The sequence below is a fragment of the Aethina tumida genome, chromosome 3, assembly GCF_024364675.1.
Source record: "Aethina tumida isolate Nest 87 chromosome 3, icAetTumi1.1, whole genome shotgun sequence".
Lineage (NCBI taxonomy): Eukaryota > Metazoa > Arthropoda > Insecta > Coleoptera > Nitidulidae > Aethina > Aethina tumida.
Genome location: NC_065437.1, coordinates 18,107,582 through 19,099,996, shown reverse-complemented (window position 1 = coordinate 19,099,996; position 992,415 = coordinate 18,107,582). Strand labels below are relative to the sequence as shown.

General features: G+C 30.3%; 105 protein-coding genes, 12 long non-coding RNA genes and 4 other non-coding genes across 181 annotated transcripts; 61 read left to right on the top strand and 60 right to left on the bottom strand.

The window, feature by feature from the left end:
- Nucleotides 1–2,800: 2,800 nt before the first annotated feature.
- LOC109609683 (aminopeptidase A) lies at nt 2,801–12,751 on the bottom strand. Of its 4 annotated transcripts, XM_049965544.1 has the most exons (18): nt 12,700–12,751; nt 12,611–12,646; nt 12,454–12,543; nt 10,041–10,464; nt 5,913–6,060; nt 5,597–5,855; nt 5,373–5,543; nt 5,219–5,316; nt 5,028–5,162; nt 4,678–4,973; nt 4,491–4,576; nt 4,097–4,413; nt 3,934–4,013; nt 3,694–3,842; nt 3,508–3,637; nt 3,335–3,448; nt 3,155–3,263; nt 2,801–3,095 (listed from the first exon to the last, which is right to left on the bottom strand). In XM_049965544.1, the coding sequence occupies exons 1-18, from the start codon at nt 12,704–12,706 to the stop codon at nt 2,952–2,954; spliced, it is 2,793 nt and encodes a 930-aa protein (XP_049821501.1). In that variant the 5' UTR covers nt 12,707–12,751; the 3' UTR covers nt 2,801–2,951. The 4 variants fall into 4 exon arrangements, with proteins under 4 accessions (XP_049821501.1, XP_019881958.1, XP_049821502.1 ...); XM_020026399.2 differs by lacking the exon at nt 12,700–12,751 and having other exon boundaries at nt 10,041–10,458; nt 12,611–12,644; XM_049965545.1 differs by lacking the exons at nt 12,454–12,543; nt 12,611–12,646; nt 12,700–12,751 and having other exon boundaries at nt 10,041–10,658.
- Nucleotides 12,752–13,886: 1,135 nt separating this feature from the next.
- On the bottom strand, nt 13,887–14,990 carry LOC109609702 (cilia- and flagella-associated protein 20). The gene is made up of 2 exons (XM_020026423.2): nt 14,604–14,990; nt 13,887–14,547 (listed from the first exon to the last, which is right to left on the bottom strand). The coding sequence occupies exons 1-2, from the start codon at nt 14,877–14,879 to the stop codon at nt 14,227–14,229; spliced, it is 597 nt and encodes a 198-aa protein (XP_019881982.1). The 5' UTR covers nt 14,880–14,990; the 3' UTR covers nt 13,887–14,226.
- A 1,322-nt stretch (nt 14,991–16,312) lies between these two features.
- LOC109593867 (choline O-acetyltransferase) lies at nt 16,313–60,789 on the bottom strand. Its single transcript, XM_020008996.2, has 4 exons — nt 60,661–60,789; nt 38,397–38,485; nt 24,079–24,273; nt 16,313–20,464 (listed from the first exon to the last, which is right to left on the bottom strand). The coding sequence occupies exons 3-4, from the start codon at nt 24,208–24,210 to the stop codon at nt 18,764–18,766; spliced, it is 1,833 nt and encodes a 610-aa protein (XP_019864555.1). The 5' UTR covers nt 24,211–24,273; nt 38,397–38,485; nt 60,661–60,789; the 3' UTR covers nt 16,313–18,763.
- LOC109593868 (vesicular acetylcholine transporter) lies at nt 55,417–60,794 on the bottom strand. The gene is made up of 2 exons (XM_020008998.2): nt 60,661–60,794; nt 55,417–59,742 (listed from the first exon to the last, which is right to left on the bottom strand). The coding sequence occupies exon 2, from the start codon at nt 59,620–59,622 to the stop codon at nt 57,922–57,924; it is 1,701 nt and encodes a 566-aa protein (XP_019864557.1). The 5' UTR covers nt 59,623–59,742; nt 60,661–60,794; the 3' UTR covers nt 55,417–57,921.
- Nucleotides 60,795–74,912: 14,118 nt separating this feature from the next.
- Nucleotides 74,913–75,841, top strand: LOC126264934 (uncharacterized). The gene is made up of 2 exons (XM_049964707.1): nt 74,913–75,046; nt 75,185–75,841. Exons 1-2 carry the CDS (start codon nt 74,999–75,001, stop codon nt 75,800–75,802), a joined length of 666 nt encoding a protein of 221 aa, XP_049820664.1. The 5' UTR covers nt 74,913–74,998; the 3' UTR covers nt 75,803–75,841.
- Nucleotides 75,842–76,625: 784 nt separating this feature from the next.
- On the bottom strand, nt 76,626–79,813 carry LOC109609684 (alpha-amylase). Its single transcript, XM_020026401.2, has 6 exons — nt 79,588–79,813; nt 78,303–78,448; nt 78,035–78,239; nt 77,776–77,980; nt 77,393–77,707; nt 76,626–77,140 (listed from the first exon to the last, which is right to left on the bottom strand). Exons 1-6 carry the CDS (start codon nt 79,759–79,761, stop codon nt 76,725–76,727), a joined length of 1,461 nt encoding a protein of 486 aa, XP_019881960.2. The 5' UTR covers nt 79,762–79,813; the 3' UTR covers nt 76,626–76,724.
- Nucleotides 79,814–80,486: 673 nt separating this feature from the next.
- Nucleotides 80,487–82,170, bottom strand: LOC109609688 (alpha-amylase-like). Its single transcript, XM_020026404.2, has 3 exons — nt 81,991–82,170; nt 81,782–81,933; nt 80,487–81,684 (listed from the first exon to the last, which is right to left on the bottom strand). The coding sequence occupies exons 1-3, from the start codon at nt 82,168–82,170 to the stop codon at nt 80,559–80,561; spliced, it is 1,458 nt and encodes a 485-aa protein (XP_019881963.2). The 3' UTR covers nt 80,487–80,558.
- Nucleotides 82,171–82,870: 700 nt separating this feature from the next.
- On the top strand, nt 82,871–84,494 carry LOC109609687 (alpha-amylase-like). The gene is made up of 3 exons (XM_020026403.2): nt 82,871–83,047; nt 83,102–83,253; nt 83,304–84,494. Exons 1-3 carry the CDS (start codon nt 82,871–82,873, stop codon nt 84,427–84,429), a joined length of 1,455 nt encoding a protein of 484 aa, XP_019881962.2. The 3' UTR covers nt 84,430–84,494.
- Nucleotides 84,495–92,336: 7,842 nt separating this feature from the next.
- LOC109609692 (pro-resilin) lies at nt 92,337–95,831 on the top strand. The gene is made up of 3 exons (XM_020026411.2): nt 92,337–92,427; nt 94,058–94,124; nt 94,384–95,831. Exons 1-3 carry the CDS (start codon nt 92,410–92,412, stop codon nt 95,715–95,717), a joined length of 1,419 nt encoding a protein of 472 aa, XP_019881970.2. The 5' UTR covers nt 92,337–92,409; the 3' UTR covers nt 95,718–95,831.
- Nucleotides 95,832–96,073: 242 nt separating this feature from the next.
- On the bottom strand, nt 96,074–102,836 carry LOC109609685 (high-affinity choline transporter 1). The gene is made up of 5 exons (XM_020026402.2): nt 102,577–102,836; nt 100,035–100,209; nt 99,112–99,804; nt 98,729–99,050; nt 96,074–98,475 (listed from the first exon to the last, which is right to left on the bottom strand). The coding sequence occupies exons 2-5, from the start codon at nt 100,198–100,200 to the stop codon at nt 97,878–97,880; spliced, it is 1,779 nt and encodes a 592-aa protein (XP_019881961.1). The 5' UTR covers nt 100,201–100,209; nt 102,577–102,836; the 3' UTR covers nt 96,074–97,877.
- A 4,209-nt stretch (nt 102,837–107,045) lies between these two features.
- Nucleotides 107,046–119,334, bottom strand: LOC109593856 (ras-related and estrogen-regulated growth inhibitor-like). 2 transcript variants are annotated; one of them, XM_049964927.1, is made up of 7 exons: nt 119,150–119,334; nt 117,837–117,923; nt 112,482–112,598; nt 111,190–111,326; nt 109,301–109,612; nt 108,268–108,481; nt 107,046–108,215 (listed from the first exon to the last, which is right to left on the bottom strand). In XM_049964927.1, exons 2-7 carry the CDS (start codon nt 117,895–117,897, stop codon nt 108,097–108,099), a joined length of 960 nt encoding a protein of 319 aa, XP_049820884.1. In that variant the 5' UTR covers nt 117,898–117,923; nt 119,150–119,334; the 3' UTR covers nt 107,046–108,096. The 2 variants fall into 2 exon arrangements, with proteins under 2 accessions (XP_049820884.1, XP_049820883.1); XM_049964926.1 differs by having other exon boundaries at nt 107,046–108,481.
- A 4,251-nt stretch (nt 119,335–123,585) lies between these two features.
- On the top strand, nt 123,586–127,697 carry LOC126264943 (uncharacterized). Of its 3 annotated transcripts, XM_049964735.1 has the most exons (6): nt 123,586–123,716; nt 126,380–126,598; nt 126,784–126,880; nt 126,935–127,043; nt 127,110–127,232; nt 127,414–127,697. In XM_049964735.1, the coding sequence occupies exons 2-6, from the start codon at nt 126,385–126,387 to the stop codon at nt 127,519–127,521; spliced, it is 651 nt and encodes a 216-aa protein (XP_049820692.1). In that variant the 5' UTR covers nt 123,586–123,716; nt 126,380–126,384; the 3' UTR covers nt 127,522–127,697. The 3 variants fall into 3 exon arrangements, with proteins under 3 accessions (XP_049820692.1, XP_049820693.1, XP_049820691.1); XM_049964736.1 differs by lacking the exon at nt 127,110–127,232; XM_049964734.1 differs by having other exon boundaries at nt 126,935–127,232.
- Nucleotides 127,698–129,208: 1,511 nt separating this feature from the next.
- LOC109593879 (dentin sialophosphoprotein-like) lies at nt 129,209–132,601 on the bottom strand. Its single transcript, XM_020009009.2, has 4 exons — nt 130,910–132,601; nt 130,816–130,851; nt 130,681–130,763; nt 129,209–130,625 (listed from the first exon to the last, which is right to left on the bottom strand). Exons 1-4 carry the CDS (start codon nt 132,396–132,398, stop codon nt 129,282–129,284), a joined length of 2,952 nt encoding a protein of 983 aa, XP_019864568.2. The 5' UTR covers nt 132,399–132,601; the 3' UTR covers nt 129,209–129,281.
- A 143-nt stretch (nt 132,602–132,744) lies between these two features.
- Nucleotides 132,745–136,381, top strand: LOC109593874 (coatomer subunit beta). Its single transcript, XM_020009004.2, has 8 exons — nt 132,745–132,842; nt 132,914–133,018; nt 133,071–134,299; nt 134,457–134,734; nt 134,793–134,989; nt 135,048–135,542; nt 135,606–136,114; nt 136,202–136,381. The coding sequence occupies exons 2-8, from the start codon at nt 132,928–132,930 to the stop codon at nt 136,277–136,279; spliced, it is 2,877 nt and encodes a 958-aa protein (XP_019864563.2). The 5' UTR covers nt 132,745–132,842; nt 132,914–132,927; the 3' UTR covers nt 136,280–136,381.
- Nucleotides 136,382–136,441: 60 nt separating this feature from the next.
- LOC109593864 (troponin T) lies at nt 136,442–304,909 on the bottom strand. Of its 5 annotated transcripts, none has more exons than XM_049965535.1 (9): nt 304,900–304,909; nt 140,629–140,674; nt 140,478–140,513; nt 139,559–139,588; nt 138,148–138,742; nt 138,000–138,092; nt 137,863–137,943; nt 137,048–137,126; nt 136,442–136,807 (listed from the first exon to the last, which is right to left on the bottom strand). In XM_049965535.1, the coding sequence occupies exons 2-9, from the start codon at nt 140,652–140,654 to the stop codon at nt 136,596–136,598; spliced, it is 1,152 nt and encodes a 383-aa protein (XP_049821492.1). In that variant the 5' UTR covers nt 140,655–140,674; nt 304,900–304,909; the 3' UTR covers nt 136,442–136,595. The 5 variants fall into 5 exon arrangements, with proteins under 5 accessions (XP_049821492.1, XP_049821491.1, XP_019864545.2 ...); XM_049965534.1 differs by lacking the exon at nt 304,900–304,909 and adding an exon at nt 279,426–279,435; XM_020008986.2 differs by lacking the exons at nt 137,048–137,126; nt 304,900–304,909 and adding exons at nt 137,248–137,326; nt 142,688–142,767 and having other exon boundaries at nt 140,629–140,678.
- Nucleotides 145,359–147,110, bottom strand: LOC109593862 (thiamin pyrophosphokinase 1). 2 transcript variants are annotated; one of them, XM_049965537.1, is made up of 5 exons: nt 146,881–147,110; nt 146,559–146,700; nt 146,256–146,506; nt 145,881–146,145; nt 145,359–145,827 (listed from the first exon to the last, which is right to left on the bottom strand). In XM_049965537.1, the coding sequence occupies exons 2-5, from the start codon at nt 146,695–146,697 to the stop codon at nt 145,700–145,702; spliced, it is 783 nt and encodes a 260-aa protein (XP_049821494.1). In that variant the 5' UTR covers nt 146,698–146,700; nt 146,881–147,110; the 3' UTR covers nt 145,359–145,699. The 2 variants fall into 2 exon arrangements, with proteins under 2 accessions (XP_049821494.1, XP_019864541.2); XM_020008982.2 differs by lacking the exon at nt 146,881–147,110 and adding an exon at nt 146,771–146,853.
- LOC109609694 (uncharacterized) lies at nt 148,793–150,224 on the top strand. The gene has a single exon (XM_020026413.2). The coding sequence runs from the start codon at nt 148,878–148,880 to the stop codon at nt 150,117–150,119; it is 1,242 nt and encodes a 413-aa protein (XP_019881972.2). The 5' UTR covers nt 148,793–148,877; the 3' UTR covers nt 150,120–150,224.
- Nucleotides 152,530–154,391, top strand: LOC109609693 (uncharacterized). Its single transcript, XM_020026412.2, has 2 exons — nt 152,530–152,683; nt 152,754–154,391. Exon 2 carries the CDS (start codon nt 152,796–152,798, stop codon nt 154,215–154,217), a length of 1,422 nt encoding a protein of 473 aa, XP_019881971.2. The 5' UTR covers nt 152,530–152,683; nt 152,754–152,795; the 3' UTR covers nt 154,218–154,391.
- Nucleotides 154,429–167,050, bottom strand: LOC109593872 (aminopeptidase N). Its single transcript, XM_020009002.2, has 14 exons — nt 166,916–167,050; nt 161,804–161,855; nt 161,483–161,748; nt 160,834–161,208; nt 160,635–160,777; nt 160,388–160,583; nt 160,026–160,176; nt 158,975–159,183; nt 158,549–158,732; nt 158,290–158,491; nt 157,939–158,216; nt 157,551–157,750; nt 155,942–156,256; nt 154,429–154,880 (listed from the first exon to the last, which is right to left on the bottom strand). The coding sequence occupies exons 2-14, from the start codon at nt 161,843–161,845 to the stop codon at nt 154,622–154,624; spliced, it is 2,820 nt and encodes a 939-aa protein (XP_019864561.1). The 5' UTR covers nt 161,846–161,855; nt 166,916–167,050; the 3' UTR covers nt 154,429–154,621.
- On the top strand, nt 162,901–166,137 carry LOC126264809 (adhesion G-protein coupled receptor G4-like; the record flags this gene model as incomplete). Its single annotated transcript, XM_049964188.1, has 1 exon — nt 162,901–166,137. A coding segment is annotated over exon 1 (3,237 nt), but the record flags the coding sequence as incomplete, so codon positions are not given.
- On the top strand, nt 170,026–176,814 carry LOC109593865 (aminopeptidase N-like). 2 transcript variants are annotated; one of them, XM_020008991.2, is made up of 12 exons: nt 170,026–170,329; nt 171,269–171,484; nt 173,142–173,860; nt 173,913–174,068; nt 174,124–174,438; nt 174,491–174,674; nt 174,735–174,973; nt 175,028–175,392; nt 175,457–175,934; nt 175,987–176,157; nt 176,215–176,431; nt 176,487–176,814. In XM_020008991.2, exons 2-12 carry the CDS (start codon nt 171,278–171,280, stop codon nt 176,634–176,636), a joined length of 3,201 nt encoding a protein of 1,066 aa, XP_019864550.1. In that variant the 5' UTR covers nt 170,026–170,329; nt 171,269–171,277; the 3' UTR covers nt 176,637–176,814. The 2 variants fall into 2 exon arrangements, with proteins under 2 accessions (XP_019864550.1, XP_049821479.1); XM_049965522.1 differs by lacking the exon at nt 170,026–170,329 and adding an exon at nt 170,355–170,486.
- LOC109609679 (odorant receptor 94a-like) lies at nt 177,970–178,876 on the top strand. The gene is made up of 5 exons (XM_049965538.1): nt 177,970–178,178; nt 178,236–178,335; nt 178,396–178,500; nt 178,558–178,713; nt 178,769–178,876. The coding sequence occupies exons 1-5, from the start codon at nt 177,973–177,975 to the stop codon at nt 178,823–178,825; spliced, it is 624 nt and encodes a 207-aa protein (XP_049821495.1). The 5' UTR covers nt 177,970–177,972; the 3' UTR covers nt 178,826–178,876.
- Nucleotides 179,866–188,139, top strand: LOC109609678 (odorant receptor 94a). The gene is given in 11 exon segments (XM_049964186.1): nt 179,866–179,877; nt 179,931–180,643; nt 180,727–180,826; nt 180,891–180,995; nt 181,048–181,203; nt 181,256–181,311; nt 185,434–185,533; nt 187,557–187,661; nt 187,712–187,816; nt 187,868–188,023; nt 188,080–188,139. Coding segments are annotated over 11 exon segments (1,668 nt in total).
- LOC126265072 (odorant receptor Or1-like) lies at nt 182,797–184,430 on the top strand. Its single transcript, XM_049965533.1, has 5 exons — nt 182,797–183,626; nt 183,677–183,776; nt 183,832–183,936; nt 183,993–184,148; nt 184,203–184,430. Exons 1-5 carry the CDS (start codon nt 182,851–182,853, stop codon nt 184,257–184,259), a joined length of 1,194 nt encoding a protein of 397 aa, XP_049821490.1. The 5' UTR covers nt 182,797–182,850; the 3' UTR covers nt 184,260–184,430.
- On the top strand, nt 185,406–186,080 carry LOC126265073 (odorant receptor 30a-like). Its single transcript, XM_049965539.1, has 4 exons — nt 185,406–185,533; nt 185,590–185,697; nt 185,759–185,914; nt 185,985–186,080. Exons 1-4 carry the CDS (start codon nt 185,498–185,500, stop codon nt 186,039–186,041), a joined length of 357 nt encoding a protein of 118 aa, XP_049821496.1. The 5' UTR covers nt 185,406–185,497; the 3' UTR covers nt 186,042–186,080.
- LOC109593878 (tetratricopeptide repeat protein 21B-like) lies at nt 188,507–194,895 on the top strand. The gene is made up of 8 exons (XM_020009007.2): nt 188,507–188,599; nt 188,658–188,896; nt 190,174–192,529; nt 192,676–193,089; nt 193,139–193,302; nt 193,355–193,459; nt 193,521–193,917; nt 193,973–194,895. Exons 3-8 carry the CDS (start codon nt 190,342–190,344, stop codon nt 194,626–194,628), a joined length of 3,924 nt encoding a protein of 1,307 aa, XP_019864566.2. The 5' UTR covers nt 188,507–188,599; nt 188,658–188,896; nt 190,174–190,341; the 3' UTR covers nt 194,629–194,895.
- Nucleotides 195,777–195,930, top strand: LOC126265172 (U12 minor spliceosomal RNA). Its single transcript, XR_007547714.1, has one exon. It is a non-coding gene; the product is annotated as a U12 minor spliceosomal RNA (small nuclear RNA).
- LOC109593877 (synaptic vesicle glycoprotein 2B-like) lies at nt 198,790–217,401 on the top strand. Of its 6 annotated transcripts, none has more exons than XM_049965523.1 (11): nt 198,790–198,944; nt 210,687–210,743; nt 212,565–212,726; nt 213,807–213,969; nt 214,024–214,145; nt 214,214–214,452; nt 214,517–214,722; nt 214,778–215,043; nt 215,376–215,535; nt 215,595–215,722; nt 215,799–217,401. In XM_049965523.1, the coding sequence occupies exons 1-11, from the start codon at nt 198,836–198,838 to the stop codon at nt 215,852–215,854; spliced, it is 1,668 nt and encodes a 555-aa protein (XP_049821480.1). In that variant the 5' UTR covers nt 198,790–198,835; the 3' UTR covers nt 215,855–217,401. The 6 variants fall into 6 exon arrangements, with proteins under 6 accessions (XP_049821480.1, XP_049821485.1, XP_049821482.1 ...); XM_049965528.1 differs by having other exon boundaries at nt 198,830–198,962; XM_049965525.1 differs by lacking the exon at nt 198,790–198,944 and adding an exon at nt 201,505–201,843.
- On the bottom strand, nt 200,259–204,530 carry LOC109593876 (proton-associated sugar transporter A). Of its 2 annotated transcripts, XR_007547622.1 has the most exons (10): nt 204,127–204,530; nt 202,804–203,066; nt 202,485–202,757; nt 202,336–202,437; nt 202,038–202,282; nt 201,207–201,434; nt 200,996–201,126; nt 200,770–200,944; nt 200,425–200,715; nt 200,259–200,346 (listed from the first exon to the last, which is right to left on the bottom strand). XR_007547622.1 is itself a non-coding variant. In XM_020009005.2 (9 exons), the coding sequence occupies exons 1-9, from the start codon at nt 204,318–204,320 to the stop codon at nt 200,485–200,487; spliced, it is 1,842 nt and encodes a 613-aa protein (XP_019864564.1). In that variant the 5' UTR covers nt 204,321–204,530; the 3' UTR covers nt 200,414–200,484. The 2 variants fall into 2 exon arrangements, 1 of the variants encoding a protein (XP_019864564.1); XM_020009005.2 differs by lacking the exon at nt 200,259–200,346 and having other exon boundaries at nt 200,414–200,715.
- Nucleotides 216,503–218,231, bottom strand: LOC109609677 (pyruvate kinase-like). The gene is made up of 2 exons (XM_020026391.1): nt 217,394–218,231; nt 216,503–217,305 (listed from the first exon to the last, which is right to left on the bottom strand). Exons 1-2 carry the CDS (start codon nt 218,229–218,231, stop codon nt 216,503–216,505), a joined length of 1,641 nt encoding a protein of 546 aa, XP_019881950.1.
- LOC109609675 (pyruvate kinase-like) lies at nt 218,470–220,274 on the bottom strand. The gene is made up of 2 exons (XM_049965530.1): nt 219,492–220,274; nt 218,470–219,436 (listed from the first exon to the last, which is right to left on the bottom strand). Exons 1-2 carry the CDS (start codon nt 220,183–220,185, stop codon nt 218,622–218,624), a joined length of 1,509 nt encoding a protein of 502 aa, XP_049821487.1. The 5' UTR covers nt 220,186–220,274; the 3' UTR covers nt 218,470–218,621.
- On the bottom strand, nt 221,136–222,885 carry LOC126265071 (pyruvate kinase-like). Its single transcript, XM_049965531.1, has 2 exons — nt 222,108–222,885; nt 221,136–221,995 (listed from the first exon to the last, which is right to left on the bottom strand). The coding sequence occupies exons 1-2, from the start codon at nt 222,775–222,777 to the stop codon at nt 221,190–221,192; spliced, it is 1,476 nt and encodes a 491-aa protein (XP_049821488.1). The 5' UTR covers nt 222,778–222,885; the 3' UTR covers nt 221,136–221,189.
- LOC109609674 (homeobox protein engrailed-1a) lies at nt 223,593–228,914 on the bottom strand. Its single transcript, XM_020026389.2, has 3 exons — nt 228,597–228,914; nt 227,766–228,017; nt 223,593–224,109 (listed from the first exon to the last, which is right to left on the bottom strand). The coding sequence occupies exons 1-3, from the start codon at nt 228,889–228,891 to the stop codon at nt 223,688–223,690; spliced, it is 969 nt and encodes a 322-aa protein (XP_019881948.1). The 5' UTR covers nt 228,892–228,914; the 3' UTR covers nt 223,593–223,687.
- On the top strand, nt 248,796–326,001 carry LOC109593859 (acetylcholine receptor subunit alpha-like). The gene is made up of 11 exons (XM_020008975.2): nt 248,796–249,013; nt 288,917–288,961; nt 289,633–289,742; nt 306,263–306,443; nt 315,971–316,086; nt 318,798–318,966; nt 321,286–321,422; nt 321,846–321,992; nt 322,816–322,962; nt 323,156–323,393; nt 324,316–326,001. The coding sequence occupies exons 1-11, from the start codon at nt 248,810–248,812 to the stop codon at nt 324,505–324,507; spliced, it is 1,686 nt and encodes a 561-aa protein (XP_019864534.1). The 5' UTR covers nt 248,796–248,809; the 3' UTR covers nt 324,508–326,001.
- A 282-nt stretch (nt 326,002–326,283) lies between these two features.
- LOC109593858 (venom acid phosphatase Acph-1) lies at nt 326,284–328,974 on the bottom strand. The gene is made up of 6 exons (XM_020008973.2): nt 328,775–328,974; nt 327,914–328,018; nt 327,620–327,859; nt 327,101–327,410; nt 326,824–327,041; nt 326,284–326,713 (listed from the first exon to the last, which is right to left on the bottom strand). The coding sequence occupies exons 1-6, from the start codon at nt 328,859–328,861 to the stop codon at nt 326,555–326,557; spliced, it is 1,119 nt and encodes a 372-aa protein (XP_019864532.1). The 5' UTR covers nt 328,862–328,974; the 3' UTR covers nt 326,284–326,554.
- Nucleotides 328,975–331,740: 2,766 nt separating this feature from the next.
- Nucleotides 331,741–333,415, bottom strand: LOC109609673 (venom acid phosphatase Acph-1). Its single transcript, XM_020026388.2, has 6 exons — nt 333,305–333,415; nt 333,144–333,242; nt 332,853–333,092; nt 332,603–332,791; nt 332,211–332,546; nt 331,741–331,987 (listed from the first exon to the last, which is right to left on the bottom strand). Exons 1-6 carry the CDS (start codon nt 333,404–333,406, stop codon nt 331,811–331,813), a joined length of 1,143 nt encoding a protein of 380 aa, XP_019881947.1. The 5' UTR covers nt 333,407–333,415; the 3' UTR covers nt 331,741–331,810.
- A 409-nt stretch (nt 333,416–333,824) lies between these two features.
- On the bottom strand, nt 333,825–335,427 carry LOC109609671 (venom acid phosphatase Acph-1). Its single transcript, XM_049964720.1, has 6 exons — nt 335,329–335,427; nt 335,168–335,266; nt 334,711–334,950; nt 334,462–334,650; nt 334,068–334,403; nt 333,825–334,011 (listed from the first exon to the last, which is right to left on the bottom strand). The coding sequence occupies exons 1-6, from the start codon at nt 335,425–335,427 to the stop codon at nt 333,850–333,852; spliced, it is 1,125 nt and encodes a 374-aa protein (XP_049820677.1). The 3' UTR covers nt 333,825–333,849.
- A 782-nt stretch (nt 335,428–336,209) lies between these two features.
- LOC109609704 (venom acid phosphatase Acph-1-like) lies at nt 336,210–338,215 on the bottom strand. Its single transcript, XM_020026425.2, has 6 exons — nt 338,096–338,215; nt 337,454–337,552; nt 337,163–337,402; nt 336,917–337,105; nt 336,519–336,854; nt 336,210–336,447 (listed from the first exon to the last, which is right to left on the bottom strand). The coding sequence occupies exons 1-6, from the start codon at nt 338,192–338,194 to the stop codon at nt 336,295–336,297; spliced, it is 1,116 nt and encodes a 371-aa protein (XP_019881984.2). The 5' UTR covers nt 338,195–338,215; the 3' UTR covers nt 336,210–336,294.
- Nucleotides 338,216–340,274: 2,059 nt separating this feature from the next.
- On the bottom strand, nt 340,275–342,266 carry LOC109609670 (venom acid phosphatase Acph-1-like). Its single transcript, XM_049964485.1, has 6 exons — nt 342,151–342,266; nt 341,495–341,593; nt 341,204–341,443; nt 340,958–341,146; nt 340,558–340,893; nt 340,275–340,498 (listed from the first exon to the last, which is right to left on the bottom strand). The coding sequence occupies exons 1-6, from the start codon at nt 342,247–342,249 to the stop codon at nt 340,346–340,348; spliced, it is 1,116 nt and encodes a 371-aa protein (XP_049820442.1). The 5' UTR covers nt 342,250–342,266; the 3' UTR covers nt 340,275–340,345.
- Nucleotides 342,267–346,026: 3,760 nt separating this feature from the next.
- On the bottom strand, nt 346,027–346,830 carry LOC109609669 (acaloleptin A-like). The gene is made up of 3 exons (XM_049964176.1): nt 346,816–346,830; nt 346,195–346,741; nt 346,027–346,118 (listed from the first exon to the last, which is right to left on the bottom strand). The coding sequence occupies exons 1-3, from the start codon at nt 346,828–346,830 to the stop codon at nt 346,027–346,029; spliced, it is 654 nt and encodes a 217-aa protein (XP_049820133.1).
- Nucleotides 346,831–347,625: 795 nt separating this feature from the next.
- LOC126265004 (acaloleptin A-like) lies at nt 347,626–348,660 on the bottom strand. Its single transcript, XM_049965030.1, has 2 exons — nt 348,539–348,660; nt 347,626–348,448 (listed from the first exon to the last, which is right to left on the bottom strand). Exon 2 carries the CDS (start codon nt 348,446–348,448, stop codon nt 347,711–347,713), a length of 738 nt encoding a protein of 245 aa, XP_049820987.1. The 5' UTR covers nt 348,539–348,660; the 3' UTR covers nt 347,626–347,710.
- Nucleotides 348,661–348,911: 251 nt separating this feature from the next.
- Nucleotides 348,912–350,115, top strand: LOC109609668 (acaloleptin A-like). Its single transcript, XM_020026384.2, has 2 exons — nt 348,912–348,973; nt 349,073–350,115. Exon 2 carries the CDS (start codon nt 349,073–349,075, stop codon nt 350,021–350,023), a length of 951 nt encoding a protein of 316 aa, XP_019881943.1. The 5' UTR covers nt 348,912–348,973; the 3' UTR covers nt 350,024–350,115.
- An 875-nt stretch (nt 350,116–350,990) lies between these two features.
- On the bottom strand, nt 350,991–352,248 carry LOC109609667 (acaloleptin A-like). Of its 2 annotated transcripts, none has more exons than XM_049965028.1 (3): nt 352,150–352,248; nt 351,629–352,043; nt 350,991–351,421 (listed from the first exon to the last, which is right to left on the bottom strand). In XM_049965028.1, exons 2-3 carry the CDS (start codon nt 352,041–352,043, stop codon nt 351,093–351,095), a joined length of 744 nt encoding a protein of 247 aa, XP_049820985.1. In that variant the 5' UTR covers nt 352,150–352,248; the 3' UTR covers nt 350,991–351,092. The 2 variants fall into 2 exon arrangements, with proteins under 2 accessions (XP_049820985.1, XP_049820986.1); XM_049965029.1 differs by having other exon boundaries at nt 350,991–351,469; nt 351,677–352,043.
- A 1,130-nt stretch (nt 352,249–353,378) lies between these two features.
- On the top strand, nt 353,379–361,800 carry LOC109609666 (neuroendocrine convertase 1-like). Its single transcript, XM_049964175.1, has 12 exons — nt 353,379–353,534; nt 356,677–356,784; nt 356,844–357,038; nt 359,502–359,648; nt 359,824–359,989; nt 360,046–360,218; nt 360,272–360,484; nt 360,537–360,637; nt 360,756–360,974; nt 361,024–361,187; nt 361,242–361,375; nt 361,434–361,800. The coding sequence occupies exons 1-12, from the start codon at nt 353,379–353,381 to the stop codon at nt 361,650–361,652; spliced, it is 1,995 nt and encodes a 664-aa protein (XP_049820132.1). The 3' UTR covers nt 361,653–361,800.
- Nucleotides 358,270–358,703, top strand: LOC126264838 (uncharacterized). Its single transcript, XR_007547455.1, has 2 exons — nt 358,270–358,300; nt 358,409–358,703. It is a non-coding gene; the product is annotated as an uncharacterized LOC126264838 (long non-coding RNA).
- A 1,037-nt stretch (nt 361,801–362,837) lies between the features above and the next one.
- LOC109609697 (ankyrin repeat and death domain-containing protein 1A-like) lies at nt 362,838–384,352 on the bottom strand. 3 transcript variants are annotated; one of them, XM_020026415.2, is made up of 12 exons: nt 384,163–384,352; nt 380,123–380,331; nt 375,171–375,269; nt 371,292–371,390; nt 370,669–370,872; nt 369,261–369,458; nt 368,486–368,584; nt 366,726–366,824; nt 365,658–365,852; nt 364,614–364,848; nt 364,431–364,559; nt 362,838–364,239 (listed from the first exon to the last, which is right to left on the bottom strand). In XM_020026415.2, the coding sequence occupies exons 2-12, from the start codon at nt 380,321–380,323 to the stop codon at nt 364,154–364,156; spliced, it is 1,644 nt and encodes a 547-aa protein (XP_019881974.2). In that variant the 5' UTR covers nt 380,324–380,331; nt 384,163–384,352; the 3' UTR covers nt 362,838–364,153. The 3 variants fall into 3 exon arrangements, with proteins under 3 accessions (XP_019881974.2, XP_049820265.1, XP_049820266.1); XM_049964308.1 differs by lacking the exon at nt 371,292–371,390 and having other exon boundaries at nt 384,163–384,350; XM_049964309.1 differs by lacking the exons at nt 370,669–370,872; nt 371,292–371,390 and having other exon boundaries at nt 384,163–384,341.
- Nucleotides 384,353–393,472: 9,120 nt separating this feature from the next.
- On the top strand, nt 393,473–402,034 carry LOC109609690 (regucalcin). The gene is made up of 6 exons (XM_020026408.2): nt 393,473–393,645; nt 399,909–400,072; nt 400,198–400,407; nt 400,586–400,795; nt 400,865–400,980; nt 401,783–402,034. Exons 1-6 carry the CDS (start codon nt 393,635–393,637, stop codon nt 402,032–402,034), a joined length of 963 nt encoding a protein of 320 aa, XP_019881967.2. The 5' UTR covers nt 393,473–393,634.
- A 183-nt stretch (nt 402,035–402,217) lies between these two features.
- Nucleotides 402,218–404,368, top strand: LOC109609689 (regucalcin). The gene is made up of 6 exons (XM_020026405.2): nt 402,218–402,329; nt 402,382–402,542; nt 402,593–402,802; nt 403,134–403,352; nt 403,406–403,536; nt 403,968–404,368. Exons 1-6 carry the CDS (start codon nt 402,286–402,288, stop codon nt 404,217–404,219), a joined length of 1,017 nt encoding a protein of 338 aa, XP_019881964.2. The 5' UTR covers nt 402,218–402,285; the 3' UTR covers nt 404,220–404,368.
- Nucleotides 404,369–407,816: 3,448 nt separating this feature from the next.
- On the bottom strand, nt 407,817–413,063 carry LOC109593851 (putative helicase mov-10-B.1). The gene is made up of 15 exons (XM_049965069.1): nt 412,894–413,063; nt 412,737–412,843; nt 412,168–412,276; nt 411,925–412,105; nt 411,741–411,871; nt 411,575–411,687; nt 411,410–411,517; nt 411,239–411,356; nt 410,999–411,180; nt 410,757–410,942; nt 409,515–410,101; nt 409,304–409,449; nt 409,082–409,239; nt 408,716–409,010; nt 407,817–408,661 (listed from the first exon to the last, which is right to left on the bottom strand). Exons 1-15 carry the CDS (start codon nt 412,894–412,896, stop codon nt 408,428–408,430), a joined length of 2,658 nt encoding a protein of 885 aa, XP_049821026.1. The 5' UTR covers nt 412,897–413,063; the 3' UTR covers nt 407,817–408,427.
- Nucleotides 413,064–413,920: 857 nt separating this feature from the next.
- On the bottom strand, nt 413,921–434,640 carry LOC109593854 (E3 ubiquitin-protein ligase UBR4). Its single transcript, XM_049964762.1, has 30 exons — nt 434,451–434,640; nt 434,223–434,320; nt 433,830–434,072; nt 433,185–433,369; nt 432,945–433,126; nt 431,820–432,168; nt 431,178–431,763; nt 430,871–431,066; nt 430,075–430,589; nt 429,348–429,960; nt 428,777–429,295; nt 428,509–428,722; nt 427,644–428,357; nt 425,346–427,205; nt 425,008–425,292; nt 424,870–424,954; nt 423,868–424,817; nt 423,237–423,803; nt 422,228–422,929; nt 421,042–422,154; nt 420,334–420,981; nt 418,854–420,173; nt 418,483–418,794; nt 417,886–418,428; nt 417,636–417,833; nt 416,009–417,554; nt 415,488–415,948; nt 414,797–415,425; nt 414,240–414,730; nt 413,921–414,185 (listed from the first exon to the last, which is right to left on the bottom strand). The coding sequence occupies exons 1-30, from the start codon at nt 434,579–434,581 to the stop codon at nt 414,121–414,123; spliced, it is 16,320 nt and encodes a 5,439-aa protein (XP_049820719.1). The 5' UTR covers nt 434,582–434,640; the 3' UTR covers nt 413,921–414,120.
- A 639-nt stretch (nt 434,641–435,279) lies between these two features.
- Nucleotides 435,280–440,464, top strand: LOC109593850 (protein vav). 3 transcript variants are annotated; one of them, XM_020008964.2, is made up of 12 exons: nt 435,291–435,376; nt 435,425–435,553; nt 435,635–435,879; nt 435,935–436,110; nt 436,166–436,231; nt 436,726–436,900; nt 437,576–437,737; nt 437,796–438,014; nt 438,081–438,200; nt 438,263–439,185; nt 439,243–439,401; nt 439,461–440,464. In XM_020008964.2, the coding sequence occupies exons 3-12, from the start codon at nt 435,646–435,648 to the stop codon at nt 439,693–439,695; spliced, it is 2,469 nt and encodes an 822-aa protein (XP_019864523.1). In that variant the 5' UTR covers nt 435,291–435,376; nt 435,425–435,553; nt 435,635–435,645; the 3' UTR covers nt 439,696–440,464. The 3 variants fall into 3 exon arrangements, with proteins under 3 accessions (XP_049820720.1, XP_019864523.1, XP_049820721.1); XM_049964763.1 differs by lacking the exon at nt 435,425–435,553 and having other exon boundaries at nt 435,280–435,376; XM_049964764.1 differs by lacking the exons at nt 435,291–435,376; nt 436,726–436,900 and adding an exon at nt 437,373–437,469 and having other exon boundaries at nt 435,406–435,553.
- Nucleotides 440,465–441,517: 1,053 nt separating this feature from the next.
- Nucleotides 441,518–510,713, top strand: LOC109606221 (arrestin homolog). The gene is made up of 11 exons (XM_049964765.1): nt 441,518–441,618; nt 451,613–451,777; nt 454,559–454,618; nt 463,198–463,362; nt 469,877–470,006; nt 485,197–485,344; nt 504,752–504,879; nt 505,566–506,168; nt 507,129–507,373; nt 508,826–509,090; nt 509,148–510,713. The coding sequence occupies exons 2-10, from the start codon at nt 451,740–451,742 to the stop codon at nt 509,076–509,078; spliced, it is 1,770 nt and encodes a 589-aa protein (XP_049820722.1). The 5' UTR covers nt 441,518–441,618; nt 451,613–451,739; the 3' UTR covers nt 509,079–509,090; nt 509,148–510,713.
- LOC126264947 (TOG array regulator of axonemal microtubules protein 2-like) lies at nt 466,520–467,860 on the bottom strand. 2 transcript variants are annotated; one of them, XM_049964767.1, is made up of 4 exons: nt 467,755–467,860; nt 467,545–467,699; nt 467,173–467,486; nt 466,520–466,686 (listed from the first exon to the last, which is right to left on the bottom strand). In XM_049964767.1, the coding sequence occupies exons 2-4, from the start codon at nt 467,662–467,664 to the stop codon at nt 466,566–466,568; spliced, it is 555 nt and encodes a 184-aa protein (XP_049820724.1). In that variant the 5' UTR covers nt 467,665–467,699; nt 467,755–467,860; the 3' UTR covers nt 466,520–466,565. The 2 variants fall into 2 exon arrangements, with proteins under 2 accessions (XP_049820724.1, XP_049820723.1); XM_049964766.1 differs by having other exon boundaries at nt 467,545–467,794.
- On the bottom strand, nt 475,412–512,113 carry LOC109593853 (14 kDa phosphohistidine phosphatase). The gene is made up of 4 exons (XM_020008970.2): nt 511,978–512,113; nt 511,199–511,394; nt 477,821–477,966; nt 475,412–475,649 (listed from the first exon to the last, which is right to left on the bottom strand). Exons 2-4 carry the CDS (start codon nt 511,386–511,388, stop codon nt 475,557–475,559), a joined length of 429 nt encoding a protein of 142 aa, XP_019864529.1. The 5' UTR covers nt 511,389–511,394; nt 511,978–512,113; the 3' UTR covers nt 475,412–475,556.
- On the top strand, nt 511,686–513,397 carry LOC109593852 (pseudouridylate synthase TRUB2, mitochondrial). The gene is made up of 5 exons (XM_020008969.2): nt 511,686–511,917; nt 512,191–512,382; nt 512,594–512,810; nt 512,871–513,007; nt 513,064–513,397. The coding sequence occupies exons 1-5, from the start codon at nt 511,767–511,769 to the stop codon at nt 513,318–513,320; spliced, it is 954 nt and encodes a 317-aa protein (XP_019864528.2). The 5' UTR covers nt 511,686–511,766; the 3' UTR covers nt 513,321–513,397.
- A 941-nt stretch (nt 513,398–514,338) lies between these two features.
- LOC109609698 (galactoside 2-alpha-L-fucosyltransferase Sec1) lies at nt 514,339–518,075 on the top strand. The gene is made up of 4 exons (XM_020026416.2): nt 514,339–514,775; nt 515,137–515,339; nt 515,405–515,631; nt 515,786–518,075. Exons 1-4 carry the CDS (start codon nt 514,508–514,510, stop codon nt 516,156–516,158), a joined length of 1,071 nt encoding a protein of 356 aa, XP_019881975.1. The 5' UTR covers nt 514,339–514,507; the 3' UTR covers nt 516,159–518,075.
- A 729-nt stretch (nt 518,076–518,804) lies between these two features.
- On the top strand, nt 518,805–519,440 carry LOC126264887 (uncharacterized). The gene is made up of 2 exons (XR_007547483.1): nt 518,805–519,000; nt 519,225–519,440. It is a non-coding gene; the product is annotated as an uncharacterized LOC126264887 (long non-coding RNA).
- A 262-nt stretch (nt 519,441–519,702) lies between these two features.
- LOC126264886 (uncharacterized) lies at nt 519,703–520,756 on the bottom strand. Its single transcript, XR_007547482.1, has 2 exons — nt 520,362–520,756; nt 519,703–519,925 (listed from the first exon to the last, which is right to left on the bottom strand). It is a non-coding gene; the product is annotated as an uncharacterized LOC126264886 (long non-coding RNA).
- Nucleotides 520,757–521,204: 448 nt separating this feature from the next.
- Nucleotides 521,205–521,988, bottom strand: LOC126264983 (gustatory and pheromone receptor 32a-like). The gene is made up of 2 exons (XM_049964884.1): nt 521,575–521,988; nt 521,205–521,516 (listed from the first exon to the last, which is right to left on the bottom strand). The coding sequence occupies exons 1-2, from the start codon at nt 521,845–521,847 to the stop codon at nt 521,238–521,240; spliced, it is 552 nt and encodes a 183-aa protein (XP_049820841.1). The 5' UTR covers nt 521,848–521,988; the 3' UTR covers nt 521,205–521,237.
- Nucleotides 521,989–524,718: 2,730 nt separating this feature from the next.
- LOC109609701 (uncharacterized) lies at nt 524,719–529,193 on the top strand. 3 transcript variants are annotated; one of them, XM_020026422.2, is made up of 4 exons: nt 524,719–524,868; nt 527,995–528,277; nt 528,352–528,668; nt 528,725–529,193. In XM_020026422.2, exons 1-4 carry the CDS (start codon nt 524,830–524,832, stop codon nt 529,130–529,132), a joined length of 1,047 nt encoding a protein of 348 aa, XP_019881981.2. In that variant the 5' UTR covers nt 524,719–524,829; the 3' UTR covers nt 529,133–529,193. The 3 variants fall into 3 exon arrangements, with proteins under 3 accessions (XP_019881981.2, XP_049820271.1, XP_019881980.2); XM_049964314.1 differs by having other exon boundaries at nt 528,343–528,668; nt 528,734–529,193; XM_020026421.2 differs by having other exon boundaries at nt 528,343–528,668.
- Nucleotides 529,194–529,349: 156 nt separating this feature from the next.
- Nucleotides 529,350–536,458, bottom strand: LOC109593873 (exportin-7). 2 transcript variants are annotated; one of them, XM_049964313.1, is made up of 11 exons: nt 536,132–536,458; nt 535,491–535,898; nt 533,365–533,694; nt 532,925–533,287; nt 532,493–532,862; nt 532,121–532,436; nt 531,203–532,058; nt 530,809–530,971; nt 530,281–530,358; nt 529,880–530,198; nt 529,350–529,820 (listed from the first exon to the last, which is right to left on the bottom strand). In XM_049964313.1, exons 1-11 carry the CDS (start codon nt 536,144–536,146, stop codon nt 529,721–529,723), a joined length of 3,318 nt encoding a protein of 1,105 aa, XP_049820270.1. In that variant the 5' UTR covers nt 536,147–536,458; the 3' UTR covers nt 529,350–529,720. The 2 variants fall into 2 exon arrangements, with proteins under 2 accessions (XP_049820270.1, XP_019864562.2); XM_020009003.2 differs by having other exon boundaries at nt 530,833–530,971; nt 536,132–536,457.
- Nucleotides 536,459–539,089: 2,631 nt separating this feature from the next.
- On the top strand, nt 539,090–543,541 carry LOC109598263 (uncharacterized). The gene is made up of 8 exons (XM_020014135.2): nt 539,090–539,552; nt 539,609–539,816; nt 540,893–541,069; nt 541,172–541,328; nt 541,413–541,593; nt 542,491–542,763; nt 542,816–543,040; nt 543,096–543,541. The coding sequence occupies exons 1-8, from the start codon at nt 539,445–539,447 to the stop codon at nt 543,390–543,392; spliced, it is 1,626 nt and encodes a 541-aa protein (XP_019869694.1). The 5' UTR covers nt 539,090–539,444; the 3' UTR covers nt 543,393–543,541.
- A 207-nt stretch (nt 543,542–543,748) lies between these two features.
- On the bottom strand, nt 543,749–546,428 carry LOC109598268 (MOB kinase activator-like 1). The gene is made up of 5 exons (XM_020014142.2): nt 546,277–546,428; nt 546,009–546,175; nt 545,728–545,955; nt 544,795–544,958; nt 543,749–544,734 (listed from the first exon to the last, which is right to left on the bottom strand). Exons 1-5 carry the CDS (start codon nt 546,288–546,290, stop codon nt 544,654–544,656), a joined length of 654 nt encoding a protein of 217 aa, XP_019869701.1. The 5' UTR covers nt 546,291–546,428; the 3' UTR covers nt 543,749–544,653.
- A 69-nt stretch (nt 546,429–546,497) lies between these two features.
- LOC109598266 (iron-sulfur cluster assembly 1 homolog, mitochondrial) lies at nt 546,498–547,261 on the top strand. Its single transcript, XM_020014140.2, has 5 exons — nt 546,498–546,654; nt 546,727–546,780; nt 546,834–546,909; nt 546,960–547,034; nt 547,090–547,261. The coding sequence occupies exons 1-5, from the start codon at nt 546,574–546,576 to the stop codon at nt 547,191–547,193; spliced, it is 390 nt and encodes a 129-aa protein (XP_019869699.1). The 5' UTR covers nt 546,498–546,573; the 3' UTR covers nt 547,194–547,261.
- Nucleotides 547,212–550,307, bottom strand: LOC109598265 (uncharacterized). Of its 2 annotated transcripts, none has more exons than XM_020014139.2 (6): nt 550,142–550,307; nt 548,410–550,088; nt 548,305–548,359; nt 547,915–548,096; nt 547,632–547,846; nt 547,212–547,430 (listed from the first exon to the last, which is right to left on the bottom strand). In XM_020014139.2, the coding sequence occupies exons 1-6, from the start codon at nt 550,196–550,198 to the stop codon at nt 547,324–547,326; spliced, it is 2,295 nt and encodes a 764-aa protein (XP_019869698.2). In that variant the 5' UTR covers nt 550,199–550,307; the 3' UTR covers nt 547,212–547,323. The 2 variants fall into 2 exon arrangements, with proteins under 2 accessions (XP_019869698.2, XP_019869697.2); XM_020014138.2 differs by having other exon boundaries at nt 547,632–547,858; nt 550,142–550,303.
- Nucleotides 550,308–550,455: 148 nt separating this feature from the next.
- On the bottom strand, nt 550,456–552,665 carry LOC109598282 (uncharacterized). 2 transcript variants are annotated; one of them, XM_049965026.1, is made up of 5 exons: nt 552,443–552,665; nt 551,305–551,404; nt 551,157–551,254; nt 550,705–550,828; nt 550,456–550,650 (listed from the first exon to the last, which is right to left on the bottom strand). In XM_049965026.1, exons 1-5 carry the CDS (start codon nt 552,501–552,503, stop codon nt 550,584–550,586), a joined length of 450 nt encoding a protein of 149 aa, XP_049820983.1. In that variant the 5' UTR covers nt 552,504–552,665; the 3' UTR covers nt 550,456–550,583. The 2 variants fall into 2 exon arrangements, with proteins under 2 accessions (XP_049820983.1, XP_019869715.1); XM_020014156.2 differs by having other exon boundaries at nt 550,456–550,635; nt 552,443–552,648.
- Nucleotides 552,666–552,685: 20 nt separating this feature from the next.
- LOC109598271 (prestin-like) lies at nt 552,686–558,909 on the top strand. Of its 3 annotated transcripts, none has more exons than XM_049965025.1 (13): nt 552,686–552,784; nt 553,833–553,933; nt 554,397–554,552; nt 555,265–555,375; nt 556,241–556,434; nt 556,510–556,674; nt 556,730–556,834; nt 556,896–557,029; nt 557,089–557,251; nt 557,664–557,840; nt 557,927–558,199; nt 558,260–558,614; nt 558,666–558,909. In XM_049965025.1, exons 2-13 carry the CDS (start codon nt 553,834–553,836, stop codon nt 558,818–558,820), a joined length of 2,088 nt encoding a protein of 695 aa, XP_049820982.1. In that variant the 5' UTR covers nt 552,686–552,784; nt 553,833; the 3' UTR covers nt 558,821–558,909. The 3 variants fall into 3 exon arrangements, with proteins under 3 accessions (XP_049820982.1, XP_049820981.1, XP_019869705.1); XM_049965024.1 differs by lacking the exon at nt 552,686–552,784 and adding an exon at nt 553,352–553,652; XM_020014146.2 differs by lacking the exon at nt 552,686–552,784 and adding an exon at nt 553,659–553,773.
- Trnal-aag (transfer RNA leucine (anticodon AAG)) lies at nt 557,494–557,575 on the bottom strand. The gene has a single exon. It is a non-coding gene; the product is annotated as a tRNA-Leu (tRNA).
- Nucleotides 558,910–559,320: 411 nt separating the features above from the next.
- LOC109598260 (uncharacterized) lies at nt 559,321–563,210 on the top strand. The gene is made up of 6 exons (XM_049964525.1): nt 559,321–559,399; nt 559,454–559,517; nt 559,558–559,622; nt 561,207–561,464; nt 561,514–561,676; nt 561,738–563,210. Exons 1-6 carry the CDS (start codon nt 559,359–559,361, stop codon nt 563,034–563,036), a joined length of 1,890 nt encoding a protein of 629 aa, XP_049820482.1. The 5' UTR covers nt 559,321–559,358; the 3' UTR covers nt 563,037–563,210.
- A 1,380-nt stretch (nt 563,211–564,590) lies between these two features.
- On the top strand, nt 564,591–567,701 carry LOC109598259 (cytochrome P450 4C1-like). Its single transcript, XM_020014133.2, has 11 exons — nt 564,591–564,753; nt 565,498–565,607; nt 565,663–565,753; nt 565,841–566,026; nt 566,130–566,196; nt 566,272–566,398; nt 566,454–566,639; nt 566,730–566,798; nt 566,849–567,014; nt 567,302–567,481; nt 567,544–567,701. Exons 1-11 carry the CDS (start codon nt 564,591–564,593, stop codon nt 567,699–567,701), a joined length of 1,503 nt encoding a protein of 500 aa, XP_019869692.2.
- Nucleotides 567,702–568,397: 696 nt separating this feature from the next.
- LOC109598258 (cytochrome P450 4C1-like) lies at nt 568,398–570,598 on the top strand. The gene is made up of 8 exons (XM_020014132.2): nt 568,398–568,443; nt 568,499–568,653; nt 568,707–568,813; nt 568,869–568,959; nt 569,167–569,352; nt 569,407–569,476; nt 569,529–569,811; nt 569,862–570,598. Coding segments are annotated over exons 1-8 (1,482 nt in total). The 5' UTR covers nt 568,398–568,441; the 3' UTR covers nt 570,450–570,598.
- A 430-nt stretch (nt 570,599–571,028) lies between these two features.
- Nucleotides 571,029–573,516, bottom strand: LOC109598293 (cytochrome P450 4C1). 3 transcript variants are annotated; one of them, XM_049965175.1, is made up of 9 exons: nt 573,461–573,516; nt 572,795–573,404; nt 572,639–572,748; nt 572,248–572,524; nt 572,122–572,191; nt 571,787–572,069; nt 571,494–571,731; nt 571,267–571,446; nt 571,029–571,214 (listed from the first exon to the last, which is right to left on the bottom strand). In XM_049965175.1, exons 2-9 carry the CDS (start codon nt 572,961–572,963, stop codon nt 571,051–571,053), a joined length of 1,491 nt encoding a protein of 496 aa, XP_049821132.1. In that variant the 5' UTR covers nt 572,964–573,404; nt 573,461–573,516; the 3' UTR covers nt 571,029–571,050. The 3 variants fall into 3 exon arrangements, with proteins under 3 accessions (XP_049821132.1, XP_049821131.1, XP_049821133.1); XM_049965174.1 differs by having other exon boundaries at nt 572,795–573,494; XM_049965176.1 differs by having other exon boundaries at nt 571,267–571,428; nt 572,795–573,494.
- Nucleotides 573,517–574,851: 1,335 nt separating this feature from the next.
- LOC109598257 (cytochrome P450 4C1-like) lies at nt 574,852–577,368 on the top strand. The gene is made up of 9 exons (XM_020014131.2): nt 574,852–575,063; nt 575,121–575,227; nt 575,575–575,854; nt 575,912–575,981; nt 576,034–576,160; nt 576,241–576,393; nt 576,446–576,677; nt 576,789–576,968; nt 577,026–577,368. Exons 1-9 carry the CDS (start codon nt 574,907–574,909, stop codon nt 577,217–577,219), a joined length of 1,500 nt encoding a protein of 499 aa, XP_019869690.2. The 5' UTR covers nt 574,852–574,906; the 3' UTR covers nt 577,220–577,368.
- A 442-nt stretch (nt 577,369–577,810) lies between these two features.
- On the top strand, nt 577,811–581,088 carry LOC109598277 (acyloxyacyl hydrolase). Its single transcript, XM_020014152.2, has 11 exons — nt 577,811–577,977; nt 578,902–579,052; nt 579,103–579,229; nt 579,306–579,451; nt 579,502–579,593; nt 579,652–579,815; nt 579,868–580,163; nt 580,230–580,402; nt 580,459–580,577; nt 580,628–580,792; nt 580,848–581,088. Exons 1-11 carry the CDS (start codon nt 577,890–577,892, stop codon nt 580,977–580,979), a joined length of 1,653 nt encoding a protein of 550 aa, XP_019869711.2. The 5' UTR covers nt 577,811–577,889; the 3' UTR covers nt 580,980–581,088.
- A 541-nt stretch (nt 581,089–581,629) lies between these two features.
- LOC109598256 (cytochrome P450 6j1) lies at nt 581,630–583,669 on the bottom strand. The gene is made up of 5 exons (XM_020014130.2): nt 583,223–583,669; nt 582,901–583,138; nt 582,563–582,843; nt 581,888–582,504; nt 581,630–581,829 (listed from the first exon to the last, which is right to left on the bottom strand). The coding sequence occupies exons 1-5, from the start codon at nt 583,399–583,401 to the stop codon at nt 581,666–581,668; spliced, it is 1,479 nt and encodes a 492-aa protein (XP_019869689.1). The 5' UTR covers nt 583,402–583,669; the 3' UTR covers nt 581,630–581,665.
- Nucleotides 583,670–584,885: 1,216 nt separating this feature from the next.
- LOC109598255 (probable cytochrome P450 6a20) lies at nt 584,886–587,504 on the top strand. Its single transcript, NM_001365403.1, is given in 6 exon segments — nt 584,886–585,120; nt 585,716–585,953; nt 586,061–586,350; nt 586,405–586,757; nt 586,812–587,084; nt 587,173–587,504. Coding segments are annotated over 6 exon segments (1,500 nt in total). The 5' UTR covers nt 584,886–584,938; the 3' UTR covers nt 587,337–587,504.
- Nucleotides 587,505–588,269: 765 nt separating this feature from the next.
- Nucleotides 588,270–590,914, top strand: LOC113002607 (cytochrome P450 6a13-like). Its single transcript, NM_001365404.1, is given in 7 exon segments — nt 588,270–588,448; nt 589,114–589,351; nt 589,405–589,688; nt 589,740–590,092; nt 590,286–590,561; nt 590,628–590,748; nt 590,750–590,914. Coding segments are annotated over 7 exon segments (1,476 nt in total). The 3' UTR covers nt 590,775–590,914.
- A 1,261-nt stretch (nt 590,915–592,175) lies between these two features.
- LOC109598275 (uncharacterized) lies at nt 592,176–594,776 on the top strand. Its single transcript, XM_020014150.2, has 6 exons — nt 592,176–592,607; nt 593,644–593,848; nt 593,909–594,109; nt 594,164–594,272; nt 594,407–594,541; nt 594,608–594,776. The coding sequence occupies exons 1-6, from the start codon at nt 592,484–592,486 to the stop codon at nt 594,674–594,676; spliced, it is 843 nt and encodes a 280-aa protein (XP_019869709.1). The 5' UTR covers nt 592,176–592,483; the 3' UTR covers nt 594,677–594,776.
- Nucleotides 594,777–595,024: 248 nt separating this feature from the next.
- LOC126264937 (uncharacterized) lies at nt 595,025–596,902 on the top strand. The gene is made up of 7 exons (XM_049964715.1): nt 595,025–595,061; nt 595,115–595,206; nt 595,676–595,787; nt 595,847–596,032; nt 596,158–596,260; nt 596,517–596,651; nt 596,712–596,902. Coding segments are annotated over exons 1-7 (675 nt in total). The 5' UTR covers nt 595,025–595,059; the 3' UTR covers nt 596,757–596,902.
- A 415-nt stretch (nt 596,903–597,317) lies between these two features.
- LOC109598296 (dnaJ homolog subfamily C member 10) lies at nt 597,318–602,412 on the top strand. Its single transcript, XM_049964712.1, has 12 exons — nt 597,318–597,475; nt 597,585–597,753; nt 597,862–598,069; nt 598,159–598,373; nt 598,433–598,636; nt 598,696–598,908; nt 598,964–599,090; nt 599,145–599,422; nt 600,779–600,876; nt 600,947–601,193; nt 601,252–601,388; nt 601,444–602,412. Coding segments are annotated over exons 1-12 (2,322 nt in total). The 5' UTR covers nt 597,318–597,473; the 3' UTR covers nt 601,868–602,412.
- On the bottom strand, nt 599,799–600,764 carry LOC109598295 (proteasome subunit alpha type-4-like). Its single transcript, XM_049964714.1, has one exon. It carries the CDS (start codon nt 600,622–600,624, stop codon nt 599,848–599,850), a length of 777 nt encoding a protein of 258 aa, XP_049820671.1. The 5' UTR covers nt 600,625–600,764; the 3' UTR covers nt 599,799–599,847.
- A 1,226-nt stretch (nt 602,413–603,638) lies between the features above and the next one.
- On the top strand, nt 603,639–606,696 carry LOC109598264 (RNA-binding protein 1). Of its 3 annotated transcripts, XR_002191474.2 has the most exons (5): nt 603,639–603,836; nt 603,967–604,193; nt 604,371–604,463; nt 605,574–606,009; nt 606,443–606,696. XR_002191474.2 is itself a non-coding variant. In XM_020014136.2 (4 exons), exons 2-4 carry the CDS (start codon nt 603,985–603,987, stop codon nt 606,528–606,530), a joined length of 390 nt encoding a protein of 129 aa, XP_019869695.1. In that variant the 5' UTR covers nt 603,650–603,836; nt 603,967–603,984; the 3' UTR covers nt 606,531–606,696. The 3 variants fall into 3 exon arrangements, 2 of the variants coding, with proteins under 2 accessions (XP_019869695.1, XP_049820673.1); XM_020014136.2 differs by lacking the exon at nt 605,574–606,009 and having other exon boundaries at nt 603,650–603,836; XM_049964716.1 differs by lacking the exons at nt 603,639–603,836; nt 603,967–604,193; nt 604,371–604,463 and having other exon boundaries at nt 605,614–606,009.
- Nucleotides 606,697–608,625: 1,929 nt separating this feature from the next.
- On the top strand, nt 608,626–613,019 carry LOC109598297 (splicing factor 1). Its single transcript, XM_020014180.2, has 9 exons — nt 608,626–609,075; nt 609,324–609,458; nt 610,108–610,183; nt 611,302–611,454; nt 611,537–611,643; nt 611,698–611,864; nt 611,921–612,079; nt 612,161–612,572; nt 612,630–613,019. Exons 1-9 carry the CDS (start codon nt 608,730–608,732, stop codon nt 612,866–612,868), a joined length of 1,794 nt encoding a protein of 597 aa, XP_019869739.2. The 5' UTR covers nt 608,626–608,729; the 3' UTR covers nt 612,869–613,019.
- Nucleotides 613,020–613,692: 673 nt separating this feature from the next.
- On the top strand, nt 613,693–614,988 carry LOC109598274 (signal peptidase complex catalytic subunit SEC11A). Its single transcript, XM_020014149.2, has 4 exons — nt 613,693–613,851; nt 613,932–614,191; nt 614,244–614,421; nt 614,730–614,988. The coding sequence occupies exons 1-4, from the start codon at nt 613,801–613,803 to the stop codon at nt 614,778–614,780; spliced, it is 540 nt and encodes a 179-aa protein (XP_019869708.1). The 5' UTR covers nt 613,693–613,800; the 3' UTR covers nt 614,781–614,988.
- A 905-nt stretch (nt 614,989–615,893) lies between these two features.
- LOC109598267 (heterogeneous nuclear ribonucleoprotein H-like) lies at nt 615,894–620,215 on the top strand. The gene is made up of 6 exons (XM_020014141.2): nt 615,894–616,329; nt 616,570–616,710; nt 617,479–617,617; nt 618,670–618,893; nt 619,255–619,430; nt 619,501–620,215. The coding sequence occupies exons 1-6, from the start codon at nt 616,083–616,085 to the stop codon at nt 619,750–619,752; spliced, it is 1,179 nt and encodes a 392-aa protein (XP_019869700.2). The 5' UTR covers nt 615,894–616,082; the 3' UTR covers nt 619,753–620,215.
- A 613-nt stretch (nt 620,216–620,828) lies between these two features.
- LOC109598276 (dnaJ homolog subfamily C member 9) lies at nt 620,829–621,978 on the top strand. Its single transcript, XM_020014151.2, has 3 exons — nt 620,829–621,004; nt 621,057–621,566; nt 621,677–621,978. Exons 1-3 carry the CDS (start codon nt 620,911–620,913, stop codon nt 621,838–621,840), a joined length of 768 nt encoding a protein of 255 aa, XP_019869710.1. The 5' UTR covers nt 620,829–620,910; the 3' UTR covers nt 621,841–621,978.
- A 476-nt stretch (nt 621,979–622,454) lies between these two features.
- Nucleotides 622,455–640,111, bottom strand: LOC109598269 (indian hedgehog B protein). The gene is made up of 3 exons (XM_020014143.2): nt 639,747–640,111; nt 625,498–625,759; nt 622,455–623,738 (listed from the first exon to the last, which is right to left on the bottom strand). The coding sequence occupies exons 1-3, from the start codon at nt 640,035–640,037 to the stop codon at nt 623,065–623,067; spliced, it is 1,227 nt and encodes a 408-aa protein (XP_019869702.1). The 5' UTR covers nt 640,038–640,111; the 3' UTR covers nt 622,455–623,064.
- A 46,144-nt stretch (nt 640,112–686,255) lies between these two features.
- Nucleotides 686,256–763,563, bottom strand: LOC109598270 (lachesin). Its single transcript, XM_020014144.2, has 9 exons — nt 763,072–763,563; nt 757,963–758,088; nt 709,591–709,791; nt 687,588–687,709; nt 687,284–687,434; nt 687,131–687,228; nt 686,919–687,076; nt 686,722–686,863; nt 686,256–686,618 (listed from the first exon to the last, which is right to left on the bottom strand). Exons 1-9 carry the CDS (start codon nt 763,163–763,165, stop codon nt 686,313–686,315), a joined length of 1,398 nt encoding a protein of 465 aa, XP_019869703.1. The 5' UTR covers nt 763,166–763,563; the 3' UTR covers nt 686,256–686,312.
- LOC126264938 (uncharacterized) lies at nt 702,589–704,263 on the bottom strand. Of its 2 annotated transcripts, XR_007547516.1 has the most exons (3): nt 704,199–704,260; nt 704,108–704,151; nt 702,589–703,084 (listed from the first exon to the last, which is right to left on the bottom strand). It is a non-coding gene; the product is annotated as an uncharacterized LOC126264938 (long non-coding RNA). The 2 variants fall into 2 exon arrangements; XR_007547517.1 differs by lacking the exon at nt 704,108–704,151 and having other exon boundaries at nt 704,199–704,263.
- A 4,966-nt stretch (nt 763,564–768,529) lies between the features above and the next one.
- LOC109598283 (probable E3 ubiquitin-protein ligase HERC4) lies at nt 768,530–777,203 on the top strand. 5 transcript variants are annotated; one of them, XM_049964986.1, is made up of 13 exons: nt 768,530–768,772; nt 768,889–769,173; nt 770,007–770,246; nt 770,385–770,564; nt 770,621–770,838; nt 771,073–771,415; nt 771,478–771,719; nt 771,775–772,071; nt 772,127–772,300; nt 775,501–775,945; nt 775,998–776,368; nt 776,423–776,674; nt 776,810–777,203. In XM_049964986.1, the coding sequence occupies exons 2-13, from the start codon at nt 768,948–768,950 to the stop codon at nt 776,960–776,962; spliced, it is 3,141 nt and encodes a 1,046-aa protein (XP_049820943.1). In that variant the 5' UTR covers nt 768,530–768,772; nt 768,889–768,947; the 3' UTR covers nt 776,963–777,203. The 5 variants fall into 5 exon arrangements, with proteins under 5 accessions (XP_049820943.1, XP_049820941.1, XP_049820942.1 ...); XM_049964984.1 differs by having other exon boundaries at nt 769,989–770,246; XM_049964985.1 differs by having other exon boundaries at nt 768,889–769,188.
- LOC109598286 (transcription initiation factor TFIID subunit 7) lies at nt 772,587–775,183 on the bottom strand. Its single transcript, XM_020014166.2, has 2 exons — nt 774,977–775,183; nt 772,587–774,467 (listed from the first exon to the last, which is right to left on the bottom strand). Exon 2 carries the CDS (start codon nt 774,251–774,253, stop codon nt 773,156–773,158), a length of 1,098 nt encoding a protein of 365 aa, XP_019869725.1. The 5' UTR covers nt 774,254–774,467; nt 774,977–775,183; the 3' UTR covers nt 772,587–773,155.
- A 159-nt stretch (nt 777,204–777,362) lies between the features above and the next one.
- LOC109598284 (uncharacterized) lies at nt 777,363–790,880 on the bottom strand. 5 transcript variants are annotated; one of them, XM_049964989.1, is made up of 9 exons: nt 790,739–790,878; nt 787,399–787,553; nt 785,105–785,214; nt 784,740–784,847; nt 783,392–783,465; nt 781,983–782,816; nt 781,097–781,286; nt 780,458–780,571; nt 778,790–779,538 (listed from the first exon to the last, which is right to left on the bottom strand). In XM_049964989.1, the coding sequence occupies exons 2-9, from the start codon at nt 787,518–787,520 to the stop codon at nt 779,318–779,320; spliced, it is 1,773 nt and encodes a 590-aa protein (XP_049820946.1). In that variant the 5' UTR covers nt 787,521–787,553; nt 790,739–790,878; the 3' UTR covers nt 778,790–779,317. The 5 variants fall into 5 exon arrangements, with proteins under 5 accessions (XP_049820949.1, XP_049820946.1, XP_049820947.1 ...); XM_049964992.1 differs by lacking the exons at nt 778,790–779,538; nt 780,458–780,571 and adding an exon at nt 777,363–777,866 and having other exon boundaries at nt 790,739–790,880; XM_049964990.1 differs by lacking the exon at nt 784,740–784,847.
- A 2,461-nt stretch (nt 790,881–793,341) lies between these two features.
- On the top strand, nt 793,342–795,885 carry LOC109598273 (zinc finger and SCAN domain-containing protein 2). Its single transcript, XM_020014148.2, has 4 exons — nt 793,342–793,587; nt 793,652–794,144; nt 794,631–794,889; nt 795,033–795,885. Exons 1-4 carry the CDS (start codon nt 793,420–793,422, stop codon nt 795,493–795,495), a joined length of 1,383 nt encoding a protein of 460 aa, XP_019869707.1. The 5' UTR covers nt 793,342–793,419; the 3' UTR covers nt 795,496–795,885.
- Nucleotides 795,886–796,061: 176 nt separating this feature from the next.
- LOC109598280 (MICOS complex subunit MIC13 homolog QIL1) lies at nt 796,062–796,833 on the bottom strand. Of its 2 annotated transcripts, none has more exons than XM_020014154.2 (3): nt 796,743–796,833; nt 796,379–796,535; nt 796,062–796,327 (listed from the first exon to the last, which is right to left on the bottom strand). In XM_020014154.2, the coding sequence occupies exons 1-3, from the start codon at nt 796,754–796,756 to the stop codon at nt 796,121–796,123; spliced, it is 378 nt and encodes a 125-aa protein (XP_019869713.1). In that variant the 5' UTR covers nt 796,757–796,833; the 3' UTR covers nt 796,062–796,120. The 2 variants fall into 2 exon arrangements, with proteins under 2 accessions (XP_019869713.1, XP_019869712.1); XM_020014153.2 differs by lacking the exon at nt 796,743–796,833 and adding an exon at nt 796,614–796,734.
- A 2,043-nt stretch (nt 796,834–798,876) lies between these two features.
- On the top strand, nt 798,877–823,568 carry LOC109598287 (moesin/ezrin/radixin homolog 1). Of its 3 annotated transcripts, XM_020014169.2 has the most exons (7): nt 798,877–799,035; nt 799,513–799,556; nt 810,115–810,294; nt 818,969–819,243; nt 820,277–820,628; nt 820,693–821,412; nt 822,040–823,568. In XM_020014169.2, the coding sequence occupies exons 2-7, from the start codon at nt 799,545–799,547 to the stop codon at nt 822,202–822,204; spliced, it is 1,704 nt and encodes a 567-aa protein (XP_019869728.1). In that variant the 5' UTR covers nt 798,877–799,035; nt 799,513–799,544; the 3' UTR covers nt 822,205–823,568. The 3 variants fall into 3 exon arrangements, with proteins under 3 accessions (XP_019869728.1, XP_049820932.1, XP_019869726.1); XM_049964975.1 differs by lacking the exons at nt 798,877–799,035; nt 799,513–799,556 and adding an exon at nt 802,487–802,696; XM_020014167.2 differs by lacking the exons at nt 798,877–799,035; nt 799,513–799,556 and adding an exon at nt 806,880–807,035.
- A 655-nt stretch (nt 823,569–824,223) lies between these two features.
- LOC109598272 (poly(ADP-ribose) glycohydrolase) lies at nt 824,224–827,095 on the top strand. Of its 2 annotated transcripts, XM_020014147.2 has the most exons (8): nt 824,224–824,567; nt 824,623–824,772; nt 824,819–825,054; nt 825,111–825,190; nt 825,246–825,411; nt 825,472–825,602; nt 825,924–826,346; nt 826,401–827,095. In XM_020014147.2, exons 1-8 carry the CDS (start codon nt 824,319–824,321, stop codon nt 827,036–827,038), a joined length of 2,073 nt encoding a protein of 690 aa, XP_019869706.1. In that variant the 5' UTR covers nt 824,224–824,318; the 3' UTR covers nt 827,039–827,095. The 2 variants fall into 2 exon arrangements, with proteins under 2 accessions (XP_019869706.1, XP_049820931.1); XM_049964974.1 differs by lacking the exon at nt 824,224–824,567 and having other exon boundaries at nt 824,637–824,772; nt 824,826–825,054.
- Nucleotides 827,096–838,367: 11,272 nt separating this feature from the next.
- LOC109598289 (uncharacterized) lies at nt 838,368–851,409 on the bottom strand. Of its 6 annotated transcripts, none has more exons than XM_049964977.1 (10): nt 851,329–851,409; nt 850,932–851,072; nt 850,750–850,875; nt 850,345–850,690; nt 850,075–850,272; nt 849,733–849,916; nt 849,524–849,672; nt 849,365–849,470; nt 849,190–849,313; nt 838,368–840,067 (listed from the first exon to the last, which is right to left on the bottom strand). In XM_049964977.1, the coding sequence occupies exon 10, from the start codon at nt 840,056–840,058 to the stop codon at nt 838,541–838,543; it is 1,518 nt and encodes a 505-aa protein (XP_049820934.1). In that variant the 5' UTR covers nt 840,059–840,067; nt 849,190–849,313; nt 849,365–849,470; nt 849,524–849,672; nt 849,733–849,916; nt 850,075–850,272; nt 850,345–850,690; nt 850,750–850,875; nt 850,932–851,072; nt 851,329–851,409; the 3' UTR covers nt 838,368–838,540. The 6 variants fall into 6 exon arrangements, with proteins under 6 accessions (XP_049820934.1, XP_049820935.1, XP_049820937.1 ...); XM_020014172.2 differs by lacking the exon at nt 838,368–840,067 and adding an exon at nt 848,882–849,107; XM_049964978.1 differs by lacking the exons at nt 850,932–851,072; nt 851,329–851,409 and having other exon boundaries at nt 850,750–850,893.
- A 1,119-nt stretch (nt 851,410–852,528) lies between these two features.
- LOC109598254 (eukaryotic translation initiation factor 3 subunit G-like) lies at nt 852,529–853,515 on the bottom strand. The gene has a single exon (XM_020014128.2). It carries the CDS (start codon nt 853,432–853,434, stop codon nt 852,619–852,621), a length of 816 nt encoding a protein of 271 aa, XP_019869687.1. The 5' UTR covers nt 853,435–853,515; the 3' UTR covers nt 852,529–852,618.
- A 139-nt stretch (nt 853,516–853,654) lies between these two features.
- Nucleotides 853,655–855,560, top strand: LOC109598290 (eukaryotic translation initiation factor 3 subunit G). Of its 2 annotated transcripts, none has more exons than XM_020014175.2 (2): nt 853,655–853,791; nt 854,583–855,560. In XM_020014175.2, exon 2 carries the CDS (start codon nt 854,620–854,622, stop codon nt 855,439–855,441), a length of 822 nt encoding a protein of 273 aa, XP_019869734.1. In that variant the 5' UTR covers nt 853,655–853,791; nt 854,583–854,619; the 3' UTR covers nt 855,442–855,560. The 2 variants fall into 2 exon arrangements, with proteins under 2 accessions (XP_019869734.1, XP_019869733.1); XM_020014174.2 differs by lacking the exon at nt 853,655–853,791 and adding an exon at nt 854,093–854,261.
- Nucleotides 855,561–860,145: 4,585 nt separating this feature from the next.
- LOC126264992 (uncharacterized) lies at nt 860,146–860,496 on the bottom strand. Its single transcript, XR_007547546.1, has 2 exons — nt 860,385–860,496; nt 860,146–860,326 (listed from the first exon to the last, which is right to left on the bottom strand). It is a non-coding gene; the product is annotated as an uncharacterized LOC126264992 (long non-coding RNA).
- A 700-nt stretch (nt 860,497–861,196) lies between these two features.
- LOC126264993 (uncharacterized) lies at nt 861,197–861,540 on the bottom strand. Its single transcript, XR_007547547.1, has 2 exons — nt 861,434–861,540; nt 861,197–861,371 (listed from the first exon to the last, which is right to left on the bottom strand). It is a non-coding gene; the product is annotated as an uncharacterized LOC126264993 (long non-coding RNA).
- Nucleotides 861,541–862,687: 1,147 nt separating this feature from the next.
- LOC126264991 (uncharacterized) lies at nt 862,688–863,298 on the bottom strand. Its single transcript, XR_007547545.1, has 2 exons — nt 862,988–863,298; nt 862,688–862,927 (listed from the first exon to the last, which is right to left on the bottom strand). It is a non-coding gene; the product is annotated as an uncharacterized LOC126264991 (long non-coding RNA).
- Nucleotides 863,299–863,392: 94 nt separating this feature from the next.
- Nucleotides 863,393–863,900, top strand: LOC126264994 (uncharacterized). Its single transcript, XR_007547548.1, has 2 exons — nt 863,393–863,625; nt 863,677–863,900. It is a non-coding gene; the product is annotated as an uncharacterized LOC126264994 (long non-coding RNA).
- Nucleotides 863,901–864,355: 455 nt separating this feature from the next.
- On the bottom strand, nt 864,356–865,163 carry LOC109598279 (uncharacterized). Its single transcript, XM_049964981.1, has 2 exons — nt 865,007–865,163; nt 864,356–864,893 (listed from the first exon to the last, which is right to left on the bottom strand). The coding sequence occupies exons 1-2, from the start codon at nt 865,100–865,102 to the stop codon at nt 864,459–864,461; spliced, it is 531 nt and encodes a 176-aa protein (XP_049820938.1). The 5' UTR covers nt 865,103–865,163; the 3' UTR covers nt 864,356–864,458.
- Nucleotides 865,164–866,379: 1,216 nt separating this feature from the next.
- On the top strand, nt 866,380–870,063 carry LOC126264990 (cecropin-A-like). 3 transcript variants are annotated; one of them, XM_049964982.1, is made up of 3 exons: nt 866,380–866,505; nt 869,671–869,790; nt 869,890–870,063. In XM_049964982.1, exons 1-3 carry the CDS (start codon nt 866,404–866,406, stop codon nt 869,980–869,982), a joined length of 315 nt encoding a protein of 104 aa, XP_049820939.1. In that variant the 5' UTR covers nt 866,380–866,403; the 3' UTR covers nt 869,983–870,063. The 3 variants fall into 3 exon arrangements, 2 of the variants coding, with proteins under 2 accessions (XP_049820939.1, XP_049820940.1); XM_049964983.1 differs by lacking the exon at nt 866,380–866,505 and adding an exon at nt 869,362–869,535; XR_007547544.1 differs by lacking the exons at nt 869,671–869,790; nt 869,890–870,063 and adding an exon at nt 866,723–866,911.
- LOC109598281 (uncharacterized) lies at nt 867,180–875,756 on the bottom strand. Of its 2 annotated transcripts, XR_002191476.2 has the most exons (5): nt 875,587–875,756; nt 875,302–875,525; nt 874,718–874,833; nt 867,440–867,516; nt 867,180–867,389 (listed from the first exon to the last, which is right to left on the bottom strand). It is a non-coding gene; the product is annotated as an uncharacterized LOC109598281 (long non-coding RNA). The 2 variants fall into 2 exon arrangements; XR_002191477.2 differs by lacking the exon at nt 874,718–874,833 and having other exon boundaries at nt 867,186–867,389.
- LOC126264995 (uncharacterized) lies at nt 871,001–871,386 on the top strand. The gene is made up of 2 exons (XR_007547550.1): nt 871,001–871,125; nt 871,217–871,386. It is a non-coding gene; the product is annotated as an uncharacterized LOC126264995 (long non-coding RNA).
- Nucleotides 875,757–895,363: 19,607 nt separating the features above from the next.
- LOC126264800 (dentin sialophosphoprotein-like) lies at nt 895,364–896,474 on the top strand. The gene is made up of 5 exons (XM_049964154.1): nt 895,364–895,513; nt 895,809–895,878; nt 895,957–896,061; nt 896,115–896,189; nt 896,251–896,474. The coding sequence occupies exons 1-5, from the start codon at nt 895,364–895,366 to the stop codon at nt 896,472–896,474; spliced, it is 624 nt and encodes a 207-aa protein (XP_049820111.1).
- Nucleotides 896,475–896,505: 31 nt separating this feature from the next.
- LOC109602879 (uncharacterized) lies at nt 896,506–897,459 on the top strand. Its single transcript, XR_007547549.1, has 3 exons — nt 896,506–896,662; nt 897,137–897,223; nt 897,343–897,459. It is a non-coding gene; the product is annotated as an uncharacterized LOC109602879 (long non-coding RNA).
- Nucleotides 897,460–897,513: 54 nt separating this feature from the next.
- Nucleotides 897,514–901,380, top strand: LOC109602875 (uncharacterized). The gene is made up of 15 exons (XM_020019325.2): nt 897,514–897,595; nt 898,035–898,142; nt 898,199–898,288; nt 898,339–898,449; nt 898,732–898,851; nt 898,911–899,180; nt 899,231–899,361; nt 899,418–899,639; nt 899,693–899,746; nt 899,799–899,995; nt 900,054–900,503; nt 900,559–900,623; nt 900,681–900,901; nt 900,953–901,106; nt 901,165–901,380. Exons 1-15 carry the CDS (start codon nt 897,568–897,570, stop codon nt 901,350–901,352), a joined length of 2,409 nt encoding a protein of 802 aa, XP_019874884.2. The 5' UTR covers nt 897,514–897,567; the 3' UTR covers nt 901,353–901,380.
- Nucleotides 901,381–902,278: 898 nt separating this feature from the next.
- On the top strand, nt 902,279–906,018 carry LOC126264989 (uncharacterized). 2 transcript variants are annotated; one of them, XM_049964972.1, is made up of 11 exons: nt 902,279–902,436; nt 902,568–902,949; nt 902,998–903,131; nt 903,195–903,419; nt 903,515–903,571; nt 903,624–903,817; nt 903,873–904,328; nt 905,206–905,270; nt 905,326–905,543; nt 905,600–905,750; nt 905,816–906,018. In XM_049964972.1, exons 1-11 carry the CDS (start codon nt 902,290–902,292, stop codon nt 905,992–905,994), a joined length of 2,208 nt encoding a protein of 735 aa, XP_049820929.1. In that variant the 5' UTR covers nt 902,279–902,289; the 3' UTR covers nt 905,995–906,018. The 2 variants fall into 2 exon arrangements, with proteins under 2 accessions (XP_049820929.1, XP_049820930.1); XM_049964973.1 differs by having other exon boundaries at nt 902,281–902,436; nt 903,515–903,575.
- A 204-nt stretch (nt 906,019–906,222) lies between these two features.
- LOC109602873 (phenoloxidase-activating factor 3-like) lies at nt 906,223–909,364 on the top strand. The gene is made up of 5 exons (XM_020019324.2): nt 906,223–906,469; nt 907,262–907,497; nt 908,223–908,413; nt 908,558–908,745; nt 908,859–909,364. The coding sequence occupies exons 1-5, from the start codon at nt 906,412–906,414 to the stop codon at nt 909,254–909,256; spliced, it is 1,071 nt and encodes a 356-aa protein (XP_019874883.2). The 5' UTR covers nt 906,223–906,411; the 3' UTR covers nt 909,257–909,364.
- Trnaf-gaa (transfer RNA phenylalanine (anticodon GAA)) lies at nt 906,982–907,054 on the bottom strand. The gene has a single exon. It is a non-coding gene; the product is annotated as a tRNA-Phe (tRNA).
- Nucleotides 909,365–910,724: 1,360 nt separating the features above from the next.
- LOC109602883 (phenoloxidase-activating factor 1) lies at nt 910,725–918,593 on the bottom strand. Its single transcript, XM_020019331.2, has 9 exons — nt 918,331–918,593; nt 917,352–917,578; nt 917,110–917,300; nt 916,110–916,306; nt 915,653–916,054; nt 911,766–912,013; nt 911,514–911,704; nt 911,265–911,458; nt 910,725–911,208 (listed from the first exon to the last, which is right to left on the bottom strand). Exons 1-9 carry the CDS (start codon nt 918,386–918,388, stop codon nt 910,808–910,810), a joined length of 2,109 nt encoding a protein of 702 aa, XP_019874890.2. The 5' UTR covers nt 918,389–918,593; the 3' UTR covers nt 910,725–910,807.
- Nucleotides 918,594–928,260: 9,667 nt separating this feature from the next.
- On the bottom strand, nt 928,261–930,201 carry LOC109602870 (uncharacterized MFS-type transporter C09D4.1). Its single transcript, XM_020019321.2, has 7 exons — nt 929,920–930,201; nt 929,553–929,738; nt 929,317–929,497; nt 929,042–929,256; nt 928,888–928,991; nt 928,693–928,803; nt 928,261–928,633 (listed from the first exon to the last, which is right to left on the bottom strand). Exons 1-7 carry the CDS (start codon nt 930,199–930,201, stop codon nt 928,324–928,326), a joined length of 1,389 nt encoding a protein of 462 aa, XP_019874880.1. The 3' UTR covers nt 928,261–928,323.
- Nucleotides 930,202–951,021: 20,820 nt separating this feature from the next.
- LOC109602880 (tubulin polyglutamylase TTLL6-like) lies at nt 951,022–952,547 on the bottom strand. The gene has a single exon (XM_020019328.2). It carries the CDS (start codon nt 952,477–952,479, stop codon nt 951,139–951,141), a length of 1,341 nt encoding a protein of 446 aa, XP_019874887.1. The 5' UTR covers nt 952,480–952,547; the 3' UTR covers nt 951,022–951,138.
- Nucleotides 952,548–953,143: 596 nt separating this feature from the next.
- Nucleotides 953,144–955,453, top strand: LOC109602871 (tubulin polyglutamylase ttll6-like). The gene has a single exon (XM_020019322.2). The coding sequence runs from the start codon at nt 953,496–953,498 to the stop codon at nt 955,377–955,379; it is 1,884 nt and encodes a 627-aa protein (XP_019874881.1). The 5' UTR covers nt 953,144–953,495; the 3' UTR covers nt 955,380–955,453.
- Nucleotides 955,454–957,604: 2,151 nt separating this feature from the next.
- On the bottom strand, nt 957,605–957,676 carry Trnaq-uug (transfer RNA glutamine (anticodon UUG)). The gene has a single exon. It is a non-coding gene; the product is annotated as a tRNA-Gln (tRNA).
- Nucleotides 957,677–957,932: 256 nt separating this feature from the next.
- Nucleotides 957,933–961,961, bottom strand: LOC109602882 (phenoloxidase-activating enzyme 1). Of its 2 annotated transcripts, none has more exons than XM_020019330.2 (6): nt 961,788–961,961; nt 959,540–959,731; nt 958,933–959,464; nt 958,694–958,875; nt 958,433–958,525; nt 957,933–958,347 (listed from the first exon to the last, which is right to left on the bottom strand). In XM_020019330.2, the coding sequence occupies exons 1-6, from the start codon at nt 961,849–961,851 to the stop codon at nt 958,046–958,048; spliced, it is 1,365 nt and encodes a 454-aa protein (XP_019874889.2). In that variant the 5' UTR covers nt 961,852–961,961; the 3' UTR covers nt 957,933–958,045. The 2 variants fall into 2 exon arrangements, with proteins under 2 accessions (XP_019874889.2, XP_049820926.1); XM_049964969.1 differs by lacking the exon at nt 961,788–961,961 and adding an exon at nt 960,185–960,297.
- A 3,100-nt stretch (nt 961,962–965,061) lies between these two features.
- On the bottom strand, nt 965,062–968,073 carry LOC109602881 (CLIP domain-containing serine protease B9). Its single transcript, XM_020019329.2, has 8 exons — nt 967,782–968,073; nt 966,559–966,756; nt 966,380–966,499; nt 966,097–966,328; nt 965,845–966,041; nt 965,696–965,782; nt 965,519–965,635; nt 965,062–965,466 (listed from the first exon to the last, which is right to left on the bottom strand). Exons 1-8 carry the CDS (start codon nt 967,930–967,932, stop codon nt 965,246–965,248), a joined length of 1,323 nt encoding a protein of 440 aa, XP_019874888.1. The 5' UTR covers nt 967,933–968,073; the 3' UTR covers nt 965,062–965,245.
- A 9,012-nt stretch (nt 968,074–977,085) lies between these two features.
- LOC109602876 (uncharacterized) lies at nt 977,086–977,719 on the top strand. Of its 2 annotated transcripts, XR_002191774.2 has the most exons (3): nt 977,086–977,224; nt 977,329–977,652; nt 977,704–977,719. It is a non-coding gene; the product is annotated as an uncharacterized LOC109602876 (long non-coding RNA). The 2 variants fall into 2 exon arrangements; XR_007547543.1 differs by lacking the exon at nt 977,704–977,719 and having other exon boundaries at nt 977,329–977,702.
- The last annotated feature ends 14,696 nt before the right edge of the window (nt 977,720–992,415 follow it).

Below are 992,415 nucleotides of genomic sequence, written 5' to 3'. Positions count from 1 at the left end.
GAGCTTCCTCAATACAAGGTAAAATTATGCATTACAAATTCAAAGCAAGCTTCAAGATGTTAATGGACCTCGTCCACCACGTAGCCCAAACATTTCTTCTTGTAACTATTATTTATTTTTGTCATTATATGATTTTTTACGTAATAAACAGTTTAATACTGATGGCTATGTTGGAGATCTTCTCCAGCCCTAAATTAGTAGATAGTTCCTAATAAATACTATTCAAGAGATTTTATGTAATATATTACAATTACGATGATTTTTTATAAACAATTTTTAATTTATTAACATGTAGTATTTAGCATTTACTTCTCCAAGAAATATTATATACTAATAGCATATTATAAAATTTCTTTACACAAATTTTATGTTGCATAAATATTAGATCACAATCAAGATTCGCTCATCCGGGGTGAGGAAGTTCATTTATAAAAAATGATAATTAGTATAACAAAACAAGTTCATACAACAAAATAAAACTGACTAGTTTTATTAAAATTTATTTGTCTTTGTTTTATTAAAATGAGTAAGAATAAAATATTATCAACTTCCGTAATGCCATGAAAGTTTGATACATTGATTTTTACAATTTTGTTCAGATATCAATCCGAGCTAGAATATCTAGAGCATTTTTATGGATTGTCAGCAGTTCGTATTGACATTACACAATTTATTTAATGTATAATAAATATATGTATAGTATTAATATGTAAAGTATTGGGGTTAATATTGTCGACCTGATAATCTTTGAATGGATTTAAATTTTCCTTATGTTGTCCCTAATACCTTTGTGTGTGTAGTTTAAATTTCTTACCTTATTATATTTTTCGTTATTTTATCAGCATTCAATTATATGTTGTAATGATGATATTAATTAAAAATTGTGTTCTAAGCATGATTATTCTTTGTGGATACTTATATTTAGCAATTTTGAACCTTTATAATTATTTTAGTTCAACATAATTTACATAATTCTGATAAAAGCAGCTAGATTTCATATTAGTGACAATCATAATCGCTTATTTGAAAATGTCGCTTAATTAATGATCATAGATTTTTAATGTTATAAGTGACCGTATCGATTTAATAACAACAGGTATGTAGATTCAATAATGCTATTGACTGCTTAATAAAGTTAATCCCGAAGCGTATACACTATACTAATAAATCAACATGCATTAAATGGACATTGAATTTTACATACCAGTATTAACCTTCTTAGGATAGATAATGAGTACATAAACAAAACAAGAAAACTCACCTTCCTAATTATCCTGATCAATATTACGACCGTAATCCAGTTTCATGTCGAAGCACTAAAACGAATACGCACCACACTTTAAACTAGTCTTGCACTTGGTGTATATGTATATACTTTTTTTTTCAAATATTTTGGACCGGATTTAGATCGGGGCGGGTGGGGTTGTGTTTTATCAAACAATTGACGTACACATGCGGAAGTAGTAAGGGGTGTACGCCACCTCGTGGCTCACTCTGGGATTTCTCGGGCGCATATTGATTTTACATCCCTTTACTACGAATCGCGTGATTGCGTGCGTCTATTTATTTTTGTCTTTTTTGCATGATACACAACCGGGCAGGTTTGGAGTCGGGTTCTGGCACACGTGGGATACTTGACGAATCGCGGATACAATTGCATGGAAGAAGTTGGTGGGGTGGGTTAGATACTATTTATTTTCTTATATTAACCGATGATAGTTTGATGTCACTGTTAACATTTGCATTCATGGTACGATGCAGGTCGCATTTGCAGTCTTATGGCAGTTACGTGTTTTGTTTAATAATTATTTAGACTATCTAAATTTCTATACTTTGATAAATGTATTTAAAAACTATTATCCTATTTTGTGCCACTGAACTAAAAAATAAACATTCAACAATTTGTTGTGTAATTTAAAATATTGTATGGGTGCAGAGATTCTCTTATACTCAAGAATTAACATCGTGGAACAGTTACAATTTATCACTTATTTTTGGGATAAAATTATTTATTATTGTGATTTTAAAATTATATTTTTTAAACAATAAATAAACAGGGGACCCATTGAACAAAGAAATAGCAAAATTTATCGATCGAATGATCCCCGTGTTAAAACTGCAGCAACAAATTTGAAAAATAAAGTTTCGAGAAAAACGCGTTTAGAGATAAAATAGTAGATTTCATTGTGAATTAATAAATATCATATTTAGAGCTAATCTGTAATTACAGGTCCATATAATTCACCTTTATCTTCTTCAAAAAGCGCCTGTTGGGTTGTTAAAGCTCTTCGAGATGATTGACCCTCTTTCGAGGCAGCTCGTTGACTTAACTCCATTTATTCCAACACACAAGAGACGCAGCACAGCCACTAAACGTATATTTATTTCAAATACAGCTTCAATCATTGGCCCGGAATTGATGTATGAAACGCTTATACATCACAACAATTTTGGATCTCAAAACTCGCGAACTTGTTTAATTAAATGTCAGATTTTTTATACACCACTAAATTGAAAAATCCAGGAGTTGGATCAATCACACTATTTTCATCATTACAGACCTAAGAATAACACCCGTAGTAAATGTAACTTTCACTTTGTTGAGCAGCTACTCTTTAAAAGGCCGTAACTCAAAAATATTTGAGATATTAATCTAAAATTTTAGTATATTATCTTTGAAAGTATAGACTATCAAAATACGTATTTTTAATTTTTCAAAATTTCTTTCTAGGTGGACCCCGTAACTTAATATTTTTAATAGCATATCTTGTGAAGAACCCAATAATAATAAAAAGCCTAAGATTTTTCATAATTTTATTATTTTTGTAAAATAGTCTAATGGTAGTATTTACAATAATCGTAAACAATTTGGTAAACAATATCAAAATTAAGATGTTATGCACTGGTCTTTGGTCAACCTAATAGGATAGTTTCTAAAATCTTTAATGAAATCACGAAACATTTGATATCCAGTCTTCAACTACCGCCTTGTATCGGTTCACCCATTTAATATTATTACTGACAGTCTCGAGAGCTTGAACTCGGGCAGTAGCGCCAGCACCTGCATCAGGATACTTGGCGAAGAATTCTTTCATCTAAAAAGACAGGGTTAGCATAAGATTATATAAAACTAATAAAATAAAATAGAACTTACTTCATTTAATCGGTCTTCTGTTTTAAACCTCTGAGTTACTGTTGGTATTGCCCTTCCCAAGTTTCTTTCACTTAATCCAAACCTGTCCACCAGTTTCTCCCAGTTGTTTCTAAAATGTTTTGTGAATAATTTGTTTAACACGAAACGAAGCTTTTCTGTGGTTCATACAGATCATATTACCTGACATAATCCCAAACAATTGATGTTCCTAGCTTGTTAGCCGACACGTAACTCAGGAACGTGAAGTAATCCTGATTCCTAATATACGTTTCATCTGCAGCAAGATTTAACAATCTAAAAAACGAGATGAAATGTTATTATATTGCCTATTATATAAAACTCTGAATTCTTACTTTTGAAGTATAGCTGTATCATTAATAGAGGCTAAACCATATAGGAGTTTTAATTTTTCATTAGAATCAGTCTCTGCTTTAAATACTTCAAACAATTTTTCCCATGTAGCTTCATCAGCCGTTTTCATTCCTTAAAATAAGAAAAAAACTTTAAATTAACATAAAATTTACAGAAAAAGAGCGTACCATATCTATAAATTAGACCTCTTAGATCCTGAGACAAAACAACGGTAGCGGGACTGGCAATCCATTCATCAAATTTCGATTTGACTTCCTTTAAACAGTCTTCGTGATCAACCGCACAGGCAAGTCCCAAAATAACAACTCTCGCCAACCTTCAAAGTGAAATTTGTTTAAAATAGGCAATAAACACATAGGCACAGTTATAAATATCAGTAGTAAATATAACAAAAAATTTTAATTTACCTTTTTAAATGACTGTCATCATCGGATTCAGTCCAAGTTAACTGTCCGTAAGCTTTATCCGTAACATTCCTGATGTAATTCTAAAACGAAAAATCTTATTAGAATCACTTAAATTGGCATTATTTACTATTAAACATGTTTGAATTTTGCATAAAGAACTTACATCGAATTTCTCTTCGACTGAGTCTGACAAAAATCCTTTAATTTTTTGCAACATAGTAGAACCAACGCTCCAGGGAATATAATTGATTTCATCAACCAGCATTTTTGTGAGATCAAGTGGGATGGAATATTTCAATAAACCAGCCTCGGCAATGCTGAATGATTCTTCTAAGAGATGAGTTCTGTCAGCGGTACTGAGGGATTTGTAATTTTCGATAAGTTTGGACCATTCTGCTTCTGGATAATTTACACGGTAGTAGCCTACTTGATCGTAGTTAAATTTAATCCATTTGGCATTAGAGGGCTTCTCTATAGTCACTGTGAGAAAAATATTATGATTATTAATATTATCATAAATTAATGTCAATAATTATTATAAAAACTATTTTATTTACCACTGTCTTTGTTATATTCAAACAATGTATAAGTGTCTGATTTTCCCAAGTCCGTAACATATGTTATTGGGACAGTCCATTTATAACTGAAAATAATTCTGACTTAAGTAACTGATAATATTGAACACAAACGAACTATTAGCGAGTAAATATTAAGAACTCATTATATTAGTACATAATTTCTTACTTGTAAGGTTCGACACCATCATATTTCGCATCTGGATCTTTAAGGAAACGTTTTTGCGTAAAAGTGTATTTATCTCCATCTACAGTGACAGTAAGAATGGGATAGCCCATTTGAACGGTATATGTGTCTATGAATGAGGTAATATTAAGTTCTGAACCAACGATCGGTTGGAGTTGATTAAGTAAGTTCTGAGTAACAGCATTTCCGTACGTATGCCGCTCCAAATATTTAGTTACTCCGTTCCGGAAGTTTTCACTACCGACCGTGTTCTCCAACATTCTTAAAATTGAAGCACCCTAAAAATCAAATTTTTATAATCATATTGTCAATAAAATGGATTTTGTTTATACTTTGTTATAAGAAATTGTATCGAACACTTCTGTAATTTGATTAGGAGTTTCGACGGTCACAATAATTGGATGAGATCCCAAAGTGGCGTCCAGAGATAATACTGGATGTAAATCATCAATCAAAAATTGATCCATCTAAAAAGTTGTATTTACTTATATTACAAAAAACACACAGGAATTTTAAATAATACCATTTCCCATGTGTCTTCTACTGCTGCTACTCCTTTGTATTCAATGTATGAAGCAAATCCTTCATTTAGCCACAAATCATTCCACCAGTTCATTGTTACTAAAATATGTACACTTTTAGTTCATATACAATAATCCATAATGTTTTATATTTACCCAAGTTTCCAAACCAACTGTGTGCTAATTCGTGGGCAATTACGGTAGCGACACGTTGTTTATTAGCAGATGAATGAGTGGTATTTGTGTAAAGCAATGCAGTTTCCCTATAAGTTACTAAACCCCAATGTTCCATAGCCCCTGACACAAAGTCGGGAATTGCAACCATATCTGCAAAAATTATGAATTTAAGAAGTTACATTAAAATTAAAGAGAGGTGTTACCTAATTTTGGAAGAGGATATTCCAGTTTGAAATAATCAACGTAATATTCGATGACTTTCTTTCCGACTTCTGCAGCATATTTAGTTTTGGACAGTTGTTCAGGTGATGAGAAAACTTTAAATGGAATTTCTACACCACTATTATTGAAAGTCGTTTCTGTGTGTTTAAAATCTGATACAATAAAGCAAGCCAAGTAGGTTGACATGGGTACCGTTTCTTTGAAACTGACAATTTGTCCATCTTGTGTATCAGTCACACTCTAAATATAAATTTTCAGTTATTTGTATTATGTTAAACAAAACAAATTTGCACTTACTGCACTTGGATAGTTTGATAAGGCAATGTAGTTGTCATCTTTCGGTTTCAACAGGCGAACCTTGAATCTTGCTTTTAAATTAGGTTCATCAAAGCAGGGGAAAGCTTGTCTGGCAAAAGTTGGCTCAAATTTCGATGTAGCAATTGATCTGAAATCAATTATTTGTTTATAAATATGTATATTATTTATAATTTATTTTCTTAAATCAATAAAAACATGAATTTTATGTTGATGAACGAAATTGTAGTTAATAATATATAATAATAATATAATATATACAATATTTTTTTTACATTGTCTAATTTTTATACTTTGGTAGGTGTTACAAATATTTAAGCAAAAAATTACTCAAATTTATACTCATTTTGGCTAAAAATATTCTAATTGAAAATATAGTATTTTAAGTGGAGTTTTAGAGTCACATATTTTAACTGCACATTCTTAAGTATGGAATAACAAGTGAAAAATTATAATAAAATTTAAACTTTATGTGAAAATGCTGCAGATATGTGATATAAAAATAATTTCTTTTTACAATTTTTCATTCCTAAACCGGTCATGCACTAACGGCACTTTCGAAGCAAGATTTTTTATGATTTTGGCCAAGTTGTATTTTTTATTAAGCCGTAAAATGTCGAGTATATTAAGGAGTCGCATTTAATTATTATACGATAGCCTTAATTTTCATTTCGCAACCTGGGGTCACTTTCTAATAACAAGAAATGGCTATTTATTTCTTATGGTATGTTGTATAATGCAATTCTCGTACAACACACGAATATTTAAACCGTAAACGAACAAAGGATACAAATAAGTAAAAGTGTTTACATCCACATAAATAGATAGTTAAACCACATTTTTGGGTAAATCATGATCTTCGGAGTAGAGAAAGTAGTTGTGAAAATATTATCCTTTTAAAAGTTCCTCTCGATAACGCAGTATAATCAAGTTGATTAATCTAAAGCTTATTGTTAGTGTCACAATTAATATTTATATAAAAAGCATGCATGAATATGCAATAGTGTTGTACTTAATAAAGCAGTTGTTACAGCATTAAAGAAATAAACAATTTCGTCAAGCTTGATTTGTTCGACGGTAATTAAGTAAAACTAGTACTGGCAAAAGTTATGCAAGTACGCACACTTTGAATAAATGAAGCACATTTATCCTTTCTTGTTTTCCCGTTCCGAGAGTGCACACGATATTCAACAGTAAATTAAAAGCGTGAAACAAGGTTTAACTTAACATGAAAGAATCAGATAAAGATGATGTAACTTACATAGGGTAACTGGGAGTGTTTAAAACAATTAATTATTAGATAAAAATGTTAATCGTATTTCTTTACATCTTTTAAAAAGGCAATACAAAAACATAGCAATATTCATTAAACATAATTTCTTCACATACTATTATTATAGTATTTAAATTTTGTTTGCTTAAAAATTCATATCTAAATTAAAATTAACTCTGTGTTTTATTTAATTTCACGTGATTATTAGGGAGTACAGTACTTTTCCTGCGATAAATAATTTAAAAGTGCTCAAGAATTTCGAAATATCTACTTTATTGATTTTAAATCTTTATAAGCTTACGTATTAAATTTTAGTACAAAAATAATTAAACCGATTATTTTTATTAGCTATCGTATAACTAAAAATAAATTGTTATTTGATTTTTCCATATCATTTAGTCAATTTGTTCAAATCTATTTTGAAACATTTTTTATATAAAATAAATTACCTGACAGTTCCATTTTTCATTTTATATGTACTCTTATAAAATCCTCTAATTCTATTTAGTAACGACCCTTGAAATTCGACGATTAAATTATAATTTCCTGGTGCCAGAATAGTTTTGGTTTTAACCGTAAGAGTTTCAAAGACTTCATTTTCTTTATATTCTTCGACTTCTATCATTCTTTGATCGGAAATATTTAGGTGAACCGATTTAATTGCCAAATCCTGACTATGCAATATTACCTTGTCACTCGATTGTGTAATATTTAATGTAATATTTACTGCACCAGTGAATATACCAGTTTCTAAGTTGGGCGCCAAGTAAATGTCATACAAAATAGGCAGCACATTCCTTGGTAACCTGTACAATTTTATTGGCATAGGTTCTGATAAAATTAAAGATCCATTCCTTGCAGCATCTATTATAACATTCGAACTGAACGCCGAAGAAATATTGAACGATTTCGCATCTTGATGATTATAAAGTGTGTGTCTTCCAATGAGTATCAAAGCTGTCAACAAACACGCACAAAACACCAGAAGAAAAACGCAACAACTCACTAAAATCACCACCAATTTTCTCGGTCTTCGACGCTGTCCCGAACTATCGGCGCAACACGACATCTCTTTTAAATCAATCGAAATCAATCAGTTACAGTTAGAATCGATTGATCAAACGAAGCGCATTTCTGTGGGACTCACGTGAAACAGTGAATGTTTAACATTGTTGTTGTTGTGTATGGGTGCCTGGTGGGAGATTTCTTGACGGTACATTACACCTATTTCGTATTGCTGACCAAGTGCTAGTTGAACGCACGGTCGTTTAAATTTTGAGTTTTTCCAATAGGATCTTACGTTAGATATATTTAAGAGAGGTTTATTTTGTTTTATTTATGTTTCAATGCAAAAGAAAAATTAGAGACGCAGGTACATGATTCATATAGATACCATCTATTATTTTCCTTCATTAAAAAAGTTATTAGACATTGACCAGAATGATATTTATTTTACTTAAGTACAGCTGTTAAATATTTCAAGATGAGAAATGAAATTTCCATTGTTCAAGTCATTGAGAGATTTAAGATAATAGCAGGAACATTTTATTTTGATTTTTTAAATATAAACATGTTAATTTTAGTTTTTTTAGGTAATCACTTCAAATATAATTTGATAATTAAATATCTTAAAGACAAACGAAGAAATTTTTACACAAAATTCAAAAATAAAATAATATTTATAGGGTTAAATTAGAAAATTAAGTTTATTTTAACTAGAAACGAAACAGGCTAGAATGTATATTACATATTTGAAAATAAACATTATATTGGTATAAGAAAGCAAATTTAGTTATATTTAGTTTTTATTTAAAAGGAATACTGTTATCTGTTCACTTTTTACCACAGTGCAGGAAGATGAATGACTAAGAGCCGGTTTAAATACACGGTACCACGTTAATTCCAATTAAATGTATATCCGAGGGACTCGTCAACAAAATCGGAAATGCAGCGTAGAAAAGCATGTGAACTAATAACGACGTTGTTTCTTAACAATAATTTTGCCACATTATATCAAAAAATAGCTGAAATATTGGGATGGAACGTTGATATAATAACATAATATTTAATCATGAAGTTATCATAAAAACAAAATTTGGTACAACATAATTTTGTATCTCATGTTGGCTTAAATTTCGTTTAGATTAAACTAATTTCCAGATATCTTGTTAATTTGTTTTAGGGGAATATTATCTTTGTACATTTCTAATTTCCTGCCTTTTACCTAATACCTAATTATTTGGATACATATGTAAAATTACTATAACGAATTGTATTCAGTAAATAACATTAATTTTATCAAACTGACTATTAAGGCTGTTTCAAATATAAAAATGTTCCATTATATGAAAACACCGCAGCTTTTCCGTTGATAATGAACATTTAAACCAATTCACGTAGAAAATATAAGATAATAAGCTATAGGAAGCCAATTTTTATGAATATAAACAGACACGTCGACAATTACGTTTTGTACATCTCCGTGTTCGCAATTATTAAGTTAAGTGGGGTCATTTCTTCAATTACTCGAATAGGTTTATGTTTGTTTCATATAATCAATTTAACATATTGTTTCGTGATTCATCTGAAATACTGCATGTCTTCCTTGAGTATAATCACAATATTATTCCCACCACAAAAAAATCACATTATCTTTTAACAACCTTATACGGGTCAGTAATTGTTTCGCTAAATTTAGCACTTAAATCATTTTAAATGTTAATTTTAGTATTTTGCTACTTGAAATTATGGAATATGTGAAAGAGGATAAATTATATTGAATTATATAAACTAATTGTGTACAGTAGACAAAATAATCTGTTTTATTGGACACTCACCTAGACTCTCCAGACGCAGATGTATAGTTACTGGTATACAATCCCACAATCCTCTTTTTCATGTCACCAGAGAACTCAATGTACACCACGTTTTCTCCGTTCGTAAATTCCCTGTCATTAGGATCAGTAATGGTCAAAGTCTCGTACGTAGCGTCCAGTACGTGTTTGGCCGCATAACCATTGACTTCCACCTTATTGATGGTTAATAGGCTGCTGTGCAATACGATTTCTTTGGGTGAGCCACTCAAAGTAACCGTGATCGAAACTTCTCCTGAGAATAGACCGGAAGTCAGATCGGGTTTCAAATACAGATCGTAGAGACTGGGTTTAGCGGTGCTGGCTAATCTGTACTTGCTCATGGTGCTGGAATCGCCCTTTGCTTCGTCCAGATCCGATCGCAGGTTGCTGTTGTCCACTCCTAAAACTATTGTGGATATTCCGAAAGCTACAGTACCGGCGATGAAAAATATAAGAAGCTTATGAGTCAAAATCCACCCTAAGAAACTCATCGTGGACGCGTGTTGGAACGTTTGAACCGTGAATGCTGCGTTGTGAATGTCTCGAGCTTAAGCTATTTATTATCTTACTTATCTTTAGTTTATTGGAGATTTCTAGTAGGGATGTTTATTTGGTATATATATATATATATATATATATATATATATATATATTCAAGTTTAAAGTGGATCTTCGTTTGTTTAACACTACATGTGTTAAACCATTTATTTTAATTTACCTTTACAATGATCTCGTACAAGTTCAAGAAAATTATATTTAAATATAATAACACTGTGTAAAATATTGGTATATACAAATGTAATATTTTTAATCACATAATAATGCATTTTCTACGTGCATATGTACTTTTATTGACAAATTTTACTTAACAGATATAATATACTTCATAAAAATCAAAACAGAAAAAAGAACAAGCAGTAATTAATGTATATCCATAATCTTAAATCTGTAAAACTGTCTACAGGATTATAGATAATTCTTAGTAAATACCTGTACTATCTCTAAGGTCAAATGACGACATTTATTTTGCAAAAATATTTTAAAAAAAATAAACTAACATTACTTAAATTTAATGTACAGTGTGCCCCTTTGAAAATTAGACACCCCCATAAAATTTGTATTTTTGACTGATATCTGTTTTAATTCTAAAGTATGAACAAACGTAAACTTTTGTCTATAAGTACTTATAGACAAAAGTTCACATTTTTTATTCAAAAACCAGAACCGACAGGAAAATTTTTTAGGCATGAAAGACTACTTAATTAAAAAGATAAATATATAAAAAGAATATGATTTTTCAGAGATGCTTAATCCATTAACATTCAAGTTAATTAGATTTTCTATAAAAATTTTACTATTACTTATTCAATTTTCATCTCACTTTCAAATAAACTACGATGTATGTTTATACAATCCAGAATTTGTTGCGTATCTGGAGTAAGCTTCCTTAGTATCATCTATTTTATATGCACTTTAGAAACATTATATAAATGCCAAGTTAAATTTATTGCATATTTTTAATTTGAGTCGAGAACAAGTAATGTTCTCAAATTATTGTATTACAGTGACAACAACGACATACGCTACTTAAAAGACTATCAATTTTGATTTATATGGATTAGCATTACGTATGTCACATAATGCAAGAACGCCCAGATATAAAGACCCAATATAAAAGATTCTACTGTTAAAATTAAAATAATAAAAGTGTCAAACAAAAATGATAAATTATAAAGTTATTTTCTAACCAATTAAATCTAATAGTAATAGATTGTTTAATACCCTTTATCTAAAATATGATTTATTAATTGTTTTAGGAGTTATACAGACCATTAGTGTTAATCCGAATATCGCGAATATTGAACAATATGAAATTAAATATTGGGTAAAATTGATAAAATTATAAATTTCTAATTAACCTGGTATCTATCCAAATAAATGATGGATGGTGATTTCTGTTATTACATTATTAAAAGTCAATTATAGTATTAGGAATATACATTGTTGTGATTGACATTTAATTATTATAATTTGAAGATGATTTCATTTTCTAAATTCTATTTAAATGGTAAAAGATCGAATGCTTATAAAAAAATAATGCTTTCCATCACATTTTTTCTCAAATATAAAGTTTTGTGAGGGCGCTTTATCACAACTACATTAAATTATAGAACTTTCAGTTTCAAAATTATGATCTCTAATCAATATAGGCAACCCGAAATGTAGTAATTCTTTGTCAAACACTTTTTGACATTTATCTTCAATATTTCTATTTAATAAAATGATGAATTAACATTTATTAGAAACAACGTAACTCGATATCAATGTAAAATTTCTTTTTCTTTTATAGTTGGGTTATCTTATATGATAAAAATATTAATTAAAGGATACTTACAGCGAAAATTAGTTTGATATTGGTTAGACGGCTTCCTTCGATGTAAAAATATGGATTGATTTTTAATTAAAAAACTGCTTTTTAGACAGGCTACAAATATGCACTAAATGTAACATTATATTTATCTTTCAAGAGGCTTTATCTGTGTACTACTTACAGTATATTTGTCGTCTGGCTATATTCATTGGCAACACTACAAAAAATAGGTATATTCACTTTATATTACATGTATTGTAATATATTTACAAATCATTGTAAAAAAATAAATAGCTAATATTTATTATTCACATAACCTAAAATGTATTTGAAATTAAAGTTTTCTATATCTGCTTCTTTATTTGGATAGATGGCACACTAAATTGATTTAGATCAGTTTCATAGAAAACCTCAGTTTTTGAGATATGTATTCTTAGGTTTCTTTATTTTCCGATTTTAAAAAACAGATTATTTTCACTTGGAAGTGTCTAGTTCTAATGTTTCTGCAAATTAAAGGTTAGTTAGTTACTATTTCAAAAGTTTTTGATTAGAGTATTGGCTTACGCAATATATGTAATGCACATTAATAATTTTAATATCTTTGGCAAAATCTCACAAGTAAATTTATGCTAATTAAATATATAACTTATATTATTAGTATATTAAGAAAAAACTATTTTTTCATTTTGCTATTGTTTAGAGAGCTCTTTTTCAGAAAATTCACATTTATTAATTTAATGTTATATATTGTGTGTGGAATAAGTACAAGCATATATTGTAGGTAATTGTGTGTCTAAATAGTAAAGAATAGTGTATATTGAATATTCTTAATTTTGTTGATTTTTTTTGCGTATTTCTATTCATACAACTTATAAGTAAAACTAAAACTATGAAAAATTTTATGAATACTATGGGCACACAAAATAGATAATTTTTTAATCACACTTATGAATATCACATTTTTTATAATTAATTAAAACTAATTTAATAGTTATAAAACAGAAACACATAAGTATACTAATTTTCTTCTTGTTGTCTTCTAGGAAATAAGACAATTTTAAGTTGGAAAAACATGAAATTAACTTGTCTTTTAATTAGTAGTACATTTTCCAAATAATGTATAATAAGCCGAATTGAAATTAACCAACATAGAAATTGTGAAAAAAATTAGTAATCGTAATTTGTGAATAAATTAAACAAATAAAATAAAAAAAGATTTTATGGCCTTCTATTTATTTACAATTTGAATTGTTATATGTAAAAGCTACATAACTTTTCTGTCTGTTATTAACTTGATATGAATCTCTGCATATTTTAATTGATATCACTGTTACCAAAATTAATTTTTCAATAGATATTTCTTTTCCCTGAAAATTTACTTTTGTAAAAAACTAGAAGTATAGAACTTCAATTAATTATAATCATTTAATTATTAATAAAATTGTAAATGAAAAATATATTTCTTCAATCAGTTTTATTTATCAAATTTATCTATGCAGATAAATATGCCAGATCAACATTTATTTTCCCAAAAGAAATGATCAGTTAAAAGAGTGCAGAATATTTCACACTTGTGCATAAACTTGAAATCTTAGAAATAAGAGAGAGCTGTTATTAGCTGTACATAATTACAGATTTCAATGGAATTCAGTACAAAAAATTACTAGCATACATTTTCATGTACACAATTACTCCCACAAAAGAAGTATCACAATAAGTTCATTGGTATCAATCAATATATTGAAAGGAAAACAATAAAAAAACATGGATGATAATTTTGTAAAATCACATAAATTTTTAATTGGTTGTCACAGGCGTTTTTGTCTTATTTTGTATGGGAAGGAATAATTTGAATTCTGCTGGTAATTCATCTTCCGAATATAATCTATCTGAAAAGTAAACCCTGCGTATTCGACAATTTGCATGCACTTGCACTCTTAGTGTTTCAACATAATTAGTTCCATAGGCACGTCTGGTGAAGTCGGCAACATTGAATTGAATTTGGTTCCATCCTTCATCTAACCTCATTGGCATTGTGCAGATAAATGGTTTGACTCTTGTTGTAGATTGGTAATTGCTTGCTCTAAATCTTCTTCTAACATTCTTGTCATCTAGAATCTGGAAGGGTAAATTGGAATAAATTTGAAGGTATTGATCAAATAATTATTACTAACCTGTACTTCAAATGTAAAATATTTCTTTAAATTTTTCACAATCATTACCAGAAACGGTAATTTTATGCTTAAAGTCTTTTTGGGATCAGCCGGGCACGTAATATAAGTTGTACTAACATTACATCCCACTAATTCTAGCACTAAGGACTGAATGTCTTCGTCGGTAATTCGTTTAATATGGCCATTTTTAACTTTTTTGTCCCAAATTTGAAGCGGTTTACTTCCTATACTGTAAAGTATTGACAAAAAGCCACTTTGAAATGTATTTTTGAACATTTTTGTTAAATACACTACATTTAATTTTCTTATTTACGTTTAAAACGTAGGTTAGATGTTTGGAAATGACAATTTGAATTTTGTGCCCCCTATATGCGTGCACCACAATTACTGTAGTGGCATCTATTAAATTTTACCTAGAAATCACGTACATATTTACAATTGCAATTAGGCATGTGCACAATTCATTCAATATTAAAAATAAGTGGTTGTTTTTTGAAAAATTATACAGGTTTCCGAAGCAATTGTAATTATGATAAAATACTTCAGATGGCTCTCTAAAATACATGCAGTTTTCTTTTTGAAAGTTTAACACATTAACTATTAAGCGGTATAGATGGCGCAACGATTAAAATATACCGTGAGATCCAAAATGTTTTGTGAAAAAAATTATAATTACAGTAGCTTAATTGACAGGAGATTCTTTTTGTTTTTTTAATTTTACTAAAAAATAACGTTTTTGTGTTATACTGAGCATGTAAACCATCAACTAATTTAAAAATGTTGTTATAAATAACTTTACTTCCCATTTTTTTCTTTTAAAATTAGGGTGAACTGCTATAAGGATATTAATATTATTAAAGTTTTAATATTTACCAAATAGAGAAAAATTAAAAGAAAATAATAGTAAAATACAATTTAAACAATACCGAATTAATATGTATAAGTAAACCCCATATATGTTCAATTGGGTTTATGTCCGGAGAATGTGGTGCCCATCCCATTAAAAACATTCCGTACCAATTGGGTTTGATGTGGATGATTATCGCGTGTATAAATACGAAATTGGATTAAATTATAATAGTAATTTTATACAAATGCATATGGAACCATTTCCCTGACAAAATTTAGTTGTTGTGCATGTCATTCTCTTCAGACCCGACAAATCCTATACCTTTTCGTCTGAAAGAAGAACCTTTCAACAGACAAAGGCTAATTTTGATGGAACGGAATATGTGTTTAAATAGTAGGTTAGGTACTTGATCATGATCGAATAACAACAGTCCGTCTTTTAGTGGTTACATTCTATATGGTGGTATGTAGCTTGATAGTCACTCCGAACTTTACTAACAGTTATCCAGATATTTCTCATATGGACTATGTACCTATCTTGTCTGGCAGTTGATGTGTATGTTTCATTGTGCTGTTGAATGAATGATCTTCGTAATTATATTATGATAAATGTTGCTTCTGCTACAATCCTTTCTCGTGAAGAAACATTGTTCGTAAATAAATTTCATTAGTTAATTACATTTGCATTTTTTCGAATTTTGAACTTTATAAATGTTAAGTGACACTAAAATTTGATTAAATTTGTGATAGGAATGAAATCGTTTGCTTTTTATTCTGCGTTTCAATTTCAGAATAGTGTAAAACATTTAAAACTGACCTTAATATTCAGGTTATAAGGATTTATATAATTAAGACAAAAATCAAGTATATCTATATCTTTATATTTTAGCCTTTGACAGAAATATATCACATTAGACATCTAATTACTATAATACATTTAATACTAATGATATGTTCTTGATATTAAAAACAAATTTAAAATTGAAGTTTTATACTCATAAGTATTTTAAATTAACGATACATAAATATTTATACACATGAAAACATGACAATTGTTTTTAATGTTTATTAAAGTGTATAATTAAATTAGATTAAAAAATCTCAATTCCTGGTAAATAAAAATATTTCATAATACATATACGTATCACAGAACAACTAGAAATTAATACTACTAGAGGGGAGTATGTAATCTGGTAAAAATGTGAGAAATCTTATAAAAGACTACAAATATTTGGCGATTTCTTCCCATAAAAAAATCTTTTAAGTGTATTTGCAGTTTGAAATATATATATATAGAGTATATGAGAACAAAATTTTACAATCACCATTTTTACCAGTCGTTTACCCAGATAACATACAACATAGTGTGTTATATTACATTGCTTACTGACTACTGTTATGGACAAGATATACTGTGCGGGCATCACTGCATAGTGACAACGAATGTTTTTAACAATTTAACAGCGAATTCAACAGCAAGCATGTACTATATGAAGCATAATCACTTAGGAACTATTTACAAAATTAATTTAAATTTACGAGAAAGCATTTTTAAGCAATCGTTGTACGTTACTCGATGACATTATAGGTACATATTGTGGTCATTAATAAATATGTACAACTGCGTAATCTCTGAAATAATTAAGTTAAAGTTTTACTAACGATATTTAAATCAATTTTGTAGACTTGTCCCATATTTTAATATTTAGTTATACATATGTGGATAAAAACTGAATAAAACTATTTGAAGTTAAAGCTGGTTCAGCAGAGTTTAAAAGAAACAGAGAAGATGCTCGAAAAATTTGTCTACTAATAAATATTACATAATACGGAAATGATTATTACCGAATTGAATATATTTTTCTGAAAGATTTTGGGACATTTAGTAGATAAATCTCTCTAGCCTATTCAGAGGAATGAAATTAATAGAATATTTCATATCTGTACAGTAAATACGATTTTGGGAAAAATATACGCTTTCTTTTAATATTGCTAATACACGACTTGTCTATTAATTATTTACACAAAAATATGTAGGAATCTACATGGTACATTTGGACTACGTTCAACCATTTAATGCATTTTACAATCATACTTAATAAAAATTGCACACGATTATGGTGAAAGTAAATAAAATATGAGTGAATATCTAAGTTGATTTGAGAATTATTTGCAAACGTTTTTGAGAAAATTTATTTTGGTAGGTACCAAAAATGAAATTTTAAATACTTTCACCAACTTCACATATACTTTACATCTACTTAATATATTTCTTTATATGTAACAAGTATATAATACAAATTATATCATGGCAGTCCATTTCCAAAATTTTATAAATACATCAGTCATTTTAGAAATGGATATGTTCATTTACTTAGATTGACAGATGTAGTGATATGCCATTTGAAGGCCATTTGTTAAATTTAAATTATTGTGTATACAGCTATGTCTTTGTATAAGCATAGTAAACGAATTTAATATAATTTATTTACAAATAAATATTTCAAGTATATGTATATTATTTATCTGCTAATAATTTGTTTTATAATATCTTTATATTTTAAGAAAGTAGATCAAAGAATTATATGAAACATTGAGACGATTTGAAAGGAGAATTGTGCATTGAGTGTAAACTAATAAATATCATGGATAATTTTAATGGTTGTATCCATGACTTCATGGATTGTACATATGTAATATTTAATTTTTGTGAAATATAATAAATAATTTGTTATATATAATATAGAGAATAAAAAATTTTGAAACTTAACATAACTATTTTATAATAATTAACAATTAAGCAATATGTATGTGAAAAGTAATTTTAATTTGGATTATAATATATTTGAAAGTTGATAAACAAATAAGCGTTTAAATATTATCACAATAATGTCTGTATATATACTTTTTTTAAATATTTTTTAGGAAATTAAATATTAAGAATGCTATAATAATTTCAGTTTTAAAACGACATATAATACTTTCCATTAATTTAATTGAAAAATTAATATATAATTGCCTTTCAGCTCTGACTTTTAATACCATAAATTTCAAAATTTTGATTTTAAGTAATTATTTTATACGTAAAAGTGGTGATATGTATTTAAAGTAACGAGTAAAGAAAAATATGTTCCCTATTGCAGGTAATTAGGCCCAACTGATGGTTCAACAATATTTAAAATATCTAATAAAAACTCAACAAATTAACCACGGTACATATGATTGTGGTTAATAACAAATTGAATATTATTTTCAACATTTAAAAACATAACAATAAATTGTATAAATAACTTTTTTAATATAAAAAATATCTAATTCGGTCTTTTGAGTAGGGTCTGCATAGCGTTAAGACTTTCCTCTAAGGACTGTGCGAATCTAGAAGTGCTTGTAATCTCAGAGGACCAGAAAGCAGATAAACAGAAGATTATACTATCAGATTTCGGGTTATAAGAAGCTCCGTAGCCGTCGGGTTCCACAGGTCCGTAACCCATAAAGCTATTGGTGCTTGTAGCGACTTGACTTGTACTTAATTGAAATTTGTTTGCTATCCTGTATGTAGGATCCGTGAAGATTTCTGGCAGTGGACTTGCAGCAGTAGGAGATGTTTCTCTTGCAGCTTCACGCAGACCTAATAAGTGTATGTCAATGCCTTGTCCTAGAATGTTGTCAATCATTTCTGTGGTTTGTTGTTTAACAGCTTCATTCCAGAGTTCCAATTTCCTTTCATCGCTGACAAGATGGAATGTAACTTTCTTATCGTTTTGATCATCCTTCGGCTGTGACATGGCCATAGCCCACTCCAAAGCTTCGGGGCTAGCGGATCTAATGCAGTCGACTCTTCCAAGTTTAAATCTTCTAGTTGACGCGCTCTCGTATGTTGCTGTAAGTTTACCATACAACCTGTAGTAAGCTAATTGCAGAGCAAGTTGAATGTATACATCAGGACTAACTCTGCATGATTTAATAAAATCCTTTCCGTAACCAACATATCTGTATACCTGAAAATCTAGATCTTTAATCAAATTATCCAGATATATAGCAGCATTTTCTATTCGCTTAAAGTCGGTTTGCTCCAGACTCCATTCTAGACGTTCTGGAGGTGGTAAGTGACTGCCACATGCTGTTGGCACCTCTGAACATGCTGGTAATGAATCTGCGTGTTGCCACAATTTTTCGACAAGCTGAATCACAGCAACTCCTTCAGCACTTGAATGCTCATAGCATAAACCACAAGCGCCATCACCAGATATGACTATTTGTATAGTCTTGTCGAACCATCTGTTCGCTGAATTGTGAGTACTTCCCCCTCCATGAATCATTTGATGAGCCAAATTTGTTTCATCTCTTCCTGATGTGGTGTGTCCTTGACCACCTCTCTGGAGTCTACAGTTAAAAGTGTTGGGAAGTCCTTCATCCAAACAAACCACCAACAACGATTTCATTATAAGTTCGATATTTCTTGAGTTTCTTTCCTCTTTCAGCAAGTCACTGCGAGCTTCGGCCCAAAGACTTCTTTTCCAACCGGTAAGGAGACCTATGGGTGGAGGATTCGACAGGCACGGAGCGTCATCTAATACATAGAGTAGTTGGGCACATATTTCATCCTCGGTCAACCTTCCGCGGTCGGAAGCGAGAACCGGGACACAATATAGTTGGCTTCGACATATAACTATAATATGTTCAGGATTTTGATCCCCAGTCTTTGGCTTAGGTGATATGTATTGCGAGTCTCTTGGTTTGCCGGGTATCCTGCAGGAACCCAAGATTCTGTAGTACTGTGCCATGCAAAGTGGTTGTCCTGGTTCCCTTGAAGTAGCCTTCTCCAAAGGAAGGCGATTTTCGTTAAGTATTTCCTTATGGTCAAGAGCTGCGTCTATGAGTCTGGCTGTGAATCGAGCAACGTCCAAGATGGTGGTGAATTTCCTAGGTGGAAATACCATACCTGGATTGGAATTTATTGGAAGTGGTTCTCTATAGTTCAAATACATGTCGTTTAACCAATACTCATAAGCCTGAAACATATTAAAATATTGATATTGAAAGTTTATACGTTTTCTCGAAGACTTAAGTAAAATTGTAATGTTTATCCAATGAATATCACATGTTAAACATTTTTCTATATCTCCGCTTTAGTCGTATCATAATTCGAAATAAAACATATGTGATTTTTACAAAAACATACTGACATTATAAAATATGAATGCTCCAGTTGAATATTTTATTTAAAATTGGACATTAAATATTAAACAAAGGATAAAACGTTCGAAATATCTTATCATTTGATAAAATGGAGATATAACAATAAATCAGGATTTAAGGTTGCCTATTTTAGTCTTTCTCGTAAATTTTCTTGAAATTGTTCCTGATGCATGCCGTATGCCCTCGGGGCGGCAACCAATCGGGGGTAACGGCACGCACGCACGCGTCCTATCTGCCGGCAATCACCCAATCCGGCCAACATTGCGGCTTTGTAAGACAATGGGGTAGATAATCCAATTTTTCCGCGTCAATAGGCCGCACTCCTCTTTCAAGATTCTATTCTACGTTTGCCTGCTGGCGGTGGCGGGATTTCCAATGACTTTTTTCTTCTGCCGTAAAACGATAAGAAATTATGCAAGGACGTGTTTCCTACAAATGGGAATCACAGTGAAGTTTTCTAAATGATCCAAGTTTTGTATGATGACTATTATATCTTCCTCTTCGAGTTGCTTGTATAAATTTTTTTTCTGTAAGATCAGGAAGTAACTAAACCCCTTATATATATATAAACAAGTTTTATTGTGTATTTTATTTAATTAATTTTATGAGCTATAAATTTAATTTAACCAATTTTAGACATTAAAATTCAATTTGGTGTAATGTGTATGAATGTTAATATTAATATTCAGATAATAATAATAAAATAATCTAAATAATATTAGTATTTAGAATTAAGCTTTAAATGCATATTTATAATAAGAATGTTATATTTGAGCTCCGAAAAGGATAGAAAAACATATAATTTATTATGTTATAATTTAATGTAGATTTATTTTACATAGTTTTTAATTTTCTTTTTTTTCTAAAAAGTAAAATTTCTGTCATCTAATTGGATGAAGACCTCTTGGTTCTACGTGAAACTTTCTCTCTAAAGTCATACTTTAAATTTTTAAATAAAAGAAGTGTTAAATCCAGTAAATACGGTGGATGTAAATAAATCAACGTTTTTCCCTTCTTTCTTTGCCTAACCGGTTAGTTAATTACTTTTTTGAAGTAAGCGATATAGATAATTTTGAGTACATCCTAAAATAAGTCAACTTATCAATCGATTTCACCATAAAAACACTCTGTTTTGAGTGTTCTCTTCGATTTTGGAGTGCAGTAGTGGATCCATGTCTTCATCTATAGTTATGTATACACCAAAACAGTCTCAGGGTCGACTACATGATTGCATTTATTCTCCATCGAGAGCAAATAGGCACTCTCTTATATAAAATTGAAAACACTCTAACTTGGAATATGTCTGGGAGCTCAACTATTTATTCACTTTCGTTCATCGATTACTCACAGCAACATGGTTGATTTTGTCAATAATTTCGGGAGTAGAAACCCAATTATAAACAATTGCAAAACAAGAGAAGATGCGCCAAGAACTTCATTCAGCTGATTTATTTCGGAGCATAATTGTGATGGTATCACTGAAACTTTGTCAGCTGTGTAGTGATTAACATTACTTAATAAAATCAATCAATCATTGAGCGACCTAAGTAATTTATTGCCAAATATAGTTTTTATAAACCGAAAATAAACTGAGAAGTTTAATTTCTTTGGTTATGATCAAAGACGTTGTAAGTTTGATTTTGATAATTGTCATTTCACCTAATAATATCTTATATTATTATTGTAATAACAAAAAGAGAATATAATATTGTGAAAGAATTCTAAAATTGAATTATGTTTGTTTACTTCGATGAAAAATCTATACTATACGATAATAATAAAATTGCAGTGTAAGATAATTCAAATTCTTTCAAGACTTCTTTGATTTTTAAAATTACTATTATTACTTTGACACAGTCATTAGGTTTTGTAGACTTTTGACAATATAAGTGGTTTCAAATAGCCGTAATAATACATTCATGAACTGATTGATTTTCATACTTCCACTTCACATCAAGAATGTCTGAAATATGTACAATAGATTTCAATATACTATGTAAATTTATATACAATCTAGAAGCGTTTGTATGTCTATGAATTCGTTTTAATCCCCCAGGACTTAAAGAGCAAACAGCGCATTTCGATGTCCCTCGGGGGATTAAAAATTATAATTGGATTGCACGGGGCTGAGGTTACAAAACCCAAACCGAACGTGTTCTGCACTCCATCTCCCAGTTCACGGGATTACCTAGCGATTGTTTCAAAGGCAATAAAACAATAATTATTTCTCTCTACATTTGGATAATTAATTTTGTTGAATGAAAAGCGATTATATGATTAAATTCTACAGTTACTAATTTATATTGTGCTCATTTGCAGGGCTTATCTGTAGCTTATTCTGTTTGTATGAAAGAAATGATATTTCAATTTACTTCGTTTGTCAAGAATAACCGTTGTTTAATTAAACCAACAATAATGAATTTGCATGTGTGCAACAGCCAACAGCATAATTTAATGTAACGATTCGAAAATAAATCAATCAAAGCACGCCAAAATTCAGTAATTAACAGTGCAGTCAATTAACACTAATCACAGTTAATATCGTCGTGATAAACAAGGCGAGGTGATTGAGCTAGGTGTATAACGCCTGCCTAGGTCGATTCTGGAAGTGTGAGCATCCGACCGAGAATATCTGGGCTCCCCCAAGCCGAATTGATCTTGTTAGCAATGAAAATTGTTTGATCACCGATTCGGAAAGTAAACGCAGTATTTTCCACCCCCGGTTTTTTGGCTAGTTAGCATTGCTTACCTACTTCGTGGTCTATTGATGTAAAAAACGTAGACAGAAATGACTGTTGTTGACTTTATGTTCGAAGGCAGCCACAAAGTAAATAAGTTATATTCAAAAATTTATTTGTGTCTTTTTTATACAACCTGGCATGAAAGGCTTTTCTTGGTTTAATTTTTCATACAAATTATATATGTGGTATAATTTTAACTGTAAAAAGGTAGTTTATTACAATATAACATGTAAATTTCTTTAGCTATATATATATTATTTGCTATTTTAGCTAAACAATGCAATTCTTCCTACACTATATTTAAAAGATATTTATATTTTGAGTGAAAAATGGTACACCATTCAATTCCTAAAAAGGGACTCAAAAGTTTATATTGAATTTTCTTGTTGAACATTAGTAACACATTATTGATTCTGATGATTAAAGTTGAACGTAAAATACACCTTACTTTTTCCGGTATCTAATATAATATACTTTATATTTATAATATTCAAATTGTTTCATAAAATGTTTGTGAATGAGATATACTGCCTAAATGGGGTTTTAATGGGACAAATATCTATTTTCCATTTTTAAATAAATTATGAGATCAGTCATAAATCATTGTTTTTAAACAATTAATTGAAAAAGTAATATATTTATATTCATTTAAAACATTTTAATAAACTAATTATATAATGACGTACCCAGTTGTCCATCTTTTCTTTTCTGTCCTCAAGGTATAGCTGAAGTTTTGTTCCATGACCACCAGGTCCACCAAATGTTTCTATAATTTTTTTTAGTCTGGCTTGTTCGTTTTGGTCCAGGAGCGGTCTCATTGTTTTTTCATACTTTTGTAGTGTTACATCTAATGGTGGAACTGGGAGTTTTGGGAGTTGAACCTGTAAAAATATAATAACATAAAGACATTGTTTTATAGTACTAATTCAAACATATGGATATAAAACAAATCTCTATTCAAACTTGAAACTCAGTCAATTTATAGAAATTTGCAATTTCCCAGCGTCACACTGAAATCACCTAACAACGCCGCATTTCGCACGTGCATTATGAAGGAGTTTCCAGAATAAAATTTACATAAAACCGCCTGAAACTGAATCGCATGGGCGCGAATAATGTCCATGTGAATGGCATAACGTCTCTACCCTTGCCGATTTCTGTAATTCAGTTTCGGAATCATCCATATATTCATGGGCTGGGGGTTCCCCAAGCAGGGGTGGTGCAACGAACGCCAACAAAAGAGGGGTGACACTCCAATTAACATCTCGTGAATCACTCCTGCACCGCCACCGCGCCCAATTAGCCTGTTTGCTTAACATGTTACTTATCGATGGAAATTGTTGTATTTATTCATCATTTGCCTGTAAAATCAATATTTGTTTAGTCCGCCTTTAACGCAGCTACCTAATCCGAGATAAATATTTGAAACACACAATCTGTGTAGTTTTGTGTTAAGTAAACACACTAAATAAATTTTGTCATTTTTTGTGCTAAACGTCCTATTAAATCACCAAATGTTCGAATTTATTGTTATAGTTAAATTAAGCTTGTTTTATATTTCCATGTTTCATGTCATATGGAAATGCTTATTTACTATTACTATTGACCAAAAATTAAATTATACTTCATGTCTGTTATTCCCATAACATGTAATTTTACGTTGAAATAATTCGCTTTGTTGAAAATTTTTGACGTTTTACAATTATAAACTAAATTAGTCCCTGTTTAATTCGATTCGTATTAGCGACGTGTAGCGTGACATTGAAACATGATTCATATAGGGGGTAGGTTTATATTAAATTACGTAGTAAGTGAACATGTTCATGTGCAACAAAAATATTTAATTTTGAACAATTTTAAACGGACGACTAAAACACAAACTCGTAAATTGGTAACAATTGGTCACTCAATAAATGTATAATAATTCAGTTCTACTTTGTTGTTTGAAATTAAAATATCAGAAAATGTATTTTAAAAAATCATATATTAAATTAAAAAGCTTAAATTTTTGACAATCTCGAACAGAGAACATTGGCAGTGAAATTAAATATAAAAAAGGAGAGAAGTAAAGGAAGATTTTTATATCTTCTTCAAAAATCTTCTATAGTCTTAATTCCTTGCTGATATAATTTAATTCTTGATCTTATACTTTTGGTTTAGTAGGTGCATATTTCATATTTTAAGTTATAAACTTTTATATTGTAGGTGCGCTCTAGAATAAAAACTTTTTCAAGAGAGATGTGAAAAGCGACTTATAGTATGATATTTATTATGCAAATAACACCTTTAGAATTCCGTTCAGAATAAAATACGAATGTCCTATAAATTTATTCTCTTTTTGCATGAACTTAGGTGATTCTATGCTGGGGAAATCTACTTAACTAACTTCCTGACGCAAAAATATTACGTTTTCTGAATGAATTTTATTTATCAAACGTTATATTTTCGAATAAATTTGATTTCGTGCTCTATATAGCCAGGTGATAAATTTCAAATGCGCCATAATGTTTTGCCTTTCAATATTTGACGATTTCAAAGTAACCAAACTCCGAAAGCAATAAATATTCCATTTTCTAAACAATGTAACACAATTACAAAGAGTACACTCACTCCTTCCTTTATTCATGTTTCCAGGATAATCAATAATGTACTCCAAATGATATTATCGCTGCGCTCCCATTGAAAATGCTACTTTCAAATGCACGTAAGGGCGACCACGTGCAGGTTGTATGAAAAAGTTTTGGGGACCTTAGGGGTTAAATGATATTGTCGCGTGTTCCCACTCACCAGTCTGCCCACCTAAGTAACAAGTGCACGAACGAATATCATTTTAATCGACGGAACATAATGCTTTCCTGGTTCGAATCGTTAGTGCATAAGGATCGTTAAAGTGAGTACCTAAAAGATATTTTTTTTACTTATCGTCAATAGTCAATAACAATATTTACGGAATTTTTTTTTGTAATTATGGAATATTCCTCTAAACTTTAAATAATTAGTTATGGTATAATCTTATATTGATAAACAAAATATATAAGATTTTTATTTATTTAATAATTTATGACAATCATAATCTCATTTTCGGTATTATTCCTAATAAAATTCCTTCGTGACTAATTTCAATGTTGATAGATAAGATTTATTGTTAAAACAGAAACATTATTATTGTCATATGTGCAAGATGATTAATAAAAATTGATTAATATTTGTGTATTTAATTTAATTTTCTTTAAGAAACACAATTGTGGCCATATTTATAGCAACAATATATTAAAAATATGGGTTGTACTATTTGATGTTAATATCTATCTGTTATGCAACTGATCAATTTTATTGAACAAAATTAGAGAAATTGGACTAATTTTTATTTAGGGATATATTAAACAATAGTTTGCTTGCCTATTAAATAATTTATGCTCTTAATAAATACGTTTTAACAAGAAAATGTTCCCAAACACACATTCAAAATTGTGAAAAGGTCAAACCATCGATGTTTTGTCTTGACCATCTTTTGATGGCATGATTTATGACGTGCGACGTTTCGTTCCTCTGTTTCGTCCATCATCAGGACTATGTTGGTGGAAATATAAAACAATATTTTCATAAATTTTATGATAGAAGAGAGAAACATTTACATTTTATTAAATTAAAAAAGAGAATTAAAGGGAACACAACCATAATTATTTCAATTGATATTTCCATAAATACCATAGAAAAAAATTGTACAAAATTTATCACATTTTGCACAATTGTGTAAATTATTTCGATTTGAAAGTGGCAAAATCCAATTTTTTTCTTAGTTCCTGACGTTGATCAACTTATAGTCTACGGTATTATTTATTAAGTTAATTTTGTAATATTTTTACATCAGAAATAAAAATTATAAAATGATTGATTATTTTTATAATTTGATCGCCCATTTTCTTTTTACTGACATAATTAATGAATTTAATCAAATAAAAAGTAAGAAATGCTCGGGATTAATTTTGGTAATCAGCGCTTTTAGGGATATATTAAACAATAGTTTGCTTGCCTATTAAATAATTTATGCTCTTAATAAATACGTTTCAACAAGAAAATGTTCCCAAACACACATTCAAAATTGTGAAAAGGTCAAACCATCGATGTTTTGTCTTGACCATCCCAATCTGCAGACACCAACCCTAAAGAAAATATGAGGATCATGTTTATAACCAAAATCGACATAAAAATTTGACAAACTTCAATATACTGAGTTTATGCCACGGGGTAAAACTAAAAGAATATTTTACAAAGTATTAATGTTAAATTATATAACACAGATTTAATCATTAAAAATCCCTTTCAAAATTAAATTTGCTATATTTACATTTTTCCAGTTTAATTCAGAAAAATATATGTAACATTTTATAGAATAAGAATGTAGTAGTTTATAGTATAATACTGTATAAAACAACAACAGTAAATTAATATTATTTTAACAGTTCACATTAAATAAAAGAGTTATGGTTAAAATATTTAATACTTTTAGTTGCTTAATAATGACTACTATTATACATACATTTCATAAATAAAAACTGATGATAGACATTAACAAGTTAAATGTTATATAAAAATTTTTAAATCCTTTAATTATAATTATTAATTGTTATATCCTTTATCATAATTTATATCAATCAAAAATGATATTAGTCATTTTTTATGGAAAAATAAGTTTTTCATAGAATTTGACATAATTCAAAATGAGTATATATTGAACTTTGTAAAAAATATTGTATAGTTTATGGTAGATTATCAATTACTGAATTTATTTTTTCTGATATCAGGAATATCAGAGAATTATGACATACCTTATTGTATGGTTTAGTTTAGCAGAATTAATCAATTTATTAGAATAATGTTTTTTTTTCGATACTTCAATGGAGAATATTTTATTTTCATGAAAGTAATAAATTTTTATGAAAACAATTTTAATGGCATTCATAGAGTTACTTTTTGAGGTATTATTCGTTGAAATTTAGTTATAAATTAATAAAATGCATTTTAAATTCACTGTATAAATAATTCAATTGAATTAATTAATTTAAAATTAATGTAACTCTTTTTAATAAGATATAATTAAGTTCAAATATTGATTAAAGATCTGAACCAACTTTTAATTTATTATTTAGGCGAATTTTTATATGATTGAAAATGTGTGTGTGACTCAAATATTTTTATAATTTTGATTGCAATGTGACACACATTACTAAAATAAAGGATAACTTATTTAAACATTAGAAGATCACATGTAAAACTAAGATTGTTTTGACATAGATGAGATCGCACAACGAATGGTAAACAAACCCGGAATTCATTTCCTGCCGCGTCCGGACGGACCGAACTAAAAATCGACGTGCCCGACAGGTAAATGTAGCATTCTCCCGTAATATAAGAGCCACCGTATCGATCGTCGCTGAAAATATGGGGCGTACCGTTGTGAACCTTCGCCGTTGAGCCAGAGCTTTCGCGTACGTGGGTTCTACTAGTCCCGTGAGATGAATAGCTTGGAGGGTCAGTGCGACTCTCGGTTTCAACCTCATTTGCACACCGTGGAAAACACACCGGATTCCGTGTCTGTCGTCACGACGCCCGCCGCCTGTTACGGACCGCACTGTATCGACGTCGACGCCAGTCCGACACTGTCTACTGTCGCTCCGGGACAGCCTGGACAGCACAACTGCTCCCGGAAATGTGCAGTTAATACACACTTTTAATGGCATGATTTATGACGTGCGACGTTTCGTTCCCCTGTTTCGTCCATCATCAGGACTATATTGGTGGAAATATAAAACAATATATTCATAAATTTTATGTAATGAAAGAAGAGAGAAACATTTATATTTTATTAAATTAAAAAGGAGAATTAAAGGGAACACAAACATAATTATTTCAATTGGTATTTCCATAAATACCGTAGAAAAAATTGTACAAAATTTACCACATTTTGCACAATTGTATAAATTATTTTGATTTGAAAGTGGCAAAATTCAATTTTTTTCTTATTTTCTGAAGTTGATCAACTTATAGTCTACGGTATTATTTATTAACTTCCTTAATTTTGTAATATTTTTACAGAAATGAAAATTATTAAAATGATTGATTATTTTTATAATTTGATCGCCCATTTTCTTTTTACTGACATAATTAATGAATTTAATCAAATTAAAACTAACAAATGCCCGGGATTAATTTTGGTAATCAGCGCTTTCGTAGAGACAGAAAACTGGATAGATTGTTAAATAATTAATTGAAGTAGGGGGACCTCGGGCATTAATAATAAATTATATTCCATTTACTTTACTTCCTGCAGGTATACAAGGGCTACACCGTAAAGGGAGAGCGGACGGCACTCAACCGAAAATATAACGGGGCGGTGTGTCATTAAACAAACAAGCAGGATGGTTAAATAATCAGGGTGATTTTTTCTATGGAGAGAAAAACCGTGTTGTCGGATGGAAATTTAGTCATTATGGAAAGTATTATTGAATCGTTTTTAAAGTATCTGACATCAATTATTTTCGTTGCTTCATGAATTATGGACATAAATGTGATATTTTTTAAAATATTATAAAACGTTCAAAGATTGAATAAAACTGTTTGAACTTATGTACTGTTTGTTGAAATTACTTACTGAGTTCTATTACAATATTAGTTCTATTATAATATATTATTAATACACGTAAATATCATAGTTTTTTTGACTTAGAAGTTTCAAGCCAAATAATCTTTTACAGTTTGTTGGTTCTTTCATGAATATTTTGAGCCCATAGTCATATACCAAGAATGAGACCTTTTTTATATTTCAGTTTCTGGTAAACTGTCCAGAAATAATCACATAGCATGTCCTCTTTTCAATCACTACCATATCATATTATTGTAAAAATGCTTACTACAATATGTTTTTCATTTTTAGCTCCTAAATTAGCAGAAAATAATTTGAATTATATTATGAAAGAAATGTTATTACCTACAGCAATGTATTCTAATAAATTCTAAACAATTTTTACGTAATTAATAATTCTTTTCTAAAGAAAGAAACATAAATTATAACATTAAATGACATGCAAAATTGTGCGCCATTTTCATTTAATTATAGATTTTGAATACAAATATTCTTTCATATTTTAGAAAGTCAATTTTGATGATGTTTTGGAAATTCAGGTTTAATATTTCTAAAGGTATTAATTTTTTATTAAGCCGAAATCCATGTGATAAAATAATCTCAATGACAAAGAAAGAAGAAGAATTTTGGTAGTTACCAACAAATTAGCAATTATAGAATGAATATGTCAAAAATCAGGCTGAAATTGATACATATAAAAAAGTTGATTTTGTTTCAATAACTGTACAAAATAAGTTCTATTTCTTAATTATTAATGATGAAAGTTAAAAAATATGAAAATAAACACAATTATTGAATTACTACAATTGTAGTATCATTAAGTGATTTAAAATGTTTGTCTGTAATAAAAAATTCAGACCAACATACCATAAAAATTGCCATTTTATGGCACAAAGTACTGCAATTTAAAAAAATAATAAAAAAATATTACTTTCAGCGATATTTCAAAAAGGAAGTTAACTTAAAAAAACTTTGACATTTGCGAATTTTACATAAAATTTTACTATAAAAATAACCATTTCCATGTGAGTCGTTTTTTTTTGTATTAGTGGTATTGTATAATTTATTTAAAAATTCTCTCATTTCATTACTTCTACGTTTTCTTAAATAATAATATTATTTTAATATGCATGCATATATTTGAATTAGTTTTATAATCGAAAAGTAAAAAATGATCGCAAAACGGGAATATTATGTAAATAAAGATCTTAATTTACATAATAATGTCCCATTTACTTTCAATGGTTATTTAAAAACTTAATAATCGTAAAGTTTATGGTTGTCATTAGTATTCCTAGTCTGTAATGCGTTTTCTGTCATGTTTCATTTAAGGTGTTAAAATAGATGTTAAACACCAAATATATAGATTTCCTATTGTTCATATTCATTTTAATTAGTTTTCAATTTTCATTTTGTCATTTAAAAATGAAATTTAATTGATTAATTATTAATGCTTTTACCTCAAATAAAATTATGTAACTTTTAGAAAATATATATACGAAATTATTTCTTTAAAATCCAATAGTGATTTTCATTATTTATTAACAGTTTTATAAGTGAAATTAAATTTATTTACAATTAATAATTTCATTATTTTATTTTGGTTATCTGACATTCACAAATATTATAAACTTGATGGCATATGGGAATTATCGTAGCCAGTACAAATATGATTTCCTCCCTCGGAAAATGAAGAAACTCAAAACAAAACAGCGGTCGTAATAACACTTGAAAATAAAATCCTCTCAAAGCGTGCTCTTACAAACCTATGCATAATTTAAGAAGTTTACTTTACGTAATGTACGGCACAGTGAGCTGTTTATCCTGAGAAAGAAAGATGACACGTTTCCCGTGTAACGATTAAAGGGAAAAACAGAGGGGGAAAAATTCGGTTCTGGGTCCCAAGGGACATATGGCATGTAAATGGCATTTTGGTGTCTAGCTACGAATAACCGTATAACCAATTTTCCAGTCTGGTTTGAATTATAGAAGATTTTTTGAAATATTGCACGAAGACGTATTTATAAATCAAAAAATATGAAATTTAAGTGTGACTTATTTATCTATAAATCAAATTTATGTCATTCCTTTTTTACCTTTGTTTTAGTTACATTCTTTAAGATATCTTAAGCAAATTGAAATTAATTAGCGTTTGCAAAGTAACTCGAGTATATGCACATGCTGGGGAAACTAAAAAGTTCATTTACACAGTGTATAATATAAATTTCATAATTATTATAGTTATAATAATTAACAATATGTATTAAAATGTGGCAAGTACTTTTATTTATAATTGATAACTTATCAATTTAAAATGTTTTATAAGTAACTCTATACAAGTAAGTAGGACTCTTAAAAATTCTGATAAAAATTTAGAAAATAATGTAAAGAGAGGAATATTACAAAAACCTTTAAAATATTTGTTTTTAATTTATCAATAATTTAATATAGGTAGATGTTAACACCTAAATTGTTTTTTGCATTAGGTTACATAACTGAGATCTATATGGAACTTAATATTATTGACACGTAAACTCGAAATTGTATTAAAACTTAGACATTTGTCTGTTGCATCCTGAATAAATTTAGTATACAATGTTATATGAAACGTCGATAATATTACACGGACCTATATCCTCTACAGTATAAAATTTTATTGGATATGTATCGATCGACCCCTCATGCATCTATCAAACTCACTTTCGATGTTATCAGACATTACGAAAATTAGATTTAAAATCCATCAAAGGTAGAATGAGACAGCGGTAATCAAATGATCGAGTGGTGGATTCGAGGGTTTGGGGCTGTAAATATCCAACTGTCTAGAACTGACTCATCCAAGTCTCCACGTATAATTTCATAATAATTTTCTGTTTTCGTTAAATATTACTTCATAAGAAATTCGACTTTCGAATATGATGAAAATAAATTGAATTTTTCTCAAAGACACACATAATCGTTGATACGCTCGTCTTCTACAGTTATTAAGAATTTGATTAAACCGTCTAAAAAAAGAAAACGCAAGATCAAAACACAAAATAAAAACAGACAACCAATACCATCAAGTTAATTGGCATAAGGAAAAGGCAAATGAAAACAGTATTCCTCTTGCAGTTTCCGTTCCAATTTACTTAATGGGAGAAAAATTGGGGAGCAAATAGGGTGCATGGTTCGTTAGGGTTGAAGCCCGTAGCCTCGGGTAAGATAAGCCAACACCTTGACTAATGTTGCCGAGTGCCTTATCGAATCGATTATTTCTTCGTTTCTTGGCACTTTAAATTTCTGAAATATGTTAAGGCGAGTATTGAACGTTTTTACTGAATTAAGTGAATTAAATTTTTATATACGTTTTATTATACGTTTTTTAACAGCGAAACTGAACAAATATTGAGCCACATTAATCATAACATTCGTCCACCCCAAATTTCTGGTCGTATGTATGTACGACATATCTGTGTACACATAGATTCTGATCAGATAGAAAACGGGAGGAACGTGCTGTGTATGGTGAATTGTGGGTGCGAGACACGTGTCCTCGTTAAGACCCTTCGTATGGGGATTAGAGCACAATATCAAACGCACCATTATTAATTAACCTTAACACGGATAGGCATCGGATTGCTCAACGACCGATTCAAAAATTTCGCCCGCCGTATCATTTGTCAATATTATCTATCAGCACGCCCTTCCAGAAGTAATATTAATGGTTCGGAAGATAATGAACTTGACAAAGACAATTACTCGTGACAATAAACATATTTAATATGAAGGAAATTATTGAAATTAATGTTTTTTTTTTCAAATTTATGCGAAATTACCTTCCAACATCGATATTTATTTAAAAGATTTCAATCATTACAAAATGTTTTGTATGATGTACTATTAATTTATATAAATTGACAAGGCAGGATTACAAGCAGATGTCAATCTTTCATGAACATGAGAAGGGGTGATAAGGGTACCGTAACATAAGTAATCTGACTTTAATTAGCGTTAGAGCAGTAACTTGATAATATGCAATGGTTGCAAGATCAAAACACTTAATCTAAATTAGTTCTTAGAAACTTTAGCGGGGAGACTAATAAGTTTACATTAACTCTCTTAATAATAAAATATTTTATAATTAAAGCTAAGTGACAAGCATTATTTAGTCATTTTAAGCAGGGTTTTGTTATTTATCAAATACATTATGCAATAATATAATTTTTGTTCTAGTTTGCTCCCATGGAAACTTAGATAGTACCACTAATTAATTATTAAGTTAAAGTATACTTATATTGAGTGGAATTAGAATTAGAAAGATCACAATTTAAATGATTTAAAAAGAAAAATATACAATTGTAGTATATGGTGCCTCTTCTTTACAAATGTTCAAGAAATATAATAGTAAAAATATGAAAATGATGTCTTCTATTTTAAATTTAATTTGAAACCTAGAACTAAAAATGGTTCTTCAACATTTTGTATATTAATTGATAATATCTTAAATGTCCACAACAGCTCAATTTTTAAGCTTTTGTTCACTGCCATATTTTCAATATTCTGCCAAACTGTTAACTCACATAACACCAAAAATTTTGAACTGAATTTTAGTCTTGAATATCACGATGAAAAGGAACAAATTCGACATGCGAAACCCGATACGAGCTGCGTTAAGTCATGCGGATATTGTTACGACCCACAAACATAAAGTGTTGAATCTTCCCAAGTTTGTCATCAACACCACGGACACCTGCTACATAAGATTATTTCTCAGGCGCCCCCTTTTTACTCTACTTACCCTCTGGAAAGTGAGGGACAGACATTTGTGCAATTCATACCGCAGTATTATCACTGCGAAAACTTTTCTGGTGTTAAATTGGGGTGTAGGTATGGTTTTAATGCGAAAACTTTTGGCATTTTCATGATTATTTTAAAATCTGAAATTTATACAGATAATATTTATTTATATTGTAATTACGTTTAGATAAACCTGTAAATGAAATTTATTTCCTTTAAAAGTCAATAAATTTTACAAATTGATTATGTTCATTAATTTTTTTATTATTAATAAAATAGTATTCTCTAAATGGAAAGTGCATATTGGAGAGTGCACACATTAAAACTACATAATTAATAATTTACAGTCTCTACAGCTTATATTTCAACATTTTAAAGCGATATTCATCTCAAAGAAATTATGTTAACCAAAAATTCTCATTTAATTTTTAAATTCATTTTTTTATAATATTTACAATTTTCACAAAATTAATTAATTATTAGACTACAATATGCAATATTGGTGAATGCGCATATTAATACTGAAAAAATTATCATGAGGGTAATTCACCTATCTGATTTATAAGGAGTACCAATTTAACAACCGGAAATAATTATTTTCAAATAGAATACAGTTATTTTTTTCAAATAGAAGAATTAAGAATTTAATTTTCAATCATGGAGTTACTATTATCATCAATTGTAATGTTATAAAATTAGTCCTTGCTATACACGTTAACAGAAGCTCATCTTATGAAGAACTATTAAAAGCATTTTAAAATAAGTATTTTAAAATTCAAAATTTTAATATTTTTTCATATGTAAATCATTCAACTTTGATGTCACAATTTTCAAATTAATCATTATTTATATTTATGAAGCTTATATTAAACTATTTAAAGTACGCCACATTTTGTGATAATTATTCATTTTAGGAATAGAATATACTAAAAGAGAATATAATTATACATAATGATATGCTAATTTTATGGTGGCTCCATTTGAAATAAAACAGATATTAACATTTAAAGTGGTTAAGAAGTAAACGAAAATGCCAAGCATCTTTTTATTTTTGTAAATATTCATTTCAGCGATAAATTATAGTATAAAATTAAGTGACGAATGGTGTGCGAAATTTTATGGTGGTATAATTTGAAATAAGAAAGTTATAGGCGTTTAAAATAGGAAGAAAGTAAACGAAAATATTGTAATAACCACTTCTGACAGGACATTTCAGTATTAGAATTGCTGATAATACATTTTTTAATTACTTTCCATGTTTTCTTTAAAATATAGATAACGGCACAACCGAAAGTTGGAAAAATATCAAATTGATTTTTTAAATTCGTTTCCTTTAAAACCTTTAAATGTTTAATTTCTTTTAAGTATAAACGACGTTTCTCGGTTAAAGAAGTGCGTGTCAGAAATGCATGGATTTTCGACACGCGTGTGGAGCGCGGGAATGGTCTGAGTATTGATCGTCGCTTTGCCCCTGGTCTACCTGGCGCACCGTGACCTCTCTCCATCCGGGCAATTTGCCGGTTATTTCTGGAGCGATAGAGTTTCCAATTATAGGAAACTCGCCTTAGCCACAAAACCTCAATAACCGTACTTATTTTACAAATTGAACCGTTTGTTTTTTAATTATCACACTCTTCATTTTACGTCCATTCTATTAATTAAAAGGCCGCCGAGAGGGATTTTAAATAAGGGGTGTTTACTTTTTTACTTATATATTCTACAATTTCACTTCCAATCATTATTACGTTATATATTTTAATTTCTATTTAAATTTTTAGTGTGTAAATAATGATGATGTAACAATTCCCCTCTAAAAATGTCGTTCTAATCAGGATTATTTATATTTTACATCAATTTTTCTTTGTTAATAAAAAATATTTAATTTAATTATTACATTATTTATTTAAATTATTATTATAATATTTATTTAAATCTGTTTTATCATAAAGATACGGAAAACAATGAACAGTGAAAATTTCATGCCAATATTATTTCAATTATTCAAAATAAATATTATAATTTTAAGTAATACTAATGCTAATCGAAGGTTTATAATAACTAATAAAAATTTTAATAGGATTTTTTTTAGGTTTATTATTAAATTAGAATAATTTTTTTTTAACTTTAACGTTTAATTCTTGAATGAAATATTATTTTCGGTTTCACCAAAAGTTACATCAACTTTGTTATTTTCAATGAAACACTGTATATTTTGGTATTCTTAAATTCAACATTAAAATGTAAATAAATCTTGGAAAAACAAATAAAAACTATTGAATTTTAGTATCGAACATGTTACACAATTTAAAAATCCGAAAATCTACAGAGTGTTCCTTGAAAATTGTGTCATTTCCGAAGAAACCGAATATGGATACCGGATAATTGCTATAAATTCATAATCTTCTAATACAAAAGTTATGTCTCCCTGATTACTTGTACTGTGTTTGGTTATATTAAAGTATTAAACCAACTACTCTTCAAAATGAATTGAGAATATTCGGTTATAGTACACTAAAGTAAACGAAACGTATATTTTGCATTTAAAAATAAGTTTCACGTTATTCGGAAATTCACATAAATATGTTTATACGTTGCAGTGCAGAAATAAAACGACAAAACAGTTCACACAATCAGCAGCTTCCCACAGTATTTTAGATAGAACTCCCCAATAAATTCTTTGCAAAGTATCCACGAACTTCAAAGAAAACACATAAATATGAAACACTCTCATTTGCATGTGCATGTTTATTAATTAATTCACAATGCAAATTCAGACGGATGCTATTATAAAGCTACACTGCGGGGTTCAAAGTACAGGGGAGACTCTCAACCCTATGTGAACTCACTGGTGGTCTAATACATCCGACAACAATGGGATGTAGCCACGCCGTGTCACGGGGGTTTATATCACTCGGATGATATTAAATCGTACTTTATTGCTGTAGATAAATGGGTAATTTGACTAAAAATTATGCGACGCAGAGATAGAATCAAAGTTGGGTGCAGTCACCAGCCATTTATTAGCTTTATCACCGTAATTGCTCTAATTGTAGCAGTAACGTTATTTTTACCCGGTACTGTGTTTGCTTTATATTCTGTTCTGTAAAATTGAATCAACTGCAGCCATTTTTTGTTAATTGGCAGTTATTTAAAAAACTATAGTTGAAAATTAAAAATTCTTTCTGTATTTTAAAGTTTTATCATTATTATTTATTTAAAATATTATTTCTAGACCATGCTGTAAAGTTGATGGTAATTTTAACAAAAAATAATATATATTATATAATATATAAATTCGGGTTTCGTTTAAATAAACGGTAATTCCTTTTAGAGCTAGTACTGTAAAATCGGTTTCGAAAAGGAGACCAAAGCAAACAGTTTTCTTTTGCTTTTGAGCGCTTTCCTTTAATAGGGAATAAAATACAATCACTTCATTATTTGGCATTGGGCGGATGGGAGAGGGTGACCTGCTGTGCGTTAAAATTACATTCAAACAATAACGGGGGACATTTCAAAGGGGGTTCCCCAATGTGGGAAATTGAGTGTCAGATGCAGGTGGTGTACGAAGGTGGTGTTTTTTACCTCATTATCAGCCGAAGTTGAATTTGTGTGCACCAGGGACGTCCCCGATAGGAGCTTCTTGGGCAGTGACAGGATCGATTCGCGCCATCCTGAAATAGAACAGATAAATAAAATAATTAATCTGTTTGAATTGGTTTACAGTCTATTTGTCTGTTTCAGTAAGACATAATAGGTTACAAACAATAATCATTTGTTCATTTAGATTTGTCTATTGTTTATTATTCCATTTCAAATTATATCATGCTTTGGATAAAATTTCAATTTACCTTTTCAGAATAATTTAATAACTTGTTACTTACATTACTCTTTTAAAGATAATAAGATGATAAAAAATATAGAAATAGATTATGTTGAATTCACATATTATATTCTTATTTATAATTCCTTTAATGTAATTCAAACATTTACTTAAGTTTCAGGATCCTTTTTATCCTCTTCTTGGAGATTCCAATATCAAATTTGTTTCGTTATGAAACTTCAACGGAAATTACATTTAGTTGACCTTTAATCCTGCAACGGCTTTAAGGTCCGTAAATAACTCGCCCAAAACGGGGGACTTTACACGCCGACAGTAACGAGCGAGGGCTACACTTCTGTCGTCGTGCTCATGAAGCGCCTCAAAAAAGACATTCATTCATAACTGGATTACAAGGTTGGGTAAATATTTGAGAGGCCAGAATCATCCCAATAAATGTCAGAGCTGAAAGAAGACATAAATCAGGAGCAGCGATGTCACTTAACAGCAATTAAACCTCCCCCCACAGGATTAACATGATTACGAGGTCGCGTTAAAACATACCGATCTGTTGTGGGACCAGCCATCTAAAATTACCGAACACTTCATTAATTATCGGGCTTAATTGGCTTAAAGGCGCTTATATAAAAATGTGTTGTCAAAATGCGAATTCCTTGAGGAATAATGATGAATTTGCTAGAGTTTTATTAATGGTTTATTAATATTAATAATAAGTCCTTATTTTTTTAGTTTTTTAATTATCTTTATATCAATCTTTATTAAACCAACAATCTCTTTGAGACTGTGTCGTCTTCTATCGTTAAAATAATGGAGTATAATTAAAAAATAATAAAATATATTTTTACAGCTGTAACTTCTTGCTTGAACTTACCATGAATATAAAACCTTTCTTATTGTAAAAACACATTGTTAAACTATAAAATTAATTCAAGACCTTTACATATTTCTAACAAGAAAGTAGAATAATGTTTCCAAATTTATATAAATTATCATTCCTAATAATATCTGACAATGTAAAAAATGGAGTAACTAAAAAGTAAATAATATAGTTTAACGTATGTCTTAAATCTAATATTTAGTATGTAAGTGTGTCACAAGCCTTGAAAACGAAAATACAGTCCTTACACGCAACTAACAATTTAGCCTATCTTTATTTTTATCACGTTGTTATTACAAAATCAATACAGATTTATTGCTTAAAACTTAATTTTATAAAAACTATATAAACATAGTTATGTAACTAAAATGATTGTTAGATAAATGACAATAAGTGTAAGTTTAAAGTCTATAAAACTTTAAAGAAATTGATGTTTTGTTGATTTAATCTTGTACAAAGAAAAACCTCTGCATTGCAGATAAAAGAGAACTCATGTCTATTTATTCAGCTCAAATAATGCTTTATTGATTCACTACAACCACAATAATGAAATAATATAAATTCCATGGAAATCCGGTTTCCCGATGGAATTAAATCGGTGACCAGAGTGGAAAATTCTTTAATTATCCCGGAGAATGTCCGACTCAGCATCTTATGGGGAACAAATCATGGGCTGGTCCCACATAGGCCGTGACGTATCTAGCTAATCTACTGCCCCCGTCAAGGACCGGATCCCGCACCCCCTACACCAGACCCGCTTGATTGCTTTGTCAGGTTGTTTTATTGTCACGAGTTCATCACCGCACTTCGCACCATTTATTCCTTTTTTCGCATCCCCCGTCTTGTTCACCCGCACGTACAACTGAACACATAAAGCGGCAACAAATTTATTAAGAACGACATAAAACGTCTGGATTGTTTGCCACATCGTCATTTCAGCGGAAATAATATTTTTAGATGCGAGAATATGCTTCCGGGCTTCTAAGGTCAACTGCATCATTTGATGTAAGTATTCGAGGTTTACTAATCAATCTATCTCAATCTAAAGTATTACATTTAAATATTACCACATACCAAACATTATTACTTATTATTAAGGTCATAGAATATTATTGAAAATTCTGACGATCGAATGATAACAATATGCTTCCGCCTCTCTGTCAGAAATTTCATCTTCAAAACCGATTTAGGATTATTCCAAGAATTCCTTTCTTTAGAAGTAAGCATCTAATTTATTTGTAGAGACCATTTTTCATGTCAATCACTTTTCCAATTATATTTGTAGAATCGAATAGTCCTCGTTTGACAAGTTTCATGTATATATTTTTTAAATATACCATATTCTTTTGTTGTGTATTCATAGACTGGACTTTTATTTCCAATTATAATTCATAACAGTAATTTATTACGAACTATACGTGACACAAAAAACGGAAAAAAATTCCTTTTAACAAACATTTTTTTATATAATGCGGTTATTTTTGAGATATATTTTACTACACCAGACTGATACATCAAATTCGTAAAACAAAAACACGACCATATCAATATTCACATAAATAAAACAGCCAAAGGTGAACACAGTCCGAAAAGGCAGGGACCAATTTCCCAACAATAAAACAATAACGGTTTGATGTTTTCATTCTACTCCGGCATTTCCACTTGTTTTCTTTTTTATGGAGGACTCGCGCCTCCAGGCCATCAAGGGGATGGAAGGAAAACTCGTCTCCATGACTTTGTCCCCGGGGAATTCTCCCTGCCACTCGATCAGCTCAGATAACAACACTCATGTTCAGCCTTTGTTTAGAACAACTTACTGAGCATTACTACGCGTACCCCAAGTTTTACTAATTGCTTTCAGGTCTTGGGCATAAGTAATTGGATACTGGTTTGCACTTTACGGAGGTATTTCAAGAAGCCGTCGAAGAAGTTTTAAGGGTCAAATAAAAGTTAAACTCTTTGAAATTTACGGTCTTTTGCAGTATCATATTAATCAGAATTATTTCGTTTAATTATTTATTCCTTCAATTCACAGAATTTTATGTTTTCAGTCACAGAAACGTCTTTCAAGGCTTCAAGGCATTTCAATAATTACTTAATTTAGTTAAATAAATTGACGTTTTTATTTTGCGAGTGTGATATAAAGTAATTTATTTACAAAGAATCAATCTTTCCGGAGCTTAAATCATAAAACGGCTTCACAAAGAATCTTTTTCAATGCGGCATAAAGAAAACCCGACAGCAAGAAGTTCATTAACTCTCCGCAATGTTGGAATTCGATATTTTTTGTAGGGAATGCTACGGCAAGAAATTGCAGCCGGTAAAGCGGGATTTGTAAGGGATAAAGCTCGCCTTAAATTGGCTCGAATCTAAGGGTAAATGTTAGGTGCGCCGCTGGATCGATAACGTGGCAAATCCTCTAAAGGCAACCAGCCAAAAGAACAAGTCCAGTTGGTGTACATGACTTTCAATAATAACTACATTATTCACATTATTCAATTTCTAACCAATTTTTTAATTATTTTATTTATAGAAGAAAATGACTTTTTATAAATATGTTTAGAGATAATTATATGAATATTATTAACTGAATGGCCATTAATGATTAAATTTAAAAAAAAATAATCAATCAAATAAATTATCATTTTAGTGTAAGTAGGTCACTAGACATTTTTAGAACTATAATCGCTATAATAATAGTGTAATCGATTTTGAAATATTAAAGCATATTGTAATAATTTATGATAAAAGAGAGTACATTTCACACTTACATTCAGCTACCAAATTCAGCAAATGTAATACAATTTTTTAAAGGAATAGTTAAATAATTTTAAAAACTAGTGCGATAATATTATTATTTTTATTTTTATATATTTCCGGATAACAAAAATATACAAGCGTAAAATAGAATTATTAGGAAATTTTATTTTTGTCATATAATTTTATTTTAAATAACCAATTTAAATAAAACTCTATTTTATTGGTATAAACTTTTATGAGTATAGTTTAAATATATACATTTAAAATTTGTATTTGATTTTTATGGAACTTTATTTTGAAAACAAGAATTAAATATAACAATTAAATTATTAAAGATATTATGAAAGACATTAAACAAAATATGGTTATATTTATATTAACAAGTACATAAATGTGTGTGAGTATATTTAACTTTTAATTAATGAAAAAAAAAATTAAATTTAATATTGTAACACCTTCTATCGCTTGCAGTCTTTTCCTGAATGCTGGCTGCAAGAAAATTATAACTAATTCCGTAGGAAAAACTCGAGTCCCTGTCCCCGTACACGTTGAAGAACAAGCAACTTTCAATTTAGACATACCGAAGAATTTCTTATACCGATTTAATTCTCGTGTGAAGTACCCTCGGCGGCGCGCCCGTAAAATTGAAGTAGCGAGTTAAGAGAATCATTCCGACGATTTAAATTGGAAAAAAGGGGCCACAAACAGTGAAAAGCCACGGTATAAAGCCCCGTCTAACTGCAGTCTACGCATTTCTTTTATTTGCTCGCGCCTCACGTACACCGACTAAGGTAAATCCCCCGAGATCCTTGCTAAAAAGTTCCGAACGCTAACTTTGTCTCCTTCACAAAGGAAACAAAACGGGATGGTGGGGAGGGGTCCGGATGTCTTCAGGGATCAAAACAGTGCCGTATTTTAAGCAGGTCTGGAACAAGAACTTTAGGCCGGGGATTAAGACTTTATATGAGAATCGATTGAGTCCATAACTGCTCTCAGACTACGTGTAATTTAATTTTGATAAACTTTGGTCTTATAAGTTTTATGTACTTTTCCAATTTTAGATGAAAACAAATCGAAAATAAGAATATTTTAATCCGTAAACAATTTTTGGTATGGATTTCAATTTTATTTAAAATTTACATTGAAAATATATTTGCAGCCAATTTTAATAATTGACTCTACTTGATTCTGGTAGTTTTTAAATTAAAATTTTAATTGCAATACCCATGATCCCATGACATAAATATGCATGTAGGAATGATCAATTTCGTAGTAGACATTTCATAACTAACACTAAACATGATAATTCTATTTACAAATGGTTCATTAATTTTTATTGATCTCCATTTCAGTACAGGTAAGATAATTTAATTTTACAATTATGAATCTATGTTTAAATATGGTTCCCAGCATAAAAGTTTATGGCACACATAAATCATTCATAAAAATCACATTCACTTTTTTATATTGCAAAAAGTACATTGTTATGGCATTGTGGTCATATTAATAATTGTAAATAAATTATAATTCGAGGACTCGTTTTGCATAACTGTACAAAAGAAGTGTCTGGTCGTAATCATGTGAAGCCTTTTAGAAAAAGACAGTATCAGTGTATGGGATTTGGAGTCGTTGGGGCATAGATGGCTATTGTGCGGAATCCGGTGTAAAATCTGATCTAAAGGCAGCTGAATGTCACTAAAGTAATCCCGTCTTGTAGGCAATTCGGAAATATGTCTTTAGACAGCCCACCATTCATCAATGTCTGTCTGGATATCGTCAATTTGGCGAAACCCTTAGACTTTTTTGTACCATACTAACGAAATTACAAGCCAATTGATTCCGGCGAGACATTATAACGAGTAGTTTCACATTATGGGTATAGCCTCCTCTGAGGACACCTTTAAATTTGTTTTGAGGGATATATTTAATGTTAACTTAATTTATTAAAATATATTAAAAATATGTCTTGTACTATTTTAATAGAATGACAATATTTATGTTTTAAAAAATTCCTTACTTTTTTAATTTTTAATGGACAAAATTATAGCAACTTTTGACTTGAATGGTATTCTTTTGGTTTCTGTGAATTTCGATTGATTATTTGCTTACTATAATTATGTAATCATTGCTAGAAGTGAAACTGTAAAAAACAGCGCAGCGGGAGAAACAAGACAAGGTGACTAAGAGGTTACCATTAATTACGTCAACTATGCTATGGGGATGCTTCTGGCGCAGGTCCTTAGACTAATTTATGTACAGGGGCACAAATCCAAAATTGTGACGTTTGTTTAAAAGACCAAACCATCAATGTTTTGTTTTGCCCGTTCCAGTCTCCAAATACTAATCTATAGAAAAAATGGCAGATTACGTTGATAACCAAATTCGATATAAAAATATTAATTTAATTGAACTCATCATTGCGATTCAAGAAGCTTGAAGTAGTATATAGAGTTGTCGTATATTCGGAAAATGGCCGAGACTATGCCACGGAGGCCAAACTGTTAATAAAAATTTAAAAAACATATTTAATTATTAAAAATTTCTTTCAAAATTAAAGTTGCTCTATTTATGTCTAACTCAATTCAGCAAAATATATAACGTGTAACATTTTATAGAATAAGAATATGGAAATTTTCATAAAACTTTTAAAAGTTTAAAAAGACTTATCCAAAATTTTTTAACCAGATATGCAATTCTAAATAATAAGACGATTTCATAAAGAAATCCTTCAATGGAAAACGAGATAAAAAATGTTAAAGTTTTGTTTTGCTTTTTCCGGAGTCGCAGATTTAGGCAGCCATTATGAATCACTTACACAATTCACCGATATTTTGTACTTCCTTACGGTATACTTCGGTTGAAACAACAAAAAACCAGATAAAATTGTTGGGTTACAATAATTGAAAATATTAAAAAGTAAATACTGCATAAGAAATTGTAGAGTAAGGTTTGTTTCAAACTAACATTTTTTATCTAATGCACTTTTATTAGATTTTTTTTAAGAAATCGACTTATTTAGAATTGCATATCTGGTTAAAAAATTTTCGAAAGGTTTTGAAATCCCAACAACAAAATTTCCAACTAAACAACAGCAATGATGTAAATGCTCGATACCATTCCTGGCTTGTTGGGAACGTAATAGACTAACATCCCTGTTAATTTGAAGCAAATCGAAGTTCCGAGGAAAAAGTTACAGCCATCTAAAAATAGCGATTTTTGAAAAATCGTTCGACTTTGGATGACCGTATAATAACGAAATCCAGATAATTAAGAAAAAAGTGGGCAGATATCAGAAAACACCTCCACAAAAATATTAGCAGTTATTTAACTCAATATTTTGGAATCTGTAGACTTGAGAACATTTTGAATGCTTTTAGCTAAGCCGGTGTTTAACGCTAGTATGTATTTTTGTCTTGAAAGTAGGGGTTCACAAAGAAGATACATTTTAAAAATGACTAAAAAATTGCCCAATATCAAAAAATTCTCCGTCGAAATCGGTTATGTCGTATTTGATGATTACGACATAGAATATTGTTTATTATAATACAAATACCATTTGTTTCTTAAATATTAATAGCATCGTTATAGCCGATAAACCTATATTTGTTAATAAAGTTTCAAAATAACAATGATTTTTTTAACAAATTGCCAATGACAGAAAACCTACTTAACCGACGCAGCCGTAAATGAAACCGAAAACGTAAATCGCAATAACCATAATCTGACACGTTTATCGTACTGGGTTCCTAACAGGAAATTGTATCTGCCTCATCCTGTTCCACATCGGGATGTAATAAAGCCGAAACAATGGTAGGAAAACTTGCGGGGAGAAAGGTTATCGGAGCGCTAATTCCTTGTCGCGATACTGAGGATTACACGCTCAACTGGAGTAATCCCTTTCGGCGGGGTCCGTAACCGTACGACAATCTCCTGCGGACAACCGTGCGTCTGCACATTATTTATGGCAGTAGGTTATTGCGAAGGGCGGCCCCGTATACGATCCAGCTATTAAAATGGTGTCATTGTAGTCGACGGCAAAAGTTTAATTACTGCCCGAGCATGCGTCTAAATTACCTATCGAAAATGATCTCATAAGTCAATATAGATTTAGATGCGCCTATAAATGTTGTAGGTTGAATTTCGACATTTTATGACATTATTAATATCGTCGTAAATGTTATAAGAAGTGTTGTTCTAAGTTGTTTTTACATAGAAAAATTATTTTATATACTTCTATAATCAGTAAAACAACCTACAGTTTAATTATCATTTATTTAATAAAATATATTTTATAAATCAGTATTGTCCCATGTTAAAAAAATAAAATGCATGGCAAATTAAAAGTTTGAATTCATTAAATTTAATTATATGTTACACTGGACAGAAAAAAACTGAGTGTGTCTAAAAATAAATATTTCATAAAAAATCAATATCTCGAAATTTGATATAAAATATTGGCATATCTTAATTCAAGGTAATTTAATATGTCTCAAATTATATATTTTTTAAAAAAATTTGATATTTTTCTGAAATTTTAAAAATACATTTAATTTGAAATATAAAATTGCACATATTATCTTGTATTGTTATGTTAAAAAGTGCATGATTATTAAATTTCAAACGAATTATCAATACATTACATTAATACATTAATACATTAATACTATTACATTAATATTAATACTATTTTCGTCAAATATCATATTTGATTGCATTAAGATGTTCATACTACACTAAAAATACTATTTTCTATATGTTCATAAATATATCGAAATTTATTTATATAAAGCTTATTTTATAAAGCTTTTTATCATGTATATATGAACAAACAATTAAAAATTTCGTATTCATATTTATGATTTGAAATAAAATTAAATAAAAATATAAAAACAGAATTGTATTACTGCCTACGTCAATATTTTTAATTAAAAACTAATTTACAAATCACGATATGTGACTCGTATGATGCGGTTGAATAAATTAACTCAATTAAAAGTTAATTAATAATTAAAAATTCTAACATATATGACAGAACTTTTAATTAAATAAAAAATAAATGCCAGTTAATTTTTTACTACTATTTCTTTTTAATAATTTTAATAACCTACGTATAAAATGTTTTAATTACTATTCTTTTAAATTTGAACTTAGTTCCTTGATACATAATTAAAATATGTAATTTAATAATGTACCTCAATTTCTATGTTTAAGTACACGTAACCTTGGAAGACCTCAGTCCATTTTAAATTTAATTTGTAATTATTGAACTATAATATTATTTTAATTATTTATTTAATGTTTTGCTATATAATATGAAACAAATGAAGCGTACAAATTTGAAATGTAATTTATTTCTTATAATTGACAATAATAATATCGTTACTATAATACATCTATGTTATAAAAGTAAAAGCACTAATTAAACAGTTTTATTGGGTTTAAAACATAGCTAATAACATAATGCATAAACCAAGGCGTAAAATCTTCTTAATAATAAACGAGGACCAATTTTCTTAAGGAATTAACGTAATTATGGTTGGGACTAACTTCTTAATGACATTAATTCGCCAACAAAATGGAAATGCCACAACATAACCCGAACAAACTTGGCGCGTTTCTATACCGTCTGATATGTTTCACGGTTTACTACAGCAACTAAGAAGAATGACTCCCATAGGAGATGTGACCATCATTTCCTGGCACGTTTTCTGACTAAGTCCGGGAGGGGCCATTCCAGAGGCGTAATGTGTTCCGACTATTACAGTAAAGTTGGAAATGTTTCTGCCACTCTCTCCTTTTACCCTCCCCTGGATATACGATATCGGTTTCAGAAAATACATGTGTGCACATCAGTCGGTCTGAGAAGTAGCATGTGTACCAAATTCAGACACGAATACGCTTTGCCAGCGCGGCCACGGAAAATTGATGAGGCTGAATGGGGAACAACAAATCATGTCGAGAAACGTAATATGTTTTACATTCCTTAAAATTAAACAAACAATAAAACAAATATTCATGTTGTTTTTTTAGTTCAGGTTAGGTTTTTTCAATCTTATCCTATGGGTCTGCAAAAAAGGTTAATTGAGACTCAAATATGTGAAAATAAAACAATTTGCAGACCTATACAGGGTGTTTCATAACTTAACATAACGAACATTTTTAACGCCAATCAAGCCCAAGTTTGCTTTCAGATCAATGGAGAAAACTTTGAACAGTTCGTTTTCTGTTGTAATTTAATTAGATTTTTTTTTATTATTTAGAAGTGCATATCTGGTTAAAAAAATTCAGATAAGTTATGAAAACCCTGCATGGTTTATACTATGTGTAAAAAAAACGCAACACTCAGAACGCATTCAGATATTTTCATAAAATTTGGTATACAAGTGGGTACCTTATTAAAATAAGAAATAATCACCACCAGTTTTCATTAGTGGCAATGTGACGTCACAGCGATATGTGGATGATGTTTTGGAGCCTTATTTTCATTCCTATATAAAAGGAGATCCCGGACTGCAACAGGACATATTGCTAGGAATACATTGAACTTCCTAGAAGCTTCCCAATTGAATTTTCTGTCTTAGCCACCCACATTTTCAGACCTTTCCCTAATGGAACATGTGTGGGATACGATGGGCCGACGATTAAAGAATTTACGGACTAAGACATCAGATTCAGTTCGAGTGAGATGAGATACCGTAAGAAAATATCGATAATCTCATTAGATCGATAACACGACGCGTCAATGAGTGTCTTGTCTTAATCAAAGAGAGGGTCCGACACATTATTAGCTTCTGACAATTTATACTTTAATATATTTGTTTAATTTTTAATCAATTATTATTCTGTAGTAGGTTAATTTTTCTAAAAAGAAAACAAATTGGAATGAATTATTATTAACACCTAGGTGTTATGTTTTTATTTCGCACGTAGTATATTTTCCCAATTAGTGTAATGCCCATTAGGTTTTTACTTAATTGATTACAATTTATTTTCATGACAACGATTTATTAAAGGCATGTGCAATCACAACTGTTTGTTTTAAAATACAAATAAATTGCGAATTTATAAGTATGTTTACAAAACACGAGGTTCCAATTAATTACTCAAATAAATGAATGAATTGATTCTAGTTTGCTTTGAGAATATTATTAAATTTATTACAAAATTTTCATTTACCGTATACGTCTTTTAAAATTCTAAATATAATATATAGGGTGGTAATAGAAAATAGAAAATTACATACAACATTGAACAAAATTAATTATTTTAGCAGCTTTTTTCGAAAAAGGAAATATTGTTTATAAGAATATTATTTTTATATCGTTTCTTTGTTAGTATATATAGTGGATTAGTGGATAATTTAAATTTCCTACATTAAATAGATTTAAAATTATTTTTCAATAGTTTTATTTTGGTTATTTTGAATATTTGCAGCAAATATATTTTATTTTTTGTATATTTATCACTCCAATTTGGAACATGGCAATCTGAGTCAACAAAAAAGAGCGCAAATGTGTGATATCTCACAATATAATAAGTTACGTCTGGAATCCTTATCGACAAACTGGTAATGCCAAAATACAATGTAGTGGTGGCCGAGTACGAGCTACAACCTCAAGACAGGATCGTTTTCTGATTAATTCTAGTAGACAAAATCATATATTCTCTATAACAGGTTTCGTGGTGATGATGGAGTTACTGTAAATCTGTCTACTATCAGAAGAAAGTTGCATGAGGCAGAAAATGTTTTTGACTCCCCTTGTTAAACTAGGAGCATCGGGTTGACCGCAAAGCATGTGTCCGAGATCAGATGAATCTACATTATTACACTTTGACAACCGTATTTTGTCATGCCGTGAACTTGATGAAGTATATCATGGACAAAACGTAGAAAATTTTCACTAGAAATCATCAGCCTCAAAATTTGGAGCAGCTTTCTAGTGCTCTTGGAAAAAAATGGATCCACAATTTCAGTAGATTTGAATATGTCAAAAGGGTGGAGGTGGTTCGTAGAACAAGAGGGGACCGACCAAGTACTGATTAGAAAAATGTAATGGTTAACATTTTGATTTTTTAATTTCTATTAATTTCTTATGCAATTTAATAATATTAATTTTATTGCCGATTTGAAAGTCATTTTGTTTATGCTATTTTGTTTACTTTATGGAGAAGATTGTTTATTTAAATTTTTTCTGATAATATAATGATAATGTCAAATTATCCATATCAAATGAATGTATAGTGTATATTGTTTTTTCAGTTTTGCAATGCTATAGTTAAGTAATATAAAAGAGTTAATATGTATAATTTATGTAAAATTTTATTAGAAATGTACTTTAATGACAAAACTAATAGACGTAGTTTAATTACTATTTAAATAATTTTTTCAACGGTATGTACTTAACATTTATTCATTATTTCAATTAAGAAACGCTCTGTATATTCATGTACACATGTATAAACTAGTTTGTGTGAGATTCCAATTAGTAAAACAAATAAAGCTGGTCGCGTTTGTCTTTCTAATTGGGACATTTAGCCCAGACTTCGCAATATTTGATAGTACTCTATCAAAAGATTTGCATTCCAATTAACTTCCCCACAACAACTAATTGAAACACGAAAAAAGCCGAGACGAAATTTGCAAGTCATTAAATTACGCACGGTCGGTCGAATTACATACCCCGGCAAGAAAACGAGAACGGCATCGCTCAACCCCGACTCGGAAAAAAACTAAAGCCTCTCGTGGTTCTTTCAGCGTCTACACGGGGTCGGACTGGATCGGGCTAACAAAGCCAATCTCGCTGATCCGCGGTCGTAAAAGGACCAAAACCCTTCGCACGCCCAATTGACTCGACACACGTCCGTCCAACAAAGCGACGCACTTCTCTATTCAGCCGGCCGGAAGTTATGAGGAACTCATTGAAATAACGGAACGGAACCTGGAACACACTTCATCATCTAGTTTTTCCGGTGTAGTAAATGTCGTTCGCTCTATTGGACTTCGTTTGTTTTATGGTTAATTGGACGTGCGGCATCTTTCTAAATACCTAAATAAATAAATGTAATTAGGCAATTTATTATTCAAAATTTAATCTGAATGTGTCATTATCAAAGAAACCACACAAAGAGTTTAATTAAATTAGATTTTTTTTAAGACGTCGTCAGAAGATTAAAAACAGACACTTTCAATTATTCTAATTTGTATTTCTGTCATAAAACAGATCTGCGACCCCACCATGCTAATCTTTATCCGTAATGGAAAACGTGAGAAATGCCCCACACTGGCGAGAAAAAAAATCCAATTTACTTCCCTCCGTCTTGAAGTTTTTCATACCTGAATGAAATGAATTCGTCTGCACATCAAGGGAAAAAGTCAGTTTGTATACCAATTTATCTTTTCTTACAACGGGACTTATCGACACATTCGATTTACTCAAGTGTGTATTGGACTACCGGATCATCACAGGACTTTTCATATTGACCAGCAGAATTTACTCAACTTATTAAAACGTTTGCAAGGAAAATATTAAGTAAAGTTTTTTTTACATAAAAAGTAACTAGAAGTTGTTGTTTATAATGTTAAATTGAATCTAATATGTCTTTTAATCATGTCATTTTGTTATGCTGATTTCGTGCTTCGAATTTATGTTTCTGTCAAATTCTTAACTTTAACTTGAATCTTCTACCTTAATACCCCATTTATATTACTGTCAGAATTCATCCTCATGACATTTTTTCGCTTGGCAATTTCGACATAAATTTGATTATTCAGTTTAATATATTTTTTCAAGATTGTACTTCTTATATAATATTCAAATGAAAAATATTGCCTTATACAGCGATCTTTTACTTTAGTACAAACAAAAAAATAGGGCCATAAACTAGGTCGATAAATAATATTTGCAGATCGTAGTGCTTGGGGAAAATTTACATTAACCAGTTAATTAAGCTAGGAAATTGGTTTTTATGGCAGTTTAATGTTGTTGTGTGCCAACCCCGCTTATAACCATCATAAATGTTTTATATTTCGATGCACCCTCGCCGACACTGCTGGTTTGCCATTCTCCATGGCACCCTCACATAAAGACTTGCAGAAATACGGCGGTGTTATGAATATTAATGTTCCATCTTCCGTCATCATACCGGGTGTGGAACAATAGATGAGTTTCGTAAAGCTATATTTATTTTTTGGGACCCGCTGGGGAGCTTATATTAGGCCAGATATTTCAGATGGGCTCGCTGAAAGCGCAAAAGGAGTGGCGCAGAAAAAGAAAGTTGTTAGTTTTTATTGCATTATCCACTTCTACTTCTTACTTGGAGAACAAAATGAGAAAATGGTCTTTTAAAAATTGTATTTGATAAGCTTTCACAGAAAATCCCCAGACACATTCTTGTATTGTTTTATTTTGGCGGACAACTCTTAACACCTTTTACAACTATTTGAAAGTTCCAAAAATGGAATTAAAGTTATAAAAACTTTTCAATTTCTTTAAAACAACGGTGTCTAAGTAACTATAAACATAATTAATTTATAATATAGAATTTGTGGTCATCGTCCTTTGAAAAAGACGAATAAGTGAAACAATACATAATACAACTGTACAAATTGAAGTGGTGTACTTGATTTGCTTCAAATATCCTTTTGGATGCACCTGCTCAGGAATGTACCATTGATTTTTTTTGAAACGCTGAGGGGGCAGTATTCCGTAATTTAATTATATCACGGAGATCAATTCATCAGTTGGGTCAACATTTCAAGTAAGTCGAGATGAAAGGGTGGCCGTTTTCTAGTACGATCGAGCACCCTACACGCTGTGTGTTCTTTTTGGAGAACACCACGGCACACGAGCTGGTGCCGCTTTATAAACAGAAACACGACTCCCTAGAGACGGAGGGTTGTGACCCACTCGCAGGATAATCGATAGATTACGCCACGACTTTACCTTTACGTCTAAATTGTATGATTCAGTTGGAAAAGCTGGGATTATATTTAAAGGGTAGGTTTGCAGGTGTCAAATATATTACATTACAGACAGCTGAAGAGTTTATTTAACATCTACGAGATCATAAATACTTCATTATTATGGCTTTATAAGGATTTTTCGAAAAATTTTGAACAATTTTGAAATTTATTTATTATCATCTATTAACTTTAATAGCTAGATCATAAAGTAGTGTACACATTTAAACATCCAAGCATAAATTAGTTCATTTTCTTTGACGTGAACACCTCTGAAAAATTTATACCCTCTTATAAGGATAGTCTTTCACGACTTTATAAATCTTGCTAGACAACCTTTTATGGAGCAGGATAGTGAATGAAAGTGTTTCCTGCCATTATAAGACCGTAATATAGAGGAGGAGCGAAATTTCTGCCTCATGAACCACCCCTGTAATAAGGAATCATTTAGATGTTATATATATTAAGAAGAATGTGGTTAATACACAGCTGTTGTTATTATGAGGGTAAACAAAAACTAATAATTTATTAACATTAATATGACGTGGATTTACCCACAAATAAATTTCCAAAATATTCCAAAAATGTAATAATTATGGAATCACTAGAGTTTAGTGTTATTGTTATAAAGTTAAATTTGAAATAAAGTAATGGAAACGAAAAATAATTTTCTAATAGACTAAATGCAAATTTTTTATTAATACTTTGAAAGGTTCCAGACAGTTACAACATTTTAATTGGCAATTTAATTATATACGTCTTTGTTTGGAAGTTTATTGTTTACAAAACCTCACACACCATACGAATTGCGGTATAAAACATGGTTAATTATGATAAAGTAAAATTTCAGACGAAAATTAATTAGCACATGCATAACAAAAGACAAAGGGCTAATTCGCATAATTGTATTTTAATAACATTAAAACAGTTTCGTTCTAAAGCCGACGATAAAATTTTGTTACAAACGGATGCTATTATCAGATTGTAATTAAAACATAGAGCACGCAGGGCAGAGTAATTGGCTAATTCTGTCGGTTCCATTGTATAACAGAGGGCAACCGCATAGCAAATCACCCTCAGTTCGTTATCTCTCAATACTAGGGTGAAGCTTGCCAAGGGAACGTTTCAACACAGGTTCGTCAGCTGATGTGTAACATTCTATGCGCAATGTTCAATATTTAAAAAAAAAAAATTAAATAAATAAAAGCTAATTTTAAAATAACACTAAAATTTATATCATGGATGATTAAATTAGTCTCAGATAAATCTGCAACGGCTTAGAAATATCTATCATTCGACCTCAATCAAGTTACTCTTGACTTAACACTATCTATGTCGTCAGATACAAAGTACTCCGAAGTAAATTTAACTAATTACACCAGAACATGTCAGACTGCACAGTTTTCGCTTCGTTAAATTTCAAAACATTTTACTTGTAAATTGGATTTTTATGTCTATAGTTTGAACAAGTCCGCACTAAGACCACTTCGTTTAATGAGAGAGTTGGAACGTATTCATTGTCATTTAAATTTGAGTGCTTTCATTCCTAGTTATTGCAACTTACCATTTTCTTATTTGATAGGATTTTGAATTATTGTAATAATTCTTTGAGCAGCGTAAATTAATTGGAGTTGTGATGACAAGAAGTATAGAAATAAAAAATCTCAACTAAGGAAAAGTAAAAAGTAGAAGCAACTTAGTTTCAACTTTACATGTATTAATTAATAAAGAAGTTCAGTTTTATGGCTTAACATATTTTCATATGTTTTAAATTATTACTTTTATTCTATTTCTTCGTACTTCTTACAATAATGTTTGATAATTATGAAACGGCATTTTAGAGTTTAATTAAAACATCTGTCTAGAAAAGTTTATAATCAAGAATTACATTATACCATTTATACGACCAAAAATATTGAAGAGAAGAGAAGTTTAGCTATTCATACCGTCAGTGAATTAACAACTAACTCTAAACTAATTTCTGTCCGTCATTAAAGGGTCATACTACTAACTTTAGTTAGTGATTAAAACGCTCAAAGCTACAGTGTATGTACAGTGTAGTAATAAAATCACTTAACCTTAGAGTCATATATAGTAAATGATGTTTTGAAGTTGTCAATAAATAAATGTTCTCCTTCAAAGTTGGGAAATAATTAAAACAAACTCATTGAATAACAATAAATTTTAATATACCCATTCAGAATTTCGACAGTTTTCAGTACAATGTTATTGATCACAAGGCTTCAACTCTTTCTAACCAACAACAAATAAAATTCTAATAGGAAAAATAACTCTGTTCAAGAAATTCAGAAAGAGTTCAAGCCTTAGAAAGAGGTGCTTACAACGGTAATAATATAATTCTATATAACAGCACCCATTACAACAATTGTATATTTAAATTATAGTACACTGAATTAAAGACGAATATAATACACTTATTTCAAATTCATTCCTACAACTAACAGTACTAGACCTACTTGATATAATACATTCTAATATATTTCATTCATACAGTATGATAACATTTTAAACTGTCAGTACTTTACAAACAAATGTAAAACGAAAAATTAAACGCTATACAACTAGAATTTAGTAATATTTAACATTTATTACAAATTATAAGCTACTCTCATTTGAGTAAAGTTAATGGTCTGTCAGCACACGAACTTATTCTGCAATCGTTGTTCCTTTTCTTCATAGGTTTTTTAAAACTTGAAATGAGAGTAGCTCTTTTATACGCAGGGAATATTAGTGCGTAGAAAATACTTTTTCTTATTTTCAGAAGGTTTTTGTGTTTACTTTTATACTGACTTAACATACATAAAGATGAGTAACTAGCTATGATGGATTAGAGACTGTGTTTTATCTTGTCGATAATGATAGAAAAGAGTATTGGATTATGTGAATGTCCATTTAACTACGAGAATATACAAATTCTACGAACGAAATGTCATAGAAACACTATACACATATCTAATTGCCATTTGTTTGGAAGAAGTTAATTACGACCTGAAATCTGTATCAATATAAAAAGCTTTCTGAAAGTAGTGAAAGTCTTTCAGTAACTACAGGCACCTTATAATAAAAGGACACATATTTTCCATCTACCATTCGATGTAGTGGTAAACGTCTTATTGGTCAAAAAAAGAGGCTTATAAGTTAAGTTATTGCTCCTTGCTAGTTGTTATTATTAACTATAAGCTTTTCGTAATATTGTGACATACAGGTGTCAAGATAAACTAAATTATTCTTCATGCAATGCTTTTAGAAAGTTTGGCTAAATAGTCGGATTTTATTAGTTCTCATTTTAAGTGGATTTAGATAGTGTTGATTATAAAGGGGGTTAACATCTATTTAGGCAGATGCAAATAAAAAGAGCCAGATTTCAGTTTCTTAAAAATATATGGAGCTGGCTAGATTTATTTGCATCTTGTATATTATTTTCATAATATTGTGATATGTTTATGATATATTGATATGTATACGATATACTTGATATGTTTACTTTAATTCGTAATTTGGAAATTATTTGTGCAATTTGGAAATTACCAAAGATATTGTTCATTTATTACAATTGTTCGGTAAGTTGCAATTGTAGATCTGCCGATATTTGACTGTTTCCAAATTGCAGTTGAATTAGTTTTAAAAGTTAGTCTATAAATGTAAATATATGTATAAATTTTACATATAAACATTAAGTATATGACGTCTTGATAAATACTTTGAAAATTACACTTACAAGATATCTACACAATGAGCAATTTTTCTGGTTACCGAACGTATATATACTAATAGCAAAATAAGATATTTTGCACACATATTGTATACACATGGAAATTGACCTATTGAGAGCTGATCCAATAAAATCCAAAAATGTACAAAAATCTGAAGGAATAGACGGGGCATGTGATGCGGGCTACTTTGTGACTTACACTAAGCTTAAGATTTAACCCTACGACTAGAACTTACGCATTAGACTTAACTTTAAGGTTGGTCAACTTAAGTTGACCTATCACGATAAGATAAGCGAATCATTCGATTCTGATATGTATGTGATGTGTTTAGTTGATTAACGTATAAAATAAATATAATTTTAACTGAAACCTTAATCCTAGGTCCTTAAAAATTAATCCCGCGTTGTGCTTGAGATAAGCCTTTTAATTAAGATCTACAATACTTACTTCTAATAAGTTATGTCGTTCTCAACCATTTTACAAGCGATGAAAATAAACTAGAAAATAATATAAGGCGATTTTGAAAACATGTAATTATGTATTTTTTATTGGGAGTAAATTATTGTAGAAAATATCTCAAGCACACACTTAAATTTTATTTATATTGTATTAGTACTATAATCAGCCGATATATACAACGTAAAAGGAACAACTGGTGTGTTATTTACACGAAATTAAAAATAAATATTTGAAAATATACTTAGATATAGCAGACATTTTACTTACCATCCGTTAGCATGTAATGTATAATAATAAAAAAAATTAAATGTAATAAATTCTAATACGATTAGTCCTAAACCAACATAAAAATTGATCCGTTGTGTTAAAATTTTTTAAAATTAAAATAAACTTCTATTTTAGGTTAAGAAATTTAGAAATGTTTGCTACACCTAAACTCTTGCCTACGCTAACATAAATGTACAATATACACATGGAGCCTAAAAACCTTGTCTAAACGGATTTCCTCCTGTGGCTTGTGTCCTAAATGGGTTTGCCTGTGGTGCTTCTGGTTGTTGTGGCAACACTCGACCTGCGGGCCTTTGAGCCGGCTGCTGGTATGGGGTTTCTTGATAAGGCTGCTGTTGCTGATAATTTTGAGAATAATTTTGTTGTTGATAATCCTGTTGTTGATACCCTTGGTCATAATTTTGTTGATAATTGTTATCAAGACTGGTTTCTTGCTGTTTGTATTCCAGATGATTCTGAATGTCCGTTGAAATCGGTTTTTGTTCTTGCATCGAATAAGTCTGATATTCCTTGTTCGGAGGGTCCGACATGAGAATATTTGCTTCGTTTTCGAATGGTTTAAAGTCATAGATGTCTTTGAGATACATCAAAACTGGTGCGTAAAGTAGATTAGAAAAGGCTATGCCTACGTTTAACGCTGTGAAACCTATAGCTTCCACTACTCCGCCTGCTATGATAGGCCCTACTGCATATGCTACTGAATAAGATATATCGGCTATGGCGTAAATGCTTCCATAAACAGAAACGTATCGCACGTCCACCAGGTACCCAAGGGTTGGTAGGAGAGCTGTATCTATTAGAGCTATTCCAAAGCAAATTCCGCATATTGGTATCATCAGGCCTTTGTAGGAACCGGCAAATGGAATGATGAAGCAGCAGAGACCTTCTAAGGCTAATCCCCCTGCCGCCATTATCCATTGGTAGTGCGGATATTTCTTTGCCATTTTTACTGTAAGAATAACACCAAAAACGTGGGGGAAGAACGCTGGCAACCATATCATTCCGATTTTCCAGTTGTCCGTGGTAAGGTTGTCCTCCATCCATAACGAGATAGTCGGCTCGAGGAAAGCCAAAGCTACGTTTGACATCATTAGGGCACCTGAACATACCGCGATGTAAGGATCCATGAACAGTCTCCATATTGGTACAGAAGGTGGTTTTACCATTTGGGACTCTTTGATTTGTTCTTTTATTGGTTTCATGACCAGCAGAAGCATGAATCCGTCGGCTAGTGAAACGAAAGCGAGGATCAGAAAGGGCATTTCCTTGCCTGCGAATTGGTACAGGGCTCCACCGAAGGGGGGCGCCACCAGGCAGCCGAAACTGATGAAGGCTAACGCTATTCCCAACGCTTTCGAACGCTCGTTCTCTTCGGTAAAGCGATCCGCGATCATGGCGAGTCCTGAGGTGTCCGCGAAAGCCGAACCCACTCCCTGAAGGCTTCTGGCGAAGAAGAGGAGGCCATAGCTTCGGCCGCACGCGAACACCGCTGTCGACAGGAACATGATTGTCAGCCCAATCATCATCGGTATGTCGTAGCCAATACGGTCGATCAGCGCCCCGGAAAACGGGTTCACCATCAGCTGGACGATGGCTTTGGAGGCGAATAGGATGCCTGTAGCCGAGTCCTGGCCGTGGTGGTCGTGCTTGACCGGCGTACCTGGTGGAACTGTTACGTTTCCCGGAAGGGGATCGTCGGGGTAGGCACCTATGTATCGCAGATAATCGGGGATTATTGGCACTATTACCATGTACAGCATATTATCCAGCAAAAGCGCTATCGACACGATGATCAACACCAACTTTCTTTGCGTACGCGGTTCCTGCAACTTCGTCCACACCACTTCCTTTAACTCGCTATACTCCATGTTGATTATTGGTATCGTCGTCATCTTGCCGGCCCGCTATTCACACCACCTTCGTCCAAAAGTCGCACAGTTTTTTTCTTGTATATTCAGCGGTGATTAGAGCGGCTCAACGGGGGCGGGGGAGCGCAGTGCCATCGGATTAACCTGGACATACAACAATCTATTAGAATTTTTGCTAGCGCCGGGTGGGGAGGCACTGCGCTTATCCCCCCGCACCCCGTCGAACGTTTTAAGGATCGCGGAGGTTTCGGCGCGAACCAACTCGACAAAATTCGATCAATTGCTTTCCACCATTTTTATTAGCTCAACTGCTATCACAAACATTTTAAATTTTAATCTAGGCAAGAGAAGAAATGTGCATTTGGATGGATTTGGTACTTTGAAATACTAAAAATATATAAAATTAAAAAAAATAGAGATCCTTATTATTGATATTATAACAAGTGTACAAAAAAGAATATTGCTTAACACAGATTCAAGTAACTAAAGTATCATATTATAATACAATTTAACATGTACATATAAAACGGATGTAAAACGAAATTAACTCAATAATTTAACAAGTGTTATGACACATGTATGAATTTATTTTGGGTAGTGATCACTTCTACGCTCACTGGAATGTTCACATCTTTTAAAATGCTTTAAACTGTGTTAAACTAATTCTAAGTAAATGAATTTGTCGTAGCAAAAGATTTGATGTAGTTTGCGTTAATTTTTTTCTAAGTTTTTGATAAATTTAAAAACATATTAGTTTATACTCCGATAGCAGTTGAGAATAAAAGCATCAAGTTTTTAATGGATTTTGTGTAATTGAATAAGTACATGGAAAATAAGCGAAGTCAAATAATTACATAACAATATATTGATTGCAGCCATTTTGAATATTAAAGCCGAAAGCCAGCCATCTTGTTTACATAGTCAGGAACGATATACATGCTCGATGAATGGGCTAATCAATATCTGCTGAAAATACCGAAAGCAGGTAAAGAAAATCGGCAGCAGATACCAATTAACCCGCAGACAATATAAAGTTCAACATAGAAGAAGTTATTGACTTACCTGTGTCCGGAAGCGCGTTTCCGATCCTGCTGGAGAAAAATCCGCGTATGTTGTTGGCGACACGCGACTCTCCGAGTAGGCCGAGGGTGGCACCCGGGCCGGTTTGCCCGCGAGTATCCACGGTGATGATGTCCAGGTGCACTGCGGTGGCGGTTCACACTCCCGGCGAACGTGCGACCGCTCCTGTATGGCAGCACGCGTCTGGTCTGAGGCGGCGAGGCCGAGGTACGCGGGGGCGGGCCGCCGCCAAAGGGCAAGCGCGCCTTTTGCCGGGGGTTGATTGGTGCAGGAACGCGACGTCACACCCTTGAGACCAATAGCGGGTTGCTGCTATCTTCTTCTATGCCAATTTAACTGCCGCTTCGGTCTATTTGCATATTTCTAAATATGGAAACTGTAAATGGAACTCGAACACGAAACTCCACTGTGTTCGTTGAATGCTCGCAATAATACGATACATAAAAAATGTCGTCAAAAATGCATGATTGATAGTTAATCATTACGTTCATAAAGTCAAGCCTCGCGATTAAACTTTTAATATTTATTTTGGAATTTCCATCATTACTTCTGGTGGTCGAAATTTAAATTTAAATTAATTTATGTTTTTTGTGCCCTCGATAGTATTAATAATGGTAGTATTTAATATATACGATATATATTAATAATTATTATGAAGATTATGAACTCTAGTATAATTTAATGTAAAGAAATTCTAATATATAGGTAATCTATCAACAAGAACAGAAAAAAGCAAAACCATCGATAAGAGTAATTAATGTTCTTATTATTACAACCAATTTTTTCAACGTAATTACTATACTTATTTCACAGCTTTTTGGTAATTAACCATATTTTTATTTTGTAATCTCTTCTCTCTTTAGCCTTTCTAAAAAAAGTTGGATTATTTCAATATACCCATAATTAGATAATAATAATAGAAAATTCATTAGAAAAAGTGAGAAAAGATATGATTACCACACAGTTTTTTGGTAGCCTTTCTAAAAAAAGTTGGGTTATTTTAAAATACCAATAATTAGATAATAATAACAGAAAATTCATTAGAACAAGTGAAGAAAGGTACGATTACCACCACAATCGTATCTTTCTTCATTTTTTCTAATAAATTTTCTAATTTTCTAAAGAATTAAAAAATATTGATAAAATAGTCATTTTAAAGAACCAACCAATAATTTATAATAAGTGGTGGTTACATCCTTTACATAAAGATTTGGTAATAAATTTCCAAAATCGGCACATCCTTTTTATGAGCAAAGTTTTAAACGACAGATTTAGTCTGTATCAACGATTGTTTTACGTGATCAGATTAAAGCTGGAGCCCGTCACATATTAACCGAGATCTTTACACGACTTGAATACCTTTAAATCAACAGAGACATTTCTAGTCCTTGAATATATTTCACATAAGATTGAAATTTTATTAATAGAATTTAAATAAAATAAAATATATGACCTCTTTTGACACTTGATTTCGTGTGGTTACAATTTTATAAAACTTATTTATGTTATGGTTTTCTAGTGAAAATGTAATTACTAAAATTGACATTTGAAAGAAATAATCATGCTCAAAACCAATTTTGAGCATCACATAATTGGTTAATGGTAAAGTCTTCCTGGCATTTAATTGACATAATTTAGTCCGTCGTCCCTTTCCTAAATATTGTACTAGGTGTGTGTATGTGTATACTCACTTCTGTTGACATTTTAGAGCAGAGGTCAGATTGTAGAGTGACAGAAGGTTAGCGAGGGGGTATGAAATATTCATGGCAAAGCGGCGGCAGCTCTATCGACCGTTCTGCCGCTCCCTCGGACGCCCCTCCATTCACCTGAGCCGAGCCGTTAGCTGTTTCTGAAACACTGTTGCCGGATGGGAACGGTAATATATGGAATAAAGGAAATATAGGAAAAGATTGCCCGAATCGTGAAGTTAGGTCAATGATGAAACCTGAATCGTGGGAATGTTGAGGGAGGTGATAGGATGATAGGAACATTGTAGTAGTGTGGTAGTGCATCTATTTATTCTTATGTTGTTCAATTGCAAATGTATAAATTTAATTAACATTAGTAACAATTAAAATAAAATTAATTGTTAAAAATGATGTGGGTGACCTACTTTACCTTAATTTATTTACTTTAAAAAAATCAATAAATCGAAACCGCTACGACCAAGCGATGTAGTTAACTAACTCATATAGATTTCCTGACAACAACGTGTTGGGAATTAATATTTATCATGGTTATAATAACCTAGGCTAACGTTTATATTTGGTGTCTAGTAAGTGTGGTTAAATTTCCGTCAGTAATAATCCAACGAACAATTGGTTTCAAAGTGAATTTGCAGAATCATCTCTATTAACATAGTCTTGAACACACACACAACAGTTGGTAACGTTATAACTGAACAATTGGGTTAATTCGGGAATTATGAGGTGAATGTTATCTAACACATTCACACTAATTCTACCATAGATAGATATTCCATATTCCACTCCAATTTAAATTATGGTTCTTAATAAGGACTATGAGAAAATAAATCTTGAAATAATAACGATTCTACAATTTACTGGATTTATCTTTTATTAATTTAAATTTCATTCTTATGAAATAAAAATTTATTTAAAGAAAAAATAATTGATCTCTTTTAAATCTAATATGTGTTTTAAAAGACATTCTTCCCTTTCTTAAAATTATTGACAATGAGTCATTGTTACAAAAACTTTAATAAATATAATAAATATTTATATATTATCATTAATTTAAACTTATATTTTTAGTCACTTTTTTCTGCAATTTTATAAATAAATAAATCTTAATAATAACTTGAAAAAATAACCAACATTATTAAAAATGTACAATTATCAAATTAAATTTACCCATCTAAATAGAAAGGATGAATTACAATGTTGATTAATTCTCTTATGAATTCTAAATAATAATAAATAAAATTTAATTACATACTTGAGACATTAAAAGACTGAAACACAAACTTAAAACAAATCGCAGCATTTAAAATAGATGTTATATATTACAACGAATATATAGAAGAAGAAAGAACATTACCTTAATCACTTAATTACTTATAAAGAAATTTATTTAAATAAATATAAAAACATAATCTATATATGGTATTTTTGCATATATTTTAGCCTACAATAAAACGCTGAACAATTAATTTCAAGGGTCAGATTTAGTACGTGCTATTGTTTCACATTTATGTAAATAACACGATATACATAGTTGCATTGTTTGCATGCAACAAATGTCATCAAAAGCGGAATTGTTTAATGCCCACTGCTATGTTATTTCTGTTAATTGCTTATTTGTTCATCGGTCTGTTTCTGAATTAGAAACGGAATCCCATTAATATTATGACTTCATACGTAAGTCACTTAAGGTAATTGTTGTGGAAAATTCTCTTGCATGATCGTGTTTGGTACAATTGTATATTTATTGCACGGGGACATAATAGGATTTTTATAAAAAAATATTAGGTATAACCTTTCTGTAGAAGTGATGCAGGAACTGTACATTATATTTTAATACTCCATAAACATTTTTCTCAGGCACATGTACTTAATTGTTATTTAATGGATCTTGATCAATTTAAGTTATACGTATCCTACTAAAACTGTTATTCATAACTTTAATCAACTCTTAAACAAGTAATTTGAATACTATTATTAATATCAGAAGATATAATTATTATTATTAGTAGTCTCCAAATTAAATAAAAAGCTATTAATTAAATTCTGATTAAACAAGGAAACAAAAATATATAGATCAAAATATAAATTGTTATAATAAACTGCAATACAAATTCCAATTGCAAAATTGTCATCATTTTTATAAACCGAAATACATGTGAAAACAAATTAATAATCATAGCCTACATTCTACTGCCAAAAATCCATTTCTAAAAATGGTTAAATTCTGGAATTGATCAAAATTGCTCAATCAACTTGGTTGTTACACAACTACTACACTGTTCAATTGGAATTAAATTTTCTTTAGAGAAAATTCAGATATCAACGGTGGTACAAGGTCTGCAGACAGACTTCATGAGGACAAACTCAACGATTAGCAAACACTCCGTGTCTTTTTACAGTTTTAACTAATATGTAGCCTTTTTCTATTGTTGAGCTACCTATGTCTCAAAATAGACGGGACAAAGCCATATAATCACGACGATTATAGCAATATTAACAAGAAATTATAAATGCAGAAGAAAAGCAGAAGGAAAAGGATGAAAGAAAGCTGAAAAATAAAAGAGTTGGAAATGGTGAAGGTAAATCAGAGGGAAACAAAAATCCTGGACCTAAACAATTTACCTGTAGAATTAGAATTTCTCAAATTATTCCAATGATTAATGAAATACTGATTAGATACTATAATTATTATGATGATCATGTTATTATTGTAAAAACTCCAATTTAATTTCAAGTACTGATTATTGTCATCTTAATATAGTCTCTGGGACGTAATTAGCTTCCTAGAAATATATTTTTAGATTTTCCACTTTATTATGAAACCTTTTACCGTAAAAATAGTAATAAAGTCAACGAGTTATTAATTATTTTTAATAATAAACAAGTATTCTTCTTAAGTGTTAACGTTTTATTTACTAAAAATACAAGTAAAAACTTGTAATTTTTTTATTGAAAAGGAATTGTAACTTATTCATGGATAACAGCTAATGATTGTTTATTCTCATCGTCAATAACAATATTACAATCTCCACAACCTCCCTATTCTTTATATCTTGTACTTCCTAAATTCAAACTCTGAAAATCATTTTTTATTCCAGGGATGTGACTTTTTTTAGCCCCAACACAATATAACAATTACTCGAAAAAAAAAACTAATAAATAACCAGCTGTGTTGCTCGTTAGTTTCGTTAAATCTTCATTAATATGGATGGATTGGATTAATTTACGTAAATAATGAATTTTATATTGTGATCAGAAAAATACTGTCCTTATTGGTTTATTAAAATGTTTAATTTAAAAACCAACAAATGCAGCTGTTCGTTGTGTTTGCTCGTTAAAGATAAAACACTATTGGAAATACGAGACATTCTCCTTTTAATTGCGGAGCATGGTACAGAATATTCAAATTGACCAAACTAGTAAGCCCGGAATAATTTAAATCTTTTATTCATTAAATTCTACGGTGCCCTGGCAATTAAAAAAAAATTCTAGTAATACCAACTATTAAATTTTGCCTTTGAGGCAATGCAGAACTGTATGTGTCACTTCGGAAGTAGTTAACGTCCCCCCAGAAAGTTGATTTGCTGTGGGCAAGTTGTCAGACGTTCGCCGGAAAATTCGGGTATGTTCTCTCGATGTGCCTCAGGGCTCCGGGGTGTCCGGAACAGTCGCGTTTCTCTTTTGTGCGGTCGGTACGTTGGATTGAACGCTGTATCGCGGTGGGGATCCGGTGCACGGTTCAAGCGGGGAGCAAGCGGTCCCCTTCGGCTACGGCCGATGCATATAAACGATACCAGAACGCCCGTTATAGATTATAAACATAATTAAGTAGATTACATGGGAGATTGAGCGTTTAAGTTATCTGGAAAAATTGAGTTAAAGTATTAAGTAATTTTTTCCTCCCGGCTCTCTGTTAGAATTATGTCTTGTCGCAGTGCGGTGAATTTTATGTTAATTTAAATGACTTGTTGTTTTAAATATTTTGATTATAAAACCGTTTACTGTTAATACAATTTGAACATCAAATAAAATATGAATTATTTTTGGAATTATTGTATTAAATTCTATTAAACTTTAGTTAAAATTGTATGGGGACTAACGGTTTCTTGTGTATATTAATATTGGTATTAACCAATTTTGGATTCATATATTCATTCAATTTGTTTGATACAGACAAAGAGATCATCTACTAATAATTTGAGTTTCGTCAATCAACCACATTTGAACAGGTACGAATTATCTGGCATAGTGTCACTGGTCTGCAGGAGCCTCTGGACGACCAAGAGGTACCACAGAAAGACCAGATAGATACTGGCGACTCTTTGCTTTCAGAAACCAGCAGTTATCTATAAATCGTACGGTAGCTGATTGGAATAATATGAAATAGATATACAAATTCCTGCATTGTATAAACTTTTGGCCTCTGGAATTGTGACCCTCATTTGGAATTTGCACTGACCTTCGAATATAGAAGAAGGTTTGGAATGGTGGAAGATCGAATAAATTAGGTTGATGAGTGGGGTATAATAAATAACGTCAAACGAAATAATTTTGTATATTCTATAAAACAGTACGTACCCCAAATACTGACTGTAATAATTTAGGGGGTTAGCATTATGAAATTTGTAATATGAGCATATGCACCGGTACGTACAGGAAGTATTAAGGTCCCTAGCTATTCCTTTTGCTTCAACTATCTCGTAATTTCGACCTAAAGGCGAAAACTGACTAATATTCTAAGGAGATTAATGTTTTATTTGATTATGTTGCAATAAAAATTAATTTCTTGTTAATTAATGATTTGGAGAAATATTATTTGCAAAAAATTCAAATAATGTAATTAATAAATCAATTATATAAATCTAAAATAAAATTAAACATTTTAATTAATTAAAAAAGAATAAGTTTACTTTAATTCTCAGTAACAGTTATTATCAATTTCCAGTTAATAAATTTTACTCCTCTTTAAATAAAATTGTTTCCAATGTTAATCAGATAATAAAAATTGAACTTTTACCCAAACAGGCTAACCAACAGTTTAAATAATCCATCGCAAAATCCGCAATTTCACCAGCAATCAGAATTTAATTTTCCTTACACATCCGGATAATATTGGATTATCATCAATAACCGTCAGCAGACAAGCAATTTTCTCTGTAGATAAAACGGAGAATTATAAAGATCAATGCTTTTTATGCAATAGCAATTTAAAATCCAATTTGGTCTGAATTTATGATCATTAGAAAAAATCTAGAAGTGGGGACCTCATTACCACAAATTAATTAATAGTACATATTGTACTTTAACGCAAAATTAATTATGGGATCTCTCTAAATGTCATGGTTAAGGAATCAGACCAAATTGTAATGGTTATAACTGATGCAGTCATTAGGTTAAATAATTAATATTAGATCAACTAATAATTTATTGCAAATATCCTTGAATTTTTATAATATTAATCTGTTAATTTATATAATATAAGTAGAAACTGTTTATATTGAACTTGCTAAATTAATATATTTATTTGCAAATTCGATAAACAAAATTCAAAAGAAAATTTGACCTTACTTGGTGAACTAAATATATTCCATAATTAGTATAAAATCCTAATTAATTTAATGATTTAATAAAATATTTATTTTAGTAGAAAAATATGTTTACTTAGTTCAATCAGTATTTAATTTATTTTGAGGTTCATTCCAAGTGTACATATTAATAAAATTTTTTTTAATTATCGCAAAATTAATATATATTTTACGAGTTTTTACAGAAATATTTAGCATAAATAAAAAGTATAATTAATTTTACTGCTTACGTCGTTTTATTTAATCTGCCTACTTTCTGAAGAATATCTATCATACAATGGCCAAGATATATATAAAATGTAATTTTTTTCCCCCGTGAAAATATTTTATATGTAAAATACGTTTTCCAAGAAGTTCATTAATTTCACTAATTGAAATAAATTTTGTACTTGTTTTGTGTACCTTACCTTATATAGGTTATACTTCAGAATTTACAGTTCAATTTCAGATAAAATTAATTTAAAAAAAGAATTCAACCGTTTCGGATATTTTTAAGAAAAACTGTATATCCCTATGGAATCAAATGGGGACCAGGCGATAAAAAACCGTACGCCAGTTTTTCAGTCAGATTCTTATCAAAACATGTACGTTTCGAATTAGGGTTGATCATGTCTACGAATACGCCCGCCGTTATTTTGTACGAGGGTGTAACACCCATGAGAGCCCTTTGTTATCCCAAGAACAATCAACCGCGACGTCAAAGAGATGGTCAAGAGGCAATTGAGTTAAAAAAGCGACGATATTGTCGTTCATTGTACTAGACAAATCCAGTTTATACCTTTGTAATTCTTCTGACATATTAAAATTTTGTGTGAGGGCGGATTAATCTAGATGTAGTAATATATTTGGGGGGATGTTATTGTCAAATTCCTTTTTTATATCTTCTTAAGTACATTTTCGATTTCGTAGACTCGTAGGTAACTCTCTAAATATTGACACCACAATTAGTCTTTACTGTTAGGACTACAAAAATTTAGAAAATAATTAAAATATACTTCTGTGACGAATGAATAAATATGTACGAGGGCTATATGATAAGTACCTGATGTTAATGATATTTCTTGTTTAAAATTTATTTTATTTTTCAACAATTTCTTCCTAATTTCCTTCAAAATATGATTGCATCAACCCTTTTAAGTTAGTATTCCTTTCAGTAGTGACCTCATCAGATCAAGCCCATTTTTTTACTTCTATATTTGGATATAGAAAATAATCTTTTGAAGTTGACACAGGTGTGTGTTAATTGACAAATGTGAACAATAGCGGTACTCGTCTTACGAAAAGCAGTTTCATATTCAAATGAGATATTAAAATGTTTTGTATCCGTTCTATTAAGATTCTTACAACCTCAGAAATCACGATATCATTAATGTTTTCACTTCTGAATATAATAACCACGTTTGAATTTGATTGCCCAAAATTTTTTGATTGGTAATGAAGGTGTCTTCAAAAACTTAGATGAGTTCCATTTTTATTTGATCACTTATTTTCTTTTTGTAACAAAATTATTAAAATGTTTATTTTAATGGCTTCCTTTCACTAATTAAACTATTACTTTTAAATAATGTTTCTGGCCTACATTATGTACTTATCATACAGCCCTCGTATATGAAAACTCATGATAAGTAAATGTGAACTTTATATTGATTTCAACAAGACTTAGTGAAATTTTGTTAAGAACTTCTCTGAATACTAAATAATTTACTGTTTAAGAAGCTTTTAGAGGTATTTTGAATTATTCATGCCATTGTATGATTTCTTTTAAGAAAACGCTAAATATTTATTCCAGAAACATGAAAAGTTAAATCGTTTTATAGTTATCATAAAAAATGTATAAAAAATACGACGGTAAAACATATTTTTATATTAATACTACACCTGAATTAATAATAAATTACAACTAATGAAATATAAATCATTAAAAAATTTTATTATTTATATAAAAATTATTATGATTAATCATGTGTTTAATGGCACTGGGAATGATGTTTTGAATAAGAAAATGTTATTATTTATAAAAAAATTATTGTAATTAATTATATTTTTATTGATTGCTCAGTAAACTTTAAGAGCCAAATTAACAAATATTTTAAATAAATATAAGCATAGAACTGCTATACTTAATAAAAAATGAGCAGAATTAAACTGAGTATTAAGCCCAGTTTAATTATGTTTGTATTGTCTCATTGTTTCTTAAAGTTGAACCTTCATAATGTAATAAGTTACATGACTCTGAATAGGGTGACGTAGGTAAGTGTGATCGATGGAGTCACAATTCAGGACACATTGACTGTCGAAATGCAAATTTCAGCTTAGCACATTGGGAGTGTTACAAACAGGTATGGAATTAGGTTTAATATCGGTCGACTTGATATTGATCCCGAATATGGACACACCCCCACAGCCGCCTACAACGGGGAGACCGCCTCCGAAACTCCGCCTCCATAAAAGCTTCGATCGTTCCCAAAGTTCATAAAAAGGTCACATGCGTTATTTGACTAATGTCCAACTTTTCTATCGGCTTTGTTTTGGATCGTTTTCTGCTACGAAGAAGTGATGTTTTTTATTTATTTTCTTATCGGTGCGGTTTTGGTTTGTTCTTTTCTGGCAGCACTTAAATTACTCGGTTGACAAATCCAGACACGTTAGTTTAAAATTAAACATTTTTATACTTATTTGGAGAAGCAGCGTTGTCATATGGATATGGCGTATTCCTTCGGAGTTTGTGGTTTAATTGACTAAACACAAAATTAAGTTGTTTTTCAATTTAAATTCTTTTTTTTACTCAAAAAGGAGTTGTTACATTTTGTTGAACTGAATTTCCTATAAGAAATTACTAATAAAAATTTGTTGTTGTGACTTGTTTTCATTAAATTATCACAAATAAGGAAATGGAAAATATACGTTTACATTCTGGTCATAATAATCATTAGAAACTGAACAAACTACGTCGTTGTGTGTAAACGAAACTGAACTAAAAATAAGGAAGATGTAGGTGCGTGCAATGTACACACTTGGATTATAATTAACTTTTAAATTGTGTTTTCGTGATTCTTTGTGAGAAAATAATGGGAAGTATTAATTTCCCAAATGCGTATATAATCATCTTAAACAAACTTAATTTAATTTGACGGTTAAAATGCATTAATAATCATTAGTCATATTATGTATTTTTCAAATATTTTCATATTAATGATGGATAATTTTTTAACACATAAACTGAAAAAAAAACAATAAATAATTCCCACTTTGGTAAATTGGCATTGAGCTCAGTTTTGGTACAATTCACTAACACACGCAGATTCGCAAGGATAACGAAATAATAAAACCATTTGCCGCTGAAACGCTAATTTATCAAAAACGGCATTGAAAATTTTTGAGTTGTGCAAACACATTAGTACTGATGAGTATGATTTCATTGATTAACACTATTAACAATGAATATCGTGAATTAAAACGGGTTAAATTGCTAGCCAAAGCAAATTTGCTATTAATTAATATATATATTGTGTATTTACAAACTTTAGATCCTGTTTGGGTACTGTTACGATATATTCTGGTACCTTGAACCAATATAACATGTTACTAATTATTTAATTGTGTTCCTTTACCTTGTAATAATAGTTAACAACAAAACATGTTCGATATAATTGATCTCTTCTTGACATTAATATTTCTGCAGTCTGCTTTATTATTTTGAAAATTTATTTATAGATCCTCTGTTAATTGTGTCCATCACGTTCGACCAATTTATTTAATAAATAGGTAATGTAACCAGCAACGTCTATAAACTATATTTAGTAAAAGAATACGCAATATTAAACACGATTTTAATTTTTTTAATTCGGAGTCTTGGGTATATCAAAAATGTAATCAATAGTTACACAACCTATTGTGAACTAATAAAAAATCATTGATTGTTTGTCTATTTTTTTATCAAAATTATTTAAATGTTTTAGCAAAGCAAATTTGAAGCAGAAAATCTTTAAAAATGGAACGACGAATGATGATATTGAAATAAACATTAAAAATATTTAACTGTTGTCAGGATTAAAGTGCCCAATTTTTCATTTCCTGTGGTAGTTTACTTTATTGCTTTAAACGAGGTACATTTTATGTATGGTCGTTATAATGGACGAAGTGTGACGTCTTTATGGTAAAGCTTATCCATATCGCCAGCTTCCTCCACATCATTTCTTTGGAAGAATTCATCCAAAATTGTGTGAGTCTGTATATTCTCCTAGAACAGATGAAAAGATTCTAGAACGAGTAGAGCATAATCCGGGAACGAGGAAGGCATTACTACACCTTTAATTGTTTGGGAAACTCTTCACCAGCATATGCTTTATCCACATCATACACGGCGAGTATAGGGCTTAAATCTATTTGAACATCTAGCACGATTAGTTTTTTGCAGACGGTTTTCTCACATAGATGTTGAAGAGCCTCGTTTTCGTAATTTATATTATGGCATGATTTTTTATGGCATTTAAAAATATTAGTAATAAGTAAGCAGTTATTAAAATATAAACTAAAAGTATAATCTCCTACATCTATATTGTTTGTGTTCACATTAAAGTAAATTAATAAGTAAACCAAGTTCCAACAATGTTGACAAAAGACTTCTTGGGGAAATTAATAGTAACTATACTAATTCCCAATGTACTTTGTGTACACAATTATTTCGTAGACAGGTGTTTATATTTGTTTTGCCATTACATAATGGGCTCTGTAATATTTTATTAACTATTCTCTTTTACACGCTTTCAGTAGTTATTTGCATCCTTCCGGATACGCTTTCACTATTCATTCTTATTTCAAGGTTCCGTTATTTCTACGTACCATTTTGAGTAATAAAACGAACACAGCATTTTAAAATAATGAACTACAGTACCCATAATCAGTGTTTACCAATCGTTCATTATCCAAAATAATTCAAATGTGTTATACCACTTTCCTAACCTTCGATATATAATTAATCTCACTTACATTAGAACAAATATTGCAACTCGCAATAAAACTGAAGTTAATTGTGTTGAAGAAGTGCCAGTTAAATTTAGTATCAATGGTTGTCGTAACGTAAGGTCATGTTGGGTTACTTTTGCAACGGTAAAGCACGAAACAAAATTGAGTAATGAAGCAGAAAAGTACGTGTATCAGATAAGCTCACTGCTGATATGGAATTGCACAAAAACCTGGAATTCCACACACAACTAACAGTTTCTTGGTTTGTTTAAATGAAAACAAATTGGCGAGTGCTCCTGTCTTCTTCTGTTGCTCATTATTTATTTAAATTATGGTCATGATTAGGTAACATGTATATCCTTGAACTTAATGTGAACTGCAAAACTTTACATTAAAAATAAGTTACGGCATTACGCCAATTGTTGAAGAGTATGAATGAACCCTTTTTAGCAATTTGGCTTATGTATACTCAGCTAATTGTTACATTTGTAATAATGTTAATTATTTTTCTCACACTAACGAAATTAAAAAAGATTTTCTTGCAACTGATTATGACACAATTTAAAATTTATAAATGTAATTCTTTATTGTATTTAATCGCTTGTTGCTCCTTTATGGGAACACATAGAAACAGAGTACATTATATCAAGTGTTTTTTTCCATTACAATGTATTTACGAAATTTTCTTTGTGAGAATGCACTAATTAATCAGGTTTAATTAATTTGCTTTGTAATTTGTTTAAATGAGAACTGTAATCAAGTGATACTCAATAAATCTAATTATACTAGAGATAAAAACTTATCAGATATAAACTACAATTGTTTTAAGTAAATTAATTAAAGTGTTGCTTTATTAAAATTTGTTTGGGATTCACCTCGGAAATGAATAAATGATATAACAGCAAGGAAACCGCAAATTTTACGGTTTGTGGTTTATAGTGGATCAACAATAAAATTGAAACACTTATAGTCATTTATCAAACTTAAAAAGACAATTCGTCAGAAGAAAGTAAATTACCATCTTTAATAATCCTAAAAATCGTGAACAATGTCTTTATGTTGGATTAATTGGTAATTCATTTCATAACCTGAAACAATGTGTTCGTGTTATTAAGTTGTATAAACGCAGTTTCCACGATATAATTAAAATGTTGCTTAAAAAGCAAATTATTGAATTTCGAAATTATTCACGCACTTAACATGTTCACAAATTATTATTTACAATCAATTTATAATAACTAAGATATAATATTATTGGGGGTATGTTTCTAAATAATAATTAGTTTTTAAGTAATACGAATATTCATATTATCAAGCAAATAACTAATTCATGGCTGGATAACCAATTTCTTTTAATTAATTAAAATCTCTTGTATTTTCATCAGTCAACAGAGAAATTATTAATATTTCTTCACTATAAACATTATCTTTGTAATAAAATAGATTTAAAACTGAGAGAGGGAGATATTAACCACACTTTTTTGTAATATATTGTTACATTACAGAATTTCCAAATGATATTTTTTATTAGAGAAAAAAATAATTCTATTACATATCTTCTCTGTCGTCATTGCTGTGTTTCGAGTCAACTAATGATGTATTTATTTAGCACTAGAAAGTCAGTTACTTAAAAGTAAAACGACCAAATGAAGTATTATAAGAAACCAAAACGTGAGATTACGAAATATAACCCTAATTAGATAATATTTATTTAAAATTTTTACTAACGTTATATAACCTAAGGCTATGGAGATATAAAACTAAAATTATTACTTACATTACTACTAAATTAGAATATACATCATAAACGAAGGTCAAATAAGTATGTGATAAATCTAAAGTTTTTATTAAGGTCCACTGGACACGATATCATCATTACAAGTAAATAAGGAAACTAAGAATATAAATAATAAATCGATAATTTAGGCATTAAAACTGGGGAAAATAAATTAATTAAATACAATTACTTATACATATATTCTGATACAATAGAAAACTGGTTCTCAAACCCGACGGTTAAAACAATATTTTATTTATTCACTCAACAGTTGGAGCTACAACAAGATGTATTTATTATCAATTGTGTTTGCTTATATTGTTCTCATTTCTCAGGTATGTAAATACAGTCTGTTTTATAAAAGTGATTCAGTGAAAATAAGGCAATCATCCTAAAATAAAATTTTAAAATGAAATACCTTCATGTTTACAGTTTCGTTCAGTTGAGGTTATTTATTACGTCAATATTTTAAGGTTTTAGCTCAAGGCGACTCTCTGGAAAAAGCTAACGATTTAGTAAACTCAATAGAACAGACGACACGGAAGCTTATTAAAACTTTGAGCGACACCGTTTATGCCTTGGATAAAGATTTTAAGAAAGTGGTTGACAATTTTAGAAATAATACAGAGAAACGTTTAAACAAAGACTACAATCAAATAGTGGAAACAATCGAACAATTGCGACTGGAAAATCCTACCCTGGTCAAACAATGCATTGAACCTTTCACAAAAAATATCACAGAGCTCAGACAAACTGCAAATTCGTTTCAGTCCTGCGCCACATTCACATCAAATGGAGTTTCAAGGTACTTGGGAGAAATTCTCAAACAAATTGGCTGGATCAAAGACAAGCATCTTGCTTACAAGGATAAAGTTGACGAATGCGATGGAAATGTTGATTGCGTGGAAAATCTTTTACCAGAACTAAGAGAAGCGTTAAAGAATTTGCCTGAAAATATTGAGGAAAAGAATAAATTATTAAATCAATATTTCGATACAGGAAAACTGCAAATCTGTGACACCGTTGATGAAATGAATAAGGAAGGACATAAAATAATAGAGGAAATTCGAAAATGTATGAAATTAAATTAAATGTATGACAATAATATTTCGTAATTAAAACAATTTCTCAATTAATTTGTTCTTTCTTTTCTTCTTTATATTGTCAATTTTAAGCTATTCTCCGTGTGTTTTGTGTATTTTCGAAATGAAACATAAAAGAAAAAGTGAAAGTATACACTGAGGTCAAGGAGACTGCAAGTAAGAAAGTAAGGGCATCTAATTAATAGTCACTTCCTATGTACCACAAGAAACTGTTAACTATAGTAAATTCATATATGAATGACATTATTCTCCATGGTAATAATCATACACCACCAATTTTATGTTTAAAACATACTATAATATTAAATGAACTGTTAATAAAATTTAACTTTATGAACCAAACATTGTATTTAGTAATAAAATAATTTTAATTAATATATGAAGGTGATAAATCTTTGATATTTTTCAATGAAGGTTTAATCAAGAAATCATTTTCTTTTGAACTATTAATCTTCTGTAATTAAGACTCTGTCACAGTTTGTTTGTATAATCGTGCACCATCTGACATTGAATACTCTCTTACTGGTTCATCTTAATGCAGCAATAATCTCTCTTGCAACAAAATCTTGCGAATCGCGTTTCAAAAATCTCTGAACCTTGACGTTGCTTAATCGATTTGAAGTACCCACGCACACGACCACTTGAGGAATGAATACATTAGTTTGTTACTTCTTCACTAAATTGCACATTTTACAATCAGCGTTTTGTGCAATATGTAGATCCATCAATGTTCGCCATCAATCATGCATTTTATTGTGGGTTTTATAAAAGGATTTAAATTTATTACCATCACCGATTTAAAGTCTTTCCATTAATATTTAATATCTTTATTTATTAATACAGATAATACATATACTATATCACAAATCCATATATAAAAGCAATATATTATCATAAAGTAGTACATATTTTATAATTTAACTTCAATGTGTGTGGCAATAACCCCATCAAAGTCATTCGCTGCCAAAAATATATTGGAAAATCCCTGTGAATCCACATTTATAACCTTTCCAGTACATTTTCCGTTGATTAAATTGCCAGATATAACGTCGCAATATTGGCCTGTAGGTAAACACGTCTGCAATTTTTGGTTCAAGTCGCCATAATTAGTGAAAGCTATGAATCCTTTATTCCCTCGACAAAAAGCAATTTGCTGGTCTCCATTTGACCACCAGTTATTAATGTTTGTGCCTCTTACAGTAGCTCTGAATACCACCATATTATAAATCTGCCTCCATCTGTGCTCACAAACATAACCGTTGCCACATGTGTCGTCAGGATTTATTTTGGGTGACATTAGATTATCATTGTTATAATGTGGGGGACCTGAAATTATAATTATGGTGGTATAATTAATGTAATTGAAGGAGACTTTATAACAATTTTATGTATAAATTAATAACCCATTAACCACTCAATAACACATCTACATATATTGGTCTATAAATTGAAACAACTCTTATATCGTAAAATGTGCAGTAAACATGGTAATGTCTTCTTAAGTTAGTAGCAATACAGATGTGAGAGAGTAGTAAGCAATGGATACATTTTCGCACGCTGAAAAAAGTATGTGTGTACCTTGATCCCTGGTGTCGAAAAAGAAACTAGACATAACCTTGGGGGTCCCATAAGGATGTGCCAACATGAAGGCATTGGCCATTTTATATTGTTTAGCATTCTTGTAAGTCAATGCACCAGAGTCACGTTGAGTGTCGTGATTGTCCACGAAAACGACCGCATATCGACTTTCCATGAAACTCCAGCCAGTTCCCCAGTTAACTAAATAAGTAAGCTTATCGTTTCCTTTGAACACGTTCGATATTGAATTGCAATACTTGAATTCAGTGACGTGACCTAGACTTGTGTATTCATTGGAGTGCACAGCTTCTCCTCCTGAAAACGCAATTGATATTGATTTTGTGGCAATTGAAATATTTTAATATTATTTTAATTGTTAACACCTCTGTCGATAACTTCTTGGTAAATGTAAGGTTTTGTGTTTGGAGGAAATCCATATTCGGTATTGAGATTATTTAATTTGGAATAAATGTATTTGAGGTCGGAAGGCCAAATATGTTTGGCCGCATCAATTCGAAATCCAGCCACACCCAAGTGTGTTAAATGGTTCATGTATTCTATAATTTTTTCTCGCACATAACTGGTGCTCTAAAACATAATTTATAACATTTTTGGGTCTGTGTACTTCGATGAACATTCAACCTGATTCAAGTCCCTCAAATTGTTAAGTCGACAATCTCTAACATTTTCAGCGTTATTGTAATTATTAATTTCGCAGGCACTGTGAAAATCGTTCGGCCCATACGGGACCCCGGGGAATTTTAGTTGCATGGCATCGGCAACGTTTCCTGCTGTCCCGATACCGTTCCCACCGGCCATGTGATTGATAACTGCGTCGGCGAATATCCTAAAATATATTTTAGAAGTTAAAATGTACGAAACCATAGAATGATAAGGGAATTAATCGTACCACACACCGACATTAGCGCATCGTTTTGTCATGTCCCTAAATTCATCTTCAGTTCCTGACCTGGTACTTAACGTGTAACTAACTGGTTGGTACCGTTCCCACCATGCACGTCCCTTAATTATTAAATTTTCATTTGGAGGAGAGATCTAAAAATAATCTACATGAGGAAGTAAATATTTTTTGACTAAAAATTTAGGTATTTATACTTTTTTGGTTCAAAACCTAAAAAATGGTAGTTCTGATTGGATATTGCATACATTAGTGGTTATTATTATAACAACTTATGTAATATAGCCATAACTATTTTATTTAATATAAACGATAAAAATAATATTAATATACTATTGTTGTTTTGTACAGTATTATAAAAACTATTATATTCTTATTTTATAAAATTCACAAATGTTTTTTTTTAACTGAGCTGGATATCATTATAGCAACATTAATTTTGATGAAATTTTTAATGAATATATCTGCACTATTTAATTTAACATAACAATACAACATAACATTGACGCAAAAGAAGCTTCTTGAATGGGTGTGATGTTTTTTATAGGGTTGATGTCTGGAGATTGGGAAGGGCAAGAAACTTTTATCCAATTCGTCACAATTTTGGAATTGTGTTTAGGATCGTTTTCATACTTACTCATAAAATATATAAGTTTAATATAACCTTGTACATTAATCAGTCTCAGGAGTTTCAAGTAGTGCAGCTCATATTTTTAATATACTGTAATAAGTAGTCATGATTATGGCTACTACTGTATGTATGTACATTGTAGAACAAAGAAAAATATTATCGTTTTAAAATTTCCTTCTTAGAATGCAATAAACATATTTTTGTGTGTGTGAAAAAAAGTTGAAGAATATTCTCACATTAAATGTATATATAAAAAATAAAGTATATAAATATAAACATTTTTTATACCATAAACGTTAAAAACGTTTTTATTCTGTCACAACATGTTCTTCATAATGTAGTTAATTAAAATAATATTTATGTTGTCTACATTATCTTTCTTTTGCCGAAAATGTATTAGCCAAAAAGATTATTCAACTCATTTAATAGATAATTAATTCAAGGTTAAAAGGTCATCAAACACTTAATTAATCACGTAGGAAGAATTTCCTTATTAGGCTCTAAATGTATTATTATGAGTTAACTTAGAATAAATTTTAAAAAAGGTGACAGAAATTATATGTATACGGTATTTATTGTATTTAAATAAATAAATAATAAAAATGTTTTACAATAAATCACTTGTGGATACTGTAAATATTCTACCTGTATAGCGTTATATCCTTTATGCTGTAAAAATCTTTCGCATTCTAAGGCAACATCATTCCATTTCCATTCAAATAAGTGTACTAACGTCACATTTTCGGGTAAAAAGTTTGCAGAACTGTACAAAATCACATTGAAATATAGAAAAGCGAGAACATATCCGACGTAAAACATTTTGATTGCCGAACTGAACTGAGTATTCGGCCGAGCGTGTCCAGTAAAAATAATCGAGATACATATTTTCGGCCCACGTTTTATTTGTCTTCTTGTATTGGTGTGGAATAAAAAATACGTAATTGTACAGATTGCAGAGTTATTTACTTAAATCAACTTATTTTGATGTTACTAGAAACATGTAGATTAAGAAAAGCTAATGTGGCAACTATTTATAATTATGATTAGAATTTTAATAGCGGGTATCCGTCATTTTCTGAAATTATTTTCCCCTGATGCTTAATCTATCCATATTATAAGCCACACCCTAAAAAAAATTATTGTAGTCTGTTCAATGTGTATTAAAATTGCTATTTCAATTCACTTGAGATTTCCGGAAATTATTTTTTTCTGTTTATTTATCAGCTACGTAATAATTTATTGTCAATGTCTGTTATCAAATGATAATTTTTCTGTGTTATTATCAGCTACTTAACAAATTATTGTTAAGCTTGTAATCAAACGATGTTCTCGGGGGGAAATTTTGATAGGACAAAATAAATATAATTCAATATTAGATAAACTTTTTTAAAATTATTTTTTTAATCACTAATCTTAAATTGCTATATTTATATAATTTATAAAACATAGAAACGAAGAAGAGATGTTAATTTAACTGGAGTAAATTAAATGTATATTTATATCATGTTATAAAAAAAATCAAATTAAATTATTTTTTAATTTTATTTCAGTCAATATAAACATATAAAAAGTAAAATATAAATATACAAAAAAGTATAAAAATACAATTATTTAGTTCATAATTTAGCACCAAGATGTATAGCCATAACTCCATCTTCCTCATCTTGTCTCAATGAGACCGATACTTGTCCTCCACTAACAGTCACCATTTTACCAGTACAGGAACCATTTTCTAAATTTCCAGTTATAATATCACAATAAGAACCATCAGGTAGAAGAGTTGAAAGATTCTCATTGATGTCTCCTCCATTGGTAAAGGCGATGAAACCTTTCTCACCACGACCGAAGGCAATTTGATTGTCACCATTAGACCACCAGTGATTAATTTCAGTTCCAAGTACAGTGTTTCTAAATACTACCATATTAGCAATTTGTCTCCATCTGTGTTCACACACCCATCCATTGGAGCATGTTTCATCATCATTGATACCTGGGCTAATGATGTTTTGATTTTCGTCTTGTGGCGGTGGTTGATCTTTATCATCAAAAGCGTAGCTAGACATGATTCTAGTGGTACCATACGGATGAGCCAACATAAAGGCAAGTGCCATTTTGTATGGTTTTGGATTTTTATAAGTCAAAATTGAACTAGAACCAGTTCTCTGATTATCGTGGTTGTCAATAAATACAGTTGCAGAAAGACCATCAAGAAGACCCCATTCTGGTCCCCAATTTTCCAAGTAAGTAAGCTTGTTGTTTCCTTGAAATGCGTCTCCTAATTTTGTACCAAAGAGAAACTCAAGAACTGTTCCAAATCCAGTGTATTCTTCCTTCTTAATCGCCTCACCACCTAAGTCAATAACTTCCTGATAGATAAATGGTTTTCCACCAAATTGAGTATCTTCCAATTGTCCATAAATGGCTTCCAAATCTGCTGGCCACATATGTTTTGCAGCATCCACTCTAAATCCGGCTACTCCCAAATCAATCAGATGGTTCATATATTCTACAATCTTCTGACGAACGTAAGCATGGCTTTGATCTAAGTCTTTAAGACCTTCCAATTCGCAATTTCTTACATTTTCGGCGTCTTGATAATTATCTATTCTGCAGGATGCGTGAAAATCATCAGATCCATAAGAAACGCCAGGGAATTTTTTATTATCAGCATCACTGCTACTTCCGGCTGTTCCAGTACCGCTACCTGCGGCCATGTGGTTTATAACTGCATCAACGTATATCCTAAGAAATTAATATAAATTGAAAGTGAAAAGCACGAAACTAGTAAATAATATTTATCAAATTTTGAATGATAATTTGGAATAAGTTTAATATTTACCTAACATCTACAGCATTACAACGACTGATCATGTCAGCTAGGGCAGCTTCATCCCCAGACCTTGTGTTAAGGATATAGCTAACTGGTTGATATCTCTCCCACCATGGACGGTTGCTGCTAGATATTACCAAATTTTCATTTGGGGGAGAAATCTGTTTACAAATATATTTTAATATAAAAATAGCATAAGAGGTGTATAAATAAATTACCTGCACACCTCCAAATCCTTTAGGACCTAAATATCTTTCACATTCATCTGCAATGTCTGACCACTTCCATTCAAACAAATGTACTATGACGCTTCTGTCGTCAGCAAAATGAGGATCTTTCTGTGACGTCACAAAAGCGAACAAAGTACATAGAATTACAATCTTTACGGAATTCATCATGAAGTCTGTCAAGAATAAATTTTGCGTATGTATTTATATGATTTTAAAGTACCACTTTAAAAGATAAAATACTCAAAAAGTACTAGAATTATTATAATTTATTTTTAAAAGTATGATGATAAATATCTAATAGATACACTATTTGAATCTTAAAAGAAATGGATCTAATGTAATAAATATTGTTGTAATCGTAATCAAAATTATTGAAGTGAATAAAATCTCCAAAGCAGCGCACTTATTCTTTTAATTATTTACTTTCTTAACAATATTTTTATTTTAATATCAGTTTCAAACAGTTAATTAATATTACAATCCTAATTAATGTTGAAGCTTGATCTATTACAAGATTTCATTGATGAAAATTTGTTTATTTGTTAGTAGATTTTTCTGGAAGATGTCACCCTTCTCGAGTTCTGTTCTGAATACTTAGAAAAATATCATCATATTTAAAAATGATGTCAATATTTTTAATAATAATAATTTTTTAAAATCTTTATTATTATGAAGGACAGCAAAATTTTGTGACAAATTTGAAGCGGATTTATACATTGAAGATAAATTATTAAAAAAAATTATTTTAAATAAACATTTCAAAAATAAAATCATGTTTAAGATAATTGCAGTTTACAGTTCGAGTACCATTCCCTGCTATATAAATACGAGCATTAGGAGAGAATTTTAGTTATAACAAAACACCAAAATGAGAGCGTTGTGGTGTGTGGTCCTTTGTACATTAGTTGCTTTTGCAACAGCGCAAAAGAATCCGCTATTTGCAGATGGTAGAAGCGTGATCGTTCATTTGTTCGAATGGAAATGGGAAGATATAGCCCTTGAATGTGAGCGATACTTGGGTCCTAAAGGATTTGGAGGTGTACAGGTATATAATAAAATATAAATAGTATGTATATTTCTTAACAATAAATGTTTCAAGATTTCTCCTCCAAATGAAAACTTGGTAATATCTGCAAACAACCGTCCGTGGTGGGAAAGATACCAACCCGTCAGCTACAATTTAATAACTAGATCTGGTGATGAAGCTGCTTTGGCCGATATGATAAAACGTTGCAATGCTGTTGATGTTAGGTATGTAAATGTTTAACATAACATAAGAGTACATTTAACACACATTTCAGAATTTATGTTGATGCCGTTATTAACCACATGGCTGCTGGAAGTGGTACGGGCACGGGTGGAAGCAGTAGTGACGCTGGCAACAAACAATTTCCAGGAATTCCCTATGGCCCAGGAGATTTTCATGATTCTTGTGCAATCAATAACTATCAAGATGCTTCTAATGTAAGAAACTGTGAACTGGAAGGTCTTAAAGATTTAGATCAGAGTCACGATTATGTACGTCAAAAGATTGTTGAGTACATGAACCATTTGGTTGATCTTGGAGTAGCAGGATTTAGAGTTGATGCTGCCAAACACATGTGGCCGGCAGACTTGGAAGCCATTTATGGACAGTTAAAGGATACTCAGTTTGGTGGAAAACCATTTATCTATCAGGAAGTTATTGATTTAGGTGGTGAACCTATTAAAAAGACTGAATATACCGGATTTGGAACGGTCTTAGAGTTCTTGTTTGGAACTAAGTTAGGAAATTGTTTCCAAGGTTATGATAAATTAACCTATTTGGAAAATTGGGGACCTGCATGGGGTCTTCTTGATGGCTTGGATGCAACTGTTTTTATCGACAACCATGATAATCAAAGAACTGGCTCTAGTTCAATTTTGACCTACAAAAATCCAAAACCATACAAAATGGCAATTGCTTTTATGTTGGCTCACCCTTATGGTACTACTAGAATCATGTCTAGCTACGCCTTTGACAATAAAGATCAACCACCACCACAAGACCAAAATCAAAATATCATCAGCCCTGGTATCAATGAGGATGGAACATGCTCCAACGGATGGGTATGCGAACACAGATGGAGACAAATTGCTAATATGGCAGTATTTAGAAACGTCGTACTTGGAACTGAAATTAATCACTGGTGGTCTAACGGGGACAACCAAATTGCCTTCGGTCGTGGTGAGAAAGGTTTCATTGCATTTACCAATGGTGGAGACATCAACCAAAGTCTTTCGACTGCTCTTCCAGACGGCTTATACTGTGATGTTATTACTGGAAATCTAGAGAACGGTTCCTGCACCGGAAAAACGGTGACAGTTAGTGGAGGACAAGTTTATATTTCATTGGGTCAAAATGAGGAGGATGGAGTTTTAGCCATTCATGTTGGAGCAAAATTGTGAACTAAATAATTATATATTTTGTATTTTTTGTATGTTTGTACTGGGCTAATTAAAATTATTTAATAAATTAATTTGTATTTCTTTTTAACAAAAATATTATGATATCATCATCTGAGTTTTCACTTTCCTGTTGAAGCCAATTAGTAAATTAAATTTTTTGCATTTTATGCTTATTAATATATTTATTTTGAGTTAAGTAATATTATAAAAGAAAAAGTTTGCTAATATTTGATACATTATCAAAGATTTATTTTATTTTAATCAAATTTTAAAGTTTTTTGAAAAAAGAAATCTGATTCATTAAATTCATTTTAATATAAGGTCATTTAATTTCTTTTAATATATATTAAGATAAATTTTGCATCATTGATTCGCGTTTTGTGTGCTTTTAAAAATATTTTTTGTCACTTATATTTTATACAAAAAATAACTACTTCCAAATATTTGCATGTGTATTTATAAAAAATACACTATTTTGTAAACTGAATTGTAGTTATTTTTTAACTTAATCAAAAAAAAACTTCCTTAATAGGACAAATTTTTATCAGTGTTACAAATTATAAAATTCCCTGTTACTAATCAGATATGCCACATGATTTATCCACGTGCTGCACTACATTCAAATGCAATTTTTATCTCTAGTATGTAACACGTGCTTGACAATAAAATATATTTTAATGAAATTACCAGTTAAATAATAAGTACATAAATATATATACATATAATAAAATCGACAGAATAAAGATAGTGAAAGGTAATGTATTAATTAACAATAATAATATCAAAATAAAAAATAACATCAAAATAAAAATCAACTCTCCAACTCCTAACACATATTTACTTAATAAAAATTCATTAACCTGGATATATTCTTATGAAATCGGGTAACGAAATATATTTTATCAATTACTAAATAATATTAATTAGAGATTAAAATTTTTGAAGAATAATATTTTTCTTTACTTCTACCATTGAAACTATGTAGATTTGGGACACTGTAGCTTGAAAAATATTTTCCTTTTTTTGTTTCACATAATTTGTAAATTTAGTTTTCATATAAATCTTTTTTATAATATTATAACTTATATATTAAAACTAAAAATGAAAATATAATTTGTGTTCAAACTTTAAAAGTAATATTATCTAAATAATAATAATAATAATCAATAAAAAAATTGTTGATTAAAGTTACTTTACTCAGAATCACATTTTATTACAAACAATTTTTAAAAATTTAAAGTTTTCAAGGTATTATTAAATAGAGATATGTATTTGCCAACCCTCAAGATTATAATCGTAATTTGTTATTTAAAAACATAAAGTAATTATCGTATAAATCGTGATTCATAAAAAAATAATATAATTAACTTAGTTTATATATTTAGTATTCAGTTTATATTTATTAATCAAGAGTAAATAGTGACTGAGTCAATTTTGTATTGTATAATATATTTTAATCTGCCCTTTTAATCTATATTTGGTATCACGAGAGCCAGTATTTTGCATATGCATTCATATTAAGCTCATTGAGTGATAATAATGAGTGTACATTTAAAATAACAATTATAGAATAAATATTACTGGAAAAGTAAGAAGCAAACTTTTGGTTTTGACGAACAAAGTGCAATAAAATCTATTTTAATTTTGTAATTTTAGCTGTGAATCACTTTTTTAACTTTTGACATAGCCTTTGATGTTCACTAATATGTCGAAACATGTAAAAATACAACAGGATGAGTTTCTTTTTCGTTATCTTTAAAAATCCTTTAAAATAATTTTTCATATTAATATAAGCTATACTAAATTATCACATAAATGAAGAGCCTTAACGGAATGTAAAAACGAAATGGAGAAATTTGACTGAAATTTAGTACCCAATATTTTGTTTGAATTATCAAGACATTAGTGTTATCAATGTTCTACTATATTATACAAAATATTTACTTTCTTTACTAAAGTATTTAATTACAAACTAGATTGTTGAAATATTACTATTATGAAATATAAAATGTTTGATTCCTGCTTTTACAAGATACACCAGATCTGACAGTTGTTTACTCAGAAGTTTTAAGATGCATTTCGATGCCATGCGCTTACATGTTGTTACATCTTTTAACATGGTATTATAACAAATACCTGATCCTTTAACAACGAGCACATCCATCCGTGAAACTTTTACTTACTGCAGTTTTTTATCTTTGTCACGTGTACACTTTTATGTGATATGGTATTGATAAAAAAATATTAAATGCTGTCCTTCAATTCAATTCAAAGTACATAAATATTAATTTGTTGATTAATGTAAAATTAGATATGATTTGTCAATACTTGAGCACGTGCTATAAACTAGGAAAAAAGTCAAAATTTACTTCAGTTCGTTACTGACCTTTCAGATTAATATTTGCTTTGTCAAATATAGTTCATTTCATTTACTTTACTTCAATATATTATTTAACATTTTGAAATTATATCGTGTAGTAATGTTTCAGTTGTTTATTTTATTATATATTTATCCTTCTATACAAACTCATATTAATTGCTAAAGAATATTTTAAAGGCAACTTGATGTTTTTCTTTAACGTCGTAAGTACTGATATTTATTTTCTATTTTTTTTTTATTCATTTCTGTAAATGTCGATGATAAAATAAAATTATTTTAAACTTAAATATTTATCAAATTTAATAAACAAAAAATTAGTGACCATTTCAAAGCAAAATTAAATATTAATTAAAATAAATTTGCTATTACTCAAAAGTAAATCCGAAGTACAACAAACCAATTCAAAATTTTGAACAAAAAGTCAATAATTAAAAGTTAGTTAATATAATTTTGTTTTTCACATTTTTTAAATTACATATTGTAAAAATATATTTTTCTAAATTCCATCTCATACTACAATGTGAAGATAACTAAAGATGTGTGTTATCTAATTTAAATCAACACATTTTAACTAAAATAGAAAACAAAATAATTAACTTATTCTTTCTTAAAAAATAGATTTTGATAAGATTAAGAATACTTAAACTTTGTAAGCTGTACAAAACAAAAATCATCATATACTTAAAACTGGTGACTCATTAACTTTATATACAATATTATATACTTACTATATTATGTTATAAAATATTGAAAATATAATAATTGTGAAATTTATTCTCTGCGAATATATCTGATTTCAAAAATATAGAGTTTATAAATTTATTAAATTAAATTAGAGTATTTTCCTAAATATGTTTTTATTGTATATATCAAAGCGAGACAAATCTGTTTTGTACACTGTCACTTTTATTATACCTTGAACTCGACCGAGAGATTCTGTAATAAATATTACATTGTGTCCGCTGTAGTGAATTATGTCACTACATTAACATACTCATATGTACGTATGTATACATATGATTTTAACATGTGTATTACTATTAAAACATAATTTACATACAATCTTATGTTATTTGAGCAATAATTTTCTTTTTAATTAAAACGAATATTTTATAATAAATATTGGGAAACTAAAAATATGAATCAAATGCAATATGTATTATTTCAGATTAGGTAAATATGTAACTAACTGTCTTTGGGACGGACAATTAAATAATTGTATTATTAAAATAGTAATAACTAAATAATATTTAAAAGTAAAATATAAAATAAAATTTAAATATAATAAATAACATTAAATAACTTTATATTTACATGTATATTGTAACTCACACTCGCCACTTGTGAGTGCGTAAAAAATTAATTAATTGAATTAGACTTTTATTCCATTTTCCCAAAACTGGGTCACCACAATACGTGTCTGCTTTACAAACAAAATCCTCGGAAGACAAATATACTCATATATTTGCATTAAATTCCCTTATGTTTATTCCACTTTTCCTCAAGGATTTGTGATTATAATAACATATCATTAGTTTTAAATTGAAATTTATATTTATATAAATTTTTAATAATGGAATATTACAAACCCTGTATATATTTAAAGATATATTTATTCAACATTTTTAAGAAAGATAAGTAGTGTGTGTGTGTTACAGTTTCTGTAAATTATTTCTCATGTGAATTATTAAAATGTAATAAGAGTTTAGAAAGTCTAAATTGACTAAAAATTGTTGTTAATTATTAAAACTAACACTCTTGTAACCAAATAAATCAAATATTGTTACACAAACGAAATTAGTAATGGTACATTAAACAAAAATTTTAGTTTCCCACTATTTTTTACATTTAATTCTAATGGAAAATATAATTCATTAAATTCTCGTCATGGAAGTACAATTTAAATGCGTTAAATGTGTTTTCTAATTTGGTTGTACTCATAAAAGTCGGGCGTATATCTAATTACTGCATTTATTATTGCATTATATCAGGATGACAACACAATTTCAACACAACTGAAGAAACGGTGAGGTTAATTTATTTTTCTCTTTAACGAATGTTTACATTACTAAATTGATATTGAATTTTAATTATCAAGTTATAAAATAAGAAAACAATAGATGTTACATTATGTTAAATGATTATACCTTTTTGTAACTTTAATTGTTGGGGCTTTCGTTAATCATTTTTTTATTATTAAAATTGAACCACAAATTGATTAGATAGATTGAAATCATGAAGCGTGTACACTTTTAATTATCTGATTACTTACTATACATGATATCATTTATATAATTTAAAAGGTTTAAAATTATTTTGTGAAAATCAGATTATATTTTTATTCAACAATTTATTATATTATGTTTAGTTTATTGAAATGAATAATTTTTGTTTACTTTAGGTTAGAATTTAGATATATTTCTTGAGGTGGACTTAAATACATATATGTGGGTGTAACAATTAGATTGGATTGATTATTTTTGATATATAATAGACGTGTTTGAACCTACTTACAAAGTAATTCAAATTTCAATATTATGTTAGTATTCTATATCGTAAATTTATCACACGTCAATCTTCCTTTCTCCAATTTATTATTCTAACCATCAGCAGTCTAATTGATGTATTGTTAGATACAATTTAGAAATAAGTGAATATTATAATAGTTTTTCATTAATAACAATCGATTTTAAAGACTAGTCAATTTTCCTTACGAAAAGTGCACAAATTTACCATTCAATTTACCAAAATTATCATTGCACGAGTAACAACGGAATTTAAAAAGTTTTAAAATCATGCAATAACCGCCAATTAAATTAATCTCAAAAGTATTCAAATGTTAGCCAATTTATAGCCCGTCATTTTTAATTCTCATTGCATTCGATATGCAAAATGATTACACAAAGAAAATAATAATTCGTGACTAAAGAATATTCAGTGTATGATCTTATGTACGAAATATACATGTGTCATAATGTAATGCAGAAATTTTCAAAGGTGCTCAATGATATGTCTATAAATGTTGCAAAGTAATGAGGACCAATTGTCATTTTATATTTTATTCATGTATTGTGAAATATATTTTTTATATCTAGAAACAATATTATATTGTTAAATATATGTGTTCTATAAGACAATAATGTAGCAATTTTTGATTTGAAATTTATTTAAAATATTAATTCAAAGGCAATAATTATAATAACAGTAAAAAATTTTAAATATTTTTATTATTATTCTTAAATACTTATAATAATATGGTTTAAAAAATTATTTGTTGAATAATTATGTAGTTCTATTTGCATTTTTTAAGACTGCAACTGTATATAACACTATATATATTAAATAGTTATGCTAATTCTTAAATCAGTTTAGTTTGAAAATAAAAAGTTAACTACGACGATTTTGCAATGCTTGCTCAGCAGACAATGAAACTAATGGAATTGTGTGCGATTTCAATCTGTATCTTGATAAAAGGTTACGTAATTTTTACACAGATAACATTTTTATGTGCCATCATGAAATGCAATTGAACTTCAACTGTTTTATGTTATTAAGGTTTTATTTTTATAAGGATCAATGAATCAAAAGAAGTTATTAAATTTTATTATAAAAATTTATTTTTAGGAAAATAAGTATACATCACCGATAAATATTATTTCGGTGAAGTAAGTGTGTATGAAGGAACAAATTAATTTTAATTTTATGTATCTGCTTTCATCAAATATTCAGAACATGGTAATGCACAAATTGTTTCCTAAGAGCATTTTATAAGGATTACGGAGTCGAGATGATTTTACGTAAAGATTTCTAATAAATTAGAAATATTAATATAAATGATACAGTTTCACCGAAAACTTTTCTAATTACAATTTTATATCATTATAAATTTTAAATGCATTCCACCGTTTACATTAATTTGAACTAATTTAGCCAATGTGCTGTATAAACATTGTTTGTAACTGCATTCATAATTACATATGAAAAACTATCGGTACAGATGATTTAAAAATTCAACATAAAACAAATTTACGTATAGGTTTTTAAGTTGATGGCTTCATGCATATTTTAGCTATCGACACCAAATGAAGCACAATTTATTGCATCCGAAAGTGTCTATAAAAGGAGATATTTTAACAAATTAAGCGATACGTGATACTACACTTTGCTTACGAAAGAAAGCAGTACTATTTTAAAGTCGGCCCAATTTATTTTTAAGTGACTTTCAAAATTACATCTAGTTGGTATAATAGTTGGTTAATTAAAACCTTTAAGATATTTTCATGCACAACCTACTTCCATTAATGGGATAATAAAATTAAGAATTTGGCGGAGAAAAGTGTTGATCATGTCCTCTACTTTTAATATTTTAATATGGAAAATGTTTGTTGTAAACAATAAATCAATTTCACCTACATAAGTGTCAAGATCTTAAGACACATAGCTAATGTAAATTTTCTTAATTATTTTTATAAGGACATCACTAATATCGGTAATTTTACGGTTGTTTGTTTCATAAAAAGAAATTGATTATTGTCCATCATTTGTATCATATTTATAATTAATCTTTTATGTAATACCACAAATATAAAGGATCACAAAAATTATTATTAGTTGTGCATATTTTTGGAATTCTATGTATTTTTAAAATGAAACAGTTCATATATTATTTCAATATTCTAAATAAATATTCCAATTATTCGAATATTCAATTATAAAAGTGTCAAATTCTGGTTATATTAAATACTATTCAAATAATATTTAGCATATTCGGATTCGTGTCCTAACTTTTAAAACCTAAATGATTGATGATTTTTAATTTTTAATAATTTCTTAACAGTATCTATAAGCACACTATAGTTAGACAAAGTAAATATTGTGATGTGAAAATTTTCTGATTAGTTTACCACTAATTTTTAATTAAAAATTTTAATTCACACTTACTTTTGGATTTTTTATTAACTGCCAAACACTGTTTATTGTAACAAGAGTCAAAAATTTATATATCTATAATTTATACATTCAATTATTTTTGAATGTAACGAATTTTAAAAAGGGACCAAAAAGTTTGTTTCCTTGTTAAAGACATGAAAAAATGCACTTGCTATTGGCAGCTCTGGGGATCTAATTGTGGTTTGTACTCCCTAATAACTGTTGCAAACAAGTATATGGTAATTGCAAATCAATTCTGTCGTAGATATAATGATCGGTCAACCTAGAAATGTGTTGAACCTCGCAACTCTTCGCGCTCTATTGACGCAAGTAATGGATCCGTGCAAGATGATCTACTCTTGGCAATCTGACCGGCAAAATACTCACTCGTGACTAACCAATAATTTTCATTGTCGCGTAACAGATATGTGATGTGTATGTTTCACACCAAGGTTACACCAATCATCCCTCCAATATTTTTTTACTGAAGACGGTGCAAGGCCTTCTTTTAGTCCATCTCCCACACCAAACATCCAAGATGTGAATAGACTTTCACCCGGTGATTTCGTGAGCCATATAAATATCTGCAGGCCCCATCCTTAAACATTGACTTCCACGAAGACCTAGTAAACACATTTCAGTACTAGTGCGTGCAAGTGTAATCCGAAAACATGCGCTTTTTGACAGTGGTAAGAATAGTGAATACTCTAGCGGTCGGTGCAACTCAAAAAATTACTAAAAGTTTTGAGGAAAATTTTACGAGTGAAAAATTTTATACAAAGACTGTATCAGTGAAAATATTTTGTTTATCAATAATTTGGGCAAAAGTGATGGATTTTTGACGTACAAATTGGTGTTTAAAATTTAGTGGATTATTTTTAAACATCATCTAAACATTTTTTATCTTGTATCGGCATTTTCGTTATTTCAATTTTACGTTAGATACGCCCAAGGAATTATTTTTTTTTATTTTTATTAAAAATTACTATTAAATTTAAATAATATTTAAAAAAGAATATTTTTATTAACTCAATTTTTCAATTTTAAAATTTTAAATATACAATTTATTGTCGGAATTAAATGATTAAAATTTTGTAAATCAATGTTTTAAATATAAGTTCAATTCAAAGAGAATGTTCGGTATATCATAGTGTAAATAAGTGAAGTATTACACATCTTTTATTTTAAAACGAATTGTATAATTTAAATCTTATAAGTATATAGTTATATAATGTAGTTATTTTTACAGTTGACAACGTGCAAAAAATATAATTATAATTAATTTTCCTTTATAAATCAATGAATAATTTATAATTAAGAATCCATTACACAGTTAATAAAATTAACTTTCATGTCTTTGGAATACACATTTCTCTATTAAATTATTTATTAATTTAAAAATATGTTAAAAAATAAAAATTCACATAAAATTAAACAAAATAATTTACAGATTTAAAAATTTTCATTAAAAAAAAACATTTTTTGAATTATGAATTTGATTTTTAATTACTTCTTTATAGAAAATTTTGTATATTTGTTTAATTTTGATAATAAATTTGTTACATTTTTTGTAAGTACATTACTAAATTAAAACTTTTTGTATTCACTGAACCCACATCATCCAGTATCACTATTTTGTAACATACACAATCATCATTATTTATTATACAATACTAGATATTTATGTACTACGAAAATAAAAATAACCATTATTATAATGCGCGGTATGTATCTGTAACAGTCAATTAAATAATTAGATTCGCTGGATGTAAATGAGAGGTTCCCCGTTCGTAATTTGTTACAAGATGCACCGAATCTACTATAAAGAATTGTAATTATTGTGTAAATATATAAGGAAAAGGAAATTCGTCACGAGAGATATTATTAGAGAAATTTAAGTCAGTTATGACAGATTGCATGAACAGTTTCATTTATTAGAAAATTTGATTTTAATTAAAATAAGTATATTTGGGTAATTAATAGATCGTGAACTCAGTAATCGAAAAAAAATAGTCAATTTAAAATTTAAAGTTATAGAAATCTAGTTCGCATTTAATAAGTAATAATGAATGAAAATATGGGTTACATCAATTAAACATTTATTTTATGATTTCTATAAGAAAATTTGTTTCATTCAGGTATGAATATTCAGTTTTACTTTTTTTAATATATAAAATTCTTTCACACTTTCCTTAAATTCTAATAAACAGTAATATTTGAATTAATATCACTTACTTTCCGACAGTCAATTCGGTAATCTACTATTTCCTATTTAAAAATTTGGATTTCATAATAATTAAATGTAATTGTTTATTTTAGAGCTCTACACTTGCACTATGCTGCCTCTTGAGTGCGGCCAACGCAAGACAACTGGCAAAGCGTGACGGTAAGTGTTTAGTTAATAATGTCGAACAATAACAATGTGGTTCCACTATAATTCATGATGAATAAAGGAGAAATGACGATTGCTGTTTACTTTCATAAATTCATTACAATATATTAGATAAATTTCTTTAATATTTTCTCATTTTGAATATTATTTTTTAATTTATTAAGACTAATTATTATACCACATGATAGTGAAAATTAAGTTTCATATGTATATTTAAAATCAATCTTACCTTCTGAATTATATTATTTCGTAGCTCCTCTTGTCGGTGGTGGTCCATCCAATAACTACTTACCACCATCCTCTAGCTACGGTGCGCCATCAGCTGGAAACGGAGGTGGTTTTGGAGGTGGAGCAGGTGGCGGTGGTGGATTCGGAGGATCAGCTCCATCCGGTTCCTATGGTGCCCCCTCGCCAAGCTACAGTGCTCCATCTCAATCTTACGGTGCCCCATCCAACGGTGGTGGATTCGGTGGCGGACACGGAGGTAACGGAGGCGGATTCGGAGGTGGTTTCGGAGGAAACGGCGGACACGGTGGAAACGGTGGTGGTTTTGGAGGTTCACCATCCCAGTCGTATGGTGCTCCTTCAGCTCCATCCAGTTCATACGGTGCCCCATCTGCCCCATCCAGCAGTTATGGCGCTCCATCATCTGGTTCCTTTGGTGGGGGTTCATCTTTCGGTGGCAGTTCTTTCGGTGGTGGTGCACCATCTAGCTCTTATGGTGCTCCATCTCCCTCTTACAATGCTCCTGCTCCATCTTCCTCGTATGGTGCCCCAGCTCCACAACCGCCATCCTCCTCTTACGGCGCTCCCGCACCTGCTCCACCATCCTCCTCTTACGGTGCTCCCGCACCGGCTCCGCCATCCTCTTCCTATGGCGCTCCTTCCAGAGGACCAAGCTCCAACTACTTACCCCCATCCACTAGTTACGGAACCCCCGCTGCTCCAGCTCCAGCCCCACGCCCATCATCATCTTACGGTGCTCCATCAAGACCTAGCTCTAGCTACGGCGCCCCATCAAATGGAGGTGGAAACGGTCACGGCGGTAACGGCGGTAACGGAGGATCTTCCTACAGTAGTCGTCCATCATCTAGCTACAGTGCCCCATCTAGACCAAGCCAATCTTATGGAGCACCATCAAGACCCAGCTCTTCATATGGCGCCCCATCGAACGGAAACGGTCACGGAGGCAACGGCGGTGGACACGGAGGCAATGGAGGTTCTTCCTACAGCAGCCGCCCATCTTCCTCCTACGGAGCACCATCTAACGGAGGTGGTTCATCCTACAGCAGCCGCCCATCCTCTTCTTATGGAGCCCCTTCGAACGGAGGTGGTTCTTCCATCTATGCCTCTAACGGAGGATACAGCAGCGGTGGACCATCTGGCGGTTTCGGTGGATCCAGCTCCTTCGGATCTTCAGGATCATTCGGCGGTTCCAGTAGCTACAGCGGATCTTTCGATGGTGGCAGACCTTCCTCGAGCTACGGGGCTCCAGCTCCAGCCCCAGCACCAGCTCCATCTCAAAGCTATGGTGCGCCATCCAACGGTGGACAGGGATACGCTAGTAACGGAGGATACACCTATTAAGAAGATGGAAGCAAACAACTTGTATATATTAGATTATTTATTTATTAGTACTTCCGCAGTATTATATACTTTTTCTAATTTTTATAAATAAAACCAGCTATTTTAATATACAAATATTTTTATTTACCTTCTAAACAAAATTTGCCAAATTTGTTACTAACAATTATTTGGATATTTGGATTTGATAATACTACTCAAATAAAAGTATTATTTTAGATCATATTATTATATTATATATACTTACCTTAAATAATGACTCACTTGGTATACAAAATATACTATATTATGTGATGGACTAATAGGTAGTAAATAGGATCATTACTTCAATTTATATTGAAAATAAATAAAATAACAAATCACTTGATACGATTTATTTTTCAACAATATTCTAGATTTCCTAATATATTACATTTAGTTTACCATAAATTTACATCAAAGACTATTTTATAGTTCAAGATAACAGTCTATTATTTTAAATTTAGTATACACATCATACCAAATATATTTTTTCTTTATATTTTATATTACAGCAACAACAGTGGTCATAACGTTTTTCTACATCGTAATATACACTACATGTGATATTTCAAACTTACAATCAATTTAACATATAGGTATAGTTTTCTAGTTACGTAGGTTGTTCACAGATAAGGTAGTTAATGCCTCTGGCGAAACCATCGATGATTATTGCTTTTCATAGTCTCACGCAATGCAAAGTGCTCTTTAGATTTAAAAAAATTGAAACGTATTCTGATTCTCTGATTTTGGGGAAGCGCAATATTAAAATCAAACTGTGTTATAAATTGTAATTATCTAGAATATAAATATATAAATAACTAGACAAATATAAATTAGGTAAATGATGGAAAGTTGAAACTATACATATTTATTAGATAACCGCTAAATGCTGTAAATCTTCCTTATTTATCTATTTATAACCGGTAATGACCTTACGCGTGTTTTACCGAAGGTATAGCTACGTTTACTGCATTCAATAAGTACATCAAAGATACACGCGAAATGCTTTCTATTGGCATTGTTCAGTTCGTCTTCACTTTCTGAAATTGATAGATACTAAATCGTTTAGCGTTGGCTTTGTGAAAGTAACAGTATTTCTTCTGTGAACATCCTGGGAAATGAAAAGTTTACATAAATAATGAATAATTTAATTTATACTTATTAATTTTTCGAATATGAAAATGCATTTATTGATATACTTGAGATATATGATATGTTTTTCTGATATGTATAGATTATTTAGTCTTTTATCCTCTGTGAATTGCCATAAAACGTAAAATTAAATTGAAATATTCTAATTATTGTTTTACCACATCGAGACATTCAGAGAAATTTTGAGAAATATACATCGAACATTTAAAATTTGATAAAAAATTAATATTAATACTGCTAAATAGACCCACTAAACAAGAGCATTTCTGCTACATTCCGTATTTATGCCTAAATTATCACATCGTGTAATGAATCACCAACGATAGCGCTAGATTCTACCACAATCAATGTTTCAAGCCATCTTTTCTGTATTTAATCCAATATTTAAAAAAGTTCAGCAGGTCTAAAATTATAAATATTTATAGCTTTGGTACACCTAGAATAAAATATAATCCAATAACAATTATAGGTATTATTAGGATACAATTCCGTACTTAAACCTCTTTAGAAAGTTAACAAGATTTCTGGGAAGAATTCGATGTAATTTGGTTCAAAATAATTACTGAAACTAAAAAGTACGATAATATTAAGACCTTAACAATCACAAAAAAGGTACAGTCCTAAAAAACGCTAGAATCGCACCTTAATTATTTATACTAACCTGTAAGCCCTTTAGGAAATGATCATATTGAAATTATTTTTTTTTACAAGACATAATGTTTAATATATTTTCATAATATTTAAAATGTTAAATTAAAAAACCTATATACATATTAAAGTCTTTTTCGTAATTGTTAAGTGTATCACATAAATATGCTTCACAAAAACTGAACATTAAAAAAACTGTTTTCGACCCAGAAAACAACTGACTTAATAACCGTCCAGCAGTTATAATATAACTATTAACCACTTATAGTTTCTACATAGCACCTATCTATCCTTGGAAATTAACATACATTTACTGCAAACGAAGACTTCTGTTTAATTAATTTATAGTGTTGTTTGGGAGGTGTCTACTGGATTAGTAATATTACGGTTACCTCCGCCACTGCTCACTGAACTTCTTAGTCTTTCAACTTCCGAAGATGGAATATCATCATCAGCCTCTAATGCTGGATTGATCCTCCCATTCCGCTCGTCCTTTCCGACTAAAGTAGCGGCTCCATATAATTTTCCCATAGCCCCGGAAGCCATCACCGACATTTGTTCACCTTCTTCAGCTGGTTCTCCTACTCTTTCTATATCTTCAGGAATATTAACCACGCAATTAAAGAAATCATATCCAGGAGCAAGTCTGCCAGTCTCGAACAACCACTTGGAGTACCACGACACGCCAATTAACGTAACCAACGATATTAACATTGCCATTGTTCGGAAGGGGAAGAGTTGCCTCTGTCCAACTTCATCGTAACCTGGATATTTGATGAGAGGATCCAAGAACATCAAAGGTTCTCCACCAGATACTCGTACTAAGAATGCTATTATGTAAGCGGAAAGGCTTCCGTAAGTGTTACAATAGTCCTTGAAGTGGACAACCATCAGAAGCTGCGGGAACAGTATTACGTAGACTAAATCGGAACACATCGACCTGGAAAAAATAAATCATATTAGAGTAGGTAAATTAACTTTATTTTGTTCTCAGACAGTGTGTTAATTACTTTTTGTCATTCTAACGTGGCAAAGCAATGAACTTTTATTGCACATTAACATATTAGTGTTATTAGAAATAAAAATTAATTAGTTATTTTGAAACTATACATTTCATTACATTACTATTTGTTTAGCAAACATAATTTAATTCAATTATTATTTATTATATGTATATAGTTATTAATACTCACCATAATCCATAAATAGAAGGTATAGTTAGAGCCATGATTGTAGCCAGAACACCGACAATTAATATTGACACCCTCATTACCCAAATGATTTCCATTTCCGAAGCCTTTTGCCTGAATATCAGTTTGTAGACATTTCTTGCAAACATTGAACTAGCTGACAGTACGCTGGAATCGGCTGATGACATTACGGCAGCAGACACAGCTCCCAAACCAAAGAAAGATACGAAATCTGGGGTTAAATATTGTAGCACCATTGGCAAAATCATGCTGGTTTCATCGGCGGTCAATGGGTACGGACCTTTATATCCGGTTTCGTTCCAAGCTGAAACAATAAAAATTTTGTTTAAAATGAGAAGCGTGATTTAACATAAGTTCAAACTAACCTGTTCCTTTAGCGATAGCACCAATAAGCACTGGCGGAATGGCCATTAAAACACATCCAATAGCGGCTACGTAAGACAAAACTTGAGCTCTTCCTGCCGACTTGCTCGACAATACCCTCTGGAAATATACTTGCCAAGGAATTCCGCCGAATACCAGTAATAATCCGTAGTCGATGTAAAACCACAACTCCTCAGATTTGACTTCTCCAATCCAATCCACATCCATCGACGACAAAGATGTTACATGTTCACTGGTCCAAGCGAACGGAATGCACATCCACAATCCAATAAATATACAAAACAATTGTATGACATCTGTGTACGCTACTGAATATAATCCTCCAAACAGTGTATAAAATACAGCTATACAAGCGCTGAAGATGACACTTGTGCGATGATCCATGTCTATAATGACACTGAGCGTGGCCCCAAGGGCAGCCAGAATACCAGCGGCCCAAAAAACTTCACCACAGAGTGCTGGCAAGAAGAGAAGCCCTCCCATACGTTCCCCAAATGTGTCCTGTAGTGGATCCAGCATGGTGATGTAACCCTGTTGACGCATTTTATTGGCAAAAAATATGCCGCCAAATGCTAAGCTCAGCGAATACCCAAAAGGCGCTTGGCACCAAACCAAACCTGATGTGTAAATAGCCTCAGCCGTTCCGTTTATGTAGCCTCCACCGACCCACGTGGCTGTAATGTAAATTTCACTGTAATTTTTACTTAGATCCAGATTGAAATTAATAATTTCAATTTTCAATACAATATAAAGGAACTTATAATATTTAATAAGAAAATAATGAAAGTCTTGGAATGGATATTTAGATACAAAATATAAAATATTTATTACCAATAAAAGTATCCTGTTTTATTGTCAACAATTAATGTAGATGTTATAAAGTGTATTTCCTGGCTTGACTTACCTGTCATGGTAAATATCCCCACAAAGAGACCAATGTTTCTTCCGGCTAACATGACCTCTTCTTCTGAGTCGTTTCCCGCTTCTTTTTTTCTCGCCGCCCATATTCCCACACCCAAAATTAATATATAAAATAGAATAATTGATATTACTCCTGCTACGTTTATCATTGTGATATTCTGCAATAAAGACAAATTTTCATTTATTTTTAAATTAATTACAATGCAATTTATTTATTTTACATAAAATTTTATTATTTTTTAAATAACATTATAATATATTCCTTGTGTAGTAACTATTAGTGAGTATTTTGCTATTTATTAATTAATTGATTGTCGAAATTTAGGGATTTTTGATTAAAAAGGTTTTACAATGATTAGGAATTTTTATAGAAACTATTAACATGAGTTTGCCACCCATAATTACAATAGAAAAGATTCTTGAGAATTTGAAACCTTTCCCTTTCATCTGATTTAAAATTGCTTAAACAATTTCACTTTCATAAAACTTTAGCTAATCAAGTTAACTGTTTTGTCTAACTTGATAATAAGCTTAATTTCGAAATATGTGTTCATCAAAGAGAGTGTAGTAATATGAGAATTAATTGTTTAATATATCCTATCCTAATTAATAATTAGTACGTATGCGAATTGTGTTTATACAAATATTGCATTGTTAAACCTTGACAATATTTTTATTATTTTAAATAGCAACCAAAAATGGCATTATCATCATTATTAACATGATACGTCATTTGAATGTAATTTCATTCACTGAGGTTTTGGGTCAAGATTAGTGTTCAAACGAACTACAGTAAGACAATCCAAATTGTTCCTAATTATGTAAAAATTGTATTGCTCACAAAATCAGCATTTAAGGCATATAAATGGCTTTTATTTTCTAAACATGGAATGAAATAGTGAAGGTTAGTTCTCTAATAAACATCATTCATTCATTCCGTTGGAAATAGCATTATAAAAATTTTAGTTTCTGCAATAATGCAGAGTTTTTATGGTTTTCGATGGAATAATTGTGGTTGGCATTCTGATATTTTAAATTTATTCTGAAGAAACAACATAAATCCGCATAACAAATTTAGCAAGTCTCTTTGGCGCAAATTTTAATAATAGACACTCGGTTCGTAAGGAAATTTAAATACTATGTTCTGCGCAATAATGATACCATTTTTGAAATAACAGAGTAACTTTTCTGATACAATTTTAAATAGTCTTTAATAATAATGATAAATATACATATTACAGATGTGTATATTTAAATTTACGTAATCGTAGAAACTTTCACATTTTATGGATTTTATCTTATTAATTCGTACTCTTTTTTTTGAATTATGTGAAAATTAAATCTGTACAAAAAACACGTTCACATACATATCACACATAAGATAAAAAATATATAATATAAAATAATTGAAAACTATAAGTGATTGTGTGATCCATAGGAAATTGAAACAATCTTTTATTTGATGCTTAGGTGTTAATTATAATTAATTATAATCCTTTCTGTAATCGACCAACAATGTGACACGCCAAGTTCAACCTTGACATGTAGGGAAGCACTCAAAATAACCATGAATGGACTATAAAAGTTATAAATATATGTTTGTAAAGTTTTATGGTATAGTAAAAAATAATATTAGGATATTCGCCTTTTAACCATTTTTTGGTTGCTCCAGTAAATTATTTCTTTTTTCTAATGAGAAGCAATTTCTCATTAAATTTACCAAGTCAAGTTAGACTGACATTTTAACGTTTAGAGGTGAGTTTAAACATAAGGAAGAGTTAATTTTATGGTTCAGTTTTAGTAAGAGTTATTTTTTATTAATGTAAATGTCAGTAATGACATATCATTTAATTCAATTCCATTAATTTTAAATATTTATACATTTAATCCATAGCATATTATAACTTAATAAATGGATTCAGAAATGTAATAATACAGATTAAAAATAATAAAATTTTAGTTACCAATATAATTAATACATTTTCTAATCTATTAAATATTGATTTGTTTAAGGGTTTTAATGAATATTATGCGTGTTCTATGAATCAACTTGAAATTAATTTTAATGTTGTTTACAGTCGTATATGAAGGAAAAAATCAATATTGTCACCACTGTCAATAAAATTCGAGACTACTACACCAATATTGGTACCATCTTTAATTATATATTTATTAAATACTACTTTAGAGTTTTATATTTGGTACATTACATCTTATTCATTTTATTAGAATATAATAATATAAACATCATATTGGCCATTTTAACTTCAAAATACACTCACGTTTATTAATTCAATGAAGATTCTTTGGAGGCATAAAAATATTGACCGTTTTATTAAAAGTTTGGAATGCTTTCATGGTATTGATCTAAACTCTTTTAGGTAACAATGTCCAATGATACAAAAGCATTTGAAGAGGTATGCGCAAAAAAGGTATAATTTGTATTACAAATTAAATAGTACATGGCTACGATAAATTGTTTATGAAAAAATAAAAAGATGACTTGTGTTAAGCATATAAATTACCTGTGAACGTTTTCTAGATGGGAGTTACTTGAAGCACTTATATATTAAAGGCGAATATACAAAAATCTTAACAAAATATATTGTATTTGACCACTTTAACAGTACCTAATTTAATTAATATTATTATTAACTATTGATGCGTGTTTGCAATGAATTAAACAGCAATCGCCCCAACGCAGGGAGGTTTTTTGAGAGGGGCTGTTTCTCGTTCTAAACGCTAGCCCGCACATGGGCGCTCTTTAACTTCATCAAATCAACACTACAGACACCCAAAGACATACAAATTTGACGCTCGCACGGCGAGAACTGTCCTGGTCCTGCGAGGTATTGATCCTGATTGTGACGTAAGCGAGGATGTGGTGTTCATTGGGCGCCTGCTTGAACGGTTCCCTTTACCTCTCCCGAAGAGATGGAGGCGGCGCATATGGGCCCATTGGAGATGGTTTTGGTTACTCCCGCCCGACACCCACGCGCACCGCCGCCGACCAGTAAGGTCGTCCTGAAGGACGAATGCCTCAATAGATGGTTTAGGTCGTTTCGATGAATTTTTATGCATGATGTTTACATTACATCTGCTCTCGTACATTTACGTACATTTATATTGATTGTCTGCCATTCACACTCGATTCGGCCAATTGTAAATTTAACTTTAACCACTTTTGGTTCGGTTTGCATTTTTTTAATAATTAATTTAATTATTCAAAATTTACATTCATTACAATATTTAATAGACTATGTTAAACTGTAAAACAAGGAAAAAAGTCAAGATTTTGTTTAATATACTAATATAATAAAATAGAGTTCAAAGAATTTTGATTATAAAAACTAGTCTAATCTTTTTAAAAATAATTTTGAGATTTATTTTTTTTTAATGATTCCAAACAAAGTATTTATACTAAGTATCTAGATCAGATGTAGATTATCTTTATTTTTAATGTTTAATTATATTCTTTCTATATATAAGTTATTTATGTATTTAATATTTTTAAAAAATAAAAATAAATATACGTTTATACTACCACAAGAAAATATCGCTCCTATCTAATATGTTTTTCCAGTGTGTGTTTTTTCAAACTAAGAAAAACAACGTATAAAAGATTTATCAACATCCAAACTTCGATGTATTCCGTTGAAAGGTTCCATAAATCTTGTTTTATAAGTTTCCGTATGCTTTTAAGCATTTGTAAACTTTTATCCCGAACATTTTTATCACCTACCTAACAAATGATGTTAATTTATTTTCTTAAGTAATGCCTCACAATGTGAAAATTTTAATGATGGTACATTAAATTATATAAATGTTAATATAATCTTTAAAATACAGTAATTTATAATTTATAATTAGTAACTAATGTTATATTTTTAAATATTTTGTGAAGTCTTCTTGTAGATATACTTGAGAAATTCTCTTGCTTAGGCAGTAACAAGTATTATTTCTGGTCTTCTCATGTAATAAGATCGTTTAAAATATCATTTATTATTTCTACTATTCTACTACTACTAATTTATTATTTTTACTAATTAGATTTATGTAATTTAATCACGAAATATTATTATGAACTAATGTTTAACCCTTTCGCAGACACTGGGAGTATTATTCTGATATTCACAGGTAATAAGTTATCTTCCACATTTTAGTGCGCCATCCAATGTTAAACAAAATAAATCTCAATAAAGTATGGGAATTGTAAAGTTTAAAAAAAGTGATTTAAATCATAGAATATCGAACAGGTGCTTTTGGGGCGAAAAAATGGTGTTTAAAGTGAAAATATTGTAATAATTCAGCTAAATCTATTTTCTGCATTTATAGTTAGTTTATGGTTTCCTTCGTATGTCTAATCATGTATAGTGTTATGGAATATTTTTGTTGGGAGTGTTTCACATTTATTATAAGTTATTTATAATGCATTCAATTGCTCTAATTACAAAAATATTTGACATAAATATTTTTTCACAGAGACAAACATTTATGATGGCTCAAAGGTAGGACCTTGATGATCCTAAACAACATGAAGTTGAATTGACAAATTTTTTGGGTCCTTCCAGATAATGAATCTAAATCTAACCAACAGAAGATGAGGATGCAATAGAGGAATTGCAAAAAGATTGTTAAAAGAAGAGATAAACTCATTTCAAAATAACTCCCAAATTTCTTCCTCTACAAGTAAAAATTTATTTTTCGCATATTTCCATATTTATGCAAATTATTTAAATTTTGGTTTAAAAGTTTCATCTAACTCTCACTTCTAAGCTCGAAAGATAAAAATAATGAATTTTGATTTTTATACTAAGGATGATTGACGTGGTGCCAGAAGTGTACTCTCCAACATCAAAATATTGTATTTTGTAGATTTTGCACATATTAACTCAAACATTATTGAATTTAATTTCAGGCCATGGTATAGCCATTTTATTTGCAATTGCACGAAGAATTTAAAAAAATCAGTGTATTTCATTTAAATTAACGAAGATGATGTCATTTTCGTTGAAATCGGAAATTACATTTTATTCAAAATAAATTAGAAAGTTAATTTTTAATTGCTGTAGAAATTTCAAAGCAATACGTTTTATGATTGTATATATTTTATTTATATATAAATTTTTATATTAAATTTATTATCAATATTTGGTGATTATTTAAATAAATATAACACTTCAAATTTTATTGGAGCTATTCTTTGATACATAAAACTGAATTTTCCTTCAACTTCATTAATTATAAAAGATGTTCAACACGCCACCTACTCAATTTCAGATCTCTTTGTTCTTTAATTCATCCAAAAGCATAAAGATGGTAATTTATATAAGAACTCTAAAAGTAATTAAAACCAGAGAAAGCAATTTTATGAAGAACTTTATTTATTTTACATTCAGTGAAAAAGTTTACTTAATTAATTTTCAGTAATACTTAAAACCTTTAGTAAAAAATAATTCAAATTCAGAACATTCAGAACAGAATTACATTTTAAATATTTGTTGAATTGTGTGATATGTATATTTTAAAAGTATGTTATCAGGCGATATATTATAACTGCATGTGATATCAAAGAGGATATATTTTGTTCCGAACATGTTTGTACATCCTTTGTCCAAGGCGCACGAAATGTTTACACGAATAATAAAAATTTGATCATTAACCTTGTAGTCCCTAGTCTGTTAACTTGTCAAATTAAATATTTCATTTGGCTACTTACAGGTATAGAAAATCGATACCATTTCAAGGTTTCCACAGTTTTTCATTTCGTTATTCTGACAATTATGGTCATCAATTTGAAATTAAGAAAAGTCCTTGGGAAGTATGGTTTTAATTTAAATTGCTAAAATTCAAAGTTTTTCCAAATATCCGCAAAAATAAACATTTTTTTTTACTTATTGAATTTTTATTCATGTAGTGGTGTACTTTAATTTAAATAATGTTAAATGTGATGATAGATTGAAGAAAAGAGGTACACATGCTTTATTTGGTGCAAAGAAAATTTGCTCTAGAAATTATCCCGAATATTGAATAAACTTTTAATACAGTTAATAAAAATTCTTCTTTTTTAATTGTGATATTTTCGATTAACCTTTCTTCAAACTTACAAAGAATTAAATATTAAAAATATTTCTAAATTAGACTATTATTTTTTTAATTTATCAAAATTATTTTATTTTTTTTAATAGCACATGTAGATCCTTATAAGAAATTCTCATAACCTTCTAACAAGTAAAAGACACTAAATAATTCTCTTTTGAGTATCCATCCGCCATCTGAAGGTTTTCGAACGAACTGACATTTTTATTGATTTTATTTTATTCGGCCATCTGTGCATTATGAGCCAAACTAAAATAAAGCGTTTCAAGTTAACTCTAAATACAAATCCTGCCCTGATTAGCAGGACTAAAGAATTTATGTCGTGCGAGGTATTTGTTATCGATATCATAGTGTAATAAAGTCTTTTGTTACATATTCTTTGAGAATAAATGATATTAATCAATTAATTACCATTTAAATACCAATTTTTTTATTTTAAAAAATAACTGAACAATATTGTATTAAAATAAGTCACAAATTGAATGATACTAATTATTGAACCATACGAATACCAGATAATAAATAATTATCATGATACTTTTGTTAAATAAAAAGAAATAATTTTTATGCTCAACTTTTATTTAAGCTGTAACATTAATTATACATTTGAATGGAATGTTTCCAAGTAGGCCTCTAAACACAACATTATTTTCACATTTAAACAGCATTATCTTAAGATTCTTGTTTCCGTGATCACTTAATTTGGGGTTAAGGATAATATTTTTATTTACTATAGTATAATATTGATAAATAAAAAAATATAAACTAATCAACAATCAATGTTAAATTACTTTCAATTATTATTATTACGATTGGATAAACATTAAACATTATTTAGGTAATTTACACAATACACAAACTTTTATATAATATTCAAAAATTAGCAATTTTTACCTTTTTTAAGATATAGACGTCTCATCTACAGTAAATTTTTATAAAACGCTTTGTAATTATGTACTTTATTTGGTCACATTGATTATCAGCTTACACATTTAATATAAAAACGCATTTTTCCCCATTTGCAATAAATTTTGTGTTAAAATATTACATTTGTATCTATCCATAATATTCTGTTTCTTCAACTCCGAAGTAAATATGTATATATTTTTTTTCATATTATCCAATCCATTATCCTTACAAAATTGGAATCTTGATTAAAATTTTAACTGAATAGGATTTAATAAAAGTTAATCATCTTTTTTCTCGATAATTCACTCGCGAGTTAGAAAAAGAATATAGGGACGTATAACATCTTTTGCTACACTCTAAAGCTAACATCTAGTGGATAAATAACCCTGTATATCACAAATAATAAATTAATCACATATAGTAAATTTATGAATTTACATTTTTAATAATTATATTAATAAATTAACAAAATTTTTTATAGTATATTTAGTTAGTGAAAATGTAATTAAATATGAACAAACACTCTTTATTTCCATTTCATTCGCAGATCTTTTAATTCTTGGGCGAAATATTCCTTTACTAAACAAGTTCCAGACAGATTAAATTGTAATTAAAAAATAAATTTCTTGAACGGCGTGAAAATGAATTTTCTTTTCTTTAATTGTCATCAAAACATGTGCGCTTGTATTTAAACACCGTCATTGTTGAAGACAGCAAAACCATAATAAGTACGGAGTAAATCTCCAGTGACACAAACTTATTAAAGAGATCGCGGCGTTACTACGAGAACAATTATATAACTCAATCAAAAACGGGAATTAAACTAAAGTTAAGAGAAAACTTAATTTGCCGACGATTTTGTTACTCGGTTTGATTTTGAAATGTAGTTTAAGTTATTTAATTAGAATATTGGAGCCCTTCTAATAAATTGAGTTTGAAGCTGTTTACGACAATACATCATATATTTCACAGAAATTCGTAGAACGTAATAATATTCAATAATTAATAGCTAGCCTTGTTTCCGCGCATAGATATGCTCATTCTGCGTTCGATCCTCGAAGACGGGAAAACTTGTTCTGTGGACGTCGACGAGGGAGGAGGATACCTCCACCTCCAAGGCCGTTGCTGAAGATGGCCGTCAGTTGAAGCCCTACCTCTAAAGGGAACTGGTTCATTAGGACTGGAGGCGCACCCTTCTTTACCTTCACCGTCGTCTTCTGCTTCGACTTCCGTGCATCGTTTGCCCGTGCTGTTTGACGGGCGAATTGAATGTGGAATCAAATTACTGGGCGATATGGCGGAAAATAGACGAGATGTTTCCGGCGATATCTGCTCCCTTTCACTTCCAGAGCGGCGCAATTTTATCGGGTTCTTGCTGTGGACTCTCCAGAATCTGCATACGTCACGGAAAACGGCTAAGACCTATATTAAAATCAATAAATGTAGAATAGAGCATTAATAAAAAAAAGATTGTCGAAATAACTTTTAAATAATTATTTATTTAAGATACATATACAATATGTGGTAAATAAATAAAATAATTAAATATACTGCATTAAATTTTACTTATATTATTAATAATAATAATTCAATTTACAAAAAAATGTTTTATATAATATTAAATTTGATTGCAATTAATTAAGTATAGAAAAATATTGATTTCGCATTAATATAAATTAAGATTAAGATGCAACTTCTTATTCAATTAAAACTAAGCTCATATGAGAAAATAATTAAAGCTAATATTTTCTTGATCATTAATTTTGTGGCTTGTGTGTGCAACCCGATATTGGAACACAGTTCTTTCAAGAAACATGGATTTCGTCTCTAATCATGATTAAACTTAATACATCATCCATCAAAAAGGAGAAACTGTTGTATCAGCAACTTACTGAAATAAATTGTAGTGTTATGTTATTGATTACTGACTACTTCAGTTTTTAATATTATTAAAAAAAATAATGATTAACAGACCAACAAAATAATCAGATTCAATGTTAATTTAAATTCTCTATATGCATGAGAAAATAACTCAAAAATATTTCATCGAATTACACAGTACAATTCAATATACTCAGCGATATGTAAAATCATTATAAAATATATTTATAACGAACTCTCGAGTAGCGCATTAAAACCAGTCGAATATGTCGTTAAGCTTTTATAGATTTATATTGGATAAATTAGTATATTTGCATAATAGAAAATTCTGTTGACATAACTAATAAGAATATTGATTACCTGTTCAATGCTTTCCCTAACTGAAATTTCGTGAAAACACACACAGCCAATTTCTTTGCTTCTCCGCTGACCTTCCTCCAACGAAACCATTCTGTCTTCCACTTGGTCAATTTTATTTCCGACCAGAACGACAGGTACATCACAAACGTTATCCTTGCTACTACCGCCAAGTTTTCTCCGCCTTTTGTTGTAGTTTATCAGAAATTTCAGTCGATAGCATTCGTCAAAGGAGCATTTATCCGTTACCGAATACATAAGTATAAAAGCCTCCGCCCAACGTATGTTGGCTTCTAATCCGAGATATTCGTTTTCCTGTAAACAGTTTTTATATGAATTGGAAGTACACAAAGTACTTTATTGATACGTCATTATTAACATTACCGGATATCAGGTTTTCTTAAGAATGTTATTGCTGACTAATAAGAAAAATCTTAAATATTTATAAATTATAGAAAATTAGAGTTATCTGATTTCAAAATAAACATTACATTATTTATATATGTATCATAATGTACAACGTTTGTTTATCATAGCATAGGATGTATATGAAAAAAAGATACTACGATAATAGTATATTCTATGAACATTGCAAATAAATATGTTAAGAAAATATATATTCTATTCTTTATGTAAAAACAGTTACAATTGTTAAGAACTGAAAACCAGTAATTAACTAATTAAAAAATAAACAAATAAAAAGTAATTAAATTAAAATTAAAATAAAAATAAATGTAATATTTTGGTGGATGCGCCAGGATAGTAACATATCACCTTAGATGATAACGGTAATTTTCAATAAACATATTCCTAAATTATAATTTATATTAGACAATTTATACAACCTCAATTTCGATGTGGTCGTGGTAACTTTTATTGGAAATTATACTAATTTCCTGATAACTAACTAGATAAGATGACTATAAAAATAAAAATAAATTAATCAACTAATTAAAATTGTACAGGGACTGTAGTCACATACAGATCCAGTGGTCAGTTAGTCACTGATTTTTGGTATACACTTTGTGTATAGAACTGTGAATGAATAAAAATTTAAACAAAAATATTGAATACATTGATGTGTTTTATTTCTTTAAACTGATAATACTCCATTGTAACCTACATGATAATCCAAACACTAAAATTTGGTATTAATCTGACTTGGTATATTTCGCCCCGAGCTGTCCCTCCATTTGACGCTGAAGGTCCCCAGCGTTTGTTAAGGAGAAATTGTATTTCGAAACCTAGAAATCCGAAGATCTTGTTGGCCGAAACAACAAATTTACATCAGAATGTTAAAAGCACTCTAAAATAATTCCCGTAATGTGAAATTGATCATTATCCTGTTTTAATACTGGATTTTGAAGGCTCCAAAGTTAAGGTAACAAATGAAGTTACACAAACCACACACCATATGCCGTTCACGACCATGTTCAGACAACAATCTTCAACAATTCCAGACAATGTCCCGGTTCATCCGATTAGCAATTCCCACAAAAAGAAGTACTGAATCTTTTAAGCACCGTCTTCATAGTAACGGAATTCGAAATGAACGAAAGAATAATCCTTTAAAAACATCAAAAATGAGATGAATACTAAATTATGTCTACGTGTTCTAATTTCTCCGTCACTGCGTGGGCAAATAGCATGATGACAACTGTTAGTGTTATACAAAACATTTTTATTATAAGTTTCACTTTAGAGGCCTGAGTCGTAAAAATAATTACCACTCTTGTGTACATGTTTACATATGATTATTATCTCATATACATTTAGCTGTTTGTGTCCGTTATTTTTAGAGGTAAAGTACAAATTAATATGTATACATGCTATAAATTAATAAGTATGAATTAATATGTACCTCAAAAGTATAAAAAAACTAATTTACTTACTCCGGTTTGTCCGGCGGTATCCAATATTTCAAAGGAAACTAATTCTTTATCAATAACCGTTGCGTAAGTGTAAATTCTTTCCAGAGTTGGATCGTATTCTCCGATGTATCTTCTCGTTGTGAATCGCACTACCATTGCTAAAACCCATTCAATATAAATATCCCTGACATGAATTTCACGAATTTTCTGACAGTGCCAGTCGTGCTATTGCAGAACCGCTATTTAATAAACAGCATCGTCTTTGTTCGTTAGATTGGAGGTGCCTTTACAAAGAGAAATATAGGACAATCAATTTAACGCAGACATGGACGAAGCACTTAATAATTCATTCTATATTGCACTAAGAAACTGTTTAATAAACAAGGATCTGATTATGCATAATTTGACAATGAAGAGGCTTGTGACATTAATGGAAGTAATCTTAACTAAACTGGCGCATTTACATATGGCGTCACTGATCGTAATAATTTGAAATTAATTTGTTTAGAAAATCATCACGTTCAAGTTTGTTTTTATACGAGGACACTAGAACGTTTAACTTTCCTTTTTTAATCAAAAGCTCCGGTATTTACATTAGTTTCGGAACTTCGTATCAGATGAATTTACGATGCAAATAAGTAAACAAAATGAGGGTGAAAATACGAAAGTTAAAAGTAAACAGCAAGTTTCCCAATAAATGCTCTCCACGCGTGACATGTGTCCAGTTCTTTTAATAGCGACAGGATAACCGTAAACACATGTTAACCTTCAAAGGGTCAAGTTGGACTGCTTTCCGCAACGTCCGGTACTCCAGTTCAATTTTAATCAAAAACTTTTGACATTAAATATTGATTTATAAAGCGACCGATCTGTGCAATTTCTAATAAAATAAACACATTTTGGCGAGTGAACGAATTGCTGTGGGCGTTTATAATTTTCATTTTGTGTGAATCATGTTGAATAAATTACTTAAATCACGAAATTCACTTATTTTATGCTTGCACTACGTGCTTGCAAATAATTATGTTTGTGATTTTTTTTGCTGTTAAATATTTTAAAAAGAATTGTATGCTAGGCTATAAATTTAGATTTATGATTATTTATACATTAACCATTCTAAAATTATATTTTGATGGATGAATGTGATCACTAATGAAATTGTACGAATAGCATGTAATATAATCAAAAGTGTTATTTCGGAACAATGATTGATGAGATGGTAACTTCGACGAAAATACATAAAAAATTATCAAGGTATAATAATCATTTATTAACACTAACAAAATTCAAATAAATTTAAATCACACTCTTACCAGTCTTTCCAATTCCACTTTGGCCAAGAACCATAACTTTTAACGATTTTTGGCGGGGATACAGTCCCAGTTTCGCCAATGAGGATTTTGGAGAGGTTGCGTTCATTGTTTCCTCATCTGTAATATAAAAATGTTTATAAAATTGTATACATAATTAATTAATTTTATTTTATCCACACAAGAATATGGCTTTTTTGGATAGACGAATATATCAAGTTAATATTTCTTATGGCAACATCACTCAATTAATAAATTGATATTCCAAATTATTTTCGTTTATTTTCATTAATAATAATTAATTCATGTAATGATGTTTAATGTAATGTGATTTGTTTATTTATATATTTACCTTGCTTATATTTAACGGCACCTAGTTAGGATTATACCTTTTCCTTATTTGAGGATTTGAAAATTATACAACTCACCTCTTATTAAAAAAGTACCTATATAGAATATGGAATTTTCTAATTTTTAACGAAGCTATTTCTAACATCTTCCACAGACAATCATAAAAAACGAAGGACCAGTAGCAAATATTGAGGGATTGCTATATTATCATCCTATACAATTATGGCCTTACTGATGTCATTCTAGTCTTCTTAATACCCTTAATTATTTATTGTTGACCTTTTCTTGTTGTGTTATTTGTTTGTTTCTTGTTCTCGTTTCTTTCGCTTTCTTAATTGTTCTATCATTTCTATGTCTTTCTTGAAAAATTTTAGGAACACTGACATCCTTTTTTGTTTTCCATAATCAGTTAATTTTGTCATTGCCATTTACCATTTAAACCCCCCAATGATACTAAAATTGTTTTAAATCAGAGTTCATATTTGTTTATATACTTTTATTCCTCTAAAAGCAACAACAAACATCAAAAGCTCAGTATGAATTAATATACGTCACTTTTTAACAATAGGTAAAATTTAATTTAGGGATGACTAGCTTTATACGTTAAAATAATAATGAAAATGTAATTAACTGAACTACGTATATGAGAAACACGAAATATAAAACAGGTGTCGGATACATCCTTCCGACGAATGTTTATGAACACTTTTAAAAGCCATGTTGACATTTCAAACAAAAAAGAGACGAAATTAATTTGCACACTACACCATGAAAATGTAACATATCATTTAACAAGTCAAGATATATTTGATATTTTGATAACACAAATGTGGTGTTTCTCATTAGATGCCTCACGTACATGTTCTGTGCATGTAGTCTTCATAAAACATGTAGAAATATATATCTATACACCGTTCTTTTCTAAAAACTTTTAAATATAGTTTAGCTTACTGAACTCGTTACTTTGTCACAAGTTTGTAATGTGTATATAAAGTTTATACCTATGCAGTGTGTGTGAAAACTCACAGAAAAACTTTTTGAGTATCAATTTCTTACAGGATAATTTACTAAAGAATTCTCTTCATGTAAATAAAGTCAAATATACGAAAGTTAAAATTTACTAAATTGAATTGTATCATTTTAGTATTCCATGTGAATTGTCTTTAATTTTATTAAGTGGCTCTCCTTTACTCTTCCTTTAAAAACAAATTTAATTTTAGTATTTTACTTGGAGAATGTACATCATCATTTTATGTACGTTTCATATTAAGGAAGAAAATTAAATTATCACAAAATAGGGGGTTATTGTGAATAAAAGATCATTAAAAATTTAGAATTTAAATTATTTTTACTATGACTAATTTTATTAGTTTATAAAAGAAATTAATGTTTCACTATAAATACTATAGATTTAATTTTTAATAAAAATGCATTATAATTTAATTTAGAGTTAATTTATAATAATTATATAAACAGTAATGTCATAAATGTAATAAATATTGATAAAGTAAAAATATAATATGTATAAGTAATTCAAATATAATATTTTAATATTGTATAAATTGTAATTTATTTTCTTATAATGCTTTTTTGTTTATTCTTATATAACAAATCTAATTGTATTATATTACTTGATTGTTTTGATACAAAATATTTCGTTCTGAGAATAAAAATATAAAAAGCAGCAACCGATTGAATTTTCAACAACTGACTCGCTGAAATAAACGGCAATAACAATAAGAAAAATACCCACTTGGCAATATTGAATTTCAAAAGTTTTAAATACATAATTAAATTTCTCACATTTCAAAGAATATCAATAAGTTACCGGGTATTCAACTACTGTATTAATTAGTAACTAATAAATTTATAGTGCTTCTTACTAATACATTCGGTCCTGATTTAAATATAAACGATGGCGTAAATTAATTTTCATTTTAAGAACTATTCACATTACTCGTAATTCAAAACACCAAATTTATTACAAGTAGATCTTTAAACATAATCTTCATAATGTTTTATCATATTAAAATATTTATATATGTAATCAACGTTGTAATGCAACAGCCAGGAGTGAGCTGAACATAAATCAATATTTTTGATGGAAATTTCATTGCCAGGAATCACTGGGAAGTTGTGTGTTTTAGTGGGAAATTACCACTGGTTATGTTAGACTAAATCAAATACTAATTATAATATTAGTAAATAATTAATACCAAAGATAATGTAAGTGTAGAGTTCAATTATTTCAACAAATTAATTATACTATTTAACAGAAACACTATTACTTTTTGGGAATAATTATATTCTAATGTTAAAAAATTATTTTTAACAAGAATTTAATGTCTTTTTTATCCATATTAAATTTAAAATTTTTCATTGTGGAACATAGACATTGTGTAGATTTTATTTATTTTATTTTTATTTCACTTATTTTATAATTAAAACAATATTAACAATTTGACAAATAGTCTCACCAAGTAATTCCTTAAATGTTTATTTCTTATTAGATGGGACAACATTTAATCGATAGAATTTATAATAAATTATGTAACAAATTTGCAAATTATGTTAAAATAAATATCAACTAAATCAAATATTAATTATTATTATTCTTTAAATATAATGCATTTATTTCAGTGTTACCTCCACATTTTGATATATTCTAAATAAGTTCGCCATCGAATATACAATTCAATTAAATACATAAATTCGAATATGTTTAAAACAAATTATTTATTTTATTGATTATGAAAGAATCATATCATGTTCACTGCAATTACTAAAGTTTAAGTATTATGTCAATATTTTTACATTAATTAAATACCATTTTTATTTATTAAAAATTAATTTTGGGCACAACAGTGGTTCTTTACAGGTTTTTACATCACCTCAAAATACAAAAGATTCTTTTGTACTCTGAAGTGATATGCCACTTATCTAACAGGTACGTATGACATTCATGAAAAGAGAATTTTAGGAATAAAAGATCGTAATAAATTTAGTGGAGAACTCAACGTTTAATGAAATTGAACGGGTTTGCTTATGTAAATTACTATAGACAGCAGCATTAATTAAGAGAAAAAACAAGATAAGCAATCTAAGTTAATTGACGTAAATTAAAACACAATTTCAAAATGAATAAAACTATAGAAATTGGAGGACGTATTTAGTCCTTCTTGTGAAAATCCACATATACGTACATATTTAACGATTTTTCATAGTAAGTGTGCAATTAGTTTGACAACTTGTCAATAAAAACGCAGTAAAAGTTAAACGGTCGCGGTGATGGGAATCTGTTTTGGATATTTCTAGGTCGAATAAAACGACAACACATTATGGGGGTTATAATGGACCTAAAACGATTTGAACCAATGACACGTGCCTAAATAAAAGAGCAAAATATACTATGTACCGATTTATGAGAGTTAGATTTTCACTCAAAAGAAAGCAATTTTATTTATTTTATTTATCGAAACATTTTCTCAGTGACGATGATTTTTTTTCTTTAAGCATGTATTTTGAACCCACTAAATATCATTTATCACTTTGATGTTGACATACCTAGGGAAATCAAAATCTCTTTTTATCTAATGATGTACTTTGATTTATGTTCGTATGTTAAATCAATATGCATAAACTGTGATTACATCGGTAGTATTTTTTAAATGGTATTCTTACTGTTTTTAAAGTTAGTGATTTTTTACTACTAACCATTAGGTACATAATTACGTGTCATAATATTTCATAAATTGATAAGAAAGTCATTTGTAAAAATACATAATAATAAGGAAAATGGTATTTCACTGCTAATTAGCTTAATTTTTATTACAAATTATATTATATAGAATTTTGAATCGAATAATAATTATATATCATTAAATATGATAAATCGTCATTCTTCTCAAACGGAGTACATATACAGTGACTATAATTACAGTAACTTACAGTAAGGTATATTAAAAATGTGCTATGAATTGTTTTAGTTTTTTATTTTTGTTATTTTTATGCCTACTATGCAACAGTTCAATCTAATTTTATTCTTTAAAAAGTTGCACACGTTTTACTTTTCCGTGGTCAAAATTATTATAACTTTTTATTTCGTGGTTCTCAATTGTGCTCTGTAAATTTAAATCGGTCTCGTACTTGAAAAAATTTGAGTTAAAAAAACTTCACAGGAAATCGATAACTGGAAAATTCGAATGTCAAAAAACAATTAAATTTTACCGTCTACTGAAATTAAAGCCAATCTGCAGGGAATGGAACTGAAATTGAAATTAGTTGAAGGATTGTAAGAAGTTGATTATTATGTATTATGCTATGTATTAAAGAACAATTTGCTTCCTTATTTTGAAGAAATGGTGTCAATAAATGTGTTTCAACATGAAAACGATTGCAAACACAAATCCAAAATTGTGACGGATTACTTAAAATTACAAAGCATGTTTTATATAGTCCGTCCCAAGCTTCCGACATCAATCCTCTAGAAAACATAAGAGATCACGTTAATAACCAGATGCGGCATAAAAATTTTACAAATTTAAATGAACCCGTCACTGCATTTCAAAAAGCTTGAAGGAATATGGACTTGTCACATATGCATAAAATTGTCTGTGCCACGGAGATAGACCAAAATTATAAAACAAAACGGATTATATACAAATAAGTTAATGTTAAATTAAATAACAGGTTTAATAATTAAAAATCATTTGCAAAATTAAAACTATTATATTTATGTTCAGCTCAATTGAAAAAAAATATACTTAACATTTTATATAACAGGAATATATTATTTTCAATAGTAAATAAATATTATTTTAGCAGTTCACATTAAACAAAAGAGTTATGGCTAAAATATAGTGACCATCACTGTAAATATTTCTGTTCTCCTAATTAGAGGAATTATAATTGTGTAATATATGCAGTATTGATAAGACAAAACACTTTTCCTTTTTCTAATAACAGCATAAAAATATTTATTTGCAAAAACATTAAAATTTGTTTTACCTGTTTTTCCTTTTTTATGACTTGATGCACAAGAATTTCCGAAAATTCTATGAGCCACCATTCCTTTTTGAAATGTTACCAAAATATCTAAAACAAAATGACAATTAAATCCAATTCACCGAGTACATTTTAATTGAATGCAAACACGAAGTTATAATAAAAACATACGAAGTATTACAATGAAACAAGAACAATAAAGGGAATAAAATTTTACGAAACATAAAATTGAAATTTTGTCCACATTTATAGGGCTATATTTTTTACGATTACCATGAAATTTCAATCAATCCGCAAAAGACAATTACTACATCAATATATGTGTTTTAACTTACTTTAAATGAAATGTTAAATTAACATTACAATATAATAATTGGTATACTAAAACAACAAGCTGGAAAATAATATATTGTTTTAAAAAATAAATTAAAATTCCTTTTTTCATGAGGTGCAATAAAATTTTTAAATTATATTAAGACTATTTGTTACTTTTATATTATGTTAAATATTTGAAATTGCAATTTTAAGTGTTTTTGTTGTTTTCTGTTTATATGCAATTATACTATTTTCACCTATTAAAATATGTACTATAAATAAGCTTCCTCCTAATATTTACAGCAGGTGAGGCGTTAATAAAAGTCACTTAGGGACTACGTGGCAGGAATGCTTAAATCCTTCATCCTGCCAAATCTAGGACAGAATTAGGATTTACTTACTAAATCCTTGATGGCGTATTAAAGTTAAGACGCAATGCTTTCAGTTTATGTCTTTGTCTTGCTGAATGTAATAAAGTGTATGTTTGTGAATAATCGTGACTTAATCAAAACAAATGTACATTTTTTTCCGTTAATATAATTTACATATCAAGTAGGTTAAAAGCTTGGTGCTGTATTATACACAGCTAAACAATAGATAGATGAGTTTTTGATTGTTCTCATGCGTTGTAATGTTGGTAACCTCGAACACTTTACATTGAATTAATCCTCAATTCTGATATAGTTAGCACGTTTATTTGTATTGACATCACATGCACAATATTCATTTTTTTATAATAAATTTTTATTTTATACAAATTTGATTAGCTTCATATTTTTATGCTACCCTTAAATTTAAATATCATCATTATTATCATTTTTGATAATCAATCATTCACATAAAAATATTGAAGACTCAACGCCAATCTTTGAATAAATCATGCAAAGCCAACAACTCATAACGATAGCCTAAAAAACAATTAATGCGTAAAGGAGAATACATCAATCAAAGTCGTTAAATAAAAATTATAACTGTTGTGAAATAAACGGGAACAAACGCACCTGTTCAAATCCTTTATCGCGTGCCTGTTATAATAAAAACTAATTTCGTACCCGGATTAAAGTATTCACTTATTCAAGTGTTTATACAAAAGGTCTAACAAACTGCAAGTTCATATATGTAATTCAAGTTTAATTAACGCACATAACATGCCATTAAATTTCTGTCGTAATGTTCGACCCAACTTCCGTCAATAAACCGACTAACTTTCCCGGTAGCATTCAACTAAATGTTTTACCCTTCGTACGGGAAATAGGTTAGTGCGATATGAATTAAAGCGCGCGCTTGCGTTTGTGCGGGCTATTTTTGTACAAAAAGTTTGGCTGTTCTTAAATTCTCTAGTTGTTATTGCAATAAACTATATTGTGATTCATCATTGTCTACGAACACTTTTAATATTAGAGGGGAAACTCCATTATAATGATCAGTAGTTGAAAATCACTAAATAAATAAATTGTAATTATAAATAAACAGCTTCAGCAAAATTACTTCGAGTTGGGTGTGTGAAATGGTGATCAATTATTATATTTTATATCGAAAATATATTCTGAAGAGGACAGAGGAATTTTTTTTAATGATTAAATTTGTGTTATTAACATTGACATAATATCCTTTTTGTTTTATATTTTAGCCCATCTCCGAGGCATGGACTGCACCATATTCCGACCATCTATATTCCTTCAAGCTTCTTGACTTGCTGTGATGAGTTCGTTATTTTTCATGTCGAATTTGGTTATAAACGTAATTTTGTTTACATGTTTTCTATACGATTGATGTCTGGAAATTGGGACGTGCAAAACAAAGAAAAATCAATGATGCTTTAGTTTTTTAACTAATCCGTTACAATTTTAGATTTGTGTTTCGGATCATGTCGAAACACATTTAGTATTTATTAAGAGCACCATTTCTTCAAAAATGTTGTTTAATATATCCCTGCATATAAATTAGTCTCAAGGGGCTTATGCTAAAAGAATTGAAGCTTCCCATAGCATAATTGAATGCCCACTATGTTTTACTGTAGATATAATTAATTTTTTGTGTAGTTTTGTGTTTTACATAAGCAAAACGATCATTAAATTTGAATTCGTTGTTATAAACTTTTTGACCCAACTGTTCTGTGGTCCAGTTTTTTGCAGGTCTGAAGTAAAACGAACCTCCATCCAGTAACCATCTGAACTAATTTCAGCACATCCTATTTCCTTCACTTTGGCTTTAATATTAGATGACCATAAAATTGGATTGTTTTTTGACATTTGAATTGTAATCACGGCCACTAGTGTAAGTAGTGTGCTAGTTTGTATTTATTGTAAAAGCATACCTTTTTCCTAAATTGTTGTTAAATTCCATAAACAAATATTATGAATTTTGGAAAAACTCATTTCATTTTTTAACAAATATGATGTTCAATGATTCAATTTCCATTTGATTTTCAAGTCCTAAATCCCCCTAACTTTGCCTTCGTCACCACCCTCATTCGTTATTTCCCGTGACTTACTTAATATATTTTGAAATTCCATTAAAACTCACAACACAAAGGACCTTTAAAGTCAACCGATAAAGAAAAGTTTTTGCATTTAAACATTCACGGCATAAATATGAATTAATACAAGGTTCTTTAATTCTTAATCATTCTTTCTTTACAATTTTTAGTTGAACCGTTGTAAACTGGATGTGGTAATGATGAAATATATCGATATAAATTTTATTTTCAATTTAATTAAAGGAGGAATAATTAATTAGGAAAATATTTCCTGAACATCTTTCTTTATTAGATGTAAAACTTGATATACTATATTTATTTCCCCATACTGAGACACATGAATAATAAAAATTTATTAGTATTCAGAGAAAGAAAGATTCCGAATTCGTAATATATCGTCATATGTTAAAGTAAGTCACAAATATAAAGAAGTAATTTATGGAAATATTGATTATTTTTAAGGTTTAGAACTTACTAACTATGATAGTTTTTGAAAAAAAAGGACAAGGTCCCCGTGAAATCAAAAACATTTTAAAATATAAAATGTATGGTCTTTATTTGTATGTTACCATATAAAATTGTGAGAGTTACAAAATATTAGAAGAGATTGAATGTGGAGATGAAATTTATTCGTTGTAGGATGCCGTTTAATACTCTGTTTTCTAGACTTTTTAAAATATGCTTAATAATTAAAATAATGAATTTACGCCACTTGGCTGTTCCAGATTGTAGAGACGAGCTTGTGTATTTATCAGTCATGAAAAATGAGTCTCTTTATTTTTGTTCAGTTTTAATATTTACTATATAAATTAACATATTGTATATTTTCAATTATTTTCGTAAATTTATTTCTAAAAGGTAAATATTTTTATGAAATATTGATTATAATTAAGATGATTATGTATCTAGGTTATTTAAAATTAAATTTAATTTAATCTAAACTGCTAAAAATAAAATACTAATATTATACAAAGCAACAAATAATATTTTATTTATAAGTAATATGAAAAATTTTCAGGTTTGTAATATATTTCTTACAGGACTTCTATGAGAGAATTTAAATTTCAATTATATTATTCAAATTTATCAATCACTGATTGCACGGTTTGTGTCCATATGGATATGCAAGTATGTTACATGAATATTAAACAAAATTTAGTTTTTGTTCTCATGATACATAAATATGTTTATATTTTAATCCGTCAATTTTCTAGTCGATTACTTCATAGGTTTGACATTCTCGTTAAATTTTCATGAATATTGAGTTACTGAGTTGTCTGAATTACTAACATTATCATAATTAAATTAAATTTCTAAATTTATATTACGAAAATGCCACATTTTAAACAATGTGTATTAGTAAAAACTATTTGTCTAAATGATTTAATTTGAACTAACATGGATTCAAATATATATATTACTGATTGGCACTGATCTATTGATTAGATAGTCTAAAGAGAAGTCCAGAATCAAATTAATAAAAACCCAAATAATACAGTACAAAACTTATCTGTATCAATAATAATAATATGTCTATTAGTAGATTTGTGTCTCCACGAAAGGAATAGTCAAAACAAAAATGTTCGATAAATAAAATACAGCTTTCTCAGCTTTTACGTTAATATTAACATAACGAAACCGATAATATTAAAAAGTTTGAAATCAACCTTTTTACATGACAACAATCGGCGTGTGGGATATAAAATTTCTAGATCAGCGATATAGTCAATTGAATATTGTCCTTTTTAATGAGTATGTTATCGTATCGTAGCACGTGACAGCTAAGCGTTATAGCGGTACAAAGAACCCATTTATTAAAAATGTTGAATGAATTAACTTCAGCTTAAGGCTAAAACATGTGTTGCAAAAATTACATTGATCAAAGTTGTACTAGTAGTTATTATTAATAGCTAACAAGTCATCATAATAGAAACAGCAGAATTTTTCTGCCTACATAAATCCATTTTTTTTTTCTTTCTAGTATTTGCTCCAGCTTTTTGTTTTTATTAATTTTCCTTAAAAAAATCATATAAACTTCATCTGATTTAAAGTTTACCATGCCTAAGCTTTAAACAGTTCCTGGACTACTTATAGTTCAGAATTGTCAGACAGCACAACAAATGTTATTTAATAGTCGTTAATTAGTAGATAAGGTTAGTAACAAGAGGTAAACAATGTGATTTTATTTGTTTACTATTGTACAATGAGTATTTGAACGCAACTTTGACCTTATTATTGAAATATATTTAAATCAAATTAAATTACTTAAACGTTGTTTCTGGTTACACTATTAATAGATTCATATTTTTGTTTATGCAAACAGAGTCGTTAATTTATTTACTTGATTTGTATTACTTTCTAGCTTTCAAAGTAAATAACTTTTTTCATTTAAAGAAATACATACCCACATATTACTTTTGGGAACAGGCTTTTATTACATTATTATTAAACTTTTTATTATTAAATATTTCTAATAAAGTTCACGTAACACTGAAGATAAGTTACAATTCTTATGTTTATATTATTACTATGACTATTACTCCAAATTAATTGTTTGATGATAGTCCTCCTTAATCCTCATCCTCAATTATATCTAATCAAGTTTGATCATGCATACATGTTGTAAAATACAATGCCATGTATATATATATATATATATATATATATATATATATATATATTTCATAGAATTAAATTAAATTTTAAAATATTACATTTACTTACTCTTTTAAATTTAAAAGAACGTTATAAAAAATTAAATTAATTGTCGAATTAAACTAACTATCGTTAAATAATTATGACCCTTAATACAATAAGAAAATTGTAAATATAAAAACATGTTTGTGAAATTTTGTGTTCCTGAAAGCGATCATAATTGAGCAAATATAGACTAGCGTCTCGGCAAAGAAAATATACAACTCTGCAAAATCATGAAGACTCATATTGTTACTGTCACAAGCGATCTGCATGTGCCGGAGGCTGGCTGTGTGTAGTTTTAGGGCTGTGTTATTTTTAAGTAGACATTAATTCTAAGTGGTAGTTTTTATGGATTTTATTGTGATAATAGTTAGCCATAATTATTAAAAAAGGTAAAATATTTTATTGTTTCTCAATTTTAATATTATAAATCTGTTCGTTCTTTCATACAACATGTGTACTATGACATCTTTCATTTTGGTTATTTTTAAATTCGTTCCATCTTATCATAAAAATATGTTTATTATATTCTGCCAAAATTGAGTCTTCCAAAAACGTAAACACGAGTCATCCAACAACTCAAAATGTTAATTTGCGTTAATTGAATTTATTGTGAAATTAATTGCTGTACAAAAATTATTTTATCAATGTCACAACATGAAAATACCAGAAAAAAATACTATAAATTTTAATACAGTCCATAATATTTTTACAATTTAATTAACCACCTTAAATAATTAATCTTAAATTATTACAAAAATTAAGTTATATTTTTGTCTCTATTTATTGGAATATAAAGAGTATTCTAATTCATTTTTGAAACCCATTTTATGTAGAAATATTATTTCCTTAAATATATAGCTGAGTTATATATTTAGTAGAACATAAGGATTACACTAAAATATTTCGAATTCAATTTGAGGTGACTTGGTTGGAAAGTGATTTATTAAGAAAATAAGTAACTTATTAAACAATAATTCTAGTATTGTCTTACTATGTAAATGGAAATATGTAAAAAAAAATAATAAATTTAAAATGTTCCCGATAAAATCACACTTTGTAAAAGCATCACAATTTATTGTTAAAATTCTAAAATTAAAATGTAATTAATTTTCATTTTTTTCTTGTTACTTTTAAAAAACATTTATGACATAACTATGACCGTCAAAACTCCATCTGTAAAAATACACATGTGTCTTGATAAGGTATACATTTAACGGAATTATCTAATTCTTTTATTTATAGACCCGGACTGAAGGCATTAGGAGTTATGTCCTTTTTATCATACAGTTGCTATGCAATATAATTATAATACATAATCTGTAAATAAAATTGCAAATTCAGCCTCATTAAATCATTTTATTAGTTTAGTATTTATCTTTGAGTATTTACACGATTGGAATTACTATATTTTTTGTTTAACTTTGTTTACGAATTATTTATAGTATCCAGAGGCAATAAACTTTATTGTGATGGTACGTAAATCTTCGTTGGCCATCAACTTTTATTTATTTACCTTCATACATATTTACTGTGATACCGCAACAAAGTACCTTCTGCTCATATAAAGAAACAAATAAATTATTTAAAAAATTCTTACTTTATGCTTTGTCGTTTATTAAATATCATGTTTTTTATTTTTTAAAAAAGTAACAATTACTTAGTTACCTTTCAATTAAACAATTTACTTCGTACAATGCTGTCTATTTAGATCACGAGAGTCCCAATTTAAACTCAATAAATACTCTCATTTGACAACTATGCATCATTCAGTTACTCCTACATAGGTAATTTTAGTGATTTAATCAGTTTAGATTGTTTATGCCCACATTAATAAAACATAAAATGTTTTGCATGGGAAAGTGGATACTAATAATATATTTTATGATATGATAAAGGTTAAATATTTTTTCACGAGTTAGCGAGTTAAATAATTTAATTGGTTTCTTATCAACATTATTATTCAATTAACAGTCATCAGCCGGCACGAGTTATAAGATTGTTAATTGTAATCAAACGCTGTAAATAAATGTGGCATAAAATATATCTTTTTGCAAATAAATTCACCAGAATTATGTAGAGCTCAAATTTATATTTATTCTTTGTTATCATACTTGTTATTTATATATTTATGAGCATCATCAAGGAACTCGGTACTTTAACAACGAGTGGTTTCTGAACTTTTTTAAATTTAATATTCAACACACTTAGTTTATAATCAAGTCTCTACCATCTTAATAAAATATGCGGGGTGGTGTGGGTTTTGATGTCCATCTACATCTAGCAAAATTTAAGTATTTAAGTTAAAATTTTTAAAAACTCAAAAAATATGTCGTATTCAATAAAGTCGTCTGTCTGTCGCTAAACGCGAACATTTATTTTGTTTGTTGGGATTGGTAATTCTCTAATTTCTTTTTAATGTGAATCATGATTTCAGATATTTAAATTCCACGTAAGAACCGACGTTGCAATAAATCTTTATATTTACTTAATAACATTTTAAATTCTCATATTTTCCTTTTGTTATAAATCGAGTCTCAAAAAAGACAGATCTTCAAGGTCCAAGTTAAGAATATAATTATTTCTGAGAAGTATCACATGTAATTGAGTTCCTGAAACTATACTTTATTATACAGTCACTTAAAACTCGTTTTTTTTGTTGGTTGTTAAGGAGCTTGAAGGATATGATAGACATTTTGAATATGTTATTTCTTAATAACACTTTTAACTTTATCAAAATGCCTTTTTGTCTAACAAATGTTTTAAAAATGCGCAATAATTAATCAGAATATATTTAATTTATATTCCACTAATATTTATAAATAGGGGATATAAAAGATGTTAATGTACCATACCATGTTTTTCAATTATGACTTTCATTATAAGTCGAAAATGGTCTTTTAAAAGTGTGAAAATACTATTAATCTCTGGCTGACACTGCTGCACATGTAATATGATACCATTAGCAACGATAACTTCAAAGGGATATAAACGTTGTACTGAAATTTGAGTGCGATTCCAATTTCAACCGGCTAATGCTGAACGTATATTTCAGGTAAAATGATAGTGGTCTTAAAATGCCTCCAAATTTATGTAATTGTGTTAAACTTATCTGTGATCAGTGCCAACCCCATTAACACAAACAGTGATAATTCTGCAATTGGAGTGAATATGGATCCTGATTCACGTGAACTATTTATTAGAAACCAAATATTATGTGGGGATCGTTTAACGAAAACTGTGCACAATATATGTTCAGTACACAATTCTGCTCGTAAGTATAACACCATGCGGAATTACTACCTTCATTTTTAAAAATAATTAATACATATTATGTGAATTGTGTACATTTTCTTGTTTTAACAAGTATTGTAGTTTTTAATTTGAATTTTCAAGTTAACAATTAACATAATAAAATTACTAACATATTTTTATTTTAATATATTTTTTTTGTTATAGCCTCAAGAAGAAAAAGACAAATTGCAAACGATTGTTGCAAAAAAAGAGAAGGATGTTCTTTCGAATATTTAACAAGATATTGTGCATCAATTGATAAGTAAGTTTTAAATAATCTAGATACAAATCATAAAATTATTATCTGATATTTCAGCGAAGGTATCAAAAGGATGTTGGATGATATAAAATTAAAAAATAAAAATAAACAAAAAAATATAATACCACAACAAATTGATAAATCTGAACCTAATGATTACGTACAGGTTAGCCATTCAAACAATACATCAATTAGTAGTCGTCAAATACCTCATTTGAATCATTCATCACAGGAAAAACATACTCATCGTACATCGGGTGACATCAAAGAACCTCATCGAACATCAAATGCTAACAAATACCATCAAAAACCCAGGGGAAAACGCAACTGTACATGTAAACGGCGAAAGCAAAAGGTGTGAGCATCAATTTAATATTTTTGAAACTAAATTAAAAAACTTCTTAACATCTACGTTTATTTGAAAACTTTAAACAAGCATTCTAAGTGCACTTAAAATAAATTCATTTGTTACTAACGTACAAATAAATTAATTAAAAACGTATATATAGTTTTTTATATAATTTTATATATTTCAGAGAATTCGCAAATATGATCAAGCGAAGACAACAAATAAAATATCTGGTGGCGAAGTGGGGATGATCACAAATATGGGAAATCCGTTTTATGTTGGAAACTATTATTAAGTTTTCTGAAAATATGTTGGGTTTCGTTCGACACTCATATTAACAATGAGCGTTAGTATTCTTTCGGGACCAAAGCCAAAGAACCATGCGTATTGCTTTGGTTTGATTTAGATCTCTAAACCTTTGTGTATTTATTTATTTTAGTTTATTAGTAATACAAATATTTTTATACCGAACTGTTTATTTTTCTTTTTATAGATTTAATTTTTAGGAATATAATGTTAATATGAAAATGTAGGACTTTATGGTTTTGTTGTTGTTTGGAATATTTTAGATATTTTAGAATGTATCTAATAATATTCATGATTTTAATAGAAAATAAATAATATTAAATTATAATAATTACATTAGTATATAGGAATATACTGAAATATTTTCAAAGAAATATTAATTATGCAAATTGTAGAATAGTTTAACAAGTACGAGTATTTGTATACGAACATAAAATATGTATTAAAACTCACATAAAATTAACCGAAAAATATTTTTCACCCTGTAAACCAGTTTATACATCCGTAATGTTTCTGATACATTTTTAAAATTTTGAAACATTTCACCAATGTACTTTTGTGTCTGAGAAATCATAAAAACGTGATGTCCGCCCTTAAATATGGCTTTAATCTCAGATGTCTCAAAAACTATATTTTTATCAAAAAATGTTCTATTTTGTGTGGTGTATGAAATGTTCTTATTATAAGATATAATATCGAAATTTATTTACTTAAATAATTCGCATAATACATATATGACAAATATTTATTGTATTAAACAGAAATACAAAAATATTTTTCAAAAATAAACAAACAATAATAAGTATTAAATAAAATTATACATAAAATAAAAAAATAAGTATTTGTAAATATAATATTAGATAAATTTATATATATGTGAATAATAAAATTTATATTACTGATTTTCAAAATAAAGTAATTAAATATCTAAGTTCTTGAGTATTTTCATGGAACTTCCAAGTGTTCTGCGATTTCTACTTGCGAAAACAAATATTAAGAAGCAATCTAAAGTTGATCAGTCATACTATAACACAAATATTTAGCAATTATCATCTTACCCCAAAGAAAACCGTGTGTGGAATGAAAAGTTTGGTCTTTTTCGGCAATAATAGTACAATTAATATTTATTTGTTATGATAATGTAAACAATCACTACCTGTTGCGGTTTTCGAGGAAATCGAATTCGTATGTAACATTACAGTTCGTTGTTTCTTACAACTACTATATTATATAATAAAATAAATACAAAATGTTAAAATCTTTGAAATATCTCATGGATTCCTACAGTGAGTTTCAAAAACTTCTTTTAGGTAATTTTTGGAACATTTCCTTTGAGTTTAAATAACATTTGTGTTAAAATATGCAATAAAAACATGTCATAGGTGTTATATATTTTTAAAGAAGCCTTGCTAAAAAATTTTAAAAAACTATTAATGTTACAAATTACTGGTACTATTATTACTACCTCACTTCAATCATGAGAGGAGTTTATGTATTCAGGAAATAAAAATATTATGGAAGTGTAAAAATATGTTTATTTCAACTTGTTTCTATAATATAAAATACAAAAGTTTAATTTGTAAACGTCCAAACGAAATTAATTACGAAGAAAACATATTTTTAAATAGAACATAAATGAAAAATGTAGTTGATTTAAATTACAACACAATAACATATGCAAACAACAATAAAATTTTATAATTAAATTAATTAATTAATGTTCTATCAACTTTTCATATAATTTAATAATTATTTTTCCTTGTTTTTCTTTTTTTTGTTGGAACTGTTTTCAAGTTCCTCTTTAACATCATATTTTCTTTTTTTCTTATTTGCCTCATTGACAGACATTTCACTTTTCACACTATTTAGAATGTCTAATACCATCGATTTTGACATGTCTTGTACAGAATTTTTATCATTCTGGTCCTCAGACTCCTTACTTTTGTTTTTATCCTTCTTCTTCTTATCCTTGTCTCCTTCTTTTTTCACTTTACTAATGTCAAATTCAATATTACTGTCAGATGTATTTTTTTTATCCTTTTTCTTCTTTTTCTTTTCTTTTTCTTCATGTTTTTCAATTTTTATTTTACTAAGGTCAATAGGCAACACAGAATCTTGTTCATCTTTCTGATGTTTCTTTTTCTTTTGTTTTTTCTCTACTTGTGGCGTTTCATTGGCGATTCTACTGAACTCCGCGTTAAATTTTGGAGAAAGTAGTTCATCTTGAATGAGTGTACTATTTATAATTGATTGTCTGCCCTTCCCATTTTCAGTTTTTACAGTTCCATCCATAGTTAATTTATCTGTACTCTTTCTCTTCTTTTTTTTGGAAAAATCAACATCTGGAGCTTTCATTTCAGTTTTTTTACTTCTCTTTTTATCCTGATCTACAGCTGCATTTTCACTGTCCACCCTCAATTTCTTTTTCTTTTTTTCAATAGATTCATTGCCAATTGTTTGACTTAGTTTTTCTAGCATACTGTCCAAATGCGTATTACTGACATCTGTAGATTTATTCTTCTGGCTAGATGAGTTATGAGCATTAAGCAAGTTAAATATCAAAGGTTCCTCCTCCTTTTCAGGTAGTTTTCGTTTTTTTGAATGTTTCTTTTGCTTCTTCTCTTTTTTAGACATACTATTAATTGCCTCTTGCAGCTTTTGTTCAATAATCTCATCTAGGTTGATTTTCTGGAGATATTCTGAACCAAATAGTGGATGTCGTGTTTTCAAATTGCTTGGGACAGGAATGTTGTCTCTTTCAGGTACAACAACTTCAGGATCTTTCGTTGATTTAACGTAATTTTCAATTTTGAAGTGCCCCACAAAGTTTACTTTTTTGGGTTTGTTAGTGATCATCAAGTTGTATTCACATTTATCCATGAGTTTGCCAACAAATTTTTGATCCCCAATTTTAAATTTCAAGTCTTTCCCTCTGAAGTCGAGTTTTTGATTCTTGGTCAAAACTGCGTTCACAGGCGCATGTAACAGGAATATCTCTTCAGATTCTGACAGATCAGTTAGTTCATCTTCTACTTCTATTCTTTCGGCATCTGGATACTCATATAAAATTTTATTGTCGAGCGATTGCTTATCCTAAAATTAAAAATAATGACAATAGTGATAAATGACAAGAATAACATTATATTACTTTCTTCTTTTTATAAACGACATGTTGCAAAACATTTATTGAAGATTCATCATCTGCATCCACTGTCGTGCTTTGTGACACACCTAAAAATAAATTATAAGTAATTTAAGTAAACTAAAAAAATTAAAAACTTACGTTTTTTGGTAACTTCTTCTTTACTTCTATTTTGTACTAAAATAATAAAAACATGTATAAATAGATGTAATAATTTTTTTAAGATTAAATTTACCTTTCAACATATTTTTTTCATTCTTACTTGCTTTACTTGAATTTGAATGATTTTTACTACTGTTACTGTAATCTCTTTCATCCATTGAGGAGTCCGATTTTTCTATTTTTGAGTGTTCTTTTTTTAAAACGTTTACTTTACTATTTGATTTATTTACTTCATCTTCTGAGTCAGATTCTGAGTCGGAACTTGATTGTTCTTCCTTTTTCAACAATTTTCCTTTTTCTGATGTAGCATCTGATAAATCAGAATCTGAAGATTCTGAACTTGACTCTTCTTTATTTGCAATCTTTTTATTAGAAATCTGAGTTTGTTCTTCTTTCTTTACTTCTGTCATTTTATTTGAGGAGCTGCTTGAAGAATCAGAATCAGAGGATTCTGCACTAGATTCCTCCATTTTCTGGGGTTGTGGCTTTGCTTTTGTGTTTTGTACAAGTATCTTTTTAGATTTTTGATCTTCCTTTTTCACTACATTAACTTTATTTGAAGCAGAATCTGAGGATTCTGATTCTTCTCCACTGGATGAATCAGATGATGAACTTGTCACACCTTCAGTTTTAATTTGTTTTGATACAGATTTTTTCTCATTTTTAATGCTTGTCTCTTTAGAATACTCTAGTTTCTTGTGCTTTGATGAAATATTTTCTCTCTTAATAGATGGATTTAGAGTATTTTCTTCATCCGATGAATCAGATGATTCTGAACTAGAACTATGAGTTTGTTCCATTAGCTGAATATTTTTTTTCAATGATTCAATATTTTTTTGTGCACTATCTTCAGAATCCGATTCTGAACTTGAAGTTTGTGTTTTTATCAATTGCTGAACTTCTTGCTTTACCCTTTTAATATCTTTAGAAGTCGTATTTTCATCAGATTCATCAGCTGAATCTGAACTAGATTCATCAGATGACTCAGAACTGGATTTCTTATGTATTTCCTGTTTCACCACTACTTGTTTAATAGAGTTTCCACTTACACCATTATTTTCCTTCTTAATTTTATTTAATGCTGTCTTCACATTTGATTCATTTTCTGATTCACTTTCAGAAGATGTCTCTTGATCTTTCTGTGTTGAAGCAGCAAGTGGTTTAAACTTATGGTTAGCTACACCTTCATCTTCAGATGATTCTTCATTGCTGGAATCCTTCTTTCCCATTTTAAATGATACATGTTTTTCTATTGTATCTTCTAGCCTTCCTTTCTTTGAACTGGAAGATTTTTGTACTTTTGAACCAGCTCCACGTTTACTCTTCACACTAGTCTGTTTACTTTTTCTGTCTTCATCAGGCATTGGTTCTTTTTTTATTACCTTAACTTTATTTTTTAATATACCTAATACTTTATTATTACTATCTGATAAAGTTTTTTGTAAAATTTGCTTTTTATTATTTAGTGTTGCAGATTGCAGAAGCATTTGGTTAATGGATAAAGGTTTTTTAGGAGAGTCACTATCACTGTCCGAACTTGAATCCATTTTCGCCTTCACCATACTTTTTATTTCCTAAACTAAAGTCTTTGAATAAAAAAACGTGACTGCCCACAACCAAAACAAAAATTTTTGGTTATGTTTCAAATATCACAGTCCATGAGGTAAATTAGAATTCCTCTATAAATGTAGGTATTTACAAAATAACTATCACATTTAGCCACAAATAAGTAAAACTGTATTAACAAATGTCTAAAAAAGATATAAGTTATTTTTTAATGTAATATTTTTATTCTTCTTCCTCTCCATGGTGTTTTGTTAGTATATGGTTAACTGGGTTGCCTACATTTTAGTGACATTGATAGTTAATAGTGAATTTTATTTTCTGTATATGGTTATCCTTAACCGGCTGATATTGACATTTGACGTGTCGACACGTATTTATGTTTTACAATTCAACATCTCAAACAAAGTTTATGATCATTTAGAGAATCTGAAGAAATATATGTAAGTGTAGTAGCAATTTTGATGTAATTAAAATGCTTAACTATTATTTTATAATAAATAATTTGTTTTAGAAAAGTGTGAAAAAATGACTGCTGTGGAACAGCCCTGCTATACCCTTATCAATTTACCTACAGACACAGAGCCTTATAATGAAATGCAATTGAAGCAAGATTTAGGTAAGTATATAAACCATGTAAATAAACAATTATTAATTATTTTTTATTTTAGAAAAGGGCGAAGTAAAGCAGAAAGTGGAAGCATTAAAAAGAATTATTCATATGATTTTAGCTGGAGAAAGACTACCCCCAGGTTTCTTAATGCTAATAATAAGATATGTTTTACCACTACAAGATCATCTAGCCAAGAAATTACTTCTCATATTTTGGGAAATTGTGCCAAAAACATCACCTGATGGTAAATTACTTCAGGAAATGATTCTGGTTTGTGATGCTTATCGTAAGGATTTACAACATCCAAATGAATTTTTGCGCGGCTCGACCTTAAGATTTTTGTGTAAACTGAAGGAACCTGAATTGCTGGAACCTTTAATGCCATCCATTCGAACATGTTTGGAACATAGACACTCCTATGTGAGAAGAAATGCAGTCTTGGCCATATTCACAATATACAGAAACTTTGAATTCCTAATTCCTGATGCACCTGAGTTAATTTCTACATATTTAGATGGAGAACAGGATATGTCATGCAAAAGAAATGCATTTTTAATGTTGTTACATGCAGATCAAGACAGAGCACTGTCATACTTGGCTAATTGTTTGGATCAGGTGAATACATTTGGAGACATTTTGCAACTGGTTATTGTTGAGCTCATCTACAAAGTTTGTCACACAAATCCTGCTGAAAGATCCAGGTTCATAAGGTGCATCTACAATCTGTTGAACTCTAGTAGTCCTGCTGTCAGATATGAAGCTGCAGGAACATTAGTCACACTCTCCAATGCTCCAACTGCTATTAAAGCAGCAGCCAGCTGTTACATTGAACTTATAATTAAAGAAAGTGACAACAATGTTAAACTTATTGTATTGGACAGACTTATTGGTCTGAAAGAGCATCCAAGTCATGAACGAGTGCTCCAGGATTTGGTAATGGATATCTTAAGAGTTTTATCAAGCCCTGACTTGGAAGTCAGAAAGAAAACATTAAGTTTGGCCATGGATCTAGTTTCTTCCAGAAATATTGAGGAAATGGTTTTGGTACTGAAAAAAGAGGTATCCAAAACGCACGACGTGGAACATGAGGACACTGGAAAATATAGACAACTATTGGTTCGTACCTTGCATTCTTGTTCAATTAAATTCCCAGATGTTGCTGCTACTGTCATACCTGTGCTTGTTGAATTTTTATCAGACACAAATGAATTAGCTGCCACAGATGTTTTGGTGTTTGTCAGAGAAGCAATTCAGAAATATGATAATCTACAACCACTTATTATTGAGGTAAGAAATTTATTTTATTTAATTTCAATTTTTCCCAAATTATTATATTATTCAATTTTTCAATATGCATTTAAAACAAGAAACTTTAATATTAATATAATGAAGTATAGAGAGTTGTATGTTTATAAACTAAATTGTTAATTTTAAACTTTCGCAGAAATTACTCGAATGTTTCCGTGACATAAAATCCGTAAAGGTACACAGAGCTGCGCTCTGGATTCTTGGTGAATACGCAACGGAAGTCAATGATGTGGAAGCTGTTCTGAAGGAAATTAATAATGCTTTGGGAGAAGGTCCTCTTTTAGAATCAGAACAAAGATTAACTGCTGGAGACACAGAGGAAGCTCCAAAATCAGCGCCAGTTCAAAATGTTCCCTCCAATCTTGTAACTTCTGATGGCACATATGCCACTCAGTCTGCTTTTAACACTGCACAGTAAGTGTCTTTATAAAGTACAATAAGTTATTATTATTAAATATAATAATACTTTTAGACGAGACAAAGAGGTTAAACGACCTCCATTGAGACAATATTTAATGGACGGTGACTTCTTTATTGGTGCCGCATTGGGCTCTACCTTAACAAAATTGGCTTTGAGATACAGTAAACTGGTTAGCCCCCTCCAGGCAAACCGTTTCGATGCTGAAATTATGTTAATAATGGCCGGAATTATCCATTTGGGGCAGTCTGGTAAAAATCCATTGCAACAAGTTTAATGTAATTATTTTATATATAATAAATTTTATAGGATTGCCAACTAAGCCGATTACAAACGATGATAAAGACCACATTTTGTTTTGCCTCAGAGTAATCTCTGACAGAAGTCCAGCCATTATTGAAGTCTTTATGGAGCTTTGCAGGCGCGCACTTAATGATATGCTAGTGGCCAAGGAAGTAGAGGAAGCATCCACACAAAAGGCCAAAGAAAAAGCGGGTCACGTTATCCAAACCGACGATCCTATAAATTTCTTGCAATTGGAGGCCGATAAATCTGGCGAATTGGGAGAAAACGTTTTCGAGATTTCTTTGTCACAGGCACTTGTCGGCGGCAGAGGTCAAGGGGCCGATACAAACACCGGAGTTAACAAACTCAATAAAGTCACTCAGCTCACAGGATTTTCAGATCCAGTTTACGCAGAGGCTTATGTGCATGTTAATCAGTATGATATTGTTCTGGATGTTTTGATTGTAAACCAAACAAATGATACTTTGCAAAATTGCACCCTTGAGCTGGCTACTCTTGGTAAGTTATTTTACATGTTTTATGTAGTTTTAAAATATTTTATTAACTTACATTTGTTTAAAGGTGACTTGAAGCTGGTGGAGAAGCCACAACCAGTGGTTTTAGCTCCAAGAGATTTTTGCAATATAAAAGCAAATGTAAAAGTTGCCTCAACAGAAAACGGTATAATCTTTGGAAATATTGTATATGACGTAACTGGCGCTGCCTCAGACAGAAACGTGGTGGTACTCAACGACATCCACATCGACATTATGGACTACATCGTTCCGGCTTCTTGCACTGATACAGAATTTATGCGTATGTGGGCCGAGTTTGAATGGGAGAACAAAGTAACTGTTAACACACCTATAACGGATTTGTCGGATTACTTGAAGCACTTAGTGAAAAGTACTAACATGAAATGTTTAACGCCAGAAAAGGCGCTATCTGGTCAATGTGGATTCATGGCTGCAAACATGTATGCCAAATCTATATTTGGAGAAGATGCATTAGCTAATTTAAGTATTGAAAAACCATTTAATAAACCAGATGCTCCAGTTGCCGGACATATTCGTATTAGAGCTAAAAGCCAGGTAAGTCATGAACATTTTTCTAGCGTTAGTTTATTTTTGTTAGAAAAAAATATTATTAAGATATACTATTTATAACTTATATTTTAGGGAATGGCTCTAAGCTTGGGAGACAAGATAAATATGACTCAAAAGGGACACCAAGCTAACAAGGTTACAGCAGGTTGAACAAGTATTCTGAAATTTTATGAGTGTATTTAATTATTAGATTTCCTAACAGGATTATGTACCTATTTTGTAAGTTGAAATAAATTTAACAATATTATCTAATTTTTGTTTTATTTATATTTTTCCTTAAAACTAATTTAACATAAAAATAAAACTCCAATATAACATTTTTATGATTACAAATAAAACTTTATTATATATAATTACAAATAAATTAACATTTTCTGTAGAATGGAAAACAAAAAATGGATTAATTTTTAAGCCCCAAACAGTGGGTACACTGATGTTATTTTTATGTTGGATGTGCTATTGATATTTATTCTTCTTCCTCCTCTTCTTCATCTTCCTCTTCCTCATCTACCTCAACTTCCTCTTCTTCCTCCTCTTCTTCTGGTTCAGGTTCATACACGGGTTCCTTAAGATCTTCATCTTCATCAGCAGCTTGTTTGCCTTCTTCTTCACCTTCAGGAGTGTCTGGGTCACCAGCCTTTTTGCCTGGTCTTTCACCGAACCATTTTGGAAGTTTGGCTACAAAAATATTAAATAACATTTAATATAATTATATGGAATTCAAAATTTTGAAAAGAATTGTTAAGTAAAAACCTTTGAGGTGAAAAATTATAGTCAAAGTTGAAATTTTTTTAATGCAACAAATTGCAGTAAACTTAGATTATAATTTATAAATCTTAGTTTGGGACTACAAAAAAACTAATGTTATAACGATAACATTAGAAAAAAATGTTTAGTACTAGTAGTATTACATCTTACCCTTTTGTCTGGAATCGAATTGTCCAAATTTCTCTTTCCAGTTCTTTTCGTTGGTTTCCTTAATGATTTCATCAATTCCCTGTTAAACATAAAACACACACTAAGACAATACACAGGACAGGCACAATTACTCTTATTAGATGTTAAACAACATTAGAACAACACAGGGGACACTATTTGACAATAGTTTTCTAACTTACTTCTTGATCTATTCATGAATTCCTCTAATCTAGATTTCCACATTTTTTCGCTTGTTTCCAAAGTTAAATGATCAAAACCCTAAAGGTGCAAACATTAAATATTTTGTTTTATTTTTAAATTGTCCGAAAAGCGAAAAAATATATAGGTACAGATGATGATATTAAGGGGAATCAGTCATTTTTTCATATTCAGATATAAGATTTTTATTTTTAACAATATTTTTCAATAAATTTAACATAGGCTCAATTATTTTTATTTAATTATTCATATGTATATATTTTTTATTGGATTTATTTTTATTTCGCTGTCGGGACATTTTTAAAGCTTAGAATATTGATTGTAGTTGGTGTTCTGAAGGTGATCTGTTTGTTTAAATTAGGATTTGATATGGTTGCCAAATATGTAAGTAAATATTTAAAATGTGTTTTCTAATGTTGCCAATCTTAAAATACTATTTATATCACTGTACAACAAAATCTAATTAAAAGCTATTAACCATGTTGGCTGGACTCCAGTATAACTTGCTGTTTTTAATTGATTTTGATAAAGACTCAAAAAATAATTTGGATTCATGTAACTGCATATTTGTATTGTAGTTCTCTGTATATACTTACACCCTCGAAAAGTTTCTTCTTGTCGTCGTATGATCTGGTGTCAACACGACGTTCATATTTGGAGGCTACTTGGATCTTGGGCTGTTGAATTTGAAATATATTAATTGTAGTTAAATATCAATATATTGTTTACTTACTGGGTATTTGCCAGTAAGAGCTTCTGGGTCCAAACCTTTCTTCAAGGCTTTGTGTCTCAGTTGCTGCTTCTGTCTTTCCTTCAACTCTTTAAGCTAAAACATATGTCAGTAAGTAAGAATTCTATTATTTGATACTATCGTAAATTACATCGTAGTCCTGGCGTTTTTGCCTTTCTTCCAAATCGTACTTTTCAGTTTCCAATTTGACGATACAGTCCCACAATTCTTGGGCCTTTTCGCGGAGTTTGTCTACGCTCAAACCATCGATGGACAATGGTTTGATACGAATGGAAAGGGAAATCTTCTTTTCTTCTTCCAACTGTTCCTTAGTCTTGTTTCTTTCAATTTGAGCAGCGGAAAGGTTGGCTCCAGCTTCTCTCTTTTGGATGGTGAAGTTGGGTCCTTTGTTCTTGTTTTGGTCCTTCAGAGCTTGCATCATGGCTTGGCGTTTCTTCTCAGCTTCTTCGAGACGTTGTCTCTTTTCTTCAATGTCGCGTTGTTTCTTCTCTTCAATTTCACGGACGCGACGTTCTTCTTCTTGCTTCTTACGTTCAGCCATTTTCCTTTCCTCATCGGCACGGGCAACTTTACGTTTAGCCTGTTTTTCCTTCAACTGTTTGAGGTCCTGTTCTTCCTTGGCACGTTGTTTGCGCCATTCTGTGATGTACTCACGTAGTTGTTCATCCAAATCGGACCTTTTTTGATCTTGACGTTTGATGAATTCTGGATCACCCGCTCCTTCTCTATAATATTCAAATAAGTAGTTAGAGTCAATCATAAAGTTATTGGCAAACAAAGAGAGAGAGCTGCTGACAGGCTTTTATGAAACTGAATAGTGTAGAAAGTTGCAGTGTACAATAATGAAAAAATAAAGTACTTTTATGTAATATAAAAAAGTAATAATTACTGCATAAAATTGTATATGTAATATGTCGAATGTCTAATAGGATAAACGTAAAAATATATAATAATGTTGATGTTTATATATTAAATACAGACACTATTACTAAATTTTGAATAGTGTAAGTTGTAAGAAAGCTAAACAATGAAAATTTAAAATGTTTGAGATCAATCAAATACTTACAAACATAATATTGTATCTGGAGCATCGCTCACTTAATTATTTGGCGATTTGTCAAACATTCCAAAGTTTATAACTCGTTTCAGAATTTATTGTGCTAGATAAGCAATATACTTCGCACAAATGTGTAGCACACAAAAATTGTATTATGAATGTGATAGTATCCTTTTCAAAATCGTTATTATTTGTTATCACATTAAATTTGAACAAATTAATAACAAAAAACAAAAACGAAAACGTTAGGATTACATAGTAGAAAGCATTATCCGTGACGGTTAGGTGCTGTCTCTCTGCTTCCATATCAACTGCTGATTGCTGAAGAAAGCTCATTAAGGCACGGAATTTTAATTGATCGTTGATTTACTCTTTGTACATAGATTGTATTAAAAATAAATGGGAAAAACAAAAATCAGTATGTACAAAAAGCAACCCCGTTGCAAAAAAGCGGTCGCTGTTGTTGCCATTAATGATGACTTACTCGACTCTGGTAGTGGTGGTGGTTGTAGTCCTATGGGGGTACATCACAAAGGGTCACAGGGGGTCACGATTGGTGAAAAGGAAAAAAATACAAAATAAAAAATTAAAAAACTACAAAAAATAAATGGCAACTTCTGAAGTAAATAAAAAAATATGAAATTATATAGTTCTATATGAGTATATTTCTGGTAATTTCCATAAACTTACTTAAAAATTTCATAATTACTACGATAAAATTCTGCTGATTTCATTGTATTCTTTACAAAAATTACCAGTTAAGGTTATTCTTATTTATATGGTATGATAAGTACTTATTTTATAATTTAAAATAGTTAAATAGTAGTTAATAAATATTTCTTATCTTCCATTAAGAAAGTTAATAAGGCACATAAGAAAAATTATCCATTTTAAGAGAGAAAAGTAGGAAAAAACACACTAATCTAAAGGTGAAAAAATGGCTATTACGTATTGCGCCATCAAACATATCTACTGGGGTACTCTATCTACCACTGTACAGACAAATAGACAGAGGTGGCTACCAGGGATAAAGGGGTGAACTTACGTTTTTCTGTAAAGAGACAAAACAGGCTATTAAATTACTGTACACATTTAATCACTACCAACTGATCTACAAAAGGGGGCCAAATGGATAAATTTGTTTAGTTTAAACTACATAGAAGTGTGCCAATCTCAATTTTGAATTTTGGTTGTTAAAATCTGGGTTTTCTACATGGAAACAACAATTTCAAAAGTTGTTAATTGGGTGCTAAAACCATGTAGATAATTTATTAAACCAGAATTTTACAATATTTACAAGAATTTCACAATGGAATAGATAATTTACTATAATTTATATCGAATTTTATAATCTTATCTATTGTGAAATTGTAGATCTTTGGATTTAAATAAAACGAACTTACGTTTCAACGACTTCCTCTTCCTCCTCCTCTTCTTCGCTGTAATATTTAACAAACACATGTTTAAACAAGGACAACGAATAATTATGATCTATTAGCGACAAAGCTCAAGGGACTCGTGTTGCATCAAGCTCCTATAATTGATTGTACTTACGAGTAAACCTCTTCCTCGTCGGACATGGTTAAAGGGCTTTAAAAAATAACCTGAAAAAGATTTTTTAATTAGTCCTTTTCGGGCAAAGAATTCACTAGGACTGAACGGTGTAAGACCATTGATGTATAAATATATCAGTAGAAACTTGGATTCGGAACAAACAATGCGTTATTTTTAGCGAAAGCCGGCTTCGTAAAGGTTTGGACTTAATTGCACTTATAAATAAATATGTCAACTCTACCTCCAAAAAGAGAATTAATTACTTAAAGACAAAAACATATTTTTTTAATTTTAATTATTTAATTTACTTATTGGCATCGTTTCAAGCATTTTATTGTATAATAAATACAAAAAAAAAAGATAAAGTACGTATTATATTCACAATTAAAAATTATTTAATTATTATATTTATTTATAATTAAGTATAATAATATACACAATTAATATGTTTTAATATACATTTGTTTGTTTTTTATAATTTATATAAATTATGATAAAAATGTATGTATTATTATTAATTTTGAAAATAAAAAATCAGTTTAATTTTCTGGAAATTGTAAATAAACAAAAAACTTGTATTTGTAAGTGTATTATATTCAACATATTATTGCTAATTAATAATTGTTAATAAAATAATTAGGAGTACATTTTTCATTATGTATTTATGTTTGATATGATTTATAATATATTTATTATATATTATTATTATTAAAATTGGACATTTTTTCACATCATGAAATTATTTTTCCAAATTTGTTAATAAAATTAAAATAAAATTACCGAGATTAATTATTTCCAAATTATGTTTTGGCGTTATTAAAATAAATTCGTTATTTGCAAAATCTTTTCTGAAAACGATTTATAATATAATTCACTTTCAAAATTTTTAATAATTCGTTGCTGTGTGTACGGTTAATTTCATCTGACCCGATCCATTCTGAAACCTAAGTCAAAAATCCAAAAATAATTGACCAGTGGGTGTGCTCCGCTATTACGTGAAGTTGTAATAAAGTTGCACCCAACTGAAAACTGAAAATTTATACGGTCGCCACGTCGGACTGTATTTGGCATCGCCGCTCTCTAGGTTTATTTTTGGCACTAGCGTCTGTACTTTCAAGTGACCAAAAATAACCACTCGAAACGTAAACGGACCAATTGAAACACTACTAGCCTAGAAAATATTCGTGAAGATAAACAAATTACACGAATCTGCAAAATTTAATTTTAGTTTTATATAATATTTATGTAAAGCAATTTACACACTTGGTCAATTACTTACTATTGAGACTTCATAATATATGAGATAATGATGAAAAGCTTTTTAAATATATTTTATTATTGTTAACCATTATCAAAATGCTGAATAATAAAATTAAATATAAAAAATATTTACAGAGAAAATATATATATATATATATATATTATAATTTATATATATATATATATATATATATATATATATATATATATATATATATATATATATATATATTATAATTTAAAGAAATGAGTTCAAACAAGAATTACAATTGCCATTAAAATGTTTGAGATTCTACTTCATTCATTTATAGATGCTCCAGCAGAGTTTATATTCAACCGGTATGTGAAGAATTAGTTCAAAAAATTGCTAAGAAAATGAGTTCTAATAATAAACTGGCTGCGCCACCTTCTTTTACAATAATAGAACTAGTAAATAATCCAGAGATTTTAAAAATAGTACCATTGAATATAGTATAAACAACATTTGGCAAGAGTTCAAGTCTTCGTTAATTATGTAACGGTATGAAATTACATTCCCAGGTGTTCTCGCAGGAATGTTTCATGAAGTTATTCAGTGGTCAATGTGTGTAATGGTGAAAAGTTTGTCCTTCGGAGGATAACACCCTCGGTAAAGGAGCACTCGAAGAAACAACACTCAGCACCAATACACACATCCATCCACTTTGGAACAGCACATTTTTCTTCACTCTTCACTAGGATTGAGGCAATATAATCTGGCTGGTGGTTTTGATCATTCCACGGTGTTAGTAACAAAAGCAGATATGGATGGTACACTTACAACGGATGACAAAGAGCGGTCCAGGAGCACCACACAACTCAGGGAGCCCGCAGTGACTGCTTCCTAAATCGCTGAGCTCGACGGGGAAGATTCTACATGCGCGCGCACCACACCCACAATCCGTCTTAAGCTGCATTTTTATTTAGAAATAGAGAGAATAGGAGATATTTTACGAAAAGCAGCATGCGAAAATATGTGAACATGATACCAGTTTTTGACCCAGAGACGGGAAATTTATTTTGTTCCAATTACTTTACGACGAATTGAGGAGCTCTCTCTCTCTCTTCCAACAGTAGTGCACGAAGAGGAGCTTAGAATTTACCAATTGTTAGTAAATAATTTGACGTGCAATTATTTATTACCCTGTATGATCTGGATATATTCAACTATTAAGTTCTGAATCTACCTTTACAAATGGAAGAAAATAAGTATTTATTAATAAATAAATTGCGTTTAGTAATTTATGTTATCTAAGTATCTGCCTTTATATTCCAACATTTTATTCTATAAAATAGAACCTACATATTGTAAATTTACTATACTTATACATTATTATACCTGGCGCATGCACCATTTTACAAATCAGCAACTAATTATTGAAATATGAGGTAGAAATTTGATTCCAAATAAATTATATTGAACTAATAATTACACATACCAAAATTGAAAGAATTTTTTATACATATATTTAGATTTTTTTTACAAAATTATCTAATTGCCTAGAAGAATTCAGGTGTTTATTGAAAGAGAATTTTCAGTAGAGATAAACAGATTATACTAATCGGTATATTTTAATTTATTTCTATATAATATACTGATTGGAAAGCCTTCGATCCTACTGAATTGTGAAAGAGACATCATGAATGACAGAGACAGTAAAATATTCCCACCACGAAGAAACTTGTACTGTCTCTGCGGCGCATTATGTCGGATGAAATGGTTTTCCATTGGAATGTAAAATTCCTTAAAAAATTAAATGAAAATATGAACAAATTATATATTACTAGACACCGGGATCAGATATTGATTAAGACAAGTAAAAGGAAAAAATTGTAAGAGTTCTAAACATTATTTCCTAATTAACGAATTATTATATCATAAAAATTAAATTAAGAGAGAATAAATTCAATCAACCATAACTATATTATTAGGCTACCAGCCAAATCTCAGTTCATTTAATGTAATTTTAAATTCAAAAATAAAATTTGTGATAGGTTCAAGGATAATATATTTCTGTAATGAAATTCATATACATCACGCAGAATGTTACGTATGGTTAGGTACGCAATATAAAGGGTGTAACCGTTTACTTTCAAATAATAATAGTTTACATCATCACTATTTCAAGGTTGATTACTTTAAAAAAATGTTTAAAGAAACATAATCCAAACCAAAGGTACATATCATTGGGACAATAAATTCTGTGCACTGGTTGCTGAACATTTATAAATACCTCTTTATTTATACCATCAGATGTAGTGTAGAGCCCACGCTAATAGGAGAATAAACAACATGACTCTGACCTAATCAATCAGTAAACTATCAATCACAGACGCACAATACTTAAATACTGTCATAAAGGATGTAAATATAAATATTGCAAAAAAATATAATAATAAATTCACCAAATTGTAGTTTTTATTGCATTGCTATTAATAATTTATTGTATTCAAATTATATAGTTAAATTTTAGTCAAAAAGCAAGTTAAAATTTAATATTTTTTAACTTTAATGAAGTTAATTAATTAATAATATTTGATTTTAAAAATGTAAATGTAAATAATATTTTAATAAATTAATTTTAAATAAAGTCATGGTACCTTCCTTAGCTCCAGCAATCAAAATCCGCATTTAGAGGGTATCACGTGGCCTTATAAGGTTCCAGTGGCCGAGTTGGGACGACCCGCTACGGTCAGGAGCAATCAACATTTCGGCTATTCTTATTTCGGTCCCCACCACATGGAATCCCGGTATAAATTATGAAAAGGTTGAACGTGGTATTTCTGAAAATAATGTAAAACGTTCGGATCGGCTCGTCGCTTGTGCTCAGCCACATGTGTCGTTCGCTAATCGTATTATTAGACACATGTTTTTTGATTCTACTCAGATAGATCGGATAATTTTTATAAGTAATAAGTTCTTATAAAATACGTTTAAATAACTAACCCCTTCATATTATTTTTAAATAAGTTTCTCTTTTAGTTGCAATATAAATTTCATTGGTATATTCAGCTGAATAAAATTATTACACCTAATAACTAAAATAATTATAAAAAATAGTATTAATAGTTCTTCAGATGTGACTAAGGTTAATAATTTATAAAAAGGACCTCACGTTTAAATAAGTAATACCAGATATTTCAATTTGTCATAGGATCTTTATTATAAAAAATAATTTCCTGACATTATCTGTTTCCGTTGAATAAGTGAAAGTAAAAAAAACTAAATATGCTGAAACATTTTTTAATGTAAAACCATAGACATGGATGAAACTAACGATAACGTCTTTTTGGTTTATTATATTTGATTACTGTCTATCAGATAAGGTACTTTATGAATGTATACCGCCTTAGTTTAAGGATAGACAAGATATAAAAGAATCTGCATTTGAAAGTAACGGGAAGTTTATCACACTTTTTAATCACAGATAAAAGAAAAAAATTCTATAACATAATGCCAATAAAATATATTTTATATAGAAAAAATATAAAAATATATAACAAGATCATTTTTCCCAACAAATAATTAAAACGTCACTAGGTCCTGTTTAGAACACCAAATTTTATAGTATGTGTATACATATATAAATATATGGATTCTATTTACCAATGTTTAATTTATACACAAACTAAAACACAAACCAATAAATTTATCATGGTTTATATAACAAATTTGAATGCAATAACTTTTAATGTAAATGATATACATATATGTATATTACAAATTTAGTAGACTACCTAATAATTGAAAATCATAGTATAAAATGATATTATTCTTATAGGTCATAAAATACTATAACAGTGTATCTATACCCATTGACCACACTAAAGGTTCATTTGTAACAATTCTAACTACATCTGAAGTACTATCATAAGTATTGGAAGAACTTACAATTCCATTAAATTCGAGTGTTTGTCCTTCTGTAAATAATATATTATATAATTGAAAATTGATTTCTATTTTAATAACAAACCCAAATTCCATTTAAGACCTTTGGTTGAAACTTCACAAGGTGATCCTATAGGCAAAAGGGCGCACCATTCCTGATTTTTCCTCAAATTAATTGGAATATGTATAATGTGTTCACCTTTCCTAAGTATCCATGTCAATGAATTGCTAGCAATTTGAAATATTGAAGTGTCCTTAATTATATTGTCAGATTTAAACAGAGTGTTGATATTTCCCAATATGTGATCAAGCCTACCACATGTGTCAGCCAATACAAATACTGTATCTATCTAAAAATTAAAGTGGAAAACAACTGTCGCATAAAATATTCTTTTGTTAATATTTTACATTTTGTAATTTGTAACAAGAATTGTATTTGATTTTTTTCAAATCTACTTACATGTATATTTTCCCTAATGCATTGATCATTCAATTCAATTAGTGACTTAGTAAAATCAGTGTTATCTTGGTCAGGAGTGCATATGATTTGTGTGTTGGTATTCTCAAATAGCTCCAAAACATCCTTTGGAAGAGAATCCATATCACCAGTGATCATGTCAGGATATAATATATCTTTAAGCTCATATTTATTTAAACTTAACCAGTTCAACCATCTTTTTGTTCCCCCATCTACAGTAACTCGGATTTTGGCTGAAAATAATGGTTTTACTAAAGAAATATACAATGACAGTCACAAAAGTACCTTGATTCCACATTTTTACAATGAAATGCGTGTTGAAGCCGAAGTTTATGGGCGTATTCAGAATGATTATGGCATAATTAACTTCTGGATTCCTTGAGAGCAGGTATTCACAGGGATTCCACTCATAGGAGTTGCACATGGCCTAAAACCGAATAACATTTAAATACGTGTATTTTTATGGACAAAATAATGAAATGGCTAAATAAACATACTGTTTTTAATCGAACTAAGGGCTTGAAAATAGTTTTTTTTGGAATGTAAATATAACCTCTCCTGAATAAAAACGACATTTTCGACAAACAACGTTGCCATGTATAATTACCTTTAGTTAATTTCGTATATTACAGAGTTCACAACGAGATGTACTCAAATGCGAACCAATAATAATTGCTTTCGTGATTATCGCTTAATTAACATGTTTTCAATTGATTATGAACACTGATAATTTATTGACCTTATGTAAACATATTTTATTAGGTTTTTAATCTTAATAGTACATTTTTCATTTATTTCAGTAATAAGGCAATAAACTAAAAATCCTGTAAAATATGAAATAAATAAAGCTGATTTATAGGTTATTTGTGCAACAAATTACGTGATCACATTGAGGTAGGCAGCCCACATTACATGATAGAAAAAATAATATAATGCTTTATATAGAACAGCGATCAATATCATTTTGAATTTCGGATTTTAAACAATATTAAAATTTATGATATCATTAATTCTTAAGAATTTTGATAAGTTTACTACATTTATGTAATTATTAACATATATTAATATAAAATAATTAAAAATAAAATAATATTATTAGAGAAATAATAAATAATAAAGTTATATAATGAAAATTAGTGTGTCTGTGGATGAAAATAAATTAATTGAATAAAACTATATTTACTTCTTTGGTATCTTTTTTACGAAAATAATTATATTGATATTTTTCCTTTCACTGTCATTAAAACTAATTGGTAACGGAGCTGTACTAACAATTTTGTATTTAACTCATAAAATAAAATTTTTCTATGAATTCTAGTAAATTTTATTTTTTTTTAATTAAGATTGCCGTGGTAAATTATTTATTCCGAAAATAATACTTAAAATGTTTTCCAAAAATAATTGTTCTTATAAATACTTTATCGACCAGTTTTTGATATTCTTATTATATAAATTAATCAACTAACCACATATGTATTTGTTAATATGTTATCAATTTTATAAAAGTTTATATGGTAAAACAGTGTAAAATAGTAAAAATTCAATTAAAGCCGGTGAAATTATTTACACTAACACAAATGTTATTGGATAAAAGGGGAAAGTGCATTAGAATTAATCACAAACTTATATGGGCCATGTTTATCCGGGTGTCATTGTAAATAATTTGAAACTGTTGTTGATTGAACACAAAAAATATGAATTTTATCAAGCTTATTAGCTTTGCTAAAAAGGACATATGTCATATAAATTACAATTTATCTAATGATTTATTAGTAATAAAGATAAAGTTTATGTATCAATATATATACGAAAAAACTTTGCAAATATATTAGAAAAGTTAGACACAGTATAGTAAAACATTGTTATTGCATCATATATTGAAGGGATATGAAGTGTATTTTAACTTTAAAATATGTACGGAGATTATTATGGTGTTAAACGCTTTTAAATAAGTCTGATTGTGCATAAACAGTATGCTTTATTGGAGAATGCAAATATTTAAAAATAATTTAGTCTCTTCATAAATTTCCATTATTTAGTGATAGTGAAATGACGCATCGCCAAATTGCCTTGCCAACCTTGTCAATATTTAAGTACTGCATACCTAATATTTATTATTTTAATTTTTAATTTAATACCTAAACCTAAAAATACAATTGTTAATATAAAATAATTTGATAAACAATTCGATAAGCTGTTGGCGCATTAACAAAAATGTCTCTATCCTTAACCTACATTTATTTTAAGATAATATTCTATTGGCAACAAATAGGTATCAACTTATCAACGTTACGAATAATTGACGAACTTTTGATAATTTATAATTTAACAACGCAATGTGGAAAAGTCTAATAACCGCAAAACCGTTGTTGGCAATTGCAAAAACACGAGTAATTTAAAATAATTGGCCGCATTGAAGGAACTAACAGGCCGGCTGAAATTTATTTATGTAGTCTAAATATCGGTATCTATCTTCCCCTTTCCACTTCAAAATTGCGGCTCGTAAGTCACGTGTTATTTGTCCACACCGTAAACCAAACTGAATTGAATGATTGACGTTACGGATTGCACTCGTACCGCGTCTGGTGCTTCAGTTCAATTTTCATGATGGTTAAATCGAAAGTGAACAACGTTGGCGAGCTGCTTACAAAGACGCTGGGCGATGACATCGAAGTCGTCGATCAGAAGACTACTATTCTTACCGCTCCCGGTGAACACTATGGGAGCATTATGTTGGCCCTGGACGTGACAGTGAGAAAAGCCGGTGGTAAGGAACAAGTGTTAAATTTAGTAGCAAAACTTATTCCCGCCAATGAAGTGTTGAGAATTGCCTTCGATATCGGAGTTACATTCAGAAAGGAAGTGATCGCTTACACCGAAACTATTCCTGCTCTAATTGAGCTTCAGAAAGAATACAACGTTCCTGAACACCAAATTTTGGATATATTTCCCAAATGTTATGGAGCTAGGGTGAGTCTGGACGAAAATAAAAATCAGGTGGATGAAGATGGTGTGCTAATATTCGAAAACTTAAAACTTCAAGGATACAAAACTGAAGATCGTCTGGTAGGCTTCGATTTAGAAGCTACAAATATTATTATTCAAGATTTAGCAAAGTTTCATGCTGTTCCTCTTGCTTTAAAATTACTTAAGCCTCATGTGTTTGACGAAAAGGTACGACCATGTCTGGTCAAAAACAATGGTTTGGAACAGCTTCCCGAAGAAGTAGGCCTAGCATTCCATAACAGTATAATGGATGGAGCCAAAGACATTCCAGAACTCCAAAAATACTTGACTCGTCTTCAAGAAATTGTTGATGATGCGGCAGCAAATCCGTATGTAAACAGACCGCCACCTAATGAACCATGGGGTACCATGGCCCATTCTGATTTCTGGGTCAGTAATACCATGCTTCTGAGGGACAACAATGGAAAAGCAATTAAAAATAAGATCGTCGACCTCCAGATAATGCGGTACGCTTCTGCAGTGCGCGACCTTGTGTTCTTCCTCTTTACGAGTGTCACAAATTCTGTCTTAGAAAAACATATCGATGATTTTATTAAATTGTATTACAACAGTTTCATTGCTGTTCTCAATGACTTTCACATCGATCTTGCACAATTTTCATGGGATGCTTACATTAAAGAATTAAATGAAGTGGCGCCCACCGAGGTTTATCACGTTTTAGTGATGCTGAAACCTATTTGCACTGAGAGGGGAAAAGTACAAAATAGTTTAGAAGATTTTCAGGATTCTGATTGGAGCAGGAAAGATTTACTGGGACCTAATCACAAAAGGAAATTGAAAGATACCGTGTTGGCATTAGCTAAAAAGAATTGGCTGTAAAGTTAACATTATTTTAATACAAATTATATTTTATAGAAAGAGTTCTTTTGAAATTGTAAGTACATTAATTTAGTTACTGTTTGTTAATAATAAAAATATATATATTAAGGCTGTTTTTTACTAATTTAAAGATATTTTTTATTCCATTACATCGTTTCAGGTATGTATAATAACATTACTTATTTACAAATGTTGCAAATCAAACATGTATATTTAAAGAATAAATATGTGGTTAAGTTTGTAACATTCTAAATGTGTTTTCAGACAGAAAAGATAAGATTAAATTTCGATTAGACTGATTTTATTTAACATGACATCAATTAATCAGAAAATTAATAATAATACTTGATATAGGGCTCCTTTTCTGATTAATTTTATGAGGTATTTGTAACACAATTAATTTATCGCAAGAATGTAGGCGTGGAAAATAAAAATTATAATTTCTAGTGAAGAAAATATGTTTACGCATTCTTCACTAAGTATTATGGTTGATGGAATTACATTTTCTTGCGAGCATTGAAAGATATATGATGTTTGATATTTGACTAATTAGCAATAAATAAATGTGCGAAATTTGACAGAAATGAAAATTTTATTATTCGACAAAATTCTGTTGGTTTGTAATAGCTGTATATTCTTACAGTAATCTTTTATTATGTACTAATAACATAGATTGTTTATTTTGTCAATGTGTACCGAGGAACAATTTTGGACGACCTATGAATTAACAATTAAGTTTTTAGATCAGAATTGATTAAAAATATTTTTTATACATTAATTCATTCAACTTCAATTTTACACAACATGTGTAACCGAAAATGGAATAAATTTGCTATCAGGGAGCTGAATAATTTTTCTAAAAATTCCTGAGACACGCCAACGTGTGAATATGTTTACTTATCTCTTCCACGCAAAATTTAAAATTTTGGACTAATTCTAATATCCTTAAGATAAATATATATTTTTTGATTCTGAAATTATAAAAAAATATATTTTTTATCAATATATCATAATAGTAATAAAACATATACTGAACACTGTACACACAAAATATTTAAAAGCATTCCAAATAATTAAAATTGTCTAAATTTATTTTTAAATGGAGAAAAACAACTCTTCATTAAAAAAATAATAATTAGAATTTATACTAACATAAATATCATGAACTTAGACACACTAATTTAAAGTACCAATTTTTTTCATAAAATAAATATCACCAAAAGGTTATCACTAAATTAATTATACTTTTCTTGGAATTTTAATTTTTATTATTGATACTATATTTATTTATTTCATACATGATTATAAACAAGTTAATAATCGTAAAAATTGAAATCAAAGTTTAATGAATATTCTCGTTTCGAAAAATTTCCTACGTTATAAATATATATTTTTAAATTTAATTTTATCATCATTTAGTCATTTAGATATAATGTTCTGAGATTGAACAACCATACTTTTATAAACAAAACCTTTATTTTTAAACGAATAAATATAAGTTTTATGTTTTCTGTGTGAAATTTAAATGACACTCTGTATATAGATAGTTAGTTATTAATGATAAGTAAATTTTTATTGACAAAAGTATAGTCTTGGGTACATATATCGAGAGCCACAAATAATCTTTCAATAAGCCGCATGCGGCTCGCGAGCCGCAGGTTGGCCACCTCTGGACTATAGTATAATTGCAGTAATGTTGCAAGATATTATTGTTAAAGGGAAATATAATCTACTGATTTAAAAGACATGCCCAATTATGTCATTAACCTGTGTAAAGGACATACAATTTAAACATTAACAGATTCTAGTTAGAAAATAAAGTAGGCGGTTTATATGTTGTACTAAAATTAATTAAATCGTAATTAAATTGTATGTACAAATAGATGTCAAAAAACAAAAAAGTAATTGAATATTTAAGAAAACTAATGAAGGTTATATAGTAGATTGATGTAGCTCACGTGCATCACTCACATCAAGTAATTAAACAAGTTTCACATTATTAACTACTGTCACAATGAGAATTAATAGATAAATAATAAAATATTTGGACTAGTGAACTTTGATACTATAAAAGAATAATGCAGAAACAGAGTTAACATTTAATCATCATGTGAACAAACTTTAATCATCAAAGATGCGCTGTTGAATACAAAGAAATAAATAATGACTAATTATGACGTTATGTTTTGAATTTTATATATAGTTTTAATCTCCAGTATTTATAAAAATATTTACTCATGTATTGAAAAATATTCGTCCTGTTCTATTTTTCAAACATTATCATCTTCGAGTGATTTACGCTTTTCAAATAATGATAAATAATAAATTAATAAAAAATAAAATAAATATAAAGTACGAAGATGAAATATATCTTATATAATAAATTTCAACGCTAAACTATTGATTATTAGCATTTCTACACAAGTAGATATACATATAAAACTATAATTTTATCTATTAATAAATTATAAAGGGTTATCAAAAGTTTCAATTGGAATGAGATACGATGCTGCAGTTCGTGCATCTCCGGACTTTTATCCTCAGTCACAACGATCAAACCACCTGTAAGTCACATTCGGATATAATTTTCAAGATAAGTCCGCATTATTAATAGATATTTAATCCTACATTTAGTTTAGAAGTTTGGGTCGTCGGTGCAGCGTGTCATTACTCACGATGTATCGGTCAGCAATTGTGGTTGTTTTTGTGTTAGTGTATTTCGAACAAGGAAACACGCAGAATATATCCAATGAAGATGTGGCGATGGTGTTGGAACATTTAAGCCCAATAGTCAAGAATTTAAATATTAGTAAAATTCCAATAGGCGAAGCTGACTTTATGATGACAATGAAAGAGAAATGTGACAAGAATAATGCGGATCCAGCTATAATGGAAGGTTTGCAGGAGCGGCAGGAATTCATAAAAGGGTGTTTGTTAGGTGTGATGGAAATTGGTGCCTTACAAACAAGTCTTCAAAAAGCCAGGGAAAATGGAACGCAGGAGGTTGAACGTGAACTTGGAAAATATTGTGGAAAAGTCGAAACCACGTCATTTTGTTTCCCCACAGTCATCGAGGATCTGAAAAAGTGTTTGAATTTCCGGGAAGTTCGAGTTTTCGAAACGTCCTTGAACGTGATCAGAGCATTGAAAAACAATTTGTGTTATAGAAATGGGCCCCTTGTGGCCGAATTTGTGCAACAGGGTGGAATTGATTGTACAAAGCAGCGGGAAGAACAGATAAAAACATGTTTTAATGAAACATTAACTGACTTTAAACACAATCACCCTACAAATGTTTCACTTATTCAATTCGCCACCACAATTTTAGAAAAATACGACTGTTCAGAAGTTGAAAATCTAAAAAAGTGTATTAAATTTGAACTCGAACAGTGTGAACCGAGTTCTCCGGCCGGAATTCTTGAAAAAATTGTAGACGATATCGTTGGAGAAATTCCTTGTACAGTAAAAAATTTCACTCAGGCTTGTGTCGATACTTTTATCAACACCACAAAACTTGAATTGGAACTGAATGAAGCTAAGAAAACTGGATCAATGGACGAAGTCTTTGGACGATACTGTAACAAATATGAAAACATTAGCTTATGTTATATTTCACCTCTGGAGAAGTCCAGGAAATGGATAAGCGAACAGGAATCAAAGAATTTAAACGAATCACTAAAAACCATTGAAAAATTAAAAGATTTCCTTTGCTACAGAGATGGCGATCGTATGGCAATGTTTGTGGCAGAGAAAGGTGTGGAGTGTATGAAAGAACAAAAGGAAATGCTCCAGCAATGTGTGAACACAACTTTTGGCAGCAGAGTACCGACTGAGTTAAATGCATTAACCTTTTTAGAAATTCCAACATTCTTGATTACGGAAAAAGACTGTGACGATTTTGATGAAGTACGAGTTTGTGTCAATACCGAACTTGAAAAATGTGATACTCCAACACCTGCTAATCTTGTAAACGCTTTCTTCAAATATCTTAAAAGTCATACTCCTTGTAAGCAGCAACCAAAAAATTCAGCGCATACATACGTCGCATCTTTGTTAATTGTAATCGGAACACTCTTTACTCATGTGTTTTATGTATAGTTATTTAAATAATTATGAGTAGTTTTCTCAGACTGACTATGAATGTGACTCACTGCGATTAATGTAAATACTTATGCATGAAATGTCATAATCGCACATTTGTTTAATTTATTGTAAATAGTGATATTTGTACTTATTTAATTAGTCTAATAAAAATATATATTTTTAAAGAAACTGTTTTATTCGTTAGGATGTATATTAATACATATAGTCTACACAATACTTTATTTAAGAAAATTAAAACAGATACAAAATAAATATATTTTAAAACGGTAAAATATATATTTTATAATATGTAGAGACCTATTCTTCTATTCAAATTACATTGAAGAATGACCAGAAATCGAATCATTGAATAAATACTTGTTGCTATCTAACTAATTAAAATGTAAATATATAAAACATTATTTTGGAACTTCGGCAATGTCATTAACTGCTAAATAATGATCTAACCATTTCTCTATGATTGGAAGATTGTCGTTACTCCATTTGGTTTCTTCCTTAATATTCTTCAGGGCTTTTTCTATAACGAAATCAGCAGTACCAAATTCGCTTTGTCTTTGAACATACAGTTCTGATACCATGTCGAGACCTTCTTGTGTTTTAAACACGGTGGTAGCTGAGGTAATTAGACTATTCCATAGATAAGGTTTGTCTTCTAACCTGAAAGAGCACTTTATTAGTACAGTGAAATAGTTCATAATAAATTTAAATAATTAATAAATATACTGTTGTATTTATAATTATTATAGTAATGTTTTAATGTATATTACTTAATATCTATCTAGTCTTAATGATTGTTATGTGTGGAAAGTAAAGATTTGTCGTAATATAATAGTAAATTATATTACAGTTTGCACATTGAATTTCTTGAAATTTTGGTTCATTAAACATTTATCACAAGGACAAAAACATTAATGTAAGAAATGTCAAATGTGAAACGCATCTAATTTATGACATAATTATTGGTTATAAAGAATTTTATTAGGATTAATTGATGTTAAGCAATTAATTGTACAAATTTTTTAATTATTGTAATCTCGCAAAATTGAAAAAAAAAATTAGTTTAATTAACATTTACCTATATAAGAAAAAAATGTCACACGTAATTTTATTATATATATTATGTTTTGTTAAGTTTTTACTATAAATTATTGTTTAATGTTCAATGTTATTGTGCAATAAAAATTTAATCTATACTTCAAAGTTATTTTATTAACAAATTGTGTAAAGCGACCTATATGTTTTTTGCAATACCATCTATAAAATGTAATAGCATGTGTGGTATATCTACTCATATGTCAAGATTATTTATTGTAAGATAAGTTATTCATATATTGCAATTATACAGCATCTGGTGTCTGTATTAAATTCTAATAAATATTTACTATTAGTATATGTGTAAATTCTCTATTTAATAAAAGAAACGAATGCTCAGATAAAATAAAAATACATTAATATGTAAGTTCCTTTATCAAAATAATTCTAATGAGTAACTTTGACCTTTGTCAACGAAACAAAACGAAGGTTATTTGACATATTTCCGATAAGATCATATCGGAACAATAGTCCATACATGTCTTATCTTTAGAATACAAAGGTAGCACAAACATTAAGCATAATTATTATTGCTTATAACCAATTTCTATAAATAATAGAATGCACTTTAGCCATAATTAAAATATCACACATGAGTTTAAAGGTGTTTAAACGAATGGACTTACCTTTTTTTGATTTCATCCCAGTTCTTTTTCAAGAAATTAAACAATGTGGTGTAACCATTTGCCCCACCTGTCAACATGCTGAAAATCAGATACACATCTGTATCGCTGAAGTTTCCATTTTTCTCTAGGACAGTGATTGTAAGAAGTTTTTCGATTTTAGACGCGTCATTCGGACAGCCGGCCAACGTTTTCAATAAATAAGTCCTTTCGCTTTGTTTTCTTCCAGGTGGAAATTGAATAACTCTTTGCAATCCGAATTCCCATTCCTCTTCGGTGCCCCATTTAAATACGGGACATATGTACTGGTTCGCAACGCTGAAAAAAAAAAATGATCACAACCAGTAATTTTAGGAAATATTCGTTAGTGATAACCCAAAATAAATTCAAAGTCATAATGACACAGTTTTTGTGCTACTATGGCAATATTTTTGTTTATTGTGGAAATTTATCCAAGTGTTAAACTTTGAACCGCAATTATAAGCGTTGTTAGTAAATATCTTCGCTCGACAATATTGAAAAAAAAGAAATGATTAAAGCGTGTAGATTAAAACATTTCTGCGAGGGTACAAAGTTTTTTTAGATTGGACTTTGTTTATTTCCTAGTTGTTTTCGATCTGACACCATAAGACAATGAAATAACTATCAATTGAGTTCATTAATAATTAATATGCATACATCGTTATCTGTTTACGTTATGTTAATTTTAATTTGTGAAACCAAATTCGAGTCTTTTGATAGCTTCCAATTCAAATCTTTGTACTATTACATTAGTACTATTTGAAGGGATTTATGATCATATAAAGTGGTTTAAAAGATTGCTGATCCAAATAATTTAAATTATTCACTATAGTTGTCAGTATATAAATGATATCTTATTTATTAAATATAATTTTCACATTATTATCTTTTGATATTGATTCATATTTTAGTGAATATAATAATATTTAAAATATGCATGATATGCAAATATGATTATACACGTAGTTATAAATATTAAATAATTGTTATTAAAGTAATGCTACCGTATTAATTAAATCGGGTACTATTTTGGCCATCTGTTCTAACAGCCTTCATTACAATTATTGATAAATTGCGTCATGGCTTAATGTGTAACCAAATTATTTGTAAATATTTACTACATAACAATCGTTAAATTTAAAACGAATAGGCATACATAAACATTATTGTAAATATCATTTAGAATCTGGTGGTGTCGAATTTTGATGGCGAATATTTACAAATGAGGCGTTGCTGAGGCTTCTCCAGGAAAACACTAAACAAACATCACATTTACATTTGGACGAAATTTACTTTTCTATTAACGAAGCCTTGAAACATTTTTAAAAATAACAGACCACTTCCTTGTTGTTGCATGCGCAAATTTTTCCATTCTTCCAATTGCGAATAAAATGATGATAAACGTATAATTTTGCCAGTCCATTTTGCAATGAAATTGTACAATGCATGCTATTTTTGTGGTCAAAACCTACAATTACGGGTATTGTGAGAATATCGAATGGTACCAATAACTGACAGCCATTGTTTACAAACTAGTATCATTAAATCATGATATTTACTAAAACAATTTCGTGGAAATGAAATTACTTACGGGTTTCCTTCATCTGGATTTTTGCTCTCCATCCATTTCTTGTAGGCTTCTTGCGCTTCCTCTATGCATGGTTTGTAGCCGGCTTGACAAAGGAATACTTTCGTGGAACTTCTAAGATGCGCCCTTCCTTCAGATTCACCTTCTTGTGGTTCGTTGCCCAGTTCTTCATATAATGGAGTCAAAAGTATTCTCACATAGGACTATAATTAGAATTTAATTACTTGTATTTGTGATTGCATTAACTTGATATTGAAGAATTTCCAATTAGTTTTCTAGACTCACGATAAATGTTGTTTAATTTAAAATTCTATTAGAGAAATTACACATAATAGCCATAACCAGCGTTTCAGAATATTTTTACTGACTTAACTTATGTTGTGATTTTTACCTGGAACTTTTTATGGACGGCGGAACTATCTATGTGTCTGCCTATGTGATCGATTAAAGTGAAAACGGGATCCCAAGCCAAATAGTCTCTCTCGTATTTTAAGAACAGAGTCATGTTCAGAGCAGTGCCGAAGTTTAGGTTACCGGCATATGCCAGATTCCACGCGTCATGTAACAATTTGGCTCTAGTGACCACAGGTATTTTCTGTCTGTTTTCCGTGCAGAGGAACTTCGCCAACATGTTCCAATTTTCCGTATCATAATTAACTGGGAATGGACCTGTGTGAAATGGAAACTTATTTATAAATCGTTGTACTAGCCAATTTTATGCGGGTAATTGCTGAATACGTGCCTATTTCTTCAGGATTGACGATTATAAATTCATCTTTTCCGGGAAGTCCGGTCATGGTGATTTCCTTTTCTCTTTTCATCCAAACGGATGGTTTAAATGTCGTAAAGTCTAAATTATTTTGTCTTATCATCACAACGGGAATCCACCATACAAATTTCTCTTGATCGGGGACATCATGGGGTCTTTCCCTTAAATACACCCTCTGTAAAATTTACATGTTTTAGCACAATGTTTGAATTTTCATAATAATTTATTTTACTTGAGATAAAACTGCACTGTTGTTTTCATAATTCCTTTGTACTGTGACAACTGGTAATCTATCTTTAGTAACCCATGACCCTGCTATTTCATTTACAGTAATTTTTTCATCCAAAGTTTTATCGTCTCTAGCCTGTTCAGTGATGCTGTTCCAAATGTCATCTCCAAAGAATGTTTTGAATCCCCTGAAAATATTATTTATAGATTCTAGCATGATTTAAATTACTTAACCCTGAACCTAATGTTTCCTTAGAAAATTAAGTCCCATAGTTAAGGTTGCAAATTGAATAAATGCAAATTAATGGTAACTCGCAATTAAGGAAGTGTATTTAAAATAAGCTCGTAAAATGTATAAGATAATTAGATTTTCATGAAATGTATGTCAAGACCAGCATCAGCATAGATCCAAGTACTTAAAGAATATTACCTGTCGGCTATAAATCGCTGTAATCCTTTCTTTACAGTTTCTTCTCCCAATGTGTAGTTTAACATTCTAAATACTAATTCTGTTTTAGATGATGTAGTGTCTTGCTTTATAGCGGTACTTTTTCCATGTGGATATCTCTTGCTGAATTCGTAGTAAATTGAATATAACATTGTCATGGGCCAGTTGTTAAAGGTTTCTTTGTCATTCATCTGAAATTTTAATTCATATTTCATACTTTATTTAAATTATTGAAACATTCTCTTTATTTTAAAGTTCAACTGTTTATTTATTGAATAGCAATTTAAAAATATTTCATGTTAGTCAATCATTCAATTTTTTAATATGACAGTTTGGCACTAAATTGCCATGCATAATTAAACAAATCCTTTTTGCAACATTTAATTGCTCGATTATGAAATTTGCTCAATTCATTGCAATTCAACAATCTTAATTTTGTAATCGCCGGAGAACGTAATTTCGGATAGTCTTATAGACATAATAGTTGGCAACAATGGAAACCACAATAATACATTTCCACATAGAATTATATAATATTTTTTCTCATTTTTTCAATTGAAATATATAAAATGTATTTATAACAAATTATTGTTAATTATAATTTTTGCGCATATTATTTAATCAGCAAGTGCAAATTTCAAAGATTGAAAAAATTAAGATAGTCATCAAAAATTTTATCTATCTACTCATAACAAGAATTTATTTACAAAATTAATATCGATTAAATAATAATTTATGTATCAATTTTTGTTGTATATGTTGTTATATTGTGTTAATATTGTAATGTTTGAATACTAAATAGTAATTATATTAATATTTTATAATACTTTTACTAAATTTATTTTATATAGAATAGATTTTAAAATGTTTTTTTTTTCTGAAATATATAACAATAAAATCAATGATGGTATAATTATAATGCATTAATTAGCTTTTTTATCAGTGTAATTATGTGAATTTTGTCATATTTTTATTGTATTTATAATGAATTAATATTACTTTAAGAAATAAAAAAATGTTGTATTTATTTTACCTTTAATGTTGTATATGCTGTAACATATCGTACAAGAGCGTTGTTAATTTGTGCATCAGTCCACCAGAAGGGAGTAGCCAAAGCCCCAATCCATTGGTATACCAATTCATGAGTTATATGCCATGATCCTTTTCCACTAAGATCACTTTCTCTATGAAAATATTAATATTAATATTCTATTGTATAACAATTTGGACAAAAAGAAAAGGGAACTTTTTAATTACACCTCGTATATAGATTGTTAGTATGTTATCTTTTAACATAGACAACTCAGTCAACACTGGTGTTAATTTTGTGACTATGCTTTATCTCTAAAATTTTCACAAATTTTCTCTAATATTTTTGTTTCATTCTAAACTTACTTAAATAATAATAATCCCCAACTATCTGCTGGTCGAGTAGCTTGGTAGTTGGGCAGAGCAAAGAGATCCAACTTTGGCAAAGGATATTGTCTTGCCCAAAAGTCTTCCAATATGTGAATTGACCTATTTACTTTGTCGGAAACATTTACTAAAGCGTTAATAAAATTAGGTCTGGCCCATATTCCCATTTCCACGTCTGAAAAGAAAATTTACAGTTTCAAAAACAACGTCAATTTTAAATTCTTACTATATCCGGTTAATGTGTGATTATCTTTCAATACTTTAGTACATTTTATCGTACTAAATTCAGATACGACGAATCCAACAGAATAAGTTGCCATTGGAGGAGACTTCTTAAACGTATCCCATACCCATCCGTCCCAATTCTCCCTACAAATATTCTAAATATATAATAGAGCAAAAACAATATCATCCAACGTTCATACATGGGTTCAGTTGACTCCAAAGGCATGTTTGATGTGGCAGTCATATTTCTATGTCTGCCAATTTTTATAGTTATCGGTGTTTTGTAACCGGGTTCGTCAAAGGAAGGGAATACGTTTCTGGCCATATTTGGTCTCAAGTGTGTCGCCACAAACCATTTATTTTGAGACGTTTGAGGATCAATGTAACTACTTCTGAATAATCCTTCGCTAGTGTCATTAAATATTTTTCCTGTGTAACCCATCGATATTTCAAAGAGAGCTCCTTCTTGGATGGGGTCTTTGAGAATTATCTGAAGGATGGGATTTTTCTTTTCTCTTTCTGTACCCGAAATTATCAAACTTCTTGGATACTGATCAGGAGAAACTTTGTTTTTCCTATAAACAATAGTTATTGAGTTAGTGAAAAGAAAACATCTACATTATTGATCGAATAAAATCAACTGCAACAATCAAGAGGAATATTTAACTGTAAAATTGACGTTAATATAAAGAGTGTTTTTTTTATTTTCAACTCTCAGTAACTTGTTTACCGGCTGAAGTGTTAACACGAGTCAACCTCTGACGCAAAATTCCAATTAGCCAATTTAACCTTCATACTATATAACCAATTTAATCTCCCAAAATTAACAAAATAAAATATACAACATACACTTCCTCCTCGGAACGTGTGAATTGTCGAACTATAGTTTCAACCAGTTCCAAATCCGGATGGCAATGTAATGCAATTGTTTTTGTTGGTGATTGAACTGTAAAGTTAATCGAAACTTTGCCGCTAAAAATGCCTTTGTCTGGCAAAGGATGTATTTGGATAATATAATCCTGAGGAACCACGTCTTCAGGTAGTTTTGGGTCTGTTATTAAGCCATGTGCTGCTATTAAGTCTATACTCCTCTTCTGGATATGTCTTCCGTATATCTGAAACATATTCATTTTTTATTTTAAATTCGTTGCCAACAGCTTGCGAACTTACGGATAGAACCAGGAAATAAAAGGAAATGGCTCTAAGCCACATCTTGATATTCCTGTAACAAAATTGGTTTTTTAAATACTTTTTAAAATATGTTGATTCATAAAAATTAAAATCTACCATTTCAAAATTTTCTTTTAAAAAATTTTAACTTTTTTATTTTATTTTTAGATATTTTTTGTTGTTTATATTTTTTTATCTTAAACGCAAATTAACTAGATAATTTTAAATATTTTTCATTTAACGGTAATATAATAGTTAAGCGTAAAACAATAATTCATAAAAAAAATTCAAATGCACGTATAGTTTAACTAATTATTCATTTATGTGTGTTAATAAACACGATCGCACTCGATTACATCCCACTAATTGTAATAATAATTGTTTCGCGGCGTTTCATAGATGTGTTTGTTAATATTTGTCTTTTACCGAATAAGCATGGCGAATTCTTATCGGTTGTGTATTTAGTTACTAAAATTTTTAGCAGTACGTACATTATGAAGTTATGTTTTTGTAATTATGTGCGAAATAATTAAACGAAGTGCAACAAACTACGAGAAAAATGTTAATTGGATTAAATTGCAAAAGTGCAGCATATTCATTTTTTTACTGCTTGAACTGTTTAACAATTCGCATCAGGTAATTATGTAAAACAGTTAAGGTAACCTAATTAAAATCAATTTAATTAATTTAAATACATAACAAAAGTATCAAGAAATATATCTAAATTTGTTACTAATTTACATTCAATAAGGAGATCTACATTTCCTTAAAGGAAATGTTTAGTAATCTTTAATAAAATCTAATATTATATAATATTATAATTATATAATATTCATTTGTCTATACAACTTTTTTCCATTTACGGATTTGACCAAGAAAAATATAATTTAAATAAAAAGGAATATTTGTTAAAATTAATTTTGCCTCTATTAATTTTTTCCCAATTTTATGAAAGCTTAAATATTTAATATGTATTAATAAAAAATGTATTCACTTTCTAGGTGTGCCTCCCTGAAAAGTCAAATTCGATGAATACTAATTTAAAAGTAAACTGGCTACCTCAAAATTCCAAAAAAATCATTGACAGTTACATAGTAATGTCAAGTCCTCCATGTCTAGATCAAGAAAATAAACTAATCACCAGACAATGTATAAACGGATCATGGATTCCCAGTTCACCACCACTTTGCCACGTTTTGATTAACGACAATAAAGAGTGTCCAAATTTTTTTATCGAAACCGAAGTGTGCGCTGTTGTAACAGCACCAGTACACTGGAACGAACGATGTACGGCTTTAATGGACAAGATATCCACAAATTTTCAACCAAAATCAATCAATTATAAAAGCAACTTAATATGGATACCTGCCAAAAGACGTGTGAAATATGGACCCTATGAATATATGACAATGGATTCGAATCACGGGCGTACTATTAACCCAAAGTTTAATATATCAATCAAAGATGATATTTTTAACAGGGACTGCCTTCTGTATCATCCCCGCCTTAACAATTTAATACCTGAATACTGCGACAAATTATATCCACATGTGTGCATATTTCAAAAGGATTCCGGTACGAATAAATGTTCCAAAGGATGTATTCCAGCAGGACTAGGTTCTAAAAAATGCTACTGTAAGATTTATGATAATGTTTGCGAGAACTTGGCCAAAATTGAAACGCCGTTTGAGAAAAATCTTTTAAGTAAATATGCAGGAAACGAATTGTGTAACATAGATAATAACCAAGTTATCACAAAGGATTTGTGGAAGACTTCGAACGTATCAGTCTCATGTTCAATTTGTATTTTTGATAGACCGTTTGGATTAAGAGCCTTGAATGCCACATCTATTCCGGTACTGGAGATGTCATTTAATAAATCAAAGAAAAAGTTGTACCTAATAATTTACTCACCAGAAGGTGTATTTCGGATGAAAGACACTGAAGCTGTGTATTGCTTTACGAATGCTTCGGACGATTTGAAGAAACTGGTGAAAATTAATAAAATTGTGCAGTCTGACGATAGAAAAACGTTTGGGTTAAAAGAAAGATCCGTGTCAGTGTATGAAGTCAAATTGGAAGATTACATGGGAGCTTATTGGTGTGAAGCACATAAGTCAAACAATTTTTCTGATATAGTGTATTCTGAATCAATTATTGCATTTAAGAAGGTAAAAGTCAACGAATACGCTCTGAGATTTCAAATGTACAATGCTTGTTTGGCATTCGATTGTGGTAATTTGTTAAACATACCTTTTCCTAAATTCATACATTCAGAAATAAAAACCGCCTTTAAAGGGTCGGACGCAACATTTAGAGTTATGGATGTAATTAATTTTGATATAAATGCAAATTTTTTGGATTTACTTATTCACGTCAGTACTACCAAAGGTAGGAACCGTATAGGAGAATTTTACAGAATGAAGAATCTTTTGGACACTATCGACAGCTCCATAAAAGTGATATATTTCAGAAATGCTGAATATTGCATTCCATTCAACGAAGAAGTAGGAGGCCGAAGGACCAGTTGGCCTTTGACAGAGAGGGGAAAATCAACTCTCCCAAAGGAAATTTGCGTCAGTTCAAATATGCCAGCAAGACGAGTATGCGAAGGGACCTTCCTAACCGGGGCATATTGGTCTGATGTCACTGGTGAATGTAACTTTGATGAAAAGGCTTCACCATTAACTGAATATTTATTTAATGTTTACGATACAAATATTACATTTGAAAAAATTAATAATATATCAGACATGATATCAAAAAATGATGTAACAACCATCGATGTTTATTATATTTCTAAGGTATTAAAAACTATTTATAACTCTCTAAATGTGAGTATGGAAATTTTAAATAAGACTTTAGAAATTGTGGACAATGTGTCTTCCTTAAATTTAGAAAAATTACGATACGCTCAGGAGTGGTTTAACGTTACTGATGACATAGTAGATATTCTTGAAGATGCAGTGGCTACAACAGATTTTAACAAGTCAGAGGTTCATACAATCAACAGTAAAAACTTATTTATGTACTTCACTAATCCTTTTCTAAGTAATAATTCCGGTATAGTAGTATACTCTAATTCTACTGTCAATTCTGTAAATAGAGCAAACGAATTTGAAAGTGATATAGATAAATTAGATCTTAAGTTGCTAGTTTACGTACCAGAAAATGTGTTAAACACTATTTACAACAGAACAAAGGGTAAAGTGTCTGATGTGAATCTAATAATTATTGTGTACAACCATGATACGTTCTTCCTAAGTGAATCAAAACATTCTGTTGGTCCGGTAGTTAGTGTCAATATTCCTGGACATGGACATTTCTTAAGTAACTCCATTCCAATTTTGTTCAAATCAAGTGAAAATCGTAACATAGAATGTGGCTTCTGGGATTACGGTAAACATACTAAAAGGCATAGAGGCATATGGTCGACTGTTGGTGGAAATTATTTGGGACGATTCAAAAACAATACCGACTTGCACATTTGTTCGTTTTCACATTTAACTCATTTTGCGCTGTTAATTTTGCAAGACCATTCGGTGATTATAGAATTAACTTCAAGTAATTATTTTATTTTACATGTTATAACAATGTGTGGTTTTATGCTTTCAATAATTGGTTTAATAGGCATCGTTCTCACCGCGGTATTATTTGAAAGTTGGCGAGAGAAACCTGGAACGAAAATTTTGTTGCATTTATCAGTTTCGATAATTTTACAATGTTTGAGCGTACAACTTATGGACAGTGATGACATTCATTCGTATACTGGGTGTTTAATTACAGGCATGATGTTACATTACATGGTGATTAGCAAATTTTCTTGGATGTTGGTTTATGCCTTTTTACAATATTTAAGATTCGTTAGAGTATTAGGGCCACTTCCGAATAATCTTGTTTTAAAATCTGTATTTTTTGGATGGGGCGTGGGACTTGTACCGGTGCTAATTACTGGCCTGATAGATCCACACAGTTATAATCAAGAAGACAATTATATTTGTTATCCTAAAGGTTTAACTTTGTATTTGGGGGTATTGTTGCCAATATGTGTAGTCATTACTATAAATAGTATTATTTTTGGTATTGTAATGTACGAAGTAAGAAACAAAAAAGTTGAATCAAATGGAAATGTAGGTAGTAATAAGTTGCAGATAAAGCTTGGAGTACTGTTATTTTTTATCTTCGGATTACCTTGGATTTTTGGAATATTAGCCGAAATTATTAGGAACTCCTTTATTCGTATATTTTTTATATACATTTTTTCTATATCTGTAACTCTTGAACAATTTGTATTATTTTTGTTTTATATAGTGTTTAACAAAGAAACAAGAAATAAATGGATAACTTTGTTAAAATTAAATAAATGAGAATTGTAAATATTAATAAATATTCTTCCATTAAAATCAAAGCTTTTTTTTTTCATTCCATATAATACAAGAATTTATTCTTATGTGAAATTTCGAATTAAAATATACAATATTTTATATAGAATGTCACTTTTTTCTAACGACGCGCTTTAATGTTTTATGATGTTTGACAACTCTAACTTTTAAAATTGTAATTTATACATAGAGGTCAAAGTAAAGCTTTACAAATTACAGGTGTTTTAGGCTAATAACAGGGTATAGTATGGCTGGTGTTATATGCACAGACAGTATTTATATCTTGTTAGGTGGTAAATTTTTAAACATCAAAATTGCTTTACGACGGAATAAAAGTGTGTAATTATAAAATGAATTATTTAAACTGTGTGTAGACTATCTACAATGTATATTATGTATATGAAAAAAGTTAAAATGGGCAAATTTTAAAACTAAACATTTTTTTTTCATTCGATGGATATAGATTTAATAATTCGATTTAAATCAACCATATTACAGAAAGTTTAGTGCCTACTCAAGATGATAACGTATGTAGTCATACAATGTGCCAGTCGTATCAGTGAACAGTTTGAAAACACATGTAAATTCGGTGAGCAATACATTTATTTATATTGTTAAATCTAATATATTTCAATAATCTATATATTTATTTTTTAATTTAATTTAAATACATGTTTGTAATTTCGTTAATTAAACGTCAGAATAATAAATCATAAAAATTGAAACTTACCTGTATTGTGTGTGTTTATGTCTCCTTTACCATAAAAATCTCACCATCAAAAACACTATAAATTTACAAACGGCTATAATAAATAAAATGTTCACTTTTAACTTGCCTCCTATGCTTTATTGTCGAATGTACGAATAGGTATATTAAGAATTCAGAATAGAAAGGGTTATAAATTATTCTGCATATTATAGTCCATTTATCCATTTAAGGCACAATAAGCAAATAAGAACTAAATTAGGTGCTACCGGTGACGAACTCAACAATAGGTCTATTATTCTCAAATCTCTGCATTTCCCTTATGAAGAGTGACATCCATTACTGGGCAATGCAACACCGTACCACTCGCTAAAAATAATTCAGTTGTCAAAATCTAATGTTCTGTAGTAAATCTAACTGCCTTAATTTTGTTATTTTAACTTATTATTTGAAATAAAAATGAAAATGTATTTTATCACTTTGTAGTTCTGACTAGATATGTAATTTTGTAACTCAAGTTTAGACGAATTTTTAAAACAATTTTTACTATTGCTCAATTTAGTTTAATATACTATGTGGCCCAAGCAGGACATCCCCATAAAATTTGTATTTTTCGTCCCATTTTGACAAACTTTTTTTAATTGTAAAACATGGAAATATAAAAATATATTTATAATGAGCAATTTGTTAGGCCCCACTGGATTAAGTACCCCCTAGAATTCTGGAAATTAAAAATTTATTTTTTAATCAAGTAGTATCAACTGACAAGAAAAGCACAAATTATCTTATTTTTCAAAAATATTAGAATATTTTACTAATAATGCAATACTCACAACTAATACACTTGATACCCATATTTTATTTACTTCCATCAATTCACCGTTCAATTCAATGCGTTCATCATAAATTCGTAGTAAAATTAAGAGAAGAAGAAAAATTGAGAAAAGTAACAACGAACCAAAAATAAAGGCGAAGAAATGTTAAATGTATTCAAATACTAACGTCTATTGGTGAAGCAAATAAAATTTATTACGAGTATTATGCATTTTAGTATTAGTATAGAAATTATTAGAATAGTATTCAAACAAAGTTGAAAAATAAGATAATTTGTGCTATTTTTGATAATTTATTCCATAGTTACCAAAAAAGTTCCTACAAAAAATATGCTTTTTAATTTTTCCACAGCATCATGAATATGAATAAATTTTATGTAAAATTTGGTGTACACTCATTTCATGTGGTACTTAATTCAGCGGTGTAGTTATATTTGCTATAAAAAATTTGCTAGTATGATTACTTCAATTTTCATGTCTAAAAAATCATATATTATGGTTTGGTTTTGTCAAAAACGTGACATTAAGTACATATTATCTTGCGTTATAATTAAAATTTCAAAATTGGATAAAACACATATTATGAGGGTGTCTCACTTTCAAATGGGCCACACTGTATATTATATTAGAATGGAATTAGAATATTCTTTCACGTCATAAGACTTAATTAAATTAAATTAGTCATACTATGCATAGCAGCTGAAATAAAAATTCCATTAGAATAATCTTAATTATATAAATATGTCCCTTAGCATTTTCATAATGTTAGGGTGTGATTCAAGTATGCAACTCTGCGTACGCGATAGAGTACAAGCATTTGTTCATGACTTTTTTAATACTGCCACACATATATAAAGATGTTATGTTTATTAATTTTTAATTATGAATATTTTCTTCCAGCCATATTACAGAATATATTATCAAGTTATATTTTTGATTTTTAATTTACTTTAGATACAATATTTTTTATGTAACATAGATTATGTATTAAATTGAAAACATTTTAAAACTACTTGTAAAATATTTATTTATTTATTTATTTGTGTTTTCATGAATGAATTATAGGAAATGCAACTGATTACTCATGATAAGATATATTTTTTTTATTATTTTTGTTTCTTATTTAAAACAAATGGTGCTAAAACAATCACAGTCACAAATATTTATAGTATTATTTTGTTGATACCGAAAAATAGAAATTATTAAACAGCATATCAACAATTTTATATTTTTGTCATAGTTTTAAAATGATACTTGGAAACACGTCTTGATAAGAATAATGTTTATTTATAACAATTGTTTGAAATTCTAAGAATTACTTACAATTAATATTAACACAATCTTTCTTTTACAAAATTGTTAATCTATATTTGCGAATATTTTGATGTATAGATTTTTTTAATTGGCTTCAATTTCTATTGTTTGGTATTTTTAAATATGATTAATGGATTATATAAACAAACCATGTATTATTTAACTTTTTGTCAAATCTTTAGAAACCTATTCGGTATTTAGTAGTTTTGTTCATGGGCGCAGTTAGGGGAGGTGTGCGAGTCAAAAGGGTGCATGATTGTAGAGGGTGCATTAACGAAAAGTTCTTTAATATGGAACAGTAGCACAACAATAGTAACTATTCAAAATCTTATGTTCTTTCACTATTTTCAATCTCTGGGTATCTTCAGATCATAAAGCAAGTCTTCATTTAATGTTATTATATTTCAAATATCAAATGGAAAGTAAAGATTCGGTCTTATTAATTCAACTTTTACTTTAACCCATTTTCTCTTCGTCTGTCCGAGTATTTATATTTTTCTGGTTTCTTCAGGCCGATATTTTATTTTATTATAATTTAATCTTGACTAGAATTCAAATAGTGTAGAATGATGGCAATTTAAGTAAATTAGATGTGACCTGGTTTGTTTATCGTTGTTACCAATAACTTTTAGTGCGTTCTAATGACTGCGACAGTCCAATAATGAATAGTTAATGTATCATTATTAAAAATTTTAAACTGGTTTCGAATACTATGTTGAACAAATACAGAGTCCGTCGTGCAATATTGTTCTAACGGTCACGCTAGGCTGCCCTGCAGCAATCCAATAATTTTGTTGTTTATTTTGTCATAGGCATTTAAGTTGTAACGCATATCAAAAATTTTTCATCGAATGAGTACCTTCGGTAATGGTCAGTGTTTTCAAGGGTAAACTTCTTAATTAGATCCCACGGCAGAGTCATTATTTTTCAATGCAACGCAACTTATGTAACATTAATATTCAAATCTTCACCGTGTTAGCGATAATAGCCGGTTATTCCTTAAACATTCGCGAATAAGCGGCAATAAAAATTTAATAAATTTCACCTTATCGAGTTTAGTATCCGATCGTGTAAAGTGAACACAGCACGCGTAGAGTTTTTCGCTGCCGCTTAAATTTTATCGAATTTGTTTTATTTTATTTTATTTTTTTTTTTGTATAATGCCAAATGACGTGCATGATCGGTGAGTGTGTGTGTCGCAGTGAATAGATTCGTATGCTAATTGAACGAATACCTACCTGTCTCTGCTTCATTTTAATTCAGTAATGAAAAGTGGAGGTCAAATTTAAAGGTAATTTGGTTTTTTTTCTACTTTGTTAGTTGATAAACATTATTCCAATCCGATGAATGCTGATCATGTGATGTGCAACAATCGGAAACGCGTTTAGAGTTTTGTGATAAAATAAGTGGCCTTTGTGATTTGTTGTCTGAGGAATGTTATAGTTGAGGTAATATATTTTTGTTTTATGGTTATTCGTTGTAAATTCAAATTTTAATTACGAGAAACAACTATTTAAAATGTTACTGGATTAGAATATAAACAAAAACAGGTATGATGAAATGGAATGTGATATTTATAAAAAACAGCTAGTAAACAAAATGTATTATTATTATTCATTTGATGAACTATTAATAAAAAATTTGCAAATACATTTTCATATATTATTGAGTAACATACTCTTAGAATATTTTAGAGCATAGTTGCTGTCAATGAATGTAGCCTAGAAAAATCACAAACTTGTTTATTTAATGGCAACGGGATTCTTGTTTGTAAGTTCATTACATCTAATACATCATAATTTTTCAACCAAGTTTAAAGTTCTATAGTAAAAATAATACTGCAACGTCATTGCTAATAAATGTAAAATACAACAAACAATCAAAGGTATTCTTGAAGGTTACAAAACATACTTTCTTGTTGGCGAGTTGCTTCTTATGAATAACAGATTTTCGTATCTTCAGTGATTTTAAAATAGCGGCACGTTTTAAATATAGTAATATGTTTTAATGCTAGTACACAAAATATTTTTTAATGTTTTATTTTTTGTGTAAATATAACAAGAAATCTGAAATTGATTTCGTCTAATTGTTTAATAATTTATGAAAAATCGGTCATCTCCAATATTCATATAAATGCGTTTAAACAATTCTGTTGTAAATAAAAAATAATATTTACAGTAATCAATAGTAATAATTACGCACATAAAAACAATTTCTTTCATCTACTCAGGTGTAAATAATGGGCCGAGGAGGGGTAGGCTTCCATTCTAGCAGAGCCGAATTTTTGACTGATGACGCTCTAAACAATGATCTTAAGTACAGCAGAAACGGTGGATGCTTTGTTACCACCAAAAAAGCCATAGCATTCGTCGTCCTGGCCATCACATCTCTAGTTCTAGTCGTAATGCTCATGTATTACTATGGACCAAACAGAAAATTGGAAGTGGTAAGTTGTACAAAAAATGTATTTGGGAAGGTATAATTAATAAAGCCTCTATGAAACAACATTTACTTAAATAAATCAATAATTAATAATTAATTACAAAAAATCATTAATAAAATAAAGTACAAATAAAAGGATATACAGAATTGTAAACCTAAATAAATTATTATATTTGTTAATTTAATATTTAAGGAATTCATATATATGTATTTAATATAGATACAATTGCCGCTGCATAATTGGATTTTTCTCTGGAAATTCTAGACCGCACATGAAAATTGGTTGTAATTAGTTAACTACAATTTTTTAGTTTATATTTGCATATAAGTAACATATTTTAAATTTATAATATGGAACAACGGTTCTCAATAAACTTTTATTGGAGGCACACCCAAATATTTAAATAAAAATACCAATAAATTTTCTCTTATGAAATGTTATCTCGAAGATGTTGAATAAAAAGACACACGTTCGAAATCTTCGACCTTCATAAAAATGAAACGTGTAAATTCTTAACAACCGATTTTGTTGACAAAAATATTTCACAATTTATACGTAAATCTTTTTCGGTCGGAATATTTCTACAAGTAACTGACCTAATGTACTATGGAATGTCCAATTATTATTATCCATATTACAGACGAATAATTTACTTAAATATACTAATTAATTTACTTCCGTCCTTGCTATAAATATCTTGAAAAAAGATATAAAGGAAGTCATTATTTTGTACATATATATTATAATTACACTTGAAAATGCGAATTCAATTACCCTGCTATTTATACGTATAACTTATTAATACATTTTTTAAATAGTGGAAATGTACTATTTCGTAGCACATACACAAATGTCTCCGTCTTATTTTGGAATTGGCAAAATGTCACTCCTTTATGGCACATTTAATTTTATAATTTTAATTGTTGTCATATCAATTAACATTCCAGTGTTTCGAAGCATGAATGTAAACAATAGGTGAAACATTAAGTATCTACTTCCACATAATTTGTGTGGCTTCATTATACTTTATGAATAATAGACGTTTATTACGTGTGAGAATTTTAATACTTTAAACAATGTTTCTTTAATGATGATAATTATGATCTAATGGGTATAGACACATACATACGTGTTTATAACGTATAACTTTTTTAAAATTGGTGTACCTCTATCAAAAAAGCTGATGAATTAAGTATAATAGAATCTCATTGTGTCATTTATCATATATCCATTTTTTCTCCCATTACTTAGTATCACAAAATCAATATAATAATTTACAAAACACATACAGTTACGTAGTCCCCATAAGTTATGTGTCATCCCATCAATATTTAAATAACCAGTACAAATGTAATTGTAGAGCTAATACATGTTAATTATAAATTCAAATAGTAAGGTAGTTATTTTCAATTAATAATCCAAAACCACGTAATCCGAAAGAAATTTACGCTAGAACAATCTTATTCAAGGAATAACCTCCAATTATAAATAATATCAGCGATAAAGGTGAACTATGCACCAACACAAGGCTGTAATTAAAACTATTGTACTAATTTTACTATTAATTCTAATTAAAATAATAGACTTGATGGAATATATTAAATGATTCCAACGATTCTCATTATATCATTTTTTAGCTTTGCAATTATTATTTTTGCAGCTGCAAAGTGAATCAAATGACATAGAAAAGCTTATCAATAAGACGATTCAAGAAAAACTTCCGGAGGAAGGTATTCGATTACCGAAATCAATATATCCCTTAAATTATCGGCTGTGGATCCATCCAATTTTGGACGAGGATTCAGAGAGGAATTTCACATTTACTGGGCACGTACAGATTCTTGTAAATTGCACCAGAAAAACTAATAAAATAATATTAAACATTGACGACTTAAATATCACAGAGTCGGATATTTCTGTTTACACAACCAGAATAGTCACGTATGACTCCGAAAAGTATAAAGTTATTAACGATGATGTACATAAATTAAAAAGGGATACCAGTAATATTGAAGAATCACCACCTGTTTTGGAAAACAATGAGGATAATAGTGTAGAGTCTACTGAAAAATTAGAGAACATCGAAACGACTACAGAAATTCCCGAAGTTACTACCCAAGAAATCCAAATGGAAAATACAACGGAAGTTAATATAACCGAAGAAACAACTACAGAAGTTGTAATAAAGAAGGAAAAAATAAACCTAACCATTCAAGATATTCTAATGGACGACGAAAACTTTAAATTAACTATAATTATGATGTATCTGCTCGAGCCAGGTCACACATACACAGTTGATATTAAATTTTCCGGAGACATTTTAAATAATCTGAAAGGTTTGTATAAAACTAGTTATGTGGATCTCGAAGGAAATACAAGGTAAGACATCAACCTCAATTGGTATATATGTATTCAAATCTTTTTATCATAGATGGTTGGCGACTACGCATTTCCAATCCGTGTATGCCCGTAGAGTATTTCCGTGTTTTGATGAGCCGTACTTCAAATCAACGTTTGAAATCAGTATTGCTCACAGAACGAATATGACTGCTTTATCGAACATGCCTTTACGCGAAATGGAACCAAAGTAAGTACATTACATATTTAATTAAATGACGCACCGTTCCACATGGATATTTTAGGAATGATACAGAACTTGGCTGGGTCTGGTCGCATTTTATGAAGACACCGCCAATGTCAACATATATTGTTGCTTTTACTATATGTGATTTTGAAAGTAACGGTAATGTCACAAAAGATGTTGGACCTGTCATTAAAGTTTGGGCACCTAAAGATGATATAATTAAAACAAAGTATGCTCTGGAAGTTACAGAGGAAATACTTCCGTTCCTAGAACAATATTTCGGGATTAAGTATCCTCTGCCAAAGCTAGATTTGTTGGCAATTCCGAACTTTGGAAAAGGTGCTATGGAAAACTGGGGTTTAATATCATTTAGGTATTATACATTTAAATGACATAAAAATGGAATTTAAAATATTTCTTTATAGAAAGGCAGCTCTATTGTTTGATCCTGATTCAAGGAGTATTAAGACCAAAAGTTTTATATTTAATAAAATAGCCCACGAACTAGCTCATCAGTGGTTTGGCAATTTGGTGACATTAGAATGGTGGTCTGATTTGTGGTTGAACGAAGGTTTCGGAACATTTATATCCGAAGTAGTTTTAACAAACGTAATTTTATACAATTTAATGGCACACACTTTTTTTGACTTTTATAAATTATAATTTTAGCTGAGACCAAGATGGCAAATTTACAGTAGTTTGCAACTGCGAGATACTTATAAAACATTATACTATGATAGTTTAAAATCAGCTCATAGTATTCAAACTGAAATAAAAAGCACAGCTGAGATTGAGCAAATATTCGATACTATTATTTATCAAAAAGGTTGTTCAATTTTGAGAATGTTAAATTACACATTAACCAAAGATGTTTTTAATAAGGGATTACAAAATTTTCTACGCAGATAGTATATTATGTTAAAAATATGTATAACAATATAATATTTTCAATGATATTTTAGTGCATACACGTCAGTTGATCAGAACGATTTGTGGGAAATATTTACAATCACAGCTAGAAATGAAAGTATAATTCCAGAAAATGTTACAATTAAAGCTCTTATGGATTCATGGACAACTCAGAGTGGATATCCTTTAGTAACAGTTACTAGAAATTACACATCGGAAATAGGTACAGTTAATCAAACTAAAATGTCTGAAGATAACATACCTTCGGAGACCTTGTGGTATATACCCATTAATTACATAACCAGTGATGAAGATTATGCTCCAAAAAGTATATGGATGGAAAATGTTCGCAAGATTGACTTAAATTTAACAAGTTCTGATAACGACTCCTGGGTTTTACTTAACATTGATGAAACTGGTAAATATTATATGATTTATAGTTTCATGTTTCAAATGGTCAACTTCAACTTTGAAAATTTTAGGATTTTATCGCGTTAATTATGACATATATAATTGGAAACTCCTTAAAAATCAACTTCTAAAAAATCCACAAAGAATCCCAGTTTATAATAGAGGTCAACTAATGGATGATGCTTTCCATTTATCCAACATGGGTGCTTTAAATTATACGGTCGCATTTGAACTTACAAGATATCTTAATATAAAAGAACAAAATTACATTCCGTGGTACAGTGCACTTAGAAATATGGAGGAGTTACGCGTCATTATCAGTAATTATGAATACACTGGTCTATATGACGAATATTTGTTGAAATTGGCTGGTCCAATGTTCGACGAGCTTGGTCCAAAAGACCGACCTTATGACACTCAAAATGAGAAACTTTTAAGGTTGCACTTAGTAACTTCAGTTTGTAAATTGCGATATCAACCATGCATTCGTTGGGCTATAGAACAATATGACAATTGGATGAGCTTGAAGACACCTGATCAACTTAATCCGTAAACGTCTTATAATTATTGTTTTATAAAAATATTTTTTGATTTTTTTTAGAATACCAGTGGACTATCGATTTATAGCACAGTGTGTGGCCATCAAACATGGTGGCATAACTGAATGGGACTTCCTGTGGAATCGTACATTATCACCGTCTATAGAACCTGTAGACCTTCAAAAAGCATATTTAAGTTTGGGTTGTACTAATGATCCATGGCTTATTAATAGGTAGTACCCATATTTATTTATTATTTATTATATGGTGATAAATATTTTAAAATTTAGATATTTGGAGTACTGTCTTCAGGGAAACATTACGTTGGAAAACATACCATATGTTTGGCAATCCATTAATCATCCAGTAGGTGTAAGAACAGGATTTCAATTTTTACGATTAAACTGGGAAAGGATTTATACAACATTTGAAGATGTTTATACAGTATTTAGTTCCATTTTCCATGATTTTGTTTCTCAATTGTCAACTGAAATAGATTTAGAAGATGTAAGAACTCACTATAAAAATATTGTTTTACATTTAATATTCTTCTCAATTTCAGCTCACAACATTCTACAAATTGCATCAAAATGATTTGTTAACGGTATCAACAATTCTTCAAGGCACAGTAGATCAAATTAAAGTTAGGATCAATTGGAAAACTAAGCATTTAAACTCCGTCATTGAATGGCTTAAAAATAATAAAATATAGTCGGCATGAATAATATAAAATTGTTGTGATATATTTTTAGATTTGTATAGTATTATCTAGGTATCAATAACAAGAAATACAGTCATAATTGTACTAATTCTGAATATTTATGATCAACAGATTTATATGTATGTACTTAGTCTTGTACAGATAACTATAATAAATGTTTTTGTTATAATTTATCTTTTTTATTTTTAAATGGTATACCAAAATGTAATCAATATGTCAGAGTAATAATATCTTATTAAAATTATTTGAAATGTTACACGGATTGTCTAAAATTACTAAGGATAAAATTACCAGTTACAATACGTAATAAGGGACACTCATTCTTTAATTTATTTAATTTGTGAATATTACAAGTACTTTGTTCAAAGGGGTTAGAATTAAAGACAACAAGATCGGACGAACATAGTTCTAGAAATGTCCTTACTATCTCTATAAAAAATCGCAGATCTAGTTTCTGACCACTAGCTTAATAATTAAGTTATCTGTTGAGGAGTTCAGTATATATTTTTAGTGATATATTTAATAAAGCATCTACTATGCAACGAAAGGTATTATTAATTTTCTGATAAGTTGATTGGATAATAATTGCATCCTCGATCGATGCTATTTTTTTAAATTCATCAGTATTCATTTTATCGAACCTACATTAATTACTTTGAAATATAGATAGACATCAAAAATCAACATTTCAAAAAATAATATTTAGTTGAAATTGAACATAAAATTAATTTTAGGATACCATGAATCAACATTTATTTAAGGTATGTATAATCAAATTCAGTATTTGATAACATCATCAATAAATTTTCAGACGTATAATGTTGATCAGCTCTATTCCGCTGAAAAAACCTTATTAACAATAACGAATATCTATCCTAGGAGAAGAAGAAACATTTTCACGCAAATAGCGGGGATATTCGTTTTTCTTTTAGAATATGCCCAATTATTTCTAATGACAATGTTTGTTTTTACTCATCTGGACAACGTAACTAAAGCAACTGAGGCTTTACTTTATCTATTTACACAGATTGCCTTTTTATCAAAATTGACTAATTTTGTCTTTCAACATAAGCATATAAGGAACATGGACAAAATAGTCAATGATTCCTTAATTACAGATACGAATGAAGAAGAATTAAAAATGATTACTTCATTTGAAATAAATGCTAGATTTTTGGCTAACTCTTTTAGAATTACGTGCCTTATAGCTGTTATATTTTACGGCGTTTTTCCATTTTATGATGCTACTTCAGAAGAACAATATCCGTTGAACATGTGGCTCCCCTTCAATACAAGACCTTATTATACTGTAATATTTATAAGTCAAATGACCAGCATTGGTCTTGGTGCTTGGTTAAACTCAACTTTCGACATTCTGTGTGTCAAACATATTTCAATAATAACAGCTCAGTTTGAAATACTGAAATTAAAATTGGTACAAATTACAGAAGCTAGAATAAATAACATTCCCATTGAAACAGAGGTTGTTAAAAGGTTGGACAGATGCTTACATTTATACGATTTACTTTTGAGGTATAAGCTTTTAGATAATTTGATATAATTAATATAAATTTATTTTGTCTTATGTAGGTATGTAATTGAAATCGAAAAGTCATTCTCTCCAGGAATTTTCGTTCAGTTTGCTTCCAGTATGTGTGTTATATGTGTAACTGGATTTCAGTTAGTAGCAGTAAGTATAATTTGTAATACTAGTGCTAATATTTGTATGACAAAATTGCTACTTTTCTAGATTCCTCTATCAACTTCAAAATTTGTAATGTATGTAAATTACCTTATGTGTATGTTGTGTCAAGTAATTATGTATTGTTGGTATGGTCATTTTTTAATTGGAAGTGTAAGTCACTAACTTAAATGTAATTATAAAAAACTTTAATAAATTAATTGTTTTTAGAGTACAAATATTATTGAAGCTTGTTACATGAGTGATTGGCTAAATTGTAGTCATGATATTCGTAAATCTTTGATATTAATGATGGAGAGAGCAAAGAAACCAGTTTCGATGAGAGCCCTAAACTTTTTCACATTATCCTTGCCTACACTCATAACGGTATTTTTCTTTTATTATATGCAAGTGCGATATGTTATAAGAAAAATATTTTCAGGTGTTAAAATCATCATACTCATATTTAGCTGTTCTGCAGCACATTTATTCTAAGTAACTTGAATTATAAAATTCTATATAATTGATTAATAGGTGCACTTAATGTATGTATGTACAAACAAAATTATTGTCAATTTTAAATTTATGTTATTTATTAAATAATATTAGAAACGCAATTAGAAAAATGCAATTAGGTAATAAAGATTATTATGACATAAATGTGACAAATTTACTTACCAACCATTTTGGAACACCATAACAAGCGAGAATTTATCCTATCGAAGCTAAAATAAAAATAAGAAGAGCAGCTGTAAAAGTTATTTAATTTCAAAGTATTCGTTACAAAGTGATATTTTTATGTGAATTGTTTGTTTCGTAACTACACTAATATTACAAAAATTATTTTACTATTTCATTCTATTTTGTGAGTAACATGGTATCATATTTGCAAACAAACTGTCAAGTTAAAACGAAAAACGTTTAAGAAGCTGCGTTTTGTTAATAAAATTTAATTTTTTATTTTGTAATGTGAAGGAAATTTACGCCACAACAAACTTTTTCAAGGAATAACATTCAATTAAAATTAATATCGACCAAGGTAAACAATACAGCCAATACAAGGCTGTAATTAATACATTTTCTGCATATTAACAGAACACTAGAGGGAATATAAGTGTAACTTACTTTAATTTGTATTTTTACTTTATTCTCGTTAAAAATATATTTCATATTTTCTAAAATTTTATAATTTTCTAACAAATGTAACCTATAATTAACTAATATTCTGTCTGTTGGTCAAACGTCGAGTTATAAAATTCTCTCATGTCAACAATATTTTAATTTTGAAGAATTACAAAGGACAACAACATGTGTGTTATTTTATTATTTATATCGTTTGACTTGTTTTCAAAGTACTTCACTTCTCTGTAGATAATTGGATTAATTAAGACAAATTTAAGGATATTTATAAAATCTATATACCAATCATCAGACATATAATTAATTTTCAAATATGCTCTTTGATAATGAGTTTATAAATAGGATGGTACATGGAAAAAAAGCTTTAGTATTTTGAAGGAAACACTCACTCATAAAAAAATGTCTTACAAGGTAAGTAACAAAATAAATATTCAAATATTAGAAATAATACTCTAGTATTTTAGGCTTTACATTTTGACTTGCGAAATAGCTTTGAATTTGAAAAAAGGTTGCTAACAATTTCCGGATTCTATCCCGACAGAAAATTTAATATTCTGAGGCACATTAGAGTGTTTGTCATTTTACTTATGGATTTCATTCAACTGATTTCTATGATTATATTGATAGCACTAAATTACGATGATTTATCAAAAATATCGAATGCTCTTGTTTTTTTAATTACCCACATTACAATGATGACCAAATTAACGATTTTTTTATATAAAGGAAAGAGCATGCTTAAAATGGAAGATATGCTAAAGATTAAAATATTTACTAGATTTTCTGAGAAGCAAATCGAAATATTGCATGAATATATTGCTAGTGCCGAACGAATATTCTTTTTTTACAGACTTCTTTGTATAATGACCCTAATTTTCTATGGCATATGTCCTTTCATTGATGACTTAGACAATGCTTTACCTTTGCCTGGTTGGATTCCATATGATGTTAGCAAAAATATATTTTTATATATTGCAACTTTCGTGTTTCAAATTATCACTATTACAATGAGTGCTTATAATAATTCCACTTTCGACACAATTGATTGTATGTTGATTACGGTGGCATCAGCTTTATTTGATGTTCTAATGGATAATATGAGAACAATAAACTATCGTTCGAATAATTCGAATCAGTTATTAAAAAATAATATTGAATTTCATGTTGAATTACTGCGGTAAGTAATAAGAAATGTATAATTACAATAAATATTGGTAAATTTATGATAATATAGGCGAATAAGTCAATCATTCTTTTTAGGTATATTAAAGCTATAGAAAAAATGTTTAGTTATGGTATATTAGTACAATTCTTAGCTAGTTGTTTGGTAATTTGTTTCACTGGATTTCAATTAGTTGTGGTAAAATATTTTGAAATAAATGGAAATGTATGAAATTTTCAATTTAATATAAATAATTTTTTAGACGAAGCCTCAGAGCTTACAATTCGTTATTTTATTACTCTACTTGATGGCCATGCTAACTCAAGTTGCAATATATTGTTGATACGGAAATGCTATAAGCATAAAGGTAATAGCTAATTTTTCATTACAAAAATATTATAAACTTAGAACTTTTGCAGCAAAAAGAACTCTTAGAAGCTATACATATGACCAACTGGTACGAATCTGATATGTCCGTAAGAAAGCCATTGATCATCTTATTAGAGAGATGTAAAATGCCAGTCACACTTACAGCAGGAAAATTCTTTACTTTGTCTTTGACAACTTTATTAGCAGTAATTTAATACAAATACTGAAGAATATTATTTACTACTAACATCGTTTCAGATTTTGAAATCATCTTATTCATACTTGGCAGTACTTCAAAGAGCATATAGTGACCAGTAAAATAAGATTTCATCTATAATTTACATTAAATTAATAATGTAGGCTATGTAACAGCCTATAATAATAAAGAATACACTAATTTGTTAACAACATTCAATTTATTTACTTTTTATGACATGTAGATGTACACATTCAATGATGACATACATATTTATGTAATTTTTGTAAATTTTTTGATATAAATAAAAGATTTGGTGAAAGTGGAAGAGTAATTCCTATATGATGTAATCAATTTGTTATTAATATTTGTAATATCTTATTGGATTTGTTAAGAAATAATAAAAATAAATAATTCCAAAAATTGTTTTTAAGGATCAATATATTAGATTTTATTTTGAATATTTAATTTTTATAATGAAATAAAAGGAAAATTATTGTGAAATGAGATTCCAGAGAGAAAGTTCTCTCAAAATTGTTCTGTAATAATTTAATTCTAATTTTATTAAGTAATTTTTTAAATATTTTTTTGTCAGATATTGTTATACTTATATGATCCTATTTTAATTTTGAGATTTACATTTTTTGTAATAAAATAAGGTACCACCTAATATATAAATACTTTTAAAACACACATTAATACAAGGAACTGCGAAATAGATATCTCATACACAAAATGGGAGTTATATATTTATTTTCATAATATTTTAGTATTTAAACAAAAACGGAAAAATATTTAGTGATTGCCAACCACTTAATTTTGTATCAAACAATTTTGTTACTAGTCTGATAATTAATATTAATACAAATTTACTAATGTGCTAATATGATTAAAGCTGGTTGCATGATTCACAATCCTTCTACAAGGACTAAGTTATTCATTTGGGTGTGTCTTATATATTTTGAGTGGTATTTAATAAATCACTTATTATGCAAGGAAAGGTATTATTAGTTTTCTAACATGTTAATTGGAGAATAATTGTATATACGATCAATGCTACTTCTTGAAATGCATCAGTATTCATTTTATACAACCTAACGTAATTACATTTCGATATTAAGGTAGGTATTTAAAAATAATGCATGTAATATTTTAAAATTTCAATGCAATATTTAACTTAAAACTATATTTTTAGGATACCATTTCACATCTCTCGCGTATGTATGACTTATTTACTAACCAATAAATATTATTACAATGCCTTTCAGATATATCAAGTAGACGACATTTAGTTCACAGACAAAGAATTTAATAATTTTGATAAACATTAGTCTATAACAAAAACAAAAATTTCTTCATTTTACTTCATTTGAATATTTTATCAAATAAAAGATGCACATGGAAAATTAACCATTTCCAACAATGAAAATTTTAAAAAATTATTCTAGAATTTAATTTTTTTACCTAAAATAACAATATTTTACTATACTTCATATTTATTTAATTAAGAGAATCATTACTGTTTTTATAAACTATCTATAACTACATATATAATTCAGACATCGTGCAAGTCATATTCCGAGTGGAATTTTTTACTGAAATTTTGCTAAAAAATCTATGAAAGTTTGCCTTTATTAATAATTACTGTTGTTTTTGTATGTTCTATTACCATAAAATCGTTGTTCAACATTATCCAACTTTATTCATGATGTTTGATTTCAATAAAGTATATGCTCTAGAACGAGCATTTTTAAAATCTATTGGTATATATCCTTTGAATGAAATGAAGTACACGTGCATTTTAATAACGTCTGCAATCATGGCATTTGTTTTGGTTTATCTACATTTTGTCTTGATGTTGATTCAGCTGTTTTGTCAAGTTTCCAATATAACAAAAGCTTCAAATATTTTATTATACCTTATGACTCACATTGCTTTTGTAAGCAAAATGACAAACTTCGCTCTTAACAAACACCAAATGTGTTTGGTTGATGATATTCTGAACAACCCCATTTTTAAAACTGTTTCATTGGGAGAAACCGAAATAATTGTAAACTCAATGGTTTCGAGCAAATATTTATCGGTAGTGTTTAGATTTTTGTGTGTTGGAGTGGTATTATTTTATGGTATTTACCCAGTGATTGATATTTCATCCGAGAACATGTACCCTTTAGACCTGTGGTATCCATTTGATCCTAATAGTTATCATTCCACCATCATTCTCTTTGAAGTATCATTAATCGCACTTGGTGCATGGACCAACTCTAATATTGACATTTTAACAATTAAATTGATATCCTTGGGGACTGCACAAATAGAAATTTTGAAAAAAAAGCTGAAAAGTCTTGTCAATAATATGGAGGATGTTGTAACAGATGAAATTGTTAATACACGTTTGAAACATTGCATTGAACATTATTCTCTGATTTTGAGGTGAGTGAAGTTTTTACAAAATAAATTTACGTTATTTTATAATATTTTAGATACGTGAAGACTGTTCAAGACCTCTTTTCAAAAGGAATTTTTGTTCAGTTTGCTTCAAGTGTTGTGGTAATTTGCATGACTGGATTTCAATTTATAGTCGTAAGAAAGAGATTTCTCAACAATTGAGTTTGGAAAGGAATTTCTTACGTTTCAGGTTCCTCTTCAAAGTATGCAGTTTATATTGGTGCTTTTGTATTTTCAAACAATGATGTGTCAAGTAATAATGTATTGTTGGTATGGTCATACAATAATGGAAAGTGTATGTTTATTTTCACAGATATTTAATCAAAGAATAAGATGTAATTTATATTTCAGAGTTCTGGTATAAGTATGGCTTGTTATATGTCTGAATGGAATAGATGCAGTCCTAAGACATGTAAAATGTTAATGATATTTATGGAAAGAGCCAAAAGACCAATTCGTTTTTATGCAGGAAATTATTTTGTTCTAAATTTAGCAACATTGATGGCAGTAAGGAGTTTATGATTTTTTATGTTATAAAAAAATCATATTTTTCATTTGTAGATTTTGCGATCTTCATATTCATATTTTGCGGTTTTACAGCGCTTGTACAAGAAATAATGTGTAATTTGTTAACTTGTATTTACTTTTATTCAAATGTAGTTTCTTATTATTATATATTATATAATGATATATGAATATGTCAAACTATATTTGAAATTTTAAAACCGTACATTTTTATTAATTTAATACAACATAATGCCTAGTATAATTATTGTTCTATTTCTGAAATATTTTTATGAATATGTAGTTTAATTAGTACTCAATAATACAATAGTATTTCATGATGCCTGATTTCATGTTATAATAACACATCAACATTTATTGTCAAACAAACCTATAATTACAACAAAAAAGTTTTAAAAATATATAACTTACACCTAGTTTTCTGAAAGTTTCCTTATTAATAAAATATTCACAGCTGTGAATCATATATAGAAAAATCTCGACTTTAGTCCACAGAAAAAATGATCGACTTAAACAAGTTATATGTTATTGAAAAGAAAACGTTGTTTTTTACAGGGATATATCCCAATTTAGACAAAGAGACTAAAGTCCTTACTGTGCTGTCTGCATACTTCTTTATGATTTACTCTTATATAGTGGTATTTGGTTTATTCATAAAAATTTGTTTAGAAATAAATAATGTGGAAGTAGTAGCTAACGTTCTAGTGTTTTTAATGACACAGCTGGCTTTTGTGTTAAAAATGACAAATTTAATTAGAAATGGAAAACTCATTTTGGAAATAGAAGAAATGTTAAAAAAACCTATATTTCAACCAAATCATCGTGGTGTAGAAATAATTAATAACCATATGAAAGTTTGTAAAATATTGGCTATAATTTTCAGAATATTATGCGTATCAGTTGTGGCATTTTATATGATCTTTCCATTTTTTGAAGAATCTACAGAAAAAGTTTATCCACTTAACATGTGGTTGCCATTTAACCAAGACAATTTTTATGGATTTGTCTTTGGGTTTGAAGTAATTGGAGTCGGAATAAGTGCTTTAATAAACTCAAACCAGGATTTATTGTGCGTTATTTTTATATCAATAGCAACATCACAAATAGATATCTTAAAGGAAAATCTACAATCTGTTGGGACAAATGGAGATTCCTGTAGTGAAGATAATATTTATTCAAATCTTAAAGGTTGTATAAAACATTATTCTTTAATACACAGGTAAGTCGGCCCTAATTTTTTTTACTTCATTTAATTATTGTATTGCAGATTTGTAAACACGGTGGAATTAGCATTTGCGGATGGTGTTTTAGTACAATTCGCAGCAACAGTTATGGTAATATGTACCACTTTGTTCCAAATGATTGTGGTAAGATAACAAAATGAAAATATTTCAAATACAAATTAAAACTGCACTTTATTTAGATTTCAACTCACATGGGTGCACAATTTATACTTCTTTGTTGCTACTTCATGACTATGATGTGCCAAATAGCTATGTATTGTTATTTTGGACATAATATAATGACCAGTGTAAGCATACTTGTGTTTTGTTTAATATAATTTCCACATTTATTAAAAAGTAACATTTTAGAGTTCTGAAATAACAACTGCTTGTTATATGAGCAATTGGTTAAATTTTAGTGTCAAAGTTCGCAAAATGTTGATATTGATAATGGAAAGAGCAAAAAGACCTTTGATTATAACAGCTGGAAGATATTTTATTTTAAATTTAGCAACATTAATGGCAGTTAGTATTTTCATTAATTTATTTGCACAAGCATTGTACTAATAATTTAATTTTTAATATTTCATTCTAGATATTGAAAGCGTCCTATTCTTGTTTAGCTCTGTTACAAAGGACGTACAAAAACTGATATGTGGTCTAATTTAAGAATTCCATGCATAGATTTGAGAACGGATAATTAATGAAAAAAATATATATATAATAATTATATCAAATACATAAATAACTGTGGTTTAATATAGTATTATAATATGAAATTCTAGAAAATATTAAGATTTTATATAGTTTTAAGTCATTACAAATAATCAGTTGTCCACGTATTTTACAAAGCACTGCATATGTATCAAAAATATATTAATCTAAATAAAGATATTGCAAAAGTAAGAACGTATGAGTTGTTTTATTATTCACATCGTTTGTCATTTACAGAAATTTAAGAGTATTTATAAAATCGATAAATCAGACATCAAAGCCGTATAATTTGTAATTTTATTTTAAGTATGCTCTTTGAAATGGAACTTATATATAAGATGATTGAAGGAATAATAGCTTTAAAAAGTGTTGTCTTGAAAAATTACCTCACTCACAAAAAATATGTTCCGCAAAGTAAGTAACAAAATATATTCATAAATATTTCAAATATGAGTGAAATATTTTAGGAATTTGATTTGCGAAATAGCTTTGAATTCGAAAAAAAATTGCTAACAATCTCCGGATTTTATCCTGGGAGAAAGTTTAATGTTCTGAAGTATCTTAAAGTGTTTATTACTTTACTCATGGATTTTATACAAATGATTTCTATGGTCATATTGGTAGTCATAAATTACAATGATTTATCGAAAATATCGAATGCCCTGGTTTTTTTGATCACTCACGTTACAATGATAATCAAATTATCAATTTTTTTAATTAAAGGAAAGAGCATGCTTAATGTGGAAGGTATATTAAGAATAAAAATGTTCTCCAGTTTTTCTGAGAGACAAATCGTAATATTAAATGAATATATTACTAATACTCAACGAATATTTTTTATTTACCGAGTTCTTTGTTGTATTGTTTTATTATTCTATGCCATATGTCCCTTTATTGAAGATTTGGACAACGGTTTACCATTGCCTGGTTGGATTCCATATGAAGTTAAAAAAAATATTTATTTGTATATTACAACTTACATATTTCAAATGGTTACAATCACAATGAGTGCTTATAATAATTCAACTTTCGACACGGTTGATTGTATGTTGATTACGGTGGCATCGGCTTTATTTAATGTTCTAGAGGACAATATGAAAACATTAAACTACCATTCCAAAAATTCGAACCAAATATTAAGAAATAATATTGTATTTCATATTGAATTGTTGAGGTATGTGCAATACATGGAATTATCATATCAAGCCGGCTTCAGTTTTAAATTGCAAATGTTTTCATATAAATATCATTTGTGGAGTCATCTTTATTAATATTAACTTTTTGTTTGTAATTTTGTTTTATGTTACTATTGAATTGACACCATTTTCGTGGTTTTGCGTTGTATACCATTAATTAATTAATTAAATCTTATTAAATGTGGATTTAGTTTTAAAAAATAATAACAAACAAAAAGCTTACTTATTAACTGGAGTAGTGTCCAAGTTCATAAATTTCTAGGTACATTCAAGCTATAGAAGAAGTATTTAGTTATGGCGTTCTAGTACAATTTTTAGCTAGTTGTTTGGTAATTTGCTTCACAGGATTTCAGTTAGTTGTGGTAAAATATTTTATAGCAATTTGTAAAATATGTTCAGTGTATATTTTTAGACTAAACCACAAAGTCTACAATTTTTTATTTTATTACTTTACTTGATGATTCTGCTAACTCAAGTTGCGATATATTGCTGGTATGGAAATAATGTTTCTATAAAGGTAATTGTAAATTTTTCATAGAAAAATTTTTATTAAAATATCTTTTTATAGCAACAAGAACTATTAGTAGCTACACTTTTGTCTACTTGGTATGAATCAGAAATGTCCGTAAGAAAATCTTTGATCATCTTATTGGAAAGATGTAAAATGCCTGTCTCCCTTACAGCAGGAAAATTCTTTACTTTGTCTTTAACAACCCTTTTAGGAGTAATATAATATAAGTGTGATAATGATAATTAATTTTTTTAATAATTTCGTTGTAGATTTTGAAATCATCCTATTCGTACTTGGCAGTACTTCAACAGGCTTATAGTGACAAGTGAAATAGAATTTAATTTATAGAAAATTAATGTAATATTTTTTGTGATTTTTCAAAAAAGTTATAGTTAAATATGTATGTAAAAGTACCTTTATAGAATAATAAAACACAAACGTTAAAGAATAATTTCAATTATTAGATTGACCAATTTTTATATATTAACTATCTACTGTTTGAGAAATAATAATAATAATGTTACTTAATTCAGTTTTATCCCAAATATTTCTATGGTAATGAAAGGATTCTTTAACTGCGCAACATGTGTGCCGTATGGATACTTTGAGGTGTTGTCCCGATTTAAGAGTTACTGTGATGTTGGTTGCAGATATAATAGAGGAGTGTTGTGTAAAAGAGTAAATATAGATGCCGCTGCGTGTTTGTTTTGATTGTGCAAAGGTTACTCGAAGTTATACGCATTATTTTCATAAGTATTTTGTGTTATTAGTGTGGATTGTAAAAAGAAGGTACATAATACATTAAATATTTATTTTTCAATTATTTCAGATGCACTTTTTTTTACAGTAATGCACAGTAGCACAAGATTTGTAAGGCATTTGACACGTAATTCAGCACAAGTTCTCCGGCAAGAAATATCGTCAAATCCATTAGTAAATAATGGCAATAATAAACAATTAGAAATAACAGTAAATGGCCATACAGCTTTTGTGGAGTATAAACCGCATGGAAAAGTTTACCACTTGATTCATACACAGATACCTGATGCTCTCCAAGGTTATGGTCTAGGGGGTATTTTAGCAGAGGTATATAAAAGAGTAGTTATTGGTGGTGGTTTTTGTTTATATGACTATAATTACTATATAAATATGTTTGGAGTATTTAATGCCATCACTCCTGAAATAATTACAATTAAATACCTCATAAATAATTATTTCAATTTTTGTTATTAGATTAATTTACAGTAAGGTCTCTTCTATTTTGATTATTTTTTAACTCGTTCCATCTTATGTAAAAAAAAATTATTGGAAAATAAGTTTTTTTTCTGATAACGTTAACACGCGCCTACAATAAATTACAAATACAATATGCCTAGTTGTTTTACATATATGATCTTATGTTATTATTTTTATAACATAAAGTTGGTTAAATATATAGTGGTGCCTTTATATTAGTATCTTCAATTATGTGTAAAAGTGTAACAAAAATATCGCCTTGGAAACAGGCAAAACACATCAAAAATGTTAATGAAAATCTTTTATTAGTGGTCACTATAATAGCAACTTTTCAAAATATGTAGCAATAACTTATTTATTTAATTATTTTATTATTGTTGCTTTATATAGTATTACAAAAACTGCTATATTCTGATTCTATAAATGTTACATATATTTTTCTGAATTGTGCTAGACAATTTTAATTTTGATAAGGATTTTTAATTATTAAAGATGTGTTATTTAATTTAACGTTAACATATCCCCGTAGCGGAGACCGAATATACGGCAAGTCTATATTCCTTCAAGCTTCTGTGATGAGGTCATTTAAATTTGTAAAATTTTTGTCTATTTTGGTTTGGCCAGATGTATAGTAGGCACAACAATAACAGGAAACAATAAACATAGGTACTGGTATTGTCAATACCAGCACTAGTACTTTTAATGAGCACTTTCTTAACAATTGCTTTATTTTAAATGTCATATTGACTTGTAAATTAAATGTAACTCATAAATTATCTTGTAAAATTGATTTTGAAAATGAATAGCGCAAAATCTTTTGTGAGATTATTCTCGATTAAGTCTCCAGAACTTGCGCGTCAACAACTAGCTAACAATTCGTTAAGAAATAACTTTTCTGAACGAAAATTAGAGGTGCGTTTTAACGGTCACTCAGCTTATGTTGAATATGAACCACAAGGAAAAGTTATGATTTTAAATAATACTTATGTACCAGAAGAATTTCAAAATTATGGATTGGGTCATATTTTAGCTGAGGTATAGTGGTATTATTTATTTCCGAGATTGTGTTAGTGGTCTTCTTTTAATAGTCTAAATTACGTAATTTTAATAATATATTTTATTTTCAGAGAGTTTTCAATTACGTGATAGCCAACAACTTAAAAATGAAGATTCATTGTGAATTTCTTGCCTCTATGATTAATAAAAACGAAGGAAAATACAGCAAATATGTAGTGGAATGAAAAATAAATTGAATTTCAATTATCTTATTTTATTTATAACCATTAATAGATACAATGGATGAAACTGACCAGAAGGCTAAAATATTTTACTTCTTTAGAGAAAAATATTACAATCAAATGATTAACGCATGCAATGATGCTATTGCTAAATACAAAACAGACGTTTCCCTTCATTTATATCATGCGCTTGCTTTAATTTTAATAAACCGTTTAGAGGAGGGTATTCATGAACTTGAAAGTATCGCTTTGGAATCTGAAGTTAAATTAGCGACGACCATTGCGTTAATTTACGGAAACAAACTCCTCGGTGGGTCCAAAGAACTTTTTATAAGACTTGATAATCAGATGCGCGAAGTTCGCAAAAGTACTGATGCTCTTGGATTTTATCATTCTGCATTTGTATTGGTTGCTTATAATAAACTAGAAAAAGCTATAGATTATCTAGATAAAGCAATAAATCTTGATAATACTTTATATGAAGCGTACGATTTAAAAGGGTGGATCCTTATTTTACTTCGCCAAAATGGCCAACGTACCACGGTTAACGCCAAAAATGTATTTCAAACCTCATTGGATGGAAATCCTAAGAATTTAAATGCCATAATGGGCCTTACTGAATGTTATATATATCAGAATGATTTTAAAGAAGCTTTAAATATTATTAATAGAGCTGTCGTTAAATATTCTACAATAAATTTACCTATAATTCAAAAAATGAAAATTCAATTTGCACAAAAAGATTGGGATCAAGCAATTGAGACAATGGTTAGAGTGAAAAATGTATCTCCAGATAATTTGGATTCTTTAAAACAGAACATCGTAATATTACTTTGTCGCGATGCAAACTATGAGGAAGCAGCCGCATGCATTAGAAACTACATCAAGGAATTGAATACAATAGAACCAAACAACAGTATTATTTGTCTAGAGACTGCACGTCTATTCTCTAGAATATGTGGAAAAAATCTTGAAATATTGAGCGAAATTAAAAATCTGCTAGATATGTTGGTCCAAAGTAATTCAGAAAATTCTGATGTGGTTGTAGAGTTGGGTTATCAAAGCTTATTACGTGGCCAAGTTAAGGAAGCCCTGAGATATTTTAAAATGGCAACAAAAATAGATGAAAGTTCTCTGCCAGCCCTAATAGGATTATCCATTTGCGAATTCACAGAAAATGGGAAAACCGATCAGTTAAAACAACAAGTTGAATTCTTACAAGAATTTAAAGATGCTCAAAACTCTGCCTTATTGTACTTTATTCAAGCGAAGATAGCCAATTTTTCTGAAGAAGCATTAACTCTACTTAAAAGAGTTTGTGAAATACATTTCACACCATTAAAGAACTATCCATATTCCGATCACTATTTACTCATGTTAAATCCGAATTTTACACTTGACATTGTTAAGGAATATCTACAACATATCTCTGGTACCCAAGAATCAAAACAGCTCTCGAGTACTGACAAAACACTCACTTCAGCTGTAGAAATATTGCATATGCTTGTTTCGGCTTGTCCAGGCTTAATAGAGCCATTGTACTTATTATCAAAACTACAATATTTGAGCGGAGATTACACCCTAGCGTTAGAAACTTTGGAAAAAATACTTTCGAAAGCAAGTTCACATGTGGATGCCCACTTATTGATGGCCCAGATCCAATTGCAGCAAGGTTTATACGACAGAGCCGCCCAAAGTTTAGAAATTTGTGTCAACAATGACTTCAGGGTTCGGGAATATCCATTATATCATTATATATCTGCTGTGGTGGATAAGAAAAACGGCATTTACCCAGAAGCAGTTAAATCTTTAACAACTGCAATTACTTTAGCTAATACACAATCTACTAAGGAGGGACATATGCGATTGACTTTGGCCGAGAAAGCGTCTATTTATGTGGAGTTAATAGATTGTCTGAATGTTATGGAACAAACCGAAGAGGCATCAAAAATTTTGGAAGAAGCTACTAGGGAACTGAAAGGAACATCCGAAGAATCACGCATATTTTTACTAAGCGTTGACAATTTTCTTTCCCGGAAAAACATCCAGGGAGCATTACAGATACTGGAGAATATTAAATCTAATGAATCGTGTTATTTGGAGGCTCAAAAGAAGCGAGCAGATATATTACTTAAATACAGAAATGACAAATTTGCATATCTTGAATGTTACAAAAAATTGATTGGCGACAATCCTGGATCTGAAGAGTATATTGCTCTGGGAGATGCATATTTGGTAATCTTGGGTAAGTAAGTTTCATTAAAAATCAATTATCAAAAAATTATCTATTTCGATTAGTTTAGTTATCATGTTGCATAGTTCAATGATATTCAAAAGTCTCAATAATTGAATGAAGATTTTAATTATTTTTAAACTAGTAATTATTTTTAGAACCGGACGACGCTTTAGATAGTTATGGAAAAGCTCTTCAGATAAATCCATCCGATTCGTATTTAATTTTAAAGATGGGTCGAGCTCTTGTTCAAACTCATTATTTTGGAAGAGCCGTCAAATATTATGAAAATGCTATTAAAACGAGTTCGGATCCACAATTAAAGTTAGATCTAGCGGAACTATTTATGAATTTAAAGGAATACTCAAAAGCCGAAAATTTATTAGCTGGCGAATGTGACAAAGACAATGCAACAGACGATATTACAAATTTGGAATATAAGATTAAAGTATATAACCTATTGGGGCAAATAAAGGAAAAATCTGGCAATATCAAAGATGCTATAAAGACTTTTCGAGATGCTATGGAAACCCAGAATAGGTTGAGGAAACGACTTGCGATTGATTATAATGGTAATCATAATAGTATGCAAACATCACATTGTAAAAAAATATATTTTAGGTAATTCACAACAGGAAGAAATTGTGGAAACTGCTTTAAAATTGGCCGAATTATCAATTTCAATCAAGAATACGGACGACGCAGTTAATTTTTACAAAGAATGTTTGAATGTGTCGCCAAACAATGTGAATATTATGGTCTCTCTAGCAAAATTATATATGCAAGTAAGTATAAGCTTTGGTAAATTAATTATAAAATGTAACATGGTTATTGTAGATGAATTTTTTGGAATTATGTCAACAAACTTGTACCAATATCTTACGAATTGACAATGAAAACGAAGCTGCTTCTGTTATGATGGCTGACATTGCATTTCATAAGGTAAAAATAATCAGCATAACATAGATGTAGCTTTGTCATCACGGTGTATTATGCATTTTAGATAGACTTTGATATGGCCTTATTCCATTTTACTCAACTTATCTCGAAACAGCCAACCAATTGGGCGGCTCTGGTAAGATTAATTGAAATACTAAGACGAACTGGTAATTTGGAAGATTTGCCTGAATATTTGACCACCGCAGAAGTCCGATGTGAAAATCCAACGAAAGAGTCAGGCTTTCTGTTTTGCACGGCACTGTATCAGTGGTATATTGGAAATCTTAATGGTGCATTGAAAAATTTTAATAGCTCTAGACAGGATCCAGAATATGGTCTAAAAGCTATCTATAATATGATTGAAATTTGTTTGAATCCCGATGATGAGATGCTTGCAGAACAATTTATGGATAGTGAGGATATTGAATACAGAGATTCAAGGTCTATGGCATTAAAAACAGGTATTCAGATATAAAAAATTAATTAAATAAACGTTACATTTTTAAAATATTTTAGCTGACCGTTTACTGAAGGAATTAAAGCAACGTTTAGAAGCTTCTGGCGAGGACATGTTAAAATATCGTCTTTTAACAAATTTTAGACTTTTGGCTACGAAGGACAAATATAACATTGAGAGAGCTCTAGAGGGATTTGTTGCCATTGTTTCAGAGAATTCATATAAGGATAATATAGGAGGAACACTCGGCATATCGACAGCATACACATTGCTCAAACAAACACAAAGGGCCAAAAATCAGTTAAAGAGAATTGTAAAGTCGACTTGGACTTTTGATGACGCCGAGTACTTAGAACGATGTTGGTTGTTGTTGGCGGATTATTATATTCAGTCGGCAAAATTCGACGTGGCCTCAGATTTAATTCAAAAAGTCATTACACACAACAAAAGTTGTACCAAAGCTCACGAATATTTGGGTTTTATTTCGGAAAAAGAACAAAGATACAAAGATGCAATAACCAATTATGAATATGCCTGGAGGTTTGGTGGAAAGTGCAATCCGACAATTGGATTCAAACTAGCTTATGTATTAATGAAATGTAAGAAATATCCTGCTGCAATTGATATTGCACAGGAAGTTTTAAAATTAAATCCTGAGTATCCTAGAGTAAAAAAAGACATATTAGATAAATGTATGACTAATTTGAGATCTTAAATAAGTAGTGATAAATTTTATTTAAATTTTTAACAGTATATTTATATTTATTTATGTACTTATGTTATCTACATAATAGTGCCTTAAGCTTATAATGCATTAAATGTCGTTTTTTGTTGAAAATGTCTTGAAACTATTATAAAGTAGCTCGTAAAACTCTTTTTAGAATTAGAATAAAAAACTGTTTGCACTGAGTATTATAGTATATTTTTCGCTACACTCAGATATGTTTACAATATATATATTCAATAAATCATATAAATTATCTGTAACGATTTTATTTTTCTACCATTACAATTTAAAAAAATGTACATATACTTTAACCTAATTTAATTAAATCTGGCAAAAATGAAATCTTATAAAAATGGGTCCGATTTATTTGTTTATTCGCTTGATGTTTTAATTATTAAAAGATATCGAAGATAAATTCTTTCTGGAGCATTGGTAAACACAAACTGGGAACATCTAAATTATGAAAAAAATTCTTAACCAATAAAGATTTTAAAATGACTTGTTTCCAGGGTTATTATTTTCTGATGCATCAAAATATTTTGTCGATCTTTGTTTTTGGTATATTCTAAACAACCACTAGAAATGTCACTGTCTGATGATGATTGCATTAAAATCTAATAATAGATAACAAAACATTGATTTCTCTTTCATTTTGTGGACGACATGGTTGTCTAGGATATGATGTTGCTAAGGTCCTTAAAATTCCGGATAAATTTAGCAAACAAAGACAAATCAGGTACTTTATTTCTATTAATTTTTGTAATATAAGAAAAATAATTCAAAAAAATTTTCGAATTCGAATTATTCGAAGGTAGAATCACCTGATCACAAAAAATTAAAAATGTGTAACCTTAGTTGCATATGCAACAGGATTACATTGGGCTTTGCATTAAGTATCCGGTTTAATAATTATGCTTTCATAGTTACATGAAAATGTAAATACGAAAGTATTTTAATTCACTCGGATTTTATGAACTCTACAGAAATAAAGTAAAATTACTTAACAAATGTTAGGGATGATTTAGATAATTCTTCTTCTTCTTTTATTTATATATAAACTGATGTAACATCTAATATCTCACCGGCGTTGTATAGCATTTCATGAATAAGTACCTGAAAACGTCGTTAAAGATTTCGTGCCTTAAACTAATGAGTAAGGAAAATATACGAGCCTTGGTAACGCTTGGCTTACATGCTAGCTACCTAGCCGTTTAATTTTTGTAGGGGTACAGGTCGTCCTGTGAATGCCTGCCTACTTTTCGCAAGTGTTCCGGTGAAGCGATTTGCCCCGTTTAAATTTCAATAGAATCTTTAATTTTCATGAAAATATTAATGCTTTAATTTAAAGTAGAGTCGAGCAGCTCGACTCGAGCTTACTTTCACGTCCTCGTCCACCCATCAAATATTTATTTAATGTTGCTTTTTCTTTATGGATTTACAATTACAGAAAAATATATAATTATGAGAAAATTATCCAAATTCTATTTACTATATATTATTTTTTAGCTTTATATGTGTCAACAATATCTAATAAAAATTTTCATGAAGTATATAATACTGTCAACCGGGTTGTCTACATATGGTAGTCTATCTCTATCACAACAGACGCATTTATATAGTTAAAGATTTTCATTAAAAGAAACACAAATCGAAAATAATGGATTTATTTTAATTTAATAACTCTATTTCTGAAATATCTGTCAAAATACAATATTTATGCAATCTGTGAAGTCACAATTTGGTCTGTAAAAGCTAAATTTATTATAGCATTTGCTATGACAAATTTGGTTTTTTTTTTCAGTTCTGGGGCTCACTACCGCTCCACAAGCCAGTGGTGGTGGGAAACCAACGGATCTAACTGCAAGTCCAATCCATACCCAGGAAGATCTCGGATCTTCCTCAGATTGGACTTGTTCTTTCGAACCCAGTTGATAGGGGGCTGGCATCTTTGTCAGTCCCACGTCTTCTGGTTCAGTAAACCCGTATATGCAAATATACACCCTGTTTTCCCCATATGTGAGTAATCGCATTTTGGTTCGAATCCGGTCCGGATCGGTACCCGGAGGGAAGTTTTTACATTTTCCCCTCTCTGTCCCAACAAAAAAAAAAGGTTTTTTTTTCAACGAACTTAGTTCTTTCCCAACTTGATAAGCATGGCCAATTTTGAGGAAACAAACATATATTTAGTACCAGGTTGCTCGTATTACCTTATTTTATTCGTAATTAAATTTTATAGAACATTTTCATCATTCATCTTTGTATCATTTCAGCATTTTTTAAATTGGTAATAAAGTAATTTAGATGTGAATGCCTCTAAACAGCTAAACAGAAATATAGTTTCGAAAAAACTTTTTTTTTGTTTGGGGGACAAAGAAGGGAAAGTTTAAAAACCCCTCTCCGGACACCGATCCGAAGATCATGGCCATAGTGTTTACCATGTATAATAAATCATACATGGGGGGAAAGGAACGTATATTTGTATATACGGGGTATGCTGAACCATTTTTCTGATTTTCCAATTCTTCACTTTTACAAATTTCTAATTCTCCACTTTCTCAAATTTCCAAATTTACATTTTTCCATTTTTAATTTGTCCATTTTTTTCATTTTTCCTTTTTTATATTTGTCAATTATCCTTTTTTTATTTTTCAATTTTCCATTTTCCTATTTTTCCAATTTTTCAATTTTCTAATTCTTCACTTTTCCAAATTTTCAATTTTAAATAAGTTGATTTCTTAAAAAAATCTAATAATAGTCCAACAGAAAACGAGATAAAAAATGTTAAAGGTTGTAACAAACCGTACTTTTTTCCCAAATTTCCAATTTTACAATTTTACATTTTTCCTGTTTTCCATTATTTATCTTTTCATTTTTAATTTTTTCAATTTCCTTTTTTATATTTTTCCATTTTTCATTTTTTTTTTCAATTTTCTATTGTTCCAATATTCCATTTTCGACTTTTAATTCTTCCGTTTTCCTTTTTTATATTTTTCCAATTTTAAATTTTATCATTTTTGCAATTTTTCAATTTACCTTTACCCAAATTTCCTAATATTGAGTCGATTTCTTAAAAAAATTCTAATAAAAGTGTATATTTTGAAAACGAAGTCGTTCTAAAAATTCTACACATTTCTGTGCAAAAGCTAATTGATAGCAAATAGTCATTGATACTTTTCAAGTTGCGGCGCAATTAATGACCATTGTTTGGTCAACTGGATCTTAATCTTCAAGTTAACAACATACATTAGATTTCCTTCCTAATGAATAAATCATTTGAAGAGACACTCAAGTTAATTTTATTCATAAAATAATATCAACAAGAAAGTATCATTAAATGTTGTTGAGCGTTACCAACGACATTTCATTGTCTGTAAATTATTATTGTAATTAAGATTATTTCGTCATACATTTTGTGGATTTAAACATTTCAGAGAATATTTGATTAGTTGTAAACTTTATATTTTCCATTGTTTAACTGATAAGCTCTGCATATTATTCATAACTTAGATATTGATTTATTTCCTAATCATAAAATACATCATTGGCGTAACCCAAAAAATTAATAAGACAATAAAAATATACACAATTTGTACAGAAAACAAATTATAATGTATACCGTAAAAACTTGGAAAAAGGTTGAAACTAAACAAAACCTAGTTTAGTTTAGATTGCATACAACTAAAATTTATTGTTACTTTATCACATTCGGACTATTATCTTGTATTAAAGAAACTACATTCACAATCAAAAATAAGGCGCTGCGCAACAGTATTTATTAATTAGTTTATGATTACTTTCGAGTGAAGATTAAATGTTAGACTTTGGAAAATGTTGTTTATTTAATTACATATGTAACTGCACATTATCCATACCGCAGATACGCCATTGCAAATTTGAGTGGGCTTTATTATACCTGCGGAAATTTTCCATAGACATCCAACAAATCGCGTACGTATGGCTCAGATCCTCAATTACAAATAATAATAGCCGGACGCCAATTAAATATATTTTATCTCTGTCAAGCCAATACATCCTTCAATAAAGATACGTTTAATTGTTGAAAAAAGATAGCACACCACGTGTATGAGAAATTCAGAAAGAATTCAATGAGGAAATTATTTTTGAATCGACTTAGTTGGCATAGTACAATTGTTTCACGCAGTGTATAACGTATGTTATATGTCGTCGCGGCGTTATGTTAAAAAAGAGTAGAAGTGTCAAAGACGCAGTTGCTTGGGCTGGAAGTGACATTATCATACAGTTTTTTCAACACAACAATGACGCTATAGAGGATGATAGTGAGGGTCAGTGAGTTAGAGCATGTAAGCAATTTAGGCGTTTATCTTTTGTTTTTGTTGACGTTTTTCTCTTGTTTCCATGACTCAATACTGTGTTTATAAATTTAACTTCCAACTATTTCTTTGTTTTCCTGACTAGTATGACTATTTACGATATGTGTGATACATTTTTACATACATAATCTAGTTTGATTCTCGTGACGGTAGCGTGCCACATTCATTTTCAGATTTGGCAAGTTTTACTATAATCCAGACACAACATACGATAAATTTCTATAATTTTAAAAATTTCGTTTTTTTATGAATAACTACAATTCATTTTACTCTTATTGAATGTTTACTAGAGAACTTTATTTTTTTCGTCTAGTTTATATTAATAAAACAAAAGTTACAAATTAATATTATAAAGGTGTCATTAATATATTTTAAATTATTTGTTGGATATTTATCTATGAAGAAAAAATACATTTCGAATATATTACTTGTGTGTTATCTAAATTAAATTTTAACATATCAAGAACTGTTTATAAGAAACATACAAATTTATACGCATTTAAAATTTAGTTCTCGTAATTTTTATTTAAAGTTTTTAATTTCCCGACAAAAATTAATTATTATTTTTGAAATACATTGATAAGAAACATATAGGATAAAGAGTAATTTATTATGGTGATACAGCATATGTAATAAAAATCATTATCTTAAAAAAGTTTAATATTCATGTTTATCTTCACAAATTATATGACACAAATTAAATTTTTATTAGTACTGACTAAAAAATAAAATTTACCTCCTTAAATTGTGAAAAAATGTTATTACAAAATTTAGTGTAATAAAATAACGAAAGATAATAAGTTTGTAGTTTTTATTGCATTATATTCATATCATTTATTATATTATTATTATTATTATTATTACAATATTTCACATATTTTTACTTTAATCATATATTAGTTACACCGTAAAAATCTTTCATTACATACGAAAATACGTCGGTCAATTGTTTTTGTGGTATTTTTGTCATTTAGGTAGATATATAAACAGTGTTATTGGCACAAAAGCCAGTCTCCTTGCCAAGTTGTAAAATTTTCACGAACTCGTTGAAAAATACCGATTTTAATGTCGTCCGCTGTTTATATTATAACTTTTAGTGTCGGCTGCCTGACATTATATTGGAACTTCTAATAAAAGTGTGTCGAGTATTTAAAAATAGAATAATTATTTTTATATACATATACAATTTGTGAATGAGGATTTTATATAAATAATTTAAAATAAGTTTATAAAAAAATAAAATACTATATTATAATTGTTTATTTAATATTACTAACAATTTCGACATAATAATTTTCATGCATACATTAATTACACGTACACCTTTGTATTGTCCGCCAATTATTTTTAATTACTGAAACAATAGATTACAAATTAACATAGTTTAGGATACATTAAAGAAATAAATTAATTTGTGCAAATATAAATTTACCATATTTATTAGTAAATAAAATATGCGATTTCAATTTAATATGGAATAATTCATTCGGTTCTATAGATCAAGATACATAACACGTGTAGCAGATATAGCTCCAAAGAAAGCCAACGAACTGGCCACACTGACAACAGCCGTGGTGGTACCAGAAACGCTTACTATAGTTCCCATACACAGAGAAAGAATGAATTGAGCGAGGAATACCATACTAGAAACTATTGCCACGTCAGTACCAAGTCCCCGTATTTGGCTGCTTATTTTCTCTTCACCCTCGGAATTTATTTCGAACTGAGGAACAAAGAGGTTATTGTTAAAATGTGGAAAAAAAATCAAATTGCTCACCGTTCCCTTTGCATGATAATGTGCAATAATCAAATACGGCATAGTAAACAATGTGGAATACATAACACCCGCTGTCCAGCTAAACAATATCACTCCAACTTTATGTTTCGTTATAGCCATCAACAACATCCCGCTAGAATAAACTAAAAGACCACCCACATACACTTTTTTTGCTCTGAAACAACAAGTTACAAATCAACAAAATCTGTTTTACGTCGTATCTCACCCAAATCGAGCGATGAGTTTTTCAATAATCATAGAATAACATGAACATGATAGAGAGTACATCGACATCCCCCAACAACCAAATCGTACACCACTTTCATATAATTCTCGAGTTGGGTCAGTAATTGGAGCCTAAAACATAATAGATCATTATACAAATGCCAGGTTTAGTTCTTTAATAATCCAAAATTTACTGTTTGACTAAGACCTACCACAGGGTTTCCTAAGAAAACCGCTTCCCCAACAAAATCAGTAAAATACAATGAGTAACATACATGTGCCATCCAACAGAATAAATTTGTCAGACATAACATTCTTATAGAATGTGGCATAAATATAATACTCTTCAAATATATTATAAAAGAAGCATTAGGATCTGGAGCTATACTTTTCCTCGGTTTAAGTTCCTCAGGTTCTGCTGCAGAGTATTTCTCGGAATTCTGTGACAGTAAAAATAGTTATTAGACTTAGAATTCCAATAAATCAAAATACAATTAAACAATTAAAATATATAAAAACACATAATGAATAATTGATTATTATTGGCATCTTGATAATTTACATGCGATTTAAATTAATTCTGCTTGAAACTCGATATAATCTTTATCGAGTTGCTGTGACGAAACACTTTCAGTATTTCAATTGACCTATTGACAATTTTAAGTAAACTCAATAACAAACCGATTAAACGAATGATATTGTGCTCATTTGAAGTAGTTAATGTGTGTGCAATATTAATTTCATTAGGACTGTTGACCATTTATGGAAATTTTTTAATAGTTCTCTTAGACTATGGATGAACTGAAGAAATTTCTAAAAATTTTGGCAATATGTTGCGCGTTTTAACGGGTGAGACAAAGTCATACGTTTTGTTTTAATGTATGTGTTTTGTTTTCGGATCAATATTTGTTATTAATTATGTTCATTCATTAATCATTTCATTTCTGGTCATTTTATTCAAAACAGTTTAATATCTAAAACATCTAACAAATTTGTATAAATAATTACTACGGAGTCTGATTAATTTAGGGTTGATTGCTTACTCCAAAGTCACTTTTTGTATCTAGTGCTCCGTAGTTTTGCCCATCAATAGGAATTTGTTCATTTTCTGCCTCCTCTCGATATCGTTCATAATTAGAAGTGATTTCATCGTGATCCATATCACCTCTAAGTTCGAAAAGATATAAGGGCATTTCCTTAAAACTAGTAATTGTGTATGATACACATATTACAAATATAATTGTAATTAAAGTAAATACTGCTTTAACGTGTCCACCTAGTAACACTCCTGAAATTTATTAGATAAATTATATACAGCTAAACTAATTAAACAATTGTTACCAATAGATGTATTATCCCAATCGATTCCTCCTAGTGCATATCCAAAAAATCCTCCTAAACCAGCCATTATTGTAAACGTACTCAATCCTCTAGCGTGATCGTCTAAAATTATTATTTTAATATTAAATGATATAAATAAATTAATATACCTGGTATTGTCACATCTAATAAATAAGCACGTGCAGGACTTTGGCAAGCGTCCGCATCAAAATCCAATAAAACTGTCCCCAATATAGTAAAGAAAACACCCCATGGATGATAATTGTTATATTCTGGTAAATACTCGGAATATCTTTCTGGCAATTCATCTTTTACCGAAGCACTAGTACGATGTGACACCACACTAGAAAGTGTGACATTAGGAGGCCTTTCATCGCCCATGGAATATCCCATTTCCTCGCCATTTGGAACAAGTATTAACCCTGAAAGATGTATATGCTGCACAGAATAATCAGTCGATTTGTTTACCTAATAAAACGCCAAGCGACATAATAAAAATGAACGGTCTCCTCCTTCCCAATTTCAATGGACATCTATCACTCAGTGATCCTAATATTGGAGTCAAAAAAAAACCAATAAGGGGAGACAAAGCCCAGACCAAAGTCATATGTTTGTGCTCGACGCCGATTTTCAGAAGAGTCGGCGATACAAAAGCAGTTTCAGCAGCATATGAGAATTCAATGCCCATTACGGCAGCTGATATGCGGATCAGTTCCTTTCTGCTTTTACGTCTGTAACAAATGAATTTAGTTTTCACTGATATTTTTATCCAATTCAAGATATTGGTTTAATGAAATTTGTAATACATAATATTATAAGCTAGCTTTAAAAATATGTAAGATGTGGTTTATTTTAAAAACATCTAAGTGGAAAGTCACATGTATTTTAGACACTCAACTAATTTACTAATGTAGTTTGCCACATACCTAGTTTGTGTAGTGATTATATTCGTTATATATTATTCATATTTGGATTTGTGCTTTTGTGATATGTAGACATGATAATTTTAGGTAAGGTTTAATTAAAAATATAATTATCCTTAAAAGAGTTTCAATAAAGCAATGTATTCAAATAAATGTAACAGGTTTAATAGTACTTTATACTTAGATCTCATTAAAATATTTATTGAGAAATATTAGATTAATATTAACTATATTTAAAATTAGTTTGTTTTAATGATTCAGTTATTTTTTTTTGCAAAATTTCAGAATGATAAAAAATATACATATATATTAATAGGTCTTTGTATATATATATATATATATATAATTTGTATTTATAATTGCTATTAATTTTATTCATCTTTAGATTCTTGTTTTGTGGGGTGAAAAAAGAAGCTGATTTTTACTGTATAACCATGTTATAATAATAAAAATATTTTAAATATGTGATTAAAAGGTTTAGTAAAATTACCATTTTATTTTTCCTTATTTAATGTGTAATTTTAAACGAATTATCATATAATGTTTTATTATATAATTCCAGTTTCCAGTATTATTTTTATTATTCTCATAGTTATCAAGATTTAACAATGTGACAATCAAAAAGTATTGATCTTTGACGTTTGTATGTTTTCTGCATGTGAAAATAATAAAATTATACTAATTAAATAAAATAAAGTACTTTGTCGATGTGTTGCACAACGCATTATTCTTTGTTGAATTTATTCTTGATAGAAACATTGAATTTCTAAATAGCATTATGCATTACAATAAATGTAGAAAAAAAATTATTCTTACTTCTAATTGAGGATGGATAATTAAAAATTACAATAATCTGTCAGGGACTTACCTGTAAATGTGAGAATAATCCTCGTAAACAACATTTCCAGTGCCACAATTTTCACTGGCAAAACATCTCTTAATATTATCTACAATACCTCCTGGATTTCTTTCTTTCCACAATGCGTATCGTTCCCGTACATCATCTCTAATTGTGTGCAATCTTCCAGACAGTCCTTGATATTCGTACAATTTTTCAGCCATTTCAATTAGAATAGAACACAATAGAATTTAAACATTGTCGACTATCAAAGCACAACCACTTGTTTGATGAAAGAACACCCTCAACGGCACAATATTTTACACTTCCTTGTTTTGTCCTGCGCGTCGGGTAAATAAGTCTGCTGAAAAGGCATGTAGCTATTCGCGAAGGGGTTGACGGTGATATGAAATTATGAGCCACTAAAAATATTTAAATTAAACAATAATGTCTTGAAATTCTTAAATAGTATTATTATATTTATAAATAAAATAAAATTTCATTAAACATTTCAAAATTTCTCTTTATATATTTTTCTAATTTGTTCATGGATTTTTTTTTTTCGACTATTAATTATAATTGTGTATACATATGTATTAGTACATATTTTATTGTTATATCATTAAATTATATATGTAATATTCTCTATTTATCACTTAAGATTGTTATATAAATACTAACTGTTTAAATATTTATACTGAATGAATAACAAAGAAAAAATATTACAAAACTTGTTGAATTAATATCACAATTGTAAAATCAAATAATATATGATACTTTATAGTTGGTATAAAGTATTTGTATATGCTGTTTAAATGTGCATTAACTAACTGTCAAAATATAATAAAGAGCAAATAATGATTCTAAAGAATATTTAATTTAATTTACTGGGGGTGTTAAATTGTATTGCCACCACCATTAAATTACTTGTTTTGCAAAATATCACGAATTTATATAAATCAATATTATACAACTTCGTCAACATTCTCTTGATTAATTTTCATGGAATAGCTTTACAATTTATCTCTAATTAAATTTGCGTTAATTTATATGCAAATTGTTCCTTATAGTATTTTCTTAACCACAACAATGTATGCTCAAATTGAATCTGGGTATTTTCCACCTTGTGTAGCAAAAATTGTTTGTTCGATTTTTGTCAACGAATACTTGGAACGTTGTGTTATATTTGTTGACTGGTTTATTTTTATCATACGTCGTTAAATCTGGTTTTAACCAGTCGTTTGGTATTTTTAATATTGTTCATTTAGTAATGAAATTATTATAAATTTAGAATATTAATTATTTCATACTTTTTATGGTCATTTGACCTAATAAATATTGTAAATTTGACAACAACAATATTAGGTAATTATGTCTCTCGGCTTAAGTACTTAAACTAAAAAGCTTTTACCCGTTGTTACGTTTTTGTTCGGCCATCAATTATTTTAATCAAGAATATTAATCATATCTCCGAATTTGTCTCTAAACACGAAGCAAGTAATTAATTCAACACGATTTTACAATAGATATGATATGGTGTAAGCATATTAATTAATTTAGGAACATGGCCTTAATTGTATTAAGTCGATTTTGTCAACATATAAAAAGATACAATAAATCAATTATTTTAGGCTTAGCATTATCTGGAAGTGGAAACCCATGAGGGTTATGAGAAAGAAGCCTCTGAAATTCTAAGCCAATTAGACAACTCCAGATGTAGTTACAGAAAAGCTCATTCTACTGAAATCATTCCTCAGTTCCACGAAAACAAATTAAAACAAATATTTTAGCTTGACATTTTAAGTCAAAATCACAAATAACTAAAAATTCAAATGAAATTTGAACAACGATATTTAAAAATGGGAAACATATTTCTCCTTATTCTTCACACATTTTAATTGTAAAAGTAATATTCTTGAAGCATAAGACCAACCAATCATCACCTTGACTTTCTTTTTATCCGAATAAAATACAGTTACACATTTGTTTACATAATTTATTTATACCGACCACGTATGCAATGTGTTTAAAGCCCACAATTAATTGTATTCGAGACGCGTCAACTTGTAATATTCGATCATTCATAATGAATGAACAATTGAAGGCGATATTGAAAACAATCATGAGGACAAAATTAAGACGTTGTGTAAAAAATCGATGTGTTACCCTTCAGACGGGTTTTTTAAAAGTTTCCACTTATTGCATAATTCAACTAAAATTGATCCTTCGTAATTGTTTGCGTTATTGCGAACAAGAAGTTTATTTACTTTATGCAATGTTGGTTTAAACGATAAAAAATTGAAGTGGGTCAAATTAATTTTATTATAAATATTATTATTATTATTTATTAAAAAATATTGCCAAGAAAAATTCATGGCTCATAAAACAGTATACATATATTTAATAGGCACGTGGACGCATGTCTATGAAATTGAAAGTTTGAGCGTCTCAGCAACCGTGTTTTCGAGCGCACAAATTTTAATTACTAAAATTAGACGATCAGACGATGTGTCACCTAAAAATATCTTGTATGATGTTCAGTATGAGTGCAATTTCAAAGCAGTTTTTCAAAACAATTGGATATCGAATGAATAAAAAGATCAAAAATTGTTTAACCATTACATTACATTTTTAAATATCCGAATGAATTTATATTCTGCTCATCATTGAACACATAATATTAATGTTATTTGCAATAACGGTTTGTCTGTAGCAAGGTAACAGTTTCCATGGAATTCTTCCTAAGATATGCATTACATAAATATAGAAATCAAGAAGGTTAATAATGTAATGTTGAACTAAAACAAATGTTTATAATTAATTGAATGTATAAATCCATAAATTATTATTAGATTGTTTTGGTAGTACCCTTGATTTTAGCAGTGTGTGAGAAGTAGTACCCAAAATTTACATATTGATTAATTAAGAAATTAGTTTATCTAGTTTTAGAAACTGATGAAAATGTGTGCCCTATATACAAAATGCCAACGAATTAACCTTATTTAAATGATTAATGATTTTAATTTTCTACTAGGTTAAAAATCCATATATTATTATTATTAATGCGTTTGATTCATTAGTTGATTATTATATTCATTTATATATTTGAATAAGTTTAATAATTATTGTGAGGTAATCACAGAAATTTAAATATTTCAGTTTGTTTGGAATGTTTTAGGTTTATCATCCTATTTGAAAAAAAAAAATGTATTATTTGAAAGCGTTTTATAAATTTTCTAACTAAACTATTTATTTTTTTCTTATACTGTATTTAAAACAATTTTTTGAATGGTCTGCTTAAATAGACAAAACCGACACGTCTCATTACAATGCGTTTGGAAAAAATGCTGTAAGTGATAATGTCGTATTATTTTAGTTTCGTCGGTTTAAAAGTGACAATGAATGTGCTGAAGATAAACAACTTCAAGGTGATCCTAAAATCTGTACCAACGAAGAAATTAAGCAATATATCGTGCAAAATGTTTGTAATATGTTTGGAAATAGCCCGCTCATTAAACTGCAATGAATCAACCATTAGAAAGAGGTCTCACGCAATAAATTTCATCCAAAAAATTAGACAAACGGATTCGACATAACTTAAGTGAGGATTACAAAATTAGGAGTTTGACAATTTCAATTATCTCGTTTGTACGTAACTCAAATGTGTCTTGGTTGATACTGATTATAATGTAACTTGACGATAAATGAGTTGATTACGATAATTGTCTCTTCTTCTCGGTCTGAACAAGGAGTTGAAACTGGCCAACGTGATGGAACGTACGTAATTTTATTTAAATTTTCTCGTTACTAAATTATTTTCATACAAAATATTGAACCTTAAAAAAACAGATCAAAAGATTTTTAATATAATCGGTCCGTGTAAGTGGTATAATCAAGAAAGTGTGATATAAAGACACCGCTGTGAAATAAATAAACACTGTTTGATAGAAATATGCACATGAAAGCCATTGTGGATAACAGACTTATCATAAAACTATCGTATTACATAATAATATTATTAATAGTGAAAATATAAATAAAGGAATATTCAAATCATCAATGGTACTATTGGTCTGTGGGACAAGTACATGACCTCGCTTCTGATCCGCAAACCTTCTCAAGTCAAGTGCACATACCGGATGATCTTGACCAATCGCGCGAACTGAGCACAAATGACTTGAATCTAAATGCATTTCCTGCAAGTGTTGCTCTGATTTTTCCGCGCATTGTTATTGTCGCTGGAGAATTTACGCGAATTATCTCGTCACTGTAAGATTCCATGTGCAAATTAAAAAACTCACGTCAATTTTTGAAATATATATATATATATATATATATATATATATATATATATATATATATATATATATATATATATAAAACTCACGTCAATTTTTGAATATATATATATATATATATATATATATATATATATATATATATATATATATATATATATATATATATATATATATATATATATATATATATATATATAATACAACACATTGTTAATTACATTTATAAAATCGTAAAAATTTTCAAATGTTATTCTTACCTTTAGTTAAATTAACAACCAATTATAACTCCAAAGTACACTATTCTTTAACCATTATTTTTACTAGAAAAAGGATTGGAAGTAAGAGGAAATTTGACAAATTCATACATTTGATTAACGTCTATGACGTAGTTGTGCTTTAGTATATTGTATATATGTAGAAGAAATATCTGGCCACGATTAATTAATTTTTCATTTCAGATACCATGGCATAAGAAAATATTCTTTTTTTATGAAAATATATAAAATAATTTTATCTTAATCAAGTTAATATTGAATTTGAATAAATATTAATTTTCGAGGTGTGTTTCTAAATATTTATTGGAAAAATTAACTGATAAAATTTGTCTAAGTATGAAAGTTTAGAAGCAGAAATAATCACTGTCCATTAACTTATCTTGTTGGGACCTCGTTACACTTAACAACATCCTTAGTTGCTCTGTTATAAATTTTTACATGTAGTGGTTTTGTAATTGTATCAATAATGTTCAGGATATCCAAGCAATTATATCAAATCTATTACTGACCTCTGTTTGAACAAATTTATTATATAGGTGTACAGTTGTAATCAACCATTTAATTGATTGGTTTCATAATTTACAATTAGGAAGTAGGTTGTTGTACTACACGATGTGTCCCAAAATCAATCAATTTAAATATTTTTGAAAACTGCGACATTTGAGTTTTTGATAGATCTATCACTAGGGTCATTTTGGTACCTTTACGTCGTAAATAATGTTAAATTCATAAATAAATTTATGACACAAAAATATTCACTAATTAATCGCCTTTTAATTAACAGTTTAGAATAATTATTAGGATCTAGATAAATATATCCGAAACTTTTGGATTCAGCACATATTTGTACATGTTTGTTCCGTCAACGAAAAACAACGCAAATATTATATTTTAATGAGCTACTTACTTTAACTTATAATCAACAAGTAACATAAAAAATTATTGTTCTATTTCCAGTGTTTTATTGTGGAGTATTTTTGGAAATCGTAAATATTTTATTAAGCAATTGTTAACAATGGTTTTTTTAGACCAATATTAATAGTGGTTTAAATATGTATTTTGAATTCTACTTTGCGTAAAGTGGTAATGAGATCTTGTTTGATTGGCATTAAAAATGCTTAGTCAAAAATTGGATAAATGGTATTATTATATTCAGTGCAGTGGGGAAAACTCTTGGTGCGAATCGTTTAGCAATTAGTATCGAATAGACCGGCGGATGTAATAACGAAATTACAATTTTTTACGGGAATCAATATCGATATATGGTCTCAAATAAAACCGCGTACGCATCGTATTTTCTGGTTCCATACAATCCATTATTTCCCCCAAGATAAAAACAAGCAATCGATAAAGTAAACGAAAAGTGTTAGACAGTCTAAAGATCAGTTTAAACCGCGTCCATAATTTATGTGGTGTTAATCTTGTAATGTTATGTGTACAATTTTGACGCTTTATAAACTACATGTGTAAACCTAATTAAAGTAATTAATTCATCTATCGATTGCTTCTATTTTTAGTTAAAGTTGTCATTATATGGTCATTTTTGTGGAGAAACTCGCACAACGCGGTTATTAGTCTCCGTCATGATATACGGTGCCAACACTGATCATGTATCGGTTAAAAAACTAACGTAAAATGTCGATGAAGTGATTCAAACTTTCCAGACAATTTGTATGCCGCTAATCGTCGGACAAGAGAAAAATGATGTGTTAAAAATAATAGTCGGGGAGTAGATGAACTTGAGATATTAGTTGATAATGGATATTTGACCAATGAAATCTGATGGCCTTTGAAGGTAACTCATGCAGTTGGGTATAGTATGCTCAATCGCAAATAAATAACATTATTGTACCTGTGGCTTCTTAGTGACAACTGCCGGTTTATTTGGATATTACATTTGCGTGCGTGATTTTACCAAAGAGTACCAATCATGGGTCAGTGTTTATTACATTTATTTTCGGCTTTAGTTTGCTTCTTATAGCGGAGAGTAAAGTTGAGTTTCTTTTTCTTTCAGGATTGGATTTTATTGAGGAGCAAGGGGAGGATTTTGAGAGGGCTTTAGAAAGCACTGGTAAGTACTTTTTTATATTATTTAATTTTTATTTTTTTGTATATATATTCATTCAGTCAATTTTAAGTACTTATTTCAAAATTATAAACACTCATTTTTTTATGATTTAATTTTTTTTATATTATGAAATTAATGTCCAATTTTTGGATTATTAAAATTATATCCAATATTTAGTGTTATTTAACGAATTTGCTCGTTAAAATATATTATATAAATTAAAATTGTTGATATATTTAATTAACGACATTAACATTATTTCATTAATAATAATTATCATAATAATAATTCATTGTCTACAAGAATATAATTGTTATGAAAAAATATTTCAATTTTCCTTTATCTTGATAACTCGTTCAGTCAATTTCAAGCAAATATTTTAAAATATTATGCACACAATTTTTTATAACTTGAAGGCAATAGTTTGTTAAACATCACAAACATATTCTATATATTGAAATTAATATACAAGTTTTGGAATATTAAAGTTATATTTAATATTTATTGTTATTTAACGAATTTGTTCATTAATATTTAAATTAAAGTTATTGAACTTAAGCAATAATAATTATTATGAAAACTTCAAAAAATTGATATAAACTGATGTCATAATATATTGTGTAAGAACAAGTTTTTAATAATTACGATTACTTAAATAAATAATAATCCAATGACAATAATAATTATTTTGGAAATTTTCAAATATCTGTATGAATAACTAGAAGAAAGTTCCTCAAACAATTAAACAAATTGTAACATATAATTAACAAAATGTTCGGCACGTATGTTATGTTGTAGGAACAAATTATTTTATTGAAATATTTACGAAGCAATTACTATTGACACAAAAATAAACGGAATAATGTAGCGTTCATTATCATTCAATACATTCATATAACAACAATTTAAAATTATTTATGTATTATTTCCGTTGATTATCGATTACGTGGAATTATAAAAAAGTAATTGATTGCCTATAAGGCAAGGTCGAACTAAATATTTTATTCTCCCTTTAAAAGAGCTTTTTTTACTGTTGACATTTGTTGTTGTTGATGTAGTAAATTTGTAATGCCATTGAACTTGATCCTGTTTAAAACTGGGCCAAAATAATATTTCTACTACTCTATATTTGTTATGTTTTTAATTTATTGTTTATGCGGTATTTTTTCGAATTGTCAATATTTTGCATTTCTGTGTACTCATATTTGTTATAAGCTAGTACTTTGTCTCCTTTCAATTTGCTTTGAAAGCGTTAATTTAATTTATTAGTTTAAATTTTTTAATGTTGACGTTTTCGTTTACTCATTTTCAATATAGGTATTAAGTATGCAAATATTTTTTATTTGTTTAAGATATATTCTTATTAGACCAATTTACAAATCGTATAAGTCAAAAATTACAAAAAATACATTTAAATTAACATAAATAACAACTGATACAATAAATATTAGTGTTAGGCAAGGAATACATAACAATTATTAAATCAAAGGAAAAATCACTTCTGGGATTCTTGTTGCATGTTTCTTTGAACAAGGACTACATTACCATTTATTTTTGGTATGGTTTCAGGTGCAAAGTCATTCACATGTGGGTCAAGTTGACTTCCACAAAGAACCGTATTGATTTTAACTGTCGATTTTCAATAAAATATACATATTTTATTAAAATTAACTTATATCGTAAATATTTTAAATTATTGCATTTATTACTTTATTATGCCTGATTTCCAACTATGTTTACAAAATATTGTTTTTATTATACTATTATCTACATTATCTTATTCTAAAATGTTTTATTAAAATTTTATATACTTTTTTATTTCAGGATTTGGGAAATTTCACTTTACACTTTTAACAATATGCGGACTTATATACCTCAATACAGCTGTCGGAATCACAATAATCTCATTTGTCCTACCTTCAGCAACTTGCGATTTTCAAATGTCTTCATCGGACAAAGGGTGGTTAACAGCAGCTCCTATGCTTGGTAAGAAAAAATCAAATTGTTGAAATTTTGTATTTATCAATTTTTAACTCTAAGTTAGTAACTATTCCTTTTTTTAATGTTATGATATATCATGAAAGATAAAAAGGAAAAATATTAAACGAAAAAAAAAAAACGTTGAATTGCAAGCCCTCTTCAAAAACATAGTTATTACGTACTATTGAATAATTCTATTATTAGTGATATGTTATTAGATTTTTATTTACGAATTTATTAAATATTAATCTGTTCAGACACCTTGTTGTACCTTCTTGAACAGAATCAAAAGATAATTATAAATATCTGTGTGTTTTCTTCAATTATGACAAATATTAATTAAAATTATAAGTTAAGATTATTGATAGTATTTTTTATTTTAATTTTAGATTATAGTTTCGAAATTTATTTTTATACCTTATTTAAATGTCTTTAAATTATTTTTTATTCTATATTTTTTATTATTATTATTTTATTTTTGAATAACATATGAATGGTTTAATTAAGCAAGATTATCAGAACCCTATATAGGGAAATTTTCAACAATAATTGAAATACTTTCACGGCCCGTAACTGATGATTTAGATTATCTAAAATTAGAATAGCAAATTAGTAAATATTACCAGTCTTGTCACATGAAAATCATATTTGTACTGTTTTTATATAAGGGTCAATGTCTCCCTATTTAGTCGATTTTCATCCAATATTGTTGACCTTTACATTTTAATATAGACTTACCCATGAAACATTGAACTTTAACTCCACGGTTATTCCCATTATTATTCTTCAGTTGATCTGGAAAAATGTCTTTTCAAAACCTTGCACGAATTTTATACGCTCTTATCGTTTTTATCGTTTGTTTCTTTGCGAGACAAGGTGTCCAGACTTCGAGGTTATTCTCTCTGGTTCATATATTATCCGTTTCTTAGTCGACATTGAATAATGATTAGTAATTATCCATAATAGAAATTAATAATATAAAACTAATATCGCTAATGCATTCTTTAAGGAATCAAATGAAATAAATTTTCGTAACTTTTTCCGTAAATAAACAAAATGTGCATAAATAATGTATGACTTTTTAAGGGATGGTCATTGGCTCATATTTCTGGGGATGCCTGGCTGATACTAAAGGAAGAAAAACAGTATTAATTGGTGCTCTGCTGATGGACGGTACATGCGGCCTTTTGTCCAGCATATCTCAGGCATATTGGTTGTTTATGCTCTTTAGGTTTTTGAACGGATTCGCGTAAGATATGGAACTTACGTATTAGTTACATAAATATATATTATTATATTTTAGAATAACTGGTGCCATGGGTATATGTTTTCCATATTTGGGCGAGTTCCAACCTGGAAAATATAGAGAAACGATTTTATGTTGGATGGAACTATTTTGGACTGTAGGTGTAATAGTATTACCGGGTAAGTTAAAATATTGGTGCATAACATTATGTTTTAAATTACAAAAATATTTTATTTCCCTGTTATAGGTATTGCCTGGATAATAATTCCAATGGAATTTGAATACGTGACGCCTAATTTCAAATTTGCAAGTTGGAACTTATTTGTGGCAGCATGTTCTATTCCTAGTATTTTTATAGGATTCTGGCTTTTCTTTTTTCCCGAGAGTCCTAAGTTTTTATTGGAATGTGGCGAAGCAGACGCTGCCTTGGAAGTGCTTAGAGAAATGTATGCCAGTAACACAGGGGAGAACGCCATTGATTTTCCCGTAAGTTTACACAAAAAAATAATAAATGTTGCAATGTAATATTCACTCAATACAATACTTTCAGATAACAAGCTTAAGAGAAAAAGTTAGAGCCATGAGTGTAGTGTCGCAACAATCAACCAGAAGTATTCGCAGTCTGAGAATAAGAAAGCCAAAAGAGTTAAAAATGCTTTTAAGGGAAATTTGGCAACAAACGAAAGCTCTCTGTAAACCGCCACACTTACGGTATACTGTAATTACTTGTTTAATCCAATTTGGACTGACGACTAGGTACATTTGTTAAATTAAGGCACATTCTCCTTAAACATTATAATTATTTTTTTAGTTATTACACATTAATGATATGGTTCCCCGAATTATTTTATCGATTTGAGGAATTCGAAACCCTTCATCCCAATAAAAAAGCATCAGTTTGTGAGGTATCATCTGTAGTTGTGTCGGGCAATGCTACCATTGTTGAAAATGAATTTTGTGGGGAGCCAATAGCAGATTCTGTATTTTTACACACATTAATCATCGGATTAGCATGCATACCTACAAGCTTCTGGTTACCGTTGTGCGTCAGACGATTAGGCACCAAATTTTTCTTAGGTAATATTACTGTAACGTGTCAACGAAATTTGTGCACCCCATTATTTCGGACTGTTAGAATATTTTAGTATTTAGCGTTTATATGGCAACCAGTATCCCCTCAATCTTCGATAACTTTTTTATTGCTAAAATGATAAGCTAGGGAAACTAATTCATATTGAGGCAACTGATAATTTTATGTTTTTGATATTAAATTTTAATTAACATTAAAGTGCGAATATAATTCTGTCATCATTTTAGAAAATAGAATAAAACGGTGGAACAATGGAGGGCACGAATTTCGTAAATTACTGTGTATGTTTAATGAAATTTATTAACCAATTTTGTTTTAGTCTTCAGTTTGTTAGTGGCTAGTGCAGTGACTTTCGGACTCTATTTCGTAGATTCTACAATTTCTAATTTGGTTTTGTCATGTATATTTGAAGCTCTAACAAGTCTAGGCATCAGTACTGTGTACTGTGTTATGGTGGATTTGTTTCCTACACATTTAAGGTAATTTTTTTAGCCAATATATCGAATAAAAATCTAATAACATGGATGTGCATTTTTAGGGTAATGGCAGCAGCATTATCATTAACATTCGGAAGGGGAGGTGCCCTAATAGGAAATCTTTTATTTGGTTTTCTCATTGATCTTAATTGTGTGGTACCAATAGTTTTATTTGCATCTATGCTCTTGGGTAAGTTTGGTATTTTCATTGAACATAATTGACATGACCATCAATTAATCAATTACTAAATCAATGTATATTTTAGGTAGTGGATTGTTATGTCTAATGCTGCCCAGCACTGGTCATGGAGCTCTCGAATAACAAAAGTATTGAAGAAAGCAAATTAGTATAGGGTTAATTTCTCCGTGTGATTATGGATTTTATATTTTTTTCAAAACGACATAAGTCATATTTTTGATATGAGAACTGGCTCAAAGTCTATATTTACACGGTATACTCTTGTGATAATTGTATAGTATGCATATTTAGGAGTAGATTTAAGTTGTATCATAAACTTGTACAAAAGTTATGTTAGCAATTCTTTATCCTGTTTTAACATAAAAATTAACAAACATGTAGACCTTGGGAAAATTTAGGTATTGACTTTTGATTAGCGTACTTAATATATTTTTCAGCATTTTTCACCACTCTGAAATAAAAAAATCTACAAAGTATGAAATACGCTGTTAAATTAAAGGGTGCTAGCACATTATGCTACATTATAGCTCATTTATTTATTGATATTTATTTTATGTTATAGTAAAATGGACATTATTTTGTTAAATGCAACAGCAAACAGACAACGCACAACAAATGTGTCTTATTATGAAAATATTTTATTATGTTAATAACACAATATACATATATCGGAAAAATTGTTTTTTCTCTTCTTATAAACTCTTACTGTACTGTTATAAAAAAGCAATAATTATTATGTAACACAGCGAGTCAATAATTAAAATTTACATGTTATTCAATTTCTGGAACAATAGATGTTTGAATAGTAGGGGAAATTACTATTCTTACAGTACTTGTGATTGTAGAACCTGGTTTACCAGGATGCAGTAATATAATAGGATCACCATCTTTAGTAATTCCAGTTTCTGCGGCAAACTGAATACCGTATTCAAGTCTTTTTTCCATATCACAGCACCAGTTGTCAAGTCGTGGTTTTCTATAATATAATGGCACAACAGCTCTGCACAACTGTAACTGATTTACTGTATCAAGTTTTCTAGTAACAGCCAGTATAGAACATCTGGGAAAATATTTGGAGAGCAACTGAGCCGTTTTCCCCGATTGAGTTATACAAATTATTGTAGATGCTAGACATACATACGAAGCTAAAACTGCCGAAATAGCTATGGCATCAGTTATATAAGTTGGAACCTTAACGGTTTTAAGTACATCTCTAAAGTGTCTTTTATAAAAAAATCCTAATTCACCAATTTTTAAGCAGCGATCTAAAACTTTGCAAACTTCTGTAGGGTATTTTCCCGTTGTTGTCTCACTGTGAGTCATGAGTGATGACCCTCCGTCCATTGCTAAATTTGCAACATCCCCAACTTCTGCATAAGTGGGTGTAACTTGTGTGGCCATTTCTGTCACGAACTGCCCCAACACACAGATTGGTGTCCCTGAAATATTTGCTTTGGATATTAATGATTTCTGTACAATTGGCACTTTGCGCCATCCGATTGTATATCCTAGATAACCTCTTCCTACAAATACGCCATCAACCACTGGCAAAATTGAGTCTATATTGCAGACGCCTAAAACATGTTTTATTTAGGATAATAATATGATTATTATAAGCGTGAGATTGTCATGATGTTATATATTGGAATAAAATTTATTTACCTTCCCAATTATCAATTTTTGGAACTATAGCAATATTTCCACCCAGAGTCTTTATTTTTTTGCGTATATGTAAGACGTCCTCAGCATTTTCAATGGACGAAGGACAGAAAATATCTAGATTATTCTTAACGGCGAAAGACAATGCTTTGAAGTCTTCCGCACTGAATTTTGATGAAGACACATGTGTCCCAAATATAATAACTTTAACCCTGCTGGTTAAATATCCACCTAATTCGACCGTACATACAATATTAGTTCCAACAACTCCGTCTACTGCTAAGACGACTGCATCAAAATCTATATTTATTTTATTTCCAGGAGACAGAACTACGTGCATATTCTTTAATCCAATATAAAGGTAATCGCGGTTACTTTTATGAAAAAATGCAATGTCTTCAGTACAGATTACTTGATGGCCTTTTGGGAAATATTCTTTTTCCTTTAGAAAATGTCCTACTTGAATTACAGATCCTACATCATCTGTTGAAATTGCTAGCGGAACGTATCGGCCAATTTGTTGACTGTATTCTTCTCTGGCCTGTCGTATATTTTTTAATAATTCCAGTAAAAAACTGACTGGTCCTAAAGAATATGATAATCTAACGATATTCATACCACTGGCTAAGAATTTAATCAGTTGTTTAACAGTTGCTGTTTCTTTAGATATCATAATCCATTGGGCTGTGAGACGAACTCTATTTGGATTTAATAGAGGTAATAATTCTTTGTGATGGGCATTGTTGAACTTTTCATTTTCACTCGGCAATTGTACAGGTAAACAAAGTTTCGTGTTATTTGTATAATTTTCGTTTTTATAATCATTCCTAGGCCACACCATTTTTGGAGTGGATTATTTCTGACAATTGGCAGTTATCTTCTTCGATAATATAATGTCACAAATTGTCAACATACATTATTTGGTGCCAAGTTATTGATAAAGTGTCACGCTAAAATACTGACCACTATTGTACATTCATTAACAATTAAAATACAGCCATTTCAGGTCTTTTTTAATTTTGGTAGTAATTTTGGATCAGAAATCTGTTTAATTTCAAATACAAAATTAAAACAAAACATAGTCCTCAAAAAATTTTATTGACTTGTATAATGAACATATTGTATAATATTATACATTAAACATTATAAAAAATTAAATCTGCCTGAATACCATATTTTGATGGCCCGTCCTAGTTAAAATATCATAGTTAAGATTTTAATTAAATCAAAACTATATATCATCATAACCAATTTCAGGAATAACAAAAGGTCGTAATGAAGGAGACATTATTATTCTTATTGTACTTGTGATTGTTGACCCTGATTTACCGGGATACAATAATATAATAGGATCGCCGCATCTGGTAATTCCGGTTTCTGCTGCAAAGTGGATACCATATTGAAGTCTATTTTCCATATCGCAGTACCAATTATTATGACGAGGCTTTTGGTAATATAAAGGAACAACCGCCCTAAACAATTGTAATATATTTATAGTATCTAATCTCCTGGATACAGCCAATATAGGACATCTAGGAAAATATTTCGAGAGCAATTGTGCAGTTTTCCCTGACTGAGTTAAACAAATTATGACAGAGGCTACAGAGACATACGAGGCTAGAACTGCGGAAAGTGCTACTGCATCTGTTATGTAAGTGGGAGGCTCGACGGTTCTAAGTAGGTCTCTAAAACGTCTTTTATAAAAAAATGCTTGTTCCCCTAGTTTTAAACATGTTTCTATAATATTACAAACTTTTGTAGGGTATTTCCCTACTGTTGTCTCACTATGAGTCATAACTGATGATCCTCCATCCATTCCCAAATTAGAAACATCTATAAGTTCTGCACAACTAGGTTTATCTTGTGTCACCATTTCTGTTAGAAACTGTCCCAATACACAAATTGGTTTACCCATCTTATTTGCTTTCGATATTATTGATTTTTGTATTAATGGTACTTTGCGTATTCCGACTGTATATCCTAGATAGCCTCTCCCTACAAATATTCCATCAACTACTGACATAATTTCATCTATATTTCGCACGCCTAAAATATTTATTAATTTAATTAAACATATATATTTGAGATTTTTTTAAAATACCTTCTAAATTGTCTATTTTTGCAACTATAGCAAGTTTTCCACCAAGATTCTTTATTATTTTGCGTATGTGTAAAACATCTTCAGCTGTTTCAACAGAGGAAGGACAGAAAATGTCCAAATTGTTTTTTATAGCGAAAGATAAGGCTTTGGAGTCTCCCACAGTGAATTTTATTAAAGGCACGTGTGTCCCAAGTATAATAACTTTAACTCTGCTAGTTAAATATCCAGATACTTGAACGGTACATAAAACATTGGTTCCAATAATTCTTTCCACTAACAACAAAACTTCATCAAAGTCTATATTAATTTTATTACCAGGAGACAAAATCATGTGAAGATTTTCTAGTCCAATGTAGAGAATATCGCGGTTGCTTTTACGAAAAAAACCAGAGTCATTAGTGCATATAACCTGATGACCTTTTGGGAAATATTCTTTATCAATTAAAAAATGTCCTACTTGAATTATAGATCCCACATCATCTGTTGATATAGCCAATGGAACGTATCGTCCTACTTGTCTGCTGTATTCTTCTCTTGCCTGTCGTATATTATTTACAACGTCAAGTAAAAAATTCATAGGTCCTAAGGAATATGATATTCTAACGATGTTCATGCCATTTGCTAAAAATTTCACCAGTTGTTTAACATTTGCGGTCTCTTTCGATATCATGATCCATTGGGCAGTAAATCTCATTCTATTAGGATTTAATGCAAATGATAACTTTGCTTGATGAGAATTCGTCGATTTTTCTTTTTCACTCGGAAATTGCTGAGGTAAACGGGGTTTCGTTTTATTTGAATAATATCTATCTATAGAATCACTTAGAGGCCACACCATTTTGATTGATTTCTTTTATGACAGATGTCAGTGGTTGAAATATATAGGATGTTTAAAAAAAAGTGTCATAAACGTTACACTAATACAGCAAAGAAAATAATTCTTGATTTCTCCGAAATCGTTTATCGTTTATATAGTTACCAATATATGCTTACTCCAATTGTATGCAAATTCGGCCATATGAAGACAAAATACTATTAGATTGTTATTGTACTACACTTGTAATACTACATATGTTGCGTAGATACTTTCATTTAATTCAAATGCCATTTGTGTGAAATTGTTGAGGAGCACAGAAGAATATCGAGCGAAAGACGAACATGAAGACCTTTTTAAAACTGTGATACTGTAAGATCGTTTTGTATCCACTCATGCAATTGCCAAGAAGTGGTTTACGAAAAAAAAAGAAGTATTTACCATAGAATTCGTTCTTTTAAACTTTTTTAACGTCCTTAGTTTAAGCTTTCTCTCCTATTGCAGCATTTGCTTTATGATGTGAAAAAGAATGAGGTCGACTTCAATGATGAGTCTCGATTTTGTTTGATCTTTCAAGATGATCGAACATGTGTGAGAGGTCATCGTGGAGGAAGATGAAATCAACAGTGGGGTACAATTTTGAAACCAGTGACATTAATTTTTGTCTTAACTTTGAATCATTTTTCCTATTATCCTAATTTATACAGCAAAATTTAATTAAATATGACTACTAGATAATATGTTGGATAATTATGTATAAAATGAATTGTTTTTGTATTACTATCAATACAAGTAAATCCCTTAATAAAAGTATTTGTATTTTAGGAATACCCACAATTTATTAAACAATACAAGTCTGACATCTTAACAAAACCGTAACATTATTAATAATTCACTTCTGGAATGACAAATGGTCGCATATTCGGAGACATTATTATTCTTAAAGTACTTGTGATTGTAGAACCTGGTTTACCGGGATGTAGCAGAATAATAGGATCGCCATTTCTTGTAATTCCAGTTTCTGCTGCAAACTGAATACCGAATTCAAGCCTTTGTTCCATATCGCAACACCAATTCTCATGACGAGGTTTATTATAATATAGTGGAATAACTGCTCTATATAATTGTAGCATGTTTACTGTATCTATTTTTCTGGATACAGCCAAAATAGGACACCTAGGAAAATATTTTGAGAGTAGTTGTGCAGTTTTTCCAGACTGGGTTAAACAAATTATGGCAGAGGCTATGGACACATACGAAGCTAGAACTGCTGAAATTGCTATTGCATCAGTTGCATAAGTTGGTGACTCGACAGTTCTAAGCAAGTCTCTAAACTGTCTTTTATAAAAAAATCCATGTTCTCCAATTTGTAAACATTTGTCTAATACGTTACATGCTTCATTAGGATAATTCCCAATTGTTGTCTCACTATGAGTCATGACCGAGGAACCTCCATCCATTGCCAAGTTAGAAATATCTACAGTTTCAGCACAAGTTGGTTTTATTTCTGTTACCATTTCTGTTAGAAACAATCCCAATACACAGATTGGTTTTCCTATAATATTTGATTTGGCTATCATTAGTTTTTGTATTAATGGTACTTTGTGTATTCCAACTGAATATCCTACATAACCTCTTCCCAAAAATACACCTTCAACTGCTGGCAAAATGGAGTCTATATTTCGTGTTCCTATAATATTTTCTTAATAAGTATACTTTATATATATCATAGATAATCGGCGTAATTCAGATATATTATGTAGATTGCCTACGACATCCTCATTTACAGAGAGTTTACTTACCTTCTAAATTATCTATTTTGGGAACTAGAGCAATTTTTCCGCCCAAGGATTTAATCTTTTTGCGGATGTATAAAACGTCTTCAAGAGTTTCTACAGATGAAGGGCAGAATATATCCAGATTATTCTTTATAGCGAAAGATAGTGCCTTGAAGTCTCCCAAAGTAAATTTTGTTAATGAGATGTGTGTTCCAAATATAAAAACTTTAACCCTACTGGTTAAAAATCCAGGTATTTCGACGGTACATGAAATATTAGTACCAATAATTTTGTCAACCGTTAGCACAACTCTGTCAAAATCTATATTAATTTTATTTCCTGGTGATAAAACTAGATGAATATTTTCAAGTCCAATATAAAGAATGTCGCGGGTGCTTTTACGAAAAAATGCAATGTCATCGGTGCACATTACTTGATAACCCTTTGGGAAATATTCCTTTTCGTTTAAAAAATGCCCTACTTGAATTATAGATCCCACATCATCTGTTGAAATAGCCAACGGGACGTATCTTCCAACTTGTTTACTGTATTCTTCTCTTGCCTGACGTATATTATTTAATGTTTCAAGTAAAAAACTGACTGGTCCTAAAGAATATGATAATCTAACTATATTCATACCATTGGCTAAAAACTTCATCAGTTGTCTGACACTTGCAGTTTCTTTAGAGATCATGATCCATTGGGCAGTAAATCGTACATGATTGGGATGTAATAGAGGTAATAATTCTTTGTTATGAGCATTAAAGTACCTTTCATTTTCACTCGGCAATTGCAGAGCTAAACTAGGCAATGTATTAACTGTGTATGTCTTTCCCACATAATCATTACGGGGCCACACCATTTTTTTGATTGAATTATTTTGTGATAATGACAATACTTTTTGTCAACTGTCAACTGTCATGCAAGAAAATTTCTTCTTCAATAAATGATTTTTTTGTAAATGTACATTTATCGAAATGAAAGCTTAGTAATTTTTCATCTGTGAAATTCACTGTACAATATGTGGCAACATCAAAAAACTTAAAACTCTATTATTCACCCACCATCCTATTATATTACTGTATTTTAATTACATTTAATTAATATAAGGTACTTATAAAGTTTACCTCATATATAAAATTACGTGTTACGATTTAATGAAAAATTAAGTGTTCAGTTATGGGTATTTCAGAGTTTAATGAAGGCATCCGTAAAAATGACAATTGAAAAATTATGAGGTTTAGATAAAATTTCTCAAATAACAGACCTTATTTATTTATATTTACAATATGATTTCTAAAAAATAATTAATTATATAAACTACAATGAATTTGATGAAGTCAATGTACTGTCAATTAAAAAAATAACCATATTGCATGATAAGTAAATTAGATCCATTCATTCCAATAACTGGAAAAAATAGATAATTTTAATAACGAATATAAATAAAACAATGAGCAAATAATAATTTTAACGCAATAATATATAAGATACCTTATGAATATATTATAATCCTGCTACTTCAGCAACAAATATGTATATAATATAATAAACATATTTAGAATGGGTATATCAAATCATGATCAAAAGTACAATACATTTTTCTATGTGTTTGGCATGACGGGTCTATGATTATCTGATTGTGAGCTAGACGGCATGTTGGCGTCATCTAGGGTTGGTATTCCAAATACACAACTAATTGGGGAGTAATAAGGCGTCAACAAAGCAGAATACTGTGATGAAGTTGGTGTGAAATAATGAGGAGGAAATAATCCCTGTCGCTGAGCCATTTTTAACCTTGTAGTTAACTGTTTCTTCCATTTAGTGCGCCGATTCTGAAACCAGGTCTTTATCTGCACTTCAGTAAGATTCAAGGCTTTAGAGAGTTCCATTCGTTTGCTGACACTCAGATATTTGTCGATTTTAAATTCGCTCTCCAAACGTTCCAACTGTTTGGCGCTGTACGCTTGACGAGGTTTTCTGTCCAAACCCGGCTTCCTTGATCGACGACTAGATGGCTTTGGAGCTAAAATTCATCAACAAATAACATTAAATCACAATTCTTGATTTTTTCGTATTTGTATTTTACAATGATTGAATACGAAACTGAGTAAAAAGATTTCTCTTTCAATAGTTTTTAATACCACTAAAAAATTAAATATTTTAAAGAAATTCAAGTATTATCAGATAATTTTTTTAGTGTAAAATCAAAGATTAAATATAAGAAAAATTATATATTTAATCTTTTAATGGTAAAACACAAACGATATAGTTATATTAGTTTTGCCTGGAAATTTCACTAAATTGACTTGATTTAGACTTACAGTACCATCTCGCTTTATAAATTAAAAATAAAATACACATTTTGGCAAACACTTTGAAGCGTCGAGATAACAATGTAGATCTCTAAATAAATAGTTTTTGAGGTATCGAAGAAAAATTACGTTTTTCATTTAATCCATGTCTAGTAAAGAGAAAAATTTAAAAAGAAAAGAAAAAGTATCATTTCATCATTTTACCGTTAATTTTTAATTTTTTTACAAACAAAACTTTTCTTCATTCTTCGTTTAAAGCAATAAATCTCATCATGGACCGAGTTTTCCTACTTACTTTTGTAATCTTTTATTAATTTTTTCTCACTTTACTCTTGTTTTTATAAAACTACATTATAGAGAAACTTTAAAAAAATCTTATACATTTTAATAAATTAGATGCGTTGAACATGAAAAACGTACTAATATTATTATTAGTTTCAACTCAGAGTTAGAATTTAGTTACACAAAATACGTTATTGGTAACGATTCTATAATGAAGGTGAGTGATTCAACATACTTACCACATCATAATTTTAATATTTTTTTATTTGCCAATTGTTTTTGATGTCTTGTTAATTAATGTTAATTTTATTATCCTTTTATGTATTTTTGCAACTTACACTATATGTGTAAATATTCTAAGATACCAGAACAGAATATATTTCATCAATTTTGGACTAATTACTATCGAAATAAAATACTTCTGAGCTTTATTTTTTAACGATCTTGCCCAGCACTACTTTTACTAGTTTAATTTTGTCAGTTAATATTCGATCTTATCCAATTTATTTTTAATTTGTAAAAAAGTTTTCACTTAATAAATCTATTTTAATGGCATTTTCAACATCCATTATAAATTTTAAATACTATTTGGTGTGTATTGCAAACCGTGATCCGCACATGTTAGTGTTACTTTGTAAGAGTTAGGTGTAATAAATTCTGATTTAAATTGAGTTGCTAATATTAAAAATACATACAGCATTTATTACATCGTTTATTGGTGCTAATTACATATTTATAAAATTTAAAAGATATTATGCTTAAGTGACATCAACTGAAATATGTGTTAACTTTGTCAATAGATCATTAGAATTGCAAATTTCACTTATGACGCTTCATAACGTTTAGAACAGTTTTGTTATTATGGTGGAGCATATTTTTTCATATAAATATTACTCTTTTAAATGTACTTTATTTTTTATATATTGCATAAAAACAAATAATCATATTCTTAGAGTATATATTTTTAAAAGCTAAAGTTATCGGGATATTAGATTTATCTAAATTTACCGCAAATTCATTAACATATGAAACTAAGAAGTTGTGTAAGATGAAGGTTGTAGAATTAGGACTGAAGTTTACGAAATTCCGCATTTAATTTTAATGTACGTACAAATATCTTAATTAGATTAATTTTACAACAATATTTTTAAAATACAACATAGTATAATCAATAAATAAATGTATAATTTATACCAATGGGACTTTTAGTAAATTATCGTGTGTCAATATTTTATAATTTTAGTCGATAATTTTTTACAAATCAATCACATATTTAATAGGTAATTGTTAAAATAGACTGGCATTAACATTAATTAGCATTAATAGTCCGTTTATTTATATTGGCTGAGTCTCAGTTGTAAGTGTTAATTAAAAACAAAGGGCATGTTTTAAATTTGTTTAATTTAGAAATTACTGGGTGTCAGCGGCTGCAAAATGACCAGAAAAAGTAACTGCCTCAGACATTGTTTGAATAGGAGTTGACACCATCTTGTCACATAACTGGTGGGTTAACCGTTTGTATTTTAAACACCTGTGTGATATTTAAATTAAATATTTGTACTTGCATAGCGCAAGTTTCAAATTTAACATACATACATATGTATTTTATTTTGAGCAATTATTAGTACTGCCATGGGGGGTCCGAATTAACTAACTAATATTGTGGTTAGTGGTTACTATAAATTGTCTTTCATTAAATACCTGCATCCTTTTTTACAACAACACTTTAATTATTTCATTTATTTTGGTAAAATACAAATTTATTTTACTCTGTTATTTTTAACAAAATATTTTTATTTTATAAACTAAGTCCAATTTAAATAAAAACCAAGCAGGTGATTAATATATGTTATGTCATATACCTTATTTAAACAGTTTAAGAATTTCATCTGTTAAAGTAGTTAATAGCTTGTTTAAAATTTTTAAGACACATCTCTATTTCACACCAAGACTTTCCAGGAACTAATATATGCGTACACTGAACAAGGTGTTGATTTATATGCTTGCTTTGGTTGTAAAAATTACAAAATTCTAATAGGTGGTCTACTAGGAGTCGACAATATTTGATGTACTCGACGATTTAACACTTTGTACACAATGGTTTCTACCACAATAAAATTAAATCATCGAGTTTAAATATTACATATATGCTACATAGTTTCATATGATTTATTTAACATACTTGAAATACAGTTTTATCACAAAATATCACAATTTTTATTTGGTAGAAGAACAGTGAATATTTTTGATTGTTACTAATAGTCATTGTCTTTATGGTAAAAGAGTAAGTAAATACTTAAATTTTTTTAAGAACTATAAACCTTTGTTGTAAAATTCATCTAGTTGTGGTACTAGAGTAGTCCCAAAAGTACCCGATCTGGAAAGTACCACCTTCAAAATGTTTTCAAAACGCTACTACATTAATTCATAATTTTAATAATTTAATATTAAATGTCAGTGTTTAAATGGCAGGAAATAATCTATAAAATGATTTTAGATGATTGTTGTGATTTAACATATACCATATATTTACAGAAGAGTGTACGAGGAATCAACCGTTTGGCCATGTTTAGCCTCAGTAAAGCTGATTCATAGCAATTCCATCTGAGATGGAAGAACAGTCAAAACAATGGACTAAAAAAGGAAAATCGACTGCTCGAAAAAGGGTGGAAACAGTTCTATCTGCTGGAAAGCCATGGATTCACACGAGACAATTTTCATTTATTATCTTTAAAGAGATAAAAGAAGTAGCCACATGTGGCGAAAAAGTGTTGGTCCATCACGACAAATCTCCCATTCACACTTCGAATTACTTTCTCACGTACCCCATTCGCCAGATTTAACTCCGTCGGACAATGTTCTATTCCCAGACTTTCAAAAATGATTTGAAGGTAAAAGATTTGCCCACAATAAGAAATTGAAATTTGCAGTTGATATCAATTTTGAAGAGTTCGACGATTAGAAGTTATTGAACATGTTAGCTTCAGTATTTTTAAGACTGCTCCCGTATATCAAATTTTAATAAACAAAAATCCATATCGCTACATATAAATTAAGCGAAATAAAAACATATATGCTTATTTACCTTGCAATCCAAACATATGACTAGAACTTTTGTTTTCTGAATTGCTTATCCAATTGGCGTAGAGGAAGGATGACGTAGAGGTTCCTTGATGCAATTGGTATGCTGGGTAAGAGGATTCGTTTGAATTGGCCTGATTTGGTGAAATAGGTGATATTTTAGATGCCGAAATGAAGTCCAACAGTCCTGGATCCGGAGGCATTGAGTCCACTTGTCCATACTGCTGTAGCTCGATTAACGATTGATACAGAGAAACTAGAAAAATCAGTAAATCAGAAATATTTGAATTAAGTTAAAAAGATATTTATTGGCTTATACTCTACTATTAACTGGGTAAGGTGTGTTGCAACTAGAGTTGTAATATTTTCATGTTTTTAAACATACTTTTGCTTTCTTTTTAAAATGTTTGTAACAAAAATCATTTATTTTAAATTATGAAAATTGCCACAACGATTTTACTATACTTTTATATATTTGGTAGATAAAAGATATCAATCACTATGTCAAGCTTTAAAACAGTTAAAAGTTGAAATACATTCAAACAACAACTAAACAATAAAGTGGCTAAAGTTATGAACATATATAAAATTAATAATTTCTTGGTAACATTTGTGTAATAATATTAAAAAGTGTCACTGTGTCATTTTAAATTTCGGGACAGGAAATAATTAATAAGTGATTTTAAAATTAAACTATCTTTCAGTAAAATACTTTTTGTTGTATTGTCTAAAAAATGAATGTCTATCGTATATCTATTTATATTTAAGAATGATTAATATATCTGAAATAAACTTATAGCTCAGTTGCAACGCATATAAATTGACTTATCCTTACCTCCACGTGATGTAGCAGGAACCGGCGTAGGTTTGATAAAATTAAACTGTCTATTGCACTTTTCACTTTCCTTGGTTTCCTTAGATGTCAATCCCAAAATACTGTCAATAGAAAACTTATTATTACTAGCACTAGCTTCAGATATATTGTCACTTTTATCAACACAAACATCCGCATCGTCGTCTTCATGCGACAACACATCCACACATTCATCTTCCGATGAAAAATCAGAATCGCAATATTTCTGTTCGTCCTCGGACATCAGGTCTTTTTCACTCTCCGTTGATTGTTCCATGGCTTATTATGATATTAGGTAGAGATGAGCGTGTTTTGTTTTGGCTACTGTGGCGTGCTAGGATGGTCCATTTGCTGAATCAACTAACACCTTAACGGACCAGCTCCTCCCAAATGCCCCCCTTTCCGCTCCCCCAGCTAGTCATGTTCTCATCTCGCGGGACGCCTCTACAGATTGGTGTTTTGCGTGTTTTCTGTTCACCCTAAAATCCATCTTCACACCTTTATACTTCCTTTACATGAGGTTCTCAACCGTTTTACTCCCTTATTACAAATCATAGTAATGCTTTCAGTCCGGCGTATCATATATCATCGCTCTCCGAACGAAATTGTACATTAATTATATTTGTATTACGGTGTGTTAAGCGGTTATTAGCGGCACGTGTGTAATTTTTCATACTTAGCTCAAGAAAATTAATCTGTTATCATTATTTTTGTGGGGTTTGCATTTACATGTTTAGTTGATACAAACAATGGAAGAAGGTTTAAATTTGCTTTAATTGTAACTTAAATAGTATTTTAATAATTAAAAAAAAAAAATTCAAGGATTTTTATTTTAATGATAAGAACAAATTCTTGTTTCGATTTAAAAGATTTTGGTCTGAATTATCTATATGCTTTATTACAAACCTAAAAATTACTATATATTTTGAGATATAATATAACATATATAATAAGATAAATTGTAAATAAATCAAATCACCAACAAATTTTACGATTACATTTATAAATAAATTATTCTGTGGAAATGTAATTTGATTTGATATCTATGAATTAGTTTCAAAATAGTTGCTAATAAACAATTATTATTTTCTAAATAAGGTTTTTTATCTCGCACAATTACATAATATCATTAATTTTTGTAAATCTGAGATACAATTCAGAAAACATTCTTGAATGTCTGGATGGACAAAAAGGAAAATAATTGGTAAATGAATAAAGAGCCACCGAAAAATCTATTAACGTAATATTAGATTTATTGGTATCATTAAAGATGATCGCCCTTTTAAATCGAATTCATAACCACTTTGTGCACAACACGCATCCCTATTAGTATTTTCTCACACTATTCAAACGGAGTTTTTCATAGCGCGACGAAATAGTCGCATTAAGGGCTTTTGTGTTAGTTATTTAATATTTGCTGGTTAACAGGATTTTAGTGAATGGGGGTGGATAAATGTAGTTAAGTGCCTGATATCATTTTACTGCGAGAATCTGCATCTTGTGTTCATTGTTTGCCCTAATTGATGCCCGACATTTGGTCTGTTCCTGATGGGGCTAATGAATCGTTCCTCGTCATTTTAATAAAGAGAAAATTAAATGTTTTTCGAGGATGAAAAATTATATCTAGGTGAGTGATTCAAGCCATTGATATATATATGTACTTAATAATGGTGATATCTTATAATTTTTTTATTAATACGGAGGTTTTTAACAATTACTTTATCAATGAAATAAATATTATGTACCTAAGGTATAAAAGAAAAAAATATTTATTTAAAAAATTTGTACATTATAAAAATATATATTTGTGCTATATTTAATATCGTTTGCAATTTCGCGGTTAAAGATTGTAGATTAAAGAGAATGTAAGAGTCCTGAAGAGCTTTTAGGTGTGATTTATCTCCTCGAGATTGGCTGTCATGGGCTAGTTGAAAACCTACATGGGTGGTTATACAGTTTTAAACAGGTGTTTTAGACGCTTCCATTCACACTCTTGTTATATCGTTACCGAGTTTAAAAGCAAACGTGTTAGAGACTAAATGGGGAAATATTCCGGGTATATACGAGGTGAATCAAAATATTATGGATATATAAAATAAATATAATATTATTTGATTTATTATTACTTTTTTATAGCGGCCTAAATTTGATGTTTGTGGAGTTTTACCACAGTAATAATATATCAGCACTTTTTTAAAATATGGGTTTTTAAATAATTTATTTTGATTCTTATTCGGTCTTTAGAATTAGTAATAATACAAATAATAATACAAATTTTTAGAATGTTAACAATCTGAAATGGTTGGACCAATCTTTAACATTTTATTAACAATTACATATTTATTGCACAATTATTTAATCTGCGCTTTTATCTACTCTTAAGGTTATATCATTCGCTTTCTGTCATGTAAGTGTTATCTTTTTAGGTAACAGTCATTATTATAAGCTTATGAAATTATGTTAACATAAAAACATTTAATTATATTAGAAAATTTGCCAAATTAAATATATGTAAATTAAAAGTATGTAAATACTTTGTAAATATCAAATGTTGACTACATCGTTCTTTTCTTTTTATATAAAATAATAATAATTTTCCTCTCGAATATCGAGAAATATCGTAATTAAATATTTAATTAACTATTATTAAGACTATTCACGTGATAATTCCGAAAAAGCTTTGAACCTGTCTTATTATTTTAAAACTTTTGATTTTGAAACTATTCTTAAAATCTATACATGATCATTTATAACTGGAACAAAATTCTTATGCAAGCACACCGTTAAAAATACCACAAAAAATTGAAAATAGTTTCAAATAAAATTTGAACACAAAAATTGTCCTTGATTCGTTCAAGGAAGGCTCAAACAAGAACAATTTATTACATATTTAAGCTGAAACAATGATTGCCAAATATCAATAAACATATGTTTACAAAAAGCATTAAATCCAATGTATGTGTTATGTTCAAGCGTTTCTTAAGCGTCAAGATTACTATTACACTGTCGTTTCTGAAAGAAAAATAAACTACAAATAGTTTACATTTAATTGAAAATTATAATATTAACGATAAAAATTAATATAAAATTTACAATTATCAAATTTCTAAATTTTTAATATTTTCTGATATTTTTGTAACCTTGGGTCCAATTGAGTATAAATTTGGTATGTATTATCTTAAAATACATATCTATAATTCAATGTAATAAACTATTTCCATAATGATACAGGAGCGTGGATTTTGGGGGGTTTACTTCTTCCCCTCTATTCTCTATACCACAGATTATTTTACTATGAACTATTAAACTTTTATCTTCATTACATAATTTTAAAAAAGTACTTTTGATTAATTCACAGCCGTTTCTAAAATATTTCAGTTTTAACGTACATTAATAACCAATTTATTCTACAAAAATTACTATTTTAGTAACAATTTATGTTTTACATCTTCCAAATTTTTCACACGTTTATTTTTAGTTTAGGATATTTTAATATAAATAACCTACATATGTATCAAAACAAACTTTGTTGATAAGTTATTAAAAAGTTACTGGAAAGCTTGTGAATAAAAAAATTATCTTCCAGCAATTTATTGACTAAAAAATTGAAATTCGCAAAATTAAATATTAAATAAATTCGTTAAACTTTGTTAACAGACATGGTATTTTAGAACTTTTCGTACAAATTACTTGTCAATGTCATAAAACATGAAACAATATGGAGTGGAATTATTTTTATTCCAAACTGCATATTATCGCAAATTTCATTTATAAAACTAACGAATCAACCTAAGTTGCCAGAAGGTTTTGATCTACATGATAATCACTAAAAGTATAAAAATATTTTCAGGAATAAGCTGTTAAACCATTTAATTAGTTATTTAAAAATTCTATTAGATATGAGAAAGTATCCTCCCTAAGTAAGATTACAAGTGACAACACGAAATGTGTGTGTCCTGTAATAGCATGGTAAAAACAACAATAACAAAACAGCAATAAATATTATCAAATTCAAGTAGGACAGCTAATATTTTTATTACATTTTAAGTTGCTATAATTATGGCCATTACTATTTATCTAATTACATTTTTTGTATTTATCTACAAATATATTGTATAAATAAAATGATTAAAAAAATTATAATTTCAAAGTAGTATGTACAAAATAAATTTAAATCACTAGCTTGTGGAATTGTTTTGACCTAATCCTGTTTTATGGTTTATATTTAAAAATTAATATTATAGAATATTCTAACAAAAGAAAATACATTATTGCATTATTGTGTATACAATTATGATCTTGTAGACAACACAATACAAATCCCGTTCGTCCCCTTCGGTCGACAGGCATCCAGGTTGCGTGCAGCGTGAAGTAGCTGTTATAAATTCCATTTGCAGAAAATCTAATAAAACCACTTTTGAACGCTTTCAAAGGAAAATATATCCCATTTAGGAGAGTTATTTCACGTTACCTGTAAATACAGAAATCATTTATTATTACAACAATAGAGTAAAACAGCGAATAGGTATAAAAGCCGCTACTTAGAGGGGGGCAGCTTCAAGTGAAAAGATTTCTCCGGCGCGCAAGCTTCCCGATCGTCCAATAGGAGCACGGTATTTAGGATGTTCAATGGTATGGGACGACACTTCGAGGAGTGCTATTATTAAGCTCATTAGCGTTAATAATGGCGCATGTTTTAAATGCGTACATGTTTAAAACATTACATTTGCATGTTTAATAAGTCCAATATTTATTTACACATGATCATTATCACACATCTAATTGAAAAATTAGATTTTTTTAACGTTTCTTCAATATATATTAGTAAAAATCACTATGTTACATATTTAGCACTAATATGATTATACTGTAAATAAATGTGTTACCACATTTTATGTTCATAAATAGATTTTATTAACATTTTTGCTATTTTATTTCATATTGATTAGTTATTTTTTTAGTTATGTCTTATGCATTATTAGAATATTATTTTCATATACAATGGCTATTATTATAAAAATTTTGTGTCTTATGGCATTGAAGCATCCTGATAATTCAACCATATAACAAACTTCTTGTGTAGTTTTAACCATGTAGGATATCTAACATACGCAGCAACAACAATTTTTATAAATTAAATCTCACATAAATTAAATCTACTCATTTATAATGTTTTGTAGTTCAATGAATATGATCCTAAGCAACTCTAAATTGGACTTTTAAGTAGAAGCCTGGGTTTTTCTTGAAGGTCTGGTGCCCAAAGAACGCCACATCCTCTAACCTTCTTCTTTGAGTTATTTTCATCAAGTGGATAGTTTTTTGACATTCTAATTATCCAGTTATCGATTTTCGAACTATGATTTATTCGTGGTTATCACGTTTCTATAATTTTTATAATATGGGAAATAGTTGACTTATTTAGCCACAAAGTGTGACCAATGATTAAATAATTATAATGAGGAAAAAAGGATAAATAATCAATTTAAATTTACAGAAGACAGAAGATCAAAAGCCTATAAAGTAAAAATTTTATATAATTTTGTTCATTGAAAAATAAAAAGTACTCAATGTTTTAGAGAATAAAATTGAGTACTTAATATTGACTGGTTGCATAGTATGTACAATAATAACCGAAAAGCAATAAATAATATCTAATTCAAATAGTAGAGCTAATATTTTTATTACACTTTAATAAGTTGATATAATTATGGCAATTACTACCATGGTAATTATCTAATTACATTTTTTGTATTTATCTACAAATATATTGCTAATTAAAATGGTTAATTAGTTAAAGTCTTTCAATTCTATTTCTTTCTATTTATTTCTGGTTTTTGAAATATAACGATGGAAATATTCTGAATTTTTAATGTTTAGACACCTTTAAATACTCGTATACACTCTACACCACTAATTCTGAAAATTAATTTGACTTGTCTAATTAAGATTGGAAGTTTACAAAATGTGTCAAATGATAAATAGGTAAGGTACATTTTCACTTATTAAATACTGTTACAGCAATCATTTTACATGTTTTATTTAAAGTAATGTTCCACTAGATGATTTCGTAAATTGCTCGCAAAAAGCCGTTAAACGTCGTTTGATGTTTTATACTTTAGTTGATTTCAGTCTGATTTTGTAGCACAAACATGACAAGTTGTATTCAAAAAATGTATTTATATGTAATTGCGTGTTTAACAATGATTTCAACCCTTAACGCTAACAATGTTATTGATGTGGACGATATTTTATCTGAAGACTTTATGCCAGGAAATTTACTGATGTTGGAGCATCCTGAGACATCTTCCAATAATTTGAATAAAAGTGTCGATGACTTTTTACATATGAAAAAGCCACTAGATGGATCATTTGATAGAGCTATGCAAACCATGGGTTTTCACAGGTATTTATTTATTTTTTTTTTCATATATTATAAATATATATTATTGACTAATAATTTATATAAATATAAAATATTATATAATAAAAATAAAATAAATATACAATTTGTTGACATTTAAAAATAATTTTATTAATTAATTAATTGTGAGCTAAACAACAAGGACGAAACTAAAGAATAATAGTTTCCGAGATAACTATTAATTAAGATGACTATATAATTAAATTTTGTCCTTTTAATATTTTATTTCTAATAAATTTTTAATTTAATTGTACAATTTAAAAATTAATATTATTAATTATGTATTCTTCATTAATTTAATAATTTTTTTATTACTTTCTTAGATGTTGATACAAATTTCATTAGACTTATTGTATTTATTTTAGAATTATCATTTTATTTATTGCTATTTTAAAAATGAAATTTTCAGGAATATGATGAACGAATATCTATGTAGGAGTTATGTAGCTGAACAGATAATAAACGATATGACAATTTCTCGAATTAAAAGAAGATTGGGGGCAGGCTCTGTTATATCTAATAGTTCAAAAGTTCAATTAAATGTAAAAAACGATCTTTTGGAAGACGAAGGTTCATCTACGTATAAAAATTGGTTGTCTAAGTATGTTTGTTCGTTAATAAAATAAAAACAAAACTCCTCTGATTTCAGTCAATGTTAATACAATATGAGTGTACATTACAAAAGTAATGACAATGTCAAGCTTTCTGTTTTATACTACGTTCATTTCTCAATTATCAATATTTTATCTATTGAAATTAAAATTAAAATTTGCAGTTGTGTTTATTGAAATCAGGGTTTCCATTTTTGACATAATTTGTCTTATATCAATGCTAACATTTAATATTCAAGGAGCACCACGTTAGAAGATATATATCGTCATTACGATAAAGGAACTAAAAAACGCGATGACTATATTGAAGTCGACGATGACAAAGAGGATGATCCGAATGAAGAATATGATACTCAAGTGACTGGATATGGCGTTCAAAGTAGTATTCCACCTAAATTGGGTCACAGAGGGCATAACGGAGGAATATTCTTAACTGGGAATACGTATCAGGGTGGTGGAGTTGGATACCATAGTAGCCCAGGCATTATATCATACGGAAATGCCGAATATGGAGATGTCTATCACACTAGTCCTGGTGCACATGGAGGTGAGAAAATTATTTTATTATTGTTTACATTAATTTCAAAAATATATACTTTTTCAAAGCCCATTCTGCGGGTAGTGGAGCAACTGGTTTCGGCGGTACTCACACTATTCATGAACACCACGAACATATTATTCATCATCCACCTAAATATGTAGCAGAAAACCACAGCGATAAAGAGCACGATCTCTCTGATTTGTTTGAAATTGCTTTAACGGCACTTGCCTACTTGTCGTTCGGAATGTTCGTCATCCATGTAATCATGTGCATATCCATGACGGTAAGTAACAATTTTGTAGAGTACTTTGACCCGCTTGATTACAGTATTTAGTCTGAATTTGTATAAAAGTTTAATTAATATGAATAAGATAAAAGGAGACATTTATTATTCCGATTGTTCATTATAAAATTTAAAAGTTATGTTATATTTAATAGCAATTTAAAGTGTACCAGTTTTGAACGTCAAATAAAAGCAAAAACATATTTCAGAATACTGGAACTACAACTACTACTGCCACTGCCATGATGATGCCCATGAGCATGAGCCCAACCGCAGGAACGGGTGGCGGTACAACTGGAACTGGAACAGGTGGTGGCACAACTGGTACAGGGGGCGGAACCACTGGCACTGGCGGTGGTGCAACGGGCACAGGCACAGGTGGTGGTACAACTGGAACTGGAACAGGTGGTGGTACAACAGGGACTGGCGGTGGTACTACTGGCACCGGTGGAGGTACTACAGGAACAGGCGGTGGTACTACTGGCACCGGTGGAGGTACTACAGGAACAGGCGGTGGTACTACTGGCACCGGTGGGGGTGCTACAGGAACAGGCGGTGGTACAACGGGAACAGGTGGAGGCACTACAGGAACTGGCGGTGGCACCACAGGTACGGGTACTGGCGGTGGTGCAACAGGCACAGGTACTGGCGGTGGTACAACAGGCACTGGTACTGGCGGTGGTACAACAGGCACTGGCGGCGGTCCAACTGGTCTGTATGGGCATTTGCTTAAAATAATAATATGTATATAAAGTATATTACATAGATAAATTAAATTACATCCTTCTTTAAATATTATTATTTATTATTCAATATTACATGCATTATAATTATCTATAAGTTTAAAATTTGCGTTGTGTAATACAAATAATTCTTATATGATAATTAAAATATTTTAGGAACTGGTGGTACTAGTACCGGGGCCGGTGGTACTGGAACTGGAGGCACTGGGACAGGGGGTACTGGTGGAGGGGATGCCGGAACAGGCACAGGGACTGGAAAAGACTCTTTCAATTTTCGATTAAAAAGGGATATTCCAACTATAACTAATCCGAATAATCAAGCATTAAATGAATTAGCTCGGCGAATATTGACTTCAATTGAAGCGGCTCTAATTGCAAATAGCGATAACGGTGAATGTCTTAGAAAAGTTTTGTGCGATAACAATAAATATTCAAGAACTCTTGAAAACAATAACAAATTGTGGATTCCAGTTTGGAGGTATCAATGGTGATTTCATTAAAAATTTATAGTTTAATTTTAATATTTTAGCTTGGCGATGAGTTGGATGTCTGGAAGAGTAACTAAAAATGTAAATTCAGCCACATCCATGCTTGATGGTTTAAAAGCATCTATCCTTGGTCTTGGACGAGCAAATTGTGAGATACATTACCAAAAATGTGATTTGAAACGAGGAAGAATGGACCGTAGGCGTAAACGAAAAAGGCGACATACATAAAAAATTGAAAATAATTTATTTACTGTATAATAATTTAATTTAATCTTTTGTACGAATATGTTCCTTAAATTTATTTATTTATCTGATGACAAATGATTGGAGATGTCTACTTTAGAAGATGACACTAGTGATTTACTACTATTATACTATTTACATATCGAACAAGACTACATTATTATATCCTTTGACTAAGAAGTTTATTAATTTATGAAAGTAAAGAATTTATATATTATGTTATGTATAGTCACTTTTAAACATTTCGAAAATAATTAGCAGAGACTCAGAAGATTTTAAAACGTGGTGTAAGGATTTTTTCCAATTTTAATTTAAATTTCAATAAATGAATGTCTAATTATTATATTTTAAATACCTGTAAAGAAATCTGATGTATCGCCAAACTCTTTTCTTCAGGGAAATTATTCTGTGATTTATATTGCCATCTACTTTCCAATTACATCAAGTATGGTAATAGTACTAAAGGAAATTTTGTCCAGGATGATATTTCAATAACAGCTCAAAGATGGCAGAAGTATGCGCTCACAAAATCCAATGCAGAATTTGATTTAAAGGAAACTGTAATGCATTTTCGTAAGATTTCTGCTGTATTGATTTGTTTTAACGCATTGTGTTATGTAATTATAAAAGTTTCTCAAAATAAAAAATTGCAATAGCACAATAAGTAATAATAATAAAAAATGTTATATTTAAACGATTGAGCATTAAAAATATTTAATACTCTATTATTCAAATTAGCAAATTAAATAATTATGCATATATTTATTTTTATTAATTTCAAATTTTCTATTATATTTTATTTAAAAATAAATTAAATACATAAAAATAATTTATTTACTCCGAATTTTATATAAATGTAACGTTTCATAAACTAAAACTAGTGAGGTTTTCTAACAGGAAAAGTTTGAATTGAAAGATATACCATAAGTTTTTTGGTTTTAAAAGACGCAATAAATCTGGGCCAAGTTTCAGAGAAATCAATTTAACAGTCCTTTTCAATGATTAATGTTGCTTGATACCATATGCGAATGATAAATGATATTCTTTATGTTTATTTTTTTAACCCTTACGTCCATTAAATTGTGGGGTGATTTTGGAAAGAAGCGGATGTGAAACCAATTATTGGTTGTTTCGATGTTGCTGTCCTGCTACTACTTCTTTCTCCCTGTATCTGAACTTTTATCAGCCATTAGTTTTTCACTCGCCATTTAATTTTGGAAACTTTAAAGGTCTAGTCGAAGGAGGGGTCTTAATAAATTGATTGTTTTTGTGATCGTTCACTGAACTTCAGTGTTTTTAAATTTAATAATTCTCTGTTGTGGTTACGGGGAACCGCCTTTGGACCAAGTTTTGATGTAGAATTAACTTAATTTACTTATTATGTTTCTTGCTTTCCTTTTGAAGTTAAAGCTAATGAATTCACCACTGCACTGTTAAATTCAAATTTCAGAATACAATAAAGGAAATTTAATTCAAGGTATACCTTAACTTTATGCATTATGCATTAAAAATAAATTAGGCCCATTTATGGTATAATAAATAATTAAAGAAATTTATCGTCATTTAAAACATCGATTACCGGAAGATTTTTATAATTATTTATAAGATTTATCTCCGAAGATTTCTGAATAAGACGATAAATGTTCAGTGTCAGTGTCGATCATCCACTAAACTTTTGCGAAGTGTTAATGATTGATTACCGTGTTTCTCATTAGTTCGGTATCGATTTTTGTTGACAGGGAATGAAATATAACTAGTTAACATTTATTTTCTAAAGGTTAATAAAATACAATCATATTACTTTATACAAAGTGTCATTTTTGCTTTATTTAATATTGTAACAATAAATTTCATAATTAACAAATTAAACTCTGATTTTAATTTGATGGAAATTTTATGATAAAAAAAATGTATACCGCATATTATTATATACAGAGTTTAAAAAAAGTTATTTATGTCATTATTAATGCAGATTTTCTTCTACGACAGTAACCAACTCTAACTTAATCAATCCGAAACTTATTAATTACATAATCCTATTCCTTTGTTTCTCGTCTCTCCGCATTGAGTCCCTTAAATAATGGGAGTATTATTTAAATTTTCGGCTTATGTGACGAGCTTCATAAATATTGGTCTACATCCTTGTTTTCCTTATCTCCAGCTTGCCTTAATTTTAAATTCCAAATTGATTATTTACTTGAAAACAATGGTTTTGAGGACAATGGGAATTAACATCAATTCGTATATCAATGGCATTTCGCTCTGTTATGTGTGTGGATGTACGTACACATCCATATTTCGTTCCATCAAATATTACAGGTGTACACATAAATTAAGTGTATTAACTGTTCAAAGCGGCTTTGCGATGTTATTGCTATTGTAATTTAACAGTTAGAAACTGAAAGTAAACATAATATAACATGGAATTCTGCAATTTCAAAATATGAAATTAGTCCAATATGTTAGCTGATCCAAATCATGCTGTACCTAAAACTTTGATAATGAAAACTAAAATTACGACATTAACCAATGGAAATTATTCAGTCTATTCAATTATAATTAACATTTACTCTTAATACTTCGCTAAAATTTAATTTGAGAACCCAAACATAATAGAGATATTAAAATGTATTAATCCACCGAACAGAATTTTATTAAGAATATTAGGGATTCCACTTAAAGGGACCGAGATTAGACAGAAATTGGGGCAAATTTTGCTTCATGTTTCTTATCGGTTCGAGAAATGGGTTTAATTAAATTTTGGACAGAGAATATTTAAATTTACTTAGTTCGTGATTATTATATTTTTATAATTTTAGAAATAAATTCAAAACTATTGGATAAGTAATAAAATGTGCATATCTTTCTTTACTTTAAAGTAAAAATGTAAATCATTTACAATAATTTGTTGATTTTTCATTCAACTGGAAGATTTATTATTACCAATTGCCGATTGGTTAACTTGTACACAATTCTAGGTACGACTGGAGTCCAATTGTGTTTCAGTTCACGTTAAGATCAACAAGAATTAAGCTTCCCGAAAATTTAATTAAACGTGCCACAATATCTTGGTTAAAGTTGTTTTTAGATTGAAACTGTGAAAGGACTGCAAATCTGCTTATAACTCGAGAGATGGTGTTTCGTTAATAGTGCTGATGACCCGATTTTCCGCCTTTCCGTACTAAATAAAATAACAATTAAATGTGTTGTTCGAGTTAACCTGAATACGAGTCTTAAAAAATTAAACTTGCTTTTACAATTTACGATGGTTACTAGAAAACTGCATCTTCATTTAATGGACCCGTCAATTGTAGTTCACTCCTAATAAACATCGTCAACTTTGTTTCCTTTTCGGTGTTGTGTTATAAGTTTAGCGAAACTTAACTTTTTGGGGTTGATTGTAAGATACTTTAATTATACTAGTATAATAGATAGGTAAAGTTAATGTATTATTTGTTAACGTATTTGTATTGTTCAAATAATTATTTAAATAATAAATTATTATAGATTTTTCTAATATAATAGTTGAATAGATACATCAATTATTGGAAATTGATAACGAATTGGCACATTTTTATGAGGGAAACTGTCTTAAATTGAAAACTTAAATACAAGTATTGAACTAAAAGAACATCCATGTGAAAATGAGATAAACGACTATATTTATTGAAATCTAATGTTGACTGATTCCACTAAAGGAAAACAAACAGCAAATGATAAATTCGAAGCAAATATTGTCATATATATCAAAAGAAAAATTGGTTTATAATAAATATTTACACTATGTAATCAAAAAATATTATAAATTGTAAATTATTGTCAACATACAAGCTGTTTATTACACTTCTATTACCAAAAAATTTTTAGTTATATAAATTTCATATGAAAATTATTGTGAAATAAATTTATTGTGAAAGCAAAATTAGAAGAAATTTCGGTCCTCTCGAACAATTTAGTTTCGAAGAAAATTTCCCGTATGAGTAGTAAATACTAATAAGCCATACTTTCGAAATTTCTTGGGTGCATTAATTGCTGCAATTACGAGTGGTAGCCTTAATGAAATATACATACATATATATATATATATATATATATATATATATATATATATATACATATATATATATATATATATATATATATATATATATACATACTGTATATATAAAAACGTAAAAAAACTACTAAAATCTCAAAAATTCATTAAAAACGTGAGAAATTACTAAAAACGTTAAGTCACCTAATTCCATACGATCAATTCTATACGATCATTTTCCATATGATTAAAATCCATACGATCAAAATCCATACGATCATTTTCCATACGATTAAAATCCATACGATCATTTTCCATACGATCAATTTCCAAACTATTAAAATCTATAGGATAAAATCCATCCGATTAAATTCATACTGATTAAATACATAGTTTCACTTTAATAACTTTATGGATTTTTATTTTTTTACTACTATTAATTTCCTGAAAAATCATTAAAAAAGTAAAAATAAATAATTCTAATTCTTCCTGGATTCCCAAAAAATTACTAAAAACATAAGAAATAACTAAAAGACATAATCATTTTATAAAAAGAACAATTCTTTTTAATTTGAATTAATTTTATGATTAACCAGCTGTACTCGCGACTTCGTCCGGGAGGCGCCTGACGTGACGGCCCAGTGGTGGCATGCGCGTGGTACTGGACAGTACTTGGACATTGCAACATTACTTTATTTTTCTAAAATAAAAGAATTTTTCTAAAATAAAAGTAGCCTAAGTTACTCCTTAGTTACCTGCAATAAAAGTTTCGTCAAAATCGGTCCAGCCATTTCAGAGATTAGCCGGAACAAACAGAGAGACAAAAATTGTAAAAAATGTTATTTTGGTGTATGTACCCTATATAAATATATTCATATGCATGTAGTAAAAAACGGTTATTTCAATATTACAAACAGGCACTCCAATTTTATTTATATGTATAGATTTATACATTGCATATTTATAATTATTGGTTAACCCATTAATTAATATTTTTATCAGTTATTTTATTATATATAATTATTATAAAGGATATTGTTTAGCACAGAATATTGTTTTTCCCAATCTTAAATATTTTGTTGTACGAAATTTTACCATCGTAGTATCAGAGAGAGGGAGTCAATTTTCGATTTTAATTTTTGAGAAATATTTTAAGAAGGTTTGCAGTGACAATAATTATTTTTCTTTTTTTTGATTTCACTGAATATCCAAGTATTTATTTCTTATATTTCTTTTATTTATACCAATAACAAATATTAATTAATTTAGACAAATTAATGTGCTTAAATTAATTTCATATTTTAATAATATATTTAATATTAACTTTCAAATTAAATAGATCAAACGTTTACGTATCGGTATATAAATTTTAATTGTGGTGATTTATTAGCGTAAATGTGTAAATATTTTATTCCATTATTGTTTCATAATAGGCAGTATATAATTAAAATAAAAAATTATTAATTATACAGATTTACGATATATGTATTTATATGAAATTATAATAATAATCTGTCTGTATTGTGTGATTTTAACACAGAATTCAATGAAAATTTGATGGAGTATTTGGTATTTTTAATTATTAAGATTTTTATTAGGTTTATTTAATCATTTATTCATTTTGAAACACACCAATATTATTTTTATATATTACAGTACAACACTTGTGGGTATGTTTTATTGAGACTTTTTAGGTTAGTATAGGAATTAATTTCGTTTTGGGATACATAGATAAATTACAGTTGTTCTAAATATCACTCCAATAAATAAAATATAAATGGAAATTTTGTTTTTATACAACTTATGGTTCTTATGTTTATGATTATATATATTTTATTATGTATAAGGACAGAATTTTGTAAACTCTATTACAATAAAAATTCGAATTTTGCATTTATCCTGGCAAGAGTGAAGGGGATAGATGTTTATGAGAGTTGAAGAAGGACGAATGCAGCGAGTAGCGGTAAGTAAGCTGTGCATTTTATCATTGGACGAGACAATCAATTGTTTGAGAGAGGAGAAGGGGAAATTATTGTATTTCTGTTTGAGTCACATTTCAATAAGGTTCGCAGTGACAATTATTCCTTTAGCTTCATTTAATATTCATTTTAATAATAATCATTTATTAATAAAATTTTTTTACTTTTATTAACATAGTTCAAACACTACGTAAATAAAGTGAGTGAATTATGTGTCGTGCGATGATATGTATATCCTTTGACCGAATATGTGATTTTAACTTGGTTATGAAAATTTTAATAAATTCTAAAAATGTTATGTTGGACTGTTTATTAGATTTGTTTAAAATTTAATTTCGTTTTGATATACATCAATACTATTATTATTTTACAAAACAACACTGAAATTACGTGAAACATGCTGTTTTAACTAATGAATGTACTTAAACGTAATTTCCTACTTTACAATAATTTTTTTATATAGTTCCAATATATGTAAATAAATTAAGTGTTATTAAATTCCGTGTGGAGTAGAGATTATCCTTTAAACAGATTATTTAGAAGTATTAGATAAAATAAAAATAACCATTTATAATTACATGCTTTAAAATTTGAATGTGAATTTGTTTTGCCGATAACTGAGAAAATCAAACCTGATATTTTATTTAATAATATAATATTCAAACAAAAATTTTAAATTATATTTGCCGAAAGAATGTACACATTTGAAAAACCTTGAGAAATTTTTGATATATTTTATTGAGACTATTTAGGCTAGCATAAGAACGTAAATTTATCAGTAAAATCAGGAAATATAACAATATTTTGTTAATACAATATTGTGTTTATTTTTTACTACTTATTATATTTACTATATAAATATTTTTATGTTTTTGTTTTATTTCTATTTTTATAAATTTGAAATCAAAATTAATTAAATTTCAAAATATTAAATTTGGAGAAATATTTTATGTTATATTTGATTATATATCACATCGTTGTTATGTATCCTCATCATTATGTGTACATAAATATTTGACTGATCATTTACGCACAAACTGAAACGCTGAAGAGAAATGTGTACATATAGAGCCAACAGCATATAAAAATATAAGGAACACACTATAAATCACTTTCATATGACAAAACGGAATTGTTATGTGACTTTCACGGATTCGGTGATATGCCTTGGTTGAACTACAGGTCTGAAAAACAACCCTGTGACCTCCAACCACGCAGTCCTGGCATCGTGACAATTTATTTCGTTGGTGCTAACATTTTAATTATACTCTCCCTGTTTCTCGACCAAATGAGGTGGAAAAAATAGGTTAGATAAATTGTTTAATTCCTCTCATGGGGAAAAGGAGTAACTAATAATTAAATTCTTCCAATTCGTTATCGAATATATTTTGTCTCTGTACTTAATGAACAGTGATAGTGAATTTATTTTTTCTTTACTAATTACATTTATTATTTTAATATGAGTATAAATTACATTAAAAACATGTGAAAGTGGAACGCCGTTATAAAATTTTTGCCCGATTTTAATATTTTTTTAAATTATAAAGCATAAAAGTTTGTAGTAATAGAAAAAACCTCACGATTTTTGGCAAAAAAACCAAAGCCTACAGTATAATTTTTTAGCCATAAAATTGCAGAAATCATACTAACATTTTTTTTTATAGAAAATGTAAAAGAATTAGTTATATTCATAATTTTGTGGAAAAATTAAAAATTATATATTAAACAATATATTATTATAATATTTTTCGTCAGTAAAATGAAAATTAATTAAATTTCTAAATTTTATTAAGTTTGAACATATATATACTAATATTTACGTTTTAATATAATGTATCCACTCTAGATTCAATTAAATTTTCATTCATTAATGCTTTGTTGACACAAAATCAATTGGCTTTTGAATTTTAGTTAAAGGGATTGTGTTTACTATTTTTAAATAAAATTCGGTTCGGATTACGGAATTAATTTTTAAACCACTATTGTTCATATTGATTTATTAATAGTCATTTAGCTGAGTTGCCAAAAAGTAATATATGTGGCATAATAATTTTTATAAAAAAATTGTTACTGTTTGTCACATTTTGACAATATATTATTTAAATGTAATAAATGTGCTCATCCTTCGTTGAATTTAATTTTTTATATTAAACCAAGTAACAAAAAGTTGTTTTATTTTTAATTAAAATTTCAATTCGTTCTGCTATCCGCCGGATATTATGTTGCAAACTTCCATTTCAAGTAGTGACATCTTCAAGGTTTGTTTTATTTGGTGGAGGTTTATCTTGTGCACCTAACTGACAAACTTCATGACTTCAAGCGTCTTGATTATTTTTCTACTGCAACATATTCCCTTGCAACTGCACTAACAATGGCAAATCGATTCTTAACATTACAATAACAACCGCGACTGACAGCTGCACTTTAATTAAACGTACCCCAATTCCGAACAGATTTTATCGATTTAAATTAACTGGGCGAATCAACTTCAGTTTGTTTAAAATGCATGTATAATTTCGACTTTCTTTAATTAGTATCGACCCAATTTTCTTGTTATATTGTTTTTCTGCAGAAGATTGTAGTTTCTAAATGGTTAGTAGAATAATAAAATATTCAAGTCATATTTGCATTAAGTCAATAGTCATTATTAAATATTTGTATATAATCTTAAATAGTAAATATTATATAGGGGTATTAGAAATAATACAGAAAATATTTAATAATAAAAAGAATATTCTATAAATATATTTACTGTTCTAATTACTTTTCACACACAAAAACACTTATTAATTTTAAGTATATATTTTTTAAATATACTCAATATATTTTAAATTTTATTAATTTAAAATAATTAGTAATTTATATTATAATATAACATTATTAATATTTAAATATTCTATTATGGCTATATGTGGCGCATATGCCACAATTCTAAAAATGTATTTATGTAATATCCATAAATTCTGTAAAGACTTTATGGAAAGCAAAATGGGACAAATATTATAAAAAATGAGCTAGACTAATTTAAATGTATATTTTATTTCAGAAAAATAAAAAAATTATATTTCCAGATGTGCCCTGGCGCATACGCCATAATTTTAAAACAATATTCATCAATCAACTTTTTGAATTCATCAATTGCATTTTGATTCTTTAATTGTTTATAATAATATTGATAAATCTAAATTCTGTAAAGTCTATAAGGAAAATAAAACCAAAATTTGTATTTATTATCTTTTAAATAAAAGGAAATTCTAAAAGTGTATTGATTACTCCAATGTTTATTCGCTGAACAGAAAGAACCAGATTTAAGAATCGATTTTTTAAATGTACAGTAGTGGTCTTTATTATAGCAACTTTTTAAAATATTAAATATTTTAGCTATAACACTTTTATTTAATGTGAATTGTTAATGTATTCTTTGTATATAGTAATATCCTTTTTGTTTAATAATTTTGGTCTATATCTGTGGCATTAGAATATAGGATGAGTTTAAATTCTTTAAGCTTCTTGAATTGCTTTGATGCTTCGTTTAAATTTGTAAATTTTTTATGTTGATTTTGATAATAAACATGATCTCCCATATTGTTTTATAAAGTGATATCTGAAAATTGAGGCGGGCATTTATGTTTTGGTGCTTTTGCCAATCCATCACTATTTTAGATTTGTGTTTGGGATCGATTTCACTCATCGTTCATTAACGAAACGTTTATTAAGCATCATTACTTGAATATATGGATGCTAATTCTTGTTTAATATATCCCTGCATATAAATAAGTCTAAAGAAGCCTATGCCAGATAAATTGAAGTATGCCCATAGCATAATGGACACTGTGAATGTAGATCAATAAAAACTACCCCTCCCCATTATTTGTCCTGTGGTCTAGTGAATGTGTTTTTAAGCAAATCAAAATGGGAATTTTCAGTAGAAGTCAGCGTTTTTGTCATATATTTGGTGTACAACGGACCCTCATCCACTAATCTTCTCACAGTTCCTGAACCTATTTCAGTCACATTTCCTCCAGGTTTACTTTAATTTCAGTTAACAACAGAGTTTTTCTCTCAGGCAATTTTTTTCACTTTTTCTAAATTTTTTAATAATATGGGAAACCATTTACTTCTTTAGCCTTAAACACTTGGTCATCTTTTCTTGTTTTTCTCGGTCTGGCTAACTTCGAATTACAATTTTTCTTACAGTTTCACTGCTACCAATGTTTAAATAATTATAATAAATAAAAAATCGCTAGTACGATGGATTGTTCGAATCATAAAGAGTAATGAAGTATCATAAAGTAAAAAGTCCATTGAAAAATAAAGAAGTCCTCAATTTTTTAAAGAATTAAATGCCAGTTGCATAGTAGACACAACAAATTATGGTTAATACAATAATATATATTTTAAATTTTTATTTAAAATGATTAATAATTTCTATTATTCATCATTTATTATGATTATTATTTTTACCATTATAAACCATTAATATATTAAGAACCATTTTTATATTCACTATTTCTGCATGCCATAAAATAAACAGTGAAAACAAAATTTGGGTAATAAATTAAATCATGCCATTTAAATTTTCCCAGTTTTTTATTTATCAACATAAATTTTGTAAACTTTTGTCGTGCTGTCTAAAAATGTGTCATCCGGCATCTTAATCCAGTTTCCCGTTTAGGTGGAGACAAAAGCGAAATTTCTCTTGGGCATGTATTGAAGGCGGGAGGTGCCGAGGTGCCGATGTGGCACGGCACGGCCGCCGACCGCCTCCGCGAGAGTCTGAGTTCGAAAATCGGGCTGTGCGGCTGCAGTGTGGCTCCAGAGTGCCGGGGACACGCGTCTCTATCGACGGCATGCCTCCCTCAGCCTCCGAAACGTTGCGAGCATGGCTACTGTCGGCCCTGGTGGTGCATGGTGCCGTGGCCGGTAATCCCGACGCGAAACGTCTCTACGACGATCTACTGTCCAACTACAATAAACTCGTACGGCCGGTGGTTAATACTTCCGACGTCCTTAGAGTTTGTATCAAACTGAAACTTTCCCAGCTAATAGATGTGGTGAGATGCCTTTTATCTTTCCCATGTGTCCGCTTGCATTCTAGAAATTGCTCTATGTGAATGAATTATTTAGCAAGGAAGCGCACAAATATAAACTTATTGTTGCACATTTATTTTTGTTTAATGTATTTTTTTGCTAGTATCATCATTTATAAAATAAAAGCGACAAATCAAAATCTTTATACATGGTCGACTCAATTTGTAATTGAGAAAAAAACTTTAAAATTTTTAAATTTTTTACCATTTTAGGTATAATATGATTACGTAATATAACTTTTATTTCGGTGTGGGCCAATCTGACATTTTCTGAAAAATAATTATATATTCCGAATAATAAATGATAAATAAGTGAAACTCATTAGTAATAATAATTTTATATAGATTTAAATGTAATTAATACCTAAATAATATTTTTTATAAACAAAATTAGTTTTTTCAATATTTTATTTCGTTAATTTGTTTATGAACTGTAACTAAGTTAAGAGCACTTTATTTAAAATACAATTTTCTATATATTTGTATATTTAAGACATTTCAAGTCCAATGATTAGTCATATATTTTGAAAAAAAAATAATTATTATTTATAAATATATTATTTTTTTTCTTTATTCTAAATTAATTATTTTTTAATTTATAGCATTTTTGGTCTCCTAATGAAACTCATCATACAAACATACTCATAATATTATTCATAAAAAGTATCTGTTTATTTCTTTATGAAACGAGTTTTACATTACTTTTGTGTACTTTGTTTTAAGTTTGTATAAAAGGGTATATTTGAAATAAATTACGTGCTGTATATATCGATTTAAATTTAATATTATATTTCGTGATCTGAATTAACCTGTTAAATTAATGATTTCCAAAATAATTGAGTTATAGCATGCTATTTAAAAGATCAGAATAATAAGATTAATATCAAATTATCGAATAATTAGTAAATTATTAATTATTAAAAAAGTCTGTTTTAATTGTAGATTAACGGGCACAATACGTCAATCAAATTTTAGTAAGAATTCATTTAATATTTTAATTATATTAATATTATTATAAATTGTTATATTTCTTTTAAATATAGAATAATTTAATTTCTAGTTTTTATAATTAATATAATATATATATTTTTATATTCAAATAATATTTTTAGGGTTAACTGTGTTACTTTGTGATAATTAATAGTAGGTAATTGAAAAAGCAATTTACATTCTTATCATGAAACTTTAAAATAACATAACCTTTTTTTAACAAAATAGTCACCACAGTAATCCACAATTGCAAAGTGCCTTCTTAGAAGTAAATATCAAACTCTGTTTTGATCACATCTTCAAAATTAAGCCGTTTATTACTTAAAAAATGGAACAATAACAAAAATAATGAGAAATATCTGGACTCTTTGGAGTCTTTATTGTGACACGTGATCTTACATTGTCATAAAGAAACTGAACATTTTTCCTATTGGCTAAAGAGTCTTTGAGTGAGTATTTCATGAACTTTGGCCCACTAAGTCAATATACTACACGTAGTCCACTACACAGTCATTAAGCCTTCTTTGAATTAAATACAGCAATCATGTTTAGTTTCTTTTGCATCATGCAGAATTTTTAAGTCGTTAACCAAATTTGAACGACACGCATTATTTTTAACAAAAATATTCAAATATAAATTATGAAAAATAAATAAATATCATAAAAAGAGCACAAAAAGACTTTCAAATAATACATACAGTCTAAAATGTAAATGTAATATAAATGTTTATTGAAATAAAATGTTAACCAAAAATATAACTTACATTTTCGAGTAATTAATGATTAATTAACTTAAGTACAAAATATTAATAAAAAAGAGTTTATATGGAGGTCATCTTAAAAAATAAGTATAGATTTGTTAACTTTGTGACTTCGTCCCTCTGAAACCCAAACGCCTTTACGACTTCTTGTTTTACTGAAACAAACTCGCACGGCTTGCGGTTACTACTTCCGAGGTTTCTAGAGTTTCCTCCATAGTGGACTTGATGAGATCATTTAGCAATGTTAATTATGACTTGACAAACCGATAAACGAGAGATCGGTTCAAATAATTTTAGTATATACCTTGTAAAGATAAGAAAATAACTCCTAGTTCTTAATATTAAAATTGTATGTGAAATATTGATTTTGGTATTAGATCCTTTTTGAGCTCTCTGAGCTGCTCAGGGAAAATCCTATTTAAAAGATTATCCACTGTTGACACATTGATCGACTGTATACTACAAAAATAATGACGACGTTTCAGATATTTTTAAAATAAATAGATCCAAAAACATTTTAAGGTGTGTATTAATATAACATATACTATTGAAAAATGTTATGGTTTTGATATAATTTGATTACTTTCATGTTCATGTGAAAAAAACTTTATGTGTGAGTATATAAGATATAGATGACCTATACCCAACGATTAGAAAAATGAAATAGATTTATATAATTTCTACAGTTTTATACTACTAAACCATTACAGAATCATACTATTTTTAAAAATCTCGTAAACTTAATAGAAATCAGGCGAAAATATGTAAAATTAACTTAATAATAAAAAGCAGTATACCATAATATAGTAAAATATTTTGGAGATATGGAGAATTAATATTTAAGTTTTAATAAACCAAAATAATCCCATAAATGAAGGTGCAGTGATAAACACGATTAGTTCCCTGAAACTTGCCAGTAATATTGTTATTGTAAATTATTATACCGACTTATGCAACCCAAACATGGAGATTATAAAATAGAATCGTAAAATTTATGAGCGTATAGTTTAAAATTCGACATTTCACTTTGACCTATTTCAATATTCCATCTCTGAAACCATTCGGTCTAATCTGGACTGAATGGACATGTTCGAATTCGATTTTTAGTATTATCTCATTTTAAAGTTGAATGGGTACACATTAAAATGTCACAATATGTCACATATTGATTTTTCAAATATTTATTTTATTGAATTTAATTTACATCGAATGGTTGTGAAGTGTGACAAAAAACTGTTTTAGTTTGTTCGTAATTGGTATGGTTGAAAGATAATGTAACATATATTAGCATTTATTTGCTTTTCAACCACACACTACACCTGAAATTTCCCTGACTTCAATTAAACCAACCGCTCAATTACTTAACTACCGAAAACAGCCTCATTCGCATATTTCATACGTTCAGTCTAAGCTTTTGCAGCTTACTGGGAGATTATGGTTTAAATAGTATAATGGCCCCCTTATTGAAGTTCTGAGCAAACTTATTGTATTATTAATTGCTAATTTTAAAATATCAATCAATTTGTTCGAAGTATGGGTTGAATAATCTGTAAATAAGTGTAGTTTCCACATATAAGAGATATACTTAACGAAATTTGTATGAATATAGGTTTTAGTAATATCTAGATATTCTTAAAAATGTAAAAGAAACAAAAGGACGCAATTATATTTACATTATATTTACAATTATTCATTTATTGAGATTATTTGAATACTGTATTCTTGTCGATAGAAAATAAAAATTCCTCATAATTGAACAAGAGTATTAAATCACAATTAAACTTTCAACCACGCTGCTAAATAGAATTATAATGCGTAATATACATTTTTCTCTGTAAATTACATTAACTCATGCCCATTTTCGTTGTTTCCCTTGCAAAGCATCCAAATTAAAAGTTATGGCTCCCAAGAGAAACGTTGATTTTAGCAGAACCATTCCTGTCTTGTTCCTCCTAATATTTCCGGTATAATAGCGCATAGTGTTAGTCAGAACTATGCTTAAAACTTTAAGTTTTTGCTTTTAGTACTGTGCACTCTTGAAATTGTTTTAAATGGAACAATTTGGATGCAAGGTATAATATTTTAAGGTTTTACCAAGATATATGGTAATTAAATTTGCATTATTACTTCATAAATTAAAGTGGTTTGCTTTAATACATTAAGTGATCATTTGAGGAGGAAAATTTCGATAATAACAATTCGAATGACACTTATAAAGACTGAATACCGATCTCTTCATTATTTCTGAATATTATTATATGAGTTCCATTTCAATGGCCAGGAAATCCGAAAACGTAGGAATAAAACGAAATAAAGAGGGGCCTTTAGTAATATTGGCAAAGCGCTTTCAATTTATTGAAGTAGATAGTGGAAAAAATATGACGAACCGATTTTCTATAATAAGGTTATTGTCCGCTAGAAATTTTCCATTGTGTTTTAGAAGAAAGCCATTAAGTTTTTGCTTTGTTATAATGTTTGCTCAGTAAATACACCTACTGCATTTAATTGTGTATACAATTAGTTTTTTATAAATTATAAATTAAGAAAAAATATAGTAAAAAATTATATAAACAATGATAATTATCTAGCAGTTATTTATAATTTAGGATGTTCTTTTAGTTATAGTATTTATGCATTTAATGATGGTGCTATATAAAATTATCCAAAATTATGGTATAAAACTTTATTAATATTAATAATTACAATATTAAAAGTCATATTTTATTCAAAAAATTTTACAATTATTTCCAAGAAAATGGATTTGATGCACATCGTAAATTGTTCGTTGGGAATATCTGTAATTTATACAACACAGAAGTACCAATGGATATAAAAAACAAGACAGCTTTATCGGACATATAAGATAAGTTATCAGCACAGCGACTTCAACTAAAGACTAGGAAACTTCGGCTTTGCTTTTTTTCTGTTTCCAACTTCCAGGGGTGAAATTTGATGGTTGGAATAATTGTTGAGAAAGAATGGGGTATCGATTGGAATGTGTCGGATTTCTAGGGGAGAGAAACGCGTAAAATGTGTGTATTAGTGTGAGTGTGTGTGGAATTTTATTTCAGTTAGGTAAACACACACGCATTTCATTGCTTTTTCAAGCGATAAATTATTCTTTTAGCTTGATTAACACACATGTAATATTGAAGTAATTGAATAATAGATTGGGCGTGTTTTTTTCCCTCATGGTTAAATAAATTATACTTAAACGTTGTTTTTAATTACATAATTTCAGTTCCATGTAAGTCTTTCTTTTTATATGGAACAACCAAAAATGGAAATATTTAGTAAACAGGAGCGCTAAATTTTCTAAAATTGTAAATATTATACATATATAGTACCATTTTATTTATTATTTGATCATAAAAGTCAAAAAGTAATTTTAACTGAATATGCTGACTCCAACATATAAATGTATTCTTGTCTGCGTGGATAATATTCCCATTCCAACAATTTAAGGTCTGATTTATTATTTACGCCTTTGGGGCAATTACTTTAAACAGTGTAGTAACCCGAATCGTACTACAAAGCTCTAACGGTAATAAATAATTTCTAATTTTCAGTCATTCACAATCTAATCTATAAAAGGTGCAACTTTAATCGTTGTTTCGGTATATTCTTCTAGGCATTAAGAACATCAGAGGGCGAAGGCTGAATTACATTACTCAGCCATGTAAATGGCGATTATACAAACTTCCGTTTTTAAATGTGTCGGTAGTTTTGCGAGAACGTTTCTATAACATTACGGCACATTACACACAACCGTTAAATTTTACTCTTCATATAAATTTTACGTTGTTTACTACATATGCTAGTGTATACTGGCAATAAACACTGATTTGTAAATTAATATCTAATATATGCCGGATGCGCCAGTTTTTGAATTGTAATAAATATTGACATAAACACTTAAAATGTATGTACATAAATTATAATATTTGACTTAATGAACATAACTCAATATTACAGGAACACTAATGATTATCCTGAACAGATGCAAACTAATGCATTACAATTGAAATAGTAGAAAATGTAAATATTTAAAATATTTTATAAATTGTTAAATCATTTTGTATTATTAAATTAAGCAAAACTTAAAACTTAAGTTACTACTAGTAATGGTTGATGGACAATTATGTTTTCAATTTAAAATTTTGAAGTAATCTGTTCTAAAATTGAATTCCTGTCATTAGCCAATAAATAAAACGCCGTTGTTCTTTAAGAAATAAATTCTTTTTCTTAACACTTCGGCCGGAGCTCCGAAACTTTTTTAAAAAGTTTTTTCATTTGTCTTGCCGGTATAAAAAATTATTGGCCTATATTAAAGCAGAAATTTAAAAGAGAATCCAATATCTCTAGTAGTCCTAATTACTTGCTAACTTTATTATAATACAATGGTGGTTTTTCGCATAAAAAAGTTATTTTATACATGATAGGCTTATTTAATTAACAAACTTTTAGAGGTTGACGTTATATTAAAAGTTGTTTTAACCTCTATACCATTTAACCCAATAAGTTAAAATGAATTTAATCAAGTTTGTGTTACAAAATATTGTTGTCAAAACTGAAATTTAAGGTATAATAAAAACACATAATTTTAGAAATTTTGTTTTCGTTATACTTTCTACCAAGAATAAATTATCACTTTATAACTCATAATTTAACTTGACTATCAAATTTAAATTTTAATATTACTAATTTTAGTACTATTAAATTAGTATTTGAACAAAATTTTATTTTACTTATTAAACATAAGTATTGTAATAAATTTGGTCACGCTGTAATTTTTATAAAATTATAAATATGAGAATAAAAAAATACTATGAAATCTATTTATTGTTATAGATGAGATGTGAGACTGGAACAATACCTGTTTATATTTGATTGACCTTTTAACTAATATAGAAACAGTTTAAGAACATAGTTGTAATAATTAATAAATTAAAAAAAAAAACAAAAACATTTTGTTTATATATATCTGAAATATTCCTTACAAGTGAGAGATTCTTTAATTGTGAGTCACAACGAAAATTTTTAAACATATATTACATATTACACGAGTACAATCGCCCAACTATTTCTTGTATTTTGTAAAGGGTAGGTCAGAAGCAAACATCAAAAGAGAAGAAACTACTTGAAAAAATTCGAAATAATAAAATTTTATTAACAATTTTAGCGATAATATCGACATTAAATATTTATAGAGTTATTTTCAGTATACGTACCTTTTATATCTACATATACCCTTGAGAAACAGTGCTCTTTCAATATGGACCATGTACTATGCGAGATAAAAGGGGCCGATAGAGCTTTCAAAAATAATCCTCATTGTAGCGAACGGCGAAGTCACAGTGGAAGTGGCTGTCGTTCGATATAGGATGGGCATTATTCGATGACTCTTGCAGATTTTACGTTAACAAAGCGGGCTAGTTTCAAGTGGCATACCCTCGTCAGGATTATGACACGAGATAAGATATTTGAAATTAATTTCAATGTTACTAATTTTATTCTCTTATCATTTTATTACTCTATTTTCATAAAATTTATCGTTTATGGTTATTATTGCCTTGATAAATTTATCTTATTGTTAGTGAGTCAGAAACTTAAATTGTATGGAGCACACATTACACATTATAGATATATTTTAAGGAAAAATCGCAGTGAACAGGATGTAATTTTATCAAAAATAATTGCAATTTTTGCAGTAAAATTTGAATTATTACTATATAAGAATCGAAACATCATTAACATGAATTTTCCCGCTTAATAACTTCACTTAAAATGTTATTCACGTTTTAGAAGATAATTTATTATCCTCTCTTTCATGTTGTAATTATGGTAGATTGAGTCCGTTGACAGTGAAGTGGTTCATTCTGAATAGGTATTAAATTAAAAATACAAAAGATGAAAATTCAAGTGTATTTAAATTAAAATTTGAAATTAATGGTTTCATTTACTCTCAAAGTTCTTTTACAGAACTGTTTATTGTATTATTACCAATAATATTTTTAATAATAATTTAATACGAACATAAAGCAATATACCCATCAAATGTGTGGTATTATCAATTAAATAGCATAAACAAATTTTGTTTTTTATTTTATATAAAAATAGATTGAAACAACCAACCAACTTTAAATTTAAATCACCGTTGAAAAAACAAATTTTCATATTTCAAACATCGTACTTATTTATCCAAAATGCCGGAAACTATCAAATATTTCACATTCGTATATCATTTAAATTCCTGCGGGATATTCGATACCTCGCATCACATGACAATGAGGCCATGTGCAACAGCCTATATCAACTAGGTATTTTTAAAATACCATTTAAGGTTGAATGTGACGAGAAATATGCAAAAAACTAAAAATAATTTCACATATTTTTCAATTTTCTTGTAATTCTATCAGTGGCAGATACTTCTATATATTTTCAGATTTTCATTTAACAATTTAAAATTTTAAAATGCGATTTAGGAAAGATTTATTTTGGTATTAAGTTTTCGTTAATCCGATGATAATTTTCCTGGTTGGAACCAATGCGACAGTAAAACCAAAATAAATTAGAAGTTTGAAAGAATCCAACGAACAGTTATTAATTCCCGATATTGCTGTGAATTGGCGTGCGAGTTTCTCCGATAGCAAATAAATACGCTTAAATTGAAATCCACCTTAGGAATACTAAGCCTTTCCCAACGGGAGCGTAGAGTTCCATCAAACGATTTAACAACAATGCCCTTTGATCCTTAATATATCCCAATAAAATTTCCCCAAACTAGAATGTAATTTCGTGTCCGAGCAGCAATCGAGTGGCCTATTTAATCTGGCTATCGTGTCCCTATCACATCACACGCTGCCAAAACAAAGTAACTGTAATTTAAAGTTTCAACCGGCAGAAATAGATGCTTACTTCACCTGGGTCATCACAGTAAAATGTTGGCTTACTGCGAACTTCTACATTGCTACTCATTTAATCTAGAACGTGTAACTGTAGATACACTCCCAATTTATTTCATTTCGCAACCGGGAGTTTAAATAAAGTTGAGTAGTTATATTTATTCGACTTTCAACAAGTATCTACTTTGTTGCTTTGTTCGTTATAGTCATGTCCATTGAAACTTTCTAGCAGGATAATTTACAATTTTCAACTTTTAATTAGACATAATTTTGAAATTTACAAAATTACTAACGCCTCCTGAGTTACAAGTAGTTAAAAATTATATATATTAATGTTTTTAAAAATTCATTCTAAGAAAAGCTCATTTATTTCATATTTAATTTATCCAGTTCCGGTTTTAAATTTATTTATTGCACAGTTTTGCACAAAGTTACTACATATTTGTGTACAATTTTCGAACTATTGTGAACATCTGCTCACTTATGGGAACGTGCAAGGTAAGCAATAAGATATCTGACGTATTCAAGTTTTATTTGACGGAAATTCGATATTTTGCTTTTAAAATTTCCTTGCCAATACTGAGGGATGCCCTATTTAAAATGCAAAACTTGTTGACGGCCCGTCTAAAGATTGTAAAGTTTTATAACGTTATCAAAGGAAGGGAGTGTCGAATTTTTTGACTGATGTACTGTCAAAAAAAATTCATTACAACATATGCTCCAGAAAAGTTATATATATATATATATATATATATATATATATATATATATATATATATATATATATATATATATATATATAAAATTTACATGAAAATGACATTTTATGTTATTATACAGTCCATAAACACAACTTGAAAAGCTATTTATTTAAATTAAACGGAGTTAGTTTCTATATAAACTGGCTTAGAGAGGATACGTCGAATAACTTAACTTTAGAAATCTATTAATCATTCCAAAGTCTGCTTCTGCAGCTAGTTTATAGTTTAATTATCCCTTTAATAAACCATGGGTTTATTGTATCACATAAACAATTTCATGTGATTTAAGTCATTATGACAATATTTACAATACTACATATTAAATTAATATTATTATACATATTAAATTAAATAAAAATTGGAGATGCAGATTGATAACACACTCATATATTATATTTCTTCTAATATACTACAAATGTATAATTTTTAGCAAATATCAATAGAACGTTGAAAATATATTTAAATTTTAATTTTGTACCTTGTATCTGCAAAAAAGTATACTTAATCATTAGTATTTTAAAATTTTAAATGAATTTACGAATTCCTGTGTTTACATAAATCTCAACCCAGCTACAGTATACAAACTTCACCCACGTCTAAAGAGGTTGCCCTTTAATTATGGACTAAGTGTATATCTGTGTTATCCTTCTCAGATACATTTAATGAGATTTACTAACAGGAAATTGCTATTCATGCTTATTTAGACTATTAAAGCATTGATTTAAAGTTCTGCACGCCTAGTTGAGTTGTCATAAAAGTTTTCGCTGCCTCGGAACGCTATGACAGTTGACATATTCTGTAGAAAGGTGCATCAAATAATGTTAAAAAATTTTGTAGGGCAACACCATATTTCAACTTGTAATCGTGGTCGATAATAAGCGCAACAAAAGTAAAGGACTAAAAAGTAATAATATTTATTTTAATTAAAAGTTTTTCAATTAACATTTACAATGTGGTTCACTAATTAGAAACACTTTAGTACGGGTGACTATGTTGACTTTTATTGTAGGAAACATAAATTTTGTTAGTTTTTTAACTAAACAACTTTGAATTTGACTAAATAATTCTTGCAAACCATTTTTATTAAAAAGTGAGACAACAACTAACAATAACAATATCTTATAATAAAATATATATGTTACAACATTTAACATTTTGAGTTTCGTATCCAATAATTTTTAAATGAAAAATATCTAATAAATATCTTATTGTTTCAACAAGTTGAGAATACAGGTTATGGAAACAAATTTCATTTGAATATTTTAATTTTTTTATAAAAACGAAATAAAAGAACACCCTATTTGATTAACCAGTTCTAATTTATTCCTATTGTATATTGATTAGGATTGTCTATTTGATATGGAAGTATTTTGTTCACAATTTCTTCCAAATAATGTCATTTTTTAACTTTAGTTTTGCTCTGTGATAAACACAACTAAATGTAAGGGGTTTATAAATAATTACAAATATTATTGCTTAAAGTTTCTTAATATTTACAATTCGATGTAATCAGATTATAGTGATTTTTTCGTTAAGTTAGAATCATCAATCATATTTAATTGCTACAATCAAGATACATCTTTCGATTATAAACTTTTAATAAAGCAATAAAGAATGCATTTAAGGGAAAAAATGAATATATCAATTAATATAAAATTATCATACATTTGTGAGTGATGTATTTTCTTTAAATCTTAATTTATTTAAATGGTGCAATAAAATGAACTAAATTTAATACGTGATACATATTCTGTAAATATTTAAATTTCTGATTTACATTGAAATTGAACGGGAATAATTTACTATTTTAACTATTACGGAACAGGGGTCTCGATAGCAAATCTGTCAATTTGAATTATTTATAGGAACGAAATAAAGGAGATACTCAATATTCTACTATTCTTCAATTTAAATGTAAACTTCATTACCATTTTCTAAAAATTTATCTTTTTACTTGGGCTTTTATTTAAGTAAATAAAAGATTATTTGTTTCTTTTTTGTGATTTTGAATTTGTTTAAACATTTTCATGTGTGCCGATATCTATTTCGAAATTATTGAAAAATCAGCTAACCCGCTAAACAATCATTTACTATGATATATATGCGTTTATATTCACTAAAGTTTCAAAATGAACCGAGTAAAATTCGCAGAACTCTGTCGACCCTAGAAATGTGGGGGTTTCTACCCTAAGAATTTAAATAACCAAATACAGTTACGGACGAGGACGAGAGTGTTTGATTTATTTTGTAAAGAGAAATGATTCGTTTCAATTTCATTAGAGTAATAATTTTTTTCTGGCGTTGCAATAAAAGGTTGTTAGTGAATCATAAAAACTGCGTTAATCCATGTTAAAGAATAATTGTCTGTATATGTCCGGCAGTAGGTGGTTGTAATGGCAATATTTCGAATATGCAATCGTATGTCTGGCAGTTTAACACCGTGGAATATTACAGACATTATTCGTCAGGTATCGGATTTATGAGAATGTGGTATTGTACATTGCAGTGGCAATTTCGTTTAAATCCTTTAAACATTGTCATAACGCATTTGATTCAGATGCCACGTAAAAATAATTTTGAATTGTTTAGTGCAATTTTAAACTGTTATTGAATATTTGATTTGTTTTATTGGAATTATCGTAGGTTAATTGGAACATTTGAAATCGTGCAGATTAAAATTTGGAAACATCATTATAACATTATTAACATATATTAAGGGTAGTAATATTTTGTAAACATACTAACTAAACAGCTGCATGGTGCGTAGTTAATTACCTCTAGTCACGATTATTAATTTTATTGTTTTATTTTAGTTAAAAGATGAATATTTGCAATTATCCTGACAAGTTGGTATATTAAATTTATGTTTTGCAGTAATATTTACGAATATGTCCTATAATTCAGAACTAAATCAATTAATTTTAATTGGAGTGAGTCCGCAACAGTATCGGTGTAGTCCTAATTATATACTTATAAAATTCCCAATCTTAAAACTTCGTTTTGTTTGTAATTTAATTTAAAATTATTTGTAAAACACATCAGTAGAATTGTTATTGATATACGATGAATTTCAGTTGACTTATTTTAAATAAAACCAGTACAACACTTTATTTTCATAGTTGAATTTGAATAAAAGTATATTAATGTTTGCGTTAATTAATATCGTCCCGCACATATAAAACCAATTAGGATCAATGACAATCCATCTCCCTAGCACTGTAGAAAATTAAACTGTGCACCAGAATGTGATCGCATCTGCGGCCATTTCTACACAGATTGCAATTATTGCATGTATGCTCATTCCATTCATGCACGTCCCGAATATCTGAACTGTTCAATATGAGTTTTGCCGCACGCGTTAAAATTCAAGTTAATCTAATTCAAGTGCTAATAAATGCAACACAGATACGGAGTACAAATTTATTATGACATATTACATATTGTCATTGTTGTCAGGGACAATCTGCAGAGCAAAATATGTGTGGAAACATTGGACATTAAAATTAAACTTGTACTTATGTTTTAATTAGCACATCCACAACGCAATCAGTCTTTGTGAATATCAACTTGTTGTCCTTTATTTGCTGCAAATATTCTACTATGAAAAGTATCCAGAATATTTGACACATTTTTATTTTCTTTAAAGAAACAACATTTGCTAAATAATATTGAGTGCGGGCGCGTGAAGATCTGTCCTTTTCAGAGGATACGGACAAACCTTCCTTTTATGAGGTTCGTTACACCTTTTACGAACCGTATCTCGTTTGGCGGAAAGTTAACCCAACCCGGTCCCGTCATTTTTAGATGTTACTGACTGAATAAAACGGTTGCATCGCTGTTTGCAGACTTGAGTCTCGGGCAGATATCGCGGTAATTCGGGTTAAAGTACTCTATGGTGAGAGTTATGTGCCAATTCATGTCTGCAACATGCCAGGGAATTAAACTAGATGACAAAATATAACTGGAAAGCCCAATTATTAGCTTTGTAACTACCAGCAGATGCACACATGCGAAAACTTACTTGTCCCGAATAATGGAAAATGTATTTTAACTTTCTCGATTTATTATTTTATACACAAAAGGAGAATAGAATATTTAACACATTCGTTAAATTAAAGTTTCTCTAAAGTATCTTGAGCAGTAATATATAGTATTATATAGTAAAAAAGTGATCAGGGCTATAGCTGAACTTTGTTACTGAAATACGGCTTTGGAGGGGCGCAATAAACCACGTAAACAAGAACCTAGTTAGTTTACCCTTAGGTCGTCCTCAGAAGGCACGTAATATTGTAGAAGTGGCAATACTAACTTCGCTAAGCCAATAAGAAATTTCGATTTATATAGTTAGATAAATCGAATATTGGTTCTTAATCAAGATACTGTTTTATGTAACGTATAATTTTTTAGATGTGTTTTAATAATGACTCTTGTTTATTTGTAATTACGAAAATGTACATTTCAATATTGATCACAATTGAAAGTTGACGGGAGTGTAAGGTTGAACTTGTGACAGAGTAAACACCTTTATCGTGTTACTACGTTTATCCTAGTTGAAGGTGCAGCAAATGTCATACACTATTTGGCCTGAGAAGTTAGACATGCAGTTAACCAGTTTGTCTGAATTGGTACATCACGGAACAAATCGGATATTCAAGCAATCCGTGTTTGCAATTTCAGTTAAATATATTTGTTAGCTTACGACAAACTAAAACGTGTCATTTGAACCATTCAACATTTTAATACATCCAGCCTATTGAGAATAAAGGAGTGGAATTAAAGGTAAACAATTCCGAATCTACTGTTTAATACTCTAATATTCAGACTAGAATAATATTTATACATAAGTCGTATGACACAGTGAAAATATTTTTGAAGATAATTACAACTCTTGACAGCAAAAACAGAAGTAAACGATGGCTCCTGCCTCATCGAATTTAAAATAAACACACGTTCTGCTGAGCTGTCTCTGACATACACTATTATGAGGTTATATAACATTTGCCGCTGACAGGGTGAAATGAATAATTTTGTCATTGTAGCCCTTTTACATCACCCGCCATTTCGAGTCAGCCTGTGCTTCCTGCAATTCCACACCAGCGCACAGTCCAACGACTTCTATTTCAACTGGTAGAAAAGTCTAATGCGTAAATGGTAAGGTGAATATTCAGGGCGAAGGAAGTTGAACATCCCTTAATTTATTACGTTACGAGTAATTCGCAAAGCAATTTACATAGCGTAGGCCTTTATAATAATATTACCTTTGGTTACAATAAGTATTAATTTATTTTAACACCACAGTCTCTGTATAGAATATTATTTCTTATGAATGATTATTGTATGTTTATATTTGTATGTTAAATTAAATGTAAATACATATATCTGAAAGAAGAGCTGAAAAAGTAATTTCGTATTTCTCATAAAATTAATAAACAGAGGGGGATTCTAGTTTTACGCGTTTCGGCATGAATTACGTTCTAAAGGCAAGAAAAATACGAATATAATTCAAAGAAAAAAAAAGAAATATGGTATTAAAATCACCTTTTACGTAATTCACTTTGACTGTATCTGTCAGTAATTGTGGTCCTTACTGGTAAAAAACTGAAAGCTTTTGAATGCTTCACCTATTGATTAGGTAAATACTATTAAGATTTGTCAGCAAAATTAAATTTCTGTAATTTTCGTTGAATTCACCCACCCATAAAATCATTTTTTAATTAATAATATTAGTATTAACGTTAACTTATTTTCAGTTCTCTTGGTTATATTATTATATTGTCTATTATGTCGTTTTCTCCCAACATGCATCTCAATTTTCAAGTCAGGAAATCCTAGGGTCGAAGACAATAACAATGATAATTCCTTAATCAACTGACCAAAGTCAACACAAGAAGGTATCCACTTGTATAATGGATTTAACCCTTACATATCTAAGACGGTCCCAAGATAAACTTTATCCAATCAAGTTATTGTTATTAATAATTGTACTCTATAATTGTTTTTAGAACAAATATTACTAATTTTTTTTTTATAATTTGATTACGTCCTTGAATTTATATTAAATGTCAAAAAAGACCTGGTAATGAGATAATGTAATCAGAATCATTCATATCTTTTCTGAATAATTGCGACTTTTATGTGAAAATAGAAGAGAACAGCAAGGTGTCGTCATTAATTCACCGTAAAATGGATTTTATAATCACCTCGAATATTTATCCTAGTTGACACTGTCTTTCTTATCTCGTTACCAGAAATTTAAACTTTAATATAATTTTCGTAATTTCCACGTGAAAAGTCTACAAACTTAGTAAACGTTTTCCATAATCGCTTCATTACCTTGCATTGTTTACAAGGCTTTTGGATCATTGTAAGACAAACACAAAGTAGAAGGTAATATACGAATGCCGGGATACCCTTATGGTTACTACTCAGTATAAATTTTTGAATATCTTGTGTATAATGTGTTCCACAGGAAATCGGATGTTGAGAATTTTAATATATATTTTTAATGTTTCCCTGGAGAGAAATTACACAACATTTCGTAATAAAAGTGTACAAAGTACACAAGATATTAAAAAGATGTGGAAATTAAAAAATAAAATTTTATTAAATCGTTTAATTTGGAATAACTGCCGTTCATTTTATCAAGGTATATTGTTTGTCGAATAAATATTTTAAAATGTTTACGATGGAATAGATAGAAAGTTAATTGCGTTCACTTGAAATCCTAATTTCGGCAAATAAATTTCTCAAACAAGAAATAATTTGGCACGCATTGGAGTGTTTAAAAGACTATTTGTGTTTCGAACAAAACATCCGGGAATTATTTTCGCTTGGAAATACGGGTCACATACGAAACAAACAGGAGCTTTTCAATTGTTCAATTTACACAGTGATTGGAGTGAATTCGAATTTTAATGAATTTCAGCTGCTCTTTTTTCAGTTGATCGTTAGGAAAATATTGGTCTAAAATCGTATTGTTTATGATAGCCACAGTCCTTGTTTAATAATGAAAGGATTTAGGAAATTACCAAAAAAAAAAAAAAATATATTTGATTCATTAAAAATATACATTAGGAATAGTCTTGGTAACATTGCTTAATTGATTTGCCAACAATGGTTTGGGATAATCTTTATAAATGTGTACGAAAAATATTTTTTCTTCTTTTGAAAGTTTTATTGGACGCCTTACAAAATGTAACTGCGTCCACATTACAAAAAATATAGGTGCAACAAATTAAAAAACCAATATCAACAAGAACTAACTGGTAATTTAGTTTGGCGATGCATCAATAAACCGGAAGATTGGGTTACCGGTTATCCGATGATAAAATTTAGTGGCCCATTAAATAGTCAAAATAACTATACTATATGCTGTCCACAGACATAATAAAAGTTTTCTCATCTTTATGATGATGTTTCCTTGACGTTTATACTTGCCTTTCAAATTTGCTATAGGAAGGAAGTTTCACTTTATGTAACAAGTTAGGTTTTTATTAAAGAGAGAAGAAAGCTTTTACTTTAATTTAAAAGGAACTGAGGTGCTATTACATTAAATCATCACAGTTATAAAAGATATTGTGACACTATAATAATATATTTCATCAATAATTATTATCTAATATATCAGTTTGATATTTGGTGGATATAATTAAAGGTAAAAAATATCTTTGAAATTTCTCATCAGGTTCCCAATAGTAATAATTTATACACAATATTTACCTAAAGGGTATCGTAAGTTTAGCTTTCGCAAACTAGGAGCGTTCTTTGTGGATACAATTTCTTAGACTTTGAAATGGAATAGAAACGTTACTAATTAATTCAAAGTGAAAATCTGCGGGGTTGGAATATTTTTAGCTTTCCATTTTACTTAACGAGGCCGTGTCAGGAGCCTAAATATTTTATCTTATCTTATCCTGTTTATTATGTATTCCGTAAGGGTGCTGCGAACAGCATGGGCCCTAAATTGTGCTGCTACCTGTCACCCGGACTGACTATCAAACTTAGTTGTGGAAAGATAGTGAAGATGAATCGCATGGAACTAAAATGTTTTAGATTAAAGGTTTTAAAGTTATTTAAATTTGTCATTTAAACTTCCTGTAACCAAAATTTACAATTATGTCACTGATTTTATATTGACCATTTAAATGATATCTCAAATATATGTAGAATCTGTCGTACTATTGTTTACTAACGTGACATTAAAAATTTGTCTTACCGGATTGTATTTCAATTCTTTCAATTTATAAGCTTTATAATATGAGAAACACTCTCGTTTTATAGGAACACATCCAGAATTTTACTAGTGCTGCAGAAATAATTTTCTAAAACTTCGATCCGGATCAAAATAAAACCGTGCAGTAAACCTGCCACATGGAAAGGAATCCGGGCAAAATACAGTGCCCCGTAATAAATATTCGCATTTCACACTGCCATTTACAATTTCCTTATCTTGATACAAACAATTGATTCTGGCCAATACTTTTAGAGGCATTTTTCACACGTGCATTTACGCCTTTGAGAGCGTTCGATAAACCGAACTGCATGGGACCAACGAATAAACGTTTTATCGTTCGCAATTTGTACAATTTATGCCGGATATGATATTGATTTACAATTCAAGGGGAGATAGAAAAAAATGTGAAATCTTTCTAATCTTAACACATGCTCGACCAAACAAGGGAAACAAATTTTGGAAAAAATTGCTTTATTTATCAACATGTCCGGATAAAAATGCTTTTTTTCCGGATTCCAGTAGTGAAACCCCTCAGAACTGCCATAAACCACAAGTTCGACCTTTTCATTGTTGGTAAATTTTTCATCATTTAAACAACATTTTTATAAGCTTTTAAAGAAAAAATAATCCCGGCGAGCTGAATCTGATGAATGGAAGGCGTTAAAAAGCGATTCAAACTTAAACTCATTGATTTTGGCAATCGTTATAGCGGATGTGTGAAATGGTGCATTCTTTTGATGAAATTCAGACTTTTTCGCAAAAAATTAAATGTTTCTCATTTCTTGAATACATTCAAGAGTAACCTATTCTTTCATTTACTTCTGGGATAATTTCTGAAAAATATAGTTATAGATTTCGATAAAATATTTTAATTAATAAGAATTGTGTAAATCAGAAATGTTGCAGATGATTTTAATTTTATATATGAAATATGGAGAATACTTAGACTCAAAGTAAGAAAAATTTATATTAGAAAAATTTGTATAATGCGGTAATCATTCGTTTCATAATACGGTAGCTAGACAAAATAAATTGCCTTTAAATTCCAACTTCTCTCCGGGATGAAAGAAAATCGATGAATGCTCTATATTAAAGTTTTAATTTCAAGAAATATTAAAGAAGTAAACAAAATTATTCATGGTTAAAATACGGTTAGTTAAATTTATAGTGTTTTTTTGACCTATATAGTTTTTCTTACGCCACCTTTTTCGTGATTTATTTTTAATAAATTAATAATCTTTTTTTCATTAAAATAAGCTATAATTTTATATTTAACAGATAATATAAGTGCCCATAAAAATGTTAGACTACTTAAATTACGAGCTTTTTAAATAATTTTTTGATTGATTTATAACTTTTCAACGACTACATATATTGTTTGTTCAATCCAAAATTTATGGATGCATAAAGCTCCAAATGGCGCAAGCCATCATTTAATTTAAGTTCGTAAATCTTTTATCTCGAAACTTCGTGCAGCGTAATGCTTCGGCAACTTCCTCTGTATGTATTTATATCCGGCCAAGTTTTAAGGTGCAAAACCATATATCCAACAGTGAAGGCCCTATTGATTTTTGTTTGCCCTAATTATTTAAAATCAGAATTTTGTAAACATACACCAAAGCGAATGCATTTAGTAAATGTCTGTTAAACCATTTACTATTCAGATTTCCTATCTCAGTATGCACAAGTTGCCTAAGTATGCGAATTTTCATCAATGCAATTAAAATAATTCGTTCAAATAATCAAGCACTCTACGTACAGTTGTAATTAGGTTTATAATGGTCGTCTCCGAAATTTAATTGAACATATCGTGCTAATAATATAACCCGTTTATATTTATTCATTGCAAAACTGTATATAAAGGCACGTTTCTAATATGTGTTTAATATTAAGTATAGTCCAACTTAAATTTAAATATGATCTGAAGAAGTTTATGTCGAGATTTCTTTATTAAACTGGTTGCACAGTTGTACCAGAGGCAAAAATAAATAAATATGTAATAAAAATTTGTGGAGTGAGTGAAGAAAATATTTATTTAAGTAACATTAAATATTGACTTAGCATTTAATAGACCTCCCATCTGTTTGCATATATTTCGAAAGAAAATTTTTTTCTCAACATAAATTTCCGTAATTTTTAAAATTAAAATTCGACTATTAGGTACTTGATACTAGTTAAAAATATTACACTCAGTGACATAGAAAATTGAACTCGTATTCCCGGGGGTTCCATATTATTCATTTTAAGTATACGGTTTGGGGTAATAGAAAATAAAAAATTTTCAAGATTCAAAAAGAAAATTGAATATATGATAGAGAAGACTACCCATGTTGTCCTATACTTGTTCTATAGATGAGAATACTGACCGTAACGACGAATTTACATTGGTATGTTAGAAATACTCCAATCTAACCCCGGCAATATGAAGTCGGACATTATCCTGTTGAAAATCTGGATTTTGGAGGGTTCAGGTGAGACTGTAAATTGAGTTTCATAACACCACAACTAGTTATCTCTAATGAAAATTAAAGGTGATCGACTATCATAGACAATGGCATCCCAACTCTCTGTGCGTGACCTCCAGATATGTATCCGTCCTTCAAGCATGGCCAAGCAAAATCTCACTCACACGACTCACACTGAAGACGTCCCCACTCCATTCTGCATCACAAGACTAAATTCAGTGTAGTCATTGAGTCACTAATTATATTTTAAAAATAATGCAAATTTATAATATTATTAATCTATTTAATTATTATATATGGTATTTCACCCTTATTAATTTAATAGAAATGAAATTAAACACGTATACAAATTAAGAATATATTAATTTCCATTTTATGACGTTCATCATTTAATAAAATTCATAATTTTGATTTGCCTGGAGAACTCTGGACAAAATGGGAAAAACTGTTAACCATTGTTAATATTATTCTAGTTAATACTAATGGTATTTATGTTAAACGAACACAAAGAAATTTCAATTAATCATCAATATGTTGGTCTTGGAAGAATGTAATTTGCAAATTTGATAATTCACAGTGTCATGCAAAGTGAATATTAAACGAACGAGATGTCTCTTTGAGTACACAGTAAATATGATGAAAGTAACCATGTGCAAAAAATGTTCCTTGAACAATTTGAAAACATGCCTTTGAATGTTTGATATTTGTAAAATAGTTCTTGTTTTATTTCTACATATTCCAATTGGAAGTAACTTTTTACACTGCCAGTTATTATATTTTCAATCATTTAGTTAGAGGGAAAGGAAAATTAGTAGAAAATTGTCTAAATTTATGCAATACTAATTTCCCCATAGACAAATTTTATCGATCGAAAAGATAAACGGTGTTAGCAAAATATAATACCTTTAAGTGTATATTGGCTCTTGGTAACGTTTCAACCAGTGTTGAGTGCTGTATTCGGTTTCTGAAAGGAAACAAGTTTATTCTGTCGGGATATTGTATTTCAATTAAAAGAAGTAGCACGGAAGTTTTCAGCGTTTTGCCGGGAATAGAAATTATCTCCACCATCATCTGATTTAACTATTCAAACTCCCAGTGGAAATGAGAGTTTTATCGAGAGACTGTGAAATAATCTTAATTGCAATATAATTTAATTTCGCTGCGGTTTTTAAAACACATTTCTTTTTGATGAGTTAATTTTTTTAATTTTGTAAAGTTGGCCGTTATTAAGGGCATTAATTAAGTTTTTAATTGTTATTGCCATGTTTCTTCCATGTCATTTAATTTAAAGTATTTAAAAGTTTCAAGCTTAAGAGTTTTTCGGTCTCATATTGATTAACTCTTAACCACTCGTCATGGTGTGAAGACATTTCAATTCATAAACATAACATCTCGTCAGAGCAAGTTAAAATTAAACTAGATTTCAATTAATGTAATTTAATATAATTTAATTTAATATTATATAATAATTGATAAAATTTATTTTATTATCATTATATACTATTCAATTCATTTGACATTGACTTAAATAACAAATTTTATCTTGTCAACGTCTTTTTGAATTTGATAATGAATAAATACACCGCAGCAACTGACTAAAATTTATCAGTTTAAAATTTCGACAAATTGGAACGCAGTAATGTATAGTTAGTTAATTTTAGGTTCACTGTTAATAACATTATAAACAAGTTTCACCTGTTTTTCATAATTGAGGTAATTTCAGTGCATATGAGTGAATACTGTTGATGTGTTGTCCAGTAAAATCGATAAAGTTTGTAACAAACTTTATTATGTTATCAGTCTATTCATGCATCAGTGAGTTTATTTTCCGTGTAATACTGATAAATATGTATATAGTGCTTTATTACTTTCATGAAAATGGAGAATAAATATTTAAGTATCCATTGTTTTTATTTTATTATAATCATGATTTAGTAAAACAAACAAGAAACAAGTGCAATATTATTTTTAAAACTCCTTTTAAAATGTAATATGAATAAACCATTTTGAACATACAAATTCAATGAATGTTAACATAATGCAGTTACTTTTTTAAACTTAACAACGTTTCCTTGTTTATTTGACTTCACGAGTGAATGTAATCAAGTACAGTGAGGTGACGAAGAATGTACTTTAACAACTGTCAAGAAGCATAAACTGTTTTGTTTTGTTCCGTGATTTCGACCCCTGCCGACAACAATACACAATGCAACAATTTTAATTAATCAAGTCAGGTTGTCATATTTAATTAAAAATAGAATGATGAGTTTAATGCTATCAAACAGGGGATAGATTTTATATGAAAAGCAGTAAACTGTGCATAAACATATCCGATTTATTCAATCGGAACACAGTTTAATTTAATTTTACCTGGTGTGGCTTTGTGCGTTCACAAAGACAATTTAGTGCTTATTGTTGTAACGGGCTCGATCGCAATAGTTAATAAATTGATAATTCTCTTACAAACTCTATGATGCATAAACAGGGAGATAATGATGATACGGTTCTGAGTTCTGTTTAATCATGAATATTCGATCCAATACCAAGTTTATTATTTACCAAAGAATATACCATATGTGATACGTTATTAAATTTTCAATGCTCTGTTTCATGTTTAATAAACATTGTTTACATTGTTCAATCTCATCTCATTTCAATTTAATAAAACATTTGTGACGTTTGTCGCATTTTGATTCTTATTTCATCTTTTTGGTAAAGTTTATGTTTGAGGAAAAACGTCTAATGGAGAATTGTGAACCAATGGTTGGCGTTTTATCTGAGGCGAACTGTTATTGCCATAAGAAGAAAACGAAATTCAAAGGATCTTAATTACAGTGAAAGCGAATAATGACAGCAATACAAAGAAAAGCAGTCGAAACCTATAAAACGGCACAGGCTTCACTTTATTTATTACCATTACATTATTTAATGATTAAGATTGAAATTATTTTATGAATTAAGCGATTGAAGAACTTTGTACATTTGTACGTTCCCTGTTCTAACGTAGAAAACGCTTTGTGATACACGACACTGACAATTTATTTGGATGATGAAAGCTTATCCGCAGGATAGAAATGCCCAAAGGTATGAACTGCTTTCGGTAAATAATACTGTACAACCCTTTCCCGTGACTACATGATGCGAAAAAAGTAAAAACGTGCAGAATAATAAAACAATTTTAATGGGACATTTATATTAAGGTGTATATAAAAATAAAAGCGGCCTGAAACAAACGAGGTGTGATAAAGCAGAAAAGCTTTGGGACTATAATAAATAGGAATACTTAACCCAGAAGGGATTCCAACGATTATGTTAATTTTGACGTATGCATTTATCACGCCAGCATAAATTGTGCTTAAGAATAATTATGCCTTGAAACGAAAATGGGACGACTTTTACAGCACTTTTACATTGTCTGTTCAGGTGTAAAGTGAAAAGTAAGGGAGCCGTTTTTTGCAATGAAGAACACGATATTTTTTGCTTGAAGTAAATTGTACGTATCTACGACCCATTCATTAAGAAAAGAAGACAATGCTACAAGTTCTCTTAATTAATCCAAAAAAAAAATTGTATATGTAACCTTCGTTATAGGCGTGTACCAAAGAAACGATAGTAGCATTCTCCGTAACAAGTAAATTTCATAATTTCGTAACATAAGATTTCAAACACGTGCATAAACCTAACGTATACGTATTATTCCATAAATCGAATATATCTTTACATAAAACGGCAGTGAAACTGTAACGCGTGTTGAAACGCGTTTATTGAATAAATAAACAAAACTCGTATTAAACAAGCATGCAATAAAGCCGTGAATACACAATATATGGGAACTGGTGTGATAAAACATCGTCTTCCTTTCTCATCGTATCGATCAGTTGCAACGGATATTCAAGTCTCATGACAGATATGCACTTTGCATTAAAAATGATTGAATGGATAAACTTGTTACTAGACAATTTACTCCGGCGCCTAGATTGCAATATCGATTGGAAATAAAAATTCGTACTGCTCTATTTTAGGATGCATTCAATTGGAATCACTGATTGGATATACTTTTTGTTCTGGCTAACGTGACATTCTATTATAAGTAGGTGAAATCCTTTAATGTACTATGGAAACCTAAGAAATTTAGGATTATATTTTGAGGTGTACAAAACTTCGTAATTGTTATTCATTATCATCAAAAAAAAAGTGTAATAAATATTACTATTATTAGGCTAATAACATGAAATATTGAGAAATTGTATGACCGTAAAGGAGCAAAACCCAAGACACAACCGAGGCATCGCAATATTCAAAGTTTTATAGCATTGCAGTTATTTGGAAATTTATTTCATAAAACTTGAAGATAGTTAGACTTTTATTCGAGTCACGAATGGAATTTTATCGCAAATATTGTAAAAAGCAATTTCCCTCATTATTGGAAATGTTGAAGTTAATTAAATGTACTAATCGCAATTTAAATATTTATTTTATTTATCCCCCTAATAAAAAGTTACGTTTATGAAGATTTATTAAAATTAATGTAATTTAATTATATTTGATATTCAAAATTAAATTAATATAATACTTATCTATAAAACATAAACATTTTTTCAACCAAATTAGAAGTAGGCAAAAGTATTGTTTACTTCTTCATAAATTTTATCTAGATATTTTATTATTATTTTATATACGTAAAGTGTATAGATCGATTTTAACATCCATGTTTTACAAAATATTAAAACTATGAAAATACAACAATTTACATTTTAAAATGAATATTAACATATTTTCTTTTTAATCTACATTTATTACTTAAAAAACATTAATATAGTATATTTTCTGTGCTTATTTGAAAAATGTTGAGCAAAAAATAACATTTTTCCACATTTAATTGTGAAATTTATGAAACTACTATAATTCAAAATATAATAATTAAACATGTTCGTCTTTTCTCTACGATTTAAATAAAAATGAAAAAAAAAAAAAAATACTATAATAATATTTTAGGATTCTATGTAAAATTTTACAACAGTAATTTCAATTTTCATGTGTGTATAATAAATTGCACCGAAATGTGCGATACAATTAACCCATATATGTTCATAAAATAATTTTAAAAATTTCGTAACAAATTTACAGCTATATATTAAACAATGACAAAAATACACTTTATATTGTAACATTTTCAATTCAATTAAAAACATGTAGGCATAAAAAGCACGAGAATTATAATGCTCGGCGAAATATTTGTATGTAACATTTTAATTGTTATTAAGATTAGATGTTAAACTAAATTCGAATAAAATAACTTTGTTACGAAGTTATCCTGTTATATGAGTAGAATATTTACGATAAGATCTACGTGCTATATCGAAATTGAGGCGTCGAAATCAATTGTAATGGGAATTTTTCTACATAAACTACTTTAACTACCCCACATTCCCATTTAATCGGCCACAAGTTAAACATTTATCGTGCACCGAAATCACCAAACATTTTAAATCTTTCAATTTATGATTCTCATTGCACTTTGTTCTATACACCATTGACATAACTATAGTGCATTCAAGCGATAAACTAGCAATTACATCCTTTAATATTTCAAAAGGCTATGTGGACTATCGTATTTTAATGGACCAAAGAATAAGCCGAAACATAAAGCAGAATTTCTTCATTCAGAAATCCAAGCCATTGTTATGTCTCTTCTGCTTTATTTTATTGCTGTTTGTGAAAATAAAGCGATTCAATGGTTATTTTTATGGCTGTTGCTTAAAGAAACATACGGAGTGTAGGCATTTCTATCACTGAGCAGCTGTTATACAAACATTTAAAGTGCGAAGCTAAAACCGTTTTTATCGTCCTCTTATTTGTTTCCCTTAATTCGTAATTTGAGAATGGGTTTTTGTTCACTTAGTTAATAAGTCTCACTATTAATCAGTCGTTCGCTGTCTAATTAATTGAAAATATTGTTTATCCTAGGACAGAGTGGTTATACATTTTTGATACGTATCATTTGTGCTGGGAGTATTATGATAGAGGAAAAGAGGAAAACGAAATTTTCCCTCACCGAGTTACTAACATTAAATCAACTCGGAAAAAAGATAATAAATTATACATTTGCTTAGGTCGCTATTTATATGAAAGGTCCGTATACACACACACACATATGTCCAAGGTATAAAAAATGAAATTTTATATTCCAGAACGTAGAAGTATTATTTATATTCTGTACCATTAACCATTTTTATGTGTGTGTAACGTTTCTACCGCTACTATCTTTTGTAGTAGGGCGTGTATTAGGGCATTAGAGTCCTAATATTATTTTAATTACAATAGTAGACTGAATTCTAAATTACAACGAAAATTATTTAAGAAATTAAACTTAAATTACAATTTATGATCTCAGATAAAGGAAACCGGTAAACAAATAGTAATTTTTATTTAATATTATTCGAAGTACGATCCTTTGTTATTTATACAACGTTAGAATCGTCTGTAAAACGATTGAATACAAAGGTGGAAGTCATTCTTTGGGATCTTTTCTAGGGCCCGTGTGATCGTAGTTTGGATCTCTTCTATGGACTCATAACGCTTCCATTTCATGGCAAATTTTAGTTTAGGGTATAAGCAGAAGTCTGCTGGAGCTAAATTTGGCGAATATGGCGCCCCTTTTGCCAAGAACTCCTTCATTATTCTGATCTTGTTACAAAAGGCGTCATAATCCTTGCTCCCAATATTCTGGTCAAACACATGTAATTCTATTCAGCAATCGGTCCAGAACCTTCAAATATACTAACCCATGATCGTTTGATCTTAGCGGGAATTTCGATTTTAGAATTCATAATGTTCGATTTGAAAAAAGTATAAAGAATATAGAGTATCTTTCTAAAGATAAAAATTTCGTGAATGACTAAATGTTTACCAATTTAGTTTAGTTTTTATATTCTGGGTGGCGCAAACCTGAGATAATTTATTGCACCACTCACCTAAGTTTTGAGACAGACCGAGTACATGGGTGTGATTATACATGGAACAATTATGTATGTTAAAAATTATTGAATTATACTTGTTGTTATTATCATTAATAATAATTAAAGTTGTTTATTTTTATTTTACAGCACAGGTACTATTATTTGGGGACATTTTGTTTATTCCACCTCCATTGTTAAAGCGTTTAAAAAGTATTCTAAATTAAAAGTCTCCTGGTTCACATTCATTTTTAAATTCTCTTAAACTGTATAATTAATCTTTAGAGTCCAAACCATACCTTCGTTAAATATTCAACTTTAATCTTAATGACCCTCTGGTAAAGTTCTTTGGAGACTTTTTTTGCTTTATATGAATTAATTGCTATATAGTTAATTGCTTTTATATTTCATAAAATAATAGTCATCTTAAATCGAGGAATGATTATCTTGTTAAATATTTTAAGCGTTAAGTTAATATAACAAATTTAATATGAACGGTATCTTTGTCAGATTTGCTTTAGATTCGTAATGTAATAACCTCCGTCTTAATCAAAATTTAATACCTTGATGGAGTTTTAGATTGTTAAACGTAAATAAATATATGTATGTCTAAATTAGACAACCATGATGGCTCGCTGTTGGAACTAATTACAAAATTAATCATCCATTTTATGTTTAATTGGCGTTCGATATAATTACCTAGAAATTAGTGGAGTTAGAGATTCGACGCGTCGCGCAGAACGCCTTCTGTTAACCGAGGGTATTCATTGAGGTATATTGTATAGTGGTTAGATCAGATTAGTAGTTACTAGCGGTATTATTGAAAAGCTTAGTTACAACTTCTGATTGGATTAAGCCGAATGAGCCCATTGTTAACGTGCTGGTGAGCGGATGTAAATGCATATGTCTGACACTGGGGTGTTGTTGACAAACAACGCCGGCATAACACGGGAAAATGTTTACACCCAAATTGTGTTCAAATTTGATAAAGATGATTGTTGTTTTGTGTTTGGTTTTGGTATTATTAGATTATGGTTCAATCAGAGAACGAAATTGGATCATACACTTTTCGGTAATTAATTTAGGTTTCGTTTGGAGTTTCAAGTAAAGGCAAAGTTAGTTATTAAATTTACTGGTGTCGGTAAAGAACTTATTTATTAATATTTATTCTCAAATTAATTTAAATTTAAGAGAATTGAAGCTAAATTTGATAATTAAATTGTTGCAGAAAATTATTCTAAAAAAAGATTTCTATAGTATAGTAGTATAGAAAATGAAATGTCAAGAAGTATAATTTTAAATAATAAGTTTGTTAATCATAAGAGAAAAGTAAAATATCAGACAAAATAAATCAATATCTTGTTCTAACCAAAAGTGGGCAAAGGAGTAATTTATGACCCTACTGTATATGTTTATTAAAAATTTAATACAAAAGGTTCATTAATTTATTTATTTTATTTATTATTTAAAAATTTTTTTATTATTTTTTTAGAAATGGTATATGGGCCTCTTGTCTAGAAAAAGTATTATCTAGTCTATCTTAGTATTTATCCTTAAAATTTCTACATAAATTATGGACTATATAACACATCGTTCAATAAGTCCCGAGACTAACCTAGAAATGGTCCTAGTAGTACCAAACTGGCCACGTTTCTCTAAAGTACGAATCTTTACATAAAACATGTAAAAATTTTACGTCGATCGAACCACAAACAGCAGAGTTATCGAGGTTAGAGTAAAGTCACTTTGTAATTTGTTTGAAAAATGGAGAAAAGTGAGTTTCGCGTGTTAATAAAACATTGTTTTTTAATTGGTAAGAACACCGTAGAAGCCCAGCAATGGTTTGAAAAACATTACCCGGACTCCTCTTCATCCAAACCAACGAATTGTCGGTGGTATGCTGAGTTTAAACGTGGTCTTACGGACACATTCGGGTAGGCCATTGGAAGCCCTTGAGATTGCAGAAATGACACAGATATCTTCTGGAAGCGTATTTACAATCCTTCATGAAAAATTGAGCATGAAAAAAGTTTTTCCAAGTGGGTGCCGCGATTGCTTGCAAAGGCAAAATTGAACGAGTTGGGCTTTGATTTGCATCCCCACCCCCCGTATTCGACAGATTTAGCCACCAGCGACTACTGGCTCTTTGCTGATTACAAAAAAATGCTCCAGGGAAAAAAATTTGGCTCGAATGAGGAAGTCATTGCCGAAACTGAATCCTATTTCGAAGCTAGGATAAATCCTTTTATAAACATGGTATAGAAACGTTGGAACGATTGTATCATTCTAAAAGGAGATTATAATAATGAATAAAAATGATTTTTGAAAAAAAAATCTTGTTTTCGTTGTTAGTCTCGGGACTTATTGAACGATGTGTTACTATATAAATATAACTATTATATTCTATATAAATATACTAACTATTCTATATGTGGTATATAAATTAAAATAAAAAATATCAAAGGTCCGTTCTACCTCTAAATACCACCCCTTACTATTTGGACCCATCTTGGTATGCCAAAACTTTTTACATATAACGTGGATTTATTCTTTGATTTGGAGGTATCCGGATTCGTATTGATCTTCTATCACTAAAGATAGTCCAAATCTGCTTGTATCTGTAAACGTCATAGTATTCCTTCCACTCTTCATGCCTCAATTCTCTCTCCTGACATCAAACTAATCTCGCTGCAGGCTGAGGGGTAACTCTGAGAAGTGTGCAGTTTCGTATTGGGTCCGCTCATGCTTCTCTGATTAATAATCAACCTTCCCGGTGAGATGTCATACATCTTTGGTCAAGATTAAATGCTGCGGCCACGTCAACTTGTCTTGAGCCAGCCGGAAGCATTCTTACAGCATGATGTCGGTCAGCTTCTGATAAATGACGTCTCTGCATGATTTTCAGAAGAGGCAGAAGAAATTTGTTGTTAATTCTTGAACAGAGTTAAAATCAAACAGTATATTTAAATATCAACTGAATCTTAAGATGCGTTTTTTGTATAAGATTTTATTGTTTTCATTTTTTCATTTTTACTCACAAATAATCAACGCACACAGGGAGTAAAAAGAAATGTATGGTTAAATTTATATTTTGGTCGTGCTTAACTTTTTTCGTTTGAGTGTAATTAATTATTACTTATTTTTACCAGCGCATTCGCCATTTCTACAATCCTTCTTGTATGACATTCATTTAATGATTACAAAATTAAAAAGAGTCATTATTTATACAAACAAATACTCCAAACAAAAACAAAAAAGAATTCCCTACCTTAACAAACAAACAAAAAAAAACGATAATAAGTAAAATAACAACGGGGATTTTAGTCGTTCACCATTAACATGCTATACACATTGACATTTTTTTGTGTTACTTTTTACGTCGAATATTTGTCCTTTACAAGTTGGCAACGATCAAAATAATGACCCATTATCCTGTGTAGACAACAATGGCAAAATCTCGCATACACACAATCGTGTCGGGCCTTTTATTTTTTAATTGACTTTCGGTATCTGACTGTGTGACCGTGGCACACGAACCGAGAGAAAACATTCGCATTCCGAGTACGTGCCGCCATGAATTTTAAATCCGATTTAAACTTAAACGCTGATAGGATCCATTTTCCGTCGGATTCGATAATACGAATTGTCAAACGGTGTTTGAATCCGCACTCTTCTGGGAATCCAGGTGACGTTTTAGGCGGAAAAAGTATCGTGGGAATGGGACACCGTTATTCCCGCTATAATACATCACGTGTGCCACGCAATCCCGGACATTGTTCGGTGTTTGCCATGTTTACATGTTCTTCTATTGGCGAAGTGGACGGAGGTGACTGTTAAATGGGGCTCTAAGCGCATTACTTAGGACTGGCCCTCGTCAAAATTGCTGAAGTGTGCAAATATGTAGTGTAATATAATAAACTGCGGCAAAGGTGAAAGTTGGCAAATATTGTTTCATTCAACTAAAAACTAAATTATTTTATAACGTGCAGTTTATTAATATAAACGGATAATATAATATAAATAATCAAATGAATTATCATATCTCTAAATTTCATATAATTTTATTAAAACGTAAATATTTAAAATAACTAGAAATTCGTATGAATTGTTAAATTACAGATTTATAATTATCAAATTGGATACACACTCAATTTTGTGGATAATTCGTGAGTGATTTATGTCGATTTGCAATAGTGTATTTTAATTATATCACTCAGTTACAAAATTACTTTTGTCATAAATAAAATGACCAATATTGTAAAATGTAAATTGTTTAAATTGTAACAATTAACATAATAGATTTAGAACATTCAATTAATACTTAACATAAAACAACAGATGTATCTGAAAAGTGTAAGTAAACAATTGCTAATGCAAATACAAGCCATATTTTAAAAGGTTTATTATTTTTAAATTATATTAAATTGTACAAGTAATTACTCAAAGCTTTGGCAACATTAAAACTTTTATAATAATAATAATTATAACATAATAATTAATTTATCCTTAATCAAAAACTATCTAACGAATATAATTTATTAATTAGTAAAAATTCTCTTTGCTCTTTTCTTAATATACCCTTTATGTGTACCGTAATAAATTATCAACTACAAATTCCTAATTTTTATTTACAATGGAAGATCGAACGACAAGAGTTTGTATCTACTTTTATTATAAAATAATATAGCAAATATATTTTAACAATAAGTCGAAAACTTCACTAATTTGTTAAAAATATTAGTAATGTTATGAAAGGGGGGATATACTAGAATTATGTAATTACAAATGAACAAATTCCAGATAAAAAATTACATCTCAATTTACAAATGTTTAATATCAACAAGTTGCTGTCACCGTGGAACATTGACCGTATAATACCCTCATAAAATTTCCCACGGAATCTAATTATGAAATTGCTTTCAGTAATAGCCTTTTGCATGCTTGATGTATTGCGTGACTGAAAATGTAAGTTTATGGCTTTGGAAATTTCGATATCAGAAAATATTTCCAAGCAATGAGCATCACTATCCATTTCAAATAAATATCAAATCATAATTTGGTAAAATAAATAATTCACTTCTCTATGTCTAGTCTCATGGTGATCATCAAAATGATCCTGCTAGAAACAAATCATGACATTGCTAGAAACAAATTTTTAGTTTTGTTTTCTTTACTATTTGATTTTTACATTTTTACTTTTATTCATTTAAATTAACAAACGAAAATTTGTATTGTGAAACCTACTTAATACCACAGACCAAGATTAACTTAATTAAAATCATAGTGTACTAAATATGCTCAGATAATGACACAGAAAACTTATAGTACAATAATAATAAGTTTGAATAGGTTTGTAAAGGACTTCTATTGTCTTACATTTGGATTAGTATAGTGTCACTGGCTGTTATTAACTATAATTGGTTTGTTGTATCGTAGAGTGGCCAGAAGAGGCCAACCACGAAAGGAGTATGTTTTGAGTTTAGAGCTAATGGACGCTATATATAAATGAATTGCTATATAAAAGACCAAACATGGTGCTTATCGATTCGGAACAGCAAATTTGTAAAAATCACACCGACAAAATAAATCAATTAGAATGCGATGCTTGAATAAAAAACATGTGAAGTTTACTTTTACAAATTATGGCTGGATTCGTTTGACCGTTAGCGTCATAAATCTACTTTCACATCAAAATCCAGTGACCGTTAACAATGGGCATGTAGGTTCGGGAGCATCAATCAATCATAACAAATTTATAACGTGCCAAGATGACCACCAACAGTAACACAGAAGAGGTGGGGACGCCAATTATTGTCTCATCGATTATTTAAGTGGCGATGCACATAGTTTGAATTAAAACGTCCTCAAACACACGTCAAATATATCAACATATATTCAACTCCATTGTAAATCGTTATTTTGATAAAATCTTTAAAATTGCTTACGAAAATTATATAAAAATCCTTTGAAACTTATCAACAAATTGTATTACAATCAATTTCTTTTTATTTTTCTGTTATAACTTTAAATGCCTTATATTAATTTACTTATTAAAATAAAATACTGATAGTGAAAAAACATTTAAATTTATATAATACAAATACTCATCCATTAACATCCATAAATCGCAAATGTGGCATTTTGATAAATGTTTCATCAAACGTTATTAATATAAAAGCCATTATATAAATTTAAAAGGAAAACTTAATAAGACTCATATTTCAAGTGTAACTGTTTCGGAAAGTTCAATTTCATTTCATCTGTATATAAAGTTTTTTCTGACGCTTTTGCATAAAATAAACCTTCAATATGTAAAACAAGGGGGACGAGTAAAACTTTTCCACGCTTCATATTTTTCATTCTCCTGGTTCTCTAAGGTTTTTGTCTCCTTTATGCAGTTCAAATTCAGCTCCCTTTTATCGCCATCCATTAAGGTTTAGATAAGAATGGACCACTGCTTTGAAACACGAGCATCCAGAGAATTTAGCGACCATTTCGGATAATTACTGGTTCTCAGGAAATTGCGTATAAAAGTGAAATATTTTTCGGAAAACTTAGCTATATTGAAATATTCATCATACTCTCACCGTGTAATTGCGAATGAAATTATTCTCTAATAACTTTTGAATTAGATTTAACTACATAAAATTAAAATTAATATTCAATATAAACGTCATACAGTTCATGAAATGTTTATATATAAATCCTAATATTAATGAGTTTGCACAATCTATAAAATTATTGCAAATCAAATCATTTTGCCTAATAGGATTAATTAATTTTCCCTGTCTATTCAGCTTGCGTAAATCCTTCGAGATACATGCACAGATTAGGCTGAACCATTCCTTTAGACATGTAGATTGTTAGAAACAATAGTGTACCTTTAGCACGTCCATGTAAATTTGATTTAAATTTATAGTTTATCCTTCTCGAGGGATAATAAATGGCAGTGGGGTTAGGATCGACAAATAAGTTTATCGTTGAACGTGAAACGCCAGATGTCCATGGTTAGTAAGATCCGACACCGAAACCGAGAATTCCAACATACATATTGTCGGTTTCAAGAGACAGAAATATATTTGATAAATTAATTAATCAGTGAAAATATAATATAAGAAGACTTAATTTGGAATGACAAAAGCTTATTCATATTATGTTAATTGCTTAATGACCAAAACGGAATAGGTGGCTTCTAACAGATTAAATTTTAATTTAACAAATGATAACAAACAACTTTAATTATTTAACATCTAAACAAATTAAACGAACTCTGTAACTAATTCGATTAATTAATTTACTTTACATTTCTATTCCATTATAGTTAATTTAACGTTGTGACACTATTAAATATTTTACAGATTTGTAGATATAGTAATTTTATCATTATTCTATAGTTTTTATACATATAGACAATTGTATTTTTATCTCTATACCTCTTTATTTAAATTCAATCTTATCTAAACGCATTTGTTAACGATCAACAGTGGTTTATTAGCTTCATTAGTAAATCACTTTGATTAATGTGACAAACAAGATTAACACACACAGAAATTCATCCGATTGCACTCTATAATCAGTGTATCAACTAACATTTCTGATAAACCTAAACGATAAATTAACAACGTGTTAAATTTAAAATACGACAATTTGCATTTAGCTTTGATGTTGCAAAACATGGCAAATTAAACTAAAATGATATGGTGATAGGAGCGAAAATGTACGGACACTGGGTTAAGCGAAATGCCAAGTTGGAAGGTGTAAACTATCGATTTTGGGAGCGTGAACGTGATTATAAATACGACAACCTAATCTAGATGATATATTATAGTTTAAATTAATTAAACAAAATTTTCATCTAACATGCTAATATCTAATAATCCTAATACGTGTACATAGACTTCATTTTATATAAAGAGATAACCATTATGAATCTTTTATGGCCCTTAGCCGGGTTCGAGGATTTAGTGGATTGATTTTCACTGGAATAATTACCTATTTAAACTAATCTCCTATAAATTATATCATGATATAAAGACCAGATTATGGTGAATTTCAGCACGTTCAAGCGTATCCACTCAGTATTAATGGCAAATGAGTTTTGGGCTACCGAGACAATGCGTTCATTGCCTAAGCGATTCATTTTAGAGTTAATAGAGATCTTGTTGTTACCCTATAACTATTTATTTAACTTTTATATGGAATTATTTACGAATATATCTGACAAAATCTAGTCGGGACCAAGAAAATGATTATTTAATATTGTATCATTAATAGTCATATTGTATTTTTTTGTCATGGGTAATTATGATTGTGAAATGTTAGAGTATAGTATTTATTTTATTTGTGTTTAAATGAAGCAAATGCAGCTAAGTTTACACTGGACATGGTTTTAGGATGTAAAGTTTCGTATTATTATAGTAACAAAACAACATCAGCGAAACTATCCAGACTACGGTCGTTATATCTTCTTGTCGTGAGTTATAATCCCACTTTAGATTTACAGTTATTTTAAAGCACATAAATCTTTCTACAGACTATAAAGTATTCACCAAATGGTACCATTTGTACACATCCGTACAGACAACAAATATTAGCACTTGATTAGGCATTGTAATAATGATGCACAATTTATTATGAATCACTAAAACCTTTGTTATTAATATTTATTTTAATGTTTTGGTCAATGATAATAATATTATATTTATAATCAAATTTACTCTTATTTCAAAACTTATAATAATGGAAAATTGGTATATGTAACATAATTGTGCTGGTTAATGTTTGAAAACATATCATTGAAAATGTATTTAGTTTTTTATTTCCAAAAGTGAACATAATATCCTAATTAAATATAAATTGTAGCTTAGGAAGGATGAAAAGAGGATTACACAGATGTAATAAAACATTCAACGAGCTTTCGAATAAACCGTATTTTGTAATAAATGAGTAAAGTGTATCATCAAAGTTTCAAGTCAGTTTAAAATTATTTAGTTTATTTTGATTCCAGCATATACCAGAACATCTTAAACAAAGGCACTAATTGTAAGATTACAAAAAGTAAGAAAATTAATAAGAACAAAACTGCATTATATAGTTCTCTCTAAAATTAAAATTTTAATTCAATAGTCTAGAATAATTAACATTATCTTTGTAATATTTTTCAAGGTACTTCTTTTGTTTCAAATTATACCACCTATTTCAATTGTAAAAAATGTATATAAATAACAATTAATAACAATGATATATTTTTATGAATCGAACAACATTACATGATTTTGTCTCAATCACTATGTTTAAATTTAAATAACAAGGAGACACAAATCATGTTACCATGTTTCTATGCCATTCAAATTTTGGTGAATGCGCTCTCCCTATTCAGTCGACGAAATTTTCAAATTATTCGAAATTTTGTACTTATATATTAGAACTTAGCAATTACCAATTCTCCTGCTTCCGACAAAGCCATGAACAACAGCCTTAAATGACAATAAAGAACCTGCGTTATTTTCATTTAATTTGTGCACAAATTCCTCATCTTTCTACATAAGCTGGATTTGAGGATCTGAGAATATTTAAACAAACGTTCTTTAATGTTTTAGAAAGACGCTTTACGAAAAACGTTTATAAGATATTGAAATGTATTGAAATGCAGGGCTGAGATCCAAAGTCTTCAGATATTTATTACGTCGAGATTTATATGGAGATTTAACATAAATCTACTTGATGATAAAAGCAGGATTAGCAACATTCATGAACTTACTTCGAACTCTTTTTATCTGATTAAATTGAACGTATATAATATTCTGATATTATAATAATGACAAATAACAGACTTTGATACTTTACAAACCAGTAAATATATGAAAATGTAAAGAAATAATAATGAGAAAATAGAATATAAAAAAAATAATTGATTGAGTTTCAGTTACGACACAAAATTTGGTGTACGAAAACTCATATAAAACATTCTTTCAGTAAAATGGCCGTATTTATTCTATGTGGACCACTAGATAGATAATGATTATAAGAGAGCTCCTTGTATAAATAAGTGTACAGTGGTTTTGATTTGTGATTCTGAAAGTTTACATATTATAAAATATAAAATTGTATTTGCTGTCATAGAAAAATATTAACAATGAAAATTGTCTAATATATTTTAATTTTTTGTAAATAGCCTGAGAGACCACCATTAAAAAATACAAAGAAATTTGAATTTAAATGAAATCACATAAACAGCACAAATCCATAAAACTGTCCAGATATATATGCAATTTATTTCGATCAATTTAAAAGGGTAGACGCGCCTTTAAAAATGCACACACCGACGGCATAAAAATTGCCCAGAAATCGTGTATATTTAAATTTAAATACCTCTAGTGACACACTAAATATTAAATGAGGTCTTTTCGTCGTTTAATTTTAAAATAAAAAAGTTAATTTTCATGGCACGGCCAACGTAAAGCTTGGTCGGGTCGCAGTCGATAGTAGACACAGAGGTCGTAATCCGCACTAAATAATTCAGGCCGAGATGTACGCCGAGTCCCCGTGCTCCACTGGCGGTAAAGGGTCTCTGCAGGGCGCGCCACTATCCCGTTGAAATGGAAAGTAGATCATTCGGTCGTCCGGTTTTTAGTCTAAATTATTGAACACACGCTCCCTTATCACACCCGGAGGACCTCATAACTACAATTATGTTTACACATGTGATAATCTACATATCCACCTATAAGTAAAGTTTTGGGAACTTCTCTTTAAAGTTACCTTTGGAAAAAATTATTTTTCTTATGGGGATGCAAAAGATTACATTTACTGAACATAAAATATTACTTTTCAACTCGGAAACAAAAGCTTCAAATAATAAGTCCAAACCCTCAGAATGATCCATAAAAAGTGTGTGTTCAACAAAAAAGTATTTCATTTTATTAAAACTTGACTAGCTTGTTCTTACCTTATTTTATTCCAAGGCATTAACAACTGAACTACATCATTTGCTACGAAAACGTACTTACATATATCTTCTACGTTTCTGGAGTGTAAATGGAGAAATACTAAAATTAAACTCTCCCCAAAAGTTAATAAAAACGTTACATTTATTGTGTTTCGTCACAGAAAAGTGTAATATTTCGAACTCACATCTCATAGGTATATAGTAACGCAGAACATATTTATTTACCGAAATGAAATCTTTATAAAGAAAATTCAGACTGGTACTTATGAAAGATTGAAGTTTTATTACGATTTCAACAAAAGTTCAGAAATGCTTTTCATTTTGATGTCATTTTTATATTGTCATGTCAGGAGATGATTTTCCTTTGTCTTTAAATTATTCCTAAAAGAGATTTTATATTACTATATAGTATTAAGCAATGTTACTACTTAAAATACACTATTATTTCAAATAGAATAAATGTTGAAAAATAATATACAAATTATGAGTAAAATCCATACAAATGTTTCCAATGATATATTTATGTGTATCAAAAACAATACAGTTAATAATTGACTTGTTACAAATGATGACAAACTCATGTTATATTTTCGTATTTTAACATTTTTACATAAGCATGTAAAAAGGTATTCTTTTAAAAAAGATAGTGTTTTTATGCAATCTATGTAGCCTTTATTTTTGTTTTATTTAATGATAAATGTACATAGTCATCAGAGTATACTACAGCTGTTTCCCATACCCATAATCTGAAGAAAGAGAATGCAATACAATAAGATTATAACATATAAATTTACTAGTAATATAAAGAAATAATAATATAATTATACAAGATCAAGAACAAATAAAGTTAGTAAAGTGTTTTGGTATATTAATGTTTTAATTTTCATAATTTTGATAATTCATAGATGAATGATATTAGATCTTCATGTAATATGTAATTGGACATTAAACTAGAATAACATACAATATTAAAAATTCCAGAAACTGTATTTATCTAATTTCAATTTTTTTTTAAGAATAGAGCCTTTTTATTTAGACAAAAAACCGATATTTCAGACTGTTATTAATGCATAGGTTCGGAGAGTATGTTAACAAAATGAGGCAAAACCCTTGTGCAGTATATATCTACCACCGAAAGACACAAAGAAAGTTACAGAACGCCGAATTCCTTTGTATTTCTAGTATCGATAAAGCACAAAAATAGCGGAAAGAATGAGAGAATGGGGAAGTATTGGTTTATTCAATAAGTAACAGTTGATGTACATTTGCCTTGTTCAGAGAACAATGAGTTATTTAAAGGATTCTGCCGAAGCCTAATAAATATGTAAATGCTAGTTCCTGGTTGTTTGTCAGTTTGGTTCAGATCAAGATTTAAATAAGAAATATTATTTAGTAGGAGTGAACTTCAATTTTATAATTCAATGTACTATTCAAAATGAGAGGACGTGTTTCAAAATGTTGGATTTTATTGGAAATATGTGGACATTTTATTTGTATTCCGTAAATGCCGAACCTACATTTTTTACAATTATTGACAATCTACGATTAAATCAGATTGTACAATAAACCATTTCGCAAATAACAAAAAATCAACAATACGTATATTTTAACATTGATATTGAACTGCTTTATTGAAGTTTTAATCAAACTAAATTAGTTATCAGGATAAAAATATATCGGCAAATATCACTAAACAAGTTCTGTTCGCCAGAAAAATATACATATACATTTGAAATTGTTTTATTTTAAGAGACCCTAATTTTTATTGAATGTTATTGTGATTAATGTAAAATTTTCGTAAAACTACAGCATCTATTCGCAGTTCTAAATGGATTTTCTTTGTTTCAGAATTTAAAAAATCAAATAATGACAACGAATTTATGGGTTGAACAGGTAAGTACACATTTTTTAATTTTTAAATTCTTTACATTTCAGTATATTCAATCAAATTATTCAAAAATCAATAAATAATTAATTTAAAATTGTGAAAAACGGACCATTTATTACACGGATTTTGTAAAACCAACAATTTTGTATTCGTTAATAAAATATATTTGTTTGATTAAAACTTATATCCAAATATTAAAGATCACAAAAAGCATTGTTTGAATGTTATTTGTAACTAAACCCTTACACAAAGTATATTTTATAATTTATGAAACAGTTATAAATTGATTAATAAACATATGTTAAAAAAACATTATATTAACGATCCATTTGTCACAAATGTTTAAAATTGTATTGTATAATTTAAATTGATTGCTTTAAAAACTGTATCTACATATAGCTTTACATACGAGTTCAATTAAGTTAGGTGTATGAAATCAGTCCCCTAAGTAAATGGACCGACGTATAAATGATTTATAATCTGCCAACAATGGTCTGGGGTGGTCAATTAAATTATTACGTCTAAATGGAGTGTCAATGTATATGCAATTTTATTTTGAACTTAATTGCTTTTACAGATACATTTCGAAATGTACAATAATCACAAATTCCCCCAATTAATTTTACACAAAATAAACGAACAATTTATAATTAGTTTTTTTTTTGATATTTTACAGTCATGGTACGATTATAAACTACGATGGGAGCCTAAGGAGTATGGTGGAGTTCATATGCTTCACGTGCCGTCCGATCATATCTGGAGACCAGATATAGTGTTATACAATAAGTAAGTTGGTAAATAATTTCCTTTATGTGTGAGTGTTAACTTTCTATGTAGCTTGTTCGTAGAGAACTAAAATACTCTTTCAGATTGCTGTCCTACGGTTTAATTTATTTCAGCTTCTTTATTAAAAGTGTCCCGTCTCTTTCGGTTTGTAAATCAAGTCACGTCGAATAATTATTATTTTAAAAGTGTCACGAGCATTTCTAGAACAGGCGAATAAATTTTAAGGAAATTCGCGGAAATCACTTTTCGCTGTACTCCAAGACCATTTCCGTCAAGATTTGAATTTCAAATATACATATATTTTTACTTAGTTCGGAAAATATCCCCAAGAAATTGTTTTTGCCAAATCTTTGAGGCTAGCGGTGGAAGCGGTAATTTTAAAGCCAAAGGCGTTTCATAACTTCAAAGTGCTGTATGTAAAATAAAATTACTCATAAAATCAAAAGCGCAGCAACATTTTACACACTCTCACTGGAAAATGGAACACATTATTTTACAATTATATAAAACATTGGTTGCTTTTATATTAATAATATTTTAATTATTCTATATAAAAAATTTTATTGCAAAATTCTTTTGTGTTTGTTAATTTTTTACTTTACTGTTGGGTTTTATTCACAATGACAATAACAACTGCATCGCATACAAATAGTGTGTGATGCAATTTTAAATAGATGATATGATATGGAAGCTGAAGTGATGTATGAATCACGTTTTGTCGTAATATGTAACATCATTTGGTGTTTCCGAGTTCCGCAATAATGTCAAGCTGCACTTTACCACGGGCTAAAAAAGAAGTGGAAGAGAAAATTTTGTCATTTCATTGTTAAAATAGTTACTGAATGTGTAATGAGATATTAATAAATTAATTAATGTGCATTCTAATTGTTAAAAAATATTATAACGAATTACAAAATTTATTAGAATGTTTATAATACTAATTAGAGTAACATTAGAACAAAATTTCAAATAAATATTTTGCAACCATCACATTTAAATTCCTTCAAACTCTTTAAAATCCTATTTTCCAAGCCACTCTTGAAAAAGTGATATTTATTGACGCTGAAACTATGTTTCTCGTACTTTTTCACAGGGCTGTGGCAACTCAGTCTCGATTAACCAAACAGGAATATTTATGCACTGTACATTTAGCGTCTCGACTGAAAATGGAAAAACCAAATGAAATATGCAGTCGTAAAGTATCGTTCAGAATGTCAATGATTTAACGACTTTTTTTATAAAACAGAAATAAATACTAAATGGCATTTAATGTTGTTCTGCGATGTGAGTTACAATGGCAATTGTCGCCACGGCAAAAATGGCAATAATTCGTGACCAACATGTTTATGAGGCCAGGTCTTTTAGAGAAATATTTCGCTTCCGCTCGTATTTCATTGGATCTGGATAGTTATTTCGAGGCAGCTTGACGTCCTCTTCTGAGTAATTTACATTGTAATTTAGAATATTACATCGCTATTTCACCACCTCTTATGTGTCATAAAATTAATTTCAGTCTTTAACGACTAGTCGTAATTTATTACACAACAATAAACGTTTAGAGTAATTATTTCAACATCTTCCACTGAAAATGAGTAAATTTCCAGCTTGTTTGTATAATATTGTATACCACCACATTTTTATACATTTCATCGATAGATATCTACAAAGCGAGGATAATATCTTCTGGTTGGGGAAGGAAAAATATGAGGCAATATTGAGAAGCTGTGCTATAAACAACACAATATGGAAAGTGCACACTCCAATATTGATACGTTGAGAAAACGAATTTAGAACTTTATCCTTTGATCTCTATATCGGAAGTGTCGCCTATCCAAAGGTTCTGTGGAAAAGTTTCACGGAAAATAGTCCACACTCTTTGCGTACCCTAGAAAATGTTTTTTCAACAATCCGTTTTCAATAGAATACTTTATTTAGGTCACTATTAGAAAATCCTCTTAATTAGATGAAGTTTAATTCAACCTAATAAACGTGATAAAGCATTTGTGCAATGTGTAAAAAAAAATATAACTAATTTCTTTTACCTGATTTCTACTGCTGTGTTATTCTAACACATTATTATAGTATGACTTAAATATGAAAATGTGAATTGTTAGTTAAAATCTTTTTAGTATACATCATAACATAAATTTCCCATTTTCATTATTTTCTTGCCGAACAGAGGAAAAAATATGTAAACATTAATATTAAAATACTCTGAGATATTTCTAAATATCACCTAACTTAATTCTTATTGGGAAATATCTTTTTATGTAATAATAATTACTCATTTTAGTGAACTTAAGATTCACATTTATCACCGAATACATCGATAATATAATCCGCTTTTTACTTATAATAGTCCTTATTTGCTTTTACTGGTATATTTTTGTGGAAAATCTCAAGGGCATTAGCCCACTGTCTTAGAGAGAATCGTTAAATCTCCATTAATCTTGTTCGCGTTTGACAAAAACTGAGATGTGCGGTAATCGATTTTAGTTTAAACCATGATACGGTTTTTAGACGACATGTTAACAACACACTGTTATATGAGACTAAAAATGTACTTTTATTATTAAAATAACGTAACTTTTAATTGTCCAAATACAAAGTTTTAATCAATCTTATAAGACAAAGAACATTCTCGAAACAATTCGTCGGTGGTGAATTTCATATTTTACCCAATCAATGTTTTCAATTCAGAAAATTAATTATGCGTGCTTCCTCCCTTCCTTAATCATTCCCTGGCGCCAACCGAATTTTTACTTCAGTGTAATAAATTGGGTAATTAGTTCTGTCCAAATTCGATAAATTGAAATAAAGGGGTCCGTAGGGAATATTCGTGAGTGTTCGCACTTAGCTATGCACTACTGAGATCTCTGAGCCAGTCACTTAATGGATTATGGGAGAGCAAAAGGGTTCTGTTTATGTATTACTTCCTCTATAGAATCCTCGGAGTAAATTCATACGGAATTAATTCCTTTTGTGAATACATTTTTCTGTGCCGCTTTATTTAAATTGTATTAGGATTTGTTCAAGCATGATTAATTATATAATTTCAATAACTAATTGATTTGAATTATCGGATGTTGTTGCGCCACTGCATTGTACCTGCGTATGAATTCAGCTGCATGACTACAAGTTTTACGGAACTTTCTTATAAATTACCTTACGTGCCTTATGTGCTGCATACATTGATTTCACATTTAGATGTCTGGAAATCCTAATACAATGTACGTCCTGTTCCTTAGTTTTAAAAACTTTTATACCTATCCGAAACTAATAAACATTTGTCCTAATTTTTGATGTCTTAGACTCAAGTAAAATGTGCTCCCTTGTTTTCAACTCTCATAAAGTTTTGTTGCTGGAGCGGACTAAGTGATTTATACGCTGCGTAGTGAAAAATAATACTTTACAGTTAACAAATGTACGTAATGTTCGTTAAAGCCAGAAGAGAAACCTTTAGCAACAACAACAACAACATATTACTTGCAATTTGCTTTAATTTGTAAATATTTAAGTGATTTATATCTTTGGTTTGCTTTCTAAAATAAAAACGTTAGGACATAATAATGATTAGAAACTGTTCTGAACTGTGGTTCAATCTATATGCATTGTAAGCCAAAATAATATTTATCTTAAGAAATCATACAAAATCACAATTAAAAACTGCAGAGTCCAGTAAAATTCTATCGCATTACTGAAATTAATCGATACAAAACATTTCCTGTTTATTAAATACGTTTCTTAATATCATTGCTTTTAGTACATTTCATCTCAAAAGTCTAAAAATATATCACACAAAAATATCCAATATCTTTTTAAAAATAGTAATAATAAAGTGAAGTACATTTGAAATCTTTTAACAATTCCTCGAATATAATCTTTCTATATTTATTTCTTCATAATGAAATTTAAAAGATCTAAAACCAATATGAATGAAATTAATTTTATTATTTCCAGATGTATTTTAAATACGAGATTATATTACATATTTGCATTGTGTCATATTTTTCTGCTTTTTAAAACTAGTAAAATTTTTATTTACTCTACGATATTTGGCGATTGATCCGAAATGTTACAAAGTTAACTAGGGGATGCAGATGTTCCTTATATCTGAGTAAAAATAAAATGTAACCAAATATTACGTTTCGCTCAGTTTGCGACACTTTTGTTATATCTTGTAATATTTTAACATGTCAAATATACAACCACATCAGCTTTTCGTTCATGCGAATGTTTTATATATTTGTATACATTGTTACGACAGTTTTATTTTAGAATTCGTGAATTATTTGTTGTAATATCAGAAGCATATTCTATTGACAAGAAATATATTTCTGATGCTTTATTTGGTAAATAAGAGAGTTTGGTAAACTTAGCTGTTTAACTAGTTCTGTGACAGTAACATCACTGAGTACAGAATACTTCATTAAAGTAACATAAAAAAGTTTTGTTAAAATATTTGCATAAACTGCTTCGTTTAATGAAATGTGCTTATTAATATTAAGAACAGGAAAAGGAACAAATAAGCCGTAAACAAAATTAAAAAATATATAAAACGAAATATAAACTAATCATAAAAAAGTATCCTTCATATAATTCAATTAATAAATTATATTTAAATTTCCCTAAATTTATCACTACACAAAAATAAAAAATTAGTTATGCAAATGAGATTATTTCAATAATTCAGACTTATGCAAATTTTATCAGGTTTAGTTATATTAATGACACCACGAGATTAACCCCGTCGCAATATTAGTACGTTTGTCGTGTGACACTAACACGATTAGTGACAATAACGCAATTTCTCGTACGAAATTTCTCGAAGTGCACGTATCTCGTTAGTTTACAGTGTATACGTTATAATCTCTAAGGAACTGATTAAACTTAAATTGTGCTTGTATGCAAAACTTTTTAATTTTTAAAATAGAAAAATTCATTAACTTAAGATCTTATTAACTTTGGAATTTAATTTAAGTATTGTTTTGTTGACGGTTTTAAAGGAAATTTTTAGTTCCATCATTTATATTCAAGTCATAGAATTGGAGAAGTTAATGAATGGATTCATTGTGAAACTTTTAATGTTACATAAAAAGAACTTGGGAAACTTGCACTCTTTAATAGATCATAATTTTGTAATAATTAAACTTAACCGATATTTTCTTGAATATAAATTATTGACTTTAAATACTTTTTCAAAATTACAATTCTTTAATTTATTTATATTTGATTATTGAGACAAATTAATATTGTTTATACACAAAAGTATACGTTAGAAAATAGTTGTTAATTGTTGTTTAATAAGCTAATATCAAAAAAATTCGTTGGATAATAGTTTGATTAAGTTGAATATATTATGTATACATTGTTTACTTTTTTATTCCAAAATAAAATCAGGTATAATATAGTTGTTAAGAATTAAGGAATTACACTTTAATAATAAAGAGACAATAACTGCATGAAAGTCTGTATCACATTTTAAATGTATTTTACAAAAAATCTATACTATACCGTACGTAAAAAAAAACAAAATTAAATATAATACTCTGTCTTTGAAATAATAATAATATGATGAATAAAAATATTGTAGAGTTAATAGTTTCAAAAAGGTATTTCACCAATTTATATTTTATAATTGCCAAAATTAATAAAATCCAAATTAAGTAAAATATTCTAATCCATAGGTAAAATAACTGTCACTTTAATTACAGTCAGAAAATTGAAATGGAACGATTTATAACGCCTGTCATGGCGCAGGTCGCTACCAGCCAGAAACATGTGTAAAACGTTACAGGTCACCTCCACTTCCGAACTTAACGAACCCTTGTTCGAATTACCTTAGCAAATTGTATAAACGAGTGGGGCTAGTAATTAGTTTTAAAGTCCCGTTTTATATGCTATTCAAGAACTTTCAGGGTTACAAGTTACAAAATTATTATAAATGAGGTGTCATTGTCTCAGTTAGTTCCTGTTTGCACTGACTAATTGGTATCTAGTTACTATAATATAAGACAAATCAGTGCAAATTTACTTGGCACTAAGTTGCTGTATACAACAAATTTTATGATTAATTTAGCCACATATTTGTAACTTTATAATTAATAAATCAGTGTTAGTGTGTAGGTTTTTCGGACTGTTGAATTTGATTGATATTATCTGACGGATCGTTTAATTATTAATCCATACGAATTTAAATGGAGATATAGGGCTTAAGTTATTTATCAGTTAGCTCGCAGTTCTTGCTCAAAAAATCGTTCCTGATGTATTGTATCATAATAACACGCCGATATTTTCCTTCAAATTGAATTTTCATTCTGCATTGTGGTCGGTTGCCCGTTTCGCTTTCCATCGAAGTCATGAATATAAATTAATACAAAATACGAACTTCGGCTTTGTATTTTATCGATTGCATACTCTTGGAAATTACCACAATTCTAACTGAAACTGGGCCATTTGATTGGAACTGTTTACCATCATCATTTTTATATTCTGGAAATATAACTTCCTATTTGATACGACTCAATAATTTTCAAAAGACACGCGTCAGATAAGTGTACGTAGACATTTATTTAAAATAAAATAAGTTTTTTATCATACGGTCCTTACAAAAACAATAATTTTCGTAGTCCCCAAATAGATATTTGGTATGTAAATGCATAATTGGATTACCAGTTCATGTGAGCAATGGATTTTTATAACTTTACTAAATTTCTCGTATTGTGCACGTGTTTATATAGTCCTGATGAATATTTATGATGTGTTAGCTCAAAATTACCACTACGACAATATTACCTTTAGAATTTTAAGTGATTCAGTTTAATGTTTAAAAGCATTAGCATACTGAAAATGTTTATTTAATAGCATCCACAAAATGTTTAGAAAACATTTCGTAGTATAAGTTGAATCCCATTCCGGAAAGGAAAAGCGGAAAAAATTTCTTGACAAATGTAATTTTAAAAAATTCAATTTATTCATTCTATAGTGAATATTTAAACTTTAAGTAACAAAAACAAATATATTTTTCCTTTTAACTCTTCATAGATTAACTGTATAAGCTTGGACACTTTAAATAGTTTTGTAACATAAATCTTAGGAACTATCTATCACGAAACAATGTTTACTGCAGCAAGTGCACGCCAATATTTCATGGATAATACCAAATGACTGAGATTAAATTTAAGTGTTTGCCCATAAGCTTGACTTTACAATGTTCGAGTTGAAACTGCTTATATATTTTGTTTAATGTAGTGCCTATATCTTATTTTAACATGTATCGATAATGCAATTATTATGACAGAAGTACTTGAAAGACAAAACATTTTTATATTTTTTAAATGCATACATTAAAAATGTTTATAATTTATATGTATACACTAAAATGGCTTTGCTATATATTATAATATGTTATAACAAATAAACAGGATCGTATTTCAGATGTCATGCCATTGTGTAACAATTAAACTGTCAGAACTAAATAATTAAAATAGCTGTCTGTTCATGTCTGGCATTACGCAGGATTCGTGCCAATGTACAATAAACAACCACTTAAAATCGAGCTCGTAGACCACAGTGTAAAGACGTTCTGCCTTATCAGAGGCATGTGAGTACAGTAGACAAGGGTGGTTCGTGCATATGTATTATCAGATAATGTTAGGGTGCTGAGACAAGTGTGATAACCCTGATAAATGCTTTCTACCAGGGTTGTGTGAGATTCCCATCTTTTTGGTGAGGTAAACCCTCTGATGTTGTCAGATCTTGGATGGGTTTTGTTTCTAGCAATTTTAATTTGAATTCGGGGAAATTGAGAGCTTTTCAGGGTTTCTGAGCTTATTGTTAATCTGTTCTATGTCGAGTGCCGTAGTTCTGATTGCGAAACTTTTTCAATAATACTTATTAATGTCTTCTTAGGTATTTTTTCAAACTACTAACAAAAGTGAAACAACGAAATGTTACAATCATATTGTATGCATATTTCAAAGTTAAAAAAAACTTATTATCATTTTAAAATAAACTAACGGAAATATTAATTTAATTATAATATAAATTAAATAAAAAAAATCAGAAAAATAAAGTAAATTGAAAGTTAATTAATCAAAAATTATTTATTTTAAATAATATAATTTAAGATTTACTATAAAATTCTATCAAAATGTATGTTATATTAAGCTTAATATATATTATAAAGTTTATAGACATAAATGAGTTATCTATTAAATTGTCTAACCCTGTTGGAAATTTATGTGGAAACGAATAATGTATATTATATCGTTTCCTAACATCGTTCAGCTTTTAGAAATATTATAAATTTTATGGTCACTCCCAAACGGCCGCTAACTGGATATTGTAAATTCGGCGTTACTGGAGGTTAAAGCTCGAGATTCAGAGTGCTTTGATCAGACAAGTGAACACTCCCAAAACACTTCGAATCGATACCCCGCTTCCTAGGAACAATCGCACTCCACTTTCAATGAAAAACTCCGGTCCCTTCGCATCCACAATTCTCCGACTTGGCCTTATCTTAATCGACATTCAATTCGCGACAACTGTCACAGAAAGATACGATTTATGTTAAATACGGCAATTTATTAAGTGTTCCTTAATAAGTGGATTCTTTTGTGACTCGATTTTACAAAGTCCAGATGTTTACAATACAATTTTATCATTTTCCCGTCGAGCGGAGAATCATAAATCGTTTTCTGTCCCTCGTTTTGAACCGAATTCCTCAACTGAAAACTTTTGATGTTCGTTGACTTTAATTGCTTAAAAGCATGTACCTATAAATATAATTTTCATTGTGCAAATTGATAATATATATTATTACAAATATTTGTTTGGCTTTTAAAGGAAATAATTAAAAAAGTGAGTGGCTCCCTGAATATAAAATTGAACATATTTATTAACAGTAATGCAATCGATTGATTATTGGCCGTTAACGTTAGAGTTGGTACTTTGAGAAATGCCTTATACGTAAATAGTATTTATCAAATACCATCATTTTAGTTCCGTGTTTAATTGACCTGATTATGGTTATTAATTGGGAATATATGTGCGTTGAATTGCCGAAACCTGATGACACTTGTAGAACTTACATTTAGTATATGTATATTGATTGTGGTTGATCATTGCAACTGACTCTCGTGAACATATTCAGATCAAATCACTTACAAATGTAGCTTTCATATGACTGTTAAACTACTTGAATAACACTGACGTGTACTTGAAAAGGTAATAGAGAACTTAAAAGCATATTTAGAATAGGATGCACAGTGTGCAATTCCTACTATTAATTAAATACACACATTAAATTTATGTAATACAATTCTAAAATTTGCCTTTTTATTATCTGTGACGGAAAGCCAAAGTTACTGACAAATCAGCTTACTCATTGGTCTATACTTTTTAAATTTTGGAAAAGAAAATTTAAATTATTTATTAAAATATTAATTTAATGATTACGTAAATAATATCTAAGTGTGGGAATATTTTAATATCACGAATTTATATATAAGTCAGATCCTCCACGTATGAAAGAATACTTAAAACCAGTAAAAATAAAGATAACATTAATATTTAAAAGCCTCTTGGAAGGTGGAAGTTAAGTTAATAAGAGAAATGCACAAAAACAATATATAAAAGCGACATTCATTTCTTTCGTTGATGCTTTTCTCTCACAAACTTTTCAACGACGCATTAACCTAATTATATTTATTTTTTTATTCAATTTTACTTAGATTAATAATTACTTGAAATCGTTATTTTAAGTCCTTTTTTAACTTGTCATTGATTTTTTGTAATATCATGTATTATGCATAAATTGCAAATATGTAAATTTTTATAAAAACACTATCCACATTTGACTAATTATATCACTCATCTGGTCTTCATGTATAAATTCTTTCTTACTAGTGGTCCTTAATGTGATCCTTAATTGGCATCTTTTCTGTGCTAGACTGTCCCAGTTTATTATCTTCAGTTCCACTTCTGGAACTTTCTTAGGGTCAACCTAACGACCATTAAAGTTAGGACAAATACAACGCACATGAAATAGCCGTCACGCATCGGCTGAGGATGTTTTCAATTGTTGAATATGAAGGTTTTTTTTTAACAGAAATACTAAGATACTTAAGCTACACGAAATTGTATTTTTTGTACATGTCTGAGAAATAGTTGTAGTCATTACAAACAGAACAAGAAAAAAAAACAATTTTAGCTAGAACCAATTTATGAGAAAAATGTCTTCTGAAATCATTTAATTTCGCTCCACTTAATCCACCATAAGCCTTAATATTAACCTTAAAGAGAATTGGGATATGTAATTTTTCATAGTGACTTTCTCTAAATATTTTCGGCTTTGTGACCTGTGTGTAACTTCAAGATGAAGTAGAACATTTTATATACAAAATTGTACGACATATGCAACTTTTTTTTAAATAAACTGGACAATATTTATATTAAAAATTGTTTAAAAGTAAATGTGCAGAAATCCTAATTTCTAGCACACAATCTAGTAAATTATCTTTAAAATCCAGGACTTTTTTCAACTTTTTTTTAGAGCATCATCCATTTGTGAATTTATAAGATTCAGAATTTCACTATACTTTCTTTTCTAATTCGATGAAATGGCAAATCCTAATTTGAAGTAAATCACCATTTAAGTTAACGAGTGATTTATTTAGCATCTCATCCAATTTCTTTCCCCCTACGTTTAAATAAACGTATTCAATTTCAGCTCAGTAATCGAGCATGTTAATTTTCACTACCCTATTAAAAAACATTTTGTTAAATTGTTTCTCACTTAAGGAAGAACATATTGAACTTAATTTATTCCAATTTATTTTAAACTACATCAATCGATTGAAAGGAAAACTTGAAATAAGAATATCTGCATATATTTAATAAATAAAACATAAAGTTAATAAATTAATTATTTTATTTATATAAAGTACATAAATTACACGTCAACTACTTCCTAAACCTACATTATAAATAAATTAATTAGTTTCGTATACTATATATATTCGTATATTTATTAATAGTAATGCAATCGATTGATCGATTGCATATTGAACTTAATTTATTCCAATTTATTTTAAACTACATCAATCGATTGAAAGGAAAACTTGAAATAAGAATATCTGCATATATTTAATAAATAAAACATAAAGTTAATAAATTAATTATTTTATTTATATAAAGTACATAAATTACACGTCAACTACTTCCTAAACCTACATTATAAATAAATTAATTAGTTTCGTATACTTTGGAGAACTCTATTTTAATTATTCAAACTAATATTTATTGGGGTAAAGTTTATACAACTTTAGTTTCGAAGAAGTCACGAGTGAATATGTATATTGGATCCTACTAACTCACTAACAACTCTAATATCATTTAAACCTGTACGCAAATAAGTAAACTTGTCACAAATAAGTATAATTACAAAATAATTACACTCTCAATTTTCTTCATAACAAAGTATAGTTTGCTCTAAAGTAAACTTTTTTGAACAAATTTAATTGAATCATAATGACCATAGTTCAGCCTCATGTAATATGCAGGTACTAGAAATACTATTAGTTAATACATTTTAAACATGCACTCTCAGACTTAATGCATTTAATATTTGTTTATTTTAATTTTTAATTCTAAGGATACCTGTTTATTTTAACATATAACATGATAATTGTTTTTTTAGACTTGTAGTTATATTAGTTAGTCGCAATGCTAACTTAAACATAAAATAAATCATATAATAAAAATGTTTGAAAAAGTGTAACTGATAATCCAATTATCTCTAAAAAATACACAAGATTTTATATTTCTTTGAGTCAACACGAAACCTATAATTCTTATCACGCGATGAGCAACTCCGAGATTTCTAAACTAGCTGCTGCAGTCACGTAGGTCTACATAAATAAAGTGCAAAGAATTCACAATAATTAGAAAAATATTATAGATAAATTTTTGAAAGGTATGAAATCTATTTTGATTTCAAATTATCTGACAACATTGTTGACGCAACGATCATGAAAAGATGTTACTCGCGAGTAAAGCATAAAGTTCTACATCATTTACAATCGTACAGTTTATGTTGCACGCCTTCTGGGAGAATAAAAGTGGTTATGTATCTTCCGTAGTGACAGTAAAAAGGTTTTTGTACTATGACGAGTTCTTTGATACCGAGCAATTTTCCTAATTAAACTACTCTACGCGATAATTTAATATTGGGAACCAATTTAAACGTGATGTAAAGGATGTTGCTTTAATAAATATTAATACATATGTAATCAACATAAAATTTTCTCTACTTTAACGGAAGAAACAATAATATTTCCAACCTTAATATTGATATTTATGCTTAAATAAAAAGTTTTCACAAAAATGTTTTAACGATATTTGTAAAGGAAAATATTTAATTTGAATTTCAAATAACTTCACATAAAAACTGAATTGACGTATTTCTGTTTAGTATAAAAACATAATATGATATGGAACGAGTCTAAAAAATAAATCACCGGTATTCTATAGAGAATAATAAACATACATAAAACATTTATTTGAAAGCGTTTCATCTCTCGGGCAGTCCCGCTCCACAAGCCAGTGGTGGCGGGAGGCCGACGGATCAACTGCAAGCCCAATCCTCACCCAGGGAGGTTCTAGGACCTTCCTCAGATTGGGCTTGTTCTTCCGGGAACCAGTTGACAGGGGGCTGGCATCTTTGTCAGTCCCGTCTTCTGGTTCAACTTCACCCGTGTATGTATATACACGCCCTTTCCTCCATATGTGCTAGCACATATGGTTTCCAATTGGTTATGATCTCCGGATCGGTGCCCGGAGGGGGGTTTACACTTTCCCCTCTCTGTCCCCAGAAAAAAAAAAAAAAAAAAAAAAAAAAAAAAAAAAAAAAATGAAAGCGTTCTTTAATAGGATTTTGAATATCAATACCTCGTAAAAATATTTTTAACGGTCTAATTGAGATTTATAGATTTAAATAAAAAATGTTTGGAGGATGAATACAATTAAATTCTTTTCAATTTATCTCATAACATGCATTTTGGTAATTTTTATTACTTTTATTGTGTTCGGATATAGCTTATAGAATATTTGATCTATCTAAAAGCATTTGGTTCGACTACATTTTGAGAGAGACCTCAAGCATGACAGAGATGTGAAAATGAAAGTGATATTCGTCTCAAAATTCAGTCGGATCAAACACTTTTCTATAGGTATAATACACTGTTCGTAAAAGAATTGTATCTTCAACAGCAGAAACATCATTGCCATTGACGATAAGGAAAGACAATGCCAAATCATGAATGATAAACTAAACTTTGTTTTCAAATTTGAAATTTCTATTGGTAAGTATGTAATTGTCAACACACTTGTCATGTATGACGATTAATTCATTTAGAGATATTAAATTAATTCAATTTGAAGGTTGATTTAATTTATTTTTTATACAAAAATAAAACAGTAATATATTACTTTTAAAAAATCATTGTTAACAATATATACACTATAAATCTCACATTTAAAAAACCTACTTCATCAATGCCTGTTGAACAATTTAACGACCTCTCTGTTATGCCCCTTTAAAGTGGTGTGTGTATATACGAAAACTCTGTATAATCATATATTTTTATTGGATTATTTAATTTTTTTAAATTTTTGAACAGTTATTGCCAAAGAAATACTATTCATTTTTAGTCATAAATACAGGAGAAAGTTCATTTATTTGAATATATTGTTATATTTTGTTATTAAATTGTGTTTATTATTTGAAAGCTCTAAAACTTTTTTATGGGTTAAAAATGTGATAAAGTGCCATAAATCGTAAAAATTTTTTTTATGACAAAAATTAACTTAAAGCAACAGAAGTCGCACGATTTTACTTTCGTCGATTTATAAGCGGCATTAAAGTGCGATGAATCCAGCATTACAAAGAGTCTTCAAGCAATGCATTTCATCAAGAGGTTTTAACGAATTGATTTCACATTCATTATGTGAAGACAACAAAATAAATAAATTTTCAGCGGACGAAAAGTAGGTAAACCTAATAAAACTTCTTCTTCTAATTTTTAACCCAAGAAAGATTTTGAAGACTATGTACAATTGTGCATTACTCCTCACCAATAAACCTAATCTGATCAGTATCAGTATTTTTATTTCCCGACGCGAATTTACTTCTAGAAAGTTTACAAAGAATTGTTGATCTATATTTAGTTAAATAAAAGTTATTTTAGAGAATGTTGTTATTTTAAAGTTAAACATCAAAAATGTAGGTTACATTTTCCGATCCCTAATATTTAGTGAAGTAAAATTAATATTACCCAGCTATAATATCTATAAAATTCCAAGCGCTTTTAAATTAAATTATATTGCACTGAATAATTTTGTAAAGCAACATTTTCGTAGTTGAGCTTATCCAATTAATTTAGACTGATATTTTACCGATAAAACAAAGAGCTTGTATGATGATAAATTTTTCAATAGTATGTGTACCAAAAACTTTAATTTACATTAAATTTATCATTTAATTAATTCCTATGTAAAACCGCTGTATAATTTATCTCGCACAGGTTTAATTTACACTTGAAATGTTATTTTAATTGAAACACACATCAAAGATCTGTATTCAAAATACATACGTGTATCAACCAGAAATGCATCACCGGAAAATTTAATGTGAAATGTGCGGATTAAACACATGTTTCCAGTTTTAATATATTCTTGCTGGTGTTGGAGTTTTAATTTAATTTTCGCTGGTTTGCGGATGCTACGAATTTTAACTGAAATTTTTGCCGCAGTTTATTATTATCGAAAAAGTATTTGAAACTTTCCTAATGGTGTGACACTGCAAACACACTGAAGTATACTTAACGTGATGGTTATAACAATGTGTCAGGGTTATTCGAAAAATATCCTCATTATAGGCGTAATTTGCAAACGTTAGAACTTCACAAAGTCGTTACAACAATTTATATACGAACGAAAATTACTCTTCCATTTTATTCTTTCCCGTAACCACTCAGGCTTTGTATTATTTCTAGTTGAGGGAATAAATTGTGTTTTACACAGTAGGCTTTCAGGGACATTGTCAGAGTTTATTTATGAGCGTGGTTCTGTACGCAGATTATACACTCAACTTGCCATAACAACGTCTTTTTTCTTAATATCATATTGTAAAGTGGAAAATTTATTGTGAGAAAAAAATAACGTGTGTTCCATATACCTATGTTGACTTGAATAGAAAATTATTCATGAACGACAAGGCTTACTGAGTTTATTTTTAAACACAATTGTGGAGCTAAAAAATCTACTTTCGTTTAACTACTAGAAAATATAATCATCCATATATATCCATTTATGCATAATACCATTGTGTTTTTCATTAATAACTTACGTGTATATTAATTTGCAATAATATAATTTTTCAGATACTTTTTGAAAACATATAAAATCGATAATAAACTTGACAAGGGGAAGTTTTTCTACTTTATAAATAACGCATTCGCCAATATTGAAAGTTGTATTAAGATGACAAAATTTTTTGTTACCACATATTTTCAGCTTATATATAACTGGAATAAAAAACTTTATGATTTATTTACCCAAGGAAAGGAAAATCAGTCACATACTTAGAGTTGTCAAGATATATGTAGGTATTTGAGGAAGTATCGTCACATTTTTTTTATATATTTTTAAATTATTTATCAGGGCTACACCCGTTATAAATTTAACGCTGATACAATTTATAATAAATATGATTTCTGTAGATAAAATATTAAATTAAATTAACTAATTAAAACTGCTTATAGTTTCTAACAATAGAAAAGGCAAAATGACTGAATATTTATGCTTTATTCCTGGTCTAGAAATGTTGTGAACAATAATTATCTTAAACTTGCTTTTATTTTCATTTTAGCTAGTTCTATGAGAATTTATTTTGTAGAAATTTAAGCTTCCGTTGCTTAAATGTTTATTAAAGTGCTTTAAATTTAAGTGGCTATTCCCTTCTGGCACCTTATTTACGTCGAACAGAAATATCAGGTCTCAAGCTTGGTTTTAATAAACGTATTATTAATACATGGTTGGCAGAAGTTAGAAAACACAGGATTTTATTTTAATTATTATTTCAGTTATATAAATTTGGAATCTGATATTTTATTATCTTGAGAGATAATATTACTTATTTTTTGTACAAAAGTATAATTAATTTGGTTCCTAGAAAAACTAGAACAAAAAAAAAAACAATTTATCAGTGTATAAAATGTAATTGTTACCCATATAGATAATTTCAGATTTTACCACTTCAATAATATAATTAATAATTTAAATCCAAGCAACCTTTTGATGGATAAGAATTAATGAAGGTTTCATTTGATTTATGTTTTTGCTTTTGAGTACTTTTCCGAATTTAGTTTGAATGTGTATGCTAAGAGAAAGAGGCGGCAGCTTCACAAGCTGAAGCTGCCAAATGTAGCGGTTGCTGGTCGTTGCCGATTGACTTACAGTGCGGATGGCAATTTCGAAGTGACCTTGGCTACCAAAGCCACGATCTACCACCAGGGCTTGGTCGAGTGGAAGCCTCCGGCCATTTACAAGTCCTCGTGCGAGATCGACGTTGAGTATTTTCCGTTTGACGAGCAGACGTGCGTCCTCAAATTTGGTAGCTGGACATACGATGGATTCAAGGTAAGTCTACGGACGTAAGCTGTTCTGAGGTGTTTCTGTTATCTTTGCATTTGAGGAATTCATTTTAAGTGCAAAAACTAATATTCCCGTTTACTCGGATGATAAACGGAGCAAACAAAAATAAATATTAAAGGACAAAAAAGTTTATACCCCTGTAATTGGGTAAATAAGTGTGAAGGAGAACAGAACAACCTTCTGGAAAACAGGAATCGTCATATTTTCATATAAACTCCCCCAGGCATAAAAATCTTAACCCAAATAGCGTAAATAATGTCCTCGAATGCAACGATCGTTTTCTAGAATTGTGAGCACAATTGTGTAAGGCTTGAAATAACTTTACAGGATGGCGGAGATCTATATATATATATTTTATCTTCTTGTATAATATAAGTATTCCAAATTGCTGACCATCGGAGATTGCCACCTAGATAGCCGAACTCCTTTCGATAAATCAACGAGTCTCGGGACCAAAATTGATTTAAGTTTGTATAAAGGAGAAAGTTTTGGAAGAATGTTCGATGATACATAGATTCTTGGAAAAGGCGTGCTTTAAGAAGATATGTAGATTTCAGTCTTATAGATGTCTGCTTACATCACACGTCAAACTACAGGATAACAATATAATTTTGTTATAGAAATCATTTTAATCATAACAATATGAATATGTGAAAAATTGATATATTTTTATATATCCTTCAAATCTTTTTCAAAAAGTCTAATCTCCACAATTTCAGTTTAAATAATGAAAAAATCAAAACTGATGGTTGACAACATCTCATATTTCTAAACGAAGAGAGTATAAAAAAGGACACATATTTGGTTATATTGTAAAGAAGCATCACTTGTTTTCATTTATTTGATTGAAATTGAAGGAAATTTACTTGATTACCTATTTTTAAACTGTAATACATTTTATAATATTCCTGAAATATGTTATACTTTAATTTTTTATACAAAATTCAGTCCATATGGTATTTATAAATATTTGGATTTGCTTGAATAAAACTATAGTATATTTTTGTAATACATTGTTAAAACTCGATTTTCATTATTACTACTGTCTATATTCACCACACATTTTTCTATCAATAAAAAATATTCAATTAGCAAAAATAAATAAAAACGCGTCCGTTTTTTTGAAAACAATTCAAGCTTTCTGCACATATAACATAAAATTTCATCACAACAGGTGCGAAAGTTAATTTATATTTGGTTCGAATCCCGTGTGGATTAAAACAGAAAAACGCCGATCCACGTAAAAACGTCGGCAAAAAGCACGTCTAATCCCGCAATCAGAACACCTCGAACAGATCCGGGGAAACGAAAAACATCGTCGCCAATTTTAATTACGTCGAGTGTCCAGTTGGAGTTCGGTGACGAAGGTGCCGGTGTCCGGGGATGTCAGCGGGTTCCGGTCCCCGTGGACGGTCAGAATGGGACGCGTTCCAGAACTGTCAATGTGTTTTCTTGCAGCGCGGACGGCAACTATGAGGTCACGCTAATGACCAAGGCGACCGTCTACTTCAATGGTTTGGTGGTCTGGCAACCGCCTGCTGTTTATAAGTCCTCGTGCGCAATTGACGTTGAATTCTTTCCGTATGATGTCCAAACATGCGTGTTGAAGTTGGGAAGTTGGACTTACGATGGGTTTAAGGTTCGCGTGGTGTTATGTTGACTGATGTTTGTTTTAGAGACTTACGCTCCCTGTACATATCGACTGTTTACACTTGGGAAAGGTATAAAATTATACGAAGCTTTACGTTTGCTCACTTTTTCGACCATTCGCATAGCATGCGCTCCTAAAAAGTGTTCCTACAAATCGATATATATTCTATCTAACAAACACACAAATCACACATTCAATAATCATTTTATATTTTATAACAGTGGCAGAAGAAAATACCTTAATTTGAAATTTTCTATTAGAATTAAAATTAAACTTTAATTTTTTAAACGTATTTTTGTATTAACATGATCATATTATAAACCGATTTATTATTAATAAAATTATCCATATATTAATTTAATCTGCTACTGACAGTTACTAGTCATAAACATAATTCTGTGTGAAGCATTTTTGTTAATAGTCATCAATAAATAAAGCCACTAGTTAGACCTTTATTGCCCCTAATTGTTTATGCTTATTCAGGCTGTAAAATCTGCAATTTATGACTCACCATCCACTAATATTGAATGTATAAATAAAACTCTATTTTACGTTCCCGTATTATTCTATCGATAAAATTCCAGTTCAGTTTCCATTCTTTTACAAAATAATACATTTTTATTATTATGATTATTTCAAATTTTATTTGTGGACGCTTTTTAGGACTGCACACGAATAAAGCTTCAACTTATAAGGTTTCATTAAATGAAACAAGAAAACATGAAACAATGTGAGTTGAATGCAAATATTTTTTTCAGGAAAAAATATTTCAAGATGGTTCAGAAATAGTTGAGCAAAATTTATGCCGGATTTTCGTTAGTAATCGGATAAGTTTTCTATGGGAATCAATTTAAGAATTTAAATGGCGCAGCATAATTCATGAAAATCGCGCACAAATCATTCACCAATATTATTTTATATATGTGTTAGCATATTTTCTTACAGTGTTTATTGATGTTGTTAATTTAAGGCCCAATGACAGAAGTTTTAGTGGAAATAATATCTTTATTTATGAGAACTGACAACAAAGACCAAAAAATAAATTAATAATTAAAACTCTTGTTCGCGTTTATGTTCAAGTTATCGACGCCAAATGTTTTCCATTAATTAGTGGCTTGAAATTAATTTTTGGAAACGATTTACAAAACGTTGAAAGAGAGCCTACTGCTCCCCATTAAAATTTTCCTTCAATAGCGTGACACCTAAGCCATAAACTAATTTCGTGCTCGAGATGTTTCGTTTAAAGAAAAGGTCTTTACTCTTTGTAATCTGCTTTGCATGTAGAACGTAAATTATGAAGAATATAAAATATATTTAATCCGGACTTAGTAACAAGGTAAGAGCTTTACGAGAGCGATTGGTCAGGTTATACCATGCACATGCTATACAAGATGCATATTATATTATTGTATATTTATGCATTAATAATTAATTTCACCGATAGATAAATTTGCATTCTAACAATATATTGTATATGTGCTTTATGCAAATAATAATGTGGCAAATTTTTAAATATAAAAATTACATGTAAATATAAACAAAAAATAAATTAAAGAAAATGTTTAATTAGTACTGTTAGCTTAACATGCTATAATTAAACGCTCAATTAAGAGGCTTAAATGATATACTTGCACCTTTCAGTCCCATCATCTCGATCATTTAAAAAAGTAGATTACCTCAACATTTAGTTCACACATTTTAAAATTTAATTTTAGATTTTTACACAATATTACCACTTATGTCATGTACTAAAACTTTTGTCGAATGGGTGAACGTATCACTATTTGCATGTCAGTGTTTAAATGTCGCATGAAATGTCCGTTTTTATCCTCTTCACGAGCATTTTAATATTACAACTAATTGTTTTTCACTAGTCTATTACCAACTTCGTATCCATCACAAAAATAAACTGTTAATTAAAGGTTTTTGTCCAGTGAGCGGGCAAAGCAATTTCAGAAAAAAAGTAACTAACTGTCTCACGATCTTGTAGATACTCAATCCGCCATAAAAGAAATACAAGAAAAGCTTCGCAAGGTCTAAATGTAGGTTTATTAAGTTGTACAGCAACATACAATAAAAAAAAATTAATTAATCTCCAACATTATCGATAAAATTTCTTGTCATACGTTACCGTTCGTATCTGCTCGTTGATTTTATCGACAGTAAACTTTTATTAAACGTTGCATGTTTAGGTAGGGAAGCGGTAGAGGTAAAGGAAACGCAGACATTATATACATGCGTACAACGACATCCCTCTTATCTGGATGTTTTTATGGTGCGTGTAAATTTCGTGAGAAAACTACATGACTGACATTTTCCTCGTTTCCAGGGAACCCATCTTTTACAATCCGGAAAGTCACAACACGAACGGGGCTACTACAATTTGGGTCACCTACAAATTTTTTTTAAAAAACTGATAAATTATGTAATTTTAATAATGTTTTTTCCTGAATATATATTAGAAATAATGATAAAAACGTACAATAATACAAAAACATTCCCTGACGACGACGAGAAGACGACCTGTAAATGTTGTCACGTCTCTAAATCTCAAGACCTATGAGAAACCGGCATCTACCATGTGCCAAATAAAATTGAATTCTCTCGCTACGATCTGAAATCAGCTGATATTTCAACAAAAGCACTTTCCAAATTTCTAAAACGACTTTGATCCTTTCAATTTGATTATTTTAAATCTTACAATTCATACTCAGTTGCCCAGTTGTGATTATTAATTATTCCATCAGTTGTACAGGCGTGAATAATTTTGCACAAAATAATATTTGAATGCTGAAAATTCCCATAGTGAAATAAATTACTACGGTGCAATGTTATTTATTAAAAACTGTCCGTAAATAGCTGGCACCTTTTTGTTCTGCGAGATGTAAATGACAGTGATAAATTTTGCCTATTAAATGTCCCCCAAAATCTCTGGTGTTTCGAGCTCATTTTTCCAATACTTGAATGTCATATGTGAACGCGTGGGTCTATTGTGTTGCAGGGAAATTTGTTTTGATAAATTACAATATTTATTGGACGTTCCGCAAATTATAATAAATCAAGATATTTATATCCGGTTTTAATCGCGTGCATTGACTAAAATTTCGTACCGATTGGGCTATTGACTTCGGGATAAAGTTGAGGAATGATTAAATCTCAAAAACTAAAACCCGTTTAAGAGGAAACTATGATAAAACTACTTGTGCACGATTTATGCATTGTTTAAATACCAATTCATCAACTTCGATGCTTTAGCCAAGTTATGGTTAAAAGCAATCTTATAACTAACTTTACTACGGACTTGATATGTTTGAACATTTATGTATTACAAGAAATTTCCTAATGTATTATTAAAATTAGTTGGTTCATTGCAGTACAATAATAAAAGAAATACTTAACTCTAATATTTTCAAATTATTTTCATAAGATACATAAAACTATTTGGAGAAAAAAAAAATAATCAACTGTGAATAAATTAAAGCTTGTGAAGAGGGTGAATGCTTTAGTTTATGGCTTGAATTTCCGCTTCCTAGTTGTGGTCTTTAACTGAATACTGATTTCTACAAGGAATACGCAGTAAAATCACACAATAAACTCACTAAATAAAACTGTAAAAAAGTTTGCAGAATAAACACCATGTATTATTCATAGGAAAACTTCACAGTATCCAATGAAAAGATTTTGGTAAAATTTGTTTTGTTTATTTTTCTTAATATAATCATTTGTAGATAGACTTATTAATAGAAAATATAGCATATTCTGCAAAATTACATAAATTAGATACTAAAAATCGAATAATACATATTACTCACTAAATGGTGACCTTTATTTTGCTTTATAGTAGCTAGTTAATTAATATATTAAATCAAAATATACATTACTGGATAAAATTCCATATTTAATCAGTTACATGATGCATGTCATTTATTAGCTTTGTATAAAGCGTTCTATATTTTAATTTTAATTTTTATTAATACTAAACTTTTGGAGCATATTTTGTAATTGCATTGTAGTTAAAACAACTTTAATTCATGATGCCATACTTAAATATATTTTGTTTTTCCTAGATATATGTATACAGCATAACAAACAAAAAAAAAACTAATATTCAGTTATAAAAATTATGAAATACATATATAAATTTACTATATATTGGGTTTTAAAATTATCATGGGATTTAAATCTAGAATCTTAATGCAATGCTGTATTTCTTCCAGATTTCGAATAATTATAAGTTATTCTCTTTCTTTATGTTTTAACTTTTATAAAAGTTACAAACGATTTCTAATCGTAACGTATATATTTAATGATGCTAATATTTAAGTTATGCTCGACTTTTTTAAATATAATAAACTCTTTTTTTTATTGGGTCAAAGAGGGGAAAATCTACAAAAAAAGCAAATTCTTGTTGACCGTCCATATTTACTTCTGAATTAATTTTAATAATTTTTAAAATTGTCAAATATGATTTTTTATAAATTTAAAAATTTCTAAAATTCCCACCCACATTTTTTAGCCCCCCTTATCTAGATACGTAACTCACATATATTTATGCGACGTCAAATATGAAAATTGGGTGTTTTATGCCACCCTAATATAAACAAAATAAAATAGCGTATGGCATGCATTGCTTGAGATACAAATTTTCGTTTGTAAAGTTTATTTCTTTTGTAATTGCATATCCAGTAATGTCTCATAGCTTAAATTATTTATTAGTATTCTGAAAATCTTTTTTCTATGATTATTTTTTACCAATAAACAAAATTTTGTAGTAGTACCTATCGGTAAAATATTTTTCCTGTGATGTAATAATTTTTGACGCATCACAAATTTTATACCTTTTCCATTATGGGAGGTTAGTGTTAGACTATAAGTTTCGGTTACTTTCTAGGTGGATGTCGCTTAAATGGCTTCGCGGCATGATATAATAGGTTATTATAAAGCTTGCGGTCAAAAAAGGCAGGAAAAGAGGAATTCGTATTAATGTAAATAAAATTTTAAGTACACAAGAAGTGATTCAATTCTAATTGTAATAACACTTTACATGAAACTATAAAAATAAATGTGTCTAGACTATGTATTTTGATACACATATACTATACACCATTATTCAAATGTTGCGGCCATTTATAATTTAAACCGTTTAATTTATTCTGTAGAAAAAATTCCAATTGGATTTCCATTTTTGATCATAAGCTACTTGTACATATTAATAAATGTTAAATACTTGTAATTCACATATTGGTATAATGTATGGTAATTAAATCTAATATTATTATTTTGGATTGCTTACTGTGAAATGTAAATTGAACAATAGTAAACACAGTTCACACATATGTTTTCCAAATATACTAATTTTTGGTAAGTACGTATTATAAAATACATTGAAATTCAACATCCAAAATTAAAATGACAACACTCCGATATAAAATGGCTTGTCTTGCGCTTAATGCTTTACTCTTAGTGTAATGTTTCAGTTATATCCAGGGTTGCCACCTTAATACCACGCAATTTGTTATACTTTGCTTCATTACGCAGATAGAAATACCAAATTCTCAATCCCTAGAATGTCTGGCAAGATAAAACTCCCCAACGTATCCCCCTAAATCGAAATTATTTATATGCATGTCATCGTTCGCACTTTTCATTTTATTAAAAAATATATATTTTCCAGGGATTTGTTGTCAGGGACGATTCGTATATCCGAAATACAAGATATATTGTGTCGGGATTATCAACACTCACAATCGATACCATCCCATTGTTGGTCGGGATTTTATGACTCAACTATACGAAAATGTCTCCTCATGTAATAAGTCTATCTAAAGTCTATTTCAACATTGTAGTTTTGTTCAGTGATATAATTATGAATTTGTCACTATCGACAAAAGCATTAAATAACTAGAATTCATAATTGTATTTAATTATTAAGCATTAATTGTTGAAAAACTGTTAATCAAAAGACTTACTAATAACCTATATAGATAATTTGTTTTGGAGACAATTAGTCCTGTGCGAAGCTCACTTTTCTTAAAAATATCATGAAATAATTCAATATCTACTGACCAAATTAGCAACATTTAAGAATAATTTCCAGACTAAGAGTGTATTAAAAAGGCTCTCCTACTGAATTATTCAAAATGTTAAGTTCCCAGAAGAACTCAAACAGATACCAACAAGCATTAAGCACTTTAAATTAAAATTATGTTGCTTGAGTATGTATATTAAACCAGTCAGTTCTTTTATCTCTACCAATAATATCCTAAACTTACTTAAACATAATCAAGTGTTACTTAAATAAATTATTCATAAATGAATTCTGTTAAGATAGTTTGAAAAGAGTAATACATTTTTAACATCCTTTTTCCTCCAATTTTCAATACTTCTGTGTAACATGCTTTAATATATTTTATTTAACTTTTAAATTAGTTAACTAGTCTTATCTATTTCTGATGCAAATTTTAAAATTATGCTTCTTTTTTTCCTGTTTCTCTTCTATGTTTACAAAAACATTTTGTAATATATAACTCCTTTCTAAATCTGTATTGAAACAAAAAGTTCTGGAAAAAATTGCATATTACTTCCTTGTAGGTATAGTAACAATTACCTTTCCCAAAGGCAATTCTTAACATCAGCAACCCTGTATGTTTCCTGATTAATGTATGTTGCTTGTCGCATGCTCCTAAGCTGTATTGCAAAATTTACTATTTATTTTTGGTTATCATAAAACCATTTCCTGTAGTTTTGTGGTTTTCTGACTGAACCCCAGATCCATGCTTTTGTTTCATAGAACCAGCGCAAACAGGACACCACAAAATACAAGAACCGCATCCTGTACATATGTGTTACACTAATTTTGTGACTAGCTGTAAAGCTTTAACTAGTACTAATAATTAATAAAAACATAAATAAATAAATAACATAAAAACTAATCCAAACACAATACATGCCATACGGTACATTTGCACTTGAATGGGTACAATCGTTGCACTACTCTTTCTTTCTAGAACAATATGTGATTGTAATTTGAAACAGTCATTGTCTTCATTGTTTGACCAGTTGCCAAAATCATCAATATGTCCTTCGTTTCGAGCATCGTAGCCTTCTTTATTGGGTATTGATTTCTTTGGGAAACGAATTTATAATATTTTGAGTGAAAGTCCTTTGTTTATTTTAGGTTTAAATAGGCATCAAAGCTACCTTTGCGGTTAATTTTAATATGTTCCTTATTAAGTTTATTTTTAGCCTTCGTTCTCATTTATATTTTGATTGCTTCTATAATATATTCATAAGGTAACATATAGCAAGACTTATTTTCCTGAGATGGAATTACTTTATTGCTGAAAACTGGCGTGTCAAATGAAAATTATGGAAGCTATCAGAAGTATGTTTATTTTTAGGTTATAAAGTCATATGTTCTTTTTAAATTATTTTAGCTTAATGTTAATTAAAAATTTAATTATATGCTTTCTAATACTAGTATAGAATGGCAACCTATAATTTCATATTTGTATTCAATGTATAGAGGGCCTTACAGTGCTAAAAACTGTAATAACTGGGTTTGGCAAAATATTGTACATAATACCGATTTAAAAACCCAACTAAAACAACCCAACTTAACCCAACCGCTAAACCAAAAATCTAAATAATATAAAATCGTTAGGGTTACTTTTGTAGGATTATTCGTAGGTTTAATCTATTGTTGTTGTATGCTGATACTCAGGTGTTGTAACGATGTTTGTTCTAATGATGTACAAATGTTTATATGATTGTACAATATGTAAATAGGCAATCGTTTTGTATTCTGTGTGTAAACTCCAATCTGTTATTTTATAGATTTTACGAGCAATTTTATCTGTAGGTCGACCTGAGGCATATGGATGAAAAAGCTGGTAGCAACGTGGTGGAAGTCGGAGTCGACCTATCTGAATTTTACATGTCAGTGGAATGGGACATTTTAGAAGTACCTGCCGTAAGGTGTGTATTTATTCGCCATAGTTTTCGTACATAATGGATCTTTTATTTTTGTAATGAAGCAGCCTCCCGGGTTTTGAATCTTATATGACATGTTAATCGACATTTTACGAATATTTTAATAATCTGCTTTCGTTTATTTTAAAATGCTACGAACATTTTTTTCAATTATATTATTTATCGTCCTAACGTAATACTAGTATAAAGTTATTAATTACTATAATTTTGTCACTTTATATTATCTTGATATTTTTTAATATTCTCTCACATTAAATTTACTTTTTTTAATTTATCCAGAAGATTGTCGTATTTAAGACAATATAATTCGACAAGAAAACTAATAATACCAGAAAATCGTCATTAATTAATCAAAGACGATACTTAGCAAAGCATGCACGTCGTGTTAAAACAATGTTGATAGATAACATTTGCTGTCTACCTGTGTAAATCTTTTAAGGGAGTAAAATTCCATTATCTTTATTGAATTTGTCCTGAGTTAGTTTCATTTACTTCAGTCCTGAGAAGTTAACAAATAGTTTTGACGTTTTTAACTCAAACAATGTTTCGAGTAATAAGAAAAACTTTAATCTGGAATTATTTATTCTTATAGCTAATTTATTTTAGACAATATTTTCTTCTAATTTTTGTAAATTTTGACAGCATGTGCTGTGAACATGATATTGCTATTATCTCAAAACCATTTCTATTGTCAGCTCGACCCACTTTATAACTAAATGTGTTAATATGACGCCAGCAATTTCCTACATTTCATAATTTGAATAATACTAAATTCATTAATTTGATTAGAGACATAACTTTGTTAAGGTTATAAGTTTTCAATAATATAACAATATTGCTAAAGCCTGCTATTAAATATACTTTTTTAGGCTATATTAATAATTCTACTCCTAAAAATGATATTTCATAGCTAAAAATTGTAACTGTAATTGAAGTAACTATTTCTATGAAACAAACTTAACATATATTTAATTCATACATTACATATTTATATTTTAGTCTATTTAGGTTTTATTATTTTTCAATCCTTGCAATTAATTTCTTCGACACGTTTGCGCATTATCCCACCCAGTAATTTTGTTCCCTCAATTTAAACTTAATCAATCCGTATATAACAATACAAGCTCACGCTAACTGTTCCTACGTAGACGATTACGATCATTGAATAATATAATTTTCGAGAATTCCACAATCAAGTATGTAATGATCAAGAGCTTTTAGCATATGATGCATAGAGTTAATCCAATATTCAGGATTCCGAGAGATTGAACAATAGACAGCTGATTAAAATTAGAATGCCTTATAAACAAATAGTTTAAATTATTTCTTAATTAAATATTTAAACCACATACTATACATGTATATGCTATTTAAAAAAAAAAGTTACTTTAGATGTATATATAGTGTTACAAATTTAAGAAATGATCAATGATAATTAACTCGAAATTCACTGCCTGACCCGCAGTTGAAGTAAAAGTAATGCTGATATGAACCTATAAAATTTACACTCGACATAAAAAAGTCCCATTCAGGGAATTATTCGTAACAGGAATTTTAAAATCGGCAGTAAAAGCTCTATTTTATGATTGGCGGACATGAAGTGGTGCTAAATCTTGCCCACAATGTTGTCTCGCAGGATTTTAATTAATTCGGCAACGTAAACACTTAATGAATTAAGAATTTACCGACCAAATCCAAACATCCAGTACATACAATGAACACGCAATCAATTCACGGCCGTATCGCACATCACGTGTGTGGTAATTTAATTTGGTACTTACATAGTATCACAAATCAATTAAGATTTATTTATGTACAGAAATAGATATTCTCCAGTATTAACATTATATATATTAGGGGAGTCTACAGGCACAATGAGAATTTAAACTCGGTTATTGATAGAAATCTAAGGTCTTTAGAGGGAATCCTATAATAGAATTGATGAATATGAGAGATCAAAATCACCTGTCTTTTAATATTAAGTACCGAAAAGAGTAACTTTTTACATTATTAACATCGTTTTTGATTTCTTCAGAATTAAATCGTTTACTATAATAAGTATTAAATTGGAAATAACAATCTTAAATAAATAATAGTCACATGGAGAAACATCTGGACTATATAGTGGAAAAGATTAAATAGTATTTTGAGAAACACTTTGAAATAATATTTCATAGTTTTCATAGTTTGTAATACTGAAATATTTGCATGCACGCTTTATTAAAACAGAATTTTATGCACTCGAAAATATTTCATAAGCAAATTCCTTCATTTGTTACCAAATAACCGTAAATTTGCATAAATTTAGCATAACAGTGATTTCGATAATGACTACCGCAAAATGTAGTCTTTGATAAGAATTTTAAGTCAGCAAATTTTTCGTACACTCACAACCTATTACTAAAAAATACAATTTTTTTAACTTGATATAAGTTAATTTTTTAAGAAATGCTCAAATTTGAAATGAAAGCTGTATTTTTATTTTAATATTAAGCATCTTTGAGAGGTTTAGCCCTCTCGAACCGATTCATTTAAGCATCCATAGATTTTTTGTTAGATCGAAATAATTTCTTACTCGTTTATATTTATATAAATTTAACCGTGTTTATAAAGTATTATATATTTTTTGTAATGAAAAATTTATATGACATGTTATCTAGCTGTTTATACTAATATGTTTTTCGTTTATGTTTCAGAAATGAAAAATTTTATACATGCTGTGATGAACCATATCTCGACATTACTTTTAATATTACGATGCGACGAAAAACTCTATTTTATACAGTGAACATCATCATCCCTTGTATGGGCATATCTTTCTTGACGGTCCTGACATTCTACCTGCCATCAGATAGTGGAGAAAAGGTAATGTGATAACATTAGTGTGAGCATTATGTTTCAGTTTCAGTTCACTTTCATAAGCCCTAACGCAGTGACCACCAATTTATTTCGTCAATCTTGCTCTTACAACAAGAACATTGGATAAAATATTTCATTCATCATCTTCATTGAGTAGCTGAAAATGAATATACGGGATTAATCAATAAATTTATATTAACGAGTTTTATACTGTTTCATTATGATCGTGATGGTTAAATTATCAGACTCACTTTTTATGAGATCGACATATTGATTGTTAACTTGACAAATTTAAAGTACTCTTTGAATTTAAGTAATGGTAAAAAATTAAATACATCAAACGGAAGTAATTTAGGAACTGTTGAGTAGAACACATTTAAATGTCATTTAAAAATTTAATTTGATTTAAGTCTTTTTGTAGAATTCATTAGCTTCAACGGCTCTGCGATAATATATAATGAAGGCCGGCATCTTGACATAAGTTGGAAAATGAGAATTCAGCAAAAAAGAAAAAAAACTGTCACTGCAAGGATTCCATTAACGAACATTACGTTCTGAACGTCATTTCATTTCAGTGAATATTCCTGAAATGTTTATTATTTTGTCCTGGAGTAATTTGACGTGTTGTAGTTATTTATACCTAATTAGAAAAATATTATGTTAGTTCCTCAACAATTTTTTATATATCACACTATTGTACTTTTCTTGGAAAATATGTTGAGAAAAATTTAATATTTCTAAGACACTAGAGGAAGTGCACATACTATATAAATATAGATATGTGACAGAAGTTTTCCAGTAAAAGCGCTTTCAGAAGTATTTTCGTATTTGGAATTTAATAAAACTTTTAACACATAACAGCTAAAAGAAACTTTTTTAGGGTGGGAATTTCAAGATCGTACGAATTTACAATATATTGATGTTTTAACTATTTAATGATTAAAAAATGTAATTTACAATACACACACTATTTTAAAAATTAAATATTCTAAAAATATATTAGTTTGTAAATATTAAGAAGAATTTCTTGGTGCAATTCTCTTTGGTTAAAAAATTCGGGAAAGGCAAACAAATAGATATAGAACAAAACAAATAAATCCTTTTACGCAATATTAAACAACCTCAGGAGAAAGCTGCATTAAAAAAGGAAACCCACTGAAAGATAAGAATTACCTGTGTCTAAAGGCTTTACATCTTTGATTTAGATTTGCTTGAATGGATGTGACTAATTTCCTTAAACGTTTAGATAAAGGAAAGGAGCACTTTTCTATTTTCCTCAATTAAATTATTTGTTTTATGTTACTAATTGATTATACATTTTATTAAAATATATTTTGAATTAAAGCGATTCGAAAATTTTTTATTTTCTAAATAATCAATAAAATAAATATGTAGTAAACCTATTTTAGGCCTCGTATTAAGTATAGATTATCAAACGTTTAGACAGTAGACATGAGAAATTTGCTTGTATTAATATTATGAAGATATAAGTTTTCCAGATCATTCACCTTAATTTGACTAGCACCAAATATTTGCATGCTCAACTTATTGGTTTAAGCAACTTAAAATAACATAAAAAAGTGCTCTTAGAATGTTTAATTTATTGTTTAATTCTATCAATGTATGTATATAGGAGTAATTGTCCAATGAACAATGTTTAGCATGTCTATGGAGATTCTGTATTGATACGGTAATTAGAAACTTTATGTGCTCCGTGTGATGTATTTACATTTACAACATAATTTACGGAGAGAATTAGGTGTAATGCAATGTAATATATCCTGTTTACGAGACACTTTATAGCATCTTACTGTCTGAGTAATATTTGGAAAATATATGACTTTTCATAAAAATGTTGATATTTGTATTATAATAAAAATGCGTTAAAAACCTACCACGAATTGAATTTTCATAATGTTGACTTAATGTTAGCAATTCCAAAATTTTCCAACGTCTTTGTATTATGTTATATAAACACAAATACGCCGGCTTTCAGTAAGTGGAAGAAATTGTTATTGTTACAGTTTAGACTGGGGAAACAAAATTTAGATAAAATGCCAACTCAGGTTTCCGGTTGAAGATTCTTTAGATAATAACATAAACATAAAAGTAATGTGATTAAATGTTTTCTTTAGTTAATAATTTAACCTTAGAAATTAGGGCTTAATTTATGGTTAAACAACCAAATTTATATGAATATATATCATCTTTAAAACGGATATCTTACACGAATGTTTTTAAATCGAAATTATCGCAGACTATATTTATACATTCACCAAAATAGGTACAGTATAGAGTTACATATATTTATTGAACTTGTTTCAGGTCACGTTGTCAATTTCGATTCTCATTAGTCTCCATGTGTTCTTTTTACTGGTAGTTGAAATAATTCCACCAACATCTCTGGTCGTACCGTTATTAGGCAAATACTTAATTTTTGCCATGATTTTGGTTTCTATTAGGTAAGTATTATAAATTACTATCAAAGTAAAATTTGTTCAAATTTTATTTTAACACTGTTAGTAAAATTTAATCTGTTCGGAAATCCAATAAGTTTTAAATTTCAATTTACTTTGATATATTTTTAATACGTAAAATTTTGTTGGCCTGTCTAACAGGACTTGTTCTTTATTAAAAACTGACAAAATTATGAGTTTGAAACTTTTAGTTAAAATAGGTACTTTCTTTAAGCAAAGTTTAATTAAAAAGTTGAATCAATACTTAAATAGTATCGATAAATAAAAATATGTCAAAATTGATAAATTTCTTTCAATAAAAAGACTTTTTTTAAATATCCGTTTTATTAAAAACTAGTGACAAGTATTGCACACTAAGTTAGTTCAATTTCATATACAACTGATAATGTGCCTTATTGTTTGTTTCAGTATTTGTGTGACAGTTGTGGTACTAAACGTACATTTTAGATCACCACAAACTCATAAAATGTCACCTTGGGTGAAGCGGGTCTTTATACATATTTTACCAAGACTTTTGGTCATGAAAAGACCGCAATATGTCTTTGAGACAAATAGGTAAGTATTATAAAAAATGTAATAGCTAAATATATTCACCAGTTTGAAACCTCCATATAAAAGTAATTTTAAAAACAATCGTTACTTTTATTGAAAGTAAATTTAAATCAAGGTACGAACACAGTATTTTATTCTACTAACTGCTGCTACAATACATAAAATATGTTTGTCCAGTTTTAACAGAAGTTACGTTTTTAGTTATTAAAAATGTTTAGCGATTTTAAGATACGTTTTTGAAATATAAAAAATAAAAACTTGTTTATTTATTTTATTGATATATTCATCCATTGCAGATGAATCCCATAAGGTTAAATATAAATATTAAATCAAAATATCCACATGAATGCATACCGGATAACTAATTTTGCATGCAATATTTTGCTGCGATTAACAATGTTATTAAAAAAATACTAGATAATTTAATATTCAATTTTATATAACAGTTACAATTAATGATTTATTTATTACTAATTTATGGAATAAATTCTGCTTTATATAGCATGACTGGCAGTTTAAAAAGTACTGCACTCTCTAGAGTATCAAAAGCTTATATGTAAGCACTATAATATTTAAAAATATTTTACATTTATCCAGAGGTAGAAAAAAATAGTTTTAATTTTTTATTCTTCTTCTTTATGGCACTTTTAACCTTACGTCAATATATTTCTTTTTTCGATAGCAGCTTAAAAGCAACACTTTATCTAATAAAATCCTCACCTTTCTCTTGTAACAAAGCATCTTACAAAACAAAGAGATACCTTGAATATAGTAAGTTAGTACTCAGCACTTTGTTTTAACGTGGAGTATTTTATTTATATTTTAGTAGATTCATGTCAAGCAACCGCTTCGTTATGCGCCAAAGAGAGCTTTCCGCATGTTTATATCCTTATCACACGACCGTGCATAGGGATGACAGCCCGAAGCGGAGGTATCCTAGTAGGACGCCGTCAAAGGAAGATATATCCCGGAGGTAAGCGTCGATGACATGGTCCCATATAATTTTTATTCAAATAATATTTATGAATGCTTTGGGATACTAAGTGCCTGGCCCAATAATCGTAGGTACACCGCAACTCCCACGTAAACCAATATAAATTTGAAAGAGAAGCTGTCGAAAATATAAATTTCGCTTTTTGTACTTATTCACAATTGTATTTTTCCAGTTTAGCGGACGGTGGACCGTTCGGTGGAAGTTGTCAGATACATGGTCCTTTGGCGATGCCGCATTCAGAATCGGAGGATCTGACTGTATCTGCGGCTGAATGCGAGAACGGCATAAAGAGTCCGGTACTAAGGAATCCGGCATTCTCGCACTCGAAATGCCCCCCAGAAATACACAAGTCCTGCTTTTGCGTTCGTTTCATCGCCGAACATACCAAAATGCTGGAGGATTCCACAAAGGTAGAATAACAATTTAACAATTAAATCGAAATTGTCTAAATATATTGGCCTTTATTGTTTGTTTTAACTTCACAAAGAACGTATTGTTCTTGTTTCATTTTGATTTAGAACCAATATATACGTAAATATATGTTGTTAATTCTATTTGTTCAGCATCAAATATCTGATTTATATAATATTTGATTTAAATAATTCATCATACATGCAGTCTTCACTGTATCCAGGTTGACGTTAAAAATTTCATCTAGTATTTGACATATAACTTAATAAGAGGATTAGGATTATGATGAATTAGACAAAAAGTTCTCCAACATAAAATCCTAGTTTGATTAAATTGATTCATTAGGTTATAAGCAATTAATTCCCTCATATCCTGTTATATCGACGATATTCAATTCTCACAATTAACAGAAACTTTTCTGTTAAAACACTTCTATATAAATCCAATGGGATTTGTTTGATTGTAATTTATCATTCGTCTAAAGCAAACTTCTGATTGCTTGCCTTGTTCCCTCTGGCAAAGTTTTACATTTTTTTCCATTCTATGACTTTTAAATCATGAATACCTGACTAATCTGTTTTTTATAGTTTTAAATCCAATGAATTGGACTGTTTTTGTCATAAATCAAGACCCTCCCGTAACTTCTAAACCAATTTAAGTAATTTAAATTTTGTACTGTAACTGGAAAAAGTTATAACGAAATTTATTACACCGGGATTGCTATATTTTAAATAGATTAAACACAATTAGAACGAGTAAAAAAGTGGAGAATGCAAAAAAGCCTGTAATTCGGTTCCGAAAAATTAATTACGAGAACGCATAATGGCCGTATCGTGGCCGGTAATATTGATCAAAAGTGTAAATTGCTAAATTCCCCACACCTATAAAAACCAACAGCGATAAATCTTGTTTTTGTTTCAGGTCAAAGAAGACTGGAAATACGTAGCCATGGTTCTGGATCGGCTATTTTTATGGATATTTACGTTAGCCGTGCTGGTAGGAACGGCCGGCATCATCCTGCAGGCTCCCACTCTTTACGACGATCGTATCCCCATCGACAAAAAGTTCTCCGAATTCGCCACCACTGCTGTTGTCCGATGTCCCCCGCAGTAGGCAGTATCATATAAAACTCGTTCACTTATTAGGCGATGGTTGGATTCATGAAATCGATAACGCATAAGACAAAACCCCGAATTTCCATCATGTTAGGAACTTTAGTAGGTTTAAATGTCTTCCTTAATTAGCTACATTAGTTGTCATTATAACAAAACCTTAACTATCATCAACGTAACTACATATGTTTTATCTTTCTAAACTTCATAAGCTTTTTAAGATATATAATTATGATTATTGTTTTTTATTACGTTTGCACGAACAATTTTATATATTTTGTGATATTTTGATGGTTAAAACGATGTGTGGAAAACTTTCTACGTCAAATAAAAATAATTATACATTTTAGTAGTCTCTTGATACAAAATCAATTTAGCAAATACAAGGGTGTTAATATAATGGAGCAATAAGTTATTGGCAATATTATCACGATAAATTATCAAGTAACTCGGGGTTTTGGACATAATGGTCACAATTTTGGCATAATTCCAAACATTCAACCATCTCCAATATCAATATCATCAACGTTTCATACAAATCGAAATCGTTAAAAATAAGACGCATAATTTTAGAAACATTAACATTGCAAAACTCATATTTAAAATCTACTTTTTTATATACATCGTTATGTATAATATGAAATGTGGCGCCTATTTATTGGTCTAAATAATATAAAAACTTACTTTAATATTTATAGAAATCTGTACATGTACATTTTAGCATAAGAATTAGATTTATAATTTAATAAAATATCTGTGTTAGTTTATATTTCAAGACTGATCTCATCAGTTATTTAAAGTTTTAAGATTGAAGTATTACTGCCAAAATTAACCTTCTCGTTCTTCCATTTTTTTATATAATTTTTAAATATAACTTAAGTCTTCTAATATGCCAAATTTTTAAATAGAATTTTGAATATGAATTTTGCACAAATTTGTCGTCCTTAAACGTCGAAACCGGTATAAGAAGCTTATGAATTTTGTATTCAATTAGAGCTACCTGAAATGTAAATATGGTATTAAATATTTATATATTTTACAAAAAGCTCAGTAATATTTTATATCCATAATATTATATACAAATTGTTAAAATTTATTTCTCATTATACGATTAATTTGTGATATTTTAAGGATAAACACGTAGTGCCATTATAGATTAATTAATTATGAAATGAATAAACGAAATGTTAAATAGCACAAAATCTAAAAAATGATGTAATTAAGCAAATAAAAAAATATATAGAAATTAAACTATAATTACTTTAGTTAATAAACTGGTAAACAATATAAATGTAGCAAATAATGAAAATTATATATTATAGTTAGTTCAATAGACTGCCTATTGACAAAATGGGAACACTGTATATAGGTTAAATCTAAGTGTTAGAATAATGTAGATAAGTATCGTTATAAATGGTAATGTAATACAGTTTAAGAATTGTTATACGTTGTTGCTTGATTTTATAATCATGCTTAATAAAATAATCCGACTGAATTTTGACTTATTTATTTCTAGAGCACTTGTAACTTTCGTTACAAAGCACTTTATAATCTATACTGACATATCATTTTAGCTGACAGACTTGAGTACATTTATTTTTATTCTTGAGATAAAACACTTGAGCGTAACATCCCCGGAGTTCGCTCAAAGTATGAAGGTTACAATATAAAAGAAAAAAATAATTTCATTGTCTAATGCGATGGTTTCATTTCCGCAAATCTATTTATCTGTATTATTACAATGTGATTCACCAGTCATCATAAATAAAATCACGCATTGTTCGTGCAAAAACAAGTATACTTTAATTAAATTGTTTTTTTCAATATCTACAAACATCAATTAAAAATGCTCAAGAACTAAAAACATGCAATTCTCATAAATATAAAAATTATTAACAAAAATAACTTAATAATACATTGGCAGTAATTTTATAACAATGTGCTACATAGTAGTAATAAATCAAATACTATTTTTAAAACAAATACAGTACTTCAGATAATTATAATTAATACTACTAAATAAATATTTTTAAATACCTTCACTTAATCTAAATATCTAGATTTATATTTGAGTGACATTCTTCAGTAAAATTAGTAGGAACATGTGGCTTTGTGATCTGAATAAAATCAGACAACGGACACATCACATCACAGCCAGGAAGTTGCTGCTCTTCAGGTTCTGCATTCACATCTCTGGAATAGTAAACCTAAAACACATTCACTCATTAGTCATATGCATTTATATATTAGCTTAGATAGATAAGTATAAGAACAAAATAAAAGAAGAAATATATTATAGTTAAATGTCAATAATTACCTTAACTCCGTATCTTTTGCTGTCCTCTAAATAGTGCAATTCAATGATGACTGCAGCACTGTATTTGGGGACATGTGGTTTAAACAGATCCAGAGCAGCCAAAATGTTTATGACATTATTTTCATGTCCGGAATATAAATAAATTTTCGTTTGTTCCGGTACCAATTTTTCTTCCGATTTCGCAATCATTTGTTCGATAACTTTACCCAACATCCGACCTGAGAATTTTTACCAAATCAAGTAATTGAAAAATTATGATATTTTATCTTTGCATTACCTCCGTTGAGTTTCTTCAGGACGTCATTGCTATTTTCCAGCTCGCATAACTTTCCCGAAAGTGTTTCGATGTCATCGTAAACTTTAACTGCCCAATCCGGTATGGTTAAATTCAAACTTTTCTCAGCACATAATGTCTGATAAATTCCGAATACGTCATCTAAAGTATTTATAGGCTTTCCTGCATTCCTTGCAATGTAAGTTAACAATTTTTTATTTTCTTTGAGCAAAGTTTGAACTTTTGCGGATGCACGTGCTTCTTCCAGCTCCTTTAAATACGTTGGGCAGTATGCGTTAGGTCTACGAAGTTGCTGAAACATTCATTATAATGTAAGTATTATTTAATGTCGTCATTACGGAAAATTATGACATTTGCTATCTTTAGAAGATTCTGTAGTATCATAGCAAACACAAACATTGGAATATTTTAATATATCTATTTTATCTGTGTTTATTTATCTCATTAAAAAACATGATATAAATATTTTTTAATTAAAGCGTACCACAATAAAGTACTTACATAGTCGAAGCTGTCTTTTAAATAACTGTAGGGAATTGGCAACCATGTGACTTCCTCATCCCAAATTTGGGACGGAGCTGGCTTAAATAAACCGGCCAGTGCCAAAAGGGCTGACATTTTAGTTCTGTCGTAGTCGGTACTTTGAGCCATTACTATGTCCGGTACATATAATTTACCCAAAAATGAATCGTATCGTTTCCGAAGCAATTTTCCCAACTTAAATGCTCTCTGTTTTCCAACCTAAAAATAATTAAAAATTAAATACAAGTCCTAAATATTATAAGACGCTATTACATTTGTTAATTGTCCCCATCCCATTGGTTGGAAATCTTCCAACTTGTAAGGATCTGTCGGATATATGTCCTTTTCTTCAGGTGTACGACTACCATGTCGGAAAAACTAAAATGCAAATTGCTTAATTAATATTACATAGGTCGTTTCATCAAGGAAAGTGATTTGTTAATTACACGAGTAGGAATGTTCCATTTTTATTATAATATTGGTTTTTAATATATTCAAGGAGTAACCAGTAAAAGTATTATACTTGAACCTCTGACATGCATATCAATTAAGATTTTATTATAGTTTATTAACGCTTTTATTATTTATTCTACATTAATTAAACATTAATACAGGGTCACTTTTCATCAAGGTACTACAATTTTAATTGGCGGAATTATATAACACCAGGAAATATCACTGCATTAATAACATTGTTTATAATTCAAATAATATTAAGTTAGTATAAAAAATTGGTTTGATTAATTTTAGTGGAGAAAGAAATCTTTTTTACGCTAATCTACATTTTTCTATTTTCTCATATAGATTTAAATATAATTTAAAAAATATTAATAAAAGATTTTAACAAAATCTTCTTATTTTAAATATCAATTCTATGCCAAAATATTATTTTAACATATTTTTTTAAAATTTTCTCATTTATGATTTATCAGACTATGAAATAAATTTAATATTAGCTTAATAAATTTGGAACAAAATATTACATGTACGTACATAATTTAAAAATTTAATTTTAATTTAATCACATTTAAATAAATAATTAACTAAATTTTATATAAAAAATAAAATTTAGTAATTATTTAATAAGTATAATATTAAATATTAAAATATATATTTATTTCTCTAATAACTTACCACATGCACCAATTTTAAATCACTCGCAATAGAGTGACCAGTTGATACGGACACAAGAGCGAACAACAAAAAACCGTAAATATGCATCGCTTAAGATAATGAATAAACCCGTAGTAAATAAAATGAATTAAATTCCGTATGTTGTAAGAGCAACAATAGATCTTATCGATTTAAAAGCAATTAACGAACGTTAATCCTAAAAGTTAATATTTATATCATTGTCAGTACCGTACTGAGAACTGCTCGGGTACCACACTCAAATTTATTTGTGCCGTACAGATCCGTAATGCACCGGATTTCTTAATCACTGACCTTCAGATTTTTAATTATTTAATTGCCTCTAAGATATCAGTGGCTATAAATATGGAAACAAATGCGCTTTCTACTACATTATTTACTACCAAAGCAGGAAGCAACGTCTAGTGACTGTTTTGTTTAGTTTGATCGATAATTGTTAAATTTCTGAATTGTCATAGTTACCTGCACCTACCCTAACCTAACCTTCTGATAATTATTATTATAATTAAGTAGTCTAAATAATAGTGCTGTAGACGTCTTATAGAAAAAAAATATTTATAAATTCGTTTGCGGTTCTTTACAATTTTTCCACAAGTCAAAATAATAAATGTATTAGAAATTGTGTATTTAAAATTTATTTAGAAATATACCAATTTTTTACTCAATTAATTTTTTGTAATATATTGTATATTGTAATATATATATATATATATATATATATATATATATATATATATATATATATATATATATATATATATATTTCTTTGAAATTTCTTTTTTGGAAACTGAAGAAATAATGCTAATTATTCACAATGTGAATGGATTAAAAAAAGTAACAAACAACTAGCTAGGTAAGAGATAAACATGAATTAAATAAATTTTAGATAAATAAATGGAGGTTAATACTTTTTAACAAGATAATAACTATACACTGATTCATAATGGTATTTATATCCTATTGAAGATATAAATAGCTCTGCATAAATAGTAAACTGTCAATTATGTGTTATAATGTTTTGGAGCCACTGCCACAAGAGCAAGTACTCTTTGCACCATTCCATAACTGGTGATTTCCGGACAGACCTAATCCATTCTCAGTTCGTTACTTTTCTTTTATATGAGATTATTTTAAGCCGAAGCAGTGGACATGCGGACATCACGTTACCCCATATCATGCGGACATTTAATTGGTCATTTTATCTTTGGGTCCATTAACCGGTCCACATTCGCATGCTTAAGTGCACCGCTGCTGAATTTCTTTGCATAAATTCGGCTTTGATGTATCGTGAATGAATATGTAAATTAATTCATTATTTTGGGAATTAATAGCATGAACGTTTTTAGAGCGTGTAAATTTATCTCATCTGAAGTGACCATCCAGTTGAAGAAATATCTGTTTCTTTATTTTTTAGTTTTATACATGAGTAAATCGTAAATTTACGAACCGATGGGTAAAGTAAAAATTATCATTTTTGTTAGCACTGATAAAATTAATAAATAGAAATGAAATATGATATTTTACATTATGAATTTATTTTTGTTGTGTCTTAATTTTAATTGTATATTTAAACTGATAATTGATTTTAATGTGTTTAATTTTCTATTTTGTTAAACTTGTCTAAATCAAATTCACAATACTATGTAAAATATGTTTATAATTAATGCAATTAACAATTAATGTCTCCAAATATTTAAAAAATAAGAGCAAGCATGTTTAAACATCAATATGTCAGATATACATATATGCATGTGTGTGACTTTTATTTTGTTTAAGTACGAAATTTGCTGAATGTTTTAATTCATTTTATTTTGTACTATAATAATCACAATTATACTATAATATTTTTTGAGTTCTGTAAATTTTATATTGGGCAACATTTAATTTGCTTACGTATTGCCCCGGTATTTTTTAGAAAACCATTAATCAATCGCAATATGTGTTGTATAAATGAACAAACAATATTTTTGCATGAACTTTAACTTCAAGAACTATATTTTCTTTATCGATTGACATAAATTGTGCAACTTGTACTAACAAATATAAAATTACCCATTTTGGTTCACGAACACGTGGTAGATAAAGATATTTTTAAATCAAAATTTAAAAAATTATGTATCTAATTGGTAGAAGATATATTCTCTGCTGTGGTCACGTTATTTATTTCTTTGAGTATGGATTCTCCTCGTGACGTTAAAAAAGGGTTAAAGGTCAAAAACGTGCAATACAAATACAAAATTGTCTAAATGTCCAAAGTCGAATAAAATGGATGTGACGCTCGCAGATTAAAGCTCACAAAGTGTGATATATATAATATATCCAATTAATTATTTAGAATTGAAAAGTATCAATAGTAATATAATTTTGTTAATAAATAAATTATTTATTATTATTATATCGTATTTTGAATCATATGTGTTCATATCGTATGAGAGATCTTTAAAATTTATTAAACCAGTGTAATACTCAAGAATCAAGTGACAGGATATATCAATCAAATGCTAAGTCATTGTTATAGTTCCATTGTTTTTTTTTTTTCATATTGCTGTATCATTTTAAAAGGTTTATTTGTAATAAAAAACAGTTTGTTTTTGAAATAAATATAACTGATTTTATAAATTTTGTAATTTTTTGACAATTTTTTAATACAGTCTTCTTAATAATAAATTAAAAAAAAATAAATTAATTAAATTATGCTAATTTATGCTAGAAATTCAAAGTTTTGATTAATGATAGGTTCAACAGCTTTCTAAAAGAGTTGTTCATAATTGTTACATATAACCAGTCAATAAAATAACGGTTTTTAACAGTTTGCAATAATATAATAGTGATATTCTCACTTCGTTGGACATTATTTTAAATAATTTCTTTTTTTCAATAATGTTTAGTTGAAATTTAAGAATTTATATATTTTTAATTATAATAATAACAAATTAAAAAGTACATATATTAAATTAGTTTTTATTTTTTTTTAATTAATACTGTTATGAATAAATAAATACAAATCTTCATAATACTTAAAATAAAAGTTTATCATTATCAACAGAACTTGGTCGACAAGCTTCTTCTATGGTAATTATTGGCAGTATATGTTTTTGGAGACGTTTAAACTCATGAAATGGACACATGACATCACAACTAGGAATCTTCAAATCTGTTGGTTGTTGTTCTCCAGAATTCTTATGGTATCTTATCTGAAAACAATAATATATATGTAAGTAAGCATAAAACAGCAGTTTATTATGTATATTCTCGTTAAATGACATCATTTAAGAAGTATTATATTATTATCAATACGTTACTGTATTGTTATTGTAAATGGACACCTAATCAGTGTTTCCCAAAAATAATAAACAAACTTCGAATGCATTTTTATCATGGAACATACATGAATAACTGAAACCAAAAACCACTTACTTTGATGAAATATTTATTATTCAATTTCCTCAATTCAAATAATATGGCACTCCCATAGTTTGGTATTTCTGGCTGTCCCACCTTCAACGCATTCAACATCAAACCAACAGTTGATTCATGGCCTGAATATAGCATGAGCTTTCTATCTCTTGGAAATATTGTGTTAATTGCTTTTTGTTCACAATCCTCAAGAATTTTCTTAATATGATAACCTGAATTTATTTTTGTTATGTCATTAACATGGTTGAAGTATCCATATACTTGTCCAGCTGCCACCTGCAATTTTTCAGGGAAAATTGATTCGGTCCAAGCTGGTAGTTTATAGCCCATGTCCGCCTGTAACACCAGTATTAGTAAATGCAAAGAATTTATTATTTCATTTAAAAAATTACCTCGCACTTAAGATTAAAAAACAGTTCTGCTGCATCCGTTGGTGTCGACATTTGCTTGCCTGAATGTTTTTCGATATATTCATACAACTCTGCATATGGCTTTAGGAACTTCTCATATGCTGTTGGAGTATTTGGTAAATCATTCAGAATACTATCTTTGTACGGACAATTATATCTCCTATGAAATATCTAAAGTAAAATAAATATTACATTTTAGGGAAATTAACAAAAGAAAATTCAATATTCTTACATCTTCTATATGACCTGGTTTATACAAAATAGGAATTGGTTGCCATTGTAGTTCGGGATGCCACATAAGTTTTTCGGTTGGAGGAAATAATCCAGCAACAACCAGTTGTGCACTTGTTTGTGTTCTTGTTACATCGGTACTTCTCACGTACACTTTATCTTCAGTATAATCTTCTCCTAGGAAATCACCGTAAAGATTTTTAAGAAATTGCCCAAGTTTATATTCCCCTAATTTGCCCTCCTAAATTAAAAAGTTAAACTTTTTTAAAAGAATAAATTTATATTAACTTACGTTCGTTAAAGCACCCAACCCGTATGGATAAAATGTTTCATTTTTATACGGATCGTTAGGATAAAACGAATAAGTTGTTCTGGCTCCATGTCTAAAAATCTGAAAATACACACATTATTTAATAAAAGCAATTGAAACACTGTATGTATGTTTAAACATACCACATTCAGAAAAATTAACGTCCCTTCGTCTGACTTATTGATACTTGCACACTGAACTAAATTCAGAATGGGAAATAATATTATCAAATTAAATATAAACATTATGAATATTATGACATTACAAGAATGCTTTAGAATAATTTTGATTCTTATTTTATAAGTCTTATAAAATGAACGTAAATCACGTAATGTTCGATAATCTATATTATTAATGACGTCTTAACTGAATAATTCACGTCAATTTGAATTTTAATAATTTTGTTTAAATGTTTGGTAATTAAAAACAATATTTCAAGTTCAAAACGTACAAATAAAAACAAAAATGTGTTATCAATTGATGTAATCTCATTTCAATGTAAATGATTATAAATATTTACCAATTTAAAAATTAATTTAGGATCGAATGATAAGGGTTAGATTCTATAAAAAGTATTTATAAGTAAAATATATTTGTTAACTATTAATAATCATTGCATTTTATAAGAAATGAGGAATCTTAATGGTTATAAAAATACAACAGTTCAATATAATTATTTATTTAAAACTTAAACTTTATTGTAGTTTTGGTTGCACGCATCGGTAATTGATCCCGAAGGCAATAAATCTTTATATAGCTCTTTAAAATCTTCAATTTTACAAAGGGTTTCACACCCTGGCGGGGTAAGATCAATGAACTCCGACGCGTCAGGATCGTTTCTGAATCGTAACTAAAACAAATGAAATAAATAAATAATGTATGCGCTGATCTACTAAACAATCTTACTTTAATGTAATATGTATCACCCTTCTTCCTAAGTTCAAACGATATAGCGCTGCCATAAGAAGGAACACCTCCTTGAGTTAAGTTTAGTGCACTCAACATGTACCCAACGGTAGATTCATGTCCAGAATACAACATAAGTTTTCTATCAGAAGGACTAATAGTTCCCTTAATTTTACTTTCAGCATCTTCTATAATTCTTTTCAACATAAAACCCGAATTAATTTTGCGAACTTCAGTGTTGTAGTTATGGTAATCGTAAGCAGCTCCGGCTGCTTCCTCAATTAGATCCGGATATACACTGTTGGTCCATTCGGGAAGCGTATAATTCATATCTGCCTAATGCATGTTATGCATATTTAATCCATGTACAATTATTTGTTATTGAATTACTTACTTCACATTTTAGATTGAAGAATAAATCTGCTGCGTCAAGTGGTGTTTTAAGCGATTTGCCAGAATGTTCGTGGAGATACTCAAACAACTCTTTAAAGGGTGTAATATATTTATCTTTAACTTCATCAATGTTAGGAAGATCATTAAGAACACTGGATTTAAAAGGACAATTGGAACTACGATGAAAAATCTAAAATTGAAAATGTAATTAATGATTAATTAATGATGAAGAATATATATATATATATACATCTTCGTCATTGGCTGATTTATAATTTATTGGAACTGGCAACCAAAGTAAATCGGGATTCCATACTAAGCTGCTGCTAGGAGGAAATAGTCCCGCCATGACTAGTTCAGCACTCATTTTAGTCCTAGTAACATCTGTAGCTCTTACTGTAACTTTATCCAATGTATAATCAGGTCCCAAAAAATCTCCATAATGGCTTTTTAGGAATCTTCCTAATTTGTACTCTCCCAATTTGCCTTGCTGAAAATGTATTAAAATAGATTTAACTGCTACATTCAATTAAATTCGTCTTAGAAAATATATTATTATAAATATATTATATTAAATATAAATATTTTCATTAGATTGTCGCATGGTTAGTTGCCTAACTATGTTCCCTGAATGCATATGTATAAGATTTAAAAATATTTAATTTTGAAATAAATTGCCACAATTATTAAATAAATATGATATTTACATTCGTTAGTTCTCCCTTTCCGAATGGATAAAATTGTTCATTCTTCCAAGGATCGTTGGGATAAAAAGAGTACGTAGTCCTAGCACCATGTCTAAATATCTAATAAATAAAAAAAAAATATGATTTGATAAATTATTAAAAAATACTAACAATTAACTTACAACACTTAATAATATTAAATCTCCATCGTCACTCTTTATTGCTGCTCCGTTTACTACCGAGTACAGGCAAGTAACACCTACTAACAAAGCACGCAACATGTTTCTAGTCAAAGGGTTACTCGCCAAATAAATCGTAAATTATATTGAATCACTACTATCTTAATAACAATTGCACGTTAATTTTAATAGATAAAAATCCTTAATTACAAAATAAAGATTTTTTAAGATTTAATTGTTATATTTATAAGTTAATCAATTGTGTAATTTAAACACAATGTTATATATAATTTTGATTAAACCTAATACATATTTATAAAATTAAAATTGTTTTTAATTTTTTTAAATTCCACAGATGGTAATCTGTGTTATTAATATAAAATTATAGATAATGAATTAGATTGTTGTTTCCATGGAGGTTTAAGTATTTACATACACTAAATATAAAAAATAGCAATATTATTAAATTACTCAGATTTTTTATTATACAATGACTTCTTTAAAATTCGCATTCTCTCTTGTTACTAAAATGAAAAATTTTAATATATTACACATTTAATTATAAGAATCATTTGAATGTAATAAAATATTATTTAACTTAATATTTAAATATTATTTTAATAATTGTTAATAAACAAAAAATTTAAAATAACTCAAATGGACTTAAATGTAAAATTATTTATTCAAAATTAATATTGTCGTCAATTAATACTGCTTTAATACTTTATAGATGTTTAAATTGTATTTAATAAATACATATCACAATTTACGTGTAAAATAGAAAACGTAAGTTACTACTTACTGCTATATTCATCTCAAATTAATTAATAAAATTTTTATATTTTTTATATTATATATTTTATTTTTTAATTAAATTAATTAATATAATTAATTATTAATTAAAATTTTTCTGTTGTCAAATAATTATAAAATAATTCACGATTTTGTATAATCTTTTGTTATTCAATTTTATTCATCATTTATTTTGCAAGCTGTTTTCATGTCTACAGTTGGTATCACATTTTTAGTCAGTTCTTTAAATTTTTCAATAGGACAAAGCAGTTCACAACCAGGTATCACCAGATTAATTGGTTTACATGCTGATCCTTTTCGGAATCTTAGCTAAAAAATATAAGAATAGTTAATATTAAAATAAATTAAATATTTGTTGATCGAATATTTAGCAAATTTACCTGTACAAAAAATTCGCCTTTACTCTTTCTTAATTCAATTGACAGAGCACTACCGTAAGGTGGAACAAAATTTACTTCTAAGCCAAGACTGTTTAACATATAACCAAGAGTGGTCTCATGTCCGGAATAAAATGAGGCTTTTCTTTCTTTAGGGGTAATATCATTTTTTATTTTACGATCAAAATCCTCAATTATTTTTTTCAAAATATATCCAGAATTAAATTTCTTCGCCTCTGGGTTGAAATTGTCGTATTTGTAAACAACGTCAACTGCTTCTGCCATTTTATCTGGAAATACTTTCTTGGTCCATTCTGGCAATTTTAATCCCAACTCTGACTACGAAAAATTATGTATTAATTCTTAATACATTTTCATACATTATTTTAAACTTCTCTTACTTCACATTTTAAAGTAGAATAAATGCTACTCATGTCCCGTGGTACTTTTAGTTTCATTCCTGAATGTTTTTCAACATACTTATATGTATCTGCAAATGGTCCTACAAATTTTTTTAACAGCTCTCTATTATTTGCTTGTTCTTTTACGAGTTTCATGTAATATGGACAGCTCTTATACGGATTAAAAAGCTAAAAAGTCCATATTTTAAATAATAAATTCTATTTACAAGATAATAATACTCATACATCCTCATCGGCATCACTTTTATAGTCTACGAGGGCCGGTTGCCATTTGAGATCTGGATTCCAAATTTGTACGTTTACAGGAGGAAACAGTCCAGCCATTACCAACTGTGCACTCATTCTGGTTCTTGGACTATTTGCACTTCTAACATAAAAATCATCTACCAAATACATGTCACCCAAAAATTTACCGTAATACTTTTTGATGTACTTTCCAAGGAGATATTCTCCTTTTTTTCCTTCCTATTAAAAATTACATTAATTTTGTCACTGATAAATGGTAAATACACTTACATTTGTTAGAGCACCCAGTCCAAAGGGAAAAAAGGTTTCATTTTTATACGGGTCTGTTGGATAAAATTCGTATGGGGTTCTGGCTCCATGTCTAAACATCTAACACAAAAATTTGTTAATTCATTTTTAAAAATGTATACATTTATTTATTTAAATATATCTATTTCGCTGAATGTTAATTAGTACATTAACTTTGTGTATGAGGTTATGGAATTACCTTTTGGTAAATCACATATTGCATATTCATAAATATCTAAGAAATAAATATTTGTTGTGGTTTTTCAATGTAAATTTTTAATTACTATTGTGTAACTAATATGTAGTATTTATACACCTTTGCTCACACACACATGGGTGTGTGTAATTTTATTTGAAACATTTACTTTCATGTAATATAAACTGGAAACATATGTTACATTTAATTTCTAATTTTATAACATTATCAATTTTTCATATAAATAACTAGATGCTAGACAAATTTTAATTAAATAAAAATAATGATTGATTTTCTCTCAGAGATTCAATAATTTTCCACATACGAGCATAAATGTTTGAGTAATATCTGGTACTTTTTCTTTTCATAATATCCCCATATTACACACCATATTTGTAAATAAAATAAAATAAATAAAAAATACTTACAACATTTAAGAATACAATTTCACTTTCAGGTTCATTTGGTAAAATAGCACATCTTAGCCCCTTTAAAAAATAACACAAAATAAACAATTTGAATAGCATTGTTCTGGTCAAAACGTCTAAGCGTATGTGCTCGACTTAATAAAAACAAAGTTTTCAATTTAACAATTTATTGGACCAAAAACTGGCTGCAAAATATTTTCACCTGTCATATACTTTAAATTAACAGTAAGAATTCATATTGGAATATGCATATTTCTTGAGTTAAATATAAGTAGTTAAGTTGTATATAACATAAATTAATTAATAAATTACATTAAAATGAAATAAAGCATCGGTTAAAAATATAAATTAATGTAAATTTTTTAACAGATACAAGCCATGCCGAGAACAGGGTACTATATTTTTGGTAGCCCACTATCTTTAAAATTTACCTTTATCTATGTATGCTAACATACTTAAAAATGAATAAAATGAATGAATAATAACTGCTTCATTATTTCTAATTTAAAATGAAATAAATATTTGAAATTCATTGACCAAAATCAAAATTTATTGATTATTTGATTATTATCCACATCATTTCAATAAAAAACAAATTTGTTATGTAAACAGTTTTCAGGAATAAACATGAATAAGATGAATAAATTGTGAATCACATGTGTAGTTATATTGAAATTTAATAATCAATTTTAATTATTCATTTTCAAATACTAAAAAACAAATATTAGAATTATAAAGCTTCGTGATTAGACCGTGGGCACGTTTTTTTAATCTATTTTCAAAAATACATGTACAACACGTACTAATGAAATATGTTACAAGTGTAAACTTTAAATTGTGTTAAAATTCTGTATTTAATTGTCACCTTTTTAACATTACTCTAAAAATTATTTTTATTTTTTTAATTAAAGACATAAAAACGAATGAACTATTTACACGTACGAACATTATATTATATGTGTTAGATCTGAATAATTTATTCATATAACCTGAGGACTGTGAAACAAAGTTTGTTTCGCGCTGTGATCGCAGAATACATGTATTATTCCTAAGTCAGCATATTTTTATTATTTAACATAGATAAAATAAAATATGAAAAAGGAATAATAAATACAATTCAATGGAAACACTTTTTGTACCACGTATGTCAGTAGGCTTCACAAACAAATGTTTCAATTATTTGTATATGTGCCAAAGATTCTTGAATTAATACTTAAATATATTATCTTAAATCAAACAACTCACAATACACAATACAACGTACAACAACGAACTTTAACGGAAATTATTATATTATTATTATTATTCATTAATATATTTAAAAATTGATTAATATTGCTAGCATATAAATGTATAAAATTTTGTGTTGAAAATGACATACCTTGAATTAAAATATCATTTACAGTTTACTAATAAATGTTTTAAAAATAGTTTCTTTTTAAGCGAAAAGTTGCTGAGCAATTTATTTGAAAATTTATAATCATAATTTTAGTTCAAATTAAATATTTATTATTATTATAATGATAACACATTAATACAAAGAAAGTTTTCAAATTAACCAAATGTACAATTTATACACTTAAGAAGAAATAATATGTAAATTTTATTAAATCTAATACATATTAATTAAATTAAAATTATATGTTTTTATTTTTTTAAAATTCCACTGATGGTAATATGTGTTAATAATATAAAATTATAGATAATGACTGATTGTTGTTTCTATGGGGGTTTGAGTATTTACCTATATTAAATATAAAAAATAACATTATTAAACTACTCAGATTTTTTATTATTTAATCACTTACATTAAAATATGCGTTCTTATGCTCTCTTGTTACTCAAACGAAAAATTTTAATATTTTACACATTTGAGTATTAGAATCATTTGAATGTAATAAAATAATATTTATATATAACTTTATTAACAAGAAATTTAAACTAGCTCAAAACGACCTAAAATTAAAATTCTTTTAATCAAAATATTTACCTCTAATATTTTATTTAAAAATATATTGATTTATAGTTATTTAAATTGTATTTAATAAATACACATCACAGTTTATGTGTAAAATAAAAAACATGTATTTTTACTCAAGTTACAACTTACTGCTTTATTCATCTTAAATTAATTAATAAAATTTTAAATTTCTTATTCTATTATTAATATAAATCTTGAGTAAAAATTTTTCTGTTGCCAGATAAATATGAAACAATTTACGATTTTCTATAATTTTTTATTATTAAATTTTATGCATTATTTACTTTGCAAGCTGTTTTCATATCTACAGTTGGCATTATATTTTTAGTTAGTTGTTTAAATTTTTCAATAGGACAAAGAGTCTCACAGCCAGGTATCACGAGATCAATGGGATTACATGCTGAACCTTTTCGGAATCTTAGCTAAAAAATATAAGAATAGTTCATTTCAAATTAAATTAAATATTTGTTGTCATAATTACCTTTACAAAAAATTCGCAGTTTCTCTTTCTTAATTCAATTGACAGTGCACTACCGTAAGGTGGAACATAATTTTCTTCTAAGCCAAGACTGTTTAACATAGAACCAAGAGTGGTGTCATGTCCGGAATAAAATGAGGCTTTTCTTTCTTTGGGGATAATATCATTTTTTATTTTACCATCAAAATCGTCAATTATCTTTTTCAACATATATCCAGAATTAATTTTCTTCGCCTCTGGGTTGTAATAGTCGTATTTATAAAGAACGCCAACTGCTTCTTCCATTTTATCTGGAAATACTTTCTTGGTCCATTCTGGCAATTTTAACCCCAACTCTGACTACAAAAAATTAATGTATTAATTGTCAATAAATTTTCATGTATTATCTTAAACTTCTACTTACTTCACATTTTAAAGTAAAATAGATGTTCCCCATGTCTTGTGGTGTTTTTAGTTTCATTCCAGAGTGTTTTTCAACATACTCATATACATCTGCAAATGGCCCTACAAATTTTTTTAACAACTCTCTATTATTTGCTTGTTCTTTTACAAGTTCCTCGTAATATGGACAATTGTTATACGGATAAAAAAGCTAAAAGTGAAATATTTTAAATAATATTTTCTATTTACAAGATAATAATACTCAAACATCTTCATCGGCATCACTTTTGTAGTCTACGAGGGCCGGTTGCCATTTGAGATTTGGATTCCAAATTTGTACGTTTACAGGAGGAAACAGTCCAGCCAATACTAACTGTGCACTCATTCTGGTTCTTGGACTATCTGTACTTCTAACATAAAAATCATTTACCAAATAGAGGTCACCCAAAAATTCACCGTAATGCTCTTTGATGTACTTTCCAAGGAGGTATTCTCCTTTTTTTCCTTCCTATTAAAAATTATATTAATTTTATCATTGGTAAATAATAAATACACTTACATTTGTTAGAGCACCCAGTCCAAAGGGAAAAAAGGTTTCATTTTTATACGGGTCTGTTGGATAAAATTCGTATGGGGTTCTGGCCCCATGTCTAAAAATCTAACAAAAAAATATTAATTTATGTTTAAAAATATATACATTTATTTATTTAAATATATCTATTTCGCTGAATGTTAATAGTACATTAATTTTGTGTAAATATATTATATGAGATTATGGACTTATCTTTTGGTAAATCACATATTGTATATTCATAAATATCTAATTTGTTGTATTTTTTCAATGTAAATTTTTAATTACTATTGTGTAACTAATATGTAATATTTATATACTTTTATTATAAACACATGGGTGTGTATAAGTAATTTTATTTAAAACCTTTTGTTACATGTAATGTAAATTGAAAAAAATGTGTTACATTTAATTTCTAATTATATCACTTTATCAATTTTTCATATGAATAAAATTTAGGTACAAGATCCAGTTACTACATCCTAATCACTTTTTAATTAAATAAAAATAATGGTAGTTTTCTCTTAAGTTTCAACAATTTTCCACTTACGAGCATAAATGTTTGAGTAATATTTGGTACTTTTTCTGTTCATAATGAGATCACCATATTTGTAAATATACTGAAATGTATAAAAAATACTTACAACATTTAAGAAAACAATTTCACTTTCAGGTTCATTTGGTAAAATAGCACATCTTAGTCCCGTTAAAAAATAACACAGGAAAAACAATTTGAATATCATTGTTCTGGTCAAAACGTTAAAACGTGTGTGATTGACTTAATAGAAACATAGTTTTCAATTTAACAATTTATTGGACCAAAAACTGGCTGTAAAATATTTCGACCTGTCATATATTTTAAATTAACAGTACGAATTCATAGTGAAATGTACTTAATCCTTGAATTAATTATAAGTTGTTAGGTTGGATAAGACATAAATTAATTAATAAATTATATTAAAATGAAATAAACCATCCATTAAAATTGTAAATTAACGTATATTTTTTAACAGATACAAGCCATATCGAGAACAGTATACCATATTTTTGGTAGCCCACTATCTTTAAATTTTACCTTTATCTATTGTGCTACTTAAAAATGAATAAATAATATCTGCTTCATTATTCCTAATTTAAAATTGAATAATAATAATTCATTAACCAAAAATCAAAATTTATTGATTATTTAAATATTATCCACGTCATTTCAGTAAGAAATTGTCATGTAAACAATTTTCAGGAATATACATGGAATAAGATGAATAAATTATGAATCATATGTGTAGTTATATTGAAATTTAATATTCAATTTTAATTATTCATTTTTAAATACTAAAAAACAAATATTATGATTATAAAGCTTCGCAACCTGCCGATTTGACGTTTTTTTTTAATCTATTTTCAAAAATATATTTATAACACGTACTAATGAAATATGTGACGTGTAAACTTTAACACGTGTTAAAATTTTGCAATTAATAACAACATTACATTACACAATTAACATTTCAACTTTACCTCTTGAAAATAATTTGTGACTGTGTTACGCTAAACATTATTTTTATATTTTTATTAAACATATGAAAATGAGTGATCTGTTCATACGTACAAACATATAACAAAATTATATTATATCTGTTAGATCTGAATAAATTATTCATGTGTAAATTTTAACAGATGATAAAATTTTCTAATTCATTGTCACTTTTTAATATTACCTCCTGAAAATAATCTGTAGCAGTGTTACTTAAAAAAATTATTTTTATTTTTTTATTAAAGGTACGAAAATGTATGAACTATTTACACCTACAAACATATAACAAAATTATAGTACATGTGTTAGATCTGAATAATTTATTCATATATCTTGAATCCTGTAAGACAAATTTTGATTTGCGCTATGATCGCAGTATACCTCGGCAAAAATTTATAGACACATTTCGATCTATATAGAAACCTACCGCTTAGAAGAGCAGAAATTATAGAAATCTTCAATGCATTATTTTATATCTTTATTTTATTTTGTTATTATTTTTTGTTTTGATATTGAACTTAACAAAAACTGTATTATTTGTAGGTTAGCAGATTTCTATTATTTAACATAGATGAAAACTTGTAAAATATGGAAAAGATATAATAAATACAAGTCAATGGAAAATTATTTTGTATCACGTATGTCAAGTAGACTTGACAAACAAATATTTCAATTATTTGTATATAGCCCTGTGCCATATATTCTTGAATATATTAATACTTAAATGTTTTATTGTCAAGCCCCTTAAAGCAGACAACCCAGAATACACAAATAACAACAAACTAACGTAAATCACTTTATTTTTAAATTAATTTATTTAAAAATTTATTAATGTTATTGACATATAAACTTATAAAATATTTTCTGTAAAATGACATACCTTGAATTAAAATATTTATTACTAATAATTTTTCTAAAAATATTTTCGAAACGAAAATTTGCTGAGTTTATTTGAAAATTTATAATTGTTATTTTAATTCAAATTAATTAGTGGTTAGTATTATATATAAACAATGACAAATGTTTTTAGAGCTTACGATAAAAAAATAGTATTAAAAAAGTTTATTTTATAAAGTGTGGCGAGTTATGAATCAGTAATTACTACAAATGATAAATTTTATTTATTAAAGAATATGAAAATTCTGTTATGTTAGCTGAACAATATGGATTATACGGAAAAATATCTAATAGGAGAAATATTGATCACAATTTTCTTCATAATTATTATTCTAATTATAATACTATATTGTATACCAGGATTAAATTAAAATCTTCGTATGAAAATTAGTTTTAGTCACTCATTTTATAAATATAGTCGTTGATTAAATTTTTATGAATATTGAATAATAAAACTCCATTACACATAAAATGTTTTTATAAAATAAATAAATAAATAAATAAATATATGCACTACACATCCCAATTCACCATCTAAAAGTACCTCCCACATGCCACGTGGGTTTTGCTCTTCCCGGGCCGTGAAACACTTTTCCCCAACCAGCATTAAAGTCGTGTTTCTCCCCCACATATTTAGTCTCTACACCACCTTGTACATTTTTTCCATCTCCTCCAACATCAGGTGAAACATGCCAACCTTGTTCTCGCTTTCTTTTCTCCTCTTCAGTTTCTCTCTTGAAACGGAATGTTCCTCCTACGTGCCACGTAGGTTTTGCTCTTCCCGGACCGTGAAAGACTTTTCCCCAACCAGCATTAAAATCGTGTTTCTCTCCCACATACTTAGTTTCTACACCGCCTTGAACATTTTTTCCATCTCCTCCAACATCAGGTGAAACATGCCAACCTCGTTCTCGCTTTCTTTTCTCCTCTTCAGTTTCTCTCTTGAAACGGAATGTTCCTCCTACGTGCCACGTAGGTTTTGCTCTTCCCGGACCGTGAAATACTTTTCCCCAACCAGCATTAAAGTCGTTTTTCTCTCCCACATACTTAGTTTCTACACCGCCTTGAACATTTTTTCCATCTCCACCAACATCAGGTGAAATATGCCAACCTCGTTCTCGTTTCCTTTTCTCCTCTTCGGTTTCTCTTTTAAAACGGAATGTCCCTCCTACATGCCAGGTGGGTTTTGCTCTTCCCGGACCGTGAAACACTTTTCCCCAACCAGCATTAAAGTCGTGTTTCTCCCCCACATATTTAGTCTCTACAACACCTTGTACATTTTTTCCATCTCCTCCAACATCAGGTGAAACATGCCAACCTCGTTCTCGTTTCCTTTTCTCCTCTTCGGTTTCTCTTTTAAAACGGAATGTCCTTCCTACATGCCAGGTGGGTTTTGCTCTTCCCGGACCGTGAAACACTTTTCCCCAACCAGCATTAAAGTCGTGTTTCTCCCCCACATATTTAGTCTCTACAACACCTTGTACATTTTTTCCATCTCCTCCAACATCAGGTGAAACATGCCAACCTCGTTCTCGTTTCCTTTTCTCCTCTTCGGTTTCTCTTTTAAAACGGAATGTCCCTCCTACATGCCAGGTGGGTTTTGCTCTTCCCGGACCGTGAAACACTTTTCCCCAACCAGCATAAAAGTCGTGTTTCTCCCCCACATATTTAGTCTCTACAACACCTTGTACATTTTTTCCATCTCCTCCAACATCAGGTGAAACATGCCAACCTCGTTCTCGTTTCCTTTTCTCCTCTTCGGTTTCTCTTTTAAAACGGAATGTCCCTCCTACATGCCAGGTGGGTTTTGCTCTTCCCGGACCGTGAAACACTTTTCCCCAACCAGCATTAAAGTCGTGTTTCTCCCCCACATATTTAGTCTCTACAACACCTTGTACATTTTTTCCATCTCCTCCAACATCAGGTGAAACATGCCAACCTCGTTCTCGTTTCCTTTTCTCCTCTTCGGTTTCTCTTTTAAAACGGAATGTTCCTCCTACATGCCAGGTGGGTTTTGCTCTTCCCGGACCGTGAAACACTTTTCCCCAACCAGCATTAAAGTCGTGTTTCTCCCCCACATATTTAGTCTCTACAACACCTTGTACATTTTTTCCATCTCCTCCAACATCAGGTGAAACATGCCAACCTCGTTCTCGTTTCCTTTTCTCCTCTTCGGTTTCTCTTTTAAAACGGAATGTCCCTCCTACATGCCAGGTGGGTTTTGCTCTTCCCGGACCGTGAAACACTTTTCCCCAACCAGCATTAAAGTCGTGTTTCTCCCCCACATATTTAGTCTCTACAACACCTTGTACATTTTTTCCATCTCCTCCAACATCAGGTGAAACATGCCAACCTCGTTCTCGTTTCCTTTTCTCCTCTTCGGTTTCTCTTTTAAAACGGAATGTCCCTCCTACATGCCAGGTGGGTTTTGCTCTTCCCGGACCGTGAAACACTTTTCCCCAACCAGCATTAAAGTCGTGTTTCTCCCCCACATATTTAGTCTCTACAACACCTTGTACATTTTTTCCATCTCCTCCAACATCAGGTGAAACATGCCAACCTCGTTCTCGTTTCCTTTTCTCCTCTTCGGTTTCTCTTTTAAAACGGAATGTCTCTCCTACATGCCAGGTGGGTTTTGCTCTTCCCGGACCGTGAAACACTTTTCCCCAACCAGCATTAAAGTCGTGTTTCTCCCCCACATATTTAGTCTCTACAACACCTTGTACATTTTTTCCATCTCCTCCAACATCAGGTGAAACATGCCAACCTCGTTCTCGCTTTCTTTTCTCCTCTTCAGTTTCTCTCTTGAAACGAAATGTTCCTCCTACATGCCACGTAGGTTTTGCTTTTTCCGGACCGTGGAACACTTTTCCCCAACCAGCATTAAACTCATGGTTCTCCCCCACATATTTAGTCTCTACACCGCCTTGAACATTTTTTCCATCTCCTCCAACATCAGGTGAAATATGCCAGCCTTTTTCTCTTTTCCTCTTTTCTTCTTCAGTTTCAGGTGACCTTTTTAAACGATTTGATTTAGTTTCAAAACCTTCTTCAGATTTTACTGTTTCAGCTGTTATCGACGCAATAGCAATTGCGATAATAACCGCAAATAAAACGGTTTCCTTCAACATCTAAAATAATGGTAAGCTTTAAGTTTTAAATAAACAGAAAAATAATCGTAAATTGTTAATAATACTGACCTCTCCACAACAATATCAGTTTTTACTCTAATTATCAGCTAGATCATGTATGTTTATTCGACGACTGCAATTTCTTAGTCCGTGCCCGTCCTTATATCTAAAATTGAGATGGGTAAAATACTCGATCGGGGAATAACAATAATCTACAAGAAGTGTATTCATCCAACCTTGAACTCTCTCATATTACATTGACCTCCCCGTACTTTTTTAAACTATTATAATACTATCAGATTTCAATAAAAAAGTTTGCGTGCAGTTAGTTTTTTATATATTATTTTAAAATAATACAGATTATCATATATAATTGTAAACCTATATACATAGATACTCAAAGAAAAAAAAAATGCAATGAAAGTCAAATAGAAAATTGAATATAAATAGTAATAAAAGTACAATATATATACTTTCAAATTTAAATTTTATAGGGCGGAAAAAGTCCGCCAAAAATTTAAAATATAATATTTATAAAAAATTAAAAGAAAACAGACTGAAATTAAAATATTTTATTAAAAAATATAAATACATATGTAAATAAATAAATATATAAATAACTCATATGAACCGTATTAATATTTACCACCTGAAGGTTCCCCCTACGTGCCACGTAGGTCTTGCTCTATTAGGGCCGTGAACTATTTGACTAACTCCAGCATTAAAATCATGTCTTTCACCTTTATATACAGTATCTACAGCAGCTTGAGTATTCCTTCCATCGCCGCTTAAATCAGGTTTAACTTGCCAACCTTGTTCACGTTTCCTTTTCTCCTCTTCGGTTTCTCTTTTGAAACGAAATGTTCCACCTACGTGCCAAGTGGGTCTTGCTCTATTAGGGCCGTGAACTATTTGACTAACTCCTGCATTAAAATCATGCTTTTCACCTTTATATACAGTATCCACAGCGGCTTGAGTATTTCTTCCATCGCCGCTTAAATCAGGTTTAACTTGCCAACCTTGTTCTCGTTTCCTCTTCTCCTCTTCGGTTTCCCTTTTAAAACGAAATGTTCCTCCTACATGCCACGCAGGCTTCGCCCTTCCTGGTCCATGAAATACTTTTCCCCAACCAGCGTTGAAATCATGTTTCTCTCCTACGTATTTAGTTTCAATTACACCTTGTACGTTTTTTCCATCTCCTCCAACGTCGGGTGAAACGTGCCATCCCCTTTCTCTCTTCCTCTTTTCTTCTTCAGTTTCGGGAGATCGTTTTAAACGATTAATTTCATCGTACTCATTTTCATCAATCAAGCTTTCTTCATAAATAGCATTTACGGTAATTACTGCGAGAGCAGCGAAGAAAATGAATTCTTTTAACATCTGAAAAATAATAATAATATTGAATGTAATTAAATAAAACACTAAATAGATCACTGAATATATAACTAATAATGATTGTATGATACTAACCTCTATGTATACTCACAATCACTGTTTTACTTGAATGTGATTTCTTTGGTACTCGCTAATGCTTTTATTTAAAAATTTACTTGGTGAAATACTGGATCGGGGATTTACTAACTACTTCTGAGTAGATAAATGATCTATATTTATTACAATGTTATGTTACTTCAGTAATAACGAAATGTTTTGTTTTGTTTAATTTAAATTAGTCAACTGATTTTAATAATCTAATTAGCATATGAAAAGAGAACGTTTCGAAAATACAAAAATATTACAACATTTTAATAGTATCTTTTATCTACTCGGCAGTAGTTATTCCCCAACTCAGTTTTTTACTAAGTTAATTTTAAGATAAAAGCCCTGTTGAGAAGCGAAGAAAGTCACTTTCGAATAATACTCTGAGTAGAATTGATATACATATTTAAAATACATATTGAGGAGGTCAGTATTATTAATTAATATTATTAATATGTTTATTTATCGTATTATTTAATTTATTTAACCTTTTTATTTATTTGTTATCTACGTTAATTGTTCTAGATGTTAAAAGAGGCCGTTTTTCTTGCCGTTATCGCAGTTTTTGCCTTAACTTCTATTAACGCTGACAACTTCATTGATGAAAACTCCAATGAAACTGAAGAAATTTATCGTCTAAAACGTTCTCCAGAAACTGAAGAAGAGAAGAGAAAGAGAGAACGGGGATGGCATGTTTCACCCGACGTTGGGGGCGATGGAAAAAACGTTCAAGGTGTAATTGAAACTAAGTACGTAGGTGAGAAACATGATTTCAATGCTGGTTGGGGAAAAGTATTTCATGGTCCGGGAAGAGCGAAACCCTCGTGGCACGTCGGAGGTACGTTCCGTTTTAAAAGAGAAACCGAAGAGGAAAAAAGGAAACGAGAAAGAGGTTGGCATGTTTCCCCTGACGTTGGCGGAGATGGAAAGAATGTACAAGGTGTTCTAGAAACTAAATATGTAGGTGAAAAACATGACTTTAACGCTGGTTGGGGAAAAGTATTTCATGGACCAGGAAGAGCGAAACCCACGTGGCATGTAGGAGGAACATTCCGTTTTAAAAGAGAAACCGAAGAGGAAAAAAGGAAACGAGAAAAAGGTTGGCATGTTTCCCCTGACGTTGGCGGAGATGGAAAGAATGTACAAGGTGTTCTAGAAACCAAATATGTGGGTGAAAAACATGACTTTAACGCCGGTTGGGGAAAAGTATTTCATGGACCGGGAAGAGCGAAGCCAACTTGGCATGTAGGAGGAACATTCCGTTTTAAAAGGGAAACCGAAGAAGAAAAGAGAAAACGTGAACAAGGTTGGCAAGTTAAACCTGACTTAAGCGGCGATGGAAAAAATACTCAAGCTGCTGTAGACACTGTATATAAGGGTGAAAAACACGATTTTAATGCTGGTGTTAGTCAAATAGTTCATGGCCCAAATAGAGCGAGACCTACGTGGCACGTTGGAGGAACATTTAGATGGTAAAAGTTAATAATACGTGTACCAATTATTGTATTTATAGTATTTATTTTTATATATGTATTTAAATTTTGTAATAAAATAATTTAATTAATTTATATTTTAATTTTAATTAATTTCCTATAAACATTTTATTTTTTATTTGATAACAAAATTTTTTTATTACATCTAAATTTAAAAACGCACATTATTTTATGTATCACATTATCCTAATGTGTCTATACAAAATATAATCAATATAAAATAATTTTAAAGATTGTCTTACACAATTTTTTTTAAATTTTTTATTTATGTCTATTGATGTAAATTATTATTTTTAACTCAATATAATTAAACTGAGTTATATAATGTATTCAAATTAACTGCATTAGTTGGAAAACTTTTTACCAAAAATTTTTACCACATAAATTCTATCCTACGAGAAAATTATAAACAATTATTGATATTAATTTTTAATCTATCAGAAGAATTAATTTATTACATAGTATATAGAGAAAATGAATTCTTTGAAAGAGGCAAAATAATAATGATAAAAGGGTTTAGTAAACAGTTTTTGATTTAAATCATATTTGAACTGCAAATAAATAAATTAAAATAAATTATAAAATATATTAAATAATGGGCGTTGCTTAAAATATAATTTTCAAATAAATTGTATTTTTTAATTTTGGTTAATTTTAATTTCAGAAATATAATTTTTTTAATATAAAATAAAATTATATAATTTTTATTACAAGTGGAAAAAAATATTTTATTTTATTTAAATTTAAAAATTTTAAATATAATAAATTATATTTAAAATTTTACTACACAAAGATTAAGACAAAATTGAATAATATGTAAGGAAAAATTTAATTAAAAGTTGAAAAACATATTATAAACATTCATAGATATACAGAGAAATATAAACAAAGTAATTTTAATAATATTAATATTTACGATTAACCAACAAAATAGGGATTAAAAAGTAATATTTCAGATAGAAAATAATATTTTTATTGGAAAATATATATACATACATAAATAAAGAAATAAATAAAATAAATACAAAAATTGGTACATGTGATATTAACTTTTACCACCTAAATGTTCCTCCGACGTGCCATGTGGGTCTTGCTCTATTAGGGCCGTGAATTATTTGACTTACCCCAGCATTAAAATCATGCTTTTCACCTTTATACACAGTATCTACAGCAGCTTGAGTATTTTTTCCATCACCGCTTAAGTCAGGTTTAACTTGCCATCCTTGTTCACGTTTTCTCTTTTCTTCTTCGGTTTCCCTTTTAAAACGGAATGTTCCTCCTACATGCCAAGTTGGCTTCGCTCTTCCCGGTCCATGAAATACTTTTCCCCAACCAGCGTTAAAGTCATGTTTTTCACCTACATATTTGGTTTCTAGAACACCTTGTACATTCTTTCCATCTCCGCCAACGTCAGGGGAAACATGCCAACCTCTTTCTCGTTTCCTTTTTTCCTCTTCGGTTTCCCTTTTAAAACGGAATGTTCCTCCTACATGCCAAGTTGGCTTCGCTCTTCCCGGACCATGGAATACTTTTCCCCAACCAGCGTTAAAGTCATGTTTTTCACCTACATATTTGGTTTCTAGAACACCTTGAACATTTTTTCCATCTCCGCCAACGTCAGGGGAAACATGCCAACCTCTTTCTCGTTTCCTTTTTTCCTCTTCGGTTTCTCTTTTAAAACGGAAGGTTCCTCCTACATGCCAAGTTGGCTTCGCTCTTCCCGGACCATGGAATACTTTTCCCCAACCAGCGTTAAAGTCGTGTTTTTCACCTACATATTTGGTTTCTAGAACACCTTGTACATTTTTTCCATCTCCTCCAACGTCAGGTGAAACGTGCCATCCCCGTTCTCTCTTCCTTTTCTCTTCTTCAGTTTCGGGAGATCTTTTTAGACGATTGAGTCCATCGAACTCATTTTCATTTTCGTCTACCAAGCTTTCTGCATTAATTGCGCTTACGACAATTACTGCGAGAGCAGCGAAGAAAAAGGCTTCTTTTAACATCTGAAAAATTAATAAGGGTCTATAGTTAAATAAAAAACAAGTCAAAAAATAAATTCAGTAAATTCCTGAATAAGTATATGAGTACAAATAATTATGTGATACTAACCACCACAATATATGTTTTAAATAGGTCCACTCACAATCAGAGGTTTACTTGAATGTGACATTCTCTGATTCTTACCATTGCTTTTATCTTAAAATTTACTTGGTGAAATACTCTATCGGGGAATAACTACTGCCGAGTATATAAATAATGTTGTATTTATCAATGTTTTGATATTTCCGTATTTCTATATTTTGTTTGTGTTAATAAGATAATTATAAATATAACAAATTTACTAATTTAAATTAACATGTTAATTAAGAGTTTGAATGTACTGTGATGAAAAATAAAGATAAAATACTTTTATGAAATATAACATACTTAAGTAAGTGCACAAATATTTAAAAAATATTACGACAATTAACATTTTATTACTCAAAACACACTTTAAATATTTGTTGGGAATCGCATTATCGAATAAATATATCTAGAAAACTAGTAGAAAAGATTAACAAAAATTTATGTTTTCGAACATTAAATTCATTAGCGTATGCAGCCTTGTCTAATAAAAAAGTCATTTGAAAGATATAAATGATTCTTGTCAAGTCTGGACACTGAATCAATTGTTAATCCCCAATAAGCTTGTTTTCTAATTCTCTGGATATTCTAAAAACAGGATTTCTATACAGTTAAATCAACTACATATTCTTAATCTAGGTCAAAATCACGTTTTTAAAATGTTGAAGTATGAATTACTTATACAATTGTATTATTAAATTTTTGCTATAATAATTTTAGAATACTAATTACAATGTTTAACAAAATAACAAATATTTTAACGCCATTTAATTATCACTCTCTAATATATAATTTAAATATCGCTGAAAGATTATTTGTTGGTGTTAATTAATTTAATACATTGATACACCGATGATCAATTATTAGTTGATTTTTAATAAAGATAAAATAAATTATTACATATCACTTTAAATAAAGCATTATAGGTTACAGTATCAGAATTTTATCAGCACAACCTGCCTCATTAACATGGACGATTGATTGAATGTAAAACAAAGAGTACCGTTATCACTGATAATGGATCAAATAAAATTCGAATGCATAAAAGTCCTTTGTCAAATCAAGTCCCAAAGCCCGAGCTTGGCTGTTTTTATTTAAACTCCATGTAGAAGGGGAAATTTTCACTTCCAACTTTAAACTCCGGGAGTTCCAAGTTAATTATCATTCAATTGTTTTGTCGTGTTTCTAAAACCAATCGCACTATTTATACTATCATGTTGTTTAAATGGATTTTCGTGTGGTTTATTGTTATGTTTCTAACAAAAAGTGCACTTTCCTCTGAATTAAAAGAACTGGTGGTTAGGGTAGTGGGAGGACCTTTTGTTGCACAATTATTGGCACAAGAAACAGGATATTATTACAAAGGACCTGTAAGTACATTTACAATGATAATAAAATTTTAAAAGTTTCTCAATAACAAATAAGATTTCGCATCTTACTCATCTGCAAATAAACACAAATAAAAATTATTTTAAAATAGTTGGATACTAAATATTTTTAGTAACAAATTTCCTTTTGTATTCTGGATTTACTAAAATTATCTAAATAAAAAATTAATTTTAAACATTTAGAATTCTAGTTTATTTTGTTACAGACAAATTATTTTAAAATATATTTTTATTTTGTGTTTTAATAATATTTATAATTATTATGATAAATCAATCATTATTTTTACCATTTTTATATTTCATCCATCTTTAATGGTTTAAAAAATGGATAATTAAGTATAAAAATGTTTTGCCCTTGAGGAATCAAATAACGATTTTAATATCTAGCTTATAAATTCGGATAATACTTTTATTATTGATAATAAACTATCAAAAAAGCCATATGGTGTACTATATTAATATGATTGGTGACATCAGGTTTAGTTTATTTATGATCTCGTGAAAACATGCACATGTATTATAGTTTCAGTTGACTAATTTTTTCCAAAATGTATTTAAAGTTATATTAAAAAGAGATTAATTCTGTCGTGTTACTTTTTAGAATTTTTATTAGGCTGTCTTAAAATTAGAAAACATTCAAAAATAAAATACAAAAATATATAATGTAGAATATTTCTACTTCAATTGATGTTACCATCAATATAGATATATTAAAACATATTTTCTTGGTCATATAATAATTTATTTAATGTATTTTTGTATAAGTCAGAAAAAATCAAAAATTACTACATGCATTTAATACACCGTTCCATATGCACACACAAATCCATTCCACAACAAAATGATCGCGATCAGTTGTAAAATATTGGCAATGCACGTCAGTTTCGATGGAATATCCCGACCTATATATTTTTAGAAAAAAACATAGATTCTTTAAGGTAGAACCAACCCTTGGAATTAACTTCCATGTAACAGGATAGCAAAATTATAAAAAGTATTGCAACCGACCGGAGGGGATGGCGATTTCGCCCGCGTCGATTCCACCCCCGAAAACAATGGTGAGACACCCGTCCGTATCCCTGTTCTCCTGTTAGCGGCGTCCAAATGGGAACTTCGCGCGTATCCCTTGACGGTTTTCCTATCCTATTTATAGCGCGTCCCTGGCCAACGTCGGACGTCCCGATCGCGGGTCGGACCGTCCTGACGCAGGGCGCCGCGGCGTCCGCATCGATCTAGCTGCACAGTGGGAACTGAGTGAAAATTAAAACGATTCATTTAACTTTGTTTTTTCAATTGTTAATTTTATATTGTGTTTTGTAAAAACATTCATAGTCATTCAAGTACAATTTATTAATATATAATTCATATTAATTGGCAAATATGAAAATTGAAACCATTCATACAAGCACATTTTGTTTAAATAATAAATAAATAAAAATTAAATAGAATAATATGAAAATAGAACATTTTATGGGGCAATTTTTATTACAAAAATACCAAAAATTTTTTTATCTTTATAAATAAATATTCATTTTAGATTTACTGTAAAAATAAAATTGTAAATTTGTTAAAAAATAAGTAGAAATAATCATCCTATTCAATATTTTGAAATAATATTAAATGTTCTTGGATGTATGTATATTATTTATATTAACCTTTCAACATTATAATTGTTAACAATACAATCATTTCATTCATGTTTTTTTTTGTATCTCTAAAATTAAATGAAGACAGGAAAACAATTCAATAGAATTCTTGAATTCTAAAATTTTACGTATACATATGACAAAAATATAAGAATATTCATGAAAAAGCAAATTTAATGTCACATTCCTTCGAACTACCATAATATATTTTATGATAGTACCACATAAATAATAAAATCAAATAATAAACAAATAGGTGCAACTGCCGCATCATGCTTGGGTACATTTATTTTCATTAATCGTCCCATTGTGCACGCTAGATTTTCCTGAGCCGCAGCCCACCATTACTGACGGCGTCCTGCGACGCTAAAACCGGCGGCGCCGAATTCCCGGCGCTTTTGTCGCGCGAAAAGCGACGCATCGTACGCGGCCAACATGAAATCGAGGAGGTGTATTATTCGGGCACGCGCCCAACCCCTAAAAATAGATCGCGATCCGATATTGCACCACCCCCCGCATCGAAAAGTCCACGTCATATAACGGTACGTTCGCGGGAACAGGGACAAAACGATTGTACGGGTGGTTGGGTGCGAGCGAGATGGGAGACGCGACGTGTGCCAGAAATAGCCGGCTGGGCTAGCACCTGGTCGCCGTACCCCAGTGTTTGTATCATGCCCCAGTTCAGTAGTCGGTTCAGAAGGGGTCCGACCCATGTGTACCTCGTACAATGTCACTGAACTGTATTGTAAACAATGCGGGTTTAGCAATTGATTCGTGACGTTCTACCGACATCAAACTTTAGTTAAAAATAATATAATTATCAGCGCACAGAAAAATTACACAGATTCTCACACAAACACACACACACACACACACACATATATATATATATATATATATATATATAATAATTTCTTATATATTTCGAGTAATAGAAACATAATCTGTAAAATATTTATAGATACCTCCTCTCCACTACGACATGAGAAAATAATTATTATAGTATTATTTTGACAGTCTAATATTATTATAAAGATTTACTAAAAATCTACTCCTACTGGTTTTACATTTATTCCCTATATTAAATATACAATTTTTAATAATAATATATTTAATCTTTGTTTATTCAATAATTCCGGAAGTTGTTTTTCCTAAAGTTACCGGTAAACAAGAATTTATAAACCTTCATGTTGATATTAAAGAGCTTAAGTACTGAATTTACATGAATCACGAGCGAAACATTATAAATTAAAACCGTATTTATATTTATCTCACAAATATATACTCTTTTATAGGATGAATGAATTTAAAATTAAGAATTTTTACAATTATTTTAATATTTAAATAGTACGAATGGAGATTTTAATAACGGATATACTTAAATTTGTTGATGGTATAATTTTTTAAATTCCCTCTGGATATTTAATTTTAATAAAACAAATTACATTTTTTTCCACGTTATTAAAAATTATTTTTAGGTACGAGGATTTGTAGACACCTACATATTCATACCACTTCCAAACGTATACCCAACACACAGTAAAAGAGGAGAAAAAGTAGAAAAACGTTTAGTTGAAGATGACAGGGTGACGCAGTTCTTAATATATATTTAATACACAACATTATTTTACAATTTTCCATATAGGTTATCTGGGCCGAGGAGCAACATATACAAGAAAGGCATAAAAGAGATTTTCTCGATATAGATCCAGCCGACGTGCCCCATGAGAGGGTTAAACGTTTGGACAACGATCGAAGAACAATTTATAAAAGACCTCCTCCGATCAACAAAAACGATAAAATATTCAACGATGAACTTTGGACTCAGGAATGGTATTTGGTAAGATTTATAAATCTATCATAACGGGATTGTGCACGTCGTTGTAGAATTCTTATTAACAACTTTCATTAATTTTATTTTAAAAGAAACTCAGGTATTTACAAACATCTTAAAACGTACAAATTGCCGTTTAAAAAAAATTCATCGAACTCTTAACGTTTAATGTAATTTTTTACCAAGAATTTCACTCAACCGCTTTATACCGCTGGCTATAATTAACTATACTGTTTCAAATAAGTAGTTATTGAAAACAAACCATAAAATCTCGTAATTGGTCTCGAGATAATTGACTAAATTACTGTAACTTATAAATGATTTTAAGCCGTCTGTTAGTCTGTAAGAGCAAATATACAAATGATAGTAATTAATATATGAGAATGTTGACATATTTTTTTTTAATGTAAATCATTTAATTTTTATTAACAAGGGGATTACCATATCTGGGAATCACCGATTTCTCCCGAAGCGAGATTCGGGATTTTACACATCGCGTCTCAACATAAGTTAATATTAACTGAATTTATCAGATCCATAAAAATATCTAAGATAGATTACGGTAGTTTCAGCACGGTCCGTTCCATATCTGTTTAATACCACGAATTTATATTGTTAATATTTTGTATTACACAACACATATAGAATTGGGGATTATAAATGTTCTAACTGACCAGAATATTTAACAGAATTTTATTCCTTTAATATTCTATTATTAATTAAAAAAAAAAAAATATTTGTAAAAATTTATCTCCATCTTGAATTGACCTATTTGTTTGTTGGTCAATTTTTCTTTAAATTTAATAAATCAAATTTAATTTTTAATACAAATTCCTCAAAATGTGACAATATATACTTGAAAAAAATATATTATTGAAATACCAATTTATTCATGGACTGATTCTTTGTGTTTCAGAAATCAAATTTAAACATCCCAAAAAAGTACTCGTTGCATTACAAAAATTATTAATGTTGTGTTAATGTTATTGTAAATATGTGTTTGGTATTCCCCTTGAAAGAAAAACTACTTAAATAATGACGACAATTTCATTCAATTAATTGATTATCTCTACTATGGATAAAGAATTTCTAGCGCTCTTTAGCCTGTTCCAATTTTATAAATAACAATATGATAAAAACCGTGTTTATTTAATGTAAATTACATTTTTTATTTGTTTTGTATTCAATAAAGATAACATTAACATTATAAAGTATGCAGTGTTCTGTAATTGAGTATCAGTTCGTTTCTGTTTCACAAGATCATAAGTGTAAGTATATATACCATCTTGTACATTTATAATTACCCTCCATGATGTACTCGAATATACGTACGTATAAAAATAATGCTAATATGTACTTTTTTAACCTATTCTCAGATGTGGAAGCAACTTATTTTCATTACAATGATTTTGATTGTGGCATCTGAAGGTGCTCCATCATCCTCCACTACGGTTAAACCACCTTCTACCAAAAGTATAAACGATCAACTTTTGGATGTTCTGAAGACTAATACGGATCCGACAGTGGCCAAAACTATTTTAGGATTACAACAACAGATTTACCAAACCAATTTAAACATACTTCATAATTTTAATTAAAAAATATATTTATGTAATAATTATAATTTGAGTAAAAATGTTAAACAAATAATAATAACAATATTTTTTCTTATATTTTGTTTAATATGTCATTCCTCATATCCAAGGACCAATATAATGAGATTTGCTACAGACTGACTCACTTTCTCTGAATACGTTCAAGTTCAAAGTATTTAGACAATACACTCGTTGGGGATTCACTGTAGTAAATAGTAAGGGACTTTTTATTTTATTGTGTCTTGAGAATAATAAAAAATACATTTTCTGTGTCATTTGTGTAAATTCAGTGAGTCATTGTTTGTTATATTACTAAATTTCACTCAATATCGGATATTGATGGAAGTAATTATTTATTTATATAGCAATACTGTATACATTTATTATGTGCACATTTTTTCATTACAATTTATACAAGATAATATTTATTAAAATACAAATATGATATTATTTTATTTACTCTTTAAAATTTGTTATTCAAAAGCCACAGTATCAATTATTTAATTATTAAAAATTCTAACACTGGTGATTTCAATTGAATATATATGAATTAAAACAAAAAAGTTCAAATTAAAATATAAGTTGTACTGTAACCATAAAATCTAAAATTGAAATTAAAGAAAACAAAATCTAAATAAAATACAAATTATAGTATTACGTACCTTATAAAGCAGCGTATGACTGTTCTCCAGCAGCACAACCGAATTTCAATTCAAATAAAAATATACATTATGATATAGAAAGCATATGATAATTATATCAATATATTAATATTTATTTATAATAAAATATTATTAATCAAAATATTTTTCATATAGTTGATTTTTATCTTATTATAAAAGAGTCTTGTTTTTATATGTTTGTTGTATTTTAGCAAGACACCCGAACAAGGCCAGATTTACCCAAATTAGATTTAAATGTATTACCAGTGTATAAAGCAGGAATAACAGGAAAAGGTGTCAGAGTAAGCATTCTGGATGATGGCATAGAATATACACATCAGGATCTGATAGAAAATTATGTAAGTGTTATGTATAGAAGGCACCAGTAGAAATTAATTAAGCCTCTTAGTCTCTTACTATATATATATATATATATATATACTAACGTTATAATTGTAATTCATTATTTATAGAGGAATCATTATTAAAAATTAATAAAATTAATTAATTTTATAAATCTTTTATTTGTTCCAGGATCCAGATATTAGTTGGGATTGCAATGATGATGACAATGATCCGACACCCAGATATGACAACCATAAATCAAATAGCCATGGAACAAGATGTGCAGGTGAAGTATCCATGATGGCAAACAATAAGAAATGCGGAGTTGGTATAGCATTTAATTCTAGAATTGGAGGTACAAAAATATTAAAATATTATATATACATACATTCAACAAATTATTGTATTTAGGAATTCGTATGTTAGATGGTTTAGTAACAGACCGAATTGAAGGTTCAGGGCTTAGCTACGGACGAGATTTAATAGATATTTACAGCGCCTCTTGGGGGCCTAAAGACGATGGAAAAACTGTAGATGGACCCGGACGTTTAGCTAGAGAAGCATTAGAAAGAGGTGTTAAAGAGGTAAATTATATAATGAATATTAAATTTCATCATTAATCGTAATTAAAACTTAGGGTCGAGGAGGAAAAGGATCAATTTATGTTTGGGCATCTGGTAATGGAGGAAGTAAAGGAGACAATTGTAATTGTGATGGTTATCTGGCTAGTATTTATACAATTTCAATTGGAAGTGCTTCTCAAAGAGGGGAATTTCCTTGGTATGGGGAAGCGTGTGCTTCTACTCTTGCTGTTACTTATTCTTCTGGGGCTTATAAAGATCAAATGATAGTAAGTGGTGTATAATATTTTGTATTTTTTAAAATTATATGTCTAATTTTAGGCAACAACAGATTTAAATAATGAATGCACAATCAAACATACTGGAACATCAGCTTCTGCACCTTTAGCAGCTGGAATAATTGCTTTGGCATTGGAAATTAAGTAGGTATTTCAAAGCGTAAATAATAATACTATTTCTATTACTACTGTTGTTCAGTTGCAATTTTTCTAATCACTTGCTCTTAGAAATAAATTAAAAATATTTATAAATTTGTTTAAGTCCAAATTTAACATGGAGAGACGTTCAACATATCATCGTTTGGACTTCCGAACCAGCTCCAGTTTTAGATAACGAAGGTTGGCAACAAAATGCGGCCGGTTTTTGGGTTAATACGAAATTCGGATATGGCCTAATGAACGCATATGGATTTGTCAAAACAGCATCTAACTGGACCCGAGTACCGGAAAAATCTATATGTTCTATACGCTATGAATCTCAGTAAGTACTAAAAGAATTTAAAAATGTATAGTTATATTTTTATTTCTAGTAACGCAACAATATCATATGGAAATCCTGCTACAATGCATATACACACAACAGGATGTAGAAACACTGATCAAGAGGTAGTTTATTTAGAACATCTTCAACTTAGAACCACAATCGAATATAGTGTAAGGGGAGCTCTTGAAATCAAAATAACTTCTCCCTCTGGTATGTTCCTCTTAACCTATCACTGTATTATTATCTATTAATTAATTTTAATAGGTACAGAAGTGCAACTCTTAACGCCAAGGAAACTAGATAAAAGTACACTGGGATTCATCGATTGGACATTCATGTCTGTTATGACATGGGGAGAAGAAGTTGAAGGTACTTGGGTTGTGAAAATATTAGACAATGTTAGTATAAAATGTCTGTTTTATAAAATCAATTTTATAATAATGGTGTTTTATTTAGGTGGGTCCGGAAGGTAATAAAGGTTATATTGGAAATACTGTTTTAATTTTACATGGAACCAAAACCAAACCTGAACATATGAAAAGGGGACAAAGAAACTATAATCATAACTACAACAGTGTAAACAACAAGTTTTATAAAAACTCGTTAAAAATGCACACATATTATGATAATTCATTAGAGGACAATTCTGAATTTTATGATTATGCAGATTTTTAAAAATATGTTTTTAACTTATTTAATTATGTTTATTAGTGTATCAAGTTTTGAAAGTGTTAAAATATATTGTTGACGTGTAAATTTTAAAATAAATTTATTTATGAAACAGCTTTGTAAATTAAAAATTATTAATAAACAATAGAATTAAGTGCATATAAACTTATTTAATGTCTCCTCAAGGACAAGGAGTTTGTTAATTTTAATAGTATCCTTATCAGGACAAAAATGTTGAATAATTCTTAAATTTGTTGCTGCACCTTAGTCTATTCCAAAATTAAAAATCGAATTGACCCAAAAAGACTTGGGTTTCCCATGAGATAATTGAGTCTCTTTCTCTGAGGTACATTCACAATAAATAATAGTAAAGGACAGTTTATGTCTTACTATTCTCACACCATTTATGTAAGTTGTTTATTTATTATTAAACTATAAAACTTATTTCAATGTTAATACTTGTTTGTTTTAATTGCTAATTAATACCACAATATAAATTTCAATTGTTTAAAAATGTAGGGATTTGGATGTATGACTAGAAAAATATTAGAAACCAGTATCAAAGCAGTAAATTATATTGACAATTAACAATTATTTTGTATTTATAATTATGATTAAAACTTAAGCTTGAAGAGAAAAACCTTCGTTATGTCGAATTTAAACAATTTCAATTGCAAGTAATTCGTTTCTTAATATGTACGTATATTATTACGATGTACAATATTTGTGTTAAAATAAGCAAGCAATAGCTGATTTAAATAAAGAATGTAGTATAAAATACATATAAACTTCATCCGCTGTCCAAATGTAATAATTGTTTTGGCATCGGAAATTAAGTACCATTTTAAACACTTATTTATAATAATGAAAAAATATATAACTGGAATTCTAAATCAATTTCTGTTTTAAATAATCTAGATTGGTCATAAAATGACCAGTTTTTAGGTTGGATTTCAAAGACCAACGTCTAGCTGTTGAAGAAGCTGTAAGCTGTAAGTAAATAATAGACGTTAATATAAAAAAACTTTTTATCAATGTGTAACTAAAATGTATTAGAGGTAATATTGAAAATACTGTTCTAGTTTTACATGGAACCAAAATCTATTATCTATTTTATTTATTTATCAAATAATTAGTATATTAACTATCAATTAGTATATACGGGATGTACGAAATAAATAATACTTTCAAAATAAATACATTTATTTATAAACAGCTTTACAAATTGTAAATCATTATTAAACAATAAAATTAAGTGCATTTAAACTTATTTAATATCATCTTTTCAGTGATATGTACAGCATAACATGAAATAATATTCAATTTTAAAAACAAGTTTGACAAAAGTTTACGTCTTAAGTAATGTTATTTGAATCTTTTATGTTAGACAATAATAAAATAGGAAGTTACATTCACAATTTACGATATTATTTTTTTGCTGAAAATTAGCTAATGTGGTCACTTGAATAAAAAATATGGTTGTATTTGGGCAAGATGACTTAATGAAGTTTTTTATCAATAAAAAATTTATAAATTAATTTTCCTTATTTTATACCATTTAGTCCAAGTTGACAATTAACATTTATATTTCACTTATAATTTTATTGGATATTTGTTGTATATATAGTAATGGTCTGAAACATTAAAAAGGTAACATTTAATTGACATTATACAAGGTGACTGAAGCAAAGACAGTTAGAAATGAACAGATTGTTTATATTTTGGTAATTATATTTGTTTTTATTGAATTGTCAATGCATTTGTTGTCATAAAAAAGTTATATTTGGTACAAATAACGATTGACAATTGCTAACATAAAAACAAATTTAAATAGAATTTCATAAAATACATTTGAAATTTGACAATTGAAGTAAGTTCATTTTAAATAAAATACTTTGCAAAATTGTGTTGAATATTTACTTAATTACAACTTATTAAATTAATATGTTTATTCTCAAACAACTTCATTTGTTAATTGTATATAGAGCAAAACAGAACATGTTAATCAAAAATCGATTTATTCAAAAAGATATTTGTATATTTAAAGCATTTATAATGAACTTACGGCTGTACTTGATTCTACCTTTTATTTTACAAAAAAGGTCTGCAACTTGAAAAAGATAACATTAATTGACATTGTATAATGCGACCGGAGGAAAGTCTATTGAGAAAGGTTTTATTCTTCTTTATTCGATACACTAGTTATATTTGTTTTTAATCAATGATCAATTCCATTGCTAGTTTCATAAAGGTATATGTATATAAGAACTACATTTCTATATAATTGTACATCTCATATTATTGACAATTGAAATATAAAAACAAATATAATAACATTCACTTTTTCATAAAATACATTTGATATATAACTGGTACTTTATCACTCTAATATGGACCGGACAAGGCAATTTCAAGGGTAGAGGACACATATATAATTTAGATATGTATATATGTATATATAGATTATATCATAAGAAATATTCGTTCATTTAGTTTTTTAATAAAATTTAACTTAAGATACAATTACTGCAGGTCTTCTTGTTTCCCTTCCTTATCGCTTCATTTTCTTGGTCAATCTTTCTTCTTAAGTTATCTAGAAAACAAATACATTCTCTGTAATGGACATAATTTAATACATCTACCGAATTTAACAATTTACTTTTCGAATAAAATCCCCGAACGCACGGGCTAGAACTTAAAAGTTTGAACACGTACTTCGGAGAAATACATTAAGAGGAATAATGGGAAAAATCAATTCAAAAACTAACGTGGCTGAAAACGTACCTGCCAAAGGCCTTTTCCCTATAGCCACGAGACTTTCGTAAAGTTCTTTGACAGGATTGACATCAGCTCCAAGCCCGTGGGCCCATATTAACATCATGCGGAAACCGTGCTCTTTATAACTGGATGGGCCTAAAATTAAGGTTTAAATTAGTTTTGTATTTCAAATCAGTTTGAAATACTTGCCGTTGTATTGATGTTCAATGGCTTTAATTTGGTCCTCTGTAAAAGCCCAATGATTGGCCAATTTCTTCCATTCGCCATGGCCCAAATGTTTGTATGCTAATTTGTATAGTACTTCTTTCATACGCTCACTGTCCTTCCCCCGACCTTCATCTTTACTGCCAGAACGCCATTTCCGACTCAATTTTGGCTTCAAACCACCGGAACTTTCTTTACGGCCATTTGATTTTTTGTCTTCCTAAATAATAACCAAATTACAAACATTAATATCTGTTAAATTTAATAACAATTAAATTTGCGAAGTCAACAGAAAATTTTATGTGTCAACTTTTTTTATCACATTCACAGTGAAAGTTATTAAAGTGTACTACAAAATAGAACAATATAAATTTTAAGAAAACCTATATGTTTCATCTGTACGGTTATCATAAAACCCAATATACTCATGTCTTACGACCACGGATATAAAATGATTGACGTATCTTTGTATCACGTTATTTTTATAACGGTCGTACATGTAGCCCAAACATATCAGCCATGTTGTTAAAAAAAATGATATGAATATTCAATTAAGCAAATTCAAATTAAATTTAAATACGTATGTGTATCCCAATTTTTGTTTCAGTTCACAGAAAAATTATATTAAAAATTTTCTCTCTATATTATATTATTTATGCAAATTGTTACAATCAAGCTTTAAAATACAAAAATTGTAAATTTAGACCATTAATATTGCTATTTTAAAGCCAGATAATAATAGGTTCCGGTAAAATACAGCTGTGAAGCTCAACTTCGTCCATTAAAGTAGTAAAACGCGCCACAAAACGACCAATAAAATAAGCAATACGCCACTTAAATGTTCTGTATATCTAATCTAACGACCTTAATGACCATGCCGGCAAAATACAGGTTTCGTATACAAATTTTACTTTCAATATAATAGTTAATATTTTCAAATTAATGCCTATTATACATGCAAAAGAAAACTATTTTAAGAGTCGAATAATACATATAAAAAATATATGAGCATCAATTAGAAGTACTTACGTGTGCAGGATAATCTAATCTAGCAGTCTTAATAATCATATCCACAATGGCGGTAAAACTTCCACGGGCAGCAATATATAGAGGCGTCCTGCCTCCCTGTTCCCTTTGTTCGATGTCTGCACCAGAGGCCAGTAACAGCTTGCAGATTTCCGTATGTCCCATTTCAGCTGCGATGTGGATCGGAGATTGCAACCGCTAAAACACACAAAGAACGCTGTGTATGCAATTTGGAATTCCCTATTCCTAATATCAATGGTACTTATTGAAGGTAAAATGAAATCTGGGATCATTTTTCCAATTTTGGTGATAATTAGAGATATCTCAAATTAATACTATATCATCTACGTTTTAAAAATTGATGTCATGATAATTCTATAATCACCTAGGTATTATGTTACTTAATGCATAATGAAAAAATGACAAATTTTATATAAAAGTTCAATCTATAAATAATTTATACTGTCGTTTCAAAACAAAAGTTTCTTAGGTTATTCCCTGGAGTGCAAAAGACGACAAACTTGGCGTTGTTGTAATTGACTACCGTTTTCCCCTGACAACACAATAATAATCTTCGTTGGATATCCTGTGGGATATTGCATCAAATCAAATGAATCAATAGGCCATTTTAACTGCAAATGGGTCCTATTATGGCAATTGAAACATAAATCAATTCACCAACAACTCGACCTCCGCTTCGGTTCATTTATTTTATTTTAATTTATATCATCCTTACCTACAATTTCTGAATGTTACCACTAAAATCAATAATGATCACTTTAAATATATTAATATTAAGCAGAACCTAGCATTTACTAAACGCTATTTAAAGAAAATGAAAACCTTTTAATTAAATTCAATCATCTAGAATAATATTGAATGATTTATGAATACATTTTGAATATATTCCCTTGACAGTTCCATGTCGCCTTTGTTCTACATTTCTTTTGTAAAGAAATACAGTCACATATACTAAAGGGTAACCACATCTGATGTCTCGAGCCTCGAGTATTATTAAAACAATATTTATGTAACTTGAAGAAATATTGTTGTTAGTACAGTCTCACTTACCGAATTCAGACAATTCAGATCTGCTCCTTTTGCTATGAGAGTTTCCACTATAGTTACTTCATTTGCTTGACTAGCCAAATGCAGTGGAGTGTTTCCACACTAAAAAATACAATTGATATTGTTAATAATGACACGTTACGTTCGTTTCCTTATAAGTATTTTTAATCAAGGAAGCTTATAATATCCAGAATTTTTACTTTTTTATGAAAAAATACATATTCTACTTATTATTCATATTTTATACCTAAATGAAAAAAGTAATAGAAACATTTGTGATTATCTTCTAATTAATTTGATAAATAAAGTTTATATTTCTATATTAAAATTATGAAGCATAGAAATTAAAGCTCATAAACATTTTCCATTTCATTCTCCTCAGCTCAAAATCAGGCACAGCTCGTCAAACACCTAAAGCCTTCTTTATTGTGCAGCGTTAATAGATTGAGAAATTGAATGACTAAATTTAGAAATATTTATGAAAAAACCCGCGCCAATAAATGCGACTCACAATTTAACATGCATTATTATCATAAATTATTCCATGTCATTCACAATAACTTCTTTCTAACTTGAAACTGTGTCATATTTTTTAAGTTTAACATGAAAAAATAATTTCTGCTAATAAGTAGAGTTTAACTTTTGGCTCCTTCTCAAATTTATATTTCAAAGTGTAATTTAGCTAGAAATTAATTCGAACGTTAATCCAAGTATAAAATATAGAATTTATTGTCTATTAAATAAACACATCAGACATTCACACATTACATATTTACTATTTGATGTTTCCAAATAAAAATTCCTAAAAATATTTTATACTAAATAAATAAACTCTTTTAATGATTTGAATATACATCAATTATCTCCATGTGAACAAATATGTTAAATATTTGTTATTGTATATTATTTCAAAACTAAATTAAAGTGATTTTGTTTGAAATTTGACATTTATAAAAGCTATTATATTTTGATTTACATATTCGCATTTCGCATTTTGTGTTTACAATAAATCACAGTATATGATTTTATCAGCTTAAAACAAACAAATGTGCATTATCGCAAAATTCTAAAATACCGCCATTTTCATATTTTAATTAACAACCATCGATATTTTCAGAATCAGAATAAAAACAATGTTCGTATAACAAATTTCTATTTAATCTCCTGTTTCAAGAACACTTCATCTTTCGCGTTCGTTATTATTATAGTTAAGTGTCTGATTCTTCACAACACTATGAAAAGCTCTTGTCAAAACTTGAGATTATCGATTATTTTAACACAGCGTATCTTTTACATTCGAGAACCACTTCAGGTTTTAACCGGAACAAAAGAAAGAAGATTAGACACGTAACGCGGAATTTTCTCACATACACAAGTGAAATAAAAAGCGAGATAATGGAGGTAATTTGATTTTAATTGTGCTTAAATCCATCCGAGCAAATAATTAAAAATGGATGATTAAACCGCAATGTGGAAATTTAATTAGATAAATGTAGCAACATTTTTTTAAATGTTAACATTAATTAATAAACAGTTAAATGTAATTTTAGGTTAATTATTCAATTTAATTCGCATATAAAATATACATTTATTTCACAAACTTTATTAAAATTATGAAATACCTCATTTACGTAATTTTACAGAATAACGTTAATTATTTAATTAGTACGATTTAATTCGTACATGAAATATACAAAACTGAACAAACTACAAACTTTGAAATACTTCATTTACCCTTATAATTTTACGGCTTATTAACCTACCTTGTTTTGGTTGTTTATGTGTGCTCCATGTTGAAGCAGTGACTCTAAAATTCCCCTACTTCCTAAACTACAAGCTATATGTAAAGCTGTTGAACCTTTCTGCAAAAAATAAGAGCATTCATTATTGGGAAATTTTTATTTAACAAAAATACTAAACGTACCGGCTGCTGTTAATTACAAATTTGTTTTATACCTTTGAGGTTTTAATATTAATTATCTTTGCCAGCATTGTAGGGCTTGCTAGCTAGTCTAACAGATGGACAAAAAGAACAAAAATTTTAATTAAAATTTCTATACTGCGTAGCTTCAAGCACAGCTAAATAATTATTAAAATTTAATTTGGTAGATATGTATGTTTTTGAAAGTTTATACGATCTAATTAAAATTTAAAGTGATCTTTTAGCAAAAGGAAAAAGCTTTAAATTAGATGATAATGAAGAGTATAAAAGAACTACTTTCATTTCATATTTCAAATAGTCTAAAATAATGTTTATATTTATGCCCCAACAAACAGCTCCTGGTCTTCGCAATTCTGACATTAGCAATCAATTTGTTCGAGTAGCACTTCAGGACGAGGACGAGGATCAGTAACGAAATTTAACAAATTGACTCCAAAGAGGATATATCAATAGTAAATGGAAATATTCAAGTGCAAGCCAATCTCCAATTCTGACTGACAAGGTTCTGTTATACAATGTAGAACAATCAATTTTAATTAACATTAACAATATTAAATATTTGAGGACATCCATAAAAATTAAAATAATGCACTCACCAGATTTTCACTGTCAGGATCAGCGTTGGCATCCAGCAAAATTTGCACTATTTTAGTCTGTTGATGTTGAGCTGCTACATGTAGTGGTGTGTTGCCGTTGATGTCTTTTGCTTCCATATCAGCTTCGTGAGATAAAAGAAGTTCTGTCACATCACAATGTCCTCGTTCACAAGCCACATGTAGTGCTGTTCGTGATTCCTAGATAACGAAAATTATTAAACTAAACTAAACACTTATTATGTCAGTAATTATACGAAGTAACAAAGAGAAAATTGTTTCGATTAAACTTTATAACATCTTTAATACTTATTTCAAAAATACTGCAGTACGAACGACTTGATATAACATATATTTTCCATTATGTAACATAAAACTCTTACGACTTCAATTATATTTATAGCTTTCCATTTTGTCCCGAGAACGCTTTTATAATTTCATATTCTTAAGGCAAGGAAAGGTACATTGTGTATAAGCCTAAGATTTACGGTATCAAATAAAAGCTTAATTAGAATCTGTGCCTTCCATTATTTTATTATAAAATTACAAAAGATTTCAAAATGCGAAAGATTAAAGAACCAATAATGACACGTGTACTTATGAAATAATGAATTGTATAGGTATATCTCATTTTGTTGTTTGATTTAATATTACGGTTTAATTGATTTAATTTAGTCAAAGTGGTCAAATATTAATGATGTCCAGAGATTTCATTAATTAACCCCATTTGAACGGGGATGTATTATCGGGCTTAGACGAGGTGGCCGCTAGAAGAGTTAATCAGTTTGTGATTACTGGGGTCAAATGTTGATATGCAAGAGGTACTACTGATAAGTCGTGTCATAGTTGCTTGCTGGATCAATTGCTGTGTCGTCAATATACCTTAGTGCAAGATCTTTTAGAGTTTTAGAGTTATTGTTAAGATAGTCGTACGTATTCAAGGCATTCGAAATGACTGAACATTCGACTTTTGTTTCAAAGAAATATTTAGAACTAACTCATGTTACTGTTTTGTGTTGGTCATTCCGTTCTCGCGACTCACCAATTGAATAAGTGAACTAATTTTGCCCGGAGATCAGAGAGCCTGAAATAATTGGTGCACGAAATTCGAGTAATATGCGGGGTGACCTACTACTATTGATTAAAATACATGTTATATATTTCCTACAAATCTCAATTTTAAATAAAATATTAATTAAATTAGTATTAGCATGTATACTAAGTTTCACTATTCAGTATTATTATTCAATAAATATATTCATGGTAATCAACTTTTAACTATGATTTAGTTTTTTAATGGACATTTCAATTAAGTAGCAAATAAAACTAGGTAAAATAAAACTGCTTACCCTTCTCAGCCAGCCTCGAGCATCCGTTCTGGATAATGAAAGTGACCAAACAAATTTATTACCTTATTTCTTTTATCAGGCGACGCCCCAACTTCAATAAGCCTTTTGACAACGGATTTGTGGCCTCCGATAGCCGCATGAAAGAGCGCCGTCTGTCCATCTATGTCCACAGCATCTACTCTGACGTCTTCTAACATGTCCAACAAGAAGTTAACGACATCCACGCGGTTATTTCTAGCGGCGCACATTAATAGTGTGTAGTGTTTCTAAAAAAATTGAAAAATGATTTTTGATCATTTGAAATTTTTATATTTGTAAACACTACACATTATTGTTGCTATTAATTTCTATAGCGAAGCTGAAAAAGCTGTAAATACGAATGAAAATTGAATATTTGCGTTTTTGTGATTGTTATCTGTACTTCTCATAATACTTACCAAAAGGGAAATAGTATGAGATATGGTTTGGAATAGTTTAGACCTCCATTATAATTAATCATTTTAATTATGGGTCTTTTAATCATGAATCTTTAATTTAAATGAAAGAACGATTGGAGATAAATGAACTAATGGAAACGCGTAATTAAATAGGCTTAAACAATAGAAGTTTTAGTTAAAACTTCATAATCAATAAAATTTTCAATTAGCATTGTTGAATATAAAACGAGATTGAGCGTAATCAATACCTTGTTGGTGGCATTTGAGCAGGCACCAGTGTTAATCAGAAGCTGGACGGCGGGTCTGTGTCCGTGCCAACAGGCCATCAGCAGTGGCCTCATTCCATACTGCAAAAAGCAAAAAGCTTATGTTATTCGTTAGCAAAATAGCAAAACAAAAGTCATTAATTAATTAGTATGGCTAGAAACACACAAAAAAAATATTTTGATATGTAGCGGATTTGGTTTTTAATTAAAATTCCCTTCTTTACATTTTGTTTCAATTATTTTCAATTTTGCTTTATTTATTTGTAATAAAGAAACTTTGTGTCCGTATTTTTCAAAATATATAATTCCTTTTTTTATTTTTAAATCCAGCCCATCAACAATATATCTTCTTATTATTTAACGGTAAAAAGATTTATGTATTTTGTGTTAATTAAAAATCTTTTCATTTTTTTGAAACAAGAAACTAACAAAAAATAGTTACAACTTTAATAATAATTGATAATCAAATGGAATATTTATATTTGATTTATAATTTGACCATTAATATGAATTAATCATGGAATAGTCAATTATTTGAAAATTATCAACAAAGTAAGACTGGCAAAAGTACAAACACAGGGTATCGATTTTAATATAAATGCAATTTACAATGTAAACAGTAACAATGTAGATGTTTGAATACATTCAATGGTTCAAAGTAAAACCGTTTACTCGATTTTGTAACATTGTGCTCGATAATTTAAAATTTAATAAGATTTTTCTGATTACGTTTACCACTTGGGTTCTATATTTAACTTTCAACCGGGTAGATTGAAATCATGCTTTTTCAAGTTGGAAAAGGCCAATTATAAAAACACTAAAACGAATTGAAGTTGTCACTGTAAATTGGAATTATATTATACAAACTCAAATTACTCAAAGAATTTGTTAAATTATTAGTCAAAATAAATTGAAATTTTAAATTCAAACGAATCGATTTTATGTCACTGTTTGACCTACGTATGTATAAAAATGGTATTAATAACTATTAATAAATATGCGCACATACTATTTTAATAATATACAAATGTAAATTTTATCTCAATGATTAATCACAGTTTTATTAAAAAAACACATGTTTCCACTTTGAAAAATTGCAAGAATCTGCAAGAGACAATTTTTTATTAAAACTCCAAGTTACATATTTCACGACTCCTTGAAATGAAGTTTAGGCCTTTTAGCACGTAAGAAAAGGCGGCTTCATTAAATAAATGTCCCCCTTTGAAATGGATTCGTGGCCCAGCGCATGAATGCGTGAAACTTTTGTAGATGTTTTTTTAAATATTTCACTCTTCTCTATAAATAAAGGCACACACATGCTCCTGTGAACATCCCGAAAACGGGCAAAATAGAAATACCGGCACAATGGGAATATTGATTTGTTTAAGCTGTGGTGGAGGGCCGTTTATCATATCTTGTGTTTCGCGAATAGTCGCCCGAATACTTAAAATTAATTAACGCATTAAATATAATCACACCGTAACTAATTTAAAAAAATGTAATTTTTTAAATAACATTTAACCTCATTATTATAATAAAGTTTTTTAATAAATTAACTAAATTTAACTAAAATAACGAAAGCCTAAACTGTTAACGTAATTAGAAAACTTCGTTCGTGTATAAAATATATATGAACATGTTCATCATGTAGATGCTCAAATGGTGACCCCGGATTTGTTAGAAGAAAATTACATGAACATGGCAAACCTAATAAACTTTCCTAAATAAACAAGGGTTATGTACCAGACATCATTCAATTAAAAATTCATCACATTTGTAGCGGTATGTAGAAATACCATCCACAAATATTGGCTTATAATATTTAATCGCCTGATGGTAAATAATCCTTTGAAGAAAGCATAAAAATGTACACCTAATGTGAACAATTTCAATTAATTTGACAAAAAGAACATAAAAACAATGGCAATTAATTGCATGCAAGTTACAGTTTGTTGAACTTGCCTTACCATAATTAATATCTACTGAGCAGCAGAAAATATTCTATAAATATACACAGCATTTTAATTTATTATACCACTAGGTCATATGTAAATGCATTCAATTTATACTTAATTATTTTGTTTCTCTGGGGGTTTCTTTATTGACCGTGGAGTTGATATTATTTTAGATGCTTTGAAGTTTTTCAAAGTAGATTGATTAAAAATAATAAACTACTGACTCTTGATGTCAATTTCTACTTTGTTGCTTTGTCATTTATTAATTTCTGTAACGAACGAATGAACCAGTATTTTATTGATTGACTTATTTAAAGTGTGCGTGTTGACATCACCACAATTTCTATGTAAAAATAATGTTTTTCATATAAAAAAACATAATGACGTTAAAAAAAGGTACGTAAATTAACTGCTCCCAGAGTTTCATTTAGTTATTATATTATAGACTACCCAATAAACATTGTAACGTAAGTAATATAAGAAAATTTTAAAGGTAACTTGGAAAGAATATTTTGCTCATTGTAAAGAAAACGCATGATCATCTTCATTCAGTGGACCGCAAATTTTTTACATGTAATTTATGCTTTTTAGACTCTTATTTCAATATGGGGGTCCCATAATTAATGACTCAAAATTAAGCAGTAACTTCATGGATAAAACAAAATATAAATTTAACCAAACATTTTTTTTAAAATATTGTATTTGGTGTGTTAGACGAGTGCTAATTTGTTTGCTGGCAGTTTTTTTTAACCACTAAAAAGGCACAACTAACATTCCTTTAAAAATTTAAATGTTGAACTGTTTTTTTTATTTTTTTTATATAAAATCAATGTTAGCGCATTTAAAATTTTCTTCCAATGACCATTTTCCAAACACTTATGTTTAAAATACTATTTGCATTTTAAAATAGCAATTATTTTTATTTTTTGAAGCTTTTTTTAAATATTTCCTCGTTTTAGAGTTATATGCATTTAAAATTTTAAAATGCCACTGCCGGAATATTTTTTTATACTTGATTTCTACCAACATATATTTTAGGTAATTATTAATTTCTTTGAATAATTTATTTATGATAAATTATATGTAAAATACACATGTGTAATGGACTGAGTATATCGAAATGTGCGTGGCATTTAATCGATATTCCCCTGAATTCAATAAATCCCTAATGAGACTGGCGTAATGGATATTAACATTAAATTAGATTATCTTCTCTACGGATGTTAATTTTTCCATATAATTAATTATTTTATTTTCTGATTGCATTCATTTTTTAAAATTGAACATTTTATATTATTTAAACTAATTGATTGATCAATAATCTAAATGATCTCTAATGACTTTTCGTTCATATCCCACAAATTAAAAAAATTCAATTGAGATAAGTGAGATACAGAGGTATTGATTATTCAGTCTCGTGCATTTATTTATTATTCATCCGGGGTTCGTTGGTGGCCAATTCATTCTTTTATTTAGAAGAAACCGACATTATCAGCAGCAAAATCATAAATTTTATTCTCTTAGAATACATATTCATTCTTTATATATATTTCTAATATATTTAATACTTTATCTTATTTTTTTTAATTTTACTAAATTTGTTATTGTGTATGAAAATTGAATGTGAAATAACATTGTTTACCTAATAATACAAATAAATCATTTTCATACTTGCAACTCGTTTAATTTAATACTTTTGAAATATATCAAATAACGTGTCTGGTTAAAATAAATACAAACCAACGGCTAATTATGAATTTTGATTTATAGTGTTTCATAACTCTCTCGCATGCCCATAAATGTTAATAAACTTAGTTGCACAAAACATTTTAAATTTTAATGAAACATGGAACTCAAACTTTGTTAAGTGCGTCAGTGTGTTTCCTATGATGTTTAGCAAAATTACCTTATCTCGCGCTTCTATATCACAATTCGCCGCTATTAACATTTCCATGATGTCGATGTTTCCCCGGGACGAAGCCCAATGGATCGGCGCTCTTCCATACTAGAACAAAACAGGACAAAATTAACAATTTTATTACGGAATCACTATTTACATTGACCTCAATTATCCAAACAACCGTCAAAAAATATTACTTAAAAATTTACTTGAATTTTTTATCAATAGATAAAGTAACATATAAAATATAAAAATTAAAATTACTCTATTTATTATTCATTTTTACTAGAGCTTATTATTTTTATAATTGGATGTATTTAATATCAGTATTTCCCGTAATCTGGTTTAACTGCCATCAGGCATGTCATTATCACTGTTTAATCTCAATAATACAACTCAATAAAGTTGACTTGGCTGGTAATTAATTCCTATTGTGATGTAGGTAACTAAATGGGTATTGTTAGAGGTCTAATGTATCAAACATGCAAACATTATCCTTAGAAACGATGCTGTTTGCATTTGACTTTCCGGAATAGATCCAAACATAATATAGTTGCTAGCTGCAACAACATAAACAAATCAAATGTTAATTAAAGCAGAAAATAACTGAACTACAAACAAGGTGAAATAGAAATAAGTAAATTAATCGAATATAGATTCAGTGAAAACAATAGAGATAATTAATTGTTCGAATGTTGTAAAGAAAAAGTTTTCTTGATAACTTATTGTGGTATTTTTAGGTTGTTTCTTTGTATGCTACACTTTTTATTATATAATTTTGTGCGACAAATTTGTAAAATGCAGTTCTGTTATTGTGTTTAAATGATTCTTTGGTTCATTTTAAACAACGTCAGTTCGAAGGCATATAATCCAAGTGAGAGAATGAATAGTTGGCTTAAAAAAAGCAGAATATTTGTATAAGGAAGTTGCCAATCGGATAAAGGGAAGATGAAACAGTGTCTGCAATTGTTGGAAAACGTGGTCTGAAGAAATCAGCCTAGAGTTAAAGGTAAAAGTTTTGAAAGATCGCTTTATGACCGCCAGTGGTTTATAAAAGTCTTTATCGCAGAATCCCGTTTTGAATTTTCATTTACAGTTCCCAGTATATGCTTAATCTTATGTTACAACATTATCATAAAAATTGTCATCAAAAGGAATGGTATAGGGAACGACAGCTTTGGGACATGAACTGGAATGTGGTCTTCGGAGATGAGCCTATGGAGGATGATTGAGTACATGTAAGAGGTCACCGCGGAAAAAGAAAAAGTTCGCAGTTTTTTGTAGGCGGTCACCTTTAATTTTCATTAGGGATAATTTGTCTTTCCACCAGTACATCTAGCAAATTGTGAAAACCATTTGCTGCCTTACATTCCGTCATTTCAAAACCCAGTTTTCTAACAGGATAAATCATAACACCATATCGCGAGGGTTACTTTAGAGTGTTTCCAACATTTCGATGAGTTGCGTAGTTTCCGGATTCATTAATTCATAAGTGGATGATTTTGAAATTCAATCCTCTCTCCATATATTATGGTAAATCTTCAGAATCAAGTAAAGTTGATATAGAATGAGGTACCTTAAGATGAATTTATGAAAATGACCGTCTCATTTAATCAATACCAAGAGTCAATGAATTTCTGAGCCATCGTGGAGTTATTAGTTTAATAAATGACACAATCAATATATTGAATATCATATTTTTGTCTGTATTTTTAATAATTTACTATTCGTTATTTATCCAAACTATACACCAAAACTCAATGAAATTTATATATAGTGTGCAAAAAATAAACCCTATTTTAAAAAGTTATGAAATTTATACATTTTGAGCAGGAATTAAGGAATATTTATATTATATTATTGATTTTATAAAATATTTAATTATTCAATTTTCTTTAAAATAAAAAAGAATTTTTTTTAGAATTATTAAATTTGGAATTTTTTTTGTCAAAAATAGTGTATGTACTTTTTATTTCCGTTTCACCACAGAACAATTTAAATATGTGTGTGTAAAAAGTTATAAAACTCACGCAAAATTAATTTTAATTATTACTCAAAATATTTAATAAACATCAATTCACAATTCATAAATTTTAATAGCTTTTTAAACATAATTAAGTTTAAATTAACGTAAACTTATTAATATCTACTATATGTTTTAAACTGCCGTTATTGAATCGGAATTTCTAGTTAATAATCACAATTTCTGGGAAACTCTGTTTAATTTTAATTGTTATGCTAATAGCTCGTATAAAATTATAACGTTTAAAAAGGAATAATCTCACCATTACTCACATAATGACAGTGTACCAATCATTTATGATAAATTATACGAATTGTATAAAAAGTATAATTTCTATGTAAACATCCAAATTATATTTTTACATATATTTGAAACATTAATAACTGTGACTTAGAGTCACTATTTATTGTAATAATTCTGAGGCAACTGTGAAAAAATTACATATAATTAATTATTTCGTTGATGAAAAAAGTTTTATCTAGTATCATTTTAAACGTATCGTCAATATCCAAGGTTAGTAGTCCAGTCAATTAAATGTGCATGAAGTCAGAATTGCGTGTCTACTTAAAAATTTATAGGGTTACATTTTATCTAAGGCACATAATTTACGTTATTTACTCGAATTTACGCATAATACTACACGTATGTATGTCTATGAAATATTCAAGTAGAGCAAAGTCACATCATCGGAAACCGAATATTTTTGATAAATTATTTGAGGGGTACTAAACTTTATATACATCGTTTGAAGAACACTTATTGAGCAGGTCAATAAAATAGCAGTCATGTACTTTTTCGAACAGAGATAAAATAATTGTGTATAAGTGATAAATTATTGGAAAGGTGGGAATAAATAAACCACAAATGCAAACAATATACCAAATATTTGTTTTCGTAAAAATATAACTTTACGTTTAGAATATAATTTATAAATTATGATATTAATACGTAGTTAACTGAACTAGAGATAAATACCAGTATCTTATAACTAAATTGCAATATAAAACCTGCAATGTCTCGCAGAAAACTAAAATTAATGTGTAAGGAACCTTGACATGCCAGCTTATGCATTTATTTTCATTTTCCGGCTACTTTATAGAGCCCTCTGTTCAATTTAGTTAATTTGTGTTTATGTCATTTATATCAATTCCACTACATTGAAATACATATTATTTCATATACTACCTTAAAATTTCAAATCCACACTGTACAACATAAAAGTGACAATAAAATATGAAATGTACAAAGGTGCGTATTCCCAGTACACTAACCAGCAAAGAAAACCGAATATATATATATATATATATATATATATATATATATTTCAATAAATAATAATTATAGATTCATTTGAAAATATGGCGAATGCGTTTCAGAAAATATATCGTTCCCGGGCACTCCAGCGACTTACATCAAAAGTAAGTTTAAAGGTGCTTTACTTTTATGAAATTTCACTTTGATAAATTCGAAGACAGCTTTGTTACTCGTACAAAAGCTTTAGAGGAGAATGTTCCAATATCTTAGAAGATAAATTAATTTTCCGACCGTTGACATAATGAAAATATATTTTTATATATATAGCTTTACAAAGAAAATGCAGGATCATAAATATAAATTTTAACAAAGTATATTGTTAAACACAAACAATAAATTCTGCAAAAGTATTTTGCTAATTAGGCTCCTTTTATTTTTAGTTTCAGACTCTTTCTGTATAAAATGAACATTTTCAAACACTTAAACGATAAAATAATCTTGAAGATGATTGGTGGTTAAAATTTCAATAATATTTTTTATTTATTTAATTTTCTTTATTATAAACTCCCTTTTTTATCACAACTAAAATATATCGTGAAGTTTTATTTGAACCAGGATTAAATATAATTATTTTACAAATATATTGTGAAATAACATTTTATTATTTCAAAAGATTATTGCATAGTTTTGTTTAAACCAGGATTTTATATTAATTTATAAAAATATTTTTCATATTTGTTTTAACAATTTTGTACATGAATTAATTATTATTATGTAAATATTAGATTATTATTTTAATATAAAATGAATGAAATGTTATACAATTAAATTTACAATTTTTGTAAATTACATGTATAATAAAATAAATGCTATTTATTAATTTAGAGATAAAATATGTGAAATATAAAATGTTTGCTTACAAACAGTGCATCAATGTTTTCTAATAACTGGATCATTATTTCTCAATTTTCCCTCAATGATGCATGATAATTGAAATTGATGAGTACAATTATCTCACCGGTGGAAATTGTTTGTTTTAAAAGTGAACGAGAAAAGCAATTTCGCTAAGTTAATTCAGTGTCATTCCTTTTTCTAGTCATCTGACTAAATTGTATTGATTCAAAGTCAACGAACATTTAAATTTAAAAAATCCTGAAGCATATTACGCTATTTGCAGCATATTTGGAAACATGTAATGACTGGAATAAAATAAGCATCGATATGATAATATTCTCCCATTATTAAATTAAACCGGCATATGGAAATTTTTAATTAAAACATTTAATTGAACTTTGTATATATTATTACAGAAATAAATTCGAAATGTGTATTGTAAATCAGGACTAAAAATATACAACTGGATTCAACAAAGATATGTGACTCATATATTTTTACCAGTATTTGTGTATACAATTAAACACTAAGTAAATATATCCTAATGTCGGTCAACAAAATAATTATATTTACAATAAAATGTCTATATTTATTTTGTCTAAGCTTATGTACCTTGAATCAAAAACCTTTAATATCAAATATATACATACAACTATTTACAATATAAATCGTATTTGATGTTGGTGACTTCAATATTCGTTAATCACATAATTTTGGATGGAAGACACAATTTTATTTTTATCTTATATTTGATAATTTTTTCAAATAAAAGGAAAAATATACTCACGTTATTCCGCGAGTTAATATCGACAGGCTCTTTAAGTATTCTTCTCACAGCTTCTGTGTCGTTCTTTATGACGGCTTCGTGTAGTAGCAGATCATTTCGCTGAATTAATGCTCTCCTTTCTAGTTCCTCCGGAGTTGACGTCGGTGAAGGGCAACCAGGTCGCATACTGCATCCCTGTTCCACACCGTTTGCAAGGGCCATTGTTATTTCTAAAAATAATTGCACACTATTATATTAATTATTTTTATGAATTGTTGATTATAAAACTCCAGTTACTAGTATATAGTACTGAAAGTTCCAAAATAATGTCGGTTAATTATTAATATTATTAAATCAATATGTTTGCACATAATTAAGTGTGCCCCAAATAATGGAAATTAACATTTAAAAGTGAACAATAATAACATAAAAGTTCAATCCACTTATCGGTCACTCCATACAATATAAAAGAGCAATAATAAATATATACCGTAAATATTGTAAATACAATCCAGAAAATGAAGTCCGGCGAACTAAAAAAAATGTAAATCATTTTAGTTGTCGTATCCGTATAATTTTTTCTATTGTACTAATATTGATTAAAAGCAACATAAACGTTCTCTAAAAATGTTATGTCTCCGAAAAGTTAAATTTAGGTATACAATATCAGCATTAGAACTCCGCTATATCAAACTTTTCATCATAATTAATTAATGACCCTCTACGTGGAATTAAATTGTAAAATTACGACAAGCCACTCTGTTATTATAATCAATTTAGTTTGTGAAATTTGTTCCAGCTATATTATGATAGTTTGTTGTAAATATGAATTTGAATGCCCGTTTAACTTTTCCTAAATTTTATTTTTAATATAATTTTAAATAGTTAATTCAGATTGCATCACAGTTGAAGTTACTTACATATTCATCCCGTTTAAACAAATTAGTTGAATTGTTTCTCAATTCGACGTAGGCTGATGCTGTTGGGTGCCAATTAAAATATTGCTCAAGATGCTAAACATTTTGTTTTCCGTTTTAAATTGCAAACAAATTTCAAAATTATTGAATGAACGAATTTTATACTGCTTTCAAAATTACGTCTTTACAAAAATTTTATTAATATCTGTTAATTAATGGGGCGAATAAAAAAATAGAAAGTTGACGACTTTTTTAATGTAATATAAAAATTATAACTAATTTTACAAATACGCAAGTATTATTATAATTAAAGAATATTAACGCTTAATGAAATACTCGAATGGTTTGTCATTCGCAGTCCCTGAAAAAAGCTTTTCCTGTTCCACAAAATATAATATATACATTATGCTCTTAAAGTATTTGCAAGGGAGAAAAGAAAATGTCATATTTAATGGTATTTTATTAATATATTCATTCTTTCTGTAAAGAGCATCCGTAGTGCTTTAAAAAATCAATTTCTTTAAAAATGTACACAGCATTTCTTTTTGTTTCAGGAACATATACTTTTTCTGAACTGAACAACGTATAATAAGAGAAATACAGAATTACCAAGTTGGTCTAAAATAGAAATCGATATTTCAATTACTTTTTAATTTTTTAGATTTATTATAAATGAATATGGTACCGTTCAATATGTAGGAAATCTAGTTTTTATAATTATATTAGGATATTATATTAGTTAGAAATTATATGGCACATATATATAAAATTCACGTTTATGTTGTCTGTTATTTAAGTCAAATTTAGAAGATAGACAGACCGATATTGATCTCACTTGGTATAATAAATAAATAATTATAATTTATCATAAACAACAGTAAGTAGTAGTAGTAGTAGTAGTAGTAAAAGTTGACCTTAATAAAACATTCTTCCTAATCAAAAATGATAAATGACATTTTACTTTATTTCTGTAATTAACTTACAAAATATTGATTTCTCGAAACTATATTAAACAATACAAATCATATCAATTTACAAATATTGAGTCAAAAAATAGTTACTATATACTAAGAAATGTTATAAATATTAATTTACAAAATATGCTTTGTATTGTAGTTCAAAGATACAATATAAAAATATATAAAATCAATGCGGATGTAAATTTCAGCCATCCATATTCTAAGGGCTCATGAAATGTTGAATATTTTCATTTGTTGTTTTCATTTAATAAATTTGAAATTACAATTTTCTTTATTTTTAATAAATAATTTGTATCAGCACTAATAATACTATAAAAAGTAACGTAAAAATAAAATTTTTTAAATAGCAAAATTTTACGTGGAATTCGAAATCGTTAATGTTCTTTTAAGTCGGGAATCGTTTTGAAATATCGCCCAAAAATCAAATTTTTGAAAATAGGAGTGCCTAGTGATACATACTGATCTGTAAAAATGTTATCTGTCTAAAATACAATATAACGGTATTTTAGTCCAATTCATATTTATTCTTGGGAAAAGATAGGCGAAAAATGAATAATAAAATACGCAAAAAAAATAATTTTTTCATGTCCTTTCCCGAACTTTCTAACTTTCATGCATTAAGAATCACAGAAATCAGATGAAAACCAATGCTTTTTTACTTGATCGTAAGGGCCATTTTGCAACCATTTTGAATCCACAGACATGCATCTAGTATCTCGCGTTATATAAACTGTACTGAAACATTTTTACTGCTTTTCGTACATTTTCTTAATTTTCTAATATAACTGAAACTAAACTAATTTTTATATGTAAATTTTTTATTATTTTTTACATTTTCTTGCTGGTTTGTCCTTACTTTGTCATTGAGCTCACTATTTTCAGTGAGAAGATCAGAATATTGTATACGTGGAATTTGACCAATAAGAAAAAGTTTGCTGTTCAGGGTGCTGATAATCCAGCTTTTATCGAAGCAAGCAGAATTAAATCCTCTCCATATAAATCTCGATATTAACAAACTAACTTCGGATGTTAGTAACTTTCCAACATTTTTCCAAAACTGCATTTCTAAAGCATTAAAGAAAATGTATTTAAAGCCGGAAACTTAATGAATTTAATTATAAATTAAATGAAAATAACGCACAATTATGGTTGTCATTTAATGCTGTTGTTGGTAGTTTTTTCAGTTATGATAAGATGATAATTATTATTAAAGTTTTAAAGAATTTGCACTATCATCTATATAATCTTCTACATAATTAAGAGTAAAATATGATGAATGAGGTGTACATTTTCATTAAAATTTAATTATTATAAAAATAAAATTTCAGCGTTATTATATGTACGAGAAAATGACTATAAGAAATACAAGAAAATAGTTCAGACATTTCTCAGAATGGATATTACTGACAACCTTAGCACTATACTATTTTAAATTGTAAAATAAAAACACTAAAATATATAAAAAAAAATATTTTGACTCACTTCAATTATAGCACAAAATGTACAAAAAGTATACTTTTTCAGTCATATTTATGAAATGAGACAAATGTCTAGGACAGGACACAAAATGTTTGTGAAGAGGTCCTCAATACTATCAAGTGTTGAAACATTTTCTTGTTCGTTCAAGCTTGAACGTGTAAAAATAAATAACAGTATTTTTAAATTCATTTTCAAAATATTTACCTATTCTGCTTCACCAGCAATGAAAAAAGAAAATTGTTAACTTTAAAAAATCATTAACGTTGTCGAAATTTCCCTAGAAAATTTATGTTTTAGAAAATACGCATAAATTTTTTTTTTAACAAGGTAAAATGAAAATTTTAACCTAATAGATAAAAAGATTCACATATTTTTTGTATTGTTTGAAAATATTTATGGTATTTTTAATTAAAGTGTTAATTGTTTTTGTTTTTATAACATTTTTCTAAATTAACTAGAGTAAATGATTGATATTAATGGTGAAACAATAAGTAAATACATAAATTGATTATTTCTTAAGATTTAATTAATAAAAATGTTTAATATGTACTGTAAATTTCGTATTTATCTGAATATAATAACATTATATATAATATGTATATTGTATTATTATAATATGTATATTTAAATATTTATTTTATTATATATGTAATTAATAAAACATATAGTAAATAGTGTAACTTACCAATTCAAGAAAACCCTATAGTAAATCACTTAATCACAAAAGTTAAATGTATGCACCTCACATATCACAACACCTGTAACCTTTCGGTACACTTGACTTACATCGTCGGCGGCACGGTGATGGAACACGCGTGCCGGTATCTTCTGCAGGATGTATCGATGTTGTCTGTTCGATGTCGCGCGCGTAACAAAGCCACCCAAACCGCCGCCGTTCAACGTTGAAGCGGCGGCACGTCTATTATTGTTGTGCGTCTGCCCCCAGAAGATCGTGCGTCGGTGCGAAAAGAAGCGCTCTCGCAACAACGGCAATGTATTTTTGAATTGTTTGTAGGTGGAAGCGTGTCCGTCACGGATTAACGGCACATACTGGGGATGTGCTAAAAATGATTTCTGATACGGACAGGTAACAATTCACGTGTTATTAAGATGCTTCCTTGTGGAAGTCGATAATTTTACGTACGGCGTTATCGATTTTAGTTCGTAAGCACCCATTTACGTAAATTAATTTATATGTTTATTGTAATGCAACCATGATTCAACTTTTGTTGCAACATTTTATTTATACATATGTATTTTAGTTTTTTAGTTAGGAAAAAGTCAATACTCAGAGACTTTGTTATCGATCACCATTTGAAAACGACTAAAAGCAGTCGCCTATAAAAGGAAAATTGTGTCCCTATTGCCACATTGAAATTGATATATTGTTCATGGTTTTGTTGCTTTTGTATTAACAAATGTTGCAAATAAAAACATTTAATATCGTATGGTGTTGATACAATTTTTAATGGAGTGTAACTTCATATAAATTATCGAAGTAATAAACGGAATATGAGAGTAATAAATGCTAATTAGTGATTCGAATACTGCACGCAATCCTTACTAGATTTATACGCTCCACTCGAATTCCTCTTTATTAATTTATATTTGCATTTTTCTCAAGTGTAATTTAATTGACGTATATTGCAACCATTTGAATCATAAATATTATAATATTAAACATTTTTATTGATTGAAACTTTCTATTTTCATACTTTTAAGAAAAATACATTAAATATAAATATGGGGATGGTGCATCATCTTTCTTTAACCCCCTCTTTACTGTATTAAAATGAGCGTATACAAAATGAAGACAAAAAAATATTTTATCATAGAGCAGTTTGCTCAGCATAATTTTAATATACAGGATATCTTTCTCGAATATCAAGGATAAATTCATGTTGCACATAGTGGTGTCTGAACACATAATTGAATTTACTATCGACTCGGAGGTGAATATCAATTAGTTTCTAGTCAAGGGAGCTCTCAGAAGGCGTTCGAAACATTAAGGAAAATTTGTATCAGGTCTAAAAGCAAAGGCCCATTAGTACCTTGGAACGATATAGATTACTTAAGAAATTTCAAATTTACGTCAGTGCTGTCCATTCAGGATGTCTGATGGTTATTTTTGGAGATTTAAACTGAAACTAGACAATTTTCATATCAACCACAACAAGGACTTTAAATTTATCTAATTTTATAAATTTGAAGGATAGGACAAACTGAAAAAATTAAATATCAAAATATTTTATATTAATTATTTAATTAATAAATAATAGAAATTATATTAATCAGAACGTTAATAGCAATTTATTCAAATAAAATAATGATCACTCAGCCACTAAACATAATCAATATATAAATAGAAGCTACTTTATTTTTATTCCTAGAAATCAAATTAAGTGGAACTGAGATTTCGGAGGTAAAAAAATATATTCACCTACACACAACAACATTTTGTAATTTATAAATAGAAATCTAATAGAATACATACGTACCATTTATGTGAAAAAATAACATATAACAATTTGTTTTACTCTACATTTCTTTCAATAAATATTATAATTATAATATTTATTGAAAATTGGACATCTGTAGGAAATAAAGATATCCAATTTCTGAAATCCATCTATTTCATGGTGGATCACACAATCAGACTGACAAAAGTAGATGTAGTAATTAAAATAACAACCCAATGTTTTTTCAGGGAAACGTAAGTAGTAAATCAAATGCACAGTTTTAAAACGTAATAACGCCCACAGTCATTCGAAAATACGTTTTACGCTTTTGAAGATTATAAGTTTAAAATTATGATCTCTTAGATGGTGATTAATTGAATTTATTTCCCGTAATTCTATGATGAAACTTGTATTTTATCTATATACTTATTTTTTTGCATTTTCATTATTTGAAAGTTACTCGAAAAATAAAAATATTGGCTCGCTCATGCATGTTTTGCCGCAGAGTTTTGTAATAACAGTTGCCCAAATTGATGTATGCCTCCTTAACAATAATTTTGGTAAAGGAAATTTCCTCAGTAAACTTGCTTTGAAACTTCCCATTTGTGGTGATGATTCGTAAAATATATGAAACTAACAAATTTTGATATGAAATTGATAAAAAGTTAGTTGCACCATTGTAATAATATTCAAAAAATTTACACCAAAAGTGATTTATTCAAATATTAAAAAAACACTCATCCATGAAACATAATCAAATAAAAATAGAAGTTACTTTATTTTTATTTCGAGAAATCCATTTAAATGGAACTGAGATTTCGGAGGTAAAAAAAATAGTCAAGGACTTTAGTATTTTATAAATACACTTAGGTGTAATATACTTCTAATGCACTTTTTATGTAGAAAATAGCATAAAACCTCTTACTGTTTTTCTTACTATTCGTATAATAAATATTGAACGTGTTTAAAAAGCAAATACACCTAGTTCCTTTATTATATATTTGATCAGAGACTCAGATGTGAAATGTTCTAATTTCCATTGCTTTTACAAAAAGTAAGTGAAATAATTAAAATAACAATACGATCTTCTTCCATGAAAACGTAGTAACTAAAACACATACAGTTTTAAAACGTAATTACATCCACGGTCATTCGAAATCACGTTTTACGCGTTTGAAGATCATAAAGGTAAAATTATGATCTCTTGAACGGTGATCAATCGAATTAAATTTCCGTACTCACGAAACACAGTTCTACCACATAACATTTGTTTTATATTAATTGAATTATTAACAGGCAGTTCCGTTTTTGGAAGTTTCATAGAAAATGTGAATGTTGACTTTCAGATACATATTTCGCCCGAGAATTTCGTAATTACAGTTGTCCAAATTGATGTATGCCTGAGGCACAATGGCTCCCCAAACAATAAATTTTGTAAAGGAAATTTGCTTAGTAAATTTGTAAGCTTTGGAACTTGCCGAAAGTGTTCGTCCATAAAGCGTAAAAGCTCCAACTTCGGTTTCAATTACCCACTTTAAACGTTTTGTGGGTTGATTTCTTCCAGCTTTGAACATCAGACTCAAGTTTCTTGTGAGCTTTTAGAAACATCGCTTTAATTAATTAACAGGAAGTTGCATCAGTTTTTGTACAATTAATTAATAATAGATAATTATTAAAACTATTTTAATTATTTTGTATGTGGATTTTCCTTTTGTTAAGTATTGCATCTGTATCTTGTAGTAATAAACTTATTTCTATATTATATCTAATATTAGTAACATATTATTTTATTGTTTAGACATTTTTATGAAATCTCTGGAAATATTCATTTTATATATAGATAATTCTTACACTAAACGAAAGACTTTTCAGTATTCAATTTAATTATACAAACATACATGAGATGCCATTGAAAATAATAAAGTTATTAATGTTTTAAAATTTACAAAATCAAACGTAAATAACGAACACCCTATATAAAATTTGGTAATATTAATAATGGCTTCTCATAGGATGTTCCTTTGTTAACGTGTATGACGAAAATGAACCACCATAAAAATTGGTGGCTTTACAGACATTTTAGTTTGACATCAACCTGTTAAAATTGAAAGAAAAAAATAAAAAAACTTAAAAATGATTGGTTTTGGGTATAGGATGTGGAAGAGCAATTTTATTTGTAATTATAGATAAATTTTAATATTCCATTAAAAATAATAAAGTTGATGTCACTTCGGATTTTGTTGATGAAATAATGGAAAATTCAAGAATCAATAAAATAAAAATTACACAAAAATTGGTTTGTTTGTATCATTTTTAATAACAAGGCAAAATTTCACCAACTCTTTTAGTACATTCGATTAAAATGCAGGTCCAAAGAAGGAAACGAAATTGAATTCAGGAGATAAAGGAAACAGAAAATTTAATTTAAAATGAGAGAAAGGTATTAGATCTGGTGGATCCCACTTTATTCTGGACTTGGTTGTACCTCAACCATTGATCAATATTATTGAGTCCTGAAAGATATACCCCAATTTTACACAATATTGCTTCCATAATATTGACAATGTGACAATGTTAGTTCATTTTACCATAAATAAGCAATACAGCATGCCATACCTAAGCTAATGATTTCTATTTGTTGTAACATAAATAATTAATATAAAGGAACCATTGGATTATAACGTCAAAATTCAGAAACAAGAAAATTATGCTGGAACAAGATGTAAGGTGAACTTAAAATATTCAGCAAGTTTTCAATTTTGCTTCTAGAGATCCGCATGTGTGAATTTTTAAGCATTTCGACGCTCCGAATTAATTACAATTCATCGTCGGTAATATTACAGGATTATGCCCTCGTTGGCCTCGACGGTCCACGCAATTTCGTCGTTCCGTTTCCTCCGCATTTTCGCAAGTCCACGCAGGCACATCCACTTATGCAGACTAAACGTCTTCTCCGCTGACGCATACAAATTACTAGAATCATTAACGAAATGAAAAATTGAAAATTACCAACGTTATAAAAACACAAGTTCAAGATCTTTAATAAAAATAGGTTTTTTAATGTTTATAAATTCAAGTTCGTTCTTAATCATTCTTATGGCTCTCCCATTTCACGCCCAATCTAACGTTTATATGTATTTTCCGCGATTTGTTATACGGAATAATTAAACACAGGGAAGAAGCCCATTAAAATTAATTTCTTGGCTTGCTAATATTTGACGCGTGGGATACTCATATATTCACACATCAACTCTGTATAATTGATGGTATAATTTTAGTTAAGTAATACGCCGACGATCTGAGACGAGCCTTCTTAACTTAAAAATAGGGATTGGGATGCAAACAAAAGGAGACCGATGCGTGGGTTGGCGCCTAGAATTGCAGTGGAAATTATTTTATTTGCGTAATAGTACGACTACAGAAATATGTAGGTAACAATGTTCCTAAGAATAATTACTTCTTTTAATTTCAACCCACATTTTAATCGAATGACGTTAAATCATTGTCTAAATTAAATATGTTCATGATAAATAATTTTGAAACCAACAATTACGCCCAACCAACTTCTATATATAAAATAAGCTTTAATAAACATTAGAATCTCGTGCAAAAATAAAATTACTTCACCAACAGAAATTTAAATTAAAATTAAAATGAAAACATATTATTAAGTATTATATTTTTCCAATCAGTACTTTCCAACATTGCTCTTCGATTACCTTCCGCCCTCCTTCACATGCTCATCATTCTTCTCGGAAGATACTTATATTGATTCCTTTGCTCTAGGACAGGATGATTATGTCTCCAGCATAAATGACCAGGAAACGGTCCTGTGTTCTGGTCGTAGCTCGTTGTCTAACACGACTATTTACACTTTGTGAAACATATACTTGAGCATCTTATTGATGACTGGAAATATCTTGATAGACGTATTTTGCGGTGCTAAACAACAGATAAATTAAGAATTAACCGAATAATGTGTTCAAATCCACAAAATGCTTTTTATGAAAATAAAAATTGTACAATAAATGGAAAGGTACCTATTTTTATGTCTACCATATTAAATATTAGGATGGGAAAAGAAATACATTATTTTTTCGGTAAATGTCAGTAGTGATCGATATCTCGTAAAGTATCGATTAAACAATTTCAGACTTAGGCTTGTTGTCATTTCGCACAAAAAAAAAATCTTTCAGCTTCTATTTGACTCAAATCGGACAATCCGAAACATATTAAATAAAGTCTTGAAGTTCACTTAAAAAAGAAATCCTCTTCTTCCCCAACGTAATATATAAAAAGTAAGATAAATTTAAGGTACTGACTGTCTCCAGTTGCAAATATTCTACAATATTAATTGTTAAAATATTTTCAATTCTATAAATTATAAAGTTAAAACATACGAAGAGGCAAGTTAATTCCAAAATATAGAATCATTAACACACGTATTTATATTGTTACATTATTTAAACACTCGATCACAACTTCACAAAAACAGGTTGATTATAACAAACTGTCATATAAGAGTGAAACAAACAAGATAAATTTAATGAATTTGAGCGCAAAATTCTGTAGTTTTGATAAAATATTTGATCAAAGAGAAAAACAAATGCAATATAGCTAATGCGTTTACCGTCGATAGATAAAGATAGAAGATAAATTAGGTACGGTCAAAGCATAATTGCTACCTCTATAATTTTTCATACTGTATCACTTATTAAATTTGCATTAATTTGGGTATAAATTTCGAATATGTAAATAAATTGTATATATTAAATAAAAATATATTTGAATAATTAAAAAATACTCTCAAATGATGATACGATAAATATACCGAACCGGCCCCAGAAAGAGATCGAGCTCATAATTTCAGGGAATCTTAGTACTAATAAGATATTTCAATAGTGCGAGTTTCAGGTATTTATCTATAACCACTTCTGAGTAAATCGAAAAAACTGAAAATTCGGAAAAATTAATTTTCTCAGCGCTGTGTGAATCGATTGATCTAGATGCCGGATATGTTAGGGGGACGATGGAGGCTTTTCGAAAAAAAAATGAAAGCTATATCGGTTCACAAGGACCTTAAAAAAAAATGAGTTTATTTTTTTAATTTCAATTTTTAACCATCTTACGATTACGACACAATTATGAAACTATTTTTTTTTTTGAATTCCTCGTCCAATTTCCGATAAATATATGAGCTTTTGGAATTTTTAAAAACGGTACGCCATATTGAAAAAAAATAAAATCTATTTTTTTGCTCAAAAATCAGGTTTTTTAATAATTTTTGTCTTGAACTAATATGATACGGAACTTATTTGTTTACTGAGCTGTGAACACAACAGAAAAAATTAGATACACTCATATCAAATTTGTTTTTTTTTATTTAATCTACTTAATTACTATTATAAACTTTATTAATCACTTTTTTTTTGGAACAGAGAGGGGAAAATGTAAAAACCCCTCTCCGGGCATCGATCCGGAGATCATAACCAAAATGCTTCTCATATACGATTACACACATATGGGGAAAATAGGGCGTATATTTGCATATACGGGTTTACTGAACCAGAAGACGTGGGACTGACAAAGATGCCAGCCCTCTGTCAACTGGGTTCGGAAGAACAAGTCCAATCTGAGGAAGATTCAAGATCTTCCTGGGTATGGATTGGACTTGCAATTAGATCCGTTGGTTTCCCACCTCCACTGGCTTGTGGAGCGGTACTGAGCACCAGGACCACGACAAGGTGGATCCATCCTGGTGTATTAATCACTGAAATTATAAAATCAGTATACATTACTATTGTATCGATATTTAATTAATTTAATGACCATAAGATGGAACTGTAATTCAAAACAGGTAACACTGTTTTTTTTATCTGTAGATAACCTTAAAATTATTGACTGTTGACATTCCAAAGAAGCATTGGCTGTATTTTTATATATATTTAATACTTATTTTTATTTGACTATATTATTATTTAAGTGAAAATATGTCAACATCTAAAACTAATAATTCCAAGTGTTGCATTTGTTCAAAATTCTTAAAAAAATCACCAGGTATTCCAAAATGTATAAAATCTGATGAAGATGCTGAAGAGTTCTCAGCTGCTTTTGAGTGTCCAATTGCAGTCGGTGACGTTCTGTGTTCTAATTATCGTGTTAAAAAATATAAGAAAACGAAACTTGAAGATGAGGATCAGGAAACATCGGTGGAAGTTGAGTCAAGCACTGATGATTCATCATTCAATTTAGATGTTGTATGTGATGATGATACAGAAGAATGTTCAAATTAAGAGAACTGTTGCAACTCAGATATTGTTGTGTGTGTTCTGTTTCTAATCTAAATCTAGTAGTTGTTCCTCAAGATGCCCGTATGCATTGCTTTATTAAAAAAAGAATTTTCATTCCGAATGGGACTAGTCGCATTAAATATCGATGTTAAAAATATTAAATAAAAAAAATATTTTAATATGAGTGTATCTAATTTTTTCTGCTGTTTTCACTAGCTCAGTAATCAAGCAAGTTCCGTATTATATCAGTTCAAAAGTAAAATTATTAAAAAACCTGATTTTTGCGCAAAAAAATGGATTTTATTTTTTTCAATATGGCGTACCCTTTTTAAAAATTCCAAAAGCTCATATATTTATCGGAAATTGGACGAGGAATTCAAAAAAATAGTTTCATAATTGTGTCGTAATCGTAAGATGGTTAAAAATTGAAATTAAGAAAATAAACTCATTTTTTTAAGGTCCTTGTGAACCGATATGGCTCTCATTTTTTTTCCGAAATGCTACCATCGTCCCCCAAAACATATCCGGCATCTAGTTCAATCAATTCACACAGCGCTGAGAAAATTAATTTTTCTGAATTTTCAGTATTTTCGATTTACTCAGAAGCGGTTATAGATAAAGACCTGAAACTCGCACTGTCGAAGTATCTTATTAGTACTAAGATTCCCTGAAATTATGAGCCCGATCTCTTTCTGGGGCCGATTCGGTATGTTTATCGTCTCATGGCCTTTAACTCCAATTTAAGTTCTTCAAATTTATTTGATGTCTAATTTGTAACGTAATTTTCTAGTTTCAGATGCAGAAATGCAACTTATCCATTTTTACCAATCAACGTCGATGGAATTTCCATAACTCTTTTTCAGATAAACATAAATCAAGGTGAGACACGTGTCCAATTGGAATTGGTAATTAAACTTGTAAAAACACCACCAATTTCAGTTGTATATTAGCATTTGCATCTAAAGTTGAAGTTATAAAATCTTTAAGATGACATCAATTTAAAACTCAGATAGAAAAAGAAATTACATTAGCCGGGAAGTAGATAGACACATAATTTTCGCACCGTCTGAAACGTAATAACTAATTTTTTGGACCCGTACACAATTTATTCATTTATTTTATGGAGTGTGTATCAAACTAAAGATTATCAATATTTGCCAAACCACTTTAGCAATTCCTAGTACGCAATTAATAATTTGACAACCTTGATACACCGCATCGATTTTATTGTAGTTACAGTCTCGTATCGTCAACAAATAAAATCGGTGTGGTGAACTCTTACACAAGAGTCTAAAATCGTCTTGCATTGAGATGTCAAAATAAATTATATTGTTTTCTTCGGTGTTTGCTGCGTCTATTTCGGAACGATACGCCGCTGGAAATTTAGTTCACGTGGATTTTATACGCGATGACGGCAATGTAGGTATATGTTCTGATTTATTCAATAAATCTGATGGCGAATTTTTTGTCGACCTGTCTTTTTAACTAGGACACGCAGTTTATCATTAAGTCTCTGGATATTTTGTAATTTTATTGGTATTTGTTTCTGTAAACAAGTTGTCAATTTTGACAAGAGCGATCAATTATATTTATGAGTTCGTCTCTTTGGAAAAAAAATCTCATATTCTAATAGTATTTTAATGGCAGAGAAGAGGTTTTTGTATTTTCACTTCTAGTTTTTTTATGGCAAAATTATAGCAACTTTATACTAAATGGTATTTTACTGCTCCCTGTGAAGTTAAATCGCATATTTACCAGCGGCCTTTTGCTTATAATATTTATTTAATCATTGGTCGATGTCAAACAGTAAAAAAATATTATTTATTATAATTCAGTATTATCAAATTTAGAGAAACTGACCAAGTGATAGTTACGAACAACGTAACGAAAAAAATCGATAAGTAGATAATTCGAATGTCAATTTTTTCGTCAACTGATTTAAAGTCAACCTGGAGGAGTATCAATCTTTTCATCAACTGAATTAAAATCAACCTGGAGAAAATGGCACTGAAATTAGTTCAAGAACTATGAGAAGATGATTAGTAGATGGGGTTTGTTTGACCTTAAACATACAAGAAAAACTCTGGTTTCGACTAAAAGTATGTAAGTCCAATTTTAATCATTAAAAATTTCTTTCAATATTAAAATTGAGATATTCATGTCCAACTCAATTAAGAAAAATATATATAACATTTTATAGAATGAGAATATTGTAATTTTATGTTTTGGTATTTATTTTATTTATTTATTTTATATTATTAATTATTATATATTATAGCAAATTAATATTATTTTAACATTTTGTTAAATTAAGGACCACTACTGTACATATACATATTTTACAATACTTTAAACTAAATCGAGTAGTGTCAATATAATGGTTATTAGGTACTTGTGAAGGATAAGTGTTTTCAACTTATCAAGATGTATTTAAATTAATAAAGATAATATTTATAGAAATAAAAAAGATTTTGCGTAGAAAAAGAAAACAAGCCAGCTTTAATTGGAATCTAAATGTGATAAAATAAATAACACCTTGTTAGTTTACCACAACAGACATGTGTTACAAAATTTACTAGGATTCGTTATATTTAAATCGTTTAGCTCCGAAAGAAGTTTTTGTGCCAATCATTTAAAAAAAAAAACTTCCACTATGACCACAATAACATTACTAACAATTTTTAAAGAAACATAAATTAAGTCAAACAATAACATTCTTTAAGAAATATTAAAGTTTGTGAATATCAATGTGATTGATTTTAAGTTTACATTCATAATTAGCGTTTAAACTAGCAGACGCAGAAAATAGAATACGCAAATTTATGTTTCCTGTGTAATTACTAGTTGGCCAAATATTATGTACTTGGCTATTATTTCAAAGAATTTTTGTTTGTGATTTCAACGTCAAATGGTATTTACAGTTGTTCCTTAAGTTTAATCAAATTTGATATTTTCTTTCTTTAGATCTAATATTTATTACATTTTTATTTATCAATTTCGTCAATCGATGGATTGGTATCAATTAACTATTGTTTAATAGACAACAAAGAATTGTAAACATTTAGATATTGAAATGAAAAGAAAATATTATAAAAAATGTGATATGATAAACAAAAATTATCTTCAATTTTAAATATGAAATGTCATAATACAAAATTACAAATTATGAAATACATCAAATATACTAAACCCTCAGATTTCGTTTTTACCTGTCCAGATCAAATGCGATAAAACAAAATAATTACGATATTCACCCACACTCTGTCTATTAATATTAATTTTGACATTATTTTGGCTACCAAACCGTCTGAGAATATCGGACCATCACGTAGCGTTTAAAATTAGAGAATCCCATTTTTAAAATTTACCAATAAATAAATGCGCTTTGAAGTGTCATCAGATCAACAACCTTAAAACTCGTTAAACTGAATTTTATAGTTTATTGAAATATTAATTTTTAACAGATATTTTCTGTCTATATTGAATGTCACTGACATTTATTTTTTGTTTTCCTTTCAATATACTATATAAAAATAGTATAACATAAATAACGTTTTATTACTGTAATCATTGGAAATTTTCATAATTAAAGACTATTCCAGGATTTAACCATTCTAGGTCAATGAAGATTTTTAATTTTATGAGGATTTCAAATTACTTATAATTATTGTATTACAATTTACTTAATTATAGTATGTTTGTTAATTATAATTTACTTAAATAATATAAATTTAATTGTAAACATTAATAACAATATGTTTTAAATAGCACACACCGTTTACAATAACCGTATGTTTAATATGCATATTATGTTTAAAATTAACATATTAATAATAATAATACTCATTTACCGCAAAAAATATAAACTTCTACATACATTTGAGGTAATTCGGGTGTTTTGAACACGAACAAACATTTTACAGCCCTGGTCAACCAAAATCGGAGGCATAATGAAAATGTTATGACATGTAGATGAATTATTTGTGTGTCAAGAGCTTCGACTTGAATTTTTAGTGTTTCCATTCGTCGGATCTTTTAGTATAAAAAACAAACAATACTTCGCTGCTTGTTCATCACTAAACCTTTGATAGCTTTTTTATTTTAGACAAGCGTTCAAGTTTTCCCTTTATTCATTGCCAGCTAGACTTTTCGTGAAGAAAAGTAAATATCTGAACAGAATATGAATATTAATAGTTTTATTTGAACGTGAAAATCGAAATTGTATATGTCGTATGAAGATATATTAAAATGAGGACACGTGCCACTTGTGTCGTATTTTTGTAACATATCTTTTACACGTAGTTGCGACATTTGTATTGGAAAGCATCGAGTATATCAACAAACTTATACACTGACATCTTTTTTCTATCACATTGCCATTTTTTATCCAATTTTAGTCTCGTAGGACTTGAAATATTTTTAATTGAAAAATATTACTCAATTGAAAAGGGACTGAAAATCATAAAAAATTCTATGCATTTTCATCAGCTGCGAGTCAGCCATTTTCCTTCTGATAGAAACAGTTGGATGAGTCACCTTTCTAATGAAGTATTATCAATGTCAATTAATTTTGGATATTACATTAAATAAAATGATAAACTGGAAAACCCAAATTGGACATTATCTAGGTTAATGACCCAAATATAAAAAAAAATAAATTATTTTTGTGTTAAGCGATTCCGAATTTTGCATTTCAAAAGTTTAAATACACTTATGTTTAAGTTCAGATTAAACTTTTTTGTATAAATATATATTTTTTATATTAAAACAATTATTAAATGAAAATCAAATTTAATAATAACAATATTAAATAAATTATTAAACAAACAATTTGGTAAAATTTATTATGATATCAGATTAGTAACGTTATGATTTAGATTTAAAATTGATGGAAAATATTATCTACCACCAATAAAAAACTCACATTTTAAATATAGAAAACGTACTCTATTTTGAGTACGTTCGTATACATTTCAGCGTATTTTTATAATCAGAGATAAAATAATATTTTCAAATGCCAAGATTATTTTGTCAAAACAAATTCGCAATAATTCCAGATTTCATTTAAAGTGTTTTGACATTGTGTATGTACATTTCGAATTTTTATTTTGATAGTAAACACTAAGTTGTACACGATGTGATTCGATTGGTTCGAATTGTGCGTCACTGAGGTCACATGACACACACATGAATAACTTTGAACAAACGTTCTAAATATTTATGAAATTAAGACACGTGTAAAACTCAAAAAACATACTCCATGTAATTGTAAAATATAATTTTTAATCTCGGTATCAATTAATGAACCAGTTTTATTGTACGCTCGAAAACCATATTTTATTTGTTAACGATGCGGCTTTTCAATCGCCTATTAAGCTAAAAAAAAGCATATATGCATCGTGGCTAAATCGTGTTCCTATTGATTAATTAAAAGGCCCATTAGTAACATCAGTCGACCACTAATTAATGCCTAATGTAGCTTTTAGGTCCTGACAGGCGTTTGCTACTGATTTCTAAAAGGATGCATCAGTTTCATCCAAAATTCTGTTTGCGGGAAAATGCATATAAGTGCTATTTAATACATTGTTTCAATGAGACGTGGAAGGAGAAATTGATATATTGTATGTAGAATTTTAATATACATATAAAAATTATATAAATTAGTGGACAGACATTATTACAGCAACTTATTTAAATGTTAACTATTTTAATCATAACTCTTTTACCTAATGTGTAATTCACTATTACTGTTTTATATAGTAATATGTTACATATATTTTTCTGAATTGAGTTAGACATGAAGCTTTACTTTAATTTTGAAAGGGATTTTTAATGATTAAACCTGTGTTATTTAATTTAACATCAACACTTTGCATATTATACTTATTGTTTTATAATTCTAGACAATTTCCATGACACAGACTCGACCATAGCAAGACTTAAACATCCCGAATTGTGAAGAGTTCATTAAAATTTGTGTAATTTTGATGTCGAATTTGGTTATACACATGCTTCTGTGCAACTTTTTTAGTAGAACTTCTCACAGTCCTTGAACTAATTTCAGCAAGTCCTATTTCATCCAGGTTGGTTTTAAATTCAATTGACGAAAGAATTAGATTGTTTTTTAATATTCGAATAATCCAATCATCGATTTTGTTTCAAGTTTTTCGAACTCAGACAATTTTTTTCCAGGTACCACTTGTTCAGTTTCTCATAAATGAAGGGTAATGAACCGTAAAGTAAAAAGTTTCTATTATTTTATCCATTGAAAAATAAAAAGGTTCAATTCAAACTCATATTTTTAATATATTAATTTTATAAAATGCGATAGTTAATGCCTATATTTATAAGAACAATACGTTTTAGATATTATAATTATATTCTTATAGTTATTTCATTTCAATGTATTAAATAGAGGACGGTAAGATGCTTCAATATTTTAGTAGCTATAAATTTAAAACAGCTAATTTGATTAATATTTATCGAGTCCTAACTGGTTGCTTGCATAAAGACATCTAGAATCTATTGTGCCTTTGGGACAAGTAGCTTATTGCCTACCGAAGTACTTCCAAGTGGATTGCTTTCCTTAACAACTTCAACATTTGCATATGTAACGAGTTTCCAAATAAAGCATGCAGCGTGTTTAACTTAACCAGGGAAAATAAATTAATTTGCATTTAAATATTTGTTTAAATTATCCTAATTTTCAAAATTATATGTAACGTAATGCAAACTCATGAACTTGATCAACCAAATTGTAAATGCAAAATGTGGAAAATGTAATGCACAACCACAAAATTATTATCAAGTTGTATATTTTCATCACATTTTAGGGAATAAATTTACAAATTTTGTGCGGTCAATATTCATACATAAGTTATTCAACAATGCATTCAAGTTCTCTGAATCAGATTTTATAATTTCGATTTTTCTTTGAGAACCATAAATCCGTGCATTAAATAGCGTATATTTTAATATAGCTTAAATATTAACATTAACATTAACTAGCTTATATATATATATATATATATATATATATATATATATATTTAAGCTAGTTAATGTGTCCTAACTATGGTTAATATCTAACGGAATTTTGCAAGATAAAAATATATAAATTTACAATTTTAAATCAACATTTTTCTAATGTCACTGTCAGTATAATTAAACATTAGAATAATTTATGTACAACTTAACATTGAAACAGATAATACAAATGAGGTTGGTGAAATTTTACAGTCTATAGATAAAATTTAGTAATAGGTATATATTTTACAATTGATAAGAAACATTAAATTTTAAATATTTTTTTAAGCAAACTGTAAAAATTCAAATATAATATTTATCGATTTACATGATTTTATCTTACGTGCAGTTTACATGTCCATGTATATTACTTATATTTTAGTCATCATTTCTAATTTCTTCGAATATAATTAAACGAATGTGACTTACAGAACATATATATCCTATATATATATATATATATATATATATATATATATATATATATATATAATGATATGACAAACATATTAAAAGATCATTAGAGAATTATGTTAATTGTTTACGGCATGTGGCGCATATTGTTTTGTGTGTTTTTTTCCGCGTTGTAAGTTCGTTATTTCCATATTAAATATGCTTAACATTTAAATTATCCAACTTATTCTTGAATTTTTCAGTTGCTCAACAGATATTTTGATAAAAAGTGTCATCAAACCAATTCAGCATGGTGAAGGACCACACTGGGATCACAATTTGCAAGTGTTGTACTACGTCGACACATTTCAGGCCACAGCTTTAAGATGGGATCCCAAAACAAATATAACTACTTCATTTAAAGTCGGTGAGCAATATTAACGTAATATTGTGTAGGATCTTCTATTTTTAAAGATTAATTGAAATTATATGTACCTTTAATCTTGTTTATCTATTACGCTAAAAGTAATAAATCTTCTGGATGTTCTATAGAGGAACGAGATTCGATAGCAATAATAGTTCCTGTAAAGGGAACGAAGAACGAGTTCGTAGTTGGAGCTGATAGATTTATTTACAAAGTTAACTGGAATGGTTTGGAAAACAATACGGCAAAGTTTCAAGAAATTTTAATGGTAGATGAATCAAAGCCAACCAATCAATTTAATGATGGAAAAACTGACTCTGCAGGTCGTCTGTGGATTGGTAAGTTACAAATTAAATTAATAATGAACATTTTTGCTAGAATTTGTTTTAGGAACAAGTAATCATTTTTTAGTTTATTAGATACTCATTGATATCAAAAAAAGTTAGTGTTTGTTGAAATTATAACGAAAGTCTCAACCGATAGTAAAATTTTATTGACATAAATGTTTTATAACAGGAACGCTCACAAGAAACACAGATCAATCGGTGACGAATTATGGGGGCACCTTGTATATCCTGGATGGTAAGCGAAAGGAAGAGAGAATAAGTAAAGTCAGTATCAGTAATGGCTTGGCGTGGTCAGAAAACAACAAAAAATTTTATTATATCGACAGTGAAGAAAGAAACGTAAAAGTTTACAACTTCGACTTGGCTAGCGGCACAATTTGTGAGCATTTTTATTTACGACCTATCGTCCTCGATATAATGAGATTATTTTATGATCATGTATTTACAGGTAATGGGGAAGTTCTGTTTACTTTGTCCGATTATCCTGACATCGAGGGCATTCCGGACGGCATGACAATTGATTCCCAAAATAATCTATGGATTGCGGTTTACGGGGGCGGTTGCGTGAGTGAATTTATAATAATAACGTAGTTAACGTATTATATAAAAAACAACTACAGGAATTTTCTTTGTTCACATAGTCCATAAATTCGAACTTAATTTTCCTGACACAGATTTGAGTAAGGAAACAATTCTATAACGAATATCATAATTATTGATCATAATTTCAAAATACTTCAAAAACAAGTGTTTCTATATTAGAATATTTTCAATAAGAGAATAATTTAATTCCAATCAATTTAATAGACTCCACCGAATAGTTTCAACCCCTTGACCTATATATTTTTTTATGAAATATTAGCTTAATAAAATTAATAAAGTGATGTGATTGTAGATTACGTCAATTAATGCGTTTTTACCGAGTGATTAGTACAATATATTGTAAGTATAACAAACATGTAATCAATTAAAAAAGAAAACCAACAAACGATAATAAAACTATCGTAAACAAATTAATGTGATATTCTATAATAGTACTCATATTACATCACCATCTCTTGACATCATTCACAACCAATACGAGATTCTTTTCGCAGCACTAATTAAATCGATAAGTCATTATATCGTCATCCAAGTTTAACTTTAATTTCCCAGGTGATTCAGAACTAATTTCTTTTTAAGCATCTTATCGGAAACCAATTCATCTCAGCGAATATAATAATTAGTTTTCAATTTTCATTCTGTAGATTCAATAAAATTTAGTTTATCATCAATTTTTGATTGGATTAATTGTTATGATACAAAACAACGAAGGAAAGAACGATTTCCTGTCTAATGAACTCGTACCTTTCTGTTGTTACTGCAGATCCTCAAAGTGGATACTAAAACCGGAAGCTTGCTCCAGAGAGTTAAAATGCCGGTCAGCTACGTGACTTCAGTGGCATTTGGCGGAGCCAATTTAGACAAGTTATACGCGACCACGTCGAGATTTAAATTGGACGAGGTCGGAGTGCAGCAGCAGCCTTTAGCTGGGTCAGTGTTTGAATTAACTAATCTTGGTGTCAGAGGGAAACCTGCCAATGAATTTGTGTATCAGGAAAAAGAGTGTGGTAAATAGATGATATGAAATATATTAAAGGAAATTGCGTTTTATTTGGTATCAGGGATTTCCTTCCCACTGAGTATTTTTATCCATTAATCCAGTTGAAATTTTAATATAACACGTGTAACTAATTTTGAAAATACTAAAGATAATTTAAATTTATATGCTAATTAGACTACCTTGACTTATCAATTCAAGTTATCTACTTATTTTCCGTTTGTTAACAAACATTACAGCACCTAAAAAGCAATCGTTGTTGAAATACAATGTTGAAAATTTTAATAAAATTCAGTTTATTATTAACGGTATTGTAAGTATTTACTTAAACATATTATATACATGTGTAATTTCTCACATTTTAGATGTGCAGATGTAATTATTAAACCTGCAACTTCGCCGTTACAACATTCCGAAGGTCCATATTGGGATGCTAAACGTCAATTACTATTTTTCGTAGATTATTATGAGGCAACCATTTTGCAATTGAATCCTAAATCGAATTTGGTGACCAAAGTTCAAATACGTAAGATGCATGTATTAATATATAATACATAAATAATGCGGCATTTTTAGCAAATCACAATTCATCTACTATTGTCATACCTGTTAAAGATAGTAACCATGAATTTATAGTAACTGCAGATAACTTTATTTATAAAGTAAAATGGAATGGTCAGAAAAATGATACAGCAATTATTAAACAACTTTTTGGTATTCAAAAAAATGAATCACACATACAATACACTGATGGAAAAGCAGATTCTGATGGTAGACTATGGATAGGTAAATGAATTTTATTAATGAAATATTTTTTTTTATTTTTAAGAACTTAATTTAATTTTTTGACAAAATTTTCGTTTCTTTATTGAATTCCTACGATAACAAAATCGGTTAACTTTATATGAACTCCTGCAAAGATTTCAGTGAAGCATTAACTAAGCTTATAAATTATATACAGAAATACTTGAAAATGTCTCCTCAATTCTGTGGTAATGTTTTCTTGAATTATTTCAACATTCTAAATTTAATTTGAAATGTTAAAAAATAAATTTACTTGCGTCCCTTGGTATTTATCGTTTTCTATTACTTATTTGTCTTTTTCTATTCAATTTAGCAACATACAAAAGAACCGTCGATAACTTATGGGAAAAATATAAAGGCATATTTTATAGAATGCAAGGAAAATTATTAAAGGAAAGAGAAATTATAAAAACTGGTTTAACTTTAGGTAACGGACTTACTTGGTCCAAAGATCGGAGGAGGTTTTATTATATTGACAGTTATAATTATAATATTCAAGTTTACGATTTTGACTTAGAAAATGGAGAAATTAGTAAGTATATATATAAAGTAATTTAAATGTTAAATGAATCGTATACTTTAAAGGCAATCCAAAAGTCCTGTTTAATTTGAAGGACTATCCATCACTGGTGAACACAAGTATGAATGATGGTTTGGATGGAATGACTATTGATTTAAATGATAATTTATGGGCAGCAGTTTATGGTGGAGGAAAGGTATGTTTAAGTGACAAAAGTAAAATGAGAAATTCCTCGATATTATCATTTATGAAACATATATAGTAATTTTAAACACAATTTATCGATAACATTTATACATAATGTTTAGAAATAAATTATAAAATATTAACTTGCATGATTGAAATTTATGTTTAACTCGTTGTCATATTTTAAAGTTGAAAGTGCCTTGAGACTACTTTAGCTGATAGCATGCCAAGAAGTCGTGTACTTTGAAAAATTTCCACACGACGTATTCCAATACAAATTTAATTCCATATCTCGTAAGACTTAAGAAAAGTTAAAAACTAAAAAACTAAATTATCAAAAAAAAAAAAATAATCATTAGATATATTAATAATTTAATATTGTACATTTTTAATAAAACTGACAAATATAGTAAGTAAGTAATACTTTTTACACTTTTTTAGATAATTCATGTAAATGGGACAACGGGTAATCTGATACGAGTAGTACATTTACCAGTTAGTCACCCAACTTCTGTAACTTTCGGGGGACAAAATTTCGATATATTGTATGTGACATCATCTAGATTCAACTTTAATGCCACACAGCTTGAAATGGAACCACTGGCCGGATCAGTATTGGAGTTAATCAACTTAGGAGTAAAGGGATTACCGGCGAACGAAGTGGATCTTAAGGAAAATCCAAATTATAAATAACTTTGGAAAACATTTGTACTAATTATATTTCATTTAAATTGCTATATTTTATCCCAAGTGTTATTAACTAATTTGTAGTTAAAGTATTTTATTATTATTATTGTAAGTTTCACAATCCACTATAAAAATAAAAACAATTAAAAATTTTATCCTTACATTAAAATAACCAAGCATTATTAAAGTGTGAGTAATTTGATTTTAAATTGGCTACAACTAAACAATACAAATGGTTTTGATTAAATTCATGGCAAACACATTCGCCGAATATCTCTACGTATAAATGTGTTGTTTATTTTTGAACCTTCTACATATATTTATAAATAAGTTTATACCGAGAATTTTTTAAACGTATTTTATTTCCTGTGATATTTTGAATGTTTATTGCTTACTCCGTTTGTCTTTCATATTATAATTTATATATTTTCATCGAATTTAATAGATTTATTTTCGTTAAAATACAATAGAATTAAAGACAAGAAATTAATCAGAAAACTTATTATTTATTTAAAATTTTTAGTAACAACGAAGTGATGTTTGTAACACGCTTTATATTACTTTGAAATCTCATAAACCAGTTACTTAATTAAATTACTTGAATAATATATATTAAAACATATTTTCTTTAGATAAAATTACTATTTCATATTTACTTTTGTTTTTTTCCCGAATTACCGTCGGGCAACAACTGGAAATTATTCAATATTACGATTCTATTTGTGATATTTATCATTCTCGTTGAAAGACCACAAAATTAATTACTGCTCATTTGTAATATTAATTAATAAAACTTAATTATGTACTTTTTACTGGTAAATACTTATATGTGTAGGCGTTTTAAATTCTTTACTCTTAATACTACGCGTCTTAAATTGCATGAAAAACTTATTATTTTACATTCATTATTTATTTAAACAAAACTGCATTTGATTTTCTAATTAAATTATTATCATTATTTGACACAAATAATGTTTTACAGATCGCTTATACTCCGTTAATATTTAACCAAATATAACGATAACTAACAGTTTGTTAAAAAAAAATTAAAAAAAAAAGAAGTTGTGCAGGAAAAGGAATTAAAAGGTTTTAAAATCGTCATAATGTATTTTATATAAAACAAACTTATTTATTGTTTGTTAACATTTATAATATTGCACAAACATACATTACATTACGACATCTTTTCCATGTGAATAATTTATCTCAGATATTATATATTATCCCTACATGATCAGATGGATTTACCGTAAATCCAATTCTAAATAACATCTATTGACAGATACATGTTATGAAAATCATTGTGTAGACATATTAACCCAGTCTGCTAATGATTAGGTCTGGCACATTTCAGTTACAGAAAAATATGTAACTAACATGTTTCAAAATTCCAAACAGAATTATATAAGTTTATATTTCGCAATAATAATATATTTGAAAAATAAATATTTTTATATACTACATTCAAATCTTATATGTACTTATTTTACAATAAATAATTTACTTATTATTATTATTACAAAATTGTGTTAAATTTAGAATAAGTAACATTTAGCATTTTTCTTTATGGACCATTGTACAGATCTTTCTGCATACCTAATATTGCGATAATGTAGTGTGTTTTAGTTAAATTTTCTGTATATGAGTAATTTACGCTGCCTAATGAATATTAATACCAACAGATGAACCGTAAATTTAATTTGACATTTAATATGTAAAAAAAAGGTGTATCCATTTAATACAAACTGTTAATCCTACGCCAAGTTATCCTCGATAGGGGTCTTCGATAAGGGCGACACGTTTGCGCACAAAACTCTGACGTCGGAAAGTACACGCGACTCATATCTGAGTGTCATCCAAACGTACAATTGTTTTAAGACAAAGTAGTAATACTTATAAGGGTTTCGAAATAATAACAAACGTTTTAAGGTGAATTTTTTGAAGCATTTAAATATGTTTAAGTATACATACAGAATACCCATAAGTGGTATCAATACATTACTAAATTTACCAGGAAGTACACTAATGTTACAGAAAAACATAATTCTCGACATATTCAACATCGTGTTTTTAACCACTTTTATCAAAACATTTCGTCAACATTCGTGATTTAAAGACTAAATCGCTACAATGTTTTCAATTTAGTTTTTAACTCCGGTACATTGTGTGAGGCTGCGTCACGACGCCGTTCAGCACGAGATTTCAGCTACATCGACCCCTTCCACCGGTCAAAGCACGTTGCTCTTTTTTCCATGCGCCTTGCTCTACGTTCAACAGGTTTGTTGCTTTACCTGTTCATGTTGACCTTTTCCTGGGATGTGTCCCGTCTGTACGTCATTAGGGCGTGTTTACGCGAAAATGCAAAAGGAATTATCTCAATTCAACTAGAAGATAATTTTCTCTCAGTTACATTTCTATAACTTCATATTTTTATATTATATATTTATTATATTCATTCACAGTCTTTTTTAATTTTAATAAATCATAATAAAAATATAAATTTGTTTAAGTAATGATTTAACTATTAGACTAGTTTCATTTATTGTTATTATTAACGTGACTTTAAAACGCAGAAATGAAATTTAATTATTGTAAGTTGTCGAAAAGTCATGTATATTTGCATTGAATATGAAATAAAATATAAATAAAAAATTCCTTATAAATGTGCCGTTTCATTTAGCATATAACCGGCTAACCTGGCGCATCCACCAAATATGCCTTAAGTTAAAGTGTTATGTTAAAAGTGCTATAAAATGGAAACAAAACAAACTCTTACAATTAAATATAATTTCATTCGATTGATTAACAAAAAAAGACATCTGAAAAATCATTCAAAAACGCAAATTCTGTTGAGCACATATATTAGTTCAAAAACTTAACCATTTTGAAAAATCTTGGCGCACAACTTTCGACCCACAACTGTTATTCAGTTAAAGTATTAAATTCTTCCAAAAACTTACTTTAAGAAACTTTATGTTATTGTCAAACATTTTAGGAACAATAAGAATCTGTTATTATTTTATATTTCAAATTACTTCTTGAAAATCTTAATCATCTTCGTCATATTTGAAGCAACAGAGAATAAACAATACACAAATAATATTTAGTAAATGTTATAACCAAAGAAGAAATATGAGTTGAATAAAAAATTAGAAATTAATTTCTGCATGTTTAAATAAAAATCTCAATGAGGTTATTAAAAATTTGGAAATATTTAAAGCGTTAAACCCTTACTGGGCCATATGATCACCTTAGAGAAAATTAATATGCACATATCGAGTCTCCGTTTATTTAACCAATAATTTACTCTGAGAAATATTTATTCAGTTATATTATTGTTAAAAATTGATCTTTCAATTATTATTTTGAAATTATTGAATAATTTTGCCAGTGAAAATTGTATTGTTTAAACTTATTAAATATTATATACTATTTAAATAAGACCAAAATAATTAAAGAAAACGGGCGCTCATTATCAACCAACTGATCAATACGTCCGTAAATAATGGACGGAATCTCAATCAATCTTTTTACGCAACAGATTTTTTCGTGTTGCAGTAATAAATAGATTAAATTTTGGTTAGTAAAATGAATGAATAAAAATTATATAAAATAAATTTTATTAAACAACTAATAAGATACAATCACATATATAGATCACAAATTGCATTATAGTACTTGAGAATGGAAACAATTTACGTCATTTAGGTCTTAAACATAAACAAAATATTATTTAAATTGCAGTTACAACCTTCTATTCAGAAATAATAAATAATAAGGATCACTTAAGAACATTTTAGAATATAATCTGTCTAGACTTTCACGCTGCGAACTTCAACCAGCATATTGTAACCAAAATTCAGAGAAATATAACGGATAAAATAATCTATCACATTCTGAACACTTCAAATAAAATCAAATTAGTTTTAAAAAATCAATAATAGCACATACAGTTTCTTAAATAAAAATTTCGACAATGAAAATAGTTCTTAAGTGACTAATAATAATCATATATATTTGTACAATTCAATATTTGCACATTAACGTCAATATTTTTAAAATACTTGTAACAATTTAAAAATAGTTCTTATTACATTCACTTCAGACAATTAAAAATTGAAAATCTTTAGAAAAATAGTGCAGAATATATATTATATATATATATAAAAATAGATAAAAAATATTTGTGAATATATGAAATCACAGTATGATAATTATAAATCGTGATAATTTTGTTGGTATTGTGAAAAGTTTGTAACGGTATTAAGGTTGGCGGATATTTGATTAATGACTTCATTGGTACGTCGGACGAAGGGTGCTCCGAAATATGCACCGTGAGCCTCACACAACTCAATATATTTACGCCATCTGTCGTCGTACACGAGCACATGGGGACATCCTATCACAACCAGCTTGGTCATCGCCCTAGTCATTGCAACATTGAAACGCTAGAACCACAAGATTGTATTTAACTGAAAGATCATTATAAATGTAATATATACCTTTTCATGGCGAACGAATCCCAAATTATATTTTCGATCAACTCTAAGAAGTGAATGTTGCGCCCGAACTGTACTGATAATAATGATGCGCTTTTCTCGGCCTTGGAACGTTTCAGTAGTACCGACTTCCACGTTGTCAAACCCGTTCTTTCTTAGACGGTCCCTGATTTTATATACCTGTCTGACATACGGTGTTATAACACCAATATCTACTTGCTCAACATTATAACGGGTATCACCAAGTAATTTCGATACGTATTTTATAACCATCTGGATTTCAGCCAGATTGAAATAACTAAAATATATTTTATATTATGTAAAGTAGTAGTATTATATTATAATAAAAGGTTCTAGACAGTCGCTTACCTAGGGGAACGACCCTCTCTTTTCTCTTTTGAAATTACACTGTAAAACTCTATCGGTTTGCCACCGGACGTCAACCCGTTCGTTATATTCGTATCGTATTCTCTTTCAAACACAAAATGTTGTCCAACGGGATCAGATAAGGCGTTATTTGATATGGCCTAGCGGCAAAACAATTTTTTTATTTAAAAGCGTATGAACACTCATAGTTAGACTTGTACTTACAGCCAACTGATTGTTGTAAAACTCAGTGTTTGGTATACAAAGAATTAACGGATGGCATCTGTAATTTTGACGTAACATTGTTATGTAATTGGGATTTGACTTTCTATACCCTTCAAATTCCATCAATCGCTCCAGTAGAGACATTTCTGAGAATAAAAATATACCATGAAAATGTTTATTTCAAGTTTTTGCAATTTAACTAAAAGCTCACCGTATTGATGACTTTCGCAGACCTTAGAGCAGCACATAGGACCCAATTGCTTCGGATCACCGGCCAGGATCAGCTGCATCCGGTCCTGGCGTAAAAATCCTATGGCAATGTCGACTTCAGGTTCAGGGGCCTGCGCCGCTTCATCCACGAACACCACGTCGGGTTTGTAGCTGGCGGCATAGCGACCAACAAGCACTAGCGTCGTGACGACAATACGATACGTGTTGAGCTCTTGAGGTGATGTCTTGATGAATTGACCGGCATTGATATTACTGTATTCGAGAAGGTACTCGTTTATTGAAGACATTTCTACCGATTCAGAATGTACACGAATGAGTTCATTGCGGGTACAATGTGCCAACAGTTTGGTGGCAATCATATCGCAAGCGGCATTGGCTGGAGCACATACCAAAATTCGATGATTTGTATGCCGTTTTATTTGTAAGACGGCTTCAACAAGGGTAACAGTCTTGCCTGTACCGGGTGGGCCCCAAACAATATATGGAATGTTTCGCGCTGTGTTGAACAGAATATTCGAAACAGCGGTGCGCTGTTCTCTGTTAGTAAGGATAGATTTGTTCACGAACCTACATAAAGACAAGAAAATGCTTTAATGTGTTAGTATATATAAATAATACATTCTTAAAAATATCTATTTTTATTTGTGAAATCCACCCATTTAAATGTGAAGGTAAATATGATATTATAAATGGAATGAATTGATAGTTTAATTAAACAAAGTATCCTACAAACTTTTTCATTAGAAATTATAGACAATTAAAATATTATTTATGTTCTACTAATATAATAAAAGCAATACTGAAATTAATCCCCAACACAAAATTAACGAATATAAAATTTCTTTTGTATTGTAATATTTATTATTCTGATATGGGTATTAAGATTTTCTTACATCTTCGTTCATCTTTCAACTTAGTTAGTTATGGTGGTAAGTTAAAAAGAGTTATATATTCATTTTGATTACAACTTTTCATCTGTTTCCCGAACGAAAATCACTATTATACATAATTAAGTCCTATAATGTAATTTATTATAATTGCAAATTATAATTTCAATCAGAAATTTAAAATATATTGTTGACATACTCAATATCAACCAACTTTTTGATCTCAATGTGTTGGTTGGTGATCATTATTATACATAATTAAGTTTTATAATGTAATTTATTATAATTGCAAATTATAATATTAAACAAAAATTTAAAATATATTGTCAACATACTCAATATCAGCCAATTGTTTGTTCTCAATGACCGCAATGTTTGAAAAATTAGGGAACAAATTTTTTGATAGACCCCCGAGAACTGTGCGATCGACACCCTCATGCATCCTCTCCAACGGTAACCGTCCCATCACAAAGCGCACATCCAATTCTATGTTCGGATGTTTCTCTAAATAATTAATGAACCTACAAACAAAAAATATATGTTATCGTGTTAATCGAAATATTTTACGTATATTTACTGATCATTAAGATCCGTTATTTCTATAGTTTTGTCGTTAATCCGGGTAATTATTCCACGGTAACAAGTATGGTCCTCGTGGATACGTAAATCAATCATATCGCCTTGAATCAACGATGGTCTCTTTTCAGCCAATCCAGGCACTTCTAATTCGACATAGTTGTAATGGAGTTCCACTGTCACCTAAAGTAAAAAAAAATACAATATTTGATTCGAAAATTAATTTTTATTTTACACCTACATTGGACATATTATAGCGCCTAAGCATCAACTTTTGAGACATTTCTTCCAACCATAGCATAATATGGAAAAACATCTTGTAATTAGTAGCAGTTACTCTACCTGGATAAATCATTTGCCTGAAACCAAATCAATAGTTAATACAAAGTAAAATATTTTCATTTTTACTTACTGCAAAAGGGAAAGAATGTTGTGATCACTCATAGATTGGTGGTGTTTTAATCCAAACTTCAAGCAAAGAGCATATTCTGGGGGAATCGGATATTTTTCTGTATATTTCCTAAGAACATCAATCAATTTAATATCAAGGTGAATAAAATTCAAATGAAATACTAACATTTTTTTCTTGGGTGGGACAAGAGTAACTTTTTGCACTTTATCCCAATCACTATCCACAAATGGGCTGCTCTCATTTAATGTTTCTTCTCCATATTCAGTTATATGTACACACTAAAACACAAGTCAAATTTATTTTATTTATAAAATAAATATTGTGACATTACAAATGTTCGTGCTATAGTAAACCGTTCTTCTGGGTCTTCCAGGAGTTGAAAATTAATAATCAATGTATTCTTTATGCTACCAATAACAGCCTCTTTATTTTTAAATTTAACATATATTGGATAAGTTGAATCTAAAATAAAAATAAATTAGTTGCATGAAGAAAAAATACACTTACAAATTTACTGGGCTCCAACTGTATATATCCACCATTTCTAATAACATTATCATCCTCATACCAAGTAAATAACTCGGTAGTATGTATCAGTCGAACGCTGGTTATTAAAATGCTATTTTTGCTTGTATTGTTAACATTACAATTAAAAATAATACAACTACCATGATCATAATACTGATTTGGTGTAACCTTGAAAAACAGTATGTTATTAATATATACTAAAATCACTTATTGAATATTTTATATCTTGCCTGTACAAAATGTTCACCCTTTGCCTCAAAAAATTTACACTGTCCATTTGCTGACTCACAGTGGTTAACAACAATGGTAATTCCCTTTTGATTTCGTAACAAAGGTTTCCTAATAATCACAACATATTAAATTTGAGACATAATTGCAGGGGAAATTCTGTTTAAATATGTATGAATTAAAACTGATCATTAATTATTTTTTTCATTTATCTTGAAAAACATTTAGTGATAATTATTATTAAAGGAAATAATTTATTAATTATGTCAGTAAATTTCTATATCATTTGATATGAATGTTATATGAATTATATGAAAATCATTAGCATTTTCAATATGTTGTGAAAGCATTCAATTTTGTACAAATCTTGTTGATAACATTAATATAGTGTTGGTCAATACAAACAAAAATTAAATAAGTTATCTCAATCAATAATGTAAAAATAAATGATAGATTAGAATAGAAATAGAATAAAATAGAAACAATACAATGTGACATACAGATTAAATCAAAGATTAGATGCAAAATTTGTGGTTTAAACACACATGCATATATGTTAAATATTACTTACTTATAATCTCTCCAAGCAAACAATAAGAAATTAAATCGATGTAAAGGAGAGTCTGTATGATTAAAATCATTGTCACCAGTATTACACAGGTTACATCTTCTGTCGCCCTTAAAAATTATCAGATATAAAATTTAAAATAACACCTTCAGCAAGTTACCATTTTGACGAAAAAATTCACTTCAATATTATTAAAGGTACAATGGACATTAACTATAAGCAAGTTATAAATTAGTCAATTGCCATTCAGAAAAAAAAACGGACTATGTTATTCCCCGAATTACAATGACATTTGGTACACAAATTGATGTCAAAAGTAGACAGTATACACTACCACAACGAATGATAACAACTATATAGTATTAAAAACATCAAGTGGGGAAACAACAAGATAAAACAAAGTAACCAATCACAATGTTTGAATTTAAACCATTCATTGTAACCAACATAAGAAATGAAAATAATCACGATACAATGGGAAAAATTAAATAACCAGAATGTACGAATTTTACATAGTTTCTTTGATTTTCGAATTTATAAATTGACAGTTTCCCCAAAATATGTTATATTAAAAAAAAAACACACATTTTCAATAATTTTTAAAATTGTTTAATATCTACGTAATTGTCATAATTTTAGGTGAAATTTTGTTTAAATAAGCATGAATTAAAACTGATCATTAATTATTTGTTTTCATTTATCTTGAAAACCATTTAGTAATAATTATTATTAAAGTAAATAACTCACTAATTATGTCAATCAATTTTCATATCATTTGATATGATTGTTATATGATGATATGAAATAATAGCAGATACCAAGATAAATCATTATCATTTTCAATATGTTGTAGGACAGATTAATTTGTATAATATTATATTATAAATTTTCTATGGATTGTACTGAATTATTAAAAAAATGTCCTGCTCACATTAGAAGTTTCCCTTCTTTATTAATATGAACAATTTTATTTATTAACCTAGTATATAAAACGCTCAAACAGCATTGTTTTTATAATTTTTTTTAGATTAATGAAACGCCACCTGGTTGAGATGCAAATTCAGATGTAACCATTGTTTCGAATAAAATTTCAATCACTTCAAGAGTTTTAATATCCTTTTATTAGCAATATTACACAACAGGAGAAAATTAACAAGGGAAAAATAAAACGGAAAAAGGAAAATATGTTAATGTTCGAATATGTATTTATTAAATTTTACATTAAAATTACAATAATTTAATAATTTGAAGTTCCAATTGAAGCTAATTAAATCTACGTTAAAGAGGGCTTCATCTAAGAGAGTTATGGAGCCAAACAGCAAATTATAAAACGACTAATAGCTTCTTTCAGTAATCATCCCGGTTTTATAAACGACGGTTTGTCCTTTCAGGGCATTCCATTTAGAATATCACTTATGAAGCTATCAGGATTGGAAACAACATCTAACAGACCTGCAACATAACAAAATAAGACTTCCATTCATTATTGCTTTAGTAAAAACTTACCAGCTACATCACAGAACTCGGAGAAGGAAGTGCAAGGTAAAAATTCGTCAGTGTATGCGGAAAGCAACTTCTCAGAAGCCTTCATTAACGCTTCGTCGTTATGACGAATATAGTCAGCTAAATTGTTCGGCCACTGTTCGTCGCTGCCGTTAACATTTTTGAAAAAGTAATTGTAAATACCATCTATTAGAGCGAAGAATACCAAATAAGGCTTATAGGCGGCGTAGGGTTTAACCTGTTTGTCGGCAAGAATGGGAGACACAGCTGCATTAGTCTCCCTTTGCAGGTGTCTTGCCTGGGCCAACACCACAAACCGTCGTAAATGGGTTAGCCGATGTCGGTTCCACTGACGTAGAGAATGCAACAACAACGACATCGTTGCCCAGTACAGTGGCCCTTCTGCTTCATAAGCTGATTCTACCCACTTTTCCGTGTTGCTCGTCTCCAGGTAATTCATCAGACTGCTTTCTTCACGTTTGTTGACACGGGTCCTAAAAATTACAATGATCAACGTCAACATTGTACACAACTCAACAACTAATTAAATAAATACTAACGTGTTAATAACGTAGAGCGCCACATGCACCAGGTATGGTACGACGTGCATGTTGGATTGCGGACCTCCTCCGCCCGTGTCTTCATGGAAGGTTCGTTCAAAGGCGAATCGCATTAACAGAAGTTTTAGGTCGTGGACGGCACTCTGATGGCCGATGTCTCTGTGATTGGTGCATTCTTGAAGATAGGTGTTGTGGCGGGCGAGGCAGCTGGCGAATGCGGACTCGGCGACTTGCGGTCCCCATAACGGCAACAAACCGTTGCATTTAGTATTAGCATTTTGCAGTGCGGCCGACTCCCATTCGTCACGCGCCCTCGCTAGACGTACTGCACTCATGTGGCAATCAATATGCACGACGTTAAAATGACTGACTGTGGTGTAACCGACTGTTTTGCGGCCACCTCCCTGAGCTTGTGAACCGATGGAGCTTTTAGTGCTACTGCTGCCACTGCCACTACTTCCACTACAAGGAGACTCGTAATCTTCCACATTGCAACGTTTTGTAAACGTGTACACACCCAACACCTTGGTGGGTTGGTATTTATAACCCTCACGACATATGCAACACACCAGTCCAGATTCTTCGCCCAATTCTTCAATCTGTTGCAGGATGGTAGACTTTGCCGTTACCTGTTATAAATAAAGATACCGTACAGATTATTTGAGACCAAAAAAAATTAAAATCAACCGACCTGTCCTTTGTCATTAGTTCGCATACCCAGTTGTCCCAACTGCTTCTCACGCATTGCCATCGCCAGTCTCTTCTTTTCAGAGCGAGTAAATTCACGCACCTCTTCGATCTGTTTGGCGACAGTCGCATTGGTGCATAGCGCTTCGAGTAAATTTTCAGCTAATGAACCGACATGTTCGTCCGACGAAACCTGTTCTAGTCTGTGGATTATTGGGATGGTATCCGCCGATGCTATAGCTAATTGCGTTTTTTCGTGACTGTGAGCCAGCCCGGTAAGAAACCGAAGTATATACTTAAGTGATGGTTTTGAAATAAAGTCTTTAAGCTCATCACTGTCGGTCCTAAGCAGTGTAGGTTTAACGCACGGCGCATGCACCGTGATATATTCCAAGGCATCCTTCACTATGTTTAGCGATACAATATAGTCCTTCAACGTGTTGCCAATCGCATTCTTTTCTATACCTGTTATACGAAAGAAGTATAAAATTAACAAGTAATCATTATTACATTAAGTATACTAACCATTAGTTAAAACGCAAAACATCTCAAGCCGATACTGATCATCGGAAGTATGGTCAATGTCGAGTGCATTAAAATCGGAGAGTACGGGTAGGAAGTGGTCGAGTAATATTTCCATTTTAGCCGGGTTGCCGTAACAAAGAGCGGCAAGCACTCGTGTCAAATGTACTAAAACTGGTCGGTTTTGACGCACAAAGTTGGACGAATGAGTGTTCGAGGTGCAGCATTTCAGTAACGAGCGCACGTACTCGGGTCCGCCGAACGTACAATGGGACAGTCGTTCAAATTTATCAAGTGGTTCGGCGGTGGCTCTAGACAGTACAGTTTCCATAATGTCGAGCAGTTGTTCGGTAATAACAGCTGCTTGCTGCTGATTCTCCGCACCTCCACCTTCAAGGCACATTTGTAAAGTACGCAAGAACACCTCCATTGCACCTAATTCGGGACGAATCAGTACTTCTCGGCAACGGTTTACTTTGACGCTAAGTCTGAAGAGTTTGAGCAAGACCTGGAGCAGAGGTCGTGCCCGCCATACGTTCTGAATGGCTGCTAAACGTTGCACCATCGCGTCGAGACCGTCGCAATCATCTGCCAACACATTCGCCATTCTATACACCTCTTCATCGTCGACCGCGCTCTGCTTATTACTGCTAAGTGTCTCGACGAATTCTTCAGTAGCATCGCCAAGCAAGCCACGCATTCGGTAAACAATTCGCATAGCATCATGATCACCGCCCTCTGCGAGCCAAACTTTCTTGTATACGTCCCGGACAGGTAGATCCAGAGACATAATCTTGTTGTTGACCAATAACTCCATACCGTTATCATCTTCTAACAAGGCAACCAACTCACAGTCTTGGCATATCTTATTCTTGACGTCGCGCATCAACGGTCCGAGCCCGGCCTCAAAGCTGGAATACGGATTGCCGAGCATACGACCTTGTAAGAAGTCCTCTTGTTGAGGATCCTTTTCTAACGTCATATAGAATTCCCCTACATCGTTCTCCTCCGGGTAGATGATAGAACAGAGCCGTTCGAAGATAAAGACAGGCGTCAGCATATCCTGAGGCCCGCAGCCATTTACAGTTTCAATGCATACAGCCATGAACGCCCTGGTTTCTTCTTCGGTACCAGTCGTCATTTCTTCCAGCAATTCAAGTAACTTCTCTTGCGTATCGTCGATGAGGCGAGTGCGCTGAACCACAAGCCGTCGTAATGCCAAATATCCATTAAGGACGGCGCCCACCAACCGTCCCTTATATTGTCTGCGGATCGCAGTGTCGTCCAGGAACGATGCTAGCAACTCCGTCAATTGATAGAGCGCGTAACCTTGAGCTAGATCTGAAGTAAGGGTACTCTCCTCGAGTCGGTGCAATTCCTGAATTTCTTTAGTGACTAAACGGGCCAAGATGTTAAGTACGCCTTGCAGCGCCAGATACTGCTTCCACGGTGAGTCCTGGATCAGATTTTGATAGAGGCCTAGGAACTCTGCAGAACTTTCTCCTGCAGCGCCCAATTCTTCCAGGAAGTATGTCAGTAAAACAAGGATCTAAAAATTACAATATAATTTATATTAGTATTATTATTACTAATTGTTCCAATAATGAAACTAAAATCAAATGATAATTACCTCCTTTTTCCGTTCTGGCGTATTACATAAGCATTCGACGATGTTACATGCAACTTGCCTAGCAAGTCTGGAACTAGGATTGAACAGTACGGACTTTATCCACGCACAATTGTCCAATTCCAGTCGTTGACAAATATATCTTTTTATGTTTTTCCTCCATCGTCTACTATACTTTTCCATCAGGTAATACTTTCTTATCTGAAAAATGATAAACATAGTATATGCAATTAAAGATTAAAGGATTACACACCTCATCTTTTGCGTTGGGCAGTGACATACCACCTTCAATCTTATTCAAGATCCTAGCCTTCCATCCAGCAAAGGTGTGATCTGGTTCTTTCGCCAACCATTTGTTAACATCGACTGTGACTCCGGATACAATATTGAGTCTTGATGTGGCAGCAGCCGAAGATGTTGATGCCGCCGATGAAGCCCCGTTCGTCTTTTCCTTGACTGATTTCTTAATGTTATTTGCTTCAGGAGGGCGCATAAGAGTTTGCAAAATCTTCAAGCAAGGTAAAATAATGGATTCCATTATTAGCGGATTACGTGACTCATCGCATGCTTTTAAGAACAATCCCATCATACAACGTAACTTCAGTTCCCAGCAGTCGTCTTCTTTTTGCACCATTGCGGCCAAAAGTGCTATTTCATGACGCACTCCTGTGCCTAAGTCCACAACACTCGGTGCATGACCTGAAAGACTTGGACGAATCCGTTCCATCAGTAAACTACACAATTCTTCTGTGGACATAGGATTATCTCGAGTCAACACGCACAATAACTGACGAACCTAAGGAAATGATTACTTGATTTTGAGCTCGAATATTAAAAAATCGAAACAAACCTCTTCTTGTATTTGAACGCTACCCTTACGTAGATTATTCCACACCAATTCTTGGACAAGACCTCGCTGACATAATATTTGTCTAGTTTTGGCATTGGTGGCTAATGCTCGCAGCAGTGTAAGACAGTGTTCTGTTGCCGCTGACGAACATCCGTAACATCGATTGTTGACGCATACAACATCTGTATTCGACTCGTCCTTTGCCTCGGATTGTTGTTGTTGATGCAATTTGAGTAGTGGCGCGCTCACTGGCATGTCAATGTCGCGGTGTTTACGATCGTAAGCAACTAATTCTTTTCGAGATACCAGTACCTATTAAAATTGTACAATTTTTAGTTTTCCAATAATAAATAAACCTGGGTACAACTCACCTTCTGAATAATTTTACTCAATTCTTCAAAGGACGTCTTGCAATCGTTGCAGTATTGTTGAGCCAGCATTTGGATAGTCTTGTTAACCTTCAATTGATTGCTAACCGAGGCAGCAGCTGTTACCGCACTCGCCGGTTGGGAGGAAGCATTGGAGCCGGTGCCACTTCCCGCAGTTCCAGAGGTTGAAACTTCATCCAACCTTCGACTGCCATCGGAGCGGTGTTCTGATATTTTAAGTAATAAAGATTCCAGGGTCGGCTTGTTTGCTATGAGCTGCTTATAAACGCGATCCGCCTTCTCTAACAATGTATTAATACTAGACACCGTTTTCTTGCGATCTTCGTCTGATTCAATGGGCTCAACAGCACAACATGGTCTAGCCAACAGGACAAAGTCGAATTTGGCATACTTGCAGAAACCACAAGCATGACATAAGAATGGGTCCTTCTCGTCGTAGTTGATGGCGCGACATTTGTGACATTGGAACACGTTTTCACCGCAATTAGCGCACACGCCTGGATTGGCGGGCACGGAGGCGCTACATCTGGGACATTGAAGAGTCTCACTGGAAGCTTGGAAGTTTTCATAGAAATCTGCGTATTCTATCATAAGATTGCAGGCGACTATTGGCAAGGGAAACTCGATCTTGACTTCGGCTTGGCCCGACTGTAGAGTCACTTTCTTAGCTTTGTGCCAAAGCGCCGGTTTGTTTTTAAGTTCAACCACCGCTTGCACCGTGCGATTGTTATAGTAGATGTTGATTGTTCGTACCATCTTAGTGCGCTTTAGATCTCCAATGCGCACGGTTATGCGGCTGATTGTGTGGCTACTAAGCAGTTTAACGATGGTGGTCGTGGTGGTGAACTTTGAATCTACCTTGATTGAACCCAATTTGATGGTGGAGAAAGGCACTTCTGGATTGTTGCACACTAGACATGGCTCAGATTCCAAGTAGTAACCGTCCAGATCAACGAATTGGCCCATGTGGGCGTACAAGTTGGCATTAGGATGATGGGCCAACAGTTCATTTTGAATGCGTAGCACATTAACTGCCTTGTCTACGTAATCGGACACTTGTTCTGAACCCTCATTGATCTGTGAATACTTCAGCGAAAAGTATCCCAATAAGTCAACGAATTGAGCAGCTTTGCGGCCGTAAGCAGGCAGCAGGGGCCATAATTGCCAGAGAAGCTGCAATAACGAATCTTGTTCGGCTGGTTTCGAATTCTTGTACACGGCTAGTACGAGGGCATGGGCTTGCCATCGAACACTGGTCGTATTTGTTTCTAACATGTAAGTTTTGACAAATCGTGCAAAAATCTGAAAATTAAATATTACAGAATTATTTTAAGAAAATTTTATTATTTTAAAAAAATTATCCTAAAATTAAACATCAAGTTGAATTTAATATAAATTAAATTAAATTGACCATTTTACTGCAAATTGTATAAACTTACGAAGATAAATAAAACTAACTTACTTCTCTAGACACCTGTTTGTTAATCTGTTCTACCAAAGCGACGCAACTAGATTCTTCAAACAGTGCTTCGGCAGCAGAGTCATCCGATTTTTCTCTTTCTTTGCGGGAGACTGTGGACTGTTTGTTATCGGACGTTGTTGGTCTCTTGGGCACCGATGATAGGCCAGCACCAGACGGGGTACCATGCACGATGGCACACTGCAATAAACCCAAAATGGTTGGCGCCACTCCTTCGTCTAACAAACAGCTAACACGCAGCAGGAACGGAATAACGTGGTCATGATGGACACAGAAACGCTGCCAATTACCCGTACGCATGGTCGCTATCTCCAGACACGCCTTAAGGTGTTCGACAAGTTCGACCAGCGAGTCGTAAGGTAACGAGAGTGCATGCTGAGCCTCCACGTCCTTGCGGTAGCCACCACGTGCACAACACTGATCCGCACCCTTTACGTGCGCATCGAGAGCGTGCAAGTCTCGAAGTTGTCGATATTTCTCCTTGTTGCCGCAAATGAAAAGCAGTAACTTGCGCACTTGGCGTCGTAGAAATGGTGTTTGAGTGGTCATCATGTATTCGCACAGGTAACGATACCAAGAGGAATCGAAAGCCACATTTACTGGTTCAGATATTTCGGAATTTTTGTGAGCCTACAATAAAAAATATTTATTTAAATAAAAAAAAAAACGAAAATGCACATAACAATTTACCTGATAGGGCAATCGCAGTGCCATTTCGGTAAGAAGTTGCGGATAGGTGGCAAAAACATCAATAGCATGTTCTTTAACAAACTGGCGTAAAAAGAAAGGAGTCATATCGGGTGGTGGATGCGGTAGGTGCTCTTTAAGGAGATTACCACCGACAGTAGAGCCGCCAATATCATCATTGGAACTAGCATCATTTTTCCAGTATTCTAATAAGGCCTGTAGCAGCCTATTACAATAGCCTATGATATCAACGCGTTGTAAGAACGTTGCAGTAGTGCGACACACGAATGTGCAATTGTCAGTATTAGAAGATGACGTTGGTATAGCTGTAGAAGTACTAGGTTTGCTTGAGGCTCCACCCACAGACGAAGCCGTTGACGAAGATGTCTTACATCTCGACATGAATACACTGAGCAACCGCATCAAAATTAACTGAACTTCGCGATGCTGAGTACGTGTACAAACATCCTCCAAGTTGGGTTTAGAAATTTGCAATTCGAAAACGATTGCTCCCAAAAGAGTGTTTAAAGACATGCAATCACGCTCAGAATGACCGTCCAAATCTGCAGTGAGCTGAAGCACCACCTGCAAAAACGGTATAGCCCTGACGCCGTTGACTTTGCGAAGTTTCGGAAGATATCGAATCAATCGATCCAACAACTGAAGTCTAAGCATGTGCAATCTGCCGCTGTTTTCAGATTCAGCGGTGACATCCGAATCGTCCTGTTGGTGAATCTGGTCTACTTCAGTGGCACCGCAATTAGCGTTGGTTAGGGAGCTAGTGTCAGAGCGGGACACCATCGTAATCGTCTCTTGAATGTTGTCGCCGTAGGTGGAACTGCGACCTGATACGTTGTGTTCGCCAGCAATGCTTTCAACCCCACTTCCGCCGCTTTCTGAGCCGGCAGCACTGCCCCCTTGTTCAGCTGGGGACGTTCTCAATGTAGACCCGTCCGTTGCTGCAGTAGATCCCTCATCGTCCGAACCAGCTGCGGAAGCTGTGGTGTCACTGAGATGGCCGGCTTCTTGAGCATGTTGAATCTGGTGTGCACCACCTAATCCTTCGTTGCCCATCACTTGAACTTGAAGACCTTGCTCACCGCCGATTTCGTGCTCCTGTAATTCAATGTAATATAAATGTGCCTCTACAATTATGTTCTTTGTCGTTAACTTATAATGCTTAACGTACCTGGAGACTTAAGGCGATGGCTAATTCTACCATGGTTTCGTCGTCAGCGTCTGGTGGGATATCAAGGAGAGGCGGAAATCCTACGCCACCGCCTAAGAGTGCCTCCAGTGGGTTAATATGTTGTTGCTGATGCGGATGATGTTGCTGAAGGAGAGCGATTGGCTCTACTGCTTCAACGTCCACAGCATACTGATTTGTTCCACGACTGCCTTGCGCCTGTTGTTGGTGGTTGTGATGATTATTATCATCCTCTTGGCTCGAGTGTGAAACGGCTGATGTCGTTTTGCCATCGTCGGTGGTCGCTTCACCTTTGGAAGTAGATGGCGAAAAGCAGTGTGGTGGAGGCGGGGTCGGTATGAAAACACGCTTCCGGCGTGCCCTCGGTTTCAGCACTTTACACAATGCCTGCTTCGCACTGAATGCGATGACAGGATCGCTGCACAACAATAGTTGTAAATACACGCCTATTGTTACATTGCTGTATGTATCGCAGCTGTTAAAGGCATGCACGATTTCCACGAGAGCATGAACGACTTGCTCAGCATGTTTGAGGCCTGGCACAACTACTGGAGCCAAAGCCGGGTTCTCAGGATTTTGAGAATGCAACGTCCATAGTACATCCATCAATAACAACAGCAGGTGGTTGTTAGTGCGTGGTTCTTTTGTTGTAGGTGGTTCCAGTGGATCATCAATCACCACATCCTGTAATGATTTGGCTATTAATAATCCATATATCAAGTGACATCTTAGAAAAATTAAATGGAAATGACAAAATATTTTTAATTTTTGAATGTTAATTAGTTTTTGTAATCCAAAATTCTTCTGATCATTAAAATTTGTTTTATTTGTTTTATACACACACAAGTGTTCAAGTTAAATTATATTTAGATTTTTTGTCTGTTGATGATCTATGAAAAATAAAACAAATATAAACAAGATTAAAGGATAGAAGAATTTATGAAGTTAAGTGAATGATAATTTAAAAATAATCCAGAATCCAGAAGCTTACTTGTATTGATGTATGGGCGTCAGCAAATTTTACTAAGTTTTGTGGTCTAGCCACGGCAATGCCACGCACAATAAGCACCAGTCGATAATAGCTTTCAGCATCAATGTCATGCCTGGGTTGAGGATCGTCGTTGGACAAGTTCGTTTGAGACCCTGTTACCATTGCTGTCAAACTGCTCAGAACGTGTTGTAATAATGCCTGATCCTTATACACATGATAGGCTTGTTTGGATGTGTGAAGTGACGATAATAACGCCTTTGCATGAATTTGAACGGTGGGAGGGGTTGGCAACGTCAAGAGGCGTGTGGCTATGTTGAGAGTACGTGGTCGGTACACGTTAAGCTTCTCTTCGGGTACTGACGGTAGAGAAAACGATCCTTCGAGGGATTCCAAGATACCGACGGTGAGACGTTCGAGTTTAGAAAGAGGGGCAACACCCGCATTTTGTTGTTCAGTATCATTAGTGCTGGGTGCATTTACCACCTGAGCACATGTCGAATTTGCAGAAGTCACAGCTTCTTCATTTTCCTCTGGCCATCCAAATGCATCTTTGGTTTTACCATACACCTGTATAAAAATATTTGTAATAAAAATTTGTAATAAAAATTGGTAACTTATTTAATTTATTTACCTTTATACTGTCAACCATAGTGATAGTTTCAGGATCTTGGGAGGGCCCAAACAGTATGGTGAGTTTTTTATCAGCTTGAAGACTTTCCTCACGCGAAAACGGGATATCATACCAGCGACTGCGAGTCACCGACATTGACACAATGCGTCCGAACACCTCGACGAATGAGGGAACACGTTGGACATCCTGCGAACCAACTAACACACGCACGCCTGTCATAACCATGGTCGATTCGTTATTTGTGATCTCTACGGTGAAACCTAACGGACGGTTACAAGCCACGTACAAACCCGTGGTGTTGAGTCGGTGCTTCAGTTGTGCCATATTGTACACTTGAAGCAAGTCATTACCACCTATTTCTACATCATTCATCGCGGTACAATGTTCGAAAAAGTCTACGGGAAAGGTTACCGCGTTCGATGTCTTTCCTCCGCCACCACCCGCCTTAAGAGTCTTTTTCTTTTTGGGTCGTTGCCCAGCGGCGCTTGTAGCGGCAGCCAACGACGGTTGAATGTTAGCCGACATCCAGAAGCCGGTGTGTTCCATGCTGGCCATGAACATCTTAAGACTGCCGTCTTCGCATAATAGGATGAGCGTGGTTCGTAACTCGCTTCCCGAGTTGTGTCTTATGGCTACCATGTCCATGATTTTGGCTTTGGAAGGTACCACCCGTATCTCTTGGATGTATAAGGCATCCGGCTTCAGCATGAGCACAACGGGATTGTTCGTCGATTGCATGGCGCAGCACACCAATCCGGGATGGTTGGGAATCTCAGTCCACTGACAAAGAGGTTGTGGTGACGGTGGATTACGCGATCCGTTGTTTTTAGAAGACGTGCTACCACTGCTTCCAGTGGTGCTATTCGTATTACTTGATGCAGGGAGCGTGATGGGATATACCACAGTAAGTGAAGTACTGTTGGGATTAATTGGCGAAATAAAGCTTTTACCTGCAAGTACCAATGTTTGAACATATTTCTTAAGAATTTTAGTAACAAGTACCTTGAGAATAGCTGTAAAACAACAACCCTAGAGTGTGCGAATAGTATATGCTGACGCCGCCTCCAGCAACCTGTCCATTCACGTCCTATAAAAAACCAATCAGAAATTGTATGTTCAAATAGCTAATAAATATCTCACCACAAGATCTAAGTTGAACACATCAAGCGTGTTAGTAACATAGAAGGAACCATGTTTGGCCGAGCTGTCCTCATTGAGTAATTCCGTGTAGATATGCCCAGGGGAAGACATTAATAAAATATGGTATGTCCCGCTATTGTACATGAAGGTACAGTCTCGAATTTTACCACTTGGTACCAAGAAATAATACTGTGGGCTAAGAGCATCCTGAGATAAGTCGTAAATCTTGACGAAATCCGCTGTCACTAAAGCCAATTTTGTCTGAGATCCGGGGAGCCATATGGCCTATAAACGTTTTAATATTAATAAAAGCAGTGTAAACTAGACAAATTTACTACCTTAATAATAAAGTTACCAGTCTCTAACTGTGGATGCAAGACTAGATGGTCCGAAACGGCACCAGTAGATGTAAAGGTGAGTACATGGCAATCTTTGAGTCCACACACAGCCAAAAAGTCTTCATTGCAGAGGTTTGCGGAAAGCGATACGACGGTGAATGGTATCGGGGCGGAAGCCAGCCGAGTCAATGTTAGCTTACGGGTGGACGAGTCGGCTTGCTTGAGAAGTGCGGACAACTGTAGCACCGTGATCTTGCCCTTTTCGTGCGAGACGGCCAAGTGCTGTCGTCGACCGCCCTGAGTCGACGTCATACAGCACATGGCGACGCGACGCACTATATGCGCGGAGAGGAGCTGTCGAATTGTCTGGCCTTGTTCGCCGGCGTAGCTCATACGTACATTCTCAAAAGCACCTTCTTGTGAACCTAGTGTGGGCACCATAAGTTGATCGGTGTGTATGCGCTTTTTATCGTGGTCTGCAGCATGTAGACGTTGCAGAGCGCGCACTGCCCTCTGATGGCAACCGACCGCGGAGTTTTGACCGCATGTCGCTTCCACGGTGCCCATTAAAGTGTCGGCCAACCTCACCAACGCACCCGTCACACCGCTCTTATTCAAATAATGCTGGAGAAATTCTCGAGCACCATCTAATTGCTTTGCGTGACGGTGATGGCGTTGGTGATGAGCTGACGCTGCGGCTGCTGTTCCATAATACGCCACTCTATCGATGAATGTTGGTGAAGACGTACGTCTGCGTAACGAGGACGTCAGCATGTGTTGTTGATGATCGGTACTTCCAGGGAATGCGGAGGTTACTGAAGATGATGCCAAACCGGCGACAATGTTCGAGCCAGATGCGTTATCGTTTCCGACGTTCTGTTGGGGACTACGTTTAACTAGTGCCTGACATGACCCGTCCTCCTTAGCACCACAATCGCAGAAGAAGTTTCCAAATTTAGCATAACTAAGATCGTGACCTTTGTGACAGACGCGTGCACAAATGGAGCACACACCAACGCCGTCCAACATTTTACATGTGTGGCAATGATACCAGTGCTGATTCATGAATTCCTTCTGAGTGACTGTAAACGTGCATAACTTGTTACACAACGAATCCTCATCCGAGTCGTCTCCACTGTCCTCTTCCTCATTATTCGCATCCTCGGTCCATTCGGTTTCAGCGTCGAGAGGCATTTCGCTTTCCCACGGTGGGCTAAGTGCTCTAAAACTGCCAGACGAAGTTTGGTGCGCACTAGCAGTTGGTGTCTGTAAGGATGTAACAGAAGCCACCACATCACTCACATAGTCTAGAATACAGCAAGATGCTTCCAACAAAGCATTCTTGTTAAGAAAGGCACAGTCGCCGCTTTCAGCAGCTGCAGCAGTTGCCTTCTCGAGTGCTTCTCTTGTAGACGGATGATCGTTGCAGATCTCAATCCATTCTGCAGTCGCTGGAAAAAGCAAGGTATGGCCTTTTCCTGTACCTGCATCGGCCAGCATCGTCATAACCACCATGAGATCAGTGAATCCAGCCCCTTCTAATTCCGGTGATAAAATGTACAAACCCAAAGGAATCAATGCCTTTAAAATGGTCACGGCAACTTCTTCCGACACGTTGCTGTTCTGTTTTACGATGAACGAAGTGAGGGCCTGGAGCAACTGGCTGTTCTCTTGAACAAGTGACTTCTGGTCTTCGTTAGTGGTGCTGGTGGGTCGGGCCGGCGTCACTGTTATTATGGCCGTTGACTGATTGGCTTCATCATTTTCATCGTTGCCCTGTTGTGTAACGGTCCATTTGCCGCTGGTGGAGGAAATACCAGATGCACTTGTGTTCATTAACTTGTTGTCAGAGCATTCACCCTACATACAACAAATATACATATTATTCAGTCAGTTAGAAAAGTGATAAAATTTATTCAATCTTTATTATAGGTAAAAATATAGATTTTTTTTGTTTTAAGTATTTATGTTTCAGACATAATAATTATATCTGTAACTGTCTTAAATTATAGTTGCAATTAGGCTTCATTATATAAATTATAATTTATTTTTTAACATTTTAATATTTTTTTATTCTATGATAAAATTTCTTTTTGTGTTTCAGGATGAAATAAACACCAGTTATTTAAATGAAGTTGAAATAAGAAGAGGTAAAACTGATTTGTATTTTATTAAATAATATCTTCTAATTTAATAAATAATACACGTCAATTTTAAAAATTTAAAAACCGTATAATTTTAATATTATATTGATATTAATGTCATTAAATAAAACATATAATTATGAAAAATTCTTACCTGGGATGAACCAATAATAATATGTTGTAGCCACGTTTGTAACTTTTCAGGTTCAACGTTAGCTAGCTTACTAATACTGGAACACAAATAATTGAGACTCGGATCGGTAGAGCTCTTATCTGCTGCCTGAAAGAGTTTATTAAACAGATGGAGCACCCGAGTGCTATACTGTTGCGAAACCTGCGGACTTGATACTGACATCAATACTTTAACCAGGTCCCGATCAGCACCCGTGAAAAATGCTTCCAAAGCCTGACGTCCCGAGGATTTTTCAATTATTTTCTCGTAGAACTGCAGACAATTGTAAAGGACCTTTTCATCTACATTAACGCTGTAGTTTGCGTTGTTCGGTGATGTACAGTTGATAATTAGTCTGTAGGTGTGATCAAGAACTGTAAGATACACACGCTTTTGATGTTCATCCGTCTCTATGTCTCCAATCATTTTGTCAAGCGTCTTGGACGCCGTCTCATACAGGTACTCCGTTCTCAGGTCGAGTGTAATCGAGACTAGCATTTCGATAGCTTTGTTTTTCGTATCAGTGTTTTCGATTTTTGGTGCATGATCACAAATAAATTTTACCAAACATTGCAGTAATCGTTTCAGGGACAAATTTATGTTGAATGGGCAACTCATTGATAAACTTGACACGTGAGTGTCGACTATTTTCAAAATAAAACCCTCCGACGGGATGACATCGTTTCGATATGCACTCTACAAGAAAAAAAATTATTATTTATATTATCTGTAAATACTTTTACTTTTTTATTAATTTACAAAATTAAGTCAAGTTCACTATTGTTTAAGTTTATTAACTGTAAAATATTTTTATATTTAAATGTAAACAAATAATCGGTAATCTCACCAATGAGATATCGTCCAAAACTGAGTTATTCCACTGCTGTTGTACAGATGCAACTCCAGATGGTAAGAGTCCTGTTAGTTCAGAAGCAAGACTGTTGGTAAGCATGTTTTTGTTTGATGCAATCGACAACATATCTTGCAAACCCTCAAACTCGTGAAGATTTAGCTTAGTCGCTGCCTCACTTTGTTCCACCACTGTATGAACCAAGGACCACCTGAAGAATATATTTTTCACATTTTTGTCATTTAAAAGTTCTTTCAGAACTCACCTAGTACATTGTAGTATGGCCTGGGTGAGCCGCAAGATATACGGTAACAGATCCTGAACAAGAGCAGCAGCTTCAGTCGAATATGAAATCGTCGGTGTGGTAGATTCGGTCGCTGAGTTGACACCGCCACTTTCAGATTGCTGCAGCTCATCTAGTGACACTTGCACCTTAGCTAACAAGCTGTCCAGCAATATAAGATTCCAAAGAGGTGGTAAATCTTCCTTAGACACAATTCCTTTTTTCAAATCGGGTGTAAGGGCGACAATACACTTCTTAGCGTTGGCGATGTCGTACTTCGCATTGTTTACAACATCAGACACCGATTTCAGAAGTTTTTCAGTGAGTTGTGTGTACATTCCTTGTTTTCCCAAACAATCTTTGAGCCAACGACTGAAATGCTTGTTTGATGCACGTGGACCCCATATAAGTGAATGAAGTAGAAGAGGACATGGTGAAAGGCTTTCATTGGCTGCCAACCGTTCAAGATAGGACACAGATGGAGGTAACAACTGCAAAAGTCTAATAATTTATTTATTAGTAAAGTATGATTGTTTTAAGTCTTAACCCTTACCTCCAGCAAATAGTGAAGCAATACTGTGTAGCACACAAACCTAAAAATGTCATTTTGGACATTTGTGAGCCCGTTGCACGAATATAAGTTACGTTAAGTATCTTTACAAGCGCATCCAGTAGAAGTGGATAACGAAGCTTATCGGGAGTGCCAAGTACAAAGTTGCATGCTAAACCATCTAATTTAGGTACCTCCTGATTACTCATCTCGACGTTGGTGAGAACGTAAAATCTCGGTTTCATGGCGGTATCGTCTGTGGCAGCGATTTTACGGTAGTTATCTTCGATGTCCTGCCACGCGGTGAACATTCTAGTCATATTGTTCTCCTTGTCTTTGTCGGCGGCTGGTGCATGCAAATTAGTAGCATAGAATAAGTTCCAATGGATTTGTTCGAGAAGTGAGGTCGGCGCGTCGTATAGATGTTTCATTATGTAGTCGAAAAGCAACAAAAGTCGAGACAAATGGAGTAGTTGTGAGTCACGCATGGGACACCAAACCACTTCGGAACAACGCAAGACGCCTCCCGCCATTAATAATACCACAGACTTTTTCTGCATGAGGTTCAGTGAATGGAAGAGATACAACAACACCTGGGCATGCTCCACGTTCAAATCTATCAAACAAAATAAAAAAGGAATTCCAATTATTCTCATAATGATGGTTGATTTTTATTCAAACATTAACAAGCTACTTCCTTTAAAGTGACGTAAAAGAAAATGATATTTACCTTCAGCCTCGGCATCAGGCACATTTGGTGGGCAATTAAGAACATTCTCTATAAGAGTATTAACGAATTTATGCCAAATGCTGATGACAGACGCTTCTTTCTCGTTCTGTGGACGCAACAATAGCACTTGAGCCAAAACTGCCAAAGTCCTGGGATAGACTTGAAGTGGCCAACCGTGTTGTACATCCGACGTCCACGGTGATACACCTAGATGGTTAAGCAAACACGCCTGTAGCCCATTCAAGTTGCTGTTTGTAATCAAGTTATGAGTGAAGCGGGAAAGTGCACCGGAGAATTCGCAGTACAATTGGCCGAGGACAGCTCCAAAATACACGGATATGGTGCCTACTTCTGTACGGGAGGTCTCTTTGTCTAAATCTCGAATTATAGCAGCCAAAATAATCATTTGCTGCTCGGTTAAACCGTTCTTTACGTAGCGAGCCACATACGCACTGCGAGAACATAGCAGATGTCGGTCCAGGAATTGGAATATATTCGTAGCTAAGGCGATATATCTGCAACCAAATTTATTTGTTAGACCTAACTAAATACAAGGTGTTACAAATTGGTTCTTTCTGATATTTAAATATATGTAAATATTTCAGCAACAAACGGAGATATTATAAAGTGATTTATGTTAATAAATGTTTGAAAAAAGTTGAGTTCTGAACATTTTTTCTTCATCTTATCTGAAAATGCTTGTAACAGTAAGAGACAACCAATTTGGAACATTATACATGGCTTTAAAGTATTTAAATGTTTCAAGTGAAAATGAATGCATTGCATTCACACATACCCATGAGCTTCACCCTTTTGAGGAACAATAGAATTTCCAGATGAATTATGTTCACCACCTGACATTGCAGCACAACCTTCTGTAACTCGCTTTGAGTCAACATTATCTGACGTTGAGGGACTCTTTGAATCCCCAGGATCAGGCGGAGCTATCGTCTCTTCAAACCACTGACCCAGGATTGGTTCACTGTCATCATCTAAAAATATAATATTCAAAATAACTCCATAAACTTTGAAATTAATTTTGCACTACAATACTATAATAATGAAGTGTGAAATTATTTAGACATTGTAATGTCATCACTCACCGTCTGTGGAGCTATCATCTGAACAAATAATCATGTCTTCATAATATGTGGTCGAGTCAGATTGACTAAAGTTATCACCTTCAGGAGGATGTAATCTTTTAAGTGTACATGCTTTTCTATATCCCACAATTGCCAAATAAAACAGGAGTTGGTTGAGAGGTGCGGCACCTAAAATACGCGCCACTCGCTGTAGCGCTGTGAACTGTCCCATAACAGACAGAGGTGCCGGCTCAACCTGCACCTGTGCTGATGAGGCGGTGGTACCACAGCAGGCCTCCAGATGTAAATCATCGAAAAGATCACTAAGTAGTGAAAGGGCACGAGTGGCCAACGCCACCGACAGTACACCGAAAGATTGTTGAAACTTTTGGAGACCCGAAGAGCGTGGTGTTTGCGAGATTGTTACTGAAGAGGAACCACTAGTCGCGCCTTTGCATGGACTACGTCCTTTATCCTCACGACTTTTATCTAGAGACGATGAAGACGACGAAGATGTAGTCGAAGAGGATGAAGTGCTGGCCGTCAGATGGGCTTGGAGACCACTTACCAAAACCCATGCGCCGGCCAATATATAGTTTTGATATATCTGTAAAATATATTAAATTTTATTTTGCCAATATACAATAAATATTATAAACATACGTGACCACCAGCTCGTGTTGAGGATTTGATTGCATTGCCGACGTACGCATACATATTAAGTGCCTCCTCTACTAGCGCCACTGCGTTTATGTCAAGATCGTCTTCTTTCAGGCCAACAGTGGCTTGGGCTTGTTGGGACTGCTGCTGCTGTTGCTGAACCGCACTTTTAGGCGATACTTGAGCGACAGCTGCCAAAACAGCACTGGCAGTCGCCTGAGCCACAGCACACTGAAGGACCGCCATCGTTAGATTACATAACTTATCCAATTTGCTGGTGGTGAGCGGCTCAAGAACTGGCAAGGTGAGCGCGGACATCGCCAGCTTTATCTCGGTCAAATTTGACGACAACCTCAATATTAACAAACAAATAATGTTATTTTAAAAGTACAATAACTTAATATTATTCTACTAGAAAAATCAATGGACAGTCCAATACTGAATATCACTATCAATTTTTTTTTCTACAATTTTATTTGATTCTGCACACAAACTTTTAAAGGCAAAAAAATTGCGAATGTATAAGCAAACAAATTATTCACCAACATTTATAACAAATTAATTTAAAATACTTTCGCTTAGATAAACGTATATATAACAATTTTAGGACCACATATTTTTTACTCATAATCTGAACTTCAAGAAAGACAAAACATATTTGTAAACATTTCAATGAATGATGTAAAATGATGCAATGATATCAGTAAACATTAACGGATATGAAAATAGTTAAATGATGATTACAATGATTGGTTATTTTATGTTGAATAATAATACAAGACACTATTTCCTTTGTATAATTTTAATGTTTCACAAAATATATTTAATATATTTATAATATATATTACTAAATTTTGACAATACTAAAATATTGCACATATAAAACGTTACAAGTCAGAGATCAGTTAATACTTTTATTCATATTCAAAGAATCAAGAAGAATTCGCCAAATATTGACAAGAAATTTTTTTAAATAATTATAAAGTTAAATTGAACAACAGTACTTTCATTATTATTTTTTTTTTTTTGCAGAAATATTAAGCATCCTTCCTGATTCCCCCTGCATATATTATTACATCCATTTACAAAATATTTAAACAAGTTGAAATAGATTTCATATAAACTTACCCATTTCTCAGAGCTGTGGCCTCTGAGTGGTTTGTTGGAATACTGAAGGGTTTTCCTGCCAATGCCTCTTCTACTTTGGTTTTAGCTCTTTTAATTGATGGTAAGCTCAAGCACAGATCAACAAGTGTATCACCTGCCCTCAGTGCTTGCAAGCTCTCTGAATTAGTCTTCAAAAATAATTTCTAAAACAGAAAAAAATTGTCACCAACAAGTTTATTTGAATTTTAGCAGATAACTAACATTGATTTCTGATGTAGGATCATTACTTGGTCCAGCCTCTGATGTAACAGGAGCGCTGATACCACCCTGATCACTACTGACATGTCCATCACGTAGGGGTAATGTCAGATGTTCAAATATGCTGACAGATAAATCTGATCTGGTTTTGGAACTTTCCTGCTTATTGCTAGCATCTTTTTCATTTCCTAGAATTATGAGGTAAAACATATAGAAATTTCTATAAATACAAAAATATTTTACTGATTTAGTGACAAAAATAAACATATATTATTATAGTTATGTTTTAATAACGCATTGTAAAGGGTATATCAATAATAAAAGCATATAAATAAAGAAATATATTTCAAAACACTGTATTTAAAAAATGTATGCACAAGAAAATAGAAAATATAGATTTCCAATAAGAAATTAAATTATTTTCAATTAAGAAACAATTATCTACATATATTTAATAAATAGTGGGAATATATTTAAGGGAACAAGAGAAAAATATCTTGACAAGTTATTTCTTATTTGTCTTTTAAAATTTCATTATATTTTATAGGGAGAAATTAAATTTTATATGGTTTTGAAAATGTAAAGTAAATATTATAGTGAAATTATACAACTTGCATTATATGTTATAAATTTTAGAATGTTACACACCTGTGGGTGTCAAATTGGGGTGTTGCGGTGGATTCTCCCCTTTCATGATGTCTAGCAGGAGAATAACTTCTGATCTAGACAGTGGGCCAGTCCCTACACAAAGCACTTGCACTGCATTTATAATTCGTTCAATTTGGGCACAGTTCTGTTGAGTGTCACTAGCACACAGTTGCAATGTATTCAAAAGATACCTTAGAAGTACTTGACTTCCAGCACTGACTGTTTCCAATTGGCTGGCTGTTACTAAAAACAATCCAAAATAGTTTGTTAGATAATCAGCTTCTGGGAGTACATTAGAAAAAGACTTAGTAATTATTGGAGTGTTTGATGAAAAAATGAATAAAAAAATCTAGAATCCAGTGAGATAACCTAACCAAAAAAGCGGATGCTTACGGTTTTTACTGTTGCTGCCAATATAGTTCGAAGCGAGACACGCAAATGAATTATAAAAATTCCTATTTGTCTCTTTGTTGCGAAAAATTTCCGATTCGCTGAAACAAAAAGCCACAATAAACAAAATGTCGAGCGACTTATCTGGTCACTGTCAGTGTTTATTTATTGCGTACTATTAGGCCGCATCGGCGACGAGCCCCGATTATAATAAAAATGGCATTTTCTCACCTTTTCACTAACGCCGAACATAATTCGATCAAATCTGTCCTGTTGAAAGTGTCGCGGTTCGGCGACAAGAGTGGTTTCAGTATCGCGGACCAATCGACTCCGCCACTGCTAGCGGCCATTGCATCTGCCATTTGCAAATTGACGGCGATGACAAGTAGATTCTAGGGACTTTTCGCTGTATGAATTGGGGTACGTTGGCAACGAAACACAAAAAGGTTTTCTATGACACAAAAATACACTCCCGTCACTTCGAATTTTCACTAAATAAATTGCTATGTTAATACTGTTGTGGTCGTAATTATTTCATCTCCAGCATAAAACACGATTTAACACGTTTTGACGTTTTGTATAACGTGAATATGCCAAAATTTTGATCAAGTCACTTTAATGTGATGTTGACATTTTATGCAGTACAGGGTGAATCCTTTTTTGAAATGAACTTGAAGAATTCATGCCTCAGGTTTATTCAGAAATAAACTTAATTAAATTTACCTTAACATCCTGCAAAGTCATTCAGCTGTATAAATTGTAAAGTTTTAAAAGTTATCACTGAATTTCTAGAAAAATACATTTTAAGCACATTTGTAAACTTTTGTAATTACACAACTTTATCCATCTTTTTTGCTCGGTAAATAGAATCTATCTATATCCTATATTTTGTAATATTTTAATAAAACTCGATTTCAACAATTGTTGTATTAATTAATAAAAATGCATATACATCAATCGCATCGTTCGATCCTTTGAACATTTAAACAATCAAAATAGAAATTACATTTCTTAATTTGAATATTTGTAAAGAGTATCGAGTCCGGACCTGCCTATTTGCCAATATGTTATCAATCTTTCTGCACAACCGAGTCTTAAATAAATAACTAATATTAAATATAATTGAAATTATTTAAAGTAACATCTTAGTTACAAACGTAAGCTTTTAAGTTTTTCTATCCGATAATAAAACCACTCTGATACAGTTACAGAATTGTTTCCTCCTCCACTCCACGCCCTCTATAATTTTTCCTGGTATAAGTGTTTTCCTGCTTGTTTTGATAACATGAAACATAATGTATTTTTTACACATATCACAATAAATTAACAAGGTGGTGAGTGGAATTCAGTATTAACACCCAAATCGTTTCTAACCACAAGCAAATTATAATTGTTTATGAGTTTTTATGTTTCAGCCACTTTAAAAATGGCTTTCGCCTATAATTTAGAGGCAAATGACGAGCTGTGGCGAGAATGTGCCCAGTGGTTGACACAATGGGAGCTAATAAGACCAGACCACAGAGTAAATCTTCCAGACTCCAGGATTAACCACTTCGCTAACATCCTTCGTGATGGAGTGTTGCTGTGTAAATTGCTTAACAAAATTGACCCAGGATGTATTGATATGAAAAGTATTAATCTGAAACCAACAATGGCTAGAGTAAGAACTAGATCATTTATAATTTAACATATTTAATAAATTATGTATATTTTAGTTTTTGTGTATACGCAACATAAGAACATTTCTACAAACTTGCCAAAGTAGTTTTAATTTAAAACAGAATGATTTGTTTGATGAGGCAATGCTATTTGACTTGACCAACTTCCATAAGGTGCTTTGCACACTATCAAAAGTCTCCTTGCATCCCAAGGCCCTTAGGACAAATATCAGGTTCGTTTTCCCCTTTATTTTAATATACCTTTATTTAATCACTTATCTGTTTTAGGGGATTTAATGTGCAAAAGGAGAACACAAGAGAAGAAGATGAAATCTATCAGAGTCTACAAACTGAGTAAGTTTAATTTTAATAAGTCTCATACTGATAAAATATTAAAAGTGGAGGTAAAGTAATTTTATTTTACATTGTGTTTTTCTGTGAACCATAGCGCGTCTAATAATTAAATCGTTAAAATTATATAACAAGTGTTAACGTTTTCATTGTTTAGCCGATCAAATAAGTGAAGACAAAATCGTTATTTTTAGGATAATTGCAAAATCCAGTATTAATAGAAACATCTGTTCATGTTTAGCTATTCTAACAATAGCTATGTTATCTGTTTATGAATTTGTGTGACCACAAATTTATTTGCAATATTTTGATTAAATTAAATTTCCAAATACCTAGTTTTATGTTAAATAGATAGATTTTGAAACGAAATAAATTAATCTGTTTTATGAATCAATGTTCAGTATCAGAATCAAAAGTTATTTGATTTTACTCTTAATAAAAACTACTCAGAAATATGCTGTAAGTGGTTTGGTCGGTTACTGATTTGTTGGGTACAGAGTGCTACCACTAGGAATGTCGCGGGCTGCGTCAGGTGGTATAGGCGGATGTGGTACGTCCGAACGTAACGGCTGGCTACAGTTTACAATCCCTTGCAACTTATCGGAGGAGCGGGAGGAGCAGGCCTACGAAGACCTGTGCTATGTAACGATCTCGGCTGAGCTCTACGATGAGGTGCCCGCCAATTTCACTCTACTAGCTAGTCGTTGTTCGTTGTCGTTTTTATTTCGTTATCTGTTTCTTTGTTCCAGTTAGAATAGAAGTACACGTATTTAGGTTGCAGCACGTGGTTAAACAAAATTCGATTACCATTCTATTTGTGACGATGAATGAACGACTTTTTTACATTTTTTAAATGCGTGTTTGCCAAACTTACTTAGCCCTCACGAAATATTTAAAAATATAATGATTTTGGGCCAACACATCCGATTCACATCGTAACTCTTTAAGTTGTTTCTGATAAGTTACAAACAGGTTTTTCATTCAAGTCATTATTATATATTTTGTTAGCATCTTATTTATAGTTGACAAGAGAGCGAGTTCAAATCGATGGATTTGTTAAGCTTCTGTTTAAATAATTTTTTGGTTTAATTTAGTTACGTATTTGAGATTGTTGCATGGCTATTTCTATGTTGTTATTGTCCAGAGAAATGACTCCCAGGCCAAGAAGTGTAACAGAGGAGTACGAGGACATCTATCATGAAATACTTATCGATCGTTTGGGTGCATCAAGGAAGGATGAGGTACAGTCGCATGTTTCTTCATTTAATTGACTTCGACTCCTCATTTCTATATAGCATGATTTGTTGTCTAATAATTATAAGTGGTAATAATATTATTTCGAAATAGCAAACCCACACATATGAGAAACGAGATTTTGTTATCAACGAACTACTTGACACCGAGAAGAATTATGTGGAAGTACTGACGAATCTCAAGAAGAATTTCATGATCCCTCTTTATCAATATTTGAACGACGATGACATGCGCACTATTTTTTGCAACATTGAAGTAAGTTCTAAATTGTCGATTTAAACTTGAAACATGATATTCTATTGCATGGTTTTAGGAACTGCACGAGATACATTCTGCCTTCTACTCAGAACTGGTCCAGATTAGAAATCCAACACCAGGCACACAACCGCCAAAATTATCCAGCATATTTATGAAATACCGCGATAAATTTCTCGCCTACGGACAATACTGCGCTAATCTACAACATGCAACATCTAGACTTCAAGAACTGTGCGATAATAGCGAGCATTCGGATTTTAATAACGAAGTAGCGGTGAGTACCGTACCATCTCCCTTATTGTACTTGAAATCTAAATTGTACTGATAATTATTGTTACAGAAATGCGAAAAGATGGACAACAATGGTAGATTCAAGTTACGAGATGTGCTTTCAGTACCGATGCAACGCATACTGAAGTACCATTTATTACTGGAGAAACTCATAGAAAATACGTCGAATGTGAGTAAAACATGTAGATAAATAAAAACAAACGTTATTCACCCCAACCAATTAAATTACAGAATCATGAAGAGTATATAGCTTTAACACGTACTCGTGAAATTATGTTGGATGTAGCGGGCTACATCAATGAAGCGGCTCGTGACAGCGACAACGCCACAGTTATTAAAAACGTACAACAGTCAATCGGCGATTGGGTTACCACAGCCGGTGATCTTCCTTGCGAGGAGTACGGACGTCTACTCAAAGATTGTGACCTGCGAATGAAGTACCACGAAAACAGTCGTCCCATCAAAAGTCGCTACGTATTTATCTTCGAAACATGCATTATCGTATGTAAGCAGCAATCGAAGGGTTTCTCCTTCCGTGAAATCATACGGTTGCGCGACTTTCACGTGGAAGACGGTCATCAGCGCCAGACTCTTCAGCGGGATTTGAAAATGATGAATCAATTCCATCTGGTTCGAAACGATCAGTCGAGCGTTATTACCGTGTTCGTGCGAACCGAAGATCTGAAACGCTCGCTAATGAAAATATTGAGAGACGCACTCGATAACTTGAAACCGGCAGTGGCGCAACGTACCAACCATCAGTTGGAATATACTACTTTTAAGAAACCCACCACTTGTCACTTCTGTTCGAAATACTTGCGAGGACTGATCTACCAGGGTTACCGTTGCACTAGCTGTGGCGATGCTTTCCACAAACAGTGCATCGCTAACTTAAGACGATGCATGGGTCACGCTAGACACTCCCGCATGCATGAACATGTGCCAGCCCCTGGACTAGCACCTTCGCCACCACCTGTACCACCACCCTTGAACGAGGCACACGGTGACGATCCTCTTCGCCATCAATTATGGTTTGTCGGAGAAATGGACCGCCAATTGGCGGAGACAAAGCTGCGTGGTCGCAAGCGTGGCACCTACCTTGTGCGTATTCGCCCGAAAAGTAGGGAGCAGGACCGTTACGCGCTTTCGCTTAAGTATTTTATTAATTTATATCCATGTAACGTTAATTTTACTATTTTTTATTATTGCAGGACTGATGGTACAATGGTAAAGCACATGAAAATTATGTGTACTGAACCTTCGAATAGCGACTCGGTTAAATATTACTTGTCTCCCTCCAAGTACTTTAATAGCATAGAGGAATTAATAATCAACTATCAACATTATAGTCTCAGGGAAAACTTTGAGAGGTATTTAAACAAAAATAATTTTTATAATTGAACTAAATATATAATTAAATAATTTCTAGACTGGCGGAAGATACGATTCTACATTGGCCATATCGTCAACTTGTCGCTATAGTGATTGAAAGCTTTAATTCCGATGATGATCACGAGTTATCATTGACTGAAGGCGAAGAGGTCTTTGTCATCGGACGTGAGGGTTACAGGGATGGATGGCTTAAAGGCTATAACAAAGATGATAAGGTCGGATATTTTCCTGAACAAAACGTCTCTATTGATAGAGAAGCGATATATGATTGACTGTGAATGCACAACTAGACTAGTCCTAGAAACGAATATTTGATAGACTTATCAATAATTTAAACACTTCTATTTACATCTTTCACGACGAGTATTTATAGATATGTACTGAAGACATGAAATTCACTCTTCTATATGTGTAGACAAACAAACATGAAGATGACATGCAAATTCGGGATAGGACGAAACTATAATATATCCGTGCCATTTTAAAATTAAATAGTCACGTTTTCATTAACATTAAATCGTACAACTACTTACTCGCTAGGACAAAATTAATAGTATTACTTTAATATATGAATATTATATAGGTATAATAAATTGAGGGAAAGAAATTGAAGCAATGATGATAGTGCCAAATATTAAGCTAATGTAAATAAAAAGTTCCTTTAGTAAATTGATCCCGCTCCGTCTTTGTTTAGTCGGTCGTCCATTTTTATCTGACAGGGTTACAGTCAAGCAACGAATCGAAAATTCTTATCGACACAAAAATAATTTATCACTCACAAAAAAGAATTATTTAAAAAACTAATATATGTTATTTATGTATCTAGAAATTTATATCCAAAATTTATCTTATTTCTATGAAGTTTATAAATTTGAATTTCGTTATATATAGCTACTTTTGGAGAATGTTATTGAATAAAGTGGAATCAATTTTGCTAATGTATGTTATCTGTTAAGTATTTATTGGCATAAACACTATTTGTTCATAAATATATATATGAGTGTTCATTTATACAGATATTTAAATAAAATATTTAATTAATTTAGTAGTTTTATTTTTGAAATATTATACACACTGTATACATGAAACTACCCTTGTGCAACATGTAGTAGTTTCACATATTTGACAAAATTTTCCAAAGTTTTGAAAATCTACTTAGGGGCTACTGATTGATTCAAAACGATTTTTTTCTGGGTTTATTATTTATGAAAATTATTACTAACTTTTTTATTTGTAAATTTTTAAAAATTGACATGAAGAAAAGGTTAATAACAGAAGGGTTATGGATGTGATAAATAGTCTAATTTGAATTGTTAAAATATTATGAAATTATATCTTTTGTTGTTCATCAGAAACATCTTATGGACCACGAACGTGAAACAGCCTGTGCATATTAATGACACAACAATTTAAAAATTTCTTTTATGTTCTGAAGTACCCTTGGGATATCATGTATGTTATTCAATTCACTGTGCGTGTTCCCGGTTGTTATAACTTCGCTTGTATAATACCCAATGGATTTCACGTAACGTTACATAAGATAATCAATGCAAAATTCATTGATTTACAATTTGATGTGATTCATATTTAAGTTATAACTATTTAATGGGACCAATATTTTAAGCGACTAATACTTTTAAGGTTATACATTTATGATTATTATTGATTCAATAATGCGAAAACATTTTATTTATTTCAAATAATTGTGTTTCTGTCTAGAGAAGAAATACATGTCAAGTATGTCTATTTCTAATCAAAAAGTGATTCAACCATCTTCAAACAAAAACCAAAAGTTTTATTGTTGTTACAGTTTACCAGAAGTAACGTGTAATATTTCACTTTCTTAAAGTAATGATAATCTTCAGAGTGCCGTTAAAATGACCATCTAGTTCTTCAAATTTACTAATATTAAGTAAAAATAAATAATAACAAGTAAAAGCGACAGACAATATTATATTGGAAAAAAATGCAGAGTGACATCGGGGCGTGCGGTGTCCAGAACGCGGGGCGGAAGCGCACAGGTTGCCGTCGTCGACGTCGCCACCGCCACCGCACTCTGTCCCGTCAGTTTCGATCCGCGCCGCTTTCGATTCGGCCGTATCCCCAACTGATCCGCAAACTGCTGGAGCGCGTCCCGCGAATAAAATCGACTGACGCGCGCGAATTTCGCTGAGTGCTTTTGCTTGTGTGATCCGGTGAGATTTTCATTCAATTTTATTTTTTCATACATTACACACATATTTTCTTTTAGTAATTGTGAATTTGATATTTTTGATGATCATTTTTATTATTTTTCTTGATACTTGTCTGGTGAGACAACTTATTTATTTTACGGTTGCCTTTAACCAATGTAAAAGTTTTCAGACAAATAGTTCGAAAGTAATTAAAAAATAAGTATAACATAGAGAACACATAAAAAAAGCATTTTCAGACAAATACTTCGAAAGTAATTAAAAAAATAAGTACAACATAGAGAATACATAAAAAAGCATTTTTCTTTTTGCCTTAGTTCTTAGTCCTTATGTGTTAAGAAAAATTATAAAAAGAAAGCATTAATTAATTACTTGTTAAAAAAATTAAATTCTTTTACGCGAATATGTATTTAGTATCTCTGGTTTTAGAAAAGTAGATAATTATTATTTTGCTTTTGTTGTAATTTATGAATTATGTATTTAATATTATCAGTCAGAATATAAAATAATGTCTGAATAATCAGCAATATATGGAAATATTATTATATTTATTGTTATCTTAATCCACTTTATCCATGAAAATATAATAAATGAGGTTTCGGTATTTAATTGTATTCTGATAGTGTTTGGATATATTATATTTATTACTGAATTTATTTATTTTTATTTAGAGTCACATACAAAATTAATTTAAAAACACTAACGTATATCAAAAATCACATAAGATAGTCATTATTAGTTAAAATATGCATGTAAGTAATAAACATTTCTTAATTCACTCAAGTAGTAGTTTCCAATATCTGGGATGTCATACAGTTATGTGATAATAATATCTTGATATATGTCTCCTAGTTTCATATAGATTCAATTGTTTAATATTCTTTAAAATTTTGGTTTATAAAAAAAAAATAATTATATTTAAAAATATTAAAAAAAAATATTTCATTTTAACATAAACATTTAAAAATTATATTTGAAAAGTAGTTATTGTATTTAATTTTGGCCGTCAGTTTCAGAGAGAAACTATTTTGTTATTCCTCTGTAATTGTTGTGCGAATTGTTGAATTTAGTTTTGTCACAAAAACACAATTTAATATTATAATGTTGCGATTGTATTTCAAATGAATGAGAACAGAATAGACGTTGCAAAATTTATTATACTGTTTAGTTTAAAAGCTGATTTTATACGTTAATTTCTGTCTTCTAACTTATACTTAGTTTTTTTTTCGTAGTCCCTTAAGGATATTTAGTTCGACAATATCTAATGATACACAATAAGTTCATGTAATAAATAAAAAATACCGTTTGATGTTTAAAACAAAAGGACCGAAATCCTACCTATATAGAATCATTAATTCCACCGTCGTTACGCAAGATGGCAAAGGAAAATTTGTTTTCATGTTCCTCAGACATATTTAAACTCTCGCACAGTTTAACGAGCATTTAAATTTTAACGAATTCCCATCGAGTAACGGCGGGGTGAGTTTTATTCTTCGAAACTCGATTCGACTCCAATCATAAATTCATTATTTCCTCGACCGCTGAAAATTGAATGTACACGCGAACAATAAGTGAGTTCAAGATTATTGTGAAATCGCTTTCACTGTCCTGTCTTACAATTTTAGAAATATTTAATATTGTATTTAGTAAGTATAATTTAATCTCTTTTATTGAAATCAGTGTAACAATTGTACATAATAACACGTGAATATTTAAACAAAATATATAAAACCATTTATAAAAAAATACTTTTTATAACATTAAAGTTTTAGAAAATTTCAAATGGACTAATTTCAATAAGAAACAAAAATATTTAAAATTTATTATATTTTTCAATATACTCACTCCTCTTATTTAATCCAAAGTTTTTCTGTCTTTCGTATCCCCTCTAAAAATACGATTACTCCAAACCTTCAAAATAAGTATTCGTTTCAGCAATGAATTCATCATTGGAGCCTATTATTTTTTCTGTTGAGACAATTTTTCATGTAAATAATCATTGGGTGATCAGGCAAATAGAGTGGATGTGTCTAATCACTTCTTTTAAAGTTGACATACGTGTATATTTATTGTCAGTTGTGACAAATGAGTTGTTAGAATGTTCTGTATATGTTCAATTAAGATGTCTTCAGCCTCAGCGGTGTCATATTTTTGATCATCTCAAAAGTGATATCCTCATTTGGATGACCTAGACATTATTCATAAAAAATGCTTCAGAGTTTCACTGAGTTGAAACACACTGAATAAATATTTCTATCACTGTTGGAAATACAATTTTTTTCCATTGTTACAAAATTATAAAAGTTGTCATTTCTAATAACAACAGGGCCACGTCTGGATATATATCCTAACTGTTCAAATTATTTTGCCTTAATTTGGAAATGACAATTAGTTTTTACATATTTATTTGTAATACTGAAAATGAAGTTCTTTTTTAAAGATCATTTAGAACTGAGTAATATTTTAGTAACAATAAAACACTGAAAATAATGATTATAGATGAATTAATTAGCGTAAAGTATATAATTAGAAGACCTGAGAGAAATGAGCTGTTGGCGACTTGAGATAAATTAGCCCTTTCACTCCTTTTAGAGGGATTAAATTTCTTTACCCTCTTCAGTCTCTTCACTCTCTCAGAACTTTCGTTTAAACTTTAATTACACTTACAATTAGTATTCCAAAGACGGTTGTTACTTCATTTCATTTTTAACTCATTTTTTTAAGTGTGTGTAAATTTGTTCTTTCGACCACCTACGTTTAGAAAAACAAAATGATAGTCTATGGTATATGCAAAGATATTTTATTATATTTCTATTTATATGAAATTAAGCATTTTTATTGACGAAATCAATTATATTAATATAATTATAAGATATCTTATAACGAATGTCACTTTCAGAAACGAGTTGAAAATGAGATGTTTTTTCTTTCAATTTTCTATTTTTCTTTTCGTAAACTGAATGGATAAATTACCGCTATTGTTTGACAACTTTTAGGTTTATTCGGTGAATTATTTCTTTAATAGAAAATAAAGATAAGTAATGATAGTGAGTACTCAAACCAATCCGATTCATAAAACAGTGTATTTAATTCAAACTACGAGAGCAATTAATGTTCTGTCTCATTCAGACCAGTTTCATTCCAGTGAATTATTCTGTTACTCTAACCACTGTCGAAACTATTACTTTTCAATTCAATTTAATTGTTCAGAATAGGAAATTAAAATTTCAGAGGGGATATTCAATTAGTAAAGTTTGTATTAAATTCAATTTTCTGCAGGCTTGAATGGATTCAGTCGTGATGTTTGCTGTTTAAAACAATAACGAGGTATTTTCGTTCCAATTCAATTAACACCCAAAATAAATTTATTGCCTGTTTAACAAAAATAATGTGAACAATTTAATTCTATTGGAAGGTTCTGATAAATATTTATATATTATAAAAGTGTATAATTTGTAAAAAATATTACTAATAAATTTTTTCAAATATGATTTTAAAAGTCCCTTAAAGATTTATATTTTGATTGAAACTTGTTATCTTTGTATAGAACAGCAATAATAAAAAGAATCAAACTGAATTTGCCACTGTTTAGAACCAGCATGGGCAATTAGTCGTTTCATACTAGAGATTTTAATTGGCCACTCAATTAGTGTGGTTCGTCATTTGTGCACCGTTGAACGAAGTAATGTAACATCAAAAACCGCTTTTGTTTTCATTTACGGAAATAAAATCGATAATAGCCGTGATATTTTAATGCTAGAATTGATTTGGTTACTGCGAAATGTGCACATTTGTATAGCAAATGTGTGACCACAAACTGATCAATATTTGAGCAAATGATCAAATGTATTAACATATTAGCAACATCTAAAATATGATTATTTTTTAAGATTTTGAGGTCTTAACAATGACAACATTTTTATATTAACAATTTGTAAATATACGTATTGCATTATTTCAGAATATCACATCATACCGTCATTATCATCATATTGATAATTCCAATTTATATGCACGAAAAATACTTCCCAACATTTTCGTATCTGTTATGTTTGTGTGCTAAATCTAAAAATAAAAGTACGTGGTTCTTTATGACTGCAGATGAACGTCGAACACGTCGTAAATGTGTAAGGTATTTGTAAACTTCAGCATGAATGAAAACTTGTCTTGAGAAATGCGACGGTTCAGTGTGTGCTACGCATTGTTTAGGTAAAGCAAAAGGGGTGAATAAGTTGCGACACAGGTGGTCGTCAACATTCCCGCCTCAAACTCATCCAGATTTATTGTGTTTGGTGACACGGCGTCAGTTTTTTAACCGTAACAAATGTGCGAGTTGTGAAACCACCGCACGGACAATGGAAATGGAAAGTTGAAAACTCCGTCGTTTTCCATGAGTTATGACGGCGAAAATCTCCTGGGAGTGATTTATGATCAATGTGTCGAAAAAATTTGATAGTAATTCGTCTAAATTGTCATTTCGAATAATAAAACTGTCTATATACATTTTTCAACTTGTCATTTTTAAAAACAATAAATAATTATCAGAAAAAAAACTATAAAAGACATATTCTTATGTTGATTAATTTTGAACAGAAAAATAAAAGAATATATTTTTATTTTTTTTCGTAAGGTAAAAAATAAATATGTAAATTTGTTAATATGTATAATAATATTTTTAAATATCTACATATATGTTTACTTCAATATTATACTGCAAACATTAATTTTATAAAATCAAAAATATCAAATATAGGAAATCGCATAGAAAATTATATCTGTTACAGAAAAAGTCATTAAAGCGTCTCTTAAGCTTATCTTATGCATAAAATGCATGTCTGTAGAAAGTTGTTGATATTTTTAGTGTAAAGTATTTACACTTTTTGGAAATCTGCAAAAAATCTGTTTTTTATAAATATTTCTAAAACGGTCTAAAATACCACCGTTCAAAAGAATTGAGATATGAAGTCAGTTTTTCTCTTTGTAGTCTATATATTTGAAACATCCAAAGACAAACATTTTATTGTTTATTCCAGCCAGAAATTTAAGCAAGTATAAGAAATAAAATATATAATGAATGCTAAAGAAGGTTAAAATTCAGTGACAAAGAATATGTGATAACTACGTCCTTAAAATTCTTTCTAGTAAAGATGGTGACAGTAATATCATCAGTACCATACATTGACAGATTAAGAAATTATCCATAAAATTTATTGATATTATAAGAAGACTTACATTTGAATGTATATTTTTCCTCTTCTGGGTAATGGTTAATTTGTGTTTTTTAGTTTATCATTTTACTTAATGCAGTATCCAGCATGAAAGTCTGATCGAGGTAAATAATAATTTATGAGAAAGATAAGTAAATTGTGCATTCAACGGTAACTAATTGGTATTGATCGGAAGTTACAGCTATAGAAGGTTCAAATTTCATACAATTTCAGACGTTTTCCAGTCATTTTCGCCTTTTGAGTAATTCCTTTCATCAGCAAATAATTCCAATATCCTAAGTTTTCCATTTTGTATAAATACTTTATTCTATTACAAACATTTCAAGCCCTGATGGAATAAAATTTGATACATACACAATGAAAATGTTACGAACGAAAGAAAAAAAAACGAATATTTAAATTTACTGTCAAATTTCACCCATTTTGTTGACAAAGTTATTTACTCTGCCTATAAAGCTTTGATATCTTCTTTCTATTTTAGTCATTTTCATATCTTTGACCACTTAGATTTTAGTAAATGCACCTTAATTATTTTATTGGAATTTGGAAACTGAAATTAAATATTACAATAAAATAAACGTTATTTGGATTTTTTTATTCATACTTACGTTTTACATTTGCAATATATTTATCTATATTTAATTATAAATTATGAAATATTGTTGTCTTAGTAATTACTCAAAAAAATTTCAGCGTTAACAGTTCAATCTGTCAAGATATTTATTCACTTTTTAAAACAAAATTGTACAATATGAGCATTCGCCATTATTGCGACTTCACTGAAAATTACACAGCTCAGATTTAAAGGGCGCATTCGCCATAATATCAAAAATCCACATTAAATATAATTTGGTGTTAAATTAATTGTAATTCGCGACTATAAATTTATCGGGGTAATTATTTTGATTATCTTGAATATAAATGAGACAATTAGGAAAAACAAGGAAACCAATTAATCAACGTCTTATTTCGAAATAAAGTTGAAGAGCTTAATCGTTTAATTATACCACTAATTAACCGCATTTATGCCTAAATATCTTATCGTTTTATTAATAACGTCATCATTTTCTCATTTGCGTAGATCCGACTTTAATCATTTCATCTACCGGAAAAGGGAATTCATAAAGATAAAAACCGAAATATTCGCGTGAACTTGAATAATTAAAATAAAAATTGGAAACATTCAATCCACGACGACACATCCACGAATGGATCGTTGAAAGCTAACGTAGGTAATGCGTTGGGGGGTTATAAAAATGCTGTTTGTATGGAGTTTTAACGGGCGAAAGCTCTTCGACGATAGGACAAAAAAAGTGGGTATTAACCGACGGACTGCGAGAACATTATCGTAAACAATACTTTGTCGTCGGTTGCTTCTCCCTTTAAAATTTCTAGGTCACAACAACGAGTTTTAAATATTCGATTATTCGTATATTCGTATATCAAATTTTAAAATAATTTTTAACGAGTTGTCTCCGGCTTCAAATTTCGGGGAAATCTAATTTAATACAAAGGAATTTTTAAAAGGACATTTTTTCATTTACATTTTCTTTTATGTGGGTAATTTGAATTATCAGGATACCAATCGCATTATATTGTAATAAATATATTAGCAAAATAAGTTTTAATAGATAATGTAATCCCCTCCATAAGTTAATTAAAATTGCATCAACGACAGAACTTTTAAATCAGTAAAAAAAGTAACACACTCAATACCTTGAGAAAATAATATATTAATATTAAATATAATTAAAAAAGCAGAATATTAAGTGCTACATTTTTCCAATTAGTACTTGGTAACCCATAACTCGTCATTTCTGTAATTTTGTCTTTGAAGATACGTGTTCAATTGAATTGCAGTCAGGTAAACGTGGGGGCCACGTGACTATTAAATATATGAAAAGTAAAATAAATTTAATTTACTAACCGTCCAGGGCTTGAAATATTCAAACAATATTACTGGTTAAAATAAGATATTAAAATCTATTTAATTTAAGAAATTATCCACTTCAAAGGATGCACGATGTATGTATAATCTGAGACTCTATAACATATAAAAATTCCAAAAGTGGCCGATTTGTCAAAGAATGCCTCATATATTTCACGTTTTATTCGAAAATTATAGTTGTTTTAGCACCATTTGTTAAATATAGTTTATGTACATGTTGAAAACATCTAAATTATCCATAAAATTCTTAGTGTATACTAGTTTAACATGTTGCATAGTTATTTAGAGCGGACTAATCGACACATCAAGCTCATATTTTCCTCATACATTATGCGTACATGCACGGAATACGCCCGACTCGGACAATAGAGACGGCGGAATAATCCGATTGTCCAAGAAATATACTCGTCCACCGTAAATTTACCACTGCTTTATGCCTAATTTACCTTTCACCGACGCAACACTAACAAATTTAACACCCCCAACTTTGATGAGGTCCAGCGTTTTTATTTGTGTCCAAAACAGACAAAACTTTATTACGTTCATCTTTTAAAAGAATTTGTAATTATGGGGAACTTTCGAACAACAATCTTCGTTGAACTTCTAAAGGATACTTTGTTCGTAATCTGGCTATAAACCCGTGTGGTATTCCTGTTTTATTGTTTTACGTTATAAATTAAATTATTTGTAGTTGTGGTTGAATTATTATGATTTTATAGGTTTAGTTGTGATTCAAATGCCTCGACTGCAATCTAAATTGACACGTTTTAAATTGCCATTTGAAAGACTCAATTTAGGCAAATTCAATCTCTTGTATTCATTGTTACATAAAGCCCATTTCAATGCAAGAAATTCTTTGTAGTAGAAAAGGTGTCAGACGTTTAAATGCAAAACCCAACAACTCGAAACGAATTTTACGGAAATAGCGAAAAAGAGATTGAAGTGGTATTATTAGAAAGACTCAAACAAAACCTAAAACATTTTCTTAAACGAAACTTGTACACATCAGTAAACTTCAATAACATTAAGTAATCATTAGATAATTTAATGACAAATATAATGTTGTAAATCACAAACGAGAAGACATGGGCTGAATAAGCGACTAATAGGTATAGTTGATGGAGTAATAACTAAACCCGGGACGCTCAACCGAGCTAAACTACGTACGTCGTCCCACTGGTAAAACTACACTGAACTACTTCAACTGGCTGCGACGTAACGCCCTGACTTGTTTACTCACTGGTTCGAGACATATCTATCCCTGGGGAGGTTTCCTAAGATCAAAACTGTGCATCTACCACTACGTACAAACCACTACACTCAACGTTTTTACAGCATTTTCAACTTTGCCGTAAGCTCTTGAAATACTGACGTGATGGAAGGTTTGTTCAACTGTTTTTTCAACGTTTTTACGTCTGAGAATAAAATTCCTGAAAATATCAGTCGGATTAAATGGACGTAAGGGATTATAAGTTTTTTTTAAATTAACTTGAAAACACCGTAATATTGAACAGAAATTAAAGCTCAATATTATATTCGTTATTAATAATAAATTTTTTATTTTTAATGGATAAAATTATAGCAATTTTTTACCTTATGATCTTTCATTGCTCTCAGTGAATTTAAGTCGATTATTTACTAGCGATCTTATGTATATAATTATTTAATCCTTGAACAAAGGGGAAGTGTAAAAAAAATATTTCAGTGTTGCCAAGACCAAGACAAACAAAAATAAATGGATAACATTATACGGCTAAATAAGTCAAACGTTTCCTATATTAACAAATTTAGAGAAACTGTCCAAGTTATAATTACGAAAAAATTTGTCTGATATCGAAAAAACAATCCAATTTTATTGTCATGTGAAATTAAAGCCAACCTGCAGAAAATGGGACTTGCTGAAATTAGTTCAAGGACTGTGAGGATACGATAGAGGTTCATTTGACCCCAAACCTACAAGAAAAACCATGTTTTATAGAAAAAAATCCAATTGTGACCACAGAGCAGTGGGGACGAGTAAGTTTTAGTGAATAGTCTAAATTTAATTTATAAAAACATGATGGTTCTTCTTAGGTTAAAGATCCCACAGGGACAAAACTACGCAAAAAGTTTGTTATATAAACAGTGAAACATGGAGACGTCCAATTATGCTTTGGGGATGCTTCAGGCCCATTTTAACTGATTTATATACAGGTATATATTAAACAACAATTTGCTTTCATATATTGAATAAATGATGCTACTAAAAAATGAGTTTCAACATAGAAAAGATCCCAAACATATATTCAAAATTGTGACGGATTGGTTAAAAGACCAAAGAAAGCATCGATGTTTTGTCTTACCCATCCCGGTCTTTAGACACCAACTCGTTTATAATCAAATTCGACATTCGAAAATGTTATAAACTTAAATGAACTTATTACAGCAATTCAAAAAGCTGTACAAACACTTTTTTTCATAACATTTCTTCAAATATTATATAGTTTCTCCTGAAGGAAGGAAGTATTCATTAATTTATTTAACGTTTCATCATTTTATGATTAGTAATAAATATTCCTCGTAGAAAGATTATTTATATGTATTAAACTGTGAGTGAAAAAATAAATACACCGACACACTTTTTTCCAATTTAATTATTATTTTCGTGTATCGAAATGAAATAACACATAGGTTAAAGCAACTGATCAATAAATAAAGCCAACTTTTCTCTCATCGAACCGATTCGTTCCATTTTTCACCCCTTTTTGTGTTATTAAAACCGTCGGCGGTTTGTTAAATCCCATACGTTCGTTTTTTAATGGTCCAATGTTGTTTGTTACAGATTTCATGTGAAGTTAAACGCGAGGAAAATTCAACTCAACCGGATGTGAGTGTGTGAACCGAGTGCGAAAAAGTTTTGGTGTTTTGTTTGTTTTTTCTAGTGCGCGAAAGTGAGCGGAAATTGGAAAATGACTACTGACGAGGATCCAGGCACTAGTGCAACGAGGTATCTGTAGAATTTGAACTGCATGCCATAAATAGAACATTCCCGGCGGTATATTATTTTAATAATAGCCCGAGAAATAAATCAGGAATGCTTTAAACGGACGCAGAAATTCCCTTTAAATGATAAATGGGCGCTTACTCTATTATTTGCAAACAAACAAGAGTTATTGCGGTTGTTTTTTAATTAAGATACACTAACAGCCCTTGTTACATTTGAAATTAAATTATGATAGATATAACTACTATTTAACAAATATACAAAGAGGTCAAAGTGGTATTCATAATTTTACATACAATTTATAAAATTATTAAAGACCGTGTAATTTAATCCATTAATATTGATTCACTCTTAGTATTTAAATATTTGTACCACATAAATTGTCACAAGGACGTGGAGTAAGTAAATAATAATTGTTGGAACGAGGATTTCCAGTGTCCAGGCACATGAAACATAGGGATTAAGAGATACAGCACCGGGATCAGGTCGAAACAATAACGTTAATTGAACCTTCGAAATGAAACTCGGTATTTCGATTTGTATCCAAGACCTAAATCCGTAACCTAAGCAAACTTGTTAATCGAGGACGTGAATATTACACTGCGTGTTAACTGAGCAAACAGTTTAGCGGTCATTTTCCTCAGGAAGTCAATTTTGTTGTATATTAAGTAAACCACAAAAATTTCGAATTTCAACAGAATTAGGCGTAGAGTTTGTTTAATTTACTTTATTTAATTAGCTGTGGATATTATATTATATTTACCTTAAGCAGAATCCGTTGCTGGATAGCCTAATTTATATTTGTTTTCTGCGTAATACATGATTTTTGGGTAAAATCGATTTCCATTTTGTACATCTTTCTCCAACTCCCTTGGAATAACATTCACCCTTTGAAAATAATTTTATTAGAATGTGACACATCCCTTTTAGGTTATATAAAAAATATATATAGTCGAACTTCGATAACTTTAATAGTGAAATGAAAAAAATTCCACTTATCAAGTCTTCGAGTTATTAACTAAACTTCATTAAAAAAAGAGATATTATTTTTATGATAAAAAACAAGTTACTTAAATCATTATCTATATTTTAAATAGGAATCCAAAACCTTTAATTTCTTTGAAAGTTGTTACAATTCTTCCTCCAAAATATACTCCGTCATGTCATTGTTGGTGTCATCGATATTGTTAACTATGCAGATATGCAAACTTCCCCAATATCATCGTCTGTAGGAAATAGTGAAGTAGGCAAAATCATTAGAAAATCAAAAGTTAATTAGAAAAAAAACTTTGTTTAAAGTGAAATATTTTCAATTTTTTCTTCGAACTTTTACTTATGGACATATCATTCTCTTAATACCATTCAGAATATTTATCAAAACCGACAATTGAAAATAATCTAGTCTATATTCCATGTTTATCTGTTTATTTCATGAATGATTTTCAAAGATTTTTCAAAGTACTGTTATTGTAATGGCTTTTCACCTATTATGACACTTTGTTCAAGTGGTATTTACTCGGATATAATATTTGAAAGAAAAATAAGTTAGAGATTCTACTGAAAAATTATAATTTTCTAAGATGTCAAATATTTTCTTTGAATTATCAATATTCTAGTTATCGAAGTTATATTGAAATCGTTTTACTTAGTTTAAATGAAAATTCTAAACTATATTATATATATATATATATATATATATATATATATATATATATTTGTTATAAAAAATAAAAAATTAAAAAAGACACTTTTGAATGATTTTAATAAGATAATAAATTAGTGAAATAAGGCCAAAAATTAATGCAAAATATTTTAAGTGAATTTAAAAGAGAATTGTCAAAAATCAAAAATATTCTTATTTACTCTAATTATAATTATTTCCATTTTAAAAAAATCACTCTTTTGTGTATTTAAGTCAATATTTTCACATTGTTTGTTTGTTCCTCTTATCTAATTACTATTATTGATATTTACTTTATTTATATTTACACTTTTTTGTATTTAAATAAATAAATATAATAAATAAAAAAGTAAAAATGTTAATAACATGTTTTGAAATAGGTTAAAGTGGGTCAGTTGTCGAATAATGGGTAAAATAAATTTAAGTTAGACGTAAGTAAATGATTGAGATTTATTATCTGGCAGATGTATTTCCGATCTCCGTGATTTATTCTCGATTTGTGCGTGCACGTAAATGATGAATGGATTCGCCATAACAATTCATCGCGATTTAGCTGTTTTGATGATTACGTGCTTTTGTATGCAAGGGACTTTAAATGTTAAAATTATATTAACAAAACTTTTTAGCCAGGTATGCGAGGATTATCAAAATGTTTTTGACAAAATTCAACAAATTTATTGCAAAATATATCGTTTTTTTGATTTGCATAAAAAAATTAAAGGGAACGTGTTTGTGGTCCTCAAAGAGGCAAATATATAAACACAAAAACATTGCTTAAAATAAAATAAACCAATTTTTATCTAAATTTCGATCCCCAAACACGAATCCAATAATTCTCTCGCGTTTGATATTCACGTAAGATTGTGGTATGAGTAAGAGATTGATGAAATGAGCAAAGACATTGCGAAAGGGCAAATTGAATTTGACTTCGCAGAAACGACAAAAAAAAAGACACGACACGATCTCGCAAAATTGCTCACCCGCGGCGGACCATTTTAAATTTCTGACAACAAGCAATAATATTCTCCGCAACAAACGTATGTTACGTGTATGTGAGTGTGTTTAAAGGTAACTGGTTTTTTCTATTTCGTTTACTTTTTCAGTGTACCCAAAATGGAAAACCCTCCGACGCCGAGCGCCTCCGATTCCCTCAGCTCCCAAAGGTGAGTCAACTCAAAAAAAATTAAATGTTGATATATAAATATATATATATATATATATATATATATATATATATATATATATATATATATAGTTAGTAAAAGTAATAGTATGTTAAATTCATCGATAAAAAAATGACCAAAATTTGTTCAACAATCAACATTCGATGGTGACTTTATTATAATAACATATTTCAGAAGATAACCACAAAAATGCTGAGTGGAAAGTGATTTTTATTTGATTTTACGATTTTAAGGGTATTGCCACAACGTTGTAAAGAAAGTTTTACACTTTTTGGCGGATTAAACAAACATATTGTCGTAATGTACCATTTCAATACAATCGTCACATATGTACACCAGAAAATGCACCATTCAATAAGTTTTATATACATTTTTATTACTATTTTATCCTTCAGTTATTTTTTTCATGTATGGAAAGTAAACTAATTCAAATTAAGTAATATTTATGAGTTAATGAGAAAATTATGAAAATAATAAATTTCGGTTAAGCAGAGCTTTTACAAAAAGAAGGATTTAATCAGATATTTTACAAAAAAAAAATTATAGTCATCCTCTATCACATGGATTGAATGTATAATTAATTTTGCATTGTCTGGAAATACGACGAGACTGATCTGAAATAAATGATAATCGGGTTAGTGAAAAGGAAATTATAGGAGCGAACACCGGTACATAACTGCTTTATTATTTTTTCTCTCTTTCTTCAGGTTAATAAGTGGAAAATTCAATTAAGTTTTCTATATGAAAATGTAAATGGTTCCAAAAATAGATTTGCAAAGCCAATGACATTAAGAAAAAAGTTAACACTGATGGACTCCAACCGTTAAAGTGCTGAGTGGAACCCACAATGTTGATTTAATTTTACTATATCAAAGGTATATGTTGTAAATGAAGTTTTTTCTTATTTATCATCTTTACTAATGTTTTTCGAAGAATGAACAATTTATAGTCAAATATATTGCCACTACAAGTGTAAAAACTCCACTTCTACTGAACCTAGTCCTATTTACTTTGCAATCCACCTTGTAGTAGATAATTGTTTGTTATTTTAGCATTAGATTATTATTTCTTGATAACGTAAATCAAACCAGGTCAAATTAGGAGCGAATGAAAGACTAAAGTAAGAAAATAACTAATATAAGTTCGGCCAGATCTCTGCTTTAAAAGAGTCATTAAGTAATCAGACACTTCACAAGAAATGTGTTATACCCATCCATTATGACACAGATTAAATGTACTAATTTACTAAAAGTATTAATTTTGCATTGTCTGGAAATACGAAGAGACTGATCTAAAATAAATGATAATTGGGTTAGTGAAAAAGAAATTATCGAAGCGAACACCCGTACATAACTTCTTTATTATATCCCTCTTTTTCTTCAGGATGAAAAGTGGAAAACTCAATTAAGTTTCTGTACGAGAATGTAAATGGTTCCGAAAATAGATCCGTAAAGTTAATTAAGCGATGGAAAAAATTAACGAAATGGGTGACCAAAATTGGATTTTTAATGTTAGATTGTGATGCCTATTTTTTGGGAAACTAATCCCAAACGTTGACTATTAATGCTTAATCCAATTCAGAATCACATCTTTCAAAGTTTACTCACATTTATGTCAGTAATAATGGTGTTGAAGTTATAAATGTGATGTCAGATGCAGTTTAAACTGTTGCGAACATCAATAAACATCAAGGCATAACAAATAGGATAATAAAACGTTCAAAACCCATAAAATCGTGTATAATTATTTTAACAAAGCGATTTAAGTAAACAATATTAAAGTAATTTTTAGAGCTTACGTTCGGCTACACGAACAGTGGAAAATGTAATTATGTTTTCCATCCAACGTACACGGTTCCAAGAATAGAATGCAAAATTCAGGCCGCAGTTAAACGTAAAAAGCTGCAACTTAAACAAAAAGGAACTAATTGAAAAACGAATTGATCTGATTCCGCAAATAAATTATTTTATTTGTTTAACTAGTATTACGTAGTTGCATGTTCAATAAACACAATTTCGTAATTAAACGCCTTCAAGAATAAATTTAGTCGATTTACAGTTGTATTCGTGTGTTTGTTTTAATGATTTTAATCTCCTTGATCGAAACGTTTGTTTAGTTTATGTGTGCAAATAATTATTCAGTACATAATTATAATATAGTCATGTATATTATAATTATATTTTAATTATATATACTCCCAACAAATTAATAAAATTGGACTACAGAAACTTCATTTAAAATTCACTTACAAATTAGTTTTCAGATTAAGCTTTGTGCACAATTTCCACAGACGCTCCAAAAATAAATCGTTAACTAACTTAAAATGAGGAAAAAAACTTAAACTTCAATCCCTTGTAAATGTTCCACAAAACGTGTCCTTTCAACGTTTTAAGGTTCATTCGGAACGGTTGGGAAGATTCGTACGTAAGTTTTACTTTCATCCCTAATTTTCGAAAGCCGTCGAAACGAAAGAAGGTATTAGCGTCGCCTTTCGATGACGGGGTGGCAACAGATGGGGGAAATGAGCCGAGCGGCTTGGCCTCGTGCGTCCACCCGATCCGTTCGCTTTCCGAAACCCCCGTACACCACACTCCTTTTACTTTCAACGTTCCGCTTCTCGTCTACCCCTTTTTTTTTCCTCACTCTCCATTCTTTGAGTTTACGCTCTCGAATATTCGATTTCGTACGGTCAGCGGAACGGTTCGAAAGTGGGACAATGCGAATTAATTAATTTTGGTCGATTGGCGGCTAACGCTTCAATTTACTAATTCATTCCGTCCCAGCCTGCCACGATATTGCTTCGAAATTGATTTATTCTCAAGGAAAATATGGTAATTTATTGAAATAATATGCACAGTTTCAATCACATTTAGTTTACGTTCTATTACTATATGTGAACAGATAAAGCACAGATATTACTATATATTTTACATTTAGCCCTAACATAGGAAAAATTAATTAAAAAAACAATATTAAAAGAATTTGATAATACACATAAGCATTGTATATGTTATAAAACTTAAATTGAAATGTAATAGATTTCAAACACGATTTCTAGTTGAAACACTAATTTTTCAAGTCGATATTAACTTATATTAATTATTCAGACTTTAATTAATTTTAAGGCAACAAATAAAATTATATTTTAATTTAAATTTTCTTTTAAAAGTTTTGCAATTTAGTATAAGAATATTATAAAGTGTACGTGTTTATGCTATTACAAGTCATAATATCATGAATAGTATGTATGTATAAAGTTTTCATATCCCTCAAAATGTTATCTTTAAATTTCCTCATAAAACATTCGAGTTTAAAGTACATACCTATTACAAACTTTTTTATTTGTTGTCAAAATGGCAATTTTATAAAAAAACACTTGTAATAATTACCATAGTTCATCACTCACATTCAATTATACTGAACTGGATTTGAATTATTTCAGAAGTTAAAATACCAATGGCGTTGTATTTTAATAAACAATGAAATATGTCCTAAATAAATTAAACAAAACTGCATGAACAACAGAATTTTTAAACCAGTAAATAAGCTAACATCACCAAATTAAGAAAACAAAATTAATTAAAATAAAAAAAGATTAAATATTTTTAAATTCGTATTATGTTGTCATCTATGAGAGATACCAATTGTTTTTATAATTCACAACATATAATTTGATAGAAGTACATACAAATTGGAATAAATGGAGTTTAATTGAATCCTCTCGAATTAAACTTTAGGTAAAAGATCTTTCGAATTGAATGGCATCAAAGGTGCTTAAATGTGAAGTTCAAGCTAAGAGAATTTTTAAAAGTTACCAGTAAACCTTGAAGGAACTTTATTGATCAAAAAATAACTTTCTTTCTGTTCCATGCCTTATTCTTGTCTCTTAACATTGAGTAGGTTTTTATTGAACGACACGGAGTTTATCGGAAGCAAACCATATTGCGGACCGACAAAGAAGTCTTGATGGTGTTAGGTATTGTGTTAGGATCGATTACCATTTACGTTTAATGCGGACACACACCCAAACACTGACACACTCCTAGTCGATAATAATATACGTTAATATCATCTGCCCAAGCCTTTGATCTGGCTTAATCAACGATAAACCAATTTATAACCTAATTAGTTGCTATGACAATCCAACTTGATGTCCCACACTTTTATGTTAATTTGTAATAGCGGGAGAGATGGAAGTTGGCAACATTTGTGAGATTTTATTGTAGGAGGGTTTATACGAAAATGTTCGCCGAGGACTCTTATAATTGTCCGTGTCAGCGCCTTTCTTCTGCACTCGACCGCCTTCTTATCCGAGAGGGAATGGTCGTAATAATTCGCAGACTTTATTTCGAGTGGTGGCTGTTTAGCTAGGGATTGCTTCAAAATAATATTTATTTTAGTTTATACAGAGAGTCATTTCTATAGTACGAAGAATATTAATATTCTGAACTGACAAAGAAATATTGAACATTATTCCAGAAGCTTTATTGTGCAATTTTGAACAAAAAAAGTTAAATATGAGTTCGTAAACGTAACAAGTAGGTGTCAAGAAACGACTAAACTATAACTTAAACTTATCTCCACCGAAACATGCCATCTTGACTGTTTTATAATGTAATTTATAACGGTTGATTGATTGACGAACCTTCGTAGTAGTTATGTTTGGGTGCCGTGACATTTGCGATTTTCGCGTGTCTTATCTTGATTAATTCGACCGCGTAACCGGAGTAAGAGTAGATTCGTTTGTCTTTCGGGCCGCCATATTAATTCAAAAGGGGGAGAGAAGTACGCGTTGTGAATTACCACTTACCTAAATTAACAACAATTTCCTTTCATATTCGTACATGTACTATAATGCGGGTGTTTTCATTTTAAAGGGTCACTTATGAATTTTGTGTGTTCTGTTATCTTTTAAAACAAATGGGGTAACGAATTTGTTTTATTCATTATTCATGAATGTCATTTTTCATTGTCTTGCCTCTGAAGTTATGTTAATTGAACTGAATATTCTAAGGAAGTCTGGATAAAAACCTACATTTAAGACAGTAAAAAGAATAAAATACATACAAAAAAGACATAAAAGAAAATAGAAGATGAATCGACAATTCAATTCTCCTTGACATTTTGAAATACATATTTTAGGATAAAAATATTACAAAACAAAAAGCACGCTTTGAAATCTATACGACATAACAAGCCAATATGTCCGCCTTTCCGTTTGTAATATACACTCTATATGTGGTTTCCGTTGAAGCTGAAAAGTTCGTAAGGACGGCCTTCCAGTGACAAAAACGGAAACGGCACGTTCTTAAGTTGGGGCGTGAATTGGTTGACGATGGGTACGGTGGTAAAAGGGCCACGTACAAAATGCGACGTATCCGAACGCAAATCCAATAAGTCGCAGACGTAGTAATACTTTTAAAGAGTACAAAGTGGTACAAACATATTTCCTTTGCCTATATGATCTCAAAGGATCAATGAAAGCCATTTTATTATGATGTTTTCAATTTCATTGGAAAGCGTGAATATGTCAAATTGAAATTTTAAGAGATGGCTCAACGAGAGAAAATGTGATTGGAACATTGTCATTTATTTAAAATATTAGTTGCTGCGGCTCATTTGTGAACATTTCGTTACCGTAAAATAAACATTTATGATGAGCACTTCTAATTTAAAAAAGAGGAAAAGAAATTCTATAGATATAACACATTCACAATTAAACATACAAAAATATACAGTAATACAGATCATTGATGTTGGTATTTACTGGATGTAGCGAAAACAATGGACTTAAATATTATTACGCTCAATTTCAAACCCCTCGAATTTCATCCAACATTAGCAGACCTCGTATATCACTTTTAGCCTGTATATCTTGTCCTTCACTCCTTGTCTACTCTTTCCCAAATTGATAATTAACCTTGTTCCAACAACCATTATGACTCTCCTTCCTTCCTTTCCATCTTCCATTCGTGATATGTCTGAAGTTTTGTTTGTATATACTTCTACATATATGTCAACAAAATTGTTCTATAGTAAATATTTAATAGAATATGAAATATAAAAAATACAGTAAATTTTATATTTAATAGTAAATTTTGTTTTTCACAGATTTTATTTAGACACAGACACATAAGATAAATTATTTCAAAAAAAGTCTAAAAGTTTTCTTTAAATGAATATACTGCTTAATAATAGATTCTAAAATGCCCGAAAATTGATTAACTGTAATATAGTATTCCTTTAAAATATAACAATAGGGTGTAGGTCAATCTTGTAAATTTACGTCTCTCAATTCTGCAGATCAGGTTAAAAATTTCCTGGAGCATATTACATGAATTTCGTATCTCATCTATTCCATTGTGTTTGGTCGATGTTATTTAGTATTCATCCTATAATATCCTAAACCTGCTCAATTGTAACATGAACTTATTATAAACATCCCATTAAAACACGAGCAACATGAGTATCTTGCTTATACTGGACGTTTAGGGGAAGCTTTAGACTTAAGGTATAGTTATGGACCTTAACGCTTTCTGAACATACCATTGCTTCTGGCACGACTTTTCTTGAAACCATATATTTTAGAAGTATTATTTAATAATTTATGACATAATAATACTGAAAATACTACAAAATAAATTATATCTAATTTCACATGAGTTATAGTTATTAAATAAAAACTAATTAATAAGATATTATGAATTTATTATTTATTAATATTGTTGTTTATATTTCCATACTCTTTTCTTACCCTTACTTTAATCTAATGATTAAATGATATAAAATTTAAACCAAAGTAAGTACAAAGTTAGCCATGTATGATACTTTTACTAGACAAATTGCTCTAGTTAGTTAATTTTACGAACCTTATTAAGAGAAATTTTGATACATGACAACCAAATCTGAGACAGGGAAGAGTCTAGGTGCTTTAAACTTTTAATTATATGCTTTTGTATATTAATTTTATAATATACTGGATGTGTGTCACATCTTTAAGAGACATAAAGATATCGGGGTATCAATAATTATAATTGTTCAGATGATCGAACAACATCCGGATTTCATGCAAATTATATATTGATTAACTGGACTAACAATCATTATATTAATAGCAGTATTATATAGCTAAAATTAATGGCAATAACACAACATTACAGTGCAGTAATTACCTCTATTTACATCTCAAAACCAACATTGAATGCGATCGTCAATGATATAGGCGATGACCAAATGGAGCGTCAAGCATCGATTGATTGGAGACGACAGCAAATGACAAAGGGGAAAACTCGATGTTGAATATGTTTCGGTGGTCATTTGACGGATATACTAAAATCGACCAAGATTACATATCATACAAATATAATTTCTTCCTGTTATGCTGAATGCTTGCGCATTTCAATTTAACTGCACATTTCAAACATTCCTAAATCCTTCGCTTTGCTGAAAACTGTTATAGTTATGTGGTTTAATTTAAAGCATTTGGTCCATAATTAAATTCCGTTTTTCGCTACGAACGTTACGAGGTTTGCGAACCAGTGATTAAATATTCTAGTTAATTTTAATTTGGTTTAATTTATACACTGGGTAAAGTTATTTTAGGTAAAAATAATAATTATGTATTTTAGCATGTGTGTAATTTTAAATTTTTATTAGCCAAAAAGCCATGATGATTTTAATTGAATTTGGAGTAATTATATATATATATATATATATATATATATATATATATATATTTGTATTTTAAAACCGATATATTGATTAAATCAAAAATTTTATAATTTTATTTAAATATATTTTATTTGTTTTATATGTCTTTTTTATATTTTTCGATAAGTGTGAAGTAAATAAAAACTCTTTCCATGACCAAGAAAATGACAAAGTAATTAAGATACTTCATTCACTTACCTTATTAAAACAAGAGAAAAGAAAAATCAGAATACCAATTACATTATATTGCAATAAATATATTATGAAAATAAGAGTAATAAACAATGTCCCGCATAAACTAAACAAAATTGAATCAATAATAGAGCAATTAAACCAGTAATAAAACAAATATTACATTTTTTCAATCAGTACTTTGGTGGTCTCCTCCTCTCCTGGAAGTTTTATACGTAATCAATTGGATTGCAGTCTCGAGAACGAGGAAGCCACTGTATCTGAGAAATGTTATGGTTTTGCTACTCCAAATTTAAGTCTCACACGGTGCAACCGGCCATTGTCGTTTTCTAATACGAAATCTGATCCAAATTCTTGAGCAAATGATATATTGTTCCTCCGATTTAAGACATTAGAGAACCACTTCCCAAAGTAACAGTTGCTGCATGTTTTGCTCATGATCACCATGTTGACCATGGTCCCTAAATCCTTAAAACTTTGACTTTAATTGTCTAAATTCATTATTTTAAAAAAAAATTATCTGCTATATTAACTAGCATTATTAAATTAGTAATCATTATTATCAGTGGAATAAGCTACATTATCTATTGTGGTACTGTATTAAATATTAAGATTAAATATTAAAATCCTTTCACAAGCTAATTTACTTGTTCCAGGGTATTTAAAAAGTCGTCGCCAAACAACAAGTTAACGTTGTATTTGAGCTCCCGCGACCTAGTTGTATCGCAGGGCCGGATTGACCGATTGCAGGGTGTCCTTCTGGTCGATCCCGAATTCATTGAGAACCGAAAAGTCTACGGTCAGGTCACACTAACCTTCAGGTAAGAATTCGTTGCATCCCAAGTCATTTTTTTAGTTTTAGTTTACATTTCCCCGTGTAAATTTGGACACAGGTAATAAATCAGCCGGTGTCAAGTGGAGTAAATTATAACGAGATTTTGGGGGATTAATTGCATTGTCCCTTGGAATGGCATGTGGGACGGATTTGCCCCATAACTCTCGCATTCTACTATGCAAAAAGGTTTTCAATTAAAATGTAAATGCGCTCGTGTCGTGCAAAAATCACGGCGCGGCACACTTGACGAGAGATGAAAAGCCGCCAATTAAAATTCGCGCCGGTGTCACTATTGACATGAGAAAATGGCAATTATCACCCCCGACACGTTCAAACAAATTAAACTCTCACTTCTTATGTACGTGTGTGTGTTTGTTTCTCACTTAATGCAAATTGAGACGTTGAAAGTGAAATGATTGTCAATCTTCTTGTTACACATAACTTTTGTAATTTGCATATATTGATTTCTGTTACTTCAACTAATGTTATTTAATCCCATAAATTATTTTATTCTTAAGTACATAACAATTTAGATCCTGGTAAATTAAATAGATTCAAAGTGGGGTATCGCAAATTTTGCCAGCTCCCGTTTAAGTGTTTAGTGCATGCAAACATGAAATCGGAATCGGGTTCGGTGTTAGGGAAGATGGGGAAATTCGATATCGTCCAAATCACGTAACAGATCCAGTTTACCTGTGGGTAATTGTAATGGATTACTCTTTCGGTGTTAAATAAATAGAAGAGACGAAAAGTAAATCAAACATTGATACTATTCGATTATATAATTTATTAAAATTTATCATATTTCATATAAAAAGATTAAATTAAATTAAATAATTCCAATTTATAATGTATTATATAAAATTATGATTATATTAAATATTTACTAATTTAAAATTTTCTTTTCCTGATCGATAATTAATTACTACTTCATTAGTGAAGCTTCTTATTTTTTGTTCCCTTTTATTTATGTTTCTGAAAAGGTTTAGTTGTATATTAATAAATGAGTATTTATTTCTTAATGAAAAGTATACAGAAACTTAAAAAAAAAATCAGATTCGATGTCAAAATAAAATTATACCAAAAACATGGAGTGTTTCATATAAAATAGCCCAAATTTCATTAAATTAATTTAGTCCTAGAGTCCTTTAAAGTTGACATTTTTGTACAATATTCACAGTAAAACAAATTGATGATGAAATTCTCTAAAAAGGTGTTTTTTAGGATACAAATTGAATTACTGGAACAGAAAAAAGTTAGATTGTTATTATAAGATTTTGGGCCATTTTGGATGCAAACATTCATGAAAAAATACCAGTTTCAACATCTAGCCTAGCGATCAGACATTGATCCTGCTGACATTTGGCTCTTCACACACCCCAAAAAATCTCTTCATAGGAAACGGTTTTCATCAAATAAAGAGATTATAACCACTGTAGAAATGTATTTTGCAAACGAAAAACTACTTCAGGAAGTTGAGTAAAATATACAGAAAAATGCGATTTTTATAACTATAAATTAATTGCTTGATTTCCGTTCCACAAAATTATTGAACAATCTTGTATACTTATTAGAATTTAATATAATAGATTAAAAATGTAATTATTGTTGTTTAAAGAAATTTAAGTTTTTATTTAGTTTAATCCATTTTTAAGTAATAAATCATAAATATGTTGTGAATTTATAGATCTTTAAATAATTATTACTTATTGAAAAAAAAAATATTAACAGGTTATATATAATTTTTATTAAATGTATTATTATTTAACGCTAAGGACTGTTAGTCAATAGATATTCGCACAAAATGATGTTCTGAATATACACGGTTCCAATAAATTAATGCACCAGATAAATAATAATTGATTATTATTAATATTTTCAGAAAATATAAAAAATAAACATATGCACTCTTTGTAAATTTATTTGAAAATGGAATTTTATTTATAATTGTTACAAATAAACAAAATTGTTTTTCAACAAAAATTAAAAATGATCAAAATTTGATGTTTATAAAAAATATAAATTTGAACTTAATATAGGGTATTCCACCTCTACTATGAATGACAGCCTCAGCCATTTTCTGTTCATATTCAAAATCTGGGTTCGAATTTCATTTTGGTCCAAATTCTCCCAAATTTCGAATAGAAATCCTCTAAGATATTCTGGACTGCGAGCTGGCCAAGCTATAGCTTTAATCCCAACGTCAGCAAGATAATTAGGGAGAAGCTGTCCTGCATTAGTAAAAAATGTTGACCTATAACGAGGGCATATGGCAGGACATGTTCTTTTAGAATGTCCAAAATATTACGCTCAGCATTAAGGTTCCCATTATTTACCACAACCAAGTCGGTGTTAAAGAAATGACTTCCTACACCTTAATTGAGTCCCCATCATTTACAAAGTTATATTGAGAATACCTTTCATTCAGCCGCCAAAACACATGAACGCGTCTATCACGATCCCAATCCGTTTCTATTCATTGCTCTGCTCTCTACGATCGAAGTCGGGCCCCTTGCAGGAACACGGGGTTGCAAATTATCTTCCCTAAGTTGTTGTCAAATAATTTCAATAGTTATTCGTACCCCATCAACGTTTTCTGAGTCTGTAAACTTCTTGTAGTCACAAACCGTTGTCTTAAAGTTAAAATTCGCCAAAAATGATCTTGAGCAGGAGCTGGAGCACGATCTCGACTTGGTCTCCTAGTTTGGTCATCAGTCTCCACGTATCGTGGTAACATACGGAATACTTCAAGCCTGTCGGCTATTTTGCGCCAACTCTCAATTTCTTTCACTAAAACATCTTGGGTACACTCGTCGAGTGTTAAAATTTCTAGATTACTGTTGCATATTGACAATTATCGAAAATTAAAAATAAATGGGGATGATAAATGAGTTCTAACATAAACGTAATAAAATCAATGTACTAAATAGAAAATTTTATTTACAAAAACGGTGGTTCATTAATTTCTTAGAACAGTGTACTTATAAAACACTAATTGACAAATTGTTTGACAAATTAACGTTCAAAAATCTATACGTATACAAATAAATGGAAGATTACTATTTTACATTAAAATTAACAATTCATATTAAATATATAATGCAGTAATAAATGTATGTAAATATTATTTAATAAATATATAATTTGAATGAATGATTATTTTATTGAAGAAAGTTTTACATTTATCAACTACAGTTTCTTTATTATACTTGTAATTGATATTCTTGTTTCCTTATCTAAGTACTTATTCGAATACCTTTTATAATTTTGGTCCTTACTCAATTGTGAATATAATTGGTGACCCATTTTCCTGAAATATTTAAAAAGCAGTTATATAAATATAACATTTAGTTGCACATTTAGGAAACAGTTTTTGGTAAATTACCGATTCTTTTAATAAACAAAAAACAAAGAAGTTCGTTTATGTGAATTTTAATTAAAGTATTAGGCATATGCCTACATATAATCGATGACCTATTTTCATTGAACGTTCTCATGAAAATATCTATGTAAATATCATAAAATGAATGTGAATCAATCGGTTATTTTGTAAAGGAATGGAATTTATTGTTGCAAATGCCTTTTGAAATCACCGATTTGTCTGATAACATAATCCATAAAAATATTTTTCATGTTATTGTGTCGACCATACATAAAATCTATAAATCCATATTGACTAAAATATTTTCCATGTTATCGTATTAGCTGTATGAAAAATCGGTAAAGGTAAAATAACACGACAAAGGTGTTAGCTCATTAATTGGTACAAATACAAAATAAATAATATTGTTCACACCTAAGGATCATATTATTATCTAATATAACCATTGCCATAGTGTTGATAATCCTCTTCCTGGTACCATCAAGCATTTTCTCGGACATAATTTTATCCACACCAATTAACTCTACAACAGACAACAGCAGTCTTGCTACTGCGATTCGAACCAATGGATTTTTATGCGAAGGTCCCCTCATGCACAAAGCACGAACCGAATGTGTCGGAGCGATGTGAGTCACCATGCAATCTAGAGCCGCATTGGCTTCGATTCGAATGGATTTGTTTGAATCTGCCGTTTTACAAAGCAGGATATCCACAATATCATCAAACTCCTATAAATACACCAAGGGATATCGGTTTGCGTGTGTGAGTCAGGAATTGTACACTTACAGGTCTTCCAGTATCTGCCACATGCTCGAAAAGATGACCGGCTGTTTGACATGCGGAAAGACAGACCTGAGATCGGGAGCTCTTCAACAGTACAATCAATTTTTGATTCACCGATGTCATGTATGTAATGTAATTCGGGTACTACAACAAATATCCTAAAATAATACGCAATTTTGAACAAGAAAAATTTCAAAACGACCATAGGTTAACCTATGAAATTGACAGACATTCAATTTGTTTCTTGTCATATTTGTTAAACATATCATGAGTGACATTGTAAAATTGCCTCATTTTGCACGATAATATCCATTCAATTATTGTCACAAGTAGACCAGGATTGTTAGAAAAACAGCGTCACAAATTGATTGACGGCAAATTTGAACCTGGCTGGCTATTTTTATGCATAAATAATTCAATTTAAATCGAAACATTGAATTTGTAGTGATTGATTGACGTTGTCGAGTCGAAAGGATTTTATTTATATACTGTAGAATTCAAATCAACCTCATTAGTAATTATTTGATTAATCAAGGACAATATAATGATAATATAGGTTAACCTATGAAATTTACAGACATTCAATTTGTTTCTTGTCATATTTGTTAAACATATCATGAGTGACATTGTAAAATTGCCTCATTTTGCACGAATAATATCCATTCAATTATTGTCACAAGTAGACCAGGATTGTTAGAAAAACAGCGTCACAAATTGATTGACGGCAAATTTGAACCTGGCTGGCTATTTTTATGCATAAATAATTCAATTTAAATCGAAACATTGAATTTGTAGTGATTGATTGACGTTGTCGAGTCGAGAGGATTTTATTTATATACTGTAGAATTCAAATCAACCTCATTAGTAATGATTTGATTAATCAAGTACAATATAATGACCAGTCGTACTTAAATTATTTTTATATAAATTAAATAAAAAAATAAGATGGATTTATTGAGCAAAAGATAAGCATTAAAACAGTTTTTATAAAAATTCAATACACAAGGATGAAAATTTTCAATTTAAGAAAGGGTGGAGTAAATGGGAAATTAAAGAGTGGGTAAACCAACGTTTCCGAAAGTTTTCCATCATTTTTCTCTTTTATAGGCAATTACGGGCGAATAATTAACGATGTACTCTGATAATAAAACCTTCGAGCAAAGTAAATGAGAAGCATAAAGGATATAAGCCGGCCCAAAAGGGATTTAATTACACCGTCGAAGAAGCTAACCATTTATTTATGCGAAGTTGACGTATATCTCGAATTTTGAATACTTAATATTAAGATATATTTTTTATTTTGAATTTGTAAACAACAATTAAATGAACCATTTTTGAAAGGAACAAGATAGGGGAAATCTCAATTTAACTAAATTGGTTTAAAAAGTTCACATGTGCTAAATTGTCCCCAGTACATTTGAAAAATATTCAAAATTATTTTACTAGCTAAAATCGAGTAAGTAATTTCATAGTAATCCATTCATTTAATATGATGGATTCAAAAAAAATATTTATTTTTAAATTATTTAAATATTATTATTTATTTTTAAAATATGTTTAATGTAATATTATAATAATATAATAAAATTTAAGAAGAAAGAAATTGGTCATCTAACTCTTGTTTTAAATTATTTTAATATTTTCATTACTGTTTCATACACTGTAAAATATTTACACAATCGTACATAATTATTTGAATAATGGCTCATTTTGCACACAAAATTTGGTTTGTTATAAATACCAACCGTCAGCGTCAAGATGGAGGGATCTAACCCGGTGTCGCGTTAATTATCACGTGTCACGAATTAATTATCGCCCTTGCGTTTCCTCAAGACCTTCGCGACAAACAGAGAATAAGATATTCTTTTAGAAAAACTGTATATCTCGTCCACAATCAAAATTAATCACCGGATTTTTTCATTTTAACGTTTTAATTTTGTGTCTGCTCAGTTCTCCTTTTACGGCAGCGACGAACGTGGATTATTAATGTTGTTAGAGCAGGAAAAAAAATTAATGAACTCCTTGGAGTCTTTAAGTTATGTTTCGGGTCGTTAGAACTTATCCTGATTTAACACACACTTTTCGCGATATTAAGAAAATAAATACGTGTAACTGAAGGAGTTGCTCTACCGGCCAACATTAATCAAAAAAACTATTTGATGTTTTAATTTTTTAAGCGGGACTCATTGTAAATAAATCACATTTTTTTCTTACGTGCTTATTAATTATTAAACAATTCGTCCTTGGGCTAGTGACGTTCGTCGTCCCGAAGGAAATAAAATGAGGTAGCGGAGGAAAACGTAGACTGTTATGTAGTAAAGTTTGTTTGTTATAGATACGGTCGCGAGGACGAAGAAGTGATGGGGCTGAAGTTCTGCAACGAGGCCATAATGTGTCTGGCCCAGCTCTACCCACCCCACCAACCTTCAGATGATTTCCCGCCGGAGCCCAACACACCCTTACAGGTAAATGACATTTACTCGATTTTGTTTTCCTTCTCTCCTTTTTTGACAGAACCAATTATAATTTTTAATATACATTTTAAAAATAATTAATGTTTGATGCTGCAGGAAGGAGACTGCTTTGATTGTGATGCAACTTCAATAACTTGAATCCGTATTTTTAGAAAACAACTAGTAGACTCTTCCAAGTTAATCCTTAAAAGACAATTCGGGATCTTACATTCATTATTTGTAACACTAGTTTATCGAAAAATTATCACTGAGCTAATGCCAAATTTGTTTTTCTGTCATTTTGCTGAAGGCAGCGTCTAGGATGAACAACAAACCCGAGATAACCATTATTGAGGATATTAAATTACTCTCCGTAATAATTAAATTACTATCGGAGAAAAATGGCTCAGTTACAGCTGATGAAAATTCAAATTTTATACAATTTAATAATCTAACCTAACCACTTCAATCAACTGCGTAATTTTTTAATATTTCAGTCTTTGGTTGACCTTTTCATCATATTCACATTTTATAGGAAGAAAACCAAATAAGTGATGAGATAATGAAAATGAATTCTCCTATTTGAATCAACAGATCGAAATTGAATATTTTGATATTAGAATGAAACGAAACATTTTGAGTTGTCCAACTTTGTTATCAACTTCGCTAAAATTCACTGACATTATGCAATCCAATGTTTTGAATGCCACCAAAAATTTTCTTTAATAATTATTATTTTTGGTTAATCTAGCCATCTTTAATCGGTTTACATGGTTTATATACATGAAAAATATAGATATTTATGTAGCTTATATGCTGTTTTTTTTCTTTTTTTTTACATTGAAAAATATTCATTGTTTATTCGATCTTGGTACCATGGTATTATGGTTTGATTATTAATAATTAAGTAAACTATGGATAAAAATATGTAATTATGTGTATTTGAATTATTTATTAAATTGGAATTATTTATTTATTGGCTGAAAATACACAAATATTTTATGAAATTTATATTGCATATGGTGTAGTCAGCTATTTTTCTTCCGATCGAAAAAACCCTTCCTAACGTAATATTATTCCCCTCGGCAGTGTAATAAAGTTCAGTAAACTCATAAGGGACCAAAACATTATAATATAAAAAAATATAAGGCATATAGTATCATTAAAATAATCGACAATAATGTTATAATCGATAAATAATAAATATTTGGACTAAAATTAGACCTTAATGGAAAAGTTTACAATCGAGTCGATTAATTCGTGCGAAGTCATTAACGGTAAATAAAAGTGGTAAGTTTAATTGAATCGCTTCGGATCTACACAATTTCCACTCGACCCAATTACAATACATCGACTGTCAGTTTCTCCAGTTGTAATTAAATACGTTCTCGAAAAACTACGCGAGCTGTTCGGAAAACCGTTCGACCGTTTTATAGGAATAAAGAAGGAAAACAACGAAATTGGCCTACGTATTTGTTAGTGTTTATCAAATGTATGAATAAAATTTATTTCTGTTTATTTAGTGGTCGTCCTCAGGGAGACAAATCAAAGTAAACGTTTTATGTAGAAGAAGTCTGTACTTAACGTATAATTTTTGCAATAACGTGTCTTGAAATTTTTAATAGGTAGTCTAGATTACCACCTACAGTCTCCTTATGACATCTTGCAGAAATGATGGTTTTATATCTCGAAAAACACTGCCTCCATGCTTTGCCTATAAGATCATGTTTATAAAGAAGCAAAAAATTTAAATTAAAATTAAATAAATGGTAAACTTCAGTGGTTTTTATGTACTATCGGATGCATAAGTGGTATACCACTTTTCGAAGCGCTTGACCTCGACCGTCACATTCTGTTACCGTGCATCGTTTAAGTTCAAAAACTGAATCAATATACGTTTTGACACTGCCTAAAGTGTAACGAAATTACAGAATAACATTTTATACTATAAACAGGACTGCAAGGATTGAAATACGGCAAATTATTAACTAATTTTGTAAGCTTCAGTCATTCAGAGAATATTATTTGTGTTTTGTTGAAATTGTTATAATAAATACATTATTTAAAGCGATTATTTAAATAACAAATATGAAAATAATCTTAATTAATATTATTTTGAATTATTTTAAAAATGATTTAAATTAGTATTTGAACTAATGTGAAATATTTTAAAAATATTTAAAATATTACATACAAGAAACAAAAACTAACTATTTTCGTAACAAAATCAAGTATCTACGAAACGTAAAATAGTGCATATTAAAACATTTTGAATGTTATAATAATATATGTTATTAACAAATATAATAAAAAAGATCGAGTGATTAGAAATAGTTCGAGTCTATGAGTAAATTTCACGATACAAGACATCTTTTTAAATGTTATCAGTATGTAATATTCTATTTAATAATAATGACAAATTGTTAATTGTATTTACTTTTATGCTGTTAAATAAATAGTTAACAGTCATGATTCACAACACCCAGTTACATTTTTAAAACTTTATTTTATGGATCATGATTTATAAAATGCTGTACAATCTCTGTTTAATTTTGCCAGTTATTTAACCATATTTTATTACTAAAGATAAAATAAATTGTGTTTAAAATGTAAACATACAAGTAAATAATTTGAAGTGGTAAAATTATGTCTTCTGTCTATTGGAATGTTTATATACACGAAATCTACATTCTAAGTTTATTATTGCTGGATATTTAAATTTTGGTATAATTTCTCAACACTCCAAATAGTACGATATTCTTCATTCTTTCAAAGTGACTGAACCAATCTCTTTTACTATTTGACAAATAGTTCCCGGACCTTTATTAGTCTCAGTCTGTCTATCATTACTTATTTAACATTTAACAAAAGCCAAATTTCTAAAACTTTCTCACATTTTTTAATTCATTTTCAATAGTGGCCATAATTATAGCAATATAAGATGTACTACTTAAATTGGGTACCTAGATTTATAATATTTTTTTCTGCTTTTTACTTTATAATATTTCAATGAACTCATTTAAATTAAATAAATAACTTAATATTAATTAATTTTGTTTAATTATTGTTAACAGTATGTACTACAATTGCTCATTAATTTAATTTGGACGTTTTGATTTTTTTGATTTAAAGGATTTATTATTTGGTTAATTCAATTAATGAATACCTAAAAAAACAGGTAGATTTACTTAAATAAATTGTCGGGTAAATAGATGCAACATGCAAGAACCGAAGCAAAAGCTTGTACGAAGATCAAGAACTAACAATTTTCAAATTTAAATTGATATACACCACTAATCAGATGGATACGTATAATGGACTTGATCGTTCACAAATGGACAATAGGTCCATGGTTATAAACCATAACGTTATTGATCATACTGTGAATCCGTATGAATGTATAAACAAGCGAAAACGCCATACGTTTACTAGAGGGCAGCTCGATATATTGGAAATGCTTTTTTCCACAAACAAAAAACCATCCCAGGAAATCTTGGATGACTTGGCAATCCTTTTTGGTTTGACCCCATACCAAATCAAAATTTGGTTTAAAAACCGTATGGCGAAGTTGAAAAAGTCAGGAAATATTGATAATGCATATTGGCAAGAGGGCTCTAATAGTGCACATTGGCAAGAGGGTCCTAATAGTGAATATTGGCAAGAGAACTCCAGTAGTAATGTGTATTCGCAAGAGGGTCCCAACACTGCATATTCTCAAGAGGGTTCCAATAGTACATATTCGCAAGAGGGTTCCAATAGTACATATTCGTAAATGGTTTCCAATAGTGCATATTTGCAAATGGGTTCCAATAGTGCATATTCGCAAAGAGAGTACACTAATCTGTCACATCAAGAAGGATATACGGATGTAAGTCCTGAAGATTTTTTTCGTCGACTTTCACCTCATTATATGGAATATTTAGGTAGAATTGTGGACGAGCACTATGTGAATGGAACATTCATTGTATAAACAAAATAAATAAATAAACTAGAAAGTATGAGCAGATTAGAGATATGTAATTGAAATCAATAAATTCTTCTACAACGTACAAATATGTGTGTTTATGTATCATTCAATTTGTCATGAAGATTAAACACTTATTACTTATTGTAAACAATAAGCAGCATATAAAAGTAGTAAATATAATAATATAACAAAATATTCACACAATTTTTAATTCATAACTGTAATAATAATACCACCTTCAATCAATAAAATCAGACTATGGTGCCCATAATACTGATAAACCAATGTGGATTTTTTATGATATGAATTTACCAGTTTACATCCACAATAAAAGTAGAAGACAATGTAAGTTTTGATTTATTACATTTATTCCCAATTTCATATAAACAAACACGGCTCAGAACAGGGTAATGTCAATAGTGACCATAATTATACCAATATAAGATTGGTTTAATTTCAATGAACTCATTTGAATTAAATAAATAACTTAATGTTAATTAATTTTGTTTAATTATTGTTAACAGTATGGTTTTTTCCACAAACAAAAAACCATCCCAGGAAATCTTGGATGACTTGGCAATCCTTTTTGGTTTGACCCCGGTTCAAAAACCGTATGGCGAAGTTGAAGAAGTCAGGATAATGCATATTGAGAAGAGGGCTCTGATAGTGCATATTGGCAAGGGGGCCCTAATAGTGAATATTGGCAAGAGGGCTATAATAGTGCACATTGGCAAGAGGGTCCTAATAGTGAGTATTGGCGAGAGGGTTCCAACAGTGCATATTCGCAAAGAGAGTACACTAATCTGTCACATCAAGAAGGGTACCCCATTCAACAGGGATATACGGATGTAAGTCCTGAAGAATTTTTTCGTCGACTTTCACCTAAATATATGGAATATTTAGGTAGAATTGTGGATGGAACATTCATTGTATAAAATAAATAAACTAGAAAGTATGAGCAGATTAGAGATATGTAATAGGAATCTCAATAAATTCTTCTACAATGTACAGGGTAATTTCAAAAGTGGCCATAATTATAGCAATATAAGATTGGGTACCTATATCTATGTTTTTTACATAGTACAGGGTTATATTTGTATATTTTCATAACTGTTAATTAATATTGAGAGAAACACTAGGCACGATGGAGACGTAAATTGCGATTGATTAAGCTTACCTGTTTTCCAGATTAAATATAGATTTCAGTAAAATTCTACATATTTTACGTATCGATATTATGTAAAAATGATCATTTTTATCTTCATAATAAAGAAAGTTTGTTTGTAATTGCTATTAAAATTTAAATAATGTTCAATCTATATTGAAATTGTCCAATGTGATTTAAAAATAAATTTACATATCGATAAGGCATTTATATTTTAATTAAATTTAGTTATTGAAACATACATACAGGGAGTGAAAAATTACAAAATAAATGAAAAACAAGAGCTGGATTTTATTTTTTTTTATTATGATTTTTTCATTTTCAGTCCGATGTTTGTATTAGTGAAGAAGCACACGGATCGATATGAGGAGATATTACAAACCATAAGCAAATAGAGATAGAGATTAAACGAAGAGATGTGTGCGTTGTTCTAGTATCCCTCGTCGGACCACGTGATCTCGTAATCCGTGAAAGTCGTCTTGAGAACGTCAACGGCAGCCTGGTGATCCGCTTTGCCGTAGCCCTGAAAACAAAAGCGATAGATTTACGTGAACTTACTGAAAACACGGCGGACGAACAACGGAGCCGCGCACGCACAAAATTCTGTAACGAAACCTGCGTATTCATCGATCCATTTTAAAATTTAGGGTATAAGTATATTAAATTTTAATTCAATGATTTTTAATTTATTAGCTAATAAAGTAAAATGTCTTATTTTCCTATATCTACATGATATAATCATTAGACATGGTATAATAATAATAATATACGTATTTAACTAAAGAACATTAATGAAATTTTATACTAGTAATAATTTTCATATTAATTTATATTCACAATTTTAATTTAATTGTGTTTAATTTTAATACATAATTAATATGTTTAAACACAATTGAAACTGAATGTGTAATTGTTTTTGCGCGAACAACTGCAACCGAATATAAAATTTAATAATTGCATACGCGTTGTCAATAGACGAAATAATGGGATGAACATTTTGTTGTCACTTAAAATTTAATTTTAATAATTTAATTTTAATTGTCGATTATACATTTGTGTCCCTTCATTTTTATTATGAAAACATGCTTATGAATTTAATTAACATTAAAAGCAAAATAAATTAAATAAATTCATCAGGTTAATAATTTTGTAATTAATGCTAATTAGTCACACCAAGTTTGCATTAATTTGATACAGTTACTATGTAATTTGAGAAAACGCTATAACATTTTATACTTATAAAGTTATACATAGCTAATTACTAATTAGCTGGTTACTTGAAAATAAAAAGAGTTAACTAGCGTCAAGATAATTTGCAATTACAAAAATGGCGAATGCGTCCTTTCAATCTACCTAAACCATCTCATTAAAACGCTCGCCATAATTAATGCCGACGTTTGCCAAATGATTAATGGTAGCGATTAGCGTATGCTTAAAAAGGGGAAAAGCCGCTTCCGTCGCGAAAGCGACAATACAAACAGTCGTTAAACTTAATACATTCGCTTATTAATCGTGTACCCATCATACTTTTTCAATTGCATTATCCTAATGCGGAATGACTTTTCGCCCCTCTCAATAATTAATTCCATCGATTTCCATCAATGCCACTGATAGACAGCATATCGAGTTACGGTCGATTCAATCGCACAAAAAAAAACAAATAATTCTCAAGTGAAAAAATATAATGGGACGGTTGGCTGTTCCATAACAAACATATTGACACAGTTCAGTTAATAATGAATTGGGTTCATCGGATAATTACATTTTTATTATGGTTTCGGTTGAATCACAATAAAATTTAAATAATCGATCGACCAACATTGGTCTGTTATCTCTCTGCGTTATACAGTGTGAAACATCTATGTTTTAGGCGTTCGTTACTTATTTCTAATATCCAAATTAATTATGCCAAAATATACATGGTGTTTCTTTAAAAATAACACAGTTATTGATGTATTATGATACGCACATTAAACTACAATTTGTATCGATACATATTGAAGAGATATAATGTGTTTCAACACACAAACAATCCCAAACACAAATCCAAAATTGTGAGGGATTGGTTAAAAGACCAAAGTATCGATGTTTTGTCTTGCCTCTTTTAGTATCCAGACATCAATTCTACAGAAAACACGGGATGATTGTATTTATAACCAAATTCGACATACAAATTTTACCAATTTAAATACAAAATAATAAATATTACACAAAGTGTTGAAGTTAAATTAAATAACAGATTTTATCATTAAAAATCCCATTCAATTTCATTAAATACAATTCAGAACAATAACATTTTATAGAATAATAATAATATTATAGTTATTATAATATTGTATAAAACAACAATAGTAAATTTGGCAGTTCACATTAAATAAAAGATTAAACATTAAATAAAATATTTAACATTTTAAACAGTTGCTAATTAATTTATTGATTTATTACATAATATGTGCCCCAAAAATAAACTCAGTCTCTTTTTCGACCCATAAATGGCGAATGTTATTTGAAAACATTATGGTCTGAACTGCCAACCTTCGATGGTTCTACTAGTAATGAACAAGATAAGAAGGCATAAAATAAAGATATAAAATAGCACCCACAATTATTGTACAATCGATCATCAATTCAAATAGGCATTGATCTATGTAAAATGACATTTTAGAGGATAAAAAAATTAAATTTGATTCTAACCTGAGAGTATCCGTAGACTTTGATTTTTTTGCCGTCGGCATCAACTTGTATGCGTCCGCCTCCGAGAACAGAAGAACGCCAATCTCTGATAGTCTTCGACTCTTTCAACGCCTGCAACTCCCTAGTCACTTTGTCATTTATGTCGGCTGAAACAAATGCATCAATCAATATTTTTATACGATGAGCTTAGGTGGTAGTTAAAAAATACAACCATCGTATCATTTGGACAATTAGAATAGAGTGTTTGGCTAAATGTGTATGGACACATAGAACTTTAAATGAGTAGAAAAAATTCGCTTAATCTGTCAAGGGATCACCGTGAATTGTTGAGGATTAAGTGACTTCATAGAGAAAAAGTAAAATCCAAATCAGTCTACTTTTATCCCGCCATTGTTAAACGTAACTTCGAGTATGCTGTGTACAAAAGGACGTGTCCCACGACCGAAAATGATTAGGTCAAATACCTCAAAGACGAAGAACGAGAAACCGAGAGGGTGGAGAAATGTTTATATTTAACGTCAAGCAACCAAATCGTAATACACTATTTTAGCCATCAGCGAACCTCTCAACAGTAATTCATCGGACTCGCTACCCATTACCCCGTTTTAATCGAATTAAAACGTTGCCGCTTCGACAATCATTAAAGCAACGTTATTTTATTTTCTCCCTTCCATGTCGCAATTTTATTTCGATGTTGTCCAAACACAGAACAGGAATAGCCAAAATACTATTTACATTTACTTTACGAGCATGTTGATATAACGTTATCGACCTTAACTACTGATTAATAAAAAAATTGTAAGTGAGAATCAACACTAGTACTTGCAATTTACTATTTAAATATTTTATTAATCCAAATAATTGTCACTGTCCAATAATTACTACCTCAAATAATTAAATTTCAGCCAAATCATTTCACAATAAAACAAAACTGAAATTAGTAATGTCGAGCCAATAAATCCGAAACATACAAACTGGATGGGATTGAAACCAATGTCACTTAATTGGCATTTTAAAAATTAAATTCAGTTTAGTTGAATTTTAACGATGACTCGACGGAAAAGACCAAAACCATCAAATTGGTTATTTAATTTTTAAAACGATTACATTTCCACAGGAGAAAACACAAAATAAATCGAATGTTTCGCCTCGCAGGTTACGATACGCAGAACGCGGTCTTGAATGCGAAATTCGGAAATGTTTTCGATATTTCAGCGGAGGAATTGTGGAGGAAAATCTCGTTAAGGAAAGTCTTTGAGCTTTTTATGCGATAGAAAGGATGGTGATTTTTATAAAAGTATCATCGGACCAAATCACAATGAATTTTATTTTATATATTACTCTTCTTCATCATTCCAACACGGCCGTAGTCAAAAACATCGTCATCTCAACTTTATCACGTTTATCAACTTTATCACAATTATCAACTTTATTATATTTATATTGAAAACTTTACTGCTGGCTTACTAAACACTAAGTACTTGATTAACATTTCAGCCTTTTTATTTTAAGTCCAATAATACTAGGCTCAAGTAGTCAAGTGATGCAATATTTGCAAAAATTGCTATAATCGTTTGTCATTACATGGATATTAGTTGACGAACTGACAGAGATAAATCGTGGAATAACATTTTTTGTCAGACCTCTAAGCCGTTATCGGCTTGAAGTGTAAACATTGAATTATTGACTGTCTGTGTTTGTGTGTGCGTGTGTGTTTTATTGGGATCGTGCTTCTGTTCTTCATCTGTCTGTTCCCATAATTCTAAAACCGACCGAAATAATTTCTCTGATTCAACGAACACGCCAAATCGCATCACCCATTTAGTTTTCGCACTGTGAGGGCTGGGATATTCTTATTCATCCATAAATCAAGCATAAATCCTCTTTATTACTTATTTTGAACGCGTTCGTTCGCAGTGAATACCTTTGCGTGTCGTATCGATTACGGTATGAATATGGATGTTCATTTGACTGTGTAAACGACAGATTCCATTTAGAGTTACTTTTCAACCACAAAATCATCGTTTTTATAGATTGATTATTCATCAATAAAAATATGAATGTTACAAAAACCAATGAAAAAATTACATTATTTTAAACTTTAATTAAATAGATTCAAATAAATATTAAATAATATTTATGTGAATGTTTATTTTAGTTAATATACATTTTTATTGTTCTATGAGTTGATAGTATAGAACCGTGGCACGTAATTTAAACAGTTGACAAAAATTATAAATTTAAAACATCTAACAACGAACAGCGTCAAATTTATCCCTGTAAAAAAATGAATAAATAATTCAACACCCAGAGAGAAACTGAAGCAAAAGCGACACCGGAGAACGTTGATGTGCGCTCTATTAAAATTTTACTAAAAATTGGATTATCAACCGTGACCGAGGGTTATACAGACATCCAACGCAAAAGGTGACAGCTGCACGTCGAATTAGCTTCGTTACACCATCATAACGTTGACCGAAACTTTTTAATTGTTTTTGGATAAGCATTTTCATTTCTTCCCTCCTTCAAGTTTTCAATGTTATTCACCGCTGAAAACTTTTAATGACCGTTTGCTGCTTAACATGAAAAATGATGAGCCTAATTTTTCGTTGTAATTCGAGATAGATTACAATTTTTTTTTAATTTTTTATGAAAATACTTAAAAATTTGAAGTTGAAAAACTTGTTGTTTGTTTTAATATTGCGTTTAAGTTTCACAATGTCTAAGTGAACATCCATTAATGTCTCGACTAAGAAAATTCGCCAATTAATTATATTTAAATGGAAACGAATTATTGGGCATTAGGATGGTATTTCCAAGAGAGAAATTGCTGGAAGAGACAATCGGCGTGTATGGAATGTAGAAACGTGAAGTCATGTCAGTGTTTCAGGACAATCAAGAGTTAATACAGAACCGAATCGATCTTGCCGATATTTGTGATCGATATCAGCTTATAAAGTCCTATGTAGATCTCAACATCGGCGTCAAGGATAAATTAATAAATATTAATGTTTATATTTTTTATCAGTTCTAAAATTTTCAGCTATATTTCACTATTTGAATTTTAAGTAAACTTATCTATTATTTGTTTTTAGATGTTTTCACATATTTTTTGTTAATTATGTGTGTAAGTGGAAAAATTTCTAAAAATAACTTAAAATAACTTCCTTTCTTTCACAATAAAATTAATTTACTGAATTGCGACTAATTTGCTTTCTCTAATGTCCATAATTTAAATATGTTTTATATTTTAATAAAAATAATAAACTGTAAAATGAGGAAATTAAAATGAATAAATGTTTAAAACAACATAATAAAATATGTAAATATCCATATTTTCAGTCGCTGATAATAATGAATAACTCAATGTAAATTCGATTAAATATTAAATTATAAATTATGAATTATAAGTTTTAAAGCAAGCATTTGTTCCTCAATACTTTTTTTTTACTATTTTTTGAACATTACGTTCAAATAAAAACTTTATTTCTTACGTTAAAATGTCTTGTCAAAATTTATTCAGATAAACGTAAGCGTCTTCTGCCTGGAAAACAGGATAATACAAATTTCATTCGACGTGCACCATGTTATTGTACATTTTCAGACGTTATCCAATCCGCCGCGCTGCGACACTCCCAAAATAGAAACCACACACGGATGGCAGCATCAAAAAACTTTTTGCAATTTCCACTACATCTTTTCCATCAACCGAAGCCATTTCCTCCTAATTAAAAACGCCACGAACTAATCAGCCGCTGAAAATAGTCGGATTAGAATGAACCGTCGGATTTATTTATTTATTAAAACGTCGGAGGAAACAACAGGAAGCCGCCCACCCTCCGTCTTCGATTGAGTCGAAAAACGTGTTCGTTCTAAATAACAAAAACACACCCCAATCACTGAATGTTTTGTTTTTAGTCTATATATTTTTTTTTTGTTGTTGTTCTCGTTGTTTATTAATGGAGGTCGGTCGCCGCGGGACGACTAAAATAAAAAGATGTTATTTATAAATCTGGTCTCGTAAGGGCGTGGCAAAATGCGTTTGTGCGTTATAAAAAAAGGATTTTAACCGTTGGGTGTTTTTTTTTTTGTTTCTTAGTATATGTGAGTATTAAAGTAATAATTTTGAGAGGGAATGCCCTGAGGGAGTTCAGGCGAATTGTTTTTGTTTCAATGTTTCCAACTCCCTTAGGAAATTATGCGTTATTATTGATTAGGAATTCAATTATTTAAATTTCCTCCTGCATCCAGAACCTCGAATTGTGATTGATTACTAAACTGGGTATATTTATTATATTTTGATTGTTTGGTGCTGATATATCACTAAAATGTATTTAAATATAGATGTATTAAAAATTATGAATTCAAAAAATGTAATGTAATGTAATTGACTTTGTTAGTCATTTGTAAAGTCACTTGTCCAATTATTATTACAATACATATTTGAAAAAAATAAAAATACAAGCGCTAGAATTCCTTTTTATCTATTGTTTTTAAAATTAAATAAAATAGAAAAATTAATTAGTAAGTAGCCAACATTAATTGATACATTTTATTAAAATATTTTAAGTATATAATTTGTAAAATTAGTTACAAAATAACTATTTCAATAAATAATTAAATAAATACTTATCAAATCTGGTAAAATGTATCAAGCACATATTAAGTTTTGTCCATTACTTTTATAATTGGATAAAATGAAAAATTAATTAGTAATTAAAATAAAAAATCCACAATTTTATATTTCATAAGTCAACAAAATATAATAATTTATGTTCATATTATTATGTAAGAAATTTTATTAAGAGTATGTTAAATGAATGTCAACAACAAGTTTAAAATTTGCCACAGAAAAAATATGTTCATATTGTTGAAGTGAAATCTATAATTATAACATTATTAACTGCAAACTGAGTAACTTGAAACGTCAGTAAAATGTTTATATCGATTTACATTTTACTTGATACAGCAATATTTCAAAGTTTACATGAAAAATTATATTTAATAGTGGTCATAAATTTATTTAACTCTGCATAAACTTATTTGTATATTTCATAAAAAAATAAATCTAAGTTAATTACATTTTGGTATTATTTGAATAAAAAAATTTTGTTACTAAAATATCAATACAAATAATAATATAAAATACGTTTGGTACATGAAATAAAAGAAATGAATAGAAAATAAAAATATGATACAGAATAACTGCCAGTTAACTCTAAATATGATAATTGTTTGATTTGAATTTGTTCTAATATAATAAAAACACACATAAAAATTGTGTTATGATCAAACACTTTGAAACCAATTTGTGAAACCTACGATCTCATATATTCGCCCACTTTTCCAACAACGTAAGAAACTCGCTCACTTCTCCTTTAACGAGAATTTTCTCCGAACTTCTTTTTTATACTAAAAAGAAAAATAAACGAAACATCGACAATTTCGGATTCAAGAGTGGGTGCGCCGCGACTCAAACAAATGAACCTTGTTCGATTTATCTTCCAACTAGTTTCGTCCCGTCGAAAAGTAATCGGTTGAAACTCTAAACAAACTGATGGTTTCGATTTGTTTTGTAGGTAGTGAAATTCAATAACAATCAAGTTTAAATTAATTTATAATGGGCAAAGTACGTGGGTGTACTGTGATCTTCCAATTATAAGTCTAGGTTCGAATGAAATTTTAATTACTGGTACATGAAAAAATATTTAACAATTTAAAAAATATTAATTCAATGTTTTTTTAGAGTTCCATTTATAATTCATTTTATTCAAAAAATAACATTCAATATGATTTTCCATTGAATATTTTACATATTGAATAAAAAATATTACCTGTAGCAGTTTTTCTGTGATTGTAAAAAATATTCTGATTTAACGTTATTTAATTAACTAAACCGGCAACAAAAGGTTTTACGATTGTACGAAACATGAACAATTTAATTTAATGAGCTTATCTACTAGCAGATATTTATTCATATAATAGCTATCAAATGTAAAATACTACTTGGTTTTGCTACAAATCGTTACAGTTAACCAAATACGCTTTACATAATTAAATTTTAATCCTGTTAAATGTCAATGCGTATGTTTAGTCAACGATATGTATTTTTAGTTTTGTATACAATTAAAATTATTATGTTTTAACTAATTTGATTGTTTATGTTCAAGAATAGAAATAATGGTTCTTTAAAAATAATGCGCAAATTCTTTGTTTTCAAATATATGTTGTTTATTAATTTTAAGTAAAGGGGCAGCTATACATAAATTATATGAAATAACAAAGTGTGGTGATTTGGGCGGATTTATAAATGTTTGATTACGGCAAACCACAGATTTCCGATGAATTGGGTTTCGTCCCTATTCAAGTAACTATTAATCTGTTCTCTATAGTTTACAAACACAATATGTATTTTGCTTTTATCACTTTATTTTGTTGAGTAATAAAATGAAAAATGTCTTGCTTAATTTTTATTTTAAAAACAGAATAGTTTTAGTTGGTGAGATCAAGATCTACTATAATACTATTAATAACATTAATGAAACAACTCTAAAACTACCTTTTCAAAAAAGTCTAGTTTTTATATCAAATTAATATAGGTAGCAGTAGAGTAATCCTAAATATTTAATACTACCCTCTGTCTAATATATATCACGCTTCGAGATTTTAAATTAATTCGTAATATAATATTTGCTTCAAATTATTAGGGCATAAGTTGTAAAAGACTACATTTCTATATATTTATTATATTTCATTAAATATTGTTTATTTGTGATATGAACATCTGGATTGATTTATCCAATAAACGAATATATTTATAATTAATAAATAAATTAAAGTATGTAAAGTAATGATATTTAATACTTTGAACTTCAGATAACAATTTTCAACTAAGTTGAACCAACTAGAGCCCGGGAAAATTATCGAATTATCATTTTACTTAAGACACTGGAAGAATATTTTGTATACTTATAAGAACTTTTATAAAAATAGAAACCGTAATAAATTATTTTCGCCACGACATGATCCCTTTAAACGACGACAAGCCACTAAATCATGGAAAATTTTTATTTGCCGAGCGACATATACAGTTAGCTGTGGATGCTCCTTTTATTACACAATTATCAGCCAGTCGTAAACCTACTACGTGTTAGATCCACTTTCCTGCGTGATTTTCCCATAAAAATATTATGTAGAATACTATAAGGATATTTATGACAGAATTTACGTACGTATTTTACACACCTATTTTCACAATTAGACTTTTTATAATATCAGACACGTCTAAATTTTATTATACATGACTATTATAAAATGTAAACGCTTCTGTCTAGTTTATTAAGAAAACAATTTAAAGCAGGAATATGTTGTTTCAGGACGCCCTAATAAGACGTTTGGGCAGCAATGCTTACCCCTTTAGCATGGAAATTACCCCATTGGCACCGCCCAGCGTCCAGTTGGTGCCTGCCAAGGAATATAATGGGGCACCAATCGGCACCAGCTACGACATTAGGGCCTATGTTGGTAAGTTCACCACATAAAAAGCAATTTTATCATAAAATTTATTACACAAATTGATAAATTTTAATTAAATATTAACATATAATTAAAATTAAATAATCCCCGCATGGAATAAATGTCCACGTCTATAGTAATCATAGCAGCAAATGTTTATCACATAATTTTAACAATAAATCAAATCTAGTTGTGATCAAAGGGCCTTAATCAACGGGTGGTTAATTAGCAGATCCCCTTTGTCATCGGTAACAAAAGTTTTCTATCTGAATGTGATCATTTCCATAACAGAGTCTTGTTGTGGCTTACCAGAATATATGTGCCAGAAACAATGCTCATTGTATTGATTGAATCTCTCAGATAAGTTTAGAATTTAGTTTATATTGAGGCCAGAAAAACGCTTACATCTCGGGAAACATTTAATATAATGTGAAATGGTATCTCAAGTAAGATTAAAATATATATATATATATATATATATATATATATATATATATATATATATATATATATATATATATATAATATAATACTAAATATAATGATAATTATAATGATAATTATAATAATAATTATATTCTTGAACAATTTCATAATTCATAATTTCTATTGAGATCTATTGAAAATTATTAATTTTAAATGAGGTATTTTATGTAATTCACAAACTATTTGAAGCTTAATCTAATCTGTACATAACATGTGAAATAGAAGTAAGTTTCAAATGGCACGTACAGTATGTAGATCAGCAAAGTCCTGCAATTCTGATAATTTTTTCTTTCTAAAAACGACTGCAGTTCAACTCATGATATGGCCTCCCCCAAATATAGGAATTGTTTAATATGCCCTTCGACTTCTTAATATCCTTCGTTTTGTCTATATTCAAATTCGACGTCTATTTAAAAGTAAGAAAAATTTAGAGTCACTTGTGAATGCACCATTCATCTTTTCAATTAAACAGTTAACCCACAATGACTGATTGGGGCATCTTAGAGCCCTACAAGCATTATATTGAGTCAATTCCACTCAGATTATTGGGAATAAATTGGTATATGAAATATACAACTCGTTTGCATTTTATTGAGTTTTCGTACTTCTAGAAAATAGTACGTGGCACGCTTTAATAATTAGATTACAGTTTCATTTTATCAATATTTATTCTACTCTCAGCCATACTGAGCAGTTTATATTAAACGAGATTATTAAAAATATTATTTAAAAATAGACTGATTAAAGATTTCCAATGTTGCTCTTGTTGTTTTTGTTTACTAACTACTGTTTAATAATTTTGCTCGGCAACAAAATACATAATGCAACCTGTTTACTTATGCATTAGCGCCGTTGTTTGCGTTTTGGAGTTTCCAACAGTTTGAGTAACATTAATTTTTTCAATTTAAACTTCGCAACTAGCGCAACATCATAATTTAATACTGTCGTCCCGGTAAGTAGGTGTACGTGCCCCGAAATTCGAGTGAGATATTGTGACGAGCCGCGACAATTCGAAAACCACGACCGCAAAAACACGCCGACGAAAATCCTCCGGAGCATCATCGTGTCGCGTCGCCGTCGTACCGGGATAACGCAAACACTTCGCCTACAATATTTGATGTACAATCCGGAATTTCATGTCCGCAAATGCGAGTGGGCAGAGGACGACGCTATCTGGTACAATGACGCACTTAATTTCGAGACATTGGCAAGGGTGAAGGCCGGCGGCGGCACTACATTTCCAATAATACGTAGCTGGCCATTGTTCCGCTTTATCTGTCAAAGTCCCGTGACTTTGACTTTGCTCGCCGTATCTCGACGGTTTTCTTTGAACTTTCAAGTCCCTGTTACATACCGGGATTGTTAATGAAATAAAAAATCCGTAATGATTTTTATCGCTGAACTTTATCGACGTGTCGATCTGCCGAGGAGATAATTATTTGATGCAAATGAAATATGTTGCCTCATGAATATTTTTATTGGATACTTTTTTCAAATGTGCATAATTTCGTCTACAAAATGAATGAAACCATTTCTCAAATAAGGTGATAGTACGGTACTGACATAACAACAATCGATACTGAGTATTGTATTTAAAATAAAAAAAGTTGCTAGTTTATAATTCTAATTTGTAATCGTATCTAAATGAAGACAAAACGACCATTTTTAGAACTGACTTTAATTGAAAAATAATAAGGCGAGGCATTTCATGTAAATTTAGCACCCGAGTGGGTGAGACTTTTCTAGATATTGTCAATATGCAAAATGAATCAACTTACATCATAAGGAAAATAATGTACAACTCAAAAAAATAAAAAATATTTTGTGCAAATAATACCAATAAACAAATTTCTAGATTTTTTTTTTTTCAAATTTATTTTCTCTAAATTTAATTTACAAAAATAGTTTGTATGCGAAAATATAGTCGTTGTTTTCGGTACCAAAATAGTTTTGAAGGAAGAAAAAATAGCTGAGCTACAGCTGACAAAGTTACAAATCGATTTCCAGATTCAAATATGACAACTGAATAGATTTTGAATCACTACTCTCAATGTGATTGCTATTCACACCAGGCGCTAGTTTAATTACAAACATAATTTGATAGACAAATACTCAGGTGAAATGTGGTTTCAATACTAGTAAACTTGAAATAATAAAATTGTCATCACTTCCCACTTGACCAAGGTAACTTGTTTTATTAAATGAGCTTTTGTTTAATTATATTAGTTTATTTTTCATAACATGAAGTAGTGTAAGTCAATCATCATTGATCACATTCAATGCAATGCCTAGGGATAATTTAGTTTTTGGTATAAAAATTTAGAGAATGAGTTCAAGGGTCAATTATTTGCTATGGATATACGATTATTATCATTATTTTTGGCGATTTGCAATCGACTGCAAATTTTATACTTGTGTTTATTCCATTACAATAAAACAAAACATTCCTTTGTAGATTATTTTATTAATCATCCCTACAAAAGTCACTGTTTACCTTTAATTTTATTCGTGCAAGTCAGTATAGTGATAGTTAATTATGGAGCGAAGACATTCAACTAGAGAAGAAACGATAAGGGCGGTGTGTCCTTTGGAGAGTGGTATGTATCAAACTCAGGTTGCGGTGAAAGTCACTCTACTATAACGGCACCTAAACTGCAAATCATACTTCAAGTACATAAATACATAATGTTGCAGTTTCGGCTGAAACTGTGCGTCCTCACTTGTATGAAAACAATCTGCATAGTTGTCGACCTTTGTGAGTTCAACCGCTTTCGTTGAGTTGTTGAAAATTGAAAATTGGACAACAGTGCTTTTAAGTGATGAATCCCGGTTTGTCTAACAATACAATACCTTCGCAATGTCCAGGAAGTGCACTTTTTTAGTTATGATTTGGGGAGGAATCTGTATCGGAGGAAGAACCGCTCTCAATTTGTTGGAGAACTTTTTGACAGGGATTAGATATTGGTACCAATTGTCGTTCCATATGCAACAGCGATTATGCCCAATTTTGTTTACATGCATGATAATGTCAGATCTCACACTTCAAAGATTGCAATGAAATTTTTGGAAAACAATAATATTACTGTGTTACCATGGCTAGCTCAATCCCCAAAATGGAACTTCATCGAGCACTTATGGGACCTGCTTCATAGAAAGAAGAACTCTTTTTTAGCACTTCACGATGCTTCGAATGAGATTCCCCAACAGGACATCGATCATTTAATTCTGAGCATGCCCAGACAATGCAAAGAAGTTGTCACGAATCGAGGTCATATAAATTATTAAATCATGGTTTTGTTAAGTTTTACAATCTAGAAATGGTTTTTAGTTTTCACACATTTTTAAATTATTCGTTTTTTTAAATAAACTTTTATTAGCAGCTTTTGTGTATCCATATTCAAACTAAATTAAAACCGAAGTTTAAAATAAAATGGCCGTATATATTTAAGACATTGCGACGGTTTGTATTTTCAAATCAAAAATGATTTCAATGATTTGCTTTAATGATTAATATCAACCAAATCTTTATTTACTACATTATTCAATTTTATCATTTACATGTTTGCCTCTCCTTTGCAAATTTTTGAGTGTTGTATTTACATGATATATCAAGTAATAAACAACATAATGTAATTAACAGTAAATAAAAGGTATATTTCTGTTTGTTTATTAGGTTTCTCTTATTTATTTTCATTGTACATTTAATAATATTAATGTTAAATTTTGAAATTTGGAGAAATGTTTGTTTCCTTTATTAATTTATCTTTCAAATCACTGTATTGATATTTTCTATAAATTTTATATTTGTTACGGCCAATAATAAGTTCCGGATTTTATAATTCATCAAATTCTCCATTCAGTGAATTCATATATGACTGCGTTTACAAAGCGCCACTCTGTCACAAAAAAGCTATGCAAATGAAAGACGTCGCAAAAAAGTAGGGTGCCTTTGAAACGCCAACTGAAAAAGGCTGAAAATCCTGTTTCGGCCTATTCGAACCGGCTTCAGGTCGCGTCTCAAACGTTTGCCTATAGAATTACGTGGAAAATTGTGCAAATATTTAAGCGAATCCGGTTGGCGTTGTTTCGCCTCCTACGTAACCGAGCTCGCTTCGTTGGCCAAATCAGTTTTCGGATTTGAAAGATGGTTGATTACTTTGAAACTTTCGTACGGCAGCAATTGGGCTGTTGAACTGATTAAAATATAGGAAATGAGACCTCGGAGCAAATTTAAATGGCACCGCGTTAAGTGAACTTAATTTCAGTATCGAGATAATTTACTCATTAACTGATACGGAAGTTTAACACGAAGCCAGGAAATTGTCGTCTAATGTTTTTAAAGCTTGTTTCGTATGCAAATAGAAAATTAAAAACTTAGATCGTGTAAGATCCAAGTGGTCCCTTTGGGCATTCCCTCAGGACCAATTATTAATATTAATTGGACGTCCAATATATACATCAATGCGGAATATTAATTGGAAGAAAGTTCTCCAACTTGGTAGAGTGTTATAGAAGCGATATGATGTATGGAGAGGACGCAATGGGGACAGGTAATAAGGATCCAATAATTGTGACGCATTGAATTGCACGGTAATTCAATAAAAGTTGAAACGATCCATCTTTTCCGATTTCATTTCATTTTCGATTCCAGTATCTAATTAACTTTGCTATTTTTGTACTCTTCGATTGCCATTGTGATTAATGTTCGCTCGTGTATTGACACGAGAAAACATTAATCACATCAAATTTAAATAACATTTCGCAACTAAATTAAAACTTTTATCAAACAGAGAAATATGATTTAAAATTTTATATAATGTAAAAAATGATTTTAAGTGCATCAATGGCTTTTCATATTCGGTTACATGATTTTGTTAATTGGTTTTTGAATTCACCGAGTTTTAACTAAAATGTCAAAATATTATATTAATAAAATTAGTATGTTAATAAACATAAAAAGATGTGAATTCATGCTATTCATTTATACAGAATGATTCACGTAACTTATTCATTCATTGACCTTTTTTTTAAGTTATTTTGAATAATTTTCGTTTTCGTTATGGTTATGGCGGAAGTGACATCAACTTTTCATTTTCAATGAAACACCTCATATATTTTTGGAATTTTTAAATTGTACTTGTACCATATCCCATATCTAAACGCAAAAGTTTTTAAGATACTATTTTTTTCTCAAAGATTGATGGTCTAACTAAAATTTCTATAAAGTTACCAATTTTGAATGAGGAATGTTCATTTTCGACATTCTGCCAAATTTTATTCGTTATTTACGTTTCATTTTGTGGATTTTAGATGCTAAAAAGTTCATTTTCTCACATAAACAATATAAAAAGTCATTATTAGAATTTCCAAATTTTATACGGAGATTCGTTATTTTCGTTTTGTGCCTTAATAAATCAATAACTGTTAATTTCAATGGAACTCCATGTATTGTGTGATCAAATATGTTCCATCATCATCAAAAAATAATGACAATAAAACTGTTCCACAACGTTTTCTGAAGTTTTTATCATATCATTGGTAGAGAAAACAAGTTTTAAGATAGAAAAAAGGAGAAACAACTATCAGTTATAAATGACAAGGATGGTAATTTTTTATATACACACCTCTGAGTGCCACAGACTGATTTTTATTACTTTCAAATATCTCGAGTAATAAACTGTGTACGAAAAGATATCTTAGATTATTGATTTGGATTTTGTGGCTAAAAACATTTTTTTCAATTCATAATAGATACTCTGTACTCGAGGAATTCGAATCTGCAATAAAAACGAGATTATTGTTCTCCTTAAGCAGGAGAGGAGATTTTATTTCGAGAAATTATTAAATTTTTTATTATATTATTACTTTGATAAAGTTCTGGTTTTAAATGTTAAAAACAAATCAACTACAAAAAATAGTTTAATTAAGATTACTGAATTTGTTTTTAAAATGCTTTTTATTTATAATTTCAGCATATTTTGCTCTTTTATGTAAAAAAATAAAGTTATTATAATTTATAATATATACACAGTATTTTGTTGAAGATATTTAATATTTAAATTTAATTTTAATGTGCAGTTTGTACAGATTTTGATATTAAATTTGCCATTTTCATGTTTCAATAGTTTACGTAATATAAAAATACAAAATTGAATATACCAGATATTGTTTTAAAATATAGAATAAAATATGTATTGCTTATGCATTCTGCAATTTCAATTTTATCACAACAATTGTTATTGCATGTATAGATATTTATATTGTCTCTTTTTTGACCTATTCGGAGTTTACGTATTCCATCAATATTTAAATTGACAATCAACTCCGCCAAATATAAAAAAATAATTAGACTTTCCATCGTATAATAAAAGCATTCGAAGAAACGAAAGCGAAACCGCAAACAAAAAGCGAATTTAAATCTAAATTTCGGCGTGCCGCAGTTTATTGATTTTGAAAGACCCACGGAGGCATCGCGGGGCCCGAGAGTGGGAATTTTGACCGCCAAACCTCCGACTTTGTTTATTCTTTTAATTGATCCCGCACTCGCATGTGTTCTATACTCCGACAACGGGTCCGTGCCACATCGATCGGGGGCGGCGGCGGCGACGGAGACGGTGGCGGCACCGTAACCGGCCGATGCAAATTTCGCGGACCATTTGTCCGGGAAAGTGACCCCGGGGCCAGGACGATTTTGGACGGCGCAAACGAAGAAGGAGCGTGCCCGGGGGACCTGAAAGCGGATGGAACTTTTATTACGTTTCCGAACGGAGAGAACTATTTCAAGTGCGTTATGCGGACGAAACGTTTCAACTTTACTCTATTACTTTTACTCTTTGCTAAATTCGGCTCCGACTTTATTTTACAATCTGACAAATGCAGTTCGACTTGAATGAAATTATTGGAATTACTTCGCACTTTGTTTCGGCTTTTGAATATATTATAGTTACTGTCGAATTTAATAGCATTTAAATCACATTTTTAATCTCGAAAAGGCCATTTCTAAAATATTTATGAAAATTAACACTAATTTTTTCATTTATGTATTTATTACTAATATTGACAATTGATAAAAATTTTTTTAACTACTTCACTAAAAAGTGTACCTACTTAAATTTCGAGATAACATGGGTATGTGGGAATACCCACGCAGCAAATGTTTTCTACATCTGAAGTTCACCAGATCTCACCAGATGTTGAAGGATTTTATTTGGAATGTCCGTGGAATAAATGTTATATATTTAGGTACCGAATACCGAGAAAAGGCCCACCAAATGTGGGAATACCATCTGTGGAGGTAAACGTTTACGATGCTAGGTAGACCATCTTCTGAGAAGGCTCACGAGAGGTAAATGTGCCAAGGCGCTCTTAAATAGACGGAGCACCCTGACTCGAGATGTGTTAGAGTTTGATATTTCCTGATGAATAGTCCACGTGCAACCTGATAACACGTTCACACAACTCCCCAACACTTTCCTTTCGCCCAGTGTTAGAGTGATCAATAAACATCGTCGCAATAAACAACGCATTATTATTCCACACCAAGAACATTCCTGAGAATCACGCCACAAACTCACATTTTCAAAAAAAAAAACCTGTCGATATTTTTTATATATTTTTTTTAATGTCATGAAAAATTTGTCTTGGTGAATTGAAGAAAGTCAAAATTTCTTGAAAAAATTAATTTTAAATTTGACTTTTGAGCTTTTTCCTTGAAACTTCATGAACAAAATTTGTTTATGCCTATTTCTTTTCACAAAGTTCAAAAATAGAATATTTTCAAAAAATAAATAAAAATGTAACCTCAAAAAATTGAAAAACAATGTTATTGACAAACTTCTTTTTTTTTTTGAAAATATTGTATTTTTGATTGATTAACTTTATGCAAAAATAGGTATACAGTATAAAAAATTCATTTTGATTTTTCTCAATTGAGAAGACAAGTTCCTAAATATAAAAGATTTAATAAAACATTTTCATATTCATTTTTTTGTTATATATATATATATATATATATATATATATATATATATATATATATATATATATATATATATCAAAACGTGAAATCTCATTTTTAATAAAAATTGTTAAATATTCATAAAAAATTTATTGAGATTATCAAAAAAATGTATGCTATTTTTGATGATCTTTATGAAAAAAATAGGCATATACAATAAAAAACAATCAGAAAAATTTCAAACAAAAATTAATTTTTCCCTGAGAAATGTTATTTTTTTACTCGATCATCGTGAAATTTTGTAGAAATTTGTTTTAAAACGGAAAAAAATTAAAATCGGACAAAAAACACAAATTTTATAATGGTCTTCAAATGGGTAAACCCCTATATTAAACATATTTTTTCATTTTCTTCCTCGAATTAACCAATGAATGGAAAAAAGTAGTGAAGAAAATAATTTAAAATTAAATTCCAAATAACATTTTAGGATGGTGATGATATGATAATTACTTGTTTATAGTCCATTGATACATTTAAAGCACAATATCATGTTTCAAATACTGAATATTAAATTAATTTAAAACATAACATAATTTTCACAACTTCATTTACATAATTTATTCATAATAAAGGTAAGAGCAATGTAATTAGAACCATTACAACAGGAATTTAACTACCTAAAATTTAATCTGATATAAAATATTATATTACACTTTAATTTTAAATAAATGAATGTTCTTATGATTAAATTAGATCAGTTAATATTTTCTAGTGAGGGGCAAAACATGAATTAATTAACGTCATGTTAAGCGCATCTACATATTTGTTTCGGTTGAGTTCATTCCAAAATATGCAATCATAACGCGTTAACCCGATGAATATGCATGGCTTCATTACATCCGGAGATAATCTCCGGCGTTATGCTAAAGATAAGAGAAGAAAAGCATAACGTGTACTAAGCCAAGTGGGAAAACTGCCCCGTACAAGTAAATCGTTACAGCATCCATGGCAGGTAGTAGGTGTTCCAACCTCTATCCCGATACTGATCCCGATCCCGGCTGCGTTGCCAGCACCTTATTTACCGATTTACCTTGTCGGATTATTTCTGCTTGAGGAGAGTTTCTATTTACAACTAACTCATCCGCCCAAAGGGCGTACAAGAGGAAAATTTAGAGTTATTTCTTCGAAGCAATGTTTAATTTTCTGCACAACCAAATTGACTATTTCAAATGTTAGATTGGCACGTTTTACAAAGGATTAAGTACCATCATCATTATTATATGCGAGTTTAACTAAAATTAAACAAGTTTATATAGAGCATAAATTCTGAATGGACATTGATAAATTGCCCGTAATAAATACATTTTATTAACATCAAAGGGCACATATTAATATTCACTTCATAGTAGTTATGGAAATCAGCAGAAATTGTACGTTTGGAGTACAACTAAATGTTATACAGGCATAAAAAACTAGCATAACTCGATTAATACGCCACACTACGAATTCTCTTGGTTAATCTAAACTACCAAATACATTCCCTCAATTCGAATTATGTGGAGAATCAAATAACTGTGGTTTCCTACTTCACTCTGTCTAAATAAAAAATGTCTAATAATATTTATTTTCTAAAATTGGATATTCATTTCTGAATATGAAATTTAAATATAAAACTCACAAGGTTTCTTTCCAATTTAATGAAAACTAAATATGTACCTTGTCTCGTCAAGATATATATTTTTGTTATGTAAAATTTATTTTATTTTTCAATAAATCATTTTTCAGTAATACAATAATAAATGTTTTTTGTCTTCTATATTAAAAGGTCTCACCTAGATTTCTAAATAATTATATTTTCAAATATTAATTTTAGTGAGTCAACTTTTATTACTATTTAATTTTCATATACAAAATTATTAAATTAAAGTAACAATAACGTTTTACGTATGACCGCATTCACCATTTTTGGAACTAGAAATCAGAAATATTGTGAAATTGGCAGATTAAGTTAAAATATCAATTTAATTATTTTAATTAAAAAATGTTAAATTAAAATTAAATTCAATATAGATTATATTGATAGAGACAATAAATATGTTCAATTTTTATTTGAAATTTGAATCAAAAATAAAATTAAAAAAAAAATAATCACAATATTAAAGCAACCAATTATTGTCATATTAGCTAAACAATGACTAATTTTATGACTTAAGGAAGTTACTTTACTTCAAAATCAAGTTGACCTTCTTGTGTAACAAATAAAATTTGATATAAATACGTTGCGCATTCACCATTTTTACATTACGGATTGCTTTTCAGGAACCTTAAAAGATGAAATATTTATTGGAAAAAATAAAATTAAAAATAATCAAAAAATTAATATTTTAGTTTTAAAAATTATTCAAAGCAGCGTATAATAAGTAATTACAATATTTTAATTTTAAACTAAAAAAGTTAAATTTAAAAAACCATTTTCCTACAAAGAAAAATTTAATTATGCAGCCACGTATTAAATTCATCATTTACAAAAGATAAAATTAAAGTACAAACGGAATTTACCTGTTTTAGCACCATCAAGCCGACGCATTTATAATTGTGTTAGTATAAAATTAAAATTAATATCGTGCCAGACCTTAACATTTTTAAACCAGTTAGGGCCAACGTTGTATATTCCTCTTGAGAAACATTTCCTAGCCGATTGTTGTAATGCGCGTTGGCTATGTGATTATTTAGCGCCCTCGTGACCCACTTAAACGAGCTTCAGGATCCGCTTTAATACTTTTAATACCGGATAGTGTGTTACTGTTACCATTTAGAGCAAAACGGTCGCTTCCATGCTCTTTAATATGAAGCTAAATCGATGAAGCCATCTAATAATCTTCTTTCAACACTTTATATCAACTTGGGGATGTTTTATTAAATAACTGTATTAAAGTAATTTCTTTTGTAAAATAAATTTTGCGAGAGACAAGTTTTTTCGCGGCTCAGACCAACTCTTATTAAAATTTTATTCAATTACTCCACGGAACAGCTGCTTTAGTTTTCCCTTGTGCTTTGTTTTATCAAAGCTAAAATAATCTAGCTCCTATTTTTAGTAAACGGTGTGTAAAGAACATTTGTATAACTAAAAAAATAGAAAATATTTTTATAGAAAGAAATAAAAAAGTGTATGTAAATTTACTGTAAAATCTGTATGTTTTACCCCTTTGAACTCTATAAACAGCTTCCACTTGAACTTTTACTTTTTTGGTCGGTCGAACTTCTCGCATCAGAACGCTTTGTTCGACCTCGAAACATCAATATCTTCTTTCTGATTCAGTCAAGTCTTGGTGGAACTTTGTTACCAGATAATTGAAAAGGAAAAACATTCTAAATGTCCTATTTAAAACTGAATATCGACATTGGATATTTGGAATGAATGAGAATTAATTGAAACATGCAACACATGCATACCAATTGTGTTTGTGGCTATGCATTAATCTTTTAAGGACATTTGTATTTTCCTAGAAACATGTTAACAACTACCTGTCATGCTTCTAAGTGAACTGCGCTTAAATATTCATTAAATTCATTGTCTTTATACATGTAATGATGACTATAAATATCAATTTCAATTTATCTATTTGAATTGATTTTTTGTTACTATTAGAAATTTAATTTTCTGGAAGCACATACTAGCACTTGAATGAAAATTATAGATTTATAATACCAGCCCCTACTACTAGGTATAAAAATATTTGTTATTGAATCAGGTAAAGCTATATTTCTTCCAATCTAAACATATTAAGTACCCGTTGGATGGACAATTAAATCATCTTTCTAAACTTCTCCCTCAATGTATAACCACACCTTTATCATCGACTTAATTTTAGGACTTCTTAATTCAGTTCCCTTCAATAATATTTTGAATCCCCTCATAAACGTCGCTTCCGGCCTCACGTGCCGGTTACCGTTTTGTAACGTAATAAAGTTAGGCACCCTGAATGCGAGTTGCGGAATGTGAAAATATTTGGACTGGCAACTAGGCCTATTCGCTACGAACTGCAGATCGAAAACGAGAGCCGTTTGGGTCTCCCTTCGCAATGATAATGTAATGTAGGACCGCACACACACATACACCGACGTCTCGAGGGAAAATTGAATGCGATCAGGACCTTCGATCTCCGCTTTAGCTCAATCCCATTCCGTTACAGCTCTAACTTTGACGTCATAATCTGGATATTATGTGTAATATATAATTTAACAATGCGTGATAAAATGTGCCGGATTGGTTCGTCTAGTAATATAATTGTTTGTACACAAAACGTTGTGTCAAATAAATATTTACGGGTAATTCTAATTAGAAAACCAAACACAGTTCCAAATGTTGATGAATGTTTGCAGCCACAACCATTTGAAATCCACAACTTAATTGTGCCTTGTTGGAAACTAATTCCGAAGACAATCTCATTGATGCCGCAGAAATTCGAAAGTTCGGAAAGCCGATTTTCACATCGACATTGACCCGGCACAGTTGGATACGCGTCAGTGCCAAGTTCCAGATACGAAAACGGGGGAATGCCACTGTGGAAAGTTTTCCGGATCGCCCGGTCGGAAAACTCGGCACTTAATTAGAGATACCGCGAGATGTGCGAGCTTAATTGACACTGAACATCCCCCTCCGATTTTGGAAACTTCACCGGTAATTAAACGATACGAATGGAGAATAAACTAGACAGAGCCTATTAATAGACGACCTCCGTCTCTGTTTCGAGAACGAAACAGTAACGACACCTGGAAAATGATGCAAAAGTGACGGGTATTTTGTTAGAATAAAAAAATTCTGAATAATCAGTTTTATTACTAATTAAATTAAACTTATCAACTATTAGTTGAGCGATAAAAGACTGTTAATTTTCATTAATATTTTTATAAAGGCAAACAATGGCCCAAGTGCTAATTACGTAAATTTTAAACTTGAACTTTAAAACTCTTAAATCCTGAAATATAAAATTAAATTTAGCACTTAGGTGCTAAATATGTAATTTGGGATTCTAAATTCATTATAGGAAAACATATTTTTTACTTATTACTAAAATTAAGTTGTTTTATATGTGATCTCTTCTTTTAATTAATTAGTTAAAACGACGCTAAAATAATATATAATAAATATTTTATATATATTTTTTTATTTTCTTCTGTTTTAAACTCCCAAAAAGTTAAATATGAAAATTTAAGACTAAATGTAAAATGGATAAATTTATAATTTAAAAAATGAATTTGAACAATTTTAATTTTAATTCAATATTACAATTAAAAAATAAAAAGAATAAAATAATTGGAAATGGTGAATGTCCTTTGTAGTTTAGTAACTGCGATCCCTCGTATAATTACACTTGATACCTAAATAAAACAGCTTACAATTAAAATTAATTTAATTCTGCCGATGAAGTAAAAGAGACGCGTACAAATCGGGTTTTAAAATAACGACTTTGTAAAAGGCTTAAAGTGGAGTAGGGATGAAAGCCGAGGCGACGATTAAAGGTGAAATCTGTTTTTTCAAGGGTGTCGGGTGTCGTTCAGCGGCGCAATAAAACACCTCGTTTACGTGCACTTCTCACATGAAATTGTCGGGCTATTTAGCTTTTTGAAACCTATTAAGCTCGAGAACTTTGAGAACCTCAACTAATATTCTTTGGCGGCTTCCATTCTCCTACAAAGGTGGCGAGTGCGCTGATTTAAAACATCAAACGATTCAGAAAATTAAATCGTAACAACGGGAGGTTACTTTGTCCGGAAAGTACTAATTAAAAAATGGAACGGTATTCATTAACTGCGACACAGATCACAACAAGTGAACAACAACGCAAAATTGCGACAAATGACGAACTAATTACTTCCGTTAATTATTGTTGACAATACGAACGCGCCGGTTTTACAGCGATTGCCGACGGCTGATAATTGCGTTTGTTGCAATCGATTATGGCTAATTATAGCGCGTCCGCGTGGCAAGCCCTTAATTATCCATATTCCGTTCTATTAATTCTCTCTTTGGTTTCCAATTTAAATATACTCATTGGTTAATGGTATGAAGTTGAATAATTTGATTAGCCTTTATGTTCATAACAAATGATAAATGTCAACTAAAAGATAGTCGGATAATTCGTTACCTGTTACATTAATTATCTAATCACTATAATCAACATATACAGGGTATCATTGACTCCAAAGTGCTTAACTGCTTATTAATAGTGCAAAGACAAGTTTTAAAAAATATGTTTATATATTCGTTATCCAATTTTTTTAATTTTACCAAATTTGCATCTCACAGAATGTTGTTTAAAGAACAAATAAAAATGTAGATAATTAATTAATATGGATCAAGTATAGATTTAATTGTTAAACCAAATTATTATTTTTTAGGTAGATGTATATAAATTAAAAATAAACAAAAATTTTTTATCATTAATGGTAAACATATATGTATCGATTATGGATAAAAAACTCTATTTGTAAAAAAAGCTCGTGCTTTTTAAAATATAATAGCAAAAAGGAAAATTAATGTACAGTAACATATACAAGTATACGAGGGTGGTCCGATAAGTACTTAGCCTACAAAAGAAAAACAAAAATTTTGAAAAAGTGGCGATTTATTTTTTTCCTTTAAGTATATTTCTTCAAACATGTTGAATTTCTGTGATTCAATTTGTAAAATATTTATGATGAATTTGATTGTAAACGTGCCCCCCATGTTTTATATAGGACTGATGTCCGGAGAATAGAACAAATAGGACGAGCAAGACAAAACATTGCCTCTTAGCCAATCTGTCACAATTTTGAATTTGTGTTTGCTTTTGAAATTGTTTTCATGTTGAAACACATTTACTAAGAACATCATTTCGTCCCTGCAGCATGTTTAAAATAAACAGAATTTATTATATATATATATATATATATATATATATATATATATATAATCTTGAGTTTTTCTTATAGATCTGGGGTCAAATGGACCCCCATCCACTAAGCATTTCTCACAGTCCTTGAACTAATTTCAGCAAGTCCTATTTCCTATTATTCAGTTAACGATTAGATTGGATTGTTGTCTATCCAATTATACATTTTTTCGTATCTACCATTTTCTCTAAACTTCTAAACTTTTAAATAATGCGGGAAACAATCGACTTACTTAGCTATAAACTAAAGAAGTACCCTTTTATAGAAAATAAAATGCAATCAGTTGCATAGGTATTCAAATTTACAGTATATGTACAGTATATTCCAAAAAATAATTCATTTCTTTTATTTTGTTTAGTATTAACTACTTTAATGTATTAAATTTCTAAAGCTAAAAAAAGTTAGAAACATTGTGTTGTGTCAGATATTTTTAAACATCTTTGTCATTTTACACACAATACGACATGCAATACAATAAGACGGAATAAGAAAATGACGAAAAGCAGAAAAACGTGGAGTGCTCTAGAAGCGAAATAAGATACAGTCGAAAGAGCGACACACTGGCCAAATTACCGATAATAAACAAACAAACACACATACTGTCGTTCGTCTGTGTTTGTGGGTCAGTGCAACAACGTTCCGCTTTACTTTACACAATCACCACCGACCCAATCTCTTGCCTCTGTGATGGACTAATTAAAACGTATACACTGAATAAATTTTATTCAGAAAATATGGGGTTCACTTTGTTCAACCTTCAAGTAGAATTCATAAGATTTATGATGTTTTGTATTGCTTAGTCTTTGTTTCATTAATTCAAAATATTACGATAATTTTTTATTTTATGTCTAAATCGACTTATCTAATTCTTTATAGTTCATTGGCTTTTATTTTATTTATATTTATCTATTTTTATTTAAAAGCTGAAAAATATTAATAGCTTTTAAAAATGTATCCAAAATTTTATGATTATTTTTATAATTAAATTTTAGAAAAAGTTTTGTTAATTAATTCCTAATTATTTGAATTAGTCCCATTATAATATAATAAGATTAAAATTACACTATTCATTAATTAAGAAAATCCACCACATAAGTGAATGAATACAAATTCCTTAAGTAGCATCAGTCACAAGGACGCATTCGTACCTTTAGTCTGCGCTCATGCAGGAAAGCCACATCTAGGCAAATTAATTAAGTAATTACATTCCATTTTAAGCCCGGCCCTCCGGACTTTCCATTCACAATCCATTATTGTTTAATCCGTGTGTAAACCGCCTAAACCCCACCGCCCTTTATGGTATCCGCAATAAGCTCACGGTGTATCCTATTTCCAAATTAACTTGGTCCCAACTTCAGCAACCACTTCCTCCTCCGACTCCACTCAAGCCAACTTTAGCGGGACTAAACGTAAGAAAAGGTAAATGGGCGGTTTTTTTCTGGCATTTAGCCACTTTCTAATGTAAACATTCTTGTTGTTGCCCACTGGGGAATCGATGTCTCCCATTTGTCTCCTATGTCTCGATTTAATTGAGTCTCCCGCCCATGGATTGTAATTAATTGCCTTCTCCAGTCAATAAAGACCGACACAAAGATAAACATGAATGTTTATTTAGTTCTTAACAGGTATTAATTACCCTTAGTTACGCACCTACTTAAATAGGAAAAAAATACGTAAATATGTAAGTCACTGATTCCAATTAAAAATGTCTATGCTTTTTTCCATGTACACTGATTCATGTTCTTATATTTCTACAAATTTATGTCTTATTTTTAAATTAATCCAAATTTTTCGGAAATATTGAAATTAACAAGCACTGTTAAGTTTGAAACTATTCTCTAAGAACGTTGCCCCTAAATATGAATTTGCATGTTTTGACTCGAAACCGTTTTTAGACAAATCGATTTGATTTCTACAACGCAAGTGTTTTACATTCCGGACACGTTTCACTATCAAGAGTGCGACGCACCCGGCTTCATTTTACTTCCGCCTTCGTCGTTGACCGTATTGATCATTTTCATTTTGTTAGAAAATTCCCCCACCAACGGCATGAATTAAAATTAAAATCGAAAAACCAAACAATTCGGGAAGGTTGAAGTTCAAAAACTTCCCAAGGTCCCGTATATAAAACAATTTTCATCGGTTTCTGGTATTATAAAGATGAAAAAAGTTCGTGGTGTAAAACGAAAATTCTGGACGGCACCGCAACCAACCGCAACTTTTCAACCACCGGTGAACTTTTGCTTTTATCAGGGTTTTCTTTGTGATTTCTACCTCACACCCTTACATCGCTTGTAACGACAAAAAGTCTGTTTTTATGAACCACATCAAAGAAAATACAATAAAAACCAGAAAAGCTGTTGCCCAACCTACTTGTTTATTTAGGCTAGGACGTGATTTTATTGAGTTCAAAATGAAGCGCCGTACTTAAATTTTTTTGTCATTTCACGTCAATTTTTAATCCTTTTCTGTTTAGTGAAGGACTTACAAACTTTCTGGGCAATATTAAAGAGACTTCAATGGGAACTGCAACGTAGAAACTATGAAAATTGCAAAAGTTTTTCATAGTCGATAGTTTTAATAGCAGTTGAATTTTTATACTTTTGTTTATTTAAGTTGAAGTTCCGGTAAGCATTGTGAATTACGTAGCTTGTTTGAACTAATTTAAAAGTTAAATTAATATAATATAATTAATTTAGCTTTAGGCAAAGTTGTTATGACATAAAAATGCACCAGTTCATTGTTTTCAGTCTCAACAATTCAGGTTTACAAAATTATAATTACAAAGTTCACCTGTTCACTTCGCTCTAGGAACAAACATTTCAAAACGATTAAATTACGCTGACGTAAAAAGCAATTTTATATTTTCAAACATGTGGATTCTGCAAAGAATAGAAATTACGATTTTCAGGTCAATAGGAACAAATATAAAACGTAGTGACGCATTTTTCCAAATTTCCGCTACTTATGGAATGTAATTTTGCCCGAGTGCCTTTTTCAATTTGGGTCCTTGCTTTGGAGTCACCTGAAAAAATGCCGAGACAAGAGGATTTTAATTTGATTTCAACGCCATTACTAAAAGCATTACCCACGTATAATTAAAAGCGACACGATGATCCGTACAGTAGAACTTCATTTCATTATCTTGTATAAATTGTATATATGATATTTAAGTAAAAGGATACTAGATAATTATACACAATGAATACAAATCATTACAGTTGTTTATTTCGTTCCCGTTCTAAATAAATTATTTTTATATTAATTCTGTCAAGTTAAAATAATTGCTTAAAAATGTTTAAAAAAGTTGACACTAACAAATGTGAAGTTTAGTCTTATTCATAAAAGAGACGGAATGTTTTTTCATCGCATCATTTTTCAAGGAAGGAAAACTGGCAAGCAAAAATTCGGCTGTCCACATTATTTGAATAGGAACAAAAAACTGACAAAAGAGAGCAAAATAAAAAATCTGATAAAATAATTTTGTAGTATTAATCATGACCAGGCACTATTCATTTTAAATATAATTAATTACTTATATTCACCGTGTTTTTTAAAGACTGGCTTCACATTTTTCCATTTCAACAAATTCAATGTGACGAGTAGATGATTCCGTGCTAAAAGACAAATTTGAATTGAATTTAGCAGCCGGATTATTCACCGGCACACCGTAAAGACCGGCGAGCCGTTGAAATCCGTCCGGATCGGGAGTGCGAGTCACGAATTGATGCAGATTCGTCTTGCAGATTCGATATTAAAATGCGGGGCGTCGCGACGGCGACGCGAAAAAGATTTCGCGATGAATATCTGATCCGGGGCGTCGAGTCTTTGACCCTCTCGCACGCACACACCCCATCTATAACGTTGTTAACTGGCATCATTGGTGGCACGAATACTAATTAATTTCGTACGAAATCTATGTATTTATTTATTTTATCGGACCAAATTTCTAGCAAAATTCAAAATTTAAAACAATGAACTGCGTAATGTTTATATCAGTATCAATATATGTACCAATAAAAACGTTTGTTTTTCAGCGGAAAGGGCGGACGAGAAACTCCACAGACGTACAACGGTTCGCATGGGCATTCGAGTGGTCCAGAGGGCGTATGCACCCCCATCCCCACATATGTATGTACCCGGGGGTGGCGCCCGTACCAATAAGGTAAACAATGAAAAGCACTATAATTTAATAATAACAAACTACATGGTTTGTCATAAATCTCCGATTTAATCGACACGTTGTGGTTGTAAATGCCAATATCTCGCTTCAGTTACTAAAATTAATATTAATTGCACACGTAAATATTACGTAATAAATTATTACGAGACACGGCTATCCAACTTGTTACGAAAAGCAGCTGAATTTAATAATCCCCTTTTCCTATCTACCTTAATCAATCATTTGTATCAGTCACATTACGATGTATTTCATGTTTTTCTTCACATTCAATTATGTATTACACAAAATGATATAAAATAAATCGTACAAAAATTAATATTTATTATTTTATTTTTAAAATTGTTTAATTATACAGGGTTTTTGGATGTTCGCGTACGTTTAAAACTTGAAGATTCATATGCCTACCTTTATATAACGAAGCTGGAACGCATTTATCCGAGTACCCTGTATATAAATAACAAAAAATTATGAAAAAAATCAATTTCATAATATTTTAAAAGTTGCCATATTTTTTTATATTTAGAAGTTGACCTTTACCTCTACAGGAAATATTAACTCAACTTAATTAATGGTGCCAGTTACCATTTGGCTCTCTAATTAAACGACCACAATTATATTATTAATAAAACACTCACTCGAAACAATTACAATTGCCATAAATTTTGCAGGAGAGGGCAAAACAGAACCGAAAAGCTTTACTATTCGGATGTAAAAGCTCCCCCTTAGAAGCGAAGTTCCCAAAGGAGCCGGAACAAAACAAGTCGCGGTCGGTGGAGGCGGTGGGCAACAGCATCGCGGAGGACACACCCTACACCGGAAGCACCAGATCCACCGGCACCGTCGTAGAACGAATATCTCGGGAAAAATCGCAAAAAGAAAGGACAACAGACGACGAAAACGAGACGAGCGCACCGACCATCACTGTCGAATCGACGACGGAGAACAAGAGCGTGTCGTTTCGAGAGCAAGAACAACATTTGACGAACGGTGTGGACGACAAGCCGGAACCGGTCGCGTCAGACCATGAGGAGGACGACAAGAAGATCGCGGAGAACTTCCGTTCGTTGTGTGGCGGGAAACGACCCAGCTTGGCGGCCTATTTGGCTGGCGTGCCCGCGCCCAAGGCGACAGTGGAGAAACCGTTCCTGCTGAGCGACGGCAGGGTGGTGCTTTCCGCCTCCCTCGATAAGGCCATCTACTCGCACGGTGAGGAGATACATGTCAACGTCAAAATCAGGAACAACAGCACCAAAACTGTTAAAAGAATCAAGGTAAAGAAATTCTTTAACATCTACATTATTAAAATTTGAAATGTGGTAAGCACTAAGGCAAGCAGAACATTCATTCTGGGACATAATGGATATAGTTGGTAAATGTTCCCTATATTGTCAGATTCAATAAATTACATTCAAATAAGCTATTAATTGATTATTGAATTAATTATTTTCATAATAAGCACCGTGAAAATATATTCCAAATATATGTAATTAGAAGTACAGTAAAATACAATTTTATTGAGAAAAATAATAGATAAAAACAACTATCTAAGGAGGAAGCTAGTTACGTTGTTAGAATGCACCTTAAACTCTCAGTAGGGTTAAAAACAACTAGTCACGCAAACATAAAAAGTAACGTATTGATTCGTTATTGAGAAAGTATACCAATAAACATAAAACGTAACTTATTACTTGATTACGCCTCAATAGGTAGCGTATTGAATTTGAAGACACTCGTCAGGGTTGCATTATGTCGAGTAAGTACAATTGAAAAATGAGAACACGAGACAAAAACCTCTCATTTCTCATTTTCCAACAGAAAACGCAAGGACATCCCGATAATTCAGCGATTTATTTGTCACGATCGGCTTGCCGAGCGCCGTTTTCACGATGCTCTTACTCTTTACGACTTGTTACATCGAAACTTGGGGTGGATTCCGGTTGGTCTCGTAAAACGTGACTGATGTTAAGCGTGCCATTGTAGAGACACTTTACAAATGGTTTTTGCGCGGGAGAAATACATTTTATCAAGACGACACTGTATCAACTCCAACTTCTTACTTAGACTCTATAAAAAATGCAATGGATAATAAACGACCTGCAGTGATCAGGGTTTTTGTTGTTAATATTTTATAGTTTCACCGTTAAAGGTACACATGTATAATAATTTATTTTTTATAATTACCGATTTACATTTTAAAGGAATGACAGTATTACAGTGGTGATGTATTTTAGGTTTTTGTAGTTCAACATGTGGATGTGTGCATGTTCTCTAATGGCAAATTCAAAAATGTGGTGGCGATGCTTAATACGAAGGATGACTGTCCGTTGCATTCAGGCGCAACAATGGATAAAACGTTTACACTTTTGCCAATCAAGAGTTCCACCAAAAATTGGATAGCCTTAGAAGACTCTTACACGAAATCTGGCACTAGTCTCGCCTCGACTGTTACCACCAGCGAAAACAATCCAGATGACAGGTAAATATTTACATTGCTATTTTATAAAACAATAGGGAAAGAGATTTTAGATATATACTTGGAAATAAAAAATTCAAAAAAATTGAATAAGTAATATATTTTGTAAATATTTTCGTATAATTTAACTTTAATATCAATATGTATTATACAAAGTCATAATATAAATATATGAGTTTCATTAATTAACTTTGCTTTGAGTTTTATGCTTTGATGTGGAGCGAGCCACACAGAAAACACAATATTACACAGACGAAGTTTTAATTTACATGCAACAAAACAAAATTTGATTTTAATTTGCATTTGTGTGCGAGGACAGAAGCAGAGTGAATTTGTTTTAATTATTTTAAAGTTGTCAAACTGAGAGATGCGCCAAAATAATTAAGTACCATTAATTTACTAGATTTTATTTTCGACATTGAAACTAAATTGTGTGCTGTGTGCTTTATTTTTTTTTACATTTTTACATGCGTTAAATATGAACTACTACTACGAATTTAGAGAATTAAATGACAATATTTTTACTCTGCTTTTGTAAATTTGCTATGTATTTGATTTTTAATTTTAACTGTATTAATTTTGCACCATTATAGAGTACATCGACACAAAATTAATCATCTCAGTCCGTTGTTGAGAAACTGTAATGTGTACGTAAAACCGTGGACCGCATTTAATGTGTGACTCTTTGTCTATGTAGCTTTATGTCCCACCCCAAATTTTATAGTCTTAGTAAAACAGTTGTGACTAATAAATCCCTTCTATACAACTCCACTACCATCTTCTATTTTAACACAAATTTGTCCGGGAAATATGGAATTACAATAAAAGAAGTGACCTTCCGTGTTAAACTGTGCAAGGATAGTATTTTTTCCATTTTTCGAACAAATTTTGTGAAATATATGTCCAATCCTGCACCACTTTTTGCACTGATAATTAGTAATTTCACTTTTGATTGTTTGTAATTATTTTCTTATAAATAACATTAGTTATAAAAACACATAAAACTTAACGTTCTCCAGATATTTATGTTTATTATTAGTTTAATACTCAAATTAAAATAAGTATAAGAAAATTGTTAATATTTACAATTCCAAATTTATAATAAGAATATTATTAAAATATAATATCTGGAAAACTAGTAACCATTAAGAACACTATAATACCAAATCTTGAATGTTTCAAAAGATTAATATTGAAAGGTCAATTTTCTTAAAAGTTACTTATGTAACAAATATTTGAAAAACATTTTTGTAGCAAGAAACTTAGTACCTTGGTACTTTTTTGATTTATTTTCTAAAAACAAGCAAAATAAACTAAAATAAACCATACATTTTAAAACAAATCATTTAATTATCTTACATATTTAATTCAATCTTGCATGAAACATTGATTAACCTTTCCCATCACGTAAGGACTATTAAAAGAATCGCCAAACTAATGTGTTTTATTTATTAGAAATGTATTTGCCATCTACGTATCGTACTACGTGAAGGTGAAGCTGGTGGTGAGCGTGATGGGTGGCGAGATCGCCCTCAAACTGCCCTTCACCCTAATGCACACGTGTCACTCACACGCAGAATTAGAACACACCGAATCGCTCACCAGACTAGGTCGGCGGCCGTCCGCACGCGACGTCCATCTCGATCTGAAGAACAACGCACCGACAACGGCGCCCGATCGACTACCGCCCGAGAAGGACGGCACGTGAGACAACGAAAAGGTTCAGTGTTTATTTTCAAATTTTACAATACATAATGCAACTAAGCGTTTCTTTCAGACCGTGGTGGAAATCAACAAGACGGTCGAGGAAGACAGATCTGCTACAACATCAGCGACACAACCTGAACGTCGGCGATCGTCGGCCGGAAGTTCACGTCGTCCCAGTCACCGGGAGAACCTGGACGAGATCGTGACTCTGACCAGGGGCGAACCCGAACCTCCAGCTTTCCAACCTTCGCCGACTCCAGCTTCACAAACGCCCGCCCCGAAAGGCGAAGACCGGACCAAGGATGATGGAGGTCGCGACGGAGGCGGTTTCAGCATACACCGGGCTTGGTGTTGTCTGATGACGAGACGCACTTCATAACGCCACGTGTCGACGTAGGGACCACGATTTTATCAAATATTTAGTGACTGGAATCCTCATCGTTGCTGATGTTGAAGTGTCGGGGACGGATAGTTCAATTGTGGGTACATATCTCAAAGTGACTGATTTAAATCATAAATGAATTGTTGTTAAGCTGTGTACTGACAGACTTGGGCTGGTACATAAATTTTATTATTGTAAACGAATTTATACCCTATGATATACTACACAAATTTTATCCAAAATGTGTGTTTTGAATTACGTGGTTTGGCGATAACTTGGTATATTAATGTTTTATGTATATTAGGCTTCATGTATAAGAACTAATGTAAATAATAAATATAATTAAAGTAAATTAAAACAAATAATTACAAGAAAGACAGTAAAATATCTATTTTGTTTCGTTTATATCTCTTTGTATTTTGTTGGGGCAACTGGTATTCATTTGAAAGTAATTATTTATAAAGATGGATATTCGCTTTTTTACATTAGTTCTTCAATACATGGTAAAATTATTCAAGATTAATTGCAACACAATTTTGCACATTGTTAAATAAACTATTTCAAATACACAAATGCATTTTAAGAATTGTTTTCCAGTTTGTCTTCTCATTAAAATTATAAATATACATATTGTGTCAAAAGTTGATTAATACCAGCTATATTATTCTAGTAAATATGTATGTATAGGACTGACAAATTGTATGTTTGTACGTATGCATGTATGTATGTGTAAATAGAAAATGTGAACGTTACAACAAATTTAGTTGAAAGCGTTATTGCATGTGCACACAGGAATTCCCCAAACAATTAATATATTAATGTTAACGAAAACCTATTGAATACTCCATGTATGATTCTTGTGCACATATATGCGACCAGTAGTAAAATTTTGCACGGATTTAGTTTTGAATTGGAATCCAATTGGGACCAAAGGCAGCCATCCTCTAAATAAATGGGATGTCTGGATTTGCGGTCGCACTGAATGTAGCCTAGTTGAGAACAGATCAGATATTTTGTACCTAGTGATTTTGTAAACCAACTAGCGTGGAGCTGATCCGGCCAAACGAATGAATTCTTTAACAGTTCCGTGTGCCAGTCTATTTCAAAATCCAAAAAACTTTTTTTTGTTTAGTTAATATTTCTCACACAGTGTCCACTAACCTTCCGCGTTGCAACAGGCCTTTGTAAATAATTTTGTAAGGGTATTGTATACTATACTTTAATCTGATGTAAATAAAAAGGGTCTCGAAACTTATTTCCACCTTCTTTTATTCAACCTCAATTTAACAAATTTTAATCAACAAAATTACTGGAAATTATAATTAAAAATATTACAAACAATAAATAATATAAATAAATTTTGAACCAATAGAAAATACACATAAAATAAAGATGTTTTAAGATACACAAAGATGTATTATTTTTGTATTCTCATATTAGAAGAAATATAATTCTAATTCAAGTTTTATTAACATTCTAAAATACAGTTAATGCTAAAACTTAATATTATTATATACTTTATTTGTATAGAGATACAAATAAAGTGTCTCTATGATTCTCTTTTCAGAGGTAAATAGAATCATATAGAATATACGGTAGGCAAGTCTTTAATAAACTAATTTCAGAAGAAAAAATTAATTTTAATACAGAGCGTCACGCATGTAAATCCACTGAGTACAGTTAGCCTCCTTATGTTACTAATCCATACATCAATAATAAAGTAAAAAAATGATACTCACAGTGATATGGACACTCGGCATATCCTCTGACGATTAATTTGTTGTACAACTTTCCACATTCATCTGGACTAGTAACTTTTATAAGGATATATTTGAAAACTCCATTGGGGTCGATATCTACATCTTTAATTTGGGGGATAACTGACGACGACGCCATCCTTCTCACTGATTGGAACAATCTCGTAAACATAAAATGCTGCAACAATATTTTTAATAGAATACACTTATGCGATTAGAATTTGAAGTACAGGTAATTTTACTATTAACATGTATCAAAAAGAATACAATTTTAAAGCATAATTATTTGTATAACATAATAACAGCTTATTATTATTTATTTTTGAAAATCACAAAACGGAACTATTTGCTCTGTCATTCTCTTTTTTAGAGCAGTGTAACTTATTTTTTTATTGAGCAGTTTATACTCCCCCCAATTGCATCAGTTAAAAAATACAGAATTTCGATCCCATGAGAACAAGCAATTATAAACAATGCCAGTGACGGTTGAACCTAACCTCAAAATTATTCCCTATTAAAACGTGATTATTTTTAATATTTTAGTTGTTTCATGATCAAATGTAGTAAACTTGAAACTAAAATGTTGGTGAAAGAGGCTCCAGTCGTTTGGAACTTGTTAAGAGGAATTTTGTGCGTCTACAAGCCGGCAGAAATTTCTTGTGAAAATTTACGCAAGGCATTAATTACTCGAATTTGTGATGGTATGTTCGTAATGGTTACCTTAAAAAAGGATATTACGTAGTAAATTCAGGAATAATTACCTTTTCGATGATGCGAAGCGGGTCTTATGCACTTCGTACTTGTGCGCATGCGCTAAATCGCTTTAAAAATTTTAAACCGCAAGTGCCAAGTGTAGGGGAACAATTATTTCTATCAAATCACATAAATATGACATTTGTTTGAACAATATAGTGTCAAAGCAACCTTAAATTTTTTAATAATATCGACCTTTACAAAAATTTATCCTTTTACAGAATTAAATGAACTGGAATGTAGACCACCCTCAGAATATGTGTCAATTGAAGGGAACGCATTGCAAAAATTAGAAGTAAAAGTTGTGCCTAACTGGGCTGACCATCCTTTGGTTGTTGGGCCTAGATATCAGCCTCAAGATCTGCCTGTTAGTTGGTCAAACTACCTTGGATGGAACACCTGTGGTGTACTGTGTTAGTAAACTTATCAGAAATTATTCTAAACCAAGTTTTTATCCTTAAAAAATAGAATTATAATTACTAAAATAAAAATATCTATTGAATACAAATGATTTAATTTATCTATATATATTTAGACAATTCTAATTTCTTTTATTTCAATTCCATACATACTAAAAATCAGGGTTTCATGTATTTAAATAACACTTTTTTAATTAAATTTCAGTAATGGGTTTGAGAAATGGAACAAAGACTGCCAAATATTTACGAGAAAACCGCCCCACAAGGGCATACAAAATTAAAAGTGAATTGGGAATAGCCACAGATAACGGATGGGCATCCGGAAAAGTCGTTGAAAAAACAACATGGAGACATGTTAAAAAATTTAACATGGAACGCCTTTTAAGTTCCATGCAAGCTTCTCATCAGAAAAAAATGTTTGAGTAAGTGAAATTTTTAATATTTCACTTTATTAAATGTATTTCACTTATATTTGCGTGCAGGTTGTGTGGCGTGGATTTACAGTCGCAGTTGGCCTATGACTTGGCAGCTCAGGGACCAATCAGACCAGCAAACTCAAAAGTTCCAGTAATTTATGGAATTAAGTGTACTGAATTTGAGGCGCCTAACTTTACATTGGGTAAATTATCATGACATTTTCCCACATTTTTAAATAAAACGAAATTAAATTTACAGAAATTCAATGCATGAATGAAAACGAAGCGTACCTGACCAATCTCGTGAACGACATTGGCTTGAAGTTACATAGTAGTGCTCATTGTACTGCTATACAATGTATCAGGCATTCTTGCTTTACAGTTGAAGATGCACTATTAAAGAAACATTTTACTCTTCAAGAAATTTTAGATAATATGGAAAGATGTAATCAATTACTAGAGAAAAACAGGCATTTACTACATCAGCACAGCGCAAGACTTACTAGTATAGTGTGATACAGATAAGGTTGTTTTATGGAATATCTAAAATGTAAATATAGTTTTAAGTAAATAAATAATTGAATATAAATATTGTTTTTATTTTATAACGATATCCTATTAGCACACACGCATATAAATTAATAAATTACCCGTCAATACCAATAATATATGTAAACAATATAATTAATTATTTTTTATCAAATTTATGAAAAATATATGCATGTAATACTTTATATCAATTTTCTAAATAAATGAATTAAATAATTTACAATTGAAAGTTTGTTTATCAGCCGTACAGATAACGAATGGTGGGAAAGAAAATGTAGAATAGTGGAATGTCCCTGTGGCGTCTTCCCGCCGCCACGAGATCAACCTAAAATCAATAGGTGGCTGTGACGCTGGATACATCGCACGCTGTGCTCAAATATAATATATTTTAAAAGAGTAAAATATATAAAGTAAAATTTGAGGTACATACAATTCTGTTCAAAGGGTAAAGGGTAAAAATGGTGAAGGTAAAATGCCTTTATTATTTAAATAATTATCTTTAAAGAAGTTTTTTAGAATTCAATAAATTTTGATATTAGATATTAAATATAGGCAAGTGAAAATCTGAATAATATTAAATAATAACAGAAGAAAGAACATTATTAACTAAAAATTGTTAAATTACTTAAAGTGGTACCAGAATTATAATTTTAACAAATTAAGAGAAAATATTAATAATGCCAACAATACCTTTTTTAGAATATTTTAGGAACTTACTAATATTACTATTATTATGCCTAATATAACCAAATGAGTCAAATGATTGAAAAATAACACGAATTCCATAAAAATTTAAAATATTAATTTAAATATAACAATATATTATTGTTATTATTTTTAATGCAATTTTACACTATTAAAGAATATTAAATATTTGTACATATAAAAATACAATATTCAAAAGCACCGTGCGATGAGGTCGGAGGGAGTCGACGGCGGCGTCGCCTCCGTCGCCGTCGCGGGATGCTGACAGTGACCGGCGGACCGCCATCCGACAACAACCACTCCCCGTAGTAAGATGCTTCGTATCCGTAGTTGTAGATCACCGAGAGCCGCAGCAGCAGCAGCAGCAGCCGCCTCCGCAGCTTCAACGCAACAGTACCGCCACAGTACGACGGGGACCAGCCAGTAGAGGAACCCGAAAATATTGTAGAATGGCGAGTGGTAGCGGCAATCACAATCTCCTCTTCAAAGCAATCGTGTTGGCGCTGTGCGTGATCTCGTTCGTGCACGTGTTCTTGTTCCCGCTGTACGGTCTGGGCACCGGGGGCGGCGGAGGCAGCGCCCGCACGGCGCTTCGTACATTTCAGGACTTCGAGCAGTCGCTCTGCACAGCAAACTTGAGGAGGAGAAGGCCGGCGAAGAGGTCAGCGGCCTGTCCCCAGTACGGCATCGTGACCATAGTGCAGGGCGGTCGACTCGGTACAGTACCAACAATACAATCCTTATGTAAATTTTCTATCTATTTTATGTTAGAATTTATAAATTAACTAATAAGGTAAAAAGTGCGCAGCTACCCCTAGGGAACATTATGAAATAACACTCCTATTGTGACACAAATCAATATAAACCATATTTTTTATTAATTTTGTCTTAATTATCAAAGGAAGCCATATAACTGTCAGTAAAGAAAATAGTTCTATTGGTATGGGAGGTCTATCACCAATTATTAGATTTCTTAAAACGTTCTACCACGCCTAAAATTTATAATTTTTAATTGGGATATATTCAAAATAATATAAACATATTGCATTTTGTTGATTTATACCAAATGATTTAATAGGCAACCAGATGTGGGAATACGCCTCCGTATGGGCACTAGCACGTCGTACCGGTCTTGAGCCCTATGTGCCACGTTGTATCCGTTTGAAACTTGACCAGTTGTTTGAGTCTCTCTCAGTGCCAAGCTTCGATGAGATCTCTCACTGTCACGTGCATCTGCAACGCTTCGTCAAGTCTCCAGACGCCTGGAACTCGACCAATCAGGTAGCTGCACATCTTTCTGTTTGTCAAACGCAACGTAATATACGAAAACATTTGTTAAATTATAGAGCATAATTCTGCCGCGCTATTCCATTCAGCCGGAACTAGTGCTAAATTGGGTCCAAGACATCATCGCGGAGTTCTCGATCCGCAAACGGTTGCTGGAACGCAGCCAACAGATACTCACCGCGATCAAAAAGAGTGTCGCGGCCTCCAAAGCTTCTTCAGCCACAACGTCTCCAGACAACGCGCTTTTATTTGTTGGAGTCCATGTCCGCCGCACCGACTACATTGGGTAATTTAATTTATTACGCTTATTATTATTTTTACATTACATTACCTTTATATCATTTATATAAATATAGGATTTATATATATATATATATTTAATATATTTTAAAATGAAATTCGGTGTACAGTGTATTTTTTCGAATTTTCGCATTTTGCAGTTACTTAAAGCGAAAACACGGGGCAGACCCAGCAGATCTATCGTTCTACCTACGAGCAATGCTACATTTCGAACAAAAATACAGCACTGTGGTCTTCGTGGTGGTGAGCGACGATCCTCTGTGGTGTCGCCGCCATCTAGGTTCCCGCCCCAATGTTCACGTAACTGGTGGCAACCGAAAGAAAGGTGCACCGGCAAACTCGGCCGCCCTGGATCTGGCCCTCCTTGCCTCCTGCAACCACTCCATCTTTGACTACGGTACATTCGGTGAATGGGGGGCACTGCTGGCGGGCGGTGAGACAGTCTACTACAATTTGAGTCGACACTCGTCCGGCAGGTTGGGGCGGCTTCTTCACAACTGGCATACAATATAAGTCGGTGTCGGCGAGAAATTTAAATCAATAGTGATGTGGTGATTAAGTGGTTTTCGTGGTTGTGGAATCTGTATACGTTAAATTTTAATTGTCAACACAAAATATTTACCTATTCAATTCGAGTGTAGAACAAATCAGGGAAACAAGGGGGCCAATCGAACCTTTAAATTGTAATAATATGTCAAATTGAACAGTTAGATATATTTAATCCTGATTGAGGGAATTTAAAAATGTTTTCAAAAAATTACAGGCCTCTTAATGATTTTTAGTAATATTAATAATGTATTGGCAATTCGAACAGTAATTTTTATTTTATTTTATCCTATATTAATGTCATTTCTTTCGCATGTACAATAATTAAACAGATTCAACATCCACGTAAAAATCCTGCTATCGAATGGATTTCGAATAATGGTTTATTCCCAATAAATAAGTAAATGATAAATTCATCTGTTCGAAAATCACCACAGACAAATGTACATAATAAGTAGAGCTTTAGGTAAAACTCAGTGAATGACCAACTAAAACTTTTCCCCTCTTGTTCACATTATTTTATGTTAAAGTACTGAAAATATTTTCGTTTATTTATAAAATTATTTACAAAAAGCGACAACGAAATTACCCACTGTATATTATAACATTTGGTATAAAAGTTAGATGATCTATCACTCATGCCATTTTTCTTAATTTAATTAATTAAATATTTAGTTAATCCACATTGCTTGTGGTAAATGAAAAAAGACTATATTTTTTAAAAAACTATTCGTCTCTGACACAAATAGGCTGTACATAATTTCGTTGCCACTATTAAAAACCAAAATTTAAAAGACAAATACAACTGAAACGTTTTCGAGGTGCTATTTTCTAATTTCCATATTCGCTTCTCTGTATTCATCGAATATTGATCGTTATTTTTTGATGTGGAAAACAATTAAACTTAAGTACCTATCTTAAAATGTGCCAAACTATAGTGGGTAGAAGAAACTCGAACACTATAATGGGGATGGACAAATTTAAAATAGTGCCCTTCCCCTATGTATATTTATTATCACAGAACTGACAAATAATTTTTATAAATTGATATAGTTGAACCAAAGTTACACCAAACACCAGAAAATAACCTCAAGTTAATTGCGATAATTTTTATTGTCTGTTTTATTTGTCTGTTCTGTGGATTTGAACATAACTGTGATTTGTATATTCAATGGATGTGGATGTGTCTATTTATAATGTAGATATCGAGTATGTTTCAATAAGGGTTTCAATTTTTGTATCAAATTTCAAAAATTGAAACTAACTCGATGACCTGGATTACGCAGAAATTTGGGACGCGTTTCTCATTGTTTTTTATACATTTTACTATTATATTTAGGCGTTATTTTCAATAGTAAAGGTTTTAAACTATATTTGGATTTCTTAATACTTTGGAAACGATTTATGAATTTAATTAAACAACGCTACCAAATTTCTGTGTAATAATTAAGGGAATAATCAATTTTATTTTTCAATGTCAGCTTTGAATCTGAAGCATAGTTTTCTAGCACTCCTACAAAAACGACGAATTGATGTTTTAATTTCGCCGTGCCAAAAAAATGAATATTTGTGACCTGATTAACGAAGGTTTAGTCGGTAGACCGTGCACGAGATGAAATCTAAAGATTTTAATTTATCATGTCACAAAAAAAATTAATGTAAAATAAAATGCTTTGGGTTTTGGATCGTGATTGTAACGCGGGAAAACTCTTGTACATAAAACATACCCACATAAATGTTTCTGTGATACTGTAAGTTGAAAACCATATACAATCAAGTCGTTGAAAAAAAAGTGACACGTTTATTTACAACTACTTATTTCTCTACTGTAGTGAAATGAATCTATATATACCTCCTATACCCTTTAAACAAATATATACATATAAAATCTGTTTGTTATTTATTTATCCTAATTAACTTCCTTGTTTTCAAACACTGTTCCATAATATAGATATTATAAGTTATTATAATCAAATGTTATTTGCTCAACAGAACAGAATATATTCCAATGACCAGACAAAATACAAAATGAGAATAACAGTAAATTATATAAAAATAGTATATAAACAATATATAAACATAATTCAAGTAAATTAGGAGGCTGCAATTACCTTAAAAGAAAACAAAGGGAACAACTATTTATATCATAGAAAGTGTTACTAAACTAATCTGTTATAATAATCTGAGAGTCAATATTATATAAAAGTTTATATAGAAAAATTTAATCCATTGTAATTCCCCAATGTTTCAATACAGGATGATTGCGACAATTTTCGTCTACTTAGACAATGTTTACGGCGGTTAATTTAGAACAGGACTTAAAAAAGGTCTTAACATAAGAAAGGCTTTTATGAATATATGAAGGAATTTTGCATACAGATTAAAAGAAGAGGTCAAAATTAGTGTTAAAATTTTCTTTTCAAATTTTTTTCCACGTTAATTGTAATAGTGATTATTTTATTGAATAAAGTTATTTTGAACATTTACCTAATATTAAGGGGAATTACTACACATTTATCTGCCTTATTTTGAATTCCGGTTATAATTCCAAGTAACAATTTCTTAATTTTATCACACTTGTTTGTTTATGATCGTTTCCATTTGAAACCAGTACATAACCAGTAATAAAATCTTCCCAGAATATTTTGTGATATCCCCGTCTAGAAAAATCCCCTCAAATATCGCTTGTGCATAAATACGTGTCCATACGTTTAAAGATTTTAGAAAGAAAACAAAATAAAAACAGAAATGAAAGTCGCTTTGATTATTTTACTCTTAACTATCAGCATGGTGGCTGTCACCCATTCATGTAAGTTTTTTTAAAATATTATTATTTATTTCAGTCTTAAAATAATATAAATATTTTATTCTATTGTATACAATGACACAACATAAATTAAAAAATAATTGATTTAATTTTAAAACTGAATAATAAATCAATTGTAATTATACGGCATATTTGAATATTTTTGTTTTTTCTTGACTTACCTACGTACTTTACTATTTATGTATTATACATGCTATCGGTTTTAGGTCATTTGGAGGACTACGCTTTATGTGATGTTTTATATAAAAGAATGTGTAAAATAAAAGACTGTAGGAGACAATGTGCAAGAAATGTGGCCAGTCATAAAGCTCGCTGTGAAAGTGGTATTTGCAAATGTTATCGATAAAGCATCGAAAAATTTTAAATTTAATTATTGATTATATTACTACGTTTATTATTATTAAAAACTATTTATTAATGAGTCTCCTAACGGGGTTCAATCGATAGAGTTAATTTTATTTTCAAGAAATAATGTGTAATAATAATTTATTCCAATATTAATGAAATTATGATATATTAATTTTGGTTTATTATTAACCCGTGTTAACCCTAAAAATTTTTATGTAAATGTAAACATACAATTTAGAAGGTGGCAATTTATTATTATTGAATTACATTTTATTATTTAATATTATTAAATTCAAACAATCTGAAGTAAATTGAAAACTGTAAACAAACATTGCGTCTAATTTTAAAATATATATTAAAATTTATTAAAATGTTAAGTGTTTATTCAATATCAGCAAACGGACAGGTCAACAAATGTTAAAAGGTCAGTGCATCGTGCAACAGACACAAATGTTCTTGCGCTCGTACTCCTCACATCTGCCCGACCAATCGCTGTTGATTTCAGAACAGGACTGCTGACAGGACGCTGTGTCCTTGCACGAGTTCAAATACCGTACCACTAAAACAACAAAGGAAATAAATAAAATATCCGTACATCTTCAAACTGAATATAAAGCATGGTTGACTGTATTAATTTACTCATTAATAAAAATAATGAAAATATTAATATGTCACGGGTTTACGTTATCGGAAATCATGAGTACGCTGCGTACCGTACGTCTATTATAAGTTAAAAATAGAAAAACAGTAGCCTTACTTGAACAAGGTGCTAACATATTTTAAAATAACATAGAAAAATTAAGTAAAATGGTTAAATGAATAAAAAATTTTTGTATATTTGCATTGCGGCTTCTAATAAATTCTCAAGACGTCATTCAAATTTTGTTAATCTGCATTTGGAAATTTAGATTATCAAATAAAATAAACAATAGAAAAATTACTTGGATCTTAATTATGCGTAATATACAATATAAAGTAGTATCCACTATACTCACCATACTCTCTTTTATCTCCAACTATTCTAGATCTCATGGCATTGCAGGAAACCATCAAAGCAAACAAAAACAACAACACCTTAATAAACTTCATTTTCACAAAAAATAAATAAAATGTGTTTATCGTGCTTTTTATATATAAAGTTTTATGTGACAGTCAAAACTGTCGGAAACAATGAACCGTATACCCGAGGTTATCGTTAAAACTGCGATTCCTTAGTCTCCAACGTACTTGAATCTTTCAAAAACCACGCGAGTCGAATGACAATTGATTGGTGATCTTGCCGGGTGTGATGTTTTTCTTTTTCTGGAACACTGATTTGTAGTATGACGATTAACACGTCCCACGATAAATTATCATATTGTTTAACGAACATATCGATTGGAGCTAATCGTCGCCAGTTCGGTACAGTGATAGTTCAAAACAAAAGAGTATAAATTGAATTTAGAGAAATGAAATTATTAACGTATCATAATTTTAATTATTCACAACATTTTAATTATTTTATTTTTATTAACTTACTAAAATTTATATTATTCTTCACAAATTTCATAAATATTAATTACATGTACTCCATTCACGATGGAAATTTATACATTCGTCATTGTTTTATTTGAATAGAAACAAAGAAAATAATTAACAAACAAGTATTGCCTAAAACTAAAATAATAAATAAATAATGTAATGGTCACAACTACATATTAGGAAAATAAATGGGTTTTCTTTAAATAATATCGTTAAAAAATATAGTTATTAACATTTTTATATAATTAATTACAATTTTTAAAACATCTGTTTTGATTTAAAATGGACAATATTAAAAAGAAAAACCAATTATTACCTAATATTTCTGAGTGAACGAACATTTCGGCACATTATGACTGGAGATGGATATTGTTGAATTGTACAACAACGATAAAGTAAGTGGTGATGGTGCTTAGTATTGAAAGAATCGTAGATTTATCCAGAACGAAAAAGTCGGCGGCTGTGAAAGTGGGCTCGAACATCGCAGCCTTCTCGCACAATCTGAACAGTTCTTCCCTAGTTGGCGAGTACTGAGGTAGATGATGTTGCAATCGCAGACTGGTTTGGACGATTTTCTTTGCAGAACTTTTCGCTTTGTGTGACTGAATTATTAAAACTGACACACCTGTCTGAAAAGTTAAAGGAATAATAATCGTTTATAGGAATAAAAATTTAAATTGTACTTACTAACAGATAAATCATACCAAAGAGGTAAACCAGCAACTCCGGTATGGTTTTAGTGCTCCCGAACAAGATCCAATTAAAAAAACTCAATGCACTGACGATAAACAAGAAAACCAAATACTGAATGTGCCATCCAAAGAGTGAATTGAATTGCTCCACTACGCTGTACATCAATCGAAACCGCTTCCCTACATCTCTTATATTCAAGTTTGCTGTATCTCCGGAAATGATTTGTAACTCCTTATTCAGATTTACGTACTTACAGTTGATGTACATAATAAAGACCCCGATCAGGACGTTAGTATTGAGTATGTAGAAATAGGTGTTATATTCCAAATACTTTCTTAAGGTTAACTTGGTTTTAATTGACAGTAACACCGAAAATAAATATAAGTTACAGGAAATGACATAGATCAAAACTTTTCTTCCTACGGTATACGGTTTGTATCGTATGTAATCCAACTTTTTGTCCACTGCATCCGACATTTGTAAGAAATTACTCCAAGAACTCCACCTCAACATCAACAAGATCATAGAAAATACTGGAAAAAATGAAAATAAGTAGATATACAAACACTTGAATATTTTCTCGGTTGGAATAATGATGGGCGAATTTGAATAATAACAGCAGTACTGATGTGATTGCCAGACGTAAATTGAATAAAATCCTATCCAACAGATTATCCACATTTTTTCAAATAGTAAAACTAATATGCTGACTTTTCCGGATGCATTGTAACCCGGGGATATGGCAAATATTTTAGTTATTGTCAGTATTATCGACACTACTTTCCTATCGGTTAACCACATCGTTTCAATAAAATACAGTAACGTAGGGAAATTGATTAAATTCCATATAATTATCTACATGTTAAATGAATTCAATAGTGATTTTAAATAAACAACCCATTCGACATGGTAAATATTATAGAATGTCGAAATGTTTGTTCAGTCCCATTACTAAAGTAAAGAAAAATAATTTATGTCTAAATCAATATTTTTCTTTACTATTAGTGAATGTTCTTGTGTTTTATAGTTTTATCAAATTACAACATGCATGCAGGTGTATTTTAGCTGTATCATTTTCAAGTACCAATTCGAAAAATTTTTACACGAAGGAAATTCTTCTACTTGTCTCACTTTTCATTTATTCTCTTCCAGATCACTATAGAATTAATGTCAAAGCCGTTCTTAACAAAATCGTATTCTAGGATACGTCAGGTTGATCAAATTTAAGTGTTTTATTATTTATTTATCATTGTGACATACATTAAGTAGATCAGTGATATAATGAGCGAAGATTGTGACCAACCCAATAGATAATATTTCTTGCATCAGCGATTAATTAGGCACGAGCACATATACATACTTCGATGTGATTACGTAATCGGGCGGATCGCAGATCGCAAAACGAACCTGTCGTTTATGCTCTACAAAGCGGAGAAATTCCAAAACTGTATCGACTTTCCCATCAATGTCAAATGGCGGCGCGCAACCTCGACTCCACTCTAGTTGACTTATTCGTGTTTAAGGCATATCTTCAAAGAATTTCTGCAAATTTGCATAATTTTGTCGTTCCTCAAATGTTTTAACTAAATCCGAGTGATATTTTGACTGTGGGAACCTCACATAAAAATGTAAATTATTTATTATATTATGTTGTGTAAGAACTACATTTAGGAAAAATTAATTAAAAAAAAAAAAATATGTAAATAAAAAAACTATGTGTATTTGGATAATTCTAAACAAAAACTTTCGCTCCAACATAGTAGTAGTAGTAGGATATCTCAACAATTAAACCTAATCAATTGTTCTTGTTATTAATTCCTCCATGTTTGAATAGATATTTTGTTAGTTAAAAATATATGTATTTACAAAACTATGTATGTATTTACAAAACTATAAACTATAGTTTATTTAGTTTATTTAATAATGTCTTGCATATGTAAATAAATATTTTAATAAAAAAGGCATTACTGAATATTAGAAACTGGAAACATTTATCCACGTTTCGTTTCCTTGATTAAAATTCTGAACAAATGTCACAACAAGTGCTGATAAATCCTTTTCTCTTTGGATCCATTCACAAAATCCGAAAGTGACAGTGAGACTCACTACCATACATACATATGGATGCACTAAAAGCGTTGGAACATTGCCGACACAACTTGAATTCCTAATAACTACATCGTCTAGCTATTAGACTCGAGTTTAAAAGAAAAAATTATTTATATTAAGATATGAAAATGAAATTACAGAAATGGTAAAATCTAACCCTCAAATATGTTAAGGGAAGAAGAGAAATAACTAATAATAGTTCTTAACAAAAAACTATTTAAAATGAGGTAGACTACCTTAAATTATAGAAATATTTTTAAATAAGTAAAATAATGTTATCTCATTTATGTTACTTCATTGATAATTATGAAACCAAAACAAAATTATTTGTGGTTTGACATTATGATCTGATTAAAAAAGTAGGTATGTAGTTACTAAATTAAATATTGAATTAACTTTTTTGATCCAAAGAAATAAAATTAAGTATTTAGCTACTAATGAATTATAAATCAAAAGAAATTTGATTCTAAAGATACTGGACCAATAAAATAATAATCATTCGTTATTTGTTAAATAAAACGTTACACACATTAATAGTAAAAATATTAATATAACAAATTGAAATATATAATGCAATACACAACCCCACAAAACGCTTGGTTCTTGACTACCAGTTCAAGAATAATTATTTGTAATATTATTATTTTAATTCCAAGCATTATTAAAAACCAACATATATTTATATAGTCGAAACATATTATCTTTAATATCATTTCTTACACGTCTTTAATAATATTTTATAAACTTTAAATTTATGTCTTAACATAATTTTGTTTTAATTAAACATATTTGTGTGTACCTGCGTCTTATTAATTATTATTACTGAATATTGAAGATATTGGGGATGTTTACAGATTAGGTGTTATAAAACGGTGTCTTCGAATAGTTCGGCCTTCTGAAATGCGAGTTCGGAGCCCGAGCCGCAGCGTGAAAGTACTTCGGTGGCATGGAGGCTGTCCAGAGGGGCGCGGCACTTATAAAACGCCCGCTCCCTGTCCCCCTACACCCATTTCCGCGACATTTCTGTGATATGCCGTTGTAGAACTTTGTCTCCGGTGATTTTTTCGTTGCGGGTATTTTTTTAGTTGGTTTTTGGAAAGTTTTTGTTCCGCATACTGAGGTTTTCTTCGGGGAAACAAGATGAGGACGTGGGGCGCGTTGACTTATTTATTTTTTGTGGTAAGTGAGTTTTGTTCAAATATATTATTGGCGTCTAGCAAAATTGTTTTTCCAAATTTTTAGGAAAAAATATTTTATCATATAACATCATAAATGTAACCATAGTTACTAAATTATTTTTTGGTGGATGCGCCACCCTGCCAAATTATAACATCTTTATTTTAAAATATTTAATTTTATCATTTTTTTTACTAGATTTTATTATTTTTTTTTTGATATTTTCGTTGATTTTAAGGTGCGTTTCAATTTATTTATCTGTAATTATTTTAAACCTAAAACCTAACTTTCATTTACATTATATTAAAAATATATATATGGGCTAAAACTGCCACACAATACAGGCATTATAGAAATGCCATAAAGCCCCTACACTTTCTTCGCCCATTTCTTTTTTTTTTGACATTCTTAATACATACTATTAATAGATATTTTAATAAACTAGTTAATTATCAATTAAATCCTGCTCTCTAGTACTTCCTTCTTCTACAAGTAGGAACGGTCGCCGCCATTGAAATCTAGATCATTTGATATATTATGTGACATATAAAATAAACAGAATCGAAATTAATCGAATTCGGCCGGTGGTTTTTACTCCTTTTAGTTCACCGTTGTTGCACAAATCTTGTTTATCGGCTATTGCATAATATTGTTATTATTATAATTTTGTGTCCGCTGCTCCACTTTCTTTATTTATGGGCGTTGGTACTTTTGTCTTTTATAATAAAGGTCGGCGGTTGGATTCGGGTTTCAGTTTCGGTCACACGCACGAACGTTTAAAATAAATTAATTTATGTTAATAGGAATGCCGGAACTCTCGAATCTAGGAAATTAATTATATAATTATCCTATGATATAATAGTACACCACGTCTAGTGAAATCAAACATAAACATGACTGCAAACTAAAACAAATGTATTGACCAGTTTGTAAAAGCACATTATAAAATATATATCTTATTATTTAAATTTTACAAAGAAAACGTATTTAAAACTAAGTGTTCTCGGTTCTTTAATTTTATCTAGGAAAAATCTATTAATTAAAAATTAACGTTGATTTAAAAACCAAAACATTTTAACCACACATATACTTTCAATAATTCAGAAATTAATTAAATACAATGTTTACAATTATGTCCCTTATTGGGTGAACTAATATTTTTAATTTATTAAAATAGTACTGTTTCTACATATATGGATTTTTTTATAAAAATTTAAAATATTTAAATGGTATTTCATAAAAGGAAAACATAACATCTGTTTGTCAGAGATGTCATGTCACGAAGCAAAATGGGCATGGAATACCGGATCGAAAGTGTCGATTACACACCATTGGTAATTTCTCATGGCAAGACTATAATTTTACTTTCGACCAGGCGCATTTCATTGCAATGCGAAGACAAAGGCTAATTGTAAGGCACGCATACCGGGCAATGCAGATATTTTAATAAGCGATCAGAATTAAGTAACTCGTATGGAATTCGCTCGAAGAGATCGAAAAAGTAGTGGCAAGGTCGACATGATCGCCAGCCTCAGCCCCAACCTCGATATTCGCTCGCATATGTGCACATAATCACTTAGCTTCACTTGTTTTATTTACAAATTTGAGTTACATGAATGATCATAAAGTCCACTCATATTTAAACGTTCATCTGTCATAAACAAGCGTTAAATTTTATTGATCCAGCTCTTGGGAACAATTTTCTTGTTACCACAAAAATAATATAAATTCTTGCAGGTACAAACACTTTCTACGACATTCTTTATCTCTACAGGAAAGAACTATTCCTATTTTCATTCCGACAAAATTAATGTTAGAATAAATATGCAAATTTAATTTATTATTATATATTATTGTTAATTTATGTAATTAAAAATTTTAAAACTTTATTTATTCAACTAATATGACAAGTACTATTTCAGCAATATTTCATTAAACTATAATATAATAGAAAAAATAAATTTATGTAAATATTTAGATATATGTGGATAATAATGCAGATTAGATGTTCACAAATTAGAAACAATTGGTTAGTTTGTTTAATTAACAACCATAAATGTCCAATAGGTTTTGTAATTATTGGTAATTATAGCTTATCCGTTGGTGAGAATTGTGGTTATCGATAATTAACCTTTATAGCAAAGAATTTCGGTCGTGCACTCAATCAACAAATGCGACAAAGAAATGGCTGTTTCGAAACGAACACTGAATTTGATTAAATTACACTCACTGTCCTTGCATTGCTGTTTCTTTATTTAATTTTTTACCTATTTTGTGCTACCATTATAATATTCCAGTCCAAATCAATTTGAACTATTGATTCTATGTACACTAATAATTTTTAACATTGAGTAATCAGTCGTATTTAGATATACAGATAAAAGGACAACTAAATGCAATGGTCTATGGGTTGTTTTTTAAGGAATTTCTACATAGAATTGGAGATTTCTCGCAAGGTTACTAGTTATTACTTAAACAAAAAATTGTCCAAGGCTCTTCCCAATAGTATGCATGTGTGTTATTTTTTATTCAAGTTCATTAAAACATTTGTATGTCACTTTTCGAAAAGCATAACAATGGAACAGGTGGGAATCGAAATCGATTTCAAATTGTTTGTAGAATTTACTTTCGTATTGTTTCATGCTGCATTAAAAACAACATTGATAAAACAATTTGACCTGTTTCTACTGTTATTCGAATAATTATCGAGACAAAAAATAGATTGGCATATTATTTCGTGACTGCTAATTAAAATATAAAATGTTATAGATTTATTTAGTAAAAGTTTCAGTCTTGCAATTAGTGTGAATGTTTTTAATTAATTTTCTTATTACATTTTTAGCAATTCTTTTAGAAATTGTATAAAACATGTTGTCTGTATATTTGATACGTTATTTATTATTATTTTTTATTAGCTTATATTTATCTTAACTCATATACAATGGTATTGTTTGATTCATGATATTATTTTATTTTTTTTTAATGAATGAGGTTCAAAAACATTTTGCAGTCACGTAAAATAAATATTTTTTTTTATTTTTATTATATTCAAATAAAAATGTATTCAATATAAATTAAAAATAAAAATATTTTTTCTTGAATATATTTCATATTTTAATTAATTTTTAGGTGTTGTCTATTTCTGAAGCGCAACTGCCGCCACGGTTGCAAATTCCAGGCGCACTTCTAGTGTCTAGTGGTCCATCACCTCAGAGACCACCTTCGGCATTCAGACAAGCCCGCCTTCTAGATCTGCCAACGAGTGGTCCCTCTCCACCCAGGTTGAGGCGCCCACCGCCTAACGCCGTACCTTTGCCCGTTGCTAAGGAAATCCGTCCCGTAGTGGAGGAGCCTGAGGAACCGGTGCATCATGCTCAAATATCCAGTTTTGACGATGAAGTCAATAAACTTGGTAATTTATTTTAAATAAATAATAGTCTACTTACAACGTTTTTGAATTGTTAATTTATTCCTTAGGCATTTCAGTATTACAATCAGCCGTCCGTGAAGCCGTTTCAGCTGAAGAAGAACCAGAACCAAACCCCGTACAATTCAGACCTCAACGTCCCGTGCCCATTCTTAGAGAGAACATCAGGGACTCTGCTCCCGCACCACCACGTCCTGTCGCCCGACCGGCACCCGTTTTAAGAGCAGAGCAAGTCGCCAGGCCTGCCCCCGTATTAAGAGCAGAACCGCAGCAAGTGTCCCGTGGACCTATCTTCAGAGGTGAAGTTCCTCAGAGACAAGTTAAGCAACAACCTCTGCCAGAATACAGAGAACCACCGCAACCAGTAAGACAACCAGTGAGTTAAATTGTCTCCGAATCGATACACAAGGATTGAAGTATATAAATTTTCAGGTCCGTCAGCCGCAACGTACCGTAGAACAATTCAGAGGCAATCCCAGACCACGTCCATCAGGTGACGAAGATGAGGAATACAACCGTCGTCGCAAACCGGTCGTCCAAATTCTGCGCAAGTACCGCACCGACAACCCCGACGGCAGCATCACTTGGGGTTTCGAGAATGAAGACGGCACCTTCAAAGAGGAAACTCTGGGTGTCGACTGTGTCACGAGGGGCAAATACGGTTACGTTGATCCGGACGGAGTGAAGCGCGAGTACACGTACGAAACGGGTATCAAGTGCGACGAACAGCCTCTGGAGGAAGAGGAGGAGGAACTGAGACCACAGCTGCAGCAAGCCAAGTTCGCGCCACAACCGAGGAAGCCTCAGCCACAATTCAGGCCGCAGATAGGACTGCAATAACTCGTCTAGGTTAAGTTATCTCGCTTGTAAATTTATTGTTAATAAATATTATTTAAGTTAACTTTTTGAGTTTTTGTCGATGTTGAATTAGCGGATCAAAATATTTATGTAGAGATATTATATTTAAGATATGTTATCTTTAATTATCATCTGAATATAATGTTGATGATGTTTAAATATTCACTTTGTCTTTTTGGTGAAAAAAATAAAAGACCCATTATTTATTAAACATTTTATTTGTCATACGACTTCGGCTCTCCATTTTTAAAATAGTCAGTTGAACTGAAAATAATTGACCAGCTCGTCCATGATCATGTTTCTTTTAAAAATTATTATACACATTCATAGATAATCAATGCATTTATTTGTTCTGCGTAACTTGCAAAAAATCCAATCATTATCAGCGGTCTTATGATCATTTTTACACACAAACAGCAACAACAAATAATATAAAGTAACACATTTTCACTAAGTTTTACGAAATAAATGCAAAGTGTACCTAAATAACAATCAATCAATCCGATTTACTTTTACATATACACTTTCATTCGTTTATCAGCGTTCGTCCGTCTCTTAAACCGATTATCACTATGACGTCATCATATCACTAACCGACGATGTATTTACATTGGGTCCTTTCAACGAGTCGTTTATGTCCCGCCGGAACATAGACAAATTTTGCGTGAACCTGAAACAAAAATAAAATCACAAATTGCTGAATAATGAACTATAAAAAATATAGTTTACCTATCGCGGTTTTTGGTGAGGAGGTTACGTTCTATCCCATCCATGAGATTCTCGAACCACGTTGCCATTGCAGCCTGTTTGTCAGGAGGCTGGCCCCTAATAATGGACTCGCGCATCTGACCGAAATAATCGGCGTTGAGCAGGATGAGCCCAAGTAGTGGTCGCGACATCGACCACTGATTACGACAGTCCTCGAACATAATCACATTCAGTACGGTGCTCAGAATCTGTTGAAGAATTTCGGGGTGCATTTCGAGGACTTTCAAGAACATGTCACTACTAGGTGGCACGCCGACTCTCTGTTCCTTTCCAGGGTACACTGAAAATGAAATTGAATGAATTACTTTCTGAATAAAATAATATTGTAACATAAAATTACATTGCTTTTTTGCAACGCATACCTTTTTGTGTCAACTGTTTAAATATAAACGTAACTATATGGTCCAACGTGGCACAACACCCTGTACAAATCATGGTATCTGAAAAATTCAACATAAATGTTAAAGAGTTCCTCATAATATAGCTAAACCAAAACCGATACGATTTTTTATTCATAATTCATTTTAATTACCCATGTTTTATTAATCACACAATTTATAAATAAATAAGCAATAAACAGTTCCCGTTAGTAAAGCCACATTGTAATAATTCATGCACCATTAACAAAAGAAATAAAACAAACACAAATTACTTGTACAGTCAGAGACAACACTACTGCAGACCTGTTACTCATTACAAGGTTTATTTCTGTCAAAACCAAAATCAGTTCAACATTATCACAACAGTCTAACCGCCAGGCGGCGAAAAAATCGTTTCTCTTGAGCAGTTTTTTCGCCGACACGTACAGACAACAAATAATATGGAAATAAAGAGGAATATATATATGGCGGTAGTGGTCTGAGCTAATGGCGGCCCCCGACTGCACAGACCTGTGTAGTGATTGAGTTGCCCACCTAGCGCCGTCAAGCCTTCAGAGATGGAGGCCAAGATGTATAGGAAGACGCGCGGCTCCAAAGTCGACAGATACGCCATGTGGTCTTGAGCCAAGCACTCAAGCAACGCATAATAAGACACAGACAGCTTGGGGTAGTCCTGAAATAACACATTAAATCATTTCATACTCATAAAAATACTTAATAACTAGAATTTCATTTTTTTTATTTATTTAGATTATTGTCCTACAATGATTTTATGTTTATCAATTAATGATCACTTATGAAATGAGATGAATTATTTAAATTACCCCAAAAAATGTAAGAGGAACATTTCATATTTTTACTGCAACTCAGAATGAGAATATTAAAAGAATTAAGGGAATCTCACCAGAAGATCAGGCTGCGGTATGGAAAGCAGTAGTTTGACGAAAATGTTAAGCGCGTTGTCGAGCGCTTCATCTCCGTACAGTCTAAACACTCCAAAGTTCACGTAGCTGCCACACAAGGCCGCCTTCAACATCGAAAAGCAAATGGAGATGCCTTTTAGTTTCAGAGGATACGTTTGGTCCTTGGCCACTTCCACGTTAAGAATGCGACTACCATAACTGCAGAGGATCTTGCTGGCTTCCCTGAACAGCAAAATGCCGTTAGGAGAGGAGACGTCGAATTGTAGACGCTGCGACCGATTCTGAACGAGCTCGGCAAATAGACGCAGCACTGGCGTGGTCACGTGTGGGTCGTGGTACCACAATTCAATAGCTCGCAACAGTATCGGCGTGTAATTCGGGTATATCCAGTCAAAGAGCATCATATACGACGTTTTCATGTTGAACGAAAACGCAAGACCACGCAAATCGCGTGCCAATCCAATCAAGGCTTTCTTTGTGTCATCCGTTGCAAACATGGGACTGTCGGCCGACGCCAGCGCCGTTCCTATGCTTTCGAATGCGGCCGTTAGCGGCATCATGAAGGTGTGAAACCGGTCTTCATCTTCGCCAAGATCGACCATGAGTAGCCGACCCAGCGACGTGTAAAACATAGAACGTAAACGCATTTCTGTCACCGGCACAGAGTTACCGAGGAATGGAAAGTGCTCGCTGGTGTGATTGTTGAGCATAAACTGGACCTCTTCTAACTTCACTAATTTACGGACGCAGCTATAGCCCACCGACAAGTCGTTAAGCAATTGCAGCGTCTTGCTGATGACAGGTTCACTTCGACCCCAATATTTCAAATTTGTTATACTAAACAGATAAATAAATAAATTTAATTTGATAAAATTTAGTACGCCCAATCTAAAACTCACATTTTCCTAATAAAAACGCTCAGTACAGTGGGTTCATCGTTCAAACCAAGCACTTCAGACAATCGCCTATAAACTTTTGAATTTTTCTGGACCTGGTCGCCGACATAAATCTTGCGGAACTGCTCGAAAAAGCTTAGTGTCGCAAGCTCTAATTTCTCGCAGCCAGTTTGAGCCAATCGCGAATCCGTCAGATTCATTAGCTGGAGAACACGACAGAGCAGTTCGCCATCCATGGTGTCGTGTTCTTCGTTGCTGTTGAATGACACTCGACCACCGATCGCACTGCCTATGATGTAAACCAGCCACGTCAATTGTCCTAAACATAATCATCATCGATTAGAATTTATACCTAGTAAAATAACACACACTTACCCTCTTGTATTGAGATCTCCATCTGACCTGAAGCCGGATTGGCCAGCAGCTCGGTGTACGTCCTGGCAGCTTGGTCGAAAAGTTGCACCAGTAACGTGCAAGTCTTTTGATACTCGCAACGTCCGATCACCGACATTTGTTCAAGTTGTTGCTGCACCATGCCTAAATCATCTAGTGGGTCTTCCATGCCGTCACGAACCACCATAGTCACAGATTCCAATCGCGAAGTAATGTATGCATTGGTCACTTCAGGGGTATACGTCTCCAGAAGATGCGGCTCCGTGGCCTTTACGTAAGGTACGCTCGCCACCATCCGTTGCCACAAACTCAGCAGATAATGAACACTGTTAGGCGCGAATTGCCACATTTGCTGTCAACATAGTTTTAAGTAATTAATATCTTTAAATTTTTATAGGATAATTACGGATTTACCTGTAAACTTTGCACTGTAAATTTGGCCAGAACCTGTATCGCTTCCGGATAATTGTCAACCATCACCAACTCTCCAAGCTGATAGTTAGACTTTAACCTTGCCAGCAACCTACAAAATTCGTGATAATTCGCGGGATCGCTCAATCCCTGAGGATTTTGCAAGATGTGTTTGACTCCATTGACAAGATGGGTAAGGAACTTGGCGCGTTCTGCGTTGCTGAAGAGCGAACGGCGCACCGACGCAATCTGCACGAGACAGGAAAGCGCCAGAGATGAGAGAGTGTTGGGCAATGAGTGATACAAATCAAAGAATAACTCCAGAGTGGTGAAATCGAGGAATGCCGGCCGCCAGCTAGTGGGTATCTAATGAATAGAGAACACATTGTGTTAACAAAATTAATATCCTGAATGAATTTATGGTATGTCATTTAAAATATTACCTGGACGGTGCAGAGATCGTCAGAAGATTCATCGGTAGACGTACCAATGAAATCGAAGGTGAGACAATTCTGGGCAAGACGGAGTAGCTGAGTCATCAAACCGTGCTGATTTTCATCGTTAAAATTAAGATTTTTGCAATTTTCACGTGCATTGCCGAGTAACGTGCACGACAACCTGAAAATCTCGAACAGCTGCGTGTCTCGGAAGGATGACGCGATCTTTCGGTGTTTGGTCAGTGATCGGTTCGCCTCCACCTCCGAGATTTGGTTCATTTCGCAAGTGAGCTGCGACAGCAACTGCACACCTATCATGCAATGCTCTACGGAACCCTGTAAACGATTATCTAGTTGTTTAATAAAATATTAGGATTAGGAAATATTTAAGAAATAATGTGTGATTTTATCCTGGGTCGATCGGTACAAATTACTTCCGAGTGTATTAGTATTTTTAAAGTTTTTCTTCTTTGAACTAAAATACAACGGGACTAAAAATCATTTGTACTTGAGATCTATAATTATTTTCATCTACATGCGAAATAATGTAAATAATTTTTATTTCAATATTTCATTATTAATTAAATAAAGTTATTGAAAAAACTGTTCTGCAATTAATTAATAGTATAAATTATATAATTTAAAAAAAAAATTAACAATAATGAATATACCAAATGAGCCATTTATAGGTCGATTTTTATCATATTTTTTAATGATTTTAATCACCTAAAAATTTTTAAATAATAATTTAAACTTATTTTTATTTTAATACATTATCAGTAATAATTGATTGATGGAACGAGAAATGATTAACAGATACAGAAAACTACAGCTAGTCCAAGTAAAACATTGCTTTATCTTAGGATCGTATGATAGATATTTCGTTTTTAAATTATGATATTGATCAAATTGTGAATTTGTTGGTATAAAATAATGATGGTGGTTTCATGAGCAACAATTAATTACCCAAAGATTTAAACGGTGAGAATATTAAATTCTATCAGTGAGTAAATTGAAATATTAATCTAAGTGAAACTAAAGAAAGTGAAGTGAATTATTACGTTAAGATGTGATAAGTTTAAAACTGTTATTTGTAATTTCCTCCAAACTGAAACTGAGTGGGCAATAAAATAAAATAAAATCTTCAATGCTTCCTTTTCTAATGTGATTAAAAACAAATCCTAAATTTTACTTAAAATAATCTGACAGTTAGTATAATTTAAAACACATGTGAAACAAACAAATAAACATTGTAATAATTATACAGGTATATATTTACGTGTCTTATTAGATTTTTATCAATTAAAAGTAAACGCAGTCCAATTGGACAATTGTGTTTATTAATTTGATTGTTTCATATTAAAGTTTATGCAAAGAATGGAGTTACTCAAAGATAAAGTCTTTATATCAAAGAATACCATTTCAATATTACTGTATTATAAAAATTTCAAATATTATATATTTTAAATATTTAATTTAAATGAACATAAAAAAATGAATATGTACGTTTTTGATAGAACCTTCGTATAAAAATTATTAATTAACGCCCTACCAACATTTACTTATTAGTAAATTAATTAACTAGTATTAAATGCAAATAAATTTTATCTAATAAGATTTTTATCATTTTAAAATTAATAGTGCCCAATTGGACAATTAATATTTACATACATCTCACAATTAGGGAACACCATAAAACGCGGTTAGTGAATAAATATCACAGGATTATAATAAATTAATTAATATATAATATTATTATTATTAATATTATCCGATTATAAATCCAATTTTAAGAGATCTAAATTTCCATAAAATGTCTAATAAAAATTTTAATTGACCTACCACTCATTTAATAAAATAAACTGCGAATTAAATAGAATAAGATTTATCAAAATAGTAACAAATAAATCAAGGAAATTCACTATATTGCTACTCCTTATCAGTATGTGACAAACATGCACTCTCTAATATCAAGTACATCATTAACTATAATATTTCAATCCCTATTTCATTACATTTTAAAAAATATTTATCTTGAAAATGATAAAGCAGAAAATTATTAAGGTCAAATAATCATAGTTTGGTAAGAACAATAAGATATTTGCGCACTCGCAATAAGTTTGAATCTTTACCTGTAGGAACTTTCCAATATCAGCCACCACATTTCTGAAGACAAAGTCTTCCTTATGTGTGTCACACCATCCCAGCTTAGTGATCCTTGCAAACAAGGTGACTAGTGCTTGTACAACAAAGTTTGGCAACTTGGGTCTGGTGGCCAAATAATTAAGCACATAATTCCTAATGTCCACTCTCTGTTGGAGGCTAAGACCCTGGGCGCTTCGCGAGACTAGCTTGGTTAACGTGGTGGCGGCCAGCAGCTGGGCATAACAGGAATCACCCCTGTCAAGCAGCACTTGACACTTGGTGAGGGCATCGGGGCCATCCTGGAAAACCACCAGCGCCTTCTCGGCGTCGCCCCGGATCGCAGTGTCCTGCGATTCGTACAATTGTTTACACAGAAGTTCGAGTTGTCGGATCTCCTGTAAACGAGAATAAAAGTTAAAGCATTAGAGATTGAATGGGGTCCACCAAAACATAACCGCAATTACGAGAGGACAACAAAACGCCGACCGTACAATCCGACGTCGAACATGAACGGAACGCGAATCAGATCTGTGGCGGTGTGACGAACCCGCGAAGGGCACCAATTAGGGAGACAGTTATTAGCGGTAGAGCCGCGATTTTTTTTATTTGTTCAATTCGGAAAACGCACCTGTTCATCAGCCATTTTCGGTTCCTTTCATTTGGTGCCCGGTGCGGTCCGTTACGGCTCTCCAATCCCCCGATATGTGCACAGAGAAGCCGGATACTTTTTCCGATTTAAGTTCACTAACTCACTCGCACACTCAAAAACATAACGCAAAATCGGCTTCTGTGGCGTCCTCTGGCCGAACACGGCACTAGTCTACGGCACGGAACGTGCGAGCGCCAAATTCGACTTTCCGATTCTGTTCCGTGGTCCCTCCGTTTTTCATCGAAGAATATTTGTGTCAGCTTCGTTGTGTTACTATTATTATTATGGTCAAAACACTGTATTACTGAACTAATTGTTTATGCGTTTAATGTCGTGTAATCCGAAATATCAAAATCAACATAAAACATCAACTGTCAAATTTTCATAACCTCTCATTAAATTATAAATGTCATTTAAATATACGGGGTGGAGTTAATATGTCGAGTCTAGTTTCTTACTGTTCTATCTGTATCTGTATAATTAAATCGATACAATACTACAATTGAAATACTGCGTTAAGTTATAAGTTAATACAATAAAACATAAATAAAAAGTATTATGTAATATTATTTTAAACAGTATGAAAAGATGGTTTTATGTAATCAAACAATCTTTTCATTTTCTCCGATATCTATTTTTAAAAAAATTTTGAGCTGTTACTCATATACAGAGTTAGATTTTAAAATTAAGGGGCACATCTAGTTGTAATGGCGTAAATAAAGGTGATTTTTAGAATTTTTTAAAGAAAACTACTGCTACTATCAATTTGTAGAAAAAAATTAAGCGATTGAATGATTTGTCTTATAGTTACAACTGCAGCAAACTTGAAAAATGTAATTTCGATAAAATTATTGATTTCATTGTTATGCTATTCCACGTCTATATAATTCACTTTCCTCTTCTTCAAACAATGCTTGTTGAACTATTGGAGCTCTTCATCGAGATGATCGCCTATTTTCGAGGCAGCTCGTTGACTTAACTCCATTTATTCTGATACTCGAAGGGCGCATCACAGCCATTAAACGTCTATTTATTTCAAATACATTTTCAATCGCAGGTCCGGAACTGATATATGAAAATCCTCATTCATACATAAACCATTTATGAATCTTAGGCCTCGCGAACTTGCTTTATTAAATATCATATTTTATATAACACTAAATTGCTAATTGTTAGAAAAACCGAAAGAAACTGAAAAATGCAATATCCATGAGTTGTATCAATCAAAATATTTTCATCATCAAAGTCCGAACAATAGTACTGGTAAAGCCAGTAACGTAACATCCTAACTGTTGAGAGATTACTCTTTAGGAGGTTGTAACTCAAAAACTATTTGAGATACAGCCGAAATATGCAAAATGTTTTATAAAGATATGTCTCTTAACTTTAACAGAAATAATATTCCAATCTCAAATTATATTATAATTTCAATATCAAAAATATCTTATAATATCAAAAAATTTAAATACTGTAATAGTTTCACCAATGATATATTTGTTAGTTATAACTTCAACATTAATATATTAATAATTAAGTAATTATTAAAAATGTTTAATATAAAATTACAAAAGTTCATATATTTACCTGTACTTGCAAATCATAAATACTTGTTGGTTGCCTGTTTAACAGTATTTTTAGATCAATATTATTTGACCAACTATACATGTTAATGTATATTAGCCGTCAATGTCATAAATTTAAAAATTTAAATTTGTTGATAAATTCTTAATAATAATCATTAATTGAATTTTAACAATAACATGTATGCAAATATTGTTAATACATACCATAAAAATGTTGTCTTATATTGTTGTTTGTTCACTCCTATGGGAGCAATACATTATTTCTTATTAAAATGTGACTTATAGAACCGCTCGTCCCTAACATACCTAGGCATTTGTTAAATAAAAAACTGCTATACAGAGGTTAAATCTATTTATTATGTTTGTTAAAACAGACAACAGAAGTTACAATCATCTTCAGCAACAATCTTGGCAGTCCTTGAACGTTACGACATGGAAATCCTTTAGATCTTCGTGAGATCTTTGTGTTTGGAAGGGTTCACGCATCATTATGTTCCTTTTGTACCACTGCACCAACGGACTGAGAGAGTATCTTGCCAATAAAAATAGCTTATCAACGAATTTATCGAATTTTTCAGTCCAATACTGAACCAAGGATTCGTATTCTCTGATGTTTTCACAAAGGAAAACACTGTTTACTGGCATTTTTACAATTTATGTCTTTTAAACTGAAAATTTTGTTAATGTCAAGAGGAAGTTCAAATTGTCATTTATAACGTTGCAGTTAATTCATTGTTTAATTTTAACAATTAAAATATTTAAATATTTTAATGTAATCGAATTGGAAAATATTAATTTTTTGATTTGTTTACTTGCTTAGAGATTAATTATAATAAATATTTTACAGGTAACATTGTATATTATAAGCTTATACATATCAAAATATCAAGCAAAAAATATTACATTCAAAAACGTAGCAAAGAGTAGGAAAAGTTGCCAACAGCATATTGGTTTTATATGAAAATGCGAAAACAGTGTTTTCTGTTCCTCAAACGGAAACATATTTAAATATTTGGAAGAGAAAGTGTGTTGTTTTTATTTATGTTATTTATTTTTCCCTCTTCGTCGTTTTATTAAATTATTTAAATATTATAAATAATATTACAATAAACTAGAAATTCAGAATCAATGATATGAGCCTTCTAAAGAATACATTTTTATGCTGAGAGGTATTGATAGGTGAAGTTCAGATTTATTCATACATGTCTCAGATTGTACCTCTACAACAAGATATATAACCTTAAAATTTTGTTTATTTATTTGTGTATAAAAAAGCAGAATAGAATAAGCATTTTAGCATTTTTGTAACATTCAATAGCACGTTACTTAAAATTAAATTCAAAGGTATTTCGGGATTCCCATGTGTAGGACTCACACTATGGTATTCTGGTGTAAACACGGCTTAAGCCATGCGATAGCCGGTAAGATCACGCGATGTGATGTCAATATTGATCTCAAAGATTACAAATTCGAAAACGGCGTTTTAATGCCAGGCTAATAAATTAACAACAAATACGTAACGAAATCTAGTCAGATAACTAGAGTTCATCAACAAATACCACCGATAGTACGCATGCAGGTTAGAAGCTGAGGTGGGGCGTTCAAAAACAAAGTTTACGGAGATATATCGCGTTATTACTAGTCAGTGTACCGCTCTGATTAGTCGGTTTGCACGGAAGTGACACGCCAATTATACTGTTACTGCAAAAATGGACCCAAACATTATTGTTGGACCCGAATTGGAACGAGTTGTGGAGGGAAACCTAGGAGAACTCCTCCTACTTCTCTTAAAAACTTCGGAAGAAAATGTTATTCAGGTAAGTTTCTCTTAATAACCCTCAAAAATAAACTAGTTTAAGCTTAATAATTTCAGATTGATGCAACTACAGGTGAAAAACTCCTTGCCAATGAATTGCTAGTCAGGGCAATCAAACTGGCTGAATGGTTTAAAATGAATGGAATTGGTGTGGGGGACAGTGTGACTGTGAGCAGTGAGAACCGACTGGAATTTTGCATAGTGCCAGTTGCTGCCTTTTTTGTCGGTGCAACATTTGCACCCATCAATCCTGATTACACACCACGTAAGTGCATGTTCACCTGATCATTAGAAGGTCCAAGGTTACTGATATGCAAGGATATATTTTTGAATTTGGGGTCAAAAGTCAATAGTGTTTTGATGGGCAATAGTTATCACAGTGTCCAATTAATAATCAAAACAATCAAAATTAATTTATCTGCTATTGAGAAATTTTATAAATAAATTTAAATTAAATGCTATAAATAAAAGTAACCTTCATTTTATTAAAAATCTGTCTGCTACAAAAATACACAAAATTATTTTTTTTTCTTGTAATAATACAGTAATATAAAAAACTATATTTATTATTTTAAAACCTATTATGAATTGGTATTTTTTTAGAGAATTGCATTAAAAAAAAGCTTTAAATAAACTGTGAAGGTAGTAATATTAAAATAATATGAATTAATTTATTGTATATTGAAAGACTTTTTTAAATTAACACACTATAGGCAGGTAGCAAAATAGTCCAAGCAAGTTGTTGAATGATAACTAAAAATAACAGATAATTCTTTCAATTCCGTATGTAAACCAATAGAGTTAAATTATCTCCCCGCTTTAAAAGTAAGTACATTCAAAAAGGTAATATATATATATATATATATATATATATATATATATATATATATATATATTCCACACATATGTAACTGTTACATTATATATAATCAGTGATTATTAATAACATAAAAATAAGCAAGTAATTAAAAGATTATTTTTATGGACAGTCATTTATGACCTCATGATTATTTATCATATACAATTTGAAAATATGACTTTCATAATAATTTTTATTGTTTGAATAGACTGTAATTTATTTTTAACATTTTCAAGTGGATTAATTGTGGTTCATTGATGTTTCCTATTATAAAAAAACAGTAGTAATTTTAGTAATATAGAATATTAAATGTAAATTATTTAGTTTTTAATTCATGGTAAACCACATTAGTTATGTCTCATATTATTTTTAATTGTTTTGTTTTCACAGACATTACCAATTATATATTTTTAATTACATATTTTTTGGAACAACTAAAATAGTGCACCTACATTTATACATTTTTTATGAATTATTCACAGGCGAGCTCCTGCATGTTTTGAGTTTATCAAAACCCAAAGTGATGTTTTGTTCAGCCAGAACAATATCCAAAATGTTGCAAGTGCAGAATGATCATCCCTATCTTCAAAAACTAATCCTTTTCGGCAATGAGACCAAACCAAACGGTCGTGTCGAATTGTTTAATGACATTATTAGAGGTGAGAAACCTGGTGTTAAATATAATTGAATTGAACATTTTAAAGTACATATAATTTTTTCTTTGTACACTATATACAATTGAAATGTTATTTACTATCCAGATGCCGATCCTGAAAATATCGACGAGGCATTTGAGGCAGCCGACTACGATCCTAATGAAGTCGTGGCAACTATCCTTTGTTCGTCCGGTACCACCGGCATGCCCAAGGGCGTCATGTGCACGCATGCTAGCATGACCGCCTATGTTGACATCGCCAGGTAGACATAATATGTTTTTATATACATATAAATATTTCTTTAATAAAATTATGTAGTAAAATTACATTATTATTGACATTTTAGGGCAGTAATGAAAGACATGGTGGAATCTGAAGATCCATCAGATGCCATGATGGGTCTAGTTCCTTTTTTCCACTCGTTTGGTTTTATGTTGATGTTCCTGAACGTATTGCGCGGTAAAACTATGATCGTTTTAAGTAAATTCCACACCAAAGTGTTCCTCGAAGCAATCGTTAAATACAAGGTAAAAGCAAAATTAAAAATCTTCTCTTCATGGATTTCTAAATTTCAAGGAATGTAGATAACTACTAAATTCATGTGTGGTCATTAAACATTTTAGCAAATTAATTAATTTAAACGTGGTTTAACGGATTTTCAGATGATTTATTCCAGTCTTTCCAAATTTGTTCTTTTATTTGGGACAATCTTAGACCCACCTTTTCGCTTTTCAACTCGTTTAAGCGTCTTGCTTCATACTTTTCGAATGCAGCTTTTAGTCTCTTTTCTGGGTGTCTATCAACATTTCTGTGGGTGTTGTTTAAAACAGCAATAGCTTCGTTAATAGTTCTGGCCACCTCACCTTCCACCTCTAGTCGATTAATATTTTGAACCAGGGGTGTTCCCCGACTTACAACATTTTTACCTTTATCTTCTTCATGTTGAATTGCTTTTTTATCAATTTCGGCACGAGTTACTTTTACTGGCGCTAATTTCTTCGCCTTAACTGTATTTGCTTCTTCCTTTTGTAGTAATGCTTTGATTTCCGCTTTTTTCTTTAATTGTTCCTGTTTTTTTCTATCCAGCTCTTCTTTCTTTTGTTGTTTCTTTAGTACTTTTTTGTCAGAGTCTTTACGCACTGTATTTTCTTGCTTTTCATGTTTTTTAGCTATTTCTGTGTCCTTAGCGATTTGCTTCTTTTCTTTTCTTACCACTGCTTTAGTATTGGGAGCTTTTTTCGACATTACTATTAAAATATCGTTTAAACACAATAATAAATTTATAGTTACGAATAATTTGTCAAATTTTAATACGTCAGTTTCTGAAATGCTTCATAGTTACTGTCAAGTCTCTCAACATTAACATACTTATTACGTTTGTAATAATAAGTATATGTTTGTATGTGACAATATTATGATTTTAGATTACTCGTTTGATCGTTCCTCCTCCGGTGTTACTTATCCTACTGAAGAATCCTTTGACCAAAAACTATGATCTGTCCCACATTAAAGAAATCAGAAGTGGAGCGGCGCCTCTCGGCAAAGACATGGAACAGGAACTCAAGGATCGTTTTAAGGTGAAGAACGTGTCGCAAAGTTATGGCATGACCGAAACCACTCTCGGTATTTTGATGACGCCACCGGGTGCTGGTAAACTCGGATCCTCTGGCAAAATTGTGCCTGGATGTGCCGCGAAGGTAAATTCTATGTTTGTTTATTAAACTATTTGAAATAATTTATGTATTTTAGATTATTGACGAGAAAGGGAACACTTTGGGTGCTAATAAAGAGGGTGAGCTGTGTTTCCGCGGCCCGCTTATTATGAAAGGCTACGTTGGTGATCCAGAGGCAACGGCCAACACAATCGATGCAGATGGTTGGCTGCACACTGGTGATGTAGCGTATTACGACGATGAAGGATATTTTTTCATCGTAGACAGGTTGAAAGAGCTCATTAAATACAAAGGTTTTCAAGTAAGAAAACTAAACAGATTGTGTTTGTACAAATATTTAATTCTAAAATATTTAGGTGGCTCCTGCAGAACTGGAAGCTTTGCTCATCACTCATCCGTCGGTACAAGACGCTGCCGTTATTGGTTTGCCGAACGATGAGGCGGGTGAACTTCCACTCGCTTATGTCGTGAAGAAATCGGGTAAAACGGTAACCCAACAAGAAATAGAAAAATTTGTTGAAGATGCGGTGTCACCGCAGAAGAGATTACGCGGCGGTGTAATTTTTGTAGAAGAAATTCCCAGGAATGCGACCGGCAAGATTTTGAGACGGGTGCTCAAGGAACGAGCTGTAAAACAAAAGTCCAAACTGTAATTGGAATCAATCCAATTTTAGGCCAATTGAACATTCTTAGTATTATTTATACTAGATCATTTTGTTTTTAATTTTATTTTTTCTTGTTTTATGCTATTTGTACGATTGTTTTTATTATAATTTAATAAAAAATAATTGTTTTAATTCCACACCTTACAAAGAAAACCCTGTGAATATTTATGTTACATGATTGCTTGAAAGTTTTTAAAATATTGTGAACTAACGATGGTTTTTAAATTTACAGTTTAATATTCACTGAAAATTCTGATAACTGATATTGGTACCATTTTAATAAAATTTCTTAAATTTATTTTAAAATACACTTTTATTTTGATATAATATTAATAAAAATCAAGTTATACTACAAAAATTTATTGTTCGTATATACAGAATCTTGCGTGTTAAGTCCACCGTCGGATAATCATTTCATTCATTTAAATACATTAAATAACAAAAAATGTAATAAAATAATCTTACAAAACAAATAAAACAAAACTGCTCTACATCTAGGTTCTATCGACAATATAATTGTGTATATCTCATGTGTCGAAAAATATGCTTTCTAAACACATCCGTGTAAGTATATTTTAAATATATAATTCTTAAACTATTTTTTAATGGTGTACAAAAAAAGCATGCCTAAACTTAATTTGTTCATGAACTACAAAAATCAATGTTAACAATCACTTCAATTTGTGATAGTGTTTCATTTAATATTTTGGAAGAGGATATTGCACTAACTAGAAGTAAACAGTCCGATTTATCAATATATACAACATTAAAGATATGTGCATACCATTAGTATACAATTGAAAATGTTATAAAAGGAACCCTGTAATCGCTATCAATGTAGACAAAGCAATTTATAAAAAAACAATAAATAATACTCATAACACAAACAAACCTTACAACTTCCATTTATAATAATCACTACTGTTATACCTATTATCTGTCTGTTTGTCTGAGTTGGTTCCACACATTAGTCTTCTCGTTACTGAAGGGGTTTATCAAAACAATCGCTAAAGAATGGAAGGAGGACTGGTTTGTCTTTTGATCGGCATCACCGATCGACATATCACTTGCCACAGTTTTCAACAACACAATGTTAAAATCAAAATTAAAATTGCCGCAGTGCAAAAATAAACGAAAAAGTAGCAGCCAATGTACCCAATAGATAAGAGATACTAGAAGCGCACGGATAGAGGCTGGGGATTAAATGCAAGTACACGGGCGTTCTAATTGTTGTCCTGGAAGAGGTACCTTATCGCGCATCCTTCGCCGTTAATTTATCGATCAGCTCTTGAAGTGGAGCCAGTTCTCGTCTCTCAATCAGGCTAAATTCCTGCAAATTGGAAACAATTTATTGTTGAACTAAAACAATAACGGAAAGTTAAAAGCTCACTTGTACAAAGAAGATAAAATGTTTGAAGGATGTGTTAAGATGGGCTTCCTCCCCAAGTTGCACAACCTCGCTGAAATGTTGATGATAGATGTGGGCATAAACACGAAACAATCGTTTGAGGATGGTCTTTGCGATCGTCAGGAAGTTTTTGGGAAAAGGCACGCCTGCAAATTCACAAAGTAAAATAAATCAAAAGAAAAAACTGTGAACAAGTAGTAAGCAAATCTGACAAGGCAGTTTTATTACTGATCCTGATTAAAATCAGTGTGCGACCTCGAAAATTTTAAAATATTTTTTACTTCTATAATATTAAATCAATATAATCAGTAACTGAATACATGTCATTTTGTAAAATTCCCAAATGTAATTCAATAATAATTTATGGTTCATAACATTACAATTCAAATTGCATAAGAATGCATAATGAATGAATAATGCTTTATTGTTATTGATAAGAGCAATGATGATATTAAATGTAATATCCTTGATATCTTTGACAAATATTTTCGGATAAAAATTTTTTTAGCATTTTAATACAATTTCAGAGACCAGAAATTAAATGTATATTTTTCAATTTTTAAAATTCAATATATTCTGAATATACTCACTCAATATTAATTAAATATTTCCCAATTGAATCGTATTTCTATAATTAAATGTAAGATTATAAACAATTATTGCTTTATAAAAGTAACAGACTTTCCTACAAAGAAAAATAATGACGCTGGGAATGTAATTGATTTAAAATGTTCTACAGAAAAAAGTAACAGTTTGTTAATTACTAAACAAACCACATTACTTCATATATCATTTTTAGAGGGGGTAGATAAGTAAATAAATTATGTGCATCAGACCATGCCTGAATCACCTAACCACATCCAGTGAAACTAAGAAAGTGGAGAATTATTGTTACACAACCATAATCCAACTCACCTATTTTTGATGGAAACAGCATTTCATCATCCAGTTGATCTTGCACCCAAGTCATTAAGTAATCTATATATTTGGGGGCTGAACATTTAATTGGTTTTTTCACTGTATGTCCATCAGCCCAATGGTATTCATATTTAGGTCCAGCTGACATTATAGAGCAACTGTCTTCTGTACAGAACTCTGTTATGGTGCCATAAAGCATATTTATTTGGTTAAAAAAATCTACAGCTGCAAATAAGCAAATTTAATAATTGAAATAATATAACCTGAGTATCTTTTACTGTTTACGGCCACCCATTCGTTGAGATCCTCGCCTTCTGGTAGCATAACAGCCAATCGTAGGTTTCCAGATCCCAGAGTTGCAGCAGCATGTTTCATTAGCTCATATTGATGAGTGCCTTCAGGGATATTCTTCTTTGGTTTGAAGGTTTTGGAGGAACGACTTCCACTAAAACACACAAACATTTAGATTGCGTTCCGTCTGCCCATGTATTTTCAGAAACGAGTTAAAAATAGATTGGCAATGAAACCGGGAAGGAAAATACTCACAACAGGAAGCTCATGTTGTACGATGCACTAGATGGTTAGAAACGCGAAGCGATCACAATGAAATCGCAAAGAAAAGTTCCAAGTTACAATAAACAACACACAACAATGGATTAATTGTCAATGACCTTAACAAATACAGATGTTTTAGTCATCCGCGTGAAAAATCAACTGGCCAGGCAGCCAACGTAACCTATATGATAAACTTTAGGAACTCTGCCATATCATAATGGTTTGTGTTGGCACAGATGTAACACTGACATTTAGCTGACATTTCAAAATTAACCAAAATAAATACAAATGGCAACAAAATCCGTAGCTACTGCGACAGTCCGCGCTGTGAAACGTAAACTTCTACCATCCAGGGCAGCTCTGGTTCTTGTAAGTTAAACAAAAAATTAAAATCAAGGTAGTTACATAAGTTTTTGTTTCATAACCTATATTTCGTTACAGACACCAAGGGCTGTTTCAAGAATTAAGGAAATTTTACAAGATAAAAATGAATATGTAAGTGATAAGGCTACACAAAATATAAAGTTAAATTAATTGTGTTTCATTAGATAGGTTTAAAAATTGGTGTTAGACAACGAGGTTGTAATGGCCTGTCATACACGCTGGACTATGCAACAAATAAAGGTATTTATTTGTAAGTATTAGTTTGTCACAGCTACAGTTCTCATTTTCAGAAAAATTGGATGAAGAAGTGATACAAGATGGGATTAGGGTGTTTATAGACAAGAAAGCACAACTTACTCTATTAGGTAAATTTATAATTTTTTAATTTAATTTCAATATGTTTATTTATATAAATTTTAGGAACTGAAATGGATTTTGTAGAGAATAAAATTAGTTCAGAGTTTGTATTCAATAATCCCAATATAAAAGGTACCTGTGGATGTGGAGAATCATTTAGTGTATAGTAAAACAAAGTGAACTAGTCATTTGTATATAGATATTTATTGAATAATAAAATTAGAAGTTATCTTAATATCACAATTATTATGAATGAATAAAACTGTACAATGATTATAAAATAGTTTTTAAAATGAATTATAGAAGTTTAGGTTGTTTTTTCAAAGCTGATATATCCAATATTTTTCCATTCCCACCAGACTGCAATTTTGTTAATCTGGATTTGGGCTCTAGTGTCTGTTTATCTAAAATTTAAAAAATATCTATTATGTTTAGATATATGTTACTAACAAAAATGTTATTTGTTAATAAAAATGCAAATTACCAAATCTAATATTTAAGTTTTGGTATATTTTAATAAAAGTAATTTAAATTTTGTTAAAAATGTTATCACACAATATTATTTCTTGTATTTATTGTAAAATTAATTATATAAGAATACTTACCTTTGTTACCAATAAGATTATATTTTTGCAAATACTGAACAGTAGCTATTGAGAATTCTGGTCTGTTTGACAACAATGCTGGACCTGTGGCACCGCCATTCACTGGTCCTGATCCTGTCTGTTTATATGTGACCTTAGCCAAATGTTCATCAGGCAGATATTTCATCAACAGTTGCTTCACAGCAAAACTGATCTCGGTGTCATTACATTCCTCACTATCATCAGTACTGCAAAAAGTTATATATATTGTGAAATAATCATTTCTAAAACATTAGGAATTTACCTTTGAGATGATGAAGATTCTTCAGCACCAGGAGGTAATGTTACTCCAATATTTTTAAGATGTTTAAGCGTAGCTTCCCGAACTTTTTGCATTTTCTTGCCTTTCAACGCCTCGCTTCTGACATCCGCCAGATTTTCTTTTGTCTGAATTTGGGCCCGTTTTAACACATTGTTTACTTGACTCTGAGAACAAAAATTAAAGCTATAATTAATGACAACTTTAATAAATAGTCTAGCAAAACATGTATAAATTTTAAGTGTTACCTAATAAATTTATTAGTAACTTTAACTATAATTTTTAATAAAGAATTATATGATTCAAATGAATGTTTTTTTTAAGAAATAATATATTTCTATTTTCCCAGCATTAGTTCTCAACATTTTCTCTTACCATTAAATTTTGATAAAATGTGGCTCCAATCTCAGATGTGGCTGATTCCTCATCACTAAAAATGAAACCTTTACTCACAAATATTCCAATTAATATTTTACTTACTCAGAGTCATCATACTCTTCAAAATCATTAATGCGTACACTTGGCTCAGGACTTGGACATGTCTCCCTAACTTCTAATGGCTCTTTGAAATGTAGTGAAGTGTCTTCACACTTTTTTTCATTCTCGTCTGTGCTCTCAGTCTCAGTTACTTCAGTCAATTTTGGCCCATGATTCACATACTGATGCTTATTGGGCCTTCTAAATGACACTTCAAAACTAGTCATCATAGAAAATTTGGGAATGCCTCTTTTATTCATGCCTTGTGGTATATTCTCATGCTGTGTACTTGTTACATAGTTTTGTGCCTGTGGTGGTACAGGTTCAAGTTGCTTTAAGGCATGCTCTCGTTCCATAAATGAAGAAACCTGTTTTTGTAAAAGTATCAGTTGCTCATTTTGCTGTGAGATAATTTTCAGCAAATCTTTAATTGTTGGTTCACCATCCTTTTTTACTGTTTCCTGTTGTTTATTGACAATTATACTTGTTTGTGTCGAGTTATCACATTTTTGAGGTGGTTTATAGTTTTGTTGCATTGATGGCATATAATCATTTGGTTCATCATATTCACTATTCATATTTGTGCTATTTCTTTTTACAATTGGCACAAATTTTTCAGTGTTGTGATAATTCATTTGAATTTGTGATGCAGCATCACATTTTTTAGGTGTTGTATAGTTTGGCTGTACTATAGAAGGAACACTTTTTTTAATTGGATAAGCTTCTGAATTAATAAAATTAGGAGAATCTTTTTGCCTCTCAATAGTATTACAATGTTCATTAAAATTCCTATTCGTGTTTGGGACATAATTTTCAGTACATTTAGGACTTCTTGAGAAACATTGCAAATTGTCATCACTTTTATTAAACATACGTCTTACATCATTCTTAATAATTGGTGAAGTTAAATCATTCTTATTAAAAAGAGGTCTTGTGTCATTTTTAATATTTGGTGGAGTTTGCTGATCACTCACTGTTGGTGATAAAATATTCTTACTTTTTGGTGTTTTCCGTTCATTTACATTTTTTATCTTATCACTATGAGGTGAATTTTTAGCCTCAAAATAGCTATAAATGTTGAAATCACCAGTTGTTTCCTCCTTATTTTTTTGAGATTCCAAGAATTCTTTGTATGTTTTGGGGGGATCATTTTTTTCTTTGACATTTAATGCAATCTGCTCATCATTTTTACATTTTGGCATGTTACTGATAGGTCTATGTGGTGGATCAATGATACTCAAATCCAAATGACGATTGGGAACATTTGCCATATAAATTTGATCAAAAGTCTTACCATTTGTTCCGCCCATGTTTGATGATTTGTTTTCACTCATCAGACCCATATCAGATGATGTGGTTTCCCCCATATTTCCCACTTTTGTTGCTTTGAAGTTTTCCCTCAAATCTAAGTTATTCGGAAACTTTGGAGAAACACTTTTGACTTGTATAGGTTCATAAGTTAAAGAAGGTCTTTGTTGAATTGTAGGGCTCTCAAACCTAACTTGTTTCTTTAAAATTTGAGAAGTATTTTGAGGGGCACTCATCCTGTTATAACCCATGTTTTCTTTATTCATTAATTGATTTGATGTCCATCCAGAATACGGTAAATTACCACCATACTTTTGATTAGTTTGTTCATTGCAAAGCAATGACACTTCTGGTACTAAAGTAGAGGGTAAAATCTAAAATATTGTAATTTAATGATAATTCAATTAACAAATGTCTAAAATTTTACCCTTCCCGACGCCACAGGGGCGGGAGCCTTTCTAGGTGCGTCATAAAATGAATCCATTGGAGTAAAATTTATGTATATACCACTAAAGTCAAACAAGTAACAAAAACATAATTAATAATTTCAAATTCAGTGGTCTCTTCAAAATAATTCGCCGACAAAGACACATAGATTTGACAATAAGTACGCTAAAAAGAGATAGCAATAAAAACCGTTACACGTGTTTGCAAGTGATCAAAAAATCAAATTTGAAACTTCGGTACAAATGAACTACTTTTATAAAGTCGTTTAAATTTGAGGTAAATAAGACAAACGAGCTTCATTAAATTTTTATTTATGAGAGGTATAATGGGAGTCTTCTATTGAACTGGTTTGTACATGTTTTTGTTAATCTAGGACGGGTAGGCAATTTGTTTATCACACGCACAGCATCCTGTTTGGTACATTACGGTTTTTTGTCAATCTTATTTCGAACTGCTTTTGCTAATGCCTTATCCCTAAATAATAATTTACTTTATTAATATTTATATACATTTCATATCAAAAAAGATTCAAAAATAACTTACGATTGATGAACATAAATACAATAAAATATCACAGTAATTGTTGCGAACGCAACAACACCAAGGATAAACAATCCCGCAATTGCTTGAGAGTAGAATATAAAGTTTTCCTTTTTTTCTAGATTACCTAAGACATATTTCATAAATATATGGAACATATAATGTAATGATTTATTCTAATTCGAAAATAGTCAATTTATAGAAAAAAGATAAAGATTCAATTCTTTGGTTTCCAGCTAAATGATTTAACATGTAGTATTCAGACACGGTGGAATAAAATATAATATCTCATACTTCAGCGTTCTAGCCATACAAGCTAATACAAAAGCTAGTTTAATTGTTAATTGATTGTTATTGATTTTTTTATGAAAAATGGCTTTTCTATTTTAAAATACTGCTTTTTTCTATAAATGAGTATTGTTAAACATCTCATGGTTAGAATTAAAAGTTTCTACCTAAATTGTCTACCTCTTCGGTTACAGTATTGTTGATGATATATGAAGAATTAAATACTTGCACACATCCCGTTGTCTCATTATACCATACGTGAAACCTAAAATGACAGATTTATTGTTTGCTAGGAAAAATTGTCGTATCACTTGCTTATCACAGGCACATCTCCAAATGTCGTACTTATCCTGCAAACATACATATCTGTGATCCGAACAATCTTCGGTACTATTGCAAACATCTCCCCAGTTTGCTAAAAAAATATAGATCAAAATTTTTACTTATTGCATTTGATATGTTTTTTTTCAAAATTATTATATTTTTAATTCTATCCAAATTATTTGAGCTTTTATTAACTTTTTTTTCAATGTAAAGCATGAAAATATCCACTTAAGAAATGTTTCGTTTATTAGCCCAAAACTAAATCCTACAGGGTAATTTATTAGGCATGAAAATTGAATAAATGAAATAGGTATGTACCAAAATTCATAAAAAAATTATGCATATGCATAATTCTAAGTAAAAATAGAAACCATATATTCTTCTCATGATTTTATTTTTTTGATTAAGTAATCTCTAAAATAAACTGTTAAAATAAGCACAAATTATATTATTTTTCAACAAGATTTGAAGATTTTTGTTCAATATATTTATATTATTATTATACTAATAGTTCTAAAATTCAAATGTTCATAAATTTGTGTTAGAAACAATTATGTGCGAAAATTATCCCAGAACAATTGAGTCAGGTACTCACGAACTTACGAGATATAATAAATGTATTGAATTAAACGGTGGATTGATGGAAACGGATATAAAGAGTATTAGTGTAAGTATAGCATTATTAGTACAATATTCTAATATGTTTGAAAAATAAGATATATTTTCACAGAATTATCTCAAGGGGTACCATTTGCTAGTACGATATCTTCAATTTTTTTGCCTAAAAGATTACCCAGTAGGTTTTGGTTTTGGGCCAAAAAACGTTTTTATCTATTAAATAGATATTTTCATGCTTCCCAATTGGAAACAGTTTTCCAAAATTGGGCAAAAAATATCACATTATATATTGCTAATTGCTTCTGGTCACAGACATTTAAACTGATAAGAGAAAAGTTTAAAAAATACATGGTTTTGTGTAATTTTAATAAACAAAAAATATATAAATATTTTTAAAACGTTGCTTGCTTATTTTTTAACCCGGACCTTAATCTCTGAGAAAAAAATAGTGCAATTTATCCGCAAGATTTAACTACTATTAACAAATATCTATATAATAAATGTTAATTACCTGGAAAACAGACGACAGACATGAAAAATTGCAAAACATATAGTAGCGCAATGTTGAACATTATTTTCTATTTAAAATATTTAATATATGCCAAGATATTTCTTAAGTTGTATTTAAAAAATGAATGGCTGATTTATGTTGTATGTCAGACCGTAAATAAACACTCCAACTCTAAAATTAAAATAACTTGAATCTGCGGCACGAAAACTCACAAGTCACTGTTGGGGAAGCTCAGGTCAGAAATTATGTTGGCAAATTTTTGAATTGTTTTCCCTTTTTATTTTTATCCCTGGACTCACGAAGTGTAGTTAAATCAGGTGCATCAAAGTGGGTTAATGAATTGTGAGTTTATATTTAGCCTCATTTCAACAATGGGATCTTTCAAACGCGGATAGATAATGAAAATCTAAGTCGTAGTATTTAATTAAGTGTCTATAATCAAATTGAGTAAAATGTAAATCACTTTAGAATAGCTGATTTGTTGAAGGTTATAGCTGTGTGTGTTCAAATTGTGACCCACCAAGTTGTTTTTTACCCTAACCAAATGATATTACATACATTATTCGTTTTTGTGTGAACCATATTCCATCTTCATTACACAAAAATGTGCAATATTACATTAATATACGTTTGTAAAAACTAAAATTGTAACATTCACTCAATTTATTTATTTAATTTAGTAAGAAGTAGTAAAAACAATGGTAGTTTAAGATAATGTAGCATGATAAAATAATTTTAATACAAAGTAAATGTATGTATATATTAAATTAAAAAATTGTAAATATTTATAATTCAATTTAAAAATATAATATTTTGTAAGATGGAAATATGCCAAAATAAATACAGCAAAATTTTATTAAAAACCAGATTGACAATAAAAAGCACTCAGCTACTCGTCTACTTCATATTTGGTAATATCAAATAAAGACAAATAGCGTCACAAACTTGTGTACACAATGAGCAAATTCGTCAAGGGACTGAGCAAACAGAGCGAATAAATCACATTTATCCTTTATCTTGACATGTTTAACAAAAACAGCATCATTCTGAGCACGTTCCGGTCCACTACTTCTCTTTGCCTCTTGCGTAAATCTCTTTCGGGTGAAGGATAACACAAGAGAAAAAAATTAAAGTTGCGAAAATCTTAATAGTGAAAAATAAAACACAAACGTAGCGATCCCACCTCGTTACCTCCACACCGAACTGGGAGGTAATTAAAATGGTTTATCAATACTTGTTAGTCATTTTCTTTCATTAATGGTCGTGGTATTTGGTACGGTACGGTAATATCGTACACACCAGTTACACACTGACATAATGATGAACGCCAAGTGGGTATAGCTTCGGATGGTTTTGTTTTAATGTTTATTGTTTGTTTTGTGATTGAAAGGATGGAAGAGTATCTGGCCTCCAATATCAGGATCGAGAGACCAATCTACGAACAGGACCAAGTCAGGAAGGATTTTCAATATGAAGCTGACGGGGAAAAATGTAAGTCCACACAAATCGTTAAAGAAATACTAAATTAAATTAAAAAATAATAATAATTTGTAACGTGCAACTTTCCCCATTAAGTTTTAATTATAAAGTAATTTGTGTTAATGTATCTTTTCGGATTACCGAAAAAGTGTAAATGACCTCTTATTTATACTAACTATAGTAATAAATAACTTTAAATAAAAAAAAAATAGATGAAACTTATAAATGATTTGTTCAGTTTTATTTGGCACGGCTTGACGGAACACCCGTGTTAAAATCTACTAATAAATAAATTTTATATATAAATTTATTTTATATTTTAAATTACATTAAATATATTTCTTAATAAAACATGTCAACAACATTATGTAGTGTTAATATATAACATAATATAAACGTCTTATTGTGTGTTATTTGAAGATTAGCAAAAGAATAATTAATTAAAAATTAATTATCATTAACTATTTTTTCTCAGGTTCTGCTTTCGATTGTGACGAAAACTTGACACTGAAGAAAGGCCTTTTGAGATTTATCCCTTCAATCAGCTGGTTGTCCCATTACAGGTGGAAAACTGATATTTTGTCCGATCTGACTTCAGGATTCACAGTAGCAGTAATGCATATACCCCAAGGTGAATGGTATACAAATATAATTTACATATTTGACTTAAGCACCCATTTTCGTTCTTATCTCTGCCTAATTTTTTTTACGTTCGTGGTCAATTTACTTTGATAGATAAGAACAATGGAATTTTACATTGTTTGATTGTTTTTATATCTCACACAAAGCAAAGATATATAATAAACCTTGTTTATAGATTTAGGATTAAATTCATAAGATGTAAAATAAGTGATCTAATTCAAAATTCATGCGTCCCTGTTCTCAAAAATATGAACTTATTTTGTAATTATTATGTAAAAATAAAGATAAATGAGAGCAAAATATTAATGAAATAAAAACAGATTCGTTCGTTCATTTTATATTTTTTTTACAAACATTATATCATCAAGATAAACAAAATAAATATATTAATGAAATCGTTTGAAATTAAATTAAATTATTTAATTTTTATTTTGCTGGCGTAATTAGTTTTATTATCACTTCAGTAGTGACGCATTGAAATTAATGTCAATAAAATTATTAAATTTTCAAAATTTTTATTTTAAAATCTATTTTTATTAATTTTCATATGAAAATCAATATTATTTTGCTCCTATGTGTACATGTATTATTCACAAACCTATTTTAAACTAGTTAAATATTGTAATTAATATTAAGAACTAAATGTTACAATTATTTTTAAAAGTTAAAATTATAAAAAATGTTTTTAAAAATATTAACAGGTATGGCATATGCACTTTTGGGCAATGTTCCACCAGTTATGGGAATCTACATGGCATTCTTTCCTGTTTTGGTGTATTTTTTTCTGGGCACTTCCAGGCATAACTCAATGGGTAAGTCATGTTATTAATTTCAAACACTATTAACAATTAAACAGTTTATAGTTTTTGTGTGCGTAATTGTAGCTGGTTCAATGAATTGATTGCGATATATTCATTGCTTCTTTTGAAATTCACAACGTCGCCTTGATGTCGTACCAAGGTTTTTTGTATATGAATTTAATAATTAATTAACGTTCATTAATGCAAATCTGCAGTGGCCGATATCGTTCTTCCGCAAAAATAAAATAAATCACCATTACTTACTTATATAGAAACATATTTTCAATAAAATTTAACAAAAATTTCTCAGAAAACCTCTTTTTTGTAAAGAAAAAAATAAAAATTATTATTTTATGATTTTTTAACAATTGCAATTTTTTTAGGTTTTATTTTGTTTTTTAATATTCCATTCAATTTTTTTCTTTTTTTACAAATTTTTAATTGATTTTATTATTTTAATACGATTTTAATATGAAAATTTAATTATTATTATTACGATTTTAATATGAAAAAACTAATTTTGTAACTGATTTTCACAAGATGAATACCATTAAAGTCAAGTCAAGTCAAGGCATATAGAGATTTCACTTATAATGTGGTGTTCAGTTGTTGATAAAACTGCTTAAATGTACGTTTTGAAAACATAATTAACGTATTTCTCAACGCCAACCACGAGTACATTATATTACAAGTTACTATGATTAAGGATCTAATAATTACTGATTGGAATTTGCAATTTTTTAGAAATGGTAAATTACATGTTAGAATTATGCAAAGTTGGATTTTATTATGATAAAATATTGATTTCGTAACAGATTATTTTACTTTATTTATTAAATGTTGGGATTTTGAAAAATTATTTACGTTTATTGCTTAGGTACATTCGCTGTAGTATGTTTGATGACTGGAAAGGCAGTGCTGGAACATAGTGATCCCAGTTATTTTGCCAGAAGTATGGATATAAATGCGACTGACAGTAATTTTGATGCACCTGCAATAAAACTTGTACAGCCAGGATATAGTCCTGTTCAAGTGGCAACTGCTGTCACATTTGTAGTCGCCATTGTTCAGGTATAAAAACTTTCACCAACAAGTGAATTATTATTATATCAAATATCTTTTTATTTGAAAATGTTGATTTTTCAGCTAGCTATGTTTTCCCTGCGATTGGGCGCCGTTAGTGCCTTGTTGTCAGAAACACTAGTCAATGGATTCACCACTGGGGCAGCAGTTCATGTGTTAGTTTCGCAGATTAAGGATCTCCTCGGATTGCGAATTCCAAAACACAAAGGATATTTCACCGTTATTAATGTGAGATTGATTTAAAGTCAGTAAATCCTGAAAATTGATTGATTTTGTTTTTTAGAACCTGATAAGTATATTCAATGAAATCGGCAATTATAATGTAGCTGCTCTGTTAATTTCCGTTATTACAATCACGGTTGCTTCTATAAACAACGAGGTTTTAAAGGTAAATGATTACTTTAACGAAAGAAAGATGGGACAGATGTTTAAAGTTGTATATATTTTAGCCAATAGTAGCAAAGAAATCGTCTTTTCCTGTTCCCATTGAATTGATTGCAGTTGTCGTAGGTACTCTGGTTTCTAAATACGGAAATCTTCCTGAAAGTTACAATGTCACCACAGTAGGACATATTCCTAGCGGGTAAAACCTCTTCCAATTTTTTAATTTGTGTTTAATGCTGAAATATTTATTTTTTATAGGTTACCTGAACCTGCAATACCTCAGTTTTCACTGATGCCTAGTATAATAATGGATGGGTTCACAATTGCTGTCGTCTCCTACACTATTACACTTTCAATGGCGCTGATCTTTGCTCAAAAATTGGATTATGAAGTTGATCCTAACCAAGAACTTCTTGCAATGGTAGTAATCACAGACGATTTTTTACATCTTACATTAACATGTAAAAATAATCATATTATTAAAGAAAGAATAAGTAACAACATATTTTCCCTGTTGAAGGTACACTGCTCTATTATATCTAGAGAAGATTGTGTACTTTCCTGCGGGTTTACTGATGTTAATTTTATTAGCCAGATATTCATATTACACAGAATCCATATGTTTCCTTTTTATACACATATATTTATTTTATTACAAAAAGTTGGCAGCGGTGGGATTCGAACCCACGCCTCCGAAGAGACTGGTGCCTTAAACCAGCGCCTTAGACCGCTCGGCCACGCTACCTTGAGATTTTATTAATTAAATTAATACCTCAATTTTTCTGCTCTATTTCTCATAATTTGTTAGTTCCTTATATTTTCTATAATTTTAGGGATCTGGAAATCTAGTGGGATCGTTTTTCTCGTGTATGCCAGTAACAGCCTCTCTATCCAGGTCGTTAATCCAACAAACCGTTGGTGGAAAGACACAAATAGCTTCGATCGTATCCTGTAGTATTTTGTTGTGCATTTTGTTGTGGATTGGACCATTTTTTGAGCCTCTACCAAAGGTGCAACTTACTTGTTTTATATTAGTTTATTTATATCTATATAACTTCTTTTTTTAATTATTCATAACAAAAGTAAATTCTTTCAGAGTGTCTTAGCTAGCGTGATCGTAGTAGCATTGAAAGGAATGTTAATACAAGCAACAGCTCTGTTAAATTTTTGGCGGCTAAGTAAAATGGACGCTATCGTGTGGCTGATCACCTTCCTGACAGTCATTGGCATTGGCATTGATGTTGGCCTTCTTGCTGGTGTCATAGCCTCTCTCATCTCCATACTTCTACTCACATTTAAACCATACACGTGTCTACTTGGACATATTTCACGTACAGATCTTTATCTGGATACCAGTAAATATAAGGCGGTGTGTGCTAATAACAAAATAATTAAAATATGAATACTACTTATAAATGTTGATTTTTAGGCTGAGCAAATTCCAGGAATAAAAATCTTTCAGTACAGCGGAGGAATTAACTTTGCCACCAGAGGAATATTTAAGAATGAATTGATTAGGAGAGTGGAAATTAATCCACAAAAAGAAATTATATACAGGACAAAGTTAGCAAAGTATGCAAAATGTTTGGAAGCTGATGATCGATCCAAACCAAATTTAGACAAAATTGAGAGGGTGCAGAAGAAAGTCAACACCGATATTCGTTGTATCATTCTGGATTTTTCTTCGTTGAGTTACATCGATCCTTCGGGTGTAACGATGTTGAAGAACGTTGTTGAAAGTTATAAAAAATTGGATATTCCGATATACGTAGCTGCAACTTCGGGTAATTAAATTTTAAATGTTTGTATTTGACATTACATATTTTGTCTTTTAGATCCTGTTTACGAAATGATGGAAAAATGCAACCTGATCAACACGAAAACTGCCTTAATACGGTCGTTTCCAACGGTACATGATGCTGTTCAAAGCGCCACCGATATTTTCAATATTAATCTAAATTCCAACATTTCCATAGTCAGTAGGATCTGAACGATGTAATTTAAATATTGAACGAATAATTATTCGTATTGTAAAACCAAAAAGTACAAAATGTATCAAATAAAAACTGTGATATTCTTTATTATCTTTCATTTATTATTTATTATTTCGATAATACCTAATATTCCTAAAATTTACAAACAACAAAATGTTATACTATAAGAAATTTTTATTATGTGTAATTAATATTATTAATATTTATTACACCTAATACCACTTTCGTGTTGTGACTCCATCGTTCCACCAAATAACGAACTTTTTTATGCAAATCAATTTTCGAGAAATATTATTTTAATTAACAAAATAAAGTTACTTTATCATTAATATACAAACCTGTAAAGTTCTTTGTGTAGGGCACTTCGCCTAACATATTTGTCACATACAAATAACTACATATACATATACAGTTTCCTATTTATAAAAAAAGTGAGGTGAACACATTGTTTAATAGGTGGCATTTGAACTTTTTTTATACTCCGACATTTCAAATTTGAGTCGTTTGTGTCAAAGTATTTTTTCTATAATTGAAATGGATTCAAGCTCAGTTTATTTGAGAGTTTTATGCGTAAAGTATGTTTAAACGATTCTTTTAATCTATCATTATTACTATATAATAATTTGAAGGTTCGAGTTCGGAGTGCCTTTAGAAGACATTTGTTGTGAAGGCAAAATCCACTACAAACTAAACGTGAGTGATATTACAACTTCTTTTTTAATGTTGATTTTAGTCACTACTTGCAGATGCTATTACAGCTAAAAAACGTTCACGTGAGCGGCCAGAAAAATTTTTGAGGTAAGTAAATAAGAATTATCATCACGTAATAAGGTTATGATATGTTTCATAAACATTACAAGAACTCTTTTATTGTTTTAATTAAATTACATAGTTTTAAATTGGACGATCTCAGACACGTGACTTTGTTTATTATGACGAAATAAGTTGTTTTACTAGGTACATTTAAATATTAGATAGTTTAATATTATAATGAATAAAACCTATATAATAATGATTATTTTAAAATTTGAATGATAAATATTATATTATATTATATTGATGTTACGATTATTTTAAAATGTATATTTTTTCCTTTTATCGAGTAGTCATTTAATTTTCTATTGACTTGCTAACATAACTTGCTGTTTTGTTAATTTTGGAATGTTAACAAACAGTTCTTTTATACACAATTAACATAATTCGAAGATTAGAATTTAAAAAATCAAGAACTTCATGTTGTCAGTAGTTTAAGGAGACAAGAGCCTAAAATTGATAACAATTGAGAAAGTGCAGTATGATGAAACTGAATAAAACATTCATTGCCTAATTTAATATTAATATGTATCTGTATTAAATTGTGATTTTATGTTTTCATGTTAAGAAAACAAATTAAATGTTGAAGTTAATCAGTTTTATGTTCATACTATTAGTAATTATGTTAATTTGAGATTGTATTGTTACAATGCAAGTGGCAAATAGAGTGAAAGCAAGCCATTAGAATGGGCCGGCATTTAAACCTTGCTCTCAATGTCTTAAAAATCGCCGGTGCTCAACCTGCTTGTTGAAACGACTTTCCTGAAACAAAAGACGTGGTTCTTTTCTGTCGTTATTTACGCCAAAAATTCATTTTATTTGCATTATATAAAAAAAGATAATAATAAGATGCACATTAATTGTCTCTTGACATAAATCTGTTTTGATATTAGTAACAAATTTAATTAAATTTTTAAACTAGTTTCACATAATTTTACCAATTTATGCACTTTTTTATATATTATATAGATGAAAACAAAATTAATATTTCCAAAGATTTTAAGACAATGTTAATGTTCACCATTATCAACTCATTTTAAGAATAAATAATAGGTGGTGAGCTTTTTTCAGTAGTTAACTGTGAATGGTTTACTTTTGGGCGGTCTATATTTTATTATTACACCAAATAATCTTCAGTATAATTTAATTGATTCTATTAAATTTGTAGTCATATCATATATTAAACAAATAAAGGTCATTTTTGTATAATTCGTACAATTTACAAATGATGTATGATAATCAGTTTATGCTCTTGGTCAAAGTTGCATTACGTTCTATTAGAAGGTTTTGTGAATTTAATTAGCAATTTTATAATGCATTGGCAATTTGGTTGTAATGGCTTACCTGAGGAAAATAGAACATAGACGTGGGTAACAAAATAATGATATTGTTTGATAGTGAATAAGGATGTTTTCGTTTCGTTTGACAATCAATTAATAATAGAAGCGATGTGGTAAATACTCTGTACTCATTTTATTAATCCGAAAAAAATCGAATAATGCAAGAACATGTATATATACTTGTAAATAAATGGATTACAGTAAAATTTAATTTTTATTATATTTTCAGGTCAAATGATCATAACGTAGAAGAATGCCGTGACCTGAAAGAGGCGTTGTTATCTTCTTTCGACCTAATCAAATTGTACGATCCGAAAACTTACTGCCACGTTATTCGCGAATTTTTGAATCAGTTGCCGATCTCGTTATTCCCAATTTGCCATTCAGAATACCAATTTAGATGGATGGAACTGACTCAGTCATGTCGCAACATGATTACGAGAAGAAGCCATAACAAATACGACAAATTCGATCGACTAATTGCAGAGTATGTATAAATTTATATGTTATAATTTGTACGTTTATATTAATTTTAGGAGAGTGAGTTTGTTACCTTTGGCTCACTTTGCCTTTTTACACGTTTTTATGGAATTTATTTTAAGCTACTGTAAAGATTCAGAAAACTTTATAACTAGCATGTCAGTGCGAAGTGTTGTTAGTTATTTTACTCCTTCCATTTTTCACATCCAGGAACCTTCGGTAAGATTTGTGGGACGTTAAAATACTATAGAGTTATATTGTCTTAGTTTTTAATTTTCAGGACATTAAAATGTATTTTAAATTGATAAAGTACTTGATCGTTCGCTGGAATCACATGAAAAAATATTTATGTCATGATCGAGTGACCGAAGATAATCAAGATCAATGCGGACAAATAAGACAACAGCGACAATGTCTAACCACTAAAATTATTCCAATTTATCAAACTGTTTTGCATTATACAGACAATAACAATTATCTTAAAGATGTTGCTTGTCAAACTGAATCAGAAACTTGCTCAAGACAAGACAATTATTGTCAGTACGATTGGAAATATTTAGATACTATTACAGAAGTATCTTCCTGTTCAAAATTCCTTACTGAAATATCTTCTAAAAATTCTAATAACAACATAGATGACAAAACAACAACTAGTGAGTTAGAACTTGTTTTCGAGGGTCAAGACCAAGAAGATATATCAATTTTCGAGGAAATACCAGGAATCAAAGAATTATCAGATGCCACTGATCAAAATGATTCAAAATACAATTGGGATGTTGATTTAAAAGCTGAAGAAACAAGAAGTTATAAGTCAATTTCAAAAGAAATTACAAACATCATCATTCCCAAAATGGAAGTATTACCAGAGGTTAAAGATATGTATGAATCCACTGAAAACGAATGTGTTTGTTCAAAGACGGAAGAAAATTCCGGGAAAAAAGAATTAAGACAAGACATATTAAAAAAAACTTTTAAAGGAGATCGTCGCAAAATCGAATTGTTTGAAACTAGTATAAAGAATATTTCAAAATCGAGGAAACAAAAAGTCCCAGAATATAATTGGAATGCCAGTCCAGAGCAGGATGAAGCACTAGAGAAGAAAGGAGATTCGAGTTACCAGGAACCAGCAACTGCTGAATGTGGCTGGGTAGCCAGTCCCAAACTATCTGATGGTTATATGTATGATGATTATGACACCTTCAAAAACGAGTCTTTCAATCAAATATCTGAAGACAAAACTGAGGTAGAAAATGATGATTCAACAAAGGAACTTATTTCTAAAATGCAAAAAATTGGTTGGACTTATACACCACCCAATTTCGATACAACAAAGCATAACGATTCGAACACAAGTGCTACGAGTAAAGAGTTTAATGGAGATAATTATTCGAAAGAGTGTATTGTACACAAGGATGAAGAAGACAAATCCTCCACAAAAAGTCTGAAAAGTTTTATGAGCGCAAAGAAGGTTACTATGACGAATATGTTTAAAAGAATTAAAGATAGTTCAAATCTTTCAAACTATACTACCAAGATTAAATACAAGAGGCTATCTGTTTGTGGCTCAACTTTACTATGATTTTGTTTATAGATAAAAAAACATATTATATTATTTTTGTGTCCAAATATTTAAACCTTGACTACAATAAACTTTACACGAATGCCAAACAACGAGAGACTTCAGTATGTAAAGAAGTAAGAAGTTGTCAGATATTTATTTTTGTATAATCAATTATTATATTTTTATTTAACATTTACTCTTTAATTATTATACGAGCAGAATTGGTAAGTATAAACAACAAAAATTCCTTTTTATTAAGTTTTACAACGTTAGATTGAATATAATTATCATATATAAAATATTGATTTTTATGTAAAGTATTTACATTACGTTTCCGGGTGTTTAGATTAATGGATTAATCTCGGAACATTGAACTTCAAACATATTCCTTTAAAATCAAATAAAAAATGTAAATTTAATCATTAGCTAATAATTTATAAATTATTTAACCATAAAACACTTGAATTTTCAGAAAAATCCGGTTCCCACATTTAATTTTAATCTAATACAGCACAGAAATGAAAGTGACGCCTTAATTAACCGAATTTATTATAATGAAAATAAAACAGAATAGGTTTAATTTAAGCACGTATCATTAGCTGTATGAAAATGACTTTCCCCTGTTTATTGCAGTTTTTATTGCGTGGTACATATATCCACTGAAAATTTTGAATGATTTTATTAAATTGATAGACCCAGTTTTTAGAACGTTAATTTTATGCAAAGTTCATCACGTGTCACGTCAATTTACCTAATTATCATAAAATGTTTTTGGAATAATTTATCAACTTTAGAATCCATTGACATGAGATCATTTCAAAAATACGCATTTTTTAAAATTTATCTTAAAAATTAATCATGTTTTTCTATTTTATTATTCACCATGCTTAATTAATTATTCAGTTATTCAATTGGGTTTATTAATTTATTTCTTTTATTAAAAAATCCATAAGTAGTAGTTAACTACTCATGTCAATTAGTGTTTTATTTGTAATTTTATGATATACTGAATGTTATAGGCGTTTGAGATAGAAGTACTATCAAAATAACATCCAGTTGTATTTATAAAAAATGAAAATGTTGTTGAGACCTAATGATTTTATATTGATTAATCTCTTCAATGTGATGTTTAGGAAGTTGAAACAATTCAGAGAAGTCGGAAAAGTGTAAGGAAAAAGGCTATAAAAAATAATAAATAGTTCATAATTGCACTTTCCTGAACCATATTCATTACTGACTTAAGCTTTAAGTTTAAATCTATACCAAAGCCAATAAATCGTTTGTTTGTTTTTGGAGGGTGAATTTTATGAAAAATGTATTTTGGAAATATTTTTTCAATTAAGAAAACCATATTGAGGCACGTCAATGGTAAACTATTAGAAATAAGAGAACGAAAGAAGGCCGTCGAGTTGTGAAAACTCGAACTTGATTAGACAAACGAGGAAGGGATACCAATTCGCGTACGCGCATTGTTAGCGATCACAATAAATAATTGTAGTAGTCGGCGGGCCTAAACTTTTTTCACCTTTCGGAAAGCGGAAGAAGCGAGAGTAGTTTGACAAACTTAAAACGATGTACGGCGGTGTTGGGGATATTCTTGTGGGTTTTCTAGTATCGTTAGTTGTATATGTATTGTGGTCCAGGAGAAAATTGTATCTGATTTCTGCTCGTCTTCCCGGGCCCTTTGCCTTGCCTATCATCGGAAATGGATTATATTTTTTATGCGACCAACAAGGTAATTATTCTTTTAGTGTATTGAAAACATTATATGTAATATAATAATTTTTCAAAAAAGAAAACGTTTTTAGCTGAATATTACTAGACTATTGGTAGTGTAACATTTTTAATTAATTCTAACTGTTTAGTAACGAAAGTACTTAAACTCAGTAAATCTAATTGGTACTTTACATAATTTTGTTGAAATCTTGGTAACTATATTATATTCAATACAAAATTAAACCGCATATAATAAATTAATAATTAGTTTATAATATATCTCATAAAATATCACAAGGTTTTAATAATTAACTTATGACTAACTGATTTAATTATTAAAAATTTCTTCAACATATAGTCATTGTTAATTGATTATTAAAAGCTCTTAATGTAAAATAAAATCTATAATTTTAATTATTCATAATTACATAGATATGCCGCAAAAATATATAAATATTTTTATTACAGAAGAAAATTTATAGTAAAATAATTTCTACAAAATTTATAAATTACTAATCTAATTAAACATTTAAATAAATAATACATTCCTTGTATTGTCATTTTCACTTATTTATTTCTTAAAATATATTATTTGTGTATAAAGTACTTTCATAACTTCTGTCAAATGTAGAAGAAAAGAATAAAACAGCTATTTTGTTCTAAAAATGTTAATAAATTTTAATCATAGTAGAATATAGATAAATAGAAAATTTGGTGATTTATCAACGAGCTAAATATTATAATAAAAGAAACAAAATTCTAGAATTGTTGCAAAGATTGGTGAGACTGACCAATAAGTATGCCTCCTCACCCATGCGAATATGGTTAGGACCACGACTAGCAATTTTTGTAAAAGATCCGGACCAATTACAGGTAATTTTATATCCAACAATTTACATTCACAATAGTAATGTTACATTTTATGTAGATTATTCTACAGTCGTCGAAGATGAAACAGAAGTCGTACATTTACAGTTTTTTGGAACCATTCATGGGTCAAGGATTATTCACATCAGGAGGTACACACACAATGCCCAATTAATATATCCATATAAAATTGATTGACTTACATCAATTTAATTGTTCCTATTTATTAATGTTTTTAGGTAACCATCATAAAAACCATAGAAGGATACTGCAACCGTTATTTGGACCAACTTACGTTGAAGGATACAGCTATTTATTTCAGAAACATGCTGATAAACTAGCAAAAGCCTTGGAGGCGAAAGCTGATAATACCTCATTCGACGTTTTGCATTACCTTCATGAGGCTGCATTCGAAGCAACGATGGGTAAGCATCAATAGCGATCTGAGTTGTCTAACAGATAAATAAGTGTCTCTAAGTTATTACTTTTAAAATTTTGTACTAACTAACAAGAGTAATTATTATATAGATATTATGCTGGAGGATAAGAATGAACATTCGTTAGATTACAAGGACATGCCCGCCTACGTAAGACGGTAAATTTTTATTAATATCTAATCAAATTATCAAAAACTTTTTGCATTATTTTTTATATATTTTTTTTCTTGTAGCTTTTATTATATCTTTGTGCAGAGAATTTTGAATTTTTGGTATCATCTGCAAGTAATATTTGAGAGAACCAGTTATTATAAAGAACAGAAACATATGACAAATATAGCATTAACCATGACCAAAGAGGTATTATGTTTTACTACAATGAAATATAAATAAACAATTTACTTTATAATTTTAGATCACTGATAGCTTAGTGCCGGAAATCCAGAAAAGGTTGGATTGTAAAGACGATGTGACGAAACAAGCCAATAATGAAATTAGAACTCCGTCTATGTTGGAGACGTTGATGGAGATGTGTAACAACAAACCTGACCTGCTCACTGAGCAAGAATTCACTGATCACATGATGACGTTTGTTGCAACGGTAAAACTCGTTTATCTTGCATAATATTTTTTATATATTTATTATACAATTGTATGTCAATGATCCGAAATATTTTAATTTATATTTCAGAGTCAAGATACTCAGAGTTCAGCCATAGCATTCACCTTAATGATGTTGGGTATGCATCCGGAAATTCAAGTAAGATATTAGTCAGAGTTCAAAGTGCATTTTAAATGAGTGAATTTTAGGATGCTGTAGTTGAAGAATTAAACGAAGCTTTGGACGGCAAAGACCGAATACAGTTCGGCGATTTGGGAAAACTTAAATACATGGAGATGTGCCTTAAGGAATCGATGAGGCTGTTTCCTTTGGGACCGTTCCTTATCAGGGACACCGTGGAAGATTTTCCATTAGGTAAAAGTATTAATAAAGTTGTTAATTTTTGCATCTTATCAAAATGAATAATGTGATAAATTTAATGGACTAAATTGTTGCATTATTAATATCATAACAAATATAACTGACTAGATTGACGTTTCGTTTATGATCATTATGGAATTCACGTAACCGACATGAATGACCAAATGGGTCATTTGGCGACCCGCTGGACATAGGTTGATGACGAGTCATGAAGCATGTTTCTTTATGGAATTTCCATTTTTTATTCTTACGTGATTGTTAAAAATAAACTATAATTTTAGGTGACTTAGTTTTGCCCCAAGGATGTACAGTTGTTTTAGGAATTTATAATGTGCATAAAAGTCCTAAATTATGGGAAAAACCAAATGAATATTACCCTGATCACTTTCTACCCGAAGCTGCTTCCAAACGCCATCCATACGCGTACCTTCCTTTCAGTGCGGGCCCCAGGAGATGTATTGGTAAAGTCACATAATATTAAAACATGCATGCTATTTTAATATATGTTACTATTAATTTATAGCTCAAAACTATTCATACGTGAATATGAAAATCATCGTATCAACAATTTTACAAAAATTTAGGGTGTATTGCGAAGGAGACCTGAAAAATTTAGAGCTGATAACAGATGTATCTATTAGACCCAAAAACGGATATTTAATAAAGCTTTTACCTAAATAAATAACATAATTTTATAGTAGAATACTTTGAACATTAGTATATAGAAAAATGATATTTCATTTTATACAATGATTTTTAATTAAATTATGATTTATAAATAAATTTTTGAAAATTAAAAATGTGCCTAGAAAAATGTAAATTTTATATAAATATAAAATATGTTTCAAACTATTTGGTATAGTTGTCTTAATTGAGTTGGTTATTATGAATTTAATTTTCATGAAAAAAACTTAAAAATTTACTAACTGAAGTTACTGCTAAAGTTTAATTTAAATGTATTATACAGTTTTTGTTAAGAAAATTAATATTGTTTTTATTTAATGTACACTAGACTGGTTGTTAAAAATTAAATTTCTTATGACGCCCCCTAAAAAGCTTTCTTTTCTATGAATTAGTTATTTAGAATTCAGAACTTAAGAAAAGAAGTTCACTCTTACTGAAATATTTGACTGTATACATTTCTTATTAACATTTTTATTTAAATGAATATAAATAATTTGCGTCCTTCACCATTGTTAGAATTATGAATTCTAACTATTCTAGATTAGTTTCACCCCTTCATTTATCAGAATTGATTCATATTATTAATTAGACAAAATGGAGCAATTTAACTAATTGTACTTGTCCGAAATCTTAGTGTAGTACTAAGGTCGTAAAGTAAAAACCTGTATAAAATCTTACACCATCGAACGAGTTCGCCAGTCTTGACATAGTTTCCCGACGCATAGCATACTAAAAAAATGTGAGTACATCATTATTCACATTTACGCAAAATAAAAATTAATTTTTTTGTTTAGGATTTTATTGGTCGTAATTGGTTTACTGGTGATGTTTGTTGTAAAGTTTTGTTGGAGCAGAAGAGAATTGTATATGGCTGCTTCAAAGATGCACGGACCCACTGCTTTAGTACCGATATTAGGGAATTCCCTGCATTTTCTTTGCAAGGACGAGGGTAATTAATTTGCGTATTTTTAATATAAAGGTTTTTTGTTTTGTAATTTTTAGACATATTATATGTAATATATAACATAAGTAGTAAATATCCCTCTCCGGCCAGACTTTGGTTAGGTCCTGTACTTATGGTGTGCACTGCAGATCCAAATCATGTGGAGGTATCTTTTTTTTATAAAAAATACATTATCTTCTGATAAATATTTTGTATTTTAGAAAATTATGACTTCAACAAAATTTTCTTACAAACACGATTTGTATGATTTTGTGAAAAATTATTTAGGAAATGGATTGGTCAGTGGATCAGGTATGTTGTTGTGTCATTAATTAAAAGGTTAGTCAACAGTTTTTTAGAAAATTTAGAATTATTTATAAATTAATCACAAAATTTGTTTGACTTAAATGGCACATGGTTTGGTTTTACTTATAACAGTTCTACTAATAATTGATTAATAATTAAATAGTTTAGACACATTTAGATATAAAAAATATCTAAATATAAAAATTAATATAGGTCCAGTATACAAGAAACACAAGAAAATAATTCAACCAATGTTTGGCTTAAAGTTTGTAACCGCCCAGACTGACCTTATACAAAGGCATTCAGAAATATGTATGTCAAATTTGGAAAAATTGGTAGATACTGGTACTTTTGACGTCCATCACACTATACACAAATGTTTTGTGGATATTATTGGAGGTTAGCACATCATTTTAAAACGTATATATTGTTTACACACTTCTTTTTTTCTAGAGTGCATCTTAGGTACTGATATGGAATGTCAAAAAAATGGCTACTCTGAATTTTGCAAAGCAGCCATTGAGTAAGCCAAAATTATTACTTTTAGACCAATGGAATTAATTGGGAATTTTTAGTATGTATGGAGTAGGATTTACCAGATTAACCAGACCTTGGTTGCATCCAGATATACTTTACAACCTTACCAGCATAAAAAAACGAGAAGATCGCATCATAAAGATTATACGAAACTTTATCTCATCAATAGTCACTGATTCGTGGAAGAAAAGAATGTTAACTGATTACACGGTAACCGAAAGCAGCCCAATCGTTGATCAAATAGGCGAATACATCGGTCAAAATCCAGACTCAATCAATTGTAAAGACTTCGTCAGTCACCTTCTAACACTGTATGCTGCCGTAAGTACTCAATTCAAGCTGTTGCTAAAAGTTAATATAAATATTTTTAGTCCGAGGATACTATGACAATAATATCCAGTTTTTTGGCTGTCTGTTTCGGAATGTATCCGGAATATCAAAATAAAGCAGCGGAAGAAATCAGGACAGTATTTGGAGATAAGCCTAGAGCAGTAACATATGACGACATCGCCAATTTACCATATTTGGACAGCTGCATTAAAGAAGCGCAAAGATTATTCCCCATTGCACCTTACATTCTACGTCAACCATTGGAAACTGTTCACATTGACAAAAATGTTACGATTCCAAAAGGGACTTGCTTAGTTGTACCGATTTTCAATTTACATCGAGATCCAGAGAAGTGGGAGAATCCAGATCACTTTCATCCGGATCATTTTCTACCGGAACAAGTTAAAAGCAGGCACCAATACAGCTTCATACCGTTCAGTGCTGGACCTAGAGGTTGCATAGGCAAAATTCTTGCTAATGCAATTTTAAAAATATTTATGTGCAATTTTCTTCAAAGGTTCGAAGTGGAAGCTGATGGGAAATTACCTGATTTGAAATTAAAGATGGATATTTCGGTCAGACCCATTAATGGATATAACATAAGGTTAAAAAAGAGGGTCTGGAAGTGATACATTGCAGTCAATCCCAGCATATTTAGTTGTAACAATGGAATAATTTACTGACAAATTATTGTATAAACAAAAATTTGTCAGTAACTTATTTGACTCTATAATCTGTATTAATGATATATTCAAGTGTTTAATAAATTGTTAGACACTTAAATATAGTATTTATACAAATTACATACCCAAAAAAGACTTCGAAAGATTATTAAAACTATTAACAATTTTTAAATAAAATAAGTGTTTTTATTTCTTTAACAATAAAAAATTTCATTATGTAATTTGATTTTAGTTTAGTTTAGTTTTGATTTAGTAATTTTTGAACATTTAAATTTGTTCCTAGGACAATAAACAAAAATGATAAATTCTGAAAGACTGACATCAAATTTGTGTGCATCCTTTTTTAATATTTGTTTAAATTTGCAAATGTACTTCTAAGTACACATATAATTTATGTAATAACGATTTGTTAATGTTAATGTTTTGAAATATTAAAAAAAAAACGATTTATTTTTAGTAATATATGTATATTTATTAAATTTAAATTAAAACTAAACAAAACAATTTGAGAAATACATTTTTTATAATTTTCATATGCCAAACATCTTTAATATCTTCGTTTAATTCGAACGGGATACAAATCATCCTTAAATCGAACACTTATATCAGTTTTGAGTTTCTTATCCGCCAATTTACCGTCAGACTCGATAATAAAATTTCTTAATACAGTGGCCAACGTCGTTTTCATACTCAGAAAAGCGTATTGCCTTCCTAAAACAAAAATATCTTCAATTAATCAACAAATAAGGTAAATATTTATTACCTAAACATGATCGAAGTCCACCGCTAAAAGGAAGAAAAGCGAAATTGTGTCGCTTTTTTACTTCTTGAGGAAGGAAATGTTCTGGATAAAAATCATTAGGATATTTCCATAAATTTGTGTCTCTGTGGATCGCGTATATGTTAATGACACATGAACAACACTCTGGAATGATTACAGAATCTACTAAAAATATTATATTTTCTATGTAAAATATTATGTTTATATACCAATTCTCATAGCTTTTGAGGACATTCTCATAATAAATGGAGCAATTGGAAACAGTCTTAACACATCCTTAATACACATTTCTAGATAATTAAGTTTTTCAATGTCTTCTAGCTGGATATCTCGATTTGAATTTCCTAATATTTCTTCCAGTTCTTCTACCACTTTGTTTTGTATGTTAGGATACATTCCAAATAAAACAAGGGCGAAAGAACAAATAACTGTTATCGTATCTTCGCTCTGCAAATTGCAAAATTTTAATATAGAATGTTTTTTTATGTTAAATTATGTATACAGCTGAAAAAATCGTTGAAAGATGATGAACAACTTCCTTGTCTGTCGCGTAGTTTTTATGATTTTCTTGTAGATATAAAATAAAACTAGTGAAACTAATGTTGTTTTTTTTGGTTTCCTCTTGGCGTCCTTTTCTGTTTCTAGTCTGATTTATGGCTGTTTTTATTACATCGAAATATATATCTTTTGCTTCTTCTTGTTCTTTGTGGAATTTTGTGAGGCGAAATATCCATTCAATTTGTAACCAAACTTTGATGATTCTTGCATGTATTATTGTGTAAGTTCTGAATTGCAACAAAATAAATCACTAATTAATCGTTGATGATGATGACTTACCGAGCTATTGCTTTTAAAAATACATCCATTTCTCCTTCTAGAGTATTCAAAGGTATGCCAAGAATTGTTTCTGGTATAAAATGTTAAATATATGAATTTAAAACATACTTAAACACACATTTTTACCTGACACATAATCCGCAACACACCTATGAAGATACAGTCTAATGTCAAAAGTGGGTTTATCTATTTCCTCTACAAGTTTCTCCACCAGTCTGTTAGATTTATCTAAAATAATGGGAAAATATTGTGAAACGAACTCAAATTTGAAAATTGGACTCATTAATTTTCTGTCGCGTTTCCATTTGTCACCAGAACCAGTTATTAATCCTTCTCCGTTGAAAGTCTTCATAAACTTGTAGATTGGATCCTTCGTTAGGAAATTTGTGGAAGTCATTATTCTCTAAAATTACTGACTCCACAAATCTTGTATTTATATTAAAAACAAAATAACTTGTTTATTGAAGGAATTGAATGTAAATTCCAACTAGTAACAAGTAGAAATTTAATTACTGACCTCTGCATGTGCAACATGTTGAAAAAGAACTATCAATTTTGGCCCCAGCCAAAATCTTATTGGACTTTGGGGATAATTCCTAGTGACATTTATGGCTTGCTCAAAAATATCTATAAATCAATTAAATTTAATTGAATCATTACGATTAGTACATACCTTCTTCTTTGCACATAAACACTAGAGCATTTCCGATGAGAGGAAAAGCCACGGGACCGGGTAATTGCCACGATAAAATATACAATTTTCTTCTTCGCCAAATATTAATTAATATTAAAGTGAACAGAATAAAGATGATAAAATAAATAACCGGCTGCACTAAAGCCATCTTACAACACTACTGATCTATGTCAAACCAATAATGTTACAAAACACCAATAAGAACTACTTGTCTATATGTGGGTATAAAATGGAAAGAACTTTTAAATGAATGTTGCAGGGTAATTTATTTTGCTATAAACAGTCTTGTTTACATTTATTTCATCTGCAATGAGTGTAAATAATGATAAACTCATTTACAGGGTGCCACGTTGTCGAATATTTGACAAAAATGTTCCCTTTTTCATTTTCACAAAAATATTTCTTTCCAATGCGTTTAATAATAATTTTTTATTAAGTATATGATACATACAATTGATAATTTATAAATATATAATATTTAAATACTATAACATTATTTTGAAGCAACGTACAATGTGTACTTACAATATTTATTTATGATATATCAAAAATAATGTGTATATATAATGTATTTTTTATTAAGGTCCTTCTAAAAATACAATAACTAAAATAATTATAAACTCAAATAAATAAGACAAAACTTACCCTTTTTATATGAAGAACTATTTCCATCTTTTTTATAGTTACGCTTCATCTTTATTTGTTCGGAAATATTCAACTGAACAAATAAAATAATTGTTTCATATATATACACAAACAAACAATTATAGAAATGCGTAAGCAATATTAGTACAAGCAAATTCAATTAATTAAATAATATTAAACGTAGGAGAAATGTGTATTTTAAAAATTACACATTTAATAGTAATGTTTAAAGTTTCATGTATAAATTTATAATAATTATTTTTTATCGAGTTTAAATATTTTTTTCTGTATTATTATTGTTAATATTCTTAATATCTTAATAAGATCTTCTACTGTATTTTTATATACCTTTTATTTATATATTAATTAAATTAAAAATAGGTATTAATATGATAACTATAATTATTAATCTTAAATAAATTATTATTTTAAAATAATTTTATTATCCTTAATTGTCGTTTAATTTTATTATTTTATAAATAATCATAACCATCGTATTTTTCTGTAAGTAATACACATAATAATTTGGTGCTTATTTAGACAATGAGTAACATACATTGACTTTGACACAAAAGTAGAAAAACACGTTCGCAATTATTGTAGAATATTACGTGAGTTGAAAACTTGTTTTGTTTTCTTAAAAATTTATGTCAATTTAGTTACAAACATTCTAAACCGCCGCAACTTTTACACAATTACGACTAAAAATGGTAAAAACAACCATTATTAAGCAATTGATGAAAAGTATATAAACTAATTGGAGGAATTCATTTTATAGTTTTTACGAATTCTAGAATGGAAACAGTTAAATTTTAGTATTAATTTAATTATGTTAAATAACAAATAAATATAAATACATTTATTTGATCAATCGATTCAGAATTTTGATAATATAATTAATATTTATTTTAAATTATTATGTGATAGATAAACGATATTTTAAAATGTATACAATAATTTCAAAATAAAATGGAACTACATTATTACAATTTTTTTTAATAATTTAATTAAATAATTCATGCAACTATAAATGTTTGTAATAAAAGAAATCACAATTGTATTATTGATTATATAAATAGAGACATAAAAAAATATGATTTTAATTACATATTTTTGTTGAAAATAAATAAAATTTTCAATTAATTATTGTTTCATTGAACAATGAGAGAGGCCAAATGTAAGTGGAGGTCGCACAAGGAAAATTTTTTAATATTCGTTAATAAATCAACCCAATGTTAAAGAAAAAAGAATAAAACGTATTTTAGGGCAACGAGTTTGCGTTCAATTCATCGACAATATATAAAGTGGTAGTGAAACTGGCCGGCTCTTTCGATGACCTCACATTAAAACAAGTCCGTTTTCAGACCATTTAAAACACTCAAAAAGCAACCGCGTCATAAATACTGTCAATTGTTTTTAAAACTTTCACGGTACGATTTGTTTTAAATGATTCAAATATACATTTTGATTGTGTTGGTGATTGTTCTTGTGGTGATTTATTGTGTGACGCAGAGAAAATTTATCAAATTATCATGGCAATTACCTGGTCCGCCTTTGGTACCCTTTTTCGGCAACGCTCTGCATTTTATTTGTAAAGATGAAGGTACGTTTAAATTATTATAAGTAAGTTGCAGGTGTTAATTCGGTAATATGGTCGTAGATATATTCGAAAAATGCGTAGAACTCATCTCCCAATATCCCAGTCCTATGAGAGGATGGTTTGGACCAAAAATGGTTGTGATTTTTTCCAAAATAGAACATATTAATGTACGTATTCTGTTTAATTAAAAATTTGATTTACCAATATAATATTTAATATGAGTATCTAATAATTTAATAATTAAAATCCAGATAATTAGTCATCAATGTTTAAATAAACTAAATGAGGTAACTTTTACCTATGTTTATATGTAAAATAAAAATAATTAACTTAATACAATATATGAATTAAAACATTCATAAATTTATATAAAATTTCTATAAATATGAGTTTATAACTGATAGAGGTATCTATATCATATATCAAAAAAAAATTATGATAAATGGTAAAATAATCTGATTAAAATATTAAAAGTTAGTGACATTAAACCATTGTTTTAAATTTTATTATGCAGAAAATTATGTCCTCCATGAAATTCACCCAAAAAGACAACGTATACAGATTCATACAACAATTTGATGGGGAATCTCTAATTAGTGGATCTGGAATAAAATGGAAGAACGATCGACGACTAATGACTCATATGTTTCTCAAACGGAACATAGAACAGTATTTTCCTCAAATTCTAAACCATGTAAAAATCATGTTGGAAAAACTCGAACCGGAATCTTTAAATGGATCAACTTTCAACATTGAACACTACGTTCATCGATGTGCTACTGATTTTGTAGATGGTAAACTTTATAAACAATTTATTTAAAATATAAATTTTAATATAATTATTTGGTCAGAAACTATTATTGGAATCAAAACCGATGCACAAAATGGCGAGATGGATGAATTTATAAAACAAGAAAGCAGGTAGGTAATGTCAAACACTTCAAAACCTATCTCCGTAATACTTTTGTTTCAGAATGTATGTGATAGTTCATGCTCGGATTCTGAAAGTGTGGTTGCAGTACGATTGGATGTTCAGACTGTCGCATTATTGGAAAGAACATGAAGAAGGGAAAAAGATAATTCACGGATTCATGAGAAAAGTGAGTACAATGATATTAAGAGAAACGTATTTCTTAAGTTAATTTCTGTATACCATACATAGGTAATACAATATTTTTAGGCTTTATATTCTGCTCGAGAACGTCGCAAAACTGGTCAAAATGTAGAAGGTCCTCCTAGTTTTTTGGACTTGATGTTGGATATACTTAAGGAACACCCGAATTGGGCAACTGACGAAGAGATTGACCATCATCTCACAACCATGTATTCCGCTGTGAGTTATCTATGAAATTGCTTAGAAAACTTCTTTACTGGTTAAATTTTAGAGTGAAGACACAGTAACGACGATTTGTTGTTTCACATTCGTTTTGTTGGGCATGTATCCAAACATACAGAATAGACTTGTGGAAGAAATTAAAAACGTGGTGGGAAAAAAGTACGTGGAACTAGACGATTTGCCCAAACTGAATTACTTGGACATGTGTGTTAAGGATGTTCTCAGATTGTTTCCGATTGCTCCGTTCATAATGAGAATACCCAGTGAAGATGTCAAAATTGGTAAAACAAAATACATCTTATCAGCTTTTTTACTGACATAATACACAGTTATTACTTACCATTAAACAACATCTTTAATACACTTTACTGATATTTCAAAGTAAATTTTAGGAAATTACTTAATTCCCAAGGGTTGTTCGACAGTGGTTTCGATACAATCATTACATCGTGACCCCGATCTTTGGGAGAAACCAAACGATTTTTACCCGGAACACTTCTTACCCGACGCCGTTTCTAAACGGCCCGTTTATAGTTACATGCCTTTCAGCGCCGGACCAAGAGGATGTTTAGGTAATTAACATTACTAGTTTATGTGCACCAGAAGTAATTTAAAAATGTATGTTTCAGGTCGACCATATGCGGACATGGCTATGAAAATTATTATCGTATCTACTTTACAAAGATACGAGTTTGAATCGGATGGTTGTCTGCAGGAGAAAAGATTAAGAACCGACATCAGTGTTCGATTTTGGGATGATCAGTATCCAGTTCGAATAAAAAAGAGGGTTCAAAATGTCCATACAATGTCAGAAAATAATTAAAGAACATTTCACAATGTTACTTAAGTGCGTATCTTACTTAAGTATCGAAGACATCAAATTGCTTAAAACTAAATTTTGTTCATTTATATTTTAACTTTTCATCAGTGCCTATTAATATTGCTACTTTTATTTAGATATTTTATAGATATAACAAAATAACAAACATAAATAAATACGAAATAGGTAATATATATATATATATATATATATATAGAAAAAAATTATATTAAGTCTACAAAATTAAATTTTTAATGTATACACTTTGGCAAACCTAATTCATATATTCAAATTAAATCGTGTCCAAATAGTTAAGCCAAACTATTAACCTTGAAATGTACTATTATTATCTCTGTATACAAAATAAACTATGATAATTCAACTATTATCATCTGTGTATTCTTTATATTCTACAAACATCACGCTTTGTTTCATAGTTAAAACAACAAATAATCAATGTAATATAGAATTACTTAAATATATCTTTTATCATCCAAAACAGAAACCAACAAATTCCAAAACTCAAATGACGTTACCCATGAAACAGATTAGATATATTATTAGTGATGCAGTAACTGAATAGCGAATCGATCGTGGAAAACAACGCTTGCGCGTGATTTTTCGCTTTTACAATCGTTTTTCTCGTGTAACCTACAGAACACCTATTAGTGCAATGAAATTTAATTTGTTGCTGTTTACGTTGGCGGTATGTTGTTCGACAGTTTGTTCTCGTGGAGTCAACGGAGGGTTGAGTTGTGCAGGTAAGTTATTTCGAAGATCCATGAACAATTCGAAACGTATGATAAAGTTGGCAGCAATTGTGTTTACTTTTGTATGACACTGTGTTGAATATTTCGAATGTTTCAATATACAGAGAGAGAACAATATTTAAAAAATATATAATATGTGTATTAGTAAATAAATAAATTAACTATCTAATCTGCTTATCTACATAACTACATATCTACAATATTATAATTTAAAAATATAACAATTTATTGAAATCATCTGGGAATGATTTATACACATTTACTGTTTCAAATAATAAAACAATACATGTAATTACATTGTTTTAATAATTCCTTGTTGTGTTAATATTAAAAATTGTAATAATAAAATTAGAAGAATTAGTATTAATATAAATTTTAACTTATTTTGTTTTTATCTTTTTTTATTTATTTTTAAATATATCACATGTACAGAATATGTTATTTCTTAGAATTACATTACAATTGTAAACTCGATCTCAAATTAAAAATATATTCAATGTTTAACCACGTGGATTACATGTTTTCTTTAAACTTATGAGTCATAATTTATAACAAAGAAACTTCAAGAATCATTACCCCCATTAGTCTGCAAATGACATTCTGGGACTCGTCAATCTTAGACAATAAAATTGCTAGTCCAAAGTTTAAAAATATAATCTCAAAGCAATGTATTTCTTTCGTTTTAACAAATTATTATGAGAGCATAAGAAGCTAAAGCTAAAAGTGGGACTTGCTCCAATTATGTTTGTTTATAAATAAAATATATATTCTTCAGGTTTCGAATTATACATTCGAAATATTTTTTATCTTGTACATATAATAATTTTTAATATTTGTTTTATATATAAATATAAATTTTGAATAGTCTAGTATAGTGATATTTTATATAAAATAACATTCAAACATATTTTCTAGTGTGTACAGTTGTTATGGGTGTTGCCCTCCAAGTGGCAGAAATAAAAGAAGAAAGCATCTTCAACGCAACACGAAGACTTTGCCGCTATCTGCCAGACAAGGTTGAAGGGGAATGTTTAACGCTACTTGAAGAAGTCGAACCTATATTTAAGTAAAATTGCATTTTTCAATTAATATAAATATTATACGTCTTCAATTTAGTGACGTTTCAGAAAAGATCACGCCAGATCTGTTTTGTTTGATATATGGCACGTGTAAAGTAGATCCGGGTCAAGAAATATGTCATCTCTTTCCTCTTCCAGTCAAGACCCTTGACACAGTTCATAAGGTAAAATAATTTTCCATAAATTTATAGTTATTTGTATATTATAATAAAATATTAACCTTTAACCATTTTTATTTAGATGAAAAAAAGTGTGGTGCGCAGTATAGATGTATGTACATTTCCAATTTTGAGGGACATCTGTCAGATCTTGAATAATTCATATATTACATTAAAAGCTGCCCAAGATTTTGACAACGACGGATTTAGCATAATCAACACTGCAAGGTAAGAAACTAGCCAACTAAAACTAAAAAATCACATGAATAATTTTATAGAGGTTCCGATTGGAAAGGCAAAGATTGTCGTGACAGTGATGAAAACTTCTATCCCGGAAGACTTCCTCTAGATGTAGACGTAGAAGCTGACTGTAAGCATTGTTGAAATCTTAGAAGATATTTTTAAAAACTCTCCAAAGTGACTTTCAGCCAATTGTAATGGAATTTACGGCATGAATCAATTGAACAATCGCCCTTGGGAAGAAATTCTTTGCCGAAAATCTGATCCAAAGGGAGTAATTTACATAGGTGACTCCATCGGTGCCCACTTTCACATGCCACAAATATGGATTAATCCCATTGAATTCAACTGGGTATATTCGACGCAAATTTAGGTTAGCATGTTTTATTCAAATTTATTTTTAGCCTAGTTCAAATGCAACAGATGTTATTTTGGACGAAATAGACTGGCCACAATATGGCTTCCCTACTGGATACAAAGATATATATCCAAATATTCTTATTAAAGGACCAGTAGATTCCATTTACTTGAGGTTGAGGAAGAGAAATCGGTGTAATCATAGGGATTATCAGAATTTATCACAAAATGGGGCTTCCAGTTACGATGGCATTTCACATGCTGAATCGATAACACGTAACCAGACAAGAGACAATCCAGCCATAGTTATCTATGCTATGCAGGGAAATGATGTTTGTAACAAGTAATATTTATAATTTTAGCATTAAATAAATATTGTATTTGATTGATTAAATTTCAATATTTTCAGTTTTGAAGATACAATTGCAAATATGACTAGTGCAGAGCAGTTTCGTTCCAACGTGATGCAAACTCTGAATGTGTTAAATCGGAAACTGCCCAAGAAGAGCCACGTTATTCTAATGGGTCTGGTCAATGCTGACTTCATCTATCCCAAAATGGCAAATCGACTGCATCCCATTGGTATTTAATCTTAAATATTTTTAGGTATTTGATGTAATTAATGGAAGATGTTTTAGGCACTAAACATAGGAATGTGTATTACAAGGATTTATATAAATGGTTTAATTGCATGCAAATTGGTCCTTGTACAGGATGGTTGAACAGTAATGAAACTCTAAGACAAATAACCACACAAGTAATTTTTGTTTTAATATTGATATAAAATCTATAAATGGTTATTTTTAGCACGCCAAAATTTTAACAAACGTTTTGAGAGATATTGTGGAAAATGAACATTTCAAATATTTTAAATTACATTTTGTGGAAAATCCCATTAACCTAATTGTTAATGAAGAAAAAGTCAGTGTTCCTGATCTGCTTGAATCTGTTGATAGCTTACATCCGAATCAAGTACGTCAAATTGAAACATCCATGACTGTTTAAACATAATACTATTCTTTTATAGAGAGCTCAGCCTTTAATGACTGAAAAACTGTGGTCGCAAATTCTAACAAATTTACCTGAAGAAGTTCTTGGACCAGTGAATAAATATAATATGAAAATCAAGAAACTGTTTGGTAATCAAGGAGGACATTGAATAATAATAATTATAATATTAATAACAATTTTTTTGTAATATATCTAAATCTTGCAGACAGAAGCAACGTAATTTTTATTCCATTTAATTAGTATAGTAAAATAAATAATTTAAAGGAGATAAGAATTCAAAACTTCTCTTCTTTTAAAATACTTTAACTATATATTACCCACATTAAAAAAAATAATAATAAAATATAAATTAATTTTGATACCACTTAGTTATAATAAATATAAATAATAAGTTTTATAACCAATTTAAAGTGTGGTGGAAATTGTATAATAATAATAATAATAATACAATGAAAAACGTACAGGAAAAAAAATTACCATAGTTCTATGGTAAGTGAGTGTGTCGGTTCGGATAGACATCTAAGTTTCCTATATTATTTTTAGATATATGACACTTGACATTCTAAGTTAATGTAAATCATAAATGATGACGGGCAGTACTCAACTTTTGATACGACCAAAATATTTACAAATCGTTACTTACTATTAATTATTACACTAAATAATTTTTTCCTAATTTACATATATTGAAACAATACAAACAGTATGTAAAATAGTAACGGATTATATTGTTTTCTCCAAATGTTATTTATTAAAATTATATATTTTTTCCTTTTAAACTTGTTTGTAACCCTTACAATCTATAAAATATTTACAGTAATCAAAAATATTTTTTTAAATTGGTTCTACATTTACCCACAGTCCACCTACTACTGAAGCTGAAAAATGCCATGGATGAAACTTAATTGGTAACTGCGTCTTTTCATTTAACGAAAACTTAAAATTTTTTATTAGATGATATATCCCTGCCTTAATTTGCAGTTGCGCATATCGTTTTCCTAAAAAATATGTATTTATTAAAGTGACTAAAAATACACCGCATATGATATAACAAACCTAAACAAGCTCTAGGCCCCTCCCCGAAAGATTTGAAAACGTAGGGGGAATTCTCATCACTCTTTTGAAGGAATCTCTCCGGAATAAATTTGTCGGCGTCCTCGAAATACTTTGGATCCGTATATAGGCCACCAATTGGGAAAATGATTCTTGTACCTTTTTCTATGAGTAGTGGTGGATAATGAAAACCTGATTTTTCTGATGGTGTGTAGGTATAGTTTTCCGTGCAAACTTTCCTCAAGACGAAAACCGTCGGGTTCTTCCTGAGACTTTCCGTCAAACATGCATCCAGGTAAGTGAATTCACTCAGCATTTCAAACGTAAGGTCCTCGCTTAGGCTCAAAATTTCCTCCCGCAGTTTATCTTGCTTATCCTGATTGCAGGCAAGTTCAAACAAGAGGAAGCTCATCACAGTTGAACTGGTTTCGTAACCGTCTAGGAAGAAGGCGGCGATTTGGGCGGTAACGTCTTCGTAAGTAAACTTTCCTGAAGTTTGGTAACGAAGTTGGTTAATAAAGTGCAGAAAATCTTGGCGTACGACATTATTTTCCTCTCGATATTTTATGGTTTTAGTAACGATGTCTATTAATTTATCTTCCACATCTTTATTTACCAATCTGAAAATTTTAGTAAGCACTATAAAATTACATAACGTCTATAAACACTCATACATACTTCATGGATAACATTTTGGTAAAGAAAGGCATAAGAAATCCTAATGAAATTTTAATTGCCGAAATCGTTCCTGGTGTCAAGTAACCAATTGCCAGTTTTCGAAATTCCGAATAAGGTTCTTCGAAGCACTTTCCTTCCAGACCGAATCCAGCACTAGCTACGTTATCAATGGTATATTTTGTACATAATTCCTTCAGTTCTATCGGTTCATTCATGTTCCTATTAACGAATGCCACCATTTTTTTTCCAACGTGGTCAATGAGGGGAAAGATAATTTTCATCTAGAATAAATATTCCCTTTTCTATTTAAATTTTTAATTGAAGGACTGTTAATATACCTTTCCAGAGGTGAAACATGGTGTTAGAATATTTCGTGTGGTCTTCCATTCTTCACCTTTCAACACAACGGGACTTCGTCCGAGTAAGGGGTCAACCTTCTTGTCCACATAAAAATCGTTCTCACTGAAGTGCTTGAAACTAGCCACATTTATCTCCTTCATAAGTATTGGATCTCGTACCAGGAGACAGGGAAACGCTCCATTAAATACGCCCACTACTGGCTTGTCTTGATAATTGCTAAAATAATGAATAGAAAATACTTATTATTATATGTATTAACTGTATTAGATTAACTATTAATATTACTAAAAATAAACTTACAAATAAATATCACGGAAGATTTCTCCCATATGTTTCTTTCCCATGAATTGTTCTAAAATATTACCGAAAAGAAGAGTTGGTTCAGGCCCTTCAACATTTCGACGTTTCCAATATTGAAAATGGAAATACGTATAGAAAAACGTTAACATAAACACACTTATCACTAGAATTAGAAACATATTTTTCGATGTTTAGAATGTGTTCTGATATTTTATATTAGATTAGCTATTAAAAATCAGTACTTATATATAGTTGCCGAATAAAATTCCTGTCATCGTGAAACGACCTCTGTAAGTAGCATTTGGAGACATCAAAATATATCATTAGATAAGTTGTATAATTTTCATGATTTCTTCAATTATTCCAAAATGTACAATAAATAAGTTCATATTTTATACGTTACCATTGACAAAAAATGTTTTTTTATATTATAAATTTATATTATAAGAATAAAATCTGAGAAGTAAATATATATTTAGGCTATTTCTTTTAAATAGCAATAGTAGTTTGTTACAATAAATATTCTGTATATAAATGTAATTCTCTAAAAGTACATTTGCAACATTCTCTTTAAAATTGAAATTAATGTTAATAATGATATATTAAAATGATGACTATCAAAGTTGTTGTTTGTGTCGGGTTGGTAGATTACACGAATCATGAATGATGAACAGCAGTCTATGTTGTTTGTGTCGGGTTGGTAGATTACACGAATCATGAATGATGAACAGCAGTCTATGTTGGGCATAAACAACAATAATTATCATTCTTAAATTAATAAATAATGATAAATTTTATTGTCAAATTTCAAAACAAATTAGCACTTAAATTATACATATTTGTATAGCTACATTTATAAATGAATTCAATCTATATTTTTAGACATACAGTTTTAGTTTTTTTTAAAAAACATTAATAATATGTAATCTATTAAATTTAATTTGCAAAAATAAAATTTACTAATTGTAAACTATTTTCATCAATCAATTTTATTATATTTCCAACCTGAACATCTCTCGTAACAGACAAAACAAAACAATATATTTAGAATCATTACGAATAATGACTATCAAAGTAGTTGTTTGTCTGGCGTTTTTAGATAATGCGAATCATGAATGATGATGAGCGCTACTCCTACGTCTGATACGAACACAATATTCACAAATCACGTACTATATTAGAATAAATAATATTCTATATTTTATAGATAAGAACAAATTTCACCGTATATATGAATGTGTACATGTGTGAATTTGGATTAAATCAAGTACACTTAATATTCAACTTGGTAGCATTACTACCCAAGTTAATTCCATTATGAGGGCAGATATTTGTAAATCATTAGAAAAAATAATTGATTAACTAAACGTTCTTGGGGTGACAATTCGAAAAGTAGTAAAAACAGAAAAAATCATATGTATTTTAAATTATATGCGTAAATAAATATCATGTTAATCGTGTTAATTTTAATTTCATTCTGAATATACACGTCGTAAAATAATAACTACATAATTAAATATGACATTCATGAAATAATCCCGATAACTACAAAAAAATATGTATAGTCAGTACTATCTAATGGTAAACAAACTAGCATGTTAATCCTTTAACTTCCCCACCATGAATTGAAACAGCCGCATTTGTCGCCAATAAAATCCAATTAATTTATGTCTGGTGCATTATTGTTGTGTTAAAATTGAACGAATAAACATCGCAATGATTTGGTTGTTATTGGTGCTTTTATTGCTGTCGCTAGTCTACCTGTTCCAAATATACAATCAAAGTTATTGGAAACGCAGAAATGTTTCAGGACCGAAACCTCGTCTTTTTGTCGGTAACCTCGGGGAGCTTCTGATATTGAAGAAATCACTTTTGGATATCTACTACGAGATTTATAAGTAAGTGTATAATATTTATTTAAATATTTATATTTATATGTTTACTAGAACAATTTTCGTATTCTCTAATAAATATAAAAAAAATGAAAATTTTGCCAAGTATTTTATGATTTATTATGGTTGATTAAATTTACAAAATAATTTAAAAAATTTAGAGCCTCGTTTACCCAATAATTGAATATTTTATAAATTCATTATTAACAATAAATACTTGAGTTATTATCTTACATTTATTTCAATATTACTTAATGTAATGATGTGGTGCATGCAAATATATTGTTTTTATGTACAATCGAATATATACCAGATATTTTTAGAAATGTTGTTGTGTTTTCATTAAGTTTCAATTACTTTATTATTTCCTGAGTAGTTTAAATTTTCTTATATAAGTGTATTATTTGAAATTGTTATGAATTATATTTAATTAGATATATTGTTACGAGCAGTAATTGTACAAAATTTTTGTATACGACAATATATATTTTTTAATTAATAATTTAACATTTTATAATCCTTCTTTGAATCTCATTTATATTATTTCTTGTTTATCAGATGTGTACAATTCGATAATAATATTCTTTTACATGATCTTCAGTGATTTCAAAAATCTACCCTTTGTGGGCATCTACAGGATGGGAACTCCTTGTTTACTCATACGAGATCCGGAATTATATAAATGCATAGCTGTGAAAAATTTCAAAAACTTCTACAACAACGATGTAGAAATTGATAAAAAGGTCGACCCTATTTTTGGTAAAAACGCTTTCGCTCTTCGAGGCGCAGAATGGAAGGCAACCAGATCAACACTAACACCATGCTTCACTAGTCAAAAAGTATGTTATAATTAGTGAATAACTAAAACAAACAACCAATATTTCAGTTTATATGTACAACAACCTGAATGTAAACAACTTGAATTTATATTAATTTCTTCATTTAGATGAGAGTGATATTTCCATTACTGGACACAATTGGAAAACGTCTCGTTAAATACATCAACGATCAAATCGACGCAGGAGAATCCTGTTTGGAAACCAAAGAACTTTCTACAAAAACAACTTTGGAAAATGTAGCCAGTTGCGCGTTTGGCTTGGAGGGTCAATGCTTCGATAATCCAAATGCAGAATTTCGTCAGATCGCACAGGACTTTCTGTCTCCTGGAGGATTACAATCCATAAAGTTCATGCTTATTATGATGTTCCCAGCCTTATCCCGATTGGTTTCTTTCAAGTAATATAAAAAATCCAAAACATAAAAATTTAAAAATTAAAATTCGTTTTCCAGGTTCGTAACTAAAGACGTCGAAGAACGTTTAACGAAAATTGTAACAGACACGGTAGAATACCGCGAAAAGAATAAGATAGAACGTCAAGACTTTCTGCATGCCATGAACCAGCTGCGTAAGACTCATCCTGAATTCACAATGGCCGATTTGGTAGCTCAAGCATCCGGTTTCTTTGCCGATGGCTACGAAACCAGCTCCATCGTTATGAGTTTCTTGCTTTACGAGTTAGCCTGCCATCCGGATATACAGGAAAAGTTGAGGAGCGAGATTCAATCAAAAGTAAAGGAAAATGGTGGTAAAGTGACATACGAAATGATTCAAGAAATGGAATACTTGGATGCTTGTTTCAATGGTAATAGTTTATATAATTTTAATTTCAATAACAGACATAATGTAAAATTTTCAGAAAACATGAGAAAAACACCTATAGCTGCGATATTATTTAAGGCCTGCACAGCACCGTTTTCGCACACATATTCTGGTGAATACGGCGAACATTCGGTGTCGGTCGAGACTGGGACTCCTGTTATAATATCACTGAAAGGTATGTTCCTAGATCCAAAATACTTCCCTCAGCCAGAGAAGTATATGCCAGAGCGATTCCTCAAGGATAGTCAGGATCCAGGTGTAGTTCGGGGTATCTTCAAACCTTTTGGTGATGGGCCCAGAAGTTGTTTAGGTAATAAATCAGTTTCATTATATTACCACTACATTTTTTTTTAAATGAACTTTTTATACCAAAAATTATCAAATATTCAATATTTTAGGTCAGAAATTTGGAATTCTCCAGATTAAGGTGGATGTTATTCATATCCTGTTAAACTTCAAACTTAGTTTTAACTCAAAAACGAAATTACCTCTGAAGATGGACCCCTTTTACGTAATGCCAGCTCCTATAGGGGGACTTTGGGTTAATTTTGAAAAGATTTAATGAATGTTTTTCAAATTAATAAAAAATCATTATATATTGTATTTACAAGATATATATTGTTAAGTGTTTCCACAGTATGTGTTCAGTGTGTGTAAAAATGTAAAAACACGGCAAATTTTATTTCTAATAACAATTATATATTTATATATTATATATATTATATTTCTTCTAATGTTATATTTCTTATAATCGCACAAATCAAAAAAATTATGTAAATAAAATTAAATAAAAATAAATAATGTTTATTATTAATAAAAAAGAAGAATAGCTGAAAAATACCTTTTAAAACACCTTATCCTTATTCTACACCTTTATAAATATTAAAAAGAGTCACCACACAAAATTGAATTAAGATTAACAATAATAAGTCTTCAGGTGTTCTTAATTTCTTAATATGTACACAAAAAATAATGAAAGGTGATAATCATTTTAAAATTTTCCTAGACAGACTGTTATCTAGTATTGTTTTTAGATATTTTAAAATGGCTTTGAGTTGTAAGATAAAAACTAAAACATACCACCATTTTTTTACATAAGTCACTTCTCACAGGACTCCTTAGCTACTAAACACTAAACTTAAAATATGACAATGTACAGTGTAGGATAGTAATCACCACAATTGTGACAAATCATTTATAAATTCAATAACTTTTAACGATTAATAAATATGAAATTTATTTATCTATTCAAAAATTTTATATATTTAAATTGGGTAAATATACTATATTCTAACTATAATGTTCGTTTTATAAAAAATATTCTTAAGCAATATTTATCTTTAGCCAATACTATATTTCTATAAAAATAGTTCATAAAGATTATTTTAAAAATTAGTATGTCCTTGAGGACCTTGACAGTAGTACTGATATAGATTATTTAATAACAGATCAAATATAAACAAAGTGCAGTTGGACTCGATGTTTTAGAGTGATTATGTTTGTTCTTTTGGTTTTTATTGCGGCGGGCTTGTCCTATTTATATTTGAAACATGTGAACGGATATTGGAAGAGGAGAAATGTTCCGGGGCCGGAACCAACATTACTTTTCGGAAACATTAGCGATGTATTTTGGAAGAAAAAGTCTATGGGCGAAATTTTCTATGATGTATATAGGTGAGTTTACATACATAATATGTATGCGGCTCCATTTTTTGGCATTAAATGGTCTAATTTAAGGTAAAATATATTAACATATTTGGGATTATATAATTTACACGTACTATATGAAGGTGGATCAGATTTTTTTAAAAAAAATGACCAAAATAGACCATATTTGGTATTATATAATTTACAGATTAATCCCAGGGAATAGTTATCAACCTACACGACACACTAAATTAATATACTTAATTAAAGATACCACTTAATTTTATATTTTTTAAATGTTATTTTAGAAATACTTAAAATGTTCCTTTCAAAATACTGATAATTAAATAAACAAGTCACAAGTTCAAATTGAACGACCCCAAAGGCTGATTATGAAGAAAATTACAAAATATATATGTGTATCAAATGAAAGAAAAACATTAAGTTACGTTGTTTTTAAAAAAAAAACTCAAACCTGTGTACAAAATACTTCTTCTGTCAACAGAAAAATACATAAGAACATTCCTGTAAACGTGATTCAGAACAAAATAAATACGCCCCTAAATTAACCGACCTAGAAAAGCATTAGAAAACTAAGCTAATTTTATGGTTTAATAAATAAATTATTAAAAATTTACAGTTCATAAAATATATATATATAGATGAACTAATAATTTTATTTTTATTTTAAGAAAATATGAAGATTATCCATACGTCGGTGTCTTTAGAACAGTTACACCATGTTTGATTGCCCGCGATCCGGACTTGATACGTGACGTCACAGTGAAACACTTTAAATGTTTCGAAGATAACGATGTGGTCGTATCCAGTCATGCTAATCCTGTAATCGGAAGGAATCCGTTCGTGCTAAAGGGAAGCGAATGGAAAACTGCAAGGACCAGACTCACATCATCTTTCACCAGCGGAAAAGTAAACACTTTTTTGTTTTTGTTCCACAAGTTTATAAATGTTTTTCGTTTTAGATGAAGACATTGTTTCCTTTGGTGAACGAGAACGGTAAAAAGATGGTAAAATACTTCGAAAAACAGTTAGAGGGGCACAAGGAATTCGTGTGCAGGACTGAATTTGAGAAGTTCACTCTGGAAAATGTGGCTTCGTGTAGCGTGGGCTTGGAAGCAAAGGCATTTGAAGACGAATACACTGGATTCAAATATATTGCTAATAATTTCATGATTGGTTCTCTGGCTATGTTAAAATCGGCTTTTATTTTTATCTTACCTGGATTGTTTCAGCGTTTTCGAATTAGGTGAATTTCGATTAATTTTTTTATATACACCAAGTTAAACGATATTTTTAGAGTGTTTAACTACGACGTTGAAGAAAGAACTAAAGGCATCGTGCAAGAAGTCGCCAAATATCGTGCACAGAACCACATCGAACGACCAGATTTTTTGCATCAATTGCAGCAAGTTGGTGCCAAAGACGCTAGTTTTACCATAAATGACGTCGCCGTCGGAATCGCCGCCATCATCATGGATGGCTACGATACCAGTGCTAATGTTTTCAGTTACTTAGCGTATGAAGTTGCTCGACACCAAGACATTCAGAATAGGCTTAGAGAAGAAATTGAGGAAACTTTAAATGCTAACGACAATGAGTTGACCTACGATACCATGCAGGAAATGAAACTACTGGAGGCTTCAATACTAGGTACATAGGCGTTGAAGTTTGCTAGACATAATGTAAAAAAATATCTAATGTCAAAATTATATGAAGGATATAATAAAGTCAAAAAAATTAAACTAATGTACAGGAAGAACCGGCAACAACTAAATTTTTTTAATATTTTTTTCCTTGAATAATATGTTTACTATTTTGATACAACTTTTATATCTATTTACAGAGTGCTTGAGGTTACATCCTATATTCATGAGTCTGGCCAAAACTTGTGTACAACCATACACTTACGAAACATCAGAGACATCGGTATTTAAGAAGATGTCAGTAACTATTGAACCAGGAACCATAGTGGCGATACCATATGATGGTTTGCACAGAGATCCGAGGTTTTTTATTCAACCCGAAGAGTATCGTCCAGACAGATTTTTAAATGACGAGAAAAATGATCTGCCCAAGTATGTGTTCATGCCTTTTGGGGAAGGACCAAGATCTTGTCTAGGTGAGAATGAAATTCTAGATCGTACCTTGTCGGACAAATTTTAGATTACATGTAATTTATTTTCAGGACAAAGATTTGGTGTGCTTCAATTGAAAGTAGGACTGGTTTACTTGATCCGGAATTTTAGGGTGAAACTATGTCCAGAAAGCGACGTTCCATTAAAAGTTGAGCCGTGGCATTTCGTTCGCACACCTGTTGGTACCATTAAGATAACATTAGAAAAAGTATAAACTATTATTATTGTCCAATTAATGAATTCAATATGTCTAAACAAATAAATATTTAGTTTTAATCAATATGTAAACACAATAAAAACATTTAACAAATGTGTTATGTATTAAAAAACATTCCATGTTGTTTTATTTTATTTGTTTTATTTTATAATAGTTAAAACATAAACCTGAGCTATCATTTAACTTACTTTTAATATATTTTGTATTACATTAATTAATTAAAATCAAACTAAAATGAAACTGACTTTGCTTTTACTAAGAATATGTACGTTTTATAAATTAATATACAGTTGTCTCTATTAGAAAATATAATAAAATTAATTGTAATTGTGACACTAGACTTGTGAAACAAAATATTGCAATGGGGTCAAAACAATGCGAACCTATTAATATTCTGTGATTGTATCGATGAAAGTGTGTTCAACTATCAAAACACTGCGATGGATACGTCAGAATTAACTAACTAATGAATTATCGTACAATTATAATAAACCATTTTAAATATTATTAAATCTCATAAAATACATTAAATGATTTATAACCTCGAGGAGCAATTATATAAGACGGATAAATAATTTGGGATGATTCAACAATGGACTCTCTAGACTTTAAACCGAACTGAAAATATAGTCATAACATTCATTCAAGGAAACCCCATAAACACACAGAATTAATTGAAGAATTGTGTATTTTAAACTTTAATTTGTGATAACACAATGCGTCAACTTCAATAAATAAATTAATGCCGATGATTAAACATTGTTAATGAATATTAAATTTATACAAAACACTCACAACATAGATGTAAATAATGTAAAATGATAAACAACATCAAGCATCAACAGAATATTTCCATCATGAAATATATTTAATAATTTAGATATAAAGATAAGAGATTCAGAAATGGTATTTTTTTGATGTACTGAAATAGAAGAATCAATTGATATTAAACATTACGAGTAAAAGTGTTAATTTTTATATATTTAATTACATCTATCCAATTCTCAACAAAAATAGTGCAATAAATCAAAGTAATTATTTTTGACTACTCTAACTCATTATAAAACAATATTAAATAAATATTAAAATATATATACATTTTTAGAAGTAATATAAGATAGATATAAAATTCTTTTATTTCTTATTAACAAAATATAGTTTTCTAACATTAATAATTAATTATTTAGAGTGTCAATTACAATATTGTCTTCAACTGTGTTGTTAATATGGCTATGCAAAGTCATTTCGTAAACCGATAGAACAACAATAACACAATGGAACATTCAATTATCCAGAGTATTATGAAAAGAGGTGGTCACACACAGTGGCGACCAAAGATAATTAATACATAGAGTCGACGGGTACGAGTACAGGTCCGTTTAGCAACGCAAAATCAGCCTTGAATCGAGAACCGGTGTTTTGTGGTAAAAAGAATCGGACACCGAGCACTGTTTTAATGTTTTGCAAACCACACAATCGGACAGCATATTACAAGTAAATCGCATTACAAATTACCACATCGACGGACAACCGCGAAGAGAAAAAAACGGGCGCGATAATTTCAGTTCGGAACTCGGTGCAGCACAGGAGCGTCTTGCTAAATCGGACGAAAACCAAGAAAATGACATAAAAGTTGGACGCGTCAAGTGTATATTATCAAGTTGAAGAAACAACAAAAATAAGAAAACCATGGAACAAAAAGGACTATTGGTACTTTTGATAATTGTTACTGGAGTGGTGGTGCAAGGACAGCTAACGTTTAGGGCTCCACGAATCAGTCAGTTCTTCGACAGAGTTTCCAACGCAACTTACGGTAAGTGATCGAAAAGAGGATTTTTTATTTTCCCCAAAAAAATAAAATTTTTAAGAATTATTAATGATAATATGTAACTACAATACCATAATTACACTAATTATCTGATCAATATTAGAAAATGTACACAAAATAATATTAAATTTTGCAGCCCTGATTGAACTTTACTAAAAATACTGAATGGAAAAATGCAAACATTTAATTTCTTATTCAATACAGTATTATGTAACTTACATAAACATAACATCAGCTGTGATAATCTTAATAACAAATGTTAATAATTAAATTGGTGATAAGTAATACAATAAAAAAATAGACATTAATTATTATCAATTATCAAATACAAATAATAAAAGTATTAAATTAATTTTTTGAATGTAGGTAAAGATTTCTTCGTTGCATTTACTTTTACTTTTTTCTGTCAAACAATGGATAAATTTATAATAAACAAAATTTTAATTCAAACATATATTTAACAAAAATGTTATGTTAAAATATGAATTATCTATACTTTTATGATATAATATCTATAGTTTAATGTAACACAGATGCTGTTGACGTGAGAAAATATTCACACTTTCACTCGAATCTTTTATAACCAATATTAAAATATGGCAAATATTTTCGTACTTTATATTAATTTACACTTCGTAACCAGGATAATCGCACAATAATTTGAATTTATTCTAATCGCAATTATATTCAAATCATACGGTTGATAAAAAATGACATAATCTAATAGTGGGAATTTTTGTGATATTTGATCCTTGGTAAAGTGTTTCTATGAATAATTATACACATTGCAATAATTCTCCCACATACATGCATTTGTTATAATTGAGTTGTTTATTAAAAAAATTAGATAATGTTACGTTCAAATCAGTAATTTATGGATACTAATACCATCATGTGTGATAACGTATCATTAAAGAGTTTAGATGTGCAAACACCCACTTCAAAATTTCATTTATCAACAATGAGATAATAAATTTAAAAACGCATTTATGGGAAGAACAATTAACGTTTAAATTTGCAGATATAATTCGTGGTGGTGTGAACCTGTTTTCTCGCACTACCGACAGGATAATCAACACATTCGCTTCCGTCGAGGACCGTTTGGAAGCCCTGCTTAACGAATTCCGTAAACGGATCCTGCAGGGAATCCCCGAGTTCAACATACCTGTTCTCGATCCACTTCACATCAACCGGATAGACTTCGATGTTGTTCACGATGCAGCCAAGTCAGTCAATTTGTTTCTCTTTTTTTGAATCTACTTTCAATGTTTGGCATTTTATTTTAGGATTAAAGGCTACGCTTCGAACGTGACAATAAGACACATCTCCAAATTTAAGGTGGATAAATTAAAATTCACTGATTTGGGACGTAGAGGATTGAAATTGGATTTGAACATAACCTTCCCGTACCTCACCGTTGTAGGTCTATATAAGATAGATGGAGAAGTCAGTGAAACGTTTCGTATTTTCGGTGAAGGACCCTTTTGGTAAAATATCCTGATAAAAAACATGAAATATTTTTTTAATATAACAAATTTTAGGCTAAATTTAACAGATTTGTCCATCGGAACGTCTACAGTTCTGAAATATACTTTCCCAAGACTGAAAGTTACTGACATGAACATTGATGTTAAGCTTCGGAAATTGAGTGTAAGTAAAAAATAAATATCTGTCAGTTTTAGATGCTTTAGGTATTCAAAAAATTTAACATTTTTTATATTTTGTTTATTTATTTTATTGTCATATTGTGGTTCTGAACGCCAAAATCTTAAATAATTTTTTAGAACAATTTTGAAAATTTAATGTCCGACGAAGAACTGGGGGAACTATTCAACAAAGCCATTGCCAGTTTAGCTCCCGAGGCACTAACTATGTTGTGGCCGGAACTAAAGGCGCCAGTTGAGAAACAAGTCATGAAAGTAAGGCAACCATTTTAAACACCTGTACGTAACTCAATGACAATGATTTTTATTTACCTTTTTCAGTATATCAATAACATTCTCGAGAACACGACCATTGCAGGCCTTGCCAGGAGATTTTTCAACATCCCGTAATGGAAAGTTATCTATGAAACCATTTCTGTGATCGAATCTAGTATGTTTATTAATTACTTTCAAAATTTTAGTGCATTAAATATACTTTTTATTTAACATATTCTGTTGTTTTATTTATTAACTTATTATGCACTAAATACTTGTCTAGCTGAATTCAAAAACAGAACAGATTATCAATAGGAGTTACTGAGTCACATCTTATCAAAAGTAATTTTTTCAGACCACTCCAGTCTGGATAATATAAATTATAGAATATCTTTACCTTTTTTAAATATAGGTTAATAACTGGATGGTACTGATTAGATTGTTAATCTTTATTTATAACGTATTAATTTTAGAGCAGTTCATTTGTGTTGCAAAAATATTTTAATATTATTGAAAAAATGTGGGTAATGATTATTATTTTTAAATCAGTTTTACAGTTTAGTATATTTATAGGTATATACTTTCCCTAATAATTTTAGTATTTGCTCACGAATTTATTGGTGTTCAAAGTCGAGTTGATGTTTGTATTCCTGCTGAAAAACTTCGTAAGTTAATATTATTTTAAATTTTAACTCATGTGTAGATTTAAAGGTGGTGAGTGTATTGAGTTTATTTAAATAATTGTAGCTAGATAATTTACTTAAAATTACATTGGAAGCGCAATTACTGTGAGATAAATTGAATAATTAAATTGTAAAAGTAATATAACTCGTAACCTTCCCGAGTACTATAATTGAAAATATAATTAAGTGCTATTTTATTGCTATTACGGAAAATATAAGAAAAAATGTTAAAAAACAACATATAAAACGTGAAATAATATAAATTATGAAAAATTATTCAAAATTAATAGTTCTTACAATATTAATCAAAATTTTAAGACTTATAAATTAAGTTTTGTAAAAAAAGTAGTTAAAAATCAAATGAGAAATATGTAAATAGAATAAAATTTCTTCTAAAGTAAAAAATTTAATACAGTTCTTAAAATCTTTTACAATTTATAAATTTTTTTAGATGGAGATTTTTACAAGAATGAATTGCCTAAATTAATAGCAAACAAACTGAGATCTAATGAGTCCATTTTTATAGATGAACTTCCTTTTGGGTTCGTTCATCCAGCAATGGCGTAATAACAAACAGCGACGTGGATAAACTTATTAAAATTATTTTCGAATATCATTGTAGGCTTAATGGCACATTGGACAACTTGAATGTAACAAATTTTGATAATTTTACAATTAAATTGGATTCAACGTCAGAAGGACATCTGAATCTTACATTCTCATTAAACGATGTGAGATTTGATGGGCAATACGATTTATTTGGTAACATTGGTGACTTGTTTGATATATTTGGAATCGGGGACTTTTGGTAATGATATAATAAATCAATTGTGATAGCATAAATTTTTACATTAATAATAATAGTAATTTTTTAAAGTAACTTATTGCACAATACATACAAAATAGTTTAAATTGGATTTATTTAATTTTCAGGTTAAAGGCCACAGTAAGCGTTGACGTGATTTTTATCATAACTCATACCAGTGACGCAACTTGCATTCCCCTCGATATTAATGTTCGTTTAGCAAAAATAGATGTAAGAAAAACATTAACATTTTAAAAATAAGAGTATTAATATTAAAAAAATTATTAGTTTCTATATTTATCTATTAAATTTTAATCTATTTATATACAAAAAAATATATTGACAATATATGTAAATAGCATGACGTTAATTTTTTTATATTATTTTTTTTGCAATACTTATAGTAGGGATATATTTTTAAATCTAATTGTTGGAAAGAAATATTGCATTTCAATTCTGTATTATAAAATTTTAATGTAATTTGTAGGGTTACTTAGACAAGTTCATGAACGACGCCGAACTAGAAACTTTGATGAATAAAGGCGTGATGACAATAGCCCCATTGTTAGTAGATGATGTTTGGACCACCATCCAGGTATATTATCATGATGTTCTTCAAAATGTGAGTATTAAATTATATTAATAATTAAATTTTAAATTACTTTTTCTTATTTTGTTACAGTACATAAATTGTTTGCTGGATTACCATTGTGAGCAATTAGTATAAACCGAATCAAAACAAAATAATCAAGAGTAACACAAGTGTTATAATGTAAAGCAAAATAAATTTACTAAATTGTGTGGTTGTATCAATATGTTTATACCACGCAATATTGTATAAAAAATTATATTGTCTATTCCACTGACTTGTAACGAAAGACTTCTTCAAATAAAAATATGTGTTGATTTTGTCGTACTGATTTTTATGTGTTCTTTTGTTTTTCTGTCTTACGTACGTGTATACGTATATGTTTAAATTACTCATATTTGTAGCTGATGTGTGTATATTAAAGCAGCAAAAACATAAGTGTAGAAAAAGTAGTATGTTAACAATACTGACTTAAAATTAAATAATATAAATATGATTTTTTTATAAGCAAAATAATAAAACAAAAGTTTTGCGGACTGACTTTGTGGAAAAACCTCAATTAAATGAATTGTACATATTTATGTTTTAGTGAAAATAATGGATGTTAAGAAGTCTAAAGTATCTATTTTTAGATTACTCCTGTATATCGGGTTGCATATATTCCAACTGGGACCAATCTCTTTCATTGTTTATGGTCTGGTTGAGAAATGGTAAACTTGTGAAATTAACCAAAGAGTGTGTGGGTGCTTTAACGGCATGTGTTATCTAAACTGAATGATAACGCTATGCGTACATTATACAATTTTATATAAGAATATCTGTGATCAAGTGTAAACCTAAGAGATCTTCAAAACCATGTAAGTCCATAACTTTGCGGCAAAATCATGTGTTCTAACCTGGACACGTCAGATGTGCCGGAACGATGTCGACATTAATTAATTCTTCTATTAATTAATTGTCTTTTAGGAGATTGTTTATAATTGGCATAGTTTTGCTTACATATATTTGGACTACTAGTTCCAAAGAAGAGACAGACTTCTACAAACTTTTAGATGTAGGTAAAGATGCAACAAGCAAAGAAATCAGAAAAGCTTTTAAAGCTTTGGCTGTTAAATTACATCCAGACAAAAATAAGGTCAGTTTTATTAACACAAACATATTAACTAGTAAGATAACTAGTTTTTCATTTCTATTACAACCTAAATAATAACAACTGATTTCATTCTTTGAATAATCCTCTTAGGATGACAAAGATGCTGAGTCAAAATTTATTAAAATTGTGAGAGCATATGAAGTACTCAAAGATCCTGATGCCAGAAATCGATATGACATGACTGGAGACACTGGTGATAATAAGAAACAGAACTATCATAGCTATTCTTATTATCGAAATCAATTTGGCATATATGATGATGATCCCCTCATTATTACCCTTGGAAAGAGCGACTATGGTAATCAACTTACTTTGTTAAAAATTTTTAAATTATTTGGTATATGTTGATTTTTATTTATTAATTTAGTTATTGTTCTTTTTCCTAAGAAATGAACATTTTGGACAAAAACCAAGCATGGTTTGTGAACTTTTACTCTCCAAACTGTCATCATTGTCATGATCTGGCACCAACTTGGAGGAAACTGGCTGTTGAGCTTGAGGGGGTTGTAAGAATTGCAGCAGTAAACTGTGAAGATGATTGGATGTTATGTCGACATATCTATGTTGAATCATACCCAAGTCTCTTGTATTATGAAAAAGAGGTAATGTGTGTAATTTACTTGTTAATATTATTATTGACACATCTTTCTTGTTTTAACAGGCTACATTATATGATAGTGAAAAATATGTAGGTGACAGGACTTTGGAAGCATTAAAGAAGTTTGTGTTAAACAAAGTTCCTGCTGTGCCAGAAGTGACTGAGTCAAATTGGGATGGAAACAAACAATGGTTACTGTTCTTGTGCACAGAGGACAATGTTAATTGTCCAGAGAAAGAAACACAAATCAAACTGAAGGCTATTATGGTATAAAGTAAATATGTTATATTCCAGAGAATAATTACTACTATTGTGTTTTTTTCTAGGATGGTTTGATGTCAACAGGTATTGTAAAAGATGAAAAATTGTGTGATAAAATTTATGAATCTCACAAAATGAATCCTGTTGTATTCTGGCAAGTAAAGGATGATGGCACCTCAGAGGTACATAGTATAGAAGGATCTGACAGTAAGGAAATATTAGACAAGATTTTAAATATTCTTCCTAATCCAGAAACAATAGACGAAGAAAGATTTAAGGTAACAGTCTAATTATTTTTACCATTTACAGTATATGTTTAATTTTTATTTTTAGGAAATAAGGTCTAATCTTCGTCTAGAACAAGAGAAACCTTGGTTGCTATGCTTTTATCTGGGCCCTGCAACTGAACTTAACTTGCAACTGAAGCGTCTGCCAACTTCCGTTCCAAATATCAACATAGGTAAAATCTAATAACCAGTAAAAAGAAAAATCCACTTGAATAATCAAATTTAAGGTTTGGTTCATTGCGGAAAGAGTGCGGCTCTTTGCAGCAGTTTGCACATCGCACGATATCCCACATGGGGTGTTTTGAAAGTGGGCGGTGCTTTTGAACCGCATCACGGACGAGACATTCTACACGAGGTGGCTACGTTCGCGAGAGACAGCGTCCTTTCGACTAATTTCCACGCGCTGTCGCCTGCCGATTACAAGCGGCTGCTTAAAGAGGGGGGTGCTTGGTTCGTCGACTGGTATGCACCTTGGTGTCCCCCCTGCAAACGCCTCATGCCTGAGGTAAGTTAAAAAGAATATATATTTTTTTAACATACATGAGTATAATATATTTTTTATAAACATGGCGTTACTTACCTAACTGTGAAATGTGTTTGTATGAAATTAAATAACTTCATAATATTACGTGGAATACAATAATATTTATTGAGTACTCTTTGAAAAAAAAAATAGTTCATGTCACTTATGATTGAACCACAATTTCAGAATAATTTTTAGTTTAGTTTAGTTGTTTTAGTTGTCTATATGTTAAATTTCTAATTAATCAGTTAGGTGAATGACACTGTATATCATATAAATACATAATTAGGTTACGTTTTCTTAGTTGCTTAAAAAGTAATAAACATACATATTTGTTTATAATTAATGTTTTGTAATTTATTAGAGTATAACAATAAAATTACATAATATTGCAAAATTAGTAAACACTAATTATTTATTTTCATTATCTTTGAGGGTACCTCAGCCGGAGATTGTTTCATCTCAAAATCATGTATTAAATCTTGAATTTCCTTTTTAGATAATATGTTAATTAGCGTTTTATCGTTAACCCTTCTTAAGGTTGCAATTTCAATTTTGTCAGCAGTTAATTTTGTCATATCTAGCGCTTTAAATAGGACTTTCATGCCGAGATGTGTAGAATCATTTAGAGTCATTTCTCCGTTCTTGTACTCCTGTGCCAATAGAGATGTGACTGAACTACTATTATTTCCAATACAAACGGCCCTCCATCCACTATAATTACCACTTGGATCAGACTGATACAGTTGATATCCATGGTGAATGTCCCATCCCATGTATAAAAGAGAAACACCAAAAGGACGTTTTCCACCAAATTGTGTGTATGCCTGCTTAGTGTCACACAACCACGACACCAACTGTTCACATGGAATTGGCCTATTATATTGATACAAGTACCTTTGCCCAATCAATCTTAATTCGTTTCTCAATATGTAAGCGTCTGACGATATCCCAGCCACACTGCAAACCATATTTTCGTTTAGCTGGTAGATTTTTTCTGTTGGAAATACTTCATCAAGAAGTTTATTGGTGTTGCGTTTTTCTGCGGCCATGAAAATTCCATCGTTCGCTAAAATACCCAGACATGTGCCTGCATTACTTATGGCTTTCATCGCGTATTCAACCTGGTATAATCTACCCTCGGGGGAGAAAATTATGGTTCTAGTGTCATAGCGGCGAGCCATTTTCTCAACTTCAAATAAATGTCAGATAAGTCAATCTTATCTGACATTTACCGTGACTTATTTAAACTTTTGAAATAGCTTTCATTAAAATGCATTGAATCAAACCATTTAGAATATTGATAAAGATCTTAACAAGCCATTAAACATATTACAGGTTCGCAGAGCCAGCCAGAAATTCGATGCTACACAAATTCAATTTGGCAGTGTAGATTGCACCATGCACAAAGAATTGTGTCAAGAACAGGGTATCAGGTACGTAATTTATATAATTTCTCTTTTTCATTCGATATCCGAACATTTCTGTACATTTCTCCTACTATAGATCTTATCCGACGACAATGGTTGTCAACGGCACTAACACTTATCATTATCATGGAGCAATGTCCGAGGCTGACATTAGGAGCTTCATTGAGGATCTGTTGGATCACACCGTCGTTACTCTAGACAGCAGTTCATTTGCACAGTTGATGCGCAAACCAGAAGATGAAATATGGATTGTCGATTTTTACGCACCTTGGTGTAATCCTTGCCAGAAGTTGGCACCTGAATGGAGGAAACTTGCAAAATATGTAATATTTTTTATACCTAATTGTTGAAAGTACAATTATTTAACATATGCTATTCCAGATGTCCCAGTTTCCGGAAGTAAAGGTTGCACAGGTGGATTGCGTTGAAAACTCGGATCTCTGTTCTGCCCAAAACGTCCACGCCTACCCCACCATCCGTCTCTATCCCTTGGGAAGCAAAGGGTTAAATACCATGGCGTAAGTTAAATCCTCTTATTTGTCACGGGTATAATAATATTTGAAATTTTTGCAGCATATATAATGGAAATCGTGAATCAGTGTCCCTAAAACGCTGGCTTCTGAGTTTCTTGCCGTCTCCTGTTTTGCAATTAAATGCAGACCAGTTTCGCGAAAAGATACTTGCCGATAAATCCCATCTGAAACCGTGGCTCGTTGATTTTTACGCACCCTGGTGCGGACACTGCGTACATTTCGATCCGGAGTACCGAACTGCAGCACTCAAACTCGAAGACGTTGTCCACTTGGCTAAGATCGATTGTGAAAAGGAGCGCTACTTTTGTGGGCAACAATATGTAACAGGTTATCCAACTGTATATTTGTATTATTCGTCAACAGATAGAGTAAGGGTAGAGAGCAGGACTGCTGATCAGCTTGTTGATGAAGTTAAGAAATTAATCGAAAGGCATGACAACAGGAGAAGACATGACGAACTGTGATGTATGTGCAAATTACGTTCCTAAAATTATCACAAATCGAAGTTGGCGTGAAAGTGATACACTTATATACTTTTTGTAATTAAATGTTTAATTTGAAACGACGTAATGGTTTACTTCTAATTTTAGACGTGTTTTCAATAAGTATTTGAAATGAGAAATTTATTATGCATCCCAACTCTGATTAAAATAAGTATTACAATAACTAATTATTTTTTGAACGATCATTTTCAGACTCTATTTTCATTTTCAACTTTAATGTTTAAATACAAGTGTACACAGAAAATAGGCGTCTTCTCAAAAAATTTTGCTTTTAGGATATATTCAAAGAACATTGTTCTGTATAGAAATTAAATTTAAAAATTATAATAATTTTAAATGAATTAAGTAGAATCTCTTTGTTCTAGATGCTTTTATGTGTATTGACAACAAAATCACTGCCATATTTATAATTGTTGTTTGTGTATGTACCTTCCAGAAAATAATATATATATAATAATAAATAATATATTTTGTATTAACATTATTATTAAAATGTAATATATACCCTTTTTTGTTTTATTGAAATATTGCATATTTGAATACTGATTGTTAAGTTAGGTATCTCCAGACAAGATAATAAGTAATAATAATGACTAATACCTAGACTATACAAAATATTCACAAATTTAAATATTAAATATGCTTTATTGTTATACCTGGAAATATTAGATATGCCCTTTTTGTATAGATGCCTTTATTAAACAAAAATAATTTATTCAAAATTAATGCGACCATATGTATAATATATTTATAAATATATTGTAAATGATAAATTTCTATAATAATGTTTAAAAACAATATATTGAGAAACACAAATATACCGGGTGACTGAAAACACCCAAGATCAACTAAAAGTCATATATGAACCGATTTTAACAATAATAATCTCTATAATTTTAAAATGGAAAGTGTATACTGATTTCAAATTTATTGCAAAATTTAATAATGCTGCTCAGTTATCAAAAACTAACAGGTTAATCGTATTAAGTTTTCAGTGTGTTGTATCTCCTCTATAAAAAATATTTCAATACATCCATTATATAATTGTTAAATTCTTCAGAACTCAAAGTTATGAGTCATCGCTGAGGAAAATGTATTAAAAGTTATAAATATAATATAAATAAATATCAATATAAAAAAATTAATAGAAATAAGAACAACTTGAACTATTAAAAATGGTAATATAAAAATAGTTTCCGGACTGTATTAACTTTTAATCTGTCAAATGATTTGAATTTTTGTCTGAATCACAGTAAAATCTAATAATGTTTAAAACAGAAGATGAAGAAACTAGCTATTATCAATCATTTCATATTATTACTTACATCTTTTTTTATGTTTTAGTAAACTGCAGTCGATGTGAATAATAGATTTCACAAATTTGACGACTCAAGTAAATATATTAAAAAGGGGATAATCACCAATTTAAAACTTATACAATATATAATTTGATATTATTTTAATAATTGTACATACTAGTATTACTATGTACGTAATTACTAAAAGTTGTTTAATAATAATTAATAATTATTTTAATGTTCTAATTTTTAATTGTGTTTGTAAATTATATTAAATACTTTTTACCCAATAAAATCCACGGTTCGTTCTATTTCAGTGCTAACGTTCACAAAATTATAATTAATATTATTAATAAAAATTTAATTTTGAGATTGACCTACATTTATTCGAATGCAAACTGGGGCTGCTTCTTCCTTGCTACATTTATATCCCTCGTATAGGTGGAACGATGGGCCCCCGTATACCGTAGCGCCAATGTACCAACAATTCCCAGAACACCGAGCATATCCCTACCACATTCCATTTATAGGAGGGACGCCAAGCTTCGCCATCTTGAACACCCTTGAACCATTTATAAAACGCAGTTAGAGAGTGCAATTATTTGCAGTTCTCCGTTTGTTACGTAAAAAGGGTAAGTTAATACATTATTTCATTTGGTTTGCTTACGCACACCTACCCGCAACAACCGAGTTTATCTAAAAAGGACTTTATATGTATATCCCATCCGCATTGATTTTTTATAAATAATTGATCCTTTCCAGAATCAAAAAACACAAATAATGTCTCGTTATCGTGAGTGGGACTTGTCGTGCAAAGTGTACGTAGGAAATCTGGGTTCGTCCGCAAGTAAACACGAAATCGAGAGCGCGTTTAGCAAATATGGGCCCCTGAGAAACGTATGGGTGGCCAGGAATCCGCCCGGATTCGCATTCGTGGAGTTCGAAGATGCCAGAGACGCAGAAGACGCGGTGCGCGGACTGGACGGAACGTAAGTGGTTTAAAAAAACAACATGCTCAACAAATCAACTTTCAACTATCACACTGCAACTGTGCCTTTGTGCCATAACAACGTAATTATGGTAAATATTTCGGACACGAATTTTACTTGGTCACTTAGATGTAGTTTTTCTGATGTGGTTTTTAACTAACGGCTGTTTGTGTTTAGACGGTGCTGTGGAACCAGAGTTCGTGTGGAGATGTCAAATGGAAGGTCCAGGAGAGGAGGTGGTGGAAGAAGAGGCCCATCCAGATATTCGAGGTCAGTAGACACTGAACTTCAACACTTTGTTGTAGCAAAAAAGTTTCTAATCACAAGTTAGATAAAAAAGTACATTTTTGTGATACATACTTTGCTAATTATCTACAGGAATTCATTTATTCTGAATATTTAAGATAAAACAGGATTACTTTACTGGTGGAAAATTTAACAATAATTATTATAACCAACATATAGAATTAAAAAAAATGAAGAAACAGTGTTGCCACATGTAATACAAGAAAATATTCCTAGTTTTAGTTTCTATTATGGTAAATTTAACAGTAAATGTAACCCTACATATTTTAGCTGCTCATTGTTTTGGTGAAGGGTTTCAAAAAAACTATGAGCTGTTAAATTAACATAATATTTACCATATAAATAATTTCTGATTCTTGTATATTTTAAATGTGGCATTCAATCTAGTTTTCTTTAGTTTTTAGATCAAAAAAAATTTTAAAACTGTTAAAATACTTTTTCACTCATAGATTTTAGTTGTCACTTTTATTTTAAGATTTGTCATGAAAATTGCTGGAGTCATGTGTAAGATTATAATAATTACTATGTATTTTGATAAAGTGTAGTGACAAATCTCAAAAAAGGGGACACCACAACCAAGCAGCACTTATTAAATTCATGAGTATTTGTATTGCTTTTTCATATTATGTTATATAACTAAGCATGAACAAATACTTTTTTTAATATGCATATTTTTTTATAATTTAAATGTCAAATTTTCATATTCTGTTTTAAACTAAATGAAAACAACTGTTTAAATTTTATGTTAGTTTTATGAAATTTGAATTAGATAGTCAATTTCTATAAACAATAGATACATGGTCATTTAAAACTCAAACTCACTATTGAGAATACAAATTTAACAACATAAGGTGATACGCATGACGATAGAAATTTCAGTTAATGTTAAGTATAAAATTTTATTTAAAAGTCATGTTTACAGTATTTTTTTCTTAAAAGCGTTCAAAATACAAAGTGTTCTAATAATTTTAATAAAAACGGTGTAAATAAAAAAGTGCAAGCACACTTGATTAGCAGAATTAGCTAAATTGCATTGCATAGGAAAGTTAAAATATGGTTTGGCGCACATTGCAGGGCATCAGCGCCTCTGCTGTTGTTTTCTCCCCCCTGAGACTGAGACCCAATCCCTTCCAACGCCTGCCCGAATAAATGGCCACACATCAATATCATCTAAACATCGACACACAATCAACAATCTCGGCCTACTGCGTCCCACCAGTCGCCAGACGACGTGGTGGCGACACCGTCCGACCGATCGTCCGCTCGTGCGCCTTCCGGCCTTTCGTAACGAAAAAAACCGCACGCGACTTCTCACCACCAATCAACCAACCAACCAATCAACCACCAGCTACGATACAACCTACTACTTCTACTCTAAGTGTTAGCGCCCCCATGTGTGCACCGGCACGACGGCGAACCGTTGTTGGCCAACGACACGACTTCGTTCTCTATGCCCAATCAGCAAAACAACTCTATTTAATCAACTCTTCCAAAACAACTATCATATCTGGTGGGATATTTTTCAAATCAATATTATATATTGGGAATAATTTTACACGTAATTTTAGTAATCGTTTTATGTTCAATAGGGCTTGTTCTAAATACAACTGTGCAATTGGTCAACACAATTTTCATCTATTGATTTACTCACACACCTTGTTTTATTTAATTTATATTTACATGCTGCAATGGACATACAAATAATTATAGCTGTCTCAGATGTTTTATATATAAATCCAATTCATTCACATGTACATACATATAATTCACGCGTTATTCTTAATGCACAGTCGTATTTCGATCAAAAATTTTGGCGATTGGATAATCTAGTGGAGTTTTTTTCTCAAAGTGATTTGTTTTTGTTTTTCTGTTACTGTTCGCGTCTTCGCTCGACCAAAAATAGGGTGATGATTTGTTCTAATATAATGTTTGATGTTTTGTAGGTCCCGATCACCGAGGAGATCCAGATCTAGATCCAGGTCTCGTAGCCGAGACGGACGCAGCAGATCAGACTCGAGAGACAGACGTTAATAAAAAACTATTATGTCTGAAGATTATTTCTTAATTTAAGACTTATTGAACAATTTTAATTCTCTTCATTTTTGGAGTAAATATAGCGACTTTTATGTTTAACAATACATTTTTTTATTTACTTATATGTATGTATAATTTGAGAAATTAAATCCTAGAATTATTATTATAATTGTATTATTTTTTACCTTAACGTCCATTACAAATATAAAAAGGTAATTCTAAGTAATATACATGGTGTATATTATAAAAACAGCAGTGACTATAATTATAGCAACTTATTAAAATGTATTATAATATGAGGAGTACTATTTGAATTTGACTCCAGTATATGTAATGTTTATTATTTTTTCTTTTATTTTTGTGTCCACTATGCAGCTGGTCAATATACTGTACAGTTTTTATTTTTTGGACAAAATTAATTCTTTTTACCTTACAGTACTCTAATTTGAATTTGAAGAACTTAAATGGATTATTTGAAAACAATTCATTCTTATTTAACTCACAGCAAACCTAAAGGACATAAGACTTGCAAATATTTAGGGCTAGAAGTGGATTAGAGGATGGAGTTTGCGTAAAGAAACCTATATTTTCTATTAAGAATGTAATGGTTGTGTAGACGGTTTATGTAGGGATATATATTAAAGAATTCTTCTACATATTGAAGAAACGATATCGTTAAGTAATGTGTTTCGACATGATAGCACTCTCAAACAAAAATTCAAAATTGTGACGGATTAGTTGAAGCTTGGAGGAATATAGTCATGTCATATAGTCGGAATTGGTGTTTAATTTAAAATTAGTACAGGGTATTAATATTAAATTAATATAAAGTATTAATGTTAAATTAAACGTTGTTCGATAAAAATTTTTCGCGACATTAAAGTTGCTATATTTATCTTCAGCCCAATTCAGAAAAATAAAACAAAATTAGGTACATAATATTATTTTAACGATTCACATTAACTAGAATAATTATGGATATAATATTTAACATTTTAAGAAGTTGTAATAATGGTACGTCGACAAGAAACTTTAAAAAAACTTGACTCGTATTCACCCAATTATAGGTACTAAAAAACGATGAGTTTTATATTATCTTATATTTATCTGTACGTTATAATATTGCCATACGATATCCGAAATATTAGAAACCATAGATTAATAATTTAGAAATACTAACAAACAAAAATGTTATGTTATGAATGATTTTAAATTAAAATTACAACTTGGAAATTTGAAAAGGGAAACTAATATGGCAACACAAAGATATTCTTTCATACTAATGAAATAAATTTTGTAACTTTCAACTCTTTATATCTCAAAAATTACCAAAATTAATATTAGTTTTGATAATTTTGTAAAATTCAGAAAGCAAGTTTTTTTTTTCAAAATGTCACAGAATACCATATAAGTTATGATAAATAATTAAGAACAAAAATTATTACGAATCAAACACGATTTAAAACGTAAAATAGTATTTTCAATTAAAAATTTCGTGTAGACATAAAACGGTATACAGTTTTTCTATGACGACATAAAAAAGTTTCCGTTTTTATCATCTAATATAAGTAACAAATCCATAAATAAGCAATATTTTAATTGTGACGGTTTGCATAATCTTAGTCATTGTTCATTTCAAATGATAAATAATTTGTAACATATAAAAAGAAAATAGAAAATACATAGAATAAAGAGCAATTACACTTCTACTCTATAAAATTATTCAATTTACATTTGTAGTAATATAATATGAAATGCTATACATTTGTTTTTACTCCACTCAAAGAAAACTTTCTCTGATTTACCTATCTGATTAAAATTTTAATCTGGAAACTGCATAAAGATAAACAGGTATAGAACAATGTCTATATTCTATGAAACGTTTACCTATCAGACTGTCCACTTTCCTTAAATTGCAGTTATTTCACAAGTACAGATATTAAATTCTAGTTCTTCAAACATCGAACGAGTCCTCTGTATATTTGAATTGTTACAAGAGCAGTAACACCAACACATCGAACAGAAAATAGCCAGTTTATGGAGAACAGTTACAAAGAATATACTAAACTGCAGTTGGCAGACTTTGACGTGTGAGATCTGTCCGTTCTGTTCTGCGCCATTTTGCTATATTAATAGGAAGTTGTTGACAAGTGGCATTCTGTCTGTAAGTTCCTATTTTTAACAGGAAACGAAAAAATGGGATCATCTAGACACCGTGACAAAAGCAGGGACCGAGATCGCGACCGTGATCGTGACAGGGACCGTGACCGAGGTGATAGAGACAGGGACAGAGATCGTGATCGTCACAGGCGTCGCAGCCGCGACAGAGACCGTGATCGGGATCGTCACCGGGAAAGGGACAGGGATCGTGATCGCAGAGATCGAGACCGGTCCCGCAGTCGGGAGAGACGAAGGGAGAAAACGCCTCCGGAGCCTGATGGCGAGAAATTGATTGCCGACACCTTGGCCACTATTGCTGCCACAAGAAATTTTGCCTCCTTGGTGTCACAGAAAGATGGGGAAAACTCTAATCACTCCACGGGTATGTTTCATATGTATATGTTATGAGTATATTATAGATGCATGCAATATGCTACAATTATATTCGTTTACGTAATTTGTATATAAATCTTTTTTTATTTGCTTATCAAATAGTCTTAATATAAAATTTAGAAAGTAGGTAACACAGAATACTTAGACAATATACAACAAAACTAAAATTTAAATTTGAAAAACCAAAAAAAGAGAACATAACTATATTATTGAATAAAATATTTATTACATATTCAGGGAGTCAAGAAGATGAAAGAAAACGCAAGAAAAGATCAAGATGGGGAGGAAGTGAACATGAAAAGATCTTTATACCAGGAATGCCAACAATTTTGCCACCCAATCTTAACAAGGACCAGGAGCAGGCATATTTACGTAAGTCAAATTCATTACTATTTTTCATAAATTATTGGTCCATTTTTTGTTTTATCTTGTAAAATGTTTGTAATACATAATTTATAGATATTTGGTAAGTATCTATAAAACTCTTATCAGTAACTGTTAGCATTATAATTACAAAAGTTGACCAGCTATCCAAAATACAAAAAGAACCGACTTGTAAGTATAAATGACCCTAACGTAGTATATAAAAGTACCTTTTATCGATTATTTGTTTACAGACGATGCTGATCTTTTTTTGTCATTTTTGTCATCATTGTCCTTAATCTAAATATTACCTCTAGAATCTGCAGGTTTTACGCATTTTTTTCATGTTTTATATTAATGACGAATTACCTCATAATGTGTCAGGCCTGCAGTATAAATTAACAAATGATCATTTTCAGGAGACTGAATCAGTTTTTCCAGGATGAAGTACACATAAAAAACTAATTGTCTTATTTTTATTGTGTTTTATCCTTCTACAGTCTCCGTATATATAATTATGTGTGTAATAAAATATAAAAAATATTTATTTGGCAAGACAATTGAAATTTTTTAGGTACTGTCTTTAATTTACATGAAATTTAAACAACACGAATCTAACGATTGGGCATTGGCCCTCCTCTAACCCGTTTTATTACAGTTCAGCTGCAGATCGAGGAAGTTAGTAGAAAGCTCCGTTCCGGCGACCTGGGGATACCCGCCAATCCAGAAGAAAGGTTCGAAAAATTTACCAGCAGTTACCCTGCCGACCGTGTCGTCTTCACCCTCACCAGAGCTGTGTGGTTTGGCAACACGATTCCAAAAAATAAAGTTTTTTTTCTCAATTAAAAAAAAAAGAAAACACTTATTATGTTTTCTATTTTTTATCATAGATTATATCTTTAAGGCCACTGAATTGGATGGGTTTTTTAAATTTTACGTTTTAATCGAAAATTAACATTTAATTAATTTCTTAAGTTTTCGTTTTCTTTTTGTTTAGTATTATAATTGGTAAATTAATTTGATACATTATTCTCAGTTAGCTTGTGTAATTCTACATTTATTTTTAATAATTATCTAATGATATTTTTAACTACTTTTTAAAGTTTTTTTTATTAACTTCGTACAAGCAGTTATTGGTATAAATGAATTTGATAAAAACTCATTCAACATGTGCGTTTGTAAAAATCTACAAATAGTTTGGTGTAGAATATATGAGATTTTTATAATAATCAACAATTTAAATTAATTATTATTTGAAACTTCCAGTATTTATACACCAAATTTAGCATTTTTAGATTTTTGTAAAGTCATCTCAACTTTCATCTTATCTGTCCAAAGGAAATGTTAATCATATTTATGTTTTAGATAAATGCAATTAATACACAAAACATAACATAAAACTAAATAAAAACTGATTTAATTTCAGCAGTTAACGAGACAATCATTTAATACGAACTTTTATTGCAGCGATTAATTACAATTTTCTTTAGGAAAAATTTCTCATATTGAGTGATTGTTTGTTTGCATTCTATCACAATAAAATTTTGATTATTTGTTATTTTAATGACTTACTGCCTAGGAATAAAACAAACAATCGCTCCATGTGTTATCGTGTAATTGCAAGTGGGTTCTTCTAATTATTTGCAAATATACGGTTCATTTAAAATTCTCCAATTCCCGTAGTTTTAAGCGAACACCCGAAAATAATTCCCGGAATCGCACCACTCAATCTGATATCTATAATCAGAAATTTTGAGCAAACAATTAAAACAATATTTATCAGTTTGAGTTGTGTGTGTAATATGCGGGAAGACGTGCTGTTGAAGTAATGAGTTGTTTTTCTTATGCGCAGATCGCCATCTCCCGAGCCAATTTACAGCAGCGATGGCAAGAGGTTGAACACCAGAGAATTTAGAACCAGGAAACGTTTAGAAGAGGCTCGTCATTCGCTTGTACTGAAGATGCAGAGTATCAATCCGGAATTTAAGCCTCCATTGGACTATAAGTGAGTATTTGTGCATTGTTATATATCAATAATAGTATTCAGTTTAAGTGGTTTTATTAACTATTATTAAAATCTTTTCCAGACCTCCTGTAATTCGTGTCAGCGACAAAGTTATGATTCCTCAAGAAGAACATCCTGAGATTAATTTTGTTGGCCTGCTGATTGGTCCAAGAGGAAATACACTTAAAAGTAGGAAAAAGAATATTTTATTTTACAGTAGTTATATTATTTTTTAATTTACAGCAATGGAAAAAGAGACAGGAGCCAAGATTATAATTCGCGGTAAAGGAAGTGTAAAAGAAGGTAAAGTGGGCCGAAAAGATGGACAACCATTGCCTGGAGAGGACGAGCCTCTTCACGCTTATATCACGGCAACAAATCCGGAATGTGTGAAAAAAGCTGTTGAAAGGGTATGTGTTATTAATATAACTGTAGAACTGTAGAATAAATCTATTTCGTATTTTAGATCAAAGAAGTAATTCGTCAAGGCGTGGAAGTACCTGAAAACCAAAACGACTTAAGAAGGATGCAACTTAGAGAATTGGCCCAACTGAATGGTACATTAAGAGAAAATGATGGTATGAGGTGTAACAATTGTGGAGCAACAGATCACAAATCATGGCTGGTAAGAGACAATAAATTAAATCATATACAATTCCAAAACCAAATCAAGAATTATTCAATAACGATTTATTATTTTTTTTAGTGTCCTGACAAACCAAATGTAACCAACAACATCGTGTGCTCCAGTTGTGGTGCTGCTGGCCATATCGCCCGCGATTGTCGTCAAAAACGACCGGGTCAAGGTGGACCGCCCCTCCCGGGTGATCGTGCTAAAATTGATGAGGAATACATGTCACTCATGGCAGAGCTAGGCGAGGGACCACCGCCCGAGCAACAACAGCAACAACAAACCAATGGCACCAATATAATGAAAAAGACAACGCCTAGCTTCAACATGTTTGAACAGCAAATGGCACCCAGACCTTTAATGGCTCCTCCAATGATGCCTCCAGGTAGTCAGATGCCTCCAATGCCCCCAATGAATGGAATGGCTCCACCTCCTTGGAGTGGAGGAGCCCCTCATCAAGCCATGTCCTGGCAACCTGGTCCCCCAGGTAAATTTCTGCTTTACTGTTGAAAAATGAACAAATAATATTAAATTGTTTTTTTAGGTATTTTACCACCACCTCCTCCACCAGGAGCCTCAAGTCCCCCACAGATGATGTCGTGGATGCCTTCACAGCAGCCTCCGCCGCCAGGAGCGGGTACACCTGGTAATTTGCCCCCTCCAAATGCTCCATGGCAGAATATGCCACCGTTTCCGTGGCCACCTAGCAGTTGTCCACCTCCGCCGCCTCCAGGCATAGACGTTAATCTACTGACCGCACCACCACCGCCACCACCCTCGTAAGCTATTGGTGTGCGACTTTCAAATTCGATTACGTTATTATGTGTTTCTTCAATTATTCAAAATTGAGAGACTGATTTATATCAGTTTTATGTATAATTTTAATTACATAATGTAATAATTGATTAATAAAAGCATACCATAATAATTTGTACGTCTTGTATATTTTGTGGCTATTATCAAAAAGTAATTGTAGTAATAAAAAGGTTTAGTTAAAAAATAAATGTATCTATAACGTGACAATCAGTCAGACTGTGAGTAATATTAATCCACTAACGTGGATACCGAATAGAACTGTTTTTCTGAAAATTTATCTTTCATTATTTACAAATAGAATAAGTTTCTTCTGTAAAATAATTTGCATAAAATTTTAACAATTAAATGTTTAGAAAATGGTGACCCAAGCATGGATCTAACGGCTGCAAATAATAATTGAAATATTAAAAAGAGGAAAACTTTAGGAAATTATAAAAATCGATAAAATTAATTTTTTAAATTTATTTTACCTACTACGAGAAATGTACTTAACATACTCGATTTTGATCAATTTAAGTGAATTAATATAAATAATTTGCATGAGTAATTTGCAGCTTTTCAATTAAGTTTTAATGGTTGTTAAAAATCACGTTTTAGCGGACCTGTAGATATCTGATTGGTTAAAAAATTTGGGCTATATAAATTAATGAAAAAATTAAATTACAGATAAACTTATGTCTGTTATGTGCATGAATAAAATATTGTATAACCGTTGATGTGTCTATTTTGTAATGTAGTAGTCTGTGTCGCCGACATAAACAAAACATAACAGAAACCTGTAAATTTCTTTGATTCAACTGTCAAACTGCCAGCCGCTAACCTTTTTTCACTGACGTGGATACTGTATAGGTAGTAAATATCTCAAAACAACAACATTTATTATAAAATATCCCGTCAAAATGGACATAGCGACAATGTTCGATGACGTAAAGCGAATGAACAAGAGACAGGTAATTAAAAACCTTCATAATCCATATGAAACAACCAAAATTCTAGGCTATATATTCTCACATATGCGTTTTGTTTGCAGTTCTTGTATCAAGTACTAAGTTTTGGAATGATCGTGTCCTCGGCCCTTATGATATGGAAGGGACTGATGGTCGTAACGGGCAGTGAAAGCCCCATTGTCGTCGTATTGTCAGGCAGTATGGAACCAGCATTTCACAGAGGTGACTTACTCTTCCTGACCAACTACCCTGAAGAACCAGTTAGGGTTGGCGAAATCGTTGTGTTTAAAGTTGAGGGGCGAGACATTCCAATTGTGCACAGAGTTTTGAAGTTACATGAAAAGTACTAAACGGGGATATTTTTATTATTTTTGTATTAAATGTCCTTCTTGCAGAAACAATGGTACAGTCAAATTCCTCACCAAAGGTGATAATAATAGTGTTGATGATAGAGGGTTGTATGCCCCTGGACAATTGTGGCTTACCAAACAAGATGTGGTGGGTCGAGCAAGGGGATTTTTACCATATGTAGGAATGGTTACAATATTAATGAATGAATACCCCAAATTTAAGGTAAATATATGCTATAATTTTTATGAACATGTTTGAAAACAATCATTCAATTAGATATTCAATGCTTACATTGATTAACTAACTTGTTATATTACATGATGTATGAGTAATTATTCAAAGAAACAACCAGTTTTATACCGACTTTATTTTACATATGCCATGTAAAATAGATATCACTGCTACTCTTAAATGTTTTTTTGTTGTTGAAAATATTAAAAAAGAAAACAAAAAAAATTACTGGTTCCACTATTTACTAAACAACTTGTATGAAATATTATTTTAAAACACATTTTATCTTTTTGTTTCAGTATGCAGTGCTAGCATGTTTAGGATTTTATGTGCTCATCCATAGAGAATAAAAAGGTGACAAATATGAAGAAGTAAAGTTTTCAAAAAGCACTGAGTTACTAATTTGATGTTTTAAGTTTAAACAATCAAATTATGTGGGGACAATTTTTTCAGGTTCATTTATTTTGTTGTACACATTTTATTTTGTTGTTTATTTTTGAAATGTCAAATATTTCATATTTTTATTTAAAATATTTTCAAATAAAAAATTTAAATAAATTTGACTTTTTCCTCCTTAATACATAACAAGTCTGGCTTCTTATTAGGTAATATAAATATTAGAATAAAAACAAGAACGGTGTTCTTGCAGATTAGGTGGACTTTGCTTTAAATTCAAATATACTTTTGTTTCTTGATTTAATTTAATTCATAATTCTACTACAGTATTCATACAAAAGAAATGAATATGATGGTAAAAAGTAAAAGTAATTTAGTATTTAACTGTGTAGATGGAAAGAGAATGTATCATAAAATTTACTAAATAATATATAAAATGAAATGAAATTAATTTCTACGTTTATAAAAAATTATTTATTAATTATATATTAAAATATTAAAAGTTGCAATGTTACAAGATACAAGAAGAATTATGTGAAGATGTAGTAATTTACTTTGAAAATTAATTGTTATAAATAAATATTAATTCAAATAATACAAAATGTCATATCAAAAATAAAGATGAATTTTTAAACATATTTTATTTAAAAATTTATAAATATTTACAAAACAATGTTTTGAAAAGTAATAAATAGTGTACTTTATTCTTCTTTAGGAACATGTGGCAACAGGACATCAAAAATTATTTTTTAATTTTTTATAATTAATGAAGAATTTCTATATAAACTACTTAAATTACAAGATTATAAAAAGATTTAAATATATCTTTCATATTAAATCATATTTAATGTATGTTCACAAAGATCAATTTATTGGTAAATTAAACATTAACCTTTGCGCATATATTACTGCAATAATCAATTATTGTCAAAATATTTTTGTTTTGAAATCTTTTTATAAATGTCATTTAATTAGGTTGTCCAGGTTGCTTAATCAAATCTATTTAAGTTGGCACAACTTAAACATAGGTTTCCTAGGTATACATTTTACTTATACAAATTGGTATACCTGTTTTTCAGCCATTGTGTTCCTCATAACGCAAAGTCGTTTGCTTGGTCGCTTGTGCGGTTTTCAGATTTTGCTGTATCCCACAATTGTGCTCTTTCCCCCTCGAATACTCTATAGGTTTGTGCGTACCTATTGGTAAGATCCTAGTTTAGTGACGTTAAACATTGACGTTTGTTCGCGGTGTAAGAATGTCGGTCGACCAAGATGAGGGATACATCGCAAAATTGCGCGGCCTTCCCTGGTCCGCCACACAAGACGACATCGTCAAGTTCTTCAAATCATCGAGGATCGTCAACGGACGCGACGGCGTTCACATGACTTCCTCCAGGGAGGGACGTCCAAGTGGCGAAGCCTTCGTTGAGTTCGAGGGACAGCTGGACTTGGACGTCGCCCTGGAAAAAGATAGGGAGCACATCGGTAACAGATACATAGAAGGTTAGTTGCCCTAAAATTTTATATGTTACTTATAATTTACTTAAACATACATTTTGAATAAGTTCCATATACTGGGATTTGAAGGAACAACCAGGAGTTTCAATATTTATTTATAACAGTTGGTTTTTTGTTATATTTTTATGTTTAACTATATTATATGCCTCTATTGATAAAATTTTTGTAAATAAATATTTGAAATTTTTAATTAATTGACATATGATAAATAAATGTTTTGTTTAGTATTTAAGGTTAACAAAGCAGAGATGGATTGGGTCATCAAACGATCAGGTCCTACTTATGGAGCTAATGAAGATGGTTGTGTTAGGTTGAGAGGTTTACCTTTTGGCTGTTCCAAAGAAGAAATTGCACAATTCTTCACTGGTATGAGTTTGGATATATTATTAATTTTAGTTTAACACCAATGTTGCTTTTATTTTTGTGTTGTCAAAGTCATGGTTAGAAATTTGAATTGGGAATTGTTGGGAAGAAATTACATAAGTATAGTTGGTTGAAATTATTTTGAAGTTCTTGAATCAAAAATATAAACAGTAAGTTTAATGTTCCACTTTTCACCTATTCAAAACCCCTTACAGTAAAATTTAAATATTAGATTTTTAATAGAACAAAATAGTTTAAATCAATTGCTACCAAAAAGTCAAAATGTATGTAATATGAAAATATTATTTCCCTTTTCCTGGCAGTTCTTTAATTTATTTGTAGTTTACTAACACCAGTTTGTAAAGTGCAAGAATTTATTTGTTCTATTAGTTAAATGCATCAAATTCTGTTGAAATTACATAATTTTTATATAACTATCTACATCTATTTTAAATATACAAACACTCCTCATTTCTTATAACATGTAACTACACATTCAGGGAAACAAATTAATACAATTACTCAATAAAGGTTGAATAAAATATTTTTCGTTTTATACTTATAAACCTCAGAAGCTCTTTGATCATTTATGTTATGTGTTAAGGATCAGAATGAAATAAATTCTTGCATATTCCCCAAGTTGATATAAATAACCTGATTATTTTTGTAATCGAGATCTAAAAAGTAGTACATTACTTTTTTATTATACAAATAATTTTGAGTTCAAGGGCTCTGATATGGGAGATATATTTTTATTTATTGGGTTGGTAGGGTTGGAGATAGTACCCAACGGCATAACTCTTCTGACTGACTACTCGGGGCGGAGTTCTGGGGAGGCTTACGTTCAGTTTGTAAACAGAGAAGTGGCAGAGAAAGCTCTGCAGAAACACCGGGAAAAGATCGGACACAGGTGGGGTATGCGCGGGAGGGATAGGTTAGGTCATGACCTCCTTCTACTATTTATTATTACTATTATTTTATATACTTTTTGTTAATTGACTTGCAATTAGTGATATATCAACTTTGTTCAATTGTGGGAATGGGATATAATTGTGTCTTCTCCCATTCCTAATTCCAGTAAGTGGAAATTTTGTGAATTATTTGGCAAAATTTTCATATACAGATTATATTAAGTTCAAATTGCAAAATTACAAGATATATGGCGAATATTAATTAATAGCAATTCTTCATACTTATTGTATATTGTTGATAAGCTTCTATGTGCTTCAAATCTACTTTCAATTCTTATATTATATGAAATCATATAGAAGTGATCCAACAGTTGCATTAAAATTGTCTTAAAACTGTGCCTTAATGATAATTAAATTGAATAAGAAGAAGTTACATGCAAAAATTTGTTTTAAAAATAATGAACCATGGACCAATAACCGAGTTTTATTTTAATGTCTTAAATTTGATAATTTTTGCATTTAATTTTCTATTTGACATTGTATTTTTGTTTAAATTTAACAATAAATTTTGGTTAGAATTGTTGGCATTAAATTTAAATATTCAGTTAAGGATACTTTATAATAAAATATTTTCTTTGACCGCTAAAAATTTCGTTGATAAACTAGATGTCCACTATTTATAAAATATTGCTTAACTGAATTTTAATGATGCATTTTAATTATATAATAATTATTTGCCAATTAAGATCAACGGGTAATCGGTAAGTAACCTTTGATTTTACCCGTTGGACTATTAAGTACGCGACTACCGCTGTTTCATCTGACATAATCCTAATTTGCATGTTTAGGTAATGGGTTAAGAATTTTTAATGAGAAAAGATTGAAGTCAATAAACACACGTAAAGTCCCGTAACGTTGGATAAAACGGCTTATAATAAATAAGTAAAGTGGATGAAAAAGGAAAAAATGTAACTAGCTTTGAGAGTAACACTTTATGTTTATTGTCTGCTATTCAAATCGTTTACCGGCATTGTTGGTTTTGTGTTCACAGATACATAGAGATATTCCGCAGCAGTCTGAGCGAAGTGAACAGTGTGGTGGGTTTCGGAGGCGGCGGCGGTAATAGGAGGATGGGCGGTGGTCCCGGTGGCGGCATGTTCAACCCTCGGCCCAGTCCGTATGACCGTGGTGATCGGTACGGTGGCGGCGGCGGCGGCCGTTTCCAGTCTCGGGGTTCGCGTAACTTCAAAGGATCAAATTTCTCACACATGTCTGGTAAGTTTTACATTTACTTTAATATTCCATGTAGTAAAGGATAACTTAACACTTAATGAAGTTTAAATAAGTTTCTATGGGATTTATCTTTTTAAAAATTATTACATAATTTTCACGGCAATTATAATTATCATTTTTCAAAATATTTCGTGCACCATTCTTTTTGATATTCCAATATTTGTGTACCTGTTTTACAGAAAAGTCTACGTTTACACTTTTGCTTAACTAACATAAACACGATTTACTTTTATAAATAAAATAAAAACATTTGTTGTTAAAAGATACTGTTGACGTACATTCCAAGAAAAATAAAAGAGGCTTTGATTGTGTTCGGATTAATTATTGATAATTTATTCTTTAGATTACAACAATTATGATAGATCTGGGCAATGGGTTACCTCCAACGGCAACGATATGAGAGGAGGAGGTAGGAGCCCCTATGAGGGCGATAATTGGAATGACAGGAATAATCATGGAATGCATTGCGTTCACATGAGGGGGCTGCCATTCAAAGCCACACAAGCAGACATTGCAGATGTAAGTATTTAATACAATTAAAATGTTGTCCACTTAATAGACTTCAATATATATGCTTTTTCATTTTCAGTTCTTTAGACCAATAATTCCGGTCTCCATCCGCCTCTTACAGGACAATACGGGCAGGGCATCAGGAGAGGCGGATGTAGAATTTGCCTCGCATGATGATGCGTTGCGAGCAATGAGCAAAGACAAGAGCAACATGCAACACCGTTACATCGAACTGTTTCTGAACTCATCGGGAATGGTAAATGGCGGCGGTAACGGCGGCGGCGGCGGCGGGGGTCCACAATTTGGTGGACCAGGTAGGAGACGCATGTAGAGTCTCCCTCTCATCATTTACAATTTCCATCCGTCTTTAGACAGTCTGTTGTCGCAATGCCATTTGATTAGATACTGACAAATTTATATTATATTTATTATGTGTGTATGAAGAGATTTGTAGTGTTTAGATAGGCGAGGATTCAGGTGATCTAAAGTAGCATGTCTATTTTTGCAAATGAATTTTATTGAAGCAGACTGTTTCCAATTATTTAATTGTTTATTGTAATTACTGTAACAGGACTTACTGTATTTTACTTAAAAATAATTTTAAATGTGTATAGGATTGTATTAAATGCAGTTAGGGTAGTAGTATACAATTACCTCCTATGTATATTGTTTCGTTTTCATAGAATTAAGAAGATGGCCAAGACGAAGCGTACATGTATTGATGTATGGTTAGCATTCAGTTGGTTTCTTTATTTTTGTATCTTTTTTTTCAATAAAAGACCTCATTGACTTGATGTTGTGTTTATTTAAATGATATTATTAGTTATGTCTTATTAATTGTTTACCAATATCGGTAATATTGCAGAATTCGCGACTCTAAGAATACATTTAGCGCATGCGTCAACTTGATTTAAAATCATGTTTCGGAGATTTTAGACAGCATAGATGCCAGATTTCGTTTTTAACAAAATATGTAAGTATAATATTTTAAAAATGAGAATGATCTATAAAGTATAAGTTATCTAGTTTTATCAGTTCACACAAGTTTGAAACGTTTTGTTTTATATCAAATATAAGCTCTAACACTGGATTAAGAGACACAAAATGCTTTAAAATTTAGTTATACGTTTTAACAAAATAATTATGTATTTTCTTTAAATTTTGTTTAATAATTCCAAATAAAATTAGTAACATACTTAGCAGAAGTAAGTATAAAATGGAAAACCAAATGGTACAGTTACAGACAATTAAAGTGTTTATACAATGTGATTTAGTCTTTCTTTAAAGTATTAAATATAATAAATGATGCTAGTGTTTTATGATTTTTATTAGTTAATTTCGAATTTATTCAAACTGAAGTTGGTAGTTGGATTTTCTATGGTTGGCCACACTGCACTATGACACATTGGCGGGCAATGAAAGTTGTTTATCGTCTTTGAAAGGTTACACAAAAGTTTCATTGGGTCGGACTTAAAAATTTACTGTTATAATGTCTACTTTTAAAGAAAAGTGTGAAGACTACTTCGGCACAACTGATTTTTATGAAATATTAAAAGTAAATCGTGGAGCTTCAGACAAAGAAAGTAATAAGGTAACGACTTTTTAATCGGCAGACATTAACCGTTTTATTTTTAGTAAAAAAAGCATATCACAAATTGTCTCTGCTCGTTCATCCTGATCGAGTAGGTGAGTCAGATAAGGAATTGGCAACTGAAAAATTTAAAGTGCTAGGAAGGATCCATTCGATACTGCAGGATGCTGATAAACGTAAAACGTACGATGATTGCGGTGAGTTTGATGAAGATTCAGACTTCGGCAACTGGATGGAATACTGGAGAGCTATGTTTAAAAAAATCGATATAAATGATATTAAGAAGTATGAGGAAGAGTACATCGGATCAGAGACTGAGCTTCGTGACATAAAAAAAGCCTATGTGGGTAGTAAGGGTGATATGGATTTGATATTGGAACGAGTGCCATTCAGTACTTGTGACAATGAACCCAGAATCAAGGATATTGTCAGAAAGATGATTGATAATGGTGAAGTAGAAGAGTATGATGGGTTCTTCAATGAGAAGAAACAGAAGGCACTGAGAAGACGTAAGAAGTGGGAAAAAGAAAAAAAGCTATCTGAACAAATTGATAGTAAGTATTTACATTTTATAGTTTTATAATAATTTATTTTGAGTTATCCACCACTCTTACCAAAATTAGATGTTAAAATTATTGCTAATGATTTTAATTTTAATTTATAGTGGAAGAATTTGAAAGGGAAATGGAAGAAAACATGAAGAAAAGAGCTCAAAATTTCAGTAGTTTCATATCAAATTTAGAACAGAAGTATGCACCTCAGAAAAAACGTAAAGCGATTACAACAGGAAATCCTGATAATAAGAAAAAGGGAAGGAAAGCTCGCTGATAATGCATCTTTTGTAATCTTTTTTGATATTTTTTATAATCTATGTGTATAATTAATTGTGATTGTAAGGTTCAGTTTAAGATTAGTGTTATAATGTGTGTAATCATTATTATAATTAAACATATAATTTATGAAAAATTGTTATCTCATTCTTAATAGATATAGTGTGGTACAAAACTATATTTAAATTTGTGAATATTTTGATTCAAACAGATAATTATTTCAGTTATGCTTATTATTGTGTATAGGTAACTCTCCATTCCTGTGATTTGTCATTGACATCCATAAAAATTCAAAGTATTTTTTTAACTCAAGAGTTGTAGAAATAAATATGCTATTTCAGATAATTCTCTATCTTAGTAATGATAATACTTAATTTTTGAATTATATTGGTCACTCATAAGAATCAGTATTTTAGTATTTTATTTTAAATTATAGTTTTTTCTTTGATGAAGTATTATAGCTACATAAATTTTACTTGTTACTAGTAGTATGGTTTATTCTTTTAATATATCTTTTAATACCTTAGTATCAAAATCAAGAGTTAGGGAAATGTATAGGTATCATAAAGTAAAACACATTATTAATCACATAAATGTTAATTTTATGTCGAATATAAAATTTATCACGATAAATAAAAGTTATTAATATATTACATAAACAATAATTTACAAATTTTAAACAAGAAATTGCTGTACACAAAAGAGTTATTTACAAAAAATATTTAATTACAGTACATACAGATTTTTCATACTTAGATAACTAATAGATACGACTTTTCAATAACATACAATTGGCACTGATCAATAACAAATTTTTCACATAATTTAAAATTTCGTCATAAATAATAAATAGAGTTAAATACATAAGGAACACTTTTAGGCATATACAAAACAGTTCGTTTTTCTTCTTACACACATACAACCTCATCAACCAAAACATTGAGTACTAATTAGTGTTAGATTATTTCTACACTGTCTAACATCACTGGCCAACAATAACGGTTAATAGGGGAGACGAGCAGAGCAACAACAAAACAACCTCAACAATAATTTAAGTGGTAATAGCGTTTCACTTTGCTTTGCATGACTGAAGTGCGGGCGGGAATGTATTAATTTCGGCATCGACCCAAACTCATGGTAAAGACCTCATCTCATGAATAGTACAGTAGAGAGAATTAATATTATATAATAAAAATTGTTATATACATATATCACTCAATTATTAATGCAGGTGGGATGGCACCATGATGCTGGCTGCGCCGTACAGCATCCTGGCATACCAATGCACTCCCACAGAGGGTTTGCTGTACGAGACAGCGGTGTCGTGCGATCGAAGAGGGTTGGAGATAGCTCTCCAGACGGCTGAAATGCCGTCCTGGATATTGTTGACGAACCTGAGCGGCAAGAACGCCCAGTGGGCAATGCTTTGACTGTCGATGGATGCGTAGCACGACGCCACGACGTCGTTTACCACCAAATTGCCGGCAACGGTGAGAGGAGCGTACACTCCCGTCCGTCTGATAGCCTCCAGCTCCACTATCTCGTCAGTGACGAGTCCATTCGCACCATCACTCACTAACAAACTGTCGCCGACTTTCAGAGCAGCAGCGTAAACTGTCCGACTGTTGTTCGCGGTCACAACGGGCACCAGATGGGTCCCGGTCAATGTCAAAGTCCGACCCGATCGTAGGGTCACGTGCTGGAATTCACGTTCGTCCTGAGGATCGTAGTCCAGGAACATCAGCACTTCACTGTACACTAAGTCGCCTGTGGACGGGTCCTTGGCCAGGATCTTCTCACCGATCTGCAGGTCCGAGAGATTGCGACGGACGCCAGTGGATGTTTGCACTGTTGTGTCTCCGGGGAAGCACCCGCCGTATTTTCCTGACGATGATTCTGAAAAATAAACAATTTTATTAGATTAAATAAATAATTATATGTATTATATTTCTTATGCTACGATGAAATAAACGACAGTTTAAATGTAATTGATTATTAATTTTTTTTAAGTTTAGTTTAATTTAGTATTAAATAAGTAGCTAGTATTTACTCCTGTATTATAAAGACAAGGTGAAGAACGTGGGAATGTCACGTATAAACGAATGCGTCGGCATTGTTTGCCAATGCCCATACAAATTATCGATATTGTCGACATAAATCGTTGATCGGACGATCGTCATAAGGCAGCGACATAATTTTTTTCTGTCCGTTCTGATATTAATTCACGAGATTCCGTTCGAATGTGAAAAACCGGGCCTGCCTGGACTGTACGGCCAATAAATTAGCCTTTTTTATTCGGTCGCGATCAGGGAACGACATTTAAACGAAACAAAAAAAAGGACTAACAGTCGATGCGGGACTCAAAAATGGCCGTCGATTTTATCGATCATATTTATGTGACGGCCGGTCGATTGTCAACCATTTTTTACAAGACTGCTGTGATGCGGTGGGCGGCGCTGTAGTTTATTCATAAAATGGACATATTGTGCTGACATACACAAGTTTTTTCCATTTTCGATTTATAATTATGTATGAGGGAAACTTGACGGATCCACTTCAAATCGTTCCACATAGTGGAGACTTCAACTCTAGATGAGACTAGAAACTTCCATAACAGATTTATCAGTCAATTTCTTTTTAGTTAAGTTTATAAAGATACATAACAATTTAATTATTAAATTTTTGAATTGTTGCATTTAAATATAAGCAAATTACTTGTATTAAAATTTATTTAAATCATATTGTAATACTAAGTTTTGGTAATCACCATTGTCAAAACAATTTATTAAATATCATTAGAGAAGTCCAAAAATTTTGGAAAATTTCTAGCTTCTTCTCTATCCGATTATTTTAAAAAGATTAGTAGAGGCCAAATACTAATCCTGTTCAATTCGCAGAATATGGAAAGACAGGATAACATTTTTCGGGGTTTAAATCCGCCGCGGTTGCCTCTAAGTCCATTACAATGGACACTGACTAACGCATTAACTTTTCAAGATCAGTAATTGCATTTTCTGCCGCTCAACCGTTGCAATCTTGTTTGCTGGACGTGTCTTACAACCTACCGATGCTTAAGACGGGATTAACTCTTTCCAAGATTTGTATTTAGTATAACAATCCAATATTATAATAGCTTAACTCCAGTTCTTTAATTTTGTTTTTAAAATAACAAAAGCTACTAAAACCAATGGACCATTATCATTTGCCAATTGTTTTTATCCAAAAGAATTAGTTTAACGTTATCAAAAAGGATATTATCGTTTAAAAATTAACCAAAAACAAGAGAAAAAATATCTGTGGTCAGTGTCCGAGTGTCCAGAATAACAAATGCGTCGGCACGGGTGCATTTGATGATAATGCCGCGGGATTTGGTGGGTTTTCGGTCGCTTCTCGGGGAAATTAAATGTGTCTCTCGTCTCGCGATAAGCCTTTATTTATGCCCTCACCGAAACCGGTCTGTGGGTTTCTTTTTACTCTTGTACGAATCGCTTCCGAAATCGTGTCCCCTGAATTTTACACGGACGGCGTTCGTCCGTTATCTGTACGTTTTTTATTTCATCGTGGCACATACAAATTTCGATGACACTTCGAAGGTTACAAGAAATAGACAGTCTCTTGTAGTTTATGGAGTAATTGTAACAAATTTTACACTTACCGGACTTGACGGAGCAATGTATGTGAGATCGACTCTCATAGTAGACCCAGTCGAAGCCAGCTTCGACGGCTAATCTGGCCAGCATTCCGTATTTGGAACGGTCACGATCCGACGTCGTGACGTCCACGGCGCGTCCCTCATAGTGCAACGAGTTCGGCGAGTGGTGACCTTCTTCGTCCCAGCCCTCCGTGACCACCAATCTCACACCAGGCCACTGGTTCATCACGGAGATTGCCAAGGTGTTGAGTTTCTCATTGCATCGCTGAAAATAATTAATTTTAAATTAGATAACAGCGGATAACACATATAATAAAATTTTAAATCGATATTAAATGTTTAAAGGGGGTTTCTTCATTATCTTCGCCGTGATTTCTAAGAAAGAAAGCGGACCCGCGTTGATAACGAAAACGATGAGAACGATTTACCGGTTTGGTGGAGGTGTAATGACGATAAATCAACGAGTTATCGACTTATCGAAGAGGAACGAGCGGAATAATCGTTTTAAACAATGGCGGCGATGGGAGGACACTAGGACCGATCTAAAAAACGAGACCCCGGTAATGAAGGAAGGAAACCCACTTGGACCGTAAATTATGGTGTGTCCAGAATACCGCAGGTTATTGTTGCCAGTCGTTTTACGGCAGGTAAACAATGATATAGTTTTGGCATTGTTGTCACAACTTTGGACCCATAAATACAAGATAAATGGTCTGTGTTGGGCAAATGTTTGGCTTGTCGATGTGTTTGGAAATTGGCCGGTGTTTTTTAAATTGTTTTGGCTTTGAAGTTGCCGTCTGAATGCCACGATTACATGTATCCTTGGCAAATTGAAACCGATACTGTCGACTCATCATTGCTCACCTCTGACACATTTTGGAAGAGGCCTGATTTGTAACACTGCTAATTATTCTTAAATTGTTTGTTGACATTACTACATCAAGACAATGGATTTATTACCTTATTGTTATGTAATTTATAAGTGTATTAAGTTTTTCAAGAAATCAACATTAAATTGTGTAAATTATAAGAAATATCCGATATGAAATTTTATTGGAGCAATAAACCACTTATCATGACGGCCAATTTCAATCTAGTTAAGTCATTTAATGTGCCATTGTTTCACATAATTTGTATTGATAAGTCACGTTGCATATTATTGAAACCAGAAACTCCGATCGAAAATTTAATTGCCAATGATAAATTAAATTGAATGCAATAACGTGTGGTATTAAAGCAAATTACAAAGATTAGCATTTGATTTGCATGTCGGGAAAGGAAGTGAAACGATTAATTGCTTGCCGTGCTGAAATAAGTGAAAATCCCTGAAATGGACAACTTCATTATCCTAACGCCGATAGTAATGAATAATTAATAACAATATACAGATCGTGTACATTAATAACGTTAGTGATCGCCGTTAATTTATTTATAAACAGGCGTCAGTTGATAATATTTAATTTCATCTGGAGTCATTAACATAAATAAACACGGATTTGTTTGTCTAGAACTTATTGCTAATTACTAACGAGTACACATAATTTATAATGAAAGCGTCTATTGTATTGCTGTTTGATGTTCTATGCAAATATGTGTTTAACTATTCAATGTTCATCATTAAATGGACTCTAAATGTCGTTTTTATTAATAAATGTAAATTGATTTTTTAATTATTGATTAATTTCCTTTAATGTTGTTTTCTTGGGTCTCCCTTTTACAAGACTAATGCTAGTATGGATCAGTTGATGCGCCCAAATTCAATTTCTGCCAATAACTTGTTTAAAAAGGTGATTTATTAGTAAGTGAGGTGTTCAAAAGAAATGGGAAATTCGCATCGTTGTAAGATTAGAATTTTTAAAGCTTCTCGTAAGAACTCCCCGAAGGTAAATTTGATCTTTTTCGTTCAATTGGCTTACTTAGGGATAACATCGGGATTAAAGCGGTCGTAACCGAGTCAATTACCGCTTGGGATTATCCTTATTGGATGAGGTAACCAGTCGGAAAATTGCCAAACTTACTTTAATACGACTTATTATCGTGGCCATTGAAAAACTACAATTTCCAAACATAATATAAATCATACGCACCATTTGATTGATGATAATCGTGTCAACAACGCGACGATTATCCATCAAACCGATTCGAAGGTGATTTATGCACTTATGACAAACGCTCGTAAACCGGCATGTGCTGCTCAAACATGCACACAATAAGATGATGTATGTGGACAATAAAAGCAAACAAATAAGTTTGTAAAGGAGAAGAGAAAACATGGCTGCGGCATCCAAGAGCCGCCAATAAATATCCACGGCCGGAATCCGTGATAAATTGCCGTCGCAAGACAACCCACGAAATACTTCTTTCTAACCGTTGCAAGCAGCCATTTTATTGTGTATACCATATTAATTTTTATGATCTTCATTCGTTTCGTAAATGGAGTCGGATTGAACTCGGTACATGGCGAACGACAGTTTATTGTTAACGTCCGCACGTTATTGTTAATTTTCCCGTTCCGAGTAAACCAGTCGGTTCACTGTCGTTTTCATTATAACCGGCGAATTCCACTTGATTAGTCATAGACAACCGGCCAGAACGACCAGGATAAAAGACAATTCATTTGACTACCGATTGCGTTGTACCTGTCCAGATAAATTGATAAATCGACACTCGTGACGAATGTGATTTTCGCAAATATTTTGTCATTCGAACACAAATAAATGGGGAAAATATTTTGAGTGGCACACGTGAAATCGATTTTCTTTACCGCCGGTCCGCAGGGGTCTGTCCGAGGACCGGACGAACAAAAGGCAGCCTTTTCAATTTGGTCTGTTTTGTTTGACAAGTTTCGACGTGACAAGGTGTTGCCTGTTAACACCGGTTTACGGATACGCCCTCCAACTATCTATGTACCGCGGTTTTCCTAGGAAATTTTCTTTGGACGGTGTATGCGTGAAGTAATTGATTTCGAAACTGTTTACACAAACACTTCTTTGTTTGACTGGAACTTTAGAATTTTTGACTTTTGTGGCACCGTTTGAAAGCTAATTCAATTTGTATCTTAGCACCATTAACACAACAGTCATGTTGTTAAGAATGATATGAACACTGAATGTGAAGCGGAGTAAAGAAAGCCTTTTTCATAACAACCTAAATCCGGAGGCGAAAAGTGGCTGCATTTACAGTTTTAGTAATATAATGTCGGATGTGGAGCTTATTAATTTTCTAGTACATTACCCGCTCAATGAGGCTAGTCCTGGCGGAAAATTATCGAAAACCTTGAGGCTAGCATAGCGTTGCAAAGCACAAAAAGACCGGTGTGAACCCCTGTGGGGCCAAAAACGATTGGGAACAGAACCACGCGCTGTTCTCAAGGAGAGCGGCGGCAAAAGTACAAAAGTCTGTTTTAAAATGGCCCATCCAAAGTTAATGGACAGTGTGTACACACACATACAGGGAGAGAAATGGATGCGGTGTTTTTGTATTTGTGTTTTCCGACCAGCAGGTATTGTTCGGTTTAGGGGTCGGTCCATGGGCCACCCCGAAGACACTAAATTAACAATAAAAGGTTTTGCGGCGAAGGCTCCTGTCAAAACATTTAGAGTTGTGTTTTTCTTCCGGTGCCAACACGCTTCCATTAATTTTACGTTTGCCACCATTATTATTATTATGATAAATACACGTAATTTTATGGATTGCAGTTAAAAAAAGAAATAAAACGGATCATTATTTTCTTAACAAGAGAGTGTCTCTGAATTCTTACTAAATAATAGCATTGCTATATGCATATTAATTTGGACCCTTGTTAAGGCGTTTTTGCAGCAATTTCCGTTGTCACTAATAACACCCGAGAAAATCACGCGATTCACCGTCGGACAAAGGTCCATGAATAATATTCCAGACGAATCCAAACCACTCGAATATTCGGATGAGTCACCCCGTGGAGTCATTACACGCCGAGGTCCATAGTTCACGGCGATTGGCCGACGAAAGGCGGTCGTGAGGGAGAAAAAAAATGTGTGCTGACCTTCGGAGGGCTACTCGAAGATGGCCCAGAGGCGCCCGAGCTGGTTTCCAAAGCCGTTTTCTCAACGCCCCATCCAATTATTCATCGGCCTCACAAAGTCCGCGCTCCGTTCTGACCCCGAGGCGACGAACCATCCGCTCAGAAAACCGATGGAGAGGAGAATTCGCGCGAAACGCAACTCTTTAATGGACGGCCGGCTTTCTATTTGGCCTCCCCCCTGCCCACACACGCACCCGATTTATGTCCGCTTGGATCATCGGCGGACCGTTCTTTCCCAGAGCTGAATGGATCTGCATTATGTCGAATTAGATTTCAATTAGGTGGCATTCCATAGTCCCCACTATGTTCGTTAGTACGCAGTTCACCTGCGAGCGGTTTCGTTTTGATTTATGCGGGTTCCCATAGCACTGTTTGATCCAACGATCGTTATATACATTGTAATACCAATTTTCTACAGCTTGACTTCAATGAGTTCAATCGATTTCAACAATTTTTGCTGTTATAGTGTTATGTTCAAAATGGACATGGTACCCAGAGAATATAACAACTGAGGAACATAGAACCTAGAGGTTTCGCAGAACTTTATTTTTCATTTTATTCAGTAAAACCTCAAGGAATTACATTATGCATCCGTTTCTTGAGTTTTCTCTTTCATTCAATGTGACTGATATTAATGCTATCCCAGGCCACATCTATGGACACCTACTGGTTCGAGTCAATGGCGAGCACTCTCAATACAAGTAAATGTGTATGGTTCATGTCAAGTTGCGGTTTACACAATATTAATCTCTGCAAAACACCATTAATATCCACTCTTCATAACGTAGGAGTACTTACAATTTCGGAAACGGGCAAACGTCCCGTGGGACAGAACAAAAGCGAACGCGTATCCGCAACCAGTCAAGATTAATGATGGCGGCGACAAAGTTTCACAATTCCTCAACAACAAACATTTGATTTCCATTCAGTGAGTGTAAACCGTCAGTGTGTGAATGGACGACGGAGATCCGTAGTCAGAAAATTTATCGGTCCCACGGGCTTAATTCGGTTCATTGTGCCGGTTATTGTCGGCTTTCTCAATGCACTCTTTGCCCTCTTGCTCTGACTTACTCTTGACAAGAATCAAATCATTACACAAAAGATTGCTTCACTGTAAAGCACCAAAAATAATCAATGTAGATTTTAGAAATGGTGCTACATCAGATCACATCATTTACATTTTTGAATTGTCTATATAATTAAACATTTATTATGATTATCCAGCAGCTCAAACCTTTTGGTGTCATTTTATTCTTGTTGAATTTGTATGAACTTTTTTAGAAAATTTATAATTACAAGAATTAATGGACTAGCCTTCTGTCAATTCCTTTGAACCCACTCTTATCATTGTGCTTTCTCCATTATTAAAACCAATTATTAAGTCCCCGAAAAGACTGGAATTACCGTGCACCGCATCCGGAGGGTACCGGTGCTCTCGGCCACCTGTTTCGGGGGGCGTCGTCGCGGAATTTCCGGAATCGAGACCGAATGAACCGAAATCTGGGACTTGGTAGAATGGCCGACGCTCGCGGTCCGTCAGTGCGATGGCCGGTCCGTGTATGGGTAGGCGGGCGAGGTGATGCGTCCGCCCCCCTCGAGCCGGCTCTGTGCATTATTTTTTCCCTTATTTCGGACGAGTTGAGGGCGCCCGATGAAACGGCCCCGCTTCGGAACACAGATGTCGGCGTCTTTGAATCGCCTTCGCCAACCAGTCCGCCGAAACCGTGCCTCGTAACCCCTCCACCACCAGATGGTACAGATGCGGTCAAGAGTTTCCGACCGCAATTGGCTCTCTTCGGACGCGACTTCTGACTCCAGATTGTTAACGGCAATTGGATATCCCCTTAAGAAGCAAATATCAAATGCTGATAAAATTTTTGGGAGGGCAAAGTCAATTGTTTAATACTTTTAACCAACTGGGGACTAGAAAGATGTCAGCTTAGGCGTCAATTCCCATCCTGATAAAATAAGGGATTTTCACACAGAAACAAATTTCTTTAGATAATTGAAGGAATCAACAGAACCACATCAATTTGGGGTAATCTAAATAAGTGATTTATTTTGTGTCGAACTGTTTTCTTAAATCCAAAGTCGGATTACCGTGTGAAAAAGTGTCAAAACACGTTTCGATTATCACACGATAATTAGGTGACAGTGCATGATGTATCAAAATACCAAGTGACATCAGTTCCACTCTCGGGGGGTTAATAATTCGTAGATAACCGATCTGAGCTTATCCCCAGTTAAAAGCCAGAAAAGCTCATTACGTAATGGTATAAGAGATCCGTTGGGCTGGGCCGGTAGCCGAATAATATAATCCATACCGGATTCCAGACGGTATTAAGTTGGGAACAGTGGGAAAGTGTATCCGCACCTCACACAAGAATTTTTTTGTTCATTCCTTTGGATTTGCCGAAAACCTTTAATCATAATTGTGTGCTAATGTTTTTGTTTGTCCACATTAGATATTTATACAAGCCATTGTGTTTATCAATTAATGAGTGAGAACTGAAAACAGTGTAATAAAACTGTTTTTCCATTAAAAATAAAAAAATGTTATTGTTTATGCAACAATTGGAATTCCGGACCGGGAACCGAAGCTCGCCATTGTCGATTAATCGAAGTTAATAAAGTTTTATGCCCGCATGAATATAAATTGAAAAGTTAATAAAGAAGGACATTACAAGGCGACGAAAAACTCATAAACAATTATCCTCGCCGTTCAATTAAGTCGGGCGAAATAAATTGCGGGAATTCTCACAATGCCGGTTTTAATTTCTTACGGTGTTACCATATACAGAACTGATGAGTTGTTTTTTTTTCTCGTTTTTCCCATTTACTCATTTCGTGAGTCAAGATTTATGTATTACTCCCTCGACGAATCCCGAACAGTCGCAAATGGGACCGAAGAAAACAAAGAAAAAGATCAAATTTAAGGTGGAGTAGTGTTGATTTCAGCGTTTTCAGGTACGGCGACAAAAGATCGCGGCAAGTCGGTTTCCGGTTGTTTGCACAAGTCCGGGCGTTTACGCCGGCCGGCAACCCGGCCCGGTCAACCGATTGTGACAGGCGCTGACTCCGGTGTCGACGCTTCACGACACGCCGCCACTCGTCGTCGTTTCTGTTTAATTGATTTTTTGGTCGCCCTCCACGTTATTTTCTACCTGTTGCACCGGGGGCTTACTAGCAACACACGATACTTTTTCGTGTTGGGGCGCTGCGAACTCGATACGGCCGGTTTTGTAATTGATAGCGAATTCTACCTAATCACCGGTGGACCAGTGTTTGCACATCACTTTGTTTACACGTCCTCGCGTTGCCGGGACGCCACTGGCCGGTCATAAGGTTTAACAGGTAGAGCAGCAGGAGCAGCAACGGCAGCGAGTCTCATATAAGTTGTTAATTTCCTTGTGACCCCGCCACATAATATTATTATTTATTATTTGATTGTGTACCGATGCACGGCCGCCAACAATGCCGGTGCGCCAACAATAGCCGGTATTGTTCGGCAACAAGAAAATAATTTTCTCCGATCGCCAATACACTTTTAATACAATGGGACCCGTTGTCGTATGCAAATCGCATTGCCCGAAACGACCCATCATATTTTCCGCGGGCCGACCGTTCGGTTAAATCACCGCGACCGGCTCATTAATATACCGAGTGGATAAATCCACTGTGGATCCCTTTGCCCTCCACTTCAACCGACAGCGTTAACACAGTCTGTTGATTTCTTTGATACTAATTTTTTACTTCAAGATATTTTTGCTTGACTCAATTTATTTTTTGTAAAAGATAAATGAAGATTATTTTTACTTCGTTTTGTTAAACTTTACATCTCACTATCACTTAATTTATTTTTAAATAAAATGGTGAATGCGCAATAAAACTGTTAGAAGCAACTTAAATAGTTTTCATTGATAATCAACAAAGAATTTTAATTTTATAAATACTCATACGAAATTCAGCATAAGTAAAGCTAAAGTGTTTGGTTATGCAATAAATTATAGTAATAAACCATTGGAATATTTATGTGCATATGTTTTAACAGTCATAATAAAGTTATGAAACAGGCATTATTCATACACAAACAATTAGTATCATTTAAATGTCAATAAAATGAATTTGCAGTAAAATAAATTATTTTATTTCAAACAAGTTTCTCCTTGAAAATGCAACACTTTTGTAAACAATTTATCACAACTACTTGTCTTGAAAAAATGTGTGAAAAATCATAAATGTTACTGATTTTCTAATTTTAAAAATAAACTTTTTTAGATCACACCTTGCCATAATTGATGCGTTATATCTGACTTTTAAATATTTAGATTTATAAATTTTTCTAATTTTACATAGATTCTTTTTTTAGATCATGCGAGCGAGAAAATCAGATAATTTAAGTTTAAGGTACAATTTTTAATTCTAATTTTATAATAAACTATTTACATTCTTTTTAACTTTATTACTTTCATGATGAATTTTAATAATTAATAATATTTAACTGAATAATATAAATAATAACAATAAATAATATCTATTTTAAGAAAAAACTTTGACATTGTTGTATTGTGGTTTTGTTAATATAATGTAATTATTATTAATTTTTATAATATAAATATGTATAAATTATACATTTTTTATTATAATAAAAATAATTTAAAATATAATATTTTAAATATTTTGTTTTTAGAAATGTTTATGATTCATTAAATCAGTAAAATTATTAAGCTGAAATAAAATGAGATTTATAAATCTATCTATAAGTTTATACATGTTATTATAATTTAATATATTGTATATTTTTTGTATAATTTTTAGAAATGTTTATATTATATTTATTAAATCAGCAGTTACTTAAGCTCGAATAAAATTTTTATATAAAATGTTAGTATAAGGGAGTTATAGATTTTTCAAATTTCTTAACATTTAATAAAATTTAAAATATTGTAGTCACGCATTATATTTTAGTTGTTTTAACATGTATAATAATTTGAGTTTTATAATTCATTAACTGAAATAATAAATTATTAACTAGCTTAAGTTGATAAAACATTTATTTTAATGAAAACTAAAGTTTTTATTTATAATGCAATTATTGTTATTATTTTAATGTAAATTTTTAATTATTTAAAAAATACATCTAATAATAAAAAGAATATTTTAAGATTTTGTTTTCCTTTTGTAGTTTGATCAAAAATTAAATTGAATGAATTGATAAGGTGTTTTAATATTTAAAAAATCATTCCCTGAATCGTTCAACCTGTTAGCCTAACATTGTTTGTGCACCTGGCCAGGCTAGGACGAAGGGAAAAACCAAGATTAGCACTTGTCCACCTTATCGCGACAAGTGTCCAATGACCACGTACCACAAACAAGATAAAATTTCCCACTGTTTTTCCAAATAACATAGTCACCTTAAACTACAACCAAACCGAAACCAGTTATACCAAAAAGTAAAAGTAACACTTGCGAATAGACGAAAGTGAAGCCCCAACGCAAAAACGGACAGTCATATTTATGTTCTCTTGACGATCGTAAATTAACCATGTATTCAGTATTTATTGGCCATATTGTTGCAATGTGGGAATCCGTATTAATTATTTACATGTTCGACTATTAGATTTGATATTTACGACTTGTCGGGCCGGAGCGATTACACGTTTTAATTGCACGGACGCGTATCCACCACGATAAGCAGCATCCCGACATTACAAATCATTGATTCATTGTTAACTAGGTGCAATCCGTTTGTTCTTGAGCCACACCACCGTAAAAGAGTTATCTCTATCTTGCGCAAGTGCGCCGTTTAAAATGTTTCGCATTCCCCATCCAAAGTGCCCGGAATCTCGAATCATCGCGAGGCACGAAGACGATCGTGCTGGAAAGTGCCGTGGAAATTTATTGCGCCAATATCACGGTGGAATTCCGTACTTAGAGCGGTGTGCAGTTGCCCGCGGTCCGCAAATAAAACCGGCTCCGATACGCGGCGGCGGCGGAAACCTCGGCAGCGTAGCCGCTGAAAGAACTTAAAAGAGGTGTCGGGGACGACACAACCGAGGTGGCAACATAATAAAACGAGCCGAGGATGTGTCAAGAGAGCGCGAATAAGCCGAATAAAGTGTTTTGGCGATAAGCGGTGGCCGGACGCACGTTTTCCGTCCGGACTCGCCAACGAAAACCCGTTCTGGTTATGGCCGGCCGAAAACGGGAGATAAATTTTACGCCCACCCGGACCGAAACTGTCCGGAATCGAATTAAATCCGTGGCTTTCCGAGGATGCGTTTAATTGACTCCGTAATGGACCAGGCCCGGTCGGGTTGGTCGCTCTGTCAGGATTATAATATATTGTATGTTTGTGAACTGTTTTCGGTAAATTCAATTTGAACACACTGCTTATTATTATTAATGGTCGGGATTTATGACTCGCTTTCGGTATGACAACACCCGTACGACTAAAGAAAGGTCATACGTGCATACGGCAGTACTAGGGTTGCCATAATACGGGACATGCTAAAGAAAATAAAATTTGATTTACGGAAATTACATCAGTCCGCAGTTGGAAAGGTACTGCCAAAGTATCGAGGGTACTACTGACTAATATAATGCTAAGAAATTGTTCATTTATATACCATATACTCTCATATGCTATCTATTATTAGAGATAGATAGATACCGACATTATTTTTACATATTACTGAACTTTGGCAGAGTACCGACATACTATTAACTAATATAATGTTAAGAAATAAAACGGTTTATACTGTTATAGGTTCTCTCTTCTTATTAGAGAGGGAAAATATTCATTTAACTATATTTTTTAATATGTGTACTGTAATGTGACAGAGTACCGATAGTACTACTGAATAATATATTGATAAGAAATTGGCCATATATATTCTTATAGGATGTCTATTAGCAAAGAGAGAAGAGAATACTCAGACGACTATATTTTTTACATACGTACTGTACTGTGGCAGAGTACCTACAAATACTATTAACTATATAACGATAAGAAAATGACTATTTTTACTATTTTACCTATTATTAGAGGAGACTGTTAGATAACGATATTTTTTTACATATGTACTGTACTTTGGCACAATACAGTCAGTACTACTGGTTAATACAATGCTGAGAAATCAACGGCTTTAATGTTATAGGCCATCTCTATTTATTGGGAAAAAATATTATTTCAACTTTTTTTTACGTAATGAATTGTGGCAGAGTATCGAAAGTACTACCGACTAATATAATGAAAATAAATTAGCCATTTGTTAGAAGGAGTAGAATATTCAGACAACGATATTTTTCTTACATATGTACTGTACTCTGGCAGAGTACCGTAGTACTACTAATATAATGCCAGCAAATTGATGTTTTATATTGTTATGGGTTATCTATTATTAGAGGGTGAAAAATATTCATTCAACTACATTTGTTTTATATAAGTACTGTATTGTGACAAAGTACCACCAGTACAGATTAATAAAAAACAAATAAATAGAATAAACGAATGTTTTATATAATCCGTAGTATATAAAAATCTTATAGAAATACTTTTTCTATTCAGAACACGTTTCATCTTTTGAAAAATCGTACCGAACGATCAGCGATCAGTCCATGTTTCGCTATCTGTATGTTCGGTGGTTGTGCTTTGTTTTTATTTAGTCTGCGGCGTGCAGCCTCAACTCGTCTCGTAGATAGGATGTAAACGACAGCGATTATTTGTTTTCCACATTATTTTTATGGTTATTGCACACTTCCATCCAGCCTTGGCCAGATCACACACACACACACACACACATGCAGAGCAGCACACGCGTTCGCGTACTTGAGGTAGGTCGGCATTCCACGCCAAAGCGTTTATTGTTTCAATGAAATCGCAATTGGACAAATATAGCGATCGCTTTGACGGTTGTAATTGCGCCCGGTGCCCCGTTTCGGGCGGCGGCCACGCACCGCAACCACCGCCGTCACGTATCGGTATTTTTATCGCCCCTAATTACATTTCAATCAACTTGTGGTTATTTTTATGTCGACCGGTAATGGGACGATCGCAAAAAAATTCTACATGCTGATTATACCAGTTGGTACCGGTGGTTTTTTGTCGCGGACCAGCAAGGCTACCAACTCTTGCCAACCGATGATAAATCGTTCAGTTCATTCAATGATTTTTTTGTTATTGGTTTTGTTGTTGGAATTTTTTGTGTAACATTAAGGCAAAAAAATGGTATCATCTTTTTTAGCAATGCTGTATATTGATTTAGAGTTACCCAAGGTAGTACTGTTTTCTTATATTTTAATCCTATTGGCTTAAAACATCATTAAAAGCTACATTAAAGGTTATACAATATAATATACATATTATATGGTACATAATTAAATAAAATATTAGATAAGTAAATTAAGTAACAAAAAAGAAGTACCGTACTAACTTATAGGCGCCATAGCATTTCCTTATAAATTCAATTACTTTGAAAAACGATTGAAGTCCATAAAAATATGTAAAATTGGGAGAGAATATTTAGAAGTTATGAGTACCCACCATAAAATAAAAGATTTGTTCGTGTCTTACTTCTCGAACAAAATGTGGTTGGTGAAAAAGCACCGAACGAAGATTCCCTCAAATAAATTCTCTCGATACAGACCTTGAATTTGCGGTCGGTTTCTATCGTTTTCCAAGCGTCAGGTTTAAAAAGGAAAGAAGCCTTAGCAACGCCAACTCGTTCTGTGAGAATAAGGGCAGATTCCGAACGGACCGTTCCGTTCCACGGTCTGGATCACAATCGAAAAAAATCGATTAAATTGTACAAATAATTTTATCAAGTGTGAAAAATTACTTTACACAGGCGTCTAGAGATGGAGACGGCGCGAGGTTGAATGACACCCAGAGTTGATTGTTCAATAAATGCTAGTATTTGAATAAGAAAGATAACTTGCATTTTTATCTAGTTTTAAACAATGTTGTAAGAATAGACTTGGTGCGTATTAATGTATTGTCTATTTTTATGTTTACCCACACCACTCGCTCTTGTCTCATACAATACACAAATAATTAAAATTGATAAGATGAACTGTACTGGATCTGTACACAAACATAATTATGTTTTTGAAATGCGAGTCCATAGAGTTTTTTTCATTTTGTCATTACATCTCTGACTCACCTTAGATTATATACTGGGTAAATAAAAACAGTTAATTATTATTTAACGTCTCTTGGTAATACAAAAATAACTGGTGAAAAGAAAATGCATGTGAACGCTGAGTTCAACGCGTTCACAAATGTCACGTTTTCCAGTTTCAATAATAATTTTGTGATTAGGAATCTACGATCGGTACAGTTATAAGGAAATTCCACTCGCACGGCCATAAACAAATTGATTAACGTTTTCTTCAAATGTCCATAACCCGACCGAGTTAGAAAATTACAATTTTCAGCGTGTGAAATATCGTAAACTATTGTTTTACACAGGCTTGGCGATTTCACGAAACAAATGTTTATTCTCAGTTTTCGCGCCTGCTGAAATATATTTCGAGCACTCACGAATGTTTATTTTGTTATAAGCCAAATACTTTCTCGATTATGTTTGTTATCATTGAAAATGTGCACCGGTTCAATGGTATTTTACGTTTGATTTATCGCCTTATATCCGCGGCACGTCTTCAAAATGACCGATTATAACAATATTTACATTAGATGTGTTATCGAAAACGCGAATGGGAACAAAACAAGCATCTAAAAATATCAGTACGTGTATTTTTGCGATGTTAGATAATATTGTTCTATTGTATTTTGGTTTATGAAGTGTTGGAACAATTTTATTTTAAACGAAAATATTTATGTAGACGAGTAATTTCATTAATAAACCATTGACATAATTATTTTAAATATGATGAAATATTAAAATAATTTTTTTGTCTATTTCTTGATGTGAAATCTGGTAAGATGTAATTTGCTAGTTCTAAGATGTTTTTTGAATAATTAAATAAATAATTTTAAATTTCCTTTATTTATAAAAACTTATTGAAAAGAAATCGTTCCATCCAAAACCCAATTTACAACTTGTCAAATTGGGTTCTATGATTTTTTTAAATTTATGGCGGTTGACAGAGCCGTACAGCCAAATTACTAATTAAGAAAGCCTCTTCAAGAAACTGATGACTAAATGGTATGACGTTTGAATCTAACCTGAGTCATGAACCTGTCGGCGCCGGTGCCCTCCTCGTCTTTGATGATGATGTCCTCGTTGTAGTTGGGCACCAGGTCCTGGAACCTGGTGTTGTTCCTGTCGATGGGTCCCTCGTTGGCGCCGCTCGCCGTGATCGAGTTCTCCGGCAGATTGGGCACGTGCTGCTTGAAGACCAGCGGCGTCAATTTTCTGGGTCCACGGCCGCGGCCGACGCCTCTACCGGGGCCGCAGGACTGCGAGACCGCCGCGAGGGTCAGCAGCAGGAACCCGGTCACCGCACTGGATCTCATCTCCTGAGGCTCATCGCACACACCAGGTCACGTTACGCGCAAACACTGAACCACCCGTGCTGTATGGATGTGCCCTGCTCCTGATGCACTCTCTTGCACTTGTCATGGGCGAAGCACCGACTGATCGGCCCCACTACGGCCCCCGAGGTGCCTGGCCATCTTCGCGATGGAGGAGGTGCGCGATTGGCTGGCGGGCGGGGCGCGCGCCGAACCGAGAGACTCATCGTCGGCCAGAGCGAATCGTGCTCGGTTGGTTCTTCGGTCGTTCTCTTGGACGCATTGCGATCGGGGTACCCGAATATCACCAGGTGGCCCTGGCCCCGGCTGAGGCCGGTGCTCGCCGCTTGACGCCCGATGATACTGGATCCATTTCGATGTTTCATCACATCCGCATTACCATTTTACGCATTTCTACTTAAAATCTTGCACATTCTTTACCAACACTTGAAATTTACTTCTCATATTTATCTAAGCTTGCAAAAAGAACGAGTTCGAGTTGATGAAAGAAGTTACCATAAACATACCAGTAAAACTCAATCTTTTACATTTTCATGTTCAAAATTGGGATGTTAAATTTCTACTTAAGAAGTCTAATTAAGATTTTCTAATAATATTAATGAAAAATTGAAAATTCTAACAACCTTGAAAAACTCTTTTGTAAGTCACCCCTCTATAAAGTAATTATGACTATCATCGAGAATTCCACTTCCTGTGTATAATAAAAACATGAGTACGTAAACATAACGCATAATTTAATGTTATTTCAGTTGAGATAAATCTCAGAATGTGGATTAGGATTTATTAAATACAAACAGTATGCTGTACACAGCGGAAAAAGTAGTGGGATCTCAAGATTGATTACTTCTGTTTATACTAATAACAACATTAATCTCAATTTTTGGATAATATAAACAAATATTAATTAATAGATGAAAATGTGGCAATATTAATATACAGTAATGGGCTTAATTAAAGTAATTTATTAAAATTAATTAAAAATATGAACTGTATTACTTGAATTGAATTCCAGTAGTTTATTGTTTTTATGTTTTTGTTGTATCTACTATGCAATTGGTCAATTAAATGTTAGTCATTTAGTCAATAAAGATTTCTTTCAAAGTTAAAATATATTTATGTCCAGCTTAATTCAGAAAAAGAAATGTATAAAATTAGAATAAGAAAATATTAGATTTTAGATAGAGTATTAAACATTCCATATTAAGAAAAATAGTTTTTGATATAATATTTAACATTTTAAAAAGTTGCTTCAATAATGAACAATATGGAAGTACTAAAATAAAAATAAATTTTCCTTAATTTTATTAAAGAATACTACATGTACAGGAATAATCAACGGTCAATCTAATTCATTCTTATCAGAGGTTCAGGCTGTTTTTAGGATGATTTATAATATTTAAACATTTTTTTATTACATCATCCAAACACAAACATACACACAAATATTAATTTTTTTTTTATTTTATTTGTACAAGAATAATCAATCTCATTATTATCAGCAATAAAGTTTAAACATTATAAATCATTTTGTTACATAAACATTATTGTCTCATATTTAATATAAATTCTATAAAATAAAAATAAATAATAATAATAATAATAAAATAAAAGGAAATATATAATAAGATATAGGAAAGGAAACATTTACATATATTGTGTGTGTAATCATTTTTGTGGTAGATAAATTATTAATAATTTGATGTAATTGTTATTATTAAGGAGTAAAGATTCCACAAATCTGCTTTTGTTTTGCATACGTAAATTGCAAAATGTATAAATTAATTTAATAATTAAATAAAATTTCAATAATAAAAACTGCAAAATTATAAGAATAATTTTAAAACATCTTAAAAAAAGAGCTCTCCAATTTATCACTATGTACAAACACAATAGAAGATTCTACTAATGAGTACGGCAGAAGTCATTTCAAACAGCAAACGTCAATATACCTTCGAGAGACAAGTCACACCTGTTAATTAAAAATAAACTTAACTAATTAAACAACAGTACGCTACAGAGTTCTGAGGAAGTCTGCTCAAATACAATGTACCAATGAGTAAGTTACAAAATATTTACATATGGTACACAATTTTTTATTATCTTCTTTCACACTTATTGTTTCAATGGTAATTAAAAAATAAGCAATCAACAATATCAATTATTATTGTTGAAGAAATTATTATAAACCATTTTAAAATGGTTCATCATCATTGTTTCTTAAATGACAATAAATAAACTTAAGTGCTTGAAGAATAGGAATGTTATGAAATATGTGATTTAGAATATATTAACAAATTAAAACATTTTTTCATATCAATTAGACACAAAAACTATTATTATTGTTATTATTATTTTATTTCATTTTCCTTTTGTAGTTTACACTTTTTTATAAATATGGAATAAAAATAAATTAAAAAAATATAATAATAATATTAATACGCCGAAGTAGAATTATAGAACCATTGAACGTTTGTTCTTGAGGCATTTTTACATATTCTTACAAATCCATGTTTCTTAAATTAGTTTCAATTTATTAAATATTAAATATTTTTTAGGTAAAGCTAGCAAAATCATATTTTCGTAATAAAAAATCTCTTTTTAATCTTCTATACAGGGTGTATCGCAACTTATCTGACAAATTTAGGTAAGTAGTCATATTTTTTTAAAATGGACTTGTTATGTGACAATGAGTATGCGGTTAAAATTTGTCGAATAAGTTGCGAAACACCCTCTATATAAAGGGTCTCATCGAAAACTGAGTTGTATATATATATATATATATATATATATATATATATATACAACTGATTCACAACTTATCCAAAAGCTTATTGTCACATAACAAGTCCATTTTAAAAAAATATGATAAATCGACTACTTAATAGTGAATATGTGGTTTAAATATGTCATATAAGTTGCGAAACACCCTGTATAGAAGATTAAAAAGAACGGAATGGTAAAGATTCGGCGAGCCAAAGCTTGCACTCAAATAATGGGAACAATTTCAAACAGCTTTTATAGATGGATTGGATGATTTTTTATCTCGTTTCCTATTGCTCTATTACAATTTTTTTTTAAGTGGACATCTTATGTAAGTCAGTATGTGGTTAAAATTTTTCGGATAAGTTGTGGAACACCTTGTATATTGTGTTTTCCTATTTTCAAAAGAAGATTTCTTACATCCCCTTAAAATGCGCATGGAGTTTTCTCTTTGAAATAAATTTGGAACGGAAGGTACTTAAAAACGGTGTGACTTTACGGAACGTTAGGCGATGACCGGGCGGATGATGGACCTTTGCATCTTTCGCTTCGCCCGTATTCGGTGCCTTAACATCTCCGAGGTGCTAATGAAGCGCTGCCACAGTCTGAAACGACCACTGTTTTGGTTTCGAGTTAGCGACGTCCTGAAAGCATCCACTTTGAAAACAAAAGAGGATCGTGTTTGCCGGACACATTAACCGTCCGCCGGACAATGATGGTTAACTCTCTCGGGACTTCGGACAAGGCCCCGCATTACACAACACTGAACCTTTTGTTTCGGCCTAATCGGCGGCTCGTATATTCTATATTGTCGTTGGGCAAACAAACATTCGGGATGTTCGTTAAAGGCTTCGTTAAATCCAACATATTTCACGTGTTATGCGCTGTTTACGGTTAGGTGGCTAAAACTAATGTGCAATGTAAGTACCAATATGCCATTATTCTTTGAAGGCGAATAAAGTTCAATGATGTTTTAATTAATGTACGAATGAAATTTAGAAAGTCCATACGTCATTATCTTGGCATATACATACGAGGATTAAATTATGTTGCCATTATCGTAAACATTTAACTGAGACATCAGCGGTTATTACGCAACGACGATCCTATGTTCATTTTTGTACAGCTGCTAATAGCTGATCATTTGTTTGGAATGTAATAGATGTCATTTAGTGAAATAATGTGTATAAATTCGCTGAATCGCATAAGAGCTTTGCGTTCCGAATATTCTCTCACAAATGCACATTACTCTACCTCATCATCTATATATTGATTTAAAATGAAGACAATTTTAGTAATCTCAAGAAACAATATTCATTTAAGTCAAGCACTTACGTCGCTTCAAATTAAGTTATAAAGTGTATGCGAAGAGACAACGCACCAGACCAAGAGGAAGAGTGGAACGAGTAGATGAAGGAAGAGTGTACGGCTTAGACCGGAAACAGAAACCCACACCAGGACACGAGACGAGAATTTGCGGTCACCGTAATCACATTCATTAATATGGTAACACTAGACGATGTGAAGTATTGAGAACAATGGTGTTGTATACGAGGTGTGCCTGAAACTCATAACAAAAATTCGTGTAATCGATGTAAATACAAATATTTGCTTACAGATTTGGTTAGGAAGATAAAGTGGTGTCGCATATAAAAAAAATTCTTAGAAAGAAAAAACGCAAATTATCTTTTATTTAGAAATTCTGTTATTTGATATAACAAGTTTGCATTCCATTATTATTCATGCACAACGTTAATTCACAGAAGGCAATCAAATGAGCACGTATCTATTTAGCACAATTTGATAATAAGCGGTGTCACTTAGTATGTAAAGCTTATCATAAATGTGGTATAACAGGATATTCCCAGAAAAAACGCCAAGATTACTAATCGCGTTAAACAAAAATGTGAATAAACATTTAGATACTTGGTTACCCAGCAACAAATAATCTACACAGCTGAAGGATAAAAACTGTATGTATAATAATAACGAGTGTATGTTTCAGTCGTCTGAATGTGTTTCGACATAGGTACCATCATCCAGCATCGAAATGACTGAAATGCCATTGTTTTATTGTTAAAAGTCGTGCTGAGAACTTCACAGCAGTGTGCATATCTTTAATATCGTCGATGACCATCTCTTCATATTGGCCACTCATCATGACACGTCTTTTTGCCGTTGTGGTGATATTTCCTTAATCCTAATTCAATGTTTCATTAAATTCGTGTTCTTGTTGTGGACGTGGATGAATATTTGGGGGGATGGCGGAAGCCATGGTTTCCAGAAGAAGTTAAGAATCAAAAATTTTGACCAAGCTGAAACCCTTGAATTCGTGGCATCCGTTAAGAGGACACATTTAAGGTGACACGAGACAATAAATCCGGCAACGATGTGTCACGGCGGTGCGGAGGAGCGATGAGGATTCGGGTCCCCGCAAGATACCGATCTGTCGGATTCATTTTTACATTCATTAATGGGCCCCATTACTCTTCCGAATCACGAATATGTTCGGTAATGTTTTCCCAGATAAGGGGGCCAATAAAATTTGTAGGAATCCCGGTTACCTAATTGATTTAAAATGTACACACCGACACAGATCGGCCCTTTCGGGAGCCTATTAATTTATGATAACGGCCCTGATTTATCGACCGTACCGATTTCAGTTCACACAAATTCGAAATGATCTGGAAGCGGACCGGGGCCCCACACAAGAAACAGGTAACCGAAACAACGGATAAACGGTTTCTTTTCTGGACCACCACCGCATTTTTTTACCTTACCACTTACCATTTTATGCATGGAATCCGACTCATTGAATGCGACTACGTGAATCACTCTCGCTGTTCAGACGGGAATTCGGATTCTCACTCTTCGAAATTATAAATAGACAGGAATTTCTTGACCTCTGACATTACTTAAAGTCGTTATGTTTCTAAAAATATTCTTTTTAATGGCGTTAATATGGAATCTGAACAAAATTCTTTTGTAATTGACCAATTATAAGAGGCAGTTTATTGAAATAATTTTTCTTTTAATTTTTTAAACAAATAACTCAAGACACCTTAAGAATAAAGTTTTAAATACATTTTATAATATTTTAATTGGATTTTTAAATTATATTAAGTTTATTAAAATTTCATATAATCATATTTAGACATTGATTTTTAGGGGATTTAAACTTTTCGGAGATATTTTATACCATTTAATTTTTTTCTTGCCTTTAGACAAATTAAATACATTTGATTATGAAATATTAATTTATGAAATGTACATGTATACTTTTTACAAAAATGAAAAAAAAACTCTGAATTGTAAATATTCTATATCTTATTCATTTTATTTTTTATTCTTGAATTTATACCTAATATAGATAAAGTTTTTATCTTCATTTATTTTATTTTCACTCTATTTTTAAAAATTTTTAACATTTTTTGATCTTTTAAATTCTTACCCTTTTTATTTTTGAAATTGTGAGAAATTGGTTATTTTCTTTTATTTTTATTATTAATTATATTTATTTACTATTGGAACAACTATCCTTTTAATTTTTTAAACAATACACTCAAGGCACCTTATTCATTGGAAATTTATTTTATAAATTATTTATAAATCTTTTTAGCATAAATTATAATAATTACATAAATTTGATTACCTTAATTGTTTCAAAGTAATTGAAATATGAAACTGTACATATATATTTGTCATAAAAATAAAAAATTATGGATTGTAGATATTTATACCCACATTTGGTATTTTTAATTTTTTTATTGAATATATATCAATAATAATATTGTTAATAGAGATAGAGTTGATGATTTTTCAATGTCTTTTTAAATACATCATTGTATTTTTTATTTATTTTAAACTGATATTTTTTTTTTTCGTTTTAGAAATGAAACTTAAAAATATCAAGGATAAATGTTCTTTTATAATATTTTTACAGTTATAATTTTTTTTTTTTATTTTACTGAGTCAATTCAGTTTCCATTTTTTGGTTAAATTATTTAATTTAATATATTAAGTATTTTTTTTTTACTTTATTACTCTAATATTTAATTTTAACCTTAATTAGTTTACACTTTGAAAATATATTGAAAAAAATGTATTTTGAATTTTATTTGAAAATTCATGTTTATTGTCTGTTCAACTGTTGTTCAAACTCATTTCATCACTTTTCGATTATCTTTATACTTTTTACAATCTGTAAACCTTAAGGAACTAATTTGTATTCGTATTAAATTAAATTAACTAACCTGGATTAACTTTTAAATACATTTTATAATAATTTAATTGAATTTTTAAACTATTTCAAATTTGTTACAAATTTTATACAATTATTTTTGGGGATTTAAAGTTTTTGGAGATATCTTTTAATTTTTTTCGTTTCTATAGACAAATTAAATAATTCAGTTGTTTATGAAATAGCAATTTATGATTCTGTACATGTATACTTTTTGCAAAAATGAAAAAAAGTGAATTGTAGATACTCATACATCTTATTCACTTTATTTTCATATTCTTGAATTTATATCTATAAGAATATAGATAGTGTTCATAAAGTTGATATAATTTATCTTCATTTATTATTTTATTTTTAATCTGTTTTTAAATACTTTGTATTTTTTAAAATTTTTAAACACTTTTTATTATTTTAAATTGATACCCTTTCTATTTTTAAAATTGTGAGAAATTGGTCAACAAAAAACTCAAGGCACCTTAATCATTGAAAATTTATTTTATTAATAAAACTATTTTATAATACAATTTATAATAATTTAATCAAGGCATCTTAATAATTGAAAAATTATTTTATTAGTAAAATTTTTTTAAAGTACAATTTAAAATAATTTAATCAGATTTTCAAAATATTAGATTATCAAAATATTTTTCTATTAAAATTTCTGATATATTTAGATTTTGATGTTTTGGGTATTTAATTTTTTTTAATTTTCCTCTTGTCTTTAGACAAATTATATAAATTTGATTACCTTATTTGCATTAAAGTAATTTTGAAATTGCACATATATATTTTCCTAAAAATAAAAAATTCTGGATTGTAAGTATATTTTAAAATATATTTTACATTTTTACTTTAATATTTAAATTTAACTTTAATTAGTTTACACTTTGAAGATATACTGAAAATGATGTATTTTTAATTTTATTTAAAAATTCAGGTTTATTGTCTGTTGTTTGAACTCAGTGTTGTTTGAACTCATTTCTTCAGTTTTTCGATTGTCTTTTTACAACCTGTAGACATTAAGGGACTAATTTGTATTCGTATCAAATTAAATTAACTAACCCTGGATTAACTTTTGACCTTGCATCATGTCTTAAAGTGGGGGATTAAAGTGTCACCCCCTAGTGAGTGCTAGTGCCGTGGGAATTTTGGCGCCTGGACCTTTTTTCACCCGCGCCGCCCAATAATCGATTCAGTTTACTCAACGGGCCACTCCAGGCCGTGCATCCACATCCACATCCACTTGGCTTGAGTGCATTCTTTCTGTTCGCTTCGATTGGCCTCAGGCCCCCGTTTTGACAACAGTCAGTCAATTCTAGTCAAGACCGTTCTTCTGTATAACTGTTGACCTACCCATTACACTTCACGGCCTTTTTTGACGCCGTTCGTGACCGTGTGACTGAGCAAATATAACTCCAGACGCGAGGTCCTCGTGGGTTTCTTCCTTTGCCGCCATTGAAAATTTTGTTACCGATTGAAGTAAAATTATTTTGCTAAAGAGCCTGTTTACATATAAATACCAAATACATCAATGAACAGGTTGTAAAATTTAAATTAAATTACAAGTTATTTCCGCAGAAACCACAAAGTCGTATTTGAACAAAACCCTCGCGTTAATATTATCCTAAGAACAAAAAAACGAACCCGGAAACCATAACCCCAGAATTATATTACACTATTCCGGTGTAATTAACATGGCACTTCGAAATGTGGCAAGTGCACGAAACGAAATTTGCCATCGGCCCGTGAGATACGATCCCGAGGTGGTAACAGTTTACTGCTTATTTACGTTTGTATTTATTAACCCGCAAACCGCAATAATAGAAAACTAACCGTTCTTGTGGCGGGGGTTATAAAATTGAAGACGACAATTCGGACTTTTATTGTGCGGGGACGGGTTTCGAGAGACTGTTAAAAGTTTTATCGCTCTTGTCACGGAGACCACTAATCCTCGCCAACTCGAGTTCGACATGTACATAATTCTCTCGCTTGGTTTTTGAATCATGGTCATTATGACAGGTGATGAAACGGCCCGTAAAAACCCTATATCAGGTAATCGTTTTCTTTTATTTTTTGTTTACTTCATTTCTGTTTTGTTTCACCCTTTGGTATTATTGTCTTGATATTACCATTAAAATTGGACACGACGACACCTTTATGGGGGAAAGCAAGAGATGCCCACTTCGAGCGGTACTACTCGTGCAATAAAGATAAAATTGATTGAAGGTTACGAAAATTTAAATGACTCATTAATTGAATGAAACTTCGTACAAGTTAGTTTTTTACAATGGACCACAGACACCCACATCAGCGTGTCGAACCTGAGTGAAACACAATTCCAGGATTGCCATAGCATAGAAATAATTCATGAAGAGTGTGGTGCATAAATAATTCAGTCGCAGACACAATGGCCTATTATACCCTGCCATTAGCTCGAACAACATGTTAACAATGCTGCAGCTAGTTAACAATCGTGTAATTAAATTAACAACATATTCGTATAAGTATAGCAATAATAATAATAATGCCGTTATTAATACCGTGTAGAATGAGGCAATCTGCCATATTTTACACGTATTACGCATTTTACGTGTCTTCGGGCATTAGTTTGACCTAGTTTGCTAACTTATTTGACATTATAATAGAAATCCACAATTTTAACACAAAACAATAGGACAAATTAAGTGTCAGTGAAAAAGTCAGTGTACTATTTATAAATGATTGTATACTTATTTAGTTCAGAAAATAATGTTAATTAAAACTAAACATTTAGTTTGAATTATTCCTTATTAAAATTTGCTTAATGCTTTTATTACTTCTAAATTTCTTTTAAATAATTATAAAATAAGAGATGGTAATTTTGTTAATATGAAATGTTCAAATATCTCGAGTACTCCACACATGGATTTAATTTTGAAACATTCTGCGAAAATGATTTTGATGAAAGAGTGGTGAAGCAGCTGAAAAGGTGGCTAAACCAGGACTAAAATTCAGGAAGAGTCTGCTGTATTTATGCTGAGACTGGAAAGGAGTCATTTATTACGAGTTGCTTCTGTTTGAAGCTACGTTTGATTAGAAATGTTGAGAATTGGCCAACAGAAGAAGTATCTCAGAGAGCTTGGTACGGAAGCTTTGATGCATTCACATATAGTCCAGGTATCAAGAGAAGTTTATGAAAATAAATTATTTTAGAGAGGCATTGTGAAGCTACTTTTAAAATGAAAGTTCGAGTAAAAATAATGGATTTCTTTTTCCCCAACCTAATTTTAATAAATTCTGATAAAATTAATACCATTACACCTCATTTCTAAGGGAGAAAATGTTAAATAGATTCCTCTATTTCTTATTGAAGATAAGTAAAAAATTTTAAATCTATCTTCATGTACCTTGGGTATATTAAAGATTTATTTTATACACTATTTCAACAACAGGCAAATAGATATTTTAAGAAAAACAATATTCTTATAAATCACATTAAGAGATAATTTTGTAACTGATATTGACAATGTCTTGTGAAATTTTTAACATTTTGATTTAATCACAATATTATAATATAATAATATACTATTAATATTAATACTAAGTAGTTATTTGATAAATAACTCTAAAGTACATTAAAATATGTTAACAATTCAAATTTCTATTACAGTTGTTTAACAATAGCTTTCTTGTATCTAGGTAATGTCTTTGACCGTAAATTTTAATGCCTTTGTAATAAATTTTCCTATGTTTATTACGAAGAAAGTTGCAGTAACCTAAATAAATAAAGTTATTTATATTTTACAAGACACCGCTATTGATGTTTTATAATAATACTTATTTTAATTAGTTTTAAATTATTTTGTATTCAAGTTTTCAATTTAACCAAGAATTTTAGCAATAAATATTATTGTTAATCTCTCATCATTAAAACCAAGAAATTAATTAAATTAAATGAATCCACTATTTCTCTTTGTGGTCTGTAAATACTCCTTCATAAAATAATTTATTAAGAATTGGCGTGTAGATTTTTTATAATTTATGGAATGGGAATATTAGATTGTCCACCAGTGGCATAAAAGTTGTAGGAGTTTATTTTATGTTACTTATCTGGGAGACATCAACGATCAATGAGAAGACGAACCCGCAAAAGTTCACGTTCCTAAAGAATCGCATTAGATTCTTTTATACGCCAACACAACAGAATGTACAAACAAGCCAATAATAGAAAGAAAAAAAGTCGCACACGTTCAAAAAGGGGTTTTTAAAAGGCCATTCATCCGTCACCTAGTTTCCGCACGTCGACAATGACCCACCCCCCCTCGTATTGACGCGCTTTATGTTTGCACAGTGCGGACGAGAGCGAAAGAGAGGAGAAAAAAAAGGCGATGGACCACCGAAAAGACAAACGGACACGATGACGGTGAATGGGCCGGGGCGGCGAGAATAAAGCGCCGCTTTTCAGTTTTCGAGTGAAAAGTCGCCGTCGGTGCCGTGGCATCGTTTCAAAGCCGTGACAAGGAGGCTATCAATCAGTACGGGAGAATAGTGCACCAGGTAATTTAGATTACGAGAGGCCGACTTTGGGCAACGGGTGCGAGAGAGACGGCCGGGCCGTGTTTGTGTTTTGTGTGTGTTTACAGATTGTAATCAAAACAAGACGACCTCCCGGCCAGACGGGGCACACTGCGCCCAGCTCTCCACAAAAAAGGTCGCCTTACCGATACCGGTGCGCCCAAAAAACGCCGGACTATTTCACCTATTTCGGTGCCGTAACCGCAATGTCTTGAAGGTCCCCACTTTTACGATATTTGCCAATATTATAAAATTTTTAGCATTCCTTTATTTATATGTAATTTATTGAAGCTAAATTTTCAATGGTATCATTTTATGTAAATATCTTATTCAAAATATGTGTTAAATATTAACTTTAAATGTAAGGAATATTTCTACTATTTAATTTAATAAACTCAATTTCCTATTTAATTTGATTGGCTTCAAAATAGTAAGTATTTCTTAAATTTTTGAGATTTGTGGAATTTAATCAATATATAATGATAGACATTTACCAAGAACTAAAAGGTATTTTAATAATTTTAGTACATTGTAATGATTTCATCTAATTTTTAGTGATATTTTTTACTATACATTTGGAAACAATAATTAATAATTACTTACATATTAAAGGAGTGACTATTAGAAGGAGTAGTTAATTTCATTTCATTTTCTAAAAGCTATATTTTTCTAAATTTTTATAAATAATTAAATTATTTAATTTGGTTATGTTACATTCTATAATATTTTCTTTCATGTTTTATGCCTATAGAGTAAAAATATTTATTTTTAATGAAATTAAATGCAGTTTTTTTTTCGTAAAAAGTAATCAGTTTTAAATTTTTAATTAAACTACACTTTTACATTTTAAATAAATTATATTATATGAAAATTATTTTACAAATAGATAATGAAAGTATAAATGAAGAGTATAAGATTAGATATAGACAAAAATATTTAAATGACTTTTAACTAATAAAACTAACTTTAATAAGAATTTAATGGTAATCATATATAGGATAAAAAAGTATATAAAATCAAAAATGGTTTTTACAGTTTTAATTTTTTTTACCTAGTCTTATTGTGAATACTTAATTTATCTCATTAAAATTAAATTAATAACCTCTAAAATTAATTTAATCGTCCCAATTTTAATATTTAAATGATTAAATCAGTTTTAACAAATAAAATTAACTACAATAGGAATTTAATGAAAATTGTATATCACGTTAAAAAAAATAAAATCAACAATAAACTTACAGTTTCTAAATTTTATTTTATATAGTCTTAGTGTGAATATTAATACTTAATTTGTTACAAAATTATAGAAAAAAATAAATTTAATAACATCTTATATATTTAAGTTTTCGAAGGATCCCCCTTATATACAGGGTGTTTCGCAACTTATCCGACAAATTTTAACCACATACTCACTGTTGTATATGTAGTCGATTTATCATATATTTTTTAAATGAATATATACAAAGTGTTTCACAACTTATCCGAAAAATTTTAACCACTACTCACTGTTACATAAGAAATTCAGTTAAATTAAAAAAAATATGATAAATCAACTACTTATGCAATAGTGAATATGTGGTTAAAATTTTTCGGATAAATTGTGAAACACCTTGTATAATATGGGTTATATGTTTTTTTTTTCTTTATACATTTTTTATTATATGAAAAGATTTTGCTAAATTGATTTGGAAAATATTTATATAATATACAATTTTTATTTGTTTTTATAAGGCGTTATTTCACTAAAGTATAAACATTTCGACAATAAAATAAATATTATTTATTGGCAACGCCGAATTTCCACAATCTACAAAAAATTTTTTGCACATATTTTTTAATAAATACATCAATGGATTGCATTGATTCACTTTTCGGTTTATCTTTCCTTAGTTCTCTGAATCAAAATGACCTAATGTGTTGTTACTCATGATTCGTTTGTTTCTTTAACATGCTCCATTATCAGTTGTTTGTTTGTAAATGTTGATACTGCGTTATCATGTTAAAAAAACTAACACATTGATTTTATCTTTTTATAATCCTCAGCATTGTTAGAAATACCGATGTGTCAAATATTTGGACAAAAAATCAAATCAAATTAGACGAACAGTAATTTCACAATAAACTATATTATAGTTGTATTACAACACTTAAGTTGTTTAAACAGTTGTATAAATCAAAATCTCGAGTGTGTTAGTTTTGTTTATATTTCCGTTATTGGTTGTCACATTCATGAATAAATAAATATTTTCTATTTTTTGTTGAGCACATTATTTTTTAGATAAAAACATATAAAACCTGAAACGCAGGTTTGGAATGTGTTCGTCAAAATTTGTACTTGAAAACAAATTATATTTGCACTCTTTTATCCATGATTAATTGGCACTTAATCATTGAATTGTTTCAAATTCAAAAATCGATTAACGAGTGGCACTGGTCAACGATCGACAGAGCGAGATGGCAAAACGAAAGAGAAAGAGTTTTGGTGAAGATTTAGTGGAGGCCCGTTGCCGACACGGCTGCTCTTTTATCAGGTGACACTTCTTGTACTAATGAATGTTTTCGGGGTCTCCACATTCACAGTCAACGTCGACCACCGCTGCTGTTGGATTCACCGTTTCGTCCGGTCGGCCTTCGTTACGATTAATGCCATACGTTAAAAAATGCACCGCGGGACTGTCATTTGTCTAATCCGTTGTGTTTTGATATAAATTAGGCTGCGTTGCTTACATGAGATTGATTGAACAGTTCTGAGTACACAGTAGAAAGTTTGATAATTATAACTTAATTTTTACCGTATATCACGAGTGGGACAATGAAATTTGCATGTTGAATAAACTATTTCTGGGGAAATAACTTAGAATATAAATTTCGCTCTTGTCTTATCCGAAATAGAAAAGGGACATAAAGAATGGGACAAATGTTCGGTTGCCAATCGAAACCCCGACAGATAACCCAGAGAGACCGACTAAAAGCGGGCAATAAATAATATCCTGAACTGGTACCGCATCTAGAATATGCACGAAACGCAGGGACAAACACGATGTTTATGTGAGTTTAATTTGGGAGAGATTTTATCGGCCAGTCTGTTTCGGTAACACAATATCCTCCACTTTTCTCTTTCTCGCTCTTCATTCTTTGTTTCTCTGTCTGCGTGGCGTGTATTGTTTATTAATGCCACTAATAACTGGACTTTTACGTTTAATCGTCCACATTTCATGTTTATATCCAGCCTCAGCCAGCTGAATTACACCATTAATGATTGTCGGTGTCCACTAAATCTTTGCTTATTTAATAAAATAGTCGGCAGTGTGCGTTTGTTAATTTTGTGGTATAATCTTCTTGGTTTGCGATGATACTTTAGGCAAATATTACGTAATTATATTAATGTTATGTGTATGCCTAAGTGCTCTTAACATTTAGAATTACCCACCTATCTTCCGTCTATCTGACAAATTACATAAACGCAAATGTACAAAATTCGAATTCATAAACACTAATGGAATAAAACAAAATGTATACAGCAGTTAATTGAGACTCCCAATTTGGGAGCGTATCATCTTTTGTAATACCCTAATAGTCTTCACAGTTCCCCGCAACGATAAGACGTGAGAACGGAGTTGGAGGAATGGAAGAAGTATGGTTAGTCAGCCAGAATAAATTATCCGGTCCGAGGCATCGGAGTGAATTAAACTTTTTAGTTTTATCTCGTATTGGACCATTAGAAGATCAGTGGATATCAATGTCACTTGTGCCGGTTCGGACCAACCCATGTTACCACCGTTGACGTGGAAAACCACACATATTCCGTCCAGTCAATGAATGACGTTCCGGTGAATTGAAATCAGAATTAGATAGATTCCGAAAAGTGGTGCGGCAATAAAGAAATGTCTGTGTTATAATATTTTGGTTGATTAATGATGTGTCCATAACTTTATCGGGAGAAACCATTAATGCATAAAATAATACAAGGATTGGATTACACCCTCTTCCTGTCCGAGTTCTGGTTTCAAGATTATGTTTGGCCTCGGGTTTGCTCTTAAGCCGATATAAATATGTGTTTTGACCGTGGCCTGTCAACAGACATCATCAAGCGAAGAATTAATAAGACTAATGTATTATTATGATTAGTAATATAACCCAAAATGAGTAAAAGATTAAGTTTTTAATATTTTAGAAGCAGTCCAAAAATAATTATTACTTTCTACTGTATTAATTAATTTTATTCCAATTCTAGTAGGCAATTTCTAAAAGGTACAATGTTTTATTTGGTTCGTAAAAGTAAATGCATATATTTTTATAATTTAATGTTAATGGCAATTAAAACAAGATAATGTCCAATGTTTTGAAAAATATATTTCTTAATGACACAAAAATACTTTTCTAAACAACATATTTTGACTTTCCAAAATTACTTTTACAATGTGACTTATTTTCGTCAAAAGGCTATTTTGAAAACACTTTGATTTGACACTAAACGTATTGAGATCAAACTTATTTGTTACCTTTCAAACTTAGTCAATTGACAATGCAAGTCCGAGAGCTGCAGTCACCGTTTCTCTTTAGAGAAATAGACACCCAATAAATTATTCAGAAGCAATTAAACCATAAAATCATTGAAGCCCATGACGATTCCCTATAGAATAATTAGTCCTACTATCAGCTGGATCCTTTTCAAAACCGGGAGTTTATTGGGGAAATATTTACACTGGGTACCGTCATAAATACCGTCACGGTACGTCATTTACGAAAACAATTAGCTACCGTCTATTTAACTGTAAACCTATAATGTGAACCAATATAATAGTAATGGTCAAGTTATTTCTATTCCTTTCACGATTTTTGTATGAAAAGCAACATGAAGTTGTAAATTTTGCCAGAAAATGAAGCTTCTGTATTTATTACACAACAAGTAGGTTTTTTGAAAATGGCACCATAAAATTGGAACCCGATGAATTGTGGAAGATCCTGGAATTATGTCTTCTGTACAAATGCTGAATTGATGTCGTTATGGTGTTGGACTACAACAATTTAACTTTCCATACAGTTATAAACATTTAAGAATTAAAATACACTGTGTAATTCATTTATTTAATATGGGGTTCGATAAGTTAATTGAAAACTACAATTTGGTAATTTACAACATTAAAAATTTTTTTAACAAAAAGGTTTAGTATTTGAATTATTTTTGACAAATTATTAGGTTACATAAAAAACAACTTAATGAACTTATTTCATCATTTCAGTAATGGTCATTATTTTATCAACTTTTTAAAATGTTATGTAATTTAGCCACAACTCTTCTTTTTAATGTGATCTATATAAAATATTAATTTACTATTGTTGTTTTATATAGTATTAAAAAACTGCTATATTTTTATTTATACAATGTAACATATACTTTTTTAAATTAAGCTTTCAACATAAATATAGCAATATTAATTTTAAAAGGAATTCTTAATGATTAAATCTGTGTTACTTAATTTAACATTAACACTATTTTCCAAACATATCACAAATCTAAATTCCTCGATTTAAATTTTAAAATTTTTATGTAGAAGACATTTATTAAGAGCATCATTCCTTCAATATATGGAAGTAACTTGTTGTTTTCTAGGGGTATAACAAATCTTTTGTGTAGTTTTGTCCCTGTAGCATGTTTAACATAAGCAGAACCACCATTATTTTACAAATTAAATTTAGACTCCTCAGTAAAAAATACTAGTTCCCTCTGTGGCCCAGTAAATATGATCCTAGCAAGTCAAATGTGGACTTTGACATATTTAGTAGGTTTCCTGTAGGTCGGGGATCAAGCGAACCCCCCAGCCAATAACCATCTTTTCACAGTCCTTGAACTAATTTCAACAAGTCTTATTTCTTTCAGGTTGGCTTCAGTTCATAAATTGAATTGTTTGATAAAATTGTATTATTTTTCTAGCCATAAATTCCTAGCTATTTCTTTTTGTTTCTCTCCAGTCTTGGCAATGTTGAATTATAATTTTTCTTACATATTACTTCATCCAATGATTAAACAATTAAAATAAGAAGAAGACAGTTAATAAAGAATCACAGGGAACAATGAAAGACCATAAAGTAAAAAGTTGGTTTAATTTTGTCCATTGAAGAATAAAAAAGTACGTAAGTCCTTGGAAACAAACATTCAATAAAAATGAATTTTAGAATTAATTTCAAAATGAGTGGATGAATAATTTTGAAAAACAATTATGCTAAAAACATTATCCCAAGGTGTGCATAACCTGTACATTATTGCCAGCCATCGATTCCTTATTTCGTGCATCAGCAAAAACCTAATTAACCCGCAACCAAAACTTGTTACAATCGAAAGTTACGAGCACGCAATAAACGTTAACAGCTTAAAACTTCACCAGCATTATTGGCAACCACTCTCTCTCACCTCCTTTCGCCGTCTCGCTCGTTCTAAAACACCTTAACCATACCGGAGGCAAAAGGAGGCACAAAATAAAATAAACTCGATGAAGAAAGAAAGAAGACGAAGAAAAGAAAAAAGAGTGTTGCGGTGGTGTGGTGTCTTGGCTGACTCGTCAGAATATTAATAATCTCTCCGTGATCGCAGCGGGCATCGTTCGCCACGGCCTACTCAGCGTCCTGCAGTTCCATCGACACTACCCATTTAATGAGGCCTCCATGATCTGCCCCACAAAAATTCCTCTATTATTTATCCTTTGTCGTGCCGGCCGTGCTGTCTTACGTGGCCTCGATTTTGCTCTTTTCCTTGGCTTTGCTTGCGTTCATATTCGCGACGTATTTATGTTGACGGGTGCCATCTGTGTCAATGGATGGTCGCCTGAAATGAGAATAAAATCACCTCAGTTCATAAACTAATATAAATTCTAATTAGTTTGATGTGAGACTGTTTGTGTGATGGATGGATGTAATAATGTTTATTTAAATGAACGTGTCTATTTAAATTACAAATGCTAATTGTTGACTGGTTGTCTTTATTAAAATTATTCTAATGGATGTAAATTTATTAAGAGTCTAGTGATACTGGTGAAAGTCATTATTCGCTTCGTCAATTAACTATTACTGTTCTTGACCAGAAAACTGAAAGATAAAATTATTCACTGCACATATGCAATTAAATGATGCAATTCATTCAATATACTACAGATAAATTCTGATTGGGATAGTAAATCAAAGACCCAGACATCACAGATCGATAAAGTATTTGAATCGGTCGTGTACAGCAAAAATCTAGCTTGTCTCGCGAAAATTGTGAAGGTTAGTGAACAGCCACAACATCAGATCAAACATATTGAGTTACCAGTGGCGAGAATAAGTCGTGCACAAACACGAGATAACGAAAAATTTTTTCGTATAAAAATACCGAAGACAAAATATACAAACATGATATCGAAACCTCCGTACGGGCATTTACCATCCACCTGGTTCTGGGTCACTGACCTACGTACTTACTCTCTCTATCTGCTCTCCTCGAGTCATATCTATGTTATTATCTAGCTATCTGAGAGATTCGACGCATTTATGGGGAAGTTTCTCCAAATCTTTACATAATATGCGATAATATAAATATGTGTAAATTCGGAGCTTTGAAAGACCTTATTATTAAATTATAGAATATCGAACCGTTCCACAACACTTCCAAACTTGGTGGCGTCGATTAAACGGTGGAAAAAATATAAATAAAATAAAGTAATAAGCAAATAAAATGTAATAAAAGTAGAAATAGAAGATGTAACAGGACAAGTGGGTATTTGTGGGATTTGCGACGTCGTGTCCCACGCTGTTCGGAGGTCGCCGTTGCGTGGGCTCCCATTAACAAGGTAGCCATATCTTTCGGTCGGTCCGGCCACTATTAATTTAACGCCTTTGAAAAAAATTCCATGTCAAAAGACGCTGCGCCGGCATTTTACCATTTTTCCCGCGGTCCGAATCGGTGGCGAGTCGACGCGTTGTTTGTCGGATTCAGACTCAAAATTCCGACCGTCTTGTTCAGTATCCGAGAACGACTTTAATTAATTGTCGGTGGTGGTGTAAATTCCTAATTAGGGAAGATTGTTTCGTCGTTTGGTAATCGTCCAAGAACGATACTTGTATTTTACTTTTTTAATTTAATAGAATGGCATTTATTTATTGGTTAAGCGTTCGTGCCATTTTAGTCATTTAAATTTTGCAAAAAAGTATTAAATTTAGAATTTATTGTACTTATGTTAAAAATAATCATAGTTATAAATTTCTTAATTAGGAACTTCATATTAAAAAGAAATTTAAAACTATAATTATGCCAATATACAGAAAGGACAATTCGAAACCAGGACACCCTCATAAAATTTTAATTACTTTTTTAAGTTTTAACAAAGTTTCTTTTTTCAATTGTTACAATGTCACGTTTTTTGGCCCAAAACCAAAATCTACAGGGTAATCTTTAAGCATGAAAATTGTAGAAATCATACAAGAAAAGTTTTTATAGCAAATCTAATTTCTCCACTGAATTAATCATCTAATACTAAATTTCATAAAAAAATTATGTACATTCATAATTCTGTGGAAAATAATATTTTCTTAGGAATTTATTTTTTTAATTAAGTAGTTTGTGGAATAAACTATCAAAAATAGCACAAATTATATTTTTTTCAACAATATTGGAATATTATTTTATGAAGATGTCCCACTTTCATATGGGCCCCACAGGAAAAATAACTTGTTGATACCTGCAAAGTACATAGTGAAATCTCTGTTCGTTTCTTAATATTTGGAAAAAATTTAATAACCATTTTAATTATTTATTTATTTTGGTTATTTTTTATTGCCAATCATAATTTAATTTGCTTTTTAAATATCGAAAAAATTATATTTTCTAAAATTATATTAAATATCTTAGCCAACGATAAAATAATAATAGAAATAAAATAAATAAATTAATGATAAATTTCAAGGTATGGAATAACTAAATAAACAAATAATTTATTTGAAAATTAGTAATTATTGATAATTTTTACGTGAATATGTGTGGATATAAAATTTGGATTTCATCCCAAATATAAATAAAATAATCTTTAGTTACGCCCTTCTTGTTTCACAGACTACAATATAAAATATCTCGAAATTTACCAAAAAAATGTAGATATATTTTAGCTAAAAACAATTTAGTAAACGCCAATTATATATTTTCGAAAAACTAAGTAGCTTTTTTTATTACATTTTAAAGGCAAATTCAATTATGTATATGAAATAAACAGTTGTTTTTTTATTTCAAAGCTTTTATGTCATAAAAAATTGTCGCTAGACACAGCGTTTACTGCTATTTAAAAAAATTCAAATTAAATTAAATATATAAAAAAGTTCTTTCCAAATCTATGTCAGTTTTCATAAATATTTTAGAAACGATGATAGTGGAACATATTGTATTATATAAAAACAAAAGTCATAAAAATTTGTTTGTGAATGTTAAACTTTTCTGTCTTAAAAAAGAGAAAAGAACAAAACATTGAATTTTGGTGCACCAATAATGGAAGAAACAATGTGGAATTTGAACATTTGAACAAAATTATCATAGAAATTTGGATCGAAGTCTGTTAGGTGATGATTGTTGGTTAAATATGAGAAACGCAAATATGGAAAATTACAAGAAAGAAAAGAAAACTAAAACAGAAATAATTTTGAATTTTAATACTCAAATTTGGATTTAATTTTCTTAATATAAAAAAAGGTATTTTTTATTAATCTTCTTTATCATTCTTTTAATATATTTAAGTAAGAATTAATTTCCCGCCAAAATTGTTTCACCTGATTTTGGTTAATTTTTACAAATCACTAAATCATTCGATGGCTATACTATTTACCATAACATTATTTTTTTATTTGCCCATGATATCAGACAATAGTTGGTGTGTTGTAGGTAGTCAGTCACCAAGTAGTAATGTGAGTGAATTAAGTCTTTGTGAGTAGTTCTATGGCCTGTCCGTAATCCTATTTACACACGGTTTTTTTACCGGTTTTATAATGACACGATAGACGACAAAGAGTAAATGTCTGCTCACACGTCAAATACAATAAAAATGTGGAGAGACGCAATCGGCACCTAGAGTTAATCTGAGAATAAACAATACAAACAACTTAGCTGTTTGCAAATGGAGGATGTGTCTATAAACAGTACTTCTTCCTCGAATTTAATAAGTAGTAAAATACTTCTAAATGAAATAAATGTTTATAAACGTGATAAGACATAAGATTTACTTGATAAAACAAGTCCAAGAACTATGATAGTATGGGTACGTTTATGAAGAACATATATAAAAATTAAAATCTAATAATATTCAAAACATCTTTGATGAATATCATAAATTAATTAATAAACTTACAGTTGTAAGTGTTAACCAAACGCAAAAGCTCGTTCCTTGTGAATTTATGGTTGGTTGATTTATCGAGGTGCAAAATTGCTCTTATTATAAATGTGTCGTCATTCCGAGTGATTTCCGCCATTAACATTAATTAGCATTTTACATCGGTCTCGCCTTCATTCATTCATGCTGTTAAAAATATGTCGATCCGTGATCCGTTAATTATATTAACGACACCGCAGCCTAATCGCTCCCCATTCAAACATTCCTGCTGTTGCTGCTCCTGCTGCAATGATAAGCGCCACTTTTGATCCTGCTTGTTAACTGTCGACGATGCGAATTAATTTTCATTAAGAAGATATCTGATGGACGCTACTTTCTGCCTTATTTATCTCAGGACATCTATAAGAATATATCTCGCACCAGTTTTAAAATGTGCTCTTCTGAACGGGTTAAACAGTAACCAATTTTTCGGATAATTTTATTATTCCAAGTACAAATAATTACTTGTTTCTAATTTTATTTTTAATAATTTACTACTATTGAAATCACATTGTTTATAACAATTTAATATTTTGTTTAGTAAACATTAGAACAAAATATTCACGTCACAAAATCCTATTTTTCTTGCTATTTTCAACTTTTAATGAACGTCACGAAAAAGTTATTAACCCATGCAAGGTTTTACAAAATTGTGAATTAAGTAGTGTAATCCAGATATAATAGTAAATTTGACCCTTAGGTCATAGATTGCAGACTCCCGTACCACATCCTGACCATTTTTGTCTAGTTCTTTGCAACGATCGTGCACAGTCCACTCGGATGGACAGACAAGGACAACCATAATATTCTTTTGGAAGCCGTGAAAAATGATTCATTCTCGGCCGCTCCGTAGGTTCGATAGGATCTCTGGGAGTCATTCTTTGCCGCGGCATGCCATGAGCATTCATGTCGCAACCGGTCACAAAAATTCGATGATTGCAAAGATAACATTCACTATTAGGTATTAGAGACTATCATCTTGTAAATACGGTCACCCTATTTGTTTATCCACTTAAGGCAAAACTTCTGCCCGACACCGATCAGTGGCGACTCGTTTTTAATTTGTTATGGGATATAAATTATTAATTTTAATAATAGTTTTGTATTAAATTTTAATATTGCGATTAATTGTGAATGGTGCCATTAAATTTGTTATAACGTTATACGATATCCGGTCAAAGGATAATCAAAATTAGCAGTGATCAGTACAAGGAAATGCGTCGGAAAAATATGTGAATCGAGGAAAGGACGACAGAGAACGAAAATACCTATATAAGACTGATGCGTCTAAGAGACATAGTGACTGCAACAGCATCGTATCTCTTCTCCGCGGAGCTCCAGTCTTGTCTGTATCCAAGGGAAGTTCACCAAGGTGAACCTGCGGCGACACGAATTCATTCGGGCCGTATTCTGTATGTACAGTTAATCAATGTTCATTTTGTCTCTTGCACCGTTCCAACCCATTATTTTTTGGGATGTTAAGTCAGTTAACATTTTTGGTGTGAATGGGCTTTCTGTTTTAATGAAGCTTTATTATTATTAATTAAATATTTTCGTTACGCCTACTTAAATAGTTTTTATTTTAATTACTCATTTTTATTACAGGAAACAGTATTTTATTTGTTGCATTTACGTCATTAACATAATAATAAATCTGTATTATCCTTACCATTGAACAATAAATTCCTTAAAAATATAAAATGTTTATAAATGTTGTTTTTTTAATTTTTAATAAAATACATGTATAATAAAGTATATAAATTGTAATATTATATAATAAAATATCTGTTAAGAAAAAATTACTTTTATTAAAATAAAATTAAATTAAGTAAAATTAAAATACTTATTATTTTTTAGTTTCAAATATATGTATTAAATCAAATAGTATATATTTTAAATTATAATAAAATTGAGTAAAATATTTATTATTATGTTGTGTTGTTTATTTTATATAATGAAATAAAATTTTACTCAACTAAATTTTAAATTTATTTGGGCCTAGACTATTTTTTTATATACATATTTAGAATTAAATAAATTTAATAAATACTCTGAATAATATTTGATAAAATATTTTTATGAAAAATATAAAATTGAATTAAATTAAAATCAATAAATAAGTAATAATTAATATTTTTAGTTTGTAATTACAAATATATATTCAGTTTACAATACGTCCAGGATGAAACATATTCAGTAAAATATAATAAAATATATAAATATAATTTAATTTAAGTTTTTAAATTAGATGTACAATCAGCTAAATTTAAAAAAGAAAATTTAAATTATTATTAAGAAAAATTAAAATTATTAAAAATTAATACCTTCATTTCAAATGAAACAAACATTTTTAAATAAAATAAATATGTATTTATATTGTTTTATTATAATTTTTATAAACAAGTATTTTAAACATTTTATTTTATATTCAGCTTTTAAATACTTACTAAATAAAATTATTTTTTTACGCAGTTAGACATTTTTTATTTCGAGAAAAATATATTAAAATCATTACAAATATGATTTTTATATATACTGAAATGAATGTAATAAAATATATGTAATATTTGATAATAAAATATGTGTAAGAATAAAATATTTAATAAAATGTAATAAATTTTAGAAAAATTAATTAAGTTTACAATATGTACAAATTTTATACTGTAAAATATATAAAAAATAAATTAAATATTTATATTATATTTTCTCATATCATCATTTTTTATGTACATGTTTGTATTTTATTTTTTATTTTCAGTTCTGACTTACTCACCATTTGAAATAAAATGTGCATTCTGCTCTGGTGCACTTAGAAATTTTTATGTTGTTAAGTAACTAATATAATTGTTTTACGGTGCTAATCACCACAATTTTATTTGCGTTTTACATATAATTTGCTGTCGTAAATCGTATAACTATGCAAATTGTCATAACTTCAATAAATTCTGGATTTTCTGTTTGTGGTTTTTGAAAACTATTATTTGCCATGACTTTTCTACCACAATTTATGTAACAAATATTGGTTTTGTCATAACCTAAAACCGACACTAAAAATTAGGAGTGGTTCAAACTGTGATTTTCTAAGAATCATGACAAGTTGTTTTTTGTTTGTTGTTTAAATTTTTTACTATATTGTTAATAGAATGCAATTTTTTATGTAACATAAATAACTTACACATACATTTTAACTAGCAATAATTGGTGTGAAGTTCCGCAAAATTCTTATGTGATTAGAATCTCATCGGATTATCCGTAAATTGTTGTCATCTCTCCGCATAATTTGCATTTCTTACCGGCTTATTCTATATGTGTTAATTGTGGAGCTTTCGTAATCTGCATATCTGCAAGCGATAATCTTCTAATTTAAATTTAAAGCACAACTACATTATTGCGTTTGATTACATGTATTACATAAGCTTGATTATTATGGAAAAAATGTGTAGATTATATTTTTTCAATCCCTCGCAGCCTCGTAATCAATTATCTCTATTGTGTTTCACTTAAATGCAAAAAGTGCATTATTAAGCAATATCATCAATAATAAATGTATCCTCTTTGTTTGAATCGCGTTGCATAACCGGCACATTGCAAATATGAATCGTACACACACTTCAAACATTCAGACACATTTGTTTAAAATAAACATAATAGACTTCGCCTTGGCACAAAATCTGATTTTGTTTTGAACAAATGTGCATTTGTTCGGCAAATCGAACATTGATTGTTGAGCTGGTGCAGCAACTATGACTTTCTATTTACATTCGCGATTCATAATTGACGCAACGTGGATGCAATTCATTTTCGGTATTTGGGTAGCCTTGATTGATGAACGAAAAAAAAATAAAAGTAGTGTCAAATTGATGGACTGCCATTAAAAGTTCGTAAATGTAGCTGTCTTATGTCTTTGAATGCTTTAATAAAAGAATATTTTAATACTCATTTTAAATACAGTGTGTCCTATTTGAAAGCAGGATACCCTCATAAAATTTTTTATTTGTCCGATTTTGCAAAACTTTTTTTTGTAAATTGTAAATCATGAAAATGTGTACTTATACTCAAAATGTTACGATTTTTGGTTCAAAATCAAAACCTATTGATAATTTTTAGATATGGAAATTAGAGAAACCATATTAGCATTTGTTTATAGAAAATTTAAGTACACTTCTGAATTGAGCATCTCCTGTAATGGGTATATACCAAATTTCATAAAAAATTGTGTATTCATAATTCTATCAAAAATTCATATTCTTCTTATATTTATATATTGCAAAATAAGGTAATTTGTGGTATATATGACAGTTTATTCCATAGACAACTTGATTTAAAAAATAAATTCATGAACAATATGATTTTTTATTTTTCCACAGAATTATGAATTTGTATAATTTTTTTATGAAACTTGGTATATACCCATTTGAGGTGGGGATGGTGTTTAACACAATGGTCTAGTTAGATTTTCTATAAAAAAATTGTATGTAAATATATAATAATATAATAAAACGTATGTTCAATAAAAGTTTGAAGGTTGGATATATTATTGTAAATCTATAGATAAATGATCGACAACCAAATGCTAATACATCTGTTTTGAGTTTGTTTTACAGCATCTAAACAGTACACTGTTTGCAAGTCTATTTTTAGATGTTTATTGATTTTGAATGTACTTTATTGTACTAGGTCAATGAAAGGTGATAAACGGAATGAAAATATACATACCTATATCGTTTACTATTTGGAAAACAACAAGTAATAAGTAATTTGAAGAAAAAGTCAGAATAAACCAGTAACTGCATTCCGTTAATATTGTTCATGGCAATTTTCATGTTTTTACATAACAACTTAAATAATGATATATTGCTAAACATTCGATAATAAATGTTGGGTTTTTGCATAAGAATTTTAAGAATTCCATGAAGTTTATTCAATAATTTGCACGTTAAAATGTTTAATGTGTAATAATAATTATTAAGCAAAGAAAATACAATAACTTATGTCCTTCATTATTTACACTGTCATAATATAGTCATTATCAATAAATAAATTTTGGTAATCATGTATTAATCATGATATCAATATTTGTACAACTTTTTGTGAAATTATTGTAAATAATTTTTTTTAGTAATTAAAAGCACAACGGCAACAAAAATTCCCATTTACACTTTAACATTTTATTACAATTTTTTTATTGATTTGAAACAGTAACTTCATGTCTACTAAGAACAATTAAATACAATGCCTCGTATCGGATTTCCCAAAGGTGTCGTCTTTAACTAAAAGACTTTAACTGCGACGAAACGTACGAACACACCGATTCATTTAAATTTTTATCGGCCGATTGTCGCGGTTTCTTCATGTTTTTCCTCACCTGCCAACCAATTATGTCATTGCAGTTAAGTTGCAAACGAGTCAAGAATCTTTATTAGTTTACAGAAAGATACTGATTCAATGTTGGGCTATTTAATTAAAGTAATTACTTTTGTTTTACTGCTTTGCCGCATAAAAGTTAATATGAACAGGTTCAAAGTACATGTTAGACAATAATTAGAAAACGTTTAAATGAAATTATTGATTGTTTTTACTGATTACCGTAGTGGTCATTATTTTAGCAACTTTTTAAAATGTTAAATATTTTAGCTTCCACTATTTTACTTAATGAGTACTGTTAAAATAATATTAATTTACAATTGTTGTTTTATACAGTATTATAAATATTATTATATTCTTATTCTATAATAAAATGTTACATATATTTTTCTGATTCGAGCTGGACATAAATGTAGTAATTTCAAAAGGAATTTTTAAGGATTAAATCTGTGTTATTTAATTTAACATTAATACTTTTTATGATTCATAATTTTGGCCTATCTCTGTGGCATAGACTCGGCCATTGCTTCAAGTTACTTGAATTACTGTAATGAGTTCATGTAAATTTGTAAAATTTTTATGATAAATTTGAATTATAAATGTAATCCTCGTGTTTTCTACTGTATTGATGGCTGGAGATTGGGACGCGCATTAAATTCAAGTAATACAGCTCATAATTTTCATATATTTTAATAAATTGGTATAATTTTATTGTCTGTATATTTCATCCGATTTTATTTTAAACTCGCATCTTATCGCACTCTTTTTGAGCACTTTAAATTTATAAATAACTATGAGTATCCGCATAAATATTGGTGTCACTGTTGAGAAATGTAAAAGACAAAACCTCGCATGCAAGTCGGAAAGAAGTTGGAATTGGACAGGCATGGCACTTTCTCGATCCATTACCGCAGCAAAATTCCAGCGGCTGCTTGGTCGCCGTTAAAGCCATTAACTCTGTCAATATTGTTCTTCAAATTGAATTCAAGTCGATTATGCGAGAGCAATTAAAGCACATTCTGGTCTTTGGGGATTTACGAACACCGATCGCAGCTCATTTTTATGTTGGAACACCTATTGGTAATGTTATTGATACAATTCCTTCAACAAAAATTGTTTTCTCTTATTTTATTGTAGCATGTATATGGTAATTTTTATTTTCTTAAGAAATATTATAATTTATTACTTAACCACGAAGTCATTTTCAGGTGTTATCCTAAATTTATACTTAAATTCAATCAACCATCGACTCCCAAAATTAAAATAATGATTGATATTGACGTGGAACTGCCCAACATCAGCTTAATTAATTTCTTACAAATTGGTATAGGCTTGGGAATAAACAAGCTGCCGTAAAGCGAGTGAATGTTTCTCGGAAATTATTATTACTTTTGGTAAATTGATCTTAATTCAATTAAGCAGCGGCGCAAACGGCCACAAGAACACAAATGAATTACGTTCGTTCGAATGCCATTAAAATTGCCAAAGAGCAATTCCTTCGGAGAATTCAAAGGTCGCATGTAATTTTAATTGTACGGGTTTTATTGACAAAACGCAACCGAGGCGAAACTCAATGCAAGAATGTAAGTCACATCGGACCAAGAACCACTGGCAACTCGCTGGCTTCAGGTCCTCCATTGATTCTGCGCTGCAGGAGGTGAAACATTAAAATTGCAATTTCATTAATAATTCAACGGGTTATTTTCTGCAAAAAGTCTATTCATCACGGAAATTTATTAATTTTCATCTTTACGCAACAAAAACTTTCATTATATTATTACTGTGTATTGTCTTATTATTTTAAAAAACAACATTTTAAAATATGAACATCAACAAACAAATTTTAATATATAATGGAATAATAATAATAATAATAATAATAATACAATATCAACTAATTTATTTTAATCTATAGAAGTCTATGAAGAAAAAAACTGTAATATAACTGAAGAAATGTTTGTTTTATATGATTTTAATAAATATTTTTAAAGTGGTTGTTGGTTGTCATTGTGTCCGGTTGGTTTTCATCTCGTTCCTTTTTTTATATAGACGGGACAGCATCAGCAGCGGCGGCAGCAGCAGCAGCAGCAAGTTTATAAGGCTGAGCCGAGTCGGTAATTGGATATTATGGCCGTGTAAACTCGCTGCCGGAATGCGACACGGTATGCGTCTCGGACGAATGTGCCGAATGCCGGATTCGAACTGATCGTCTCGCCACTTTTCAAAGTACAACTACAAAAAACAATTATGTATGAGATTGTATTGTAATTACATAACTATTTATTATTTCAGCCTAAAAAAATAATTAAATAATTCTTAATAAAAAATCAAGAGTCGACAATAGGTTTCAACTGAAAAATTTTAATAGTGCATAGTTTTAACGATAAATCATTGCCAATCTCATTCAATTACGTTTCTTTGAGGTTTTCAGTACCACGAAATATTAAAAAAAATCTATAAATTACGAGGCATATTTTGGTTAATATATTACAACCTATTCTATTTTTGTTGTTTCATCATATTATCCTCATATGATCATATAATCTTCATCAATATCATCATCACCATTATTTTATCATGGTATCATCGTATCACCTTACCATGGTGTCATTGTAACATAATTATATTTAAAAATTTGTATTTCTTCTAATTTTGAATATTTTTGATAAGTAAATTTCAAAAATTATATCAATTATCATACATTAAAGTACCTATGATCCTGCTAGGATTATTATACTTATTAAAACATTAATTTTTAATAATTTATATGCTATAAGTGTATAATAAATTAATATTTTTCAATAAACATGATGTTTATGTCTAATCCACAATAAATGTGGTCAATTAATAATAAAGTATGGTTTTTTATAGGTTAACCAAGAAATTTAATTAAGTTGTAAATAATCCATTTTACAGTTACTTGTTTAGTTACACACTATTGGTGATTTTGCAAGTCACATCAAAATACGATGCCAAGGCTGCCATTTATTTTACGTCCAATGAATTTGTAACAATTTGACATTTTTGCGTTATTCCCCATTAGAATATGAATAGGTAAGTAATCCTTATTTGTATAACGGCGTTGTTAATAAACTTTACGAGGGGAATAAGTTTTATTTGTAATAAATTACGACGCGCAATAATCGTAAATCACAATTATCTAATTCATTTAAATGTTTCTACAATAAACATATGTCAATTAAATTGCTGTTTAATTGAATTGTACATATTTAACAACATTTTATTGTAAGAAAACTAAGCGGACAACAAGTATTAATCAGCCGTAGGATTAATCCATTATTTCCTGAGACGATATGTCGGAGATTAAAGCAGCAGGACATAAAAGATAGCAGAACAGTTTGTGCACGTTACAAGTGAACAGCGTCTATTATTTTATTAACTGCACCGTAAACCATAAACGTTTGTATCATTTACATTTAAATAGTTGTGGGACATGTGGAAAAAATACGCCGCACCACCATAAACAATCGTCAGTGGCCGCGGCCGAGTGTTATAAATTCAAACACGGACCTTTGAATTGTGTTGGTGCTTAGCTCTTGTTATTATAATCGGGGTATAATGTTCGTTGTCTGGCGGGAATGGGTTTAGCTGAAAGGAGCATTTCCGCGTCAACATCCGCCAAGTTTATTCGTCAAAAATTAACGGTTGATCAAAAAATATATTTAGTTAACATGACAAACTACTTTCAAGAAAAACCTTTGAAAGTTTACTATTGAGAAAAGCTTTATAAAATTTGACTTTTAATACCAAATATAACCCTCACAATTGTAATTAGTAATTCAAAATATAACACAAAATGTGGAAGATCATAATTATTACATTTTGAAGAAAATTTTCCAAGAAAACAAAAAAAATTAGTTTAAATTAATGGACTGTCTAGCTGAGATATTCAACGAATAGATTATCTACTCGACCTACCTATCTACCGAGTTTACAGCTTCAAAAATTGCCTTATTATATGTGCCCATTAATGATTGGTTAAGCTGAAAGGAGCATTTCCACGTTAAGATCCGCCAAGTTTATTCGACAAAAATTAACGGTTGATAAAAAAATATACTTTAGTTAAAAAGACAAATTACGTTCAAGAAAAACGTTTGAAAGTTTACTTTTGAGAAAAGATTTATACAATTTAACTTTTAACACTAAATATTAACCCTCACAATTTTAATTAGTTATTCAAAATATCATACAAAATGTGGAAGATCATAATTATTACATTTTGAAGAACATTTTTAAGAAAGCAAAAAAATTATTTTAAATTAATGGACTGTCTTGCTTAGATAACCAACGGATAGATTATCAACCTTAAAACTGAGATAGTTTCTAATTATTTAGAGAAATAGTTTTGATAACCTACTTTGAAAAAAAAGATGAAGAAATTTCGTTAAGTTTCTTAAGTGAGAATTTGAAGGAAATTACTGAAAATACTCGACCTCAAAGATATATTTCAGCTTCAAGAATTGCCTTATTATACGTGTCCATTAATGATTGTCATCAGCAGGACGTCAATATTTCTCCTTCTATCAGAACTTCTGTGACATAATGGACGATTGTTTGTAGGCAAAGATACAGAAATCTTCTTCTTTTCTTCCTATTTAAAACGTTAAATGTATTAAAATATAAAATGTAATTTAAAAATTTTATTTTTTTGAGAAACGTGAATGATCTCTTGTTATTTGTTAATATTTATTTAAGTAAATGTATCAAAATAATCTGTTAAATCTGATCTGATCTTACAAAATCAATATTTTTATATTAATTTTATATAATATAATTTAATATCACAATAATACTTGATGATATAAATTTATACATTTACCTTTTGCTTTATTTTAAAATTAAGAGAGGAGAAACAGTTTTCGAACCAATTTTAGCTGTACCAAATAAGAAATTTATGAACACTTTACTTTTAAAAACACATTTTCTTTATATTAAATAGTTTTACTCTTTTTATTGGTTAATTAATTTTTATAATAAAATACATAGATGAGGAATGTCACTCTTTATTGTTAATGAATTAATATTTATTGATGTAAAACTGGATGATTAATTTTTTTGAAAAACGATCCCTTCTTGTAGGTTAATATTTATTTAAGTAAAAAAAAATCTGTTAAATCTGATCTGATCTTCTCATAAAATCAATATTTTTATATTAATTTTATATAATTTATTTAATATCACAATAATATTTGATATTTATACATTTGCCTTTTGCTTTATTTTAAATAAAGAAAGAGTTTTCGAACCAATTTTAGCTGTACCAAATAAGAATATGTGGTTAACTATATATAACTGTTATATGGATGAATGTTGTAATTTATTTTGTAATTCAATTGATGATTTGATATTGTTAAACTTTGCTAATAAAAACAAAGAGGAGTCATACAAAGCACACTAATTAGTCAGAAAAAATTCTTAATACTATAATGAATTAATCTAATTGAATTTTATAAATTAAATGTTTTTATAATATTAGATATTAAGAGAATTGGCTTTCTGTAAATTCCAACATCTAGTGGTGGCAAACCTGATACTGTCCCGATATTGATAAAGACGGTAATTTGATTCCGGTGGAATCGGATGTCTATAGAGCGGACGCGGATACCGAAACAGAACAAAACGAACAAAAAAAAAAGTGGACAAGGACCGTCAGTGATACCGATCAATCTGTTCGCGAAAGGTTTTCGGTTACCTTTCCTCTGATTGGCTTATTGTCTTCTTAAACAACTACAAATAAGTCTGTCAATAAAGCCAATATTTCTCCAAAATTATTTAAGTTTCATGATACAAATAGAGATATCAACGCTGGATAATTGACGAACTCTAATGATATCAAGTTTAAAAGTATAAATGGATCCAAGAAAATCATTTAAGCAGTGTTTTAACATTTCGGATATATTTTGTGACTTTTACATTTCGGATGTCAAATATAAAATAGAAGTGCAGGTTCTACAATCTCGAAACAGCAGAAGATCAAGTAGAGTGTGTCCGTAACCGTAACAGTGAAAATGAACAGGGAAGGTCGCGGTGGGAAACGTGAACGCGAAGGTTCTCTTGAATTAGCATCGCCCCGAGTCAAACTAATGAATCGGTCCGGTCGTTGAGGCCCGGTCAATTTTTAGCGTTGCCGTTTTAGAGGCCGAGGCCGCAAACCTAAATAGGAGAGGTGTTCTTTTTTTTTCTTTAAAGCCTCGCCATTAATTAAAACTGTAAAACGAGCTACGGAGAATTTCTACAAAGTACCTCACTCGAAACTTATATTAGCCAGACACAATTTATTTGCAATTTTATGAAAACTAAAACAGATTTTCTATTATCAATTCTCATCTTAATTTTGAACGTTTTATTTATTAATTATTGCGTATATATAATTCTAGGTTGCGTAATACCGCACTAATGAATTAAATGAGTTTATGGACACAATTTTATCAATAGACATAAATTTATTTAAATTAATCGTCCCCATTTACATTTATTCGATATAACTCATGAATGTTAACGTGCTCGTATGCATAATTCTTAACAACGAAAAAAGTTTAAATCAAGCTTATAATACGAACGCTATTTATAGACCGACATGTGCGCGGGATTTGAGTATATTTGTGTGAAAGTGTTAATCTCGAATTAAATCGTGTTGTAATCTTGGATCGTTTGAATTAATTTATTGGGAAATAAATTATAATAAATTTACAACTGGAATGCATTTAATATAGGTTTGTGTGATTATGGAAAATATTTTGTTAAATATTTTATTAATTATTGATTTAGGTTACTGTTCTATTTCAGTAATTATTCTAGAAAATAAGTAATTATTGATTTCACATAAATAAATAACTACTATTAATAATTAATTAATAGCATCACAACTGCATTTTATTTGTCAGTAAAAAGTTATTCTAAAATAACTTTTAGCCAACGGAATAATTGCTAATATAGTCAATAATTTTTTGCCAACGTTGTGTAAGCAAATTTGTCACAAGGGAAAAATTATAGGTTTTTAAAAGTGAAGAACAAATCCACTTCAGAAAAAAAATAACAATGATAAAAATAAACTGTAGTCAAATGGAGAAATATTTTCTGATGGATGAGGTAGGAGCAGAATGCTTCTAACTTAAGAAGCTCGTCTTTAAGTTCATAACTTTGATCAGTTTGACAATTACATCAATCGTTTTAATTTTATCTTAATATGTAAAATTTCAGGCACAATTCACTATACAGTTATCAAAATCATTCCTGATTTAAGACTTTTTAAAAACTGTTCATACGGTATATCATTTTATCTATTTAACCTATTTTCTACAAAATTTTCCAAATCAATCTATTTTTTGCATTTAAGAATGCGAATTTTAAAAAACTTATTTTCATTGTTTGCAAAGAAAAAATTAGTAATTGTCAACTCTTTAGTTTTGCCGTTCTCACTTTATGTGGGATCCATTTGTCCAACTTTTTGATGTAATTCATAACTTGAATCCTCTTCTAGTTATTTTTACAGGTTATTTAATTTATTTTATTGTTATTTCCAAACAAGATAACAGAGGATTTTATATCAAATATTACTTATTTTCTTGATAGGGGTTCATGACAACTCTGATGTTGTTCATCTTCAATGCATTCACTTTTAAACCGATGAAAGTAATATCTTGGACTTCATTACCTAGAAAATCTTCTCCAAAATATATAAAATAGAGGAAATACATAAAATATATATAATATATAAAATATATAAAATGTATAAAATATATAAAATATATAAAATATATAAAATATATAAAATATATAAAATATATAAAATATATAAAATATATAAAATATATAAAATATATAAAATATATAAAATATATAAAATATATAAAATATATAAAATATATAAAATATATAAAATATATAAAATATATAAAATATATAAAATATATAAAATATATAAAATATATAAAATATATAAAATATATAAAATAAATAAAATATATAAAATATATAAAAAATATAAAATATATAAATACGACATGATGCTTCTTTTGCTTAAGCTGATTTTTGGACGCATAGAACAAATTTGTATGAATTCAAGCATATGAGTGCACACCAGTTTTAATAAAAAATGTCTTAAGTACAATGTAAGAAAAAAGAAAAAAAAAAATAGCACAGTTAAAAAGGGGAAAATGTTAAAATGTCGTATAATAATTGAATCAAGTGCATTATAAACCGAAAACGTAAAATAACTCTACTTTTTTAATACTGTTACACATTATTTTTATTCAATAATGATAAATAAAATAGGTGGGTATTAAATATTTCTTATTATCAATTTTTGATATATAATTACATGTGTAATAAAAAAATAATATATATTAAATTAAACAACTAATAACAATACATAAATACATAAACATAAACAGTGTAGAAAACTGTTAAACGTGTAGCTGCGCGTGCCGCGTTATGTGTGGTCGTAGCACGCAGATCGCCCAGATCGCAGTCCGTTTATACTGAATGGTAGTGAATGGTTAGTGAGCCCGTTTGACGCGTGCCACTGTCTGTGTGGTCTCGACCGGTCCCAACTGCACATCGTTCAGGTGCACCGACTCCGATTTACTGCCGTGCTCTTTTAACGCCCTCCACAAAAAGCTCTAACTGATAACGCATGGGCGCAGTCGAAGCTGGGTAATTAGGTTTATAAATTTATGAAATATGGTGTCTTTTTAGAGTACTGAATGGAGTTATTCTGTTAATGTTATATATTTTTAGTAATTAGGTAGTTAAAAAATTTCAAAGACAATATTTGTAAAAATTTAATTTTGTATTTAATTATATAAGGGCTGATTGTATTAAGTTTATATACAAGTTGAACAGGTTTATGTTTGATATTAGGAATCAAAGATTCGATTTATTTAAAGAAATGTTTAAGTTTATGTATTTTATCGAATCTCTTACCCAGTGACTTTCATAAATGTATAAAATAAAAAATGATAAATTTATAAGGATTTTTTTAATTTATTTAAAGATTTTCATTTATATTTTTTGAAGTTGAATAAACAATATTTTGTGTCTATAAATATTATATTTTAACTTAATTTTTAATAGTTTTTTTGCTTAGACTTATTAAGTAAGTGCAAGTACTAATTTACCTTGTTTAACGTTGATTAGAATAAAATCAAGCAGATCGTTTATTTAAAATCACAAAATTTTGCATAATTTATAAAGACCCCTTCTATTATTTATTTTATGTTAATAAATACAAAAGGTATTTCTAAATTTTTATGAAACATAAAAATCCAGTGGCGTGTGTGCCACCAGATACAAACACTTTTTATAATATGTAATTTTTGGATAAACATTTTTTTTTATTATAATCAAATAGGCCCATAATGTCATATGGATGTGTTTTTAACTATCTTCTTTATTATTAAATTTTGAAGCTCTACTTCCAAATCTGTAAATACAGAGGGCTCCATATGCACCTTACTGGAATTTCAAATATAAAATGTATAAATACTGCCTCAAATTTTGTTTGAAACTATTTTTTGTATCTCTTTTAACGGAATACATTATAGGGAGGCCAAAATATAACAAACGACCTTGTAGAAAAATTTTGGACAGACATTAATCACTCAGCAACAGCGTGAACAATTTTAATAACGTGTTTCAAATTATGTCAAATATCGTCTAACAAAATTAATAATCCCATGAAATTAACGACCCATCAATTGACTTGACCATACCCACACGACGAATCTAAAACAACTGGCAGGCCGCAGCCAATACCCGTCCGGGCGACCGCTCCGCAGCAGCGACACCTCGCAGACCACACAGACAGTGGCACGCGTCCCGACGGGCACACCGATCGACCCGGTGTTCGGGCACCATCGGCGACGATCTGGGTGTCCTGCGTGCGCGGTCCCGCACTAGGACCACACAGAGGGCGGCACGCGCAGCGTCCGGCTGGTCGAGCGCACGCGCAGACGCTCCGGGATTGCCCGAGCCAATTTGTCAGTTATCGTTAGCGGTGTCGGCCGGCCCGAAGCCCACCCAAGACACTTCGCGCGCGCTCATGGTTTCCAACTGCCTATTAATTAATTAGCTGCCTTAATTATTATGTGTGTATACTAATTTATTATTTAAATGTTATGGTTCCCGTTTGTTTAGTGGATTTTTTTTATGTTAAATGGTTTTACATAAAAGAAGTTAAATAAATTATAAATTACATATTGATTAAATTTACTAAGTAAGAATAATTTGGAAAAATTGCAATATTAAAAAAAGGGATATTTCACAAATTATCCAAAATAAATACTCTAATATGCTAAATAAAAAGTCAATTTATGAACAAACAAAATTTTTAATTTTGATGGGTAAAAATTAGTAATTTTTTAACTTTTACTTCATCGTATCATAGTGAAAGAGTTATTAAATATGTCCAAATAAAATTCATATAACTTTGTGGAATAATCGAGAATTTTATTTTTCAAAATTTAATAATTTTCAACTTTAACCTATATTTTTTCAAAATATATATATTTTTGGAAAATGATTGATTAATCGGTATTCCATATTCATAATTTAAATAATAATTAATTCCATTTTTATAATTTAGTTTAGATTAGCATTTTTGAAAGAAGTTTCTCCACATTTAAAAGAGCATATTTTTGACTGATTCAATGATGGTCTTTTATTAGATTATTTTCAAATAACATTAGGGTTTCCAATTTATTTTTTATTTACCCCACTGAACTAACATTGAGAGATATGAAAAAACTATGAATAAGGTGTCTTAGTTTTAAAAATATTAATTCAATGGAATTATGGCATATTAACAAATATTGAAAATTCTATTACTAAGTAGACGAAAATAAATTTAATAATGATTAATGAATATAATGGGGGTAAACTTTTTGTGAAATTTCAACTTGATGTTGATAAAAACATTAAAAATTATAGGGTAAACTTTTACTTTATAATCTCTTAACTTTTTGAAAAATACATTTTTTTTGAAAAATTGCAAATTAATTTTCCACATCCATTTTTTTATTAATCAAGTTTGGAGGACTTTAAACAGAGATAAAAAAAATCCAATATAAAAAAGCATAATTTTGACATATTATTTTTTTGAACAAGAATAAGTAACTTTTAGGCGACTGTGCAGTTTATGGGTTGTTGTGTCGAATGACGACCACTTTAAAATTAGGCTCTAATTAGGTGATTAATATAAAACGAGGGGTATCGTTACGATCGTCGTTATTAATACCCCAAATATTTCGTTTTTACATGTGTGCTAACCAGTTTTAATGCCGTTGTCTGGTTTTATTGAGGCTCGATGTATTTTGTCGACACTCTGGCTGATGATCGCGGCGCCAATAAACATCCCGCTCCCGTCCTCATTAGTGTTTGATATTGTTTATAATAAATAGGTACTTACCGGTGATAAAATAAAGGTTTATAAATTGAGTACAATATAAACAGGAACTGGGAAGCGGTTTGTTATAAAATTAATACTACAGTGTTAACAATTTTTTAGAATGTTTTCAATAATTCAACACCTGTGGTGTTTTTAAAGGAGTACATTGACCTAAATCCATGATAAATTAATTTAAATTATAACAGAACGAAAGAATTGTTATAGGATATTTGCAATGGAAATCCAGATCAGTTTTCCCAATATCAACTACTGACCGACTTAACAACAGCGTTGCACAAAGAGTATCCAGTAAGACGAGTGGTTTTCGATTATCCCCATATAATATCGGATATGAATTATTGTGTTTGGAAGAGTCGAAGAGTCGAAGAGCCGGACACAAAGATAATAAATAGCCGTGTGGTTTTAACATGGCAGAGACACGACAGGGAAATTGACCTTTTAGGCTTATTTACGGCTCGACTAACGGCAAGAAGGGCGGATGTTAATCGTGTCCATTGTGTGCCCTCGCAGTGATGCACACCTATTTTAAAAAAGCCTCTCTCTCACTCGCTCGGCTTTTCAATGAAAATTAGATTATTCATGTAGTGAGGCACCGGCGGTACTCCTTTGCTCTTCCCGTCGACTCTCTCCTTGTCGGCGCACTCGTCAATTACCCTGCCAATTTATTTTCTATAGATGTTTGTATTGTCCGATGGATAATGTTTGTATACATTTTTTGGACACGGGATATTTTCCATGAATTTCGGCGGTTTCGGCTCTGTGTCGCCTTTTCACAAAGCCGTTTACGCAAATTGAACAATATTTTAACCCACATTGTATGACAGAATTATGGCACAGCTGCCGAAATTTGCAAGTAATTATAATCATAAAAATTCCAGAAAATAAAAATAAGAAAAATTTGTGAATATCATTTGTTTTAAATTATGGTACGACCATAAAAACGTGTCAGAACCACTTTATTAAATGGTATTATTAGAACTCATGTCATTATTGTTAATTAAATATTTCAGCGTCGAGTCGATTAGACGAATCACCTCGTCGGAATCTGTTATGTTTTTTGTATAAAAACAGGCCGACTTTATATGCATAATCACGTAGAATTCCTTGTCCGACTAATGAGATGTGGTTTTTTCTTAATTAATTTATTAATGAAACAGAATTTAACTACGCGATCAACACACCTTATAGATAATTTTGTAGGTTTTAATAATAAAGAAGTTTAAAATTGAAATAAAAATTCCAAATTAATGGATAAAATGCTTTTTATAGTTTATTAGAGTTAGATAAAATACCTATTTAATTTAACAAAAAACTAAACAATGACAAAGTTCTGATTATTTCCTTTGATTATTTTCAAAATAATCTTAATTTATATAAAAAAAAAATATATATTTTTTCGGCATTTTTCAACAATCAAACACAGATATGACAAAAAAGTAATTTTATTACTACTTAGAAAATATTCTAAATTTTGTGAAAATAAACTACATTGAAACATTTTTTTTATACAGGATTCAATAACAAAAGGTGTATTAAAATTTGTAATGCACATAATATAATTCAGTACACTTTTTAACAACATTCTCAAAAAACTATACATTGACAAAGTTCTGATTATTTCCTTTGATTATCTTATAAATAATCTTAATTTAAATTAAAAAATATTTTTTCAGCATTTTTCAACAATTAAACACAGATATGACAAAAAATTAATTTTATTACTTAGAGAATATTTTAAATTTTATGAATATTAACTATATATAAAAATATTTTATTATATAGTTTTGGATTCAATAACAAAATGGGTATTAAAATTTGTAATATACATAATACAACAATTTAACAAAAAAACTAAACAATGACAAAGTTCTGATTATTTCCATTGATTATCATCAAATTAATTTTAATATATATTAAAAAATTTTTTTAGACATTTTTGAACAATTAAACGCAAATATGAAAAAAAAAATAATTTTATTATTACTTAGAGAATATTTTAAATTTTATTAAAACATTTTATTATACAATTTTGGTTTCAAAAACAAAATGTGTATTAAAATTTTTAATACACATAATATAATTCAGTACACTTTTCAACAGCTTAACAAAAAAACTAAATAATGCAAATTTCTGATTATATTCTTTGATTATCTTCAAAATAATCTTAATTTATATTAAAAAAATATATATTTTTCAGGTATTTTTCAACAATTTAACTCAGATATGATATAAAATTTTATGAAAATAAACTGTATATTAATACATTTTATTATACAGTTTTGGATTCAATAACAAAAGGAGTATTAAAATTTGTAATACACATAATATAATTATACGTAAAAATTAATTATTTTAAAATAAACAATTTTGCATTCAGGAACAAAATTTGTATTGAAATTTGAAATATAAAAGTTAAATTTTTATTATTGTATAATGTAGAAACTTTTTTTCAGTTCTTTTTGAAAGATAAAAACACTACTTTTTGACAAAGAAAAGAATTTTTATTAGGTACTTGAGATAATATTTTAGATTTGGAAGAAATGCAATTTATGTAAAAATCTCTTAAAATATGAAATATGTAGTTAATATTTATTTCTGTTGTAATACACAATATAATTTAGTATAATTTTTTTCAATAGTTTTCAGCAATTAATCAATTGTTGCCTTTGACAAAAAGTGTTCTTATTATGTATTACTAAAAGAATATTTAAAAATTTAAGGAAATTTACGTAAACTGGGCACAATTTTGTTTTAACATTCAGTTTTAGATTCAGCAACGAAATGTATTTATTAAAAATTGAAATTTGTATTTAAACCAAATTTCTATTATTGTAGTTTTCAGAATACTACTTTTTGGCAAAGAAAAGATCTTTGATTTGAATTCATTTTTTGTAAAGTCAATATTAACACAATTTAATATACAGTTTAAACATATTTCTATAGTTGTAAAACACAATATAATTTAATACCAATAACTACCAGTTAAAAGGTTCTATGCTCTTATTATAAAATAAACTGGAAACTTTTTTATTTTAAAATCCAGTAACGAAAGCTGTATTAAAATTTATATATACATTTAATAATTTATTTTTATTATTTTAATGATCATTAAGACTAGATTATAAAAAAATATTTCTCTTTTCATTTATTTATTATATAATTTAATAATATTATTTTCTATACTTAATTTTATTATTCAGTTATATTGTAGTTCAAACGTATTAAAATGTATTATTGTATTGCACTTAACATAAATATAATATAATCACCTTATTTAGTAAAAAAATGTTAATATGGCAATCTTTTAAAGGTTATTATAAGATTAATTTTAATAATATTATGTTAATTTCATATATTTTAATGTAATGTAGTTTTATAATCATTAAAATTTTAGTTTTAATAGATTTTTTTTTCAAAATAAGGGTAATTTTGATGAAAGTTTTACTATTTCATTAAATATGTAAGCTATTTCGTTACTAAAACATCATAGATAAAATCTTTAATAAAGTACATTAGTATTTTATAAATTCGTATGTAGCAAAGTATTTTGTACGTGCGGTACCTTAAACCTTTGAAAATAACAATTGTCTTAAAAGAAGTATAATTTCTAAATAACAACTACGTACACGAATGTGGCGTAAGTAAACGAGAACAATATCAGAATATTGCGGGAATGTGACGTGACCGGCGGTTTTTATTAATGTCGCCTAATTAAAATGACATAAACGTGATGCAATGAATTATGCACGTTAATGCGATCGTGCCTTTGTCCGGTGTAATATAAGGTGATGGTGGTTTGTTTTTGGAAATGTTGGTGTGGTGGTAATGCGGCAGGCGAGAAAAAGCAGACAGACATTGCGCTGTCGAGCAAGTCGGAACGTCTGCGGGTACGTGCGAACGGGTCGGGTCCGGGTCCGGTCTCGGTGCAAAAACACTCAAAAACCCGAAACGCGAAACGCATTACTGGCTTTTTGCCGTCGCACGAATGTTAATTATTCGGCATGGACATAATTCATTGTTCGGTGGGGTCGTTATCGTAAATCGGCGATCTAGGAAAAATGAGCAAAACGGTGGGGCACCGCGCGGCCCGTCCGTCCGCGGTTCGGTCAGCTTTTTAGTGCCGTAGGAGTGAGAATGGGTAGCGATGCCGGTGGATGTTGGATGTGCGGCGGAGTCGGTTCCCACGGGCCGCGCTCCACGCTGGAATGTCGCTGGTCGCTGCTCAATGCCCGATGCTCGCTGGAACCCGGTACACGGCGAACGATGCACGGTGCACACTGCAACCTGGCGGCGTTCCTGGACTTGTACCTTAACCATTTCATCAAAGGAAAAATTCATTAGTAATATTAAAGTCAATGTAGCGTTTACAGCATGTAGCATTCTAACTTTTATTGGCCACGTTGCTACTTTTACTGCGAAATGTTTCCTTACACTCTTTGTCCGGTACAAGTAGCTATGAAAATTTAGGATTTCAAAATTATATAAACTATTTTTTTTTCCTAGTAGAGTAGAAGAAAGAACAGTTTTCAATTTTTTTATGATTGGGATGAACAAGAAATCTGTTGTAGCTGACTTTGTCCATTCTTAGTGGCCTCGGACTTCTGTAAAACTATGCTTGTTAGTAAAGATGGTCGACATTTCTAAAAATATTAAGAAATTAAATATTTTTTTGTGACATGAACCGACAAAATTTACTATTAATTAAATACTTTTACTTCATATTTGATATTTAATCATTTAATGTACTCCAATATAGTAATTTATATTTAAAATTAGATAATGAAAAACTTAATAAATTGAACTGTCAATGTCTAATTTTTTATATTTATATAACAAATGAAAGGATGGTGTTAGAGTATTTTTTATTATTTGTTAGAGCATTTTTTTTAGTTATTAGCAAATATAAGTTACGTAAGAAACTAGGCAAATGATTACAAATTGTACAGGAAGCATTAAGTTTAAACTAAATACTAAAAATAATTTACACTCTATTTAAATTGCAAAAAATATTTAGTTTTTACTAAATTTATTTCCCAAAAGTATTACGATTTAGTTAAAATTTCTGTATTCAATAAAATTTTCTGATAACAAGTTATCAAATTTAAAATTTGAGTAACCAACTATGATTAATTATGGTTTTTTAACTCTACAAGTGTTTATTATAAATTTTTGTATATAATATATTTTTTATATAATATTATAAGGGGGTATCTCATGATATTTTGAAACCGTTGTAATATTTTAAAATATTTTAATATTTTATTGTCTAGTTTTTGTAGAAAAAAAATTACAACTTATAAATTTATAGATCTAATCGATTTAGTAAATGAGAATAGGTACATTAATTTGGCTTTCTTACTAGGCAACTATAATTTTTCTAACAACCAGTGTTATTCAGAATAGTCAGAAAATGAATAAATTTGTTGTTAGAAAGTCAAAAAAATGGAAATCTACAAAAACATGGAAATATTGGAACAGTGTACCATTTTGCCGTATCGCATATTTTATAAATATATATAATATTTAGGAATAGGTCACTCAGGGAAACATTTATAAGGTACTCCTTTTATCTAGTGAAAATATTGCACGAACAATTTAATTAGATATTTAGAAGTAAAAAAGTTACAAAGGTTTTAAAGTAGGGTAGATAACATACTTTGGTACGGTACTAAAATAAAATAAGGAAAATTTAACTTAAAAAAAACACTTTCAACAAGTATTGGTAATGAAGACTGGTTTATTATGTATGTAAGTATCCGTAGTAAGTATGTAATAAATCCGAAGATAAAATTTGACCTCATCACTATTTTTGAATAAGGTATTTCAATATGTTTACTTCATAAATATATACTAATTTTATGAGCCATTACTCAAAGAATACCAACTAGATATTAAAAACTAAAAACTGTTTATCTAGATTTTTCTTCAATGATTCCAATGGATGGTTTTCTAGAATAAGTTTGAGATGTTTGGAACGACACTTGTAGAGTTCCCCTTTCCCTTCAGAACCACGTCCCTGGACCATCGCGCCACCATTAGTCCACCAAGAACAAAAGACCTGCCTGCATCCGAATCACGGCCTCCTTTATTTGGCATCGTCAACACCACTTTTCTACTTTCGCTAAACCCCTGTTACTAGGCAATGTTGCATCTGGAAATGGTACCTTATCGTCATGATTTTCTTTTAACTCATTGGATACAGTTGAAATACAAGAAAATTTAATATAAATAATGAATTAGTTTCAGTTAGGGTTCCTTTATTAATTTTAATGTGTATTATTATTGCTTTTTACTATCAGAATCTTCAGAGATTCTACAATTTTATCTTTATTGAGAACTTGACTCCTATTGACAGAAAATAAGTAATAGAAATAAGGGTTATTAATTAAATTCAAAATTAAATTAAGAAACGTTTAGACTCATTCAAACAATTTGAAAATTTTAATAAATAATTTAACATAAGTTAACCTAACGTGGAGTCTTATTAATTCTAACATCAGTGATATAAATTAGTCTATAAAGAATTGAGTAAAACAAATAACGAATTTTATTCATTTTTTTAGAATATTTTTTTACTTTTTATAATATTTTTGGCGCCCCTACAAACATTTTATAACTACATTCAAAATATTTTAGAATATCATAGTACCATCTAGTGGTTTACTTTGATATTAAGCGAAGCATTCTTTACAGATGCATCTCTGTTAAATATATGAATCGATCGATCTGAAAGAGAGAGTTCAGAACACCTCTCCGTAGATGTCACTACAGCTAAGGTACAAAATTGTACATCACCGGAATATTATGAACTGGGAAGAAAGGGAAACGAGGGGATTATGTTCGTCCCCCAAGGGTACAACAGATCTTGGCTCAAATGACCCGAGTTACTTGATCCAAATTAAAATGCACGGATTAATGAATAAATAATGATGCTTAATCTTTATTCAGAAAGTATATTACACTTACAATCTTAAATTTAAATCACAGAATCTATGTACACTTTTATGTATACAGTAAGTCGATTTTTGGTTTAATTCAAGTCAGATTTAGATGCACATTTACTTAAAATCCAGTTTATGTACAATAGTTTGACTAGTTTATAGGTGTTGCAATATTTGGCAGACATTTTAAATTTTCAAAGGTTAATTTGAACTATGTTTCAAATCCTCTAATTTTGTATAAATATCCAATTTGTTGGGAAAAGATTAGTAATTAATTGGCATTAATAAAACTAATTATGTACATATAAGACACGTAAAAATATTTAATTTAGAACAGTGAATTTTACCTATCAAATTTAAAATAAATTATTTTCTTTAATATAGTAAGAATATCATAAAAATTCAAAGAAATCAGTCTATTATTAAATGTAGGTATAAATATAAAGTCGTAGTAGCAAATCGATTTGCAACACACTTATAGAGAAAATATTTTTACAAAACGTAAGTCTTACATGAGGGAAAGTACGTAGCTATAAACCTTTGATATATTTTTGATTTAACATTTCATTATTACAATAGAATTATTATTTACAAACCAAAAAACGACAACACACAGACAAATAAATAAATTAGAACTACTGAGTGGTCCATTCTTCCATATCCATTTCTGAGCAAAGGACTTCCTCTAGGTGATGAGAACCACTGATGAAGATCGGATAGTTCGCCAAAACCATGATGGTTTCTAGTCTGTATTAGACATTCATAAACCGAATCCGCAACAAGGTTCGACAATCGATAGGTCTGGCTTCGTTCTCCCGTAGCTGAATTGTAACTCTGCGGTGGTTTCACCAAAAGATCATGCCACTGGCCTGGATGATGATAAGAGCTGTTAATCTAAAAATTATAATTTTATTAGATATGCTCTTTTAATATTAAACTAATCAAAATGACGAAAATAAAAATTGTCATTAAGGGAAAATTAAATAAATGCTTTTACCATCATTCTCCTGTACAAAATCCTAACTTCCAATATGGGAAACACTGATTGGACAATCCAACTCAAGTCATAGTCATGTGGATTCGAATACTGGGGACTAGTAACTCGTGCTGGTCCTGGTTTACCTGATAATTCGATGTATCTAAAGTATCGAAGTAAACATTAAAATTTACCGATTTTATATGATAAAATTTTACCGCTTATCCCGTCCAATTGAATTTTGCACGACACAGCTGTAGTTTCCATAATCCGATAATTGAACATCTCGAATGGTTAAGGAAAATGTGTTTCCACTTTTTGACATAATTCTTCGGTCAGTGGGTTGCAGTAGAAATGAGTCTTGATACCAAGTTACCTAAATAATAATTGATTATAATAAACAGTTTATTTTATTGAATTATTTTCTCACCTCTGGAGGCGGGTCAGCATGCACTATGCAATCCAGTTTAGCCTCTAATCCTTCACCAGAATTTACCCATGATCGCAGCACACTAACTTCTGGAGGATCTGAAAAACGACGTTATCATTAGATTTATAGAAACGAAATTTGGAAAGTTCTTACACAAAACATGCAATCGGATGTCAGCAGTAACAGGTTGTCCGATACCGTTTGAAGCGGTACACGTATAAATGCCACCATCCTGCCTTTGGACCTCGTTCACCGACAATAAGTATCCAGTTTGAACTTGCAATCCAGAAGGCAGCAGTCCCTCCTGCAAAAGAATATTGTTGGTTAAAAACATTCAAAACATCAGTATGATGTAGATTTATGGAGTACCACAAAGGAATATACAAGAGTGATAGTCATACATATTTAAGTAGCTATATGCTAAAGAGGGTTAAATCTTTTATGCAGTTTACATTACCTTTTTAGACCATTGAACTACAGGTGAAGGATTACCGTTGGCTTTGCATTCGAAGGAGACCGGTCCGCCCTTTCTGGTCACCACCTGGCCATTTTGTGGCATTATTTGGATGCTAGGCGGCACTGCAACAACCGATGAATATTCAATTGTGAGACGAAGTAATAAGTACGAGTGAATTCGAGAAGCGTCTCTTTTATTTATTAAAGAATCAATTTATACACTGGAGCGAAGCACTTGCAGGTTTATGGGATTTCAGAACAACAGTTTTTATTTAAGTCTTGAAATTTGTATGATGTTTTAATGTTAATAAAATTTTATTTATGTGATGCTATAATATCTAATTACATATACGTATTTGTATACTAGTTTGAAATAAATAAATTTATTTATTTATTTAAATGAATATGTTTTTTGATTAATGATATCAAACTAATTCAAATTGATAGATTGAATAAATAGATTGTAAATTATGGTGAATGTATAAAATATAACAAACCTATTTTAATCAAAATAATAATAGTGTAATAAATTAGTTATTGAAAATTTTGAAAATTAAATTATATGTTGTCATTAAACAGAGTACAAAATAAACAATGTTTAACAAATTTATAATAAAACAATATAATACAAAATTTAAAATTTCAATATTTAAATTAATTCAATTAAACATTGATATTATGCGAATAAAAACAAAGTTTGCTGCAAAATCGAATAATGTGTGTGATAACTAAATTTGTTGAAAATGTAACTATTTTGTCCAGCTGTCAATATTCCCTCAAATTCGTTTTATATTTATGTTCGTATGTATCTTCAATTGCTTCTGGAATTAATGGTTGGTTAATTTTATTAAGAATCATTATTTTATTTCGATATATTTTATGATTTAAACAATTTGAATTTGCACAAAAACAATTGTTAAACAATTGTTTTATATAAAATACTCAAACAAGAAAAATAATAAACTGTATTTTGCTCTATTTTGATTTGATTCGTATTATGGGAATATAAAAAGTTTACATACAAACCATATTTTGAATAAATAAATTTATATATAATAAATAGGGCCCGGTCCAATAAGGATGGAAACAATTTTGTAATTTTTATTTAGGATTCAAGATCAAAAGACTAAAAAAGTTCAATATTTTTCATAGTGAAACATGAAATACTTCATTGAATTTTGAATTCTTTAAAACATTTTTAAAATGCGTGTTTACCAAATTTCACAAAAATAATATTACATATTATTAAATGAGTTAGGATTAATAATCATACTTTTGTAATGAGTTTATTGCTTCTAATCAAGTAATCCATGGAATAAAATGACTCCAATTTTGTCAGTTACATATTGTTAGTCAATAAGCACTAAATTGATTTCAAATATTTTTTACGTTTTTATTATATCATTTAATTAGTTTGTTAATGTTGCTAAACCACAAAGGATGCGAAATTTATGGCATATATAGTTTTATCATAAAAAGTGTCCTCAATTTTTCTCATTTTTTAATTATAAAAATGATATAATATATCTTTGATGGGTGATGATAAAATATTTTTTTATTATCATCCATAAATATATTATCTATTTTTTAGAACTTTTCTTTATTAAAAATAAGGAAAAAATAATAATATATGTATTAAATTAATTAATATATTAGATAATACAATTTATTTAAGTATTTGCAACATTTATACACTTTACAGTTATACAAATATAAAAATATTTTAACGAGCTCTTTACTGATCTCTAAGATATTTTTCACATTTGGAGATGTGGAAGATGCTGCCTTTGGAGCATCTCACACATCTCTCAATTTTTTTTCTTGATTCGGTTAATAACAACATGTAATTTTTGACCTATATTATATGTCCGACATTTCTTAAATTTAATCCTTGATTTGCTTAATTGAGATGATCAGCTAATTAGAAAAATGTGGTTTTTAGTCTTCAAATTTCTACATTTTAGTTATAAATAAAACAGTTTAGAGGATTCTTAAATCTCAAATATACCAGGCTGAATGCATTAAGTAATATATATTCTTTTGAATTCGTAAAATATAAAATTTTTGTGCACTTATACAATTATAAAAATACTTTAACAATCACTAAACTGATCATTTCAGATATCTCACATTTTATATGTATCTATGTTGATTTGGTTAATTGAGATGATCAGTTAATTAGAATAATGTGATATTAGTCTTCAATATTTAAAAAAAAATGGTATAAGATGAAGCATCCCATCTTTTGAGTTATTATTTGTTAAAATCTAGTTATAAATAAAAGAGTTTCGAGGGTGCTTCCATCTTAAATCACCCACACATCATATAAATAAATTCGAGAACGCATATTTTTTTGTGAATTTGCAAAATGTAACATTTTTATACGCCCACTCAATATGGTAATAGTCGCGCGCAAAAAATGTGTAACCAGAAGCAAAACCGATCGGTCTCGGTCGCACGAACGACAAATCCGTTGCGTATCGACGTCGCGGCCATGAATATTTATAGCAACCCTTTTCGGCTGATTGCAAGTTTAAAATGCAAAATAGTTAATTTGCATTCATTAGAGGATGGATGGAACGGGAGCGGGTCGCGTTTAATCGGCGGCCGTCGGGACCGGCCTCCGGCTACCGCCAGCTCCGTTTGTTTTTGATGTTCGCCGGGAAAGCTCTCTCTACAATTTGCATGAATTATAATTCGATTCCGCCACTTCCCCGGGGACCATCCATCATTTTTGCACCCCCTCAGAAAATCATCGCGACGGTGGTGCAGTCGCGGGCGGCTCCCGCCCCGAATTTGCATTTTAAATTGGGAGAATGCCCAGTGGTCAATGGCTGTTTAGTAGTTTCATTTAATTTGGACCCCTTACCGTCTGGCGTTTTTATTTGTAGACCGCAGATTTTTGAAAAAAAAAAACAAAAAATGTAATCTGCCGTAAGACTTCCTTAATATCGGCGTTAAAAAGGATCTTATTAGAATCTGCGACGTTCATATGATTTCGGTGATCAATTTTGTTGAAGTAAAGCAATACGGTCTCCGCGTCATTTTCTTTGAATTTTATCTCCTTTATGGGATGCGAGGAAATGAACTCCGGGTTTGAAATAAAAATCATCGGCAACAAGTTTCGGTTTTTGCGATTGTGTAATATATAAGAACAATTCATTAAGCCTGACGTAATTAAAAACTTGGAACTGGTGCCGAGTGGCAAATAAAACTTTATAGTTTCTGCTTCTTAATTCGCTTTATTAAGTTCTCGAGTTCGTGGAAATTTTATGGTTCACAAAGGAAAATGAATTGTAACCATTTGTTTTTAAGAAATAAGTAAGTTGTATTTATGCATAATGATTACATTAAAGTAAGTTTCAACAACCGTCACGTGAGGAGGCACTAAGGTAATTATTAAATGTCGAAGGCAATCAATAATTAAGATGTTCAAACCATCCAACAAGTTAAGTAGAGTAACTCAAAGGAAGAATATTTTTTAAAATAAATGCTTTAGATAATGAAAATGTTTTTTATTTATAATTTAAATTTGTATCTTTAAATGATTTCATAAATTATGAAAATACAAGGAAGTGCAATAAATATACTCATTTATTTATTAATTCTTATTTCGAAATAAACTTTATTACATACAATATGTTTTAAATTTGTTTCAGTTTTAAAATATTAAATAATATACAATTAAATAATATTTGTAACATGTTATCTATAAATAAACAACAAAAGGGATATATTTATATGTTCAACTCCGGTAGAAGTAAAAATTCCATACTAACTTATTTGTTAATATTGTCATAATTATTTCAATTACATTAGTAATTTCAAATATCTACTAATTGGAATAATATTTTCCTCATAAATATGTTTAACTAACAGTTTAATTAGTTTATAAACTATCCAAGTAGTTTATGAACTGACCAAGTTTATATATTAGACTGAATATATACAACCGCATCCGCCAAAATTTATTATATGCGAATATACTTTTGTACAAAGTGGGGAAACTTTGTTAGGAGTATATCCAGACCAGATGGAGAAAAAAAGCTTAAGGTATTTAGAGCTCCATTTTTTTAAAACGTTAAAACTAAGATTTGGTACATTTAGAAACATTGTAATAACTTTTCTTATTTATACTTGACTAATACTTTAGTTAAATTTAAGATATGTTTCATAGCTAATATTATAATAAATAAATCATGAAATTTATCAAAAATATATATCTTATCTAAAAATAATTCTATTCGTCAAAAATTCTTGGTTTGATTTTTTTATACATTTTAAAAACAAATTCACAACTGGTTTGTATTTGAAATTAAAAATAGAATACTTATCACAAATATTTTAATTTCTTGCCTCAATTTTTATACGAATATATCCAGATTGTGACAAATAATTAAAGAATCTAGAGCTCAATTTTTTTTAAATGTTAAAATTAAGATTTGGTATATTTAGAAACATTGGAATAATTTATTTTATTTATTTAATTGTGACATAATACTTAATCAAATCATATCGTATTTGGCAACTTTAAGATATATTCATAGTTAATATTATGATAAGTATCATGAAATTTACCGGAAACATTGATATATGATAGCTAAAAATAATTCAGTATATCACAAAATTTTTGGGAAGACAAATTCACATATAGTTCAAAAATAGAATACTCAAAATCTTATATATTTCTATATTTTTTGTAGTAATTTTTATACAAAGTGTCCCCGAAAGATAAGTACAGAATTTCACAAATTCCCGAAATACATCGATTTGTCTTATCTGACCTTAATACAAAAGTTGATAATTAATTCATTTTCAATATTTTTATAGGGTATTCTAAAATCAATGATTTATTCTAGATGTATAAATTCTGAAGAGAAAATTATAGAGACTTAAAGTGTTTTTGCATAATTAATAAAAATCAAATTTTCTCAGTTTTATTTTATTACAAGTTCTTCAATTAAATATTTTTTTCAAACAGTTGCCCCTGGAGACATTAAGGCGATATATATATATTTTAAACGCAACACGTAGATAAATAAATATTACAGACACATGTAGGGTGAATGGCAAAGAAGTTAAGAAATCAAGTTTTATAACGGTGATACTTATCTACCAATAAAAAACGAAGGAAACTGAAAATGAATTATTAACTTTGACATTCTGTGCCACCATAATTTTAAACTTTTGTACTAAGAAAAGTAAAACAATTTATTTTTGCCTCGAGGACCCTGTATAAAAAATAATACACGTACATATAACTAAACAGAAAAACTAATGCAAAATTATAGGTTTAAAACTAATATAAATTTAAATGAGAGTTAATTATAAATGCTAATTTTAGAGGTTTTAAAAATAAGGTAACGCATACATGCATATTTTAAATGCTTTTTAATATAAAAATAAGTTTATCACAATAGAATACGTGGGAATTCAACAAATAATTTTCATAACAACTCTGGGGGTCGGCTGAAATGCTCGCGTGGCATTCTCGAAACATCCCCCTCGACTATGTGAATTATTTCGCCAACGTCCCACCGCATAGATACAAATACTCCTGAAATATTAACGAGAGCCGTGCTTCGTGGGCAAAATGAATGTCAGAACCACTATAAAAATTCTTTAATACCTTTAACAAACGAGCTCGCCACATAAAAAATGTCCGTGCCCGTCTGTATGTGCGAGTGTGGGTATGACGCCGGAGCGGGAAAAACAGAGCAACGTCAAGAGTCAGAGTGAGAAGTGGAAGTGAAACGTTCGCCCCAATTTAACATAAAGTTATTCGTTAAGGTCTCCGGGGTGCCATTGTACATGAAAACTTTAAAAGGTCGCCGCTATATCATCTTTATCTTAAGAGCTCCATCATGCCGTGCTGTATGGCCGCAACGAAACGAACGTCGTCCGAGAAAATTGCGGAATAATGATATCGTGGACCGTGGCAAAAAAAATAAATTGGCAGGCTCGTTAGTGGGGCATTTATCACCCGACGACCGAGAAGGGAAAAACTCAATTCTGGCTGCGGGAAAGTGCCTTAATTTTATGGAGATCTTCGATGCATTATCTACTTTCAAAAAGTTGTTGCCTGAAATTTTAACTCTGCGTAATTTTATATCGCACCGGCGCACGGCTGTAGCACCGACCAATTGTATTTTTATTGTAAATTAAATACAATTTAAAATGCTTAAATGATATTTCATTTATTTGTATAAAATTTTTAACTATATTTTGATTGTATATTGCAAGTAGGTTAATTTTGGAAACAAATTATATCGAACAGTGTCTATCACTTTCACCCACATCATGCAAATTTTAAATGAATATTGTAATTCTATTTAATTTGTCAATATCAAATATTTTTAAAATCAATAAAAATAATTAAATGGGCAGATTTTAAAAAGGATATTTCAAAATGTAATATTTTTAAGTTTCTTATTAACATAAAAGTGGTTTTGTCCAGTCTTAAGTCTATAGTTCCCACACTTTGCAAAATTATTTAAATTATATATATTTTTTATTATTCATCTGTAAGTTTGTAATTTTTAAACGACACTAATTATATATTATATTTACCACACAAAATAGGTAACTTTAATTTTATAATTTATCATTATTAGCATTTATTTTTAATTTTAATTGAGTAATAAATTTAATATGTTAAATTAAAAAAAAGTTATCAAAATAAATTATTTTAGTAATGAGGGCTTTTGTTATATTTAAATATTAAATGTTACACAAATGTACATTTGTAGTATGTTATTAATGAATAATAATATGCAAATATTTATTTACACAATATAAAATAAATAATAATAATAAGCATTTTGAAATCATCAATTATAAAAGTCTAGTATATTTAAAAACTTCACATAAATTGCAACAAACTGTTAATTTAGATGACATTACGTTTCGTTGACAGAAATATGTAGCTAACAGTTCGGTTAATTTATAAACTATTCAACTAGTACATGATTTGGTTAAGTTTGCATGTTATTCGAAACATATACAACCGCATCCGCCAAAATTTATCATTTGTCAATAAAATAAAAATTCCTTTTGTGTAAAATAAATGAGCAATGAGAAAACAATGAATTGTTAAAGCAAAATTCAATTTAAAATTGGTTGATTTTGGCTATTACTAGCATTTCCAAATTGGATATAAACCGTTGATTCCCGTAAATGGTATACTGATGACATAATTATTTCTTAAATATCTTAAAGATGACATTTGGTAGATTTTGAAAAAGTGACGATAGAATTGAAAAAATCTTATTAAAACATAACACTCATACTGTTTTTATACCAACAAGGAAGATTCAATAGAGTCTCAGATCTACCAAAGAGAGGAGAGACCATCAAACAGCTTCTGGGATATGCCGCATACCATGTTCTTGCGGGAAAGTATACATCGGTACCACAAAACGTTCAACAGGGGTCTAGGATTAAAAAACACAAACGAAACTGCAAACTAGGACAATCAGACAAGTCTGCTGTAGCTGTAGTGTTAGATGGAAATCAACTGTTTGCCTCGACAACTAGATATCACAAGAGAATGATTAGGGAAGCAATTTAAATCCACAGACACCGAAACAACTTCAACAGAAAAGAATAAGTATTGAAGCTTGATAAAATATGGACACCACTGCTCAAAAACATCAAAATCACTAAGCGGACCAAATCAGACCTCTGACTACTCGTGCTAGCGAAACGTTAGGAAATAATTTCAATAAATGTCGACTAATAAACCCGAACAACTAGCCTGACCATTAAATGGTTCAGTTTCTCCCAAATATATTTAATTTGCCATTTTTAAAAATTATTAAATGTGTACTTTTATAATTCTCTCACTACTTTTCTGCCCTTAATTTAATACATACATGTGTATATTAAATATAAAAAATATTTTTGTATTTAATATACACATATATGTATTAAATTATAAGCCACACCTAATTATATATTCACCACACATAATAAATCAAATTCAATAAATGTTTCATCCGTTAATGTTGCAGGTGACAAATTTAATATTGCATATTTAAAATTAACAATAGACCAATTAATATGTTTAATACATGTAACAAATTATCGACGTCACAGTCAAAACTACGCACATGTAGTTAAATCGTTGTAGTGTATAAGAAACAAAATCAATGTGGGCATTATTGCACGTTTGAGTAACACAGAGTTATGTTGCAGTTTGTGATAAACCTGATATATTTTTGTGCCGGCATACTTTCTATTTTTACTGACCTAAATATCGAAACAAAGCAGTTGCGGGCGTAATCATTGCAATGTCCCGTAAGCTTATTAGTTAATAAAACGATAACGCGAATATGTGTGGGAAATTTCGAATTTTCATTTTTATCTCCACTAAACACACATTTAAGGAACTAATTTTACCATTATAAATGTGATAACGTGCATTTTTATTATTCCATTTTGAACAAGCATAAACTGGAATTGTTAAATTATTACAAAGTCTGTGATGAAATGAAACGAAAACAATAATAATTATTTATTGAACTGTTTCAGTCAGCATAACTAAATGCTAATTACGAACATAACTATTATCCAGAAGCCTTTCACAACATTTCAATACATTAATATTTAGCCTAATGCAGCTTAAATTCATTAAAAGGATTTAATTATCCTGTGGCCATATTTTCTTTCTCACCACAGAGGACGTACGATACATGTAGAATACATACAATCCTGCAGCCAGATTGAAAGCTCCACACTAATCGGCTTTCGGTCCGGGATTCGCATCCATTAAACTAAATGGTACTTTGCACAATCATCATATTTTCTATTAACCATTTTTGTGCCGTATTATTCAGGTTTATGTCCATTTAAATTCATTACAATGTATGTTGAAAGAATTGGTCTTTTATATGACATTTTAGTAAATTTAAATTAATCGTATCGGTCAATTAAATACAATTAGAAAATTCTAAATTTATATTTTTACATATTAACTCTAATAAATGTATTATTGTGTTTTATAAATATATATTTTTCCTTGTATTTGTTTTTATAGATTTAAACAAAATCTTCAAATCCAATTATACTATAAAATATTGATAAATATATTAAATTTTAATTTTAAATAAAATCAATTGCTAAATTAAAATGTGCCTAAAAACACAACAATATTCTTAGCAGATATTAAGTAATATTAATAAAAATTTTCATGATTATGTGCTGCTGTTAGTTTTCAAGAATTTTCCCAAATGTCAACTCACATAGTTAATATTCCATTGAATGTGTTCGGTTTGTGGTGGTGATGTATTCCGTTTTCATTAGTCGTCGTTATACGGTCCGCACGTTTCAAATGCAATCAATGTTTGTTGCTCTTTAATTGTATTATTCAATAATGTGCAGCAGGCGAATTAATCGTCAGGATTGCTGGAAATGTGGGGAGGTCAGTCATTTATAATAAATTGTTATGCATGTCTGTTATACAATGTGACTGCGTATTTGTTATGAAATTGCAGTTTTTTTTTTAGTCAAAATCTGGAGATTTATATTTGTTTCCTTATTTAGGACATCATATACACAAACTATGGAACAATTCATAAAAGTTTTCATTGATAATTATTTTCTTGACATTTGTTTGTTTTATTTTTATTAATTGGTTTAATTGTCGTACTTTTAACGAATGTTTATTTTTCTTTAATTAACGTATACTTGTTAGTCTCAGTCGGCTTTAATCTTAGTTGTTTCAATTTACTTTTTTAAGACTTTGTGTAGTATCATTAATTATAAGTTTTGAATAGCTGTAAGATTTTGGATTTGAAAACTAATATCTATATTTGTTCGGGTTGTTAGGTTGACGTTTATTGGAATTATTTACTGGCGTTTCACTGGCACTAGTGGCTAACATCTTCAAAGTTCTGATTTTGTTCGTGTTTCTTTGACTTCTGACTAACAACAGAGAAATTTCGTTCTATTCAGAGGCTGCTTAGCGATTTTTGTGTTCTGAGCACTGGTTTTATATTTTATGAACTTTAAATGTTTCTTCATTATTGTTGAAATTATTTCTGAGTTTGAGGATCTTAATTGCAGCAAGAGCAGGAGTCTTACCTTTAGCGGAATTAATCTGAGATTGTTGAATGTTTTTTATTGGTTTCAAAACAGTATAGATGTTATGTTTGTTTAAAGAGGATTTTGCCAATTTTATCGGTAACTTTGAAAACTTGTTTTTCTACTCGAATCGTTTATTTTAATTACAATATAAGTTAAACAACAATTTTTCTAGGGTTACAATGTTATTAGTAAAGACGTAAATACGGTAATGACAGAAAGTGGAGCAACTTTTTTAAAATTTAAATAATTTTTGTCTTCGTTATCTTCAAAAAATGTATATTGAAAATTAACTTTCCTAAATTTAACAATTACATAGTAAAATAATAAAAAAAATAAAGAGTTTAATTTTTCTGATGTTTTGGGCTGGCAAAAAGTAGAGTAACTTATGCTATTATTATTTTAATTAATTCTACACTAATATATTGTAAAATTCCCATTGAATAACTTCCGAACTCCTTTTTTTCATGGAAAGGAACAGATGATCAATAATATTTGGATCCACATTTTGCCAGACCTCTTACAGAACCGTGAATAAATATTGCTGATTACTATAATCTTTGTGTCTTATTTTGTTGTTCACTATTTCCCATAAGTTTTCAATGGAGTTTAGATCGGGAAATTGCCAAGACACTGCATATTTTTATATGAATGTTGTTCCTCAATATTTCTTTATACATAAAATGATACATGATACCATCTATTCAAAGGAGAGAATCCAAATCCTGAAAAGCAGCCTCATACCATTACCGACCTGTCGCCGTGTGATTATAGTAAACTTTCGGTTACACTTTTCATAAATAGGTCGCCTTACATATAAAATCCCATCACTGCTAACCAGATTAAACTTGACCTCACCTCTCCTGTGATATTTTCTCAGAACGTCAGTGATCATACAATATATACCAATACTGATAAATTTAAATAGCATTAATATTTAAGTCTAAAAGTGGAAATATGTACACTAGTTTTAGTTAGTTCTTTTTGTTCCTTTAAAATACATTGAAGTTTACATTCAGAAAATATTTTATGCATTACATACATCAGTGATCCATCTTAAAAAAATCTTTTATTATTTACTAGTTGAATATATTATATTAATAATGTATGTAAAATAAAATAAACTAAATTAAAAATTTAGTATAAGTATAAGTTTTTCCAGTAAAATTAATTAAAATATTAAAATTATTATATAATATATAAATTTTGTATTTATTTTTTTAGTTTAAAACCAAAGTTTTAATGAATAATTAATTATAATTTTGTTCCTTCTATTCTTAATATTTCTTCCAATTAATTTTCCACAACTCCTCAATTTATTAACACTGTGCTCTTAATCTGACATTTTTTTAAAACTTAAATAATTATTAAAATAAAAAAGTTTGTATTCTCAGCGGTTGACTAATAATTAAAAGAAGCTTTAATTTCAATTGACTTCAATTTAGTTTATATTTAATTTAATATTTTTTGTGTTTCATTTTTTAACAAGCAGAATTTTTTATAAAAAAAACATTTCTCGTAAAATATAATCATATCTGTGGACAAATTATTAAAAATTAAAACTCAGTTGATGAATTTAGTATTTAAATATATTTTAAATGAAAATGAAGTTTGTGTTATATAAATTTTATGTAAAATAAAAAATAATGATTTGATAGTAGTGGTAGTAGTAGTAGTTGTTGTAGTTTTTCCTAATTATGTAATTTTGATCTAACATGTTTTTGTGCCAATTATATAATTTTAGTTTAAATTAGTTATAAACGTACAACTTATACATGTGAATTATTAGTAACCACTGTTAAGGATAATTCGGAGGGCACGTCAAATAAACAGGAATGATTTGATTATCGGAACGGTGCGCCTAACACACGCATACCCTGGAACACACAGAAATGCAATAATGCACAAAGCCGAGTCGAAAATTAAACGCATTGTTATGTTTGTGTTGGCGTGCATACGGACGTTGGAATTTATGGCCGTAACGCCCAATCAAATATTATAATTTTCGGGACGATTATTGCACCATATGGAGCACCGCGCATCCGGAAAAATCGACACGCTTTTCCCGAACGATCATTCACCATTCAGATGATGGTTTGTATTTATGAATCGCGGCAAAAACAATTTTGCGTCTGCAATTCGATACGGACGGCTCCGATGGATTCGATTTAGGATTTAAATTAGATTGGATCAGTTCGTTAGCCGTATCGGAGTGGACAAGGAATTTCAATTTTTGAATATCTCCATTTTATGTCGGGACCGAATACCTATCTGAATTTGTTCCTGTTTAAAATTTCATTCACTGAAAACTGATAAAATATTTTTAGATAAGGTAAATAAGTATTTTAAAAGAAGGAACATATAATATAGATAATAATAGATTTTGTTACACAATTTATAAATATAATAAGTTTTTTAATTATATGTCGATGCCTATAAATTAGTTTTTTAGTTTAGTTTTTAAATACAACTTAAGACTTATTTTACTATATTAAATTACTAAAAAAGTTAGATGTAAAGAGTTATTTATTAAAAGTCAGCTGATGAAAACGAGTTCAGAATTTTATAAACTCTAAAACTTCTGAAATGGGTCCCTAGTACCTCTTAGATATTTTTCATTAAATAAATAAAATTACTGGCAATATCGTTTTATTATATCCTATAGAAAATTTGAAATTACTTCTGGTGCAGAATCGGTACTTAAACGTCACATGAGTGTTTTATTTTCAACTTAAAAGACCTCTAATTATTAACTACTAATAATATAGTGCAAGTAATTTTTTAATTTACTCCTTTTCATTGGCACATATTATTTAACTGTCCAAACCATCGTCAAAGAACAGAGCCACAGTCCACAATTTAATGTTACGCATGACTGTATGCAGCTCCCAATTTGATAGTATGTAATCTCGATTAAAATGTGCGAACCAGTTGATTAAATGTCAATAAAAGTGGAAGGCGTCGGTGGTTTTCGAAAAGTAAACTTTCGACGTTCCCTCTCATTTATGTATTTAAGCAGCCGTTATTTCATTTAAGTCTTTTGATATGCAAATTTTCTATATTGGAAATTTATTTTCGGTGGCGGGAATTTCGGTCGAGGCATCAGTACAAAGGGTGGGCGCCACGGCCGCATCCACCAACTAGATAATTCCACCTTCATTACAAAACTATTTAACATATATATTTTATTTTCAAAACATCAAAAGCCAGATCGCTTTACGTCTGAATTTTCTTTATTATTAAGTTTCGGTACAATTAATTGTACGGAGTGTTAAAAACCATTGTGGGCAAATTGACGATATTACTGGATTAGAGGTGTTACTATCATGATGGTGCTTCAGCACATTATTCAATTGTTGTTAGAGAGCATTTACATAGATGAAACATTTTCAAGTACACAGATAGGAAGGAGTGGACTTATACTACCGCTCTATTTAAACCTGTAAATAGCCTCGAGCAGCTTCCGTTATCAATTAATAAAAAGTGCTAAGAAATTCTAGAAAATGGAAGTCTTACGGGGAAAGTACAAAATTTTTCTGCACAACGATGTATTGCTTGTTTAGACAAGGAAAAAGTGAAATGTTTTGTAACATTTTTTTTATTTTTTTAAAGCTTATTTTGTATATAATAAAGAAGTCAAGAAAAGAAAAATATTCCATATTTTATTATTATTTGTTCATACCTTTTAGTTATTTTACACAACAAACAACATAAAATAAAATATAAAATGTTCATTAAATACAATAACCAAAACAATATATTAATGAGTTAAAGTTTAAGTTAAAATTGGAATCACACATTTTTAGTAGAAACTAGATTTTTTCTTGTAGGTCTGGAATCAGACGAACCCCCATCCATTTAACATCTTCTCACAGTCCTTGGACTATTTTTAGCAAGTCCCCTTTCCTCCAGATTGACTTAATTTCAATTGATATAAAAAGTTAACGACTTTGGTTTACGATTAAGAACAACCAGATAAATTAAATAAAAAAGATGTGTAGTACAGTCTACACAAAAAATGTAAAAAATCTACAACGATAAAAACAAAAAGTAAATCGATAAAAACTAAATACGATTTGATAAGACAAATAATAATAGAAAAATGTATATCCTTTAGTATATAGTCATTATGTTTTTTTATTTTATTAATAATTTTAGCACAGCTTGTGGATATAATATTGAAACAATAAAATCTTGATAAACAAAGAACTGTATCAACATTAAAGACATTTAAATTTTTATTATCACTCGCATTAAACGATCTTTCCATGTGTCTCCTTTTATGGTTAGACCTTAACGCGAGAAATATACTCTATTACCGAAACAACTTTCCAAATAGCCATTTAGAGATTAAAATAATATTGTTTAAAGCGTATATCTACTTTGTGCGCTCATTTTTTACACAGTCCCACCATAACCATTATTATTTTAATTAACTCCAAGCCACAATAAACCGCAGGCATAGTGGCTTTAATATATTTCACTGAATATGACTTAAAAATTTCATATTAACACAGTGGTCATTAGCATTTTAATGAAATACGGAAAATAAAAAGAGAATTCGCCTGTTCAGTAGTTGTAGTTGAGCATAAAGCCGTATTGGTCACGATTTGCATATCAAAGGCCCCAGAATGAATAACCGAAGTTTAAATACACAAATGAGCGGGGGCCGTTTGCTTTGATCATTACTATGGCGCTTACTGCTCTGTTCCATTGACATTTAATCAATTGCATCGCTCATTTGAATCCGAACGGTACAGAGAAACTACCATAATATAAAGTCTTATTACATTTTCATAAAATTCGTATCAAGTTTAAGTAAAACGAAATGAAAATTTAATTAGCATATTTTTGATTAATGAAAAGTAAATTACAAAAATAACTGATTAAACAGAAGAAAATAAAACTAAAGCAGGCAATTTATGTTAAGAACGTTTATTTACAACACGTTAATATTTTTATTTTTCCAGAATTTGGTCTTTGTTTTTACATTTCGATTTATTACACAATAAGATAATTGGTATTTTTTGTTTAAGGTCGGTTTGTGCTGACATTCCGAGTCTGGTTTTGTTGGTTTAGGTCTAACAATGAGAAAAGTTCTTAGGTGTTTTATGAGACTTTAATTTTAGATTGTGTTTCCAGAAACCCTGGTTCCTCCATGTAAATCACAGTGTTCATTACAGTATAGTACAAATACGTCTTCAATCTAGTTTTTGTTGATTTTATGGCATCCTTTCATTGGCTGCTGCAACTGGTTTTGATATCGGCTGAGAAGAGGTCGCTCCTGATGGACATGGTGGGTTTGATCCTTTTATATCACAGTGATAATCCATATCTTGCTACTGAGATGCCTTCTATCTGTTGGGCCGTACTGCTGACTTGTTGGATGTACAGAAGACATTAAATTTCCGAAACCTTAACGCAATAGATTATGAGTCCAGTCAAGTTGTTGAACATAAATCTTAAGTAATAGATATCACATAGTATTTACGATAGAGTACCACATATTCCAGTAAACCAGCATATACGATTCCGATATTCAATTGATGTCAAAAGTCTTATTGAGGACTACCGTTCGTGAGTTACACTTATTGTAACTTCAATAATATTATGGAATCATACATATACCAGAGCTTCCTACCTTTGATACAGTTACCTTTCCTAGATTATGTAAATATCCATTACTTTAGACTTCGTTTCAACAACTTGTCTGATCCCATAACCTATTGCATTAAGATTTTGGAAGACTTGTATCTCGACAAGATAGGTTATAGGTATGATTTCAAACTTTGTAAACAAGCTCACGAAAATTTTACAAATTAATGAAAGATTTCCAACATCCTGAAAATCTAGACACATCGAAAAGAAGAAACTGCCTGCTAAAATGGTATCTCGCACATGAGTCTGATCCACTTGATCCTTATAATCACAATCTTGCTGCCGAGTTGACTTGTACACATTGAAAGGTCTTCCCTTTGTCCATATATAAATTTTTCGCTAATGTTCAGATTTTCATGTTTTATTTGCTTCATTGTTGTTAAACAGCAAGCTAGTAATTATATATTTGCTGGACGTGTTGAGACATTAAGTTTCCGAAACCCTAACGCAATAGATTACGAGCCCAATCAAGTTGTTGAACATAAATCTTAAGTAATAGATATTAAATGATGTTTACAACGATAAAGTACCAAAAAGACTAGCAAATTAGCAAATACAATTCCGATATACAATTGAAGTTATGAGCTGCCTCGTGAACATTGTCTCAACAAACTTATCAAGGTAATTTTTAGATACAATCTCAAGTTTTTCATTATTTCAGAAAAATATTATCAGAAGAAAGGTATGTCTTTAAAATATATATATCATTCATATCAATAATTTAATCCTTCCAAGCACTTTGTTTTGAGATCATAACTAAGCTAGTTTATTGACCCTTACCCTTTCATAAGCACCTATGTAAATTCAATTGTTCAATTTCAATTCTGGAATCATACAAATACAAACTTGTTGGCCTTATTGGTACACATACCTTTCGTGAAATACGTAAATATCCAATACTTGAGACTTTGTTTCAACAACTTGTCTGGCCCCATAACCTATTGCATTAAGGTTTTGGAAGACTTGTATCTCAACATGACAAATTATAGGTATTCTCAGGCTTTGCATACGATTATTTGGTACTTCAACGAAGTACTTTGGCCCTTGCTGGTATAGTCGAAATATTTTTTTTTCAATATACTATTTCCAAAAATAATATGTCCTGATTCTCATTACTTTGATGGATTATTATGTAATAATCATACGCAAAGCTTTTGAGATTATACCTATAAGATAGTGTCCTGATCTTCAGTCACTCTCAGTCTCCGGTGTTCGCCTATATGTAACTTCAGATGTGTTCTGGTATGCTGATATACTACTATTCGTAAACGAATGGCTGTAGGTAACTTCGATTACTTGAGATTATTTTCATTCATCTTAACTATGTTGTAATTTATGTGAGAGCATCTGCTCACGACGAAGCCTTAACTTCAACTGACTAAATGCATAACTGCTACTGCTATTGAATAGTATTCTTTTGTTTTTTGCTATGACAACCTGGTAACCAAAGCAACTTTAAACAGCGCCAATATTTAAAATATACATTTAAGTTAAATGAAAAAAATTAATTTTCAATAACACAGATATTTTATAAACTAATTTTAAGGTAAAAATATTTATTACTTTAAGTGCATTACTAGATTTTCGGTACAGAACCTTCTCATTTTTAAGTACGTATTATTTTTATGGTGAAAAGTTATGTTTTAAAAGTGTTCACTCTCGGTGTCGTAAGAAAAGCGGAAAAGGCAACGCAGAAAAGCTTAAATAAGAGTATGTCGATGAAGAACATAATGAAATGATGTTTAGAAGTCGGTGAAAGCTGTTAGGATTATTAAATTTTAGAATTTTAGTATCCGAATGTTAATAAACAAGTTTCTAAGCCATTAAAGTCACAAACTTTTATATGGAGTGGAATATTTATAAGTATTGTAATCAAGATTTTTTTATGAAGTCGAAATTATTCCTATTATTTGAATTTGTGTTGTTATTAATGTTTATTAATAATATAAATATTTATTTAAACATAAAATAATTTCATTTCATTTTTTATAATAATCTAAATATGTGGGTTACAATGATTTTAATTGGACGTGTACATTTATTAATTAATAAATAAGTGGAACCAAAATATTAAGGGAGATCAAGGTGTGTTGTCAATGAAATATTAACTATCCCTGCTTCTAATAAATTAAAAAATAATGTTTATATTTAATGTATCCATTTTACCCTATTCGCTACTTTATTCCGATTTCCCCTACATATTTTAAAGCGAAGAATATTTTATTGTAGGTAAATTCATAGAAATTTCGGCTCAAATTCCATCTATAAACAAGAGAATTTTGTATATAGCCAAATATTTCCGGAGCATAAATAACACAGAATGTGACATGGTTTCATGAAGAACGTCGTTATTAAAATATCAGATACCATCAGCACATTTACCCAGATAATTACATAATTTCAATTTTCCAAAGTTTATTAAAAATAAATTAAAAACTGCAATGAATAAAGTACGAAAGTATTCACATAATTACCATAAATAAGTGTAATTTAAGATAAACACATTTCCGAAATACATTTGACCAAATCATACAAGAAAATCTAATAAATGAGCGAACATAATTTCCCAATTATCTAAATTATAATTTTCACCATTCCCCACTCACTCGACAATAATTTAAAATTCGCTCATTTTCAGCCAGAAACTTTATCGCCGCAAAACCATGTACCAATCACACATCGCTGACGAACCACTAAAAATTTAATTTTCCCCATTTTTTTATTATTTCATTTTGCGGCGGGAATTAAGAGCGTTGTTGGCAAGACGGAGATACAAAGCGCCGTAATAGAGAATTAATCTGTATGCAAATTTTTAGTTGTCGCTGTGGAGAAAATTAAAGCGACGCACATTTTCAAAGCGACAAATTTGCCTAACGAGATTAAAGAGGCAGGCGGCGATGGTTGCGTTCAAGACCGCAACAACTAGTTCTTATTACGGGGGTGTATAAATATGTCACGCAATTGGTGCGGATGTTCATCATTCAATTACCCACCGGAGGTAATTGGACGTGATTGTGTCATTCGAAGGATAATTCGGAAATAAAGATCTTTGTTTAAGTGAGTTTTTTTGTGAGTGAAGGACTGACAAATTTAAGGGACGTTTTAAGTTAATTGTTTATTCTATCTGTAGGCTAAATTATATAGCGAATTGTCAAATCTACAAAGCTAACATAAACAACATAATTTCATATGATATCATGGTTTATCTTAAAAAAACTCATATATTAGAAAAAATTAAAATCAACATATAAGAAAATACTAACTCATTTTTTTTCATAGTGTAATTGACATTTATATTATGTAATTTTTATCCCCTATTTTAAAATTTTTATTTTTTAAACATTAACATAAATTAAAAATTTTACAATCATTATTAAATTAACATTTGATTTAATATAGTGACGCCCATTAAAAAGGGGGCGCCTTAAAATTTGTATTTTTGTTGATTTTAACAAATTTTTCAATTTGTGAAGCATGAAAATATGTACTTATAGACAAAATGAAATCATACTAGCAATTTTTTTATAGAAAATCTAATTACTCCTGCAGATTAAACACTCCCTTAAATAGATATACACCACTGAAGAATTTTTTGAAATTTAAAAAAGACAATTAAATATATATAACTAAGAGATTTTGTTCAAAGGGCATTCTTCTCTGTGAACCTTCTACTTTCAAGGCTGGAAGTTCAAGTATTAGCAAAATTTTGCCTGTTTTTCAGAATGCTCTCAAATCTACAGCTTCCAAAGTATAAGGTTAAATAACTTTGCTCTGCTCAAACTCTTTTCGTAGGACGTTCAATTCCTACAAGAAATGTGAATAGAAATTGTCTGTACGATCAAGAAATGACTAGATATGGATTGTGTCATATAGAACTGAAGAAAAAATGGAACACTGAAATAAGGAGGACCTTTATATTCATGTAATATATGTCACAATTATTAATTTGTTAGTGCACAGATTCCTCCAATTAACACTAAACCTGCATATTTACTGATCAGTAAAACCGAAAGCATCAATTAGGTTATTGGAAAGCATAAAGATAATGTATTATCGTATCGACTGAATGGCAAATAGCACGAACAAGCATTCCAGGATAAGCAGTATATCAGCAATTGAATAATATGTTGACACGGGTCGAAGATAATTTACGACGTCAGTAATTATGAAATGGTCCAGGGGGAATTTATTAAAATTTCCGCCAATATTGGTTCGAATGTAAACCGTAAATGTAAAGTAAACAGTGTCAGGGAAAATTTATGTCCTGGCAATAACGTTAAATCAAATTCGGCACGATGTAAATTTAAACAACAGCACCGGACCTTTTTATTATGTACCCGCTAATATAATTTATTTCGCTGATGGATATTTATCGCATATAAAAATAGAGGCGAATGTTTTAAAAATTGTTTCAGTGCTAATAATGTTACGAAAATATTGTGTTTCAATTAGTTTTCAAAGCTCCATTAGAATTCCATGCATGGATATTGCTTATGTTACATTAATTACTTTAAATAAACATTGGTACAATTGTGTTCTATACTGTTTTGTTTATGGTTCGCTTGATTGTGTCTACATGCTAAATTAACTACCAGAACACTTGCAAAGCAGAATAGAAATCATTTTATGGTAATTGTAATTGTTGATAATTAATTCACTAAGCAAATAACCCATTCAATACAAATTATTTTATTAGGTGCACAATACCTTCTATTATCAGACTGTATAATAATATAACATGATGGCAATCATTAGTAAATATTTTCATAAATTAATTTTTAAATGTGTTTCATAAAATATATAATAATGCAAAAAATAAATAATAAAAATATCACCTTTAATATTTTTGTAAATTAATTCACAAAAATAATAAATTAACAAATACAGAAAGTCATTAATATTAAAAAGCTTCTAGTTAAACTAAACAAATTAATATATATTAATATTTAATTTATAGGGAATTAAAAAAATATACTACATAAAAGCGTAATTTAAATGTTCATGTAATAATCATGAGTGGTTTAATTATTAGTTTAAATATTTATTATAAAGTTAACAAAATATTCACATTTGCTAAACAGATATACATTAAATGTTACAGATTATTTTTAAATCAAATTTTTTAAATTTGAACATATGGTTTTAAATATACAATAATATTAATATAATATTATTAATTAATATTAATATTAAGTTTAATAAACAAATGCACATTTGATTTTAAATACATTTGAAAATACTTAAAAATTAAAACTTCTCCCTGTTTTAAATATTAAAAAAGTTATTCTAAATACTGATTGATATCTTCTAAAATATGAACACCGGTATTATACAGGGTGTTTGGCAACTTATCCGACAAATTTTAACCACATACCCACTGTTGCATAAATAGTCGATTTATCATATTTTTTTAATGTATATATACAAGATGCTTCACACACGTATCCGAAAAATTTTAACCACATCTCACTATTAGAGAAGAAGTCAAAGTGAGTTCAAGAAAAAACATAAAAAAAATCAGTATTTTTTAAATTGACAATTATTTTTTCTCTAAGATTTCAATTCATAAAAAATTGAAAAATTATTAATATTGACAATTTGTTTTCTTTTTAAAAATATTCTATTTCTGATGAATTTTCTGAAAAAGATATGTTTTTAGGTTTCTTTTTATTTTTTTTTTTTGAAAATATTCTATTTTTTATAAACTAAAAATATGCATATAGTATATTAAAAAAATTTTCATAAAAAAATGAAAAACCTCAAAAATCAGTATATATATTGTATATATTTGAATTTTCAAAAAATTCATAAAAAATTGAAAAATTATATTATCGAACAATTTTTTTTTGAAAATGTTCCTTTTTAAAGAAGGCGTATAGTATAGACAAATTTCAAGCAAAAGGCATATAGTATACATTTTTTTATATTAATTTCAAGGAAAAGCCTCAAAAATCGTCATTTTTCCAAATTAAAAATTAATTTTTCATTTAATAATTTGATCAAAACATACTCTTTAATGAGCCAAAGAGCTGAATATTTCCATCCAACATGTGAAACAATGATATTGGAGAATACCTAATATGGACGCACAAAAAAAAAATCTTTTTGTGGATGACTGTCCAATTTCCGACCCTATTTTCCAGTGACCGACACCGACACTTTAAATCAACGAGATCATTTTCACTCTACAATAAACCGCATCTCCCCCTTAATCCGGAACGACCAAAAATCGTTCGACTTCTAGACGTGAGGCATCTACTTACTGAGTATCTCGATGGTGTGGATGAGGTCTCCCTGCGATCCGTCACCTATTTGGCACGTGTAATCGCCCTGGTCCGAGTGGCGGATGTCCTTCAGTTGCAAATTGAAGCCGCCCGTTAACGATATCCGGGGATCCATCGAGATTTTCTGCTGGCCCGCGCTCAACAACGTCGTCCCCCTTTTCCACACTATCACGAACGGACCTGGAATCGATTCAAATCATTTACTTCATTTAACACCTGTTTGATTTTAATTTATTTTACATTTAAATGGTTTGACAAAAATTTAATATTTTTCAATAAACATTTTAAGTAACGCTCACGTTTTCGTATTTAATATCAACATATCTGGCAAAATTAAATTTTTATTTTGATGAGGTTTTCTATTAATTTCTAATTTAATCACGTTTTAAATAAACTAGTTAATTATCGGTAGTAATATGAATTTTTTGAATCACTTACTCGAATTTGAATATAAATTAGGTTTACAAAAAATTCAAACAAAATAAAGAAAAATCATCACTCATTAAAATTTTTTATAGACACTGAAAAACATTTGTCTGTAAAATTAATTAAATATAATATATATAAAAGCAAAACTCATAAAATTTTTATTCAGTTTGTTTACCACACTGCTATAAATTTAACGATTTTGACATATTTAAAATATTTTTGTATCATAATATTCAATATCATATTGCGATTCAATATTTTATTGTACATAATATGTTATGTATAATTAATATCAATAGTAAATGCTTATTGTTTGTAATTTTAATGTTAGTTTTAATCTACGATTGCTGCAATGTTTAATTTTTGTTTTGAGTTTGATTATAATAATTATATTAATTATTATAAATGTGTAAAAAGTCATATGAAGTAAATTGAAAAGTACTTTGACAAGTAAACGGATGATGGAAGCTAAAAACAAGTTCATGCCATTTAAAGAACACAATTACGAATTCGTTTTTTAGTATTTCAATTCTTGTAAGATAATAATAATAATAATAATAATAATAATAATAATAAAAATAATAATAAAATAGTGAATTTATTTTCTCCGTCCCATACTGTATAATTTATTTTAAATTTAACCACTCTATATACTTAATTGACATCTTTTAGGGTAAAATATCTTATTGTTCTAAATTGTAATAAATTATTAGATTTTACGTTTATATTAAACTGTTCATATCTTTCATAATTTCTCTCAAAGAGGGTATACCCATTATTTTCAGTCTATCAGTGAAAAGAGTGACAAAAAAATTAAATTTACGACCCGATTAAAAGACTCATGAATAATTTCCCTTAATATTCCATACACAAGTCAGTACGACTTGTTATGAAACATTTCAGCTGCACCGGACCAGAAATATGGTCCGGAACGTTCCGTGGGTTTTAGAATGACAAATGAACGTAGCAAAAAGCACAGGTCATAAATCACGGGCGGCTCGGTATAAGTTGTAAGTCGCGCGTGCTGGGCACAAAAGACCGCCGCTAATCAATCATATTAGCGGCGGCAGAATCGAACAATTTGTTTCTCTCTATCGCCGCGACGCGCCGTCCCCATAAATCAGCGGCGACGCGGTTCACGTAGGACGTGCATATTTCGATGACAGGTCGTCGTAAATTTCTTCGGAAGTCATTTAAAATGCACCTCCAATGTGACTGGAAAAAGCGAATCACCCCCTTGAAGGCACCGATTGGCTATTAATGTCTTTTTGTGCGGTGTGGGAATTTTCAGGTGCAGTTGTAAATGTACGTGGAGTTTTTAAATTTGGTGACGTTTCTATTGTCTGATATCATACGGTATTATTTGAATATAAATTATTTATGCGATACTATATCGCGATGATTAAATACATAATGAAAGGGTGGTGAATTTCATTTATTGTCTCCTGATTTATATTCCTGCAATAGTTTTTTATTATTAAAATTTTTTTATTTATTAAAATTCATAGAAATTAATAATGGTAAGACTAAAAGTTCTAAAGTACTGGAAGGTGCTGGGAATTGCAGGATTGTTAGTTAGGATAAACAATCATTAGCTGCTATCCAAAAAGCGAGAACAAATAAATAATCTATACTGCACCATCTTCAATATCCTAGTTCTATCTGAATAATTCTACTGAGACTCAATTTAATAGTGGAGTAGCCACTGTAGGACAATTCTTATCTAATCCAGTAACTAGTGTCTATTCACAAAGACTGTTCTTCGAAGTTCTACAACTTTCAATTTATAAAGGTAATAAACTATAAATTTCTTCCTTTATTTATTTGAGGCCAAATGACCAATTTTATTTTAATTTCAAATATTCTTTGCTGTGCTACGTCCTGCACTACTTTTGGCAAATTAAAATTACAAATATTTTGAATTCCTCCTCGAATTTACATAAAAAAGTTACAATTTATAAACATATAAATCGAGTGATCCTATTTAATAGTATTAACATCTTCCTGGATCAGGAAGCTTATTCGGGATTTCTCAAGATCCAAAGGGATTCAGTTAATCCATTGCTAAATATTAATAGAAACGGACTGGTGCGTTTACGATACAGCCGATATGCAAATGTCAGTTCCTGCAACCACCATCTGTAATTACTAAATGCCTCGTTAATAATGTATTCAATAATCAGGCCGGGGAAATTATATGGCCCAGTAATTATGAACTAAATATTAATACGAGTGGCTTTGTGTGCTGCAAATATGAGGGGAAGCAAGTTGGTGCCATTCTATACCAATACTAGAAAAGCTTTTGTTTGTACTACAACGTTGTATCATGTATTAATTTATTTTATTTTTTCAGCATTTTACAGGTGTGAAGAACAAACGAAATCATCCCCTTTATCAATGAATTATAAACATAAAAATATATAAGATGAAATATACCTAATTATTCCAGACATCAAAAGTACTCAGTGGTACTCATTAAATATTTTAAACGATTATAAAATAATAGAAATATTTTAGGTCAGTGTTTGGCATTGAATACCCAATTTAAATATATAGAAATAAAACAACATAACATTATTATAGTGAAAACTTTCAAATCAGCTTTTCGACTTTCAGAGACTAACAAGCTGGTGCGAAACTTTTATATAATTTCATTTATGAAACGAAAAAACTTATTAATTAATCTTTAAATAGTTTGTTTTCACTCATTAAAATTACAAATCAAAATTTAATCTAATAAATTCTGTATCCATGAAATATAAACCTATTACTAAATTTATTTAAATTTAAATTGCAGTCCACAGAACAATCCAGATTGCCCTTGTTATTCTACTCGAGTTACAGCACTTGTCGTTTTTCAATTCATAGTAGTTGAGCTATGTTACTCGAAATGTAAAATTTAGAGTTCTGTAGTTTATTTCCACTCATGTTTAAACAAGGGAAATATTTTTATGCTTTAATGTCAACGAATCCATCTACATTCCGCTTGAATGATTCTTAAACTTTTTCTTACCTATTACTGTATTCCTTAAATTATTGAACTGATAATAAATGAAGATTATAGTTGCTGAGGTACGACTGAATAAGGATAAATAGGCGAAAAAATATTTAAATAATGATGTACTATAATCGTGGTTGTGATTAGGATAAATTGTTGTTTTGCAACTAAACATTCAAAGTCCTCCCAAAAAACAGTTACACATTCAGCGATAAGTCCGCAGCAATTAGAGAGTCGACCGGTAACAAGCGTACATATTTTATGGACTAAACTCCCCAAGGACCAGGCATTACCAAAACGGTTTTACGTCGCTTTATCCGTAGGAGTTGTCGGTCATTTGAGTGCGGTAGGTATGTATGTACGAAGTACAAATGCCGTTTTATATGGTGTACTGTGTGAGGTGAAGGCATTGAGGGCTCGACAGAGAGGAGTTGTTCCCAGGCTTGTAATCATCTCAAGCCGTTAGCCTTTTAGCGCCGCAAGACTGTCGGACCACTCGTCGGTTTTGACACAGTGGAGAAATTTATTATTTCAAATACTTGTTTAAAAGTCCACTTCAGTTAGCAATACAATGAATTTTTAACACATTTTATAAGTTTAAATTACCATAATATTTCAAAAATACATTCCTTCCATTTTACTTTTTATAATTAGAAAAAATGTTTTATATACTTTTTTCCAGCTTTTTATTTTAGTTTATTTTTTCAGTTAATTGAAATAATAATTTATTAATAAATTTTGAAATACAACTTGGTTTAATTTAAAAAAATATTAACAACATATTATTAAATTCTTATATTTAATAAATTATTCATTTATATTTACACTATAGTAATAATTTAAGAAATTAGCGTATAAAATTACCATATTCTGTAAAATATTAATTATATATATATATTATTATAATAATTTCTTTCAATAAAATTATAAATATAATAAATTTATTATTTTATAACAATTTTACATTTTGAACTTTTAAAATTCACAGTAAAAAATGGAGCTATAAAACTGAAGTAGAACATTTTTTTCGGCAACCTATAAACGACATAAATAATTTCAAATGTTCAAATGAAAATAGAATACTAACAATAAATTAATTTAATTTTTATTGTAACCGTTTTGTAGTTATAAGAAATTAAATATTCCATATATCATAGAATGACTTTGTAGAAGTTAAAAATATGAATACCTGAGAAAATTATTAAAATTTCAAATTATCTAGTTTTATGTCCACGGTGCGCGCCGACACGAGTGTTGCACAGTTAAACGTTAACAATCCAGTTTTATGTCCTCCGAAACCGAGCCCATTGTTTTAAGGGGCGCCCCATCGCTTTGCTCGCCTCTCGTCTCTCGCCTTCCGTCACCCTTTCATTTCTTCCTTCCTTATGCATTACGTCTCTATAGTCTCACTAACTGACGTCGTAAAACAGCACCGATATAAACTGAATTAATTTCGGAAACCGTAACGTTGATGCCCCACCGTGTATTAGGTATTACGCTAATTGTTCGTCCACGGTACTCGGAATTGCGTACAATCGATGCGGCTGAACTCCGGGCCCACCCCCCTCCGACAAAGGCCAAGCCAAGCCATTAGTTCAGCTTCGAAGGACTAATTTCGTTGGAAAGATCAACTTCTATGTGCCCAACATTAAAACTCGAATTTTCTTTTAATGTCATGTTGCTTTTGTTTCAGGCAAAAAGCGAAAGTAGCTTTTCTGCGTGCGGGACTTTATTTAATACCCGCTGGTTTTTGGGAACGAACTTCGGTTTTTAGTAGAGCCTTTTATTACCTGAAAGCTTTAATATAAATTTATCATGTAAATTTGTTTCCATATTGGCGGGTACTATGGAAATAAGACAGTTATTTGCGAAGCAGAAATGTTACTAATTAAATTTGAAATTGTGGTCAGCGTCGTTTGAAGTCGGTTCAGTTTACCGTATGGTTTTATTTAGTTTATTTATAAACTTCACTCTATTCTTCCACTCTGTTTCTCAAATCCATTGCTTCTTCTATATTTAAACGTTTATCATTATGTCAGGAATAATTCTGTACTAATGCCTATTAATTTTCTTTATATAGCTCACCTGTTCAATTTTAATTACTTCTTAAACTTAAAGATTTAAAAGCATTGAGACATATAAGTACTCCTAACACACACAAAACGTTACAGATACTTAAACTTCAATAAATTTGCCCAGGTGCTACAAAAACACCAAAAGGAACAGCTTCAGTGCTCAACAGGTCAAACCATAATCCTTATAGATTTACAGTGTGTTTTATTTCTGTTACACTAAAATTGAAAATAAATATTGGACTAAATCAACAGTAATCTCTAATAAATCTGGGAGAGTAATTTATTCTATAATGTACTTACACTATTTAAAAAAGAAAGTATCGCACTAGCAACATTTAAAATTTACTTGAAGATCAAGGACAATTTCAAATTTCTGAAGCAAAACCAAGAATAATTAATAAACGTAATTAACATTTTTTGGCAAAAATATAATGTAATGTACCATCCGTGTGGTAAAATCCCTGATAATATTCAGTTTATATTTAAACCAATCGAAATATTCGATTTAATTATGCTGAAACGTGCATGATCCATTGAAAATAACAAAGTTATTGATGTTTTGCGATACATAAAAGTAAACGTAAATAAAGATCATCTTGTATAAAATTTGGAAGTAGTAATAATGGTTCCTTGTAGGATGGTTCTTGGTTTATGTATATTCCAAGAATAAACTTTCCATCATCAGAATGTGTCAAAATTTTTGGAAAAAAAATTAATAACCCATAAATTATTGAGTTGAGGTTTAGGACATTATAGCCATCTTATTTGCAATTATATGTATCCACAAATACCATAAATATTGAAAATAAAATAAATGACTCTTCTGGCAAAACCAGAAATTATATTTTGTTCAATATAAATTAGAGAAACAGTATAAATCAATTTATAATTGTTATAAAAATCAATAGTTTTTTCCGTTCTCCAAAAACTTCTAGAGAATATCTTATATATGGCACTGAAAAATAACTTTTCCATAACTTTATGTCATAGGCAAAATTATGGCAAATGTTTTCAATGTTTTTTTTACAATAAGAAATTGATGTTGTTAGTTCCCCACACCGTCATCTTAGAAACATAAAAATATTTTTCACGTTTTGGGCACTTTTAGTGAAAATATGTCTATTCGATAAGTAGTTTTTGAGATATGGCCCTCCACCTCCACTATTTGGCCACTCGGTGCAACGATAACATTTCAGAATCGTAATCATTTTTTCAGAAAACAATATTTTTGTCTACTTTCACTGCCATCTTAGTGCATTTTACAATCTGAAACTTGTAAGATACTTGAAGGAAAAATGAAAAAATTAATACATTTTTAATAACCACTCTCTACCATTATGATTTTTTTACTTAAAGTACCAGAAACTGATATGAAACTCTTTTCCACTTCTCAGTCGTACTTTATATTATAATTTCTAATCAAGGACACATTAATATTCGTGTATAAGTTATCATTGTTGGCTCTGGCTGTGCCTGGATTCTTTTGAAGCGCCCGAACCCGGAGTATTTGTCATGCAAATTGTGAAAACGGGAGTATAAATGAGGGGACTACTGGAAATCCAAAAACTTTTCAACGACTGAACAAACACTGATATAAACTTTGGAGTAAACACGGGACAATTTCCATGTCAATGGACTTTTTTCTATCCCGTTCTCGTTCGAAACAAACTTTCGCAATCGCAGTATATTCGACCGGTCCACATTATACGCTCGGTCAACCGAACAAATATTATGTGAAGAATCACATCAGTACCGAGATAGAAGGTTTCCATTTGCACGATAAATTTAATATATAAAAAACTTGAGCATGAATACAACTGTAATTAATAAATTTCAAGGCAAATTTTATTTTCACCGCTCGAACACAATGAACGTTAAAGTTTACAAACCAGAATTTCAATTATGACAGAATTTATGTTTGTGGTGTTTATTATGCGGAACAAAATATTCTAGAGATATTACCACATACTTAATAAATAGCCGGAACTATGAAATATGAATTCGAATGCATGACGAATGTTTGTGGATGTTATTACACATTGGGAACATCCCCTTCGGAAAACCGAATTCGTTAAGCTTCGCTATAAAACCGAAATGTAAATGTGATGATCAATAAGTGTCTGTTTATTGTAAAAGTTTCGTTCACTGTTCACTTCATATAAATAATATAAAAATTAAATTTAGAACACATTTAGAATTGATCGAAAAATTATATTTTTTGATTTTTACCATATTTTTGAAAATTTCAATCCCATTACATTTAATATTTTTAGAAATTTTATGCAGAATTGAACAGTTTTTCATAGTATTTTTTATTAAATAATGAAATATAAAATATATGCTTATATTATTTATATTTTTTAAAAATAATTAATTTTAAAAGATTCTTTTGTATTACTATATTGTAGGAAAGTGCTAATAAAAATCTATATTTTAAAAAACTGAGTTTATTGCCAATTAATATATAAACAAGCTGAATAGTTTTTAGATGTCTTATGCTGAATAGAATTGAATAGTACTATTTTTATAGATTGATTTCTATAAAATATTTAAAATATTGATTTGAAATTATTAAATGAAAAATATCTACTCAACTAAAAAAAAAACAAAATAAACGCATAAATAATACATAATATGAAGATATATAGCTTAATTAAGGTGAATTGTTAAAATAATATTATTTACTATTGTTGTTTTATACAGTATTATAAAAAGTATTACATTATTATTCAACAAAATATTACATGTATTTTTGTGAATTGAGGTGTACATAAATATAGCAACTTTTCAAAGGAATTTTTTTTGTGTAATATTCTTTTTGTTTTATAATATTAACTCATCTCCGTGACATACAGTGATGTTTAGACTTGTCACTAAAAGCTATTCATCTCCATCTGTTCTATGATCCTAAGAGAATCAAAATTGGACCTAGTAGTCAAACTACAGGAATTTTCTTATAGGTCTGGAGTCAAAATAGGACTCGCATTGTTTGTATTAAATTCAGTAAGTTCCATTTCCTCCAGATTGACAATATGATTGGATTGTTTTTTGACATTAAAATTATACAGTTTTATACTTTTTGGCCAGTTTACCAAATTTTTTTAATAATACTGGAGACGATTGACCAAAAATTCTTAACATCTTTTTGTGTTGCTCTCGGCTTTGGTAGTGCTGATTCAATGAAAGACCATAAAGTAAAAAGTTGCTACAACGTTGTCGATTGAAAACAAATAATTTCTTTAAATATGACCGCTACTGAATGTTGCTATCAAACCATAAAATTTTTCAAGTAAAGGGCGTAATCAATAATATTTATTATTGTTATTCATTTGTCTTGATAAAAGATATCCATAATATCCATATTATGGTTATGCAGTATGTTTGATAAAAACAATACAGAATTATAATTGTGTTATTAGTGGGTTTAGGTATTTATTAATATTTGGAAAATATTCAAAGGTCAAAAGTAGAGCAACTACAAAATAAAACAACCTTACGTACATTTAGCCTACTTTTATTTAGTTTCTAGTAGCATATCCATTATTTTTAATGACTTAACTAACACCTTTTCTTCATTGATTTTAGTAGCGTTTCAATATAAACCTTTCGAAATTTCGTTCGAGTGATTTTGAACTTCTTCGTAGAGTTGAATCAAATTTGACACTCTTTTTGCATGGATTTTCCGACCAATTTCATCACAAAGGTTTTCAACTGGATTGAGGTTTGGACTTTGTACTGGCCAAGACATTATGCGTACTCCTTGAGAAGCAAACCATTCTTTTGTGAGCTCCTTCCAGTATATTGTTTCTATTAAAATTGGAAATCGTCCTCGAAAAAATCAATTTTGTTTAAATTTAAATCTACTACAATTTTACTGTTTTTCACCATTCCTGAACTTTACTACAATTTGTTGTTTAATTTGTATTCACAAATGGACACTTCTAGGTATTTTTAGTTTTAAGGAACGATGTGGGACACAGAAATAAATTATAAAATAAATTGTAATGAATATAGGGCTTATCTGTTTTATTTATGAATCTTACTCGAAATAAAATGTTGTATGTTTAGACACTTAATATTTATAAAATTAATTTGAATTAAAAAGAATTGTTCTTTTAATAATATGATTGTTTTTTAATTATCATAATTACATGAGCGACAGTGTATATAGCAAAATTCATCTAAAAATGTTCTTCGTGGGATAAAATTATTAAATTAATAGTAGCTTAAAATTCTAACAGATTATCACATATCCAAACAATAAATAAATAATTATGACATGTTTGAAATGAAAAATTTATATATCTTTAGATATATATTTAATATTAATTACTTTTGACAATACCGTCACTCTTTTCGAATTTAACGAACCAGAATTGACCCTAGAAATAGTACTGTTACCTTAAAATATAATTGATATTGACCGGTGTCACATAAAAGCTTCTATTACAAACTTCATTTTCCTCTCAACACATTTAATCACACAGTTTTCAAGATTTGACGTAAAAGCACAACAGATGGGGATTTAATTTTCTCGGAAGTCGTCCTCGAAACAACAGAGACATTTCCGTTTTTTACGTGCGTGAGGAAATATTAAAAAGCTACGGTGAAATTTTCGCGCGCGGCCCGCGAACCGTTCGCCACTCTTTCGCCTGCCACTCCCGGCGGGTTTGCATTCATAAAAATAATTGTACCGTGAAAAATTACGAGCACAAAGTTACAAATGAAAACAACACGTTGCGGACGCGTATCCACTGAAAGCCTGAAATAAATATACGCCGCTCATTTACCGCGGGACTTTGGCAAAGAGTAATTTCACACAGCGGACCCACAAAACGTCGCCACCTGGTCGGAATAGAATGGCGTGGTAAAAAATCGTGGGGATAATTCACCTTTCCACAAAAAGACGTGGATGTGTGCAAAACAATGGACAATTTGTAAAGAATTAATTTTATAAACTTGTATATTAATTTTTATATCCTATAAGCATTGTTTATAAAAATTATCCAACTATGCAATAAAATTACAAGGATTACATATTTGAAAATGGAGAATTCATCTGCTTTTTTTACTTTTTTGCTTACTATTAATTTTGAATTTTGAATAATTTAATACGAAGGATTTAGACCTTAGTCTAAATTAATTTAGATCTAACTTATATTTTTAACAAAATTTAATAATAAAAATACTTAGAGTGTCTGTTTGTAATATTGAAATAATCATTTTTTACTACATGTATATGAATATAAATACGGTACATAGACCAAAATAACATTTTTTACAATTTTTGTCTCTCTGTCTATCTGTCTGTTTGTTCCGGCTAATCTCTGAAATGGCTGGACAAATTTCGACGGGACTTTTATTGGCAGGTAGCTTATGTAATAAGGAGTAACTTAGGCTACTTTTATTTTAGAAAAATTCTTTAATTTTAGAAAAATAAAGTAATGTTGCCATGCCCAAGTACTGTCCACCATTGGGCCGTCACGTCGGGCGCCTCACGGACGAAATCGCGGGTACAGCGGTTAATCATAAAATTAATTTAAATTCTTTTAATAAAATAATATTATGACTTTTAGTCATTTCTTACGTTTTTAGTAATTTTTTAGGAATCCAGGAAGAATTAGAATTATTTATTTTTATTTTTTTAATTATTTTTCAAGAAATTAGTATTAGTAAAGAAATAAAAATCCATAGTTATTAATGTGAAAGTATATAATTTAATCAGTATGAATTTAATCGTATGGATTTTGCCTATAGATTTTAATTGTATGGAAATTGACTGTATGAATTTTGATCGTATGGAATTTGATCGTATGGAAAATGATCATATGGATTTTGATCGTATGGAAAATGATCGTATGGATTTTGTTCGTATGGAAAATGATCGTATGGATTTTGATCGTATGGAAAATGATCGTATGGATTTTGATCATATGGATTTTGATCGTATGGAAAATGATCGTATGGAAAATGATCGTATGGATTTTGATCGTATGGAAAATGATCATATGGATTTTGATCGTATGGATTTTGATCGTATGGATTTTGATCGTATGGAAAATGATCATATGGATTTTAATCGTATGGAAAATGATCGTATGGATTTTGATCGTATGGAAAATGATCGTATGGATTTTGATCGTATGGAAAATGATCGTATGGATTTTGATCGTATGGAAAATGATCGTATGAATTTTGATCGTATGGAAAATATCGTATGGATTTTGTTCGTATGGAAAATGATCATATGGATTTTGATCGTATGGATTTTAATCGTATAGAGAATGATCGTATGGATTTTAATCGTATAGAGAATGATCGTATGGAAATGATCGTATGAATTTTGATCGGAATTTTCCATACGCATGAGCGTCAAATGATTGAGCGTTGGAATTTGATCGTCACTTTACGTTTTTAGTAATTTCTCACGTCTAATGAATTTTTGAGATTTTAGTAGTTTTTTACGTTTTTAGTAAATTTGTTACACTCTTCAATTCCAAATGAAATTAATCAATAATATGGAGTCAATAAATTATTATTATTATTATTATTATTATTATATGATAATTAATAAATTAATTTTTAAGTGATTTTATGATAAAATTGAATTAAATCAAGATTAATGGCGGAATCAATTGTTGAATAAATTTGTATATATTATAAAGTTCGGAATATATGTTTGTATAGCCATTTCTACTTTTTTACCAAATCATAACAGTTGCGCTTTTACATAAAATCTTGGATACCGTAAAATCTTAATCAAGCGCATAAATAAAGAACATGAACATATACAGCTTTAAAGTTAAAACTCTTTTCGACAAAAGTGTGTTTGCGTGGAAAACCAATTTGGTCGCTGATTTTTTCCTTGAAAGTACATCAGAAATAAAGATGATCCTGAACATTTGAGTCCGATTTGATCAAATATGGGCACTGGAGAATTTTTTGAAATTTGAAAAAAGTCATTTTTATTCATTTTCAAAAATTTGTATCAATTGAAAGTACATCAGAAATAAAGATGATCCTGAACATTTGAGTCCGATTTGATCAAATATAGGCACTGGAGAATTTTTTGAAATTTGAAAAAAGTCATTTTTATTCATTTTCAAAAATTTGTATCGGTTCTAAGACATTCTTCTCTCCCTCTACTTTCGAGACAAAAATAGATATTAACGTTAAACTCATTTCCGGCTTAGCTGGAAGCTTCCAAAATTTTACCTGTTTTAAAAATGCTCTCAAATCTACAACTTCCTAAGTATAGGGTTAAATATCTGCTGATATTTTTTGAGGAGGTGTATTATGTTGTTATCTGTTATATTAATTCGCTATTTTTAGATGGCTGTAACTTCGATTGCTTCAAATTTTCATGAAAGTGAGTCTATTATCTCCCCAACAAGCTCAACTATGGTTTCGAACTTGGATCTAAGTTATAAATTTTCAGACATTTCGAAAATTGCTTTGATCTCAACAAGTAACGAATATTATTATAATTATACAGTTTTTTTTTAATTTAGTTAAACACCGACTAGGTATTGTCATTAGAGGTGTAAAAGAATGGTTAATTCGAGTAATTAATTTTTTTACATTAAATTAAAATAGATCATTTTTTGTTTAATCTCCGACATTGAAAAATTGGCTTCTAGGAACCTCCCCATCTCCAAAGATGAGCTCTTAATTTTAATAGCAAGATCCTCCTCATCTCAGTTTTCAATTTTTTCTTCAGTTCCATATGAGGAATACAGAAAATTTTTATTTATATGCTCTACAAAAAAGGTTTATAATTCTTACCATTTAGAAGATATCGGAGGTCAAAGTTCGAAGAATTTCACAAAAATCTCTTTTACTAATTTGGTAACTCGTAGATTTATAAATATAAATAAATAAAAGTAAATATTATAAAATGTGCAATATATAGCTTTGTAGGAAATTAAACGCACTACAAAAAGGTCTTTTGTGGTTAATCGATTACTTTTACTATTTAGAAAATATTCGCATTCGAATTCCGATGCATGCTGATTTTAACAGTTTTTTAATAAATATTTTAAATTATATATGAATATAATATTTAAATGGACATTTTTTGATATTTGAGACAATTCTCGAACAGACTGTATATATTTGTGGCTACTTCATTTTTTAAAGCCATTATTAATATTGCATCTAGGTGGCCGCGATGGGACGCAAAGGAACTTAAGGACGTCAGGTGATGTCAGAAAATTACAATCGCAAACATTCAGAGATTAGTTTGAAGTTACGAAAAAGACAAGTTGTCAATATCACATTATCAAGCCTAACTTTTCTTTTGCGATTTGATTAAAAATAACCTCATAAATTAAATTATTACTTAGCGATTACTGAATAATAATTCATTTACTTATTAGGAACAAGAAAATGTTAATCAATGACTGAGTATTGTATATTGTTAAATATAGTTTTGTCACTATTTGGTACGAGTTGTCGGTTATTTTAGAATTTTTATTCCACCCAAAATTTGTAAAACAAAAGAATTAATTACTCAAAAAATCTAACGAAAAAATTTGTTTTGGTTATAGGCAACATTTTGTTGCTTTTGAACAGTTTTAATTAATTTTGTAATAACAATATGATTTTCAAATCGATAACGAATCTACATCATTATAATAGAAACATGATTTTGTTGAAGTATCCGTTGCTTTGAATAGTTAACAACGTTGTTTTGTCTGATCCGGGAATGTCTGGGTTTTACAAAAGTTAAACACAAAACGAAAGGCTTGGCGGACTAGTGCTTTTGAAACTGCCACCACTCATCACATTCAAATATTATCCGATTAAAATAAAACGAATGGTGCGCGGTCAAAATGAAAACGGAGGCCGCACAGCTAAAATTCCGCAATTGATATGCCCGGAACAAAACGACGGAATTGATGCAGTTTTGTCGGCGTACCGGTTTTTAGCAGGCTTATTTATATGCGGTGTGGAGTCGGAAAATTTTTAATTGAAAAACGGCAATCAGAAGAAACAGACAATATATCACGTAACAAAGCGCAAATTTACGTACGGTAATATATCGCCGATGACGCTTTTAATTAATTTTTTTGTAACCTTTTTTTCCACGAATTCCTAAGAAATTAAAAAATATCTAAACATCTACTTTACACCTCGAGTCCTAATATCTTTCGTAGCGTAAAAATTCGTCGGGCCTTGGATAGGACCGAACAGTAATTACTTCATCATCGGCATTTTTAATTAGCGCAAACTATAAATATACGAAATGAAATCTTGACGGCGGGAAGTAATCCGAAGAACAAACAGAAAGAAAAGTAGTAAACGGAGGACCGCATCGCAGACTTCAAGTTTAGTGTACACACTGCTTCAGTTTGAGGATTAGGGATTAAAATCATGGAAATGAAATTGTCGATCCGCTCTACCCATCTCCCTACGCTCCGAGCCTGCCCTTTCCCTCACCTGCTTATTTCACTTTTGCCTGGATAAATATCATTCGTTTCGATTTAATTTCTAATTGCACAACACAACATAATATCGTCCATCAAATCATTAAATAATTGGAAACGAGATACACATACAAATTTGAAAAATAAAGTTATTCTAGTAACTTTTTGGTTAATTTAACAAAGTTAAATGTAACGTGTATTCGTGGTTGGAGTTTAAACAGAATGCAAATGCCAAAAACCTCTTTTGCTTCGTGATGGGAATAATAAAAATCGACGGAATTTTTAAATGGGGACCTGAGTGACATTTGGGATTAGGGGATTTAAATGTCCCTGTATTAATGTTTATCAATTTTAATGTAATTTTTAACAAAATCGATGTAGTTTGATATATTTAAATAATATTGGCTCAAAAAGCTTTATCCGAAATTAATTTATTCTATTAAAATAAAATTTAGCTACTTAATATTTGATCGAAACAACTTTGATATCGTCGAATGTACACATAAATTAGCTGTCTAATAAAAAATCCTTCTTCTCAAACAGGATTATCCTCTACTTTTAACTCTAGTTTAATTACAATAATTTTAAAAACTGATATGTTCAGTTAACAAGGTGAATGGTTCAAATCAGAATAAAATAGTTTTGCATATTCAATCCATCCAAATTACCTTAAAATGTGTTAGGAAATATCTTATATATTTTCATATTGAACTAATGTCAAAATTATTCGGGTTTGTAGGTCGAAATTGATTGGAATTATTTCCTGACGTTTCGTTAGAACAAATAGCATCTTCAGAGGTTTGATTTGATTCATGTTTATTTGACATCTAACAGACAATAGAATGACAACTTAGATAACTTATATGATGAGAAATTTAGTTCTGTTCAGTGGCCGTTCTTATTTGCTCAGCAATTTTTGTGTTTCTGAGCTCTGGTGTCCAAATTTTATCTAGTTTTAGGGTTTTATCTTTTCTGTTAAATTATTTTTGTGTGTTATTGTCCTAATATCCAGTTTCGTTTCTGTTCTTTAATCTATTCATCAGGGAATGTTTTATTATACTATACTCTGTACTATTCCTCAAGAGCATGATATGTGGTATATCCCAGAAGATGTTTAAAGGATCTTCTTATTTTTGACTAGTCTGAGACTGTTTTGAATTTTTCTTGTTGATTTGAAAACAGTATAGATATCATGTTTTAGTATGATTTTGCTAATAACTTGTGATATATATTGAAGAACTTTACTAGTCATGGGCTAACTAGGTGGTTACTTCTTATTAGTATGAAGTCTCATTGTTCATCTTACTGCAGATGCGCTTGTTTTTTAGCGAGGCATATATCCTCTTGGTTCGTTCACTCAATGTTTTCATAAATATTCTTTTCGAATTAGATCATGATTTGATAATTTATGTAGATGCCAATCAGAATTTGTAGGTTTCCGATATAACATATGGTCCATGTCTTCATCCATCCATGTTACTAGGACATCCAAGAAAGGTATTTGCTTCTCTTTCTCCAATTCCATTGTTACGTTGAGAGTTTAGGTGTTTTAGAAACTGATTCAGTTTTTCTCGATCATATTTCGAAAGTCTCATATACCTAACGATACTGAACAGAAAGAATGTGTTTGAATGTCTGTATGGCTTTTTGTTCAAACTTTTTCATAAAGAAAGCTTTAATCTTTCTACTAATTAAAACAATTCTAAATAAAAAAAAATAATTAAATAGAAGGAAAATCGGATCAAGAGCATTAAATAAAGATAATTGAAATTTTTATTTACATATTAATATTTTGAAAAATATAAATTTGCATTAATTGATTATTATTTTTTATTTTAATTTGTCTGTATAATATTTTAAAAATATTCAAATTTTGATCATATACGTGTATTTATGAGCATGTTTCTTAGATACAAGATAAAAACAGTAATTAGTAAATTTTTTAACAATTATAATATATATAATTATATAATATTATGACTAAGATACCTCGATGTAAAATATTATAAAAAATGTAAACCAATAAAATTTTTAATTAAATCCAATGTTGCGTTTGTATTTCGCAGCGTCCCTCAAACAACACGACCACATACAAAACGGCCACGAGCAATTTAGAGATACTTTAGTGCCTTCCTATTTATCTTCCATTTATGTTTATTCGTTGCATTGGTTAAAGAATGGACGCGCACATCAACTGATCCCAAAACAAACAATGCGAAAATGAATTCTTTTCTGCGGTCCCTTTGTAAAGTCCGAATTCATGTTCCGGTCATGATGAAATCAAACACACATGAAATATAACCGGAGCTTTTCCTAATGCCAATTACTACTGTACGTTCTAATCAATCATTTCGTTCCGTCGACGTGTTATGTGACGCTTTTCAGTTTTTCACGCCTCGTTCAACGCCAAAAATGGAAATTAAAGTCATATTTACATATATTAAATTCGCGTGGGTGCGTAGCAGACTCGATGGTAAATGATTTTGAAAAAATATTCTACCGGCGCGCCGCTTGAAAGTATTATTGATAACGGATGGGTGATAAATGATTTGAAACGTTCCGAGATATTTTTTTGTCGGTCGGCTGGGCTGTCGATAACGTAAAATTTAAAGGCAGGCTTTTGTGAAAAATGTAAACGAGTTTTTTTTTTATTATTTAAAATGGCTATAGGGACTATTAATAAATGTAACTCATAAATCGAGTTATATTATTTAAAACTCGGATATGGAAACTTGTTAAGAAGATAATTGGAAAATAAATCCAGGGACTGGGGAATACTGCAAAAACCTCCAACTCATTAACTTTTTTTATTCGACGAAAACTAAGCATACCTAATTGGATGCTTCATTTACAATATTTTTCCTTGTTGTTTTAAACTATAAATATTTTAAAATAATCGTTTATAAAATGTAAAAGCTTGTTATGAAAATGTGTTTTCGATTATGATAAAACTTAATATCACACTGGACACACAATTATAGTTTACGGATTTGTAGAATATTATATTCATAATAGCAAAAAAAGTTTAGTCTAGTTGGTTAGTCAAGTCCAACAGAAAACGAAATAAAAATTATTAAAATTTTTAACAAACCTTACTCTACAACTTTTTTATGCAATATTTAATTCATACCTTTAATTTTTGTCTCGTTACAATATAAAATACTTCTTACACCATCTACGATGGTGGCCTGAAAATTTTTCAACCTAAACCCAAAGACAACGGCACTCGACAATAAAAGCTAGTGAACGTAGTTGTGCATCTTTTGACACTTACTCAGCAAAGTTTCGGCCATTTTGGACGCGCAATTTTTAGTTGACAGTCGTTTGAGTGAGCTGTTATTAATATTTTGTTTTTGAAAGACAATATGCCTACGTAAATCAAAGATGAGTTGGACTCTATATATTTTGGGACGTCCAAAAACTGCAACTACTGACGTTAACATTGCTAAAGTTCATCAAACGACCGCCGATTGAAGTGGGAAAGATAGCTCAGGTAATAAATATGTCCAAAGAACATGTGTGTCACATGTAAAATCAAGATTTTGATCTGTTGGCGCAGTTTAGGCACAATAAATCCGAGTTTTAGCGCCGATTAATTACTGTAAATGAAACTTGTATGGCGACTGTTTTTTGGGATAGTCATGGAGTTATCTTAATGTTCAAAAAAAATCATTACAGGGGCATATTACGTATCATTATTTGATAAGCTGAAGACAAAAATTGCGGAAAAACGGTTACATTTACAGAAAAAGAAAATCAAGACAACAACAACACCTCAGCGGTTGCACTGGCAAAATTCTATGAATTACGGTTTGAACTGCTTAACCATCCGCCTTACTCACCAGATCTAGCCCCAAGCGACTTCTTATTGTTCCCTCATCTAAAATCTGCGCTCTAAGGACAAAAGTTTTCGTCAAATGAGGAGGCAATCACCTTTGTGAACCATTATTTTGCAGAGAAAAACGTCGAGTACTATTTGGACGGGTTAGAGAAATGGGAGCATTGCTGGGAGAAGTGTACACTATATAATAGTAGAATTTTAATACTATTATATTAAATAAATGTTAAAATTGTTGAATATTCTATAAGCTTATCAGTTTCAAAACAAACATTACAAATTATTTTGACTGCCCCTCAATTTGTTTCCTTAAAAATTAATGAATCGAATCCAATTGAAAGCAATGTAAAAATATAAGAAATATTAAAATGGACAGAACAGCTGTTATTGGCAAAACGGCAAATTCTCACAAATTATGAGGCATGCTAAATTATCACGAAATAAACTGTAGGTTTTATTTTCGCAGTTTTTCCAGTGGAAAAGTTTCGAGTTTTGACAGCGGTCTTGCAGTTTTCCAGACACTAATTTTCTAATTACCAGTACAAAATTGGTTCTTCGGACGGAAAGTTGCAGACGACAACTTTGAAGTAAATAATGCTGCGATTGCAATTTTCGATTTAATTCGTTCGCAAAGCCGTTCGTACTGGATTAGTGAAATTAGGTTCTGTGTCGTATTAATCGTTTTATGAAACGGGATAACTTCAATCTCGATGAAATTATGTAGTATAATAAATAAAAATAGAAATTTAATTTTGCTTCTCTGCATACCATTTTTCCAATGATTTATAAATTTAATATTTCGAATATAATTTTCCAAGATAAAATCGTTAAAATTAATTGAGTTTTTTTTATATTAAAAGTTACAAATTGATTAAAAATCTTATTTCATATTGTTTAAGTAGGTCAGTAATAAATAAATATGTAATATTAGATCCTATTTTAATAATTATTGATTAGAAGTTGTTGAATTTTATTAGTATCCAAACATTTTACACATAATTATTACATTTGATTAGAGACGTTTATTAAAATTTATATACCATTCATTATAAATTAATTGACCACTAATTTATGAACATAATTAGCAACAATTAATTGACATTTAAACAACAATAATTGGGTCAATTATATTAATCACCCATATTGACAATCAAAACAAACATCCAAAATTCACCACCCCACAATTATCCAGCACCGAATAAATAAGTTGGAGGGTTCGAGGGACCGATAAAATAAATTCGTCCTCATGTTGATTGCAGGCCCGTCTGTAAATATTTAAAGAGAGAATCAGCGCGAACAAAAAGGAACACACAACAACGGAATCGTGATAACGGAGATCATTACGCTTAGCTGATCGCAGATAAGATTATGAATGGAGTGAGCGGAACGGGTGCGTCCCGGACTCAAAGGGCGGAAAAAAACTATGAGTCCTGGTTTTCGATAAGATCGGGACGCTTTCCGGGAGGCGCGCTCCATGTGTGTGTTTATGTTAATTTTTTAGAAGCCGCCGGCCGGTTTTTCGTCATGGGGATGAATGTCACGGGGATCGGGTGACGGCGAAGGATTAAAAACGGAAAGACCGAAGGGGGATGAACAATCGGTTCGTATATTTATCACGGTCCATTTTTAACACTTCAGTTGATTCATCAGGACCAGTTTTTTGATGGATTCATATTTCACATAGCAGATCGAATAGTTTTTTTATTTTGTTTCACATGCGCCACTCGAAAGTAAATTTTGTATTTGATTTGAACCATGTTGGACGTGGAAAATAAACTGCTGTAAAAATACACACCCACACAACATTCATTTATTTCACATCGAAACTGGGATATTATATACTTTTAATTTGGTTATTAAATTAAATTACACAAATTATGCTTAATGTTTTAATAATATTGTTGATTTTGTACATAAAAATCTAACAATTATTTAATTTGTTTCACATATTTCTTAAAAAAAAATGGTGTTCAAATTTAATATACTTTTGGTAAAATTTGAAGGAGGCCGAATTATTGGTCCACTGGAGGCAGATTTTTCCTTTCGACAAATCGGTAATCGCTCTAACAAAAAACCAACTTGGTTTGATGATACCCAAAATTGGAGAAGAGTAGAAAGGGCGCATATGTAATTCAAGATCGACATCTAAGACTTATGGCCTCCAAAAACCGATTGTCGACAACTAGATCTTTGAATGGTGAGTGATTAGGATAATAAGATCATGTTGTGAGTGTCCGAACGGTTTACCGCTATATAAGGTCATTTGGACTGCAGCATTATCAGACAACGACTACAGTGGTGTAGAGAACGACAACATTGGGGTGTAGAATGACATCCAGTCGTCTTCTCTGATGAATCCCGATTCTGCTTGGGTGGACATGATAGGCGAAAAAGAGTCAGACGACGTGAGGGAGAAACACGTCAACCTTAGTTTGATGTTGAACAACATGTACACTGCATAATGGGCGTTATGGCATGGGGTGCTATTGCTCATGGTTGTAGGTCTTTATTAGAAGCAACATGACAGCGCAACGTTATCTTTAAGAAGTAGTAGAGCCGAATATTCTTCCTTACCTGAATCGACCTAAGGGATGCAATAATTCAGCAATATAAGGGCTACCCCATTTTGCCAGGGTTAGTTTAAACTTTTTTGAAGAGTCATCTTTGGGATGTGATAATTAGAATGCTAGGAAATTTACCCCAGCCTCCATAGACATTGGAGGTTCTAAGACATGAAGTACAGGTAGCTCGGGATACTATACCTCAAGAGGAAATAATAGACCACCTAATTGAATCAATATCAAAACCTGTTAGGAAGTGTTTATATAACCTAGATAAACAAACATAATAACAAAATTATTAAAAATAATCTAAAATATTTGATATTTTATTTTAACTGCTTGTTTCTTGCTATAACATCTATGTTTTATCAAAACAATGTTAAATGTGAACTCCCCTATCTTGGTGTTGCAATTTCTTTATATATATATATATATATATATATATATATATATATATATATATATATATATATATCACACATTTATCACCAAATCACAATGGGAATAATTTTTGTTGTTAATTTGTTAATAAAATTAAATTTTACATATTGCTTTATTAATAATGACATTGATTCATGATATAAATATTTTGTAAAATAATTTTTATTATTATTATTATTATTTGTAGTAGGGGGAACTATCTATTTTTAACACTTTAATTAATTTATCAGGACCAGTTTTTTGATGGATTCATATTTCACACAGTATATCGAATATTTTTTTTATTCTGAACCTCCGGAAAGTAAATTTTTATATTTAATTCTAACCATTTTGTATGTGTGTAATAAACTGCTATAAAAATTAATACACACACAATATTATTTCATTTCTCATTGGGACATTGAGAAGTTATTTTAACATTAATTTTTTAATGAACATTTTTTATTTACCATTAATTTGGTAATTAAATTAAATAATATTAATTAAAAGATTTTTGTAAAAGTTCTCTTGTATTAATTTTACGTCACTCGAAAGTACATATTGTATTGAGTCGGAAATGAAAAATAAACTGTTGTAACATTTACTCAATAACATTCCCTTCTCATCGAAGTTGAGATTACTGTTCATTGGCATTTAAATTAAATTGCTGCATGCAAAATATATATTTTGTTTTAATTATAAAGTATTGGCGTAATTAATAGTTGAAATAATAATTTATTTGGAAAACTGAGTAATACCATTTACTGTATGATTTTATAATAGAGTTGTTACTATACATTTTTTAGTCACAAAATTTGTTATATAATTGTCAAAATGTTTATTTATTGATTTAAAAAGGTATGCATTTTCCTTTACTAAATAATATATAATAATAAAGAAATAAATTTACATAAAAATAAAATGTTTTGTCCATTTCCATCGCGTCTGCTTAATTAAAAATCTGCTCCGGCAGATTTATCTTTTCCAACTGAAATGCGATTAACCAATCCGAATTGAACCTGGAAAAAATATAACGAGCGACGGTCTTGCAGCACCGGCGTCGCGGAGACAGACGCCACCGCCGTGTGCAGTCGCAGCCGTTCGTCGGCGGTTTCATTAAAACTCCGATGCCTCATTACCTCGGCAATTAACCAGACAATCTGGAGTGGAGCGGGACTGCGGAGCCACCAAGCCATCGAGCCCCCCTAATTGACTAACCGGCGGAGTTGTCTGACACAAATAATCGGATTCCAGTCGGAAATTGGTAGTGAAATGCGGCGGCTGAGGTTCTGATTAATCCACTTTAAATCGACCGCTGCCAGTCGGGTGCTGTCCGGATTTCTCCTTTGCCCGGAACATGCAAACAAACAGCACTAACTGATTTTCCTACTTTCCGTTCTGCCATTACCCGAAACGTTCGATATCTCATTAAACATTCATAGTTTGAGGAACATTCCGGCTTTGTGTTCTTGGCAGGAGTTTGCCGATTTAACCGATTACTGATCTTGTGCTCCGTGTCTTGGGGATCGCCTTCGCTTGTTGCTGGAGGCTGTCATCAGACCCGATGAGGAATCGCGTAATTCGAAAATTAATTCCAGTCTCACTAATTTTTTCTTTCATATTTCGTATTTTTCAAAATTGGAGTACATTAATTAGCATCCAACACCCAGAACGCATTCAGATATTTTCAAAAAATTTGGTATACAAATAAATATTTATTGAAATAAGAAATTATTAAAATTGAAGTCAATCGGAAAACATATTGTCAGTTTTTTGTTCTTTTTTCTTTATATCTTTAAGGTATTTCAAACAAACGTATACATAGTTTTTGTTACAATTTGTATTTAGTAACATATACTAAATGTATAACATGCCTAGCGTACGAAGAAGAAATATTTTACCAGAGATAGAATAGTGGGCCTGAATGCAGAAATTTCGTTTTGAGAAATAGCACGGCGTTTGAACAGAAATGTAAAGAGGGCAGAAATGGTAGAGCAAGAGGTTCCGGGAGACCCAGAACTACCACAGAACCACAAGATCTTCGTCTTAAATTATTGGCCCTAAAGGAGAAGATGAGTTCAACCCGGATCATTGCTGATGAATTTTTTGTCGATGAAGATAGGCCAATTGGTATTAGATCTGTTTACCTCCGTATGAGGTCTTTTGACATACGAATTCATCGCCCTTTTTTGGACTTACTTCTACCAGCAAACCATAGGTACCAACGTAGTGACTGGCGTATGGAACGTCAACAGTGTAATAAGAAATGGAATCTCATTGTGTTATTGATAAATCACGCTTTTGCTTGGACATGCACGATGGACATGTAAGACGGCGACGTGGGTAAACACGTGATCCTCGATTTGCTGTGGAGAGTCATATCCATAACTCTATGGGTATAATGAATGGTATGGGGTGCTATTAGTTATGGTAGCAGGTCACCTTCAGTTTTCAATAGTAGCAATATGACGCGATATGTGGATGACGTTTTGAAGCCTTATTTTCATCCTTACATAAGAAGAGATCACGGACTAATTTTTCAGCAAGATAATGCCAATTCACATATTGTCAGGAATACATGAAACTTCCTAGAAGCTTCCCATATGAATTTACTGCCTTACCCATCCTGATCATAAGACCTTTGCCCAGTTGAACATGTGTGGGACATGTTTACAGCACCCTCCACAGAATCTTAATGAACTAAGACGTCAAATTCAGTTCGTGTGGGATAAGATACCACAAGAAAATGTCGATAATTTGATCAGATCGATACCATGTCAGGTTAATATTTTTTTAAATAAATTGGAATAAATCAATTACATGTAGATATTGCATTTTTCGACATATTCAAATATTTGTACCATTATTGTGAAGTGAGGAACTTTGGAATTCAATGTTATTAACGAGAAAATATAATTCATAAATACATTTTATATAAATTAAATAAATTTTGTAATTACATATTATGAATTTTATTTATAAATTCATTGAAGTTAAATTATTATAATATTATTTTATATTATTTTAAATTTTATTTATGTATAATTAAAAAATAATTATAAAAAATTTTACAAGACAATTTAGTAAATTAATATATTTGTTGCAAATAAACAGAAGTATATATGTAGATGTAATTTTAAGTACAATTAAAAAATGTATTTATTATTTTTTAACAAAAAAAAAAAATATATTAGAATGACTTTTAAGTAACTATTTTTAAAAGCTCTGGACTAGTAGTTTAGAGTACGTACTCGTCGCATGGAGATTTCATGTACATATTTATTCCGCAGGTCATTATTCGAGTCTTTTCATTTGACGCTCGTTATTTTTTGTAGCTGCAGTTGATAAGTATAAGGTAGGTAAAGTAAAATGTCATTAAAATTAATATTATGTTTAATATATATTTCATACAATAAAACTAAACATTTATGCAGTTTATAAGATGTCGATTAACTTGAACTGACGAAGAATCATCAAAATATATTAAAAAGTTTTATAACTTAAGAAAATATTAATGAACTGATAGATTTGTCAATATTTATTAAATGAATGATTGTGTATCAAGCTGTAATTAGTAATGCACCTCACCAACACAGTTGGTGATTTCAACCCCACATAACCTAAAAAAATTTAAATTTTGATTAGAATTCAGCATCAGAATGGACCAGCCTCACGTCGAGGTAATGAACCATCTGTATTTTAATGAAACCGCCTCAAACAGGCGACAACTCTTTCTCCGAAGAAACCAAAGCAACGCTTCAATTCGATGTCGCAACGCCTTGTTTATTTCATTATTTTTATGAGGTTCGAATTTTACCAAGTTTCACGCTCGTTAATTTTTTACACGACCGACGACGTCTTGCATAATCGTGGATTGTGCCCGCTTAATGGGACCGAGTAAAGCGAGCTTAAAAGCTTACATGCTTAACATTTTTACTCGGTTTTCATATGTAAATGTGGACAAAGTACGTCTCTGAACATTTTATATGTTTTATTATATTTAATTGCTTTGAACTTGATGCAGACGTGTTCCGAGTTGGCGTGAAATGATTTATACTGCCATGCTGCCATGGTTTCCGGTGTGCCAAAAAACTAAATATTTAAATTGTGTTCCATTATATAAAAAGGAAAATCTTATCGAACATACATGTAAATAATAAAACTGAAAAATTTCAAATTTCCCTACCAAATACTATATATATGATTCGTATTTTTTTATGTATGAAAGAAATTGGAAATTTTTATGTGATATCTGAAATCGCTTAAAAGGACAATAGAAGCTACTAAGGAGAACATCGATGTCGATGAAACAAGTTGTGGTGAAGATTTGTGTAAGTTTGATGGTTATAAAGACGTATTTTTACGTTGATTTAAACTCATTACATACATTACTTAAATATAAGACGAGGCAACGATCTACTGAAAGAATAAACAATTAACACACAGGGTGAAAAGAAGTAGGAGTAAAATGCCACTGTTGGTGCATTACCTTAAAAATAGTAATAAACATTTACACGTTTTTTATTCTGATCAATTACCTTCGTAAAACATATTCTAAAATAATATGGTCATTCGAAAAAATCTATTTTGCTCCCAGATCCCGATACAATGGTTGTAAACCAGTTGTGTTGCATTCCCATTCCGTCCGCGAAGAAAATCAGACACGTTCGTCATTCCCATTCGGACCGTGGCAATCAATCATTCGCCATACGAACATGTGGACACGCGGATGCGGATTTATGTCGTCCATCTGGTCTCATCGTTTTAACGCTAATGGCAAAAATGTAAATTGCACTCCCATACAATTTCAATATGCGTCAAAGCTTCTCGAATCGCGAAGCCTGATCAGGTTTGTAATATGTATGTGGCATTGTGGAGTTATTGTTGTTTTATGATTGTAATGGTAACCGAATATAATTTGTGTAGCTGAAGTATTAAATTATTCGATGCATTCACCATTATTTGAAAAGAATAGCTGAATGGTTGACAGATATTAAAAATTGTATAAAAATGTCAACAATTGTTTTATTTATGACTAACAAGGTAAAAAATACAATGTGGTTAATTTAAAATTTAAATATTCCTGTAATTTTTTTATTTTTAAATCGTTGGAATAGTATGATCCATATAGTGATTGATTCACCTTAACATTGATCTAAGGAGGTTTATGTGTGACAACTGGAAAGAGGGCTGAATTGATCTGTCCTGCCTATGATAATTCAGACGCATTCAATCGATGACCGATGAAGTCTGAAGATTTTGATGGACATGTTAACAAAATTATATAGGAAAATTGGCACTTGAAAGTATCCAGATGACTAATATGTTGCAATGTTACAATGTTACAATGAGAAAGAAAACACAAAGAGATAGTAAGAAGAAAGACCAGATTTAAGGTCCTAATGGGCAATTTTGACGTTCGCTTGACGCTCGATGTATTTCTGAACCTTTGCTAAGTTGTTCACGACCTTCTTCAGATTATGTTTTTCAACAATTTCAGACAGAACTTCAACTCTGGTGAATCCATTCCATAAACTCTTTTAAATCAATAATTTGCCCCCTAACAAACTAGACTAAAACCTACTAAAACCTCGATAAGAAAATAAATTTTTTGGCTTTTCACTTGGCATATTAATTTCGTATATGGGTGAATTGCCAAACGGATATTCAAATTTTAAGGATGCCATATATAATATTTTACAGGCAGTAGTTCAATATATGCAGTCGTAAAGGACACACTTGTACAAATTGGGTGTATAATAATAACCGGGCACGAGTATATCGGATACTAGTCCATATGCATTCCAAATGTACCTGGTCTAATGAAACGTTTATCATAAATGTAGATGATGAGGTAATAAAAAGTGGTCTTTAATATCCTAATTGATTGTAAAATTGTGACAGAAGTAGCAATGTGTTAGTTAATTTGAATAAATAAGAAATTTACAAAACATAAAACTAATAAAACAATTAATTAAAATGTTATTTAACAAACTTCAATGAAACCCAATGAATATATACAGTCATAATGATATCTGATATTTAATTAACAAATTTTGAATTGCTATTGCGCATATTTCCTCCAATCAGATTGATTAATTGCAATAAATATTTATGTAATAATACCGAATCAATTGAATATGATGATTTAATTCTAGACTGAAAACAGATGCAATGATGATGTTTCCCCCAAATACCATTTAATTGCTATTTTCAACAATAACAATATTACGAAATTTCCTTGTTCAATATGTTAGGCTTGTGCCATATTATTTATTATCGTAATATATTTTTTTTTATTATGATTTTGAAAGCTTATTTAAGTACACTAAGCTATGTTAATAATAAAACGTTTGAAATCAAAATCATATTAAATAATGCACATTTAAAAGCCCGAACGGAAAACTCTGAACGGAGTTATAAGCTTATAAAAGCACGATTGTAGGGATGAACGAATTGTGAAAAATTGTGTTTCCATTCGGAAAAACGGGCCCATTGCAGTTATAACTATGCCATTATCGTTTTTTTATGAAATCACGCTTTTTGACGGCCCGTTTACTGTTAATTATTGATAGTTAGCCTCACATTAAATATTTGATTGTATATGTAATGTGTGAGTAATTTCTGAATGTTGTAATTTTAATCGGAAATTGTTCTCGTTAGCTTTGAATATTATTGAATTAAAATCAAAATTCAAGATTTGGTTGTATTAATTTAACGAATGTTGTTAATTTAATTAAAATAATAAATACAGAAATATAGACTTCGAAAAGTGGAATTAATAATGATATTAACGTTATATAAAAACACAGATAAATTAATATCATAATGAATTAAATTATTTTATTTGGTAATCTAATTAATAATTAAGATGAACTTATTTTATGAAAAGACATTAGTAATGCGACTATAATTATAAAGGTTTAAAGGCAAAATATTGTGGCAGTAAGCCATATAAAAAATATTTTTAATAGAATTCCAATATTTTTTATTTTATTACTCGTAGTTAATTTTTCAGTGTGTTAAATTCAATATAAACCCAAATAAACGCAATTCAATTTAATTTTAAATTGTAAATTTTAAATATCTTACACAAAGTCGAATGGACACAACCACATACGTATGTTAACATCAAATATAAGACGAACTTTCCAAATTATTTATTTTGTAACTCATAAATTTACTGATTTTACCAATTAAATAATAATCTTATTAAATAAATATATTGTATATGAAAATATATTGTATATGAAAAAATAATACTTGAAACTATTATATAGTAAATGAAGATGCAATTTCTAGAATTAAAAATGTTATATAGTTAACTTACGGAAACTAAGTAGACTAGAAAATTATTAATTAGGGTTGAATTATTAAAGCACATCCCAGATCTAATTAACTGCAGGGAAATTAATAAATTACGTACGCCGCATCTTTGAAGTAGTAAATAGAATAATTAAAACTTTAAATATATGAAAGTATATTATTACACACGTTTTTTATATAAATTTTGTAAATTAAACTTCAAATATTAAATTATTAATTCTATATATTTTATTACAATTATATACAATTTATAATAATATCTAATTTCAGTATAATGTGCAAATTTTTATAACTATTGAAAGATGCTTAAATGCAGTGGCGGCTCGGGAAGTTAGAGTTTGGTGGGGCACATTATATATACAAAAGAAAATACAATATATATATAAAAGAAAATACAAACAAATATTTTTATTTATGCATAATTAATTACATACAATTCGAATGATCCACGCTTTTATCAAATAAATTTAGTCCGTAAGATAGTTTTTTGAAATAACAAAAAAACCTTTTATACCAAATATCTTCACCACACTTTGAAAATAAAAGATATGGCGAACAAAATAATTTATTCATTACTGTACTTTCCATTACCCATTCGAATTTATCGAACAATATAATATACTAAACGTTACCACAACTGAATCTACCACACAAAAGGTCAAGTATGTTTGGTGAAGGAATCGACAACTTCGTTTATATCGTTATTTAGAGTTATCTCATTGGCTAGAAGCACGCCTCAGCTCCCCTACCATTGAAACAAAAGACCATTCGCAAATGTTAGGAGCTAATAGAAATATTCAAGATTCACTTATGAAATTAAATGATGCGAAGAGACACATTTAAAAATACCATTGGAAAACTTATACACAAAATATTCATTGAAATTTAATATAAAACTGATATTATTTGTTTAATTGTCGGTTTTACAACATATTAACCTTCTACCTTTGTTTATTAGTTGTATTAGTTTAATTTATTAATTATTCTATTTCAATGATAAAAAAACATAAACAAGTTTTTTTCATCTGAGTAGTCCTCATTGCTTAAATATATTTGTTGGCAAATCACTTATTTAAAAAAATACAAAATATTATTTAAACATTTTTATTACAGATATATATTTCATGTAAATTTTGTAAATTCCTCATAAAATTAATAAACATATAAATAAATTATTAATGCTATATTTAATACTATTGTTTATAATTTACATTGAGATTTTAATTAATTAATTAAGTACACATACATTTGAGCATTTAATAAATAGACAATTATATACAGTAATTTTAATAATTTATTAAAATAAGTGTTAAAGTATATAATAAGATGAAACAAAATAAGTAACTATTTTTTTTTAACTTCCGATACTGAAAAATTGGTCCCAAGATACCTTTAAAAAATGCTCTCCAAAGATCAGCACTTAATTTTAATAGGAAGGTCCTCCTCATCTCAGTTTTCCATTTTTGCTTCATTCCTATTGACATTTTTTGTAGAAAATTGAATGCTTTGCAAAAAAGGTATCTTACAATTTTTTCATAACTCTTACAGATTAGAAGATATCGGAAGTCAAAGTCAAAAATTTTACAAACAAAAATTCTAAATTTTATAACTCTTAGATAAATAAATATTATAAAAAGCGCTATATATACATTTTTTGTAGGAAAAATACTTTACAAAAAAGATCTCTTGTGGTTAATCCATTACTCTAACCATTTAGACAATATTCGCATTCGAATCCCAATTGCGTCCTGATTTTAATAAATATTTTAAATTTATCCATTTAAATAATAAATTTTGAGATAATTCATTATTCATCTATTAAAAAAAATAATGTTTAAGTATTAATATGAAAATATTACACTTTTTGGCTAGTTATAAAAATTAACTTTTATTACAATTAGGATAATATAATATTTAATTATCTACAAGTTATAAGATTTAGAAGTACTAAAGAAATTGTAATTAACTTCAAACTTCGTCCTCCGATATCTTCCAAACGGTAATAGTTATGAAAAAATTGTAAAATACCTTTTTTGTAGAGTGTCTAACATAAAATGTATATAAAATTTTTCTGTACGATCAAATAATGGCGAGATATGGATTTTGACATTTCGGGCAGAAGAACAAATGGAAAACTGAGATGAGGAGGAATTTCCTATTAAAATTAAGAGCTCATCTTTGAAGAGCATTTTTTAAAAGTGTCTAAGAAATAATTTTACAGTGTCTAAGTTAAAAAAAGTGAGATGAGGAGGAACTTCCTATTAAAATTAAGAGCTCATTTTTGAAGAGCATTTTTTAAAAATGTCTAAGAAGTGTCGAAGTTAAAAATCAATATTTAGTGTATATATCATATATATTTGTCAAATTATTTGTTTAAATGAATCGTAATCAAATAAAATAAGTTTCGAATTGTCTTATTATACAGATATAATTTATTACGCATAACTATTGTAAAATAACTCGTTAGCAACCATTGAAATAAACGATGAACTTTTCCAATTCCGCATTCAAATTGGGGCGATAGCAGAGATATTTTGTTAAATCCGACGCCGTCGAGCTTTTCACACAAACTTCCAACGAATATGTAAATGAGCACGTTGTACACGTGCAGAGATGAATCGAAACGGCCTGGTAAAAACGGCACTGCTCCGGAATATCCAAAGTTGGATGTGCGGCAATCGCGAATTAATTAAAATTTCACATTAATTCCCCAAAAAGGCGGATAAAATTCGCCGTCTTTTCGGTCTGTTTCAATTTCGGATGTCGTATTAATTATGTCCGTTTATTGCGTCGAGAGTCGGTGCACTTGTCGATGAGTTATGGTTTATCGATGGCAAAATTAATGTCCCGATTTTATTGGGCGCATATAAAAGGTTTTATAGTTCAGTGTGTATTTCATCCAGGCAACGGACGCGTTGGTTCGCCCAACTGCCTTTTCTTTCCACTTCCATCCAGGATTACGATGTACACTTTCGGCGAGGGCATTAATATAGGTGATGTATATCGGATCTAATGACTGAACGTGACGATATTACATAGGGCTCGACTAATCGCCCATTGTCGAGAAGAGACTATCATTTAATTGCTGCTAGGTGGATGTATATTTTCATTATAATTTATAATAGTCATATAATAACAAAAGGGTGAAATATTATTATTATTATCATACAAATTGAGGTATTAACTTTTAACTACCGGTCGACCATACCTGAAAATTTACTCGTCGTAGTGATTCCTAGTTTATAAATATTCTGTAGCTTTTTTAAATTAGCCTATTTTGGCCGTTTTGTAAAAATTAACTTTTTTTCAAACAATTTCAATTGTATTTTTATACAGTGTGATTCACCTAACTAATTCATTCATTAGAAGTTTACGGAGAATAGAAAAAGGTATTAATTCGTTTTTATAGCAATTACCGGTCTACTTTTCTAATTTATTTGAAATTGAACGTTACCGTTTCGTCGAGAGTGATACGAACTTTATTATTTTCAATGGAACACCCTGTATATTTTTGAATTCTACTTGTAATTGGAAAATATTATAAGCTACACCTAAATCCAATCATTTTTAAGCCATTCATCATTCATTTTTTTTTAATTTTGACATTAATAGACTAACTAAAATATCAGTCACTAATTTTGATGGTAGAAGGTTTGGAATTTTTGGCATGCACCATAAATCATTCTGTAGAAAACCATTATTAGTACTCCCAAATTTTATATAGGATATTTATTATTTATGTTTAATTTTGTGCATCCTAAAACATCAATAACAATATTTTCAGTGTAACACCATGTATAAAAATGAGCATTATTTTTACATTTATAGTAAATTTTTTCATTTTATATATACGGAATACTTATACCATCGGTGGTGATCCACTGAAAATAACAAAGTTATGTTTCACGATGTACGAAATGAACGGTATAAACAAAACTAATGAATACCTTTTATAAAATTTGGAAGTACAAGTGTAGCCTCCATATGGAGTAATCCTTGAGTTAATGTGTATGCCAAAAATGAATTTTTGAGCATCAAAATTGGTGATTTTAGAGATATTTGTTCACTAATCTGTGAAAATTAAAAAAAAATAATAACTCAAAAACTATCAAATTTAGGTATTGAACATAGAATAATAATTTACTAATTTTTTCATTTAATTTATTTTCAACGTGAAATTCACACATGAATTAGATAGGCGAATCATCCTGTATATAAGTAAATATAACAAAAATACTAAAATATATTTATTTTTAAATATTTATTCAGTAACATTTTATGATAAAAATTATAAATTTACAAACGGTGAAACTGTTTTATATTTGAACAAGAATAAAATTTGTTTTAATTACATTAAATTTAAAAGTTTGAAACAGAACAATCTGATGAGATTAATTTCATTTATTAAATAAATATATACTTTTTCGTATGTTTGATGTGTGGAACTTCATAAATACGTTGCAAATCAAAATATTATTCCCTCAAAATATCGTAGTAAACTAATGATTCTATAACAATTCTATTGTTGACCATTTTTATTTAAATCTTATCTATCAAGAACGACAACGTTCGACAGTTTTTGATTTTAAAGACATGCAAAAGTTATTTTAATTAAGAGTCTCGAACAAAAAAGTTTCTTTGAATTTCCCAGATAAAAACGTTGATATGTATTAGAACGTCAAAGTAAATTTCGTCGTTTGCATAACATCTTAGAAAAATTGCTTATAACAAACTATTTAGGAATAAATTACCGAGCACCATAACTCGTGCTAAGTATTTCATCCGAGGATTTTCATTTCACACCAACTTCACCCTGAACTTTCCCGTTCATAAAAGTACCGAAACCTCGGTAGCTTACGCTTACTTACCGCCCATTGAAAATTACAAACTTTCTTCAGCTCCCTAAAACACTCGCTTAAAACAATACAATTTTTCCGTCTGTGATTCGTTCGTTCGTTCGCTGTTTACGATAATTTTGATGCAGAGCCAGGCTAATTTCGCTAGTGTAGCTGCATAATTAAACTTTTGCCGTAACATTTGCCGCTTTGGCTAATCCGCGGCGATCACGTGCCATTCAACGACAAACTCCCCGGTTAAGTTCTGCCAACTAATTTTGCACAATTTGGCGCTAGTCCGACTGCTTTATGCCCCCAGATCTAATCAGCGTTACATCCGTCTAATCGTTTTAGTTTAAGACGAAGATGAAGCCAGACTTCATATTATTAGCTTACCGGTAAAACGCTTTTATCGCTGTCAATTGTTGTAAAACGTTTATATTATTAGAAAAATGCAATTTAGAGTAGCTTTTAAATCTAAATCTCTGAAAAACTACTGATAATCAATAAATATCCACTGATTACTATCAACTAATTAATCAATACAATTCCACTAATAGGTGGGAATAATGTCACTGATGAATCAGTAAGTTGAAGTTATTAATCGGTAATTTCCATTGATGAATCAGTAAGTATATTGATTCCACTTAGTAATGAGTACAATGAAGTAGAAGAATTTTACTAATGAAGAAATAATTTTCAGCATTACTGTTTGAAATAACAGAATTCATTTTTCTACAAAATGTTAAGCACAACAAAGTCTTATTAGTTTTATCGTATTTAGAGCACATTTCAAAAGTAATTTTTTCAAAATAAATAAACAAACTAAACCAGAACTTCTTTGACAATTGTTCTTCTTACGGTTCAATTTGACACCGCTCCGACTTCATCGTCGGGTTTTGTAGGTGCCGCGGGACCGGCAACACGTTCGCAACAGTGAATCCGCGGCGGTGCACCGTGGCGGCGTTGTTGGCACAGACGGCGGAGTTGTGGCGGAGGCGGTTGCCACGGCGGCAATCTATATGCAAATTAGGCCGCAATAGAATCATTTCCCGTGACGCGGCCGACACCCACCACCTTCCTCGGCGCTCGCGAATTTTAATTTTACCCAATCGTTTATATCGACGGGACTTTTGTCTTTGGTGCATCTAATGAATGCGCCGCGGGAGACCGCTCTATTAAAAAAGTTTACTTAGTGTCGAACATTTTTAGCTCTGATTACGTACCGAAGAAGATTTAACTGAATGGATAAATGTTGACAATTTGTAAAAAATATAAAAATCACAAAATAAATATGCTTTATTAAAACTTTATTACTTTATTAAACTACTTAATACAATTGAGGAAACATTAATTTAGCAAGGTTTCCAAAATAAATTGGAAATGTTAGAAAATAGACCAGATAAAGATCGCTAAATTTTCATATTTTACATTTTGTTAAAAAATGAAGTTTGGCCGCTCTTTTGTTCCCTCCTAAACATTATAATAAGTTAAAATCCCCTAGGCAATCTAACATAAATAATGCGGAGGGAAGCCACCCAAAACACATACCTACTATAACAATAAATTGAAAAGGAACAAGGTATTATGTTGTAATTTGAGTAATAAATAAGTCACAAAAACTCATTTACATTGTCTTAACGATGTGTACGTAATAAAAGGCATGGCTTACCTTACATTAATTAATTTGTCACTTATTTCGGTATGAAATCTTGTTCATTATCCCAGTAATAACATATCAATGATATATCGTATTTCGATATTTTATTTCACACTCATAAAAAACTATTAATATAAAAGTTAAAATAATAAACGGGACCCAAAAAATGGTGGAAAATATTTTTTAGTTTCCAAAATGACCAATGCCACCACTAATTAAGAAAAATCATTTTTTCTTTCTGATTTACCAATTAAAGGTTCATTTAATATAAACTGCATGTCATAAGTAGAGACATTGTCAATATTTATAAACAGAACTTATGGTAATTTAAATTATTTAAAAAATAAAATATTTTCACTATTTGAATCAATTATTGCTTGAGACCTGTGGGGCATACTCTCTACTAAATTATTAACATAATCTTGAGCTATTTCTTCCCATAATTGTGATAACAATACCCAAAGTTGTTGTAGAGTCTTTGGAGATGGTACTTTATTCATAAGCCTTCTTTGTAGCATGCCCCAAGCATGCTCGATGGGAATGAGGTTTGAAGAGCATGGTGGTAACACCAAATGAGGGATTCCATACAATTTTCGACCTTCTTCGACTATTGTAACTGTAGACGATTATCGCTAAAAAACAGGTCCCCAACGGTAGCATAAAAATTAATAATTATTTGCTCAATAATGTCCCACCTATCATACTGTCCTGACAAATGTAGAGATCTGTTCTTCCCCTAAACAGATTCCAGCCTAAACCATAAGACCTTCATCTCTAACTGAATGAACCAATTGGCATGCCCTTCTATTTCTTGGTACCCCAGGTCTTGGCAGCTATATGAAAATCTGACTCGTCTGTGAACAGTACTAAACGCCAGTTGTCCCTTCAATTAATTGTCTAGCACATGTTAATCTTTCACGCCAATGTCGATCCGTCAACGGTACTCTTCTCAAAGGACGCCGAGATACCAAAGGTCGTCTGATGGTTCAAGTGGAAACAAAGGTATCAGTATCATGAAGCTACTGAGACAATGCTCGTGCAGTAATTAACGGCTCTCTTCGCGTAATTAAGATAACATATCGGTCATCTTGAGCGGTGGTTATCTAGTTCCCTGTCACATTTCCTGCGTTCTGAAGCCTAGACGCAAGTTTTGAAATAACACTTTGTGAAACATTGAAAATGTTTGCAACTTTGGTCTGTAGGGCACCATTTTGAAGCATTCCCACAGCTCTATTGACTTCATCTTGGCTTAATTTACGACATATTTTTACTAAACTTATTTAGAACTAATTTTATTGCAAAATAAGTAAAACATGAAATGGACGGTCCGTGAATATTTTTATTTACTCAGTAATAAAAACTTAAAATAAAATATGTCGTTTTAGTACACTTTTATTGTATTATTATTTATTTAATTTTACGCCGTATTATTTTATTCTTTATTTAAAGAACTTTCAGTGTATCTCTTAAAATAAAATTGTAGCAGAACGTTAAACATTCAATAAGATAAAAGTTGATAACTTTGAATTAATTTATTTTTACTCTATTTTTCATACTTTATAGCTCTTTTACATCAATCGTTACAAATACTAATTCTATATAAAACAACTACAAATTTTGTAAAATGTGAAACAAAGAAAAACATTTCTTTTTCCAAATTTATCGACATCCAATGAATCAAAGAGAAGTTATCACATTTTTCAAGAGATACACTTAAATTTAAAATTATTTTATTGTAAGTATCAATTTCTAAACAACTAAAATTGTAAAGAAGATTATTGTACTGAGCCTTGATTTCTGAAAAGGATTTTATCAGGATCTAGTTAAATTGATAAGTGAAAAAGAGTAGAATTGCCTTCAAAGACTAAACATTTCAGCTCGGACATTGTGTTCTTTAGGATAATTTAATTCTGGTGAAATTTCATTAATTAGTATGCAAATGAGTTTCTACAATGTGTTGGAGTAATTATAGTTCTAATTACTTAAAATGTCATTTAGAAGCTTGTTTATTATTCTATTAAAACAACGACGTATTATTATTAATGCATCAGCTGCTGTTCAAGTTTTAATAACCGCGGAAGTAAATATACTTTTTGCAAACTAAATTGTCAATTCAAAAACTCCGCGTCCCCAAAAGATATTAATTATGCCGGCAAAGCAAAAGATCGTTTTCCAACTGCGAACTCGGACAACAGGCGCTAAGTGCAGTTTGATTAAGGAACAGTTTTCGTAATTACACGAGAATTAAAATGGGAGCGGGCCAGAAAGGGGCACAGGGTCGGCACCGAGAGCGACGTGTTCCGGGACAATGCAGGACCGGCAGCGTGTGCAGTGGTTTAGTCGTAATTGGGACGGCCCTCATTTGCATATAAATTGTCAGCGGGGCGGCTAACCTGCCAAATTTGCATACTGTTGCCCGCGGTCCATGATTTGTTTCCATACAAGCTGCCGCCGTGCCTCCACACTCTGCTCCGTCCCGCTCTATGCGGTGCAATTCCTGCTCTATATACGCTGTCGATCCATACCTGTGAGCCATTCCACGAGGAATCCGTTAAGTATGCAGGCCACGTGATTATACAAATGGGAATTGCTGATAAAACAATGGGTTTTTGTATTTTTAACATCAAACCATAAACATGAAGCACTGTTAAGTGGTTTATACTTTCAATCTATGTTAGAAGTATAAATTGTAAAATATTTAGTCTAGCATCCTTTGAACGTTTCAAATCGTTAATTTTGCTGCCTTTAGAAACAACTTAAACTCAATATTACGCTTTGAATTAATTTGCATTTAATTTGAATAGACGTGGACATCTAAGGCAAACTTTCTAATTAATTAATGAGATATGAATGGAAGACCACATAAATTCTTAATAAACTTAACTAAAGAGTTCTAAGAAGTTGCAGAAAGCACATAATATGACGAATATAAAATAAAGCAAACTGAATATGAAGAACATAAAAGAAAATGCAAAAAGACCCAATGAAACTAAACGAAACTTTAAGAACTGATTCTTTTAAATCGGAAATTTAATCCAATAATCTAAAGCAAATCAATGAATCCATAAGAGAATTTCGGTTATATTTTGCACGATCAGATTTCATTATCATGGAATGACTCTAATGGTTCAAATCGAATCCTAGAACAGGTCGTGTTGATTTTCGATATATTTTATTATTTGCATATCGACGGGAGATAAACCAACACGTAGTCCCGTCCGACGTCCCTTGTGCCCCTCAGTTCACCGGTTTATCTCCATTCCGTTCGTTCGTGTTGTTTTTTACGGCAATTCATCACGATGGACGCAATATGTAGAGCGGATTGGTTTAAACGCTCATTTTCCACGGGCACCGGCAATAAATTTTGCCAATGTCGTTATACTCTCACAAAGTAAACAGGAGAATTCGAAAATGTTACTTAAAATGTATATGGAATAGATGTACCTTATTAATCATTTTCTGCCTTATTTTAATTTTATTCCATTTCTTCAATTATTCATTCGTTCTCTCAATTATGTCATTGTTAAGTATTTCGTATATTTCTTTTAAATTTGTGGCCCTAAGGATCTAAAATTTAAATTGAAAAATAATTCAGTATGTGGATTTTATTGAGTATTTAAAATTTCAGAATTATGGGCCAAAAATTAAATTTTTATTTAAATAAAATTTGACTGTCACTTCATTATCCTTTTGAATCACAGTTCGCACAATATTTGGCATACAAAACTATAAAGAATAATGTAAAAACTCATTACTTGAACTTCTGAACGGCGAACCTCGTTCAGAAAACGACAAAACGAGTTCAGCATATGTATATCTGTTTTCCTAAAAACATCCTGTAAATCGTAGTAATACAACATTGAATATGCACACATTCGTAGGAAAAACCATTGCTGGTAATAAATCACAGACCGGAAAAAAGTCATAAATCTTTTGTGCGAAAGTTGAACGTACACCACGGAATCAAGTGTAATCCCGTGCCAGAGCGCATTCTTAATTATTGCACACAACAGCGGGGGAACATCAGTCAACTCGGTCCCTCAGGACTAACAAGGACGTTCAAAACCTGCACGGTGGCCCAAATATAATATATGAAGTTACTCTTGCAACTTTTTAAAGCTACACACACAGCTACATCATCACTGAAAATTTGTTACTTTTATAAGTTTGGTGTTTTTAAAGAAATACATATTAACAGATATCACCTTAATAGAGATGATAAGATTCATGTTTTTTTTTTATTTTTAGATTGTATAATGGTACGATTGATATTTTTTGTGAACTGTGATACAAAGTAAAAACTTCAAACTAGAAAACATAAATATTAATATTTAATTAAGGTTGTGGATACTGTTGTTAATTTATTATTAGTATTAAATATTAATTTATTATTAATTTTTTGATAATGTGATCTAGGTGGGGTGGGTGATCACGTGATCGGACTGTGAAAATTTATTTAATATAAAAAATAAATAATTTTTTAATAAAAATTTGAAATAAATTGTAATTTCTTATTTATTTTTATCTTTCAAAATTATTTATTTTTACTATATTTATATAATTAACAAAGTTTTCACAATTTCTTATATTCTACATAATTTATTTTTTATAATTCTTTAAAATTTTAGCAAATTTTAATAAATATTAACTAAATATAATATTGTTCTACTTTACCAATTCTATAATAACATTTTTTCTCAACCAATAAAAAATAAAAAATAGATAAATGTAAAAAATAAAAAAAAATTATTAAATTATAACAATTATAATTAATTTTATAAATAATTATTCGTCAACTTGTATTGTATAAATCATGATTTGAGCACTCAATTATCAAATAAATGAAGTTTTAATATTAATATTTAATTATGGCTGTGGTTACAGTTGTTTATTATTAGTATTAATTATTAATTTAATAATAAGTTTTTGGTGATCACGTGATCAGAGTGGGACTGCCATGTTATCGGTGTATGGTAATCATCGGGAAGGGGTAATCACGTGATCACGTGACCTGGAATGTGAAAATTTGTTTAATTTAAAAAGAAAATTAATAACTGTTTAATAAAAATTTTAAACAAATTGAAACGTCTCTATTTAATATATTTTCATACGAGATCTGCATTTTTTATAAAATTATTTATTTTTATTATATTTATATAGTCAACAGAGATTTACATTTTTTAAAATTGTACATAATTTATTTTTCAAAATTCTTTAAAATTTTTGGCGAATTTAAATAAATACCGTAATAACTAAATATAAAATTTGTTTTATTTTACTAATTACATATTAATATTAATTTTTTTCTCAACCAATAAAAAATAAAAAAATGGATAAATGGTAAAAACAACTTTTTAAATTATAACAGTTATAATTAATTTTATGAATTAACATACGAAGATAAATTTGTAAATCATGAGTTTAGCACTTAACACACTATAAGCGGGTCGGGTAAAAATACCCGTCTCGAGAACTGTTGATTGTTAGCGGGCCCTGTAATTTTTACCTTTTTGAATGTACAGTAAGTAAGTACTTACTTTAAAAGCGGGGTGAGATAATTTTACTCTATTGGTTTACATATCATCATTCAACAACTTAGTTTGGACTATTTTGCTACCCGCCTATAATGTCTTAATTATCAAATGTATGAAGTTTGGAGTTAGGTAATCACGTGATCGGGATATAGTGATAACGTAATCGGAACGGGGTGATCAGTGGATCAATGAAGATTAGTTTTGGTACTTCTACAAAAGCAATAGATACTAACATTTTCTGATATCTAGTCTTTTATGTACAGTATTACAATCGCCCTATCGTCTAATTTAAATTTAGAACTTTTAATAGAAAACTGGATCTTCCCTATATTCCTGCTTTTACATGTAATATGGTCGTATCAAATAATTTAATTATTAACTAAATTAATTATATTCTAAGAGAAGCAGGAATATACTCTTTTCTCCAAATTAATGAGAGTTCTCTTTACATCTGATATTTATCTTCTTAACTAATTGCGAAGAGTCGTTTCTCAGAATATCATGTATTTCCAAAATGCTCAGCCAACATTAATTATTTTAATTTCAACCTACCCATCGACATCGTAAAAACTGTGGCAAATATGAAGGATACAAATTAACATACAAAATTATAAAATTACATTTTGTCGAGCAGCGTTTTATCAGTTTAGCACTTTTTAAAAAACACCCGACCACGGTAAACCGACTCCTCGGTTGCTCATCTAACCCACATAGGTGAGCCCGAACGCCTCTCATAATCGAGAAGAATTATTGCCAGTTTCACTGGCAGCGTATATACATACATGCAAACGTATACGGATATATATAATTTTAATGCTGATGTCGGTTTATCGTTATCGTGTCTGGCAGGACGGGCGGCAAATGCGGGCGGAAAACGCGAACGGGATATTACCGCGAAATGGATGGGACAGAAGCTGTGCTCCGATGCCGGCTGAATTTTAATCATCGTCCTCATCGGTTCTTTGCGACTTTTCCCCATCCAAACAATGCCAACCATCCGCCGTGCTTATCGCTTTAATATGTCAAGTGATTTTGTTCCTTAACATAGTGATTTACGGCGGAGGATTAACGGCGACGGTAACGGTTACTGTACCGAGGTTTGGATTAATGATGGATAAATCATTCTCAAGTACATAATCGTCTAAATTGATATTACGGGGATTATTAATTACAGAAAATCAATAAGTATTCTGTTTCAACATTATTTAGTGTCCCTTATGGTGGTAAAAACTCCAACAACCATGCAAGAATAAAAATAAATAAAAAAGTCTAAAAAGATTATTTTAGATTACCTGCAGCAATTATTAACAAACTAATGAATATATTAATGATTCTGAAACTAATTATTAAATATTTGCTATAAAAAAGGTTCGGATTACCAAATAAAGTACAAAATTATGAATAATACGTACACGTTATATACGGACAGAGTGGTCATACTTATGGCAACTTATGTTAGTATTGAATGTTAATATTATTCTTTAAAAAATTTACAAAAGACAGGCTCATATATAGAGCAACAGATTAAATAACACAATAATTTTATTACAAAAAAAAATTCTTTTTAAATTAAATTAATTTTATAATTATTAAGTTTCTAAACATTTTGTACCTCAATTTATATATCTTTATTTATATTTATATACAACATTTTATTTCGGGCAGTGTTAGCAACCAAACCCTATATTCAATACAATTGATTTTATAATTTATTTCTGTGTCCGACAATTAAAAAATGGTTCGCTTCTGAAGGAGTACGTGTAATGTCTTGGCCAGCACAAAGCCCAGACCTCAATCCAGTTGAAAATTTTTGGGATGAAATTGATCAGAAAATCCATGCAAAAAGACTGTCAAATTTGAATGAAATCTCAAAATCACTCTAAAGAAATTTTGAACGATTATATTGAAAAATCGAAATCTATGAAGAAAAGTTGTTTAGAAATTATTAAAAATAATGAATATGCTACGAGATACTAAATAAAAGAAGGGTACGTACATAAGGTTGTTTTATTTTATAGTTGCGCTCTATTTTTCATTTTTGAATATTTTTCAAATATTAATATATAACTAACTAAACCTACTAATAAATAATTATATTGTATTGTTTTTTTTTTTTTAAATATACTGCACAACTGAAAATAATGTGGATATTTAAACGTACACTTTTATCAAGACAAATGAAAATTTCTAAAGTTGCTCTACATATGAACGTTAGTATATATATATATATATATATATATATATATATATATATCAATTCCCAAAATGTGAAAGAATGATCTCACTCGAACAAAACTGAAAACTCAATAAGACACCAGAAAGTTTTAACAACGGGACAAATTTAATAGTTTTAAAAACATAATTAATCCATTTATTGATTTTTCTTTGTGTTAAACTTTTTATTAGCGGTGTCAGTTTTTCGGGGTCAAACCTCCCGCCATCCATCCTTTTAGCGCAAATTTCCAAGGTAAATTATTTATAACGGCCCAAAGTTCCCGAAACTTTCTTGTTATCGGTCGTTAACGGTCTCTCCCCCGTTTCAGCACTAATAAGTACGGCCTATACAAACTCAACTAAACCGCCATCGACAAAATCTACAATAAAAGCCAAATTTACCCTGCAATCCAAGGATGACACGTTTTTGTGTCCATATTTCAATTATTAATAGCGATTTTTTTATAAGACACGGAAATGTTATCCAATTCAGATAAAGGTCATTGTTTCAGAAGCAATAAATCATTTATTACACGGCGACTACACCTGAAATGTAAATTTATTGCGAACGAATAAATGAGCCCTGTGGCAATTCACCGAGTACATCGATTGAGTCGAACAGAGTCCAACACAATACAAATTAATGAATGCCACGAAAAGCAAATACGGTACAGATCAAAAGATTCTGGTAAACAAATAATGAAACAGTCAATTAAAAATGTCCATTAATTACACACTTGTAAAAAATACGTGTTTTCCCATCATAAATATCTTTAATCATGATTGCAAAATCAACGAAAATTATTTAAATATTCCGGTGACAATTCAGATATCGACATACCATCTAAATAAATTTGTCATGAATATTATAGTTGATTGATTCAATTTTATGCGGAGGATCAGGGTTTGTTCTAATCACGTGTCAATTATTTACGGAATACGCGTCTGTCTTGTTACGTTTCAATTTAACGTAACCCCATTCTAGGTCCTCCTTTAAATTCCCACTGAATCTCATACACTATCGAATAAATTAAGCATGCGATAAATAACTTAGTGTTAACCGAGTAAAATTCCCATTATTCCAACCCAATAAATTAAGACATGATTATCTACAAACTCATACAGTTATGCAGTTTTTTAGTTTAAATTCTGCAATCAACCCAATATCAATACAATCAACGACCGCGGTCATTAATTCAATTGGTATGTGCGAATACTGGGAAATATATATTTGGTTCGTAGTATGATTGAAACATAAACAACGGAGAACGTTATACAATTAAAACGTCCTTGTTAAAATAATTACTTGTTGACGTGAAAACGCATAAATATAGGAGTTCGGAGAATTGCAAACATCCCAATTGCTGTACCGGGATATTCTGAAATACTGGATCTGGCTATGGATTTTGAAATAATTGACAAACCGTTTTAATGTCCATAAACGTGCGGTTATTAATTCTAAGTCTGGTTGATACTATTCAGTCGTGAGGAATATGTACATTTAGTACAAAATAAGTCCACGTCCACTCTCTTGAAATTCCATGCTTCATTAAACAAATAATTTATATATTCCCCATTATTCCTAAATGTTACAAGATTTTGAATGGGAAAAGTAGTAACAGCAACAGCCCAATAAACGACATCATGTTAGTTAATTAGACCATCAAAGAAACACTCAAACTCGACTCACCACCCTAAACCATGAGTGGTTCCCATCCATTACACGTTTTACCGGGATTTTAAGCATAAAAGCACAATCATTTTTGACCACATGATACTAGGGTGTCTTTTATCTTGATCATTTTCGAAATATACATTACAAATCCTTCCGATAACACTAATGGTTAATTAAGAATAATTTTCCCATAATCTATAATACATATAAATAAAATTGGAGTGTCTGTTTGTAATATTGAAATAACCGTTTTGTACTACATGCATATGAATATAAATACTGTACATACACCAAAATAATATTTTTTACAACTTTTGTCTTTCTGTTTGTTCCGGCTAATCTCTGAAATGGCTGGACCGATTTTGACGGGACTTTTATTGGCAGATAGCTGATGTAATAAGGAGCAACTTAGGCTACTTTTATTTTAGAAAGATAAAGTAATGTTGTGTCCAAGTACTGTTCAGTACCACGCGCAGCTCACGTGCATGCCACCACTGGGCCATCACGTCGGGCGCCTCCCGGACGAAGTCGCGGGAACAGCTGGTCATAAAATTAATTCAAATTAAAAAGAATTGTTCTTTTAATAAAAATGATTATGTCTTTTAGTTATTTCTTACGTTTTCAGTAATTTTTTGAGAATCCAGGAAGAATTAGAATTATTTATTTTTACTTTTTTAATGATTTTTCAGCAAATTAGTATTGGTAAAAAAATAAAAATGCATAGTTATTAAAGTGAAACTATGTAATTTAATCAGTATGAATTTAATCGTATAGATTTTGATCGTATGTAAAATGATCGTATGAAATTTGACCCTATGGAAAATGATCATATGGATTTTGATCGTATGGAAAATGATCGTATGGATTTTAATCGTATGGATTTTGATCGTATGGGATTAGGTCATTTTACGTTTTTAGTAATTTCTCACGATTTAATGAATTTTTGAAATTTTAGTAGTTTTTTACGTTTTTAATAAATTTTTACTGTATGTATATATATATATATATATATATATATATATATATATATATATATATATATATATATTTAAGGCTACCACTCGTAATTGTAGCAATTAATGCACCCAAGAAATTTCGAAAGTAGTAAATACTAATGAGCCATTAGTATTTACTACTACTCACACGGGAAATTTTCTTCGAAACTAAATTGTTCGAGAGGACCGAAATTTCTTCCAATTTTGCTTTCACAATAATTTTCACATAAAATTTTTATAATTAAAAATTTTTGGTTATAGAAGTCTAATAAACAGCTTGTAAAATATAAACAAAAATATTATTTTTAAAATTTCTAAATGGTACAACAATATTTATTGTCATATTTTTTATTTAAATCTTTTTACTGTATCTCTGATGGTGGTACGTTAAATATATTATTGTCATATTGTCTCAATTAATGTCGATAAACTTAGTATCTAAAGAAAATAATATGACCACTTTTCATTTTTTTTTTTTAAATTTTTAAATAAAATGGCAAATAAAACAGAAAAAGCCAAAGAAGTTGGTGAAAGCTACATCTCTTATATTTTATGTTACCAAAAACATAAAAAGAAACTATTCGATTAGAAGTTTCTGAAATATGGTTGACCAACTCCAATATTTAACAACTCTATGCATAATACAGAACTGTAATCGCATAAATATTTATCAATGCAGGTGCCGTTCGAGGTTCGTTAACTGTTTATTAAGACTTTAATCAATCGTAAATTAACAACGCCTCGAATTTGGAATGACTTTTGTGTCACCGGATACGACCTACTTCAATATATTCTTAGGAAAACCATTCAAATTATTAACCTTTAAAGGATATTATTCCAATAACGCTATAATACTGCCAAGTTCTATATTAAACTGCCATGACGTGCCATTCTATTGAATATCATCGAAATAAGCATAAACCACAGCACAAATCATTTTGTTTAGCGTGCGCGAATGTCGCTAAAAGAAAATAAAAATTTATAACCAGCAATTTAATATTGGATACGAGTTTTCAGCGACGACTTCTGTTTTGTTCGGTGCAATTGATAAAGTAATTTCGACTCGAATCGATACGGATCCATGTGAGAATGGAGATTTTCATAAGCCATCAATGGCGGTTTTAATTTGTATCGGCAAAAATCGCTAGAGGATTTGCACATGCCGTTCCGCCAGTGGCTTGTTAATATTTCCTGTGAACGTACCCTATCTTTAACCCACCAAATACTGAAATTTGAATCTGACACAAAAATAATTACACATTCTGTTTGCAATTAAGGCAAAATACAAAAATTGTATAATAATTTCCTAGCATACCAGCTCGGATTATTTATATCAATAAATTACACTGATATTAAACATGTTTCTCTATGCCCCAGTTCTCTATAATAATAATATCAAGTTGCTGATTGCGACGAGCTCAGATTGCATGATCGCCGGGTCGTTTTATAGAGATAATTATAGGCGAAAATTTCGATAAATGACAGTGCCGCCTCGCATATTTGAAATTCCCATAGAGTCTTAGTAGATCATAGATAGAGTAGATATTTTTGAGGATCGTCGAGGTGCATCATACATGCATTTTATTTATATGCAATTAACTAAAAAAAATTATATTGATTAAAAACAAACTTGTAAAAATGGAATGATTTTTATAATTTTATATCCTAGTATTTTTATGTTAAAATAAGTTAAAATATTAAAATATGTTAAAAATCCAACTGATAAAGTTTGAAATAAATTTCCAAATTCAAATTTCAAATTTTTTTTAGATGGTATTTGATTTGAATTTTTTACAAAAATATAATTATTTATAGCTAAATTTGAAAAAAGTTACATAGAGATAGTATATAATTATTATATTAAAAATTCAGCGAATTCCAAGAAGAATGGATTCATATTTATTGTTTTACATGGAATGAATGCGCCATTTATATTTCCAATAACATTAATATAATAATATTCAATGAAATTATTATTTTATTTACTGAATTGTAATAAAAAATATTTTGAAATTTTCAATAACAATAAGTTAGTTATACTATTTCCAGATTGAGTGAGCAATTTTATATAACATAATGCACAAATAAAAGTTAAATGGAATAAATCGAAACCATTGCAAACTACTATAATTAGATTAAAAATTTTAAATGCAAATTCAATCTTAATGAAATTTATTCTCGCTTACATTTGGATTTGAACATAATTGAATGAAAAATGTTTACCACTCGGCAATTCTACATTACAAAAGTAACTAGTCTAAAACGCCAGTTAATTTATCGGTACACAAAAAAAAAGTAAAATCCAAATAATTAATTGATGTTCAGTGAAACTTGCTTGGAAGACGCCTAAATTAGGTACTCACCTAAATTCTGTATTTCGCAGGGCAGTTCGACCGTATCGCCCGTCACCACTTTGAATACGTTGCCCCGGGAAATAAATCTGGGAGTGACGGCCGGTATGTGGCTTCCACCGAACGTCGAACTCACGCCTTCGGGGTTCATGAAAAAGAGCACACAAAGGATCATTAGAAACTGCGTCAATTTCAGAAAGGAGTCAATTGTAAATCCCTATTGTACCGTTTGTATTGTAAATTTAAAGAGGTTCTACGAGAGGTTCAAAGGAGCCTAGAGAATTAATTTAAATTAAAACAAAATGCTGTGTTCTAGAAAATAAATATTTTTTGTATGAATATTATTTCGCAAATTACATACAAAATTTCAGTTCAATAATGATCGAATAACGCTTCAATAATTTCGAACATATTTACAATTTTGAGGTACATAAAAGTTGTATTAATTAATTTAAAACGTGGTATTATTTTATTATATTTTCCAGGCTAGATAAGTTCATTAAATATTAATTGTAATAATGTATAATTTTAAATATTTATAAATTTACTTTCTCTGTACATAGAAATAACAAATAAATTCTGTAATTTTCTCTCTTTTATCCAGTAACCACAAAACCCTTTCGAACATTACTAAAAGAAAACAAAGCCATCATTAACGGGGCAGAACTGAGAAGGGTTAACAAGAAGGATGCGAAGCATTAACACAAAACGAAAAGGATCAACCGGGAACCGGTGCTACCAAAGGATTGATTAGCATTGACATTAGCGAAGGGGTTGTTTGAATGATTAAGGAACATGTGTCGGTCTCCGGTCACCTTTCACATTCATCAATAAAAATTTAATCTTACTACTTAATAATATTCAATAATTTCAAATAATTTATCTCAAGTTCAAGTTTATTTTATAATTTTTTTTAGATTTAATAATATATTTTAGGTGATACCTTCAAAAATAGGCAATATACAGTGATTAAGGTTTGAGTAGTGTTGATTGTCGTTCGTCGAAAACCTGTTATCGAATGATCGATTTTAGTCATTTTCAGTCCACCGTGCGTGGTTGCAACCGATGCGAATCCGGGATTAAATTCGACCGCAAATAAGTCAAATAATGTGTACAGTTTCCGTGTTTGAATAGCGAGCGTTTACTTTGTAATTTCGATCTGGTCAACGCATTGTGTGCATAACTTCAGCGGCAAATAAAATCTGTCCTGTCAGTTCCGATGTTGTTTTGTCAAGGTTTATTGATGAACAGTTTACCGTAGATTTTATTGTTTGGTTTCACATATTGGTTAATATGTCTTTTGTAAACGTCAATTTAACTTAGAAGAAATTATCAGATAAATTTCGTTTTCAGAACACTAATAGTCAAATTAACTGTGTAAATAATTCATACTTATTTTGCAGGTTATGCTAACATATACAGGGTGATTCACCTAACTTATTCATTGGAACTTCTTAGAGAATGGGTTATCATTTATCTAGTGTTGGATAGATGTCTATTTTCAGTATACTTTATGGAATAATATAATATAATATCTTTTAACTACCGTTCCATCCATGTCTCAATATTTACTAATCCAAGTATTTCTTTGTAACAAATAAATGATACTTGTAAAATATGTTTTATTTTTAAATAAAATATTTTTGATGTTTTTTATATTAAAACAATTTAACGCTGAAATAATTATTAATTTTAAACATTTTAATGGGAAAATATTTTATTAATTATTAATATCTTCTTTCTGAGTATAAGTTGAAAAATTAAAAAAAATATTATATTCAAAACAGATTTCTGTGAAAATATTCAATTCAATTCGTTATTATTGATAAATTTAAAACAACATTGACTTTTATATAATTTCAATTAACTAATAAACAACAAATTTTATAAGGTGGAACGAAAAAAGAGGAATTCTGCATTTGTTTGATGAATTCGGTTTGTTGCAAATGCATTATGTGTTCTGAAACAAAATAATGATTTAATATTAAAAATACTATGAAATTAAATTAATAGTCTATATTAATCTTTTCATCTAAGACTAGGCTTCTGATAGCTTGTAATATTCAATAACTAATGTTATTTTATTTTATTGAAAGTTATGTTTCAATATACACGTTGTATTATGCAAGGCTGGCCAGTGGGCAAACGCCTTCAGTAAAATATAAATTCGTTAGGTTAGAAGACCGAAACGAACTAGGTTGCATTATCCACGATGCTTTGTATATTGAATTTACAGTTTTATATCCCGAAGCGACCATTCAATTTATAGTGCTTGAATAAACCGACCCCGTTCGAACAGAACGGGATAGCTCAGAGGGAATCGTGCAGAGGAATTGTTCGACGCATACACAGTGGCCAGGACATGGATCGGATCTATTAAATATTCACCGATACGGCAATAATAAAACATTCAGTACTGTTCAGTAAATTTGTGGAATGCTAAATTGTGTTTGCGTCCCCGGTATACTGGATAAACCGTGTTAAATGCCACTGTCGATATAAACCACGGGGGATCGACACTCATCAATTCTGACGTATAAACTCGGGGACGAGGTGAGATGCATACAGAATTTTCTGCCGCCGGGATAATGGAGAGGTGCTGTAAAGTGAAATATTGAGACGTTGAGAACAAACGGGTCTCCGGTTAAATTTTGTTGAATGAAATATACAAACGATACGAAATGTTCCATTCACGTACGTTTACCACGTGTATATTATGATATTATGCATGTTAGCAATTAATCTGTTTAACTCGAAAAGAGTAAAATATATATCTGGATACAATTTTAAATACACAAACCTATCTGTTTATTTATCAAATAATTGCTCATATAAAAATTATAAATGTATAAATTTAGAAGTTCAACGAACTAGAATCGAGATAATTTCTTTGGTTTCCACGTCTTTTCAACCAACTTTGTAATAAACTTTTATTGCTCTCCAGTTCTTTTGGACCGAATCATAAAAAGTATCATTTGCGATAATAAAAATTGTAGCAATTTTGAATTTTTGTATTTTGCATTGGCATATTGCAGAAAATGTATATTTTTGAGTAAGAAAATCACATATCTTTTAATGCTTTTAAAATTGAATTTAGTTTTTAATTACACGAGTAGTAATGATTAATGAATTAATCCATTAAAAAAATATTATATACTTCACTTATACAGGGTGTTTCATAACGTATCCGAAATTTTTTACCAGATATGCCCTTCTAAATAATAAGTCCATTTCTTAAAAATATTCTAATAAACGTCCAACAGAAAACGAGATAAAAAATGTTAAAGTTTATAACAAACCTTACTCTACAACTTTTGTATGCAGTGTTTACTTCTTAATATTTTCAATTATTTTAACCAAAACCATTTTTATCTGTTTTTTTTTTGTTTGTTTAAACCGAAATATACAGTACGGAATTACAAAATATCGTTGAATTGCGTGAACGAATAACAAGGGCTGCCGATAATCTGCGTCTCCGGGAACAGCAGCAAGGAGGAACGTTGGATAAGACGGACCCAAGTTTGCTTGCGGTCAATGGAGAAAACTTTCAACAGCTTTTGTTGTATATCGTTTTCTGTTGGATTTTTTTTTTATATTTTGATATACTATAAAACTCAAAATATTGTATAGGGTGTTTAGTATTTTCGATTAATTTTTTACTACTTTAAATGTTAATAACTTTCTTATTTTTAAGGGTATTTTGAGAAATTTTAAATTAATTTTAAATATAGAGTTTGACAGTGATACCTCCGTATAATTTGATTTTTATTTTTTTCTTTTCAATTGTAAAGTATGAAAATATTTACTTGTCACATTTTTGTGCCCAAAACCAAAATCTACAGGTATGAAAATTGAATAAATCAAATTATTAATTTTTTTTATAAAAAATCCAACTACACATTTGGATTAAGCATCATCCTGTTGAAACGAGTGTATACCAAATTTCGCAAAAAAATTATACATATTCATAATTCTATATAAATATTCTTTTTATATTTTTTTATTAAGTAGTCTATGGAAAAAACTGTTAAAAATAGTACATTTATCTTATAGCCATTTCAGGGGGTGCTTAATCCAGTGATATAATTAGATTAGAATTAGATTTGCTGTAAAAAATTCGCTAGTATGATATCTTCAATTTTCAAGCCTAAAAAATTATCCAATAGAGTTTGGTTTTAGACCAAAAAACGAGACATTTTGTAGATATTTTCATGCTTTACAATTGAAAAAAAGTTTGTTAAAATTGAAAGTTTTCAAACGGACCACATTATATATTTTTTTAAATTTTCTATTGTTTGTTTTTGTTATGTTTACGTAAAATATATAAAACGTAGAATTTACACATATTAATATTATTTGTTAGAAATAAAATTTGAAATATTTTTTTTTATATTTTTAGTGATATCTCTGTAAATATTCGTTTTAAATATAGGATATGTTATAAAATATCAATAAAGAATAAAATTCCGTGTTGAACGAAAAATTTTATGGTAGTTCCATTTGAAATATGAAATTAAAAGCATTCATGTCAAAATTTTACAATTTTTACAGGTGACATTACAATTATTAAATAAATATATATATATATATATATATATATATATATATATATATATATATATATATATATATATATAAAGAAAAATACAAAATGTAAACATTTTGTATGTTTGTTATTCAATATTTTTAAAACCATTTCTTGTGATTGTTCAACTTTCCTACGTAAACTGTTCTCGCATATTTATAAATTCAATAAAAAAAATAAAAATTAAACAGTTAAATCAGTTAGTCTAAATATTTAATAAATACATTCAAAAATAAATATTAATATAATTAAATGTAAAAATAAATTCTATTAATTATTAACGTAACATTCAATAAAATTATGTTAATTTCAACTAAATGTTTGTTATTTAAAATTAATTAAATATTTAATAATGAAACATAAATTATTTACGTATTTATTCCGCATTATAAAATAAACATGAAATGTTTAAAAAACTTGTTGACAATAGGTCAGTTACATAAATTTAAATATACAATTCCCGTACACATTCGATTTAAATTTTTATTATGCCCTCACCTAACCACCCGTAAATGTTAATCGCATCCGCAACTTACCGCTGTTGACAATTGCTAATCCGGGTGCGACAGCGGCCCAAACGAGAACAACCACTGCCAATCCATTATCCCGCATTTTGTGCCTGTCCCACATACGTCACGCCTGTCACAATATCAACAACACCACCTACAATAACAACAACAACAACACGGACAACATAGGCATCACATCATCCGCGGTATATTCGTCGATTCCCGCGTGTTTTTCGAAAAGTGCTGAAGGCGCGCGCGTTACCCCCCGACAAACGACGAACTGCTATTAGAACGGACGCGTGAGCGCGAATGAAGCTGACGAGCGATGCTGACGGTTTCGGGCCCTTCTTGCGGTGCTGGTGGTGGTGGTTTGATGTCGTGGTAGGGCGTCGCGACGCCCTCCCGGTACGGGACACAGCGGTGGAAATTTTAATAACAAACTTATTTCGTCTCAAATTGCTGCTTTAACAAAATCGTCTTTTGTGCATTTAAGTAAAATATTAAAATTAATGATCCCAGGCATTTGTGCAATTTTAATTCATGAGTTTTAAATTATGCTCGGAAAATAAAACACATAACCAGTGGTTAGATGTTATGGATTTTTGCTGTACACTTTGGTAAATGAATAGAATTTCAAACGAAAATATTAAGTATATTGGTTAGTATAGTTTCTTTCATTAATAATGATGTATGTCTCCACAATGATCCAAACACATACGGACTCGCCTTGGCATTGATTTAATATGTGGACAATTTGTTCCTGAAATAAATCATTCCATGCAACCTCTACATGACGCTGAAGGTCTGCCAAATATACATCGGAATATTGGAAACACTCATTATCCTCTTAGAAAACTGGATTTTGGATAGTCCTAAGTTAAGTCATCAAATGGAGTTCCACAATTTCATCCCAAACCATAACACCAACTTTTCAAGGGAGTGTCCCTACAGAAAAAAATATGCATTTCACTTTTTCCCACCTTCTAACACGTACCCGATCATCATCCATGGTCTAACAAAATTTGGACCCATCACTGAAAATGAAGAAACTGAACTAATAGTTGACAATTGCACAAGTTGTAACACGGCAATCTTGACGTCCGTTTGTCGCTCGACATCTTCCTGAATCTCTCGAACTGAGTATAAGTAAGTATATTTAATTGTACTATATACTTTATTCACAATGGGGTAAAACGAATGCTGAAATTTTTATCCACAACCCGTTGTGGCCATTTAAATTAAATGTAATTATATCTAATTGCTGTTGTTAAATATTTTATTGATTATTAAAAAAGTAGCTTCAACTTAACCATTAATTTTTAATTAAAATGAATACCGAGCAATTTAATGACCTATATTTTCACACAATAACGCTTTTGATTATTTTTATACGTCCATATTTATATTTAACCATGTCCATAAGTTTCCTCACATTATTGAAAATTTCTTTGCTCTTAATTTTGAATAGTTTTTATATATAGTAGTGACCATAATATATAAACATTGATCGAAGTGTAACCGTAAGAAAAATTATAATTCCCGTTAACAAGCCCGAGAGAAACAAAAATATGTATGGATCACAAAAAGTTATAAAACAAAAAGGATATTATACATAGTGTTAATGTTAAATTTAATAACACAGATTTGATCATTAAAAATCATTTTCAAAATTAAAGCCTTATGTTCAGCTTGATTATGACTACAGAATAAGAATATAATAGTTTTTATAATACTGTATAAAATAACAAGAGTAAATTAATTAATATTATTGTAACCGTTCACATGAAATGAAACAGTTATGGCCAAAATATTCAACCTTTAAAAAAACTATAATAATGACAATGATATTTAAACATTTAATTTTTTACATTTATACATATTAGTTATAATAATAAAAATCGAGAAAATGTCTAAATATTAAATCTTATCAATGCCTGAAAATGTTTTTCAATTCATAAACTTGGATAACATTAATCAATTGAATTAAACTTTAACATAATTAAAGAACTTAAATTCATTTATTAATGAATAACTTTGAAAAGAAGAAAAAAAAATTCTTGATTTTTATAATGAATCATTTACTGAAATTAATAGAAATGTTTTACAAAAAAAATTGTTTCATAATTGTTTTAATGAACTAAAAATATTTTTATTTTAAATTCACAAAATTTATAATTCACCTTTGTCACCATCAGAACTAACTTATGGTCAAATATTTAATTATCTTTGAAAATAATCAGCAACTGAAAAATAGAAGTTAAAAATTAATTTAATTTTTATATATATTATATTCAATTCGATCTAATAATTGCGGGTTCGGTTAAAAGTAAGTATTTACACAAATAAAATATAATTCAGCAGTCTTTTAAAAGTATAACAAAAAATTAAAATAAATTTAATTGCAAAATGAAAGATTGTGTCATCTCTAGCTTCCATAACAGGTTAAATACGATGAGGCATGCTTCGAATTAAGTTGTCAATCGTATCTTGAGAAATATTGTCCCAGATTTGAGTAACTGCAGAAGTGTGGTAGAAGGCGGTTTGCGAGTATCTAACCCCCTTTGAACAACATTCCACATGTGTTCGATGGGATTCAGGTCGGGAGTCTTCGATGGAAATAGAAGATGTAAAATTTCAATTTCCCTCTTCGTGTCCTATGAGGCCGTACGTCGTTGTCCAAAAAATGGAATTCCACTCCTACCTTCTCGAAAATTGGGTTGTCAATGTTTGTGATGATGTCCCTTCTGTACAAATTATTGTTCACGTTCCATCACAAAGTAAAATGACGTCCAGGAACCTAGAGCGACGCCACTCCAAATCTCAAAAACAAACAAATCCGAGATGCCTTAGAAAATTTCTTAGCCTCCACATCCTAATTCGTCTCGAATCTTTATGCAGACCATACCTCGCCTCATCAGAATACACCATGATATTCCATTCGACCTCCCAATGTTGCCTCCCTCGCGGTCACCGCAACATGTCTTGTCGGTCTGTGAGGGGTACTTATTTCATGAAGTCGATTCCGTATGGTTTTAAAAGATAATCATCTAGGTACCAGTGGCCACGTGGAATCGGCGAAGTATCAAGGTGGCCGATATTGTGGTGTTACCTCTTGCGTTTTGGGTAATGTAATGGTCTTGCCTGACGGTTGTACACCTTTATCTGCCCTGTCCAGATCTTCTACATACACTTTGTGTTTTCCTTTGACTCCTTACAACACTTTGTGTCCTAATGGTTTCAACTTCACTTAAATAATATAAAGGCATAATTGTGAATAGAGCGACTCAAGAAAATAAAAAAAAAACAACTAAAGTATTTAAATTGTTTGACAGTAATAAGAAATTGTTTAGAATTTTTTTATTGTGTAGTAAATACATAGCATATATTTGAAAAAATAATAGCCTTGAAACGTTCGCCAAATAAATATTTTTATATTAAACAAGAAAATTTTTAAAAGTATATTTTGCCGGCATTATATTTAAAAAGTTGTCAATGAAATTGATCTATAATATTCCATAATTCTTTGTGTCCAAAATATACGTCAATAAAATAACTATTTAAGTGAACCCTAAATAAATACGTACTTAACTTATTTCCCCGTGTATTGTTTCAAATTGACTTTTCCCACTCCGTAATACAGTGGGTTATTCTTTCCCAAAAAGGGATTACCACGAAATTACCATAATCCGTCCGGATCGTCGGATCGTCGGGAGATGCGCCTCATCAATTTATTGGAGCGACTAGCGCAACGGGACGCCGGAACGTCGGAACGGCGAGCGTCGCCGCGGACCACTTTAATATGCAAAGCCCCCTGATACGGTCCGAATGCCCCGCCACATAAATTAAGGGCTGCGAATGGTTTTTAATTCGGGCGGGAACGCAAACAGGCTGTCGTCACGTGGCGAAAATCTCCTGGACAATCGTGGATAACGAATAGCGGGAGCCACAATGACACTAAATCATATGAGTAAAAAATTAAATTGTGTATGTACTTAAAAATTTTTACATGTATAATGGAACAAAAAGCTCAATTAACTCTAAAATAACACATTTTTATTAATTCGAAATTGTTTCAAAATACATTTTATTTTAAATATATTGTTATTTATAACATAATGTTAGATTGGGGAAAAAGAAATCCATTATTTTTTTCGGGGAATAGTGTTCGATATCCGATAAAGTATCAATCAAACAATTTCAGATTTATGCTCTTTGTCAAGGTGACAATTCTTTTACTATTTTTTGTTTGGTGCATTCAGTTGGAAACTTACAGAGTGCTAAAAGTGGAAGATATTTTACAATTTTTCTTATAAGGCGAAAATGCAAGCCAGACCGCTAATATTAATAATGGTGTTTATGGTTCCGATACTGTAACAATTAATTACATACGATTTTGGTTTCTTTTATTCCAATCAGGTATTTTTGATGTTAAAGATGCACCACTCACATACAGATCCGTCATCAATATGCATGTTTGTAGTTGTAGCATCGTCCAGAAACTAAAGATCGATCATAAAACAGTTTTAAACCATTTGCATAAAGCTAATTTCAATTGTTTTAATAAAATTTAGAATAATATGTTTGTAAAAAATGTGCACTGGATTTATTAAATATATTTTTTTATAAAAAATAAATTTAATAAAATATTTTAATCTAATTTCACGAATATTTAACGTTTGTTGTTAAAAGTAATTTTAATAAGAAAGAAATTCTGTTTAGAAATATAAGATCTCCAACTTCTTCAATTCAATTCAATTTACTAAAATTTATCTGGAGAAGAGAATGTGTAACGAAAAATTAAAAGAATAAATAAACAAATAGTATAATTATTTTCATATTAGTGTACGTATTTTAATTTTTGTTTTTTTTATTTTTTTTTTTTTTTTCATAAATACTGACTCGACTACTTGGATTACATTTTGCCAGCAGGGAAAATTACTATTAGATTTATTTAGACTTATTGTTTTTAATATTATACAATTATGTTAAAAAATAAAATAAGAGTTTTAGGCATATAAATATAATATATACATAATAATAAAAATAATACTTATTGTAATTATAATTGTAGATCCTATAATGAATAAAACTATAGATAAATTGAATCAATTTAAAATACATATCTTTCAGAAATATTTCTTTGAAAAGAAAACTCGTCACTGAGAATGCAAATTATTCTGTGTAAAAGTAAATATAGTTATATCGAGATATCTATGAAAATAGCAGGGAAGGTCATCTACCGGTAAATAAATACAATCACTAAATGAACTTGCAGAATTCCACAAGACTGCATTTTTTCTCCATATTCCTTTTATTTTTTACTTAATTCTGAAATTCCAAAAGGCTTATCGTACAGTTTTATCCACTTTAAAACTATATTTAAAATGACAACTTTTTTATAGTTAAACATTAAATGAAGATATATTAAATTTTTGGTAAAAAAGTTTTTATTTACATTTTTTCTTTTTTTAAATTTCATCAGTTTCTGTCAGTGGCACTGTCAATATTAATATTAATTTTCTAGTAGATTTTTAAATTTAAATTTGTGTTGAAATCGAATTAATTATTGCGTTTTCATTGTCACTTTTTTCGCGAATGTTCCAGTCATTCATAAGTATTCTATCTATTAACGATATCTATTGTTGACTTTGACAGTTCGGCACAACCATAACCTCAAGACAATTTGTGCCGTTTCTGTCTTATTTGGATATTCGCCCTACACAAAATCGTAAGTTCAGTCGATTAACTTGCACATAACTAAATGAAACCACAATGGAACGATAAATTTGATAATGACACTCCGGAAATCCAGAAAATTCTATAACAAACGTGTTTATCCAACAGTTATATGCAAACAAGCATGTCAACATCCACCGCCGGTTTGAACAAGCGCCAATAACAACATGTATGCCTGGGGTAGTACCATAAATGGGGAACTAGGATTGGGTGGTATCGAAGAGGAACACATACTAGAACCAAGACCACTCGAATGGAGCTTGGCCCACACTGTGATAGAGGCTGCCTTGGGTGATAATCACACCCTCTTCCTCACCAAGGATGGCAAAGTCTACTCCTGTGGCAATAATGATTATGGACAACTTGGACACAGCCAGCCTAGGAAAAGGCCACGTATGTCACTATTTAGTATGTGCAATTTAGCTGGGTTTATATTCATTTCTTGTAATGTATGTAGGATTCTGACAATAAATTAATCTAAAATTTAGTTATTTGTCAATATTCTACTACATACTGCATATTTGCTATTTGGTGTTGAATCACTGGGGTATATGCATTTGTTAATTTCTTGCTTCTTTGGGTGCATTGAGGCCATAACTTGATTCATTGGTTTGGGATGGTGACTGCTTATATGATCTTTTGGAAGGAATCATGTTTTCACCTGTGGTATATTAATTAGACTAATATCACATTATTTTTATAATAAACAAAGGTATTGTCATAATATTGTCATGACAATTGAACTTTTTACTAACTATTTAGTGACATATTTGTCATATAACCAACAACCCTGTTTAATGAAAAATACCAGTGGTTACCTACATGTCCAAATATGGAAGATTTCAAAGACAGTTAATGATGCCTATTAACAATGCAATATGTTTTTTTATTAATTTTTTATATAGTGACGTAATTAAACTTATTATTAAATATTCTGTAAAATTTTTTATTAATGCCTTTAAAATATTGTAGAACTAGCTATTACCTGCTTAATGTTGAACAAAAACAGCTTCTTATTGGATTTGCTGTGATGTTAAAAAGTGATAGTTCTATCTCCACCAATAGTGTAATTTAGAGAAAAGAATAAAAATTAGTTGCTCAAATTTTATTGATAATCAATTGCAAATAAATGTTAATAGATACTATAATTTATACATTTCTTTTTTCTAAATGCGTATTCACCATTTAACCACTTATTGTTTATTTAGTTGTCGCGCGTTTTGCAGAACTGGTAGAAAATTTAGAAGCACATACTATAGTGCATGTGGCCTGTGGGGCTACCCATTCTCTTGCCCTGAACAACTGGGGCCAAGTATTATCATGGGGTTCAGACTATCATGGTCAGCTGGGCCAGCAGATCGGTGGAGAAAATTCGCAGGGAACACCACGTATCATCAAGGCACTTGCCGCCCACACCGTGGTCCAAATCGCGTGTGGTCAGCGTCACTCAGTCGCGCTAACGAACAGTAAGTACATTTGATCCCCTTTCAGATAGAGTATGATAGTATTTTCGTTATATTATGACCCGGTTACAGACTAGTTGTTTTATTTCGTTGAAACGCTCAACGACATTCACACGTACTTTGTCAGGATTCTGTTTGTAGGTGGCGAGATACTAACGTGGGGCGCCAATAATTTTGGTCAATTGGGTTTGGGCACTATGACGGCTCAAGAGCCGCTTCCCACCGTCGTTCGAAGTCTGAGTGGCGTGCCGATGTCGCATATTTCCTGTGGAGCGAATCACACTCTGGTCATATCGAAATCTGGAGCCGTCTTTGGATGGGGTAATTTCTTTATTTTTCACATGTTCACAGTCAATACTTTATTATATGTTGTACAGGAAAAAATACTAAAGGACAGTTGGGAATAAATGACGTGGACAACAAAAAATTTCCGCAGCAATTGCGTACATTACGTAACCTGAGGGTGAAATACATTTCCTGCGGAGAGGAGTTTTCCATGTTTTTGACCTCCGACGGGGGAGTTTTCACCTGCGGGGCCGGTATGTATGGACAACTTGGCCATGGTACTAGCAGCAACGAAATCCTGCCCAGACAGGTAGATATTATTCAGGGTGCGGGAAAACTACTCCATATTGGTACTTGAATACAAATCAAACCGGATAAAATAAATAATTGTACTTATTAGAATAACAGTGGGTGGTTCATTTAGTTTATTTTTTTGGTTTGCTTTTAATTCACATCCAAAAGGGAGTAAAGATAATAGGTATCTTGGTAAAAAGTAAATATTTATGTGTATCTATTAAATTAATAATTAATTACTGTTGTCCAGGTTGTAGAACTTATGGGTTCTGTCATCACCCAAGTGAGTTGCGGCCGTCAACATTCGTTGGCCTTAGTTCCATCCCGCGGTCGCGTTTACAGCTTTGGCATAGGTGGCAGCGGTCAACTAGGATTACGCAAGTCGTCTAGCGCCGCCACGCCACAAGTGGTATTAGGCCCTTGGTGTTCGCCTGGTGGTACTCCGGTGGTGCGCAAGAACGACGCGCCCAACATAGTTGTCCGAAGGATTTTCGGCGGAGGTGATCACTGTTTCGTCACTGTAACTAAGCAAAATGAAACTACTGAGGTTGCTTATGATTGTAGGGACTATAATGAACAAAGTCAGATTGTAGGTCGGTTAATTGGCGAATTTAAAATTAAATAACACCAGTATTATTTCAATTTTCCTTTTTAGCGTTAAGTTATTCGTCTGTAGAAGACATGGTGGGTTTACCAGAAGATGCACCAGTTGATCAAGAAACGCTTAAGTATCTAGAAGTAGTTTTCAAAAGCCAGGCCTGTTTAAACGCTTCATTCCTGGAGTCTGGCGATCAACACTATTACTGCACCAGCAGGCACTCAGGGGTCGACATTCAAGCTGCTCAAGATACCTTCGACTTAATTGCACGCATCGAGAACAGTAGTATTAAAGATCTTGTAATTTAACTTTCAATTTTTCAAATATAAAACATTCATAAATGCCCCATTTCAGATTTTCAATGAAATCACAGATGATCTTTTGGGCCAACTGCTGCCTTCACCGCCGGACGTGGAAGCTTTACGTATATATCTGACGCTCCCTCTTTATCACGAATTTAACAACCCAAAACATCACATGCGGCTGCAGAAACCGTTCGCTGCGGCCGTTCTCCGATTGAAACCGCAGCCGGGTCGCGTCGTTGCCGGCTGGTGGAGCACTATGTCTGTCGAGTATTTCGAACGACTAGTCAACATATTTAAGTCAGTGGCCATGTTCGTGCTACGTAGTCAGGAAATTCCCGAAGGAAAGGTAGACAATTTGAACCTTTTAATTTAAATAATATTTATTATTTTATTTTGTATAGACGGCGTTCTATGACGCGAGTCTAGTGGCTATGTTGGATGTGCTGTCGCTGCTCAACAAACTGAACCACAGCGTTGACGGTTTGAAAGTGCCTTATGATACATTCCACTTGAATGAGCTTTCAGAGTGTCTTGATGTGCGAGTAGACTATTTATTGTGGTTGGGCGATCCGGGGGTAAGTACTATTTACGTATTAAATATTAGAGATTCTTTAGAATTTTCTAACAGTTTACATATTAAATCACTTATAAAACTATAATTTATTTCACTTAAAAATATTTGTGAAATTTATTTAACCTATTAGAATATCAATTCAAATTATTCAAAACGTATAAAAATAAAAATTAAAATGGGAATGTTGGAATAATTGGATTTTAATGAATGAATTAATGTTATATAAAAAAGGTATTTTATATAATAAAGTCCATATAAAGTGGTAAAGTATAATTAATACAATCATCAATATAATAATGCGCACAATATTTATTTTTCAATAAAATAACAAAATATACACATAATAAATTCATTCTTAATTGTATAATCCTTAGGCACACATAATAATTATACCAGATGCTTGCTTATATACATTAATCTTCTAGTAGCAATAAAAAGTATATAAAGTGTAAATATAAAAGATGCAGAAGAAGAATAAGAATACAATTTTCGATTGGCTTAAATCAACAATTGAAATTTACCATGATTATTAAAAAGTACAACTTAATTAAATATTCTTTATAGACATTACAACTTCTAGACTTGACAAAAAGAAATAGAATACAATTTTCCATTGGCTTAAATTGACAATTGAAATTTACCATGAATTATTAAAAAGTACAACTTAATTAAATATTCTTTATAGACATTACATCTTCTAAACTTGATAAAAAGGAATAAAATATGTAAATGTAAATTAATATGCTATATTATATAATATATAAATTAATCCTACAGTTTTATATAATATGTAAAAATTGATATCTGCAAGATAATATAAATAAAAATATAATTAAATTATTCCTGTTACTGTAAATTACTCATAATTTTTCAATAATTCTTGTAAATCATAGAGCTCTTGTTCTTTTTCAAGTTGTTTTTGTAATAACTGTTGCAAACTCTCCTGGAATCTGTGCCTCAAAGCCAAATTCTCAACACTTTCAATTTTAGTCTCCTGTTGATGTTGCTGTGCTTTCAGCATCTCAAGTTCTTTGTGAATTTGATCCATTCTACTCTCAATATTTCCCTTTGATATATTCTCAGAATAAGTCATACTGGATGTTGAATGCTGATAATAATCCATCTCATTCATGAGGGTTGGGGAGTTTTGCATCTCTCTGAACATTTCACTTGTGAATTCTGTTAATTGTTTTACCTCTGCAGAATTGTTCATTACTGAGTTTGAATCACTCAAATGGCTATCATCTGCTGTATTCTGACTGTTCTCGTCCAAATCCATCACATTTAAATGTGTTTCTTCTTCATCAGAATCACTGACTGCCCCACCAAATATATCATGTTCTGCAACATTTTGATTAACAGGTTCCACTGGTTCCTTTTTAATTACAGTTCCCTTATTGACTTTATTATCATCATCCTCATTAATAACTTCCCATTTTACACTAACAGCATCATTGTCTGATCTGAGCAATCGTTTTACCTCTTTCTCAATTTCTGGAGCTTCAACATTCTTTTTCTTAAGAGTTTTCCTAAATCTACGCTTTCTTACATTTTTCATGGGCGGCGTCATTCCATGTGGTAGTAAGTACTTTTTTTCAACTTTATTTGGATCTTTCTTCTTTGTCTTTTGTGGAGAGTCTTCATCAGTTGTTTGATCATCTTCATCTCTGCATATCAACATTTGGCAAATGTCAGCCGTTTTATAAAATCCTTTATTATCAATTGTCTTAAGTGATTCAACAATAGTGGGTAAATCGACCACTTTCGCAGACATAACATACTGGTCGACGCGCACTTCACCATGTCGCATGTCATTTTCGATTTTTATAGTTAGTCTGTCTTTAAGTGTACTGTTGTTTCGTATGGCTTCACGTAAAATTTTGGCCGCTTCCGCCGGCAACCGCAAGATGAACTGCGATTCGAGCTCGGCCGGCGAATCGTCTTTGTACGACATGAGACTTGAGATGCCCAAATGTCAACAAAACAGATGACATAACCTTAAACCGGCTGTCAGATATTTCAGTGCTGCCAACACATTATCCATTAGAGCTACTTGCAAAACACCTACTGAAATCTAAATGTTTATGTTTACTCCGTAATTCATCGATTTTCATTTTCCAGAATTCTAATGAAAATTGTCTTTTTGTTCACAGACGAAAACTTGAGAACTGCAATTGAATAATAATATTAAAAATACAGAACATCTGCTATAAATGGCCCATTTTAATTTGAGTTATCGCCAGCCAGTTCGCCAGTTAAGTCACATTTCAGAGATATTATCAGTTTCGACTATTAAAATGTTTCAAATGTTTTATCACAGGCAACTTGTTTATTTTAAAATGTAGATAAAAAGTTTATTCATGTAATTTAATAGCGAAACTAAACTTAAAGCTAACATAAAAACAATGATGTTCTTTTTTAGATAGAAATAAAAATTCAATAACAAAACATAATTAAAGGCTTGGAGCTTTTTAAAATGTTTAATTAGTTATTTTCAAATTGTTAATTAGAATATGATTTTGACTATTAATTATTTTTATATTCAAATGTTTATTTAGTATTAAATTTTTTAATTAATATTCATAAATGTCTTGCCCTTGTTTTTCTCTTTTAAGTGCTAAACTTTACAAGTTTGATAACATTTACAAATATGGTCAAAAAAATATTTCGTACGTACGTTTTTTGATATTGCAGTATTTTTGTATCATTGGAAAAATGATTTTGCTACGCTAAAAACCATTTAATTGTAGTCTGCTGCATTAAGCCACATATTTTAAAATGTTCTAAAATACATAACCATTTAAATAAGAATGTTTGACATGTTTTATCACGTTATTATAGCTTATATAAACTATAATATAGTATAAAAATCAAGTAGCTAACAAATAACATAGAACAATTGATGTACGACTATTAGTTTATGACATTTAATTTTTGTATGCAATGCACAAAATATTTTTTTGATGTCAGTTAAATCAAAACTATTTTTATTGAAAAAGTAAATTAATATAATTAGTATTATCAAACTCAAATTGCGAAAGCTCAGCAAACATGCCGCTTTATCGATTTGGACTATTAAAAATTTTTATGGATTTTTGGGAGGAAAGGGTAAGAATTTATTGAATTCACTTCGTCATTTGTCAATATCAATTTTGTCAGCAATCAACATTTATTAGTTTTTAATTACTGAAATGTTTCCAGTCGGGAAAACTGTTCCTCTGCAATTATCCGTTCGTGTTCGATGCCCAAGCCAAAACGCTTCTCCTGGAAACCGATCAATCGCTACAGATGCAAAACGCAATGCAGAATGCCGCCCAACAGGCGGTGCTGGCACTTTTGTACTCCCCCGCCAACATCCATTCCATCAATCAGTTCCTCGTTCTGAATGTGTCCCGCGAAAACATAGTACGTGATGCCTTAAACGAATTGGTTAACATAGATCCAAGCGACCTAAAGAAGCCCCTCAAAATCAGATTTTATGGGGAGGAGGCGGAAGATGCGGGCGGTGTCAGGAAAGAATTCTTCATGTTGCTACTGCGGGAAATCCTCGATCCAAAATACGGAATGTTTAGAGAATACAGCGAGACCCGAGCCATCTGGTTTTCAGAGCATTCCTTCGAGGACGCAGGCGTTTATTTCCTCATAGGTATTTTAACATTTTTTAAATAATTTTATTTTCTTAATCTCTTTAAATTCAGGTATGATTTGTGGCCTTGCCATATACAACTTCATCATCATCGACATCCCATTCCCTCTGGCACTTTACAAAAAATTGCTTGGCGAAACCATAGGTTTGGCCGATTTGAAGGGTCTCTCACCGGTAATGGCAAATTCATTGCAACAACTTTTGGATTACGATCGGCCGGATGTTCAAGATGTGTTTGCACTGTCCTTTGATATCACGCGTGATGTTTGGGGCGAAATCCAAGTGACAGAATTAAAAGAGAACGGTTCAAATATTCCTGTGACCGCGGAGAACAAGCAGGAGTACGTACAACTCTACGTGGACTATATCTTTAATCAATCCGTCAAGGAGCAATATAAAGCTTTCCATAATGGGTTCATGAAAGTATGTCTTAAAATTATAATGCTAAAGCGCCTAAATATAAATTATCATTTTTAGGTTTGTGGGGGTAGAGTGTTAAAGCTGTTCCATTCGCATGAACTAATGGCGGTGGTAATTGGTAACGAAAACTATGACTGGCACGCGCTCGAAGAGACAGCCGAATATAAGGACGGTTATAAATCGTCGGACCAGACAATCCGCTGGTTTTGGGAAGTCATACATGAGATGTCCTTAGCTGATAAGAAGAAGTTTTTGCTTTTCCTTACTGGCAGCGATAGAATACCAATTCAGGGCATGAGGGCCATTAAGGTAAAATAAGGTTTAAGAACTAAAATGAATAAAATCCTTAATCCTGAAATGTTAAAATTATTGTATTGTATTGTTGTATTATTGTATCACATGTAATTCATCAATCTAAAAAAAGTTGTAACCATAATGTTCCAGATTGTACTTCAGCCGACGAATGATGATAAATTCTTGCCGGTAGCTCACACGTGCTTCAACCTTTTGGATTTGCCGCGCTATAAAACAAAAGAAAGACTCCGATACAAGCTTATGCAGGCTATACAACAAACTGAGGGATTTTCTTTGGTGTGATAAATTTTTTAATTATACATTTTTTTGACTATACAAGAGTTTTGTTATAATACTAAAAGCTAAATACACATTAATTCACTGTTTTTTTATTTGTTGTTTAGAATGATTGTGTGCGATTGTGCAATCGTTAAATTTAAAAGCTAATAGCGAACTCAGGAAACACGTTTGTCGATGTTGTTTGTACATAAAAAATTGTTATTTTTCTGCATTTAATGTAAATAAACTAGATATTATCTTTTTACGTGTTGCTTTTATTATATATAGAAACCTATTAATATTTGAAACAAGCTTCGCGACAGTAGGTCAATGTAAATGAAGGAAAACCTGCAGGATAGTCCTTGTACTCATTTGTGTCCAATTAATTGACTAATAAAATGAATAATAATAAAACATCTTTCCATTGTTATTATGAGCACAACTGCAAGCTTTATTAAAGTGAACATAGATATGCCTACATTACAATTTATTTAAATTACAACTCAAAAAGCAAATATCGATCAACAAAGCAACAAATTTAGAACTCTACTATCTAAGCGAAATACAATACGATTCTCATCCTGAAACAGAAAACATCATATTTGACTGAACCTTAACCTCTCCTTTTACTGTTTACATGATTTCTCCCCAAAAATCACCCGATGTTACAACATATGGTTTAGTCTCCATTACCAAATCATAGATATTTATTACAGGTCTGAAACATCAGCTACAGCAGTGCCGGGTGGAGCGCGGTATTTTGGCACAGTATGGACAACATCGTTCTTTTCAAACAATTCGGTGTAGTCTCTCTGAATGCGTCTAGGACGCAGGAGGCGCCCTTTGGCCAAGGCGATGCGCTTCTTGTTCTCTTCTTCAGCGCTAGGGTAAAATACAAACTTTGTACCTGTTTTGGGGGCCTCCCCACCTGAAAACGAAGATAATATAAATAGTTTTATTTTCATATTTTCAATTTTGAATTGCACGTGTTATACTGTGTTGTAACAACGTTGAAGATAACAATCTAATCCAATTTTATTTTTAAATAAGGGGTAATACTACAATAATAATTTAATATACAAATTAGGCAGTGGAAAACTTTAACATTAATTTTATAGCTTTTAAAAAAAAACAGAAATTCCTTTATACTTTTAAAAATATCTGTTTTTTTTTTTATTTTTAACTATTAACTTCGACGCTTCAGAGTTAATATCTTGATATATAAATTCAAATTTTTAGAATATAATTAATTAGAATTTATTTTACAGTCATCAGTAGAGGACGTCTCGATAAATTTTGTATACACGGAAAAACATTCGATTGAAAGATCTCATTATAATCATTAACAAAAACTAGTTGGATTATACTCTGAGGAGTCGTTTCCTCATTTACAGCAGTAAAATATTGACCGTTTGACCGCACAGTACAAAGCTAAATGAAGTAACAATTCCAGAAATGGTTAAAACTGTACATGATGATCGTCTACTAAAAGTACATGATTTAATTCATAACACTTGAAGAGACACATGGACCCACTATTTCACACATGAGATGAGAGAACACTCAAAGGACCAGCATCGATGGGAAAAGTAATCAAATTTAATTTTTTTGTTAGGTCGAGTACTGCCCTTGTACATATGATAATTACTCTTATTTTAAGTACAATGACTAATTTTTTATTACAAAATGTTTGTAAGGTAGAGCTATGTGTGGTAGAGCATACTAAATTAGATAAAAATAAACTTAATTGCATGTTTATCATAATTATTTAAAAAAAAATCCCTTTCCTTCAAAATGGTACATATAAGTTATTAAACAACATTGGATCCACGATGATAATAAAAACTACAGTTTGACGAGGTGTCAATAATATTTATTTGAAATTTTCCGTATATAAATATAAATTACAATAAACATTTTGCGTACAGCAAAAGCTCGAATCGAATAGTAAATTTTCTTGCAAAAGCGGCTTGTCGTCATTATCAATGATATATAAGTAAAATTAATAAGCCTCAGGCTTACAAAAAAGAATTATATACATCTTTATAAGATAATTCAATTTGCAACCATGGGCAAACTCATGGGTCCACCCAAATAATGTGTTAGTTATGTATAAGTGACTACATAAAATCAGTTCAGCATTATCACAAACTTAGCATCTTACGGACTAGAAGTTACCACGTAAAATTAAGGTACACGTTTATTTTTTTTACACGTCCACGTCCGCAGTTGAAGTATGCATAAAACCACCAGACGTAGACGCCTCTTACATTGACTTAATTCAACAAAAAAAACAGTAAATTATATTAAAACTTTCGCCATAACATAAAGTTAACCACAATTAAATCGAGGTTAATCAAGGACGGATCACCGCGCCATTCACACGGGTCTGAAGAACTGCGTGCCGGGCGGGATCACGTATCTCGGATATGTGTCGTTGAGCCTGTTCTGTTCATAGAAGCTGCTGTAGTCCTTGATGTTCTTGGGTGGCCGCACCGCCGGGCCCATGGCGATCTCTTCTTCGTGTTTGCGCTCCTGCTCCATGCGGGCCCTGACGTCCTCTGGGGGCCATTTCAGGTCACCCCTCAGATGCTTACCACCTGCAAATCGGGCAAACTGTGAGACCAGGGACTCTACTGGACTGGGGCAGGCTGACGGTCAAAGGGACTCCGCAATGATGCATCATGATTTTTGTGTTTATTTTGATCTCTCCAGAAGATATTATTTATTGTTGGAGAAAATACGTTATTCAAATGGAGATTCTCAATCAGTTTATAGATTATAAAAATTTATGTAAAATTAATAATTATGATATTATATGTCATAAATATTAAAAAAAGACAGATTTGTTTGTTTAATTAGATAAAAATATTTTTTATTATTATTATTATTATTTTAAATAAAATAAATTGAGTTTTCAGTTGAGTACATTAATAGAATGTTTGAAACAAAAATATGTGTTTATTAAATTATGAAAAAGTTTGAAAATTACATGTTATTATCATAACAATAAATGGTTCTAAATTCTATTCTAAAACTTATAATTTGAATAAAAATAAAATCATTTAAAAATTGATAAAAAATTTTTTTCAAAGAAATAAAATACTTAATTTTTTTAATATTTAATTGTATGTATGTTACTTTTTAAACTGAACTGTATAATCTTGAAATCTAAATATCTAAAAGCACGTTATTATGATCAAAAATGCTACAATAAAGTTTAAAAATAACAGTTTCAAGTTGATTTATAAATTAAACGTGCCAAGTCTTATTTCCATCGACACAGAAATGAGTAAGCATTTATTTTTAAAAACGTATTATTCGAAAATCACCAATTGTCAAATAAATCTGTCTATCGTGCAATAATCGAATTGATCGACAATCACCATTAAACTATCTACTACGGGTTAACCAAATAAAAAATGAGACATTCACATCGCAAAAGCTTGTGGAACATTCGCAATGATCTAACAGTTAGTATGTTAAAATGAAATGGAATTAAATAAAAAAAATAAGTACTAGGTACGTATGTGGATCCAAGACTATTTTCTTCTGCTTTAAGTCGTTCCTCCTCCATGAGTTTTTTTACATCTTCCGGAGGCCATTTAAGGTCACCTCTGAGGTGTTTGCCACCTGGAAAATTAGTAGTTTTATTCCGGTGTCGGTTTTAGTGGTGGCAGCCGGCAAGCGTTACTGATATCAGTCAGTATTTTCAGTACGAATAATCACAGGGTTACTTACCTGTGAATATTCTATTGTATAAATCAACGTGTTGTAAAGCCAAACTAAATACGGTACTGTACGCGATGATGTTTATTATTTAAATTTTGGAAAAGATATCTCAGCCGCATTTGTTGTATATACCATTTTGAAGGGCAGAACTACTCTTTTTCAAATTAAAAATGAAAACATGCACTTAATGCTTTAATGTCAGAGCGTTAATAGCATAGATCTAAGCTCGGTTTATAGTATTTCCAGTCGGTACAGACTCTATACACTTATGTAGGGAAGAGGGATTTATCAATAATTTCAAGAACTTTTGCAAAAAATTTGTATATGAAACTTATAGTGTTGAAATTAATATAACAATGACTTTGATCTTTGCAAAAATTCATGTATTTATATTATAAAACAACAATGTGTGAAATGGATATTTACCCCTTAAGGTTGCCGTGGCTGGTTGAGAGGTGATCAACGGGGCGGGAGCCTGACTGACGGGCGCTTGAGGGCGCAAAGTGATAGTCGCCGGTGGCGGCTCAACGACCTTCTTTTGAGCTGGGGCCGGAGCCGGTGCAGGAGCTGGTGCACTTTGCTGACGACCTGGAGCAGCTGACGCTTGTGCTGGTGCCTGCGCAATAATCATGTTGAATATTTGTGTTTGAGTGTAATATGTGGATTTTCCATGCCTGGGGCCTAAATGAGTTTATCTCTGGCACTGAAATGCTCACGTTTGCTAATGAATGCTAAATGAAATAATTATATTTGTTACATATAAAATGAGAAAATTCATATGTTAAAAATGTATATTTCAAAGGTGAAATTATCTAAAACATGAATTAATTTTCTGTAGAGTTAATAATGTACAAAATTTAAATTAAAAAGAAACATAATCACTGATTAGATAAGTAAACAAATAAAATTTCTTTGCAAAACAAATTACTGCACTGCAGTGCCATAGACGTTACAAACCGAAAAACTTAAAACGAAATTTAATTTATGAAAATGTTTCTGTTGATAGAAAAAATTATATGTAAAATGCATCAATTTTTAGTGTTGCCCTGGTTTGATAAACTATTCCTCATTCATTGAAATTATTTAAATTTATCTTATTACATCTTCTATCTTTTAATATGCCTTTCATTTCCTTATAATTATTGATGGTGATTATCGTCCCCGATTATAATCGGCGACAAATTCAAAAACCTACTACGAAAATCCAAATGGCAATTCTACATAGATCAAAACGGACAAAAAATGCATGTAAGGGTTGTTGGCCAGGGAGCGTTCTACGAAGCAAAATCCATATAACACCAAAGTTGCGTACCTGTACTTGTGGCTGACTAGCCTGTTGCACGGGGGTTGACTGAGAAGTTTGTGGCTGTTGTTGAGGTTGGGGAGTTTGGGATTGTTGTTGTGGAGGCTGATATTGTTGTTGGGGTGGTTGGTATTGTTGTTGGGGAGGTTGGGATTGTTGTTGTGGAGGTTGGTATTGTTGTTGGGGTGGTTGATATTGTTGTTGGGGAGGTTGATATTGCTGTTGGGGAGGTTGGTATTGTTGTTGGGGTGGTTGATATTGTTGTTGGGGTGGTTGGTATTGTTGTTGGGGTGGTTGGTATTGTTGTTGGGGTGGTTGGTATTGTTGTTGGGGTGGTTGGTATTGTTGTTGGGGTGGTTGGTATTGTTGTTGGGGTGGCTGATATTGCTGTTGAGGTGGTTGGTATTGTTGTGGAGGGGGTTGATATTGTTGAGGGGCTGGTTGATATTGTTGGGGTGGTTGGTAATGTTGTTGAGGTGGTTGGTATTGCTGTTGGGGTGGTTGATATTGTTGAGGTGGTTGGTAATGTTGTTGGGGTGATTGGTATTGTTGTTGGGGTGGTTGATATTGTTGAGGTGCGTTAAAATGGGGTTGGAATTGAGGCGATCTTGTCGGGGTACCGACGGGAGAATGAACAGGGGCCCACTGCTTAACAGGTGTAGCAGGCCTGTAGCCCGCGGGACTTTGGTTTAAGACGGGCGAATGGGGAGATTGGACAATTGGGGAGGCCGAGCCGGTTTGAACGTGCAACGGGCGGTATGCCGGTTGGGGAGATGCCGCCTGGTGGTTAGGAGCGTGATTATTCTGCAAGCCGGGTGACTGAGAGGGGTATTGGGCTCCACCCTGACACAAAAATAAAGGGACCGTTATCAAAAAAAGATCCATGACAAGACCGCAGCCACAGAATGGTTCTCCAAATCGATCTAAGAATTACGCAAGTAATTTTTAGGTACATTTAATTTAAGACAACTAAATTTATCTAAAAATAATTATTGACATAAATTTATTTATCTAATGATATTAGTTAAGAAATTGTATGCGTATTAATTATTTCGAAATTTTTAAATTTATATCTGACATAAATCTGTTGATTCACGAGACGAAATTATGTGAACGCACATTGAACCCAATTTTATATAAAATCCTTCAAATTTACCTACATAATTCTATTGTGCCATCTGTGACCATATTCCTACTAAGTTATAAAAAAAATAAAAGGCCTGATTTTCCGTAACAATCGACATCACTTTAAAAACACATACGACATACGCAAAACAAGGAAAAAACACTATTGAGTGATGTTTGTCCCATGCACGGTTGGAGTTTCGAAGATTTCTTTTGCCAAAAGGGCCAAGCTCATATTAGTTATCTAAGTACCGTTAATTTTAGTTAATGGAGACATAAAAAATGTTGCCTACCTGAGCTTGCACTGCTTCTTGTTCTGTGAATTCTCCACTGTCTTGCGGTGGCGGCCAAGCAACTCTTTTCACACCTGGAAAAAGTCACTAGTTAAAATAATATACAAAATATCTGTATGTTTATGTCTATCAAATCATTTCTTAATTAATTTTATGTTTTACGTAACACCAGATAAAGTTATTGGAAAAGTATATATTCAAACTGGCGCATCCGCCAAAATTTTAAAAAGTAGCTAGGAAATATAATAATATATTTAAAGAAAATTTTTATTGAAATATTACGACAATTTCTTAAATAGTATCAATATGTTTACTTAAAATTATTTATAATTAATTAAGAAATGACAGGGACAATTTATATTATTTGAAATGATGATTAGGCATGTGAAATAGAAACAATGTTTTCGTTGGCCGTAAATCATTTTTAGAGAATAGAGGTCGTTTTAGTTATTTAAACCTATTACATTAAATATAATATATTATACATATTTCTTTTATGTGTGCCAAGTTGTGCCAATTATTTATCTTTTGATTTATTTTGTTTGGATTAAAGAAAGTTATTATTAATTCAAAGTATTATCGTATAGAAAATGCTGTGCATGATGTAATGAGTGTGGAATGAAGTGTGTACGGAGATACAGATACAAACATCTAATCTATGAAGCACGTGTTTTCATGCATGTACAATTCGCAACACTATTAATAATTAATGTACTAAAGGCTGTATTAGCCAAAAAAATCCATATTATCTTTGAAAGATATGCATATTACAACTGTTATTTACTACGTTTTCCTAAATGTTAGAGAAAAAAACTTCTAGAAAGCGCTATTGGGATAATCTAAATAATGAAATTGAAATTCATTTTAATGGAGAAAATAAATAGGAACTCAGAATGCAAATTATACCAAACATTAAAATAGAACAAGGAATTCATTTTTCACCGGGGACGAATATTTTCCCAGAACTAGAACAACTTGGTCACCTATTATTAAAACCAGTCAGAATTTGTTTATTAAGAGCAGCTGTGCGTGTTTTCTCATCTCAAATATGCAATTCACCGTATGACGTTAATTGAGGAACTATTTCGGGTCGTAACTATTTTGGCCACCTGTACCTAGACAAGGTGATTAACGTCATCAAAATCAGAAATGACCATACCGACTACCTGAGAAAGTGTTGCAAATGGTACACCGTATGTAATTTAGTTACACAAGCGGTACAACGATCACTAGTAACGGACAACGATTGTTGCCAATCAAAAATCCACTACTATAGAATTGTCACAGACGGAAGCCCGAGAACCCGGTGCACTAGAGCCGGTCCTGCGCAAAACTGAATGGTCTTTACCTGGAACGACGGTGTCTTTGAACACGCCTCGGATTTGGTTCTTAATTTCGTGTTCCCGGGGCGGCCACACTGTATTCTCTCGCAAGGATTTCGGCGCGTAATCGTTACCTGGGAATACACAACGTCACACTATTTTCGGTGCACTTGTGCAATTTTCGCGCTTGCGACTCGATTCCTGGTCGCACTAATCTTGCATAACGCGGTGACTAAACGCTTTTTATTGGTTACCATGAGTAAACAAGCTCGTAATTCTCTAACTTTACAACACTCAACACTGGGTTTGATTGAAGTTTTATGGAGATTTTAGTTTACTCATCGTAAATTGGGGGTGGGTTGGGTCAATTAGAAAATATCGGTCTACTTACTCGGATGATGACCATTTCGTTGACGGTTCTCCTCTTCCTCCAGCATCCTCAGAACGGCGGAGTTCTGAAGATTGGCTGGCTTTCCCACGGCAGGATTGTAGAAGTTTACTCTGTAAATGCATAAAAATTATGTAATGTGTATAGATTTAAACATTTACCAATGCAATTAACATTTTCTTAAACGTTAGATTAAAAACTTAATAAAAACGTTATTAAATGAATTAAATTTTGAATTCAGATTGTTGTCTAATATTTAGTGTTTTTTAATTTTACATCGGTTCTCTCTCAGATACCCTATTTCTTCCAAAGGAGTTATGTTATTTTATTTTTATCCAACTATTAGAAATATTTATATATTGAAAAGTGTCAAGTTTCTTTAAAGGCACATATCTTATAACAAATACACACTTATCGTAGCGTATATAGAAACTAAGAATTTCTTGTTTTTATTGTATAATAACTATGCACAATCCGGTATTCAGACCAGTGCCTTCAATAAAGATTAAATATTATATAATATATTAAATTAAATTTGATCATATATAAATTATAATTTTATATTACATTATATATTATATATTATATATAAATTATCATTGATATTATATCCAACCAATATATCTTTTCGATTATTTTCTACTTTACTAATTTGTTTCATAATCTCTTATATTATTTGTAGTTAAAGGAGTTATCATTTAAAAAATATATGGAGGAATAAGAGAATCTACAAATATACAAAATAAAGATTAAATAATAATATGTATGTATTAAAATTGACTTATTTAGTTTAAATAATTCAAATTAAATGAAATAAATATATAATTTTCCAAAATAAATATTTCCAAATAATAAAATTAAATATCATGGAAAAATTGTTAATAAATACATTTCATATACAAAAAAACCTATTTTTATATTTCTCCGAAACTTAAATAAACAAATATAATTTTACTGAGAAATCCGGCAACCTTGAAACATTATTAAGTTTGAGTAATAATTACAATTACATAAATTTTGGCAGTGCCCTGCGGGTTAAGACACTGGAAAGTGCCTCGATTCACGGTATTTGACCGACTCTTATGGTATGCGTGAATCATTTACCTGAAAATATTTCAGTTTGATCGCGAGCTTTACTGAAAAGCGCCCTGTTGCCAATTCTAAAATCATCACTCGCTTAATGCATCGTCTAGGAACTGTGTGAAATATTTTTAAATCGACCGAGACGCCAACATTTTCTAGAGCTTACCAACTCTGCTTCGGCAATCGTCACATTTTTTAATTGGATCCTCTCACTTCTATTGACTCATTGTTTATTGTTTGGTATTTCTGTGTTACAAATAGCTAGTAATTGTTGGCACTGTTACAATTATTAATTTAAATTTGTAATTAAATTTTTACTATACATATTTATTAGTTTTTTAATGGCATCTAAAATTTAGTATAGTTAATTATTTCACGAATGTTAAATTAGTGTATAATTAAAAAATAAAATAAATATCTACGTTTGTAAAAAAGAAGGTTAAGCCTTATTTTATAATTATTTAAATAATTGTTAGAAGAAATTAGAATTGAAATTAGAAGAATAAATTAAATACTTTGGAGCTTTAAATAAGTTTGAAACTAAATTAATATTTTGTTATCTAGATGAATAATAACAATTTTTTTATATTTTCGATGAATTCAATAAAAAAATTCATAAACATTCTTAATTGCTTTAATATATATGACGCAATTACAAACAAATGCAAAATACAAACAAACGTCTGCAGTTTGTGAATTTTCTTGATCTCCAAATTCAATTACGTCGAAAATAAATCAGCAGTAAACATTAGAGGCCAACGGTTTTCACCAATGAATCACCAGTCCTAAATCCGTACAGTCTGTTTGAAGCCTGTCTATCAATATGACTAATTTCTCTATGTACGATACATGTTCGAGTGTATTTTTGAGATTTTTAACAGATCAATAACTGCAACTGTTAAATGAGTCACAATGAACCCACCTTTTGTGACACAAATATTTTCAAATTACGAATTGTCTTATAATTTTTCTGGATATTTCGAGAGCATTCAATTACCTCAATAATTTTGAGAAAAGTGTAATAAATAACTTCAGAACTAATCAATTATAATCTAGAATACAAGTAAATAAATACAGACAAAACAAATATTTTCCAAATATACCTTGGGGAGTAAAATCTTAATCTAAGTCGGGAACCAGCAAATTATCATATTTTGTTTAATTAGTGTTACCTTTAAGGAATACTCAAGTAAACATATTAAATGATTACTTACCCAACAGCTCCATTAGACAGAATCTGGGTTTCCCTGTCTATGACTTCCCGGACATTCTGTTCGGAGTACAGGCCAATGGGGGAGTTGAATTGTTTGTTGACCAATCTCGGTTGTGTTGCCATCTTTTATTAGTTTGTTATTCGTTTCTAAACTACCTAGAATCAACAAAGCGAATGTATTCCGTGTTTCCTGTGTAAAAGATAATAAATGGTGCACACTGATTTTAAAATCCAGCATGTGCATTACATTGGTTTTTGTAAAAAAATATTGGGATTTACTTGAGCCATTTGGTATTCAAACAGATAAAACTAGCTACCTTAACAATTTAACTGTCCTCACTATGGTTATCTGATAACGGAAATAATTTTAAGCTACACTGTTAAAAAAGTACACTACTTTTTGGCCACCTGATCAAGAACTTTCAACTTCAATAAATTTATTGCACGAAATGAGATATTCCAAGAGTCGCTAAACTAAGTCAATAATATTCCGCTGTTTAGTGCTTTTGGCCAGCCAACTAACTAAATAAGCAGAACAAAGTTATACTGTTATTTTCGGAATATTTCGATATTGTTACGAAAATCAAGGTAAAGGCTTTGTTTGTACGGATCGTGTACAAAAATTTGGCATAAATATTAGATATTCCAATTTATTTTAGTACCTAAATAAACGTATATTTACTTCAGTTGCAAATTAAGTTGACATTTCGTTTTCATAATAATACTGAATGATCATGAAATATAATTTGGAATCATGTGTTTAAAGTTATTTTAATTACTTATTTATGTTTCGCATATGTTGTAACATTCTAATTAGGCAGTTATTGGGTTCTGGTGTAAATAAATATTTGGCAAAACGCATCAGATGCATCGTTGCAATTTGGTATGTGACGAAATTTAGTGACGGTGAGATTGTATATTATACATTTGTTTCATCGAAAGTTTTAGTTATACGAAAAACAGCTGGCAACTGTCAGGTAAATCAGTGGGTTTAATCCCAATAATACTTTTCATTTTCTTTATTTATTATCATTGTATGTTTACTAGTTTAAACAAATTTATTACTTTTGATTTCTAAAATAAAATCTAAAATCCACTCTTGATAATATGACTCATGTTTTAAGCTTTGCCAATGATTCGTAATACTTAATATTATTACTCTATATGTTCTCTTATTTCCAACTTGTACCTAGGAAACATATAACATTTTGGCATGTTTTGTATTCTACACCATGACTATTAATCGTTATTGTCTTATTATTGCTATTACATTCGCAAATTGTGATATAAAAGTGTTGTCAATCATCATTTGTATTTATAACTTATACATAAGAAACATTTTTGGACACGTGCGTTATTATATTAATGCGATTTTGTGTTCACAAATAAATCAGTTACTCAAAAAGTGCCAAAATCAACAGCTGTGCAACTGCTTCTAATTTAATTGCACATGCCAATGATAATAGGCAATAAGAATAATTAGTTATATTGCCATTTATTTAAAAACCGAAAATACCTACAATGCCAAATTTTTCTTTAAGATTATAAATTTATATACTGACTGACACATTACCTTAAAATTCTATCAAATATCTTAATTTGAAGAAGAAATTTAGAAATATTGTCCCTATTGTTGTGTAAGTTGCTGTGTAAAATATATTTTTAAATCGCGTTACAATAGCAAAATCCAAATATATATTTTTTGCTTCTGTGACGTCATAGTAATAAAAAATCAGCACATGTTATTTTCGATTACTCGTAAAGCCTGATTTGAATTAAGTCACTTGTTCGATTAAATTTTCACTTTTTAATTTTTTAAACATGTTTTGATTCTGTAACTTAAATGTCGTCATTTATTTATTGATCTATAATATTTTCTTTGAGATATTATATAAATAAAGGAAGGGAACCCTAAAATGTAGTTTTTTAATAGGAGAATATCAAAACAGTAACTTAAATAAATGAATTTAAGATATTAAAGATATTAAAAAACAAAATATTTGTATGTATTCAAAGTGAAAATTAAAGTATATTTTAAGTTATTGCAATAAAATTAAGCCAATTTATTAAAATAAAATTTCGAAAATTTGAAGTATATACAGGATGGTTCATAACTTATCGGGAATTTTTTTAACCAGATATGCACTTCTCGAGAAACAGAAAACGAGATAAAAAATGCTAAAATTCTTAATATTTTCAATTATTGTAACCCAAACATTTTTTATCTCTTTTTGTGTTGTTTCAACCGAAGTATACCGTACGGAAGTACAAAATATCGGTGAATTGCATGAGGAGATCTGAAATTGGATAAGACGAGCCTAAGTTTGCTTCAGGTCAATGGAGAAAACAGTTTTTGTAGAGTAAGGTTTGTTATAAACTTTAACATTTTTTATCTCCTTTTCTGTAGGACTTTTTTTTAATAAATAGACTTATTATTTAGAAGTGCATATCTGGTTAAAAATTTTTGGATAAGTTATGAAACACTCTGTATCTTGACAGTTTTATTAATTATAAAGTTTTAATTAGTTGTGTTGGCTGTAAAATGTTTTCATTTAATTTATTATTATCAAGACTTGACAGTGTAACATTATTCCATTCACAACGTCTCTGTTCATTAATTAATCAAAGTTTCACGAATAATCTCATCTCTGGAAGTCTCCAGATAGCCAACAAAAAAAAATTGGCACAAGTGGCGTACATCTGTAGGTTCAAAACATGATTAATCTACTAATTAAAACACACTTCGTCAAAACAAACATTTTTGGTCCGTGAAACCTTGTCGAAAGCAATAGTATCATTGACAATTCACGAATTTTGTGATCTAGGAATGTCACGACTTTGGAATCTATTAATAATACGTTAAAATCGCACACTTTTTGATTAAGTGCGTGCCTATTTTTATCGTGACGACATTGTTTTTTCCAACGGTTTCGTAAAGATTGTGTGATAAAAGCGAAACACATCGAAAATCGGCACAACAGATTTTTGGAGTAGACGCTAAGCGGGAGTGCCAAGAATTTGCACACGTTTAAATTTATGCGTTTTATGAATTTATACCTTGGTAACGGGAAATTTCGGTGGATTACCAAACATGTGCAAACGACATTTGATCCACTTTAAAATCGAAAGAAATTTTATGCATGAGTCCTTTTTCAAAAGTAAAATTATTTATTCTTACTCTGTTAAATTTATATTATAACCGTGTATCAAATTATACGATATGCATTTCACTATTAAAAATCCCGAATAAAATTTAAAAAGGGCTTTAAGGTAGCTGAACATGAAAGCAAAAGTAACTAAATAATAAAACACAAATGCGAGGCACAAGATTGTTATAATACCTGTTAAATATCGTTGCCGCTTTTTGACACGATCGCTGAAAAACACACACTAAGCGTCGCGACGTCCGACGTCTTCTCGATTCCCACTGCGCGAATTAGTAGGCGGGATTCGGACGTACGAAGTAGATCGCCGTGACGATTCGGATGGGATACCTATCCGGCTGGAATTTCGGACTAATTATTCTAGGTAAAAATGAAAACAAACACAACGTGGATCCGTAAACCGAGTTTGTGTATGAAATGCAGACATGGGGCACATACCAACTGTGAATTGCACCAACCGTAAACGATACCTAGGTTGTAAATAAGAAAGGAAGCAGATGGTGTGCAAAAGAATGTGGGAAATGTGATAAATAATCAGTTATTGTTTATTTCATTATTGATATAAATACATTTTAGGATGTCCCTTACTTAGGTCATTATTGAATTTGGAACATATCACTTAAATATATCGTTATATTGTAAAAGATAAAAAAAATTACAACTGTAACGTTCATAGAATACCACTTAAATTTATTATATTGAATGAAGAAAACTGAAAATAAATCTTGGTTAAAAAAATTAATAAAACCAATTGAAAAATTTGTAAATGTATTCGAATCGAACTATATATAATTAAATAATTGTTTTTTCTAAATATATAACTGCTAAGTATTTACGTCCTACAGTGCAGACAGAATATCTATTTACATAATGTTTGGAATTTATATTAATTTATTTTGGTTGTGTTATAAAGTACGTATTGAATGATACGATGAAGTCTCTAGAAAAATTTAAATTTTTCTTAATTTTTAATTAGCACGTAAATGTAGTGTACATATAATTCCAACATGTTAAATAAAATACAAAGGCCATTAACAAACTTTGTATGGCATGAAAATATGTACTTACAAACAAAATGTTACATTTTTTTATCCAAAACTAAAACCTACTGGGTAATTTTTTAGTTTCTTTTCTTTTTTAAAAAATTTTTTATAGCAAATCTAATTACATCACTGGATTAAGTACCCCTTAATAAGTAAATTAAATTTGAGCATTAAGAGTATTAGTAAAAGTATGGCATTATTAATATAATTAATAATAATGTTTTAAAATTATAAATCCTTTATTTTTATGCCTCACACACATATCACATAGTTTATATAAATATTAAACTAATACTAATTTCTTTGTTGGCTTAAGGTTTCTCATTTGTGTCATCTACAAACCATTAGTCACCATTTATTTAAAGTGTTCTAGACTAATGCTCATTACAGAGTAAAAATAGAAAAATTCGCTATTTTCACGATATAAACATACACGCACACCTTGATCGATGCCTGAGAATTCAGATCTTTAATTCAGAACAATGCTAAAAAATTGCCAAATCATGTGTAATTCAATACTATTAATTGGCAGTTGATACAGTGTCCAAATTCACATTAATAATACCCACATATTTACTATTTTAATGAATAAAACTAAATATAAATTCAGATTACAAAATTAAATTAACATTAAACATTTTGTAATAAAATAGAATTATTTATTTAATAAAGGTTTCTTATAAGAATCTGATAAATTTGTGTTTGTTAAGTCTACGTCTACGTCGCCGACAAATTTCAACAAAGTAACAATTTTTAATTATCCCTTTCAACCACAACATACAATATCCAAACAAATTTATCCATCAGTGCCAATTTCATTCGGACACAAACAACAAACATCCAAAAATTCATAAATGACATTTTTTAAAGGACAAACACACGTTTCATTTTCATTATTTTTTTCATTGAGGTCGTGTATCAGAAAAGAGATTAATTTAAAGGTGTGACTATTTTTAAGTGGTAGAATTTTCTTAAAATAAGTTATTTTGCAAACGTATCACTTGGTGGGCGTCCTGGCCAAGGCGTAAAACTATTTTCAGATTTTGCCTCGTCGCTCTCAGAACATAGAGACCTGCTTGTTTTTATATAAAATAAATTGTAAAATAATATTAATTTATTTGTGTTTTATTAATATTTTTATAATATATGATTAGAATGTGTCATATAAATATAAACATGATTTAAATATATAAGGAATTAATTAATATAAGAAAACAAAATATTGGTGTGGTACCTAATAATAACAAGTATTTGTTGATTGATATGTATTATTATTATTTTTATGATATATTAATAATAAATATATTTCAGTTATATAAATGGGATTAATTCATCATCAACCCATTTTACTATTTTTAATTTAGGAAATGGAAACATTGAATTGAAATTGTTAATTTTATTAGAGAAGACTGTCAAAATGAGAGATAGAGAGGTAGTATTATGATTTCCTTAACTATTAATATTTGTGAAATCGAAAAAAGATTTTGGGAATACTATATTTTAATTCAAGTATGATGCATTTTTGTAGTTAATGAAATGAAAATCTATTGTATTTACTCATTCAACGTTCCTTAGGTATCCACCAGTCAATATTCAATATTTAATAATAAAAACTAAAAATAAACAAATGAAAGTATAAACCGCGAAATAAATTTAAATATATAACTGAGCCGACCACGTATAGGTGGCGCCATCCAACTGCTCGATAAAACAGGAAATGCGCGCGCGCCTAATCGCGTCCGTCAGCCATTTTTCGACATTAGGGTAAAGTAGCGAGCGTCACCGTAAAATAGATCACTAATTTATCCATACGAAATGAAAACATACAGTCGAAAAAAGCTAGACGACAATCAGGAAGACATTGTCGACCTGAATGAGCTTTGTCGCCTTTGCATGGGCAAAGAGGACGATCTCATTTCAATTTTCAACAATGGAGAACAAATGCCACTCACCCTGCGAATTATGGCATGTGTTGCGCTCGAGGTAACTATTTTGCCGCCGTTTTAAAGGTTCTTTGATGTATAATTAAAAATTGTCATTCATTTAGGTGGTCGAGGGAGATGGTTTGCCGGATAAAATATGTCACCCGTGCAAGTTTCAACTGGAAAAATCATACGCGTTTCGAAAAAAATGCGAAACCTCCGACCTGAAATTGCGTCAACACTTGCTTGAGATCCAGGAATACAACAAGGATATGGAGAATGAAGCAGCTCGAGAGGAAGAGGAATCTAGAGAAGCTTTAGAAATTACTGGGGAACAAGAGCATATTATGGAGACGAATGAGCAAAACACAGAAGCTGAGATAGTGCAGAGCACCATTGTTAAATACATTGAAGCCGACAATGAACCTGAAGCCGATCCTGAGAATATCACACTGCCAAGTGAGGTTGACAAAGAAGCTTGCACTTTAAAGAATTCAGAGCTGAAGACTGAAGTGATCGAATCTGAGGATGGAGAAAATATTTTTATTGTTGAAAATTCTGATCCTAACATGGATGTTATTGCTGATGCTGTCAAAGCAACCCTTGCTAATCAACCAGGTATAAATAATTTATTTACTTTCAGAATTTGGTCTTTTATAATTTGAATTTAATATTGTTATATATATTTTTATCATTTGTGTATTGTAAAATACTTAGATGTATACATTTTTGTTTCAATGTAATTTTAAGGTGATATATATTGGCTTCAAATATAATTTATTTCATGAACAATAACTACATAAGAGACAAATTCATGTTTCAAATTTTCTTATACAATGAAATTATTCAGCAACTGAAATACAAACTTCGTTTTTAAGTTAAAGAATGATCAATTTATTTTATTATAGCATGTATGTAATAATATAATATAATTTTAAGAGTAAAAATTAAATTAGATTTTATTATTTTTATTAAGTATTATAACTATTAAGTATTTATTATTGGAAAAACAATCTTTAAAAAATATAAAAGAATGTTATTAATATTATCTTCAAAATAAAAGTGTCCATGTTAAAAATAATAACATCCATTTATTGTTTTCAGGCATTAATTTGAATGGGCCCATCCAGTTGAAGGTAAACCAATCTGTAGGCAAGTCTACTCAGGTTGAAGTGACTACTGAAGATGGGTCTGTGATTGTTATGGAACTAATGACTGAAGAGGATGCAGAAATGCCTCAAGTAGAGCAGCCAACAGAATCAATTGCAAGTGTTTCAGAGGAACCTGTCAATGACGATGGAGAATTAAAAATATTCCGCTGTCCTGACTGTCCAAAATCATTTGCCAGAAGGATACAATTAAGGTGAGAATTTGTGTTTGTTCAAAATAACAACTGTTTCTTTTTTAAAAAGTAAATGTTTTTGAGAGCAAAATATGTATTAACAAAAATTAAAGGTACAATTTTTTTTTGAATGTGCAATAAAATACGGATTTATTTCGTTACAGACGCCATGCATCAGTTCACATGCAGCAGCGAGGCTTTAGCTGCGGCATTTGTGAGAAATGGTTCCCGACCCGTTCAGCTCTCATTCGCCACGAGCGTATTCATACGGGTGAACGCCCATTCCAATGCGAGGTATGCCAAAAGAGCTTCGCCCAAAAAGAGATCTTGTTCCGCCACCTAATGACACACACTGGGCAGAAGCCGTACAGTTGTCCGCACTGCCCACGGGGTTTCTCACAAAAAGAACCACTTAGAGTTCATCTTAGGACACATATGAACAATCCAGCTGACATTCAGTTGCATTATTGTTCACTATGTCCGAAGGTGTTTTGCCACGCCTCGGGATTGAGCCGGCATTTACTGACGCACACAGGCAAGACGTTCAAATGCAGGGACTGTGATAAAACGTTCACGGATAAGTCGTCCTTGAGGAGACATCACTTGCAGACGCTTCACCAGGCATGAGATGAGAAACTCGGATAGATTTAGTGCGGTAGATTAAGAGAAGAAATAGTTTCCTTTTTATTTGTACGTTTACCAAATATTCTGATTATATTTTTACTATTTGTGAAATATGTGTTAAATATTTAATCCATTTGACTAACAATATTGTTTTGTAACACATAGTTAGGCATATTCTAACGTCGCAAAAAGTGCTATGAACACCTGGATATATTTTCAAAATTTTTTGTAAATTTCTATATATAATATAGATTAGAGTATTCATGTAAAACAATTGTTTTGAAAAATTTAGGCGAAAAGCAAACAGTATTTAATTAGGTTTTACTGAAAGAAACGAGCATAGTTCTTTAAAAATTTTGTAAATTGCGAAAATAAAGATTATTTCACAAAATATATATTATTCATTAATTTAATACTACACATTATTATAAATAGAATATTCCACCAGATTAATTATCCATTTGAGAACAATTATTTTCCCAATATGTTCTTAAATATAATTAAAAATGTTTTGGTTGTAGTAAAACTTGGGGATTTCATTAAAATCACCAATTAAACTAAATACTTAATTTTTTTTTTGAATGGTATTTATTTCAAAACAAATTACATATATTAATATGGGACTAGATTATTTTTCAACTTGGGATTTGTTGTTCAAGCTTCCCACCAGATTGCTAATCTCCTTATTTTGCATAACACTTTCATATCCCTTTTTTGTCCACTCACTAATATACTCTGGGCTTTTGGTCAGATGCTCAAATGCAGATTGTACACCTTTATTCCAATACTGTTTGGTGCTTTGCAATAAATTTTCTGTTTCTGGGATTTCCGGCAACTAAAATCAAATTGTTGTAAACATTGGATTACATAATTATACAAGTCTAACCTCAATTGGAATCTGGGCTTTAAGATCTCTAATATAGGGATTAATGGTTGATTTCAGTTCCTGGCAGGTTTTTTGTGTTTCTTCACTTTCCTTCCAAACACCTTGATCTTTGATGTAGTAGACAGCACCAGCTGCTAACCCTACTTTAACAGCCAATCTACAAAAATAGTTATTGCATTCAATGTACGTTTATAAGTAAGGATATAGATTTTAACAAATTTTTGTCTGTTCTTACATAAGGGCCTGGTGTACTTTGGGATTGTTTATGAATTTGATAAGCGACATTTCAAATTTTTATGGCCAGTGATTGACGAAAGTGTCAAAGTGACAAAGTCAATTTTTCATTTATTCATAGCCTACTTACTTAATTATGCCCATTTTTATTTGTTTTTTAGTTAACCAAGATTTTGAAGGGTTTTTTGACAGTAGGGATGACCATTACCAACCATAGAAAAATCTGCTGCCAACCGATAAAATAGTAATCTTTTATTTTATATATACTATTTTCAATATAAAAATTTATATTATTTAGGTAGGTGTTCGTAGTTAAGTCTTTTTGGGACAACAATGTTCTGGTTATTGCTTATTTATTTGATTTTGTCAAAAACACAATATTGAAATAATTGTTAAATACAGCACGTGACGAAATAAACTTATGCTTCTTTAAACAGATATGTAACCATTTTTAATTATTTTGATTATTTAAAAAATTTTAACTCAACTAAACTATAGCCAAACAATAGAAATAATATACTATAATATTAATATGTCGATAATTAACAGAAAATAAAATCAATTTTCTGAAATTAATTTATTAATTCTATAAATAACATTTAATTGTGATACATTATTTGATAAACTTTTAGAACTTTTGTAAACAATGAAGAATATTTGTTTTCAGTGACTTTTTAAATTATTATTTAGGTTTTATAAACCATAATAATTATTAAAAAAGAGTATCTTTGATAATTTTATACTTTCTTTTATTAGCAATAGTGATATTACGCTTAAACTATTTAATATTAATAGTTAATATGATAATCTTTGTTAGGCGTTCGCTCTAAAGTATTGATAGTGAAACTCTTTTAAACAAGTAAGGTTGAGACTTATTGAGCTATAACACATTTTTGTTGGTTTAAAATTAATATCTTAGGACGTTAATAAGTTTATATTAAATTTTAATAATAATTATATCCTAATTTAGAAAAAAGTGTGAAGAGTTAATGATTCCTTGTATTTTGTTTATTTTATTTTATTTGTTCCTTACTTTGCTTGGTGGTCTTTGCTGGGAATCCCCGTTCAGAGTACTAATTGAATACATGTTGCTTAATTTTAAGAGAATTTTAAATTTATACTTTTAATTACATGATATAATAAAAAGTATTTATTATCAATAATTCTATATGCAGGAATAATTTATTTTGAACAAAATTTTATTTCCCGTTTTGCCGGAATGGTGACATCAACTTTCTTACATTCATTGTGACACCCGGTATATTTTTAAATTCTAGATGTAATTGCAAATAAAATAGCTAAAACATTTCTTATATCTAAATTCAGTAGCTTTTGAATTATTTTTATATTTGGTATGCTCAACCAAAATAACCTCTTATAAGGAGCCATTGTTGTGGCTCCCAAAATTTATAGAGTTACACCATGCATAATTAAATTGGATATTCAAAAATCTTTCTATTGGTATAAGCATTTCTTATACATAAAATTATAATACATAATTAACTGAGAGACTTTACCGAAAAATTTAAAAATAACGCTCTCTATGTGTAGTGATAGATGCCATGGATGACAATTTCTATTAAAATTATATATTTTTATATTAAATTTAATTATGTTAAAATATACATGGAGTTCCATGTACTGGAAGTTATTGATGTTTTAATAAACAACACCCAGTATAAAATAAAGGCTTCTGAACTTTCCTTCATCAAAATTGGTTTACGGACATTTTAGTTAGACCATCAATTTGTCAAAATTTTTGAAAACTATAATGTGATTCAAAAAAACTGGGTTTAGGTATAGGACATTGTATAATCGTTTTATTTCCAATTATATAGGATTTATAAATCCATAAATATACAGGAAACCGAAAAAGAAATTTTGTTCAAAATTAATTAGAAAAGACAAATCAATCTTTTTCCATCTTCTATTCACTACTAATGAATAAATTAGGAAACACCCTGTATATATATATATATACACATACTAGTACATGTAATATATAGCGAAAAGTTTGTAATCTACAATATACAGAACAGAACATCATAATGTTTATTATGTTTATCGCTGTTGATACCACAGACAGCCAGCCCGTATCGATCTCTCATCCGCTCATCTCAATGAAACGGTGCACACGGTTTTTAACCGTGACCCTGATCATGTCCGTAGAAAACCAAATGCGGCCAATACAAAATATTTATGTGAGATGTCGCCATTGCGGCAACAAGTGTTCCCACCTGGCGTAAACACAGCGAACTACGCCCAATTCGAGATTTTGCTGATTTCGACTTGTTCGCAGTGTGTCACGTTCAGTTTGGTGCGTGGAAGGGTGTGTGTGTGCCCGACAGATAAAAACCACGCGAGTGTCCCGATTTGATGAGGTGGATCGGCTGATCGATTTTACATTGAGAGGAGTTTCCCCGGTGAGTCGGATAAGTTCGATAAGGACGGGACGTGGACGCCATCACCGTAAACAAGTGCCGGCAGTGCCGCACCGTCACGGCCTACCTTACCATTACGTTGTGTGGCACATGTATTTATCTCGTTTTCGAGATTTTCCCTATTTTTTTTCGTCTTGTTGTTTTTTGATTTCGCGTTGTTTTTACCGCCGGATGTCGGGTCGTTGTCGCGGTGGACGCGGGTAATCTAATTAGGACGGTTCTGGACGTACAGAATGTGCATGCACTTCGAGGAATATTTCAGCTATTCCGTTTCACGTTACTTGTTTCTCTTGTTTCGCTGGCTATTTTCTCTCGCCGGTATTTTTAGTGTCGCCTGCACACGGTCATTTTTCGAGCTTGCATGCTTCAATTTAAATATGTAAAATCCGAAAACCTGTTTTCACCCGTGCCATATCATTTTTGTGTGATTTCTAATTGGAGTCGTTCTTTCCGTTTCAGATTAGCCAAGTTCACGGAATAAAATCACCACAATGCCGAAATCGGTAAGTAGTAAAATGAATAAGTGAATCACACCGTGCCGTGCATTTAATTAGCCGGCCAGTGGAATGTCATCTTTTCCAACATTCATCGAACGCCAAGTAAGCAGTCACCTGTTGATAAAGTCGAAGAGAAAGTTTTTAGTGTAAATTCCGAACGGTGGCACATTAACGGGCTTCGAAATCATATTCCAACTATGTATTTGTCGACGACAATGACCACTTTTCTCTATCGGACAAACGGTTATTATTTTGCCGGTGTGTTCAATAAAGAAAATCGCCCACGACACTGAACCCGATCGCAATTGACCGATTCGATTTGAAATGGTGGATTCGGCGGTTCTCGGCTCGTATATTTGACTGGTCAACCAATTTTTTGATGAGTCGGAATTGTTCACGAAATAATTTTCATAAGTAGGTGTAAATTTTGATTTGTAAAGAACATTTTTAAATGAAAAAGAATAAGATTAGAATAAAAGTTATCGGGTATAAATTTGAATTGTTACTCTAATTAAAAGCCCAATTTACATACAGTTGAACATCCTATAAGACATAAAATTACACCATAAAATGAAAAACTATGAATTTATTGTTCACAAAAATGTGTCACACCTCAAATGTTAACAATGTGTCAGCATTGTGTAAAAGATTATTGTAATACTTTAAACAGATAAAATTTTATAGATACTAAAAAATGATGTTACATATTGTTTATAAAAATTGAGATAAAGATGAGATATTTTTTAAATTTAAACTATATTAAAATTAATCAAAGGTACATTTTTCTAAAGCTAAAACCAAAATACTACCATATTGATGTATAATGTTTTTGAATAAAATTAACTAGCACGTGTCTAAAGTAGATCGAAATTGACATTTATTTCCTATGTACTACTCCTCGAATTGAACGCTTTCGAATTGCATAGGTAGTTATTTTTAGATGTGCGAAAATTCGATACAATAGAAAGTAAATTGTCACGAAATAAATTCCGGTAATCGAAGTCCAACTTGAAATTTCCATCGTAGATGTTAATTCAAATGCCATGTGAATAAAAAGGTGTGTTTCCAAATAAACCGAATAAAAATACAATCTGTACAATATTTTAAGTTGCTGCAGTAACTTTCAACCAACAATGGTAATTCTAAACATAATAAATTCAACTATTTACACTTAAAACCTTAGTTTATATGCTTTTTTTAAAACAAGAACTGTTTTATTGTCAATCAGTAGAAGAACCAAAAAGTTGCAGTTAACTATATTAACTTATTTGGATATTAAGAATGAATAAAAATTAAAAATGAGTGCTACTTTGATCATGGTGGCATTTTTAATGTTAAATGAAAAATAGTTAAAATTATAATTATAAAAATTACACATCGATACTTTTTTATATATACTTTTATATATACATATATGTAATATGTATGTTCTGCCATTCTAAAAGTTGTTTTAAAAATATTTATTAATTTATTTGGATGTGGAGTGTTACTTTGGTCACGTAGAATTTTAAAACACAAAATAACTTTTGGATTTATATATTTTTGTTTTATTAATGTAACTGAGTACAAAAATATACAACAATATATTATATAAGATATAATTATTATTATTCAAGATATAGAAAAACGAAATAAAATTTGTAAACTAGTAAAATTATTATTATTAATATTATTACTACTATTATTATTATTATTATTATTATTATTTTTTATTTAATATAAATTAAAAAAAAAATCCATACTGGTAATTCAACTCTATATTTTAATTTGATTAATTAGAAAATATGTGGTAATTCTGTCAGAAACAATTTTTTGAGAAATCTTCAAGACTCTCTCCAGAGTGTATTAAGTGTTGTTTCACCTGGAAACTATAGTACCTACTATATTTTGAATGTGCAATTCTTATCTTTGTTTAGACGTCTTCGATCTTTTTAATGCAATTGCATTTTATCACTTATTTTTTATTTGTTTACTGGTAAACACAGATAAAAAGATTTAATCAATATGTTTGCACAATCGTTTCATGAATGGAGGCGGTATGATTTGTTGTTATATGGTTTGTTTGTTATTTATTATATATTTTTTGTAAACTTGAGTCATTTACGTAGATGTGGGTAAATAGATTCGTAATAGTTCTAATAAAATGAATTTTGAATAAGGCGGATGCAAAAATATTTTAAAATTTTCTGTTTAGGTGAATTGAAAAAATACAATTTATAAATATATTTTTAGTCGTAAAAAGAAAAGGAATTTTTCTAAAAATGTCACATTTACAAAATATTTTATATTGAAAATAAGCATAGATATCTAATAATAAAAAAAATTGTTTTAGGCTATTACTATTCCAGAGCTTTACTTTTAAATATTGTTCCATTAAAAAAACATACGAGATCTAATTTATGCTAAAGCTCCCACAACGATGGGACTTTTTGAGAAATCGAATATTTAAAATATCAATGATCTCCCTAGATTTAATAATTTACTATACAACTTTTTTAATAATTTAAAAATGAAAATTCAGTAGTCTAAAATATGTCATCGGGTTTTGACTATGACGTCCTAAAAGCAAAAAAACTAATATATTAATAAACACTATTGGGATTCTGTTATTGTAACTGAATATAAAATTTAAATGTTCTAAAAGGGCAGAATATATTAATTTGAACTAGAGTTATTCGTTCGTTCCAAAAACCCAGATTTCACTAGAAGTTGTTTTTTAGAGGTTTTGACAAATAAAATTAAATTTTTCGGTCTCAAATTGTGCATACAAATATCTAAATATACTTTTGTTCACTTCCAACAAAACAGTGCCAAAGTAAAAATTATTCTGGGACCATGCGAAAATAAACAGTTTTTATATTGTGGCTACGTTATCACTGGTGTTGTATGTGTGTTTGCCCCGTTAATCAACCTAATTCAATGGATGGGCGGTAAATATTATCAGGGCCAAGATTATCAACTAATTAAATATTTGATTGTCGACGTGAATACCGTCGCCGTAATAATTACAATTGGCTTTCTTAACTTGGTGGAAGACGTGTGTTATGTTTTAGTGGTCGCATTTTTTAGCCGCTTTGGAAGTTTTAGTGATAAAAATGCGGAATATCGCTTGTCTACAGCTGTTCTCTGATAAAAATCAAGATCCGGTTAGTATTAAAATGTATTTTTGTTCGTAGGGTGTTTAATGTCGTAGTATTTTTAAATACTTAAAATATTTTTGTTGTTGAATTTCTTATTACTTAAATTAATTGAATTCAAATTATTAAATAATTAATAATTATGCGATTAAAAAAAATTCTTGTTAGAGCTGTTAGAGCGTAGGGTGTTTAATGTCTTAGTATTTTTAAATACTTAAAATATTTTTGTTGTTGAATTTCTTATTACTTAAATTAATTGAATTCAAATTATTATTATTATTATTAATTAATAATTATGCGATTAAAAACAATTCTTCTTAGAACTGTTTCATTCTTACCAATTCATTATATTTGATATTATATTAGCTTAACAGAATGATTAGATTTCTTTTTGAGTTTCAATCTTTAATTTTTTTATTTTTTCTTGCAAGAAAAATTTCAAAAATGTGTTGATTTATTTAATCTAATAATCTTTTAATCATATAATTATTATGTAGGTTAAAGATAAATTATCTTTAATAAAAATGATAAATTATGACAGTAATATGAATTATGATGAAAATTCGTTAATAATTTTATTTATATTAATACGATATCAATATAACATAATTTTAATATATTTGTTTATTTTAAATTAGTTAATTCGTATGCATTTAGATAACTCAATACAAGTTAAGGTATTTTTAACAATTTTATTATATAAATATGTATATGTATTCAAAATTTTATATAAAAAATATAAAAATACAAATCTATGGAATAAAAATAACAATTACTCGACTTAAAAAACTCTGAAATAAATGATATTTAGTAATAAATAATATAATTTATTGAATGTATTTTTACATTTTTGTATCAGTGTGAATGTTGTTTTACTATTTTTTAAATTATTTTTCTTCTGTCATAGTTAAAACATTTTTTGGATTAAAAATTATGCGTTCCAGTTCAATATGTATAATTAGTTCAGATTTGCTTGATGAGTTCAAAAATCAACTAAAATCAACAGAACTAGTACGCCCCCATTCAAAGATCTTTTGGAGAACATGTTTCAAGTAATAATGTGGCACGATTTTGGCTTCGTCGGTTTAAAAATAGCAATAAAAGCATTGAAGATGAACTACGTCAAGGTCGTCCTGAAACATCTATCAACGAAAAGTATTTTCTACCGCTTTTAAGTTGACAAATTTATGAAACTTAAACACGTACTTCTTTAGTTAATAGAAAAGGAAGCTTAAGAATATTAAATAAGGGGTTGTAGTTTATCCACTATGTTGGCCAGACCTATCTCCATGTGACTATTATTAATTTTCGTCGTTGTTCTATTCTTTTACGTAATAAGCATTTTAATTCTGGGAGGTCAAAATAGAAATTGATTATTTCTTCAGTTCCTGTTGGTTATAACCAGAATGTTTTTGTCGTGGTCCATTGACAAAATATTGTTAATTATAAGGATTATTATTTTGATGAATACAAGTTATTTTAAATATGTACACATGTTATATGTTATGTATATATGTTAAAACGTTAAAAAAATTAATTTTTCGTAATAAATTTTTGTGTAATAAAATTCGAATATACCATGAGAGTAATAAAAACTTAGAGACGTGCTATTTTGTAGTAAATAATTAATTTAAATTTCCATGTCAATGCGAGTAAGCTATTTAAAATTTATAACAAGAAATCTGTTTAAAAAATACTGTCGGTCGTACAGAACCTAAACAAAGTAACTTTCTATTAACTTTAATTAACTAATTGAGAATTGGTGACCTTTTGCGAAATACTATTTTCTGTATATATTTTTCTATAATAAATTATTGTAAAATAATTCTTGCTTAATGGAACGTTTGAAAATATATCTGATATTTTCGAATCTGGTCATCTAATTAGTTGGTAAAAAGATACAATTACTTTTGTTAATTATTCGGTGCTCATGTATATGGTACTTTTCCAATTTACATCATATTGATAAGAAACATAAAAAACAAAATTCTCAGTTACAAGTCCATCGTTCCGCCACTTCCCCATAATAGTGATAAACGGCGACGCCACATGACCATTTGTGTGTTTTAATAAAAAATTATCGAGTCGTAGAACAATTTAAATTTCCATCTTGGTGTGTGTGTGTGCGCGTTAGTCATGTGATGCGCAGCATCCACCGTTGACCTTGGACCAAAGGAAACTTGTACCTAGGCCTCGATTGTTTGGCACCGTCTTCGTGGGACTTTCGACCCCGCACGCCCTTTCTATACCATCGAATTTCCCCTGTCGCAACAGGTGCAACACGGTTACGGGTGCGGAAGGGCGAGGGACGATAGGAGTCACTTGTTGCCCGGTGCAACCGAAAGACGCGGACGTTCGAATTCGAATCGCCGTCGAAGACGACCAGCCATTGGCTCAACGGACCGTTTTGACGGTTTCGCAGCCGTAACGAACTTCTCGGCTGCGTTGCCGTTTCGCCAGACGTCGGGGATAAATTCACGTCTGCTTTGAAAGTGGTCGGAATATCTGGGCATCTGGGGTTTTGTTCACTTGCCTGAATGTTCAATATCGATTTTCGTTTACAGTAAATAGATTTTATTAAACCTTAAATTTCATTTAAAAACTTAAAAACATACATTTTCAAAGTACATATGGGAATATTTTAGAATCGATCCTAATAAAACATAAACTCTAAAAACTAATAATTTTTCAAAATCTATATTATGGGAATATATAGTATCAATTTAAAAATGGTTTTCTTTTTGTTTTGTTGTTATTAAATATACTTCTTAAATATAATAAATTTGAAAAAGAGAAGAATGAATTTTTATTTAATAATATTAGTTAGTATAGTGATTATTGAAAAAAAATGATGAAAATCTGAAAAATTATGTTTATAATTTAATACCGATTTAGAAATAATTTTCTGTATTTTTAAATCTAATAAATATTATTCAGTGTGGCCTATTTGAAAGAGGGATATACCCATAAAATTAGTATTATTTGTTCCATTTTGATAAACTTTTTGTTTTCAATTGTAAAGCAAGAAAAATGTATTTATAGACAAAATGACACAGTTTTGGATCCAAAATTAAAATCTACAGGGAAAATTGAAGAAATCATACTTGCAAACTTTTTATAGAAAATTGGTTGATATTAAATTTCATAAAAAATTATCCATATTAACAATTCTTTGGAAAAAATAAAAAACATTTTTTTAAAAAAAAAAGTTTTTTTTATCATATAGTCTATGTAGTAAATTGTCAAAAATGGCACAAATTCCTGCTTTTCAAGAATATTGGAAAAATATACTAATACTTATACTAAGACTCCTAGTACAATTTATTCTATAAACTACTTTATTAAAAAAATAAATTCATGATAAGAATACAATTTTTTAATGTTTTTATGAAATTTGGTATCTCATTTCAGGGGGTCCAATGGTAGATATGTTATAAGAATTGCTAGTTTAGTTTATTCACTTTTCATACCTAAAAAATTATTCAATAGATTTTGATTTTGTCTATACACATTTTTTTGTTTTACAATTGAAAAGTAATATTAACAAAAAATACAAATTTTATGAGGGTGCTGCTCTGCTTTCAAATGGGTCACTCTGTATACCTCTGAAAAAGAATTTTTGGGAAATATTCAACAACAATTGAAATCAAAATGTTGTTTCGTATATGAATAATTCACGAAACAATCTTCCTTTTAATTATTAACATTACATTTATTTATTAGTTTAGTTAAAAATTACTTTAAAAGCTGGAAAATATACATTATTGTACAATGTCTCATAAACTTTATTGTACTTTTAATTAATTAATAGAATTTCTACTGTTTGTTTTGTATGCTTCCAAGAACAATGCAAGATTATGTTTATTAAGTTAACAATAAAAACATCTTCAATGGTGGGATGTTCGTTTTGTATACTTCTTAATTTCTAAAATTCAAAATAGTAAAAATTCTAATTGAATAATAATATGTCTTAATTTCAATTGTATCGGAAATTATTTTATAACAATTAAGGTTCTTCCTTATTTTGTAAGTAACATTTATAATGTTATTAATTAAATTCAGTTCTTTTTACAAGTAAATTTCATCAATTTCTATTTGTTTATGCACTTTTCCCCCATAATGTGTAACGTTCGCATGGCGGCATCGCTGTCATGGTAACCCATGACTCAGTTCCAGCCATAAGTTGTTTGCCGGCTGTTCAGTTTTGTGTTAACATTTGCGGCGAGTTCTCGGGCACGAATTCATTTGTGCAACAGTCAAGTTCAAATTCGAATCGCACAAAGTGCATCTTTTCATCCTTAACCCTCACCTTTTTTCGTAAGCAAGGAAGATGGTTTCCAGTAAATTGGTATGCCCTTTTTATTATTTTCATTTCGATTTTCCTCGGTCGGTTCTCGCACGATATTGAGTTTTTTATGTGGTAAATTACCGCCCAATATTATGCAACCGAAAAACAATTCCGACTTATAATTATATGAAAAGTTGATAAGCACCGTGTTGGGTACGTAACGTCGGTGTTCCCCGCTTTGTCGAGAAATCAGTTGGTTGGGTAACGCCGCTGGATTGGTGCAACTTCTATTAATAGACGGTGGTTCAAATCAAATGCAAATGCAAATTTATTTATACGGTGGTTTATTGATGATGAATCACGTATTAATGAGAAAAAAAATCACATTTGTTGCATGTGATGGTTCTATTTTCGTATTCACCTTATAAACGGTTGAATTTATTATAATTATTTTTCTGTTCTGTTTAATTGGCCTGGACACTTATTAGTTGTACAATGAAACAAAGTACAAGGTCCCTCCCGTATGGCCAGTCCGTAATATTGATTTAACGGAGCGATGATTAGAAGAATATACCGGTGAAGTGGATTTAATTGTTCGACGGCCCTGGACCATAACCCATAAAGAGTGTGCATATGCCCGATACTTTTTTTATTGCTTACAAACAGTGATAAAGTTGTTGTAGACGCGATATAAGGCTGAGTACACAAATGTAGTTGCAAATATTGATAAAAGGAAAATTTGTTTTCTTAAGTAAAGTAAAATGTGAATATTGGGACTATTTAAAGATTACGATTTAATACCATATTTATTTAAGAAAGTAGGAAAATAAAAATAAGTAAATTGTTAATTAAAGTTGTCAAATTGCATGATGTTGCCAGTTCATATTACTTAAATTAAAAATGTTCGAAATAAAAATAAACAGTAATTTAATTTTTTGTGTTTATTAAATTTATGCAAAAAATAAAGATAAAATAATAAAATTTGCATAATAAAATTATATAGGAATATATTAAAAATCATTTGTATCTATTTTTATTATTGAAATTGAAAATAAAATCGTTAAAAATATATTACTTAATGAAAATGTATATTAAACAAGAAATTTTACAAAAATATGAATAAATAAGAATATAAAAAATTTAAAAAACATAGTGTATAGAATGTGGTTCATTTGAAAGTCGGACATCCTCATAAGATTTGTACTTATTGTTTGATTTTAACAAATATTTTTTTCAATTGAAAAGCATGAAAATATGGACAAAATGTCACGTTTTATGCCCCAAAAGTACTACTCGGTAATTTTTTAGACCCTCTGAAATTGGTGTAATTTCATAAAAAAATATATATTCATAATTCTATGCAAAAATTAAAAATTATATTTTTTATGAATTTATTATTTTAATCAAATAGTGTATGGGATAAACTGTCAAAAGGAGAAAAAATTAACTTATTTTTTAACCAATCCATGACTAAAAAATTACCCTGTAAGTTTTGGTTTTGAGGAAATAATTGACATTTTGTTAATGAATACATATTTTCATGCTTTGTAATTGAAAAACAAAATCAAAATCGCACAAAAAATACAAATTTTATGGAGGTGTCCCTTCCGCTTTAAAATGGGTGACACTGTATATAATATCTTATAAAATGAAAAATAATAATATTCCGGCATCGTTTTCTGAGAATTTTTCAAAATAAAATGTCTAAACATAAAGTTATTGAAATTCTATATAAAATCCAAAGTAATTTGTTAATTAAATTTTAAATTTTAACCTAAAAAATTCATTTATCAAAAATATGTGTTTTTGTAAAAGTCAAAAATGGAGAAGTGAATTTAGTGCTTGATTAAATTGGAAACATTACATTTAATTACTGCTGATTTTTGTATTTTGTTTCGAAGATTCATATTTTAATGTACGTAATTGTAAGAAAATATGTGCCACCTTAGTAACATTTGCTTGATTATATTTGAAAGATTTCTAAATTTTTGTTTCTATTAAAACTAGTTATTTTCTATTAATGTTAAATAACGTTTAACATATTTGAAACAAGGTATTAAAATATTGTTGAATTTATTAAAGAATATATTATATATTTATTTATATTAATAAATAACATATTTTAGAAAATTTATTTAAAACTAATTTAAAAATGAATAATATTTGGAATATGGAAACAATAACTACATACTAAATAAACAGATTATTGTTTTTTTTTTGGCGATTCGCCAAATTATATGAATATAAAAGTATAATAATTTTACTTTCTTTTCTAATCTGAAAGCTTGAAGCAAATGGAATTAACTGGATAAAATAACGTAAAACGAATTCACTGTGTTATTGCATTGAATGGGATGAAGGCCGTTAAGAAACAATTAGTGATGGAACCTGATCATTGCAATTAAGAGGGAACGAGCTGAAATAATTGTGCGCCACTTATCGATATACTGTTACCGAGAGTTAAAACTCGCTTTAAAATCAATGCGTTGAAAAATTGATTAATTATTATTGTCGGCGACATCCATTTGTACATTTCCAACAATCACCTTTAAATATTCGGCATGATGGGATTGTTTAGTGGCCTTTTATTTATTTTTTTTACGATGTTATTTGGTACAGTGACCTAACCTAATTGAGTGATTATAATTTACTATGGCCCGCACGCACCCATGTGTTTTTAAATTATCGCTTCACGTAATTAAAATATCATGGCGTTTGTCTATGGCCAAAGCGTAAAATTGAATTAAGAAATAGTGGAATTATGAAAACTATTCTTAGCAGAAATATAAACAGTAATGGTGTTCTTCTGTTGATCCCGTTATTCTTCTTTTATTTAAGTTATTAATTCGTTATATTGGATTATTTTTTAGCCTGAAACATTCTAATCTCATGTAATAGCTTCTCTGTGAAAAATACCCATAATCAAAATATAATTACTTGGCAAATTAAGTACTCATTCATTCATTATAACATTCACCCCCAAATAGGAATAGACATTGTAGAGTCAAATTTTGTGATTAAAAGTATTTACCTCTTCTTTCTCAATTGATTCATGAAGCAAACCTTGGAAAAATGAAATTCGACTCTCCAAAGCTTGTAAAGATTTCGTTCTGTAAGTTCACCCTTTGTTATTTTCCAGATAAATGTGCGGGTGACAACGATGGACGCGGAACTGGAGTTCGCGATCCAGCAGACCACGTCCGGCAAGCAGCTGTTCGATCAGGTCGTGAAGACCATCGGACTGCGCGAGGTGTGGTTCTTCGGACTACAATACACCGATTCGAAGGGCGATCTCACATGGATCAAGCTCTACAGAAAGGTGAGTTGAGCGAACGGCAAAATCGACGGGAAAATAACGTAAAGTAAAACGCCGCGACGTTCGCCAGACCGTGGATGAGACGGTGTCGCCATGACACCCGTCGGAACGCGGAAGAATTCCTCGGTTTCATCAAAGTAGATTTCGATCGGCTGGCTGGTTTCACCGGCGGAACAATATTTGGAATTTTTGCTATTTAGTTAAAAATTAAGCAAACAATGCTTCGCCATGGAGTTGTATTAATTAATTAATCGATAATTAGTGGTTTATAGAGCTTAAAATATCTGATGAAGCCTTTCAATTCCGTACCTAGTCTAAATTACAATAATCGATGGAGTTTAAACTGGTAAGCGTTCTTGAATTCGTTGATGAAACCGAGTAAAAGCGGAAAAAGTATTTGCTAAAAACAAGCTAGTTTAATTTAAAAAAATTGTTGGTTATGCATATGCCGACAAAGTCAGTAAAATTTTGCAAGTTTGCCACGTAGTCGGATCAAACGCTTTTTGATAGGTATAGGGCCTTTTTTATTACATACAGATACGATACTAATTAAAAATAATATATTTAGAAATATAATTGAGCTTAGACTTAGAATACATAATAATACCAATAGATAATATAAACTTTAAATTAATACTTTGAATATTTTAGGGAATGTACCAAAAATCTTAAATGCTAATGTAAGAATATTTTAAAAATTTAAATTTAAAATTATTCTAAAATACGAAAAATAAGTGTAAAATAGAAAGTAGAGAAAAAATATTCAATGATGAGGTTCAATACGGATGTGCAGTATATGGCAAATACTAAATATAAGACTCAAATATTTTAGTGTAATTATAAAAAATATTTCTCCTTTGGACCTCTGACTAAATTTGGAGAATTAAATTTAATTGCTGCTTATTTTTGTACATACATATTTGTTTTTCAAAATCATATTTTATGAAGATAATTGTGAAATTTATGTTTAACGTTTGGAATAACTTTTTGTTTAAATTTGGAAAATTAACTGTAATTGTTAATATTTAAAAAATATTGTATTTTTGAAGGTCATGTTAAAAATATGCTCCATCACCTCCATTAAAAAAGGCTTGTTAATTAGCAAATTTGAATGAATAAATAATATAAAATACAAATAAATTTAGGATATAATAAATGTGAATAAATAAAAAAATTGTTATGTCCCGATCGTGCACAAATTATTATATATAGCATGTTTTTTAATGTATGATATGACTACTCGATATATTTCCATAATCGATTCGTGTAATTAAAATATTAGTTGTATAATCGATTATGAATGATACATTGATTGATTCAGTTACCAATTATGAATGACACACCAGTTGTTGAAATGACCATTTTGAAACAACTACATATATGTATATCTTAGTATTTAATTTGTTATTACTTCTAACAACAAACAAAAGTACTGATGAAAGTTAATGAAAAATCTGTATTTAAGCACAAAATGTCATGTTATTTAATAAAAAGAGTAATTTTAGGTGTGAAAATTGAAGAAATTATACTCGTAAAATTTCATAGCCAATCTAACTCTACACCAGTGTACACCAAACACCCCCTCACATGAATATATATCAAATTTTATAAAAAAATACACATATTCATAATTTTGTAAAAAAATAAATTATATTATGAATTTTTTTAATCAAGTAGTATAATAGTACAACTTCAATAAAATAGGAATATACTATACTAATTATACTATATTTATACAAATTTTATTTGTCCCCACCAATCCACCGTTCAATTCGATTCATTTACCATATCTTTTTTCAAAAGTTCGTGGTAGCATTAATGAGTCATGTGAGAAATTACCTCAGAATGATTGACAAAGGTCACCACGAACTTACGAAAAAGATACGATAAATGTATTAAATTGAAAGGTGAGCTGGTGGAGGCAAATAAAAATTAAATATTACTAGTTTTAGTATATATATATAAATATATATATATATATATATATATATATATATATATATATATATATGTATATATATATATACTAAATTGAAAGGTGAGCTGGTGGAGGCAAATAAAAATTAAATATTACTAGTTTTAGTATATATATAAATAAATATATATATATATATATATATATATATATATAAGTATTGATATATTATAATATTCCAATATTGTTGAAAAATAAGTGCTAGTTTGGACAGTTTATTCCACAGACTACTTAATTAAAAAATAAATTCATAAAAAGAATATGAATTTTAATTTTACCACAGAATTATGAATATGTATGTTTTTTGAATTTTAGTATATACTACCCATTTCAAACGGAGATTAAACCAGTGGTGTAGTTAGATAAACTATAAAAATTTGTTGATATGATTTCTTAAAATTTCATGTCCAAGAAGTTACTCAGTTGGGCCGAAAAACGGGACATTTTGTTTAGTACATATTTTTATGCTTTACAAGTGAAAAGAGTTTGTCAAAATCGAAAAGTACAAAGTTTATGGGGGTGTCCCGCTTTCAGACATACAAAAGACTTATTTATTAAATTTACAACAACGAAATCTAACTTTATCTAATTGAATTTTGGAGGAATCTACAATAATATTGTAGTTGTAGTGTGTTCATTATCCAAAATAGTTTGAATACCCTGATTTATATAAATATTATTAGAAAATCAAAATATAATTTCGATACTGCCAATACCAATCGAAAAAGTGCATTGGGAGAGAGGTTAAGAAACGGCAACCGTGTCTGCGGGTTTACATGTCTGCCCAGTCCACAGCCTTGACATGAACCGTTCAAATCCGTGACCGACTTTGCCAGTGCATACATAATTCTGTCATCAACCTGACTGCAATCTACATTGCACCTATTTCTTTAAATAACAATAATAACTGGACATAAACAAAAAAAAACTATTTACAACAACAATAATAATGTTAAACCGGATGAATCCAAGCCATGAAGATTGTTCGAATATAAATATGACGAAAAACCAGTTAGTTGTTGATTGGTGATCAGATGCTGTGTGTATGTTATTCTATAAACAAATTGTATTTGTTTGAAAGAATTTGGCATCATTCTTATATAAAAGATTTAAGGATGGTTATTAATGAAAGTGGATACGGAGGCGTGTTCTTCAGATGCGTCAAGAATACCGTTTCTAAACACTAATCGTGACTAAATGAAACATTGTTTTACTGCAAGTAATATTCCTATTTTAGAATTCAGTGGTTCGAACACTACTTTTTGTCATTTCAAAGTAGCTTACTCATAAAAATTATACATTTTAAATAATAGCACAGCCTCTCTAAATCCTGCTAGAATCCAAAGCAGTGAATCACATCACTGTGCTTAGACGATCGGTCTCCAAGGATGCCATTCACCCAAAACACATTTGAAGATCCTGTTCAAACAAAATCAGCGGGAAAGTTCACGGTTACTTTGGAATGCCATCGACAAAAGTGATTTTCACCGTACACATTTGACGAAGAGATTTTCTTGCGTTTCAGTTTTAATTAAATTGTGTGTTGATGCACAGAGACGCACATTGATGATGGTGACTCACCGTATCAATTTAGGAGGATGGCAATGACGCAATTGAAACCACATGTTGGCGATAATGTCACCGACTTAGTTCTTTTTATGTTCGTGTTTTAATATCTGTGTGAACTATCCTTATAATTTATTAAATCCCGCATTATGATCGTCAGAGAACTCAATGATTAACATGATATTCATTCATACCGTGAATGTAAATATCGCGATATTAGTTAATCAAATACTCTTTCCAATTATAATTGTTGGTATAGCATGTTAATTGTCACAATTCACTCGTAACTGTTGTGTCAGATGAGTAAGGTAAAAAAATTACTGGGACAGACACGAACATTTTAAAGGTGTGGCCGACAATTTTATAAAAAGTAATTGCAAAAAATGTGGATTTTAATTGAACTTACATTATATTGACACAGTGTGTGATTTTTTACTTGTTTCAATCTAAATGTTATTCAATCAAGTGAAAAGCGTTGTTAATGTTGTTAGACAGATAATTATGCACAGATCACTGTTAGTAACTAATTTGAAAATTAGAGAGAAAGTATTAATTATTAGTAATACATACAACATATTGTAAAGAATTTTATAACAATAAAAATTAGTATTCTATTATATCTGGAAAAATAACCCTAGTTCTATCAATAAATAGGGGATTATTGGTGATTGTTGATTTATTTATTTGTTGTAATATGTTCCAGTAATTAAAATCACAATAATCGAACTTATCAAACAATTCAATAACTATATTTATCTGTAATATATAAAAAATGTATGTTTATCAGTTAATCTGTTATACACTTGTTTGTTATCACATTTGAACAATGCGGAGATCAAGCAAAATCCTTTGATTACAACAGATACATCGCCCATGCAACAAAGTCTAACTGTGTGAGCTACCGTACATTTAATTTCGATAGAGGCTGCAATTTGCATTTTTCAGTCAGGTCAAACTTGAGGCAATAGTAATGAATGTGCGGAGGAGACCAAGAAACGATGTCGAATTAATAACTCAAGGTGAATTACGAAAACACAATTATCGTAATTGAAATTCTTCATTGCATTGTAATCCTATGATCATGACGATACTTTATCTTGTGGATGGGAAATTTTGTAGTTATTATTGTGTATGTGTTTTGAAATTAATTCAGTTTGTTAGTTACAAGTATAAATTAAAATAAAATAAGATAATAATTAAATTAATATTGTTTTCCTATCATTAAATATTTATTACAATATGTGTCATGTTGAGGTTAAATTGTTTATAAGTATTGTATCAGTTCAGTTGTTAGAAAATTCTCATTTTTGTTTAAACTATTTATTTAGCAGTTGTAAAACTAAATAAATTATTTTAATGGATATAATAATCATTATTTGATAATTTGATGATTTTAATATTTTATATCTTATATGGATAACTTTTGTCTAAGTTTTAAATAATTAATTTAATTGCATCAAACTATCTTATATTAAGTGGATAATTTATACTACACGTGATCACTAAAATTTAATAATTCTCGTAAGTATGCAAATAAAAAGTTATATAATTATAAGTATAACAAATTTCTGGTCAGAATCAGGAAGTGCTTAATCACTTTCAGACAAAACGGAAATGATAGAAGGTTGCAAATATTTAAAATGGGAAGAAACTCTTCGATAAAATATTCATATTTAAAATATATTGATAAAATAACATTTTGAATACAGGATGTCCCTAAATTGAGTGTACAAAAATTACACATATTCTCGACCTCAAAATATGCCGATTGGTCTCAATTTACCTAGATACCAACGTATTTCCTAAGTGAGCCTTCAAAGGTTGATTACTGAATGTAGTTATCATGATATATCTCGGAAACTAGCTAAGATAGGATAATGAAATTTTGTGCAGTTACATAACTTTTTGTTTGTTTGTTGGAGGGGGTGACGAGAAGTTTAAAATTCCTCTAACCTTTTTTATGTGTAAGTTTATTTTAACTTTGACATCACAATTTCAAATTTTAAAAGTTTTTGTCTAAAATGGCCCTCTTGTTGAATTTCAATAACATGCACTGTTTCCAACCAAAATCAGTTTTGAAGTTTCATCTAAAAAAAATCAATATTGATTTAGAATTTTGTGAGATCAGTTACTAAGAGCATTACAGCAAATGGAAGAACCATTGAAGACCAGTATTTTTCCTAGAAAGCATATCGGTATATAGGTAAATTGGGTCCAATAGTTCTATTTTGAGGTCAAAAATATGTGGTTAATTTTTGTGCACTTAATTTAGGGGCACCCTATATAAAGAAATAATTAAAAACACTGATTATTTTGAGATAATTTAGTTAAGTTCAGTTTACATATTGGATATAATATCCTAATAATTTAAGAACTTTACTACAAATTTTCAAAAGATTCATCAACATCAATTATTTTAATTTTTAACATAAATTGTACAAGCATAGTTTATTTAGTAATATTGTGCTTTTAGCAGTAGTAAAGTATTTAGGTCCAGTTGGTCGTAATGCTAGATTTTAAAAAAAAACATCTTCCAATTTTCTACATTAACATTTCATGCAGCCGGATAACGTAATCGACAAAACTGTCAAGTGTTTCAAAGCGATAAAATTGCGCTACTACTCAAAATCAGATTGCGACGACAACAGCGACGAAGGAAGCGACGCAGAGATGGTAAGAGCGATCGTCGAAGGAGTTTTTAAGTGTGAGAACCGTCCCCAAAAACACACACAATGCATAGTTATTTTTTATTTTCAATGTTGAAATAATGAGTTTCATCGTGTTGTGCCGTGTTGTGGCCATAAACGAGCCACTCACTGATTCGGAACAATATTCATTATGTTTTTCAAACGGGCTTCCTTCCTCCGCGAGGTCGAACGGACGATGATGATAGAAACGTTTTGAATGTTGTCCGGTTTTGTGCCGTAATTTTGCAGTTACAGTTATTCGATACTGACGTCTAATTATCCAGTCAAATTTTATATTTAATTTTAACTTTTTTTTCCGAGGACAAATTGTATGTTGGGGTTGTTGATGTATAACAGCCAAAAATTCAATTTTGATCACTTGAAAATGTATCTTAAAAGCAAAGTTAAAAAATCAAATTAACTCATAAAAATAATATTAATAATAGAAAACATGATGAAATAATTTCTTTTATAAAAAAAATAATGATTGAATTTAATAAAAACTAGAGAATAAGAATAACATTATTGCATAATAAAGAATAAATTATAAAACGTAAAAGGTTAATAGGACCTTAAATGATAATTTGCTGAGTGAAAGATATTTAAGGAAATGTCTTGAATATTAAAATTATTAAGAGACATAGACACGAAATTGCAAAAATATTTTTAAAAAGTTAAAAAATTGTGTAGGAATCTTTATGTCATCTTTAAAAAAATCTCTTCAAAGTCAACAACTTTTTATTGCTTAATTAAATATTTCAAATACACTTGTAATTAAGATAAAATTCCTAATTGTGTGTGATGTGTAACTGAGTAAATAATTTTACATTACTTCAACTTATATGATTAATATTTTACCTGGAATAAATTCTAATAGGAAAAGTATATCTTAATCTGGGAAAATATTTTTTATCCTGATTGATTAGTTAATAAGGTCATCGAAATATATTATGATTCACAACATAAATTAATATTCCGATTCTTACCTATTACAATCATTATTATTTAATTAGTTACTGAAGCAAATATAAGCTTATTTTAACCTAATAAATTTATTTGAACTTATTTCGAAGGTATGACAACATTGTTTTGATGACAAACTCTGTATGCCGGTTATCTGTGACCGGTTTTTAGAAACTGTTTACGCAAACAACACTAATAGATCATGGAATCACGAGATCAACTATTTTTAGTTGATTTCGAATATACATATTTCATTCATAGTTCCCCCATTGACACGACGAATCAAATTTATAAATGATTAAGATGGATTGGTCAATAGTAAATGTCTTTGATAAATATATTTGACGCATTATGTTAACCAACACAGGAAAATGTTATCGGTGTGTAATAAAGTATGCAATTGTGTTGGGTATATTGAAACACTTTAAATTTAGGAACCAACGTCATATTTGTATGCTGTAGCTATAAAAATTTGCTTGAATTACGCCTAATAAAATGTTTTATTTGACTTAAATATTGCTAAATTTATATTGGAATTGAAATTTTCACCAACATATTAAATGGACAAAATTAATATAGGGAAATTTATTTATTATTAGCCTCATTTGATACTAAATGTTGATGATCAGTTTAAAATTTGACCATTGAAAGTAAATAATAAAATAAAACTTTTAATACTGTTCTACAGAATAAATTGTGTTAATTTATTTAATGTTTCGAAGTCGTATTTTTATTGACGAATTAATTATAAATGCGATCTTGGCATTTACACTATACTGGGAATTCTAAAATAAGTCACGTCTATATGAAAAATGTATTGAATTTAATATTTGCACTTGATATGATTTAGTGGGAATCAACAACGACCACAACTAGAATTTCAATAAATATTGACGTTCAATATTAATTTTACATTGTTTATAGGTTTAATATTTGGACCTAGTAAAATATTAATTATTTTCATGAAAATTATCACTTAACCTTGAAGGTAGACCTCGTTACATGAGTAACAATTTTTTTAGTTGATTGTATTAATAACTGCATTAATTGATTTAATTACTGACGTTACCAGTGATGCCACAACAAAATGGCAAAAAAAATCAAATGACTTAATCCGTTCGGTTTTGCCATGAATGGATATTGTGAAGGAGAAAAAAGCCATTTATATCGCACGGGCTCCATTAACCTTCGTGTGCAAAACACACTCGACCCATTTTACATTTCGATTCACGCACAAATATGTACAAAACACACACACCATCCATTTTATTTATTTGTTGTAAAAACGATCATGTGACACAATGAGTCGCACCGTGACACGATTCAAGGTGCATCATCAACTATCGGTTACGCAACTTGGGGACAGCGGCGTGTGTCCATTGGTTTTTGCTTTCCTGGTCGATTTTAATTGTGGGTGTTGTCCCATTATCAGCGAAATTTTTAATATTTTTTATTAGAGTAATGATATCTAAATTGTTTCGATTAGGTGATGAGCCAGGAAGTCAAGAAAGAGAATCCGTTACAGTTCAAGTTCCGCACGAAGTTCTATCCCGAGGACGTGGCCGAAGAGCTAATTCAGGACATCACGCTCCGTCTTTTCTATCTGCAAGTGAAAAACGCCATTTTGTCAGATGAAATTTACTGCCCACCTGAAACCAGCGTCCTATTGGCGTCGTATGCCGTCCAGGCGCGTCACGGCGACTACAACAAGGCCCTACACAATGCCGGCTTTCTCTCCAACGACCGCCTGTTACCCGAGAGGTGAGAGCAAAACAAAATTTTCTAGAAATATTTAATGCAGGGTTTCCAGAAAAAATATGCTTTCTAGATAGGTGCCTGTAAATATTTAAAGTGAATTGATGTATTCTTATCTCCTTACAGTGACTAAATTTTTTCACTTATTGTTGTATTGAAAATTTTCCATTTAAATATTACCATTACAAAGCACTGTAATTTGAATTTTTTATTTGAATAGATTACAGCCACAATTTTTCCAAGTCTACACTTTTACTACTACTACTTGGACACAAGATCAAACTAGAAAACTATTAAAGATACATAACATTATTTTAATTGCTGATAATTTTAACCCGTAAACATTATAATTTTGTGGAACGGCTTTTTAACAAGAGTGTTTTAAAATATTGTGCATTTTTATGATTTCATATGCTTAATTTGTTTTATTGCAAAATGTTTATCGGAAACGTGCTAAACTGTTTTTTCTCGCTCGAGTGAGCGAATAATTCGTCGTGCTAAGTAACTTCAAATTGGTCTTAGATGTACTAATCAGATTGTGAGTTAATACACGAAAAAATACATTAATAGCAATAGGTATTTTGTCAAATATTGATATTACATGTCAACATAAATACATGGATTAATTGAAGATTGATAGACATCATCATTCATTAAATTAACTATTACCTTATACCCAATCCATATTATATATTTAGCAGAAATAATGTTATATTTAAATTAGTTTTTTAAAAAAGAATCTAAAAAGTTTTTACTTTTTCGAATTAAAAAAAAGATATTGTGCATATGTGGCAATTAACTTCTAAGAAAAGCCTTTCGACGTTTAGGTCAGTTTTTCTCTACCTGATCTGCAACTACTTGATAACAACCCAATTAATTAAATATTATAAAGTAATTATTAGGATATTGAACGTGATAAATAATTTAAAGCAGTTACGATTTAATTAATTACATAATACTATTATTCGATGCATAAATTCTCTGAATAATTGATTACTTGCATTATCTTATTTTAAAAATGTACTTTCAAAATTTTCAGAGTAATGAACCAACACAAGATGTCCAAGGAAGAATGGGAGAATAGCATAATGACATGGTGGAAGGAACACAGGGGGATGCTTCGCGAAGACGCAATGATGGAATACCTGAAGATCGCACAGGATCTCGAAATGTACGGTGTAAATTACTTCGAGATTCGCAACAAGAAAGGTACCGAATTGTATTTGGGTGTCGATGCTCTCGGCCTCAACATCTACGAGAAGGACGATCAGCTGACGCCCAAGATCGGCTTCCCTTGGAGTGAAATTAGGAACATCTCATTCAATGATCGTAAATTCATTATCAAACCGATCGACAAGAAGGCGCCGGACTTCGTCTTCTTCGCTCCAAGGGTATGTATTTCCCTTTGGTTTAATTTGATTGAGTTCATGTAAATTTATTCCAAATCGTTTCTAGGTGCGTATCAACAAGAGGATCTTAGCCTTGTGCATGGGTAACCATGAGTTGTATATGCGTCGCCGAAAACCCGACACCATTGATGTCCAACAAATGAAAGCGTTAGCCCGCGAAGAGAAGCTTCAGAAGCAACAGCAACGCGAAAAACTCCAAAACGAAATAGCGGCCCGCGAGCGTGCCGAAAAGAAACAACAAGAGTATGAGGAGCGACTGAAGCAGATGCAAGAAGATATGGAGAAGAGTCAGGCCAATTTGTTGGAGGCACAGGAAATGATCAGGCGACTGGAGGAACAGCTTAAGCAACTCCAAGCTGCCAAGGAGGAATTGGAGAAGCGTCAGAACGAATTGCAGGCGATGATGGAGCGTCTGGAAGAAAGCAAGAATATGGAGGCCGCCGAACGTCAAAAGTTAGAGGACGAAATCCAAGCCAAACAGGCTGAAGTACAGCGTATTCGCGAAGAGGTCGAGGCCAAGGACTCGGAAACAAAACGATTGCAAGAAGAGGTAGAGAACGCGCGGCGCAAGGAAGAAGAGATGAAGGCGCAGCAACTGGCGAATGCCACCAAGGGTCACCTGGAGGAGAACAATCACGACGACGATGATGAAATGGTCAATGGTGACGTGAGCAAGGATCTCAGCACTGACGAGAACATCGTCGATCCCATCGAAGACAGGCGAACATTAGCCGAACGTAACGAACGTCTCCAGGATCAACTTCTGGTGAGTTTGGAGTTTTGTTTATGGCGACGTCAATGTAAAAGTAAACACAAATATTTCCAATTGTAGATTGATAATATATTAAAAAGATACTTTTATATATGATGTCGTTCCTATGTGTTTGAGCATTTGTAACCGATGCCGCAGAGCGGATGCTATTGTTGTTTTTACAGGTTATCCGGTGCAGGCTTTGCGTTAATCGCAGAAACAGAGTCGAGGTATCGGGTTTATTGTTGTTGATTAACGGCAATAACTGCACCTCTTTAAAATAATTACTAGTTTGAAATTTGAATTGAATCATTAATTAATTTAATCATTAATCAATATTCTACACATTTTCTTATGCAATAAGAAACTTAACAATACATACGAATATTTTCCCCAAAGTTCCCGGTTTCTTCTAATATTTTATTAAAGATATTATAGACTATTGCTGCTTGTGCATATAAGTGTGAATTTTTACTCAATATTTTTTTACGCCAAAGTGTTCACTAACATATATTTTTGTGACTTATACAGATATACGTAGATTTTAATAATTTATGAGAAAGATAATCAAATTTTAAACTGCATGACATTTTCTACACATGCATTTAGAATTGTACTAATATTTCATATTATTGTTTTCAGGCTTTGAAAAAGGATTTGGCGCAGTCCCGTGATGAAACCAAGGAAACAGCTATGGACAAGATTCATAGAGAAAACGTGCGCCAAGGCAGGGATAAGTACAAGACCTTGCGCGAGATTCGCAAGGGTAATACTAAACGTCGTGTCGACCAGTTTGAAAACATGTAAAATTTCGCAATTAATCGGGCTTTTGGCATATTTTTCGGTACGCCTCGAACTAAACCCCGCCCATGAAATAATATAAAAAAACTTAAAACAAGTCCATCCCTTTGCTCCCTTACTCCTATACACCAACTGTTGTTATCATTGGAATTGAAATCAAATACTGTCAATTAACAATACGAAAACAAAACCGTTTAATGCTCAATGAACGCGATGTTACGGCAGTCGGCCGAAGTCGCTTTGTTTAAAAATTAAGTTTTGATTTTTTTACTTATACATTTAAGTATTATTTTCTCAACCGTAAGATAGAGCACTTTTGCTCATTAAGTGGCCTTACAGAAATAATCTTTCACTTTGTTATTATTAAAATAGGGCTTTTATATATTATTATATTTTTATCTATGTTAATAATATTAAAAAATTGTTTTCTGTTAGTTTTATTGTGATATATATTGAAAGGGCAGATCTATTGATAACTATTTCGATTCTGCGTACAGTGCATTTTTCCAAATTTTTGTTTTTTTTACTCTTTTTTTTTTTGTTTGTTTTCACCCAATAAATCATTCCAATTTGTTTAACTCATAAAATAAGGTACATAAGGTAGTAGTTGTCTTCTAATTTTAGTGCCATTGGTTTTTGGGCTAATCCAATACATTTTTTTAAAATAACAAGAATAGTATTAAAATATCAATATCATTTCTTCGAAAATTACGGTTTCTGTGCCAGGAACAGCAAACATACAAACTATTTTTTTACATCCCTCTGCTAGTTGTAGGCCAATTTTTGTGCTTCGCTCAATTGAAAGTGGACCAATCTTCGGGCCATTTTTATCGCAGCAAGTGAATTTTATCAAGACTCTAGCCTGGTGCTTCCTTAAAACTAAAACATGTAAATATTCGAGTCAAATATGCAAACCAACGCAATGTTTGCATTTTAGACTACCAAAATGTACATATATCTTATATAAAACCATGTTGCCTTTTTACAATACATTTTTATGATATTTACAATGGCTTTTATACACAGGAAAAAATTGGGTTATATATTCAACAGTGGTGTGAATATTATTTTACACATTCAATAGATTAACATCGAAGTAAATGTAGTTTTTTTTTGTAGTTTATTAATATTTTTTCGTTTGTTTCTAAATTTTGTTTTAATATTTGCTTTCCATCAAAAACAACTCATGTATACTTACTTAATATGCATTTGCAAATCACGATCTGTTTTAATTAAAAATGAACTGTATTGTCCATTTGTATATTTATATTCTTCAACTATAACTACACATGTACTTCTATAATGTTTGTATTTTTACTAGTTATTCATTATGTACTATTAGGGTAAATAAAAATATTATTTAGAACTTATGTAGTACTGATGTTTTATTTCTACAATTTTATATAATATATTATAATCATACATACTTTAAATAGCATACGTAATCATGAAATTGTAGCACGTAGTCGACGTACATCTAACATCATTAATTTGTCCAATTGAGCAATTCAATTCAATTTAATTTATTTTACTTTTTATTAAATATACAGAGAAAATATTCATTTAATCTTTGCTGTTATATGATTGATACACTCAGTTTAATATTGTTGAAAAATAATATAATTTGTAATAATAAATTCATAAAAATATATATATAAAATTACCCTGTAAGCTTTGGTTTTAGACCAAAAAATGTGACATTTTGTCCACAGATACAAGTACTCATGGTTTACAATTGAAAAAAAAGGTTGTCAAAATGGAAGAAAAAATACAATTTTTTGGGGTGTTCCCACCTTCAAATGGGATACCTATATTTATGTACTTATGGGTCTAGGAAATGCGTGTATATTTGTGTTGAATCTAATCATTTTGGAAATCTAAACAAACCTAATATTAATTAATTAATTATGATAATCGAAGAAATAATAAATTGATGTATTTGATTTAGTTTGTGTTAAAATATGTAGAAGGAAACTGTAATTTACGCCAGATACAGCGCTGTTTTGACAGTAAAGTTTTTTTTGGTTAGTAAAACTTAACCTAAAAATGTTTACATTGATAAACAAATAATCTTATTTATAAATAGTTGAACAAAGAAATGTTATATATCAACTATAACAATGGATATTAGCAAAAACCATATAAAAACCTGGGTAGGAAGCAGTTTGCAAGACATCTGCAAAGGAAAGGGGCCTTGGTCATTTTCTATAAGTCCTTTAGTGCCCACAAAATATCATCAAGTACTGTATCAAATTCCTGTGAATTTAAAAACGCCCCCAAAACCTCACATACCTGCTCAAACGTTTCATTGGGATGAAGACTATGTTCGTATGCCCTATTCTGTGAACAATGTATTTCCAGTTGTGGAAGTTAGTCTTAATAACCTAAGTTTTTGTTCTTTATAATTGCCATTAAATTTTGTAGAATGGAATTAGTGTACTAAAACCCAGATGGAAACTAATTATACATGCATTTTCTAATCCAATAACATCAACTAAAGAATTTGAAGTGATTGTAGGCAGTTATAACAAAAATCTCCCAAAATTCTCAGCACTACATACATGCATAAATGAAGTAAATATATGCTATATTTTTATAAGCCAGGTATGAATTCTGTTAGGTTTTAGATAAAGAAGAAAAACAGTACTTTTTTGAAACTCTTCTGCCTGCAATTGTTAAATTAGCTTTACAGTTGCCAGAGATTTTGCCAGGAAATTTGCCGTTACTTAGGAAAAATCACTGCAAATCAGTTAGTTTAAGTCAGCTGCAGATTGCATCTCTATTAGCAAACGCCTTTATTTGTACGTTTCCTTGGCGCAAAGACATGGTGCAGTATCCTGGAGTTAATTTCTCACAGTAAAGTATTTCTGTAAACACAAATATTTGTAAATAAATAATGCAACTAATTTTAGATTATTTTCTGCTGATAGTACTTTTTCTTCAGAAAAAATTAAATGCATTTTGCACTATTTTAAAAGAGTAACGAAAAATAGTGAGTTAACAGTCTATACATTAAGTATACTATACTATTATGTGTATTTTTTAAGATCCTATTGGTGTTGTAACATTTGAGAGAAAATTTATACCTAGAAATAATATGCCAAGGTGGGATTATCTAGACAATAATCTTGGCAACACTAGAGTTCACATAGACAGTGAAGGCACAATAGAAGACAATGGTTTAGGTTTATTACAGGTTGATTTTGCTAATAAGTATGATATATATTTAATAATAAAATGCAAAATTGAATGTTCTATTTTAAATATTTGTAGAAACATTGGAGGTGGAGTCTTAGGCTACGGTTGTGTACAGGAAGAAATTAGATTCATTATATGTCCAGAACTTATAATCAGTAGGTTATTTGTTGAACAAATGGGAGATCAGGAAGCAGTTGTGATAACAGGTGAGGACTGGAATATTTTTTTTATTAATCCAAATATGTGTATTTCAAAAAACAAATATAGTGGAACTTATACCTTAAAACATGTTTTGCCAGAAAAACAATAATTTTGAAGGTGTCAGAGGTCTAAATAATTAGGGTCATTAGCTTTTTCTTTCAAATTTCCTAATTAAAGGTCCATTTAAGACATTTGGTTATATATGTTCAATCAAATTCAACTTGAGAAAATACAGTAGTGAAACCAAATAAAACAACAACATTAACTCAATGTTTAATGTAAAAAATGATAAGTGTTTTTTAAGTAATTAAAATTAAATTTTATAGGAGCAGAACGATACAGCGACTACACAGGCTATGCCGAGACATTTACATTCGCTGGCGATCACTGCGATGGTACTCCACACGATGATTATGGTCGACGTCGCACCACCTTGGTGGCCATTGACGCCACTCATTTCGGGCGACCTCGCGACCAGTTTTATCCATCGGCGATGCTGCGCGAAGTCAATAAGGCTTTTGTCGGATTTGGTGCGCGGGAAAAGGAGAAGGAAAACGCTGCACCGGTTGCATCAGGTAACTGGGGATGCGGAGCATTTAGAGGCGATGCCCGCCTTAAAGCGCTCCTTCAGTTGATGGCAGTGTGTGCAGCAGGAAGAGATTTAGTATATTACTCATTTGGTGATGAAGAAATTAAGGAAGATTTTTATAAAATGTATTTATTTTTGGCCAATAATAGGATTACAATAAGTAAGTACGCACACGTTTATTTATTTGAATCTAACATTTTTTTTCATATTACAGAACAATTATGGAGATTTCTAAGCAAGTTTTCTTCGTCCTCTCTTTCTTCAGAAAAACTCTATTCGTTCATTCAACAATCTTACTTTGACAGTAAAAATCAACCATCAATAAGAAAATTTCTCGGTTGTATCGCGAAACCACCCAAAGATATGCCTTCAACTTCATCATCAACATCTAGTATTGCTCCTGTTCAAGAGGCGAAACAATTAGACGAACTTGATTCTTGTGATGCTGTCATTGATATGGAAGGAGTAGAGACAGTGGACTGTGATATTCAAGAAGACATAATACCTGAGACGCCACCAGAAGAATACGTACCGAAATCGAGGAAGGTGTCATTGAAAAGCACAAAAGAGGAAATAGCAAAAAAGATACCTAAGAATCACGATGAAATAGTGAGTTTGTTAGGTTTGATTGATGGGAACGCAAATAAACCGAAGAATCGGGTCGTACAGGATGTAACTTTTTTATCAGAATTGGATAAATTCAGAGTGAACTGTAAGACCAGGTCGGTAGAAATGATCAATTGTCCCAACGTGACAATGGATGTGGAGGAAGACGTCACGGACGATGTAATTTTAGAAAAACCACAAAAAAGGAAAATCACTGATTATTTTTCTAAGCATAGCAAATCGTAACAAACAATTTTGTATTTTATATAGAATTTTCAGATACAATAAATTAAATTTAGTATATATAGTTTTTTATTAACTAATGCATACATCTATTGTTTTTGGACAAAAGTTCTGGAAAAAGCGATTATATAATTTGTAACAACTTTTTTTACTTTTGTCACATCAATTTTTTAGTTATAGTTGTAGCACGTATTTTTATTTTTAGTACTTACATTAAAAACGATCGATTTTAAAATAATATTACCAAATTTTAATTTTGGAATTTATTAATTGTAATTTAACTGTAAAATATCAAAAAAGTAGTAACCATCGAGCAAATTTTTATTATACATATATATATTATTATACATATATATATATATATATATATATATATATATATATATATCATTCAAAATTAACCAAAATTAATCACAATCGTGAAATGTGCAACAATAAATCCGACAGTGTGTCTGGCTGCTGGATAAAAATTAGACTATTGCAGTAATGAAATAGGCGATAAGTATAAAAGAAAGTATCTGAAGCAGGTGGTGTTTCCAGTTTTACGACGTTGCGGCACTGCAGCGCACTGCAGCGAAACCTGGCTCTAGTGTCTGCGTGTCTGACATCCCGATGTGGAATTTAAGGGGTGCAATCCACCATTAATCGTGCCCCTTAAAATTCATCGGGCATGAAATCCACCAAAACCGGTCAGTTTCCGATTTCACATATGAAAATGCCGGTCGTATTTTGGATACGTCCGGTCACTAATATCGAATGCCTTAACCACGGTACGATACATTTGTCGCATTGTTATGATTAATGGAATCTCGGCGACTTTATGCGAGCATTGTCGCGTGCAAGATTGCATATTGCCAGAGCATATTCCATTGAGGAATTGGAAGCAGTTTTTTGTATTTTATATTGTATTATGTACGTGTATCTGTTTTAGAAAAAGAATAGTTTAAACGTGCAACTTTAATTTTCAAAATAGTTGTACCTATTAAATACATATTCACAAACGAAAATGAAGGAGACTAAGCCATAGATTATAAATACTAGTTTTAAATGTTTAAACTGTAATACTTTTTGTTTTTATTTGAAGCTTGAAATTGATTTTATAGGTTTTAAATCACGAATAAATTTATTCATAAAACCTTTCTCTGCTACTTCTAAAATCAAATACTTAATTTTTTTGTAATAAGGGAACCCATGTCTCATATACATTACAAGTGGTAACTTGATAGGGTACTCCAAACAATCTACTGTTTGTTTACCATCAATGGCTAATTCATTTTGAAATAGTTCTGATAAAATCAACGTCATTCCAACAGTTGAATTTTTATCTGAGACTATAGATTTTAGACATATATCAATTCTTTTGCAATCAACAATTCGAGATCCAAATGGATAATCCATAAAAACTTGTTTCTCTATAGGGTCTAATTTAAAATTTAGGGTACTTGTAAATAGTTTTTCCAGTGTACCATATATTTCCACTTGAGTCATACCAGTTAAAATGCTAGCTAAAGTGGTAAATATTATTATATTAAGAAATAAATAAAAAGATATATTCAAAATACTTCTTCTAACTGGGCTCAACTTTGAAATTTTAGGGACGCTTATTAAGGCAGATAACATTAAAAATAGATTAGAGCCAAAGGTTTTTTCCTGCTCTCTAAAATATTAGAAATGTGGTGAAGTAAAACTAATAATAGGAAAGCGGTAATAATCAAAATAAATATTATTGGATTGACACTGAATGTCCGGGAATCTTCCAGTATATGTGGAAAAAGCCATACAAATTTATTTTCTATAAAGGGAAACACCGGATAAAATCTTAGTGATCTATCATATGTCCATGTGTACGAACCAACAGCAATATCAGCAGTTTTCTTATGTAATTCAAGTAAAGCTCCGACGATAGTTCCATTTGGATAAGCGTCTCCTGAGCAATGATCATTTTCTGGAAGCAAATATACAAAAGAAATATTTAAAATTTCTGCCATTAAATTTAAAGTATTATGTTCTACCCCGTTACTTTTCGTAATGGGTCCTGATAAGGTGCCGTTTTTGAAATTAATTATATTAGGTTTTCGATTAATGGCAATCACATTGTACAAATGTTTATCTTCATTTTTAAATATTGTAACATTTTCGTTGTAAATTAGATTTCCTTTTTGACAATAGTTCACTTGATGATTAGGAAAAAGCCAGTAACAATCATTGGAATTACTCTCTAGATTTTTGAATATATAACAGTTGTAATCGTTTTTGTTATACATACTTTTCGTTATAATAATTCCATAATATCTTCAAATTTTAATAAATTCGTCGCTTGAAATGCGAATAATGTTGGATTTTTAACTGTTAAACCAAATATCAAAATTCGAATGTCACTTTCCCACATAGAATTATTTCCTTTTATGTAAATTACTTTGTTTTAGAAATCTTCAAAATCTTGAATCACTATTATATAGTGACTTGGCATTGCCGCAAACTGTTGTTTTTTATACTCAGAGTTTGACATATTTGTTACAAGAACTGGCCAATTAATGTGTTCTAGTATCATGGGTAAAATAAATTCGTACACTATGATATCATCATCGAGAAGAATAGTCAACGGTTTCGTTACATATCTATTATCAATCATATAATTGTCTATTATCGTGTAAATACAAGTCCATAAGTAATTAGAAAATTTGGCAGAAGAAGTGAAAATTACAGGTTCTATTGTAATTATATTTGCAAATAAAATCACTTTTAATAAAAAGGGAAACATTGCTGCATTAATATATTTTAAATTAGAATTTGCTCGTATTTAATTGATAATAAACATAATTATGACAAGAAAAATTAATTAATTTTATCTGCAATATGATCAATTTAAGGTTATTTACATAGGAAATGTAAATATTTAAAATAAAAGATACAATCGTTCATAACCGTAATCATTAAAATGATTTATTAATTTAACAGAGTGTTTACTTATGTATATTTGTATTATATATGTGTGTATCTGTTTTAGAAAAAGAATTATTTTAAAGTGTAACTTTCATTTATTTTTCAAAATAGCTGTACCTGTTAGATACATATTCACCAATGAAAATTATAGTGTTTAAACAGGAGACTAAGCCATATATTATAAACACTAGTCTTAAATGTTTAAACTGTAATACTTTTTGTTTGTATTTGAGGCTTGAAACTGATTTTATAGGTTTTAAATCACGAATAAATTTATTCATAAAACCTTTCTCTGCAATTTCTAAAATCAAATACTTAATTTTTTTGTAGTAAGGAAACCCATGTCTCATATACATTACAAGTGGTAAGTTTATAGGGTATTCCAAACAGCTTACTGTTTGCTTACCGTCGATTGCTAAATTATTTAGAATTAGTTCGGATACAACAACTGTGGTCCCAACTGTTGAATTCTTATCTGAGGCTATAGATTTTAGACACACATCAATTATTTTACAATCAACAATTCGTGATCCAAATGGATAGTCTATAAAAACTTGCTTCTCCACAGGATCTAATTTAAAAGTTAAGGAACTTGTAAAAAGTTTTTGCAGTGAACCATACTTTTCCACTTGAGTCATGCCAGTCAAAATGCTAGCCAAAATTGTTATTATTATTACATTAAGAAATAAATTGAGAAAAAGTATTAGGTTTAAAATACTTTTTTTAATTGTGCTCAATTTTGAAATTTTAGGTATACTTATTAAGGCAGACAACATTAAAAATAGATTGGAGACACATTTTTTCTTCCTGCCTTCTAATATATTAAAAATGTGTTGAAGTAAAACTAATGATATGAAAGTAGTGATAAATAAAATTAATATTATTGGATTAACACTTGGTGTCTGGGAATCTTCTAGTATATGTGGAAAAAACCAAACAAATTTATTATCTATGAAAGGAAACACTGGGTAAAACCTTTGTGACCTTTCGTATGTCCACGTGTACGAACCAATGGCAATATCAGCAGTCTTTTTATGTAATTCAGATAGAGCTCCTACGATAGTTCCATTAGGATAAGCGTCTCCAGGATAACGTTCATTTTCTGGAACAAAATACAAAAAGGAAATATTTAAAATTTCCCCTATTAAATTTAAAGTATTACGTTCTACCCCGTTACTTTTCGTAATGGGTCCCGATAAAGTGTCATTTTTGAAATTAATTATATTAGGTTCTTCATTAATGTCAATCACATTGTACAAACGTTTGTCTTCGTTTTTAAATATTGTAACATTATCGTTGTAAGTCAGATTCCCTTTTCGGCAGTAATTCACTTGGTGATTTGGAAAAAACCTGTAGCAATCATCGTAATTACCGTTTAGGTTTTTGAACATGTAACAGTTGTAATCGTTTTTGTTATACACACTTTGCGTTATAATAATTCCGTTAATGTCTTCTAATTTTAATAAATTCGTCGCTTGAAATGCAAATAATTTTGGATTCTGAACTGTTAAGGCAATTACCAAAATTCGAATATCATTTTCCCATATGGTATTATTTCCTTTTATGTAAATTACTTTGTTTTGAAAATCTTCAAAGTCTTGAACCACTATTATGTAGTGACTCGGTTTGGCCGCAAACTGTTGTTTTTTATACTCGTAGTTCGACATATTTAGTACAAAAACTGGCCATTTAATGTGTTCTGCTACCATGGGTAAAATAAATTCGTGAACTATGACATCATCGACAAGAATACTCAACGGTTTAGGCACAAATCTATTTTCAATCATACAATTGTCTATTATCCTGTTAATACATGTCCATAAATAATTAGAAAATTTTACAGGGGATGTAAAATTTATAGATTTTATTGTTATTATTACACTTGCGAATAAAATAATTTTTAATAAAAGAAGAGACATGGCTGCAATAATATATTTTAAATTAAAATACTGTTGTTTAATTTAAAACAAACTTGGGTATGACAAGAAAAATGTAATTAATTTTATCTACAATATATTCAGTTTAAAATTATTGACATAGGGAGTGTAAATATTTGGAATACAAGATACAATCGTTCACAATCGTAATTATTAAAATGATTTTAATTATTGATTTATTACAATGCTTACTCGAATGTGTTCTAGAAAAGAATTATTTTAACATTTAACTTTTATTTAATTACGTATATATTTAGATTTATTAAATATGTTCACAAAAATGAATATTAATAATTAAAGAAGAGACAAAAGCATAAATTGTAAATACTGGTATTAAATGTTCAAACTATAATATTATTACTATTATTATAATATATTATTATATATATTATTGTTTATAATGGGTATAACTATTGATTTTTATACTCGGTATTCAACATATTTGTTATAAAAATTCTTAAATAAATTTGGTCATTAAATTATTAAATTAAATTAATTATTTATTAAGTAGAGGTCTATTATGATGAAAATAATACAAGTGCATAAGCATTTTACAATAGAGATTTCTAATTATAGAAGGAAAGATTAAATTAATCTTATCTGGAAATTACACTATTCTTAAAATGTAAATTTTACAACTAAAGGGATGTCGAATAGATAAGATTAAGTTCTGCAGTTTTTTGTGCACGCTGGGTTTCATACCGCAATTAATTTATAAATATTTACAGTTTATTTTTTTCCTTGGAATTTCGCGAAGAACTGAGATTAAATATTTGTCTCCTATAAATTTTTATAAGCTTATACAAATCTACCTGACAATCACCAACTAACGTTACAGGACCATATACTTGCTGCAACGCAACTTCAAACTTGGTGTCATGAGACATTTCAGTAACAAATCGTTTATTCCTGATCATTTTAGTCCACTGAACGATACTGACGACAGAATTGTTGAATGCTTTTTCAATTTTGTTTTGAATATCAGCAACATATTTGAGTTGACGATCGTTTTTAAACTTTTTTTTGGCGTAATCTTTTGAAAAATGTAATTTGTAACATCTGGCATAAGGTGTCTTATAAGACATATACAGTATAATTCTTTTCTTTCTACCGATTTCCGGACGACTGTGTTTTCATACCAAGTCATCCTTTGTGAAATCAAAAGGAAATATTTCAAAGTTCTAAAAAACGTACGAATTAAATATTTTACAGGTTACTCGACTGTTTGCTACATACTCTGTGTTAAACTGAACTAAATCCATTTCATCTTTCAAAATCGTGAAGTAATCCAAGTCAATTTGAATTTTGTCGTTTACATTTTGTTTGCCAGTGATCAACTTACCTTTTAGTTATTATTTTTTGGTTATAACCTAATTTATAATTATTTTATTCTTAGATTAATTGTAATTAATAAATGTAATACACATTTATAAAAGAAATCGTGTTCTGAAAACAAAATAATAATTATTATTATAACTATTATTGACATCATTGGAAAAGTATTTTTAAAAATTTTGACAATACAATAAAGTCCATAAAGAACGCACACATTCCCAAAATGCGATCCAATCCGAAATGGAATTGTTAAACAAAGAGTTTTAAAGTGGGAGCCGGGACTGAATAAGAATCGCCGGGAACATTCCGCAAATAAACGTAACTTAATAAGGAAGCATATTGGCTTTTCTTGGCGTATTTCACGGGGCCCGTCGAACTGAAAATAACATAATAAGCCGTAGAAGTGGGCTCCATATGCCCCCAAACCCCCACGACTTTGAAGTGCACCGCGATACACCCCGGAACGCATCTATGTCGAAATCGAATCAGATACCCGGTTCCTATTTCCATGTTGCGGCGGAAAATTGCAGTTTTCCGGGCTGATTGGAAAGCACGCCAGCTCAAATGACCCCTTTATGATAAGGGAATCAAAAGGATTACGTCGCATCGGACGAACAAACAGATCGGTAAATAATTTGATCTGGGACGTTATCAGGCTGACAACTCGCGTATCAGATTGGTTTTCATTCCCAGGTTAAAGAGGAAAAAAATGTCAAAGAAAAGTTTGTAGTTTTGCAATTGGCTCAAACGTTTTCGGTTCATCGGCAAGAATATTTAAAATACTTTTGAAATTTAAACATGAAAGTGCCACAATAAAAACAAAATAATGATGTACTTTTAAATTTGCATCATTTTTCAATGGTGTCACCGGAAAACTGAACAACGAAATCTGGGGTTATCAATCACCGGCTGTCCAAGTGGCACATGTTACTTGATTTATAGCGACGCCATCGGATCATATGTATATGCAGCAAACGATATTTTAATGAATTCATTGACGCGCTTCTGTTTCTGTTACCGGGTCAAAATCGTTTGTCAAAAACTATATTAGTATTTTAATATTGACCCATCCGATGCCTATGCGGATTGCCCCCTTTGAAAAATGATTCTAGAGGATATTTTTTAATAATGCAGAGCCTCGTCAAATGTAACGTGGGTGTTTTTTTAATAAATACTTTCATGACGTTATTCAAAATGTGTTTCATAAATTTCTTTACTTCTCAATTTTGACTGTTACCAACTCATATAAATGGAATACCATTAATTCATATAAATAACATTTCGAATAAAACTAATTTTGAGAAAATAAATCACAAATTTTCCAATAATCAATTTAGATCTCTAAAATTTGATATATTGCTCCAAAAGCATTTTGACATTTTCATTCAGTACTGAGTATTTAAATATATACAGTAGTAGTCATTATTATATCTACTTAACTAAAAATATATAAAGAATATGTGCTGTTCTACTTGAGTTAGATGCCAGTACCTAAAATGTTTATTGTTTTTTCTGTTACTGTTTTGTCTACGATGCAACTGGTCAATCTAATTTTATTCATTAAAAAATTTCTACTTTTAAGTCATTTACCGTATTATTAAAAATTTTAGAGCATTTTAAAATTACATTTGATATATTTATGTCCATTTATATATCTAATATCTTATAGACAAGAATATTTTAACATTACATTTCATTTTAATGAGCTGTACTATATGTATCTCAATTTTTTTTCATTATCTAAAGTAATCCAAGAAGAACAAACATAATTAAGCATATTTTAAAATGTAACAACCTTGAACAAATTAAAAGCTCCGTTAATCAAAATAACTAAAATGTGGATTTATTAGTCTGTTGCATTTCTCCGAAACACTTTAAAAATTAATATGTCACATTCGAGAGGCAAGTAATAAGTATATTCTAATAATATTGAAGTATCAGGTGCATTAAATTAATCATGCATAAAACTGCAGCAGTTAGTCAAAGAACATAATCGGAAATTCCATGTAATTCTGATATGAAATCGTGTGAACAATGCCAGAATAAGCGACAGAAAGACAATAGCCCTAAACCAGAGATTTGCGATTCAGACTGCGTCCGTTGCATTTACGTGACTCCGTCCATAATCTACTGAAAGATTGCTAATTCGGCTATTTTGTCCACTCGGCGATTTCTTTCGCTAAATTCATTTTCATTTGTCCGTGAAACTGGCCATCGGACACGTGCCACGAATATCGTACAATTTCGATTGCATTATAAATATTTAATTTATTGGTTCCGTTTTGCACGCCGTTCGTTGAACATTGGGGGAATCTATTAAATTCACTTAATCGACGAAAACGAGTCATAATTTATTAATTATTTTGCACACAATACTTACATTTCTTTAATTTTTACTCAGTTCGATTTGATCATAATTGAATTTATTTAGCAGAGATTTATTAATTCAAAATAGTTTAACTTCAGTGGAACTTTTCATCAACTGGAGATGTGTTTCAGTTCCCACAGCTTAACAAGTTGGTGTTAATGTAACGCAATTTCGGAATTAAAACAACACGAACAACAGTAAAACAGTAAATTCCCGGTGTCAGAACTGAATAATTCAAGTGGAAATTAGTGAAGAGTGCGTGCGTTTGCGGCGTTATCGCGCGACACCGACACGCAAGCTTTGATAAATAATAGATTAGTTTAGTAAATCATAAGACGGGGTTGGAAAGTTTACCCGCGCACCCTGTTATCCACAAAACACCTTAACTATAACACCTACGCGATTCCGCAAAAGGATCATGTTAAATTGGTCCTAGGCGAATTGCTCCAATTTCTGTGCCTTATTAAAAATTTAAGCCGTGCGTGTTTGCGGCGAGATGCATCACTTGGATTTATGAGACTGAGAAAAACCTTTTTATTTTTGGGAACATTCTTTAAACACTAATTGTAAGCAAAGAAAAATAATATATTTATGATATAATTATCAGCAATAAGCTCCGAAATAAAAAATGCAAAGGTAATGAAATTATTATTAGCTTCAAAGAAGTTCCGTTTTCAGAATGATTTTATCTTCAATACTTGGAAGCGGGGAAGCACATCCTGCTTAATACGTCTTATCCTTTGTAGTCCTAATGCAATACACCGAGAACATGTATGTCAATGAAGACGTAGGTACGTATCACCCCCTTGTAAGTTATATTCCAGTTCCTGTCATTGTTCTATCAAATTAAAACGCAAAGTGCCTCGCATCTGCAAAATTCACCCGCCCCACTGTAACAAGCGAGATGTGTCGCGTTTTTCACATGAATATACATTTCCGCAGTTCCGTATGCAAATCGGGTAACGCTTAATGAAATCGGATCTCTTTGACGATTTACGGTGGAGGGTGGAGCATTTATGAATGTTTAAGGAGTTGATTTTGCAGTATCCTAATGTCAGCAGTTAGAAATTTATTCTTTAATAATTATAATCACATCTGTTATATCAATATTTTCTTTTATTATAATCATTATAAAATAAAAATAAAAAAATGAGTCAGTCATATGTCAGTTAATATTTAATAAGTCTGTTGATTGATGGAAAATGATAGTTTGTCATCAGTTCTCTTCTGTGAATAGACAATAGCAACTACAATGGTATTAGCGACGTCTTATTATCTATAAAATATAGTTAGATCCGCGCGTGATTTCCAATTTCCATACCATTAAGGAAACTAATAGCTTCTCGCCCTAATCTTGAGAAGGGTATGTCTCACTTATGTGACGCTTACTGGAAATTGGTTACTTTACATGAAAATATATTGTATTATTTCGCATAAAAATCGTCATTCATTACAAATCAAATTGTTTCTGGAGTAATTTTTTAAATATACAGTACCTAGCAAAAGTAGGGAAATAAATACAAAATATTTAAGAAATTCTCAAATTTACATATTTCAACCGATTCATAATTTTTTTATTATTACACACGCCACCTTCTCTATTTATGTGTCTTTAAAAGAAACACACTGTACTTATAAAAATACAGGTATTTACCTATTTTAATTTTAACGAATCTTCTGCGCATAATTTATTGTATTTTACTTATCAATTTCGAAAATACTTCGTGGTATGCAGTTAAGGGTACAACTAAAGCAGTTGTTAATATCGAATTATAAAGCTGAAGTTAAGTTAGTTGACATTTATAAACAATTAGAAAAAAATAGTCCTCCTAACACAGGTAAGCCTTGAAAAACGTCCAACGAAATGAACAACAAAATTAAACAACTTGCCGAAGTAGATCCCTTCCATACTGCAATCGAAATTAAAAACTAACTTGGGGATGTGTACAATTCTGTACATACGGTTTATCGTCGTCTAAATAGTGTGTGGTCAAAAACCTGGTAGAAAACCGTTCATTTTGAAGAAAAAAAGCAATGCCCATCTACCAAGTGGTATACAGTACTCTTTTCAGACGAAAGCAATTTTAACGTGCATAATTCATTTCGATGGGTGAAGCATTCAAGAAACAAAAGGTTCGATCCAAAGTACATGGTGGCTACAATTAAACATGGCACAGGAAATGTCATGGTTTGGAGATGGAAATAAATGAAATTATGATTATATTATATTATATTACTGTAAGCGGAGGAAAACATGCAAATTATATGGCGATTCCAACATGATCCAAAGTATACGGCAAAAATCGGATCTTAACCCCATTCAGAACCTTTGTGATATGGTGGATAAGGAAATTCGGTCCAAATATAAAGAATTATTTAGTGCAATTGTGTCAGTATGGAACGTTATTGGCTTTTTGAAAAATAGATGCTTAGAGGTTATAAAAAAAGGGATATGCCACCAAATATAACATAACTTAATATAAAAATAAATTTGTGTCTTTACTTTTGCTCCCCCATAGTACGTTAATTTTCTATTAAATTTATATTTGATGATGAATGAAATTATTAACTTTATGCTTTCTGTGTTTTATTGTTTACATAAAATGAATCAATTTCTTATATTATTATAAACGAAAATAAAAATTCTCCCAGATCCTAAACATGTCATTATTAATTAATTTGTAATTCTTATTATTTGTCTAATATTGTTTAATAATTGATGGTTAAACCTGAATAAATAAGAATAATATAGAATATTTGATATAATATTTATTACACATAAAAATAGTATTCAAAATATAACAAAAGCGTAACAACACAAAATATTTCATAATGTAGTTTAATAATAAAATATATGAGATAAAATTTAATTGTTTAAAATAAAATAAAAATTATATTATGTATAGTATGTTGGATCATAACTTATTGTGCAAAAATACGAATTCGGAAACTGAATGTATCGGTAATATATTCTTCTAGTTGATCATAGTACATGGTAACATATTGCCCTTTGACTTTGAAGCATTCGTTGACATCGCACATGGGTACCACGTTATATCTCAAGAACTGGCGATTGTTCGAATCGGAATTGTCGATAAAATCAATTTCGTACTTGTGATTTTTGCAGTTTTCAGCGGGGCCGACGTATTGCACACACCAGTACATTTTATCCGCTGCATACTTATATATCACCCGGAATAAATTTCCAGAAAATATGATGAAGTAGTATTCCAGTACTTCCTTCATTCCATCTTTATGCCAGGGAATGTTGATTTTGTCACTCTTTAACATTGAATTGCTGTGAGCTTTATTTACATGGGCCACAATAGCGTCCAAGCTATCCTTCCATTTACAGTCTTCGAATCCGTTAACAGGACACATATACAAGCCGAATTTGCAAAACTGTTGATGCTGTTGAATTGTGTTGTTCTTTCCCAAGAAAAAACAGCCAGCCTTTCGGTATTTGCAAGGAAACTGGAAGTAGGTGGCAAATTTTTCAAGAGAGTAATTACGCGTCTCCTTTATTTCCTTTTTATCGGGACACAATACACATTCTCCCTCATTTTTACAATCATTACAAAAACTATGTCCATCCGAACATTGAAAAATCGTAGAAACCATGTAATCACTGCATTTGGGACATTCTAACTCTTTCAACATATCGAAATTGATATCCGAAACGACTTCTTCTTCTTTCTTACTTGTAAAATACGAATTTGACGAGGATTTTACTATGTCAATCCTGGCGACCATGGTCTCTGGATTACCAAGTTGTTCCAACACGAAATCTGCGGTGATTTTAGTTAAGTTTTCGTCATTGGATGAGACGGTGGATTTCTCAGAGCATTTGTGTGTGTAATTTCTGTTGCCACTCTCCAATACCAGCCTGTAGTTGTAATTATTATCATCATCGTCCAACAGTATGTTCTTCACAGTGCAACAAAGTGTACGTTTCTTAGAATCAATCTCCTTGGTTACGACGAACAAGGTGGATTCATGAACCAGCAGCAAATTCTCCTTGTGACTGTTCATGAACGATAAGTTAAAGCGAGAATCCTCGATGAGAAGGTCTGAATGATTGGCTTTGAAATGTTCCTCGAGTTCTTTGCTAGAACCTTCCCATTTGCATTTGGTGTAATGCTTGCTGGGACACTCGAACTGTCTATACTCGCAGTTTACTTCGTGACCTTTCAAGTCCAGGGGGTTGAGCTTTTGTTCGCATCCGTTCTTTGCATAAGAACAAGGGAAAATAATGTATTGAGCTATGTTCTCATATGCTTCGTCGCGGATAAGTTTATCGCATTGGACGACCGGACACCGTCCACAAATTGATTGATCAGAGTCCATCATGTAAATGGGAAAAGTCGACAGGTAGTTCTTGCACTGGGAACATTTTAGTGTTTCCATCACTTCCGGGGGAATGCAAAATTGGTTCGCCATTATCTGAAACTATTTTTATTATATTATTTACTTGATGTGGTTTTTATCTCATATACATACAATATATGAGAAAAATCAGTTCAAACAATCACACACAGACAAACTAATTTACTATAATTATATTTATTGAGTCAAAGCAAAAGATAACATACACGTAAATATGTTGGATATTATAATTTAGTAAATATTACAAAGTACATAAAAAAATTGTTAATTAAACATTTTCATTAGTGTTGCAGTAACAAATTAGTTAAATTAATTCAAACCAAATATAAAAAAATACATAATAGAATACAATAAAATAATAGTTAAACAAAATAAAGTCATGCAATAAAAATTACATCAAAACTCTAATAAAAATATTCTTTAAATCATTAAATAACACATATAGACAGTCTAAATCCAAAACAGTCAGTAATCATATTTCTTATTTGCTCATAATTAACTGTATAATAATTTTCATTAATAAAAGCTTGTTCCTTGGGGGTGTATTTGGAGCAGATGTCAGAGAAGTAAAAGCGGCGATTCTGTTGGCTAAAATCAATTATATCAATATTGAACTTATATTTTGCACATTCTTCTCTTTGGCCAAGGAGTTGTATTGCAAACTTGAAGACGTTTTCTTCATACTCCAAATGCAGCATAAACAATTTTAAATTAAATTTCAGTACAAAACAATCTTCAAAATCTTCACCTGTAAATGGTATAACAACTTGTTCCATCTCCAATAAATTTTCATAATGGTCTTTATTAATGTGATCATATAAGTTTTCTAATATATCAGACCAGCAACAATTCCCATAATTGTTAAATGGGCACAGAAGCGGGCCCCAGATGCAAGATGTCTCATGTTCCTTAATTACATTAGATTTGCCTTTGAAATCGCAACGATCGTTTTTGCAAGGAAAGGTCATAATACGTGATATCTTTTCCAGAGCAAAATTTTGTGTCAATTTGATAGGAGCTTTACATGTGGGACACTGGGTCAATTGATCTGTACAACCTTTACACATACTGTGCCCCTTTTCACATTGCATAATTGGAGGAACCATGTAAAGGAAACACACTGGACATTCTAGTTCTTGCAAGAACTCTTCACCCTTGTCATCTATCTTTTGTGTTATTTTTTCTAATTTCTCTTTAAACATATCTATGTGGCAAATGATTGCTACTGGATCATTCAGTTGTTTTTTGGTATGTTGAATGTCAAATGTGGATTGTCCTAGTTTGTGTGTGGAGGTGACTTCTACAGATTTGTTAACTGTTTGGAAGATTATTCTTATATCGTAATCCAGGCACTTGGGGTTATTTCCCACATATTCAATGTTCATTTTACATATGTTCACTTTCTTATCCACATTGACTAGCACGAAGAAAAAGTCTTCGAAGTGTGGTAACAAATAGTACATATTTAGGTTAGGAGAGAAGCTTAATTCAAATTCTGCATTTTGTAGAATATATGTAGGGTGACATTGTTCAAAATGTGTCAAAACTTCTGTAGGACGATCTCTCCAGCTACATTTTTCATTATCAATTAAAACAGGGCATTCAATCAATCTGTATGAGCAAAATTTTTCATGCTCATTAATTTTTTCTGGTGTATCATTGTGCAAACAACCATTCACGTCGTACATACAAGGAAATTTGTAAGTACTGGCTAGGGTTTCATAAATAGAATTCCTGATAGATCCCTCGGGGTGTGGACATCTTCCACAAATATTCTCTGAAGCAGTGATGTAAACTGGGAAATGAGATAAATATCCATGACACAGGGAACATTTTATGTCGTTTTTTATTGTCGAAGTCACGAAAGATTGTGTCGGCATTCTTCTAAAATGAACATAAAAAAAACACTAATAATCACCAGGTTCCATGCGTAATTGCATATTTTTCACGAACAAGCAATATTGGTAGTATTATTTTGTATAAGCCTATTCTCTATATATTTAAGAAAATTAAAAACTTACTTTGCTTGACGAAGATTCAGTTTTTTAAACCGATAGATAAGGTGCACTTCAAATCTCTGAACTTGCTGTAAAGTATGACGATACTGTTACATAGTTGCCTAATTTAACAATTAAAACTCAAGGTTACGAGGGTAAAAATTTTTAAATAAAACATTAAATTAAATGTTTAGCAATCATTAATAATCATCAAATTATGTGGTTATTATTTATAATATATTTTTAAAATTTAGTAAATCAGCAACATGTTAGTTATAATTAAACAATACGTATTCAATGATTGGTAAAAACAGGGCAGTTCGACAACAGTGTCTCCCGAGAAGTAACCCGTTGAAGCAACAAGTTCGTTGGGGAACTACTTTGTTTTCCAGTGAATCCCCAAAATACTTTTCATGGATTATTACGTTTTCTAAGAGATGTATTGTTTTTTTTTAACAGAGACGTATTCATAATATTGTAATTTTCTTGATTTATTATTGTCATTCATGTTTATGTTACTTGAATATTTTAATCTGATCGAATAGAACAAGTGTATGTGTGATTAACAAAAATATTCAATAAAAAACCTTTTTGTTAAGTATTTGTATAATTCATCCTGTTATTTATATTTACGTTTGTTTATAGTATTACTTATTATTAAGTCTTAATTATATAAAAATTTGGCAAATGTTTATTATTAAGTATTTGCATCTTGTTGTTTATATTTACGTTTGTTTATAGTATTACTTATTATTAAGTCTTAATTATATGAAAATTTGGCATACATACATTGATATCAATTTCTTCTTTTTAGAGAGCATATTATGAAATTATTTATGTTCTCATAAAAAGTGTTTTTGTATGTAAACCGTTTTATTATAATCGGTTTGTAACAAGTATTATTAAAAGTTTTCATAAAAAATAATTCTGGGGCTGTGTTTTGTGCGTCCATGTTAGTTTTAGTAGAGCACTAGGTAACTATGCGCGAAATGCACCGGCATGGTGCATCTTGCAAAAGTGGGTCAGTTGGGCCTGCTCTCGGTCATGTCAGCCTGCACTCCGAACGAATTCGATTGAATTTTTCTAATAAAAAATAATGAGGTGTGATATGTCGCGAGTGATTAAGTGTGCTCTTATTTGGATTAATTTGTTTGTCTGGACACAACTATGGCCGCTTATAACTTAAGGTGATATTATTGATTTTTTTAAGATTTAAGATAAGAAAAAAGAATTATTACCTTTGTATTTTTTTAAATAAATAGAGAAGTATTTTAAATCTAAAATTCTTTATAATTCCAAAAATCCTGACCTTGTTTTTCATTATACTTTTTAAGCAAAGATGGGTACTTTTATCTTTTGTTGTTAAGTTTACAGTTTAATTGTTTATTTTAGTTTTCTTAGTCCTTTGAATTAATGGATTTGTTGTTGTGTGTGGTTATGCGGTGTTTTCTTTCTACCACTTAGCCTTTGCAATAATGTCAATCTCTGTTCGAATCCTACAACCTATTTGGCAACTGAATAGTCTGCTAAAAATCGATACTCCCTCGAACGTCATTTTAACATAATGCTTTTGCTCTTATGATACTAGTCTCAAGTGTCAAGATTTTAATTCTATCGATATTTATAAACAATTTTTGAATAATAGTATTTTTTGTTTCTTTACACTTTTATGTTAAATGGAATTTGTGTTATAGTTAAGGCGTTCAATAAAAATTATAAATATGAATTAGTACGAGGGCAAATTGAGGCCATGTTTAATACTTTGCCAAATCAACCTGTTGCTGCTATGTGATGCTTTCTTTCGTGTACCATGCAACCAATATTCATCCCTAGGGACCAATGATTGGTTAAAAGTTTCACTATTTGTTTTTTCTGATATACAAAAGTTGTAATTTTCCATTTAAACCCAAAATTCATCTTCTTATGGTACTGTTGTTCAAATTTTTGGTACTGGTGCTAGCTAGTCCAATAGATTTTAATTTTGAATTTAACCCGAATAATTATTACAATACACAACTTAATCTGTATCGACACTTAAATGGTATGTTTAAGCTAGTAGGAAAAACAAAATAAGTATTTTTTGACTTTAAATTTTCTGTCTACTTCAGCCCACCATTTCATTCTCCCCATTCTTGGCAGCTTTTCAAGCAAGTTCCATACACCATATTGATTGTCGCAACGTTTCAATTAACAGAAGTTCCCGGGTAAGGAAACTAGTAAACTGTCAAAATAGATAACATCCTACAATGGCACAGATATTCTTGCGTCTTGTACTGATAGTCTGGCATTCGGGCGTGAAACGTTAAGACGGGGTCCCCGCAAATGAGCAAAACGAGTGCATCTGTTCAGAACTTGCAGCCAAATTGCCCTGCCATGTGCACGATTTTATGTCGATTTTGCCTCCCCTCAGGAGCCCAACACACATTTCTACAAAACTCATTTCAAAATACGTATTATCACTTACATATATACTTTCAATACAAGAAATAATTTCGTACTCAATAAGCATAATAAAACGTTCAATGAAGATAATAAAATATCTGGTTCACCACATAATTTAACAAATATAAGAATTGTGTTAGTGTATCTTATTTTGACAATTATTACATCGAAGAAAAGAAGTTTTAGAAATTTTGGTTGAAAATATAATTGTAAAATACATTTCTAAAAAATGAATTAAAATAATCGAACGCCAAATATTGATGGCCACATTTTTTAATAACTGGATGAAAAATAATTTTGAAAAGCTAGTTAATTTAATTAATCATCCAAAAAGAAGCAAAATTGTTATAAAATATTATCCTGACTTTCAGTCACGAACAGTTTATGCATTTCTAAGTTTCGTAGAAATTTGAATATTGGTATTTACTTTTGTTAGAACAAAGTATTCATAAGTCTATGAATGTTAATCAATGTATTAATTTTGCATGATTCAGTCCACGGCTTCCCCATACGTGGGAACACAGTTACGTCTTCATTGATCAACACCAAGCGAGCTAAATTGAATTCTCGCGTTTTAAATTGATAATTACGAATTTCCCCTGAAAATTTAATTCGCCAAAGTTGTGTACAAGTACACACGCACACTTGTACGACGAAGGATCCGTTTACCTCGGGCGTCGGCTAATAATCGTTAGTCGGCGTTTGACAATTTGCCGCGCTCTTAATGGGATATCGGAATCGAATACAAGCCAGAAATGGAATACATAATCCCAATCAGGGCCCGGTGGGAAACTAACAATCTTAACGTGACTGTGACACGTAATGAAACGGGGTGACGTGTGACATGCACGGGCCAAATGAACGCGTTTCGCCTCCCGCCTCCTGCTCCTCTGGAAAAGAGCGAGTCGCGACGCCCGCCGTATTTGCATAACGTCGCCCGAATGGGGCTCCATCGGATTTATTTTATGGGGCTGCAGCCAGTGGGGCCCAGATGTGATTCCTGTAATACGGTCCCGTGGCGTCGAACTATCGCGCTTTACTTTGTGGCGTCAAATGTTTCGGATTTATCTAGTGGTAACCTCAAACACATTTTTTTTATATTTCATTCAAATGTTACCCATTATAACAATATTAAAAATCATAAGAATTGGTGTTAAGAAGTAATAGTTAGTTTTTGGAGTAAAATATAATGAAATTGTAACAATCATAATAAAAATAAATAAAAAACTAAAAATAAAAGAATTTAATGAATTTACTAAAACTCTCAACATAACAATATCAAATTCACAATGGAATTGGAGAAGGAGAACCAAATTCATTTTTTGGATATCCTAATAAAGAGTGGGTGAACATTTAGACCATACAGTATACCGACAACCTATACACACCGATGGGCACCAACATAAACTATCTAACCATCATCTTAGTCAAAAATAAGAGGTCATCAAAACACTAACCGAACGAGCCAAAAGGATATGTGCTACACACCACCTCGCTGAAGAACAAAAACAGTTAGAAAAAACACTACAGGCCAAAGGAAACAAACGCTCAGAAATAAGACATACAATGAGACCTCATACTAATAATAAAGATCCACCTAGTGAACCCACGATTGGTAAAGCTTTTCCCCCATATATATTTGAAGTTACTGATAGAATTGAAAAAATCTTATTAAAACATAACATCCATACTGTTTTTATACCAATAAGGAAGATTCAACAGAGTCTCAGATCTGACAAAGATAGGAGAGATCATCTTGCGAGAAAGTATACATCGGTACTACAAAACGTTCAATAGGGACTAGGATTAAGGAACACAAACGAAACTGCAAACTAGGACAATCAGACAAGTCTTCTGTACCTGAACATGCACTGTTAGGTGATAAGATAAAATTTCAAAATACACAATTGCTTGTCTCGACAACTGGATATCACAAGAAAATGATTAGGGAAGCAATTGAAATCCATAAACACGGAAACAACTTCAATAGAAAGGAAGAAGCATTGAAGCTTGATAAAATACCAGTGCTCAAAAACACCAAAATCGCTAAGCAGGTAAGAACGGCCAACGAAGAAAACGAAATTTCTAGAATATCAATTGTCTAAGTTGTCATTTAGTTGTCAATCAGATGTTAAAGTGACACGAACCAAATCAGACCTCTGAAGATGCTAGCCATTCGTGCTGGCGAAACGTCATTCTCCTTCAAAAATTCAAAATGGTGTCAATTTAACTCAATTGTGTTGACTGGCATGTACCAACTATTTTTTAATGGAAATGGTGTTATGAAATAGTAATTACAAAGTCGTGAGTGATAAGTTAAATATGTTAAATGAACCTACAAGAAAAATTGTTTATTAATTTAGATACTTTTACAGACGAAGTTGGTTCTTTTTAAGATATATTTGGTTTCAAAAGTCTTGGACCACGCTAATATTTGATTCAAAATAATAAAAACGGATTATTAGACTCTCTTATCATCTGTAAAAGAACCCCTAAAGTGATTTAATATTTACCAAATCGATAACAATATTATGAGGTGTTATTCCATTATTTAACTGCAGCCTGTAGTAGGTGTGGAATACTACCAATACTACTACCAATAATAATTGGTTAGTTAATGAATATTTTGACATTTTATCTGATATTTTAACTATATAAAATGTTTAACAACTGAACGTTTCTATTTGAGTTTTAATTTTGACATGAAAATGCACAAACCTACGCTGCTTGAATAAAATTTAAACAAGTAAATTTATTATTTACCGGATTAAAGACTTTTGAAACTTGATGTTCATAACAAAGAAAATACCATCATAAAAAATTCTCTACACAACCATCTTTGTTTGGATAATACTAAAATATGAATCTCTCATTCAGCCAACACGTTGGACGATTCGTTTCTTGTAACATATTAAGATTGGTGGATGATTCAATTTCTAACAGTATAATTCAGTAACAGTATAATTCACTACCAAAGGAAGGAAAAAAAAATAGTTAAGGACAAAAAACAGATTCGGAAATTAGCAGGAGTTGAATCATAACATTTTTTACATTTGATGCAATCACTAATGAAAAATTTGTGTTCATTCACACCAACCACATTTCAGTTTTTATTAAATTATTAATATATTGAAATATTTAATTGGTCATTTATTAAAATGTAATATTTTAATAATATTATGATGTGTATATTTATTTATATTATTTTTATCATATCTTACTTAGCATACAATATTAAGAGGACAATTAAATTTAGGCGAGGTCAAAAATAATCACTAAAAAGTAAATAATGAAAATTATACATAAATAGATTTAGAAGCGGGCGTTGTTTTATTTTGAAATATTCGCATATGCATATATCGGTGTTAATAAGCAGATGGGAAAACCGTGTTCTGTCGACAGTATATACTTTGTGTCATGTCATATGCACTAGCCCAAAGAGTCGCTGCGGTTGTGAAAAGGGGAACGCACTGATTTACATACAAAGTTCGTTATTGATACCAAATTTGGTATCTGCAACAAATATTACACTTTCGGAGAACGTTCATCGATTTTATATCATCCATCAGTATCATTTTGCAATTAATTTCGATTTTTTTATAAGTAAAATAAATTCTTACCGATGTACTGTAATTCTCCACGTAAAAATTGGAGCTTCACTAATATCTCTACTAACATTATCATAACAAATAAATGTTTTCATGTTTATTTCTGATTATTCATATGTATAGACACTGTGATTTCATTGTGACGTTACTGAATTTAATTCCTGTTGCAACTGCGACTGTACCCAACTTGTGGCACAAGTTGTGCCACACAACAGCATGATTCAATATCGTCGAATAAATTTTAATTGTACAACATTGAAGGGGTGCACAATTATCCTCAGGAATTGTGTTTTACACAGTAATGTACGATATGTAAATATTCCTCATCGCGTCGGATTGCCGGAGAACTTTTGAATATTCATTGGGGCGTAATTAAAATATTTTAATGAGCAGACGTCACGAAATGCAATACAACAGTTCACCGGATGGATTTAAACAACTTTATAACTAAGTGCGTGTTATTGTATAATTATTCAAATTTCATTTTAATCTCGACGTTCATATTCCCGACGCCCCCAGGACCGACACACAGCCAGACATAACTTCTGATTTGCAAACAATTCACTCCTTAATTTTAATTAGTTGAATTGTGGATCCGATTACGGGAAATTCGAAACTGACCCACGACTATAAGGCGAAATTAACCACATTCCGAAGGAAGTGGAAACAGTAATAAAATGAAAGTGTTTAATTTTGACAAGACAGAATCGTTATATTTACAAAAACTACCTCAATTGATCAATTTTTTAAGTTTTTTTATCTTATTATTTAACTTTTACAAGGAAAATTGTCGTTATTTAATTTTTTACTTTAAGATTATGTGTGTTACTGATAATGTTACTTCAATAATAATATCAGTATGTTGTGTAATTAAGTTGTCCATAGAAGTCATAGAGCCAGTCCCACATTTGAATGATTTCATCATCTGGGTTGGATGCGGTATTCATTGTTATGCTGATGTTCAAGTATACTAAATTACTACAATTCGAATTATCCATAGGTGACCAGGACACATTGTTCAGAAGTGGATTTGTATCATTCGGGTAAATTGGATTCCTAAATAATAAAGGGCACATACGTATCGAATCTTCTTAATTCAAATGTGAAATTTCTAATTTTGAAAACTTGTTCAACATACCTGTATTTTGCGAAATTTGCCCACATGCTCATCATTGTTTGACAAGTAGTCTGACTAGCAGTATCATTTGCAAAGTCACTTGCCGTACAAAACGTGTATGGTGTATCTGAACCATGACCTGCATCTAAAGCCAAGACAGATTAAAATGTTGTTATGGTGGAATCATTCTAGTCACCTGTGTTTGGGAAACAAAATCTATAATAAAAAACTGGCATTGTGTATGGACAGAGTAATTTGGCAGCTTTCACTGTAGCTTTATGGAATAAAACATCACCTACAAACTGAAATTAGTTTTTATAATTTACATTAACATTGTATTAATATTGCTTATTACCTTTTGCACTTGTGCGGTGTAATTCGTGTTACTGGTAAAATACTTCTGACGTAGTATCAGATCAACTTGACATGCTGTTATGTTATTATTTATGTTCATATCCCAGGGAGTCAGTCCACATGCAACTGTAGTTTTTGCTGAATATTGAGCTGAAATTCAAAGAAATGCGACGTAATTATAAACACCTAAATGCCTAAAATATGTATTACCTAGTGTGGTGCTCTGCAAAAAGTTTCCTTCTAGACACGTTGTGCCAATTATTACCGGAACTCGTTGAAAATATCCATATTTTAAGTTAACCCAATTTGATTCACTCATAAATGCATCTGGATGATTGATTTCTATTACTGGGGCAATGGGAAATTGATTGAACGCGTCGCCACCTGTGTATATCTAAACAAACGGATAACTTTTTGATAAAATATAATAAATATACTGATGATTTTCTTTCACAAACTTCAAATTTTTAATTATTTAGTTGTAGATTTATTGTGGAAAAAGACCGGTACTCAAAAAAAAGGTTGCTAAATCAAAATAAATGTATCTCTTACTTCATTCCACAAAGTGTTTGCGTTTGAGTTAAGATTCGATGCCGAGGCATTCCTGAAGCATGCCATCATATCCTTAGTTGAATTTATAGTAGTTGGACACATGAGTGCAGCCAAACCTCTAGCAAAGTCTGGCGCATTTCTGTTTATGGACCACGTAGTTAACACGTTGCCACTGCATAATTGCACCACCAAACAAACCTATAAAATTTTCTACCGTACTAACTTGTTTGCTAGTTCATGAAATTATGAAAAGAAAGAATGTTTAAATACCTTGGTCCCTTGATTTTGGGGATACCATAAGGTATGATACTGATGTAGCTCCAGCGCTTTCACCGAATAAAGTAACCATGCCGGGATCACCACCAAAAGCCATTATATTTTGATTGACCCATTGCAATGCAAGGAGTTGGTCGAATAGACCCATATTCCCAGGACATTCCAGGTCTCCAGTACTTAGAAAACCGAACACAGATACTCTATAGTTGAATGTAACCACAATAGTCCCCATTCTAGTATACTCTTCCGCTTTTGAGGCGTAATAAGAGCCGTCTCCGTACATAAATGCTCCACCATAGATCCGGAAGAGAATAGGTAGTTTGGAAGTGTTAGTGGCATTCTGAAATATTTGAAATATCTAGTAACAGGAATATCTGTCGCTATCAGAATAAATATTACATTTGGTGTTAATATGTTTAAATATAGACAGTCTTCAGAGGATGATCCTCCCACTAAATTCAAACAAGCTGGGCTGTAGCTTGTGGCGTTAAATACACTTGTCCATGGTGCTTTCGGGATCGATGGCTATGTAATAATAATAAATATAATTCAACAAAACAACAATAAGTAAATAAATTTACTCGGAATCTTAAATCTGCGACAGGTGACTCTGCAAAAGGGATACCTTTATAAATGCAAAACTGATCGGTGGAATTCTGATACGTTTGCCTTTGACCCTGTATAATCCCCACTGGTGCTTGTACGATCGGATCAGCTGAATTCTATAAATAAAAATATATTAAATAAATTATTATTTAAATATTAGGAGAATACGAAAAACGAATTGTTAAATATCTATCTTATTTGTTTAATAAAAATTTGTCGATAAATAATTTATGAAATTAAATTAAAAACAGTAGTAAAACTGTAAATAAAAATTGAATTATATATGTACGTACTTTCTTGCTTAAATGAAATAATTATAGAATTATATTAATTTTATGAAAATGTAAAATTAATAAAATTTGTTATACATACTGAATTTTGAGCTTGCCCTGTTTCAAAAAAATACCCGAAGAGAATTATTAAAAAATACTTTCTATCCATATTTAAAATGTTCCTCAATGGAAATTTAAAATCGTACTGGTCAAAAATTATATTTGTAAAATTTGTCAATAAAATTTTTGCAAACAAAAAAACACAAACACATTAAAATTCAGGAAAAATACTAAACAAATTTTCATCAAACTAGAATTGAAAATATGTTTTTGTTTGCGTAGAATTATTTAAGATAATATTTCTATCAAGTATTAAATAAGTATATTATGAATACAAAATTTACAAAAATTATGACAATACGTAATAATAGTAATTTGTAGCTTTTTTAAATCAACTTACAATTTGCACAGTATTGAATAACAATTTATTATTCATATTTACATGTTTACAAAATGAGCAAAGCTTGGGAAAATTAATTTTACGTCTTTCCGATACTTGCCACTTTACGAATAAAAATCTGTTTGGGGTCTAATGTAAGAAAATTGAGATTAACATGTGTGTGATTTACAAATTTTAATGTTTCATACAAACTTTTTTAATTGTAACATCTGAGATTGACGCTGTCATGGAAATGTCAATTTTTGCCAACATAGTAACTAATTAAAACAAGAATTCACAGAAAAAAAATATTTATATATTCAAACTAATTGGCAATCAAATAAATCGTATGATTTTTATTTGCTGAATTAATGAGGAAAACTTTTGCACCGTCTCGCCGGAATAAAAGTCGGGAGTCTCGCCTATTTACCGGTTCTCGCACAATTATCGCTAATTCGAGTCCAGGCGTATTCACAGCAATTCAATCCTTTGCAGGAAAGTTAATCAGCCAAAAACAAATCAAAACTTGGGCATGGTTCTACGTACAATGGACCCTTAACATTTGATTAAAGAGCCCCTTTAAACACTTCCACTAGATAAATAACCGTGCGTTTGAATCGGACTATGTCATTTCATTAATTACTCGTAATTAAAACCCCTGTTGATTGGAGTTGCTGCGTATTTATCTTGTCGACGGTAAGACGGAGATTCGTTCAGGTCCTTTTATGCACACCCTACTCCCAGAACCGGAATTTATAGATAAATTTTCTGGACTAGATGCTGGTAATGAAAATACACTTTTTTAATGTAACGATATTTTATTTCAGATAAATATGAGAAAATAAATAAGTAAAACATCAATTGACTTTATAATATATATTGAATACGAAGTATTATATATAACATTAAGGGAATGAAATAGAGAGAACCATTTAATCAAAACTTACTAATCTACTTGTTAAACTGGGTCTTTGACCATTCCACTTTTAAAATCAAGTGATCATATCCATGGCCATGTAATCTTGTTAGTGCTTTGGTTGCATCTGATCTATACTTATAATGAACATAAGCATAACCCTTGCATAAGTTTTGTTTGCATTTTGCCAAATAAATCTTTGAAATAGGTCCAAATGGTTTAACCAAATCTTCCAAATCCTCATTAGTCGTATTCATACTCAGATTTCCAATTCTCAAAGTTGTCTGATCATTTTTCGTTTGCAATATGTGTTTCTGCCTTATTCCAGGCGGAATATATTTGGGTGCGCCTGATTTCTTTAAATCACCCGCAGGGCCACCAAATGATTTTTTTTTATCTGCAACCTTACTATCCTCGGCAACCTTGTACGGGCACTTTGAAGTCCAATGATCCTCATTGCATATACGACATTTGATATTTTTGACTCCCAATGCTTTCAATTTATCTAACGAGTCTTCTTCCGGCTTGTTCTCTTCTTCCTTATTGGAAATAAAGTGCATGAAAACTTCTTCGCCGACAGAACACGTCCCCGGGTTTGGTCCTGGTCCGTCGTTCGTGGAATCTCCAAATTTTTTCCAGGACTTTCTTTTGACGACCGATTTCGACGTAAGTCTCGTTTCAATTTTGTATGTTCTAACTATTTTCACTTTTTGATTCTTTTCATTTATTTTGTATTCCGTGACTATCTTGAATCCATTTTCATATACCACAGACGACGGAGGTAGAGCCCGCTCATTGTACATTTCGACTTCATCTGCCCAGCTTGATTTCATTTCTTTTTTTACTTCCATATTTGCTAGACAATGATGCACCAGAGAATAGGTAATACAATCACCACGGTGTTACTGTGATAAGTGAATAAATAAATGGAATTAAACTAAATAGCTAAACTAGTTGTTACTATGGACACTATGGTATAACAAACAAGATAGTGCGTATCTAAGAGCAGGAAGGAAGTATTTTTTAACTTCGTTTACTTCCCCTACCAACTGACTAAATTTTTTTTTTTACTTAGCCTTCTATTTTTGGATAATATTCGAAAGTAAATTATTTTATGGTATCCTTGGTGATCCCTCTACGAAATGATTTGAATTGAGAGCTAGGACTTGGCCAAAAGAGTAATGGTTGGGCCATATCATAAGTAATAGGTAATATATCTAAAATAAATCATGCTAATTATATGCCTCCTGATGTTTGATTAGTAAACAAAAATCAGGAATGTATTAATCAACTAATATGTTCTGTTATTAATCACAACTCCTTCCTTTCATGTCCTTTACACCCTTGCAACAATATGTAAACGAAATATTTTAATCCTGATATATTTTTATATTTGTACCGCATAAAACAGTCGATCTGAAAACTGTAATCAGGGTTGCCGAATTTATTTAATAAAACATTTGACAATGTCGTTATGACAATAAACGTCAAATTCAAATAATATAGTTGTGCCATTCATATTGATTTTATCTTTGTTACGGCCCTGAACCGAATCATCTGGCAATCAGTGCTGAAACTGAAAGGAATAAATACCGGCACCGTGATAATTCCATTAAGAAATGAAGCCTCCGTCCGGGCTTGAAGTGCTCGCGATGGAATAAACGGGCGCGTGTAATTTGTAAGTCAAACAAATGTTATGTTAGTCGTAAGTTGAACACACGAGCCAAAGTACACACACTAAAGGATCCGACCATGCGAGCATATATGCTAATGTATCACTTATATTTTTCGGGTTTTCGTTCCGCCTAGGATTGGTTTTCAAATATTTGCGCTGCTGATTGCGTGTTTCGGATGTTGCCCGCTACTTCAATTATCTGCAACTGTAAACACACCACAAAACTTTTCAATTGACCGTCATGAATATTGTTTTAATATGTTAACTAGAGGGTCGATGCGCCCTTCAAATTTTCATTTATCAATACAACAAATTTAATTTCAGATCGTTCCTGTCTCATAACACTTTATACCGTCTAAGCATGTCAGAAAAAGAGATGAAATCTAGCTGGGCGGATGAAGTTGAATTGGACAGTGAACCCGCTTTGCCACCTCCCAGTGTGGTACATGAGAATGGTTTCAAAATAGTTACAGAATACAAGATAAACGAGGATAATCAAAAAGTTAAAATCGTGAGAACCTACAAGATTGAGAGAAGGCTCATGTCAAAGACAGTAGCAGCCAGGAAAATGTGGAAGAAGTTTGGAGATTCCACTAATGACGGACCTGGACCTAATCCAGCTTCTACAACTGTTGGCGAAGAGGTTTTTATGCAATTCCTTTCTAATAAAGAAGAAGACAACAAGCCAGAAGAAGACGCATTTGACAAATTGAAAGCATTAGGAGATAAAAATATCAAGTGTCGCACATGTAATGGTGATCATTGGACATCAAAATGTCCTTATAAAGATACCATATTGGAGGGTGGCAAAATTTTAGATGATAAAAAAACACCAGCAGGTGTTGGAGGTGATCCTAGCAAACCTGGAGTGTCCAAATATATTCCACCTGGAATGAGACAAAAGCCTGTCATGCAGAAAAAGGAAGAGCAGACGACTCTTAGAATTGGCAATCTAAGCAGCAATACAACTGACGAAGACTTGGAAGATTTGGTTAAACCATTTGGTCCCATTTCAAAGATATACTTAGCTAAAGATAAACAAAACGATTGTAAAGGTTATGCTTATGTTCATTATAAGTTTAGATCAGATGCTGCAGAAGCAATTGCGAGACTTAATGGGCACGGTTATGATCATTTGATTTTAGCAGTCGACTGGTCCAGGCCACATACTTCAAACCAATAAGTTTTGGATTTTTTTATTTATTTTTTATTATCTTTTTATTTAGCTATAATGATTCCAATTATACAGTAATATTTAATATTATATTTCTCTCTAAATATACTTCACTTCATTAAATTGAATGATAAGTGTTTTTCTAGCAAATGAAATAATTAATTATATAATATTGACATAAAAATTTTTAATAGGGATAAAATATATTTTTTTATAAAATTATGTTTTCTCCTATAACTTTAGATTAGTTTGTTTATAAACAATAGCAGCTTAGTACACGAAGCAAATAAACAAATCATCAACTAAGAGGCACCCCAAAGACACGATTTCTCTTAATAGTTTCCCGCTGTCAACACATTTCAATAACAACTAGCGAAACGCACACACATCACATGAATATTATAATTACGGGCTTTATGAAGCCAAGTCAGCTAATGTGTTTGCTAACTTGGCAGATTACAAAGTAACGTTCGACGAGGAAAGTGTAAACACGCGATGGAGTTTGATGGATCCTGTTTTCATCTGTTGTCAGCAAATGCGTGTTCACCTACTAGGATAATCAGGAAATAATTTCTATGGTTATAAAACCGTACAATGTAGTGTTTCAATTCATCTTATGGTGTCATGATTGAATTTATTATTAATTATACCGTAAAATGAATTACAATGATTTTTTTTTAATACAAGTTGTTTATTACACTTCTATAACTAAAAAATTTTTAATAATAAAAATGTCTTGTGAAAATTATTGTGAAATAAATTTTTTGTGAAAGCAAAATTGGAAGAAATTTCGGTCCTCTCGAACAATTTAGTTCGGAAGAAAATTAGTAGTAAATACTAATGAGCCATACTTTCGAAATTTCTTGGGTGCATTAATTGCTACAATTACGAGTGGTAGTCTTAAAGAAATATATATATATATATATATATATATATATATATATATATATATATGTTACGAAAAACGTAAAAATTTACTAAAAACGTAACAAACTAAAATCTCAAAAATTCATTAAAAACGTGAGAAATTACTTAAAACCTAATTCCATACGATCATTTTCCATACGATTAAAATCCGTACGATCATTTTTCATACGATCGAAATCCATTCGATCATTTTCCATACGATCAAAATTCATACGATCATTTTCCATACGATTAAAATCCATACGATTATTTTCCATACGATTAAATTCCAGACGATCATTTTCCATACAATCAAAATCCAAACGATCAATTTCCATACAATTAAAATCTATAGGATTAAAATCCATATGATTAAATTCATACTGATTAAATTACATAGTTCCACTTTAATAACTTTAATACTATGGATTTTTATTTTTTTACTAATACTAATTTCCTGAAAAATCATTAAAAAAGTGAAAATAAATAATTCTAATTCTTCCTGGATTCCCAAAATATTACTAAAAACGTAAGAAATAACTAAAAGATAATCATTTTATTAAAAGAACAATTCTTTTTAATTTAAATTAATTTTTAAATAATTTTAGATAATTCATTTCAATATTTATTTGAATTATATAGATATGTATTTATTACAAAATTATATTATATTAATTCGATGTGATTTCTGAGGTGGAAACACCAGGAACAATAACGTCGAGAATTAAGTTTCCTTCGACGCATCGCCTAACCGAATTTTTCGATCCGATCGCATTCGAGGCATATATCCGCAATCTGAATGATATAATGTGCGGAAACGAGCTTTCAATTCAATCAAGTCCCATTCTGGGGCATTCGCGGCTCGATGCTCGCTCGTCAAACCACTTTCCACCATCGAGACCCTTATTTTTGGTTGCCACAAGGTCGAGATTAGTGTAAGACGGACCGAGATGAATCTGAATCACGGAGTACACGTGGTCTATTCATATTGTTATCGGTCGTAAATCTAAATATGAAAGTTGTGAACTGTATTTACAATGTACGTCTTGTTTTTTTATTTATTGTGTCGCATGAATAATGGATGGTTAAGTTTTTGCTATCATGAAGTGATTTTTGTCAGTATCCTGGCTTAAACGGATATCGATTTATAAAAGAAACTATCTTTAATTCAGAATTGACAATCTTATACTATCATATTATACCAATAAGTGTTTATTTATGTGTGATTATGTTATATTTATTATGAGGTTTTAATTATAGCAAAAGGAAACCGAAACCGGCGCATCCACCAAAAGTAGATAAAACCAATAAGTAGCGTTATTTGCATAGAATCGCCATATAAACGGGCGTTAATCAGTCAAAGTGGCCCCAAAACCGACCGGAATACTAATTCCGTCGCATCTGCATAACTGCGGACTAATAGCGTACCGCATAACCAACAATTCCGACACACTTTAGGAGCATTTTGCTCACCTAGATTCGCGACTCATCACATTAAGGGACATTACTTGATTAACTCCGTGACCAAACCCTTTCGGCAAACGGGGACGAAGGAATTACATCGTCTTAGGGTTGTTGGTTTCTCGGCGGTGATGTGTCGTAAAATTTGCATAACTGTGTTATGGACAGATTGGTAAAGATTAAATGCAGGAGATATTTATTACGTATACGTGGAAGTATATCACAGTATGATTATAGCAAATACATACATAGAAAATATAACATAGATTCAGGGGTTAGATTTTATTGATTTTTGGTGTATAACATTGGGTTAATAGAGAGTAGTAAATAATTTAAAATTCAGTGTGGGTAGTTGTTTTATTTATTTTACTGTTTTTATAATACAATATACGATGTTTATTTTATTAATCTAACATGAGGTCAGCAGGATCTGGCGAAAGGGCCGCAGATATTTCATTACCATTAGTGGCAGCACAAAATGAAAACTCGCCCACATGGCAAACGGCCGCTAAAACGGGGATGATAGTTTTAACAATTTCACATACTTTGTCCAACGCTGCAGATATTTTAGTTGCGTGAGCTCCCATTTTGTTACCAACTTTGCTAGCCACTTTGCCAAAATTTATTAATTGTCGTCGCTAAAATAAAAAATAAATTTTTGAAATTACTTATAGAAATATTTATTTTTGTTATAGGAAAGTGAAGGAGTATTAAGAAAGGTAGGAATATGCATGATTTTTGTAATGAAGTATGTTTTTAAAAAAAACTTTCTGTGTAACATCGCTGAAGAGAGTTATAAATAATCAGTTAATAATTAATTTTAATGACGTATAAGTTAAGACAAAGAATTGGAAAAAAAATTAGCTTAACTACAAGAAAAAATTGCAACAAATATATTTACTACGGTTAGTATTAATAAATAAAAGCAAAAACTGTTTATTACGTAATAAATATAAATAATTATATAGTAATTATTTTTTTAGAAAATTGAATCACATGGCAAAATTTGTATAATTATTTTTTGCCGCCATTTGAATTAAATTAGCCATTTTTTACAAATGAATGTTATTGAAAATTATTTAAAAAATAATTTAAAATTGTTACCATCCATCCTGGTTCTTCTTCTTCCTTCGTTGGTTTTGCAAGAGTTTCAGCAGGAATCGGTGTCGGCCAGTGAGTTACAATTGCATCACTATGAAAATTATAAGAAACTGATCGACTTTCAGTGTTTTTCGAAAGAAAAGCAATTAACGAAAAAACCGTTAACAGCAAAACAATTTCAAATTTCATTTTTTACGATATGTGTGCTTTATTTGACTGTTATACCAAGAATGTCGTAATTGTGATATATTTTTTAAGTTATAGTTTATCATAATTTTTAACCACAAAGATAGTGTTTATTCTCAATGTTATTGTCTCAGAATAGGTTAGACAAACGTAATATTCTACCACCAAAAACTTATATTAACATACTGCTTAACGAAATAGTTTTTACATTTTACATTTTACATTTGAATAATTAAATTAAATTATTTAATGATTAATTTTACGTATGTATTATAATATTGATATTCGTATATGTTATTTTATCCATATATCATTAGATGTATTATCTTATATTATAAAAGTAAACAAATTAAAAACATAATCATTTTATTAAAATAACAATTCTTTTTAATTTAAATTAATTTTATAATTATTAAGTGTCTAAACATTTTGTACCTTAATTTACATACCGATTTACCTACTTCATAAGTAAAGCAACTAAACCTTATATTCAATACAATTGATTTTATAATTTATTTCTGCGTCCGACATGTTCTTTAAAGCTAAAATGCCTAGAAGTGACCATTTATCAATACAAATTAAACAACAAATTGTAGAATTTCAGAATGGTGAAAAGTACAATAAAATTGCAGTACATTTAAATTTAAAATTGATCATTTCGAGGACGATTTCCAATTTTAACAGGAGTTTCCATAAGTGGTTGACGCAAGACTAACTTTAATCAGTACATACCGCATGAATCAAAAAATAAACGAACTCAGTTTGTTGGTGAGTACCATAAAACAAAGACTAAAAGGAGCTGGTCTCTGTGGTAGAAAAGCAGCAAAGAAGCCCTTCATTTCTACAAACTATAGAGAAGCGAGACTACTTTTTGCAAGAGAACACGTAAACCGGACAGATGGGCAATGGAAAACAATTTTGTTTTCCGATGAAAGTCGGCTCTAATTATTCAAATCTGATTACATTTCATAAATGAGACGAAGTGAAAATACCCTAAAAATGTAGTTTAAGACTGTGTAAATAAAAAAGTGATAATATTTATAATAAATAGTACAAGCATAATATAAAAAACATTTATTGATTACGTATTTATGTATATGATACATATGATTATAATATATTTAATAACTTGTATTCAAAATTAATAATCATTTCCACCGTGGAGGAAATTATAAGCACTTGCTGCACCTGCGCCATACTTTAAAAATTTTCCCACACCTCTGCCAATTTTACGATAGTTCTGGAAAGTTGAAAAAAATATATTAGAAAAAATTGGAATAATATAACACATTACTTACAATTTTTCTTCTTCTGGCTTCAACGTTAAAGCAAAGTGCAAGTACCAAAAATAAAAGAAAGAAAAATTTTCCAAAATGCATCTTGAAAGCTCGAGAGTGAATGCATCAACACAAACTTGATTGTTCCATTTATATCATCACTTATCTGTGCGGTCATCCCTGTTTCTGCGCTTGTGGTTGAACATTAGAACAAAATTAACAAATGTAACCTTTAAAATCATAATTTATTTCATAACAAATTACGTTTAAATATTTTTGGATTTGGTCTTAATTTATATTTAAATAAAATTCTAAGAATATTTAATAAATGAGTTTAGCTTAAAAAGTATTAAAAATACTTAAAAAGTCCAGAGAATGAGGTAATGATCTTAATTCAAGTGATCATAAGACGAAATACTTTGTATTTATGTATTATGTTCTATTAACTTCATATAGTTTTAAAATTATATGTCAAAAGAAAAGTAAGAAGAGAAGGTTAAGAAACTTCTTAATTGAAATTGAGGAGGTTGTACTCTAAATTTAGAACTAACATCTTTGTTTCTATCATGTTCACTTATCCTTTATATACTTTTAGCCATAAATTTTATTTTCAATCATTGCTAGGCATAAAACTGACTATAAAAATTATTAATTTTTTATTTTATAATTTTACTAATAAGCATATCTAGAAAATTACATTTCGTTTCATAAACACTTGCGCCATTTATAAAACTTCGATGGCTAGAAAATTATTATAATAGGTATTATTAAAATAAACTCATATTTATCTATTTTGACACCTTTATTGTTAGATTAAATTATATAAAAGTATATATCATGTTAAAATATTTGACAATAAAAGTATTGTTTAGATTATTCTTAATTATATAAAATATTGTAATATTAAGACTATCCTTGATGATCTCTATAGATGTTGTATAATGTGTAACCAATTTGTGCAGCATTAGCTCCATGATTAAATCCACCTTTAATACGCCTGAAATTTTTCTGAAAATAAAAATGAACAAATTAGATAAAATAAGAATTTCTATGGTATAATTATTATATACCCTCCATTTTCCTCCTTTTGCTTCTACGATAGAACAACTGAGAATGACGACCAAAAATAATACGAACAATTTGTAGAACTTCATGGTGAATTTTATACTGAACAGACACAAAAGCGATATTTATATAGTGCGTATGATAGGAGGTAACCGCAATTTTATCATATGCACCAATTGTACCAGTTTCATTTTTTTAATATCAGGTATAAATAAACAAATTAATTTTCCTTATATCCTCTCGTTTGTTTTTCTCTCCAAATTATTTAATTTCAAAAATTTAAAGCAAACATATAATAAAATACAAATATAACAGAAAATTATTAATTATTAGTTATTATTAGTTTTTATACAGTTAAACTTATCTTATAATTGTTTTATTAAAAATTAATATTTTTTTCACATATCTGTATTATTTGTGCCATAGTAAATTTAAGAGAATATTTTTATTATAAAATATTAATTTATGGTTAAACTTAAATGAACATAACTTATTTTCAATTATTATTTTTCAGAACATAATTTGCATGCCAGTGTATTAGATTCATAATTTGATATTTTGTTTCATTGGTTTACCATTAAATTAAATTTAAGACTTTAGAAGAAATAGACATTTATAAATCATTTATAGTAAAATTTAATAATATCTAAAATGTATGTTTATAATTTACTAATGTAAAATAGAAAAATATATAAAAGAATTAAATATATTTGTATATTTTATTTTTATTTAATGCTTCATACATATTCATATTTAACATTAAGTCATTATATTATATTTAATCATAAATGTATATAATAAAATAGTAAACATAATATTAAATAAAAATTTTGTAAAATAATTTTATTTATTAATTTTAATAGTAAAAATTATTTTACAATTTAATTTGATTAAAAAATAATTACTGAAATGTTTGTACGAAAGTAAATAAAGCATGTTCATTAAAATTTTATACATACAAATTATAGTTAGAATATTTTTATATAAATTATATAAAAATAATACATCATAAAATTGAAATAAAATAATTTTAATTAAAATGGCATAAACTTTTTCTTGTAATAAGATTTTAATTAAATAAAACACAATTACAGAAGTATTTTAGTTAAAAAGTATATACATTGTGTCCATTAAAATTTTACACATATAAATTATTCTTAGAACATTTTTATATAGAGTTACTAATTTACATCATAAAATAGAAAACACAATATGAAATAATATTATAGTAAAATAATTTTATTTAAAATGACACAACGTTTTTTGTAATACGAGTTTATTTAATTGAAATATAAATTACAGAAATTACATAAAATAAGTAAAGCGTGCTCATTAAAATTTTATACATATAAATTATTATTAGAACATCTTTATATGAATTTTAACAAAATAGGTTATTCAGATTCATTAGAATCTGAATTCTCGTCGGCTACAGCATCCGCCATCTTTAGTAGATTTATAGCAGCAGGGAGTTCCTCCGCCAATCTTACAACTTCTTCCTAAAAAAAAAAAATAAATAAAAAAGCATTATAGCCTAAGAATAACTGTGACTTAATTACCGCAATTTCTTCAGAATCCTCTTCTTGTGCTACAGCCGTAAGGACCAAGACAAACATCATTAAAATGCAAAACTTCGTTGAAGCCATTGTCAAAGAATACGTGTATATGTTGGAGCTTACAAAAATGAGACTGTGAAATCTATCAGTGGAATGGAGGTTTTATATGAACTCGATTGTGGCTTTTGGTTTGATACAACATGATAAAAAGTAGTCATTTTGTGCAATGTCATAATATGGATGTGTCGTTATCTGCTCTCCTTAATTTTGTTCTTGTTTGAAAGTTTAAAAGAGATAGCGTATGTATTCCTTAATTTAAGCGTAAGAAATCAATATAAAGGTTTAGGCTTTCGTGACAATTGTTTCCATATTTATATAGATATTAAGAAATCAAAACTGTATACTATAAAATTAAATGTACTAAAATAATAGTGACAAAAATAGAAGATATAATGAAGTCACCATATCCGAAACCACAAACCTATTAAATAAAAGAGCACTTCATAGCATTAAATCATTATTTTTCTTGTGTACTGGTGTTTGTAAATATGAGGTACTTACTCGTTCTTCTTGTACTTATATTTGTTGTTGTTCAAACTTCCCTCCCCGTTGAAGCTTCACAACGCCGTTTACGTCATAGAGTAAGTATAAAAAAACAAAACGATTTAATTAAACTCATAAATTTTATTCAGAACAATGCATATCGAAGTAAACCTAAAGATAGTTGGGAGAACTTCTTCAGAGGCTTCTGGAACACCACCAAGAAAAACATATCTAAAGATCGCAAGAGACATAAATCGACAACAGAAAGAGCTGCAGAATATCCAATAGAATCATCTTTTAATGCTGATCAAAATCTAAATCCTTACGGTCTAGATATGAATTATAATTAATTAATAATATTTATCACTATAATTTATAATGAATGGATTCCATTATGTATAAGAAGTTATTTTTGTCTTTTATGTCAATTAAAATTATAAATAAATAAATAATTCGCAATAATTATTAATAGTGTTTTTTATTAAATAAAATAACCTAACCTAACCTATTTTAATCTAAACTATCTTTACCTAACCTAGAAATAGTCAGGAGAATTTCATCAGGGAATTCTGGAATTTCACGAAGAAAAATATAACTAGAGATTGCAAGGGACAACAACAGAAAGACTTGCAGAAGAACTAATATAATCCTCTTTTAATACGGATCAAAATCTAAATACTTATGGCTTAAATATGAATTATAATTTAATTAATAATGGATGTATTTCATCACATATAAGTAGTTATTTATATTTTTTATTTCAATCAAGGTTATAAATAAATGATTCGCAATAATTAGAACAGTGTTTCCTATTAAATAAAATACAGATCACATTGCTATTTTTAATATGTGGAAGTCGTGTGTAGAATACATCCTTTCGTTAAAATATTTTATTCACATTTAACAAATATATTACATCACTATCGTAATATCACTTTTTGTCAAGATCCGGAATATCCACAGAAACTGAGGGTACCGTTCTTCCAATTACAGGCTTTTGGGTAGAACTCAATAAAAGAGTATTTGGACTATTCTCTGGTTTAGCCTCTTTTGTCAATGGTGGTATTTCTTGTTCAATTTTGGGAACGCGGGTCGGTAGTAAGTCGTTCAAGTTGGTAGCCGGAGTGCTTCTTTCTGCACCTCTCAGGAAGGTAGGTAACAAAGTGGGCAGTCTTGGGGGCTGCTCAAGTACGAAATTCGATGTAAAAAGTTTTCTAAAGCTTTCGGGTGTCAATCCAAAACTGGTGTTTTCCGGTCTAATGGAAACGAAGATTTTTCCCAGTCTGTTCGGGCCTAGCGGGATTGGAGGGAGTCTTTCCTGGATTGTTTGGACAATTGCGTCATTTACTCTGTGGTGACTTTTAATCTGGAAAGAAACAGTTTACGTAAATATATACTGTATATACCATAAATCAATAAATTTATCACTACAAAGTTTTTGTAATAAAAATTTCTAATAAATAGGTGAAACCCACTCACAATTTCCGTGACTACATCAGATACAGTTGCGTTACCAGTTGGAAAAACTGCAACGAACGCCACAATCACAATAGAAAACTTAATATTGAGAGCCATGTTAAGCTGTCTACAACTGTCAAGAAAGAAATAATAAAACGCTTTGGATTATCTTTTTATATAATAACAATCGGAAAATCATATGAGTAATCAGAATCAGAAAGACGCAATTATAGTAATTATTACATTGTTCACTCTTTACTATGAATTAGTTCAAAGATTAACTATTAATTTAACATTAGCATTTTCTTGCATATCATTCAAAATGCAAAGGATTGGAGTACTTATGGTTCAAGGACGAAACGTAATTCATGTTCTCCTTTACTCGATAACTATTTAAAAAAAGAGTAATTCTCTATTTTATCATTTTGAATGTAATAAATAAAAGTAAAATGTATATGTCAACCAATGATTTCAATTTATGTGTTTTGAAATAAACATTCGGATGTATGAATCTATTAGCAAACAAGTGAGTTTTGTTACTTAGTGAAAATGATGTTACTATGACCAATAACTGAATGAGAACGGTCGTCTTGGGAGCAGTGACGTCAATTTTTCAGAACAAGAAAATTCACCGGTGTACTTGGTCATACGACGAAACAATTATTTTTTTTAACGCCTCGTAGATAATTTATTTGTTGTCCATTAATAGTTTACAGTTAATTTTAGGTTCAAAACATAATGTCGCTTGTTTCTGCTTACCGTTGCCGTTAATTTGTTTATCTCCCAGGTAAAATTTATACACTCATCTATCTCAAGGCAAATATTTATTAGTATTCCACATTACCTTAACCTTGACTCGAGAACTTGTATTGGAATATTGCAAACAATATGTTTAAAACCAATGGCGTACTTATTGCGAACAAAATGAACCGTAAAATTCAAGTTTAGAAACATTTAATAAAGGAGTAAATATTTTTTATAAATTTTTCATATAAAATTAATTGTTGTTGAAATTCATTTAATTAAAATACAAGCGTACAAACTCAAGAATTTTTAACTAGATGACTATAACACTCGTGGAAATCCTTATAATTCAAATTTAACATAACACCACCTACCATTGTAATTTGTGTATTAACTGATTAACAAAAATAAAAATTAATTAATTAGTATTATTCTAGATTTAGTTGAAATAAATTGCTGTCGCTATCATATATCACTATGATATTAATATAATCAAAAATCAAAAAGCCACCAAAATTTTTTACAATATTATTTTGGACTGTCTTTATCACCTTATGAAGATTTATGTAAATTATCTTAATTACCAAATCATTATGATAAGTAAAATCGCGGTTTTTTACCGCAATTCGGTAAGTCAGGTATATGTGGATTTAAAAATTGAATAGTTCCTAAAAATGAAGCTACAAGTAGTCGTATTTGCTGCAGTGTTTTTGTTATTTGCGTTGGAAGTGGGTGAAGCTAGACCTGGTTGGCTTAAGAAAATGTTCAAGCCGGTGGTAAGGTCATAATTAAATTTTTTGAAATTTAGATGTAATTTAGGTGTGTTTTTTACAATTATATTAATTTTGGAAAATTTACCGTTCTACAATATTAATAAAGGTTTAATATTTTAGACGAAATCGATTAAAATGGTACGTTACTGAGATTAGGAGAACAAAAATATGTTTTTGTATATTATTTATTTTATTCTATAGGATTCATCTTGTATTCCAGGAAGAAGCAGTTAAAAGAGTCAGGGACAGAGCTAAGGAGAATTTACCCCTGATAGCCAGTTATGCTTCTATTGTAACTGCAGTAGGGAAGTGATGTAATGATATAATTAATGTTTATTTGAAATATAACATGTATTTCTTAGAAGTTTTATGAACAATAGAGTCAAATAAATATCCTTTGTAAGTTTTATTGCGTATATTATAACTGAAATTTATTTTTAGAAATGATAAGATATTTTATACAATTAAATATTTACAATTATAACTCCTTAAATTACTTGTTGAGGATTTATTAATACAAATCTACTACAGAATCTTATTGTTTATTTTTTATATCGATAAATTATTTCCATATATATTTAAAAACGTGGTAAAATACTTTCTATTCGAAGAAGTCAAACTACTGTTACTAAAAATAGATAGAATTAAAGCAAGATTATTTTTGTATGTCAATTAAAAATATATAAAATAATTTTATAAACATTATATTTTATAATTTATTGAAACATATCGGTCACATTTATTAAATGGGGAAGGAACATTTGTGGAAATGCGTGTATAAATACTCTTTAGTCATCCTTTTTAAACAGTTTTGTAATGTCTGAGATTCCTTTAATAATTGGAAGAGCTTGGTCTAAAGCACCTTTAATTCCTGTCAACGAGTTTTGCTAAAAATCATATATTTTAAAAAATATATTATAGAATTAGTAGTACTTACAATCTTTTTGACTTCTTCATCGAAACCGGGCCGACAATCCACTTGAACAAAGCAGATTGCAAAAATTGATAGTAGAGCTAAAAATATCAACTTATTATTCATTTTAAATATAGACATGTATTGAGTTATATTGAGGCTTTGTTGTTTTATAAGCATTCGCTATTAATGTTTCAGATATTTATATATGCACGTTAATATTTCTCAGGGTAAGTCCCTTATGTCAGGTAGTTTACTTTGTAGGAACTTACAGTGATTCATAAAAACATTAATTGATTGCCATAAAATATGTGGTGAGTTTCGATAATTAAAATAAATACACATTAATTTAAAACTTTATAATTTGTATTTAAAATGACATAAAATACTATTAATTACTGCATTTTCATTTTTATATAAGCATATTTCAATGTTGAACATATTCACAATATATCTCAATAAACCAAAAAATCGTTGAATTTTTTCAAAAAAAGTAAACTAGAGTATTATATTTACATAAAGTGCAGTATAAGTAAAATATTGTTTTTATGTATGGATATTAAAATTTTACAATTAATTTTCATTTCATAAAATTTTTAATCAGTATTTATTTACACTGTTTACGTAAAATCGTATTAGAATTATGAAATTAACTTTCCAGGTATGCTTTTTCAAGAACAAAAGGTAAAAATTTCAATTTTCTATTTGGTTGACAGATGTTGTAAAGAATTTGATGCTTTCGTAAATGGTTTTTCACCGTGTATCCGAGATAGTCCTACATATATAAAAACAAATTGACACTGTGTTCATCATCGTAGTTTGAATAAAAGTTTACAACAATGAAGTTAGGATTCGTAATAATTTTCACTATTCTGATCGTGTCTGCCTTTTTCGGTACCACCGAGGGTGGATGGCTTAAGAAGAAACTGAAGAAAGTGGTAAGTTTCTATTATAAGTTTATTAATAAAAATTGTATTATATTTAAAATATTTATATGTTTAAACAAGTAAGGATGTAACATTTATATTTTGTTTTCAGGAAAAAGCGGGACAAAGAGTTAGAGATGCTGCTGAAAAAGCTCTGCCTGTTGTCACTGGTTATGCGCCAATAATTGCGGCAGCAGGAAGATAAATTTATATTTTAGTTATTATTTATTTAACAAAAACTATAAATCCTATATTATTCTATTCCCTATCAATAAATATTTGAAATACTTTATTTATACCATATGTCAATATACTGGGATAAAATATTCGAGGAATTATTTTTGGACTTTATTCTGATATTTGATAGATTATCGTTTCATATTCATTCATATATATATATATATATATATATATAAAGCTTAAAATATTATATGTAGAAATCAATAAATTTGTTATAAGTATGCATTGCTGACTTATATTATTCTATAAACATTCATTATTACTGTTGAAAATGAGTATGTGAGGACGTTACATTTTTCAGGGTAAAAATCCTGAGTAGGTTATTTACAAGAAAAGTAATTAATTCCCATAAGCATGTGTGGTGGTTTTTGATAATAATTAATTTGTGTTAATTTAAAAGTTTGTAATAATTTATGTTAAAATTTTAATTCTATATCTCACATTTGCTTGATTAATATAAGCAAATTTTAATGATTAATATAAGTAAATTTTAAAAATTTTTAAGAATCTGTCAAGTTAGATGATTCACAAAAAAAAACAATATTGAACAATAAAATAATTGATTTTTTTAAAGCGTGACCAAAGTCCCTAATGTATAGGTTCAAAAAACATTTTTTTAAAAGTATAATTTAAAAAAAGTACTTTATTAACTATATAAATATAATTAAAAAAATTAATGTGTCAAATTATTTTTAAATACCTTATGATTTATTCTAATCATAATATTATAAACTGCTGAGAACACTTATTTTATTGTTTTAATATTAGTGAATTAAAACATATTTCTATACTAATTTATTTGCATTTACATACAAGTAAAATAATATGTTTATTTATTGAAATTGCAATATTACAATTATCTATCATATTTACATTTCATTGTTTATGTACAATGGCTTAGAATTACCACATGAACATTCCAGACGTGTTATCATATTTTTTCAAAGACAAAAGGTAAAAGTTTCAATCACTAATTGTTTGTCAGATCCCGTAAAATACCTCTCATCATTTCGTAATTGGTTTTTCACGGCGTAACCCAATACATCTCAAATATATATAAACAAATTGACACTGAGTTCATCATTGCAGTTTGAATATAAGACGACAAAAATGAAGTTGGGATTCGTAATAATTTTCACTATTCTGATCGTGTCTGCCTTTTTTGGTAGTACCGAGGCTGGATGGCTGAAGAAGAAACTAAAGAAAGTGGTATGTTTTTATTATGAATTTATTAATAGAATTATATTATTATTAAAATATTTAAATGTTTAAATATGTAAGGATTTAACATTTTTATTTTTCTTTCAGGAAAAGGCTGGACAAAGAGTCAGAGATGCTGCTGAAAAAGCTTTGCCTATTGTTAGTGGTTATGCACCAATTATCGCGACGGCAGGAAGATAAATTTATATTTTAGTTATTATATTATTATATTACTATTTATTTTATTTATGCCATACTTATTAATAAAATGTACAAAACTTACATATTATTTTATTCACAAATCGTAAAAATAATTATTGATTTGTTTAAGATATATCGGAGGCTTCTATAATAATAAGTACATAATAATTTATATTTAAGAAAAGTTATAATTAAATGTTTTAATTCTACTTCTAATATTTGCTGGATTGATCTAGGTACATTTATTTTAATATCTCTTAGTTGTATAAGTTATCACTTATTTTGGCGATATTTACCAAATTTAATTTAAATGTTGCACAAAAAAGTAGATTTTAAATAACATATTTCAGCTCTTTTTAAATGGTCAGATTAAAGGACACCCTAATAAATTCTTAAAACAATAATTTTAAATGGAAGTTACCTTTTTTTATTAGACAACTCTTTTGTGTTTAACCTATTTGAGTTTAAATATTAGTTACAAAATAAATTATTATCATGTCGACGGAATTTTTTTCTATAATAAAATTTATAAACTGAAAATAATATTTATTTAAATATGTGATATTATTAGGAAATTTATTTAGTAGCAAATAATACTTCTGTGATTTGTTCTATTATTTTAGTGACACTATTTTTCTTAATAATATAAATTAATGAAAAAATTTTATTTAATTTATTATATAAATTAAATTATTTTTTAATATATTTAATTTATGGTATACAGGTAAATAAACGTATTTTAGTATTTAAATTTCAATATTCTAATTAATATTTATAATTCGTACATCTTTATCAACGTTTACTTAATTTCCCATAATTTGTAAAGTACATTGGAGTGAACAAATAAACAATCTAGACGCTTCATCAAATTCTTTAATATTTTAAGAAATCAATAATGCGTAAAATATTTAATTCCCCTATTGTTAGTCAGATGCTGTAAAGTACCTCACCATTTTATGAGTGGTTTTTCACCGCCTAACCGAAATGTATATAAATAAATTGACACTGACTTTTTCATCACAGTTTGAATAAATCACTATAAGAATGAAGTTGGGATTCGTATTAATTTTAACTATTCTGATAGTGTCAGTCTTTTTCGGTAGTACCGAAGCTGGATGGCTGAAGAAGAAACTGAAAAAAGTGGTAAGTTTTTAGAATAAATTTATTAATATAATTTATTTTATTGATGAAATAATTAAATGTTATAATTAAACCTATTTTATTTTGTTTACAGGAAAAAGCTGGGCAGAGAGTTAGAGATGCTGCAGAAAAAGCTTTACCTATTGTCGCTGGTTATGCCCCAATTATTGCCGCAGTAGGAAGATAAGTCCGTATTTTATTTATTGTATTATATTTATTTTCTGTATGTGCCATAGTTTATAATAAAATTAAAAAATAGATATACTGAGATATTATGGTTTCACACAATCGGGAGCAAAAATATACTTTAGTAACGATAGTGGTATTAAGATGTCTGTCCACAATTGATAACATGTCCCCTGCAGAGGACGAATAAGGATAACTAATATTTTGATCTTGTATGAATTAGAATGAAACAGATAATCGAATTTTTATGTAATTAGATTTTAGTTATCAATGCCCTTGGAGTACGCTAAAGGGCAACACTATTAAATAAGATATAAGTGCATATTAAACGGGCTAGATATTTTAACCACCGGAAACATTTTATCACTTTTCCTTTTTAGCAAGACATGTTGATTTTTTATCCAAAATAACCACGACATTGTCGCAAAAGGAAGGTTATCAAAGAAGGAAGAGATGTATATAATATTTTATTTTGAATATTTAAACATCGATTATTTCACAATTTTCTTTTAATTTACATAGTAAAATGCAATTAGCTGTAAATTGTTTGTTGCACATAACATATACAAATAATTGTATGTGCCTTGTACACATTTCCGTTAAATTATTCATAACAACGTAAAAGAAGTATATTAAAAGTTCAGGCTGAGCTAGCAGAGATGGTCGAGTTTTTTTCTTCACCCATCTCTCGCACCGCTCGACATTAAACAAGAACATAAATTATAAAGTTCCCGGTTTTCTAAGCTACATTATCGAGAAAGGCAATTCCGAAACGGCTCCAACATATTTATATGCCGCTTAGGTCCCTATAATCGCCAATTTTCAATGCCCGCCTCCGCTACTCCATAACTTCGTACAAATCCCGAGCCATTGGCGACATCTAGACATCGTTACTTTGCATGAGCCCGACTTGTTTAAATCTATATTCTTACAGCTTTTCCAATTTTCGTAATAATCCCGCATCCGGATCACGCCGTACGAACGGCGCCCGATCCCCATGCGATGTTCTTATCGCATAATAACGCGCTTTTAAATCCGATTTAATTTATTTTTGTTTGTACTATTTCGTGTCTCCGATAGTGCTACAATTTGCTTATAAGGATCATGGTTTGTTTCTTTAATATAACCATTTTCTAGACAGGCTCTTCACAAATCCACTGTTCATTGATATATACTTGATTAAATTCTGAATTTAACATACGATTATATTTATTATCTAAAAGCATTGTTTTGTATATCTAACATCATTATTTGTTATGTGTTTTAGTTTTACACCGTTGTGTTATATATTAAAGTATTAAAAAGCAATAATTAATTCGAAAGGAGAAACATATAATTAATTACTTTCTTTATGAATTATCTAACAAAATGTTTTTTGTTGGTCCAACTTATTAACACAATCTTACCAGACTTCCCCTGTTAAGATTAGTTTTATCGACCACGTGTTTTTTTAAACATAATTACTTCCTGTTACTTTCGTTTTAGACAAAGTTTTGTTGATATCCTTTATATTATGCATATTTAAAATTGCTGTTTCAGTAATTGCGAATAAAGTAGCTATAAAATAAGGGGTTTGTTTGTTATTGAAGTGGATAGTATGCCGAGACGATTCATGGCTGCGGAACTTTTTAAATAAATTCGTTTTTTACGTTTACGAAAGGTATAGAACAATAGGACCCATTACTGGAAGTGGCACTTACACTGATATCTAAAATCGATACTTTGACATAAAGCGAACAATTGAAATGATATTGCGTCTTATACTGTCAGCACTAAAGTTTACATCTCTTTTTTTAATGGCAGATAAAAAGCGTCGTTCGCTTTTATTCCCCAAAGTCGTTATGAAACAATCGTTGGTTGTTGTTTACGAATTGTTTAAGCTGAATGTTACACCTAAGGTTGATGATCAATACGTGAAGTGATTGATTAAAGCCACCCTTAGAAGCATCCGCCGTATTATTAATTACATACATTCACAAAAAAAAAAACAATTTAAAACTCCACCTTGACTTATTCCTCGCTAAATTTTAACGGACGTCCTTTGTTCGTGCGAAACACGTAATTTAAATTGAAAATGATCCCGAATGTTGTACTAAAATATTTTTAGAAACGCCATAATTCCCTGCTGTTGCACCTGTCACAAGCCAAGCCAAACATTTAAGATTCCATTCATCCCGAATAAAAATTGCCCGGTTCATCATGCAAAATTAGGGGGAGAGTGCAGAGAAATTACTTTAATGTGACAAGTAAACGCGCGCATTGTCGCAATTAAATCGGCCGTGTCTGAAAACAGACAAACCATCCTGCATATCAAAAACACAAAATACAATGCCCATTTCCTTGGGCGTGTTCCGGGGATGCTCTTAATCTGCTCGTTGCAATTTCTTATGATGGAAAACGGGGGAGGAAGTGGGTCGTATGGAAATTGTTGTGGAGCACTCTGGTATGAGTATTACGATGAGATATTTTAGTCATTTTGGATTGTTCCGTACAACCTATCTGGAAACTCATTTTCTTAATGCTAAAATATTTTTATGCATCAATAGAATTAAATTATCTTTTGTAATTTATATATATATATTTTTTAATTTCGATACAATATTTTTTATTCAAATGGAAACCTTATTAAAATGTTTTAAAACTACGTATAATTTGTGAAATATTAAATTAAAGCTAAGATGAAACGGTGCTGGTTAATTTTGGGATAATCAACACTATTATTAATGAAACCCAGAGGACTTAATTTATTTCATTTATGTTGTTAAAAAGCAAATTTTTTATCAATATATACTGATGAAAAAATTGTAACATAATTTCTGAATTCTCTAAATATAGCCAAAAAAAAAAAAAAAAAAACAATTTGAGATACCATGTACATCTTTAATTTGTCTTAATAGTTAGTTTCAAAATATTCGCTCTTCTAATTAAATAAACTGATCAAAAAAAGTAAACATATTTCGACTAAAATATAAATTTAATCATTCATTCCGTATACGGTTAAATGATACAGGACTCCATTGCAGGAGACTCAGGAAAGAGTACTGTGGCATGAAGAGTGGAATACTATAATGTTTACAGAAGCAGATTTGGTGTATTTAGTGATAGAAGATCAGTACGAGTCTGGAGACCTCTAAGTCAAAGAATAAATCCGCGGGTAATTCACGCATACCAAGGTGTGTTCATAGTGTTTTGAGGTGGCACTTTTCTAGGGATGAACCATGATCGGTAAAATTTATGCTTCAGACATTATCGACAATATTTTAGACAACGCAAAACCGCATAGAAATTGGATTGTCCTCAACCACTCAGAAAATGCCCAAATTGAACATCTGCCCTCACCAGCCTAGTCGCCTGATTTAAATTGCATAGAACCTGCGTAGGTATGCTTGGAAGATCATTAATTGCTTACCAGCTCTGTGCTCATACGGTCGGAGAATTAAGACAACTTTTTCCAAAATTATGGGTCGCTTTGGATCAAAATCATTAGAATGACCTAATAAGAAGTATGACGTAGTAGGGACCAAGCTGCAATAGGAAGCAGAGGTGGAATTATTCGATTAAAAAAAAAATGCGTATTTTTCATTTTATATGTGAGAACAAAATTTCTTATTTAAAATAAATTTTACTTATTGATATTTATTTCTTTTATTACAATTCTACTATTAGAATTTTAATATTTAATTTAATTAAATAATCTCTTCTAATATGAGGCAATATGCTTATCTTTTTTTATTAAGTAAATTGTCAAAAACTTTTAATTTAAGATTAAGTTTAATTTAAAACTTAATTAATTTAATTTAATTATTATAGTCAACAATAATTATTATTAATTACAAAATTTTAACGAAAGAAAAATTTGATTCAAAAATATTTTTTTAATTAAATCATTACATGTAAGATTTTTACGTAAGTTGAAAAATTAAAAAATGTCTAAGAAAAAATCAAAAGAACAGTTATATATATTACAACAATCATATATTATTTTTTACTCACGCTTAAAAAATGATACCCAGCTAGTAATGTATGTAACGAAAGCTGTGGGACTTGAATTTGATAATATTTTATTTGTTACTTTTTTGTCCCATAGTGAAAACTATTTTTCAAAATATGTTTAATTCTTGAAAAACTTTTATGACGCACAGTCCTAATTTTGCTCCCCTATTAAGTATATAAGTAAACTCGATCCAGTGATCTGTGAGGTCATCGATAAATTTTCGCTAAAATAAACAAATTATTATATTAATATTATTATAATAATGTTTAAATGTAAGCACTTACACAAACTTTCAAATTTCTTTTAAGTTTGATCTGTGATTGACTGAAGTAAATGGAAAAAAATATAATAAGACAAATTATCAGCGTAATATGAAACGTTTTACTGTCAGGTTCCATTTTTCATTTTGTTATTTAAAAGTTAGATAATTTTTCATTGATAACATTTCGACAAATTTGACATTTGAAAAGTGTTTAAAAATGTCAAATAGTGTAAGAAAATTGTAACCACTTATTGATTGTGAATATTTAATTTCAATAATAGCTAAAATTATTTAGCATATCTTGTTGAAATTTCTACATTATTTACTTCATTATAATAATTTTGGCATATGTGTATTTTACGCATTATTTTAACAATTCCGTAGTAATTTTCATAGCCATTACTATGATTTAAACCCCAATATTTTGAAAATTACCGACTAACAGAACACATTTAAATAATTGCCTTATTAATGTTAATAAAATTCATTACAGTCGAATAATCGAAGGGCCATTTTCACGTTATACGTTTTTAATGGTAATAATATGTGAATATGTGTAGTCCAAAAATCTCTAAATCAAAACGATATAATACGAAACCATTCGGGAAGTGCATTATTTAAATGTTATCGTGGGGATTATTGCTCATTCATAAATATTAATGGGAATAAGTTGAATGTTATAAAAAAGGAGAAATTAATATAAATTTCGTGGATATATTTAATCTGATTCTCCTCCAAGTATACCTATAAATAACTAAGTATACTTTCACTACATCGAAATAATGGGCATCGTGTATATTTATACAATACAATTATTTAATACAATTTTATAATATTAATTATACATAATATAATAGTCAAAAGCAGTTCAAATTGCGTGGATTCCTTCTCGAGTTCCTAATTGGAACATAAAAGTGATTTTTTAAAAAGTTTCCCTTTTAATCCAACACACCACGAACCCCCGTGCTTTATTCGCACCCCCGCATTAAATTAAATTAAATCCCGCGACCTGCATATGATTAACTTGAGCAAACGTCGGTGCCGCGTCGCTTATTTACCAAACCGTAATTGCCATCCGATCAAGGTGAATACATAAAAGGCTCCCCCGCATTTTTCGAATCCGCAAAATCCACGCAAATGGAATAAAAAAGCAAGTCGAGAAGTTTTGGTCCTAATTAAAGAGGCGGCGGAAACGTGTCAAGTGCTGCCCCCGATCGTCCACACGTGTAATTAATGATCGCTCTCCATTTCCGGGCCCTCCTCGCTCGTTTCTTTCTCCGGGCCCCGCCATCCTGGTGCACCCCCCAGAATAATCCGCTTATGCTTTGACTTGCTCAGCCATTAGTGATCTTTACCCGTCGTGTTTTTCTTTTCGTCGCTGATGAAAAGAAAAATATATAATTTCCTTTTAACCCCAAAAAAAAACCATTCGGATAATAAACATTTTTTGCGCGTTTGTCACTGGTTCCATTAGATGTAATAAATGATGTAACGAAATCTGTGTGGTTTGTTTGCTGGCGTACCGAAGATTAAAATTAAAAGCTTTTTTCGGTGGCGAGATGCAGATTATTTAAGTGCACGGCAAATTTACTCGTCAGATTTCCTGAATATAAATGTTGCTTTAGGACTTTTTACGGTGATCTGAGGTGCCTCGTTGGAACCGGCTCTTTCAGGTCAATAACTGCTTCTAAGATGTCACAATTACACACACAAATCATTCATATTTTTGTTGTTTGAAAAAATACTTAAAAATTAGTAAGTCTTCCACAACAAAACGCTTAGAAGAAAAGATTTAATGGATCATTTTTCCTTCATCAAAAGACTCATTTAAAATCTGTTCCCACTAGATGAAGTTTACATTAAGTCACTATTTTTTGTAATAAATTTAATTTTACAAATTAACAATTTTTTAGATTTTAGTAGTTTTTAAAATTAATTATAATTAACGGACATAAATTGTTGTGTGCTTCAGTGGAAAGAAGTTATGAGAATAGATTCATTTAATAAATTTGGATACAAATTGTGTGTTTTTTATAAAAATGTTGTTCAGAATGGCCGTTATCGTCCCGAATTGAGTAATATATCTCTCGAACGGCGTTTTCACGGTATTTATAGAAATAAAATAAACATTATCCAAATCAGTTGTAATAGAAGTTAGGCATAACATATTTTTTGCACACAATCTCCATAAATAACTGAGGGGGGTTAAGCAAGTTAATATCCCCGCAACGTAGTTAGTTCCACCCCGTCCGTATATCATGTTTAGTGGCTTGTTCCCGTTATCTCGAGGTAATACGGAACGAACATCCTTCTTAAGAATGTTATTGGTTTCGTCTTAAATGGACCTTTAGCGATTTATGCATCCTAATAAGCTTGACTTATTGTCGACCGATCACAAAACGGGGGACATATTTCCTTCCGATAAGCTTCCGGCGCCGTTCCTACGTTTCCAGTGTTTCAGCAGATTTTACATCGCGCACGTACAATACTCTCCATAATTATAGCAACATATTAATAATAAGAGCAGAATTACTTGAATTGAGTGCCAAAACACAAAGAGCTTACTATTAGAAAAACTTTTTAAAATGTTGAATATTTTGACCATAACTCTTTTATACAATCTGAACTGTTAAAACAATATTAGTTTACTATTTTTGTTTTATACAGTATTAAAAAAAAACACTATTATTTTTATATAAAATTTTACATACATTTTTCTGAATTGAGCTGGACAGAAATATAATTTTGAAAGGGGTCTTTAATATTAAAATTTGCTCCTCTCATAGATTCAACCATTGTCTGCATATACGAATTGTCTATAGTCCTTAAAGCTTCTAAAATTGCTATTTGTAAAATCTTGTAGAATTTAAACTGATCAGTTATTTAGATACTAAATTTTTTAATAACGCGGTAAACGATTGACTTATTTAGATGTAAATTCTCATCCATCTCTTGTATTTCTTGGTAAATTATAATTTTTCTTACAGTTTCACCAATAATGGTTTAATAATAATAAACATAAGACAATTAGTAAATAATTGACTTAATTTTTCGGAGAGCAATGAAATACAATAAAATATAAAGTTGCTATATTTTTGTCCATTGAAAAATAAAAATGTATATTTTTAATGTTTTAATTAATTATATAATAATAATATAAGTATAGCCATTGCGTATATTAATAATTTTTTTTCTTATTGCTGTGTATGCAGCTGCTTGGACAAAATTGTAATAACTTTTTACATTATAGTAACTTACAGTACCGAACAAAAGTAGAGAAACAAATACGAAATATTTAAGAAAAGCTCAAATTTATTTTTTCAACCATAGTGAACTTGGTCCTAAATTAAAAATAAATAAAATTATGGATAGGTACCAGTACTTAGAGATTCTCAGCAATACAATGTTACCGTATGTGGAGGAAAACATGCCTATTACTATATTTGGCAATCCTAACAATATATGAAATAGTAAAACAATGGTTCCGGGACAATAAAGTTACAGTTTTGAAAGGGCCAGTAAAGAGACCGTATTTTAACTCTATTGAGAACCTTTGGGACAAGGTGGATAAGAAAATTCAATCCAAACATAAAGAAACATTCAAAAACTCAGAAGTATTATTTAGTGCAATTGTGTTAGCTTGGAATTCAATTCCAAGGGATTACATTCCTAACCTTATTAGTCTATGAAAAATAGATGCTTAGATGTTATAACAAATAGGGATATGCCACCAAATATTAACATAATTCAATATAAAAATAAAAAAATAAATTTGTTTTTTAATTTTGCTCCCCTATATTATGTTATTTTCTTTCAAATATATATTTGATTATAAATGAAATTATTAATATATGTTTAAAATTTATATTTTTTGGGTTTTATTGTTGACATAAAATGAATCAATTTCTTATATTTTTATAAACGATAAATTATAAAAAAAATGCTTCTCTACTTTTGCTCGGTACTATAGCAGTAAAGAGCTACAAATTTGAAAGTCTTTCGTAGTAATCAATAATTGGACAATTCGAATGTGAAAAAATTATCGATTTTTACCGTCTACTAACATTTATAATCTGTCCTGGGTGAAATGGAACTTACTGAAATTAGTTCAAGATTTGTGAGAAGAAGATTGATGAATACAGTTTGTTTGGTCCCAGTCCTCCTTGATTTCGATTTCCCCAATATCACATTCACTGGACCACAGAACAATGTGGCTGGGTAGATATGAGTGACGAGTCTAAATTTAATTTATTTAAAAATGACAGTTTTGCTTTTGTTAGACGTCTTGGAGGGATAAGGCTATATCAAAAATTTGTTATACTCGTACTTTTATATGCAAGGATGTAATAAGTAATAATTTGCTTTTATATTGAAGAAATAATGCCATTAAGAAATCTCAGGTGTATCATATTAACCACATCCAGACATCAACCCTAGAAAAGGTCAATCCAATAAACTTGGATGAATATAGATAAGTCGTATAAGTGAAACCTGACCGAGTCTATGCTATGGAAATGCATCGAAATTATAAAAGAAAAAAGATATTAAACAAAATACTGATGTTAATTTAAAAATTTACCAAGTAAATGACAATTTCTTTCAAAATTAGAGTTGCTTAAAAAAGTATGTGTAACATTTTTTGGTATGGAAAATATGATAAACATTTAGACATTTAACCCAATTTCATAATCACTTAACCACGTAAAAGGCAAGACTTCCCAGATAACAGCCAAAGACGTGATATTAATCAGAATTTGCGCCAGACGCAAATCCGACCATTAAAATAGCATTCCGAATGAGTAACCGGCAAAGGAGCTTCCAGTGTATGTACGCGTACGTCTTCTACCGATTTAATTACGATCTATATGTTATAATTACGCGAATTTATAAAGATTTACTCGTCCGTGCGTTCGGTTATTAAACCGAGTCGGATCTTGGCCCTTCCATTACGGCTTCTTGTCTGTTTGATGTTTATTGCGGTGCCCGCTAATGCGAACCGACCGGGCAGAAATTACATCCCGGCCACGCCATAAGCGAATATAATTTATGACCTTCTAATTATTTGTAAATAGGAAGATATTAGGAAAGTTTGCCTCCAAAACGGTCGGATATTAATAAAATGCAAACTGGGGATGCGGGAAGTCATATGGAAAACAACGTGTTAAATATTCGTTCATATTGTTTTGCTAATTTCTCAAAAAAAAAAAAGAAAAAAAACGAGGCGACAAATATAAATTTTCCATTAAAACCTCAATTACTTCTACATGATTTTCTATATTATATGAAAATGGCGTATTTTCTTTGTGTACTATGGACATATTAATTATTGATTAATGAACAGTAATATAAATTAAGCAGTACTATAATCTACTATTGAAATTTCATTGAAATACTTTTTACATAATTAAATTATAAATGAATTACAAATGTAAATAGTGTAAATTAATGTGTCACAGATAAGAATGTAATTCGGAATTAATCGATAATCGTATATTTGGTAATTCAAAAAATAATTTGTGATTAATAGACATAATTTAAGAATGACAACTTGTGCAGTGATAATGTTAATATTTATACATTTTGCTATTTCTTTTGAACCATTGCGTCCAATAGATCCTTTAAATAATTCAGTGCATCTGCATAGTTGTTTTAACATGATAATAAATAAATTTATGATGGATAAGAAGTATGTTGTCAGACCACTAACTTATTATCTAGATGGTGATCAAATGGAAGAAGATGTTTTACTTTACATCTTAAACCATATTGATTGGCCAACGTTTATAGTGAACAGGAAGAATTCCTTTTACAAAAAGCAACAATTTGTAGAAGTTCCTACACATTACGTACTAATCGCAAATAATATCAACAAACTTGTAAATAACGTGAACTATATTAAAAGACATGCTTCTATATGGGAAAATAATATTAGAATATTTGTTGTGGCAGTGGCTGTTGTGGACCCAGAACCCTTCATATTTCAAGCGAATGAATTATTTAAATCGGAAGACATAAACGGCGTTGTGGTTACCAAAAACCTTCAAGATAACAACAATTTCAACTGCTACATATTTAAAAACTTGAACTGTTATGTGCGTGGATGTGAATGGAATTTATATTCCAATATGAATTTTTGCCAACGTGGTATTTTAATACACAACGAAAACGTTACTACATTTGGAAACAGCAATAAAAAATTATACAATGTGATTGCAATCAATATAAAACCGAACGTAATAAACCTTCAAAATGGAACATTATCTGGACCCACTTCACTAAATTACGGAGTAGAACACAACATTCTAAATTTAATAGCGGAGATTTTAAACATTTCTTTTATATATTACACACCTTACAACCTCAGGGATTCTGGAGATGCTTACCCGAACAGAACCGTAGTTGGTGCGTTAAACGAATTACACAAGAAGACGGCAGACATTGCTATTGGTGCGTATAGTTGGACATATGAACGCTCTTTAAGGTTTTATCCCGTATTTTTTCACATTGAAAACAAATTTGGATGGTTTTATCCACACGTGTTGGAGGATTCCCATAGTATTAAAGCTGATCCATACGTCATTATAATGATTTTTATTAGTTTTGGAATCTTGGTTCTAATGCAACTTTCTTTTGACGTTTTACGACGCAGAAATGGACACTATTGTTATTACTTTTTGCTCATGTATTCTGCCTTAATTAACGTACCAACAATATCCAGAAGCAAACCGATTATAAGGAGAATTTGGTATATAATTTTATTCCTAAATTTATTTTTGACTATAATATTGTATACTTTATTAATTAGTTATTTAGCTGATACGACTCAAGTCGAAAAATATGGTTCCATGAAACGACTTTTTTCAAGTAACTTAACTATTAAACTTGATCCAGTAGAAAAAGTACTTTTTATGGACTATTCATTTTACAACAGGATTGTAGATTGTGAAAATGATGATGACATGTGCCTAAAATCTGTGGCTGTTGATAAAAATTCCGCAGTCGGTACATCATTTCTCAGTTCTGATATAATCATAAATGAGTTCTCAATCGGAAATCAACAAACCATCAATTGTATAGAATATCCAATGAATTATCCATTGGTTATGTATATGAGACACGGATTCCCTTATTACAAAAATATTGCATATCTGATTTTACATCTTGTCGAGAAGGGATTTATGTATAAGTTCGTACAGGACTTAAAACCAAGAGTATTATTATCAAAAATTCACGAACAGAATAAGCAAAAAATATTGAGATTTAAACATTTAAAACCTGTGATTATTTGGTACTTTATATTCTCGAGTTCAAATGTTTTCGTATGCCTTTTAGAAATTTTATGTTATAAATATAATGTTTAATTATTATATAAATTTAAGTAAATAACAATAACAATAGATTAAAATGTTTTGTTTCGAATATTAATATACGTTTTTCAAATTAATTTAACGGTAGCCGATGGGGAATATGTTTAAATTGTTATGTAAATATATCAACAAATACTGATTGGAGATAAATATAATTTCAGTGAAAAATAAAATGGAAATTTAATAGGTAAAAGTTAAATCAATTTAATTATCACAAATGCTTTTATCAGTGACACATCTCTAAATTCATATTTATTGTGTACAATAATAATTTATTTAAAATTATTTTCAATTAAATTTTTGTGCTTGTTCGTTAATGGACTTATGAAACAAAAGAGCCATTGTAAACATGTCGTTCGTCACTGTATTGTTGCTGTCAATACACATTTTCAACATTGAATCGTTTTTAATCCCAACAGATTCAATAAAACACCCAATTAATTTAGAAAGTTGCATTCACATAATAATAAAAACATTTATAGAAGATATTAATCTAAAACCTTTTATTTTTATTATAAATGACGACTCCTCACAGGAAGAAGCAATTTTACTGAGGACTCAATGGCCTAGACTTCTAAAAAATGTAAGAAATTCCGTTAAAAAAGAAATTGGATCTAGAAAAAATAAAGGTCACTATGTAATGATAACGCAGAATATTGAACATCTTCAAGAACTTGTAGATTATATTAACAGAGACAGTTCCATGTGGGAAAATATTCGTTTCCTTATCATTGCATTAAACGTCAAAGATCAAAACGATTTCGTAATGCGTGCAATCACTTTATTGAAGATGGAAGACATTAATGGAATTATACTTACTAAAAATGCATTCGAAGAAGAAAATTATGATTGCTACGTATTCAAAAATGTGAATTGTTACTATTATTCTTGTGAGTGGAATTTGCCTTCAAAGCGTAATTTAAACTTTTGTCAAAATGGTTTATTAACATATAATAAAAACACAACACAATTTAAAAACAGTATTGCCAATCGAGTATTTTCAGTAATTGCAAATAATATAGAACCGAATGTTATAAACCTTCAAAATGGAACTTTATCTGGACCCACTGCCCTTAACTACGGTGTGGAGCACAATATATTGAATTTAATTGCCGAAATTTTAAACATATCATTCGTCTATTACACCACTGAATCAGGGATGTGGCCTGGCGATGCTTACGACAACGGAACAATAGCGGGTCTTCTAAACAAGTTGGAAGAGAAAACCGCCGACATTGCCATAGGCGCATACATTTGGACGTCGAGAAGATCCGCCAGATTTTATCCAGTGTTTCTTTTCGTTGAAAATAAATTCGGATGGTTCGTCCCTTACGTATTGGAAGACGTCTACAATATTAGTTTTGACTGGTTAGTTTTTAATATGTTCCTTATTTCTTTTATAGCTTTGACACTAATCCAATATCTATTTAATGTTTTAAGAAGTAGGTGTGTAAAATTTGATAGAATATTATTTCTCGTATTCTCTGCTCTAATCAACGTACCCACAGTTACCAAGGGCGGACCTATTACAAAGAGTATTTGGATTATAGTCTTGTTTTTGAATTTATTTTTGAGTATGACATTGTACACATTTCTGACAAGTTTTCTAGCTGGGCTGACACAGGACGACAAGTATAATACAATGGAAAAAATTCTCTCTAGCAATTTAACAATTAGGGTGCAAGAGGTGCTGATACCTGATTTTAGTGACCGCCCATTTTACAATCGAATTGTTGATTGTAAAATCCGTTATGATTGTATAAAATCAGTTGCCACCGAAAAGACTTCAACATATGGTTTTAATCATCTCATTCCAGACCTAATAATAAATAAGTTTGCCATTGAGAATGAACAACAAATCAATTATGTGAAATATCCCGTGAATTTTCCATTAGTAATATATTTAAGGCATGGTTTTCCTTATTACAGAAGAATCCTGTTTCGTATTTTGAATATTGTGGAAGAAGGATTTATACATAAATTTATTGCAGATTTAAAAGATAAAAAATTTAAGAAAATAAAAAAATCGGAAAACGAATTAAAATTTAAACATTTTAAACCGATATTTTTATTTTATTTAACTTTGTGTTGTTTCAATATTGTCGTGTTTATTTGTGAAATTGTAGTGTATAGGGTAAATTATTTAATACACAAAGAATTTTATATTTATTATTTATAATTTATGGTTGTTGATATTCGTTTGTTTTAAATTATTCTGTTATGCATATTTCATATATGTGTAGTTAAATTAATAATTAAATATTGTAAATCAATTTATATAATATATATTATGCAAAATCATTTATATTTTAATCAAAATATACTTCATAACAGTTATAATGTTTGCTGGGTCAATCTGAAAATTTTAGTAGTAATTTTTGTATTTTATCTATTTCTCTAAAATATTCAGTTCTCTTTTGGTTTTGAAATATTTATATTATTTATATATTTTTTTCTATTATTATTATTGCTAAAAATTATACAGCTGAAAATATTCATTCTTGGTAAACCTGTCAACAAACGTTCCATATAAAGAGTTATTAATAAACTAGTCATAATGAAATAGGTATCAATATTTAAAATGTAAATAGTTCACATAAATTTTGAGATAACCATATGTAATCTTGTACGAATTACTTAACATTTAATGCTTCAGAATTAGACTTGTTTAATTCACGAATAACTTTTTTTATCAGTCGTCTTAACCGTGCTGTGCAGTGTGGCCATTCAGCAAACCGTACCCCTCTGAACTTGATATTTTTGTGAGACACGTTCGGCACCTTTGGACTCGGCACGGTTCGGTTTCTGAATCGGAACGGAACTGCTTGGACCCACATGTTTATAATAAATACATTAGCAGCGAAGTAAACAAGAGTTTTGTCTGTTTCTTATAGCGTTACACAAACTTGAATATATGGAACTCGATGCGAATCTTCAACATTGTTGTTGATATATAATTTGACGAATTGTTTGAATTGTTCTTAATAAAAACTATGTTTTAAGAAAGTAAAAACCATAAAACATTTGTTAATTTATACATAAATTATCTATTATACGTTACTAAAGATTAATTTACTTCAATGATAAAATGGTATATAAAGATTAAAATTATATTTTTATATCTTGAGTAAAAGTACATTATAATAATTATTGTTTATTACTAACAATATTAATTAAAAGTAAAGTAAAACACAATACTATTACCGCTTATTCAGTGAACGACTAATGATCTACACAAATGTATCATAGTCCAGAATTTTCTTTAACACGAGCTTCATCACAAATCAGATCAATTACAATAATATAATATACATATGTATATGTGTGTATAATAATATTTAATAAAATTTTTAGTTTTCAGCAGCTAATTGTAAAACATATCTAAAACTTTAAGATAATTAAGGTACCTTAATATTAGTATTAAAACTACGTCTTACATGATATTTAATTTAATAATAAAACTATCTTAGACCTAAATAACACAACAAATGTAAAATTAAATATTTATTATAAGTTTGTACACAAATGTAGTATTCGGAATATTTATATTACAAATACATCAAACAAAGTACAAATACTATTAAATTATTGGGCAAATATGATAGTTAAGACTGCCAGAAGATACATTTGGATGTTCGATCAGTTTCGAGATACACGTATATGAACAAAATTTAATTGTTTCTTGTTTTTCAAAATATTCTCCATGAAGACTGACACAATTTTTTATGTGAACCAATTTTCAAAGCACTTTGCCATCTTACCCCAACATAGTACTTTCAAAACAAGTGTTTAAAAGCTTGCTAAATTAAGGGCTATACGGAGAATATTCCATCAGTAAAATAAAATATTATAAATATTATAATTTTATCTTTATGTATTCCATTTCCACTATAATAAAAGTAAATTATTTCAAGTTATAAAATGATTCTTTATTAAAAAAGTCAAATAATTATATTTAATTATATTGTATGGTTCAAATTAATTTAAAGTTTTCGTTTAATATTTAAATTAAATACAACATTTATTTTTAATCAACATATTTTTTTTAATATTAATATTTGAAATCAGTTCAATTAAACTAACTTAAAATTCAGTAAATAATTTGAAGTTCTTCAAATATAAAAGAATTTTTTTTTTTTTGGTTTTCATTAATCTGAACTAAATTGTTATTATGATTATTATTGAACGAGTCGTGCTGTGGAATTAATAAAATCTATACCAAATTTATTCTAAAAAGTACCAATGTTTAAGATTTATCAATAATTTTATAATTGAATATTATTTTCCACACTTTAGATATAAAATAAATGTTTGTCCTTTTTTATAGTCCTAAAACCGAATAATATGATATCTGCAATAATGTTCCTACTATATAATTATTTTTAATAGTTATATTAAATATAAATTTGTATTAAATAATTTAGAATTTAATGAACAATTTGTACGGTGAACAATATTAATATTAACAAAACGGGTAGTTAATTAACACATTTGTGTTTGAAATCAAAATAATAGTATTTCTCTCAGAATTATTTTATTGTATAAGATTATTTTAATAATTATATAATATATTTTTACAATTAATTTAACCATAAATAAATATTGATTGTTTATTACATTATTATCATTGTTTATTTTATAATTGTAGTTATATTATTAATTTCACACCGACTCCAAAATTTTTTTCTAATAATGGAAGGTCGTCAATTAATGCCAACCGCAAATCTTATTTAAAACGCTTTGCAGGTAAATATAAAATTGGAAAAAACTAATACTAAAAACAGCATGCGTATCCACGGCAGTCGCGTTTCGATTCGGAAACCAAACGTGATGAACGAAAACGAGCACTCCAAAATCGTCTTAGACCCGAAAAACCCGGTTTGCTGAATGGCCACACTGGTGCTGTGTGATGAACAACGATGCTCTTGGAAGATTTATTGTATAAAGAAGACATCTTAATCTATATGAAGTTGTTGCAGTGCCCTTGCATTTCTGCAAGAAGGTCATATAAGACCATGTACTGCTCCTCAGAGACTGATTACTCCCCGCTTCACTTTATGGCCACATTTATCTACTCAAATTGTAGGTAACAGACTTCATGAAGCCAATTGTTGTTCCTGAATTAACTAGAGTGTACAACAGAATGAGAAGAAACTTCTCTAATGAACTAATTTACTGGAACATGAATCACTGGAGTGAGGTTGCATAAGACTCCAAGTTTTATTTAAGATCAAATGACCCACGACAGACAATCTATAGACACAGAGGAGAACGATATTTAAATACAACTGTGGCTGATGTAGAGTCCTTCATGTCTTGGCGAACCGTTCCCTGATGCCCAGACGATACATTGACGATATTCTGCAACCTGAGTTACCTTTCATAAATGAGTATGGGCCAAATTTCACTTTACAATAACATAATGCAAGACCATACACTATCAGAGTTGTTCTAAATATCTTTAGAGAGCATAATTTGAAAGTTATGGAGTTGCCGAATAGTCCCGATATGAATTCTATCTTTGAGACATTGTATGGCGACGCATAGGAAATTTGGGACCCACAAATAACTTTCAAGGATTAGCTCAACAACTTCAGAGAGAATTGAACAATGTACCTCAAGACTTGATCCGCCTGTTGATACACTCAGTGCCTCAACGTTGCCCCGAACTTCTAAGAAGTAGAGGAGGGCATACTCACTGTTAAATATAGGGATATTTTTAATTTTTTTACATATTATAATGCTACATTAATTTGAATATTACCACATATTTTCATTTTTGTTACACCCTTCCCTACTATGATTAAATTCTATAAAATTTATTATTCAGTTTTTTATACGGAATTTCATTTCAATATATTTATTAAATAAAAAGTTACAAACACTTTAAGAAGTGATACCTATTTCATTTTGATTTTAGTATTCCCAAATATTAATTAATTATGTTTAATTGTCAATGTTTAAAATTGGATGATTTTATTAAAATTTCAAAATACATATATTTTATATGTATAAATAATAAAAATATATTCTTATTTTAAAACATTCTTCATACTGTAAACCGACGCTGAATGTTAAGGCTGTCCATTTGAAATTTAAAATCAAAATAAATAAAAAGCTGGAGCAATGCCGGGAGTCCTCGACCTTTCACCTATGTCGAAAACTCTTCATTCGTGAGACTGGTCGAATTTTTTGCGAATCGAAAACGGGGATGGTCGTTGGTAGTGGCACGGGACCAGTCCGCCCGTGCAGACGATTTATGGTTATGGCAAAAAATGTCTTGCGAGACCAGGCCGGGGCCTTTGTCTGATCTCCGCAGCCTCCGTTGGTCACGGGCGCTTCATTTAGTAAAATTAATTAGCCAATTATGGGGGAGACGTGGTCTGCGCGCCCACAATAGTTCGGCCTCGCATCAACGATTCCATCTTACGGGGCGAATTTGTCACCGATGCGATATTAATTTCCAGCTAGGAGATGGCGCGGGGCGGTTAGGGGGGGTAGATGGAAAGGAATTATGTACTGACGTTTGTCTATTGCCGCTACTCCACGTTCTTTATGGTCGATGAGTTTGGATTACAAATTATGAAATTAAGGGTCCGTAATGAATTTTCTGCTGCTAATGCACTCAGAATTACAGTTTACGGTACAGATCACTGACACCGGTTATCTATTTTCGGCGAACGCAGTTAATAGCCGTTTAAAACGAGAGATTAATACACATCGATAGCTTTATCACATGTCAATTAAAAAGTTCAAAAAATTGAAGGCATAAGTTATATGTTGACACTAACAGTTTCCGGACAATATAGTAAATTAATTAACCTTTCCATTATCATGAAAGGTGTGTGTTATTGACTAGCAGAAATTAATAAACACAATCCCTTTGTTTCTCATCTTCTAGAGTCGCCGCACAATTTCAATTGGTACCATTCCCGTTTTCAAAGCCCAGCCACTTATTACATAATGCAGATGGCAATCAAGGAGGCTCAAAGGGCATCCGTTATAGCATTCCCGCTCACTAATCATCGGCATTTCTCCGGCAACAACACCTTCGTCACTCTGCGGTCAAGCCAAGACGTCCAATCCATTCCCCTCGAAGGAGCCGTACCCCGGAGTCTGGACTCGTTCAATGGGCCACCGCAACCATTATTTCGGTCAAACAAACAGTGTGTCCCTATTTTATATGCCGATCGTTATTACCATAAAATTGGAATTTACATTTCGACGACCCTTTGAAGTAGTCGATGGAAAATTGGACGGAATTGCGTTTGTGCCCCGGCGAGCTTGCATAGAGATTATTTTACGGATGGCGCACAGCGAAACAGTGAATTTGACGAGGTCATCGAAATTGGTTAAAACTTCATTGTAATGCAATTGGTACGGGCTATTTTCGTATGAAATTGTGTGAAAACTGTGATTATTGAAAATTACTTTTTAAAAAAAAAATGACGGCTAAATATCACAACATTTAGTTAAAAAATTCATAGTTAGTAGAAATTTTGAAGCTTTTACACATTTTAAAAATTAAATTCAGAATTGAAAAAAAAAATAAATAAACAATTTACCCTCCCCCAGGCATAAAAAAATTCGAGTCAATTATTCCTTTGGTTTTAATAAAAAATTGTTTTTAACTACATACTACCATTACACGAAGTAGATGTAATATAGTGTGCAACAAGCTCAATTTATAACTTTTATTTAACCGGGTCAAACAGGGGTTGCAGGGGCAACTGCTGCGCAATTCGAGGGGGAGCTTCAAGGACCGTCGTTAAATCTGCAGCGTGTGTGTGTACGAGTGCAACGCAGAACAAACATCGCATTTTTCTAGAACAAACTACCGAACCCGGTACGGGATGTAATTAAAGTCCTGTTAGCTTTGTTAATGGGACCCTCGATAGTATTAGACCACCCACTTTCGATGGACTTATCAATTTGTAATTATCGTGCGTATTATTGGATTTGGACCCGGGCTAAAGCGGCGGTCGCTGTGCATATGAGAATATGAATAAATATTTGTATTGAGGACATGAATAGACAAAGAAATTGAATTAAAATAATAAACGAAGGGGAGGACAATATAATTCAACTATAGTCATCAGAAGTTATATTAATTATAAAGATCCCCTATCTACTAAACAATTAAAAATATCAAAACTTTATTAACTTATAATTTAATGAGTCGTGTGGTTGCTATTAAGGTTTAATTAAAAATATTAGACTTAAAAAAAATAATTATTTGGGAAGAAAAATTGTTTTACAACATTTGAAACAGTGATTTCCTGTAAAAGAAATACACTTTTCTTTGATCGCCAAATCCACTTTGTATGCTATGGCGTCGCTTATCTTTCACAAGATAACCGAATTACAGATAAAAACTAATTGCCGATCTGACCGTGTTCACTTATTCAATTCATGGACCATTTCACCGATAATTCCATTTTATTTAATTAAATTGCCGCTGGATAATCTTGTTGCAATGCGTTTCCTTCAGGACGTGATAAAAATTGTAATTCACTTATTGGAAAATATAATAATTTAATCATTGGTCATTAAGATTACAAAATAATGTTGGCGTAGGAAATGTCGTTCTATATACATATCACAAAACTCTTTTTAATCTTTCGGTAAATAAATCTGCAAATTTTCAATTCCTTAAGCCTTTTGAATAATTCATCGCTATCCCTAAAATGTTTAATTGCTTCTTGAAGAAGTTACTGGGACATAATTACTCGTTGCAACTCCGCAGGTTTGTTCCGGATTGAATTCGTAATGAGTGAATTACGTGTTTATTTAAAACGCCAACGGGGGTTGGATTAATACCACGCTGACAGAAAACGACCGAATTTTCCGGACCAAGAAGGGTCAGATGATTGATACGTTATACGATTAAACTGTCATTGTTTTTAAGCGTTTTTTAAACGAATCCTCGCTAATTGTTCGGTATACAGATTTAGATGACTTTTTTGGATTTCAGAAACATGACAATGAATAATAAAATATGTATTTAGCGCTTTGATTTATCTACGCAAACATTAAAAACATCTTAAGATGAATTCTGTTGTAACTTTTCTTCGTTTAGGACGAAATGAAGTAAAAAAGTGAGATCTTTATCACCCCGTATCATAAACATAAGATGCGCAATAAGTTGATTTCCATTTTCCCCTCGTGCTCGTATCAGCAATGATTCATTTACTGCGTTGCTGACACGAGGGTTCGACACTGGAAACTATTCGATCCGCATCTACTCTGCATGAGCTTTACGACCACACTAACGCCCTACAAGTGTGCTCTATGGCTCGCACTTTATATATTTTTTGTTCTTTCATGAGATAAATACGTCTCTCTTTCAATATCCGGCAGGTTAAATAAAATAAGATATACGCCATACTGAATAAGCAATTTTATGTATATGACGCAAGGGATGAAAAATAAATTCGCTGTGATTCGGTGTATTGAATATTATCTGTTATGAGTGTGAAACGATGCCACCCTCTGTTCAGAATTTCTTTTCCGGGGGCGCGAATTTGTCCAATATTTGACATGATTATTGTTCACAATAGAGTAATATTTTTATTATGGGGGGAGAAATGAAAGAACATCCTATTCTAACTGTCACTAATATTATTAATAGTTTATTGTTTGATTTGAATATTATTAATAGTTGCAAGTTGGAAAAATATTCTGCTTTTTATATTCCACTTTAATTTGTCTATAAATTTTGCCGCAATAAACCTGAAATTCAGAAGAATTTTAATATATTTTTTTTTCAATTTCCGGAGTTGCTCTGATATTTTTGAGTATAACTGGAGATTTAATTGACCAATTTGGCTAACAAGCACTCATATTAAAGGTAAATGAACATAGAGAACATTTATTTATATATATTTTGGGATTAGTCCAGTAGTTCAAATGTCAGCGATTTTATTAATATGATAGTCATTTTTTCGGTCAAGAATTGATACCTCAAATCAAAAATTTAATTTGCGTGTTATCAGTGTTGGAAATTTTCACTCGCATTCTTCACAACGTGAATAATTAGACTTCAACGACGTCCGTATATTCTATATCTATAATACTCGAAATTGTATCTACTTACATCAACTCAAGCAACGAGAAGTGCACTCTAAAAACAAGCAATTATTATTAGATCCGCACTTGTTCGATAATTATAATTAAACAGTATATATATCGTATAATAAATCTGAGCAGAAGATTACCTGTCTCCTTAGCGACATCTTAAGTTATTAATTCCAGGTAATTATGAAATTGAACGGGGAGCGGGCTACTTACGGTCTGTGGGGCCGAAAACTTTGCCCGCGTTCCCTCAGGACCTGCCTGGCAAGAAGCACAGAAAGGACACGTTGCTTTTCCTGGCTAACTAAATTCAACCAGCCAGTGAAATGTACATTTCTTATGTAAATAACGAAGCAATATTTTAGTTTTGGCCCATGGGAAAATTTTTCAAAAGCACATTAGTTTTATGCTCACTTTGATGTATAAAATAAAATGTGTTTTTTTTCTTTAACGAAATTTTAGTATTTATTTCAAACGCATATTTAGGGTTATGTTTGGGTAACTGAAATTAAAATCATAATTATTATTTATTTAAAACGTGCAAAAATGTGTTTTAAATGTCGAACAAGGTTTATATCAGTGTAAAATTTGGACATTTATCGACATTGATAACGATGTCAATTTCCTTCTCGACGGCAGGGAAATTAATTTCTGTCAGTCCGCAAATCAAGTTTGAACACTGTTACAGACTGAATGTTTGACAACAGGCGTGAAAATAAATTCAGCTGTTATTCGTGTAACGAATATTTACAAACGAAACCCGGTTCCCGAAAACGGTGGACGTGGAGGCCATGGAGCGACGCACAGTTGTTTAAATAATTAATTAAACATTAAAACTTGTAAACTAGTTAAATTATTATTTTACAAGTTATACATTTTATACCATTTACATTTATGTATTCACAATAGTATACGTATATTTTTGGGTTCTCTATATCACAGTTGTCAGTTTAAGCTCATCAAAATTGTCTATTGAATTTTTTTTAATGTCAAAATATTACACAACCCCTTCTGTTTTTTTTTGAAATAATTAAAAAATATATATAACGTTCCTTCCAAATTTTTTGTGCCTGGTATGTAATTTGATATTATTTATGTTATTATGATGACAGAATTAGAATTAAGGACTTCTATGTTCATAATTAATCTACATTTAGTATAATTTAATTTAATACATTTTTAGTCTGTATGCGAATTTTTAAAATTTAGGGGAACCACTGTGCGATATTTGGAGGAGGGAACAAAAGCGGCAGGACGTGTGATTGTTTTGTCAATTTGTAGTTGCCTAAGCGGTAAATTAGATTCATTGATTATTTGATTAATATGTATTCGTTGCGAGGCTACAAATTCAACTAACGACTCAATCATTACGGGTACTGAAAAAAGTGAAAGAGTAAACTTATTCCTGCTTCTGATTGAAATGGAAAAACGCTGTCCAATTTAGTTTGTCCAGTCGCTCTTTGTAATTAAAAAGTTAATTGACGTTTGTGGTTTATTGCATCGATTTTAGCTCTTATTTCTATATTTTGTTAGTCAGGTTACCTTTGAGGTTGAAATAAGCATGTAAAATTGTGTCAACTCTCAAAATTGACTAACAAAGCAATAAATAAAAATGCTATAGCTATAAATATTCGAAATTTCCTGATTATATTTCTTTCTTTTGTTTGCGTTGTGCAAGTTTGTTCTTAATAATAAATGTAAAGGCGCACTTTAATGTAGCGCTCCTGGTATCGACAGGTGGTGCAGAATAATACATCTTAGCATATCAAAAGGAGGCGGGTAAGAAGATTAAAACTCGGGAATAATTTCCAAAGAACAACAGAAAAAAATTCAAAACGTATGTGAAATGAAGTAGACGGAATTCATAAATATTTCATAATATCGGTGTTTGAGCTCTAGTTACAGATGCTAATGCATTGTCGGCAAAGTCAAACAAGTATTAACAGATAAAAAGGACCTTTTTCTGTAACAAGCTAATATTCAAATTTCTTTTAAAGAAAAATTTTACGCCAATATATTAGAATATCTACATACTCTTGCCCCTTATTTATTGTTGGTATCAGTATTATAGTAAGAAAACATTAGTTTCGAATTGTCCAATTTATATTAATTGTTTCGATATTAATTGGGACTTGAATTGAAATACTTTGATTATTAAATTTTGATCATCCATAAATAACATTATCACAAAATTTGATAATTAAATAATTTAATGCCTTCAAAAGATTACGTTTTTCTAACGGTTATCATGGTTGTAGTAACTTCCGTGGGTATTGGTATATTTTTTATCGACGTAACGGAAGTTTATTTGTTACCATTTATTTTATGTCTGTGCTTGAGAGTGGATAGTAAATAAATATGATTAACAATAGGAGTTATGATATATCTCGAAAAGATAAATCTTTTAAATCGTTTATAATCTCTTTGTTGGTATTTTTGGTGATACTAGTAGTGATTCTTTTGGTGTTAACATTTTATAATAAATCAAAATCTGATGAAAAGAATAAGGTAATTAATTATCTATAGTACTAATATATTGTAAATATATAAATATAATATATATACTAATATATTGTAAATATATTATATTAAGAGTTCATTCATCAAATAATTAATATTTTGAAGAATTGCATTTAATCATTAAAAGAAGTTAAAAACTTTAATATATTTATTTGCCATTTTAGTCATTTTTTAGTTTTTCTTTTATTTCATCTCTAAGCATAACTTCATTGTTTAATATAAATATAATTTATTTATTATTCTTTAAATTAACGGAGAAATACATACTGAGAATGTGTTTCAGGGAAGTTATGACTCACAACGGGGAAATATTAAAACGTGGACTACAGATTCAGAAGCTGATTCTAAGACAAGTAATGACGTTTAATATTTTTATTCTTTTATATTGTATATAATTTATAAATAATTTTTTTATATTTGAAAAGTTACAGGTTCAACCAAATCAGATAATTTCGTTGAAAATCCCATAAAAAATTCTCATACGACAACAAATTTGGTAACTGACCCGGCAACTGCTTTTACTAAAACGAACTTGGGTGAACATCGCTATAAATTCTATTTTGAAAAATATTCATTTAATAAATTGCAGGTACAACTAAATCTACCGATAAGCCGGATATGACTACGTCATCTTTTGTTAGTGATAAATCAACAATTTCTAGTGGTAAAAAAATTAAATGAAAAATATTGTATTCGTATAATGCAACAAATTTAAAATTTTTTAGGTGCAAACATTCATAAGCAAAATACTACGATTTATCCTACAAATGCAAGTGATACAACTTTATCTAATTTTGTTACTGATACATCAGTAATGCCTAGTGGTACAATTTCTAATTCCCAAAACCATTTAAATACGACTGAGTCATCTACATCAGGTTTTATGACAGTTACACCATTAATTTCTACTGGTAAGAAATTTGATATTAAATATATGTCGCGGTTCTAAATGATTTACTTTATTTTTAAAGTATGACATTTGCTTTGTGTTAAAGTCACAGCTACTTTTTTGAAAACAAAAAATTGTAGGTGCAAGTAATACAAATATTCACACCCAAAATTCTACGATGCATCCTGCAACTACAACTGATACAACTTTATCAAATCTTGTGACTGATTCATCAGTAACTTCTAGTGGTAATAAATTAGATATTTAATATATACTTTCCTAATAGCATAAGGAAATTAAAACTTGAAATATTGCAGGTACAATCAATTCCCAAAACCAATTAAATACGACTGATTCATCTACATCTAATTTTACGACAGTAACACCATTAATTTCTACTGGTAAGAATTTGTTTAATAAATGTATGTTACAATTCCAAATTACTTACAATATTTTTAAAACATTGACGTTGGCTTTGAGGTGAAGTCAGAGCCATTTGTTTTGTAAAAAAATCTCTTTAATACTATAACAAATTTAAAATTTAATAGGTGCAAGTAAATCAAATATCTACACTCAAAATTCTATGATGCCTCCTGCAACTACAACTGATACAACGTTATCAAATTTTGTGACTGATTCATCAGTAACTTTTAGTGGTAATAAATTAGATGTTTAATATTCTTTCTAATAGCTTAAGAAAATTAAAAATTAAAACATTATAGGTACAATTTCCAATTTCCTAAACCATGTAAATACGACTGACTCATCTACATCCAATTTTATGACAGTTACACCATTAATTTCTACTGGTAAGAAAATTTTTAATAAATGTATCACAATTCCAAATGACTTACTTTATTTCTAAAACATTGACGTCTTTTGAAATTTTTTTTTTTTTTAACATTTTAACAAATTTAAAATTTTATAGGTGCGAGTAAATCAAATATTCACACTCAAAATTCTATGATGAATCCTGCAACTACAACTGACACAATTTTATCAAATTTTGTGACTGATACATCAGCAATTTCTAGCGGTAAAAATTATATATTTAATATATATCTTCTTCATGATACAAGAAAAAAATATTACAGGTACAATTTCCAATTCTCAAAATCATGTAACTGCAACTGATTCATCTACAACCAATTTTATGACAGTTACACCATTAGTTTCTACTGGTAAGTAATTTAATAATTTTAAAGTATTGACGTTTGCTTTGAGTTAAAGACACATTCACTTTTATTATGAAAAAATATATCTGAAACTGTGTTAAATTTTTCTAAACCTGTTTTCATTATAGTACAATACTAATAATATCAAGGTGACTAACAATTTATTAGTTTCCGTTAAATTATTTATTAAATTTTCATAAATTTCCTGTATAGGAAATTACACAAATTAGTTAACACATATAAATACTTTTACAAAATTAATCATTTACAAATCAATCAATGAAGTTAGCGGAGCACCCAACATTAAAAAAAATATTTGAACAATTGAAGCTTCGTAATTAAAGCAATATAATATATTGTTTCATAGTTTAATGCAGTAAGTACTATAAAACCAAATAAATAATTAAGACTCTTCTTTTAAACATTACGAATTATAATATCTTAGGTACAGATAAACCAAATGGTACAAATCAAAGTATAATAGTAAATACTAAAAGTGCAGTTGATACAACAACAACAGATTTTACAACTAATACTTATGGAGTTTCTATTGGTAATAATTAAATAATAAGTTATTTTCATATTTAATATGAAATTTGAATATTACAGGTTCAACTAGATCAAATAATTTCATTCAAAATTATGTACCAAATACCACTACATCGAATTTTCCAACCGATAGTACAACCGTTTCTACAGGTAAAAAAATAAATAAAATTATTTTATATGAGAAATCTAAAATATTGCAGGAACAACAAATATGTCAAATAATCCTAGTCGAAATTCCATAATGAACACAACGAATATAATAGACACAACAACACCACATTCTACAAGTGATACACCGACAGTTACAACAGGTGAAAATTTATTAGCAGTAAAATAGTAATATCGTAAGTGCCTGTACAAATGAAAACTATACTCAAACATTTCTGTTTGTAATTGGAAATTTTCAAGAACCAAAATGAACCCACATATTTTCGTGGATATTAAAATAAAATCTGATAAAAATACTTAACATTGTATTGTATTGTAGTGTATTGTAGCGTAGTGTACATAATAATTAATGAAATTTTGTGACACTAAATGTGAATTCAATTTTAGATTTGATTTGGAGTAGCTCATTTTTAAAAAATTTTTAGGAACAACTCCGGTAATTTCTACAACAGACTATGTTACCACTACTACTACAAAAACAATTGTTACAACCAAAGCAATAACATATCCAAACCCAACGACAGTTGTAGTGCCACCTCCACAGGGTAAAATATTAATTGTATTATAAAAAATATTAATTATTATTATTGTTTCTTATGTATAGACATATGTACTTCGGATTTATGTTATACTGAGTCACTGAAAATTGTTAGTAAAATGGATCCTTCTAAGGATGCTTGTACCGACTTCTATGAATTTGCTTGTGGAGGTCCAGGATTAGATTCAAAACAGTCAAAAAATAATAACACATTTTTACTTAATTATGTTAATGATTACTCAGAGAGTGTCTCATTTTTGTTGCTATACCAACAGTTTTACACATCATGCATGGAATATGATAATGAATACAATTATAAAGACAGATTACAATTTGGTATGGATAAAATGTTATAATTTTAATCAGACATATTATTTTTTAAATAGTTTTAGAACGTTTCAATAATATAAATAGTGCCACGACGGAATTGTTTGCTGAGACGATATTAACCCAAAGTTTGCCACTGTTTGAAATAAATGTGGATTTTTTGGAAGGAACCGACAATTTTACCCTAAGGGTAAATGATAAATTACTAAACACTGAACGTTATCACTATTTGTTTGAATTATACAGATATCGAATGGAGGAAGTGGCTTAAGAAACAAATTAAAGGACTGGGATTATAGAGAATTATGCAGTAAAAAATGTTTAAACAAACAAAGAATAAATATCTACAAGCAATTTGTCGACTTAAATGAGATATATGAGTCATACACTGAATGTTCTAAGACCTGCTATATAAGTGCTTTTCGTCAATTTTTAAAGACAATCAATGATACAGTGAAAATTGCAAATGTATGTTGTGATCTCTGTACAAATTAAAAATAAATAACTCGACTTTGTTTCAGGACCACATAGAACTGCTAAAAATAAATAGTTTACTTGAAAAAATATCAGATTTGGTAAATACATAATATTCATATTTTTTATATTTTTAGAAATTTAATTTTGCAGCCAACATATATGAATCAAATTACGTCTCTTTCGGTACATGATTTAAATAAACAAATGCCTATTCTTGATTTGGATTGGATTGAGCTGTTGCACCAAATCACTGGCAGACAACACCTTAATGATTTAATCCAAGTTGAAAATATAGAATATTTTAAATTTTTGATAGATGAAATGGCTAATCTTCAATTTAGTAGTAAGTACGTAGATCAGTAAATTATAAATGAACTGAACTGAACAATTTTATGATACTTTTAGAACTATAAAATATTTACTTTTACTTGCGCAAGGACTGACCTGGTACGAAAATACAGTTATCCCGAAACACATAGAAAAACGAGAATTTCATTGTTTAGAAATAACAAAACAATTAATGCCCGACATCACAAATTATATTTTTCAAAGTGTTACACCAAAATTTGTATATTATAACCATTTACCAGTAGCATATTTTTTACGCATAAGAAGTTATATTGCACAAATATTTAATAATTCTAAGATTAGAGATGTGAGATGGGGTGATTTGCTTAAAAATATACATCTTGTTAAAGAGACACCTCAAGACAAGAACTTTAAAGATAAATTACATAGACTTTACGATTCCACCACATTGAAAAATGATTTTCAGCAGAATTTATATCAGATAATGAAGATTTATAGAAAAAATATTTATGACGTATCTTTTTCGGAAAGAGCTAAAAGCAAATTGTAAGTATTATTTAAAATAATCACCATAAAAAATTTATTAAGTTGCATATTTTAGGTTTACATATTTCATAGACTCTTATGATGAGTTTCCCCATACATTTGTATCAATTAACACAGTGGGTATGTAGGACCATGTTCACTCAACATTATTATAAACTAATTAATTTTCCGTCTTAGCTGTACCACTTGGTATGTTCCATTCTGTACCAGAAAGTCTTCCTGAAAATATACGACACACTAAATTGACATTTAGGTTAGCCCGTGCCATAATGAAGCATTTTAATAAGAAGACCATTGAAAAAATGGGAGATCCGATAATGACTGAATATCAGACAGTTTTAGATCATAGTTTGGCAGCAGATCCCACACAATATTTTGGAAGAGATATTGAGCTAGATGTAAATATACATTTTCGCCAACTCCAAATTTCTAAAATGTTCTACCCTTAGGTTTCAGAATTAGATGAATTATCGGCAGAAGATCGGCTTATCGAAACTTCGGCGTTCTCCATCGCTGATTCTTTAAAACCCAAAACCAGTAAAAAATTGCCTTTGTTAAGCGAATATTCGATTGACCAGGTGTTTTATATTACAGCTGCTCAAGGTATTGAATATCAAGCCAATATTATTCAGTTTCTGTATTACATAATATTATTTTTTAGAGTATTGCACTGAAAAAGAAGATCTGTTGGATTTCTTGTATAAAAGCAAGATGGCTAATCCACTGCCAGCAATATTCCGCATAAAAAATATTGTGGATAATACCAAAGATTTCTACAATTGCACTTCATTTAATGAAATTCTTGCATTTCCTTTATATTTACATAATAGTAATGGAAATTTATTGTAGAAAAAATTAATAAAAAATAAAAGGAAAAATGTATTGTTGTATTATTCTACTTATTTCATTTAGATAAATAAATAGATATTAAGATTAATAGATTCCTAGATAAGTATAAAAAAATCGACTAAAATTTAGTGTAATTTTCTAGCGTATTGTAAATAGTAAAGTGAATAGAGTATATATTTCATATTTTTTGATAGTGAGTGGTATTACTTCGTATGGCCGTTAATTCGCCTTGGTTTGTCCGCTATTCATATTTTTACAATTTTATACATTTTAACACGTTCACTTTATTTATTTTTAACATTTTATGTCCAATGATGATTTTCCCTGAATCTGACTGTCATCATTTAGAAGTCATCTAATCTTATTCATCCACAAGGTAAAAACCATTCATTAACCTTAATTTGATAGATACTCGTCATACTATTGTCTTTCAGATATTCAATATGTTGTTCTATTACTTGATATTTATTTTTTTACTACAGTTGAGTAGTTTTTCATTTTACATATATTTAGCAGTTGACATGTTTCTGCGCAAATATATTTTGAAAAATCTAATTATTATTTTGTAGACTCTTATTTTATTTTAGATTTTGTTGGTATATACACAGGGTGTTTCATAACTTATCCGAAATGTTTAGATATGCACTTCTAATTAATAAGTCGATTTCTTAAAAAAAACTCCAACAGAAAACGAGATAAAAAATGTTAAAGTAAATATTATAAAATGTCCAATGTTGTTGAAATTAGACACTCTATAAAAAAGATCCTCTGTAGTTAATCGATTATTATTACTTTTTCATTATGTTAATTTAGGTACGTGGGGTAAGTCTTAAATTATATAATAATTATAATAATCATTGTGGTTTTGCGTGAGAAGTAGTGATTCATATTTTACACATTTTGTTTTAGTCAGTCTAAATTTACAAGCGATACAAGTATGATCTATAAAATTTATTATATTATTTATTCAAAAAGACAATGTATAAAAAAATTGTCATTCGGTGTCATAGCAATATTTTTGGTTTTTAGTTTTTTAATGGTAAATTTCGTAGATAACCAAACAGACCATCATGGGGAAAATAAGGTGAGATAACATTTCTATTTTTAATATTAAATTCATTTAGTAAATATTAGTTAATTTAAGTGCTCTTAAATATTTTACTTCTTTTTCCCGTTTTTTCATAAACCAACGAAACTAATTGAAAAATATTTTAGAAAATCTATAACACAATTAGGAAAACATTTTCACCTACATACTCAAGTTATTTAAACGTCACATATTCGAAAACCATTCAAAGAGGAAAACGAAATATAGATAATAATGTTATGCGTGAGACTCACATACAATCACTAAAGGTTAGTGTTTTGATGGATCCAACGAAAGATCCATGTACGAATTTTTTTGAATTTGCATGTGGAGGTCCTCGAATTGCCCAAACCGATAGGTCCCATAATAACGTATTACTGAACTTTATAAGAAGTGATATTGACCTTAAATTTAACAAAACCATGCCGTTTCTGAAAGTTTATAAACAATTTTTTATGACTTGTTTGCAAGGGGGTTATAACTACGACTACAAAACGCGATTAAAGTTTAGTAAGTAGATATTATACAAATTATATCGTTTTATACAATGATGTATAGTTTTAGAGGATATAAACAAATCGATTTCGAAAAATATTACCTTCTTGTTCTCTGAATTGATTTTAAGCCAAAGTTTGCCTTTGTTCGATGTCAGTGTGAATTTTTTGGAGAACACCGACAGTTTTACTTTAAGGGTAATAACATTTTTAAAGACTTGAATTATTATAATTTATACTTATGTGTTCATGTATGTATAGTTTGCAAATGGGGAATCAGAATTAAAAAGCAAATTGAAAAATTGGGACTATCAAGAGCGATGTAATACAAGTTGTTTAAATAAAGAAAGACGAAATATTTATACTGAAGATACTATACCTTTGGATGACATGTATGAAAGGTATATACAATGTTCTGAAACTTGTTATTTAGATGGTTTTTCCATGTTTTTGAAGCAAGTTGAAAATGAATTAAATTTTTATCAAGTAAGTGGGCTATTAATGTATTCAATTTTGTTAATAATAAACTATAATATAATAGTAATAAATTTATAATTTTTAATATATATTTTTTCCTTTAGGAGTTTTTAAAAGAAAAATCTAAAATCGTAACTTTTTTAAATAATTTGGTGGATTATGTATGTGTATAAATGACAATGCTTTCAGAATTAATGAAAAATAATATTGTAGCCGAAAAGTACAGGTAATATTGTTACAATCTCAGTCGACGATTTGAAAAAACAATTTCAAATAGTCGGTTTAGATTGGTTGGAGTTGCTGCAGTTGATCACTGGCAAGCAAAATGTAAACGGCAAAATTCAAATCGACTTGGACTACTTCACAATTTTGATAGATGAAATGAGTAGACTTAAATTTAACACAGAGTATATGGTAAGCAGTCGAGTAACCAGTGAAATATTTAATTTGAACGTTTTTTAGAACTTTGAAATATTTCCTTTTGATTTCACAAGGGTTGACTTGGTACGAAAACACAGTCGTTCGGAAATCGGTAGAAAGAAGTGAATTTTACTGTATAGGTCTTACAAGACAACTTATGCCAGATGTTACAAATTACATTTTTCAAAAGATTACGCCAAAAGAAAAGTTTAAAAACGATCGTCAACTCAAATATGTTGCTGATATTCAAAACAAAATTGAAAAAGCATTCAACAATTCTGTCGTCAGTGACGTTCAGTGGACTAAAATGATCAGGAATATAAGATTTGTTACTGAAACGCCTCATGACACCAAGTTTGAAGTTGCGTTGCAGAAAGTGTACGGTCCTGTAGCGTTAGCTGGTGATTTTCAGGTAGATTTGTATAAGCTTATAAAAATTTACAGGAAGCAAATATTTAATCTCACTTTTTCGCGAGATTCCAAGGAAAAAAATAAACTGTAAGTATTTATAAATTAATTGCGGTGTGAAACCCGGTGTGCGCAAAAACCGCGGAACATAATCTTATCTATTCGACGTCCATTTAACCATGTTAGAGTAACAGGAAACGAGATAAAAAATAATTCAATCCATTTATAAAAGCTGTTCGAAATTGTTCCCATTCATTTAAATGCAATCTTTCTAAACAGGGTGTTTCGCAACTTACTCACTGTTGTAGTCATATTTTTTTTAATGAACTTTTATGTATCTGTAAGCATGTGGTTAAAATTGTTGTGTAACATCTAAAATTAATAATTAACAAAATTTGATTTTTATATAAAAAAAATTGAACTTAATATGGGGTATTTCCACCCCACACCCAAAATGGGCTCGAATTTCATTTTTGTTCAAATTTTCCCAAATTTCGAGTAGAAGACGCTTCACATCTCTAAGTTATTAGGTCGGTTAGGATGGTCCCTTAAACGCCTCCAAAGAATGTCCAAGATATGTTCCATTGAGTTAAGGATTGGATTGCGGCTGGCCAGGCTATAGTTTTAATCCCATTGTCAGGAAGATATCTCAGACAATGTGGCCTGTATATGGTCGTGCATTAATAAAAAAATAGGACCTATAAAAGGGGCATATGACACGTTCTTCTAGAGTGTCCAAAATTAAAGGTGGTGCGTCAATTTCTTGGAACAGTGTATTATTAAATTTAACAATAAAATATAAGGAAACATATTTGCAATAATAATTATAATTAAAAAAATATTTCAATTGTGAGAACGTAGCTATTTTGGGGGAATTCTTACAATGCCATTATTTTATAGATACTAGCTGAATTTTGTACTATAAAAAACCATATTTGCTACTTCATTCTATGTATTTATATTTCAGATTTACATATTTTATAAACTCATACGATGAAAACCCTCATCTTTTTAATTCAATTAACACCATTGGTAAGACCTTTTATTTATTAATTTACATTTGTTACTATTTTTATTATGTTCACAGCTATACCTTTTGGAATGTTTTATTCAGTATCAGAAAATCTTCCTGAGGTTATTCGCTATAGTAAATTAACATTTAGATTGGCACGAGCTATTATGAAAAAATTTAATCTTAATACTATTAGGACTATGGGAAAATATATTGAAACTATTTATGAAAATGTTTTATATAATAGTTTGTACGACACGATTAGCGACTATGCTGGAAAAAGTATCTCTTTGGTATATTAATTAAGGTCAATATGAAATATGAGGTACACTGATTAATTTAATTTTAGGATTTTGAATCAGATTTATCAGCGGAAAACAGACTTTTGGAAAATTCAGCATTTTCTATCGTTGATTTGTATAAACCAAATGTCAGCCAGAAATTACCATGGTTTTCTAATTATACAAGTAGCCAGATATTTTACTTAACTGCTGCTCAAGGTATGTAACTAAATGTTTTATTTATTGTGAATATTAAATGTGTGTAATTATTGTGTGCATTTTAGAGTACTGTCTCGATAAAGAGGATCTTATAGATTTTATGTACAAATCGAAAACTAACAATCCACTTTCAGCCGCTTACCAAATAGAAAATATAGTATATAATACCCCGAATTTCTTTAATTGCGTAAATGACGATGCTGTGTCGTTTCCGTTACATACTTTAAAAGAAAATAACTCTTAGAATAATAAATTTTTATTATACATATATATATATATGTTGTTTTTGTTACCAATGTTAATTATTATTAACCAGTTTCAAGGCTATTATTATATTAACATTGCGTTTTTATCCAAATTTAAAAGAATCATTTTATATTTTGGATCAAAAATACTGGTTCTGGGTACATATTTGACCACTACGTTTAATTAAACAGAATCAGCACCGCAGATCAGATTAACCAACTGAATAGTTAACACGTTGCAAAACTTATTCGTGCCGAATTTCTTAAGTTCTCGGAAAACAAAACTAATAATAATTGAATGAATTATTAAATGTGTTGTTTGATTAAGAAACAATTTTGGTTTTTATCAAGGACGGAACTATCGTATTATTTATTTAGTGTAAACAAGATTGTCGCTTCGAGAACCAGTTAATATAATGGTGTGTTGGTTGGTGTTAGGGTTTCTTGTGTTTTATGCCAAGGGATTACATGCTAGTAAGTAAAATTCTATTTTTTACAATTTCATTTATGCAGTAACCTAATTGTTAATTTTATTGAGGTCAGTAACACCATCGTCGTCCATTTTCTGATATCAAGTTAACCTCCAATTAATTTATTTATTAGTTTTTAAATAAACTTATTCTGACAGCGCACAAAAACAAGTCAAAATGTAGAGCAAAAATTATATTAAACTCACAATAATTCTTGTTTCTATGGTATGAAAGATTGTTAAAGAGGATGCTGTACAATATTTTTTATTTATTATGTTTTATTTTTTAAACGAAATCTTACTGTGTTATTCAGGTTTAGCAGGTCTGGACGGTGGTTGGGTTTTATTTTTTCGTATTCTTTGTATATTGTGCATAACGAATACAATTTTAAGAATTATTTATATAAACCCTAATAAAATTTTATGAACGTCGATTTATATAAATTTATATTTTCTATATTAAAAAATACGTGTTACATTTGATGCAATGGGATATAAAAAAATACAAAAAAAGTACTGCCGAAACCAGGGATCGAACCAGGGACCTTTAGATCTTCAGTCTAACGCTCTCCCAACTGAGCTATTTCGGCACATACAATACAATTCTTGTCATTAGTATGTATTTGTTTTACCATTCTTTGAAAACACCTCATTAATGTATTTACAAATATGTAAATATATTTATTAAATAATTTTAGTCACGGATAAGCATCGTTAAACTTATAAATTATTTGTTTATTAAATTAATAAAAGTAGTTCCTTTTACCAAACTGAAGCATACAAAAGCATTATTATAGAACTGGGAGAACAGTGCCTAACTCCCAACAAAGGAACAGGAGTGTGCCAAGCACTAAAATCTTGCAGCATTTTGTATGATGCTATTGCGTCCGAAAATGGTCCAGACCCAGTACAGATTCAGTTCATAAGGGAATCATTCTGCGATTACGATGGTTCTTCATATGCGGTTTGTTGCGGGGATACCGCCAACTTCACTTCAAGTCTGTTGCCTGATCGATCGACCTGTGGGATACAAGTAAGTTAATTCATTAAAAATATTTAATTAACTTCAATTATATTATTATTATTATTAATTACTACATTGGTATATTTTGTGTATGTAGTATATAGTATATACACATATGTATATGTGTGGGTGTACACATCATATTAGAAAACATAATTAAAACTAAATATTTCGCATGACACAATAAATAAAGTAAAATGAACTTTGTATAATTGTATAATTACGTAGCTAATTAGGAGATAATAATAATCTGGTTTCTAACATTGATACTAATTATTATGCAGTCGTTTTAATCTGGAAAACCCTAACATTTGTTTCACTAGAATTTCCAAGAATTTTAAATATTACTGACAAACTGTCTTTGTTAAAGACTTTTGAACTATTACGTCATGCTGGAATATACGTACCATATCATTCATTTATAAACACTGTGATACAATTACATTAAATCAAAAACATGTCACGTTTTCAAAATACTTTTTGGGATCTATTTTTTAACCCTTTGATGTACCGACATAGAATGAATTCAAAAATTGAAGTCGGAATTCTTGATAATAATTTTAAGTTAGCAGAGTAAAAAATTAGACATTAGACTTTATTATGGAATCTGAATACAATATTTAATGCAAAAACAATATTTGTGATACCTACTAATAAAACAACAAAGAAACATTTTAATTAACTTTTAATGTACTTTTCCAAATCAAAATTAAATTTTAGAAATTCATTTTCAGTCGGCAAACAGAATAATTGGTGGCGAGACCACCGACATGGATGAGTTTCCCTGGATGGTTCGCTTGAAGTACTTCAGAAGCGACAATAGCACCGTGTTTGCTTGTGGCGGATCTCTAATTTCAAACCGATATGTTCTCACAGCTGCCCACTGTGTCTCGAAGCCCATTCTGGCAGTCAGGGAAATTACACTGTAAGTTTTGGAGGAACAGAAATATATTTTGAAAGACACTGTTTGGTCCCTTTATTATTATATTTAGCGAATGTAGAATGAGTCCCAAAAACAACCACATCGGTAATCATAAAGGAAATGTTGTTTTTAGTTGGCATGTTGTAGGGGTGGCGTAAGATTGGGCGAATGGTTCACTGGGACTAATCCAGATTGTTCGGCAATAATTTCAACAGAGTGTAACGATCCATACGTGGATGTAAATGTGGAAGAGGCAATTGCCCATCCCAAATTTGATAACAGCAATTTGAATGATATCGCTTTGATTCGAATGGCTGAAGAGGTTAAATTTACAGGTATGAAAAATATGTATTAACTTTCTAATTCCCATATAAGATTTGATTATTAATTTAGTAGATCAAGTTTTTATTAGTATTATTATTATTCTACTAATAAATTTCATTTCTAGATTATATAAAACCAATATGTATACCCCTATTGTCTGAAATACCAAACGTGGGCACCTTACTGACAGTATCCGGATGGGGTCAAACGGAAACGGAGTTAGACAGCAAATATAAACTTAAAGTTTCCGTACCGTTGGTGCCGAGATCCAGATGCAGTCAAATATTCCATTTTAATCTACAATTTACTCAAATCTGTGCGGGTGGTTTGAAAGAGAAGGATTCGTGCAGAGGTGACAGTGGCGGACCGCTGATGGGCACCGTCAAAACTGATTCATCACAGTGGTTGGTGCTAGGAATCGTGTCGTTTGGATCATTTCCCTGTGGCTTGGAAAATAGACCGGGAGTATATACGAGTGTGGCCAGTTACTACAACTGGATTAGTTCGACCTTGAGACTGTAATTTTATTATAAATAAATAAATTGTTTTATCAAGAAAAAAATAATTTCAATGTATTTCTTAAATAATTAAGTATATATTTCTATTTAAATATAGAGGGTTTTTAACGAATTAGAATATGACTTTAAACATCCATTAATTCCCTAAAACATAAATAACTTTCTGTAGAATTGTACTGAAGCTGACAATAAGATTTATTTTATTAAAATATAAAATCTAAGAATTGATCTTTTTTTGTTATTGTGTGAACAGACTGTTAGATATGTCATAAAATTATATTTATAGTGTGCCTTTTTCAAATACATATTAATATTAATCTGTCTAGTAAAAAGGAAAATATAAATGTAAAAATAGATCAAGTTCTTCACCAAAAGTAATGGTATCTCAAAAGGCATTCAGTTTATACCCAAGCAAACTAATCAATACACATTAAATGGTAGTAAAGTGAATTTATTGTTAAAAATCCATTGATTAACTAATTGACTTATATTTTTTATGTTTTTTTTTATTAACTATGTATATTAAACTAAAATTGAAAATTGAAAAATTTTTTAAAATAAATATGTCACAATATAAAAAACCACTATGCCCTATACGCACATCCAGTCTCACACATGCGGCAAATTGAAGGGGCTCAACGCACCGAACCAAAAGACCTTTTAAAATAACCACCGCGTGTGGCATTAGGTAAATGAAAACCGGTCGAATTCGTTCGGCAAATAGAGAGAAAAAAGCACGATGGAAGCACACGCCGTCGGTTTATTGAAGTTTTCAGCGCAAGCAAATAATCATCTAATAATTACTGACGGAACTCGTGCATCTCTGCGGTTCCGGGAGCTCAATTACTTAACCGATGACCGACCCGTCCGCGTTGTTTGCCCGCCTCTTATTTCTTACCGTCCCGTCCGCCTCCCGGTGTTTATTTTGCCGTCGCAATTCTCTTCCTATGCTCCTGCACTGCGAATCTTTGGGCAAACACACGCCGGATCGGATGCCCCCGAGACCAGGCTCCCATTGCGGTTTTATCTGGGCCTAATATCCGCTAAACGATGATCATTATCTTTGTTTCATAATCGTAGTAATTTGTTAGCATCAATTTTAGTAATGGTGAGAGGGAGAGTGAGAATTTTTTAAATTCATTTCAATACATCTTGATTAAATCGAATAAATCTAAAATTCTTCAAGCACTTTAGAGAAACGAAGGTGCTTTAGAACCAGGAACTCGATCATTTAATAGATTAATGCTGTAATATTTCGTTTTTAGGTGATTTTAATTTCCTTTTACTTGTAACGTATAGTTACTTTTTTAGTTGACTGTTCCTATTTGACGTAGACAGTAACACACACCCATTATTATACATATTTATAATTGTATAACCAGTGACGTTTTCTAAAAATGTTATAATTTCCTATTAATAGAAGTTACAAAAAATCTGTTTTTTATAAGAAAACCCAAATGAAACTAAATATATTATATACAATTAACTTTACTGAATAAAATTAATCACATAAACAAAGAAATAAATATGATTTGGTGAAATTAATATAAAAAAGTTATCGTACATTGGTCCATATCCATTCTAGATAACTGGAGACTTTGGTATAAACAGCAGGCCAGTTTTCCTCACCGCAAGCTGCCCCGAAGGACACAAGTCCTTCAACGTACCACTGAGAAGTATCATTCTTAGCCCTGGCCATCAACGGACCACCGCTGTCCCCTTTGCAGGAGTCTTTCTGTTTTACACCACCTGCACACAGCTGAGAGTCTTGGACTCGGATGCTGTACTGAGAGAACTTGGAGGCACAGGTCGCGGTGCTTACAACAGGCACACTGACTTTCAGTTTGATGTTGCTGCTTTTTTCAGTTTCAGTTTGGCCCCAGCCAGCCACCACCAGGTTGGTTCCAATGTTCGATCTTTCGTTTGGTTCCGGCAGGCAGATCGGTTTCACGAATTCTAAAAATTTTATAATAAAAGTATTATTTGGTATATCATTTATTGTAAAATCTCACCTGAGAATCGAACATCCCTTGCCAGTCTTACCAAGGCAATGTCATTGCCTCTGCCGACTGGGTCATATTCAGCATGAGGATACGTTTCTTCCACGGGCACATTTAGATGTGGATCATTGCATTCTTCAAATCCTGATTGAAAAATACAGTCCGGATTGGTGTCTGTGTTATACTCTCCTAATCGAACATTTACTCTGAAAAAATAAATAATCACTTCAAATCGCCCCTTTTCTTTAAGCATTTCCTTACAAATTTCCGATGACCCTTAGTATGTCGCCAGTGACGCAATGGGCGGCTGTCAGGACGTATCTGCTGGAAATGAGAGCACCTCCGCATGAAGACTTTAGTGAACCTCCATTTCTAGGTCGGTACTGAAGTAGAGCCATCCACGGGAACTCTTCCAACCCAGTGCTTTCGCCTCCCAATATTTTATTGTCCGACTACAATACCAAATTAAATTAGCTTGTAACGAAATAATTTAAAAATAAATATTTAAAGCACCTGTATTCCACATGTTGATCTGTCTGGAATTAGGTCGCTTCTCCTCGACGCAACTCTTAAAATTCCATAATTATCCGACACACCACAACAAACCAACGGACCATTCCCGTAGCCGCAGTATGACTCTTTTATAAACTGTAACTGTCTGTTGTCTTTACTCAGGACGGCATCATAGAGTATTTTGCAGGATCTTATAGGGGTGCAGATAGCAGAATCCCCATTCGGTGTTTTACATGAGTCTCCAGCACCTACAATATTAAGATATTTATTTGACGTTAAATTTTATACATGTACATTAAATTCTTATTATGGATATATTACTTAGACATTCAACAATACCTGATAGACATTTAATATTTTCTAGGTATTCCCTAAGTGACATTCGCCGATTCGCAAACTAAAGTAATGGATTAGCCACATTTTTATATTTGTATATGAATAATGTTAATTTTTAGTATTATAAAAAAATCAATATTTTTCTTAACAAAGTTTATTCGTTGCGATGGTTATATATATGAATGTGGGAAACCAGAATATTGAACGCGTTTACAGCAGTACACGCAAGGAATAAATTTAATTTTCAATGACCTTATATAAAAATATTTCGAGAATAACTGGTCCAAGGATTATTTACTTCATCATCATTTTTCTCAAAATCGTCCCATTTTAATATTTTTAAAACTGTGTTAAGGACGTGTATTAAAATGAAGTTTACAAGTAAAAACCTTAATTGTAGTATTGATATCCATATGACAGTGGTAATGTACGAATTTACATTTTTATTATTCCAGGTTTATATGGTTGTGACCGTAATTTTTTAGATATAATTGCTGTGTAACTTGTAAATATACCAGTTTATAAATTCCTTTATTGTTGTTTGTATCCGAAGATAATTTATTATCATAGGTCAAATGATTACGGATGTTTTCATAATAAATGTTGGTCGTGATAACAATAAATTTTAATTATAATAATGCCAAAATATGCTGCGCATAAAAATATTTTGTAGACGTGTCTGAAACATATGTCATATTAAATTAGTTATATATCATAATATTGGATTTATTAAAATTTAGTACAGCAAGTTTAGGTTATGAGTACATTTTTAAAAAATACATGCTACATAGATAATATTGTTTTTTATGTCATGTATGACAAATAATAATTATATTAACTTTAGCTACTTATTTACGTTTTTATTGAATAATGACAAATAGATATTTGAATACAAAGAATCTGTTTTACATATCTTACATATATACCTGTTTATTTTTACTTCAATAATTACAAAACTTGTATTAATTATTGTAATTAACTCACTATGTACTTTTATTTTTGTATTAAATAACATATTTTATAAGAAATATCAATTAATTACTAGTAATTGAAACTTCTGCTTCCACGAGATTTATTTTAAATTTAAATACCTTTATACTGGTGGTAATTAACATATAGTGTATCTCACTTTTTAATAGATAGATAAACCGATATTTACTCCAGTTAATTATTATATAAAAATTAGTGTTTGCACATTTAACTTCGCTTAATAACAAAAGGATATTAAGTCCAAAAAAATAACTAAATTGTTGAATGGGGTAATATTAAACTTACGTGCATGGACACCGCAAAAATTCAACAGAACTCCCAGAACAACAATTAAACACCACATCACTGAACCAAGAGAAGTGCTGCCTGCTACAAGTTCTGTTGCACACTAATCGCTCGCGAAGGAAACAAAATTTTGCTTTTATTTTGTCCGTCTGGTATTCCCGTTCGATTAATGCAATGGTAATCGGCTAATTGCTTGAGGTAAACCGCGTTTGTTTCGTTTTTTAGGAACACTAGGTTTGGAAGTCGGATGGATGATGAGATTGTTTCGAAATTAGATTACGGGAATGGTTGGAGTCATGTTATCGTCGTGACCTTAAGAAGTAATTTATGCATGTGACGTGCAATTAATAAATGTGTTGTGGCACTAAACTACATGAGAGTCTTTCCGGATTTATGAGTTTCGTCGATGATTGTGAGTGTTCTTAAGCCGAACAACATATCTGCGTCAATTTGATAAATTCGTAAATGTACGTGTTTACTGATTACTGCAATGAAGTAATATAATCATAAAATTATGTTTATGTTATAGTAAGTATAATTTTAATATAAATTTTTAGAGATGATTCAAAATTACTACTCATTCCCAATGTACAAAAACTGAAATTCTAATTAGTAAGTTTTAAGGTTTTAATGTAAATACATAATAATTTTATCCAATCATATTAGGTCACATAATTAGATATTGAAATTTTAAGTAGATATAAAGCATAACCGGTAGACCAGATTTACTCAATACTAGTATAAACAAAGTTAATTTAAAAAAGTTATAGTAAGAAGAAGTTTAGGTAAGACCAGTTACAGTATACTTAGCAAAGGCCCTAACGAGTACAGAAGTCAGTGAGCTGGAAAAGAAAGAAAGAAATAATAACCATTTTCCAAAAACATTAAAACGTAGTCCTTGTTGGAAGAACTGGATGGACTATACCTTCTTGTAAGAAAAATTAGAGATGGGAACACAAATTTGTTAAGTAATCAAGAGAGGAGTTGTAAAGGAATGCAGATTTTTTAGTGTTTCGCTTTTGCTTTTTATTATTATTCTTTTTATTTTTGGCTTTAGCTTATACATTGTATAGAAATTTTATTTTGAAAATTTGTATGCTTCATTTAATAAATGTAATAAATATACACCAAAAATGTAATTTAGGTATACACCAAAATGTACAAAACTGATAACTTTCATCAGTCAAAACTGCTGCTCTTGGATATATACATTTATAACTTATAGTATAAGTTATAGTAAGAAGAAGTTTTGGTAAGACCAGTTACAGTATTCTTAGTAAAGGCCCTAACGAGTACAGAAGTCAGTGAGCTGGAAAAGAAGGAAAGAAATAATAACCATTTTTCAAAAACATTAAAACGTGGTCCTTGCTGGAAGAACTGGATGGACTATGCCTTTGTGTAAGAAAAACTTGTTAAATAATCAAGAGAGGAGTTGTAAAGGAATGTAGAATTTTTATTGTTTCGCTTTTGCTGCTGCTGCTCATTTTATTAAAAGAACAATTCTTTTTAATTTAAATTAATTTTATAATTATCAAGTATTTGCATTATTTATATACGGACCTAGTTTTTATACAACATTTTATTTCGGGCATGGTTCATAAGTAAATCAACCAAACCCTATATTTACAATTGATTTTATAATTTATATCTATGTCCGACATTGTTCCTTAAAGCTAAACATGCCTGGAAGTGTCCATTTATCGATACAAATTACACAACAAATTCTATAAATGTTTCGGAATGGTGAAAAGCAAAGTAAAATTGCAGTAGATTTAAATTTAAACAAATTGATCATTTCAAGGATCATTTCCAATTTTAACAGAAGGAATACACTGGAAGGAGTTCTCAAAAGTGGTAGAAATCGCAAGACTAAGAGGGCTGTGGAAAGGAAAACAAAAACGTTTGTTGTTCGCAACACTTTTATCAGCGCATCCCGTATAAATCAAGAAATAAACGAACTCAGTGTGTTGGTGAGTACCCTAAAACGAAGCTTCAAAAGAGTCTCTATGGTGGAAAACCTGAACTTGTGAACTGGACAGATTATACAAAATAATCTAGGAAGATTCTATGTACTTATTATTTTAAAACAATAATAATACATATTTTTTAACAATTGTAACAATAATAATTGTATATATTGTATATTGGAACTCTTTGTAGTAGTAAAACAAAATACAATAAAAATATTTTATTCATCATGTGTATCAGCATACATTAATATATACCTATGTATGTGAAACCAACACTGGTCAACAAATGCAAATAGCAACCATTCTATTCCACAACATTCTTCTTGATCCAGTCCATGTAATTGTAAACTTTCGTGTAAATCCCCGGCCATCCAATCTCACCACATCTGTTCCCGAATGATACGACCCCTTCAATGTACCACTGAGACGTGTCGTTGAAGGTTCTGGTCATTAACGGTCCGCCACTATCTCCCTGGCAAGAATCTTTACCATCAACCCCACCAGCGCATATTTGATTGTTGTTCAATTGGATATTAGCTTCGACGAATTTCCTAGAGCACCGTTGCTTATCAACTTTGGGTAACTGGACTTTCATTTTGACGGAGCTTCTCCTGGCACTCTCTGTTGCGCCCCAGCCCGCCACTATCAAAAGCGATCCAGTTGGGCTGTCCTCATTTGCAATCGGTAAGCAAACCGGTTTTACAAAATCTGCAAAAAAAAAATAGTGTATTTATATTTAGCATATTGGCTAAAAAATACTTACCATTGAATTCCACATTATTCCGAAGTCTAACAAGGGCTATGTCATTATATTTGTTCTTGTTATCTGAATTGTAGTTTTCGTGCGGAATGACCTTTTCTACAGGTACATCAATCGGATTGTTACACGATTGAAATTGATTTGAACCTTCACAGTCAGGATTTGTGGATACATCATATTCCCCTAACCTGGCACTTACCCTAAAATAATTCAATATATATTTATATAATATTTAAAACAATTTAAATAAATAGCACAAATTTAAGATAATCAAACAAATCTAAGCAACTAATATCAATTTAATTATTGTTAAACTTTTTCAGTATACGTTTATGCTATAATATATTATTATATTGTATGATAAAATAAATAAAAATAAATTACTATATTTGAATTTCTTGATGATTTTAAAATATCAATTGCTAAGTGAATAAAAATTATTAATAAAAAGTACTCAGTGGGATCAATAATCAATCGTCTGGCTCTCAAAATTAATTGACCCGTTAAAGTTATTCCGTCCGTTGTGTTGGCGCTTTACTTTCGGATTTTCGGCACGAATTAGTAATGATTTTCAAAAACTTATGACCGAAACGTTCGCGAACAGCGGCTAATTTTACAACTGAGTTTTATATATATTGCCACTCAAAGAAAATTGCGTCTGGTTTTTATTATAATAAGCGAGTGATTTTTTTCTCTGTTTTTCTTTTTGGCAAAGTGCTTTTGTATGAAAGGCTATAAGTTTTCCTGAATGGTTGACACTGAATATTGAATAAGACGCGGCGCAAATGATGATAAAAGTTTAACGAATCTTATATGAGCTGATATTTATTATATTCAGAATAAGTAGAGATGTTTTAGAAAGCTATACTGAGGAATTGTCAAAATTTATACTTTTAACATAAAAATATTCATAAATAATTCTAAATACCTCTTTTAATTTATTTATTATAGTTGTCGAACTATTTAGAAATGTTTGAAAATATCTAAATGAAAAATAACTTACAATTTAATCATTCTAGAATTAAACTGAGATCCTGTTACGCAGTGAGCAGCTGTTAAAATATACCGGGAGGTTATCAAAGACCCCCCGCAAAAGTAACTCCTTCTCCCATTTCCATTTTCGTATTCTAATAAGGCCATCCAAGGAAACTCATCCAAACTTGTGGCCCCGCCATTAAAAATCTTATTTCCAACCTAAAATAGTTTTACTAGATTATATGAGACGCAAACAAAATATATATTTACCTGTATTCCGCAGGTAGATCTGTCTGGAAACAAGTTACTAACTCCTGAATTACGGGACTGAGTATTTGCTGTGTTGACACAACAGACCAAGTGGTCCCCTCCATCACAGGGAGATCTTCGGAGAAGATCTACATCATCTTGTGTCACGAAATTAGAACCCACACAGGCGAGGATCGATGTACAAACGCCATTTTGACCCAAACTATTTAGACACCTTTGATTTCTTTCTAATAAGTAAGAGAAACAAAATATCTGCATCTTTATCAAATAATATAAACATATTCGTTTCAAAGAAGTAAGTAATGAATAACAAATGCAAATTTATGCCTCGAAGCTAAAAGTTTCCTTAGATGTTTGTTACAAACCTATTATTAAAACCCAGATCAAGTCAATGACATACCGGGAACTGCTACTGATTGGAAAACCTTACATGCATTTATGCGTTAACCTTCAGAAAATCCTACTGATATTTTTCGAAAGTAAATTTTATATTAGTTATCTTTGTTTTGACTATTGTTATTGCCAATTTAAACTTGCTCCACAGAGAATACAATTTTATAGTGTGTACTAAAAATATATAATAAATAAATGTGATAAAAATATATTCCTTTTCTTGTTGAATGAACCTAATTTGAATAAATAAATGATTTGTTATTTTAAATTACATCCGTAGTAAATAGACAAATAGATTAAAATAATGTTTTAATTCATATTATTAAACAAAATGTCATTTAACTTTTCATCGCCATCAATTAACAAAAATTTAAAAGAAAACATGTTTTCAAACTGGTATAATAAAATATGTGTATGTTATTTATTACTTACTATACTTTAAAAATCTATTTTTAAAACTATATAAAAATATATTGTTTAAAATTAAATATTAAAATATCAAGTATGATTAACGATAAAATTATCGAATTGATGATAAAATAACAAACACTTCATTGAAAGCGTGAATAAATTATCATAAACTTACGTCCAGTTAATTCATTTATCATTACTAGCACAAAAATCACTAAAATCACTTTCGTCATATTCGCCGACTACCTTGACTGTGTCTTCTCTTCAACTAAACACACATATTTCGATTTCTGTTGGAATTTCTACGTTGAACGTCCAGGTCTGTCCATTTATTTACAATTAAACATAGATTTGCGCGGGTGACACTTTTATTATTGTGGTTTAATGTGGCAGAATTAATTCCCAATCGTTGTTTGTCTCTGTTTATCGCTGTTACAGAAATATCACTGTGTTGACCGAAATTCAAGGAAAATTTAAATCAATGCATGGCTTCAGACGACGGATTAAATACAATGTTTACTGACGCAAGCTCAAAACCTGTTGTGGAGGTGATGAAGAATTGTACCCTTTCGGGGAAGGCACATTAGTCACGTGAAACCCGCTTTTATAGGTCACATATATATATATATATATATATATATAGAATTTATGAATCTGGTAAGAAAAAATATTTCTGTGGTAACGATGAAAGTATAAAACAATAAATCGTTTTCGGAAGGGAATCAACTCATCACGGCCCCTCGTCTCATTTTTATGTTAGGAGACCTTGACATCTTCAACCCACAGGATAAGACAATCCGGTAAGATCTGGAAGACGGATTAACGGTTTGAAACAGTCTTGGCGTTTGTGGTTCCGCTGAAGGATGGACCTCGAATAAACAATTACCAATTTGCTGATGATGGTCAAGTGAGAGCGTCTCTCTCTGCGTCAGGGGGAAACTCGGCTCTAAATTATACACCTCCGGTCGACCCTCAAAGTAAACGTTACTGGAATACTGCTTCTGGACAATGTACGGATTAATTGATTTTTTCTGATGACAGGACCCTAATTGAATCGACTGCGAAATTGGAAATTTCAACGACCAAGAGTTAAATTTCAATTTCCCGTGCGCCGAGGCTTTGATGTTTTAGCCGTGCAAAGCTTGTTCAGAGAAAATACTCTTTTTTTAAATTAAAATAACTTCAGTCATTATTTGAACAATATTTCAACTATTGCAGGTTATTATGGCGTCGAAACGCATTTCACTTGTCACATAATAATGTGACGAACAAATAAAGTTTTATTTTTATCCTTCATTTTCCTAATACTAAAATTTAATAATCTTTCGGGTGTGGTTATTAAATAAATGACTTCTGAAAATATCTGTGGAAAATGTAATTTAATTCATATAATTAGGCCGAGGAAGTTTGAAATTCACGTAGCAATACGACAGTGATAAAATTACAAAGTTCAGCTGGAAAGTTTGTGGCCACAATCATAAAATTTTCACCGGTTTTCATATGGACGAAACTCAATTATTTTGTTAATTTATACGAAAGCATTTCCGACGCTGTCGGAATAATTAAAAAAAAATAAAAGAAATAGTAAGTTAAAAAAACTACATCAGACATTCTATATTCATATTGTAACCGATTCAGACCGTTATTATTTTTGAACTTTAATTAAAACTTACACCGCAAACTAATTCGCGCCCCGACTCTCCTTAATATCGTGTAAAAACTCGTCTAAATGCAGACAGTGCACCAACCGATGCCGATGCCTCCATATTATCCACTCCTTTTTTCATTTCCCCAACAAAAATCTAATAAGCGTGGGTGTAGGCGAAATTGGATTTGAATTAAATTTACAATATCAACAGTAATTAGAACATTGCGGCACTGGTTTCATGAGATTTCGGGCAACTATTTATTTGGCATGTGTGGTCAAGTGGCGATTCGGGGAAACGTTGTAAAGGGGTGTATTCAAATTTTACGAGTCAGTAAACATCAGGGAAAGGTGCGACTCTAACATTTTTGGGATAGATTAAAATTACATTAAATTTTTGGAAATATATATATGTGAACCTTTCTTTATAATACAATAACATCCAATTTTAAATTGTTAATGTTCACCATCAACAACAACTGTTGCAAGATAGTAGAAATTAAACTTTTGTTTACACCCAGAACATATTTAAAAATTATTTTTGTTGGACTTGTTATGTAAATATTTAATATTTTGATCAATATGTTAAACATAATCCCTGAGGCAATCTTTCTGTACTTTTTCAGTTACGCCAAACAGGTTTTAAAAAATTATAATCATTTTTATTTGCATTTGTTAATAAAATTCTCCAAATTATAGATAAAATATGGAAATTTAACTAATATCAAATATGCTGTAAATTTAATTTATAATTTACAAATTATTACTTTTTAACATCAAATTTATTTCCTCTCTATTACGGTTCAGTATATTTTTAACAAAATTCGTTATTACTGTAAGTATTAAAATTTAAAATAATAATAATCAAATATAAAAATTCTTATATGAAATTAATATAGATAAAACACATAGTTTAAACATTAATACAATATTTAAAATATAAAATTTCCTATGTATTAAACTTTAATTTTTTGTATAGTTCCATATACATGTTAAAAAAATGGTTGTATTTATGTTAACATTTCATGCCCCTCTTTGTAATACTATAACAGGGAGTTCTTAAAATATTTGTTTTAATCGTGGTCAACAAAGCGACTTCTTGAACCCCCCAGTCCTAAATAATTAAACCCCCAGAAACACAATGCGCACACACATCACCACCGAAATTATATCTTTGTAAACTTCACAAAGAAATTACATTGTCTGAGAGAGCGGAAAGGTGATTGTTGAGTTCTGTTCCAAGCAAGCAAAAAAACGTTTCGTTTTATTCCGAATGATCCGCCTCAGGCATTGGCTTCATTGTGACTGTTTTCTTTATGTATGGCATCCCTTATTATCTTTCCATTCGGCCCATTTCCTTCCGATTTGTTTCGCAATAAAAAGAGACCTAAGCCAAATATTACGTCCAATTTTAATTACGGATTTTTTTCGATGAAAGGAACGAGCCAGACCGTATAATTTGGTGGATATCAATTTGCATAAATATTTAAAATTATTTCACAAATGTATCAAAAGGCGAACATAATAAATTTGCATCGGGTCTTTCTTGTATACTATTTGTTTCCGGGGATGTAATATTTAATATGACTTTGTTCGTGTTAACTAAACAAAACCAGAATGCTGTGCAAAACCCTAATACATATTTCAATTAAATTTGCCCCAAAATATTTGTTACAAGTGTAAAGCACTTAACCGGTATCCCATCAGTTTAGGAGCGTGTACATAAATAATCGGTTTTTAGAGAAAACTAGAGAAGGGTTGTAACCCTTTCGAATTAATCTTCAGTCGCCGATGCATTATGCGGCGATTATTCAGATCATATTTTGCAATTAGTGATATCGTAACCTACATGAAAGCCTCCCTAGCGATTAAATGGGTCGCGTAAGTCGTTCTAACTGTTTTAGATGAAACTATTTATCACCAAACTCAGATCTATGGGTCAGTGAGTTTCAATTTGATTAAAATGTGGACGTAATTTAATTTGGGATGGGACACACAGATTTGGACACTCGTAAATACGAAAACATTTCTTGTTTCGTCAAGCGTATATCAATTGTTCTAAGTGATACAAATCATAGTTTGTCATTAGTAATTTAATAAAATAAATACATGTTCTAAAAATAAATGTTGACTACTTATATATACATTTTAATCAAATCTAAATATGGAAATATTATATAAGGATTATTCACATGTTATGTTTTACTCCAAATAACATACTATTGTAATGTTAGCTGCCTATACTTAATTTTACTATAAAAAAGCACATGTCATAAAAACTTAATTATCATTGAAATTACACAAACACAAAAAGACAAAATACGTAAAAGCTTCAGCGCCGTCGTCAATTATGGAGATTAAATTCTCCATCGCAGTGGACTAAATTAAGGACTCCCTAAATACATACGAGCACAGCGTAGCGTAGGTGGTATCAGTGATCTCATTTGCATACAATAGAGAGCTGCATTATGAAATCATCGGTTCAATTTCAGTATGAACGAAACGCTCCGGGCATCTGCTCTAAAACCTCGCCTTTTAGATTTAAAAGGCCGCTGATAACTCAACTGTAGTTGCTTGAATAATTTATGTTTCAGGAAACTGTTGCCGATTATTAACACCTATCTTAAAAAATAAATTCAGTTTGGCATTAAGACAATACCGAATAAAAAAAAATAATCAATCTCCTTTGTCTGTAGTTTTTTCTATTAGATTATTCACATAGAAAATGGTCACAGCATGTGTCCCAGGACCAATTTTTTGCGGTCAGGGGGATAATACAGAAGCTCGACCAAGTGTTAAGTTTCTCTAGCATTTAGCCGGTGAACTATTATATCTATTAAAGGTTTTTCTTTCAACTGGATGGCGGCTGTTAATATGGAAATAAAATTCCCATAGAACACAACACCTTTGTCCTAGGTATCGGGTAACACGTGTTCACCGTGTGAACCCCTCCTAAATTTACAAGTGCACCACTTTTGTCGATGCTATTGCATAATTTATGTTTGAGGGGCACATATTCGTTTTTTTTTATTTTCTGTTATTCTAATTTGAGGTAACTGATTTACAGGTTAATAATAATTATTAGAAGGAAAACGTTTTAAAAGTATTTTAGGTTTAGGTTTTCAACCATAAACAATCGAAAAATTGAGATTTCAACATTTTTTCTTTTTTTAAAAAATATTCTACTCTTCGACCCATTAGAACTTATATTTTGATTGAGAAAAAAAATGAATATTTCTTAGAGAAAAATTAATTTTAAATTTGAAAAAATGCTATTTTTGTTTGAAATTTTTTTATACCATATGCCTATTTTTTTAACATCAAAAGTTTTCAATAATACAAAAAAAGTCGATAACGTAATTTTTTATGAACTTTTTAAAATTTGTATTCAATATTTGTTTATATTTTTAGGTGTGATGAAGAACTTATCTTGGTCAATAGAAAAAAAATACAGAAAAATTAATTTTTGATTTGAACAATACTGACTTTAAGATTTTTTCTCGAAACTTTTGCGAAAAATATTTTTTATACTGTATGTCTATTTTTTTTCAGACAATTAATTCAAAATAGAAAATTTTGTAATTTTATTAAATTTAATAAAAAAATATTTATTATTTTCTCATAATTTCCCATGTTTTTTTTTAAATATTCTGTTACTCTATTATTAATTTTCAATAATTTACGAAAAATTTTGATTGAGAAAAAAATCAATTTTTTAACATTAAGCTATAAGTTACATAAGTTATATTTATTATCAACTGAATTTACTCAGTTTACGAGAGTTGTCGTTTTTTCTATTTATATCATATATTTTTGAAAGTTGTTGTCAAATTTAGATAAGTAATTTTATATTAAATTTGAAAAATTAGGTTAATGATTTTTTATGAAAATATTCTATTTTTAGTGAACTTTTTGAAAAAAAGGTTGGGTTAGGTTAGGTTATATTAGGTTAGGTTTATATTTATTTTTTCCTTAATATATTCTATATTTGATAATCTTCTTAAAAAAATAGGCATACAGTATAAAAAAAGTTTCATAAAAATCTCAATAATGAGTATTGTTCAAATTAAAAATTATTTTTTCTCTAAGGAATTTTGATTTTTTTAAATTGACCATGACAAGTCCTTCATTAAAAATAGAACATAACAAAATATACGAAAAAAGATTGATATTTTATAATATAAAAATTGTTAAATTTTAAAAAATTCAAAAAAAAAAAAAATGAAAAATTACGTTATCAACAATTTTTTTTGATAATGTATTATTTTTGATGAAAAAAGCACAAAAAGATCTTAAAATTTCAAGCAAAACATATACTTTAATGGGCCGAAGAATAGAATATTTTGAATAAAAAAATTTATATGAAAAAATGTTTTCTCAATTTTTTGAAGCCAAAAATAGAGAGGAGTCTCGATTGTTAACAATTATCGTGTTTTATTTAAGGCTACTTTTTTGTGATATTATCTGAGATATATTATAATTTCTACCCCACCAGTTAAATTCTTATACAAGCGCCTAACATCATATATTATCTATACCCAAAAATTAATCATCTCCTGTACAATGGACCTAATAGCAAGGTATAAATTTCCGTGGCGTGCTATGCCGGTGTAATTAGAGCTCTCCACCTTTTCCGCATGCAAATGTATTTTAAAATAATCGTTTCGAATTTTATGAATAATTCAGACTGACAAATGATCTTGGGCAGGTCCAAGGACATTAACCATATATCCTGAAGATGACTTAATTTGTCTGGAGCTCGGGACCGTATAAAAGGGTGCATGGTATTCTCTTGACCATTACTAATACCGTCCGGCTAATTAACCCCACGACGTACAAATTAGAGCGCGCCTGATCCCATGAAGTGGGACTTCGCACAAGCACAGAATACGTGGATCGGCTGGCCGACTGGAGGATGGTCGATGAATCCATCAGGCAGGGGTCAGTACAAATGACCTTATGGAAAGAAATAAATATTGCATACAACTAAACCGATTTTCAGGCAATGCTTTTAGCGCAAATAATTATTAATGAGAAACAGGATTATTTGAGAGCTTTCCAACAGTTTTTTTCAGGAAACTCCATTAGCAGTTTTCAACGATTCCTTATTGGAATTAATGGATATTACCCGATTACTTTAATTTATCGCCGAGACTTTAGTCTAGAAACTATTTTCTTAAGGAAATCTTTGTCGAAATTAGTCAGATTATTTTGGAGAAGACAATATGACGTACACAGACCAGTTGATACAATGTTTAAACTATATTACTTTTGTTTACTTAACTAGTTCAACTGTGTAAACTATGAATAATTGGGCCTATGGTTAACTGTAATACAGAACAACAATCTACTTAATAATTATTAATGTATTGTGTGTATTAATTAGATTGTTAACCATTCTTAACTACTCCATAATTTAATTTCTCTAATCCAACGCTCCTTTGTTTAAATTTTATTGCTTAACAACTCAAAGCAATAACATAAATTAAATTTGAATAATATTAATTAATTTAAATATAATAAAGACGTAAAACCGAACCAAATTAAACCGACTACAACGGATGACACTTATAGTTCATTCCCGTCTATTAAAGTTTATGCAAATGCCTGTCTATAAATTAAATGACTGGAAAACCTCTTGAACTAACGAGTTTCCCATTCGGAAACTTATATAATCTAAAAGCAATCCCGTGTTCGGATCAGCCAAGTACATTTCCGATGGTCCAGCACTAACGAATTCGTCGCCCGGTAATTGTAACAAATGTTACTTAGAGCTGCACGACAGCAAAATCTCCAATAGCTTGGTCACGTTCCCAACAAAACAACAGACTAGAAACTACATAAACCCTCAGTAATATAAAATTAATAATCATAATGCTGAAGATATCATCGGGGCTCAACTACAATAACATTGTGACAAAATATATTATTCGAAAAAGATACAACTATTTATATCAGTGAGTGTGTTTAGTTTGAGTACTCCGATATCTGAATAGTTGCACTTAAACAAATTTACACCACTGTCTGATAGCGATAAGCGGGTTATTTTTTCGCCGCCAGTTTGCTTTAATCTGCATGATTTGATGTTCGGTCCAGCTGGGCTTTTATGTTCGCACATAGTAAGTTTATCAAGTCGGATCCGCCATAGTTCAATGGTTGAATCTATTTTGTGAATTCGTTTCATTCATTGCCAGGCCAGTTTATCGAGAGAGAAAGCTTTTCGGTATGTGGTGGTTAACGTACCTCCGCCATGGTAAATTTAGAATTCAAAACAACCAAAGTTAAGGAGTCACAAGTCGAAACATCGAAAGTTTCTTCGGTATTTATTCGGTTTGAGTGAATCTTGTATGTTGTAAGTTGTCGGACGCCCCAATGATTTCCACCCCTTGTTTAATGTTCCGGTGGGTTCCTTAAGAATCTGCCGGATTAACTTAACCCTTGCATATCTGGCATAATTAAAAATTATGTCAGAAATTAAATTTCCAGAGGCGCGAGTGTAATTTACGCTCGTTGAGTAATTGGAAGTCAATACGTGAACGAGATTAGAGGGGGTCGGTGTGATGATTGCGAGTTTGCTTTACTAAGCAGGTCTGTATTTGTAAAATTATTATGTGATATAGTCTGATATTGCCATACTCTTTACATATAAATTTCATTGCATAATCATAAAATACTGTTTATTATAAAAAACCATTAATAAAATTGATGAGTTTACCTTCAACCTCGTCACCCTCATTCCTTATTCCATTTTTAAAATTGATTATTTCAATTTTATTCATCTTCCTATTACTAAGAGTAAATTCAGTTTCCTGTAATTATTTAGAAAATTTATTCATGCAAACGTCGAATAGCTTTCTTTAGAAAATTTGCACATAGATACATTAACATGCAATGAAGCATAAATTTTAACGGCGTACTGGATACTTACTCCACGATAGAAAAATATCTATATTACCCTCTCACGTCGCCATTGGACAGGTTATTTAAATAACAAACCGCTTCACCAGCAATCTTTTCCCAATTTCAAGTTTTAATAGGTAATCTCGAGGAGACCTAATACTTCATATTCATGGTTTTCGTGTAATTGTGATCTGCGTGGAGAAAGACAAGAAGCATCTTATCCCTAATAACTAACTAATAAAGGCGCTGATGAAGCAAAATGTCCCTTGTTTAATAATACTGGCACCCCGAACACACTTGTTATTACAGTAATCGATTGGCGATGTAAGACACAATGCTATCACGACGAGTCCTGTTCAACGGGGAGCGTAAGCAACCCTTTCTCCATTATGAATTTATGATCTGACACAAACCAATATCTCAGCCAAATTAAAGTGATGCAAATTAATTTGGATGGCTAATCTAAAGATGGGGCGACATTTGTTTTTGATTAAGCCAACTTTTGACTTGGAACAAGTTTTTCAAGTGGGGCTTTTGTGGAAGAATTTCGGTTAATGATGGAGTAAATAGGACGAAGTTTTCTGACATTAAATTTGACGTAACACTTAGCAATCAAATTAATTGGTTTCCTAATGTTAAGCATTCAGAGAATATATGCGTATTTAAAAAATAATAAATAATAATTAGTAATAATACTATGACGAAATAAGTAAATAGCATTTTTTATCTCTATTGTCCAGTTTTTGTATCTTATTACGAATTCGGAGTCAATCGGACCTTAAATTTAATTTTTGACACTATCGCTAATTACATACGTAACGCGGGCCAATAAAATTTTACGAGTTTTTCCATCTAATCTACCATTAAATGTTTGGTGCATCCAGTGTCCGGTGAGCGTCAGATAGCGTCCATGTAGCAATGGTGCCGATGGCGAAGTTAATAGTGAATTACTGGCCCCGTTACACTGTCCCGGGGGTCCCGTTACGACTTTTTAATTTGCCCGCTTTATTAGCCGTCCAGGAACTGGTCCCCGGATTATCGGAAAAAACCATCATTAATCGGACATGCAGTGCATTGGGACCTCGGGCGAAATTAGATGTAATGATGATTGTTTGCAGGGACGCGATACAAATAACAAATTGTAGTTAATTCTCACCAAGATAAAATTGAATCCGCTGAGATATTTTATTGTTCTTATATGTATGTATTTACTTATGTAAAACCACGTTGTAATAAAATTTTTATAGAATAATCCGAAAACTAACAAGATTAATAATTTTAAAAATTTTATTGTGTACTAAGCTGAATCTCAGGAAAATAGTTTAAACTGAATTCTGTTGTAAAACAAAATAAAATCTAATTTTTGAATTATTGAAAATAAATAAACTCTTTTCTTCAAATTCTATTTAAAGATTTTATTACAACCTTAACCATTTATTTATTCGAAAAATATTTTTACTTTAATCAGATTTTTTTTACTAAGAGGCAAAGGGAGTGCAAAATTTTCCAATTTTACCTGCAACTACACAGTTGGTGTAACTTCAAAAAAATTCAAATAAATCATAATATTAAAACAAATTTAATACGCAAAAAGTATCAAATATATACATACATACAATATTATCACACTTTCTCCATCAGAGGTATTGGTTCAAACTTTGCCTTCTTCTCAGCAGCAAAGGCCGCTTGTCGTCTGAGATCGTTGGGAATAAAACCTGTTACAACCGTTCCAATGAACAAAAGCGCTGCTTGGCTAGCTAATGACCAATATGGCCCAAACCATTGATTTAAGTAGCCCAAGGCCGCTGTCGTTAAGAATCCAGCCAATTGAGTCATGGCAAATAAAATACCAGTCGTAGTACTCTCCTCACTTGGATAGGTCAATTCAACAGCTAGTTCAAAACCAACCGACCAATATGCACTAGTAAATACACTAGAAAACGTCACTTAAGTATAATTTAACTGTAATAACGATTATCTATATATACTTACCCTAAAAACGCACAACTTGCATATGTGAAATATTTTGATTGGAACTCTAAGGCGTACATGAATGCTATCACACTGAAGGCTGACAATAAATATATTACAAAAGTAGTTTCCCTGTAAATAATTAAGAATTATTTAAGTTCTTATTAATTATTTGCTCATTAATTTTGTGTACTTTTTGTATAAGACGTTACTTACTTATATTTCTTAGTTTTGTCCAAGATTACTCCAAAAGAAATAGACCCGACCATACCCGCAACAACAATCGTGAATCCCATAGCTCCTGCCAACTCTCTTTGATCCTAAAATAGGATTATAAGAACGTTATATCTTTGTAATGTATCTTATTTACTGGAAAATAGAAAATAATAAATTGGGACAGAAGAGTGCCAATTCCAGAGAAAACCGCAATACTAATTGAATATCCAACCATATGTATAACGAAACCCTTGTTATAGAATAAGTCACTCATCGACTTAAAGAAGGACTTGGTATTAAACTTGGGTTTCTCAAACCGTTCCTTTGCTTGTGCTACACTGGGGGCTTTGGGTGGATACGACGGAAAATCTAAAATAAAAAATTATAAAATTTTTACGTGACAAAATATATATAACTATATATATTTACAAAATATAACTGCAATAACAGCTGGTATTATGGACGCAGACAATGACCAGCACATAGTTTTCAATCCTGATGCAACAATTTCAGGATCATCTGATACTGGCACAATTAGAGGTGTCAAAATATAACCTACAGCTGTGCCCAACTGTGTACCGAAAACTCCAAGAGCACAAGCAGTGGACGCCTGCAAGTATAAAGTGTAAAACAATGTTGGTTGGTTTTTGAAACGGTAGGAATACCTCGTTAGGTTTGAACCACACGGCAGCAATTTTTGGTGGTAGACACAAGATTATAATTTGTGATGCTGAGACAATGGCCTGGCCTATCATCACGACCCAGAACAAGTCTTCTCGAACCGAAAATATTTTCACCCACGTTCCTACAGCTGTGCCGATGCATCCTATTAGTCCTGCCGCTTTTAAACCCTAATCAAACATAATTATTTTATATTTATATATTGTAAAGTCGATTACAATCTTAAGAGACAATTGTTAATTAAAGTTTAAAATACAATTTTATACAAGATATTTCTCTTTTGGGTATTAAAATTTCCTTTCTTTTTCCTTTAATTTTCGATTAGTGGTTACATACAAAATTTACAGTTACCTTTTTGTCGATGATATACGATGCTGGGACCACAAAAAACGGATACAAAAACATAAATATAATTGCTGTCCAATCCACTGCAATCGATGACACACCATAATATTTGGCCACTAAATCGTTAACAATAGTATACTCCACCCATTGGTAGGCGTTAATTCCCGAATACCAAATAAACACAGCCAAAATGTACCAACGTTTTTTGTATGCCTTAGTTTCGTATTCTACATTGTTAGTTGTTGTTAATTTTTGCTCGGCCGATTTTTCTTCACTTAAATGGGCCATTATTACACTTGAACAAAATGTATGTTTCCCATTTTTGTTTCGTATTTAAATACTCTGCTATATCTAATCTATTCGTACAATAAAAATATAACAATTAAGAAAATAATACACCAATTAACGCAGATTAAATTATTATATTTTGCGTGTATTTATTTAATTATGTGTCCTTCAATGATTTGCTTGAATATATAATATATGAGTATTTAAATTAAGAATTGTAACAAAGGATATAAAAGGATAAACTCCAAAATACTACTACAATAACATTTATTCACTGATATGTTATTTTATATTTTATCTTGTGGATGGTGAAAAGTATGGAATTATTGCTGCGTCACATTCAAACGAACTTAGCTTTTAAATACTTTAAATAGTGTAATCGTCTCGATTTTATGAAAAAAAAAAAGTTATAGTGGAATATCTGTCCATATAAATTGTGTATATAAATATGTACAATAGAAAGATACGATATAAAAAACGGAATGGAAATATTTTATCTCAGAATTCTGATATACATACAGTAGCGGCCGTAAATGTAGCAACTTATTAAGATATATTAAAATTATGAGCAGTACTACTTGAATAGGATGCCGGTACTTATATTGTTGATTGCTTTTTCTGTTATTATAGTGTTTGCTATGTAATCTAATTTTATATTTTTTTCTTCCTTTTTATTTTTGAATGGACAAAATTATGCCCAACCTAACATTTTACTTTATGATCTTTCATTCCTTTCTGTGAATTTAAATTGATTATTTACTAGCGATTTTTTGCTTATTATAATTATTTAATCACTGGTCGAAGTGAAACTCTAAGAAAAACTATAAATTCAGCCTTACCAAATCGAAAGAAATATGAAGAGATGGAGAAAATAACTTTAGGTTGAATAAGTCAATGTTCTCCATATTATTAGAAAATTTAGAGAAATTTGTCAAGTGAGAACTTGTGAAAGTTCAATTTTGACTTGAACCATAGAACAGTGAGGAGGAGTAGTTTTTAGTGACGAATCAAAATTTAATTTATAAAATATTATGGTTCTGCCTATGTTAAACATTTTACAGAAACAAAATTACAGTGAAAGAATATAGTGAATGTAAAGATTAAACCTAAACTCTCAACATAACAATATACAATTCACAATAGAATTGGAAAAGGAGAACCAAATACCTTTTTTGGATGTCCTAGTAAAAAGTGTGGGTGAACATTTAGACCATACAGTATATCGAAAACCTACACACACCCACCGGTATTTACATAAACTATATAATCATCATCCTAGTTAAAAACAAGAGGTCACCGAAACACTAACCGAACGAGCCAAAAAGGATATGTGCCTCACATCACCTCGCTGAAGGACAAAAACACTTAGGCCAACGGATACAAACGCTCAGAAATAAGAAGTACAATGAGACCACATACTAATAATAAAGATCCACCTAGTGTGCCCACGATTGGTAAAGCTTTTCTCTCATATATATGTAAAGTTACCGACAGAATTGGAAAAATCTTAATAAAACATAACATCCATACTGTTCTTATACCAACAAGGAAGATTTAACACAGTCTCAGGTCTGCCAAAGATAGGAGAGACCATGAAAGAGTTTCTGGGATATACTGCATACCATGCTCTTGTGGGGAAGTATACATCGGTACCACAAAATATTAAATAGGAACTCGGATTAAGGACAATCAGACAAGTCTGCTGTAGTTAAACTTTCACTGTTAGATGGTAATCATAAGATACAATTCCTAGATACACAATTGCTTGCCTCGATAACTGGATATCACAAGAGAATGATTAGGGAAGGAATTGAAATCCATCCAACACGAAAACAACATCAACAACAATTTGGATATTCTAATGTATAAATATAATATACATTATAAATATTAATCTAAACGATTTTGTAGCTATTTAATATGTTCGTCTTAATTATCAATTAATGAACGTTTTGTTAAGTGAAACCTGTAATAAACTATAAATGATCACATTACGTGTAATAGTAAGTATAATTTCATATGAAACCTCTCACAAAGCGAAATTGGGTATTTGATTCGGTTTTTTTGTGATTTTTCATCTGCATGATCCGACTTTTCAATAACCATACAGAATGTGAGGGTCGTAAAGATTATTACTTTCGTTGCGAGTTTGCATACATACATTTTTAATATGGGCACCGTTTCGCCATTGATTGATCCATAAAATTGCACTAAATGTTATTCGGGGGGCGGCGTATTTTATTGCGAGCCGCTTATCAACGGCCGCCAGCAGTTTTATTATAGAAAAATAAAAGCTTTATGTGCAGAAAACTGCAAGAACCTCCCATGATGCCATAATATTTTCTAATATGAATTACCACATTGTAAAACACGTATTGATTTTGTTATAAACTTGTGCGAAATATTTCTTCATCATAGTGTGTTTGTATACAGTTAATTGGAAAAGATTTGCCAGCCAAACATGATGTCACAGCTTTAGATAAACTTATATTATTGTATTTTAGTCACCCTGGGAAGATAAAATGTCCCGTGTAAACATACGTTCGGATGTAGCGTTTATTCTCGAGGCTATATTAAGAAATAAATATTATTTAAGGAAAACCAGATATCCCCCGGAGGCAAATCGCACAAAAGTGTGCTGTTTCTAAATCCCGCCCTAATTATACAGCCCGCCAGTACGAGGTAAAGTATTTTAATTGCCCTAATAAGAATGCAAAGCTGAAATTATTATAAAAGTTTAGCTGCGGTTTGTTTTTAAATAGGATTAAGGACTGTATTTTATGCCCTGCTAATTGGAGGTTATTATTTTCGTAATGCTTGTTCTTTTGTCGTAATTGCTGAACTCGAATTAAAGATAAAATTTTATTGCGCCACCCCAAATATTATATTCGCTCGTAAAAATAAGCGTATTGGAGACGCGGTCGAAGAAAAAACTCATTAAAATTTTGTTGTGTACTCATTGTGAGTTTGAGTGCCATTGAAGCGAAGTAATGATTAATAATTGGAGTCATTTACAGGTTCAGACAATAAGCTTCACCCTTATTCAAATAATAAATGGTAATGGATCTTATAACATAAAGTTTATATTATCTAAAAAACCCGCACATTATATGCAACAAAACTGCAATTACATCAATTACAGTACTTTAAACTAATAATAAAACTAATATTACCAAATTCCTTGGGAATTTAATAAAACAAAATTAATTAAAATTTAAAAAAAAAACAAAATATTAACTAATCACTCTGTGGTCGGTTCCCCCTTGCTCCATGAACAGCTTTCACCCTCCTTGGCATACTCAAAATTAGTGAACCAGTAAATTGTTGATCTTTGGTCGTTCTTTTGTAAGAGAATTAACAAGCACCTCCAAATATTTAGGCAGGTGGTTTCGTATTTGAAGCCGGTACCATACGCGTTCAATTGGATTGGAGTCTGGTAAACAAGGGAGCCAGACAGTGAAATTGGACACTGTCGTCTACAAAAACAAAATCTGGTTCTAATTCTTAAACAAGTAGTTTCTCGGTCTAATATAAGCAACTCCGTGCGTGTCTCTAAAGTAATTCCACTCCATACTGTTACAGAACCATCTCAAGCAACAACTGGTTATAATATTTCTCACCACGTTCACGCCTTGTGCTAATGAAGTGTGATAATGTGTATCTAAGCTTATCGTAAATAAACTATTACAATTCGGTTGCAGTTAATAGGAGGTAATCGTTGGTCCATGTCCTGCAGGCAATTGATGCTTCCTGTTTAACAGAGGATGTCGAAAACTTATTCTGGCTTAAGACCAGCTTCAAGCAATCTTCTTCTGTTGGTAGACCGACTTACAGTGACTCCAATGTTTGCACGAAGGCTGGATGTAGAAAATGTACGATTGTGTATAGCAGGAATAATCTGAAAATGGTCCTGACTACATACTTACATTTTTAAAATGCGACTACACTTTGTGTGACATTATACATTTGAACTATTTGTTGTTGACTGATATTACTATGTTCTAAAATAGAAATTATAGTGATAAAATCTTCAAAAAAAGTCTTATTTGAGACATTTTTTCGGAGATAAACGACAGAAAATTATGAATAAATCGAATAAAAGTTATCAAATCCAGAAAATCCGTTCATTAAAATATAGAAAATAAAATAAATTTAATATACTGATTATCAACGATGATTTAAAATCAATAAATTGGTATGATGTATTAAATTATAATCAGTCAGTTGTCATCAATTTACCGAGATAATAAAAAGAATGAATAATGAAACTTAGGATATACATTTCCCCAAAATAAACACTACTTAAAAGTTTAAATGAAAAACACACGCTTTAACCGAGGACCCTCCAAAAGAAGTTAGTGTGCGTGTTCGTTCGACACGCGTAAAATTCTCGGAATGATCTCCGCTCTCATTAAAAGTACATTATCACTTATTGCGGGTAGTTTGACTGTGAAATGTGCTAAAACCGGCGCCTCAGCCCTCAGCTCCTGATTAAAATTCATTCCCACATTCATAAAAGCGGCTGGCCCTTTATCGTCGGACCGACTCTCGTAAAATTTTATAAATCTCGGCGTTTTCATTTATTTTACAGCCCACTTTTCCTGTGGATGTATCGTCGGAAATGGTCCGTCCGAAATATTTCATTAAAATAAATTGTTTACAAAACGCCGGTCCTGCCCACGTGGATGGCTCGTAAACCTTATTTTTATGTCTGAATAAAAGACATTGACATGCACATCTTGTGTACTAGGAAAACTGAAGAATAATTTTCTGTGACGAGCTTATGGGGACCGATAAATGTAATTTTATCATGTTTAAAAATACGTGAATATGTAAAATCACATATTAAATTTTAAACCTTATACCAGAGATGCATCACCGAGCTCCATCAACTAAACTATTTCGAATTAATTAAACCAAACATTCATTTGGTGAGGTGTGGTCTGGAATAAAAGTAAATTGAATGTCTGGAAATGCAAAAAAACCCGGCATATTAGCGACTATCTTAAAGGTAATACTTGAAATATCTGCGGGAGAAGTTTAAATTTCTCCCTCGGAAACTTTTAAACTGAACTCGGGGAGAAGAACGGCCGCAAATGTAATTAAATGTTAAATAAGTAGATTTAATGGGGTTTTCAACTTGATTTACTTTTTATGTCACTTGATCGGTAATTATATTTCATTAACTAATTTTATTATCTGAAAATTTATTGGACTCCGGAGTCCAATTTGTTCTACTGTGTAATTTAAGTTGCTTACATTAGCGGAGTTCATTATGAAAGTACGTCGTAAAATACGTTGAACTAAGTTTGGTTTGTTTTTAATCATTATTTAAAAATAATAATATGGTAGCAAATTAAGCAAATATAAATATTACTATGAAGGATTTTTTTTTTTTCATATATTTTCAAATCTAAATCCATAAAGCTAATTTGACTAAATTATTTTATAAATATCTTATTCTAAAAAATATGTCTTTTTATTTACGAGAATGGGAAACTATTTTTTATGTATGTATATTCTTGATGAATCAAACAATTCAGTTAGTGTCATTGATAATCACATTTGTTACTCATCCTAACTGGCAATTATAAATTCAATATTATTTAAGACAATCAAAGTCTAAACCACAAATAAAGAGTCCAACGTTCAACTTTTTAATTGGGGATTAACAAAGTAGTACGTGTTACGGTAATTGTGATTAATACGATGATTATGCATAATTGTTAGTTATTACATATAATCTCCACTGAATTTGGTAAATGTGATCAATTCTTAGATATTTATAAAATCAATGCAAATTAACATCCAATATAATAAAAACTGTTAGTTATTAATTAGTCTATTTTTTAATTAGGATAATGGTTAGAAAGGTTCAGGTTTACAGTCAAAGAAATTATTGGAAGTTTCGAATATCAAATTTCCTTAGTAGTTATGAGTACCAGATGTTGACAAAGGAAGAAGGATTTATGGAGAGTTTTCAGCTAAAAACAAAACAAGATTTTCATACTTATAGCATCGAGTAAAATTAGAGCGATTTTCTTTTTGTTTAAATATTAAGCAATATACACTTATTATTAAATAATAAACACACATATATAAATTATATTATTTATTGACGAAAAATGTTACGTTAACGATGACATAAAAAATAAAACCTTAAAAAATACTCCTTAAGAAGCAAACCATTCTTTAACTAACTTAAACATGTGTTTCGGATTGTTGTCGTGCTGGAAAGTTCACCTTAAACACGAGTTAATTTAAAAAAATATATGATAAATCGACTACTTATGCAACAGTGAGTATGTGGTTAAAATTTGTTGGATAAGTTGCGAAACACCCTGTATAGAAGGTTAAAAAGAACGGTGTGCTAAATTTGTATTCGACGGGCCAAGTCTTGCATTCAAATCAATGAGAACAATTTCCAACAGCTTTTATAGATTGAATTACTTTTTATTTCGTTTCCTGTTGCCCTATTGCAATTTTTTTAAACGAACTTTTTATGTAACAGTGAATATGTGGTTACAATTTTTCGGATAAGTTGTGAAACGCCTTGTATAAATAAAGTGGTGTTAAATTTATTCCATTGTGTCCTAGTTTATGCGTAAATATTTAAAAATTCAAAATGTATAAAAAATTTTAATATAGTGAATTATATCGTTCCAATTGAATATTAGAAAATTTTAATAAACATGAAAACCAATAAGTTTCGAGTGGTCACTCGATAAGGTACGATCCTGGAGAAAATTCCAGTTACACAGTTATCGGTTGTTGGGTCGAGTGGCCGGCAGATTGTGTTGACCGGACCGTGGGGCCCCGGAACAAATGTGGGGTAAGTCGTTGGGGCGCCGCACAACAAGGGAGTTACGCGTGCATCTCGCCGAGGGAACCGCTCACCTTGAGGCACTTCTTACGCAAATGTACCGTGCACACTTAAGAACTTCCTAAATCCCGTTGTGTTACGTCGATGAGGCTCTCGCACACTCCGATAACTTGGGAAACTCGCTTGTTAAATGTTCGGGGCTCGTGTGTATTGTTGGATGTGTATGGGTATTTATTGAATTAAGGTGCAAATACCTGATTATTGGACCATAAAATGGACGAGGACTTAGAAAGATTGTTGGGTTGGAGGGAGCATAGCATGATATATTACAACACGTAAGCTAATATTAGTTCTTGTAGGGAGATTTAAGCTAATGAAATGAGGAGTATGTAATAATTGTCGGCATTTTGACAGGAGGAGGTAAAAAGAAGGTTATATATATATAACGTCTAGCTTCCAGTCTAATGAACAAAATATGAAATGCTGCTCACAATCAGAGTATCTCCTTTAACCTATGACATTTTCCCCGTCTACCGGCAGTCTACAAGCAAATCAGGAATTAATTATTAAGTAAAGCGTATTTTATTCGAGTGCAATTTCCATAAAATCTCGGCACAGTCTGAGCCCGGGAGTTTTATGTGCGGCAGTTTGTTTGCTGTTGACCTGTAGCGAAGTAAAAAGTGTGCAGAATTTCGGATCTCATCAATAAGTAATGAACGGGAGTTGGCGCCCTAAACCACAGACTACTGTGCATTCTGGGAATGGATCAACTTTTAAACTGCTGCAAGCGAACAAAAAAAAAACTTTAATACTGTTTGTCGTTACCGTGTGCGGCTTCAAGCGAAATTTCACTAATAAAACTTAAGCATTCTGACATAAAACTTACCTACAACTTTCTATTTAAATAAATTATACATTAGTTGCGCCGGCTTTTACGACACTTTCATAGTTGAAGTTCGCTTATTGTGCCCGAGCTTTTTACGAAAATTATTGCTAACTGAAATAGGAATATCCAGTGGAAGAAAATAAAACAATTTTATCATTTTGCTTTTCATAAACAGAGAATTTCTGAAATATTTTATATGACTAAGAAGGAAATGATGTTCTTTAATATACATAATATATTTAAACATATTATGTATATATTTACAAACTGAAAATAATAAATATTTTGAGAACTTTTTATACCCAATTTTTATTCGTAATTAATTAAATTTAATGTAGACGAGTTACTGTGCACTTTTTAAAACAGCTTTGTAACATAGTTATTAATTATATTTTTAACGATGGAAATATTGAAAGTGAAAAAGCACTATTACAGTCGAAAACTTTTACGTATTAACTGTAATTATTCACAGTCTACAAACTTTCCTTTAAAAAAAGTATTGTATTCTTTGTCGGTGGTGTACTGTATCCGATCTGTAGGGAGAAAAAAAAACCAACATCAGTAAACAAGCTGTGCGCGAATCTAACAACCAATTACATGAGATTTCCATTGTTACACCGTCAAATGAAATATCGAATTTCAGGCGAGTTTGGCCGGGACAACGACGCGGTCGGTTAGTTACAATAACGAGCCATCTTATTTATATAATATTTCCACTAAATATGATGCGGATGGCCTAATAAAGGATAATATGCCATAAGCCTGCGAGCTACTCAAATAAGGATGAAAAATCGCAAACATAATATGATGCAGATCAAAGCGTTCGGACACAAAGCGGAGAGAATTTCATCCCACCTGATTGAATTCCATGCTCCGCAGGATGTATGTGTGTGTGCGTTTCCCATATAATGGACCCTCCCCAATTTTCTACCTTAAATCATAACTTCATTAATCAATCTTATTGACTTTCCCCGTATTATTTGTCAAACTGAAGTTTCTAGCAATTAGGGCTGGTCAAAAAGTCGGATTAGAGGCGTCTCTATTGTTATAGTGACGGCTAATCATCTCTTCTCAGAGGTTTCAAACTACTTCATAGTATTCGTTGATTTAATGATGGTAGATGAAGTTGATATGAATCTCTTTTTAGACTTTCAACAAGTTTTAATTAGTTACTTTTACAACGTTCGATTAGTAATGTCTAATATAAATGATCACCTGAGGATAACGAGAGAACATTAACTCAAACGTCATGAAAATCAGTAATTCAAAGATTAGGATATCCTGAAATAATACTAAAATTAAAAAATCAAACTATACATACACTATCACTCACATGTGGAGCTACTTTAGGAATTTTTATTTGTCTTGATAAAAGTGTACGTTTATATATCTATATTATTACCAGTTATACAGTATGTTTGATAAAAATAATACAGCAATAATTGTTTATTAGTGGATTTAGTTAGGTATTTATTAATATTTGAAAAATAGTCACTGGTCAGGAGTGGTGTAACTATAAAATAAAATAACCTTACTTACATTTAGCCTTCTTTTATTTAGTATTTAGTAGTGTATCCACTATTTTTAATAACTTTTCTTCACTGGTTTTAGTAGGTTTTCAATATAATCGTTCGAAATTTCTTTCGAATGATTTTGAACTTCGTAGAGGTCATTCAAATTTGTCAGTCATTTTGCAAGGATTTTTCTATCAATTTCTTCTAAAAGGTTTTTCATTGGAATGAGAGGTGGGCTTTGTGCTGGCCAAGGCATTACACGTACTCATTGAGAAGCGAACAATTCTTTAACTACCTTAGACGAGTGTTTCGGATCGTTGTTGTGCAGAAAGGTGAACCTTAAACTCATGTTATCTTCGGTAAATGGAAGCATATGATTCTACAGAATGTCACGATAAACAAAACGATCCATTATCCTGCCTAACTTAACCACTGGGCCCATCCCCAAAACATAACGACCCCTCTACCATGCTTCACACAAGGTCTAGTGTACTTGGGATTATACCTTTCATCAATTGGTTGTCTCACCTATGAAATGCTATCAGATTAGAAAACTTTGCCAACTTTCATCGGAAACAAAATTGTTTTCTATTGCCTATCTGTCCAGTTCACATGTTCTCTTACAAAAAGTAGTCTTGCTATTCTATAGTTTGCAAAAATGAGGGCTTCCTTGCTGGTTTTCTACCATAGAAACCAGCTCCTTTTATTCTTTGTTTCATGGTACTCATCAACACACTGAGTTCGTTTATGTATTTCTTGTATTTAAAATTGGAAATCGTCTTAGAAATGACCGATATGTTTAAATTTAAATCTACTGCAATTTTACTCTGCTTTTCACCACTCCGAAACTTTTCTACAATGTTTTTTTTAATTTGTTTCCATAAATGGACATTTCCAGCATTTTTAGCTTTAAGGAACGATCTCGAACACAGAAATAAATATAAAATCATTGAATTGAATATAGGGTTTGGTTGTTTTACTTATGAACCATGTCCGAAATAAAATGTTGAATAAAGACTATGTAAATAAAGATATCCGTATATAAATTGAGGTACGAAATGTTTAGACACTTAATAATTATAAAATTGATTTAAATTAAAACGAATTGTTTTTTTTTATAAAATGATTATGTTTTTAATTTATTTGCCTACATATGAAAGATAGTGTATGTCAGTTTTTAAATATGAAATACTCAGAGTTTAACTTCTGGGTAATTATTACCATTTTAGTATAGTAAGGATGAAACAATTTAAGACTTAAATATTTGTACCACCTCAGTAAAAGAAGATATAAGATTTGTTGATGACATACAATGTGTCCTGTACATTCAAACCATTAAAACGTTAAACCAGAACATTATGCTCAAATTTTATAAGTCTTTGTTTTATGTAAATAACTTTCTTAGAGTTTCCTAATTGTTATTAGGCTAATAACCTCATGTAAAATTCTCTTTACGAGACATCTGGCAACCCCTGACCGACATATTAAGACACGAACATCTATGTACTATGTACAGTCTCCCCTGGAAACACGATACACATACCCGTACACGCACTAAACTTTAATCCTAGCGTATGTTCAAGGCTGTTATCCTAAATAGTCCATTCGGGACGAAATTATAATTAGAGCCTGCGGAGTCCGTAATTAGCTGAGCTACGATCAAGTGCCGTCGATGAAGCGGGGCTTCACGGCTCAGACAATAAAGTTACTCAGAACACCTCGATTTCCATGCCGGGATGCCGGTCCGATGAATTCGTGGAATGCCTAAAAGGATTTCTACATGTCTATTGTTTCGCTATTAATTTCGTAACGGTACACCGAAGTAATTATTGCCTAGATATATGAAGAGGAACGTGCGGGGGAGTCGAAAATTTAATTTGGAAAATTATGCACGATAATAATACACAATGGAGCAGATTTTCTCTGAGCATGTGAAAGCTTCGTTCGGGTTCAATTTGAATTTGGTGGGATTCCTATTAAAATCTAACTGCCGGTTATTAAGATTCTTTGTCGCAAACTGGATGAAAATATCGTCATAAATATTAAATTTTTTTATTTTAATGGTCGCTTTTAATTTGTTTTTGATTGTTTCATCCACCTTAGCCTCACGATGTGATTGTAAACGTTATTGCTTGGTTTTATAGCTGCGAATACTGTCAGTTTTTACGTAATTACTTCATTATATTAACACAGCCAAATATGCGGTAAAATAGTCTACGGACCGAGCTATCCCAGGAGAATGCAAAAGTACTTACCAGCTCGAATTAAATTGGAACGGAATTACTTGGCTGCAGCGCCTTTATGGTTTTTGCACTTCGTGGTCTGTGTACGCAGCAATAATTAAGGGTTGTATGTGCGATGTGCGAATTGATTGCTCTTTTTGATAGCTTCATAATATTAGGCTGTATAACCGTAAGAGTCAATACTTTTCACAGGGACTGTTTTATTAACTTTGACGCCTTCTACCTTAACTGTCAACTTTTCTGTTCCTATCAGGGAAATCTTATATGGAAAAATAAATAAAAAAGTCATTACACGTACGAGATCAAAATGCGGATTGAAGCAATCAATGATTGAGTTCAAGTTGAACTTGAAATATACGTCAAAACAGCCAAATTCATCCAATTTGCGACACAATACGTAATTATGTTTACAATACATTGAATGATTTCGAAAGAAAAAAAACGGCGATGTCTGTTAGGATGAAACTGGACTATGTGATTTACAGTCGCAATCACATCGGCGGAAACAAAGAAAATCGAGGATCGGCCGGAACGACTTCATAAGAATTAATGATGAATCCGTGAAATAGATCGCGGCGCCCTTTGTTGCGTATACGGAGGGATAGAATGTGATTAATGAAATTTGTAATCAATTCATTACCGGAGATTCGCATCTCCCTTACATTTTTACGAAGATTAATAAAGCACGGCGTAAAGTTACTGTCTGGTGAGTTTGCGGGAAAAAAGGACATATATTCGGCTGGAGGATGTGTTTTAGAGTGATTGTTGTGTGAGGGGAGAATGTCACTCTAATATAATTTTCATATGATGGATAATTAAACTTTGATGACGGAATCTTACTTAAATTTGTATATCCAAATCCTAATTGTTGATAATTTTTATTTCTAGTAGAAAAATGAATTCTTTGACCTTCATAATATAATATAAAAATATTGATTTATTTCAGAATAGTGAGTAAAACACATCCCAAAATTTATTTAACAACAACCGAAACCTCACCTATTTTAATAATTTGTACGTCTGAAATGTTTTCGACCTGAACCCAAAGATGACGGCACTCTTCAATAAAAGCTAGTGAACGTAGTTGTGCATCTTTTGACAGTTACTCACCAAAGTTTAGGCCATTTTGAACATGTAGTTTTTAGTTGACAGTCGTTTGAGTGAGTCGATGTGAGTGTTTTTGTGAAAATAGAAAAATTGAGTATTGAACTGTCATTAAATTTTTGTATTTGAAAGACAATAGGCCTACGCAAATCAAAGATGAATTAGACACTGTGTATAGGGACTCTGCACCATCATTTACCACAGTGAAATTTTGGGCTGCTGAGCTTGGAAGACGATCAAGGACGTCCAAAAACTGCAACTACTGATAATGACATTGATAAAGTTCACCAAATAGTCTTAAACGATCGCCGAATTAAAGTGAGATAGATAGCAGAGGTAACGAAAATGTCCAAAGAATGTGTCAGTCACATATTAAATCAAGATTTAGACATGAGAAAGCTTCCCGCGAGTTGGGCACCGCATTTGCTGGACCAAAAACGTGTTTGAATGAACATTTCCAACGCTCTGCTGATGCAGCCTAGACGCAATAAATCCGAGTTTTGGCGCCGATTAATTACTGTAGATGAAACTTGGATACACCATTTTACACCCGAAACAAAAATACAATCAAAACAGAGCACTATAAAGGGGGAACCGACTCCAAAAAAAGAAAAAACTGTTTTTTGGCTGGGAAAGTGATGGCGACTATTTTTTGGGATAGTCATGGAGGTTTCTTCGTTGATTATCTTCAAAAAGGAAAAACCATTACAGGAGCATACTACGCATCATTACTTGACAAGCTGAAGGCAGTAATTGCCGATTTCACCAAGACACACCTCAACGGTTGCCATGGCAAAAATCGACAAATTACGGTTTGAACTGCTTGACCATCCGCCTTACTTACCAGATCTAGCCTCAAGCGACTTCATTTTGTTCCTCATCTGAAAACTGCGCTCGGAGGACACAGATTTTCGTCAAATTAGGAGGCAATCACCTTTGTGAACAATTATTTTGCAAAGAAAAAGGCCGAGAACTATTTGGACGGGTTAGAGTAATGGGAGCATCGCTGATAGAAGTGTGTAGAGTTACAAGAAGACTATATAGAAAAATAAATATAAAAATTAAGAAAAAAATTGTTGTATCATTGTTAGGTTGGAAACTTTTCAGACCACCCTCGTAAATATTCTCTAAAAAGATAATAAAACAAGAAGGCTTTGAGTATTTTTAAATATAAATGATCTTTAAATACCAAGTAATGAACTTCGAGCATGAAAAGGCTCATTGCATCATTTTAATTTTAAGAATAAAACAAACTTCTATATTTATGGCAGATTTTTTTTAAATACACCACAAAATACGGATCTTTCTTTATTGATTTAGACAGTTATTGAACCCGTCATGCGATACACTCGAACCTGTAGTATCCGATAAAGTGGTTAATTAAAGACCTAGATAAAAAAAGCTGGCGATAAAATCGATGCGCCCAATTGAGCGCAAAATAAAAGGGTCTCGGTGAAACTGTACCGATGGTAATGACGGGCGTTTGTTGGGAAATCGCGGACGGCTATGATTGTGCAACTTTGACAGATTCGATTGGGATTTAGACGGTTGGCGGTCATTAACGCCTCAAGAAAACGTTCCATTACTTTGTAGTGCTCTCGAGGTCCGACAATCATCGTTATCCGTCCATTGTTCCACGGAATAGATTCACCACCTCCGCCCCTCCTCAGATTGAACAGCATCGTTCGACGAAGGGGGACACACATACAAAGAACAATGCCCGACATGTCAGCCAGGACATTAGTTTCGCAGTTATAAATGTCAAGACGGCACACACTGATGGCACGCAACCGCAGTTATTGTTTCTGTCAGTTTCTTGGAGAAAGAATTTCGGGGGATATTAATGTTGCTGGATTAGAAAAACTCATACCGGGAGTATTCATACACATGAACGGTATTATACGAGTCATTATGATTTGATGTGACATTGTGACAGGGGCGGTTATTGCATGGGATGTTTCACATTTGGTTTTTGTCTTCAAGCATCTCTTAGGATTTAATTACATATTTGTCTAGCATATTATGGATTACGACAGGAGATATTCCTCATAAATGTCAACTTATGTCCACTTCAAGAGTGATATACTCAAACCGTTTTCAATCAAACCTCAAATTAGCAGGGTTTACATTACAACATCCAATTGTAATATTATTTGTTAATCTAAATGGCAATGGCAGGCTGATTTAAGGATAACGAAGTGATAAATAACTGCACAAACAAACAACAAATTTAGTAAAAATCACCAGAAAAATACTGATTTCATCAACTGAACCGAGAGCAAGAAGGATTCCTCGAATCCTGGAAACTTAATGCGATTAATTACGAGATCCAGTCCGTTGGAAAACAGCGCTGATTCGTTAAAGTAAATACAAGTGTGACACGAACACGGTTTGGATGTGACGTGCCCGGGCCGGTTCCTAATTGTGGGCCTTGTCCCTGACGTGTCGCTGAGGGTGTCGCTCAACCAATTATTATCATCAGTTAAGCCCACACTCGGTGATGTTTGGAAAGTGTGTTTGCTTTTCCTTGATTGATTCCGGATGCAGCATGTCTTGTTATTCTTCCTTGTTAATATGATGGTGCTGGAGATGAGTGTTTATGTGGGCCAGTGTGATTTTCAATCGACATATCGAACCAATATAAAATCATTTTTAAGTTAATAAATCAAATATGTCTTTATTACTTGAAACTGTCCGTTTTTTGATCAATTTTGTTACCTATAATTAATTAATAAACTTAATGTACTTACCTGCTTGTTCAAGAAGCTTTAACGTGAACCATATTCTAAAAACTACTCGGTAATAATTAAAGCTCTGGTAGACGGGAAACGGAAAATAATCATTAAACTCTCCCATACTACAGGCAAAACTCCGCATTTACACTTTGTTATTAAAATTAACTTTAAGTTGATGTTTGTGTTCGCGTGGAAAGTTCGATTACATGTACTTTCAGCAATCGTTAATAATTTAAAGCGTTGGGAAAAAAAGCGGCGCGTATTTTGCAAAACGTCTGCAGCCGGATTTAAAAGTTCCATTAATAATTCCAACGGGCAACAATGCAATGCAAATTGAATTTGATTAATATTTTAATTCATGATTAACACTTGAATGAGTGTTCCCCGAGTCGCAAGAGGAACGAATAATGAAATATGAGAACTCATTTAATGAATTCTTTTATGCAATCTTTTTCGGAAATCAACAGCCGAAGATATTGAATAAAAAAGTCTATTGAAGGTCCGTGATGAGCGGGTCTGTCAAGGTGGGATACAAAAAGAAGGAGACGTCGGATAAAGTTACGGGAGTGTTAAATGGATGTCTATTTTATGTGAAATGAGGTGTGTTCGGTGCCGCGGAATCTTTCGTTCGCATGCTCTTTTATTTAAATGGACGGCGATTTTTCTGTTCCCGGTTAAATTTATCAAGATGTTCGGGCCCCCGGATCCCGACGAAATGTTGTCATATGAACTTCACACAAAGTTTTTGCATGGGATTTATTTTTCATGCAAAGTACGTGTAGTTTCGTTGACGGTTTGTATTTTACATGCGCGTGAAACTTCACCAATTCCATTCGAAATATTCAATCAGGCGATTTGCATATAAATATTCTCTCTTTCTTGTTGTATCATGTCTTGCAAACTTTAAAATCATCTAAAAAACAAAGACAACTTGAAGGTAAATCTTTTTGATTTCTTACTTCGTTATTGGATTTTCTTACTGATATATGAGCTTACAAGTCACCCGATAAAAAAATAAAAAGGTCTAGATGTTGAAAAACATAATCAAATTATTAAAAGAATAATTCTTTTTAATTTAAATTAATTTTATAATTATTAAGTGTCTAAACATTTCGTACCTCAACTTATATACGGATATCTTTATTTACATAGTTTTTATATAACATTTTATTTCGGGCAAGGTTCATAAGTAAATCAACCAAATCCTATATTCGATGCAATTGATTTTATAATTTATTTCTGTGTCCGACATCGTTCATTAAAGATAAAAATGTCTAGAAGTGTCCATTTATCGATACAAATTAAACAACAAATTGTAGAAAAATTCCGGAATGGTAAAGAAGCAGAGTAAAATTGCAGTAGATTTAAATTTAAACCTTTCGATCATTTCGTAGACGATTTCCAACAGAAGGAATACACTGGAAGGAGTTTCTAAAAGTGGTAGAAAACGTCTGACTAACAGAATTGTAGTCAGGAAAACAAACACGCTTGTTGTTCGCGACAAAGTCGATTCCAATTATTCAAATCTGATGATATTTCATAATTGAGAGGACCAATTAATGAAAGGTATAATCTCAATTACGCTAGACCCACTGTGGAACATGGTGGAGGAGGTGTTATGGTTTGTGGATGTTATTATGGGTTCGGCATATGCCCAATGGTTAAGTTGAACGGGATAATGGATCGTTTTGTTTATAGTGACATTCTGTAGAATCATATGCTTCCATATCCGAAGATAACATGAGTTTAAGGTAAACCTTCTAGCACGACAACAATCTAAGCACTCGTCTAGTTATGCTTTTCAAGGAGTACGTGTAATGCCTTGGCCAGCATAAAGCCCAGACTCCAATCCAGTAGAAAACTTTTGAGAAGAATTTGATCAGAAAATACATGCAAAAAGACTGTCAAATTTGAATGAACTCTACTAAGAATTCTAAACGATTGTATTGAAAAGCTGCCAAAATCAATGAAGAAAAGGTGTTTTGAAATTATTAAAAATAATAGATATGCTACTAGATACAAAATAAAAGAAGGCTAAATGTATGTAAGGTTGTTTTATTTTCTAGTTGCTCTTTTTTTGACCCTTGAATATTTTTCAAATATATAACTAAATCCACTAATAAACAATTATATTGCTGTATTGTTTTTATCAAAGAGACTGCATAAGTGACAATAATATGCGTATTTAAACTCACACTATATATATGCCGCTTATGTTATGGGCCCCATTAACAAAATAAAAGGCTACCCTATTGTGAATATGACGTGCCGTTAAAATTTATATTTCAACATGACAATGACACCAAACTCATTGGCAAACTTGTTAAAGAATGGTTTGTTTGACAAAAAATCAATGTCCTAACGTGGTCAGCCTAATCTCCCGATCTTAATCCAATAGAAAACTTGTGGAAAATTGTGGATAAGAAATTTAAAGCAAATTACATCATAAATGAAGCACATTTTTTTGAACAAATGAAAAATGTTTGGAATAATATGGACGAAGAAATAATTTCCTATCTATGTGTGACGATGTTATAGCCATTAAGGGATACTGAACGAAATTTTAAATATTAGGCCATTTACGTTGGATTTACTTTTTTTTAATTTTTATGAAGAGTTGCTCTAATTTTGTTGAGATAAAAATTGTTAATTTATTGGTGTAATTTTTTTTGTATGTCATCGTTAACATGACATGTTTTGCCAATGAATAACATTTTTTTAAGTGTTTTATTATTTAATGGAACAAAAATCAGTACTAAGTATATATTGTTCAGTATTTAAACAAAAAGAAAGTGGCTCTAATTTTGTCCGATACTGTATACATACATTTTGATTTAACTGTTGTGTTTATTTTAAATGAAATTTTAGATATATATGTATATAAAAAACATCCATTTACATTACTTAACATAATGTTAACATTTACATACTTATTTCTTTGTAAAAGCTTTAGAAGCACAATATCTGTACTTTGTACATTTCTAGATGAAAAGTTTTAGAAAGCATTTTATTTCCTTATGCCCCAAAAATAATGCTGCCATAAAAGACTAAAATATATATGTAGTATCGTCAATATTTTATAGACACACTTCCTTTAAGTATAAAAACAAAGCTAACACAGTTTTAATATCATTTTTACACCCAACCGATAAAACTTAAACATGCATCGGGAGTTTTATGTCCCTTGTATTCACGCATCTTTGATTTTTATGCGCGAACGCGAGCTTTAGTTGCGGTGTGAAAGGCAAAGGATCGTGATATATGATAGCCTGGCCATTGAAGCGAATCTGGGGGAAAAATCAAATATATTTTAAAAATCTACTGTATACAGTCACAGTCACAAAAATTTCTTACACATGTGTTAAAATTATGACTAACTTAATTATAGGCAATCAAGTCTCAACTGCCATTAGATATTACTAAAAAAAATAAAATTTAATACATGAAGACTAATAAGTAACCATTGGTTGAAATCAGTGAGATTACATTTTGACCCCATCAAACATGTTCTCGTTGTTTAGCAATGCCATAGAAAACCTGTTAGGAGATTATAGAAGTATGAATATCATTTGACTATAGATGTGCTCCCTCCGTTTTCCCCAACAACATAAAGGACAGATTATATTTGGACTGTCGTGTATTTTTATACTCCGGGCGTTACGATTGTTTAGTTTTATTCGGCCAGAGTTATAGGTAGGGTACTTTCTATGCTTTGTGTTCGAATTTAAACTTTTTTTTATGTGACTTGTCGTTATGCGGCGTTTAATGTAATAAAATTACCTCAATAAAATGGGTTAGAAAGTTCCCCTTGCATTTTTTGTGTGTGTGGCCTTTTGTTCTGCTAGTTTTCGTATTCAGCATATTTTCATAATTGACAGGTTGCTTTGAATGAAACCTGTCGACCGTGCACACAAATGATGGCTGCTAACTTATACAAAATTTGAGGCACGGAGTTTATTAGTCTTATTTGTAGAGGTGTAGAGCAAATCAAATGCTGGATACGTATGAACCTATTCTATACTCTAATACTTATATATAAATTCAATATTTCAAAAGTTTCTTGAAATTAATCTTAATCTTAACCATTTTGTATTAAATTTCACGAAATCTAATTTAATTAAAACATCAAAATATAACTGTCTCGTCTGAATTAAATTTCCCTCATTCGGTTCTTTGTCTCCAGTGTAAAATTACAGGAGACATACATTAGCCAAATTTACTTTAGTTCAGGTCTATCGGTTTAAGGTGAAAAATGTCCCTTTGCTTATTTAACGAATCCCCCGCGACAAATAAATGAATCTGACTATGCGAAAGTCGCTGACGCGCGTCTTGTTATCTTTAAAATAATATCTCGGGGATTATCCCGACCGCAGACTTGTTTTTATCGTAATAAAAATGCTTACAAGAGATCCCATCGCTCGGAGATAAAGAGGAACATCATCCGAAATAGACAATACAGACATGGAAAATTTATTATTAATATTGGATGTATTAGGGGAAAGCAATATCTCTTTCGGTTTTTATTCGTGGAACATAAATCTTGATTTTATAAACTGTCGGTGCAGTTCCTCTCACTGAAGATTTTATTTTTACGTTAGAAAATATTATTCAAATTTTATTTTGAATGTTAATAAAACTCTATATTTTAGATTATATTATTATTTGATTATATATTATTTTTTAATGTCGAATATGAGTTCACTTTTGATGTATTAATTTTTTCTTAAAAAGTAAATCTATATAGAAACCACTCCTCAAATTTCCATTTCATTTGAAATAAGATATCTGAAATTAATACTAATTAATTAGCATCGGTCAAACTAATTGCATTCAATCCCCGTATTTACATACACAGCTTCCAAACAAGAAACCAGAACCGGCACTGAAGTTTGCATAACAAACCCCTTTGCCCAGACACACTACCTACCACTTTTAAACAACATGTCAACCGTCCTTTTATTTACCCGGTAACAGCCCTTTCGGGAAACCGATAGTGCCCAATACATCGACTATTTTCATGCAAATAAGCCTCATCGAAACAAGTGTTGCGTAAATCGTATACGTCGAAGAAAGTCCGTCAATTAATATGGAAGTTATTGTTTTGGAGGGAATAAGGGGTTCATTGTGAACGGTCCCTTTGTCCGTGCGATATTCTGAAGTAGGATATTACGGAAAGCTCGGACTGGACAGGTACAAAAAAATCCCCACAACTTATGTTCATGATTTTAGGGGTAATTGGTCTAAGAAAATTAAGAAATCTCCCCTGTAGTATGTGTAGTTGGATATATATTATTTTAATAAGTATAACTGATAGTCTTAACTAATATTATTAACAACAAAAGTTAATTTAATAGTAATAATTATTATGAAACCTGTCACATCCCCCTTTAAAAAATTGTTCGCATTGATGTTCAAAAATCCGATCACGAGTTAAAAATCATACGAAATATTTTATTTTTTTAGCATTCTGAATGAACGAAGATTATTTTGAGTATATATTCTTTTAAGAAACGTTTATTATTTGTACATACCATTTATTTTTTACCATTTTTGTGACAAAAGTATTAGTAATTAAAGAAAAATATCGAAGCTACCATACATACATTTTTTAAAACGTTGACTTACATTGTTTTTATTCTTTATCAAACTTTGACTTATTTCTTTTTTTATGTAAATGTTTATTAGTTAATTTAGCTGAAGTACCATTTTGACTTTGGTTAAAGAATTTCTGGTAAAGTTTTTGATTTTCTGGTAATGGATATATCAGTCTAAAATCACCTCTCCACTTATATTCCATATCAAAATATTCTTGAAATGTCTTCCCAGTTATTTTTCTTCTGTGTTTGAAAGACTTTCCACTGGTCAATCTATCTGTTATACGTTTCCTATCTTGGAGTATAATTTTCATCTTGTCGCAACAGTCTAAGTTCATCATTGCGAACATGTCGTAGATCAAATTTTCTTTAACATCAAAATCAGCCAGAGTTTCAATGTTAAAGCTTGGAGAATGATTTACTTCCAGTATTTGAGGTTTTAATTTATGATCGAGAATGATGTCGATGCCAAGAAGTTCCGAACATGCTGGGAACAAATCGTGGTCCGGAAAACAAGTTATGTATAGATGTTTTAGTACTGGCTGAACACTGATTATAGTTTTTATAATGGCATCGTCTATTTTATTCCAAAGTGCATCCACATTGTGGTTTTGAGCGGTCAGCAAATCGTTAAGCCATGCCAACGTCTGTTTTATTTGACCATTTGTTTCGCTATATTTGTTTACCGAATAGTTCGTTAAATGCATAAAAGTATTTTTGACGTTCCTACCTTTCGGTGTCTTGTAAACATTTGAAGCGAAACGTACCAATCCTTCATTGTAAATGTATATTCGCAATGGATCACAAGAAGTAACAAGAACGTAAACTCTAAGGTCGAATTTGTATCCATTTACAAGGTATGGTCTGTTAACATATACTTGACAAATTTTCCGAACAATAGGCGAAATATTTTTTAAGGACCGGATTATTTCGATGCCTTTACCCCGACTTCCGCGGTCTGGTTTTAAAATAAATGAACAATTCTTGTGGTTCGTACTATACAATATAGCATCGCTATAGTCGAATGGCAAACACCAAGTCTTGGGGAAAAATTTGTAATCCTTCGGGAATAGTTTCGACATGCGGTTTAGATTTCTAGCCAGCAGGTCTTTTCGACACAATTCCGACATGCCTGGAAAGTGATTTATTTTCTGGTACCTTTTCATTTTTTTGTATTTATCAAACACAACGAACATATCAGTCCAGTAAAGGTTCCAATCGTCATCTTCTTCGACTTTTGGATAGCCGAATATTTCTGCTGTTGTTGAAACCAAATCATAATGACAATTTGTAAGGCACACTGAAACACTATTGTTTTTCTTCTTTTTCGGTTTTTTGTGACATGCAGGTATAGAGTGTGTACTTGATTTTCCCTCCATTGACTTGGTATTTTTTTAGTAACACTTTCACATAATTTTGATAAACTAACCTAACCTAACACTTTTGACTGAAATATTGTCAAAAAATGAATTGTTACAAATTAAAAAATGATCAATTACTATTATTATTTATTAAGTGTTATATTTCACAAATAACTAAGTTAACTTGTTTGGTTGGGTCTGCTCAACTTCGATTTTCTTAATGGAACAGCACACTTTTGGATTATTTCCGTTGAATCCGCAGTGAGATTTAATAAGAAAGTTAAGTCTCTCGATAGTCATTGGAGTTTGAAGGTCATTGGAATTGGCCCAAAGTGAGGGACACTCTTGTATTTCGATGCAAACTCCTTTTTCTTCATTTGGTGTATTACATACGTCTGAAAATTAATAAAAAATGTGTTTCAATACACCAATTTTAAAAGAAGGACATAAAGACTAATATTTTAGGGCATAAAGAATATTTTGTCGAACATTTGTACAAATATTTAATATATTAAAATATATTAAAGTTCATTAATATATTTTACTAGAAATATATACTTTATTTATACAATATAATTAAATGTATCAGTTAATTATATTAACTAGTAGATTGTTTTCAGTATAATGAATAGTTCAAATAAATAGTATGTTTCTAATATTAAATTAATTTAATTACCTTGAGTAATTTTGCTGTACACGGTACCGAATAACAGCAACATCGAGACAAGAACACATTGCGCAAACATTTCGAGTGATCTAACGCGGAGAACTGAACATTTTGTTCAATTCAATTCAAGACCCGATCTCCTCCTTCGATCCTCCTTGACTTTGTCATTGGTAACCCGTTATTTCGCAACTGTATCTCAAATCGTTTGTAATTCACGATGCACGTTATTTTTGACATCTTCACCATCTATACAATTAACGGTAGACTTGTTACAATCGCCAAAGTGACATGTGTGCCAAATTTCAATGTCATTGTCGTGTGATTATGTTTTAATTATATCGCAAGGAAATTCTAAGTTAGTCGATTGATGGCGGAACACAATACAGTCCCATTCGTCGACAACAGCGACAGTTCAGGCTGGTCGTCGGAATCCGATAAAGCTGATTCAAAGGAAAGAACCAAGAAACTGTCAAAATTGTCCAGCAAAAGCACCGTGGTCGAGACCGTACACAAAAAAAAGAAGAAGGGCGTGATTTCGGTGTGTTTAACAAATTGCAGGTATGAGGTTATTAGAAAGACTGCACAGAAATTTGGATATAAGGAAGTGGCGGAGGGTGAAAATTGGAATATGTATTGGACTGACTTATCAATCACTATAGAAAAATGTAAGGATATGAAGCGCTTCCAGAAGATCAATCACTTTCCAGGAATGTTGGAGATATGCCGAAAAGACCTACTTGCCAGAAATTTAAACCGAATGTTGCGATTATATCCAAAAGAATATAATTTTTTTCCTAAAACATGGTGTTTTCCAGCTGACCTTGGTGATGCATTAACCTACAGCAGAGTACGCAAGAACAAGACATTCATCCTCAAGCCCGACACTGGTAGTCAGGGCAGAGGAATTGTTATTACTAAAAGTTTAAAGGAAGTTAGACCCTACGATAAAGGTATTTGTCAAGTTTATATCACCAGACCCTATTTAATAGATGGTTACAAATTCGATCTACGTGTATACGTATTGATAACTTCATGCGACCCTTTGAGGATTTACATTTACAATGAAGGACTGGTCAGATTTGCTACGAGTCGTTATAAAGAACCAAACGGAGTGAACATTACCAATGTTTTTATGCATTTAACAAACTACGCGGTAAACAAACACAGCAGAACTTACAACCAGGATACTGAAGGTGGTAGCAAAAGAAGATTGTCCTGGTTTAACGGATTTTTAAGAACCTTAAAACACGACGTGGATGGACTCTGGTATAGAATCGACGATGTGATCATTAAAACTATCATAAGCGCCTGGCCAGTCCTCAGACACAGCTACGCAGCGTGTTTTCCTAATCACGATATTGTGCCGGCTTGTTCTGAGTTGCTTGGGGTAGATATAATTCTGGACAGAAAGCTAAACCCTCAAATATTAGAAGTCAATCATTCGCCTAGTTTTCATACTGATACAATTTTGGACAGTGACGTCAAAGAAAATTTATTAAACGACATGTTTGCCATGATGAACCTTGAATATTGTGATAAAAGAAAAATAATGCGCGAAGACAGAAAAAAGGTACGCGAAAGATTGTTGCACGGCGCTGTAAAAGAGTCCTTGCATAGCGAGAAAAAATTTACTGATTATTGGAAATTAGAACATCAAAATAGAGGCGGGTTCCGCTTAGTTTATCCGTCTGCCGCTACTGAACACGTTTACAAAAAATTCTTTGAGCAAGGACAGTGCTCTTTGTTCAATGACACTGCAGCAAGTAGGGCCAGAGAAGCCGCACAGAACGCGATGCGTGACGAGATGGTGCTCAAAGCAAAAGTGGAAGCTGCCAAAAGAATAAACTCACAAAAGCCGGCTAGACCATTAGAAGTTAAGAGCAGATCCCAAATCAGAAGTTTGGAACCGTCATTCTACATGAGTTCCAAGTGTAGTTCAAATTCCTTCGAACCACAAATGATTGTGGAGGCTGAAGAAAGGGACAGGTTGCAAAGAATGGCGCAAAGGGAATACTTGGTAAGAAGTAACGGAGTTATGGAGCATGTTTACTTTTCGATGAAGCGGAATGGGGTTTTGAGACCGCAGGATGAGAGAAAGTTCGCGATTTTTGACAAAATTCGAAGTTCAGGGGAGCCCCAAACAATTTTAGGTGCAAAGACCAATAAACCGGCAATTAGCGAATTGTTGGAGAACATCCAAAGTAGCAATGGATCCGGAGAACTTATCCGCAAAGAAATTTTATTCCCATAATTGTATCTGTCTGGTAGTTGATATTAAAGCATATTAGTTTTGTCTTAGTATTTAATAAATTGTTATTGAAAGGGGTTTTTACTTTTTTAGGGTCATTTGTAAATATTAAAAATGTTGGCAGAAATTGAAATGTTACAGGTGAGTTAAATTGATTGTCGTTTTAATTAACACCATTTGTCTCTGGTGCATTCTAGTTTTGCACAAGGGGGCGATATTCAGGGAAAGTTAATATAAAAAAGTTAATATACAAAAACAAAAAATTCACGAATAATCGAAGTAATATTTTGGTGATACATAAACTGCGTACGACACAAATTTAAATTGCTTTATTCCTTGGAGATTGGTCCCAAAGTTTTAATAAACCCATCTACACGTCTCCAACGTTTAGAGATCAGCTGACTGTATTCTCTAATGGAGGTATTAAAATTAAAAAATGTAACGAAATGTACAAAATATTAAATATATATATATATATCAATTGTTTGATTAAAGCTTCTAGAGAGAGAAACCCTTTTTACGAAACTGAACATAGAAACAAAGAAGCCCCACACTACAACATGTAAATCAACCCCTCGAATATGTGAGCATATTAAGCATCTTTATGATTAATTTATGTTGCCCCAAAACGCACACACATCAAAAGTCGACCAAAAGGGACACACTTAGGTGAGAGCTTTTGTGCGAAAGGGGTTTGATTGTAACTCGATTCGACCGCAGTCATTTTCAATATATGAGTATGGGGTTACCTGTGTTATGCAGGACCCTACTTAAAAATTAGCGCGGCTGAACTGGCCGCTTTTTCTTCATTGTCTATCGAGGCCAGAACGTCGTCCACTCGACTTGTACACGGGAAACGTCATTTAGTGCTATGGCAACCTTTGACATAATTTGCTTTGAACGGTTTCAAGCGGATAATTGGAAAACGAATATGTAGAAAGTTTTAATTAATTTTTTCTACGGGCTCATATGTTCAGATACTTTGACATCGAAATCATACTTGTTTGAACATACACATAGGAGGTAGACCGAAAAGATATCCACAATATCATCTAAAGAATATATTTTGTAATTGAGAGGTACTTCTGAAAAAAGGGAAAATAGTATTTATGAAGTTTAGAAATGATCATAAACAAGAGAGCAATCTGGGATATAAGATAAATTGCCATTTCTTATTCAACCAACACTCATTTTCCAGAAATCTGTATACTAAATAAATCTACCTTGAAATTTAGCCTCGAATAAATTAGGTTAATTGGATAAAAGTACTAGTTAAATTAAATGTTTAACATTTAAACAAATGTAAAATATATCTATAGTATGGTTATTTTAACGACCTTGGGATCACAGACTTTTTTATTTCCAAAGACCGGCGATATTTGCTAATTTTGCATCTTTAAGAAGTGTTGCCATTTTATGGCGTAACTTTTGGGAAACTACGACTAATACAATCGTGCAAATGTCGAGACGTATATATTTACGATGCCAGGTTATTTTATGCAGGACGTAAAACGAACATAAACCACACCTTAAACACTTGCCACCAGAATACATACAAGACATAAATATGCAGAAGCCTTAAACACCTAAGTTCACTGTTTGTTTAATCCCTTCAATGGCTGATGAGAGAAATATTTAAAATATAAATTTTATACCAAGGGCTACTATTGGCATTGATGATTTAATTGGAGTTGATACCAATCGATCCTCACTAAATGAAACAATTTATAATAATGAAAGTCCATATTAATTCCATTAATTCTCAATTTAATCAATCTAAATGTTTTCAATCTGTCCGTTTTATGTTTCGATGAACACATGTGCTCCGAGCGACAAAGAGAACAATAACGTTCCATTTTGCAATTTTTAATAATTCAAAACCATTAATAATTTTTAATTTGGGGAAATACTTTGATGGTTGAACGAAGGCTTTTAATTTTCACAAAAGGGCGTCCACTTTAAATAATGGGGAGTTAATCCTGACCAACGTCCGGCGCTGTATAAAGCATGTGTCGTGATTTATAAGCTTTTAAAAATATGGGACCGTCAACTCATAAATTTTGTTTTGTCATCTCCCCTAAAGCTTTTTCTAATTACAGTCTTACTCCGATTTCACATAAATACTAAATGGACGACGGGTTTTTAAATATGATGACAGTTTTTATCAATTCTAAATATACATATTTCTAAATTACAATCGTAAAATAGAAGAATCAAAATAAAAAGTCAGGTTCCACCGAGATTTGAACTCGGATCGCTGGATTCAAAGTCCAGAGTGCTAACCATTACACCATGGAACCGTTGAGTAAAATATGATTTTAGACATTACTAAACAAATTGCATATTAAATTAAAATACACGACATTTTAAAATTGGTTTATTTGTACTTCCACAAATATGTTCTATTTAAAAACTTAATCTCTGAAATTATTTCTATAATATACAGAGTGTCTTAAAAATTGATACCCTTAATAAAACACATATTTTCTTGAGGCAGTTCATAGTTTATTTTCACTAAAAATTATAATAATATTGATAATTTATTAAAAACATATATACACATTAAAATACTTTAAAGTAAAATATATAATACATGGTATTTACACTTGACTAAAATATCCACAGACTTTATGGATTAAATTGATTTAATCTTATTGTCATGGTTGCTTTTATTTAATGTTCTGTTGAATCCAATCAACATACGGTGGTAGATACGTATAAACCGAAGGTCTAGTTCCACATGGACCCAAACCGAAGGATGTAATTCCGACAAGCAGATAAATATATTCCGAACCATAGATCTGACCCAACATTAAAGGTCCACCCGAGTCACCTTTACACGTGTCTTTGCCGTTTGTTCCACCTGCACAAACTTGACTCTTGTTCCACACAAGTTTTTTGTTCAGTTGTTTGCATTCCTCTGGAGATGCGTATTTTATTCTAGCCTTAAGTTTCACGGAACTAGATAGAGCTAAAAACAATTGATTTTATTTGAAGTAATGTAAATTAAATTTTGAATTTTAAAATTTGACGTATATTACAAAGGAAATATTTACCGGTCAGCGTTTGTCCCCAACCAGCGATATCAAATGTTTCATTGCCTTGGAGTGTGAAATCTCTGTTTGGTAAACAAATTGGTTTAATATAATCTGAAATATTTTAAAATTATTAGTGGCAGAACATGCATATTTTTATTCATTCATTATATAGTTTGTGTAATTCAGCTTTGAAAACTTATTACGTCTCAAAACCATTCATTTTAGAAAAATTAATTGGAGAAAACAAGAAAATATTTGTCCTTTGAAGAATATAAGTACCTGAAAAGGTGACAGAAGTTGACAATCGTATTAATCCTATGTCATTTTGTGGATTTCGAATTTTAAATTTGGGATGAACTTTAAAAGATTCTATGAAATATTGAATTGGAGGATCTGAACACCCTCCAAAAATACAATCTGTTTCGTTATTCGTATCGTATTCTCCCAGAATTACATGATCGCTACAATAAAATTGTCACTATTAATTACTGTTATATTAATATTTCAATACAACTTACAGCCTTTGTAGTTGAAATTGCCTCAGAACTTCTTTGTCCAAACAATGACCAGCAGTGACAATATATTTAGAATTAATCAATGATCCTCCACAGCCATTCTTCATGCCACTTTTGGAAACATAGACCAAAATGGCCATCCAGGGAAACTCTCCCAATTCAGTCGAACTTCCTCCTGTAATTCTATTATTTTCTGAGATATGCACACCACATTGTCCACTACTGAGGTTTAAAATACTGTTGTCAGTCCTGGGTGTATTCCGTCTTGGTGGTGAGGAAGTTGTCGGAGGTGATGGTGGTGATGACGGTGTTTCTTTCGGTGGTTCGAGGGTTCGAGAAGGTGGTGGATTGTCGAAGATAAAGTTGTCGTCGTCGAATATTCTATCTTGAACATCTTCTTGAGGACAGCACACTCTGAATTCATAATCATCCGTGTAACAACGCCTACCTTCTAAGTAAGTCCAGACGTCATGTTCGTCTATTTCTCGAATCGCTCTTTGTATTGGCTTACAATTATGAACGTGCGCACATGTTCCTTAAAAATATTATGGCAATAATGAAATGCGAATATGGAAAACTATTAAACTCAGAAATTAAATAAATTACTTACCATTTTGTACATATTTGTTACTGCAGCCCCTAAAAGTTGGACAAAACACCATAGGTTCCGATCCCCGAATCCCACAGTGACTGGTCTTTAAAAATTCGATTGTTTCCGGTGCGTATTTCTTCGTCCTCACTAATGTCATGGCCATTGGACAGTCCTTCAACGGAATGCATTTTATATTTGTTGCGCTAATATCTGTAACAATAAAAAATTATTATTATACTCACAACGACCACAATCAAGTTGTGTGTGAACGTGCCTTGTTGAGATTGTGAACACATTCTCCTGCGGTTAACCACATGGAAGTAAACCCAAACCGGTGTCGTTTGTAATTTGTCAATTTTATTACTATTTTAGTGAATGTTATGAAAACAACATATTTTAATTAACATAATTATATCTCTTAAACATAAGTTATATTCTGTTACCTTTCCATAGTACTTTTCATTTTTTATTAACGGAAACTCTTATATTTAATTTGTCAACAGGTTTTTGTGGTTTAATTATAATAATAAGAGTTTTTACTGGTTGTTGCGTCTATACATTATAGATTAATAAATTCTATAATATAATAGAATCAGAATAGTTTATTTACATGTTGTTGCCACTTATTAGTCTGCCGTATTGTTAAACTATAATTTAGTTTACCTTGACATTGGTATTTTGATGGGAATTTAGATCCCCGGTCGATATTGAGAAACACATGTGTTAATGATTATTATAATCAAGTAGTTTTGTGCATTGTTATATGAACATTTTTCCGATGCAAGGCGAATTAACTAGTTCACTCACTCATTGTAGGCCAATTAATATAAAATTTGTGGTTAATTGTACTATGACTATTTAAAAATAGATTGATCGGTTCCATTTTAACCATGCTTATGATTCATCACGAAAACTTAATTGATTATTCGTATAAAATTTTCCGTTCTCTTATCTACACGCGTACATTCCTACTACATCTACGCTTTGGCGCTGATTCTTGAAAATGTAAATCCCAGAATCCCGGTTAAAGCCAACAATTATTTTTATTTTGATTCGTGACGGATTTTTATGACAAAAATGTGTATTCAGAAACGGATAATGGTATATCAGAAAAACGAGATATTATCATTTTCAGGGCTTTCCTATTACACATTTTATGTATGACAATTTAATATAAAAATATTTTAAATAATTAGAACATACACATACCATTCTTAATACTTATTAAAACTTTCTGATTATATTAAATTTGAAAATTGTACAAATATTTTAATTAATATGTAGTTACACTATCACATTTTGTGTGATCCTCTGTGAATAAATTATCCAAATCATTAATTAATTTATTTATTAAAGGTGACTAAGTCTTCCAGATGTCTAATGTGCTGAAAATCGTGATTTCTACATTCTAGAATCAACTTCTTGATCATATGATTACTTGCAAAAAGTATAGCTTAAATTCTCCTGGGTCACTATCCTCAAGAGATTAATTTATCGTGTACAAAGTTCATAACAAATGGGGAAATACATAGCGAGCATAGTTTCCCTACCGGAAAACATAACTAAAGATTATCTTATAAATTATATAGGATTACAACATGGCCATTTAATTAGGTAATGATAGTTTAATACAAAGTAACTATTCATTCAAGATTTTTAAATATATTGGAAAACCCTTACCTTCAAGTTGAGGGTAACTATGTTCTAAATTTAGTAGGACCTCGTAGTCTAACATATTTTCGTAATCAGTCTACAAAATAGTACTTTCACTATAATCGTGATTTTGAGTAATATTCTAAGTAAATTTAAAGAATAAAAAACACTTTAAAACAGCTATTATACTGAAAAATATTATCTATTACCTTAAAATTTTATCTAAATAAATATTATTTTAATAATTTATTTATTTAAGAATATTTTTGAAATTTATGTTTAATGAAAATATTTTTACAAATTATCGTAATGAATTTTCAAAACTACATATTTTATTTATTAAAGTAAACCTTAAATTACTATATTTTTTATTTATATTTAGCGTTTACAACGATAATTATATATTATCGCATTAGAAAAACAATTGAAAATTAATATAAATTATGGTCTTATTTACGTACTTTAATTCGTTGTTTTAACTAGACTAAAATTTATGTTAATATGCTCTATTAATAGAACTTTAAATTCCCATTTATGAATTGATTTTATTAATAAAAGAAATTAATGAAAAACAAGCAATTAAAGTTTAAAATAATCAAATGTTTCCACTCACCTACAAAACTAATCGCAAAACATAAACTGACCACAAACAACTGACACCGGAATTTCACACCCATACTCAAGCAGGTGATGGTGAATCGAGCACCGAAATCGGAATGAAGAATTTATCCATCGTTCAGGAGTTTATTACACTACTCATGACGTATGAAAAATCAGGCAATTTCGACTAGTGAATAATGTGTGTGGTTTCCTGCGTTGATACCGCATGTCTATAAACGTGCATAATCAGATGATAGTACCGCAAAGGATCAGATACGAGATTCTTCCAGATTAGACTGATTTTAATTAAGCTTTTTTGTTTGTTTAGGTTTTGTAGCGGTTTGGGAGCACGTGCGAAAAAGCATTGTATGTAAAAAGTCGGTTTTGATTGATCTTAAGGGTTGACTAATTTTTCATTGAACTGAATGATGATTGATTTTGTTTATTAAATAATTTAATGAAAATAAAACATTAATATATTATGTTGGAGTAAGAAATTGTCAAAGAAGTTCAAGAATATTATTGAACATTAATACGGTTTATTTTTATTCTTAATTAATAGTATTTAGTGAAAACAAATCTCCAATCATAAATATTGCAATTTTAATTGAATATATATTTATATTTTGATGGTAATGATTATAATTATGATTTATCTTAAATATAATTCAAGTAAAATAATAAAAGATAGAATGCATTAATTAATGCGACTTTCAAGGTTTAAGTTGCTTCTTAAGGTTTAAATGACCGGAAGGAAATAAAAAATAATTTAATGCATTGATGAATATTTTTATTGTTATAAAAAATATTCTAGAAAAAATGTTCAGGATTATTGTAAATTACCTATTCAGCTGGCGAACTGCGTCAATCCTGAAATAATACCGTCCAATTATCTTTCCTTTTTACATATTAGTAATGGTGGTTAACCATATTGGACTTGACCTTATTTTCATAAAATGATTTTCTGGATCAATGTTTATGTTATCAGCGATAACTATCATCATGACTGGCACATCCATTTTTATTTCCTTACTGAATGTTTAATACAAATTATTATGTTTTACATAAACTTTGTTTAATTAACACCAGATTTGTGCCAAAAAATTTACATATCAATTATACTAATTTATATTTGATACTTTGAGGAAGGTTTTAAATTAATTAAATTTTTTTAGCCTTAATTAAGTTGTTTCAAATTAGCCAAATGTAAATATGCTGCTGTACAAAACTATTCAGATATTAGAAATATATTATTAACTTTCACATCATCAAAATAATTATTGTAATTTTATAATTTTGGCGATTTACACAACCAATTAAAGACAAAAATATGGCCAGACATATTATGTTACTATTATAGTAGATACTTCAGTATTATTGTGGTTGCAATAAAATTAAACATAATCTCATATTATTGGCATCCTTTATTGTCTAACAATAAGTACGTTATTTATTGTTCTCTTAAAAATAATTACTGTTGCATATACCTACATAAACATAAATAGAATATGTTCCTTACACACCATATTGTATATTGTATCAGGATGCGGTTTAGACTTTTATTCTAAATTATTAGAAAATATAAAATTCTTTTAACTAAATATACATTCTTCTTAGAACACTTAACGGTTTTTTATAAAATTATCCTATTTATTTAATGTTAATTTATGTTGGTTAACGACAACTCACACACGCCATCACAGTATGCATAAATTATTTGAATTTCAAATATAGATTGAAAGGGGTGTGTAGGTGTCATGTTACAAAAATATATAACAAGAAGATAAAACATATATCAACTAATATTTATACAGGGTGTTTCATAACATATCCTAAATTTTTTAACCAATATGCTCTGCTAAATAAATCGACTTCTTAAAAAAATTCTAATAAAAGTCCAACAGAAAACGAAATAAAAAATGTTGAAGTTTGTAACAAACCTTATTCTACAATTTTTTATGCAGTGTTTACTTCTTAATATTTTCAATTATTGTAACCCAAACAATTTTTATATAGTTTTTTGTTGTTTCAATCGAAGTATACCGTAAGGAAATACAAAATATTGGTGAATTGCGTGAACTGATCACAATGGTTGCCTATAAGCTGCGTCTCCGGAACAGCGGCAAGGAGGAATGTTGGAACTAGTGCGACGAAATTGGATAAGACAAGCCCAAGTTTGCTTGCAGGTGAATGGAGAAAACTTTGAACAGCTTTTGTAGTTCATATTTGATTAAAAAATTTCGGACAAGTTATGAAACAATAATGAGTTAGAATTAAGCCGATATCGACGTTTTATAATCAAATTCGCCTTTTTTATAATTTCAAAGAGTGCTGGTTTATAAAATTATAATAATCTGGGAAGGTTTCCTTGATTAGTATGGAATAAGTTAGATTTTATTGTTGAAATAAGTTTTTGCAAGTTTAGAAACGTGTGACACATCAACAGTTATAAGATCAGATTTATGGAAAAATTGGAGGTACCGTACGTCCTAGAATTACCCAAAGGTGTCACTAACATATTAAATATCTTGTTATGCCAAACCGGTGTAATGGATTGAAGTTTCATATGTGAATTTAAATTAGTAGTTAATTTTATATGTTTCCATCAATAATTTTTATAAGGAAACATATATTTTCACCAAACTGTGTCGCAGTCTCGGAAAGAATTTAATATTGAAATAATGATCATGAGTTTAATAAATCAATTTATTAAAATAAATATAGTAACAAATACCCATATAAAATAATATAAAGATTTCATGAGATTTCACATGTCAAAATTTAAATTTTTATAAAATAAATAGAAAGGAATAATACCGTTGAGTTGATTCCTTAAATCGGTGTGGTATATCAAAATGTTGTTTTAACAATATTTCAAAAGAAATGTTTTACACACAAGCTTTCTTTCTCTCTTTTTTAGTCTTAAGAACTAAACTTTTATTTATTTAATATGATTTTGATTTATATAAAATTACATTAAATAAAAAAGATTTATGAAACTTGTGTGAAAAATTATTTTTAATATCTAATAAACATTTATATACTATTTCTTGGATTAAAAGAGAATAAACAAGAAATAACAATGTAGATCAGTTTAATAAATCTCATTTAATTAATCTATTACTATTTTTACATTTATAATTGGGTATTGTGTAAAAGAGACCGAAAATTAAACCTAAAATAATACTTTTTTAAGGAGCAATAAAAAACAAATTTGGATACCATTAAATTACATATATACATGCACATATGTATAAATTTACAATTACATTGTAATTTCGCCTTTATAACATTATATACATATATTTTCCTTAATGTATGTGTACAATTTGTATAAATAATACATGATATTGTAATAATTATATACATACATAAACTAAAAACTTTACGCTTTTTTCTGAATAAATATTTAGTTCTTTAAACTAAACATTTATTAATGTCTTTTATTTATGTTTATTGTATCAAAATAAATCATCGAGCCTTCCTTGATGATTTACTTTGCACCATTTTTCTGATTTCGCTCTTGATCCAGGGTACATAATGGGGAATGCTGGTATAAACTCCAGGCCATCCTTCCCTGGCACATCCTAGTCCATAACTAACGAGTCCTGCTGCGTACCATACTGTTCCATTCGGTGTCATCATTAACGGTCCACCAGAGTCTCCTGTACAACTGTCTTTGCCTTTAACACCTAAAAATATCTTTAGTATGCAAACCACAGGTAATAAATTGTTCAATAGTACCTCCGGCGCAAATTTGTTTATCTGTGACAGTTAATTCTAGAGCCTGAAACTTTTCTCTGCACGATTGATGGTCATAGCTGGGCACGTCCACTTTCATCTTTACATTGGATATTTCGGCTACAAATTAACGGTAAATATTAATTAAATTAAATTACCTACTTTTAAAATTTTACCCACCAGCATCCGTTTTACCCCATCCACTTAGTTGATACTGATATACAATGTAATTCGGTTTGTCTAACAAGCAGATCGGCTGTATAAAATCTGGAAACATACAACTGTTCGAAACATTCCTTAAAAATTATGACTCGGTAAACAATTATTACCTGTAAATGTAACAGGATTCTTTAAATAAATTATTCCAATATCATTGGGATATGAATTGTCTCCAAGTGTAAACTCTGGATGAAACACTAAGGATTTAACTCGAATTTCAACCGGCGGAGGAGCACATAATTTTGGATTACTTTTTAAACAGTCCACTTCTGTTTTGGTATTATGTTCCCCGAATATGACAGAGGAACTAAAACATGCTTCTATAATAAAATATTTTTTAGCCAATTAAACTCTTTTATTACATGTTGCCTTTGACCGAGTTGGTGGGAGAAATAATACAGTGAGCTGCAGTCAAAACAAAACTGGGCGAGATTAAATAACCAGAGCAGCCGTACGTTCTGTACCCATTATGATTGACATGTATCAATCTTGCCAACCATGGGAATTCTCCAATTCCCGCAACCGTACCTCCCATTATCCTTGATGACACTAGAGGCATTTGAATACCGCATTTTTTGGGAAGCGGATTTGTGGCTAGAAAAATTGATATTAGTTTCATCTTCTTTTGAATGTCAATATACTCACCATCTTCTAATACTTCGGCATCGGTGTGACGTTCGGTGTAATTTGTTGAGAAACTATTATCTCTATATCCTATTTCTGATTCCGGAACAGGTAATGGGGCTTCAGTTTGAGACAGCTTACCTAACAAAATTTGATATCATCATTTGTTGAAAATAAACGTTAAGTTAAGTTTGTTTTACTTTTATCCTTCACAAAATGTCCGTATTTTCCACAGCATACTGATGGTCCTGAGGACGTGCTGGGAGAATTACATTTAGACTCTAATAAAAATTTTTTTGAGCCGGCTTTGAAGAGTACTTGCATAAGTACCTTGCATTTTTTTATTTCAATGCATATTCCAACATCTCCATTAGGTGTCTCACAGGGCATGTGGAATCCTAAAATTACATACATAAATCTCATAAATTTTACATGGAAAATATTAAAATTGCAAATATTATTCAAACATGTACATAGATAACTTTATTGTTGTTTTTTTTTAATATTCATAAGATAATGTATATTGATTGTACTGTACTAAATGAGTAATGGTTATCCAGATGTCAATTCCTTAATTATATTGAAGATTTTACCATTGATTTGACAACAGAGTGAGTAATAATAATTGTCTAATTAATGTATAATATTAAATTTAATAGTATTAAATTAATAAAAGTATTTATAAATACTTTTCGTTGAACATTTGAAAGACTTCACAAATAATGAAAAAAATATAACAATTTTTAATTACTGCTAAAATTAGAATAAAAATAATAAAAAAAATTAAATAATTTTATTAAAAAATATTATTGCATCGATTTAATAAATTTGTATGATCTAGAAAATTTAATTTATTTAAGACAATCTCTAACTTATGAGTTGAGTATGGAATTTTGTGTATACAAATGTAAGTAATATAATAATAAATAATGTTTCATTGATTTAATTACTATCGTGACAATTCGTTTACAGTTCACATGTTAACTGCCAAATTATATGAAAAATTCCCGATATTAATATTCATGTATTCAACAAATTAATGAGAATTTCCAGTTAAAAATAAAATAAATTCACATATAAGTTACGTTGCATTCAATTAATTTTATAAACTGTTTATTTTTCTTCTGTCATGGCCTCTTATTAATCACTATCTTAATTATTATTTAATTTATTCCACTAAACATAAGCATATAAAGTATTGATTTTATATCACTTACACATTGTAAGATCAACGTAACCTTAGATAAAAGAAATGGATAAAAGATAAATTATTGTTCTTATGACAGCTCCAACGAAAATATTTTTGTAAATATACCAAAAAAAAAAGAACAATAAATTTGGTTATTAGGAGGATCAAGGTTACAACCATTAACAAACAATCGCATTCCATAACCAAAACCCAGCCCTATATCTCTATACATACGTAGATGGGGAGCCCATGATATTGTGGTCGATTCTGATGCATCTTCAGTGTCGTTCTTCGGCAATTGACTTATTAAAGAACCTTCCTGCTTCGCCTCGCCACTCGCACCAACGACGAACACAAAACAGAACAACAGCTTTAAACCACGCATTTTCACTGACCGAATAATAAATATTTTGTTTACAACATTAATTACATTGAGATTTGATCTCGTATCGCCGCCGAACAGGACCGGATCAGGTTGTTTGTGGAAGTGGTTAGGATGGTCGCGGATCCTAGAATTATATGAGGATCGGGTGACGTTTGCGAACTTCCCATTGCAAGAGGTAGGGAAAGTGGTTACGATTTTTGCATCATTATGTTTAAATAAATGATGTATAAATAAATATGTGTGTTTATAATGTTTTGACAATATTGAGAAATATCTTACCGAGAATTTTTAATTTAAATTTAAAAATATTGTTGAGGTTTCAAAACCTTATATCATAGCAATGAAACACTGATAATAGAAATTGTTAAACTTGTAACACATAATATAAATTTTGATATTTTAAATTTATTTCAAAATGTTTTGTTTTTGTATATTTTTGTTCATGTATATTTAAACACAATTTTGTCTGAAGCAAATATATAAATTTGGAATTATAATGTATAATATATTTCAAAATATAAAATATACACTCCTGTACAAAAGTTTGAGAACACTAGGATATAATTGTTGGAAATAGCAAATCTATACATATAAATAAAATTGGAGTGTCTGTTTGTAATATTGAAATAACCGTTTTTTACTACATGCATATGAATACGGTACATACACCAAAATAACATTTTTTACAATTTTTGTCTCTCTGTCTGTCTGTCTGTTTGTACCGGCTAATCTTTGAAATGGCTGGACCGATTTTGACGGGACTTTTATTGGCAGGTAGCTGATGTAATAAGGAGTAACTTAGGTTACTTTTATTTTAGAAAAATTCATTTATTTTAGAAAAATGTAAGTAATGTTGCAATGTCTGTCCACCACTGGGCCGTCACGACGGGCGCCTCCCGGACGAAGTCGCAGGTAAGAATTGTTCTTTTAATAAAATGTTGTCTTTTAGTTATTTCTTCCGTTTTTAATAATTTTTTGGGAATCTAGGAATTATTTGTTTTTACTTTTTTAATGATTTTTCAGGAAATTAGTATTAGTAAAAAAATAAAAGTCCAATAAGTTATTAAAGTGAAACTCCTGTAGATTTTAATTGTATGGAAATTGATCGTATGGATTTTGATCGTATGAAAAATAATCGTATGGAATTTGATCCTATGGAAAATGACCATATGGATTTTGATCGTATGGATTTTGATCGTATGGAAAATGATCGTATGGACTTTGATCATATGGAAAATGATCGTATGGATTTTGATCATATGGAAAATGATCGTAAGGATTTTGATCGTATGGAAAATGATCATATGGAAAATGATTGTATGGAATTTGATCGTATGGAATTAGGTCTCTTTACGTTTTTAAAGAATTTTTGAGATTTTAGTAGTTTTTTACGTTTTTAGTAAATTTTTACGTTTTTCGTAACATCGTTATATTTATATATATATACTGTATGTATATATATTTATTTAAGGCTACCACTCGTAATTGTAGCAATTAATGCGCCCAAGAAATTTCGAAAGTATGACTCATTAGTATTTACTACTCATATGGGAAATTTTCTTCGAAACTAAATTGTTCGAGAGGACCGAAATTTCTTCCAATTTTGCTTTCATAAGAAATTTATTTCGCAATAATTTTCACATGAAATTTTTCTAATTAAAAATTTTTTGGTTATAGAAGTGTAATAAACAACTAGTAAACAATAAATATGAAAAATAATATTAAAATAAACGCTCTGTATATGAAAATACACACAGTGTATGAAGTTTATTTCGGTATTATAAAAAATATTATGAGAAGTAGACAAAGAACCAGTTTTTTACCAAGACTTAAATTTGTTGTTGTATAGAAATGACGGTATATTGTCCAATCGAATTTCTGATATTCTGCACATAAATAAAGGGATACAAAATTTACCCGCCAAGAGTATGTAAAGAAGACTGCGGAAAATGGAACTGTTTGGAAGAAAACCCACAAAAAATCCCTTACATCAAAGAAAAATATGAAGAAGGTATATTTCGTGGTCCTACGAAAAATGAGGATTGGTGTTATTAAGCGATAAAAATATGTTTAATTTATTTGGAAATGGCGGAAAGGAGTTTGTAAATTGATCAGTAGGCTAACGGTTCCATAAAAAAAAAAACAATTAACCGACAGTTAATGTTATGATGTAGGGCTGTTTCAACCAATATGGCTTTGACCCATTGGTCCATATTACAGAGTGAGAGATTTGTTTATGGAAAAATAAGAGCTACTGAAAAATCTTCAATTGGAATGGCAAAAAATACCAGAATCTATCAGAAAATTAGTTGACTCCATGAACAAATGGTATGCAACAGTCATACAAGCTGATGGTTATGCAACAAAATATTAATGCTTCTATTTTAATTTATAATATCTCAATAAAAGTGAATAAAACTTCCAGAAGCATTTTTATTAATTACTTATACAGGATATCGATTAATAATTTTATTTAAATAATTAATTGTTTATTAATTATTCGAATAAAACACAATTCAATTTTAGAGTTTCCAAACTTTTGTCCACGAGTATACGTATATTAAAAAATTAACACATTTCTTGAAAATGTTCATAAGACTCAGGTATCAAAACTAGAACATATATACCATTGTCTAATGAAGCAAATGTTCAACATGCGATAGTAACTCAACCTAACTCATATCTTCTTTATTTGGTAAACCACAACTGCATTCATATATATAAAATTTTACCTGCTAAAATATGTAATGTAACAAATACAATTTTTTAAAAAAATATATTTATAAAATACTTATTAGAATTTTTAAAATTTCCATGCATTTTTATTGAGAGCTAATCATGAATATTTTATAATGGTTTCTAGAAATTGCCTATTGCATAAATAGATTTGTGATGATGGTAGTAATTGTTCTATATCCACCCAATTACCATACACTCAATGATGATTGTGGAAAAACGATTTAAAAGTAAGTGAAACAAGGTTATTCAGAAACGTTACGAGGCACACAGATAAGCTAAACAGACCCGTAACACCAAAAATTTATTTGAACTAAATATTAATGTTGCTGGTAAACATTTAAGGTGACTTTCTTCTTATATCATACGGTATATTCTCGTGTACTTCCCCTTAATTTATGAAGACATGAACAAGTGAGAAATATTAAAAAGTAATTACAACACAAATTGAATCACATTTTTATTACCTCATTACAAAAATTTAAAAACTATATCTTAAAAATTCACAGTTACAAATTAATATTGAAACACAAATCATTATTTGTGAAATGTTTTTGGATCTTACTAAATCCCACCGAGAAAATTGCTTGCACTTTAAAAGTTGTGTTGCCATCATTGATGTTAATGATGTGTAAATATTATCAACGTTACTAATTTACTGTATCATTTACCAATTTTACACTACCTCGATCAAAAACTGCTTGTTGTTTATTTTGGTATTAAGAAAATACTTCGTATTTTCAAGGAAGACTTTAATTAACTGTACAAACATCTACATGCACCTTAAGGTAAATTGAAATTAATTGAAAACGTTCATAAAGTTCAACATTAAAGAGGTAAATTTTAAAAACTTAAAATGATGAGATATCGTTTGTTTTCAGTAGTTAGATTTTACATTCATATTCATTACTTTTAGAAAGGTTCAAATTATCCGAAACAATAGCTCCTAATAACTGACATTTGATAGCTGTAGTCGACGTCCGTCCCCTGCATATGTATGCAAATACGGATTATTCGTGTGATAATGTCGATTCAATATAAAAGAAACGTAATTCGAGCCGAACAGGGCAATAAGCTGCAGGCACAGGAAAGAGTAATTTTGATAATGACCTTGATAACGGCGTAATATAGCATTTTTGCAAATCCTTTACTATTTATCCTTCCGAGGGGAATTAAACAAGGATTACGGCTGGAATGGAGAGTCAGATAAAAAAGGGTTTATTTTTCTCGTAATTTCATTATCACTTATATGAAAATTTCCAACAATGTGAACCGGACCGTTATTAAGTCAAATTAAAATGAATTTATTTTGCTCGTGGCTGTATTAATGGGGATGATTAAAATGGAAAATTATGTGATTAGCAATAAAGATACCGTATAAAAGTATGAATAGCATTGCCCATAAAATGAGTTTTCAAACACCGATTGTTGTGAACTGTTCTTAGGACTCGCCACATTTACATATATAAAAAATAGATACTCCCACAATGTAACGTATTTTTCCTCGATTATAATATTTAACCGCAAAGTCGAACAGGTATACATATATGTATAATTTTTTGTCCATTATATAAATTGGTAATTAAGTGGATAGTAGTTTTAACGGATTACCTTATGGAAATTTTATAGAAAGTTATTTTGGAATTAATAATATAAAATTATAACTAGACATAAAAATGGGACCAGTAATTTTAATCAGTCGTGTTTTGAATATTTTATTCCCATTTATTTCATTAATTTTAATATATACTAGTATTTAAACATTACATAAAAAGAAACAAATACAGTTTAAATTAGAAAATAAAACAGTTATAAAATAATACGTTTAATATACAAGGTGTTTTACAACTTATCCGAAAAATTTTAGCCACATACTCACTGTCACATAAGAAGTCCATTAAAAAAAATGTAATAGATCAACTGGAAACGAGATAAAAAATAATTCAATACATCTATACATCACCCTTTTTAACCTTCTATACTGGGTGTTCCGCAACTTATCCGGCAAATTTTAACCACGTACTTACTGTTGCATAAGTAGTCGATTAATCATATTTTTTTTTTAATGGACTTGAAACAGTGAGTATGTGGTTAAAATTTTTCGGATATGTTGTGGGACACCTTGTATATACATACATATAAAAAATATAATAAATAGACTACTTATGTAACAGTGTAAAAAATTTCGTTAAAATTTGTCGGATAAGTTGAGAAACACCCTGTATATTATATAAAGACCATTATTACTTATTAACATCTTGATAATATAAGAGTAATTTGTATAATTATTAATGGCAAAAATATTAATAACATTCACAGAGGATACAGTCTTATAAAACTTAGTTTTGAGTTACGTTTATTCCAAATATTGTCTGTAATAGAATTGAGTTAATTTATTTTTCCATGTATGCATTAAACCCACACATTTATCCCCAATCCCAACCAAACACATTACTATAGACACGCACTTACTTTCGCCTACCCAAAGAATCAATCCACCATCACATAATAAATCAGCCACCCTTAAAAAAGCCACCCGACATCGATATTTACATATAAAATCGTCGCCGGGCGTCCTATCCTCTTCGAATGGCAATAAATGTTTACATTCGAGAGGCAACCAAAGAGTATAATGGCTTGTCAAGCGACACACACAAACCGGACTCAATGGGCGACCGGAGTAGTTGAGCTGCAGCGGACAGCAGGAAATACGTTCCTGCTACACGTCATTCCGTTCCGCCGCTATCGCGACTGATCCTGACATGCAATATTCAATGGGACCGTTCGTGGAACTGCTGCGGAGAGATGCGGAGCAAAAAGCAACAACAAAAAAATGCGGCAACATGCATTTATCGTTTTGTTTTTTCATTAAGTCGACGCAGACGTCAAACACGACGGAAATAATACGGGAAATTGAATGTTATGACGAAAATAAATGATAACGGTTTATGATACGCGGTTTATGGAGTTTGCGGAGTGATTTCTTTTGCATGCCAGAGTTTCCGGCGGATAGGGCAAGAAAATGTCGACGCATATTTCATGAGGTGCTTTACGCTCCTTTTGGAAACCATATTGTTTCCTGTATCGCGGTTTATCAGTGCACTTTACCCATAGCCGTAATAGGACATTATTTTTTACTACAATGATGCAATTAAATAGTTTGATGAAAATTGAGGATATGTAACTTATTCCTCATTATGCAATGTGTCACTGCAGCTCTAAATAATTGCACCGAACGGCTTATCTAAACCAGTACTCGCATCAGCGTCAGATCGACGTAATTAAAAGAGTGCCACCCAATAACACAATTTCTGCATGACACACAAGTGCCGTCCGGGATGCCCCACTAAGCCTGCAACCGGATGAGGATTTTGTAATGACAGCTCGAGTTTCCCCACGCGATCGTGGGGGAGCAGCTGTACACCGCCCTCGACGCCGTAGCGGGGACGCCGGCCACTCATTGTTTCATAAATTAGCCCCGGTCCCCCGCGATGCAACTGAACAGATGTAAAAACTCCGACGCGATTATCCAATCGCAAAATGGGAGGAGGTGAGTTGCGTTTTTTCCATGCATGTCGGGCAGTCAGAGATTATTGGGGTAAAATAATGTTGGAAAATGATGATGATGATGATGTACGGGAAAAAAGATTCCCGAAGGGACAATCTTCAATAATATTGCCGGGGCATACTATTTCCAAACATTTACTGGAATTAAAACTTGATAATTCTTTTTCTATTAAACTATGATCTGATTTATATTAACCTTAAAATATTTATCAAACTCACCCCGTTTTTTGGTTTAATCAAAAACAACATCAGGAAACCTAATAACACAATTCCTCAATGACATATAGAGTGAGTGTGTGGATTCGCTTGGAAACGGATTCCCCATCGAATTGTTGGGGTGAACTCCTAGCTCCCCTTTAGTCCAAAGGGGGGACTCTTATGACGCACAAGCGGACTCCCCCTGCAAAATTTTATTTCACATGTATCGATTTTTATATATATGTTATATGAAAGCAACTAGGCGGATGATGTTAAATAAATCAAAACTGGTTATAAACTAATTTAAACATAATTTTCTTCGAACTCGGGAATTTATAGACGTAACCCACTTAATTATCTAAACATTAAACTGAAAAACATTAAACAAACATGTACCTATAAGAATAAAAGTAATATAAATAATATTTTATATAAACACAATTTCACTTTTATTGTTCAATATTTAATTTATAAATTCAAAAAGTTACTAAATATACCATTTATCATTTATAAAACTGATCATTTTCTTGAGGTATTCAACAGTCCCTCATCAGTTCTACACTTTCGAATACATATTTAGTCGGGCATCGGGGCAAGGGACACAATAAAAGCCTAATTCGGTTCAATATTGAATATTTAGTAATCTCGATAAGTAAAATGTGCGGATCGCATGCTAAGCAAGGATTGCCAACAATCGGCCATAATGCGATGGGCTCGGGGAATTTAAAATACCAAAAGGGAGAGATAACTACCTATAATTCTGTCATAGAACCAATTCCGTACAGCTACTTCAAAATTCAATGGTTTCCTTTTTTTCCGGCTACGTCACAATCTGTTTTATATTCATGCACAGGCGACGACTCGATAAAATACAAACACAGATAAAGATGCTTTATATTTTTCAATCTAACGTTAAAACGTTCCGTCTACGGCAGGTTGTAAATATTTATGTAAATTTTGTTGCTTATCTGGTCGAAAGTTTTAGTATGTTTCCAAGGATATGGGCCTGAGAAAATATTGTTAATACTATAAAAATTGTTGTGAAGTAATCCTTCAAAGAATAGTGGTTCCACTGTTTTAAAGGACTCATACATCTTCTGTCATCCAAGTAAAAGCTTACAGTATTTTCAAAATTATTTTAACAATTCATCTTCTTTAAAACGAATGAAATCCCGAATAAAATTTTAATTTAAAAATTATGAAAGCATCGTGAGGTTATATTGTTACAGCCAATAATAAAACATGTATCGTTGAATTAGTTCCAGTCACGGAAGCCGTTCCGAAATTAATTCAGTCAGAATTTCATAGTTCGCGTACTTCTTATAAAATATTATTAAAACCTACCAGGAACATATTTCCTGTCTGCCACGTTATTTAACTTTTTCCAATCGAAATATTAAATTTATACGGGACTGAGATGCGCTCCCTCCATCCGGGATTCTCTTTTCAGTCAACTTTAATTATTTCCTATATCGAGTCAAATATTAAAATGTTTTCAGAGCATAATACTTATTGTTGGCGCTCCATTCAAAAAATATTTATTTTTAATGAGTTTTATAGAAGGGACACTGATAAAAATTACTATTCGCTGGAATTAATTTACTCGGCGAATTTTCCTACACAAAGTTCATATCCAATTTATACACTGTTTATTATCTCATTAAATTTCTATCGAACGGAGGTGGTTTTTTTTGTGAGCAACTAATTCAAAAGCTTCTATTTCCACCGATAAGATCTTAATTGTGTTGTAAATATACTAATATATATATATTTTAATAAAAACAAATATGATTATCATAGGCAAAAAATAGGAGGAGCATTCTAATTTTTAATTATAATTTGATAAAACCTCAAAAAATCTCAACAAATTGGTTTAAAGTTAATATATCAAATCTTACAACATGTGTGACAATATCAACTGTTAGAATACGGTAAGGATTATTATCAAAAATAGCTAATAAGAATTATTTTGCTAAACACTATTCCCGAAATTGATTTTTCACAAGAGAATGTTTTGAATAATATATTTGGTATACATCTACAGTACTACAGCCATCGTATTAACTGTATTAAACTAGAGGCCATATGTGTTTCCTTTTGAATTAAATAAACAAATTAAAAAATAAGTATTTTTTCTGATATGAATATTGAAAATCTCCATGTATCTATATAAAAATAAAGACAAATGAGACATATTAGGTTAAAAATTGTACTAGGATTATTCTAATTTCTAATATTAATTTAAGAAAGCCATTAAAAATCTTATTAAGTTGGTGTAGATTGAATATATCAAATCCAATAATGTGTATGTTAATATCAACCAATAAGGTAAGGATTATTATTAGGTAAAAAATTGTACTAGGAACATTTTAATTTCTAATTTTCATTTGAGAAAACCATTAAAAATCTTAACAGGTTGGTTTAGAGTTAATATATCAACGTGTATGTCAATATCTGTCTGTCAGAATTAGATAATTATTATAAAAATTAACTAATAGGAAATCTTTTATTAAACACTGTTCTCAAAAACAGATTTTTCTTTAGAGTATATTTTAAGTAATATATTTGGTATATATCCTGCTACTACTCCTGCCATATTTTAATATGTTAACCCAGAAGGCATATGTGATTTCTTTTGTTTTAAGCACAAATTAAAAACTAAATATTTTTCTGATACGAATATTGTATGTATCTATGTATCCTAGATGGTATCCTTGGTTACGTATAATTATGGATATTCAAAATTGTAAAATTCAGGTTCAGCGTTGAAAATCTTGCCACGATCTCAAAGGTAGGTGTTATTAAGCAATTTGTACACTTTAAATTTGAATGCAATAACTCAATCCGACTTTTATTAAAATACTTAATATGGTTGTATTTATTTTATACTTTTAGGGTAAATAAAATAAATACGTCAAAAAATACGTCAGTAACCGTGTACCCGCAAAAATGAGATTTATTGGCAATATTTTCAGAACTGTTCTGAAAAAGGCAACAGCCCTTTATTTGTTGAGCATTATGTCTGCTGATATTTTTGAAGAGACCTTTCAAATGTGCTGCCAGGAAACATTGGAAATGTTCAACATCGGAAAGCTTTTCAAAGACTTAAATTGTTTCAAAAAATCTGAAGAAGAGAATGATAATAAGAATGATTCAAATGTTGAAGATGATTTGTCACTGAAAGATGAAAATCTTGAAACTGAAGTACTAATTACTAATGTAACTAAAATTAATTAATTTGTTTACTAATAAATTCGTATGTAATTTCAGTACTGGTAAATTTATTGACATTTATACGTAACCTTCATTAAAAAAAAACCTGTGTGTAAAGGCTACATTGTTTAGGGAAACACACAAATGGGGGAAGATAATTAAAAACCTCTGTTTTATATCTTTTTGTTCAATGTGTGAGTCATTTTGTTTTATTGCACCCGCCGTTTTGTATATATTTAATTAAATTCTGGAGATTCTACTGTAAAAATATCTTAATTACGTTTTAGAATTTTCAAACTCACTGAATTAATTTGTGAGCACAAACTTGTTATTTTCACGCCTGCAAAACTTTGCGCCGGAAAAAGAAAAACACTTGCAAAGAATGAATGCGAACTTGTTGTTTGATTATTTTAATTAAGTATATTAATTCCAGTGTTTTTTTGTTGTTTTTTTACTTGAATCTGTGAACTTTAGTGTCTGCATTAGGTACCTAAGCCTTTTTAATGTCTTAATTACACGCATTTACTTAAAAATCTAATTAAATACTATAATACAGTGTAACTGATAATAAACTAAGCAGTTAATATAAAATTAAATTATATTTTATTTTAATTTAGTTTAAAAGGAACAGACGTAAAACAAAAAATAAAATTTTGCTAACCATGCATGAAATCCATTATCTTTAATTTTTCATAAGGTTACTGGGAGCCGTTAAAGCATTTTAATGTCTGAAAATATATAAAAGTTTATGATCTTTGCAGATATAAATTTTGTAGCTAATAAAATTCCATAACAAGATTATAACCCCCCACAGTCCATGATCCTAATGGGCGCTATTTGTACTCTAAAATAATTTTCATTTTTTTTGGGATCAGTAGGACATACTATATGGCTTTTAAGAAAATACTTCAAATTATGACAGGGCACGTCATGTATTTGCTCTACGGTGTACATATATGCGATTTTTAAGTAAACTAGGTTAATCCTCTATATACAGTATCAGACAAAATTAGAGCGACTATCTTGAATATTAAAAAAAATGTTTAAAAACTAAATTATAAAACATTTATTTATGCCCACTACTTTATTTCTCTTATTTCATTTATGTCCCACGCATTTTTCACGTTCAGTAGGAGATAAACTGTTTTTTATTCAATATTTATAAGAATAAAAAAAAATAATTATTGTGGTTTATAAGTCATAAAAGTAATACGTAAGTAAGTAATCAAAAACAATTAAAAGGTTTCCAATTCATGGAAGGGTGGAAACTCTAAAACGAAGCATTAGATCGTCACATAAAAATGCTTATTAGAAATAATCCGAGGATGCCCGTAACTCAAATTTTAAGAGATTTAGGAGATCAATCAACAACAATTCAGCGTTGGTTAGTGGAGGCAAAAGAATCGATAAGCAAAACTTCGTTTCGCTCACAGGCATCGCAATTGGACAGCAAGATAATGGAAAAAACTATATTTTCAGACAAATCAAAGTTTAAAATTTTAGGAAGTGACGGTGGACAATTTGTTCATCGCACTAAAAACAGTGGACTTCATCCAAAGTACGTTACAACAACTATTAAATATGGAGGAGGCAGTGTGATGCTTTGGGATTGTTTTTTTTTCACTTACGGTATGGACCCGATTCACAAAATAGAAGAGAGAATGGATCGTTTTCTGTATCGTAACATATTAAATGTCATGCTATCCTAATGTGAATGGGAAGTGTCGTTAAAATTTATATTTCAGCATGACAATGACCCCAAACACATTGCCAAAGCTTATTAAAAATGGTTTGTTTAATAAAAAATGAATGTCCTAACGTGGTCAGCTCAATTTTCCTATCTTAATCCAATACAAAACTTGTGTGAGATTGTAGACAAGAAGATTAGAGCAAATTGCATCACAAAGTAAATTTGTTTGAACAAATCAAAAATGTTTGGAACAATATAGACGAGGATATAATTTCCAATCTAATCTCGTCTATGCAAAGATGTGAGGATGTAATAACCAATAAAGGATACTGGACGAAATATTAAATATTAGACCATTTACGATGGAGTGACTTTTTTTTAATTTCATCGTCAATGTCATGTTTCATCAATAACATAATTCATATACGTGAGTTTTATTATTTAATGGAACTAAAATCAGTCTTGTAAGTATATGTTGTTTAGTAGACTAACCAACGCCGCAAACTAAAACTGATGACGAAGGAACATTTTACAACAAAAGAAGCTGGTTAAATTGATTGATTAATCTAATTTTTCAACATAATAATATACCATATATTGTACCTTTGACAAAAATATTTCTGATCACACTCGATAAAAATTATAGTTTTAATCAATAAGAGAAAATAGCACAGAAATTAATCTCATTTTTCTGACAGTTTATTAAATTAAATGAATTTATTAAAACTAAAATAGAAGCTATCTTGTTTGTATACCAAACTAATTTTGAACAATTTACCATACATGTGTAACAAATGCAAAAATATATCAATATAATACAGATATCTGTGAAATAATGCGTCTACTTTTTTGTATTAACAATGAGTTTTTTAATATATATATATGGTTATTTTATTATTTAATTAACCTGTAGATAAATTATATCGAATTATTCAATTACGTATTTTGAAATTAATTTAACGCATGGTGGGCGCTGCAAAATAATTATCTCCGATTACCAGATACGCAAAACATATAATTGTTCCAAATATCCATTACAAATTAAATTTGTCATATAAATAAAAAATTTGTAGGACCACATTTACGTCCGTTAATGGGGTGGGGGGACAATAAATACGTTGAAAACAACACTTTAATCCCTCATATATTTGAAAAATTGTAGTTATTCCACGGCAATTTGCCAGTGCATAATAAATTAAGGTACTGAACGATAAATAACAATATAACACTTGCGTTCGACGGCCGTGATATTTTTCACCGTAAATTGCCGCAATTTATTTAGTACAATCCAAAAAAAAATAAAACTGAAACATTATTTTCCAGACGTTTTACGGTTAAAATATATATATAACAAGAACGCGAAAACAATTTAATTTCAAAGGCCATCTGACTGATTGCTCTTTATTAGATTTATCGGCGTTTGTTGTTGGCGAATGCACTTCTTTGTCGACCCCCATTGTGTGTTCGTTCTTCCAATATTTTCGAGCGGTCAGGAGCGTAAAAGCCCCGGAGCCCCTGACATATTGAGAATAAACTATGAGATTACGCTCGCAAAGAGTCCTCCTTTTTTTACGAAAGGTATATCAGACCGAAATCTAATCAGACGCCGACTGACGCCTCATCACCGCCGCAACCGAACTGCTCTATCCACTTGTACTCTTCAACCTAGTCACTGCTGTCCTTTCAAATGTCGCGGTAATGTCGATGGGATTTGACATTTTTATTCCATGGCAAGGAACAGAGGCCAAACTGGATTTGCGCTTCTTTAAATATCAAACGGAATCATCGACTTCTGAGTAAACCGAATCGAACAGGTATTTTTGGTAGTGGCGTTAACGTTTTTCTTTATTAACTAAAATCAACACGAATAAAATAAGATATTTGCGCCTCTATATTCATATAATAATTGAATATAATTTAACAAATTTAAATGCAACCGAATTTCGTTCATTCAAACCACGATTTTGTAGGAAAAATAAACTAAAATAAGCACAAAATATGATACTAATGGAAGACATTCTTAGTAAAAGTGACCCTGAAATAAAGTGGAAAATATTTTTTCTAAGATGTACTTTAGAGGGCTTAACACCACTGATTGATCATTTCATTATTAATCTTGACATTACCGTTAATTTTCTATTATATATATATATATATATATATATATATATATATATATATATAAACATCAAAGAGCATCTCTTAAAACAAATTCGTAGTAACATTGAAAAAATATTTTTTTTTTCTATTTGAATGGATAGATATTCTCAGCATGAAAAAAATCTATTTTTTGATCTATATATACTTTTATATTTTTATTATAGTAGCAGTTAATATGATTCCTTTCAAAGATTTTTTCAGAGATTATAAATTATTTTAATTCATTTAAATCACTTAATTCCAGTTCCTGAGTACAGATACAGATATTGTATTTAAAGAATCTAAAAAATTTAAGCTCAGGGTATCTCAAAATATGTAAATATATTGTAATGATAAATTAAGAAGAAACTAAACATTCTAAGGAATTTAAGTAATTCAGAAGACACTTTAAAAAAATATAAAAAATGTAAGGAATATAATAAATAGTTTAACTGGCCTAAATACTAAAAAACGATAATTAACTAAATATAGAGAAAAATTGATCAGAAAAGTTAATTTTTCTTTCTAATTTTCCCAATTTAATTATTGACAATACAAATTGGTGGTAGCGTGTTAAACATTAAAAAAAATAATTTTACTTACTTAAGTAGAAGGTTGATTTATTTTCTGTTTTAGTCATTTTTCAAGTACAAGATTTCACTTAAGTCACTAAAATGTGTCTGAACACAGAACAGATATTTAAATTATATATAAGTATAAAAGAAATACAGTACAATTTATTGTATTATACTTGGTCAATGCTAAGGGTATCTCAAAATATGTAAATATATTGCAATGATGAATCAAAAATAAACTAAACATTCTAAGAAATTTAAATAATTTAAAAGACACTTTAGTAAAAATATAAAGAACATAAAGAATATAATAAATAGTTTGGTCTAAATACAAAAAAACGATATTAAACTAAAGAGAGTAAAATTTTCTATATCAATAAGGTTTATTAATCAGAAAAGTCAATTTTTTTTTCTAATTTTCCCAACAAAGGACCATTTAAGATATTTGATTATTGATCTTAACATATATTTATACTACATTTATAATTTTCCTGACATATTTCTTATAACAAATTGATGGTAACATGTTAAACATTGAAAAAAAAAAATTCTTGGCTGAGTAGAAGTTTGATTTATTTTGTTTGTTTTAGTGAATCTTCAAAGTCTTTTTAAAGATTTTTTAAAAGAATATAAACTATTTTAATTCACTTAAGTGTAAATATTTAATTTAGGTATTTAATTTAAAGAATAAAAAAATGTAAAATATTTAATTTAAAGAGAAAAGAGTATCTCAAAATACGTAAATATATTGTAATTATATAGCGAAAAGAAACTAAACATTCTCAAAAATTTTAATAATTTAGAATATAAAAAACATAGAGAATATAATAAATAGTTTAACTGATCTAAATACTACAGACAAATTGGTGGTAACATGTTAAACATTGAAAAAAAAAAATTGTTGATCAGAAGTTCTTTTAAAGATTTTTTAAAAGAATATAAGCCATTTTGATTCACTTAAGTCACTTAAAAGTGTATAAAAAATGTAAACTATTCAAATATATTGTATTTATAAATCCGAAAACAAATTAAATATTTTAAGGAATTTAAACAATTTAGAAGACGCTTTAATAAATATATAAATATTAAAAGAATTTTTGGAATATAATAAATTTCTATTTAAGAAAGTTAAAATAAAAATTGAGAGAATAATCAATAAAATTTAATAATTACCACCAAAATTTATAAAATAGTTTAAAAATGTATTTTTATTTCATTTCTGAATATTTAAATTATAAAATTTACATGTACATATTTAAATACCATTTTTAATAAAAATCCAATTTCATCATGCTCACGTGGACCCATACATTAAAAATATGATCCCGTTTTCTTCACATCCCTTGATCCAGAAACGCTTGAAGTATTCTCCCACGTTAATATACTACATTAAATCCATACACAAAAGCAAACACGCAGGTCGCAGACGCTAATAAATATCTACAATATAGCCAAACGTGAATTTTTTATGCGCCAATAAACGCGCCCGAATCGTGCGTAAGATGAAAATTCCGGGTGTTCACCGGAGCGCGTACAATGCACATACATATCGACAGGCATCTGTCAAAGTGGAAATATGTTTTCAGTTATAATCTGCCGCGTGCCAAATGCCGAAATCGCAATCAATCGGAGGGGGTGCTTTCATCCGCCCGACGTGATGTGTTATTCTCGGCAACGATTTCAATGATCCAAGCTCTTTACATTCGGGTATTACCTGATTAAACAAACCGTTTTTCGATTGGAAATTCGGCTTAAAACGTATCGCACGTGGGCTTTTTATAAATTTCAATGGCGTTTTGGCTAAAAATTGAATCTTTTCAGCTTTATACGTAATAATACTGTCGAAAATTTTTAAATGGATAAACTGACCAACGGTTTTTCAATCAACATCCAAATAACCATTTTTAAAATTCATTAAACTGTTGAACAATATTACGCACATCATAATTTTAACCGTTTTATGTATATAAATTAATTTTAATTGACATATGTGATCGTTATATACGTGATGATATTGTAACATTAAGTTCGAGCTTTTCTACATTGGAAGATTTTTGCGGCCTGAACTCCATAATAAACTAACCCGTTCGCCGATAAGATTCTGGTTTATTAATTAGTGAGAAACGTCCCGATTAATTTAAGGGTTTAATTAAAGATGGGGCATCAATCATGCGCTTGGGGGATGAAACCAGCCGCGGGGGCGGCACCCATTGTCTAGCTGATAAAGCAATCTTTTAATAAGTCCGACGGGAACGCGTGGAATGTGATTGAATGCGAGCCAGAGTACGATCCTCCTTCTTACCCGATGACACTTCTTATTTACTGTTATATCGATTTCTGACTTTTTCGCGCATTCTTTACATATTCGGTGTCTCGTGCCATAATTTAGGACCGACGGATAATGTCAATCTGAAAATATAGCGGCCCTAACGGCTAATTCTTCAGTTAGATTGGATACTGGCAAGTTGGGCATGTTGTTGTGTTCTGACGACATTTAATTAAATTGATGGAGGCTAAGTTTCTGGACAGGTTCTTTTCGTACTCTCGAATATTACTGGGTAAGCCAATATTTTGAATGATTTTGACACTTTGACATTTTGATATATATATATATATATATATATATATATATATATATATATATATATATATATATATTTCTGGTAAATTTGGAGATATCTAGAATTGCTACTTATGAAACATATTACATATGTCAAATATCATATTTGGTAGATAATAACTATGAAAAATTCTAATATTTTTTCATGTTTTATTTTAGTTAAAGAATTTTTAATTTTTTCCAGCATATTAAGCAATTTAATTGTGGTTTCTATTTTGAATAAAAATGTTTACATTTTTTGTAAAAAAAGTAACAAAAACGTTATTCCATTTTTAAATTTGCTAAATATCAGTTTTCAATTTTTTTTTTTTTCAAAAACGTGATACCAAAGTATAGTTTTAACATAAATCAACTTTAAAAAAAAATGAGGTTTGGACATTTTCCATATGGTCTGGATATACTCATAACAGCTAAAATTAATCAATTTGGGACACCCTTTATTTTTATGGAAATAATTAATAAGATTTTCATTTATTTTGCACATTATAAAATAGTTTAAACATTCTCCAAGTATCCCCAATATATTCTTGGTCGGCACTATCAGTGGCCAAAAAATTGACAATATAATAACGTATTGATACCGAGTGACTGTGGGGCGAAAGTTGTCCCCGATCTCGTTCCTACGTACTTTACAAGCCATAAATTGAAAAATAACATCTTGTTGTTTCGTACGGCTGCAGCCCTTATCACATCCAAGCAACTCCGCAATATAAACCGGAGTTCGATTAAGCTCAAACAGCTTACTCAGTTTATGATCCTGTCAACCCCCCAAAACCTCCATGTCCGTTGAATGTTTTATGTTACGCGATACATTTGCGGCATAATTTCACAGCCGAACGTGTTGTCCCCAGTTCAGTGGTACAATCAAATAAAATATCACTTTGGCAAGGGGCGGTCCGGGACACCGGCCATGTGGGGGAAAAGTGGCTCGTCAAACGAGCTAATCGAATCCGAATGGAAAAAATCTAAATAATTTAGATGGACTCATGTCGATCCTGTCCTGTTACTTCGGAAAAATCTGTTGTCGGTTAATTATTAATTATTGTCCTGAATAGAGCACAGACATATGCTCGAGCAATTCATCAGGGGAAAGTTCTTTTTATCAGGTTTTAATCGTGGGCAGTTAAATGGATTCATTAATCATTTAACACTTTTTTAAACAGTTGAAAGTGCAATTTAATTGAATGTATGAAGTAGCTTATTTTCCCCAACATCATTTGTTTATAAATATTTGAAATATAACAATTTTTTCTGACATTAAACTGGTATCTGATATCTGATCATTCTTTTTTTTTCAGTTGTATTTTTCAATATCATTAATAATTATTTTTCTTAAAAGGGCGTCCATATTACCAGTGGGCCCATGCCAAACCCAGAAAAACATCCCCAAACCATAACTACTCCTCCACCATGCTTCATAGTGGGTACTTGGGATTATACCTTTCATTAATTGGTCCTCTCACCTACAAAATGCCATCAGATTTGAATAATTGAAACCGACTTTCATCGGAAAACAAAATTTCCATTGCCCATCTGTCCAATTCACATGTTCTCTTGCAAAAAATAGTGTCGCTGCTCTATAATTTGCAGAAATGAAGGGCTTCTTTGCTGGTTTTCTACCACAGAGACCAACTCCTTTTAGTCTTCGATTTATGGTAGTCACCAACACATTTTGATTATTTTTTGATTTATGCGGGATGCTCTGTCGCCAACAACAAGAGTTTTTGTTTTCCCGTCCACAGCTTCGTTAGTATTGCGTTTTCTACCACTTTTCAGTGTATTTCTTCTATTAAAATTGAAAATCGTCTTCGAAATGATCGATTTGTTTAAATTTAAATCTACTTCAATTTTACTTTGTTTTTCATCATTTCGGAACTTTTCTACAATTTGTTGTTTAATTTGTATTGATAAATAGTCACTTATAGGCATTTTTCAACTTTAAGGAACGGTGTCGGACACAGGAATAAATAATAAAATCAATTGTATTAAATATAGGGTTTTGTTGCTTTACTTGTATAAAAATCAGGTAAATAAAAATATCCGTATATAAATTGAAGTACGAAATGTTGAAAAAACACTTATTAATTATAAATTTAATTTAAATTAAAAAGAATTGTTATTTTAATAAAATGATTATGTTACTTTACATAAGGACGATAGTGTATATACATTTAAAAGAAAATATAATAAAACGATTATGTGAGTATGTGCTTAAAATTTGTCAGATAAGTTGCGAAACACTATTTTTAGAGATATATTGGTTTCAGTTTTAGAGAATACCTCTTATGTTGTAAATTTTAAACACGTGAAGATAAAATATCAAAATATGATTAAGTGTCCAATTTTACACAGCTTTTTATCACAGTTCAACTAAAGTAAAACGTTAAACTAGAGGATTAGAGTAAAGGACACTAATCGATTTTAATTACATCACTATCGAATTATATGGGTTCCTTAACCCGACCGCTTATTTTAAAAGCCGTTTTCTTTTACTTCTCAATCGATTTGGCCATTATTTCGCCCGCCTCCGAACGATTTATTTTATTATACTTTAAGAAGTTCAAACTAAATAATCCCAACAGTACCAGAGATATGTGTCTATCGCGTTATTAACTCCGCGGAATTCGACCCCCATTGTACTTGCCGTTCAAACTTCACTTAGAAGTTTGCATGAATCATTCGCTAACAATCAAAGTACGTGGCGATGTCGGATGGATTAAAATTTATAATGCACGTAATGGAAATAACCTCGTGGAGTTTGAGTCATTTTAAAATAATTTAGAATTCAATTTAACAATCAGATAGTCCTGACTCACGTGCACCATGAATACTTAATGAAGTGGCTGGCAAGTGAAAAAAGATGTGGCTTTGTGTCAGTTTACATTCCTTGCAGACTATAAATTCAATGGTTTTATCAGTGAATCTTAAACTCTTACGGTCATGTAATTATGCTAATGTTTATGTGTAAATGAATGACTAGATGTGTTTATCAGTTTAGGTTAGGTTAGATAACCCAAGTGAATTGTATGTGTACAGGACCGTTTTGTACTACTATTGAACAATTTGTTTTGATAAAAGTCACGTTTAGTTATCTATAGTTGTTCTGGTTCTGGTCGCGACGTTTGTTGGAATTATTTCCTGACGTTTCGCTATCACAAGTGGTTAGCATCTTCAGAGGTCTGATTTGGTTCATGCCACTTTGACATCTGATTGACAACTAAATGACAACTTAGACAACTGATATTCTAGAAATTTTGTTCTGTTCGTTGGCCGTTCTTATCTACTTTATTTTATCAAGTTATAATGCTTCTTCTTTTCTATTGAAGTTGTTTCCGTGTTTATGGATTTCAATTGCTTCCCTAATCATTCTGTTGTGATATCCAGTTGTTGAGGCAAGCAATTGCAATCTTGGAATTTTATCTTTATGATTTCCATTTAACAGTGTATGTTCAGGTACAGCAGACTTGTCTGATTGTCCTAGTTTACAGGTTGTGTTCCTTAATCCTAGTCCCTATTGAACGCTTTGTAGTACCGACGTATACTTTCCCGCAAGAGTATGCGGTATATCCCAGAAGCTGTTTGATGGTCTCTCCTATGTTTGGCAGATCTGAGACTATGTTGAATTTTCCTTGTTGGTATAAAAACAGTATGGATATTATGTTTTAATAAGATTTTTCCAATTCTATCGGTACCTATCGGTAGAAAAGCTTTATCAATCGTGGGCTCACTAGGTGAATCTTTATTATTAGTATGAGGTCTCATTGTATGTCTTCTTTCTGAGAGTTTGTATCCATTGGCCTAAGTGTTCTTGTTCTTCAGCGAGGTGGTGTGTGGCATATATCCTTTTGGCTCGTTCGGTTAGTGTTTTGATGATCCCTTGTTTTCGACTCGGATGATGGATACCGTTCGGTGTATATAGGCTTTAAGTATACTGTATGGTCTAAATGTTCACCCACTTAACACAAGAAGATGGAAACAATGGTCACGAAAGCCTCAACTTCTACGTTACGTTTACTAATTAAAAAAAAAGAGTATAAAGAGAAAATTTTAATTAAAGTGGCTCAATGTAAGTCTCGAGTCATAAACGTCGCGACGTACACATAGTACTGTGCGTTAATCAGTAACTTTATTTCATTCATTTGAATATGGACCAAAATGTAGTAAAATTTATCGGCACAATTTGGAAGTGAAATTTAATTAATCTCACTATATGGCCCTATAAAACTTACACACATAACACAGTTTCCATATAGGGCTATAAAAAGTGCCTAGCAATCCCCCCGTAATCTATAAACGGTTTATTCGTTCCCTCAAAATATTTGCCTTCCTTTATTTTAAAACCTACATATAATCCTCTTTTATTACTTTAATTTCAAAAGCGTTATACTATCGCCTAACATTTATACACATCTATAAAGTTTCACGATTTCTAAATGTTAAACAGGGGCACTTTAAGGGACCGGCTGGAGATTTTACACACTGGATTTAAAGTCCCTTAATGTTCACTTTGATGAATCACTAGTCCCGGTTCCGTCAAAGAGAAAAGTGTTTTATCGACTGCCGTTATTTGCAATATTAAATGATAAAAGTGCACTTGGGCGCAAATGTAAAATTTTTAAGGCCATCCCACGTCGAGGTGTATAACCGTTTTCATTAAAATTTAAAATAATATTAAAAATAACTACAGAACCAACGCCATTTTACAAAAATATAAAAGGGAACAAGATCCCATTTTTGCTTTCACAGAATTATAAAAGGCTTTATCACAATTTATTATTCAATACACCATGATTTGTGAATGACTCTGCTTCATCATAAACAAAATATATAAAGATATTTATTGCCGTTTACTCCCAAAAGTACTCGTCTATTTTCGTTTTAAGACAACACTTAATTATTGCACAGTCGGTAATTCCTCCAGCAATTCGGAGGCAATAAATAATAAAGCTCGTTTCCTTTGTCTTCGAATTCCAACTTCCTATTGCCTAGTTTGACTTGATTTAATGGGCAGTTTTATATCGGACCAGTATATATAGGTGGGATGAGTGTAACGACCATTTATTTTCCAACGCCCGGTTTGATGTGCTGTAAAACAAATCACGACCGGCTACTGTTATTGTCGGTTTATTACCATCCACTGCCAAAAGAAAACTGCAGGGACTCGGACTTTATTATTTCTTTTAGACCACCATTCAATTAGTGGCTCTCTTTTTTCAACAAAAATTGTATAACAAAAAAAACCATCAACGTTATGTATAATCTCAATGTAACAGTTACAAAGTTTTACAAGTGTGCTAAAGTAACTCAAGGGGTTGTTTTTGTTCTCTCTCCGAAAGTACGAATGCTTCTTGTGCTGTATCTCAGCGCTGCTCATTCGGAAATTAAAATGCCACTTGCAACTTTTCCAAAAGCCACATTTTAATTGCCATTGTCAAAAGAACTACTCGTATCTCTAATTCCGCCAGCGTAATTGCCGAGACATTACTCCGGCGTTTCGCGGATCCATCTGACAAATACTTTAATACGCAGGAGTTTTACTGCCAGATGTAATGGACTCTTAAATAGATTACTTTAAACGTTCATAAAATCTGGTCGAGGAACGCGTCGCATCCGAAAAAGTACGCCCTGTTTAATTAAACATGTTTAATTTAATGGTAACATTGCGGTAGACATTTACAATTAATATTTCACACTGGAACTGTAAATGTACATATTCTATGGGTTTAGCTAACCAGGACCGTGCCAAGACATTTGGCATGAGCACATTCGGGATGGCTTTTAATGGAATTTAACGGCGGGATTTGAAATTAAATTTTGAAACTCAAATGTGACATGTCTCTGATTAAACATTTTTAAAACATATTAGTTATATGATTGTTCGTTATTTAATATTGTCAAATATGCTTTTAAAATACATTTTATTTGTTAAATTCAGTGGTTACACATAATTTTGATTGATTTTTAAAAAGTAGCTAAGAAGGTGAGGATGGCCATTAATTGATTGAACACAATGGTGATCATAAATCCGGCCCTGTAAACTGCATGTATTGGCAACAACATATCCATGTGTATAAGGGTAGTCGGTTAATTGCAAATAGTGACACGACTCCGCAGTTAAACCGCCAGAGGCCGTCAGTCGTAAAGTGTTTATCCCTGCCATAAACTGATCTGGATGACGCCCAGCCACCTGATCCCCGCATACGTTTTATGCCTATAGTCCTTCGGGAAGTGGGTACGATGCAAACGCAACGACTTTTACAGAAGACGAATGAACTGCCAAAACTTATCTGCGATTGCTGGGAATTGTGCAATAAAATAGTTTTCTGCTGATAATCAATATTAAGACAGAAGCTGAAAAAAACGGGTAAATTGTGATGGTGACAATAGAAAGAACTCATGGATTTAAAATAACGGAAGCAAGCCAATTTGCCTAGAACATTTGAATCAGATAATTAACTTACGTATTCATTAGAATTACACAGAAAATTTAATTATTCTCGACCCCACCATTTACGGACGAAATCCATTATTTGCCGTCGTAATTGACAGTAACTATGGATGACGCGAAAAGGTGGACGCTGGAAAAACGCTGACCTCTCAATAGCCTGATTAATATAATCCCCGTCCTGACTGATGCAAATTTAAATAGTCCTTTGAAAACATATCCTTTCATGGACTCTAATAAAATGGGATTAAGGCCCTCGCCGTTCTCCCGATACGCGTCCATTGTGCCTGCCGGTCCGGCCGCATCTTTGATCCGGGCGTCCTGACGCTGACGGACGCGAGTGCAGGTGACCGGTTGCCATATATACCGCCGAGATATTAATTATGATAGCATCGGGAAGTTTTTCCTGGGTCCCTGATGTCGGAAAGTTGATTGGCGGAAAGCAGGAAAAGCTGGATACAAAAGTAATTGATTCAATTTCATCAATCAGGTCCTTTCAGTTAGTCCGTTGTCCCGAAAGGAATTTGACGTGCCACATCCTTTTTTCGGATTGCTATTGTTAGACGATTTCTATATGTAATTAAAAGTTAGGACTGTCAAGTTTTCGGGATGTCAGTACTACTAGAGTAACTGCTTCGACTTTGAATAACTGTTGCCTGATATTAATCATTATAAATAATACTTCTTCGATACGTAATATATTTATTTTTAGGGTAAAGTGGGTACGTTGTGGCGGTATTAATAATCTAATGTTTTAAGAAACGTACAAATGAAACTACTACACTGGTCGCTACTTGGAGTACTGCTGGTTGCCGATTCTTAGGTAGTACTACACAACATTGTTTATGTACAATACTTCTTATTTCTTAAGATGGTAATGTTGTGTTTGCGGTTGATAAGTATATCTTAAGATATTTAAATAATTAGTGCAATTTTATGCATTATGTACTCAAAGTTTTATATGAGAACATAACTTATTAATGCCTAAGAAGGTACTTACAATACTGGAATATCTTAAAAAAACAAAAACAGAAGTGGAAAAAGGTATATTTTATTTAAACAATCAAGTGAAACAAAGTATTAAAATTATGACTAATTGATTTAAATAAAAATTATATGTAAATAATAATTTTCTTCGTAGATCAAGGTCTCTTGATTATGGTTTACATCTATACATTCTGCATCTACAGTTTTCTAAATTTTGTCACTTTTAACAGTTCACATTTTTTTCATGCGATTTTATAGTAAAATTCAGTTACCTCAGAAAGAACAGCAATCAATTTCTTTAATACTCTTAATA

Excerpts from the sequence above, each read along its gene's own strand:
- LOC109609669 (XM_049964176.1), bottom strand. Across the intron at positions 346,119-346,194 it reads GAAACACGACTTTAATGCTG|AGAAACCGAAGAGGAGAAAA; the intron begins GTTGGGGAAAAG and ends CCGTTTTAAAAG.
- LOC109602870 (XM_020019321.2), bottom strand. The coding sequence starts at position 930,201 with ATGGCCCATTTAAGTGAAGAAAAATCGGCCGAGCAAAAATTAACAACA. Across the intron at positions 929,739-929,919 it reads CGTATATCATCGACAAAAAG|GGTTTAAAAGCGGCAGGACT; the intron begins GTAACTGTAAAT and ends ATGTTTGATTAG. Across the intron at positions 929,257-929,316 it reads TGTTATTGCAGTTATATTTT|ATTTTCCGTCGTATCCACCC; the intron begins GTAAATATATAT and ends TTTTTATTTTAG.
- LOC109593873 (XM_049964313.1), bottom strand. Across the intron at positions 532,863-532,924 it reads TTACAGTGCAAAGTTTACAG|CAAATGTGGCAATTCGCGCC; the intron begins GTAAATCCGTAA and ends CTATGTTGACAG. Across the intron at positions 532,437-532,492 it reads GGAGATCTCAATACAAGAGG|GACAATTGACGTGGCTGGTT; the intron begins GTAAGTGTGTGT and ends GATTATGTTTAG.
- LOC109593874 (XM_020009004.2), top strand. The coding sequence starts at position 132,928 with ATGACTGCTGTGGAACAGCCCTGCTATACCCTTATCAATTTACCTACA. Across the intron at positions 134,300-134,456 it reads TACAACCACTTATTATTGAG|AAATTACTCGAATGTTTCCG; the intron begins GTAAGAAATTTA and ends AAACTTTCGCAG. Across the intron at positions 136,115-136,201 it reads GTATTAGAGCTAAAAGCCAG|GGAATGGCTCTAAGCTTGGG; the intron begins GTAAGTCATGAA and ends CTTATATTTTAG.
- LOC109598263 (XM_020014135.2), top strand. The coding sequence starts at position 539,445 with ATGGACCCAAACATTATTGTTGGACCCGAATTGGAACGAGTTGTGGAG. Across the intron at positions 539,553-539,608 it reads CGGAAGAAAATGTTATTCAG|ATTGATGCAACTACAGGTGA; the intron begins GTAAGTTTCTCT and ends TAATAATTTCAG. Across the intron at positions 543,041-543,095 it reads TTAAATACAAAGGTTTTCAA|GTGGCTCCTGCAGAACTGGA; the intron begins GTAAGAAAACTA and ends TAAAATATTTAG.
- LOC109598274 (XM_020014149.2), top strand. The coding sequence starts at position 613,801 with ATGGACATAGCGACAATGTTCGATGACGTAAAGCGAATGAACAAGAGA. Across the intron at positions 614,192-614,243 it reads GTTTTGAAGTTACATGAAAA|AAACAATGGTACAGTCAAAT; the intron begins GTACTAAACGGG and ends TCCTTCTTGCAG. Across the intron at positions 614,422-614,729 it reads ATGAATACCCCAAATTTAAG|TATGCAGTGCTAGCATGTTT; the intron begins GTAAATATATGC and ends TTTTTGTTTCAG.
- LOC109609684 (XM_020026401.2), bottom strand. The coding sequence starts at position 79,761 with ATGTTTTACGTCGGATATGTTCTCGCTTTTCTATATTTCAATGTGATT. Across the intron at positions 78,449-79,587 it reads AAGGATATAACGCTATACAG|ATCTCTCCTCCAAATGAAAA; the intron begins GTAGAATATTTA and ends GATTATTTTTAG. Across the intron at positions 77,708-77,775 it reads CCAAGAAGTTATCGACAGAG|GAGGAGAAGCTGTGCACTCC; the intron begins GTGTTAACAATT and ends TTGCGTTTTCAG.
- LOC109593862 (XM_020008982.2), bottom strand. The coding sequence starts at position 146,848 with ATGTCGTTTTTATTCAGGAGAGGTTATATTTACATTCCAAAAAAAACT. Across the intron at positions 146,701-146,770 it reads CCTTAGTTCGATTAAAAACA|GCCATGTGCAACTCCTATGA; the intron begins GTATGTTTATTT and ends ATTCGGTTTTAG. Across the intron at positions 146,507-146,558 it reads TGTAAAAATGTGGAATCAAG|CCAAAATCCGAGTTACTGTA; the intron begins GTACTTTTGTGA and ends CATTATTTTCAG.
- LOC109598267 (XM_020014141.2), top strand. The coding sequence starts at position 616,083 with ATGTCGGTCGACCAAGATGAGGGATACATCGCAAAATTGCGCGGCCTT. Across the intron at positions 618,894-619,254 it reads AAATTTCTCACACATGTCTG|ATTACAACAATTATGATAGA; the intron begins GTAAGTTTTACA and ends TTTATTCTTTAG. Across the intron at positions 619,431-619,500 it reads CACAAGCAGACATTGCAGAT|TTCTTTAGACCAATAATTCC; the intron begins GTAAGTATTTAA and ends TTTCATTTTCAG.
- LOC109598272 (XM_020014147.2), top strand. The coding sequence starts at position 824,319 with ATGGATATTAGCAAAAACCATATAAAAACCTGGGTAGGAAGCAGTTTG. Across the intron at positions 825,412-825,471 it reads CAGGTTGATTTTGCTAATAA|AAACATTGGAGGTGGAGTCT; the intron begins GTATGATATATA and ends AAATATTTGTAG. Across the intron at positions 826,347-826,400 it reads CAATAATAGGATTACAATAA|AACAATTATGGAGATTTCTA; the intron begins GTAAGTACGCAC and ends TTCATATTACAG.
- LOC109609693 (XM_020026412.2), top strand. The coding sequence starts at position 152,796 with ATGTATCGGTCAGCAATTGTGGTTGTTTTTGTGTTAGTGTATTTCGAA.
- LOC109593868 (XM_020008998.2), bottom strand. The coding sequence starts at position 59,622 with ATGACGACGATACCAATAATCAACATGGAGTATAGCGAGTTAAAGGAA.
- LOC109609692 (XM_020026411.2), top strand. Across the intron at positions 94,125-94,383 it reads ACAACTGGCAAAGCGTGACG|CTCCTCTTGTCGGTGGTGGT; the intron begins GTAAGTGTTTAG and ends ATTATTTCGTAG.
- LOC109598287 (XM_049964975.1), top strand. The coding sequence starts at position 802,646 with ATGCGGAATATCGCTTGTCTACAGCTGTTCTCTGATAAAAATCAAGAT. Across the intron at positions 819,244-820,276 it reads GACCGCCTGTTACCCGAGAG|AGTAATGAACCAACACAAGA; the intron begins GTGAGAGCAAAA and ends CAAAATTTTCAG. Across the intron at positions 820,629-820,692 it reads TCGTCTTCTTCGCTCCAAGG|GTGCGTATCAACAAGAGGAT; the intron begins GTATGTATTTCC and ends AATCGTTTCTAG.
- LOC109593877 (XM_049965523.1), top strand. The coding sequence starts at position 198,836 with ATGTTAAAAAAGAGTAGAAGTGTCAAAGACGCAGTTGCTTGGGCTGGA. Across the intron at positions 212,727-213,806 it reads AACAGCAGCTCCTATGCTTG|GGATGGTCATTGGCTCATAT; the intron begins GTAAGAAAAAAT and ends TGACTTTTTAAG. Across the intron at positions 214,453-214,516 it reads AGAACGCCATTGATTTTCCC|ATAACAAGCTTAAGAGAAAA; the intron begins GTAAGTTTACAC and ends CAATACTTTCAG.
- LOC109598259 (XM_020014133.2), top strand. The coding sequence starts at position 564,591 with ATGTACGGCGGTGTTGGGGATATTCTTGTGGGTTTTCTAGTATCGTTA. Across the intron at positions 566,027-566,129 it reads TGCATTCGAAGCAACGATGG|ATATTATGCTGGAGGATAAG; the intron begins GTAAGCATCAAT and ends ATTATTATATAG. Across the intron at positions 566,799-566,848 it reads GTATGCATCCGGAAATTCAA|GATGCTGTAGTTGAAGAATT; the intron begins GTAAGATATTAG and ends AGTGAATTTTAG.
- LOC109606221 (XM_049964765.1), top strand. The coding sequence starts at position 451,740 with ATGACTACTGACGAGGATCCAGGCACTAGTGCAACGAG. Across the intron at positions 454,619-463,197 it reads GATTCCCTCAGCTCCCAAAG|GGTATTTAAAAAGTCGTCGC; the intron begins GTGAGTCAACTC and ends TACTTGTTCCAG. Across the intron at positions 485,345-504,751 it reads CGACATTAGGGCCTATGTTG|CGGAAAGGGCGGACGAGAAA; the intron begins GTAAGTTCACCA and ends TTTGTTTTTCAG.
- LOC109602882 (XM_020019330.2), bottom strand. The coding sequence starts at position 961,851 with ATGGGTGTGAAATTCCGGTGTCAGTTGTTTGTGGTCAGTTTATGTTTT. Across the intron at positions 958,526-958,693 it reads AACTTCTGTCACCTTTTCAG|ATTATATTAAACCAATTTGT; the intron begins GTACTTATATTC and ends AAAATATTTCAG. Across the intron at positions 958,348-958,432 it reads TTGGGGACAAACGCTGACCG|CTCTATCTAGTTCCGTGAAA; the intron begins GTAAATATTTCC and ends AATTGTTTTTAG.
- LOC126265072 (XM_049965533.1), top strand. The coding sequence starts at position 182,851 with ATGTTCTATTACCATAAAATCGTTGTTCAACATTATCCAACTTTATTC. Across the intron at positions 183,777-183,831 it reads CTGGATTTCAATTTATAGTC|GTTCCTCTTCAAAGTATGCA; the intron begins GTAAGAAAGAGA and ends CTTACGTTTCAG. Across the intron at positions 184,149-184,202 it reads ATTTAGCAACATTGATGGCA|ATTTTGCGATCTTCATATTC; the intron begins GTAAGGAGTTTA and ends TTTCATTTGTAG.
- LOC109609690 (XM_020026408.2), top strand. Across the intron at positions 400,408-400,585 it reads TGCAGGTCGTCTGTGGATTG|GAACGCTCACAAGAAACACA; the intron begins GTAAGTTACAAA and ends GTTTTATAACAG. Across the intron at positions 400,796-400,864 it reads CTTGGCTAGCGGCACAATTT|GTAATGGGGAAGTTCTGTTT; the intron begins GTGAGCATTTTT and ends ATGTATTTACAG.
- LOC109598271 (XM_020014146.2), top strand. Across the intron at positions 556,435-556,509 it reads TTGTAGTCGCCATTGTTCAG|CTAGCTATGTTTTCCCTGCG; the intron begins GTATAAAAACTT and ends TTGATTTTTCAG. Across the intron at positions 556,835-556,895 it reads TAAACAACGAGGTTTTAAAG|CCAATAGTAGCAAAGAAATC; the intron begins GTAAATGATTAC and ends TATATATTTTAG.
- LOC109609671 (XM_049964720.1), bottom strand. The coding sequence starts at position 335,427 with ATGTTGCGTGCTTTGTTAGTAGGTGTTACTTGCCTGTACTCGGTAGTA. Across the intron at positions 335,267-335,328 it reads ATTTAATATTATTAAGTGTT|ATATTTAGACATGGTGCTAG; the intron begins GTAAGTTAATTG and ends TTTATTTATTAG. Across the intron at positions 334,951-335,167 it reads GAAAGGGAGAACTAACGAAT|CAAGGCAAATTGGGAGAGTA; the intron begins GTAAATATCATA and ends ATACATTTTCAG.
- LOC109593850 (XM_049964763.1), top strand. The coding sequence starts at position 435,646 with ATGGCTTTCGCCTATAATTTAGAGGCAAATGACGAGCTGTGGCGAGAA. Across the intron at positions 436,232-436,725 it reads TATCAGAGTCTACAAACTGA|AGTGCTACCACTAGGAATGT; the intron begins GTAAGTTTAATT and ends TGTTGGGTACAG. Across the intron at positions 438,201-438,262 it reads TCATAGAAAATACGTCGAAT|AATCATGAAGAGTATATAGC; the intron begins GTGAGTAAAACA and ends ATTAAATTACAG.
- LOC109609677 (XM_020026391.1), bottom strand. The coding sequence starts at position 218,231 with ATGGTGTGGCCTAGGAATGATTATAAAAACGAAAATTATACAAATAAC. Across the intron at positions 217,306-217,393 it reads AAAAATTGATAATTGGGAAG|GCGTCTGCAATATAGACTCA; the intron begins GTAAATAAATTT and ends AACATGTTTTAG.
- LOC109598265 (XM_020014138.2), bottom strand. The coding sequence starts at position 550,198 with ATGGATTCATTTTATGACGCACCTAGAAAGGCTCCCGCCCCTGTGGCG. Across the intron at positions 550,089-550,141 it reads CCCCTGTGGCGTCGGGAAGG|ATTTTACCCTCTACTTTAGT; the intron begins GTAAAATTTTAG and ends ACAATATTTTAG. Across the intron at positions 548,360-548,409 it reads GAAGAGTATGATGACTCTGA|TGATGAGGAATCAGCCACAT; the intron begins GTAAGTAAAATA and ends TTTCATTTTTAG.
- LOC109598283 (XM_049964984.1), top strand. The coding sequence starts at position 768,948 with ATGTATGCCTGGGGTAGTACCATAAATGGGGAACTAGGATTGGGTGGT. Across the intron at positions 771,720-771,774 it reads ACAGTAGTATTAAAGATCTT|ATTTTCAATGAAATCACAGA; the intron begins GTAATTTAACTT and ends GCCCCATTTCAG. Across the intron at positions 775,946-775,997 it reads AGGCGTTTATTTCCTCATAG|GTATGATTTGTGGCCTTGCC; the intron begins GTATTTTAACAT and ends CTTTAAATTCAG.
- LOC109602881 (XM_020019329.2), bottom strand. The coding sequence starts at position 967,932 with ATGCGTGGTTTAAAGCTGTTGTTCTGTTTTGTGTTCGTCGTTGGTGCG. Across the intron at positions 966,329-966,379 it reads TGCCGAAGTATTAGAAGATG|CCACAAATCCGCTTCCCAAA; the intron begins GTGAGTATATTG and ends CAATTTTTCTAG. Across the intron at positions 965,783-965,844 it reads GAATCCTGTTACATTTACAG|ATTTTATACAGCCGATCTGC; the intron begins GTAATAATTGTT and ends GTATGTTTCCAG.
- LOC109593879 (XM_020009009.2), bottom strand. The coding sequence starts at position 132,398 with ATGGTGAAGGCGAAAATGGATTCAAGTTCGGACAGTGATAGTGACTCT. Across the intron at positions 130,852-130,909 it reads TGAAAAAAATATGTTGAAAG|TACAAAATAGAAGTAAAGAA; the intron begins GTAAATTTAATC and ends TTATTATTTTAG. Across the intron at positions 130,626-130,680 it reads TCGTTTATAAAAAGAAGAAA|GATAAGCAATCGCTCGACAA; the intron begins GTAATATAATGT and ends TTTTAATTTTAG.
- LOC126264990 (XM_049964982.1), top strand. The coding sequence starts at position 866,404 with ATGAAGCTACAAGTAGTCGTATTTGCTGCAGTGTTTTTGTTATTTGCG. Across the intron at positions 866,506-869,670 it reads AGAAAATGTTCAAGCCGGTG|TTTGAATATAAGACGACAAA; the intron begins GTAAGGTCATAA and ends TCATCATTGCAG. Across the intron at positions 869,791-869,889 it reads AGAAGAAACTAAAGAAAGTG|GAAAAGGCTGGACAAAGAGT; the intron begins GTATGTTTTTAT and ends TTTTTCTTTCAG.
- LOC109598268 (XM_020014142.2), bottom strand. Across the intron at positions 545,956-546,008 it reads CGAATGGGTGGCCGTAAACA|CTGTAGATTTTTTTAACCAA; the intron begins GTAAAAGATACT and ends GCTTATTTGCAG. Across the intron at positions 544,735-544,794 it reads ATTTTATCTTCTTTGTACAA|GAATTTAGCCTGATTGAGAG; the intron begins GTGAGCTTTTAA and ends TCCAATTTGCAG.
- LOC109609704 (XM_020026425.2), bottom strand. The coding sequence starts at position 338,194 with ATGCTATTCAAATTGTTTATTTTGTGTTATTTTTTAAAGGGGCTAAGA. Across the intron at positions 337,106-337,162 it reads AAAGTGATGCCGATGAGGAT|CTTTTTAATCCGTATAAGAG; the intron begins GTATGAGTATTA and ends TGGACTTTTTAG. Across the intron at positions 336,855-336,916 it reads ATTCTACTTTAAAATGTGAA|TCAGAGTTGGGATTAAAATT; the intron begins GTAAGAGAAGTT and ends AATTTTTCGTAG.
- LOC109609679 (XM_049965538.1), top strand. The coding sequence starts at position 177,973 with ATGACCAGCATTGGTCTTGGTGCTTGGTTAAACTCAACTTTCGACATT. Across the intron at positions 178,336-178,395 it reads CTGGATTTCAGTTAGTAGCA|ATTCCTCTATCAACTTCAAA; the intron begins GTAAGTATAATT and ends CTACTTTTCTAG. Across the intron at positions 178,501-178,557 it reads GTCATTTTTTAATTGGAAGT|AGTACAAATATTATTGAAGC; the intron begins GTAAGTCACTAA and ends AATTGTTTTTAG.
- LOC109598269 (XM_020014143.2), bottom strand. The coding sequence starts at position 640,037 with ATGAGATCCAGTGCGGTGACCGGGTTCCTGCTGCTGACCCTCGCGGCG. Across the intron at positions 625,760-639,746 it reads CCGACAGGTTCATGACTCAG|CGATGCAATGAGAAACTCAA; the intron begins GTTAGATTCAAA and ends AATTATTTTCAG. Across the intron at positions 623,739-625,497 it reads ACATTGCTCCGTCAAGTCCG|AATCATCGTCAGGAAAATAC; the intron begins GTAAGTGTAAAA and ends TTTATTTTTCAG.
- LOC126264800 (XM_049964154.1), top strand. The coding sequence starts at position 895,364 with ATGATTAACAATAGGAGTTATGATATATCTCGAAAAGATAAATCTTTT. Across the intron at positions 896,062-896,114 it reads TTTTACTAAAACGAACTTGG|GTACAACTAAATCTACCGAT; the intron begins GTGAACATCGCT and ends AATAAATTGCAG. Across the intron at positions 896,190-896,250 it reads TAAATCAACAATTTCTAGTG|GTGCAAACATTCATAAGCAA; the intron begins GTAAAAAAATTA and ends AAAATTTTTTAG.
- LOC109593876 (XM_020009005.2), bottom strand. The coding sequence starts at position 204,320 with ATGGCTGAAAAATTGTACGAATATCAAGGACTGTCTGGAAGATTGCAC. Across the intron at positions 202,758-202,803 it reads GTCGCTTGGCGTTTTATTAG|GGTTAATACTTGTTCCAAAT; the intron begins GTAAACAAATCG and ends TACATCTTTCAG. Across the intron at positions 201,127-201,206 it reads TTTTCTTAGGAAACCCTGTG|GCTCCAATTACTGACCCAAC; the intron begins GTAGGTCTTAGT and ends ATTATGTTTTAG.
- LOC109598257 (XM_020014131.2), top strand. The coding sequence starts at position 574,907 with ATGATTCAAATATACATTTTGATTGTGTTGGTGATTGTTCTTGTGGTG. Across the intron at positions 575,855-575,911 it reads TGCTACTGATTTTGTAGATG|AAACTATTATTGGAATCAAA; the intron begins GTAAACTTTATA and ends TTATTTGGTCAG. Across the intron at positions 576,161-576,240 it reads TTCACGGATTCATGAGAAAA|GCTTTATATTCTGCTCGAGA; the intron begins GTGAGTACAATG and ends CAATATTTTTAG.
- LOC126264934 (XM_049964707.1), top strand. The coding sequence starts at position 74,999 with ATGTATTTATTATCAATTGTGTTTGCTTATATTGTTCTCATTTCTCAG. Across the intron at positions 75,047-75,184 it reads ATATTGTTCTCATTTCTCAG|GTTTTAGCTCAAGGCGACTC; the intron begins GTATGTAAATAC and ends CAATATTTTAAG.
- LOC109593858 (XM_020008973.2), bottom strand. The coding sequence starts at position 328,861 with ATGCATATTTACGGTTTTTTGTTGTTCGCTCTTGTGTCCGTATCAACT. Across the intron at positions 328,019-328,774 it reads ATTTAAAATTGGTGCATGTG|TTTTTCCGACATGGTAGTCG; the intron begins GTAAGTTATTAG and ends TTTGCATTTTAG. Across the intron at positions 327,860-327,913 it reads GATGGGGACAATTAACAAAT|GTTGGAAAACAGAGAGCATT; the intron begins GTAATAGCGTCT and ends AATTATTTTTAG.
- LOC109602875 (XM_020019325.2), top strand. The coding sequence starts at position 897,568 with ATGACAGTTACACCATTAGTTTCTACTG. Across the intron at positions 897,596-898,034 it reads TACACCATTAGTTTCTACTG|GTACAGATAAACCAAATGGT; the intron begins GTAAGTAATTTA and ends ATAATATCTTAG. Across the intron at positions 899,181-899,230 it reads TAAAGACAGATTACAATTTG|TTTTAGAACGTTTCAATAAT; the intron begins GTATGGATAAAA and ends TTTTTTAAATAG.
- LOC109602880 (XM_020019328.2), bottom strand. The coding sequence starts at position 952,479 with ATGGAGGGAAAATCAAGTACACACTCTATACCTGCATGTCACAAAAAA.
- LOC109598282 (XM_049965026.1), bottom strand. The coding sequence starts at position 552,503 with ATGTTCAACATTGCGCTACTATATGTTTTGCAATTTTTCATGTCTGTC. Across the intron at positions 551,405-552,442 it reads GTCTGTCGTCTGTTTTCCAG|CAAACTGGGGAGATGTTTGC; the intron begins GTAATTAACATT and ends ATATTTTTTTAG. Across the intron at positions 550,829-551,156 it reads CGAAGAGGTAGACAATTTAG|GTAATCTAGAAAAAAAGGAA; the intron begins GTAGAAACTTTT and ends AATATGTCTTAG.
- LOC109598286 (XM_020014166.2), bottom strand. The coding sequence starts at position 774,253 with ATGTCGTACAAAGACGATTCGCCGGCCGAGCTCGAATCGCAGTTCATC.
- LOC109593865 (XM_020008991.2), top strand. The coding sequence starts at position 171,278 with ATGGGCCGAGGAGGGGTAGGCTTCCATTCTAGCAGAGCCGAATTTTTG. Across the intron at positions 175,393-175,456 it reads ACTTAACATTGATGAAACTG|GATTTTATCGCGTTAATTAT; the intron begins GTAAATATTATA and ends TGAAAATTTTAG. Across the intron at positions 176,158-176,214 it reads GATCCATGGCTTATTAATAG|ATATTTGGAGTACTGTCTTC; the intron begins GTAGTACCCATA and ends TTTAAAATTTAG.
- LOC109609673 (XM_020026388.2), bottom strand. The coding sequence starts at position 333,406 with ATGTTTATATTTAATTTGATAATATTATTTCCCATTCTGAATTTAGTT. Across the intron at positions 333,243-333,304 it reads CGTTAATTTTTCTGAATGTG|ATTTTTAGACATGGAGCCAG; the intron begins GTATGTTTAAAC and ends GTGTATTTTCAG. Across the intron at positions 331,988-332,210 it reads ATAATAAATATTTCATCAAA|ATAAGATACCATAAGAATTC; the intron begins GTAAGTGGTTTT and ends TATTGTTTTCAG.
- LOC109609702 (XM_020026423.2), bottom strand. The coding sequence starts at position 14,879 with ATGTTCAAAAATACATTTCAAAGTGGCTTTTTGTCAATACTTTACAGT. Across the intron at positions 14,548-14,603 it reads ATTTTACATTTGAAGTACAG|ATTCTAGATGACAAGAATGT; the intron begins GTTAGTAATAAT and ends TTACCCTTCCAG.
- LOC109598254 (XM_020014128.2), bottom strand. The coding sequence starts at position 853,434 with ATGGAAGTAAAAAAAGAAATGAAATCAAGCTGGGCAGATGAAGTCGAA.
- LOC109593878 (XM_020009007.2), top strand. The coding sequence starts at position 190,342 with ATGGATGAAACTGACCAGAAGGCTAAAATATTTTACTTCTTTAGAGAA. Across the intron at positions 192,530-192,675 it reads TGCATATTTGGTAATCTTGG|AACCGGACGACGCTTTAGAT; the intron begins GTAAGTAAGTTT and ends AATTATTTTTAG. Across the intron at positions 193,918-193,972 it reads GTCTATGGCATTAAAAACAG|CTGACCGTTTACTGAAGGAA; the intron begins GTATTCAGATAT and ends AAAATATTTTAG.
- LOC109609688 (XM_020026404.2), bottom strand. The coding sequence starts at position 82,170 with ATGATGAATTCCGTAAAGATTGTAATTCTATGTACTTTGTTCGCTTTT. Across the intron at positions 81,934-81,990 it reads AAGGATTTGGAGGTGTGCAG|ATTTCTCCCCCAAATGAAAA; the intron begins GTAATTTATTTA and ends ATTTGTAAACAG. Across the intron at positions 81,685-81,781 it reads TGTAATGCTGTAGATGTTAG|GATATACGTTGATGCAGTTA; the intron begins GTAAATATTAAA and ends TTAATTTCTTAG.
- LOC109598270 (XM_020014144.2), bottom strand. The coding sequence starts at position 763,165 with ATGTGGGACAGGCACAAAATGCGGGATAATGGATTGGCAGTGGTTGTT. Across the intron at positions 709,792-757,962 it reads CTGCGAAATACAGAATTTAG|GTCCGTTCGTGATAGTGTGG; the intron begins GTGAGTACCTAA and ends AATCGATTCCAG. Across the intron at positions 687,077-687,130 it reads ATGCTGACCCGCCTCCAGAG|GTAACTTGGTATCAAGACTC; the intron begins GTGAGAAAATAA and ends ATTATTATTTAG.
- LOC126264943 (XM_049964734.1), top strand. The coding sequence starts at position 126,385 with ATGATAGTGGTCTTAAAATGCCTCCAAATTTATGTAATTGTGTTAAAC. Across the intron at positions 126,599-126,783 it reads TTCAGTACACAATTCTGCTC|CCTCAAGAAGAAAAAGACAA; the intron begins GTAAGTATAACA and ends TTTTTGTTATAG. Across the intron at positions 127,233-127,413 it reads GTAAACGGCGAAAGCAAAAG|AGAATTCGCAAATATGATCA; the intron begins GTGTGAGCATCA and ends TATATATTTCAG.
- LOC109609683 (XM_020026400.2), bottom strand. The coding sequence starts at position 8,272 with ATGTCGTGTTGCGCCGATAGTTCGGGACAGCGTCGAAGACCGAGAAAA. Across the intron at positions 4,577-4,677 it reads GATGGTGTCGAACCTTACAA|TTATAAATGGACTGTCCCAA; the intron begins GTAAGAAATTAT and ends AATTATTTTCAG. Across the intron at positions 3,638-3,693 it reads AGGTCTAATTTATAGATATG|GAATGAAAACGGCTGATGAA; the intron begins GTACGCTCTTTT and ends TCTTATTTTAAG.
- LOC109598260 (XM_049964525.1), top strand. The coding sequence starts at position 559,359 with ATGGATTCAAGCTCAGTTTATTTGAGAGTTTTATGCGTAAA. Across the intron at positions 559,518-559,557 it reads AAATCCACTACAAACTAAAC|TCACTACTTGCAGATGCTAT; the intron begins GTGAGTGATATT and ends TGTTGATTTTAG. Across the intron at positions 561,465-561,513 it reads TTCGATCGACTAATTGCAGA|GAGAGTGAGTTTGTTACCTT; the intron begins GTATGTATAAAT and ends TATTAATTTTAG.
- LOC126265004 (XM_049965030.1), bottom strand. The coding sequence starts at position 348,448 with ATGTTAAAAGAATTCATTTTCTTCGCTGCTCTCGCAGTAATTACCGTA.
- LOC109598289 (XM_049964977.1), bottom strand. The coding sequence starts at position 840,058 with ATGGCGAACCAATTTTGCATTCCCCCGGAAGTGATGGAAACACTAAAA.
- LOC109598284 (XM_049964989.1), bottom strand. The coding sequence starts at position 787,520 with ATGGCAACACAACCGAGATTGGTCAACAAACAATTCAACTCCCCCATT. Across the intron at positions 782,817-783,391 it reads AAGAAGCAGTGCAAGCTCAG|GGTGGAGCCCAATACCCCTC; the intron begins GTAGGCAACATT and ends TTTTTGTGTCAG. Across the intron at positions 780,572-781,096 it reads AGCCACGGCAACCTTAAGGG|GTGGCAAACACCTCAGAGGT; the intron begins GTAAATATCCAT and ends CTAATTTTCCAG.
- LOC109609666 (XM_049964175.1), top strand. The coding sequence starts at position 353,379 with ATGTTGTTTAAATGGATTTTCGTGTGGTTTATTGTTATGTTTCTAACA. Across the intron at positions 353,535-356,676 it reads GATATTATTACAAAGGACCT|GTACGAGGATTTGTAGACAC; the intron begins GTAAGTACATTT and ends AATTATTTTTAG. Across the intron at positions 361,188-361,241 it reads CAAAATAACTTCTCCCTCTG|GTACAGAAGTGCAACTCTTA; the intron begins GTATGTTCCTCT and ends TAATTTTAATAG.
- LOC109598256 (XM_020014130.2), bottom strand. The coding sequence starts at position 583,401 with ATGTTTCTAATTCTAGTGATAAGTGTGTTTATGTTAACGTTTTTCTAT. Across the intron at positions 583,139-583,222 it reads ATCTTCCGTGATATTTATTT|CAATTATCAAGACAAGCCAG; the intron begins GTAAGTTTATTT and ends TCATTATTTTAG. Across the intron at positions 582,505-582,562 it reads ACCAAAATGTTATCCATGAA|ATTGGTAAATAAAGATGTGG; the intron begins GTATGTATGAGT and ends TAAAATTTTCAG.
- LOC109598273 (XM_020014148.2), top strand. The coding sequence starts at position 793,420 with ATGAAAACATACAGTCGAAAAAAGCTAGACGACAATCAGGAAGACATT. Across the intron at positions 794,145-794,630 it reads AACCCTTGCTAATCAACCAG|GCATTAATTTGAATGGGCCC; the intron begins GTATAAATAATT and ends TATTGTTTTCAG. Across the intron at positions 794,890-795,032 it reads GCCAGAAGGATACAATTAAG|ACGCCATGCATCAGTTCACA; the intron begins GTGAGAATTTGT and ends ATTTCGTTACAG.
- LOC109598290 (XM_020014175.2), top strand. The coding sequence starts at position 854,620 with ATGTCAGAAAAAGAGATGAAATCTAGCTGGGCGGATGAAGTTGAATTG.
- LOC109609697 (XM_020026415.2), bottom strand. The coding sequence starts at position 380,323 with ATGGCCCTTGCAAACGGTGTGGAACAGGGATGCAGTATGCGACCTGGT. Across the intron at positions 371,391-375,170 it reads ATATAGAAGCGCGAGATAAG|TATGGAATGAGGCCACTGCT; the intron begins GTAATTTTGCTA and ends TGCTTTTTGCAG. Across the intron at positions 364,240-364,430 it reads AGGGAAAAGGCCTTTGGCAG|ATAACTTAAGAAGAAAGATT; the intron begins GTACGTTTTCAG and ends TTTGTTTTCTAG.
- LOC109609668 (XM_020026384.2), top strand. The coding sequence starts at position 349,073 with ATGTTAAAAGAGGCCGTTTTTCTTGCCGTTATCGCAGTTTTTGCCTTA.
- LOC109609685 (XM_020026402.2), bottom strand. The coding sequence starts at position 100,200 with ATGATAAACGTAGCAGGAGTAATATCAATTATTCTATTTTATATATTA. Across the intron at positions 99,051-99,111 it reads TGCTATCGCTAAAGGAACAG|CTTGGAACGAAACCGGATAT; the intron begins GTTAGTTTGAAC and ends TTATTGTTTCAG. Across the intron at positions 98,476-98,728 it reads CCTTCTATTTATGGATTATG|GTCGATGTGTTCCGATTTAG; the intron begins GTGAGTATTAAT and ends TATTTTTTCCAG.
- LOC109598275 (XM_020014150.2), top strand. The coding sequence starts at position 592,484 with ATGGAACAAAAAGGACTATTGGTACTTTTGATAATTGTTACTGGAGTG. Across the intron at positions 592,608-593,643 it reads AGTTTCCAACGCAACTTACG|ATATAATTCGTGGTGGTGTG; the intron begins GTAAGTGATCGA and ends TTAAATTTGCAG. Across the intron at positions 593,849-593,908 it reads GTTGTTCACGATGCAGCCAA|GATTAAAGGCTACGCTTCGA; the intron begins GTCAGTCAATTT and ends ATTTTATTTTAG.
- LOC109598258 (XM_020014132.2), top strand. Across the intron at positions 568,960-569,166 it reads TGGATTGGTCAGTGGATCAG|GTCCAGTATACAAGAAACAC; the intron begins GTATGTTGTTGT and ends AAATTAATATAG. Across the intron at positions 569,812-569,861 it reads TTCTAACACTGTATGCTGCC|TCCGAGGATACTATGACAAT; the intron begins GTAAGTACTCAA and ends AAATATTTTTAG.
- LOC109593859 (XM_020008975.2), top strand. The coding sequence starts at position 248,810 with ATGCCTCCCTCAGCCTCCGAAACGTTGCGAGCATGGCTACTGTCGGCC. Across the intron at positions 306,444-315,970 it reads GGACATACGATGGATTCAAG|GTCGACCTGAGGCATATGGA; the intron begins GTAAGTCTACGG and ends TTTTATCTGTAG. Across the intron at positions 321,993-322,815 it reads TATGTCTTTGAGACAAATAG|TAGATTCATGTCAAGCAACC; the intron begins GTAAGTATTATA and ends TTTATATTTTAG.
- LOC109598277 (XM_020014152.2), top strand. The coding sequence starts at position 577,890 with ATGAAATTTAATTTGTTGCTGTTTACGTTGGCGGTATGTTGTTCGACA. Across the intron at positions 579,452-579,501 it reads AGCATAATCAACACTGCAAG|AGGTTCCGATTGGAAAGGCA; the intron begins GTAAGAAACTAG and ends ATAATTTTATAG. Across the intron at positions 580,164-580,229 it reads GGAAATGATGTTTGTAACAA|TTTTGAAGATACAATTGCAA; the intron begins GTAATATTTATA and ends CAATATTTTCAG.
- LOC126265073 (XM_049965539.1), top strand. The coding sequence starts at position 185,498 with ATGGTAATATGTACCACTTTGTTCCAAATGATTGTG. Across the intron at positions 185,534-185,589 it reads CTTTGTTCCAAATGATTGTG|ATTTCAACTCACATGGGTGC; the intron begins GTAAGATAACAA and ends CACTTTATTTAG. Across the intron at positions 185,915-185,984 it reads ATTTAGCAACATTAATGGCA|ATATTGAAAGCGTCCTATTC; the intron begins GTTAGTATTTTC and ends ATTTCATTCTAG.
- LOC109609675 (XM_049965530.1), bottom strand. The coding sequence starts at position 220,185 with ATGAGATTTACTGCCCAATGGATCATGATATCGAAAGAGACCGCAAAT. Across the intron at positions 219,437-219,491 it reads AAAAATAGACAATTTAGAAG|GCGTGCGAAATATAGATGAA; the intron begins GTATTTTAAAAA and ends TAAATATTTTAG.
- LOC109602871 (XM_020019322.2), top strand. The coding sequence starts at position 953,496 with ATGGCGGAACACAATACAGTCCCATTCGTCGACAACAGCGACAGTTCA.
- LOC126264989 (XM_049964972.1), top strand. The coding sequence starts at position 902,290 with ATGATCTATAAAATTTATTATATTATTTATTCAAAAAGACAATGTATA. Across the intron at positions 903,572-903,623 it reads TAAATAATTTGGTGGATTAT|CCGAAAAGTACAGGTAATAT; the intron begins GTATGTGTATAA and ends ATAATATTGTAG. Across the intron at positions 904,329-905,205 it reads TCCAAGGAAAAAAATAAACT|ATTTACATATTTTATAAACT; the intron begins GTAAGTATTTAT and ends TTTATATTTCAG.
- LOC109593852 (XM_020008969.2), top strand. The coding sequence starts at position 511,767 with ATGATCAAATGTAGTAAACTTGAAACTAAAATGTTGGTGAAAGAGGCT. Across the intron at positions 511,918-512,190 it reads AATTACTCGAATTTGTGATG|AATTAAATGAACTGGAATGT; the intron begins GTATGTTCGTAA and ends ATCCTTTTACAG. Across the intron at positions 513,008-513,063 it reads GGCGCCTAACTTTACATTGG|AAATTCAATGCATGAATGAA; the intron begins GTAAATTATCAT and ends TTAAATTTACAG.
- LOC109609701 (XM_020026421.2), top strand. The coding sequence starts at position 524,830 with ATGAGGACGTGGGGCGCGTTGACTTATTTATTTTTTGTG. Across the intron at positions 528,278-528,342 it reads CGATGAAGTCAATAAACTTG|GCATTTCAGTATTACAATCA; the intron begins GTAATTTATTTT and ends TTTATTCCTTAG. Across the intron at positions 528,669-528,724 it reads CGCAACCAGTAAGACAACCA|GTCCGTCAGCCGCAACGTAC; the intron begins GTGAGTTAAATT and ends ATAAATTTTCAG.
- LOC109593851 (XM_049965069.1), bottom strand. Across the intron at positions 411,518-411,574 it reads GTCCCACCCAAGAAAAAAAT|GAAATATACAGAAAAATATC; the intron begins GTTAGTATTTCA and ends TGATGTTCTTAG. Across the intron at positions 411,181-411,238 it reads GGCGCTATAATATGTCCAAT|GTGACAGTGGAACTCCATTA; the intron begins GTAGGTGTAAAA and ends TTTTTACTTTAG.
- LOC109598296 (XM_049964712.1), top strand. Across the intron at positions 597,754-597,861 it reads TACATCCAGACAAAAATAAG|GATGACAAAGATGCTGAGTC; the intron begins GTCAGTTTTATT and ends TAATCCTCTTAG. Across the intron at positions 601,194-601,251 it reads GGAGGAAACTTGCAAAATAT|ATGTCCCAGTTTCCGGAAGT; the intron begins GTAATATTTTTT and ends ATGCTATTCCAG.
- LOC109593864 (XM_049965535.1), bottom strand. The coding sequence starts at position 140,654 with ATGTCCGACGAGGAAGAGGTTTACTC. Across the intron at positions 137,944-137,999 it reads CTCTTACTGGCAAATACCCA|CCCAAGATCCAAGTAGCCTC; the intron begins GTAAGTAAACAA and ends CAAATTCAACAG. Across the intron at positions 136,808-137,047 it reads ATTCGATTCCAGACAAAAGG|CCAAACTTCCAAAATGGTTC; the intron begins GTAAGATGTAAT and ends ATATTTTTGTAG.
- LOC109593853 (XM_020008970.2), bottom strand. The coding sequence starts at position 511,388 with ATGTTTACGAGATTGTTCCAATCAGTGAGAAGGATGGCGTCGTCGTCA. Across the intron at positions 477,967-511,198 it reads TGCCGAGTGTCCATATCACT|CCGACATAAATGACAAAGTG; the intron begins GTGAGTATCATT and ends CATTTGTTTCAG. Across the intron at positions 475,650-477,820 it reads AAGTCTACGGATACTCTCAG|GGCTACGGCAAAGCGGATCA; the intron begins GTTAGAATCAAA and ends TTTTGTTTTCAG.
- LOC109593867 (XM_020008996.2), bottom strand. The coding sequence starts at position 24,210 with ATGAGACCGCTCCTGGACCAAAACGAACAAGCCAGACTAAAAAAAATT. Across the intron at positions 20,465-24,078 it reads AAGAAAAGATGGACAACTGG|GCTTATGAGTATTGGTTAAA; the intron begins GTACGTCATTAT and ends AATATGTTTCAG.
- LOC109593854 (XM_049964762.1), bottom strand. The coding sequence starts at position 434,581 with ATGGCAGATGCAATGGCCGCTAGCAGTGGCGGAGTCGATTGGTCCGCG. Across the intron at positions 420,982-421,041 it reads CACTGCGATTGCCCTATCAG|GCTCACAAAAATTCCGAAAT; the intron begins GTAAATTGTTAT and ends TTTTTATTGTAG. Across the intron at positions 417,555-417,635 it reads CGCCAGAACGGAAAAAGGAG|ATCCTTGTTTTACTGACATA; the intron begins GTAATTATCATT and ends TGTAATTTTTAG.
- LOC109609689 (XM_020026405.2), top strand. The coding sequence starts at position 402,286 with ATGTTGAAAATTTTAATAAAATTCAGTTTATTATTAACGGTATT. Across the intron at positions 402,803-403,133 it reads TGATGGTAGACTATGGATAG|CAACATACAAAAGAACCGTC; the intron begins GTAAATGAATTT and ends TATTCAATTTAG. Across the intron at positions 403,537-403,967 it reads CAGTTTATGGTGGAGGAAAG|ATAATTCATGTAAATGGGAC; the intron begins GTATGTTTAAGT and ends ACACTTTTTTAG.
- LOC109598280 (XM_020014153.2), bottom strand. The coding sequence starts at position 796,663 with ATGTCGCTTATCAAATTCATAAACAATCCCAAAGTACACCAGGCCCTT. Across the intron at positions 796,536-796,613 it reads AAAGTACACCAGGCCCTTAT|ATTGGCTGTTAAAGTAGGGT; the intron begins GTAAGAACAGAC and ends CTATTTTTGTAG. Across the intron at positions 796,328-796,378 it reads AAGCCCAGATTCCAATTGAG|TTGCCGGAAATCCCAGAAAC; the intron begins GTTAGACTTGTA and ends ATTTGATTTTAG.
- LOC109598297 (XM_020014180.2), top strand. The coding sequence starts at position 608,730 with ATGGGATCATCTAGACACCGTGACAAAAGCAGGGACCGAGATCGCGAC. Across the intron at positions 610,184-611,301 it reads CCCGCCAATCCAGAAGAAAG|ATCGCCATCTCCCGAGCCAA; the intron begins GTTCGAAAAATT and ends TCTTATGCGCAG. Across the intron at positions 612,080-612,160 it reads CAGATCACAAATCATGGCTG|TGTCCTGACAAACCAAATGT; the intron begins GTAAGAGACAAT and ends TATTTTTTTTAG.
- LOC109598293 (XM_049965175.1), bottom strand. The coding sequence starts at position 572,963 with ATGGCTTTAGTGCAGCCGGTTATTTATTTTATCATCTTTATTCTGTTC. Across the intron at positions 571,732-571,786 it reads TTTCAACGATTTTTTCAGCT|AGCGAAGATACGATAACAGT; the intron begins GTATACATAATT and ends TGCAATTTGCAG. Across the intron at positions 571,215-571,266 it reads TGGACTTCGATCATGTTTAG|GAAGGCAATACGCTTTTCTG; the intron begins GTAATAAATATT and ends TTTTTGTTTTAG.
- LOC109598295 (XM_049964714.1), bottom strand. The coding sequence starts at position 600,624 with ATGGCTCGCCGCTATGACACTAGAACCATAATTTTCTCCCCCGAGGGT.
- LOC126264947 (XM_049964767.1), bottom strand. The coding sequence starts at position 467,664 with ATGACATCGGTGAATCAAAAATTGATTGTACTGTTGAAGAGCTCCCGA. Across the intron at positions 467,487-467,544 it reads TGGCAGATACTGGAAGACCT|GAGTTTGATGATATTGTGGA; the intron begins GTAAGTGTACAA and ends GTGTATTTATAG. Across the intron at positions 466,687-467,172 it reads GATAATAATATGATCCTTAG|GAAAATGGGTCACCAATTAT; the intron begins GTGTGAACAATA and ends TAAATATTTCAG.
- LOC109598264 (XM_049964716.1), top strand. The coding sequence starts at position 605,649 with ATGGCCACACATCAATATCATCTAAACATCGACACACAATCAACAATC. Across the intron at positions 606,010-606,442 it reads CAAAACAACTATCATATCTG|GTCCCGATCACCGAGGAGAT; the intron begins GTGGGATATTTT and ends GATGTTTTGTAG.
- LOC109609694 (XM_020026413.2), top strand. The coding sequence starts at position 148,878 with ATGATGGTTAAATCGAAAGTGAACAACGTTGGCGAGCTGCTTACAAAG.
- LOC109609667 (XM_049965028.1), bottom strand. The coding sequence starts at position 352,043 with ATGTTAAAAGAAGCCTTTTTCTTCGCTGCTCTCGCAGTAATTGTCGTA. Across the intron at positions 351,422-351,628 it reads AGATGGAAAAAATGTTCAAG|GTGTTCTAGAAACCAAATAT; the intron begins GTGTTCTAGAAA and ends AGAATGTACAAG.
- LOC109593856 (XM_049964926.1), bottom strand. The coding sequence starts at position 117,897 with ATGGTGGCTCATAGAATTTTCGGAAATTCTTGTGCATCAAGTCATAAA. Across the intron at positions 112,599-117,836 it reads TCATAAAAAAGGAAAAACAG|ATGAGGAAACAATGAACGCA; the intron begins GTAAAACAAATT and ends TTTATATTACAG. Across the intron at positions 111,327-112,481 it reads AAGTGGAATTGGAAAGACTG|CAATGGTAGTGCGATTCACA; the intron begins GTAAGAGTGTGA and ends AATGGGTTTTAG.
- LOC109602873 (XM_020019324.2), top strand. The coding sequence starts at position 906,412 with ATGGTGTGTTGGTTGGTGTTAGGGTTTCTTGTGTTTTATGCCAAGGGA. Across the intron at positions 907,498-908,222 it reads GATCGACCTGTGGGATACAA|TCGGCAAACAGAATAATTGG; the intron begins GTAAGTTAATTC and ends ATTCATTTTCAG. Across the intron at positions 908,746-908,858 it reads TGAAGAGGTTAAATTTACAG|ATTATATAAAACCAATATGT; the intron begins GTATGAAAAATA and ends TTTCATTTCTAG.
- LOC109609670 (XM_049964485.1), bottom strand. The coding sequence starts at position 342,249 with ATGATATTCAAATTGTTTTTCCTGTGTTATTTTTTAACGGGACTAAGA. Across the intron at positions 341,147-341,203 it reads AAAGTGATGCCGATGAAGAT|CTTTTTTATCCGTATAACAA; the intron begins GTTTGAGTATTA and ends TTTCACTTTTAG. Across the intron at positions 340,499-340,557 it reads ACTGCGAATTTTTTGTAAAG|CTAAGATTCCGAAAAGGTTC; the intron begins GTAATTATGACA and ends TATATTTTTTAG.
- LOC126264983 (XM_049964884.1), bottom strand. The coding sequence starts at position 521,847 with ATGTACATCAACTGTAAGTACGTAAATCTGAATAAGGAGTTACAAATC. Across the intron at positions 521,517-521,574 it reads TTGGTATGATTTATCTGTTA|ACAGGTGTGTCAGTTTTAAT; the intron begins GTAAGTACAATT and ends TTAACTTTTCAG.
- LOC109609674 (XM_020026389.2), bottom strand. The coding sequence starts at position 228,891 with ATGGAACAATCAACGGAGAGTGAAAAAGACCTGATGTCCGAGGACGAA. Across the intron at positions 228,018-228,596 it reads TCCTGCTACATCACGTGGAG|TTTCTCTGTATCAATCGTTA; the intron begins GTAAGGATAAGT and ends TGATTTTTCTAG. Across the intron at positions 224,110-227,765 it reads TCATATGTTTGGATTGCAAG|CTCCAAAGCCATCTAGTCGT; the intron begins GTAAATAAGCAT and ends GATGAATTTTAG.
- LOC126264937 (XM_049964715.1), top strand. Across the intron at positions 595,207-595,675 it reads TATTCCTGCTGAAAAACTTC|ATGGAGATTTTTACAAGAAT; the intron begins GTAAGTTAATAT and ends AAATTTTTTTAG. Across the intron at positions 596,652-596,711 it reads ATCATGATGTTCTTCAAAAT|TACATAAATTGTTTGCTGGA; the intron begins GTGAGTATTAAA and ends ATTTTGTTACAG.
- LOC109602883 (XM_020019331.2), bottom strand. The coding sequence starts at position 918,388 with ATGACGAAAGTGATTTTAGTGATTTTTGTGCTAGTAATGATAAATGAA. Across the intron at positions 911,459-911,513 it reads CTAAGGGTCATCGGAAATTT|AGTAAATGTTCGATTAGGAG; the intron begins GTAAGGAAATGC and ends TTATTTTTTCAG. Across the intron at positions 911,209-911,264 it reads AAGGGATGTTCGATTCTCAG|AATTCGTGAAACCGATCTGC; the intron begins GTGAGATTTTAC and ends TAAAATTTTTAG.
- LOC126265071 (XM_049965531.1), bottom strand. The coding sequence starts at position 222,777 with ATGATCTCTAAAGAAACTGCAAGTGTCAGACAACTGATGAAGTTTTTA. Across the intron at positions 221,996-222,107 it reads CAAAATAGATAATTTAGAAG|GAACACGAAATATAGACTCC; the intron begins GTAAGTAAACTC and ends AAAATATTATAG.
- LOC109593872 (XM_020009002.2), bottom strand. The coding sequence starts at position 161,845 with ATGTGGCTTAGAGCCATTTCCTTTTATTTCCTGGTTCTATCC. Across the intron at positions 160,778-160,833 it reads TTGGAGTCAACTGAACCCAT|GGAGAATTGGGACGGATGGG; the intron begins GTATGAACGTTG and ends GAATATTTGTAG. Across the intron at positions 158,733-158,974 it reads CAGCGATTTATAGCCGACAG|GGGATTCAAAACATTCTTTG; the intron begins GTAATATTCTTT and ends TAATATTTTCAG.
- LOC109598266 (XM_020014140.2), top strand. The coding sequence starts at position 546,574 with ATGGCAACAAAATCCGTAGCTACTGCGACAGTCCGCGCTGTGAAACGT. Across the intron at positions 546,655-546,726 it reads CCAGGGCAGCTCTGGTTCTT|ACACCAAGGGCTGTTTCAAG; the intron begins GTAAGTTAAACA and ends ATTTCGTTACAG. Across the intron at positions 547,035-547,089 it reads AGCACAACTTACTCTATTAG|GAACTGAAATGGATTTTGTA; the intron begins GTAAATTTATAA and ends TATAAATTTTAG.
- LOC109598279 (XM_049964981.1), bottom strand. The coding sequence starts at position 865,102 with ATGGCTCTCAATATTAAGTTTTCTATTGTGATTGTGGCGTTCGTTGCA. Across the intron at positions 864,894-865,006 it reads CTGATGTAGTCACGGAAATT|ATTAAAAGTCACCACAGAGT; the intron begins GTGAGTGGGTTT and ends GTTTCTTTCCAG.
- LOC109609687 (XM_020026403.2), top strand. The coding sequence starts at position 82,871 with ATGAGAGCGTTGTGGTGTGTGGTCCTTTGTACATTAGTTGCTTTTGCA. Across the intron at positions 83,048-83,101 it reads AAGGATTTGGAGGTGTACAG|ATTTCTCCTCCAAATGAAAA; the intron begins GTATATAATAAA and ends AAATGTTTCAAG. Across the intron at positions 83,254-83,303 it reads TGCAATGCTGTTGATGTTAG|AATTTATGTTGATGCCGTTA; the intron begins GTATGTAAATGT and ends CACACATTTCAG.
- LOC109598276 (XM_020014151.2), top strand. The coding sequence starts at position 620,911 with ATGTCTACTTTTAAAGAAAAGTGTGAAGACTACTTCGGCACAACTGAT. Across the intron at positions 621,005-621,056 it reads TGGAGCTTCAGACAAAGAAA|TAAAAAAAGCATATCACAAA; the intron begins GTAATAAGGTAA and ends TTTTATTTTTAG. Across the intron at positions 621,567-621,676 it reads GCTATCTGAACAAATTGATA|TGGAAGAATTTGAAAGGGAA; the intron begins GTAAGTATTTAC and ends TTTAATTTATAG.
- LOC109609698 (XM_020026416.2), top strand. The coding sequence starts at position 514,508 with ATGGCGAGTGGTAGCGGCAATCACAATCTCCTCTTCAAAGCAATCGTG. Across the intron at positions 515,340-515,404 it reads CCTGGAACTCGACCAATCAG|AGCATAATTCTGCCGCGCTA; the intron begins GTAGCTGCACAT and ends GTTAAATTATAG. Across the intron at positions 515,632-515,785 it reads CGCCGCACCGACTACATTGG|TTACTTAAAGCGAAAACACG; the intron begins GTAATTTAATTT and ends CGCATTTTGCAG.